The sequence below is a fragment of the Podarcis raffonei genome, chromosome 10, assembly GCF_027172205.1.
Source record: "Podarcis raffonei isolate rPodRaf1 chromosome 10, rPodRaf1.pri, whole genome shotgun sequence".
Taxonomy (NCBI): Eukaryota; Metazoa; Chordata; class Lepidosauria; order Squamata; family Lacertidae; genus Podarcis; species Podarcis raffonei.
Window position 1 is genome coordinate 65,433,059 of NC_070611.1, and position 1,153,433 is coordinate 66,586,491.

The window sequence follows — 1,153,433 nt, forward strand, 5'->3', positions numbered from 1 at the left end:
TTGCTCCCAACCACATGAGTGCAAGGATTCGCTTAGGAAAGCAGAGTTTTTGTTGAGTCCGGCTGGGAAAGAACGGTTCTTCCTTTGAGCAGAGATCAAGGGCTTGTTCTCATGAATGGCTTGTATTATTTTGCATGACATTTCAGGAATGCTTCCCCCCCCTCCTTTTTTTGTTACACAAACACGCGATCTTTTGACACGTCCTTGTCTTGCTTACTGCAATATTTCATCCCAATGCAAAGCTGCAGCAAAAAACCCAAAACTAATTTGAAGGTTTGACTAGTTGTCAGTTTTATTATTTTGATTAAAAACAAAATTTACTTTATGCTGTGCAGAAATATTGCTTTCTGTTTCCACATTGCTCTTCCATACATGGGACTGTTTAAAAAAGGTCAGGGTATTTCAGTTGATCCAAAATATGGTGGCCAGATTGTTATCCGCAGCCCAAAGAATAAAAAACATATTACTCTGATCCTTCAACATCTGCATCGGTCGCCTATCTGTTTCTGGGATCAGTGTAAGCTGCTGATTTTAGGGTTTAACATGATTTACTGTGCTTCCAGATGGGGACTTAATATGACAAACAGATCACTAAGATATAACAAGCAGCTCATTGGGAATAAGTATTTTTAACGGGAAAGCATAAATCCAGATTTTAATGGGGGTGGGAATATAGGCCGACACTTTGGTGCCAGCAATATTGCGTGGACGCTGCAAAAGAAAACCTGCATACACAAGGAACATTGATCCCATGGTGAATTTTCCCCTAGAAGCACCTCGGGACTTGTGTTGTTGTTGTTTAGTCGTTTAGTCGTGTCCGACTCTTCGTGACCCCATGGACCAGAGCACGCCAGGCACTCCTGTCTTCCACTGCCTCCCGCAGTTTGGTCAAACTCATGCTGGTAGCTTCGAGAACACTATCCAAACATCTCGTCCTCTGTCCTCCCCTTCTCCTTGTGCCCTCCATCTTTCCCAACATCAGGGTCTTTTCCAGGGAGTCTTCTCTTCTCATGAGGTGGCCAAAGTATTGGAGCCTCAGCTTCAGGATCTGTCCTTCCAGTGAGCACTCAGGGTTGATTTCCTTCAGAATGGAGAGGTCTGATCTTCTTGCAGTCCATGGGACTCTCAAGAGTCTCCTCCAGCACCATAATTCAAAAGCATCCACTCTTCGGCGATAAGCCTTCTTTATGGTCCAGCTCTCACTTCCATACATCACTACTGGGAAAACCATAGCTTTTACTATACAGACCTTTGTTGGCAAGGTGTTATCTCTGCTAGGCTACCATATGAGACTGCCTGCTCTTGCAGTTAAGATCACAGGGTTGTGGGAGATCCTCTAGGCTGATCCTTGCCAATACAGTGGTACCTTGGGTTGCATACGCTTCAGGTTACAGACTGTGCTAACCCAGAAATATTACCTCAGGTTAAGAACTTTGCTTCAGGATGAGAACAGAAATTGTGCAGCGGCGGTGCAGCGGCAGCGGGAGACCCCATTAGCTAAAGTGGTGCTTCAGGTTAAGAACAGTTTCAGGTTAAGAACGGACCTCCGGAACGAATTAAGTACTTAACCCAAGATACCACTGTACAGGAAAACTTCCGCTACAGCATCCGTCATATGTGCCCATCTAGTCTTTGCCGAAAATCCTTGAATGAAGGAGAGTCCAGCACCTTCGGAGGCAGCCTGTTTCACTTTCAAAGAGCTCTTATCATCTGATGCTGGCCTATCCGCTTCAGCTAGACCAAGAAAAAATTATCTGAAAATAATACAAAAATGGCACAGTTCGCGGTTCCTTCACACATATGTGGCGACTCTGCGCCAAAGTTGTCCAGTTCTGGGATGGGATATTTTCAGAAGTAACATAAACACTGGGAAAACCTCTGAAAGGAAAAAGGAAAAAAACCCACCTGAAATAGCATTCTTAGTTCTATTCAGCAGAGACAACAAAGGGTTGTTATATAAACATTTACCAGATTACTTACTAATGGCAGCAAGAATATTGAAAGCCAGAAAATGGAAAGAAGCAAAGGGTTGAAATGTACAAGACTGGTTTAATGAAAAAAGAGTAATGTGCAACCTTGGATTTGAATTGTTCTTTTTTCTTTTGTCTATGGAATTGTTTTTAATCGTTTTTCATGTTGGTGTTTTTACTGCGGAATCGCTTTGAGATATGTTATGGAAAGCTCTTTGTAAATGAAATCAAGTTTTAAAAAAATTAATAGACACACACACATACATATTTATCCAGAGATGTTATGGCGGTTTTCTTTACTCTCCTACACCTCCTTTAATAAATACCAAATGGAAGGTTTTCCTCTCTGTGAAATGATTCATTTCCTCTTCCCTTCCTTTGAAAAGCACTTTAGCTGAGAACTGTCAATAAATCTCTCCTCGGTTAAGGGCAAATCCTCCACATCGCTCATCTCCGCCGCTAAGCCTGCCGTGAGTAAGCTGCTTGCTTACGTCTTTTTACCCCTTATACTGGATCTGCCCGCTTCCGCCAGAGCAACACTTTTGAACCTTGTGTGTGTTTTTCGCTTTCCACCTGCAAAACACAGCCTCCTCTCCTCTCTCTATTGGAAAAAATGGATAAGGAAAAGTCCCACCCACTCCCCTCCACGCTCTCATATAATGCTAGAACTTGTTGGAAAACTCAGATCAAATTCACAATGTTGTTGTTGTTGTTGTTGTTGTTGTTGTTGTTGTATCCTGACCATCTGGCTGGCTTGCCCCTGCCACTCTGGGCAGCTTCCAACACGTATAAAAACATAATAAAACATCAAACATTTAAAACTTCCTGATATACAGTGGTACCTCGGGTTACATACGCTTTAGGTTACAGACTCCGCTAACCCAGAAATAGTACCTTGGGTTAAGAACTTTGCTTCAGGATTAGAACAGAAATCGTGCGAGGGCAGCACAGCGGCAGCAGGAGGCCCCATTAGCTAAAGTGGTGCTTCAGGTTAAGAACAGTTTCAGGTTAAGAACAGACCTCCAGAACAAATAAAGTTATAAACCCGAGGTAGCACTGCACAGGGCTGCCTTCAGTTGTGTAGTTCTTTATCTCCTTGACATCCGAAGGGAGGGCGTTCCACATGGTGGGTGCCACTACCGAGAAGGTCCTCTGCCTGGTTCCCTGTAGCTTCACTTCTCGCAGGGAGGGAAATGCCAGAAGGCTCTCGGAGCTGGACCTCAGTGTCTGGACTGAACAATGGGGCTGAGGTATACTGGGTCGAGGCCATTTAGGGCTTTAGCACCAACACTTTGAATTCTGCTCGGAAACTCACTGGGATCCTTTAGGACCGGTGTTATATGGTCCTGGTGGCCACTCCCAGTCACCAGTCTGGCTGCCGCATTCTGGATTAGCTGTAGTTTCCAGTTCACCTTCAAAGGTGGCCCCACGTAGAGCGCATTGTAGTAGTCCAAGCGGGAGATAACTAGAGCATGCACCACTCCGGCAAGACAGTCTGTGGGCAGGTAGGGTCTCAGCCAGCGTACCAGATGGAGCTGGCACACAGCTGCCCTGGACACAGCACTAGGCTATGTTCTACCTCCACTTTCAGAAGTGTTACGTCTCTGGTTAACAGTTGCCGGGTGGTGGAGAAAGTCACATGCAATATAAGCAAGACTTTACCTCCCCGTGAACTTACAATCCGCAGCAGGAAAAAACAAGCTTGCTCCATCTTCCATGGGACAGCCCTTGAGATATTTGTAGACGGCTGTCCTATCTCCTCTCAGGGTCCTCTTTTCCAGGGGATTCAGGTTACAAGAAAGAAGGTTTCAACTAAGCATCAGGAGGAAATTTCTGACAGCAAGAGCTGGTCAATAGTGGAACGGACTCCCTTGGGAGGTGATGGACTCTCCTTCCGCGGAGGTCTTTGAGCAGAGGTTGGATGGCCATCTGTCATGGACACTTTAGTTGAGATTCCTGCACTGCAGGGGGTTGGACCAGATGACCCTCAGTATCCCTTCCAACCCTACAATTCTATGATTCTTTTTTTTCCATAATAATTTTTATTAAATTTTCCATATTTATCATATTCACATTTTGTTACATAATTGCATATCCTAATACATTGCTCTAAGAGCATTGACCTCCTTCCTTCCCTCTTTCTGACTTCCAAACATCTTACTTAGTTCTTAGCCCTTCTATAATCACTTTTTTACCTTCTATCTTTTTTCAATATTTTACCTTATTATTGGTAAATCAGTTCTTTGTATTTACATTACAAAACATTTCAATCCAAACCTACAAACGTTTTCAGATGTTTACCATTTTCTTTCATATAGAATATAAATTTGTTCTAGTCCTTTTGAAACAGTTCGTCGAGCTGATTCCAGATTTTCCCCGTCAACTTGGCCATCTCTACATACTCCACCACCTTGACCTGCCATTCTTCCAGTGTTGGAATTTCCTGCTGCTTCCATTTCTGAGCCAGAAGTATCCTTGCCGCTGTTGTGGCATACATAAACAAATTTACATCTCTTTTCTATGATTCTATGATGATGAAATATACTCGGAGCTGAGTGTTGATTTCATGCTTTTTATTTCAGCTCACGGGAAACAGTGCGTGAGTGCTTTCCCCAAAAACCTCTGGCTATATATACATTATTTACACAATGGGTCCCGTGTGATTGGCTGATTCAACTCCCCTCCTGGAACCTGATTGGACTGTTCCTGCAGGCCAATCAGGTTGCTGGTTCACTTCCTCCTGGAGCCGGATTGGGCGGCTCCTGCAGACCAACCAGGTTGCTGCCTTCTAGGATCTTCCCTGCTTATTGTTCTAGGATCCAAGCTCAGTACATAACAGATGATCTCCTATGAAGCCTTCCCACCTGCAAATGATGCGGATGTGCTGCGTACAGCGGGTTAGAGGTGGGGGTGGAAGAACTAATTAATTCTCTTCCGATCTTGTAATCAGCACCACATTTCTCCCATATGTCGTTCTTTCTGATGGTGGGAATCCTGTGGGCTTCTAACAATTAAAATTAAGTTGTAAATGGGAAGATGATCAAAGGGTTCTTCTGGAGGAAACCCCCCCCCCATCAATTTATCTGATCAAATGCTACTCTGCCTACACGCTTCCCTGCCGTATTGGAAGTCTCACTTCCCACTCAAAAGTTTTTTGAAAAAAAGTTTAACTCTTCAAATTTCTTTTCAGAAAAACCATTCCATCGATATACATGTTATTGTTGGCATCTGTCTGTCTCCGGGAAATACTGGAAGAATGTGCCTTTGGGGGTGAAGTCAACCTGTTGGAAGGTTACAGAGTCTTTACGGACATTTGATTAAAACGGACAAAAAATGTCAGAGGCTTGTTGACTGGAAAGGTCTGGGCCAGTCTTTTCTTTATTTGCTGCACTTCTTATGCTGTTTCTCTCTCTCCCGATGCAATCTAGGCAGTTCTTTTTATTTTAATAAAAGGACAACATTGCTGTGTCTCGACCCAGTGACACCACGGGGAAGGCAGAGCAAGGCTGGCTAGAAGCTATATTATGATTGCATCTTGTGCACACTTAACTTGTGAGATTTCTTTTTTTAAAATATAATTTTTATTAAGTTTTCCATATTTTATTACATTTCAGTATCAAAAAATAGCTGAAGACATTGCTTAAATAAAGCACCGACCTCCTTCCTTCCCTCTAACAGACTTCCATATATCATTACCAATTTCTCCACATTCCTAAATTCACTTTTTTACCTTAAATCAATCTTTTAACAATCACCTACTTATAAGTAAACCAGCTCCTTAATTTCCCATTACCAAACATTTCAACTTAAACCTACAAATATATTCAACTGTTTACAATTTTCTTTCATATAGAGTATAAATTTGCCCCAGTCTTTTTGGAACAAATCATCACAGCGATTCTGAATCTTCCCTGTCAGCTTCGCCAGCTCCATGTATTCGACCATCTTTACTTGCCAATCTTCCAATGTGGGGAGTTCTTGTTGCTTCCATTTCGGGGCCAGGAGTATTCTTGCGGCCGTTGTTGCATGCATGAACAAATTTACATCTTTCATTTGGATTTCCTCAATTAACCCCAATAGGAAAGCCTCTGGTTTTTTACTGAAATTATACTTAAATATCTTTTTCAATTCATTATATATGGTATCCCAAAAGGCTTTAATCTTGGAACACGTCCACCACATATGCAAGAAATTCCCCTCCTTCTCCCTACATTTCCAACAAGTTTGATCCTGGTTTTTATACATTTTGGCAAGCTTGTTTGGTGTGATGTACCTTAAATTGTGAGATTTCAACCTTGCATGGTTGAAGGCCAAATGGTTGAACTCACAGGCATTAAATGCACACAACGTTTTCTGGGCGCAAAAGCATTAAAAACGAAACAAAACATTCATTCAAAGTTACAATACAATACAGTTACAACACAATACGTTTTCAATCAATGTATACCTTCCACAGACACCTCTGTGATGATGGTGGCATTAAAATACCTGGGAGCCAGCGTGGTGTAGTGGTTAAGAGCGGTGGACTCGTAATCTGGTGAACCGGGTTCACTTCCCCGCTCCTCCACATGCAGCTGCTGGGTGACCTTGAGCTAGTCACACTTCTCTGAAGTCTCTCAGCCCCACTCACCTCACAGAGTGTTTGTTGTGGGGGAGGAAGGGAAAGGAGAATGTTAGCCGCTTTGAGACACCTTAGGGTAGTGATAAAGCGGGATATCAAATCCAAACCCTTCTTCTTATTCTGTTCTTCTTCAATAAAGAAAAGGGGAAACCAGATGCATTTGATTAGTCGCCGATGGTATATGAGGCGTTCTGACAGAGCAATGCTCCAGATGTTATTAACCCAAGAATACTTTTCAGCTCTCTGCCTTGCTTACCGGGCAAGGCCTGCTCAGCGCGCAGGCTCCAGAAGAATAAGGATGCTAGAACTGGGGCAGTTCCAAGGGGGTGGTTTGAGTATACTTGTTTTTGCAAGTATACTTGGAACCAAACCCCACATAACAGACATCAGGTTCCTCAGGGGAAGGGGGACTGTGAAGTACCTGGGCTCTGTCCCTAGAGGCCTTGGGGTCCAGTGGGTTCTTCTCAGGGTTCCCATCCAGCAGCATCAGTTGTGGTGGTCCTATGATCTCCAGCAGCTTCCCCAGAGCCCTGGACCTGATCTGCCTCTTTGGCTGGTGCCTCTGCAGCCTCCGACTGTGACTGCTTTTCTGTTGGAGTTGGAATATATAACAAGGGCAGAGAAGCTCAGGACTGAGGGCTGAATGAGGCCCTCCGAGGCTCTCTGTCTGGGCTTAACCTGGGTTCAAATATGGGATCACAGTTAAACTCTCTACAGTGGTACCTCGGGTTACAGACGCTTCAGGTTACAGACGGTTCAGGTTACAGAACCGCTAACCCAGAAATAATACCTCGGGTTAAGAACTTTGCTTCAGGATGAAAACAGAAATTGTGCTCCAGCGGCGCGACGGTGGTGGGAGGCCCCATTAGCTAAAGTGGTGCTTCAGGTTAAGAACAGTTTCAGGCTAAGAACGGACCTCCGGAACGAGTTCTTAACCCGAGGTACCACTGTACTTGACCATAATATGTAACCAAGTCCCCCAACTCCTTGTGACCTGAGAACCAGGCCAGTGTTTTAAGCGCCATCTTTCTGTTTGTACTGCTTTCATTTTACCTTATCTAGTATTTTATATTCATGTTGCATTTCAGCTGCTGTTCAGCTGCTATGTGTTTCGGAAAGTTGTTTGTTCCCCATGCATTTGGGTGCCTCGAGATGTGAGCCAATTTTGCCCGATGGTTCCTGAGATCGAGTGCTAAATTTGGATGCCGTTCTCACTCAAGGTGACGGACTCAGCCTTTTGGAATCACACCAGTTTCAAAACTGCACTGGTTTGCTTGGCTTCTTAGACTTCCCAAGCAACCTTGGGCGTGAGGCTGCTAGTATACGTACACACACATAAATAGAAACTGCTTATATTGCTGTTGAAGTCCAAGGCCTCTTCTCTAGGGTTCACCCACCACACTGGATTAAGAGGGCAAATATGTTGACTCAGCTTCAATTGTTGCAAACATGGGAAGAGGAAGGAAAACTCATTTGCCCTTCCTCTTCCCTCCCCAAATATCTGAGGACTTTCTCCGTGATGACTGAGTCATTACTGCATTGATCTACTTCTTTCCCTCTGCTGGATGCTGAAATGCAAATGTAACATTACTTTTGTGGGTCTGCTGAGAGAGCCTAATGTTGACAAGGATTTCATGTCTGTAGTGACATTTCTGTTCCTGCTGCTACAACACTTTCAAATTGATGGCGTCTCCCTGCTCCTACCCACACAGACATGTTACACCTGAACTGCAGACACTGTGGCAAATGCTACAGACTGAAAGCAAACCAGGCAGAGTGACCCTGCCTAAGTACATCTTTTAAAAAAAGGTATAGGACCCCTTACACTTAAGTCCAGTCACAGACGACTCTGGGGTTGCGGCACTCATCATCAACTGTCCGCACACATGTGGCCAGCATGACTAAGCCTCTTTCTGCCGAACCAGAGCAGCGCACAAAAACACCATTTACCTTCCCGCCAGAGCGGTACCTATTTATCTACTTGCACTTTTGGCGTGCTTTTGAACTGCTAGGTTGGCAGGAGCAGGGACCGAGCAACGGGAGCTCACCCCACCGCGGGGATTCGAACCGCCGACCTTCTGATCGGCAAGCCCAAGAGGCTCAGTGGTTTAGACCACAGCGCCACCCATTTCCCAGACTTCAACTTTTCTTCCTTCAGGGAAACCTTTCCATCTCAGATCATTTCCTGCTGAGGAACCACCACATTGCAGATTCATTCCTTTTTAATCAGGCCTTTGAATAGGCACCATCTCGGGGGGGTCCGAGGCACCCACAAAATTCCCACTGTGGGTGCCTGGCAGGGCAACAAAATGCGTCGCACATGCAACGTCACGCAGTGCGCTGAGGCCTGGCGGGAGGGTCCAATGGGCCCCAGTGCACTGTGTGATGTCATATAAATGGGCCGTATCACACCGCGTGACATCTTGCATGCAACGCGCGTGACATCATACACACTGCTGGGCACCCGCAATGTGTGGCGGAACCCGGCACACCCAGGTCTTTGGCTTTTAAATAGCTCTGGCCTTTTGCATGGGAAGTTTTAATGTAGGTTTCTTTTTTATTTATTTTTTTAAAAAAGAATTGCATTTTAGATTTTTTTTAATGCTGGTTTTAATGATAATGATTATTATCATTATTTATTACTTGTTCCCCACCCATCTGAATGGACCAACACTCTAGGCAGCTTCCAACAGAGTATAAAGGAACACATGATACATTAGACATTAAAAGCTTCCCGATTTTAATGCATGCATGTTTTGTTTTTGTTTTTTGCTTATAACATTGTTAAGTCGCTTTGAACGGCCATGGCAAAAAACCCCGCAATGAATACATTTAATAAATAATAATAATATTCCCGCCCCAGCCAGCATGGAATGATGGGATGGGAGTTGTGATGCAGCAACATCTGGAGAACTACAGGTTTTTCCCCCACAGCTGTGCATCCTCCCTATCTTTGGGGCTATGATGACTCCCCCCCCACATACACCCTTTGCAATTGCTTCCTTGTGGTTTGGATGGCAGGTTTACCGGCTGCCAATATGTAATTTAGGTGAGGATTCCCAGAACGAAGGATGATGGGGGTAAGGAATAGAAATTATCTCCAGCCACAAGCGTCGTTTGGGCTGCATTCCCAAAACAGCCCATCCCTGCAAGGTCGTAAGGCTGCCGTAGAAACCGGTGGATGTGTACTTCTGGGGTGAGGTTGGTTTGGGAGGAGGGAGAGAGGTGAAGAAGTTTATTTACCTTTCGGTTTCTAAGGGCGGGGTTTTTTTTAATGCAAGAGGAATAAATCACCATTGCTGCAAGTGCTGGTCTAGATGTTTGGTGGTGTTAGACACCCCGCTCACCTCACAGCCGTAAATCGCAAAAGGGAAAGAAAGATTTGCAGCAGAGAAGCAACAGACAGGGAGATGGAACAATAACATCTAGGAAGCTGCCTTTTTCTGAGTCAGACCTTTGGTCCGTCTACCTCAGGATTGCCTCCACTGACTGGAAGCAGCTCTCCAGGGTTTTCTCCCAGCCCTACTTAGAAATATGCTCTACCATGGAGTTACGGCCTGTGGCAGCAACTGTGGTTACCTGAGCTGTGCCTGCTGCCCAATTGCTAGTTCTGACCACCTCTGGAAAACCCCTTCTGGTGGTTCCCTCACTGGGAGAAGCGAGGTCACAGGGAACCAAGCAGAGGGCCTTGTCGGTAGTGGCACCCACCCTGTGGAACGCCCTCCCATCATATGTCAAGGAAATAAGCAACTCTCTGACTTTTCAAAGACATCTGAAGGCAGCTCTGTATAGGAAAGTTTTCAATGTGTGGTGTTCTGTTGTGTCTTTGTATATTTTGTTGGAAGCCGCCCAGTGGTTGGGGCAGGCTTCCTCAACCTCGGCCCTCCAGATGTTTTGAGACTACAGTTCCCATCATCCCTGACCACTGGTCCTGCTAGCTAGGGATCATGGGAGTTGTAGTCCAAAAACATCTGGAGGCCCAAGGTTGAGGAAGCCTGGGCTGGGGTATCCCAGTCAAATGGACTTGATGATAATAATAATAATAATAATAATAATAATATTATTATTATTATTATTCCGGGCACAGGTCCACACTTTAAAGCTCTGTGTCTGAGTGCCTTTACTGTCCCGCTCTGGAGCTGAAAAAACACACTCTTTAAAGCTAAATTGGAGCAAACAGCTATTCAAGTTTCCTGCAGATTGCTGTTTGTTCCCATTCAGCTTTAAAGGGGGATTTTGTGGGGAAACTTCTTGGGGGAGAGAAGGGAGGCACTTGGATATGGAGTTTTAAAGCACATGCTTTGCCTCGAAAGCACAGTGGAACGGTAAGTGCAGATCATTCCTGACTCCGTGCCTGAGCATCTGGTTAGCATGGAGAAAATCCCAGGTCCAACACAAAGGATTTCCATGAACGGCTGGGAGAGACCCTGGCCTGGAGCCCCGAGGAGCCACTTCCAGGCAGAGTCAGTAATCCTGATCTGACTTGGGCTAGGTGCACAATGCACAGTGCACCTTTGAATCCATGTACGCGGGTGGCGCTGGGGTGTAAACTGCTGAGCCTAGGGCTTGCTGATCGGAAGGTCGGCGGTTCGAATCCCCGCAACGGGGTGAGCTCCCGTTGTTCAGTCCCAGCTCCTGCCAACCTAGCAGTTCGAAAGCACGTTATAGTGCAAGTAGATAAACAGGTACCACTCCGGCGGGAAGGTAAACAGTGTTTCCGTGCGCTGCTCTGGTTCACCAGAAGCGGCTTAGTCATGCTGGCCACATGACCTGGAAGCTGTCTGCAGACAAATGCCAGCTCCCTTGGCCTATAGAGTGAGATGAGCGCCGCAACCCCAGAGTCGTCCACAACTGGACCTAACGGTCAGGGGTACCTTTACCTTTACCTTTTACACACCACATTGTACTCATGATGCTGAGCCTACGCTACATTTCCCCCTCAAACCAGCTTCAGTCTGATCTGAAAATTTAATATTCGTTGAGCATGCGCAGAGGATAGCCCATGCACAGATTGCAGCTTCATGGGTGTTTGACAGGGTTGCAGGCTATGGGGAAACAAATCAGGTAATGTTGTGTGCAGCAACATGCAGTACAACTCGAAGTGCAGCTGGGAGTCAGCAGGTCAACCTCGCTGCGTTTTCATAGAATTGCAGAGTTGGAAGGGACCGTGAGAACTGTCTAGTCGAAGCCTCTGCAATGCAGGAAACTTCCCAACAGGAGTCTTTAACCCACACCACCCTGAGATTAAGATCTCATGCTCTACTGACTTGGCCATTCCAGCTGACAACCTGGTAACGGGTACATGCCCTCGGCTTAGGGCAGCGACCTGTGACGTACCTCAGGTGAGAAGATGCCTTTTGGTCTTTAGGAAACGTTAACTGTCAACCCTTTATTTGCAACCATAAGGCAAGGTGAAATATACTCGGAGTCGAGAGTGGATTTCATGCTCTTTATTCAGCTCATAGTGGTGAGGAGGAATGGAAGTTCCCCCAGAATGTCTGCTTTATATACATTATTTACACAATGGGCCCCACGTGATCGGCTAATTCCGGGATTCTCCTGTAGGCCAATCAGGTTGCAGATTCACTTCCACCTGGAGCTGGATTGGGTGGCTTCTGTGGACCAATCAGACTGCTGCATTCTGGGTCCTATTGTTCTAGGACCAATCGGACTGCTGCATTCTGAATCCTATTGTTTTAGGACCAATCAGACTGCTGCATTCTGAATCCTATTGTTCTAGGACCAATCAGACTGCTGCATTTTGGATCCTATTCAACTCAGTACAGTGGTACCTCAGGTTAAGTACTTAATTTGTTCCGGAGGTCCGTTCTTAACCTGAAACTGTTATTAACCTGAAGCACCACTTTAGCTAATGGGGCCTCCTGCTGCTGCCGCGCCACCGGAGCACAATTGCTCTTCTCATCCTGAAGCAAAATTCTTAACCTGAAGCACTATTTCTGGGTTAGCAGAGTCTGTAACCTGAAGCGTATGTAACCTGAAGCGTATGTAACCCGAGGTACCACTGTACATAACACAAGGAATCTTTGCTTGTTTAAAAGGAAGACTAGGAATTCAAAAACACCCAGATTCCATAGGCATCGCACACAGAGAGAGAGGTTAGAAGTGAGAGGCTCTGGGGATCATTTGTAAACCATACGTTGCCTATCTCTCTGGCAGAGTACAAATTCCTGGGAAATTATAAGTTGTGCACATTTACGGGTAACACAGCCCCATGCACGTTTATTCACATCGCATTCATTTAAAGCACATCCTCCATCCCAAAAAGTCTGGAAACTGTAGTATACCTTTCACAGAACTGCAGCTCCCAGCACCTACGGTACTCAAACAGAGTTTATTTCCTGGTCAGTGTTGTCATAGGACTGCAACCTTAATTACTGCATCGAGGCATGGCCAAAATATTTAGGGTTATGCTTTCGTCACTCGGTGGGTAGCGAGGCAGCATATTTGTGGCAATCCATAATTAAGAAATAATGCTAGTTATTAGGTGGGCCTAAGAACAGGCAGCTGCCCATGTTCTTCTCATTATCCACAATGAGCTTCTGTGTGTGGGGTCTTTCTTTCCAGGAGCTCAAAATATTTTGCAGAGACTGCTTAATTAAGCTGAACAACATCTTGGCACATTAAGCAGATACCATCTGCAGCCTACAACAAGAAGAGAGCGGATATGTACAGAAATTTATTAATTTCGCTCCCACCTCCCAGGTTAACTCATTCCTGGCTGGACCTTCAGGATGTTCACTCTGTTACCAGTGCCATAAAAAGGCCACGGGGAACATTTTTTCAGCCGAAGAAAAAGAAGAAGAAGAAGAAGAAGAAGAGAATTTGGATTTGATATCCCACTTTATTACTACCCGAAGGAGGCTCAAAGCAGCTAACATTCTCCTTTCCCTTCCTCTCCCACAACAAACACTCTGTGAGGTGAGTGGGGCTGAGAGACTTCAAAGAAGCGTGACTAGCCCAAGGTCACCCAGCAGCTGCATGTGGAGGAGCAGAGACGTGAACCCGGCTCACCAGATTACGAGTCCACCGCTCTTAACCACTACACCACACTGGCTCTTATTCCCTTCTGTGCAACCTTCTGGGGGCCAGATGTCAGTGGTGGGTGGGACCCGGGCTGGGGCACTGAGTGTAAACACAGGGCACAGCTAAATGTTTGCTTCTGCCAACATCGCTCAAGAACCCAGTATCGTTGATGGAATCTCAAAACAACTGGCAGCCTTTTAACCGACCGCAAAGATCCGAGCTTCGAAAAGAAAAGAAAATTGCCAATAACTATAATGTTAATTCCCTGAATGGAAGCATTTCCTAAGACCCGCCCAACAGGTTTTCTTTAACTGTATGTCCATAGATAAAATAAACGGTGCCCTGTTTGGTAAGCTGTTTGCTTTCATTGACAGAAACAGTGAAAGGTGCTTGCAGTGTTTATTTCAAACAGATCACAAAGTGGTTGGTTTACACAGAGTAGGAACTGCCCATATACTTGGGGAAATTGCTCCAATGCAGTGTTTCTCAGCCTGCCTTCTGAGCAAGGGTTACGATACGATAATCTTTATTGTCATTGTCCCATACAGAACAATGAAATTGAAAAAATCTACATCAGACAAGCCTGCTATCCCAGCTATCCCAGCCTGGTTAGCCCCCTAAAAATTCTGATGCCCCATAATTAAATACAATTTACTCCCATAGAGACTACCTTACACTGCGTTTAAAACCAAAATCGCTTTTGGATAGAAACTGTTTCTCAGGCGGCTAGTCCTAGTCTTTATAACCCTGTACCTTCTTCCAGAAGGCAGAAGCTGAAAGAGATCATTTCCGGGGTGCGCACTATCCTGCACTATCTCTGCAGCTTTCTTATGACACCTGGAAGCATAGATTTGATCCAAGGTGGGAAGAGTGCACCCAATTATTCTCTCCGCAGTCTTTACAACGCTGGACAGCATTGTTTTTCCCCTGACTGTGCAGCTCCCAAACCACACACACAGGCCATAAGTTAATACACTCTCAACAGTACCATGGTAAAATGCCATCAGCAGGTCCTTTGAGAGATTATTTTTAAAATTAAGAACCATTAATTTAGTTATTTGCACGTTCCTTCCCACAATTCCCGATATTTCTATACCATTCTGTTTCCAAAATTCATTAACGGACAATCCCACCACATATGACTGTACGTTCCCATCACTCCACGTTTTTCTTACCTTCTTATGATCTCAGCATCACGGTGCCTAGTGCCTCCTTGATGCCATGGCCCACTGCCAACTTTGCCAACTGCAGCGGCTCCCCACATCTGCAGTGTTATGGGTACATCTGGGAGCGGGAGATGGTTACAGAGTAAAGTTGTAGTGCTCAAAGCTGGAGGGGAGAAGAGAAAGAGAACAAAGGAGGAAACGGAGACCTGAAAGACAGAGGCAATGGGGAGCACATCTCCGTCCTGCGCAAACCCCCCCCCCCCCGTCAAGTCTCCCTGCCTGAAACCCTGGAGAACTGCTGAGACAACACTGAGCTAGATGAACTCACTGTCTTGAGTAAAGCAGTCCAGGTAAAGCAGAGTCCCATGTTTCTAGCACTCTTCCCGAGTCAGTGCCTGTTGCTTGCTGAACTTTGGAACTCCCTGCCACAAGATAAGCACTGTAGGAATCTAGCCATCTCCAGCAAGGGATTCGGCACCATTAGAATCTGCAGCGCTGCGTATGGCATTCATCGGGGCTCAGCCATCTCTTCCTCAAGTTGTGCCTGCGCCTTCCCAAGTCGAATAATAAGAAAATAAACAACTATCTGACCTTTAGAAGACATCTGAAGGCAGCCCTGTATCGGGAAGTTTTTAATGTGTGATGTTTTACTGTGCTTAATGTGTTTAATTTGATGGAAGCCGCCCAGAGTGGCAGGAATAACACAGATGGGTGGCATATAAAATAATAATCATCCCTGGCACTTGAAAACAGGCACGAGCCTGTCGATCTAAGCCTCCAATTGACACGTGTCTGCATGTGTGTGTGTATTGGGGGGCGGGTACTGTGTTGAGAAACGGAACAGCTGCATTACCTCCCCGCTCCCTACACAATAGATTCCTTTTGCTTGTTTTAGAGGCGGCGTCGGGCTATTGTTTCTCAGACTTTCCACCCCGAGACGTGCGAGGAGGAAGCCGCTATAATCTGAAGCGTTTGGAGCAGGCGGGGGTGGAATATCTCCGCCTTCCCTACACGCGTGTTAAAACATTGTGCCATCAAAAGCCGCCCGCATGCAGACTGCAAGACATCGTATTAAATGAACACCCTAAATTTGCAAATCTCAGGGGTCTCCTTGCAACTAGAGGCGCAAGATAAGCTCCCTCGGAGCGCCCCGCACTCGGGGCGCACGTGCGCGCGTGTGTTTTGCAAGCGCGAGGAAACGCACCACCCAGAGAAGCAATGCGAGAGAGAGAGAGAGGGAAAGCTCCCAAGGGCTCTTTAAATAGGATCTATAAATACGACGGGCAAGGCTGGCTCCCAATTGGCCGCTACTCCGCAGCTCATTTGCATACGGACGTCAGCCAATGGGGCGGGGAGAGAGCGCCTGCCCTCCCTCGCGCCTGGAGGCTCCTGGCGGCGCCGCCAGCTCTCCAAAGCGCAATTGCGCACAGTCGCCGTTGCCAAGGGGGACTAGCTCCGCTTAGCTTGCAGTGCGTAAATCGCCCGAGCCCAAATCATAGAATTGTAGACTTGGAAGGGACCACGAGGGTCATCTAGTCCAACCCCCTACCATGGAGGGATCTTTTGCCCAAGGTGTCTCTCGAACCCACGAGCCTGAGGTTAAGAGTTTCGTGCTCTACCGACTGAGGTGGAAACAGGCTGCCCGCTGTTTCTGATCCCGGAAACACTTCTTTGCAGACCCGTTTGGGGTTTCTAGTCTGGCAAAGAGAAGGCACTCTGCACACGCTCTGAGGAACTGTTGGCTGGGTTTTAAAAGAGGATTTGACAGGTTCATGGAGGAGAGGGTTATCCGGGCATGGTGGGTGTGCTGTGCCCCCACAGTTAGAGGCAGGAATGGAAACCACAGGAGTGCCAACGTGGCCCCGCGACTGTGGGTGCCCACGCCATGGTGCATGTCCCTGGCACCAAAATTTATGGGTGCCCGGCTCCTTCATGGGGAATTTTGTGGGGGCTCAGGACCCCAGGGAGTTGGCCCCTATGACAGGAGGGCAGAGGGCTCTTGTGGTCGAATCCTGCTTATGGGTTTCCCACAGACGTCTGGTTGGCTAATGTGAGAACAGGATCATGGACTGGATGGGCCTTAGACCTGATCCAGCAAGCTCTTCTGTCCCATCAATGGGAGTTGTAGTCCGAAATTTCCATACCCTCCAACAATGCTCTGAGGGAAATAGGCATGTCCTATATTATTGGTACAGTGGTACCTCAGGTTACATACACTTCAGGTTACAGATGCTTCAGGTTACAGACTCCGCTAACCCAGAAATAGTACCTCGGGTTAAGAACTTTGCTTCAGGATGAGAACAGAAATCGTGCTCCGGTGGCGCGGCAGCAGCAGGAGGCCCCATTAGCTAAAGCGGTGCTTCAGGTTAGGAACAGTTTCAAGTTAAGAACGGACCTCCAGAACGAATTAAGTACTTAACCCGAGATACCACTGCATTGTTATTGTTATTATATTATTTCAAAACCCAGCCATCTGACTGGGTTGCCCCATCCACTCTGGGCGGCTTCCAACATACAGTGGTACCTCAGAAGTCGAACGGAATCCGTTCCGGTAGTCCATTCAACTTACAAAACCTTCAGAAACCAAGGCGCGGCTTCCGATTGGCTGCAGAAAGCTCCTGTAGCCAGTCAGAAACCACGGAAGCCCCATTAGACGTTCGGGTTCCAAAGAACGTTCGCAAACGGAACACTCACTTCCGTGTTTGTGGCCTTCGGGAACCGGAAAGTTCAACTCCCAAGGCATTCAGGAGCCGAGGTACGACTTTATATAAAAACATAATAATACATTAAAAATTATGAAACTTTCCTATACAGGACTGCCTTCAGGTGCCTTCTAAAGGTTGTAGAGGGGTTTTTTTATCTCCTTGGCTCGGGGTGTGTGTGTGTGTCACATAACTCCATACCCTCTAACATTTCTCCAATGAAAATAGGGATGTCCTAAGGAAAAGTGAGGGACGCGGGTGGCGCTGTGGGTTAAACCACAGCCTAGGACTTGCCGATCAGAAGGTCAGTGGTTCGAATCCCCGCGACGGGGTGAGCTCCCATTGCTCGGTCCCTGCTCCTGCCAACCTAGTAGTTCGAAAGCACGTCAAAGTGCAAGTAGATAAATAGGTACCGCTCTGGCGGGAAGGTAAACGGCGTTTCCGTGCGCTGCTCTGGTTCGCCAGAAGCGGCTTAGTCATGCTGGCCACATGACCCGGAAGCTGTACGCCGGCTCCCTCGGCCAATAAAGCGAGATGAGCGCCGCAACCCCAGAGTCAGTCACGACTGGACCTAATGGTCAGGGGTCCCTTTACCTTTACTTTAAGGAAAAGTGGGACATTCCAGGATCAAATCAGAAACCAGGACAGCTTCTGTAAACCCAGGACTGTCCTTGGAAAACAGGGACGCTTGGAGGGTCTGAACTTCTGGAAGGTACCAGCTTGGACAAGGCTGCTTAAAAGTTAATATTCAGAGGTCAAATGTCTCACAAACCCTTTGCTCCCAGCCTCTTAAATGGCACCAGCTGTGCCACCAGAATTTCTCCTGCCTTTGTTTGCTGGATGGCTACCAGCTGTGAGTTCAGAGATCAAAACAGCCACAATCATTGCCCTGTGACTGGGTGTGTCCCTGGCGGGCATAAGGCGTCCAGATTCAGATCTGTAGAGGAAGTTCCCTGGGTTTAAAAGTCTGCCGAAAGCTCCCCTCCCCTCAGCCCTTCTCAGGCCACAGTCATACTATATACAGTGGTACCTCGCAAGACGAATGCCTCGTAAGACGAAAAACTCGCAAGACGAAAGAGTTTTTCGTTTTTTGAGCTGCTTCGCAAGACGAATTTCCCTATGGGCTTGCTTCGCAAGACGAAAACGTCTTGCAAGTTTGTTTCCTTTTTCTTAAAACCGTTAATACCCAGGGTGCATTGCTTGAAGAGGTGCAGTTCCGTGCTTCACAAGACGAAAAATTCGCAAGACGAAAAAACTCGCAGAACGAATTAATTTCGTCTTGCGAGGCACCACTGTATTTAAAATGCTGTAATACCACCTTATACAGCCATGGCTTTCCCCCAAATAATTATGGGATCTGTATTTTGTAATGGGTGCTGGGAGTTATTAGGAGACCCCTATTCCCCTCCCAGAGCTACAATTCCCAGAGTATTATAACAATCAATACATCTTTGTAGGGAACTCTGGGAATTATAGCATCTTAACAGCTCTGAGCACCTGGTTCCTGTCCTGCCTTGGATGGGACCCGCAAGCCACCAGCAGCAAATATTTTGCAATATCATTATCAAAACAACCTTTAAAAAAATCTAAAATTCAGGATGGGTTTAACCCTTGGAACTGGAGGTTAAAAGACATAACCTGTAAGTAGATGATTCTTAATACAGTATCTAGAGACCGTGTTTTGGATTTTTGTAAGAGAGCGCCCCCTCCTGGGGAAACTTATACGAGTATACTGGTTCACATTTAAAACATCAGCTAAAACAAACAGGGACAGCCAACATGAATTTCAGAGTGATCTGTTTTGAAAGGGAGGGGGGATAAAATAATTTGGTGCCAGTTTTTATCTTCTTTGTAATAGGTGCTATATTTTATTCCATGTACATAAACTGATTTTTGGTCAGGATTTTTCCCATGAGGGATTCACTTTGCCCTGAAGAGATTCTGTTTAGGGAAGCATCCTGATGGTTTTCTGTTTGATTTTCTCCTCTCATATTCTGCCCACTTTGCAGTTTCCTCACCCCCCCCCCGCCCCAGTCTGTGCATTTGCTTTGCTCTTTCTTAGCTGTTGGAATCACTATTCTTATTTTTTGTATTTTTTAAAAAATAAATACAGCAAATTCCCTTGAGCGTTTCCAATTCCTGTAAAACCAGCAAGCAGACCAGCAAATAAAACCTTGAGCCTAAAAACACGTCACCATTGGCACTCACAGTCAAAAGAGTTTGCCTCTCACCTCCTTGGAGTTCTTCACCCTATTTTTTGCTGGCTGAAAATGACTTTTGAAGTGTTCTGCTGGGCGTGCATTTAACTCTGGACCAGATGTGCCATAAAGTTCCAAAAGTTTCCCTCCAAAATTTTCCAGCCTCCTCACCCTGAATATCCAGCTTTCTCTTTAAAAAAAAAAGAAGGTATTAATCCTCTTATTTGTGGTGACACAGGTATTACAGGAGATTAAATATATATATCTATTTTCACTCTTTCCATTGCCACTCACAATTTTTTAAACCTCCATCCTTTCATCTTATTTTTTTCCTAAAATGCCACCTTTCCCTTTATCTACGAAACCCCGCGAAAGAACAAGTATGCACAATACTCAGAAATAATATTTCATTGAGTTCACTTACTTCCAGGTACAAATTTAAGAACTTCCCTAGCCAAATGGCTATGGAAAGCCGTAAACAGGACCTGACTGCAAAAGCTCCATTGCACCCCCCCCCCCAATTTAGAGGGGAATATCATCATTACTCTGGGACGCGGGTGGCACTGTGGGTTAAACCACAGAGCCTAGGACTTGCCGATCAGAAGGTCGGTGGTTCGAATCCCCACGACGGGGTGAGCTCCCGTTGCTCGGTCCCTGCTCCTGCCAACCTAGCAGTTCGAAAGCATGTCAAAGTGCAAGTAGATAAATAGGTGCCGCTCTGGCGGGAAGGTAAACGGCGTTTCCATGCGCTGCTCTGGTTCGCCAGAAGCGGCTTAGTCATGCTGGCCATATGACCTGGAAGCTGTATGCCGGCTCCCTCAGCCAATAAAGTGAGATGAGCGCCGCAACCCCAGAGTCGGTCACGACTGGACCTAATGGTCAGGGGTCCCTTTACTTTTACCTTATTATCATTACATTTATATTCCACCTTTTCTCCAAGGACCTCAAATTGGCGTAAATGGTTCTCTCACTCCTCATGCCACTGCCCAACAACCCTGCGAGGTAGAGCAGGCTGAGATACTGTGACTTGTCCAAGGTCACCCACAGAGCTTCATGGCTGAGTAGGCATTTGAACCCTGATCCTCCAGGCTTTTGCCGCTGCAACATTCTGCCGTTCTGATTGGGAACACAAGACCTGAACTGAGACAATAGGAACACATGTTTGTTCGTTACACTTTTTCAGCGGTGAATCTGGAACATGCCTAGTAAGAGCTTGCAGGTAAAAAGGTAAAGGATCCCTGCACGGCTAAGTCCAGTCAAAGGCGACTATGGGATGCGGCGCTCATCTCGCTTTCAGGCCGAGGGAGGCGGCGTTTGTCCACAGACAGCTTTCCAGGTCATGTGGCCAGCATGACTAAACCGCTTCTGGCGCAGGACGACACTGTGACTGTTATGTACTAACCTTCGATCCTAGAACAATAGGCAAGTAGGATCCTAGAATGCAACAACTGATTGGCTTGCAGGAAAAGACCAATAAGGCTCCAGGAAGAAGTTAATCAGCCTATTAGGCTGGTGGAATCGTAGAATGCAACAACTGATTGGCCTGCAGGAAAAGATCAATCAGGCTCCAGGAGGGAAGCAGAATCAGCCAATCAGACGGGACTAATTGTGTAAATAATGTATAAATAGCCTGAGGTTTGGGTGGCAATTCAATCACTGTTTTACAAGCTGCAAGAAAGAGCATGAAATCACTACAGGACTCCGAGTATATTTCAGTGATGTAAACCAGAGTGCACGGAAACGCTGTTTATCTTCCCGCTGGAACGGTACCTTTTTATCTACTTGCACTTTGACGTGCTTTCGAACTACTAGGTTGACAGGAGCAGGGACAGAGGAACGGGAGCTCACTCCGTCGCGGGGATTCGAACCGCCAACCTTCTGATCGGCAAGCCCAAGAGGCTCAGTCGTTTAGAGACCACAGCACCACCCAGGTCCCCTTTACCTTTACCTAAGTGCTTGCACTCTGTATTCCAAAAGGTGGTAGACCTTGCTGTGTGTTTAAGAGATGAGATCACTCCCGTTAATAATTAGCAGGAGGCGATTCTGCAAGGGTCGCTTGGACTCATTCATTTCATTGCAACCACTGAGCAGAACCTTATGAAACTCATGTGAAAGGTGCAAAATTCCCTGCTCAAATTGTAAACCTGGATTCAACCAGCTGCCAAGAAGTTACAGTATCCCATCTTTTGTTGATGTAACCACTGGGCAGATATCTCAGGAAAGAGAAGGTGAGACCAAGGCATTGTTCTCAAAACCTAATTTAATCTTCAAGGATCTAGATTACAGGCCTTCGACTTGAAACCAGTGTTGGAAGCCATTTTTATTTCACAATTTATTTATTTCATCAAATTGTTACAATGCTCGATTGAAAAAAGAAGAAAGAAAAGAAAGCGGTTTACGGAAATAATGCAACAATAAAATTATCAGTAAAAGGCCGCAACCACAGTAAAATATTTGCGTTTTCAGATATGCAAAGTGGGATCTTAATATTAGGAGTATACTGTATCTGAATAACTGCATGGACATGAAAGCTTCTACCAAGAACAGACTTAGTTGGTCTCTAAGGTGCTACTGGACAATTTTTAATTTTTTTTAATACATTAGGACTATACAGCAAGATTGCGCTGGGCTGCTGAAGCTCACCTGAGTAGTAGTGCAGGTAGTTAAATTTATAGCCAGGAGAAAACGTATTGCAGGGCAGCAGGATAAACATCTGCTGCACCTGTGCAGTTGACAGCTTCATGGATTAGGGGGGTGCAAGGGGGTGATTGGAGGCACAGGTAAGCAAATAAAGAAATGGGCTTCGGGGGGGAAGACCTCCCCTCCCTTCTGGTGTGTGCAGCACCATAACAATGGGACTTGAAACGCAGCATGCAGGAAACAGCCTGACTGCATTGTAAGTCACACTTTTTGTTGTTTAGTTGTTTAGTCGTGTCCAACTCTTCGTGACCCCCTGGACCAGAGCACGCCAGGCACTCCTGTCTTCCACTGCCTCCCGCAGTTTGGTCAAACTCATGTTGGTAGCTTCGAGAACACTGTCCAACCATCTCGTCCTCTGTCGTCCCCTTCTCCTTGTGCCCTCCTTCTTTCCCAACATCAGGGTCTTTTCCAGGGAGTCTTCTCTTCTCATGAGGTGGCCAAAGTATTGGAGCCTCAGCTTCACGATCTGTCCTTCCAGTGAGCACTCAGGGCTGATTTCCTTCATAATGGATAGGTTTGATCTTCTTGCAGTCCATGGGACTCTCAAGAGTCTCCTCCAGCACCATAATTCAAAAGCATCAATTCTTCAGTGATCAGCCTTCTTTATGGTCCAGCTCTCACTTCCATACATCACTACTGGGAAAACCATAGCTTCAACTATACTGACCTTTGTTGGCAAGGTGATGTCTCTGCTTTTTAAGATGCTGTCTAATAATATTAATTTATTATTTATATCCCACCCATCTGGCTGGGTTTCCCCAGCCACTCTGGGCGGCTTCCACCGAATATTAAAAATAATACAGCATCAGATATTAAAAACTTCCCTAAACAGGGCCGCCTTCAGTTGTCTTTTAAAAGTAAAATAGTTGTTTATTGCCTTGACATCTGCTGGGAGGGCGTTCCACAGGGCAGGCGCCACTACCGAGAAGGAGCGAGGGAACTGCCAGAAGGCCCTCGGTGCTGGATCTCAGTGTCCGGGCTGGATGATGGGGGTGGAGATGCTCCTTCAGGTATACAGGACCGAGGCCGTTTAGGGCTTTAAAGTTCAGCACCAACACTAGTGAAGAAGGAGAGAACCATTTGTGCCAACTTGAGCTCCTCAGAGGAAAGGTGAGATAAAAATGCCATTAATAAACAAATTTAAGATTAAATTAAGGAAACACCTGGTGGTTATTATGCTAATCTGCTGATCAAACATAGCCGTGAGAGTTTAAAAGCCCACCAGGTGGCGCTGCTGTACTCTGTGTTTGATACAGAAATCTGCAACGGGATCTGTCTGGAGTTTGCCAGTTTCACCCCCAATTGTTCCCACACTTTATTAAATTTCTTGTGCCTGGAAAGCCACGCTTTTGATATCTTTGCTCTGCTGTGCCACCTTTTGTCCTTGTTTCTGGATTTATTTTCCCCAGGCATTGTTGGGTTCAGGTGCCTTTCTGTGTGTGAAATCACAGTAGCGCCAGTTATCAAATACTTCTAAAGGTGCGTGTTCCCCCACCCCTTTCTCCCAGAGGCCTTGTCTGCACAGTACCTCGTGTTTAAGGAAAGATGAGGGTAATGGTGGGCAGAAGCAGAGCTGGCTACTCTGGCACTCAGTGCTGTGCACCCGGGGGCGGGGCGAGTGTCCCAGGGTGTCACGGTCAGGTTCACGGGCGATCAAAGTCGTGGCTGGGGACATCGGGACCAGGGGCAAGATGGTGGGGTGGGAGCAGGAACAGGGGTCCAGAAGCCAGGAGTCAGGAAGCCAAGGGTCCGAGGGTCAGGAAGCAAGGAGTCACGAAGTCAGGGGTCTGAGGATCAAGAAGCAGGGAGTCAAGATTCAAGGATCAGGAAGCAAGAAGCCAAACACAGCAAGGCAAGAAGCATGTTGTTGTGGCAAAGAGCCGAAGGGAAATGCTGACTTTATATCCCTTCCCACCTCTTGCCACCAGGTGCTGTGAGTCAGTGGCGTAGCTTGGGTTGTCAGCACCCGGGGCAAGGCAAGTAATTTGCGCACCCTAACCCTAACCCCCAGATGTTGCGCCCGGTGCGCCCGGCCCCCCCTGCACCCCCCACGCTACGCCACTGCTGTGAGTTACCAATCGGCCTCACCTGTGAGGCCACTCCTTGCCTCTTCAGAACAAACTTAGGAAGGCCCCAGTCCTGCAAAGTCCTATTGGCCACAGGGCCTGGCTCCTGCATGCACTCCTGACACAGGGGGCAGGGCGAGGGGAGCGGGGGGAGCATCTCAGGGGGGCTCCGCCAGTGGCGAGCATCCCAGGGGGCAAGATGCCTGGGGTGTGTGTGGAGTGAGCCCCCCCATGGCAGGCTGCTTCCTGGGTAGGGTGGGCACCACTTTGCCAGCAGCCTTCCTCCCTTCCCTCTTCCTTTTGACAGCTTGGGGAGGCTCCCCCCCCGCAAGCAGCCTGGGTGTGGGGGGCAATGTTGTGCCACCCACCCGCAACTCCCACGCCTCCCCTGAGCTGTCAAAATGAAGGGGGAAGGGGGGAATGTCACCAGCAAGGCTGTGCTGCTCCACCTCTTCCCTCGACGGCTCGGGGTAGGCTTGGGAGTCGCAGGCGGGTGGCACACCAAATGCCACCTCCCCTCAGTGATGACACCCAGGGCAGACCAGCCCCACTGCCCCCCCTTCCTGAGGGTGGGCAGCCAAGGGCAAGGAAAGCCTGCACAAGCTCACGCAACTGTGCAGCGGAGGGAATTTTAGCATCCTCTTCTTCTGCCTCCTCCATTGCACTGGGAGGCACAAGACGAGCCCGTTGAAACCCTTGCAGTTTGCTGCACCGGCACATACCCCTCGTAACCTCAAACGCTCCGAGACAAAAAGGGTGGGCTGTTGCTTCGTTTCTGCATAATCGTGAGGATCAACAGCCACGCAGATGGATTCAGGAAAACGTTCAATGTGGGTGCTATTCCCAACATGTGGCATTTTCTTTTAAGTCCAACTCATACAAGCCCCAAATCCTCCTCTGGAGAAGCAATAGAAGTGAGGATTTAGGGCAGAGGGTGTTCAGTAGAACTCCAACCCACATAAACAAACAAACAAATGTTGTTGTTGTTGTTGTTGTTGTTGTTGTTGTTGTTATGTTTCTACCCCACCTTTCCTTCAAGGAGCCTCAAGCTGACACTGTTATGTACTGAAGTTCTCACCCTGGGCCAGCAAGGGGATACCATAGATAGTTTTCACTCAGGTCCACATATGCAAATAAGGGATTGAAAGTAACGTTCAGTGATTGGATAGTTACAGAAAGTTGTTACAGTTGCGTTGTACTGGAGCTCTATATAAGCAGGCTGGCTAAACCCTTCAGTTCGGTTCTGTTCTGGCCTGTGAATAAACAAGAGCTGTTTGAAGAATCGCTGTGTCGTCTTGACACACAACTTAACAGACACACAAGCTGACCTCTCAGTTTTCCTCCTCACAACAACCTTGTGAGGTAAACTAGGCCAAGAGACAGCAATGGGCCCAAGGCCACTCGCCAAACCCCATGGCTGAGTGGGGATTTGAAATCTGTTGATGGATTTTCGTTATATTCAGCCTTAGACTGACTCACAAGAGTACACCCATTTTGTTCATCGGTTTACTTGCTGCCTTTCAATCCCAACTTTCCGCCCAAAGAGCTTAAAGCAGCACATCTGGCTCTTCTTCACCCCCCCCCCAATTGAATCCTCACTACAACCCTGTGAGGTACTTTTAAGCTACGAGGCAGTGACAGGGTAAAAACCTGGTGGGTTGATAGACGGGAAAGGAAGCGCATTTGCCAAGGCCACACTGGAGAGTAAAGATACACCTGCTGTTTTCATGGTCCTAATGCAGGCATCTCCAAACTTGGCCCTCCAAATGTTTTGGGACTACAATTCCCATCTTCCCTGACCACTGGTCCTGTTAGCTAGGGTTGATGGGAGTTGTAGTCCGAAAACATCTGGAGGGCCGAATTTGGGGATGCCTGCCCTAATGTCATACAGAGCAGTTGGTATGACCCCCTTAGAGGAGACAAAGGAACTCCATTTTCTCTTTCGGTACAGAGTTGTGCTGTTATTTAAGGCAAAAGTCCAGAAATATCTTCTGCTGCCGTCCACAACGCATCCAAATTGTTCCACGTACGATCCTGCAATTCCCTTTCCACCATGTCGCCGCCGCCGCCGTTCAAAACTTTTAAAATACGTCTCATTTATATCTAGATGCTAGGATAGAGGTGATAAGAAAAACAGTAAAAAAAGGAAGATACAATGAGAAGTAAAGGAGGTGCTGTGGGATTGGTGGAAGTCAATGTTTGTTTTTCTTTTTAGTGTTTATATTCTTTTCTTGTAAGATTTGGATTTGTGTTGTTGTTTTTTCGCATGCTTGTTTTTGTGTTTTGTGTATTGTTATTTTTCATTTTTTATTGTTGTTGTTGTGTGGAAAATATTAATAAAAGTTATTATCTTAAATAAATAAATAAATAAATAAATCGTCTCATGGAACCAAGTCAGAGCATTGGTCTGCCTAGCTCAGTATTGTGGACTATTTCTGCCAGCAGATCTCCAGAGGCCACACACCCACAGCCTGCAATGTTGGGTGCAACTCAGTGCCTCTGCCCCCAATTATTACTATTTTACAATTATAATATTATTGTATAGTCTTGGGAAGTTGCCTAATCGTAGAAGGGTTTGGCTATCATGGAGGGACCCTGCGCTTTGGAATTTGTCATTACGCTACTGTCTAGCACTGAACTGCAAAAGATGTGGGCTGTACCATTTTTATAACTGTTCCTCTCCTTTTGCAAACCGGCCTGCACGTCGAAGCCTTGTTCCTCTGCAAGTTAATCGATCGATAGACATTTAATAGCCTTGTAAATAATTAGCAGCTGACTAGCGATTCTTGACGGATGGCTCCAGGCAAGCTTTGAAAATGTAAATAACTATTAGGTTATTATTTAACGAGATGGACAATAAAAGCAATTAAGCGGCTAAACAAAGTGCCGTTTCATGAGGGGCTGGCTCAGAGTCAGCGCTGCTTCCCTCCATCATGTTAATGAAGAGTGGCACAAAATTCCTAGTTGTTCGGAGCATAAAGAAGGTAAAGGTAAAGGACCCCTGGCAATTAAATCCAGTTGCGAACGACTCTGGGGTTGCGGTGCTCATCTCGCTTTACTGGCCGAGGGAGCTGACGTTTCTCCGCAGACAGTTTTTCTGGTTCATGTGGCCAGCATGACTAAGCCACTTCAGGCGAAACCAGAGTAGTGCACGGAAATGCCGTTTACCTTCCTGCTGGAGCGGTACCTATTTATCTACTTGCACTGGTGTGCTTTCAAACTGCTAGGTTGGCAGGAGCTGGAACAGAGGAATGGGAGCTCACCCCGTTGCGGGGATTCGAACCACCGACCTTCTGATCGGCAAGCCCAAGAGCCTCAGTGGTTTAGACCACAGCGCCACCCGCGTCCCATTCAGAGCATAGGAATTGCTTTATTTTATTTTAGTCTAGTCTAGTCTAGTCCATCTAGCTCAGTACTGTCTACACTGGCTGGCAGCTACTCTCCAGGGTTTTTGGATGAGGGAGCCTTTCCCAGCCATACGTGGAGATGCTGGACCCCTGGAACCTGGAGAGCTGCTGTCAGTCAGAGTAGACAATTCTACATGGCAATTTCCTATGAAACTTAAAAGCCCCTCTTTTTCCAACAGCCCTCCATTCAACCTGAAACCCCACGCCCAAGCTGTTTTGCATGGGTTTTGAGGGGAGAGCAGCCTTGTTAGGGGCCAGCTGGATACTTGTAGGAGAGGAAGAATATGATTTAAGAGGGAGGGAGGCACTCTGTTCGCAAGTCACAAATTCTAGGGAGGAACAAGGCTACAAATAATGTCAGCAGTTTGGGCTTACCTGGATTGGGGATAGAGAAGAATGTGTCATTATTTGGCTAGAGATGGGGGGGGGGAGTTTTGATTCAGTTCACATTTAAAGTTGAGCCTTCCTAATCCACATTTTTGGAAGCAACACGCAAGCCGAAACCCGGCCACCTTTCAAAATTTGCGCCTCCCCAAATTTTGCAATGCAGTTTCCCCTGAATTTTGCAAAAATGCAGTAAAAGTGTGCAGAGAAGTGCAGACATGTGGAAACAGCATAGTAAAGAAAAAGAACAGTATGAGAGAAAACCAGTCTGCAAAAACATGGATATTTGGCAAGGCCAAATAAGAAAAAAAAAAGGCTGTTGGAAGAAATTCTCACTAAAACACCAATGAAGACTTTGGGGGGGGGGTGGAATTCAAACTGCAGAACTGAAGTTCAGACTGGAGAGACGAGAAGCCAAAATGGTCAAGTTCAGCCATCCACAGTTGCTCCACCAATTTTTGCTCCTGGCACTCAGCCTCTGGAAAGCTGCCTGGAAGGGAATCTGTGCGGCTGCAGGTTGGAAAACTTCCCTTGCCACTCCTCAACGGTTATCTCCTGTTTTGGGGGAGAGAGCTCAGCAGCTTCACTGAATCTCCATGTCAGGAATCAAACCAAGCTCAGCTCTGTTCTGAAACACCTAGAGACCTATGCCCTCGTTCCGAAATGAAATGCAGATTGTAAACACACAGCCTGGGTCATTTGTGAATGATGTTATTGTACACCAAGCGCGCTGGCTCTATAAGAACAGATTTAAAAAACGATTAGGGACTCTGCCTCCAGGGTTAGGCCTCATGGAGAAACCACAGTCACCGCAAAATTAATGCACCTTCACAGATTAAGCAACAAAACCTAAAGCGTGTTTGAATGAAGAGTGTATTCTGGAAGGTTTTGAGGGAGGGGTCTCCGCTGGCTGGGTTTGCCACGCCAAGAACTCTACATCCCCCACCCCAGTAAATTAAATTAAAGTAACTTTTTCTACACTATTCTACACATTTCCATCCTCCTGCCCATTAGAATTCCAGATAATGGCTTCTTTCCCATGGTTTTTGCACAGCTTTGCTACCTGGAAGAGGCAGCCAACAAGTAACAGGCTGAGCCAATGTGCCACAAATCAAACCCAAAATATGACAGGATAAACTCCTATACCTCTTTATCTGGCCCTCAGGAGCCTCCCCAGGGCCAGATTATCCTCCTAAACCACACTCCTCAACAAGTCCGCTTTACATCTTCCTTGAATGTTTCTGCCTGGCTAGAATGTGTCCAGGAACTCTGATAAATGTTTTTTGTTCCCTGGATAGAGGATGGACAGGAATGTGTGATGATGTGTAGAAACTCCCACTTTACGAAGATAAATCTTACCATTGCATGTGGCCCCCAGAAATTTGCTCAGAAGCGAATGTGGCCCTCAGGAGCAAAAGGTGCTGCACCCATGTCGGGTTGGCTTTGCCAACCAAAGCCCACCCGCTGTGCAGAGAATGGCATGTACAAAAATACACAGAAGGGTACAATAGAATGCTATGAAATCAACCAGTAAGCAAAACAGCTATAAGACAGCACAGCCAAAAAACCCTGCCAAGCTAGCGGATTAAAAGGTGCTCTCACCCATTCTGCATGCAGTACACTCAAGGGCCAGGATTCTCTGGTGGGAGAGAATAATTGTTAAACCAAGCAGGTCCTTAAGGTGTGGTGGTTACACCTTAAGATGCAGGGAGGCATCTTAACCCAAGACCCTCCAGATGTTGCTGGACTCCAACTCCCATCAGCCCTAGCCAGGATGACCAATGGTCAGGGACGATGGGAGTTGAAATTCAGCAATATCTGGGCATCACGCTGCCATGCAGAGACCATATGACCTATTTGGCCTATTTTCTCTCTAGTCTTTTGGCTGCAAAGCTCTAAGTTCTGACTCGGTTCCACGAGTGCGATTATTGACAGGCAAGGCCTATTGAGTTATTTGGGGTTTACTTCCAAGTGCAGCAGTCCGGGAAATCAGATAGCAGTCTGGGAAATGTTCACAACAATAGTTAAGATTGCTAAGCGTTACATGAGTCAACAGTGCGACGCAGCAGCAAACAAGGCTAATGCAAGTTCTAGGCTGCATCAACAGATGTTTATGTTGGTGTTTTGCAACTTTGACCTGTTGCAGGACCTTAGCCAGACCTTAGCAGAGCATATGCAGAGTTCCAGAAAGCAATCAGTTGCAGGAAGGACGAAGCAGGAACAAAACGCTGCTACTAGTAACTTGGTTTCTTAGATGTGTTTATTATTTACAGCAGACTCTACAAGTTACTATATACAAGAAAAGATACACGGATCTTAACTAGCTCTCTCTTAACAAACTCCAAACGACTCTCAGAACACCACACTGACCAACAAACTATCCAGTCAGTAAGGTCATAAGTCACCATGCCTGTGTGAGACTTCAACCAATGGTAAAGCTGTATCCAGGTTCCCATATCTCCAGGCAGATAACTCCTCTCTGCTCAGTCATCCTTGGCTGTTGGCCAACTCTTAATTGACTCTGTGTGAAGCTGCACAGAATGGCACATAGTCAGAAAAACCCAACAGTCTAGTGTCCAGGTCAAGGGAAGTAATAGTACTGCTTTATTCTGCCTTGGGCACACCACACCTGGAGTACTGTGTCCAGTTCTGGGTGCCACAATTTAAGAAGGATGCTGACTAGCTGGAATGTGTGCAGAGGAGGGCAACTAAGATGATCAAGGGTCTGGAAACCAAGCCTTATGAGGAATGGTTGAGGGAGTTTGGTATGCTTAGCTTGGAAAAGAGGAGCCTGAGAGGAGATACGATAGCCATCTTCAAATATCTGAAGGGCTGTCACATGGAAGATGGAGCAAGCTTGTTTTCTCCTGTTTTGGAGGGTAGCACTCGAACCAATGGCTTCAAGTTACAAGAAAGAAGATTCTGACTAAACATTCGGGAAAACTTTCTGACAGTAATTGTCAGGTATACTTCCAGTATACTGGACGGCCTCGGTCCAGTATAGCTGAAGGAGCGTCTCCACCCCCATCGTTCTGCCCGGACACTGAGGTCCAGTTCTGAGGGCCTTCTGGCGGTTCCCTCGCTGCGAGAAGCCAAGTTACAGGGAACCAGACAGAGGGCCTTCTTGGCAGTGGCACCTGCCCTGTGGAACACCCTCCCACCAGATGTCAAAGAGAAAAACAACTACCAGACTTTTAGAAGACATCTGAAAGCAGCCCTGTTTAGGGAAGCTTTTAATGTTTAATAGGTTACTGTATTTTGGTGTTCTGTTGGAAGCCGCCCAGAGTGGCTGGGGAAACCCAGCCAGATGGGCGGGGTATAAATAAATTATTATTATTATTATTATTATTATTATTATTATTATTATTATTATTATTACAGTAAGAGCTGTTTGGCAGTGGAACAGTCTCCCTTGACAGCTGGTGGACTCTCCTTCCTTGGAGGTGTTTAAGCAGAGGTTGGGTGGCCATCTGTCATGGATGCTGTAGCTTAGAGTCCTGCATCACAGCGGGTTGGACTAGATGACCCTCAGGGTCCCTTTTGACTCCTCAGTTCTGTGATTATATGACATCGTTGGGATATGGAGAGGAAACACAATGATCAGATTCTGCTCAGTCCTCCTTAATATGGATCCAAGTTTAAGACAAAAGCTCTTGAAAGAGCAAAAAGCCTGATGTCCAATAACTAATCAAATTATCCGTGTTTACAAAGGAAATATATGTTACACAGTGGCGGAGCGTGTCATATTTCAGAGGAGAGCTTTGTAATTTACCAGGAAGAATTGCCAGTGTTCCACTGGCGATCAATAGCCCTGGCTCCGTAATTGAATGGTGATTGATTTAGCTCGTAATACGTTATGGTAATGCGGCCTCTCTAAATGGCGAAGTCAGGCTGCGGCCATCATTAAAATGTAGCCGCAGGCTAAATTCATGAAACTGCGAGGAAACGGTTTGCTCCAAGACAGATAGAAGGCAGGAGGCAAGCTGATTAGTATGCAAGCGCAGGCCTTTCGAAAAGCCGAAAAGTTTCTAGTCAGGCTTCAGCAATTCTTACAGAGGTTAATGACATGCAGTGTATGTGTCCACTGAATTCATGTCCACAACACATATTTAAATAATAATAATAATTTATTTATTTATACCCCGCCCTCCCTGGCCAAGACCAGGTTCAGGGCGGCTAACACCAAATATAAATACAGTAAAAACATTTTAAAAACAACAACCCCCCCCCAAAAAAACAACACCAAACAAACAAATAGTTGATTGAAATATAAATTAGAATACATTGGTACCTCAGGTTAAGTACTTAATTCATTCCGGAGGTTCGTACTTAACCTGAAACTGTTCTTAACCTGAAGCACCACTTTAGCAAATGGGGCCTCCTGCTGCTGCTGCAGCGCCGCCACGTGATTTCTGTTCTCATCCTGAAGCAAAGTTCTTAACCTGAAGCACTATTTCTGGGTTAGCGGAGTCTGTAACCTGAAGCGTATGTAACCTGAGGTACCACTGTATAGTTTAAAATGCAGCTTTAAATGCAGCCTCGTTTTAGTGGTAGCGCATAGATCAAAGCTCATAAGGGGAGAAAACGTCAAATATTAACTGGGGCCAACTATCCATGCTGGTCCAACATGGGCCAGCAAAAACCACTTTCGCAATCATGGGTTCCCCCCAAAGAATCCTGGGTGCGAACCGTAGTTTGTTAAGGGTGAGGAAAGTTATTGGGAGACTCCTCAGAGAGCTACAACTCTCAGCACCCTGAGAACTATAGTTCCCAGGAATCTTTGGCGGGCTTGAGGAGCCATGACGGTTGAGGTGGCATGAAAGCAACTCAAATATATGGTGTGAATGTGGCCCTTTTCTCCACCTTTCCGTCCCCCCAATCAGCAGGCCTGAAATATACTCGGAGTTGAGTGTTGATTTCATGCTCTTTATTTCAGCTCATGGTCAACAGTGAGTGAGTTTCCCCCCAAAACCTCTGGCTATATTTACATTATTTACACAATGGGTCCTGCGTGATTGGCTGATTCAACTCCCCTCCTGGAGCCGGATTGGGCGGCTCCTGCAGACCAATCAATTTGCTGCCTTCTAGGATCCTACCTGCCTATTGTTCAAGGATCCTAGCTCAGTACATAACAAGGCCTGTTTCACATGATCTGGGAGCTACGCCTTTATTAGCCATATGGCATCGCCATGCACTCAAACATCATCTCTGGGGTGCAGAGAAAGGCGAGTGTTCAAGACCTTGTGCCGTTCTATAGTTTCTCACTCAGCCTCTCGTGCAATATCTGAGACTGGATGCCTTGAGTCAAATCTTATATGTCCAGCTCCATGAAGGCTGGTGGAAATTAACACCTGTTAATTTACTTCACAGTTTGTTAGGCATGTCCTCAAACCTCAGATGATGATGATGATGATGATGATTATGATGATTACCATCATCATTAAAATTTATAAATAACCTGGTTGAAAGGTGTTCTGTTTGTTGCCTTCTTTTTTTAAAAAAAGTAGGAGACAATGGATATACAGCGGTACCTTGGTAGTTGAATGCCTTAGTTGTCAAACAAATCAGTTCCCAAACGCCGCACACCCTGAAGTGAGCATTCCAGTTTGTGAATGTTTTTTGGAAGCCGAACGTCCAACACGGCTCCCACGGCTTCCGATTGGCTGCAGGAAGCTCCTGCAGCCAACCGGAAGCTGTGCCTTGGTTTCCGAACCTTTTCAGGAGTTGAACGGATTAAATTTGAGAACCAAGGTACGACTGTACAGCATTGCTTCTAAAGGACTAAAACAAAAGAAAATACAAACAAATCGAAACAAAACCAATGCCCTCCCCACAACTGTTTCCCTCTCCAAGCCAGACCTAATCACCTGCAATTTGATTAAGCATAATCTGATCTGCACCTTCTTAGTTTCAATTCAATAAGCAGCAATTAGCAAAATACACACACATACACACCAAGGACCGTGGCTATTATTTTCCTTCCTTTCTTTCAAGTCCTGCTCAGTCCTATGCCTGCCTACTCAGAATTACATCCCAGAGTCTAATGGGGCTTACTCCCAGCTAGGTAGGTACCTAGGGGTCACCAATGTTTTTTTGGGGGAAATACAGTATTCAGGAATTTTATATCCTAGAGCAGGGGTAGGCAACCCAAGGCCCGTGGGCCGGATGCGGCCCAATCGCCTTCTCAATCCGGCCCACGGACGGTCTGGGAATCAGCATGTTTTTACGTGAGTAGAATGTGTCCTTTTATTTAAAATGCATCTCTGGGTTATTTGTGGGACATAGGAATCCGTTCATTCCCCCCCCCCAAAAAAAACATAGTCTGGCCCACCACATGGTCTGAGGGATGGTCTGAGGGACCAGCCCATGGCTGAAAAAGGTTGCTGACCCCTGTCCTAGAGAAGCAGTTGGCAAGCTCTGGAACTGTGGAAGTGGAGTGAAATATCCACGCAGTGATTGCTATAAAGATTAGAATATCATTCCCCAGGTTAAGGGGGCTGAGGAGCATAAATTGATCCCTGATGTGGCGCACATGGGTCTCAAACTCTGCCACTTTGACTTACCCACAATGACTTGAGAAGAAGGTGTAACTGGGTAGGTGGATAGCTCCGTTGGTTAGATAGAGGCGCTCACAATGTCAATGTTGCAGGTTCGATCCCCGTAAGGGGCAGCTGCATATTCCTGCTGTTATAAGAAAAAATAGAGGTGGTTGCCTTTCTCTGCCCAACTCCCCAAGGGATTGGGTCCCCTAAGTCCACAATCAGTCAGAGATGAATGGATGAAGGCAGGAGGCAGTGAATTTATTTTTCTGTTGCGACAGAGTTCTCTCCCTCCTTGCAAGGAGGCAAGAGAGATCTAGAACCAAGAAGAAACATCTTTTTTTTTTAAGGGTTTGCATTTTGGCATTGTTACCGGAAAAATCTGAGGGCTCCCTTGGACAAAAAGTAAAGACACCAACCAGAGTAAATTGAAGCAAATCAGCAGCCTGTAGGCTTGGTCTTTATTGAAGAAAGACTGTCGCGACAGGGTGCTCCCCTCACTTGCAGGTGAGAGGAAAGACCCAGAAAAATAGTGTGCAAGGTCTTATAAAAACTTTTTGAAATTTCCCTCCTCTAGGTCAAGCCCACCCCCAGAAACATCATGCATACATTACAGAAAGGAGGGGTTGAGGGAGGAGTTGGTGGTAACCTGAGTGTCTTGTCACCTGGCTGGTTCCTCCTTTCCCCCCTCCCCATGAGTCACTTCCAGGAGACAAAGGGGAGTTTGCAGTTTCCTGCCCCCTGAGGGAAGATCTGATCATTGTCCTTTGTTTCAGTCCATGCTGAATCCACTCCCATATGCAAGTTCTTTGTGATCTTGATTGTCTTCTGTCTGGGATCATCAGGGTTGGCATAGCAACTGGGCAGGGCTCCTGTGGATGTGCTGAGACGGTGACATCACACCTAAGGTGGGGATACTGTGGCACAGGCAGGCCAAGGTGTGCCTCCTGTGCCGCCCCATTGCGCCTGGCTGCCCAGCCCCACACCATGATACCGCCATGGGAGCCAATGTCCGACCACCGCGCGGGAGCGAGGTCGGGAGCAGCCTTTCCTAAAAAAGGTCAACAACTGTCCCCTCCCCCTAAAAATGATCGACAACTCTGGGAAATGGGGGGGCGCCGGAGAATCTTTGCACCACGGCGCTGGATATTCTTAAGACGGCCCTGTCTATGATTCTATGGAATTTTAAGTCAATGACATGGCCATGGGCACCCACAGCTGCTGGCCCTCAAAGCTTCCCCCTCTACTTGATACATGTTGTTGTCACATCAGAGCATCAGAAGAGTCCATCTTCTCCAGCATCTATCCTCCTCTCACAGTGGCCAACCAGACACAAATCTGACATCAGAAATAGCAACATGTATAAACTGGTGGGGAAACATTTCAGGACGCTCTGTAATGGACTTTTAAGGCGGTCATTCTGGAACAAAGAGATTTCAAAGGAAGAAAGCAATGCGAAACAGCTGGAGTGAATTTAGCAGACCCACTGTGGGCTTAACACTCAGACTATGCACATCTGTTTGCAGGGCAGCCAAAGGACTTCCTCACCCATGCTCGGCAGTCTAACGCTCAATTATTTGCTTGCTGCACCCCGTTTTCTAAGACTCTAAAAATGTATGTTGTCAAGAATGAGATCCTTTTCTCATTTATGTTGAAGTGCACATCTCACAATTCCACATGTGGCAACTGACTGCTCATCTTTCGAGACGCTTTTAACTTTCACAGGGCGAGCTCTCCACGATAGCCTTCGCTAACATGGCGCTCTCTTGATGTTTTGGACTATAATTCCCATCAGGCTCCAGTAGGGGCTGATGGGAGTTGTAGTCCAATTCTAAAACATCTGGAGGGCACTAGGTTGGTGAAGTCTGCTCCAAGAGGCCTGAGTTTTCAGCTGTGGGATCATTAACGGCCCATAAAGACGTGTGAACGTTTTGGGGCCCGTTGGTCATGCATCTTGGAAATGGTGCAAAATGCTAAATTTTAGAAATGTAGAAGGCAGGATGAATTTGTTACTGGCATTTTATGTATTGAAGAAGAAAGCAGAACTTGTTCTAAGACTTTCCCCCCAATATTTGCTTTTGGGTGTAGTCCCCACTTCCTGGCCAAAAAGGGATCCTGAAAATCTTTTAAAAAGAAATATTTTCTCATAGAAAGCTTCACTCTTAAAAAAAAACTGAATGAAAGACTGCTTTGTTGAGGGACACACGTTTTATATATATAAAAATACACTTTGCTAGCCAATTAACAAGGGACAAATAGCGAAAAGGGCGGAGGCCTGGTCCGAAGGAGAGCAACGCCAATCTAGCAAAGAGAGAGAGCTTTGCAGAGAGTAGAATTCCTCGCCCACAGCTGCTATAAAAACACTCAAGAGTCTGGATGCTTCATAGTGGTTTATTTCATTTTTAACCTCTCTTCCTCCACAGAACTGAGGGGCAGTGAACAGGGTTATGTCTCCCTCCAGTTTTAAAATATATACATCTCTCTATGTGTGCTCTCTCATTTTATCCTCTCTCTTTGGCTGAGAAGGGGCTGGTCCAAGTCTGCAATTCACAGGGTCTGCCAAACATAGGAGTTGACTCCTGGGAGCCCAGGTCCCTTCAGCCCCCCTATAAATATTTGAGGGGCCCCCAAGTTGATGGGCATTGCCATTCAAATGGTGTGTGTGCCGCAGCTTGTGACTGATTATATGGGGCAAGGTTTACCTGGCCCCCCAATATTTTATTCAGGTTGGCGCTCCCGCTGCCAACAATGCAGATGTTCCACTGCAGATGTGCCCCAAAGTATCAGTCCCATGTCTGAGTTCACCCTTGTCATATCATCTCCATCACGGAGCTGAGATCCTATTATATATAGCATTTTAACTTAGTAGCTCTTTGAGTTTATTAATCAGTTCATTCATTGGATACATTTGCATAAGGATAAGAAATTGATCTTTCAGGATGGCAGAATCCACACTTTGGAACCCCCTCCCTATTGACCTCTAAAACATTTTTGTTGTGTTTTAATCAAGTTTTTAGCTTAGCGAAGATTTTTTTTTAATGTTTCAAATCGTTTTTAACCGGTTTTACAAAAAAATCATTCTTTTATTGTTTTCACTTTTTGCAAACTGTTCTGAGGGTTGGTTGGTTGGTTTTACAGTCAAGTGGTACATAAATTTTATGAAGAAAAATATGGGTTAAAAGCAGAAGTTTTGAAGCAAAAAGCTTAGGCCACTTACAGACTTTTGCTATCTTGCAGGTGGAATCCATTCAAATATATTGGCAAATTGCATACCCTACAACAGTTCTCTGGTGAAAATAGGGACGTCCTATTTTAGAAAAACAACAATTTTATTATTTATAGCCTGCCCATTCAGCTGAGTTGCCCCAGCCACTCTGGGCAGCTTCCAACACACATAAAAACATAATAAAACTATACAGGGCTGCCTTCAGATGTCTTCCAAAGGTTGTATAGTTACTTACCTCCATGGCTCGAGGGTCACATAACTCCATACCCTCCAACATTCTCTGATTAAAATAGGGACATCCTAAGGAAAAGCGGGACATTCCTGGATCGATCCAGAAACTGGGACGGCTTCTGTAAATCTGGGACTGTCCCTGAAAAATAGGGACACTTGGAGCATCTGAAATTCAGGTTGTGAAATGGTAGTGGACTTGCTGCTCTTTCATCTAAACAGTTTAATCTTGTCTCTGTTGCAATAAAAAAGTTTCTCTCTTTTGTTGTTGAATTCAGTTATCCTGTATTGTGTATTTGTAATGCTTTTTTTGGTCAGCGATCCAGAGAAGCTGTTGATGGATGCATGTATGATTGTAATAAATAATAATAATATCAACTAGTGATTTAATACTAGTAATTAGATGCTAAGTTATCTTGAGGTTCTGTACCCCACCAGTAAAAAAGGTAAAGGTACCCCTGACCTTAAGGTCCTGTCGCAGATGACTCTGGGGTTGCGGCGCTCATCTTGCTTTATTAGGCGAGGGAACCGGTGTACAGCTTCCGGGTCATGTGGCCAGCATGACTAAGCCGCTTCTGGTGAACCAGAGCAGCACACGGAAATGCCATTTACCTTCCCGCTGGAGTGGTACCTATTTATCTACTTGCAGTTTGACGTGCTTTTGAACTGCTAGGTGGGCAGAAGCTGGGACCGAACAACAGGAGCTCACCCCGTCATGGGGATTCGAACTGCCGACCTTCTGATCGGCAAGCCCTAGGCTCTGTGGTTTAGACCACAGCGCCACCCGTGTCCCCACCAGTACTTCCCAGTTAATCCTGAAAGCCAGCTCCCGTTCATAGAGGCTATTGCACCAGGATCTGGAAACTGGAGAGACAAACTTTCCGAAAGCTAACATGTGCAGAGATAGTTATCTGGCTTTTTCCAAAAGCCTTGGAGAACATGGGTGTCTTTTGGTGTTTTCCCATTGTGTGCTGAAAGCTGACTCCCGAGAATGGTAGCCAGTTGTGTCAGGGGCTAGGAGACACAACATTTCCAAACTGCCACTGCCAAGATCCTGAAATGGTTTATTCAAAAGGGAGCATAATAAGTCAAAGCTTTGCAGTTCTTCATTTTGAAGAGGGAAGCATCTGCAGATACCCAGGTGCGCTCTGTTTGTTATAACTCTCCCCCCACAACTCCATTTGTCAAAGAGACGAGAGCACAAAACGAACTAGTAACATTTGGAACACAGAACCACATAGGCCAAAGGTCTGGATTTTGCACTGACCTTTCCTGTACCACTTCACGTTAAGGCAGGGAACATTGCAGCCTTGTAAACAGAAAAAGAGCTCGCCGATGGAATAACGCCCAGCTTTATCCTGCTTTGACCTTCTTTGAAACTTTATGGGTAGCGTTCCACTACTCAGAGCATAGAAATTAATGAACATAAGTCACATCCAGTAACTTCCATGAGTCTACTCTCAGTAGATGTGTTATGCACTGAAGTTCTTACCCTGGGCCAGCAGGGGGATGCTGTAGATAGTTTTCACTCAGGTCCACATATGCAAATAAGGAATTGAAAGTGACGTTCAGTGATTGGATAGTTACAGAAAGTTGTTACTGTTGCTTTGTAGTTGAGCTCTATATAAGCAGGTTGGCTGAACCCTTCAGCCCAGTTCTGTTCTGGGCCTGTGAATAAACAAGAGCTGTTTGAAGAACCACTGTGCTGTCTGATATGTTCACCCACAACTTAACAAGATGAGTGCTGGATCCCACCCTGTGGGCCAGTTTCAACCTGTAAGGAGCCGGAGTCAGGTGTCACTGGTGTCAATGAAGTTAACTCTTTATTCTTTTATTATTATTATTGATACAACAAGAAAAGAGAAAACACAAATACCAAGTTACACACAGGAATAACAATAGACACAGAATTTTCTTAACAAACAATAAGACATAAATTGGTCTTAACACTAAAGACCCAACCTCCCGTCTATTCCATATTTCGATTTCATATAACTTATTGCCAATACACACTTTGATCATAATTAAATTTTTTCTTAATATATCTTAATTCTTATATCTGCCTTGCAACTATTACTGAAGTTCCTCGAATGCTGCAACTGAGTTTAGACTACTATATTTATTTTTCAAATATTCTTTGAAAACCTCCCATTTTGAAGCAAATTCCTGTTTTGATTTATTCTTTATTTTTTTATGATAGGCATCTAATTCTGCATATTCTGTCAGCTTTCGAATCCAATCTTGTATGGAGGGAATTTCATTACAGTAATGAAGTTAACGCTTTATTCAGATGAACCAAAACAGGTCTAGTGATGACTGGCAGAATCCAAGACCAGGGAGAAGAGTTGGTGGAAGAAGATTGGAGGAAATTTAAAATTTATTTACAGAAGTATTGTAAAATGTATGAATGCTGATGACATTGAAATAAAATGAAGGGGTTCTAGTAATAAGAGATAAAAATTTGAAATTTGGGAGGTAAAATATATAAGGACAAAGTAGTAGGATATGAATTTGCTGAATTAATTGTTAAAAAGGGATATAAAAAAGGGAGGCGTGAGGAAGTCAGGAAAATAAGTTAATTGAAGATAAATAATTAGAAAAGAGTGATTTGTGTTTTTTCCTATTTTATTTTTTGTGTGTTGACTGTTTTTTTCTCTTGTTAAATGTTTGTATTTTATGTATTGTGAAAATTTGTATTGTTGTGTTTTATATTGTTTTTCTGTGTTTTTATTGTCCTATTTCTCTATTGTTAAACTTAATAAAAATATTATTTAAAAAAACAAAACAAAACAGGTCTAGTGATCCCAGCAACTCTCCTAAGCAGGTCTTGCCCCAATGAGGCAGTTGCAAGGACTGAAGGTCCCTGACTTCCCAAGGCTCTCCAGGGCTCCTCTCCTGGCTCCTTCCCCAGCAATCTGAGGCTGCTTTGCCTTGTCTCTCTTTGCTCCCCCCTTTTCGTTCCCCTTTGTGTTCTGGGAGACCAGGGAGAGGGAAGCTGGTTGCAGCAGGAGGGAGGGACTCCCTGGCTTCTTCCAACAACATGCCTCCACTCTGCCTCTTGGCCCCCTTCTGCTTCTATTTCTGAGTCTGAACTGCTCTCTGCCACAGCCTCTTTCTGCTCACGAAACCCTGTTGCCTCTTCAGCTTCCAATGCCTTCTCCTTCTGACCACTCATCATCACCAGGGATGGAAGGTGGCTGCTGTGACCCTTGTCTTCCGCAGCAAATCCACGTCCTTTCGGCTAAAAAAAGCGCTGTACAAATGCTGAATTTTATTATTAACAAATGCTAGCTATTGCGAGCATTACGTTGAATGGGGTGTCCCCTGAATATTGTTGGACAACAAATCCCATCAGCCCCAGCTGGCATGGTCGAAGGTCAAGGAGATAGGAGCTGCATGTCCATCAGCAACTGGAAGGCTCCAGGTTGACTACGGCTGCATTGATGCAACTGTCGACTCTTCGTGCTGATTTTATTGGCATTGGCTGCAATTTTTGAGCTGGATAATATTAACAAAGCCCTTAGAATGCGAACGCATGCACCAAAGCCTTTGCTCCAGTAAATACAAGACACTTTGTGCCTCATTGATTGCTTGATTACCTTGGGTTTTTCATTACTCTAATCTTTCGGAGAGCATGTCGCTGAACTTTCTAGCAGATGTGAGACATGTGTACTGAACGCGATTACGGGAGATTAGAGAGCCAGACAGAGCAGGCGATCCCAGAGTAATCTCTTTAACAGCTTACTCCACTTTTCCCCTTCATTCATCCCATCTGCTCCGCTTTTCCGAGCCCAAGCCCAGTCTCGTCCAGGTGGGCTGTCAGGAGCACTTTCCTTGAAATGGGGACTTGGTCACCTGTGTTGAGGGATCCAGTCACCCTGGAGAGCCAAAGGGCCAATAAGGTACTGGCTAGCTGAATCACAGAATTGTATACACAGTCTTGTATATTATAGACTTATAGAATTGTACAGGGACATGCAGCTATTATGCTTGCTTAGAAATTAGATGCATACAATCTAAGCATAATATAAACGACAGTATAAGTCTGGCATTAATTTCCATTCTTTTTGAAGCACGTTTGAAAATTGTGAATACCCGTGTTAAACTGAAGGGCTTTTATGTGGTGCAGGGGTTAGAGTGTTGAATTATGACCTGGGAGACCAGGGTTCGAATCCCCACTCAGCCATGAAGCTCCCTGGGTGACCTTGGGCCAGCCTAGCCTACCTCACAGGGTTGTTGGGAGGATTAAATGAGGTGGCGGAGAACCACCAACGCCACCTTGAGCTCCTTGCGACTCAGCTAAAAAAGGTACCCTTGACTGTTACAGCTGCAAATAAGTGTTTTGTAAAGTGCATTATACAAATGGGACACTAGATGGCGATGCCGAGCTATGGCAAATTCAATGTGTTTTTACTTCACAATATTTTTATATGTGTCAAGATTCCATCTTGGAGGGGAAAGTGGCATATAAATATGATAAATAAATCATAGTCTATCACTTGCTGGCTTATATCATTTAGCTCAGTTGGCTAGAGTGCGGTGCTGGCAACGCCAAGGTTGCAGGTTCAGTCCCCGTAAGGGACAGCTGCAGATTCCTGCATTGCAGGGGGTTGAACTAGATGATCCTCAGGGTCCCCTTCCAACTCTACAATTCTATAAGTCTACAATATACAAGACTGTGTAAGTCTTTACAGCTCACTTGAGCTTTGGGCTGAATATTGGACAGGGGTGGCAGCGGAGGGATGGGATCAGTCTGAGACCCAACAGGTGCAGCAATCCAATTTGCATCCAGATCTAATAAATTCCAGCCTGATACAATCATAGAAGGCACAGTGCTCCTCACCATGGCAATGTGTTGTGAAGGCAGAAGTTCAACAGGTGCATCCCATTCACTTCCCCCAAGGCCTTTTCAGTTGCAGCTAGAACTACCCTCATATAAACCTGTTTTTTTGCAGTTTGGAAACCAGGAATGAGGCAATTTTGGTTAATTTGCCCCCAAAAGGTGCATTTTTCAGCAAACAGCACTTTTGGTGGCAAATTTTTGCTGGAAATTTGGGAGGAAATATTCTAATTTGGGTCCTCTAGCTACTTTCTCTTTGATATAAAAAAGAGGCCAATTTGAGCAGACTTCTTTTAAAAGAGTGTGTTTATTATTGTAATGTGCAAGTTGGCCTGCAGGCTTTGGGGATTTGCCATCCTAAATACTGGCATCATCTGCAAACTGAGCTGCCTCGCTCCTCACCCTTGGCTCCAGATCATTCCTGAATAAGTTAAACAGTCCCAAGACAAATCTCGAGAGACTGGGCTCTGCTTTCACTGGGAACACTGTCCACATTACTACCGTTGGTTTTTTGTATAACCAGTCAGAGTCCTCTTATCCTGCACAGAATTCTGGAATTCTAGGTCTGTGAATATTCATGTGTTTGGTGAACTTTTACTATTTCCACTTTTTAGCCCAAAAAGACTTTCAGGGCAGCAGTCAAATCGTTTAAAGAAAAGGTGGAAGGAGACATTCCCTGCCCTCAGGTTTACCATCCAAAACTTGAGTCCGCATTACGATGCAATTCTAGGCTGCATCAACAGAAGTACAGCGTTCAGATCAAGGGCAGTGATAGTACCACTCTATTCTGCCTTGGACAGACCACACCTGGAGTGCTGAGTCCAATTCTGGGCGCCACAGTTTAAGATGGCTATTGAATGTGTGCAGAGGAGGGTGACCAAGATGATCAAGGGTCTGGAAACCAAGCCTTATGAGGAACGGTTGAGGGAGTTGGGTTGGGTATGTTTAGCTAATAATAATAATAATAATAATAATAATAATAATAATAATAATAATAAATTTTATTTATACCCTGCCCTCCCTGGCCAAAACCGGGCTCAGAGTGGGTAACATCAAATACAGTGGTACCTCGGGTTACATACGCTTCAGGTTACAGACACTTCAGGTTACAGACTCCGCTAACCCAGAAATAGTACCTCGGGTTAAGAACTTTGCTTCAGGATGAGAACAGAAATCATGCGGCGGCAGTGGGAGGCCCCATTAGCTAAGGTTAAGAACAGTTTCAGGTTAAGAACGGACCTCCAGAACGAATTAAGTACTTAACCCGAGGTACCACTGTATATAACAAATTAATATAAAATCAGGCAATCAATTAAACTACATCCTAAAATCAAATCAGAATCAAAGCGAAATCCAATCAGATGGCAACCCACAGATTAGGGATGGGGACCTTAAATGTTCACCAGCCTATCTCTTTGTACTGGTCTTATATGAGCCTGTGAGAAAAGTTGGGCGGCCGCTTTCATACAAGTTCTTATAAGGAGAGAGGGGGAGTCATACTGGACCCCGGCCAAAGGCCTGGTGGAACAGCTCCATCTTGCAGGCCCTGCGGAAAGATCTCCGATCGCGGAGGGCCCTGGTCTCTTGTGACAGAGAGTTCCACTAGGTTGGGGCCATGGCGAAAAAGGCCTTGGCTCTGGTTAAGGCCAGTCTAATCTCCCTGTGTGGGGACGCGGGTGGCGCTGTGGGTAAAACCTCAGTGCCTAGGACTTGCTGATCGTATGGTTGGCGGTTCGAATCCCCGCGGCGGGGTGAGCTCCCGTCTTTCGGTCCCAGCTCCTGCCCCCCTAGCAGTTCGAAAGCACCCCTAAGTGCAAGTAGATAAATAGGTACCGCTTTATAGCGGGAAGGTAAACGGCGTTTCCGTGTGCTGCACTGGTGCTGGCTCACCGGAGCAGCTTCGTCACGCTGGCCACATGACCCAGAAGTTTCTTCGGATAGCGCTGGCTCCCGGCCTCTTAAGTGAGATGAGCTCACAACCCTAGAGTCGGACACGACTGGCCCGTACGGGCAGGGGTACCTTTACCTTTACCTTAATCTCCCTGTGGCCCGGGACCTCCAAGATGTTATTATTTGGGGACCGTAAGGCCCTCCATGGGGCATACCAGGAGAGGCAGTCCTGTAGGTACGAGGGTCCTAGAAGAGGAGACTGAGAGGTGATAGAATAACCATCTTCAAATACAGACTGTCATGTCAGAGATGGAGCAAGCCTTGTTTTCTCCTGCTGCTATGGGTTGGACCCGAAACCCTGGATTCAAAAGACAAGAAAGGAGATTCCAACTGAGCCCTGGGAAGAACTTTCAAGCAGCAAGAGCTGTTTGACAGTGGAACGGACTCCCTTGGTGGGCTCTCCATCTCTGGAGGTTTAGAAGCAGAGGTTGGATGGCCATCTGTCATGGATGCTTGAGTTGAGATTCCTACATTGCAAGGCATTGAACCAGATGGCCCTTGAGGGTCCCTTCCAACTCTACAATTCTATGCATCTATAAAAAGACGTGGCACAAAAGGAAAATGGATGAGGAGGGAGGAGGTTACAAGTTCTTAGCCACAAGTTGTTCTAATGACCAGCTGGGATGGGAAAGTTCAAGGAAAGGAGGGACCAAATGTTGTTGGTCTTTCAGCTGCAATGACAAACATCCCTTCTTGCTTGTTTATTTGTTGATTTTATATCCTGCCCTTCCTCCTAAAGGCGCCCAGGGCAGCCAATAGGGATGGTTCCTCCTTGCTTTCTTCCTCGTTGTCCTCTTTTTGAAGAACCTGCTTGAATCTGGCCTTGAATTGGTTTGCCTGTGTGGAGCAGTGAGTTAGAGCAGAAAGTTCTTAATACAGTAGTACCTCGGGTTAAGTACTTAATTCGTTCCGGAGATCCGTTCTTAACCTGAAACTGTTCTTAAACTGAAGCACCACTTTAGTTAATGGGGCCTCCTGCTGCTGCCGTGCCAATTTCTGTTCTCATCCTGAAGCAAAGTTCTTAACCTGAAGCACTATTTCTGGGTTAGCGGAGCGTGTAACTTGAAGCGTATGTAACCTGAAGCATCTGTAACCCGAGGTACCACTGTACAGTCATACCTTGGGTTGCAAACGCTGCGCGTTGCGCATTTTCGGGTTGCGGACCACGCCAAACCCGGAAGTACTGGAATGGGTTGCTTCCGGGTTTCGGTGCTTGCGCAGCAGCACAGAATGACATCATGCGCATGCGCAGAAGCACCAAATCACGCCACGCGCGTGCACAGACGCAGCGCTGCGGGTTGCAAATGTGCCTCCCGCACAGATCACGTTCGCAACCCAAGGTATGAGTGTATTTACCTACCAAACAAATAAATAAACAAATAAGAGCTTATTTACTAGCCAAGTAAGCAAGCCCCCTATTGCTTTCCCTCTGTTTGTTCCAGCCCCACAGCTTCCTGGATGGCTCCAGAGCTTTGGTCCAGTGGGCGGGAGTGGGCAGCACTGTCTTCCAGCCTGACTATGCTTCCCAAACAAATATTTGGCCAAGGAATCGGTTGCATTCTGATCAAGAGGCCAACAGCAAGAGCAGCTTAAACTGTGTTTCACTGGTACACTGAACCTTACTTCCAGTGGTGGCAGCAGGTTCCAGTTATACACTGGCTGCAAAATAACTTCCAAGGCTTTGGCCGTGGCTCCTGTCAATGGCAATGGGTCCATTGACAGACGCTCCGAGTGTCCCCATTTTCCAGGGACAGTACCAGATTTACAGATTTACAGGTTTCTGATTTGATCCCCAAATGTCCTTCATTTCCTTAGAACGCTTCTATTTTCATCAGAGAACTGTTGGAGGGTATGGAGTTATGCGACCCCTGAGCCAAGGAGATATGTAACTATGCAACCTTTAGAAGACACCTGAAGGCAGTCCTGTCTAGGGAAGCTTTTTAATGTTTTATTGTGTTTTTATATATGTTGGAAGCTGCCCAGAGAGGCTGAGGCAACCCAGTTAGATGGGCAGGGTATAAATAATAAAGCTGTTGTTGTTGTTTAATAATAAGACATCCCTATTTTCATCAGAGAAATGTTGGAGGGTATGCATTGTGAAACTTTGTTGTTTTGTGAAGTCCTTGCGAGGTTATTTGGACGGTGAGAACCCCTTGTCTGCACTTATAGCATGGCAAAAGACATCTGCCAAGATAGCCTCCGTGTGCAAACTACCTTGTTGTAGGTTTCAGAGTAAGCAGGGTGTCCCTTTTTATCATTTTTTTACAGAGGACAGCCCTCTGTTTGGAAGGCTGTCTGGCCCAAGGCCAGATTCAAACAGAGGATTGTCTCTGCAAAATAGGACACTTGGCCAATTCCAAGCAAAGTCAGTTGGTTAGATCTAGCCATCCTTATTTATTTACTAATTGTATTTATTTCCCAAGGAGATCAAGGTGATGCACATGCTTTCACCATTCTTCATTTACGGTAATCTCTATAACAACCCTGTCAGTAGATTAGGCTGAGAGGCAGGGACTGTCCCAAACTCACCCCAGTGGACGTGGGCATTTGAACCCTGGTCTCTCAGGCCCTAATCTGGCACTCAAACCACTATACTATAGTGGCTTTTAAAATTTCCTGTAGTGCTCCCGATGTAGCGCAAATGCTGCTCATCTCTTTTTTTCAAAATGGTTTATGCAACTATATAAGGCACTTCTGTGTCTGGAGTAAATTTTGTAGGGTCGCCAGCTTTTCGGCTCACCATTGCTCCTGCGCTGACAAGTTTCACCTGCCGATTTCTGCATATCACGCAGCTGTTGGGGACACAACAGCAGTCCAGGTCAGGGTTTTTGCCCCGGTCATCTGGCAACCACAGCTGTTGCGCTAATATGTTGGGAAGACTGAACGCTGTTGTTCTGTGTTAATGGCCTCTGTCTGCATCCCTGTCTGTCCGGTCTCAAATCGAACTTGTGCTTTGCTCATTACTGTGACTCGCTTCTCTTCTTCCTCCACATGAAAATAATATATGCATTGTTGTGCTTATTGTAGGACAACAACAGCGCTGATTAGAGGCACCCAAGCCCTTAATTTCCCGCAAGAATGAGGTCTTTAAAATGCTACGAAGCTTAATGCAACTTTCCCACAATGGGAGCTATATATCTTTCTTCTTCCTCTTCTACTGTCTAGACAGTGAATGAAGCGTGCTGCTCCTGGCAAAGCTGGATCTAGCCGTTGCACCAGGGTGTGCCAACTTATGCCAAGGCCAAAATAGACACAGTGCCCATCTCCTTTCCTCTGGGTGCAGTGGTGTCTGGGTAGCTTACCAGCAGCAGCTGGCACTACACAGCTCAGTGCGCCAATAGTTTGACTTCCTATTGCTGCATGGGCTGTATGCCAACTTCTAGGGCCACAGGCGGTGGCATGTGCCAAGTGGACTAGGAGGGCTACTCCCCTAAATGTTCCCCTGGCACCTCCTTCCCAAAGCCCAGGAAGCTTCTGCCTGGCTTTGGGAGGGAGGCACGATGTTCATGCGCACACACACACTCAAAATGCCTCTTACCCTAACACTGTTCCCCTATGGAAAAAAATCACTGCATGCTGTTATGTACTGAAGTTCTCACCCTGGGCCAGCAGGGGGATACTGTAGATAGTTATGCAAATAAGGGATCGAAAGTGACGTTCAGTGATTGGATAGTTTTAGAAAATTGTTACAGTTACGTTGTACTGGAGCTCTATATAAGCAGGCTGACTGAACCCTTCAGTTCAGTTCTGTTCTGGCCTGTGAATAAACAAGAGCTGTTTGAAGAATCGCTGTGCCGTCTGATACAGCGATTCTGACCCACAACTTAACACATGCCACTGGGCGGACGGGTCTTTGCCCCCCTCAATATTTACTGTAGAAGGGGCAGGGGAGGCTGAGCATGGTGCGGTTCAAATGGCTGACGACTCCTGAGTGTGAGAGAGGAAGCCTGGACCTTGGACCTTTTGCAGCTTCCAAGTCAGGGGTCAGCAAACTTTTTCAGCAATGGGCTGGTCCACTGTCCCTCAGACCTTGTGGGGGGCCAGACTATATTGGGGGGGGGGAGGGAAAGGAACAAATTCATATGCCCCACAAATAAACCCAGAGATGCATTTTAAATAAAAGCACACATTCCACTCATGTAAAAACACCAGGCAGGCCCCACAAATAACCCAGAGATGCATTTTAAATACAGTGGACGCTTGGGTTGCAAATGTGATCTGTGCAGGCGGCACGTTCACAACCTGCAGTGTTCACAACCCACAGCGCCGCGTCTGTGCATGCGCGGCTTGCGATTCAGCACTTCTGCGCATGTGCAAAGCTCGACTCAGTGCTTCTGTGCATGTGCAATCGCCAAAACCCGGAAGTAACCTGTTCCGGTACTTCCGGTTTTCGGTGCTTCCGTAACCCAAAAAAACGCAACCTGAAGCATCTGTAACCCGAAGTATGACTGTAAAAGGGCACATTCTACTCATGTAAAAACACGCTGATTCCCGGACCATCCGCGGGCTGGATTGAGAAGGTGATTGGGCCAGATTCGGCCCCTGGGCCTTACTTTGCCTATCCATGTTCCAAGTTAACATTTTCTCTTACTACGTGCTCAGTCCAATGTTTACCCTGTCATTGGCAAACCTCCTTGTGCTCAGCAGTGTACACAATTTATTGTGCCCAACAGGAAACATTCATTCAAGATGACGTTTTGAGGTCCCCTCCCAGACTTTTAATGCACCTGTGCACTTCTAACCTGTCCAGGTAGCTTTGTGTCTTTAATATAAAGGAACGGTACATTAAGCACTAAGGATCATAGAACCAAAGAATTGTAGAGTCAGAAGAGGCCCCCAGATGTCATCTAGTTCAGCCCCCTGCAATGCAAGAAATGTGTGCATTTCTTAACGTACAAGAATGGGTGCACTTCTTAATGTACAAGGACAAGGATAAGTTTGGCTTGGAATGAGATTTTGTGTCTATAATATCCATGCTTATTTCAATGTTTCTGTGTGCACATACTTTTTAAAAAGAGATTTTCCACTGTTAGCAAATTCACATGCTTGTAATGTCTGTTGCTCCACAACGCTGGAGAAGCATCAATGAATAGAAACTACAGGGAAACAGATTACTGGTAAATTAGAAAGAAAAACCTTCCCGATGGTAATGCAGCTCGTTTTTTAAATTATTTTCTATATCAGCAATCATAAGTAAAAAATATCAAAAAATATAGAATTTTGATTGTTTTTAAAAGCTCACAGACAGTCCTGGTGTTTGGATGAAGCTTTTGTTCTGAGCAGGCTGCACTCAGCCGAATGAATGTTTTTATTCTTAACATGAGTCAAGTGAGGAGGAAAAATGTCACCCCAAAGTTGCAGGAGGAGCCAGTGTCGCAATGCCTCATTTCAATCATTCCTCCTTTTGTTGTGCTCTGTCCTTTCGAGTTTTAAAGCACACAAATATTTCTGCGCTGTGTAATTTAGGTGTGTGACTTTCTGTTCAGTTTCAACGAAGGTCAGTCTCGACTCAAGCAAAAAGGGGCAAAAGTTCCTTTTTGCTGTCTGCTGATAAGGAAATGCCTTTGCTGAGAAAAACTCGTGATGATTCTATGTCGTGTGTCCCCAACCTGATGCCTTCCAGATATTTTGGACCACAAACCCGTACCCTCCAACATTTGTGCCATGGGTAGGCAAACTAAGGCCCGGGGCCGGATCCGGCCCAATCACCTTCTAAATCCAGCTCATGGACAGTCTGGGAATCAGTGTGTTTTTACATGAGTAGAATGTGTTCGTTTATTTAAAATGCATCTCTGGGTTATTAGTGGGGCATAGGAATTCATTCTTCTTCTTCTTTTAAAAATACAGTCATATATCGGGTTACAGATGCTTCAGGTTGCGTTTTTTCGGGTTACGGACCCGCCAAAACCAGGAAGTGCCAGAACGGGTTACTTCCGGGTTTCGGCGGTTGCGCATGCACAGAAGTGCTAAATCACACTTTGCGCATGCGCAGAAGAGCCAAATCGCAAGCCATGCGTGCACTGATGCGCCGCTGCGGGTTGCGAACATGCATCCCGCACGGATCACGTTTGCAACCTGAGCGTCCACTGTATAGTCCGGCCCCCCACAAGGTCTGAGAGACAGTGGACCGGCCCCCTGCTGAAAAAGTTTGCTGACCCCTGAGTTATCCAATGAAACCCCTCTTACCTTTTCAGCTTCCGAACCTCCTCCTGCCTGTCTTCTGCCTCTTCTCCCTCTGACCATTCATTGTCGTCCCACCATCAATCCCCGGGCTCTGAGCCTTCTTCTTTTGGGGGTTCCCCAGCTGGTGCCCCCCACCATTCCTCTGCATCCAACCAGTCCGTAACAGTTACATCCAGTGCTTTTTTATTTTTGGTCCATACACATCGGTACGACGTACCGCCACCTCTTCTCCCCACTGCCACCATCTCACTGCCGCTGCTTGCCTGTCCCCCCCCCGCTCACCCCTTCCCCCCTTTGCCGCTTCCTCTTCCTCCATCGTTGCTGCTTCCCATGGAAGGCACAGTCTTCCGGAGATGGACCCCTTACGATTGGCAAAGCGCATTTCAGGAAGGTGGCAGTGGGGGCATGGTGCGTACTGGCACCTATTTTCCTTCCAAAAATACACCACTGGTTACATTCATAACGTTCTGGACAAATGACCCAATACTTCAGGTCCAAGGGGAACCATGGCTGATGCAAAAAGGCTGAGGTAAAGGACTGCTGGGTGGTTAAGTCCAGTCAAAGGCAACTATGGGGTTGCGGCACTCACCGAGGGAGTCGGCGTTTGTCCACAGACAGCTTTCCAGGTCATGTGGCCAGCAGGACTAAACCGCTTCTGGCCCAACAGGACACTGTGACGGAAGCCAGAGCGCACAGAAATGGTCTTGAAAGATCTACATTGGTTCCCAGTACGTTTCCGAGTGCAATTCCAAGTGTTGGTGCTGACCTTTAAAGCCCTAAATGGCCTCGGTCCAGTATACCTGAAGGAGCGTCTCCACCCCCATTGTTCTGCCCAGACACTGAGGTCCAGCTCAGAGAGCCTTCTGGCAGTTCCCTCGCTGTGAGAAGCCAAGTTACAGGGAACCAGGCAGAGGGCCTTCTCGGTAGTGGCACCCGCCCTGTGGAACACGCTCCCACCAAATGTCAAAGAGAAGAACAACTACCAGAGTTTTAGAAGACAACTGAAGGCAGCCCTGTTTCGGGAAGCTTTTAATGTCTAACAGACCACTGTATTTTAATATTTTGTTGGAAGCCGCCCAGAGTGGCTGGGGAAACCCAGCCAGATGGGTGGGGTATATTATATTATTATTATTATTATTATTATTATTATTATTATTATTATTATTATATTTACCTTCCCACCACAGCAGTACTTATTTATCTACTTGCACTGGCGTGCTTTTGAACTGCTAGGTTGGCAGGAGCTGGGACAGAGCAACGGGAGCTCACTCTGTCACTGGGATTCAAACCGCCGACCTTCTGATCAGCAAGCCCAAGAGGCTCAGTGGTTTAGACCACAGTGCCATTCACGTCCCTTTTTCATGGGTGAGGTACTAGTAGCCTGAGGCTGCTATGTGAGGTTATAGCTGAGGTTAGAGTCAAACTGCCCAGCTAACATACTACATGAATGGCCCTCTCATTTTAGAAATTGAGCGCCGTCTCTGAGATAACAAAATGTTATTGTGTCCTTTCTCCTCCCCAGACCAGTGAAAGCCAAATTCACTATGAATGGAAAATCTGTTCAGGCCATCTTTATACTTTTATTTTCCAAAAGAAACTGTTCTACAGGTAAACGTCTTCCATTATCTTCCCATCCTGGCCCTACCTCTTGGCAGCTGATGGCCACTGATGGATTGAATCGTATCAAAGCATTCTTCCCATCCATTTGGGCCGAATTACAAAGAGGCCGTGTTCCTTTTTCTGAACTACAAAAATGGAACAGCACAAGTTACAAAATTATTTCCCTGACACTGAATGTGTTGTTTGGTCAACAAAAGCTGGGAATGGATAGCTTCGTAGGCTACGTTTGAAAATAAAATTCCTCTGTTTACCTGAGCTAACCTTGGTTGGAACATCTCGTCAGGCTGATAGAAATGTGAACACAGCTATAAAAAAAGTGCTTAGCCATGGAGGTGCTTCACCTGGGCAGCACCTATCAGCTGTGCAAATGCAGGTATTTGCTCTTATAGGAAGAAAGAAAGGGTGTGCTGAGTATTAGGGGATGGCTCGTACCTTTGGTGGGGGAAATGTCATGCTCCTTCTCAGGCGGTTTGTCTACCTTTGGTCCCCACCCTGCACTCAGATTTCACCTGTGGATCCTAGACACTGTGAGCATGCGACAGCGGCCACACCCTGGGAACGGCTTAGACTGGCTGGCTAAACCAGGTGAGGGAAGCTGATGGGTCTCAAAACACCCGGTGAGTGAGGGACTTCTGTCCGGCATGTGAAGACAATACAGAACAACAAACCCCTGTGTTGCAAACTTAGCACAACAAACAACACAAGCAAGACGAAGACCAGTTTACTAGATAGCACTGCAATTCTTATTGCATAATATACCTGATTTAGTACGACAAAAACAAAATGTGTACACTTGTGAATTCTCTAATATATTTGAAAGCGAATGAACACACATCTGTCAATCTTTGAAAGTCTGTAGAAGTATAATAAGTCTATGGTTGAAACAAAGTAATAGATGCTATCCTGTGGGCTAAGCGGTAAAACTTTTTTTAGGCGTTCATGGTTGTTGTTGTTTAGTCATTTAGTCGTGTCTGACTCTTCATGACCCCATGGACCAGAGCACGCCAGGCACTCCTGTCTTCCACTGCCTCCCACAGTTTGGTCAAACTCATGCTGGTAGCTTCGAGAACACTGTCCCACCATCTCGTCCTCTGTTGTCCCCTTCTCCTTCTGCCCTCCATCTTTCCCAACATCAGGGTCTTTTCCAGGGAGTCTTCTCTTCTCATGAGGTGCCAAAGTATTGGAGCCTCAGCTTCAGGATCTGTCCTTCCAGTGACCACTCAGGGCTGATTTCCTTCAGAATGGAGAGGTTTGATCTTCTTGCAGTCCATGGGACTCTCCAGAGTCTCCTCCAGCACGATCACTGCCTTGCCGTGGCGAAGGGGCTTGAATAACTCAGAGAAGCTATGAGCTATGCTGTGCAGGGCCACCCAAGATGGATAGGTCATAGTGGAGAGTTTTAACCAAACGTGATCCACCTGGAGGAGGAACTGGCAAGCCACTCCAGTATCTCTGCCAAGAAAACTCCATGGCAAAGACAACAGGCGTTCATGGTGCCGAAGTAGTAAGTGAAGAACAACGTAGGACAGTGATCCTGGATAATCTGACTGTTTCGCTGGAATCTTCTTTGGCACAACTACAAAAGAATTGAGATTCTTTCTGCCGTAGCCGTCTTACAGCATGTGGTGTAGAGAAAAATGAGGGGAGGGGCTCATCAACCGGAGGAAGGTATCCCAACCAGGAGAAGGAAAATTCTGATCTTAAACCTCCACTGCCTTACCAGATAAATTTGGGAGAGGAAAAGGCTCAGGAGTAAACCCTACACAAATCTGGAGAGGAGACCCTAATAAAACTCCCTTTTTTTCTGAGGAATGTCCTTGGCCTGTTGTTTATGGCACCAGCCTAGGAGGCGGCAGCATCTGGGTGTTTTGGATGCACACTGAGAGCCTAGTATCTCCAGAGGAGCTATTTAATCACCGTGGGATATAATTGAATCACTAATTCTATAAACTGGAAGAGCACACAGGAAAGCCTGCATTTCAGAGGCATCGGGCTTGGCAAAAAGGAGATTACAAGGTCATATAGAAACCTTCATTAGGAGGAAATGGTTTTCAGTGGGCTTTGAATTCCGGCTCAAGTACTGCTTGAAAATTGGCCCCATCAATACAGTCTTACTGCACAGCCACTCATTAATCCTCATTAGCATTTCCTATTGTCTAACTAGGCTTTGTCAATGAGGTTTAGTTTTTCATTTTTTGCTTCAGCTGTGTTTATCCAGAGAGTCAGGCTAGGGCAAGAACTGGTCCTCGTGTCATATGGGTTGCCAAACAGTCGCTGTCACCAAGTCTCTAGTAGCAAATTGAAGTGCAAATGTTAGCAAGTGGCAATATTTATCTCCATGCTATGAAAAACTTCAGCAGGTCATTATTCCAACCCACACTAGCTTCTGATAAAGCCAGGATTAGAGGTCTGTGAACAAGAGATGTGCTTGTTTTCCTCTTTCCTCCCCATACCTCTTTCCTTTTATGCCTTGTCTCTTTAGGTTGCGGGAGCATAGATTGTGTTGCTTTTATTGATATGTATAAGCTGCTCTGGGAGCCGTCCTGCTTGAAAAGCAGGATATTGTCAGGAGCAGGTCAGCAATAAAAACACCAGTGTCAGTTATGTTAACTCTTTATTCAAAGAAACCAAAACAGGGCAGGCCTAGTGGTCACAGCAACTCTTCCCAGTAGGTCTTGCCCCAGTGAGGGAGCTGCAAGGACTGAAGGCCCCTGCCTTCCCACCACGCTGTAAGGCTCCTCTCCTGGTTCCTTCCCCAGCAGCCTTGTAGCTATCTCATTGCTCTGGTCTCCTCATTCCTCTAACTCAGCCATGGCCAAACTCAGCCCTCCAGATGTTTTGGGACTACGGTTCCCATCATCCCTGACCACTGGTCCTGTTAGCTGTGGATGATGGGAGTTGTAGTCCCCAAACAGCTGGAGGGCCAAGTTTGGCCATGCCTGCTCTAAGTGTTTGGAGAGACCAGGTGGGGAGGAGAGTTGGTTGCAGTAGGAGGGGGAAACTCCCTGGAATCTTCAGCTGCCTGCCTCATCTCTGTCTCCTGGCCCTCTTCCTCTCCTGCCTCTGAATCTGGACTGCTCTCTGCCACAGCTTCTCCCTGCTCACTAAACCCTGTTGCCTGTTCAGCTTCCAACATCTCCTCTTCCCAGTCTTCTCCCTCTGACCACGCATTGCCACCCCACCACCAATCCCTGGGCTCAGAGCCTCCTTCCCTCACTGGTTCTCCAGCTGGTTCCTCCCACCAGTGAATCAAAACCAGTCCAAGGCAAATGTAAACATACTTGACCACCCATGTTGAGTCTTTGGAGTTCTGAATATCTTTGGTATTCAGTTAGATGATTCTATATATACTTGCACTTGAAATCTCTGGTATAAATGTTGGTTGTCTGTCCCGCTGAAAGACCAGTGTTAATTGTCAGATGTCCGGGTAAGAGAAGGTAAAATCCTGGATTAATACGAGCGAGTGGGAGGGTAGGCTGCTTACCTTATGTGTCCTGAAAACAACAACCTATGGAGCTTAAACCTTGTGGCAATCAGAAAGCAACCTTCGCTGGGAGTATTTATTGCAACAATGCAAAGAATCAATCATCTTTGGTAGGTGCCAAATTATCCCTTTTACCACTGCCCATGACCCCACCACCATCATTTTGTTTTCCCCACTGCTTCAAAAATCCTTGCCCCACAAATAATGAATATTTTGTGGCATTACCGCATGCGATTCTGGAGATCTATCTTAAGATTCCAAAAATCACAATGGACACTGGCTTAAAAGAGAAGCCACGAAGTTGTGGTCCAAGAGCATCTGAACTGTAGACAGTAGTGAGCTATATGAACCGATGGTCTTATACATGGGTAGGCAAACTAAGGCCCGGGGACCAGATATGGCCCAATCGCCTTCTAATCCCGGCCCGCAGCCAATCCAGGAATCAGCATGTTTCTACATGAGTAGAATGTACCCTTTTATTTTAAATGCATCTCTTGGTTATTTGTGGGGCCTGCCTGGTGTTTTTACATGAGTAGAATGTGTGCTTTTATTTAAAATGCATCTCTGAGTTATTTGTGGGGCATAGGAATTCGTTCATTATTTTTTCCCCAAAATATAGTACGGCCCCCCACAAGGTCTGAGGGACAGTGGGCCGGCCCCCTGCTGAAAATGCTTGCTGACCCCTGGTCTTATCTTTTGAGTGCCATAATGACAGTCAAAGCAGGATCCTGGAGTTCAGACAAAAGCCCTGAGGAGTGGCTATCTAACAACACTAATAAACTCCATACCTTTAAGAGGTTCAACCATTTCTGCCTGTTCCTTTTTGCAAGGCTGTTTCCCTCCCAAGACTATTCACTCATTCTGACCACCCAAATGACGCCCCCCCCCCCGTTTCAATTTATCATGACCTGCTTTTTGAAAAGTGTTGTGTCAAAAACAGACTGTAGCTTAATGGCGGTGGGGAATTGGCAACCTTTCTCCGGGTGGGTTTTGCTATGTTGCCACACCTTTTTATTCTCTAGAGACAGACCAAGCCCCCTGCAACCTATTGCCTTCCAGATGTTCTGGACTACAAATCCCATCACCCCCCTGGGACTGATGGGAGAGCTTCATTAACGTGTAACCCCCAAATTTTGGATCCCCTCCAAACTGATGCCAAATTCCTGTGCTGCAAACCCCAAGCTGAGTAATACTACTTCAAAAACACCACTGTCTTACTTACTCCAAACCAACGTCAAAGTTCCACATAACCTTTTTCTAAGAAAGCAGGAGCTCTCTCTACTTTTTGCATCAGGCTGCCTTAAGTCCAAAAACATCTGGAGCAGGTTGGGGAAAGCTGTTCCAGGTGGAGCGGGGCATCATCAAGGAGATGGTTTAGTCCTGGTGGGGAATCTGAAGCCGTGTGTCCAAGAATTGCTTTCCCCCTCCAGGTCCCTAGAAGTGAAGGGGAAGCACAGCAGACAATTCACGAAGTGTCTGAGGCAGAGCCACGCCAGCTGTTAGGGCAGGAGCTTCCGAATTTGGGAGGGGTTCCCCTGGCGACTTGGAAAAAACAGGAGAGCCTTAGAGACGCTGTAAGCGTTCCAGGGAGGGATGGAAATTCTGCAGGAGCGAGTGAGCTGCTGCTCTGTCTCCCATTTTCCTCAAACAGAAGGAAGTTTCTGGAGCAGTTTCCTTCTGAGGAGAGAGAGAATTTTTTGTGGAGATTCACAGTGCCCTTTTATTTGCAAATGTCCATTTCCAAAATGTGCAGGCATCAGGGCCAGTTTTAGAGCATTACATTGCCCCCCCCCGCCCGGTCTCCATCGGGACCGCCTCTCCTGGTATGTCCCACGGAGGACCTTATGGTCTTCAAACAAAAACATCTTGGAGGTCCCAGGCCACAGGGAGGTTAGGCTGGCCTCAACCAGAGCCAGGGCTTTTTCGGCCGTGGCCCCGATCTGGTGGAACGCTCTGTCACAAGAGACTAGGGCCCTGCGGGACTTGACATCTTTCTGCAGGGCCTGCAAGACAGAGCTGTTCCACCAGGCCTTTCGCCAAGGCATAGTCTGACCCCATCCTTCGGTAATCCTCACAGAACTCTGGCCCAATGGTGGCCATTAATTTGATTTTGAATTGGTTTTAGAATGAATTGATTTTAGAATGCTGTGTTACTTTTATTGTTGTTAGCCGGTCTGAGCCCGGCTTCAGCTGGGGAGGGCAGGATATAAATAAATTATTATTATTATTATTATTATTAAGACCATCTCTGTCAGTGAAGGCTGCTCCATGAGGACGAGTGGGGTTGCTCAGGGCTGTCTTAAGCATATGCGGTGCCAGGGTGCAAAGATCTGCCCCCCCCCCAGGTTGCCCAGTCCCAGGTGCACAGGAGGGCAGAGCCGGCTGGCCAGCCGCCTCAGCATCTCGCTGGCTTGGTTGCCCCCGAACTTGCAATGCAGAGCCGCCCACAGCAGAAGAGCCTGTTGCAGCGCTCCGACCGGTGGACGGGCTCTTTGCTGGACTCAACTCTCGGGCCCCGGACTATCGGGCTGGCGCCCCTGAGAGCCTGGCGCCCGGATGCCCCACACCCCTACGCCTATGGGTAAGACGGCCCTGGGGTTGTTGGCAACTGCCTGTCTCAAGAGACAATGGAGTGTGCCTCCAGAGGTGAAGTCAAACTGCTGCATTAGCAGCACCAAAGTTACCTCCCCAGGTAACTGGGGGAGGTCTGTGCAAAGCGTATGGCATGGGTGTCACTGTTTTACTGGAAAAGGCTTTCCTCTTACACTGACCCTGGCAAGGGGCTGATTAGGTGCCTATTAGCCACTAGATTTGTTCCGCCTGGCCTTTGGCTTGGAGTCAATTTGATTCCCTCCCCTTCTTCCTTTTTCCTTTCTCCTCCTGTGATGAGGCTGCATTTTAATGTTTTAATATTGTATTTTAATCTTGTTTTTAAGTTATATTCATTCAACTTGTTTTTATTATTGGTTGTTAGCCGCCCTGAGCCCAGCCTTGGATGGGGAGGGCGGGGTATAAATAAAATTATTATTATATTATTATTATTATTATTATTATTATTATTATTATTATTATAGATTTGTGGTACCCATAGAAAAACCTATTATCTCTGTATATTCAACCTACATGCAATGCAGGTGTGTCCCATAATTAACCCTGTTTGTATGTGCAGTCAGTGTCAGTTACAGCAGGGGTGGGGAATCTCTAGCCTACAGGCCGGTCTTGAACTACCGGGGGGTCCAGTTTGGCTCACAAGACTCTTTTCCCACCCCCTCCCCCAAATCCCCACACCCACCTGTCAATCAACTGACACCAGTTGTGATGTCTGTGGGAGGGCGGGGTTTAATTCTGGCCTGGCCACATGACCTGTATGTACCCAGCCAAATGGATGCCACCACATGGGAACCCAGTGCAAGGGATTTTGACAGGTGCGGCGGACAACTACCTGCCAATTATTTGATGTCATAGCAATGCCCTGTGATTGGCAAGTGGGTTGCCCCGCCCATCCGTCGAAGTTGACCTGCAGGGTGGGTCCAGGTGAGCACCTGTCCTCCTGAACCAAAAGTGACTGAGATAGCTCAGTTGGATAGAGCGTGGTGCTGATAACGCCAAGGTTGCAGGTTCAATCCCTGCATTGCAAGGGGTTGGGCTAGATGATCCGCAGGGTCCCTTCCAATTCTATGATCTCTGTTTTGTCCACTCCCTGATATTCTGGGTTCAGTTTATGGCAAAGTGCTGCATATACTGGCTGCTAACTGAAGGTTGTGAACTGGTGCATGAAAGCTAAGCTGCGTAGCTCAGCTCCAAACATCATTTCCCTATTTCTGTATTCCTACAACTAAGAAACTGTGACGGGACGTGGGTGGCTCTGTGGGTTAAACCACTGAGCCTAGGACTTGCCGATCAGAAGGTTGGCAGTTCGAATCCCCGTGACGGGGTGAGCTCCCGTTGCTCGGTCCCTGCTCCTGCCAACCTAGCAGTTTGAAAGCACGTCAAAGTGCAAGTAGATAAATAGGTACCACTCCGGCGGGAAGGTAAACAGGGTTTCCGTGCACTGCTCTGGTTCGCCAGAAGTGGCTTAGTCATGCTGGGCACATGACCCGGAAGCTGTATGCCGGCTCCCTCGGCCAATAAAGCAAGATGAGCGCTGCAACCCCAGAGTCGGTCACGACTGGACCTAATGGTCAGGGGTCTCTTTACCTTTTTACAACTTAGAAATGGCTCTATGTCACCCAGGAGTCTGCACAGCTGACATTTTACAGACTAGCTGATCCACTCAAGATTCATGGTGCTTGCCAGAAGCATCATAGCCAGACACTGGAGAGACCTGTCAGGAGTAAGCATGGACCAATGGTACCAAATAGTATGGGAAACAGCCCTACTAGAAAAATTAACCAATAAACTGAAACTGACTCGGGGACAAATAGAAGACGCCTTCACCCCGGCATGGCTCCCCTTTATCACATACACAGCCCAACAAGACATTGACAAAAATCCACCAACAGCATACAAATCAATATGGCTGACCTGATCCAAAACACCCACCCACCCCACTCACACATGAAAACAAAGACCACCACAGCCAACCACAAATGAATAACCACACCCTAGGCCAACTCCAACCTCTCTCGCCACCAAAAGAACACAAGTGAACAACAAAGAACCTGCACAAGCAACGCTGACACCAAACCCTACATATATTAAGTAAAATAGAAACATCGCCACCCGACCCCACCCCCACTCATTTCCCCCCCCCTCTACCTCTTTCCCCCTTTTCTTCCTAATGTCTCAACAAATGAAACTGATTTGTAAAAATGTTACATGGGGGGAGGGGGGAAATACGAGAGAGAGACATTGCACACACTTTTGTAAATCAAGAAAATCTTTAATAATACAGTGGTACCTCGGGTTAAGTACTTAATTCGTTCTGGAGGTCCGTACTTAACCTGAAACTGTTCTTAACCTGAAGCACCGCTTTAGCTAATGGGGCCTCCTGCTGCTGCCGCGCCACTGGAGCACGATTTCTGTTCTCATCCTGAAGCAAAGTTCTTAACCTGAGGTAATATTTCTGGGTTAGCGGAGTCTGTAACCTGAAGCGTATGTAACCTGGAGCGTATGTAACCCAAGGCACCACTGTAATAATAAAAAGATTCATGGTGCTTGCTGCGTGTTTTCAGGAAAGAATGGAAGGTTGTAAGCCGTTAGTCATAACACAAGGGATCATTCAGAAGAACCAAACAAAGCACATGGCCTGGTTTAGAACATCAGAGCTGGAGTCTTTAAAAGGGCGAGAGAGAACGAGTTATAGCCCTAACTCCCTTGGTTGCTATTACCAGCGGTTCTGGCACCAGAGCTATAAAAGCATCGGTGGCAAAGGTTGTTTATGATGCTAAATTGTTTAGAACACTGAAAATATGTTCCCGCTCTCCAGGTTTTCTCCCAGGACTCTGGAAGAGGAAGGAGGGAGTTTCAGGTGCTGCCGCTAAACACAGACAGATATGCTCTGCAGGCTCTTCTGTGAAGAGATAAACAAATCAAAGTTTGGGGCTGACGTGACCCATAATTCTGTGTCTGCAAAACGTGTCTGCAAGTTGTCTGCTTTTATTTCAAAGGAAAACAGCATGTACAGTGGTACCTCAGGTTAAGAATTTAATTTGTTCCAGAGGTCCGTTCTTAACCTGAAACTGTTCTTAACCTGAAGCACCACTTTAGCTAATGGGGTCTCCTGCTGCCGCCGCACCGCCGGAGCACGATTTCTGTTCTCATCCTGAAGCAAAGTTCTTAACCTGAGGTAATATTTCTGGGTTAGCAGAGTCTGTAACCTGAAGCGTCTGTAACCTGAAGCGTCTGTAACCCAAGGTACCACTGTATTTGAATATGTATCCATTTGACCCATGGGGTGGGACACATCAGTCACTAAACCCCCAATACATGAACTGTAGAGTTGCTCCTGAAATTTCAGAAAGCCTTGCCCACATACATTCAAGCCTTAAGAAGAAGAAGAAGAAGAAGAAGAAGAAGAAGAAGAAGAAGAAGAAGAAGAAGAAGAAACTAGCAGGGGAAAGGTCTCTCCTGGCTGTTCCTCTTTAGTCCCCAGATGTCCCTCTGTTTTGGACAACAGATATGGGCACCATTCTGACCTTAGGCCAGTCCCGACTAGGAAATTGGTGGCACCAGAATGTATCCTTGCTGATGCCCACCCCATGCCCTTATTTTTCCATGTTCTCCTTTATTTCTGGTCTTTGGAGTTCTGCAGGAAGGAAAAGGGAGCTGGGCATGTTTAGCCTGGAGAAGAGGAGGTTAAGGGGTGATATGATAGCCATGTTCAAATATATAAAAGGATGTCACATAGAGGAGGGAGAAAGGTTGTTTTCTGCTGCTCCAGAGAAGCGGACACGGAGCAATGGATCCAAACTACAAGAAAGAAGATTCCACCTAAACATTAGGAAGAACTTCCTGACAGTAAGAGCTGTTCGACAGTGGAATTTGCTGCCTAGGAGTGTGGTGGAGTCTCCTTCTTTGGAGGTCTTTAAGCAGAGGCTTGACAACCATATGTCAGGAGTGCTCTGATGGTGTTTCCTGCTTGGCAGGGGGTTGGACTCGATGGCCCTTGTGGTCTCTTCCAACTCTATGATTCTATGATTCTATGAAAAGAGGTTTCAAAAAATAAATTGCAAGGGGCATTTTAAATGGAAGAGTAAGTTTGCTTGGAGCAGCAGATAGTTAAAGCACCCATCTCCCAGTCCTCTCCTCACAAGCCCGTCTGAAACTTGCTGCTCTTTGCTTGATCTGCAGGAAGCTCAAGGTTTTCCACAATACCTCAGTTCCCTTTTCTGCCAACAGCAATGATGGATTTGAAGGCCACAGCCAAGGAATGTGTTTTGCGGTTTCCACCTGGGCGACTTCAGCTCCAAAGCATCCCGAGTTCATCTGGGAGCACTGGAGGGAGTGTTCTTTTCGCTTCCCGGCCAAGTTATCTCGGCCGTGAAAGAGTTTGGTCGCTAGGGTGAGCCAGGCATGATGCTTGTAGGCCTAATCCACACTGTGCCTCCGCTTGAAGAGGAGATGGACGTCACATAGCTGCCCTGTTTCCTTCCTCAAAAAAGCAACCGACAAAAATGAGATGGGGACAAGGGACCATCTGGGCCACATTCACACCATGTTTACAAAGAAGAAGAAGAAGAAGAAGAAGAAGAAGAAGAAGAAGAAGAAGAAGAAGAAGAAGAGTTGGATTTCATATCCCGCCTTTCACTCCCTTTAAGGAGTCTCAGAGCGGCTAACATTCTCCTTTCCCTTCCTTCCCCACAACAAACACTCTGTGAGGTGAGTGAGGCTGAGAGACTTCAGAGAAGTGCGACTAGCCCAAGGTCACCCAGCAGCTGCATGTGGAGGAGCGGAGATGTGAACCTGGTTCACCAGATTACGAGTCCACCGCTCTTAACCACTACAACACACTGGCACAAAGTGGTACCTTATTGCTTTAAAAACACTGGCTCCCCCCTAACAATTCTGAGAACTGTAGTTTGCTGTGGACGCTCAGTGTTGATGGGAGACCCCTCTTCTCCTCACAGAGCTCCAGTTCTCAGACCTCCTTGGAAAGAGGGATTGTTAAAACCACTCTGGGAATTGTAACTCTGTCTTTGCTTAAGCAGCAGCACCCCATAAACCAGGGGTCACTAACCTGCGGCCAACGGAGGTCGTTTGACCGGCCCCCGAGTCACCCCCGAATGGAGCCGCCTGCTCACGCACGGCGCTCACTTCTGCTATGCTGGAAATCGCGTCTGCGTATGTGCAGACGCCGAAAATCACAGGGATCCAGCCCACGGAGGGATCTCGGAGGGACTGATCCGGCCCAGGCAAGATAAACCTTGCTGACCCCTGCTATAAACCCTCTTGTGCTGTTCCGCCTGGCCTTTGGTTTGGACTCAGTCTGACCCTTATGTTTCCCTCCCCTTATGGTTTTGATCCATGGGCTACTTTTAAAATGAGGCTGCATTTTAAATTGCATTTTAACCTGTATTTTAAATTGGTCCCCCCCCCCATTATGTTTTTACTGTAATTTTATTGGTGTTAGCCGCCCTGAGCCCGGCTCCGGCCAGGGTATAAATAAAATTTATTATTATTATTATTATTATTATTAAGGCTTGAGATAAGTTTTCTGCTTGGGGCAGAAATCTGCCCAGATTCAGCTTCATCCTTCTTTTCTCCTTCGTCAGTTAGACGAAAACACGCTGTTTGATTCCATCCCCAATTTTAGTTGGGTTTTTTTTAGATGTAAACCTGCCAGCTTTATCTATATCAGGCACGTCCAACTCCCAAGAGACTGTGATCTACTCACAGTACAGTGGTACCTCGGGTTACATATGCTTCAGGTTACATACACTTCAGGTTACAGACTCCGCTAACCCAGAAATAGTACCTCGGGTTAAGAACTTTGCTTCAGGATGAGAATAGAAATTGTGCTCCGGCGGCGCAGCGGCAGCAGGAGGCCCCATTAGCTAAAGTGGTGCTTCAGGTTAAGAACAGTTTCAGGTTAAGAACGGACCTCCAGAACGAATTAAGTACTTAACCCGAGGTACCACTGTATAAAAGAACTGGCAATGATCTACCCATTGTTGGGTAGCTTTTTTTAAGGGAGTTTTAGGGGTTTAATATTCTGAAGAAATAAAGGAGGGGAGACCATTTCAGTTCTAGAACGTTTCTTGAACGTTTCAGTCCTTCGCACCTTCGTTCCACTTTCAAAAGCACATCTTTACAAGTCATAAAAGCATATATACCTATAAAAAGATAGCAAGCTGAATTTGGCAAGCTGCCGCCATATTTTGTTCGCTCCCATGCAACAACAGCACAGACAGAGCCCTACTTAAAAACTAGGACAAAGTCTTAAGACGAGAGGACCATGTTTATTTCAACTGACAGATGTAACAGCATTGTGGGTCATCAGTGGGGAAGTGTGAAAAATGGCATATAAATAGTTTTAGCACTCTGGAAGGATCCCTTCATGTATATAAAACCAAGTTTATGCCATTTTTAAAGAGGTAAGCAGATTAAATGCTGTTCTTAACAACAAAAAATTATGAGACACGTTAAAAACCGTGAGAGATTTAAGTTCCTTCTCAACAGCTTTCATGTATAAGATCAACGTGCAATGGTTTAAGCGATGCATCTAATAGAAAACATATGATAATTCACAATTGCAATGTTTTCCATGCACAAAATAGATGCTCTTATAACTACATACATAAGAAAGACATCTTCCATTATATTCAGGCTGTTTAGAACATGAAGCTGCTTCTATTGCACTTAAATCCTGCACAAATGAGCTTGATTGGGCCTATTTACATGGTTAACCCTATGCCAGTTTCATGGCAGAGTAACTGTCATGGCTTCCCCTCAAAGGATCCTGGGAAATGGCAGCCAGGAGTAGAGGTGAATGTTCTGTTAATAAGTCCCTCCCCCTCCCAACCTTGTATAAAACCTCAGCTCTCAGGAGAACGTGTTAAGCCAGTCTAAGTACACAGCAGAAATATAGCCCAGAGTAGAAAAGGTGGCTGAAATATATCAAGAGAAAATGCAAACCTAATCACAGATGGGGCTAATTTCTAGTATTCCAAGAACACCGAAGAAGTTGCTTATCTTTCAGGTTCCAAATTGGTTTATAATTACCTACAGAATGATTTAAATCAAGGAAGGGGAAATTATTTTCTAGGGAAATGCTAGCTTTTGCTATATACTTATTTCAGCCTATGATTTCTAAAAAGAGTAATTGCCAGGATAAACACACAGCTGCAGGTTTCATTTGGGTGGTTTTTTCACAAGAAAATCTGTGCCTAGTTCTAAGCAGCCTTAGTGATGAGGAAACTGCAACTTTTCCCAGGTGCTGTTGAACTCCAACTCCCATCATCCCTTGCTTGTGCTGGCAGGGGCTGATGGGAGCTGGAGTCCGGCAATGTCCAGAGTGGCACAGGTCCCGGTACCATCCCCCCATCCATCTCTGCCTTCAGTTGCAAGTAGACGATTATTTTGCATATGCTCACCAGGAGCGATGCAATCTTGGGCAGATACAGAAGACTCAGTCAGGAGGCCAATGAATATATATATATATATATATATATATATATATATATATATATATGACATGTGGCATGTGCAGGGAAAAATAACTTCCCTAATGGCTCATCTAGCCCATGACGGAGGGATGCGGCATTTGTGTTCATGGTCAATGTAGCAGTGAAGTCCCAACTACTGGTGATAGTGGTAGTACATAGGAAGCTCCCTTATACCCGATCAAACCACTGGTATTGTCTACACTGACTGGCAGCAGAACTCCAGGGTTTAAGGCAGGCAGTCCCAGCCTTAACTGGAAATGCGAGGGATCGAACCTGCAAGGCAGATGCTCTATCATAAAGCTGCCCTTCCCACAAGAGTAGCAGGCTTTGCAAAGACCTACGCCAGAGACCTAGACAAACCTAGACAGCATCTTAAAAAGCAGAGACATCACCTTGCCAACAAAGGTCTGTATAGTAAAAGCTATGGTTTTCCCAGTAGTGATGTATGGAAGTGAGAGCTGGACCATAAAGAAGGCTGATCGCCGAAGAATTGATGCTTTTGAATTATGGTGCTGGAGGAGACTCTTGAGAGTCCCATGGACTGCAAGAAGATCAAACCTATCCATTCTGAAGGAAATCAGCCCTGAGTGCTCACTGGAAGGACAGATCGTGAAGCTGAGGCTCCAATACTTTGGCCACTTCATGAGAAGAGAAGACTCCCTGGAAAAGACCCTGATGTTGGGAAAGATGGAGGGCACAAGGAGAAGGGGACGACAGAGGACAAGATGGTGGGACAGTGTTCTCAAAGCTACCAGCATGAGTTTGACCAAACTGCGGGAGGCAGTGGAAGATAGGAGTGCCTGGCGTGCTCTGGTCCATGGGGTCACGAAGAGTCAGACATGACTAAACGACTAAACAAAAGCAAAAGCCAGAGAACCTGGTGAGATGCTAGAACGGCTGGCATAGGACCGTTCCACATGTCAAAGCATGCACAGGTTATTTTCATGCTCCCCAGGCATCATACAAAAACCCGCCTAATATTCTCAACAACAGGTGTTTTGTAAAGCAGTTGGTTTTAATGCTTTCAAGTGCAGTAACGTACCATAAGGCTCCCCCGCAGTTTGAAGTTAATTTGTTCCTGCGGTTCCTGCTGATCCAGGCAAATTTAATCATGCCAAACGACAGTCTGTTTCTGGTCAAATTCACGAAGGGGACTATTGCGGGACAAGGCTAAGATGCTGTGCCCAGCAACAGAAGCAGGGTGTGGCCTCCACAGTGCAGCAAACCTAGAGCTGCAATTGTTGTTCTGACGCAACAGTAGCTTTGATACTGGCTCATTCTGAATTAGCATCAATCAGCAAACAGAATAGGTGGGTCAACAATGTTTCAGTTTACACCATTATCGCCTTCAAGGAAGGTACTTTTTTTACCTAAAAGCACCCAAAAGTGCTAGCTACATCATCCAGTTTTCAGGAAGCATACACTTCTTCAGCTGCAAGGTGACATTCTACTTACAATGCCAGTTTTTCCATACCAAGGTGAGGAGACATCCTCTGAAAGTCAACCATTTCAAAGCTCCAAGGGCCTTCTGGCAGTTCCCTCACTGAGAGAAGCCAAGTTACAGGGAACCAGGTAGAGGGCCTTCTTGGTGGTGGCACCTGCCCTGTGGAACGCTCTCCTATCAGTTGTCAAATAAATAAACAACTATCTGACTTTTAGAAGACATCTGAAGGCAGCCCTGTTAGGGAATCAGATGGGCAGGGTATTAATCATAATAATTAAAGGCATAGGCTGAAGTGCAATCTTGCCCCCTTTGGCCAGGCAGGATATGAAGCAGCTGGGCTGGATTGGAGTACCTTATAAACGCGCTCTCTCTCTCTCTCTCTCTCTCTCTCTCTCTCTCTTCACCCTCAATATATCCTCTGCAGCAGAAGCAATGCTGCTCTGCCAGGAACACTGTGTTGCTTCTAGAGCAAGACTGGCCAGGCTTCCGACTTCTCTAATAATAATTTATTATTTATCTGCCACCCATCTGACCTGCCACCCCAGCCTGCAGAATATTACTAGAACCTCCATTATCCACCAACCAGAGCCTGGTGCAGAACTGGAGAATTCTGAGCCCAGGAATTCCTTCTGAGTTCCAGAACTCAGCTTCATGCAAAAACCCATTTAACAAAAACTTCCATTTACTGACAACGCAAAATTCCTTGCCAACGTTCCCGGCAATATCATTTCAGCAATATAATTTAGGGCAGGATAGTTGAGCAGGCGAGAAGACGTTTTGTTGCTGCTCTCTGGGCACTAGAAATCTTTGTCAGTCTGTTGCAAATCCCCTATATTGTCTCCAGAAATACAAGGTTCCCCCAGACCAGTGTTTCCAAAACTTGGATCTCCAGCTGTTTTTGGACTACAATTCACATCATCCCTGACCACTGGTCTTGTGGGCTAGGGATGATGGGAGTTGTAGTCCAAAAACAGCCAGAGACCTAAGTTTAGGAAACCCTGCCCCAGACAAATCAAAATGGAAAAGGGGTGAATTCCTGCCAAAAATTACTTAGGGATTATTATGCATGATTTAAACTCCTGACAATTAGTCTACAGACAAATACATGCATGTGAGAGGAAGAGAAAGAAAGAAAGAAAGAAAGAAAGAGAAAGAAAGAGTGACAGAGAGAAATGTGACAATCAGAAATAGCAGCTTTATTGTATATTTGACCTCTCCAGTACATTACATTATAAATATATATCCATCCCTATATAGTAATTCAACAGATACATTCCCCCCCCCCTTTATTTTTTGGCTTCATTAACGTAGGAGTCCAAGGAAAAGCCATTGCACTCGTGACATACTTGACAGCTACTCACATACACACACACAAATACTGCACCATTAAAACTTCATTTAGTATGACACCCCTTTTTTTGCATCTAGGTCTCCTGTTAATAAAATGCCATTTTAAAATCCCGCAGAAGACTGGGCATTCTTAAGGAAACCCATGGCAAGCACAAGTCCCGTTCTGATATATTTAATCTTTCCTTAGACTGCAGGGGCAAGAGAACAGTCCATTTGATCTCTTCAGAAACCGAGTCCGCTGGGGGCGCGATGCTCCCACCATCGCAGAAACCGTCTTTCAACTAGTCTTTGAGAAGCCCAAGTTTCCGCAGCGCCTCTCTCCTAGCCTCTTCCGTAGACCCGCGTCCAGAGAACTGTACAGTTACGCCTTGTGGTCTCAATCCAGACGGTCTGGGCAGAGACCCAGACCTCTTCCTCATTTCCAGGCTGAGGTCCGGCAACCGGTGGTCGCAAAAGCTCTTGGCGGTGTTTTGCCGAACGGGCTTGCCATCGGGGAGATCAGCATCCGGTTTGACCGTCACCGTTTTGCTCACGCTGGGGAAGTGGCTGGTTTCCCTTCTCAAGACGTCGTGGATGTTTCGGTAGCCGTTCGACAAGGGCTGCTCTGGCCTTTTGTCTGTCGGCGCGGGAAGATCTGAGGACTGATCCAGCGGGGCTGGTCCAAGATTTCTGTCCACCACGCTAAGCCTGCTCAGGGCCTCGTGTCTCGCTTGCTCCGACGGCAAATCCCGCAAGGATGAGCTTCTGCTCTGTCCTGACAAGTCGTGCTTCTGAAGTCTCTCTTCCAGCTCGCTTATGAAGTAGGGCAAGCCGTTGACGTTGGCCAACACCCTGGCTTTGCGCTCTTGCACGTTGACGGCAGCCCGGGAGATAGTTTTGCTGAACTCCCTCTCACCAACGTTGGTGATGCTGATGTTGCTGGGGAACCTTTGGGGCTTGGGGGCGGTTGGGGGCGGCAGAGCTTGCTTGAAGGCGGAGAAACGCTCTCTGTTGCGCAGCGGGGAAGACGAGGGCGTGGTCCTCCCCTCCGTAGGCCTCCCTTCCTTTGGAGAGGCGGGAGAGAAGGGGGTGCCCTCTGCCTGCTTCTCGGATATTTTCTGAGCGATGACGAGAGGGGTTGGGATACAGCGGACGAGTTTTGGGTGCTGAACTGCGGGCGCGGCAGGAAACACCTCGTAGATGGGCAGTGGTGGAGCTGATGGCAACACAGGGAGAGGGATGGCAGCCTCAGCGCAGGTGTCCTCAACGTTATATTTTGGCTTCAGTGTATCCAGTTTCCCAGCCTCCTCTGGGGCTAGAAAAGAAAGGAGAGGGTAGCAGATTATTAGAACCATTTCCTAGACATCTGGAACCATGGAAGTGACAGCGTTTGTCAGAGAATTTGTACCCCGTCAGAAGCTTCTATAGAGGGTGGCTAGCAATATTGATCATTGGTTCCCAAACCTTTTTCAGCCACCGTCCCCTTGGTTCCATAAACTCACCCACAGTGCCCCCTACCCTACCCAATAAAAAGCATTACAGTGGTACCTTGGTTCTCAAACGCCTTGGTACTCAAATGCCGAAAACCCGGAAGTACGTGTTCCAGTTTTCGAACGTTTTTCGGAAGCCGAAACGTCTGATGTGGCTGTTGGCTACTGTTTGCTGGGCGCCTGCACCAATCAGAAGCCGTGCCTTGGTTTTTGAACATTTCAGAAGTCAAATGGACTTCTGGAACGGATTAAGTTTGGTGCTTTTGTTTTTGCTATTTATTTTGCGTTTTTGTTTCTGAAGCTCTTTCGGTTAATTTGTTTTTGTGACCGTATCAAACCCGGTTCAGCTACTGACTGATTGACTGTGTGACTGTGGAAATGGATAAAATCCCCCCATCCAAACAATGACTATCATCAGTGCAGGTAAGAAAAGAATTTAATTTTTATTTTTATTATCTACAATACTGTCTTATTTATTTTATAGTACAGTACATTGATTATTGAGGGACGTGGGTGGCGCTGTGGGTTAAACCACAGAGCCTAGGACTTGCTGATCAGAAGGTCGGCGGTTCGAATCCCCGTGACGGGGTGAGCTCCTGTTGTTTGGTCCCAGCTCCTGCCAACCTAGCAGTTCGAAAGCACGTCAAAGTGCAAGTAGATAAATAGGTACCACTCCGGCAGGAAGGTAAACGGCGTTTCCGTGCACTGCTCTGGTTCGCCAGAAGCGGCTTAGTCATGCTGGCCACATGACCTGGAAGCTGTACGCCGCCTCCCTCGGACAGTAAAGCAAGATGAGTGCCGCAACCCCGTCGCAGAGATTAGAACCGCCGACCTTCTGATAGGCAAGCCCAAGAGGCTCTGTGGTTTAAACCACAGTGCCACCCGCATCCCCTGTCTTACATAGTTAAAACTATTTACTTTAATTAATTGGATGAAGTTGATCTAGTGATATTAGCTTTTCGGAGTCTGATAGTCATTGACATTTCCAGCACAACAGATTCAAAAAATGCAACGGTTAACAGAGCACAAAATGATAATATGCCCCACTTCCCCACACCCAGTCAAAACAAAAAACCCACATTAGCACAATCACCATTACAATTAGCCAGAGAAAAAACGCCCTCCCAGAAACCAGGAGGGATGAAATATTTTTATGCTGTGAACCACCCTGAGATCTACCAATGAAAGGCAGTACAAAAATGAAATGAAATCAGTTTTTACCTGGTTCCATGTTTCCGCTAGGATCACAGTCCTGAATGCTGCTTTCCAGCACTGATTGGACCAGATCTATGATGTCTTCAGACTCCAACTGGCTGGACATGTTTTCTTCCATTGACCTCGGAGAGTGGCAGTGGATGCCACTGTCATGGAGAGCTTGTTCCTCCAAGTCATCTTCTAAGGCATCGATGGTTTCTTCAAAGAAGAGGAGGACGTCTTTTTCCTCGTGAGTGAGGTATTTCAGGGTCTCATCATCGTCCTGAGGGTCAACAACAGAGAGCGAGGGTTTGTGTATATATATATCTATATGTTAAGACACATGTTTCCAGTCAATCTTCAAACCCGAATTCTGAGCAATTCTTGAAGTAACCAAGAATCAGACACAACTCTGCTTCCTTGAAAATGCAACATCTTACCTTCTTCCAACCAAGGTAAGACTCATCTGATTATGGAACCAATGCAATTGATAGTCTCTGGTCTCAGGCTCCAGTTGCAACCATGTGGAGATTTTTGGAAGCCATACATGGTTCACACCCTCCTCAGTTAATCCGTACAACGACCCTGTGAGGTAGGTTAAGAAGCTGTGTCTGGCCCGAGGTCACCCAGTGAGTTTTCACGACTGAATGGGGGTTTGAATCCCTGATCTCCCAGGCCTTAGTCCAGCCCTCTAACCACTACACCACCCTGGCTTCCCAGAGTCCTTCTGCGATGGAGCAGCTCTATAAATTAAGTAGGTAGATAAATATGGGGGAAACAAAATGTCACCTGAAAATGTCTGAAATATTTTCCTTGAAGCTTGAATTCGTTTTATTCTGGGTTGTTTCATTTGACATTTTAACGTGTTTTCAACCGCTTTGAGATTTGTTCTTTAAAATATAGAGCGGTATAGAAATGAAAGGAAATATGAATAATAACAACAGTGAATTTCATAGCGGGGTATGGCGCCTAGGTTGTGGCAACCATAACCTAGGTTCAAGGTGCCATTTGATGATTGGAGCATGTATCTGAGTTTCTAACACTGCCTAGTCCAACATTACACATTAAATATTGGTATGCTAAGCCCTGAATTTTATTCATTCCTTAAATTTACATCCAGCAACTGGAGAAATACCAACCAAAGAACAATGGCAAGAGAAGCTGATGAACTATGCAGAACTGGCAAAAATGACAGACAGACTAAGAGAAAAAGGCAACAGTGACTTTGAAAGAGAATGGGAACCATTTATATTATACTTGCAGAAACAAAGGAAGTCGATAGACTTGATGGCAGGATTTAAATAAACATTCACACTGTTAGTATTAGAAAATGTTTAGAAGATAGAGAAATATTATGATGCATTTACTTTTACGTTTTTAGGTTTTATGTTATTAATAACTTTTTCTGTTAGGGGGTAGCAAAGTGGGTGAAAGGAGAAACAAACAAGAAGCGGAAGTTGGGGAAAGCCTAGCAGGGGAGGAAGGAATATATAGTAAATGTTAAGAATTTGAAATGTATGTAATGAATGAAAAAGAAAAATGAATAATTTATTTTTTTTATAAAAAATAAATAAATTTACATCCAGACTTTCTTCCCAAGGAAGCCCCAAGCACAGAATAAGATTGGAAAAATCTTAACAACAATTTTAACGCAGACTTTTGCCAGCCACGTTAAACACAGAGGTTTCTACCCTTCTTCACCACATCTTGCAACCAGGCAAACCAGAGCTATTATTACGGTCAAGGACACATGTAAGTCAGGCAAAAGCACCCAATGGTAGTACTGGGTGTGGCCAGGGGAGGGTGTGTGGCCCAGATAGAGAGGTCTAGAGGCCATAGAAGAGTCAGTGTGATATAGTGGTTAGAATGTTGTATTAGGACCTGGGAGACCAGGGTTCGAATCACCACTTGGCCCTTGGTCCAGTCACTCACTCTCAGCCTAACCAACCTCACAGGAAAGTTGTCCACATATAAACAGTTAACTTATTAAACCTCACAATAATTTCATAATTATCTGTCTATGCATTTCTAATAGTATAACCAAATCAGTAATTTTTGATATAACTGTAAAAACTACTCTGGAAATTTATTATTCCAAAAATGGAACCTTCATCTGGTTGTAAATGTTAAGATTATACCAGCAAGAACGAGTCTTTCTCTTACAAAAATGATTCAAATCAAGTCTTACTGACTAGTGATTTAAATCGATTTGATTTAAAACAAATCCACCCTGCTTCCAGCGCTACAATTCTACGATCTCAACCACACTGCTTGCTCTGGCAGCAATTCACTTGTCCTGGGATGCAAGAAGGATAAAAACACACACAGTGGAAATGCAGATAGTATTAACTATGGACTAAGGCAGAGCCTTTTAAAGTGCGGTCGTCAACCTGCGCCCAGAAATCTCCACGCAGCCGCAACTGGACCCACACCAGTAGCAAAACGCGCCTGGCGCCTGGCTAATTTCTAACACTGGTAGGGATGTAAGAAGGTCCCTGATGGATCCATGGCCCCTCTGGGCCAGCAGCCCATTCTCACCGTGAGCAACCAGAAGTTTATACAGGTTGCCAGGAGTTCTCTGGGATTTTAGGCACGCGGCATTCCCAGAAAGAGGCTACACCTGAAGCTCTCTGTCATTCATGTGGTTGGAGAACAATATCTTTCTATCTATCTATCCTTGACTTAGACAGAACAAAGGAAAACCCCAAGGTTGCTCTCCTGCGAATATATCCTGAAGACATGGGGTGGGGAGACTATTATTAGCAGGAGGACCTGCTGTTATCTGGAGTTGTAGAACAATCTTCGCTGTCATTAAGTCCTCAAACACCAGCAGGTTCTGAAGAAACCTCCTTCTGAGTCACCACTCGCTTTCCCAAACTGCTTTAGGCCTGAAACCCATGCATAGCAGATCCATCTCTAATTTTTAGGACAAAACAATTAATAAATGTCTGCTTGGAACAGAAATAAATAAGCAGGGGGTTGGACTAGTTGGCCTTTGGGGGTCTCCGGCATCTCTACAATTCCATGATTCTATGAAAAGGGGCCTTGGCTGAAGGCAGGGATGTAGCCCTCCTCCAGATGTTTGTTGAAAGTTGTAGCACGCAGTCACAGAATCGTAGTTTTGGGAGGGACCTCAAGGGTCATCTAGCTCAACCCCCTGCAATGTAGGAATCTTTTTGCCCAGTTTGGGATTCGAACCCATGACCCTGAAATAAAGAGTCTGGTGTTCTCCCTGACCACTGACTGTGTCAGGCCCACCACTGGGAAGGAACAAGTGGATTTGTAACCTAGCTAACCCTTCCCCTACCTGGTGCCCTTTGCAAGTTACTGGAGTTGGGAGTTTTGATGCTCAGGCACCGATCTAAAATAAGACAGCCACCCTCATCACCACATGACGGAAAGGGCAGCGAGGGTGTCAGAAGGGGGCAGTGCCAGCCCCACCCATGGGATAAGGTGAGATGCCTTGGGTGGCCAACTGCAGTGCACTCCTTGGAAGCAGGATCTGCCCACTTCTTGGCAGGCCGTCCCCCAGCAAATACCACATCTACAGTAAAGGTAAAAAGGTAAAGGACCCCTGGATGGTTAAGTCCAGTCAAAGGGGACTATGGGGTTGCAGCGCTCATCTCGGTTTCAGACCGAGGGAGCCGGTGTTTGTCCACAGACAGCTTTCTGGGTCATGTGGCCAGCAGGACTAAACCGCTTTTGGCGCAATGGAACACTGTGACGGAAGCCAGAGCGCACGGAAACGCCATTTACCTTCCCGCCACAGTGGTACCTATTTATCTACTTGCACTGGCGTGCTTTCGAACTGCTAGGTTGGCAGGAGCTGGGACAGAGCAACAGGAGCTCACTCCGTCGTAGGGATTCGAACCGCCGACCTTCTGATTTGCAAGAGGCTCAGTGGTTTAGACCACAGCGCTACCTGCGTCCCTCACATTTGAAGTAGGAGGCACTCCCAGCCTTGTTCCCAAGACAGATCTTCACTCGCCCCTTCTTTTTTGTGGTTCACTGCAGGTGCCAAATTATCCTTGGCCAGCCCTAAGAGGGGGAGATCAAAGACTCTGCAGGCACCAGAGGATGTTTCCAAGGGCATTATGCTTGAAAACAAGTCCATTACTAGGGCAAAGCCTGAACCAAAAGATTCACATCTTTTGCCCTTAGCAAGGCAGTTCTAAGGGTACATTCTGCGAAGGGAGATCCAAAAATCCAATACTGACACGGCATTTCCTGCAAACGCAAACATTCTGCCATTTTGCTGCAGTGCAGGTTGAGAACTGTAGCATCTAAGAACTTGAGCTTGACTTTTCCCTCCTCCCTCCTATATTTTTTCCTTGTGTCATGTATTTAACATTTAAGAGGAATTTAAGATTATCTCTGTTTACCCAGGCATTTCATTGCTGAAGGATACAGTTCCTGGCAATCCTGAAATTATTAGCTGTGAGAGCAATTGATTGTTTTTAGAAGGTTTTTAAAAAGACAGTTCAACTGTGTTGTTCTGTTACTGACATGTTTGCCACCCTGTGTTCCCTTCAAAGGGAAACAAATAAATACTCTTTTTACATTGTGAGTTGATGCTGGGACCATATTAGAACCAATCTTTGTAAGCCACTCTTGTTGGCTAGAGAGCAGTTTATTTATGCTCTAAACTATTTTTAAAATAATAATAATAATAATAATAATAATACACACACACACACATTTCCCTACTAAGAAGTATAGTCTCATTTCAAGAGAAGGCAACTTGCCCCATGCATTTCAGACAGAATTCTGCTCAAACAATTTGCCACCGGAAATCTCTTAATTCCAGGTGAGACTTTAAAACCACTACCATCCATCACTGCAGCACAATTAAGTTGTTCCCACCCACATAAACGCTACCTTAAAAAAAAAAAGCATGGCTTACCAAAAAAACAAAACACAAAATCTGGGGCTGCAGCCTAATTAAAGGATTAGAAAAACGGGAAGAGCAACCTTCCTCACCTCAGCCAAAGACAGCTTTTCCTTACGCATCAGGTGTTTAAGACAAATCACTCAGAAACGGCCAACAATTGTCCCAGGTACAACTCAATTGTGGTTTTAAGTTGCACATTCAGACTTTTAATAGCTGCTCTTAAAGGTATTTTACAAAAGGCAAGGCAGCTGGGTGCAAACTTGCCCTGAGGTAAGTTCAGCTGTGGAATCCTGGCTCACAAATCCCTGTGGATTTGCGTCTTTCGAAGGCGCTGCCCAGCATCTGCCTTATGGCCCCCGCATTTATTTAGCTGAATGTCTCAGCCCTGCTGAAAAAACATTTTGCGTTTACACACTATACATTTTCTTTGGAACAGGGCTGGGCGTCTGTGCCGTCGACTCAATTATTTTTTAAAGCCTATGTTTCGTTAAAGGCAGAAGAGGCATTTTGAACAACAAGCCCGGTGTGATAATGACAAAACACAAATCAAATTTAAGTGGTATCGAGAAACAATGGCATTTACCGTATTTTCCGGCATATAAGACAACTGGGCATATAAGACGACCCCCCAACTTTTCCAGTTAAAATACAGAGTTTGGGATATACTCGCTGTATAAGACTACCCCTCTTCCAAGGCACGCCAAATAAAAATTAAAAAAAACAAGTCTCCAGTGTGGCTCAGAAATCCGCTCCACTTCCCAGTGGCCGGGGGCTTCTGGGGCCAATTTTCAAGCGTATTTCTGCTTCATCTAGAGAGCTTGGTATCCTCTGATTTAATTTGCTGTCGTTTTATCCTTTGGTGGGGAGTTGCTGCAGTAGCTGCTGCTGTAGCCAGCGTATAAGATGACCCCCAACTTTTGAGATTTTCCTGGGTTAAAAAGTAGTCTTATACGCCAGAAAATACAGTATTTTTCAAGTGTGACCACAACTGTAATGGTCTCCAGCCCAAAGCAGCAATTCTTACCTCTGCTCACAGAGTTACATTTGTGCAGGTGAGGTATTTGTAAAAAGCCACGTAGCCAGTAAATAAATAAACTAAGTCTTTAAAGCAGCATCGTGGCACTTTAAACAGTCATGGCTTCCCTCAAAGAATCCTGGGAAGAACCCTAGTCTCAGCCTAACCTACCTCGAAGGGTTGTTGTTTTCCTTGGAGGAAAAGTTGGGGCATCAATAAGAGAGGCAACAACCAGGATGAAAACCAGGCTACATACCAGTGTGGAACATCTTCTCCTTGGGCGACACTTTCCGCTCTCCAGGCGATGCTTTTTTTCAAAGCTACCGAACTGACACTGGGGAGGGATCTCGCAGACCATTCCCAAGTAATCCGACATCACGCTCCTTGGCATCCCACCCAAAAAGGGGGACAGCGCGCTCCTTGAAACGGGGGGGGGGGTGTTTCTCTCGTCAAGCGGCGCGGAGAGATGAGAAACCGTTCACACAAGAAGACTCTGGGGCATCTCTGCACAGGATCGAGAAGGAAGAAGGAGGTGGCTGGATACGAATGTCTGGTGGCTCCAATGCTGAAATGAGATTACAAATGATTTCAGTCGGTGGCTCTGGGAGTTTCTGCTAGGCTTCTGCCCCAGCTGATGTTCCTGCGAACCCTCCCACCCCAAACATCACACAGAAGGGGCACCCCTCAAGACATTGCTTCTCATCGATTCCCCCAACAACTCTGTACTCTACAGAGGTTCCCCACCCCTCATACAAAACCCACAGACCACCCCAGCATTGGTTTAATGTTGCCAGCCAACCTGGGCAGTGGTATATTCAAAGGCAGGGTAGGAACACTTCGGATAAATTGTTGGGTTGGCATCAGTCTCAAGAGACAATGGAGTGAGCCTCCAGGGATCAGTCAGTCAGTTTTATTGCACATAGCCAAAGGCTGCCGCAATGTACACAGAATCATTGAACAATTAAAAGAAAATATACTGGACTGATACAAAAAACTTAAAACTTATCAAGACATTACCTACTCTAAACAGAGCTATAAAAGTACCTTAATATACAAATTAAGACATTAAACAATAAAATTTATAAGTTAAAACTATCACATGGCCACTAATATATTAAAAAATATAGGGGACCGCCCCGGGGCACAAGGCCAGGCCGTGTGTATGGAGGCCCTGGGTAAGGTAAAGGTAAAGGACCTCTGGACAGTTAAGTCCAGTCAAAGGCAACTATGGGGTGCGGCGCTCATCTCAGCTTTCAGGCTGAGGGAGCCGGCGTTTGTCCAGGCAGCTTTCCGGATCATGTGGCCAACCTAACTAAACCGCTTCTGGCGCAACGGGACACTGTGACGGAAACCAGAGCGCATGGAAACGTCATTTACCTGGGATGCCCAGATGACAAGACCCAACCCCCCCGGACTCACTGATGTGGTCCAAAGGAAAGCAGAGCAAAATGTTTGGCACCAGCTTGGCTGTAGGAGTTGCCGGAGGGAGGCGTACAAGGCGCCATTCAACCGTCTTAGGGACTCCACTTTGGTTTTGCGTAGAGTTTATTCCTTAGTCTTTTCTTCTCCCGAGGATAGCCTCCTTTCTCACATCATCTAATCTTTGGTACTTGGGCTTGCTTGCTCGCCTCTCCCCTCTTCATGCCTTTTTTCCTTTCGTGTCGTATCTTTTGGGATTGTTTTAGGCCCAAAGGCAGGGACTGCACTGTTGTTTAATTGATTTGTAAGTTGCTCCAACAATGACAAACCTAGACAGCGTCTTAAAAAGCAGAGACACCACCTTGCCAACAAAGGTCCGTATAGTTAAAGCTCTGGTTTTCCCAGTAGTGATGTATGGAAGTGAAAGCTGGACCATAAAGAAGGCTGATCGCCGAAGAATGGATGCTTTTGAATTATGGTGCTGGAGGAGACTCTTGAGAGTCCCATGGACAGCAAGAAGATCAAACCTATCCATTCTGAAGGAAATCAGCCCTGAGTGCTCACTGGAAGGACAGATCCTGAAGCTGAGGCTCCAATACTTTGGCCACCTCATGAGAAGAGAAGACTCCCTGGAAAAGACCCTGATGCTGGGAAAGATGGAGGGCACAAGGAGAAGGGGACGACAGAGGACGAGATGGTGGGACAGTGTTCTCGAAGCTACAAACATGAGTTTGACCAAACTGCGGGAGGCAGTGGAAGACAGGAGTGCCTGGCGTGCTCTGGTCCATGGGGTCACAAAGCGTTGGACACAACTAAATGACTAAACAACAACAACAAAGCTGCTCTGGGAGCCCTCCTGGCTGAGAGCAGGGTGCAGCGTTTTGAACGAAATAAGCCGGCACACACCCAGTTGCCTCCCCAAGCCTTTCAACGCAGCTCCTCAGCAGATGGGGCAACACGCCCCCTCCAACGGCTCACCCAGCGAGTGCCATTCCCACAGGTCTCGAGACCTAGGTCTGAACATTCCCACATTACAGCAATGTGCGATTCCACACATTCCCTACATTTGCTCTTTAAAAACGTCGAAGCAGGGAAGATTCGCAGGGGAAGGAACCCACAACTCCTCCTACAATCTATTTCCCCCACGGGATGCCAAGACGATTGCCTAGGTAACCAACTGGGGCTCGTATTAAAGAGCATCCCTCCGAGATGGAACAGCAGGCTTGCAGGAAAGCTCTCCTCTCGACCTTCAGTCGCATTAAAAATTAAAGTTATTCACAACAGGGCTTAAGCAGTGGGTCGCCGCTGAACTATTATGGAGGTATTAGAAGTGTCTGCGTACAAGGGCCAGGATGGGGGAAGACAGGGGCCCTGCTGTGAGGTTTGTGGGGCAGGGGAAGTGGGTCACTTTGCCCCACACTAACCCAGCACTTGAAGCAACAGGCTTTGCTTCAGCACCCTGTAAAGGTAAAGGGACCCCTGACCATTAGGTCCCGTCGTAGCCGACTCTAGGGTTGCGGCGCTCATCTCGCTTTATTGGCCGAAGGAGCCGGCGTACAGCTTCTGGGTCATGTGGCCAGCATGACTAAGCCGCTTCTGGTGAACCAGAGCAGCGCATGGAAACGCCGTTTACCTTACCGCTGGAGTGGTACCTATTTATCTGCTTGCACTTTGACGTGCTTTCGAACTGCTAGGTTGGCAGGAGCAGGGACTGAGCAATAGGAGCTCACCACGTCGCGGGGATTCGAACCACCGACCTTCTGATCGGCAAGTCTTAGGCTCTGTGGTTTAACCCACAGCACCACCCGCATCCACCCACCCTGTAGCTACTCACAACTCAGCCATGCTCACTCCACCGTGCCACTCATGGCTAAGAGCGTTCAGGATCTTAAGCCCGTTTGCAGCCACATTCAAGGGCCATATCCAAGGGATGGCTCAGTCAGTAGAACACGAGGCTCTTCATGTCAGGGCTGTGGGTTCAAGCCCCACGTTGGGCTAAAGATGCCTGCGTGGCTCCCGACCAGAGAAGAACGGCGGATTAAACGGATGGGACTAGGCTGAAATGGCAAAAAATGACCGGAAGAATTAGGAATCAGGAAGACCAAAATTTTTAAGAAGGAATGGGGAAGATATATGATTTCCCTTAAAAAAATCATTGCAAGCAATTAAAATTATTAGTAGGATTAGAATGGTATTTGTAGTTGAATGTTGGAGTATGGTTGTACAGGTGATGTAATAGAATTGGATTAATAGAGAAGATGCAGGAGGAAAAAAGTTAACATAAGGACCCACAAAGGGGAGGAGGGAAGTCAATGGGAATTTATGGAATTCTCTTTTTGTTTTGATTGTTTGACGATTGTAAATTTCAAAATCTGAAAATTATTTTTTTAAAAAGACACCTGTATGGCAAGGGGTTGGACTAGAAGACCTTTGTGGGTCCCTTCCTCCAACTCTACGATTCTAAGATTCAAGGTCATATTTTCTCTCACACATACACAAAATTAATTCCTGGCTAGGAGCATGCCAGGATGGTGCAATGCATCAGAATGCATTACCTGTGAAATGATACAATTTTTTAAAAAATACAAGAAGCTACATGAAGCAGAAATCAGCTAAGCCGGTAGAGCACGAGACCCAGCACAAGAGTCCTGGGTTCGAGTTCAGACATGAAACTCAACTGGTGGCCTTGGGCCAATCACTCATTCTCAGCCTCACCTACCTCTCCCGGGGTGTTGTGAGGTTAAAATGGAGAGGGGAAGAGAAGGAGGTACAGCCGCTTGAGCTCCTTGCAGGTAAGGTGAAGTGTGGATGTACTAAATAAATGAAAGATTACTGTTCAGCTCCATTTACGTATTTCACATCCCGCTCTTCCCCATGGGCTCAGGACGGCCAAGAGCATTTCCCACACACCCTAGATGTTGATTATTCTGTCCCCAAAGGGCCTACCATCCAAGGCAACCAAATCTAGCAATAAATGACATTTTGCTCTGGCCAGGATGCAATCTCTCATAAAACAGCTTGTTGCGCCTTCCAGGAAACTGGGATTAAGAGCTTTGCTGAATCAGCAAGTTACTCCCAGGCCTATTTTAAGATGATGCAAGGCAACACTGAATGTTGAAGCTGAAAAAAAGGCAAAATCGGAAGGTGGTCAACTGAGCATTGTGCTTATTGAAAGGACACAGAACCCCCACCCCATTTTTCCTTTTTTGAAAAAAGACCCCTTTGGATTCAAACACTGGCTTTAACGGCAGGGTGATCAGTTCTTCAAAACAGGACCTCATCCAAAGATTTAAGATAAGCAACATGGGCTTCAGTGAAACAAATATCGCTGAGTACATTTAAAAATAGATTCTACTTTGGTGGGAAATGTTTTTGGGTGTGTTTTTGTTTTTGTTTTAAGAAAGAAAGAAATCGATCAACATTACAAGGACAGGACTATTCCAGAATGACAGCGGTACACACAGAAAGATGTCAGCAAAAAATGAAAATAGGTCATATGGTATCTGCACGGCATGATGCTGGAAAGATACAGGCAACCCCAGATAATTGCATGCAATGGCGGAGGGCGCATAAACCCATTACGCACCTGCCCCCTTTTCCGGCCACTTCCAGGTCGCTGCGATGCAATCTGTTCCTGTCGCACATCAATTGTGGACACCTATACATTGGTTTTTCCCTGTACCTTTAAAGATGAGCCTGCAGCCACCCAGATATTGTGGAACTTCAACTCCCATTGTCCCTGACCATTGGTCATCCTGGCTGGGGCAGTTCAAAAGCACGTCAAAGTGCAAGTAGATAAATAGGTACCACTCCGGTGGGAAGGTAAACGGCATTTCCATGCGCTGCTCTGGTTTCACCAGAAGCAGCTTAGTCCTGCTGGCCACATGACCCGGAAGCTGTACGCCGGCTCCCTCGGCCAATAAAGCGAGATGAGCGCCGCAACCCCAGAGTCGTTCGCGACTGGATTTACCCCCAATTGTGCCAGTCCAGGAAATCAGACAGCAGTCTGGAAAATGCTCACAACACTAGTTATGATGTCCAAATTCAATTTGCTCTAGTTTCTGGTCTTTCTGGATTTCCAGGCATAACTTAGTGTTGAGAGAAGCACTCTCGAGTAAGCAAGCTGTACGCAGGCCTGTAGCTAGCAGTGCTCTCTCGAGTGCACCTGTGGCTACACAATGTCATACTGCTTTTATTTCGTAGGAACATAGAACGATAGAGTTGGAAGGAACCCCAAAGGCCATCTAGTCCAGCCCCCTGCAATGCAGGGGTCACAGCTAAAGCATTCCGGCCTTCATGTGACCAGTGTTGGAAATTCCCCAGGTGCATTTTCCGACTGGCGTGGGGCCAACTGCGACCACGTGGCGATCACTGGATGCTAGGATAGTGACTTGGGATAGTGACTTAGAGAAGGATCTGAAATATTTTCCTTGAAGCCTAAATTTGTTTTTATTCTGGATTGGTTTATTTGATGTTTTAATGTATTGCAAACCAGTTTGAGAAATGGAATTAGTAATAATAATACTAATACTAATAACAATAACAACAATTCCATTGGTAAAAAAAGGCACCTGGACATTCCATTGTGGTCGCCATAACTTGGCAATTAAATTATATATCTGAGTTTCTAACACTGTGTGTGACCCATAGCTTTCTGCTGAAATCCTGCTACTTTTTATATCACAAACATTATCACATATCAGACAGATACACCCCTGCTATAGCATAAGAGTGTCCCTCAAAACAGCAATAATTTTGCATCATCATCATCATTATTATTATTAAAGGTAAAGGTACCCCTGACCATTAGGTCCAGTCGTGGCCGACTCTGGGGTTGCGGCGCGCATCTCGCTTTATTGGCCGAGGGAGCCGGTGCACAGCTTCCGGGTCATGTGGCCAGCATGACTAAGCCGCTTCTGGCGAACCAGAGCAGCGCACGGAAACGCCGTTTACCTTCCCGCCAGAGCGGTACCTATTTATCTACTTGCACTTTTGACGTGCTTTCGAACTGCTAGGTTGGCAGGAGCAGGGACCGAGCAATGGGAGCTCACCCCGCTGCGGGGATTCAAACCGCCGACCTTCTGATCAGTAAGTCCTAGGCTCTGTGGTTTAACCCAAAGCGCCACCCGCATCCCTATTATTATTATTAGAACAGCTAATAATGCAGAATCATGTGTAGATAGCCCAGTTTGAATCCACCACTGACACTATTATTGGGTCAGTTACAGGATGCAGAATATACCTGTCAAAAACAAACCATCCGCCTGAAGGAACACTTATTCTTAAAGGGAATCGCAGTTGTCGTTTGGTCATCTCTGCCAGTCATAATATGCAGTAGGGTTGCCATATGTCCGGGAATCGGGCAGCGGAATGACGTCGGGGCGGATTTTCGCTAAATCGGCAAAATGTCTGGGGAAAACCCAGGCACATGGCAGGGGATTTTCACTTTTGGGAATATGGCAGCCCTAGGTAACTGAGTGCCAGCAGCAAGGACCCATCTTTAAAAATAAATAAATCATATTTTCCACGTGTGCACTGAGAGCTAACACACTGTCTTGCGCATTTGGGGCTAATTGTTCTGAACATACACAAACACACAGTCGCAGGACTACATCCCTAGCTTAACATCCACCAGGCTCATACCTGTGGCATGCATAGTATGTTAATTACAGGTGAGCTGCCAACTCACTCAGGCCCTCAGGCTGTGGACCAGCTGCCAATGTAGCCTTCGGTGTGAAACTGGGGGGTGTCACCCCTCCCCGAGTCAGTCAAAGGTCAAAGCTTGGCACAGGCTGCAATTTTGCACCTTGTTTATCCTCTTGACAGGTGTTTTACCTGGCAGAAATTATTTCAGGAACTAAGCTCAACTCCTTCACCTTAGGTGGGGCAGAGATCTCTGAGCAATGTTTCTCAATACGGTAAATTTCCTAGAACTAACTGGAGTTGTAGTTCTTCAGAAAGGCACAAAGTAGCTTTCCTGTAACGTCTTGCTCTAACGTGTATTGGCTTCCTTTTGGGATACCAATATCTTCTTCGGGAGAAGAAAAGGCTAAGGAGTATAAACCCTACACAACTCTGGAGCGGAGTCCCTAAGGCAGTTGGATGGTGCCTTGTACACCTTTTTCCGGCAACTCCTGTGCCAAATGTCTTTTAATTTGTTTTTTTTAAAAAAATTAATTTATTTAACAATTATTACAAAATATAAGCAAAATATTGCAAATACGTCTTTTATATACACATACATATATATTTCTGATAAGCACACATATATAACAAAAGAGAAAAAGGAAGAAAAGAAAAAAGAAAAAGAGAAATAAAGAGAAAAAGAAGAAGAAGAAAAGTTGGAAGAATTTCTTCCAAATTTATCCTACAAATATCTCAATAATAAAATTTCATTGATTGACTTCCATCGCTTGCACTGCACTTCCTATCTACATTTTAAGCAAGATTGTATCTGTTATATTCCGTATTTTCCCCATACAATCTCACACAAATGTTCTAATCAATAAGTTTTCCAAATCTATTCTAAACACAACCAATACCTTACGTTTAAAGTTTGTCTACATAAATAATCATTTAAACATTTCCATTGTTTCTGGATTATATTTTTTGGTTTTTGTCTTATCAAATCAGTCAACTTTGCTAATTCCAAGTATTTGCATAATTTATTCAACCATTCTTCTTTTGGTGCCAAACGTCTTGCTCTGCTTTCCTTTGGACCCCATCAGTGAGGCCGAGAAAGGGGTCTTGTCATCTGGGCAGCCCAGGACCCCCATACACACTGCCCAAGCTTGCGCCCCGGGGAGGTCTCTTTGGTGAAATGTGACTTCACCCCCAGAGGTGCACTCCATTGTCTCCCGAGATGGATGGATGCCAAGAACAACAGACGTGGACCAGACAGTCCTTCAAACATAGGATGCCTTTGAATAGTGGCATGACCTTTCTAAGGCAAGATAAGTGGCCACCCTGCTTTTCAATTCACCAAAATGGACACCACAAAACCAAAAGTGTGCATATCTATGCTGCAACTATGGTGCTGCATTCCCCCCCGAAATTCACAACAGCCCCAGCATCTTTCAGAGGCATGGCTCAGTCAGGACGGCAGCACTTAGGGTGGATCTACACACAGGGGTAAAAAAACACTATGAATAAATCAGAAATTAAGTCATTATAACAAAATAAAAAGCGCTATGGAAAACCGCTTAGATTTTTGTTTTGCTCCCAAGCGCCATCTGGTGTTGCATGTTTATAATGAATTCAAAACCCTCTTTTTTGACTAATGTAGCTGAGTCCCCTGTGCATGTAATAAGACTCGCTTACGGTCCAAGATGCAAGCAGTTCAAGAGAGCAGCCCATGGGGAAAACAAATCGAGGAGGTTAATTCTGAGGTGCTGAGAAGCAGAATGACCCAGGCAGGCACAGGCAAACAGTCAGCAGGAGGCTGGCAGGTAAGAACTGGACAGCAGAGAGTGTCACAGTTACTACAGAAATCCTGGAATCTTAAGGAGACTGGCAATAGGCTTGGAGAAGCAAATCTTGTCCAACAAGCTCCCGAAACACATTTTCCAGAGGCAAGTCCAGTGTTTTTACAGGGACAAGGACCAATGGGATGGCTCCCCGTAGCTGCCCAATTCCAGGCCCCGCAATCTCTGGGTTGGGAAGGAGTTTTTTAAAATCCTGGAGGAATTACTGCCCTGTGTCTGAGGGTCACTTTGCCAGCTAAGGACTCCGACAAACACATTCACTTGGGAGCATCGCAAATGGTACGCTTTAAGCCTGTTCACCCTCCTTCCTAAAAATATTCCATTCCATGACACCATTTCTTCTTGCTGCACTTAATATTCACTCTGAAGGTTCCAAAAAAAGTCTGGTGGCAATTAAAGGCAGGCTTTTCAAGAACTTAGTTAGGCACCAGGAAACTCGGCTAAACACCGCTGTACACTCCTGACTCCTCTGCTAGTTAAGGTAATGTGTTTTGATTGCTCAGATCTGTGGTCTGGAAAGCAGACAGGACCTATGCTTCGCTCACTGAGGTCTTCCAGACCTGGCAGCTATGCTCCATTTGTGCTGAACAAATCCCCTATTTAATTGTTTCTACATTATCTAGCCTTTTAATTTTCATCCTCATCCCACTGCCAGCTAATTAAACCAGATTCTGCACGGCCTGTCATCTTAGGATTTTAACGGCGATCAGATAATTCCATTTGATTTGAAAATATCTCCATTTACATTGATTTTCAGCTGGACACAGACCAAGGAAGGTTACAGTGTAATTGCCTTGAAAACCTCCCCGGTTGAGAGGCAATGCTTTCTAACAGCATCAGAAATTCAGACATATAAACTAACTGCCTTAAAACTGATATATGAACTATGTGCCAAATGGCAGCTTAAACCTACAATGGAATGTCTATTTGCCAGGGGGGTTGGACTAGATGGCCCTCGTAGTCCCTTCCCACGCTACCATTCTAGGATTCTGTGACCTCATTGCTTGACTGTAGCTTCCTCTTACAACAATTCGCTTGTCCCAGCATGCAAGGAGAAACACACACAAGGGAAATGGTTATTTACAGTCATACCTCGGGTTACAGAGGTTGTGTTTTTTTGGGTTATGGACTGCCGAAACCCAGAAGTATCGGGTTTCGGCAGTTGTGCATGCGCAGAAGTGCCGAATTATGCTTTGTGCATGCACAGAAGTGCCGGGTCGCGCTTTGTGCATGCACAGAAATGCTGGATCGCGCTTTGCGCATGCACAGAAGCACCAAATCACAACCCGCATGTGTGCAGACGCGCTGCTGCGGGTTGTGAGCGTGCATCCCGCACGGATCACGTTCGCAACCCAAGCGTCCACTGTACTCTGGACTAAGGCAGAGGTTTTTAAACCACAGCTGCCAACCTGGAACCCAGTAATCTCCACATAGTTGCAAGTGGACCCACGCCAGAAGCAAAATGCACCTGGCCCCTGGCTAATTTCGAACACTGCTTCTCAACACCAGCTGCTGAAGACTGTAAGAAGGGAGAATGGTGCTGTGCGCAGGTCCTGGCCTGGGGGATTCCCATGGGCATTTGCTTGGCCACTGAGAGAACAGGATACTGGACTCGATAGGCTCCTCTTACGCTTTTAAGTCTATTGGAACTTAGAAGTTAGTGCCTGAACTGCATCTCAACCCTAAATACGGTAAGTTGCTGATGTTGCATGGATGAAGAACAGGCAGAAACGAAACATAAATATATTACAATAAATATTGTAATATAAAAAATTAGAAATTACTTGAAAGAAACCAATAGGCCTAGGAATAAATTAAGTTATAATCAAATAAATGGGATTTAGAATGTTAAGAAAAGTGAATAAAATGGACTATAATTGGAAATTGTTTTAGTTTAATAATGATATTGGAAAGCTGTTACTTTTAATTACAAGGAAACTCAGAAGGGAGGGATTTGAGGAAGTCAGCCAAGATGTTTAAAAGGTTGGATTTGTGAAGAATTAAGTTTGTTGTTATTGTTTATCTTGTCCCCCCCTTTCCCCCTTTCTTTGTTTCTTTTTCTGTTTTTGTGTATCATTTTGCTTTGTGGTTTGTGTTATCACTGTGGAAAATCTAATAAAAAAAATATTTTTAAAAAAGAAACGAAACGAAACATGCCATTATCCACCCTACTTTTCAGAACACGGTTAACAATTACATTGCCTGCTTTAACCTTCGCAGGGGGGAAATCTTAGCTGAACAAGTGCCAGCTTTTGATAGAATATGGATACAAGGCATTCTAGGAAGCTGGCGGTCTTAAGGCAGCTTAACGGTACCAAGAAGCCAAAGGAAGCCTGAGCGACCTCAAACCACCTGCCTTGCCTTTCTGTTTCGTTCAAGAGAGGAGCAGCCATTTTGCAAATGCTTTCATACTGCCACTCCAGGAGCTGGGTTCCCCAGGCGAGGAACAACCGCAAACAGATCAAAATTTGCAGAGCCGATAAAACAAGCAACACAAAAATCCCCTGAAACAGGGACAACCTTATCGGAGCAGCAGTGCACACAAGTTCGGCCACAGTCGTGCAATTAGAGTGTGCCACAAAAAGTGTCTTCGTGGAGATACAAACCACATCCTAGAAATCACAGCAAAATGCAGTGAAGAAGAACGCCAAGAGAAATGATTTTGTTTTATTTTTTCAAGGCCGGGGGGAGTTTTTAAAAAGGCTTCATCTGGTGCTAGAAAGACAATAGATTAAATATCAGGGGGCTTTCTTCGGAGGGGGGTGTTCCACAGCCAGTGGAAGGGTGGTGGCTATTATTGAAAAGATTTCTGAACTCCTTTTCATAGAATCATAGAATTGCAGAGTTGGAAGGGACGCTAAGAGTTATCTAGTCTAACCCCCTGCAGTGCAGTAGGGGCAGATAAAGGTAAAGGGACCCCTGACTATTAGGTCCAGTCGCGGACAACTCTGGGATTGCGGCGCTCATCTCGCTTTACTGGCCGAGGGAGCCAGCGTACAGCTTCCAGGTCATGTGGCCAGCATGACAGAGCTCTGACGAACCAGAGCAGCACACGGAAACGCCGTTTACCTTCCCGCCGGAGCAGTACCTATTTATCTACTTGCACAAGTGTGCTTTCGAACTGCTAGGTTGGCAGGAGCTGGGACTGAACAACGGGAGCTCACCCCGTCGCAGGGATTCGAACTGCCAACCTTCTAATTGGCAAGCCCAAGATACTCCTGCTGAATTCACAAGGCCTATGTTCATGCAAATCAGGAATGGAGGAACTGTGGCCCTCCAGATTTTGCTCGACTCCAACTCCCATTAGCAACAGCCAGCATGGTGAACGACCAGCATGATGGGAGTTGCAGTCCAACAACTGGAAGGCAACTGTAGCTGTACTTGCATATAGGAAAATCCCCCCCCCAATGGTATCTGCTACAGTTGCTAGAATAGTGATTGCTGCTAGGTGGAAGGCACAAACTATACCCACAAAGGAGGAATGGATTTGTAAACTAAATGAATATTTAATTTTGGCAAAATTTAACTGCTATAATAAGAAATCAGTCGAATCAAAAATCGAAAAAAGGAGTGGAAATGTTTTGCTGAATATACAGCAAAATATTGCTCAAAAAGATATGCTAATATGCCTAGATTAAAATGTGAAGTACTGGATGGAAGAAAAATTAGTAAGGAAAAATAATAAGAATATATAGATGACTTGAGAAGACTGTAGAAGGCAAAGATTATTGTAAATTGTATAATGTGGAGGAAATTGAGTGGGGGCAGAGGGAAAAAAGAATAATATGATGGATTGAGGAAATATAAATGTAAATGGATGGGGAGGAAATGGTGTTGGCTTTGGTACATGTGTACAGTGGTACCTCGGGTTACGTACTTAATTCGTTCTGGAGGTCCGTTCTTAACCTGAAACTGTTCTTAACCTGAAGCACCACTTTAGCTAATGGGGCCTCCTGCTGCTGCCGCACCGCTGGAGCACGATTTCTCTTCTCATCCTGAAGCAAAGTTCTTACCCCGAGGTACTATTTCTGGGTTAGCGGTGTCTGTAACCTGAAGCGTATGTAACCCGAGGTACCACTGTATTGCAATGTAATATGTGAAAACCAATAAATAAATAAATAAGAAAGTAAAAAAACCAACAACTGGAAGGCCACAGGTTGCTCATCCTGACTGGGAAAAACACAAACAGCTTACCATTTCATAGACTGACAGAGTTGGAAGGGGTCCTGAGGGTCATCTAGCTCAACCCCCTGCAATGAAAGAACATTTTGCCCAACGTGGGGCTCGAACCCACAACCCTGAGATTAAGAGTCAAATGCTCTACCAACTGGGTCTTAAATGAGGGATGGGTAATATCAGGCCCAGGGCCCAAATCCAGACCTCTCATAAGCACTTTGAAGTCTCTGCACCATCCTCGCCTGGCTGAAAGGTGTCTTTGAACTCTTGCAAGTCTTCCTTGCTTGCTTGGGTAGAGGGAGTGTGTAGAATTCACATTTGTCGCTCTGGCAGCGCCTGAAAGGCAGACAGAAAATAGCCCGGAGGGGGCCACCACCAGAAAGAACCTGCTACCATATTTTACCTTCAAGGAGATGGCGGAACCCGGAGCAGGGTCTCTATTGAAGACCTTGCCGAACCACATTTGTGAACCTATGTATCGCAGATATCATACAAGTTACCTCAAATGTTGCCGTTTACAAGACACAGCCAAGTTTAAACACCAATTGCACTTGAAAACAAGCAGACTCTATTGATACGCACTTCAGTGACAGCATCAAGGTGGATTAGCTGCTCACATAGCATACTGGACACAGAAATATGCAATACACCAGAAGACACCCAAGCAAACTATTCAAGGGAAGGGCTGTAAGTCAGCTGTAGAGCGTCTACTTCGTGCGCAAAGGTCTCTCTCTCCACCGCCCCCACCCCAATCCTTTCATCTGCCTCCTTTCCTACCTGATATGCAGGGCAGCTGAGTCCTGCTTCCTTCAGCAGGCAGAAAATGGAGCCAAGAGATAAAAAGTACAGGCAGCAGAGCAGGATGAGATAGGAAGAAGATAGCAACAAGAAAGGAATGCCATAGGTGCCTCATCTCTGAATTTACAAGCAATTTTAAAATAAGTGCCAAAGTCTCCAAACTGCAGCCTGGCAACCTTATCCTGAAGCAAGCAATGTCTGGGTGTGACCGCACCATAAGTAACAGACACCTGCGTGAGATAAACTCTCCAAACAAACCGATTTAAACCTTCTCATGCAGCTGCCTTTAGTGTTGTGCACACTAAACTACAATGATGTCTATTTTTAAAATTGAGGAACTATTCGAATCAGTTTAAATCAAAACATGGTTTTAAAAGGGGGTGGGGAGAGTTGGGAATGCGCTGAGATAATAGTTTTTACCAACACAAAAATGCTGGCAAGGGAGCAAACTTCTAAGCAGCACAGAAATCCTCGTCTGGCAGGAGACTTGTTAGGGAATGGAAAGCCAGCAACCCTCTCCGCATCAGGGATTTGTGGCCCCAACCTTGTTGCAGTTTTATTGGGAAGGCTGAGAAATAATTCCTAGTACCATCCCTTGTCCCTCCCAAAAAACCCCCCACAAAACTTTACCTCAACTCTCAGCACTTGGAATATTCCTAGTTCTGCTCAGCAGACTGCATCCCTTTTGGTTCCTTATGCTTCTGCATCCATTCCATCAGTTAAAATAAAATAAAAAATTCTGAATTGCTGGGGGGGGGGGTTAAAAAGGAGAGAGGGGGAGACAATCGGTAAAGATTTTCCACACTTCACTCCTCCCCTAGTTTAAATGGGAACAAGAAACCACAATCCTTGATTTAGCATTACATCTGAAAAAGAGGATCCTGGTTTGTGTCACTCAAACAAACGCTGATAAGCCAGGAATAAACCTTGGCTTCACATTGTGGTTTGTTTGGAGCATAAAGCAATTATCGGTCCCCTGAGCGGACACAAAACTGCTAAGTCAGGGGTTGTGATCTGTTACTCACACCAGAGAGGAGCCACCTGAACATTCATAACAAACTATTAACGGTGGTTTACTGTGATGTGTAAACACAGGCAGTTTTGACTGTTCACCAGAGATGCAATCCTATCCTACACACACACACACACACACACACACACACACACACACACACTTAAGCAGGAGGAAAGAGACCTGCACAGGATTGTGCCAAATTTATTTATTTTTAAAAAATTGGCACTAACCTAAAATACTCCCCACCACCCAAAACATTAGCCTACAGAATAGAAACAAACAGTCCACTGCAAATGGCCATCAGGATAAAGTGAAATCTTTGACAAACAGCAGCATTTAAAATGGCAATGTTTTATATTTAAAAATAAAAGAGAGAGCATTGGGGTGGGGAGAAGATTAAAAGGGCAAGACACAGGTTTCAGCAAAACAAACTCAGATAAGAAAGTGAGCCATGTCACCTTAGGGAGGGGACAGAGAAGATTTAGAGCTACAGATCAGATTTAGTGACCAACCTACTCTAAAGTAGGCTCCCTCTGTAAAGGGTTAGATCTATATATAGCTGGTGCTCTATGTTATCTTACATCCAAGCTCATTTAGAGGCAAAATGCCAAATGTAGGAAGCACTGCAGGGTATGGTGTTAAACCAGGGGCGAGCAAGCTGTGGCCTTCCAGATGGAATTGTAGAGCTGGAAGGGACCCTGGGGTCATCTAGTCCAACCCCCTGCCGGACTCCGATTCCCATCAGCCTCAGCTAGCATGGTCAAGGATGACTCGAATCCAGCAATGAATGGAAAGCCACAGGTTCCCCACTGGTGCGCTAAACCTTTCGCACTGTGTCCCATGAAGCAAGAGCGATTGCCACTCAGAAACAGACAGACAAGAACAGAGAAATCAACAAAGGGATAAATAAGGGGAACTGTCTTCCTTCGACCCCAAGCAACTTCCTAACATCACTGCAGTTGTCATTTTAGCAACATTCACCTCCTGAAAGCATCCTAAAATCAAAACTACCTGCTTATGAAGTGAGGTTCCCAACTTTTAGGAAGTAAGAATCCTGGCCATTTGTAGCCCATTTGTCTCAGTGGGGCTCCGACACCAGAAGCAAAAGGAAAAACTCACCTTAGGGAGCAGTTTTGGAGGGGAACTTTTTGCAGGAGCGACTTCGCAGGCACAGGAAGGGTTAAGCACCCCCTCTGCCTCCAGGTGCTCCCCCATACATCCCCCACCCCCAATTTCCCATTATCTCAGGTTTGGAAACACATGTCTGCTAAGGTGAAGAGGTATGCTCATTGTTGCTCATTCACTGGTGAGCAGTAGACCTTTTCCGGGATGCCAGGAGTTAAGCATTTCTCTCTCCAAAGCCGTGGTCTGTGAAATTCCAAGAGAGGGGTTGGGCCCAGAGGGTAAACAGGGCTGGACGGCTGGGCTCTGCCCAAAAGAGCCACCAGCAGCATGAAAAGAGCCTTAAATGATAGGCGGAGGTGGCGAACAAGGATAACAGTTTGCCAGCTGGGGGTGGGGGCTACTGGAAATTTAGGCTTGCAAAGGCTTCCTTTGTCCAAAATCTCCCTAACGTACCAGAGGCCGATGCAGGCACCTCGCAGAGTTAAATATTAAATCAGCGGCTGAATGACAAACAAACCGGGGCTTGTTTTGCCAAAAGTACGAGCGAGCACCCACAACAGAGGATTGTAACCACTGTCTGAGCAACCTTGGCAGCGCAGATTTGGGAATTCAAGAGGGAAAAGAGAAAGTCTGGTCTGAAAAGGACAGGGTGCGATCTTCTAAGCCAGGCCAACAAAGCACGCAAGCTTGCTGCATTTCACCAAACTTTTCACCAGGAAAGGGAACTTCCCTTCTGTCTCAGGAGTTTCCACGAAACTCAAAACGTTCCCAGCCCGAGGGACACATTTCCTGGTGCCACATGCCATGAAGGCAAGAACCAAGGATAGATATGGCCAGGAGCTAAACTGCAAAGAGCAACTTGACGCGAATCTCAGCTTTGCAAAGCAAGACCTCGAGAGCACATTCTGGAAAGGGAATGGAGGAGGAGGGCAAGGAGCAGGGCTTTGTGGCAGCTCTGGGGGGCCACACAGAGAGGTCTGGAGGGCCACATCTGCGCCAAGGGCCGAAGGTTCCCTCGCACCTGCTCTACACCAATTCCAACAGGCTCAGGAGTAAATCTCGCATTACCTCCTTGCATCTCCAGGCTTCGTTTTCTTGAAATAACATGGGGGTGGGGGCAGGAGGAGGACTCTTTAGGGAAGTGAACCCAACACAGAGCTGGTGCAGAACAATTGCTAGGGGGAAACTCAGGTCGAAATGTCGGAACACAAGAAGTGGTCTACGTTATACCAAGTCAGGCCATGAACCTATCTAGCTCCATTGTGTGGACAATAGGCTAGAAGCATCTCTCTGGGGTTTCAGATACAGGTCCTCTCCCAGCCCTACCAGGAGATGCTGGGAACTGAACCTGGGAACTATGGCGTGCAAGGCAGATTCTCTACCATTTAGCTACGAGGCCCTGTAGACCTAAGCGTGGGGCTCAAGTCTATTTATCCATCTAGCTGAAAGCAGCTGTCCTTGGTTTTTGGACTGGGAAATGCCTCTGCCTACCATCCAAACTCCATTAAAGCTGGTGATGATGCTAGGAATTAAAATTGGGAACCTTCTTCACCTAGCAGAAGCTGTAGCAGCTGAGATGCTCACCAGGGTAATCCGCACTGGAAGCCTCACTTCAGCCAGTAAGTGGCCTTCAAGACTAGCTTTTCAGTTGCTCAGCCTGCCCACCCATCTCATTTGAATTATGCGGTTTGTTTTTGTTTTTAGTTACTTATAAGAATATTTATAAAAAGGCAGCAAATCTGCATTATGGCGTGACCATTTCTAAGAATGCATATAAACGACCAACTCAAAGGAAATTTCACAGCAGCATACAGTAAAATGGTTAAAACATCAAACAAATGCGGACACACAATCAAATTCATTTTCTAAAAGCACCTGGCAAAACATCACTTGCTGGGCCTGCCTTATAAGAATATTGTATGGGCCACAGATACATTTGAACCACTCTGAGAGCAGCAAAATTCTAACTATTGGTGAACGAAACAGAATAATGTATGTGCTGAAATTTGCTCTGTTACCTGTAAGGTGTCAAGTAATCCAAGCAAGGTCAACTGGCCAAAGGTGGCAAGGATGTTTCCCCCAATTGCAAAAGAAGGTGAGGCAAAGCAAAAGGCTGATCTACACAGCAAGACCAGAACATGTTGTACAGTAGGAATATTATTGCAAAGCCTCCCCAGCTATTCTCTCTCTCACACACACATTCAGCAAAGATTTACTGTAGAATTTCAAGGTTGCCATTTGAGCTACAAGTGAAATCAACTGAGGGTATAAAGAAATAATTGTTTATAAGAGCAGAGCACAAGGGTGGAAATCTAGTTTCCTTGTCTGCGTAAACGGGCCCCCTGTGGAAAGGAAAGATAAGGTGGGGGGGAGGGAGGGAGAGAGGGAAGGGGAGAAAGAGGCAAATGAATTCAGGGTTCAACAGCATCCATTTTCAGGCCTCATTTGCACAACAATGGCACATCTCTGTACTACAATTCACAAATTTAAGTGTCCTCATGATCATCATCATTACATTTGATACAACTCCCTCAATGTGCAAAGAGCTTTGCAAGGTCTTAAGAGGGTAGGTACCTGCCCCAAGGAACATACAATCAAAGGTTTGATACAGGGAAGGGAATAGAGGCAACTGCACCAGGGAGCATCCAGTGAAATTTGTCTGCATGACCCCTTCTCTTGGAAACAGCAGCGTGATTCTTTGGATCCTGGCCACGCTGGGCACTCAGCAAATTTGATCCTACAAACTGGCATAATTCCACCAAAGTTGTTGCCCTAATCCCAAAGTCATTTACTCAGAAGAAAATTCCACCAAATTCACTGGGCATTATTCCCAAGCAGACATGGCCAGGAGTGCAAAGCCTGCCCTACTCACACACTTGGGAGTAAGCCCCACTGAACTCATGCTTACTTCTGAGTAAACATGCATAGAATCAAACTCAAAATGACCCAGCGCAAGGAATACAGGAACCTGAAATCACTTAAACCTACCTACTCTTGTAGATTTAATCCAAAAGGGGCTGGAATTATTATTTCAATATTTCAGCATGCTGGGACGATTCTATTTTTCCCCCTTCACCTTTTTAAAAAGGTGGCTTGTTAAAGACCAAGAGGTTTATCCTGCCACAAGCCTTTTGGGGACAGAATTTCATCCTATACATCTTCAGTTGGTGGATTATGTATAAAGACACGCGCAGATCTGGGAAGACTAAATAAACAGTGGAGCCCAAAGTACCGAATACAAATGAGTGTTGGACTACCAAATTTGCAGCCCAAGACAGACAAGAAATTAGTAGAAGAAATCGTTCGGGAGCTAAATAAACACAGATGGGGAGGAGAAAACAACGCCATAGCAAGGCAGGGAAGTTTTGCTAAAATAGTTTCCAAACGTGCCCAACCTCCAGTCTAACCCGCTTGCGGACCCGTCTCCACGTTCCTGAAGCTGTGACCCACTCCCTCGGAATCCCAAAGCCGCTTAAGCCCCCGTGCGCTCGGCATCCCAACAGGGCGAGCTAACGTGGGAAAGCCTGGAGCGCGCGTTCCATCCGCCCTCCGGCTTAAGCCACTCGCGGATGGATCGCTCTCCAGGAGGAAAAGGAGCGCGAGGAGACCAGGCGTCGGGATTCGGCGAGGCTCCTCGGAAGCAAGCAGCTCCAAAGCGGCGCGCGTAGTTTCCAAGCCTGTGCCAAACCTCTCCGCGCCACGGCGAATACGCGCCGGACCTGGAGAGCCACGGATCCAAACTTTGGTGAAATACAGATGCCCAAAGCCAAGCGCTTAGCACTTACCCGCTCGGTTGCTCGATCGCTCTCGCCGCGCAGCCGGGACGGGGCGTCCGCGGGACTCCGCCAAGGGAGGTGCGCTCGCTCGCGTCGCGGGGCGCCCCGCCCGGGTGGGTGGGGACAGGTGCGCGCAGCAAACAGGCGGCGAGGCAACAATGCGGGGCGGGCGGGCGCTGCGCTGACTCAGCCCGCCCCGCAGGCGCTGACATCACGCCCGACCGGCGCGTAAAGGCGCACGCGCGCCCAGCCGCTGCCAACCCCTGTCGCGGGTTCGAGTTCTGCTGGACCCGTATAGGAATCCGAGAGTTGGAAGGGATCGTTGACTGGCGTAGCCAGGGGACAGGGAGGCAGTTGTTCCCCTGAATCAAGTAAATAAATAAAAATACTAAACTAAAAGTAGAAACTGTAGAACGCAATTATTCTGAGCACTTGGGGTCCAAAGAAAGTAATTTAAAACAACTGCCGTTGAGACATTTCATTTCGAATCTGCTAGTGTTTCTCAACCTGTGGGTCCCCAGATGTTGTTGGATTACAACTCCCATCATCCCTGAGCTCTGGCCTTGCTAGCTAGGGGTGATGGGAGTTGTAGTCCAACAACATCTGGGGACCCAAGGTTGAGAAAGGCTGTGAGCCAGACAGAGGATGGTGACAGGTGGGTGTCTTGCCCCTCCCCAAAATAAATCCTGGCTGCACCTATGGAAGGGACTCCCCAGGGTCATTTAGTCTATTGGGATGGGTGGGCTTGAACCGCCAACTTTCTGGTTAACAGCCAGATGCACTCACCCATTGCGCCACAGGAGCTCCCCCCTCTCTTATTATGCAGTTATAATAATAACAACAATAATTTTATTATTTGTACACCGCCCATCTGGCTGGGTTTCCCCAGTTATTCGACACCTGGGCTTTTAGTTTGATTTATTGGCTTTCTGTGACACGTTCATTTATTGAATTTCAAATGAATCCCAAAGCGGCTTACAAACAGTATTGTTTGTTTGTTGCGCCTATAGCCCACCTTTTGATCCATGGAGCTCAAGGTGGTTTTTGCATAGTTCTCCTACTCCTCATCTAATCAGCACAACAACCCTATGAAGTAGGGCAGTTGGGAGAGGCAGCGGCTGGCTCAAGTAGGAAGTCAAACCCAGATCTATCAGGTCCTGGTCCAACGCTCTAAGTACTGCACCTCCACTGGCTAACAATAACATAGTAGAGCAGTGTCCCCAAAAATGTTTACACATCACTTGGGAAGACAGGCAAACTAATGTCAGTGTACTGGAAGAAGCAAAGATCACTAGTGTCAAAGCGATGATTCTTCAACTTCGTTGGACTGGTCATGTTGTGCGGATGCCTGATTATCATCTTCCAAAGCAACTACTCTATTCCGAACTTTAAAATGGAAAGTGTAATGCTGGTGGGCAACAAAAGAGGTTTAAATTTTCTCTCAAGGCAAATCTAAAAAAATGTAGTATAAACACTGAAAAACTGGGAAACACTGGCCTGCGAAACTGGGAAAAACTGGCCAGTTGGAGAACAGCCTTTTCCAAAGGTGTCATGGGCTTTGAAGATGCTGAAACTCAGGATGAAAGGGAGAAACGTGCTAAGAGGAAGGCATGTTCGGCAAATCCACACCGTCATCAACTCCTGCCTGGAAACCTATGTCCCCACTGTGGAAGGACATGTGGATCCAGAATTGGCCTCCACAGTCACTTACGGACTCACTGTTAAGACCAGTTTCATGGAAGGCAATCTTACTTGGCTATGAGTGATTGCCAAAGAAGAAGCAGAGCATCACAGATGCAGCATAAATTGCATAAAATCACCAACAAAACAATTACCATCTGTAAAGCACTATTAACAAAGCAACTGAAAAATAAGCTAAACATCACAATTTCAGCAAAAGACCTCATCTGTGATGAACACATCAATATGGCATTTATAATCTGTAAATCAATATTAAGAGAATAGCAACTAAAATAAACAAATTAAGCACTGTTAAATTCATACACACAATCTCCACGCCCCCCTGACTCAAATTCTTTCTTTCTATTCGGTTCATTAAAATACACATAAAAGACACATGGCGTCTGTTCATCAACTTCTTTAACGCAGGGCATTCCAGTTATTTGGCTTAGTTTCTTGTTTTAATGTATGAAGTTAACGTTAGCTACCTGACTAAATGATTTAATGTGCGGCTGATTGACTTAATTAATTGGTGGAGGTTTTTGTCCCACTGTTTCTCCAGCTGACTGAGGAGACCCATTTCCTGCCTCAATTTTCACCCTCATCTCATTCTGAGCCAATTCTGAGTTGCTGGCATGTTTCGTATGTGTGCCTGAGCATGTGTGTGCATGCAATCAGACGCTGAGCACATGTGCGCCCCAGTGCATCCAGCGAGGGCAGAGGATTGGAGACACTCATGAACCGAGAATGCACTAGCCTCCTGAACCCTCAGTGACACATGTTTCATTTAACATAATGAAAGACACGAGGGTTCAGTTCACCACTGTGCTCTCAATCTTGGTTCTGCCACTGTGAGTCACCGCAGTGCCATTTCTGGGCAGGTGTCGCTGTCACATGCTGGTTATTCAACAGCGTTACAGAAACCTGGTGCTGAGTCAACTCTCATGGGAAGGAGCGATGATGTACACCTAGCTTGTAGGTAATTGGAGATAACACGCCAGCAAGCGCCAATTCTTTGGTTGATGCTGCTTACGAATAAAAGCCAACGTTAACTTGCAACCCTCCATGATGTTCTTCCAAAGAGCAGCTTTTGATGATCAGAGAGAAGAAATGAATGGAAAACCCCAAATTTTGCAGAATAGTAAGCCCCATCACAAAGGCTCCATAGAGAACGTAAAAATGGTTCCACAAAATCAGGTGAAAACCCAAAATACGTTCTAAGCATGTGATTTCAACACGCATGGGGAAGGTTGAGAAGCCTTTAATGAAATCGACGAGCCTGGTCACTGATCCCTGGCAATCTTAGAAAATGCATGCCCAAAATTCCTTCTAAAAAACAGGAGGAACACAGCCTTATGTAGAATCAGTAGAATTGGTATTGCCATAAGGACATAAGAAGAGGCTGCTGGATCAGACCAATGGCTCTCATCTCGTCCTGCGGGCGGGAAACCTGTGAGCAGGATCTGAGCGCAAGAGCACTCTCCTTCTCAAGGAGAAGCCCTTGCAAAGCCTCACTGCCAGGCGGAATATCTTTCCAGCTCAGAAACAAAGCTCCCTTACTTCCAGACCCATGAAATTCTTCTTCATCAGCTTCACTCTGTTACACTGGGCCCACTTCTGCAATCGGGCCAAACTGGAATACCCAAACACCTCTCTCTCTCTCTCTCTCTCTCTCTCTCTCTCTCTTTCTCCCTCCCTCTCTGGAACTGTTCCACCTACTCATAATTACACGCCAAATCCATAACGAGTGGTTAAGTAACAACCATCTGCTGCTGCTCACGGCCTCTTGGCAATCTGCAGGACAGGAAAGAGCGGCATACCTGACATGCTTCTAAAAAGAGGCCAAACCGGTTGTGCTGAGGACTGTGTGAAGATTTCATTTCATTTTCATACCATGGTGTACGAATAGAGACGCAACATTCGCGGCCTGGATCCAAAGAGTGAGCAAATAACACACCTTCGCACAACTTGTTTCCTTGAACAACATCCACCCTCTCTGGATCTGGAAACAGTAATTGAGATGACTAATTACTACTCTCTGAAAAAAGAAATGAATGGAATATGAACAGAATGGAACAACAAATTGTGTATTTTCTCTTTCTAAAATCCTCCCCTTTGCATCTGGGGCTACAAGGGGGGAAGAGATGCCCGAGGTAGAGGACAAAAGCATCGCCATGATCCCAAAATCCTCACTTTTTTGAGTATGGAATCTGAAATTCTATCACACGCCCTCCAACATTTCTTTGATGAAAATAGGGGCATCCTATTCAATTATTGGGACGCGGGTGGCGCTGTGGGTTAAACCACAGAGCCTAGGACTTGCCGATCAGAAGGTTGGCGGCTTGAATCTCCGCGACGGGGTGAGCTCCCGTTGCTCGGTCCCTGCTCCTGCCAACCTAGCACTTCAAAAGCACACCCAAAAGTGCAAGTAGATAAATAGGTACCGCTCCGGCGGGAAGGTAAACGGCGTTTCCGTGCGCTGCTCTGGTTCGCCAGAAGCGGCTTAGTCATGCTGGCCACATGACATGGAAGCTGTATGCCGGCTTCCTCGGCCAATAAAGCGAGATGAGCGCCGCAACCCCAGAGTCGGCCACGACTGGACCTAATGGTCAGGGGTCCCTTTACCTTTATTCAATTATTATATTTATACCCAGGCCATCTGACTTGGTTGCCCCAGCCATGCTGGGTGCCCTTCTGACATATATGAAAACATTAAAAAACATTAAACATTAAAAAAATTCCTTATACACAGCTGCCTTCAGACGTCCCCTAAAAGTTGTATAGTTACTTATCTTCTTGGCTTGGGGGTTGCATAATTTCATCTCCTCCAACATTTCTCAGATGAAAATAGGGATGTCCTACGGAAAAGTGGGACATTCCGGGATCAAATCAGAAACCAGAATGGCTTCTGTAAATCCGGGACTGTCCCTGTAAAATAGGGACACTTGGAGGGCCATGTTGTTGTTGTTGTTTAGTCGTTTAGTCGTGTCCGACTCTTCGTGACCCCCTGGACCAGAGCGCGCCAGGCACTCCTGTCTTCCACTGCCTCCTGCAGTTTGGTCAAACTCATGCTGGTAGCTTTGAGAACACTGCCCCTCTTTACCATGCTAAAACAGCATCATCCACACAAAAAGGGAAGTATCAGGAAGCTTTGAAGGGAACCTCAAAGTTTGCAGAATTACCAAAAACATTTACGGGGGGGGACCCCAAACACCTCTTAGCTGCTGGAAGGGTGAACAGGAAACAGCCCAGTGAAAACTGAGCATGCTCAGTAGTAGTCATGGAATTCTGGTTGATTCTTGGAGCAGCGGGTGGGAATGAAGAAATGAATGGAGTCTCCTGTAAAAGCAAAGGGGCACTTCCATGATTGTGAGGTCTAGAATTCAGAAGCAGGTGTCTCTGAATACCAGTTCCTGGCAATGACAACTGAGGCAAAGTGCTGTTGAAGTCAGTTTCTGTTTCTGGGCTTCTCGAATACCTCTGTTGTTGGCTACAGGAAGAATAGGATGCTGGACTAGAAGGGACTTTGGCCTGATCCAGCTGGGCTCTTCTTCTGTTCCTAAGGAACGAACGGAAGTAGTTATAGCCTGGCGCTCATAGGTAAAGGTAAAAGGACCCCTGACCATTAGGTCCAGTCATGGCCGACTCTGGGGTTGCGACGCTCATCTCGCTTTATTGGCCGAGGGAGCCGGCATACAGCTTCCAGGTCATGTGGCCAGTATGACTAAGCCGCTTCTGGTGAACCAGAGGAGCACATGGAAACACCGTTTACCTTCCCGCTGGACTGGTGCCTATTTATCTACTTGCACTTTGACGTGCTTTGGAACTGCTAGGTTGGCAGGAGCAGGGACTGAGCAACGGGAGCTCACCCCATCACGGGGATTCGAACCGCCGACCTTCTGATCAGCAAGCCCTAGGCTCTGTGGTTTAACCCACAGCGCCACCCGCTCATAGTGAACCCATTAACAGAACCAGGATTGAGTCTTCTTTAGCCATGTGAACCTGTTCCACTCTCGAAGGTGACCACTGCTGATGCCAGACTCACAAATCCACTCCTAGGTAGAGTTTTAGATGTTGTCTGAAGCCATGGAAAATATGTAATGAAATCGACTGGCAGATGCACATCTCCCTACTACCCCCACACATGGAAAGGGGACCATAGCTCGGTTGTAGAACATCTGCTTTGCATGCAGAAGGTCCCAGGTTCCATCCTTGGCATCACCAGGTAAGGCTGTAAGGGACTCCCTGTCTGAAACCCTGGAGAGATGCTGCCAGTTCAATGGACCAATGGCCTGCATTACTGTAAGGCAGGCATAGGCAAACTCCGGCCTTCCAGATGTTTGGGACTACAATTCCCATCATCCCTGACCACTGGTCCTGTTAGCTAGGGATGACGGGAATTGTAGTCCCAAACATCTAGAAGGCCGGAGTTTGCCTATGCCTGCTGTAAGGCATCTTCTTGTGTTCCTACCAAAAACAAACTATAATTTCTAACATTCTTCCTGCCCCCAGAAGAAAGGCTAGATACCCTCCAGAGGAGAATCTAAATATAGACCCAATGCCTAAGCTTCTCATGATGAGCCAAATGGCAAAATAATTGGATTTGGCACCTCTATTAATTGATGTCAGCTTTTTCATCAGGGTAGCATTTGGGAGATCAGCTTAGCCAGCAGAGGAATGTGGAGGAACAGACCTGTTTCTGTTTTTTCTTAAAGTAATAGATCTGCTTCCCAATCTTGTATTTGAAAAAAAGTAAAGATCTAAGGCACGGCTTGGTGAGAAGGGGTGTGTGTGTGTGTGTGTGTGTGTTGGACCACCAACACTAGTAATAGTTGTGATGGAGAGGATTGTTTCTCCTTCAGGGCCAGTTGCCATAAAAGCAAGCTCCCTCCCATTGTTTTGAAGCTGTCAAGTGGTAAGTCAGGGATGGGGAACCTGCAGCCATCTACAGTTGTTGCACTACATCTCCCATAATTCTCGATCTTTCGCCCTGCAGACTGGGGCTGATGGGAGTTGGTTTCCAACAACATCTAGAAGGCCACAGGGTCTCCATCCCTGTTGTATGTCAAGGGCACATCCCAGCCAAAGGAATGCACATGGCAGATAGTTAGCTCTTCATTGTCAAAGATAACACTTCTACAGCTCTATGCACACCAATCTAGCATCTAGGCAGCTATTCCCAAGTCCTTGCTCTGTGGAGCAGCTGCATCAGCAGGGGACCACTCCCCCTCCACCAGTTTATGTGCCTTCCCCTGCCGGGCTGCACACACGCAGCCAGAGACTGCACCTGCATGGCAATGTCCTCTGCTCCTCCCTTTTCAATCCCCTACTGGTTCTGTGAGACAGTGGTGCAAGAGAAAGCAAGGAAGCCCCTGGTCCTTCGCTTGCCTTACCTGCCTCTTCCTCTAACCTATCCTGTGCTCCACCTTCCAGCGTTGAACCTTCCCCTGCCTCTGGACTCCTGGCCAGTACAGTTCCCCACAAATCACTGACCCCCATCTCCCGTGTCATACTCCAGCCCCTCTTCCCCCGATGAAGAAGAGTTTGGATATGATATCCCGCTTCATCACTACCCGAAGGAGTCTCAAAGCGGCTAACATTCTCCTTTCCCTTCCTCCCCCACAACAAACACTCTGTGAGGTGAGTGAGGCTGAGAGACTTCAGAGAAATGTGACTAGCCCAAGGTCACCCAGCAGCTGCATGTGGAGGAGCAGGGAAGCGAACCCGGTTCACCAGATTACGAGTCCACTGCTCTTAACCACTACACCACACTGGCTCTCAAGTCCTGCCAGCCCCTGGCATCATATGACTTGGGTCAGGGATGGTTGTCCCAGGCCGCTTGGCTTCTTCAGGATCTGGTATGGTTTGGCAGCCCCATCAGGATGAGCAGAAGCAGGAAGGAGATGAAGCAGAATAGGGTGGAGCTGATGGCTGCTCCCAGCAATGGAGGATGGAGGTTCTCCCCTTTTGACTCCAGGAATCAGAGATGTGATCTTCCAGCTCTGTCCACCATCCGTCTAGCAGAGTGCAGAGCCTCTTTGGGGAGGGCTCCTCAACCAGCCCATGGGGTGGTTGAGCATGGGGCAGGATGCAGTTTTGTTACCCAGAACCGGACACCACCGCCATAAACACGATCAGATGCATCAACCCAGTGCTCATTTGCATTCCTGTAAAGTGAGAGTGTCTCGCAAGTGATCTCACCACACCACATCTTTAAAGGCTGGGTGGAGCGAGGCGTGGCCTCGGTTGGGACATCTCTGCTGCTTTCGTTCAGCTCTGAATCTCCTGCCTTGCTTGCATACCTGGGCCCTGTGCTTGCCGCTGGGCCTCTACCCTTACCAGCATGATGAAAGAACTCTTTCTTAACCTCTGTCGTTGTGGTTTGGGCAGGCACAGGGCAGTGAACCCTCCTTTTGTTGTTATGGACTGCAACTCCCATCAGTCCCAGCTGGTTGGGTCAATGGTCAGAGATGCTGGGAGTTGTAGTCTAAAGAATTTGGCGGGCACCCCACAGGTCGTCTCTGCCTTAGGTGAATGAGCAAGCTTTTGCACAGCCCCAAACCTTGTCCAGTCCTGCCAAAGAGGAAGCCGTAGTCAGGTGGGGCAGAGAAAACAGACAAGCAAGTTTCAGCCACAGGTCAGAGCTCCTGGATACAAGAGTGGTCTCAGGGCTGGTCTTTCAGGACCCCGGACAGAGCAAATGAGCAAGCAAGCTCTTTTATACTTCCTGGTTTGGGCAACCTCCACAAGGGGTGCCCCTTTTGGAGGAATACAGAGCCTTAAAGACTCTGGTTGGGATCCAGCAACCTGCCAGCTTTCCTTGATTGGCTCCCAGTACGTTTCCAGGCACAATTGTTGGTGCTCACCTTTAAAGCCCTAAATGGCCTCGGCCCAGTATACCTGAAGGAGCATCTCCACCCCTATTGTTCAGCCTGGACACTGAGGTCCAGTGCCAAGAGCCTTCTGGTGGTTCCCTAACTGTGAGAAGCGAAGTTAAAGGGAACCAGGCAGAGGGCCTTCTTGGTAGTGGTGCCCACCCTGTGGAATGCCCTCCCATCAGATGTCAAGAAAGTGAATAACTATACAATTTTTATAAGACATCTGGAGGCAGCCCAGTTTAGAGAAGTTTTTAATGTTTGATGTTTTATCACATTGTTGATATTCTGTTGGGAGCTGCCCAGAGTGGCTGGGGAAAGCCAGCAAGATGGGCAGGGTATAAATAATAACAACAACAACAACAACAACAACAACAACAACAACAACAACAACAACATATTATAATTATTATAATTATTATTATTATTGCTTGCCCAGTGTGTTGCCCTTCCATGTGAGCAGGCTCAGTGGAGCATGATAGTATAGTGGTACCTCGGGTTAAGAACTTAATTTGTTCTGGAGGTCCGTTCTTAACCTGAAACTGTTCTTAACCTGAAGCACCACTTTAGCTAATGGGGCCTCCCACTGCCACCACTGTATGATTTCTGTTCTCATCATGAAGCAAAGTTCTTGACCTGAGGTACTATTTCTGGGTTAGTGGAGTCTGTAACCTGAAGCGTCTGTAACCTGAAGTGTCTGTAACCCAAGACTGTACCGCTGGGCTGGTTCCACCATTGAACCATAGAATTAATGTCCATTTTTGCTTGCTCCCACCCCTTACAACAGATGGGCAGAGAAATCAGATCCCCCTTTGCGCCGGGCTGGGGGAAGAGTTTGGATTGGATGCAAGTGTCCCTCCACACATCCCGGTTGAGCTGCATTCTCTTGCCTCTACTTGCAGTGTGACGCCAGCCTCCCTCCACTGGTGTGGACCTCCCAATTTCTCCAGTGAGAAGGCCCAAGCAGAAAGTCCCCATAATGGGCATTGTGGCGCAAGGCAGGGCCATGTCAGTCCAGGATCTGCCAGATCTGGCCTACTGCCATCACATGGCAGCACTGGGCCCAATCTGTGTGCCAGCTTCCACCCTAGTCAGTGTTCATGGCAGGACTGCAGATATCACTCCCTAAAGCCCAGCTGGGCCGTCATGGGGGAGGTTAGCCTTGCTCCTTAATTGGGTATAAAGAAGACAAGGAAGCCAGATGTCCCTCAAATGTCCAGGGTTGCTGCAGGCCTGATTGTAACCAAGGGAGACTGATAATGTCTTTATCCCTGCCTGGAGGCGATAAGCAGAAAGCCCTGCCACCCCTTTCTTGCCCTGGCCTCCCTCCTAGCACTTTGGGATATGACTGCAAGATTACAACATGGAAACTGCAATCTTTGTTGGTGCTTAATCGCTTAATGAACTATTCACTTTGCCTAAGTAGCTGCATTGTCAGCGCCTCTTGTCATCTGTCCCGGCTCTAACAGCTGGCCTAGGCAAAGCTTGTTGTCCAACAACGAAAGGCAGACGCTGTTCGTCTTTCTGCATGGACTCCTGCCTTCGGAGAGTCAATGAAATACAGGGGCTTCTTCATTCGCTGCGGAGGGAAAGGGAAAGCAGAGCTTGGTACCTTTCTCTGGGCTTCTTAATGCCATGCCAGAAAGGGTTGCTCATTGATGAACAGTGTGACACCCATTCATTTCCTACTCAACTGTTTTCATGAAACTGCTCCAGCATAGAGAAGGGCACAAACACAAGAGTCTCAGAATGGAAGGGGGCCTTCACGGAATCATAGAATTGTAGAGTTGGAAGAAGGGACCCTCTGCCCACTCGCCGTCACCCCACCACCAGTCTCCTGGCTCTGAGCCTTCTTCCCCTGGTTGGGGGTTCCCTTTCGGTTCCCCAGCTGTTGCCTCTCACCACTCCTCTGAATCCAGTCAGTCCATGACACCAATTGACCACAGGTAGATGCCTTCGCTGTACTCTTTCTGGCACCTGCTTAAAGCCATTTCTGTTTAGGCAAGCCTTCCCAGCTGCATAGAGGGACGTGGGTGGCACTGTGGGTTAAACCACAGAGCCTAGGACTTGCCGATCAGAAGGTTGGCGGTTCGAATCCCCGCAGTGGGGTGAGCACCCGTTGCTCGGTCCCTGCTCCTGCCAACCTAGCAGTTCAAAAGCACGTCAAAGTGCAAGTAGATAAATAGGTACCACTCTGGCAGGAAGGTAAACAGTGTTTCCATGCGCTGCTCTGGTTCGCCAGAAGCGGTTTAGTCATGCTGGCCACATGACCAGAAGCTGTACGCCGGCTCCCTCGGCTGATAAAGCGAGATGAGCGCCGCAACCCCAGAGTCGGCCACAACTGGACCTAATGGTCAGGGGTCCCTTTACCTTTACCTTTTACCCAGCTGCATAGATTGATGGGGCAGTTGCCCTGCACCTCCCTGGATGCGGGTGGTCCTGTGGTCTAAACCACCTAGCCTCTTGGACCTGCAGATCAGAAGGTCGGCGGTTCAAATCTCCTGATGGGGTTAGCTCCCGTTGCTCTGTCCCAGCTTCTGCCAATATAGCAGTTTGAAAGCACACCGGTGCGAGTAGATAAAGAGGTGCCGCTGCAGCGGGAAGGGAAACGGCATTTTCATGTGCTCTGGTTTCCGTCACGGAGTTCCATTGTGCCAGAAGCAGTTTAGTCATGCTGGCTGCATGATTTGGAAAGCTGTCTGTGGACAAATGCCGGCTCCCTTGGCCTGAAAGCAAGATGAGTGCTGCAAGCCTATAGTCGCCTTTGACTGGACTTAACCGTCCAGGAGTCCTTTACCATTACCTTTTACCTCTCCCTAATGAGCTGGCTTTCAGCAAGGAAGCCAATGCTGTGTAGAGCTGCCCCAGGAACCGCTTAGAGAGCAGGGCAGCACTGTTCTCCTCAACAGAAACCTTCAAAACATTACACTTGTACCATAACAGTCACGAGGTTAACAAAAGGAAGGCCCAGCACAAACCGAGATGCAGAAGCAGGAAGGAAGTAAAGCCAGAGAGAAAAACAATCTACAGGTATTTACTAAAAAAAAAAAAAAAAAGAACAGCTTTTACTATCAAGAAGTTTCCATTGATGTTCCATAGAAATCTACTATCCTGTAAAATTAGAAGTAATACCCAACATAAGTGATTGGCAGGTTAAAATGATAAATTATGCTGAGCTTGATAGAATATCAGGAAGATTAAGGGACCAAGACGAACAGAAATTTCATGATAATTGGAAGAAATATTTAATGTATATGGAATCTAAATCTCAGGTGACACTGGCGGGGTTGAAATAACTCTAACAGTGGGAAAGGCCTATGTAAAAGAGTTAAAAAGTACGCGACTATATAATTTATTCGATACTTACCAAAGGAGTGGAGGGAAGTCCAAGGTTCAGTTGAGACTAACTCAGTTATGTATTTTATTTAAGATTTGTGAAGTGGATATAATTTGTATAAGGTATGTGGTGGATTTTTTGTTTATGTTTTTCCTGGATATATGTGCAAATATGAATAAAATTTTATAAAAGTAAAAGAAATCTACTATCCTGTAACTTCAGCCTGCTAGAGGGAGTCCTGCCCCCTGAATCAAGAGGACATTTCTTTGCCCTCTTATGATGATAGATGTTTTGCAGCTTCATAATATCCTGCACTGAGACAGGTAATTATCAAGGGCTCTCCTACACTGTTGCATATTTCTTGGGTATGTTGTTCCTAAATAGGAGCAGAGGCAGGATGAGATGGAATGAGTAGCCAATGGGCACTTGGGGAGGTATGGGGCTGGGGGGCCATGTAGTCATATGGGACACTTATGATTACCATTCTTGAGGTTCCACAACAGAGGACATGCTTTGCATGATTAAGACGCCAAGTTCAATCCCTGGCATTTCCCTTAAACCAGCTTCCATCCAATTAGAAAACGGAAGCCGTGGGTAAGCCGAGGTGTGTGAATTGAACCTGTGATCATCATCTGAGGCCCCTCCACAAGACGTCTGGAGGGTGGTAACATGAGAACAGGGTCCTTTCTGCAGTGGCTCCCCGCTTGTGGAATGCTCTCCTCAAGTAGGCTCACCTGGCGCCTTCATTAAAAATCTTTAGGCACTAGGCAAAAACATTCCTCTTCTTGGCGAATTAAACAATCTACGGCCTTTTAATCTGGGGGGTATTTTGTTTGTTTGTTACTACGTTATGTATTTTTGTGTTTTTATATTGTAAGGCGCCCTGTGATCCTGGGATGAAGGGAGGGACAGAAATTTAATAAATAATAATAATTTGTGGCAGCTGTTGCACATGTGCAGATGACAGCTTCCTTGAATGGGAGTTTGCGGGGCTGCAGGTGCAGGGAAACAAATCAGGTAGTGCTCATTGGGTGATGAGCCCCCTGCTCCCTCTATGGTCTAGTGTCTCTCAAACTTTGCCCCCCCAGCTGTTTCTGGACTACAACTCCCATCATCCCTGACCGCTGCTTCTACTAGCTAGGGATGATGGGAGTTGTGGTCCGACAACAGCTGGGGACCCAAGCTTGATCTCCTTGAAAGAAAACTGGGATATAAATAGCATCATAAATAAACTCTGGATGGCTCCTCCCTTGGTGCAACATTTAGATTTCCTGGGCACAGCCCAAGGTGGTAGCCAGGGGGGATAAGCTGCCCCCCAAACCAATAAAAAAATATGCATAGCTAACTGAGGCTCTGCCCCAGCAACAAAAGGCCTGGCCCCCCAACAAAAGGCCTGCCTCCCCCCAACAAAAATTCTGTCTGCTCCCATGGCACAGCCTTTTCCGTTTGTTATTTTTGGCAAGAAGGCGGTTCAGTGATTCAGTAAGGCCGTGATGTGCATGAGTGCTCTTCAGAAATATGTCTTATTGCCCTAAAAGTCAAGATGTTGCTTTAAGCTTCGTTTGCATTGCTTTCCCGTCCTTTCCTCTCCTTCTCAGGATAGCTGTGATGGTGATGCTAAATCCCTGGCTATTTGAAGCAAATTCTGCATCAGGCAGAGTCACTGGGATGAAGGCAAAAATCAGGTGGAGGAAATCAAGAACCTCCAATTCCTCTTTGACACTGTTGACAACTCTTCTAGCAGGCAAGCTGGATTTCTCAAGAATGAAGAAGTGTGGTCTCAGCAGGGTCATCTATGGAGGGTGGGGTTTTCTCAGAAGGGTAGTAGGAGATGGGTGATTGACTCAGTGGGTATGTTAAACCTGTTGAGGACTGTTAACGACTGCAATTACTGGTAGTCCTACAGGAAAAAGCAAAGGATAGTATGCAGATGACCATACACATTAGCATATGTAATGAGACAAGAATCCAATATCTCTATTCAGACCAGGTCTCTCCATAGTTTTCAGTTTAGTAATAAGTTGTAATTCAGCAACTTCTCTTTCAAGTCTATTTCTGAAATTCTTTTATAAGAAGACAGCTGCTTTGAGATCCTGCATTGAATGTCCTGGGAGATTGAAGTGTTCTCCTACTGGCTTCTCTTGTGATTCCTGATGTCAGATTTATGTCCATTTATCATTTGGCATAGGCCAGGCATGTCCAACAGGAAGGTTGTGATCTACTGGTAGATCACTGAATACCTGTGGTAGATCACTGGCTCCCCCCAATGAAGCTCAACTTTGCCCTGCACCCCAAAAAAACAAGGCTTTCCTCCTCCCTAAAAAAAGCACAAAAACTTTGACCTGAACCCCAAAAAAGAGGGTAGATCACTGCCAGTTTTTAACTCTGTGAGTAGATCGCAGTCTCTTGGAAGTTGGCCTGTTTGTCCAATATAGAGAGCTGAAGGGCACTGCTGGCATTTGATATCAGTTTGTGGAAGAGAAAACCAGCACTTGGTTTTTGTGTGTGACACCTATAAAAGACAGGCCAATTTCCCTTGCACTCATGGAAGACGATTACCAGATTGGGGTGCTAGTCAAATCACTCCTTGTTCACCCCAGTCAACATTTGCTTTCCTGGGGAAGTCTTACAATCATAAATGCGCTCAGGTTAAGGCTCTGGTGAACCTCCACAGGAAGTAAATTTCATAATAATAGAGTAGCTGCAGAGAACAATTACACTCCTGACTTTTTGTGTGTGGATCATATTGTTAGCTGGAAAAGGAGGTGGGCTATTGGAAAATATCAGACTGAAATTTTCAAATACGGCATGGAAAAACCGACCCATCACAAGTCCATGTGCCAAGTGTGTGACTGTCTGGAAGAAAACGTTTGAGTATTCTTTCTTTCTTTCTTTTTTGAGCTCCAGCTATCAGTTTCTATTTCCACAGCAAACACCACAGCGATAACAACTTTGCTAAGCCCGAAGAGCTACTGACCACACCTTTGTTTTCCAAAGGTTTGATTCTTTAAACACTTGGCATTGCAGAGTCCTTTAGAACTTCGATGCAGGAGAGAACGATGATTACCAAAACTAGTCCCTGCAACATTCTTGGTTCCCAGCAAACAGTTTTAAAGCACTTTTAAAATAACATACTAACACACATGTATTTTTCATAACTGAATAAAATATGAATTTTTAACAAGTATTTTCCCTTAATGTGCTTGTCACTTTTCGGGCTGCAACAAAAGGCTCAGCTTCATTCTTCTCCCATATAAAAGGAACAAGCAAGCAAAACACAACACTAGGAGGAATGTGGAACAGAGCAACCAAAATGATCGGGGGCCTCGCTTCAGTAGCACTGCTTTCCATGCAAAAGATCCCAGGTTCAGCTCTTGGCATCCCTAGGCAGGGCTGGGAACATCCCCAATCTGGAATCTTGGAGAACCACTACCAGCCAGTGTAGACAAGACTGAGCCAGCAGGGCCAATGGTCTGACTCAATAGGAGGTGTCTGCCTGTGTCCCTACATTAAGAGTTGGCTAAGCTCATTTACGGGATGCGGGTGGCGCTGTGGGTTAAACCACAGAGCCTAGGACTTGCCGATCAGAAGGTCAGCGGTTTGAATCCCCGCGACGGGGTGAGCTCCTGTTGCTCGGTCCCTGCTCCTGCCAACCTAGCAGTTCGAAAGCACGTCAAAGTGCAAGTAGATAAATAGGTACCACTCTGGCGGGAAGGTAAATGGCATTTCCATGCGCTGCTCTGGTTTGCCAGAGGCGGCTTAGTCATGCTGGCCACATGACCCGGAAGCTGTACGCCGGCTCCCTCGGCCAATAAAGCGAGATGAGCGCCGCAACCCCAGAGTCAGTCACGACTGGACCTAATGGTCAGGGGTCCCTTTACCTTTACCTTTAAGCTCATTTTGCTTGTGAAAAAGCCATGTTGTATTACAGAAGAGCCGTAACTCAGGAGCACAGTATCTGCTTTGCATGCAGAAGGTACCATGCAAAGCCTCCCTGCTTGCCAGCTGCTGCCAGTCCGTGTTGGCATTATGGAGCACACTCATTCCTGGACTGTCCGCGGACTGGATTGGGAAGGCGATTGGGCTGCATCCGGCCCCCGGGCCTTAGGTTGCCTACCCATGCCATAATATCACAGAATGATCACTTCACTTTTTAAAAACGTGTTTATTTTTTATTTCAAAGGACTTTAAACTAGCGCAATCGGACTTCTCCCCTCCTGCGCCTCCCCCCAATCTCAAAGGGGAGCTACAGTGGTACCTCAGGTTACATACGCTTCAGGTTACAGACTCCGCTAACGCAGAAATAGTACCTCGGGTTAAGAACTTTGCTTCAGGATGAGAACAGAAATCGCACGGTGGCAGCGGGAGGCCCCATTAGCTAAAGTGGTGCTTCAGGTTAAGAAGAGTTTCAGGTTAAGTACGGACCTCCGGAACGAATTAAGTACTTAACCCGAGGTACCACTGTATTTCCATCAGGGAAACATGAATGCATGCACTGACAAAGCAATGTCCTTGGTGCTATGTTGAATTTCACCTTGCAACTGAATGTTTGAAACCAACGGCCCATGCAGCTTAACCCGTTGCATCGGCTATCACCTACCTTCACCCAAAACCATTAAGTTCACAATTGCTTTCAACGTTTCCACAGTATGGCAAAAAAATTCTGAATGGTAATCGCTAGGAATTAAACTGTGTCCTACCCCACTGCAAAACACTCCAGCCTCTCCCCTTCTTCTCTGTTATACTAGGAGAATCCCTGCTGCAGGCCTGTGTGAGGAGCCCTGCCAGGGACTTGTAAATAGCCCTGTTTAATAAACTGTTACACAACCAACACCACCCGCGAAGCTTGAATTGAGTAGCCAAGGTTCAACACACAACAGAAAGACATTGTTAGTGTTTGTTTATGGAACACACAGGGGGGGGAAACTCTGGCTTGGAGTCAGAAAAACCTAAAGCTGGCATTGTTTTATATATCTGCATTGATCGGATGGTTGCAAATAAAAGCTGTGGCAATTCTTCTCCACCTGCCCTGAGGCATTAGGGATGACTGTGCACAAAACCTGAATTACAAATACCCCATTGTTCTTTTCCCAGATCCAATGGGAAAGGAAACCGATAAAATCAGTTCCGCTTTTCAGCTGTGTTTTTGCTATCTCCAGAAATATCTCCGGGGAACCTTTATAGGCCGCTCCCTTAGGAAGTGATTTTAACCAAGCAGTTGGTGGTACAGTGGTGCCTCGCAAGACGAAATTAATCCGTTCCACGAGTCTCTTCGTCTTGTGTTTTTTTCGTCTTGCGAAGCACAGCTATTAGCGGCTTAGTGGCTATTAGCGGCTTAGCGGCTATTAACAGCTTAGCGGCTTTAAGAAAAAGGAAACAAACTCGCAAGAACTCGCAAGACGTTTCATCTTACGAAGCAAGCCCATAGTGAAATTCGTCTTGCGGAATGACTCAAAAAACGGAAAACCCTTTCGTCTAGCGAGTTTTTCGTCTTCCGAGGCATTCGTCTTACGGGGCACCACTGTATTAATCAACCAGCAAGCCGACCCAATGCGTGTTTCATCAAGTGTTAAGGTCCAATGGGAGGAGCTTGCAACATATGAAGCAGCCCTATGTTAGGGTGCCTCAGAAAAAAACCAGTGCAAGCTTCATCAAAGACTTCATGGATTTACGACACAAGGTCTTGCAGAGCTCCCCAATAGCATTTAGGGGATTGCAGCCGAGGTTTGTAGCCCTGAGGATCCTGTGCTACACAATATGCTGTTGGACTACAACTCCCATCATCCCAGACCACTGGCCACGCTGATGGGAGTTGGGAGCCCGATAACCTCTTTAGAGCTACAGATTCCCCATCCTTGCCATAGGCCTTAATGAACTTAATGGTGCTCACTCCTGAGCTAATATACATGTTGTTGTTTAGTTGTTTAGTTGTGCCCAACTCTTCGTGACCCCCTGGACCAGAGCGCGCCAGGCACCCGTCTTCCACTGCCTCCCGCAGTTTGGTCAAACTCATGCTGGTAGCTTCGAGAACACTATCCAACCATCTCGTCCTCTGTCATCCCCTTCTCCTTGTGCCCTCCATCTTTCCCAACATCAGGGTCTTTTCCAGGGAGTCTTCTCTTCTCATGAGTTGGCCAAAGTATTGGAGCCTCAGCTTCAGGATCTGTCCTTCCAGTGAGCACTCAGGGCTGATTTCCTTCAGAATGGAGAGGTTTGATCTTCTTGCAGTCCATGGGACTCTCAAGAGTCTCCTCCAGCACCAGAATTCAAAAGCATCAATTCTTCGGCGATCAGCCTTCTTTATGGACCAGCTCTCACTTCCATACATCACTACTGGGGAAAACCATAGCTTTAACTATATGGACCTTGATGCTGTCTATAATATAATATACATAGAAGTTGGCTTCTCTGGATCTCTGCTACTCCAGCCCAGCCGAGATACTTTTCAGCTGAAATGGGATTTGCCAGTGAAATATATGATCTGCTACTGAGCTACGCATGGGCTGTTAACTCAGAAGCACAGCATCGGTTTTGCACACAAACAGCCCCAAATTCAATCTCTGGCATCCCCACTTAAGGCTGTGTGAATGCCATGGAATCATAGAATTGCAGAGTTGAAAGGGACCCTGAGGAACATCTAGTCTAAGATACCAGACGTCCCCATTTCCCAGGGAGTCCCCAGATTTACAAATCAGTCCCCTGACAAAATCCATCCATTCTGACTGAAGTTGAAAAGTGTCCCCGGACTCATTGAAAAAAACCTGGTAACCTTAATCTAGTTCAACCCCCCTGCAATGCAGCTGTCCCATATGGGGATTGAACATGGAACCTTGGCATCATCAGAACCATGCTCTAACCAACTGAGCTATCCCAGCTGACTTCCTGGTCCTGAATGGGGTAACTGCACCCCTGAAGGACCAGGTGCACAGCCTGGGAGTCATTCTGGACTCATAGCAGTCCATGGAGGTGCAGGTTAATTCTGTGTCCAGGGTGGCTGTCTACCAGCTCCACCTGGTATGCAGGCTGAGACCCTACCTGCCTGCGGACTGTCTTGCCAGAGTGGTGCATGCTCTGGTTATCTCCCACTTGGACTACTGCAATGAGCTCTACGTGGGGGTACCTTTGAAGGTGACCCGGAAACTGCAATTAATCCAGAATGCGGCAGCTAGACTGGTGACTGGGAGTGGCCGCCAGGACCACATAACACCGGTCCTGAGAGATCTGCATTGGCTCCCAGTACGTTTCCGAGCACAATTCACAGTGTTGGTGCTGACCTTTAAAGCCCTAAACGGCCTCAGTCCTGTATACCCGAAGGAGCGTCTCCACCCCCATCGTTCAGCCCGGACACTGAGATCCAGCGCCAAGGGCCTTCTGGCGGTTCCCTCATTGTGAGAAGTGAGGTTATAGGGAACCAGACAGAGGGCCTTCTCGGTAGTGGCGCCCTCCCTCCCTTCAGATGTGAAGGAAATAAGCAGCTATCTTATCTTTAAAAGACATCTGAAGGCAGCCCTGTTTAGGGAAGTTTTTAATATTTAATGCTGTATTGTTTTTAACACTTGATTGGAAGCCGCCCAGAGTGGCTGGAGAAACTCAGCCAGATGGGCGGGGTATAAATAAAAAATTATTATTATTATTATTATTATTATTATTATTATTATTCTTACCCCTTGCATGAAACCTTGGAGAGGCGCTGCCAGTCTGTGCAGAATAGACAATACTGAGCTAGATGGACCAAGAGCCTGACTCAGTTCAAGGAAGTTTCCTACGGCTCCTCTTCTCCCCAGACCCCATTCATGCTCTAGATTGCCCTGAGCATCACAGATCGCAGCTGGTTCTATTGCAACATTCAGAGCTGTTTTTAAAGAGCTGTTTAGAACAACTCACACATTTTAGAAATCAGAAACAGCTAACGATCGAAGAACTTGATGCATGCGGAGATGACGCTAAAATACTTGGCTTTTTATTGTTTCCTAGACTCGGACCAGGGAAGCTAAAAAAACCATACAGGACCAAAAAAGGCACTGTGCATTACAACATGAATGGATACCGCCCTCTGGTGACCATGCAAGGAGTAGCTCACTTCCTCCTTTCAAAATGCAAAGCAACCCAGTTTGCAAAGGTGATTCAGAGCACCCCTTCCAGCTTACAGTCAGGCAGCTGCAGGTGCAATTGCTGGGGTTTCCTGTGCGGTGCCTTGTGATAAGATCTTATCAGAAATACATCTCACCTGTGCCTTTCTGGGAAGATGGTGCAAACATCCCGGTTTTTGAAATCATAGGTTTATAGGGTTAGCTGGAGAAATAAATCACGTCCGCTCTCTATCCAGATGCAATGCAGCAGCCAAGAAGATCACAGCTGGGCAAACCCTTTGCTGTCAGCAAAACTCCTATGCGATTCATCCAAGATCTAATAAAGATCAAGGCGAGGGGAATGGGGAGTCAGGGGCTCCTCAAAACTCCTACCAAAAGAAAAGAACCATTTGCAAAGCATTTCTGGAGCTTTTCTCTATTTTTTGCTGAGAAGCTCCTTGCTGAAAATGCAAACCTGGTAGCCATTTGTCATTGTCTTTTTGATCCAGGTCCTGTTCCCCCAGGAATGCCTTTCTTCTGAGCTTCTCCAACCACCCTCCCCTCTAGTCTGGCTCCCAAGGCTCTGCCTACACCCGCCTGCTGTCCTCAGAGGGCAACTCCTATCGCCCCTGTCTGCAGGCCCTGCAGGCTAGGAACGATGGGAGCTGTAGTCCAGCAACTTCTGGAGGGCACTAGGTTGGGGAAGCCCAGGCCACACACCCCTCTCCCCCTTCCAGTAATTGCCTATTGATAACCTACTATTCATCCAAGACTGGCTTCCAAAACCCGCACGAATGTGGCAGTATAACTCGGGATATAACTTTGGGACATGTGTGTAGGGGGGGTCTTCTGATCCACAGGAACTGGAGGTAAGTCTCAGCTCTTCTCCTCCATGGTGGAAGACAGGAAGGACTGCAGACTCAGAGCTGGCTTAGTAGCAAAGATGCCAACACATAAAACAAGGGAAGGGGCACCTGTGGTCCTTGAGCTGTTGACAGACTACAACTCCCATCGGCCATGCCAACAGGGGCTGATGGGAGTTGTAGTCCGACGTCTTGGAAGGCCACAGGTCCCCCACCATCTGAATCAGATCTAACTAGCTAATATAGACAACACTTCTTTAAAAGGTTCCACAGTGCTGAGTGAGTGGAACTTGGCATGCCGTTCAGAAAGCAGCTAAGGCTAGTGGCATGCTTTGCACAGAAGGCCTTGGGTTCGATTCCTGGCATCTCCAGTTAAAACAACAACACTCAAGGAGGAGAGTCAGAAGAAGAAAGAGGCTGCCTGTGAGAGTATTGGCTGAATGGTCTGGCTCAGCGTCAAGGCAGTACTTTATATCCCTATATCTACATAGCTTCGAAGGAAGCCTGAATTAAAATTCACTTTGTTTTGATATTGCAACGAGCATCACTTTCCTGTTTGGTATTGCACCTCTACAGATTAACAGATCAATGTGTATCAGACAGACCGTCAATTTTCAAAGGCGGACCTGTTGCATAATCAAGCGCATTTAACAAGATGATAGTCCCTAGGATTTTCAGAGAGAGAAGGCACCAGCTACGATGATCTCAATTGATTTGGCTCTTAAAAGAGGATGGGCATCCCATGGGAGATTTCGGTTCAGGAATGCGACCAGGCCGGCTTGCGTTTGGAGACAAAGGCCTTGATGCCCTCCTGCCCATCCTGCAGGGCCAGGTTCTCCACCATGACCCGGGAGGCTATTCTGTAGGCAGCGCCGATGTCCTGCTCCATCTGTTTGTAAAAGGTGGATTTGCCCAGAGCCACGACAGGCCGGCTGCTCTCGCATATCCTGCGGGCGATTCTCAGGGTCTCGTCTTCCAGCTTGTCTTCTGAGACCACTTTGCTGATGAGCCCGTGCAGAAGCGCCTCCTGGGCGGTCATGGCCTCTCCCGTCAACAGCATCTCCATCGCAACCTGGAAAGAATTGTCGCAAACAAAGAAATTAGGGGCCAGGCGGCCAGAGCGGTGAATGCAAAATGTACAGTGGGCCAGATTCTGCTCGCGCATCCCTCTCTAGTCTTCATCCAGGCAAGCAAGAATCATGATCAGACTTCAAGGACGCAGTTTCCCAAGCTTGGGTTGCCAGCTGAGATTTTTTTGGACTACAATTCCCATCATCCCTGACCACTGGCCCTGTTAGCTAGGGATGATGGGAGTTGTAGTAGGGTTTTTTCCTGAACCCCCTGGCTGTGTTCTTCTGTTGGAGGACAGAGTGGTGTATAGGGATGGAGAAACCTATCTACTTTGGTTTCTCTCGGTTTCTCATTGTCCTAGTTTTAAGTACAATTCTCCACATCAGCTCACAATTTTCTTTTGAAGTCCTCATGACAATTCACCAGCATTTGAATGCAAATTTCTCCAAATAGGCATGTTTGTTTGCAGTTTTGCCTAATATATACATTTTTTTTGCAAATCAATTTCCCCTAATGTAATGCACCTTTGTATGTTACTTTCCGTAATGCATGCACATAAGTCCATTTTGGCTCAACTGGAGAAGACCAAAAAAAGATGTTTCAACTGTCCCAAAACAACCGGAGACCCAAGTGTGGGAAGCCCTCTTCTAGTCCGTCAAAAGAAATTGAGGGAAGGTGTGAAGAAAGGCCAGTTAAGAGAGTGGCTGGGGGGGGGGAGAGTGATGAGGCCAGGCAGAGAAGTTTGGAGGGCTACTTTTGGACCTCATGTCAGAGAGTCCCCACTCCTGTACTAGGAAGATCATAGTATCTGGTTGGGGGCCGTAGTACATACATGTTGGGAAATCCCATGGGATGAGAAAAGAGGAATAAGAAGAGCCCCACATGGATGACTGGCCCATGGAGACCAAGTCGCTGTACACATACTGCCAGACCACAGGCAAATTCTTACCGTTTAATAATCAATGGGGCGAGCCCAAAACTTTGCTGCCCAAGGGAGAACAGCAAATGTCTTCCTCCCACCTTGCTCAACCGAAGGCTGACCAAGTTATTTTAGTGCACAAGGCAGAACGTCCCACAAGTGTGCCTCTCCGTGGGAGTCAAAATGCACAGGATAAATAAATGAAAACTGCTGCCTTTCTCAAGACATCTTAAATCATCTGCCTGAGGCAACAGCCTCACTCTGCCTAATGCTTTGGCCGGCCCTGACAATGGCAAGCCCACAGTTCTGAAGCCCCTGTAGTTCAGGCGCCAACATGACCATCGTGTTTGGGGACTATCTGCTTGCAGCAAGTACAGCAAGTGAACAAAGTACGACAACAAAACCCTTGTTTTGAAGAGGCCCACCTTTCTCGGGAGAGATCTCCCCAGGGCCACTCCAGGCGTCGAGCAGAACAGGCCGACGTTCACTCCCGGTGTGGCGAACCTGGATTTCTCGCTGGCCACAGCAATATCGCAGCTGGCCACCAACTGGCAGCCGGCGGCCGTGGCCAAGCCGTTGACTTTGGCGATTACAGGAACAGGTAGCTTGGGGAGCAACGTCATGACCTGTAAGCAAGCAGTTTTTTTAAGTGCTGGTGCTGACCTATTAAGCCTTATAGGGCTCAGGACCACAACACCTTAAGGACTGCCTCTCCCCATATGAACTGACCCTAACCCTGCATCTCAGGCCCTCCTCTGTGCCCCCACTCCCAGAGAAGTTTGGAGAGTGGCAACGCGAGCAAGGGCCTTTTTTGTGGTGGCTCCCCATTTGTGGAATGTTCAGCCCAGAGAGGCTCACCAGGAACCACCATTGCATGTCTTTAGGCAGGCCTTCAGCCATTATTAGACAATCCGGGGCCTTTTAAATGGGGGGGGGACTATTATTATGTGATTGCTTTATTGCCCTTATTATTATGCTATGTGAATTATTTTGTAAATGTTGTACACTGCCCTGCGATCTTTGGATAAAGGGTGGTATATAAATCTTATTCTTATCATTATTATTGAGGGAAAGTGTCACCTGTATTCTTCTAACGACAAGATCCTTTATGACTTTCGTTAAGGCAGATGAACGCATTTAATAATACAACACTGATGCATTGCTAGTCAAATACAGAAAACCTCTCAAATCTATGGCCCCTAACCCCTCTCAAAATTACACTCGGACCATCCTGTTCCAAGTTAACAGTCCTCTAATTCTATTCAAGGGGCAGGTCTTAGCAGTTGGGTCTTCTGTTCATCAGGATAAAAGCAGTTGGGTCTTCTGTTCATCAGGATAACCAGCTACTCAGTTTCTTACGCTTGCCAACACTCAGCCAGATGTTATTCCATTGATTCTACCTTCAGAAAGATCAAGCAATGCTTTAACGTGTGTGTTGTTGTTTTTTTGAGCAGACCATCCAATTAAAATTTTGTGGCATGATGGGAAGCCGATAAACTGCCTCCAGGCAGGCGAGCTCTTTAACAGTGGCAGCATCAATGTGAACCATCTCACCTCAGAACAGGTCTCAAAGATTTCTCTGTGGTGCTTCTCACCCTTCTCAAACGCCAGTTCCTTCAAGTCATGCCCAGAGGAGAAAACGGGACCTTCTCCTGGGTGGGGGAAGGCATGTGAAAGGAAGCAAGAGAATTTTATGTGCATCTTGTACCCTCGACATGACCAAATCCTTGCCCAGAGAACGACAGGCCGACACACATTACTGCAGAGATGGGGAACCTGCAGTCCTCCATTTCCTGTTTGTTCAACATCTCTTACACACACACCCTGATAAAACATACCCACAGTTTACTAGATGCCAGGACCAGACACACATCTACCCTCCCATTCTGAGGAGGAAAGCCCTGTTCATTTTGTGGAGGTCTGCCTCTTTTGTTCTTTTAGATGTGGCAGCCATTTTGTGTTACACCACACACCCCGCCTTCAAGCAGCCGCCATTTTGCAGTCTGGTGCCCACGGCACTTTCTCAAAATCCCAAATGTTCCCACTGGGCCTCCAAAGACTGACCCCACCCCTCACCTTGAAGTAGCGCAAGAACTTCTGGTGGAAAAGCAAGATGGAAACGTAGCTGAATAAAGAAATTGTAAGGGTGCTTTAAAAGCAGAAAGGAGAGAAAAGGTGTCTGAAGAAAGGAAAGAAATTAAATATGATCTGATAGTGAAGAGATGTAGGAGAGTGTGGAATCTGGGGGTGAATAGATGGAGGTGTCAGAGATGGAGTGAAGACAAGTCTCTTCTTAGACAAAAGACTGTTCAAGGACGACAAGGTAGCACAAATACTTTGATTGGTTTTGTAAGACTAATTTCCCCACTCTATTATTATTATTATTACTATTATCATCATCATCATCATCATCATCATCATCACCATCACTACTATTACTATGATTATCTATTAAATTTCTCTACTACCCTCCATCCAAGGCTCACAGAGCGGTTTACAATATATAAACCCAAAGTTACATACCTACCCTCATAGGTTTGATGAGCAAAATACCTGAAATTATAATGACTCTCAGATCGGTGCTTTCAATATCGCGCAGAACATCCTCACGGAGGGAGCTTATCATGGAGAGCGAAAGTGCATTTCTCTTGAGAGGATTGTTCAAAACAATGTTCCTGTGAAATATAATTTTTATGAGAGACACTTTCATACGTAGCTGTCTGCACCATATTAAGATTTGTGGGTAACAAAGGATTATGTTGTATCAATGTGCATGTAACCTCTCCGGTAAAAATATGATTCACATCACATCATGAAACTGTGGGCATGCATTCACGCTAAACCACGGTTTGCTTCTAACTGTGGTTTAATATGATGCGGCAGCTAGACTGGAAGTTGCGTTGCAGGATTTCACAGAGGGAAATTTCCAGTCCAACCTGGAGATGGTAGGAAGTGAAACAGTGACCTTCTGCAACCCATGGACCAAAAATGTAGCTCTCTAGCCAAGCATCCAGAGACATCACATTTGCATCCCATAAATATATGTTAACTAGCTCACATGGATGGGACGCGGGTGGCGCTGTGGGTTAAACCACAGAGCCTAGGACTTGCTGATCAGAAGGTCGGCGGTTCGAATCCCCGTGACGGGGTGAGCTCCCGTTGCTCGGTCCCTGCTCCTGCCAACCTAGCATTTCAAAAGCACGTCAAAGTGCAAGTAGATAAATAGGTACCGCTCCAGCAGGAAGGTAAACAGCATTTCCGTGCGCTGCTCTGGTTCACCAGAAGCGGCTTAGTGATGCTGGCCACATGACCCAGAAGCTGGGTCCCTTGGCAGGTAAAGTGAGATGAGTGCTGCAACCCCAGAGTCGGCCACGACTGGACCTAATGGTCAGGGGTCCCTTTACCTTTAGCTCACATGGTTGGGAAGAAAGTTGTTTTTCTCTCTCCACCAGATAAAAAATACCTAACGAACAAGCAGAGTTGCCAACAGCCACAAAGCAAAAGAACATTAAGTATACCAATTGCTGTTGTTTAATTCCCAATAATTCATAGGGTTGGACATTGTCTTATTACACCAATATAAACTCCTACAACGTTAGTTAATTCTACTCTGTCAGTTCCCATATTCTTACTATCTAATCTTCAAATGTAGGGATAAAAAGAGTGTTTTAAAAATTATATGAGTACAGTGGTACCTTGGATCTCAAACACCTTGGTACTCAAACAACTTGGAACCCAAACACTGCAAACCCGGAAGTAAGTGTTCTAGTCATTTATTTCTTGCTTGCAGAACTTGAGAGCTTTCTAAAGCCTAGAGCCTCCTAGGCTGCAGCATAAAAGGAAGCAAGCCTACGTTTTTGGTTCAGCTCCAGTTTTATTTGGGCAACAGGGTTTTCAAAGTCCACCGTTAAAGTCCCACCTTTGCCCCTTGCCCCAGTTCAGCTCACGCATATATATTCTGTAAACTACCATGCTCAGCGGCAGAACATATCAACATCGTCTGCAGGTAGAGCACGTTTGCCCAGCAGCAGGAACAACAGAATTTTGGAGCCAGAAGAGGTCCCCAAAGGTCATCCAGACTAGCCCTTGCTCACTGCAGGATCTTGCCCATTCTCTATGCTCATATGTTTAAAAGAGATAAAGCAAAGCCCTCAAAAAAGTCATTCGCGCAGCATGAGGGGCGGGGGAACATGTTCCAGCTGTTGCTGGAACCCAACTCTCACCAGCCTCGGCCAGCATGACCAATGGTCACGGATGGCAGGAGTTTGCGCCCCCCCCAAAAAAAACTAGAGGAGGGTCTGTTTCTTCACCCCCTCCCTAAGCAATTCCCCTGTCCCATAAAATGCCACTCACTCTCTTTCCAGTTGACATAAAAGCTCAAGGGACTTGGAAGGAACTAGAAACTTGACCCTGGCAAAGAGATGAGCAGTTGGTAGGGAGGCGAACAGGCAAACCTCCCTAACCCAAATTCTCTGGGTCCGTTCGTGCATCACAGGCAGTGCGGAGCAGTGGTTAGAGCGGGGACTAGGTCGTGGGAGAACACGGTTCAAATCCCTAACCAACCTGGTTGTGGTTGTGAGGATGAAATGGAGAACGGTGCACGGGGTGGGGAGGGGGGAAAGAACCGTGCATGCCAATCTCCTGGAGCTTTTTGGAGGGAGAAGCGGAACAGAAATGCAAATAAACAAGCCCATTCTTCCTCTGTCCGGCCCACCTGATCCCATCCTCCTGCCACGTGCGAGTCAGCCTCGGCTCCGCGGGAACTTGCTGGCAATGCTGCCTCCGCCCGGGCGCGCCGCCGCCGCTTGCAAAGATGCGCTGGGTGCGGAGCAGCGGCCGCGGGAGCTGCGCGGTGCAGAGCCCGGCGCCTCTCGCAAAAGCAGCTGCAGCCATTGCAACCTCCCTCCCTGTCCGGGCCGGGGGCGGAGCAGGAGGAGGAGAGACGGTTCTGCACGCTGCTGACCCCTGCCGGCTGCCAAAGGACAGCCGAAAACTGCCCCCCCCCCTATTTATATAAAAATTTAAATCTCTTAAAACACTATAGCAATTTTTAACAATTTCGATTAATCCCTTCACCTCCCTCCCCCACAACCCAGTACTTCCCTCCACCCGTGTGCGATCTTCTTTACCTATTATTTTTTGTTATTGTTTATTCACTTTATTTGTTATTCCATCCTTGATCTATTATCATCCTATTTCCTTGCGCCTTTTAAACTTTTGCATATTAATTTTTAAACTCCAGCACCGACTGTTTTCATGTATTCCTTAACACATTCCCACTCTTTATTAATTTTTTGATTAGAGTAGCCTCTAATTGATGTTGTTGATTTTGCCGTCTCCGCAAATTCAAGAAATTTGATTCTCCATTCTAATAATTCTGGTATTTTATCAGTTTTCCAGTTTTTTGCCACTATAATTCTGGCTGCTGCAGTTGCGTAAAGGAATACATACCTTTTATTCTTAGGGATGTCACTCGATGCCAAACCCAGCAAAAATGCCTGTGGTGTTTTAAAAGATTGAACTCCTAAATATCTTTTTAAGCTCTTCATGTATCATGTATCATAATCCAGAACTGCTTTTCTACTACTGTGGTGGCTTTTTAAAAAATAAGAATTTGATCGCGCTGCACGCCAATTTTTTTTATTGCTAAGAAATACATCGGAAAACCAAAAGATGGCAACCAGGATTGACCTTGTTGATGCTCTTGCTCTCATTTTGAAAAGATCTCTATCCATATTCTGCAAACAAACAAATGAAAATATTTCAGTTAATATGCTATACAGGACTGGATTTAGGTTTGATGAGGCCCTAAGCTACTGAAGGTAATGGGGCCCTTTATATGTCCAGCTGTTCTTTGTCAAGAACAAATTGTCCCTGTTTTTTTGTGTTGAATATATGCTATATGGTAATTTATGGACCTAACAGGTATCTCAAGCCATTTGCACATAACAAAATATGTATTTTATCAAAGTAATTGTTGAACTGAAATACAATTAAAAAGAAGTGGTATTTTAGGAATCAGGCTAGCAGGCCATTACTTACACCATAGGAGCCTACACAACACAAAACACTGTTGCTGCATGTAGGTTTCATTTTATTTGTTTTTTATCTTATATTTTGGAAATATACATCCCGGGTTTTTTTTACTTCAATTTTTTGAGGGCCCCCCAAGAAAGTGAGGCCCTAAGCTATAGCTTGTTTAGTTTATATGTAAATCTGGCACTGATGCTATACTATACTATATGAAATGTTTAACTGTTCCTTTGTCCTCGAGTCACGCTTGCCATCCACTCCTGCCACACCGGTGGGGTATGCCCCACCCCCTTTGAGAACCACCTATACTATGTCAGGAGCTTGTCCTACACTCGAGTAGGACCCTGGCAGAGACACATGCCCAACTAGCATGTTCTCTCCCTCCTGGTCGTTCATTCGGGAGCTTCAAAAGCTTTCTTCTGCCCAAACATCACAGTGACCGATGCCAACAGACACCAGCACACTTAGGGATCCGCACTCTGCGCAGTTTGCATAACAGACCACAGCAACTCAGCATTTTGGCTAATCTACTTTATTTACATATACAGTGGTAAAGGTAAAGGGAGCCCTGACCATTAGGTCCAGTTGTGACCGACTCTGGTGTTGCGGCGCTCATCTCGCTTTATTGGCCGAGGGAGCCAGCGTACTGCTTCTGGGTCATGTGGCCAGCATGACTAAGCCGCTTCTGGCGAACCAGAGCAGTGCATGGAACCGCCATTTACCTTCCTGCCGGAGCGGTACCTATTTATCTACTTGCACTTTGACGTGCTTTTGAACTGCTAGGTGGGCAGGAGCAGGGACTGAGCAACGGGAGCTCACCCCATCGCGGGGATTCAAACAGCCGACCTTCTGATCGGCAAGTCCTAGGCTCTGTGGTTTAACCCACAGAGACACCCGCGTCCCAATATATACAGTGGTACCTCGGGTTAATTACTTAATTCGTTCCAGAGGTCCGTTCTTAACCTGAAACTGTTCTTAACCTGAAGAACCACTTTAGCTAATGAGGTCTCCCGCTGCCGCTGCACCGCTGGAGCACGATTTCTGTTCTCATCCTGAAGCAAAGTTCTTAACCCGAGGTAATATTTCTGGGTTAGCGGAGTCTGTAACCTGAAGCGTATGTAACCTGAAGCGTATGTAACCTGAGGTACCACTGTAAATACACACACGGAGCACTGCAACATGGCTCCCTCTCTCTCTAGCATTAGACAGCAAAGAGAAAGAACAAATGACAATAGTCCCACTTCACGGAACACAGTAACACAAACATCCTGTGGGCTTATCCACACTTAGAATCATAGAGTAAGGGGTCCGTAATGGTCATCTAGTCCAACCCTCTGCAATGCAGGAATCTCAGCTAAAGCATCTAGGACAGATGGCCACCCAACCTCTGCTTGAAAACCTCCAAGGAAGGAGAGTCCATCACCTCTTGTGGGAGCCTGTTCCACAGTCAAACAGCTCTTACTGTCAGAAAGTTCTTCCTGGTGTTTAGTCGGAATCTCCTTCCTTGTAACTTGAATCCATTGGTTTGGGTCCTATCCTTCAGAGCAGCAGAAAACAGGCTTCCTCCACCCTCCATGTGACAGCCCCTGAGATATTTGAAGATGGCCCTCATATCTCTTCTCACTCAGGTAAACAGCTGCAAATACAGTGGCACCTTGGTTGTCAAACATAATTTGTTCCGGAAGACCGTTCGACTTCCGAAACGTTTGACAACCGAGGCGGAAATGGCCGCCTGCAATTTCAATTGAGAAGCAATTACCGTATTTTTCGCTCTATAACACGCACCCAACCATAACACGCACGTAGTTTTTAGAGGAGGAAAATCCGTAGGCATGCCACCCGTAGGCATTCCCTCCATAACACGCACAGACATTTCCCCTTACTTTCTAGGAGGAAAAAAGTGAGTGTTATGGTGCAAAAAATACGGTACTTCCAGGGTTTCGGTGTTCGGGTTCTGAAACGTTCCGCTTCTGAGACGCTCGAAAACCGAGATTCCACTGTATAGTACAGTGGTACTTCTGGATGCGAACAGGATCCATTCCGGAGCCCCGTTCGCATCCTGAAGCGAATGCAACCCGCGTGTGCGCAGGTCGTGATTCGCTGCTTCTGCGCATGTGTGCGACGTCATTTTGAGCGTCTGCGTATGCGCGAGCCGCGAAACCCAGAAGTAACGTGTCCCGTTACTTCCGGGTCACCGTGGAGCGTAACCTGAAAACGCTGACCTGAAGCTACTTCAACCTGAGGTATGACTGTACAGTGGTACCTCGGGTTACATACGCTTCAGATTACAGACGCTTCAGGTTACAGACTCTGCTAACCCAGAAATAGTGCTTCAGGTTAAGAACTTTGCTTCAGGATGAGAACAGAAATCGTGCAGTTGAGGCATCTGATCAAGACTTGTATTTTAAAATGAGCTTAATATATATATATATATATATATATATATATATATATATGCAGATGCTTGTGTGTTTTTAATGCCAGGCAGAAGACCAGCTGTCTAAAAGACTTTTGGCAGATGTTTATCCTCCTGGACAAGGGCCCCCTGATTTATAGCAGGAGCCAAAATTCTCAAAGTTGTAAAAAGGGAATTACAGGCTGAGAGCAAAGGTTACTAGGTTACTGACCCTACAGAATACAATCAAGCTGCAAAAGCACTAATTAAGAGTTGGTAAATAGTAGGATTCATTGTTTAACAAAATATAATATAATGTGTCTCCCATTAGAGACTTGAGCCACAGGTTAAAGGGCAAGAGCTAATGGGAAAAGCAACTGGCCAGGAAAGGGGGTTGTAAACTGAAGAAGTTTTTACTTAGAAAAGGCCTTTGCTTCTAAAAATCTATGTTATGTATGAAATATATTGGCTTAAATGTAATTATGCAAAGGATTTAGAAAGTAAGAAATGTTAGATTCTTATTTCATAGAATCATAGAATCATAGAGTTGGAAGAGACCACAAGGGCCATCGAGTCCAACCCCCTGCCAAGCAGGAAACACCATCAGAGCACTCCTGACATATGGTTGTCAAGCCTCTGCTTAAAGACCTCCAAAGAAGGAGATCTTTCATTGATGGTGTGTGAGAATGTGAACCCAAGATCTCTGACCTCTGTTTAAGATAAAAATTTAAAACCATTAGCCATCTGTTTTGGAGGGCAATAGGGCAATAGGGCAAAGATGATCTGATAATTAAGGTGCCTTGTCGAGGCAAATGTAAGATATATGTCTACTTGTCTGCCATTTATGGATAGAAGGAAATATAGTTCTTTGTCTCCCATAAAAGGTAATAGGAAATGGGTGTATCTTTTATGATTGGTTCTAGCAAACAGCCAATAGGAATTTTAACCAGGCTGATTGGACAGAGGCAGCCAAAGGAGGAGCAAGGGGGCTGGGCTGAGGGAATATAAGTGCTGGCCATCAGGGCTGGAGTGGGCAGAGCTTTGGTAACCATATACCACTGTGTCTATCATTTATTTGTCTGACAAATAAATTATTATCTTAATTTCTCTATTGCTGCGTTGAATATTTCATTCCAGCTAAGCATTAACCACAAGCAGGATGCTACACAGTGACAGTGCAGCAGCAGCAGGAGGCCCTATTAGCTAAAGTGGTGCTTCAGGTTAAGAACAGTTTCAGGTTAAGAACGGACCTCTGGAACGAATTAAGTACTTAACCTGAGGTACCACTGTATAACGTTTTAAGTGCGCTTCAAGAGCATTATACAAATGTGACACTAGATGGCATTTCACAGTGGTTTTTTTATATGTATCTAGATTCCATCCCTGTCTCCTCTTCTCCAGATTAAACAGATAGGGATGCAGGTCATGCTGGCCACATGACCCAGAAGCTGTACGCCGGCTCCCTCGGCCAATAAAGCGAGATGAGCGCCGCAACCCCAGAGTCGGCCACAACTGGACCTAATGATCAGGGGTCCCTTTACTAGATTCCATCCCTGTCTCCTCTTCTCCAGGTTAAACATGCCCAGTTCCTTTTGCCCCACTCTTTACAAACAGAGGCCTGCACTTTCAAGTTCCATGTCCCGCCCCGCCCCTCTTATTTGCACCCACTGGAGAATTTCCTGTGAACTTTTTTCCACCCACTGTCTCCAAACCATGCATAATTGCTTGAAATGTTATCCTCACATGGGAAATTTTTCACATATCCTCATCATTACAATCATCCATATCCTCTAAATTTCTATACTGCCCTTCATCTGAAGATCAAGGGGTGGCTTGCAATATAAAAACACAAAAATACATACCATAATAAACAAACTAACAAAAACATCACCCCTCCCATAGATTGTTTAAACGCTATAGATTGCTTAATTAGCCAAAGGTCTTTGATACAAGGCATGTTTTACAGGCAAGAGGAAGAATGAAAACTGTAAACATTTGTGACAAATGTCAGTAAATGCAAAACATATAGCCAGTCACAATTCATTTAAGGATGAAATGCGTGCAAAGGAAGCCAAGCAACCTTTTACAATTGTTGCAATACCATATTAGGTATTAATATATAAATCCAGTTCTACTTAATATAAAGGCAAATATAAACTTACTATACTTACTAAATGCTGCACCTAGCTGCTAGAGGGCAGCACTTTCCAATGAAATAATAGCACACTCTCATTTTGTTCTCCTTTTGCAAAGCTACCTGTTTCATCAAATCCCTGCTGCTTCCATTGCTTCCCCTCTCTGCCTTTCCACTGTTCCTTCCCGGCTCAACTTTGCTCTAGTCCAAGTTGCATTCTCTGTTTCACGGCTTCCCAGACCTCGCAAGACTCGAGCTTATAGGGCTGGTCACTTTTCACAGCCACAATTGCATTAGAATTTCTGTAAGTGTAAGTGACCTCCCTGGTACGCAAGCCTGGGCAGTGTGTGCGGAAGGTCCTGCGATGCCCAGATGACAAGACCCCCCCCCCTCAGCCTCGCTGATGTGGTCCAGAGGAAAGCAGAGCAAGACGTCTGGCACCAGCTTGGCTGCAGGAGTTGCCGGAAGGAGGCGGACAAGGAGCTATCCAACTGTCTCAGGGACTTCGCTCCGGATTTGTGTAGGGCAGGGGTCAGCAACTTGTGGTCCATGGGCTACAAGCAGCCCACAGGGGTTATTTAAATGGCCCCCGAACCGAGCCACCCGCTCAGCGAGTCCCATAGCTGTCAGCTTTTCCCTTTTCTTGTGAGGAATCCTATTCTTAATAAGGGAATTTCCCTTAAAAAAAGGGAAACGTTGACAGCTATGGCGAGTCCCCGCATGCTGCACTAAACTGGTGCAGCGCGGAGCGGAGACTCGCTTCTGCAACACCGGAAATCGTGTCTGCACATGCGCAGACGCCGCAAATTGCATCTGCGCAGACGCAATCCGGCCCACGGAGCAATCTCTGTGGGAGTGAACCAGCCCAGGCGAGGTAAACTTTGCCAACCCCTGGTGTAGAGTTTACTTCTTAGCCTGCCTTCTCCTGAAGATAACCTGCAAGGCAGCAGAGGTTTAGGATCAGAGTTTTCCTCATCTTAAATGGGCTGCCTTCCCAGATTGACAAGCACCACCTGCCCCTCACTTCCCTCTACAGCACGTGCAGAAACAACAATCTTGACCAGGGATCGGCAACGTGCGGCCCACGAAGACTGTTTTACTGGCCCACGAGCCGTCCCTGAACCAAGCTGCCCGCTCGGCGAGCCCCCCCCCCCGTGCTGTGCTAAACCAGCGTGGCGCGGGGACTCGCCGAGCAGCGCCGGAAATTGCATCTGCGCATGTCCAGATGCTGAAAATCGCTTCTGCGCAGGTGCAATTTTTGGCGTCTGGGCATGTGCAGAAGCAATTTCCGGCACCGCGGACATGCACAGACGTGATTTCCAGCATCATGCTGTGCCAGTCCGCCCCACGGATTATCTCCATGGGAGTGATTCGGCCCATGGCCGGTAAATCTTGCCGACCCCTGATCTTGACCGTTGGACCCACAATTGACCTTATTGGTCAATCTGCCAGAGTCTGTTTTTGCATGCAGAGGAAGGCCCTGACTCAACAGGGGTTTGAGAACCATCGCCTACCCTCACCTGGCTTAGCCAGCCAGTCAAATTTCTTTCCGGGGTGTGGCTGCTGTCTCATGCTGGTATCTTCTAGGAGCCACAGGTGAGAGCTGAGTGGGGCTTTGGTGGGGCCTAAACTACCCCAAAAGGATCACGATGTTTCCCCACCAGAGGTACTCCTCCTCCCCCAGCACCCCATACATTTATTAATCTCTATAAATAAGCAATAATATCAGGAGATTAGCAAGTAGCCTGCCTCTTCTACCAGACAGTAGGAGACTCGGGCGATGTCTACAGTTTCCAGGAACTCTTCTCGCTGTGCAACTTTTGAGCTGAGAGTTTGTTTGGATCCTGAGCAAGAACCTGAAGCTTGATAGGGAAGGTGTGCTAGAAAGAAAATGAGCTGAGATTGATTTTTATGTTTTAGCAACTTTGCATTGATGTGCCATTTTTATACGTAACTCTGTGTTTTCGTAACATTTTGTTTACACTGTCTATTGTTGCTTCAGTTTTCTTTATGCCCTTTAGAGATATTTTTAATCTATTAAACGGTATAGAAATTCAATAATCAATAGTCAACCACTTGCCATTCTCAGGCTGCTGCCAGGGTAGCCACAACCGATTCCTTCTGCGAGAACTAGGCCACAGGTGCAAGCCTGATAGTGATCTAATCGAGACTCAGTATGGTAAGCATGTCAACAGGATTCCTGAATAGTACCTTTCTGGGCATGTTGCACCAGCGATTGGGACACATCAGGCGTGTGCAGAAGGTTCTGGCCAGAGGGTAGTGTTCTTATTTCTGTTGTACAGGTTCGGCTGCCACTGAGTCATGGAGCTATACAGGCCAGAGGAATTTCTGTGTGCGTGAGTGTATGCATGTACTGTGAATGTTGTATTGCAGATGATAATGTAGCACCCTGCTTGTGGTTAACGCTTAGCTGGAATGAAATATTCAACGCAGCAATAGAGAAATTAAAATAATAATTTATTTGTCAGACAAATAAATGAGACACACAGTGGTATATGGTTACCAAAGCTCTGCCCTTTCAGCCCTGATGGCCAGCACTTATATTCCCTCAGCCCAGCCCCCTTGCTCCTCCTTTGGCTGCCTCTGTCCAATCAGCCTGGTTGAAATTCCTATTGGCTGTTTGCTAGAACCAATCATAAAAGATACACCCATTTCCTATTACCTTTTATGGGAGACAGAGAGCTATATTTTCTTCTATTTATAAATGGCAAATAAGTAGTCATATATCTTACATTTACCTCGACCAGGCACCTTAATTACCAGATAACCTTTGGCCCCTCTTGCCCTATTCCCTGCAAAACAGATGGCTAATGGTTCTAATTTTATCTTAAACAGAGATCTTGGGTTCATCTCCTCACACACCATCTATGAAAAATCTCCTTCTTTGGAGGTCTTTAAGCAAAGGCTTGACAACCATATGTCAGGAGTGCTCTGATGGTGTTTCCTGCTCGGCAGGGGTTTGGACTCGATGGCCCTTGTGGTCTCTTCCAACTCTATGATTCTATGATTCTATGAAATAAGAATCTAACATAAGAATCTAACATTTCTTACTTTCTAAATCCTTTGCATAATTACATTTAAGCCAATATATTTCATAACATATATAGTTTTTTAGAAGAAAGGGAACTTAGTAAAAGCTAAGCTAAATTCTAAGTTCTCTAAAGCTTCAAAGCAGTTTCAGAGAGCTGCTTTGCCTAGTCCAGCTGCTGTTTCTATTTGCCCTTTTAACCTTATGAAAATGTGGCTCAAGTCTCTAATGGGAGGCACAATAATTCTTACTATTTACCAACTTAATTGCAGCTTGATTGTATTCTGTAATATGTAGAGTCAGTGACCTCAGCCTTTTTATGACCGCAATAAACCAGAGCGGCCCTCTGCCCAAGAGCTTGCCAGCTGCCTGCTGGTTTCCTGCCTCGAAAGAAACTTTTGTGAATTTAAGCTATTTTTTAAGATACAACCTTGATCAAAAAATATAAGCCTTGATCAAGAATACAGACTTTGATCAGATGCCTCAATAAGAGGAAGAAGGCATCCTTGGCCAATGGAAACAACTTCTTTACTCAATGGGTGTGCTATTCCACACCAGTTGTACTCGGAGCAGACCCAATGAAACCAATGAATTTAAAGAACCAGTGTACCATAATGCTTAGCGTGTTGGACTATGACATGAGAGACCTGGGTTTGAATCCCCGCTCAGCCATGAAGCTCGCTGGGTGACCTTGGGCCAACCTAACCTACCTCACAGGGCTGTTGTGAGGATGAAATAATGATGAGGAGGAAGAAGAACCATGTGCACCACTTTGAGCTCCTTGGAAGACGAAGGTGGTCTATAAATGTAAAGAAATAAAAATAATAAATAAACACACTGAGTTCAGTGGGTCTTCTCTAAGAGATGGACAGCACCCAACTTGTGGTCTCATTTCTTCTTTTTAAAGCTGTATTTAAAGATTATTGGTCGATTTGTGCAACAGTCTTTTTTCCTACACCAGGAGGGCTTGGAATAACTCCTCCACCCCATCGCCCTAGGCCAGTAATGGATGAAGGAACCTGTGGTCTTCAGGATAATGTTGGACTCCAACTCCCATCAGCCCCAGCCAGCATGGTCAATGGTCAGGAATGATGGGAGTTGTAGTCCAGCAACACAAAGGTTCTCTGCCCCCGATTTAGCTACTGTTGTTTCACCATGGGTTGTTTTTACTTTCTGGAACAGCTCTCCCAACAGGAACCTATGCAGACCTTTTCAATTTGTGGCTCTCCATCTGCAGAATGCCCTTCCTAGCAAATTCAACCTGGTGCCCTCATTGACATCACTTTGGCACCAAGTAAAGACTTACTTTCCCAGTCCCAGGCTTCTGATAAACTGAGATGGTGTTGTTGTGCTGCCAGCGTGCTGCCAAGTTCCCTGCAGCCATTACAAGGGTTGTTTTATATGGGGTTTTTTTATATATAATGGTCTGACCATTTACGTTTTTAAATGCGTTGTAAGTCGCTTGGAGACATTTGGGTAACAAGCGACTAAATAATAATAATAACAGCAACAACAACAATACTTCCTTTTCATTGATTCATAATAAAAAAATTCCTTCCAGTAGCACCTTAGAGACCAACTAAGTTGTTATTGGTATGAGCTTTCATGTGCATGCACACTTCTTCAGACAGACTGAAGAAGTCACCAGACCCTTATATAGTGAGAGGGTGGGGAGGGGTATTACTCAGAAGAGTGGTGGGTATGGGTGATTGGCTGGTGGCTGTGGTAAACCTGTTGACGACTGTTGACAACTGCAGTTGGTCTTACAGGAAAAAGCAAGGGGTGAGAGTGCTAAAAATAGCTTTATCATGTATAATGAGATAAGAATCCAATGTCTCTATTCAGACCAAGTCTCTCCATGGTTTTAAGTTTGGTAATAAGTTGCAACTCAGCAACTTCTCTTTCCAGACACAATGCCCAGGCTCTTAACCCTGGGAGGTTACTTCACTGCTGCTAACACAATGGTTCGCCGATTAATTGATGCTTTTGAATTATGGTGCCAGAGGAGAGAGTCCCATGGACTGCAAGAAGATCAAACCTATCCATTTTTAAGGAAATCAGCCCTGAGCGCTCACTGGAAGGACAGATCCTGAAGCTGAGGCTCCAATTCTTTGTCCGCCTCATGAGAAGACTCCCTGGAAAAGACACTGATGTTGGGAAAGATGGAGGGCACAAGGAGAAGGGGACGACAGAGGACGAAATGGTTGGACAGTGTTCTCGAAGCTACCAACATGAGTTTGACCAAACTGCGGGAAGCAGTGGAAGACAGAAGTGCCTGGCGTGCTCTGGTCCATGGGGTCACGAAGAGTCAGACATGACTAGATGACAACAACACAGTGGTTTGACTTCATCCCTGGAGGCACACTCCATTGTCTTGCAAGACAAACAGATGCCAACAAACAACAACAGACTGATATTAAGGCCACTTTTGGCCGTTACCTTTATTGATTATACCTGCTCCAGCGTGGAAGCAAACCTTTCTCTTTCTGCTGTGTGCTTGCCTCTGACTCAGCTTTGCCTTAGCCTGGATTTGGATTTCACTCATGCTGCAGAATTTAGCTCTATCGGGGAGGGTGTGCTGAAAAGAATGTAGAAATAAGGGATGATTTGAAACCCAGATATCAGAGGAGGGGGGGAGGAGGCGGGGGGAGTCAGAGCAGAAAGTAAAGAACCTGTAAGGAGAAAAGGGATAATTGGAAAGTGGGGCAGGCAGTGGGGGAGATGGAGGGCACCTGTATTGACAGAATTAGCTTCTTTTATCAGGTGTTCAGGAAAGGCTAGCTGATGGGGTGCATTCGGAACTGATTCAGAAGACAGGCGCTAATGAGAACAGCGTCCTGGGCTGGCTGATGCGAGGTTTGGAAAACTCCGAACAAAGGCTGCCAGAGTGGCAGTCGGGATAAACGAAATAAACGAAGAGGAGCTGATTAAGAGAGTAAAGATTAGGAAGTGTGTGTTAAATTGGACATTGGGTTTAATAAAGTGCAGCCTGCAACAAATTGCCTGTAGGCCCACTCTTGGAAAGGTGTGCTGGGTCAGCCTCGTGGCAAGTGATGGGAGCTGTGTGCGGGAGCACAACTTGACAGAGGGGCCAAGCCCACTGGAAAAGAAATGAAGATGGGTGTTTTAATTAACACGAAACCGGTCACACACTAAGAATGGAAGTATTATGAAGCACCTTTCCTTTAGCTGCAGAAAAGGTTGATACGGAGGGCAGAAGGTGCACCAGAAAATTTATTAAGTTTATTATTACATTTATATTCCACCTTTTCTCCAATGTAAAGTAAAAAGGTAAAGGACCCCTGGATAGTTAAGTCCAGTCAAAGGCGACTATGGGGTTGCGACGCTCATCTCGCTTTTAGGCTGAGGGAGCCGGCGTTTGTCCATGGACAGCTTTCTGGGTCATGTGGCCAGATGACTAAACCACTTCCGGCGCAATGGAATACCTTGACGGAAACCAGAGCACACAGAAACGCCGTTCACCTTCCTGCCACAACGGTACCTATTTATCTACTTACACTGGTGTGCTTTCAAACTGCTAGGTTGGCAGGAACTGGGACAGAGCAAAGGGAGCTCACCCCGTTGTGGGGATTCGAACCATCGACCTTCTGATTGGCAAGCCCAAGAGGCTCATTGGTTTAGACCACAGCGCCAGCTGTGTTCCAAGGAGATCAAGTTCTCCAAGGAGCTCAAGGTGACGCATTGTCTCTCTCCCCACCTGCCCCACCTCTCCATTTTATCCTCAAAGTTTCTCCTGCTTGGAAATGAAGAAGAGGAGGTTCTGGCCCCAAATAAGAGGGTGTTTTAATATGGCTTGGGCTGTTTGTTTTAAGAATGGAAACTCAGCTCATTCTAACCGGTGAGAATGCTGCCCCTGACATTGCCTGTCACTTAAGTGCTTGATAAACAAATACTGCCTAACGTGTCTAATTCGCCCAGTTTTTCCAACGGTACTCCATCAGCTTCCCAACTGCACATCCCTCTCCCCCTGAACTTCACATTTTGTATCCAACTGCACACTTAAAAAACAACAGCAACCAATCAACAACAACCTTGGGATTGTAGAGCACATGCATTGCTTGCAGAAGGTCCTGGGTCCAATTTCTGGCTTCTCCATAGGTGCTTCCACACAGAAGATATTGGTGGACCCTGCACTGCTTGTGCATGCAAGCTCTGTGCTGTGTCCACACAACTTCATCCTCACCAGACACTTCCTCCTGGTATTACTTTCCCATTTAATCCGGATTTATGTTTCCGAGGAAAATCCGATTAAGTAGGAAAAAACCCAGCAGATACAGTAAATCCAGATTAAAGCAGGTGTCTGGTGGGGGCGGGGAGGACACTGAGTGGCATTTTGATGAGGACAGCATGTGGACACTGTGAAAAACTTGCAAGGCAATAAGCTGCCACGTGGAAGCGTCCCTGGTTGGGCTGCGAAAGGCCTGCCTGAAATCCTGCAAAGCTGCTGACTAGTAGACAGTGCTAAATTACGTAAATGGATGAGGGATAGGCAACTTGGCATCCTGCTCCTATCAGTCCAGGCCAGCTCGGCCAATAGTCAGAGATGATGGCAGCTGTAGTCTAAAACAGCTGCAATTTGCCAGATTGGCTAGTCCTGAAATGGTCCAATGGTATGACTTTGTATATCCTACATAGAGCAGCGGTTCCCAGCCTTTTCCACCTATGAATCATAGAATTGTAAAGTTAGAAGGGATCCTAATGGTCATCTAGTCCAATTCCCTGCGACCCAGGAAATCTCAACCTGTGGTCTCCCATCCAATTTGAAATCACACCAGACCCTGCTTAGTTTTGCAAATGTGCTAGCAGTTTTATTGATGCACCACTAGGAGGCTATAGACCACTTGAAGATCGCCAAGGGTCTTGGCAGACCTCTTAATCATAATGCAAGGGTGTCCAAACTCTTCAAAGAGGGCCAGATTTGATGAAGTGAAGGGCCGTGAGGGCCAACCAAAGTTGTTGACCTTTTTTTCAGGATTGAAGTTGTTCAGCTTTTTTTATGATTATGATTTTAACCCAAAGTTGTTGAGGTTTTTTTTTTTAAAGGATTTTACCCCCCAAAATAAACTGCCACTGGGGCCAAATTAGGCCCCCAAAATGGACTTTGGACATACCTATGACTTAATGGTTCTTTTGCCTGTTGTAGCAACTGTAACGTGCTGCATTTTTATTGCTTCTGTCATTTCCTGCAGAGTAAAGGGCAGTATAAGAAACGAAAGAAGCCAATAAAAATCACAATTAAAAATCAACATGAATACTTTATGTGACAGGTGTGCCATCCCCCGTCTTCCAGCACAAGAGCCACAGGCATCTCTCAGAGCACCTGAACAAAGCTCACAGACCACCACTCACCAGCTGATAAGGGGCAAGCTCATTCCCACTAAGTGCTGCTTTTCTGCTAATGCATGCAGGAAGCATAGCTGTCAACCTTCCCTTTTTTTGTGGGAAATTCCCTTATTCCCGCTGCTTCCCGCTGCTATCCCGGATTGTTAGATATCCCATAGACTGTCCCCGGGACAGGTGAGGCTGCTGATCCCTTATTTTCAAATCTGAAAGTTGACAGCTATGGCAGGAAGTGCACCAGCAAAGTAGACCCCCCACCCCACCTTGTGGGTCAGCTTTGATCAATCTTCAGTACCTCTGCAGGTTCAATTTGGCCAGTGAATCACAAAGATGTCAGATGATTGACAGGTGGGCGGCTCCCCTCACCTGTCAAAGTGGGCCTGAGGGTTGCATGGCACCAGCAGGCCAATAATGTTTCCCACTAGAATGAGGAGGACGTGAGCCCCCTTAAGAGAGTAGGGACAGGTCATAAGTCCCTCCCCCGAATCTGGGGCTGGCACTAGTAATTTATAGCAGAATCCTATGACCGTTTACTCAGAAGTTAGAGCCACTGTGTTCAATGGAGCTTTCAATATGTTTGCATGCATGAGTGTTGCTGCATGCAAGGGCCTTGCAGGCACTTTTTTGACATCCCCTTCCCCAAGTACACACACCAGCATGCTATAAAGACAAACAAAAAAGATTAAAAACCTCTGCTTGAAACAAAGTGCATGCAGGGTTGTAACTTTACAGTACAGCCCTATACATATCTACTCATTTAACAGTTTTTATCTGTTTTTCAATATCTTAGACATAAATTGCCTTGAGACGGTGGTTTAGAAGGCAATTAAGAAGTCTAATAATAGTATGCTAGAGTAAATCCCACCGGGGATTGTTCCCAGATAAGTGGGTACGGGATTGAATGGCAGCCCTAAAAACCTACATTTTAAACTGGATCTCTTGTATCTTCTCGGAAGAAAGGCACGCCGTGTTCAGCAGTGATTATTCCTGCTGGGTGCTGCAGTAAGAGGGTAGGTGGGTGTGTAACCCATGCTGTTACCTTCATTAAGATCAGAAACCTGCTTTTCTGAGAAAGAAGCCAGTTTGGAGGAGGAGACAGAAGGGCACCACAGGAGTTTAGAGGAGGCCTGGATGCTTGTTTTAAGCCTGCTTTCGAGAGTTAACAGGTGTCTCCAGGTCCCTTATCTACCACCAGACATTGTTGTGGTATGCAACAGAGAATGCCTGAAAAGAACAATGAGATTTATCCCCTCCTCCTGCTAAAACAAGCTCCCCTCTCTACTTTCCCCAGAACTAGGAGAGGCACGAAAAGAGCAGAGCAGAAAGTGGCTGCATGCAGGCACAGTCTCCAATTGCTTTGGGAAAGCCCTGGGGAGGCAGGGACTTAGGCAATAGACCTTCAGACGAGTTGCTGTGCTCATTAGGCCTGACAATCCTGTGCATATCGTGTTTTTGCTAATAGTTAACTCCAACTTGCACAGTGTGATTTACTGCTGGCTCACTCCTGACATTGATGTCTATTTAGTGAGCCATCACATTTTACACACATCGATGTTTAGTTTATACTAAAGACATATATGTTTAGTTTGTACATTATTTGTTGCTTAGGTTTTCTTCATTTAATGCGCTAGTGGGGCACCCATGGCACGGATTGGTGTTTAGTGCGGCAACACCTACACTTCGGAATTCCCTGCCTATTGATGTCAAGCAGGCTCCTTAGCTGTGTTCTTTTTGGTGTCTGCTAAAAACGTTTTTGTTTAGCCAAGCATACACAGATGCTTAGAAATGCTGGTATGCCTTCTTACCTGTTTTAGTATTTTAACTTGTTTTATGTTTTTAACCATCACCACAATTTTAACATTGATTTTATTGTTTTTAACTTCTTTGCAAACAGCTTTGAGGTGGTTGTTGTTTCCAAACATTCAGGAGCAACCGTGAATGGGAAGGTCCCCCGTCCGTATCAGACTGAACCTGCCTGGAAACTGGTGAATAGTGGTTTGCAAGAAGTTGGCAGCATTTAAAACTGCGCAGCCTTCACGCAAGGCAGCAATAATAATAATAATAATAATAATTTATTTTTTGTACCCTGCCCATCTGGCTGGGTCTCCCCAGCCACTCTGGGCGGCTTCCAACAAAGATTAAAAATACATTAAACGATGTATTAAACGATTTCGGGGGGGGGGTTTGGAGCGGGTGGGAAACTGCTGTCCTAAGCCCGACAGAGATACCTGCTGCCTAAGCAGCGGTGGGAAAAAACCCGCTTTGCTTCTTGAGCCTGAAATAGAATCCTCGCTCCATTCGACCCCTCCCACCCCGAGGTGGGAGGAGCCTAGCCTCGCTTTCGTCCCAAGATGGCGGCGCCATTGAAAAAGCCCTATGCGAGCGGCCCTTTTTTTTGCCCGTGACGTCACGACGTCCAACGTCCCAGGATAGGAAAAGGGCGGGGCCTCTGTAGCCGAGCCTCGTTCCGGTGTCAAGATGGCGCCGGGGCTGGGATCGCCCTATGCGCTTGCCTCAGGGCGGCGCGCGGGGCTCAGCAGAGGAGGAGCCGCCGCCGCCGCAGCCTCCTGTCCGGAACGCGGCGGGCGGGGGGAGCGTTGCCATGGCAGCGAAGAGTAGGTGTCACACCGGGCCACTTCCTGGTTGGAGGCCAACGTCCCGGGCACTCAGCTGTGGCGGTTGGGGGGGGGCGGGGGAGGAGGCGGCAACGGCGGCGGCGGCACGAGGCCCCGGAAGGAGCGCTGAGGTAAATTGAAGGGAGGAGGGAGCGGAGGCTGGGCTTGTGGGGAGGGGGCGCCCGGCCCTTCGTGGACTCCCCTCGGCAGTGGCGGGCCCCCTCCATGCTGAGGGCGAGAGAAGAGCCAGGCCTCGAGGCCTGCCCTGAGGGAAAGGTGGGCTGTTCCATTCTCCCCCAGAGGGGTGGGCGGGCCGGGAGCTTGGCTCACTCCAAATCCACCTCTGCGCGTGTGGTGGGTTTTCCCGTGGAGCTGAGGGCGTGTTGGATTAGTGTTGTGTGTGTGGGGGGGGCGTCTCTTCCTGGACTTTCCCCCTCCTGCTCCTCTGGGGCCCTTTGCAGCTCGAGGGGACAAAGGGGAGGCTCTCCCCCCCCACTTCCATTCATGGTGGGTCGACTCTGGGATGTGGGGGGGAGTCATGGGGGGGGAGCGAAATGCCAAGGATTTCCCTTTGTATGGGAAGCGGGGGGGGGGTAGTAGGAAGTCACCAGACACCCCAGTTTCGACTCTCTTGGAGGAGGATGCTGGTTGGGGGGGCGGAAAGGAGGAGTTTTCCTTGTGGGGGGAGCTAGAGGGTGTGGGGAGGTAAGGGGTGTGTGTGTTTAGGGGAGGGGGAAATAACTGCAGACACAGCACAGCGAAGGTGGTTTGGAGGTGGTGTGGGAGCAGGAGAGGAAAAAAAGGATTTTTGCTCCTGAATCCTGTGCATTATTTGCTCAGAAGTAAGTCTTGCTATTTCCAATGTGTGTGTTTTAACTTCTAAGTAAGCATGCCTAGCATTGTAGACTGCAAAAGGATTGCTGCGGAAGTTCTGAAAAGTGGAGAGGATCTGAATGGTCCCTGGGAGTCTGTGAGCCTTTGATGTGGGGAGCTGAAGCTTATGGTGGATTACATATAGGGACTCTTAATTTGATTTACTCCGTATGTGTGTATACATTTTTTAATGCCCACAGTTCAGTAAGACTTTTTGCCATCTCTAACAACAAGCAATACCGCAATTAAAAGCAGAAACTTGAAATGTTTGCCCCTTTTGGTGATATAAAACTTTTGGGAAGGAAAGAAGTTTCCCATAATTTGTGCCTCTGTTGTAAAAATATTGGACCTCTGTGCCATGTATTGATACGGGGTTTGGGTAGTGGAAAGAGTCTTGTATTGGGCACAAAAGACTGAACGAATTCTGTTGTTATCTCTCTCTCTTCTTTGAGTGCGTTGATGTTAGAAAGTTATCAACCTAGCAGCCTTGAGCGGGGAGTGAGGTCCACCTGCTCCAGCACATTCGTACGCTAATACAAAAGTCCTCCAAAAGCAGCTTTGCTCCCTCCACCTTGAATGGTCACTTACGGAAGCTGTGGCTGTTGAATTGTAAAGTTCCTTCCTTGATCTGGTCCTTTGGGAACTGAACCAAAACCACTGACATTTGCTGTTTGGCTGAATGGCTGGTCCAGACAGTAATTGAAGAGAGCTGCTGTATTCTATTACCGATCCCCTCAGGATTGCTTCCTTTGTTGAAAAGTTTGGAGCAGTCTCTGATACTTGGTTTATTAGAGCAACTGGACTGTCGATTTTATATTGTGTGGCGGTGGAATTGAAGTGCATTGTGTAGTGTATAGTTTAACAAAGAACTCTTTCAGCCTTGTCCTGTTTTATTCAGAACTTACTGAGTTTGGTCAGAGCTTTCTGCCAAGTAAGGCTGAAATCTTCTGCATATTGTACTGAAACTGAGAACACAGTGGGAGCTGCTTTTCAGTAAACATGTGTAGGATCTGGCTGCAAGACTGTATAATATTGCAGCCTTTGTATAGTTACTTTGAATTGTTATTTAAATGATAGCTGCCCTAACCTGATGCACTTCATTTTTCTCCTTGTTGGACAATACCTGTGACCTTTTGGCAACTACAGGAAAGCTGTTTGTCAAGTGATTCTTTGATGTGTAAATTCACTGAAACCGTGAATGAGGATGAGGGTGTGTCCTGGTGAATATTTGATCTGTGCTTCTACTATTCCTTGCCTCACTTGTCAGTACTGCAGGTAAGGTTGTTAAATCGTAGGAAGTGATTTGCTTTTGTTGCAACTTGGAGCACTTCTTGGATGGTAATGGTGTAAAATTTAAACTGTTAAGTTGCAGGATAGCTGCCTGCCTTATTCTCCTGTGCTTTGTACTCTTTTGCTGAAGACTGTTAAATTAACTCACTGCCTGAAATTTGAACTGAGGGCAACAGCAAGCTTCTCTGTTTTATAGAATTATCTCCAAATTGACAGCTCGTTGGTCTGTTGATTAGGAGAATTAGGGTTTGTACACTCATGTCCCGAGGAAGTATTTTGAGACTGAAACTGTGACAATAACATGTTTGTGTTTGTATCTAAAAGAAACCAGCCAGATATAATGCAAGTTGGAGTTGCGCCAAAATGGAGTAGTTGCTCAGGAAAAGGCATTGTCGGCAATTTTCTTCTTGTTATATTATGTTTGGCCAAGCATGGATTATCATACCCTGAACTCTGCTTGTGCTGCAATTTATTGAAGCGCAAACTTCCCGCAGCTTGTGTTACTGACTGCAGAAGCCATGTTCTTTTTAAAGGCCACAGACCTCTATGTACATGGAAGTAACCTTTATTTGAGTCTTAGGGGCTTGTCTCCAAGTAAACATGCATATGATCAGCTTGAAAGAATCTGCTTTCACAATAAAAATATGTATAAAAGCAGATTGCTATCTTTTATAATCCTGAAGTGCTTAAAAATGTGTGGGCAACTCCTGGTGAACTCTGAGAGGTGGCTGAATTAGCAGGCTGGGTTTCAGTGTCCTGCATAGATCTGGCCCTCTCTGTATAACTAGTAGAGGCACCAAAATTTATACAGAGAAGTGTAAAAATGTTTCCACAGATTGCAGAATGAAGCGTTATTTTGGCCGAATTTAGTGGGGTTTTTGGTAGTCATTCTTGCAGTGGTAGATCAAGACTTTAGCTAAAGTGGTACCTCAGGTTAAGAACAGTTTCAGGTTAAGAATGGACCTCCAGAACGAATTAAGTACTTAACCTGAGGTACCACTGTATATTGCCCTATAACTGCAGGTCTCAGGGCGGTTCACAGGATAAAAGCAGAAACATAAAACCACAAAATACATTATCAAAATAAAAACAAGAACCCAATAACTCCCCCCTGCACATTTCAAGAGGGCATAGGATGTCAGTTAACCCAGCTAAAAAGAGTTAAAATACTTTGTAACTGAGGAAATGGTAAAATGTGCATCTTGGTGACTAGACGTGAGAGGCTCAGTATGGCTGGCCTTGGAGTTATTTCTTGCTAAGTGGCTTCACCCATTCTAAAATAGCACCTGTCCTCATACTAGGTGGAGTTGTAATTAGAATGGAATTTCTAATAACTATAGTAGCCAAAGCTTGCAAAGGAGCACATTTTTAGCATCGTATGATTATCTAAAAACTCTCACAACACTTATGTCTGTGTCAAAATTACAGTGCAGGAGAGACATGGTACTGTAAATGCTGATGCAGAGATCAGGTCTTGTGTGGTGTCTCTAACAAATCCTTCCAGACCTTCACTGGAGTGTGTGAAAGAGCAGCTTAGTTCTTGGATAACACACACCTCTCTGTCAAAGCACTTGTTGTAGGTCATTGATAGACAGTAGCAGCCCAGGGGGGAGTGTGCTGCAAGTCAAGTATGAGAGCCATTTTATACAGCCAGAATTCTGTAGTGAATTCTGCAGCTACTGCTGCAGGCTGACGGTTATATGCTTGATTGTACCTTGGAAGATTTTTGGGGTGGTGGTGGGGTAAAAGTTGAAGGGTTTCATCACAGGTAGAAATGTGACATGTCAAAGAGAAGGCAAAGTTGAACCAAGAACCAGCTCCCCTGCCAAAGTGGACTCTGGTGGGCTTCCTTGGCTGGCTTAAGTACTTGTGCCAAGTAGCAACTGTGCAGTGATCTGGAGGAGGCAGTGAACTTCCCACCATTTTAATTTCTCATAGATACCTGGAGCAGTGTTGTTGGCATCCTGATAAATAAAAGTCAGGCAGTTCACAGACCCAGGTGCCTGCTGTGTGGGGTGGGGACAAGGACCGGCATCAGTGGTTGGCTCTGACACCTGCTTGAGGATGCCAGGTGCTAGTCCTGGCTGAGCATTTCCTCAACCTGCTCGTTTAGAAAATCCAAGTAGATTTATAGATGGGAAAATATTCTTGCATTGATTAACCCACCTGCAAGCCTCACTTTTTAGGATTCTGACAAAACTCCACTACTTGATTTTGCTGAATGTATAAAATGGCCTTGGTAGGTGCTGCTGTATAGTTGCATCATGGGTTAGTCACTTGAGCTGTAGATAAACATACCAGTCATATCTGCCACTTGTACCATGATTTCTGCAGCTCAGTAATGTGGCTAAATTACTGTTCTCATGTAAATCAACTATCTTTTAAGTCCATGGTGGCATGGCTGTTCACAATAACTTTGTCTTAAAGTCCTTTGTTTTTACTGAAAATCCCCTTATAAAAAGAAGTGGGTGCCACTGAAGCCTCTTGGAAAAGAAATGTACACTTTGCTCTTTGTTTTGAAGGCGTTTTCTGATGCCTTTCGACAGAATTGACAGCGTTCAAGGCCACTAACGACTTAAAAGCACCATATTGCAGCAGTAGCAGTAAAACGGCAGATATGAAATGTGCACCCAATAATAAAAGTTGGCTGTAAACACCTAGTGCCTGTATTTGCAAAACACAATGAGATCCTGGAAGTAAAATGTTGGTAAAGCTTTTGTAACGAATGCTACAGAGTGACAAGTTCAAAGGCTGGTGGAACAGAATGTGTGGAGTAGAATTTTCGTAGGTGCTGCCTGAATTTGCTTGGAATTTACAGATTTAATCTCATGTGGAGACAAGGTCCAGAGCAGATACGCCTCCTCCCACTCCTAATAATCAGTGTGCATGCTAAGGTACACCGTTAGTTGCTTGATTGCTGCCAGTTAAAAAAGAAATTCACCTCACCTGTGTGCAATATCTGGACATGTAACATGGCCCCCAGAGGACCCCTGGTTCTAGCTCTGATTCACACATTACACTGGTTACAAGTAAGAAGCATAGATTCTACTTCCTCATACAATGACTTACCCCCTCCAACCTCCTCTTTGTCTTTCAGGAAAGCTCTGAATGTCTGCCACAGAAACACAGGATTTTGCTGGGGGTTCTGTGGTTGTTCTAAGCACACTCACTTTATACTGGGCACTCACCAGACATGTTGTGCATCACTGATGCTATGCATGGACTGGACATTTTCTAGGATGCACTTAACACTTGGATATGGTAGTCTGGAAAAGAGATAATTAAGAAGTGATATGATAAACTAGCTTTAAATATCTGAAGGGCTATTGCATATAGGTAATAGAGCAAATGTGTTTTCTGTTGCTCCAGAGGGCTGGGTATAAATCATCGGGTTCAAATGACAAGTCAAAGGATTTAGACTGAAAATTAGGTAGACCTTGCTGGTGGTAAAAGCTGTTTGACAGAGGGACTTAGAAGGTGGGATGCCCTCCTTCGTTAGAGGTTTTTAAGCAGAGGCCTGCATTGGCAAAGGGTTGGACTAGCTGCCCTTTGAAATCCCTCCTAACTCCATGCCTCTGTGATCTTACCATATTGCAGGAAGAATCCAGTCATAAGGAGACAAACGATCTTCATAGAAGCTTGTCTGTTATCATTTATATTTTTACTGAGGAACCCCTGATAGATTTCCTTAGAGCCCAGTTTGAAAACCGCTGCCTTAGCATGTGGGATAGTTATCAGTGTATCATGGAAACCTGCTCCCAGGAACCACAGTTGAACATGTTTGCCCAATGTTCATTTGCAGGTTATGCACAGGGCCAAAACATTTTGCTGCCTGAGGTAGAACAGCAAATGGTACTTCCCTCCTCAAGTCCATGTTCACAGTACCCAAGGTTGGCCCAGTTGTTTTGGCCCCTGAGTCAGAAAATGCTAAATTCAGTAACTAACAATTCCTTCCTTTTCATGGCACCCAAAACCAGCTGCCTGAGGCAGACACCCCAGTCTTCCTAATGGTAGGGCTGGCCCAGGTGTTGCATGAGGTAAAAAAATGATGTGCGGTGTATAACTTGCATGTTACATGTTAGCTGCAGGTGCATGTATGCTGTTGTGAGAAGCATCCCTTAGGAAGCACCTAAGTAACAGTGTTGCTTCTGTGAGCCAATTATGTAATAATTGTAATTAGCCATAGTAAATAGTTCAGAGAAGTGAAAGTTGCCTTCAGAGGATAACATAGTCGAGTCAAAAGATCACCATTATAATCAAGTGCATCATTTAAAACATTTTATCTTTGATTAGGCACTGTGTTGAGTTGCAGGAGCTTAGTGAGTTGTTTCGCTTAGGGAATTGACAGAATTGATAGTTTTCATGATTTCTTCCAACTTCCACATGAAATCTTTTGTTTCATGTACACCAGATGTGATAGGCCTAGCCGGAAAATGACCAGATTTTATGATTTGTATTCTCCAGACAGTGATTCAAGGGTGCTATGTATATTTTGCTGCATAAACTGGCCCATTCATGCATAGTCAATTTCCATAATGAGCTGGGCACCATCTAGTGATTGCTGCTTCACCGTTAAGAGAGTGAGTATAGGCGTTGCATGCAGAATACATGTACTTATGGGTGGCATATAAAATACAGTGATGTTGTGGGAGTACCTGTTAGGGGGAGCACCATGCTCTTGACTTTGGAATGTCACTTGGGCCTCAGAATGGGGCAAGGCATTCTTTCAGTCTCATCCTTGGTCTCTGCTTCTAGGCACCCGGCTGAGCTCCAGAGAAATCCTCTTTTGCTTTACCACCTCACCCCAGATGACACCAGCTTCCTGCTGTCCCCATAGATCCCTCATGACTACCCTATTCTGTGAGGCTCGGATTTTTTTTTTAAAAAAAGAATATAAATGAAATCATAAAGAAATCATAAAGAATATGCTATATACGTGAAATGCAGAACAGATGACCAACAATCAATCAAATTAATTCTCTAAAAATTCTTGGTGAAACAAATATTTTTAGCAGGTGGTAAAATATCAGTGTTGTGGGTGCCTGTCCCAGTTACCTGGGAACAGGGACCACACTCCTTTATATTCCCCTGCAGTGGGAGGGTCTGCATTCACATTTTCATGATTATTATCCATAATCACCACTACAAAGAAAGACTTTTGGTGTCCTGTTTAATAGCTTTGGTGTCTGAAATATTCTTTTACAAGCTCTGCTGTTCTGGGGAATTAAATTCCCTTTCACTTTTCCTTGTAGCCATTTTGGTGAGTTGTGAGGGAATGCAAGCTGCTTAAAAAGCTGTACAGATTTTTCATCTACAGTTTGGGCAGGACCTGAACCAATGCATTAATGTTACAAGAAAGGCGCTTTTGTGGGTTCCTTCCAACTACAATTCTACGAGTTAACTGGTTCCATCTTTTTCTCCCTAGCTTCAGCAGTGGGGCCACCTCTGAAAAGCCGATGGCAGAATTTTCATACTGCAGCTTGGGCATGCTTTTCTTGTGAACAAAACAGTGGGGAAATATTCTACCCTATTTTGATAAAATATGGTGGGCTAGTGGCAGGGGAGAGAAATATTTTTTTCAGGGTGTGAGAATACCATAGTGTTGGTGCACTCTTTCCTAAGCAAGAAAACAAAAGAGGGAAGTGTACTGAAAGTGCTCTGAAAAGTTGGTTTCATAAAAAGTTTTCCTTCATCAAAGGCAATCTAAAACACTTACAAAAAAATACAAATATGCTAACAGCTCTTTAAAACCTTTTAAAACGTCTTAACATATGAAGTTAAGCTGTCCTTTTCTATCTTTAAACTCATATCTATAAAACAGAAAGCTGTCGCTAGTATAAATCAGACTAATCGTTATGACAAAGTCTTACTGTGAGCCCACTTATATATGGGGAGTTACAAATAGACTTTTACAGAAAGTGCAAATAACAGGGAAGGGGAGGGAAAGCTTTTAAGTTGTTACAAATTATTATTGCCTTCAAATGCAATTGGCATGAGCAACAGACTGGGGAGGGACATTTTGAGAACCCCTTTCTCCTTTCTTTTCTTGCATTCATTGTTTGGCTTCCCTTGTTTCGGTTTTTGCTTGAATTTCTCCTATGACAGTAGCAGTTCCTTTGATAGGTTTTGCAACTGATTAACCAGCAAGCTGCCTTTGTAGAAAAATCCGGAGGCTTTCCAGCTTTCTTTCTTGGATTTACTCTGGATCTGCAACTGGATCTGCAAATGTTATGTTCAGTCACATTTTAAGGAAGTTGGATAATTACTTTCTCTCTCATCTTATCCTGTCTAAGCCTTAAGGAATCAGAGAAGAGAGGCACTGCATGGAATTAGCTCACTAGATTTGCACAGATGGCAGTATTGTGGTCAGTTTTTTAGAAAAATACCAAGTTACTGAATATTTCTTACAGCAGCAATTCAAAAATGGAAATACTGGGCATACAATAAGCCCACAACTTATGCAGGGTTTACGTTTTGGGAATAGCACCTAAAGCCAAAATTGCATATAGCCAAAACACATTGAATTCAGTGGCGGGTGGGATAGCCAAAGTCATTTTTCACAGAACCCCACCCCCCTTTATATTTTATTTTTTTGCCGTGCACTTAAAGCTGAATACACACAAGTTAAAGGTGCATACGTTGTGGGCTTACTGTTATTGAGTTGCCATTTAAGATGGCACTCATACTATGAGTAAGAAAGAGTTGTTTTCTTTTGTGTGTGACATATGTATGTGGGGAGTAAAGTGAATTGGGGCTGCTCACTGTGCAATGGCCATGGGTTGATTTTGAGCTGGCTGCTTCTCCTTTCTCTGTGTTGGAACAAGTTGGGATAGTGTATAGGACGGGTCAGCAAACTTTTTCAGAAGGGGGCCAGTCCACTGTCCCTCAGACCTTGGGGGGGGGGCGGACCCCCTTCCTGGAATGACCCCCTGCTGCCAGTCAAGCCGACGCCACCTCGTCTTTGGCAACGTCGTCTCGTCCTCTGCCTCTGCCAGGTGTCCGCGGGGCGCAGAGCTCATGCCGCTGGCTTGGGTGACGGAGGCAGCCTCCCTGCCCCCGCTGCCGCTTCCTCCCGCTAAGCTTTTGGTCATATGTGGCTGCCCAGAGTTTCTTGCAGCCAATCCAAAGCCATGCCAGTGTCGCTGCCCACCCAGAGGTGCCCACAGCATCAGATTGGCTGCAGGAGCTTCCTGCAACCACTCCGAAGCCGTGCCAGCGTCGCGGAAGTCAGTCCCCGCGCAGCGAGGCCTCCGCACCACACTGGTTTAGCGCGTGGACTGACCGAGTGGGCGGCAGGGTCTGTGGGCTGGATTTACAAGCCCAGTGGTCCGCATCCAGCTCCCAGGCTGTATTTTGCCGACCCCTGGTATAGGACATACTTGTTGACAGAAAACGGTGTGGGGGCAGGGAGAGAACCATTTCAGTTAATTTCTCCATTGTAGGAGGAGTTCGTCAATGATTTTTCAGGACTTGCCATTAGCACTGCAGTAGTGCAACTCCCCTCTCTCTTCTTTAGCAAGTGACATCAGCAGCAACTTTTCAACTTGACCATCGTCTTACATCCTTCACAAAACCCCAGGCCTAGTGTAGCTGTGATACAAAATGTTGGAAGGATATAAGGAGAAAAATCTGACTTAGGTCTAGTATAGGCATTATTTTTAAGCAATGGTAATCATGTTCCTCATTTAAGCTTTGCCTTTATCTTTCTCATGTCAAGTCATAAGCACAAGGCACACTGCCTAGCCCGGAAGTAAACACTGCAGTCAGTGCACTAATGATCTCTCTGACTGAGAGAGACAAATGCAATTGCAGCTGGGAACTCTTCCGGGGTTTAATTGGTGAACATGAAGGCACATGTCTGGCTATGGATTATTAACAAAGATTGGATTGTTAACAGATGACTGGAGAATGAGCATACCTTACTTAAAGTCTCACGAAGCTCTGCATATTGCTTTCGATGGTTGTGCCACATTAAACATTTACTTGGAGTTTGTTAAAAAAGAGAGAGAAATTATTAGGCTAACCTGCTATGAGTGAATGTGGATGCAGGCCTGTAGCTGGAAATCTTGTTTGTGGGGGAGGGCAAATGGCAAAGGGGAGTTGCAAGTAAGTACAATACAGCAACAGCTTCATTACAGGTAGACATCTCATAACTAATTTTAATAAAACAAAACTTATAAGAAGTGTGTGTCATTATCAATCATTCTTTGTGCTTACTGGTTAGAATATGGAGTAAGAGCTGGTTTTCTTCCTCCTGAAGCATAAAAGAGGATGCGACTTCTGACGAGAGAGATCTCCAGCTTACTTCAAGGAGGGACTAATCCTGTGAGAAAAGGATTGTGAGCTAGTTGCTTAGCCACAGGATGGCATAACGTATGCTCCTTTAAATAAATGGTTTGTGTCATTATTTATTTTGGACACTTCCATGCCATTTTTAAGGTGACCACACCTTAAAGTGATTTGCACAAAACATCAGTAAATTATGATTATTCCCTCTCTCTCTCCCTCTCTCTCTGAAGGCTCTTTTAGAAATGGCTAAATTTTGTATCTTGTTCCATCTTCTCTCCCTGAATGAGCAGCTAGGAAAACCTGGTACCAGGTGGCAGTTACAGTAGAGGGAGCTTCTTTGCTGGATTACAGAAAGTCTCACCCTCCCAGCTCTCTTCTTCTCCCCAGTGGGTTTTAGGGGTGATGTTCAGAAATGAGATGTTAACAGTCCTCAGACCAGCCTTTTTGCTTCTGCTGTTATTAAATAGAATGGCCATCAGGAAAACCTGTCGCCTCCTGTTTCATCTTGTGCATGTACATCTTACAAATAAAGTTATGTTGTTCCTAGCTTGAGGTTAACTTCTCTTCATTTCCTTCTTGGTGAGCATTTGGAATAGAATATTTCATTGTCTCTTTAGTGTAACAATGTACGTAAATTAAAGTGAAAACTGGGGAAGGGCCCAAAATATCCCTGGTGAGGGGAAGGCCAGACCTCTGGTGATATGGCCAGGGAGTGGGTGTGGGAATGCTAAAGATTTATTTGCTAAGATTATTGTGCTTAGACTTACTGTTAGCATGTTTTTACTCCCTGTCAATAAAGCAGTTCTAAAAATATGTTGAGTATAAAGATGGATGAATATATTTCATTCCTATGGGAGCGATAATAACTTGAGAACTAGCTCCTTCCTGCCCCCATAGGTCTTGAGAATCTGCTGCAAGAGTTAGATTTGCTGATAAAAGTAGTACCGTATTTTTCGCTCTATAGGACGCACTTTTTCCCCTCCAAAAATGAAGGGGAAATGTGTGTGCGTCCTATGGAGCGAATGCAGGCTCCCTGGCTTCAGCGATAGCAAGGCAAAGCCTCCGAAGCCTGCGCTCCGGAGGCTTTGCGTTGCTTCCGCTGAAGCCAGGAGAGTCTGCTCTTTGAGGCTGGCGGTGGGGAAAGCAGCGCTTCCCCCATCGCCAGCCCCAGAGGATGGGGGGCAGCAGGAAGGCGCGCAACGCCTTCCCGCTACTCTCCAACCCGGCTTCGAGGCTGGCGGTGGGGAAAGCAGCGCTTCCCCCATCGCCAGCCCCAGAGATTGGGGGGCAGCGGGAAGGCAGCGATGCCTTCCCGCTACTCTCCAACCCGGGTTGGAGGCTGGCGGTGGGGAAAGCAGCGCTTCCCCCATCGCCAGCCCCAGAGATTGGGGGGCAGCGGGAAGGCAGCGATGCCTTCCCGCTACTCTCCAACCCGGGTTGGAGGCTGGCGGTGGGGAAAGCAGCGCTTCCCCCATCGCCAGCCCCAGAGATTGGGGGGCAGCGGGAAGGCAGCGATGCCTTCCCGCTACTCTCCAACCCGGGTTGGAGGCTGGCGGTGGGGAAAGCAGCGCTTCCCCCATCGCCAGCCCCAGAGATTGGGGGGCAGCGGGAAGGCAGCGATGCCTTCCCGCTACTCTCCAACCCGGGTTGGAGGCTGGCGGTGGGGAAAGCAGCGCTTCCCCCATCGCCAGCCCCAGAGATTGGGGGGCAGCGGGAAGGCAGCGATGCCTTCCCGCTACTCTCCAACCCGGGTTTGAGGCTGGCGGTGGGGAAAGCAGCGCTTCCCCCATCGCCAGCCCCAGAGATTGGGGGGCAGCGGGAAGGCAGCGATGCCTTCCCGCTACTCTCCAACCCGGGTTTGAGGCTGGCGGTGGGGAAAGCAGGGCTTCCCCCATCGCCAGTCCCAGAGGATGGGGGGCAGCAGGAAGGCGCGCAACGCCTTCCCGCTACTCTCCAACCCGGCTTCGAGGCTGGCGGTGGGGAAAAAAGCGCTTCCCCCATCGCCAGCCCCAGAGATTGGGGGGCAGCGGGAAGGCGTGCGACGCCTTCCCGCTACTCTCCAACCCTCCTGTGGGCTTTTGGGGGAGATGGGGGAATTCCCCCACCTCCCGCAAAAGCAGGCAAAAGCCAGGCGCTCTTTAAAGGGGCTCCGTGGCTTCTGCTGGCTTTTCTAGGAGGTGGGGGAATTCCCCCACCTCCTAGAAAAGCCCGCAGGAGCCGCGCACCCTTTAAAGAGCGAGCGGCTCTTGGGGGCTTTTCCCCAAGGAGGGAGAAGGGACTGACTGGCCGAGTCAGTCCCTTCTCCCTCCTGCGGGCTTTTGCGGGAGATGGGGGAATTCCCCCACCTCCCGCAAAAGCAGGCAAAAGCCGTGCGCTCTTTAAAGGGGCTGCACGGCTTTGCTGGCTTTTCTAGGAATTCCCCCACCTCCTAGAAAAGCCCGCAGGAGCCGCACAGCCTTTAAAGAGCGAGCGGTTCTTGGGGGCTTTTCCCCAAGGAGGGAGAAGGGACTGACGGGCCGTTTCAGTCCCTTCTCCCTCCTGGTCGAAAAGCCCGCAGGAGTCACGCGGGGCTCCTGTGGGCTTTTGCGGGAGGTGGGGGAATTCTGCCACCTCCCGCAAAAGCAGGGAGAAGGTCTTGGAGTAGCGCACAGGCTGCGTGCAGCCTGTCCACTGCTCCCAGAGCTGGGGGGGGGAATCATATTTTTTCCTTGATTCCCCCCCCTGAAAACTACGTGCGTCCTATGGTCCGGTGCGTCCAATCGTGCGAAAAATACGGTAAATGTAATAGCATGAATATATTCTGTCACTAATAATACCTTCCTTGTTTTCCCTCCTTTTCGCTAGGACATGTATACCTCTGAGAGATCTTCTTGGACAAGATACCTTAGTTTAAGACCTGTTTGGGACCATATGCAAAGAGGCTACCAGTCATGAGTAAGTAAATGTTCTCCAGATCCCAGAATTTCAAACAGCATTTTAAGTCTTTAGCTTTTAAGAGCAAACATCTGCCTCTACTATAGTGAATGTAAGTGCCTCTGTCACAGCAATCAGTAAGTGAAGCTTGTCTGTTTTTGACTACCCCCTGTTTTTGGTTGTTTGAATTGTCCAGAAGACTCTCTGGGTGGGTTGTGCCCCAAGCCCCATTGGGATTAATGTCAGCTGAGCCGGCTCAGTAACAATTTCCAGAGCATCGTTGAGTACAAAGTATGTTGCCTGCATGTGGGCTGATACACTTTTCCAGTTTTGTAAATGAATGTTGCTTTCTTTTGGAGCAGTGTTTGAAATTGTCTCATGAAAGTTAAGAAATGTTTTGGTAGGCAAGAGTAACTTATATGTGATTAGGATATTGTTAGGGCATGTGTTTCACGGGTCATTTCACTTCACTGTTGTACATATCTCAAACATACACATTAATGGTCAATTAACCGGGTCAATTAACTGAGTCAATTACTATGGTTTTGCAAACCTTTCTAATCATAGGGTCTTTTCCAACACATGTAATGTATCTCTAATGGCGTAGGAGTTGTTGTAGTATGGCTGCTTTTCTTGGTTTGTTAATAATCAGAAATCTACAGTCAGGTGAGAGGAGTCTGTGCTGTAACTTCTTCCTTCAACAGAAAGTTCTTTGTAGGGATGATGGTTGATGGGAATGAGCTGCTGTGTGAAGTCATCTAACATGACCTAACAAGTAGCACAAGAAGGGAACATGCTATACTGTGTGTGTGTACGTACGTGTACTCCCATCAACCCCAGTAGCATGAACAGTGATCAAGGATGTTGGAAGTTATAATTCAGCAATATCTGGATGGCTGCAGGTTCCCCATCCATGCCAGAGTGGCTTCCAAGCTGCTGAAAGGAATATCGGAGAAAACCTTACTGTTTCTGGTGCATTGATATGACATCTACTTAACAAGAAATAAGCAGTCTATTGTTAGGTAGGGTTTTCTTTCCATCTGGTCTTCTGTTCTAGCTGGTAGCCATATACCATCTCTTGTTGTCTAGGATGTAGTAGCCTACAAGTGAATGATGCTTGGAGTCTGCAGGGGTAGTGCATATGTTCTGTAACTGGCATACCAGTACAGAAGAACCGCATTACACTTTGCTGTGAATTACGTTTTTGGAGGATGGATGATTTTCAGTTGAGAAGAAGCAGGTTACTTCTGTGTCCAGCCTGGGTTGGTAGATGTTGGAAGGGAGCCTCTATCTAGCTTGCTGTTTTTAAGAATCTGAAGCATGGCTGCCCTGTGAAAAGGAAAATAATATGCAACATGCAAATGGAATTATGACAATCATGGCTTATTTGCTGCTTGTAGCAATAAGACAAATAGGGGCCAATCAGAGATCGTCTTTGGTACAAACCACAGAAAGAACTCAAAGGAAAATAGGGAATAGGAGGCACTGCTAATCTTGGGGATCGAAAGCAAAAATACCCCAAGCCTGTTTTGCTTTCTGTTGAAGAATAGAATTTCACCCTCATCAACCCAAAGTGCTCTGTGACCTTTTTGTTTAAAACAATACGCTTAAGATTGTGTAGGGACTTTGTAGGCATAGCTCCTTCATGGAAAGGTCAACCGCTAATACATTGTTATCACTGTTTTTGCAGACACAGAAACACAGCCTGCAACAAATTGTCTGGCAGTCTGCTTTGCGGACTAATTATATAGCACTTGGAAATTTTAATAACTTTTTGGACTGTGAATGAAAGTGTTAACAGCAAACTGTTAGACAGAAGATGAATAATGCAGCAGCAAAACTGTTTCCAATGCTGGCCGTGACATTGTTCATGAATGTCTTTTCTAAGATAGCAATACAAAAATAGGGGAGATAAATGTTGCAAGAACTAGCGCTATCTATCACCTGCCAGCACTGAGAGCTTGAATGTAGAATACTCTACCAGACTGCTTAGGCCTGGTTTGCACATTGCAGCTCCTAGTTGTGTTGATTATCCAGACATAATGCTAAACTGTGCTTAACACTAGCCATGATTTGTTGGTTTTTTGCTAGTTCCAACCAGTAGAGGCTGGTCCATTAGTGTTAATAGGCCACTGCTACCCCAACCCCAATCTACTCTCAGCCAGCCCCTACATGTTTGCGTTCCTACTTACTGCCAGTCTAGGAGTGATTCTGTTTTTCAGCTTCGTCATTGTCTTTTTTAGTCTCAGTGTTGCCCTTGGGGAAAGCAGCAGGGAGGAAGATAGGGGCAAAATTAGAATCATTTGCCTCTGCTTGTTGCTGGCTTTGGCTTCACCCACCAGTTTCAGTGGATACCAGCCACCTCTGGATCCAACATACCTTGAATCTATGACTAAGCTAAACCCTTCCCTTGGAGGACATGTATTTAGAGATACCAGTGAGACCTGCTATTTTGCCTTGCAAGCAGGGAGGTTGGAGAGTTGCTGAAATTGCCCAGAATGGCTGGCTTGGTAGAGGTGGGACAACTAGCCACAGTCAATGGAAGCCATGGCTTGCAAACTCATTTCAAACCATTGTTTCACATCCTGAATTTGCAGAAAATTCTTAACTGCAAAAGAATCTGCAGAAAATTCTTAACTTAGGTAGTTAAATGTCTCTCTTAACCATAGTTAAGGATGATTACCACAATGTTTTTACTGAAGCATTTGGTGATGGAGGTAGGGGAGGCAGCAGAGATTCTACCATGTTAGTTTCATCCTGTTGGTCTGCCAACACTGCCTCTTGTAGAATAGCTGTGGCTTGATGTGAATGTGGGCCTAATGGTGAATTTATACAGTCAGTAGCTGTGGTGATATCAACAGAGATGACTACATATCTGTGCTTGGTAATGTTTTGGGGACAGACAACTAAGTCTCCTTCCTCAGTGGATGGAAAATATTGGTGCTCCTACATGTGCTGCTGCTCATTTGCTGTGTCGCTCTCTGGCTCTGGAAGCCTAGGCAAGTGGTTTGCTACGTGAAGCTATAGCTGTTGCCTTGCCTGGCTCCCCTCACTGCATCATGCTATGCTATTTAGCCATAGGTAGGATCGTTTTGTTCTTTGGCTTTCTCTCTGGGCTACATTCTCTACCTTTACCTATCATCTTTGCTGCTGGCTGCTGGCAGCCTCTACTGGTGGTACAAACCTGACTCTCCCCAGGCCTCAAAGTTCTGAATGATGGATGATACTGCTTATAGGAAGACCTATCTACATTTCAGTATATCAAGGCTCAAGTCTTATTGGGGCTGAGGCCTCTGTGGTATAGCCTGATTTTTTTACCTTCTGCTGTCATATGAGTGGTTCAGTCAAGCTTCACAAAGCCTTGACTCAACACAGAAGTATCGGGTTCAACACTACCACATAATGTAGTTGCTGCTTACTAACAGCTCTTTATGCTTCCAAAACTTACTTTCCCTCCAGCCCCTCCTAGAAAACTAATCTGTCCCTGTTTCGTTCCTGCGTTAATTTTCAAAACCCTCAAGCACGTAGGGAGTCACGTACCTGAAAGTCTGCCTATTCCCAAGGAAGTTCTTTGGGTGGCCTATTCTGAGGCTCAGTCCCTAACTGTGGAAATTCCTCCAGAGGGAGATCTACCTGTCACCACCTCTATTGCTAAGATTCCTCAGTCCCCGGGTTTTTGCAGGTTAGTTTATTTATGGTTTGGCATTGTGCTCTTTGGTTTGGCCTGTGGAGCTGGCTTTTCAGAAGTTCCGTTACTGATGTGTATTCTGTTGCTGCTTTGTATTCTGTGATTTATTATTAAGCTGCCTTGAGTGTTAGTCTGCAGAATGGTGATGCATAGGGTTTTCTCCCTAAATATTTTTGTAAAGAAAAAGTACAAAAGCTGATGTGCAAGAACATGGGAACTGGTCTTTAAAAATTGGAGCCTATACAAGCGTAGCAATAATGGTGCCTTTGGAGCATTATACTCTCCAAATGTCAAGCCTCCTAATTACAGTTCAGTCAGAATATTTGTACTGCCTCCAAAAGAAAAAAAAAGGAAGTCTATAACTGAAAAGTTCTGACTTAACTCTCCATTTTAGTCCATGGGGCAGCCTTGAGCTCATTTCTGTCTTGTGCTGACTATATAGCAGAGAAAACAGTTGCTTGACCCAGTAAATATAGGAAGTGTTTCCTATGGGCAGAAATAAGAAGAAAATTGAATTAAATTAACAAAACAAAAAATAAAAATCATAGGTAGCTATATTGGTTTATTAGAAAATTCAACAGTCTCAGTAGGGTAATGCCTTTATTAGGACCAACTAAAATGTCACAAAGTATTGAGCTCATTACTGTATGAGATTTTAGTTAGAAGTATTACTCTACTGTGGGGTTTGGATCTGAATTATATAACAGTAATTTCCCCCTTTTATGCCATGTTGCTGGCTAAGTGAAACTCACTATAATTACACCTATTGTAGCAAATAATTGTATTAATAACACCAGAAATGGTTTCTTGGTAGTCGTGATTTTCCAACCCGCTGCTTCCAAGGAATGCTATTTAATTTGACTTGTCTGCCTTAAAAACCCAGCTTGTTGCTGAGGATTCTGGGGTCCATGGATAAGATACTTGTTGCAGCCACTTTCCTAAAACTGAACAAGTTGACTCTGGATGGGAGACCAGCTGGGAAACTTAGGTATGTCACCTTGAGCTCTACAGAAGAAAGGCAAGATGTAAGTGTAATCTAGGGTGTACATTTGTTTCACTTGTGGCACCGATCATAACTACATAAGAAAAGCAGTTACTGCTGTTGTTAATGACTTTTAAAACATTTATTTAGTCCCCTTCTGTTAAAGAATGCAGGACGGGATGGGTCTTTGCCCAGCGAAATTAGAATGTATATTCTGGTGAACAAGACAAGAATATGAAAGTTGATAATGAGGGCTATAAATGTGGAGCTCAAAAATGGTCATCCCTAGGGATGCTCAGTAGTAGACAGCAGGCTCCTCATGCAGCTCATTAGACAGTTCCAAGGACTGGGTAGCTGGTGGTGTGAAAGACCTTTTGCTTGAGGTCCTGGAAAATCACTATCAGTCAGCATAGACTAGACAGTACAGTGGTACCTCGGGTTAAGAACTTAATTCATTCTGGAGGAATGTTCTTAACCTGAAACTGTTCTTAACCTGAAGCACCACTTTAGCTAATGGGGCCTCCTGCTGCCGCTGCACCGCTGCTGCACGATTTCTGTTCTCATCCTGAAGCAAAGTTCTTAACCCGAGGTACTATTTCTGGGTTAGCAGAGTCTGTAACCTGAAGCATATGTAACCAGAAGCCTATGTAACCCGAGGTACCACTGTAGTGGGCTGGATGAACAAGTAGTCTGATCTGGGGTATTCCTACTCCCACTTCATAATGTTTAGCGAGCACTTGCTACATAGATTGGGCCCATGAGATTCTGAGTTACCATACCTCCGCTATGATCCCCAGAAGTTGTAACAATGATGCAGAGATTTGATGGTCTTGATGAAGGCTGTGTTGTGTTGTTTTCGTTACTATATTGTGCATTTTGTGTTTTGATACTGTTAATCACATTGATACTGTCAATCACATTTAAAAATAATAATAACAGCCAGGGAATGAATAGCCACGTTGTGTGTGTAAATACATGGGTTGTGCAGAACAGGCAGAACATGCCCTCCTCCTGAGATGAATAATTAATGGACCCACAGTTATCTTCAAATTTCAAATGCTTATCTCTTGGTTCTTGTATTAGAACACTATGTGAAATGTCTTGTAGCTATTTTTAGCTCTGGTAATTGATTTTCAGTTGAACCTTTTCTGTGACTTTTCTGTGTTTATGTCCTTTCTGATTGGGGACAACAACATTGATTTAGAAGAGCAGGTGAAAGTTCTGGGGGGAATTGGTATCATGTTTCAAGCAATTTCAGAAGGATTCAGGTACCAGCTGTGGACTTTCTCTGAGAAAAGATAAAAATAATTAAACAATAGAGCCTGTGCATAGTCTGTTTTGACCAGAGTTCTAAAATTATCATTTGCAAGTATTTAAATTGACAACATGGGTCAGAAAATCTAGAAAGGTTTCCAGTACAGGACTTGATTTTTCTGCAGAGACGTTTGTTGCAAAAAGTCATTAGTAACAATGAATGGATGCCAACTGCAGATAATGATATTAGGCAAGCTTGGCGTTCAGCATTGTTTACCAAATGCAAGTAAAGCAAACATGCTAAATTAGATCACTCTCCAGAGCATCAGAACATTTTCCCATGCAAATTACCCTGCACAAACTACCAATTTTCTGGGAAAACCACACCGCTGGTTTCTGTATTATGTATCAATGCGTCAGTGGTTTGGGATTCTAGTTTCATGTACCAGCTATACTATTGGCAATCCTGTTGGAATGCCTTTTTGAAAACTATAATACAAGGATGAGGAATCTGCGGGCCTTCAGATGTTGCTGAACTACAGATGCCCATTATTGGTGCCATTAGCTCTGTGGGAAAAGGTTGAGCTAACAATGTAGCAGCAGTAATAAATACTACCAGAAAGGCATATAGTAGATTCAAAACGATAATAGCTTGTAAACTAAGCGGTGGGCACACCTGAATAGTAGTAATGTGTTCTATAGCCTTTTAGGTAGCAATTTTATTCCTGCTGAGCTTTTTAGGCTGTTTTAATTTTCTTTTTAAGTACTTACATTTTTTTGTAAGCACATATGAATATGATAATATTTGTAAGATAATACGAATATGATCGAAGTCAAGGTACAGTGGACCCTCTGGATACGAACTTAATTCATTCCGGGGGTCCGTATGTACCCTGAGAAGTCTTTAAGCTCTGCGCACGCCATGATAGAGCACTTCTGCACATGCGCACGTGGTGAAACCCAGAAGTATACACTTCCAGGTTTGCCGCGTTTGCAACCCGAAAGTTACGTTACCCGAAGGTAACGTAACCCAAGGTACCACTGTAAATAAATTCTTATTATAGATATTGTTAGGGAATGACTATTGAATCTTCTGTCTGCCTTTCACTTGCTTGTGTAGTATGGGACTGTTTGTTACTAAGAGCTTTTTTTAAAAAAATGGTGGATTTGAATCTGCCTCCATAAGAAGCTTGTTGAATACCGGTAGTCGTCCAGGGGTCATTTACCTTTACCTTTTTAGTTCAAGCTGATGTTTCACTGGCCCTTTGAAGCCCTGTTCAGTCCATCAACATCACACTCCCTTCTCCATAGGCAAGGACTTCATAGACTTTTTTAGACTTTGCAGTGTCTTGGGTGGTGGCTAGAGATGTTTGTTTTCCTCTCCTTTATATGTATGTTGAACTCCCTGCAGTGTGCTAAGCAAACATCCATTAGAACTGCAATCCCAGGATTGTAATGTGTCACAGAGAATTATTTAGTTATTGGAAACTTCAAGACTTAGGGACACATTCATCATCATCATCATCATCATCATCATCATCATCATTATTTATATCCCGCCCTCCCTGGCCAAAGCCGGGCTCAGAGCGACTAACATCATACAAGTAAGACAATGCATAAAAAATGAGTCAGACTGAACCCTGACCAAAGGTCTGGTGGAACAGCTCCGTCTTGCAGGCCCTGCGAAAAGATGTCAAATCCCTCAGGGCCTAGTCTCTTGCGAGAGAGCGTTCCACCAGGCCGGGGGCCATGGCCGAAAAGGCCCTGGCTCTGGTTGAGGCCAGTCTGATTTCTCTGGGGCCCGGAAACTTTAGGATGTTGTTGTTTGCAGACCGTAAGGTCCTCCGTGGGGTATACCAGGAGAGGCAGTCCCGTACGTATGAGGGTCCTAGGCCAGATAGGGCCTAACTATGTTGTCTAATATTAATATTAAAACTGTGCAGTAAATTAAATGATTAAATGGAATCTGTTATTACGTGAAGGATGCACATGTGTGGTAGACTGAAAAAATCTATTCATGCTGCAGAATTTGGCACCCTTCTTGTAGAATCTAGTTTTTTAGACATATTTATTTTTGACATTGTTCTAATCCATTGCATGACCTGAATTGTTCGCTCTCAAGAGGATGTGCTTTGCTCACTTTATTTAGATGAAATGGGGGGGGAGAGGGGTTCATATACCAAACCACACCACTTGCACCAGGCTTGAATTCACGCATCTAATGAGTGGAGTTGAAGGGTTGCCATATTTCAAACAGTGAAAATTCAGACAGAAAAGTTGTTCAGCTTTTTTGGCAAATTTGAAAGTTTTTGGGCTATTTTTAATGGAAATCGCCAAAAACAACACTGCTGACATGGGCTGCCATATCTTCGGAGTTTCCTAGACATTTTTGCGATTTCTGCCCGGACACTGCTGTCAACTGCAGTATTATGGATATGTCTGGGAAATTCTGGATGTAAGGCAACCCTAGTTTAAACGTAAATGACAAAGGTCATAAAACCTGCCTTCTTTATGTGCCTTGTACTGCATCCTGACAATAAATTGTGCAAATCTCTTCTTCAGCCAGTATGGATTATCTTTTACTAATTATGAGTTATAGCCACTTGGTGCCCCTCTGGAAAGCTCTTTAATTTTTAGGCTGTTCGCCTCTCCAAACTAGCTTGTAATCAGAAACAACAGAGGATAAAAAGAACAAAAACACAAATTTAAAACTACCACTTTACACTCAGCACATTGCTTTTTTAGCAGAGCTGGAAAGAATATAATTGAGTCAGCTAATAAACATCATGCCTGGAAGGCCAACTGAAGGGGAAATGTCTTCAGGAACATTTTGGAGCTAGTGGAACCTTTGGTGGGGGAAAATATCACCTTGTCGCCTTTCTTCTGGGGGAAGTCTCCACTGGAGCAAAGATCCTTCCATCAGGGGATGGATACCAAGTAGATATATCCCTATATGTATGCTCTACTCTTACTTGGTCCTTCCAGAGATCCCCTTTCCAGATTATTGATCAGATGCTTCAGGGTGTGTGTGTGTTCTGCTGACCTCTCACTGGGGCAATGTCCTTTTCTGTTCTATTCAGGTTAGATGAAAATGTAACTCTTCACTGTCCTCTCCACCAACCCTGAATCTCCTTACTTTTATTATAGCCTGCAGAGTTGATGGTTTTATTTGAGTTACTGTTGAAAGAGAAACTTCCATTGTCTACTAAGAGCTTAGTATAAAATGTATTTAAAGGCCTTTGACAATATGTCTCGTGATAGAACGGCGTTTTATTGGATAAAGTAAAATGCACACTTTAGCAGGCAGAATTTATTACTGCTGTCTGTTTGCTCTGTGCTCCTAATGAATCATCTGTTTCTTCCAGTGGTTAAATAAGGGCTGATGTCCTTGTAGTGGCTGCGTCCCATTATGTCTTGGATTAAATATCACCACAGACATTTCCATGCAGTGAAGTATTTGATCTTGTTAACAAACTGTGGCAGATGGAATTGTGTGGTTACCTTCATGTTTCTGGGCGATGTGAAACTGGGTAATTGTGTCCCATTCATGCCGTTTTTCAGGAGAAAATTGAAGAACCTTGATGTATAAGGGCAGCAGCAAACCGGCTTTCTTCGCTGTCTTTTTGAATTGGATTGAGGTGGAGGGAATCCAAAATTTTCACTGATTCATTTACTTCTGACAGAACTACTTTGCTTTTCAGTGTCGGCATGTGGAGGTTAATATTAGTTGCTGTCCTTGAAATTACTGTGTTGACAGAATTTAGAGGGTCCCCCCCATCTGTAGTGCATTTTGTTACTATATATACTGTTCATTCCAAAGCATGTTTGTTCACAAGTAAGTTGTACTGCTTAATAATAAGGCTTAGCTTTTTTATAGAACTTCTGGGTGTTCAGAGCACTTGACATGAATTATTCACATTGTAAACTGCTCTGGCATAGTATGAAAGGCAGTATATAAGTCCCTTAATTTGTTTTATTTTTCTAGTTTTAGCTAGGGATAGTCAAATTCAGTTAATTTTGGTTTCTCTCAGTTTCATATTTCCCCAGTTTTAAGTTCAATTAATCACATTTTCACATCAGTTCTCTGCTTTTTAAAAAAATGAAAATTTGTAATTTAGCATGCCTTTCTTCTAATATACACATTTCCCCCCAAGCAATTCCCCTAGAACAGTTGAAATTATTTGACTAATATATGCATTTTTATTTACACTTTAGCCTATGCTCAATTTTTTAGTTGCATTACAAAATTCAGAGAAGTGCTCACTTTGAAAGATAGCTGCAATTTGATTCCTTCATTGTTTCAGAAGGTGTGAGTTAGCATGCAAACCAAACTCAGGATTTTATGCACCTAAGTTATCCCTGATGTATACCCACTGAAATTAATGGACTGTAATGTCTATTAATTCCATGGGCAGGCTCTGTATATGACCAGCACTGATTTCTCCCCACTCTCCAACTGTAGACCTCCAGTTATCATAGAATAATAGAATTGTAGAGTTGGAACAGACACCAAGGGTCATCTAGTCCACCCCTGCAATGCAGGAATAGCAATGCAGGGTCCCCCATCTAATTTTGTAACCTATATAACAGTTTTCAGGTAGGCCACTATTCCCTCCCCCCAATACATTAGAGGTGAACTCCTGAGACTGAGTGGCTTAGCTAAGACTGCTTAATGAGTTAATGAAAGAGGTGAGCTTCAAACTGGGAATTTCCTGACATCACTCTGTCTCTTGGCATTAGTTCTTGAACATTAGTTCTTGACATAGCAGAACCACAAAAATATTCTGTTCCTTTAGTGTTTCGCTTTTTATGAATGAAAATTGAGCACTTCCAGCTGCAGCCCTCCCTTCTCTCATGAAGAGAGCCATCTCTGATAAACCTTAGCTTGGGGCGGTAGTTCTTTCTTTCTTTCTTTCTTTCTTTCTTTCTTTCTAAAAAGAACATTTTATTGAACGTTTTACAGTGAATTAAAGTAAATAAGAAAAAGAAGAAGAAATACATAAAAAACAAAGCAAAGGAAAACGACAATAATGAAGTAACAATAAAATGTAATTAAGGTTACAAAACTACATAGTATATATGTAAGTAGATAAACTTACTATTTCTGTCAAGTAAATGTCAGTTCATGAGTCACTATGGTTTCAATAAATACGTTCCAAATATCATTAAATTTGTCCATACATAATCTTTTTCTGAAAGCAATCCATTCATAGGTTGCAAGAGCTGTCATGTTGTCAAAGGGGGTTTAGCTTGGGCGGTACTTGTCCAAGAAGCAGTTGTTGTGGCATATCTGGAGAGGATAACCCCTTGAGTGGTTTTTCTGGCAGTTCTTGTTATTTTATTTTGTCCAGATAGGGGCTCAGCTGGGCCATCAGCCAAAGTTGTTGGAAGACACTCCACACCACCGAGGCCACCTGAGCCTCGAAGTGACAACCATGGATGCAGAAGTACACCCAAGCTGCATACCTGCTCCTTCAGAGGGACTGTTACCCCATCAAGAGCAGGCTACCTCCCATCCATTGGGTCTAGGGAACCGCCCACTAACAGTCTCTGCAAAGGAATATCAGCTGAACATGGCAGCAAAGCAGAAAATGCCAGTATTCTCTGCATAGTTGGTTGAGCACTTGGCTTGCATTTGAAGCTGAGTGTGAGGTCAGTGTCGAGCTCCAAGTGTGGGAGGAGGAGATTGGTGAGTGGTTCTCTCCATCATGGCTGCCCTTTTTAGAAATAGGGCATGAGAAGGAAGCAGCTCATTCATCTCTCAGTGAGCTTTTGGAGGTGCTTGCCAGAGAGGAAAAGGATGCTTGCCATGGTGAGCGTGGTGCGAGAATTTGTAGGCCCCTGTGTGGGAGTCTGATGTTTAGAAAGTGCTAAGTGCCTGTTCACTGATAACTACTTTGGATTCTAGCAGGGGAAGGGAGAATAACTTGCCAAATATAGCTGTGTAATATTGGAAGAATCATAATCTGTATTGATGTAAGTATGTAGTAGAATCAGTGATGAAGGCAACAGATGGTTTAGCATCTAACTTCCTGCTTCCCAGTAGCATTCTCCCATGTGGTTTTGAACAGAATGAGAGCAATACATTTTTATCTTTTCCAACTATACTATTTCTAACTTGTAAATATCTAAACTTTAAACTGAGGCCAATATCCATCTGTTTGCTTGTAGCATTTGCAATGCTAATAAATTAAAATACATAGCGTGTGTGTGTGTGTGTGTGTAAGTTTGCACACCTAAACCTATTTCTGATATCCTTTCTTGCTCTAGAGCCTGTGCAGACAATCTTTCACCCTTATTCCCCATGCACCCATTTGGTTGTGTGAATTGGCCTTAAATCACAAGAGGTTTTTGGAGTTTAGAGGAATAGCATCATCTTTCATTGTGGAGTAAAGGCAGCTGCTGTTGGGAGAGATTTTTTGATATTTTCATGACTTGGTGCTGTAGCAGTACTTACCCATCAGTTTGCTCTAAATGGTAGCTAATGACAGGTCTACAGTTAAATTGAAAGCAAGATTCTTACACCTCTCAAGTGGATAACCTATAGCAATGTTTTTCTTGTTCATGATGTTTAACCAGTTATCATTGTTTGGCTTCTAATGTGCTCGATTTCATTACAGGAGTCTAGTGATAGTACCTCATGTGTCTTTGTATAATTTCCTATATGCAAAGTGATACTTGTGAAGGAAAACAGTTGTGTAAAGAGACAATTTAATGAACTGAATACCTTTCTTGGTGTGGACTAGAAGGTTGGCTCTTCTTAATATATTGCGCCCGTTTTGCTAGAGATGGAATGTTTCGCCCATTCTCATTTAAGCTGGGTTTATCCCAAATTGAAAACAGGTGGTGAAGTTCAGTGTTGCATAATGAAAAGCCATTGTCCTTCCCTTTTCTTTGTTCCCCCATATCTGCTCAAAGGGTCCCCCAACCCTGTGGAGCTGGCAGCCCCTGCTTATAAGCATTTGAAATAAACATTGAGTGGTGGGTTTGACTAACAGGTTTTTGGCTGTCCTTTGTGCTGTAAATGTGTTGCCTTCTGGCAAAAGTCCACAAAAGCTGTTTTTCAAAGAACAGCTAATTCTAATTACGTTAATGGAGACATTTTTGATCTTGGTGACAGCTGAGTAATCAGAACTGAGGTCACCCTTTCATATGCTTCAGGATATCAAACATAGGAGCGCTTAAATTTGTAAGCTATGCTGGTAGTTTTTTGGCATACTGTGTCATTTCAGACAGTTATTTTAATTTGCTGTTAATCTCAGAATTTTTCCACTTTTAGTTAGGTGCAAGAAACATGTTCATTGTCAACTTGATCAGAGGTATCCGTATTCACTGCAGCCATCTAACTGATCTATACTGGTGTGAACCTGGCATAAGAATGGTGTGAACAGCATGACTGTTGCCATCAAGAGAAATGGCTCTGTCTTGTGCAGAATTAAAAATCTGCATACCTGTGTGCAGAGCATAAAATAAGAACAGAAGCATCAGATGAAGGACCCATCTAGTCCTTCATGCTGTTTCACAGTGAACAACCCATTGCCTGTGGAAAGCCTGCAAGCAGGGCATGTGCAAACAGCACTTCCCCAACTTGTGCTCCCCTCAATGTCAGTACTGTACTGTCAGCCTTATCCTTCATGAATATATCTAAACCCCTTTTACGTGTATCCAAGTTGGTGGTCATCACTACAACTTGTCCTAGTGAATTTCCATAGTTCCTTAAGTATGTGCTTTGTGAAGTACTTGTTGATGTGTGTCCTGAATCTTCCAGTATTTAGCTTTCCTGGATGGCCTTGGCTTTTAGTATTTTGAAGTAGAAAAACTTCAGCTTTCTCCACACCATGGGTACTTTTATACCTCTTTTTTGACCCCTATACATTTCCCCCCACCCCAACTTATAAAGTCCAAAATATTTTAACCTTTCCTTTAAGGGGTTGACTCCAGCCTCTTATTTTGGTTGTCCCTTTTCTGAATCTTCTCCAGTATCAATTCTGTATTCTAAGTGTGGTTGTGTCATAGATTTGTAGACTTCCATTTTGGATATTGGCAGTTTTGTTTTCAAACTGTCATAATGATTCCTAATATGAAATTAATTGTTTTCACAGCTGGCTTAATGTTTTCATCTAGCTATCAGCTAAGGTCCCAATGTACTGTCCCTGATCAGTTCCCACTAGCCCATTGACATATATGTGAAATCAGGATCTCCCCCAATAAATATTACTTTACACTTACTTTAACTGAATATCATGTGCTGTTTTAATTCCCATTCCCCACAAGATCCTTTGAGAACTCCTCTCAGTTCTTTTGTGTTCTTGTCACTCTGGTGTCATCAGCAAACAGGAATATCCCACAACTCAGCCCAACCTCAGGTCAGCTATGAACAAGGTAAAAAACACTGATTCCATATTGATCCTTGGGGACTCCACTCCTTACATTCCTCCATTGGAAAATTCTCATCTATTCTTACTCTCTGCTTCCTGTTTTTTTAGCTAGTTACTTATTGATAAGGGTACTAGGCTGCACCACACCCAGCTAAAGAGAGATTTAGTTCGCTTTAGCCCTTGGTAATCGTGATTTTTGTCAAGGGAGTATGCAGTGATGTTGCAGATTGTGGTGGCACTACAAAATGCAGTGGTTCTTATATCTCTAGGGTTCTGGGGGCATGCTCTTTTGGTTTTTGGTAGGAAGGTTTAAGTTTTTAGCTCTCATGGTTTTTGAGTAAGATCTTCAACTGAACTGATGATTTCTACCAAGACTTTAAAAAGTAGAGCGGCAGTAAGTAGAAGTTGGAAGTGGTTACTCAGTGGTGAAGACTTAGGCTCACATAAGATGTAACACCAGACCATGGTTTGGTGCCACACGAGTGAATCTTTATCTTGAACTCTCCCCCTCTCATTGCATGCTGTGATTACCTCCCTGCCTGCTTTATGCAAAACATTGCTTGTCATTCCATGTGACTGTAAGTTGTTTTAAACTATTTTTAACATTATGATTTAATGTTGTAGCCCACCCTTGGACCTTAGGGTGAAGGCTGAGTAGTAAAATAGCAATAAAATATTTTGAAGAAAATGATGAGTGACAGAGGACTTTTTACAGAGGAAAAGATAACTTGAGCTAGTGCTGTGTTTCATCCCCCTTCCTTTTTGGTTGGTGAGTGAAAGGGGATTGCTTAACTAAATGGTTAACATTTCCTCCCAACCTAACTTATTTTAATCACACACAGGCCCTTAATATTGGTGGTGACACAGAGTTCATGGAAAGCAAATACGTCTCTATATATTGCTTTTGTGATCGTGCCCTTTTCCAGCAAGCTAGAGAAACGGCCTCCCATAAACCTGTTGTGTGATTCAGGAAAGATTGGGTCTGAACATGCCTAAATTATTCATTACTTTGTTTATTATGAATACTAATGTAGCTTTCCTTTTGTTTCATGCTGGCTCTTTCACTCATTCTTCCTCCATGCTTGTCGCAAGCCGGATGTTTAATAGCATCCTGACAGTTTTCCAAGATGGCTTTGGTTAGTGCTTAGGATTCCTTGCTCTCCCCCACCCTGCCCCAACTGTGCTAATAAGAACATAAGATGCTGCTGTATATGGAGTCAGCGCAGTGGTCCATCTATCTCAGTACTGTCTAATCTGACTGGCTGTGGCTCTCTAGGTTTTCAGGTAGTTTTTCCCATCCCTACCAGGAATAGATGTCTGGGACCTTTTTGTATGCAGAGCTTGTCTTCTAAGGAGATTAGATTAGTTGAAATCTTATTTTCTTTCTGTCAGACCAAGACAGAAATATGTACACACAAGGGTTAGCATCTTGCTCCCCCCCCCACTTTCATTGCACCAACATGTCTACTGTTTGGCATGTGAGATGACCCCCCTCACCCTCCAAGGCACTACCTAGACCTGGTCTGCATTTGTAATAAGTCTTATCAGTTATAGTGTGGCAACACCTGCACTTTGGAACTTTGGAAGCCTGGGGTTTGTTTTGGGATAGCTCAGTTGGTAGAGCATGAGGCTCTTAACCTCAGGGTTGAGAGTTCAAGCCCCACGTTGGGCAAAAGATTCCTGCATTGCAGGGGGTTAGACTAGATGACCCTCATGGTTCCTTCCAACTCTAGAGCTCCATGATTCTATGAAATGCAGAACCATATCAAGCTTCCTCTTCCTGTCTCGAGTTCTAAGGTGACAGGGTGACCCAAGTGGGTGTGCTTCTAACTCATGGGTGCTACAGTTGCCTGATCAGTGCAGAGTGAAAGCAGGCCTTTGCTCCTCTCCAGCTAATGAGCTGTTGGGCATTGCTATTTTTGCATTGGGCAGAATTGCCCTGCTCAGCTGCAAGCTTAGAACTGTAAAGGAAACCGATTTTGTGCAGTGTTTCAGAGGCTGCATGTGACTTCAGTGAGGGGGATTGTGGCAAAAGCAAACCTTCAGTTGGCCACCCAATGTTTGTCAACCTTTGTGTACATGTATAAATGTGATGTGCTAACTGTAGCAGCTGCCTGATATGGCTACACTCCAAATCCAGCCTTCTAACTGGAGCAGGACAGTGTATTTGTGTGTAAAAAAAGGGCCAAAAGGCCAAAGATCGGTCTTTCTGTGCTCTAAGTTATGGCAGGTGCTTTTATCAAAATTTTGTCTTCTTCGAATATTATAGACTTTGTAGCAGTTCTGTTTCAGAACTTAAAGCTATACAGGTTTTGGAAGTATGTGGCTCCAAAGTGCTTTAAAAACCAGCTTAACTGGCTTCGTTTTGTAGGTTCTTTGACCATTCCTTTCCTTTTTTCAGTTTTGTGGGTTAGAGTGGTAAGCTGGTGTTACAGATGATAAACATACATTTTGTGTAATGTTCTGGAACGTTTAATTGCTGGCATTCAATTATTAAGATTACCTGACAGAAGCAATAGGAAAGCTTCAGACTGAACGTATGTTCTCTGCCCCTGGTGGTAGGATGAAACATTGCCTGAAATGCTCATAGGATTTTTCACTGTGCTGTGTAAAAATTCTGCTTCTGTTCAGGAACGTCAGAGGCAGGTGCTCATGAAATGGGTACTGAACTCTTATTGGGATGCTTGGAAACATTCTTGATTTTCTGCTAAGGCACTTGAAGTTTAGCAAGGTGGAGATTTGGGTTATTCTCTCTCTCTCCCCACCCCCAGCAGCTTCACCGGTAGATTTGATGCCTGTCTCATTGCTGAAATCCTTTAAATATCTTTGTGATGTTGAAAAGTGCACAAGTTCATGTTTTGAGCAGGCGCAAACATGCTCACCTTCTGTAGTCCTTACTTCTAATTGAAGAAAGGCCATGCTTACTTCTGACTTGCTTGATGGAGAAAGCGATGAGAGTTGCCTGCCTGGTGTTGCTTTTGCATCCATGTGCTGAAGTCACTTCAAATCCATCACCTCTCGCTGTACAGTTGTCAGGCACCCTAAGCGTATCCCCGGAAAGGTAACCGAGTTGCTGCTGCGTCGCTCTTGCTCCAGCTTATTTGAAGGCAGACGTGTAATGATCTGTAGGGATGAAACCTGTTGGCATTCCAGAGGAGCAGCTGGTGGCTTTGATCTTGCTAACTAGCAATGATTCAAGTCTTGCAGATTGTGAAAGAGCTGGTGTCACCAGCACGACGTAGAACGGACTCTGCAAAGAAAGGTAGGAACAGGCTTGAAATATTCATCCTTAACTGTTCAAGTAATTCTTGTGGAAGCGTAGTCTTGCAGATTGGCACTTGAACAACTGTCTGAAGCCTATGCCATCTTTATTTCAAGGCTTCATGTTGCACACTGGCATTCAGCTGCTGCAGCCTTGCTTTGAGTGGTGATAAATCCGATAAGAACAACATCGACAGTGCTGAAGAGAATTCTAATAGCACTCAATAACTGAAGATGGAATTTAAGTATATGTAGATACTTTATTGTAAGGATCGTATTCTATTGTCTCTCTTCTCTCGTCACCCCCCCCAAATAATTTTCTGCCTTTGTAATTCAGAGTGTTAAATAGCACTAGTATGCTAGAAACTATGCAGATAATATTTTGTACCTAGTATATTTGAGAAACTAGATGTCAGTGCTGCTTGGGAATAGCGGCTGTATAAATCTCATGTGCATTGCTTTTAAAGTGGGTCATATTTAGCATGTTTAACTTTAAGATTAGATACTCTGAAGCAATTTTACTTAAAAGCACCCCTTTGATCCCCTTGCATGTCAGTTGTTTTGCTGTAATTCCACTTGCTATTTTGTGCTTTAAAAATGCCTTCACAATATATCTGAACTGGTTCCGCCTACACATGAGGGTTTAGTGAATGACTCTTGTTTTTACGACTGTAGCCAGCTTTAGAAATGTACACATGTAGGTACTTATTTTATAGATTTTTGAAATTAAACATTGTGATCGCAAGCAATCTTGAAGCCTTTAAGGAAATTAGGATTTTAGCAGTATTTTACTTGAAATTTTGAAGCAAAACTTATACATTGAGACACACACACACACACACACACACACACACACAATGTATATATAATGTGTGTGTTTATGACATGTAGGTTGAGTGCATCTGTACTTTAAGTTCTGATACCCCAATAATAGACACACTCTACTTGAAGAAAGTCCAATTTGTTTAATTAGAACTTAATTTTAAGCAAATATGCCCAAATCTGCAGACACAAACTACTGTTAATCTAAATGAGGTCATCTACAGACACTTAACTTTCAATTTTGTGGTTCTTGGATATGCTATGATGTCATAGTGAGGGTACGATTATACCTTCCCCCTCGAACTTAGCTTTACATTTGTTAGACAGTATGTGTATTGACTATATATCAGTGTGAGTATTGGCCATCTGTAATGATGGAACTCATGTATACACGTTGCAAAGAACTAACTCCGGATGGGGTTGCACTCCACCTGAAGACCTAGGGATGTTTGTCCTGGAGATGCAGGTGATGTTAGTGGTCCAGGACTACTCACCAGTTGCAGCCTTATTTAGAGATAACAGATCTTGCCTTGGTTACGCCTTTGGCTATGTCCAATATATGCCCGGGTTTGATTATTCTAATGCACTTTACATGCATTTGAAATTGGTCCAGAAACTAAAATTGGTGCAGAATGCAGCGACTCTAATGCTTATAAGATATAGGCATCTTGTTCATATTCTGTACCAGGTACACTGATTGCCTATTCTTTGCAGGGCCAAATTTAAGTTCCTGGTGTTGACCTGGCTTAAATTCCTTGGAGCTTTAAAAGGTTAATTGAAATGGGCTTCTGATGCTCTGTTCTCTGATTCACTCTGTTCTCTGATTCACTGGTGAGAATTGTGAAATTAGTGAGTACCAGGGACCATATTGTTTTCTGGGGTGACCCCACATTCTTTGGAATGCCCTCCCATGGAAAGTGTGTCTGGCTCCTGCTTTGCTGGCCTTTATGAGGATTTAAAAGACTTTTTAAAATTCCAATTTGCATACACTTAATTTTAATGTATTGTGCTTTTAATTGCGGTATTATCTGCTGCTGCTTTATTTTAATGCATAAGTTAAATATTGCTTTTCAGGTTTGGTTATTTGCTCTGTATTTTAAAGTATGTTGATGTTATTGAAAAGTGGACTAGAAATGTTTAAAAGATTATTGGTTGTAGATATTATTCTCTCTTCTTGCTTCCGCAGTGAATCAAAAATTTAAAAATATACTTTCCTCCCTCACTTTTCGGGGGAAGAAATAAGTTTTCAGTCTACTCTACTTTTCATTTTTCTCTTCAAAACTCATACTCTATTTAACTAGAATTCAGTCAGTCACTGAATAGGTTTAAAGTTTTATAAGAATTGTGTTTGCTATGTCTTATGGAGGTAGAATATAGGCAGTTCAGCAGTTTGTGTCCCCATGACATTGTATTATTTTTGTGCTGCAATCGTAGATATGCTGACCTGGAAGTAAGCCACATTGGACTCAATAGGACTTACTTTTGAGTGTATTTCTATAGATTGCACTTGTAAGGCTTTTAATTTTTATCTGTATCATTTTCTGATTTTGTACAGTAGATAACATATGAATGTTGTCTTGATGCTTTGACAGTTTGGGTCGCCCCCCCCCCCAAATATCTCCCCCCCGCCCCCGCTACTTCTTGTTCATAAGAATCAGCTTCATTCTTAAGCTGTGTTTCATGGAGTTGTGCTTGTGTCATACAAACTTGTGGTTTTCGATCATTCTGGAGCTGAAACGTTCGAGTTCACAAGTGTTCGGCTTCCACTGTATTTTGCATTTTAAAAACACCTTATGCGTTGCCTCAACAAACATTCATTTGATGGGAAAAGTGCATGTAAGTATTCCATTTTTTTAAAAAAGATCTAATTATATATTGAAACCCAAACTATGAAAAAGTGAAACAGTCCTTTCCTTGTCCAGTATCTCTGAAAGGACTCGTTGAGTTTCAAAAACAAAACTGCTAATATATGAAGTAATGCTCTTGTATGAGCCTAGATTGAGACCACATTCGGAATACTGTGTCCATTTTTGGTCACTGTACCTCAAGAGGGATATTCCAAAGCTGGAAAAGGTGCAGAAAACAGGAACAGAAATGATCAGGGAGATGAAGCAACTTTTCTAACGTGACAAATTAGAACATTTGGGGCTGCTTAGAAAAATGGTGAGGGGCTATTGGTAAAAAAAGGGGGACATGTTAGGGACAGATGGGAGAGAGAGAGAGAGAGAGAGAGAGAGAGAGGGAGGGAGGGAGAGGTCTTTCCTCTCTTACAAATCTAGAACCCAGGGCCATCCAATAAAGCTGAACTTTGGAAGATTCAGAGTAGAAAAAAGGAAGTACTTAGCACAAATTATAGTTAAATTATGGCATTCACTTCTTCAAGACATGGGGACGGCCACAAACTAGGATGGCTTTAAAAGATGGTGAGACAAATTCATGAAGACCAGGCTGTCAATGATCACTAATCATGATAGCTGTATACCACCTCCAGAATTAGGGGCAGAGTGCCTATGGATACCACTTGATGTGAAACAGTGGGGGATGGCTATTACTCCTGCGTTCTGCTTGTGTGGTTTTAATATGCAGTCGTGTTGGCCACTGTGGGAAATTGGATCCTGGACTATATAATAAAGCTGGTGTCCCTGGCCACTAAGCTTGTTTGTTTGCTTTAACATAGCAAATATTCTTCCAGAGTCACACAATTAAACAATGTTCTAAGTTTGTCTCCTGACAGGGCTTTGCTGGTAGAATAGATTGGCGTATTGTGTGGGCAGAGCAATATTTGATTATGATATTTAGACAGCTACTTAAACAACTTGGTCATTTGAGAATTAAAATGAATGTCTTAATTTATTGAGGGAGTTGTCTCTTAATTAATCTGTTCTTATTTTAGGTGATAACCTTGGCTGATGTTTAACATTTTTTTACTGAGAATACCAGATCTCTTGCAGCTGATATAAATTGCTGTGTTACTAAGCAGTCCGTTTCCTTTTTCCTTTTAAAAAAGGGCAGTAAATTTATCTGGGTTGTCCAAGCCGGGTAATTTACTGTCCTTAAAAAAGAAAAAGAAAAGACTGCTTAAACATGTCTCCTGGCTTCTTATGAGACACCAAACCTTAATATACAAGCATGTGACTCCTTCTCTTGGCTCGTAAGTGAGGAAGGGCCATAGCTTAGTGTTGGAATACATGTGTTGAATGATACAGGACTAGTTACTGGAATCTTAAGTTAAAATAATGTCTTGTCAGACTTTGCAGTATTAGACTAGATGCAGTAGTGGTCCAACTTTTTGTGAGCATGTTTATAGCTTGTTGATGCGATGTTGTTGTTGTTTAGTCGTTTAGTTGTGTCCGACTCTTCGTGACCCCATGGACCAGAGCACGCCAGGCACTCCTGTCTTCCACTGCCTTCCGCAGTTTGGTCAGACTCATGTTTGTAGCTTCAAGAACACTGTCCAACCATCTCGTCCTCTGTCGTCCCCTTCTCCTTGTGCCCTCAATCTTTCCCAACATCAGGGTCTTTTCCAGGGAGTCTTCTCTTCTCATGAGGTGGCCAAAGTATTGGAGCCTCAGCTTCACAATCTGTCCTTCCTATATCAACTGCTTTTTTCAACTGTTAAAGCAGCGAATGTCAATTAGGAGACCAAGTCAGAACACTATAGGTTGGATCAACCATAGCGCATTGGACAGAATGGTGTATTCGGAAAAAGGAACCAAGGGTTTATATCTCTTTGGACGCATTAAGGCATTGAGTGACTTCAGGCTAGTTACTAACTCAGGATTTGTACACCATCTCTAAACTGGAGATGCTAATCCACTTTACTGAGATAGCGATTGGGTTTGTGGAATGAAGATTTCAATGCACTTGTATAACAAGTGCTAAAGAAACTATAGGCAACTTGCAATATATATTTAAACACTAGCTGACATTTTCTGTAGTACTGTAACGTAAAGAGGTGGTGAACTTTACTGTCTCGGGTCACCTTGACAAGTGGTCAGTAGGCCGCAGCAAAGTATATTGGTGTGCATTCCTGTGTATTCATGACTATGTTGCTGTTCATAGCCTGAAATGTTAAAGAAGACTAAGAAAGGAAGGGAGATACGGAATAGTTGATATGCTCTTCAGGGGCACACTTTTCGTGACTGTTCAGAAGCTCAGATATTTCATAACACAGCTGCAAGGCTGCTGAGACATTTAAACATCAGCACATCTCAGCACTCGGTAAAGAATTCCACAGGTTAGCGAATTCATTTCCTAGCATGATTCAAAATGCTGCTTTCCTTTCCTTTCCTTTGAAATGCCCCCCAGCAAATTTCCATCAGAGGCAACTATCAAGACAAACAATATAATCAGGAAAGAGCAACAAAACGAAAATATCAAAACATGGTGGATAACTCAAACATGTAAGGGAGAAAGGGCTTTTTAAAACCCTAAATCTAGGGTACAGTGGTACCTTGGGTTACAGACGCTTCAGGTTACAGACTCTGCTAACCCAGAAATAGTATCTATGGTTAAGAACTTTGCTTCAGAATGAGAACAGAAATCATGCTGCGGCGGTGTGACAACAGTGGGAGGCCCTATTATCTAAAATGGTACCTCAGGTTAAGAACAGTTTCAGGTTAAGAATGGACCTCCAGAACGAATTAAATTCTTAAGCTGAGGTATCACTGTATTTAAAGTACATGCTTCCAGATAAATCTGCTTGGATGTTGGAGCTTGTTGTTGGAGTTTTCTAAGGGTGTCCTTGCCATCTCAAGTGAGACAAAGCCTTCACTGTAGTAGCCCCTCAGATTTGAAACTTTCCTTCCTGATCTGTTTGCCTGGTGCCAAGATTATGGGTTTTTGGCAGCAGCTGGGATGGTCTCTTTGGGGGTGGCAGCTTCTAAGGGTTTTAATAGGTAATGTGCTTGTAGATCTACTTGTAACTCTTGGTATATGCTGCTGCCTGTCTTTGTGGTTCCTGTTGTGTATTGGCAGCTGCTCTGGGAATTTAAAAAGTGGATTCAGAACTAAAAAGGGGAATGTAGACAGAACAGAAGTGGTGTTCTTATTCATTCATTCATTCATCCATTCATTTTCATTTTCATTTTCATTTCATTCATTTATACCCTGTCTTTCTCCCAAGTTGGGATTCAAGGTGGGTTACAGCGTTATAAACATTAATCATAAAATACAGAATAATAAAAGCAAACTAGTTAAAAACAATAATAAAACACATTGCAACATATTTACAACCAACAGTTAGGATACAATTAAGTTCTGCTGTACTACAGCTGTTATTTCTGGCTGGGGGGCAACATTACTGTGAATACACTTGAAAATGAGATGTTTTAATGGTATTTGGCTCTGAAGGAACTTGGTGTTCTATTTTGCTGATAGTCTACGTGACTAGCAGGCTCGTGATACTCTCTGTGGGCCTTAGGATTTCTTCACTGAACTCTGTGTTGATGGATGGATATATTCACAATCTATTTAATCTCTTTGGTTTGCCTTAAAAAAGAAAGAAAGCTAGTCCTTGAATGTATGAACCTTCTGGTTTAGGTTGTTTGTGTGTGCTCTTTGCGCTGGGATTTTGAAGGAGCAAAGTGGAAAAAGAGCAGTTTATTTTCATCTCCCCACAAATAGTCACTTGTTTCTCCCCACCCTGGTCTTTACTATCAAGGCTAGCTTGTGAGGCCTGGATGTTTCCCCCAGACAGTTTTCTCGAAGTGTATGTCCGTGCTTTGCTGTTTATGTTCCGGTACTGTTGCATTTCAGGGTGGACGTGGTCAGCCGCACCAATTTTGTTTGTATGCTCGAGCCATTGGGTCAGGGTCCTCAGATAAGTACACTGACACATCCTAGAGTTGGGAAAGAGCTGGGTTGTGTTGGGAATAGTGCTTTTCTTTTCAAGCCTGAGTCAGCGTAATAATGTGAGATGGAAGCAACAAAGAAACAGAGTCATTTAGTGCTCTACTGAAAGTGAGTAGCCCCTGGCCTATATCTGGTATACTGGGTCAAGCTGCAATGCAGGCATGGCTCTGAAATGTGGTGAAAAATATATATAATGAAATGAGTTCACAAATGGCTCTACTATTTATTAAACCCTTCCTATCTTGTTTCTCTGCTCCTCCCTGCTCAATCTTCACTAGATCTAACATTTCCAGAGATGTTTATTGATTAAATAATTTTTTTGCCAAATAAAATTTTATATTTTCAGAACTTTAATATGGGTGCCTTTTTGAGAGAGAAGCGTGTGAGAATTTGCAATTCAATAAAACAAACACTGGCTCATTATTAAAAGGAAAGGTCATTTTAAATATCTTTTCACTCCCCTTATCAAATTGCACAGCAGAATCAAAGTAACTTTGAAATTTGATGTGTGTTCCATCAATGAATCGGATTTAATATGTCAGCCACAAACCCTTGCCAGACACTTAATAATAATAATAATAATAATAATAATAATAATAATAATAATTATTATTTGTACCCTGCCCATCTGGCTGGGTTTCCCCAGCCACTCTGGGCGGCTTCCATAGAAACCAAAAAACACTAAAATATCATACATTAAAAACTTCCCTGAACAGGGCTGCCTTAAGATGTCTTCTGAATGTCAGGTAGTTGTTTATCATTTTGACATCTGATGGGAGGGCGTTCCACAGGGCGGGCGCCACTACCGAAAAGGCCCTCTGCCTGGTTCCCTGTAGCTTTGCTTCTCGCAATGAGGGAACCGCCAGAAGGCCCTCGGCGCTGGACCTCAGCGTCCGGGCAGAACGATGGGGGCGGAGACGCTCCTTCAGGTATACTGGGCCGAGGCCGTTTAGGGCTTTAAAGGTCAACACCAGCACTTTGAATTGTGCTTGGAAACGTACTGGGAGCCAATGTAGGTCTTTCAAGACCGGTGTTATGTGGTCTCGGCGGCTGCCCCCAGTCACCAGTCTAGCTGCCGCATTCTGGATTAGCTGTAGTTTCCGAGTCACCTTCAAAGGTAGCCCCACGTAGAGCGCATTGCAGTAGTCTAAGCGGGAGATAACTAGAGCATGCACCACTCTGGCGAGACAGTCTGTGGGCAGGTAGGGTCTCAGCCTGCGTACCAGGTGGAGTTGGTAGACAGCTGCCCTGGATACAGAATTGACCTGCGCCTCCATGGACAGCTGTGAGTCCAAAATGACTCCCAGGCTACGTACCAGGTCCTTCAGGGGCACAGTTACCCTATTCAGGACCAGGGAGTCCTCCACACCAGCCCGCCCCCTGTCCCCCAAAAACAGTACTTCTGTCTTGTCAGGATTCAACTTCAATCCATTAGCCGCCATCCATCCTCCAACCGCCTCCAGGCACTCACACAGGACCTTCACCGCCTTCACTGGTTCTGATTTGAAAGAGAGGTAGAGCTTGGGTATCATCTGCATATTGATGGACACCCAGTCCAAACCCCCTGATGATCTCTCCCAGCGGCTTCATATAGATGTTAAAAAGCATGGGGGAGAGAACGGAACCCTCAGGCACCCCACAAGTGAGGGCCCAAGAGTCTGAACACTCATCCCCCACCACCACTTTCTGAACACGGCCCAGGAGGAAGGAGCGAAACCACTGTATAACAGTGCCCCCAGCTCCCAACCCCTCTAGACGGTCCAGAAGGATGTTATGGTCGATTGTATCAAAGGCCGCTGAGAGATCCAGCAGAACTAGGAAACAACTCTCACCTTTGTCCCTAGCTCGCCGGAGATCATCAACCAGTGCGACCAAGGCAGTTTCAGCCCCATGATGAGGCCTCAACCCCGATTGGAAGGGATCCAAATGGTCCACATCCTCCAGGCGTGCCTGGAGTTGTTCAGCAACCACACGCTCAATCACCTTGCCCAAGAATGGAAGATTTGAGACTGGGCGATAGTTGGCCATACTGGCCGGGTCTAAAGATGGTTTTTTAAGAAGCGGTTTAATGACCGCCTCTTTCAGCGAATCTGGGAATGTTCCCTCACAGAGGGAAGCATTCACCACCCCGCAGAGCCCATCGCCCAGCCCTTCCCGGCTTGCTTTTATTAGCCAGGATGGGCAAGGATCAAGGAGACAGGTGGCTGGTTTCACGCGTCCAAGCAGCCTGTCCACATCCTCGGGGGTAACTTTATTGTGTGATGGTCTCGAAAAGTGCATAGGTAGGGCCATGTAATAATTTCTCTAATTGCTCTGAACAAAATATCTCCTCCACAGCTTGACAATGTGTGATGTTAATTTGTAAGCACCCTATAGCTTAGGTCTATACGTATTACAGTGCATTTGTGAATAGAGTGCTTTGATATTAATATTCCAATGGTTGGATGACTGGAAACATTCCATGCTCTCTAAAAGGAAGAGCAACCTTGTGATGGGTTTCCCTTGGCAAGGATGAAATAACCTAATCCAATTATGCTTCATCTGCTTTATTGACCTCTTTGTTCCACCTTCTTGACACATAGTGGCACAATAAAGGAGCTCACCAGCAAGTGCTTTTGCATTTATTGAATTTGCAAAGCTGCTATTAAAGTTTTGGAAATGCATGGATGGAGCTTGCAGGTTTTCTGTCCTCATGGAATTGGTTTTGGAAGCGGTCTTACTTTCAGTTATTCCAATTATTCAGCCCTAGAGCAAATATATTGCTCTGAGTAATCAATATTATTAGAGAGTCAGAAACGTAATGTGTTCATGTTGACTCTAAACATCGTGGACAGTGACGGCTAAAGTGTTGGTGCAGCGTTGCCTAGATGCTTTCCGTACACTTCGGACTAAAGTAATGCTAGGAGGACTATGGACTTTTGCCATGGAAGCAAGCAGGCGGGGAATTTGGGAGCTTGTATGTGCATCATAGGATTGTCTAGTTCTAGGTGAATATTGCCAGTTGTTGCTTCTGCCTTCATTGCAGCGCTGTGTGTTAACAATCCTAAAGGGGCAGTGAGGAACTGACCAAGAAATGAGGTGAAGGGCTGAACTTTACACGTTGGCTTGAACTAACATGTTACTTGATTGCGGGTTTCGTTGCCTTAGCAAAAGGAGTTTGGATATTGCAAGCTCTGCTGTTGTTTCAAAAAGAAATTTAGAGATCGTTGTACTTAAGTTACGCTGCCTGACAAGAAAAGATATTTGGCATTTAAAGTCCAATTCTGTCTTCATTTAACGCCATCTAGCAGCAAGTAGAAGCGTTACCCACACATCAAGCTTATGTGGGTGAGGGATGACAACACTTGTCTTCATGTGTGTATATGAGCAGGATTCAACTGCAAGTGAACAAATGCATCCTTCTCTCTCTTTCCCTCCACCCATTGTGGTGGATGTGTTTAAATTTTGTCTTGCAGACAGTTGATTGTAAAAGTGAGAGATGAAGGGAGGTTGTCAGCACAACCCTCATGGTCAGACAGTTGATTTCTCCCGAGCAGAGAGAGCAACTCATTTAATTTGTTTGCTTGACAAGACTGTCATTGCTGTTGTACGGATGGGTAGCATAGGCTGTAAATTTTGCTGATATGAAACCCCAAGGAACTGAGCTGGCTGGGCCCACAGTTTTTGAGGAAGTCACAGAAGTCAAGAGGGCAAATCTAGTGTACATAATACTCAAATATTAAACATGGTGCCCAGTTTAGAAGATAGAGGGCAGAGATTGTTCTTCTAATGTGGGGAATCCATAGCATCAGGTGTTGGTCATCCAATGAACAGATTTTGTGTTTTCCTCTAAGCTCCTTTAAATTCTGCCTTAAATTTTTAATTGGGGACAGTGTTTTCCTTAGTCCATAGTTCTATAGTCAATGTTGCAAAGGGAAGAAAAAAATTCATATAGGAGGAAAAGTAGAGAGGGCATGTATAAGGCAGTTCCCCATGTTCCACCCAGCCTGCAGCTTGGCCATTCATGGGTTAGCCTGTTGTATTTGCAGCCTGAAAACCCAAGTTTCTGCTGATCTTTGGATAGAAACCAGAAGGAAAACCTATCTTAAATATCTTTTTCATAAAGAAGAGGGATCAAGATGCTGGTACATCCATGTTGTGATGGAGCCTACATGAATGGTAGAGTCTCTGCTTTTAGGTCATTTCCTGCAGTCATATTTAATCAAAGCTAATCACATGGGTTCAGTATTAAGCCGATCTTCATGCATAAACATTCCTGTTCTTCTAGCGGAAGAGACTTCCAACTGCTGAATAGAACACACACATGCCAGCAAATTTTGGGGGGCATGCAGGAGGAGTGGAAGAAGGGAACTTCCATTGCCTGGGCAGTGTTCGACTCATGGAGCATTGGATGTAACCTCTTGGTTTCCAAACCCAAGTTTGCTGAAGGAATATGGGAGAGCGAAAGTGTCCATAGAGGAGAATCATCCTCAAGAGGCTACATTGCTTAACGCTTCATGCACAGCAGTTATCTCATGGAAATAATCCCCCTACACTTTTTCTCAGCCATGTTTACCTCTGTTTTTGGAACCTGGCAGAGAAAGAAACTACTACAAACTTGTTGAGGAAGCACATGCAGAGAATCCCATTTCCCACTTACTACTTTCCCCCTTTATATCTGGGAAAGCCTGTCTCTCTGCCTTGTTATATAACACGTAGCTCCAAGAGTCTTGTTTATAGATTCTCTTTTTTTGAGCAGCAAACTGACAGATTCTAGACAGCACAACAGACGTTAACATCTGTAGTATACTTTGGACATAACAACTGACAGTCAAGCATACTTCTCCAGGGCATTTTTACTGTTGGGAGAGTTGAGCTTTGTCGGATATTCTTGGCACAGAAGGAAAAAAGTTTTTTAAAGCTTGCCTCAGCTGTGTACTTGTGGTTGTGTTTTTTTTTAATGGAAGCATGCGTGATTTTTGTGCATTTGGCCAATATGTGTTGTCATGTACAGTTAATTTTGCAATACTGACTTCTTTTAATAGACAGGTACAACCCCCTTGAAGCATTTATTGCCTTTACAAACAAATGTGCCATGTTAAAAAAGAATTCAAAGTTTTGAAGAGGTGACCTATTTTTTAAAGTAGTTTATTTTTCTTATAACTCGTAGAGCACTGTTAAACACCCATGAGTATGGGATTTACTATGTTTAAATATGAATGTTAGCCTCAAGCTTTGGCCATTAAACCTGCAAGCTTCCTCATTAAATTTACAGGTTGTACTAGCGTGTCCAACATGTTGACAGTGTTTATGATATGTACTTTGTAAGACACAGCTATTTATATACATTTGTCTCACATTGGGCCAGGCTTATGCCTTCTTGGCTATTAAGAGTTATTCAAAGTGAAATACAAAATGTGCCATGACCCCAGTTTACATCATGATTTGTAGCTGTTCGTCGGAGCTCATTGTTCCAAGACACATGTTTCTTAAAGACAACTGTGTCGTCCATATTCTTTTACCTAGAATACTGAAAAGCCTAGCTTCTTTGTAGGAGAAATAGGTTTCTAGCCATCAAGCTTGGACGTTGGATTGAAAATACAAAACCAATGAATAAGAAAGAGCCAAATTTTCAGTATGGCTTTTGATTCTTATGTTCCTAAGTTCATGTATCAAAAGGGTGCAAAGACTGAAGTAAGTTCTTTAGGCACAAGAATAGTAAATCCTAGGTTTAAAAAAAGGGGGGCTGTCTGGCCTAGCTTTAGAAAATATTTTTTTGGGTGGGGTGGTGGGAGCTTCTGCTTCTCTTTACCATGCTACTTCAGGAGTTAAAGATGCAACTGCATTTTGCCTGCGGGGGTGAGGAAATGCAACCAACTTTGGGTTGGTTTTGTTATCAAAGCCCAAAATGGTGGTGTCCAGGCCCTTCTTCTTCCCCCTTCTGGGCTTTCTGTGTTTTTAGACTGTACACACACATTGCAGTTTTTATGCTGCAAGATACCCCGAGAATGCTTTGTTTATGGCGCAGTCTGGAATTGCTGTAAACAAATTCTGCTGCATGGCTAAAACAGTTCCCTGCGTCCCTTTCTAGCAGGAAAGGAAGACTGAAAATGTTTTGGCTTGCCTGCTGCACAGGTGAGCCACGTAGCAGCCAAACAACCCCCAACCTTTCTTGCACCTTTGGGGAGGAGACTGCAATTGCCTTGCAACTCTCAAGAACATCCCCACTGACCTCCTTGCTCTTCATGCTCACCAGCGAGTTGATTCTCATGTTCTTAAGTTGCAACACGCCTGTTGTGACAGGCCAAAATGTGGGTGTTTGTACCAAAGCATAAAGAACCAGCTAGTAGGCCATTACAGGAGTCTTCACAAAGGAGCTGGTGACGCACAGAGCCTCTTTCGGAATGGCTCTCTATTGCACAGCATTGTGGGATTGCACCCAATGTTAGACAGCCCATTGAAATTAATGGGCATGACTCACTTGGGTCCTTTAATTTAATGGGTCTACTCTGAGTACAACTAGCTTATATATCATCCATGGTTTGGAGGTGAGGGATTGCGTCAAAAATGTGCATAATACTGCTTGTATTTCCTCTATAACGGCTTCCTATCGGACAGCATATTCAAAAGGGCTGTATGTTTCTGTGGAGCAAAACATAAAAGAAGAGCCTGTTGGATCAAGTCAGTGGCCAATCTAGCCCAACATCCTGCCATTACAGTGACCAGTCAGTTGTTTATGGGAAGTCTGCAATAGGGACGCAAGAGCACTCTTCATTCCTTTTAAAACTGTCCAGGTTGGTGGCAACCCTTGCCTCCAGGGTTTGACTATTCACTGTCTCTGCTGCATAAAGAAGTGTCTTCAAAGTATTACCTGTTTGTTCATTTTGACACGCATCATGAATATGAAAATTATATGTGGATTTTCTTAATGGGTAAGATATGTAGCTTAGCATTCTGGAAAATTTCTGACGTGGTCCTATCGGCTTGTTTTGATTCTGCAAAAACGTATTTCCATCTGACTTGTAGGTGGCCTGTTGCTCCAGTTCCTGGAAATGGTAAGTGCCCAGTTTGCTAGACAGTGGTCCTTACTGTTTGACTGTTCAGTCTGCAACAGAAATAAAACTTGGAATTCAGAGTGGAAGATGTTTTCCTCTTCAGCTACAGAAGGTCCATTCTGCAGAATCGAGAGGAACAAAGGTCCCTTTTCATAAGTTGAGTGTGTCACCGCCCTGCCTTTCTCAGAAATCCAACAAACCAGGGCTAGGTTTACCCTAGCCAGAAAAGGGCAATATTGCAAGGAATGTCTGCTCATCTATCTCTGTACTAATTAATTAAATGGTACATAGCAATATGAAAAAGAAGCAAGCTTGTGCATTTATTTATTTATTTATTTATTCATTCAGTATCCCAAATGTTGAGAAGCTAGCTATTCCTTCACAGAAGTAAATTCTGCTTTGGAATATTCCTGCACTCTCTCGTGGCAATACTGTATGTACAGCCCAGGGTACCTTTCCTGTTGCCATTCATCTTTCCTGGAGGCAGTGGCTTTTTACACAGGCAACTCTGCACTGAAAGTGCAGTTTTCTGATGTTAAGAACAATTTTGAGTATTAAAGGGGAAACGTATGATACAGTCCTCTCACGGAGCTTTCCTCCTTGTGCTGGATGGCCTGCATTTGGACTTGAAAATCAGTGTGTGGAAAGTATATAATACAAAGTAAGAGTATAATCTTGACAATGGCACCAAAGTAAAAAATAAAATTCAAGCTTTCTTATGTGTGGAAGGACAGAGGATAGCCATCTTCAATTAATGGCAACACTTGGTTTGTATTACTTGACTACTCTTCCCTGAATTTTTAAATGACTTGTTATAATGGCCATTGGTTAAAAACAGACCTTTCCCCTAGAATGTTTTGAAGATTTAAGTTTGGAAAATGTGTGTGTTTTATATTAACATCCTATTATCTTCTTGCTCTTCATTATATTTCATGACTTCTGTTAGTTCAATTCGCTGAAAACAGATTTTCTAACTAAAAGAGTAATAAGTTCAACAGAAGTTTCAAAAGAGTTTGCTCTTATTGGAAGAACATCCAGAAATTATCCCAGTAAAGGAAGGAATTTAAGTTCATTGTTGTTGTTCTCATCGTCATCTCTCCTCCCATCCCTCGCAGTGATGTTTCACAATTCCTGATAGTTTCTTTTTCATGGTGCACTTCCCAGAAAGAGACGAACCTGTTTAAATGTGCTCCAGTCTTAGATCATGAGTATCGGCACACAAGCCTGCACTTGTTTTATTCATAATTTTATATTAGAATGCACAGCTTCAGGGCAAGTGCATAAATATGATAGTAAGACAGTCTTCCTCACAAGTAGACCGGGTGCTTCTTTCTAGTGTTCCTATTATAACCTCTTCTGTTTTTAATAGTGCTCTACACTTTGTTTGACCTTTGACAGAGTGCAGAGGATCTGGAACCTAGACAAAGCTTGAAGTTGAAATGTATTGAGATACTGCTATGGATTTATAGTTTGGGATAAATTAGTTCTGTAGGTTTGTATCCCAAAGATTTTGTGCAGTGTTCCACTCATGGCTTCCTCTTTCCTGCTGTTGCAGTTGCTACTACTCAAGCCACTTGGAGACCCTGTAAAACAGGAATGGGGAATGTGTGGCTAACTAATTTTTGCTGTACTGCAACTCCCATCATTCGTGACAGTTGACCATGCTGACTGGGGCTGATGGAAGTTTGAGTCCAGCAACATCTGGTAGACAACAGGTTAGCAACCTCTGCAGCAGACCAGTGTGGGATGCAATTTGGGAAACTACAGCTGATGGGGGTGGGAGAATGAATGGGAACTGGCAGCTCCTCCCTTGCATAAATGGAAGTCTCAGGGCTCTGTTGGATTGAATCCACTGTTGGTAAGGACACCTGACCATTAGGTCCAGTCGTGACCGACTCTGGGGTTGCGGCGCTCATCTCGCTTTATTGGCCGAGGGAGCCGGCATTTGTCCGCAGACAGCTTCCGGGTCATGTGGCCAGCATGACCAAGCTGCTTCTGGCAAACCAGAGCAGCGCACGGAAACGCTGTTTACCTTCCCGCCGGAGCAGTCCCTATTTATCTACTTGCACTTTGATGTGCTTTCGAAGTGCTAGGTTGGCAGGAGCTGGGACCGAGCAACGGGAGCTCACCCCGTCACGGGGATTCGAACCGCCGACCTTCTGATCGGCAAGTCCTAGGCTCTGTGGTTTAACCCACCCGTGTCCTCCGCCACCCACTTAAGCCTGTTGTCTGCTCCTATAGTGTAAAATTCTGTACCATTTGAAACATTTAAAATGCTTACTTGAAATATCTCAAGGCGCACTATATTACAATAATCAGAATGCTGCATGTAAAGTTGTTTTTCCTTTAAAATGAACGTGCAATGAAAGGTTCGATCTCCCTTCCTCTCAAATGTATCTCCACATTTCATCTGAAATTGGCTGAATTAAAATCCAATATTGATTTATCTATATACAGCGAGCCACTTTTTCATTTCTCAGAGAAATCTATATGCTGGATATTCTCCTTTATGATTCCTCTTAGGTATATTTAACATTCAAAGCCTTGAGGTCTCATAAAGTTCTTGGCTCCTTGCCATCCCCCACCACTGCCAAATTTTCTCCGTGAACATGAGAAACTACCTTACACCAAATCAGAACAGTTGTCCATTTAGCCCAGCATTCTCTATTCTGACTGGCAGCAGATCTCCTGGATCTCAGGAAAAGGAAAGTCTTTGCCATCACCTCCTCTGTGATTTTTTTTTTTAAACTGATGCTTGGGCTCTTTACTTTGCCACTTTAGGAGAGCTAAAGTCCCACTTCTAAAGGATTCATAACTTTGGTTGCCACAACATTTGGGGGGTGGGGGACGCACTTTCCCAATGTGTAAGTCCTTGGACAAAGCACTGTAAGGAAGCCTTTTAGAAAAACACTGCCAAGTTAGCAGAGAAACACAGAAACCTGATCCTTCTCCAAGATATGAATTGGGCATCTTTCAAACACTACAGCCGACTTGCAGGCCAAGATCATTGCTCTGGTATGCTATCTTGGCTTAGCTGAGTTTGCTTTCCAGATGGCTTGGTGTTGGCAGTTCCTTGTTTCCTTCTTGAGCAGCAAGCCTTTTTATCCCCTTCTTAAAGCATTTGTAGATGTCTTTGTTCAACCCCTTAGACCACACTCCTGTTTCCATTTGAACCTTGCTTTGATTAGGTGCTTCCCATATTCACAATTATACAGTACTACATTCCGAAGAAATGTAGTACATTCCGAAGAAATGAGCTAGAGGCAAGACACAGCAGTGAGAAAACTATTCATATATGACAGCCTTTATCCACCTGTTGTCCTCCAGATGTTTTCAACTACTGTTCCCTTGATCCTCAGCCAGCACTGCTGTTGGTGAGTGCTGATATACAAGAATGAATAAAGTAAACATTGGACTGTGCACTCATGTTAAGGAATGCTCAACTTTATTGGATGTGGGCAGTAAAATGGAAACTTGAACTCTGGCTGTAAAGGTTCAATCCTGAAAACTGAATCTACTTAGAGCCCATGTTTGTAACAAGGACATTTGTTGTGGCTTACTTACCGGTACATATTATAAAAAGGTGCATGCTGTGGGCTTCTATTATTCTCTCCTTGCTTTCACAAATTCCCTTCTCCCTTTCCTAGTGTTAACGATGGTTCAATGTTTCATCTGAATCCTTGGCGCTAACAGTGGTTTGCTTTTAATTTAGAGATTGAACTCAGGATTAAAAACTGGTTTGTCTCCACATCAAAGGCTAACTATAGTTTGTGGTAACTCTTACACTGGTTTAACACTGAACCATGGTTATCTTTTACCTGCTGAGAGGAAGAAGCCCATGAGCCAGTGATCACAAAACTCAAATTTGTGTCAAATTTAGTTGACTACTATATTGTGTAACTTTTTAGAATTGTTGAAAGGGAGGTGGTGAGACAGGAGATAAGGTGCTGCAAGTGAAAAGACTTTCTGGCCATTAAAACCACTTAAACCACCACCATACCTCTCACATTTTGAGGTATTCTACAAAATCCTCAAAAATATTATTTCAGTGTTCATCATAGGAACTGAAAATCATAGGAACTCAACAACAAAACATTAGTGTTGTGGTCAGCATTGTGACCAAAACCCACACCTATTGATTTTGCTTATACATATAAATGAAAGTTTTTTACATTCCCAGCACGATCTTGGCTGTGCAAATTTAAAGTCCTTAACTCCTGACTGTCTGCCGTCTTTATTACTTTCAATTAATTTTCAGGATATGCTGTACAGGTGACTCCGCAAGATGTCTTCAGGGTGCTGCATTTCTTTCAAAAGTATAGGAGCTGCTTTTATAGGGAGAGCCATTAAGTAATAGTGTGGCACAGCTTAGGTCTAGTAAAATGTTCACAGCTCCATTGCTAACAAAATATTGCTAAGCAACTTGCAGGTGACAGCTCCTGGAATAGACATAAAATTGAATAGGTTGAATTTCCCCCGTTTGTTTGTAATGGAATATTATTGTTGCATGTAAGTATAGCAACCTTGGCACCAAATTCAGCAGGCATTGTGTGCTAAATGGGTGGCACTCTGAAAATGCAATGTGTACTATTAATGTATCTCTGAGTAGTTCAGTTTGCTATAGCTGGGTCAACAACAAACATCAAGGAGACAAGGACTTGGAGGCTTCCTCTTAACTCCTGCTTTCCTATTCCTTAGCTCCTACCCTTAGTTGGTCATCCAAAGTGATAACATTGAACAAGTCTTCTAATTGTTCAGGCTAGTGAGCAGCTTGAACCCTGGAAAGCTCTGTAATGCAACAGCACCTGGAGGGCCACTGGTTAGCCATCTTTGCTTTATGAGGACACTGGTATATTGCCTGACTCCCTTTAGTCTATTGATACATGGAAACTTTCTTGGCTGTATGTTTTGCAGTTCCTTCTCAATCCTTACCTAAAGTTGTGCTGTGCAGGCTGAAGTCTTGCTAGCTACCCCTTGTGCATCCTGTTTGTGACCCAACTGTCTTGAGCTGATGTGGCTTTGTCCTTGCCATTTACAGGTGAATCTCATATCCTCTTCTCCGTTTGAAAATTTGTCTTGCTGGAAGTGTCCACAATTCTCAGATAAAAAATGATCCCACCTTTATCCAAATTAGAGCCAAGTTAACTAGCACCATCTGAATAAAAACAAGCCATCTAAATGTTTTTCAAAACCCATAATGAGCCGTAAAATTCAGAACTCAAAATGGTGCCAATTGGTTGACTCCAAAGAGCCTCTAGCGTGAATAGAAGATACTGTACAAAGGGAAGTTCTGCCTTGGTTTCCAATAGGAACCCCTAACACTAAAAACTTGCTTCTTGATTGGCTGCAGCATGATGTGCGGGGAGCATAGGATTTCAAAGCCCCATTCTAGCAGATTTCCACTCATGATTATGAGAAGTGAAAACCCTTGGAAGACAGATCTTTCCTTCTAAACTTAATATAATGTAAATAGTGTCCTCTGAAGAAAGGGTTCCATGATATTGCAGAGCTTGTGAGTCTCTCATGCAGAGAGAGAAACAATCACTAAGACTTAAATACCTGTACAAAAATAAAAGCACAAGGCAGGCCTTGCCCCACAAATTGTGTGTGTTTTGGGGAGAGCAGTTTGGCTGGAATTTTATAGCAATTGATTGGAGCTTGTTTCCCAATGTGTAAAGCAAAATGAGGAAACGATACTCGGTTACTTCATAAAGAGCCATTCATTTATTTGTACGCTTGGCAGAAAAGAATGAACTTGTAATGTGGGTGAATTCAGACTACGCCCATTTGGGAGGAGAGGTGGGAGTGAAACACAGTGAAGGATGACATAATCTCCATTGTGGGATAAGCTGGTTAAGGGGTTGTCACACAAGCTGAACTGGTCCAGAGGCAGTGACGAATTTAGTATCACACCTAGGCCAAGTTTTTGTTTTTGCCCTTGTTGCTGGAGTGTGCTCCAAGGGCTGTATCTCAATTTCTTTTTCCCTTTCTGCATTTTTATATACATATAGGACTGCTTTTGGCACATCAGACTCATCTGCCCTCTGTTACAGCAACGTCTTATAGAATTGTGGCACCTAGGTGATTTTGCTTTAGACTTTCCATTCTGTCTCTGTGGTCCTTCACTTTTATCAATACACTCCTCATTTCGTAGACTAACATGGATACAAGCCAGGAGCTGCAAGGCTGTACATGTTTCTGTCTGGAAGCCTTTCTAGGGTCTGGGATGCTTTGTTGGAAGTATGAGAAAGGGTTTGGGTTCTGGTCTGCTCTGCTCTGCAATGAATCTCAGAGACCCTTTCCTTGCTAGGTATTATGCAGGTGTTGAAGGCTCATCACAGCCAGCACCTACCCTATTTCAGAATGCAGGAGGAGGTTCTGTTGTGCAGTCACCCCCATAGAAAAGACCCTCTCTCAGGATTGCTGCATACTGTGCTTAGATAACAGTGGCACCACCCAAAGAGTCTCCTTGGATGATCTTGGTAAATAAGCTGGTCAGTATTGGAGCAGGCATTCACTCTGAGCTTTATTTGTCAGCACAAACAACTTAAATTTGGATGAGCAGCAAATTGGCAGCCGTCTGGTTCCTGCAGAAGTAGTAAAATATGATTGCAGTAGGCAATCTAGAAGCTGCATTCTGCACTAGCTGCAGCTTCTAAACCAGCTTTGATAAGGGCAGACCCACATGGAGCACATTACAGTAACGTAGCCCCGAGGTTACCAACACAGGGGGCCACTCACTGTCCTGGAATGACTGTAGCTGTTATAGAATTGCAGCATCCAAAGAGGGTTGCACATGAAGTACCACACCTTGATTCTGTTCCTTTCTGCTCATATGTCATGATAGTGTGATGCCACTTGAACATGAAAGAACCATAAAGTTTGCATCTGTTTTCCTCTCCCACCTCACCGCCATGTATGCTAGGAGGCCATCTATTTATTTATTTATTTTCATAAAATTTATACACTGCTTGATTGTAAAAACCCTCAAAATGGTTTACAAAAAGATAACACCCCAAGTTTAGGGGGGAAATATGCAAAGCATTAAAGCACGCAAGAAGCTAAATTTTAAAATGGATTTAAATTCACATCAGCTTTTCAAAGCATCTAAAGTTACAAAAACGTTTTTCAGCAGTGACAACATTGTCAGTGACAATATGCACCGACTGCTTTGGTGACATTTTGCTATAACAGCATTATTAAATTGTCCTGCAGACACTGTGTATCTCTCTCGCACCAATCCAATATGCAGAATCTCCCAGGAAATCTTAGAGCTGTCAACTTGCTGCTTTGGTGAAATTTGATTCTGCATGGAAGTGAGTTTCTTCCCTGCAGGCAGATCTAAATCTCTCGCCTTTCCTTGTTTATATACACAGCTTCACCTTCCCTTCACCTACCCCACCCTGCCTGATTATCTTTGACATTCCTACAGTATCTTCACACACTTTTATATTTAGCATTGTTTTCAGTTGGGTTAAGTTGTGGACCCAGCATGTGACTCATAATAATAAGTCATTGATGAAACAGCTTTACAAATAATAATAAAATGTATTGTCCTTCCCACTGCCTTCTCCATGCTAGGTCTAGCACTGTTTGGTATTGTTTTATATTCTGCTGGAAGCTGCCCAAAGTGGCTGGGGAAACACAGCTAGATGGGAGGGGTATAAATAATGAAATTGTTGTTGTTGTTGTTGTTACAAGTCTATATGACAGCTCTTGAAGCAGAGACTGGTCAGGGAGTAATACAACCTGGGTATCAATAGCCAGTTCTGGCTGAAGGTTGGAACTGCAGGAAGACTAGCCAGGAAGGAAACCTCTGACTGACAACAGGTCAGTGTGGATCATATGATACTACAGGATCCCTATAAAAGCTTTCCATAATAATATAATAAGAGCTCTGCTGGATGACATCAAAGGTTCATCTAGTCCAGCATCCTAATCCCACAGTGGCCAAACAGTTGCTTATGGGGAGCCCAGTAGCAGAAGCTGAGCCCAGCAGAACTTGTCCTTCCTAGCAAATGGTATTCAGAGGCACACTTTATTCAATACTGCTGGTAGCGCACAGCCACCAGGGCTATTGATAATCTTACTTTCCATGAATTTGTGTAAACTCTGTTTAAGGACACCCAAGTTAGTGGCCGTCACTGCCTCTTGTGGGAGCGAACTCCATAGTTTAACTGTGTACTCTGTGTGGGAATACTTTCTTTTGTCTGTCCTGAAATCTTCCAACATCCATCTTCGTTGAATGACCCTGATTTCTAGCACTGTGAGTGGTGGAGAAAAACTTCCAGCTTAGGTTTGCTCTCTCATCTGGCAAGGGCCTTTGAATATGTTCTTTCTGATGACTACCTGTGATCTCTTCCCCCTTCAACATAAAAGAAGCCAGGAATAGCTGATGGGTTAAGGAAGTAAGCAAAGTGATACTCTCTATTCAGAACCCCTAAAATGAGGCCTTCAGTTGTGTTGCTGGGGAAGCGAGGAAAAGGGTCAGCCGGGGCTGTCTGGGGTGATGAAGAAGCAGCAACTGTGTTGGAGGAGGAGTACATGATCTTTGTGTGGAAAGTAGTGATCTTATTCAGATCTAATTTCTTCCTCAAAGAAAATGTAGCACATTCTTTTGGGCAAGAAACTACCATGCATATTCCAACAATTTTATTTCTTTCCTTGTAAAATTAAACAGTAATTTTAATTTAAATTAATGAGTATTGAGTGTGTAGTATAAAGAGCAATCACATCATTATTATGATTATGTCACTGGTATGATCTTTGGTGTGTCCTTAAAAGCCATGGAAAATAGCTAAAGAGGAACATAGGTGGGTTAACAAACTTCCTAGCTTGTTTATTATATAAATGTAGAGGGGGGAAGATGGAGAGAGGTGATCTCATAGATGTTTAAATGCGAACTTGGAAACAGGAAATAAGGAGACAAATGTGCACTGGAGCCAAGTGAGTTCTTGTTTGATTTAAAGTTAACCCATTTGTATGCTGGCAGGAATGTGGGCTGGTCTGTGCTATCAGTTATAATAGCATAGGGAACTAAATTTTATATTCTGATATTGTTTTTGTATTCAAGTGGGCATTCAGTGATGGAAATAAATTGCCAGGAGTTGGCATCTCCCTCTCAAGATCAGGCTTTTCCTAAGCCACTTGTTCATTCTAGTTTGAATTATCAGATGAACAATGGTGGAGTTATCTAGCCTGCAAATGTCCCAGGATAGTCAGCAAGGGGTTACAGTTGAAACATCTCAGGTGTTGTTGTTTTTTAAGCCAGTTTATTTTAGGTTAGGACTTGGGGAGTCTGTTGTCTGTGGTGTGGGACAATCCTGACCGCTTTTAAAAAAAAACACACACACACACACACACACACCTGTCAGTCAGGTGCTGGTACTCTGATGGGAGTGATCTTGGCAGATGGATGGGTGGTAGTGTGGGGTTTGATTCTGTGTTGGCTGCTCATTCCAGTTCTCCTGCTGGGAACTGGTGTGGGCAACCAAAGCAGCTGGATTTAAACCATGCTCACCAGTTGATATTGTAATGAATAGAATAACCACCCTGATATAGTAATCTTTTTCTTGGTTATCATTGACATGTGACTTTTTTAAACTCAGTATATATGTGATAAACAGCAGACTTGCCATTGTTGTTCTTGACTGGTTTAGCGAGCTGTCCTTAATTGCTACCTTACTATAACTGACATTATACTTCAAAAATGGTCACTTGGTTGACCACCAGAGTTTGAATCCAGACACCCAGCCTATGTTTTATGGACCACTTACATAACCACCAAGGACAATGCTACTCTGTTTGGGAAGGCAAGCGAATTGTAGCTCCTACCACTGCTGCTGCGTTATGTCAGCGCCTCCTGCTTTTGTTCGTTGCTGAATGTCTGGACCATTTTTATTGTCTGCTCCTGTGCATGTGGTTTTATATGTCTATAAAAACACAGTGGTTCTTTGCTTCATTTCTCAGTATTGGCCCTGTGGTACTATAAGGAAGCCTCTTGGTGCATTGACATGTAATTTAGGTTAACACCTAAGGAGGCTAGTGTTTTGCATGTTTCAAGAGAGACAAATGATTGCAATCCATAGAAATGAAAACCAGGAGGGTATCGCTGTAGAGCAGTGCTCAGTATGGAATGTCTGGAGGCTTCCAGCTAAAACACAGCTAGAAAGCAGGGTTGTAATTTCATAGGTTCCTCTTTGCTAAGTTTGTTTCAAACAAACATCACTCTTTGAACAGGAACATTCTGATCTGTGTTGATGTTTAACAATTTCAACTAAAATACTCTGTAGCCAAGGAAAATGCCAGTTGGTATTCTCTGCTGCAAACACTGCTGTCCTTGATATGCTTCATCTGTCTTTGTGTGAAACAGTTTATTGACATCTTCTTATTTCTTCTGGAGTGGAATGCTGGGAGTGTAGGCTGGAGTGGAGAATACTTGCATGTCTCCTGAAAGACACTTTGCTTTCAACAAACAGTACCATTGTTTTGAAAATCTGTAGCCTGTAAAGTTGACTGCATTGGGCTTGGTGTTCAAATGTGAAAAGATGAGAATTCAAACTGGCTGGCTTATCTGAAACCATCATTTGCAGCAAAGCAAAGGAATGTATTCTTCATCCTTCTTGCTTCGGATTTTCAAGTTGCATGAACGGAACTGGCCTTGCATTGTTACACTATGTGGTGATCTGAAAACAAAGGATCTTGCTCAATGAGGACCAAAGCTGTAAGCAACACTCGCAACGGGAGAAGAAAAGCAAACTTAAAAAAGGGTAAACTATCATATCAGAATGCAAGCTATGGTTTGTTGCTGTTTGTGTGGTGGAAGTTTGAGAAAATGGCACACTGCAATTCAGTCCTTAAAAGACATCTGTTTCCAGGTCACTTTCTTTAAAAATAAACAGGACTTCATTCAAGTAAAAGTTGTTAGGATAGATCATAACATAGGCTCTGTTTCCCACTTTTAAGTGAGCATTCTGATATTTTTTAAAAATTGTGTTCTTGCACTAGAAATTTAGAAAATGTAACTTTATTTAATTACCATTGACTTACAAAGATAAAACATGATTTTAAGTGCAATAGCCATTTTAATAATTTCTGGGGGTTTTAAGCATGTTGCTTGGTGATATCATTAACATGCAGCTGTAATAATATATAAACTCATACATCTTTAAAACACTTTAAAATATTTTTATCTGGATGAGATGTCTTCTGTGGCTGGGTTTAAGCTGGCAATGGGTCGTTTTTGTTTTTTGCTGAGTAGACTTACTGAATTTTGATTTTAAGGTTGAAACTGAAATAATGTTCATGTACATTTGGTTGCTAACATGGATGGTTTTAGTGAGCAATAACACTGTAGAATAGTTAACTTTTGGTTGCACTGCAGGGCATGGACTTTTTGCTCATATTTCTTAGTGTTTCTGTATAAGTATTATTAAGCTATTGGTGGAGGAATGACAGAAGTAACTATAGAAGGAAAAGATCCTCTTCTATGAGTATATTTTATCTTACCTATATCCATTCTTTCCACCAGGTCAGGGCAGGCAGAAGGTAGAGCACATGTTGCTGTTGGATATCAAAACCATTTGCAGTAGATTGTAAAGGTGTCACTTTATTACTCAATAATACAAAGTAAAAAAATAAAAATAAATCAGTTTTGTTATGTTATTTCTCAACTTCTGTGTTCCTTACTTGTTATATAGGGTTAATAACAATAATAAAATTATTTATATTCCACCCTCCCCGGCCAAAGCCGGGCTCAGAGTGGCTAACAACAAGTAAAAATAGCACAGTGTACATAAAATCACACAGTCAATTAAAATACATTCTAAAATTACTGATTGCATTTGTCTAGGCCTTTGTGCAGCCCTTCTGGTCAGTTATGAATTCTTGTAGAATCACTGGTCTGTAGCAATTCAACTGCAGGTTTCTGCAGCTTATCCCAGTGTGTATCTCATGGGTTATAACAGGTAATTAGCCGAACCCCTTGCATCATTATTTTGCATCCTGCTGCAGAATCTAGCTTTTGCTTTTGCACTCTGTTCTTGTTGGTGGACCTTCAGTTCTAATAAAAAACAAAATCCCGCAAATCTGAAGGTGATTCATAGCTGCTCTAAGGAGCTGTCTCCCATTCAAACCCCAGCTTTAGCAAGGATTCTGCATTCTGTGCCTTTGGCAAATGTCCCGAGTTGTTATTTTAATCACTTGTAAGAACTTTTTCAAAGTGATGTTGCAGAAGACAAACATCTGTTTATAAGGGCCTGCAGTCTCAGTGGCTTAAGTGTATGAACTCTGCACAGTGGAATGTAGAAGCAAGAAGGAATTTGAATGATGTGATGGGAAATAAAAAATGATCTTCAATTTCCTGACTGCTAGGTAACCCCTGCAGTCCCAAATGAGTCACTGGAGGAAGATATCTAAACCCCATCCCAACTCTTCCTTTGGCCTGTGCACTAGAACAAGACACTGTTCACTACTAATTACTTCACTTCTCCCTCAGTATTTGGAAGTGTCGCAAAACGTTCATACCTAGGGAGATTTGACAATTGTACTTGAGACCAGAGTGTGCAAATCATCTGTTTCTCCTCTCTTAGCAAGCATTTTGTAATAGTTCAGCCGCTTAAATATCCTGTCCCACATCTTGGGTAATTAAGAACAATGTCCTTTTTACCCTTTTCTTGTATAAGTGTTGGTCAACAACTGGGTGCTTCTGGCTTCCTTGTTGCCTAGTACCTGAGCTCTGTGTCCCTGCTCCGGGGTCTTTGCAGAAGTAATTTTGCCCAGGCTATGGCAAGGCTTGACGTCTGCAGGCAGGGTTACCCAATTGCAGCCTTTTCTGTTCTATATTGGGGAGCTACTTTACATCATACAGCTCTGCTAGTGTCTGTGGTGGTTCCTAGTAAGAGTCTGGTGCAAGGGAAAGCAATGAGCAAAATTGGAGGGTACTGGAAGCCCTCTCCATATTGCACTGCTGTGCTTGTACCTAGAAGGAATAGCAAACAGCATCTTTCTAGTCCTTTTTTACCTTCTCTGTTAAGCAGCAGTGAATAATTACAGAATACTTCGCTGTTTAACAGTCATGTCTGCAGAATCAAAGTGAAAGGAATTGTGACGACTCTTGATCTTTGCCCTTTTAGTAAGATTTGAAAAACTAAAATCTCCATACTTTGATACCAAGAACTCATTTTATTACATTGCAGCAGTAAGTTTAAATGATGGAACAAAGGTTGTCAGAATAATAGTTGAGGCAGGGAAGATTTGGAATAATATGCCGTGTGTGCGTGTGCGCGTGTGTGCACATGCACCTGTGTCTGAGAGAGAGAGATTTATCATCTATCTATCATCTATCTATCTATCTATCTATCTATCTATCTATCATCTATCTCTGTGTGGTTTTATACAGGTTTTGGTGTCTCCTTTGTTTAGAAAATAGCCCCATCTTCTAGTTAATGCCCAGACTGCTGCTTTCGGTTCCTAAATAAGCAAGGAGGCTAAATTTAAGCTCTTTTTTATATATTAAAAAACCACAATGCCCAATTAAGTACTCACTATGTTTCTCATAACCAATTTAAAATAAACTGTGAGCTGCAAAGAGATCCTCTGGCTCGATTCATAACTCTGAGTCCAACCAAACTTGCCCGAGTTTATGTACAGTGGTACCTCGGGTTAAGTACTTAATTCGTTCTGGAGGTCCGTACTTAACCTGAAACTGTTCTTAATCTGAAGCACCACTTTAGCTAATGGGGCCTCCTGCTGCCGCCACGCCGCCAGAGCACGATTTCTGTTCTCATCCTGAAGCAAAGTTCTTAACTCGAGGTACTATTTCTGGGTTAGCAGAGTCTGTAACCTGAAGCGCATGTAACCTGAAGCGTATGTAACCCGAGGTACCACTGTATTGTTTTTAGGAAAAGCTTTGGAGCTTTTGCGATAGCTCTCCATCTCAGAGGGCATGGCTTGTGTGGGTGGCTGTGAGATCACTTGCACAGTAGTTACAGGCAGCTGCCAAACTGCAGACTGTGGATCTCTTGTATGCTGTTTTCAGGATTACAGCTGTGCTGATCTTGGTAGAGCGTTTTTGAATTGGTCCAGTATCTCTTATACATAGACAGAAATAACAAATAACAAGAGGAAAGAGGTTTTAAAAAAACATAATCCTCAACCTCTTTTCCACCTCCAAGACCTGTATTTTAACCTTGCATTCAGCATGGGAGCCACTTCTCTTTAGTACTTTCACTTTATATTGGCCATGTTTCTCCTGCTGCTTCTTGAGTGACTTGGATGCGAGGGAGGATATGGCTCTTGTGCCTTTTAATAGTTGCATCCAAGAGGGAATTTGGACTGGTGCAACTTGTCACGTAGGAGTAAGAGAAGCTGCATCTGCTCAAATCTCCACTTTGGTGCATCTACGAAAAGTAAATAAAATCTGTGCTTTTCTTGTCTCTCTTTTCTTAAGCAGGAGCTGCAAACGGAAAACTATGGTTCCATAATGCTATAACCACCCTGACTTGCCAGTCAGAAAACACTGCTTTTGTAGAAGCTTTTTATGCTTGACTTCAAGGTCTCGATCTGGCGCTTTGAAAACTGATTAATACCAAATTTGAAAACATGTAAATCATTTTCATATGTGAGAATGGAATTCTTCCCTCCTCCCAACTTCTCTTAATGCATACTTTAATTTCTGTCAATTTCTTGTTGCTTTTAATAAATCTCATGCGAGGCTGGATTAGCATAAAATTAAACTGTCAAAGTGGCTTGCAAGAAAGCTTATGCTGATGATTGCCAAAAGTAAGGAGGATTATTTCATGTCTCTGAGTATGTGATTTTTGTGTGTGATAAATGTAGCAAGTTATCAAACGCTATGGGGCATGTCAGATTTTATTACTGTTTCACATGCCGTAGGGAAAAGAAAGCAGAATCTTGTTACAAATCTTTCACTTAAAACAACAATACACTGTGTATTCTAAATATTTTTTACCCCAGATTTTTAAATTAGACTTGTAAAACATGAGTATTTTGGGTTTGCTTTGTTGTGATTCTGGTCAAGTCTTTTCCTAAGTGTATGCCTTAGGGTGGGCTGATTTTAAATCATCCAGAAAAGTTACTCATTTAAGTAGTCTCCCAATGTGCAATCTGTGTGTTCTGCAAACATGCATACGACTTAAGTTGTATCTCACCAAAGACTCCTGCGTAAGCTTAGCAGTCATGGAATAAGAGGAGATGCCCTCTTGTGGATCAATGATGGGTTAAATCAGTGGTTTTCAACCAGTGTGGTGGCATCCTGGGGTGCCTTGAAAGATGGTCAGGGGTGTTGCAGGCAACACTGGCCTCTGTCCTTCTCTCCCTCCTCGGATGCCCTCTTGTGCCTCTGCCCCCCAAAGGCTTGCACAGCTGTTTATTGCAGCAGCCCTTGCTATAAGCTCCTCAGGCGAATGGTGCCTCTGAGTGGCATATCTCTTTGGGGGTGCAGCTCAAAGACAAGGGGCCCAAGGAGAGGGGAGAGGGGGATGAGGGAACACTCTGCAAGGGGAAGGTGACATAACTGGGCTCCTGAGCCCCATAGGGGTGCCGGAGAAAGATTGTAGTTGCTTAAGGAAGCCATGAACTCAAAAAGGTTGAAAAACTCTGGGTTAAGTAACAGGAAAGTCAGGGTACAAATTAGTAGGGAGGGATGTCAGAGGTGAAGGGTCTCCCAAGTCTCAGTATTTTAACTTGTTCATAAATGATCTAGAGTTAGAGGCAAGCAGTGAAGTGGTCAAGTTTGCTGATGATACTAACTTGTTCAGGGTTGCTAAAACAAAAGAAGCTTGTGAAGCACATCTCCAGACTGCGTGAATGGGCAATAAAAAAGCAAATCAATTCAGTGCAAACAAGTGTAAAGTGATGCATGTTGGGGCAATTTCCCCCCCCTCATAACATTAGAATTCATCAACACCCATTGGAAGACTAAGGACAGACATTTTGTCTTCACACAGTAAACCACGGAATTCACTCCCACAAGAAGCAGTGATAACCATCAACTTGGCTGGTTACTGTCGGAGGCAGTATGCTTCTGAATACCAGTTGCTTGAAACCCAGGAGAGAAGAGTGCTGTTGCACTCAGATCCTGCTTGCAGGTTTTCCATAGGCATCTGGTTGGCCACTGAGAACAGGGTGCTGGACCAGCTGGGACACTGGCCTGATGCTTCTGGCTCTTACGTTCTCACGTTTGTTGGATTGTATTTAATGTAGTGTTAAGGAGAACGTTTGGTTAGTGTGTAGAGTCAGTGGTGAAGTTCTGATAAGTGCTGCTGCATGTACTGGAGTGCTACCATCTCATGCTTTGTAAGTGGAGCACATTTGCCCCAAAGGATGCCCACATCTGAAAGAGAGAGAGAGAGAAACTTCTCTTCTTAGCTGTAAATAAATGAACTACAGTGGAACCTCGGGTTATGGCAGGGATCCGTTCTGGAGGCCCCGCTGCAACCCAAAAATGATGCACATTGAAGCGCTGCACATGCGTGATGTGCGAACCCTGAAGTAACCCGTTCTGGTACTTCTAGGTTTGCCGCGGACATTCGCCAAAGCGGACACAAGCAGAGGCGGATGCAGAATGAGGTTTGACTGTAGTTTGAAAGTGGACCTTGGGGTACCTTCAGTCTGTTAAACAGAGTTAGCCAGTGGCCTCATACATACAATTTGCCTGTTCACAGGGTGGAGCACAACAGGGGAGAGCAGAACTTGGAAGGATTCAATGGATACAGATTTGTAACTCTGTTCATGTTCTGCTTCACTTACAAGTGGCAAATCTTTCTTAGCGTTACTGCGTGGGAGGATATGTAGCTACAAAAGGTAGCATGCCAAGCCTTAACCTCTGCATCTTTTTCTCCAGCAAAGAGCATTTATTATTTCTGTGACACCACCAGTTCTGAATATTTTTATGCACATGGAAAAAGAATTCCAGGCCCTGCAGAGTTTATAGTATGAAAATGAATGCAACAACAAATACTTGACTGGGATGGGGGGGGGAGATGGTGTGTCAACTCCAAGAGAGGAGCTAATTTGCTCCTCTGCAGTCCTTTTTACTGTTACACTGCACTGAGCTAAACCAAAGTGTGGCTTAGCATGCTGTCCAAGCCTGTGGTTAAGATATCTCATCACTAACCACAGTTGGAGTGCAAGTTAAGATGACACATTAAGCCAAACCTTGGATTAATTTATTGCGACACAGGAGTGAAAAAGAACGGGGAGAAGCAGAATGGCTGTGGGGTCTTCTCCAGACTCCCACACATTTGTGAAGTTTCCCTAACTCACAGTTGGGTTTACTGTGTTGTGCGAACCAGCTCATCTCTGATGTCTGCCTGGGTCTTGCATTACATGGGTGGCTGCTACTGAAAACAACCACCATCACATTTCTGCCTCTTTTCTCCCAGCAGTATTTTGACATACCAAAGAAAGGGACACAGTGTCTGCCCATCATTGTGGGAGTTTGCCGACTCCATGCTGCTGGCTGCTAAGGTTGCAGGAACAAGAACACTCTTGATAAGACTTCATGGTGTCTGTTAAATTGTTAGATGTTCCTGAGGTGAGAGGAGAAAGGGATCTGGGACTGCTGCTTTGAGCAATTGCTTTAACTTATTCACTATGATAAGTGAAATCTCTGATCCACATTCCTTATTAAAATCAGGTTAAATATCTTGAGACATCCAACAGGGCTTTGTATTAATGACACCGCTATCTGGACCGTCTTCCCAAATGCAGCTGGTGTCCATCTAACTTGTTTCACGATCAAATAAATACTTTTTTAATCAAGGAAGGCATTTCTGAGCCGTTGGATCTTATTACTTAATGCTGCTGCTTAATTTTTACTCTGAAAATTACTTTAAGATTTATGTCTTTGGCTATATCTTTTTTTATAGTACGATTGCTGGTTTGATTAATTGATTACTTTGATGGTGATTTATGTTGTACGTCTCTTCAAGTATCTTGAAACCAGAGAATGAGACAAATAGATTTTACAAATAAGCAATATTTTTGTGGAAACGTGTGTTGGGTGGAAGAATAGTCTTCAGTATTGTCCTATATATCTTAGAACACGGAGTGTTATCCAATCTTGGGTCCCCAGATGTTGCTGGATTGCAACCTCCTCCTCCAAAGCCAGCTTGACCAATGGCCACCAGGGATGGAGGGAGTTGTTGTCCAACAATATCTGGGGACTAAAAAGTGGGGGAAACCACTTAAGCATCTATTGATTCAGTAGGTCTTGTTGGGAATGCACATCTATTAAATCAGGATTGGGTATTCACAGACCTGGAAGCCAAATGTTGATCTCCAGGACTCTCTTAGGTCACATCTTCTCACAATACTCACTCTGCACCCCACTTTGAGTGCCTGAAATGTGTTCTTGAAATGTTGTGCCGCCGTTTCCTTTCTTGCATGGATAATGTGTGTGTGTGTGTGTGTGTGTGTGTGTGAGAGAGAGAGAGAGAGAGAGAGAGAGAGAGAGAGACTTTCATGTGGTTGGAATGCGCATTACTGTGCACAGAGGTGAGTGTTGCATCTGTTGCTCAACCTGCTTTTGCTTCTGGCTCCACACACCACTGGCATGTGCCCCACCCTCTCTCGAAGGTTGCCCACAATGGAATGCCACCTTTGGACTGAAAAGGTATCCCTACTCTGAATTTAAGCCCTACTTGGGAAACAGCCCTATTTATTTTTGTTGAGCTGTCGTCGTACTCATTTCATGCAACGTGTGCAGTTTTTCTCTGAACTTTACAATTAGGACTCTTGTTAAGTTAAAGGTCATGTCTACACCATACTTAAGGGACGCGGGTAGCGCTGTGGGTTAAACCACAGAGCCTAGGACTTGCTGATCAGAAGGTCGGCGGTTCAAATTCCTGCGACGGGGTGAGCTCCCGTTGCTGGGTCCCAGCTCCTGCCAACCTAGCAGTTCGAAAGCACGTCAAAGTGCAAGTAGATAAATAGGTACCGCTCCGGTGGGAAGGTAAACGGCATTTCCGTGCACTGCTCTGCTTCGCCAGAAGCGGCTTAGTCATGCTGGCCACTAAAACGAGATGAGTACTGCAACCCCAGAGTCGGCCACGACTGGACCTAATGGTCAGGGGTCCCTTTAGCTTTACCTTTACACCATACTTAGAATTGATGGAGTCGCAGAATTGTAGAGTTGGAGGGACCCCATGGGTCATCTTGTTCAACCCCCCTGCGGTGCAGGAATCTTTAGGAGACCGCTCACAAAGCTACAATTCTCAGCACCCACAGCAAATTACAGTTTCCAGGATTCTTTGAGAGAAGTCATGACTGTCCAAGTGGCATAGGAGTACTTTAAATATATGGAGTGGATGTGAGCATAGAAGAAGTTGCTTCATTTAAAAGGTGCAGGAGCAGAGCTTAAGTTGATGACCTCCCTCTTGCCCCCGCCAAGTATGTAACAGTCAAGAGAGAAAGGGGGAGTCCCATCAGTGTGGGAAAAAGAAGCAAGTCTCACTGTGCAGAAGCATGTGTGCAGGCTTCTGCTAAACTTGTTGAACTACAGGTAGGATTTCCTACCTGATGACCTATATAGGGTGTTGGCAGCATTCAGAATTAGCCAGGTGCCGGGCACATTTTGCACCTGGCTATTGGCCACTTACGACCAATTGAAGATGCCTGGGTGCCAGGATGGTGATGTCTCCACCATCTGGCTGGTGTCTAGCAGCAGGGATTGTGTTGTTATTCTATGGCACGAGTCAGATTTTAGCTGGAGCTGTCAATATACACAATTCATTTTCAGCTTTGTAATGTTGTAAAAGAAGCAGTGGGAGGCACCTAAACATTTTGTTAGTGTGCCTGTAACCTAGCTTTAAGGGGCCGTATGGTGAATAGTTTTTAAATTTCAGTTTCTAACACTGAGTGTTGGATACGGGAGAATTTCCATGGCTGCAACCTCTTGCGTTTGTCATCTTTGAGGTCTACACATGAGCTTATTTTTCACAGTTCCCCCCTCTCAACCTGGGCTGATGTGTACAAGATGGAAAGAGAAACAGAGATGCGAATATTCCAGAAAAATAGATGCCGGAAAATTTCTCACTGATTCCAATATCCTGGAAAATATATGATCAGACTAATTCTGCCAGGAATATAGTAAGCCTGAGCCCTCAGTTCCAGGGAGCCCACTAAGCTAAATCCCACCCTGAGACTAGGAGGTTTCTGGTTCAAGCTCCCGAGTCCCTGACACCCAGGGTATCCCTGATCCTTCTTTGCATTACTTGCATTCAGGTCTTCTCTCTCTCTCTCTCTCTCTCTCTCTCTCTCTCTCCCTCCCTTTCCTTTCCTTTCCTTTCCTTTCCTTTCCTTCATTTTGAACATAAATGGAAATATTCCACGAAATGAAGCTGACCCCAGAAAAAGTGACGCGAGCTTTCCACTTCCTGAAGAACAGGGAGTGAAACTGCTGACTGGCCCTAGGCATGTTTTGTTTCCGCCTCTTTCCCTCACCCCATCATTTTCTAATGCAATTTTCAGCAGGAGTTTCCTCCAGCTGCCTCCAGCTGCATCAATCAACTTGTTTGGCTGTAATCAGTCCAGTTAGCCTTGTGACGCGTTAAGTAAATAGAGTTTTAGGTGACAAGATGAATAGTTATTACTCTGGAATCAACACTTTGGGCAGCAGCATAACAACAAGTAAGATGCAAGTGAGAACAAGGCAGGTTGCTATCACCTTTGTTCTCTGAACACAGTCTGCTTTAGCAAAGCATAGTAATGATTTCTTTCTGCATGCTAGAAGGTTATGAAATGAATGGAGAGCTTTTCACCTTGAAAAGAATAGAACCTTTGATAAATTTAATGCTTGCCTATTTGATAGCACGTCCGATTGTCAACTTTTTAATCTTAACCATGCACAGGTTAGCTTTAGCAGTTAATGTAGGATGAATAGTAGATAATTGCCTGATTTTGTTGCTTATTATGTGGTGTGTTCCTTTAACTTTTGGCACATTCTGGAATGTACCAAGTAATTGTGGTGTAGCTGCTGATGTATTACGTTTGGCACTGGGAGAGTTCTTGGTCCAAGTCTCCTTTCCAAAGAAGCTCATTGTTTGGGCTTTGACAAGTCACTAATGTTCAGTTTAATCTCCTTTGCAAGGCTATTTTGAGGATAAAATGGGACAACTTGCATATGGTACTCTGAGGTTCCTGCAGGAAAGAGTAGGATATATATATGGTAATCAGCTCGTTTGTTTAACAGATAGAAGGCTCCTTCACAGCTACACACAACCGGCCCCTAGAACCACAGTGGCCTGCTGCCAAATCCCATTGCCACAGGGACCATGCTTTTTTGCTTCTAGGGAAATGAGAGCCAAGTGATACTCTTCAGAGAGCCAGGCTTGGCCCAATGGCCTCTAGTTGCTGTCCGCTGGTGTATAGTTTTCACCTGGGGGGGAATGGTGTTGGTCAAATCTGATTTCTCTTTTCCTTCACTCTCTTATTAGGATTCGTACTGTGCCTGATGCTTCGTAATCCCTCTTGACCTCAGGTCACCTTACCTGACATTTCAACTTCCCTGTTGAGTCAAGCCATTATTTCTGTTGCTTGCTCTTACTCACCCCTGCTACTTTTTCTTGACATGACCAGTGTTTTCTCCAGCAGCATGCATGTTCCGTGTTCATTGAGTAATCCTGAGGGGGAAAGCAAAGCATAGTAATATCTTTTAGCTGTTCAAATACTTTCCAATCGTCACACTTTCTGAACTGGTTTGTGTTGCAATTCTCAGGAGCAGTAATGTCTCAACATAGGTAGTAGTTAAGCTGCTATCACAGTAAGCTCACCCTACCAATAACCAGGAGAAAATAAAAGTTAATAAAAGTTAAAACACATTCTTATTTTCATGTGTTGTTTTGTGTGTGTGTGTGTGTGTGTGTGTGTGTACACAAATAAATGCGAGAATACAGTTGTATATGCACATATGCATATACCCCCACCCCAGTTTGTGCAGAAGTAAAGTTGGCTAAAATGACAGAAGCCAACTGGTCCTTTCAACCCTCCTGCATCTGTTCAGTTCCCTCTATGCATCAGTTGGGTTTCAGAGGAATTATTGCATATTAGCCATAGAATCGTTGTCCTTGCAGAGGTTTCTGGGATATGATCTCTGGTCATTCAGAGCACTGACCAGGCTTGCTGGGTCCTACTACAAATCCTGAGGGGTTTCTAGTGTGTTTATGAGTGCACACAGGGGAGCTGAGTGTTGGCAAACTGAATCGCCTTAGAGTAAGAAAGAGCACAGAATGCAAAGCGGTGCAAATCCTCAGTGAAAAAGATGGTAAAGATAGGCAAGCTGTACAAAGATACATTTCTATTACATGCCATCTTTTTCACTGAGGATTTGCACCGCTTTGCATTCTGTGCTCTTTCTTACTCTAAGGCGATTCAGTTTGTTCTGTGTTATATAATGTATAAAGGTAAAGGTCCAGTCGTGGACGACTCTGGGGTTGCAGCGCTCATCTCGCTTTACTGGCCGAGGGAGCTGGCGTACATCTTCCAGGTCATGAGGCTAGCATGACTAAGCTGCTTCTGGCGAACCAGAGCAGCACACAGAAATGCTGTTTACCTTCCTGCTGGAGCGGTACCTATTTATCTACTTAGTGCTTTTGAACTGCTAGGTTGGCAGGAGCTGGGACCGAACAACGGGAGCTCACCCCAAAGTGGGAATTCGAACCGCCGACCTTCTGATCTGCAAGCCCTAGGCTCTGTGGTTTAACCCACAGCGCCACCCGCATCCCTTCTGTATATGTATAATGTATATGTAGCTTTAATGGCTTGATTTCCCAGTTTAGGGTTTGCAGGTTGGAAGTTACAAGTGAGGGCCTGGGGAGGAAAAGGAGATTTATTCCTCTTACCCTGCTTCCCTTCTCTGTTTTGCATGCTTCGGTATGAGTTTACAAATGGAATATTGACTCTTCCTCCAGTAGTGTATATTGAACATTAATATTTTCAGCGTGTTGCAGTTATTGCAAATAGTTTTCTGTTCTTCCTTGTGTTTTGAAAAGGTTGGGTTCATTAAACTGCAGGTACCTTTAAAAAGTATTGTACTTTTTAATAGCGAGGTCTTTTGAGACCCGTATATTATCCCTCTATATTTGCAAGACTGTAATATATAAAACACTATCCTGACTGGGGTCATTATCAAATGCATCTTGTTGAATCCCCCCCGTGATTACAGTATCAGATTTGTAAAAGATCCCTCCCTCCTTGAGTCTAGAAAGGCTAGAACTGAGTAGTAGTTGTTCATGATTTTGTTAGGGTTTTGTCAATAGGGCTAGGAAAATATACTTTGAGATGTGATTATATAAAATTGTCAGTTAAAATACACGGCATTCAAAGCCACAATTTTGTTTTTAGCATTGTTGCGTTGCATTTTTGAAACTTCACTTTTTTGCTTTCCAGTAGAACTTGCTTCTGTCGAAAGGATCACTGTAACCTATTCTTGCATGTTTATTTCATCTTTTCCCAGGTTCTGATGCTGAGCAGGATGCTGCTATCAAACTTGCCAAAGAACGAGCTGACATAGTTGCCAAGTATGACAGAGTAAGTTTCTGTACTTGTTAAGGCACCCTTGCAAATTGCTATTCTTCTGCTCTCCTGAGGCAAAGACCTATTGCCACAGGTCAGCAGACGGCTGGCAAATAAAGATGCCTGCCCCTTTCTTCCTGTCCTCGTGTGCCATTCTTGGTGATGCCACACTATGTTTTTTTACAAGGAGAGAAGAGGGGCAAAGATTCACTCCAATTCCACATTGGAAACAGTGCCTAAATTGCATCCTCCTCCTTTCTATGTTGCAAGAGAAAAGGCACGGGGAGGGAATATTTAGTGCTTCAAAAGAACATATGAATTGCTTTGCTGGGTCAAACAACTGATATTATGTTGCCAATCATGCCTAGGCAAATGCCTTTGGGAAATCCATAAGCAGATAGTCTTATGTTAGTTGCTGACATTGTCTGGTAGTTGGAGATCCAGTTTCTCTGAACCTGCGTGTTCAGCTTAGCTAATATGAGAAACTTGCGCTGTTGTTTTTAATGTTCTGTTTATAGCTAAGCATGATAGGCATCATTATTCATGGAGAAATGGTAGGAGCGATTGTAGTAGTGGTAGTTTATGATGCTTAAACATTAGAACAATTGTAATGCAGAAACATGGGAACAGCATAGACATGGCTGCTATCCAGAGAGCGATGTCACACAAGACTGAATATATGCACTGGGGTTATTTATGTACTCCTCTTCTAAAAACAGGAAGCAAAAAAAACCCCCATTGCCCACATGGATCCCTGCCCCACTTCTCTGGATGATAGCTGTGTGTGTAGTACAGGAGTCTAAACTTTTTTCAGCAGGGGGCTGGTCCACTGTCCCTCAGACCTTGTGGGGGGCCGGACTATTTTTTTTGGGGGGGGAGAACGAATTCCTATGCCCCACAAATAACCCAGAGATGCATTTAAAATAAAAGGACACATTCTACTCATGTAAAAACACGCTGATTCCCAGACCATCTGCTGGCTGGATTTAGAAGGTGATTGGGCCGCATCCGGCCCCTGGCCCTTAGTTTGCCTACCCATGGTGTAGTACATTGTTGTTCTTTAGTCGTGTCCGACTCTTCATGACCCCATGGACCAGAGCACGCCAGGCACTCCTGTCTTCCACTGCCCCCCGCAGTTTGGTCAAACTCATGCTGGTAGCTTCAAGAACACTATCCAGCCATCTCGTCCTCTGTCATCCCCTTCTCCTTGTGTCCTCAATCCTTCCCAACATCAAGGACTTTTCCAGGAAGTCTTCTCTTCTCATGAGGTGGCCTCAGTATTGGAGCCTCAGCTTCACGATCTGTCCTTCCAGTGAGCACCCAGGGCTGATTTCCTTAAGAATGTAGAGGTTTGATCTTCTTGCAGTAGTACATTAGAAATAAGGAATTTGCTCCCGGTTGCAAACTTCAAATCAGTCCTTTGCCTTCCAACATGTTGTACTGTAATGAATGAATTCTTGTCTGTCTTTGTTGTGTGTTTTTCTGTAGGGCCGTGAAGGTGTGCAGATTGAGCCTTGGGAAGATGCAGACTACCACCTTTACAAAGTTACTGACAGATTTGGTTTCCTGCAGTAAGTTGCATAGTTTGGCAAGGGAATTACATTAAAAGTTGGTCTGCCTTTTTTTTTTCTTTTTTTGGATGTTATTCACTTTTATAAGCCAGTCTGGTCAAAGTATTGACTGCTTCAGGTAGAATTGCTTTGCGAATAGTATTTCATTTGGTGAATAAAATTTAAATGGTCTTGCACAGTATTCTTCAGTTATTTATATTCTCCACTTTTCTTACTCTGATTTGAAATTGATCCGTACTTGGTAATGGAAAAGTATGGGCAGTCACCTTTCCTGTGTATAATAGTAGCAGGGAGAAGCTTTGTGCAGCAAAAATCAGGTCATGCTATATACTTTCTGTAAGAACTAAAGGAATAATTCTTCAGGGGACTCTACAGAGGATGCTTCTACAGAATGTGCAACTGATGTTCCTTGTTCTCCGATAGAAAATAGTTTTATTTCTTAAGATATATGTCACAAACATATCACAATTTTATGTAGCTAAATTTATTTGCAACAATCATGGGGCACAACAGAGGAATAGTGAAAAATACCATCGCTTTACTACCCAACATCAGTTACAGATGTAAGGTTCCCAGTTGCCTATAACACCTATTAAGAAATTCTGGGATGCTACAGGCTGACATACTCCCTCATTCTCTTCTCTGTCTTTGAAGATGTTTTGTGCATTATGATACTTAAAACCTGCTTTTCAGACTTCAGTTAAAAAGATACATCCAACTGAATAAATAAATGAAATTCAGATAAAAAAACATTGTTTGAATTAAAGGGAAAAGTTAAACTGAAAAGTAAAAGGAGACTATCACTTGTTCATCTCCATTCAGCAAAGTAAAGCCAATTCCTGCTGCTGATGTCAATGTATAACAGCTTGCAGATGTGCATTGCAGTGCACAGCCAGTCCCTGCTGAACTAGATTGATGCACTTGATGGATATGCTTTTCCCCATCCAGGGCCAGGACTTGCAAACAATGGGGTGCAACTAGAACTGAGGCTTTTGACCAAAACTAGTTGAATTGCTGATCAGTTCAGGCCTCTGGTAACCCTTAATCTGACTTTAGTGGTAGCCTGAGCAAGGTTCACAATGGCTTAGGTTAGCACTCTATTTTAGCTCCCAACAAGAGTACAGGTTTCCCCTTTACTTCAAGGAGAGGTCATGTTATCTAAAACCTGGACCATTCTTTTTAAATCTAGAAGTTACAATCAAACAATTGCTGTAACAAAATTGATGATAGTTTAGACATCTTCTGGAAGTTCTCATCCTAATAGCCATTGTTTGAAACCTTAACATTGTTAAATTTTCTTTAATGATTAAGACAACTTGGAGAGAGGATTCTGTAGCTTGGCCAAGTGTTTATGAATTTACATGAAGATAAGCTGCTGTGTTAATTCTTGTGTGTTTGATTATGGTTTCATTTAGTCCAGTACTGTCTATTGTAACTGGGAAGCAGCTCTTCAAGGTCTCAAGCATGGCTCTCTACTAACCCTGTTACCTTCCAATCCAGTTCACTTCAAACGCCACAGATTGAATCTGGGAGTGGTATCCAGTTAATAGTTATGCTAGCCCAATGACTTCCAGCTGCACAGTGTAGCTTCTCTGCCCTCTCCTGCCCCTGCATGCATCCTCAGCCTGCATTGGAGGGTTGGAGAAACCCTCAGAGCAAATTTAGGAGACATATGGGGTGGACTGCAGGGAGAAAAGAGGGAATGGAATTTGCATTGCACACCTAAAAGCCTTTATGCTAGTGTAACTTCTTAGTTGGCTACCTCTCTGAGTTCCTATATAGGGATGGGCAATATTTGGTTTTCAATATGGGCTTGTCATGGACTTGAAACCAGTTTTGTATTATATATCGCCCTAACACATATCATGATTCGCGATATATTGCCAAGTCAAAAACTATGAAACTGATTATCACGATAAGGACTTCAAACTGGTTTTGGACGATATATCAATATATATCAATATGTGCAAAGCATGTGCTCTGCTGCTTAGCTATGCCCCCTTCCCACTGTGCTTGAATGTATAACTGCCACGCTTGTCTGAACAATGTAATGGTGCACTACTGTGCAGCGGCTTTAATTTACAAGTTGGGGTTGAGGAGTCCTTTCATTAACCATTTTCCCAAGGGAAATTCATAAGTAGAACATTTACACAGAATTTCCATAGAGCTACCAATATTGTGCTACTTAGTGTGCATGAGTCTTGCATATGTCCAGAAAATCTATTTGCATGGACACAAAAAGTTCCCAGTGTGTATGTGTGTTTGCTTGTACATCTTTCATCAAGAGACAGTACTGTAGCTGGAGCACTTGTATTTGATTGAGGCCAGCTAATGCTTATCCATTTATCTGGGTTGTATGAGAGTTCACTTCCTTGTATACCTTACTGTTAAAACAACCAGCCTGCCATAAACATATGGGGACTTGGGATCTCTTACCAAAGCAGTAAGGAAGGAATTGCTTTGCAGGATCCCATGTAAGGGCTGTGCCTGAGAACCATCAGAGGGGAGATGCACGCATGAGACCTAAATGTGGCGAGAAAAGCTCAAGGCCCTCTTGCTTCTTCCCACACCACTCCAGTACAACATTCAAAACACCCACACTTAACTAGCATATACATCTAATTAAGCAAATGTTCAGAGTTGAAGACCAAGGCTGAAATGTAGGAAGTGGCTCGGGCACAAGCTCAGTAATTGCATAGTTTCATTTGTATATTTATCTTTATCTCCTTGGAAACTCATTCGAAACTGCAGGACCTCTGCTTAGCGATTTGGTTTCTCAAGCATATAACTACTGCAGGAACCTTTGCTTGTGTCTTGAGGGCATGGCCGCACCAGCTCTACTCAGTTGTTGCTCCCAGTACTGAATTCCCTTCACTGTGTTTATATTTTGCTTTCTGCACCTGCCTCAGCATCCCCCAGGTGTGTTTGTGCTGCCACATCTCTTCTCAAGTGAATAAATTATTTTTATTTATTAAATTTGTATACCCCCCCTTCACCCAAAGATCACAGGGCGGCTCACAACATAAAAATACTAAATGAGAATGCTAAATACCTAATAAACAAAATAACCCCTTTCCCACCAACACGTTTAAATAACCAGAAAATGTTCAGTCAGCCAAAGGCCTGGATATAGAGACATGTATTTGGCTGGCACCTAAAGATAGGTAACAAAGGCACCAGGTGAGCCTCTCTGGGAAGAGCATTCCACAAATGGGGAGCCACCACAGAAAAGGCCTGTTCTTGTGCTGCCATCATCCAGAACTCTTGTGGAGGAGACACCCAAAGAAGGGCCTCAGAAGATGATTGCAGGGTCCATGTTGGTTCATATGGGGAGAGGTGGTCCTTTGAGGCATTGCAGTCCTGAGCCATTTAAGGCTTTATAGGTCAAAACCAGGACTTTGAATTGAGTATGGAAACTAATTGGCATCCAGTGCAGTTGGGCCAGAATTGGCATCACATACTGAAACTGTCTTTGCTGTGTCTTACCATTTGCATACTCAAATGGCAGCAGGCTGTTTGGATTCCATAAGAAACCCAGACAAGTCAGTTGGCACACTATTGTGGCTGTTCTTGAGTAATTAAATGTGTTTGAGAAGAGGCAAGACAATATACTGCTTGAAGGTTTGAAGCGGCATATCTTGAAGGATGGGTACCATGCTGTTGCTGGGAAGTTAAGGCCTCATTAAGGGGGTACTGCATAAGGATTTATAGATTTTCGGCAAAATGTATTTTTTATGACTGAAAAGGTTTTGCTGCTTGTGTTATGTGTGGAGGCCCAGCAGTTGCATATATTGCTGTGATGTACAGTTGTTGGAAACCACTGTTGCCCATGAGGCGCTGCGTACTGCAACACTTTAATATTGGCTGCTTAGCCCTTTAAAACATTGTAAGCCCAGCATGTTATCTTCTTATCCTATGCAGGCATGTTCAACAAGTAGATTGTTGGGCAACTGTGGTAGATCATGTGATGCTTAGTGATTCCCCCCTCCCAATAAAAAAAGTTCAACAACTTTGCCTGTCAATAGCAATGGGTAGATCACACAGCCAATATTTTTATAATGTGAGTAGATCAGTCTCTTGGGAGTTGGACGTGCCTGTCCTATAGCAATCGGGGAAGGTATATGAGGATTGCTATCTCAGTATTGCAGATGGGGGCGGGTGGCGGGATAGAGAGAGTAAATGAAGACCAGTCTACTGAGTCTATGGCTTCGGTTGGCCAGCCTATCAAATATTTCCAGTTCTTGTTGGAATCCCATCTGTCTCAAGAGACAGTGGAATGCGCCTCCAGGAGTGAAGTCAAACCACTGGAGAATCACAGCACCTGCTGTGGCTGCAGAGACCAGTAGCTTGTAGCTGCTGCATCCCACATTGTTTCTTCCTGTGTTTGCAGCACCAAAGTGACCTCTCTGGGGCACAAGCCTGGCCAGAGTGTATGGAGGTCCTGGGCTGCCCAGACGACAAGACCCCCCCCCCTTTTGGCCTCAATGGTGCGGTCCAAAGGAAAGGAAAGCAATACATTTGGCACCAGCTTGGCTGCTTATCATTTGACCCTGGTGAAATACTGCCAAATATTCCCACAGTGTCACAGTGCAGTGGTACCTTGGGTTACATATGCTTCAGGTTACATACGCTTCAGGTTACAGACTCCACTAACCCAGAAATAGTACCTCGGGTTAAGAACTTTGCTTCAGGATGAGAACAGAAATCATGTAGCAGCAGCAGCAGCAGCAGCAGGAGGAGGCCCCATTAGGTAAAGTGGTGCTTCAGGTTAAGAACAGTTTCAGGTTAAGAACAGACCTCCGGAACAAATTAAGTACTTAACCTGAAGTACTGTATCTTATTCCAGGATGTCAGGACTGGGCAAACATTCGTGTGCTGAATTTGGTAGGGGGTGTAGGTGGAGCCACAGCAGCCGAAGGGTGGAGCCAGAGGCAAAAGTGTTTTGCATTTAACTAATCTGCATTAAAGAACTCCTGCTTCAGTTTTCACCATGGAATCCACAGAATTCCCAGTCCCACGCAGATGTACTCAGAAGTACGTGTCAGTGGAATTGATTAAGTTGGTCAACATTTTTCTTTTCTTTTTAGTTCAACAGACAAAAGCAGCTATTCTGGAAATCAAGTGAAAGTAGTTAAATTCTGACTTTAGTTGTAATTGTCTATCTGGGTGAGAGCAAACACTAATACTCAGGGAAGACCCACTGATTATCAGTGGTCTTATAACTTAAAACTCTTGATGTGAAGGAGTCAGGAATCAGTAACTGCATATCTCAGAGCATATTTGTATGTCCTGCACAAAGTTTGGGGGATGCAGACTGCAGTGGGAAAGACTTGTTTTAGTTCTTTTCAATGGAGCTAACTTAAATACCACTGTGGAACTCCACTTCCAAAGATGGTTGTAGTCATCTATTCTGTGTGAACATTTTTACTTGCAAAGTTTTAGAATCTAATATGCTTCATTGCCACTAGTTGTTGTAACTAACTGGCCTCTGGAATATTATCAATTATTAAAATTCAATTTTATGGTAATGCTGAATTTGAACGTGCTGGTTGGGGACCGGCAAAAGAACAAAATTTACTTGTGTTCTAATTTTAAAATGAACCTGTGGACTATATTGCTACAGATAGGGCTCTTAAGTGAATCAGATGTATTTGCTATAAAAATGCAGAAATCAATCATGTTAATAGTATGTCACAGTTGCAAAGTTAAGCACCCATAAGTAAAACAAAAACACTCCCCCCCCAAAAAAAAAATTAGGTGTGGGCAAGCCTTATGTAATACTCCATTTAATGGTCTTTGCTCTAGCATTTTGCATTACTCAGATTATTTTATGCTCAAATTAGTTGAATTCTCAGAGCAGCTAGTAGAAAACAGATCCCAGCTTTCAAAGGAAACTACACGAGCTGCATTTTCCCATGCTATGAGATTTGGCTGATGTTGCTACTTTAAAACCTGTGTGTGGTCCAAGAATAGAGATGCGTGCATGGGCAAATGTATGGGGAGAAGGCTTGTGGCTTACCCAAATGCAGCGGATATATGATGCACAAGTTCTATTTCTGTCACGTTGTCCTTCTATATTTTCAGCTGCTGAATGTTTAGTGGGTGACTAGTTCTCTATTGCTACTGCCATACTTAGGGGGGTTCAGGGCATGTCTAAAGGGCCATGGTACCTTGTGGTGCTTCTGCCCGTGAAAATGAACCAATTAAATGTGTGTGGGGCAAAGTTTGATTTCTCCCATCTCCCAAGTTAGCTGCCTCTAACTTGCAAAGTGGAGATCTCTGTTCTCTCTAGGACTGACCAGACAGCTCCAAAGTTGCAGTGTTCGGTGACATCTCCAACAGTGCAAATTTAAAAATGGGCTGCATATTGGATCTATGCCAGTTGCTGCTCTAAACTGGTGCAGCTGCAATATCTGTGTCAGGGCTGGGGCTGGGTGTCAGCCAGCATGGTGCCATTCCAACCTAGAATCATAGAATCATAGAATCATAGAGTTGGAAGAGACCACAAGGGCCATCGAGTCCAACCCCCTGCCAAGCAGGAAACACCATCAGAGCACTCCTGACATATGGTTGTCAAGCCTCTGCTTAAAGACCTCCAAAGAAGGAGACTCCACCACACTCCTTGGCAGCAAATTCCACTGTCGAACAGCTCTTACTGTCAGGAAGTTCTTCCTAATGTTTAGGTGGCATCTTCTTTCCTGCAGTTTGGATCCATTGCTCCGTGTCCGCTTCTCTGGAGCAGCAGAAAACCACCTTTCTCCCTCCTCTATGTGACATCCTTTTATATATTTGAACATGCCTATCATATCACCCCTTAACCTCCTCTTCTCCAGGCTAAACATGCCCAGCTCCCTTAGCTGTTCCTCATAAGGCATCGTTTCCAGGCCTTTGACCATTTTGGTTGCCCTCCTCTGGACACGTTCCAGTTTGTCAGTGTCCTTCTTGAACTGTGGTGCCCAGAACTGGACACAGTACTCCAGGTGAGGTCTGACCAGAGCAGAATACAGTGGCACTATTACTTCCCTTGGTTTAGATGCTATACTCCTATTGATGCAGCCCAGAATTGCATTGGCTTTTTTTTTACCTGAATAGGTTGTGTGCCAGATAATTCCTTTCTCCTTCGGACTTGGACCTGCGACACTCAGCAATACAGAAATGGCCTTGGTCCTCAATAACTTGACCTCTTACCGTCCCAAGAACAGCCGGGCACATGGAAATTGAGGCTTCTGAAACAAATAAAGATTGTAAAAGAGAAACATTGGCAAATTTACACTCAGAAGCACCAGGGCAACCTAAGAGAGACCACAGAGCTGGATTGGGATAATTTGTGGGGTAAACAAACCCACTAAAATCAGTATCAACTCGTATACAAGAAAACACATTAAAATTATCACACTGTTGGCATTTGACACCATTACGATGTAGCTATATTAATGAAACAATCTTGCCATTATGCTGGAGAGGCTGTAATAGTATGGGCACAGCATTTCACATGTGGTGGATGTGGGAACATATAAAACACTTCTGGCAGAAGGTATGTACAGAAATAAGCTGTATTACGGGTTAACAAGTGGAAAGCACCCCAAATTTGGGATTATTAACTATTTTTTAAAGAAGGGCAATCTGATCTTCGTTATGAAGAACTAATTTCTTAGCATGCATACGAGTTGCACAGAATTGGCAAGGATTGGAACATCTGTGTATCTCTCATTGGAAACCAAATGCATGACCTATTGCTGTATCAGAACAATTAACAAAGAGATTACATGCATTGAATAATACAATTGACGTAGATGCTTTTGTTGAAATATGGAATCCATTTATGAAATACTTCTCTGATAACCCTGAAGAATGGCAGCCACCGAATTCACACAGCAGACTTTGGCAAACTTAAATACATGATTCGTCCGGCATGGGGTAGGGGAAGGGATAAATTGGAATTCTCTCCCCCCCCCCCCCCGGTAATTGTTATATAATGAAAATAAATACCACAGCCACCTCTTCTAGACCTGAAGACACTATTTGAGGAGCTTTCCCTAGAGGGCAGGATGAAGGGACCACAAGTGCATTGAAATCAGTGAAAAGAAATTCAGCAAAGGAGTACGTTTAACAAACAGGAACATTTCATTTCTGGCCTGGAATAATGAAATGCACAATTTCAAAGGCTATTCTTACATCCCTTGATGATTTTGCCCATCACTCCCTACTGGAGAACAAGTGTGGAAGGGTCTACCCCCCATGGTTTGAACAAATGTACATGCAATAACTAGGGATGGTAGTGCCTGCTTTCCTTTTTCCTTTTTCTTTGGCAGACCTAATCTTCCTTCCAGTCTTATTGTCCCCCAAAGCTTTACATTATTGGTTTGTATCAACAGGCACAGCTCCAGCAATTTTGGCAGAGCTGCTTCTCTTTTCTCAAGCCAATGATCCAAAGTATAATTTTATCTGCTAGCTTGTGAGAGTTCGTTAAAGTGCTGAACATGTTTTGAGAAGGGATTGCTAATGCAAGGGATTATGGCTCTGCCTGGGGCATACATCAGGCAATAGAAATCTGTCTTCTGTGTCATGCTAAGAGGCTGGCATGTACCCTTCTTTCTATCACACTTTATTATTTAAATGCAATACATTGTAGCAGCAGGTGGGAAAATGAAAATAATGAGCCAAAGAAATAGATTTTATTCAGAACTGAAGTACATTAAATGTCTCCAAGTGAAATAATTGACTTCTCTTTTTTCATCTAACTTTATAAAGGAATATTTTGATCAGCACAGCTATATGCTTTTCTGTTCCTTCTCCTTTTTGTGTGCACAGTAGGCTTCAGTGGTGTAGACTTCAGTGTTCTAATCTTAATCCCATTGCTATCCTGAGATTCCAGCTGTTTCCAGGTAATTCATTAAAAAAAAATCTAAGGAGCTGATGGCCTTTGCTCAGTCCTTACCTTGTTATCCTGGGTCAATAAAGGTAAAGGGACCCCTGACCATTAGGTCCAGTTGTGACCGACTCTGGGGTTGCAGTGCTCATCTCGCTCTATAGGCCGAGGGAGCCGGTGTACAGCTTCCAGGTCATGTGGCCAGCATGACTAAGCCGCTTCTGGTGAACCAGAGCAGCGCATGGAAGCACCGTTTACCTTTCCGCCAGAGCGGTACCTATTTATCTACTTGCACTTTGACATGCTTTCGAACTGCTGGGTTAGCAGGAGCAGGGACCGAGCAACAGGAAAGGTAAAAGGTAAAGGACCCCTGGACGGTTAAGGCGACTATGGGGTGGTATCTCGCTTCAGGCTGAGGGAGCCGGCGTTTGTCCACAGACAGCTTTCCGGGAAACATAAAACCAAACAATAAAATTATAAAAAAATAAAAAGAAGTTAAAACAAAAATAAGTTAAAAGCAAACATCAATAGACCCTTCTGAGGGACTCTTAATTGCCAGCACAGACCTGGTGGAATAGAGACATTTTTATCAGGCATTTAAAAGTTAGCACATAAAGTATAGTAATAGTAATAGTGTAACACTTTTTCAGAACACAACAGTAGAAAAGTAAACAATGACCCTGACTCAATGATGTAATTTTAGTGTGAGCATTTAAATAGACAGAGGGTCCTCAATAATAAGAGTTAGAATACTTTATTACCATATGGGTGGGGAGGGCCTAATATGTTGTTTTAAAAGAAGATGCATTGTTTGGACATTCCTGGGTTTGTGTTGGCATCAAATGCTTTATCCCTATTCCTCAGGGGCATGTATTTGCTTTAAAATGCAGTAAGCTGAGCAGGCTCTTACAAAACACCAATCCCAGCTAAGTCAGAGGTGTCTGTAGATCTAATACTGCATTTAATGAGCCTATATAACTTGTCACTTGACATTTGGAATTTCTCTAGTGAAAGTGGGCACCTCCAGAATTTTTATATATTGCCTCAGTTCTGATGAGGTGGTAGGATCAGCTTTTATATCGCGTATCACCCTCCCAGAGGCACCATGTCCCGTTTCTAAGCACCTTGCTATTTCTGTAGCACATCTGACTATAGCGGTGGTCAAATCCTACATTTGCAGACCATGTATGATAAGGACCTATGTTTGAAGGACATTTGCGCAACACTGTCCCAAGGAATACATTTCAGCGTGTGTCGGTCCCTGTATTGGGGCAGCTGTCATTCTGAAATAAGCGTACAATATAAGCCTGAGATACAATTTGTGTGGGGAAACTTTGCCCTTCTTTCTGATGCAGCCCTTTTGTAGCTTCGCTTCCTGGGATAAAACTCCTTAATTATGAAAAATGGCCTCCTATAATAATGGCCATGGCCATATATCTGGGTGAGTTACAGAATTGGATGTTATAAGATTTGAGCTAGCTTCTGTAATAGTCTTAACCGATGAGTAATGCGAGTGTTGCTTTTGACACATTTTTTTTGAAAGATGTATGAAAACCAGCACCAGCTGCCTCTGTGTGTGTAATAAATTTAAAGATCTAGCTCCATTCATCACTTCAAATCTATTCTCAATGTGCTTCCCTCAATAAAGCACATTCTTCAGAAATTCTGGCTTTTCCCAAAATGCCGCTTATGTGCTGGAGAAGCCTTGGTATTTGCACTGTTCTTTTCCCTATGCTCAGTCATTAGAATGGTATGGTAATATTACATTTCTCTATTCGTAAGAGGCTTTATTTTCCATTAGACAAATTTTGCACTGAAACGTGTCTCATTCTACAGGACTTCGCATATTGTGAACCTGCTTTTTTGATGATGATTATTTTTTAAATCAAATGTCTGGTCTTCATGGTGACCAACAGGTTAAATATAATACAGCAAATGCATGCTTTAAATATTTAAGCAAGGCATTGAATATGTAGGACTTCCAGATAACAGAATTTGTACTCTGGTAGTAATAGCTAGCTGTCTCTCTCTTGCAAGACTTGGAAGAACAGATGATCCACTGACTTGCTGTGACTCCCTTTTGGCAATTCCTTTTATTTCCCTCCTTCAATTTCCCTTTGGAACACATATATTCGAGGAGAGCTTTAGGGAGATGAGGTTTGCAAAATGCTTGGATTTTTAAACCATTATGTGGGTATTCTTACTTAAGCCCTGTCATTATAGAGATTTGGATCCACTTCCTTCATTGCTGTGTATGTAACAATCCCTGGATTGCATGGGGTTTCTCATCTTGACGAAATGTGGAACACCCCGTAGTTCAAGCCTGATCTACACATGCGACAGAAAGCATGTGGTAGAATGATGAAGTGGCTATACTCTTTGACGTACTATTTGATACTGCAGGTGGGTGATAGCATTCTTGAAGGCTCTGCTGCATGTACCATATTTTTCGCTCTATAGGACGCACTTTTCCCCCTCCAAAAATTAAGGGGAAATGTGTGTGCATCCTATGGAGTGAATGCAGGCTCCTTGGCTTCAGTGATAGCAATGCGAAGCCCCCGAAGCACAGAGGGAGCACTCCCTCCGTGCTCCAGAGGCTTCGCATTGCTTTCACTGAAGCCTGGAGAGCTAGAGGGGTCGGTGCGCACCACCCCTCTCGCTCTCCAGGCTTCAGGGATAGCTGCCTGAAGCCTTCGGAGCGCAGTGCGAGTTCCCGCTGTGCTCCACAGGCTTCGGGTTCCTTTTTCTGAAGCTGGGAGAGCAAGACTCTCCTGGCTTCAGCAGAGAGGGAGAGCTGCGTAGCGCCCCTTCAGCGAAGCGGGAGGAAAAATGGAAGGGGCTCCTTTTCTCCTGCCGCTTCGCTGAAGGGGCGCTGAGCAGAGAGGGGGAGAATTTTTTTTCTTTTTCTCCCCCTCTAAAACAAGGTGCGTCCTATGGTCCAGTGCATCCTATAGAGCGAAAAATACGGTATATCCCTGTAGGAAGAAAACTAGCATAGCAGAGAGATGTTTTTGCTCAGCCCCCTACCTGCTGAGCTAGTTTTCTACTTGCAAGTAATTGTTAAAGCATTCAAAAGAGGTGTGAAATAGTTTGGCCCAATTCGCCACTTCATTCTCCTGCATGTGTAGGCTCAGCCAAGGAGAAATATAGGGCACATGCTATGCCTCCCATAATCCCACAATCTCCAAATAGAGATCTTAGGGAAACAAGATAGTGGCATTTGCAATGTATACAGTATCTCAATCCTTATAACAATAGGAACAGAGGCAGCTATACCAGACTGTTGTCCTCCTGATGTCTACTCTGACAGGCAGTGGCTCTCTAAGGTCTTTCCTATTCACCTGCTAGCTGATCTTTTTAACTGCAGGTACCAGGGATTGAAGGCATGTCAAAGTCATGTGCTCTGGCACTGCGCTATTATGGTCCTAAATCCTATAATAAAGTAGTTTATCATTCTACCCCTATTGCAGTTGGAAGATCGAGGCTGGGGAAGAGTGATTTGCCTGCCTAAGTGAAGAGATTTATGCAAGATCAGAGAGGGTGCTGGCCTGGGCCTCTTAGTAATACTGCCCTAGGTTTTGTCAAGGAGAGAACGACTCCCTCCCTATTTTAGGGCCTCTGCACCTAGTGAATTCAGCTGAGGAAAGATTTGATGTGACACCTTTTCAGCTCAAGACTTTTAACCATTACAGTTCACTATGTCAGGGAGAAATGGACTACATCAGTTGTCTTCAGGCTTTGTAAACTTGGTATCCACTCTATATCTGTCTGTCTGTCTGTCATCTATCATCTTCCTTTCACATCTTTCCAATATGATGAGATATGAAAGAGGGCAGCTGGCCTCCTTTACCTTTAATAGAGGAGATTTTGTGGGTGCAGCTTGTGGAGATGAGAGAAGCTTTATGTGCTGAAATTATTCTGCCTCCCTTATAAGGCAGCCCCTGGTCACTACATTTGGGTTTTTTCTTTCTCTGCTTCTGAAAGAGCACACACATATTGGTAGTGCCAATAATGTGGACTTGAGATACGATCAACATCTGCATCTCCACTATGCCTTGGAATACGAGTTGTCTTGGAGATAGGCTGTGAGGTTGTATTCTGTTTGCGTAAGGATATGGGGCAACTTTGAACTTCCCCCCCTCCTCTTTCTGATTCCACTGTGCTTGCTGTTATGCAACCCGTGGAGTGGGTCTGCATAGTTCATAGAGGCATGCAGACTCCTGTTGCTGTATATTCATAAGCTGCACCAACAGAGATTGATTTGTGTAGGCAGACTTTGCCTGCAAACAGCCAAAGCCTCTTGAGAGTTGTGGTGTGGGCAGAAGTGCACACACACTGCGGAGGAGAGAAGGAGGGGAATTGAGAAACACACACTTTACAAACAGGAAATGTAAAGCTTGGTATTCCCTGGCTGCAAGGATCTAAAAATTCCACTTCGCCATTGATACAACCACGCTCTCATTGCTCTGTTCCCACTTAGCTATTATCTATGTTAGAAGAATATCTGAAATAAGAGAAGAGAGCATAACAGGGACAGGCATCAATAGGGCTTCTGGTCTGTGGCTCTTGTTAGAATACCAGATTCCAGCATTTGGGTGTGGGCGAAGGGAGATGCAGGAGGGGCATCTCACTCAGCTTGATATGAGCACTGTAATAAATAATAAACAGTTAACAACACAAACTCCTCTGTGAAGAGCTTTGTTGTAGAGCTTTGCCTTTGAGTTCCATAGCACCAATCCCAACGTTATAACAGCAGACGTGTTTACCATCTATACAGAAAATTCCTGAAGTGTGGTGAAGCTAGCCTCAAAACGACTTGACATTTATGTTGATCATACGCTGGAGACACATGTAATGACTGTGGGATTATTGATATGTATCTGCTGTTTAGTTTGGAAATGTGCATCTCTCCACATGCTTGTCACACCCATGTTTGTACCACTTGTTAAATTTGTACTACAATTCCCAGGATTCTTTGAGGGAAAGCAATGACTCCTAGCTTTCCCCCAAAGAATCCTGGGAATTGTAGTACAAATTAAGCAAGCAGTAATATTTTGTTAAGGGGGCTGACAACTCGCGGCTCCCATGGGAAACTTACAGTTCCCTGAATTCTTTACCATGACTGTTAAAATGGCTTGGGAGTACTTTAAATGTGGATGTGAATACTGTGTTTGCTGCAAGGAACACAGATAAAAACATGGCAGACTTGCTTTAAAATGTTAAATGGGCCTAGGAGCAACTAATCAAGTGAAGAGTGTCCATGTAATACCACTGTCTGAGCACCCTTGAAGGACCATAGCAATCTGTTTTCAGCAGCTGGTTAACTTGCAAGGAGCTAGCTTCTCCTGGACATTTGCCAAAGGCCTCACTCGAACACATTTTGGAAGCAAATCAAGACATTTCTGCTTGGGTTAAAATTGGCAACTGTGTGCAGGATGGTGTATTTAAAAACATACTTTAAAAAACAACAACACAGATTGGTACCCATTGAAAAACTCTGGGAGGGTGTAACGTAGCAGCCCAAATACCTAACATAATTCATTTATTTTGACAAGCCAAGGGAGTTTTAAAGCATAAGGCCCACTGTGGTTGTCCTTGTTTGAGCTGTGCTCACAGTCCAACACAAAACACTTGTAGATAGTAGTGCAGAGTTGGCCTGACCTTTTATTTTAAACTTCTGTGCACCAGATTTTAGCAGGCAGTTACTTCTGGTGAGGTCAGTGTCTCCAGGTGTGTAGAAGTCTCCATCCTTGGACCTGATCTGTTTTACCATTAGTTTTTACTGTGGTAGAAATTACCAAGAAGAAAAAGACACACCTATTTCTTTGATTCTGAAGGGTGTATTGATTTGTTTTTATTTTACTGTTTCATTTGCTTATAAATGGCACAATCCCAGCCAATGCTGAGCACTTTAAAGCCTCATTGGTTTCACTGGAAAGAAAGTTAAGCGTCAGCCCTTGAAGCGATGTACAGAAGTTCATTTCAAATGTGCCTTTTTTTCTTTACATAGCATGCTTCTGTGTATTTTACACATAGAGGCAACTCGTCAGCCATTCATGATGTGGTACAGGAACATTACTGTGGTTGGGTGTCTACTCTCGGGTACAAAATACTTCTGGTGATAGAAGCCGTGGCCCAAATTTAAAATTTTGTGAAAGCCCCGTGATATCTTTTATCCCCGTTCTTTTAGTGAGCAAGATCGAACTTTTAAGGACCTGAGACTTGAGTTTAGATTCTGTTTTTAGCCTGATTCTCATCTGGATATGTGCTATGTGTGTCTTAAATAGTAATTTGGAGTCGGGCTTCTCTTAGCTAAAATAAGTAGAGCATCAGAGATAGCTATAAATGTAATTGCTTTCCATGTAGACACAATTTAGTCTTTTAAGCTGCAATACTCTTTAGTGGATGTCTAGTCATTTCATTTAATCACCCCATAGCACTTAGAATCTTGTCCTGATAATGTCTGCACTATTTAATTACCACCATAAACACCATCCCGATACTCCTAACATAGGAAGCTGCCTTATACTGAGTCCATCTAGTTCACTATTGTCTTCACTGACTGGCAGCAGCTCTCCAAGGTTTTAGGCAGGAGCTTTTCCCAGTCCTACTTGGAGGCGCTGGGGATTGAACCAAGGGCCTTCTGCACGCAAAGCAGCTGCTCTACCAGAGAACTAGGGTCCTTTGCCACAGTGAACAGAAACTAAGAACCTTATATAAGATGTGCAATAAAATGGGTGTTGGTAGTGGTTCCCTTGGGGACCACTGTAGCTTATTTAGCATGATATGTTTGTGGCCCATTGGTGATATGGTACAGTAGAAGCCTAATTCTGTAGTCAGAGGGCGCACAATACAGCAACCGCCAGTGTCTGGTCAGTGCTTTGATGGGAGACCACAGGGAACCCTGTGTGTGCTGCTTTCTTGGAAGGGAAGTGGGATATAAATGTGTAACTTCCTCTCTCCCACCCCATCCCCAAACCCCCTCCAACCAAATCAACCAAACTTGATCAGAGGATGCTGGTTGATGTGGGAAAGCTGTGTACAGTGGGCAAGACACTGTGTTGTCAGTTCTGCTAAACAATTGAGCTGGTTTTTTGGGGGCAGATTCAACATGGGAACGAGCATCCCCATGGCAGCTGTATTGTGCAGAACAGCACTCTCCCATTTTAAGCAATGCACCAACTGGCAGTACTGAATTATTAAAATCACTGATGAAGTGGCAGCGGGAGAAGTGGCGGAGTAAAATTAATACAACCCAGTCCAACCCTGTAGCTTGCTCAGCTGGAATAAGAATGTGCATCTTGAGAACTTGAGCAGTGTGCGTGGTTAGTGAGCAGTAAGCTGTAAATTGCTATAGCGAGCATCTGAATTAATACTTGCATTCAGATCATCCTTTCCAAAAGATTGCATATTATTTATGATGCACTGAGACTTGGATGCAGAGCCTCTATGCAGCTGAAAATAAAAAATTAATGGAACAGTATGAGCCAGACAATTCCTGCCTTACCAATGGCCCTCCTCCTGTTAATTTTACACAGTTGTGTCACAAGCAAAGAGCAAAAGTGAAGGAGTACAAGAACCACAATGGCTGTTTGGCGGGGAGCTCTTGCAGGTTGAAGAGCATTACATGCTACCAAAAAATGGAGAAGGCAAGAAACCTTAAGAGTCATGAGCCAGTGTAGAGATCAGTCAATTCGTTAAAAATCATTTCACATACTGACCCAGCCAAAAGTCACTGGCCCAGTTTGGATGATCATATGTCGGCTTAATAAGCCCAGATAAGCGTGAGACTTTTACCAGCAGCACACACTATCTTTGTGCTGCTCCTTCCCTCTTCTTGGTGCACTGCTGAAAGCTAAGAAGTCTTCAGTGAACCATAGTTACTTGGGAACTATGGTTGGCAACAACTCAGGATCTTAAACCTTGGCTTGTTCTGAACCTGGTAAACATACTTTTTCCTGGTTTGACTGAAACAGGAAACTATGATTAATAGCAGACTTCCAAGTTTAATTGTCGCATGTTGAGGAAGGAGGGAAGGGGCTGCATATGAATATCTCAGCTTATTTAGCCAAAATAAATAGTATATAAATATATGAGTGTTTGTGTGTGGTGTAAGGACAGTTCTAAGCATACTACTAGGCAAGTGTCTTTCTTTACCACTCCAAACTGCTTATAATGAAAGGCAGTCTTCTTTTTATCTTGGCTTCTGACTTTAAAAACATTTTCTTATTTTGTGTGATTTGGATGCAGATTGGTAAACTAATTTATTGGTTGTGAAATCACCCACCCAAGTGATTCGCTAGGTATCGATCTGTGTTTAAAACTGATTTAACAGTCATTCCACAGCACAGAATTTGACGTAGTCATTAATTTCAAGTATTGTTCAATTGAATTTTCTGAGTGCTAAAGTCAAAATAGATTTTTGGATACAGCCCAAGTAAATATTTGACTGTTTTATATGACTAATACATACCTGTCCATCCTCCTTCATTTCATCTTCTCTCTCTATTGTAGGCCCATGAACTTTTCTACTTTAAAGACCTTGTAGAATGTCATACAGTAGAAACAGCACCACCCAATGCACTTGAGCTTCCACTGAGTTTTATCCCCAATCGGAGGATTGTAATCAAATACGTCCACTGTTCTATTATCTTACATTATTGTGGCATAATGTTTTGCAATTGGCTCTTAAGTCTTCATCTTCTGCACCATGCCTCTGAGTCTCCATTGGTAGCAATCTGTTCAAAACTATCATTTTGTTCATATTCAACAGAAGTAATAGTCTGTTCCCCTTTCTTTTTAGCCAAGAGGAGCTACCTGTCCATGATGCAGCAACAGAGAGGGTAAGTTACTCTTCTCTCACTTTAAATTACCAGTGATTGTTCTACTAAGTGCTGTACCACTGCCAAAGCTATATGTGGGCAGATCATTGAGCATATGAAGCTGTCTTGAGTCAGTCCGTGACTCAAAACTAGTGCTATCTGCTCTGATGGGTAGTGCTTCTTCTAGGTCTCAGGCAGTGATCATTGCCAGCCCTTCAGCCTGCGATTCTGTAACTTGTGACTGGAGATATTGGAGGTTGAAGCTGGTGCACAGAAGGTGTCTTACACTGAAGCAGAACATTGGTTATACTATGCTATGTACACCACTACATACACGTGGTCTCCTCCACATGTTGGTCTCCATCTCTGACTAGCAAGGGCAGTGGTCAAGGGCAGTGGTTGGGAGTTGCATAACAGCAATATCTGGAAAGCACCACATTGGCTGCCTCTGGTACTCCTTTGTCAACAGTAACTGGCAGCGACTCTCTAGAGTTTCAGACGGACATTCCCAGGGCTACCTGCAAATGCCAGAGATTGAACATGAGGCTTTCTGCAGGCAAAGTCTGTACTCCACCATTTGAGTTGTACTGAGTTCTAACAGAAGACTGCGAAAGTACTGTTTTCGCAGAGGCAGACTTTGGTGCGATGGTGTCCCGAGCTAAGCCAAAATTTGGTGTCCCTTACTCAGCGCTGGTGCCATGCCAGGCTTTAGGAAGGAGGCATGAGGACTCTGGCAGAGTCCTAGAGCCCTCCCACCTCCTTCCCAGCTGGGCAAGTGCTAACTCGGCTTTGGGAAGGAGGCGGTAGGACTCTAGGACCCTGTCAGAGCCCTCACACTTTCTTCCCATAGCGAGGCAAGTGCTTATCGATTTATGTTGCACAATCTGCATGGTGTTTTGGCCCAAACCTTGTGTGCTGAAGACTTACTTGTGCCAACAAATTCCACCACCCTCTGTGTATTCCACAGATTACATCATGCTTAGGCTTGGCTGTGCTGCAACTGAGGCTGCTGTGAGTCAAATTTAGCTCTCTCTGTTAGTTGTTCCTATTAAACCCATTCCCTTGTTCGTGAAATCTCTCAGTAATGCCTTTTTCACTCAGATGCAGTGAGCTACTTTTCCTGCCCTTGCTCTTGGTGATTATTTGGCATTGAGTGTCGTCAAAAGAAGGCAGCTTATGCAGTCCCCATAGAGCTGTTAACACTCCTAGGATCAACTGAAAGGTCACTTGCCAAGAGGATGCTGAGCCCTGCTAGTCTGGGAAGGTGGAAGAGCCACTTGTGTTCTTTTTGCAGCTGTTTGCTGAGCTTCTACTTAATTAAGCCTCTTTAAATTACACTTGGTCTCTGCCTAGTCCAGGGTGCTCTCTAACTTAAATGCCCTCTGAAAAGTTTTGCTCTTATCTGAAGATCCAGAAGCTATTTTCATCTAATGTATGGGAGATACATTAGATGAAAATAGCTCTTTGGGACTATTTTTTATTTTATTTACAGGAGTGTTTATAAACTGCCAAGTAATAAGAAAAATATCATGGTGGTGCACCATAAAATTATTAAAACATCATAAGATTATAGAATAATAAAATAATAAAATACAGAAAGACTAACACTGAACTGAGCAAATTCTCTAAAAACTGTTGGCAGCCAGGGGATCAAAAAAATAAGCTTGTAGTTGTCTGCCTGATTTCAGTAGTAACACTGTTCCAAAATACAGGTGTCACTGTAAGATCAGGGAGATCTCAGATTCACATATGCAAAGGAGAGAGCAGGGTACCGGAAGTCCATTATAGCTATGCTATACAGAAGCTGAAAAAGTAACTTTGTTCAAATGCTCAGGGAGCTATTGATAAATCTTTTTGAGTATAGTATCTCTCCAATTTTTAAGCCAGCGAAAAAACTGTCCCGAATAGCATATTTGGGAAGCATTGCTGCAGAAGCTAATATTCAGTTGTTGCCCACAATTTATGATGCAGTCAACTAGCTGGGGAACAAAACTGTCACTAAAATGCATTGCTGCACATTTAGTTTCTTGCACATTCTCTTGTGGAAGTCAAGTGTGTGCAGTTTTCTCTGAAAGTGCACATTAGTGGGAAGAATCTCTGCTTAACATAATATAAAGTTACTATGAAATTGTAGGGCTTCAGATAAGACTCTTCCTAAACACTGTTACAAAATGTTTTCGTTGGGTAGACTTTGCTTGATGAACGAATGCAAACCTTCCATAGGTATTTATCAGCAAAAGGAAAGATTATAGCATGCACAGTGGCTCTATTCCATTTAAGTGTTGTGAAGTGGTCTTAAATTACTGTAATTATGTCTGTCTTTGGAATAACCTGTTGTTGCTTAGTATCTCTTTGCAGTGCAATGCTCTGATTAGGCTGCACAGTGGCATTTAAAATAAACTCCACATCTCTTATGGGTGTGGCAAAGTACAGAGCAGAGTACATAATTTTCATTGTAACTTTTACTGGTCAGAATCTGGAGGTTGTTATATGGGAGATAGTCAAAACTTTGTATATAGTCAAGTAGATATTTCTGGAATGGGCAGGTTCAGGGTGAAACTGACTTATCTACACATTAGGTGGTTGTTGTTGGCATCAATTTGTCTTGGGACACAATGGAGATCACCAAAGTGATCTCCCAGGGTGCAAGCCTGGGCAGTATGTATGGAGGTCCGATGACAAGACCCCTCGCTGATTTGGTCCAGAGGCAAGCAGGGCAATAGGTTTGGCACCAGCTTGGCTGCAGGAGAGACATTAAAAAGTAGAGACATCACCTTGCCAACAAAGGTCCATATAGTAAAAGCTATGGTATTCCCAGTAGTGATGTATGAAAGTGAGATCTGGACCATAAAGAAGGCTGATCCCCGAAGAATTGATGCTTTTGAATTATGGTGCTGGAGGAGACTCTTGAGAGTCCCATGGACTGCAAGAAGATCAAACCTATCCATTCTGAAAGAAATCAGCCCTGAGTGCTCACTGGAAGGACAGATCCTGAAGCTGAGGCTCCAATACTTTGGCCACCTCATGAGAAGAGAAGACTCCCTGGAAAAGACCCTGATGTTGGGAAAGATGGAGGGCACAAGGAGAAGTGGATGACAGAGGACAAAATGGTTGGACAGTGTTCTCGAAGCTACCAGCATGAGTTTGACCAAACTGCGGGAGGCAGTGGAAGACAGGAGTGCCTGGCGTGCTCTGGTCCATGGGGTCACGAAGAGTCGGACATGGCTAAACGACTAAACAACAACAACAATGGCTGCAGGAGAATTCTGTTTTTATTGCTTATTGTATTAAAATTTGAATACCATTTGATTCTTTAAAAAAATTATGCACAGCACATTAAAATGTCTAAACAGGCAGTAAACTAATTAAGTGGTTTGCCAAAACCACCAGCAGCTTCCAAGTTATCCAGAAGAAAAATGTTTGGGGACCATTCACTTAGAGCAGAAGCTTTGCAAGCAGGAAGTCCCAGGTCTGACCCTTGGCATCTCCAGCTAAAGGAATCAGGAGGCAGTTGCTTGGAAAGCCTTCTTCCTGAGGCTCCCCAAGTGTCACTGCTGGCCAGAGGAAACAATAGAAGGCTAGCTGAGAAACAACCATGTGGTCGCTGCCAGTTGAAGGCATATTGCAGGGGTCAGCAAACTTTTTCAGCAGGGGGCCGGTCTACTGTCCTTCAGACCTTGTGGGGGGGCCGGACTATATTTTGGAAGAAATAATAGTGAACGAATTCCTATGCCCCACAAATAACCCAGAGATGCATTTTAAATAAAAGCACACATTCTACTCATGTAAAAACATGCTGATTCCCGGACTGTCTGCTGGCTGGATTTAGAAGGCGATTGGGACAGATCTTGCCCCCCGTGCCTTAGTTTGCCTACCCATGGCATATTGCTTAATTCTGCTTCAGTTTAGATTTATAGATGGCCTTATTTGCAAATATTTGTGTTTTTAATTTTATTTTCTAATTTAATATGTGCTTTTCCTCCTTAACCCCTCTCTATTGGTTGGACATGATCAGCATCATGTTAAGGCTGGGGAGAAGAAACCCCAATGTATTTCTTAAACATTAGCATTTGATTTATAATACTTTGCCATTGGTTTTTCTGATATGAAATGCGTAGCTGCGTCTGTTCCTAAACGCCTGTAAATGTCCAAACATTCTTTAGTACAGGTGAGATGAAGGGAATAATGCACTCTAATTTTATTTTCAGCAAAAGCAGCTTGAAATTGAAAGAACTACAAAATGGCTGAAGATGTTGAAAAGCTGGGAGAAATACAAGAACACAGAAAAGGTAAAGTTAAAGTGCTTCCACAGGCAGTTGCATTTACTGAATGCAACAGTATTAAATTGGATTCTGTGGTGCCGGGCTTTCATTTTTCTCTATCATAGCTTTCATTATAGCATTCATTTTAAACAACAAATGCACAAAGAGCCTTCCATTCAGCTAGTTTCCAAGAGCTTCATTGCTCTGGAAGTTAAGCCGCAGAAGAATAATTGCTTAGGAAGTACCAATTTTATAATTGTGCAGTAGGAATGGAGATGGTGAACACAAGTAGAAAGTTGTGAAGTTTCACTTAAATATGTGCATTTTTTTTAAAAAAAAAAAACAATATTCACTGGTAACATTCAGTCTATTCTCTCTCTCTTGTGTGCACACAAATCCCTCCCTGGTGTGTTGATCTTCTCATGCTGCAAGATTCTGAAAGGCATTGATGCAAAAAGAATAATGTTTCAGGAAATACATATGCGTTACTGTACATCAGTGTTATAGCTCAGTTAGTAGACTATGATATTTTTAATCTCCGTCATTGCTTTGAGCCCCATGTTGGGCAAAAAAACCCCCCTTGCATTGCAGGGGGTTGGACTAGATTATTTACTTATTTATTTATTTGAATGTAATCCTGCTGGTAGGGGTTGCCTTGTTTTGATTTTATATAAGCCATTCTGGGAACCTTTTTGCTCTAAATAAATAATAAATAATAATATGCAAATGCCTGAAGGAGTGGCTACTACCCAACCCAACGTAGGCCAGTATTTTTCAGATCTGCTGAGTGCCTCCGCCTTCAGAGATGAGGCAGGTGCCAACTAGGGCGTTTCTGGCTATGGTGCCCAGGTTATAGAGTAGTCTACCCAGGGAGCCTCACTTGGCACCAACTTTTATGTCATAGGTGCCAGATGAAAACCTCTTTATTCACCCAGGCTTCTTAAGTGCAATACATTTATAACATTTTACCTGCTGTTTTGTGTGTGTGTGTATTTATATGTTTATATTTATTTATTTATATTTATAGATGTAGATGTAGATGTGGGGATTTGAACCCTGGCTTCCCCAGGTCCTAGTCCAACCCTCTTAACTGTTACGCCACACTGGCTCATGAACATTCTACATGCTCAAAGGAAGCTTTCTAGCTATAGAACGTTGACAGACAGTGAAGCTTCCTTGGTAGGATCTAAGGAGAAGGAGGAGCTTCACATCTAGCAGGAAATATAACCAGTTTGTCTGTAGGAAATGGGTTGGAGGTGCTGAGGTTTGAGGGAAAGAGAAGAGCAGGAGAAAATGGTCTGGGAGGAAACCCAAGCGGGACAGAAGGGACTTGCGCTGTTGGGTAGAAATGTACAGGAAAGGAAGATTTGCAAGATGGGAGGGATATATAGCAATTTGCTCTTGGTCATATTGCTCTTTGCCAAAAGGCAGAATCCTGATTGATCATATTTGGGTAGAAAGCGCTAAGAAATGGGCTTGGACCATCACTATGTTTAACGGTGTCCATCTAACAGGAATAACAGGGTTCCTGTAGATGCAATGGCATTCTTTCTTTCCTCTCCTAACTGCCCACAAACCAGTTATGTACAAGTGCAAAATTTGAGATCTCCAAACTCCCAATTTCCATGTTGGGCATGTTTTGGAACTACTTTCCTTTTAATAATCCCATTTTAATAATAATAATAATTATTATTCTCCTCCTACTACAGCAGCAATTGTATTAACTTGTACATGTTTTGTGTGTCGCATTGTTAAAGAACCTCAGAAACTAAGCACATTGCACCAATTTGTGATACAGCCCTTTCTCTCTGGAGGCTCTTACTATAGAAAATGTTTTATTATTTAGCCTCCCTCCTCCTCCCTCCCTTTGTTGGTCTTTTCTAAAGTTGGGAAGAGAAATGCTGGCAAAGGCATTTAAGGACGTTAAAGCTGTTCTGTGGAATGTAAGGGAAGGAGACATTCACTATTCTTTCATTAGAATGGTCCCTATCACACCAATTTGGCAAAGTTTTTGAAAATGGATGATATGCCTTGTGCAGTCTTGGCCAAGCCTCAATTTTTACTTCAGCTTCCTATCTCTAAAATGGGCATAATTTATTGCCTTGATTTGCAGCATTGTTCGGAGCACAAGGACAGCAAAAACTTCTAAAGCACTTCTCAAATCTTGTGTGCTGCATAATATATAAATTGTAGAGAGGGAAGTACTTGTTCAACACCCCACCTTCCTAACATGCACACACACACAAACCCCAACTCCAATAACCTGCAACCTTTCTTTAGTAGCATAGGGAATCAACACGTTTGCCTCTCTGTATGCTGCTTGACAGCCCTTCTTGACCTGGTGCTTTGAGTTTATGTGTTTGCATCTTAATTATATCCTGCAGCTGAGATAGGGCATATCAAGCCATCAATCACGGCAGGCATTAAAGCCTCCTTTGTCCTGGTGTGACCATAACTTTCAGAGTGCCTTGAATAAAAATGTCATTCACTGTATTCACATTCAAATGTCTTCTTTGCTGTGCCATCTGACTCGCTTGTTGATGGAGTAGCTATCTGACTGAGAGAAAAGAAATAAGGAAGCGTCAGGGAGGAGGGGGGAGAAACTGCCAGGGTTGAGGTAGCTGAAAATAATTTAGAGTTTATTGAGAGACTCTGTGTCAAATTGTCCCCTTGTTCCCCATTCCCCTGTCCATAGCTTCCAAAGAATAAATAAAAGCCTCTCTGAGATTCAGAAGGAGATAGCAACAAGGCTTCCTCTTGCTGTCCCATCTCTGATTCACACAGAAGTCAATGAATGAGGCTCCATATGGTCTGAAGCCTCCACGTGACTGTAGTAGCTATGGGTTCTAGCAGCTGCTACAGCCACTTGCAGATCACTTCTGTTTATTTATTGTATTTAGATAACGCCATGTAACCCAAGCTTACAACAAGAACCAAAATTAAAAATGGATCCAGCAAAACATATACAAACAATACAATAACAAGTGGCAAAGAGAACACCGATTAGCCCTTCCAACCCTCTCTGTGGGCAGTTTTCAGCTAACACATCATGTCAGTACAAGGAAGTCTGCTTATGGAACAGAACTCCCTCCACCCACCCACACACCCCACGGCCTCCTGATATCTGCTCTGGAAGGTTGGGGAAAACCCCCAAACATATTTAGTGGGTGTATGGGTGTTAGAGGAGTTCCGTGGCACAAGTGGAAATCCTTGCAGTGATAGAATGAGTTAGTTGGATGAATTAGTTGGATGTTAGTTCTGTGTCTCCAACACCATTTTGCTTGCTTGCTTTCCATATTGGTAGCACATGGTTTAATCTTGGACCCCAGAACAATTTCTGGTGCTTTGTTTCCTGTTAATTTATTTCAACTGTTAATTCCTAGTTATTTGAGTCCAGTAAGAAACCAGGTGCTCTGAAGAGAGAAAGGATGAAAAAAGAGAGGATGAGGCTCTTTGCAGGTGGATGTAGCAGCTGGTTCAATCCTTAGCTTCTACGGTCACCCTGAGATTTCCCCCCTTATGCTGAACAAGATCTTGGATCCTAAAAACTCAGGAAAATAAGAATACCTGTGAAGCTTCTTGTTTGTACAAGATAATGAAGCCCCGAAGGAATACACAGGGCTTTTTGTCCTTTTCATGAATGATTTGGAGGGATGGAGATGGCCGGGGAGATGTTTATTTCAGTCATTATGAAACATAAGAGTCTAATCCTTGATTTTTGAGCTCTGGAAGGCTTGCAGAAAAACATGGCAGCCAGTGCTAGCACAAGGGAAAAAATGCTTGAGAACCAGGTTCTCTTATTTTTAAAACTAAGCCTATATTATCGAATAGGTGCATTAAAATATTGGAGTATGATTCTGAATGTGAAGATGAGAACATTATATAATTGAATGGTATCAAGCTATTGACAGAAATATTCCATTGCATGGTTGGGAATACTTGTGGAAAACTGGAAAGGCCTTGCATTTGAAAATACTTACATATTTTGTTTGGCTTCCTATAATAAGCCTCTTCCCGTCTCCAATGGAGATGCCCAGAGCAGCCAGCAATGAGTATAAAGACATAACCAAAATAGTAAACAATATCCAGAAACAATTTAAAATAGGAACCACAGTATGCAAAGGAAAGATTTCTGAGATGAAAATTATTACAAAACGATGTTACGCTGCTGCTGCTGCTGTTTCATGGTGGCCATTGGCAGAAAATGTACCACCGTGGGGAGTTTACAGAACTAGATTACAGCCAGGTGTGCCCCACCGTAATAGCCTGATAGAATCTCAAAGATTGGAGGCGGCAGCAGGAGCCACAACAGGAGAGGGTCATTACTTGCACACACTGCTTCTTCTGCAGTTTTCCAGAGCCATCTGGTTGGTTGCTGTGGGAAGCAGGAAGCTGCACGAGACTGACCTTTGGTCTGTTCCTGCAGGGCTCTTCTTCTCCTCTTCTTAAAAAATACCCCAAACATAGGAATCTGCCTTACACCAAGTCAGACCATTGATCCATCTAACTCAGTATTGTCTGCCCAGACAGGTTGTGACAGTAGAGGGCTTGAGGCTGCAGAGAGTCCTAGCCCCATCTGGAGATGCCAGGAATTCAACCTTCCACATGCAGAACAGAGCTAGGCTCAGGGTGAGGCTTCAGCCACAGCTGGATTTCACCCTGCCTGTTTCCTTGTGATTGCATGGCCTTCATTTCGTTCCCCTAAAGGAATTTTTTAAAAAAATCTCTTGTATCAGCTAAGCCAGTGCCAACAAAAGGGTGTTTTTCTTCCTTCAAAGAATATACCCTCAATATTGGCAGCTTATAAGATTTTCTCAGTCTTTTCTGTGTCTCTGAAATCTGAGACAGGCAGTGGGAATCCTTAATCCAGTTTGGTTTTCCTTTTTTTAAGACAGAATCTGGTAACATCTGTCTGTAATAAAGGACTTCCTTTTTGGAGAACAAGATCAATTAGATCTAAGTGGCAGTAGCCTGCAGGAAAGTCTGGAAAATTTTGTAGCATGGCTCTGAAGGCGTCTTTTGACAGCTAGTACTGTCCCAACACTTTTCAGTAACATCTTTTCAGTAACAATTAATGTACATTTTCCATGCCTTTGATATGGTCCATTATATTGTGACTTCGCTTCTCAATTGGAATTGGCTGGAAAGGCCACTCAAACTCGAGTGTTGTTACCATTTTTAAGTGTGCACCTGAAAGCAACCTGTAAGCACAACAAATCTGATTGCAAATATAAAAGTATTTTTGTAAAGGAATCATCATCTGGCTGCAGCACTCTAAAGTAGACATGTGATGGCAAGTGATATTAGAGTTTCAAAAGAATTAACTCATCCCCCCCTCCAGTGCACACAATTGCATTCACTAACCAAGAATAGTCTCAAGGGTTGGGTGTGTATGTGTGTCAGTCAGTGTGTGTCAGTCAGCTTAGGAGTTTAAATAGCAACAGGAAACATTTAGTTGTGGGTCTTATGGTGATTATGGAAAGTCAAGGTGTACATATTTATTTTCGTAAGCCACGTTTCTGGACCATCATCTTTACTTCCCATCATGTGGGAAAATGGTGTAACGGTGGCCTATCTCACAGGGTTGTTGTGAAGAAGTACACAGAATATAAAGCACTTTGCAAATTTATAAGAATCTAATTTGTCCAGTTTTATGCCACATTTTTTCTCTTTAAAAATACCTTTGCTTTCCCCCCCATCACAATCAGTTTTATTGCACGTTAGCTAAGCCTGATTCGGTTTTTCCCTTCAGAAAGAACTTAATGAACTGCTGTTTCTGAGAAACATTGCCCCACTCATCTAGTGCTGTGTAATCGGAGCAGATTTACCATGCTCACAGCTGGCACATTCCCACAAGGCCCGATACCCGCTTGGCCTGGAGTGCGCGGCAGCTGTTGATGCAGCTGTTTGCACTGCATCCCACCATTTCCTCATTCTGCCTTGATCAATTATAATTGCATCAGACAGCGGTGATTCATCCGTTATATTTCATTTACCCTTCATGTGCATGACAGATACTGCTGTTTCCTTATCCTGTTCACCCTTACAACCAGAAAGAGAATATACACATTTTAGAAATTGGTGTCTGTGTGTAGTGATTTTCCTATGGCGGTCCTTTAGTCCATAGCTGAGTGCAGATGCTTACCTGGGTCAAAGATCCCGTTTTCTGGGCAGAGGACTGAGCAAACATGCCCACCCCATATTCATAACGGAATACGTGATGAAGATGTTTCGTGAGGATGCTTCTATGCACGAGGGCTGAATCAGAATTCTCCCTTCCTCTTCCTTTTTCTTCTCAGGGGGAATAAGCACACAATTCTGACTTCTGTACAGAAGCATTACAAACATTTATGCGGAACACCCACCTCTGCCCTTACAGTCAGAGTGTAGCAATGTGTGAGAGCATATGAGAGCTACTCTCCCACGAGAAAAAGGATGTTGGGCCTTCATAAGCACCCAAACGGACCATATGTCTGAGCCGGCTTTTGAAGAAGCTAATCACAGTTTCCACAGCCAATGGGATAGAATTACATTGTGGTTGTCGCGTTGTAAGTGACTGAGGGTAAAAGTGATGACCACATAATAGGAAAGATTTCTAATACTTATTATCTGCAATAATTTGGAACTTTAAGTATCCAGTTATTTTTTAATTTGTGTGTGTGGCTGTGAGAAAGGGTGTTGCTTTGAAGAATTTAATTTTCATTGCAGGTTAAAAGTAACAGTCACGCCATGTAATGGAATTGAACCGCAGCGCTAGCTTGCAAAATCCGCCACTAGTTCCCCCCCCCCCCATGCAGTATTTGACATAGCAGCTAAAGGTTTATAACTGTGAAATCCTTTATGAATTCATTTGATTTGTAAATTACAACGTGGAGCCAGGAGATTAAGTGTCTAATCAGTTATTGATTTTGTTTTAACCTTCCAGAACGTGGTGCTTTTGGTGAGACTCATCTCAGCTGAAACCCACAGCCAATTAGCCATATAGCTAGGTGTTCTATATCAGTATGCCTTTCAGGGCCAACTAGATGTTGCACAAGACATGTGTAAACAGCCTTCTGATTCTCTTTTTTAAAAAAATTGATTAGATTCTTATGAGTTCAAGCAGAGGAATGGCAGGAGGGGGAAAGGTGTAAATGGTGAACAACTGTGGTTTCCCTCCAAATGCTTGCATTAGCTTATATTTTGAATTTTGTACACAGTATTCTATGCAAACAGTTTTTGCATTGTAAAACAGCTGTAGGAATGATTTAGAAGTTGTGGCCATTCTTAGCATTGTACACGTGGGAACATTACTGCACAGGGGTAGTGGGGTGGATATTAGGACCCTTTAGGAAGGGAGGAGCAAGGAAGAAATGAGTAGGCCACAATATGATGGAGCTGCGGAAAGTTAACACTGTGTCTTAAGTGTTGGGGTTGATGGTGTGTGTATATTTCTTATGCTGTACATGCGGCATCCATGGTGCAGTCTACATGCAAATCTAGTCTCCACTTTCTACACTTTAAAGAGGGGCTCCCAAACTGTGGTCCACCAGTGTCCGTGGCTTAAGACAGGAGAGGACACCTGTGTCAAATTAATCTGGCGTGGTGCATATATGGCTGTTTTTTTCAACCCTGGCATCATGTCCTGTATTTCTATTGCCACGTTTTGCACCATTGTCTTGGGAGACATCACACTGGTAGTTCAACTCGGTTTCATTTTGCCGCTGGCCATAACAATAGTAGCTGGTAAGTTATAAGTAGTGGTGACAGGTGACATACTGTGATGAATGGTGGTGATCAAGGCTCCGGTTTGACCATATATGTATATGTGACCCTATTGATTCTCTCCCCCCGAAAATTGCTGTGTACACAAATAAAAGAAGTTTCGGTTTTTTAAGGAGCAAAATCAGTGGTCTTGTATGAGTGCTCAAACTGCAGCCAAAAAGGTCTGTTAGGGAGCACATCTGATTCTGTGAACCCACATGGCAGAGCAACTAATTCCCTTATAATTCCTCACATAACCCCTTCCTCCTTTTTTCACATGGTTTTCAGTGTATGGCACACCTACTGAATCAACAAAGAGAGAATATCATTGAAACTGTCATGCGCGTACAAACAAACACAGGCCACTTCTGTCTAAATTAATCATACCATTTACTTTGTTTCCAGGCTATAGGTCTTGGTATAGTTACCACGGCAAATCTTTTCTGGTTTACTCCTGCTTGATGTTGCTTATTTGTTTATTTACACAGTTTCATAGGAGAATATATAAAGGAATTCCACTGCAGCTGAGAGGTGAAGTCTGGTCTTTGTTGCTTGATGTCCCTAAAATGAAAGAAGAAATGAAAGACTATTATAATGTGAGTTTCTAAAAAATCAGAAATATTGTATTGTGCCCAAGTATTTGAAAATTAGACCGCAAAGTGCTTCAGTGTTCCATGATATGACTAATACAACAAATTGTATTATTATTATTTAATTAAAATCTACTTTAGAAAGGACTAACTGCTTTCATAAAGATTGTTCCTATCCGTTTCATACCTCCAACTTTACTATCAGGTAGAATGATAACCTGTGTATAGCCTTCATGATGCCCTTTGCCTCAAAGGAGAAAAGGTTGATCAGCTTTTAATGAAAGCATTCATTGTGGAAGAAGTCAGTGACTAATTTCCATGGTTCAGGCACCGGTTTCTATATCCTTGTTTGTTGAATATGCGTCAGCGTTCAGGTTCCTTATTAGAAGCAAATATTTGAGTTCTCTGAAAATGTAGAATCCACACAGAGAACAATGGCTTGCAAATACTCTTGATTAGCACACTTAAAATGCCCGCTGCTCATGTCGCCCTTTAGATGGAACGGTTCAAAAGTTGAGAGGCATCTTTCTCGAAAGTCCTGATTAAATCCTATTAATAGGAACCTAACTACGTCCAGTTGTTTTCCAGGAAATGTCCCCACTTCTCAGCCTGCAACTGCACTACTCATAAACAGGATAGTCTTGTTCCTAGAAGCCATTGGGAGCTTTCTCTTTAGCAAGCTGTTTAACCCTTTCTGCCTCTGCTGTTTCCTCCCATGCTAAAGCATGCACACCCACTCCACTCTCTGAAGCTGGAAACAGACGTGATGCAGCAGAGCTATGATCAGGGCTCCTCTACCACCACGCTGCCAACTTTTAAGAAAAATGGGGGGTGGGTATTGGCAAGTTCTGCCCAAGCTGATTCCAATCTAAGTCCTACTCTGATTCCCACTGCTCTTTGCCCTCCTTGAGGGAAAATGCAGAGGTGTTTCAGATGCTTGAATCTACCCCCCACCCAACGCAGCAGACCTAATACCATCTTTGGGGAATGGGATTCTTTTTTTATATTGGAAAAATAGAATAGGGAAAGGGTGGAACTCCTCTTCCTCCTAATGCCAGTGATCCATTACGCCCATCAGAAGGAGACCCTTTTGTGGTTGCTTTAAAGTAAAAACAAAGAATATCACCACCACACAAAAGCCTTTGGTGCATAGGAGGTGCGTTGGTTTTTTCCTCAAAGCCCACCACCGATCCATCTAGCTCAGTGTCATCTGCACTGCTGGCAATAGCTTTCCAGACAGGGGTCTTTACTAGCTACCTGCAGATGCTGGGAATTGAACCTGTGCATGTAGCCAGTATGCAATGGCCGCTTCCCTAAACCCAGTGCTTCCCCCCCCCAAAAAAAAATTTTAAAAAAAATTAGGGGTATTCTCATTTTCCTACTCATATTGAAATACTGCCTCTCAATAAGACCAAACTTAGATTCACAAAATGTTTAGGTGTATGCGTACCCCTGCGTACCCCCCCCCCCAGAAAAAAGCACTGCCTAAACCTAATCAGAGACCTCGTGTTATACCTGCTTGGGCTCCATGTCCTTGACTGGAAGCAAGCTTTTGTAAGAAAAAAAGACCTTGTATATAAACTCCAGTTTCATTTCCCTAATACCCTGAAAGCCTTTCTGACAAGCTTCTGCCAGCTTTTAAGTCATATGTGCTTGGCTGACATGCTCCATACGGAAAAAGGTGTATACTGGATGGGAGAATGGGCTGTACCACTTTAGATTAGATTGGGGACAGGAGATGTCACATATTGGAGTGTCCTCCCTTATGTTTAAAGCAAACAGACACAGCCTTCCTGCAAACAGCAGTCCAACCTAGTAGGTAGCAGGTTAGAAGAGACTTTGTTTTTCTCAGCCCTGATTTTATTTGAAGCTAGCATTTTAAAAAAGGCATTTTTTTACATCCTGAAATGGCACAATCCACTCTTACTTTCTTAGGAGTCTACTATCTCCAGTCTTGCCAACCTGGTATCCTCCTACTGAAGGTTGTAGTGCAAAACATCTAGAGCTCGTCACATTGGTGAAGGGGTACTATCTCCTTCTGCTTCATGTGTGAGATCTCTGAGCCAGCCAAGCCTTTAGTGTAATATGAATATATGACATAGATGTATAAATCCAGATTCAGGCTATAATCTAGTCACAGTTAAATCTTTCCAACTGAAATTGGTTGAACTTAAAAGTACTTAAAGCATTTGCTTAACTTTCCCATTTAAATCAATTGGCCTCAGAAGTATTTTGTCCGGATCCTGCCCTTGCTTCTTAGTTATGGGTCATGATTGTCATCCTGTGTTCAGTTCATTGTTGCTTGTTAAGATCCAGTGGAACTATTCATCAAGATTCAGAAGAATTTGAAATGGCCTACAACTAATCTTAACGAAGATTACAAGTTAACTACAGAAAAAAACCAAATAAAAAGGGTTTAAGAGAACCGGGCCTATCTTCAAAGGTTACAGATGCCATCTAGTGATGTGTGCAGGAAAAGAAAGAAAAAAGGCCACCAGGACATGAAAAACTCAAGTGTCTACATTTAAAGGAAAGGCTTGTGCAATTTATTTATTTTTTAAATCTTAAAACTGTTGAGAGGGAAATGGACCATTGCTGAAAGTCTTAGAATTCTTTAGGTATGAATTAATAACAGATCTACTGTTAGGGAAATATAATAATGAAGCTTTAGTTGACTTCAAATGTAGGGTTGGGTATGCAGGTGTGCAGGTGAACTATTGAAAGAGAACTGGTTTGCATTCCTATGTAGAAATTCTCCCAGCTGCATGCCCAGTCTAGAACATATGCATGAACTGTGAGGTTGCGATACATACACTTGCTGATTATTTTCTCCTTCCTCCCACAAGACCTTAAAAACCCAAGCAAGAGGTACCTCGCCAGATATCAGGCAGATTGACCTTGATGTAAATCGGACATACCGGGATCATATCATGTTTAGAGACCGATATGGAGTTAAGTAAGTAAAGCTAAAATCTGCTTTTCTTATGTATTGCAGACCTTCAGAACACCTCCCCAAGATCTGGCATTTTGAAAAGCCTTCCTTTGCCATTATTGATTTGTGGAAACAGTGGCCACATTTGGACATTGTGCTAAACCAGGCGTGCTTCCCCTCTTCTCCCCAACCCTTCTTCCCAGGCAGGAACAGGAGGAATTGGAAAGCTTTTGTTTTCCCTTTATTGCAGCCGTCGGCAAACTGGTGTCTCCCCCCTACCCCATTTTTGGACTACAACTCCCATCAGCCCCAGCCAACAAGTCCTGACTGCAGCTGATGGGAGTTGTAGTCAAAAGCCTCTGGAGGGCGCCATGTTGGCCAGGGCTGCTTTACAGTGTACAACATTAAGAACACATTTTATGGAGCACAATAATAAAAACATAATAAAAAGCACAAATGATAGCATAATAAAATAATAATCAAAACAACAGTCTCTCTCTCGCCTCCCCCCAAGTTTTAACAGGCCATAGATTATTAAATGGCCAAAGGCCTGGGTAAAGAGGAATGTTTTTGCTTGATGCCTGATGGCCTGTAACGATGGCAAGCCTCTCTGGGGAGAGCATTCCATAGACTGGGAACCACCACAGAAAAGGCCTGTTCTTTTGTTGCCACCCTTGAGGGGATGAAGGACATAGAGGAAGGCCTCAGATGACAAGTGCAGGATCTGGGTCAGTTTGTATGGGGAGAGGTGGTCCTTAAGGTATTGAGTTCCTGAGCCATGTAAAGTGTTACCGGTCAACATCAGCACTTTGAATTGGGCCCGGAAACTAATTGGCATCTATGACCAAACTAGGGATTTTGATTCATTACTAACTATGGTTAGTTTTCAGCAAATCAGCTTCATTACTCATTGTTTTAGGTTAATATGGGTTTCATGTGACATCTGAGGGAAGGGCCATTGAGATGGGCTGTGAAAGCGGTCTTCCGTGTTAAATGTATGGAAATCCTATCCAGCTGTCTGAATCTCCAAGCACCCTCTACTGTTTGTCTATTATTCATAAAAAACATTTTTATACCATGTGGTTGTGCACCTGGAAGTAAAATTGTAAGAGCATCATCTGGAGAGAGACTGGAAGCTTTTAAAATAAGGACGCTTTAAGAGAAGCAAGAAAGAACCTATGTTGCTAAAGCATTTCCCCAGATTTAATACATAAAGAAGCTTGTGCATATGGGAGTGAAATGCCTCATGTAAGCTTGATCACAGAAGAAGAAGAGTTTGGATTTGATATCCCGCTTTATCACTACCCAAAGGAGTCTCAAAGCGGCTAACATTCTCCTTTCACTTCCTCCCCCACAACAAACACTCTGTGAGGTGAGTGGGGCTGAGAGACTTCAGAGAAGTGTGACTAGCCCAAGGTCACCCAGCAGCTGCATGTGGAGGAGCGGAGACGTGAACCCGGTTCCCCAAATTACAAGACTACTGCTCTTAACCACTACACCACACTGGCTCTCTAATTACAGGAGTAATTTAATCTCTCACCGAATATGTTTTCCCTTACTAAATCCTTTTCTGCATCCCATAGGAGAACGTGATGAACATGGTTTCCTAACATAATAATATATTCTTAGTTTAATATCTGTGAAACCGGTGGTTGAAGTGTAGTGTTCCATGTATCAGTGAGGGCCCTTGAATGCTCCTTTTCATTTCAAACTTGTGAAATCAGATTTAATGAAGTATTGATTCTACCTAGTTTTGAAAATGCCAAATGCCACATCTGTATGAACCCAACAATCGGCTGGGATTGAAATGTTTCATCCCACATCCTCCTTGTTCTGCCTGACTGGAGTGCCTTTCCATGTATTCTTCGTCATCCTTCTAAAGCGGGTCTGTACTGGATGACACCCACCCCTGCCCCACTCCACCCCCCACCCCCCAGCACAACACAATTGCACACAGCAGAATTATAATCTTTTTCCTGCTGTAAGGTATGCACTTAAATTTCCTGTGCGCTACAGTCACCTTGTGTTTTAATGCAAAGCAGAAACCCAACTCCATTGTCTATAACCAGTTACCAAAGAGGAGCTCTCCTCACTGCAACATTTTGTTGCATACCTAATTGTAATAATAATTGCACAAACTCCTTCCCTTCAGCAGAAGTCCTCCATTTCTTTGGCAGCCATGGGGCTCTTTTAGAACTTTGGTTCAAATTAGGCTTGACATAAAATGGGGTTGTTGGAGGACTGGCTTGTTAGCCTTCGGATGTTTACAAATGTATTAAAGTGTGCAAGAATTTTACAAATATATATCATTTTACAAAGGTTACATAAATGTACAAAATGTGCTTCTTAAGTCCTGAAGGTGGTGAAGTTTTATATCATGATTCATTAAGTATTTCATTAGTGTGCACAAAAAATGAGTTATAAAATTTACTTTTTGTCTTTTCTCTCTAGACAACAAGCTTTATTCCATGTTTTAGCTGCATATTCTGTGTATAATACGGTAAGTCACATAGTATGTGGGTGCATATTGATCTAAATTCATATACACACAGTTACAACGCTTATTCTTGATATACTGCATAGGTAATTTTATCTATCTATCATCTATCTATCATCTATCTATCTATCTATCTATCTATCTATCTGATCTAGTAAGCTACGATGTGCACAGGTTGTGTGCATCTGTGAACAACAAGTTAATAGCTTCCAAACAAGTGAAATTTTATCCATGGTTGGGTTTCTAAATCCTTGCTTGCATGGAAAACACTAACCAGTGTTTCTAGCTCACATGTAACAGGAAGCTGTGGTTAGCTGTGTCTTCCTGGTCTGTTTTGCTACTCACACAAACAGAGAAAGTGATGCAGCTGTAAATGGATTGTGTGTGATTGCACACAGCTCATTTGTATCCTGGCTCATTAAGCGAATATTTGGTTGTATGAACATTACCACTGTAACCATAGCCACGGAAGCAGAATTTCTAAAGGGGAAGATGAAAAACTGAGGTTGTTGGATTGTAGTCAACGTGCTGCCTGCAAGTTGTGACTCAAAGAAGGTGCTACCAAAACTTTTGTTGCTGTAGTAATTTCTTTTCTTTTTTCTTTTTGTCTAAAACCATGGAGATCAGAAACAAGCTTACAAGATCAGTAATAAAATATTGTATTTTATTAAGAGCAGCCAGTGTTAACAGAGCAGAAGGAGCCAGTGAATCTGGTGTCAATGAAGAGGGTTTTTTTTGCCTTGTTCCTTTGTTCTTTACGAAAGTGTAAAGCATCCCTTTCCACCTTTGGGGTTTTGTTTTCAAATTCCAGGGGAGTAATCTTTGCAGCAAAGCCAACTAACACTCTGATGGTGCCATAAAGCCCAACAGGTTTATTGTAGCATAACCTTTAATGAGGTCATCCACTTTATGTGCTGCTGAAAACCTGTTGGTCTCTGAGCGGCCACAGAATTCTTAGTTTGCAAATTGCGACACACACTTCACCTCTGGGATAGGGTAGGGTAAAAATCTAAACAAGGAGATAGGTTATTTTTCAGGTTACACGGAACTGGAATTCTTGCTCATGCTGGGTGAACATTTTCTAAAGGAGGGTAGGGAGGAAAGGTGAATTAGAGAGTTTGTGGCCTAAGCATCTCCTTGAAATACAAGCTTTCTGTGTGCAATGACTAGATTTGAATACAATAGCATTCTACCATGCAAGCCTCCAATTAAAATCTAAAGGGATTCATGAGAGAACTAGCCCAAAGTGTTGCAAGGGCTAGGTTGAACTGCAGATCTGGAATGTCCCTTCAATGGTTGACCATGCCTCTTGCTTGCCTGGACAAAGGGTGAAGAAGGGCACGTGAATGTGTGGGTGTAGAAACCTCTGCCTTTTGCATGGTTGCATCCATTACTCTGCATCTGACCCACTGGCCTGTGGCTCCAGGAAGATGGTCCACAACAGAATGAGGCCCTCAGCAACACCACCACTTGTTCTGCCACACTTTTCAAGTGACCCACAGGGCTTCAGTTATTCCATCCCTAACAGCTTCCTATTCACGCCACAAGAATCAAATTGACTATGTAATTTGTGGCGTGTTTTTATTGGGTTTTGTCGCTGTTTGCAAATTCCTAAACGCTTGTCTACCTTTTCTCCTCCTAGGAAGTTGGATATTGTCAGGGAATGAGCCACATCACAGCTTTACTTCTTATGTACATGAATGAAGAAGATGCCTTCTGGGCCCTGGTGAAACTCTTCTCAGGACCCAAGCATGCAATGCATGGTATGTCACCCAAATCTTGCTTCAAAGCACTGATTAATTCTCATCTGATTTTTCAATTATTATTATGAAGTCTGGACTGGATTTGTAGTACGGCAAGCTGGGCCTTTTGGCTATTAATGTGCTCAAAATACTTAGAAAATGTGTTGTTTTTTAACCAAGACTTTTTCTGCAGTCTATGATAGGTCTCTTAAAATGCTCTTTTGAGGTCATTTGTGATGATGTGCAGGGACTGTAACCCTGCACATGACCTGCTTTCTGTGGGCATGGAGCTGGCTGCACAGAAAGTTTTACCCTCATTTGAATCTATTATTGCAGCTGGAAATTGGGAGTGGAATTAAATTTCCAGCGTCCGCATACTCAGAGCAGGAATTTACCCTGTGGAGCAGCATTCTTCCCCGGCCATTTTCAACCTGGGGCAAGCAGTTTTTGCATTTAGGATAAAGGGCATGGTGATGCTTTAAACATGATTATGGGAAAGCAGCATATAAATAAATTTAATAGTCAGTAACATAAGATCGTGGCAATCTCAAATGCTCAGCAACTCTTAATTCAGTCTCTCGCTCATTGTTGGCAACGTTGAGTTGTGTTTACTTGCACCATCTGGCCACGGTGTGAACAAGACGTGCCTCCAACAAATCAGTCCTTGGATGGGAGAACCATGACCTTCTAGATATTAGGATACAACTGCTATCAGCCCTAGTCACCATGGCCAATGATCTGGGATGATGAGAGTTTATTACAATGTCGTCTGGGGACCAAAAGTTCCCCATTCTTAGTCTGTCTCCTTCTTAATCGGATTGGTTCACACCTTGTACTTATTTGCCTGCTGTGTGCAGCTATTCAAGCTCAACAACTATGGCTCCCTAAAAAAAGCTCTCTGGTGAAGTCTCCTCCCCCAAAAAGTCAACAACTTTGGTCAATCCAATGGGTAGATCACTGCCAGTTTATTTATAGTGGGAGTAGATCACAGTCTCTTGGAAGTTGGACACCCCGAAGTACAGCATCAGACCATGGTTTGATATTACAGGAACAGACCCAGGCTTACGTGTTCTTCCACCCCTAGCTGGCATGGTTTTACCCAACAGCAAACGATGGTTTGCTGCAAACTGCAGTTGGGAGCTTCTAACGTTTATATATAAACGTTATATACATCAGGGGGGAAAGGAGTGCATCAGTCCAGGTTTGTAATGCCAAATCACACTTTTGGTGTTGCTTCTCAAAGCCCCTGTGCAAAGTCTGCTGCCTTTTCTGTATGCCTTACCAGCTTTCAGGCATCTGATGAATTGGGCTCTTGGTCATCTATGGTTACGTCACAATGAGTAAATTAATCTTTAATACGCCACGAGACATTGCATTCTATTTTAATGTTTAAGTGATTTCCGCCCCCATCGGAATTATTTCACCGCAACACTTAAACCTGTGAACATGTTTTTTTTTTTGGTGGGAATTTGTTAGTGTTCAACATGTTTTTATTCTCTCTTATTCTCTCTTCCTCTCACCACCCCAACTTTTTAGGTTTTTATATTCCGGGTTTTCCCAAGCTGTTGAGATTTCAAGAGCATCATGAGAAAATAATGAAGAAATTTTTGTCTAAGCTTAAGCAGCATTTTGTAAGTAAATGCCATCAGAATATGCAGTACATAAAGGGCAACCCATCAGCAAAAGGTCCAATATGATATTTAATTCTTCCCTGCCTGCTTATGCTGGTGTGTAGGGAATTTATGGAACTACTTTATGCCAAATCAGGTCATTGTTCTGTTGCTGTTTTCTGTATCTACTTTGCTGAACAGTGGTTCTGTCACAGACAGAGATCTTTCCCAGTCCTGCCACTGAAAGCCAGTTTAACCTGAAATACTTTTAAAGTGATACAAGGGATTGAACTTGGAAATGTCTCCATGCGAAACATGGGCAGGGGTTGTGCAAAGATCTGGGGCAGTTGTGCTGTGGTATGATTCTAACTAAGCCTGTAATGATATGTAGATTATAAATATTTTAGGTCGGTTAATTCTGCATAAGCAATATGTGATAATAGTATATAGTCCTGAAAAGCAGGGGGGGGGGCGCTTCTAAAGCCAGGGATGGGGAAACAAACCCCCAACATCTCTATTCACTAGCCATAGTTGGGGTCCATACGGTTGGCATCTTTGTGAAAATCCGGACACAGAAGTAGTTGAGCTTTTTTTCGCAAACACACACAAAAAGAAGTTTTCAAGCTAATTTTAAGGAATATTGCCAAAAATGATGCTGCCAACATGGGCTGCCATACACCCGGATTTTCCCAGACATTTTTGTGATTTCTGCCATGGCATTGCTTTCGACTGCAGTATTCCAGCTATGGCAACCTTTGGACCCATCAATATCTGTAGAGCCACACAAAAAATTCCCCTCTCCTGTCCTATGCTTTTTAATGGGAAAGTACAGCAAGGATAGGAAGTTTAGAGTACTCCATGGAATCCCATATCTCCCCTCCCATGCCAAGGGGATTCCCACCCTCACACTCTTTCCATTTCAGAGCTATCACTAGTAAGTTTTACATCTGCACCAATGTTACCTCTATAATCCTAGCTCTTGTCAAACCACTGTTTGCAGTCCATCTTAGAAGCAGGCTTTCAAGTTCCAGTTTGGCCCAACTATGCTTAGCACTAACATCAATACAGTGGTACCTCTGGATGTGAACAGGATCTGTTCCGGAGCCCCGTTCACATCCTGAAGTGAACGCAACGCATGTGTGCGCGGGTTGCAATTCGCCGCTTCTGTGCATGCGTGTGGTGTCATTTTGAGCATCTGCACATGCGGGAGCGGTGAAACCCAGAAGTAACACACTCCGCAACCCGAAAACTCTCATCTTGTAGCATATTCAACCCAAGGTATGACTGTAATGCTAACCAGAGTATGCTCAAAAACTAAAAGGGGCGTGGGAAACTGAATGTCTTCATAAAGGGGTATATTTGTAATGAAATTTGCAATGGTTGCTCTCACTATCTCCTAGCGCTGGTTAGGAGATTGAGCAGTGCTACATCTGAACCTCACAATATTTCCCCCAAGAAACCTATGGGGTTTTTGACTTTTTTTATTTTTTTATTTTCAAAACATTTCATTGAGACATCCCAAGCATCTGCATTCAAAATTCTCAGAAAGATACAGGAAGGGAAACTTGATAATGCCATAGCTATTCATCTGACTTTATGAACCCAACATATAAACAAGTTTTTTAAAAAGGGAAATATACATATACAAAGAATCATAGAATTGTAGAGTTGGAAGTTAGAAGAAGAAGAGGAAGAAGAGTTTGGATTTGATATCCCGCCTTTCACTCCCCTTCAGGAGTCTCAAAGTGGCTAACATTCTCCTTTCCCTTTCTCCCCCACAACAAACACTCTGTGAGGTGAGTGGGGCTGAGAGACTTCAGAGAAGTGTGACTGGCCCAAGGTCACCCAGCAGCTGCAGGTGGAGGAGCGGAGACGCGAACCCGGTTCCCCAGATTATGAGACTACCGCTCTTAACCATTACACCACACTGGTTCTCCAGGCATCATCTAGTCCAACCTCCAGTCCAACCTGGAGGTACCTCCAGGCATCATCTAGTTCAACCCCTGCAATGCAGGAATCTCAGCTAAAGCATCCATGACAGATGGTCATCGAACAGTAACCAGTAATCTTCTGTAGCTTGATCAGGATGAATATAGCACTTTTATGCATTAACAGGTGTTAAAAATCAAATTGGTTGTAGTATTTCCACATCTATAGATAGATGATAGATAGATAGATAGATAGATAGATAGATAGATAGATAGATAGATAAAGGTAAAGGGCCAGTCTTGCCAGACTCTGGGGTTGTGCGCCCATCTCACTCAAGAGGCCGGGGGCCAGCGCTGTCCGGAGACACTTCCGGGTCATGTGGCCAGCGTGACATCGCTGCTCTGGCGAGCCAGAGCCGCACACGGAAACGCCGTTTACCTTCCCGCTAGAAAGCGGTCCCTATTTATCTACTTGCACCCGGGGGTGCTTTCGAACTGCTAGGTTGGCAGGCGCTGGGACCAAGCAACGGGAGCGCACCCCGCCGCGGGGATTCGAACCGCCGACCTTTCAATCAGCAAGCCCTAGGCGCTGAGGCTTTTACCCACAGCGCCACCCGCGTCCCCTGATAGATAGATAGATATATTATTATTTCAGTGCAGAGAAAGGAAGAGATGTAATGGTGAACCAGGTTTAAGGATACAACCCTTGAGTAACTGGATGTGCCCTTTATATGAAGGTCTCTACTTCTGTGCACATTCACGCACGAAGTACTTTTTATTTCAGTGAAGACTCACTATATTTCCAAATGCATAAAAGCTTCCAGCCTTTCATATATTTTTTTGTCCATTTTGCTGGAAGCTTATGAAACATGAAGCATATTCCTGCTAGGAAGTATAGTACATTTAGTTTCTTTTTCAGGGTGTTTGATATTAACTCTCTGATCAGATCTAAAATTGCTAGAGACAGGATCAACAGTAGCCTTAGGTTGTGGACTTGAGCACATTTATAAGAAAAGAAAGTTCCTGCTGAATGCAGACGGACTTCATTCCTAGTCTTTAATCTTTGATATCTGCAGCAAATGTTCTAAACGTAGTGAGTCACCTCATGTATGCCATATTGGTTTTCCAAAATCTGTTCATGGGTAAGGGAGAGTTTTAAAAAGGATTATTTAAATCTACTGGCTGGTGAAAACCGAAATCACTTTCATGCTTACCTATAGGCTGTAAATTGTGGTTTTAATTTTCACAGCAGAGTTCATACGGAGTTTGGACTGTAGGTCGTTGCTGCTTATTGCTTTAATTTTGGAGGAGTTTGCCTTCCAGGGGAGGAAACATCAAGTGCATCTTGCCTTGAGTCAGTAGGCTTCCTCGTCTGGGTGTCTGAAGGTTCAGGGAGGCTACTTCTAATAAATGAAAGTAAACAGCAAGCTGCTAAAGCTGTAAAGCGAGGGAGGCACAACCACTTTTTTAAAATTTGGAGAGTCAAAAGTTGGGTGTGTTTATGTAGATAATTCTTAACAGCTCCTTAAGTCTCTCTGTCAGGCTAAGAAATCCCAGTGGAGCCTCTTTTATTGTTGGGATGCTACGGTGAAGGGACACTTATTTGTAGAGCTGTTCTATAGAGACAGAGCCACGTACCAAATCCTTGTAGGGCAGAGTTACTGCCTCCTCCATGGTGTCTGCTACTTCCTCCCACTGCACCTTATTCCCAGGCTAGTGTGCTGTTCCATTCATGCTTCTCAGTGTCCCGTGCAGTTAGATCACACAGCTGCCACTTCCGCCTCTGCCCATTCAATCTCAGCAGGAAGAGGGGTTGGCAAGGGCAAGCCTCTGTTGCACCCTGCTGCGTTCGAGCACACTGGGCTTTCTGACCAGCTTCAAGCAATTTCCACAGCTTCCCAAGAGCTGCACTTACAAACAGCAGCAAAAACCCACCCTGCAGACGCACAACATACAAACCCAACTTTCAAACCATAATTTCTAAGTCCTGTTAATGAGATCTGCAGTTGGCACACACCCCTTGGCTCAGCTTTCTCAGACCCACCAAAAGTTTTGGACTATATCTCCTATCAACCCCAACTGGCATAGCCAGTGGTAGGGGGTTGATGGGAGTTGTAGTTCAAAACATATGGGATGCACCAGGCTGCTCTGAATAGACTATGGCCAAGAATGACAGGGTCTGGGAAAGAGGAATTGGCCCTAGAGAATGAAGGGAGTTATGTCCCAGGGCTTGGTTCCTGGTTTGCCATAGTGTGGGGGGTAGGAAACTACTTGCTATGCTGCCTCTGCATGAAAGAGGCATTCTGTACATGCTCAGGTATGCTGTATTCCTTCATCCCTTTCTTTAGAGGAGAAGCATGGCCAAAATTGGTGAACTGGATCAAACTTTTCATAGAGGGGTATGGCCACAAGAGGTTTTCTCTCCTTATGCCAGGTGGATCAGGCTTTGTGCCTAAATGACTGCTTATATGCAACCCTGAAGCTTCAGAGTAAGGCAGTCTCCCCCTATGGAATCATATTCCAGAAAGTGGGGCATTGCAGTAAGTAGAGAATGCCTAGGCACACATTTTAACTGTGCCACAGGAACCTTTCTTCTAAGCTCTCCCCAGCAAACCAAAGTGATCGTACAGGGAGAAGTATTTTTAAAAGTACACATGACCCAAACCCTTCATTCTTCACAATCACCCTCTTCAATGTTTAACCTCTTTGGATTTCTTTTGTCCACGGAGGGGAAGACAGAATGCATAGGAAAGCAGTCAGGTTTCAGGCTGAAGATACTTTGGCCATTTCACTTTGGGTTTGCAGTCCAGGAGTTCATGCTGTCTTAGTTGCCAATGTTTATGCTGTGTGCTTAGCAAGGAAAATCTGTTTTTGTATGTGCTTTCTTTTTCTTTTAATTATTATAGGGGTGTTTTTTTTAATCACCTTGTTTGTAGGGAATATTTTTTAATGGGCTGAAATATAAATTCAATAACACTAACCACTTGGCCACTTTGCGTGATGCTGTGTTCGTATCTGAAGTTCATAAAACTGCTTCTTCTTGGCAGGACTCCCAGGAAGTCAACACTACGTTTTACACAATGAAATGGTTTTTCCAGTGTTTCCTTGACCGTGTGAGTGCCCTTTGTTTGATGCCTTCCCCACCCCAATCATCCCAAGCACACATTTTTACGGCAAATCTGGATTTCTGTTATTTTTCTGATGCCTCCCATGGCTTCTCTCATTGCAGACTCCCTTTACGTTAACCCTCAGGATCTGGGATATCTACATACTTGAAGGAGAACGGGTTCTCACTGCGATGTCTTATACCATTTTGAAACTGCACAGAAGTAAGATCTCTGTCCTGGCTTTAAACTCTTTAACTCGCCATATGGCATGGACAGGCACTTGTGAATAAAATGAATAAATTAAAAACCAAACATTTTTCTCAGTTGGGTATTTCTCAGTACTATTTATTATTATTATTATTATATTTCTTATATTTGTTCATCACTTTATCTTGCCCAGGCAACCCACAGTAACTTACAACCTACCAAGCCATTGATGTTCTCTCCCTGCCCAGCACTTCTGGGGAGAGAGATGCTTGTGGATGCTTATTTCACACTGTCTCCAAAGCCACCACAGCTTCACTGTTGGGAAGATTCTAATAACTATAAATACGTTGCAAAAGATGTGGCTACAATATGCACAATAAATCTGGTGGCACGGGTATACTTCCCAGCCAACAGGAATATAGACGCTGGTCAGAAGGGCTCTACTCAAAAGTACAATTTCCTGAGGAGATTAAATCACAGCAACGAGCGGAGTCTTTTTGGTGACAGCCCCAAGGCTTTGAAATGAGCATTCTCTGTAGGTCCTTTGCTGGGCCTCCTTGTTGGCTTTAGGAGACTCTGTGAAGCCCACCTTTTAAAGCAAGCTTCTTTATGGTGCTTCTTGTGGCTATGATGGCAATGTTTCAGTTACGTTGAGTGTTCGTTGATATGCTGCCGTTTTAGCGGGGTTATTTTTGTCAGACGTTTCTGCAACCTGTTTCAGTCTCTGAGAGAGGCAGGACTGAAATGGTTTAAATAAATGGAGGGGCTAACAGGAAAGCATAAGGGCACAGTGCTCACTCCCAACAAGGACGCCACTTTCCATGGCTACTTCTATGCTTCTGCCTCCCTCTTGATTTTCAGTACTCTGTGATCTGCCCCCATTTCTGTCTGCACGTACCACCTGTGCTTGTTGTTAGAGAGAGCAATGTTAGGGGATCGGCTTGATATATGGCAGCCTTATGTTTCTGTAAAGTTCTAGAATTACACTAGGTGCTTGTTTAATTAATAGATATGAATTGACAGAGAGAGAGAGATTTCTGTTTCAATAGAGAGAGCAAATATGGCTACATTTTAGTCTACTCTCTGATGTCGTACTCTTCTCCCCCTCCCAACCTAGAACACCTGATGAAATTGCAAATGGAAGAACTCGTGCAATTTCTTCAGGAGACCCTCGCCAAAGATTTCTTCTTTGAAGATGACTTCGTAATAGATCAGCTCCAGAGTTCCATGGCGGAGCTGAAACGAGCAAAGTTGGACCTGCCAGCAGCAGGTGAGTAACTCAAGACACAGCTGCTGCTGCTTTGGAAGCAAGCAGCCCGTTTTAGTTGGTTTGTGGGTCCACCCAGCTTTTGTCACTCTGCCCGGCCAAAACACCACCTTGAATGGAGCTGCGTAACTATGGCACGGTGCAGGAAATTCACAATTTGGTATCCTGTTCCTGGAAATCCTGATCATTTCCCCAAAAGGTACGCCCACTTCTATCATGCTCCTAATCTGGAAGTGTAACAAAAGCCCCTGCAAGGAGCAGGTAACATTGTTCTCCTGATGCACAGTTATGCCCACAGCAGGAAGTTGGCCAAGTACTGCACATCCTGAAGGCAGTGCCTGACCAGGGTTAGGAGATCAGTGTTTGGATGAACAGATGCATTTTGCAAGCAATCCATTCTGCAGAAAGGTACATGTGGGCCAGGCTCATTGTCCCATCCTGGAGAGCACAGGAGGTAAACTTGCAGCCTTTTAGTTAGCAGGAAGGCAACATCGTTAAAATGCTGGTCTTGTGTTCATGCCTTAGCATGCGGCGCCGGAAAACAATTTTCGCCTCTGAGTGTGAACAACGATCAGAGATGCTCTTTTCTAGACCTATCAATCATTGCAGAAAGAGGGGAGGGCTGGGAGGGAGGTTTCCTGGACTGTTTGCCCCCCCTCCCCACACCCAGCATTCATAAGAATGTCTGTGCTGTTTAATGGATAAGTGGGTTTTTGTGAGCTGAGAAAGGAAATTGAATTTTACCTTCCACTATTGAGAGGGTCCTTCAGGATTTCTGCCAGTTTAGTGTAACATGAGAGAGTGAGCAGAAAAGTCAGGCACTAGCTCTTCCTTGGGAAGATGGGGAGGAGATCGTAGAGGATGTCTGTTGTAACTGTCAGGCTTTTAATGTTCTTAACATTTCAGGGGTTGGACTAGAGGACCCTCGGGCTCCCTTCCAATTCCACAATTCTATCAACATTGCTATGGGCTGCTCTGTTTTCAGCCTCTTTCCTAAGTATTCCTAACACTCCAGATTTATTTCAGTCAGAGTTAAGTATTTATTCTTCCAGTGAAAATTTGACTACAATCCCAAGATCTCTTTCCAAAGTAATTAGTCAATTCACCCTCTGTGTGTGTGGTGTCCTCAAAGCTGCGCATCATTTTAGGCATGTCCCAGTTTTGAACCTTATGTGACCCATTTTTAAAAAACCTCTTTTTCTATTCTGAAAGTTCTCTATTTGTCCCTACTTCAATTTCTTTTGCCTTATTTTCTCTCTGCTAGGCCAATAGTAGCCTGGACAGGAAGTGGGGGAGGAGTGGAAACTGACAGCACTGGACCAGAGGCTTTGAATGTGGAGTTATTTCAGGCACTACTGAAAATATTGAATATTATAATTTATTCCTGTTGCAAACTGAGGCCTGTAAGAAATTTGGGGTGGGGAGGAGAAACTTGACCTGTTTTCCACCCCTCAACTTCGCCTTCCTCCCCACACTTATGAGATGGTTGAATGCAGGTGCTGCCCAAGGCACCTATGGAGTGCTGGCTTCCATGGAGGAAAATTGGTGTTTGGGGCTCCTCCCCTTCCTGCCAAGCCCAGCCCTGCTCATCATCTTGGGAGACTGGGGCTCAGTCAGTCTCCAGCTCACAGTCTCCAGCAGCAGGCATTGGCTAGAGAAGAGGAATGCGGAGGAAGTTCTGGTCCCAGCAGCTGAAGGATAGCACTAACATTGTGCTGCTCCCTGCTTCCAAGGACATTCCCCCAAGGCATGAAGGATTCTGATTCTCCATTATTTTTCTGTGGATATAATGGTGACTCTTCTATTGATAGACACCCATACTGTCTCTCCCCCCCCCCCCACTTTGGGCCTCAGGGATGGATGCCCATGCACGGGCATTCCACTTGGGGCCGCCGGGGGGGGGGGCGTATTTCTTCAACCCCCAAATGGGGATTTTCTTTGTGCCTAAGTACCCACAAGATACGTCTTGAAAATCTGTCAGATTTGTTTTCAGTTCTTGTTTAGCTAAGAAAATGGATGCCTCATTTGTTCTTCATCTGAATTTCATCAGCCCTTGAGTTTTATCTCCCCACTCCGTGTTCAATTCTTGTTTTTCTAATCACTATCTCCAGGCGATGCTATCTGTCACCAACCTCGCTCTCAGCGTCTTCTAGACATTACCTCACTCTTGCATGCCTCGTCTGTCTCTAGTTCTGCAAATGTGCAGGGGGCAGGCAGCTTCCTCCCCAGGCAAGCACAGGGTTGATCCTGTCTCATGTGAGCTCAATGAAGGGCACTGGCTGCCAGCTAAGGCTTCCTTTTGCACCTCCACATCAAGGTCAGCCAGTTTGGGAGGGAGAATAACAGGGCCACATCAATACAGACAAGCAGCACCAAAACTGAGAGAGGCATAAGGAATTATTGGGGCAAGGTCCCCTTTTGGCTTTGGAATAAATCATTTCACTCTGCCTTGCTTCCAAAGTAGACCCACAATGTCCAGATATAACCCTTGGTTATTTCATTCCCACCATGGACAGATTGCAGTGTCTAGGGCATGACATTGCAAGTTGAAATGAAAGCTGCCTTGTAGGACTTGGAAGCTGAGATGGAAGGGGTGTTTGCCCCGAGTGATATGTATCCGAATTCCTTACAGGGTATTGAATGGAGAGGTGAAAAGGAGGTTCCGGATTTGGATCCTGGGGCTTATTCTTGTTTGCTTGGCAGGAGAAGAGACAACACTCAGGTTCTTTTCTGCATGTGACCTTGAGCCAGCTGCTCTTTCATTCTCTCTCAGCCCAGTCCACTTCACAGAGTTGTTCTGATGATAAAATGTCGGGGTGGGAGAAAACCCTGTGAGCTTCCCTGAGTTGTTAGGAGGAGGGGTGGGATAAAAATGAAGTCAAATGAGTACAAAAAGGCTAGGGCAGCGAGAACTAAGGAGGGATGGAAACTCCCTTCTGACCAGCTGGGAGACTTAGTGAGATAAACCTTTCCCGGAATTTAAATATAAACTCCTGGATTTTCTACAGAAAGCTTGTAGGGAAAAGGTAGAAAACATGAAGTACTACTTATAGTACCAATCATGAGAACTCCAAAGTTTTCATTACTATGAGTTATCAGGAGAGCCTCTGGCTCACATCATCTCTGACAATGGGCACTTGCTGGCTGGAGCTGTTGGAAGTTAATTGCTAGGCCAGCAAGATGTGGTGGGTTAAAGGTTCCTCCTCTGTGCTCTAGTGCTCAGGGTGGCATGGATTGTTTGATGCATGTCATCCTCACAACATCCCTGTTATGCAGGTTGTGCTAGGAGTGGAATATGCACCTTCAACTTAATCCTTTTAGGCTGCAGTGAACACTTTGGGACTTACTCCCAGAGTAAAGATAAAAAGGCTTGTGCTTTAAGATTACAACTGGTGAGGAATGCCATCTTCTGCTTCTTACGTGTGCCCTAAGCTGCAGTTGCCTTATGCCACCAAGTCAGACCATAGACCCATCTAGCTCAGTATTGTTTGCACTGACTGGCAGCAGCTCTCCATGGTTTCTCTCAGCTCTAACTGGAGATGCCAGTAATTGAACCGCGGACCTCCTGCATTTGCAAAGCAGATCCTCTACTACTTCCCTTTCCCTGTAATAATGAAATAGTTCTTGGCAGCTTGCAATTCTAGCCATACTGTTAATTTAGGTCCCTCCCATATGGGAACATCCGAGCACTAATTAGGCTTAGTGGAATTCTCCATCTGGCAGGCCTTGTTTAGGGTGCTAAGAGCTTTCCAGAGCTGTTTGGGCAGACTTTGGTCTGTTGTCAAAGACATAACTTTTCACAGCATTGAAAACATGGCAGTCCATCTGGAAGGGAATTTGTAGTGTGCACTCTTCCCTGTTTTCTTCTAAACTCTCCTTCAGAATGAGATGGACTGGGCAATCTTAAGGTTTGTGCTGATTACCAGTTTGCTTTGGGCTTTTTCTTTCCTTCAGACATGGTCGAAAAACACTTAATTGCTCAGTCAAAGCATTTGCGTTCCAGGACCATGGCCAGATATAGTTCCTTCACACCCTATTCTACCCCAGGAAAACTGTAACACCCAGAGAAAAGGCTGTTTTCGCAAAAGGAAGATCTTCTGATGGTCCTTCATATCAAGCACAGAATGTCTTCTGTGGAGCAGATGGGGGAAGAAGAAAGGGTACAGAACTTCACAAATTGCCCGATCACAGCTTTTTCCTTCTCTCTGAAATGTATCAGGCAGTAATGGAATTGCCAGGAAGCCTTCCAGTGATTCTTCTCTCCCAGGATCCTTTTATCACATCTAGTGGGTCTCTGGTTATTTTTCACAGATCAAGGACCTCAGAAGGCTCTTTAATTTTAGCTCATCTGTGAATTTTTCACAAACTTTCTGACTCCTTCCCCAGTGCCCCCGATAAGGCTTCTGCGTTTCCTTAGAACTTAACATGCATTAAGAGCTTCTGAACAAAAAATAAAGTTGCCCGTTACACAAGTAGGCGCCATCTCCTTCAGAAAGTAGAAGCCTTGAATGGTGCTGCAGAGATATTATTTTGTTAACTGGCCATGTCGCCATTAATCCATTTTGACCCTGAAAGATGACTGGCAATCCTAACTTGTTGATGTGAGCAAAAGGTCTGTTGTGCCTCCATGTGCACCAGCCTTCCCAAGTCTGGTTACCTCCAGATATTCTGCATTACAACTCCCATCAGTCTGAGCCAGTGGGGCTGATGGGAGTTGTAGTCCTGAGTATCTGGAGGCTACCGGGTTGGGGAAAGATTGTGTGCCCATTGCCTTTCCATTAAGAAGGGGAGTTAAGTGTGCAGCCTTCTTTCAGAATGCCTGCTTGGGATATTTTTCTCCCTCTAGACAGGGTCAACAAACAGGGGCTTTGTTTGCTTATGAATCCCTATCAGCCATCTCCTCCACCATCACCACTCTGCAAACTGCAGGGCAAGTGAGAATTTGGAGGAAGTGGGGATTGTGTGTTGCCAGGTATCCTTTCCACCAGAAAGCCATATGCGCTTGCTGCTAAGTGATGCTGCTGACCTCTCTGGCAGACAGTTTACTTAATGCACGCACATGAGCAAAGGACTGGGAACTAGGGAGTTATAGGACTAACTGATACCACCACCACCACCACTACCGCTCCCTGGAGACACTTCCTGCCTTTTGTGGTCAGCTGGCCAGCCCAGCCACTTTCTGTGGGCGAGTGGAGGGCAGAGGGAGCGTTGCACACCCTCACTTTGCACGGAGCAGACAGTGTGTGGTTTATACTGCAGAAACCACTACCATGGCATGTGCCGTTGGTCACCAATTCAGATGGATTTAGAAGAGGACGGGACAAGTCTGTGGAAGTGAAGGCTGTCAGTGGCTACTGGTCACGAGGACTTTGCCATCTCCAAGATCAGAGGCAGCCCAGTGCCTCTGGGCAACATGTCAATGAGGAACAGCTGAAGCAGAGGACCATTGTGCTCATGTCCTGCTTGCTGATGTCCCACAGGCATCTGGTTGGCCACTGTGGGAAACAGGATTCAGGACCAGACAGGACTTGGGCTCTCTGAATGTTCTTATATCTCATTTAGTTCACAGCTCAGTGCTAAAACACAACAAGCATGTTGTTGTTGAAATTGTATATTTAACATTGTTAAATGTTAAAATTATATAGCTGTATGGAGCGAAAACTAACATGACCTCCATGTTTAGAATAAAATAGATCTTCCCAAGTAGCAGAAGACTGAGAAGGAAGGGAGCAACGTGGGCAGGGGAATTCCTTGTGTGAATGAGGAAAGTTCCCTGTTGCCTTACCACTGTAGCTACCTGGATGTTGGATCTTTATCTTGGGGAATATAATTGATAGGGCATAAATAAGGGTTGTAGCTCACTCATCGAGCATCTGCTTTGCATGTAGGTTCAATCCCCAGCATCTCTAGGCTTGACTGGGATTGTCCTCTGTCTGACACCCCGGAGAGCTGTTGCCAGTCAGGGTGGACACTACTGAGCTAGAGGGACGCAATGGCTAGACTCAGTGTGCAGCAGCTTCCCATGTTCCTAAATAAAAGACTGTGCATTTCTCCTTAAACTTTCTGTTTTGCGTTCTCTTTTTGTCTCTCTCCTTCAGTAGACCACATTGCTTTTTGTTCTTCACAGGAGTTTAAGAGTTTGGCTCCTAACTTTATCAGCTTCTTCTCAGTTCAGACTTCTGTTTTAGCTAATGACTTACTGATTTTTCCCTTTCTGGCATCTGTAAAAAATAATAAAGGAACAAATTGTAAAAGCATCAGTGCAGCATACTTTCTCTTCTACAGCTCCTGTGATGTCACTTTTTTGTATTTGTTTTTCCTTTTCCAGATGAATATGGAATTTTTCATTTATACGTTTGGAGGACTCACACGTATCTGTTTTATTTTTCCTTTGCACTCCACTTCATTAACCAACTAACTCTCCCGATACTTTTCCATGTTGTTGATGTTTTTTTATTCCTACTGATTTCTTGAGTGCATCTAAATGTGATGAAGTTAGAGGTTGCCATGGAATCTTGGTTTCCCCCCAGCACTTTGCCTGTCTCTGTGTGATTTGAACTATATAGTTTGAGCCATTGAATTTCTCTCCTCACGTCCTTATGGATATAAGCGGTGCCACTAACTCTGCTTGTGCCTCTTCTGAATATCCACTTAGACTTGGTAAAATCTAGCACGGCTTGAAATTGTTGTCTGCATCAGAGGACCGCGATGTGTTTGCCTGGGGCTTTTATTTCAGGAACAAGCAACCTGTTAATTTTTTTTCTGCTTTTAATTGTCTTCCTCTTAATCTAGGTAAGAGTTTCCAAAGCGAGTTTATACAGTTAGCACCTCAAACATCAGTGCAGAACTAAATTTTGTTAAGCCAATTCTTCAGTGTTCTGAAAATTGCTGGGATTGGCATGTCCCTTTATTTATCATGATGATCCAGAAATGAGAAAGGGAACTGTGGTGAAGGACAGATCTAAATGTCACCCTGAACACGTAGTTGCTTCTGAAAAATAGCTTCTGCTGCACACCTGGTTTTGCTCCTTCGCCCCACAAACCTGCTAGATCTTGTTCTGACATCATGCCACAATGTTCTGTGTTTTTGTGCTTCCCCTTCCATATCACTGTTGTGCAGTGGGAAAATGTCAGATGTCATGATGGGGAAGAACCATAACTCAGTGGTTAGAGCTTCCTCTTTGGGTCCAGGGGGGGTTCCCAGTTCAATCCCTGGCATCTCAGTAGCAAATCAGCTACTGATTTGGAAGACCACAAACCCATCAATCTTGTAACATGTTTCCCTGCAATTGCCTCCCCTTTAAGCTCTGTGAGGACTCTCAAGACATGCACATTCTGGAGCTGAAATGAGGGTCCGAAACCGGTTACTTACTGTGTGGCATTCAGTTCAGTGTAATTGGCTGTTAATGCATCTTGGGACAATTAACCTGGAAGGTTTTGCAGTTGTGATTAATTTCCACTGGGTGGTGACAAAGATCAAGAATAAGCCAGTAGCATTTCTTTTTTTTCCAAATCTCTCTACTCCCTTGTTTCCTTTAATCCTTGTCAGCATGTACTTTCACCATACCAGCTTTTAAAAACAAGATGACTTGAATAGCAGAACCAGATATTCCCCCGCGTTTTAAAGGGACACCTGTTTTTTCCTTCTGAATGACAAAACTCACAGTAGAAGTATCCTAGAATGCCATTGCTAGGAACTGAAAAAGCATTTCTTTAAGCACATGTATTTGAAGGCTTTTTAAAAACAACATCTTTGGAGTGCTGAAAGACTAACAGGTTTTCTTTTGTAAATTATTTGATATGTAGCCATGAGCGTAAAAGGCAGGCTTAGAGTGTATGTAGGAATCCTATTGCCACAAACCTTTATAAATTGTCTTGCAAAAATTGTAAGACTGGAAGCTGGAAGAATAACTAGCTGAAGTTCAGCAGGTCTGATCCAACCAAAGTTAAGCACTTAGTATCCTATTACTCTCCAGGGGAGAGTTCGGCATGTACTTAAATCTCTGCTGTTGAAGTCAGTAGAACTGGGAAGTCCTAACTGGCTGGATCATGAGCCCAACCAAGGGTACTTCCTTCATTTTGTATTCCTTCAATACTGTTTTTCTTCAAGAAGTGTCAGTGGGTATGGGAAGAGCATAACTCTGCCATTCAGACATAAGGAGACTCTGTAGAAACATCACAGATTTGCTTTATTTAAGAGAATGAAGGAAAGAAATAATCCTATTCATCTGTTAGGTTTGCCAACACCTAGGCCAGCACTGTCCAAACTGGGCAATTGTGTGCTATGAGTAACATTAGGAGAAACTTCTTGACAGTACAATTAGACATTGTCAAGCTTCTTAGCAATGGAGTCTCTTGCCAGGGAGAGCAGAGTACCTCCTTCTTTGTAGGGCTTCAACAGAGTCTGGACAGCAGCTTATTGAGGATGAGCTAACCTTAGACTGCCTGCATCAAGCAGGTGGTTGCATCAAGTGGGCCTAAGAGGCTCCCTCTGATTCTGCAGTGAAGTGGATCGCAGGACACCTAGTCTTTTTTTAAACTTTGCCCTGTGACTGTGAATATGGAAAAGGGCAGCTCTGCAAGTAATAATCACCTGGAGAAGAGCAGCTTGCAGTTGTGGGATGCCAGAGCATCTCGTTATGAGCCCTTCTATGGGTACTTAAAAGAGTCTTTTAAAATATTGCCATTGGTGATGCGAACAAGGCCTTGATTCGGTGTGCTGTGTCGCACTTTGAGACAATTACATCCTTTGTCTTGGCTCTCTTCCCCCAGCCCCTTGGGAGTGATGGTTCCAGGCACTACTTTATGACTTGCTTGCTTTGGCTGACTCCGCATGTAGCTCAGTTTAGGTTCTGTTGTCTTTTTTTCGAGGGAGGTTTTTACGATGGTGATAATGAACTTGCCTTTCCTCTTTCTTGCCAGCACCCGATATCGTGGCCTTCCTGTTCGCTACTATCCTCCAAGTGTCTCCTGGTACTTTTGCCTCTGCTTGGTTCATAGCGTTCTTGTTCTTTGTGGTTTGAGCAAAGGTTGCTTTTATTTGATTGATTGATTGATTGATTGATTGATTGATTGATTGATTGATGGGCTTGTAAAACTGTTTTGTTTCATGTGCCTGGAATAATGGGCTTATTTTACATTCAGTAAGTCTCTGTTCTTTTTAACAACAATATAATAATCCTGGTATTTCACCTGCATTTTACCTCCTCTCTCAGAGTAGTGGTAGCTGTTCCATATATATGCATGCAGGTTTGTTTCACCCGTTGTCATTGCAGCGAATGAGCCCATATGTGGAAGTGTTCTGTGTGTGCATGCAGGACTTTTGGATTGTAGCAAGCGTGGCTAACAATGTATTATAAAACAGGGTTTTAGAAACCCAATTGTCTGGTTGCCTATCATGAAGAATAGCTTCCAAGTGGCTAGATCACATTTTATCTAACCTAGTGTCTTCTAATTGCTGTTTGACTACAACTCTCTATCATCCCTGACCATAGTCCAGGCTGGCAGGGGCTGGTGGGAGTTGGAATCCCAACAACTATTGGACATCAGCCGGTTGGGGAAGGCTAGAGAAGTTTTCCAAAGTGGGAAAGGTGTCATTTCATTCTTCTGTGCTATGTGCCTAACATATAGGTAAAGGTAAAGGGGCCCCTGACCGTTAGGTCCAGTTGTGGACGACTCTGGGGTTGCGGCGCTCATCTTGCTTTATTGGCTGAGGGAGCCAGCGTACAGCGTCCGGGTCATGTGGCCGGCATGACTAAGCTGCTTCTAATGAACCAGAGCAGCTCATAGAAATGCTGTTTACCTTCCCGCTGGAGCAGTACCTATTTATCTACTTGCACTTTTGATGTGCTTTCAAACTGCTAGGTTGGCAGGCGCACGGACCAAGCACCAGGCGCTCACCCTGTCGCAGGGATTCGAACTGCTGACCTTCTGATCGGCAAGCTCTAGGCTCTGTGGTTTAACCCATAGCGCCACCTGTGTCCCTTTTGCCTAACATATACCCAACAAAAAATATGTGTTGGCAGTGAAGGTGGTGAACTTTTTCAAGTTTATTTATGTATTTTAAAAAATGTGTATGCTCCCATCTTCTAGGCAGCGTACAACACATTATTAAAACAATGCCGAAAGCTCCCCAGCAGCCCTTGTTCCTCTGAGCTGTGGTACAAGTAAAACTGTGCTTTGCTTTGCTTCTGCAGTCCTAGGGCAACTGGTCATTGGAGTTGAATTCTTCCTGACACCGCCAATACATGAAATTGGGTTGGCGTGAGCAAGGGTGGCAGTGGGGTGCAACTTGGTTGCTAGAAGGGAACTGACTAGCGTTCCTAAACTGGAAAACACCTCCTCCCCCCCAACACAATTCCAATTTGGTGCTTTATAAGCCCTGGTTGTCTTATGCAAATGCTCCTGGCTACTTACCTGGACTGTTAGATTTGCTTGCGTTTTCCTTTCTCTTGGATTCATATGCCGACTGCATGTTCTGTGTGCAATGGATCAATGATTCTAGCAGTAAACTTGAGAACCCCATGGTGGTGAGCTTAGGAATAACCATGGGCTCTGTCTGCCAGTCCTTGGTGTCTTCCTTGAGCACAGAAGGTATGTATAGGTATGTACAACATCACTCTGCTTGGAAGATGTTGTGAAGCTTCTAGATTGGACTGGTTTAAGGACTGATGGTCCGCCTTTTTCCAGTTCAACAGAGGAGTGCTTCCTGCATGCTGCACTTCAGATTCTGGCTTCTCCAGGTTTCATCTCAAGCCTGCAGCAGCCTTAAAGCAAGAAAGGAGAGATCTTATGAGCATAGATCTCTTTGTGTTTAAATGAACCCTGCCATAATGATAGGATAGCAAATTGGCCACCTGGTACGGCACAAAACATAATGTGAGCGCAGCCTCACACCATATTCATAATCATATTTTCATGGAAGGAAACTCTGCTGATTTCAAGGGGACCATTCCAAGCATTAAGCAGGCAGAACGCATGCACAGTACCCCGACAAGAAGCACCTGAGATGAGAGTGGTGTTCAACTTTCAGGCCAGTTCTTAATTTAAGGTTCACCTAACCCAAGACCATGTCAGCAACACAACTAACAAAATGAATTTCAATAGGGACAAAGGTCAGATTCTACACTTAGGGTAGGAATAACCAGATGCACAAATATATACTAGCTTGCCAGTAGTACATGTGAAAAAGATCTAGGTTTTAGTAGGCCACAAACTTTAATGTGAATCAGCAGTGTGATGCAGCAACAAAAACGCTAATGCAGTTATAGGCTGCATCAATAGAAATATAGTGTCCAGATCAAGGGAAATCACTCTATTCTGCCTTGGTCAGACTCCACCTGGAATACTGTGTCCAGTCCTGGGCACCACAGTTTAAGAAGGATATTGACAAGCTGGAATGTGTGCAGAGGAGGATGACCAATATGATTAAGGGTCTGGAAACAAAGCCTTATGAGGAACGGTTGAGGGAGTTGGGAATGTTTGGCCCAGAGAAGGCTGCAGTGATATGATGGCCATCTTCAAATATCCGAAGGGCTGTCACCATGGATGATGGAGCAAGCTTGCTTTCTGCTGCTCCAGAAGATAGGATCTGAGCTAATGGATTCAAACTACAAGAAAGGAAAGTCCGACTACGGAAGACCTTTCTGGGGGTTATTGCTGCTTCGCAGTGGAATGGACTCCCTCAGAAGGTGGTGGACTCTCCTTCATAGGAGGTTTTTAAACAGAAGTTGAGTGGCCGTCTTTCAGGGTGATTCTTGCATTGCTGGGGGTTGGACAAGATTACACTTAGGTGCCCTTCGAACTCTACCATTCTATGATTCTACAACAATGGACATCCAGAAAAATAAAATTGCATTAGGAGCAGAGCATCTGATTCATAGTGGCAGGTGAGGGAAGGGATGCTTAACCTTTCCTCACCAGCCACTTTCCTCCTGCAGTTTTCTCCAAGCTGTGTGTCAGACCTGTGTTTGCAGAGTATAAACAGGCTTGCCGCTTCAGCAGCAATAGAAAAGCATCCAGGGAGGATAGTTGTAGTGGGAAATGACTTACTATGAGGAAAGGTGGTAGCATCTGGGACTTCTTGGTTTGCAGAAAAGGCAAGTAAGAGGTGACATGATCGGTGGTTATAAAATTATGCATAGCATGGAGAAAGTAGATAAGAGAAAAGCTGTATGTTAGCAGATTCAGGGCAGATTTTTTAAAAAGTACTTTCTCACACAGCTGATAGTTAAATGATATAACTTGCCACTTCAGTAGGCGGTGACGACCCATCAGCTTGGATGGCTTTAAAAGACAAATTCATGGAAGGCCAGGCTATTAGATGCTACTGGTAAATGATGGCCACCTTCTCCCTCCACTGTCTATTCATCATGCCTCCATTTGCTGGCAATAGTAGGTGGGCAGAGTGCTATTGCATTCATGCCCAGCTTGCAGGCATCCCTCAAGCATCTGGTTGGCCACCGTGGGAAGAAAATCCTGGGCTAGATTGGGCATTGGCCTGAACGAGCAGGTTCTTCTTACATTCTCATGGCGGGGGCAAAGGGCTGAGCACCCCCTTTCCACTTCCACCCTGCCCTCTCCAGGTGCCACTTTGCAAAGGAGAGACAGGTCTTCAGTGACAAGATGGCCACACTTTGTGTTTCGGTCCATAGATCCTTGTTGATTATAAAAAGGTAAAGGTAAAGGTACCCCTGCCCGTACGGGCCAGTCTTGACAGACTCTAGGGTTGTGCGCTCATCTCACTCTAGAGGCCGGGAGCCAGCGCTGTCCGGAGACACTTCCGGGTCACGTGGCCAGCGTGACAAGCTGCTTCTGGCGAGCCAGCGCAGCACACGGAATGCCGTTTACCTTCCCGCTAGTAAGCGGTCCCTATTTATCTACTTGCACCCGGGGGTGCTTTCGAACTGCTAGGTTGGCAGGCGCTGGGACCGAGTGACGGTAGCGCACCCCGGCGCGGGGATTCGAACCGCGACCTTTCGATCGGCAAGTCCTAGGCGCTGAGCTTTTACCCACAGCGCCACCCGCGTCCCTATACGGCCAGCTTAAAAGTTAGGGGCCTGAATGATGTTGGGAGATCTAAGCAAGCTGTATACTTTGTGTTGTTTCATGCCTGTTTTTTGACACTGAGCCTAGAGTGAGAGTTCATCTGCCTTATGCCGAGGCCACGTGACTGGGATCTGAAGCTGTGGCTCTATTCATCCCTTCTCCTCTCCTTTTGCTTTTGTTGCCGATGTGCTTTCCTTCCAATTATTTTCCACATCTGATAGAAACCCACGAGCCCTGTTTACGCATGGCTTTGGTCTTGGCAATCAACAGTTGCAACCTTGGAATGCTTTTTTCTTCATTAGTGCGCCTGCTAATTCTTCATTTGTAACCCCAGGCTCTCGACTGGAGAACTAGTGTGGCAGTTTAGGGTCATTGTCATATCATCCCCCACACCTTTCAGATCTTCAGGTGTTAGCCTACAACATCTAAACAGTTTTAAGCCATTCATACCAGGGGCAAACACACTCCCTCTCCCTCTGACTTGTGTGTGTGAGAGAGAGAGACTACAGAGAGTAATCTTCAAAGCGACAAAGAATTCAATAAAAATGTCTATAGTATTCTCACTGGGGTTTCTTGAAAGCTTAGTGGTAATTAAGAGACCTTAAGTGTACTAAATTAAAAAGAATAAAGCCGTCTTATTAATCAACCTACGTACATTTCAGAAGTTTTTTTCCTTAAAATACAGAACAAAACCCTATGCATTGATCCAATATATAAAAAATGAGGAAGTGCAGGGAGTTGGACTCGATAGCCCTTGGTGTCCCTTGTATGTGCTTTTAGCGATGCACTATTGGCCATTCTGGCGAAGGCCAAAATGGGTTTCTCAGCCCTGCTCTAACTTGAATGACTGGTGCATGTACACATGCCCCTTCTCATGTTGCAGGAAGAAATTACCAAATGTATGGAGGGCACATTTATTTGGAACGTGGCGTCTTCCAGGTTGCAAGGTTCTAAATCCACCCTCCTCTTCAGAAAGCAGAGAGAACAGAGGTTTAATTCAGAAAGGGAGGTGACATTTTCGAGTAACTGTGGTACAACTCAGTTCATTGAGTTTCTCTCTGCTTTGTACACATATGCAAGACTCACACGAGGTGGAGAGTTCCCCCCCAAAGTCCTAATCACCTTAGACTCAGAAGGAAGGCTGTGTTGTCATCTAAAATTAAGACCGTGAACTGCTGCAATTTCAGGAAAAGCACAGCTTAGACTATTGTGCCTTTATAGTCAAGACCATTCGAGGTCAGAAAATTAATTTCCAAATTTGATTTGTGTTAGTAAGACAGTTCTTGCATGCCTCAATATCTTGCATGCTTTTGGTATCAAACTGGCTGACCACTGGCAGTTCCTATTACTGCTAGAGTTCATGTATAGGACAGAAGACTAAATCTGCTACAATCACCAACCTCTTAAGACTTGATTTCAGCTGTGAACCCTCAGTTCTTGTTGCTTTATGTAATTCATACATTGACATGTGTTCTTTGGGAGAAGAGCGGGTAGAGGCGGGGAACCAATTAACTTCGTTCGCCACAGGGAGGGCTCCATGGCAAGAGTTTAGTTTATATATGTAATGCTTATTTTGGTGTCTATTCTTATAGGTAAAGATGACGAACTTCCAAAGAAGTTGGGGAAAGTTCCGCCCGAATCTCAGCCTGCCATGCTTAATCTTACTCATCTGGTCAATGGGCAGAGCGGCACTAGTGCAGCAAGCAATGGCCGGGCTAGCCAGAGGGGAGGACGCAGAGCATCTATAGAGAGAGGCCAGGAAAGCTCGCCAGGCCACCGGAGGAGAAAGGATTCGCTGGAAAGGAGACAGCAAAAGCCCGCGACGGCTAATGTGCGGAGTGGGTTGTTAAAGCATGACTTGGAGAGCCCCAGGAAAAAACCTGAAGTTCAGCCAGAGTCTGACTCCAAGCAAAATTATAATGCATCTGCTAACCAAAATTCCAACGCTACTTTAAATACAGGAAAGGAATTTGTGCCCAGGTGGATTAAGCCTTCGGACGTCAAAATCATCGAAAAGACTGCAAAGCTGACCATGGAGATCAAGATTCGATCTGCAAACCATGCCAGTTCGGGAATGCCACCGAGTCCCGGGCCTGAGGGACAGGCATTCAATGTGAAGCAAAAGATCAGGGCTTTGGATGTCGATGAGGGTAAGCGAGAGTCAAATGCGTCGCAGTATGACAATGTGCCTGGTGGTGACCCAGACAACGACAATTCTGTGGAAGAGGTGCTAGAAAGGGCAATCCTGCAAAGTCCGAGGAACACAACTTACTCCCTCGGTTCAAGGAAGTCGACAGAGAAAACATCTAGTCCACCAAAAATATCCAACAGTTATGCCTTCAGCTCCCAACCAAGAGCCCCCAGATTCTCTTCCCAGTCTGATGGGGCAGATATTGGACATAACTTCAAGCCGCCGCCACCCTCTTACAGTAACCCACCTGTTTACCATGGAAATTCCCCAAAGCATGTTACCAACATGGTTCATTCCAGCTTCGTAGCCACACAGTATAATTACGGGAATCGAACCGGCTCTCCCAGCCGGCCATACATCCCTGAACTTCCAACAGAGATGTTTACTGATAGACCACATAGAAATTATGCTGTCAACCACCAACATGTGGTCGTGACTCCTTCTAGTCGAATTGAAGTCCTCCCAGTTGAAACTTATGCAAGCAAACCTAAATCGCCCAATGCCACCAGATTTGTAATCCCCCCAGCAGATTATTTGCCAGACAGTAGAAAGTGGCCTGATCCTTACACACAGTCCTGGAGCCAAGATGGTAGCCGAAGCCACTTGGCTAACTTGAGGAGATACCCGCCTTTTCAATCGACACCTGTTAAAGAACATAATCTCTCCACCATTTCAGTGGATAGCCCTATAAGATACAGGACTTCCCCACCCTCTGAAGAGCTCGGCTTGCCACACTATCAGTATTCTAGTTCCCCAAGCCCTGCACACCACTACAGACACCAGACTGACGGGTTGTCCATGCATGAATCAGTCCTGCTTTGAGAAACGACACGTGCTCACCTGAAAGACCAGGGGAGGAGCATGCAATGGTTGCACGTCTGGGGTTGGTGGTCATGCAAGATTCATGATCTTCATACAGGACAATTCAGATAAAGGCATATGCAAACTGACACTATTTCACAGCTCTGTTAAATGTTGACGAAAGCTGAAAGTGAGCATTGAAAACGGACGAAAAGGTTGGATTCTCATAAACATAGCAATAGGTTTGTATGTTCAGCGTGACGACTATGGTGGTTGTTTGTTACATTCGTGTAGCTAATTGAGCAAATGACCTTGTTGCCTAAAACCTCAGTAAGCTGCTTTTTGACCTGACACTACAATTGATTGTGTGTTCACGTGTGGCAGCAGAATTACAGAGTCTAAAATGGAGGCGTGTGTATTCATGGACTGCATCCAAAGTACATTTTATTTCTTTTTCTTTTTTTCTTTTCTTTTTTGGTTAACTTAATTTATAAACCACCCCATTCACTTGGGATGGGGGTTTCTTGACATTCTTCTATACATTGTCTCAGTAACCCAGGAGTGAGCATTCTGGGTTATCCAGAGCAGAGATGCTACTGCCTATGGCTCACATAGAAAGGAGAAGGTTTGACACCCAAAGCAAAGGCATTCTGATACAGCAAATAAATGGTGCTTATTCTATCAGGACTGTCTGCGAATTGTAGCATGTGTCTAGGATGTTGATGGTATTTGAGCCCGCCACCCACATTTGCATATCCAAAGGCAGTTCTGCAGTGCATTAGGTCTTCATTTTTAAATCTCAAATGTGTGTTTTGATGGAGGGGAGGGCAGAGGTGCAATCAAATACAATACTTGCATCATTCGCACACAGAACTGCTAATATACCATGAGTGTCAGTGACTATAGAAGGCCTGCGCAGATATTTGGAACATATGCTTGGCAAATGATGGGTTTGTGCTGGTCCATGCCACTCTAGCCTGTCTTCTGAGTGCTGGATTTCATGTTTGCACATGGAGTCCAATGTATGTTGGTCCAAACCCTAGGATCTGTCCCCTTCAAATCTGATGGCTTGCAGAGCACGTGTTTCGGGTCCACGTGGGCCAGGCACTGTGTGTGTGCAACCTGATGCAAGCACGAAAGCCAGCATGTCAGCTGCAGGTGGGAGTGAGCATGCTGCGATGTGGTATCCTCCTGCGTCGCACTAATGTTCTGTACACCCACAGAGGGCTACCTGAAATGCAGCCAGAAAGCAACTTTTGTTTAATGGGTTCATTAAGCGAGTTGCTTTTGACCATGGTGGCTGCATTTCAGGGCTTTCTGTAAATACACAAAAGTGCAACACGAACAGTGTTTAACGGAAAGATTAAAAGGCGTCTTTCAAGTGCCACTCTTTCCTAGAGATGGCATTTCCCTTCATCAGCCCTGACAAAGAGGTTTTGATCCCTTGAAAAGCATCGGCTATTCCTGTAATAAAAAGAGTTTTGTCTTTTCAGAACCAACTCTGAGAAACCAAGATGCTTTTATCGCTCTTTGTCGCGTACACCATTGATGTTGCCTTTTGTGTCTGGCACCGGGGCTGCCCATCACATCCAGTGTTCTTTTGAGTGTACTGCAGGCACAGTCTGCCAGGAATGCCTATTAATTTTCACTGTGGCTTAACCAGAGGGTGTTTCTGGTGGGCTGCAAAAAATATATACCTCCATAACTGGTGATCCACCAAAGTCAAGGCAGCATACGGGCTGTAGATTGTAGCCTACCAGGCACCTGCTTTCTCCTTCCTTCTCCTTTCACCCACATCAACGCCCACAGTGCACCATGTTCTTGCTGTCCCAGCAAGTTGCTGTAAACAATGGGCTCCTTGAGCCTTTGGAGGGTTGAATTTGACTTGGTGAGCTGCGAGCTGTGCAGGCCTCTTTCGTAGCCCGTCTCAGGTGCACTTCGAAACACTAATCTTCCACGTTCAAATCATAGCCTGCCCTTTGTAAAGACAGAAATGCGCAGTTATGATTTGGGAGCATCGGCACCAAAGGTGGCCAGTTCATATCCCAGCAGGGTTTTGTGATGGTCTCGGAAACGTTTGAGCCGTCGTCCCCCCCCCCCAATTTGTATTCCTGTGTTTCTGGCACCCCCTCGCTCCTTTGCTTCCTTGTCAATTCCCACAATGTGCTTGAGCGTCTTGTTTTTCTTGAGAGCAATAGACTTTTATGCCCTTGATTGGGCTAGCGCTGCTGTACCATTAGGCCCTTAAGAGATGATTGTAGGTATAAAGTCTAATGCCGAAGTGCTCCCTCATTGTTAATCGGAAGCCAGCAAATTCATTGTAGCAAAATGCTTTGCAATCAGGGCCTGCGACCTTGTGTGGGTGGGTATGTATGTTGCTTTCTCCCTCCACTCCCATTTTGTTTTGATAGAGGAAAAATAATCTTGTAGGGTGGCTGGAAGAGAGCAGGTCTCTTCTACGGGGGACTGTATCCCACTGATTTGGGTGAAGTGCACATGGAGTCAGTCCTGTGTGAGCAGCAGCTGCCCTGCTTGGCTCAAATGTCCGGGAATGGGCAGCAGTGCACGCATAGCCGCTACTCTCTCAGTGCTTCACATGCTCACATCTTGAGTTCTTCCTCGGGAAATAACCAGAGAGCTGAACTTGTGCTAAGCCTATCCTTCTTCTCAAGCAGAGCTAAATGCGTTTGATTAGGATAACAGTGGTGGTAGGAAGTACCAAACACACCCTCCTCAGCGCGGCTGTTCTGATTCAATTCACACATGTGTCCTTAGGCTATGCTGAGATGTTTTGTTTTTTAATTGGGATTTCTGGTCAGAGATCTGCCCCGTCTGTTTTGGTTGAAGCAAGGGGACCAGTGCCCATGGTCCAATCCAGAGGTAGCCAGCCTAGGTTCCTCCAGATGTTGTGGACAGCTGGGCTGAGGCTCATGGGAGCTGGAGTCCAATCACCCCTAGCCGAATCCCATTTTTGAGCTGACCTATTCAGCTATGTCTGCACTCTGGAGGCTCTGTCCTCTCACACACTAAACCATGGGGTTGATGTCATGCTTCACTCCTGCCCACAGACACAAGAGTGAGGATGAACCTGGAAGAGACCCAAAGCTGATCCAGCAAATGCCTCCAGCCCCTGTGATCCCTCAGTGGTTGAAAGATGTGCACAACTTACTGCACACATGTCTCCGTTTTGCCATTCCCCTCCCTTCCTCTGTATGGCTGCTGTACAGTTTGACCCAAGCTCTGGAACCAAACTCCCTGGCTTATAATTCTGCCCACATCTGGCTAAAATGTTGGATGGAAGTATTTTTGAGTATTCTGTTCTAGCTGAAAACAAACAAAGCACTGGTAGTCTCCAGGTTTCAAAAGATTAGGTCCTCTCTTTCTTTGTCCACGAGGTGTTTTTTTTTTTTTTGCGAAGGTTTATCTGGCTGCACTGATGGCAAAGACTTAGACCAGGCTTCCTCAACCTTGGCCCTCCAGATGTTTTGAGACCACAATCCCCATCATCCCTGGCCACTGGTCCTGCTAGCTAGGGATCATGGGAGTTGTAGGCCAAAAACATCTGGAGGGCCGAGGTTGAGGAAGCCTGACTTAGAAGTACAAGTGTGTTGCTATTCCCTCCCCACTTTTTTTTCTAAATTGGGTTTGTACAACTTGTGACCCATAAGGCTAAACACAGCCTGCCCAGAATCGTATCAGCCTCCCTAATTCTGCAGGCCCAGGCGGGCAGCAAAATAAACCCAGGAGGATTATTGCGCCCTGTCTGGGCCCCCATGTATATTTGTTGGGCTGGTGGGTCATGAGTTGTTCAAGCTTTCCCCCCCCCCAAGCAATGTGCTATTGTGCCTATGCTCGCTGCAGGTTGGCGCTGCTAATGTGTTGACGGTACCGAAGTCTTTAAAAAGAAAAGGAGGGGGGAAAGCAACATTTAGCCAACGTGATGGACATTTTGTGTGTGTATATACTGAATCTGATGTAATTTTTAATTAACTTGGCAAATGACTTTTAATAAAATAAAATAACCCTGCAGAACGCAGCGAAGTAGCTACTTAGTACTGCGTTGAGGAGGGGGGAGAAGAAGGCTTTAAACTGACAAACAGTACTTTGTGGTTCCAATTTACTTAACTGCCGCGTAGAAATGTATGTATATAATAATGTGGCTGTGTAATAATCTCAGAGTTTTAAACCATGGCTTTGTGATTAATAATAAATATAATAAAAAAGCGAGCTGTACAATTTACTGGATGCTAAGCAGCGGAGAGAAAGCTGCTCCTAAAATATGTATTGAGACTAGTAAATACTGTAGATTTTTATATATAAAATATATACATGCTATTTTTCTTATGTCATCTTCGACAGTTTTTTTTAAAACTCTGTTTTCCTATTTTCTTGTGACCTGTATTTTTAACCTGTTAAAAATAATGATTAAGCCTATGATTCTATGTCTTGTGTGCCTGACTCAAAACAGTATTTCTGGTGTTCATCAAAGCAAATCTGAATCAGAAAATCATCGGATACCATATAGATAGATAGATAGATAGATAGATAGATAGATAGATAGATAACAGAATTATTACCCTGAAATTCTCTCTTGGACCCTCATCTACCGTATATCACCCTTCCCCAACTTGGGTCTCTCCTGGTGTTTTGAACTACAGCTCCCATCGGCCTGAGCCATCATAGCCAGTAAGAGGGCTGAGGAAGACTGGTTGGAAACAATCGTTGGAGCTGTGTCCAATTAATTTCTACTCAGAGTAGACCCAGTGAAACTAATGAACCTATATATATTAAATTAGTCATGTCTGTTAACTTCAATGGACCCACTCTGAGCATGACTAGAACTGGATACATTAACTCTTGCAGTACTGTATTATTTAAAAGCCTTGATGTAGTAAATTTCCAGGCTTCAACTAGAATGATGCAGTGAGCAGAGCATAACTTTCCTATGGGGGGGGGTGCATTTGTCCCAACCATCTGACTTGTGTCATCTTCAAAAGCAAATAAGATAGAAGGCTGCTGCTGCTACAGTAGTAGGCTAAAAAACAAACAAACAAAAAACTATTATGTATACCAGTGCCCATCTGGCGGGGTTTCCCCAGCCACTCTGGTCAGCTCCCAACCTAATATTAAAAACACAATACAGCATTAAACATTAAAAACTTCCCTAAACAGGGCTGCCTTCGGATGTTTTCTAAAAGTCAGATAGTTTATTTCCACAAGGCGGGTGCCACTACCGAGAAGGCCCTCTGCCTGGTTCCCTGTAGCAGTGAGGGAACTGCCAGAAGGCCCTTTGCGCTGGACCTCAGTGTCCGGGCAGAACGATGGGGGTGGAGATGCTCCTTCAGGTATACTGGGCCGAGGCCGTTTAGGGCTTTCAAGGTCAGCACCAACACTTTGAATTGTAGGTCTTTCCGGACCGGTGTTGTATGGTTTTGGTGGCCACTCCCAGTCTCCAGTCTCGCTGCTGCATTCTGGATTAGTTGTAGTTTCTGGGTCACCTTCAAAGGTAGCCCCACGTAGAGCGCATTGCAGTAGTCCAAGCGGGAGATAACCAGAGCATGCACCACTCTGGCAACACAGTCTGCGGGCAGGGAGGGTCCAGTTTGAACATGCATGCTCATGTCTTGAGCATTACAGCATCAAGATGTGACCTGGTGTGGAGAAGAGGGGAAAACCAGGCTCCCAAGCCACTTTGTAGGACACATACTCCAAAGGTCAATGGAACTGGTTTGCTGCCAATGTGTCTCCTGCCTGAGTTTCATTCCATTATTCAGTGCCCCCACCCAATCTGATCAGCCGTTGTGGTGCTTTTCCTTATAGTCATACACATATGCGCGGGGGGCGGGGAGCGCTACCCTCTTCCTGCCACAGTCGTCTTTTCTCTAGGACCACAACCTCAGTTTCCCTCCCCTGAGGTTTCCTTCTTCGCAACTACAACTGCCTTCTCCATGCTTCAGTTTTCCTCCCGAAGGCCACACTATCTTCTCAGCTTTCAAACCAAAAAGGGGGTAATAATATTCCCACCCCCCCGTGACCACCACCTCTCCCACCAAGAGGCCACTACTGTATATCTAAATATACTCCTCCTCACCTGCCCCTGAAAAGGCCTCTCTTAGTACTAGGGAGAAAGTGGGGGGAAGGAGCCTCCCCACTGGGCAGGTCATAGATCCCAAGGGTCAACTACTCCAACCCCTATGCAATGCAGGAATCTTGCCCCTTGTGAGACTCGAACCCACAACCTTGAGATTAAGAGTCTCATGCTCTACCAACAGAGCTAGCAGGCACTTGCCCCTCCCACCATCCTCTTCATGAGGTGACCTATATGGACGGGGTGGATTCCAAGCTTCAGCTTAGTTCATGCGCCTCTTGTGCCCCCTAGTGGCTCAGGCTGTTACTATGGTGTGATGACAGATCAGTACAAATACTATATATAACACAACCATTACTGCAGAGCAGATCTACATGTTGCATTGTTTTTAAAGCGTACCAATTATCCCACTGAATTGCTTCACAATGTGCATAATGAATACCTGCTATTCATTAAGGTCCTTTTTATTAATTTTATTTTATTAATTTTTATTAATTTTATTAATTTTATTTTTTTAATTCAACTTTTCAGCAGGTATAAAGCAAGAAAAACAGTTGGCGCATCAGAACCACAAAACCAAACAAATACCCAGGCGTGCAAAATTAAGTGCAAAGCTCCTTGCTTTGTTACATGGCGTCAACTTCCCATGACTTCCCTAATCATCCGTGTTTGTGTGTTTATGTCGTCCTGCCTTTTCCCAAAATGGCCTTAAAAGCAGCTTATGCTATAGGAGACCAAAATACAATTAACTACCAGCAAATGAAGCAATGGAGGCAGGCAACGATTAAAGCTGCAATCAAACCAGCAGGTAAAAGGTGAGTCGCAAGGCTCCCCGATATTATTAAAAGCCATTAAAGAGAAGAGAAAAGGCGTCATGTCACCGACCTTCTTCTTTACTGGAACAAGAGCCGGTATAAAACCCTGGCGATGGATCACAGCTCAACACACAGCACCTGATCGCTGGCATGGGCCGTTACAACAGCCTTTGGGGACTCCTTTCCCAGTTAGGAAGTGTGAGCTTAGAGGGAAGAAAGAGCAGGTGAGACTTGTAAGAGGATGAGAAAGGGAGGGAGGGAGGAGGCAGAAGGGAAAGCAGCAAAGCGGAGGCAGGTAGGCAGTCGGGCTGGTGGTGGAGGAGGAGATGGAGATTGAGGAGGACAAGAGCAGATTCAGCCCTAGTAGCTGTGGAGGAAGCCAACTGGCAGAGCAAGAAAGGCGACGAAAAGCAAACGTTTTTAGTTTCTTTTTAAAAAATAATTTTTTATTAGTTTTTTAACATATCATTTTCAACAGTAATTGAACATACTTTTACATCTTATTCAATTTTTTTTTGACTTCCATCAATCCTGTCTGAAAATTTTCCAATCTAATCTTAAATAAGAGACACGGGGGAATGATTAATGGACTTCAATGTCTGTACACTAATGCACAAAGCATGGGAAATAAACAAGATGAGCTTGAGCTCTTGGTACAGCAAACTAAATATGACATAATAGGCATCACTGAAACCTGGTGGGATAAGTCCCATGATTGGAATGTAATAATGGAAGGATACAATCTATTTCAGAGAAACAGACCAGACAAGAAAGGAGGAGGAGTGGCGTTATATGTCAGGGATGTGTATACCTGTGAAGAGATCCAAGATTTAGAACCTCAAAGCCAAAGTGAGAGCATTTGGGTCAAAATTAAGGGAGAGAAGAATAACAGTGACCTCATTGTGGGAGTTTACTATAGATCCCCAAGTCAAATGGAGGACATAGATGATGCCTTCCTGGAACAGATGGCCAAGCATGCAAAAGGAAGGGAGATAGTAGTAATGGGGGACTTCAATTACCCGGATATTTGTTGGATGTCAAACTCAGCCAAGAGCATAAGGTCAAACAGATTCCTCACTGGCCTTGCAGACAACTTCATTGTCCAGAAAGTGGGAGAAGCAACAAGAGGAACAGCCATTTTAGATCTGGTCCTAACCAATGTTGATGACCTGGTTAGTGGGGTAGAAGTGGAAGGATCATTAGGCGTGAGTGATCATGCTCTTCTGAAGTTTACTATACAGCGGAAAGGAGCAGCCAAGCATACTAGGACTCAGTTTCTTGACTTTAAGAAAGCTGACTTCATAAAACTTAGGAAAGTGCTGGGTGAGATCCCATGGACAGTAATACTAAAAGGAAAGGGAGTTCATGATGGCTGGGAGTTTGTTAAGAGGGAGATAGTAAAAGCACAACTTCAGGCAATACCAATGAGACGGAAACATGGAAGGTGCCTAAAGAAGCCAAGGTGGCTATCTAAAGAACTTTTAACTGAGTTAAGATTAAAAAAGGATGTGTACAAAAAATGGAAAAGGGGGGAAACCACCAAAGAGGAATTCAAACAAATAGCCAGCACGTGTAGACACAAAGTCAGAAAAGCTAAAGCACAGAATGAACTCAGGCTTGCTAGAGAGGTTAAAAGCAACAAAAAAGGCTTTTATGGGTATGTTCGTAGCAAAAGGAAGAACAAAGAAACAGTGGGGTCACTCAGAGGAGAAGATGGTGAAATGCAAACAGGGGACACAGAAAGGGCTGAACTCCTCAATGCCTTCTTTGCCTCAGTCTTCTCCGATATAGAAAACAATGCCCGACCTGAAGAATTTGGAGCAAATGATTCAGCAGAGGAAACACAGCCCAGAATAACTAAGGAGATAGTACAAGAATACTTGGCTAGTCTAGATGTATTCAAGTCTCCAGGGCCAGATGAACTGCATCCAAGAGTATTAAAAGAACTGGCAGATGTGATCTCAGAACCACTGGCAGTCATCTTTGAGAATTCCTGGAGAACAGGCGAAGTCCCGGCAGACTGGAGGAGGGCAAATGTTGTCCCTATTTTCAAAAAGGGGAAAAAAGAGGACCCAAATAATTACCGCCCAGTCAGTCTGACATCAATACCAGGGAAGATTCTGGAGCAGATCATTAAGCAAACAGTCTGTGAGCACCTAGAAAGGAATGCTGTGATCACCAATAGTCAGCATGGATTTCTGAAAAATAAGTCATGTCAGACTAACCTGATCTCATTTTTTGACAGAATTACAAGCCTGGTAGATGAAGGGAACGCAGTGGATGTAGCCTACCTTGATTTCAGCAAGGCATTTGACAAGGTGCCCCATGATATTCTTGTAAAGAAGCTGGTAAAATGCGGTCTTGACTATGCTACCACTCAGTGGATTTGTAACTGGCTGACTGACCGAACCCAAAGGGTGCTCATCAATGGTTCCTCTTCATCCTGGAGAAGAGTGACTAGTGGGGTGCCACAGGGTTCTGTCTTGGGCCCGGTCTTATTCAACATCTTTATCAATGACTTGGATGATGGACTCAAGGGCATCCTGATCAAATTTGCAGATGACACCAAACTGGGAGGGGTGGCTAACACCCCAGAGGACAGGATCACACTTCAAAACGACCTTGACAGATTAGAGAACTGGGCCAAAACAAACAAGATGAATTTTAACAGGGAGAAATGTAAAGTATTGCACTTGGGCAAAAAAAATGAGAGGCACAAATACAAGATGGGTGACACCTGACTTGAGAGCAGTACATGTGAAAAGGATCTAGGAGTCTTGGTTGACCACAAACTTGACATAAGCCAACAGTGTGGCGTGGCAGCTAAGAATGCCAATACAATTCTGGACTGCATCAATAGGAGTATAGCATCTAGATCAAGGGAAGTAATAGTGCCACTGTATTCTGCTCTGGTCAGACCTCACCTGGAGTACTGTGTCCAGTTCTGGGCACCACAGTTCAAGAAGGACACTGACAAACTGGAACATGTCCAGAGGAGGGCAACCAAAATGGTCAAAGGCCTGGAAACGATGCCTTATGAGGAACAGCTAAGGGAGCTGGGCATGTTTAGCCTGGAGAAGAGGAGGTTAAGGGGTGATATGATAGCCATGTTCAAATATATAAAAGGATGTCACATAGAGGAGGGAGAAAGGTTGTTTTCTGCTGCTCCAGAGAAGCGGACACGGAGCAATGGTTCCAAACTACAAGAAAGAAGATTCCACCTAAACATTAGGAAGAACTTCCTGACAGTAAGAGCTGTTCGACAATGGAATTTGCTGCCAAGGAGTGTGGTGGAGTCTCCTTCTTTGGAGGTCTTTAAGCAGAGGCTTGACAACCATATGTCAGGAGTGCTCTGATGGTGTTTCCTGCTTGGCAGGGGGTTGGACTCGATGGCCCTTGTGGTCTCTTCCAACTCTATGATTCTATGATAATCTCTTCGTATGCATTTCTTATTTTCCCTATTACATTTCAAACTCATAATCAGTATCTCTTATCTTTTTCTACTTTGTAACACTTTGTATAGTTCTCCTTACAAAACTTCTTGTAGTCCTACTAGCGTAATTTGTTGATTACAGTTGCTCTTCAGGTAATTCATATACTTCTTCCAATCTTCTGTAAATCTCTGGTCCCGCAGGTTTCGAATCCTTCCTGTCATTTTGTCCAATTCTGCATAGTCCATTAATTTCGTCTGCCATTCTTCTTTTGTCCAAACTTTTTTAGTTTCATGTCCATGGTCTCTCCCAACTTTGGAGGCACTGTTGCAGCTCTTGCTAAGCACTGGTGCCAACTCTAGGGCCAGGGCACCCACACCGCAGGGATCTGCTGCAACTTCCAGGTTGTTCCAGTTGGCCAATGTAACGTGATGCTATGATGTAACACCGTCATGACGTCACGTCGTGGGTGCCATTGGGCACCCATAATCTGAGGCCCAAGTCAGCACCTCTGTTGCTAAGGTTGCAAGGGAGCCTAGGTACGCCTCTGTTCCCAATGGCTCAGTCCCCAGGAGTCTTTTGAGGAAGCCCTGATTGTTTAAAGTGGTATGATACTGCTTTAAATGTATAGCGCAGAACCACTCTTCCCCAGACTAATGTTTGTCTCCAATTCCCATCAGCCTTGGCCAGCATGGCTAGCAGTCCGGGGTGATAGGAGCCCACTAGGTTGCGGGAGGCTGTTTTCTATTTCCCTATGGTACCTGAGATAGTAAATTTATTCCAGTCATACATATTCAGTGATGGAGTTGTTATTATTTATTAAGTTTCTATACCGCCCTTCATCTGAAGAGCATAGGGCGATATAAAAATACCATAATAACAGACAAAAACAACACCCACCCATAGATTGTTTAATTGGCCAAAGGCCTGGGAGAAGGAATGTTTTCACCGGGCACCTCAAGATACGTAATGAAGGCACCAGGTGAGTCTCCCTGGGGAGAACATTGTGAGAGCAGTGTTGCATCATTTGGGTGCAAAACGGTTAATCTGCCTTCATCAGTGTTGCCCAAAACTCTTTCAAGAAAAATTTCACAAGATAACAGGGAGGATAAAAGGAAGGCTGGGGGAGAGGTAATTTTCTAAGGTGGAAGTCATAAAATGTCTAGAAATGGGAGAGAAGAAGCTTTAGATCTCCCCGATGGAGCCTGGTAGGTTCTAAATGAGGATGGAGCTAAGGCCCAGCTGCATTGAGGGACACCAACCTTTATCCTTGCCCAAGAGATGTATGTGGGAAAAAGTTCCAAAATTCATCTTGGATGTGCAGGAAACCTTCCAAGCCCAACATTCTCAGACATCTGCTCCTTCTTGAAGGAGAAAATTCTAGCATTTTTCTTAATAATCTCAGTTCTTGGACTTGCAGTCTTAAGACTTGAAAATCACAGGGCTTTCCCCCTTTCCAAACATGAAATCTTTCATCACGTTCCATGCTCAAAGATGTGCTGTGCTATTCAGTGTGTGCCAACAGCCAACAACCCTTCAGTCTCACATTCACTCGGACTGTTTGCAATAAGGTAAATCTGTTGACATGATATGAACAGCTTTCAATGGCTGTTCGGCAGAGCCTACTTTTGCTTCTTTCCAGTTTGTCAACTCTTTTTCAATAAGCATGGTTATATATATATGTATGTCACGGTGTTCCTCACGTTGCACATTCAGTCCTGGCATTTCTGCTGCTGGGGAGATTAAGCCAGCTCTCTTCGTAAATGTGCAAAGTGTAGAGATGGTTCCAGCCAGTAATAAGAATTGGAACAAGGTCTCTGGTAGTCCTAGCAACAGCTGCCACCTCTCACCGCGCTGGAGAGAAATAAACTGCTCTGTGGCTTCTTTACGTCGCTAATAATTACTTCCTGCAGAAGAACTGGACACACACGTTTGTGTATTTGACCCTTTAATTTGCTTACCAGATTTTTATTTTATAACAAGGGCTTACAACCCAAGAGGAAAAGAGAGAAAGAGAGCACAAAAGGGGCATAGAGTGGGGAGGGAAGAGGAAAATGAAATGAACCCAGGTAATGGGTCCATGGGGTCACGAAGAGTCGGACACGACTAAACGACTAAGCAACCACCACAACAAAATGTCATTGTATAATGGCCAGCGGAAATAGGTTGACTCCAGGTCTGAGGGGCTCTGGTGGTCTTACTCCTCGAGAAGTGGGATTACCTGCTTGTGTTGGGTCGGGCTCAAGCGTCTAATTTCCCACAATGCATCGCTGCCTGGAAGCATTCTGGGAAACAGAAAGGATGGCTAGATCCAGCCATTTGGTGCTGCTCGGAGTACTGAACCGGGAGGTGGAAATTAAAAGGGGGGTAACTTTGGCCCTGTCACTGCAGGAAACTCTTCCGAAAGAGGAAACCAACTGCAGTTGGTCTCAGCACAGCTGAGCCTCGCTGCTTCCCCTCTCCTTCTGTATTGCCTGCTGGAAACAAATGCCTAATGGTAGGGCCGGTCCTGGCTCAATATTTGAAACAAGCTTTCAGAGTTTTAGCCATCACCTTGGGGAACGAGTGCTGTGTTCCTTTCCAACAGTAGTTCGATATACAGAAATCAGCAGGGCAGCCCAAAGTTCACTACCAGATCCTTTTCATATCCAGTGGGGGGATGGGACCTTTTTAAGCCAGTGGGTCACATTCCACTCTGGGAGACCAGGAGCGAAAAGCAGCAAAATGCAATTGTTACCTGTGCACAGTAGGTTAGTTTCTATACACACTCTTCTTGTGTCTCCCCGTCCAGACAAGCAAGAGGCATTATCAGAGCTCAAAGATATATGCCAACCAGGCAAAAAAATTCAAGGAGAGGGTAAGACAGGGCCAGTAAGACCCCAGTTCTCCGCTGGGGTGGCGGACCTGCATCCCCTTGAGCTACAGTTTGGGTTGAGCTGAAGGAATGCTCCACCACCGTACAAAAAAAATAAATGAAGAGAAAAATCCTGCAAGCTAGCTCTGTTTATGGGGCTTTCCCCTTTCCTTTCCTTTCCTTTCCTTTTTCCTTTCCTTTCCTTTCCTTGACATGCTTGTTTTCTACGTGCAGGGGATTTCTCGTAGGCTGGAAAAACTCAACCACACAATCCACCTGTTTTAGGGGAAGGGGAGAGAGAGTGTACCTGGACCAAAGTTGCCTTGTGTTGCCTTGAGATGGCCGCTGAGGGAAGAAAAGAGGCCACCTCAGCTGCAGCACGAGGAGGAAAATGGTGGGCAGCTTGCTGGCTCATTGACTCTTCTTCCTCTCTCTCCCCCCCCCCCCGCCTCAGTGCAAGGTGGTTCATGTAGCCCTGTGATGGCTGCTGAGGGAAGAAGAAAGGCCACCTCAGCTGCAACATGAGGAGCAATCGCCAGCTCTTCTTCCTCTCTCTTTCCCACCCTCAGTGCAAGGTGGTTCATGTAGCCCTGTGATGGCTGCTGAGGGAAGAAGAAAGGCCACCTCAGCTGCAACATGAGGAGCAATCGCCAGCTCTTCTTCCTCTCTCTTTCCCACCCTCAGTGCAAGGTGGTTCATGTAGCCCTGTGATGGCTGCTGAGGGAAGAAGAAAGGCCACCTCAGCTGCAACATGAGGAGCAATCGCCAGCTCTTCTTCCTCTCTCTTTCCCACCCTCAGTGCAAGGTGGTTCATGTAGCCCTGTGATGGCTGCTGAGGGAAGAAGAAAGGCCACCTCAGCTGCAACATGAGGAGCAATCGCCAGCTCTTCTTCCTCTCTCTTTCCCACCCTCAGTGCAAGGTGGTTCATGTAGCCCTGTGATGGCTGCTGAGGGAAGAAGAAAGGCCACCTCAGCTGCAACATGAGGAGCAATCGCCAGCTCTTCTTCCTCTCTCTTTCCCACCCTCAGTGCAAGGTGGTTCATGTAGCCCTGTGATGGCCGCTGAGGGAAGAAGAGAGCCATCTCAGCTGCAACATGAGGAGCAAAATGGCGGGCAGCTCACCAGGCTCTTTGGCTCTTCTTCCTCTCTCTTTCCTCCCCTCAGTGCAAGGTGGTTCACGCAACCCTGTAATGGCCGCTGAGGGAAGAAGAGAGGCCGCCTCAGCTGCAACATGAGGAGCAAAATGGCGGGCAGCTCGCCAGGCTCTTTGGCTCTTCTTCCTGAGGAGCCTTGTGGAGATAGGGGAGGGAGGGAACAGCTACCACCCCAAGCACTCAATGGAGGAAACATCACCTATGTGACTTCTGAGTAAGCCCTCTAACTTAGGCCCTGGCTCCTTCAAAGACAGATGTGGCAACGAAACCTGAGAATCTGTAGCACCCTGCTTGTGGTTAACGCTTAGCTGGAATGAAATATTCAACGCAGCAATAGAGAAATTAAAATAATAATTTATTTGTCAGACAAATAAATGAGAGACACAGTGGTATATGGTTACCAAAGCTCTGCCCACTCCAGCCCTGATGGCCAGCACTTGTATTTCCTCAGCCCAGCCCCCTTGCTCCTCCTTTGGCTGCCTCTGTCCAATCAGCCTGGTTGAAATTCCTATTGGCTGTTTGCTAGAACCAATCATAAAAGATACACCCATTTCCTATTACCTTTTATGGGAGACAAAGAGCTATATTTCCTTCTATCCATAAATGGCAGACAAGTAGCCATATATCTTACATTTGCCTCGACAAGGCACCTTAATTATCAGATCATCTTTGCCCTATTGCCCTATTCACTCCAAAACAGATGGCTAATGGTTTTAAATTTTTATCTTAAACAGAAATCTTGGGTTCACCTTCTCACACACCATCAAAGAAATAAGAATCTAACGTAAGAATCTAACATTTCTTACTTTCTAAATCCTTTGCATAATTACATTTAAGCCAATATATTTCATACATAACATATATAGATTTTTAGAAGTAAAGGCCTTTTCAAAGTAAAAAGGAACTTAGTAAAAACACTTTCCAAAAGCAACCCCTTAAATTTACACCCCCCTTTCAAGCCAGCTGCTGTTTCTATTAGCTCTTGCCCTTTAACCTTATGAAAATATGGCTCAAGTCTAATGGGAGGCACCTAGTATTATTTTCTGTTAACCAATAAATCTCACTATTTACCAACTCTTAATTGTGTTTTTGCAGCTTGATTGTATTCTGTAATATGTATGGTCAGTATGACCTTTTGCTCCCAGCCTGTAATTTCCTTTTACAACTTTGAGAAACGTGTCTCCTGCTACTGTTATAAATCAGAGGGGCCTCTGAGCAGGAAGACAAACAACTGCCAAAGCACCCAGCCAGCTGCTTTATGCCTGGCATGAAACACACAAGCATCTGCAAATATATTTTTAAGCTCATTTTAAAACACAAGTCTTGATCAGATGCCTCAAATCCTGCCCAGACGTTCAGTGCCTCCATTTCCCTCCAGCCCTTGAGTCTGGCAAAATGCCTTTGTGTTTCATCATCCGGCCCCTTTCCTTTCTCCCGGCGTGGAAAAAGCATTTCGACAAAGACCGTGGGCTTCTAAGTGGTAGCTAGATGTCCTCCTCCGCCTCTGAGAGAACGACGCGCTTCCATTTAATGGACCTTTCTCAAAAGCCGGCGTGTCCCTGCTTGACCTGAGTCTGGGGCGCTTTTGGAACGAGGAGTTTCTTTTGAGGAGCTGCTACCTGCAGGCCCACTGGAACGGCCTGCAAGTATGACCCACAAAGCCGGCCTTTAAAGGAGAGAACCTTTTGTTCTTGGGCAGCCATTGTGCGTGGCATTTTCCTCCCTCTGCATCGCACCAAGGTCTTGGGGGTTGTCCCTTGAATACCCTTTGTTCACCGGTACTAATTATACTCCTATGTGATTTCACTAAAGGTTGGTCCCCCTCGCCCACAATCTCTTTAGAAATGAATTAGGCCCTGGTTAGGAAAATGAGCAGAGGGCGTCGTCATTCCCCTTTCGCTTAGATTCATCGGCCTGGTAGGAAGGAGATTTACTCTGCGGGGAAACAAAACGAGAGCCTCGCAAACGAGCTTTCCGCACGTCTAATTAGCTACTGGTTGGGCCTAATGGAAGGAAATGACAAGCTGTCAATGAAGTAGCAAGCAAGCTGGCTGTACTCGAAGGGAATCATGAGCGTCGTGCCAACTTCGAACTCGGCACCTTTCTCTTAAGCGCTGCGTTTCCTGGAGATTAACCCTCGTTTTTTATTTTCATTTTTTTCCTGTTTCGCACTTGACTTAGGCTGCGGCCTTGTCCTGGCGACAACCCCATTTGGATGGACGACGGGTTCCGATGGCGCCCACTGCCAGCTCCGTGGTGCGTCATCTCGGGAGGAGACCGTGTGGGCAATGAAATCGTTTTTCCGCCTTTGTTAGAGCGGGGATATTTCTCTCGGCAATAAAGTGCTTTGGGAGGGAAGGGTCCTCCAGCGAAGGAAGTTGAAAGGGAGGCTGGCCTTCGAGGCCCATGTACTGCATGCTTACTGAGCTGCTTTTCAATGACTGCATTAACAGCCAAGTAGGTTTCCCAGTGCTCCTAATTGCTTCTATTCACACGCAGAACGCACTTTACCAAGGTTAAATCCCTTTTCTACACCTCCGGAAGGTAGTTATGCATTATTATCTCCACCCCACCCACCACTTTAGCTGGTTATTTAAAGCAAGCGTCGTTTCGGTATGTTTGTTTGTGCATTTTGGCAGGTTAGCTTGACCAAAGATCAGGAGAGCCCAGCGTTCCAGCGGTCTTCAAAAGGCCTGAGGAGAGCTCTTATGATTTTAAAGCGTTCCAAATAGTAAGAATGCAAGGGCTTTTCATTCCACACACCCCTTCCCACTGCAGAAACGGTGGGCCCAAACCAAAAGGCATTTAAAGCAACTAGAGCAGGGGTAGGCAACCTAAGACCTAGGGCCCGGATCCGGCCCAATCGCCTTCTCAATCCGGCCCACGGTCTGGGAATCAGCGTGTTTTTACATGAGTAGAAAGTGTTATTTTATTTAAAATGCATCTCTGGGTTATTTGTGGGGCATAAAGGTAAAGGTAAAGGAACCCCTGACCATTTGGTCTAGTCGTGGCTGACTCTGGGGTTGCGGCGCTCATCTTACTTTACTGGCTGAGGGAGCCGGCGTACAGCTTCCAGGTCTTGTGGCCAGGATGACTAAGCCGCTTCTGGAGAACCAGAGCAGGCACGGAAACGCCGTTTCCCTTCCCGCCGGAGCGGTACCTATTTATCTACTTGCACTAGTGTGCTTTCGAACTGCTAGGTGGGCAGGAGCAGGGACCGAGCAACGGGAGCTCACCCCGTCGCGGGGATTCGAACCGCCGACCTTCTGATCGGCAAGCCTAATTCCCCCCCCCCAAAAAATATAGTCCGCCCCCCACAAGGTCTGAGGGACAGTGGACTGGCCTATGTCTGAAAAAGGTTGCTGACCCCTGAACCAGAATGGTTCTTTTATTTTTTGTGTGCCAATTTGCATTTTGCCATTTACCTAAACTGCAGCCTAACACAGATATGAACTGTTGTATGCACACCATGCAGTTTAAGAATCCTGGGAACTGTAGTTTGTTGGGGTTGCTGGAAATTGTACTTCTGCAAGGGGTAAACAACAATTCCCGGGATTCTTTGGTGGGAAGAGCTGTGTGCTTTAAATGTCTTGCTTTGGGGGCTCTTTGTGTTTCCTTTCTTAGAGCAAACAAGGCAGACTGCCTCAGAGTATGAAACCGCATTGTGGTGGAAATTACGTGTGGATCCCTGTCTCTCTTTGAAAGGTTTCGAAAAATAAAAACGAGAGAATGATTTGCAACAGCATAGCATTGTCAATTCTACAAGAGTCTTAGAGGACTCTCGCAGCCTTGACATCTGAAGCCTTCCAGAACGAGTTAAGTAGGTCCTGCATTTGAAGTGGCAGCACAATGCTGATTGTAGCAGAAGGAAGACATGAATTCTATTAATTCCAACAGACTTCAAGAAACTTGCGGCTCTGAAAAGTTCTGTACAGCTTTTGGTTCAGAGGTCCTGGGTGATAAAGAAGTGCGGGGGAAAAAAATTAAAAACCAAGGATAAAGATTCAGACAAAGACTGACAGGAGGACGGCAACTTCCCAGCCTGAATCTCTTAGTTGAATGTTGCGTGCGGTTTCAGCTTCGGCATTGAATGGTTATTCTTATTTTGAAATCACTGATGGCATAAAGAGGAAAAGAATAGCAAGGAGAGGTGCCCCGCTTAGACCTTTGTGCCAGCAGAGGTTCTTCATTGATAATTGCATCTGGAAACAGGCACTTGTTGCACCTGCTATAACCCTATGCCCCCGGACAAAAGATCTATTTCATCAAATTTTGTATGTTTGTGTGGATGCATGTGTAGACGATTCAACCTAGTATTTGACATCATCCTGCTATTCAGCAATGTAGTCCTTTTTGTCTTTTACATCATCATCATCATATTATTATTAATAATAATAGGAAAGGGTTGAGGGAGCTGGGAATGTTTAGCTCAGGAAAGAGGAGACTGAGAGGAGATATGATAACCATCTAAAGGGCTGCCACATGGAAGATGGAGCAAGCTCGTTTTCTCTTTCTCTGGAGGGTAGGACTTGAACCAATGTCTTCAGGTTGCTGGAAAGCAGATTCCAACTAAATGTCAGGGAAAACTTTCTGACAGTAAGAGCTGTTTGGCAGTGAAACAGTCTACCTGGAGTTTGAGGACACATTCCAGCCAGGCAAAAATCCTCAAGGCCAGTGAGGGTTGTAGCCCTGGAGGGTCTGAGGAGGGAGTAAGGCCTGGGAATCATAGAATCACAGAATTGTAGAGATGGAAGGGACCCCAGGGGTCATCTAGTCCAACCCCCTGCAATGCAGGAATCTCAACCCACGGAGTCTGAAACCAGTGTTTTCCTTTACCTATAATTTAGGATTTTTAAAACCATTTTGCAACCAAGGTACGTTTTACTGCCTGTGCAACTTCTTCTGACTGCTGTATGGAAAAGCACGTGAAATTAACCTTTGGAAAACTGGTAAGTAAACCATGTTCTAGCTTGCCAAATGTATGGTCTTTTTCTGTGCCAGAGGGGGTGGGAAACTTTGGAAGGCACTTTTTCAAGGGGTCAGTTTGGAGATCACTGGAAAGAGCACATTTTAAAGCTTTCAGAGCCTATATTTCCATGCATTAAGTAGCTGCATTTTTTTGTCGTGTTAAATCTCCGCTGGGGTTTTCTCACGAAAGAGTACTTGCGTGAAACTTGGATCTTGGCTTCCAAGGATTTTCCAACTCATTATGTCCTACTAACATCATAATAATAATAATGGTGAAAATAGTGGTAATAATAATAATAATAATAATAATCAGAAGCATGTTGCCCATCAGCAGGTAGTACCTAGACGCAACCCAGGATTCTTTGAGAGAAGCCATGCACATTAAATGTGCGTTAAATGTATGGTATGGATGCAACCTTAGGGATGTGGGTGGCGCTGTGTGTTAAACCACAGAGCCTAGGACTTGCCAATCAGAAGGTCAGCAGTTCGAATCCCCGCGACGGGGTGAACTCCCGTTGCTCAGTCCCTGCTCCTGCCAACCTAGCAGTTCGAAAGCATGCCAGTGCAAGTAGATAAATAGGTACTGCTCCAGCGGGAAGGTAAACGGTGTTTCCGTGTGCTGCTCTGGTTTGCCAGAAGTGGCTTAGTCATGCTGGCCACATGACCCGGAAGCTGTACACCAGCTCCCTCAGCCAGTAAAGCAAGATGAGCGCCGCAACCCCACAGTCGGACATGACTGGACCTAATGGTCAGGGGTCCCTTTACCTTTACCTTTATGGATGCAACCTCGCTTTCTCCTAAGCATCCATGACTTGGCACACACTTACCTAATTCCCTCCAAATGGATCCAACACCTTTTCTTCTTAAGTTGCAAACTGTGCCATTCATTGTATTGTCCATCAGCATGCCTGGATATTATTAAGCATCATCATCACCCCGCCCCCCCCCCGAGAGAGACGCTGCCTGAAGTACTTAAAGGTAATTCGTTCCTATAGCTGGTGCTTTTGGGTTCCTATAAACAGCATTGATTTAAGGTTTTTTTTTATTTTATTTTAAATGTGAGACTATTGTAAGCTCTCTATGGAGCCTGTTACTAAGGAAAAATCGCTCTTTCTGAAGGTGTGTGTGATTAAGGAAAGAGAATGTTGGATTGCTTCGGCTAAGCCAGTTTAAAATGAATTGTGATGGGTATTTGCAACCATGGGAGGTTGGGGAATGGCAGAACCAGTGCAAGAAAGAGGCAGTTCTTGCAGAAGATCCATGGGTTGTTTAGTATACTAATGCCATCACACCCAGGTATACTACACCTGCCCCCCTGACTGCAAGAACTGCCCTACCTCAACCTCACCCCGCTTCTTTTTCTGCCCCCTCACGCAACGCCTAACTACCCTCAAGCTTCCCAAGAAAGGAGAGACGAGGCCCTGTCGTCTCCCCCCCCAAGTGTGGCGCCTCCTTTGCCTGAGAGAGCCCTAACCAGCCTGGGCTTTTCCTTGCTCCTCACCCCCAATGCACCCACTGTCGCAGGACACCCCCCCCCAAATCATTCAGTTTGTACAAACTTGACACACACAAACACTCTCACACACGACATACGCTACGCTTCTGTTATAAATTAATAGAAAATCAACCATACATCGGATCTGCACCGTTCCACTTTTATTTTACTCCGTAAAAGAAGGACTGCAAAATGGGGAAGGTTTGGTACAGGGCAGCCATAATCCCTTGAGCATACCAGCACATACACAGGAGCCCTGCCCAGTTGCTATGCCAACCCTGATGGTCCTAGACAGAAGACCATCAAGGTCACAAATAACTTGCATATCATAGAATCATAGAATCATAGAATCATAGAGTAGGAAGAGACCACAAGGGCCATCGAGTCCAACCCCCTGCCAAGCAGGAAACACCATCAGAGCACTCCTGGCATATGGTTGTCAAGCCTCTGCTTAAAGACCTCCAAAGAAGGAGACTCCACCACACTCCTTGGCAGCAAATTCCACTGTCGAACAGCTCTTACTGTCAGGAAGTTCTTCCTAATGTTTAGGTGGAATCTTCTTTCTTGTAGTTTGGATCCATTGCTCTGTGTCCGCTTCTCTGGAGCAGCAGAAAACAACCTTTCTCCCTCCTCTATGTGACATCCTTTTATATATTTGAACATGGCTATCATATCCCCCCTTAACCTCCTCTTCTCCAGGCTAAACATGCCCAGCTCCCTTAGCCGTTCCTCATAAGGCATCGTTTCCAGGCCTTTGACCATTTTGGATGCCCTCCTCTGGACACGTTCCAGTTTGTCAGTGTCCTTCTTGAACTGTGGTGCCCAGAACTGGACACAGTACTCCAGGTGAGGTCTGACCAGAGCAGAATACAGTGGCACTATTACTTCCCTTGATCTAGATGCTATACTCCTATTGATGCAGCCCAGAATTGCATTGGCTTTTTTAGCTGCCGCGTCACACTGTTGGCTCATGTCACGTTTGTGGTCAACCAAGACTCCTAGATCCTTTTCACATGTACTGCTCTCAAGCCAGGTGTCACCCATCTTGTATTTGTGCCTCTCATTTTTTTTGCCCAAGTGCAATACTTTACATTTCTCCCTGTTAAAATTCATCTTGTTTGTTTTGGCCCAGTTCTCTCGTCTGTCAAGGTCGTTTTGAAGTGTGATCCTGTCCTCTGGGGTGTTAGCCACCCCTCCCAGTTTGGTGTCATCTGCAAATTTGATCAGGATGCCCTTGAGTCCATCATCCAAGTCGTTGATAAAGATGTTGAATAAGACCGGGCCCAAGACAGAACCCTGTGGCACCCCACTAGTCACTCTTCTTCAGGATGAAGAGGAACCATTGATGAGCACCCTTTGGGTTCGGTCAGTCAGCCAGTTACAAATCCACTGAGTGGTAGCAAAGTCAAGACCGCATTTTACCAGCTTCTTTACAAGAATATCATGGGGCACCTTGTCAAATGCCTTGCTGAAATCAAGGTAGGCTACATCCACTGCGTTCCCTTCATCTACCAGGCTTGTAATTCTGTCAAAAAATGAGATCAGGTTAGTCTGACATGACTTATTTTTCAGAAATCCATGCTGACTATTGGTAATCACAGCATTCCTTTCTAGGTGCTCACAGACTGTTTGCTTAATGATCTGCTCCAGAATCTTCCCTGGTATTGGTGTCAGACTGACTGGGCGGTAATTATTTGGGTCCTCTCTTTTCCCCTTTTTGAAAATAGGGACAACATTTGCCCTCCTCCAGTCTGCCGGGACTTCGCCTGTTTTCCAGGAATTCTCAAAGATGACTGCCAGTGGTTCTGAAATCACATCTGCCAGTTCTTTTAATACTCTTGGATGCAGTTCATCTGGCCCTGGAGACTTGAATACATCTAGACTAGCCAAGTATTCTTGTACTATCTCCTTAGTTATTCTGGGCTGTGTTTCCTCTGCTGAATCATTTGCTCCAAATTCTTCAGGTCGGACATTGTTCTCTTTATCGGAGAAGACTGAGGGAAAGAAGGCATTGAGGAGTTCAGCCCTTTCTGTGTCCCCTGTTTGCATTTCACCATCTTCTCCTCTGAGTGACCCCACTGTTTCTTTGTTCTTCCTTTTGCTACGAACATACCCATAAAAGCCTTTTTTGTTGCTTTGAATCTCTCTAGCAAGCCTGAGTTCATTCTGTGCTTTAGCTTTTCTGACTTTGTGTCTACACGTGCTGGCTATTTGTTTGAATTCCTCTTTGGTGGTTTCCCCCCTTTTCCATTTTTTGTACACATCCTTTTTTAATCTTAACTTTTTAATCTTTTTAATCTTAACTTTTTTAATATAAGCATATAGGAGTGGATTCAGCACGGACTGGAACAAAGGACAATGACCAGCTCTTCCCTCTGGGGGCAGGAAACTGCAAGCTCCCCTCTGTCACCTGGAAAGTACTCATGGGGAGGGGGAAAGGGGGAACCAGCCAGGTGACAGGACACTCAGATTACCACCACAACTCCTCCCTCAACCCCTCCTTTCTGTGATGTATCAATGATGTAGTTGTGATGTAGTTTTAGGGGTGTAGTTTGGGGGATTAGTAACTAATAAAAGTTGGGGTCTTCTTTTGTTCTGGACTTCCATCTTGCTTCATCTTGTTGCGGGTGGGAGTCCTGTCGCGACAGTTTCCAATAAAGGCCAAGCTTACAGGCTGCTGTTTTGCTCCAAATTGTCCTGGTTGGTGTCTTTGTTTTTTGTCCAAGGGAGCCCTCGGATTCCTCCATTAACACACCCACCCAGGTTTAGAAATTGGGGGTTTCTGATGTTTTTATATACATTTTATACATCATACATTTATATACATCATTTTATATATCTTGGGGTGTGTGTGTTATTGGGTTATTGTTCTTGTTTTGATTTTATATATTGTGATCTTTTCTGTGAACTGCCCTGAGACCTCCAGGTATAGGGCGGTATATAAATTCAAGGAAGGAGGGAAGGAAGGAAGGAAGGAAGGAAGAACATGGAGGATTAGCCAGTCATTTATCTTTCCATCATCTCCATTTACACCCCATCTTTCTTCCATCATAGAACACAAGGCAACGGGCATTGACTGGACACAGATGTGCTTAACTGCAGCACAGTGCTGTCCTCATGTGTCTTCAGACCTTACCCTTTGGGCTCTGTTAGCCCTAAAGTCGTGTATTTAGGCTCAGGGCTGAATGCTGGAGAGCAACAGCAGGAGACAGCTATTGCCCCGATGTCCCACTTCTGGGCTGCCCATAGGCACCTGGTTGGTCATTGAGGAGGGAAAAGATGTTGGATTTGATGGTCCTTTTGTCTCATTCAATGGGACGTGGGTGGTGCTGTGGTCTAAACCACTGAGTCTAGGGCTTGCCGATCAGAAGGTCGGCGGTTCGAATCCCCGCGATGGGGTGAGCTCCCGTTGTTTGGTCCCTGCTCCTGCCCACCTAGCAGTTCGAAAGCACGTCAAAGTTCAAGTAGATAAATAGGTACCACTCCGGTGGGAAGGTAAATGGCATTTCCGTGTGCTGCTCTGGTTTCACCAGAAGCGGCTTAGTCATGCTGGCCACATGACCCGGAAGCTGTCTGTGGACAAACGTCGGCTTCCTCGGCCTATAGCGCGAGATGAGCGCGCAACCCCAGAGTCGTCCGCGACTGGACCTAATGGTCAGGGGTACCTTTACCTTTTTTGTCTCATTCAACAGGGCTTTTCTGATGCTCTTATTGCAAGGATGCCCAAGCTTTTTATTGTCTAGCTTTAGTGCACCTGCCTGATGTTACAGTCTGATGGGGGGGGGGAATTTGAATGTGTATGCGGACAGACACGGATTGTGCAAAACTTTCCAGGAACTTAGCAGAAAAACCCCAGGTTTTATTTGCCTGTTGGTTGGTTTGTTTCCCCTTTTAGAAGTTGCAAGGTCACAACAAGAAGGAAAAAACCATTTGAAATTTTCATATTAAAGTCTACAGGAGATGAAGTAAAGCTGCCAGAGATGAGCACATTAGCAATTACCGAGACACGATGTTGGGACTAAATTATCGCCGCTGTTCAGCCCAACTTTGTTGCATCTCAGAACAGCAGGAGGGAGCCTTATCTTCCTTTACTTGTGCTTGAATTATTGCATATATCATAATGCAGAATAAAGCACATTTGGAGCATGATATTGTGCTCTTCCCCCCCCTCCTCCTTTACTTCTGTCACCAGCAGGTGGTCAAGGGCATTTGCATGATCCCAGCGTTCTTGGAACTGGGCTGAGCGGAAAGTTTACTGGGTATGCTAAGGCTGTGGACACACCATACATTTAAAGCAGATGTAAAGCACATCCCCCCCCTCCAGCAAGGAAACTGTAGTTTATGCCTCAGAGATTTATGATTCTAGCACCCTTAACAAACCACACTTCCCAGGAATACTTTTTTTTAGGGGGGGGGCATTCTTTAAATCTATTTTAATTGCATGGTATGTATGCAGCCTTAAGTCAATCTGGGGAAAAAAGCAAAAACCTGTACAAAAGCCACGTAATAGCTGGGATGTTATTTTAATAAAGGTATCTTCCAATCAGGTCCGTATAGTTAAAAGCAGAGACATCACCATGCCGACCAAGGTCCATATAGTTAAAGCTATGGTTTTCCCAGTAGTGATGTATGGAAGTGAGAGCTGGACCATAAAGAAGGCTGATCCCCGAAGAATTTATGCTTTTGAATTATGGTGCTGGAGGAGACTCTTGAGAGTCCCATGGACTGCAAGAAGATCCAACCTATCCATTCTGAAGGAAATCAGCCCTGAGTGCACACTGGAAGGACAGATCCTGAAGCTGAGGCTCCAATACTTTGGCCACCTCAGGAGAAGAGAAGATTCCCTGGAAAAGACCCTGATGTTGGGGAAGATTGAGGGCACAAGGAGAAGGGGACGACAGAGGACGAGATGGTTGGGCAGTGTTCTCGAAGCTACTAACATGAGTTTGACCAAACTGCGGGAGGCAGTGGAAGTGCCTGGCGTGCTCTGGTCCATGGGATCACGAAGAGTCGGACACGACTAAACAACAACAATCTTCCAGTCATAGAATGGTAGAGTTGGAAGGGACCCCACGAGTCAATTCAGATATATCCATCAAATGCTTCTGCAACACTGGGAGCTGGGCTAATGGGTAGAACATAACTTGCATGTCTGCTATGGACCATGCATGGTCTCTGCATGGGTGATGGGGCCAGGGACCTTGCCCAGACCAGAGCCCTGGAAATACCCGCCTTGCCAGAGATTCCCACAAGAGGGGAGCCACAATAGCAATGGGCTAACAACTACGGTACTTCACCCAACGAGGTATCACTGCCCTGCTTGTTTAGCAGATGATGGCGACTCAGAACCCTGCAGTGTATAAGGGGAACTTTGGTACTAGCAGAAGGCTCCCGACACCATCAGAGCCAGGGTCTAAGAAAGAGGGCACAATCTCTTTAAATCGCAGCAGCTATCTTGAGTGAGGGTGGAGCAAGGGACAATCCCTTGGTTACAGACAGGGCCGGATTTAGGTTTGATGAGGCTCTCAGCTACTGAAGGTAATGGGGCCCTTGATATGTACAGCTGTCCTTTGTCAACAACAAATTGCTGGCTGTTTTTTTGTATTGAATATATGCTATATGGTAATTTGTGGACCTAATAGGTATGTCAAAAGCCTTTGCACATAACGAAATAAGTATTTTATCAAAGGAATTGTTGAACTGAAATACAGTTAATAAGATACCACTGAAATGAGCAAACCAGTGATATTTTTGGGAGCAGGCTAGCAGCCCATTACTTACATCATAGGAGCCTACACAACACAAAACACTGTTGCTGTATGTAGGTTTTATTTTATTTGTTTTATTATCTTATATTTTGGAAATGTACACCCATTTTTTCCCCTTTAAATGTTTTGGGGCCCCCCCAAGAGAGTGGCGCCCTAAGCTATAGCTTGTTTAGCTTATATGTAAATCCGGCACTGGTTACAGAACAAATTGAAACCCAGTTGACTCCCATCAGTCACAAAAGCAGCATCCTTAGCTTGCTGCTCAAATTATTATCATTTGTTAAATTTGTATAGCGCTCTTCATCTGTAGATTTCATGATGGTTCACAGCATTAGAGGTGAATTGTAGCTAGCCTCTAATATTTGTTTGTCTACAAAAGCATTATACAGTGGTACCTCGGGTTACATACACTTCAGGTTACAGACTCTGCTACAGACGCCTGCTTCTTGGGAGGAAAGCAATGACAAACCTAGACAGCATTTTAAAAAGCAGAGACATCACCTTGCCAACAAAGGTCCGTATAGTTAAAGCTATGGCTTTCCCAGTAGTGATGTATGGAAGTGAGAGTTGGACCATAAAGAAGGCTGATCGCCGAAGAATTGATGCTTTTGAATTATGGTGTTGGAGGAGACTCTTGAGAGTCCCATGGACTGCAAGAAAATCAAACCTATCCATTCTCATGAGAAGAGAAGACTCACCGGAAAAGACCCTGATGTTGGGAAAGACGGAGGGCACAAGGAGAAGGGGACGACAGAGGACGAGATGGTTGGACAGTGTTCTTGAAGCTACTAACATGAGTTTGACCAAACTGCGGGAGGCAGTGGAAGACAGGAGTGCCTGGCATGCTCTGGTCCATGGGGTCACAAAGAGACGGACACGACTAAATGACTAAACAACAACAATGACTTAGCAAAGCTCAGAAACGAGACAGTCTCTTCCTTAAGGCTTTCAGTCAGAAAGGCATGACACGAAAGGGAAAAGAGTTGGTGAGGGAGGAGGATAAAGGAAACCCAGGCACTGGACTTTAGTTACACAGACCAGCAGGTAGGAGTGCAGGTGGCCATGGAACCAATCACAATGGTTCTGTACTACCTTCGATACTGGAGAGGGCACACCTCTGAAATACCAGTCAAGGAGGGAGCATAAGTAAGGATCATACTGTTGTGCTCAGATAATGAGAACAGAATGCTGGTCTACTGTAGAAGGTCCTTTGTCCTGAGCCACCAAGGCTCTTATTAGGACTTAGGTTCTTAGATGACCTTTGAGGGCCCTCCTGGCTGCCTGATTACTCATGGTCCACAAGCTGCCAATTGCTTGTCCTCAGTTTCCCTGATGACCTGGAACAGATTGCCTTGTTTTCAAGTAGCTTTGAAATGGCTCCATTCTGAATCCCGTGAATTTCAAGAAGAATAAGTGATTGTGGCTGTGAGAAGCCAACAGACCAGCTCTATCTCAGCAGGAGATCAATTATACCCAGTGCTGGCTGATGAGGGTATGGGATTTCATTGCTGAAGGCGGACAAATGTGGAAGTCAAGTAAGTGTAAAGCAATTGCATTATTAAAGGGCTCTGCAACCAAACAGGATCTGGGGCTTAGTCATAGTCAAGCAAGCTTGACTTGTGTGTTCCTAGTCTGTATGGCGATTCATTATCGCTGTCGCAGTGTCTGAACTTTCAAGGGAGAGTTCAGTGTCATAAGACACCATCTCCTCACGCCTTAATAGTTCTTAAATAATGAATGAAGAAAAATGGGGCAAATCCGCCAACTTGCAGGTAGGAATGGGCAAATACGTCAATTTCAGTTTTTCATTTTTTCCATTTTCCTATTCTTGAGTTCTCCACATTTCTACATCAGTGTGTGTATGGTTTTTTTAAAAAAACTTAAGTGTGCATGAAAATTTGTCAGATTTTTAGTTCAAGTTTATCCCAATATACACATTTTTGTATGCAGTTTTGTCTGATATAATACAGTTTTTAATTTTTTAATAAACAAAATAAACCAAAGATCAAGAGGATAAGGAAATACTGTTACAGCAGGTACAAAGCAGCATAAATTGGACATTATCACTGAACTTGCTGTTCCAAAATATTACAAAAAATACAATTATTTTGTAACAAATAAGCTTAATCATAGTTACAATGGACCAAATTTTCTCCATTCATTCAGATATGGTAGGAGAGTTTCTTCTATTTAGCTATTATAATCTTAGCAGAAGTTATAAGATTAAACACTGTTTCTTGATCATTTTCTGGAATAACATGCATACACTGATGGGAGGGCGTTCCACAGGGCAGGTGCCACTACCGAGAAGGCCCTCTGCCTGGTTCCCCGTAGCTTTGCTTCTTGCAGTGAGGGAACCGCCAGAAGGCCCTCGCGCTGGACCTCAGTGTCCGGGCTGGATGATGGGGGTGGAGATGCTCCTTCAGCTATACTGGGCCGAGGCCGTTTAGGGCTTTAAAGGTCAGCACCAACACTTTGAATTGTGCCCAGAAACGTACTGGGAGCCAACGTAGGTCTTTCAGGACCAGTGTTATGTGGTCTCGGCGGCCACTCCCATTCACCAGTCTAGCTACTGCATTCTGGATGAGTTGCAATTTCCAGGTCACCTTCAAAGGTAGCCCCACGTAGAGCGCATCGCAGTAGTTCAAGTGGGAGATAACTAGAGCATGCACCACTCTGGCGAGACAGTCCACGGGCAGGAAGGGTCTCAGCCTGCGTACCAGATAGAGCTGATAAACAGCTGCCCTGTACACAGAAATGATCTGCACCTCCATGGACACGTGTGAGTCCAAAATGACTCCCAGGCTGTGCACCTGGTTCTTCAGGGGCACAGTCACACTATTCAGGACTAGGGAGTCCTCCAAACCTGCCCTGCCCCTGTCCCCCCAAAACAGTACTTCTGTTTTGTCAGAATTCAACTTCGATCTGCCCTAAGGTCACCCAGCAAGCTTCTGGGCTGAGTGGGGATTTGTACGCTGGTCTCTCAGATCCTAGTCTGACACTCTAGCCAGTACTCCACAGTGTTGGACAACCTGTCTTGAACAAACAGGGGTGGCATTTCAAGCTCCACCAGATCCCATCCATCTCTATGATGATGCGAAGCCAGAATGTTAATGAAAGAATAAGGTAGTGCTTTGGTGACAAGACTGGAGGGAGCCTAACAGCAGCAAAGTTTTCCAAGATAAAGCACACAAGCTGTTTCCCCGCTCCCATCAGGGCCAAGAATGGAGCTGGCCAAGAAGCAAGAGTCTAAGCCAAAGAAAAACCCAGATGCCATTGCTGGAGGTGAATAGAAGAAAAGCGGTCGAAGAAAACCACCCATTTCCTTCTCGGAGGCCTTGTCATTTGGATTTTGGCAGCCCACTTAACTGAGCCTCGTGAGCGATCCTGGAGACAGGCAAGGCTCCTGAAGCAGAAAGATAAAGAGCTTGTAAGGGGAGCGCTTGCCACACAGCAATTAACAAGGAGAGATGGCACCAGGCAAATATTTCAATTGCTTGCACGGAGCTGCTGCCAATAGGCTTTGCCATTTTGCCCTTATGCTCTGGAGGTGCCCACAGTCTCTCTTGCGATGGAGGGTCTGTTTTGTTGGCATTCCTATTGCAAGTCCCCGCTTCGTTCGTTCTTCCTTTCCTTTTCCTTTTGCAAATGGTCTTTTGAGTCTGGGCATTTTAATTAACAAGGGGATTACACTTGGCAATCCAGCTGCCAAGCCAGGATCCTCGCTGTCACTCTCCCTTTTAAAGAAATTCAGGGTTGTTTGCCACCCCTCTCCCAATCATCTTGTGCATGAAAGACTGCTCTGCGGACAGTTATCTAAGGAAGACGTATCAACAGTGGAGCCTCGTTTGTTTGGGGAAGACACAAATGTCTCATCCATTGCTTTTGGCCCCTTTGGAACTTACCTGAGTAAGCTACTCTCCTGTGAGCAAAGTAATGTGTGACCTGGAGGTTCCTCAAGCTCATTCTGGCAGGAGGCAGTGATGGCCACCAACTTAGATGTCTTTAAGAGAGGATTTGACAAATTCATGGAGGAGAAGGCGTCCGGTTGTGGTTCCCCAGGGAACCGGGGACACCTGGCGCGTCAACTGGGGGAACCGCTCTCTCTCTCTCTCTCACACACACACACACACACCCCGCGAGACCCAAATCGAGCCAGGAGAGAGAGCACCCGACTACCCAGCGGACCTCCAGAACAATTTTTTTTAAAAATTTATATTTATTGAGGTTTTAACAATAAACTCAACAATAACAATAACAATAACAACAAAAACCACTACACACTACACAAATACAAAAAAGAAAAAATACGAAACAAGAAAGAAAGATGAACAATCAAACACGTAAAAGAAAAAAAAACAGCACATAAAATTAAACTTTCCAAAATGTCCTTTCATTAACTTGTTCCTTTGACTTCCTCTCGCCTCCCTTTTTGCATTCTATTTTAATTTGTTATTTTAGCAAATCCTTCTGATTTAACATTACCTGCTTTTTCATAATAATATATTACACACAATCTTAAAAACAGCTTTTGCAAAAGTCAAATTGTTTAATACCAGTCTCTTTCTAAACTTCTTTAATTTTGCCGTATTTCTGTAAATAGTCTTTAAATTTCTTCCAATCTTCTTCCACCTTCTCTTCTCCCCGGTCTCGAATTCTGCTGGTCATTTCTGCCATTTCCATGTAGTCGATCATCTTCATCTGCCAATCTTCCCAAGTGGGTAAATCTTGTGTCTTCCAATGTTTTGCAATAAGTATTCTTGCTGCTGTCGTACCATACCTAAAGAAAGTTCTATCCTTCTTTGGCACCAATTGGCCGACCATGCCCAAGAGAAAGGCCTCTGTTTTTTTCAGAAAGGTATACTTAAATACCCTTTTACCCTCCAGAACAAATTAAGTTATTAACCCGAGGTACCACTGTACAGTGGTCAATAACTGACAATTTGCTTTCAGCAACCTGACACCCGAGGCAGCCATCTCACTTTGCCTAATAATAGGGCTGGCCTTGGTTGAAGCTTTTGGTTCTTACCGTTCAATAGTAGATGGAGGGGAAAATGATTACACTTTTGTGCCTTTTTGTCCACTTTGGAAAATGTCTGACTTTCTTGTCCTTGGTCTTTTCCATGGGGCAGTTTCTCCTACTCCAGCTCTCTATATTTCAGATGTATTAATTCCCCTTACCTCTCCCAGCTCCACTCCCCAAAGCAGTAAACATGTTATTTCAAACTGTTCAACAAGCACTCTTGATGGGTTCATCATTTTTGCGGCCATGATCGTCTGCCGCAGGTAGTGTAGAGAGACTTCATAACATTCACATCCCAAGAGGGTCCTGTTCCTGCCATTGCTGCGGCCTCCCATTCCAAGAGAAATCAAGCCTCCGTGTCTGGTCCTCTCTGGGGTCCACCTCCTGCTCTGTCCCACCCCCACCCCCCCAGCCTCCGGCTTGCAAAAAGGACACTTTTTTTCCTGTTCACTTACCTCATCGCCCACTGCAGTTCTGGAGACCTGTTACGATACGATACAATACGATACAATACAATAATCTTTATTGTCATTGTCCCATACAGAGCAACGAAATTGAAAAAATCTACATCAGACATTCAAAAACCAACAAGCCTGCTAACCCATCTATCCCAGCCTGGTTAACCCCCTAAAAACTCTGATACCCCATAATTAAATACAATATACTCCCATAGAGACTAGCTTAAAAAGGTAAAGGTAAAGGTACCCCTGCCCGTACGGGCCAGTCTTGACAGACTCTGGGGTTGTGCGCCCATCTCACTCAAGAGGGCGGGGGCCAGCGCTGTCCGGAGACACTTCCGGGTCACGTGGCCAGCGTGACAAGCTGCATCTGGCGAGCCAGCGCAGCACACAGAAACGCCGTTTACCTTCCCGCCAGTAAGCGGTCCCTATTTATCTACTTGCACCCGGAGGTGCTTTCGAACTGCTAGGTTGGCAGGCACTGGGACCGAACGACGGGAGCGCACCCGGCCACGGGGATTCGAACCGCCGACCTTTCGATCGGCAAGCCCTAGGTGCTGTGGGTAAAAGGCTTTTACCCACAGCGCCTAGGGCTTGCCGATCGAAAGGTCGGCGGTTCGAATCCCCGTAGCAGGGTGCGCTCCCGCTAGCTTACACTGCGTTTAAAATCAAAATCGCATTTGGATAGAAACTGTTTCTCAGGCAGCTAGTCCTGGTCTTTATAACCCTGTACCTTCTTCCAGAAGGCAGAAGCTGAAAGTGATCATTTTCGGGGTGCGCACTATCCTGCACTATCTCTGCAGCTTTCTTATGGCACCTGGAAGCATAGATTTGATCCAAGGTGGACTTTTGTCTCTGCTAACTAGCTCTCCCCTCAAAGAGGAGCTTTCCCCGTTTTCCTCCTGACCCAGAGAGTCTCTGTTAATGGCCTTCTTAATGGGTTAATGGCTCAGCCATCATCAGCCTCTGTTCTTCCAGTGCCCCCCCCATCCAGGGAGTTCTGCCCGCTGACTTGGCTCTTTAGCATAAACTGACTCCTGTTTTGGCACAGTTTAGTCAAACCTTGATTAATTCAAACTTTTACTAATTCCAATAATTATGGGTGACGTGTACCCGCAAACTCTGGCACTCAGAACTTCTAACAATATAAATTAGCATTTGCAAATGATTTGCAAGTCTGTGCTGTGCCTCACATACCTTAAGTGCCAAATGACAAGGACTGCTCTGTAAATTTAGATTTTATTTTATTTTTGCATTTCAAAATACTATAATATTCCCAAAGTCACCAAGAAAAGGCAAATTATGTTTTTAAAAATAATGTATATATCCCCCCCCCCTCTCTCTCTCTCTCTCTCTCTCTCTCTCTCACACACACACACACACACACACACACACACACTTTAGGAATAAGTCCTTTCTTGAAAGTTTGGAAATAAAGTAACAACAGAAGTAGGCTGTGATCCTAAATTTATTACAGAGTAAGACCCACTGAACACTGTGAGGGACTTACTTCTGAGGGTGGCATTCAACTAAATTTTACTCAGAGTAGTTCCACTGAGATGAATGAACATGACCTGCTGTGTAATCCTATGCATTTTTTACCCAGAAGTAAGAGTCACCGTGTTCCGTGGGGCTGACTCCCAGGTAAGTTTGTTTAAGATGGTAGTCCACATTTGTTTCATTCCTTGCAATGCGTCTACTCTGAGGAAAGCTTAGTTGAATATCACTCCAGGTAAACATGAGTTGTACTGTAAATCCATCCCTCCCTCCCTTCCTCCCTCCCTCCCTCCCTCCCTTCCTTCCTTCCTTCCTTCCTTCCTTCCTTCCTTCCTTCTTTCTTTTGCATTATAGAGAAGGCAATTGCAGCAGTCCCATTGGGTGAGGCGATATAATTACTGGATTCATTTCCTTGGAAAAGCATAATTAAGGTAACTTGAACTGTGACAGTGGCAGAGCCAGCTAGTTTGCTGCTTCAACAAATTAATGGCCAGACCTTGTTCTCTCAACTGCTGTTAACTTTACCAGATTGTGGGACTGAATACCTTTCCCGCCTCCAAAAATCCATGCCTGGATAACGAATGAGTCACAATTTTGGGGCCAGTGGCTGTCGCTATGGCCAAACTCTTGCAAAATGAAAAAGCTAAAACTCTGTGAAGCCAGAAAAGGGGGTGTGTGTGTGTAAAATCTGGCAACCTCTGTGAATTATGGGAATTAGTGGAAATATGCTTAATTAACAACAATCTGCCTACATTTTTTTTTAAGCGCTGTGAAATTTGGATTTTAGTTTGTGGAAAAGGTTGCTGGTTGGAGTGCACCTCTGGGGGTGAACCATCTTGGGTTAGCAGCACCCAAGTGACCTCCCCAGGGTGCAAGATGTGCCTCTCTGATGTGGCCCAAAGGAAAGCAGAGCAAGACGCTTGGCACCATCTTGGTCGCAGAAGTTGCCGGAAGGAGGCGTACAAGGTGCCATCCAACCATCTTAGGGGCTCCACTCTGGATTTGTGTAGGCTTTACACCATAGGTAGGCAAACTAAGGCCCGTGGGCCGGATCTGGTCCAATTGCCTTCTCAATCCGGCCCACCGACGGTCCGGGAATCAGAGTGCTTTTACATGAGTAGAATGTGTCCTTTTATTTAAAATGCATCTCTGGGTTATTTGTGGGGCATAGGAATTCGTTAATTTTTATATTTTTTTTAGAATATAGTCTGGCCCCCCACAAGGCCTGAGGGACAGTGGACTGGCCCCCTGCTGAAAAAGTCTGCTGACTCCTGCCCTAAGATGTCCCACAAGGTTGCTGAGGTTTAGGATCAGAGATTTCCTTCTCCTAGATGGGCTCGACAAGCCCCATCAGGCCCTCACTTCCCTCTACAGCACCTTCAGAAACCACCACCTTGACCGCTGGACCCACTGTTGGTCTCGTCCCCTCAATCTGCCAGAGCCTGTCTTTGCATGCAGGGGGAGTCCTTAACTCCACCAGGGTTTAAGACCCATTGGCTACCCTCACCTGGTTTGGCCAGCCAGTCGAAGCCATTTGTTGGGGTGCGGCTGCTGCTTCATGCTGACAGCTTCTAGAAGCCCCAGGTGAGAGCTGAGTGAAGGATGGGGACCAAAGGTGGACAAACAACCCCAGAAGGACCACAACATGTCTCCCACCAGAGGAGTACTGCATTACCGCTTATTCCTCATCCAGATGTGTTGTACTATAAGGACCAGGGCTGCAGTCCAAACCACTGAGCCTCTTGGGCTTGCCGATTGGAAGGTCAGCGGTTCGAATCCCTGCAACGGAGTGAGCTCCCATTGCTCTGTCCCAGCTCCTGCCAACCTAGCAGTTCGAAAGCACCCCAGTGCAAGTAGATAAATAGGTACCACTGTGGCGGGAAGGTAAACGGCATTTCCGTGCGCTCTGATTTCCATCATGGTGTTCTGTTGCACCAGAAGTGGTTTAGTCATGCTGGCCACATGACTCGGAAAGCTGTCTGTGGACAAATGCCGGCTCCCTCAGCCTGAAAGCGAGATGAGCGCCACAACTCCATAGTCACCTTTGACTGGACCTATCCGTCCAGGGGTCCTTTACCTTTTTACCTTTACAAGGACCATCTTGGCCAATGATGGGAGTTGCAGAGGGTACCATCTTGGGGAGTTCTTCTCTGTGTCCTTACAAAGCTTATTTCTCACTCCCTGTGAACAACAGCCAATTATGTAGAGGAAAGGGGAGAAATGCGCATGCCAATGGTGCCGTGGGTACAGGCATGGGTTGAACTTAATCTGTGAGAGGGCGGCGTGACAGAGTTTCACACAGGGCTGCCATTTGTTGTGCTCTTTGTAACATACCGTTCTGCCCACTCTCGATCAATAGGACATGAGAGATCAGATTACATTCCTGAATGTTCTTGCATTAAAAAGAAAGAAAGGAAAGGGAACAGGCTGAACTTAATTTCCCATGGTGAAGCACTTATTCTGACTTGAAATGGTCGGGTTCCTTGCGCTTTACAGTAAACACCGTTTTGCATACATTACTCACATTCTCTGGGACTGCCACCCACTGCCCACAACATTGTTAAGGGTAAGTTTTGCCATGCCAAAGATTTATTCCTCCTGCCCCCTCCAAGCTTTGGCTGAAAGGCATATTCCATGCTAGTGATTACCGGGTACGAGACTGAAAAACAAAACTGACACTAATCCAATGCCTTTTTCTGCAATTGTATGTGAGCACACTGTGTAGATTTTTGGCCATCTCATCTCAAGAAGGGTAGCGTAGAGTGGGAGAAGGTGCAGAAAGCAACATCCAAAATCTTTTTGAATTGAAAACTATCCTTCCTGGTGCCGGCTGACATAAATAACAGGAATAACTGTTGTGTGTTTGTGTTTGTTGACTTGCAGAGTCGTTCTCCTGCATTGGGAGGCCAGGGCACTGTGCTACGCAGTGCAGTGGGTCATCAAGTAACAGACTTGCATGTGTGAGCCAAACCTTCGCTTTCAAATAGCAATGGGATATAGTTCAGGCACTCTAAAATCGTGCACATACCAGCCTCACGGATACAACTGGATGAAAGAAAGCAATGTCGGGTCTTGCACACTCAGATTGGCCCTGGTGCAAGCTTACCAACTCTAGGGGGCAGAGGTGTTTTACACCCCCTCAATATTTGTTTGAAGGGGGTCCAGGCCATCCCCCATATTGAGGGGCCCCAGCACAGCCTAGCGGAAGGCTGCCCTGCCCTGCATTTTGTCGGGAGACGTGAGTTGGCTGGAGCTTGTAGAGGCTGGAGTCAAACCATATCCAGAGGGACACAGGTTCACTACCCCAGGTTTATGGGTTTGAAACAGCAGCTCAGATGGCAATGACTTGTCACCTTGTCATCTGAAATATACTAGGAGTCAAGACACTTTTTAAAATTATTGTTTTGGTTACAGCCTGAAATATACTTGGAGTCAAGAGTGGATTTCATGCCCTTTATTCAGCTCATAGTGGTGAGGAGGAATGGAAGTTCCCCCAGAATGTCTGCTTTATATACAGTATTTACACAATGGGCCCCACATGATTGGCTAATTCCGGGATTCTCCTGTAGGTCAATCAGGTTGCGGATTCACTTCCACCTGGAGCTGGATTGGGTGGCTCCTGTGGACCAATCAGACTGCTGCATTCTGAATCCTATTGTTCTAGGACCAATCAGAATGCTGCATTTTGGATCCTATTCAACTCAGTACATAACACCATCCTCAGTGGTCTTGTTGGGAGGTAAAGCCTCCTTATCGACCTGCTGTCTGGCAACCTCCATTCTCCTCCCCTCTTTCCTGACCACCATGCCAAAACAAGGAGAGACTTCTCCGGGCTGCCCAGTAATCTCAAAATTGGGTTCCTTCTGCATGGTGGGACTAATGGGCTTGCCATTGATCTCCACCCCGCTCTCCAGAGATCTCTCTGCAGGTGCTATTTTGACCCATTTAGATCATCGTCTCTTGCCACCCCCCCTCATTTCTTCAATGCCGTTTTCAACCATCTGTCTCTCATCCCCCTTACTCCTTTTCTATCTATTCTTTCATCTTTGCCTGCACAATGCCTTCCCCAATCCACCTTCCCTCCTGGCCGAACTCTGTTTTCCTTTCTAGCAAACCAAAGGTTGGGGGGGTGAGTAAGATGGGAAGATGCAAGCTGACCTTTCCTTTTGCGCTTCCAGGAGGTCTTGTAATATCAAGCAGAAAATAACTTGAGATCTATTTTTGCCACCTCTCTTCCCACTTCAATTGATGCCCACAGCTATTCTAATATCCACTGTAATAACAGTTGCAATAACAGTTGTGTATATTCATGTGCTTTTTAGTACTATGGCAGTGGTAGGAAACCATTTCCACCCCCAGACCCAAGACCACACTGCCACTTGGGGACCCTTCTGGGGCCCATATGCCAGCAGTGGGTGGAGCCACAAACAAAAGCAGACGGGGCATTATATGCAGTTTTTAATCTTTGTTAAACTGCCCTTTCTATCCACCATCTAAACTGGTAGATAGAGTTGAAGGGCACATTCCAGCCTGGCAAAAACACCCCATGAAGAACTTTCTGACTGTAAGACCTGTTTGACTCTGGCATGGACTGCCTTGATTCCTGCATGGCAGGGAGTTGGACTATATGGGACGTGGGTAGCGCTGTGGTCTAAACCACTGAGCCTCTCGGGCCGGCCGATCAGAAGGTCGGCGGTTCGAATCCCCATGACAGGGTGAGCTCCCGTTGCTCTGTCCCAGCTCCTGCCAACCTAGCAGTTTGAAAGCAGGCCAGTGCAAGTAGATAAATTGGTACCACTGCGGCGGGAAGGTAAATGGCGTTTCCGTGTGCTCTGGCTTCCGTCACGGTGTCCCATTGTGCCAGAAGTAGTTTAGTTCTGCTGGCCACATGACCCAGAAAGCTGTCTGTAGACAAACACAGGCTCCCTCGGCCTGAAAGCAAGATTAGTGCCACAACCCCATAGTCGCCTTTGACCAGACCTAACCGTCCAGGGGTCCTTTACCTTTACCCTATTAGATGGGATCCTTCCCAGCTTTACAATTCTATGATTCTACACTGGTCAGTGGGGCTGCTGTAATTCCTGTCGCTATGTTTATAGGGGATCTATTCCTTCACCCTCAATCCCCTGCCCTGATTGCAGGCTAACCTAATTGCAAATTGCCTTCTGGACTAGTGATCCACAGTGTCTGGCAGCATCTCTCCAGGGGTTTTTAGGTAGGGGACTCTCTAACAGACCCCTAGTCCTACCTGGAGATGCTGGGGATCGATCCTGCGACCTTCTGAATGCAGGGCAGATGCTCTACCACTGAGCAATTGTCCTTCCCCAAGGATAGAATCCTGCACCACATCACAGGCAGCAGGCTGGATTAGGGGGGCCAGGACAGGTCCTGTGGTAACAGAGGAGATGGGCTGGAGGACTCAGAAGGAATAGTTGGGGTGTGGGTTGCTACTTCCTTTACCTGTGGGACACCCACACCCAGACCCAGATCCAGATTGTGCTGCCTGAGGTGGTTGCCCCTCTTTGCCTAATGATAGATGTTAGTGTATGTGAGTTTATGCATGCAGAGAAAAAGGGCAAGGAAGGGTTAATGGAGGTGTGCTTGCCTCACACCTGCAGCTGCTTAAGTGTGAGTCAGCACACCTGTATAAATGCCCTTGTGTTTATGTAGCAAGCCCTTGGGTTTGTAGCAAGTTTGCCTTGGCCTCTGCCCCTTGGCTAGAGCCTAATCTGTTTTGGATCTCTCTAGGGAGGATGTGTTCCTGGAAAGATGTTTTACTACTTTTGCTGTAGGCTGTCTGTTGGGCATTAACAACAGCCTCAGGTAGGATTCCTTTATGCTACACCTGTATGTACCTGCTAAGCTGAGGAACTGCATTATATTTTGGGCTACCCATCAGTCAAGTAACTGACCTTACCCCAAATTGTCTGTTGTTTTTCTTCAACAACCCTATTCTGAGCTTTACATTTGCAGTTTCTGCTGGCGTGTTGAGTGAGCACTCTGCACGTGCCCCAACACTGGTGCACTCAAGCAACCATATGGCAGCCAATTTTATGGAAGCCACTGAGAGGTTTTTGCAATGAAGCGGTAGCCCAGTTCTGCCAAACGAGCAGGGCAAACGTTTGCATATATGTATTTGTGCATATACTAGTTTATATGTGCATAGTTTCAAATTTAGAAATAATTTATATAAGTCGGCTACTGATGGATTATCTATTAAAATACCACCAATATATGAAGTCGCAGGCAGGATTTGAAATAGAAGCAGTGGATTAATGAAAGATTTAACAGTAGTGTTGTAAAACAGCTAATAAAAAGGAGTGAAAAACAAACATTGAGAAAGGAGAGGTGGGAAGTCAAGAAGAAACTTCACATATTTTTTTAAAAAATGTATATGACTATAAATGCTTTGAAATGTTGGAGATGTAATAAAAAGTATATGAAAAAAAAAATAATAATTCTGCTGTCCAAATGTTCATTTCTGTTGGGCAACTGCAAGGCTCTCCTCTCTTTCCCTTTACAGCCAAACCTCTGTTTTCGAACGTCTCGGCTACTGAACGTTTCAGAAGCCGAATGCCAAAAACCTGGAAGTGAATGCTTCCGTTTTCGAACGTGCCTTGGAAGTCGAATGGCTTTTTATTTTTCTCCATTGACTTTGCAGCAAGCCCATTGATGCTCGGTTTTCGAACATTTCGGAAGTCGAATGGACTTCTGGAACGGATTACGTTCAAAAACTGAGGTTCCACTACTACCCTGTGCTATCCGTGCGGGAACGCAGGCGGCACTGTGGTCTAAACCACTGAGCCTCTTGGGCTTGCCATTCCGAAGGTTGGCAGTTTGAATCCCTGCAACGGGTTGAGCTCTGTCCCAGCTCCCGCCAACCTAGCAGTTCGAAAGCAGGCCAGTGCAAGTAGATAAATAGGTACCGCTGCAGTGGGAAGGTAAACTGTGTTTCCATGCGCTCTGGTTTCCATCACGGTGTCCCGTTGCGCCAGAAGCGGTTTAGTCATGCTGACCACATGACCTGGAAAGCTGTCTGTGGACAAACACCGGCTCCCTTGGCCTGAAAGTGAGTTGAGCGCCGCAACCCCATCGTCACCTTTGACTGGACCTAACCATCCAGGGCTCCTTTACCTTTTCACCTATTAGCACATATGGCTACCGTGCCTTAGAATGGATAAAATATCGGCCCACCCTTAAAATGAGACATCTGGAACCCCAGCGGGAAGTAACTGCACACAATTTACCTGTGCTCTATTGAGCTAAATCTATTGTAGCTTCATGACTGCTGTTGCCTTATGCATCGATGCTGTGTTTATGCGAAATCGCTGGTTCTGCCTTTCAGATGTTGATTATGATGTAAATTGTGTTGCAGCTGCAACTGTGATGCTGCACTAAGATTTCTTCAAAAAAAAGAAAGAAAAGAAAAAACACTGAGAGACAAAATGAATGCTATATTCTCTCATTCAATGTTATGTTTTCTCCTTTAACTGGAGTGTTTATTATGTGAGATGTGGAACAAATGAATTGAGATACCAAATAGTTTTTGTGAGCTGATTTCTCTCCCCCGCTCCCTGTCTCTTCATGATGCCACAATACCATTATAATTGTGTTTAAAGGTTCACTCATCATATATTCTTCAGTGCTTATTACCATAAATACTGCTTGCCCAAAAAACAAGATGATTGAGCCTTCATGCTACAATTTCTCTAAATAATTAAATCGTATTATATTAATAGAAACCCTCTTTGTTTATTTCTTTATTTCAGTTACCTGAACCAAATAAAACAATTTCTCTCCGATTTGACATTTCTTGAAGTAGTACTTTTAATAGCTTTGAAAGCTAAATGCTAAGCTATAGCTATTGTCTGGCTTTTTTTGCCTTGCAATTTTTCATAGTGCTTTCATGCTCTTGAGTGCTCTCTCCCTTTTTTTGTTTTCTTTTAATACTATGAGCATATATTCATTTGAATCTCAGTGAGATTTGGAACGGACTGTTAATCAACACAACACTTCTTACACAGGAGTGGAAAATTTAGTTTGCTGATGACACAACCAGTGAAGGAAGTTATGGCATATAGAAGATGGTGGAGGAGAAAAAACCAAGTTTGCCTTACACAAATTTCTGTCTGTTTGTAACTCAGATTGGGTTAGTTTGTTGTTGTTGGTTAGTCGTTTAGTCATGTCCAACTTTTCGTGACCCCATGAACCAGAGCACGCCAGGCACTCCTGTCTTCCACTGCCTCCCTCAGTTTGGTCAAACTCATGCTGGTAGCTTCGAGAACACTGTCCAACCATCTCGTCCTCTGTCATCCCCTTCTCCTTGTGCCCTCCATCTTTCCCAACATCAGGGTCTTTTCCAGGGAGTCTTCTCTTCTCATGAGGTGGCCAAAGTATTGGAGCCTCAGCTTCAGGATATGTCCTTCCAGTGAGCACTCAGGGCTGATTTCCTTCAGAATGGATAGGTTTGATCTTCTTGCAGTCCGTGGGACTCTCAAGAGTCTCCTCCAACACCATAATTCAAAAGCATCAATTCTTTGGCGATCAGCCTTCTTTAGCAGACCTTATTTTTGCATGGACCTGGAGCCACAAAGTGTGTGTGAGAGAAAACTCTGGCTGACAAAGTGCATTATGCTATAGGCCTGGATAATATTGTCATTCACCCATTAATTAGGTTCTAAATAAATAAAAAAAATTAAGTTTGTTCTGGCTATAAGCTTTTGTGTGCATGCACACTTCTAAACCCCAGAAGCCAGCAACAACCAGGAGCTGGAACAGAGAACTATCAAGGCCCCACCTCAAGTTCTGGTCTTGATCACGGGTAGGCAAACTAAGGCCCGGGGGCCAAATCCGGCCCAATCCCCTTCTGGTCTGGGAATCAGCGTGTTTTTACATGAGTAGAATGTGTCCTTTTATTTAAAATGCATCTCTGGGTTATTTGTGGGGCATACAAATTTGTTCATATTTCCCCCCCAAAATATAGTCTGGCCCCCCACAAGGTCTGAGGGACAATGGACCGGCCCCCTGCTGAAAAAGTTTGCCGTCCCCTGGTCTTGATACTTGTAACTAAGTGTGAAAGAGAAACTTAATTTAGACTGCAGTCCTTACACACTTACTGGGGAAATACTCAATTGAACACAATTGAGCTAGGATAGGATTGTACTGTTAGGCAAGTTGCTATATTATACCCTCCAAATGCCCCCAAAATACTGGGATGGCCATGAAAACCCAGGCTGCAGCTATCCCAATCCAGCTCTAGTTGGATCGAGGCAGTTGTCTTTCTTTCATAGCCTAGACTTTGCACCCCATCTATTTGCACCTCAGCAATTAAAATAGCTTAGAGGTTTTGAAATTAGAGATTTTAAAAAAATATGAAGCAGTTTTATAAATGCTTTTAATAAAACAATAAAGTAAAATAGTGCAGTATAAGGTAGTTCCCTTAAATCTTGACATAACCATCTTTAAGCAAGCCATTCTCTCTTCGTCTTTGCACACCCATCCAGTCTGTAAAAAGAGGGGCAAAGATATTGCCCTACTGTTGCATAAGGGCTCTTGAAATATTGGTCCAGTTTGCATGTGAACAGTAAGCCGAACGATGGCTTTGGTTACAGTTTGTGAAACGAACCCAAAGCCTGAGTTTAACGCCAAGCTCAGAATGTATGGCTCAGTCTTGGGCTACCGCTTCCAGAGCTCTCACGTGATTGGCCGACTGTGAGTCACATGAGAGAGGCATTCCATTCTGTTGTGACTGTTATTCCAGTAACTGATGTTTTTTAACTGCTTTCTGCTTCTCTCTCTGTGTGTGAGGGGCAATGGCTGCTGAGAGAGGCTTCTTAGGAGATGCTGTGTTGTGTCAGTGGGATCTGTCTGAAGTGAAACAGGCAGAGGAAGGATCGCTAAACATTAACAGGGAGAAATCTGTGCAGGAGCCTCTCTGTAAGGAGCAGAGGGAATACTGCTGAGGTGAAAGTATAAGATGAAACTGTAAAGCCTGAGTGAGACCTGCAATTCAAGTGGGAACGTGCCCATGTTCGAATAAGCACGAGATTACAAATATATTCTTCTCAGTTATATGTTCATGAAAGCAAAGTTCTTTTGGATATAAAGAGTCTGGGCATTGTATAGTCTTTACAAAGAAGCTACCAATCACCTGGAAGTGTTACAGTGGTACCTCGCAAGACGAATGCCTCGTAAGACGAAAAACTCGCAAGACAAAAGAGTTTTACGTTTTTTGAGTTGCTTTGCAAGACGAATTTCCCTATGGGCTTGCTTCGCAAGACGAAAACGCCTTGCAAGTTTGTTTCCTTTTTCTTAAAACCGTTAATACCCAGGGTGCATTGCTTGAAGAGGTGCAGTTCCGTGCTTCGCAAGACGAAAAATTCGCAAGACGAAAAAACTCGCAGAACGAATTAATTTCGTCTTGCGAGGTACCACTGTATTTAGCTTCCTAGCTGTAAGCTACTCTGTTCCTTTGCATATCACCAAAATTTTATTTTGTATATGCACACAACAGACTGCAGCTCCCAGAATTCTTTTGGGGGAAGCCATGACTGCTCAAAGTGGTATCATGGTGCTTTAAGCTTGCGGTGTGGATTTAGCCTGGGGGCGGGGAGGGTTTTCTGAAGAGATTTCTGGCAGAGTGGAAAATGAGGAAAGGGATGGAGGAGGCTGCAGAGAGAGAGAGAGAAAATGAAAAGTGAAACCTCCTTCCCTCATATTGTCCAGCATTTCTTTAACAGAAGCTCTGCAGTCAAGGGAGTGACAGAGACTGAAGCCCACAGCGTTGCTCCTGTCCAGAGAAAGGTCCGAGAGACTTACCTTTCTGGCCTGAGCGGTTTTTGTTTTCTGTCGTTCTATCAAGAAGTTGTGCCCTGAGCTAACTGTCACTCTTGTTTCTCCTGTTTTTCCTTGTTAAACATGTCAAGTCTTAATTTTTTAAAAGTGGTTTTATCGTAAGAGAATCAGACACGCGTTAAGATTTATAATATAACAGGAACAGCATGTGTGAAAGGGCTGTGTTGTGTACTGAGTTGAATAGGATCCAAAATGCAGCAGTCTGATTGGTCCTAGAACAATAGGATCCAGAATGCAGCAGTCTGATTGGTCCACAGGAGCCACCCAATCCAGCTCCAGGTGGAAGTGAATCCGCAGCCTGATTGGTCTACAGGAGAATCCCGGAATTAGCCAATCATGTGGGGCCCATTGTGTAAATATTGTATATAAAGCAGACATTCTGGGGGAAATTCCATTCCTCCTCACCACTATGAGCTGAATAAAGAGCATGAAATCCACTCTTGACTCCAAGTATATTTCAGGCTGTAACCAAAACAATAATTTTAAAAAGTGTTTTGGAAAGCTAGTTTTGTTTCCAAATAATACCGGGAACCACAAAGTCTAATCAGAATTAAAGTATGATGGCTCTGTTGCCACAGCTTTCACCCTGTGTGGATTTGTAGAAAAGCCAGTATTTGTTTTCAGTGGGGTAAGATAATACTTTAAGACAGAAGAGGGGTGGTTGTTTTCTGTTTCTATTAAGTGTCCTACTTGTTTTTCCATTACATCCTTTCAGGAAATGCAGAATTTTGGGGCTCTGGCCCTTTATCCCAAGGGACCACTGGTGTGGCAACTAAGCTACATGAAGAGTTTTACATTGCAGCCCTACACATTTCTACTCAGAACCAAGTCTAGTTGAGTTCCATGGGGCTTAGTGGATATAGGATTGCAGCCGTAATTGATCCATTAATATATCTGCATAAAACATATTCACCTTCTTATCCGACAGACTTTGGGGGAAATTGCCTGCTTCAAATGAGGGTGCTGTTGCTGTGCTGTTTTTATTGTAATTATCTTTTATATTGCAAATACATCTTTTTAAATATAGGTAGATGGAGTTTTAATTCTATTAAGGCTTATTTGATTTTTTTAATGATTGCTTTTCGTCTGCGCTTTGAGCTGTTCTTATTTTAACTACAAACTGCTTTGAGTCCCTGTCAGGGGAAAAGTCGGGGTATCAATAAATATATATAAGTATGAAGCGATAGTTCTAAAGAACAGTCATTTTCCATTTTTTAGATGACCCATGGCGCTCGAAGTGGACGGCAGAGAAGATAGCACCTTTTGGCTTCTAAGGCATCACCTATCAACCGTGATATTTGTAAGTACCTGTCATTATGTTTGTATTAACAATGTTCTTAAACTGCCCCAATATAAATTAAAATAAATAAAACCAGCGGCACAAAACATGGACGGTTGCATCCGCCTTAAGTCATACTTATAGTAGTACGACTCATGCAACACGTTGGCGATTAATATACACACAATAATTACCAAAATTATTATACATTCTTTATCAATCTTCTGAGAAAAATACAGAACATTATGCAAAGCCACAGAGACTTGCGAACTACCCAACCTATGATGACTGATTTCAATGGATTTTTCAAGTGCTTAACTCAGTCTTTTGTTTTCTTTATCTTTTTAGGTAAGTTCGTGAAGATACCAACAAATGGTAAGTTTGGTGTTGTTCACAATAGTCTTACTATTGAAATGGCAGAGAAAGTGGGGGAAAAAAGATGTAACATAACTGCTAGGCATGCCTCTCTGGGGATAAAAGTCAACCAGGTGCCACCACCGAAAAGTCCCCATTTTAGTAATCATCTGTTGCACACCATTTGGCTGGGGACATCCAAGAAGGCATAAACGAGTTAACTTATTTTTTTTAGAAAATGCTGCAGCCTGGTTGAAAGGACTCTTCAAACCATGTTTTTTTATTGTTTAGTGGAAGCCTTCTTTTGCTATCACACCGAAGTTATTCTGCCCGCTCTGTTACCTATGTTTCTTCAGGTAGCTTAGTGATGTATATGGCCGTGTTTCCAGAGAGCCTGCTGCTTCATAACAATGTTTGGCAGTTTAGGTCATCATGTCCCCCAAATGAATGGTTGACGGTTACCATAGGGATAAAAAGGAAAAGAGTCTTTGTGAGCCGCAGCATAAAAAAAGAGAGAGAGAAAAAACCCTTGTTTTGGCATGTGTCTGCAGTAGAGTATTCACAGTGGATTGTGAAGCTTAATTTCAGGAATAATAGAAGGGTCAAGGAACAGCTCATTCCTTTCTGCCTCCATATTCTGTTGAGTGGACGATGAAAATTCACCAGCTGCCACAGCAGTAACAACATATTTTTCCCAGAAAAGAATATTTTCTATTTCTGAGGAAAGGCATTTAAAATAATGCGGTGAAAGGCATATTGTGCCGTTCTATTCCCAAACAGCATTTCGTTTCATTTATTTATTTATTTAATCCTGCCTTTCTTCCAAAATACGGCACCATTTTAATTGTTCCTCCTTGTGAGCTGTTTGTCCTAAATAACCTATACATGTCAAACCACTCTCAATATTGTTGGGACTGTAGAATAATACTGTTATTTTGAACCAACCAACGTTCACAAAACAGTGCGTAAGCTTTTGAGTTACACAGAGCTCTTCTCTCAAATGGGATGCTCAACAGTATAAAAAAGAGTGGGTTGGGGGAAAGCGACGGGGTGAGCAGTGAGAGAGGATGCTGAGCTGGATAAACTTTTGGTCTGATGCAGCAGGGCTTTTCATCTGTTTATTGGTGTTGGCGTGTAGTCAAGTCCTATCTGCCGTTTGTTTCTGTTCTAAATTGCAAGGGAGTGAGGGGTTACAAAACCAAAGCAAATTAGAATTGTGCCTTTGGAAGAGCACCTCAGGTTGCCTAGAGACATACTGGAACCAAGGAGCAAATGCAGGTTGTTCATTTGAATTAGAACGGTCTCTCGGTTAACAAAATTTCAGCTGAAATTCTAGCTAAGAGTTCTGAATTTGTGGTTAGATTTAACTGATCTTAGATTGGCTGTTTGAAATTGCGCAGTGGGCACATCTAATTCAGGATTAAGCTGGTTTAATACCCAGGGAGTATTAGGCACTGAAATTCTATGAGAAAGACTACCATTCTCAGGAATTATTTTTTTTGAGGAAGCCATCATGTGATCAGGCATAGCTATCACCACACAGAGGATGATGTCAGTGCAATATGTGAATGAGCTACTATTTCTCTCTGTGTGTGTGTGTTTGTGTGTGTATGTATTTTAAACCCCCGGCCCAATAACATAATAGAACCAGCAGATCTGTTGGCCCCTGAGGCAGACCCCAAAATGGCGCCAGGGAAGAAGAGGTGAGGGAAGATCTATATAAGGAACAAGCAGGGAATAAAGATTGACACTGGGATCAAGCACTGTCAGAAACCACGTTCCCCAGTACAGGATCTACACATCACTCTCCATTTAGATCAGATACCTTTTCAGTTATAGAGTCCGCAAGGTATAGCATGACTGGAACTTCAGCAAACAATTAATAGCCCCCAAAACTTTGCCCCGCAAAGGGAGAGAGGGTTGCTAGTCAGTATGATCAAGGGTGATTTCCTTTCTTCCATGGCTAATGTAATCCACTGATACCTTAACTGACAAATTGTTAGAAGAGGCCCCAGATAATTTAATGTATGCAATGCAAGAAATGTTTGTCAGGCTCAGCGCTGGATTTAGGGCAGTGCAGATGGTTCCCTGCACAGGGCACCAAGCTGATTTGGTGCATAATGATAATGATAATAATAAACAATATTATTATTATTAAAGCTATATTTATATAGGTACCTACTGAGAAGTTCCATAAAAAGCAACTGTACAGAAAGGAATTATTTATTGATGTAAACCAGGGATCAGCAAACTTTTTCAGCAGGGGGCCAGTCAACTGTCCCTCAGACCTTGTGGTGGGCCAGACTTTTTTTTTGGGGGGGGAGAACAAATTCCTATGCCCCACAAATAACCCAGAGATGCATTTCAAATAAATACACTCATCTAAAAACACGCTGATTCCTGGACCGTACACAGGCCGGATTGAGAAGGCGATTGGGCTGGATCCGGTCCCCGGGCCTTAGTTTGCCTACCCATGATGTAAACCTCCCAAATGTATTTTGTATAGTTAAGTTTTTACTTCTGTCTTTAGTACATTTTATTTTATTGCTATGACTGGTGGCTGACGCAAATAAAGATTCTTATGATATGATTGTGAAAATAAAAATATTTGGGAGTGGGGCACCCCAAATTTTGTCCTTGCTCGGGGCACCATGTTGACAAAGTCCACCACTTTCAGGAAGACAGGACCTAGATTGTAGAGTTGGAAGGGATCCTGAGAGTCAACTAGCCCAACAACCTGCAATGCTGGAATTTCAACTAATGTATCAATGACAGGTGGCCACCGAACCTTGCAGCAATGCTACGGCTGTTGGAGCACAGTATTGTGAGAGGCTGCTGTTGACTCTCACATCTCCTTTGAGGGTGGGGTGAAAATGTTCTGCACTGGTTACTGCCACATGTTGGAACCTCTGAAGCTGTTGGGATTTTGCCTACGTGCAGCTTCACATAAAGCAATTAAGAGTTGGCCGAAGGCCAAGAAGACTGAGCAGAGTTATTCTGCCTAGAGATATGGGACCTTGGATACAGCTCAACTATAGGTCGAGGTCTCCACATAGGCATGACGACTCATGACCTTCCTTGCTGGATAGTTGGTCGGTCAGTGTGGTGTTGAGAGTCGTTTGGAGTTTGTTAAGAGAGAGAGAGTTTAAGATGCGTGTCTGTATCCTGTATATAGTAACTTGTGAGTCTGCTGCAAATAATAAACACCTATAAGTAACCATGTTACTGGTGGTTGTTGTTGTTTAGTCGTTTAGTCGTGTCCGACTCTTCGTGACCCCATGGACCAGAGCATGCCAGGCACTCCTGTCTTCCACTGCCTCCCGCAGTTTGGTCAAACTCATGCTGGTAGCTTCGAGAACACTATCCAACCATCTCGGCCTCTGTCGTCCCCTTCTCCTTGTGCCCTCCATCTTTCCCAACATCAGGGTCTTTTCCAGGGAGTCTTCTCTTCTCATGAGGTGGCCAAAGTATTGGAGCCTCAGCTTCACGATCTGTCCTTCCAGTGAGAACTCAGGGCTGATTTCCTTCAGAATGGAGAGGTTTGATCTTCTTGCAGTCCATGGGACTCTCAAGAGTCTCCTCCAGCACCATAATTCAAAAGCATCAATTCTTCGGCGATCAGCCTTCTTTATGGTCCAGCTCTCACTTCCATACATCACTACTGGGAAAACCATAGCTTTTACTATACGGACCTTTGTTGGCAAGGTGATGTCTCTGCTTTTTAAGATGCTGTCTAGGTTTGTCATTGCTTTTCTCCCAAGAAGCAGGCATCTTTTAATTAGTTACTGGTAGCAGCCTCTTGCTCCTGCTTCATCCTTCCTGCCTGCAACTGATTGCTTCTGGAAGTCTGCGTATGCTCTGCTATATTCAACTGGGTCTGGCTAAGATCCTGCAACAGGTTAAAGTTGCGAAACACCAATAGAAACCTCACAAGGCAGGCGGAGGCACAGCCCTCTGTTTGCAAAATGCAGGTCGTTGCAGGAGCAGCGGGTTATAAATTGTCCTCCTTTAGACCCAAGGGCAGCTATATTTTGCACAACAGCAAAAGGGTAGTTGCGCTGGTGCTGAAAGAAACAAAAACCCTCCATGTCCCTAAATGGGATACCATTGACTGTGGCACCATATTAAAAACAATAAATCATATTTATAGATTTTATCCGGCGCACACTGTCCAAGAGCCTGTTTACTGCGACGAAGTGGGGGGAAAATCAGCAGAAAAGCAAGCGAAAGGTCCCATTGCAAGCTGATGACCTTCTCAGCTGGTGAAAGAGCAAGTAGGCATGGCCATTAGCTCAACTGAAGAAACTAATTAAATGAGCATAAATCAGTTCTTAAGCCACCAGCAGGTACACAGCCTTGGGTCTGTTTACTGGACCCAGCTCATGGAAAATTCCAACCGAGGATTGTGAGAACTAAACTGAGCGGCTTTATCAACAGCAACATGCAAGAGACCAAAGGGACAACACCTTGTTTTGCGAAAGAATACTTGGGTTTTCTTTTTCTTTTGGCAGCTGGGAATCTGCTAGTTATTCGGGATCCCACTGGGCTACTCTGGGCAATAAGTACGGTTTGGAACAGGTATAGATGTAACATTATTGCTTTGCTATTTCAGGCTGATTCTGTTTGTTTTGACCGAAATTCCAGGGCCCTGATCCAGCAAGGAGGTATACATTTATGGAAGTTACTGTGTATCCCAGACTGAATGTGGGCTTCAGCAACTGGAAAGATGTCTGCCGCTTATAGAGATAATTGCTCTTGGGTAATCAACATAAGAAGTGAGCAGCCAGCTCAGGCAAGATCATTTCCCCCCCTTCTGTGAACTTGGAAATGGCAGCTTGTATTTTTTTCAGTTCATGAAAGTGGAAGTAGTCATTCTTTCATGTTACGCTTTTCACTTGAATTAGACCACTTCTGGGAGTAGTTCTTTTCTTGTAGTGGCTGCCATTTTGTAGAATCTAAACTGATTGCAGTATGTCACAAACTCGTGTTCTGTGTGTTTGGCTGTTCAGGAGGAAGAATGGGGCTGGGAAAAAATGTGTTCTCTGTGCGCGCGCTTGCTAATTAGATTAACAGTAGTATAATAATTCCAAAGAAAAGCAGTGAAATTTCCAACTTCTTTTATTCTATTTGAGGAATATACAGTTTCTCAGAATATATAGTTTCTCCACTGAGGAGCAAACTCATACAAATGCCAGGAAGCTGCTACTCTTTTATTTATCTCATTCTTTATCTAACTGAAGCCTCTGATTTGGTGCATTATTTATGCTAGTGTCTGGTTTGGTGTTTGAATCTTTGGTTCTACAGTATAAATGTATGATGCTGCAGTATTTTGAAACTAGAACAATATCTATAAAAGTAAGTGATCAGCAACTGGTGCCAGTACTAAGAATGGACGTTGTTTTGAGTCAAGATCTATTGTTTTGTTTAGGGCCATAGTTTTTGAGTTGCTGTTTTTTTAATTAAGTGCCATTAAAAGTAGAAATTTTTAAAATTCATACTTCCATTGTGACAGCATTCTTTATTATATAGCTTCAGCCTTACCAAACATTCCCCTCCCCCCAGATAAATTGAGTTTAGGGATGGTCAAATATGCATTCTTCACATTGCCAGTCAACAGTCATGGAACTGAAACTGCATATTGCTGCTCAGATTTTTTGGGTGATTTCATTTGGAAAAAAACATGAGATAAAAGGGAACATGATAGAGGGGAATAAAATTATGGATGTTGTGGATAGTGAAGTTTTTGTGTAGTGGATAAGAGCGGTGGACTCGTAATCTGGGGAACCGGGTTCGCTTCCCCGCTCCTCCACATGCAGCTGCTGGGTGACCTTGGGCCAGTCCCACTTCTCTGAAGTCTCTCAGCCCCACTCACCTCACAGAGTGTTTGTTGTGGGGGAGGAAGGGAAAGGAGAATGTTAGCCGCTTTGAGACTCCTGAAGGGGAGTGAAAGGCGGGATATCAAATCCAAACTCTTCTCACTCATTGTCTCACATACTAGAACCTTCAGTTCTCTGTTGAAGTTGAATTGTAGAAGATTCAGGAGAGAGAAAAGGAAGGGGGATAAGGCTAAGGAAGTCAGGATGATTATATGCTTCCCCTAGGAGTGCGGGCAGAATGTCTCAGTATATTGTATTTTTTATATATAAAAATTATATGCTGCTTATCAGAAAACTGTCAAATAAAATAGTCAAAAAATATAGATAAAATAATAAAGGACAGATAAAAATAAACAAAACTGTTAAAGAATCACCCCAATAGATACACAGATAAATTAAACACAGATAAAATCAGCAAAATCAGTTGCTCGGGAGCATGAGTGAGAAAAGATATATGGTTGGCTAGTGTACAACGAGATGCTCCACCAGATTGGGGTGTGTGTGTCTTGGTAATCTTTTGTAATATGATGCTCTGTGCGTGGCTCAGATTTGGGGCCCCCAAATGGATCTTCTTAGTTATGGACCTTCTCAATTTTATGCCCCTCAGTTCGGCGCCCTGTTTCTCCCTAACCATTTCCCCAATTTGAAACAAGAAGATATTAACAATGGGATGGCGGAAAGACCACGTCTGACTTTTCCAGTTTGAGTAGCTATTAACAGCTTTGGGGAATGTTGTTTGAACAGTGGATATGGCATGTGAGAAAGGGATAAATTTTCTTCCTCTAACGCTCATTGGGCTCCCATGTTTGTTTTTATGTTCAACCTTCCCACCAGACGTTGGGTGATTTGATCCTAGGTCTTGTACGTCATATTCAGTTAGGCCCTAAAAAGCCAGGCACAGCTGTTTTGGTTTGGAAATAGCATTTTTGGGTTGTAGGTACAGTGGGAGAGGTTGAGTATGCTGAAATTATATAATTGTTGAGTTGGAAGGTACGTCAAGGGTAATGTAGTCCAACCCCCTGAAATGCAAGAATATTTGTGCCCAACGTGGGGCTCAAACTCACAACTTTGAGATTAAGAGTCTCATGCTCTGCCAACTGAGCTATCCAGGCAAGGAAGTAGCATTACTGGCCGATGATTCTCAAGGTTCTGTGTGGAACCGTCTTGCATGTAAAATACCGATCGGGAGTCTACAAAAATGCATTGGCCCTGCTTTGCCTTTCGATAGGCAGGGGTAGGAGGGTGCTAGAAGCTATTTCTCCACAGTTATAGTTCGTGTGTAGGCTGTGCTCAATTGTAGAGAACATTTTCGCATGCTGGTCCATACTTTGTAACCTCTAGGATTGTTTACTTGAATGCCCTTGAAGGTGAATTTGGTGGAACGCTGCTGGTTCTTCTTCTAAGCTGTAGGAAGGCAATTCTGTACACACTTACCTGGGAGTAATTCCAGCTGAAATGAATGAGACCTCCTTTTGAGTAGACTTATCCTTCCATCACTATCAGTTCTTCACATTTCTGGGTTTTTTCCCTGCCTACAAGTGCTGGTGTTTGATCAGATATAATGAGTGTGCTGCTACAGCTAGTTCCTCAGTGTTTACATTTCCAGTTTTGCTGCTATTCACTAGATGTCACTGCCTGTCCACATCCTATAAGAGCAGCAGCAAATATAATGATAAAGGTTTGGCCCTTCTAGATTCCCACAAATGTTTAGGGCAATACCACTGGGCTATATACTGTATATATTTTAGCGTATAATAGGTTTAGCTTGCAAAGAGGTAATGGCGATGAGTAGCATGTGCATTTGGACATTTTCATAAAAGATGGAGCTTTGAAAAAGAGGGTTCCATTTTAATTCTATAGACTTACAGTCATACCTCGGGTTACAGATGCTTCAGGTTGCGTTTTTTTGGGTTATGGACCGCCGAAACCCAGAAGTACCAGAACAGATTACTTCCAGGTTTTGGCGGTCGTGCATGTGCAGAAGCACCGAATCGCAACCTGTGTGTCCGCAGACGCACAGCTGAGGGTTGCGATCGCTGCGGGTTGTGAATGTGCATACCGCATGGATCACGTTCGCAACCCGAGCGTCCACTGGATAAGCTTATAAGCCTATTCATTTTTGATTCATTTGTCAGGCTTAAAAAATAGAATAAAATCCATGAGATGAGCTTACAGCCATGAGGCAGTCTGGACTGAAGCAAGCCATTCAAAAGGTTCTGACACCCCTCTCCCCAATGCCATACTGTTTGTCATCACTGGTGATACATCTTCTCACTTTTTTCCTGTGAGTATGGATAGGTGTACAGGCCATTGCCTTTCTCTAAAATTACAGCTATCTGTTGTTCAGAGTTTACACCCCAAAGCAGGCGTTTTCCATGTGCAATCTATAGAAATACACAAACAAAAGTTCAGACACAGAATAAGTTTATTATGGTATATGGCAAACATCAGACACTTTAAACTGTTCTCTGGTGTCCAAAAAATGGCTTCATATTTAGTAAGAAAAATAGTCTTTCTCCTTAATATAGCCTTTACATTGTAAAAGGAACATGTTTTGATAACAATCTTGGCTTTCAGGAAATTTTTGCTCTGTGCTCAAGGAATTCCCATTTCCCCTCTTCCCTGTAAGTCCATTTTTTCTAAGTTTCATGGATAGATTAAATATACCATACAAAAAAAAAAAAAATTCATTTGGCATGGAGGAATTTAAAACTTTGCATCCCCTTTTTTTAGATTTAACAAAAATAAAATCCAGACCCTAGAAACTCTTTGCTTTTAATCCCTCAATATTATTTTTTTTTACAGACAAAAGTATCCTTTCAATAGTTTTATTTAAGAACTCACGCACTAAATAGATATAAGACACATCCAATATTGTGTTCCTGATAGCAAGTGCATAGATTTTGTTAAGATTTTTGTTCCCCACTTGGAGAGCATGTTTCATGGTCAAAAGAAGGGATATTTCCCAGTGATTGTGCTAGAGCATATGAGAGAGAGAGAGAGAGAGAGAGAAAGAAAGAAAGAAAGAAAGAAAGAAAGAAAGAAAGAAAGAAAGAGAAAGAGAGGAATAGGGAGGAGTAAGAATAGACAGGTAGGAAGGAAAAGATAGAACGAAAGAAAAGCATAGGAGAAGGAGGGGAAAGGAAACAAACAGGACACAGCAAAGTTGTGAAATCACAACAGAGAATGAAGAACAAAAACAGCCAAACCAGCAGTACAGTCGATTCCTGATAAGTGAATAACCTGATTGTTTGTACACAATGCTTTATTCACTTATCAGGAATGAAACACAGTACACTGTTTTTTCCATACCCTGATACCTAAGGACCACCAAATTGGGTTGTGTGTTTTTTTGTAATAAAAAAACATTAACACTCACTCCAGCAAGGTATTCAGAAATCTTTTGGACTTTGAAATAAAGCTCCTATGGCAAGAAAGAGACACTAGTGGCACCTTTGCTGTTAAGACCACAAAGAGGTTTGCCACTGCCATCAGTTGGATATGGATTGCAGCCTATGTGAAGCACAAGCGTACCTGAATTGTAGGTGGAGGCACAGATACCTTCTAAATACTGCCCTTATATCTTCTCCTCTGGAAAAATAAACAACTTTGTTCTTGCAGACGTTCCTGTAACTCTAAAGCCTGAATTTTGAAGGGCTAAGGGAATATGGAAACACTGTAATATCAAACATACAGCGGCTGCCATCTCAAAATGGCTCATCTACAGGAGCAAAGGAATCTCCGGTTGTTTGGGGTCCTTGTGCATATTAGCAAAGTGGAACTAGGAACTGGGAGCGCTAGAAGACCCTAGAGCCACTACTCATGACTGTGGATTGAACAATGTGTTGTGTATGGGGTGGGGATTACCAAGAAGCTGGTTTCCCCATGAGGCAAATGTGGGGGTAGAGGAGTACTTGGAGGGCTGAAATTGGGTGGGTAGGAAGGTGATGCTGAATGCCTCCCTCTGCTGCTATTTTGGCGAGATGGAGTGTGGTTCTACCCGCCGCCTTTGAATCGGGCCCCTTGCGGCTTGCATAACCCACCAAGCCCAATATAGACCACCAGCTCTGTAGGGTGACCCAACAGGAAGTCAAGAATAGGTCTACCATTTTTCAACTTTCCTGAGGTAACAGAGAGGTACCCCCCCACTGTTTGCCACTTTGAATGGTATTAGGCAAACAATGAGCTTTATAAACTCCTGAAATAATAATAATAATAATAATAATAATAATAATAATAATAATAGGAGTCCCTGACTCTTCAAAGGGTTCCTGAGCCTCCCCAACCTCTGCTTCATCATCTGAATGTTCCAGGCAAGATGTTGAAGTGACTTCAGCAGTTGTTGTACCATGGCAACTAACTCATTGCTATAACTAGCCCATGGAGGTGATTATGATTTACATTTCACAAATGTAAAGGTGCAGCTGAGAGACAATGAATGGCTTGGCAAAGGCCACCAAGTAGTAGAGGTGGAATGTGGACCTAAATGTCCCATGTGTCGGCCATTGCATCCTATTGATTCCAATCATCCCCCGTTTCATTTTTTAAAATGAATAATAATAATAATAATAATACTAAAGATGCTTGCATCTTTTACACTGAAATAAAATGATTGTCAGCACTTATCACAATTAAGGCTCATGAAACTGACCTGGGAAGATGAGTTCCTTCCCAGCCATTCTTGTTTCTATTTTTACTTTTTAACAAGAGTGTCTACTTTCTTGTGACGTAGCAGGCACACTGTTGCATCATGGGATATGGTCCCATGATGCAGCTGTACAGATGAGGTACTTGGAAAACAGAACCAGGGGCTGGGGCTGTGGGAAGCAGGCACCAGTGAAGCCATGTGAAAGGCAGCAGGAACAGCCCCCCACCCCAGGAGGACAGCTCTTCCCCCAACAATTTGCGCCGCTTTCGAAACACACAGACATAGAAGCTTGCAGAACAAGCTCCTCAGAACAGGGGGGTCATGGGGGGGGAGTTGCCAGAACCGTGAGAGAAGAGCTTCTATTGAACAATGTTTCTATTCTGAAGAGGTTGCCATTTTGGACTGTGTGTGACCGGCCCACACAAGTCAAGACCAGAAAATAAAAGTCACAAGGGAAGTCTGGACTCCATCTTATAAGAGCACTTTTAAATGGCCTTCAATTCCTGAGTTTGGGATAAAGGAATGTATGTATGGCTTGAATCCCAGAAAGCATGGGGTAGAACTTTCTCTATCTGCAGAACCCCTCCCCAACTTGATAAATTTGAATCTCTGATTGGTCGAATCGATAACGACAACAACAGCAGCAACAACAGAAATCCCACCCGGGTCAGTGGTATCGATGAAATGGAGACAGAATTTATAAGAGCACTGGGCGGAATCAAGATTGCACCAGCGACAAGCCTGCTTGCAGCTTGTTTTCGCGGTAGTTTGTTTTCTCTGATAAAAAGAGAAAATACAATTGTGGGCCAACCAGCCACTTGGCACCCAGGACGGTAATAAATATTGTAATAATCACTTTTCTCCTTATAAATTTGTGCCGTTTCATTATCCATAGCGTACCATGTATGCCAAGATCAAAATAATCCCGTTCGGCACCTATGGCGATGCTCTTTATTTTATTGTTGACTTCCACTAGCTTTCTCTGAGCTCACATGCCTCTGGATGTCTCTAACAAGCTTGTTCACCTGGTGGGTTTTGGCTCAGGCTCTCCTACCTGTAGTTAAAACATTATTACTTCTGAGAAACAGTGGGCTAATTCCATATGCTGCCAGAGAACACAGAACTTCTGGAAGAAATCCCAATATTTTCCACATTCTACTCCCATCAAGCAACTTTTTGGTAGTAAACTTAATATGCTCCTGAAAAACAGAAACATGTAACTTTTCAGCCATTAATCAGAGGAAAACTTTACTTATGATTTTTGGTTTTTGTGTATAAAACACATGTGATTTTCTAAAAACTATGACTAAAAAGGCATCTCCAATGTGACTTCAGGCAAGCAATTAGATAATCTTATATTATCAAAATGATTAAAAGCAGGGAATTGGGGGGGGGAGCAAGAAGTTGGGAGGTAAAATAGAGCAAGGGTATCTACAAATCTGCATTCACTCTCCAATCAGATGTTCACTTAGGTGGAATCGACTGTATCTTTTGTACACGACAAATAGAAGAAAAAAAATCAACAGGGACGTGAAACAGTGAGGTGTGCAGATGTATTACCAACACGGAATGACCACCAACATTACAACACACAGAGAGAAAGAGAGACAAGTATTAGGAAAATGGTTTAATATTGGAGACAGAAGCAAAAAACTGCATCACACAATAACATACGTTACAAAAATAAGTTTGACTGTTTCAACTACACGGTTATGTCCACAATGAAGACAGAAGAATCAGAAAAAACTTTTGATCTAAACAGCAAAAAAGCAAACCCCTACTTTTTTTTAACTAATACATTTATCCACATAAAGTGACTGTGTACTCCTAAATTCTAATTTATCTTTATATTGTGTAACAGCACAATACAGAATAAAAAGTGAAACTTACCGCTTGCTTTAAAGACAAAATTCTAAACACTAAATATAAGCAAAGGGAAAGAATTAAACCAAGCCAAAGTTTGTTTGTTTTTTTAAATTCTCTTAAACAAAACCAACTTTCTTTCTACCAACTGGAAATCAAACTTGAAAATCAGCCATGATCTGGAGGCCCACAAGAGTAAGCCACAAAAATTTCCATATTATTATTTTTTTTAAATCTCCAGTATAAAAAGTTCCACTGGTACAAAATGCATAAGTACAATCAAGTTTTAGAAATAGGAAAGCCTGTAGTTTGTGTGGTTTTTTTGTTTTTGGCTCAAATTCCATCAAACAGCAAAATCCAAATTCATCAACGAAACAGAAACAATACTCAAATGGTCTTACAAGTTTCCCACTACTTTGCAGTAACTTTGGCTTTTCTCTGACAAAATCTCAAAAGGAAACCTAGGGGCACAGCCCGTTTGCGCCGCAGATACAGCACCGCCACCCATGCGCAGAGCGCATCCCCCATGGGGATCAACAGAACCCCGTTTCCTTCTTCAAATATCTGTTTGTACACAGCACGACAGGATGGTTGGGAAAATGCGAGGCGTGTGCCCTGGACGCACATCACCTCCCAGACCCACCTGGTTTTGATGCGCGTCTTTTGCGCACAAGTAACTTCCCCCGGACAATGAGGGAAGGCCAATAGTGCGCATGGGAAGATGTGCGTAAACCATGGAGAGAAGGAAACAGAGCTTTGTTGATCCAATGGGACTCTTCTGTAAATGGGCGCTGCACCCAGAGAGCAAATGGATTATGTCACAAGGTCCAGACATTCTCAACTAAAAGAGAGTTATTCATAATCTACAAACAACATGTTCTCACAGCACAACACCCCGCCCACCCACCCACCCTCTGGTACACAGGGTTACTTTTTTGTTTTGTTTTGTTATGACATCATTCAGAAAGATAATGAAAACTACAGCTTTTTTTAAAAACAAAACAAAACTTTTTTGTTTGTTTGTTTGTTAATCAGCACTTAAGTTAATAAGAACAGAAACAGTAAAATGATTCCAGAGAGTAGCACAAGCCAAGGAATAATAATAACCCCTATGGTGAAAGAAAGATGAACTTGTTACTCCTTTGAAAAATGGCAATTTTGCTGAAATTGGTTGATTTTGGTTGGAAAACTACTTCTTTGTGCTTTTGGAGTTTGGTTTTTGTAAAGCAAATTCCCCTCATTTGAATGATTTTCCTTCCTCTGCTGTAAAGCTCTTTGCACTCTTGCAGCTTCCCCCCCCCCACCCCCAGCATTTGATATTTTAGGAGTGACAGATAACCTGTGCGGGATCAGAAAAAGCAAAAAAAAAAGGGGGGGGAGTGTGTGGAGCACGTGTGCAAGTGTGAATACTGTGTACAGTTAAAGAGCTTGACTGGCTGGTTTTCCTTGTGGCAGTTTTTCCCTGTCAAAGAGGCAAACCCAGGGCTGGCCCAAGACATTTTAGCGCCTGAAGTGTACCACAAAATGGCACCACTTCCCTTCCAGGGAAGAAGGGGCTGAGTGAAGATCTATGTCGAGGACAAGGGAATAAAGATCTACATTGGGACCTGCTGCCCCTGTGGAGTCTGCCGCCTGAGGCAGTTGCCTCATCTTGTCTCATGGCTGGGCCGGCCCTAGGCAAGCTGCTTTTAAAACGTTATAGCAACTTACCTCTTTGACCACAGGGAATGTCAAGGGAAACAGTCAGCAAAGCTCCAGATCTGTTGATGCTTCTCTCCCTATCATATACATCTCCCTTCTTTGGATCTCTGCCTTTGTCACTACGGAACTGGTCTAGGCCTGTGAAATTCTTTTCCGGTTAAGTTCCAGATTTCCCCCCATTGCAAATGAGTGTTGCTTGAAAAATAGCTAGCAATGGGGGCAGGGAACAGCTGCCGCAGTTGACACATGCAAATTGACAAGGAGATCTAGAGTTCTTTGAGTTTGGCACCGGCTGGTTGTGTGGCAAAGGATCAGTAGCTGGGTTGCTCACACTGGGTGCAATCCATTGTGCATGGCTGCCATTTTAATGGGGCTTGTATGGGGCTTTGGTGCAAGTCCCATTGAAATGAATGGGGGGGAGTGTCCTCACTGAGTTTTTCTACACGAAAGGGATCCAAAGCGTTTGAAAGAAAAGCACAATTATTTGGGAAATTTAAATGCCGAACAACAATATGTCCTGGAAAGACATATTATGATGATCCTATATTGTGGATCGGTATACATGTGATAATCCAGTAGGCAAAAATTGCTGCAAGAAGTACAAAATAGCCCTCAAAGGGTTTAGGAAGGCCCCAGCAGTAGTAAAAACATATGAGAATAACACAGAACATTATCTATAAGTGCGTGTGCTAGAAACCTTTTTTATTTTTTATTTTTTTTGCATCACTTGGATTCTAGTCCTTTCCATCCCAGGGCTTCTCTATAAAACAATCATTTGAAAGCAAAGAAGGGGTGTGTGATCATTATTTTGTATTTTTAAAAGATACTTTACAAGGGGGATTTGGGGGGCAGGGGGAAGGTAAGGGAAGGTTTGACAAGTAGGAACAGACAATGGGGAATGATTATGGCACTTTCATCAGTAGCTTATAGGGCTGCTGACATGTTTTGGCCTGGAAAGGGGATGATCTGCCAGAATAGAAGACCCAAATTTGGTTTAGGAGTAGGAATGTTATCCGATCCAAAGTAAAAATAAAAAAAGCCATGAAGGGTGTTATCAGCATCTTTTCTTCTGTTTTCAGTTTCCTGGGCTCTTTCCTGCAAACACTCAGGATTCGCAGAATCCCTCTCTTCTCTCTATGAAAACAGTTTCTCCATAGTGAGTGTTTGCAGGGCTGTGCCCGTATATTGTCGCGACAGAGAATAAGGGGTACAAAATAGGTAAGGCAAAGATACCTTTTGCACTGGACCACTTTCTGTTGATGTAGCATGCAAGCTTCTGAGTTACGCAGAACGCTTCCATCTAGCAAAATGGAACGCTATGGCGATTAGTTAGGCAAGCAGAGAGTACAGCCGATTGCAAATGTAACATTTCATTTCAGAGAGATGCACAGAGAAAGCGCCACCTGTGCTTGCTACTGCACTAAATCAAATACGTGACGCGTTAAGGGGAGGTAGGAAGTCCTAGACCAACCTGAGCCCTCCAGATGTTCTTGGCCCACAACTCCCATGATCCCTAGCTAGCAGGACCAGTGGTCAGGGATGATGGGAACTGTAGTCCCAAAACATCTGGAGGGCCGAGGTTGAGGAAGCCTGTCCTATACTGTACTGTTAAGGACACAAGCCAGAAATTGATTCGCTGTAGCTGCTCTCCATATGGCCGTTGCATGTTCAGGAATGTTTGCCTGCTCTTCACACTTTGCATGTTCATTGTGGGGAACACCAGCATTGATGCAGCAAACCTGTCATCTATGGAGTGCGTGCACTGATAAGCCCTAAATGACGGCAGCTCCCGGGTGCATTTGCAAACACCAGCACATAGATGTGACGCCAGCGCAACAACTCTGACCGATTATCAACCCACAAAGCTTAGCGTCCAGGCATGCCCGGAGGCTTCCATTTGTCTAGCAGAACTTCTGCCCTTGCTCTGAACCACCGTCCCCCTCTCTGACACTTTCCGTGTCGACTCCCCTGAGTTAAAAAAGTGATATGCCATGCCGGGTGGGAAGGGGAGAGACTCTCGTTAAAAGAAAACCCAAAGTGCTTACCATTCTCCCACCCAGTTGTGCTTGCAAGTTATAAAAATAAATAACTTCAGAGCAAGGCAGAAGTACTTGCTGGATACCTGGAGATGCTTTAAGGGTTGTTTTGGTCTGTGGCCAAGGCATTTTGGGACGAGGGGGGCATCGGCGTACCTCTTGGGACACCATGTTTTAAAGTGTTGTGCTTTGCTTGGATAATATATATGCACTGGCTGGTTAGTACATAACTGAGCCTCTTTTCCTTCTCCCCTGCTGGTGTGCCATCATACCCACCTACGACCTGCTGCTCAAAATCAAAAGGCTCGTTTTTTGGGTCCTGAGCTCCTGCGGGAGCCAGCTGAACTCGTGCCAGAATGCCAGACCAAAAAACCAGGACATTCCAAGATCCAGTCAGAAGCCAGGATGGCTTCCATAATTCTGGGTTGAGGGGTTGAATGGAATGCCCGGTGACTTATTTATTACAATTATTTCTGCCATACCTTTCTGGATACAGACCACTCCAATACATAGATCTAACGGGACCCGATCCAGTCCAGGCTACCTGCACTGAGAGTGCAAACAGCTTGTTTGCTGTGGAAACATCTGAGCCCATGAAAGCGGGTGGTTCATGTGCCTGGTTTGTTCCGAAGATTAGCTGAGCGACAGCAAGATTTTTCCATTCTACCTTTCAAAGAGTTTTGCGGCAGTTCAAAAGTTTGCATGCTCCATTATCAACAGAAATCAGGTCAGCAAATGATATTGCCCCACCTACTTTGCATCCATTAAATCTGCATCAATATATGAAGGACAATTCAGGCAGATAACACATCAAAGCATTACGACATGTGTAAACCTCATCCATGAAAGTAGTTTTTTTAAATCTGCAGTGCACAATGAAGATTCATCCAGGAAGTTCTAGTGCATTGGATTTAAGCAAAAGTTTATTTTATTTCATTACAAAAATATGTTTTCCCCCTTAATGATTTCAAATGGTGGGTTTACCTCTCCTACCTAGGAGTGGTCATACAATACATAATTAAAGAATTTATTTTATTTTATTTTATTAATACTGAGTAGCATATTCCAGCAGCATATTAAAAGCTCTTTTAAGAAAAGACAAAAAAACCCAAAGGCCTAAAAAGGAGATCTACAGTTACTATTTTTAAATATTTTCTTTTTAGTTATAGATACAGAAGAAATTTAGACAGCAGTAAAATATTATTATTATTATTATTATTTTGTCCTTCAGGTCTGCCCTGTGCATTTTTCTGATTTCAACCATGTATTAAATAAACCACAAAAAGTAAGTATATATATATTTATAGCTATAGATATATATATATATATATGTATATATAAAAATAAACAGCAAAATGGTGAATGTATAAAAGTATTAACACTCAAGACAGCTCTGGGTGGAAAGGGTTAAAAGTTCAAAACTTTCTCACCTTAGAGGTTTCCATACATTATGAAGAAATTACATTGTGAGGTTTGCTTTCACAGCGTTGATGTGCAGAGTGGTTAGAAAAGTGAAACATGGGCACTTATACAATGTTTTACAAAAAACATCCAAGAGAAATAACAAACAACAACAACTTCAGGCAACAAGACCACAGGATAGCAAGTTAACAAACTTTTTAACCTCTTTTTCCTTTAAATATTAGGGATTCATACAAAACACATAGTAAAATACCCATGTTATCAAATTACTTCACACAAGAAACACACTGAAGCTCTAGGAAGAAAAGTACCTTTGGAATTTGGCACTGAAGATTTTTTCACTGATTTCTTTTTATTATTATTATTTCTTTAAAAGAAAAAAAAACTGATCACATTTTGCTGAACACAAACACATCTAAATTGTCCACAATAATAATTTTTAAAAAAATATGACACCAATGCGTCACAGAAGCCAACACAAACTTAGTCTGGAATAGTTTTATTTTCCACATGAAAACTTATTTTTTTTTTTTAAATTTTAAGCAAACAACTTTTTCCGTTTTTTGAAATTCGTTTTTTTTTGTTCTGTTGTTGATATTGTTCAAGTAAAAACCAATTTCAAACCTGTTGCTTATAAACACAGAACACTTAAAGACCATAAGACCCATGATGAAACCACAACTTAATTCACAGAAGCACCAATGGAACAACAGCTAACAGTAGCCTTTCTCCTGTACATTGAAACAGTATAAAATATAGGTAATTTTCATGTGCATTAATTCATGGATTGTCTAACTTGTGAGTCAGTTCAGCAAAAGGTGACGGAAATAGGTAGCATTTGCCCTAAAACAGGGTAAATTTTTTTTTTGTTATACTAATCTACAAAAAGTGGTTCTATATATATATTCTTAATGAGAAAGTGAGCCACCTAAAATGGCCTTATCAAAAAACTTTACACTGCCTGAAAAATGTAAAAACTATTACAGACCTCTAGAGACTTAAAATCAGACAGTTCTTCATTTCAAACTGTTTTGGAAGTAGTCTGTTAGAAACCAACATTCTGTCTCTGGACACATATTGCTATTGTCATCAATGACCAGCCAGAATGCCAATCTCTGTATAATACTTTCAAGTCTGGTTTATTTTTTATTTTTTATTTGAACACAAAAAGAAAAGGGAAAAAAAGGGAAAAAAGGAACAACTAAAAAACCCTAACAAAACATTTTGCCACAGGTTGTGTGTGTGTCTTTTTTTAAATTTAAATAATCCTATTATTAATTTGACTAGTAATAAATTTTGATCTTGCATAAATGCAGCAATGCTTTTCACATTGACTTCCCAGAATTCGTATAGCTAGATGAGGTCACATGCAAATTTCAAAGGTTCAAACTATAGATCAAAGGTCAGTAGGAGAACCAAATTATGATGTGAGGTCAGAAAGACATCAGAAAGAATGACGGGACGATGAAACTTTTTTTTTTTTATAGACGCCACAGGGACATGCTAGGCAAACGATGAGCTAACGAGCATGAAGATGTCTAGGGAAAAACAAGGAAGAGGAAAAAAAGTTACGGAGAGTCTATGCAGCAGAAACAAAATCATTTTTTTAAAAAATGGGTGCAGGAGAAAACTAATGCAAATCTTGCATCATCAGAATATCAGCCATTCACGCAGTTTGCATTAACTGTACACTTGACCAACAACGACGGCACAATGAAGGACCCCCCAAAAGGAATCCATCTGAAAGGGAGTTAGAGAAGATGGATTTGTGTTTTATTTGGGGGGAGGGGGAAAGAATAAAGAACCAGTTTCAACAAATGCAACGTAAGGGGGGTGCTGTGTTGGAGTGGGTTGGGGGAGAAAGAGAGAGAGGAGGAGAATAGTCCAAGACAACTAAACTTTAAACTAGATAATGGAAACTACAAACAGGTTAACCAGACAAAATACAAACAGGAGGATAAAAAAGCATGTAGGATGTAGAATTCAACGGTGAAAAAGCACCCATTGTTGGCACAGATACTCCAGAGACTACTTCAAAAGGATCTAGCTAGCAGAGAGAGCTGCTCTTTAGGTATCCAATAAGTTAACAATAGGCAATAAATAACTTCCATTATTTCTGAGGCAGTAAAAATTTTTGTATAAAAATAGAAATGCTTTTTACAAATAAAATTTACAGGCCTGTGGCTTTCTTTTGTTATCTATTATTATTATTAATTTTTTTTATCTTTCAAGAAACATCAAGTATTGTCACTCTTTTTATTTATTTATTTTAAACCCTGTAGCTTTAGAAACGGATCTCTAAGTCTTTTTTTTTACACTAAAACTCTAAAAAAAACAAATCCCCTAAGGACTTTTTTTAAAAAAAGAAGAAAGAAGAAAAGAAAGAAAGAAAGAAAGAAAGAAAGAAAAACCGCAAGTGAAATATATAAAGATGACCAGTGTTTTAAACAGGATAATATAACATCACGTCAATCTGAAACTCTTTTAAGAACGAAAAATAGTCAAGCCCCTTTAATAAAAATTGAACTGAAGTAAATAGAAATAATTGGTGTTGTTTCTAAATGAGTTCCTCTCCTGGCACAGGGCCATTGATAGTAGCCTATTAACTGCTGGTGCCATTTGGATAAGTCTAGGTTCAGACGTTTGCCCGCTTTCATTATCCCCATCAAAAGTATTAAGGACACCCAGGCTGAGAAAGTTAAGCTGCAACATTTGTTCTCTCGAAAATTTTGATTCTTTTTAAGATTTTGGAGGGTGCCTGTTTATGTGTGTTATCCTTGTAAGGTTGGTTTTTTTCCTTTTTCAAGTCAAGTTTCAAATTCAAATAAAGTAATACTGTTCAGTTAGGTTAGCCAAGTTTCCCTTATAGCAGGTGGGGACAATGGAAGCAAGTATTGTGAAAAAAAACACACAGCTGTCTCTTGGCGGTGGTTGGCAATGTGTTCTTATGTTCTTTCTCAACCTCCCCAAGGGGATGATGGGTTTTGCTCAAGGGACTTACCCTAAGAAATCTAAATTAATAGCAGTAAGCTTCTGGGGTAATGATCAGTAAGGTTTGCTGTCGTTTTTGGAGCGCTTCAGCTGAACTTTCAAGCGTTTCATCCCAATCTGAAAGCCGTTCATAGCCTGTATAGCAGCTTGTGCAGAGACAGGATTGTCATAGCTAACAAAACCTGCAATACACAAAACGGGTTGGGGAGAAAAAGGCATAAGCGTCAGCAAAAAGCAACGACGACAACTGCTGTAAAGTGCTTTTACTGTATAGGGAATAGGGATATTCGTTGTATATATTTATGGTTGCATTTCAATTTGGGCAGCCCCATTCATCTCCTTTTTGATCGGTTACTGTTTCGTTCGTTTTTCATTCGTTTCATTTTGTTTTGATTATGATGGAAACTCAGCCCACCTTCTGATGCCTGTAACTTTGGTGCTTGGTTTTAATCTGTTAACTTAAGGAAGTCCACAGAAGCAGTTTCTCCTCCTACCTCCTTCGTCCCGAAGAAACTTATTTGGAGAGTCAGAGAGGCTCCCCATGAACAATATGGAACTGGCCATTGGGCACTTCTGGGAGGGTGGTTAACATCAGAAACTGGGCTTGGATCCTAAGATAATTTAAGGAAATTTGTTAACCTTCTGCTAGTCACATGCCAAATAGAGAACCGAGTTACACTGAGGCAGCATACATTTAAGTATGAATATTTCATTGATATTTTTTCCACAGCAATTCTAAAATGCTGTGCCTTAAAGTTATGGGTCTTTTGTAACAATGGACCTTTTCCTGATGTACCTACAATATTATCTTTCTAGTACGGTAGCCTGTATCCTAGTACACATAAATTTGACAAAGTATTTCATGAAGTACCATTACTTGGGGAGGCTGCCTGTGTGGTTTAGACACCTAGAAGATCAGGGTGGGGATCTAAGTCACTCAGGAGGTTCCCACTTCAGAAACAGCATGAGAGCAATCAGATGGAGATGTGTGGCAACAGATGGGGAGGAGGTGTGTCTAAAAGTCTGGCCCCGCAGTCCCATTCCAATCATGTTGCCCCTGTTAGAATTCCTGCTCCGTGATTGCAGTCATGGGATTGTTGTCTATCACATGACGGTGTATGTTTTGACTCCACAGAGTGGGAAGTGACGGAGACAGGATGTATGTTTTACTGTGTTCCGTGAAGTGGGACTATTGTCCTTTGTTCTTTTTCTCTTTGCTGTCTGATGCTAGAGAGAGAGGGAGCCATGTTGCAGTGCTCCGTGTGTGTTTATATGTAAATAAAGTAGATTAGCCAAAATGCTGAGTTGCTGGGGTTCTGTCACGTGCATGATGCACAAACACTGAGGATCCTTAAGTGTGCCGGTGTTGGTTGGCATCAGTCGCTGTGATGTTTGGGCTGAAGAAAGCTTATGAAGCTCCCGAATGATCAACCAGGAGGGAGGGAACATGCCAGTCGGGCACGTGTCTCTGCCACGGTCCTACTCGAGTTTAGGCTGAACTCCTGATAGCCCTTTCATGTCAGTAACCCATGCAGAGAGCTGTTTATTACAACAAGAACAGTAAGTTCCTGTAGGAAACCCTCCATAGGAACACCTCCCTCATGAGATGTATAGAAATGAATGAGGTTGGTGCAAGATGGCAGACTCATGTGCGACCTCCATTCACATCTATTGATGCTTCCATGGCACGTGGGCCATTCAAGCAGTGCAAGTAAATTTCGATTATATGGCAGGGTTGAGAAATACAAACTGGCATATTGATGCCCGGCCATGTCATGTGGATTCAATGAAAAATGTGCATGCGTGGGCACCATCCATTCCACCAGAAACACCCATCTCGAAGCACCCTTGAACCCTAGGCTATGAAGGGTGCCTTTGGTTTGGCTGCCTTGCAGGGGCAGCCGTAAAGATCTGTGGTTTTCTTTTCCTGAAGTGAAAAGTCAAGAATGCAAATATCTGTTATTGGGGAGAAGTATCCCAAACAAACAGCAGAACTGAGATGAAGATAATCAAATCTGCCAAGAGGCAGAGAGAGAGATTTGTGTTTGGATGTGCAAGCTATTGCACATTTAAACCATGCACATGTGAGGGACAGCAATGCTTTTGTTATGATTTATAATGTGTTGAGGAATACCTGTTGTTCTGAATGGGAAACAAGATGCTCAGTTACAGGGCAGAATCCTAGAACTGTCGAGTTGGAAGGAGATAGGCAATAATGCAACAATGCAACGATTTAGATATGCATTGTGAAAGCAGCATATTACATCCACATCACTCTGAACACGAGGGGCCAGCACATGGGATGCTGAGTAAAAAGGAGACAGATCCTGTGCGTCTCTATTGTCTTTGTGTGTCGAATGTTACATACCAAAGCACTTGCTCAGATTGGTCTGTTTGTCAATGAAGACTTTAGCAGAAATGACATTTCCAAAAGGCATGAACATTTGCAGAATGTCCTGGTCTCCAAACTCCTGTGGGAGGTGATAAATGAAGAGGTTTGCTCCTTCTGGACCTTTAAGAAAAGAGGAAACCATCAGAGATCAGCTGCTTTTGTTTTGTATTGAGAATGTTCACTGAAGAGCTGGACGTTTCCATTTCAGGCTTCTGAAACCTACATGTGTACAGGAAGATGCAACAAACTACACTAAAAATAAGTTTGACTTTAACTTGAATGCTACTTCAGTTTTCTAGAAAACAAAGTAGCAATACTTGCAACATTTCTTACTAACTTCCCAAAGGCTAAGGAGAGCTTTTATATTTAAGGGTTGCTGTTATTTCGGGTGGGTTTCAATCACATACCACCAAATTTACGTTGTGTAGTTATGGTTGATTTCGTATCTTGTGCAACAAATCTACTCCCTGCCAGATAGACTTTTTGTAATAAGCAAAGTAACGGGGGAAAGCACTGGAAATTGTGAAATAATAATTGCTGGGCTCATTGTCATATAATGTTCCTGCAAACAAATCAGAACGAATACTCAATAAATAGCCAATGCCATCTAACCTCCCTGTAAACTCTATGTAAACAAATCGGGATGAATGCTCAATAAACAGATTGTCTAGAAGCGAACTTGGCCACAAGAAAAGGCATTTACTAGGTTTAGGAATGGGGAGAAATTTGATTAAGTTTGCACTTATAGGAACACCTACCAAATTCACATTTTCTGAAATAACTAAAAAACAAAGCCACCCTCTAATATTTGCACTTGTCCAAATTTTGCAGCACAGTTTCCTGGCCAGATAACATATACAAAATTGTACATGCTAGGGCAAAGTGTGCATAAAAATGTGTGTATTAGTGAAAATGTATACAAAAATGCATGACATTGCTTTGTAGAAATTTGGAGAAAACTGCATACTAAGATGCTGATGAATTTACATGAGGATCCTGGGTTGTTGTTTTTTAATGCAAATAGCTGCAGAAATTTGGAGAAGTTAATTTTAAAACTGGGAAAGGAGGAAATGAGAGAACCAAAACTGATAGATCCCTCCATCTCTAATGGGGTTGGACTGAGAGCAGCAGTATGGCTTTTCTGCCTCCTCCTCCCCCCTCTCTCTGAGGGCACCCATATCCTTTTTAAAAAGCCATTATTGAAGGATGGGTGGACCACCTGGAACATGGAATGTGTTGAAGGAAGCTGCTGTATGAGTAGTGAATTGGCAAACTTGCCTAGGGGTGGGATTTGCTCATGCACTTTGTGCAAGTGCTCCTCTGAACCCCCATTTATTTGCATGTTTACTAGGGGAAAAAAGCTTCTTTTCATAACATCTGCCCTTTGGTAAATGATAATAGTAATTAACTATTATCTTTTGGGAAAGAGTATAAACTGCTTAGTAAAATCTCTTAAGCAGTGCATCTAAATAGATTATCGATCATGCATCAATAAAATCAGTTTTAAAAACAAGTCTATATAACTAAATCACGTGTCTTGAGTAGGCTTCTTCGAATAAAAAGGTTTCCAACAGGGATCTAGAACAGTATAGCAAAGGTGCGTGCCTAATGTTAATATTCAACTAGGCGTTGTCTGGGCACTCCATGCAGGAACCCTTCAGATTAGGAAATGATATGGAACAATTGCCTCCAATGATTATGTACATGATGAGTTTACAAAAACAACAAAACCATGGCAAATATATCTAATTTGGGGTACTGATGCCTGCAAAACCCTCCCAGCAGATGTCAAGGCAATAAACAACTATTTTACTTTTAAAAGACAACTGAAGGCAGCCCTCTTTAGGGAAGTTTTTAATGTCTGATGCTGTATTGTTTTTAATATTCAGTTGGAAGCCGCCCAGAGTGGCTGGGGAAACCCAGCCAGATGGGCGGGGAATGAATGAATGAATGAATGAATGAATGAATGAATGAATAAATAAATAAATAAATAAATAATAATAATTTATTCTGCCATGGAACTGTCCTGACCCCATTGCTTTTTATGACAGTCAAAACGAGGATGCTGCTTCCTGGTACACACTTTTCCCTTCCAGTTTAGAATTAGCAAGAAATATTATTGGTAATTCTAGAGTGATGTTAACTAGAGATGACTTGAGAAGTAACACAGCAATGGGAGCTTTATCTTGGACATATCTTGAAAGGAGAGCGGGAAACCAGTATTGGAAATCATATTCAATTGAATCAATTTGGTAACAATTTGGAAAACCAATTTTTAAAAATGGCCAAAAAGAGAGAGAGAGGAAGAAATGAGAGTGTGTGGGGATCCCCTCCAATAAAATAACATAGTATCCCCCCCTTTGCCTTGGAGATCAGGGAGACAGAAGAGGGATGGATGAGGGGAGTGCGGAGGGCAGAGAGTGTGAGACAGAAGCCTTGTTTCATTAAGCATCTTATAATTAGTATTAATTTATTCTCAGTGTTAACTTACTGGGGTTTATTTTGCTCTACTTGCACTGAGTACGAAGCAATCAATCATTTGTTTGCTTTCCCTCAAGACCCTCAATTAAATAAGGAGCCCTTCAATGTAACGGCGATAGATCTTGTCATTAACCTCCAAACGCAGTCTAGTTACAAAAGCCACGTGTTTGCAGTATACATGGAACCCAGACAGAGGAGCTCCCTTTGCACACAAGTGTGTGTTTAAAAAACAAAGCGCATTTCAGAATGCTCTTCATCAAAATGGCTGTTTGGCAAAAGCAACCATGTGTGTTTTCGCATGTAAACAAAGGATGGCAAAATTTATGAAGCAAATGCCATTGAGAGAAAATTTGGAGACTGGGAAATTAAATGTTTACAGGCCCCCTATATACTCTTTGTGCAGGATGTTTATTTACATGCACACATACACACATATAGAGGTAAAACTAAACTTCAGTTCTTATACCATCATTGCCTTACTAAAACTGTGAGTTTGGAATTGAAGTTGGGAAACCTGAATTCGCTCCCACTGTCCTAAATTGAAGTTCTGCAAGAGTCAGGTTTAGTGGGGTAATGGGCTGTGGACAAGTTACTTGGTTTAAAACCTACCAGTTTCAAATAGCATTTGCAAGTCAGTGAGGGGGCATGGATGTCTTCATACAGCTTATCATTTCAAAGTGTACGGGGGGCAGGGAACGCATCATTCTCAAAAAACTGCAGGATAGATGTGGATTGTGGATAATGTTATGTGCACATAGTTTCATAAATCAGTGGTGAGAGTACCCTGGATGCAGTGAGTAGGAATGTATACAAAGCCTGAGTAACCCTCATTTCCAAGGTGAATCCTCGATGTCTGGTCCTCTTTGAGATAAGGATAATAAAAAAACCAACCTTTCAAAATGAAAGTAAGCAAAACGAAAGAGAGGCCAAATACAATGATTAATCTGATTTATAATTTTCAAAAGAAACCTAGTACGCACATCTTGCAATGTATTTTTTTTTGTCAATTGTGCTTAATTTCCAGTTGCCCCTAGTGCTGCGACTGGAGTGGAAGGAAGGCTGGAACATGTGACTGCTTAGCAAATAGTAAAGATAATAATGTAAATTCAGGGAAGGGACCACATGCCAGTTGTGTGCTCACATTGGAACAATGATCTCCTCTTTGCTTTCCTTTGTTTCTCATTCACCATTGACCAAACATGCTTACCTTCCTTCTGGCTGCCCGCAGCACTTTGTTGTTGTAACAAGCTCTGACTGTACAATGTCGGCAGTGCCGCCGCGGCATACTGCTGAATCCCTGAGTAGGCTTGGGTGAGGGCATCCATTGTGCCAGCTGTACCATTCGTCAAGCCTGTTGCACCGAGTCCTCCGTTCAGGGCGGCCATACCTGAGAGCATTTGAGCAACTTTACAAAAAACCCAACAATAGAGAAAAGAAATTGCACTTATTCATTAGTGCTTTCCAAACGTCATTGGCATTAATATGACACCGATGACAATGGCCATGCATGCAAAATAAAAATCCAGACAAATTCACCAGATGGCACAGAGAGAACAGCAGCAGAAACAGCAACAACATCCCCCCCGCCCCCATTCCCCCAAAATGTGCAAACACGAGACTTCGATAGAGAAATGACTTCGGCTACCAACTCAGTTTTCACATACAAGCTGTCGCTGGCACGTTTTGGGGTCATCAGGATGGCTCTGCTACAATGAATAGTTGACTACGGCTATATTCTTTCTGAGGAGGCAATTTATCTGCCCTGGCACCTCGTGTGATAGGCAAAAAGCAGGGTAAACTGTAGTACTCTTCATCACAGCCTGAATTTCTGCGTCAATTTATTATTTCGTATGGAGAAAGACTTTGGCTCCCACCATCAGCATGAAGTGATACAACCCAGACCAGGGATGGAGAACCTTTGATCTTTCCAACTCCCATCAGCCTCAGCCAGTGTGGCCAATGGCCAGGGATGGTGGGAGCTGTAGCCCGGTGGAAAAACTACATTCTGAGCACCACTTCTGCTTGAACTGAAACTGGTCCTGCTTGGCATCCATACCAGTTGGCTGGGAAGGAGTCCCATTTCCCGGTTCTCCATCCTGCGAAGGGATCATGGCTCAGCGGTAGGGTACATGCTTTACACGCAGAAGGTTCCAGGTTCAGTCTCTGAAAGCCATTCCAGTTAAAACTACCTGAATCTCAGGGAGCAGGTGAGCAGGGAGCAGTCTCTGCCCGAGACTGTTGTTGCAACGTGTTCATTGGCTTCTTCCGCACAGCCTGCACACGTGTGTGCAAGTGCACATGCTCACACTCTGTGCAAAAGAGCCGGCGAACACACGGTGGGTGGAGTCTAGAAGGTGGAGGGTGATTTCAGCCCTCCATGTTTGCAAATTTGCCACAATCAGTTTCATTCTCTGAGCAGGGCTTTGAACAGACTAGATGGCTGGGAGACTAAGAATGGCAGGAATAAGCCGCTTTGTGGTGAAGTGCCTTTCCAAAAAGGTATAAATTCTTGAATGGATGGATGGATAAATAAATAAATATCCCGTTGAAAAGGATTTGCGCCAGGGCTGAGAAAGCAGCCAAGGAAGAGATGACAATGCAGGGCGTCTTCATCAGGTTTAGCCAAGAGACCAGCAACTTTTAGCTCCTTATCTTTTTGAACTTTTCCATTCCAGCTGGTCGTTATAAGAACCCCGTAGCTGATAACCAGCACCTGAGTTTTCTCCCTCCCGCCTTATTTTTATGTGTTGAGTCTTTTGTAGTATATGAGGTTGAGATCACTGACTGTCTTATTACCACTATCTGGAAGCTGTCTGGGAAACGACTCCTCTTTGGGACAGCTGAAGAATGGATTAAAAAACACACACCCTATTTTAAAATAAATACATAGATGTCTCACTTTGCCCTGGACTCCTGGGCTGCTGCCGCCAGTTGGAGAAGTAGACGATAAAAAGATAAGTAAATCAATGGATGGGCTTGGTGCGAGGCAGTGTCATAGGTCTCTGAATCTTACAAATTCCCCAGAAATATTCAGAGTGAGGATCCGGTAGTATAAGTTGAGCTATGCGAAGCAAAGGAAATGCCTTGGGGGAAAAATCAACACCTTCTGCAAGGCTGTGAAATGGTTCTTTCTCGCTCTAAAAAAAAAAGTGTCAAGAGATCGGTTGCAGAACTAATTTAAGACAGGATTGGCAGTTGATGACAAGCCCCTGGGAGCGAGCCTGGTAGAAAGAAGAAGAGGAAGATGCTAACCCAATACTCCCTCGGCTTTTAAAACTACGTGGATTCTAGGACAATTCTACCCCCTGTGAGCATTTGATAATCAGCATAACTTCACCCTACAAGCCTCCTTTCTGTTCCCACCATGGTTTGTGCCAATTAAGAGGGTCCTAGTGCAAAAATAATACTTTTTGAAATGAGTTTCATCCAGGCAGTGCTGACACTTGGCAGAGAGTTGTGACATTCCACAGCTTTTCTTCAAGGAGGTGTCTTGCACTTCTAACTTGTGGGGTTGCAGGAAGGGCGGAGGGGTGCAAAAAAGAAACGCCACCATTATCTGACACCACCAACACATAACACAAGCAAGAGAGACCAAGTATAGGAAAGGAGGACATATTTTACGCCAGTGTCTTGGGAGGGGGAACTATTCAAATTCCCACAAGAAGAAGAAGAGAAAGAAGAAGGAGGAACAGCAGATGCATGCACACACCTAACAGTAGTTAATTAGAAGGGGGGGGGAGCAGAAATGAGAAGCTTCAACTTAGGGAATAAGCACAGTAATTGTGAGATACAATCTGCTGGGTTATTTTATGCTTTCCAGAGAAATAGTGAGTGGGAGGTGGGACTATTTTTTTCTCTTCTTCATATGGGAACAACATGACATTTTGACAGTCTTGCCTGCTCCAATATCCAATGTGTGAGCCAGACTTCAGTGCAGATGGATGCACAGCAGGTGTGTGGTACGCAGAAATCACCTGTGTGCGCACACAGAAACACCCAGCGGTGGTCCTGGCTCTAGCAGCAATGCCAGATCTACAGCAAACACTACGTTTCCCCCAAAATGTTTGCATGCATCTCCCTAAAGGGAAGTTTTGACCTCGTTCGTTAAAGCCTCACTGTTCCCTAACCTCTTGTTGTGAGGTATCTCCTCAACATTCATTGGCTCGCCCCCACACATGCAGCTGAGATAAAGGAAGATGGGGATGGAGAGAGAGGGAAATCACATCCTATGGGGCAGGGAAGACACGAACTCCTCCCTGTCACAGAACACTGAAAGGTTTCGAAACTCTTACTGGGGAGAAATCTGGTGTTCCAAATGGAATTCTGATTCCATCTCAACCAGCGCACCCAGATAGTATTTAAAATGCCTTCTTGTTTTATTTACAGGTCACAGATATCCCACAATGGTAGAATAGAATGGCATTGAAATAGGCAGGTCCTTTCTATGCCATTTATTCCTCAAATTACCATACTAAACATGTTGGTCCTCATAAAGACATAAATGACCCAGCGGTTTTCTTCCTGGTGAAAAACATTTATTGTAAAAGTGCCATGGGTACCAGCACAAAATGGCTGCCACCGACATCCACAAAGGTCCTCCATAAAGGTGAGTACTGTCTCATAAAACTTTGGCCTCAGCTTATGGAAGACATCTGAAGGCAGCCCTGTTTAGGGAAGCTTTTAATGTTTAACAGACTATTGTATTTTAATATTTTGTTGGAAGCTGCCCAGAGTGGCTGGGGAAACCCAGCCAGATGGACGGGGTATAAATAATAAGGTGGTGGTGGTGGTGGTGGTGGTGGTGGTGGTGGTGGTGGTGGTTGTTGTTGTTGTTGTTGTTGTTGTTGTTGTTGTTATACACTCTGCCTTGTTATACAAGCTGCATTTGTGCTAGCACGTTGGCACTGGCACAGTGCAAAATAATGGGGTGTGCATCTGAGCTTCCCTGATGACAGGTGGGCAGTTAAACAAAATTTGCTGGAAAAGACACTGCAATGTCAACAGTGGTGTTTGCTGCTGCTGGATTTAGGGCTGTGAAAATTGGCTGTATAACAGTGGCAGAGGTGTAAAAAAAAGTAACGGGCAACTTTGGCACTAAGAAACGCTTGATTTTTCAAAATAACTTCTCTATGCAGTCATATTATGCTTGGACGTTATCAGTATCTTGAGCTAAAGAGAAAAATTCATTGAGCCCTTGTGAGAAGCAAGACCCCTGCTGCACAAGGACCCATGCAGCCTCACACAATTACTTTCATTTGGGCACCAAGTAGCCCTTTCTGTCTTCAGCACAACCCCTTCTCCCAAAGCCTCACAATGACAAGATATTTACAAGACACACACGCACACACACACCTACACACAAAAAGGACAAGTGAGAAATTTGACAGCAAGGACAAGAAGAGCATCATGCCGAGAACTGAAGCAAGCAACTTATACTGAGGAGGACATCCATTCCTCTGGGTACACCGTGATAGACTAAAAACTGGTGATGGCCAAATACATCCTTGCATTGCAGGAGGAAATGCAGGGAGTAGCAGCAGCAGCAGCTGGAAATTATGAAGGAAGTAGGAAAGGCAGCCAAACTAATAACCCCTGCAACCAAACTGTACAGGGCCACTTCTTTGTAGTTGAAACTTTTGTGATTAGCTTCAAAGGTGGATTTATGAGAAACGTTCTGCTTGCCAGCTGACCTAGAAGCGTCTCTGTGGAAGGGGCTTTTTAGATGATACAAAACAGGCATGCTTCTACGCCTGATCCTGCCCCCACATAAAGAACCAAGAAGGGAACAGCACCTCGCCCTAGCACACTTGCCCCCTCCCTGGGCACCGTCAGGGAACACTCCACCCTTGTGACTTCTCTGTCACCAAGGCAAGATCAGGGTTTGCATCATGTGTGCTCACAATTAACTTTTAGCTGAGCCCTGAGCCTATCTCACACAGTTTCAAGCATGCTTTATCGTTTTTAAGAACGACGATTTCATTTTTAACACCCCTGAGGGGTTGCTCACCTTCCAGTACACATGGCTGGAAGAGAGCCTCGGGTACACACGCCTTCTGCCACACATGGAAAGTTAGGTGTGAACCGATCCCTATGTGCCCACGCCCAACCACAAGTATTATCTCCAATCATCAAAAAGAGGCAGACACATTGCGTGGGTCCTGTAGGGATGCATGCTGCACTTTGAACACACTGGATGTGCTCCTCATGCCCTTTTGCATCTGCGATACACACTTGTGTGGGTGGTATAAACCGATTCTAACCTGTTGGCAAAGCTTTTGACAGGCAACACCCTACATCAGAAGCACAAAGCAGACCCAGAAGTTGGTGTGTGTGTGTATGTATATGTATATGTGTGTGTGTGTGTGTGTATGTATGTGTGTGTGTGTGTGTGTGTGTGGACTGAGCTCCCCGAGAAGGGCGAAAAACCAAGTAAGCAAGGTGAAAACAGAAAGATAACAGGAACACAAAATATGCCCCAATTACGGGAAAGAAAACATGAGACTCAGACATTTGTTAAACATAAGTACAACAAAAATCACTGACACCAATGAATACAAGTAAGAGGCATTTCTCTTTTTAAGAAATGCAGACCTCTAATAGCCTCCTGCTCACATCTACATATACTTCCTATTAGTCCACTTTGTGATTCTGATCGAACAGGCTACTACTGATCATCAAATAATTCTTAACAGGTATTCTGAACTGACACAAAAGGGCCTGCAACGCCAACTACACTCTTTGTAGTCAGACTCCCGCGCCAGCCGAGAAGCTGAGATTCCTTAACTGCTCTTTCTTAGTATGAGCAGCCAAAGAGGCTCTGCCAGTTGCACACCTCACTTGTTCTCTCCTGCGTTTGCCCGTGCCTTGGCTTGCGAACGAGAGAAAGGGAGGGCTACACGAGGTCTGATGGGGCTCAGGAGGCTGCGCCGAATGCCAAGGCCGCCAGCTGCCTATCTCCAAAATAGACTCCTTCTTACGAAACCTCACGCCTAGTAAACCAGCTAATCTCTTAAGACTCTAGAAACAGATTTCGCGAAGATGCTGCAATGAACTAGCGCCGCTAAGCCCTTGGAATGCATTTCCAAGGAAATACCAATTCTTTGCTGTACGGTGCCTAGTGACGAGAGGAGGCTGGAACCTGACAGGGCAGCAGATTATGGAAGGGGGCAGCCTCCCATAACTTAGTGTCCCCACACAGATGTTTTGGTCTACAGCTCACATTATCCCAAGCTGTAGTCGAAAGCATCTGAAGGAAGCCAGGTTAGAGACAGCTGGATTAGGGTTTTCAGATAGGTCAAGGACCCTATAGGTCAAGACCCCATATCTGAAACTGGGCACCCCGTTTCCTTGATAATGGGAGAAGTGCTGTTAACTTGCCCAGCACAAACAAGAGAACAACTCTGGCTTCTATATTTCAGTGTGAATGGTAAAGTGTGCAAGGCTGTGGTATTTAGCTTACAGTAATGTGTGAGACTGATCTGACACCGATAAGTCATAGAATTGTAGAGTTGGGAGGGACCCTGAGGATCATCTAGTCCAGCGGTTCTCAACTTGTGGGTCCCCAGATGTTGTTGGACTACAACACCCATCATCCCCGAGCTCTGGCCTTGCTAGCTAGGGGTGATGGGAGTTGTAGTTCAACAACATCTGGGGACCCACAGGTTGAGAAAGGCTGATCTAGTCCAACCCCCTGCAATGCAGGAATATGCAGCCGTCCCATATGGGAATCGAACCTGCAACCTTGACGTTATCAGAACTGTGCTCTAACCAACTGAGCTATCCAAACACACAACTCTGTTCTTTTAATCAGTGATCTAATTAATACAAGAAAAGAAGACTCCGGCTAAACATCAGAAATAACTTTCTCACGGTAAGAGCCGATCAACAGTTGAACAGACTCCCATGAGAAATGGTGGTCTCTCCTTCCTTGGAGGTTTTCAAGCAGAGGTTGGGTGGCCATCTGTCATGGGATGACCTCGTTGAGATTCCTGCATTGCAGGAGGTTGAACTAGATGACCCTCGGGGCCCCTTCCAGTTCTACGATTCTATGACTGACTTGTCAATGGATTTCAATGGGCATACTCGTGAGTATGACTTACTAAGCTCAAGCCTACATCCTTAGAGACACTGGGATTGTGGTCCACATGGACATCAGTATTGGGGATCATCTAGACCAGGGGTGGGGAAGTGGGGGCCCTTCAGATATTATTGGATTCCCATCAGCCCCAGCTAACACACCCAATGGTCTGGGGTGATGGAATTGGGAGGACCACATGTCCCCCATTCATGATATAAGCTGAGCGCCAATGCATGCACAGATAGCACTCCTATTGCCAGCAAACAAAAGCATGTGCAGGGCTGCTTCCCTAGATAATGGCTAGGGATGGTGGAGGAGTCTGCTTGAAATGAGTTGCACACGAAATTTGCCAATTCTGACCCAGTCGAGCTTTGCCCACATCAGACCGCCTCTTGGGCTGCTTCAGGTAATATGCAATGCCTTATGCAACTGTCTTCTGGAAGCCAGAAATGAAACTACCACTATTAACGGGGGCACACTCTACACCTCTTGGGCTTAGCAACAGCCCACCGTAATTGTGTGCTGCCGCTGCTGCTGCTGCTACAAGCAGCAGCTACTACTGGCAGTAGGAGCAGCAACAGGAGCCTCTCTGCTATTCTGTTCTCTTTCAAATGGAAACGGCATCTGGCTCTTCAGAACCTGAAGACAATTGGCCTTGAGAATCAATGCTAGCTGCCCAAGCACAAACCTAACTATGTTCACACCCTGCAAGAGAAACACAATGTTGTGAGGAAATGTTAGCAATGGCATCGCGGTCCTTCAACGAGGCAAGACCCGTTCAGGCCAAGTCACTGCGGATACCCAGAACAGAACTTTGTCAGTTTCACCCCATGTATTTTGCACATGTATTTTTCATAGTAACATTCACTGTATTATAAACGGTCAAGTGTTCCTACGGTGATTACAGGGAAATTGCTGGAGTGTCCACCACAGCAATAAATACTCACTGTTTACGGTACCTGCTAGTGCATTAATATTATTCAATCCAACAGTGGCTCCCGCCAATCCTTGGAGAGTCCCCAGAGAAGTCAAGGAATTCATGGCCGCCCCAGCTGTGGAATTTGCTGTTGATGCAGCCACTAAAGGGAGAGGGAAATGGAGCGCCCAGTTATTCACCCACAAAGAACCATTAAGTTCCATGCACTCTCACAGTGATAAACCACAGAACTCCTGCTGCAAATGTAAGGAATCAGACAACCTCTAGTACTTGCTTTGATAACTTATGTTTAAAAAAATAAAATAAAAAGTAGCAGGCTGAAACCTAGGATCAAGTCACATGACACCACTTTCTAGGATAAATGGACTTTAAAATAGTAATAATAATAATAATAATAATAAATAAACTGAATTCATGGTAGTGTGTGTCACATTCAAGCCAACGCCAAGATGGGGGAAAAAGAGAGCGGTCAAAGATGCAGAGTCATGATGATCTGTTGTAACAACCTGTCCTATCATTAGACCAACCACAATTTGATGCCAGCCAAATGGGAAGAGGGCTCCTTGGGGAGAAAGGGTGGGATAAAAATTGAATTAGTGAACAAATTAATAAAGCAGCTTCTTAATTCCACTTGGGCTTACTTGAATAGGGCGTTGTTTTTATATAAATACACACTGTGCAACTCTGGAGTATAACAGAGGAGACCGGACGTAATCAGAATACATTCATACCTCTTGTTGCGTTTGCTCCATGTTGCAGATTTTCAGGTTGCGAACGTGGCAAACCCAGAAGTGTATACATCCGGGTTTCATCATGTGCACATGCGCAGAAGAGTTCTGCACACTTTGCGCATGCGCTGAAGCGTTCTGCGCACTTTGCACATGCGCAGAAGCGCTCTATCGCGCTCTGCGCTTGTGCAGAAGTGCCGCTCTAGTTGCAGAATTTTTGAGGTGCGCACGGCATCCTGGAACGGATCGTGTCCACAACTAGAGGTACCACTGTGTTGTTTCCCTAGTGTAGATGTTGAGTGGCTTCCTTTAAGGAAACACATGCTCTAGGAATTTGTTGGGAAATTTGAACTCCCTTGGAGCAATAAGAGAGTTCAACAGCAAGATATCCCTTGCACGTATTTTCTGGAAGCAATGGATACAGACATACTTCCGAGTAAACACGCACATCAGCACAATGTAAGGCTGCAGCCCTGAGGTGCGTGGAGTAAAAACTGAAAATGATTCAATTGCCCTGTTCAAGAGTGGAATTGAGAGCAGGAAGAAGGACCCCTCTTGTGTTCCTCTGTCCTTTTGCAGGACATTGGTTCCAAGTGGAACCAATTTGAAAAAAGGAGAATGGACAGGACAAGATTTTCATATTCTCAGGAGCAGGCCTAAATTCCTCTCCAGTATGGATGTGTGTTCAGGGACCTTTTGGGTCCAAGTTGACTCCTGGTCCTTCCTTGGCATGCACCTGAACCTCCCTGACATCCCCTTTCCCTTTAGCCCTACCAAATTTAGTGCTCCAACATCAGTTGGGCCAGGGTGTTAGGTATCTTTTGGCTATGCAGTTGCATCCTAAATGTCCCTTGAATCCATTGTTCTTGCCTTTTACATCATGCATCTGTTGTGGCCATTTCTGGGAATGAATGCATAGTGAAAGCGACCCCGAGGTTCAGTTGCAACTGAGGAATCTCAACTAAAGCATTCATGGCAGATGGCCACCCAAGCTTTGCTTAAAAACCTCGCCACCTCCCAGGGGAGACCGTTCCACTGTCAAACAGCTCTTACTGTCAGAAGGTTCTTCCTGGTGTATGATGTTAGTAGACTGTTCTCATACTGCACCGAATCAGTGGGAAGAAGTCCAGATTTCCCACTCAGCTGGTACTATATATATGCATGAAGAATTCGGTTCCGCAAATTGGATGCTGAAATCATTGCCTGGGCTGGAAGCATAACTATTTGCCCCTCCACTCCTTAGATAAAATGGTTATGTCCAGTCGACTGCATTAGTAGCTGACATATTGCTCAAAACACGAGGCAGGTTGCAAGTATGATGAAGAACTAAGGTGGTTGAATAGGGGCTGTTGACTATGCCTTTAGTGCACATGAAATGATGAGTGGAGTTATTCCTTTTCATAAGGCGCACATATAGCAGGAGGCGCTTATGATGATGTTGGCATTAGGGCTGGGTGATTTATCGTCCAAAACCGGTTTGAAATCCATATTGTGATATCGGTTTCATATTTTTTGACCTGACAATATATAGCAAATCATGATGTATGTGTGTTTGTGTGTGCTATGCAAAAATCACAGTGTGGGAAAAACCGTGAAGCTAGATAATGCTTCTCTCGATTCCTGCAGCCCCTGTTAACTCTGCCATTTTATTTTATTTTAAATTTTAAATTATTTATTATTTATACCCCACCAATCTGGGCAACAAATCAGAACAGGCACAGGCAAAAATCATGATACGGGAAAACCGTGAAGCCAGTCAATGCCTCTAGATAGCTCCATCCTTATCTCAGACATTGTTATATAGCAATGTTTAGCTGGTGATGTATCACGCTGTTGAAAACCAGGCATCGCCCAGCCCTAGTTGACATGGCAAGCGATGCTTTCATTAACTAACGCCATATTCATTAACAGCTAGTGAAAATCTATTTGATACTGGAAGTGGGGAGAAATTACAAATTGATGTCTTCCAGAACTCCCACCACAGTGAATCAAGCAGACACTCAAACTCTTGTTGTTCTGAAATGAATAATCTCACAGCAGTGCTTAATAAACAGCTGGAAGTTGTCCCTGGATTCCTAGAAAATTTGATGTACTGACAGCATAATGCTTCCAGGCAGCTTTTCTTGATGTTGCTGCCCCATTGTTGGTTAGCCTAATTGTTACAGAAGATGAAATGTATAACATTCACACATCCAGGGGTTTTGCCTTCAGGAGTTATACTTTGGCAGCTCTTTGTCTTGGTCACAGCAAATTGATTCTTTTCTCTGTTTTTTTGCTGGGAATGTTATCCCCTGAACATTAATAGACTGCAAAAGGGAAGTATTCTTGAAGCAATGAATGAATCATGATGACATTCCCTGGGTATGTTCAATGAAAGTGCATGTGGGCAACTGCAAATGTAATTGCTAGGTTATATCCCTTCTCCCTGAGACACTAGCCTTCTGTCTGCAGGGATCTTTATTTGCTATGGGGGAACATTTCATCATTGATACCTCTGCACATGCTGTCTCTAGTGATACAGCCCAGAAACAAATCGAACCCTCAAAGTGAGAGCTATGACTGAAATGTATTCCACTCCTCTTTTTGTAAAAAACACACATCATACAATAATAATTAAATAGCACAATATTCTGCCTCTTAGAAGGCAACTGGCAATTTAGGTATCTGCTTGTTTTCTGCGTCGTGACCTACAGCAACTTTGTGGGGAGATTTCCATTGGATAAATGATGAGTTAAACCCCTTCTCGCACCTTCAAGGCTGTAATTCGGTCTTCACCCCATGGATGCACAGGCAAATAAAAACACATTGGGAGATCAGATTACTGACCATCCATACCATGTCTAGTTTAGCCCTAATAATAATAATAATAATAATTTATTATTTGTACCCCGCCCCACTGGCTGGGCTTCCCCAGCCACTCTGGGCGGCTTCCAACAAAGGTGAAAAATAAACTAAAATGTCACATATTAAAAACTTCCCTGAACAGGGCTTCCTTCAGATTACTTCTGAATGTCAGGTAGTTGTTTATCGCTTTGACATCTGATGGGAGGGCGTTCCACAGGGCGGGCGCCACTACCGAGAAGGCCCTCTGCCTGGTTCCCTGTAACTTGGCCTCTCGCAGTGAGGGAACCACCAGAAGGCCCTCGGAACTGGACCTAAAAGGTTGGACAAACTCTTAGAGGAGAAATATTACTTCTCTCTCTTAGTTTATACCTACAGAGACTATTTTGCTTTGAAAAATAGGTTTGCGCAACTAGGTTTGTGCTGCAATTCCCACACACGCTACACGTGGGGATAAAGTAAATCCCATTGAAACCAGAGGTCCTTCCTGGGTGTACAGGTTTGGGGCTGCACTGCTATTCAAGGATCACGTTAGCTTTAAACAACTGCCTGAAGATGGGGAATTGTGCAAGGAATTTAATCTCTAAGGAATTTAATCTCTCTCCCCCTCCCCCCCCCGTATAAGTCCAGTGAACTGAGGCTGCCTGCAATCCTAAAGGTAAAGGGACCCCTGACCATTAGGTCCAGTCGTGGCTGACTCTGGGGTTGCGGCGCTCATCTCGCTTTATTGGCCGAGGGAGCCAGCATACAGCTTCCGGGTCACATGGCCAGCAGGACTAAGCTGCTTCTGGCGAACCAGAGCAGCACACAGAAACGCCGTTTACCTTCCCGCTGGAGCGGTACCTATTTACAGTGGTACCTCAGGTTAAGTACTTAATTCGTTCTGGAGGTCCGTTCTTAACCTGAAACTGTTCTTAACCTGAAGCACCAAATCTAGCTAATGGGGCCTCCTGCTGCTGCTGCGCCGCCAGAGCACAATTTCTGTTCTTATCCTGAAGCAAAGTTCTTAACCTGAAGCACTATTTCTGGCTTAGTGGAGTGTGCAACCTGAAGCATATGCAACCTGAAGCGTATTTAACCCAAGGTACCACTGTATCTACTTGCACTTTGATGTGCTTTCGAACTGCTAGGTTGGCAGGAGCAGGGACCGAGCAACGGGAGCTCACCGCATCGTGGGGATTTGAACCACCGACCTTCTGATCGGCAAGTCCTAGGCTCTGTGGTTTAACCCACAGCGCCACCCGCGTCCCATGCCTGCAGTCCTACACCCACTTAAAAGGGAGTAAGCCCTATTGCAAGGCTGAGAAACTTGCTGCCCTACAGATATTGTTGGATTCCAGCTTCCATCGGGTTCCCCCAGCATGGTCAATGGTCAAGGCTGATGGGAGCTAGAACCAACATTGGGAGAGCCATGGGCTCACTGTCACGGCCTTGTTGAATTCAGAGAGGCTTACTCAGAATAGACTTGTTTAGGATTGCGCCGTGAGGGTCGAAAACCCCATGAGCTCCAATTATTCCATGTGATAATAACCAACTTCTGAGTTTTTAGTTGATTCCTGGAAGGTTATGTGTTTTTAAAAAACTTCTTTCATACGACTGAAAATGTGGAGGGGGTGGATTTAATCCCTTTGCTGAAGGTAAACCTGGGTGGCGATTCAAAAGAGCACATCAATCCAGCTATTGAGCATGAGTGACTGGCATTAAGCTACCTGCCCTTTGCAGAAATCTATCTCCAGCCAACCAGAATATTTACTTCATTCAAACTGCATTACTGCATGTTGTGAAAAACTGCATCTATTAAATTCAGCTGGGGGGAAAGCATACTGACTAGAATGTCCGTTTGATTTTATAAATGGCCCATAGCTTGCATTAACAGCAGGCCTAAGAATCAAAAATGATTCGCCCCTCCTTTTGATCTTTCACTAGGCGGTGATAAAACGGAAAGCTTTCTTTCCAGCGAGCTTTCTGGAATGTTGCACTAAAAGAGCCATGGAGAAATCAAGCAAGGGAGCCTCATCCTGTTTCCAGCAGCGGCTAGACATGTGCTTGCAGAAAGCCTGCAGGAAACAGTCTTTTCATGTCGACGGTCCACAGCTCCTGCTGTTTGGTTCCAACTTAGTTCTCAAAGGTTCTGTAAGACAGACTATAACGGGCAAAATTTGCAACCGTTTGTTAAAGCTACTGCGCTGGCTACACTCATTCCTTGAGGTGTCTTGATTTGCCTAGTGACACACGCCTTAGTTATACCCCATTCGGATTACTTGTAACATGTTCTATGCAGGGCTGCCTTTGAAAAGCACTCAGAAACTTTACCCGGCTCAAAGAACTGCAGCCAGATTGCTGACCAGGGCTGGTTATAGGGAGCATACAACTGTTAGGGTTTCTATGAAATGTCCTATACAGGTGTATCAAGATAACAGGTCCTGTCTGGCTTTGCTGAACTCAGAGAGTTGCAAGCAAAGAACCGAATACTTGCAGAACCAAATACTTGCAGATTGCGTTACATCGTGCAAGAGAGTGTATTCAGAAAGGACTCATTCAGGTGTCCTACATGCCAGGAAACAACTCCCTTGCTCCAACAGTTCCACTGGCTGTTTCCAGGCACAATTCAAAGTGCTTGTTATCACCTACAAAGCCCTGCAGGGCTTGGGTCCAAGCTAACTGAAACACTGTATTCCCTCATAGGAACCTGCTTGGGTTCTGAGATCTTCGGGAGAGGCCCTTCCCTCGGGTCCTGCCTATTGGCAGCTCCGTTCTTTTGAGCTGATAAGGCTCATCTTCCTCCGAGCCCTCCCAGCAGAGCATCAAAACAACACAACGGAAGGATGAGATAGGTATGAGCTACACGCCATGCTTTATTACTAAGCTATGCAGAGAGCAAAGAAATACACATCTTCTCTCTATGAGAGCAGAGAGCAACCAAACAAAGGAACAAAGGAAACAGGAAACCAGTAACGTCACATCCCATCTCCCTTTCCCGTGAGACTCCAACAGCCTGGAATCCCTGGAATGTAAACACAGTCCTGTGACTGCAAGCAGCTGCACAGTGAGAAACAGAAACTAGCACTGCCACTCTCACAGGCACACGATGGGGGTGAGGGCCTTCTTGGTGGTGGCTCCTCTCAGACAACTTTGGAACTCCCTCTTTAGAGAAGCCAGATTGGCTCCCTCCTTGCTGTCCTTCTGCCAGCAGGTGAAGACTTCCTTGTTTTTTGCTTGGAGGGGGCCAACCTACCCAACCCCTAGGGACGCCCCAAGTCTTCCCCATCCCTACTTAGAGATTGGGGGGGATTGAACCTGCGGACTTCTGTGGTCGAGGCATTGGCTCTGCCACAGAGCTATGGCTCTCTCTGCCCCCCAGGGATATACTTACAGCAGCTGCGGTGTGTAAAAGGAGTATGCGTGCGCTGCGTGGGACTTTCATGATTATGTATCCCTGTGACAGAAGCACAACATGGAGGGGAAGGCCTCTGGACTTTGCATAGCAAATGGGTGAAAACTGCTTAAAAAAAACTGACCGTCTGCTAGAAAGGTCCTCACTCTCATTTCATCTTCCAGGCAGGTATTTGTCAGTTTGGGGGATACGGGCAGGTAAAGGAGCCCTTTGTGGTTGGAAGACAACTGCAGCGGACTCCCAAATGCTGAAATAAAAACAGGGACAGAAGAAAATGTCCAAGATCAGCGTCCCATTGCCCCCAAATTGCCAGTAACCAGGCAGGTCACTTCTTACCTCACCTGAAGATTAGCTTTGTAATGAGTAACAGTGGCTGATATAACGAACTTCTCTGATAGTCTATTTTTTTATTTTATTTTTAAAGATCAAGCTGCATTCTGAGGTAAATTGGTTCCCTGTGTCAGCTTGCACATTAAATGAAAAAGTGCTTCCTTCACTTACATTTGTCTTGGGACAGTCTACATAAAGTAAGAAAAGTGTTTGCTAACCTTATCGGGTAGACTCCCTCCGGTTGAGAGCTGGCATGCTGCAAATAACTAATGCCCCTATTACATTACAGCACCTTCCCAAGAACTCAGTTAATTAGCCTTTGATGGATTAGGCATCCCTTAATATGCCACAAAACATCTAGACCCACACAAGAAAAAATGTGCCGGTGCTTTTGAGCGAACTGTGAGACCCGGTGCTTGTGGTTGCAATGAGCCACTTAATATTAAAGCTCCTTCAGGTGTGGAGTTTTATTAAGCTTCAAATTAATTCTGATGGCTTAGAACTCACAGCCTGCTCCTGGTCAGTGCTTCTCATAAATCGCTGTGGTGTACAAGGTAGCATGTCTACTCTGTGCACGGCATAGCTGACAGCAGTGCTTGATGATGCCGTGGCAGCAAATAACCCGAACAAGGCAGCAATATAGCTGTGTGCTGGTTTGTACGTGCAGAATGTCTAAATAGTCTTCCTCTGGGTCCTGTGTGTCTGTGTGAGTGCAGATATGGATCTTAGATGTGTGTGGGGTGGGCCCAGAGTATGAATCATCTTAGCGCTTCCGGATCCATAGACTGCCCCCCCCGGGCCCCACTGTAGCATAGAGAGACTGCAGTACTTTCCAACATTTCACTGGCAAATAGTTTGGCGGGAAGGGAGTATGTCGATAGCATCCCTATTCTCATGCCAGAGATAATAGCCCAACCTAGGGTTGCCATATTTAGAAAAGTGAAAAGCCGGACAAAAGTTGTTGAGCAGGTTTTGGCAAAGTTGTTGAGCTTTTTTCTCAAATAAAAAAAGAAAAGATTTTAAACTATTTTTAAAAGAAATTCACAAAAATCTACATTCCTGGCATGTCTGAATTTCAGCAATTTCCGTCTGGACACTGTTTAAGATGGCTGAATACCAGCTATGTATGGCAACCCTACCCCAACCTCTTCTCTCTAACACACACACTATTGCAAATGGCGGAAAGGTTCTATTCTACTGTATGTTGTGTTCATCTGATCCACCCTAGCCTCTCTTGTAGAGATTTAAAGGACAAAACACACCTGTTGTTAAAAAATATATCAGTGTGGCCAGCAGATAGAATGCAGGGCGTGGCAGTGCAGTTACGAACAGGCTCAAATCTCAATTGATGGAAACACTGGGAACCAGTGTCCCTGCACCCTGCCGCTGTCTCCCATGTAAAATCGAGGCCAAGGCTGCCATTCAAGGGTGCTTGGAACACCCAAGTCACACTTCTGCACATACTGTGTCCATCATAATGACAGGCATTTTGACTGCTTAGTCAGTTTAATAATAAGGGCTGTAAACGCCATCTCCAACTCCTTGAAAGATTCCATCAACGGTGTCTCTGAAAAATTTCACACACCACTTGGGAAGACAGGCAAACTAATATCAGTGTACTGGAAGAAGCAAAGATCGCCAGTGTTGAAGCAATGATTCTTCAACATCAACTTCATTGGACTGGTCATGTTGTGCAGATGCCTGATGATCGTCTTCCAAAGCAACTACTCTATTCCGAACTTAAAAATGGAAAGCGTAATGCTGGTGGTCAACAAAAGAGGCTTAAAGACTGTCTCAAGGCAAATCTAAAAAAATGTAGTATAAACATCAACAATAGGGAAACACTGGCCTGCGAGTGCTCCAGTTGGAGAACAGTCTTTACCAAAGGTGTCATGGGCTTTGAAGACACTCAGACTCAGGACGCAAGGGAGAAACGTGCTAGGAGGAAGACACACTTGGCAAATCCACACCGTGATCAGCTCCTGCCCGGAAACCAATGCCCCACTGTGGAAGGATGTGTGGATCCAGAATTGGCCTCCACAGTCACTTAAGGACTCACTATTAAAACCGTGTTTATGGAAGACAATCTTACTCAGCTATGAGTGACCGCAAAAGAAGAGAAGAAAGAAGAAGAAGAGCTAGGGCCAAACTAGACATGACAAGGGAGGTGTGTGGTAAGTGTTGCATAGTTTGAAGTAGCTGCATGTGAATGTACCTGTGCGTTTTCCCCTGCAGCAGAGGAAAAAAGGCCTTTTTCCAGCCTGAGAGACGCAACCTTCCAGGGTGGGGCCAGAGGGATGTGACTTTGTACAGGAGGCTGCCTTCCAGCCACACAAAAGCCAGAGGCTTCTACAGACATGCAGATCTCCAACCAGGGACAAGAAATCCCTTCTTATACTTCAAGAACACATTTCAGCCAAGTGGCCTGACCTGGGTAGGTACCAAGGATACCAAGAAACACCTAGAGGGCTTCACTTGCCCAAGGACCAGCAGTTCTGCACCCATTCCACAGAATAACAGATATAAAGGAGAGGGAGGAATTGAAAGTGAAAATTAAATGGGATTTACAATTTAAAATAGAACAAGAGAAAGGGGGAAATGCTACTTTGAGCTTCAGAAACTGCTGGAAGATCCTTCCGGGTTGTGAATCTTCTGCATCACACAGCATTCAGAAGTTGAGCAGGATGAAAAAAAATCCCGAAAACCTAATTTTACTTTTCACACCTTTTCAGAACCAGCTTGAATTAGGCGACTCTACTCATGTTTTCCGGATATATTTATATCACCGAGTGCAATAAAACAAATGTCAACGTGTTACTTACATGGGGAAATATTTTGTGGATTTTTAAAGGAATAAGATGCAGGATTTTGAAAACAGCCATCTTCCAAGATGAGCCATCTACATTGATTCATTTGGAAAACTGTCATACAGGTACAGTTATTTTTAGATAATTTTTGGAAGCGAATCATAGATAGCACAGTGGGTGTACTGGCCTATAACAAAATGTCACCGTGGCAGGCTTGAACTGCCTATTGGAGAGACATGCATTGTGCCGAAGTGAACAAATAAAGAAAAAGCTTTTAAAGAATGTTGGGCACAGACGTTTTGTGATGCTTCTCTGCTGAAGCTTCCTAAACTTTCTATAAAAATGGGCTGCATTTCAAACAATCGTGTTCTAAACTTGAATGCTTTTACCTAACAAAGGCAACCTTTTGTGCGATGGATAACATAATGAATAACCCATAAATCATTTAACTGCATCCCGAGGGAGAAGAAGAGAGATTCTGTGCAAATAGATTTTTCAGCAGGCGGACTGGTCAAGAATGCCAGAGACAATCATCTACATTTATCTGGGAGATCAAGTGAATTAATTGTAGCAAAACAGGTGACAACTGCTTTTATCAATCTTGCAGAAAGTTTAGAAGAATGGTTGCCAGGCTGATGAGGTACTTAAAAGGGAGGTAAAGGTCTTGCCAACAAAGGTCCGTATAGTTAAAGCTATGGTTTTTCCAGTAGTGATGTATGGAAGTGAGAGCTGGACCATAAAGAAGGCTGATTGCTGAAGAATTGATGCTTTTGAATTATGGTGCTGGAGGAGACTCTTGAGAGTCCCATGGACTGCAAGAAGATCAAACCTATCCATTCTGAAGGAAATGAGCCCTGAGTGTTCACTGGAAGGACAGATCCTGAAGCTGAGGCTCCAATACTTTGGCCACCTCATAAGAAGAGAAGACTCCCTGGAGAAGACACTGATGCTGGGAAAGATGGAGGGCACAAGGAGAAGGGGGCAACAGAGGACGAGATGGTTGGATAGTGTTTTCGAGGTTACCAGCATGAGTTTGACCAAACTGCGGGAGGCAGTGGAAGACAGAAGTGCCTGGCGTGCTCTGGTCCAGGGGGTCACGAAGAGTCGGACACGACTAAACGACTAAACAACACCAACAAAGGTCTGTGAATATACAAGCCCAACACTGGGATATCTCTAATCACCTGCAGGAAATGCGGGGCTCAAAGGTTGCAGTGGGCAGAATCAAAGAGTTGGAAGGAGGATGCAGGAATCTCAGCTAAAGCATCCATGACAGATGGCCACCCAACCTCTGCTTTAAGACCTCCAAGGAAGGAGAGCCCATCACCTCCCGAAGGAGACCGTTCCACTGAAGAGCCCTGCTGAATTAGGAGTCTCTCTCTCTCTGTGTGTGTGTACGTGTTGGACAATTCAGAGGGAAACAGGAGCAGAAATGGCTGAAGTTCACTTATTTAAGCGTCGTGTGAAACGGAAATCATTCCAGCAAATATCGCCAGTATTGTTGTTGGTTTCAACCTGCAATTTTGCACTGCATTTCCTTTGCATTGAAATGAATGGCCTTTGCTCTGAAATGGGACAGTGTGGAGTGACATAATGATAGCATAGTTAATTATATAAAATTCTGCCACGGCAAGACAAATGACACCATTTTTTTTTGTTGGGAGCCGTACTGCAGTGGAACAGAAGCAGTGCTGCGTGTTACAATTATGGGAAGGGTCAGAAATCAGCGCCTTCTTACATTCCTACCAGAGTGGGTGGGTGAGCTCCAGTGTTACTTTAGAAATTTAGGGGTCAGTCCTTGGAATCTCCAAGGTCAGATTCTGGGTCAGATCCTGGAGATCAGAAGCAAAGCTGGATGCCCAGTCTGAAGTCCAAATAAGAGACCCGAGCCCCAAACCTCATGCCGCTTCCTCAAGGCTACCTAAACCTGCAAATCCTATAAACCTGTACATGCCGATCTTATAGCCTCATTCATCACAATTTTATGTCATTAAATTAGCCAGCCAAGAAATGTTTCCCCTCAAGTGTACTGCCACTTTTGTTGTAATAAAACGAGAAACGGTCTCTAGGTGCAAAGCAATTGGCTGTTCAATTAAAATAGTTCAATACTAAACCCCACCCCCCAATACCTCTTGCGACGGAAAGGAAAACAAAAATAAATAAATAAATGGAAGGCGCGGCCCCTTCCTTACCATCACTGAAAGGCAAATATAAATGTTCCATTATAGTCCAGGTTTTAATGGAGATGCTTTAGAAATGGCACATGAGGCTTTAGAGAACTAAATGCATATTCCACGGAGCGGAGAAGAACCAGGAAAAGCTTTTATTCGGGTTTACAAAGTATTTAATGGAGTGGAAAATGTAGAGCCAGATAAGAAAGTTGAAATCAAAGAACATCTTAACAAGGGTTGTTTCTGGATTAGTTGTAGAGTTTGCAAGGAGGAACAATGCCATTAAACTGATGTTTCTGTTTGATAGCAGGATTCATAAAGGGCTGCTACTGAGTCCCTATGCTATCTCTCTGAGATCTCTATAGTCAAATCAGAGGACAACCTTCTGGATCAGAGCCCTGCTGAGCATACAGGGACGTGTAGGTGAAGAATCTTACTTCTTGCAGCATGGTTGGCTCTCAACACTATTATTATTATCATCAATATTATTATTATTAGTAGTAGTAGTATTGAAATTTATATACCACCCTTCATCAAGGTGGTTCACAAGATAAACTTACAGGATAAAAACCACAAAATAAATAGTTAAAAGAAAACCAACCAAAGCAATAACCCCCAGAATTGTTGCTGGGGCCTGGGCTACTCTCTCATTGCATGTGATGGAGACACATCTGGGCCAAAACAAACAAGATGAACTTTAACAGGGAGAAATGTAAAGTATTGCACTTGGGCAAAAAAAATGAGAGGCACAAATACAAGATGGGTGACACCTGGCTTGAGAGCAGTACATGTGAAAAGGATCTAGGAGTCTTGGTTGACCACAAACTTGACATGAGCCAACAGTGTGACGCGGCAGCTAAAAAAGCCAATGCAATTCTGGGCTGCATCAATAGGAGTATAGCATCTAGATCAAGGGAAGTAATAGTGCCACTGTATTCTGCTCTGGTCAGACCTCACCTGGAGTACTGTGTCCAGTTCTGGGCACCACAGTTCAAGAAGGACACTGACAAACTGGAACGTGTCCAGAGGAGGGCAACCAAAATGGTCAAAGGCCTGGAAACGATGCCTTACGAGGAACGGCTAAGGGAGCTGGGCATGTTTAGCCTGGAGAAGAAGAGGCTAAGGGGTGATATGATAGCCATGTTCAAATATATAAAAGGATGTCACATAGAGGAGGGAGAAAGGTTGTTTTCTGCTGCTCCAGAGAAGCGGACACGGAGCAATGGATCCAAACTGCAGGAAAGAAGATTCCACCTAAACATTAGGAAGAACTTGCTGACAGTAAGAGCTGTTGGACAGTGGAATTTGCTGCCAAGGAGTGTGGTGGAGTCTCCTTCTTTGGAGGTCTTTAAGCAGAGGCTTGACGACCATATGTCAGGAGTGCTCTGATGGTGTTTCCTGCTTGGCAGGGGGTTGGACTCGATGGCCCTTGTGGTCTCTTCCAACTCTATGATTCTATGATTCACATCCTTGCCCCATCTTGGCAGCAATGACTCTTAAAACAGCCTATCTTTCTGCAATCATTGTCATCTTAGAGCCTGGCTATGTGTTACATTCAAATATTCCATGTTTTGCTGATTTTAGGCCTCATTAATAGTCAATTGACTAAGGTATAGTCTGAAGGTACAGGAGCTCATAGCCTTACTTGAAGCTAAGCAGATCTAGGTCTGTCCAATGTTTGGATGGGAGACCATTGGCCAACTTCATGAATATTGTTTACTTGAGAGCCGGTGTGGTGTAGTGGTTAGAGAGTCGGACTAGGACCTGGCAGACTACGGTTCAAATCCCCACTCAGCCATGAACCTCACTGTGTGACTTTGGGCTAGTCACTGCCTCCCAGATTAACCTACCTTACAGGGATTTTGTAGAGGTTAACTGAGATGGGGGAGAACCATGTGCATCACCCTGAGATCCTTGGAGACAAAGGTGGAATATAAATGTAATAAATAGTAATTATTGTGTGCCCCCTTTCCTCCTCTTGTGAAACAAGAGATGAAATAGATAAACAATGGACAGAGGTAAGTGGCCAGAAGTCCATGCACAAGAGGGACGTATTAATGGGTTGAGGGAACTCCGAGATTTACGGATGTAAAAATAAAATAATGCAGGACAATAAGGAGAGGAAGCTAAGGGGAGGGGAACCACAAAAACAGCCTGAGGAATGAGCATGCTCAGGGGGCATGAAATGTTGATGGACTGTTGGGAGTGGGAAAATGGAATGGCGTGGCTGGGATCCTAAATGGGGAGAACGCCACACAACAACATGCCCTGATCATGAGCTTCCTTAGAGATTTCTGGCTAGCCACTCTAGGAAAAAGATTTGTGGGCTACACAGACCAGTGGTTGAATCCAGCACAGTTATTCCTATCTTCAGAAATACCCTATCACGGGGTCCTATTTTCAGTGCCAGAGCTCTTTCAGTCTCTAATTTGATAGCTGATGGACGACCGCTAACAACCTCAAGGCTTCTATATAAATTTACAATGACTCTCTAAGACCATTCTCCAGCTATTAAACACATTTCCAAAGCATTTCCAAGTTTTATAATGCTTAGTGCATGGCAGCTTCATTAAAGTCAATGGAGCTGGTGCTTCTCTTGTATACAATTTTCACATTAAGGGAAAGAATGCTAAATTAGCCAGAACAGTAGCTTCTGAATTTCATAATGGCGTAAGGATTTGGGAGTTGCTCTGAATGTATCAGAGGTTGTTACTATAAGTGAGACTTGATGAAAATAAACACGTTTATTCTTTGGGGCCTGAGGCTTTGAAATGGTGCAAAAGGCTAAGACCGTTTGGCCACTTTTTAAAACAAAAAGCATGCCCATTTTTATTTTTTTTAAAAAGCGATTTGCACATCTTCAACAAGCAGATTGGACAGGTGTCACTCATACACTGACAAGACTTCTGGAACCAGAGGCAAATGTTAAGCGATGGGTGGACTGCCCCTCGACAAAAACTTGCCATATTATTACTGCTTCTGCGGTAATAATAATTGGACTGTTTTACGAGGGCTTTAAAAGGGGATTAGACAAATTCAGAAAGGATAAGGCTGTCAGTGACTACTAGTTATGATAGCTATATGTGAACTCCAGGATCAGAGGCCACAGGCCTCTGGGTTGCTAGGAAACGCTAGCAAGAGAGTGTTGTGCTTATGTTCTGCTTATACACTTCCCACTGGAATCAGTTGGGCCACTGTGGGAAACAGCCCGCGGAGGTCGATGGGTCTTTGGTCTGACAAAGTACTGTTCCTCTTACATTCTCATGATGATGATGGGTAAGGTGAGGACAGGGGTGTGGACATGATGGGTATGTTGTAGCAAAAGGAGGCATGATACCTAGCTCTTCCTCTCTTTCAACTCAGAACCAGAGAAGGTGGTGAAGGTCCTGTGTGAGTGCCTGGAGGCAGTTGGAGGATGGATGGCAGCTAATGGATTGAGGTTGAATCCTGACAAGACATAAGTACTGTTTTAGGGGGATAGCGGGTGGGCGAGTGTGGAGGATTACCTGGTCTTGAATGGGGTAACTGTGCCCCTGAAGGACCAAGTGTGCAGCCTGAGAGTCATTTTGGACTCACAGCTGTCCATGGAGGGGCAGGTCAATTCTGTGTCCAGGGCAGCTGTCTACCAGCTCCATCTGGTACACAGGCTGAGACCCTATCTGCCCACAGACTGTCTCACCAGAGTGGTGCATGCTCTAGTTATCTCCTGCTTGGACTACTGCAATGCACTCTACGTGGGGCTACCTTTGAAGGTGACATGGAAACTACAAATAATTCAGAATGCGGCAACTAGACTGGTGACTGGGAGCGGGCACCGAGACCACATAACACCAGTCTTGAAAGACCTACATTGGCTCCCAGTACATTTCAGGGCACTATTCAAAGTGTTGGTGTTGACCTTTAAAGCCCTAAACGGCCTTGGCCCAGTATACCTGAAGGAGCATCTCCACCCCCATCTTTCAGCCCGGACACTGAGGTCCAGCTCTGAGGGCCTTCTGGCAGTTCCCTCATTGCGAGAAGTGAGGTTACAGGGAACCAGGCAGAGGGCCTTCTCGGTAGTGGCACCTGCCCTGTGGATTGCCCTCCCATCAGATGTCAAGGAAATAAACAACTATCTGACTTTTAGAAAACATCTGAAGGCAGCCCTGTTAAGGGAAGTTTTTAATGACTGATGTTTTAATGTATTTTTAAGATTTTGTTGGAAGAATGCCCAGAGTGGCTGGGGAAACCCAGCCAGATGTGTGGAGTATAAATATATGATGATGAAGATGATGATGATGATGACGATGATGATGTGGGTGTTTCTCTGCCTCTCCCCTGTGTCATCCAGTGAAGCTGAATGCTGGGGGATTGAGGACCAACAGTTGAACTGTGAAACTTATGTCCACATGATGTGGTGACCACTAACATCATGATGAAGTCACTGCCATACTGTTCTACAACAACCTTGCAAGGTACGCTGGATATCCCAAAGTCATCCAGCGAGTGGCTGATACAGTGGTACCTCGGGTTAAGTACTTAATTTGTTCCGGAGGTCCGTTCTTAACCTGAAACTGTTCTTAAACTGAAGCACCACTTTAGCTAATGGGGCCTCCTGCTGCTGCCGCGCCACCGGAGCACGATTTCTGTTCTCATCCTGAAGCAAAGTTCTTGACCTGAAGCACTATTTCTGGGTTAGCGGAGTCTGTAACCTGAAGCGTATGTAACCCGAGGTACCACTGTACTTGAAACCAGGTTTCCCCACTCCAGCACACTAACTCTATCTAGCTGTTGCAAGATCTCTAGTATGAATCAAAATTATTACATGACAAAGTTATTTCGGTTTGCTTTCCCTTCTCTCTCCCCTAAAATTCCTTGTGTGTTTCTGCTTGTTTTACCTGAAACATCACCAACTAGTTTCATTCCCTGAGTACCATCATCTTTCGTTTCCCTCTCATCCTCTCAGCAGTACATAATAAATGTGCAGTACCAAGCCAGGTCCAAAATAACCCCTTTTTACATTTTCAACTTCACCAGACATTATGAGATGCCAGCCAGGAAGCGGCTACAGATCTAGGTGACAAATCAAGGTAAGGAGAGTTTCAGAATCAGGCATTTGAAAACTGCAGATTCCAAGCCCTGCTGGTCACCAAGCGTTTGTCCAGCTCTGGAGGCGAGAGATAAGGAGGAAGGTTGTCAGCTGAGTTGGAGGGAAGTGGCTAGAATGGATTTCCTACCGAAAAACGCCCCCAACCTGAGTCAGAATCCTTTTGTCTCGTCAATGTGAAAGAACTACAGCGGCAGTGGCAGCAGATATTCACATGACAGGGGGGGGGGGAAAGGAGCATCATGTGCAGCTGCTACAAATAATAAAATTTCACAACTGAGTTGGAACTGTGCACCATAGCAAGAAGCTAGGACAGTAAGAGACCAGCTGTAAATCATTGCAAATGCACCTCTTGTTCCAAGGAAAATATACTTTGTGTGTTCAGTGGCCCCAAGAGCCCAGCTGAGGCTGTGTGGAGTGGCCATTTCTATGTACCTGCACCTCTAATGCGGGCAACATTTACATGGTTAACCCAATTCTCATGACAGCTGTGGTCTGAAAAGGGTTGTTGCTACCATGGGAACTAAGGTAGAAGAAGAAGAAGAAGAAGAGTTTGGATTTGATATTCTGCTTTATCGCTACCTGAAGGAGTCTCAAAGCGGCTAACATTCTCCTTTCCCTTCCTCCCCCACAACAAACACTCTGTGAGGTGAGTGGGGCTGAGAGACGTCAGAGAAGTGTGACTGGCCCAAGGTCACCCAGCAGCTGCATGTGGAGGAGCGGGGAAGCGAACCCGGTTCACCAGATTACGAGTCCACCGCTCTTAACCACTACACCACACTGGCTCTCATACCTAGCTGCAGGTATGTGAACCATGCAAATGGTGCCTCCATACAGTGGCTGCAAATACTTTGGTGGTGGTCAAACATTAACACATAGTACCTGTAAAACAAATATCCACATTATACCCCCCATCACCCAATAAGCAAATAAATAATACAGAATTAATATCTCTTAGGGATGGATTAATTGCTCATTTTTTGTTTTTCTCAATATTTGATTTTTCTAACGTCCAGTTCAATTCACATTTCTGCAGCAGTTTGCATTTTTTATATACAAACAAGTACTCCCAAGCTTGTCAGCATTTCAATTCACAATTTATCCTAACACACGTCCCCCCCCCCCCCACTTTTACCTGATATACACATTCTTGCAAGAGATGTTCCTTAAAGACAATGCACTTTGAATGCTATTTTCACCAATATATGCAAATTGTACATTTTTATCTTGAAAACCTGCACTACAAAAAGTGTGAATTTTGAAAAGCAGCTGTGTTTCAGTTCATTTATGGACTTGAGAAGTGAAAATTAGGGAGGTTTCTCCCCATTCCTAATATTTTTAGAAGTCAGTATTTGCTAAGTGCAAGATATTCATTATATATTGGGTGATGTCCTTATAATCTAGAATCGAGTCCTTTAAAACTTGACAGAAGGGTTAACAGCTGCTCTAGGAGCACTGGTCTGCAGTGACCTACTGGTCTATTTAAGCACCAGACACCACAGAACCAAACTCTACTCTGCGAAATCCCTTGATAAATATTAGCCATTGCAGACAGCCCTAGCACAGATTTATGCCAAATTTCTTCTAAGCATTTGGTCCAACTTTAGCAACCACAACCCTGCTTCCCTTCCAAAGAAATCTTTTCAAGGAGATGTATCAAATGAAGTAAAGGAAAACGAGAAATCAGAAGGGGGAAAGACGACACATCAAAACACAAGTAAAAGGAGACCATTGCAAAAGCAGTTCTAGCAAAAGAAAGACATGTGGTTCCTTAAGAGACTGGGAATTGTGGGTCTGAATAAACAAGCAAAGCTCTGCTTGTTTACATTGGACATTTGCTTGCATTCTGAATCCTGCTTTGAAAATTTCAAGTAATCGCCAGGTTGCATTTTAGTTACTACTTGACTGGCAGAATAAAGTCATGTGTACATAGCACGAGAATAACATTTAAGAAGTGGACTCATGCTTGAGAAATTGCTGTCTGACATTATATTTATGGTGCCATGTAGGCCTGAGAAAACCTTTATTCTTATTATTAAAAAAACAACAACACCTGATCAAGCCTGTGGCACATTCACCAATCCGCATTCAATATGTGGCGGCGACTTATTTTGACACCTGTCTCAGAGTTTCTGAAGAAATGGGAGCTAGGAAAAAACAACAGAGGACACCCCCCCCCCAAATACACACATTTGGTCATACCTGGACTCGTGAGTGCGCCAAGGGCACCGGTTGTTGTGGAGAGAGGATTTGCATTGGTGGTGGTAGCTGAGGTTTGGGCGGCGGCAGCTGCGGCTGCTAGAGTTGCCAAATTCTGTAGCTGTAAAGCATTCATCCCTGCAGAAAGAACATAAAAGGAAACTGCAGCCGTGAGCTTGATTACAAAATTCAAATCACATTTTTGTTTCAAATGAACAAGATATCCACTCTATCCTGTTCTCGGATGGACAAAATAGGGCGATACCGACATTCCCTTTACCAATAATAAAAGAGATAGAAAAATAAAAGCCTTCTCCACCTGTGAGTTCCATCATTATTGAGGATAAAGGTTCTGTATAGTTTTAAATGAGCTGGCCATTTGCTGTGCAATATCTTTGCACATTTGTTTTTCCAGGCTACGATGCTTTTTATGGTTTTCTTTGTATTTGTTATGTTTGCACTCGTTGTTGCTAACCCACCAATAAAATATACCCAAAATAGATTTACATTTATACCCTGTAATCCACCTGTGACAAACCAACTCTCACTCGCTCCCCAGAAGGTTCAACCATCTATGCTGAGACATTGGTCCATCTAGCCTAGCTTTCTCTATGCTGCCTGGTGAAAGCTTTCTGAGTTCTGAGGGAGCAATATTTCTCAATCCTGCTAGCTGAGATCCATTGTGCTAGAGAGAGAACAAGGATTCGACTTTCGTCCTGTCTCCCTAGCCGTGGCCCCTTCTTCCCGCTAACGACACAGAAACAACCAAATTTGGGTGGCTCAGAGTTGCCTGTCAAAGTGTGCATCAAATAATATAACGCAGCCCTTTTCAAACGCCCAGTAAGCTTCATGATTCAGTTATGGCAAGCTTCCCATTTCTACAGTATCCCACTCGTAAAGATAAAATGAATTCGTTGCAGACGAAGTCAGAGCCTGCCCTGTCAGCAGGCCAATAGATCAGTACGGCACTATCTATAGCGACAGTTTTTGCCAAAGACAATTCTTGATGGGAGACTCCACTGGGAAACAGAATTATCAGGAACGTTCTGGTCACATATGTAGAAATGACTTGGGCACTGGGGGGAGCCAGAGACTTTCAGCGATATTTCGGCCAGGTTTCTTAAGCTACTTAAGAAGTGGTAAACTTAATAATAACCTGCAGAAACAACAACGGCTAGAAGATGAAGACCTCACGCTGCATTTTAAATAGTTGAGAAATAATTGGTGTGTGTGGTTGTTCTTTACAGGCACAGAGATGATGCAAAATTATAAGAACCTGGAAAAAAAAAAGTCCTGGATGTTTTTAGGTGTGATGCTAGGAAGCAGATTGTGCAAAGAACTTGGCATCAGACAAGATGCAACCATCCTCAGTGGGACTTGGCATTAGTTCAGCATGAAGATCTAGCAGATGCTGCTATGGGCTTAATATAGTTGGAGGCATGAGAGCAGGATACTTAGAAAATCACTTTTCTCCATCTGTGTCTGCCAATACGGTAAAATCTTCAACAGAGATCTTTCTTCAGGTACCTGCATTAGGACCGACTCTGGAGGTTCTGCTGTCATGGCATCATCTCCCAGGGCGGTTACTAAGGAAGAAATCTTATCTGATGTATACATGCCAGAATGAGTGAGGCTGTGATACCTTGGATGGATGATGCCTGTTTTTAGTTAAAATGTGAAGCTCCGCTCAATAATTGCATAGCCCCTACTGCAGCTAGGGATGGATGGAAATGCCAATTCTGATTTTCTCAGTTTCTCATTTTTCCATTCTTAAAATCAGTTCTCAATGTTTCCTCAGCAATTAGCATTTATATATACAGTGGTACCTTGGGTTAAGTACTTAATTCGTTCCAGAGGTCCATACTTAACCTGAAACTGTTCTCAACCTGAAGCACAACTTTAGCTAATGGGGCCTCCTGCTGCTGCCGCGCCGCCAGAGCACAATTTCTGTTCTCATCCTGAAGCAAAGTTCTTAACCTGAAGCACTATTTCTGGGTTAGCAGTCTGTAACCTGAAGCATATGTAACCTGAAGCGTATGTAACCCGAGGTACCACTGTGTGTGTGTGTGTGTATATATAATTTATCCTAATTTTTGTCTACAGTTTTGGCCAATTTTGCAAAGCGCTTTTCACTAACATAACACATTTTATACATTCTTGTCACCAACGCATGCATTTTTGTGTGCATTCTACCCTAGCACATCTATTTTTTGTACACATGACCTGGCTGGATATTGAACGGAAGAACTTAAGAAGAGACTGTTGGATCAGGCCAACGGCTCATCTAGTCCACCCTCCTGTTCTCACAGTGGCCAACTAGAGGCCTATGAGAAGTCTGCAAGCACGACCTGAGTGCATAAGCACTCTGTCCAGCTACGATTCCCAGAAACTGATATTCAGAGGCATGATACCTTAGACAGTGAAGGGAGAACACAGCCATGATGGTTAGTAGCCGCAGATAGCCTGGTCCTCCATGAATTTGCCTAACCCTCTTTTTAAGCCATCCAAGTTGGAGGCCATCAGGTGTGTTTTCCTTTTCTTACTTTAAAGCAGCCTTTCTCAACCTGTGGGTCCCCAGATGTTGTTGGACTACAACTCCTATCATTCCTAGCCAGCATGACCAGTGGTCAGGGATGATGGGAGTTGTAGTCCAACAACATCTGGGGACCCGCAGGCTGAGAACCGCTGCTTTAAAGGGCAATCTCTGGTACTCCTGATTGCGGAGGAAAATGAAGATTGTGGAGAAGAAGAGGAGGGGAAATAAAAACAAAAATGAGAGCAAAGCAACCTGCAAAGGAGTTAGACCATTGGCTATTGAGCTCATGTTATCTGCATGGTCTGACAGTGGCTCTCCAGGGTTCAGACAGGAGCTTTTCTTAGCCCTGCCTGGAGATACCAGGGATTGAATCTTGTATGCAAAGCCAAGTGCTCCACCTCTGGGGTACCGTACTTTTTTGTGTATAAGACGCCCCCTCTTTTTGGGGGACTCCAAATAGAGAAAATGGGGGGAGATTGCCCAGACTTGTTGAGCTTTTTTGGGGGGGGAGGGGAGGGGGTTGCCGAAAATCGCTCACCCACAGGAACGCAACAGCAAATTGCACACATTGGCGAAGCCACCAATTCGTCTGAGAGCAAGCACCAATCACCCGCCCAATTGCCGCAGCAGCCAATAGCCAATGGACCTTGCAGCACCCCCCAATCACCCGCAAAAAACGCCACGGACAATATCCTGCTCGCAGCAGCCACCAATCGCCCGTCCCACCTCTCCACTATCTGTGTACGTAAGACGACACCAAGCTTTTGGCACAATATTTTAATACTAGGTTTTGAGGCCTAACCTGTTGATGCTTTTTTTAAATATGCTCGGGCTTTGGCTCTTATTTTGGGTTGTTGTACTGGAGTTCTTTGTGTTTGAATTCTTCAACAGCTTAAATAGCTTTGAGATATTCATTTTTCCATTTTCGGCGTCTCATTTTAACATTCTTAGGCTTCTTCTTCTTGTGCATTGAACATTTTCCCTTTAAGGAAGATTTCTTGGGGGCAGGTGGTTTTTCCACCTGGCCTGGTTTAGTTCTAGTTGTTTTTCTATTTTCCGCTCCTGACTGGATTATATTTTAATACAACAACCTAGACTTATACACTGAAAAATAGGGTAATTTCTAAGGCAATGTAATGATTTCCCAGTCCTTGGAAGTGACTGTATTGTACTTTCGTGGGTTGCACTTGCTGCCTGTCTCGCATTCCGGAATCTGCACTTTTCACATTGCACCCCGGGTGTTTGGTTCTCCTTCCCCACCGCCTTTCTCTTACATCCCACAGCAGAGCCGGACAGAAAATAATGTGATCATTTTTCTTTGAAACCGTTGAACATTCCACAAACGCAGCGCTCTCTGAAGAAATGCAAATCACTCAAAACTCTAAAGTACAGCCTGATAGACAGAGTGGTGGAAACAGCCTCGCACACCCCTTCTGCCTTCTGGGAATAAGCTGCTGGAAACTAAACAACTCTTAATCTTTATGATGCGAGAAAAACGTTGCGAATAAAAGTAGAATCTGACTCTGCGTTCGGTAATCTGTATATACCAGTAAGCTAACAAAACTTGCCCAATATTACGGACACCAAGAATCCCAACTTTGATTTTGCAGCTTGGCAGATTAAAAATACAATTAAATTATGTTCATAACAGATGCACAATATGCCTGTTTGAAATGTAATATATTTTTTTAAAAAAACCCCAACAACAACATATTTATAAGGAAGAGGGGCCATGAAAATTTAATTTAATGTTCACCTTAGGTAATTTCATGTCTTATTGTTCAGAGCAATTACCATAAATCTACATATCAATAAGCACGAACAGATGTCAGTTGTTACAGCCGCTTGCCAATCAGGCCTGTTAAAAACTGGCAGATGGATGGCTGCAAAACCCTCTCATAAGGCCCATTAGCACATTCACAGGAAAGCCATGTAGCACCACTGCAGAGTCACTCATGCAGGCCGGTTAAAACACAAGCACAATCGGAGATCTGAGGTGGTTTTTTTTTATCTCACAACTTGAGTTGTGAAACCTGCAGGGCAATCTGCAACCACCCACTCAAGAACCTAGCCCAGGTATGTCCAAAGTCCGAATTTTGAATTCTGGTGCTGGAGGAGACTCTTGAGAGTCCCATGGACTGCAAGAAGATCAAACCTCTCCATTCTGAAGGAAATCAGCCCTGAGTGGTCACTGGAAGGCCAGATCCTGAAGCTGAGGCTCCAATACTTTGGCCACCTCATGAGAAGAGAAGACTCCCTGGAAAAGACCCTGATGTTGGGAAAGATGGAGGGCACAAGGAGAAGGGGACGACAGAGGACGAGATGGTTAGACAGTGTTCTCAAAGCTACCAGCATGAGTTTGACCAAACTGAGGGAGGCAGTGGAAGACAGGGCTGCCTGGCGTGCTCTGGTCCATGGGGTCACGAAGAGTCGGACACGACTAAATGACTAAACAACAACAACAACAACAAGCAGGCAGGGACCGCCACTTCTTGCAGGAAGGCATTAATTGCCTCGCTGCCAGTGTTTAGCATCTAATAGGGGCAAGGGTCCAGAGCGCAAGTGGTCACCCTGAGCGATCCAAGCACCATGTCCACATCCTTGAACCTTACGAACTGAAACTCATTCAACACAACAGGACCGAACAGAGTTCTGGACACCCCTTGAGCGCCCAGATTCTGCTGTAACAGAAGAGTCAGGATCCCGGGGGATGCAAGCGATTTCATCCTCAAAATGCTTTGCAAAGAGGTCACAGTGAGCTGCTGTCAGTTCTGCCACCTCTTTTGGGCCGGACTCTGTTCAGGGAGACTTCTTGCCCTGTTTTAAGCCACAAATCACTATTTCCCTAGTGATGATGCCTATCAGGCACAATTGACCAGCCACTGGCTGTGGTAGCATTTGGTCTAACCACAGAGCATTTCTCAGGTTGCTTTCATGATATCTTAATTCTATCCTACTTTCATTATTAAAGGGAGGGAAAGGAAACGATCAATACTGCATCAATTCCCTTCCCCGCAAAAAACAGATCTGTTGCTTTTATAGTCTTTTTCTTTCAGAGAATAATGTAGGCATTCACACAAATTGGGCAAAACAGCCGAAACAATAAGCACAATATTACATCCTTTGGCAGAACAATCCTTTTGTTTCCTTAGAAAACTTTTCTTAACAACACCAGCCAAAGATATAGAGTTAGGATGGCCTCTGGGCACACACAAGTGTCTAGGAGTTTGTGTTCAGTACCAGAACTGAGCTCACACAAAAATCCACAACCTGGTTACCCCAAATGTTCATCATTTCAGCCTAATTTAAGTGGGAAAATTCATTTTGTTGTTGCTATTGCTGAACAACTGGGAACCAGAAAGCCTTGCCAATCTACTACTAAACACCACCCAGAGATCTAATCTACGTTGTGCACATCATTTCCTAAAACGATTTGCCGTAGTGGCACCAATGTTTCCTTTTATTTGTCACTTTAAGGAAGGCAAAGAGGGAGGCGGGCGGCAGTGGAAGAAATGACCAGCAGAACTGGAAGACAACAATCTGGCAAAATGAAACAGAAAAGGGGCTCCATATTGCAAGTTGGTGTTGAGGATGGTTGAAAAAGTTGAAGTCTATGTCAAGAGACCACTGGTAGCAAACTGGCAGGGACGGCAGTAAAATGTGGGGATCGGATGAACCAGTCTCAAGCTGTTCCAACAATGGGCCATAATTCCAGCGACACAGTATGGCTGTACTTGTATTAGACAGGAAAATCTCCAGCACTGTTTCCCTCTTCCGTCGCTCCATTCTTCATTCATTCTACAGGGCTAACCAAAGCCAAACATTACCGGCAGCCTTTAAAGCTCAAAGCCAGTTCCAAAAAACGCCAACTGTGAAAATGTTGTTTATCGTATTAAGATATATTTTTGATGACGGGGAAAGAAAAAAAACCTGCGCTAGATTATGAGTGTAACATAATAGAAGCCGCAAATGCTTGCCAACGGATCTGAGCCAGAGAAAATAACTCAGAGATATTGTCATCTGTGGGCCAATTTATATTGTCAGACAGCGGATTCTGCATTAGTCTCTGGTGCCAGTGCAATAATGGCATATTGTAAGGATGAAGCGCACAGTGCCAATGGGGAGTAGCTCATCTCTTTTTCATAGGCGCACTTCAAGATCCATTCAAAAGCAAAGCGTTAATAAAAGAAGAAAAAGGAGGAGGAGGAGGAGGAGAAGAAAAGGGAGGAACCGTGGATAGCTTGAGCCCTTTCCTGCGTTGCGAGGCTGGAGGAAAGCACCACCAATTTGCTGATTTAGTCAGAGCATAATTAAAAATAAACTACCACGCCAATTTGATGACAATGGGGCTAAGGGAGGGGTTTGTGCTTTTATGACGAATGTTAAACAAACCGTGCAGAGGGGCAGCAAATAGGCTTTCGACACTTTTGCATGGCAGGCGTAATGCGCATCTGTGCTCATTTGTGTGTGCTTATAACACAATCCTCTCACACCACGTTAAGTTAGCATGGTAGGTCACCCAGCTGGAACGACCTTTTTTTAATCACTATACATTGGCTACTACCAGCACACAGTTCATTACTGAGCAGCCGTCTGCCTAAATGCCTTTCAAGTTATTCTTTGTCTTTCTTGCTTCCCAGTTACTTTCTTTTGATTATTCCCTTCTTCCCCTCCTCGGTCCTGGACCAAACGATTATGTGCTTTAAAATAGAAAACAAAACTATACCCTGCTTTGTAATGTTGCAGGGTACTTCTTTCTGAAATCCAAAAGGTCTTTAGTTAGTTTCCAGTGGCTGTAAAGGGGCACATGTTATCAAAAGGTAGGTTCTGTCATTTCAGATGCCCTTAAGAATGTCACGACGTTCTTATACCTGTTTATTATCATCGAAGTTGCCCGAGACTATCATGAACTTGTTTGCACAGAACTCGCAAACACTTCTCACCGGAGATTAGAAAGGAATTCTCTCTGTTGGAATATGCACCAAGAGCTACAAAACAGGAGCAAGGATGAGCAGGTCTCCCGGCCACTAACAAACTGTTAGCATGGGTGAGCGGCCAAGAAAAGGAGAACAGGGGCTATTTTGCACACTTCCTTCTTTTAGACAGACTCATAAATGTACACTTTAAAGATACTTAAAGGCTTATACCAACACTTCCTGCTCTCCAAATCCAGAGATTCCCTATATGCCATTGATGTTTCTCCCCTGCTTGGATTTTCAGAGCATAGGGAAAGTGTGGGACAAGCAATGGTTGGAGGACAATGCTGCATGGATGAAGTGGAATGTGAGAGCCCGACCACAGCAAAGCACTTTTTAACATTGCTTGCTAAGATACAACTCTGGAAATAAAAGGCAACTGACTGCAGAACATAAACTGGAGGAGACATTTCAAACTGATTCAGCACAAGATGATAGGCATCTCTTGCACACCCTGAAGCATCAAGCCATATGCTTAAATTTAAGGTGCTTCCAGACAGAGGCTTAATATTGGAAGTGGGTCACAGAGAAGTAACTGACAATAGGTGTTGGTTTTTGTTTTAACTTCGCAGGTTTGATTGTGGAAAGCAGGAGTGCCCAAACTTTTTTCAGAGAGGACCAGATTTGATGAAGGGAACATGCGTGAGGGCCGACCAAAGCTGTTGAGCTTTTTTTTTTTTTTTAAAAAAACAATTTAATCCCAAAGTTCTTGAGGATTTTACACCAGGACATGGTTGTGAATGGGAGGCCTGGAGGCCCATTCGCAACATGAATCATAGAATCATAGAATCATAGAATCATAGAGTTGGAAGAGACCACAAGGGCCATCGAGTCCAACCCCCTGCCAAGCAGGAAACACCATCAGAGCACTCCTGGCATATGGTTGTCAAGCCTCTGCTTAAAGACCTCCAAAGAAGGAGACTCCAACACACTCCTTGGCAGCAAATTTCACTGTCGAACAGCTCTTACTGTCAGGAAGTTCTTCCTAATGTAACGCAACCTGCATGAAAGTAACGCAACCCGCAGTGGCACGTCTGTGCACGCACGGGTTGTGATTTGCCTCTTCTGCGCATGCGCATGATGTCATTTTGCGCTTCTGCGCATGCGCAAGCGGCAAAACCCAGAAGTAACCCTTTCCGGTACTTCCGGGTTGCTGCGGGACGTAACCTGAAAGAACGTACCATGAAGCAGACGTAACATGAGGTATGACTATATAGTGCCACGTGGGCCAGATTAAATCAACTGGCAGGCCAGATTAGGCCCCCGAAATGGACTTTGGAGATGCCTGGTGGAAAGAGTAAATTTGGGTGAAATGTTGGTGGTGGGGGTAGCATTTTGATGCTACTGGTACCCTCGAACACTGCAAAAACCTTTGCATGCGTGAGCAGCACCCCTGCAACAACAAACGTCCAAGTGGAAGATCTCTTAAGTGCCTGGATATTCTTAAGACCCCGTGAGGACAGAGCTCAAATGACAAAGAAGCAACACGAAAGGAGGAGGGGAAAAAAAGAAATGGATTAACAAGAAAGCTGCAACTCACCAGCCATTTGTTGAATGCCGCTGAAGGCACCCAAGTTACTGGAGGAGGTTGCTTGCTGCAGAAGCTGCAAATTAACAACAACAACAACAACATTAATGAGGTTAATAACGCAACAAGTTAAAGATTAAAACAAAATTATCTGAATCAAATTAAATTTGGGATACTTATAGTTTCCTTTACATTTATACAGTCTCTTGCTTCTGCCTGGTGTTGAAATGAAGGTCCCCAGAGTCGATGCTGTAAATCCATATTAATGTCTAATCTCTATTAAGAAACACACAGACACTGGGGAAACTCAATAACATTGCTGCTTTAAAACAATTAATCAATTTACTCTTTTTAACAGCCAGGTGTTAAATCTATTTCAGCCCGACGTAGCGTGACTAATCATTGCCCTCTGCAGTCTAGGAGTTACCATAACTCATCTCCGTCAATCACAGTCTATTTTTCCACCTCCCCACTTAAAACAGAGGCTTATCGCTTGGGCATCTTTTGTGGTGTATGTTCAGGTGAGAGTGTACAACTTTGCTTCATCCAGCATGCCTGAGGGGAAATGCTAAGTCAAAGGGCCTGAGGACCCCGTTCTGAATAGTGTTTTGGGCACCTCTTAAAATAAGGAGCCCCTCTTTCTCCCAGAACTGCATTTCCTCAGGCAAACCAAAGAAGCCACGCAGAGCGCTATGCGCACAGATGCATGCTTACTACCTGACAACTGCAACATCAGGTGGTGACCTGCATGTGTGAACGGCCCACTAGAGACATGACACCACAAACAGAACATTTACGGCGATGCAAATGCATTGTTTTTTCAATGGATACAATTCACGTATACAAGTCGTTCAGTGTACAGACATCAAGTGTACAGATATTCAGGCATGTGCAGACCAGGCTCTAGTGACAGATATGCACAGATCCAGACATTCTTACCCTGCGATTCCCCACTGCATGTTATGGTCTGCTTGGCTGTGTTTACTTATTATTAAATTTAAATCCCACCCTTCCTGCCCAGGGTATTCTACTCATCATGTTCAGCACAACCTGCCCCAAAAGGGATACAGGTACTGCGCGTGTTATACAAAAAAGTCATACAAATGAGGCGAGGCAACATCTTTCACAGGGCCATTGAATCATAGAATTGTAGAACTGGAAGGGACACCATGGGTCATCTAGTCTAACTCCCCGCAATGCGTTCCATAGTTTGTAACGTTAAGCTGTATACAAGCTCCATTCATGCCTTCTGCATGCACACAGCATTTCCCTGTTGACTGTGGAGCTGGGACAAGCTTTAAGCCCCCTACATTGCACCTGCGTTTAGAATTAATTGCACCTTGCACATGGATGTTTGCAGAGAAATGCCTATGATTAAGCCAGCACCTATGTGGGTGTAGAGGCTCTGCATGACTGAGACGGCTGCACAATCATGGAGAGCTGGTTCGTGTGAGCAGATGCACGAGTAGAGGGCTTCCTCTGCAGAAAATCAAGTGCAGCCTGCAATTATTGCAGAAAGTAGCTGTGATATTATGGGGGCTGGAAGTGCAACCTTGCTCTGCTGTCACCATGGAAATGCAGCACATCTGAGTAATGTGTGAATTGGGCCGCTGCCTTTCAAGGTAAGCAAAATTCTTCATCAGGAAGCCGCCTCCTCGGACAATGAAAAGACGATCCCCTACAAAGATATCGCGACCCATTTTTGCACCCTTTTCTACTGGAGCGGCAACTGTCTGTATCAACACAATAAAGGAACATCTGCTATGATCTGAACCTGGGGGAAAGGAGGATTTTAGAAGCATTCAGCACAAGACCAAACCATTCTGAGAGGGGCTGCGGGCTTAACTTCACACAGAGCTATGTGCATTCGCTGCTTGCATTTCCTTTAAAAAACCAAAACAAATTCAAGTTTCTAGTCCTTACTACTGTGAGAATAGGTTTAACATGGTTTGGATCCATCCACTCAGTTAGTTGAACTCAGCTCCTATCAAAACCTGTGGGACCAACTTATCTCACCGATTTCACTTTGAACTAAGGCCAACTCACATGGCCTGGATCCAATGCATTATTTGGATAATGCAAAACTTAGAAGCTAGGGGGATGGAGGAAGGGTGGCTGAGTGGTTAGGAGTGGGAGGTCCAATACAGGCTTTTTGTGCCTCCCAACACCTGAGAATAAGTTGTGCAAAATGAGGAACGAATGCAAATCTGAATATTGTATTCAGCTCCTCTTGACATAGAATATAGTTTACTGTACTTGTGGTTTTATATAAGTGCATATTACCCTGACTCTATAACATCCTGGTTGATCCTGCCCTGTCTTGTTGTATTCTGAGGACTCTTTCCCAACACTCCAAACCATGGCTTGGATGATGGGAAGAAAACGTTGTATCTGAACCGACTCACAGAGAGAGAAAAATGTGCACAAAGGAATCACTTAATCAGTTCATATCCAATTATTTAATATAAAGTTTATATGTTAAATGAATGCATATGCAGTACTGTAATGCATACTGCTCAACTGTCCTGATTTAAGCTGGACATCCTGGACACTTCTGATTGGAACTCAGAATGTCCCATTTTTTGATCCGGTATTCTGGTGTGGGTCAGCTGGGGAGGGCCTGGGTGCTTGAGAGAGCCAGTGTGGTGTAGTGGTTAAGAGCGGTGGACTCATAATCTGGTGAACCGGGTTCGTGTCTCCGCTCCTCCACATGCAGCTGCTGGGTGACCTTGGGCTAGTCAGACTTCTTTGAAATCTCTCAGCCCCACTCACCTCACAGAGTGTTTGTTGTAGGGGAAGAAGGGAAAGGAGAATGTTAGCTGCTTTGAGTCTCCTTAGGGTAGTGATAAAGCGGGATATCAAATCCAAACTCTCCTACTCTTCTTCTTCTTGACCTCTCCCATGCCTTCTCATTCTTCCCTACAAATTCCTTCTCTCCTCAGCTGTTTTTCACTTAGCTAGGCCTACTTTTGGTTTGGAGTCTGGATCATAGCGGTCAACTTTTCCCCTTTTTAAAGGGAAATTCCCTTATTCCGAATAGGATTCCTCGCAAGAATCCAGCTATGGTCTGGATGGTGAAGAACAATCTGGGAAGGATCAGCTCCTCTTGCAAGTAGCAGCATAATCCAGAAGACCATAGGAAGCTTCCCTAAACCTGACTGGGCCCATCTCGTCTACAGTGACTACCAGCAGATTTCCAAGATTTCAGATGGGACATTTCCTGAACCTGGGATGTTCTCTGTGTACAGTTCCAAAATGTGAACATTTCGCCTTTTTGCACATTAATTTTTTTTAAACTCTGATTTTAAAGTTTGTCATGCATGCATGTTTTGAACCATGTGTACAAGTGCAAGACTTTTAGGATGGCTAAATCCCCACTGCTAAAATAAGGAGTCTGCAGGCCACTGAAGGGCAAATTTCCTTCCTCAAACGCATCACGGTGAACACTCTTATCCAAATGCATCCATCATTTCATATCTCTGCATTACAGAAAGTGAGCAATCTCCCTCCAATCATTTTTCAAATAAATTTCTCTTTTTCATTTTCCTTACAAGGTGCAAATAAAGTTTTGATCATCAACTTGCTCACCTTCTGCCATGCAAAGGAGACCTTGTGGAGTAATTTACAGTGACATCTGATACATGTCTACTGAAAAGTAAGCTTCATTGAATTTAGTGAGACTTGTTTCTCAGTAAATATACAGAGAAATTGCAATATTAGGCCGCAAGGTCTTAGGCATGAACCCCACAGAACTCAACAGGACTTACTTCTGAGTAGACATTACGTAGGATTGTGCTGTTAGCTTACAGAGCATTTTTGCAAATAGCCATTTTCAGAGGGCACATTTCAAAATGAAATGAAGGGTAACATGAAATGTATGTATGAAATGTACAGGATTTCAAATAGAAGAGGTCTGGATTCCAAAAACTAGCCAGAATTGCACATATAATTAAGAATGTCAGGGATCTTTCAATTTCTCTGAAAGGTTCATATTCAACTTTCAGGAATATAGTTTTTGGTTGCTGTGTGTGTGTGTGTGTGTGTGTGTGTGTGTGTGTATGACAGGACTGAAGGAGAGACATATGCAGAACTGAGTGTTTCAGACAAAACAAAACAAAGCAAAGCAAAACAAACAAACAAACCAACAAACCACAGCAGCACAAACCACAGTGAACCACACCATATTTGCCATTGAAATAGTACCAGTATCAAATAGATCAGCTCTCTGACACTCACACTCATATCTGCACACCTGAACATACCGCACCTTGAAAAACTGAGCATTCACTCAGAATTTCACTTAAGCATCAGCATTTGAAATTCAGATTGTGAAATGTAACCATGTAAATTTGAGAAAATGCATGTGGATCATTTCCCCAAATTTCTCCTCAGCCCTCGCTGCCGTCCTTAACACAGTGCTGTCAATTTACATGACAGCTTAATGAAACAGATATTCCCTGCTATGCTTAAAACATATTCTGCTAAGTATCACAAGTTTGCTTTGAAAGTGCTCATAATCAAATTTAATGATTACTTACAGCCAGGTACTGTGGCGTAAGTCCTCCAAGACCTGTAAGATTCCCCCAGGTGGCAGTGTTGAGCTGTTGCATTTGTTGCGCCAGCTGCTGTTGTAAACGTCTCTGCTCCTTGTCCTTTTGGGTATCAGCAAACTTCACGACTATTGGTGAAGAACAGCCCTGCGATTGGACAGATTGGTGGGAAAAAATTCATTCTAGCATACATTTACATGAGTCTGTTTTCTTTCCTTTCTTTTTCTGTTTCCCCGCCCACAGAACCATCTTGAGATGACCTGTATTAATTTAATTGATTAAATGACTCATGTAAAGGTGTGCAAAAGTTCGGGATTTCTATGCAATCCAGAAGCAAAAGAGGGAATTATTCGGAGCTCTTGATACACCCTGCATTCAATACGGCACTCTTTTAATACCTTTTTAGAGATAGCATTAATATGTTGTTTAAAGTGAGCATTAGTTGAATTAAAATAGTTTAATTAATTTAAACTCTGTTTTGAGGAAAAGCTAGTTCTGTTATGTATCGTTGGTTCTGAAGAAGGGAGGGAGGGAGGGAAAGAAGGAAGAACGAGAAAGTTGTAGATTTCTTGTTATACTTGAACTTGTTTGGGAGGGGAAATCTGATTAAAGCAAACTATAGCTAGAGGAAACTATGGTTCATGTTCCTGGCTTGCTCACTCACTTTAAGAGGTGGGGATCCTGCAGCCCTTGAGATATAAAAAATAATAAAATTTCTTCCAGTAGCACCTTAGAGACCAACTAAGTTTGTTATTGGTATGAGCTTTCATGTGCATGTAGAAACCAGTAGGAGAACACTTCAATCTCTCAGGACATTCTATACAAGATCTCAAAGTACAGTGGTACCTCGGGTTATATACGCTTCAGGTTACAGACTCCGCTAACCCAGAAATAGTACCTTGGGTTAAGAACTTTGCTTCAGGATGAGAACAGAAATCGTGCAGCGGCGGCAGCAGGAGGCCCCATTAGCTAAAGTGGTACCTCAGGTTAAGAACAGTTTCAGGTTAAGAATGGACCTCCAGAACGAATTAAGTTCTTAACCCGAGGTACCACTGTAGCTGTCTTATTACAAAAGAATTTCAGAAATAGACTGAAAAGAGAAGTTGCTGAATTGCAACTTATTACCAAACTTAAAACCATGGAGAGACCTGGTCTGAATAGAGACATTGGATTCTTATCTCATTATACATGATAAAACCATCATGTATAATGTTTTTAGCCATCTCACCCCTTGCTTTTTCCTGTAAGACCAATTGCAGTCGTTAACAGTCAACAGGTTTACCACACCTATCAGCCAATCACCAATTCCCACCACCCTTCTGAGTAATACCCCTCCCCATCCTCTCACTATATATAAGGGTCTGGTGACTTCTGTTTCAGTGTATCTGAAGAAGTGTGCATGCACACGAAAGCTCATACCAATAACAAACTTCATTGGTCTCTAAGGTGCTACTGGAAGGAATTTATTTTTTGTTTCGACTATGGCAGACCAACATGGCTACCTACCTGTAACTAGAACCCTTGAGATATTGTTAGACTCCAACTCCAGCCAGTCCCAGCCAGCATATCCAGTGGTCAGGAATGCTGACCGTTGTAGTCTAGCAAAATCGGGAGGTGGGGGAATAAACTCCACTCTGTGGTTTAGACTAACTGGAGAACCCAAGTTCAGATCTATTAGGGAACTCTGGTTGGTTTAAAACCAGAAGTAGATGGCCCCTAGCCCATCCTCTACTGCACCCCACAGGAGTATAAAATAGGGAAGAGTGTGCAAGTCAAGGCACAAGCAGGTTTGTTCATGTAAAGCCAAACCACAGTTTAGTGTTACGTTCAAAGTGCCCCAAAGGTTATACAGGCTGAAATCATCTTTTTCCTTGGGCACTGTGCGGTCTCTTTTGGAAGTCTAAGGTTGCAGTCTTAAGCAGTCGTAATGTCAAGTAAACTTTTTAAGGGTTAAGCAACAGACCATGCAAGAGAAGTTCTGTTCTTTCTTTCCTTTCACCCCCAAAATTAATAAACAAAGCGTGCTTTTCTCCGAAGAGCTCCATAGTAGAACGATGATCAATTTTACAATCAAAAATTATGAGATGAAACTGTGGCGATAATTTGCCTTGTGCAGAAGCAACTCAGTGATATGCTGGCGTTCTAATTATTATGTGTAGAAATCGATGGTTTGGGGTGGATGGGTGCAATCACAACAGTGCAGGAACATCTATTTTAATGGCAATGGATTGCACCCTGGAACAATAGCAGTATTTCTCACAGGATCACATCTGCTTAAATGACTGTAGGAAAATGTGTTTTTTTTTCCTGTTTTGGAGGTGGGGTAGGGGACGAGTAAAAATTAGGTGCACAGAGGTGATCAAACAATGGTCTGTAAAGATTACAGAGAAGTCATCAAGGCATCATCATTGCTTCCTCCAAGTAGTTTAAAGTTTAATGAAAAAAATATCTTCTTGCCTTCACTATAAATTGAAGCTTTCCCCCCTCTTCCCCCCAGTTTAAATGATAGAATAGGTAACATGGCAAATTTGGATTCTGTTTCATGTCAGATTTTGTAGGAGATACAAGCAGCTTACTGCATACTCCCAGTACACAGATGAATGAATAGGACTCTTAAAATCTCTTTCAAATGAAGCAGAAATAAATTTCAAGGACAGGAATATGAGATAGCAGTTCAAGTCTACAGTCTTTCAGCTCTGAGCTCCACATGACAGCCAATATTGTATTTATGAATGCTAACTGGCAGTAAATTGTATAAAACAATATTGCAGCATTTTGTGAATCTATAATCCGACCCCGCTCCCCACCAGTCTGCTTCATATTTCATCAGGGAAGAATTTCAAGAGCACAAACATCACAAAGATTGAAATCATACATAGCATAGTGGCTTCGTATCGGAAAATAATTGTTATTGCCCTAATTTGTTCCATGATAAAAAAAATAAAATTAGTTGCCTTTGATTAATGAAATAATTGAGCATAACTTCACATATATATCTGTCTACCACACATATATATGCATAGGGGATTAAATAACAATCTAAGAAGCCATTAACTTTTGGGGAAACTTGTTCCTATGAACATTTTCAGTCTCATCATTTTGGATTTTGTGTTTGCACTGAAAAATATGTTGTGGAGTGTACTGAAGAAGTGAAAATAATGAAATCAGGGACAGAAAATAACGTCACTATTTCAGTTGAAACCTGCATAATATATAATCTTCCATTTGAAAAGAATTCTCTTTGCATTAAACATGAAATCAAAGTGCCAGCGGCATTATACTTTCTGGTTGAGTGTCCAGATTTAATATTAGCTATTGAAAGTCAACTCTTTTACCATAATAGTGTTGACATTAATAACCAAGGAAGGGATAACATAATAGTATATTGACCTAAACCAATATATTCTCTCCTCCCGCCATCCTATTCACTATCTTAAGATGAGCAGGTATTTCCCCATTTTATAATTTTACAGTTTTTGTCTGTCTCCATCCCATTAATTCTTTCTCTCTGTCAAATCCAGCCTTTGTGCTTCTCCTTTCAGCAGTACATGGAAAACCATTTCTGAGCTTTCTTTCAGAAGACATTGGTATACTCTCAGGAGTTCCGCCCATGTCGGAAGATAGTGAGAAAGCAAAAGGAGAATTGACAACACATTGGAACATTACTTTAAGAATCTATCTTCAGACATAGATGAAATTCATTAGAACACACCAGGTCTTTGAAAGGCCACGTTAAAAATGGCACCCCATCCCATTCACATTATGTTTTGGCCAAGTTCCCCCCTTGGTTGTAAAATGGCCTGCTCACCCTCTAACACTTTGAAACCAAAATATGGGGTGCCACTTTCCCAGACAACATCTTCCCATTTTTTTAGGGCGAGAGCATGGTGTTTCGTGCCACGGTCTCCCCCCAATGCTTTTGGGGGGCACAACACCCAAAAATGTGCATTTTGAGGTGCCACACAAGATTACAGCCCTGAGAAAAGCATATTATTATTTTTTTGGGGGGGTGTATGTGTGGAATCACACTGTGAAATCGTGAAAAATCACAGCAACCAAAATGACAACTATTCTCTCGCAATAAAAAACGGGATGTCCCTTTTTCCCTCAGACGCTTGTGGGGTATGAACCTTGCACTCTCCAGATGTTCTGGATGATAGCTCCTACCAGGCCCAGTCACAGCTGCTGGCTAGGGCTGAAGGGAGTTGTAATCCAAAGTGTCTAGAGGGAGCCAGGATGGCAAAGTTGCTCTAAGAATTAGGGGTTGTATGCAGACTTTGAAGGTGGATGGGATGCTGAAGGGAAGGGGAGAAGTTGGGTCAGTTCCACTGTGCTTTGTGGAAGTCTGTTGTGCTATGATTCTGGGTGGTTACAGGTAACTTAAAAGCCACTTTGGCACATAAGCGGTATATAAATTAATATCAATAAACAAACTTCCATACCTCTGAGGTTCTAATACATTCCTATTTCAAATCTTCTCCAACCAGGTTGGGTTCAGGAGCCTCATTAAATTAGGCCAATATAGCCCTCCCCTTTTCTCGAGAGGCAATACATAATAAAATGTGAATTGCTAACATTACAAGATTTAGGACATGCAAAAAGAGGAAGGGTGTCTCATTGAACCCAAAGAGGTTTCTATTTTTTAAAGTTCCTGTTTTTTGTTTTTGTTTATATTAACATTTCTATTTAAATGCCATTTAATAGTGAAGACAACTGGGTTCCTTTCTGTGGCAGGAGTCACATCTAAAGATGTAGACTCTCAATGCCTTAAAAATGGATAGCACTGGAAAGAAAAACACATTGATTATAAAATATCAAAATAATCTCAACTAAAGTCAGGAGAGATCGGAAAGACAATAGCTTTGCAATGCCAATATCAATATTTCTGGAGAATACAGAAGACAGTGACATTTCCATGCACTTTTATATTTTTCTTTGCTCATTATACAAAGCAGTTCAATGACACAGACACACTGTTGGGATTCATTTTAGTACCCAGCATGCTTTGGGAAAGTAGAGCATTGCAAAAGGGGGAAAAATATTATTCAAGGAAACTGAACAATCCTCATTTGAAAAGAAAAGAGAATACAAAAAAAAAGCAAGAAACAAGTGCACATTACACCAAAATGCTTTTTTAGAGGAGATAATCAATACACAGATACAGTATACATAATACAATATAACATGCATTCTCAAATGATTAAATTAGAAGATCCAGAATAAGACATAGTTGACTGGTGAGGCTCTTTTGTGCAAAATTCTGAAAGACCATGACATAAATCACAGACTGGGGTTGGGGGGGGGGGACACACCTTTATTTAGGCAAGTAAACACTTTCAGTGCAAGCCAAAGATGGAGTAGATATTTGCTCTCTCTCGAGAGAGAGACTAGTAATTTGTTGTTTTCTGACATAATTTGAATTTTCATTGGGTAGCTACAGTATACTTGTATGCAGGGGAAGGGGAGCCCAAACCCTGCCTTTTTCCATGTCGCTTGGCCAGTACAAATTTTTGACTGGAGAGTGGCTTGTTTAAAATAATATATACATATAAAGGAAAATCCAGTGTGTTAAATGTATACGTAGCTTGCCAGATGGGCAAAGTGGTATTTCAACGAACTATATTATTATCTGTTGAATGCCACCATATTGTGAAATGGCAGCAGAGAGATCATCCTACATTCTCAGACAATTAAGGGAAGTAAATGTCAGAGAGAAGGGGAAACAAAAGAGCGGAGGGAGTCGGCAGAAGTTTAAGTCTGTGATTGTCATGCGTCTGATCTTCTCCGGGAGAGCATGGCTTTACATTCTCAATCATTTGCACAAAGAAAAACAAAGAAAGGGCAGATGATACAGTACTGTACCTCCATGGTCTGAGACTGGTGCATGGCTTTGATTGCATTCTGTGCCATTGCCCTTGTCGAAAACGTGACAAACGCACAGCCTGTGGGAACAAGGGGACAGGGAGCAGGAAAGACAAAAAAACAACAAGACAGAAGGGTTGGACGCTTGTTAAACCAACACAGTCTACGAGAACGGCCACAAGACGACACTGTTCTCTGTAGTACATAAAATTAAAAAAATAAAATAACCAAACCAAAAAAAGAAAAGAAAAACCACTTCTCTAATTTATTTGGCTCAGCAGAATGCTGGCTCACTGATCTGACCATAGATTGGTAGGGTGGGGAGAGGAGGGAGGAAAGGAAAGAGAAAGAGAGAGGAAGGAAGGGGGGGGACTGACTTTGGGTGAGAAAAACGACAGCAATGCATTGGGGTTGTTTTCCCTTCACCCTTCTAAGCAGCAGGGCTTGAAAACCAATGATGGTCTTTCAGATGTATCTCCTATTCCTTGTCGGTCGTTTATTTAAGATGTCCGGGAACTTAGAGGTTATTTGTTTAAAGCCACGGTGAAAAGACTGCTTGCTTCATGGACAAACACATGGTTTAGTAACCGAATTAAGCATTGACCAACGACATAGCAAAAACTACAGTGTAGATGTGGTGGGTTTATAGCTTAAAATACTAGTGGGGAGGGCGTCTCTGGTCTGCGGCTGCTGCTTTTGCACTATGAAAGTTTCAGGTTGACAACACTTTCTAAGATTATGCAGGGGGTGTGGGACTGAGGAAGAGGCATAAGTTACATTACTTTAAATAATCCCCAAACTCTTGTCAGTCAACTCTGCAAGTGTAAGCGTGTTTGTGTGTATGAGATTTTTACTCACCCCAAAATAAAACACTGGTAGTAAATGCTTAAACCAAAAACAACACATGACCTTAAAAGCTAATTGGTCTTATCCAGGCCATCGCGTTTGTTCAAGTGTGCACATGTGTACGCAAAGATGGGAGCAGGTTGAAACACATAAATAAATGCAAAGAGTTTTGCTGTTTCCGCATCGTGAATAGAAAATGACAGCCATAATTCCAGGGGAAAAATAGAAGGCTGCCAGCCTAGGCGAACGGATAAAATGATTCTCCATGGCACTTTATCAATCTGACTAGCTGCATGGTGGCAAGCATAATCAAACAAACGGACTGCACTGAATGTACCTAATTTGGCACATATTTCTGAAAGAGCCTTTCATTTACAGTGTTTTGCTTCGATGCCACTCGTCTTGCCACTCTTTCCCTAACTCTTGGCTCATGCTTCCTTGGCCTCCACTTTCCATGCCGCCATTTTATTTTATTTTTGTATATGGTATTATGACACCACTGACGACATCATGGCACTGCATCGGATGAGATGATTTCGCAAACGTGTAGAAACAAAATCATGTGGGTCGCGAAAGACAACTGTGTTAAATGACAGTACAGTGGTACCTCGGGTTACAAACACCTCGGGTTACAGACTCCGTTAACCCAGAAGTAGTACCTCAGGTTAAGAACTTTACCTCAGGATGAGAACAGAAATCTTGTGCTGGTGGCACGGCAGGAGTTGGAGGCCCCATTAGCTAAAGTGGTACCTCAGGTTAAGAATGGTTTCGGGTTAAGAATGGACGAATTAAGTACGTAACCAGAGGTACCACTGTACAGGTCAGGGTTGGGGAACCTTTAGCTTCTCCCCCCCCGGTTACATTCTGTCTGGGTTCATATGCTGGTAGTAGGCAGGAGGGCCAGAGCCCAAATTGGGTCTCTCTTTTTCTGCTGCGCCCATCTCTCTCTTTCTCTGTGGCATCCCTTTCTATCATTCCTTCTCTCCTTCCTCCTTCTGCTAGGACAGGAGCAGATCACTCTTTCCAGTGGCTTGAACTGGTCACTTGCCAAGAAGGCTTCAGAACTGGGCCCGGGGCCCTTGCTGTTGTGCCAAGGCCAAAGGTAGGCGAAATGAAGCTGAGGACAGGGAGGACAAAAAAGGAGGAAAATGGTATTGAGAAGCAGAAGCCAGGGAAATGAAAGGACGCTGAACAGCGTTAAAACAGTGGGGGGCATATACAAATGGGCTGAAAGCGTGAAGGGCTCTACATTTGTACTAGGCATGGGCAACTCTGTGTACTTTGGTTTCTCTCTGTTTTTCATTTTTCCCAGTCTTCAGTTTAGTTTTCCACATTTCCACATCAGTTTGCTGGTTTTTAACAAACCCCACATGTAAATTTGCCAGCGTTTCAGCGCCAACTCCTCCCAATATACACATCTTTTGTGCACAGTTTTGCCCGATGCACACATTCTTGCAGGCGATTTTCTTCAATGTATAATGCATTTTACACCCTTGTGCAAATTAATTGAAACAAATCATGTTTTCTATCTGTACTCAAAACAAACATGAAAAGTCAGTTGATCATTATGGTGTCGGAAGCCTGCAGCCAATAGAAGGAATGTTGCACTCGCCGCAATATATTGAGGTTCTACAAAGGAGTGTTATTCCAGAGCTGGAAAAGAGGTATCCTGACAGTACTGGGATATTGCAGCAGGACCTAGCCCCCTGTCGAGCGTCGAAAGTGGTGAAGAAATTCATGACAGAGCAGCAAATACAGGTACTTGATTGGCCAGGGAACTCCCCGGACGTAGATCCCATTGAGAACTTGTGGGCTATATGCAAAAGTCACCTCTGTGCTGCAGACTGTACGACTACGGAGAAGCTCATTCAGGCACTGATTCAAGTATGGTACAGGGATCCAAAAATCAACAGTGACTGTTCAAAACTAGTAGACTCCATGCCAAACTGTGTTCAAGTGCTTCTTAAAAATAGTGGCGGTCATAGCCATTACTAATGTACGTATATGTGAATTTTGTACATGTATATGTGAGTTTTGTACAATAAACTACATTGTTTGTTTCAATTAATTTGCACAAGGGTGTATATGCTTCCCCACCCCCACTAACATATGGATTTTTAAAATGCACATATCTCTGTACACATAATTTGGTTGGAGACCCACATCACAAAATGCGGAAAGGTGTAAGCTTTGCAGGATAGCTGTATTTCAGTTTGCATATCACTTTGGATAGGGTTAGGGTTCCTCCACGCAAAGAGGTATCCTGATTGGCCCAGCATTCTCCCTTGCGTAGAGGCATTGATTCATGCACAGGGCCACTGTACCGCTGCTGTGAAGCCAGCAGGGAGCTTGGCTGGGGAGGGCTAGCCAGTGCAAAGCCTTGATCACTAAACACGTCTTTTCAAGGTGTGAGTGGATTCATGAGAACCCCATTAATGTGGATATTTGTCAATGCATTTATTTTCCAGTAATTCGTGTGGATGCATTCAATGTGCTACCTTTGAAGGAAATACTGCAATTCTAGAACCCTAGATAAATGTTAATGATCTACCTATTCTACATCTCTTGGCTGGCTAGATGATTTGACTTCAGACATCCTGATGGTATAATGTCATTTTCAGGGACAAGATCACATAGATGTTATGTAGAGACTGAGGTTTGTTTGGATCTGTTGCTGTGTTAATGCTAGAAATGTTTTGGGAGGTCTTATAAGGACCAACTTCGGAATATAAAGGTAAAGTAAAGGGACCTCTGACCATTAGGTCCAGTCATGGCTGACTCTGGGGTTGTGGCGCTCATCTCGCTTTATTGGCCGAGGGAGCCGGTGTACAGCTTCCGGGTCATGTGGCCAGCATGACTAAGCCGCTTCTGGCGAACCAGAGCAGCGCACGGAAACGCCGTTTACCTTCCCGCCGGAGCGGTACCTATTTATCTACCTGCACTTTGATGTGCTTTCGAACTACTAGGTTGGCAGGAGCAAGGACCAAGCAACGGGAGCTCACCCTGTGGTGGGGATTCGAACTGCCGACCTTCTGTTCAGCAAGTCCTAGGCTCTGTAGTTTAACCCACAGCGCCACCTGCGTCCCATTTCGGAATATAGTGTAGCTTTATTCCTAACTCCTAACAAAGGACATTTTCACATGTTCAGTGGCCAGCTTTCATGCGACAACTGATAACCAACCTATGACTGACATTGCAAACATCTAGACTCCCACTGTTGGGCAGTTGTCTTGGGTGTGCACTGTCAATGGCTACCTAACAACTGCTTGCTGCAAATTTCACTTGTTCAGATTGCAGAAGAGATCAGTGCACCAAACACTTGAAAGAGGCACTGGGTGAATTAACTGCCCAACCCCACCCCAAACAGAGATAACTGTCTTCAGAAGCAAAGAGGATTGGTGCAACTTTGATGCCTTGGAATAAGGTATTTTAAAGTGAACGTTGCGTTCCATGCTTGAAAACGTGTGCCATGAAAGAGCATCGTGCTCATGACCTAGATGGAGGAAAAGACAACAGCAGAATGGCAGGCCTTGGTGGGACAGAATTTGTCCTGTTTGTACCAAATTTGGTAAATTGTCGAGATTGATTTTAATGCTGCTCAGTTGGTTTTCACTTTTCACTTAGCCTTGTATTTAAGCAATAATCTGGTAGACACAGGATAGAAGAAATTGCATGCAGGCGAGTGTATAGGATTTTATGGAGGCAAGTGAGCGAGGGGGTGAAAGAGATTTAGCATTCTGCCACTTCCTCTGTTCCCAGCACAGAAAAGCAGTGGATTGCTGCAAGAGGGCAGAAATCTCCATCCGACTTCTGCCAGCAGCCTAGTAAAAGATTTTGCAGGCCAGTAAATGTCTGCAAACTTATTTACACGTCTGCCTTAGTTCTAACGAATAAAAATGTCATTTGAAATTTGCATTTGTTCTTACATTCGCCAAAGGCGCCTCCCACAAAAAGCGGATGCGAAATAGTGCAGATTCAAGATGATTTCACAGCAATACTGAGACATACTAAAAGCTTAGCTATCATAGCTTAGCCTCATTTTGCTGGTGTTCTCTAATGACTTTAAAAGTACATTGATTTTTTAAGCTATTTTTTTTTAGCCTGGCATTGTTTGGAAACTTGGGTTTTTGTTTTGTTTTGGGGGAAAAATAACAGCATGTTCCACTCAATTTCATCCAAACATCATCATCATTATTATTACTACCGCTACAACTTAAAAAGGTTTCCAAATGAAGCAAATCTAAATACACAGACAAAGGCTGAAGCACATTTTCATTATAGACCTGAGGCATGAAAGTTACAGCAAACCAAGACTATTTTTTAAAGTTTCAATATTCTTGCCCCCGTAGTCAATCAGCAAAACGAAGAATATATTTTACAGTCAAACAGACTGTTTTATGGAAGGCAATATGTGAATCTAAAACATGGCTGGTTTTAGTTTTGTTTCTGTTTGCATCTACCTGGAAAGAATATCAAGTCAGGAAGACATTAACATTTTAATTGAACAACATAATGGTTTGGTGCAAATTCAGTTCTGCCACCTTGCAAACCATAGCTTGCATATCAGAGCCAGTGTCAGGTATGTGCCCTTCCTCTTTGGTCCACTGGAGTGCCTTGACATTTTACATGAGTTGGCAGTGTATAAACACTACTATCAATCAATCAATCAATCAATCAATCAATCAATCAATAACCAACCAACCAACCAACCAACCATGGCCAAGCTTAACCACGTGTCTTTTTGACCAGGGTTTGCAAAACTATTTCAAACCATGGTTTCCAATTCTGGTCAAAAGAGGGGCTCCCATACCATGGCACTAAGCAGTGGTTAAGGTAAAACAAGGAAATGGAAGGGAGGAGTGGATTTTTTTCCTGGAAAGTGGGAGAGGTGTATGCATTGCTGAGATTGGCTCTCCATTTGTAAACTATGGTTTGCAGTATTGTGCCCACACTGGATCACAGAGGAGGCAATGTTTGCTTGAACTCAAAGCTACTATGACATTGTCCGATTAAATTCTATCAATGCATTTTAATATCATACACAGCATTTTATGGCAAACATTAAAGTCCTCAGCACCAGGGAGGACAATATTCATGTAGGAATAAATGGCATAGCTTAGTACTATCATCAAATTTGAATATTAAAATTATGTACTAAGAGATTATGTATTTTTCTGATACAGCCGATCGGCTGGTGATATTTTAACCGTTTAGACACATGACAGGTTTCTGCAGGTATAATCCAGGAAACATTTTGGGGGGACAATTAAAAATATTCAAACAAATTAACAACTTTCTATACATAATTCTAGACAAATAGGTGTAGTAGTAAAATGGTAAATGGTCTACAGTACCTCGGCTAGACTCCATATTGAGGCTGTGCACTAAAATTAAAGAGGTCCAAATTTACCATCAGTCTCAAAATCATCTATCTTTAAAACAGTACTCATTTAAGCAGATAAATAAGGGTTACCCATCTTCATTCTCTCAGCTGCAGCAAAGTCGTTACACAAGGTAAAGGCTTTGATGCAGCAACTCCCAAGTTATCCAAGCAAATTTTCCACTATTTCCCCATCTTCCCAGGCTTTCCCCTTCCCAGTTCTTGAGGGTTGCTCCTGCTCTCTGCTCTTTGGCACTTATGAAGCAGCTAGGCACTGCAGTCTCTTACGTGGGCTTGGCCCCTCTGGTCGTTCCTCTACAGAAACAAGTACAATTCTGTATGGTTTCATTAGAGCAATGGTTCTGAGCAACAGCCTTTGTACCATTGACGGTAGGGTGCAATCACCCACCAAAGGCCGCTCAAGAAAAACGAACTCTGACCACATTTCTGCTCATCTCATCCGCAGCCCCATGCCCCGGTTTCCCAACAGGCAGGAGGAGTAAATAATATCTCTATCCCAAGTCTTATCAAGAGCGTGGGGATTAGTATTCCCTTTATTCAAGGAAGGAAGTGATGGGTACATGGAGGAAGACAACAGCAGCATGTGGATGTATAGGGGGCAGAGGGGGCGCATGTGTGGAGACAATTACATGATTTACTGGAAAGGAAACAACATTGGAGAGCAGCAAATTGACTGGTTACAACTTCTGACAAAAAGCCACTATCCACATACTGATCAGGGAACATCTGAGAGCTGGGATACATGTTCCAGCATCCATGTGGAAGACACTTGAAATGCGGTCCATGTAAATGTTGCCTCACTCTGTGGCTGTAACAAGTGCTGTGGCTCACAGTGCAGGCATAGCTGTCAACCGTCCCTTATTTGGCGGGAAACTCCCTTATCCCAGCGCCGTTTCCCGCTGCTGTCCCTTATTGATGATGTCCCTTAAATTTCCTGGGTTTCAAAGGAAGCAGCTTCTCTCCCTCCCTCCCTGCCGGCCAGGGAGGAGGGAGGCTCCAACTGTGTTGCTTGGCTGCGTTGCTCACCCAATAAGGAGTCTAAGAACGACTGGGGGGGGTGGAGCTTGCATGCCTTGTGCCGATCAAATTGGCCACGTTGCCTGGGGACTCGCCTTTGCTCAGCACTTCCCAGCAGAGAGGTGACAGTGGTTTTCCTTGCTGCACCCCCTTTGCCGGTTGGGCTTCATTTGGCTGCTGGGCTGGCTGGGCTTTCTGCCTTTGGCTTGGGAGCTGGTTGACTAAAATCCCTTATTTTGGCTGCTGGTCCCTTATTTTCAAATATGTAAGTTGACAGCTATGAGTGCAGGTTGCCACCATCATGTTGAGAATGATCATGGTAACAATGGACATTGCTGGTGGCCAGTGCATGCAGAGGTGACCTATCATGAGCTCTTCCACACGGTATTCTGCAACATGCAAGCCAGACTGAAGGTAGGTATGCCTAGCTCCAGGAACCAGCGTGGGGCACATCTTCCTGACAGGGGGCAGCTGTAGCCTGAGATCTGCTCTGGCAGCTCCTGCCCATGTTATAATTTTCCTATGAATGAGAACCAACATGTGGGACACAACTTTAAAGGAGGAAAGAAAGAATTAAGGAGGAAGTAATTTGTTGAGGAAATAGTTACTCCAGCTGATTTTTTCTTTTGCCTAGGAATTTCGCTCCATGGCAAAATTACACGCAATACTGGGGCACATGCAATACTTAAGATGACAGCACTAGCCTGCGATCCCTCTGAGCTCTTCATAACATCTGGTGGAACATATCTCAGGTTCAAACCTCAGCATCTTCAGGTAGGGCTAGGAAAGATTCCTGCCTAAAACCTCAGAAAGCCCCTGCCAGTCAGAGTAGGGAATACTGAGCCAGCTGGGCCAGTGTCCTGACTAGGTATAAGTAAATTCCGCATGTTCTTCCTATGTTTAGTCTTACCTGTGCTGTTACCCCAGCCCCTGCCTTCTGCCAGTGGCAGCCAATGATATGGTACAGGGGTGGAGCCATGACACAGGTACATCTAACTGAATCTTACTGCTTTTGGCAGTAACAACATGTCTTGTATGGCTTGTAATTCTGCCCTCCCCACTGGCTTTCTTAGTATATGCCGAGCTGGCCTACAGAAGGCCAGAAAAGCTTTAGCAACGTGCAAAACGATAGCGAATCATAAGGTACAGTTTATGCATCAATCACATTTTCTACTCAGTAACAACTGAGGATGACTAGAGACTGTTACTATTTTGCAGGCCGGATTCAATGGCACATCGGCAAGTTCCAGATACACAATTAAAATGGAGTTTGGTGCTCGCGAGGTAACCATGCTGCTGACATCAAATTGTTGTTAATATGTTCCTCCCCACCTTCAAAAATGAAAGGATTCCCCCAAATTCACACAGTGTGTGTGTGTGTGTGTGTGTGTGTGTGTGTGTGTGTGTTATTTGGTTCAATCTTAGATTACTCCCAGTTTTTAAGAATATGCAAATACAGTGAAAATATATTTTGCAAACTTCCCTACTGAACTTCTGTTGACGCATGTAATTTATGTGCTTTCCTTTATTTTATTTTATTTTATTATGTAGTAAAAAATCAATCACTCAATCCTCTATTTTTGCTTTCTTCTAACATGGTAAGAAGACCCGAGTTAGATGAGACTTTAAAAAATGCATCTTAAGGATGATGGCAAATGCCAAGGGTAGAGTGCTTTTTAAAACCTTGAGCCTGCAAACTAGGGTAGGGCATAAATCTAAATCTAAATAATAATAATAATAATAATAATAATAATAATAATAATAATAATAATACTGCGTAAATAGCCATAACGCCAAGCGGTCACTGAAGATAAAGAGGGCAGCCTGGCAGCTTTCCGCCTATTAATAACATTTACCGTCATGCACATTAAGATATGGCTAATCAAATCTCATGCTTCAACATGCAAACTGCAAGAATTAACAAATATCTTCCTACTCACACACATTAGGCACCAGAATGTCTACATCACCTCATGCTTTCTTCCAAAGCATCAAGTTTCGTCAGTGTTGTGTTGCACAAAATAGACCAGTTTCCCCCAATCTGATGTCCTCCAGATGTTTGGACTACAAGTCCCATCAGCATTTTCATGGCAAGGGATAATGGGAGTTATAGCCCAAAACATCTGGTGGGCACCAGGTTGGGGAAAGCTTGAATTCTGTGCCCTTTCATTGAGCAAAGCATCCAGTTTTCAGAATGAAAACAAAAATACCTGGGAAGAAAATATAGAGATATGGGGGCAAGAAAGTAGGAAGAGCCCACTAGATCAGGCCAGTGGTCCATTCATTCCAGTATCCTGTTCTCACAGTGGCCAACCAGATACCTCCACATTGGGGCAGGGAAACATTTTCAGTCTGAGGGACGCAATCCCTCACAGGGAGTTGTTAGAGTGGGGTGTAGCCTGAGATAGAGTCGTGAGGGCTGGTCAGAGAAACCTGCATTTTGGCCCTCAGTTTCCTCACCCCTAAAGGTAAAGGGACCCCTGACAATTAGGTCCAGTCGTGGCCGACTCTGGGGTTGCGGCGCTCATCTCGCTTTATTGGCCGAGGGAGCCGGCGTACAGCTTCCGGTTCATGCGGCCAGCATGACTAAGCTGCTTCTGGCAAACCAGAGCAGTGCATGGAAACGCCGTTTACCTTCCTGCCGGAGTGGTACCTATTTATCTACTTGCACTTTTGACGTGCTTTCGAACTGCTAGGTTGGCAGGAGCAGGGACCGAGCAACGGGAGCTCACCCCGTTGCGGGGATTCGAACCCCCAACCTTCTGATTGGCAAGCCCTAGGCTCTGTGGTTTAACCCACAGCGCCACCCGCGTCCCTTTCCCCACCCCTACTCTTCGCCAACTGCTGATAGCAGTTCTTTGGAAGTCCCTCTCAAAATGCACCAGGTACCTACAATCTTTCCTCGTGAGTCACAGACCTTTTTATTCACTCAAGCTTTCCCCCTGGAGCATCATTACTCTTAATTTGTCCGCAACCAGCACTGTGATCATGTTGCAACTTGTCTTGTTCTGCTATTATTTTCATATTGCGCACCTTTCCCCTCTTTTATGCCTCATGAATATTGCATTTATTTATTTACTTAGCTTTCTTAAGCATTATAACCTGACACAAGTCCTCCGAACAGGGCAGGCCCAAGATGCAAATACATACCTAAAGATGCTAAAAACATGTGACATATATATCTTTCTATCAGGGGTCTCTTTTAGTAGCCGGGATTATTGATCCAGATTAATCAACTCTACTTTTGGAATGTCACAGATTGCTAGTAAATCCTAAAGTGAGTGAACTTTCACTATTTTTCTGTGAGACTGCCTGCCAGCTGTCCAGAATAGATCAGTGTTTGACTGGAGAAAGGTTTTCTCAAAGCAATTTCCTCCTTGCAGACGGGATCAGAAAGAAGCACAAGAACTTGTCACTGCGCAGATTTAGAGACGCATCTATTACACTTGTCATCTCAATTGAAATGGTATCTTAACTCAGATTTGCCATTATTCATCAGTACTGCAAGCAAATTTCAGTAGCTGCAAACTGATAAGGCTCCTCCACACTATTTCATCCTCGCTTTCCATACACTGTTCCCTGGGCGCTTGCTGAGAAATATTCATTTGGCAAAATAATGGTTAGGGGTGCAAAAAGTGGCCTGTTTCTTGTCTGTATCACTTCTGCATGTTTCACCCCAAATATCTATTCGCTCCTCTCTCCTTTTTTGCATTAATCTGCACATTTTAAAATGTACAAAATGCACATTTAAATACTATATTTAAACACATTTTATCTCAACATACACATTTTAAATGTAGTTCTCTAGATTTTTTTCAGCTGAGATCTCTGTCAGAACATTCAGAAAGTTTGAAAGTCGGCAGATAACTAAATTCTGATCAAGACATAATTACAGGAGGCTGTAGATTGTTTCAGTTTATACTGGGATTGGCAATGACTGAATTTCTGAAGCATTCCTAATAATTTTGTGTGTGGGGGGAATTACTTTTGCTTCACAACATGCTTCCTTTGGTCTCTTAGAAAGCTGTAGTGGGTTTCATGTGATCCTTTCCACAAGTTCAAGCATGTTTATAAAAACATTTTTTTAAAAAAAAAAACACCACCCCACAATGTATTTTGGTTGTTCAGAAGGTCACCAACCTTCACTGATCAAATCTGTGTAGTATTTATGGAAGCCTCACCAATCACTTGACCCACCAAATAAGCTGCTTTGGTCTTTAGAGTCTCCCCTCATTGGTTCACCAAAATCTGAAGGAGGACCACGGTGTCCCCCAAAAAAAACTTTCCCCAAGTTCATGATGCTTGGAATACACACAAATGTGTTATAACGTTATGCTACACCGTAGTTTAGTATGACAAAAACAAGCTGCAGCGAGCCTGGGGCTTATCTGCTCCTCACTGCCATCTCTAACTTCTTCACAACTGTGAGCAACAGTCTGAAAGCTTTTGATTCCAACTACGACACAGTGCTTCATCCAAATCTAAAACTACGGTTAATGCTAACTAAGGTGTGTTAAAACAAGTAAGCTTCATAACCTGCATTTTGCAATCAAGTCGCTTCAAACAAACTGTAGTTAAGATTAAGCAGAGTTCATCAGGTTCAGAGAACAAGCTGTGGTTAACCTTAACCGGAAGCAAAAGCTTCCAGATTCCTCCTGGTGGCGATGTCTGAGGTGAAGGGGGAATCTATGTTTGCTGTGGCTTGTTCTCATAATGCTAAACTACAGTTTAGTGTAACGTCTGAACTGAGCCACAGAATTCTGTTACCTCTTTATTCAGAATAATCCTACTAAGCTCAATGGAGTCTGAAGCATCTCACTAGCTTCTGAAGGGAGTGGGGGGGAAGGGCGATTTATGGCTTGAACAGTTAGCATTTAAAATAATTAGTCTGAATTGTAGCAACAACCAACTCTGGAGCCAGTTTATTTTAATTTCAATAGAGTGGGTTCCCATCAGCGAAGTAGGCTGCCACACTTCCAAATTTCTGGACAGTCTTCAAAAGCAATGCTAGATCCCTGTACCTTTTATATAAAAGGTAAAGGTAAAGGTACCCCTGCCCGTACGGGCCAGTCTTGACAGACTCTAGGGTTGTGCGCTCATCTCACTCTATAGGCTGGGAGCCAGCGCTGTCCGCAGACACTTCCGGGTCACGTGGCCAGCGTGACAAAGCTGCCCCGGCGAACCAGCACCAGAGCAGCACACGGAACGCCGTTTACCTACCCGCTAGTAAGCGGTCCCTATTTATCTACTTGCACCCGGGGGTGCTTTCGAACTGCTAGGTTGGCAGGCACTGGGACCGAGTGACGGGAGCGCACCCCGCCACGGGGATTCGAACCGCCGACCATGCGATCGGCAAGTCCTAGGAGCTGAGGTTTTACCCACAGCGCCACCCGCATCCCAATATAAAAGTTACCAAAGCATAAATCACACAGGCCAAGTTTTCATTGCCTAGCAATGATCACAGCTGGTGGACCAGTGTAAACGCTTTGCCATGACTACAATATGAGATTCTAAGATCTCTGCAAGATCAGAAAATACCTTAAATCTTGCACCTCCAAGAGATGTGCAACTCCCATCCCATCTTGCACAGAACTGTAACTTTCCAGATCAGTTGAGTCCCCATAATAAATATCTCCCTCTTGTTGGGTTTGAGCTTCAGTTTATTCGCCTTCATCCAGACTATCACCATTTCTAGGCACCTGTACAGATCTTTTTATTACTCCTGTGGTTCCTCTGAAATGGGGAAAACAGAGCTGAGCTCAACCCACATACTCTACCCTAAATCTCTGGCAGACCTTTCCATATGGCTTCATACAGACATTAAAAAACATGGCTGAACCTTGCCAAAACTCACAGGACAAGCCCCATCAGGCAAAACAGTAATTTCCCCAGGAGCCCTAATTGATTCTGCCTGAGAGGTAGGTTCAAAATAAACAAGCACATAACAATGGATGAGTTAATTTACTCTCCACCCTTCAAAGAAAGCATTTTTGGATCAAATTAATAAACAAAAATAGCTGGCCATCCACCCTCATCATGTCCCATCCCAAGTAATATTAACAGCAGCAACAGCAACACTAAGCATCTTAGCTAGTTGCCTAAACCTGCATTGGAAGGGTGCCCTTCTTCCGGAGGAAATTTTAAAATGTTTGGGAGCACGATGACATGGCTGGGCTCCATGCTCCAATCAGCCTAACAAGATGCACAGATGGAGTTTAGCACAAAGGCTCCCCCAGCAATCTCAAAACATGAAAAGCGTGCGACTTGCACAGCCTTCGGTTCCATCCCCGAAGTGTGTGCTGCATGTCTCTCCCAATTTGTGCACCTCTTTGTTACACACACCAGTTTTCAACAGATGCAACATTGTGCTTGCTACTAGTTGTGCTGTCTTTGCTCCTAAGCCACAAAAGTCTGTACGGCTTCTAGGCTTTCATACATAACCCAGTATGCTCCCTCTATCTATCTGTGTGTTCAATCAAGAATTTGATCTGGGCTGTGCAGAGAGGAGGACCCAGAGTAATAACCCTCATCTGGCCAATGCACTGCACTGCTACACTTCATCAGTTTGTGGCTCATTGTGCAATTGCAATCTAGGGACGAATCAACACACACAGCCAAATCCCATCATTTGCTGATGGCTCACAGTGGTCAGGGACTCTTTCATGACTGAAACAACATGAGCTTAACCTCTGCCAGACAAGTGTATAAACCCAGGGTGCTGTTTGCCTTGCGAAATAACTCGTGCAGGATTGAAAACACTTGACTCTCTATTGGCTACAATTAATATTGAACTAATTGCCCAGATACCTGCACTCATCCATTTCCAGCTTGCATAGTTAATCCAATTAGTCCTATTAACATGAAAAAATTAAATGCTTAATTTGCTTTCCTGCGGTCGGTAGCTGGGGCTATAATACGGCTTGAGCTGTAACTCTATATATAAAAAAGGTTTTTCTACCAAATTTATTTTGGCTGCACGTGTATTTTTTTCCTGGTCACAGGAAAAGATCATTCAACCTCTCTTAATCTCAGCTGTTTCCTCTGAAGAGCAGAGAGTAGCTCGATATATAGTTCCCAATCTTCTAAGGCTGGGAGCATATCTGAAAATCTTAGAATCTCTTATGGTCATCACAAATAATGTTCAGAAGCCTCATCCCTCAAAGGACTGGCAAAACACCTAGAACTTTGAAGAAGGCTGCGTTGGGACATAACTACGACCCATAATTTGAGTATAACATCTGTATTTCATGCCACACAGAAGGACCAGACAAGTTGAAGGGTGCAAGTCCGTAGTGCTTCCTCATTCATTGTCCTTCTTTTGCTCCTGAATTTTGGGACATTGAGGACAAACAAAAGGAAGTATTTCTTTACACAGCATGTAGTTAAATTATGGAATTTGCTCCTGCCAATACATAGTTGTGGCCACCAACCTGGATAGCTTTACACGGAGATTAAACAAAGTCATGGAGACTATCAATGGCTGGGGATCCATGAGGGATCTTCTTACATTCTTACATTCTCTACCTTCCACTCATTCCTTGCCCCCAGCCAAGAGGCACACCAGCCCAGTTCTTTAGGTATTCCTGATGGCTCTGCTATATCTCATATCTATATCTTGCAAAATCCCAAACTCACCCCAAACACAGAAACCTCTTGATTAAATTATTACTGAAGACTTCGAACATCAACATTTTCCTTTATCAAGTCCAGAGGATATTTCTGGGAGACTGTACAAATAATGGCAGTTATCATTCCAGCCTGCCACTGGAGATCTTACTGCCCTGTCTGCCTGGAGGTCAAATTCCTTCCCTGGGAAGTTGTGTCCCTATTATGATTTCTCCTGAGCTTGTTAACTGCTCATTTCTGCCAACTGTTCAAATGTAACTTGAGCATTAACTAACCTGCCTGTTTTATTTCGGGTTAAGGCCTTGGCATACTGTCTGGCCCATAAGGACCATCCCTGCTGCTATGAGTCACAAGTTCATAGTCCCAGTTTGTGCCTTGCCCTTGCCATCCCTGCAACTGGGTTTCTTATTATTTTCTCTGCTGTCCCATTCGTCTCTTTCTTTGTTTGAAAATGTGCCTTGAACTCAGACCAGGTTTTCTAGAGTTACTTTGTTCCAGGGATGATGTTCCAGCACCCTGTGGACAGTTATACAAATACATGGGAAGCTGGCTTACTCTGACTCAGAAAATACTGGTCCATCTTGCTCAGTATTGAGTGAACCAACTTGCCAGTTGTACCTTATTCCTATGGACAGGACAGTGTCCTCTACCAGGAATGGACACTGGCCTTTCAAATTTTAGCAGCGTCCTGTTCAAGGCCAAAATTCAGTGCTCCCTGTTAGATTTCTGTTATGCCACTGTGCAGTTTTTGGAGTCACTAGACTCTGTTTACATTCCAGACTGTTGGAAGTCTCATGGGAGACGGATGTTGATGTTACTGGTTTCCTGTTTCCTTGTACAGTTGTTCACTGACTCTCACAGAGAGCAGATGCCTTTCTTTTCTGTCCTGCGTAGTTAGAAATAAACGTAGCAATGTAGCGCACATGTCTCACTCCTTTTGCTGCTGTTTGGATACTCTGCGTAATGAGGGAGCGTGCCTGAAGCCTCATTAAAGGCTTAGGTCGTTAATCAACATTGGAGCAGAGGTTCATGGATTCTGAAGATACGATGACGAGGAGAGCTATTTCAGCTCGGTCATACGGAAGCTCCGACACTCCCCCACCTCTTGCCTTCTGTTCTGTGCATGCACTATGTCATAATTACCATGCCCTGCAGTGCCAACCTCGGCTTGGTGCCCAGTGCGGCGGAACCAGTTGAGCTGCACTAAACCCTCCTCTGCCTCTAAAACACCCAAGGGCATCTATGGGAGTTCAGGGCAGGTCATATAGCACACACAGTTCTGCCTTCCAACAGTGGGGAATGGCCTAAGGGCTTGAGAGGAATGGCTGGCTTCCTCACTCTGTCTAATGGTAGCACTGGCACTGTGACGTAATCTTCTGGCACTGAAGATCAATTAAGAAAAGTGACTACATGGAAGGAGTGTTTCCTCTCCCCCTTGGTGCCCTGCTATTTAATTCTGTTAAATAGATTAGATAAACAGAATCAGGTTGGCCGCCATGAGAACAAGATGCTGGAATGAATGGGCTTTTGACCCGGTCCAGCAGCCAGGCTTTTCTTATGCCCTCAACATTTGTCACCTGCCCATTCGTGCTTGAAAATGCTCGCCCTGCACCTCAAAAATCTATTCTGACAGTGAAATAACAGCAAACCTCAAAGAGAACAAGCGTGCTCAAAATTCTAGATACACAGAAGCTCACAAAGTGTACAGAAAACTGAAAATTCAGAATATAACACGGCTCCTGATGCCAGGGAATGGGAGAGAAGGAAGGTTCCCATTCTAGGACTGAGGATAACTTGAAAACACAGACATCTACATGGGTCCTGCTAGTTTTTAGAATATTGTTTCGGTACTTTCAGGAATTTTCCCCAAGGCGATGTACTAATGCCTTTGGGATACATGTAAGAATTGCAATGAAAATGCATAAACTGTGATTCCCTTGGTATTGACATCTGTTGTATGGCAGCCACACGATGACAGTCCCATATCCATGGAGAACTATGGCAAGGCCACATCTTCCTAGGTTCCTTGAGGATGGGACAGTATTGAGTCAAATGAGTATCTGGTTGGACTCTACATAAGCAGGTCTGTGTGCATTGGGCAGATGTCCAGAATTTTGTAATGGGTAAAGAAAAGCAAAATTCTGTTAAATCTCAGCAGTCAAGTTTCCAGCCTCTTTTGACTGTGGAGATGGGCTTGAAAATGCAGAGATCCAGAGCTGCGCTGAAAGAAACAAAAACTCATGGGGAAAGAAACAAAAACTCATAGGAAGATCATGGGAGTGGAAGATATTTCTTGAACATTGTGTTTGTGTGTGTGTGTGTGTGTGTGTGTGTGTGTGTGTGTAGGGTTACTTGCAGCTTATCTTACTTAAACTTATAAAGGTAGTTGAGATTTCTCCCCCCATATTGATTTTTAATTACAATTTATTAATTAATTAAATCCTCAAGCTGCCTTTCATTCGACGCTCACAGGGCGGTTCACAACGTAAAACTACAAAATGAAAGTTTTAAAAGCAAGGGAAAAGCTTTTTTTAAAAAACAAAAACAAAAAAACCGCGTCCTTTGCCACCTCATAAGTTTAAGTAAGGTATGCAGAACTCCATATATATATATATATATATATATATATATATATATATATATATATTTCTCACCCCAAAGAAAACAGTAGAAAATCAGGATCTATTTTCCAGGGGAGAGTATTTTTGGGAAACTGGGAAGGAAATCTTGGGCTACATTTAACAAGAAGTGATGCCTGATGACATTTCCGAAGCAGAGAGTGATTTACAGAAGTCAGAGTGTTCTGCACAGCTCCTGGCCTCATCTCGTGACTGGCAGATGCTGAATAAATTACGTCAAATAAGAACATGTATGCAAATAAGCTTAATTTGATTTGCATAATTTATCTACGTTGTATAATTCAGCTGGGGGGCCCAGAATTATTTTTATTAAGTGCACAAATATTCCTGTGACTATATTGTTGTGTTTCCCTTTACAATGAATTCCACATTACACTAAGCAGTGAGAAGGTGTGGACTCCTACACAAATTGGAACCAATATGCACCTCCTGATGGTTTTTATGTTATGGTAAATGTCTGATATTTGATGATTAATGACATTTACTGGTATGTCTTAAGACAGCGTATGACTTTTTGTGTCATGAGCCTCTTAAAACACACATACACATTTGCATCTGTGGTCTGATGAATCTCCTTCACCTGCATATGGTGAAAATGATATCATTCAAGGCTCTACAGATTTGTCAGTAAATGTCAGAATTTGCAGATATTACCTTGCTGACCGTCATACAACCCTAAGACCAATAAACATCAGCATACTCCAAATCTATCGCAACATATGCAGTTACAGGGAATGCTACATATTATTTCTTTTCTAGCGGAGTAGATGTGATTAGGAAAGCTTAGTCATTAACAGCTGAGAAGACCTATATGGCCACGCCACGTGCTTTGCGAGTCAACCTCTTCCTACTGTTTCCAAATTCCCCCTGGGATCTGTACCACATAAGTTCCCTCCTTGAATTAGGTCCGCAAATTCGCAGCATGGACCAGGCCGTATCACCCAAACGCATTTAAACAGTGATGGCATGCTACATATCTTCAAGCCCTTTACATAGTTTGCTGCATAAAGGCTGGCTCAAAACATTGCCACCACACTCAGTCAAGGGGTGGACAACCTGTGGGCCTGCAGATGTTGTTGGACTATAACAGGCTTCCTCAACCCCGGCCCTCCAGATGTTTTTGGCCTACAACTCCTATGATCCCTAGCTAGCAGGACCAGTGGTCAAGGATGATGGGAATTGTAGTCCCAAAACATCTGGAGGGCTGAGTTGGAGGAAGCCTGGACTATCATATCTGTCAGGATGGCCAGTGGCCAGGAAAAATGAGTAGTCCAGCCCCGCCTGCAAGTCCACACGAGTTCCCCAGCCCCACGGCTGTCAAGAAACCAAACAGAGGGTAGGACGAAGCAGACAAAGAGGTGCAGATAGGACTAGGCTTGGTTTTGTAAATCTGGAGTCACCAGAGGCAGAGAGCAGGCTTCAGCTGTCCCCAAAGGCACCCTCCTACTTTCTATAGCGTTAGAGGAATGGTTGACATTCACTCCCGTAGAGAAAACTGAACTAGGGGAGAGCATCGCAGTGAAAGCACAACCACCCGCATGATCTTAGGAGGTGATCTGGGCCCAGAGGCAGGCAGGTGAGCACAATGCATCTGGCCACAGGCATTTCTGCAGTATGTAAGCCATTCCCTCATGTGCACCCCACCTGTCAGAATGATGGACATGTAAATTAAAAAATATGGGAGAAACAGGCCCCGTGTGGAATCTCTCTCTCCACCTGTCAAAGAGGGCAATGACATGCCTTAATGTACGTTGCCACAGATAACCTCTTGGGCATTTTATTATTATTATTATTAAGTAAAAGGTGATAATTTCAGCTTCTATTAAAGAATTCGCAAGGGTTCCTCTGTCACATGGCATGCTTCCGAGCATAGCCTCTAGATGCTGACAGAGGCTTCGTCTCCCCCGGCCGTGATCTCCAGCTCCAATTAGCACTTAAAAATAATGATAAGAGGGTTTGTAGGCTTCTTGCACTCACCTCGGCTCAGCCCGTCTGGTCCCCGGAGGATTCGGCATTCTTCTATCTGGCCAAATGGAGAAAACATCACCCTGATATCGTTCTCGTTACACTTCTTCGAAACCATTCCTATGAACAATTTTCTGTCTTCCACAGCTAGGAGATAAAAAAAATAAAAATAACGAATGAGCAAAGGGCAATTCAAACCCCTCTCTTCCCCCTCCCCGTCCCCTCCTTGCTTCATCTGTGATCAATGCTTCATTACCACTTCAAACCGAGAGCTGGTCTTGTGAACATGGCAGCACTAACTGACGGCAAGCCCTGTGGAAAACATTTCGCTGTACATGCAACCTTCTCCCTTTCCTTTCTGGAGTCACTCTCTGCCTTTCTCTTGCAATGGTTCCTCTCCTCTCCCTTCCTTGACCGTCCCTACCCCTCTGGCTCAATCTACTACTACTACTACTAAGCGGTGTGCACAGATTCTAATTTAGATGACATCTACCCTCAACCCTGCCTTCTAATATATGAAAAGAGAAATGAGAATGGATGCCTGAAACAAAGCCTATGAACTCAGGGAAGACTTGTGAGGCATATGGGACACCCCACCCCACCCCAAATCAATTTCAACAAGCTGTATGAAATGGGCAGCAACTATGCCAAAGACAGAATATTGGGGCAGGATTCCCCGCTCTCCTTTACCTACAGCAATACAGTGATTCCCACCCCAAATGAACATTGCTAGTGAGCATCCCCCTATCAGGGCTGAGTCGTTGCAAGATGACTACGGGGGAAACCTAATCCCCAGCAGACTTCTAATGCTGCGCTTGCAAAGATTATTATTTTTTCTTAAGGGGGTGTGGTCAAGTTATTGCTAGATGGTTTCCTTTTCTGTATAGGCTCACGCAAAGTAGGTCAAGGCAGCAGCTGTATGCATTGGATTGAGTTTAAGCAAGCTCACATTCAGAAAGCTTTAAAGCGACAGAGCCCGAAATGGCTTAAAGCTGGGTTGGGATGCGTTGACAAATCTGATGCTCCAGAATTTGGACTCAGCAGGAACCAGAAGCAGATTTCTTACTACCGAAATTGTTTGTCTCACTTAACATTATATATATATATTTTAGAAGAAACACGTTTAGAAAAATTCACAAACCGCTTAATAAAAAAAATCCTGCATAATATAATGTGAAGCAATTGCCAATAACACGCAGATAAAAATCAGCAGATATTTTAAAAGCTTTTAAAACGTTTGCGCCGTTTTGCTGTGTGAATTAATCTACCTGTTGATAGCTGGTCATGCCCAATCTGAGTCTCAAACGAAACAGTTGGATTTTTTGAAAAAATGCTTAAAATGTCCGAGAAGGATATGGGCTGCTCATATCTGAAGTGATTTTTGTTTTGTTTTGGTGAATTTCATTTTAAAAAAGATTAAATTTGCAAAAAACAACAACAAACCAACCCCAAAAAACTCAACAGCTTTGTGTCTGGATTTTCATTTTTTGCAATATGGCTGCCCTAGTGAGTACAGAGGTCCTGAGTTGCCCAGATGACAATAGCTCCCCTCTCAGCCTTGCTGATGTGGTCCAAAGGAAAGCAGAGCAAGAGGTTTGGCACCAACTGGGCTGCAGGAGTTGCGGGAAGGAGGCAGATAAGGTGCCACCAGTGCCGGATTTGCAGTTATCCTTCAAAATTCACAGCTTTCCAAATTTTGCAATGCAGTTCTTCAACCAGTGTTTACAAATATGCATGTATTAGGGGGAAATGTGTATAGAAATTGATGTATTACGGTAAATTAATATTTTGTTGGAAGCCGCCCAGAGTGGCTGGGGAAGCCCAGCCAGATGGGCGGGGTATAAATAATAAATTAATTTTATTATTATTATTATTATTATTATTTAGAAATGAAGATTTTAGTGAAAATACAGAAATGCATGGTGTTAAGAGAAGTTGCTCGCAAACAGTGCTGGATTTACGTATAAGCTAAACAAGCTATAGCTTAGGGCCCCACTCTCTTGGGGGCCCCCAAAAAATTTAAAGGAAAAAAAACCTGGACGTACATTTCCAAAATGTAAGATAAAAATAAATAAAATAAAACCTACATACAGCAACAGTGTTTTGTGTTGTGTAGGCTCCTATGATGTAAGTAATGGCCTGCTAGCCTGCTCCCTAAAATATCACCGGTTTGCTCATTTCTATATACAGTGGTACCTTATTAACTGTATTTCAGTTCAACAATTGCTTTGATAAAATACATATTTTGTTACGTGCAAATGGCTTTAGATACCTATTAGGTCCATAAATTACCATATAGCATATATCCAACACAAAAAACAGCGACCATTTGTTGTGGACAAGGGACAGCTGGACATATCAAGGGCCCCATTACCTTAGGGCCTCTTCTAACCTAAATCTGGCCCTGGGTGCCATCCAACGTCTTAGGACTCCGTTCTGGATTTCTGTAGGGTTTCGTCCTTTGCCTTTTCCCACAAACCTTTTCCCATCAAGTCTGCAGTAGGGGCGATGGGCCAAGACAGTCCTGCCCCTAATTGCCAAGGTCCTCACCTGGATTAGCTCCTTTGCGCTTGCAATTTACTTTTTAAAAAGCCAGCCACACCCTTGCTGGTGCTATACAGTAGTTAGGCATCAGAGGGCCAGTGGTCTGATTCAGTATAAAGGCAGCTTCCTATGCCTCATGTGCATGAACTGAGCATGTGCGAGAAAAGTGTGTTCTCCTTCATGGAGAGCATGTGTTGTGGTGGGGGCTAGCAAGATACCCACTGTTGCTGGGTGGGAAAAGAGTTTGGCCACCATTATCATGGAGCTTCCTGTTGCTGGGGAGATTTATATGTTGCCATTTTGTGTTTGACAGCCATAGCCTTTAAATACCTTGCGCACAGTGTTGAGCTTCCTCTTTTTGCTGCGCACATCGGATCACCCTCCCTCCCTATGTTCAGGGTTGTTCACTTGACCTTGTTATGCCTGTCATGGGGTCGTCTGCTTTTGGGGGCCCGGTAGGAATTTTGTCCATTTGGCTGATTGGCTTGTGCCATTTGGTTTTTGCCTACTGCGTAGCAAATCGTCACAACTTGTAACGTTGCGGTTAGGCATTGGTTTTATGAATTGGTTGGTGGAGGGGTATGGATTGGCTGTGCCTGCCCCTCCAAATGCTGCTGCTGCAAGGGTATTCCGTTAAAGGAATCCAGGGGCTCGCCATGCTTTTGTCCGAACCCCTGTCAAGAGCCCCTGGGAGCATTTGGGGGGAGGTGAGAACATGGTACCCAGCTGCACCTCTCCCCCCAAATGTTTTCCCTTACTGACTTTACATGCATGCAAATGTCAGTCTGTCCCCGTGTGGGGTCAGATAGTCTAAGCAATGCCTAAGCAACCACTCACATTTCTTGTATTTTCAATAAAGTTGTGGCCAAAATTATGCCAAAAACCTTAAACTAAAATCTTGTGTCAATGGTGTTTTATTGGGGGGGTGTCTTGGGGACCTCGACACGCAAACATGCCTCACTGTTCTACAACATGTCTTTGCTCTGTGGCCAACAGCTGTGCTTCTTCAGCAAACAGGCTGAGGTGGAAAGCGTTCCCTGAAGACGGAAGCTTGAAAGCCGCCGATCGAGTCTTTCCTTTTATTCCTTCTCCTTCTTTGATCACGTGCAACCCCAGGGGGTGGCGGGAAAAGGGGGTCTTAAGCGACAGGGGACAGATGTCAGATAAGAGACATCCAAGACCAGACCTATAACACGATGGATCTGAAAGGCTTGGAAGATTGCCAAGTCACTGTTCTTGTCCATCTTCCTCCAAACCGCAAGTGCTTATTATACAGCAGATACCCTGTTCCTTCCTTGGCTCTGGAAATGTCATGCAAATTCTATGCACTGCTAATGAGCACATAGTCAGCGCTGGTAGGGAAGCGCGGAGAAATCGTTCCTCCAGAGAACCTGCCATTCAGTTATTTATTTCTATTATTGTGCAAATTATTTTAGTAATGAAGGAGTTCTTTCGTTTCCATTCCACTGGGGGACGGATGGGGGAGGAGAGGGGGAAAAAATCTTCCTTGAGCCCCCTCCCCTTCTCCCCATCCAGGAATATTAGCAAGCATTTGCTGGGGGGCAGGGGGGACATGTAGTACCGTACAGAGAAAACCAGCATATTTTCGTTCTGTTTTATGTGTCTCACAGCTTTGATACTTTTTTTTGTGCACTATGCATAACTATATAGCGGTGAAAGTGTGTACGTCTGTGTCTTGGGTTAGCTGTGTTGAGGCACTCAACTGTTTATCGCTCCCTAGAGCACCATCAAGTAATTTCCCCCCAAATATTCATGCACAGTTAGCAACATTATTCTGCTATTTCATACTAGCTGGCATACGGAAAACATGCTTCCCCGCCCAGGAAAAAAGATAGCAACTGAACCATTAAGGAAAGCAAACAAACTGGTGCGTTCCCGTTTGGGCCTCAATCCAAATTTCACGAAGAACAAAGCTTTATTGTAGAGTACAATTTACCAGGTATAAGGTCTCCATTTTGGTCCTCAGAACTGCTTCATTGGGGCAAGATCACCAGGCCTGCATTGTTTTGGTTTCTTTGAATAAAGAGTTAACGTCACTGACATTTTATTTTATTTTTTATATTTTTGCCAACCATTTCCTGACACCAGCTCCTAACACACCCTTACTCTACCTCAGGGGTAGGCAAACTAAGGCCTGGGGGCCGGACCCAGCCCAATCGCCCGGTCCGGGAATCAGCGTGTTTTTACATGAGTAGAATGTGTGCTTTTATTTAAAATGCATCTCTGGGTTATTTGTGGGGGATAGGAATTCGTTCATTACCCCCCCCCCCCAAATGTAGTCCGGTGTCAGGGAACTGCCATCAGAACAGGGGCGGAAACAGAGGGGCCGTCGTGTTACAGGGAGCCTCTGAAAATCTTGCGAAGCAGTTCTTCCGGTGATGAGGAAAGCCCCACCTCCAGTGGGGAAGAGGAGAAAGGATCAGAGGATGCTGCTGGGAGCCTCAGCACAGCTCCTGGCCAAGCCGGCCAGGAGGGAAGCACGCCTCTTCCATCGCACACCCTGTGCAGAGGTCTAAAGTGCAAAGAGGGAGTAACGAGACTTTTGTGCTGGGGGAGGTCCAGGAAACAACCACTCCCAGATTCTGCTAGCGATTGAGGCAGACATGAACTTGTGGCTCTGCACTGTAAATCGTTTGCACCAAAATGAAATCTGTAAAAGACAGGTCGAAGTCCTGCCTGATTACTCATGAGCAACCACCACTGCCATCTGACATCTGCCCCCCCCACAAGGTCTGAGGGGCAGTGGACCGGCCCCCTGCTGGAAAAGTTTGCAGATCCCTGCTCTACCTCCTATTGCTCCCCAAAGGTGAAAAATGTTCTTCACCTTGCAAAGCTGGGTTGAGATAGAAGGCGATGGAGATATTTGATGACTTTCAAAGAGGCTCAGATGGGCTTCACCTTAAGTGGAAAATGATGTTCTGAGCATAGGAGCCAACACCTAGGCCTCCCCCATTAAAATATTTTAGGGGCTTTCCCCCCTAATTGATGGGCATTGCCATGGTGTGCATGCATAATGTCTTGTGACTGATTATTCGGGGTGCAGCTTACCTGCTCCCAATATTTTATTCAAGTTCTGAGCACCCCTGGTTCTGAGCATTTCTCCCAGGGGCAATGAAGATGAATGTTGGAAGATTCAGGACAGGCGAACAAAAGAAATAGCCTGTTCACACAGCAGATGGTTAAACTATGGAACTCACTTCTACAAGGAGGCAGTGATGGCCACTAACTTGGATGGCTTTAAGACAGGACTTTTATGTTCTTAAAACTTGCAGTCCAACAGACATGCATTTATAGTCAATTCTGAAGGCCCACATAATTAGGGCTTCGTTAGCTGATGAAAGGTTGTGGCCTTGAATAGTTGCTTGAATAAAATGCAACTAAATGCGCAAATAAGTGTGGAATGGCATATTATGGGAAACCACCCAAAATGGCATCTGGGGCTGTGTACACACATTTAAAGCAGTCCCCTCCCAAGAATCCTGGGAACTATAGTTTGTGAAGGGTGTTGGGAATCGTAGCTCCGTGAAGTCAAAAGCACAGTTCCCAGGATTCTTTGGGAAGGAAGGAAATGTGCTTACATGTATGGTGTGATTGGCAGATGAAGATGATGGACTTTCGGAGCTAGTTGACCTGACTGGAAGAATCCACGACCAGAAAGAAGAGGAATACCAAGAAGACTGGAAGAAATTTAAGGACTATTTGAACAAATATTGTAATATAAAAAATTAGAAAACACTTGAAAGTACCAAATAGGCCTAGGATTAAACTAGGATTTAATTAAATAAATTGGATTCAGAACAATAAGAAAAGTGAACAAATTAGATTATAATTGGAAGTATTTTTGTTTAATAATGATATTGGAAAGCTGTTACAATCAGATACAAGGAAGTTCAGAAGGGAGGGACTAGAGGAAGTCAATTAATATGTACACAAAGTTGGATTTTTAAAGGATTAAGTTTGTTTTTATTGTGTATTTGTTATGGTGGTGGGTGGGAGGGATTTTGTATTGTATGGTTGTTTTTCCTCTGATGTATCTTTTCTTTTTATGTCTTTGTTTTTGTTTGTTGTTTTGTTATGTGATATTCGTTATAATTCTGGGAAATCTAATAAAAATTGAAAAAATAAAAATAAAAATAAATGTATGGTGTGAACACAGTCCCTGAGTAAAGCATGCTGCTCCACTCCTGCCATGTAACAATGTCAAAAAACTTAAGTCATCCCAGGAGGCAGACGATGATGTGGAACATGGGCAGCGAACGATGTCATTAGAATATACCTTATGCTTTATAACATTTCCAAGGAGGAAGGACCTGCGTTTTATCGCAACCCATTTACATATCAAGGAGGGCTCTTTAGGAGTGGTCCATCAGTTCGTAAGGTATTTCGGATGCGATGTTCAGCATTAAATAACTTGTCTGAAAGGGGCAGGCATTGTGACAAGTTAAATTAAAACTGAGCGTACGTGGAGGGCGGCAGAAGAACTTTGTAAAGCCAGACACCTTTCCCTTCTCTCCCTGTAGATGTACAAGGGAAGGCGGCCGCTGCTTCAACTTCCCTTTCTCCTCCGCCACCCCGAGAAAAACAACAACAACAAAGGTTTTGTTTTTAATTTTCCAAACTGCTGCAGATGATGAATTCCCTACTGGCCTGCTCAAGTTTCGCTGGTAAACTGATAAATACGGCAAATTAACTAAAACGATTTCACAGGTTTTCAGCTGGAGGCTGATTTTATAGTAAATTAAACACCCGGCTCATGTATACTGTATATCTTTTACAAAACGCTGCATTCAAGAGAACTGACTCAAGAGTAAAAAAACAACAACACCACACACACACAAACCAATACATAGCTATGGATCAGCACCGCTGTTTTGCAATTTCTGCTGATAGATCTCCGGAAGGAACCAGATGCATTGACTCTAAAGGAACAAAGCACAAACTGACCTGGTTTTCAGCAAAGGAGAAGCAGCACCTTTCGCACAGGATCTAACCCTGCTGATACCTACTGGTTTTTAAAGTGGTGACCGAGGGGCTGGGCAACTTTTTTTCTATCTCAAACACCACATTCTGAGCTGGCATGAGACTTCTTAATCTCAGGGTTGTGGGTTTGAGTCCCCCGTCAGGCAACATATTCCTGCATTGCAGGAGGCTGGATGAGATGACTCTTGTTTTGTGGAGATTCCCCCCCCCCCCCAGCCTGGGCCGGTACCCCCGGTGGGCAGGGCCAAGAAAAAAGCACCGGGAGCAATGGATGTGACTTGTTTAAAATTACTTATTAATCTTCATTACATTTTGAAAGGCTCAGGCCAATGACCTATCTCATCCAGCAACCTGTTCCCTTCATTGGCCAATCAGAACCTTGCCCAGCAACTATTATTCAGAGGTGTGCTGTCCCCAAGACTGGAGGCGATCTGCAGCCATCACTACAGGCCTGCACCAACAGCTTTATCCTCCATGAATCTGCCTACTTGTCATTTTGAGTAGATATGAATACCATATAAACCAACCCAGACTTTGCGTTCATCATCTAAAGCCCGTCTTCGTGTGCCTGCTCCACATGTTGTCTGGAGGGTGGCAACACAAGAACGGGGCCTTCTCTGTAGTGGCTCCCTATTTGTGGAATGCTCTCCCCAGGGAGGTTTGCCTGGAGCCTTCATTATACACCTTTAGGTGCCAGGTGAAAATGTTCCTCTTAAACCAGGCCTTAGGCTGATTCATATTCTACGGCCTTTTAAATGTGTTTGTGGGAGGCGGGATATAGCTTTGTTTTTTAACTATGTATTACTTTTATCCTGCATTTTTATCTCGAGAACCGCCCTGAGATCTTTGGATGAAGGGCGGTATATGCAAATAATAATAATAATAATAATAATAATAATAATAATAATAATAATGCCTGCTCCTTGGTCAAAACCATGCTACTGAATCACTTACCAGCAGGGCCAGCTCAAGCCATTTTGCTGCCTGAGGCAAACATCAAGATGGCTACACCTTCACATTTAATGTACAAAAACTAACCAGATTGGCAGCAACTGAACCTTCCTTAAGCACTGGTGATGGGACAGTATCTTCTACTACATCTGAGTAGCTCACAAAAAGCTCTGTCTTCCACCATTTGCCACCAAAGGCAGCCGCCTCACTCCGCCTCATGGTAGGGTCGGCGTTGTGTAACCTGCTCAGTGCCAATTTAAATGCATCACAATAAGAGTCCTGATTCCTTTCTCCCAGCTGGTGGGCACCCGTCCGCCTTGAGGGACAATGTACCACACCTCTGCTGGTGAAGTCAAACTGCTAGCGGCACATCAGCACCAGTTTCAAGTCTCTGTTCCTCAACAGACAAAAGCCCGTCCTCGCTGGTAGGACCCCGCCATGTTCCGACTTTGCAGAAGAAAAGATTTAAAAATTCTAAAAGGAACAAAGTGCTGAATTGAAAGTAGTAATTAAATGCCATATGTTAGCACTAACACGTAGGGGAAAGAAGTTGCTAATTAATTCAGGCAGATTTAGATCCAGGTGTGACACGGACAGATTGCACGCTTGGGGTTTTTGCAGGGATTTGAAATTTCTCCCTTTCTTCCTCCCCCTCGTCTACACGCTCGGAATATATTATTAAAAAACACACACAAAAAACAACCCTTTGATTTATAGGAAAGCTGTTAACTCTTTCCATATGAGTAAAAGCGGCTTATACATCAGCACCCATGTTTACAAATAGATTTCAAGATCTGTTTAGGCCAGCAGGCTACTGATTCTTCCTTTGACCCCCCAGCTTGAATGAAAGCATGTCTTGAGTTGCACCTGCAGAGAAACATGTTCTTTGGGGTCATCTGGTTTCATGGTGACATCAGGTGATGGATAGCTCCGCCCACCTGCAAGGAGGGCCACTGGGGATGGGGGAGCTCAGAATAAAGCGTGCCGGCCAAATCCTGTTCCTCGTTCCCAATGAGTAGTTCATCCTGAGAACACAAGCAAGGAGGATGCAAAACAGTCCTGCCTTCTGCAGCTACAGCTTCAGGCTTTTGCACATGTGGAAGAGTAATACTACTACTACTAGTAGTAATAATAATAATAAAAATCTTCATCATCTTTATACCCCGCCAATCTTTATACCCAGCCACTCAGGGCAGCTTCCAACAAATATAAAAACATAAAAGGACCCCTTGACGGTTAAGTCCAGTCAAAGGAGACTATGGGGTTGCAGCACTCATCTCGCTTTCAGGCCGAGGGAGCCGGCGTTTGTCCACAGACAGCTTTCTGGGTCATGTGGCCAGCATGACTAAACTGCTTCTGGCACAACGGAACACTGTGACGGAAAGCAGAGTGCACAGAAACACCGTTTACCCTTCCCGCCAGAGCGGTACCTATTTATCTACTTGCACTGGTATGCTTTCAAACTGCTAGGTTGGCAGGGGCTGGGACAGAGCAACAGGAGCTCACCCTGTCACGGGGATTCGAACCGCCAACCTTCCGATTGGCAAGCCCAAGAGGCTCAGTGGTTTAGACCACAGCGCCACCCGCGTCCAACAAATACAGAAACACAATAAAACACTAAAAGGCTTCCCTATACAAAGCTGCCTTCAGATGTCTTCCAAAGGTTATATACTCATCCCCTTGACATCTGAGGGGAGGGCGTTCCACAGGGCGGGCGCCACTACTGAGAAGGCCCTCTGCCTGCTTCCCCATAACTTCACTTCTCGCAGTGAGGGAACTGCCAGAAGGCCCTCGGAGCTGGACCTCAGCGCCCGGGTTGAACAATTGGAGGGGCGGGGGGAGACGCTCCTTCAGGTATACAGGCCTGAGGCTGTTTAGGAAAGACTATCAACAGACTTAGGGACACGGGTGGCGCTGTGGGTTAAAGCCTCAGTGCCTAGGACTTGCCGATCGAAAGGTCGGCGGTTCGAATCCCCGCGGCGGGGTGCGCTCCCGTCGCTCGGTCCCAGCGCCTGCCAACCTAGCAGTTCGAAAGCACCCTCGGGTGCAAGTAGATAAATAGGGACCGCTTACCAGCGGGAAGGTAAACGGCGTTCCGTGTGCTGCGCTGGCTCGCCAGATGCAGCTTGTCACGCTGGCCACGTGACCCGGAAGTGTCTCCGGACAGCGCTGGCCCACGGCCTCTTGAGTGAGATGGGCGCACAACCCCAGAGTCTGTCAAGACTGGCCTGCATGGGCAGGGGTACCTTTACCTTACTATCAACAGACTATGGTGCTGGAGGAGACTCCTGAGAGTCCCATGGACTGCAAGAAAATCAAACCTATCCATTCTTAAGGAAATCAGCCCTGAGTGCTCACTGGAAGGACAGATCCTGAAGCTGAGGCTCCAATACTTTGGCCACCTCATGAGAAGAGAAGACTCCCTGGAAAAGACCCTGATGTTCGGAAAGATTGAGGGCACAAGGAGAAGGGGACAACAGAGAATGAGATTGACAGTGTTCTCGAAGCTACTAGCATGAGTTTGACCAAGTTGCGGGAGACAGTGGAAGACAGGAGTGCCTGGCGTGCTCTGGTCCAGGGGGTCACGAAGAGTCGGACATGACTAAACAACAATCAACAGTTGCCAGGCATGATGGCTGTGTCTTACTTCTACTATCGGAGGCAGTCTGCTGGCTTCCATCCCTTCTCCTCCCATTGCACCAGCCCCAAATCTTTTCTGGAGGCGATTTTCCCAAATGTGGGAAACTCAACTGCATAATTTATGGACCCTCAAGGAGAGGAAAAGGAAATTCCGTTGCCTACAAAAAAGCTCATTGTGTAGGGAGATCTGGAGCATGGGCTAGGGCTCATCATGTCAAGCTGCACTTTCAGATAGCACAAATGTGTGTTTGAGGGGTGGGGCTAGATTAATTGGCGGCTGGCATGCCTGGAGGAAGCCCGCCCCCAAGATCATTCCCCCTGCCCACAGCTGGAGTTACACCTGGAGCAACTTTATGAAATACTTGCCAATATTTCACCAATGCCAGTGAGTCAGCCTTGCAAACACGCTAGCCACAATATGGTTAAAAAAACAAACACTTTTGCATTTTTTGTGCTGTCAAAACGGACAGCACAAAGACTTAATATTCTTCTGAACTTCACAGGATCCATGGAGAAATGAGAAAATGGGAAGCACCATAATTAACCCCCCTCCCTTCCCCCCAAAAAAAGAGAAAGAAAAAGAAAGAAAGAACCCCTCTCTTAACTCTGCAGAGAGATTTAGGGCCCAGTCATCATTTACATTTGCAGGTATTTAAATCTCTAAGTGCATGGCTTCTGCCCTGATTACTAATTAATGAAGAGCAAAGTTGCCTGCTGGAAGGAAGCGGCTATGATTATTTCTGCCATGAGGGAAAAGCAAAGTTCTTGCAATCTAAGAAGGCAGGAGATTTCTTTGACATGCCTCTTAGCAAATTATAGGAATCAAGGGGCCAAGCAAGGCTAGATTAAAAACCAAACACGCCATGGCGGCCGTGCCGCTCCTTGCAGAACCCTGCTTGGCACAATTCAGACTCATTTAAGCTCGCTGCATGTTTTGCATGTCACAGAGATGCCTCCCAATCAATAGGGCTGCCTTTGACCTGATTTCTGCCCTGCCTTGTGCAACCTGGAGGGAGGAGAGCCAAGGCAAGGTGAATCTGTACAGTGGAGGCTGGTCTCTGAGGAAAATAAAAATCTGGCATTGCCTCACCAACCTCAGGTCTTACAGTCAGCCAGGGCGTGGCTCTGCCTGACATTGGCTCTGGAGCCATCTACCGTTGGTCTCCCTGCCTTCCAACCTTGTTGTTGTTGTTTAGTTGTGTCCCACTCTTCGTGACCCCATGGACCAGAGCATGCCAGGCACTCTTGTCTTCCACTGCCTCCCGCAGTTTGGTCAAACTCATGCTGGTAGCTTAGAGAACACTGTCCAACCATCTCGTCCTCTGTCGTCCCCTTCTCCTTGTGCCCTCCATCTTTCCCAACATCAGGGTCTTTTCCAGGGAGTCTTCTCTTCTCATGAGGTGGCCAACACCAACACCATATGGCATTTAATTACTTGATATAACACACTTTTACCTCTCATCCCAATAAACTATTGCTTGGTTTGTAACCGATATCAGCCTATGAGTAAAACAACTTTCCCCAACCTGGTGCCCTCCAGCTGCTGTTGGGCTCCAGCTCCCATCAGCACCAGGCAGCATGGTTACTGGTCGTGATGATGGGAGTTGTAGTCCAACAACATGGGGAGGGTACCTGGCTAGAGGAATCACTAGGGAGATCAGCCATGAAGAACTGCCCAACTGCCTAGGAAGCAACAGAAGATATTCTTGCCAGTAAGAGCCGTAAGTCTGGACCCACTTTTTTGATCTAAGCCAGAAAGGGATTCTGCTCTCTGCTGTTTTACTCCTATGGAGAGAAGGTTGACTGGTGCCATCTTAAAAAGCAGAGACATCACCTTGCCAACAAAGGTCCATATAGTTAAAGCTATGGTTTTCCCAGTAGTCATGTATGGAAGAGAGAGCTGGACCATAAAGAAGGCTGATCGCCAAAGAATTGATGCTTTCAAATTATGGTGCTCTGGTCCATGGGGTCACGAAGAGTCGGACACGACTAAACAACTAAACAACAACATCAAGTAGTCAGTACTGGAGTTTAGAAAGCCTATGAATTCTGAATTCTTTGCTCATAGGAAGAGCCACTTGGAGAGCGTTGCCCACCCCCAGTTTTTTAAAAATATTACATATCACCCACAGGCCACCCAATATTTTCTCCAAGTTTCGGGATACTTGAGAAATCATTTTATATATTAATTTTAGCAGACTTTGAACTTACCTTATTTATGAGGTGGCCAAGTGTTTATGAAGTGTTTGTGATCAGGTGTACAATAATTTCCCAGGGGTCTGCAGCCTGCCCACCCCACACTTTATCAAAGCCATGTAATCTCCTTAGCTGGGCTTTCCCATAAATGTGGGCATCCAGGAAGGCTACCGAACGCATCCACTGGAGGGATGATTTGTAGAATGAAAGGGAAGACACTCACAAACATCCTTTGACCACCTCAAAGGTAACAACAGCGACAGCATAAACCCCACATTCTATCCATGAGAATTTTCCCAAAATTCCACCTCTTGCTAATTCCCAAATGCAGTGTCTCATTTGATGGGAAATGGTCAAAAGGAGACAGAGAAATTTTCTCAGGGAAGCAATTGACTAGAGGACATTTGCATCAACACTCATATTGCCATAGCATATGGGTCATCCTGGCGATTCCTTCCTTTGAATTTTTCCTTCTTTGTGGAGGTAAATGGGAGTTCAAGAGAGGCCTGTGTTTTCTCTAGGCCTGATACAGTGTCATGAATGGGGCCGCCAAGCGTGTAATGAGAACATAGCAAGAACGTAATAAGAGTCCTCCTGGATCGGGCCAAAGGTCTATCTAGTCCAACATTCTCTTCTCACATTGACCAACCAGATGCCTATAGGAAGGTCGCAAGTAAGGACCTGAGCCCAATAGTTCTTTCCCCACTTATGACTGCCAGCAGAGGCCAAGGGCAGCCATCATAGCTAGCAGCCATTGACAACCTTGCGCTCCATGAACTTGTCTAACCCTCTTTAAAAGCCATTCAAGTTGGAGAGCATCACTACCACTTGTGGAAGCAAATCCCATAGTTTAACAAACAACACAGCCTGTTCTTCCCAACCCCCAAGGAGAAGGAGAAGAAGAAGAAGGAGAAGGAGAAGGAGAAGAAGAAGAAGAAGAAGAAGAAGAAGAAGAAGAAGAAGAAGAAGAAGAAGAAGAAGAAGACAGGGCAACATTTAAGTATGAAACAGGTTGACCACCTACCGTTGGATTTTTCACTATCTGCCGGTTTCATCTGAATGGGATGATGCATCTAGAAGCAACAGACAACAAAAAGAAAAAAGAAAGTAAAGCAGGTTGGAGTGCCACAAGTCAAACATGGTTAATTTTTCATTTGCTTTGGACGTGTTGTAGCCATTGGGGGGAGTTACGTGGGAGGCACGATCAATACTTAGTAGGGAGCAGTTGTAGCTCACTGGCAGAACACATCTCGACCGTGTCAGACAGTCCTCGATCCAAACCATGGCACCGCCTAAACATACTGGGTAGAACGGCTAGGAAAGAAGCCTGTGTGATACTCTAATCAGCTCGTGCCTGTCAGCATAAACATTATTTAGCTAGATAGGACAGAGATTCAATCCACGGTATATTATTTAATAGGCTAGCAATCCAAAAGGCATCAGTTCCAAGCACCGTCGGTTTTTCTGCTAAAAGGAAACATTAACAGATTGGTTTAACAGCTAGCAAGCTTTTAAAAAGCTCAAATTATCATGCCCACAAGACTCATCCTAACAGATCGGGTTTCAATACTCTGATTATTGTTATTATTACCCACTGAGGGTCAATACCGGGCTTATTTGCACAAGCAAATTGGCATGTTAGGAATGCAGATTGAGTGGTTCTGAACAGATTTCGGTATGTACCTAAGCGGCATTGTGATTCATTGTTTTATCGCCCATTCAATGATCCATTGACTACTTTGGTTCATATGTTTTGGAGCAGTCCCAAAATAGGCCCATTTTGTAAGGAAGGAAAATGTACGGTCATATTATCTTGGTTTTATAATCCAAGCTGTCCTATACATTTTTTTTTTAAAGCAAAGAACAACCACCCTAATTTTCGAACAAACACCACCATCTTTCCTCTTCTAAAAGGAAGTAAAGTTAGGGTTGCCATATTTCAAGAAGTCTTTTGCTTTTGGGGGGCTAAACTCACACTTGAAATAAATGCACAGCGGGTGCCTGGGGTCAGCACTGCAGTGCACTTGCTGAGGCCTGCACCCAACAGAGGACCCTCTGCCAACTCCTGCAGCCTCCTTGCCCTGCTCCTCTTCTACCTCCTCGGTGTTGCTGCATGCCCACTTCTCCCTTCTAAGCCCGGGAAGAGCGTTAGGATCAGGGAGCAGCAGCAACAACACCAGCTCTCTTCCCCCCTTCTCTGGGCAGTAGTGCAGGTTGGGTTCAAAGGAAGAGCAACAGAAAGGAGAAGTGATGTTCATGTGAGGAGGGTGGTCACCTAAAACCTGGAGCTGGCAGTAGAAATTATTTGGTGGATCTGACAACTGAAAGGACAAAAAAAGGGAAGGAAGCGATTATAATAAAAGAGGTTCTCCAAGTTCTGATATGGAAGCCATTCTTAAGGGATGATAGCCAGTAAGAACATAACAGTCCAGCATCCCATGCTCACGGTGGAGAAACAGGATGCTAAAGCAGGAAGCTCACAAAACGGACCAGAGTGCAACAGCAATCTCCTCACTTGCAGCTCCCAGCAATGGTCCTACTCAGAGAAGGACTTGCTTGGGTGTCAACCTGTGCCTGGAAGGATTTATGGAGCTGGTACTTTTTCCTTCTTTACTCTTTTTTGTTTGTTTCTTTCTTTTAGATGGAGGAACATGAATTAGGGCGTGACTGGGAGAGGGATCAGGGGCGGAGGAGGGTGTGTGTGTTGGCATGCAACCAAGGAAACGGGGGCAATTCGCAGGCCCCCAGCTGGCTCCAGCCCACCGGCCGGTGTGCCGGGCAATCTCCAGTCTTTGGTGCAGCATCTGTGACCCGAGCTTCAGATGCTGGGGTATGCTACTCAGCAGAGTAAACACTACTCAACAGAAGTGGCAGGAGATGGTTGTCTGAGCATATTTACAAGCAGTTTATTCAGTATACATCAGGACAAAAGGAAACATGTCCGATCCCCTTCGTGTCCAAAAGCAAGACAGCATAAGCAAAAGTTATACACAAACGGAAGTTCCCAGCAAGCTGTGCTGGAGTGTAAACAGACATGTGACACACAACAGTCATGCCTGTTCCTTAAGGTGGAATGGAATATCCCAACAGTGCGGTGTGGGCGGTCTACCCCGGGTGTTTTCACTGGGGGGGGTGACATTTGGCGCACTGCCTGCCCGCAACTCCCAAGCCTACTCCGAGCTGTTGGGGGGAGGTAGGAGCTGTGCTGCTTTGGCATTCCCCCCCTTCCCCCTTTGTTTTGACAGCTGGGGGAAGTTTCAGAGTTGCAGGCGGACGGTGCGCTGAATGTCCGCCATCGGCGGCTTGCTCCACCCTGGCTGCACACGAGTGGCTATCTCACACCTGGGAGGGCACTCTTTGCCCCCTCCCCCCTTGGGAGTGCGCCCACCCTGGGCAGCATGGGCATATGCTCCGCCACTGAGAGGGATGTTGGCTTGTGATAGGCTCCTCACTGGATTCAAATGGGCGTTCCAGGCACCCAGATGCCCAGTGTATTGTTGGCCACAACCAACACGTTTGAATGAAGTTAGCATTTAACAAAGTTTGCTGGTGTTTTGATAGCATAGCTGTCAACGTTTCCCTTTTCTTAAGGGAAATTCCCTTATTCCGAATAGGATTCCTCGCAAGAAAAAGGGAAAAGTTGACAGCTATGTTTGATAGTTAGCACCAATAGCAATCATCACCCTGATGAGGAATGGCAGGTCATTTCCGATACCAAAATGATAATTTACAGAAACTGACAAGGAACAAATGAAAGATGATTATGATAAACGGAGAAATGAACTTGACAACTTAGACAAGAAGAGATCTGGGAGGATAACAACAAATGTGGATAATTGTAACAAATGTGATTAAGAATGTAGAGGTTTACACTTTGAAAACAAGAAAGTGGTTGTCATTTTGTAAATTTAAAAGATGAGATGGGATCTTGCTGGAGTTGACCAAACTGAGGCAGGCATAGCTTTCTGTTTCTACTGGCTAAGTGCATGAAGCAGGGTGTGTCCTCTAAAAAGTGGCTACCCAGCCAATGTTCTGCCCCTCCTATTTATTGATAAACTCCTCAAATATTCTTGGAACCCCACAGGCCAATTTTCAAGAGACAATCCAGCCAACAATATGGAGAAGTCTAACTTTAGCTTGGCCTTGAACCTATGTTTGGATGCACTTATAGTTGTAGGTAAATCTAAATGAACTGATGAACTGAGTCAACATTTCTCAAAGATGTCTTTTCTTCCTCAGAAAATGTCAGAGACTTTCCTTTTTTCTTGCCCACTGAGAAAAAGAAGGTTGCTTTACAGGATTTCCTCCAGGTATTCTCCACCATTTTGTGTGTGTCAGTTGCAATTTTCTTCCCATAATGCCCTAGAACGGCACTAGTTATGGAACACAGTGGAGGGAGCAATATGGTGGCCAGGTTGTCATTTGTGGTATCAGCAAAGGAAAAGAAAAGAAACCATATTGGGGAAAGATGGCCATTTTAGTCAATTCTATCAAGTCCCGTAGTCTGATTTCCACCCCTCCTCCCTCCCAGTCTATTTTTTCCTTTTGTGTTGTTTCTTTAAATTGTATGCCTGAGGGAAAGGACTGTCTTATTATCAATCTTTGTAAGCCAGTCGGGGAGCTGAAAAGCAAGGAAAAAATGCTTCAAATCATTGAATAAGAAATAACGTGTCCTAAAATTTGCTTCCCCCATCTTCAATAAGGCTCCTGGACCGTCAGGTCTGATTTTCTGCCAAGGCACTTGGTGTGGCTTAAATATGATTCCTCCTAGGTGCTGCAGCATGGGACGCGGGTGGTGCTGTGGGTTAAACCACAGAGCCTAGAACTTGCCGATCAGAAGGTCGGCGGTTCGAATCCCCACGACGGGGTAAGCTCCCGTTGCTTGGTCCCTGCTCCTGCCAACCTAGCAGTTCGAAAGCACATCAAAGTGCAAGTAGATAAATAGGTACCGCTCTGGTGGGAAGGTAAACGCCGTTTCCGTGCGCTGCTCTGGTTCGCCAGAAGCGGCTTCGTCATGCTGGCCACATGACCCGGAAGCTGTACACCGGTTCCCTCGCCTAATAAAGCGAGATGAGCGCCGCAACCCCAGAGTCAGTCATGACTGGACCTAATGGTCAGGGGTCCCTTGACCTTTACCTTTAGGTGCTGCAGCAATGCACCACAGGTGAGCAGCACTGGGGCACTGACACGGCTGCTGCCTGCACCACAGTATACTTGAGTGCAGAAGTGCTGCCTGCGCATGAGGCAGCACATGGCGCACTGAAGGCAGTTTCTTTATGGCTCCCCCGTCCCCCCACAGTGCAACACCTAAATTGGCCCTCTTTTCCTTTACATAAGAGGATTCATGTTACAAGCTCCCTTAACCTTTGCAATCACCAATTGATAAGTTAACTGCCTTTAACATTGGATTCAATAAAACATGCACCACTGAGAACCCAAAGTGGGTTTTTACAGAGTCACTGGTTCACATCTTATTATTAAACCCGCAGCTGACCTCCAGAGACTGCAACCATGACAGTACATATTCTGAGCGCTCTGCCAATAAAATATTTAAGAGCGCAAAGGAAGGGGGCGGGCAGGCGAAGAGAAGAGGTGGGTCAGAGGAATCCAAGAAAGGTGTGCAATGAATAAGAAAATTAACGGGACAGAGCGCAAGGAGGGGAAAGCCTTTGCTTTGCTTCTGCTCCACGCTGAGCAATGGGGAAATAAGCCAAGCATTTTATATCCTTCCTGTCTTACTGCAGGCTATAAAATAATAAAATAGTTCTCTGCTTTCAAAAAAGAAAGAAAGAGAAAAAGCGATTACAGATGATATATAACTGACTTCAGATTAGATACCTCCAACCTGAAGCATGTCACCAAGATATCATGCCTTATCAAAAAAGCAGTTATTGTAGTTCTACACCATAAAGCAATACACTTATGGTTATCTCTCCAGGTAAGTGGTTTTTGCAATATGTGACACTGGCGTGCTGAAAACAGGGAGGGGTGTGTGAGTGTGCGTGTCATCCCACCTGACCAAAGCTTGCCGATGAATTCTCCAAGAGTGCTTCCCTTGCAGGCAGCGCAGACCCTGTGAGAATAACCCCTAAATGTACTTTCTGGAATAAATAGCCTACTAGGGAAGTGGAAGCAAATGTGGCACCCTCTGGGTATTGTAGATTACAATGGTTCCTGGCATTTATGCATGCTGGTTGGGACTGATGGGAGCTGCTGTTAGGATTCTTGCTCCGTGCTTGCAGTCATGAGATTGTTGTCTATCACATGATGGTGTATGTTTTCATTCCACAGTGTGGGAAGTGACAGAGACAGGATGTTTTGTACTACTGTGTTCCGGAATGTAGGACTATTGTCCTTTGTTTCTTTCTCTTTGCTGTCTGATGAGAAAGAGGAAGGAGCTAAGGCAGAATGCCCTGAGTGTATTATATGTAAATAAAGTAGATTAGCCAAAATGCTGTGCTACTGAGTTCTGTTACGCGAACCACAAATACTCTGCAGGATCTGTAAGCGTGCTAATGCCTTTTGGTATCAGTCGCTGTGATGTTCAGGCTAGAAAAAGTTTTGAAGCTCCTGAACGATTAACCAGGAGGGAGAGAACATGCAATATTTTATGTCACCATGTCCTGTATGATGATATTGACGAGGAACCCAGGAAGAAATTAACTTGCCTTCTCTCGTTGAGTTGATGTATCTGAAGTGAGTTATTAAGTGAAATATGCTACATCGCCAAATTTGCAGCAGTTCCACCTTGCGGCAGAAGGAATATATTGATGCTAAGGTAAAGGTAAAGGACCCCTGGATGGTTAAGTCCAGTCAAAGACGACTATGGGGTTGTGGCGCTCATCTCACTTTCAGGCCGAGGGAGCCAGTGTTTGTCCACAGACAGCTTTCTGAGTCATGTGGCCAGCAGGACTAAACCACTTCTGGTGCAACGGAACACCATGACAGAATCCAGAGAGCATGGAAAGAATGCTTACCTTCCCGCCAGAGTGGTACCTATTTATCTACTTGCACTGGTGTGCTTTCAAACTGCTAGGTAGGCAGGAGCTGGGACAGAGCAATGGGAGCTCACCCTGCCATGCGGATTCGAACTGCCAACCTTCTGATAGGCAAGCCCAAGAGGCTCAGTGGTTTAGACCACAGTGCCACCTGCATCCATTAATGCAAATGTTACGTGGACTGTAAAGATTTGTAGAAATTTTAACACCTGGCCCTTTGTGTTATGTGCTAACGGGCTTCTTTTAGATAATGAACAATTGTGGTTGGCTTTGATGTCTTGATCTCTGTAATCTGATTGCACTGGTTGCGGTCATTATCCATTCCGTGATTTGTAGTTGTTGTAACAGTTGCGTTTTTTTGTAATAGTTGCATTTCCATTTTTCTTTGGTTGACACTAGGAATGCTCAGCATGGAATTCCAAAAGAAGGAAATAGTCACAGGAAAAAGCTCTATTTTCTTACTGCCATTAGCTGAGCCTCTGGAGGGTTAAATAGATGAAGCAAGGCCCTATCAGATTATGTTCTAAACTTCTAAGATGCTTCTTTTTCTGCTTCCTAAGTAGAAGATTGATTTGTGGGTAAGTTACCACATGGTGGCAGCATATGGCTGAGTGGGCCTGGGGAAAGGCATTCAGGGGCTGGATTGAACCTATGGGCTGTAAGTTGCCGAACCTGGCTTTGAAGCTGTAAAGCACTCAACAGCTTTGCCTATGTATGAAGTTCATATAGCAATATCATGTGTTTGTTGATATGACAGAAAGCAAGTTGGGTGAGTAGTTTATTTCAGGCACAAACACACAAAGAAAAAAACCTAACAACACGAAAATTAGATTAACCTGGTGGAATTCTATCTGGGAATTTGGCGTCTGTTCTAGTGATTAAGTCATCATTTCCATCAGATTGCTCTAATCAGCTGTCAAATAACATTCTGCAGCCCCATCTGTAACTTGGCATCTGAGATATTCAGTCTTCGGTATGCAAAACAAACACCGCACACAGAAGTCTGCAGACTGGCATTGTTCAGAGCCATTAGGTTTGAGTATATTCTGTGTTTCCACAAGGTGAAGTGGTGAGGACTAATTTTTGCCTCTTGTCCCCCACCCCACTTTTTTTTTTAAAGCAAGCTATGGGAAATAATAATAATAATAATAATAATAATAATAATAATAATAATATACGTATACCCTGCCCATCTGGCTGGGTTTCCCCAGCCACTCTGGGTGGCTTCCAACAAGAGATCAAAAATACATTAAAACATCAATCAATAAAAACTTCCCTGCCTTCAGATGTCTTCTAAACATCAGATAGGGAGGGTGTTCCTCAGGGCGGGTGCCACTACCGAGAGGGCCCTCTGCCTGATTCCCTGTAACCTCACTTCTCACAGTAAGAGAACCACCAGAAGGCCCTTGGAGCTTCTGTGTCTGGGCTGAGCAATGGGGGTGGAGACGCTCCTTAAGGTGTACAAGGCCGAGGCTGTTTAGAGCTGGCACAGCAAACTCTGCCCTCCAGATGTTTTGGGACTACAACTCCCATGATACCTAGCTAACAGGACCAGTGGTCAGGGATGATGGGAATTGTAGTCCCAAAACATCTGGAGGGCCGAGTTTGCCTATGCCTGGTTTGGGGCTTTAACAGTCAACATCAACGCTTTGAATTGTGCTTGGAAATGTATTGGGATAACAACGTGCCAACCTAAGATTTGTAAGTTTCAATCGGAAGCTGCCCATTTTTTAAATAAAAGAATTGGGAAACAAAAACATGCTGATAGTTGTGCAGGAACACCACCAGATGAGTGACAGCTGACCTTTCTTTATCAAGCGTACTGCTAACAAATGCCGTGGTGGCTGTAATCTCTCAAACCAAGGAAGAAGGAAGACCCAACATCCTGTTCTTACAGTGGCTAACCAGCTGCTCCAATGGGAAGCCTGTATAGTGGTACCTTGGTTCTCAAACGCCTTGGTACTCATTCAATTTGGAACCCAAACACTGCAAACCCCGAAGTAAGTGTTCTGGTTTGCAAACTCTTTTCGGAAGCCGAACGTGCTCCGTTTTGTGTGCCACACTTCCGTTTTGAGTGTTACAGTAACCCTGACCTGACCCCAACCCTAGTGTTTTTGCTATTTATTTTGCGTTTTTGTTTTTGAGACTCCTTTTTGTTTTGTTTTTGTGACTGTGTGGAACCCAGTTCAGTTACTGATTGACTGATGGTGTGACTGCGGTACATTGTTTATTGCTTTCATTTGATGGATCAGTGGTCTTGTTAGATAGTAAAATTCATGGTAAATTGCTGCTTTAGGGGTTGTTTTTAAAAGCCTGGAACGGATTAACACATTTTGCATTACTTTCTATGGGAAAGCACGCCTTGGTTTTGGAACGCTTTGGTTTTGGAACAGACTTCCAGACTTCTGGAAGTCTGTTCCAAAACCAAAGCGTTCCAAAACCAAGGATTAAGTTTGAGAACCAAGCCCTCTTCCCCTAGCTTGAGATTCCCAGCCACTAGTATTCAGAGGAGAAAGGATCACAAACTGCTTTGCTATGGACACCGAAATCAAAATGCTACGGTTTGTTTAGCATCATCCACTCTGCCAGGTGGGTGGCTCAAGCTTTGGAGATTATTAAGTACCAGCCCCCCTGCCACAATAGAGAAGTGCATCATTATTTTCTAGCCAGAACAAGCTTACAGCACAATTGAACAAGGTGCTTCTTTTAGATTTAAAGGGGTGTGTGTGTATGAGAGTGAGCTGAAAAAACTGCTGAAATGCAATGCGTTTGGAAACGTTCCAAGTCTGCCATTTGCTGCACTCTGTATTTCCATTTGGTTCTAATTTGAATTAAATTGAACATTAATTCGGCTGACTAAAAAAAACGAAACCAAAAAACGACAACAAAAACCCAACAACGAAAACCCCACATCGGCAGCATCGCAATGCTGCACTTTAAAATAAAGCTGCTATCCAATTCAAGCGCACGTTTTCTGGTAAACATCATCGGTCGCTCCTCGTCTATTTGCTGATATTTCTCGTTTGATAAACATCCCCACTGTCTCATTAACCATCTTATTATGCTTTTTAAAAGAACTTTCCTTTTTTTAAAAAAAAACAACAACCACCAAGTACATACAGTGGTACCTCGGGTTAAGTACTTAATTCGTTCCGGAGGTCCGTTCTTAACCTGAAACAGTTCTTAACCTGAAACACCACTTTAGCTAATGGGGCCTCCTGCTGCTGCCGCACCGCCGCTGCGCGATTTCTGTTCTCATCCTGAAGCAAAAATCTTAACCTGAGGTAATATTTCTGGGTTAGCGGAGTCTGTAACCTGAAGCGTCTGTAACCTGAAGCATATGTAACCCGAGGTACCACTGTATTAGATCTAATGCCCATCTGCAGCATTCGAAATGGGGTCAGGCCCAGAATTGACCCATCAGTGTTCACAAGGCACCTTTGGAAAGATTTCATAATTTGGAAGACCAAACACCCAGAGCACAATGCCCTAAAAAGTTGCATGTTGTTGAAATTCTGCAGCAAGGAATCTAAATTCTGCTGGAAGAATTTACATAAGAAGTTCACATAAATTAGAAAAACTTCTACAATTTCTATAATTTAACTGTTCTATAATCGTGCAGGGAAATCAATCCCTGGTGACTGAAACTCTTATTCAGCACCCCTTGTAGGGCTTCTGCAATTTCCTCAAGCAATTTCATGTATGTTTCCTACACCATAGGGTCTAGAACCCAGATTTTCCACCTGAAACAAAGGAAAACATAAAGTTACATGAACTATACTAGCAGGGTCACTGCAAGAGGCCTGCTCTCTGCTGCATTTCAGCATTACTGTGATTATAGCATACCCCGCAAGGGTCCCAGAAAAAACCAGGGCACCCCATTTTCTCATGCGAGTGCACAATGGCCATTTTGAGTGCCACGATCTCATGCAATTTCTCACAAAAATCTCGACCTGAAAAAAATGCTTCCCTTCTAAAAAGCAATTTTTTGGGGGGGGGGGCCACGATGTCCCAAAAGATGTGGTTTGGGGCACCATGCAAGCACAGCCTTGATAAAAGCACAATTATTTGGGCTCCGTGATCTTGCGCAGGTCACACGACTTGCGTGGGAGCATGGGCGGGAAGACACAGGTCTCCATTTGGAGACTCAAGATGTTGGAGGGTATGACACATAGCCATAGCATAGGACCGTGGATAACTGTACAGCAGGGTTCAGGTGACGTACAGCGGAGGGTGGGGGTGGAGAGATCAGTTTCCACCTGCTCAAGTTGAGCTAGTTCCACTGGCTTGGCCTGCTATGGAATTTACAAAGCCCAGCCCCCTTCCTCCTCTAGGCAGGGCGGGGGAGAAACCAGGAGGGGGGGAGGGAGGAGGCGCCGCCTCTGCCGCCACCGTGTGAGGGAGAAGGAAAGAACGTGTGTGCTGGCGATCCACACAGCGATTCCCAGACCGTCTGTGGGCCAGATCCAAAAGGCAATTGGGCCTGATCCGGCCTGTGGGCCTTAGTTTGCCGACCCATGGTTTAAACATGCCAGTAGTTCTGAGGATAACCTGCAGCCTTTTGCAAATCACAGAAGGAAAGAGCTGGGAGGAAGCCCCTGAAATGCAACCCTGCACCATCCAGTCGGCCTGAGCGATACAGTCCGCGTACCTCTCTACTGTACCTTTAACATCATGACACCGGGCAGAGGAGATCCACCCATCCCAGCTGACAGGTGGATCTCTAAAGACTGCCTTACAATCTTACAAATGCCAGAATGGTAGCTCATTTGGGGTTGTCAATGTCCAACACCTCAGGCCTATTTTCACTGGGAAGAGATCAGCGGGGAGTTTTTGCAACTGCCTTCTGCTCATTAGGTAACAAGCTGCGGAGAACGTTAACAGCAAGCGGGGGTCTGCTAAATCTAGATCAGGCCTTTTTGCCTGCCAGAGGGCTCCAGGTTCACAACTGACGGTAAACACGGTGACCTGCATCACCACTTGGTATAGGGAACGGGTGTCTGAACACACCACTGCTTCTCAACAGACCAGGTAATTGACCTCATGGGCCCTGGTTAAGAAAGCAACAGGCAACCATGGCAGCTTCTCTTGCAGAGAAGTGTTGCAATTTGAAATCAGCTGCACCAAATGCTGGCCACTTTGCTTTTGTCGGCTGCTTTTTAACAACAACCATTTCTTTAAGCGCATGAATGAACTTTTGGTCTCATCCTGACCGCGTGCAGGAGCCAGCGGGACTCAGCCACACACCAGAAAATTCAGGCTGGGCAATTACAACTGGCTTGCATAAAGAACCCGCTTCCCAAAAGAGAGGGTTTTTCCATAAGGAAAGCGATGGGCAAGTGCACTGGATAGGTTGGGATAACATGTGCTCGATACAGGGCCACCTTAAAAGGTAAAGGGTAAAGGGACCCCTGACCATTAGGTCCAGTTGTGACCGACTCTGGGGTTGCGGCGCTCATCTCACTTTATTGGCCGAGGGAGACGGTGCACAGCTTCCGGGTCATGTGGCCAGCATGACTAAGCTGCTTCTGGCGAACCAGAGCAGCGCACGGAAACGCCGTTTACCTTCCTGCTGGAGCGGTACCTATTTATCTACTTGCACTTTGACATGCTTTCGATCTGCTAGGTTGGCAGGAGCAGGGACCGAGCAACGGGAGCTCACCCCGTCACGGGGATTCAAACCGCCGACCTTCTGATCGGCAAGTCCTAGGCTCTGTGGTTTAAACCACAGTGCCACCCGCATCCCTCTACAGTGCCACCTTACCTCTTTGCAAAATGGCTTTTCCCATCTGCCTTGCCCCACCCTCCAGCCCTGGGAGCCATCATAAGGGAGCTGTTTCCAGAGGAAGAACTGAGGAGTAAGAGATTCTTTTTGCCATTGGGGGTGCTCGAGTTCGCCTCCAGCCCAAGGAACCTCCAGAAGGAATTTACTGCCACGGGCATGATGTGTATGTGTCTTTTCATAAACTGAATAGAGGGTGAGATTATGTGTATGAATTCAGCAGCGCTTAGCTTATTTTTTGGCTGCTATTTTGCTAATGTTGTTAATATCGTTTTATAGATCATGAATGCTGTAGCACTTTGTGAATCCTATAATGACTTCTGCTGTAATTGTGATGTTTAGCTTATTTTTTCTAGCTACTGCTTTGTTAACAGTGCTTTATAGATTGCAGTTGTTTCACTGACGGTTTGTTAATTATTCAATATGATTTATGCTGTATTTGTGACATTGTATTATATTTGTTCATGTTCGTGTTATTTATTGTTTCTAAGCTGCTCTGGGATTCATTTGAATGAAAAGCAGCATAGAAATATAATAAATCAAATCTTGGGCAACCAAGATGGAAACCAGACCTGATGAGGGACAGTTGAGGGAGCTGGGTATGTTTAGCATGTGAAAGAGGAGACCGAGAGGAGAAATGATGGCCCTCTTCAACTGTCTAAAGGGCTGTCACATGGATGATGGAGCAAGCCTGTTTTCTTTTGTTCTAGAGCAGTGGTTCTTAACCTGTGGGTCCCAGATGTTGTTGGACTACAACTCCCATCATCCCTGAGCTCTGGCCTTGCTAGCTAGGGGTGATGGGAGTTGTAGTCCAACAACATCTGGGGACCCAAGGTTGAGAAAGGCTGTTCTAGAGGGTAGGGTTCAAATTACAAGGAAGTAGATTCCAACTAGGGACGCGGGTGGCGCTGTGGGTTAAACCACAGAGCCTAGGACTTGCCGATCAGAAGGTTGGCGGTTCGAATCCCCGTGACGGGGTGAGCTCCCGTTGCTCGGTCCCTGCTCCTGCCAACCTAGCAATTCAAAAGCACATCAAAGTGCAAGTAGATAAATAGGTACCGCTCCGGTGGGAAGGTAAATGGCGTTTCCGTGCGCTGCTCTGGTTCGCCAGAAGCGGCTTAGTCATGCTGGCCGCATGACCCGGAAGCTGTACGCTGGCTCCCTTGGACAATAAAGCGAGATGAGCGCCGCAACCCCAGAGTCGGCCACGACTGGACCTTTACCTTTACCTTACCCTTTACCTTTATATTCCAACCGAACATCAGGAAGAACTTTATGACAGTAAGAGCTGTTTGATAGTGGGATGGACTCCCTCAGAAGGTGGTGGGCTCTCCTTCCTGGAAGTTTTAAAGCAGTGGTTGGGTGGCCATCTGTCATGGATGCTTGAGCTGAGATTCCTGCATTGCAGGGAGTTAACAGGCAGATGAACTGACCCATTGCAGATGAACTGACCCATTGCACTTGGGACTAGATGACCCCCCAACGCTACGATTTTATGATTCTATGAAATCAACTCAAACAAATCAGGATGAATGCTAAGTAATCCAGTCCTTTGGAAGGACCCTCTGCGGTGCTTGCTCATTGCCACCCAATACTTCTGCTTTCTCTACAAGTGAAACAGCCATTCTTTCTTTTCTAATAAACGCCCTGACTTTGAGAAATGACAACCTCATTTAATGATTTACACTGCTCTATTAAGCAAACACATTTGAGGCATTTAATCTTCTCTTTGCTTCCTACCCAAACAGTTTTGGCTCTGGGGCACAAGGGAGGTCAGGTACAACAGAGGTATGGAAAGGAGGGGGGGTTTGATACTGTGATGGAAAATTCCCCCACTTCACATTCATGTGTAAACACCCATGATTAAGTATCACTTCTTCAAACAAATGAGCCTTTACAAAAATTCATTTAATCCTAAAATAGATATTCACTCGGATTCGACAGTCGCACTGGAGATATTGCCCCCAGGCGACTTCATATTATCCATGCAAAATGCAAACCCTTTAAAAAAAAAACAGGGGAGGTAAATGCAAGTGAGTTAAGCCCAGAAGAAACCGGATCATGTCATCTGCTGCGGCAACAACTTTTGACAATATATTCCACTGGCTGTTTGGGCACTTCTTTTGTGGTTTTCTGGTGTGCCGTGGCCAGAAATAGCTTGATGGTCCATTATAGTGAACAGGGTCGTCCATTATAGTGAACAGGGAACTGCCTCAGCAGTCTAAAACTGCCCTCAGCCAACCCTTGCCTGCCTGTTTGCCTGTGCTGCCTGCGCGGAGGTCCAGTGCCGAGGGCCTTCTGGCAGTTCCCTCACTGCGAGAAGCCAAGTTACAGGGAACCAGGCAGAGGGCCTTTTCGGTAGTGGCGCCCGCCCTGTGGAACGCCCTCCCATCAGATGTCAAAGAGATAAACAACTGCCTGACATTTAGAAAACATCTGAAAGCAGCCCTGTTCAGGGAAGTTTTTAATGTGTGACATTTTGATGTATTTTTAATCTTTGTTGGAAGCCGCCCAGAGTGGCTGGGGAAACCCAGCCAGATGGGCGGGGTACAAATAATAAATGATGCTGATTCTGACTTAGCCCTGGAGGTGGTTCTGGCTGCCAGCTTCTTGCCCCTTAGTCTCTGTTTTGCCCCTGTTGAACTAGCAGGGAAGAGGATGGGGACAAAGCAAGCTCTGGCTGCACTAGCTGTAAGTCTTGTTTTCCAGTCATCATCATCATCATCATCCATTCATCTGACCGGGTTGCCCCAGCCACTCTGGGTGGCTTTCAACAGAATATAAAAACACAGTGAGACAACATTAAAAACTTCCCGATACAGGGCTGCCTTCAGATGCCTTCTTAAAGTCATAGAGTCACTTATCTGCTTGACATCTGATGGGAGGGCATTCCACAGGGCGGGTGCCACTACCGAGAAGGCCCTCTGCCTGGTTCCCTTCTCGCAGTGAGGGAATCTCCAGAAGGCCTTCAATGTGGACTTCAGTGTTTGGGCTATACGATGAGGATGGGGATGCTTCTTCAGGTACACAGGATTAAAGCTATTTAGGCCTTTAAAGGTGAGCACCAACACTTTGAATGGATACCAGGTACCACTGTTGATTATGTTGCATATACTTGGGACACCTTCTACTCTACTGCCTTCTCTCCTTATTTTGGGGGCCAGGATGCAAACATTGTGTGTGTTTGAAGCATTGCTATAAGTGTGCTGTGGGGAAGCTGGCACATCTTTCATCTGATCTATATCCCAGTCCACTTCTAAAGCCCTAAGAAGCTGACAACACATATGTAAAACTTTTTTTAAATAACTTAAGAAATCTAGTGTCACCAAAATTTTCTTGTAGTTGCCCTGTGAATTATGAAGAGCCTTGCTGCCTCTGTCCAAAAGCCTGTCAAACTAAGCTTTTTAAACAAAACATTTTGCTCTGCATGATCAAGTAACTCTGTATAACTCCCAAACCTGATCTCTTTCCCACCAATATCAAACCCCCCAAGTGTCCCTATTTTCCAGGGCCATCCCTGATTTAGAGAAGCCATCCCAGTTTCTGATTTGATCCCAGAATGTCCCGCTTTTCCTTAGGATGTCCCTATTTTCATTGGAGAAATTTTAGTGGGCATGAATTTATCCAACCCCTGAGCCGTCTGAAGGCAATCCTGTACAGTGGTACCTCGTGTTACAGATGCTTCAGATTACAGACTCCGCTAACCCAGAAATAGTACCTCGGGTTAAGAACTTTGTTTCAGGTTGAGAACAGAAATCTCGCAGTGGCGGCATGGCGGCAGCAGGAGGCCTCATTAGCTAAAGTGGTACCTCAGGGTAAGAACAGTTTCAGGTTAAGAATGGACCTCCAGAACAAATTAAGTTCGTAACCCGAGGTACCACTATATAGGGACATCTTTTTTTAATGCTTAATGTTTTATTATGTTTTTATATATGTTGGGAGCTGCCCTGACCGGGGCAAACCAAAAAGATATGTGGGGCGTAAATAGTAAAAATATCTTTATGAAATGGGCTCTCCCAATTTTCATCAGAAAAATGTTGGAGGGCATGCAATGTACACTCACCCAATAAATACACTTTATATACATTTTATTTTTCTTAAAAATAGGAATGGTGTCATTATACCTCAAGGCCATAGAATATCTCATACGTAAGACAGGAACTGAGTTCTGGTCTGATTGTTCTTGGCCTATGCCTTTTCCAAATCAAGAACTCTCTAGCCAGATTATCTTGTAGTGCTTTTTTGTTTGTTTGACATTTCTTCATCTTTTCAATAGATTTTTTTCTGCTTCATGCACTCTCCTCACAATCAAGGTCACCTTGGACCACTGAGTCACTTAGTTCATTCATTGTGAATAAGGTGCCATGCTAACAACATTGTAGGTTTTCTGCCCCAGTTATAAAATTGCAATTTATCTGATCTTTCTATATAATAGCAAAAGGCATCAAATATATTTAAGGAGCATAATCAAGCTTAGCCTGTAATAAGAAAAAAAAAACACCCAACTTGTCACATCTTCTGAAATGTTTCAAGTGTGAAGTAGAGGCCGTGAACTACGGATAATTTCAAGTTGCCAAGGCCTACACCCAGTCCATTTGGATAATTAACAGAAGTGTTACACCTTTAAATCAAAGACCCTCCAAGTGTCCTTATTTTCCAGGGACATCCCTGATTTAGAGAAGCCGTCCCAGTTTCTCAGAATATCCTGCTTTTCCTTAGGATGTCCCCATTTTCATTGGAGAAATGTTGGAGGGTATGGAGTTATCTGACCCCCTGACCTGTCTGATGGCGATCCTGTATAGGGAAGTTTTTTTTTAATGTTCAATGTTTTATTATATTTTTATACACATTGGAAGCTGCCCAGAGTGCTGGGCCAGCCCAGTAAGATGTGTGGGTTTTAAATAGCAAAATTATCATTGTGGAATGGGACGTCCCTATTTTCATTGGAGAAATGTTGGAGGATATGAAATCAAAGGAGTTTATAAAATTTGTGTTGCACTGTGCTTGTGGCAGTGATGAAGGAATCTGACACTGATCGCTGAGCTGGCACAGAGTATTCTGTGACAACACGTGGAACAAAGCACCCAGCTACAAAAGGTGCACAGTCCAGATTTTGTTGGTAGGGGTAGTTGTCAGTTTGGCTGAGATGAAAACTTCACAGAGGTCCAATGGGAGAATGAGTTGTGAGGGGCAGATTAATAACTCACTCAGTGCTGAATTCTATCTCAACGCAACCTAGCTTCCTCTCCTTTTCCCTTTTCATTCTGGAATGGCATTGAAGATATGAAGATGTGAAACCACAGAACTGGAAGGGACCATGAGGGTCATCTGGTCCAATCCCCGCACAATGCAGGAATCCTGCCCACAGTCATCCCTGGGTGGGCTCGAACAACCAATCTTCCGGTTAACAGACAGGCCTACTGTGCTATTGCGCCGCATGAAGCTACCTGGGTGCTGATTCAGATCATTTGTACAGTGGTACCTTGGTTTACAAGACGCAGGTGGCACTGTGGGTTAAACCACAGATCCTAGGACTTGCTGATCAGAGGGTCGGCGGTTCGAATCCCCGCGACGGGGTGAGCTCCCGTTGCTTGGTCCCTGCTCCTGCCAACCTAGCAGTTTGAAAGCACGTCAAAGTGCAAGTAGATCGATAGGTACTGCTCCGGTGGGAAGGTAAACGGTGTTTCCGTGCGCTGCTCTGGTTCGCCAGAAGCAGCTTAGTCATTCTGGCCACATGACCTGGAAGCTGTACGCTGGCTCCCTCAGCCAATAAAGCGAGATGAGCACCCCAGAGTCGATCACGACTGGACCTAATGATTAGGGGTCCCTTTACCTTGGTTTACAACCATAATCCATTCTGGAGGCCCGATTGTAAACCAACCCCCCAAAGGGTTGTAATCCAAAAAAAGGGATACGCATTTCCAGGTTTGACGTGGTTGTAATCCAAAATGGTTGTAATCCAAAATGGTTGCAAACCAAGGTACCACTGTAGCTTGGAGTACCTGCTACTCTGAATGACCTCAGGCATTGACATCGACCTTCCTCTCCATGTTAACCCAACCCTCTCTATGTGGTTCTGTGTATGAGCCCATGCCCTGCTCATTACTGGTTCCAGTGTAGAGTGTGACCCCCCCAATGCTCACCCATTGTGGTCCAGAAAGGTGACTCATCTACCCTAAGTTGGAGATTTGAGGATTAAACCTGGGACCTTCTGCATCAAAAGCGTTTGCCCTCCTGCTGAGCTCTGGTCCATCCTCAGCGACAACCAAACTTATTCTTAAGCCATAATAAAAGGTGCATTTGGGTTGCACTCAGCTGAAACACCCAGTGGGAATGTTAAGGCCTTTCACTCAGCTTGGTGAAATTCTTCAGATCACACCTTCCTTTGTATTCTCAGGTAGAATTGCTTGCTCACTTTCATCCAGAACTTTTAAATAATGGCATATCAGCCGAGCACAGTCAAATACAATTCCTGCCTCTCGCTGGTGTGACTGTGCGCCACAAATGCACGGCCCTTGAGGAAATGGATATTTCATCAAACACCTTTGCCGCCGTGAAGCTAAGTTGCTCCCCGGAAGACGTTTCATCACTTTGGTTTTAATAAAATCTCAGGACTAAACACACGACGCCGCACAATATTCCAGCAACACCTTGGCTCTGAGGGATTGTCAGGATTTGGCAACAAAACAATTCAGTGGACCTCTAGAGGACAGCGGCTCGCATGATGGGCAAGAGCAGAACCCAAAGCTGGTCTTAGTCATTCAGATCACTCACAGGTAAGAGAAAGGAAAAAGGGTTGTCGAGCTTCGCAATTCCGTCTGGGAACAGAGACGAAGGATTTATATTAAGAATAAATGAGGGCATTGGCAGCTGATGATGCCCATAGAACGGAGAGGGTAGGTGACAGTTGGGACCAATAAGAGGTGAGACCAATGGCTGGTTGTAAGTAAGGAGGTAGCCGGGGGGGGGGGGCTGGCTGAGAGAAGATAGAGGTTGGGGGCTCAGTGTCGCATTTGCCGCAATGGGCCATTCTCCACAGAGGAGGGGTTATTGTTGTCAAGATTCATCTATTTCTGGTCGGGTGTTTTGGCCATTCTCCCCTGGCTCCATGGTGCACTGATGGTGCTTGCATTGTGCAAATATGTGGGAGAGACAGATCATGTGAGTACAGCGGTACCTCTGGTTGCGAATGGGATCCATTCTGGAGGCCCGTTCGCAACATGAAAGGAACGCAACCCATGTCTGCGCACGCGCGGGTCACGATTCGCCGTTTCTGCACACACACGTGACATCATTTTGCACATCTGCGCATGCGGCGAAACCCGGAAATAACCCTTTCTGGTACTTCCAGGTCACCGCGGGATGCAACATGAAAACATGTAACCTGAAGCAAACGCAACAAGAGGTATGACTGTACTTAGAGTATAATCTCCCATACTCCCAGCTGCTAAGATTTCAGAGAAACTGCAGCCATTTGAAAGGTAGGTTTTCTAATTACGGCTAATTGCTGATGAAGCAAAGTCACTAAGATGGTTGGATGGCACCAGGTATGCCTCCTTCCAGCAACTCCTGCAGCCAAGCCAGTGCCAAACATCTTGCTCTGCTTTCCTTTGGACCACTTCTGTGAGGTCGAGAGGTGGGTCTTGTCCTCTGGGCAGCCCCGGACCTCCAGACACACTCACTGCAAGGCTTGCACCCCAGAGAGGTCACTTCAAGTGCTGCTAATGCAGCAAAGACAACATTTTCTTGTGAATACAGTGGTACCTTGGGTTAAATTCTTAATTCGTTCTGGAGGTCCGTTCTTAACCTGAAACTGTTCTTAACCTGAAGCACCACTTTAGCTAATGGGGCCTCCCGCTGCTGCCGCACCGCCGGAGGACAATTTCTGTTCTCATCCTGAAGCAAAGTTCTTAACCTGAGGTACTATTTCTGGGTTAGCGGAGTCTGTAACCTGAAGCGAATGTAACCCGAGGTACCACTGTACACACAAAAGTTTGACATGCTTCTCATGTCAACATCTCACCCTCTCTGGAGGCTGGCAGCACTGATTTGGGTATATCTAATATGATTCCACCATCCAAAGTTTTGGTATGGGGATAGAGCTCTGCATTCATTTTTTAAAAAATACAAGAACACGTGAAACAATTACACCCTCCATTTTTTGTTCTTTTACATTTGTTTCAAAGACAAGCGAATGTAAAAGCCAACAAAAAACCGACTTGGAAAACTAATGCAAGTATATTCCTGTTTGTTTTGTTCCCGCAGGTGAGGGCAGTGGAGGCTGATCCATTTGGGAAACTGTACCACTGAGCTCAGTCTTTCCCCTGCTAGGCCCCACCTACCTAACAACCCTTCTAGGGGGAGGCACTGGGTGTCAGCCTCCCCCTCCTCCTCCTCCTTAGTTTCAGTGTTGAGTTTGTAGACTTCAGCAGGCGGGAAGATGGGGCCAAAACCAGAGCTAGATGACTGCAGTGGTGCCAACTCTGGTGGGCCCATATTTGGGGCTGGGGGTGGCCCCCAACTGTTCCCTACTGTCAGGGGATGGAGGAGGCTGAGTGTGGAGCTGAGCGTGGCTTCAGTGGCTGGCTCCTCCTCCTCCTGTGGAAGGCTGCCAAGCGCGAGAGAGGAGGAGCTGCTGGCCACCGTATTCGGCTCTTTCCGCTGGCTCCTCCCAAAACATCACACATGTGACAAGAACCCTTCACTCTTCAATGCAAGTTGGCACCTCTGGTTGGCTGCATCTGTCATTGGGTCTGTCTCCACCTATGGTCATTGGTTCTGTCTCCACCTATGGTCATTGGGTCTGTCTCCACCTATGGTCATTGTTTCTGGCTCCACCTATGGTCATTGTTTCTGTCTCCACCTATGGTCATTGTTTCTGGCTCCACCTATGGTCATTGGGTCTGGTTCCACCTATGGTCATTGTTTCTGGCTCCACCTATGGTCATTGGTTCTGGCTCCACCTATGGTCATTGTTTCTATCTCCACCTATGATCATTGGTTCTGTCTCCACCTATGGTCATTGGTTCTGGCTCCACCTATGGTCATTGGTTCTGTCTCCACCTATGGTCATTGGGTCTGTCTCCACCTATGGTCATTGTTTCTGGCTCCACCTATGGTCATTGTTTCTGTCTCCACCTATGGTCATTGTTTCTGGCTCCACCTATGGTCATTGGGTCTGGTTCCACCTATGGTCATTGTTTCTGGCTCCACCTATGGTCATTGGTTCTGGCTCCACCTATGGTCATTGTTTCTATCTCCACCTATGGTCATTGGTTCTGTCTCCACCTATGGTCATTGGTTCTGGCTCCACCTATGGTCATTGGGTCTGGCTCCACCTATGGTCATTGGGTCTGGCTCCACCTATGGTCATTGTTTCTGGCTCCACCTATGGTCATTGTTTCTGGCTCCACCTATGGTCATTGTTTCTGGCTCCACCTATGGTCATTGGGTCTGGCTCCACCTATGGTCATTGTTTCTGGCTCCACCTATGGTCATTGGGTCTGTCTCCACCTATGGTCATTGGGTCTGTCTCTACCTATGGTCATTGGGTCTGTCTCCACCTATGGTCATTGGTTCTGGCTCCACCTATGGTCATTGTTTCTGGCTCCACCTATGGTCATTGGGTCTGGCTCCACCTATGGTCATTGGGTCTGGCTCCACCTATGGTCATTGGGTCTGTCTCCACCTATGGTCATTGTTTCTGGCTCCACCTATGGTCATTGGTTCTGGCTCCACCTACTGTTGACCTCCTTGCCTTCAACTCTACCAATCCCAATGGATGCCAGTCTCCATTGGGTGGAGTTCATGGCACACAAATTATTTCCCCCCAAAATAAAAATCCCTGTGGAAATCTCCATATATAAGTTACCATGGGTGTAGGGATTTCCCCTGGGATCTTGGCCTGCCACAGGGTTGAGCTTGATTGGAATCAGGGAAAGGAGCTGTGTCTGCTTTTTTGAAACTAAAAGTTAGGTTTAAAGGACACACCACATCTAACATGGTCCTCCCCCTTCTGCTTCCAAAGCCCTCTGCTGGCATTTTACAAGGAACTTAATCTTTTTTTATCATAAAGTGGGGAGGCAGTTCCGATCTGCTCTGCTCCAGCGGAAATGACAGAGACCAATCAGTTCGTAAGATGCACTGACAAATTGTTTGTGCCACACATACATTCTTCTCCCGGAAGGGAAAACACATATGGATTCTCTTTTCTTCCTTCCTCACGCTTCTCGATAGCCCATCTCCGAGTTACAACAGGGACAACAATGCAGGATTGATTGCCGGCAGATTTAATGCCATTCTTAATGACATCTTGTGAAGATTAGGAAGTTGTTGAAATCAGATATCAGTAAAGACCTGGGATTGCTTTGTGGAGCTGGTCTGAATTAATTAATGGGTAGCTTTCCTTTGATATTGCTTTGATATTCGGCTTGATGCCAGTTAAGTCTCAAATACAAAGGAAACTTCACTTTGTTTATGCCTTCTTAGGATTTTGTTTTTAGCCTGCAGTTTTCTGACTGGTGGTCTTTTACCTCTGTCTTTTTAACTCTGTCTAGCCTGTGCATTTACAAGATGTTTAAAAGCAGAGCAATGTAGCAACATGCTCTTTTTTAAATGACTGCCCTGTTCACAATAATCACAAGCTAGATTCCCTGAGGCCACCTTGCCAACAACTCACAATAAGTTAGGGCGCTTCCTGGCTCTTGCTATTTTCAGGTGAGATTTCAGACAGGATTCAAGACCTATAAATTCAAATTGATTTGAAGCTCTTGTGCAACAAATAAGCATTCCCCACCCCCCTCAAAAAGCACCAGTCTTTTTATGGTAATGAAAGTGACAGGGACATGTACTGGAAAATGTGAGATAACATTTGCTTGTGTAACGTCATCTAGCCAATCAGGATGAATGCTAAAAAAGCAGGTCATCTGGAAGTAGGGATGGATGAAATTGTAAATTTCGGTTTCGCTCCGTTTCTCATTTTTTTCAATCTAAAGTTCAGCTCTCCATATTTCCACATTTTGTGATACTTTTTTTTTTCTAAAAAAGAAGTCCTCGTAAACATTCAATAGCTTCTATTGCTCGTTCCTGGGATAGCTCAGTTGGTAGAACACGAGACTCTTAATCTCTGGGTTGTGGGTTTGAGCCCCACGTTGGGCAAAAGATTCCCTTCCAACTCTATGATTCTATGTCCCCGAAGAAAGTTTGACAGTGTGATGGCAGGCAGTTTATTGGGAGTGTACATACATTGTACAGGGAGTCTGTTTGCATTTAAAGCTGTGACACTGAAAGTTTCCAGAGAGAGATGTGGGAGAAATTTGATCCAGCTGGCATTTAAAGGTACAGTCATACCTCGGGTTACAGACGCTTCAGGTTGCGTTTTTTTGGGTTACGGACCCGCCGAAACCCGGAAGTACCGGAGTGGGTTACTTTCGGGTTTTGGCAGTCACGCATGCGCAGAAGCACTGAATCACATTTTGCGCTAAATCACACTTTGCGCATGTGCAGAAGCGCGAATCGCAACCAGCGCATGTGCAGATGCGGCGCTGTGAGTTGCGAGCGCTACGAGTTGCGAATGTGCCTCCCGCATGGATCATGTTCGCAACCCGAGCGTCCACTGTAAACATAATCTGCACTTTCCTAATCAATTGGCAAAACGAAGCACAGCCATACCTCAAAATGTACACTTCACATTTTATAATGCTGTTCCTGTGCCAATTTTTTTAAAAAAAATATATATGCCTATACTGGGGCAGGGATGGGAACCCTTTTCTGGCTGGTGGGTCAAATCATTTTCTCCTGCCCCATTGGCAGGTGGGCGGAGCCACTTATAGCGGTGTCTGGCGATGCTGCGCTTTAGAGTCCTGGTTGCTGGGACTTCAAAGCACAGTGTTTAAAATCCCTTTGATTTCAAGGCTTTGTGTCTTCTGATGGTGAAGGAAACACTTCTCCCTCCCTAAAGGTAAAGAAAACCTTAACACTCTTTGGTTTCCATCAAGAACACACAAGACACGTTGCAGTGCTCTATGACCTGCAAGTGCCCACGCCCAGTAGGGGTCAAATGTGGCTTGCTGCAATCAAAGAAGCACAATTTTGCACCGGTTTTTAGGAGTCGGAGCTGAGGCACACATCCTCGACATATCGGAGAGCACAAGGAAGCTGAATTTAATTACCCCCAAATAGAATTTAAAGCAGGAGTTTGGGATTAACACCTCTGCCCTTTCAGAAAGCACCAGGGGATCTTAAACAACTACTAACAAATGAACGCGAACAAGACTCTATTTCTCATCCAGCGTATGGCACCTCCGGCAGCACAGCACTCCTTCAACACCATGCTGCGGCGCTGGTTCATTGCCGATGCACATGGCAGCGTGCCAGCTCCCGACTTGCTCACGCTACGGCTGGCAGCAACCTGGCTTGCCCTCGGAAGCCTCCTGTCCAAGTAGCAATTAGACTTTGCTACCGCAGACCCGAGAATTATTCAGCCTAAAGCAGCAAAGCTACAGACCACTTAGAACAGACTTTCAGGAGGAGAAAGGGTAGAGGTGGAGGCAGCGACGAAACAATCTGCACCAAACAGCCAGGGCCGGCCCTGCTATTAGGAAAGAGTGACATGTGACCTCCTCCAGTGGCAGATGCTGAGGAGCAATGGCAGCACCTCCCTGGCAGTTCCTCCTTAGCTCCCTGGCTGTGCTCCCTTCTGTTGGGAAGACAGATCTTTGTGTGTACCATGCAGCCTGCCCTAAATAGCCTGCTGCTGTCAGGTGTGGGAGAGGATGCTATCCTATTGCCAGTACAGTGGTACCTCGGGTTAAGTACTTAATTCGTTCCGGAGGTCCGTTCTTAACGTGAAACTGTTCTTAACCTGAAGCACCACTTTAGCTAATGGGGCCTCCTGCTGCCGCTGCGCTGCTGTCTCGTGATTTCTGTTCTCATCCTGAAGCAAAGTTCTTAACCTGAGGTACTATTTCTGGGTTAGTGGAGTCTGTAACCTGAAGCGTCTGTAACTTGAAGCATCTGTAACCCGAGGTACCACTGTATTGAAGTAAGATTAATCTGCTAGTCCAGTTGGCTCCTGGTCATGGGCCCCTACCTTGCCCTTTGTCTCAAGCAGCAAAATACCTTGAGCTGGAATTATAAATATCACTTTCCCATTGTGTAGCTGCTTAATGACACAGCAGTCTCCTTAACCTTAGAAGTGGTCCCTTGATGGTAGCCCGAGTCATCCTTGGCAATGCTAGAGTGGAGACATGCGTTATATCAGGGTAGCCAATCTGACACGCTCCAGAGGTGGTTGGGCTACAACTGCCATCATCCCTGGCCATTGGCCACGCTGGCTGGGGCTGATGGGGACTTTAGTTCAACAGTGTCTGGAGTGCACCATGTTGGCTACATCGGCTATACAGGGTGAAGGTTCCCCAAGCTGCATTTGTCACATATTGTGTGTGTGTGTGTGTATCTGTGCTTGTGTGAATGCGGACCATGAGCAGGAGAGAATCAGCAAGCAGGAGAAATCCCCCTCCTGTAGATTCTGTCCTGCAATGCCTTCTTGGCCGCCATTTTGTCTGCGTTTGCCCTAGGCAGGGTGTAATCCCTGCTAGGAAGGGAAATGACTTGGGAGGAGATATTGTGGGGATAATTGAAGCTTGCCTCCACCAAGTTGGTGTCCAGATGTTTTCAACAGTTTGTTAGACAGCTGTGCCGGATGAGGCTGATAGGAGTTGTAGTCCAAAACGCGCCAGGTTGCTGAATTTACATTTATTTACACGCCCATCTGCAAATGCTCTCTGCTGCTCCAGCATTAGCAGTGCCTGGTAATCATGTTTGGATGTTTACCGAGATAACATGCTCTTCTGCCCTGACTTTCCTCAGGTATTTACAGAAATAGATGACAGATATGTAACTAGAACAGAGATGATAAACTCCGGAAAGGTCTAGACTTTGAGGCTTCTGTAGGTCAGGGTCCTGTGGAAGCATTTAAGATCCCTCAGAATCCTCATTAGATAAGGACTGAAGTGGATGGGCAGGGGGTTATGGGAGTTGGATGCTATTTTAGACCTCCTAAATGCTGGTTTGGACTTCTGACATGGGAGCAAATAGCCCAGTCTGAACTATTTCTAAACTGAATTCTGAGAACTTGATGATGAATTGCATCTGCTGATAACCCTCCCCTACAGCTCAGCCAGTTCTGGGTCAAGCAGCATCTTCTGGCATTGAAATCAGATATTTTGTCTTATGCTGGTGTAGAGGGAGGTCAGGGATGCAGTGTAAGTAAGGTCGCTGGATCAAAACCCTAACAATAAAATATTCTTTCTCCCTCCACATCCCCGTGTCTCGCATCGAGACCTTGCAGCTCGGAAGCATCAGTTTACGTGGCATATAAACACACTTGTAAAAGATTTTTATGAGATGTTTATGGTTCCCAGCTGCTATCACCACCCTTCATGCCTCTCATCATTAAATCCTTCTCCAAAACGGCATTGGCAGCCCAGTATAGGTTTTTTTTCTTCCATACCCTAATTTGCGGCCAGCATCATTAAAGGAGGTTAATGCCGGCCGTGAGCGGTTCCCGTTTGCCGCCTCCATTTCTGAGGCCTGCGACGTTGTTTACCATTTGCCTTCCTAATCTCATTGATGTTGCAAAGGCGTCCGAGGCAGCGTCAGGGGTGGCTGTCTCACAAACACCCGCTCATTAGCCAGGCCAGTCTTAATAGCATGTGTCGTGATGCTAATGAGGCTGCTGGAAAAGTTCTGTACTTTCCACTTTCGGGTGTCAGCAAAGTGGCTGATACCAGCCCAGTGGGCAGAGATGCGTTTAAGGACCTTCACCCATCGCCGGCTCGCTTTGGCTAAGCGCCACCGCAGACCAAGGCCGGGCTTTTATGATGGCCTGGGACTCGGAACCAGAGCAGTCTCAGTCTGCACCAGATCCTTTGCCTCAGGCATCATCTGAACCAAGTCTGGGGCCTGATCCTGAAGAGTCCCAGTCTGCACAGGTTCCCCTGCAACAAACACCAGCTGGGCCGAGTCAGGGGCCTGAGCCTGCCCTGGCTCCAGATGTGGGGATTATCTCGTTGCCTTCAGCTGGGCCATCACTTACAGCTGCTCCACTACTGGTTGGGTCAGGGGAGGCTGAGGCGGCTCCTGGGTCTAGTAACCCACCGACATCTCCCGAGCTGCAGAGACTAAGGTCTGAGAGAAGGAGAGACCTGAGTACTCGCAGGAGGAGTGCTCGCCTTCGGGAGAAACAGGGAGGTGAGTTGCTGGGAGATCAGGACTGGCCGTTACCCCGACAAAGATCAAAGGTTGTCGGACCCCGCCGCAGGTTGTGGGAGCAACATTGCTGTATGACAGACCCTGCCTGAGATCTTGTACCTGTCCTTGCCTGGTTTCCTGCCTCATGTCCTGCCTTGACCCTGTTGGACTGACTCCTAGTGGAACCTATGGATTCTGGACTGGACCTGGACCGCGGTTCTCGGGTTACCCCCGGGCCCAGCCCATAAACATCCTAGACCCTCTTTGAGGTTGTACTGTATGCTTTCAGGACCTCCTTGTGGGAGGCATCTGGATACTACCATTGGATCAGACAGATACTTAGTCCAACCCCACAAGGCTCTCCCCACACCTGCTGGACCTGTGGCTTCTATTGGATCTCCAGACCACGACCTGCCTGCAGCTGGGCAAGAAGAGCAGGGACCAGAACCTTGGGCAGGCAGGCAGAACTGGAAACACCTACTGTCCCAGTTAGATGAGCACCTGTTACTGGGGCAGCTCTTTAAAGCCTGCCTGCCCTGAAGGCGGGGCAACACCAAATGGTTTTGTCTCTTTGGGGGTGGCACTTTGGGGGTGGCACAAGGGCATGGGCCGGCCTTCTCATGCTAAAATCATGGTTATAATGCGGATGGGGTTTTTAATTGGGTGGGTGCTGTTTATTTGGGGTGGATGGGGTTGTTCTAAATTGTTCGTGTTGTATGTTAATTTGTCTTTGCCTTTGTCTTTGTTTTATAAGGCTGATATTGCACAGCTTTTTAAAAGTGTTTGTGGGACGGGGTTTATTGTTTTGTTGATTTGGTTTTAACTATTCACTTGTGTTTTTACCTTGTATTTTTATTCTGCGAACTGTCCTGAGATATTGTGATGAAGGGCAGTACAGTGGTACCTCGGGTTACAGACGCTTCAGGTTACAGACTCCGCTAAACCAGAAATAGTACCTCGGGTTAAGAACTTTGCTTCAGGATGAGAAGAGAAATCGCGTGGCAGCGGCAGTGGGAGGCCCCATTAGCTAAAGTGGTACCTCAGGTTTAGAACAGTTTCAGGTTCTCCAGAATGAATTAAGTTCTTAACCCAAGGTACCACTGCATAGAAATCTTGATGATGATGGTAAGTGCCATTTTCCTAGAAAAAGAGGTGCTGGAACTCACCATGAACACCTTCCTTGTTCTCTTATAATGGCAATGGCACCCACCTGAGAGGTGCCAGAACTGAGTTCCAGCGAGTTCCAGCTGGGAAAAAACCCTGATTATGATGATGATGATAATAATTATGGTGATGATGTCCAGGGCTGTCTGAGCATTGAATTGGGAACTTTCCAGTCTGTGAGTTGGATGTGGCAAACCTTGAAAAGAGACTGGCCATACTCCTTGCACCAATTGGTCAGAGCAGGTCAGCTAATACTCCCTGGCCTCTATAAAGGCTTCTAGGGCAGGCTTGTTGACTGGTGCCTGGCCACTGCTCTCCTTGTCTTTGACTGCACAGGAGCCAGATCTGATGGGTTTACACTGTATCATTTCCAAGGTGGATGAGCTAGCCAAGGTACTGCCTTCTCCTAACACCCCCTAACACCTAGGGCATACCCCGCCAACATCAGAGGCCACGCAGACCACCTGAGGGTTTCCACTTTGCACCCACATCCCCCCGGTTGACCACAAAACGAGTCACGGATGTTAGCCTGTTTCTAGGTAAGCTGCGGGCTTTCAGTTTATGGCGAAGCAATCTCAGCCACACGCCTGGATAATCTGCAATAACCGGGAACAATCAGACTGTAACACACTGTCTTCTAAAAAATTTAAATAGATGTTAATAAGCTCTCGCATTCTGATTAAGGGCCTCCACGAAACAGCTCAGGGTGATGTTGTGGGCAGCGTGTTGGACTTGGCCTGGCCCTTGTCACATGATATGGATGTTTTTTTTGAACCTCGAGATTATATTTGCTCGAAACTGTTTTTAATGTTGTGTTTTTAAATTGTTGTGACCCGTCCTGAGACCGTGGAGGTGAAGGCCAGGGGGGAAAAAAATCAAATTTATTATTGTTATTGTTATTAAATCAGTTTGCAGCTGTGATGTTCAGAGCCACTTCAGGCAAGCAGAAGGCATGGTCAGGGTTCAAGGACACATTCCAGTGAGGCAAAATGCTTTGGGTGCAAAACAGGGCCAGGGATGGGTGCAGCCCATGGAGAGGTCAAAGGGCAAGATAGAAAATCCTAGAGGCCCACACTTGGCCATTGGGATTGAGGCTCCCCACTCCTGTGTTATGCAGAAGTGCTAAGCCCCTTAATGTCACAACCCATCTTTTCAATGCTGGCTACGTCCTTGGCTTTGAGATTGCCCCTTGCCGAGATCATTTTGGTTTGCAGTGAGCATATGGAGAAGTGACAGCTGTCTGTCCCCGGGGAACTCATCCTTTCATTCAGTAGGCCACTGAGCATAATTTCAGGTCCAGTTTCAGAGTAACCTTTGAGAGATGTCATTTATGGTATTCGGAGAACGAACATCCCCGTAAAATAGGTGTGTTTTTCGTCGCATTCACACTGTGAGTTTTGGGCTGGATGGTTTTGGAAGGGAATTTGTGAAGTAGCATCTCCTGGGTGACCTTGGGCCAGGCACAAACTCTCAGCTAACCTACTATGTTCTGGGGAGTGAGGAAGTCAGCTCTGCTGTTCGACTCTGCTATTATTTTTGGGACTGGACAACATTTAGCTTGGTAAAGCTACGTTTGATGAAGAAGCTTTCAGAAAACCAAAGAATTTCAATTTTACCTTCTGAAAAACGTCAAGTAATGCTAGCTAAATAAACAAATAAATATCAGTAAGTAATATTACTGCGCGTAATTGACAGTCATTTTTTTAATTATTTCTGCTATTTACACACATTATTTACACACATTTTACATACCAAGCAAAACTAAATTATATTTAATCTTTTGAATTCCCAAGTCAAGTTACAACTTTTTAGCACCTTCTCATTTGGGGATTTGAAAGTTGCAAATTTCAAAACGCCCTACTGGCCCATGGACATTTGTCCCAAAGACTTGCCTTGACAGCAGCATAGGTTGGGATGATAAAATAAGATGAGTTACTTTAGGGTGTCTGGATCTTTGCAGAACACAGATTGGGAACATGAAGCCCCAGGGGCCAAATCTGTCCCTTCTGGCTTCCCTAATGGGTCCTGGGAGTTCTGCCCACGGCACACCCCCTCACTGGCCCTGCTCTGCATGGCACAAGCATGGCGCATGCTGTGAGTGCATGACATCAGCATGTCATGTGGTGTGCTGACTTCATGTCACACAGCGCTGGCCCTCTCAATCACAAAGGCAAGGCTGTGTGCTTGTCTCTAACCCTGGGGCAAACCCTGTGTTGCCCTCACATCCTAACCAGCGAACTGGGAGTCTGCAGAAACAAGCAATCAGTTGCGTGTCACCGGCAGTTCACTCTATCATCAAAAGTCAGCCACCAATGGTATCCCGGGGATCATGTAAATCAGCCTTAATTTCCCCTTTGATGCAAGGAAAGAAAGATCAAGGCTTTAGAATTTGGCTCTCTTTTCCTTCTTTAAAGTTTTGTCAGCCGGTTCCCTCAGTCAACATCTGGACAACCTGCAAAGGTGATGAATTCCTTTAATATCTCTTCATGAATCAGCCGCTCCAAGCACAACTATTTTTGCTGAATTCTCCCTCCAGGAGGGTTAAAAACTCACACACAAAAAAACTTCCTTGTACCAAGCACAGTATTCTGGGGGCCATATTCACCAATGCCCCATTACAGGAGGGCTGTAAAAATGATATACGAGGATGTGTTTTTATAGGGCAGACAATCATAACACAATGCTAGCATGAGCAAGGAGGATGCAATGACCAAGAAGACACAGAAGCTGCAAAGAGAAGATAACTGAAGGAGTATAGGGAATAAGGTACAGGCAAAGTCTGCTCAGAAATAGAATTTGAAGTAAAGCACTGAACATGGTTGCAACCAGCCTGGAGCTGGGAACCTGTTTAGCACCAAAAGAACCCGGCGCAAGAGACTCATAGCAATGCAGTTATTATTCACTACTTCATGTGAATGTGGTAGATACACTGACATCCTAAACAGCTTGGGACCCAAGGAGCTGAGAGTGCTTTCTCTGGTACTGCCCTATCCAACTATTAAGATCTGATGGGAGTGACCTGCTTGTTATTCTGGCCTTAGCTTCTGACGACAGGGCATTCTTGGTGGTGGCTCCCCAGTTATGGAACTCCTTCCCAAACAGCATGTGGTTGTCCCTCACAATGACCTTAAAAGAACCTTTTTGTTTACTCAGGCCTTTGGAATGTAACCAGCCTGTCTGGCGACACCGGTGCTTTGTATATTGTTATGATGATGTCAACATTACTTAAAAAAAACATGGTTGTGCTGTACCTTTAGCTGCTTATACACCCATTGGGAGGAAGGGCGAAATGTAAGTATGAGAGAACAAATCCATAAATATCAATTCTACTATGAAGGGTAGCCCTCCTGCAATAGCAAGGGGATATTATTTGGACTTCATCAAGTCTTGCAATTTCCCCAAAGGAGATAGATGTCCATCAACTTGTTCCTCTTCCCCCATTGCCGGAGCCTTTATCCAGCCATTGACTGCCTTGCTCCTCAGCTATCATTGATACATAGAAAAGCTGAATTTCTAAGTATCCACCCACAGGCACTTTGCTAAAAAGAGTTAAATAACTGGTACATGAAATTGCAGTTGTGTGTGTGTAATTTTGATATGATGGATCAAAGATCTGTGTTATGTGTGCTTTGCTAATCTTGTACAACTCTCCTATTTTCCAATTCCACAGATGTCAAAAAGCAGGTGTTGCACTGGCCCTACTGCCATGAGGCTTGAGTTGGCTGTGCAATGTGAAAATACCTTTGCCATTTTGGGGTGCATGTTTTCCATTTGTGGGTGTCCATCCCTGTTCCTTCATCTTGCTAACCAGAGTCTAGTATCTGCACTGCTGTGTGTATAACATATATCAGGTTTCCAACGGACGTTGAATAATTTTGCTCTGCTCCATGTTTCCCATTTACACACCATCCATTTACAGCCCATAACTTTCTCCCAAAGAATCCCGGGAACTCTAGTTTGCGCTGGGAACTGTAGCTCTGGGAGGGATAAACTACAGCATGCCAAAATTCTCCGGGGAATATATTTTGCATTAAATGGATTGTGTTCCTGCATCCATAGACTATTCTGAACAGATGCTTCCCTGAAATCAATTGCTATGCTAAGTTATTGTAAAATCCGTTTAAAAGGAAGAAAAGAAAACAAACCACCAGTATTTTCTTTTGTTAGCAAAATTGGTGCTTCTCTATGTGTGTTAGATAGGGGGGGGGGTTACAGGTTTACAGGAAGGAGATTAAAATACAACCACCATGCTCATAGATGACATCTGGCAGAAAGCAACTATTAATATTTTACAAGACATTAAGTTTCTGCCTGCTCCTTTTTTGCTGTTAAAGTTTTAAGAGCGTTCTGTACACTATATTTCTCAGTTATTACACCCTTAATTAAGCGGACACACACAAGGAATCCTCTAATGAAAATGGCTCTAGAAGAACCATCAGGCATCCTCAGCTGAGAGTGTATAGAGGACCCCAAATCAGAGCAAGGAATCACAGGAGTTAGTCTGCCAGAGGACGACCCAGTGCTAAAGCAATGTGGAATTTAACTGAGGATTAAACGTGGTTATTGGCACTATAAGCCCATAAAGCTAGGGCACTAACAGCCATTATCATGTTACATTCACTTAACATTAACCGCCCCAATGAATCCCAACGGAGCTTTTGAAAGCCAGTCAATCTGATAGGAAATAAAAAAGGTGCCGTATTATCCAAGATATTATCTTGCATATTGTATCCAAGGCAATATCCAATATATTTTATTTTACTGGACCAATTTATGTTAATGGAACTTTGAACTTCCAAGCACTGCAGTTTTTTGGGAGCCCAGAGAATTGGCTGAGAACGTTGAATCTCGAAAGGGCTGACGAAGGATAAGGGATTGGGTCAGGGCCTGAAAAGTGACCATTGAGCCTGAGCTTTCTTTTGCTGATTTATTTGTATTTATTCCAGGTATTGAAATGCCACTTAATATTCAAAATCTCCAAGCAGCGTACATCAATTTATTTAATGAAAAATATATATGCAAAGAACCAAATTCACCACGACGACTATTTCTTAACCTCGATGGGTAAGAATGATTTGTTCGTGTTACAAATAAATAAATAAATAAATAAATAAATAAATAAATAAAATTAAATAAATAAATTAAATAATATATTTATTACTTAGTATATGATTAAGTACTGAATAACAACAATCTTATTTTCTGCGCTTCCTTTAAAAAGCTAAGACCCAGTGGCCCCCTCTGCAAGCACTAATCCAATTGTACCTGCTCAGTTTCACAACTTCTTAGATTATTATAAATCTCTTTGGGATGCGTCATGGGAAGTGATTTGTAAATGAAAATAAGTATAATGATAATAATACAAGCAATAATATTCATTTTCGCCCCAAAACTCTGCAGTGCTTGAAGGTTCAATGTTCCATTGGTGTAATTTGGTCCAGTAAAATAATATACCAGATTTTAACAAAAATAAAACAACAACAACAACTCATTTGATTGCTGCCTAGGCTATAAAAGAGAGTAAAAAGTAGAGTGAGATGTGCGGTGGGGGGGGGGAGATAGAAATAAGCAAACAAATACTTCTAAATTAACCAGAAGTCAGCAGAGATGGTCCGAGTCCGCAGAAAGCTTTGCCTCCTGCCTCCTAATTTCATACTCTTTAGAAGACCTGATTCCCATGTGGCCACTGACTTGTTCATTGTCCATTGCCCATCAGGTGTCAGGATGGGAGAGCGAGGCTTGGGTTCAGAGCACTCACCCCTTCAGAACAAGGGGGCACACTGGTACGGCGTCCCAGCTGTCTGTTAGCAACATCTATCATCCTGACCCCTGACCTAGGACAGGGGTCAGCAAGGTTTACCTCACCTGGGCTGGTTCAGTCCAGGGGAGATCCCTCTGTGGGTCAGTTCGCGCCCCCCCCCCGATTTCCTGCATCTGTGCAGATGCAATTTCCGGTGTCTGTGCAGATGTGATTTCTGGCGCCACGGAAGCGAGTCCCCGCGCTGTGCTGCACCACTTTAGCGCAGCACGTGGGGACATGCCAAGAAGGTGGGTTGGTTCGGGGGTGGCTCGGGGGCCGGTTAAATGACCCTCGCAGGCCGCTTGTGGCCCATGGGCCTTAGGTTGCCGACCCCTGATCTAGGACCAATCATTCCAACTTCATACTGATATAATAATAATAATAATTTATTATTTATACCCTGCCCATCTGGCTGGGTTTCCCCAGCCACTCTGGGCGGCTTCCAACAGAACACCAAAATACAGTAACCTATTAAACATTAAAAGCTTCCCTAAACAGGGCTGCCTTCAGATGTCTTCTAGAAGTTTGGTAGTTATTTTTCTCTTTGACTTCTGGTGGGAGGGCATTCCACAGGGCAGGTGCAACTACTGAGAAAGCCCTCTGCCTGGTTCCCTGGAACTTGGCTTCTCACAGCGAGGGAACCGCCAGAAGGCCCTCGGCGCTGGACCTCAGTGTCCGGGAAGAACGATGGGGGTGGAGACGCTCCTTCAGGTATACTGGGCCAAGGCCATTTACAGCTTTAAAGGTCAACACCAACACTTTGAATTGTGCTCGGAAACGTACTGGGAGCCAGTGTAGTTCTTTCAAGACCGATATGGTTGATCCAAGGTGGGCTGTTTTTGTTTAGCCACCCACAGAAACTGCTTGCATCCCAGTCTGGAGGGCCATCTGCATCCAATCTGTTGCCTTAGCTGCATGTGATACAGAGCCTTTGTAGGCCCTTTCTAGAAGTTTCGAAAGGGAAGTACAGCAAAACGCACCATTAACTTCTTATTAATTTCACAAGGCGCACATGCACACCCGAAAAGACAATTTCCTTAAAATTGTGGTGCTGCAACTTTAAATTACAGAACTGGCTCGGTGTTTAATGAGAGATTTAGCACAGCAGGGTTTCTGTTAAATTAAGTTGTGCCTTCACATCACAGTGGGGAAACAGGTGTATATTGGTTTAGAATTATGGAAATGTTGACTAATTCCAAGGCTTGTAATCAAACAGCCAGGCACCCAAGCAATATTTTCTTCCAAGAGGTGGCATTAATCATGCATGCCTAGCAATGTTGTCTTCATGTCCACCAAAAAAAAAGCACTGAAACTCAAAAGGAACAAACAAGGTGCCAATGCGTTTGTGTTGAGGAGCGGGGCGGGCGGTTTTTGTGCTAGAGGCACACACAAAATCAAAGCTACAGATGCCCACGTCCTTTGAAACGGAGAATGCGGCAGAGAGAATAATATGACAAAACTAATTGGGCCAGCAAGGCCTTACTGGATTTTAACTCTCAGTCAGCCCTGAACTGGGAGGTTTTTTTCCACGAACACACAAGTTCAGCAGATTCCACTAACAGAACCTCCAGCTGCCCCTATTTTCCAGGGACAGTCCAAAATTTACAGAAACCGTCCTGGTTTCTGATTTGATCCCAGAACATCCCACTTTTCCTTAGAACATACCTATTTTCATTTTTAAAGTTTGGACGGTATGGTAAAGGGACCCCTGACTATTAAGTCCAGCCGTGAACGACACTGGGGTTGCGGCGCTCATCTCGCTTTACTGTCCACAGACAGCTTCCGGGTCATGTGGCCAGCATGACTAAGCCGCTTCTGGCGAACCAGAGTAGTGCATGGAAACGCTGTTTACCTTCCTGCCAGAGCGGTACCTATTTATCTACTTGCCCTCTGACGTGCTTTCGAACTGCTAGGTTGGCAGGAGCAGGGACCGGGCAACAGGAGCTCACCCCACTGCGGGAATTCAAACCGCTGAACTTCTGATCGGCAAGCCCAGGACGCCCCTATTTTCATCAGAGGGTATGGAGTTATGTGATCCCCAAGTCAAGCAGATCAGTAACTATACAACCTTTAGAAGACGTCTGAAGGCAGCCCTATATAGGGAAGTTTGTTTAATGTTTGTTTTATTACCTTTTTTATATACCGTATTTTTCGCTCTATAAGATGCACCAGACCACAAGACGCACCTAGTTTTTGGAGGAGGAAAACAAGAAAAAAAATATTCTGAATCTCAGAAGCCAGAACAGCAAGAACTGCTCAGTGAAAGCAGCAATCCCTCTTGCTATTCTGGCTTCTGGGAAAGCCGTGCAGCCTGCATTCGCTCCATAAGACGCACACACATTTCCCCTTACTTTTTAGGAGGGAAAAGGTGAGTCTTATACTGCAAAAAATACAGTATGTTGGAAGTTGCCCAGACTGGAGTGACCTAGTCAGGTGGGCAGGGTATAAATAATACAGTTGTTGTTGTTGGATAGGACAACCCTATTTTCATCAAAGAAATGTTGGAGGGTATGCACTAAGGAGTCATACACGCAGCAAAACAAACAAAACCTAAACTCAAAACCTTCAAATTGCTGTGGGGACCAGATGTCAAAACCACTCATGGCTCATCTGCAGCTGTCGAGAAATGTGAGCCACATAAGATTGATCTGGCTTTCTGGTGACGCTGGGAGAGAGAAAGGAACCACTTCAATTTGTACACAGAATGGGGAAGCTGGCCAGTATTGACAGCACCCTTGTTTTACAATGGAAACGGGCACAGAGGGACTGATCTAAATTGCGGGTGTCGGGGGAGGGCAGGCAGGGGAGGGAAATCGATAGGATTCATTCTGCACACTCTGGTGGAGCAAACTGAACAAGTCCAATTTAGGGTGCGTGAGCCACATTTGACAGCAGGCAGTGCCTTTGGTGCTCAGTCCTAAGAAGCCAACTCTTTCTCTCTGCTCCAGAATTCCAGAGATAAAAGGGAAAGGGACATGTGTTTAACAGCGCTATTTATGATCCTATCATCGATTTCACTGTCGGAGGGTGCTTCCAGACGGATGTGTTTTTGTTGTTCTTTGTGGGATTGGTGCTGTTTATGCGTGCAAGTAATTGGAATCGAAATGCCAGCCTGTATCCCTTGCTCCCAATTTAATCTGGATTTATACTTTCTGGGGGGAATCCAATAAGTAAAAACAAAAAATGCCAGCAACTCACATGTGATATCTCAATGATACATTTGCAAATTAAGTCCCTGTCTGATAGCACCCCAAGTCTCTACAACCCCGCATAACACACATAGAAAGCTGCCTTATGCTAGACCATCCAGCCCAGTTCTGCATACTCAGACTGGCAGCAGCTCTCCAGGGTCTCTGGCACAAGGCGTTTCCCATCACCAGGCATTGAACTTCGAGGACATTCGGCATGCAAAACTTGTGCTCTACCACTAAGCCATGGTTCGCTGGTGTTTACCGCCTGCAGTATTTATTTTGTCGAAGCATAGAATTGTAGGGTTGGAAGGGAATCTGAGGGTCATCTAGTCCAGCCCCTGCAATGCAGGAACCTTTTGCCCAATGTGGGGCTCAGACCCGCAACCCTGAGATTCAGAGTCTCTTGCTCTACCCACTGAGCGGTGCCAGCTTGTTTGCTGCGGGGCATCATGTCCTGCCCTAAGTAAAAAGCACGTTCAATGCGCATTTAAAGCACATGGAATTGTGTGCATAATAAACCCAGAGAATCCACTGTCAGTGCCGGGGTGGGGAACCTGTGGCTCTCCAGATGTCCTTGGATTCCCAACAACCAGCATAAGCAATGGTCAGGGCTGATAGGAGTTGTAGTCCAAGAACTTCTGGAGTGCCACAGTCTTCCCATCAACGTTTCTAGCACCTAGGGAAGACCTTATTAATAAATCAATCAGGCATTTTAACTGAAGTTTGAATGCATAGTTTTAACTGATTTATAACTATTGTACAGTGGTACCTCGGGTTACACACGCTTCAGGTTACATAGGCTTCAGGTTACATACTCTGCTAATCCAGAAATAGTGCTTCAGGTTAAGAACTTTGTTTCAGAATGAGAACAGAAATCGTGCTCTGGTAGCATGGAGGCAGCGGGAGGCCCCATTAGCTAAAGTGGTGATTCAGGTTAAGAACAGTTTTAGGTTAAGTACAGACCTCTGGAACAAATTAAGTACTTAACCCGAGGTACCACTGTATCGCATCTTTGTAAAATGTGTTTCCACCCCTCAGCCCGGACACTTGAGGTCCAGCTCCGAGGGACTTCTGGCAGTTCCCTCATTGCGAGAAGCCAAGTTACAGGGAACCAGGCAGAAGGCCTTCTTGGTGGTGGCACACGCCCTGTGGAACGCCCTCTCATCAGATGTCAAGGAAATAAACAACTATCTGACTTTTAGAAGACATCTGAAGGCAGCCCTATATCAGGAAGTTTTTAATGTTTGATGTTTTGTTGTGTTTTAATATATATTGGAAGCTGTCTAGATTGACTGGGGCAGCCTAGTCAAATGGGTTGTTTAGATAAAAATAAATAAATCTGCTGCTGGTTCGAATCTGGAGGGCAGCTACTATGCAACATTATGAACAGTTTTCAACCATATTAACAAGCTCATGATTGGGCTGACCAATGGGCACAGTTTGCAGACATTTAGCCACCAGCTTATTACCCTCCTGTGGAAGTCCGAGGCATTTGGGGGTTACCCAGATCCTTTAAGTAGCACCTTCTGCAAGCAAAGTTATTTATTTCACTTCCCTCCCGCCAACCTGCTTCCAGCTCCAAAAGTGAAAGGAAGTAAATGTACTCACCCCAGGTAAGGTTTTAATATTGTGCAGTGCATTCTGTGCTTCAAGCGCAGCTTTTCTTGTATAAAACGTTACGAAACAACAACCTACAGAGAGAAATTGGAAAGCTTTCAGATATTAGCGGGAATGGATTGCTCAGCTACAATAGAAAAACAGAGAGAGCGATTCAGGGCTGGGGGTGTAGAGATGAATGAGAGAAATGAATATATGAAGGCTTGGAAAGATGACTTCCAATGAGCCAACATGAGTGGCATGAATCACAGGAACACTTTATTGTTTAAAAAGTCAGGGAGAGAAATATTAAAAACCACCCCCTTCTCACTTCACACAAGCTACCCACGAAGCACACCTACAGCTTCAGCAAACTCTTACTGCTCGGAAATCACGTTAACCATAAGTTCAGTCACCATCGCGATGTAAACAGTGGGGTATGCTTGTTTTGTGGGCTGTCGCCACATGCCTCAAGTGCAGATTGGTTTTAAAATTTTCAACAGCCAAAGGTCAGTTTCTTCCTGCCCTAAAAGCCATTGATGGATTCCTCTGGCAAGCTGAGCCACAGAAAACAAGTTCACTACATTTATCCTCAGCGAAGATCTTCACACCTTACTGTTCAAGAAGGTGCCAAGAAGCTGAGAATTGGGACAAGTTTGCGAGCTCATCTGAAGCCTCGTCTGCGATGGGGATACCCCTGGCTGAAGCCTGTGAGAACTGCTGCCAATCAATGTAGACAGTATTGAGACCAACAGTTTTTCTTGGTTTAAGGCAGGGGTAGGCAACCTAAATGGGACGCGGGTGGTGCTGTGGGTTAAACCACAGAGCCTAGGACTCGCCGATCAGAAGGTCGGCGGTTCGAATCCCCGCCAAGGGGTGAGCTCCCGTTGCTCGGTCCCAGCTCCTGCCAACCTAGCAGTTCGAAAGCACAAAGTGCAAGTAGATAAATAGGTACCGCTCTGGCAGGAAGGTAAACGCCATTTCCGTGCACTGCTCTGGTTCGCCAGAAGCGGCTTAGTCATGCTGGCCACATGACCCGGAAGCTGTACGCCGGCTCCCTCGGCCAATAAAGCGAGATGAGCGCCACAACCCCAGAGTCATCCGTGCCTGGACCTAATGGTCTGGGGTCCCTTTACCTTTACCTTTTTAGGCAACCTGTGGGCTGGATGTGGCCCTATCGCCTTCTCAATCCGGCCCACAGATGGTCCAGGAATCAGCATGTTTTTACATGTGTCCTTTTATTTAAAATGCATCTCTGGGTTATTTGTGGGGCATAGGAATTCGTTCATTCCCCCCCCCCAAATATAGTCCAGCTCACCACATGGTCTGAGGGACAGTGGACTGGCCCACGGCTGAAAAAGGTTGCTGACCCCTGGTTTAAGGCAATTTTCTATGTTCCTAATAGACAGTGGGATCTGCAGGGAAGAATTGATGCCCAGGGGAAGGGTTAAATGTCCCCATGTTTGCTTGAAACACATCACAGATAACCCTCAGTTTTCCTTGTAACGTGTAGTCCCATCTTATGGGTATATGGGTGGTGTTGTGGTCTGAACTACTGAGCCTCTTGCGTTGGCGGCTTGAATCCCCACGACGGGGTGAACTCCTGAAAGCACGCCATTGCAAGTAGATAAATAGGTACCGCTGCAGCAGGAACGTAAATGGCATTTCCATGTGCTCTGGTTTCCATCACAGACAATGTTCCGTTGCACCAGAAGCGGTTTAGTCCTGCTGGCCACATGACCTGGAAAGCTGTCTGTGGACAAACGCTGGCTCCCTTGGCCTGAAAGCGAGATGAGTGCCAAAACCCCATAGTCACCTTTGACTGGACTTAACCGTCCAGGGGTCCTTTACCTAGTCCCAATTTATCTCACAGCTACCTTTCCAACAGTAAGAGCTGTTCAACTCTGGAACAGACTCCCATGAGAAGTGACAGACTCTCCTTCTTTGGAGGTTTTTAAGCACAGGTTGAATGGCCACCTGCCATGTACGCTCTAGTTGAGATTCCTGCATTGCAGTGGGTTGGACTAGATGACCCTCAGGTCCCCTTCCAACGCTACAATTTTATGATTCTACCTTTCCTGTGGGCCCCAACTCAGCCATTGCCCCTCCCATGCTGGAAGCGTTCTCCTCCTGCAATTTAGCCAGGAAAGGTCTGCAATAAAGAAAGCAGCTACCGACTGTGTCTTCCTAATGCAAACAGCAACAGCCATGTTTCTGCCACTGTAATACACCGAAATGCATCATAGCACCCTGGAAACGTGCTGAGCGCTGGCATTGCAGTTGTGCTGAACAGGGAACGTTGTCGGGGAGCTGTCAGGAGGAAGGCCTCTAAGTAACGGATGCAAACAGACTCACCCTTAAATTTTCACAGTTGACAAGAGAGACCATTTGGCAATTATTTCAGCCCTTTAAGAATCATTATCAGCATCAGTAAAGGATCATTAAATCAGTCAAAGATTGTACCTTCTGAATGGAGGTTTGCTATCTCTCTCTGCCTCTTAAGAGCCTTCTCTTTCTCTCTCCGATATCAATCTTTCTCATTTTACACAAATGGCAAATTTATACTGATGGGTACATGTGAGAAGACTCTTGGCACCAGACTCTAAATCTTGTTTCTGAATGGTCAGATAACTACAGTCATACCTCGGGTTGAATATGCTTCATGTTGAGCGCGTTCGAGTTGAACTCTGCGGCAACCCGGACGTAATGGAGCACGTTACGTCTGGGTTTCACTGCTCGCGCATGCGCAGACGCTCAAAATGACATCACGCACATGCGTGGAAGCGGTAAAAAGCAGCATGCGCATGTGCAGATGTGCCGTCGCTACTTATGTTTGCTTCTGGATGCGAACGGGGCTCCGGAATGGATCCCGTTCGCATCCCGAGGTACCACTGTATTTAACCAGATCCTGGGGAGTGTCAGCTTCCTACATACATGTGTGTGTATATACATACATATATACATATTTTTCTTGAAAAAGAGGTGCTGGAACTCACCACAAACACCTCCTTTGTTCTCTTATAATGACAATGGCGCTCACCTGAGAGGTGGCGGAACTCAGTTTCAGAGAGTTCTGGCTGAAAAAAAAGCCCTTTATATATACATACAGGCACACACCCTGTGCATGCAAACCTTTGTTTATGGTGTCCTTAAAGCAATGATAATGGGGCTCAGGAAACCCCTTTCAGCTAAGGGCCACATCCTCATTCTGGGTAATGTCATGTACTGAAGTTCTCCCCCTGGGCCAGCAGGGGGATACTGTAGATAGTTTTCACTCAGGTCCACCTATGCAAATAAGGGATTGAAAGTGACGTTCAGTGATTGGGTAGTTACCAAAAATGGTTACTGTTGCGTTCTAGTGGAGCTCTATATAAGCAGGCTGGCTGAACCCTTCAGTTCAGTTCTGTTCTGGCCTGTGAATAAACAAGAGCTGTTTGAAGAATCGCTGTGTCGTCTGATATGTTCACCCACAATTTAACAGGCAAATTTCTGAGAGTACCTGTGCACCCTAAAGTGCAACGTGTGAATGCAACAGGCCAAAGTTTGCAGAGGCAAGCTTGTGTTCCTCCTCCTCGCTTCTCATCCTTTAAAATTGACTCAATTTTGTTATGTATGCGGCATCCGCAGCCAGAATTTTAATTGCAACGTATTGGAAAAAATGAAATTACACCTACAAAATCAGAATGGCAAGTTAAACTGTTAGAATATCTGCAAATGGCAAAAATGACAGGTAGGCTAAGAGGGTATTCGACGCAAAAAGTAAACCAGGAATGGATTATATTCAAGGAATATCTGAAAAATTACTGTGACAGCAAAAACCTCCTGGCAGATCTTGAATGAGTATTGCAATGTACAGAGAATATGTGTAAATTTAATGTTTCTATTTAATCTCTCTTTTTTCTTTTTCTTTTCTCCCCCCTCCCCATGACTTAAAAAAATAATATAATAAAATATAACAAGTGTAATTTAGTATTTTTGAGAACAACCGGAAGTCTATTTTAGGTCTTTTTAAAAATTCTTGTATTTTTAATTTTTTGCTGTATGGGATGGGATACAAATGGTAATATAGTATATTGTTGTATAATTTTGTGAAATATGTTTAATAAAGATTGTTTAAAAAATATAAAATAAAATAAAATAAACTCAAGTCATACCACAAACCCAAGCAGATGCCCCAGTTCCGTTTCCTATCCAAATCAACCACCACGACTATGATGGAAGGTTATACAAAACAGTATCTCGGAGAGTGGAAAATTCATAAATGAGCTATACTATAAATATGAATGGCTAAATATAGCTCATCTATTTATAGGGATAGGCAAATGTCACTTTCAGATGTGTTTACTTGCAAGTCTGTTCTGTCCTGGTTCCATAATAGTTTGCATTTCTAAAAAATAAAAACAATAAAAATAAAAATTCACATGGAAGGCAGGATTTAACCATATATTTGAATACATGTTTTTATATAAAAAAATGTATTTTCTCTGAAAACACACCGTTTAAACTATATTTTGATGCATTGTGAGTTTGGGTCTGTGTCAGAATATTCAGACAGCAGAAAACTAGGTGGATTCCTAAAATCTAGGCTACACATTTATTCTAGGAGGTGCAGATGAGGTCAGCCTGTACTGGAACACACGAAGATTCAATTCCTCTAGATCTCTGATAAAAAGCTGTACTTCACAAACACCCACACACATACACACTTGAGAGAGAGCTCTTGGATAATGGGTACCCTTAGTTAATTAAACTATTAAAAGAAGCTTATCTGGGCTTCCTTAAAAAAAAAAAAAAGACGTCTGACCTGCCGACAACCTGTTCACTCAAGTCGGACATGGCTTGACACAGTGTTGAAAATGCACATGTAAAGCAGTTTTGAGTTTGGCGCAGTGGTTAGGGTCCAAATCCCCACTCTGCCATGTAGCTGAGGACACTGAGGTCCAGTGCCGAGGGCCTTCTGGAGGTTGCCTCACTGCGAGAAGTGAGGTTACAGGGAACCAGGCAGAGGGCCTTCTCGGCAGTGGCATCTGCCCTGTGGAACACCCTCCCACCAGATGTCAAAGAGAAGAACAACTACCAGATTTTTAGAAGACATCTGAAGGCAGCCCTTTTTAAAGGTAAAGGTAAAGGTACCACTGCCCGTACGAGGCAGTCTTGACAGACTCTGGGGTTGTGCGCCCATCTCACTTAAGAGGCCAGGGGCCAGCGCTGTCCGGAGACACTTCCGGGTCACGTGGCCAGCGTGACAAGCTGCATCTGGCGAGCCAGCGCAGCACACGGAAACGCCGTTTACCTTCCCGCTGGTAAGCGGTCCCTATTTATCTACTTGCACCTGGGGGTGCTTTCGAGCTGCTAGGTTGGCAGGCGCTGGGACCGAGCAACGGGAGCGCACCCCGCCGCGGGGATTCGAACCGCCGACCTTTTGATCGGCAAGCCCTAGGCGCTGAGGCTTTTACCCACAGCGCCACCCGCGTCCCCCAGCCCTTTTTAGGGAAGCTTTTAATGTTTGATGCATTACTGTATTTTTATATTTTGTTGGAAGCTGCCCAGAGTGGCTGGGGAAGCCCAGCCAGATGGGCAGGGTATAAATTATTATTATTATTATTATTATTATTATTATTAAAGCTCAATGGGCAACCTTAGGCAAGTCATAAGTCTCTCAGCTTAACTTACCTCACAGGGTTGTTGTGAGGATAAAATGGAGAGAGGGAGAACCATGTCCACCATCTTGGAAGGATGGTGGGCTAACAAGAACAACTGCCATGTTTCCCAATAAGAGCAAGGAACCAGAAACTGAGCTGATCCGCGTGCCAAGAGCAGGGAGATCAGAACTGGAGAACAAGTCAGAGCCATGAAGGATTCATGTTTCCAAGCAAAGTCCCAACTTGAGCAGGAGGATTCTTCTCTAGCCCAACTGGGAGAAGAGACTTGATGGACAGCCTGGGTCACCCCAGAACCTGGGAATTATCCTGTGCCTTGAGCAGGAGAAGGCAAGCTGTGCTCCTCAGCCTACTTTCATGCACGCCTTGGTCAAATTTCACATGGGGTAGGGGGACTCTGGTCACAGAGGAAAATGATCTTTTTGGGCAGGGGGAGGGAGAAAGAAAGCAGATGGAACGATGGAAGGAGAGTGCAGGTAGAAGCCCTTTGCAAAAGATCAGTTCAGATCTCTGCTATGAAGGTGGAGAGGGGGTAACAAAGAGAGAAGGGGTAGCAAAGAGGGAGAAATGAGGTGGTCCATCAGCCCCACCCACTGCATTTTGTTGTTGTTGTTTAGTCGTGTCCGACTCTTCGTGACCCCATGGACCAGAGCACGCCAGGCACTCCTGCCTCCTGCACTTTGGTCAAACTCATGTTGGCAGCTTCGAGAACACTGTCCAACCATCTCATCTTCTGTCGTCCCCTTCTCCTTGCACCCTCCATCTTTCCCAACTCTCTTTTCCAGAGAGTCTTCTCTTCTCATGAGGTGGCCAAAGTCTTGGAGCCTCAGCTTCAGGATCCGTCCTTCCAGTGAGCACACAGGGCTGATTTCCTTCAGCATGGACAGGTTTGATCTTCTTGCAGTCCATGGGACTCTCAAGAGTCTCCTCCAGCACCTTAATTCAGAAGCAGCAATTGGTCGGCGATCAGCCTTCTTTATGGTCCAGCCAAAGATTACCCTTGATGGAATGTGGCTCTTGACAGAAAAAGGAAGCTGCCCATCCGTGGTCTATGGAAATGTGCCATGCTGTGACCATGAGGTCTCAGCACACAGTACAGCAGCTGTGCGCAGGGCCCTGCATTACCAGTTTGATCCCTGGCAGTGCATGACAATAACCAAGTGATGAATGATATGGACAAGGTCTAAGGGGAAAAAAGGGGGGGAATGGTAGGGGAAGCTTTTTAGTGCAACGAGCTCTGTCAAGTTATAAGCATCAGCAGCTGCAAAATTTGCAGTCCAATCTTTCAACACCTGTCATTTTCAGCCCCCCTGAATGACTTTGGGGCTCTCCTAAGTTGTGAACAACACACACACACACGCGCGCGCGCCAAAACCTGCTTCTGGCATTGAAACCTTGACAACACGGGATAGGAGTAACAAGATCTTATCGCTGTGAATCTTCAAAGGCTACTGACAACTTTCAAAGGAAAAGTGTACAGAAGCTGCTTTTTGCTTCTAGCCTAATAAACTCCTCCAAAAAAGAAGAAAAGGAAGAAAGGTTCTAATGATTATCTGATGATTGAGCTCTCCCTATTCTTTTAGCAACCTCCCCCCCCCGAAAAAAACCCACCCCAACCAGAATCCCAGTCGACAAATTCAATTCAAAATGCATTCGCATTCAGGACAGCAACAGAGTCATCATGTTATGAATTGAAAATTCCTTTAAAGGCTGCCTTTGAATTCTAAGGGGCTGACAGATCAAGGAATGGATGGCCCTGGAAGGGTAAATGAGTGAAGTTCTGCGTGTGTGCGCTCCCTCCCTCCCTGCATTCCTTTCTGTGAATGAAATTCCCCTTCGCATCCACATTTGCAAGCAGAGCAGGTGCTGGCTTCACACAAGCCTGGAATCTCAAGTGAGGGGTGTTGGCAGCTTGTCAAAGCGACTGAATCTGAGCAAGTTTTCAAGTCAAAACAGGGCTTGTGTCCAGATATTATGCACCTTTCTGCACCTCCTGCGCCATTTTAGATGCCACCCTTATGACGGAACGGGGTCAGCATTTATGGGGGTGGGGTGGAAATCTCATGCCACACAGCTGTTGACACATGAAGACGTTTGCCAAGCACAAGCCATTCGGGACAGCTGCAAGGGGAGCGATCGATGCAACCTCACAGAAAACCGCAAGCTCGTCTTGCAGGCTGCAAGCTGAATCCGAGATGCAAAGCAGGGAACCTGGCAGCGGCCTCCGCTGCCTTCCCCCAAGACCTCCGCTTTCAATTGCTAAATAAGGAATCCAGGTATAAAAAGAACAGCCTTTTTCTTTCTTTCTTTTACACAGGATCCACAGAGAATAATATTTGGGACGTTTAATTTAGGAGCATGCTCAGGGACATGGCATCCTGGGGAAACAGGTTTATGAAATAAATTGGGTCGCAATTAGCAGAGACTTGTGCATGGTGTTTGAATTCTAGGACAGTGTTTCTCAAATGGTGGGCCTGGACCCACAACCTCATAGGCCAGCCTGGCCCCCTAACCATGCCATAATTTTGGGACTGGGCTAGTGCCCACACCAGAAAGGTCCTGCATGCTGAGCAAAGGTTGATGGAAGACAGAGAGGTTTGTGGGCAGGCAGAAAGAGGGCAATGGGAAGTTAGAGAGCAATCAAAAGGTTAGTATTTATTATCATCAGTGTTTTTTTTCTGGGGGGACAACGCAGGGGAACGCATACCCCTAAACATTTTGTAAATCTAATTTGGCCTCATTGAGGGGCAGTATTTCAATATGAGTAGGAAAATGGGAGTACCCCTAAACATTTTTTTAAGGAAAAAGAAGCACTGATTATCTTCATTATAATTAAACAGAGAACAGAAAGGATGTGAGTAAGACAAGAAAGCTATTACAGGAGGAAGAAGGGAATGTAAAAAGAGAGGAAGTGAGGAAGTGAGGAAGGAAGGAAGGAAGGAAGGAAGGAAGGAAGGAAGGAAGGAAGGAAGGAAGGAAGTGAGTGGAAGTTTTCTCTGGGAGTGGGGAATAAGGTAAAAGTGGAATGTGAAAGGAGAACAGCAGACAAAATTATAGAATACTGTCAGCGCTGCCCAAGGTCCCAGCTCACACAAGACCAACGCTGCTTCTTGCTCAAGTTTAAAAGTCTTTATTGAAGTTCAGTCTCATTTCCAGACGTGCAGCGCGCAACGCTACATCTATCCGTCAGATCGTAGAAGTCCCATCTGAATCTCCGCCCCCCTGACACCAGCTTAAGATTCTAGCTTTACTCCACCTCTTCCTCTGTTCCTTCTTTCTCTGGGTCCTTCTGCTAGTCGGAGTCTCTGCCCTCCGAGATTCTTCTGACGCTGATTCTCCCGACTCCTCCCCCCCCTCTTTCGGGCTTTAGGACCTGGCTCCCAATCCGGGTCTTCTGCTGTCCCGCGCTCCTCCACATTTGAACTTGGCGCGCGCGCGCAGCCTCCCACTTTCCTTCTGACCGTTACACTTGTGTCACTGCTCCCCCTTTCGGGGAGGCTAGCTGGACCTGGCCTTCCCTCCTTCTCCCCACTCCCCGATGGAGGAGAAGATGGTCCTGACTCACGTGACTCTTCCCCCCCACTGTGCTCTGGTGGGGAAACTGGCCCTACTCCTCCGCTGCTCCTTTGGGACTCCCCTCTGGTTCCTTGTTTATGGATCGTCCCCTCTGGGATTCGCCTCGCCCTTACCATAGGCGCCCTCTCCTGGGAATCTTCTGATTCGCTGGAGAAGCTCATGGAATCTCTCGGTCCACTGTCATATTCCCCTACGCTCCCCTCTGATTCCTCTCCTCCGCTCTCTATCTGCTCTCTCCCCTGCTCTTCTGCTCCTGAGCCTCTGACATCCATCCCCCCCTCGAAGCCCCCCCTCCCCCCTCCCCCTCTTCGGGTGTGGGTTCCAGGTGCTCCAGCGCTGGGGGTGTGAGTGCTGACTTCCGTTCTCTCCCCCTGGTGTGCAACCAGCCAGCGGGATCAGGCCCCCCCACGATGGGTTCGTCGACGTCGACTTCCCCTGCTTCCATTTCTCTGCTGTCGTGCTCAAAACCAAGATCCTCCCCCCACACGTCCATGTCCTCCTCTCCACCCGGTCCCTCGGGTGAGGCTGTGTGCAAGGGCCCCCTCAGCAGTTCCCTGCTCCACCCCACTTCTGGTTGAGTGTCCCACCAATAGGAGCGGTCCGTGGCAAACCCCGAGAGCGACCCCTCCGGGGAGCTCATCCCCGGCGTCGGCTCCTCATCTGAGGAGAAACCTTGGAACGTGCTGGCTGACAGTGTGGGTGTGAAAAGCCAGTCGTCGAAATACTCCGCCGGCATGGGTCTGTGTGGGAAGATCGAATGGAACTCGTCTTTGAGATAGTGCTCCTCCACGGCGTAGCACGGCACCCACTCGTTGGCGCTGGCCGGAGTACCCTCCCTGGCGAGGAGATATTCAACTCCCTCTTCCCCCCATCTGGAGTCCAAAATCTCTGTGACCTCGTTGAGTGGCGTCGCCCTCTGTGGTCCCTCCCCTGTTGGCGATGGGCCACGTGGAGCTGGTGCGTTCCCTGGCGCCTGAAACCTGTGGGGCGCCTTGTAAGGCGTGAGCACTGACCTGTGAAAGACTGGGTGCATTCTGGAGCCCTCCGGGAGTGTCAACCGGTAGGCCACTGGATTGATTTGTGCCGCGACCTGGTAAGGTCCCAGCTGCTTGTGTCCTAGCTTCCTCTTAGCTAGCGTTCTGGCCGGCACTGCCTGAGCTGCTAACCAGACCCAGTCCCCTACCCGTATGTCTTCCCCAACCCTCCTGTGCCTGTCTGCCTGCATCTTGTAGGCGTGTTTCGCGAGTTCCAAGTGCCTTCGGAGTTGCTCATGGACCTCCTGTAACTCTGCGGCTAAGTGCTCTGCCCCCCGTGGCTCCCCCTCTGCCTCGGTCTCCAACCCCGGGAAGGTTCTGGGGTGGCGCCCATTGTTGGCGAAGAACGGTGTCACCCCTGTAGACCCGTGCTTCGTGTTGTTGTAGGCAAACTCGGCTAGCGGTAAGTAGTCCACCCAGGTCGAGGGCTGTTGATTGGCGTAGCATCGCAGGTACTGCTGCATGATGGCGTTGACCCTCTCCGCTTGTCCGTTGGTCTGCGGGTGTCGTGCCGACGCTAAGTTGATCTTGACGTTCAGGATGCCCAGCAGCTTCTGCCAAAAGTTCGAGATGAATTGGCGACCCCGGTCGGACAGGATGGACCGCGGCAGGCCGTGAGCTTTGAAAACGTGGTCTATGAACAGCTTGGCGGTCTGTTCCGCTGTGGCCACCTTCGCGCACGGAATGAAATGCGCCATCTTGGTGAAGAGGTCTACGACCACGAGTACCGCTGTTTTGCCGCGCGAACTGGGCAGATCTGTAACAAAGTCCAGGGCCACTTTCTCCCATGGTTCGAGCGGCGTCTGCAGCGGTTCCAGCAGACCCGCCGGCTTCCTGTGTACTGGCTTGGCCCTTTGGCAGGTGTCACACCTGGAAACGTAATCCGCAACTTCTCCCCGCACCTTGGGCCACCAAAAGTCCCTGGTGACTAATTCCGCCGTCTTGTCCTTGCCGAAGTGCCCAGCGCTGGGCGCGTCGTGCAGCTGCTGCAAGACTCTCGCGCGAAGGTCGTCTCCCGGTACGTAGAGAGCCCCTTTGCGGAGGAGTAGTCCGTCGCGTATCTGGAACTCGTCGTCCCTCGCTGTGCCGTTTCGCACCTCCTCCATCTTGGATTGCGCAAACGAATCCGCCTGTAGCGCGCGACGGACTGCGTCCAGGTCCACTGCGGCTGAAGCGCACGCCCACACCTCTGGTGCGAAAATGTGTTTGGCCGCTGCCGGTGCCGCTTCCTCGAGATACTGCGGCTTCCTGGATAGCGCATCCGCCATGACGTTGTTGTCTTCTGGGATGTATTCTATCCGGAAATCGAAATCTGCAAAGAGCTCCGCCCAGCGGATGTGTCTCTGGTTCAGGAACTTCGCCGTGCGCCAGTACTCCAGGTTCTTGTGGTCCGTGCGAACCTGCACTGTGTGTCTGGCTCCGACGAGGAAGTGCCGCCACGCCTTGAAAGCAGCATGAATGGCCAGCAACTCCCTGTCCCAGATGGTGTAGTTCTGCTCCGACGTGCTGAGCTTCCTGGAGTAGAATGCGCACGGTCTCCAGTCCCCTTGCGGATCTTGCTGCAACAGGACCGCCCCCACCGCTCTGTCCGAGGCGTCCGTTTCAACCCTCATCGGTTTGCTGGGGTTTACGTGTAGCAGCTGTTCTTCGGACGCGAAGAGACGCTTGAGCCTCCGAAAGGACTGCTCCGCCTGGTCCGTCCAGGTGAACTTCTTCTTCTTGGAGCTGAGGGTGTCCGTGATGGCTGCTGTCTCCTTCGCAAACCCCTTGATGAACTTGCGATAAAAGTTGGCGAAACCGACGAACTTCTGGACCTCCTTCCGGTTGCGCGGGCTCTTCCAGTCCAACACTGAGCGGACCTTGGCGCTGTCCATGGCAAGTCCCTTGTCGGACAGCTTGTAGCCCAGGAAATCCACCTCTGTCGTGTCGAACTGGCACTTCTCCAGTTTGGCGTAAAGTCTGTGCTCCCGTAGTCTCTGCAGGACCTCCTTGACGTCCTTCTCGTGCGCCTCCTGCGAGTCCGAAAAGATCAGGATATCATCTAAGAAGCAGACGCACTTCTTGTAGAGGAGTCCCGCTAGCACGTGGTGCATGAAAGCTTGGAAACAATGGGAGCCATTTTGGAGACCAAACGGCATGACTCTGTATTCATAGGTTCCTAAAGGCGTAAACATGGCTGTCTTCCACTCGTCGCCCTCCCGCATGCGTATAAGGTTGTAGGCCCCTCGTAGATCCAACTTGGTGAAGATCCGCCCCTTCCTCACCGTCGTGAGCAGGTCGTCAATTTTGGGCATGGGGAATGCTGTGGGCTTTGTCCTGGAATTGATGATTCTATAATCCACTATGAGCCTCCGTTCGGGCGTGTCTCTCTTCTTCACGAAAAACACGGGACTGCCCCCCACTGCTTTGGATTCCCGGATGAATCCCCGCTTCAAATTGCGATCTATGAACTCCCTGAGTTCTTGCATTTCGTCTTCAGACATGGAGTACAGTTTCCCAGTCGGCAGCGTCGCCCCTGGCAGGAGGTCAATCTTGCAGTCGTAGGGTCTGTGGGGAGGCAGCTTGTCTGCTTCCTTCTCGCAGAAGACTTCCAAAAAGGCCTTGTACTTGTTGGGCACCGCTTGCACCATGCCTAGGTGTAGCTGCGGTGCATCCTCTTGCCCCTCCTCTTCCTGGCAGGTCTGGATGCAATGCGCTGCGCAGTAGGAAGAGCAGAAGGTCAATTGCCGCTGGTACCACGCTAATGCCGGGCTGTGCCTATCCAGCCAACTCATGCCCAACACTATGGGCGTGTCCGACAGGTGAGTGACGTTGAAACTGATGACTTCACGGTGGTTCCCAATTTGCATCACCAGAGGCGGTGTCTGCTGTACCACCTCTCCTCCCAGTATCTTCCTGCCATCTACTGTGACAACATTTAGGGGCGTCGTGGCTGGCAGGAGTGCTATGCGATGCTGCTTGACGAAGTCCAACCCTACAAAGTCTGCGTTGCTACCAGAGTCAATGGTAATAGGGACCTCCAGGGTGAGCCCATCGGGCAGCTGGAGCGATGCAGTGAGTTGCACCACTGGTTTGGGTGGGAGGGGGTCTGTGGGCTGCAAAATCTCTGGGGACTGCTTCACTGACTCGCCTGGTTGAGCCCCAGTGCTTCTGTCTCCAACCAGGCTCCTCCGTTTCCCTGGGGCTGCTCCTCCTGCTGAATTGCTCCTTTAACAGTTGCTGAGGCTGCAGTGTGCTTCTGGAGCCTCTGGGGACACTCTTTGGCCATGTGCAGTGCACTGTCGCAGATGTAACACTTCCTGCTCCCTCTAGGAGCCTTCGCCTTGACTGCTCCTGGTGTTTGGGCTCTGCTTGCTGTCTGAGCCCTTGCACCTCCGATTTCCATTGGCTCCTCCCCCCTCATCAGAGCAGGCGTGGACTGAGCGCGCTCTGTCTCTCTGGGTAGGAAGGGAGTCGTTCTAACTGACGTGTTTGCTCTTCCCCCCTGCTCCCTGCTCCACGGGCGTTCTTCCAGGCGCACCCCAATTGCGAGCGCCCTTTGGACAACTTCTGTTGTATTTTGGGGTCTCTCTCCCCTCGCCAGCTCATCTTTCACGGCTCCATTCAGCCCCTCCCAGAACAGATCCCTGACGGCAGCTGAGTCCTTCTGCCAGCCCAGCACATTTACTAACCCAAAAAAGCGGGAATGATACTGGCGCACCGTCGCTTTTCCTTGCCGCAATCCATGCATTTCCCTTCTAGCGACATCCACATCCACCATTGATTTAAAGCAAGCGTCCATGGCTCCAATAAAGGCGCTTGAATCTTTGAGGGCGGGGTCATTTTCGCGTAACAAGGTTCGCAGCCACGACTTAGCTTCCCCATGCAGATGAGTGATTATGAAACCCACTTTCTCCTCCTCATCTCTAAAATCTTTCCGAAGCAAATTGAGCGCGAAAACTACTTCTGCTCTGAAGTTAGGGTACTGCTGCAGGTTCCCGTCAAAATGGGTCACAAGGCTTGCCCCCCTTTTCCCGAGGGCAACTCCCTCCGGCTTGGCTCCCAGCTGCCCCTCCTTTCCCCATTTGTCCCACCTGGCTTGCAGATCCTGGCAGAGCGCAGCTGTTTCTCCTTCTTTTTTCTTAGACGCAGCCAATTCTGCGTAGAGCGTTGACACCGCTTCCTGCAATTGCTTGATTTTTTCCTCTGTAGTCATCTTTGCCTATCTTCGTGAGCTTGCAGAGTTTTTGAGAGATGGGACTTACTGTCAGCGCTGCCCAAGGTCCCAGCTCACACAAGACCAACGCTGCTTCTTGCTCAAGTTTAAAAGTCTTTATTGAAGTTCAGTCTCATTTCCAGACGTGCAGCGCGCAACGCTACATCTATCCGTCAGATCGTAGAAGTCCCATCTGAATCTCCGCCCCCCTGACACCAGCTTAAGATTCTAGCTTTACTCCACCTCTTCCTCTGTTCCTTCTTTCTCTGGGTCCTTCTGCTAGTCGGAGTCTCTGCCCTCCGAGATTCTTCTGACGCTGATTCTCCCGACTCCTCCCCCCCCTCTTTCGGGCTTTAGGACCTGGCTCCCAATCCGGGTCTTCTGCTGTCCCGCGCTCCTCCACATTTGAACTTGGCGCGCGCGCGCAGCCTCCCACTTTCCTTCTGACCGTTACACTTGTGTCACTGCTCCCCCTTTCGGGGAGGCTAGCTGGACCTGGCCTTCCCTCCTTCTCCCCACTCCCCGATGGAGGAGAAGATGGTCCTGACTCACGTGACTCTTCCCCCCCACTGTGCTCTGGTGGGGAAACTGGCCCTACTCCTCCGCTGCTCCTTTGGGACTCCCCTCTGGTTCCTTGTTTATGGATCGTCCCCTCTGGGATTCGCCTCGCCCTTACCATAGGCGCCCTCTCCTGGGAATCTTCTGATTCGCTGGAGAAGCTCATGGAATCTCTCGGTCCACTGTCATATTCCCCTACGCTCCCCTCTGATTCCTCTCCTCCGCTCTCTATCTGCTCTCTCCCCTGCTCTTCTGCTCCTGAGCCTCTGACAAATACTAATACTAATAATTTACCGTATTTTTCGCTCTATAACACGCACCCGACCATAACACGCACGTAGTTTTTAGAGGGGGAAAATCCGTAGGCATGCCACCCGTAGGTATTTCCTCCATAACACGCACAGACATTTCCCCTTACTTTCTAGGAGGAAAAAAGTGAGTGTTATGGTGCAAAAAATACGGTATTTATATCCCACCCTCCCAAGCCAAAACTGGGCTCAGAGCGGTTAACAACAATAAAAGTAATACAGCATTCTAAAATCAATTCATTTTAAAATCAATTCAAAATCAAATTAATGGCAACCATTGGGCTAGAGTTCTGTGAAGATTACCAAAGGAGGGGGTCAGACTGTGCCTTGGCCAAAGGCCTGGTGGAACAGCTCTGTCTTGCAGGCCCTGTGGAAAGATGTCAAGTCCCGCAGGGCCCTAGTCTCTTGTGACAGAGCGTTCCACCAGATCGGGGCCACGGCCGAAAAAGTCCTGGCTCTGGTTGAGGCCAGCCTAACCTCTCTGTGGCCCGGGACCTCCAAGATGTTTTTGTTTGAAGACCGTAAGGTCCTCCGTGGGACATACCAGGAGAGGCGGTCCCGTAGGTACAAGGGTCTTAGGCCGTAAAAGTACTTTGACAGGCATGTGGAGGTGGGAAGGGGAAAATAGCAGAGAAAAGGTTTTCTCCATTTAGAGCCTATAGATCAGCAATCCTGTTGAACATGGGGAGGTTGAGTCATAATACCTCCAGGGCAAAAAATGTTTTAACTCAAGGAAGGCTGATCTCTGGAGCTCCTTGCCACAGGGACAACTCTGGGGCAAAGAATTTAACAATTCCCAAAGGAGGATTAGATATCAGTAGAATATGATATCAGCAATTGCTTGTAATTATGCCAAACTATATATGAAGGGACACGGGTGGCGCTGTGGGTAAAAGCCTCAGCGCCTAGGGCTTGCCGATCGAAAGGTCGGCGGTTCGAATCCCCGTGGCGGGGTGCGCTCCCGCTGCTCGGTCCCAGCACCTGCCAACCTAGCAGTTCGAAAGCACCCCCGGGTGCAAGTAGATAAATAGGGACCGCTTACAGGCGGGAAGGTAAACAGCGTTCCGTGTGCTGCGCTGGCTCGCCAGATGCAGCTTGTCACGCTGGCCATGTGACCCGGAAGTGTCTGCGGACAGCGCTGGCCCCCCGGCCTATAGAGTGAGATGGGCACACAACCCTAGAGTCTGTCAAGACTGGCCCGTACGGGCAGGGGTACCTTTACCTTTACTTTATGCCAAACTATGCCTCTACCTGCCACTAGGTAGAGTAATTTTCAGCCATCTCAAGTGAGCCTAAGGGGTAGAAAGTTTGAAAACCCATGCCCTAAAAACAGAGATCTATGTTCAAGCCTGATGGGAAACCATACCTTATGATTTCAAAGTCCTTGTAGATGCTACTGACAGACTAAAAGATAAGGTACAGTATTAAGAAGGGGACACAGGTTTGCATCAAATTTGCATTGATAATTTATATGTATAGATGCAAGTTTGGAAATTGTTAAGACAGTTACATTAGCAGAACCCATTGCATCAGGCCAATGTCTCTTCCAGTCCACCATCTTGTTCCTGGTTAATGGCCTAGAAATGAGTGGATATTGGGAGCTAATAGGAGATTATTAGATTGTAGCTGGAGGTCTCTTGAGTGCTTTGAAGGAAATAGCCACCAGAGAGATATAGAAACATTGGAAGCCGCATTATGCTGAATCAGACATGCATAATTTTATCTGTCACCTTTCCACAGTTCAAACCATGCTCCAGTTGCCTTACAACATGGGGGGGGGGGAATACATGACTACAGCATAACAAAAGTAGTCATGAGCAATAAATTAAACATTAAAAAATACAAAACCAAACTGAATAATTTCCACACAAATCACAACAAAATCTAAAATAAAGATACAAGAAACCCAACATCAGCAACTCTACCCCCAGCAAAAAACAACAATCCTAAACGATACCTCAGCCCAAGAATTGGTTCAGGGTTGTGGAACTTGCAACCCTCCAGATGCCATGGGACTCCCATCAGACCCTGCCAGAATAGTCAGTGGCCAGGGGAGACAGGAGCTGGGCTCCAGCTACCTCTGGAGGGCCACAGGTTCACTACACCTGAGCTAGGGACTGTGCAAAAATGGACCCTTCTAGCTTTCTGGTGTCATGCCACTTCATGGCTGGGGATGGAGGAGAAAGACAACTCAGTTCTCATTTACAGTGAAAATTATCAAATTTGCACTTTCTTAAACAACAGAAGAACTGAAACACAGCCATCCTTCAAAATTCGCACTTATCTGAATTTTGTGATGCAACTAATGTTTACAAAAGCGAACATATTAGGAGAAAGCGTACATTAAAATGCATATATTAGTGAAAACAGCATGCAAAAATGCATTACATTGGGGGGGGGGAAATGCTTGCAAAAATGTGTTTATTTGGCGAAATTTGCACTAAAACGCCGAAGAATTATTCGTAAGATTTTTTTTAAAGAACACAAAACTCAGAAATTGCCGCAGAGATGCAGAGAACCAAATTTAAGACTGGGAAAATGATAAACTGGGAGGCACTGACATGGACAGATCCTTCCAAATTTGGGACTCAGCTTCTACTCAAAGTGCCTTACCTCTTCCTCTTTCCACACTGTGGTGGAAATGCGGAAGACAATTGTATTTTGAGGAGTTAGGTGGCATGTCCCTTTCCCTTTAACACCCCCAGTTTGATTCTTGTGTTTCACACACCTGTCGGGAGTTTCTTGGGTTCTTCTGTGTTGCAAGGCCTGGCTGGATGCCCGGCTGCAGGTAGTGGGAGACTCTCAGCCGCTTTGTATTAGTTCCATCTCAGGGTCCTGGGCTAATCATGAGTCATGCCAGATGCACTTGATTACATCAAGGCAGGCTATAAAAGCCATAGGTGGGAGGGGCCAGGACAGCTTCTGCCCAGATTGTGGAAAGGACCTGATGTTGGGAGACCAACGGCCGGGGTCTTTCTCCTGCAGTTGTGACCGACTCTGGGCCTGCGGCACTCATCTCGCTTTATTGGCCGAGGGAGCCGGCGTACAGCTTCCGGGTCATGTGGTCAGCATGACTAAGCCGCTTCTGGCGAACCAGAGCAGTGCATGGAAACGCCGTTTACCTTCCCGCCAGAGTGGTACCTATTTATCTACTTGCACTTTGACGTGCTTTCGAACTGCTAGGTTGGCAGGAGCAGGGGCCGAGCAACGGGACCTCACCCCGTTGCGGGGATTCAAACCGCCGACCTTCTGATTGGCAAGTCCTAGGCTCTGTGGTTTAACCCACAGCGCCACTCGTTTATTTGTTAATAAAACTGTTTAGGTTCCCCTTCCACCTCCTCATTCCTTTTGTCCTGATACCCTTGGAAAGAACAGCTGTATTTGGCAGCACACACACTGAGTTGGAAACATAGGAAGCTGAAGCCTTGTCCTACCCAGGTCAGCACTGTCTACCCTTGCCCTACCTGTGGGCACCGGGATTTGAACCTGAGGCCTTCTGTCTGCAAAGCAGAATCACTACCTCTGAGCTACAGCCCTTCCCAATTGTGAGCAAGCACCTTCTCCTCTGCACAACAGCAAACAGCAGGAGGGAACCTCCAGTTCGTAGGAGCCGACGACTAAACTTGCGGCACTCCCATTTTGCTCTGCATTCTGGTTATGTCTGCATTTTCTGTTAATTGGCCAGAACTTGCTGTTTCCTGTCAGCCTTTCGTTGCGCGAGGGAGCGCCTTCAAAGAAGCTTCACTCTGTCATCCTCATACCCTTGCGAATACAAGCGCTCGCTATAAACACCCTCTCTGTCTCGTAAATTGAGGTCTCTTTTCTACCTCCCACCCCCCTTTGACCTAGATTGAATCTGCTGCATTCTCAAGCCTTTTGGGAAAGCGGCTAAGGACTAATGCATGCCGGTTCCGTGTGCCACAACACTTCCTTATCCATTATTATGTAAATTTTGACTAAAGTGCTACACGTAGATGTGGGGAGGGGGGCAGGAGAATATCAAGGACAAAATTGCTGGAATCTGCTCCCCCCCCACCCTTGCTCTCTGTGAAATAAGCCACTTATATTAAACAATTTTAAATGCCTAATAGCTGTTAAGGGTGGGGGGTGGGGAGGTATCTGAGGAATTTTAATGTACATTTCTTTTCTCGTATAGGACAATCACTGCTTTCAGCGGGTTCCTGAACTGTCGAGACTGAATGCATAATGAATGGGAAGTTTATGGCTCATCAGCTTCTATGGCAAAGCACTGTGGGTTACAGGCGCGGAACGAAAGGGCAAACTCTATCAGATTCACTTCTGCCACGCTGACATTTATCGCGGGCTGGCAAGACCCCCGAGAAACTTGAAGAACACAGAAGCATTCAGAGTGGCCAGCAAAGTTGCCTTGTTATTCCCTCCCTCCCTCGCCATCTCCCACCCCCACCAGAACAGGCCTCCATTAGATTCCAAATGCCATAGCAGATAATCAGGAGAGAGGAGAAGAAGCCTAGCTGGTTGCTAGGAGGAAGCTCAGACGTTGAGCCAAAGAGTTGTGGTTCCCAATGGCTTAAATCAGCCGGCCTTCCATCAGTCCTGTCTCATTAGCATCCTTAGGAGACCATTGGCAGGAGTCCGGATGACCATGAGCCCAAGGCAGAATGTAACATCCTCATCGACTCCAGCTCATTTGAATGCTTGAGCTCTATTGGTCAGAAGGCGGGGCTCCATTTGCGACAGGGTCAGCAATGGACTCCATTGCTGGGCTCTGTACTCAGCCCTTGGTGGCATCCCATAATATTCACATATTTTAAGGACCACATTGATTTTCAGTCGCTCCAAAGGGCGGAGACCTGAAACAATGGGTCCAAATGATCAGGGGGAGGAAGGATTTAGATTAAACATTTGAGGGGAAAACCCTCCTGATGGCATGAACTGGTTGGTATGGAAAAGACTGCCTCAAACAGTGGTGGGTTCTCCATTAACAGATTTTTAAGCAGGTGTGAGATGGCCACCTATCAGCAGTGGGTTTTCAGAAGGCAGGAGGTTGCTCTTGGTGACCTTCCAGGTCTATGATTCTATGAACCACAAAGAACACCACTGAGCACATGCAGAGTGACAGTACCTTTCCCACTGCCTAATGGAAGAGAGGGATGGTGTTCCTGGTCACAGACCAAGAGTGAAGGACCTAAGTAGTATGTGTAATATATTATTACCCGAATAAGCATATCATATCATATCAATTTATATACCACCCTTTATCTGAAGATACCAGGGTGGTGTACAACGTTAAAAACATGATATACATAGCATAATGATAAAATACAATAAAGCAATCACAGAACAAATCACAGTAACATTCCACTCACATCTCCAGATTGTTTAATGGCCAAAAGGCCTGGCTAAAGAGGAATGTTTTTGCCTAGCACCTAAAGACATGTAATGATGGCACCAGGTGAGCCTCTCTGGGGACAGCATTCCACAGATGAGGAGCCACCACAGAAAAGGCTCCTTCTTGTGTTGTCACCCTCCGAACCTCTCGGGAAGGGAGGACACCAAGAAGGGTCTCAGGTGATAAGTTCAGGATCCAGGTCAGTTTGTATGGGGAGAGGCAATCCTTAAGGTATTGAAGTCCTGAGCCATGTAAGGCTTAATAGATCAGCACCAGCACTTTGAATTGGGCCCAGAAACTATTTGGCAGCCAGTGCAATTGGGCCAGAATTGGCAACATATGCTCAACTCATCTTGCCCCAGTGTGCAACCGGGCCACTGAATCATGCACCAGCTGAAGTTTCCAAACCATCTTCAGAGGCAGCCCCATATATAACACAATGCAGTAATCTAGCCTACAGCACCTTTGAATTCTGGTGCTGGAGGAGACTCTTGAGAGTTCCATGGACTGCAGGAAGATCAAACCTGTCCATTCTGAAGGAAATCAGCCCTGAGTGCTCACTGGAAGGACAGATCCTGAAGCTGAGACTCCAATACTTTGGCCACCTCATGAGAAGAGAAGACTCCCTGGAAAAGACCCTGATGTTGGGAAAGATGGAGGGCACAAGGAGAAGGGGACGGCAGAGGACGAGATGGTTGGACAGTGTTCTTGAAGCTACCAGCATGAGTTTGACCAAACTGCGGGAGGCAGTGGAAGACAGGAGTGCCTGGCGTGCTCTGGTCCATGGGGTCACGAAAAGTCGGACACGACTAAACAACTAAACGACAACAACAGCCTACAGGTTACCAGAGTGCAGGCTGCAGATGTTAGGCTATCCCTGTCTAGATAGGGGCATAGCTGGGCCACCAACCAAAGCTGACAGAAGGCACTTCACACCACTGAGGCCACTGAGGCCTCAAGCAACAGAAATGGGTCCAGGAGTACCTCCAAGCTACATACCTGCTCCTTCAGAGGGAGTGCTAGCCCCTCAAGAGCAGGAACTCTCCCATCCATCCGGTCTTGGGAACTGCCCACTAACAGTGCCTCAGCCTCTCTCTCTCTGTGTATCACAATCATTGACAGGGATTTCTTACTAGAGCATACTATTAAAGTCTAACACCAGAAGGAGACCTGAAGATCTAGATCAGCCTTTCTCAACCTGTGGGTCCCCAGATGTTGTTGAACTACAACTCCCATCACCCCTAGCTAGCAAGGCCAGAGCTCAGGGATGATGGGGTTGTTGTCCAACAACATCTGGGGACCCACAGGTTGAGAACCACAGATTTAGATGGAAATATAACATTTCATTCTCTACTTTGGCTTGTCTCCATCTGGTGCTCTGCAGATGTTGCTAGACTCCAACTCCCATCAGCCCCTGCCAGTGTGGCCATTGGGCAGGGGCGATGGGAGCTGTTGTCCAACAAATATCTGGAGGGCACTTGGTTGGGGAAACCTGGCCTTCACCACAGCATTAGAAACTCCTATGTGACTTACCTCCTGATTTTTCAATTCAGGAAGGGTTGATGCGCATATCTAGTTCATGTTACATGCAGCTCCAAGTAGCGTTTGATCTAAGTGGCTTCATTTTCAGCTTGTTAATGGTGGCACGTCTCTTTTTTCTTTTAAAAGCTTTTTCTCCCCGCTTCCCCATTAAAAAAAATAATAAGAAAAGAAGGGGCACTTAAAAGAAGAAGAAATCTTGCAGCTAATGTCGGAATCTTTTCCCTCAGTTGAAACAATTCTGTGTAGACGAAGACATAACCTTGCAGGCCTTTGAACTTTAAGGGACAGCCTTTAGTATGCTTTGAATCCAGGGCAGAAAAAAATCTGAAACCTTAAAAACCACAGCCTGTCTCTGGAAGCTTCAAACCATGAGAGAATCTCTCTCTTTCTATCCCTCCCTCCCTCTCACAAAGGGAAAATCTTTGCTATAACGGAGGATTCTTTCTTAAATTCCTCATTTTTATTACTTGATATTATTAGTGAATGGGAGCGGGGAGGCAGAAATGCACAGTGCTGCCATATCGAAGAAGCTGCATTTTCTGGCACTGAAAAACTGCCCTCGTTAATCGTTCAGGTAAGAATTGAAATAAATACTTCTGCACGAAAGACGAACGAAAACACTTTAAGCAATAAAGCCGTACATCTGCACATAAATTAATGGCAGAAAGACAGTGCCACCTGATGTCAGAACAAAATCTTCACCGCTTTGGGGTACAGCAGGGGAGTGGCTGATTTGCGTTGATGGCACAAATGGGGCTAGGCAGGAGAAGGGGTCAATAATTCACCTGCCTGCCATTGGCTTGGCTTCTGTGATGTCACAGAGTGGCTGGGCAGCCCATATTTATTTGTCAAAAATATCCCCATTCCATCTTCCCGTTGCAAAAAGCAAACATGAGGGTGATGGGTGTTGGAGTCCAACACTGGGACGACTGCAGGTTCCCCATCCTTGCTCTAGCCGCTACAGTATGGTGATATTTTACGGTGCAACAGGAGACTGAATTGTTGCCCTACAACAGAAGTGGGGAACTGGATGCAGCAAGCAGGCCGGATCCTTATCTTCCCACTTCCTACAAGCCAAGGTGAATGGGACTGGCCACCTGTTAACTAACTGAAGTCACAATGACACCAGGTGACCCAATCAGCTGATTGTTGGGGCATCAAAGCATCATGGAAGGGCTTCTTTAAGCCCCAATGAGCAGGAGAGTACTCTGCATGCAGCTGATCATCGGTGCTTGCAAAAAGTCCCATCTACAACAAGACAACAATAAATAATTAAGATGATTCCTTCCTAAGTGCTGAAAGCTCAAAATGTATGCTCAGACACTGATCTTTACAATAGCTTTGCAAGTCAGGATAGAATTGTTTCCATGCCTCCACCAGCTAAATCTGACTGCTGTTCTGCAATTCATTGCTTTCCAGAAGCAGAAAAACAGAATCAAGGCCGAATGCATTCAAATGTCAGTGGATTAGAAGCCCTCTTGTTAAAGCATTATCATCTTCAAGGCTCAAGTCCAAACTAGACGTTCATTGTTTCAATGCAATTATCATGCAGGGTTTGCTTGTTTTCTGAAAACACAAGTAGCAGTTACAGGGAGGTCAAGTGGCAGTGATATAACAGGAAAGGGAGAGTAACTCTTCTTCCATGCTGTGGTCCCATATTCAATAACTATCTAGTGAGTAAATGGGGTTCCATTAAGCACTGTTGGCTATGCACTACCTCTACCAGCAGAGGCAATGTATACCTCTGAATACCAGTTGCGGGGAATCACAAGTGCTGTTGTGCTCAGGCCCGGCTTCTGGGCTTTGCACGCAGCTGGATGGGCACTTTGAGAACAGGTTGTTGTTGTTTAGTCGTTTAGTCGTGTCCGACTCTTCGTGACCCCATGGACCAGAGCACACCAGGCACTCCTGTCTTCCACTGCCTCCCGCAGTTTGGTCAAGCTCATGTTCGTAGCTTTGAGAACACTGTCCAACCATCTCGTCCTCTGTCGCCCCCTTCTCCTTGTGCCCTCCATCTTTCCCAACATCAGGGTCTTTTCCAGGGAGTCTTCTCTTCTCATGAGGTGGCCAAAGTATTGGAGCCTCAGCTTCAGGATCTGTCCTTCCAGTGAGCACTCAGGGCTGATTTCCTTCAGAATGGACAGGTTTGATCTTCCTGCAGTCCATGGAACTCTCAAGAGTCTCTTCCAGCACCATAATTCAAAAGCATCCATTCTTCGGTGACCACCCTTCTTTATGGTTCAGCTCTCACTTCCATACATCACTATTGGGAAAACCATAGCTTTCACTATACGGGCCTTTGTTGGCAAGGTGATGTCTCTGCTTTTTAAGATGCTGTCTAGGTTTGTCATTGCTTTTCTCCCAAGAAGCAGGCGTCTTTTAAATTCATGACTGCTGAGAACAGGATGGTGGACTAAATGGGTCTGGGACTTGATCATGCATGGTTCCTGGCATCCCTGAAGCAGCTATTTCTGCTAGAAGGCTGTCTCCATCGACACCAGTAGAAGCTCATGCAAATTGCAGCTTTTGGGTGCTGGTGGTCAGTTTATTGGGACAACAGCAACAGAGAAGGGTTATATCCTCCCTTTCCATCCTGTGGTCCCACTGTTGCATCGCCCCACGGTTTAAAAAACGGTGCATCAATTAACTGCACACAATTAACGCTGCGTCTAGAGTGGTCCTGAGACGCAGACAAGTAATAATAATATAATAATAATAATTTATTATTTATACCCTGCCCATCTGGCTGAGTTTCCCCAGCCACTCTGGGCGGCTCCCAATCAGTGTTAAAAACAGTACAGCGTTACATATTAAAAACTTCCCTGAACAGGGCTGCCTTAAGATGTCTTCTGAATGTCAGGTAATTATTTATCTCTTTGACATCTGATGGGAGGGCGTTCCACAGGGCAGGCGCCACTACCGAGAAGGCCCTCTGTCTGGTTCCCTGTAGCCTCACTTCTCGTAATGAGGGAACTGCCAGAAGGCCCTCGGCGCTGGATCTCAGTGTCCGGGCTGAACGATGGGGGTGGAGACGCTCCTTCAGGCATACAGGACCGAGGCCGTTTAGGGCTTTAAAGGTCAGCACCAACACTTTGAATCGTGCTCGGAAACGTACTGGGAGCCAATGCACATCTCTCAGAACTGGTGTTATGTGGTCCCGGCGGCCACTCCCAGTCACCAGTCTAGCTGCCGCATTCTGGATTAATTGCAGTTTCCGGGTCACCTTCAAAGGTAGCCCCACGTAGAGCGCGTTGCAGTAGTCCAAGCGGGAGACAACTAGAGCATGCACCACTCTGGCGAGACAGTCTGTGGGCAGGTAGGGTCTCAGCCTGCGTACCAGGTGGAGCTGGTAGACAGCTGCCCTGGACACAGAGTTAACCTGCGCCTCCATGGACAGCTGTGAGTCCAAAATGACTCCCAGGCTGCGCACCTGGTCCTTCAGGGGCACAGTTACCCCATTCAAGACCAGGGAATCCCCCACACCAACCCGCTCCCTGTCCCCCAAAAACAGTACTTCTGTCTTGTCAGGATTCAACCTCAATCTGTCAGGATTCAACCTCAATCTTGTCAGGATTCAACCTCAAGACAAGCGATTAATGAAAACCTCCCTTCTCTAGGCAAGTTCAAAGGGCCTTGCAAGATGCCCCCCTCCACCAAATCCTTTCAAATAAATAAATAAATCTCACAATACCAACACCTCTCAAAGTGAAGTCTAACATATTTGTCATTGTTGGTGACAGACTCCTGTTCCGATACATTGCAGCTATTTCTACGTGTCAGCTGTTAAGGCACACTTTAAAACGCCGCCACCAAACACATATTAACGCCATAAAATCCACTCTGTTTTATTGCAACAGCTGATGCCTCTCCCTAGGTTGCTGGGGAAATGTGAGAAAGTTGCTGATAGCCCAAAAGCATTTAAATCCAAATTAAGCTCCCTCCCTCTCCCCCCGCCACTCTTTATGCATCATGCAAATGTAGGAAGTTATTAAAAACTGTTACTTTGGATTCCTAAAACAATCCCCCCATGAACAGAAGACAGCGTTTTTCTTCCCCACAACCTTCTAGATCAGCGGTTCTCAACCTGTGGGTCCCCAGATTTTGTTGGACTGCAACTCCCATCATCCCTGAGCTCTGGCCTTGCTAGCTAGGGGTGATGGGAGTTGTAGTTCAACAACATCTGGGGACCCACAGGTTGAGAAAGGCTGTTCCAGATGAAGTCCAATCAAAGCCAGCTCAATCCTAAAGGCAGCAGAGGCAGCTGCCAAGAGCAGCAGAATCTTCGAGACTATTGGTTGAGCTGGGAAATCTTCCTCCACCCCCTAGACCAGAGCTAGCCAATAGGGTTCCTTCCAGATGTTGATAGGCTGCACCTCCCACCAACCCTGACCATGTTGGCTTGGGCTTATGGAATCTGAAGTCCAATCAGGATCTAGAGGGTATGTTGGGTACGCAGGGAATGTTGGCTGCCGCTGCCCTAGGGTCTTGGGTCAAATGTGGGACACATGTCTCTCCCCCATTTTCAGCATGTTCTCGTCATTCCATACACACAAAGGGGATGCAAATCCGTTGCCTTTGGAACGGGGGAAAGTCTTGGGTGTGCAAGATTGGACTCTTGAGTCCTTCCCTATAGTGTTTAAGAAAACTGGGTGGAGGGTTGCCTCCGTTAGCAGTCCACGGAAAGAAAGAAAGAAAGAAAGAAAGAAAGAAAGAAAGATCTGCACCTGCAATCAATCTTCTCTGGATTAAGCCTATTTGCTAAGGGGAATGATAAATGCAACCTGAATTCTAGGCAAAACTTGAATCCTGGGAAGCAGGTGGCAGATGGGAGTAGCAGATGGGTGCTGGAGTCTAAGGAAGAGGGGTGGAGTAGCGATGGATGAATCTGTCAATTTTGGTTTCTCTTGGTTGCTCACTTTTCCAGTATGTATTTATTTATTTTTAAATAAATAAATAAATAAATAAATGTTTGTGGTAAAACCTCTAAGCAGTTTACAAAAAATTCGGTTCTTTACATTTCCACATCAGTTTGCATAGTCCCTTTTTTTACAAAAAGCCCTCAGAAAAACTCACCAGCAAATTTCTCCTAATGTACACATTTTCTATGCATTATACACATTTCCCCAAGCAACTCTGCCTAACATAATGATTTTGGGTAATGTTTTCCCCCACCCAAATTAACCTGTGAATTTATTCACACACATTACTCCCGGGCTTTTGTATATCAGACTTGGCTGGAGAACAGTATCCCAAAATTTGGAGGAATTGGAATATCAAAGGGCAGCTGTTTTGATTCACGTCTTGTTTCTGTAAGTGCAAACTCGCTTTTTAATACAAATGGTATCGAATTTCTCTCCCACCCCGACTAGATGGTAAGCAGACATGCATAAGAGAAAAACCATGCTAAAGGAATCTGGACAGAGCTGGTCTCCAAGGTGATGATATGTCTATGCAAACATTATTTGGGAGTGTGATTGCATGCATGCTTTTCTAACTGCCTCTTTTTAAAAGAGGAAAAGGACCAAACCCCAAATTTGCACAGCAACTCCAGAAACAAGGGTGCTAACATGTGGGTAGACAACTCTGGTTTTCACCCTGGAATGATGTTTTGATAGCTGTTAAATGGCTTGTCAAAAACCGAAGAAGTCATATTGGGATGAGCAAACCCCTTTAGTGCAGAAACAATGGTTTAAAAAGCCTTTGATATGTATTTTTTCATGTTCCTTTTAGAACGTTTTGCAGTTTGGAGAGTTAAAGTTCAAGTCTCCCGGACCCTCCCAGTGTTTTACTTGACTACATAATACTACTTTGTTGATTGGATTCCCCCACCCAACAGCAAAGGGACAGGAACAATATAGCCAGATGTGTATCTGAATTATAATCCGGCCCCTCCAAAATGTCATAATGAGAGGCTTTCTTGATATTGGATATCCTAAGCTCCGATCCACCAAGCTGATGCAAATGAGCACACATCATCATTTTTCTAATTTCATCAGTCTTAAAAGAAAATAAGCTTTTCATGTGCAACAGCAGGTCTGAGATTAGTTCTGCTGAGCTCACCGCCATGGAACTAAATATCTATCAAGCCCAGCATAAAGTCACAAACTACTTATGAATGTCAACAACATTCTGATATAACAATGGTGGCCGTGTGATTGTTTGTATAACACTTTGCTGCTCTGCAAAATGCTCCAACTCATTTTGTTTTTTTAAATCTGGTTCATCCTCAGTACCACAGATGCGCTCAGGAAGGTCTCTGCTTTTCCATCATTTCAGTGGGTCCTGTGTGAAATTCCTCTGCATTCGCACGCCCGCAAAGTCAGAAAGGGAAAACATTTTGGGGAGAGAGACGGAACTGGGAACCATGCCTCACCTCTCCCCAAATGCTCCAAGGGGCTCTTGCGTGGCCCTAGCCCCTTGACAGGGGTTCGGACAAAAGCATGACGAGCCCCTGGGTTCTTTTAAAGGAAAGCCCTTGCAGCAGCAGCATTTTGGAGGGGCAGGTACAGCCAATCCATACCCCTCCACCAACCAGTTCCTAAACCAATGCCTAACCACAACCTTACAAGTTGTGACGATTTGCTACGCAGTAGGCAAAAACATAGACAGCAAACCTAGACAGCATCTTAAAAAGTAGAGACATCACCTTGCCAACAAAGGTCCGTATAGTAAAAGCTATGGTTTTCCCAGTAGTGATGTATGGAAGTGAGAGCTGGACCATAAAGAAGGCTGATCACCAAAGAATTGATGCTTTTGAATTCTGGTGCTGGAGGAGACTCTTGAGAGCCCCATGGACTGCAAGAAGATCAAACCTATTGATTCTTAAGGAAATCAGCCCTGAGTGCTCACTGGAAGGACAGATCGTGAAGCTGAGGCTCCAGTACTTTGACCACCTCATGAGAAAAGAAGACTGCCTGGAAAAGACCCTGATGTTGGGAAAGATGGAGGGCACAAGGAGAAGGGGACGACAGAGGACAAGATGGTTGGATAGTGTTCTCGAAGCTACCAGCATGCGTTTGACCAAACTGCGGGAGGCAGTGGAAGACAGAAGTGCCTGGCGTGCTCTGGTCCATGGGGTCACGAAGAGTCGGACACGACTAAACGACTAAACAGCAACAAAGGCAAAAACCAAATGGCACCAGCCAATCAGCCAAATGGACAAAATTCCTACTGGGCCCCTGCCCCAAAAGCAGATGATCCCATGACAGGCATAGCAAGGTCAAGCGAACAACCTGAAAATAGGGAGGGTGGGCGGATGAAAAGAGGAAGCTCAATGCTGCGTGCAGGGTATTTAAAGGCTATGGCTGTCAATTACGAAATGGCAACATATAAATCTCCCCAGCAACAGGAAGCTCCATGATAATGGTGGCCAAACTCTTTTCCTGCCCAGCAATGGTGGGTGTCTTGCTAGCCCCCACCACAACACGTGCTCTCCATGAAGGAGAACATGCTTAAAAATAGCTCAAAAACTACACGTCACAGTCTAAAGAGCACCCACCACCCTGAAAACCATCAAGTTCAGAATCTTGAGTTTACACCATGTAATGCCTTTGCTGAAGAAGCAGCATTGGCGGCCAATATGGTACCAAGCTAAGTTCAAGGTTCGGCATTTAAAGTGAAAACCCTGGAGATGTTTACATTGCCTGACTCGAGTTCAGGTTGAGAACAGGAACCCTCCAGCTTACATTGCAGGATGGGATGTAAAAACATAAAATGATAATTGGCCGCCAGTGGCCCACTGGGGGTAAGGATATGATACTTGTACCTTGTATACAAAGATGAAGACCTAAAATATCATCTCATCCCTTCCATACACAACTTATCACTGTGCTCCAAAGGAGAGAACCACCACTGGGGTCCAGCGCTGAGGGCCTTCTGTCGGTTCCCTCGCTACGAGAAGCCAAGTTACAGGGAACCAGGCAGAGGGCCTTCTCAGTAGTGGCACCCGCCCTGTGGAACGCCCTCCCACCAGATGTCAAAGAGAAAAACAACTACCAAACTTTTAGAAGACATCTGAAGGCAGTCCTGTTTAGGGAAGCTTTTAAAGTTTAATAGGTTATTGTATTTAGTGTTCTGTTGGAAGCCGCCCAGAGTGGCTGGGGAAACCCAGCCAGATGGGCGGGGTATAAATAATAAATTATTATTATTATTATTATTATTATTATTATTATTATTATTATTATTACTACTACGTGGTAGCACCTACTTTGCCCAACTCCTTCCCATTGCAGGCACCATCTTTATTCACTTTTCGGTGCCTGTTGAAGACTTTCCTATTTCAACAAGTCTTCTTAGTGGGTATTTTTTGTCCTAGTCAGTATCAGAGCTTTTTTTATCAAAAAGGTTTTATGTATGCAATTGTCTCCTCGTCACCAGCATACAGAACATGAGATCATCTAATTTTATTCTTTGGCTCAACCTGACAGCCATGCCCAGGGATGTTGGAGAATTCTAACAAAAGCAGAAATGGGGGCAGAAATTGCTTATGTTTGCTTAATTGTTCCATATCCAGAACAGAAATCAATCCAGTGAATACAATTGCTAACTGCTGCTGCTTTCAGTTATGTAATTGGTTATGGTTTTCCCCACAATCTGCATTGTGTTTCCTTTGCATTGAAATGAATGGGGTGGACAATGTAATTAATTACACAAATTACATAATTTTGCCAGAAAGGACAGTGAGAAAAACAATGTCATTTTTGGCGGAAGACAAACGGCAGCAGAATGGAAACGGTGCTGTGTGCGACAAATGCATGGGCACAACAGAAAGCGATGCCTTGTTATATCTCTAGCTACATAACTTGTGACATCATAGTTGAACACTGGACTGGAATCCAAATACCAATTTCCAAACATGGACTGCACCCTGGAGATCTGAATCCCCAACAGACAAACTGGAAGCATGCAGAAACTGGAGTGGACATGGTCAAACACGTGGAAGAAAATACAGAATCGTTCCCCACAAAATGTTAGTTGCCTCCAGCAGGGGGTCTTCGCATGCAATGGAAACGGACAATAGGAATTTTCTTCTTCCTTCTTTCTTAAAAAAGAAATGAGCATTTTTGTCATACTTAAAGTATTTAGCCTGACTGCATCTGTGAATGAAGACATTAAAAAAAGCCATTATGTTTTCAACTTCAGTTAATAATAAGGCTATTTTTCCACCCACTTGCCAGGCCCAGCTGTAATGTTCTAGGGCTCAAGTGGGAGTCAATGCAAAACAAGGATTAGGAAGATAAATGATATACAGAATACAGTGCCAGTTCACATAAAATATTAGCAGATTGGAAATGACTGTTTACTGTCTCACTGACTACATGATGACTTTCGTGTCTCCCAGAGAACGTACAGAAAACCATCTGCCAATAAAGGAGACCACGCCGCACCTGGGTCATGACAAATTAATTTTTGAGCTAAGCCTGTGAGGGGTATGTGAGTACACACACACACACACACACACACACACACACACGTCAGCCAAGCCTTTAAGGAGTTTGTCTCTACCCACCCAGGACTATTTTAACACGACACAAACGTTGACCAACTCATTCATCAACATTAGCGGAGAGCAAATTTGGCTGGCTGGGCTTTTTTGCTTTGTTTGTTGTTTTTACCGTGGCTAAACTGCTTCATTATTAAGGAAATAAGGGCTGCTTCCAGAGCCAGCCTGAGATGTTCTGCTGCCAGAGTTGGCACCCTGCAACCAAGTAAACCTGGATAGTACCTCTGGCCACACACAGAGTCGGTATTAAATCAACAATTTATTTCATACCTGCAGGCAGAGGGAAAATAATCTGCACCACTCTGCTGCCCATCTTCTCTTCCTGTAAGGCGAGGGTAGATAATGTGCTGCCATCCAGATATTTTGGGCTACAACCCTCAGTTCTTCCTCCCTTCCTCCAGTTTGGGTAGCTGTCAGTGAGAGATGCCACCAGGATATCTCTCTGTTCTTCCAGGTTGCCTGCTTGCCAGCCAGGTGCCTGGTTGACTTCGGTTTCCCTGCCATTGTGCCTTGCCAGCTTGGAGCACCTGTGAGAAACTTTCCATGCCAGGAAGTCAACTTTCCATGGCATGAGTCAAGTGCCATGTGGAGGTGCAACGAAAGGTATATAATTGGATTGGCCTTAGAAAGGAGAAGGGATACTTGGTCAGGCTCATTTATGCTGCAGAACTGGCCTATCAAGTCAAACACAAACCACCAAGGCCACCTTCTCTGTAGCTCTGTGGTAGAGCATCCGCTTTGCCTGAAGAAGGTCCCAGGTCCAATCCCCAGCATCTCCAGGTAGGACAAGGAATGTCCCCCATCTGAAACCACAAAGAGCTGCTGCCAGTCAGTGTAGACAGCACTGAGTTAGACAGACCGATGTGTTGAGATGCTTCCAAAGAAACAGGGGCAATTTGCAGGCCCCCAACTGGCTCCAGCCCACTGGCCGGTAGCCAGGCGATCTCCAGTCACTGAAACAGCATCAAACAGCGACCTGCAGCTTCAGAACTCTTCAGAAGCTGGAGCACGCTCTTATCAGCAGAGTAATTAACTCTTCGCAACGGAAGGGCAGACAGTAAAGCATATTTACTAGCAGTTTATTCAGCATAGATCAAGTCAAAGAAAACACGTCTGCTCTCCTTCATGTCTAAGAACAAGAAGCATAAGGCAAAAGCTATACACAAACGGAAGTTCCCTGCAAGCTGTGCTGGAATGTAAACAGACATGTGACATACAACAGCTCCACACATCTGTTTAGGTGGAACGGAACATCAATATCCTAACACAATGGTCTGCCTCACCCTGCATACTCACCAAAGGTGCTGGAGGTTATAGAAGTCACGAGCTTTCAATGTAGGATAGGGTTGTCATATTTCAAGGAGTAAAAATTAGGACACAAAAAAAGTTGTTGAGCTTTTGCCAATCTGGATCCCCTGCATTCCAACAGAGTCCATCTGTGTACAGTGGTACCTCGGGTTAAGTACTTAATTCGTTCCAGAAGTCCATTCTTAACCTGAAACTGTTCTTAACCTGAAGCACCACTTTAGATAATGGGGCCTCCTGCTGCTGCCGCGCCGCCAGAGCACGATTTCTGTTCTCATCCTGAAGCAAAGTTCTTAACCCAAGGTACTATTTCTGGGTTAGCGGAGTCTGTAAACTGAAGTGTCTGTAACCTGAAGCGCATATAACCTGAAGCGTATGTAACCCGAGGTACCACTGTACTTAACCAGAGGTACCAGTGTACAACACTTTCCTCCATAAACTGTTTCCCATGCTTAACAAACCCAAACATCACTTTTAGGTTTATGCCATGAGACACCGGCATTTCTGCATGTTTGTATTAAATCTTCTAGCTATTCCAAACCAACCTAGATAGGGTTTCCCCAACTTGGGTCTACAGGTGTTTTTGGGCTACAACTCCCACCATCCCTAACTAGCAGGACCAGTGGTCAGGGATGATGGGAACAGTAGTCCAAAAACAGCTGGAGACCTAAGTTTGGGAAACCCTGGATTAGGCAAACTCATGGAGGAGAAGGCTATCAAAGGTTAGTAGACATCATGGCAACGTTCTGCCCTCCACAGTCGGGAGGCAGCAACGCTTCTGAATACCAGTTGCTGGACGGGAGAGTCGCTCTTGTGCTTGAATCCTGCTTGCAAGGTTTCCCACAGACATCTGGTTGGCCACTATCCACACAACAGCAGATAGCATGGTTGGGCAGCACTGCTTACCCAACCGCCCAACAGCTGAGTCACTGCTGCTTCCCAGGAAGGAGAGGGGTAAGACGGTGGGGAGGTCAGTGCAGTGCAAACACACTGGGGCTCCTGATGGGGTGTTTGCACTGCGCCAGTCTCCCTGTCACTTCACCCCTCTCTTTACCAGTAAGCAGCAGCAACAGTTGGGAGGTCAGGTGAGTGTCACCACCCTACCATGCTTCAATACGCAGCCTGATAAAGCAGTGTGATAAAACATGCCAGTGGTGTGGAGAAACCATAGATCGGTGGTACGATTCGCCAACGAATATGGGATGTAGAATTTCAGTGTAATGAGTGAGATGATTAAGCAACCAGCAATCAAAGACAATGGGAGAGGTTTTACTCCAGCAATATATCTGTCAAAACTACATGTATCTAAATATAGACGGTCATTCACTCTTGCTAGATTCAACGTGCTGCCATCTGCCTTATTGCAGGGCAGATACGTGGATAACCGTATGCGGAGCGAGTATGCCCTTGCCGCCTGACAGAGGTGGAAACCCTCTCCCATGTCTTGCTTCGATGTCATTTTTATGAGGATATGCGCTTGGTCTTCATTACCCCTGTTATGCAGAAAATTTCAAGTGGGTGGGTTTGAACCTTAATGCTTAAAATCCGTGTTAGAGGACAAGCATCCAGAGATCACACTAAGGGTGGTCAAATTTTGTGCGGCTGCCATAAAAATCAGGGAACAATTACAAATTACCTCAGATGCAAATTCTAGATAATATTTTAGAGACTAAGACCTAAACCACATTTCCAATTGCTACCATAGTCTATTATTATTATTATTATTATTATTATTATTATTATTATTATTATTATTATTTATTTTTATTATTATTATTACCCCGCCCATCTGGCTGAGTTTCCCCAGCCACTCTGCTCTGGGCGGCTCCCAATCGAGTGTTAAAAACAATATAGCATTAAATATTAAAAACTTCCCTAAACAGGGCAGCCTTCAGATGTCTTTTAAAGATAGGATAGCTGCTTATTTCCTTCACATCTGAAGGGAGGGTGTTCCACAGGGTGGGCGCCACTACCGAGAAGGCCCTCTGTCTGGTTCCCTGTAACCTCACTTCTCGCAATGAGGGAACCGCCAGAAGGCCCTCGGCACTGGATCTCAGTGTCCGGGCTGAATGATGGGGGTGGAGATATTGTTATATTTTATTGTTAATCCAAACTTAATTCTATTGTGTTTTATGCTCATTTAGTATGGTATGTAAAACTGGTCTGGGGCCGTAATAAAATTTATTATAAAATCTATCTATCTATATCATCTATCTATCTATCTATCTATCTATATCTATCTATCTATCATCTATCATCTGTGGTGGTGCACATAATTTGGACTCAGAAGGCCCCATGTTCTATGACTGTCATCTTCAGCTAAAAGGACCAGGTCACAATTTTGGGAGAGGAAACACTACAGTACTGGGTTACTGACAGAACAGTCTAAGCTGGTGGCTGCCCCTGTTCCAGTCATGGTAAACCTGGGTGCGGAGCTTTTAAATATGACACGAGGTTTCCATGGAATCTACGGAACCAGCAAATGCTTTGTACTACCTCCAGTACCTTGAGATAGTTTAATAGTTGAACGCTATCACTTTATATACTGAAACACCATACAATGTCATTGCAGGCAGCAGCACCCGTTCTTACATCAGGAAAATTCCAAATCTGTATGAATGTGTCACATTGTAAGGCAGAGGAACGCTGATGTTCTATAACAGAGACTTGGCATGCCTCCCGTCAGTCTTTTATGGCATTAATAGTTTCAATATATTTTAACCTTCTGTAAAGCGCCATGCAAATTTGCATTTAAATAAGATAGCATGCTCTTCTAGTTAAATAAGACAATGCATTGAACACAGATACATGTTCTAGATCATGTATATATATATTATGCATTGAAATTATGCACACAGAGACACATCAAGAGTTCAATGCATTGTCTTAAGTTATTTAAATATTAGGTGGGCTGACAGATAGATATCTATAACACATATTAGAGCAATCCAGAATGCCCCCCTCTCTTTCTCTCTCCATAATAACTTATGCATATATAAGAATTTCGTAAGCCAGGGTGGGGGCAAGTTCGGAGCGAAGTGGAGATCATTAAAATGAAAGAATTTTCGGGTGAAAGCAAATTCTATTCAGCTAAGAAGGAAGTAGCGGCAGGTCAGAAAACATTTATTGGGTTTAGAACTTCAAGGGAAGAACCATTTCCATTTGAAAACAAAGGCTTTTTTACTTTTAAAATTGTCTTTAGTGGTGGGTTTTTCTCTCTCCCCTCCCTCAGTAAATGTAGCACTTAATTAGTTCAACAGACAGGGGGAAGAAAGCAATGTTATATATTTAGGGACGTGGTCCCCTCAGTGAAAACAGTACTTTGAAAAGCAATAAATAAAACGTATCATTTTATAAAAACTTTAATAATTTCAGGGAGGGGGGTGAAGGAAACAAGGAAGTCAAAAATGAACAGACTAGACAGCCTTCAAGAATTAGTACCTTATCCTCTGTTCCAAAAGGCTGCCTCCTCACCCACCACTGGAAGCAATATTTGAAGAATCTAAGCTTGTATTTCTGAATTGTTTTCAGGCTTCCAACAAGGATCTGGGTGGCCACTGTGGGAATACGTTGTTGGATTAGATGGGCCTTTGGCTTGATCCAGCAGGGCTTTCCCTATGCACTTATTTCACAGCTTGGGGGTGAACTTTTGGCCTTTTGACTAGGGAAAGTCCCTCAAATATTCCGCTCTGTAGGAACCGCTGTAAAAAACTGTCTCCTCAATGCACAGTTAGGAGAAGAGCCATCAACTCTATGGGGCTGAGGCCTCTACAGCTCCCCAGTTGTCATGCGCATGGCATGTGCCTCATCACATGCACACATCATGCACGTGACATCAGTCCCCCTAATGTTGGGCGTAACTCGGCGCCTGTGGTTAGGAGCCATCATGACACTAGCAGCCTGTTAGCCAATCCTCCCTGCTCTCTTTTCTCCTTGCAGCTTCAAAAATTCCAAAATCAAAATGGCAACCTGGGCCATGCAGAAGATTGCAAACACTCCCACCGCTTTAGGGGCATCCATCTAGGAAAGTATATAAATGCAACGTAATAGTTTTCCCAGTAGTGATGGATGGAAGTGAGAGCTGGACCATAAAGAAGGCTGATCGCTGAAGAATGGATGCTTTTGAATTATGGTGCTGGAGGAGATTCTTGAGAGTCCCATGGACTGCAAGAAGATCAAACCTCTACATTCTGAAGGAAATCAGCCCTGAGTGCTCACTGGAAGGACAGATCCTGAAGCTGAGGCTCCAATACTTTGGCCACCACATGAGAAGAGAGGACTCCCTGGAAAAGACCCTGATGTTGGGAAAGATGGAGGGCACAAGGAGAAGGGGATGACAGAGGGCGAGATGGCTGGACAGTGTTCTCGAAGCTACGAACATGAGTTTGACCAAACTGTGGGAGGCAGTGGAATGCCTGGCATGCTCTGGTCCATGGGGTCACGAAGAGTCGGACATGACTAACCAGCAACAAATCTCTAAACACATATTTAATGGCCAACATTATGAGGTTTCCCAGCGATATGATTTTTATTTGATGTGCAACACAAACGTATTTGGGAGTGGAATTTTATACACTCATAATCCTGCTACAACCACAGTGGCACAGATGGGCAGATAAAAACAGCAGACCTGATGCAGCTGGTAGGGCTTCAGAACATTCCTCCCCTCCTACTTCAGACAGAAATTTGGTAGGGTTTTCAGGGCCATGGTAAGACTCCAAACAATGGAGCGATCATATCTTGAAGCAGTGGAACAAGGGCAGTATCAACACAGCAGTAGGAAAAAGGGTCTGCTCTTGTTCTCCCCTAGGAAGTGGAAATAGCAGCACATTTCTGATCAGCCCCTGCAACTTGCAGTCAGTGAGGCAGGGCTGAAGAAAAGGAAGCTCAGCGCTGCATTCTGATAATGATGAGTTTTGAGTTTTGATAGGTTTGCCCTTAACATCACCCAATAGTTGAGAAAGGAGGAGGGGAAAACAGAGGCAGACATATATATGGCTGAGGGTAGGGATGGAAGGACGGTTCTGTTTCAATTCCCTCAGTTTCTCGTTTTTGCCATCTTATATTCAGTTCACCACATTTCTGCAGCAATTTGAAAATACACACACACACACACACACATTATTAAATCCTCATGAAAAAAATCTTTAGTGCTTTAGTATGAATATCTCCTAATGAACACATTTTTGTCTGCAGTTTTGACTAACGTGCACATTATTTTCAAGCAACTTCTCTTAACATCATGCATTTCTGTATTTTCACTAAAATCTTCATTTCTATACACATTTTCCCCTAATATATGCATATTTGCAAACACTGGTTGGAGAATTGCGTTGCAAAATTTGGAAAGCTGTGAATTTTGAAGGATAAGTGCAAATTTTGAAGGATGGCTGTGTTTTGGTTCTCATATTGTTTTGGAACATGCAAATCTGATAAATTCATTTTAAAATGTGAGCTGAATTGAATTTCCCCCCTCATCCTCTAGCTGGGAATGAGGCTGGGCATTCTCAATAAAGTTCTCCTTGCACATTATTAGAATCCCTTTTTCATAGATAAAGGGGCAGAAGATACAAAGCTCAGACACTGTCAGAGTGCCACTGTCAGAGGCAGAGTGACAACATGTTCTCATTTGAAATCTGAAAATATTTTGCAAAGGTTTTAAACTCAAATGTAAGTATAATAGAGACTGCCCTGTGTTACCCTTGCTCAGTCCTGCTGGAGTACGAGGCTTGATTAAGAATTCGTAGTCTGAGACTGCATATGCACTATACCTTTAAAGCACAGTTTTCTCTCCCTCAAAGCATTCTGGGAACTGTAGTTTGTTAAGGGCTGCTAGGAATTGGAACTCTTTGAGGGCTAAACTACAGTGCCCAGAGTTCTTTGAGAAGGGGAAATGTGTTTGGATGTGCTTTAAAAGTATCATGTGTAGGCAATCTGAGCAAGTAAAAAAACCTGTTGATGCTATTGTTGGGATCCACCTACCTAGAGCAGGGGTCAATAAACTTTTTCAGCAGGGGGCTGGTCCACTGTCCCTCAGACCTTGTGGAGGGGTGGACTATATTTTGAAAAAATAAATAAACGAATTCCTATGCCCCACAAATAACCCAGAGATGCATTTTAAATAAAAGGGCACATTCTACTCATTTAAAAACATGCACGGACCATCCGTGGGCCAGATTTAGAAGGCGATTGGGCCAGATCTGGCCCCCGGGCCTTAGGTCGCCTACTCATGGCCTAGAGAGAAAATGGAGTGTGTCTCCAAGGGTGACGCAAACTGCTGTGTTGGCATCACCAAAGTGACCTCCTCGGGGCACAAGCTTGGGCATTCCTCACCTGTTCTAACTATGTGCATCTTTCTCTTTCTCACACACAGAGCAATTTATCTTTTTGCATCTTATGGCTTGCACTTAGAGTATCCAAGAAACAGGGGGGAAAGGCAGCATTAGGACTTTAAGCTGCAGAACTATGGAAGATCTCAAGGTTGCCATCAGAAGGGATGCGGGAGGAGGCGAGAGGGAGAGAATCTCTCCACAGAGTATTTCCAACACATTTGAGCCGAGCGAATTAGAACTGACACCAAAGGGAGGGGAAAAAATCTAATTGAACTAGCGAAAACGCATAACACTTTGCTATAGAAACAAGAGGGCCCTGGAGGAATCACTCAGGTTAATGCTGTCCAACTTGAAACAACAATAATTTTATATCTCATGATCTGCAAACAGAAGAAAGGAAAGCTCTTGTTTAAATATCCTGACATTAAATGGAGAGGAAATTGTGAGGGACAAAGCAATAGAAAAATAGACCTTTCTGCGAGGAGAAGAAAAAAATGTGGCCACTGTGAAGGGAAACAGTATATATATATATAGAAAGAATATACATATATAAATAGATCCTAGTCCTTTGTTTTATCTCACAGCTTAGATCTATTTATTTATCTTTAACATTTATATGCTTTTACTCACAGAAACAAAAACAACGTGATTCTAGTCCCTATTGAGCTGGGCTGTTATTTATGGCTGATCTAGAAGACAAAACGTTTTCATCAGCACTGATAGTCTCCCCCCTCCATTGTTAGTGATTTGGGGAAATTACTGGAAAAAAGCATTGCCCTCATTCTGAATAGACTTCATTTGCCCTCAGTGAAGAAGCATTGCCCTCATTCTGAAGAAGCTTTGCTCTCAATCTGAATAGACTTCATTTCCCCTCACTGACAAGGATCATCGATATGGACAAGCCAGAAAGCATTGCTTTGTTGGCCGTAGTCCACTGATTGGTTCTGAGGTGTTGTCATATCATCACAACCACTACTTATCGCCTGGCTGGGGTGACATTAGGAGAGGGGTCACCAACCCAACGCCCATGAAGTTTTACAATGGTGCTCCTGGGCAGGTGCCTCAGACTCAGCCCCAACAATTCTCTCAAAATTTGAAATGTGACCACTAGTCAGAAAATGCAGGCAAGCTCTACATTAGGAAGAAGAAAAAACAACGTCCAAAGAGCAGCAAATAACACAGGAACCAATGGCACTGAACAGATCTAAGGGTTCTTTGGGGACACCTCTTTTGCTTCCCAAAAGCAGTTCTCAAACCCAGCAGCGAAATGTCTGAACAGCAGTTAATGTGCAAAGTACTTTACAATGGTATTCACACCATCTTCAGTCCAGTGAGGTTTCCCATCCAATTCCCTAAGCAGTTTCCATATGGGGTATGCGTACCTAAGAATGTCAGCAGAGCCCTGCTGGATCAGGCCAAAGGCCTGTCTGGAACATGTACTGTGTTCTCATAGAACCATGAATGGGACCCTAAGGATCATCTAGTCCAACCCACTCCAAGGCAGGAATCTCAACTCAAGCATCCATGGCAGATGGCAACCCAACTTCTGCTTAGGAACCTCCAAGGAAGGAGAGCCCATCACCTCCTGAGGGAGTCCATTCCACTGTCAAACAGCTCCTATGGCCAGAAAGTTCTTCTTGATGTTTAGAATACAGTAATCTCTTTTCTTGTAACTTGAAGCCACTGGTTCGAATCCTACCCTCCAGAGCAGGAGAAAACAAGCTTGTTCCCTCTTCTCACAGTGGCCAACTAGATACCTATGGGTAGTTCACAACCAACGTCTAACTCAATGCCTATAGGTAGTGCTCTCCCCAACCACAGTTCCCAGCAAACCAGTTTTCAGAGGTATACTCTGCTGCTCCTACAGTGGAGGTAAAATACAGTGATTGTGGCTAGTAGGCATTGATCGTACAGGATCAGGTTTAAGGTGCTGGTTTTAACCTTTAAAGCCCTATATGGCCTAGGACCCTCGTACCTACGGGACCGCCTCTCCTGGTATGTCCCATGGAGAACCTTACGGTCTTCAAATAAAAACATCTTGGAGGTCCCAGGCCACAGAGAGGTTAGGCTGGCCTTGACCAGAGCCAGGGCTTTTTTGGCTGTGGCCCCGATCTGGTGGAACGCTCTGTCACAAGAGACTAGGGCCCTGCGGGACTTGACATCTTTCCGCAGGACCTGCAAGACAGAGCTGTTCCACCAGGCCTTTGGCCAAGGCACAGTCTGACCACCTCTTTCCTTCTGTAATCTTCATAGAACTCTAGCCCAATGGTTGCCATTAATTTGATTCTGAACTGATTTTAGAATGTATTTCAATTAATTGACTGTGATTTTATGTATACGGTGCTATTTTGACTGTTGTTAGCCGCTCTGAGCCCAGCTTTGGCTGGGGAGGGCAGGATATAAATAAAATATTACTATTATTATTAGGATTTTTCTAACCTTCTTCTAAAGTCAAGAAACCTTTGCACAAGCAATGAGTTTCATTTCTGCATTTCCAACCTTCATCTAAAGGGTGCAGTCATTATACTCTTGTGGGTTTCTCTCCCCTCCTCTCCCTCACACACACACACACACAGAGAGATTGATGTTTGTTTTAAATTACCATGCACAATTGTTTGCATCTCTGCTTTGTGGCTTAAAAGTAATTAAAAATTTAATCACGGATCTATGGTATCTGTCCCAGAGATCACTAATTGGGTGGGCTCATTAAAAGAAATGCAACTGAAACATGCCCGCCTGAACTTTCCAGCACAATTTACAGTTCATTTATTCTTTCAAATATAAGTCATTCAGTGTTAATTCTGGGAAGGGGACAGCTTATTATACAAATAAATACGCCTCTCTTTATATAGTCAATTTTATTCTTCTGTAAGACAGTGCAACAATCTTGGAAACATTGGCTCCTTAAAACCGAAAGCTATAATGTACCAGACAGAAGATTCCCTTCCTTTCTTTCTCTCTCCTTTCAAATAATCATACATTTATGCACCACCGAGTTTAATCTACAGTGTCAAAGACTGACACATCCCTCTTAAAACTATGTACTCCTGGGCATAGATTAGGCAATAATGATGTGAAGGGAAATGCAGGAACAATCTAATGGGGACATTTCTGCTTTAATTTATGTACTTGTTCCCCTTAAAGAACTTTTTCATTATTAAAAAAAGATCTGGTTCCTTAAGGAACATCTCATCATGAGTAAAGGATTGTGAATAAATGGTTTCCTAGTTGTCCTATAGACAACTCGGAGTCCACAGGGCACAATGAACATGGGAGGAGGGAGGCAAAAATCCCAGGACCTTGGATAGCTCCAAGAATGCAACGTACTCCCAAGACTCTTGGGGTTCAATGGAGGTCTTTCATTCTCCTTGGGCCAGAATCCCCTTCTCAGGCTCTGCTCACTTTCTGACAAGTGGGAATCCTTAAAGGGGTAGTCCCTGTCTTGGAGCCTAGCATTCCGCCACCCCACAGTCAATTCCCATAGCTCAGTGGCAAAGCATTTGGTTTGCATGCAGAAGGTTCTAGGTTCAATCCCTGGCTTCTCCAGGTAGGGCTGTTGGGAGCCTGAAACCCTGCAAAGTCACTGCCAGCTCATGTTGACACACAGAGCTAGATAAACCCACTGCAAGGCCTCTTCCTACCTTCAGCAATTGCTTCACGAAGGCCCTATGTGCTGGGCCTGGGGGTAACCCGAGCAACACGGTCCAGGTCCAGTCCCAAAACCAAGGGTTCTGCGAGGAGTCAGTCTGACAGGACTGAGGCAGGACACGAGGCAGGAAACCAGGCAGGGTCAGGCACAGGGTCTCAGGCAGGTACTAGCAAACAGCAACATTGCTCCCAGAACCTGGGGCGGGGTCCGACAGCCTTTTATCTTTGTCGGGGTAACGGCCGGTCCTGATCCCCCAGTGACTCACCTCCCTGTTTCGCCTGAAGGCGAGCACTACTCCTACAAGTACTCAGGTCTCTCCTTCTCTCAGACCTTAGTCTCTACAGCTCGGGAGATGCCGGTGGGTTACTAGACCCAGGGGCCGCCTCAGCTTCTCCTGACCCAACTGGTAGTGGAGCAGCTGTATGTGATTGCCCAGCTGAAGGCAACAAGGTAATCCCTGCATCTGGAGCCAGGGCAGGCTCAGGCCCCTCACTCAGCCCAGCTGGTGCTTGTTGCAGGGGAACCTGTGCAGACTGGGACTCTTCAGGATCAGGCCCCAGACTTGGTTCTGATGCCGCCTGAGGCAAAGGATCTAGTGCGGACTGAGACACCTCTGGTTCCGAGTCCGAGCCCGAGTCCCAGGCCATCACACCCTGTCATCAGCTTCTGAGCATCATGGAAGCATCATGGAACTAACCAACAGAACAGATCCAACATGAATACCCTATTATCACGTTAAGAACATATTGCAGAAATGTTGGCATCCACCTGTATGGAGAGACAATTGAGTGTGCCTCTGGGGGTGAAGCCAAAGTGCTGTGTTAGCAGCTTCCTTGGGGCACAAGCCTGGGCAGTGTGCATGGAAGTCCTGGGTTGCCCAGATGGCAAGACCTCTCTCTTGGCCTCACTGATGTGGTCCAAAGGAAAGCAGAGCAAAATGTCTGGCACCAGCTTGGCTGCAGGAGGAAGACAAGACACCACTCCCAGTGTCTTAGGGACTCCACTCTGAATTTGTGTAGTGTTTACTCCTTAACCTTTTCTTCTCCTGTTCATATCCTGTAAGTCGATGGAGGTTTAGGATCAGACTTTTTCTTCTCCAGGATGGGCTTCCTTTTCATGTTGACGAGCCTCATCTGCCCCTCACTTCCCTCTACAGCACATGCAGAAACCACCTTCTTGTTCATTGGACCCACACTTGGTCTGGTCCGCTCCATCTGCAGGAGCCTGTCTTTGCATGCAAGGCAAGTCCCTAACTCACTGAGGGTTTGAGACCCATTGCCTACTCTCACCTGGTTTAGCCAGCCAGTCGAAGCCACTCCTGGGGTGTGGCCACCGCTGCATGATGACAGCTCTCACCTATTAAAACACCAGCCACTGGCAGGGGCAGGGGGCTCTAGCTTTCTATGAGGCTGAATCTTTCTCATTTGCACAGAGGAGTCCCAAACAAGCACTAATTGACCTTCTCAGGCCTTAGTAACTGCTGGAGGTTGCCTAGTGCTGACACTGGCCTGCATGCAAAGGTTTAGCCCTAAATGGGTGGCTTTTCCATTCCCTGTTTCTTTGCAGGGAATAATTATACAAGAAGCTGCTGTCTCACTATCGCGAGAGCAAGTTCTCTGAGAAAAAAATAATTGAAGGAGCCACACGGACATAATGTTTCTGGCTGCTGCAAAACTTCAATCACACCCTCCTTCTCCCAATTTCAATGCAAGCAGAAGCCTGTATTTTCTTCCATCTAGAGGGCTGCTCATTAGCTAGTGTGCCAAGCCTGATATATATCAAGCATGCTTGAATCTCTTGCCACAGCTTAAGCTCACCCGATCTTAGAGGGTTCATGCTTTGCTCTCCTATGGACCTTTTATGTGACTTCTGCCTCACCCCACATTTCCTAGACAATGGACCCAAATGCTGGGAACAAAAGGATGAGACTGTGATTAGAGAGAGAGAGAAAGTATGCTATCATCCACTCTTCCTCCTCATTTCAAAACCCCTCATTCTGAATGTATTTCAGATCACATGGTATGTTACTGTGGACTCTTTTGGGGCTCTGTCTTTTCATGAAATCTCTGGTGCCTTAATCTGCAGAACAACCTCAACGCATCCTTTGACTGGAGACCTCAATTTTTCCTCTCTCCTCCTGCCCCTCAAAGGTCACTTCCATCTGGTACCAAGGCGAGCCCTTCCCTCTGCGTCTCACAGATTCTTCCCCTCCACGGCGCACCGTGTTTCATCCATAAACCTGCATCACGCATTAGTGATACTTTTCTTACAAAAGTCATTTACCGAGGCAGCGAAATAGTATCGATCGCCAATGCCAGTGCCTGCGCTGTTCCAATCAGCAGCCTGACCTGTAACCTCTCTTACTTGAGTCTTCTCTTTCTTTATCTCTACCCAGCTTCAAATTCCACAGTCAGGGAGCGCCGTGATGGTGGGGTCTGAGAGAGCTGGTGGAATGGAAAAGAAGGATTTATGGGACCCTCAGACTGGGATACAGGGAGACAACCAGCAGGTAGGTGGGCAGACAGTGGAGTAGAATTCTCTTGGTCAAGTCATGTGTTCTAAATGCGCAAGTGGATGTGCTCCAAATGTATGGATCGGCCCCGGATCTAGCCAACACAACAGGCACTACCCGTTTTCCAGCCTGACCCAAAAGCTGTTTATAGCTGAATCAGGCCAGGGGAAACCAGTGGGCAACCTAAGAGGACATCACAATCTTGGAAACCTTGGGCAGTGGGAACGATGATCCAAAAACTCCTAACTCCAAAAAATGGGAAGGTTCAGGATCTTTCCACTTCTCTGCAAATGCTATGTGGATATCTGCATTGAAGCTCTGCATCTGATATGCCTACAGTTCTATGCACCTGTCATGTTTTGCAAAATCTTCTTTGCAAGTGTTCCACATACCATACAAAAAAATACCTCTCTTTTTTTAAAAAAATATTTTTTATTAAACAGTTTTTATAATCACACAAACATAACATAAAAACAGCAAATACATAACCAAACAAAAAACAAAAACAAAACAAAAAACAAGTACCATTTCATATCCTAATTTCTTAAACCTTTCTTCCTCGACTTCCTCATGCCTCCCTTTTCTGTATTCCAAATTCTAATCAATTACTCAGCAAATCTTCCCTTATTTTACTTTAAATTTAAGCTAATCTTCCTTATTCTCCTTGTCTTAACCATTGCTAATAGTAACCATTTACTTTCCAGTCCAACATCATTCTAACTTTCATTAATTTTGTAGTATTTCTTTAAATAGTCCTTAAACTTTTTCCATTCTTCTTCCGCTGCTTCTCTTCCCTGATTTCGGATTCTGCTCGTCATTTCTGCCAAGCCCATGTAGTCCATCACCTTCATCTGCCATTCTTCCAGTGTGGGTAGATCCTGTGTCTTCCAGTACTTTGCGATGAGTATTCTAGCTGCTGTTGTAGCATACATAAAGAAAGTTATATCCGTCTTTAACACCCCTTGGCCGACAATGCCCAAGAGAAAAGCCTCTGGTTTCTTAGTGAAGGTATATTTAAATACCTTTTTAAGTTCATTATAGATCATTTCCCAGAATGCCTTAATCTTCGGGCACGTCCACCAAAGGTGAAAAAAAGTACCTTCCTTTTCTTTACATTTCCAACATTTATTATCAGGCAAATGGTAAATCTTTGCAAGCTTGACTGGGGTTATGTACCACCTATAAATCATTTTCATAATATTTTCTCTTAAGGCATTACATGCCGTAAATTTCATCCCGGTGGTCCACAACTTTTCCCAGTCAGCAAACAAAATATTATGACCAATGTCCTGAGCTCATTTAATCATAGTTGATTTAACCGTTTCATCTTGTGTATTCCATTTCAGCAGCAAATTGTACATTTTTGACAAATTCTTAGTACTGGATTCTAACAATTCAGTCTCCAATTTTGATTTTTCCACCTGGAAACCAATTTTACTGTCCAATTTAAACACTTCATTTATTTGGTGATAGTGCAACCAATCTCTCACCTTCCCTTTTAATTTCTCAAAACTCTGCAATCTCAGTTTGTCCCCTTCCTTTTCCAAAATTTCCCAATATCTTGGCCACTTCGACTCCATATTTAACTTTTTAACTGCCTTCGCTTCCATTGGCGACAGCCACCTTGGGGTTTTGTTTTCCAGCAGATCTTTATATCTGACCCAGACATTTAGTAGTGCTTTTCTGACAATATGGTTTTTAAAACTTTTATGTGCTTTAACCTTGTCATACCACAAATATGCATGCCACCCAAAAATATTGTTAAAACCTTCCAAATCCAAAATGTCTGTGTTTTCAAGAAGCAGCCAATCTTTTAGCCAGCAGAAAGCTGCCGCTTCATAGTACAGTTTAAAGTCTGGCAGGGCAAACCCCCCTCTTTCCTTTGAATCCGTTAATATCTTAAATTTAATTCTGGGCTTCTTGCCCTGCCAGACAAATTTAGATATGTCTTTCTGCCACTTCTTGAAACAGTCCATTTTATCCATTATTTGTAATGCTTGGAACAAGAACAACATTCTTGGCAATACATTCATTTTTATAACTGCAATTCGACCTAACAAGGAAAGCTTCAAGTTTGACCAAATCTCCAAATCTTTTTTCACTTCTGTCCAAGTTTTTTCATAATTGTCTTTAAATAGGTTCACATTCTTAGCTGTCATATTTATACCCAGGTATTTCACTTTTTTAACCACAGTCAACCCCGTCTCATTCTGAAACCTTTCTTTTTCAACCTGTGTTAAATTTTTCTCCAAAACCTTAGTCTTTAACTTATTCAATTTAAATCCTGCCATTTGACCAAACTCTTGAATTATTTCCAAAACTCTTTTCGTACTAGCTTCTGGCTCTTGTAATGTAAGTACTAGGTCATCTGCAAATGCTCTCAATTTGTATTGTTTAGCTCCGACCTGAATCCCTTTAACCAGCTGGTCCCTCCTGATCATATTAAGCAAAACCTCCAGGACCGATATAAAAAGTAGTGGGGAGATAGGACATCCCTGACGTGTCCCTTTTTCAATCTTGAACCCTTCTGTAACCACATTATTTACAATTAATTTTGCTTTCTGTTCAGAGTATATTGCACCTATACCATTTTCAAACCCTTGGCCTACCCCCATCCCCCGGAGGTTCTTCAACATGAAACTCCAAGATATATTGTCAAAGGCTTTCTCAGCGTCCACAAATATCAAAACAGCCTTGGTATTTATATTCACTTCCAGCTTCTCCAAAATGTCTATTATATTCCTTACGTTGTCCGACAAATGCCTTTTCGGGAGAAAGCCCGCTTGGTCCCCATGAATCTCCTCCATCAAAACTCTTTTCAATCTCTTTGCTAAAATATCAGCAAAGATTTTGTAATCCACATTTAGTAGCGAGATGGGTCGGTAGTTCTTAAGTTGGGTCTTTTCAGTCTCTGTCTTTGGTATAAGTGTAATGTAGGCCTCCCTCCACGTATCGGGTGCTTTCCTCCCCTCCATGATCTCGTTGCAGACTTCCTTCAAAGGTTGTATCAACCCTTCCTTCAAAACTTTGTAGTATTTGGAAGTCAGTCCATCAGGTCCAGGTGATTTGCCCAACGTCATGCTTTGAATGGCATCTTCTATTTCCTGTGCTGATATCTCCTGGTTCAAAATTGTCTTACTTTCCTGCGAAATCTTTTTCAGCCCATTTTTCTCGAGGAATTGTTGTATGTCCATTTCTTTCTGCGGCCCTTGTGTATACAGTTGTCTAAAGTAGCTCTGAAAACAGTTCCTAATTTCCACTGGGTTACATATGTTCTTTCCTTCCACTTCTAAGTTTGTTACCGTGTTGAGTTTTTGTCTCTTCTTTATTTGCCAAGCCAATAACTTGCCACATTTATCTGCAGATTCAAAAGTCTTTTGTCTCATTTGTTTAATTTTCCATTCTATTTCTTGATTCATCAGTTCCATATATTGTGTTTGATACAATTTAATTTCTCTTAAAATCTCTTGCGATTTTGGCTTCAATCTTAGTTTCCTTTCCCCTTCTTTTATCTTTTCCAAGATTTTCTCTTTCCTCTCATTTTGCTTTCTTTTCTTTAATGAATTTTGTTGTATCAAAAACCCTCTCATCACGGCTTTACTTGCGTCCCATACTATTCTTTTTTCTACTTTAGTCCTTAAGTTGATTTCAAAATAATCTTTCAAAGTTTTTTGGGCCTTCTTGCAAATCTCCTCGTCTCTAAATAAGGTGTCATTCATTCTCCATCTGAAGGAGCCAGCTGTTGTTTGCTTCATCACCATCTTTACTGCGTTATGGTCGGAGAGGGTTTTTGGGCAGATTTCCACTTTCTTTATGTTCGACGCCATACTGCTAGTCACCCAAATTTGGTCAATCCGTGTCCATGTCATTTTGGCTTCAGAAAAGAAGGTTCCCTCTCTTTCTAATGGGTGTTTTGTTCTCCAAATGTCAATCAAGTCCATATTGTCAGTCATTTCAAAAAAAGTTTTTGGTAGTCTTCCGTCTTTTGTGATTACCTGTCTTTGTGCTTTGTCCATATTTGTTGAAACTACTCCATTCATGTCACCCATCATGATTAAATTGTAATCCATATAGTCCATCAAAATCTCATGCAACTTCTTAAAGAATTCTGCTTTCCCTTCCAAAAAAATACCTCTCTCTCTCTCTCTCTCTCTCTCTCTCTCTGTGTGTGTGTGTGTGTGCAGAGTGGCACACATTTATGCAATACTCTATATTGCTTTTGTAAGGGAAGAAAACAGCATGAGCAGATGTTGCTGCTGAAACCCGCTTCTCAAATGCTTAAATGCCAGCAGAAAGGCGACCCGGTCTACCACCCAGGTAGGCAAAAATAGTTCAATTCAAGCTAATGGGACACACAGAAGGATTCCTTTCAGCTGCTGCGGCGAAGGAGAGGCTTGTAAGATGTAGGGTGAATGATCCAGGAGAGAAGCCTGCAGAGCTCGTTCAAAGACTGGGTTGCCATTTCAAGACATGTGCTGATGCCGTATCCCCTTGGATTTCCTCTTTCATGGGCTCTCTGGCCTTCCAGCATCCTGCCATGCCATACTTGCTACCAAGACAGCTCAGTCCCTACTGTCCCCAAGAGCCTGCGTGAAGTTTCTGCAGAGCTGGAAGTCAGGAGACAATATCAGAATGGGAGACCTCAGGAAACCCTGAGCAGCAACTGTCAGTTAGGGGGGAACCTTTTTCCTGTCAAGGGTTGCCTTCCCTATAGGTTAATCTGGTGGAGGCCTGCATGCCAGCAGTGAGCAGGAACCTGTGCAGAATGCGGCTCCTTCTTTCTCTTTCTCTAGTGCTGCCACTGCCTTCCCCTTTTCTGCCACTCACTTCTATTATTTGGTTATCACATTTATATGACCCCTTTTTCGCCAAGGAACTGAAGGACATGTGCACTGTTCTCTCCGCCCCAATTTTATCCTCACAACAACCCTGTGAGGTAGATTAGGCTGAGAGGCAGTGACTGGGCGCAAGGCCACCCAGTGAGGTTTGTTTGGACACTGGTTTCTCAGGTTCTGGTTTAGCACTCTAACAACTACCCCGCACTAGTATGCGCTCTCTCTCTCTCCCTCTCTCCCCCCCTCTCCCCTCTCTCCCTACATTTCTCACCACCCACATGAAATTAGACCAGGGCCCACATGTCTGACTCACTACAAGGTACCTTCCTATGGTTGTCCTGGGTATCAACCAGACAGTCAAACAAGTGTGTGCTGTTACGATTTTTATCCATCCGTGCTACTCCAGCAGTAGCACTATGTTTTGTGTTTATCATGTGAGTGTCTGAGAGAGTATGAGACAGGAAGTCTCAGTACTGTTGGAGTACTGTTGGAAGTTGGCTTCACTTCTGTTTGTGATGCTGTACTGTAAAAGGTAAAGGGACCCCTGACCATTAGGTCCAGTCGTGGCCGACTCTGGGGTTGCGGCGCTCATCTTGCTTTATTGGCCAAGGGAACCGGCGTACAGCTTCCGGGTCATGTGGCCAGCATGACTAAGCCACTTCTGGCGAACCAGAGCAGCGCACGGAAACGCCGTTTACCTTCCCGCCGGAGTGGTACCTATGTATCTACTTGCACTTTGACGTGCTTTCGAACTGCTAGGTTGGCAGGAGCAGGGACCGAGCAACAGGAGTTCACCCTGTCGCAGGGATTCGAACCGCTGACCTTCTGATCGGCAAGCCCTAGGCTCTGTGGTTTAACCCACAGCGCCACCCACATCCCTGATGCTGTTGTGTACTGGTGCTCAAAGAGCACAGACATGCTGATGGATTCTCTGTACATAGACTGTAAAACAAAGTAGTTTAGAGCTACTGATGGACTCTTTCTTCTGCTACGATATGCCAGAAGACAAGTGTGCTCCTCTTAGGAGGGAGGGGTCACTTATCACCGGTCTCTCTGGACTGAGGGAGATTTATAGCCAGGGAGGACCACCGGAGAGGCGAGTGGTGTATAAACGTAGAATATAGAACATAGCACAACTCGTAAAAAACCCCCAATGCCAGCAAGAATGAAGTGCTGTAGAAATAAAGGGGAACTAATTCAGGAAGGCCAGGAAGACAAGTCATAGAATCGTAGAATCATAGAGTTGGAAGAGACCACAAGGGCCACTGAGTCCAACCCCCTGCCAAGCAGGAAACACCATCAGAGCACTCCTGACATATGGTTGTCAAGCCTCTGCTTAAAGACCTCCAAAGAAGGAGACTCCACCACACTCCTTGGCAGCAAATTCCACTGTCGAACAGCTCTTACTGTCAGGAAGTTCTTCCTAATGTTTAGGTGGAATCTTCTTTCTTGTACTTTGCAACAATCGTCAAAAGAACAACCGTGTTTGCGCTTGCTTCGTTTGCGTGGGATGGGAATTCCAAAGAACAGGTGGAACAATGCTAAAATAACATGCTCAAGTCATAGCATTTTTTAGTGTGAGGGTCTGAAGCACCGTCAACAGATCTTCACCTACAGATCTAAGTTACCAAGGTGGGATGTAGGGGGATCAAAAGAGCATAGGAAGAGCCCACCTAGTCCAGCATCTCATTCTCACAGTGGTCATTCAGATGCACCTGACTCCAACAGTGCTCTCCCACTTACAGCAACTGGTATTCAGAGACATAGGGTCTCTGACAGCAGAGGTGGAACACAGCCATTGTGTCTGGCTGCCACTGATAGCCTTGTCCTCCATGAACCTGTCTGGTTCTCTTTTACAGTCATCCAAGTTGATGACCATCACTACCTCTGGGGGAACAGAAATCTATTCTTTCATAAGAGCTTTCAGCTCCCCCAGGTAGAAAAGAGGGGTTGCCTTGTTAACTCCAAAGGACAAGAGCTAGCAAACAGAAAAGTTCAACAGCAAAAAGATCTCAAATTATCGGATCCTAGTTAAAGTTGAGGGGGTCAGGCTGTGCCTTGGCCAAAGGCCTAGTGGAACAGCTCTGTCTTGCAGGCCCTGCGGAAATATGTCAAGTCCCGCAGGGCCCTAGTCTCTTGTGACCACCAGATCAGGGCCACAGCCGAAAAGACCCTGGCTCTGGTTGAGGCCAGCCTAACCTCCCTGTGGCCTGGGACCTCCAATATGTTTTTGTTTGAAGACCATAAGGTCCTCCATGGGGCATACCAGGAGAGGCGGTCCCATAGGTATGAGGGTCCTAGGCTGTATAGGGCTTTAAAGATTAAAATCAGCACCTTAAACCTGATCCTGTACTCCACCGGGAGCCAGTGCAGCTGGTATAGCACCGGGTGAATGTGATCCCACGGCGAGGACCCCGTAAGGAGTCTCGCCGCGGCATTCTGCACCCGCTGGAGTTTCTGGGTCAGTCTCAAGGGCAGTTACAATAATCAAGTCTGGAGGTGACCATCGTGTGGATCACAGTGGCTGGGTCTCCGGCAGCCCTTTTTCCTGCCACCAGTCCAGTACCTGTCTGTTTCCTCCTCCTTAATCTTAGTGTTGGCCTTGTATAAATCACCAGGGGAAAGGGTGAGGGTAAAACCAGAGTGAGCTGGCTCTGCCTGTCTTTGGCTCTGGCGCCACCTAGAGTTGGCCTCCTTGCCTTCCGCCCAACCACTCCCAATGGGCACCAGCCACCACTGCCTACAAGCTAAAATAATCATGACTAGGAGACACTGAAAGACTTAATCCTCCATGAATCTGTCTAAATGTCTCTTAAGACTTTCCAAGCTGGTGGCCATTGCTATACCTCTGGGCAGCAAATCACATAAGAGAACTTTGCAGCATATGATAATTTAGTTATGAGCTCATGAATGAATCTCTCTCTCAACTCAGCAAAGAAACAAGATACAAAAATAAAAAATCTATCCCCCAAAAAATCTATGCACACATGCACAACACATCCAAAAATGCAAACTTTGTTGCAGACCCAAATTTTGAAAAGTTTTAATTTGGACAGTTTCTCCAGTTTGCAAAACTTGTCCCAATTACAGGAGTTAGGGCTTGTAGAATGGAGGCTTTTTTTCGGCCCAATTTCCAGAGAGCTGAAGGATAAGTGCCTAGGAAAACGCTGCTCTCTGCTTCCGCCTTCAGCTCCTGCCACACAGAATTGGCAGCAGCACAGAGAAGGCAGGAAAACAAGTGAAGTAGGACATTTGTAGTTAGAGGGTAGAGAAGGCAGTTGGTAATGACAGCAGAGGAGAAAGCAGGAGCTGTCGGTTGTTTTTGACAGGGACTGTAAGAAACTCAGACAGCAGCCTCAAAAACAGCTCAAAGAGATCCTCTCCTTGCCCCTGCCGGGAGATGCTCAGCTTGGGTATACATAGATAGTCAAGTGGAACAGAGCCAGCAAAAAATAATCAAACATTCTGAATCACTGACACTGAGAAGATGCTTGAAGGTAAGGATGCCAATTAGAACATACTCCTTTGTCAACTGCCCAATCGCAGAGCCCTCCGCCCAAAGGTCTTTGATGTAAACAAATCCAGACAGACGCCACTGTTTAACTGTGGTTAAGGCAGCTTAACCGCGAACTGGCACAAAGTCAAAATTCACAAACCATGATTTGCAACAGGTCAGCAAAGCAGAGTAACAACAAGTATGATTTGATTTCCAGGAATGTAGCTGAGCTGGTTTGCACAGCAAAAGTCACAAAACCTCGGGATACCTTAAAAAGCATGTTTCGCGCGCCAGCTGCAGTTTGGCGCAATGTCCAAATTGACAAGCCAGTTAGTGTCATTGGTCTGCAGCTGGAGGTTGTTGTGCCATAGAAGCAGGAAGGCTGAGCAAACGTAAAACAAAACAGACAAACAGGCCTGAACTATGGTTTGCCTGTCAGAAAATCAAACCAGTAAACCATGGTTACTGCCTGCATTGACAACTGATGGTTTGTGATTGGCTAGCAAGTTTCTATCAGAAGCCCTACTTTGGGTTTGCCAACCATATTTTGAGCTACCTGAGATTCAGCATGATGTCTCAATGGACAAACTATAGTAACAGCCATTGCTTTGCCAGTTCTCCCAACTGGAGAAAGAAACCAACTTTGGAAGTCCTGAAGCTGAGAGGGTAAAAAACAGAAGCAGACAAGCAGCTCTAAAAAAAAGGTTCGCCCGCCAGATGTTTGGATCTTCAAATCACTGCCCAAGTTCTAAGCAGTGGTTAGCGCAAACCATCATTAGCCACAATACCTCACTGAGACTTTAAGCCTACACACAGCACTGGGAAGTTATCCATCTTTGACTTTGTCCCAAAGTTTTATCAGGGGGGTGAAACTGTAATCAGAAAAGTAGCCAGCACATGGGTCACAAGCTGCATTTAAGAAACAAAATAAAATTGATGTGACAGATAAGTTGTGCATCCTTAAAGATTGAGCAATTAAATGCATGCCTCCACCCTATAACTAACCCTTCCGGCAGTGGACAGACACTGAAACCCTTTGCAAGTGTTTGACATCTCATATATTTCAGAATTCATAAGGGAACGGTGGAGCCATATTTGCTGCCCCCTTCCCCTCCATCACATCCCTGTCCCTGCCACCTTCAAAGGAACATAGGAAGAGGCCTTGTGCTGAGCTATATCATTGGTCCATCTAGAACAGGGCTGCCCAAACTTTTTTCAAAGAGGGCCAGATCTGATGGAGTTGTTGAGCTTTTTTTTTTAGAACTGAAGTTGTTGAGCTATTTTTAGGATTTAACCCCAAAGCCATTGAACTTTTTTTAGGATTGATGTTGCTGAGCTTTTTTTTAGGATTTTACCCCAGGACATATACTGCCACAGGGGCCGGATTAAACTGACCAGCAGGCCGGATTAGGCCCCCGAAACAGACTTTGGACATGCCTGATCTAGAACCACTGAACCATTGAGTTGGATGAGGCCCTAAGAATCATCTACTTCAGGGGTCAGCAAACTTTTTCAGCAGGGGGCCAGCCCACTGTCCTTCAGACCTTGTGGGGGGCTGGACTATATTCTGAAGGGGGAAAAAAAAGAACAAATTCTTATGCCCCACAAATAACCCAGAGATGCATTTTAAATAAAAGCACACATTCTACTCATGTAAAAACACCAGGCAGGCCCCACAAATAACCCAGAGATGCATTTTAAATTAAAGGACACATTCTACTTATGTATAAACACGCTGATTCCCAGACTGTCCGCAAGCCGGATTTAGAAGGCTATTGGGCCGGATCCGGCCCCCAGGCCTTAGTCTGCCTACCCATGATCTGGTTCAACCCCCTGCAATGCAGGAGTCTTGTACAGGGATCGAACCTGCAACCTTGGCATCATCAGCACCACATGCTAACCAAGCTATCCCATTTCCCTAATCTAGCTCAGTGGTGTCTCCATTGACCACCAGGGTTTCAGGCAAGGAGTCGTTCCCAGACCTACCTGGAGTCTGAACCTGGGACCTTCTGCACATTTTTGTGTGCAGTTTTGCCCAATATGGACCTTTTTGCAAACCGGTCTTGCCTACTGTAATGCATGTTTGCATTTTACATTCACTAATATACACATTTATACGTAGACTTCACCCCAACACCTGCATTTATGTGCACTTGACTTGGGCTGGAGAACTGCCTTGCAAAATTCGAAGAAGAGCTGGGTTTCTATTTGCATATTGTTTCTGAGAGCACTGATTAGGGAAGACTTTAATTGCACTGAATTGAATTCCTCCCCATCCCTACGTATGCAGCCAAAAGGGCATCAGCCATATACAAGAGAGAGTTATCAACAGGCTCTGGGAAACCCCCAGTGTTTGCAGAAGTGCAATGAATGTTTAGAGGGAGGAAAATGTAATGGGAGGGGATGGTGGAAACAAAAGTTGTGTTCAATACCTATGAAATGCTGACTGCAGGGTGGGTGGGAGCAGGAGGTGGAGGAAGGGAGATTGGAAACACAACAGAGAATCCTGAATCCTGAACAGCAGCAACATCTCACTCCTCCCATTATAAATGTGCTAGGGTTCAAAAGAACACCTCCGTGTTTTCAGAAAGAAGCAGTATCCTTTATTATTATTATTGTTGCCGCACAGCCCTAACTCCATCCCTCCCCATGTTTGAAGACACAACAGAAATCTCAAAACTGCAAATAAAATTCAAACCCGTATTCATGATTCTCACACATCCCTCAAGACAATTCCGTATGGGAGCAAGCACCCAAACGCTACTCTCCCTCCCTAGACGCAACCATCATTAGAAACACTGGATGAATGCGATGGGAGTTTTGGTTGCAGAAGAACCCCACTTTCCCCTGTCCCAACAAGAACCTCATTCTCACTCCACTGTTGTTGTGTTGCCATACCTTTGCTTTGGGGAGGATTCTGGCTCCGATCTCGGAGAACGTTGATCTGGTAGACAGCTCCGTAAGGCTCAAAAAGTTCCTTTAGCTCCTTTTCTGACCACGAACGGGGGATCTGTCCGACAAACATCTTAATGGCATCTGGGTCTGGCTGATCTGAGTGATCCAAAGCTCCATTCATCTTGTTAGCTGTGCCGTTACTGGAGAGAGAGAGAGAAAGGGGGAAAGGAGAGCGCCGTCAGCGGGAACATTTTCTGTTTTTTGAAATAATGTCATTTGCAAGCAGAAAAGGAATAACAAGCAACAGTCAATGGAGAGGGAAATAGAGCACAACTAGCGCTTCCAAACTGATTAAGTGCCACCGCCAACAAAATACCATGTTAATGCCGTGAACAAACAACAGCGAAAACGTGTCATTACGTTATTCTCCGACTGCAGACCGCCGCTTGAATCCATCACGTACAAAGAGGGTGCCAAGCTCAAGTCACAAAACGGCGCTTGTGGCTCTCAAAAGAAAAGGCCATTTTAAGGAGACGTATGGGGGCTACTGTACAAACACGCTGCTCTCCGGCAGAACAGAAAATCAGTGAAAGGACACCCTTCCCCCACGAGGGCTCCCGAGGCGGCAGAGTATCCGCCCCCAGTGCAAGTGTGTTTGGATTCTGAAACACTCAAAAGTCACGTGAAAGGGCATACAAAGCAGCCGGCAAGATATCCAATGAGTAATGCAAAAACCGGCCTCTGCATGTGTCATATTGTTGCACAAAACAGGAAAAAAATGCTCCGGCCAGGCAGATTCCTTGCTGCCAATATAGTGTGGGACAAAGATATTTTACTTCCTGCAGCAGAATCCAAACACTGGCATCCTCCACTCCTCCTTTGCTTAAGAGCCAATGCTTTAAAAAAACCAAAAGAGCAACACCTCATTACATTATTCTGATATCGGTTTCTGCCTTCATCTGTCCCCCCTATACTCTTCCACCTGAAGCAGTCTGCTTCATGGTGAACAAGGCTGCGCACCCAATTCTGTTCACTCTGGCTCCGGGGTTTTTTCTCATCACCGGTGTGAGGTCGTATGAGGTCAGCCACAATCCACAGGTCCTCTGAGAAGTACAGTGGTACCTCAGGTTACAGACGCTTCAGGTTACAGACTCCGCTAACCCAGAAATAGTACCTCAGGTTAAGAACTTTGCTTCAGGATGAGAAGAGAGGCGTGCTTTCACTAATGGGGTCTCTTGCTGCCACTGCACCGACCGCTGGTACATGATTTCTGTTCTCATCCTGGGGCAAAGTTCGCAACTCGAGGTAACTCTTCCAGGTTAGTGGAGTTTGTAACCTGAAGTGTTTGCATCCTGAGGCTTTTGTAACTTGAGGTACTACTGTACATAACTCAAGTTGCTAATAAATTACCTATAATAGAAAAGAAAAGAAGGGAATGTGCTTTATTTCAACTCAGGAGCCCATCATCTGTTTTATACGATATAAACTAAAAAGAAAAGGGGTCCAAAAAACTATTTACGTCCTGTAAAGTACAAATAAGGTACAGAGTCAGGTGTTGGTCTGACACAGTCGAAATAAATTAAAAAATTGTCCAGTAGCACCTTAGAGACCAACTAAGTTTGTTCTGGGTATAAGCTTTCGTGTGCATGCACACTTCTTCAGATACCAAGATACAGAGGTTTACCAAATCCTACCAAAAGGAAAGATGAACCAGAAGGCAGACTATGAGCACTGTTTAGGTTGGCAGAGTAGTAGCCAGCAGGATCTGACCCTTAAGGCACATCTCATTGGACAGTTTCCTTTGGCCAGTGTAATTAATGGAAATAGCACGAGAGAAGCTCCCCATTCACTACAGTGATACTGAGCCAAGTTATTTCATTCATTCATGTATAAAACTAGTTCTGTGCCACCTTTAGGGGAAGGGCCCAACCATGTTGACTCACAGCAATATAAAATGTTATGAAATCAACAATAACAATAAAGGGAGCAGTGATAAATCGCCATTAAAACCCCTAAACACGATACAGTTCAGAGAGCTTCACCACATTCACACAATACATTTAGAACACTGTGATATCACCTTAAAACACCCCAAAGAATTCTGGGAGTTGCAGTTTGTTAAAGGTGTTGAGAGTTGTTAGGATAGTTCCCCATCCCCGTCACAGAACTACAATTCCCAGAGTTCCCTGTGAGGAAATATTGACAGTTAAACCGCTCTGAGAATTGTAACACACTGAGAGGAAGAGGAATCGGCTAACAACCCTCAGCACCCTTAACAAACTACAGCTAGCAGAATTCTTTGACAGAAGCCATTTAAAGTGGCATCATAGTGCTTTAAATGTAAAGTGCGAGTGTTACCACAACTTTTTAAAATAAAATAAATGAATGTGGAAAACTGAATTTAAAGATTGGAATAATGAGAAACTCAAAGGAATTGAAATTGACAGATTTCCCCATCCTTGGCCTCAAGTGATGGCCCTGTGTGCCCGCACTGTCTGCCTCATTCAAGGGTTAAAGCCGGCAGACACAACGCAAAGATGACATGCGCTGCTCACAAAGGAGGCACAAATTAAATATCGGAAGAGGGGAGACCACAAGTGCGTTCCGTGCCCCGGGGCTACAAACTTGCACACAGAGAAATCATTTAACGGCCCCCGCCTCGTCTCTCCCGAAGCATAAGCACACCTGAACACATTAATATGCCTAGATTAACTCCTTTCTTCGCAGCCCTCCCAAGTCCAGAAAGGAGCAGGGGAACGGCATGAAAGACACGTTTCAAAACCAATGATGAGAAGTTTGATCACCAATTCCGCTGCTTGCCTAACCTTGCGTCGTTCTGCCATTTCAATTACCCAACGTTTCCTCTCTCTTTCTCCTGGGTCCATTGGATCAGAGTTGGGGTGTGGAGAAGAGGCTGGGGATCCAGACATCCTTTTTAGGGATGCTGTGGAACTCGATCTCAGATCCCAGAAAGGCGACCGCTTTAGGGAAGATCTCCCACTCCCCATTCCATTTCTGCCTCAACACACATCCAAGAAAAATCATTTGACTCCCCCTTCCATTTTTCTCCTTTCCCTACAGCAAGAAACACTCATCCTCCTCCCTCTTCCTGCAGATCAAACTCAGTTGCTCTTTTTTTTTATTCCATCTATGCATGAAGCACGAGGTAAGGTTCGTTTTTCACAAGTGGCCCTTCCCCTCGCCCAAGCCCCAAATGTCACCTGGGCAGGTGAGAGGCTGATGCGATGTTTCTTTTCCTTAATATGAGGGTGTGTGCTGCTTTGGTAGGCTACCTGTCTCAGAGCCACAGTCAGGACCGGCCCACCCATGAGGCAAGGTGAGACAACCGCCTCAGGCGGCAAGATCCACAGTGGCAGGAGATCCCGATAAAGAATCATAGCATCCCATGCTCTACCAACTGAGCTAGATCTTTCTCTCCCTCTTGTTCCTGATGTAAATAGATCTTCCCTCAACTCTTCTTCATATATATATATATATATATGGTCCCGTTTCATTAATTGTTCTGGAGAGGACGTGTGGTCAGAAGCAGAGAGATGGGGAGCTTTAAAAGGATTAAAGGTTTGACATTGATGCGGAGTGCGACCGGGAGCTTAAGGAGAGGCGCGATGATGTCACAGCCGATGGGAGAGGAAGACTATGCTGCGGTATGTATTATGTGTGCACGGGGGAGAGGGATAATGCATTAACAGGATTGCTAATCCTAGCTTTAGCTGCTGTGGTCGGGAGCGCTGTTGTTGTTTTAAGTGCATTCTGGTTTTCTTCTTGCAAAATTGGATAGAGGGTTTTGCTTGTTCATGTTGATTGCCACATTGTGTAGCCCGAGGTTTCTGGAGGCCCGTCCTCGTCGCTGCGCAGCTGCCCTTCCAAGCAAGGAAGGGAGAAGTTCGCACCGCTGAGCTTGTGTTCGGGAGCTGAGTGCCAACTCCAGAGAACTAAATCCAAGCAATTAACTCCAGGAAATGCTGCGCGATGCAACACATTTCAAGATTGGCACAGACACATGTGACGGGCATACCAGCCGGATTTAGGAGATGCAGGAGGCTATTTTAGTAATTCCCGAGAGCGCATGACCCAAACGAAAGCTACGTTGATCGGATCCAACGTGGCTGCATTATCTAAATAGCTTCCTTGAAAACAAGACTGGAACTCCCAGCTGGACGTGCTTTAAAGCAGGGCTGTCAGGTGCAAGGCCCAAGAGCCTTGCCAGACCTTTTGGAGTCCCCGCAAGCAGCCTACACAACCCACACTCCACAACAACTGATTGAACGGCTTAGGGAGCAAAGGACCTGCTCCTTCGTGGTTCAACACCAGCCTAAGGGTGGGCGAATCTGTTTCACCTCCAGTCTGTGCGACTTTTGAATGTCTGTTTATCTCATCATTCTGTACTGCGCCTACAGTACAGTCATACCTCAGGTTACAGCCTCTTCAGGTTGCGTTTTTTTTGGGTTGCGGACCGCCAAAACCCGGAAGTACTGGAATGGGTTACTTCTGGGTTTCAGCGGTTGCACATGCGCAGAAGCGCTAAATCGCGCTTTGCATATGTGCAGAAGCGCTGAATCACAACCCACACGTGCGCGGATGCATGTTGCGAACACTGTGGGTTGCGAACGTGCATCCCGCATGGATCACGTTCGCAATCCAAGCGTCCACTGTAATCTATTTTTTAAAAAACCCCAATCAAAATGGCAATTTAAATGTGCAACTGTGTTGCAACATTTTGAGAAGAGCAGAATCCGGCAGGTACAGAAATTCCGACCAACCCCTTAGCCGAAGTCGTGGAACTGGGTTCACTTTCCATCAGAATTTGCAAAGCTTGACTTCCTCAAGAACCCATATACCAGTCTCCTCTGGTTCCATTTAAATCAGCAGGGCAATGACCAGTCCATCTATCCAGTATTGCCATGGGAACATGGGAGGCTGCATTGTGCTTTGGTCCATCTGGTCAGTGTTGTCTGCCCTGCCTGGCAGTGGCTCTCAAGAGTCCCAGGTTTAAAGAAAGAGGTCTTTCCAGGCCCTGCTTGGGGGTGCTGAACCTTTTGCATCCATCAGCTTTCCCGAAAGACCAGGTCCATCACGCACCTCCCACCCCTGAACTATGCAAGCTGATCATTGTAAGAACAACTGTTTAAGAATCGGTGCTTGGGTTTTATTTTTTCCTCTTCCCTCCCTGTCCCTTTCACCTTGTGTGTCATTCCATATATATCTGTAAGCCTGTGGGCAGGGACTGTTTTATTTTAATGGACTATATGTAAGGCACACTGGGAGCCTTTCTGGCTGGAGAGTGGGGTACAAATGATGATGATGAGGAGGATTAGGATTAACATCAGAATGTATTAAGGGAATTATTGTGATATTTTGAAATGCAGTAGAACTATGAGATGATTAGGATTCCCTCTGATCTCGAAGCATGGGAAGTCAGCTAAAAATAATAATAATTTATAATTAGGCATAACATTGGGATTGTTTGATTATTGGATAATTTGTAATATATAATTTGGTTTGATTGGAATTTTTAAATAAATATTATTTTTTAAAAAAGATGATGATGATATACTCTTGATTCTCTCTGCAAAGCGCCTTTCACTTTGCTGGCTCCCTTTGACTGAAGAAACCAGTGACGAACCTTCTCCATGCAAAGCCCACAAGCTGGACCTGAGTGCAACAACACTGGTGATTCCCAATAACTTGGATTCCTGCCTTGCAGGGGGTTGGACTAGATGACCCCTGAGGTCCCTTCCAGCTATACAATCTCAGGATTCTATGAAACACACACTGTCTCCAACAGCGAAGGGAGAATGCAGCGATTGATCAAGGGCCTTAACTATTTCAGTTTAAACGGCTCTGCGTTAAAGAATATCAACAATTTTTCAGCTATGCTTAAATCACATGATTCTTGTCAATGAAAGCAGACTGTGGCATTCCTTTTGTGTTGACAATTTCCATGCTTTCCCCCTCTTTGTTAGCTTGGTATCTCATTCCTCTCACAAAGATTCCCCTGCTCTCCCATCTCCTAACAATCAGAATAAAGGAATAAATGAAATAGTTCCATTGGTGAAACCTGTAATAGGATTGCCATTTTGAGAGAGAGAGAAAGAGAGAGATCGAGAGAGAGAGAGAGATCTAGCATCATCAACACTGCCACCACTTTTTTAAAAAAACTGAGGGTTTTTGGTTTTAAAAAAGGAGGGGGGACACCCCACAAAACATCTGGCACGGAGAATACAGATGATCGTTTGTTTATATCTTTCTCTCTCTGTCTAACTGCCTTTTCCAAACACAGCCAGATGGAGCCTTTCAAAATCAAATTAATTTCAGATTAATTCACTCTGGACCAACGCCAGTTTCTTGACTCTATGCTTTGAGGCACTATCTAAATTGATTTACAGTCATGAACTTAAAAGAGCTCAAGTCCTTAGGTATAAGGAGCTGGGGGGAATAAGCACAGTCGTGATGAAGAGAGATAACTGCAACTGTTAAGAGTTATTAAAGCGAACATTCCCACCGTCCCAGAAACATCTACTCTTCTTGCAGGTGTCTCTCTATCCCCTTTCCAGCATCCTAAAGTCTTGAGACTTCGGCTTTCAAGACTACTTTTGTATCTATTGCCCATGTGATCCAACCTGCTCTTGGGGACTGAAGTAATACCCCCCCAAATTTTGTTCCATGGTTTTCCTGGAAACATGGAACAAAATGTGCTGCTTTTTTTCTCCCCTGGAAGCAATCCACATGGAAGTTAGCACTAAACTTCCAGTAAATTTCCAGAAATGGCTTTGATGTTGTGTGAAAGATCGCATAAACCATGAACATTACCAGGCAAGGAAACATCGACAGCATAAAGTGCTGTCTGTATGCAGTAAGTATACAGTAGCGGTCCCTGGAAACTTGCCCCATTTGAGAGTAATATATTGGTTAGATTGGTGAATTATCCCCCATCCTTCAGTTCAAAGCCTCTCTTACCTATGAAGCTTACTGGGTCAGCCATTCCCTACCATTCTAAGCTACCTCACAGGACTGATGTGCAGAAAAGCACAAGATAAATGTTTCTAGAGATTTACCAATCTTTTTTTTTCTTAAAAAAAGACCCCCAAAACACGAAGTAACTAATTTTTTTTAGCAGGTGACCTGATTTATTCCCCAGCAGCCTCGCTTCCTATGAATAGATCCACGGTAGATATGGAACAAGGATATGCAGGAGCCATTAAATATCTCAAAATGTTTCTTAATCAGAGACTACTCAGGCAAGGGTAGCGAGTCACATGCGATCACTCTCTGTAGACACTTTTATTATCTGACTGGTTTCAACTGCAATTTGGGTTTCTGCAGAGACAAAACAGCCAGCTCTGGAAAATTATAAGATAAATGTCAGGCAACGATAACACTGTTAATGAAGATGCATTGGCAAACAGCAGTAATCTTACTTTGAAAGGCTCCTTTCCATTAGAAGAAGCCCAACCTGTCCAAGGCCAGAGTAGCGCCAGGATTAAAATGATAGGGTGACAGTCAACTCTGTAATACTCAGAGAGGTTTCAATAGGTCTACCCTGAGTATGACTAACCCATGATTTTTAAGGTACATTTAAGCTTTTGAATTATGGTGCTGGAGGAGACTCTTGAGAGTCCCATGGACTGCAAGAAGATCAAACCGATCCATTCTTAAGGAAATCAGCCCTGAGTGCTCACTGGAAGGACAGATCCTGAAGCTGAGGCTCCAATACTTTGGCCACCTCATGAGAAGAGAAGACTCCCTGGAAAAGACCCTGATGTTGGGAAAGTTGGAGGGCACAAGGAGAAGGGGACGACAGAGGCGAGATGGTTGGACAGTGTTCTCGAAGCTACAAACATGAGTTTGACCAAACTGTGGGAGGCAGTGGAAGACAGGAGTGCCTGGAGTGCTCTGGTCCATGGGGTCACGAAGAGTCGGACACGACTAAACAACAACAATGTGTGTGTTGCCACTGCTGTGTTGACAGAGAGCCGGCAGTCGGCGATAAGGTGAGATAACAACTGGAGATTATTATTTCCCAACTTAAAAAAGGGTAGACCTATACATTGTCACAAGAAACATGTGTTCCCAGACTGATATCTGAGAGAAACACAAAGCAAACGCTTCCCAAGGTAGAGTAAACAGCTTGTGGAAGTGCTCTGAATTTCCACTGGGGAAGAGTTGGGAGCAACAACCTCTGCAATCTGTTCTTGCCACAAGCAAAGTTTTTTGGCCCTTGGAGGAGAGGAAGGTGTAGACTGGGCTTCCTCAACCTCGGCCCTCCAGATGTTTTGAGACTACAATTCCCATCATCCCTGACCACTGGTCCTGCTAGCTAGGGATCATGGGAGTTGTAGGCCAAAAACATCTGGAGGGCCGAGGTTGAGGAAGCCTGGTGTAGACATTCGGCCAAAATTTAGAGAGGTAGCAAGCAGTAGCCACCTAACCCCCATGTTGCAATAGTTCAAGCAGAGGTGGTATATGCAACATGGGGGTATCACATCCATCACCAGCCCGGCCTGCCTAATCCCTGCCCCAAATCTAAGAACATAACAGTGTAACAAAATCCTGCTGGATCAGACCAACGGCCCATCTAGTCCAGCATCCTGTTCCCACAGCCACCAAAAAGTCCCAGTTGCTCTATCTCTTTAATAATTGCCCTGAAGCTTTTCCAACTCTGCAACATCCTTTGCGAGTTGAGGTGACCAGAACTGTACCATAGTCCAAATGCAGACAGACAATCAATTTTTATAACAGCCTTATCTCAACCTTAAACTCGCTTGCCACTGACCTGCGCAGGTGTCAGTATGCAAGGACACTTAAATACACACTCACAGATTCAGATTTTCTCTGTGCAATCTAAAGGTCTGTATTATGGACATCTGCTCAGCATTTGCGGGAAATGGACGTGGATATAGATATATTTATCTATTCTTCCAATGAAACCAGATATATTTTTTTAAAAAATTAAAAATAGATAAGTCTAATTACACAAACTCTCCTCTCTACACGGTTGTAGATCTGAAGACCCTACGCTGCACGCTCGCACAGTCTCCGTCTTCAAAGGGAGCCTTACAAAGAATGCCTAATGAGAATGAAAGATGACCATGCAAGATATAATCGCAGAGCTCCTTTTGAAATGGGTGCATTCTGCTATCACTCCCAAAGGTCGTTTTTCTTCCGTACGCACACGCATGGAAGTGCATTCTTACACAGCATGGTGCTTGTTGCTTTGTCATCTGAAGTTGCAACAATCTGTTTTGCTTGGCACTTTGAACCATGTGGTGTTGTTTTAATGTCTCATTCTAGCTGGTCCAAGTCCCTAGAAGCTAAACTTTGGCAGATTTTCCACCTCTGTAATTTTTACTGGATAGGATAAGAAGAGCCTTCAGTCTACTGGGCAGCTGTTGGTCATTCTGGAAAGGTCAAGCCTGCTTCCTGCCTTCCATCCTCAACATCCTTATTTCATCGGAAAGAAAAAGATCAAAGATTGGCACTGGATTACTAACAGCGGTTCCCGTTCCTTCTCCTGACTTTGCTAGGACGTCACTGCTACTAAATGCTCTGCCCATTTGCCCTTGGACAAACCAGAGCTTTCTTCAGGCACTGAAAGGAACAGGCTGAGCTCAGACCCTGAGATTGGCAAGCCCTCTCCAGATCCTACACCAAAGGGCTGGGGAAGCTTGCAACACCAGCCCATGGGATGAGAAGTCAATATGAGAAGTCAATATGTCTTCTTTACAGAAGACAGTGCTCAATTTGAGGGTCTATCTCACCCAAGTCTGTTTAACAGACAGAGAACCGTTAGTAAGAGGGAACAGGTGCACATCAACAGGTAGCAACAGGTAGACTGAGCAGGCAGAGAATGAAATTGCTTTATTGCAGGAACAGCCAACACGGCACCCTCTAGATCAGCCTTTCTCAACCTGTGGGTCCCCATCACCCCTAGCTAGCAAGGCCAGAGCTCAGGGATGATGGGAGTTGTAGTCCAACAACATCTGGGGACCCACAGGTTGAGAACCGCTGCTCTAGATGTTATGCACTACAGTTCCCACTATCCCTGACCACTGGCCATACTTGCTGGGGCTGATGGGAATTGTAGTTCAAAACTTCTGACTAAACACCAGGAGGAACTTTCTGATGGTAAGAGTCATTCAACAGTGGAACAGAATCCATAGGGAAACAGTGGACTCTCCTTCGTTGGAGGTGTTTAAGCAGAGGTTGGATGGCCATCTGTCATGGATGCTTTAGCTGAGATTCCTGCAGTGCAGGGGGTTGGTCTGGATGACCCTCAGGGTCCCTTCCAACTCTAAGATTCTATGATTCTCTCTGTGTGTGATTCTCTCTCTCTGTGTGTGATATACAGAAAGGATTCAAGTAAATAAATATTTTCCTTGCATGTAAATATTTTTATTGATGAAATCTAACCTGCTCCTGCGTCCCCTTTCAGAAGCTTGTAGGTTATTAAAAGGTAAAGGGACCCCTGACCGTTAGGTCCAGTCGCGGACGACTCTGGGGTTGCGGCGCTCATCTCGCTTTACTGGCCGAGGGAGCCGACGTTAGTCTGCAGACAGTTTTTCCAGGTCATGTGGCCAACATGACTAAGCCGCTTCTGGCGAACCAGAGCAGCACACGGAAACACCATTTACCTTCCCGCCAGAGTGGTACCTATTTATCTACTTGCACTTTGACGTGCTTTCAAACTGCTAGATTGGCAGGAGCAGGGACCGAGCAACGGGAGCTCACCCCGTCACGGGGATTCGAACCGCCGACCTTCTGATTGGCAAGCCCTAGGCTCTGTGCCTTAGACCACAGTGCCACCTGCGTCCCATTTATAGGTTATTAGTTCCCATTAATTAGACATTATTCGGAGGAGGGGCCCACACATGAACAGCCTGGAAGCTTTCCAACAGATGCAGAAAACATACAGAACCTGATTTATTTTTTCAAATCAGGGCCAAAAGAATGGCATGGACCTGAAAACTGCCCCATACAGAGCAAAGCCTTTAGTGGTGTTACAGCAAAGATTATTCTGTCTTTGGAACTCTAGTTAAGAGATCACTGTGGTTTGCATAACCCCCAGAAACCATAGGTCCCATGCTGCTGCATTCCATTAGGTTAGCGTGAAATGTGTCATGGTGTATTTGAAAAGCTCAGCTTCTCACATACTGAAAGGTTTAAAAAGGTTAATTGAGGAAAAACACTAATTTAGAGTGACAACCCCTCAGAGGGAGAAGGTGACACCTTGTTCTTTAAATACTAGAAAAGTAGCTTGCAAGTTGTGCTTTTCAACTTCCCTTTGCCATAACTACTGGAGAGTAAATCTGGAAAAAAATGATGCTTCCTAGGTATTGTGGATGCCAAAGGGGAAAAAATGGAAGTTGGTGGGGAGAGGGACACACCTCACAAGTACAGCGTATTTTATAGCATGGGTCCCATTGTTTTTGGGTTTAAGGTAACATGTGGAAATTGGGGGGTGGGGAGCAGCCTTAAACCAGAAAACATATGGAGAATGGAAAATATTTAAGGAATATATAAGATTATATTGTAAAAATGATACCATCTTGGCAGAACTGGAATGATACTTGTGAACAATAAATAAATGAAACAAATACCTTAGTGGAATGTATGAAAAAGTATATAAAATAAAACTGTGTGAAAAAATCATGACAATAGAAAAAGTATAATGAGAACGATTGGAAGTTTCATGCAGAAAGTTTTATTTGATGGACATGATGTTGTATAAATTTTTGGTTCTTTTTTTTCATTCTTTTTTACTTTTATTTTGTCTTTTTAAATTTTTTCTTGCTTTTACATCGTGATGATCTTTTATTTTTGTTTAAATCAATAAAGATTTACTAAAAAAAAGGAAATGGGGGTGGGTGGGAACTGGCATGGGCACCAAAAAGTACCCATTTCACAGACTATGAAGGCCAGAGCCTTCTCCAAACAGATGAAATGTCTACAGCTCCCCCCCGCCCCAAAAATGAAACATAGATTAAAAAAAGCACAGGCAACATTCCCATCCAATAACTGCCCTAAAAACCATCTATCATCTCTCTATGCATCTACAGTGGTACCTTGGGTTACAAATACTTCGGGTTACAGACTTCGCTAACCCGGAAGTAGTACCTTGGGTTAAGAACTTTACCTCAGGATGAGAACAGAAATCACGTGGCGGCGGCAGCGGGAAGCCCCACTAGCTAAAGTGCTACCTCAGGTTAAGAACGGTTTCGGGTTAAGAACGGACCTCTGGAACAAATTAAGTTCGTAACCAGAGATACCACTGTATATATATGCCACAGGGCTGTCAGGAATGAAAGATCATTGATGAGTCAGGAAGAGGACGGGAGATGCGAAGTGCGATAAGTTTTTATTCGCAAAAATAAAAACGCAACAGAATTCATCTAGACTAATCTAAGGGATGCAGGTGGTGCTGTGGGTTAAACCACAGAACATAGGACTTGCCAATCAGAAGGTTGGCGGTTTGAATCCCCGCGACGGGGTGAGCTCCCGTTGCTCGGTCCCTGCTCCTGTCAACCTAGCAGTTCGAAAGCACGTCAAAGTGCAAGTAGATAAATAGGTACCGCTCTGGTGGAAAGGTAAACGGCATTTCCGTGCACTGCTCTGGTTCGCCAGAAGCGGCTTAGTCACGCTGGCCACATGACCCAGAAGCTGTATGCCAGCTCCCTCGGCCAATAAAGCGAGATGAGCGCCGCAACCCCAGAGTCGGTCATGACTGGACCTAATGGTCAGGGGTCCCTTTACCTTTACTTACTATAGAATGCTAGCACACACACCCTTAAATGAATGGAAAACTCAATTGGCATGAAGGAAGTTAATTAAGTGCTTAATATCAACGGAAAAAATTGCTTAATGAAAGCAAAATGCAGACACCCCTTACCATCTTATCTTAGTTTAGGCAAAATATGCAAGCTACAACGTATGTCCTACTTTGTGCCCGAGGGTCATTTTGAGAAGGATGACGCAGACAAAAAAACAACAACACTAGTACAACACCCCCCCAGAACAAAACAAACAGAGCAGAAGTCCTAAATACTTTTAAACTTCAGTTTTGTTTATTTCTTGTACTGAATATTTTTAAAAATATATTTCAGCATCTAGATAAGTATTACAAAAGTTAAATATATATACTGTCCTTTTTTCCTTTTCGCTGATATTTTAAAGATTTGTTTTGCACTTTTTTATATAATTGTTATAATAATATAATACAATATGTCCGTTGTTCTTATTTGGGTGTCCCTGAAGTGTATTCTGCAACACACTGGGCCAGTAATATCTTTCTTTCTGCACCCTTGAGATTTCCTCTTATTTCTTCTCATATGCATATCCAGCTTATTATTTCTATCCATCTTATCGTTTTTTAATTATTCATATTTGCATTATTCACATTCTTACGATTATTCGCATTCTTGCTGTTTGCTTGCTATTATTATGCACATTCATCTCCTTCCTATTCTCTGCGTTTCTGCTGATTCACACATTATTCGCATCCATCTTCTTTGCATTCCTAAATTATTTCTCGTTTCCATTCTTATTTCTGTTTCCTGAAAGGAATCGGAAGGCGCAAAAATAATTCTGAAGGCTTAACAACTAAAATAATAATAATAATAAGCTGCAGCTGCGACGGCAAAATAAATAAAAGCAATCCATAGGTCCATGTTGAAAAAGGGAACAAAGTCCTTATCTTAGACTCACAAACTGTAGCATTGGAAGGGATTTCAAGGATCAGTTAGTCCAACTGGGAAAAATACAATGCGGGAAGCCAAGGTAGTTTCATTAAACTGGTCCTTCTTTAGTAGGGTTGCCATATCTTGAAGAGCCAAAAAGAGGACAGCCCGAGCTGCTGTCAGCCCGAGCTGGAGAAAGAGGTATGCGAGTACATGGAGCTGCTGCAGCCATGCACCTCTTTCCTTGGCTTGGGTTGGCAGAGTCTGTGGTGTGCAGACCGCCCATGCCCTTCTTTCCTCAGCTTGGGCTGGCAGTGGTCACAGTGTGCAAACCCAAGGCCGTCTTTACCCGGGGGTGCAAGGGGTGCAGGGCACCCAGGCACTGAATTCTGGGGGGCGCCAGGCGCCTGCTGCTGGGAGGAGCAAATGCAAAAACTGCAAAGGCAACCCCTGGGCGGGAGCGCAAGAGAATGCAATGTCGCTGCTGCCGGGTTCCTGACCCCCTTAGAAGTTTGGCCTTCCTCTCGAAGGGGAAACTCAGGAGGTTGCTGCTGGAGCAGGAAGATGCTTCCCTTGGGCCTGGTGGTGGAGTGCCGCGACCTCGGGGCCACCGGCAATGGGGGCGCTGGGCGGATCTTTGCACCCCAGCAGTGCATATGCTAAAGATGGCCCTGTGCAGAGCAGCCTGAGCCCGAGCCGCCCGAGCCTCCCCAAATGTCCATTTTCAATAATAATAATAATAATAATAATAATAATTTTTATTTATACCCCGCCCTCCCCAGCCAAGGCCAGGCTCAGGGCGGCTAACAAGCAATAATAAAAACAAGTTGAATGAATACAACTTAAAAACAAGATTAAAATACAACATTAAAATATGGAAACAATAAAATATTAAAATGCAGCCTCATCACAGGAGGAGAAAGGAAAAAGAAAAAAGAAAGAGGGGGAGGGAATCAAATTGACTCCAAGCCAAAGGCCAGGCAGAACAACTCTGTCTTACAGGCCCTGCAGAAAGAAATCAGATCCTGCAGGGCCCTGGTCTCATGAGACAGAGTGTTCCACCAGGCCGGAGCCAGTGTTGAAAAGGCCCTGGCTCTGGTTGAAGCTAATCTAACTTCCTTAGGGCCCGGGACCACTAGGGCGTTGCTATTTATGGACCTTGAGGCTCTCCGTGGGGCATACCGGGAGATGTACGTATGACAACTCTATCTTTAGTGAAACAGCGATTCAAAATTCAGACCTGCTACGTGTTCTCTAACTTATTTCTAGCCTAAGAAATAGGTAGCACATCTTAACGTTTTTGCTGCACACATGAAGAAGGGGACCGAGCTCACATCTTGCCTTTGCCCTTTGGAAGAAGGAGGCACAGCATAGAACGCCTGCAGAAGCTTTCCATGTAGACATGGATGAGGGCAGGAAGATACAGCTGCCCAGTGGATAAAACAGACTCACTGCATTCCCTTGAGGGATTATTAATGAGAATATCAGAGTTTAGGCTAGGGAAGATTTCAAGGAAAAACAGCTTTGTTTGTGAGATATTTGGGACAATACTAAGCACCCCCTCACAGCCTTCCACCTTGGGCTTATTTTACCGCTGCAAGGAACTATGCACACTGCATTGCTAATGACCTTATTTTACTAGGAAAGGACAACAAGGCGAAGCTCTCGATTTTCCTAAACAGAAAGCAAGGCCCTGCAGCCAAACTGTCATGTTTCATCAGCATGTTGCCCGAGTGTACTTCAAACAAAATAACCTTTACAATGCATGTGAGCGCACGCATGCATGCACCCCATCTCTCAGCGTCAATGTAACCTGGGGGGGGGGGTCGCATGCTGCAGTAGCACCTGAGAAGCTGAGGTTCAAATCTGCTGGGTCACTGAGCAGCTCTGGGCAAGTTAGAATCCCTCACGTTTCATGCCTCAGCTGGCAAAATGGGGATATAAATCACATACCTCTCAGGGTATCTGCCAACAACTCAAATGCATGCAAAAGATCTCAGGCTCCAAGTCCAAACCCTAGGCCAGAGGTAGAAACTGTTGCGTCCTGCAGTTGCTGTTTGGCTATAGATCCCATGATTTCTGGCTACTCACCTCATGTTAGCTACCCCTGCAGTACAGCAACGGTTCCCAAACCCCAGCCGGTCGGTATGGTTAATAGTCAGGGATAAGGAAAGTCTGAATCCAAAACATGTGGGAGATTTGAGTTTGGGGAAAGTCAGACTAGACCTTAATGTGCATTCCTGGAGCACCCGTTTTATTCCGGTAGCTGCAGATAACATCCCTCAACTCACCCATTTAACAATAACACAAGAGCGCCGTAGGGCAATTGTCATGTACCACAGTGGGGCTTACGCTGAACTGGTGCCTGCCCTGAGCCCCTTATCAACAACTAGCCAATGCATGATGGGAATGTGGACTTGGGAGAGTACATCTTTGAGAGCAACCCTCCAGAGGTTTGACTTCACCCCCGAAGGCTCGCTCTTCCATTGTCTCCTGAGACAGACAGATGCCAACCAATGCATGATAATGGTCACTTAGGCTTGATCAATTGCTTGCAGATCAACAAAGGGAAAATTAAAGCAGTTCTAAATGCAGACAAGTAGAGACATCACCTTGCCAACAAAGGTCCGTATAGTAAAAGCTATGGTTTCCCCAGTAGTGATGTATGGAAGTGAGAGCTGGACCATAAAGAAGGCTGATCGCCGAAGAATGGATGCTTTTGAATTATGGTGCTGGAGGAGACTCTTGAGAGTCCCATGGACTGCAAGAAGATCAAACCTATCCATTCTGAAGGAAATCAGTCCTGAGTGCTCACTGGAAGGACAGATCCTGAAGCTGAAGCTCCAATACTTTGGCCACCTCATGAGAAGAGAAGACTCCCTGGAAAAGACCCTGATGTTGGGAAAGATGGAGGGCACAAGGAGATGGGGACGACAGAGGACAAGATGGTTGGACCAAACTGCGGGAGGCAGTGGAAGACAGAAGTGCCTGCCGTGCTCTGGTCCATGGGGTCACGAAGAGTCGGACACGACTAAACAACTAAAAACAACAAAACGCAGACACTTGCGCTGTTTATGCGCAACATCAAAATCCCAGCCTGTATTCTCCAATTATTTAATCTGGATTTCCCCCCCTTTTTGACCCATCTGCAATATTAAATGCCTGCCACAATGCCTAGTTGGGGCAGAATGTTGTCAGAGGATAAGCCCCTCTGTTTCGGAGATGCTGTGGTCCAAGTTTGGTCATTAGCAAGAGCAGCAGAGGCCTTGAGGTTGGCCATCAACATTTCGCCCCCAGGCAGCAGATTGAGCAGGCGTTCAGTTTGCCTGGTCAGCCTTGCACGCGGCAATGACCTATATTTCACTTTAAATTACAGTAATGATTTCTAAGCTTGCATCTCTACATAGCAACTGAATAAGTTATGCAAATTGGTGTCCTCTCTTGACCTCTGTTTTGGCGATGCAGAAATGGCCACACCAGAAGCCACCCAGTGAGCTTGCGACAAAAGGAAAGTATGAATTGGAGATGTCCTGATTCAGAGCTCAGCCTCACAACCATTTATGGTCTATTTTTGGGGGAATCCTGCAATGTGTTTAAGTTTTGACTTAACGATAACTGCTAACTATACATCAGAGTCTCATTCCCCTCAAAATTCTTCCTCTGGAAAAAGCTCCCTTACAAAAGTTGGAGTGTTGGGCTCAAGGCACATGGAAAAAATCCATTTCCCAATGGTCAGCACAAAGTATCATTCCATCACTGAGTACAAATTCCATTATTAGGAATGCATTACAAAATCAATTGTTCAAACACTTAATTCCCCCCTCCCAATCTCACCCTTCCACACCCTACAGAAAAGCACTTCGCAAGTGCTCTGAACAACATCTCGCTTTACATTCAAGGAAGCCAGGTAAGAGAAGTCTTTGCATGGACAGTCTTGGCATAAAGACGGTTTTTTCTTCTTCTAAAGAGTGCCAGTACTCCAGGGTCATTCTGAATTTCAAGAAAAGAAATAGAGGTGGGGTGGGAGGAAGAATGAAAGAAACATATATGGAGAGGAAGAAGCCTTGGTTCTTAATTACTTATCATTCTTAATTCTTGGTACAATAGCACTTTCAGATTTCAAGTAAATGGACTTAATCAAGAGGCATCCCTCTACAGAGCCCAGAAGCCCTCCAGTGGATTGCCTTGTGTTTGCTCTGCGCTGTTCTAATTTTTCAAAAGGTGGTTTTGCTGGCTCATTGGGCCAAGATGACTTAAAAAGCATCAAAGCCTCCCAGCGAGAGAGAGAGAGAGAGAGAGAGAGAGAGAGAGAGAGAGAGAGAGAGAGAAGGCTTTTCATCCAGAGCACTGGCTATTTCAGAAAATTAGCAAGGGAGAAAAAGATCTAGTCAATTTCATGCAAACACAAAATGCATTTTCAACGACAGAGACAGATGTTGTGTTGTAGCCAGTGCTTTTTAAAAAATAAATAAATAAATGTCTAGGTGTACTCTCATTTTGACTCAAGAAAATCACCATCGTGAAAAATAAACACAGTAAATGGACAAAAGTAGAAAGATTCACAAACTGTTTAGGGGTATGCGTCCCCCTTCATCCCCCCCGAAAAAAAAGCACTGGTTGTAGCCACAGAGGAAGCGGAGCTTGTCTCTTTAAAGGTATTCCAAGTCCAATCTCTGCAATTTATATATATTTTACTTAGCAGCAGCAATAACAAAAGCATTTTTATCTACCTGTAATAAGCCTTTTTTATATTAAAAAATGCATGCTTTTCTACTTAAGACTATTAATTAGGCGGGGGGGGGGAAAGCCCCCATCAGTAGACCCAAGATTAGATTAGAACACTTCACCTAGTTTGCTTATAACTGTGGATCGAAGTGTGCAAACCTAAACAATTTTTTTTCCAAGCCAAGAGAAATGCTAGAACTTTTTCAAAACAAACGCAGGCAATTTTACAACTCTGAATGCCACACTACATGTAACCCGCCTGCCAGAATATGATTTTATTTCATTACTTATTTACGCGATTCCTAGACCACCTTCCGTCACCCTGGGTGGCTCACCATATAGTGTAACAGCTTTGCGCAAATATAACCAATGAAAACTACATTCAACAAAACAGTCAAATGCAGAACAAAAGCCGGAAGCCTTGGACAATCGATTAGGTTCATCCAAAGTCCCCGTATCATTTAGTCCCAGGAAAGCCCAACAGTCCAAATGTGAACCAAGTCGTCACTGAGCTGGTGGTTCCCTCTGGTCAACTCACAGAACTGTGGTCATCTTGCTTGCGCACAGTTTCTACCCAGGCCTTGTGGAAAGTATCTGTTTCTTTCTAACAAAATGGGTCCCTCGTGGACACTAAAGCAAGATCTGAGAGTTGCAGCTATTCTCTGTGGCTGTGTTACGCATGCCCCTCTCTGACTGCCCTTCATTCTATATCATTAGTACCTTTAAGTATATATTGCTGCGCTAAGCAGCTGCTGGTGTACCTTCCACACTTAAGCTGACCCTTTGCAGTTCAGTTTCTCTCCCCAAGCCCCCTGCTCTCTGGGATTTTCAAAGATGCCAACTTTCACTCGTGCCATTTGAAGATCGCCTCTGGCAACGCATGCAGCAAATGGGATTATCCGATTTAGAAAGCTGCTCTGGTCGATGCCTTATTGGAGGTGCACAGGAGACAATATGTCCTCAATGAGGAGGCCAGGACACATTTTGGTCTAGCAAAGGTAAAGGTAAAGGGGCCCCTGACCATTAGGTCCAGTCGCGGATGACTCTGGGGTTGCGGCGCTCATCTCGCTTTATTGGCCAAGGGAGCCGGCGTACAGCTTCCGGGTCATGTGGCCAGCATGACTAAGCCGCTTCTGGTGAACCAGAGCAGCGCACAGAAACACCATTTACCTTCCCGCTGGAGCGGTACCTATTTATCTACTTGCACTGGCATGCTTTCGAACTGCTAGGTTGGCAGGAGCAGGGACTGAGCAACGGGAGCTCACCCCATCGCGGGGATTCGAACCGCCAACCATCTGATCAGCAAGTCCTAGGCTCTGTGGTTTAACCCACAGCGCCACCCGCGTCCCTAGCAAACGTATCTAGGAACATTTAAATAAGGGCAACACATAGAGATTGGCCAGGAATGGCTGAGCAAGGATCTTCACCCTCCTCTGAATTCACTGAGCTCACTGGTGTGGCGTAGCGGCTGGAGTGTTGGACTGGGAGCTGTGGGAGCAGGGTTCAAATCCCCGCACAGCCATGAAACTCACTGGGTGACCTTGGGCCTGTCCCTGCTTCTCAGCCCAACCAACCTTGTGGGGATTAAAGGAGGAGGGGGATAACTATGTAAGCCACCTTAGAATCATAGAATTGTAGAGTTGGAAGGGACCCCAAGGGTCATCTAGTCCAACCCCCTGCAATGCAGAAATTTCAACTAAAGCATCCATGACAGATGGCCATCCAGCCTCTGCTTCGAAACCACCAATGAACCTTGAGCTCCTTGGAGAAAGAGGTGGGATATAAATGCAATAAACAAACAAACAAACAAACAAACAAATAAATATTTTATTTATACCCAGCCCTCCCCAGCCAGAGCCGGGCTCAGGGCAGCTAACATCAATAAAATTTCATAAAAACATAGTAAGAAAAAAAGAAAAGAAAAAATTTAAAATGCAGGTTAAAATGCAATTTAATATGCAGCCTCGTTTTAAAAGTCAAAACCATAAGGGGAGGGAAACATAAGAGTCAGACAGAGTCCAAACCAAAGGCCAGGCGGAACAGCTGTGTTTTGCAGGCCCTGCGGAAAGATGTCAGGTCCCGCAGGTCCCTAGTCTCTTGTGACAGAGTGTTCCACCAAGTCGGGGCCAGTACTGAAAAGGCCCTGGCCCTAGTTGGGACCAATCTAACCACCTTGTGACTTGGGACCTCCAAAGTGTTGTCATTTGTGGACCTTAAGGTCCTCCATGGGGCATACCAGGAGAGGCGGTCCCGTAGGTACGTGGGTCCTAGGCCACACAGAACTTTAAAGGTCAAAACCAGCACCTTAAACCTGACCCTGTACTCCACCGGGAGCCAGTGCAGTTGGTAAAGCACTGGATGAATGTGATCTCATGGCAAGGACCCCGTAAGGAACCTCGCCACGGCATTCTGCACCCGCTGGAGTTTCCGGGTCAGCTTCAAGGGCAGCCCCGCGAAGAGCTTGTTACAGTAATCAAGCCTGAAGGTGACCGTCACATGGATCACTGTGGCCAGGTCGGGGCGAGAAAGGTAAGGTAATAGACAAGGAGGAGCTTATCTGGTACACATGATGCCTGCGACTTCCTGCAAACCGTGCTTTGTTAACTGGGAGGCAGCTTTGGGAAGTATGCCTCCTTCCCCTCTTTCCCCCAAATCCCTCTTCTGCTTTACATTATGATGTGCTATGATATCTGCAGCAATGCTAAACATAGATCATACCAATATCATACATTTAAAGAATTGTTATAATACTTTTACCAGTCGCAGGGATTCCTGGGAACTGTGGTTTAAGGATGCTGGGAACTGTAGCTCTGTGGGGTCAGCACTCTCAACCAGCCCCAATTCTCAGGATGCCTCCTGACTGTTGACGTGGGACAAAAGTGCTTTAGATGTACGGTGGGCACATAACCCCAGTTAATGCTAGCCAGATTCCCTTTTAAGTGGGGCTTGCAAACCTACTTTCAATCCCGGTTAAGAGAAGAACCCCAATTAAAGAATCATGGCAAGAAAAACGGATGGACTATGCAGAACTGGCAAAACTGACATATAAGCTATGGGACAAGGATAACTGTGACTTTAAAGATGAATAGGATCCCTTTACAAAGCATCTGAAGACACAACAAAGCAAACTGGACTCCTTGGCTGGCTTTGAATAAACATTCACAAACTTTTTATTGATAATCAGCTAAATAGTTTGAGGATCTATATAACTGTGTAACATGCAGAAAACAGCATTCTTAGAGAAATCAAAGACTGGAACTGAGGGAAGTCGGGGGGGGGTTGGTTGTGTAGGAGGGTGGGGGGAGGGAGGAAAAATGGGGGGGGAATAAGGATGATATATTTCTGGATAATATGTTTTGTTTTAATTTAGAATAAAAAAGTTTTTTTACAAAAAGAGAAGAACCCCCGTTAGCATTAACGCTGGTTAGTGCTGGTGTAGATGTAGAACAAAATGATGACGAAGGCTGGCAAGGGAAGGCGATATTTGCCCGGGAGAGGAAAGGAAGGAAGCGAGCAGAACACACATCCCTTAGGATGCCTGCTAATGCCCTCATTTTCTGTTGGTCTTCCCACAGGCATCCCTTACACAGCACAAAAGGAAAAACAAATGCGGAGGGAAGAAAGATTCCTGCAGGCATCTGGTTGGTCACTGTAGGGAGTGGGGTGGTTCTTTTCACTGATACCTCCAGGCTCTTCTTATGTTAACTGCAAGAGTCCTCACTCCAGCATCATGTTCACGTTTGCGACGTGAACTCACTGACACCCACGGAAACATGAAAATTGTCCAATGTTTAACACTGTGGCTAATGAGTGGAAAGGGGAGATCGAGCAACAACCGCCAAGTATGGATAACCTTTGAAAGTATTTTTGTTGTTGTTATTGCTTTCAAGACTTCCGTCCTCATCCAATATGGATATCCAATACTCCTTTGCTCGCTGGTAGTAATTTAAAAGGACAGCCAACCTCTGTGTGGTGCTGGTTAATTAATTACTTATAATGCCATCAAACACTGGAATCTAGGATAACGGCTGCCGCTGCATCAATATTAGAGGGTTGGGGGGGGGGGAGGATATAAATGCCTCAAGCTTCATCACAGTCCTTTGCATTCAAAATCTTTTTTAATGCAGACACTAAATCTGGAGGAAAAAAATTACAAGGGAGGATAAGGTAAAGCGAGAACAATCCTTTTCATTCTGTGTTGAATCGTGCTCACTTCTTTAATTCACCTTCGCCACTATCTTAAAACAAAGCTAATTACCGGAGGAGGACAGCAAGAGTGATATGCTATCCCATGATGGATCTGAACCAAAGGCTATTCACCCTCAGAAATAAGTGTCAGTGCTGGAAAATTTATCACATTATGTTGTTTACTGATGTCAACATTCATTAGCATAAGGTTTTCTATGGTGGCCTCCATGCTGTTTGGCTATTCCATTTTTTAAAACAAAACAAAAAACAAGCCAAGGAAACAGATATGATGATAATTCCCTCCGAACCAGAGAAAATATAGGCAAAACATGACATGGTGCTGAGCATGATGGCATGGCAACTCCCCATCCCCACCCCATCTAAATCCCCAAACCTTCTGCATCGGGGCGGATCTGCACCATACATATAATGCATGTTCAATGCACATCTAAAAACCTGACTTCCTCCCAAAGAATACCGGGAAACTATAGTTTGTTAAGGAAACTGGGAATTTAGTCCCGGGGGGGGTAAACTACGGTTCCCAGGCTTCTCTGGGGGAAGCCATGTGTGCTTTAAATGCATGGTGTGCATCTGCCAAAAGTCTTAGGGGAAAATGTGGCACTGCACAGTTCCACATTTCCATTGGCAAACAATAATGTGGACTCTGGAGTCCAGCATCTCAAATTGGAGGCTACAAGGCCAATGACTGAGGAATTAAATGAGGTTCCTCCCTTTGAGCCTGATACTGCGGATCTGTGGCCTACTGAACTCGGGGCTGGCAGGCAGGGCAGGAAGTTGCTGAACTGGATCTCACAGTAGAAGAGCCCATAGACCTGGAGACAGGACCTTCATAGGCGCCTTTCCCTTAGCCTGAGGAACTGAGCACATTCCCAGACAACCTCACCAGGCCAACAGTTCAGGAACACAGGAAGTTGCTTTATACTGAGTTACACAGTTGGTCCATCTAGCTCAGCATTGTCCACACGGACTGGAAGCTGCTCTCCAGGATTTCAGACAGGGATCTCTCCTAGTCCTACCTGGGCATGCCAGGAATTGAAACTGGGACCTTCTTCAGACTTCACTTTCCCATGGAGGCCACCGAGTGAAGGAAAAGCATGTGACTTCAAGCTAGAACATTGGCTCCTCAAGACGTCCAAGGAAGGTGGTGGAGCATAGGAGAAGTGGAGGGAAGGCAGAGGCACAAAAGGTCTAGGTCCAACTATAGTTCTTGTTGGAGCAATTACCTTGCTTGGAACTGTCCGTGGTGCTGAAACAATCAAGACCCTCTCCAGGCTCCACTGTTCCATAGGCTCCTCCTTGGGACTAGAACAGGACAACTGCATACTCTGCAAATCTATGATTCTATGAAATGCTCAGTCTGATCTTCCATGATGAGGAGAAGAGGAAAAACTAGATGCGGGCTTGTGCTTTGGTGCATATCCTGTGATCAGTGTGCAGTTTTGTCCTATTTATTCAAAGCAGAAGCTTAGAATAAGAGCACAGTAATTGAACAGGATACTATGGAACATCCTTCCCCAATATTGTGTCAGATGTTGTTGGAGTTCAACTTCCATCCGACCTACTCACTAAGGTCAATGGTGAAGAATGATGGGAATTGTAGTTCAGAACATCTGGAGAGCCATGGGTTCCCCATCTCTGATGTATGGGAAGTAGAAAGCCTGGATTTCCTGGCACTTCATCCAAATCGGAGAAGGGACACATGAGTTCATTTATTGCATGAAACCAGTCTTCCCCAATCAAGTGTCTCCCAGATGTTTTGGACTATGACTCCCATCAGTCCCAGCCAGCATGGGATTATGGGAGTTGTGTTTCAGAAACACCTCAAGGGCTACAGGTTCCCCATGCCTGAATTGGGTGGTTGAAAGAAATTCTTAGCAAATGATGAGCTAAAAACCAAACAAAACTTTAGTATGTTGGTTAAATTCTATGTTCAAACTTTAAAAAAGCAAACCTAAGCTCCCGCTAAGCTTTTTTTTTAAAACAAATAACAGGGACATTATATGGGATTTGTTTGGTGGTGGTTAACTTGTAGCTGGAGGGAATCAGCTACCCTCCCAATTGCAACCATATACGGATTTATTCCATTTGTAAATCCTACTCAGAAAACGGTTAATACCCACTCAACAAATTCAGTGCTAATGCCAATATACAGGAATGTAATACCATTGCATCGCAAACTGGAACGGCACCAGCCACCTTTTTTCCTGCAAGGATATTGCAACAAAGGATTTAGCAGCATGCAAAAGAAAGTTCCATGAAGTCAACACACTGCTGGCAAACAGCAAGCGGAAGCAGAAGACTCTGAGAAGGGCAGGTGGGTGGGTGGGTGGGGATGACGTGATATATGGGTCATTTGCATTTCTTAAAATGACTGGGTAGGGGTAGGCAGTGAAGCTAATGAAATTGGTGGCATACAGAGGCATTTGTTTCATTGCACCGCAGATTAACGTTGAAACTTCAGTGCTGTTCTAGAACCATATAATCACAGAATTGTAGAGCTGAAAGGGGTGCTGAGGGTTATCTAGCCCAACCCCCTGCAATGCAGGAACCTTAACTAAAGCACCATCCATCTTCATCTTTGCTTATCTGTGTAATCTTTGTTTCAAAACCAAAAGCAAAGCTTGACTAGATCCAACCTGAAGGTCAGTTCTAAATACAGTGGTACCTCGGGTTACAGACGCTTCAGGTTACAGATGCTTCAGGTTACAGACTCCGCTAACCCGGAAATAGAACCTTGGGTTAAGAACTTTGCTTCAGGATGAGAACAGAAATCGTGCTCTGGTGGCGTGGCGGCAGCAGCAGGAGGTCCCATTAGCTAAAGTGGTACCTCAAGTTAAGAACAGTTTCAGGTTAAGAACGGACCTCCAGAACGAATTAAGTTCTTAACCCAGGGTACCACTGTAGTGACCAACCAGACACCTCTGGCTACCCACAAACAAGAAATGAAGATAACTGTTATCAAATGTTTTCTGTCCTCAGCCTCTGCTGTTAACAGGTTCATGGAGGCTTCATTTAGGCATCAGAGGGTGAGAGCCAATGTCTCATGAATGGGGCTTCTCCTTCCTCTCATATGCCCTGCATTTACGGTTGCCATACTTCAAAGAGTGAAAATCTGGACAGCTTTTTTTGGGGGGGAGGGGGCAAAGTTGTGGAGCTTTTGTTAGTTTTTCACTAAGTTGTTGAACTTTCTTCGGAAATCGGCAAAAACAACTGCAGTATTCCGGACGTATGGCAACTCTACCTGCATTCCCAAGATCTGCCCTAGAGGGTGAGGAGAGAATATATTCTGGATAATATTATGGGGTGTGAAAGGAGAGCATAGAAACCAGAAGTCCCAAGCGACTCTTTGTGGATAGTGGTCAGGTATCATTGGCTGGTGCCCACAGTTAATAGATATTTGTCCAATTAATTTGCCCAATTCCCCATTTACATCATTGAAGGCAGTTGCCATAGCCATATTTTTTTAACACTAAAAGACAAAAGCTAGTTATGTGTTGGCCTTGTTTGTACACAACACCATTATTATTATTATTATTATTATTATTATTATTATTATTATTCCCATGAGGCATCCCAAAGCAATACAATAAAAACATGCAAAACATAATTGCAGATATAAAAATAACAAGAAGTGTTTGCCCATATAAAAACAGCAAGGAATGTTTGCACACATAAAAAACAATTAAACACACAAGTATATATACCGGTAAATGCAAAACAATTTAAAACAAACAACAGCACATATATAAAATAATTCAAACCAAATACACATACAGATGCCATTGAGTGAAGAAACATGTTTCTTTCCTACACAGCCAATTTCTTTCAAGTAATGAGTGATAAATGTTCCTCCATTCCTCTTCCCCTCCTTCCCCTCTAGAAACCTTCACATTCCCCCTTTGTATATTCCCTCCCTTAAATGAAACATCTCCACACACACTGACCTTTGCTTGCAGATAAGCTACTCCAGCAAGGAAAGGCTAATAAAGAATTTGAGGCTTGTTCAGTCTAGAAAGCTGTACTGAAATTAAGAATGTAAAAGGGCAGGTAGGGAGGCTGAAGTGAGGATGAACTGGTAGAGTCCTCCTGAGACAGTAGACTATACCACTTCAGGAGAAGAAACACACCTTGGAATATTCCCTTATGTTAACACACAAGGGACGCGGGTGGCGCTGTGGATTAAACCACAGAGCCTAGGGGTTGCCAATCAGAAGGTCGGCGGTTCGAATCCCCGCGACGGAGTGAGCTCCCGTTGTTCGGTCCCAGCTCCTGCCCACCTAGCAGTTCGAAAGCACACCAGTGCAAGTAGATAAATAGGTACCTCTCCGGCGGGAAGGTAAACGGCGTTTCCGTGTGCTGCTCTGGTTCACCAGAAGCGGCTTAGTCATGCTGGCCACATGACCTGGAAGCTGTACGCCAGCTCCCTCGGCCAATAAATTGAGATGAGCACCACAACCCCAGAGTCGGTCACGACTGGACCTAATGGTCAGGGGTCCCTTTATCTTTAACACACACCCCCATTAAAACACCAACTTTCTGCTAGCAGAAAGTTAAAAGAGGCAGCAGGAAATAATTGCATTATAATTTTTCCTACTGATGTAGTAATGGTGTTTTTTTTATTTGTTTCAGATTTGCAGCAGCAGGACGTAGTGGGTTGTCTTTTTACCCAAATGCCATTTTCTGTCTGCAGTCAGAAGTGGCACAAGTTCAGAACATTGCTACCGCACCCTCTTGCATACTTACAAGGCCAGGCCTGGGGTTTGGGCATTGTGTTGTGGGATTAGCAGGACATCAAGACATTCCTGTGGTGAACCAAACATAATTTAGTACTTACAAAAATTTCAGGGAGAATCCAGTGGGGGAGTTTATACTGGCACCGATTTTGGCTGTCTCTCAGCTTTGCCTTTTGGGCTTAACTCAAACTCCTGCATCCCTGAGCTGATTATTCAGCAACTCCTGCCTAAATATATTCTATATATTATATATAGAAACATACACACACAGTGAACCTGATGCTGTAAAACTGCAGTAAAATTCCTTTGAACTCAGCGACGCTGCTGTAAAAGCATCCGGCCATAAAACATTAGATTCTAAAAAATGCAGTAAGATACAATTAGTTGGTTGTGCTGGTAGCAAAATTCAGAAGAGAAGCTCAGTGGTTTTGTTTTCCATTGTGATTAGCCGTATTTGAGTATATTTCATGCAAATTACCTATATATTGAGAAGGGGGCAGTGGAACATGAAGATGATTTGGAAATCTCGACTGCTCCAAAATGCCGTAGCCAAATTACTGGTTGGGGTTCCATTTAGACCATGCATGCCCCCTGTTTCAAAACAATTGTGATAGCGACCAATTTCTGGGCCCAATTCAAGGTGCTCTCACACTGTTTAAATCCCTGTACAGCTACTGCCCCCAGAAGATGTAAAAGTATTTTTCTATGCCACAACTGCTGCACGGATTTTACTAGCCAAAAAATGGAAAACACAAGAACTACCAATGGTAGAAGAATGGCAGATGAAGATGATGGAGTTTATGGAGCTGGATGATCTGACTGGGAGAATCCACGACCAGAAAGAAGAGGAACACCAAGAAGACTGGAAGAAATTTAAAGACTATTTGAATAAATACTGTAATATTAAAGATATGTAACCACTTGAAAGAATTAATTAGGCCTAGGACTAAATTAGGATTAAATAAATAAGAAAATGTACGATAAGTAAAGTTAGGAAATATGACTATGACTGTGATATGGTTTTATGAAATAATGATATTGGAAACTGCAATATATAATTACTAAGAAATTCAGATGGAAGAGATTAGAGAAAGTCAAGTAAGATGTTTATGAAGATGGATTTTAATTAATTAATTAAGTTTTAGTTTATGTGGTGATTTGATGTATTTTATGTTTCATATTCTTTCCTCTTCTTTTTTTCTTTTTCTTTTATTATTGTTTACTCTCTCTTTTGTTACGTTTTGGTATGAAAAATAATAAATATTATTGTGGAGGGGAAAATTAAATCCCTGAACAGCTACAGCCCCAAATATCTGAAAGACTGGCTCCTTCACTACATATCTTCTTTATGCTGGCCTTTGCCAGTTGTTGTTTGAATTTGTTTCCCGCCTTTCATCCACATATCTCACTGAGGTTTGCAACATAAAATCACAAAATAAAAGATAGAGTATTTTGTTTTGTGGGGCCCAACTCTTTGGCTGAATCTGTACTGCTCAGTTGACTGGAACAGTTTCACTTGTTTTTATACCTGTGCCTGCTTTATGTGCTTGCATAACTGTTTTATATTTTGTAGAAACCCGCCTTGCAACTTTATAGTGAAGAGCAAGTAATAAGTCCTATAAATAATAAATAACTCCCAAACCGTTCTGGACCCTCCCCATACATCCTGCATGGCACTGGCCACACCTCCAGAAATGGAAACGGGATCAGAAATGGCCTCAGCGAATACGATCAATGTTTACTATTGCTGTTGCTTTCAGTCTGCAAACATCATGCAATCGATTACATTCTCAAACCACCCCCATCTCCATTTGCACTGGTTTCCTTTTCACTGAAATGAATGGGGCAGAATGACATACTGACAACAGCAAGGTGGAGTTTCGCTGGGAGGTGAACTGCAGCAGAAGAGAAACAGCGATGCATGTGGTGAATATAGGGCAGAATAGACATTTTCATTGGAAAAGCCTATGTCTCGACAGATGTCTGCACCAACACAGGATGTTTGGGGGCATGGACAGAATGTGGTTCTCCTACACCAGGGGTCAGCAAACTTTTTCAACAGGGGACCAGTCCACTGTCCCTCAGACCTTGTGCGGGGCCGGACTGCATTTTGAAAAAGAAGAACGAATTTCTATGCCCCACAAATAACCCAGAGATGCATTTTAAATAAAAGGACACATTCTACTCATGTAAAAACCACGCTGATTCCCAGACCGTCCGTGGGCCAGATTGAGAAGGCGATTGAGCCGAATCTGGCCCCCAGGCCTTAGTTTGTCTACCCATGTCCTACACACTTTCGCTATGTGTAGGTTCCTCGTGTGAAAGGTCTGAATAGGGCTTTTGTTATCACATGGGAGGGTGTCCAAAATTCCTTCTCCCTGGTAGTGCCAACTCTGTGGAAACTCAGAACAAGGGAGGTGCATCTGGTCTGGCCCACTGTGATATTTGGGAAATGGGATGAGATCATCTTATTTCGTTGGGCATATGGGGGTGTGTGAATTGGGGGTCTGCTGTTTCTATTATTACCATGCAGCTTTCAGTTTCGGGGTAGGATTTATTTGGTTTAATCATTTTCTGATCCCTGCATGTTCGATTTTCACAGGAGATCAATGCAAGGAGTTCTTATAGAAATATGGAATGGACATCTTTGATAAATACATTAATGATTTCTTTTTAAAAAAACACCAACTTTCCTACATTGCTGATCAACATGAACCAAAGGTTGAACCCTCTTTTACAGTACTTACTTATTTATTTGGTAAGGAACTGAACCACTACAGCAACATTTCTCCACATTATTAATCAGCTGGAGTTTTTGCAAGAATTCAGCATCCAACTTTTTGAGCTGCCAGGAAAAGAATATCCCATTGTTCTCTGCCACATTTCGTTAAAACCAGACCCTTTTCATTCTGCTACCGTGGTCCAAGCATGGCGCCACTTTTAGCCCATGAATGGTGCTTCCCAGAGATTATTAAAGAAATGTCCACAAGCTGCGACTCTGACCTGATTCAGCCTGACTCTGAAGCAGCCTTTGATTCCTCCCCTTGTAGGTGGCGGCCATTATGATGTTCAGAGTCATATTGTCTTGCCTAGCAGTCCTGCCCTTAATTGGATAGTCTCCTGATCAAGGCAGGCAAAGCCGAGCGGTTTTCAGAATGGCCGATGCCCAGGGAATCCTGGAGTCTTTTGATTCCAATTGCCACGCCACATTGGACTTGCTGTTCAGCATCAACACATTCCCTCTCCCTTGCACACTCTCAGCTTTTAACACCACTTTTCATTTAAGCCTTTTCATTTATTTTTTTGAAGGTGGAATGAATTTGCTGCTGTCAGAGTGCATTAGGGATATTAGATCTTGAATGAGATGTACCTTTCGCCGGCTCAACATTTATAACGTGGAGACAATTTCACTGGGTCCTGTCATTGCTTAACTAACACCCCAATCTCTCAGCTCTCCATTCTGGCAAGCTACTCTAGGATCCTCCTGACAACATGTCTGCTAGATCGTTTCATTGTGCTGTTGTGCTATGGCCATAGCTCAGTAGAGTATATGCTTTGCATGAAGAAGTTAGCAGGTTCAATAGGTGCCAACTCCTTGGGGCCCTGGCTGCCTGAGCACCCACAAAATTCCCCATGAAGGGGCCGGGTACCCACAAATTTCACATTCACACTGCATGGCACCCACAGCCCCAGGCACCCATGGTCGTGGAGCCAAGCTGGCACTCCTGATCCCCAGTATCTCCAGGTAGGACTAGGAGAGGCCCTTGCCTAAAATCCTGGAGAGCTGTAGACCAGGGGTTGCTAATGTGGTGCTCTCCAGTTGTTGTTGGACTACAACTCCCATCATCCCTCAGTATTGTCCATGCTGCTTGAGGCTGGCAGGAGTTGTAGTCCGATATTATCTGCAGGGCACCATATTGTCTATCCTAAGTGTGGACGGACCAATGGTTTGGTATAAGGCGGCTTCCTATATATGATTCTTTCCCCCCCTCTTTTTTTAGGGGAGGAACTATTTATTTATTGCTTTATTTATTGCTTTAAAAGTAATTTCCCCTAATTACCTTTAAAGCCCTAGATGGCCCCAGCCCTGTATATCTGAAAGAGCATCTACCCCCCCCCATCATTTGGCCCAGGCACTGAGGTCCAGTGCCAAGGGCTTCTGGCAGTTCCCTCATTGCGAGAAGCAAAGCTACAGGGAACCAGGCAGAGGGCCTTCTGGGTAGTGGCACCCACCCTGTGGAACGCCCTCCCACCAGATGTCAAAGGAATAACCAACTATCTGATGTTTAGAAGACATCTGAAGGCAGCCCTCTTAAGGAAGTTGTTTAATGACTGATGTTTTAATGTATTTTTAATCTCCTCTTGGAGGCCGCCCAGTGTGGCTGGGGAGACCCAGCCAGATGGGTGGGGTATAAGTAATAAATTATTATTATTATTATTACTAATGTAGCTCTCAAAGTACTGTTTGCCAAACATCCTAGGTTCAATCTCTGGCATCTCCAGCACAAAATAAATCTCAGCTATCAGGGCTGAGACAGGTATTTTCCTTGAGGCAATGGAGAGACACTACAAGAGGAGTTGACCAGGGTGATAGGCAGTGTGGTGCTACGACTCCCATCATCCCCATCCACAGGCTATGCTGAAGGGACTTGTAGACCACGTGGGCTAGCCCTGGCATGAGAATATGGGTGGGAAGCCATGCTGCTCACAACAAACCTTGAGTTTGCTTGCAGAGGGCATTGCAACGTGAAGCGGCAAATGGGCAAACAGAACGGCAGTGGAGGCGGCTCACTTCTCCAAACTGCATTTGTCTTCTGCTACTCAAGGGATGCAGGTGGAGCTGTGGTCTAAACCACAGAGCCTCGGGCTTGCCGATCAGAAGGTCGGCGGTTCAAATCCCCGCAACGGGGTGAGCTCCTGTTGCTCGGTCCCTGCTCCTGCCAACCTAACAGTTTGAAAGCACAACAAAGTGCAAGTAGATAAATAGGTACTGCTCCAGTGGTAAGGTAAACAGCGTTTCCGTGTGCTTCTCTGGTTCACCAGAAAGCTGCGGGCCAATGCTGGCTTCCTAGGCCAGTACAGCAAGATGAGCGACGCAACCCGAGAGTCATCCGCGACTGGACTTAACTGTCAGGGGTCCCTTTACCTACCTTTACTCAAGCAATGTAATGTTGCAGATGCAGGCATTTAAAAGACCCTCATTAACCACACATTCAGCCTAGCCTGACCCTTGTTGCTGCCAATTACTTCCCACTGCCTTTTCGAAGACATTTCATGGATGCACATCCAAGGTAATGTTATGGCTAAACAGCCAGACAAAGATTACTGAAGCTCTTAAATCGTCCACATTAAAGTATGTCAAGGGCCTTGATGGAGGCAAGAATATTCAACCCAGAATATTCAACTAGACCTTGGAGGGAGTGGCAGCTGCGAGGTTTGGCCAACAGAAATGCCAGTAAGAGATCTCTGCTCTTTGGCGAAGTGGGGCGGGAGGAAGAGACAAAACAAGGATAGCCATTCGGAAAGGCCTAGCTGTGTTTCATTTGTCTGAAGCGGGGAGGAATGTGTTTGTGACACAGGAGGGAAAGCATTTCCCGACGCTCAAGTGTGATTCACTGGGAGCCAGTAGAACATAATTGGGAAGCCCTGGGGTCTCAAGAGAAACAGCTAAGGAATTTCAAGAGAAGTTAAAATGCCATTTCATCTGGAGTTATTAAAGCAATGTGGAAGCAAGCCCCTGGTGCCTGGGGTTGAGGGAAAAGAAGGAGTGACGGCAAGATCTTCTGTGTACTGGTGCCCTCCTTGTGGAATACTCTGCCTAAGGTGGCCCAACTGACTAGATCACCTTTCTCACATAAATCAGCTGCTGATTTGCTGCTGCCATGCTGTTGTGGGTTAATGTACTTAGACTGCTGGCTCAATTGTTTTGATGCAGCTTTTGCTGAGCATTAAAATCAAATAAAAAAAATAGATAAGATGCCCAGGTAAGTTGTTGTGCAGGTTTTAAAACACTGAAGAACATAATGAATTCATTCAACAAGGCAAACAGAGAAGCTGTTTGGTGGGACAAAGTGGGCTGTAGTGATATCAGGCCATTTTTGGGGGGGTTTAATAATAACACAGTCATACCTCTTGTTACATTTGCTTCAGGTTAAATCTTTTCAGGTTGCGTCCCATGGCGACCTGGAAGTACCAGAAAGGGTTACTTCCGGGTTTCGCCACTCGCACATGCGCAGACGCTCAAAATGATGTAAAGCGCATGCGCAGAAGCAGTGAATCACGACCCACGCACACGCAGACATAAGTTGCATTCTGCTCATGTTGCGAATGGGGCTCCGGAACGGATCCCGTTCACAACCAGAGGTACCACTGTATTAATATTAATAATAATAATGCATATCCTTGCAAACAAATATAAACGGGAGAAGATCGAAAGGAAAGCAATCTACTTAATAAACACCTGAAAGCAGCACAACATTTTATTTTCAGAAATGTTAAGAATTTCTTCTTCTCTCACACACACACACAAACACCCCCTGCCACAGAGCCATTGCAAACGGGATACCTTGTGAGGCAGAGCTGCACTCTTCGGCTTATAAAAGATGTATGGGATGACAGCGCTGAAAAAGGCTGTGAGGCGTGACATGGCCTATCATGTTGTGCATGCATGAGTTCGCCTTTACAAGATCAGAACCAGGAGCTAAGATGAATGCTATTTATTGTGAGCCTCGAGGCTTTAGAAGGGGAGTTCTGCTTTGCCTTGGGTTGTATTAGTAGTGCTCAATAGCTGCATTCTTCAGAGAGGCGTCCTTCTCCCCTCCTCCCTCCTCCCTTTTTTCTTTTTAAACACACACACACAATCAAAGCTCAACCAACAAATCCAGTCTTCATTCCTTGAAACAATAAAAAGCATAATTTGCAATCATAGAATTGCAAAAGTGTCATCTAGTCCAACCCTCTACGCCAGTATGGTGTAGTGGTTAAGAGCGGTAGTCTAGTAATCTGGGGAACCGGGTTCGTGTCTCCGCTCCTCCACATGCAGCTGCTGGGTGACCTTGGGCCAGTCACACTTCTCTCAGCCCCACTCACCGCACAGAGTGTTTCTTGTGGGGGAGGAAGGGAAAGGAGAATGTTAGCCGCTTTGAGACTCCTTAAAGGGAGTCAAATCCAAACTCTTCTTCTTCTTCTTCTTCTTCCCTCTAAAGCAGCGGTTCTCAAGCTGTGGGTCCCTAGATGTTGTTGGACTACAACGCCCAACATCCCTGAGCTCTGGCCTTGCTAGCTAGGGGTGATGGGAGTTGTAGTTCAACAACATCTGGGGACCCACAGCTTGAGATAGACTGCTCTAAAGCTTTCCTGAGATAGAGACCTCCAATGAAGGAGAGTCCATTCCAAGGGGGTCCATTCCACAGCAAAACAGACTGTCAAAAGGATGTTAGAATGTTTGGTACCAGAATCTCCTTCCTTGTAATTTGAATCAATTGGTTCTGGTCCTTAACCAGAACCAGAGCAGCGCACAGAAATGCCGTTTACCTTCCCGCCGGAGTGGTACCTATTTATCTACTTGCACTTTGACATGCTTTTGAACTGCTAGGTGGGCAGGAGCAGGGACTGAGCAACGGGAGCTCACCCCATCGCGGGGATTCGAACCGCCGACCTTCCGATCGGCAAGCCCTAGGCTCAGTGGTTTACAAAGCTTGGGTGGCCATGGGATTCTTTCGCCATGATTCCTGCATTGCAGGGAGCTAGAATACATGGCTAGCAACTCCACACTTCTATGATTCTATTTTGATTGGCCAAGATTCCATCCACAAGGTCTCTTTTTCCGCCTGGCCAACCAGGATCCTTTTAAATGAAAACACTGGCGTTTAAATCAGAGCAAACCCTACGCTGTGCTCCTGAGACATGGCTCCTCCCCTTCCTTACCGCCTTGAAAGACAACTACCCACTGGGCGTCTTGGAATATTGTATAGAAATTCAAGTACAGACAGGAGCCCAGAGCAAAGCCTGCAAACCCGCAATTACTTGGCTGCCTAAAATCATGGCTAAGTGAGCAGGGTGACATCAAGGAGGCCCATATGACAGCGTGATCGAGGAAAGACAATAACCCCAACTGTCTACTTTACTCTTCAACGCCACCCAGTTCAAAATACTCCAAACTATTTTGAATTAATTTTGTTCATCCTAATGGCAAAAGGGGGGAGGGGGGAAGGAGAAACAAAAGAAAGGGAGCACGTGGCAACATCCTGGTGTCTCGATAAGTAGTCAAAGAGCACTACATCAAAATAGCAAGCGATTCAACAATGGGCATGAAAGGGAACAATTTTGGCAAGGTCTCAAGCACTTACTGTCAGAGGAAATTGCAGACTGCTGGCTTCCTTGACACCTCGGAATGTCTTAGAAAGATCATTAGGGTGCCGAGGTCTTAAACAGATGCCATTCAAACGATCATTAAACTAAATGGACTTTCCTTGAAGGAATAATAACAACTCAGCAACTACAGATGTTTGCAAAACAACTTCCTTCTAGTTCTCTGCAATGGTCTGTTTTAGAAAGGAAAAAACCCACAAAGCACAGGGCAATGAAGAATGAAGAACCTGTATTATAACGTTTAATGTGAATTGGGTTGTATATGTATTGGAGGCACATTGATCATGGAAGGTGTCCACTACACCCCCCTTTTTTTGTTACTCTTGCTACTTATTTCTTTGTTAAGTCCATGTCTTTCCAGGCTTGTTAATTAAATTTCCATAATTTTGAATGGCAGAGACAGCCTTTCCTGGTGATAGTAACCAGCTGGACAAAGTAAATCCCAACAATCGAGGCAATGACATAAAAATACACACAGAGAGAAACTACCTGAGCATCATGAAAATGTCATTAGACAAAAAAAGAAAAGGGGGTGGTGGTGGAAAACAGCATAAAAATTACACCCTGGGGAAGTCAAAGAGGACTTCACTTAGTGCTTAAAGAATATAGGTCATCTCCCCATTATTTTGAGTCATTCCCCGCCCACTGCTAGAAAATGGTGTGGTGGCTTCTTTTCAGGAAAAAAAAAAGCAGCCTCCTGTTTCAATGAAGCTCTAATAATTATTCTTAGTAGTTCTGTAGTGCAGAAATAACCAACATGGTGTCCTCCAGACCAATACTTGGGGATGATAAGAGTAACTCTGGTGGTTCCCTCACTGCAAGACGTGAAGTTCCAGGGAACCAGGCAGAGGACCTTCTTGGTAGTGGCACCCGCCCTGAAGAATGCCCTCCTGTCAGATGTCAAGGAGATAAATAACTATATAACTTTTATATTTGTTGAAAGTCGCCCAGAGTGTCTGGGGCAACCCAGTCAGATGGGAAGGGTACAAATAGTAAAATTATAAGGTAGGCCAACATTATTATCCCATATTGTAGGCGGTGTGATGGCATGGGACTCGGGCTCGGATTCAGAACCAGAGGAGTCTCAGTCTGCACTGGATCCCTTGCCTCAGGCATCATCTGAACCAAGTCTGGGGCCTAATCCTGAAGAGTCCCAGTCTGCACAGGTTCCCCTGCAACAAACACCAGCTGGGCCGAGTCAGGGGCCTGAGCCTGCCCTGGCTCCAGATGCGGGGATTACCTCGTTGCCTTCAGCTCGGCCGTCACTTACAGCTACTCCACTACTGGTTGGGTCAGGGGAGGCTGAGGGGGCCTCTGGGTTTAGTAACCCACTGACGTCTCCCGAAGTGCAGAGACTCAGGTCTGAGAGAAGGAGAGACCTGAGTACTTGCAGGAGGAGTGCTCACCTTCGGGCAAAACAGGGAGGTGAGTCGCTGGGGGATCAGGACCGGCCGCTACCCCGACAAAGATAAAAGGCTGTCGGACCCCACCCCAGGTTGTGGGAGCAACATTGCTGCTTGCTGGAACCTGCCTGTTACCCTGTGCCTGACCTAGCCTGGTTTCCTGCTTTGGTCGTGTTGGACTGACTCCTAGCGGAACCTTCGGATTCTGGATTGGACCTGGACTGTGGTTCTGGAGTTACCCCCGGGCCCAGCACAGGTGGGATGATAAAGACTCATCTAAGCATAACTTGTGTGTTCATAGTTTGGGGGAGAATTAAAAGAAGAGACACAGTCTTAGCTACTACTCAACAGCAACCTAGCCTTTTATTTAGGGGCTGAAAAATTTGGGGTGGGGTGAGCTGGCTGAGGACTGATGCGAAAATGCAGCAAACATACCACAGTCCTGCACTAATGATTGGCACCAATATACTTTTGCACAATACTTTTGATTGATATGTGCTGACCCCCCTCTGCCATTTCAAGGTGACAAGAGGAATGGATTCATTTTAGCCTTGCAAATATATTTGCATTGCACGCTTATCCCTCCACCTCTGGCATATTTGTTTCTGCTCTCTCTCTTCCCCCCCCCCAACTTCCCCTTCAGCTTCTTTTGTATCAACACAAACTGTCAGTTTTACGTCCCAAGCGGTTTCGAGTAATGGGATCAGCTAATGTTCTGTACCTGAGTGTGAGAGAAGAGGTGGAGGGAGAGGGAAAAAAACCCCCGGTATCTCCTCTCCTCTAAAAATATCACTGGCTGCCACAAGCGCCAATCAGCAATGATGAATACCTAAAGGGACATGCAGGCCTCTAAATCTTCTTCATATCTGACAGCACTTCAGGAGATTACAATGAAACACCAGCGCTCCACCAAATGCAACTCTGCATACATGCTGCAAGGCATACATGCCTACGAAGGCAGTTCAGGGCTCAGGCTTCCGAATCTCCAGTTTATCAGATCCAGGATTCGAAAGCTGCTAAACAGGAGTCTTTATCCTGAATCTACAACTTCCCCTGAAGTTTGTTGACACTGATAATGAATTCCAGCTCTGGAGGAGAAGAATAGTTTGGGGTGGGCTTGGGGGTTTGCTTTTGCATCGTATAATAACCCACAGCTGACTTTTTGAAGTCAGCAACCAAACAACAGATGTTAGGCTCAACCTCACAGCGGCTCCCTCATAGGACATGCTTGCAACATCCATACTCTGATCCCATTGGAGACCCACCTTGGAAAGCTTGAGAATTCTAGTCTTTGCAAATTCTGAGCTACTTCTCCTGGCCTAAGGACTCCTGCAGGTGACCTTACACAAAGGTTAGGTGGTATCCGGTCTTTACTGAGTGTTTGTTCCCATTGGCTTGCAAGGCGGTTGTGTGACAATGAGGATCTGCATTTATCTCAGCCAGTTTACAGGATTTGCACCGGCTGCCAATCTGCTACTGGGCCAGGTTTGCTCCAACATATGCAGCTGAGGACCAGGTTACCTGAGAGACCACCACCATATCCCTCTTTGCATCCAGTAGATCACTGGCTGAGATACAACAGGCGCCTGCAACCTGTGCTTTCTGAAAATAGCTCAAGACATATTTGTTTTGATAGGCTTTCATAGCTGGATTGTTAGGGTTTCAGTCTTGTTTTAAACGCATTTGCTGCTTTTGCGTTTTAAACTGTTTTTAATTGTCCTTATTGTACATTCCATTAAGTTGGTTGTTTAGAATGTGATTTTTATTTATGATGATGGTGGTTTATCCTGATTCGCTCCAGGGGTGTTTATACACCTTCCCATTAATAATTTGCTCATTCCATGCCTTTCAAGGGCTTTTAACAGTACTGTGCTTTTTATTGTTCTCATTGTCTGTATTTTAATAGATTTGCTTTTTATATTGTTTTAATTTCATTGCAGTTTAATTACTTTTTAATGATTGCATTTTAAATCTTTTTAGCTTTTTGTGTTTTATCTGTGTTATTTTTAAATTTCCGTAAGCCACCTTGACTCCTGGTTTGGGGGAAAGGCAGGATATAAAATTTATTATTATTATTATTATTATTATTATTATTATTATTATTATATTTTATTATTTATTTCCAAACCGCAGAAAGGTCTGATTCTTTGTTGGATTTGTTGTGCTCGGGCAACAGAGCAGTAGTCGCCGTCCCCCTACTGTTTTAAAAATTATTTAAGGACAGTCTCCTGCTTTTCCAGGCTTCAGCACACAATCGAAATGATTATCTCCAGCTAAATGTGAGGTGGGATGCTGGCTGGTGTTTCAGTGTTCATGTGCATGTGATTTACATGAACTAGAGACAAGATTCTCTCTTGTCCACTCAAAGGCTTAACTTCTGGAGAAAGATATGGCCTCTGAACAGGGCAGTCTTACCCATAGGCGCTAGGGGTGCGGGGCACCTGGGCGCCAGGCTCTCAGAGGCGCCAGGCCAAGAGTCCGGGGCCCAAGAGTTGAGTCCGGGGAAGAGCCCGCCTGTTGGTCAGAGCACCGCAGCAGACTCTTCTGCTGTGGGCGGCTCTGTGACGTGGGTTTGGGTGCAACTGAGCCAGTGAGTCGCTGAGGTGGCTGGCCGGCTCCACCCTCCTGCGTGCCTGGGACTGGGCAACCGGGGGGGGGCACCAGGAGGATCTTTGCACCCCAGCGCTGTATATCCTTAAGACAGCTCTGCCCCTGAAGATCAACAGGCACTACAAGCTCAGGCTAACAAAATGTTATTAAGGCATTAGGCAAAGCAAAGGGATAAATTGAGGCTGTTATCATTAGCCTCCCCAGCAACAAAATTGTATTGAAAGGGTGTGTGTGTGTGTGTATTAGGGAGGGGGCAGGCTATGTGGATTTTATTAAGGGCCCCCAGACACACACCACAATAATTCTCACACATTTATCCACCTTTATCTCCTAAAAGGGACTATGCCGTTCCCTAGCAAGAACAGAGAGACCCGTGCCATGTGGAATAATTACATCAGGAGTCATTACAGCAGGCAGATGAAACAGGAGCAAAGGAATCAAAATTGCAGTTATCCCAGGAGCAAATTCAAATGCAATTACTCTTGGAGGGAGGGTGAGAGACAGTAAAGCAGGCAAGCACATCCATTGTTTCTGAGACGGTTCCTGCCATCGGTCACAGTGGACCACTAGCTATTTGTCTGAAGTGTTGAACATTGACAGATGCCTTGCAGGAGTGCGAAGCCCAATATGAAATTTACTGATTTTTGCTGAAGGATCACACCTAAGGGGGAGGGAGGCAGAACATGTCTCCTCCTGGTTATACAACAATACGGAGGTTTTAGGTTTTTTTTAAAAAAAGAAACTAAAGGGTAAGTGGTAAAAAAAACCCCTGAAGTGGCAACTTTAGGAAATTCTCAGTTTTCTTGAAAAAAGTAGTAGCTGCAACCTTAGCTTATATATCATAGGATCATAGGAAGAAGATAGGAAGCTGCTTTATACTGAATCAGACCATTGGATTGTCTACCTCTGCAAATGATTGGTAGTGTCATTTCAGGGTTCGGACAAGGGACATTCCCAAGAGCAGCTGCCAGCCTGTGCAGAGGAGTGGCTCCCAAAGTGGGTAGGATTATCTAGAGGGCGCTAAGAGGCAAGGGGGGGTGGCAGGAGGGACCACGTCTCCTGGAATGCCCCGCAGAGGACCTTAAGTTCCATGAATAATCATAGTTTAGAGGTCCCGGGTCCTAAGGAAGTCAGATTATCCTCCACCAGGCCCAGGGCCTTCTCAGTGATGGCTCCGACCTGGTGGAATGCTCTGTCCCATGAGACCAGGGTCCTGCAGGATTTAACTTCCTTCCGCAGGGCCTGTAAGACAGAGCTATTTCGCCTGGCTTTTAATTTGAATTTAGCCTGATCTTTTATTCCCCTTCCTACCCTCCCCCTCCCCTTTTATGAAGATTACCCGCTCTGGGATCCCACAGCTAATTCTCCCCTGGTCTCCTTTCTGGCCCTAACAGGACTAATTTAGCCAGCTAGCCCTGGTGATCATCTAATGTTTATTGGATGGATTCCCCCCCTAAATTGATTTTTGAATTCTGAATTTATTGTTATTCACGTTTTATACTGTATTTTATGCTGTTTTTTGTAGCATCAATTAAGTGTTTTAAATTTGTTGTTAGCCGCCCTGAGCCCAGTTTTCTGAACTGGGAAGGGTGGTGTATAAATAAGGTAAAGGTAAAGGTACCCCTGCCCGTACGGTCCAGTCTTGCCAGACTCTAGGGTTGTGCGCTCATCTCACTCTAGAGGCCGGGAGCCAGTGCTGTCCGCAGACACTTCCGGGTCACGTGGCCAGCGTGACAAAGCTGCTCTGGCGAACCGGCACCAGAGCAGCACACGGAAACGCCGTTTACCTTCCCGCCAGTAAGCGGTCCCTATTTATCTACTTGCACCTGGGGGTGCTTTCGAACTGCTAGGTTGGCAGGCGCTGGGACCGAGCAACGGGAGCGCACCCCGTCGCGGGGATTCGAACCGCCGACCTTTCGATCAGCAAGTCCTAGGCGCTGAGGCTTTTACCCACAGTGCCACCCGCGTCCCAATATATAAAAATCTATTATTATTATTTATTATAATGGCTATCACGTTTTCTAGCATCACTGCATCAAGCTCATCCGTTTTGTTGTATTAATTAAACCAAACAGTTTTGATTGGATTTTGAATAAATGTGCAATGAATGGTTACTGTTCTGAATGTTATTGAGTTGTTCTCTTCCTTAGTGGGTGATCCAAGTTGCTATTCTGAAAGATGCTTTTTATAGGGTAGAGGGTAGGGCCAGATTTAGGTTTGATGAGGCCCTAAGCTATTGAAGGCAATGGGGCCCTTTATATGTCCAGCTGTCATTTGTCAACAACAACTTATCGCTGTTTTTTGGTGTTGAATATATGCTATATGGTAATTTATGGACCAAATAGGTATCTTTAGGGATGTGGGTGACGCTGTGGGTTAAACCACAGAGCCTAGGACTTGCCGATCAGAAGGTCAGTGGTTTGAATCTCCACCATGGGGTGAGCTCCCATTGCTTGGTCCCTGCTCCTGCCAACCTAGCAGTTTGAAAGCATGTCAAAGTGCAAGTACTGTAGATAAATATGTACTGCTCCGGCGGAAAGGTAAACGGCGTTTCCATGCGCTGCTCTGGTTCACCAGAAGCGGCTTAGTCATGCTGGCCACATGACCCGGAAGCTGTATGCCGGCTCCCTTGGTCAATAAAGCGAGATGAGCGTCGCAACCCCAGAGTCGTTCATGACTGGACCTAATGGTCAGGGGTCCCTTTACCTTTACCTAATAGGTATCTAAAGCCATTTGCACATGCTGAATGTAGGCACCCTCTATATAGAAATGAGCAACTGGGGATGAGCTTATGGAACCAAGGGAGCGGTGGCATAAAATGTTTTGGGAACCACTGGTGCAGACAAGACTAATCTAGATAGACCAATGGTCGGACTCAGTGTTTTCCCACAATGTTTTCCTCTTGTCCTGCTGCTTTCCCCTGGGGAAAACTGCTCTTTAGCATTCCATTGGAGCAAATGGCAATTTGGAAATCACAGACATGTAGAGTTAGAAGGAATCTAGTCCAACCCCTTGCAATGTGGAAATCTTTCACCCAACGTGGAACTCAAACCCTTAACCCTGAGCTTAAGAGTCTTTTGCTCTACTGACTGAGCTATCGGGTCAAGTGGAAAACAAGCTCAGAACCATGTTTTCTAGGCATGGGACAAGACAAAGTGTGGATGAGCCCAAAGTATCCACTTCCTGGGAACAAAGAACCTCCCTCTATATACAATGGTACCTCAGGTTAAGTACTTAATTCGTTCCGGAGGTCCGTACTTAACTTGAAACTGTTCTTAACCTGAAGCACCACTTTAGCTAATGGGGCCTCCTGCTGCCACCGCACCGCCAGAGCACGATTTCTGTTCTCATCCTGAAGCAAAGTTCTTAACCTGAAGCACTATTTCTGGGTTAGCGGAGTCTGTAACCTGAAGCGTATGTAACCTGAAGCGTATGTAACCCGACGTACCACTGTATCTTCCAAGCTCTCTCCTAACAGTTCCTGGCGCCTTCTACAGAATATTTGGAGCACCACACTTCTAACCAAAGCCTCTGCGATTCTCTGGTCAGAGAACTGAGTTTTGAAAATGCAAAAGGGGTCCAAGGAGATAGCAGAAGACAACTGAGAAAGAGAAGGGAAAGACATGCAAAAAGCTGCCCTCTAGCAACTTGGTGTCCATGGGCTCACAGTCAATAAGCCCTTTTTTAAAAGGATTCGTGCATTTTGGTTCCCCTTGTAGGGCTTCTCCGTCAGCTCCAGCACCAGGCGTGCTTCTGACAGACAACCTGGCGCACGTGCTCATCCACACATACAATTCGATCCCCATCAAGCCAGGCTGTCATATTCAATGAATCAAGTTGCTCCGCTGGATCCAGCCGAGCCCTCACCTAACTTGATCAGCGATGCGCACTCAGTAATAATTGATTTGGGGGATTCTTTTTTTGGGGAAAGTTTTCAACAAGGGGAGGTTTTCGCAACCGCCAGCAGGTTTTGCTTAAAACGGTGGGGTGGGAAATCAAAACACACACACACAGCAGTGCTTGTGGCATCCAGAGACTGTGTTTGATTCAATCTCACGGAATTTGTCTGTGAGGTGCACGGACTTCCCTCCCTCCATCCCTGCCAGGGCTGGGCCATCAGAAGTAGTCTGAGGCCAACTGGGAAATGAGGAGTTGTGGGATGTAGCCGAAAATCACAACCAAAAGGCAAATCAGGAGACAGGATTAAGGAGCGAGCCATGAGTTTGGACCAAAAGGCAACCCAAGGATACAGAAGCTCAGGGGAACCTTGATGGGTAAGAAAGGCTTATCTGGAACAGGAAGTCTTCTTACCCTCCTTCCATTCCAGGAAAATCCAGTGTCCAGCCTGCAGGAGGAAGCTAAGTGTACTGAGCTTCCAAAGCAATGTGCGGTTTAATGGCTCACCCTACAGGTTAACTGCTCACAGACCCAAAGGTTCCCAGTTTGAGCCCTGGCAACTCCTGACACCCGCAAACACCCTAGTGGTATTTTTCAAGTATACCCTGGGTAGAGAGATTCTGCACTTGGCTCCACCCCCTCAGAAGAAGAAGAAGAAGAAGAAGAAGAGTTTGGATTTGATATCCCGCCTTTCACTCCCCTTCAGGAGTCTCAAAGCGGCTAACAATCTCCTTTCCCTTCCTCCCCCACAACAAACACTCTGTGAGGTGAGTGGGGCTGAGAGACTTCAAAGAAGTGTGACTGGCCCAAGGTCACCCAGCAGCTGCATGTGGAGGAGCGGAGACGCGAACCCGGTTCCCTGGATTACGTGACTATCACTCTTAACCACTACACCACACTGGCTCAGCTGACAGGCACAGTCCTGGGACTTGCCAGAGGATATTGGCTCATCTGAGACTGCTGGGCCCTGTATCCCATGCCCAAGATATCAACTTTTTAAATAAAAAAAAATCAGCAGCAGGCAATTGAGCACCTTTTCCCACACAGCAGAAGGTAGAATTGATAGGGACTAGAGACCAAGCCTTTTCAGAGGTGGTTCTGATGAGCACAACCTGATCATTCACAGATTGTATACAGCTGCACCCAGCCCAGCACCTCTCAAAATATTTTCTACTCAGCTCAAAGGGTCTTATCAGAACGCTTCACCACCTTTGCAAAGAGAAAACTTCCATCTTCTGACTCCTGAGAATCTAAGCTTATTCTTTCCTCATTCAAGAACAAGTTTCGAGTCCTGTAACTGCTAAGAACCCAAACCCTCTGGGAGGGAAAATTGCATTCATTAAAAATTATCTTTCTTACTGTGTTTAAATGCTAGCTGACCCATTCTCTTAAATCATGAAGGGGCAATTTTTAGCCGGTCAGATCCTCAGCACTGTATTCTAACCCACCCCCCCAGCCCCCGCTCTCTTTATAGAATCATAGAATTGTAGAGTTGGAAGGGACCCAATGGTCATCTAGTCCAACCCCCTGCAATGCAGGAATCTCAGCTGAAGCATCCATGACAGATGGCCATCCAAGCTCTGCTTAATAACATCCAAGGAAGGAGAGTTCACCACCTCCCATGGAAGACCGTTCCACTTTCAAATATTACTAAGTCTGCCCAGGCCATGTACCTCAACAGCCACACTTTGTGCCCACCTTAACTGTTTTTTGTCTGGTGGGAATCTGTCCTTAAACTCTGACAATGCGCCTTCAGTGCCTGGATGGAGGAATGAAATATGTACTGTACAGTGGTACCTCTGGTTACATATGCTTCATGTTACATACGCTTCAGGTTACAGACTCCGCTAACCCAGAAATAGTACCTCGGGTTAAGAACTTTGCTTCAGGATGAGAACAGAAATCGTGCAGCAGCGGCAGCGGGAGGCCCCATTAGCTAAAGTGGTGCTTCAGGTTAAGAACAGACCTCCGGAACGAATTAAGTACTTAACCCGAGATACTACTGTAGTCAGTTAGGACCAATGCCTAAGCGAATACCGCTCATCACCTGTAACCAATGAAAGTTGTGGCCTTATTTAGCCCATTAACCTTAATAATTGTGTCATGTGTCATTATTTCCACTGGGGGTGGGGGCGGGAACTCGCCACGCAACCCAGACAACCAGTTAGTGTAGACAGTGCAAAGCTAGATGGGCCAGTTCTCTGATTCAGCCTAAGGCAGCTTCCAGTCTTTCTGTGCTTCTTAGGTGACACACCAGATCCTTATTACAGGTGTTCAGTTCATCCTTGCATTGTCTTTTGCCTTCCCTCCTGCTGCTGGCCTGGGCTTCTTGCCTCGCTTTGCCTTCGACTGCGCAAGAGCCAGATAGAAATGCACAGTGGTGCAGATGTTTCAGAGAAAGGCAGCAAAACACAGCTCCTTTTGACAGCCGAATTGTGGGCTTCTTTTTTTCTCCTTTTTTTAAAGAGGCTCTTTAGGCTGCAGTGGGTTATCTGCTTTCTGGCTGAATGGCGGAAGATTATAATTGCTCACAGCAATATACAAGATGCAATCAAACCAGAAGGGAGAGGGGAGAGAGAGAGAGAGAGATTCAGAATTAACTCCTTAAGGGCTTCCGCCGTTTGGTTACAGCAAATAAATAAATAAACGGCGAGCCGTCGGAAAGTGGCACTATCTGAAGCGCGCGCACAAAACACAGCCACCCCAGCCTCCTTGTCCTTTGTTGGCAAGCGACAGTGGCGATCAATACTGGAGACCTAATGCCAACAGCAAGAGAGCAATGCCAGTCAGTATTTCACAGACTAACTGCCCTTATCCGAGACTCTCATGCTTGACTGCGTGAAAATACAGCCATTGATCTTGGTGTCATCGCTCAAATTCTTCATATATCAACTTGCCTTTTCTTATTCTTCGCCGTCAAATTTCTGGGGCTGCTTTCTCTTTCCCTTTCTCTCTTTAAAAAACTAATAATAATAACAATAGCAACAACAACAAGAACAGCAATATTTTCATTTCTCCATGGGTGATTATTTCTCTTTATGAACGTCACAAATATTGCCTTAACCTTTATATGGAGGGATATCCCTCCTTTCTCTCTCTCTCGCACAAAAGACCGGCTTCGCTTTAGCGCTGCAGCGCTTTAACTCAAACATCTGTTTCTCACAACAATGTCAAAAGGGGTGCTTGGCGCTTCTCCCAGCTGCCAAATCATCGGCGCTGTCTGATTAGCAAAGATGTAAGCCCCATATAAAACCTACGAGGATCCTGCTGCTGGCAGGTCATAGTCCTTTAATCTGGGTTCATTCTTCTGCGGGTTCTTCTTCCTGAGAGGCAGTAAGAGACCGCTCCAATCCTTAGGCCCGAGCACACCATTGTTTGGTAAACGGCCTCAGATTTACCAGAGGCAGACTCTTTCGATATTTTCCCAGGCTTTCCCCATTATTCAAATCGTGAAAGGGACAAAAGGAGGCGATGGAGGAGCGTCCACAGCCGAAAGCACCACTTTAAGAGATCCACCAAGGTCCCTTCCCCCACTTAGCGAGCTCAGAACTGACACCCCAAGAATATGACCTGAAAATGTCATCTTTAATTTGAAACAGCGCCATTGGGCTTGGTTTCTGGTCCCTGAATTACTCGCCTTTCAGGCGCTCAGCTGAAATGGAGGGAATTTAAAAACACAGGCACCCCAGCCCAGCTGCTCCAGCAAGGAAACAGGCTCTCCACACAGAAAGGAGGTTGGTGTCCTTCAGTGCTGGATAAAGCCTGGGTGACTTGTGATTCACCAGGTTGCGCATCAGTCCAAGGGCTGTGTTTCTTTTGAGGGCAATGTTCTGGGGGGGGGGCGCAACATGTGTCAGTGATGGGCAAAGGCAGAGGCAAAAGTGAGCAGGGCAACAAGTGCCAGATTTACGTACAGTCATACCTGATGTTACGACCGCTTCATGTTACGTTCTTTCAGGTTACATCCCGCGGCGACCCGGAAGTACTGGAAAGGGTTACTTCCGGGTTTTGCCGCTCGCACATGCGCAGAAGCACAAAATGACATCACACGCATGCGCAGAAGTGGCAAATCGCAACCCGCATGTGCGCGCCGCTGCAGGTTGCGTTCTTTTCATGTTGCGAATGGGCCTCCGGAACGGATCCCGTTCGCAACCAGAGGTACCACTGTATAAGCAAAACAAGTTATAGCTTAGAGCCCCATTCTCTTGGGGGCTCCCCCAAAAAATTAAAGGAAAAAAACCCCTGGGTGTGCTTTTCCAAAATATAAGATAAAAATAAAATAAAATAAAACCTACATACAGCAACAGTGTTTTAGATACCTATTAGGTCCATAAATTACCATATAGCATATATTCAACACATAAAAACAGCGACAATTTGTTGCTGACAAAGGACAGCTGGACATATAAAGGGCCCCATTACCTTCAGCAGCTTAGGGCCTGTTCAAAACTAAATCCGGCCCTGAGGGCAACACATGCAAATTTTATCTCTGTACAGCAGGTTGGTTTCTACACTTAACACACATCTTTCATCTAAGCAAGCAAAATACATGATCAGAGTTCAAGGGCACATTCCAGCCTGGCAAAAACACTGGAGAAGAGGGCAAAGCAAGGCCAGGAGGGGGTGTGGCCTGGGGAGAACCCAAGGGCCAATGAGAAAGGCTTGGAGGGAAACCCAGGCCGCCGCCCAGCCCAGCCCTGAGGTTTCCCAGCCCTGCTGTTTACAGAACTCCAACTACGTGCCAATGTGTTGTGTTACTGAGCTATGAGACCAGGGTTCAGATCCTCATTCAGTCATGAAGCCCGCTTCTCTTAGTCTCAGCCAGCAGAGCATGAGATTCAGGTTCAAGCCCCACATTGGGCAAAGAGATCCCTGCCTTTCAGGGGACTGGACTAGATGATCCTCATGGTCCCCTCCAACTCTACAATTCAATTATTCTATTATTCCTCTACGATTCTATGACCAACCTCACAAGGTTGTGAGGACAAAAGGGAGATTGGGAGAAGCTTGTTCCCCACCCTGGAGGAAAGGTGGGGTGTCATTGTTACAAACAATTAAATAAATAAATAAATAAATAATAAATACTGGAACATGTCAGATACCTAAGAATCCCCCCGCCCCCGCCCCAGTCCTTGCAATTCCCAATAGGCAACAGAAGCAGAAGACTCCCCTTGGCAGATTGGGATCTCTTGGTAGATCCCGAAGAGTCCTGAAGTACTTTGGCAAGAACAGTTGCCTCCCAATACTTTGAACTGCCGCAAGTAAAAATGGCCTTCTGTTAATTGCTTATCTCTCAGCCTCAGAGTCTCCCACCTGTGAATTGGAGTATTAATCCATTGCCTTTGATTGGGCTTTTGTGCGGCGCTGCTGAGTTTTGTGCTAGAATCCCTCATCTGTAGTTGCTCAGCTGCAGGTCTCTGCTTATAACATGGAGCTTATCCCATTATGCGACTTACGGGGGGGGGGCAGGAGGTAATTGGCTCCACCGCACCGAGCCACCCAATCGCACCTGGCACCGGGTGACAGGCCTTAGTGTTACAATTAAATAGTAGATCCCACAAGCTCAAAGTTTGTCCACCTCTGTGGGCCATGCTCAGCTGGTGAGTTACAAGATGTGGAGATCTAGTACCAGGGGACGTGGAAGTGCCCCACTGGTTCCAATGGGGCAAAAGAAAGAACAGACACCTCAGTGGATCGGCTTCTTGGCACGACCTTGAAAAAGGTTCAGCCCTCCAGCTGAAGGCTGCAACAAATGTACAACCCAACGCTTGAGCCAAAATGCCAACTACATCTGTAATCAATAAGGTCGTGGCCATTTTCAACCCAGACCATTGCCTGCTTGAGTTTATTTTATCATGCCTTACTTTAGTCACTGTTGAAGGGAGGGCAGAGCTTATGACTGGAACCACAACTGCCCCACATGTCCCAATGGGGCAAAAGAAAGGAGGGCAAACTCTGAAGACAGCATTGCTGGATGTTAGCGTGCATAGCAAAAACCAACATGGAGGACTCAGTGGTTCCACAGGGTTGTGTGAAGGTGTGTGCAGGTGTTACACCTTTTTCCTTCAGTCTCTTGGAATGGGCACAGTTGTGTATCCACACCTGGAAGCTGTGCGAAGCTGTTCCAAATGTTACGCAATTATCGCTTGCGTCTGAGCATCTCAAAATTGGTCCTGGTGTCAGAGCTGGACCTCAGATAAGGTCTTGAACCGATGCCCTGAGGCAGGGGTTGCCACCGTGGCAAGTGTAGGTACCAGTGTGCCTGTCAGTACATCCTATGTGACCCCCCCCCAAAGGGCCTTGGAAAATATCCCTTCAAAAATCCACAACACACAAGCAACCTTTTGCTCTTCCTGCTATTTGCACAGGCTCCGTCTTTCCAACGTTGACTCCCCCAACCCCGCTTAAACATTCCCACATTTCATTGCATGCCCAGGTTGGACTTCTACCCTCCCATCTCTTCTGAACACATGAGATGTGCAAACAGCTTCTCTCTGTGGGCAAGCATGGCAATGGGTGAAGTAGGAGCCTTGTTTCCAATTGACCAAGCAACTGAGGGATGGACATGCCATAGCTGTCAATGTTTTCCTTTTTTTAAGGGAAATTCCCTTATTCCAAATAGGATTCCTTGCAAGAAAAGGGAAAAATTGACAGATATGAGACATGCACTTACCATTTTGTGGTCCAGTCTCTTTCTTTTCTGCTCTTTTAAATGTGGCAGCCATTACGCTACAAGGCCCCCTCAGCAGCCATTTTGGGTTATGCCTCCACGGGAACCATTTTGTGAGATGCCAAGCTTTCCACGGTAGCCATTTTTTGACTGGTGCCTACGGTACTGCCTCACAATCACGAATCTGCCCACCAGCAGCCCCCAGTCCTCAGAGATGAATTCAGGCTATTTGCCACCAGAAGCTCACTCAGGCAACAGGCTAGAACTGTAGACAGGTAACCGATATTGAAGGCTTCTGGGTCAGGTTTGCTGGTTGGTCTGAACAACTAGGAGACCTGCTCCTGTTTCCTAAAGGCTGCTTTATCCATGCCCCACTCTCAGCCACCATTGGCTTTAGTGCACATCAAATTAATAAGCCTCTCCAAATCAAGGTTTCATATTGGGTAGTCTTAAAAAGGTAACTATAGCAACTGTACCAGGCCTTGCACTAATTAGAGCAAATTGTCAATGACTCTATTGTAGGGCTGGTTCCATGGGGGCGGGAGAGAGGAAAGATACTACACCTATAAGGGATTTAATTTATTACCTCCAGACTATAAATTTTAATACGAGAAGCTGATCTCACCCACAGGAAATTGCTTTAAAACAAGATGTATATCAGCAATTATTGTGTTTTTCCATCATTATCCTAAATTGTCAACAAAGGCGACGATCATTACAAAGCCGCATAAAAACTGTAATAGCGAGCGAGCGATGGGCCCCAAAGGATCATATCAAAAGCAAATCGATTCCGGGAAGAAGGGAGAAGAGAGAGGCTTCATCAGAATCCAGAGAGAGGGAGAGGGAGAGTTTGACTATGGAACAAGGAGGAGAAAGTGGAACCAAGGAGAAATCCGCTTCCTAAGTCATTGCCAACATTAGGAGTCTTCACACATTCAAGACAAAAAAAAAAAAAAACAGGAACATCCAAATTTAGTGTCTCCAGGTATGGCAAACACACTCACTCCTTCATACATTAGTGCAATGGTCTGTAGGTGCATTCAGGCAATGGGTAGCAGCTTGGTGGCAGAATACCTGCATCACAATGCAGAACATCCCAGGTTTGATTCCCAACACCTCCAGGTAGGGGCTGGGAACGTTCCCCTGCCTGGAACCTGCCAGCCAGTGTTGGCAACACTAAACTAGATGATCCAATGGCCTCACTTGGCGCAAGGCAGATTCCTATCTTCCAATGTAAACTGACATTGATGTGGTCATTCTTGAAAAGAAAGGTTCTGAAGCAGAGGTTGGGTGGCCATCTGTCATGGATGCTTTAGCTGAGATTCCTGCATTGCAGGGGATTGGACTAGATCTGGCTTCCTCAACTTCGGCCCTCCAGATGCTTTGAGACTAGAATTCCCATCATCCCTGGCCACTGGTCCTGCTAGCTAGGGATCATGGGAGTTGTAGGCCAAAAAACATCGGAAGGGCTGAGGTTGAGGAAGCCTGGACTAGATGATTCTATGGGTCTAGATTCCAAAGGGGAAGTCCACTGAAGACAGCACAAAGGAACCAAATAGCGCCTGCACATTTTGCCTGATATCTTGGGTTCAGCTGAGACTAGATACTTGCTTCTTCTTTTTAAGGGAGCTGGGAATGCGGAGATTATGTCTCCTGTGTGTGGTGGGGAATTAACTACCTTCCTTGCACTCCCCAGATACCCTTGAAACCAGGTCCTGCCAGAACTCCAAATCTGCTTGAGTAGCCTGCCTGAATCCAGTGAAGATGGCCACTATTTGCGAGAGATTCCTCCTCCAATCGCATAGAACCATGGAATCGTAGAGTTGGAAGGGACCCTGAGGATCAGCTTGGGTTGATCCCTTGCAATGCAGAAATATACAGCTGTCCCATACAGGGATCAAACCTGCAACCTTGTTATCAACACCACGCTCTAACCAACCAAGCTATCCACCCCTGGCAGTTCCGTGCATTTTTTGGGTGTGTGTGTGTGTGTGTGTGTGTGTGTGAAGGTGCCTGTCCACTCCACACAAGAGATCGCTACAGGAGATCATACACAAACAGGCCCTTTTTTTCCCTTTGCTCAGATTAATGGAAAAAGAAAACAGCGCTTCCTTGCCTGGGGAAAAGCTGGGAGAGAGAGGCATCACGACAAAACTTCAAGAGGTTATCCATAATTTATATACATCTATGAAATAAATCACAATTTTTTTCGGGGTGTGTGTGTCTGTATTTCCACGCCCCGCTCCTGTCAAGAGATCTTCTCGCCCTAATGTGATGAAGAGTCTGGATTATAAATTTAGATAATATGCGAAAGGTAAACACAATTGCGTCTTACCAGGTTCTTGTGTTTCCTGTTAACACACAGGTGGTGGTTTCATTTGTATTTTGCTCTTATTGTTAGTACTTGTGAACACTTGTGGTTCATTGACTGAGCCTCATTACCCCTGGAGATTGTTTGCTCATCTGTTCGCCGGAATTTAATTACTGGAGCACAACTGCTGAAATTTGGTACATTCCAACTGGAGCTGTGCACAGCCTAGCCTTTCCCTACTCTCCTTTATGTGGTCAGGTTGTTGCTTCATTTCCTCACTAGATGAATGATTCTGGAGCCTAGACTGGCGCCTATGGGGATTCTCACTCCGCTGAGTTTTTACCTAATGCCTAAAAACAAAAAGGAAGTCTGCTGCACCCCTGATGCCAGAGCAAAGGCTGGCATTCAAAGTAATAATAATAATAATTTATTATTTATACCCCGCCCATCTGGCTGGGTTTCCCCAGTCACTCTGGGTGGCTTCCAACAGAATATTAAAACACAATAATCTATTAAACATTAAAAGCTTCCCTAAACAGGGCTGCCTTCAGATGGCTTCTAAAAGTCTGGTAGTTGTTGTTCTCTTTGACATCTGATGGGAGGGCATTCCACAGGGCAGGTGCCACTACCGAGAAGGCCCTCTTCCTGGTTCCCTCTAACTTGGCTTCTCACAGCGAGGGAACCACCAGAAGGCCCTTGGCGCTGGACCTTGGTGTCCGGGAAGAACGATGGGGGTGGAGACGCTCCTTCAGCTATACTGGGCCGAGGCCGTTTAGGGCTTTAAAGGTCAGCACCAACACTTTGAATTGTGCTCGGAAACGTACTGGGAGCCAGTCTTTCAAGACCGGTGTTATATGGTCTCGGCGGCTGCTCCCAGTCACTAGTCTATCTGGTGCGTTCTGGATTAGTTGTAGTTTCCGGGTCACCTTCAAAGCCCCACATAGAGCGCATTGCAGTAGTCCAAGCGAGCATCAAGTGGAAGATGCTAGAGTGGAATGAGGAACCCTTGCACAATGGGGCTTTCCCCTTTCTCTTCCTGCTGCATGCCCCCTAAATCCAGAGCAGGTTTAGGGAGTATAGGCAGCATACAGGGGAAGGACAGAGGGAAAGTCCCATTGTGCTAGGGGACCTTGTTTTGCTCATGCAACAATTTAAGTTGACTCCTGCCCAAACTCTCTCCTGCGAGTGCCACCACCACAAAGGCCCCGTCCCAGCTTTCTCCAACCTGATGCCCTCCAGATGTTTGAGACGACTGCTTCCATCAGCATTGGCTTGTTTTGTACGCCTATGCTATCTTCAGTAGCCCTCTCAAGGGATTTTGTTTTCATGTTACATAAACTCTCATGAGCTTTCCTCCTGGAAGGAAGGTACTAATTCTACCCTCCGATTGCTGTTCAGATCGCCTTCCATGAGTTGGAGAGCAATCTTCGCAGCTTGCTTTGAACCACAGGTATACAAAATAGCCATGCAAGGGAAATAACCCAGGAAACATTCTGGAGATATTTACGCTCCACCTCCGACAGCAACGCTACTGATTGGCACTGAAATCACATCTCTGACTCAGTTTGAACTCGTCACCCGACAGGTTTAAAGCAAATAAGTTGCTGATATTGGTTGGGATGGGCAAATCTGTCGATTGTCTCAGTTTCTCATTTTTCCAGCAAAAAGTTCAGCTCCACATTTCCCCACCCTTTTGCATTTTTTTTAAAGTCCTCATGAAAATTCATCAGCATCTTAGCATGAATTGCTGCTAATAGACACACTTTTGTATGAAATTTTGCCTAATAGAAACACTTCTGCAAAGCAATTTCCCCTCACTTAATGCATTTGTCTATGTAATTTTTACTAATAAATGCAATTGCATGCACACTTCATGTCAGTATATGCATTTTTTTGCACTCATTACTTGACTGGAGAACCACACTGAAAAATCAGGAGAAGCGCGAATTTTGAATGATGGATGTATTTCAATTCATGTAAGTGCAAATCTGGTAGGCTTGCATTTAAATGTGAACTGAATCAAATTTCTCCCCCAACTAGTTGCTAGTAATCCCTCCCTCTTTTTCTGGTCTTTTGCCCTTTTATTTAATTTTTCCAGTTCTATAATATACAATAATCATATATAAATATCCAGTTAATGGAAACATGCTTAATACATCCATAATTGCTGCGTCATTCGTTTTGTATCGACTCCAACACAAGAAAAAATGCCAAAAAACAAATATTCCCTGAAGTCTTCATAGAATGGATCTTTCTCTCTCATAACTGTTTATATCATGTTATTTAGTCATAATTAGTATATCCCTATTTTTCTCTCTTCCAGAGGTCTGTTGTTGTTCTCCCTTAAGAACACCCTCCCACACCCACAGAGAGAGACATTTCATAGAATCATAAAATTGTGGAGTTGAAGGGACCACAAGGGCCATCTAGTCCAACCCTCTGCAATGCAGGAATCTTTTGCCCAGCGTGGCACTCGAACCCAGAACCCTGCAATTAAGAGTCTCAGGCTCTACCAATTGAGCTATTTTTTGAATTAGTTTGGAAAATGTTTGCTTTGTTAGCATGTGTTTGTCAAGTTCCAAGCTACCAATCTCTTTCGATTTGATTTGATCTGACATATTTGTACTCCGCTTTTCCAGCAACAAATGTGAAGCTCAAAACAGCTCACAAAAACCACAGCGGCATTAGAAAACAAAGAACTTTCCAATCACCGCAATATCAAATGCAATAGCATAACAACAAAGCAAACAACAACGATGAATTCATCGAACACTTAACACAATTCAATAAAGTTATAGTAACTACAGTAATTCTGGTAATAATTCTGATAGCTGCGGCACAAGAACATTATATTCACAGGAACAGAAGGTGCCTTTGGGCATGCTTGCAGAATTATGTCTACAAAATCTGGATTCGGATTTGTTCCAATGGGTATTTCGCTTTTACTTCTTGCTTTCGTTTAAACTGAAATCAAGCCCTCTTTGAATAAACTTGCAGCACTTTCAGTGTTTTGCAATTAATGAGTGAATGAACAGGATTTCCTCAGTGGAGCATATGTGGAAAGAAGGAAAAGGGGGAGGGGTGATTTGCTGGCTGTTAAAAAGTGGCCGGAAGGTCAGGCACAATGCAGAAAATGAGACTGAGTAGTTCAGTCCTCTAAATTAGATATTGTTGGAACCAGACTCCCACCTGCCCTTGCCAGAACACTCAATGGTTAGAGATGCTAGGATTCTGGAATCCTGTAACATCTGCAGAGCCACAGGTCTCCCTGAAGCTGCTCTAATTGATAGCAAACTGGGTGGTGCAAGATAAGGCATGAGGCAGTGTAGTGCAATGGTTAAAGTGTTAGACTAGGACCTAGGAGACCGGTGTTCGAATCCCTACTCGGCTATGAAGCTCACTGGATGATTTTGGGACCACTCACTGCCTCTCGATTTAACCTACCTCACAGGGTTGTTGCGAGGAGGGGGGAACCACGTACGCCACCTTGAACCCCCTCGGAGAAAAAGTTGGGATATAAACGCAAAAAACAAACAAAATAAGAAGCGGATAAATTATTCCAGGGCGAGGGAGATTTGCTTTTTATATATTGAAAACGGCAACCCACAGATCAGCTGCGTGTGCTTGTAGCTTGAATGATTACAAAACAGATCATATTCCATTATTACTCTGGCAGAAAATACAATTACGAACATGTCACCCATCATTTATTTGCCACGTTGCGCAATTAATTGACACTACAAACGCCGCATCAAAAGGGCTCTTTGAATTGTAACATATTGGTTATCAAAACAGGGACACTCTCCCTGTGCGCTTACGGCAGCCCACTCTTCACAGCCCCTTCGGACCCTCATTGGTCCTTATAGTGCAGGGGTCAGCAAACTTTTTCAGCAGGGGGCTGATCCACCGTCCCTCAGACCTTGTCGGGACTATATTTTGGCCAGACTATATATTTTTGGGGGGTGAGGATGCATCTCTGAACGAATTCCTATGCCCCACAAATAACCCAGAGGTGCATTTTAAATAAAAGCACACATTCTACTCATGTAAAAACACACTGATTCCCGGACCATCCGTGGGCCAGATTTAGAAGGTGTTTGGGCCAGATCTGGCCCGCGGACCCTAGTTTGCCTACCCATGCTAAAGGAGGAGGGGGGTCTTCTCTGCCTGCTGTTACCCTGGACTGATTTCCAGATTTCTGAATTATGTGCATGCCCAAATCCTGGCCTAGTCAGGATCCGACCCTTCCATGGAAAACTGGTACACATGTGCAGGCACAGAAACATAGCTTCAAGTTAGAGCATTGGGCCGTTTAGCTCAGTATTGTAGACACTGACACTGACCAGGATTTGAACCGTACCTGGAGATGCCAGGGATTAAACTTGGGACTATTTCCTGGCAACATCTACCAGTGAACATCCTTATAGAATCTTAGAGTTGGAAGTGACCCACTTACATCTGGTCCAACCTCTTGCAATGCAGGAATCTCAACTGAAGCATCCAGGACAAATGGCCAACGAACCTCTGCTTAAACACCTCCAAGGAAGGAGCGCCCACCACCTGTCGAGGAAGACCGTTCCACTGCCAAACAGCTCTACCTGTCAGAATGTTTTTCCTAATTATTAGCTGGAACCTCCTTTCTTGAAACTTGAAGCCATTGGTACAAGTCCTACCCTCCAGAGCAGGAAAAAACAAGCATGTTCTCTCTTAGAAGATGACCAGGAAACTTCAACTAATCTGGAATGCGGCAGCTAGACTGGTGACTGGGAGCGGCCGCCGATACCATATAACACTGGTCTTGAAAGACATACACTGTCTCTCAGTACGTTTCTGAGCACAATTCAAAGTCTTGGTTCTGACCTTTAAAGCCTTAAACGGCCTCGGCCCAGTATATCTGAAGGAGCGTCTCCACCCCCATCGTTCTGCCTGGACACTGAGGTCCAGTGCCGAGGGCCTTTTGGCGGTTCCCTCATTGCGAGAAGTGAGGCTACAGGGAACCAGGCAGAGGGCCTTCTCGGTAGTGGCGCCCGCCCTGTGGAACGCCCTCCCATCAGATGTCAAAGAGAACAACAACTACCAGACTTTTAGAAGACATCTGAAGGCAGCCCTGTTTAGGGAAGCTTTTAATGTTTAATAGGTTATTGTATTTTAGTGTTCTGTTGGAAGCCGCCCAGAGTGGCTGGGGAAACCCAGCCAGATGGGCAGGGTATAAATAATAAATTATTATTATTATTCCATGTGACAGCCCTTGAGATATTTGAAGATGGCTATCATATCTCCTCTCAGTCTCCTCTTTTATGGGCTAAACATGCCCAGCTCCCTCTACCGTTCCTCATAAGGCATGGTTTTCAGACCCTTGATCATCTTGGTTGCCCTCCTCTGCACACGTTCCAGCTTGTCAACATCTTTCCCAAATTGTGGTACCCAGAATTGGACACAGTATTCCAAGTGTGGTCTGACCAAGCCAGAATAGAGTGGTGCTATTTACTTCCCTTGATCTGGACACTATACTTATGTTGATGCAGCCTCGAATAATGTTAGCTATTCTGACATGCATTCTCTGAACATGTGGATGGGACCACGCATCTGTTGGTCTCTTACCTGCCTACCTAAATCAGGCACCCTTGGTTGCTCCTGCTTTACCTAGGTGGTATTCAATGCTAGCGTTACTCAGAGAAGACCCATTGAAGTTGGGACTTGGATAATTTAGGCTCATTCCTTTCAATGGGTCTACTCTGAGTAGGATTTGGTTACATGAAGCAGTGTCTGCCCAGGCTTCCACTTTTTTAAAAATCTCATCTTGTCATTAATGCCACTATCAATGCTAATATTATTATTTTTTCCAGAGGACTGTCAAGGCACGAGCAAAATCCACAGCCAGCTAATCTGCCATAAAGTCATGTTTTATACACAAAACTACAAATTGAGTTTTACACTTCATGAAAAACAAATCGCTCTCTCTTTAAGGGGCATCCCGAAACGCAAAATTAGATCTCTTTCCACAGAATCATAAGGGTGAGGCATCATTTTTTGACATGCAAATAATATTCTAAACCTTGGGAAATGAAGCAGCGAGAATATTTATAGCGATGATAACTTGCTTGTCTGCTTGACGCTGACTGCATTTTTCCCCCTGATGGGAGGGTGTGATGGAATTAGCCTAGATCAAGAGATGATGCAGCCTTGTTTAAAACTCCCCACCTCCCTCCCTGTAGCAGTTTCACTATACCAACAAAAATACTGACAAAAAAATAAAAATAAAAACCCAACCCCCAGCTGGAAAATTGAGATTGAGCATATGTTTCACATCCCAAGACAGCTCTAACACAATCTGCACAATGCTTTTATAAAGAGAGCGTGTGGCACTGCACACACACATAATAATCTATTTCGGATACAGCCACGGTTTCACATTGAACTTTCTTGAAACTGAACCAAGTCTCTGAAAACAGTCCCAGAGATGAATGAATGAATGAATTCTGGCCTTTGCAAGAGAGATACATATACTGAATCTGTCAGTTTACATATAGGGTATGTCAGGAAAAGCCTGACATCTAGGTCATTATTAACCACAATGACCAACTGCAGCAATGTAGGAGTTTAGTCAGGGGACAATCCAGCCCTGCAGATGCTGGGACTTTATGAATGCAAAGCATGAGCTATGACCCTTCCCTGTAATTAATGCATTGCAGGGTCGTCATGCTTATGGGCTATACCCCTGAGTCAACAGAAGTATAGTGTCCTGATCAAGGGAGATGATAGTCCCACTCTATTCTGCCTTGGTCAGACCACACCTGGAATACCGTGTCCAACTCCAGAAACCACAATTTAAGAAGGATGTTGACAAGGTGGAACGGGTGCAGAGAAAAGCCTGGAAACCAAGCCTTATAAGGAAAGGTTGAAGGAGCTGGGTATGTTTAGCCTGGAAAAGAGGAGACTGAGAGGAGATATGATAGCCATCTTCAAATATCTGAAGGGCTGTCACATGGAAGAGGGAACAAGCTTGCTTTCTCCAGCTCTGGAGGGTAGGACTCGAACCAATGGCTTCAGGTTACAAGACAGGAGATTCTGACTCAACATCAGGAAGATCTTTCTGACAGTAAGAGCTGTTCCACGGTGGAAGGGTCTCCCTCAGGAGGTTATGGACTCTCCTTCCTTGGAGGTTTTAAAGCAGAGGTTGGATGGCCATCTGCCATGGATGCTTTAGCTGAGATTCCTGCATTGCAGGGGGTTGGACAAGATGACCACTGGGCACCATCCAACTCTACATTCTACGATTCTATGAAAGGGGACATTTAGAAGTTATACACAAAGGCAGGTAACTATACAGTGGTACCTCGGGTTAAGAACTTAATTCGTTCTGGAGGTCCGTTCTTAACCTGAAACTGTTTTGAACCTGAGGTACCACTTTAGCTAATGGGGCCCCCTGTTGCTGCTGCACCGCTGGAGCACGATTTCTGTTCTCATCCTGAAGCAAAGTTCTTAACCTGAGGCACTATTTCCGGGTTAGTGGAGTCTGTAACCTGAAGCGTCTCTAACCTGAGGTACCACTGTACAGTGGTACCTAAGGTTACATACGCTTCAGGTTACATACGCTTCAGGTTACACACTCCGCTAACCCAGAAATAGTATCTCAGGTTAAGAACTTTGCTTCAGGATGAGAACAAAAATCGCACAGCGGCGGCAGCAGGAGGCGCCATTAGCTAAAGTGGTGCTTCAGGTTAAGAACAGTTTCAGGTTAAGTACGGATCTCCGGACCGAATTAAGTACTTAACCTGAGGTACCACTGTACTGACATTTTCCTTCCTTCCACCACCCCTTTTTCAATAAACACAGGCCAAACTGCTTTGAACGAAGGTGGTTTGGAGTGGGGGAAGGAGTTAAGTAAGCCTTGGATTAAAGCATTTGCCATGGGCGATGTGGAATTTCAAGCAGACTGGCGTGGGGAATTCCCTTCAGAAGAGCTTGTAGTCTGGCAAAACAACCTCTCTCTCTCTTTTGCCAGCTTGCTCAACTTCTGGGATGTCAAAGACACTTTCCTTGGTATATACTACATTTCATTCCCACTGGACACCTCAAGGTTCAAGAAAAAAACAATAATAAAGAAGGCTTGCAGAAGAGTCGACAGTTGTCAAGCTCAACCATAAACTGTATTTTGTTCAGTTAATATACTACTGTGTATTCTTACTTATTTCATCCCTCTACATCCCTGTGTCTATAATCAAGGATGTAGCAAGCCTTGGTTCCTTTGTCTGACCCACACCCCTCCACCTCTACAATATACAGTGGTACCTCGGGTTAAGTACTTAATTCGTTAAGTACTTAAGTACGGAGGTCCGTACTTAACCTGAAACTGTTCTTAACCTGAAGCACCACTTTAGCTAATGGGGCCTCCTGCTGCTGCCGCGCCGACAGAGCCCGATTTCTGTTCTTATCCTGAAGCAAAGTTCTTAACCTGAAGCACTATTTCTGGGTTAGCGGAGTGTGTAACCTGAAGCGTATGTAACCTGAAGTGTATGTAACCTGAGGTACCACTGTACATCTGTACCAATTCCTTGAGTGAAGTAAAGACACCATTAACTCAAAACAAAGCTAATTAGAAGAGCAGCCGTTTTTCTTTCATAGTAGATCCTGTGACAGGGGACTTGATTCCTTCCATTACCTGCTCTCTCCGCCCCTCCAAAATAGCTGCTTCCCATTTGCTATCCAGCATTTGTTGATCTAGCTGTCAAGGTGTGTATATCTTAGAAATCTCCCCCTGTTTTGTGATTGCTACACAGGAAGCCCGGTATACTATATATAATACATTCTCATCCCGATCTCTCTATATTTATACACATACACACATTATCTTTATGTGCATGATTGGGGATAATGGATGATTTGTGACGTTATCTATTATGGGAAATAATCAAGATTAATGAGCCCTGTGGCAGTTGCTGAATGTCTCCAGAGATTTATTACACAGGTTGTTCCTTTTCCTTGTTGCACTGGTGCCGTCAGGAGGTCCGTAACAAATGCAAATAGAGACGTGGATTAATTGCTAATGCAGAGCGGAGGCACGACGACATTCGTGAATCTCCACCATAGGGTGGGCCTGCAAGAAGGGCTAGCTTTACGGATATCGCTTCTGTGCAAATGTAGGAAGTGGCCTTAGAACAGGCTATACATGCACTTAATCCAGCACTGCCTGCTCTGATCGGCAGCAGATCTCCAGGGTCTCGGATGGAGATCTTTCCTATCAAAAAACTGAACCCCAGAATCTTCCTAATGCAAAACATGCTCTACTACTGAGCGATGGCTTTTTTCATGGGAAGCAGCTGAGTCAGACTATTGGTCCATTTAGCTCAGCATTACCTACACTGACTGGCAGCAGCTCTCCAGGGTTTCAGGAAGGGAGCCCTGCCTGGAGATGTCAGGAATCGAACCCGGCACCTTCTGCAGCATGCAAGGCAGATGCTCTACCACTGAGCTATGGCTCATGATGGTGAGCATGCATGCACAGAAATATGTGTCCCCCACCCCCCGTAAGACCATTAAGCCCAGGGTCTAACTTGCACCGCTACAATGGCACCACCTTTGCCACTAATTCCACCTGTGATTTGGACATCATGTGGCATAAGCTAAATTAATGTCAAGCAGCAGCAGAAAGCCTGGATAGCTCAGCTGGTTAGAGAATGGTGCTGATAATTGCCAAGGTTGCAGGTTTGATTCCCATATTCCTGGAGGGGGTTGGATTAGAATCAGGGTCAGCAAACTTTTTCAGCAGGGGGCCGGTCCACTGTCCCTCAGACCTTGTGGGGGGCCGGACTACATTTTGGAAAAAATAATAATGAACGAATTCCTATGCCCCACAAATAACCCAAATAACACATTCAACTCATGTAAAAACACGCTGATTCCCGGACCGTCTGTGGGCCAGATTTAGAAGGTGATTGGGATGAATGCAATGGAGGAACCAAAAGTTACAACTAGCTGTGCATGCGCAGCACTTTGTAGAAAAATTGGATTCACCCCCCCCCTCAAAAGATGAACTTTGCAAAGAGGAAAAATAGGTACTGTGATACATCTTCATACATTATCTTTAGGGCTACCCCATACAGAAGGGTGAGTGGGACCATCCTTCTGGCCCTACCTTCCACGTCAGATGTCCCTCTGACCCACCCTCTCAAACATACATACATTCACCATGGACGTCGGCAAAGCAAAGGGGAACCTACATGAAAGTAGCTGAACATGTGGCCAGTCCTCATTGTTTAAGCTCTTTATTTATACCCCACATTTCCTCCAAAGAGCTCAAGGCAGCCCATATGGTTCCACTCCCCATCTTATCCTTGAAATGACCTTGTAGGCTAAAACAAAATAAAAAAAATTCCTTCTAGTAGCACCTTAGAGACCAACTAAGTTTGTTATTGGTATGAGCTTTCGTGTGCATGCACACTTCTTCAGATACGAAGGCTCATACCAATGACAAACTTAGTTGGTCTCTAAGGTGCTACTAGAAGGAATTTTTTTTATTTTGCTTCGACTACAGCAGACCAACACGGCTACCTACCTGTAACTTGTAGGTTAAGGCAGGGATGGTCAAGAAGCTGGGAGGAGGAGGGCAACTGAGATGATCAAGGGTCTGGAAACGAAGCCTTATGAGGAATGGTTGAAGGAGCTGGAAAAGAGGAGACAGGACTGCCATCTTCAAATATCTGAAGGGCTGTCACGTGGAAGAGGGAATATGCTTGCTTTCTCCTGCTCTAGAGGGTAGGACTCAAACCAATGGCTTCAAGTTACAAAGAAAGGAGATTCCGACTAAACATTCGGAAAAACTTTCGGACAGCAGGAGCTGTTTGGCAGTGGAACAGACTCCCACAAGAAGTAGTGGACTCTCCTTCCTTGGGGGTTTTTAAGCAGAGGTTGGATGGTCACCTGTCCTGGATGCTATAGCTGAGGTTCCTGCATTTCAGGGGGTTGGACTAGATGACTCTTGGGGATGCCTACAATTCTATGATTGTATGGCTGGGTGGGAGACTATTAAACCTGATCTTTCTGGTCCTAGTCTGGTACCCTGCCTTCCACCTCTTCTGGTATGCCCTGCGGAGCACCTTAAGGTCCACAAATGACAACACTTTGGAGATCCAAAGTCACAAGGCAGTTAGATTGGTCCCAACTAGGGCCAGGGCCTTTTCAGTACTGGCCCCGACTTGGTGGAACGCTCTGTCACAAGAGACTAGGGCCCTGCGGGACTTGACATCTTTCCGCAGGGCCTGCAAGACAGAGCTGTTCCGCCTGGCCTTTGGTTTGGACTCAGTCTAATCCTTATGTTTCCCTGCCCTTATGGTTTTGATCTATGGGCTACTTTTAAAATGAGGCTGCATTTTAAATTGCATTTTAACCTGTATTTTAAATTGGTCCCTCCATTATGTTTTTACTGTAATTTTACTGGTATTAGCTGCCCTGAGCCCAGCTCTGGCCAGGGTGGGTGGGGTATAAATAAAATTTATTATTATTATTATTACCCTGGCTTTGCACCTCACGTTGACCTGCTCATGTGTAGATGTCCCTTGTAAAAGCACAAGAAGGCAGGGTTCTATCATGGCAACCTTTTGTCTAGATCAGGGGAGGCTAACCTGTAGCTGAACTACAACTCCCATCATCCTTGACCATTGGCCTTTCTGGCTGGGGCTGATGGGAGCCAAAGTTTGGTACAGGGCCACAGGTTAGCTACTGTACCCCTGATGCAGATAATACACAGATGTGGATGGTGAGAATTTAGGAACCGTCCCTAAAAACAAACCACAGCGCAGCTCCGTTCCCACAAGTCTTGCAAGCAAGGGAGGAAACTCTAACCTACTTCTCTTCCGGGGTCTCTGCAAGCAGATTGTGACCTACCATTTCGTACACACGCTGCTCTCTGTAGCGAGAGGTGGAGGGAGAAATAATTAGGGGGGCATTTGCTCTCTGTCTAAACGGCATCACAGAGGGCAGAGTCTTCATAGGAAGCTTGGGCGACATAAAGGAGTTTCTCCCAACTAACACAAGCATTTTTCTCTTTTAATTTTTTTTATTTTATTTGTGGGCCTTTGAAGCCTGCCATGGCTGGGACCACAATGAGCAGCTGTCAAAGCTGATAATGGCGCTTTTAGCAAGCCACATTTTTCTTCTCCCACTGTGGTGTCAGCTGTCAACAGATTAAATGCTAGCAACAGAAGGGTCACCGTGAACTCTGACCCCCCTCTGGCAGGCAGATTAGAATAAAGTCATATGCCACAAAACTTCAGAGGGAGAAAAATCTTTCCCGAATACCGTTATTCTTAAAACTTTTTAATGCGCTGCAAGACAAGTGTGGGAGTTTGTTTGCAATCCTTTTTCTTATGATTCACCCCGGCTGGTGGGCTTGCTGCACCTCTATGGATTTTAATCTTGCAGGCCCATGGCTTAAAGGTAAAGAGACCCCTGACCATTAGGTCCAGTCGTGGCCGACTCTAGGGTTGCGGCGCTCGTCTCGCTTTATTGGCCGAGGGAGCCGGCGTACAGCCTCCGGGTCATGTGGCCAGCAGGACTAAGCCGCTTCTGGCGAACCAGAGCAGCGCACAGAAACGCCGTTTACCTTCCCGCCGGAGCGGTACCTATTTATCTACTTGCACTTTGACATGCTTTCGAACTGCTAGGTTGGCAGGAGCTGGGACCGAGCCACGGGAGCTCACCCCGTCGCGGGGATTCGAACCGCCGACCTTCTGATCGGCAAGTCCTAGGCTCTGTGGTTTAACCCACAGCGCCACCCGCATCCCTGGCCCATGGCTTACAAGTCTTTTAAAGCTTGTAGAGAATATTTGGCATGCCACCTTCACAGCTGATGAACCCTCAAAATGATGCAGACTATGCCTCTACTGAAAACAGACACTATGCAGCTGGGAAAAGGTAGTGAATGGGGCAAGGGGTGAGGAACCTTCGGTGCAGAGCCAAATGTGGCCCTCAGCACCTCTCTGCCTGGCCCTCCAGTGCCCCATATTTCCACATCAGCTCACTATTTTCATTTTTAAAAAATCCTTATGGAAATTAATCAGCATTTTGGTATTAATGTCTCCCAACTTTCCATACAATTTTGCCTAAGGCATCCATTTTTTATTTTTATTTTTGCAAAGCACACCTGCATTTCCCCTGCTAACAACAACAACAACAACAATAATAATAACACAAGGGTCAGACTGAGTCCAAAACAAAGGCCAGGCGGAACAGCTCTGTCTTGCAGTCCCTGCAGAAAGATGTCATGTCCCGCAGGGCCCTAGTCTCTTGTGACAGAGCGTTCCACCACGTCGGGGCCAGTACTGAAAAGGCCCTGGCCCTAGTTGAAACCAATCTAACCTCCTTGAGGCTTGGGACCTCCAAAGTGTTGTTATTTGTGGACCTTAAGGTCCTCCGCAGGGCGTACCAGGAGAGGCGGTCCCGTGTTATAGTGCCTTTTCTATGCTAGTTTCACTTACGTAGGAATTCGTAACGCAGACTTTACGGAGGGTATGCATTCTTGTGCACACTGCTGGGCTGAATTTTGCAAAATTCAGAGAGGTGCTAGTTTCAAAGGATGGCTGTGCTTCGGTTCGTGTTTTGGAAAATGCAATATTCAGACATGAACTGAGTCTGATTTCTCCTCCTTCCTTACCTCCAAGGCCCTTTGCTACTTGATGATTCTATGGCAACAACCAGATTTGTCATTTGAAATGCCCACCACATGGACTCTTAAAACACAAAAGATGGGAGACGGCACCACAAGAGCCGCCAAGAAGCTGAGGCATGACAACTGGATGTGCAACACACACGTGACTCTGGAAGGCTCCTGGCAGTTGGCATCAAAAAAGGTGCCCTGTTGGCGCTCTCTTAGCACACAACACCAAATGTGACTCTGTGGGAAGCAGAGAACCTGTTCTTGGGGAATGCAGACCTGTAAGGCAAGACTCAAGTCACAGTGACAGAAGAATGTCTCCACTTTTGAACCCACCGGCCAGAGCCAAAAGAGGTACTTGACATAGTTCAGATTTCTCACATGTGCGAAAACACTCCCCCCTCCCAAGCTGATTTATTTCCTGATGCAAAAGATTTTCGCCTGCTGCCGAAGCTGTGAAGCTGCGAGCGGCTTTTATTAGTCTCCGTAAGCCAGCGAGGGTGGAGAAAATAAAGCCAGGGGTGTGAGGGCTTTAAAAATAAATAAATGCATCAAGAAATAAAATATAGGTCAGGAGTGGCGCAGGAGTGGAGCAGCGGGAGGCTATGCCGTACATTTCAAGGACCTTCCTGCGCTCTAGTGCTTGTTGAAGAGGGCTGAGGGAAATAGAGCCAGCCCATGTAAAGGGTGACCGCTCTACACGCATGCAGCGAAACACAAATCGTGCATCAGTGGAGCGTCAGTCTGAGTTAGGGCAATATCTGGTTTTCAACATCGCGCTATACCACCACCTAATCATACTGATATATCACAGTAGGGGTGCCAACTACAGTGGTACCTCAGGTTACAGACACTTCATGTTACAGATGCTTCAGCTTACAGACTCCACTAACCCAGAAATAGTACCTCAGGTTAAGAACTTCGCTTCAGGATGAGAACAGAAATCACGCGGCGGCAGTGGGAGGCCCCATTAGCTAAAGTGGTGCTTCAGGTTAAGAACAGTTTCAGGTTAAGAATGGGCCTCCGGAGCGAATTAAGTACTTAACCAAGGTATCACTGTAGTCTATTACACATTAAAAGCTTCCCTAAACAGGGCTGCCTTCAGATGTCTTCTAAAAGTCTGGTAGTTGTTTTTCTCTTTGACATCTGGTGGGAGGGTGTTCCACAGGGAGGGCGCCACTACCGAGAAGGCCCTCTGCCTGGTTCCCTGTAACCTCACTTCTCACATTGAGGGAACTGCCAGAAGCCCCTCGGCGATAGACCTCAGTGTAGAACGATGGGGGTGGAGACGCTCCTTCAGGTATACTGGGCTGAGGCCAGTATATGACTTCAAACTGGCTTTGGACAATATATTGCCCAGCTCTAACACACATCATGATTTCTGTATATTGCCAGGTAAAATAAAAATATGAAACTGATTTCACAATATGGAATTCAAACCAGTTTTGTATGATATATTGATATATTGCCCAGTCCAAGTCAGAGTAGATTTAGCAACAGAGCCCTTGATAGCCTCCATGAATTTGTCCTATCTCCTTTTGAAGCCATCCAAGCTGGTGGCTTTAAGTACTCTCATCCTTTAGAACCGTTTCCCATACCACAATCTAAATCTGATCTCTTTTAATCTCAGGCAGTGGTGAAGCTGCATGCTCCACTACTGGGGGGCGGAGAGCAGGCGGGGGCATGGCTGGCACCCCCAGGGGGCGTGGTGCACATCCCAGGGGCTGTTGGGACGCTTCCGGGGAGATGGGGGCAATTGGCAGGCCCCCAGCTGGCTCCAGCAGCAAGCCAGCAGAGATAAGAACTCTTTGCAGCAGAAGTAGCGGACAGAGGCCTATGTAAGCATATTTACAAGCATTTATTCAGCAGCAGGACAAAGGAAAAAACATGCCTGCTTCCCTTCGTGTTCAAGCAAACAGCATAGGCAAAAGCTATATACAACGGAAGTTCCCAGCAGACTGTGCTGGAAGTAAACAGACATGTGACACACAACAACAACTCCACATGCCTGTTCTAAAGGTGTAACGGAACTATATCCTAACGGGTCTGGTGAGCCGCCCCCCACAAGGGCGTGGCACACGTTCCGGGGGCATGGTGGGGGGTGCGTGGTGCGTGTCTGGGCGGCCCCGCCGCAATGGCACGCTACCGGAATGGTGCCAGGGGCTTTCCGCTCCTTCCGCACCCCCGTTCCCCCGCTGGGGTCATGGGTTCAAGCCCCACATTGGGCAAAAGATTCCTGCATTGCAGTGGTTTGGACCAGAAAATCATTGTGTTCCCTTCCAATTTCACGACTCTACATTTCTACGATTCTATGCTAAGTCTGCAAATAGCCTCATAGACCATATAAGATGATAATGATATTATTATTATTAATAATAATAACCATGATAATTTTAAGGCTCCATTTCTTTGTTTTGAGATTTGATAGCCACTGGGCCTTTTCATAAGGCCCCCATTCTCTGTGATTAAGGGTTCTTCTTACTTAAAAGTCACCTACTGAAGAGAATCACTTGCTTGATATTACACCAAAACCCAAAGTGGGCACCAAAAGCACTAGCAATTTGGGAAGCTGTCTCGTATCTGCATATATATATATATATATATATATATATATATATATATATATATACATGCCAAAGCAGCTCCATCTGTGAACACGGCAGGTCTGGCTACGTCCATGACTTGGCAAGCATGAAAGGTCACCGATGAGGTCATGCAGGTGCGAGGATGGGGTGCAACTTAAGTTGTGAGCTGCAACCCGATAGCCCAAACTCGAGACAGCATATGACAGGAGGCGCCCAACCCAAAATAGACGTGGCGAGCTGAGGAGTGCAAAAAAGAAAAGGAAAAAAAAAGGACAGGGCGAAAGCTCCTACCAGTTGTCGAAGAATCTATCTGAGTGGAAACCTATTGCCTCACCCCCAAATATGTGGAGTTGTGCATTTAGACCAGTCTTTCCCCCAGACTTCCTACCTCCAGGAAGCACTTTACATGCTGAGGAAATGGCCAATGCACTCCAGACCTGCCCCCGAACTGCTCTGTGTTTCAAAGGATTCTGGGATACGTACAGGTTCCCCCAGTACCCCCGATTCTTTCTTCCAAGTCTGCCTCCAATCTGCTTTCTGTTGGTGTCCACGCATCAGTATCCACCCATCCAAGGACTCAATGTCCAGTCCTTGATACTCTTATACAGTGGTACCTCGGGTTAAGAACTTAATTGGTTGTGGAGGTCCGTTCTTAACCTGAAACTGTTCTTAACCTGAGGTACCACTTTAGCTAATGGGGCCTCCTGCTCCGCTGCATGATTTCTGTTCTCATCCTGAAGCAAAGTTCTTAACCCGAGGTACTATTTCTGGGTTAGTGGAGTCTGTAACCTGAAGTGTCTGTAACCTGAAGCATCTGTAACCCGAGGTACCACTGTACAAAGATAAGAGCCATTGCTGCTCCTCCCCATTTTGGCTCCTGGCCTCGCCCACCACTGGGATACATATTCTCCAGAAGGATTTGTCCACCAGGTTGCCCACAGGCAAGCTGAATAAGGGCTCCCCCTTTTCCAAACAGTCGCCACAGACAACACCAGCAAAGGGGAATTATGTATGCAGCTCAGATTGCTTGCAATTACTCACAACCGTCACATTCTCCTCTCCTGCCCCCTCCTCAGAGTGTATTAAAACAGGAGGGAAAGTATTTTCACAAAGGTTAACTAGAAACATTTATGTGTCTTCTAGAGCCGTTATTGCAGTAACGTAGCTTCCCTCGCACCCCTCTTCACTCCTCCTTGTGAAAGAGGGAAAACTATTACTAATGCCGCCATTATTTTGCTCTATTACTTTTCTATGGCGCACGGCAAAGAAAGCAATTTTAAAGAACACACGCCGCACTTATCATAATCAGGCTTTCCTTATAGCATTTTCCAACAAGGCGGAACTCTCCCAGGAGTCGCGAGGGGAGAAATAAGAAGCTCCGTTATGGCTTCGGCTCCTGGGGCTGAGCTGGAAGCGTCTGGAGTCGACGCCGGTCTCTCCGCCAATTGGCCAATGAGAGAATCGGGCCCTGAGCTTGGTTGCCGCGAATCAAGCATCTCACTTTGGAGAAGAGGGCAGAGTCATCAGCACCTATCAGTCATGCTAGCTAAATGGAACATCCCTGCTCAGAGGCAGTATACCTTGGACTGCCGGAGGACAAACAAAAGGGGGTGGCTGATGTCTCTGTGTTTGCAGAGTCAGGTGGATAGTGCAGATGGAGAAAAATAAACACATCACTGAGGAAAACTGAATAAAAGCAGCACATAATGCAAGGAGACGCGGGTGGCGCTGTGGGTTAAACCACAGAGCCTAGGATGTGCTGATCAGAAGGTCGGCGGTTCGAATCCCCGCGACAGGGTGAGCTCCCGTTGCTCGGTCCCAGCTCCTGCCAACCTAGCAGTTCGAAAGCACGTCACAGTGCAAGTAGATACCGTATTTTTCGCTCTATAAGACGTACCAGACCACAAGACGCACCTAGTTTTTGGAGGAGGAAAACAAGAAAAAAAAATTCTGTATCTCAGAAGCCAGAACAGCAAGAGGGATCGCTGCGCAGTGAAAGCAGCAATCCCTCTTGCTGTTCTGGCTTCTACGATAGCTGCGCAGCCTGCATTCGCTCCATAAGACGCACACACATTTCCCCTTACTTTTTAGGAGGGAAAAAGTGAGTCTTATAGAGCAAAAAATACGGTAAATAGGTCCCGCTCCAGTGGGAAGGTAAACGGCGTTTTCGTGCGCTGCTCTGGTTCGCCAGAAATGGCTTAGTCATGCTGGCCACATGACCCGGAAGCTGTATGCCGGCTCCCTCGGCCAATAAAGCGAGATGAGCGCCGCAACCCCAGAGTCGGTCACGACTGGACCTAATGGTCAGGGGTCCCTTTACCTTTAATGCAAGGAGAAACAAACAGATGGGGTTTGTCTTATTTTCAGGCCTTGCTCGTGGCAGGAAGGTATCAAAAAATGAGACATACCGGGGCACGGGGAACTCTCTCAGAACTATGCAGGCAATCAGAGCACATGTTACCTCAGCAAGGATCATGCTGCTCTGGGCGGGTGCTAGGAGGCACATCCACACACACTCTCTTAGTTGGTTGACTAAACAGTATTAACCCTTGGGTTGCTAACTGAATGATCCCTGCTGCTGCACTTCCAACACTCTGCTTCTAGGCTGGCCACCCACCGGAAAAGAAATAATACACTAAGCAGACACTTAGCCTGCAGCAATGACGTCCTTCCCATTTGCCAAGCACATTTGGGGGAAATACTGTGTGTGTGAAGCTCTGAAGCTTGGTTCAAATACATGGTGCCCATTCAAAAAGAAAGAAAGGAGAGAAACCACCCATAAGAGCACAATGGCCCTGCTCCATCAAGCCAAAGAGCCATTCAGTGCTGTGCTGCAAAACCAGACACCCTCCAGATGTCATTGGAGAGTCTCAGGTTACCCATCCATGCAACCATCTAGATCAGTGTTTCTTAGCCTATGGGTCCCCAGATGTTGTTGGACTACAACTCCCATCATTCCTAGCCAGAATGACCAGTGGTCAGGGATGATGGGAGTTGTAGTCCAACAACATCTGGGGACCCACAGGTTGAGAACCGCTGCTCTAGATGCTGTGTCTATTCTGCCCCAGCTCACCCCACCTCCATATTCTTCACTTCCTTTGTTGTTCCCATCCCAGGCTGTCTTACAGCTCCATGGGTGGGGAACCTGAGATCTTCCAGATGTTGCTGATTTCCAGCTCCCATCACCCCTGACCATTGGTCATGCTGGCTGGGGCAGACAAGATTAGGAATTCAGCAAAATCTGGAAGGCTGCAGGTCCCACCATCTGTGACTAGTATTTCCACAAGTTCCCATCTTGATTCTTCAAGGAAGCCAGTAGCTGAGGCCCATGATTTCCAGATGCTGTTGTGACCAGCAACCGACAGTCACAGATATGCTGTCTTTGAACATGGAGGTTCCATCGCGGCTCTTAGCCAGAGCCTCCACTATGCCTGAAGAAGCCACAGAGAAGAATGGAAGTACAGTGGTACCTCAGGTTACATATGCTTCAGGTTACAGACTCCGCTAACCCAGAAATAGTACCTCGGGTTAAGAACTTTGCTTCAGGATGAGAACAGAAATCTTGCTCCGGCGGTGTGGCGGCAGCAGGAGGCCCCATTAGCTAAAGTGGTGCTTCAGGTTAACAACAGTTTCAGGTTAAAAACAGACCTCCGGAACGAATTAAGTACTTATCCCGAGGTACCACTATATAAGCAGACAGATTCATTTTTGGGAAGGGGAAGAAGAAGCAGAAGAAGCAAAAAATCCAGCGGATACTGGAACTGCTGCAACACAAACCCTGGAGGGACCCGAAAGAGAGCAGGTGGCCAGGCGTGAGGCAGATGTTACTTGCGGATGGCCGGGAAAGGCTGACATTTGGGCTGGGTTGTCTCAAGAGGACGCAGAGAAGTATTTGGGAGTGGGAGAAAAACAAAGCTCCATTGTAAAGGGGGGGAAATCATTTCAGGGTGAAAGTGCTGACTGTTCCGACTTCCCTCCATCCTAGTATGGAGGAGAAAAATGCCGTTTGCAGCAGATGTTTCCACTTGGATTTGTCAGAGTTTCACACAAGCTTTGGCAGCACCATGAGCGAGATTGTGCAAGCTCAAACCACAGAGCCCTTTTCAGAGGAAGAAGCACAAATGGGCGAGTGTGTGCGTGGATGCAACATCAGGCCACGTGATTGGAAGACAGGATGAAACGTCTTGATTGGCTAGCTCAAAAACCTGCGTCAAGCGTCCCCAAATCAAGCAGCTGAACCTGAGGACGTGGAGAGTGCAGTTCTCAGGACCAGATTCACTTTTGCTCTTTCGTGCATCATCCGGATTAGAAAGGATCTGCTGGATCAGAGTGAAAGTTTGTCTAGGCCAGCTTCCTATTGCCTACAGTAGCCACCTCTGGGAAGCCCCCAAGCAGGGCATAAGCACAATAGCCCGCTTCTATCCTTGTTCACCCCTGCCCTCAGCATATTCACATTCCACTTATTCGTTGCCCCCAAAAGAGGAAACACACCGACACACACAAAAGAGTAAAGATTCGCTTAAAATTTGCACGTGCTAATTTATATGTACAGTGGTACCTTGTTCTGCGACCTTCCGGAGCTGCGGTCGCTAGCCGAAAAGGACGCAGGGCAAAGCGCCGCATCTGCGCATGCGTGAAGCGCGGTTTAGCGCTTCTGCGCATGTGCGAGCAGCAAACGCAGAAGTAACCCATTCCGCTACTTCCAGGTTTGCCACGGATGTTCGCCAGTATGGACGCTAGACGAGGGGGACATTCGTGGAGGTATTACTGTACAATTGTAATTTTTTAAAAAATAATTACTATAAACTCAACACAGCTCTCTGTTGTGGCGAAGGCTGTGACAAGGTCTCTGCTCTGCTCACTGCTGACGTGTAACTTCAAGGCCATCCCTGCTCTCCTTTCCAATGGTTCTTATCTTTAAACTTGTTTCGGACAGCACTGACCTTCACACGGGGCTCCTTTAAATAAAGGGTGGTTCTTTGTGTGGAAGTGGGACACATGACCACCCTGATGAACCTGCTCCTGAACATGGAGGCTCTATTTAGTGATCAGGATTAATGCAATCTTTGCAAAGGACAACCCAACATGGTTGCAGATACCTTTCTAGCCCCAAATGACAGTGAACCGGGATGTACAACAAAAAAAGGAAAGGAAAGAAGAGATTTTGCAAGCCTTCTCTGCCTCTTATTGGGAGCAATAACCCTGCAGCTATTCCAGGAAAAGTGTGCTGCAGTTTTGAGATGGGTGTTTCACAAGTGTTCCTCCGTTTTGCTAAACATGACGACTCATAACGAGATGTTATCTAGTTCTAACAAAAGGGGCAGTTTAAGGACCTTCCTCTCCCCAACCAAAGTGCATTGGGTGCTTCTATCAAGGGAAACAACCTCTCCCCTCTTAAAGGCACAAAGTCTTTTCAGTGACTTAGAAACCCTTTGGTTTCAAATTTGGGCACCTTCAGGGTTTCAACCTTCCCATCTTCTTCCCAAACAGTGTGTGGCTCAGTAGGCAAGAGCGCCAGACTCTCAATCACAGGGTTGTGTGTTCGAGTCCCAAGTTGGGCAAAACATCCCTGCACTGCAGGCGGTTGGACTAGATGACCCGCATGGTCCCTTCCAACTGGTTCTAAGGGGTGTGATGCGTCCAGATTATGAACGAAACTGTGTGCATTTCAGAACGCACAGCTTGGGAGTGCTAGAAAGCTGACAGAGAAACAAACAAACCAGAAATCCCCATCGCTTTTTTTTAAAGGCTGATAAAGCAAATCTCAGCAAAATCCGTCAGCTTGTTCTGAGAAGCTGCGCCCACAAGGAAGTCAGTTACAGCTGTAATTAAGTTACAGTAGCTAGATTAGCTCTTACAGAGTTAACACATGGTTGGGTGGGGGAGAAATTGTGCCAACCCCATGCATTTGTGATCACCAAGCTTCTCATTTCTACTATCTTGCAAAAGTGACTCGAGTCCAGCTCTGGAGACCTAATAGTTTCAGAGTATTTCTAACCCACCCACCTTAAATTTCATAAACTAGAAGTATAGGTATGTTTCTGAGTTACTGTCAAAGAGGTGAAGGTGAGGCCGTCCTCCCTAAAGGGCCTTCTCGGTAGTGGCACCCAGCCTGTGGAACACCCTCCCATCAGATGTCAAGGAAATAAACAACTATCTGACTTTTAGAAGACATCTGAAGGCAGCCCTGTTTAGGGAAGTTTTTAATGTCTGATGTTTTATTGTGCTTTTAATATTCTGTTGGGAGCTGCCCAGAGTGGCTGGGGAAACCAGCCAGATGGGTGGGATATAAATAATAAATTACTACTACTACTACTACTACTACTACCACTACTAAAGAGCCAGAAGAAGCTGCACAAGGCAGAATTGTGAGTTCATCTGAGGCCACATCTGCACTGTGCACTTAGAGCACTATGCTGCCACTTTAAACAGCCGTGGCTTCCTCCAAGGAATCCTGGGAGCTGTAGTTTAAATGTGTTAAGACCCCTCTTCCTCTCATTGAGCTACAAATCCCAGAGTAGTTTCACAATCAATGCCACTTAACAGGGAACTCTGGGAATTGTAGCTCAGGAAAAGGAACAGGGAGTCACCTAGCAGCTCTAAGTACCTTTAATAAACTACAGCTCCCAGAATTCTTTGGGGGGAAGCCACTACTGTTTAAAGTTGGGCATCATAGTGCTTCAAATGTATGATGCGAATTTGACCCAAGCTTGCGTGGACAGAGTGGACCTTCATCCTGAAGTTCTGAGTTCAGATCCTCGACTCCAGCAGACACCAAGGAGATGGGATGCAGAGCTGACAAAAGCCAACCACAAGGGCACCTATTTTAAAGTAATGTAGCCGCTGCAAATACTGTGAGGCAGGAGTGGACAGAGTTCAGGCTTGCAGGATATGCTTTAGTTTTTGCTAGATCCACCAACTTTTGCAGCCAGGTGCAAAATTCATACATATAGAATTAAACAGTTCTGAGACCAGGACATTTGAGTCCCAGAACTGAATGGTGCTTACAGACCTTCCTCACAAAAATCTACTCCTGGTTACTCAAGCTTTCTTCAGTTCAGAAGCATAATTTAGGGTGGCGGAGGCAGAAGGTTGTGTGAATTGTGCTGCTTCAATTGTTCAAGAACCGAGAGTCAGAAATCCTTGACTATCCACTGGAAATCTCCCATAGATCCCGATCTACCCACTGAAGGCAAAGAGTTCTTTAACAACAACAACAGTTATTATTTAGAGCACATTGTCAGCGTGTATTTTCCACACAAACAACAAGACAGGTCCCTGCCCTAAGGAGCTTACAGGGAAGAAATCAGGAAGGAAGTGGAGAGAAAAAACAAAATGGCCACAGATCAATTTGGACCGGTGAGAAGGATCCCTTCCTGACTGAAAACATGGCAATCACCCAGATCCCAAGCAAAATCCTGAAATTTTCACAGTCAAAAATGTTATTTGGGGACGCAACACTAGGATATACAGAATCCCACCTGTGGTTTCTTCTCCCTCCTGTTAGCAGGGTCCAAGCGGGGGGGGGTCACTGTCTGTCCAGCAGTGATAGGACACAGCTCCCCAAAGCCCCAGCCAGCAGGGCTGAAGATCAGGGAGGATGTGAATGATAGTCCAGAAACATCTGGAAGACTGCAGGTCCCCTCCTGCTCTGAATCTTATTTTTCCTGAAACAAGTGTTCTGAATACTTGGAAAACTTTCCTCACCCAAAGAGGACACGTTAAAAGACACACAGAGAGAAAAGTACAAGCCTCTAACAAACCACAAAGAGAGGCACTGTGGGGTTTTTTTGAAAAAGAAAGCAAAAGATGTCCAAGCAAGCTGTTCACCTGGGCTTTGTGTAGATAAAAAGCCTCTTCTCTGTGGCTATTTCAAACTCTCCCTGCGGATTGTGTAAGGGCACAAGGCCTTTCCTGTTCAAGCGAACCCCTTGGTCTCCCTCGTACGCAGCCCTGTTCCCTCGCTGTCCTCATTCCCTAACAATAGCCAAGTTTTCAAAAGGAACATTTTTTAATTTTATTTCTGCAAAGTGCCACCTGCCCTCGATTCCCCCCAGAAAGGTCATCTAGGCATCTCAACATCGTTCAGGTCCTACGGTTTAACCTTCTTTCAGGACAAGGTAAAAGAAGAAAAAAACCATTTTAAAAAGAATACCTCAACATGGCTCCATGCAGATCTTCACCAGTTCCTGCTTCTCAACTGGTCGAGCAGTTTTTGCACCAGAGACCTCGAGCCTCCGCTCTGCAGCTTCCTTTGTGGTTTGGCAATATGCGAAGACATCCGTTCGCCAGCAAAACTTCCCCCACCTCTCTCTCTCTCTCTCTCTCTCTCTCACACACACACACACATTTCTGCACCAAGCAAAGGCCTTGGCATTTTAGAACTCTAGAAATACTTTTAAGAGCAGAGGGGAACTATCTCATAGTTTATTAGAGAGACGCGCAGCAACATTTCAATTAAAAAATATATCCATTTGCTACTCCAGAAGTGTTGGGTTGAGTTTATATCAACCACAATTAGATGAACACCATTTTTTATGGATGTGAAAGTTGATGGTCAATGCAAGATTTCTTCTGTTCACAGACCACCAAGTTAAGTTGTGAGTGGATGAACAGTGGAGTGAGTAGTCTCTGTGTGTTTTTCAGCTAACAATATCATAGAAACCCATGCTTAGGTTTGCCATATTTCAAAAAGTGAAAATCCAGACACAAAGGTTGTTGAGCAAGAAGTTTCTGAGCTATTTTTTTTAGGAAATTAACAAAAAAAAAAAATTGACACTTTCAACTTTGGGTTGCCCTACGCCTGAGTTTTCCAGGACATTTTTACTGATTTTCAGAAATTCTACCCAGACGCTATTTTCGATGGAAAAATTCCAGATATGTCTGGGAAATTCCTTACCCATGTTCAAGTCCCTACTCAGCCATGAAGTCCACACTCTCAAGCCTAACCTACTTCACAGGTTTTCAGGGTTGAGAGACATGTTAGATTTGGTTCACATTTAAAGGTGAGCATACAAAATTTGCACTTTCTGGAGCAAAACACAAAGGGTTATGCAGTGATCCTTCAAAATCCACCCTTCTCTGAATTTTGCAATGCAGCTGTCCAGCCAAATACTGTGTACTTTTCTTTACGAAAACATATATCCCAATGCATGCATTAGTGAAACAAGCACACAAAAATTGCATTATATGGGGAATATACGCTTTGCCCTGCTGTGTGTATATTAGGGAGAAATTTGACTGTGTCTCAATTTGAAATTTCTGTAAACCAAATGTGTGGTGGATAATGTGCAGAAGTATGGTTTTCGTAAGTGAGAATCAGGAAGAGTGAGTTTCCCTGCCTCTTGATTCTCATCTGAGAATCCCCTTTGGTCATTTTAAACCATTTTTTAAACCCCTACCCTCCAGTAGTTAAGAACCCAAGACTGAAAACAAGTCTGATCTGACATGGACGCAGGGTTGGGGAGGGAACAGACTGGCCTTATGATTTTTTTTACCAGGGAGAACTGATAGGTTTGAAAAGGGTTAAGCTAGGAGTGGAAGTGAAATTCAGCTTGGTTCACATTTTCTGTTTCCAGAAAAATAAATAAGCAAGCCAAAACACAACCATCCTTCAAAATTTGCACTTCTCTGAATGTTGTGATGCAGTTCTCCAACAAAATAATGTTTACTAAAATGTGCTAAATATTGGAAACTGTGCCTAAAATGTATATATTAGAGAATGTAATATTTAAAAATGCATAATAGTAGAGAAAATTGCATACAAAAAACATAGCTTAGGAGAAATGATCATGAATTTTCATCAAGACTTGAAAAAACGGGGGAAACTGATGGAGAAATGTGGGGAACTAAATAAGACTTTGGGGGGGGGGAGTTTATTATTTTCTTTCCATTCTTAAGTTCAGTTTTCCATGTTTAGCCACCAATTTCTTTCTTTTCCTTCCTTCCTTCCTTCCTTCCTTCCTTCCTTCCTTCCTTCCTTCCTTCCTTCCTACCTTTTTTTCAAAAAGTTCTTATGAAAAGTTGTTAGCACTTTCAAAAAACTAAAATTGACAGATCTCTCTATCCCTAATTACTGAACACACTGAAAAAGACCAAAAGCTCCTCGTCTCATATTTTGTTGCTATTCATTTTATTACCCCTTTCCTTCTTCAGGAATGTAAATAGTAGAAAGCTGTACACTTCCTGCCTACAGATTCTTCTAAACAAGTGTCCCCTCCACATTTAGTCAGCAAACCCAGCAGTAGCTATGCACATTTGCTGAGATAACATGCAGTTGCATCCCTTTGGATCTGGGCTTTATTCCAGGGCAGATGGCATGGATATAATGAAGACCTAAGTAGGGCTGACACCATGCAGGTTTGTGGCAGCACCATCCACTTAATTTTGCTGGTGATAGGTGGGCACAGCAGCAGCAACAGCAACAATGCTACCTGAGCCAAGAAGCACTCCTGCCTTGCTCAGACCCCACCTGGGGGTATTGTGTCCAGTTCCGGGTGGGCACCACAATTTAAGAAGGATACTGACAAGCTGGAAGGTGTGCAGAAGAGGGCAACCAAGATGATCAAGGGTCTGGAACCCATGCCTTATGAGGAACAGTTGAGGGAGCTGGCTACGCTTAGCCTGGAAAAGAAGAGACTCAGAGGAGATACGATAGCCATCTTCAAATATCCCAAAAGTTGTCACATGGAAGATGGAGCAAACTTGTTTTCTCCTGCTCTGGAGGGTAGGACTCGAACCAATGGCTTCAAGTTACAAGACAGGAGATTCTGACTCAACATCAGGAATAAAAGCTATTTCACAGTGGAACGGTCTCCGTCAGGAGGTGGTGGGCTCTCCTCCCTTGGTGGTTTATTAGCAGAGGTTGGGTGGCCATCTGTCATGGATGCCTTAGCTGAGATTCCTGCATTGCAGGGGGTTGGACTAGATGACCCTCAGTTTCCCTTCCAACTTTACGGTTCTATGATTCTATGAATCATGCATATCATTGTATAAAAACGTGTGTGTGTTACTATTCTTATAAACATATGCTGATGAAATATAGTACAGCACATTTACAGTCATACCTCGGGTCACAGCCGCTTCAGATTGCATTTTTTTGGGTTACGGACCGCCGAAACCCAGAAGTATTGGAACGGGTTACTTCCAGGTTTGGGCGGTCATGCATGCACAGAAGCGCTAAATCACATTTTGCACAAGTGCAGAAGCGCCGAATCACAACCCGCACATGCGCAGACGCGCTGCTGTCGGTTGCAAACGGATCATGCACGGATCACGTTCACAACCCGAGCATCCACTGTCATATATAAGTTGCGTGAGGCTGGCATAAGTAAAGGTAATGGGACCCCTGACCACTGGGTCCAGTCGTGACCGACTCTGGGGTTGCGGCGTTCATCTCGCTTTATTGGCCGAGGGAGCCGGCATACAGCTTCTGGGTCACGTGGCCAGCATGACTAAGCCGCTTCTGGCAAACCAGAGCAGCGCACGGAAACGCCGTTTACCTTCCCGCCAGAGTGGTACCTATTTATCTACTTGCACTGGTGTGCTTTCGATCTGCTAGGTTGGCAGGAACAGGGATTGAGCAACAGGAGCTCACCCCGTCGTGGGGATTCGAAGCACCAACCTTCTGATTGGCAAGCCCTAGGCTCTGTTTAACCCACAGCGCCACCCGCATCCTGAGGCTGGCATACCCCTCCCCCCCAATAATAATATATCCGTGCCCATGTAAGGCATCAGAGCTTCCACTTGCACAGCATTACGTCTTTTATGCCACCACCTCACCTTTGACTCAATCTAGTCCCTTTCACCATAGCTGACAGCAGAAAACCATAACCATCAAGGACCTAATTGCTCATCTCGCCATCTACCTAAGTGCACCGTGCTAATGAAAGTTAAGCCTTCGAGGATTACAGGGAGAGCTAAAGTGACAAATTATTATGCCCATCTCATAAAAGAAATATTGCTGCAGAAAGAGAGAGAGAACGGAAAATGGTGTGCCGAAAGCCCCTCTTGGTAATGTGTAACATGCTCTAATTTTAGACGATTCCCCCAGTCACCAGAGAGTTTGCGGCATGTACAGCCAAGCCTGGCTCAATCAACTGACTCCCTCCCCCTTCTCATCTCTATGGCTGCAGGTCATGTTATCTCATGAATGAACTGTTATGTAGGTCAGTCAGGAGCTGGCTCCTAATTGAATGTACGTTTCGGCATTGGCATTCATGCCCTAGATATCAACATTCATGATAAAATGGGGAGAAAGAAGCAGCGTTCCTAAAGGGAGGGGGTTGGGGAGATAACTGGGGGAGGGGGGCAGGCTGTGCTGCAGGGAAAGTAGAGGGGGGAGCTGGATTTATTGGGTCAATCTCAGAGTTGCTACATGTCCTGAAATTACTGGCATTGAGCGGGGTACAAACGCAGCATGCATTGGCCATGCATGCAAGTGAATCTGGAAACACAGGGCAGTGCCTTAAATGAACTCAGGCCAATACGCCATCTAGCTTGGTGTTCTTGACGCCGATTGGTAGAAACTGTCCAATGTTTCAGGCAGGGAATGTTCCAAGCCCCTAAGCTGGAGATGCACAGGATTGATCCTGGAAGCAAATTCTCTATGCTTTAGCGCGCTCAACGGAGCTGACTCTCTAGTAATCAGGTTTAGTAAGCTTGATTGATGCTATCTTCTGTTTTCAATAAGAGTTTTAGGCAATGCTATCAGAATGACAACACAGCCAGGGTCAGGAAAACACAAGCACAGAACATATACAATGCACGAATGCATAAAATATAAACACTGCAGTGTAGCATACAACAGTTGTGTAAAAAAAAAAGAACAACTCAATTTACAACTCCGGCAAATTCGATAATCTATATAGCACCCAAGCTGTGCTTGATGGTTCGGGGAACCACAGGCCCAGGAGATGAATGTTCCCCCCAATTCTCTTTCTGTCCCTTGGCCCGTTTCCCAGGCCACACCGCTCCTTGGTCCAGCATTATTCCCCTAGTGCTTTTATCTGGCCAAAATACATCCTCCAAGCCACTTCCTTGCCAGGATGGAACACAGACAGGCACAAAACTGGCATCCATGTTTGCAAGAGATGTTCTCCGGTGCCTAAGTCGAACTCTAGGCACATGAATGCCTGCCTGCCTGTAATGTGTCAATTTATTGAAGCGATGAACTGATCACCATCTAAGATTTATAGGGCTGTGAACAAGCAAAGGTGAGATACAAGATTGAATAACTATTGACAGGTAGGGAAATGTGGTCATGCTTATTTGGATAAGATTTTAGCTCATGCCTTCATTGCTTTCAACAGGAGTATAGCTACAGTTTCTGTAATCTTCTTATTTGTACCCAACAGAAGAGGGGAAACGTTATCTATCTGTCCACACACAAACACACACATACATCTGCCCAGTATATTTAGAAACTGGATAGACCATGTGAGCACATTCCATGAAATTACTTCAAAGTCTGGGCCTGGAACAGCAGCAGAGTGAAAGGCTGAGCTTCTGTCTCATTCTGTAGTTGCCTGAGTCACCCTTGTATTTATATGATGTTACGGAGTCGAGCCTTTAGGGAGTGTTCCACATACAGTTTGCAAAACGCTTAACTAGCCATTTGTTGATTTAATGTCACAATCACAAGGCAGATGCGAAATGCTTTTGCATTCAGTGCCAGCAGAAATGGGAGTTACAGTACAAAATGGTTCAGATGAAGCATGCTCATGCAAGACAGGCTTATCGAAAGGATTTTCACCCATGGCTTTCCAAATAGGCCCTCCAGTATCAGAGGAAGTGTACCTCTGATTTCTGGATGCCTACACTCTCTTCTCCACTCTTGGAGTACTCAAGTTCTGCTTGCAAGCTTCTTGTAGCCATCTATTATGGTCTGGCTGGATGCAGAGGAGTGGGGTGGGAGGCACCAGCTGGGGAACCCTCCAAGGGACCCCTAGGGAAAGAAGGCTCAGAGCCCATAAGACGACCTGGCTGGTAGCCCGATTCTGCGCCCAGATTTGTAGGCACAGATCATCCTCTAGAAGAAAATAGCTGACTAGGGAAATGCTGAATTTGCCCTTTGGAGTGCCTCAGGGTCAATTTTTGTTACGGTAGCCCAAATCTCAGTTGTACAGGTGTATGTATATATCTCAATTTTAACTCATGAGCTATTGCTGCAATCTGCTCCGATTGTATATTTTATCTTTATGAACGTTGTTTTTATTGTGTTGTGTTATGTGAGCTGGTCTTTGACCGTAATAAATTATCTATCTAAGGCTCAGAGCCAGGAGATTGGTGGTAGGATGACGATATGTGGTCAGAGGGAGAAGAGGGAGAGGACTGGATGGAGAAGGTATCAGAAGCTGAAGAGGCAACAGGGTTTAGTGAGCAGGAAGAGTCTGTGGCAGAGAGCAGCCCAGAACCAGAGGCAGAAGAGGAGGCTGGAGAGGAAGAGGACCAAGAGACAGCAATGAGTCAGGCTGCTCAGGAAGCCAGGCTGTCTCTCCCTCCTGCAGCGACCATCTCCTCTCTCTTCTGGTCTCCCAGAACCCAAAGAGGTATGAAGAGGGCCAAGCAAATACAGGCAAGACAAAGGGGTCTCAGCTTGCTTGGGAATGAACCAGGGGAAGGAGGAGATTTAAGAGAACTGTGGGAAGGCAGGGACTTTCAGCCCTCGCAACTGCCTCGTTGGGGCAGGAGTTCCTGCGCTCCATAGGCCTGGCCTCCTAGCTGCTTGTTTCTTTGAATAAAGAGCTCACTACACTGACACCGTGTGCGAGTCACTTCTGACCTGCTCCTGGCTCCTGCCCCTGATACCATGTGGTTGGCCACAGTGAGAAAAAGAGGCTGGACTATATGGGCCTTTGGCCTGACCCAGAAAGGCTCTACTTATGTTCCCAATGTATGAACAGCAGAGGGAAAGCAGTGCTGGTTTTGTTACAGTGTGGTTCCCATGCCTCCCCACTCCCACCCTGCATATGTGCAGTTTTTCCAGTGTTTGGAAAACAAAGTGCCTGTATCTACATGTATAGTTTAGAAAAACACACTTGAGCCACATGATAGCTATACACCTAGGATTAAATTGGAGCTGTTTGACTGGAGTGTGTGTGCATATGTGTGTGTGTGTGTGCACGTGATTGTGCTGTTGTCAAGATCTACTCCAGAGGGAAGCAAATGCATTGTGAATTAAATTACCTGCAATCCACAAGGAGCAAGCCCCATAACTACTGCCAGGTTTACTTTACGAGCTAAGATTTTCAGTTTCTTGAGGCAGTCAGATTTCATCTGCTAATGGATACACACACACACACACACACACACACACACACACACACACTCTCCCTCCCTTTGCTAGTCCTTTTCTACTGGCTGGCAGAGTGCATACTAAGCTCTAAGCTAACCTTAAATTAGTTAGGATAATAGGCATTCAAAGAAGAAACTGGCACAGGAAGCTAAAATGTCTCTGGCCGTAGGAAGCAGAGGCTCCTTGCATCAGATAAGAAGGAAGCCTAGGCCAACAGAGAGTTGACTCTTTAGGCAACCTTACAAGAAGAGGCGGTGGTCCAAGACCATAAAATCTGCAGTGGGAGGATCAAAAGAAGGACTGGATGCTTGTGCAGTGAGAGGGAGGAGACCAGAAGACCCCTGGAGAAGGGCTGAAGTGGCAGTAGCTACCAGCTGGAAGCTGCCTTACACCAAGTCAGGCTATTGGTCCACCTACTTCAGTATTGTCTACACTGACTGACAGCAGCTCTCTCGGGTTTCAGACAGGGGTCTCACCCAGTCCCACCAGGAGATGCTAGGGATTGAACCCAGGACGTTTGCATGCAAAGCAGTTACCAAATCCTTCTTCATGTCTTTCCCCACAATTCCTCTCTGTGCTATGACATTGCGTAAAGCAGCTGTGAAGGTGGATGTGATACCTATGTCAGATGCTACTGAGATGGAGGTTGTTGTGGCCAATGGCACTGCTGGAGAACAGAAGCACTGGCCAAATAGGCAAAGAGTAGATGTGGCCACCTCATGAGAAGAGAAGACTCCCTGGAAAAGACCCTGATGTTGGGAAAGATGGAGGGCACAAGGAGAAGGGGACGACAGAGGACGAGATGGTTGGACAGTGTTCTCGAAGCCACAAACATGAGTCTGACCAAACTGCGGGAGGCAGTGGAAGACAGGAGTGTCTGGCGTGCTCTGGTCCATGGGGTCACGAAGAGTTGGACACAACTAAACGACTAAACAACAACAAGAAGAAGATGTGGCCCTCCTTTTGTCCTAAAACCATGCAAAGTTCAACCGATAAGGAATCTTTCAGTAGCTCTAAGTTCTACCAGCACCTAATGATCATGCAAAGAAAAAAGTCATCTTTGGCTTGTTGAGGTCACACCTCTTGTTTCATCTGACAGAACTTCCAGCTAGGACAGTGAGGAACAACAACAATAACAACAACAACTTATTATTTATACCCTGCCCATCTGGCTGAGTTTCCCCAGCAACTCTGGGAGGCTCCCAACAGAATCAAAAGCAGAATAAAACATCAAACATTAAAAACTTCCCTAAACAGGGCTCCCTTCAGATGCCTTCTAAAAGTCAGATAGTTGTTTATTTCCTTGACATCTGATGGGAGGGCGTTCAACAGGGCGGGTGCCACTACCGAGAAGGCCCTCTGCCTTCTCAGTAGTAGTTAGAGAGCACTGCGTTCAGGCAAGCAAGTGACCTTCTTTTGTAGACTTATTCGGAAAACTAATACCCGAGTCTGTTAGGCTCTGAGCTTGTGTGTGTGCATTGGTGTGTGTGCAAGATTTCTCTGTTGCAAACCATTGCATAAGCTCATCCTCTGTCTCCCGCAAGCCTCCTGACTTTCACTCTGACACTTCCCGTTGCTCCGTGGAGGGGAAGTGAACATACGAAATCAGGTGTGGTGGTGGAGGGGAGGAAGATCTGCATGACCCTTGGCAGGTGTAAGGGAATGGAACCTGCATAAAACCCCATTTTTAACCAGCAAAGTACAAGGGAGCTCCATGCCTTTCTTCCTCTCCCCACCTGCCCGTCGATTCCATCCCACCCACCTCAAATCACTTGGCAGGATTCGAGGAATTAAAACCACCAAAGAGAAAACATCTTGCCCAGGGGCAAGCTTTCCTATATAGCTCTGCATCTCTTTTTGCATTTTCATCTCTGAGTGCGTCTCCGAGACGGCCGTTATCTTGAAGTGTGCGGCAACATGCCTGTCGCTGCTGTGGCAGGAGCTTCCCTCTTTAAGTCAGCTCTGAGTCTGTTTTTCAAGGCTTTAAAAATCCACACCGCACTGGAAAAGGGGGGGTGCGGGTGGCAGAGAGGGAGAGAAAGCAATCGCATGGGAAATTTGGTGTGTGTGTGTGTGTCACTCAATGCCCCTCCTACTTAAAAACCATGCAGCTTCAAAAGACTCCCTTGCTTAGCTGAAAGATTCACCGCTTCTGCCGGAAGCTGAGGCCGACCGCTTTCCTCCTCTGGCGTGCATTCACAGCTCTCGTCTTATTCATTTTTTAAAAATGAACACTTTGCAGCATTATTGCTGCCTGATTCCTGGGAGGACCAAGGCATCTGCACTCATTGCTTAATTAAGAATCTGTGCTCACGAGAGGAGGGCAAGCGGGCTTAATTCTCCGGCGCCGGCAAAGTGGGTTCAATCGTTACACAGACCAGGGCGGTCAAGGCCCCAGAGAGGCCGTGGCACCCTGGAAGCCAAATTGCAATGACCTTAGAGAAAGAAAAACACACAAAGACAGGGGCCCAGCCCAACCCAACCTAGCTGAGGCAACGTCATTGCACTCTGTGGATGTTCTGCGACTCGAAAAAGCTTTCAGAGGGGGGCTATTAACTTTCCAGGGAAATATATGTACAAAAATAGCCGTTATTGCCGAATAAATTACAGAGAAAGGGGGCCAATTTGCAGGAAACGGAACATTAATGTATTTTTAATGGCTGAGCTACGGGTACAGTGGCATTCAGTGTTTTAATTCGAGTACATTAGCAATGCTTGTATACATTAGGCACTAATGCTATAATGTCAAATGTTGTTGCAGAACTGAAATAAGGGGGTACGTTCATGTAAGCGCTTATTTATTTATTTTTAAAGAGAAGCACAAGTAATCCCCTCGTGCCCAAACCATTTGGGACGATCTTCTGCTCTTATTCTCCTTCACATATCACCAAAAAGGCACAGAAAGGAAGACGCTGTAAAAATTTTGTTTAATATCAGTGTTCACCTATTATTATTATTATTATTATTATTATTATTATTATTATTATTAAATGGACTTTTAAAATTAATTGTGTTTTCTCTTTCTCTACAAACAAAATCTTCCCAGCAGAAGGCACCCTATCCATGCCACACTATCCAAAGTGCCAAGGTAAAGGTAAAGGTAAAGGTAAAGGTAAAGGGACCCCTGACCATTAGGTCCAATTGTGGCCGCCTCTGGGATTACAGTGCTCATCTCACTATATTGGCCGAGGGAGCCGGCGTACAGCTTCCGGGTCATGTGGCCAGCATGACTAAGCTGCTTCTGGCGAACCAGAGCAGTGCATGGAAACCCCGTTTACCTTCCCGCCAGAGCGGTACCTATTTATCTACTTGCACTTTGATGTGCTTTCGAACTGCTAGGTGGGCAGGAGCAGGGACCGAGCAACGGGAGCTCACCCTGTTACGGGGATTTGAACTGCCGACCTTCTGATCGGCAAGTCCTAGGCTCTGTGGTTTAACCCACAGCGCCACCCGTGTCCCATAAGTGCCAAGGTAACATCCACCAAATGTTGCAACAGCCAATAGATTCAAACGTTGCAACAGCCAACAGGCTCAAACACCAGCATGGGGAAATGAGACAGTGGTGGGAAAGCAGCAGGAGGAAAATCGTTCTCCAAAGAACAGCTTTCGAACATGTGATTCCATTCTGCTTGCCAAAAACAGAAGGAGCTTTCCAGCACAAGAAAACTGAAGCCAATCAAGATAACCAGTTCTGGAACAGCCCTATTAAGAGATATTTTAACATACAGTACATTTGACGACTGATTTACAAATCCACAAGTTATTCAAGGGCTACAAAGGTATTATTAGAAACTGAATGAGGGCATAACAGTTTCAAGGACTTTAGATTCTTCAATGAGATGCAGGATTAAGCCTGATCTCAAAGTCCCGTTTCCCACCATGCAACAACAGCTCAGTCTCTTTGGCCTGGGATAAGCCAGCTTTTTACCAGGCCGCAAAACTTGCTTCCCTTCCTTAGCCCTCCTCTCCCCATTATAATGCTTACTGAAATAAAAGAGAAATATTACAGTAGGTAATAGCTTGGCTGCACTTCAGGGCACCTGTAAAGCAACAGAATCTGTCAGCCAGAGATTATGTTGAGAGTTACACTTGGAGGGCTGTGGAATCGTTTGCAGAGTTGTTTCGAACATGGCATGTATCCATAACCCCACCCACTCAAATAAGACTTTTCCACATTTGACCCACAGGATTCCCACTCTTTGTGCCCTACGGACTTCACTAACCCCACACTTTTAGTTAGGTTGCTGCGTTTCAGTTCCTAGGCATGCCTACTGATGTTTTGTAACTAAACAGTACCAAAATCTAATGCTTATTCATAAGCAGGCTTTCCAGATCACCTTGGCCTGGCCTGAAGACCTGGTTGCATCTTCCACCTTGTCTCTAGCAACTGCAAGATAATAGTCTCTTTCCTTTGAACCACAGAAACACTGCTTAAGGCAGAAGGGTAAACCGTGTGCCTTGGTGTGTGTTGTTTTGGGTGCTGTCAGGGAACTGCCATCGGAGCCTAGGGTGGAGGTAAGGCTCCCTGACGATGCAGGGGAAGGAACCAGCAGGGAGAGAGAGAGAGAGCTTCCTTGGAGGAAGGAAATAGGAGGGACACCAGGAAGAAAGAGGAGGCTGCGGAGGGAGGGCTCCGAGACTCTTCCACAGAGAGCAGCAGGGAGAGCCCAGGACCTCCGTTGGGCACGCCCACTCTGCGCAGGAGACTTCCGTGCAGAGAGGCTAGGCGGAGACTTGGAGTGAAGGAATTTTTATGTTGGAAGAAGTTCAGAAAACGCCCACTGACGGATTCTGCCAGTGACTGAGACAGTCATGGAGAAAGGGCTGTCCAGCCAGGGAAAGGTTTATCCAGGCAACGCTGTCTAGAGCTGCAGCACCCTTTACGCACAAGCAACCCCAATTCCCTTTACAGGTGCAAAGGAGGTTTCCGCCAATCCTCCCTCCCTCTGTACTCCCCACTTCATTTCTGCTCCTCCCTGCTTGCTAACCCCCTCAGTCTTGCTCCTTGACTGCTCCAGAAAACAAACAAACAAAGACAAAAAACAGAGCTGCCCATTTCCTTCACCCTCTTGGCGGGCACCAAAGAGCAGATTTTTTGGGTTGCAGAAGAAACCAGACCCTCCAAGTGTCCCTATTTTTCAGGGACAGTCCCAGATTTACAGAAGCTGTCCCGGTTTCTGATTTGATCCTGGAATGTCCCACTTTTCCTTAGGACACCTCCATTTTCATCAGAGAAATGTTGGGAATCCCAGCTAGATGGGTGGGGTATAAATAAGTTGTTGTTGTTGTTGTTGTTGTTGTTGTTGTTGTTGTGGTAAAAGGAAAATGTACCCCTGCCCGTATGGGCCAGTCTTGACAGACTCTAGGGTTGTGCGCTCATCTCACTCTAGAGGCCGGGAGCCAGCACTGTCCGCAGACACTTCCGGGTCACGTGGCCAGCGTGACAAGCTACACCTGGCGAACCGGCACCAGAGCAGCACACGGAAATGCCGTTTACCTTCCCGCTATAAAGAGGTACCTATTTATCTACTTGCACTTAAGGGTGCTTTCGAACTGCTAGGTGGGCAGGCGCTGGGACCGAACGACGGGAGCTCACCCCGCCGCGGGGATTCGAACCGCCGACCATGCGATCGGCAAGTCCTAGGCGCTGAGGTTTTACCCACAGTGCCACCCGCGTCCCTCTGTTGTTATGGTAGGACGTTCCTATTTTCTGAAAATGTTGGAGGGTATAGAGCAGCCTTTCTCAACCTGTGGGTCCCCAGATGTTGTTGAACTACAACTCCCATCACCCCTAGCTAGCAAGGCCAGAGCTCAGGGATGATGGGAGTTGTAGTCCAACAACATCTGGGGACTCACAGGTTGAGAACTGCTGGTATAGAGTTATCTGACCCCGCGCCATCGGAAGGCAGCCCTGTATAGGGAAGTTTTTTAAATGTTTAAAGTTTTATTACGTTTTTATATTTTGTTGGAAGCAGCCCAGAGTGGCCGGGGCAACCCAGACAGATGGGTGGGGTATTAGTATTACAGTGGTACCTTGGGTTACATACGCTTCTGGTTACAGACTCTGCTAACCCAGAAATAGTACCTTGGGTTAAGAACTTTGCTTCAGGATGAGAACAGAAATTGCGCAGCAGTGGAGTGGCAGCAGCGGGAGGCCCCATTAGCTAAAGTGGTGCTTCAGGTTAAGAACAGTTTCAGGTTAAGAACGGACCTCCAGAACGAATTAAGTACGTAACCAGAGGTACCACTGTATTATTAAATAGGATATCCCTATTCAATAATGTTGGAGGGTTTGGCAAACCAAAAACTGAGTACAAAACAGCACAAGTGTCTTTTCTCTTAGCTCCTGGATCATTCCTGAAAACCATACTGCTATTAACCCCCTTCACCTTCCTATTTACCTCCCTAAGAATTGGTTCACAGCCACAACACCTGTACTATGCAAGTGCCAAAGCTTCTTCCTCTGCTGTAGCTCCTTTAACAGAGCGGCACCCTCAGCCAGGCCACTTCCTTCCTCTTACATCTCTGTGAAGCCACCTGGGGCTTTTATTAGCATGTGGCTGCTCTCGGACAGGTGCCGTTTCCTAAGCTCCGTGGGGCAGGTTCAGCTGTAACCAGCTTAAATCCTCCTGAAAGATCTGTCTGAGTGTCCGCGGGTGCGGGGGGGAGTGGGGTGTTTGGAGAATAAAAATGACAAGATCAGTTCGCAGCCTCTTGAAGCTGAAAGTGGAGGCCTGCTGCTTGCTCGTTTTCAACCTCACTGATCAGTTTACCTCAATTTACTGCCTCAAAGCCAGCTGTGAAGAGAGAAGCCCTGGAAGGTGACTCTCTCCATCCTGCATGGGAGTTAATCCATCTCCAGCGTACCAAGTGCCTGGAAACTGGCGCTTGGGTTATTGGTTTTTGTATTTAAGGATGACAAGGCACAGAATTAGGAAAAAACACGCTCAAGCAGTCTCTGAGTTACAGTGGAACAGAGGGAGCTGGGCCGCTCCTGACTGTGCTTCAGTCTACAGATATCTGTTTGTCTTTTCCCACTATGGTATCCGCCACGTGGAATGCTCTCCCTATTGAAATTAGTTGGGCATCCAAGTTGGTGTGTTCCCACTGTCAACCACAACCCTATCTGTAAGGGGAACTGTAAAGATAAAGGACCCCTGGACAGTTAAGTCCAGTCAAAGGTGACTCTGGGGTTGCGGCGCTTATCTCGCTGGCCAAGAGAGCCAGTGTTTGTCCACAGACAGCTTTCCAGGTCATGTGGCCAGCATGACCATACTGCTTCTGGTGCAACGGGACACCGTGACAGAAAACAGAGCGCATGAAAACACCGTTTACCTTTCCACAACAGCGGTACCTATTTATCTACTTGCACTGGTGTGCTTTCGAACTGCTAGGTTGGCAGGAGCTGGGACAGAGCAACGGGAGCTCACCCCGTCGTGGGGATTCGAACCACCGACCTTCTGATTGGCAAGCCCAAGAGGCTCAGTGGTTTAGACCACAGTGCCACCGGTGTCCCAGGGGAACTGTAGGGGGAACTACAGTACCCAAGATTCCTTTAGGAAAGCCTTGTGCTTTCAATGTATGGTATGGATGTGACTGAATAGGTTTTTGCATTGGAGGGAAACATTTTCCCCCCTGTTCTCCAGAAAGTGAATATCAGGCTAAGTACAAAACATTCTGGAGAAACATATTCCTTAAAGGCTGATCTGCTTCTCTTTTGGCTGAGGTTGATGAAGGCTTCTTGATTTCTCTAAGCAATCTATAATTACCCTTCACTTTCAACACACCAGCTTCAACTTAAAATTATATAATGTTTTATAATTTCTCTCTCTCTCTCTCTCTCTCTGTGTGTGTGTGTGTACATCTCTCTCTCTGCCTTTAAATGACCTCTTAAAACTTATGATTGCAACTAGGATTTTTAATGATTTAAAAAAGAGAAGAAAATATGCATAGCTGTCAACTTTTCCCTTTTCTTGCGAGGAATCCTATTCGGAATAAGGGAATTTCCCTTTAAAAAAGGGAAACGTTGACAGCTATGAATATAAGAATGGCGTGATTGCAGTAGGAAGAATTGAGGTATAAACATTTTGTTTTGTATTGTTCAGGCAAGCCTAACCAGAATATGTAAAAGTTGACAAACATTTTAAAATGTAATTTTATTTTATAATGTGTACATGGGGATTAGGCATTTTGGATGGGCATGAGTTGGATTATTTTACTGTCAACACTGGTGGTGGAGAGCATTTCCTGCAGACCCTGGAATCATTGCTCTCCCAGCATGGAATCTGTTCAGCCTCCCCCTTGCCATTTTATCCGACAACAATCCCGTGAGGTAGGTTGGGCTGAGAGTGAGTGACTGGCCCGAGGTCACTCAGTGATTTTCATGGCTGAGTGGGGATTTGAACCCTGGTCTCCTGAGTCTCGGTCTGACACTCTAACCATCACACCACACTGGCTCTCACTTAATACAGTACTAAGCACTGCATTAATTCACAGCGCCACGTAATAACTACCTGACACAACATTCCGCCTACGTTCTGCAAAGTTCAAAACAAAGCTTTTATTTATTTATTTCAGGCATGTCCAACAGGTAGATTGCGATCTACTGGTAGATCACGGGGTTTCCTGGTAGATCCTGATTGACCTCTGGCCCCTCAGTAATCTCCTTACAAAAAAGAAAAAAAAAACCCACCAACTTGGCTTACTAAAAAAAGCTCCACAACTTGGGGTAGATCACTGCCAGTCTTTTTACGACAATGGGTAGATCACCGCCAGTTTTTTTATACTGTGAGCAGATCACAGTCTATTGGGAGTTGGACGTCCCTGATTAATCTGACCAAACAATTGGTATACATGATGCTTTCCTCGGCAAAATAGACAAGGCTCTGCTGCAATGAATTTATAATCTAAAAGAGACAGTGGGGCAAGAGAAAGGAAAAAGGTTATCTGAAGCAAACATTCACCTCTGTGTGTGTAAGTTACCCGCAACCAAATCTCTCACCAGCAACCTCTTCTAGCAACCACATTATTTTCCAGAACCTTAAAGCCCTCTTGGAGCAATGGCAAGACAGATTGCCATCACTCTGACTTGGCTTCAGAACAGTGTGATGTCATAGCATTATTCAGGAGCGAATCAGAGTGCAGACAATGCTTAAGGCACTTCTGTGTGATCCCACGTGTACACACAAAAGAGTGGGGGCAGGGGCCACTAGCTGCTCAGAGTGCAACAGGTAAGTTTCTGATTTCTGCCCACTTTGCTGCTCCCAAACTTGCCACCTGCAAATAGGGGTGGTAAAAATGAGGGGCCAGCTCAGCTCAGCCTAAACATATTGAAAAGCTTATTTCCAGTTGCAAAAGAGGATTAAGATGACAAGAACACTGAGTTAAAGAAAGAAACGAGGAGGAACATAAGAAGTTGCTTTGATCCATCTACAGTGACTGGCAGTAGCTGTCCAAGGTCTCAGACCAAGGGCATTCCAAGCTGTATCCAGAGATGTCGGGGACAGAGCCTGATATGAACCCGGGGCCTTCTGCATACACAGCAGATGTTCTGCCATTGATCTATGATCCCTTCCCTGAAGGAACCCAGGAAGCTATGTTTTACTGACTCAGACCATTGGTCTACATAGCTCATTGGTGCTGGTTTTAATCTTTAAAGCCCTATACGGCCTAGGACCCTCGTACCTACGGGACCGCCTCTCCTGGTATGTCCCACGGAGGACCTTATTGTCTTCAAACAAAAACATCTTGGAGATCCCAGGCCTCGACCAGAGCCAGGGCTTTTTCGGCTGTGGCCCCAATCTGGTGGAACGCTCTGTCACAAGAGACTAGGGCCCTGTGGGACTTGACATCTTTCCTCAGGGCCTGCAAGACAGAGCTGTTCCACCAGGCCTTTGGCCAGGGCACAGCCTGACCCCCTCCTTTGGCAATCCTCACAGAACTCTAGCCCAATAGTTGCCATTAATTTGATTTTGAATTGATTTTTAGATGAATTGATTTTATAATGCTGTTTTACTTTTCTTGTTGTTAGCCGCTCTGAGCCCGGCTTCGGCTGGGGAGGGCGGGATATAAATAAAATTTTATTATTATTATTATTTTTTATTGTTGTTTACAGGAGTTGTTGGCAACAGGATTTCAGATAAGGCCCCATCCCAACCTGCAGATGCCAGGGGCCTTCTGTCTGCTCAGATACAGACTCTGGAAAAGGTGGGTTCTGAGGAGCGATGCTCGCAGCTCCTTAAGAATGTTGCTCCAAATCCCCCACCCCCGTCCCATTTGTTCTGTGTTTTGTGCCGGAGTGAGAGAGCAAATCCACACATCACCTCCTGTAAACACACTTGGCGGTGTTTCTGTTCAGTTAATGGTACTTCCTGTGTAAAGGTCACTGCACACGCAGCGTATCGAAGCCGTAATGGCTCAATTTAACATCCTGAGTACTGAAGTGAAACTATTCTCTCCTTCTCCGAAACGACTCTGTCAGCTGTTTCTCCCCACTGCAAGCAGCCTGTCCTGTGGCTCAGGGTATGTATTATGAACGGATGACAAAACCAAAACCACGGGGCTTGCAGGTTGACAGGGAACTTGTAGGTGCACACCCCTACAAACTTTTCAACCTGAATCAAGGGTTCTCCTTATGTTAGGTATAGGGAAGCCTTTTCAGCCTGAGGACTGCATTCAGTTCCAGGTACCAATGTGCCCGTAGTGGCCGGAACCACAAGCAACAGTGAGCAGGCAAATTGAGGCGAACTTTTACCTTTGAACAGCAGGCAGGTTTCCACACAGACACCTCTCTATCCTCCTCACAGACAAGGAAAGTGGTTGCAAAGGTGTTTGGCCTGAGCATTGTTCAGAGGGCCAAATAAAGAGGCTTGGAGGATGAATTCAGCCCCCAGGCTTGATGCTCCCCATTTCTGGCTTATCTCTGGAATATTTTTTTGTGGCTTTACATTGTAATATTGTCCTGAGATTCTCAGATGAAGGGCAGTATTAGAAATGTAATAATAATAGTACTGTCCTTATTGGCAGGCCGTACAAATGCTGTGGAATGAATGTATTTGGTAGCCTGGCTTTCTACTCTCAACCAGCCAACAGACAATGACCTTCTGCCTCTTGCCCTCTAGGGTTCAGCTCAAGCGCCCACTTCCAGCTTTAGCAGCTGAATTTGAGGGCCTTTGCTCTGGATTTGGCTCTAGCCAGCCATGGCTGCTGCCTGACCTCCCGGGGAAACCCTTCTCCGGAAATCACCCCCCACCTGCTGCTAATTACCACAGTGCAAACTCAAAGCAGGCCTTATCAAACCGCCGAGAAGCCTCAGTCAAAAAGCAAGGTCTATTATCCCTACAATCGGAAATATCCCACGGACAAGAGAACTGCAAAGCTTCAGCATCCAGCCACTTAAGACGAGCAGCGCTCAATAAGAGGTAATACTCAAGAGTCCAAAATCCCGCTTCTTGAGAAAACTAAGGGAATGACATTTAATCCCTGGTGCGTGAGCTTCTGGTCTAATGAAGGGGAGAGGGAGAACCTCCAGTGTGTCTGACGAAAGGACATTTTGTACCGCATTACGGAGAGAGAGAAACTGAGGTGAAGTTAACAGGCTGTGTCCTTTCACTGCCAGTAGCAAAGGGTAATGCGGTTACACCCAAATTTCTCCCCCCAAAAGTTTGTGCAATTGGGAAAAAACGGGGGCTTCTTTTGCTTACATATTTTTCTCGGTTGTCACAGCCAGCTAGGAAAAAGTTACCTCATTCTGAGCACAGTCTGGAACGGATGCGAACGGCTATTCGACATCTATCATAAGTCTTGCTGGACTTCAAGTTCTATCAACCCTTTGCCAGCATGGCCAATAGTCAGGGATGATGGTAACGGTGGCCCAACAACATTCAGAGGGCCACAGGCTACCTACCCTTGTCCTACATCACATGCTATAAACCTTTAAACATGGGTGCTGTGCACTTGCTTGTCAATGACGGGAACATGTGCTGAGTGATAATAATAAATAATAATAAATAATTTTATTTATACCCCGCCCTCCCCAGCCAAGACCGGGCTCAGGGCAGCTAACACCAGATATAAAAACAATTGATTAAAGAATCATAGATAGAATAATAGAATCATAGAGTTGGAAGAGACCACAAGGGCCATCGAGTCCAACCCCCTGCCAAGCAGGAAACACCATCAGAGCACTCCTGACATATGGTTGTCAAGCCTCTGCTTAAAGACCTCCAAAGAAGGAGACTCCACCACACTCCTTGGCAGCAAATTCCACTGTCGAACAGCTCTTACTGTCAGGAAGTTCTTCCTAATGTTTAGGTGGAATCTTCTTTCTTGTAGTTTGGAACCATTGCTCCGTGTCCGCTTCTCTGGAGCAGCAGAAAATAACCTTTCTCCCTCCTCTATGTGACATCCTTTTATATATTTGAACATGGCTATCATATCACCCCTTAACCTCCTCTTCTCCAGGCTAAACATGCCCAGCTCCCTTAGCCGTTCCTCATAAGGCATCGTTTCCAGGCCTTTGACCATTTTGGTTGCCCTCCTCTGGACACGTTCCAGTTTGTCAGTGTCCTTCTTGAACTGTGGTGCCCAGAACTGGACACAGTACTCCAGGTGAGGTCTGACCAGAGCAGAATACAGTGGCACTATTACTTCCCTTGATCTAGATGCTATACTCCTATTGATGCAGCCCAGAATTGCATTGGCTTTTTTTAGCTGCCGCATCACACTGTTGGCTCATGTCAAGTTTGTGGTCAACCAAAATACAACTTAAAAACAAGATTAAAATACAACATTAAATTCAGCCTCATTTCAGTAGAAACTCAAATCAAAAACTTTTGGGGGATGAAAACGTCAAATCTTCACCAAGGCCAACTATCCAGACTGGTCCTACGTGGGCCAGAAAAAAGCCAGGGAAGTCCCCAAATAGGAGTTCCAACACAGAAGGAGAAAAGAAACAGGAAGAGGGGGAGGGGATCAAATTGATTCCAAGCCAAAGGCCAGGCGGAACAACTCTGTCTTATAGGCCCTGCGGAAAGAAATCAGATCCTGCAGGGCCCTGGTCATGAGACAGAGCTGGAGCCAGTGTTGAAAAGGCCCTGGCTCTGGTTGGGCTAATCTGACTTCCTTAGGGCCCGGGACCTCTAGAGTGTTGCTATTTATGGAGCTTAAGGTCCTCTGTGGGGCATACCAGAAGAAGCGGACCCGTAGGTACGAGGGTCCTAGGTCGTGATGTGGCTGAAGTCATGAAACAGCATTTGACACATGGATTGCATTCTCTCAGATGCTATCATTTACAGTTACAGATCTTTAGATGAATTTTCATGGAGCAGAGGGCTATTGATGGCTACTAGCCATGAAGGCTATGGTCTCCCCCTACAGTTGGATGAAGCAATGCTTCTGAATGTCAGTTGCTGGAAACCACGGGAAGGGAGAAAGCTCTTGTACTCGCTTCCTGGTCCCCCACAGGTAACAGAACAGGACGCTAGGCTAGATGGATTGGCTGGATCCAGGAAGCTCCTCTCACCTTCTTACACTTTTGGAATCCATTGTTTATAATGTACTATGTTTACTGATTTATGACATTTTTATTGTAGGCTTCCTCCAAGGAGCAGAGTAAAGCATATACACCCCTATTTTATCCTCACAGTAATCCTAATGATTGGGCTATGTTAAGAGAGGGAATAACTGGTCCAAGAGCACACAAGGAACTTTGTGACTGGACCTCTCCAGTCTGACATACTAAGCCCTATAGTCAATTTGGTATTAAGCAAGTTTGTGATGGTGTTGTAGTCTCCCTGAAGGATCAGGTACATAATCTGGATGTGCTCTTGGATTCATATTTGTCATTTGAAAGCCACAAGGCACTGGTGTCTACAAGTGACTATTTCCAATGCTGTCGTGGACCAAGATCGGCTTGTCATAGTTGTAAGTTCCTTTGAGTTGCCTTTGGCAAGAGAATGCAGCCACTAAACTCAATCACCACCACCATCAACAACAACAATATTGCAAACCATGGATACCTCCTGTATAGACTACTGTAACATGCTCTACCTTGGGCTGCCCTTGAAGACAAGCTCTCCCCTCCTATTCTATGCACAGAAGCCAACTGTACTGGCATTAAAAACAACAACAATAATGGCAAAAGGGCAGCATTGTCCATGGCACCTGAGGGCAGCAGGCTAGCTAGGGTGCAAGGCAGATGGTGTGGCACAAACTGCTCTGTTTGCTTCCATGCCCCTCAGCACCTGCCACCTGAGGTTGATGTTTCACATTGCCTAATGGTAGAACTGGCACTGTAATTTATATATTACAAGAAAGAAAGGAAGAAAGGGAGGGAGGGAGGGAGGGAGGGAGGAAGGAACCACTTCAAAGCAATTCACCCAAAATATGTGATCCACTGCCTTTTGATGCATAACCAGTAAGGAAAAAATGGTGAGGCAGGCAAGGACATCTCATCCTGGTCAAGAACCGAATTAATACAAATTCAAATATTTACAGTGGTACCTCGGGTTACATACGCTTCAGGTTACATACGCTTCAGGTTACGCACTTTGCTAACCCAGAAATAGTGCTTTAGATTAAGAACTTTGCTTCAGATTAAGCACGGCGGCAGCAGGAGGCCCCATTAGCTAAAGTGGTGCTTCAGGTTAAGAACAGTTTCAGGTTAAGAACGGACCTCCGGAACGAATTAAGTACTTAACCTGAGGTACCACTGTACTACCAACATATATAAGGTTTGTATGGCTATAGCAGTGAGAACTTCACCCCCCAAAACCCCCTGGGAACTGTAGTTCAGTGAAGGTGTTCTAGCCAGGAGCCCCACTTTCAAGAAAACAAATAGTCACTTAATTACATGAATATGGGTATGAAAGTATTCTGTATTTGTAGTTTTGATGCGAAACCATAGATTAACACAGTTCTAGATGCTCAGTTCAGTTCTAGAATAATAATAAAAAAACACACCAGGGGGAGAGGCCAGGGAATATATTCTTCAAATCAGATGGCTTAATGGCGCAGTTTTATAGCTCAGTGGTTCTGAACAATCACAATCTGCTGTCAAAAGAACGAGCACTAATTAGTCCCAGAAGTTAACGTTGCCACTTCTAAATGATATGATATAGAGATTTGTCTGCTCGACATACGTACGGTGCCAACGCTACAAAAATGAAAAATCAATCAAAATCACAATATGAAAGCTACCTAAAAGTGACTAGATCCATTGTGCTTCTTTAGATCTGATTTTACATGCCGGGTTTTATCTCTCACCATCTATTTATGTATAATAAGCCTACCATGGAAACAGCTAGGAACTAAAAGTTAGGAAACTGAATTACTGTTCTGGATATCTATATCTATCTATATCTATATCTCTGTATGTGTGTGTGTCTATGTGTGTGTGTATATATATATATATATATATATATATATATATATATATATGTATGTATAAGTATATGTATATGTATATGTATACATGAACAGATATATGTTTGCTGTTAAAATGAAGTCCAAATAGGAATGGGTGAATCTTTCCATTTTGGTTTCTTTCAGTTTCTCTCCTCCCTACCCCATTCTTAAGCTCCATTTTTCACATTTCCATACCAGTTTGCTTTTTTTTTTTAAGCCCTTATGAAATAGTGTAAATTACTCCTAACGTACATAAAATTGGAAGCAATTTTGCCTAAGATAGCACATTTAACTGATATGAAAATGTGAAGAACATTGGAAAAATGAGAAATGGAGAATTTGTTTATTTAGTGGATTCATATACTGCCATTCTGCCAAGGCACCAATGGTGGCTTACAATTTTAGAACATTAAAACAGGTACATTATTTTTTAAAAAATGAAGTGACAGAGTCCTCTCGGTTCAACATGGAGCTGTTGGTCTGTGTGCTCTCTGACTTGGACTCGGTTGCTTCCGACTTCCCTCAGGGCATGCAGGTCCTCAGCAGCCCTCAGGGAAAGTAGGAAACTAGCTTTCTAAAATAAACTGTCTCCCCTTTGCTTGGTGTCTCAGGGTTCCAAACTTGGGGACAATCTCAGGCCAGGAAATCTTTGGAATATATGCACTTCTGGTGGGAACAGGCTGTTGGACCTCAAACGCCATTGAGCTCCAGCCATCAGGGATAACTTTCTGACAGTAAGAGCTGTTTGACAGTGGAATGGTCTCCCTCAGGAGGTTGTGGACTCTCCTTCCTTGAAGCTTTCTAAGCAGAGGTTGTCATGGATGCTTTTGTTGAGATTCCTTTATTGCAGGGGGTGGAACTAGATGACCCTCCCAACTGTACAATTCTATGATCAGAGCCAGTAGTTGGGGGTGTTAGGGACTGTACAGTGGTACCTCTGGATACGAACGGGATCCGTTCTGGAGCCCCGTTCGCATCCTGAAGTAAACATAACACATGACTGCATGTGCGCGGGTCGTGTTTCGCCACTTCCATGCATGCGCGTGACGTCATTTTGAGCGTCTCCGCATGCACGAGCGGCGAAACCTGGAAGTAACGTGCTCCATTACTTCCGGGTCGCTGCAGAGGACAACCCAAAAATACTTAACTTGAAGCTACTGGCGCTGTGGGAGCCTAGGGCTTGCTGATCAGAAGATCGTCGGTTCGAATCCCCATGACGGGGTGAGCTCCTGTTGCTTGGTCCCTGCTCCTGCCCACCTAGCAGATCAAAAGCACGTCAAAGTGCAAGTAGATAAATAGGAACCGCTCCGGCGGGAAGGTAAACGGTGTTTCCCTGTGCTGCTCTGGTTCACCAGAAGTGGCTTAGTCATGCTGGCCACATGACCCGGAAGCTGTATGGCGGCTCCCTCAGCCAGTAAAGCGAGATGAGCGCCGCAACCCCAGAGTCATCCGCGACTGGACCTAACGGTCAGGGGTCCCTTTACCTTTATGGCTGTAGTTCAACAACATCTGGAGGGCTGTAGGTTCTGCACTGCTGCAAGGCATGTTCCTCGTATCTGCAGTGCCCTTTCTGCCACCGAACAAAACTGCCATAATGAAAACTATCAGGCCCCTGAAGGACACAGAATGCCCCAAATCCATATGCAACGTGCCTGCCTGAGTGCCAGGATGCAGCCCCTTTTCTGCCCATCTCCGAAACTACCCACTCCATTCTCATAACAATGCCACATAAATAAGAAACAGCGGCTCCGCATTTCACGAATGACTGGCAGAGATAACATCATACAAACCATTAAGCGCTGCGTTTATGGCACAGACAGTGTCAAATCTTATTGATACAGGATGATGGTTATCTGAACACCTTGAGTTCCCATGCATCTTGCCAAAAGGCGGTGTGTGTTTGTGGGAGGGCTAATGCGCTGTAAAATAGGATTGGGATATATTTTATCATCACTCCATTCGCATTACACACATATTTGTTTCTGGCTGCTCAGATAAATCCATGCTCTCCCAGCCGCCATGAATGTGGTGAAGAGCAAGGTCTCGCACACCTGCTTTCCAACGCACAGCTGGCTTGGCTGCTACCAGCAAACTTTTGAGAACCAGGGAGGAGTGAATCTGCCAATTTCTGTTTCTCTCACTTTCTCATCCCTGCCCGCCCCACCCCCAACCCCGGCCGCAGTATTAAATTCAGCTTCCACATTTCCACATCTGTTTGCTTTTTTAAAAAAGGCCTTAGTCACCAGCATTTTAGTGCCACTTTTTCCACACACAATTTTGTACGCAGTTCTGCTTAAGATAGCCATTTCTGCAAAGCAGTTTCCCTCAATAGAATGCATCTCTGCATGTTACTTTCACAAATATATTCGCTTTTTTATGCATGCACTTTGGTACAGCTTGGCTGGAGAACTGCATTGCAAAAATCTGGAAAAGTGCGAATTTTGTCTCTGTGTTTTGGCTGGTGCATCATTTCTTGAAAGCGCTGATGAGGCAGGTTCTCCTTCAGATGAGAAATGGATAAGATTTCTCCCCGTCCCCATTCCCTACTCAGCACTTATATGCACCAGTATTTTTTTTGTCTGGTGTGAAAGTGCTCCAGTTTCACTAGGCCCAGTGAGAGTCACATGCCTTTCTAGAGTGAAGCTTATATAGAATTCCAAGCTCTAATTATCGAAAGTTCTCAAACAGGACTTGGTTCTCACTATGTTGGAAATTAGATCCTTCCCTAACCAGGCCTACTAGGGTTCTTAAGATCTAGGAAGCACGTTGTGTGGGGGACGGTGGGCAGAGCTGGGTATACCTAGTCGGAGAGAGGAGATTAAGCGGAGACAGGATAGCAGTCTTCAGATATCTGAAGGGTGTCGTGCAGGAGCTTGTTTGTGCTCTGTTGCTCTAAGAGGCCAGAGATAGAGCTAATGGGTGGAAATGGAAAGAAAACAGATACCAGCCAAGCATAAGGTGAAAACTTTCCAGCGATAAGAGCTATTTGGCAGAGGAACAGACTGCTTTGGGAGGTGGCATGTTCTCCTCTGCTGGGAGCATCTAAGTAAAGGCTATATCTGCCAAGGATGCTGTAGTTGCATCCTGCATCGCGGAGAACCAACAAGAGTCTCTATTTTCCAGGGACAGCACCGGATTCACAGAAGCCACCCCAGTTTCCCAATCTCAGAAATGTTCTGCTTTTCCTTAAAGGCAAAGGTAAAGGGACCCCTGACCATTAGGTCCAGTCGTGGCCGACTCTGGGGTTGTGGCACTCATCTTGCTTTATTGGCCGAGGGAGCCGGCGTACAGCTTCCGGGTCATGTGGCCAGCATGACTAAGCCGCTTCTGGCGAACCAGAGCAGCGCACGGAAACACCGTTTACCTTCCTGCCGGAACGGTACCTATTTATTTACTTGCACTTTGATGTGCTTTCGAACTGCTGGTTGGCAGGAGCAGGGACCGAGCAACGGGAGTTCACCCCGACGCGGGGATTTGAACCACCGACCTTCTAATCGGCAAGTCCTAGGCTCTGTGGTTTAACCCACAGCACCACCCGCGTCCCCCCTTTTTTCTCCTTATGACATCCCTATGGAGAAAAGTTGGCGGGTATGGTAAGATGTCCCTGTTTTCATCAGAGTTATGCAACCCCCGAGCCAAGGATATAAGTAGCTATACAGTGGTACCTCGGGTTAAGAACTTAATTCGTTCTGGAGGTCCGTTCTTAACCTGAAACCGTTCTTAACCTGAGGTACCACTATAGCTAATGGGGCCTCCTGCTGCCGGAGCATGATTTCTGTTCTCATCCTGAAGCAAAGTTCTTAACCTGAGGTACTATTTCTGGGTTAGCGGAGTCTGTAACCTGAAGTGTCTGTAACCTGAGGTACCGCTGCACAACCTTTAGAAGACATCTGAAGGCAGCCCTGTATAGGGAAGTTTTTAAATGTTTTTAATGTTTTTATATGTGTGTTGGAAGCCGCCTAGAGTGGCTGGGTGACCTAGTCAGATGGGTGGGGTATTACTATTATTATTATTTAAAATGGCATCCCTATTTTCATCACAGAAAAGTTGGAGGGTGTAACTGCAGATCCAGCATTGACCAGGGGAGTTGGACTAGTTCAGGCATAGGCAAACTCGGCCCTCCAGAAGTTTTGGGACTACAACTCCCATCATCCCTAGATTAACAGGGCCAGTGGTCAGGGATGATGGGAATTGTAGTTTCAAAACATCTGGAGGGCCGAGGTTGCCTACGCCTGGACGAGTTGATTTCACAAGTTCTTCCAACTCTTGATATTTCTCCAGTACGGCAGATGGTTTCAGGAGGGACAACTGAATGGTTTCTGAAGGCATGCAGAATCTCCTCCTCCTCCTCACATATCAATAGCTCCCAAACATGCCTGGGACCCATCAGAGAACCCCCCCTCCCCCAAGCAATGACACTAAAGTGTTTGCATTCTTTCTTTCTTTTCTTTTTTTAAATGATTGCAGCCTCAGGAGAAAGGAAGGATAATGCTCTTAACAGAGATTTCACAAGCAAAGAACTCTAATTATGTTCTATGGTCCAACAATGAACTTTAAAGTCAGGAACATCTGGCATCCCTGGTGGACAAAAAGGAGTGTGTGTGTGTGTGTGTGTGTGTGTGTGTGTGTGAGAGAGAGAGAGAACATAAAGTTCACCCACATTTTTAAGCGAAAGCAAGCAGAAATATCTTGCTCCTCTCTGCTCCTTCTCTCCTCCCCACCATATCCCAGGCCAAGGACTGAACGTTTCTCTAGCAACAATGGCACTGCTAACAAATGAAGAAGTCCAGAGAGACTGGGCCAGAGGGGAGGGCTCTGAATTTCTCTCATTATCTCAGGTGTTTACGATGTCACTGCAGTAGGAGGAAAAACGGCAGAAGCTTTAACTAGAGGCCTTGGCAGGAGATAAAGGCTAGGGAAGGGCTCGCCTGTTTCTGTTTGTAATTAGTAAGGGAGAGCACGCTGCAGAAATCTCTGGCTCGGCGTGGAAATAAAATGACTCACTTAAGAGAGAAAACAGAGCAAAGCTACAGAGAGAGGGGTCTCAAAGCTTTCACGGACCTGGAATTACCAAAGCGCGGTGGAAGGTTGCTTTCAAAAGGCTCCCAAGTTCAGTATCTGCAGGTGAAAGGATCTCAGACAGGCTGGAGTGGAAAGTTGGCACTACTTAGGAGTAGCAGGGAAGGGAGTGGGGCAATGAAACTAGAAGGAAGCAGTGGTGTGGCAGCAAATTCAGAAGTGCAGGATCCCCTGATGGTACGGACAGCCACACCCCCTTCTAAATTTATACACCTTTGTAAGATTACACAATAATCTTATAACTATACAATAATAACAATAATAACAATAGTAATTCAAGATCATGAAAGGCGCATGCTTCTTCTTCCACACAAGGACAAGTGTGATAGCACCGAAACTTTGGAACTCCCTGCCTGTTGATATCAGGCAGACACATTCACTGTATTCCCGCTGAAGGCATTCTACCCAGATGTTTAGAAAGTTTATTTGAGTTTTGATTTGTTTTAGTCTAGTTCAGCGGTTCTCAATCTGTGGGTCCCCAGATGTTGTTGGACTACAACTCCCATCATCCCTGAGTTCTGGCCTTGCTAGCTAGGGGTGACGGGGGTTGTAGTTCAACAACATCTGGGGGACCCACAGGTTGAGAAAGGCTGGTCTAGACTATTGTGGTTTTGACTTTCTGTATGTTTTAAGTTGTGGTTGTCTTTTCACTTTGCGAGAGTTTAATTGTTTTATCTTCATTTGTAAATTGCTCTGGTGTTTCTCCTACAAATCAAGAGGTATCTAAATTTGAAATAAACAGAGTAAGTGACTGTGAGGACACCAGCCAGGTTTTTATACCTGGTGGGTGGTGTTCAGAGTCCCATAGAACAGGGTTGGGAAGAACGCAGACCACCCAGTCTATGTTAGGATCACCCAGTCTACGCTAGGATCACCCGGTCCACTAAGGGACCTCAGCTTCATTGCATGTGGACATGCTGGTTGCCAAGTTCTTTGCACAGGATGCATGCAAGCAGCGGTCTTAAGTTCTTAATCAGGAGTGCACACCCTCAAGATCATGAAACACAGATTGGCTATGTATGCTGCGATAGCTCAGTCTGCAGAGCATGAGACTCTTAATCACAGGGTTTGTGGGTTTGAGCCCCATGTTGAAATCCTGCATTGCAGAAGACTGGACTATATGGCCCTCATGGTCCCTTCCAACTTTACAATTCTATGATTCTATGCCTTAAGACAAAGGTTAGCCTACGTAGAATCCTCCAGTTAAGAGAGACTACAATCCCATTAATCCCTCACCATTGGCATGGTGGAATACTTTCCTCTACACGACAACAGCTGCCAGGATGCTCATTGCAAAAAAATTGGAAAGGGAGAAAAATTCCATCAATGAAAGAATAGCAAATTAAATTTTGTGAATATATAAATCTGGCAAGACTCACAGCATTCATAAGGGGACAATCGGACCAAAAATTATTAAAAGAATGGGGATGTGCTAAAGAGTATATGAAAAAAACATTGTTCTGGAGTAAGCATATTGGTATGTAATGAATGATGCTTTGCAGGGTTAAAGAAAGAGAAAAATGGTGTAAAAAGTATAAAAATAGAGGTAATCTACATTAGACACAACAACTTAGAAAGAGTAAAAAATTTGAGGTCTTGGAACAAAGGAAGGAAGTCAATATGTGTATATGTATGTAATGACTAGATTAGAATGATGATACGGTTTTATTTGTAGATGTGTGTTTTTGTTTTTTGTGGTTTTTTCCTCTTGTGCTTTTTTTCTTTCTTGTTTGTACTGTTTTATTTTGGATTCAATGTTTGTAATTTTTGTTGTAATTTTGCATTGAAAATAAAATAAATAAAATAAAATAAATTCCCTCACCATTGGCCATGTTGACTAGGGGCTGATGGGAATTGTAATACAATGTTCAACTGGAAGACTCCACATCAGTCAACCTTACCTTAAGAGACTCTACAAAAGCATTTCTTGCTTTATTAGAACACACCTTGGTGGGCTATAGGGCTGGGCGATATCTGGTTTTCAACTTAATACATCACCAGCTAAACACCACAATATACTGATCTATCAGAATGTCATTTCTGATAGGATAGAGCTATGTAGAGGCATTGATTGGCTTCATGGTTTTCTACACATTGTGATTTTTGCATAGCGCATGCATGCACACACAAACATCATGATTCAAAATATATTGCCAAGTCAAGAAGTATGAAACCAATATGACGATATGGACTTGAAACCGGTTTTGCACGATATATCGCCTAGCCCTAACACACATCATGATTCGCAATATCAAGAACTATGAAAGCGATATCATGACATGGATTTTAAACTGGTTTGGGATGATATACAGTGGTACCTCTAGATACGAACAGGATCCATTCCGGAGCCCTGTTTGCATCTAGAGGTAAATGCAACTAGCAATGGCACGTCTGCGCATGTGCGCATCGCTTTTTGCCGCTTCTGCGCATGCGCGTGACATCATTTTGAGCGTCTGCGCATGCGCAAGCGGTGAAACCCGGAAGTAACACGCTCTGTTACTTCCAGGTTGCTGCGGAGCGCAACTCGAATGCGCTCAACTCGAAGCGTATTCAACCCGAGGTATGACTCTATTGATATATCGCTCAGCCCTAGTGGGCTACAGAGATCTGGATTCTAAAAGCCATGTAGGGCAAAGATGACGGGAGCCAACTCAGCCTTGCCATGGGGAGGAAGAAATAGTCTGTGCATGCCGGAATACCACTTGTTAGGAGGAAATAAGAAGATGGGAAGATGCCTGCCTGCCCTGCTCAGCGCGTTCCAGAGGTGACTGCAGTCAGGAGAAAGAGAAGGCTCCAACATAGGGACAAAAAGGACCGCTTAAAAGGTGCCATCAAAACTGTCTATTAAGGCTGACCTGCCTCAAATTGGATGACTCTTCTTCAGGGGGCAACTGACCCAGTTTCAATGCGACAGCTAGAGCAATTCTCTGCCTGCTAACGTAACCTTTCGAGGCAAAAAGCAGCTTTTGAAGCTTCCTCTTTCTTCCTTTGTTGGAAAGAGGATGTTGGATTAAACCTTGCTCTGATCCAGCAGGGTGCTCCTTACCCTCTGAAAGGTGAACGAAAGAACGAACGACAGAAAAAAACAGCCCCTGAATCTCGGCGGCAAAAACAGTTCCTCAGCGTGCCTAAGAATCTTGCAGAAGCATCCGTTCGGCGTTGCTTGATTGGAGAGCTGCAATTAAGGCAAACATCTCCCCAGCACCTGCACACCGGGGTGAATCAGCAATTTTAAGGAGAGGAGAGGGAGGGAGGTTTGTGTGTGTGGGACCAGGGAATGCTAGGACATCTGCGGGGATTCTAGAGAGCTTCTGGAGCCTAGGATGTTCTGGGCCTGAGAAAATGGCTGCCGTGGGACTGTTTAGAAACATTTTGGTCAATTGAGCAGTCAAAATATTGTCCAAGCATTTAAACCAGTGGTTCTCAACCTGTGGGTTGCTGGACTACAACTCCCATCATCCCTGAGCTCTGGCCTTGCTAGCTAGGGGTGATGGGAGTTGTAGTCCAACAACATCTGGGGACCCACAGGTTGAGAAAGGCTGATTTAAACATTAACTATTATGAAACAAATTCTAAACTCCTCTAAGGAGTTATTAGTTATAGACAACAATGTTACATGGAAAGAAAAAGGAAGGGCTGTGGCGTCTGGGCAGAGCAACTGTTTTGAGTGCAGAAGGTACCACATTCAACCCCTGGCATCTCCAGGTAGGACAGGGGAAATACTCCTTGTCTGAAACGCTGAGGAGGAACTGCCAGTCCGTGTTGGAAATACTGAGTTATATATTCAAGGGTTCCAACAAGGTCCTCGTTCAGTTATTCATGAAAACGAAATAATGATAAACAATCATTATAATGAGAAGAGGATAGAGGAGAATCGCATTTAAATGTGTACATCGGGAGAAAGATTCTGAGTAATTTTAAAGAGAAATACCGCATTTTTCTGAATATAACACGTCCCCGTGTATAACACGACCCCTATTTTGGGAGACTCAAATTTATGAAAATGGGGGAAGATGACCCCGTGTATAAGACAATCCCAATTTTTTAACATTATTTTAGAGTAAAAAAAAACCCTAGTCTTATACATGGAAAAGTACGGTAAATTGGAAAGTGATGTGTGTATGTGATGAACTGAAGAACGAAACAACAAAAAACAACCCCTAGAAACTGAGAGGAATTAAGGGGGGAGATGACCCCATGTATAAGACAACTCCCATTTTTTAACATTATTTTAGAGTAAAAAAAGCCTAGTCTTATACACGGAAAAGTACGGTAAATTGGAAAGTGATGTGTGTATGTGATGAACTGAAGAACGAAACAGCAACAGAAAAAACAACCTCTAGAAACTGAGAGGAATTAAAATGGACAGATGTAGCCATCTTTACTCAGGCGAGATTCTGCCCACCAAGACTGCCTACTGGTTCCTCACTTGACCTGGAAGTGCTTTACAAAGGCTTTCAGGTCAGACGGCTCTGTCCACTCTTTCTAGCTCCTGAGCCTGTGCCATGGGAAATTGTGTGTATTGTTGTGCGTAGATCACCAGCGGGGAGAGAGAAATGGTGGTCAGGGCCTTGCCTCTTACCGGTTTTCAGATGTATGAATTGACCTGTCCCGTCCCCCCCAAAAAAGTGCAGCACGACGGTTTAATGACTTCGCCTGCCCCCATTCCTAGCCATCATGAACACAACACTGTACATCCCTGGGTTGGCAAAAGACCAGGAACCGCAAATCAATTTGATCGTACTGCATTGGATTTTGGCATGCTTCTTTCTTCGATTACAAAGCACTTAGGCTGTGTAGCCAGCGACGTTTCTGGGCTGCTCTGACCCCAGACAACTCAAGGTCTTGGGAACTGAATTCCCGCACTGAGGAACTAATCATTGCGACCACATTGTCCCTGTTTCTGAAAGCGGCATGGCAGAAGGCTCAGGGGTTATGAATGAGGCTAAAAAGCACTCGCAAGTGCCACAAGAACCAACTTCATTTCAATATTTTATGGCATATTTTTTTAACGGTGCCTTGAGGACACCACTTTTTATTTTATTTTAGGATGCTCCCCTTTTCCTTTTGCATTACAGGGCAATTTTGTATGCTGTTGTGCAGGTCGGCACCACTTGACTTTGCTCTGTAGCTTCCTAGGCTAAAACCAGAGCTGTTAATGAGTCATGCTGTCATGCAAATAAAGCAACCCCCTCAGGGCGCTATATAAATTTACAGCGTTGTTAAAGAATGTGATTATTTTCTGAAGCACCAAAGGCTTGAACAGGCAGCACGCTAGCTGTTCAATAGTAGCTAGTGGTCAAATCTCTTGAGTAGCAGCATAAATTAATTCACAAACTCGTTAATGTTCAAACTGGGAAGGATTTCTGCAATTTCCACTTTCTGTACTGATTATCAAATGCTTAGCTTGATTCCAAATAGCCTTCACTCAGGCTGGATCCAAAACATCCACATCCACTTTTTTTTTAAAGGGGGGGGGGCAGTTAGCCTGCACAGCTGAACAACTTCCACCCCAGATTAATTTTCTCCAATTTGCAGTAGATTGATCACTGGAAGAGACATGGGCAATTGTTGTGCTTGTCTGGTGGGTCAAATTCTAGGGTCAAAGAACCATAGAGTTGGAAGGGATCTGAAGCTTCATTTAGTTCTAGTCCTTGCAATGCAGGAATCCCAGCTAAAGAATCTCTGGCAGCTGTCCATCTAACCTCCATCCACCACCTTCGGAGATAGTCCATTCAGCTATCACACAGCTCTTGCCATCAGGAAATTCTTCCTAACATTAAGTTGGAATATCCTTTCTTGTAATTTGAATCCATTGGTTCGGGTCCTATCCTCTGGAGCAGCAGAAAACAAGCTTGCTCCATCTTCCATGGGAGAAAGGGGTTCTCCAGATGTGGAGAACTTTGGGCCCAGAGTTCAAACATGGCCCTCTAAGCCTTGCTATTTGGCCCTCAGGACTCTCCCTGGGCCTCAACCCTCTGTAGCCACGTCACCTATTAGTCCTGCTTTTCTCCCTGAAATTCTGGTAATGACTCTTCCTTGCCTGGATGGAGTACAGTGGTACCTCGGGTTACATACACTTCAGGTTACACACTCTGCTAACCCAGAAATAGTGCTTCAGGTTAAGAACTTTGCTTCAGGATAAGAACAGAAATCGGGCTCCGGCGGCGCAGCAGCAGCAGAAGGCCCCATTAGCTAAAGTGGTGCTTCAGGTTAAGAACAGTTTCAGGTTAAGAATTGTACTGCCCATTTTTGCCTCTATCTCCTCCCTTGAGAGGCTGCCCAGAAGGGAATGTGGCTCTTGGGCTGGAAAACCTTCCCCAGCCCTGTTGCAAGAGAGAAAAGTGTCCATAGCGTATGTGTCGCTTCGTAAGAACGAGAAAGACTAAATTCCATTTTGCTATGCAGAAGACTAGCCAGGACATGAATAGCGCAAGTCGACGAGGGCTCTCATCCCACATTCCTCCAGGGATGAGTTGTCATTCCTCTTTCATGTCCATTCAATCCCTGGCCTTTTTAGTGAGACAAGGATACTGGCAAGTGCCAACAGCTCTTGCAAAAAATATGGACTCATTCTCACTATGAGCTGGACTGAGGCCACTATCTCATCTCGCGTGCACCAACAAGCTTTTGCACAGCTGTCGAGGAGCAAAATCCTACCCAAGTTGTTATTGTTGTTGTTGTTGTCAATCCACGGTAAGTACACTTTGCGATTTCTGCAGGACCCAAATCCATCCAAGCCAAAGTTAAGAGCATAAGATGATCACTGTTCTATAGAACAACAATGAAAACCAGGCCAGCATTCGGAGTGAAAGCAACAGACATAGGTGCAACCATAAAAACTTAAACCTGGGCCAAGAGCAAGTATTTTAGCAGCACAACTGTGCTAGAATGTCCACACGTTCCTTGCAAGAGGATAAGAGCATCTCTGAGTGCTCACTGGAAGGCCAGATCCTGAAGCTGAGGCTCCAATACTTTGGCCACCTCATGAGAAGAGAAGACTCCCTGGAAAAGACCCTGATGTTGGGAAAGATGGAGGGCACAAGGAGAAGGGGACGACAGAGGACGAGATGGTGGGACAGTGTTCTCGAAGCTACCAGCATGAGTTTGACCAAACTGCGGGAGGCAGTGGAAGACAGGAGTGCCTGGCGTGCTCTGGTCCACGGGGTCACAAAGAGTCGGACACGACTAAATGACTAAACAACAACAAGAGCATCTCTGCTGCATCAGGTCAAGGACACACCTTGTTCTGAATCCTGCTTCTTTCAGGAGCCTCCTGGATATGAAAGTAATATTCCTTTCTCATTGTTTGCTCCATGGCCACCGGTATTTAGGATTACAGTTCTGCCACTGAGCTGGCATTTAGCTGAGTAGTGGCTAATAGCCACAGTAGCACAGATCCTACTGGCAGGTGGATCCAATTCTCTCATAATATGGAAGTGGACATGCTCAGTCAGTGGCCCTGATCCACATATCCAAAGCAGGGAATGTAAGAAGGCATCACTTTCCATTCAGCTCTCTACTCGTGGTAGCAGAACCGTTTCCGTTCCGCTGCAGTTCTCCTTCTGCCCAAAACTGTTGTTTGTCTCACTGTCACGAAATTACACAACTTACATAATTAATTGTGCAAGTTATGCTGCCACTATGTTATCCTACTACACTCATTATAATGCAAACACACACACACAAACAACCCACAATGGAAATGTGTGTGTGTGTGTGGAATGTGATCAACTGAGTATCATTTGCAGACTGCAAGCAACAACAACAGTGAATACCGATTGTATTTGCTGGATTGATTTCCATCCCGGACATGCGATGGATAAGCAAACATCGGCATTTTCCATCGGAATTCTCCGACATCCCTAGTGTGAAGCTGAGCTGTCGCCGGTCCCAGCTCACGAACACAACGAGCAGAGACAAATGAGACGCCAGAATTGGAACAGCATGATCGGCCCTGATCAGCATTCATGTGACCAGCATGCTCTGATCTAGCGGCAATGATACTTCATCTGCTTTCGTTTTTCCTGGCAGCTACTCCCAAATCTCTGGTTCGGAGCTAAAAGTGTCGGAGCGGAAGATCTTCCATTGCGGTTGCACCCTGATAGATGGAGTCACAGGGTGTTACAGTTAATAATGGATTAGCAGTGCCCCGTGAGAAAGGCATAGAGTGGCCAGCCATTTTCAACACAGCACCTTCTTCAAAACATCTACTTCTGGGTTCGCAGCGTTCTCGATCCAAGTTGTCTGTAAACTAAGCTGTTCTTAAACCAAGGTACCAGTGTACTGAGAGCATGTTGTTCCTTAGCTTCTAATAATTAAAGTGTTTATGGAAGACAATCTTACTCGGCTTCGAGTGATCGCCAAGGAAGAAGAAGAATTAAAAGTGGTTGAATTGTGAGTTTCTGTTTTCATAAATAGTGTGGTTTGTAATGACAGCTCAGCTTTTTAACAGCACAGTTGCCTGCTCCAAGAAGTAAACTTTCAATATTTTCAATGAGACCTTCTTCTATGTAAATGGGTGTAGGAATGCAAATCAGGATAGGACTGGGTTATTATTTTAAGTGGGCATCACTTAAGATTGCTACATGCTGCCTCCAAGCTCAGATGGGGTGCTCAGCTCTTTAGAGTTCCACAAGGCTGGGGGGATGGGGCTTTTAGATCTGGGTATTTTGAACTGAGAAGAGGTTGGATAAAATGGCCTAAAATGTCCATTCCGACTCATTGACTCTATAATTATTATCTCTTCCCCCATCCAACTCCCATGTTTAATTTCCTTCGATCTCTTGCTGATCCTGCTATTATAGTAGGTAACGTCGAAATTCAGGTAAGAATTAACCACAATGACTGTTTAATACATCATTCAAAGGGTTATAGGAAAACAGTGAAATAATGCTATTGCTGGACCGTCATTGGCACTCTTAAAATACAAATTATGCTGGATTATAGCATTTTAAAAGGATTTCATCATAACCATTTGCTCAGTTCCAAATCTATTTTCTGCAAATTACTGCATAACAAAGGAACGAGAAGTGTATTGGGAAAAGATGTGTATGCATTCAAAATTCACTGTAATGCAGGACACATATCATTACCCTTACAATAGGCATGTAGTTAGGTTCATCTGTTTATTCGCTGTAAGGCAAGTGTAGAGATATAGGTAGTTGGAAGCAAAATCCTTCTTCCTTTCTTTCCTAATTGTGAATTTTTGAGGCAGCTTACAACATTATTTAAAAAAAAATCTTTAGTGCAATGTGATGCTGTGAAGATGGTTTAGATCCTATGAAAGTCATTGGGTCACTTAGGCAGGGTTGTTGTAAGTCTATAACATGTGGGTGGGGGGTGGGAACCCCATATTCATTCATTCATTCATTCATTCATTCATTCATTCATTCCCATATGCACTCCCCTGAGCTTCTTGAAGGAAGGCTGGAATAAATATGAATAAATAAGTCATAAAATCATATCTTCTGATAGGCTAGAAAGCAACTCCTAACACAGGGGGAAACACAGCATTCTTTATCTGCTTGCTTTACACCTTGTTTAAAGATAACAGTTTTAAGTCAAAATACAGTCATACCTCGGGTTAAATGTGCTTCAGGTTGAGCGCTTTCGGGTTGCGCTCCACAGCAACCCAGAAGTAACAGAGCGCATTACTTCCGGGTTTTGCCACTCGCGCATGCGCAGACGCTCAAAATAATGTCACGCGCATGCGCGGAAGTGGAAAAACGTGACCCTCGCACGCACAGATGCACCGTCAGGTCTTACGTTCCATTCAGGATGTGAACGGGGCTCCGGAATGGATCCCGTTTGCATCCTGAGGTACCACTGTATGCAAAACAATCAGTTTCTGCCAATCAGTTTCATCGGGCAATCCAAACAGGACCCGCCAAAGACATTTTGCTTCCTGAAGCAGAACAGCCAATGAGATTCCCAACCACACCATGTCCAGTGGCGAAACTGCATGGCCTGGAACCGGGGGCAGAGAGCAGGCAGGGGCATGGCTGAGGTGCATCCCAGGGGGCGTGGCACACATCTTGGGGGTGTGGCGCATTGCCCCACGGGGGTGTGGCGTGAGTCCTGGGGGCGTGGCATGCGTCTTCGGGGGCGTGGTGCCCAGCACGGTGGAGGAATATGCAGCGCGTGTCTGGGGGGGTGGCCGTGATGGTACCCCCCTCCCTGATGGTGCCGGGGATGGTGCGCTCCCCCCTCGTTCCTCTGCCAGTGCCCATGTCCAGAACATAACAACTGAAGCTGGTCAGTATATTTTGGCATCCAAGACAGAAAATCACAGAAACCTTTCTCTTGAGAGGAAAATATGCAAGAATAATAAATAAAATAAGTGGCAGATTGCTTTACGAAACCCCAAATCAGCATCCTAAGGCAACCACTTTGCTCTGTACAATGGTAGGGCTGGCACCTCTAGTAGTATGGGACAGCCTGAGAGCAAAAGTTCTTTCCATTTACTATGTCTACACCTTGACATGTTTGCTACCTGTCACAGAGTGTGCCAGTCAGTAATCACACAGTCCAAAGCTGGAGCTAACAACTAGCAAAAACACAATCTCAACAGACTTGGCTGACTGTCAGGCATAGCTGCTCCTCCCTGGTAGGTCTTGCCCCATGGATAAGTTGCTGGGACCGAAATTCCCTGCCTCCCCACAGCAGTCCCCTCCTCTCCAGGGCTTCTTCCAAGCAATCAGAGACTACGCCTATGTGCAGCCTGTTGCTACTCATCCCTTTTCATGCCTCTCCTGGTTCTGGGAGACTGGAGGGACAGGGGAGCATGTCACGACAGGAAGGGGAGACACCAGTGACTCTTCTTCAACCTGACACATCTCTGCCTCTTGACCTCCCTCCTCCCACTTGTCAGCTTCAGGTTCTGACTCTGGAATTCTGTCTGCCACAGACTGTACTAGCTCATAAAGCCCTGTTACCTCTTCAGCTTCCAACACCTCCTCTTTCCAGTCTTCTTCTTCTACTTTCTCTGACCACTCCTTCTTGTCCCACCACCAATCCCTGGGCTCTGAGTCTTCTTCCCTTGGGGGTTCCCCAGCTGGTTCCTTCCGCCATTCCTCTGCATCCAACCAGTCCATGACACTACCATTGTTATAGGACAGGGATGTCCAACTGGTCAATTGTGATCTACCAGTCAATCACTGGTCGTTTCTGGTCGATAATATGATCCTGATGGATCGCCTCCCCAAAAAAAGCTCAACAGCCTCCTCTGAAGAAGGTCAACAAGTGTGGGTGTTCATCCCCAAGAAAAGCTCAACAACAAAAACTTTGGTGAAGGCTCCCCCCAAAAAGCTCAACAACTTTGGTCAATCCAGTGGGTTGATCTGCCAGTGTTTTTACAGTGGGAGTAGATCGCAGTCTCTTGGAAGTTGGACATCCCTGTTATAGGACATTGTGGGAAATTAAAATGGCTACTTCTAACCTCTCATTGGCTGACTGAAAATGAGGTTACTAGAGCTATCAGATAAACCTACAAGGCCCACTAATTATTATTATTTTTTCTGCTGTAGCCATTTACACGACTGAAGAGGCTAGTTGCCTTCAGTGTAAGTAGTACAATGTACACAGAACCACACATGTGACAGCAACTTCAAGAAAACCCTTGCTTGACCCTTAAGTATTTCTCTGTATTTCCATTGAGGGCCTTCTGGCGGTTCCCTCCAAGCTACAGGGAACCAGGCAGAGGGCCTTCTTGGTAGTGGCGCCCGCCCTGTGGAATGTCCTCCCAGCAGATGTCAAGGAAATAAACAACTATCTGACTTTTAGAAGACATCTGAAGGCAGCCCTGTTCAGGGAAGTTTTTAATGTGTGACATTTTAATGTATTTTTAATCTTTGTTGGAAGCTGCCCAGAGTGGCTGGGGAAACTCAGCCAGATGGGCAGGGCACAAATAAATTATTATTATTATTATCTTAGCATACTAATGATCACATACTAAGGATCACAGTTTAGGAGTCTTTGGCATATATAACAAGTGTTGGCTAGATGGAATATATGAAGCCCATTGGCTTCATATAAAATCATAGCTTCTGCTTTTTCTACAAACTCCTCAATTTGGTTAATAAAGGGAGGGGCACTTTGCTTAGAGCTGCTCAAAGCTTAAGCTGCTCCTGGTTTCGGTTGCCCTCCACTGCGCCTTTCCGAGCCCTGGGATCCCTAATGTTTGTTATTTTACAGCTGTCGGTCTCCATTTCAGATGATGACAATATCACAATTAAGCAAAACGCCGAGGCTGCATGAGGGAAATTCAGATTTAATACACACAAATGAATTAAACTAGACGTAAGCTGGTTATGAAACAGTGACAGAGAGCTGGGAGGGGAAGGGAGGCGGCGAGAGAAGTAAAGAGTGAACTTAACCATTATTAAAATGACAAACCTCGGGATTGCTGACTGTAAACAATTTTTGCCACCCAATTAAACAGCCCATTAAGTATTTCTTTTCCCCTCTGAAAGAGACATTTGGCGCCGGCCAATCGGAAAACTGTTGACTTTGCAATGGTTAAGGCTCCGGGTAAATGGAGTTTATTTCAAAAACCTGCATTTCTCTTATATAATTCATTACAACGGCAGCATCAAGCCCCTCTGTGTAATTCTGGAAAAATCAGAAACACGCCAGTGATCACCTACCAAGCGAGTGAGCTACACGCTTCCTCCTTTGTGGAAATTATAAACATACAGTGTCACCAGAGAGCTAAAATGGAATGAGGCGCAGAACATTTCCCGCTAAATATTTTTGTTTGGTTACTTACAAATAAGCCCTAATGGAGTGGAAAGGGGTGGGTGGGTATGCTTTCACTGGAAGATATATTTCAGAGCAAGAAAACCTTTGATAACATGCAAAGCATTTTACATTTGATTTTTTTCTAAGTGTAGGGAAACTCTCACAAAACGTACAAATGAATGGCCCTGGAAAGCAAGTGACGGGAACGGCTAAGGAGGCACGATCTCATCAGTGGAGATTCAAGCTTTCTCCATATTCTTTCCTTTGGGAAGTTGCCGTAGCTCAGTGGCAGGCAGAGGGACCCAGGTGCGAATCCTGACACCTCTAGACATGGTTTGGAAAAACCTCCCTCTGAAACCGCGGGCAGCCTCTACCAGTAAATGTAAAGCACGGGAAGCCAACATGGTGATCTTCCAGATGTTGGAGACCACACCTCCCATCTGCTCAAGGCAGTACAATCCAATGGTCAGGGTTGCTGGGAGCTATAATCTGCAGCTTCTGCAATTGTAGCCCACAACATCTGGTGGACACCAATTGGCTGTACCTAGTCTGGACAAGACAGAGAGACAGACCAAAAGTCTGACTTGATATATGGCAGCATTCTATGTTCATCTTCAACAACATCCTCACATGTTGCATAACTCCATACCCTCCCACATTTCTCTGGTGAAAATAGGGATGTCCTAAGGAAAAGCGGGAGATTCTGGGATCAGATCAGAAACCGGGATGGCTTCTGTAAATCTGCGTCTGTGTCTGGGAAATAGGGACACTTGGTGGGTCTGTAATACGCATACAAGGTGATAGTGATTTCCAGATATAGGCTCTGCCACTGCATTCCACTGGATCTTTAAACAGGGATATTGGCGATAGTACCATATGCAGTACGTTCTTCATTGTCACTGAACACTGTTTACTGTTTCTGCTTGCGGCATGCGTGTTTGCGTGTGCATGCATCTCTCTCTCTCTCTCTCTCTCTGAAGCACTGTATTAAAAATGTATTTGCTTATGTAGATTGGACTTGCCCCACTGTTTGAATTAGCAGTGTAACCCTATTGGTGCAGGCCCAGCCCGATGTATTTAATGTCAACACAAGCAGCGCTGCTGAAGAAGGGGAAATATTGCTCTGCTTGTTGGCCATGGAATAAATTTGCCAAACAGAATCAGCGTGGCTCTGGAGTCTAAATTAACACAAGCAACTGGGTTATCAGCCATCTTTAGGCTGCCACTCGGCACTTCTAAGAGAAACACTCCGAAAGTGGAAGCATTACATCTGGCTACAGCTGCATATTACATGGTCCATTGAGACTCGGATGCTGATGGCTGAACTGAATAACAAACAGCTGGGCAGAGATACAAAGATCAGGAAATCACAAGGAAATGCTTGTGTGGTATCTTAGCAGCCTCCAAACACAATAAATGGTGTATCAGGAGCCATTAGCGTTTCAGAACATAACCCGGGGAGCTGAGTTCAGCTTCTCTGCCAACGAAACCAGCCGTGTTACAAGAGGTAGCCCCACCAGCATGAATAAAACAGTCTTTGTGAGTGTGTAGGTGCAGTGCACAGCAATGCAGGCAAATTCAGTGTGTTTGTGTGTTTATTGTAGTGTGTTTGTGTATATCATCTATTTGGATATGCTGGTTGAAACACCAAACTATCAGGCAGAGAGCATGACAGCACATAGGAAACTTATACCAGGTTAGAGTATTTGTCCATCTAGCTCAATATTGTCTGAGTAGCAGTAGTTAAGTCATGTCTTTACCTTTATGGGCTACCACCTGACTTGAACCTGGGACCAGGTATCTAGTTGGTCACTGTGAGAACAGAAAGCTGGAACTCTTGTAGAGGAGGGCAGCCAAGAAGATATAAGGTCTGGAAACCAAGCCTTATGAGGAACGGTTGAGGGAGTTGGGTATGCTTAGCCAGGAGAAGAGGAAACTGAGAGGGGATATGATAGCCAGCTTCAAATATCTAAAGGGCTGTCATATGGAAGAAGGAGCAAGCTTACTTTCATCTGTTCCAGTAGCTAGGACTCAAACATTGAATTCAATTAACATGAAAAGAGAGTCTGACTAAACCTCAGGAAGAACTTTCTGATGGTAAGAGCTGTTTGACAGTGGAACAGACTTCATCGGGAGGTTGTGGACTCTCCTCCCTTGAAGGTTCTTAAGCAGAGATTGGATGGCCACCTGGCATGGATGCTTTAGAAGAAGAGGAGGAGGAGGAGGAGGAGGAGGAGGAGGAGGGGGAGTTTGGATTTGATATCCCACTTTATCACTACCCAAAGGAGTCCCAAAGCAGCTAACATTCTCCTTTCCCTTCCTCCCCCACAACAAACACTCTGTGAGGTGAGTGGGGCTGAGAGACTTCAGAGAAGTGTGACTGGCCCAAGGTCACCCAGCAGCTGCATGTGGAGGAGCGGAGACCCAAACCCGGTTCACCAGATTACGAGTCTATCGCTCTTAACCTGTACACCACCCTGGCTCCTGCATTGCAGGGGGTTGGACTAGATGATCATTGGGGTCCCTTTCAACTCTATGATTCTATGACCAGATGGTCCATTGGCCTGATCCAGCAGGCTCTTCTTATGTTCTCGTGTTCTTAGTCCTTTCAAATGTCTATGTGGGAGGGTGATTATTGGGAGGGGGATATTCTTCAAGGTTGCAAACCACCCTGAACCCAAATGTGATGATGAGAGGTGTCTTTCTATTTTGTACTTTCAACAGTAACATTATTGCCAGCCCACCCTCCTCCCAGAAGTACAGAGGTAGCGCTAAAGAATAGTACATTAGAATAAAGACTTTAAAGCGATGCTGCACAGCGAGAATATATCAAACAAATGTATTGTTCCACAGTGTCCCAGGAGAAGCTGGTGGACGGAAGGCATGTTCAATAGATTGTGCATATTCAATAAAATTAGGAACTGTTTTTATAGAAAGTTGTATTTCTTTTTCTAGCATGCTGTTCTTTTTCAGATGCTGTTAGCATACCCATAAGAATTATGTCCCATAATTAAGCCATTTCCCCCAAAAAGGCCTGCATAAGGAGTTCTCCAGTATTTGGCTACAAGAAGTTGAGAAGCCATTAACAGGTGAACAATAATATCTTTATTAGAGAAATCTGGAGCTCCTGGAGGAAAGACAGATTGTTTGGTGATTTGGCTTACCAGCTGAAAGACTTTGGGTCCAGAAGGAGAGAACCTTTGGATGGGAGTAATATAAACAGTTTATACAATGAAATGGCTCCTGACCTTTTACTAGGATTCAGAGGGTTTCCTGCAAGTCCCTACAGTGGCTAAGAGTCTTATATTGCAAGGCTGGTGTCAAGGAGCTGCCAAGGAGCCAGGGTATCCACAAGGCAGGCACACACACAGAAGGCATGGAATGCAATGTGCTTGGTCCATCTTAACTCAGTGGAAGCATTGCTGAAACTAAGTTCACGGCATGCCCTTCCCTCTCTAGCCTCTCACGCTGGACCCCTCCCAAGCAGACAGAGGCTGCGTCGAGGTTGTGAGCTGGGCCTGACTGGTGAAGGGCCCTCCTTAACTGGGGGGTCGGAAGGAGAGTCAGCAGGACTGAGACTGTCTGTGAGGATACTGTGACTCTCAGCTTCTCCTGACACCCCGCCTTGATTGCTCAAGTCTTGTGCTTCTATCAGCTCCCAGCTCGTCCCTTCTGCTGACTGCTCCTCAGTGCCCCATCACCAGGCTCTACGCTCTAAAGCAGCAGTTCTGAACCTGTGGGTCCCCAGATGTTGTTGGACTACAACTCCCATCACCCCTAGCTAGCAAGGCCAGAGCTCAGGGATGATGGGCGTTGTAGTCCAACAACATCTGGGGACCCACAGGTTGAGAACTGCTGCTCTAAGGTGTCATCTTCAGAGGCTTCCCTGGGGGATCTTGAAAGGCAGGCTTCAATTACTCTTCTTCTGCCAGCTAATCTGAGCCCTCCCTGGGCTAGCGGCTCCCAGCTCTCCTCCTCATTCAATCAGGCCCTGACAGGTGGAAGGGCAAATATCCACTAGCCTCTTCTCAGTGGTCTGCCCTCTCTACATCTGAACACATAGCAGTGGTGGCCAGTGCTCATTGGGGCCAGTAGGACAGAAAGCAGGGAGCCCAAACAATCAATGGAGCCAGAGGCAATGGCAAGCACTGATGAAACATTGCACTGATGAAAATTGGGATGTGCTCCCATGACTCACAAGGGAGCACAGCACCAATAGACGCATGTCTTTCACACCCTTGCACAGCACGGCACCAAAAGAGGTTGATCAGTAGTATGCAGGGAGGGATTGTGTGTGCTCCCCTCTGATATTCTGTGCATTGATCACACAGGATTCCTGGAGAAGACTGCAATTGCATTCAGCCAAATGCGCTGACAACTCCACTCTAGACCTTCTTGCTCAGTGGGAAAAAGGTTGTCGTGGAGCATGCAAGAGTGGCGCGCATGGTCCCGCAGCCTCTCCAAGGACACATTTGCCAATGCCTTAATAGCACTAATGTTGCATCTACATTAGCCCGACTTTAGCCTTTTCAGGGGATCATAGCCTGAGCCTTGCCAAAAAATTCACACCCCAATGCATTTGTGCCTTGAGAATTCAGGTGCCTTAATGAAGCCAACACACTTTTGGCTTTATCTAATTCCCTGCCTTGTTTTTCCCCCAGCTGCTCTGACAACATACGGTTCATCTGGAGGGAACTCAAGAATGTGGTTAACATCTCCACTTAATGCAACTTTTTTTGTACTTGTATTGAAAGAGATGTAAAGAAAGCTCAATCAGCTTGTTTGCGAAATGCACAAAGGAATGCAGCAGTCACAGGTTTCAATCAGAAGGCTGACTTGAATGAATGACCTTTAATGGCAGCCAAGCATAAAGTGCTGCTTTTCTGGCTTGTTCCATTCTAGAGAATTATGACAAGCAATTCTGGAAACATTTACTAGGGATGAAGGGATCTCCTCCATTTCACTCCATTCTTATTCCATAGGGTTCCAGCTCCGTTATTGTTCCAACATTCTGATATCTCTTGGATTCCACACCATTTGAATTGTGGATTTTGGAAATGTCAGTGATGGATTTTGCAACAGCTACTATTTGCCCTCTGGTGGAAAATGGGGAAGCAGATATAAAACAACAACAGCGCAATTCCAAACGTTTAAAGTAGGAAAAACACACACACACCCTTAAAACAGTTTTGCAACTGTGCAAATAAACAATAAAAATGTTAAAGAGGAATTTGAGTATCTTGATGGGGGCGAAGAATTTCTCTTCTTTCAATTTTTGTCTAGTGCGGACTGGATTGGAACCCTAAAATCTGGGGTGGAATGCATCAGACAGAATTTACGTAAGGATCTCCAGCCTCCAGGTCCTCTTGGAAGCCACATACTTGTTCCATGTAGAGCCAATCTATCTGTTAAAGCAACCACATCGATGACACAAGAAAATGCTTCCCCATAGCAGCGACTCCACTTTTGAGTTTTAATACACAGATACCAAATTTAAATGTTCGGAGAGTGTATTGGAAGGGTGCTCTGTGGAAATGCCTGTAGCAGCTGTCAAAACATAACAGCTTCTACAGTCACCTGGAGGCTTCAGACAGCTTGTGAACCAACTCCTGTGTGAACCAACCCTAGTTCACATGGTGTCTCTTCACACCAGCATCATCCACTTTTAGGAATGCTCAGAGGTGGTGTGAAGAGATGCCATGCAACTTCTCTGTATATAAGCTCCTTCTCGGTGACTTTCATACAGCTGGTCAAAACAAAAAAATTTTTTCCTTCTAGTAGCACCTTAAAGACCTGGTATCTGAAGAAGTGTGCATGCACACGAAAGCTCATACCAAGAACTAACTTAGTTGGTCTTTAAGGTGCTACTAGAAGGAAAAAATTTTTTTGTTTTGACTATGGCAGACCAATACAGCTGGTGTAATAACTGACCTTCAAATGCCATCTGAGAAGCAACAAGCACTTACCATTGCTAGGTTCCATGTGTCTTCCTTAAAAGGCATTAGCCAGATAAAAGTCCTCTCACATGTAGCATTCCCATGCCAGTAACCTATGGCTGAGAAGGAAGCTGCCCTGATGTGCCAACACAGCACATTGAGGAACTGGCACATGAGTGGCACTTGTGAGAACCCAGACTACATGGAGCCCTGCATGAATAAGCTCTTTGTGCCCCTGATATGTTGCATAAATTGCCCTCAATTCTCTGAATTTATTCTATGGCCAGCATATCCTACTACCCTAGTTGTCAGGCTTATTATCAAGCGGAGGAAAACTGCTACGCTGCTGCACAAGAGGTGAATCTGCAGTATTTGCACCAGCACTGGATACTCAGAAAGAAATGTGCAATTGGCTTTGCTATAGCAATTGGCTGTAATCCTGCATGCATTCAGGCTGCTTCAATCCCACTGAAGTTGTTGTTGAACACCACCACAATGGCCACCACTGCCATCTAGCTAGACCTATTAGCTTACACTATGCTTTATGGTGTAACAGATGCAGACGCCAAGTCTTTGCCTCAAGGAACTTATATTTTAAAGTCAGAGGTTGCGGGGGTTAGTATGATCAGTAACACTTGTTCAATTTTCTAGCATGGCAGCACCTACATGTTGTCACTCCCTTCCTATTGACACAAGACAGGTGAGTTTCCTGTACTCTTTTCAGCCCTTGCATAAAACCCTTTTTGTTTGGGCAAGTCTAGCTAGACGTGTTGAAGTTGCCATGTGTTTTAATTTCCTTTTGCTTATTGTTGATTTTCTGTAAACCTCTTAGAGGTTTTATTACAATCAAGAGGTATATAGAGGTTGTGAAATAAATCCAACCCCAAACCATCAGTTTGAACAACGCCTTGCCATTGTTAGTTCTGTGCTATCAACACTCTCTTTAGCACTTTGCAAAATTTGATTCGGGATATATTTTCTGCCCCGAACAGGTGACCGGGCCTGGTTTTGTATAGCTGAGAGCCTTATACATTCTTATCCTTTGAAGCCCCCCCCCCTTTTTAATGAGGACAGAAAGGATATACATTCCATTATTTTAGGAGCAATTTTGTGCAACAAAGGGCTGCAATTTTCGGTCTCTTGAAAATGTAATTATAGATAATGTTTGCATCAGTAGCACGAACACAATGAACATGCAGGGCATGAAAACTCCACTCCAACCACATCCTCTTAGGCTACGAAGCTTGCCTTCTGCCAAGAGCAACAGCTCCTCAAAAAGTTAAAATTTGGCATATGACGGCAGCATAGCATGTTTAGATACCAACCTATGCATCCATTTCTCCTTTCCCTTTCCCCTTTGCGTGTTCAGACCCAGAAACCTCCCCCCTAAATAAATTCACACGACTCAAATTTTGGTTTGGTTTTTGGCAGAATTTAGGCCACAACTTTATCGATTACAGAATGTGACTGGTTGCATAGGCTCTGGTTCAACTAGCTCCCTGCCATGCAAGTAGCGCTGACCCAGGGTTCCAGCATAGGTCAGGCAAGGGTGAACACCGGGAACAGGCTAACTCCGCCACCCAAATGTCCCCCTGGACTCAGGCATGGGCACAACCCCCTCTCAGGGGTTGACCAAACCATCGGGTCCCGGGATTCCTTTAATGGAATACCCTTCACATAGGGATGGCGAGAGCGTTCTCCCATCCCTGTCACCTGAACCAGAGCCTATCTGCAACCTTACAAGTTGTGAGGATTTGCTACGCGGCAGGCGAAACCCAAATGGCAACAGCCAATCAGCCAAGTGGGGGAAATTCCTGCTGTGCCCCTGTCCCAACGACACACGATAGAAGAGCAAGGTCAAGTGCAAGCTCAAAAATTAGTGAGAGGTGGGTGGGTGTTCCGAATGCATGCACTGAAAGAGGAAGCTCTGGGTCACGTGCATGGGCACAAATAGGTCCCTCAAACCATTTGGATTGCGTCCCATTGGCCAGATTGCACCCAGCTTTGAGGGACCTACCAATTTGGTGTTGTGGCTGACCAATTGTACCCACCCATAACACAGGGTGTCAGTTTTCCAGGTCTTACCACAATAAGGGAGGACCCGATTTAAGGGAGGACTCTTTAAGGGAGGACCCGATTTACCATCATCATATCTGCTGCATCAACACTTCTAAACCCCCAGACAATGAAATCAACACACTTCCAGGGATGGATTTTAACTTATAGGCAACTCTTGGCGGCATACATAAAAGGCTGAATCCAGATTTATAGCACAATCCTGCAGTCTACTCAGAAATAAGTCCTACTGAGTCCAGTAACAGGCCTTAGTCTCAGGTATGTGGTTTTACAGAGGAGACTCTACCAGACCAACCTGGACAATTGCAGATGGGACCTTCTGCTTGCAAAGTACTTTCTCTGCCATTGATCTAAATCCCTTCCTCACCAATCAATTTACGAGCAAAGAACCCTTTCGCTAATGAGAAATGAAGCTGCATTAAAAATTATCAAAGGGGAGAGACAAATTGCTGGGAATTTTTGTAGGTAGGGTTTTGTTGGAGCTTACCTTCTTCTCAAGATGGCTGAGGGTTTTTGAGACTGTTCTTTCCCACTTTTCTCAAATCATCTCTCTGCTAGTGTGCATCCTGCAGCCTTCCTGAGAACCCACTCCAGAGGCAGATTTAGGGGAGCATAACCAGTTTGCTCGCACTGGGCGCGGAGCCTCACTGGTGCGGCAACCATGATTTAGAATGGAGCGAGAAAGGTGGGGAGGCACCAAATTTTGGCATCATAAAGGGCACCGTTGAAATTCAAGACCCGAAGATCTGCCGCAGCTCACACTTCCTGAAAACCTCATAGTCTCCTGGGGTAACTTTCCTGTAAGTCAAGAAGGCTGCCTACTTGGCTTCTGAAATTCTGCTTTTTAACTTTGAAAGAAATTTGCATGGAAAGGAACGGGAAAGGAAGCATTTCCCTTAAAAACAAAACCAGCGAGTACACCAATCTCAGGTGCTTGGCAGCCAGCCTCCCTGGTTCTGGTGCTTCAATTAAAGCCAAATATACCATAGAATAAAAAACGAGTTTGCAGGGTGCTGATAAGATGTCAAAAGTCAGCACCAGATAAGCTTCCCTACAATTACAATTATTATTATTTTTTAAAAAAGTCTAAAGCACCCTGCAAATGAGGTTAAAGAACAAAAGCCTCTTTTTTGGGGGGGGGAGAGACTTTTGAGAAACTGGGAGCAGAGAGTTTAGCACAAGGAATTGTAGCCATTTAGAACCTTATTTCCATACACTGCGATGAAAACTTCCCAGTTGCCCTAATTAAAACTGTAAAGGAGGCCAATTTCAGTTCTAATAGACTATTCTTCGCATGGATTGGGAGAGTCACGAAATAAAAACCCCTCAATCTGACCTAAAGGCCCAAGCTCACGGGTGAACATAATTTATTTGAGGGAGGGGGGTGAGAATTTGATGCACACACGGGATCTCTACAAAGCAATATGCATCACTGGGGTTCATCGTAGCATTGACTGAATACAACTTACATCATACTAACAATAATAAAAATAAAAAATGAGTCATGCTTGTATATTCCAAGTAACTATGCTGGTGCCTGGTAGTAAACAAACAAACAAACAAAATCAGCCTGAGGCTGATCAAGTGATCTTATAGCTGCTTTGTTGTCCCCTTTCAACACACTCAACCCTTGGAGCAATTTGTGCTCCTCCACCAAGAAAATTAGTAAGCTTTCAAAATAGATAAGTAAAGACAGACCTGGCAAAAGAAGAGTGCATGGTGCATGTTTATCATACTAAAGAAAAAGAAGAGAGTGCATAAACTCTAGTAGGTGCAGAATGCCGCGGCGAGACTCCTTACAGGGTCTTCACCACAGGATCACATTTGTCCAGTGCTATGCCAGCTGCACTGGCTCCCGATGAAGTGCAGGATTAGGGTTAAGGTGCTGGTTTTAACCTTTAAAGCCCTATATAGTACCTATGGGACCGCCTCTCCTGGTATGCCCCATGGAGGACCTTACAGTCCGCAAATAATAACATATTGGACTCAGGAAGATTAGACTGGCCTCGACCAGGGCCAGGGCCTTTTCGGCTGTGGCCCCGATCTGGTGGAATGCTCTGCCTCAAGAGACCAGGGCCCTGCGGGATCTGACATCTTTCCGCAGGGCCTGCAAGATGGAGCTATTCTGCTGGGCCTTTGGCCGGGGTCCAGTCTGACTCCCCCTCTCTCCTTATAAGAACTTGCATGAAAGTGGCCGACCAACTTTTCTCACAGGCTCAGTATAAACAGGCCTGGTGAGCATTTAAGGTCCCCATCCCTAATTTGCAGGCTTCCATCTGTTTGGATTTCACTTTGACTCTAATTTGATTTTAGGATGTATTTTAACTGATTACTTGACTTTATGGTAATTTGTTATATATTTGATGTTAGCTGCTTTGAGCCCGGTTTTGGCTAGGGAGGGCGGGGTATAAATAAATTGTTGTTGTTGTTGTTGTTGTTGTTACAATGTCTCACAGCAAAGGCACTAATCCTTTCGCCATGGAACAAGAAGTACCGTATTTTTCGCTCTATAACACGCACCTGACCATAACATGCACATAGTTTTTAGAGGAGGAAAACAAGAAAAAAAAATTCTAAACGAAACAGTGGATGTATGATTTTTGTGGTTCATGCTGTGGCCACAGACATGTGATCTGACGGTGAGTTTGGGGTAGCCCAATGCAAAAATCCTGAGGATCCATGTGGATCCGTGCTTTGTAACCACGTTTTAAGTGGGGAGGGAAGGAAAAGCACTCAAGGGACAAGGAGCACGCGTGGGGTGTGTGGAGAAGGATGCTGCTAATAATGCAGAAGAGGGGTATAAGGGGAGAAGGCTCCTCTCCTCTCCCGCTTTGCTCCTTTAAAACAAGCAGGCTCTGCTTCTCTCCCTCCTCCCTGGCTTAGAGAGCTGAAAAGCTTTGCTGCTATTTAGCGAGCTGAGTGGGGAGGAGAGAGGGACACAGAGCATGGATGCTTTAAAGCAGCCAACCAGACAGGAGGTGCTTAAACCTGTGTAAGCAGCTCCTCTCCCGCCTTGCTGTTTCAAAGCGAGCCACGGAGGAGGGAAGGAAGGGGAACCATGGATCCTCTGCTCACGACTGCAGGAGATCCCCCCCCGCCACCCGTAGGCATTCGCTCCATAACACGCACAGACATTTCCCCATACTTTCTAGGAGGAAAAAAGTGAGTGTTATGGTGCAAAAAATATGGTATATGTATACTAAAAAAACTACAACGTAATCCTGATCATGAGCACACTAGATGCCTGCTAACATTAAAAATCTAGGAGGAAGCATGGCGCTCCTAGCGTTGTGACAGCCCTGGCCCCAGTTCCAGTCTCTCAGCTGCTTGGACATCACTGTGCCATCACTGCCCTGGGCTTCTAGAGTTGTATCTGAAGCTGTTGTTCCATTTGCACAACAAACTTAGGCTTGCCTAATAGAACTTCCCCCTCCTGCAGCTCCCTGCATATGCTCAAAATCTGCTCCAGGGGGTTGTGGGACCTTCTGGAGGAGATTTGGGGGTTTTTTTGAGGGAGGTGCAGATAGAGCAGAGGAAGGGAAAGTCCAGTTGTATAAGTGGAACGCAGCATTGTCTACAACCCCTAATGCAGGGCTGGATTTAGGTTTGATGAGGCCCTAAGCTACTGAAGGTAATGGGGCCCTTTATATGTCCAGCTGTCCTTTGTCAACAACAAATTGTCCCTGTTTTTTGTGTTGAATATATGCTATATATGAACCTAATAGATATCTAAAGCCATTTGCACATGCAGAATGTAGGCACCCTATATATAGAAAGGAGCAAACCAGGGATATTTTAGGGAGCAGGCTAGCAGCGGGGCCCATTACTTACATCATAGGAGCCTACACAACACAAAACACTATTGCTATATGTAGGTTTTATTTTATTTGTTTTTATCTTATATTTTGGAAATGTATATCCAGTTTTTCCCCCCTTTAAAAACCAAGAGAGAGGGGCCCTAAGCTATAGCTTGTTTAGCTTATACGTAAATGGTTGGCAACTTGGTCGGGGAGTTGCTATTTTAATTTATCACAGTCTCCCCCAGAGTGCCTCCTTCTGGGCAGAGAAGGGAATTAAAATGGCAGCTCTCACCTGGCGGTGGTTGATGCACTGCTGCCGCCTGACCACTAGGACTATTTGTGGGTGTCCACCAATGCAGGAATGCTTTGCCATATGCCTGCTCAAACCTGGGGATGTTCCCATGCTGTTAGGTTGCCAGCTGATTGGTAAAGAGAATGTCACTGCAGTTCTGCAGAAAAATGAAAGAAGCACCCGTTTCCCTGCAGGAAGCCAAGCATTGCTAGAATAAAAGCAGGTGGGTTTAAGACCAGCCCCAGGTTTGAGCAGACCCTGACCATGCTGCCCTCCAGGGACCTGGGCATCACCCTGGCCAGCCCCCATGGTCTTTGTAAGGGGTGGTGTGGTGGCAGAATCAGTGCAGCAGGCACTGGTGGGCAGAAGCACAGCCTGGTGACTAGAAGAGAAGCTGACATCTCGATTCACACTGAATGTCAAATTAAGACGATGGCTGCTGCGGTTCCTTCCATGGTGCTTTGCTTTGGAGCAGCAGACCGGACCATATTGGAATGATTACATTTTAGAAAAGTGGTGGACCATCTGAGGCCCATGGGCTCTAGCTTCTACTCAATAATAATAATAATAATAATAATAATAATAATAATAATAATAATAATAATTTTTTAATTATTTATATACTGCCCATCTGACTGGATCTCCCCAGCCACTCTGGGTGGCTTCCAACCAAGTATCAAAAACAATACAGCGTCAGACATTAAAAACTTCCCTAAACAGGAGTCTTTTAAAAGTAAAATAGTTGTTTATTGCCTTGACATCTGCTGGGAGGGCGTTCCACAGGGCAGGTGCCACTACCGAGAAGGCCCTCTGCCTGGTTCCCTGTAACCTCAATTCTCGCAGGGAGGGAACTGCCAGAAGGCCCTTGGCGCTGGATCTCAGTGTCAGGGGCTGAGGCCTGGGCTGCACTGACAGAGGGTTGCAAGCACGTTCCCCGTGGGTTTGTGTAACTGCTGTCAGAAGCAACGGCTCCTACAGTCACATAGAGGCTTCCAGCCACATGGAGGCTGCTGTGTGAAACAGGCCATAGATTTCATTTTACATAAACATTACTGGACATGGAGCAGAGATGCCTTCAAGATGACAGGGAGGGCAGTATGGGAGAAGCTCTCCTTCAGATACTTTGGGTCTCCAGCCTTTAAAGCAGAAATGTGGAAGGCGCCGAGAGTGGCAATCCACCCCACAGTAGGGTGTGGGGAGTCAATGCTGGTGTTATAACAATGAAATAGATGCAGTTGGGGGATGCATTTCCAGCTGGGCCTTCTGACAATGTTTGTGTTCACAACAACAGCAACCCCTTTCCTTCATTTGCAAGGAGAGAGCCCCAGCCCTGGCTCTGTCTAACGCCAGAGAAAACTCACTAAACCCAAATCCTGCTGGGCTACAAAACAGCTAAAGCTCAGCTTCTGCTCATTTTGCATGTTCAGCACTGACCTACTTCAGAAGAAGAAATGATGCATTACACCAGACTCTGTGATGAGAATGAGGCTTGCTTGCTTCCAGCTGCAAATCATCGAGTTATGTGCCTCTTCTGTAATTTACATGCCCTCCATGTGTATCCATTTTAATGGGGACAGTATCTGGTTCCTCCTGCCCCCAGACTGCAAGTGTGCACAGAATTTCTAAACAGGACTTGGATTTACCTGTGATTTCTACAGATTCAGGTTGGTACAAGCACCACCTGTTTTATTTGAAAGCTGGGTCTTGCAACTCTGCGAACAGTCTAACCCTGGGACGAGGATCGTTGTTGGACTCCGCCTTCCATCAATCCCAGGCAGCAGAGCCAATAATCAGGGATAATGGGGTCTAAAGAGCAGTAACATACAGAGAGATATAGTTTCCCCCTATGGTGCATACACACTTCTTATATTAGCACCTATGGAGACTGAGTACTTCTCTTTTTTCTTTCCTAAAAAATATGGAACACACACACACCCCCTTCTCCCCCAACCTAAAGGCACAGTTCAGATGTAAACAATACTAGTGAATCTCTTTCAACGACTGGAAGAGAAACTGAAAGTTGCTATCATCAATATGAAGGTATCTGAAGAAGTGTGCATGCACACAAAAGCTTATAACAAGAATAAACGTAGTTGGTCTCTAAGGTGCTACTGCACAATTTTATATATTTATTTATATATATATATATATATATATATATATATATATATATATATATATATATATATTTATTTCATCGATATGAAGGAAAAAGGTAACACAGCCATATATTATGGAATTCAACAGCTACAGTTTGTCCTGTAGAATGTTAGTGTGCTGGATGAATGGACATCAGTCCACCACAGAAGTCACTCATTTCCCCACCTACCCATCCGCTCTAGTGTTTGTGTCAGTTTTTCAGAAAGTGCTATGTCCCAAATTACATTATACAGTTTTTTGTTCATTTAAACCCTTTGCGTCTGTCTCATTTCTAGTGATCAATATTCCTGCTGCCAATAATAGGGGTTCAATTAAATGTTTATATGATGTACACATGTTATTATCTTATATTGTATTGTATTAGTTTATATAACAATCCTTGGCTGTCTCTACTGAATATACCCAGCAATGCTATTTCAAGTCTTCTTTTTTTTCTACATAGCCCGTGCACAAACTAAATCTATTGCAATTAGTTTGCTCCTGAAAATCGGCTCTCGAGAAACTGGATTCATTCCAAAAATGCAAGCTCACTGCAGGTTGAGCCTACATTACCCTACAGTGCATCCATTTGCAAACAGATGAAAACAGGTGAAGGTCATCTCAGCACTGCAGGTGTATCCAAAACCTGGTGTATCCAACCTTCCAGGTGGGCATATACCAAGAATTGCAATCACCACTTCCTTCTTCATTCACCTGGGGCATATACAGAACGGAGAAGGTGTGGCTAACCTTATCAAGGAGAGGCTTTTCAAATGTGTATCTACACCAAGCCTTGTGGATGGCAAGACCAAGAATCAAACAAGATTGAAAGCTGCATGATGAGCATGAATGATTCTGGACTGAGAAAAACTACATTTTTTGTGGTACTAACTAGTGTATACGGGACGCAGGTGGCGCTGTGGGTTAAACCACAGAGCCTAGGGCTTGCCGATCAGAAGGTCAGCGGTTCAAATCCCTGCGACGGGGTGAGCTCCCGTTGCTCGGTCCCTGCTCCTGCCAATCTAGCAGTTCGAAAGCACATCAAAGTGCAAGTAGATAAATAGGTACCACTCTGGCGGGAAGGTAAATGGCGTTTCCGTGCACTGCTCTGGTTCGCCAGAAGCAGCTTAGTCATGCTGGCCACATGACCCGGAAACTGTACGCCAGCTCCGTCGGCCAATAAAGCGAGATGAGTCCTGCAACCCCAGAGTCACACACGACTGGACCTAACGGTCAGGGGTCTCTTTACCTTTACCTAACTAGTGTGTACACAGCCCTAATCTACCATCTCATAGGGGAATATGACACACAAATCTACAAGATCTTCCCCACTGCTGATCAGTGACTGAAAGTGAGGTTGCAAATCTATCACAGGGCAATTCCCTACTTGTGGTGGGACTAAGGGTCAGTGACTGGCTGCCATCGAATCTGTTCCATTGCCCATAAAAACCTGGAGGCAATCAGCCAGCCAGACATAGGCAGTTGCCTGTTCCGAGAAGCATTAGGAGAATGACTCGGTTTTGCAGATTTTCAAACATCGTTCAACCTTTGCCACAAGTTAATAACTCTCAATTACCTGAGCCCATTTCAGGCAAATTAAGAGCACTTGTCTGGAACTAGGCCACACTGTCTCAGCGCCGCCGGACCACGCATCAGTGAGGGCGGAAGTTGATGAGGGAAGTGAATAGTCTGGTCAAGTAATCTCACTGATTGGTTTTGTGCCTGCTTGGAAAGGGAATAACGGATGGGGAGAAAAGGCCATCCTCCTCTTGGGGAAGCTTTTCAAAACTGCTTGTTGGCCAAGGAATGGCACATTTCCCTCCAAGGAAGCAAACAGAGGGTGTGTGAGAGAGTGAACAAATTTCTCTTTTGAGGAATGCACAGTGACTAAATCCAGCAAGTTTTCAATCTTTCCACCGTCCAGATGACCTTTCCCACATCAACTTTGTCTGCTGACGAAGTTCTCAGACATGTGTCATGCAAGCTCTTGGTGTTGCAGAGGTTTTTGGGGAGTCCTCCTCAGCACTGCACATTCACATGAGCAGGTGAATTATCAATATTTCAGCACCAACTTGGTCCACCAAGCCTAATGCTGAGGAATCCCTAAACTTGTTAAGGAACCCCAGGATTTCCTACAACATAGTTAAAGATCAATGAAACCCAAGCAAGGTTTGGTATCATTAAAATGTTCAAGTTTTGGATCCATGTATCAGACAATCAAGAGCAAGCGCAGAGCAAAGACATATTGGGATCTACTGGAAGATCACCAGATGATTCGCCTTAGATCGGCAAGGACTCCCAATTGTTTAACAAAAAGTAATCTGCCACTCACAACCAAATTAGGCTGCTAAGAGTCTCATGTTATTATTTAAAAGCATTGTAAGCTGCTTAATATATATAGTTTAAAAGCCTCTAAGCATCTGTACGTAATTTGTAGTAACTCAGGTGTAGGTTTATATATGCCGCACCATCTCATTTGTGGCTTTTGGTGTGGAACAAGCAATTGACTCCATCCCTTGGGCCACTATTTTGCAGCTGGAGCCCCTGCTCTGTACAGAACTCTGGTTGGTGGACCTTGTGGTCTAATAACAAACAAAAATGTGGTTCTGGCAAGCTTGAAACCTGTGAGCATGTCTTTCCAGGGGGAGGCCGTATCTCAGTGGTATAAGATCTGCCTTGCATGTAAATGGTCCCAGTCATGGCTAGGGAAGAACCCTGCTTGAAATTATGGAGACCTGCTGCCAGTCCGTGTAGACAGCACTGAGTTAGATGGGCCAGTGGTCTGACTTCCTGTGGTTCTGTGTTCCCATGCCTGAAGATTTGATGGATGTACGTACACACACAATAGATAAAATACTAATTAAATTATTTCTCTCTTATATTTCAATAAAAATACCCAAGGCAGTTACCAAGATATATTGCCACACACAACACACGTACAAATTCATCCCTCCAGGTAGAGCTGGGATAGAAAGGGCAGATCCACCCAGCTGCTGCATGGAAAACAGCCTAAAAGGGTGTATTAGTATTTTGGTATAACAATGAAACTTCTCAGTGGATGGACGAGCTTGAGCAAAAATTGATCCGCGGTCTCTTTGGATACTGGCAACTAATGCATGCCAACTAAAGATAGACTGCTGCTATTAATGCAGCGTCAGGGCACGTGTTGAGCTCTCATCCTTTGAAATGCTGTCAGCGGGTTAAATGACGGAGCCTTTTTAATATCAATTAATTGACAAATGGCAGGCTTACCACTGACATCGTGAGTCATGCTCAACCGGCACAAGTGGAAAGCTCCCCAGGCAATTATGGTAAAATGGCAGCTGCAAGGCTAATGTCTGATGCACAGATACACAGAATCCTTCTCATCTGTTAAGTTCGTAGAGAATCAGGCGTCAGCTAAGCACAAGGGCTGAAGAGTATGTAAAAGGACGGGGAGGAAACTAGGTTTGGTTCACATTATGTGAACAGGATTCGCACTTCCTGAAATAATTCGAATGCCGAAAAGCAGCTATCATTTGAAATTCACGCATCTACGAATTTTGTAATGCAGCTCCCCACCTTCCCAAAAAATTGTATAGAAATGGGTGCATTGGGGAATGGGTGTGCAAAAATGCCAATATTAGTGAGGATAACATACAGAATGCATATTAGGGAAAACTGCTTGCAAAATTGTTTCAATTAGGCAAACTTACACACAAAGGTAGAAACGTACACTAAAACGATGATGCATTTTTGTAAGATTTTTTTCTTTTTCTTTTTGCAAGCAAACTGATGCAGAAATGTAGAAAAATGAGAGACCTGAAACTGACAGATCCATCCATCTTTAATAATATGGCAGGGTTCCTAAGCGCCACTGTAACAAGTTTTCGAAAACCTACCTCCAAGCAAACATAGTTGTGCTAATGATTATTATTAACCACCAAATCTCCATATAGAACCCCCCCCCCCGTATTTCAAATACTTCACATACATTATCCAAGAATTGATTACAAAAAATTCTGGAATGCAGACACAACGCTTTATCCATTGGCTGACTCTTCAACTGCAAGTCCAGTGAGCCATCGGTGTTTGTGCTGAAAAAATGGGACATTGTTTGAAACACCAGAGGTCAACTTCCTCTCACTAGCCAGCCATGAGATGTTTCAGCAGTAGTAGCCATTACCTGGCATTATCACTTTAAGAATACACAGGTGGCCCAGCCTTGAGCATCACCCAGTCTAGGTACTTGTGGCCCATTCCAATGTATAAATGAAGCTCATGGATCAACAGACTTGCTCAGCGTTTTCAACAGAGGGAATGCTTCCATGAACCTGCAAAGCTTTCAGAGAACTGCCGATGGCAATTAAGAATATGCAAAACAAGATGAAACAATGCTCAGATACAGCAACAGGAGATCCCTTCATCTGTCCAAGACATGGCTTTCTGTTAGGTGGAGGTTGGAGGGGCAAGGAAAACAGCAGGCATGACCTACTGGCAGATAGGAACCTGATTTATACCGAATTTGCCTGTTGATCCAGCTAGTTTAGTGTTGTCCACACTGACTGGCAGCTGGCCTCCAGGGTTTCAGCCAGGGAACACTCCTAGCCCTACCTGGAGATGCTGATGACTGAAGTGGAGACCTTCTGTATGAAAAGCAGAAGTTCTACCACTCTGGTTCTTCCTAGAGAAGCCTACTTGGTGAATACAAAGGCTGCCACTGCAGCTTGGTCCTGTAGCTAAGGCTGAACTCCCTTCCCTTGACATTTAGGAACATAGGAAGCTGTCTGATACTGAGTCAGACCACGATCCATCTGTCAGTCTTCTCTGGTTGGCAACGGCCCTCCAGGGTTTCAGACAGAGGACGTTCTCAGCCCCATTTGGAGCTGTCATGGATTGGTCATGTGACATCCTGCACACAAAGAAGATAACGCTACCACTGCGTTGCAACCTTGTTATCCATCTAGTTATGGGCACGCAAGGATAGCAGGCAATCTCTCTGCAAAACGGGCTCACCTGGGCATTCGCTGGAATACGGTGTGTTTAAGGCCGAGCGTAAAACAAAAGTTGCTTCCCAATGACATTTTAAATGCCAGGCAATCATATTGCCTCTGTTATAATTTCAACGTTATTATCTGAAGGGGCTCAAGCTGTGAAGAAAACAGATATGCTGCCAAGGAGAAGCACATTTCTATGATATATGCTGGCATTGTGAGGAGGAATTGATTGTCAAAACGGCATCCTCCAGAGGAAGAGTGACATACGTGAGCTATGAGAGAAGGACAAAGGTCTAGGCTTAGCAGCAGTAAAGCCAACCGGAGGACCACACTGAACACCCGTCAACACCATTCACAGGAGACACAGAATGGGTGGAGGGAGGCAAAGGCAATCAAAGCATTGGAGAACATTCTTAAAATCTTCAGTAGGAAAACAGGAAGCCGTCTTGGTGCAGCCAGAGCATGGGATCCATCTAGCTCAATATTGTCTTTTCAGGGTGCTTGAGTGATTTGATCTTTGCAAATCCCAGTACAAACTGCCTTAATTGGCACACACACACACACACCAGACTAACGGACAGATCAGAACTTAAGTTACCCACCAGCCTTTGCACTTTGGGAATGCTCTGAGCTGAAATGCACATCTCAAAATATGTTTTTACAGGTGCTATTTTGAGAGAAAATGCATTTAGAACCTCATACTCTCAGGAGGGACGTTTAGAGACGTGCATTTAAAAACAAATTTAAATGTGAAATTTCATCCTTTTTTATTTCAAGGGATTCAGATTCATGTGGAACTGGGTTGGAACAGACTTATGGGCAAACATAGACCAGGAATAGACGGATGTGCCTCCACTATTGCTTACGATGACTGGCAACAGTTCTCCAGGGTTTCAGAAAAAGGTGGTTCTTAGCACTATCTAGAAAGACCAGGGATTAAACTTTGTACGTTTTTCGGATACAGTATGTGTGCACCCACTGAGCTGGGGGGCCTTCCCAAGAGAAAGGGAGCATTTGACATCAGAAGTTAGATTTTTTTGCAGGAAATTATTTGGTCTCCCTTCACATGCGAAAATTGAGCTTGGGAGTGTGGGCAAAGCAATTAAAGGCTGATGATTCTAAATAGGAACAATTATTCCAGAATTACTTTAGAGCATCACTTTTATTGCTCCAATTAGTTTTTATTTTCCAAAGAGATTCTCTCGTGTTGGCATTCCTTCCCCCCCCCCCAGTGAGTTGCCTCTCCTTTCTTCTTCCCCAAGAGCTAATTCTCTCCCTGCAAAATCTGGACTTCGCTCTTTCCCCAAAACCTCCTGCCACCAAACACACATAACCATGTCAGAAGAGATGGTTATGTTTTTTGCAACAATAAGTGATTCAATCCCAAAACAGCACCACAAGGAAAGGAATTAGTCGGGCTAAAGAAACTGAAGGCAGCAATCCCTCCCAAGCGTGGATCTAAGGCGCTTGTGTGATATGCATATTCTGTGGGGCATCAATGACTTCTCCCAGTCTCTAGTGGGCCATTTCTTGATGCTAGACTTTTTTTTTACGTACCATGAATTTTTAAATTGCCTAAATTCTCCCACTGCCGTTCATACACAATTTCCGAGTTGCTGTTGTTGCTATTATTTAAAGAACATGTGGGATTAATTATGAAACTTGATTGCCTTAGCCAAAATTACTATAAAATACTAGACAATTAAAATACACCGAAACCCATTTTGAAATGTTTAGGAGAACGTTTTTTCTCTTTCCAATGGAAGCAAAATAAATAAATCATATTAGACACTGGGTTTTAGTTTGGGTGACAAGAAACAAATAAGCGAACAATGAAAATGTGTGAGATTAAAGGAAGATATATCACATCTGATAGAGAGAAACTGGTATGTTGAAAAAGCAGTGTGATATCACTATTATTAATAAACTTTAAAAAATACGTCTCCTGCATGTTGAATAAGCACCATCTTCATTTAATCTCATACATTCACATTTGGAATGGGGTGTTCTTATTCAATCGGATTAGAACCCCGCAATTGATTCAATTTGTTTTTGGTTTACACAATGCCAATAATAATAATAATAATAATAATAATAATAATACTTTAAAATCTAGGCATTGTACAAAGTAAAAATAAGATCATGGACTTTATACTATCTAACAATAGCTGTAAAGATGAGCAGGGAAGGAGAATATATTGGATCCCACTGCCCGCAGCTTAATTTACCATGTGTATCACTGAAAATCCTTATTCAGTTTTGAAGCTTTTAATCTTCATTCAAGGTTCTTTTTATTATTCCTCCTTCCTTAGGCTTTTCATCAATGGCTGCCAAAGGAATCGGAACAGAGCAACTTACAATGAACTATCAACGTGGAACAATTTAAAATGATACAGCCAGCCGGATCAATGCTAGAACTGTCTGCCAAAATACGAACATACGATAAGGAAAGAGCATCAAACAACAGCTGATAACAAGGTACACAGTTTTTCACTGGCAATAGGTGCTGAGCACTTTTTTTCTCTCTCTCTTTTGGGAGGAGGTTTCCAGGTCTTTTTATAACACATATTTTGTGATTTAATATTTTTCAATGCAGTTGAGCATTTTCTCTTGTAAGGCAATCGAAAAAACATGGGTGCCTCCCCGGCTGAATTTCTACCAGACTCTGTTCCCCCCTCAGAAAGGGTGCTACACAGACAATGAAACCCTGTATAGATTAAATTCTTTAGTACACTGAATATCTTAAAAGAAAAATACACCAGCTCTTCAAATATATCATCAACCACCACATAATTAACACATTGGCATACATGTGAGAAAATTTGACTCATCTCAGAGATGAGGGAGATAATTCAAAGACTAATTTTAATGGATAACTCATGGCACTTTTCTGTGGCACCCAATCAGTTGCACGTGATTATATTCTTGAGTCATTAAAAGATAAAACTCAAATTTAGTTGGTGTCTGTGGCACTCAGATCTGGTCAGTGAGTAGGCAAAGAAAAGGAGCGCAATGGAATCCAAAGTGATAAACAGAGTTGATAGATTGCCGCATCAAGATGTAAGAGCAGAGTGTCCAAAATGAACAACTGTGCTCATTTTAATATAATCGATAATCACTCTAATCCAAAACTGTAGGTGAACTCCAATGCAGATACAAGACTCTCTGGAACCCATAATGCACTGTTCATTTGAATAGGAACAACAGATCCATGCGTGCAAAGGAATGTTTATATGGATTTCTGGCCTCCATTGAACTGAATGAGTAGCCCTTCTGCAAAATCACTGGGTGAGTGAAAGCCACCCAGCATTGTTCTCCCCATCGATTTCAGTGATGTGAGAGGTCTTTATCTACCACATTAGAGTCTGCTACTGGAAAAAACACAGGCATCCCATTTTTTATTTTTTTATTTTGCAAAATACCATTACGTTCTCTTGAATTACTTCATCTCTTGAGCAGTCCAAACATTCCCTTAGTATTGCAGTAAGGGTTAGCTTTCTACCTAGTACTCAGGACTAAGAGATTTCAATATACAAAATGATGTTTTATGGTACATGAGGGATGCTGTGCCATATCTTATAAACCATGATCACTCTGATCCAGTGATTTGCTATCAAGAAGTCCAGAGAACACACGATGTTCCCTGAAAGAATTAAGGTTTGCTCCACTTACAGGAGGAAGCTACTAAGACCTTTGTGATCAAGGATATTCTTCCTCCATCCCTCCAAAAGGCAGGAGGTCACATGGTCTTAGATTGGAGTGAGTAAGCACAGAGCGATTTGATGATGAAGCTTGGTTTGCTTACAATGGTATAACAATCCAAAGACAGCGATGGAGACCAAGCTGATAAGTGTGTGGTCCTAGGAACCTCTATGCTATCAGAGGTAAGGACAGGCAATTTTATTAGCTGTGATATACTCCTGGCCCAGGGGAAGGAAACCAGGGGGTAGGGCAGCCACAACATTTGAGAGACCCCTCAGCCAAAGTGTACTGATGGAATATCTTAGCCTGGGAAAGGTAAACAGAGAATTCTCTGAGCTTCGTAGGTGCTCATGTGAAGTCAGAATGGTGAGTGTGTGTGTGCTGTTGCCTGTTGCCTGTTGTGGTGCCCTGGCTAATACCTCAATGTACCACCCTCTGGACTGCCACTGGGAGATAAGGCACCGCATCACATTTTATGTGACTGAAAAATAGAGCCAGACGAAGTCCGCAAAGGGCACAACAAGGAAATGAACCATCTACGCAACCTCTTAAAATCAGCTGGGATCACCAGCAGCTACCCTCCATGGGTATTGTTTAATGGCGATTTTTTAATGATGGAATTCCAGAAGGAAGTACTACAGGACTTTCTTGCCCTACTCATCTTGCCCAGGCTGTGGCGGTATCTACATCAGTACAAGTGACTGAATACTTACACTTTCAGTGTCAGCTTAGCCTATTAAAGTAATACGCACCATGCATTCGGTATAGCACCCAATTCAAATGTTATTATCTTAAGAGTAATAAGAAACCAATCCACAAATGTGTGTGTGTGTGTTTTGGGAGGGAGGATAGCCACTGCTTTCTTGTTGATTATTGGAGTCGTAAATAAAGCTTAAAAGAGTTGAAAACTATAACATGTATTTCAAACTGGCAATGTTTAAAGATTACGCAGAGCCAAAATTATATGCAGTAGCTTTCATGAACATTGGAATATCTTATGATAGTCGTTCTTCCCTAGGCAAACAAAAGAACCTTCAAAAAAATAAAACGACATTTTCTAACAGTTTAGGAGAGACAAAAAACTGACAACCCTTTTCCATCTACATCAATTAACCCTAATCTAATATTCTCAAGCATTAAATAACTCCTTGCTAAAGACAGCACTGGTTGCTCTCACCTAGGATATAAAATTAAGGGTTGGGCAACAACCCATTGACCACGCTATCGGGCTCGTTCCCATTCATTTCAGTGGGATTTGAAGGGAGAGAACTTCCTTGTGGATTGTGCCCTTTGCCGAAACTTTTGAGCTGCTCACCCAACAGGCAATGAGAGAAAGATTAAACGGGTTCCCAGGCTTGTGGCGTCGCTTCGGGCATCTGGGATGGGCGGCCTAAAAGGGCAACATGCTTGTATGACAAACGGCTCTTCATGGGCAATCAAGCTGTACCACCGTTCATTCATCAGCGCTGATGAATTCAAGGGCTTCCCAAAGAGAATTATACACAAACCGAACCAATCGCATCTTTGGCAGGGGGTGGGAGAGAGGGACTGTAATGATGCAATTGTTTTCCGCTCTCGAGAAAGTGCAAGGTCATATATCCTTATTTAAAGACTGGACACCCCCTACTAGTCTTCCTCCAGCCCCAGCTGAAGCCAGCAAACTATTCTTTATTAATTGTGCATACAGGACATGTGCAATCCCTGGAAAGCATCAATCTTTATAGCTGCTTGGACCATCCACTAAGTTACATTTCTGCATTGTGATGAGATCTCATAACACGATTGCTAAGGCAGACTGTATACAAGAGTTACTGCTGATACAGCTCGTGTTCTTTAATGGAGGGGAGGGGGAAAACCCAGAGTGAATGCAAAGCTATTTATCAAAGCCTTTTAAAATATAATTCTGCATCGTTTTCAAACAGAGGCATAGTACTTTTTTTAAAAGGAGAATTATGGGCTTCCCCTTGCCCCACAACTCCAGAAGGCAAGATTCTGAAGGAACAATTTTACACGATTCTCATCCTTCAATGGGTGAGTTGAGGAAGTATTTCCATAAACTTAAGTGACAGCCAAAACACCACCAGATTCAGGTAATAGAACCCTGGTGTTCCAAGATGGTTATCAGCAATATCTTTTCTGACTGATTTGGAGGGGCAGCAGTAAGAATGTATAAAGCTGAGAGGAACAGAAGCGGACATTTGTGCATTGACAGATCTTCTCAAAAACTATTTGAGAGCGTCAACTTGGCACTCTCCTGGGCGAAGGATGGGTAACATAACAGCAACAAAACAAAACAAGCAACTGTAGCACATACCACTGAGGCTCCGAGTCAAGCGAAATGGTCGATTTCGGAAACTCACCATTCCCAACAACAGACACCATGTTCTAAATTTAGGATTATCCGAAACTGGACTGTGGAAGGCATCAACGACGCATGTGTATTATGCACAATGCATATGACAGAGAGGCTCACCCATACTAAATATGACACCCCCACCTCGGCAACACATTAATCCTCAGCAGCTGAAACAGATGGCTATTTCATGAATAGTTCATCTCAAACGCTCCATCGGCTAAGAAATCTACAGCCCCAAGAGAAAAATTACCGGGGAGGTGGGTGGGGCGGAATTAGGTGCAACAACTTTGAATGAATTCATAATATGGCCAGCACCAGACTATATGGGAAGGAAGTGGATTTCCATTCCTTTTTCTTTTTTAAAAAAATGATAGTTTTGAAGACCATGTACAAAGTTTTATTCAAACTTCTACCTTGCGCACACTTTCCACTAAAGAGACGTACCACGTAGCCAGTGCTGCAATCTCATTTCCTCCCTTTTCATTATATAAATCCAGCATGGTCATATTCTTGTTTGCAAAGTTCGGCGTGATCCTATCATTCTTATTTCAGATGGGATTAATTTTGTTTTCCAGGAATGATGTTACGTTAGGGTCCAGATTTACTCTGTTGAATTTTTGCCTTTCTTTCCTAGAGAACCCAAAATACACTTTCTTTTCCTTTCCTGATGTCAGGCAATGATAGAGCAACTGGAACTTTAAAGATCAAGTGGCAAGGCTGAAAATTAACCAAATCTGTTTCCCTTCATGAAAATCTAGCATGCACATTGTCCAATCAATCTCTCTAGCCTTTCCATTCCTGTATACATGAATAATCTTCCTAATAATTAACACTAAATTTACCATGCATCCGCCAACACGGGCAAAATTGTCCGTTTTAATTTCCTTCGTGCTCTGTCACAAAAACTGACCACGTTTTCCCACATATCCAAACAGTCTGCATCTGTGGCTAATTTATTTTTAAGTGCATTTTCTTTCTTAATCTGAGCAGGTTGCGCCTTACCCCCCCTGAACAAGTTGAGATTTCTAAGCAGGAGGCAAAATATCTGTATAGGAATTTCCACTGGATGTGAAGAGTGTGCCTTTCTTAAAAATAAAATAAAACAAAACCCTGCAAGGCTCGGCACTGCATTTTCCCACATTAAATAAACAGAATATAAATCATACTTATCGGGTCCCTGCTCTACAGCTACCATTAGCCGCCCCCCAGTTTCCCTGATAGAGAACGTTGCAGATCAAACACAACGGAGGGTGTGGGGGGGGATGAGTGCAAGAAAACACACACACACACATACATTAGAGACCACAAAAGAATTTTCAAGTGACGAGAGAGAGGGAATAAATCCTTACTCTGCTACACAGACACTTCTAGCAGCAAGTCGGTAGCCTCAGAGAGAGAGAGAGAAAGAGAAAGGGAGGGAGAAATCCAGGGCTTTTGTTTATACCATCAAAACCCTCCAGGGGAAAAAAAGCACACAAAATACAACCATCTAGAATCTCGGGAACTGGCTCGGTCTGAGGTTCGGATGCTGCCGGGCAGCTGAGTCGGTACTTACATTCTGTCGGAAACTAGCAAGCGGCTATCAACCATCATCTCCGGTAGAAAATCCAGCTTGAATGAAGAAGTCATCTTCTTCTTCTTCTCCTTCTTCTTTTTCTTCTTCTTCTTCTTCTTCCTCTTCCCTTTCCTCCTATGCACACCGTTCTGGTCTGGCAAATAAGAATGTTCCTCTTGCTTGTCTGATTCAACAACTGCACTGGCCAAGAGACAGGCAAGGACAGGTGCGGGAGGCCTCCCGAAGGCAGCAGTCAGAGTCGGCAGTTGTCACATTCTCTCCCCCTCTTGTTTTCCTCCAATCCCCTCTGAAATCTACTGCTGAGGCAACTGTCTATAGAGCGCCAGGTGCTGAAAACGGGGGGCGGAGCCACTTCCCCACTGCAGCTAGAATTTAACCCCTGCAAACCCAGGCAGAGAGCCTCGGCAACGAGCTGGACGATGCACGCTCAAAAATGTGGACAGGCTCGATTTGTTTTAAAGGAGATTTTCTTTTGGGGGGTTGGGTGGGGTGGGGGAGAGAAAAGGCAGCCAGAGGGCCAGCCTCTCTCAAACGCATAAGGAATCGGTTTCTGGATTTCCAAACCGCTTTTGTTTAACTCACTCAGGATCCTGCTAAACTGCTTGTTGTGGCGACGATAAAAAGAGTTTTGGAAGGGTTTACAAAACAAGAACCGCCACAAAAAATATTCCCCTGTTGAACCCAAGGTCTGTTTATTTGGGCCTCATCCAACTTCTATTGGTTTCTCTGCGCTCTGCAAAGCAGAAGCAAATTGCATTTAAAATAACCCTCATCTATGCAGGGCGAAGAAACAATCTGTTAACAAATTCATAAAATTAGCTTTGGGGGGCTCAATGGGCTAAAGTGTTTGGATCCTTGCTTCTTTATCCAAGGAGATCGATAGACAAATAGACAGATAGATAGATTATAGAAAGATGGATAGATAATAAAAACGCAAACATGGAAAAGCGATTAATCGCCCGATGGCTCTGATATTCTCAGGAACTGTCATAAACCTTTTAGAATAAAGCCCTTTCTGATATCTGAGAATATTTATTTTACAACATCCATAATGAATCCAGATGGGGTTATGGGGAGAAGGGGAAGAAATCATCTTATGGGTGGGGGGAAACTTGCACTATGAAACCAAAGCAGTCAGGACTATGTGGAAAAGAGAGAAAGAGAAAATAAAGACCCTCTCATATTTTATGTATTTATGGCTCTGTGTCCAATGGGCTAAAATGCTGATTGAGGAACTGATACCAATCCCCTAGGAATTTGAAGTATGAAGTAGTCCTACACCAGTCACTATTACAAATGAGGCACTTTTACAATAAGGCAGTAAATGTTTCAAGGCAGATGTCACCCTCATTCACATGAGTTCAGCAGAACTAACTTTATGCAATAAAAAGCACACTTCTCATTTTCATCAAACAACTGTACATTGATTCAGGGACCTCAGTGCTCTGTTCAAAAGACTTGAAACTGATCATGAGGCTATGCAAAAACTTCAGAAGGAGCAATTTCTTACTGCTGGGAAATATCCAGTTACGACATTCTGTTTGCACAACCGATCCACTTGTGCAAAAAGGACTTCTTTTCCTTCCCCTCCCCTCCGAAACCCATGTGCCCCCAAAATCTGCTCTGGGAGAGAGTGAGGGAGAATGGGGAGCTGGAGGGGGTGAGAAAAAGAAGGGGTTCTTGCTGAGATGCTGGATCTTATCCACTATTTCCTTCCTTTTTATTAGTTCAACATATAGCAGCACAGATCTTTAACATTTAAAAATAATAATAGCGCTATCCAGAACCGTAGGAATTCAAGCTAAATCAAAACACAATATCGGCATCACTGCATTACTCTGCCCCAGCAAACAGATCTATACATTATGTATTAGATTTTCCACAGAATATTTTCCAATTTCTATATTGTCATCTTAACATGGCTGAATAAAATTATCAGGGGGAGGGGGATGACTTGCCAAATGTTCTGGTTATTTCTATGCCGTTTGGCACCCGTTTGTTTTGATGTGACAGATCAGCATCAGGTGTGATATCATCGCGGATGCCTAAATAAAAAGTCACGAGGATCGCCACAGCCAATCCAATCGAATAGCAGTGAGGGCAAATGAGGCCGAGGACAGTGAGAGCAAAGGAGGAGGCAGAGCAGAAAGGAACACAGAAGAAGTGAGGGGAACAAAAGGGACCGAGCGGCTCCAAAAAATACAAGTGTCTGCATGAGTATTAGTTGCTGAAAGGAACAACTTTCTGCATGAATGAAAGCAGATACAAAACTAGGTCAGTCGTTTTAGCAGAGCCCGTAAAATATATTAGAATATATTTATATACCAACGTGCAAACACACACACACACACACATTAATTTTATTTTTCAAAACTTGTATGCCGCTTAACTGTAAATGAAACCTCTAAGCCAGGGGTAGGCAACCCAAGGCCCGTGGGCCACAAGTGGCCCACGAGGTCGTTTAACCGGCCCACGAGCTGCCCCTGAACTGAGCCGCCCACTTGGCAAGTCCCTGCGTGCTGCGCTAAACCAACGTGGTGCAGGGACTTGCTTCCACAGCACCGGAAATCGCATCTGCGCATGCGCAGAAAACGAAAATTGTATCTGCGCAGATGCAGACGCAGGAAATCGTGGGCGCTTATGCACCTGCGCAATCCAGCCCACAAAGGGATCTCTGCTGGAGTGAACCAGCCCAGGAGAGGTAAACCTTGCAGCCCCCTGCTCTAAGCGGTATAAAATATACATTAAAATTATTAATAAAATCAACGTTAAAAACAAGTTTATGAAAAAGCAGAATGAGTAAGATTGACATCTAGAGTTCTATACAGTAAGAGGAAAGAACATATTAAAAACACACATCTGCTTTACATGTCTGGGTGGGCTACCCAAGGAGATAAGTTTTTGGTGGGTGTTGAAAAAAATGCAGTGTAGGTGTCTGCCTAAAGTCAATGGGCAGAGAGTTCCACAGTTTAGGAGCTGGCACACCAAGAGATAAGTTCCTCACAAATGCCAAATGGATGTTATGTGACACTTGTAATACATATGTACACCATAGGTCAACTCAGAACTAATTAAATATATGTTGACCTCTTAGTGCAACTATACAGTCTTCAAAATATCAGCTTTAGCAATGGCTGAAGATGGAGCAACACAGATGTTGGAAGAGGCTTGTTCTCTGTTGCTCCAGAAGGCAGGGCTAGAAGCAATGTTTAGAAATGGCAAAGAAGCAGATTTCAGCTAAACACGGGGAGAAAATTCCTAACAGCAAGAGCTGTTGGGCAGAGAGAGGAACAGAGACTGCCTCCGGAGGTGGGTGGCTAGTCCTTCACTACAGGCTAGACAGCCATCTGCCAAGGATGCTCTAGTTGCAACAGTGAGGTCCCCCAATTCCCCCCCCCCCCGCCCATGAACCACTTGAACATTACTGATGGTACTGGCAGACCACATAATGATTTTCCTTCCTGCTACAGTAGTTGTGCTGTGAACAATGCTGCGTGATATTCAATTGCATGTTTATTGCTTCTCTAATTTCTCACGTTCCATTTTATTGCATTACAACTTGCATTTTAAATGACAGAAGCAATAAAAAAATACAGTTACAATCAATGTGAATATTTAATACAGGCATGCCACAGAGCCCCTGAAGGAAGCTCTTAGACCACTGGTGGTCCATGGTGGATCCCAGTTTGGGAAGCCTAGATCCAGGTCACCTCCCAAGATCCTTTCCAACTCCAGAATTCTTGGTTTGTTTCTATTCCTCTCTTTCACCCTCTTCTAAATATGTGCAGTGCAGTGGGAACTAAGCAGCGATAAGATCCATGCTGCTCCTATCAAAAGTTAAAATGTGAGCTACTTTGCCCTGTTTAGTTTATCCACGATGCACCAAAGAACCTGCGGCTCCACAGAATATTGTAGGAACGAAAGACAGGTTGCTCCAAGGAGCTTACAATATGAATTTTGTCAGTGTGAAAAACAGCAATGTGGGGAGGGGGTAAGGGAAGGAACTGCCAAGGGTATCTGCAGTGGCTGTGGAACCTGCTTGGGCACCTGGGGAGACGCGCCCAGGGGCGGGATGAACCGTCCATAGGGGTGGGGAGCACTATGGGGCCTCTGGAGTCTGCCTGCCTCCTCCCACTCAGCTGCCCTACATCTGGGGGGGAGGCAGTGGGTGGACCGTTTGGGCAGCGCGGAGCCTATGCGTGCTCAAACCACTGCGTCTCTACCAAGAGAGAGACATGGCTTGGACGTGCTGCAGGCCCCACGGTAAGTGCTGCCCGGACTTTTGTCATCCCCTTCAGCAGTGATACTGACCCACACCCACCGCACCCCCCTTCCTCCGCCCCTGGGTAGCAGTGTTAGAGGATCTGCCTTGCATGCAGAAGGTCCTAGGTTCATGTTAGGATATAGTTCCGTTCCACCTTAAAAGGGTCAGGCGTGACTGTTGTGTGTCACATGCCTGTTTACTTCCAGCACAGTCTGCTGGGAACTTCCGCTGTATGTTGCTTTTGCTATACTGCTGTTTTGCTGGACACGAAGGGAAGCAGACATATTTTCCTGAACTACGCTGAATAAAATGCTGTATATACTGCTTGTACATTTCTCTGTCCGCCTCTTCTGCTGTGAGAAGATTTACACACTATGCTGACAGAGCGTGCACAGGTCTCTAAACGTATCTGAGACTCGTGTTGCTAATTGATGCTGTTCCAAGGGAGACCAGCTGCTGGCTGTTGGCTGGAGCCAGCTGGGGGCCTGCCTGATGCCCCGGTCTCCCCGGCAGTATCCCAACAGTTCAATCCCGGGCATCTCCACATAGAGCTGACAAGAACCCCTGTCTGAAACCTGCAAGTCAGTGTAGACAATGCTGAGTTAACGGACCAATGTTTTGACTCGGCTGCCTAACCAAGCCTGCAATGTTCCAAGGGTTAGCCATTGCTGATATGGCAACCTAGACAGGCTAATTCATCCTAGTTGGCTATGAAAAATATTCCTACAAGGTGATACACACAGTACATGTTGCCCACTTCATTTCACTATTGAGAGATAACTGCTACAGATCTCTCTCATAACTCACAATCTTCCCACAGTAGTCAGGTGGAATCCAAATCTCTAGTGCAAGAGATGGAAACTATCCTTGTTAACAACTAGTACCCAAACATTGCTCATCATGTGCTGGTTCCCAAATCTGAAGTGAGTACAATTCCCATCATCCCTAGCTACCAAGACCATATTTCTGATTTTTTCCTACAGTCATATTTATGCATCATTTCCTGGGGAAAGGACCTTCTATACCCCAGCCTGAAATTGCTGTGGCAGTCATGTGCTCGTAGCAATGCTCGTTTGCTTGCCTTATGAATTGAGAAACACAAAATGTTTATCAGAAAGATCCATCAGATATACATACAATATACAACAGATTTCTATGTACATTCATATGCGGGTTCTGACCGGTGGGAATGGGCGAGCCTGCTAATTTTGGTTTCTCTCCATTTCTCATTTTTCCCATCTTAAAGTTCAGTTCGCCATGTCCCCAGTTTCTGATTTTCAGTCCTCATGAAAATCCAACAGCACATTAGTAAAATATGCATTTTTATGAACATTGCGCCTGGTATATGTCTTTTGGTACACATTAATTGGCTGGAAAACTGAATTGCAAAATTCAGAGAAATGTGGCATTTGAAGGATGCCCATGCTTCAGTTTGAGCATTGTTTTAGAAAGGTCTAATTAGGTAAGCATGTCTTTAAATGCAAACACAATCTAATTTCTTCCCCATCCTTAGCCCTACCTAAATATGAGGTCTGTGCAACTTCCCCCTGCTACTCAATCAGCATGTTATGTTTTGTGGGGAAATCCCTACACATACAAAACTAGCAGACTATGAAGACGTCTAAGCTCTTCTCCCCTAACGCTAGGTTAATTTCATATATGCTACAGATATTTATATGGAGGAACAGCCAATTGTGCATTGCCCCAGCTTACTCATTTCATGTTTCACATTATTTTAGAGAAGGTGAGGAATCTGTGACTATCTAACACAAGCATAGGCAAACACGGCCCTCAAGATGTTTTGGGACTACAACTCCCATCATCCCTAGCTAACAAGACCAGTGGTCAGGGATGATGGGAGTTGTAGTCCCAAAACATCTGGAGGACCAAGTTTGCCTATACCTGATCTAAAAGTTGTTGAAGTCCCACTCCCATCAGCTCCAGCCAGCATGACCAATGGTCAGGTGGTTGATGGGAGTTGTAGTCCAACAACATCAAAAGATTCTGCACCCATGATTTATAAGTCTGCTAGCAAGTCCTTTCCTTTGTCTTACATCTTTATGGCTAATATTCTTTCAACACAATCACTTGCCTATTTTCTTGGGAGCAAGCACCACCTGGTTCAGTGGGTCTTACTGCCATCGAAAGTTGAGTGTGGTTAGGACTGCTGTCCTAGGCCTATGCAGACTTACAAGGGAGTAAACCTCACTGAATCCAGTGGCTAATTTAGCACCACTCTATTTTGCCTTGATCAGACCACAGCTGGAAGTACTGTGTCCGGTTCTGGGCACCACATTTTTAGAAGGGAAATTGATAATCTGAAACATGTGCAGAGGAGGGCGATCAAGATGATCAAGGGTCTGGAAATGAAGACTTATGAGGAACGGGAGGGAGTTGGGTATGTTTAGCCTAGATAAGAGACTAAGAGGAGATATGATAGCCATCTTAAAACATCTATGGGGCTGTCACATGGAAGATGGCACAAACTTGTTTTAGTCTGCTCTGGAGGATAGGACCCAAACCAACGACTTCAAATGACAAGAAAGGAAATTCTGACAACACATCAGGAAGAACTTTTTGGCAGCAAGAAATGTTTGACAGTGGAACGGACTCCAACAAGAGATGGTAGACTCTCCTTCGTTGGAGGCATTTAAGCAGAGACTGGAAAGCCATCTGCCAAGGATGCTTTAGTTGAGATTTCTGCATTTCAGTGGTCCCTTCCAACTCTACAATTCTACTCTTCCAGGTAGAAGAAGAAGAAGAAGAGTTTGGATTTGATATCCCGCCTTTCACTCCCCTTCAGGAGTCTCAAAGCGGCTAACATTCTCCTTTCCCTTCCTCCCCCACAACAAACACTCTGTGAGGTGAGTGGGGCTGAGAGACTTCAGAGAAGTGTGACTGGCCCAAGGTCACCCAGCAGCTGCATGTGGAGGAGCGGAGATGCGAACCCGGTTCCCCAGATTACGTGACTACCGCTCTTAACAACTACACCACACTGGCTCTCCAGGTAAACATACATAGGGCTCTGTTGTTAGAATAACTTCTTCTTCTTACAGCAATAAGAATGAAGAATCCTAATTCATACACAGTGCCTCTTTCAAATGAAACATTCTTGGTGTGCTCACCCAAAACCTACAGTTCACTTTCTCTTGGCAAATAGACCTTTTGTTATGAAAACAAACAAACAATCAAGCTATCTTTCTGCATATTTTCAGCACGCCATGGTATATCTAGTTCCCAAAAAGTATTAAATTAACCCAGCATATGCAGTATGGGCATAATATGAAGTTTAAACCTAGTGAAGAAAAATCCAGCATATGCTACAAAGGGTCACTCGATTTTGTACCAGAACAAGGCAGCTACTATCCTTCCATGCCTAGAGGAGATGCCGCAATACAGCTGCATTAAACCCAGTGCATGCCCTCCAACATTTGTCAGATGTGATTAGGTCTACTTTTGTTCTATTTTATGTGAATAGAGTAGCAGTTCCTTTTAGTCAGAGGGGGAGAGGAGATTGCAGAATGAGCTGTTCCCTCGAGAATCTCGTTACTGGATTTCTATTTGCTTAGAATGTCCTTCCCTTTTGCTTACTGCAAAATGTCTGCAAAAGCGGCTTAGAAATCAAATAAACAATGCATTACACACTCAGCACATGCAGTCAAGAAGATCAATCAGCAGAAATTGCATAAAACAGCAGTAACCTCATTTTAAAAAAACAGCAAAATACTGCTGAGCTGAAACCATGGAAAGCAACTGCCCATGTCTGTAGGAGCTAGCTCATGCGGAGGCAAACCAAGGCTGGGGGCCAGATCTGGCCCAATCGCCTTCTAAATCCAGCCCGCAGACAGTCCAGGAATCAGCATGTTTTTACATGAGTAGAATGTGTGCTTTTATTTAAAATGCATCTCTGGGATATTTGTGGGGCATAGGAATTCGTTCACCCCTCCCCCAAAAAATATAGTCCGCCCCCCACAAGGTCTGAGGGACAGTGGACCAGCCCCCTGCTGAAAAAGTTTGCTGACCCCTGAGCTAGATAGACCACTGGCTTGATTCCTATGTCTTTAGAGCAGTAGAGGGCATGTTTTGTACACACAAGATCCCAAGCTCAATCTGTTCCAACTCCAGATTCCTGTTTGAAGACCAGGAGAACCTCTGGCAGTCAGTGCTGACCAGCTACATCTGCTGAAGTGCCATCTTCTTCACAACTATGGAAGGTGCCGTCCTGTCCTGTCCTCCTTTTGCATCTTGCCACCCTGTTTGAGATTTTACTTTCTTGGGCTCCATTATCACTGCAGATGGTGACAGCAGCCACGAAATTAAAAGACTCCTGCTTCATGGGAGAAAAGCAATGACAAACCCAGACAGCATCTGAAAAAGCAGAGACATCACCTTGCCAACAAAGGTCCGTATAGTTAAAGCTATGGTTTCCCCAGTAGTGATGTATGGAAGTGAGAGCTGGAACATAAAGAAGGCTGATCGCCGAAGAACCGATGCTTTTGAATTGCTGGAGGAGACTCTTGAGAGTCCCATGGACTGCAAGAAGATCAAACCTCTCCATTCTGAAGGAAATCAGCCCTGAGTGCTCACTGGAAGGACAGATCCTGAAGCTGAGGCTCCAATACTTTGGCCACCTCATGAGAAGAGAAGACTCCATGGAAAAGACACTGATGTTGGGGAAGACTGAGGGCACAAGGAGAAGGGGACGACAGAGGACGAGATGGTTGGACAGTGTTCTCGAAGCTACCAGCATGAGTTTCACCAAACTGTGGGAGGCAGTGGAAGACAGGAGTGCCTGGCGTGCTCTGGTTCAGGGGGTCACGAAGAGTTGGACATGACTAAATGACTAAACAACAACAACAACAACCCTGTTTGACCCTCCAACTGCACCCTGTTGCCACTCCACCCCACACCCTCAGTACAGATACTACAGCAAACCAAGTGGCACATATTAGATATACAGCAGCAGCTGGTATGGTTAGTGAGAAAATGTGCTGTAACTATATCTTGTAATCCAGAGAAGTGGGAAACTAGACCCAAACACCAAAGAGGCTTCTGATTCTCAAATTATGTGGCAAGCCGCTTTTGAAACCAAGCTGAGTTTCAGAAGCTGCTTTCTTTACGACACCCAAGTCTGCTGCTTAGAGACAAAGGGAGGAATTCAATACAGAACACATTTGAATGCCATTTTGCCTGATTTAAACATTTCAGCAAAGCTATTTCCCCCTAGTATAATGCATTTTTGTATGTTATTGTCATACAAAATATACATACTTTTTTCCAGTATGCACTGTTGTACACACCTTGGGACGGACAACTGCATTGCAAAATTTGGGGGAATGCACAGTACAATGGATTGCTATGTTTTGGTCCATGGATGCTTTTAAGAAGTGCAGATTAGGTAAAGGTAAATGTAAAGGGACTCCTGACCATTAGGTCCAGTCGTGACCGACTCTGGGGTTGCGGCGCTCATCTCGCTTTATTGGCCAAAGGAGCTGGCGTACAGCTTCCGGGTCATGTGGCCAGCATGATTAAGCCATTTCTGGCGAACCAGAGCAGCGCACAGAAATGCCGTTTACCTTACCTTACCTATTTATCTACTTGCACTTTGATGTGCTTTCAAACTGCCAGGTTGGCAGAAGCAGGGACCGAGCAATGGGAGCTCACCCCATCGCGGGGATTCGAACTGCCAACCTTCTGATTGGCAAGTCCTAGGCTCTGTGGTTTAACCCACAGCGCCACCCACATCCCAGCAGATTAGGTAGGTTCACCTTTAAATCTCCTTCCCCATCCCAAGGTTTAGCAAGCCATTATCCCAGCTTCACTGACACTTCTTGGTTTGTTTCTTCCACCTGTGTCCGAGGAGGAGCAACTGAACCCATGTTCTGCTTGTGCACAATAAACCATGGTTGGCGAGCAACTCAAAAAACACAAGAGCATCTCCTTGCTGGATCAGAATGAAGGTGCATCTTGTCTAGCAGCCCCATGTTCAATAGGACTTGCAATACAGCCTTGAAGTTACCAGCTCACGAACTGCGAAGCCTGCCTGCTCCTGTCCAGGAACAGATGTAGCTGGGGGTGAACCAGACAATGCTAGCAGAAGGCAATCCAAGTCACAGACGACATTTGAGCCTTTAGTAATCAATAGGTGCCCAGGAGCACTCCCAAGCCTACCGTGGTTTATTGTGCAAGGAAAGCACAAGGTGCCTGCTGCCTGATCCTGGTGTGTTTATTTTAATGACATGAAAAAATATGTGGGTGGGTGGGGGGAAACCCTAGTAAGTAGGCATAGTTTGAGGGCACATAAGGGTGGTCATGGAAGATTCCAGAAAAACCCTTTAACACTAATCTCTTGGCACTTGGTTTCTTTATCTCAGCACACCCACCGAAGTATCTTGGAACAAATTTTGCAGGAGCGCGAGGGGAAGGGAATGTAGCAGGAGGGGGAGGGGAAAGTCATTACAACTTTCTCCAGATGGACGCCGCCACCTGATTTGTGATCAGAGGCCTTCACGGTGGTTAATCCAGCCTAGAGTAGAGGAGGATTAACATTCAATTTTCCCCCCTCAAAAAAATCAAAAAAAAATCTTGTGACTGCAGAAAGGGCAGCTTTTAGCACTCAGCAGCTGAAGGAGACAAGAGCGCAATGGAGACGAAGGAATGAAGACATTTGTTTAAATAAGAAGCCTGCATCGTGTCATTTTAACCCTCTACAATCTTTCCATTCAATTCCATATTTTTCTTTCTTCCTTTCTCTTTCTCTTTCACTCTCTCTCTCTCTCTCCCTCCAGTAAATGGGGCGGGGGAAGGGAAAGATGATTCTGAGGCGTTTTGGTCCATTTTCCTCCCAAGGAAATAGGTCAGAAGCCTAGCTGCCTGGCCTTGTTTTCCAGAGGCCATTTCCGGGCCCAACAAAGGCCTTCTCAACTAGGGTAGGAATGAGCACGTGAACATGGCTGAAGGGGAAAACCTCCCTCCCTCCACAAACACGTAGCTGGAGAATCCCGTTGCAAATCAGCCGAAGACAATTGGTGCCTTTGCTTCTTCCCCATGTGATGCAGATGCTGGAAAGACGCTTTGCATTGTTTTGTTTCAAATGTACGGCATCTTGAAATATTTATTTTCTCTTTAATTACATCTGAAAATTACCGGGAGAAGCTGTAAGGGAAGCCCTCTTACTGGCTTAAGCCTTCTGAGCAGTTTGTTAAATTCTAGCCTCAAATCCCTTGAGGGAATAGTGGATTCAAAGGAGCTTTTAATCATACTACAAGGAGGGTGAAGTAGTATGTAAGTAGGTCATAGTGAAAGCATTACAAGTGCACAGGTTATTGCTTTTAAAAACACACACACAATTAACAGTGTGGTACGCTCCTCAGAACACGCCTGCTTGCGCCATTGCAAAAGAGGGAGTGGCAGACCTGGGAAAATATGGCAGGGCTCAGTCTGAAAGCAAAAGGAGAATGGCATTGCTCAGAAGAGCATGAAGATCCATTTATGGTGATGTTGCTCAGGCCTCTTGCAGCATCTGAAAGACCACCATCGCCCACACGAACCAGCCTACAAGGTGGGATCTTCCTCAGAGGCCCCTCCCAGGAATTTTCTTGTCTCTGGAAATGTCAACCACAGAGAAGACCCTTTTCTGTGTGTTTATCAGAGCTTTGAAAGTTAGTTTTTAAAACGAACCAGTTCAAAATACGGGCTCAGAGTGTCTAAAAGATGAACTAATTCCAGTTCATGTCTGTCGTTTCCCCCCCCCCCCAGAAGAAACTAATTCACTTCATGTTCTGTTCATCCAAGTGTTCCCTGGCAACTCCACCTGCCCCCCCCCCAGCATTCAGAATGTTACAAGCTGCTATCACCCAAAGGTCTCCAAGTGACTTATAACAAAGAAAAATATACAATATATAATAGCATAGGGGAGGGGGGGGAGGTTGCCTCTTGAGACAAATGGATGCCAACAATGCTAATCTGCATAACAAAATCAAGTGTGTCAGTATTTTCATTCTCTTCCGTTGCTGGATGTGTGTGTTTGTTACATCACATGTCTGTGTTTACATTCCATGCTCGGCAAGTGTGGGAAACGGAAGCCAGTCCTATCTCTTCTGTTGTGTTGTACTTTTGTACTTCTCTCTCTCTCTCTTGGAGAAGATGTGAGAGGACACCATGATTGCTTTGAGAGCCAGTGTGGTGTAGTGGTTAAGAGCGGTAGACTCGTAATCTGGTGAACCGGGTTCACTTCCCTGCTCCTCCACATGCAGCTGCTGGGTGACCTTGGGCCAGTCACACTTCTCGGGAGTCTCTCAGCCTCACTCACCTCACAGAGTGTTTGTTGTGGGGGAGGAAGGGAAAGGAGATTGAGACACCTTAGGGTAGTGATAAAGTGGGATATCAAATCCAAACTACTACTACTCCTCCTCCTCCTCCTCCTCTTCTTCTTCTTCTTCTTCTTCTTCTTCTTCTTCTTCTTCTTCTTCTTCTTCTTCATCCTGTATATATTGCTTAATAAATTACTTAAATGCCACACCTCATAGCCTCACCTTCCAGCTTTACTCTGCTGTTTTGAGTGTGCACATATTTTTGGATATGTGTCGCTTCTGTGCAATGGGATTGAAGAGTTATGACCGACCCATGCTGTGTTCCAGAGGAAGACGCCTGGAGAGATTTGTCTCGATCTGGGGGCTGTGTGGTGCCCCTGGCACTTCCGACGGTGCCCCTGGCACTTCCGACAGTGCCCTGTTTCTAAAACCTGTGGTTTGAAGTGCATAATCAGACATTCCTTAATTTAAACCTTGGACAGTTCATTGTCTACAATGAACTGGGGGGGAAGCATCTTGACTAAGCAATCTATTTATCTTCTCTTTTCGGATCAATCAATTATTTTGATTGGGTTGGCAAACATGTGCTTGCTGTGCCCCATCTGTATCTAAAAGCCTCTCCTGTTTCCAGATAAGCATAAGTTGTGGGGGGTTTTTTGGGGGTGGGAGTTATATTACCAGACAGCTCTCTGCTGCAGTTAGTTCTATGGGTAGGTGCAGGTCAAGTTAGGCCGAACTACAGTTCTCAATGAGCAATAAGATAGTGTGCAAAACACTATCAGGACATGTGCAACTGGGAAGGAACTCTTTGAATGACATGGTTTGGGGCTAGTTGACCTTTTGGGTCCCTTCCTGCAGTATAATTCTACAATTCTCAGAGAGCAGATACCCCTTTTTCCTGAATGCACACTAAGAAAGCTCCAATATACTAAGCCAATTCTGAATCGAGTCAAGTGTAGTTCAACAATCACTAAAGCCATTAAACCCTGAGCTGTCCACAGGGCAATTGTATATTCACCTGCCTTGCCTAACTCTCCCTACCCTGCTTACAGACAGGCACGGTAATACAGTTTAAGAACCCCCTGGCCTAGACAACCTGTTTCAGATGCTGATTGAAATTGCATATATACAAGAGGGTTTTATTTTATTTCCCCCCAGTTCTAGAGCTGGCTGTTATCTTAATTAATGATTGGCAGAAGTAAATGTTGCTCAAAATTAACACAGTGAAAAGGTGACTTGAATTAAAATTTGCTGTGGCATTCTGCTTCGCAGGGGGAGGAAAAGTTACGGCAACTCAGTTGCTATAGCTTTAACCCTTCTCTCTTTTTGCTTTTGCGCAGATGAAAAGATCATTTCATCGCAGTGTTCTGCAGCTTGCTGAGTAATAGCTCAGCCTTTCCCAAAACAATTAGGCAAGATTCTGAGGCAAAATGCAAGCTTCTTTAACAGCTGACTTCACACTATAAAGATAATTTCTGGAGGTACTTGGCTATTCAACCAGACATTGGGCTTATCCAACCTTGCTCTTGTCCCACTGCTTTCCCCTGGGGGAAAACACTCTTCAGTGCTCAATCGTCGCAAACAGCAAACAATACTTGAACTGAAACATGGCTCATTTTTGAAAGTTCCACTTCTCTGAATTTTGCAATGCAGTTCTCCAGCTAAGTAATGTGTGCAGAAATTGCACATAGTAGGGTGAAGTGTGCATAAAAATGCATTTATTAGTGGAAATAACATGTAAACAAGTATATTAGAAGTAACAGGCACTAAAAATCTGATGAATTTTCATGAGGACTTTTTTTCTTAAAAAAAAGTCACAAACTGATTTGGGAAACTGAATTTAAGATTGGAAAAAATGAGAAATTGAGACACACAAAAATTTAAAGATTTGCCCACCTGAATCTGAAGCCAATATCATATATAATTCACTGTTTGTTGACAATCAAACTACACAGGTAGCTGCAGAGCTCCACAGTACCCATGGCAGATGCCTCCTCAACTCCTGTCCCCAATGGCTTCTTCCCTACCTGAAATACAATTATTTATCATCTGGACCCAAGAGAAGAACACCTCTGAGAAGCTCCATAAGGGCTTCCAACAACTTCCATCCCACCATTAACCTGAGCTTCAACCAGTCTATGCAGTAGGTTCACTGTTAGGACACATCAATCAAAATGCAGTATATAAGCATTACCTGATACTAGAGATGCAATGGCAGGTGCACATGCCTAAATGCATTCGCAGAGTACACTGCAAAAAACTTAGTCTACAGTCTTTTATCCAACCTTGTTTGGTCTATTTCCATGGACTGAGGGATTCAGTTTTGTTGCAGTACCTTGGACAGGGATGCAACTTGAACTATTTACATCAAGTATTCAGAGAAAACCATAGAATGGAAGGATCATCTAGTCCAACTTCTTGCAATGCAGGAATATGCATCCTCGTACAGGGATCGAACCTGCAACCTTGGCATTATCAGCACCACACTCAAACCAACTAAACTATCCAGGCAGCTATTCTTAAAACCAAGGAAATTAAAAATTCTGTCCAGATGGACCAATGTGAGTCTCACCAATGATCTGCTGTCCATATCAGAGAATGACACTTATTGGGTACAGGCGTTGTGTGTTTGGTGCATTATTGCTTGCAGACAGCTTGCTAATCTAAAAAGGGTCCTCAACATCAGCAGTGGACCTCCTAACAAGCCAAAGAAGACCAGGTCCTACTGCAAACCCTGATTCCAGCTCTGGTCTCACATCTAGTCAGGCAACACAACTGCAGGACTTAATAGCACCAGACATACCATCAAGGTCTCATTCGTTTCTTCATCCTGCAATGTGATATCTGCAATCACCAGCCATTAGTGCTCCCTTGCTGCTTACGTAAGATAGCAGGTCAGTGACTAATTATAGGAGGGTAGATTTCAGTTGAACATTAGGAGAAGCATCTTAACGGTAAGAACAGTTTGATGGTTAGGGTGACCACTGGTTCATTGTTAAAAGGACAGAAAAAGGAAACGTATCACTACAAAAGCGAATGGAAGAAGGCGCAAGATTTACATATGTTGATTTTCTGCGTATAGCTGCAAATTTAGAAATAATTACTGCAACTGAAATAGCAAGTAATGGATAAGATCAGGTTACCTGGACGACAGTTACTAGTGAACACTGTGGTGGGGCACTGTGGGTCACCTGACCTCTGGTTGGTTGCCTTGCTTCAGCTTACTGAGAAGTAGAGAGTTACAGGTAGGTAACTGTGTTGGTCTGCCATAGTCAAAACAAAATAAAAAAATTCCTTCCAGTAGCACCTTAGAGACCAACTAAGTTTGCTATTGGTATGAGCTTTTGTGTGCATGCACACTTCTTCAGATACATGAAGATGCATGCACACGAAAGCTCATTACCAGTAGCAAACTTAGTTGGTCTCTAAGGTGCTAGTGGAAAGATTTTTTTTATTTTGTTTCGACTACGGCAGACCAACACGGCTACCTACCTGTAACTAGTGTTATAAACCAGAGTTGGATCTGATAAAAGCTATCCAGTGCAGTCAAGTATTAGTAAACCATATGGTTTTTTATTTTGAGAAGTAGAGAGGGAGAGGTGAGGCAGTGGCAAGGCTGTCACACTCTGAATGCACAGGTGAGGCAACCTAGCACACCTGCCAGTGCTTTTGCACCATGCCAACCTCCCCACTGCCTTGCCACTTACCCTCTACCTCCCAGTGAGCATCGGCAACATGACCTACTGGAGGTCAGGTGAGCAGCACTGCCTCATCACTGTTAGTGCCACCTTAATCTGTCATCCCAGTGCCACCTGTCGATGGTTTGTCCTGCTCTCTCTTATGGTGTGTGTGTGTGTGTTTAATGTTTTGATCACACCTGGATCAGATAGTGAAGGAATGTTCTCTCTACACCAGGAAACATGGCCACCCAGCTGACAATGGAACAACTGATGTAGATGAATGGTGGGATCTCTATTTCCAGAGGTCTTTAGGCAGGGGCATTCTAGCTGTGTTTTCCCTGCACTGAGCAGGGATTTGAACCAGGTGGCCTTCGAGCATAGCTATCACCGTTTCCCTTTTTTTAAAGGAAATTCCCTTATTCCGAATAGGATTCCTCTCAAGAAAAGGGAAAAGTTGACAGCTATGCCTTTGAGTGTTCCAACTCTATGGTTTGTTTGTTTACTCTGCATGCCACCTTTAGCGTGGTGGGACACGGGTGGCGCTGTGGGTAAAAGCCTCAGCGCCTAGGGCTTGCCGATCGAAAGGTCGGCGGTTCGAATCCCCGCGGCGGGGTGCACTCCCATTGCTCGGTCCCAGCGCCTGCCAACCTAGCAGTTCGAAAGCACCCCCGGGTGCAAGTAGATAAATAGGGACCGCTTACTAGCGGGAAGGTAAACGGCGTTTCCGTGTGCGGCTCTGGCTCGCCAGATGCAGCTTGTCACACTGGCCACGTGACCCGGAAGTGTCTCCGGACAGCGCTGGCCCCCGGCCTCTTGAGTGAGATGGGCGCACAACCCTAGAGTCTGTCAGGACTGGCCCGTATGGGCAGGGGTACCTTTACGTTTAGGAGAAAATATATCAAACAAACAAAGATTGTTATTGAGCGGAACAATCATAAAGACAGGATTTCCAAGTTCTAAAATGATCAGAAACTACATACATTTCCCAGTAGCTAACGGACTATTATCAGTACATTCCCACCAGATGTTTAAGCACATTTTGAGTACATTTAAAGAGCCTTCCCTCAAAGAATGCTGGGAAATGTAGTTTTACCCCTCACAGAGCTACAATCTCCAGCACCCTTAACAAACTACACTTCACTACACCACGAAACTACACCATTGTGCTTTAAATGCATGGCGCAGATGTGACTTATTATCGCAAACATATATAAACATTTATTTATTTCGACTTACACCGCAACTTTCAGTCAAAAGGGATCCCTGAGGCAGCCTCCGCTCCTGTTTTATGGAACACAAATTAAAAACCAAGCGGAAAAGAGCCAGTGCAACAACACGAACAACATCATCAACAAAACACTAAAATGGCAGCTAAAGACAGAAACTGGAAATAAACCGCACAATAATGAACTAGTTAAGAAGCCATAATGAACTCAGCACCCCCAAAGGCACTCTGAGGCAATCTAGGGAAGGCAACTGAATGCAACAAACAAACTGACCTGGCTACTATTTTAGCCTCTTGGCCAGCTGGTGCATTTGCTTGTATATCAAAGCTATATCACTGAGCTGATTATGGGTGGTTTTATTTTTATTTTTTAAAAAGGAAACACCAGAACAGTATTTTCACCTATGGGTAAAACCAGGACAGTTGGAGTGTATGGCATGCCTGTATGCACCAGCCCCAAGCACAGCTTTCTAGTGTGGAGATATTGAGGGCCAGTCAGTGTGAGGCATATAGCTGCCCAAGGCAGGGTGGCAAACAACATCTAACTCTCTGCCACACACCAAGGGGCAAAATGTGGAGTGAGTGGGTAGAAAGACATTTTTCTCCCTCCCTCCCAACACTGGACGTCATAGACATTCAGTGAAGATGAGTGCTGGAATATCCAGGAAAGACAAGTGACATTTATTATCATTATTATGACTATAGTTGTACCTCGCCCATCTGACTTGGTTGCCCGAGCCACTCTGGGCGGCTTTCAGCAGGTACAAAAACACAATGTGTTATTATTACTTGTTAATACCTTTTCTAAAAATCACAACCACTCTTTGATGAGATGCCTCTCCTGGTATGCGCCGTGGAGGAACTTAAGGTCCACAAATGACAACATTCTGGAGGTCCCAAGTCACAAGGTGGTTAGGTTGGTCTCAACTAGGGCCAGGGTCTTTTCAGTACTGGCCCCAACTTGGTGGAACGCTCTGTCACAAGAGACTAGGGCCCTGCGGGACTTGACATCTTTCCGCAGGGCCTGCAAGACAGAGCTGTTCCGCCTGGCCTTTGGTTTGGACTCAGTCTGACCCTTATGTTTTCCCTCCCCTCACGGTTTTGATCTATGGGCTACTTTTAAAATGAGGCTGCATTTTAAATTGCATTTTAACCTGTATTTTAAATTGGTCCCCCCCCCATTATGTTTTATTGTAATTTTACTGGTGTTAGCCACCCTGAGCTCTGGCTGGGGAGGGCGGGGTATGATTAAAAATTATTATTATTAATAATAAAAATAAAAATAAAAACTTCAGCCATTAAAAAACTTCCATATAGAGGGCTATCTTCAGATGTCTCCTAAGGGTTGTATAGTTAGTTATCTCCTTGACAACTGAAGGGACAGAGTTCCACAGGACTACCGAGAAGGCCCTCTGCCTGGCTCCCTGAAACCTCACTTCTCTCAGTGAGGGAACCGCTAGAAGGCCCTCGGAACTGGGCCTCAGTGTCCAGGCTGAATGATGGGAGTGAAGGCGCTCCTTCAGGTATACAGGGGCGGGGCCATTTAGGGCTTTCAAGGTCAGCACCAACACCTTGAATTGTGCTCTGAAACGTACTGGGAACCAATATAGGTCTTTCAGGACCAGTGTTATATGGACTCTGCCGTCTTCTTCACACAGCTATAGAATTTGAGGCGGTGAGGATGTCACCAATTCTGATGGCTTGCAAAGAGGATTCATGGAGGGTAAGGCTATCAATGACTTCTAACCATGATGTCAATGCTGTATTTCCACTGCTGGAGGCAGTCAAAGCTTTGCTTGAAGGCTTCCCATAGGCATTTGCCTGGCCACTGTGAGAACAGGATGCTGGAGCCCTGGGGCGTTTGGCCTGATCCTGCAAAGCTCCTCCTATATTCTTAAGAGTCCAAGGTCAGCTAAGTTATTCTGGGCCGTACCTGAGCCGTAAATAAATAAATAACCCCGGAGGTGCTCCTCTCCTTCTCTGACAGTTGCCCTCCTCAATTAAGAATAAACTAAGTAGCTAACGTGGGTGGTGCTGTGGGTTAAACCACAGAGCCTAGTACTTGCCGATCAGAAGGTCGGAGGTTCAAATCCCCACGACGGGGTGGGCTCCCATTTCTCGGTCCCTGCTCCTGCCAACTTAGCAGTTCAAAAGCACGTCAAAGTACAAGTAGATAAATAGGTACCGCTCCGGCGGGAAGGTAAACGGTGTTTCTATGCGCTGCTCTGGTTTGCCAGAAGCAGCTTAGTCATGCTGGCCACATGACCCGGAAGCTTTACGCTGGCTCCCTTGGCCAATAAAGCGAGATGAGCGCCGCAACCCCAGAGTCGGCCATGACTGGACCTAATGGTCAGGGGTCCCTTTACCTTTTAAGTAGCTAACAATTTGCTGCATTTTCATAACACCTCAAATCTGCTGCCAGAGACTGCCACTCACTCTGTCTAACAGTAGGACCGGCCCTGCAGAGTGATATTCATGCATGTGTGAATAAGCGAGCTCCTAAGAGGTTGGGGGTGGGGGTTCATTAAGCCAGCCTCCACACATCCAAAGCAGTGTTCTTTCCTCCCCGCTCCTTGTGCCCTATAGATGTGAATAGCACCCAAAGGTTCTGCCGCAGTTCACTAGCTGTGAGCCTTTCGTAATTCTTAAAACGGGTTATGTAACACCCTCATTAAAAAGTAAATGTGGGCTGGAAAGCTGAAGACAAGTTCTTTGGCTCGAGAGGGATAAAGAGCTGGTGCTTCACTCTCTGCTGGAGGAAGAAACACATTTTGGAGGTTCTGAAGGAAGGATACAAATCTTTTGACATTTGGAACAAAGAAAAAAAAAACCCTGTCATCATTCAGATAAGGAGGCAGTTGGAGAAAAAGAACGTAGCAAATGCAAAGATTGATTCATGCATTTTAAAATGTTGTGCTAATATGTGCCCAGATATGTTCTTGGGAATTTCATGGAGAATGACTAACATGACAATCAGATTTCCTGTTCAGAAATTTTATTGGTGAGCAGCACTTGAGAGTCCCATGGACTGCAAGAAGATCAAACCTCTCCATTCTGAAGGAAATCAGCCCTGAGTGCTCACTAGAAGGACAGATCCTGAAGCTGAGGCTCCAATACTTTGGCCACCTCATGAGAAGAGAAGACTCCCTGGAAAAGACCCTGATGTTGGGAAAGATTGAGGGCACAAGGAGAAGGGGACAAGAGAGGATGAGATGGTTGGACAGTGTTCTCGAAGCTACCAGCATGAGTTTGACCAAACTGCGGGAAGCAGTGGAAGACAGGAGTGCCTGGCTTGCTCTGGTCCATGGGGTCACAAAGAGTCGGACATGACTAAACGACTAAACAACAACAACAGCACTTGATGGTACCAGGGGAATACATGCATGCTGCACTCTATCTAAATGGCCAGAGTGAGGAGAAGAAGAAGAAGAAGAAGAAGAAGAAGAAGAAGAAGAAGAAGAAGATGATTCCCTGCCCATCTGGCTGGCAGTCACTCTGGGTGGCTTCCAACACCAAAATAAATCAATCCAATTCCTTCAGGTGAACCTAGGAAGCTTTCTTATACTGAATAAAACCATGGGTTCAGCTAGTTCAGTATTGCCTACAGTGATTGGCTGTGGCTCTCCAAAAGGTCTCTGGCTCAATGTCCGGGTAATTGTGGTATGAAATAAAAATAATAAACTTTACAAAACAACAACAACAACACCCCACACAAGTAGAGCTGATGATGAAACCCTGGACACCAATTGCCAAAGTCCCATCTAGTTTAGTCTCCTGCTTCCCACACAGTGGCCAGCTAGGGGCTTCAACAACAGAGCATCGGTTTCATAGGTACATGATCTCAGGATCAATCCATGGCTGGGAATGCTCCCTGCCTGAAGCCTGGAGAACTGGGTGCCGGTCAGTGAAGACAATGCTCAACTTGAGGAGCCTCTGGTTGGACTCAGTGGAGACCAGCCTGCTCTAGGCCAATGCTACTGTGCGAAATGAGGACGTGAAACTCATGTTAAACATGCCCACACTGGGGGCTGTCACAGATGGATTTGGTTACATTTTACAAGCACTTAGCACTTGTTAATTTTTCTCTTTATTTACTCTTTCCCTCTTAACGAGGCACATGTTCAGCGCCGGAAAACGACTGGCAGAGAAATAGCCTAGCAGAAGATGAAACTAATGCATGCGATCCGCTGCATTTGTGGAGTAGCGCCGTTTTCTTTCAGAACCATCTCAGAATTGTTTCAATATGTTAATAATAATAATAATAATAATAATAATAATAATAATAATTTATTTATATCCCGCCCTCCCCAGCCGAAGCCAGGCTCAGACCGGCTAACAACAGTAAAAGTAATACAGCATTCTAAAATCAATTCATCTTAAAATCAATTCAAAATCAAATTAATGGCAACTTTTGGACTAGAGTTCTATGAGGATTACCAAAGGAGGGGGTCAAGACTGTGCCCTGGCCAAAGGCCTGGTGGAACAGCTCTGTCTTGCAGGCCCTGCAGAAAGATGTCAAGTCCCGCAGGGCCCTAGTCTCTTGTGACAGAGTGTTCTACCAGATCGGGGTCACAGCCGAAAAAGCCCTGGCTCTGGTTGAGGCCAGCCTAACCTCCCTGTGGCCCAGGATCTCCAAGATGTTTTTGTTTGAAGACCGTAAGGTCCTCCGTGGGACATACCAGGAGAGGTGGTCCCGTAGGTACGAGGGTCCTAGGCCATATAGGGTTTTAAAAAGTTAAAACCAGCACCTTAAACCTGATCCTGTACTCCACCGGGAGCCAGTGCAGCTGGTATAGCACTGGGTGAATGTGATCCCACGGTGAGGACCCCGTAAGGAGTCTCGCCACGGCATTCTGCACCTGCTGGAGTTTCTGGGTCAGTCTCAAGGGCAGCTCCAGTTAAGTTAGGGATGTTCATACCTCTTGCCTTTTGATGCAACCAATGCGCAAAAGATGGGATATTTTGGCATCACATTGGCATGGTCCAATACCACATGGCGATTTCTCATGCTACTCCCTGGGAGACGGCAACACTGGCGTGAGAAGCTACTGTCACCTCCCCGTACCAGTGTGGCTTCCCAGTTCAAACGTGAGCAATGCAAAGGGAGACCTGACCTTGCAGAAAATGGCACTGAAGCACATAGATAATGTACTTAGCCCAGTCGTTTCCAAAAGTTGTACCCACAGGGAAGACCAAGCGTTGCAGATGGAGTCTGGGACATAGTCAAACTGAGAGAAGGAAGTTCACATTCTAAGGCAAACTGACCCAATTTGCTCCATCTGAAACCATAACTATTACAGTGGTACCTTGGTTTACGAACAGCTTAGTTTATGAGCAACTTGGGTTAAGAACGCTGCAATCCTGGAAGTAGGTGTTTTGGTTTGTGAACTCTGCCTTGGAATAAGAACATGTTTCACTTCCTGTTGAGTACGTTCCATTTGTAAATGGAGTCCTCCCGCTGCTATGGGAAAGCACGCCTTGGTTTAAGAACGCTTTGGTTTAAGAACGAACTTCCAGAAGGGATTAAGTTCTTAAACCAATGTACCACTGTAGTAAATTGATGTGGTAAATGAATGCATGCGTGAATGAATAAAGGTTACTATGGAGAGAGAGAGAGAGACAGCGCCTCCCTGGTGGTAGCACCTAGGTTATTGAAGAGCCTCCCTAGAGAAGCTCACCTAGCACCATCCTTGTGGTCTTTTCAGTGAAGACCTTTCACCCAGGCCCTTTCAACAACTTGCATTTTTAAATAGAACCAAGCTTCTCCATTTTATGATTCATGATGGATAGCTCAGTTGGTAAAGCATGAGATTCTTTATCTCCAGGTCATGAGTTCGAGCCCCACGTTGGGCAAAATATTCCTGCCTTACAGAAGGTTGAACTAGCTGATTCTTGTGGTCACTTCCAACGCTACAATTCTATGGTTCTATGCTTTATTCTGCTACAAAGAACAAATAGAGAAAAGGCTATAGCTCAGGGGGAGAGTACCTACTTTGCATGCAGAAGGTCACTGGTTCAATCCCTGGCATCTCCAGGTCGGGCTGGGAATGTTTTCAGTCTGAAACCTTGAACAGTTGCTCCTAGGCAGTACAGTGGTACCTTGGGTTAAGAACTTAATTCATTCTGGAGGTCCATTCTTAACCTCAAACTGTTCTTAACCTGAGGTACCACTTTAGCTAATGGGGCCTCCTGCTGCCGCTGCGCTGCCGCCGCACGATTTCTGTTCTCATCCTGAAGCAAAGTTCTTAACCCAAGGTACTATTTCTGGGTTAGCGGAGTCTGTAACCTGAAGCATCTGTAAACCAAGGTACCACTGTACTGATTTGGATGAATCAGTGATCTAACATGGCATGATGAAGCTTCCTGGTTTCTTATTCTACTGCCTCAATTCTTTTATTTTGTATTTTTAATATTTTATTTTATCTCTTTATTTGTGAGCCTCCCAGGGAACATATGTCATTGGGCGACCATACAAATATAAATTGTTGATAAAGTAGTAGCCAGCAGCATAAGCATGGTCCACAGGCCAGGTCTGCTGGGTCTCACAATCTCTTGGTCAGAACCGAGAGGGAGCCCCTAAAATACCAATCTGCAGTTACCCAATATCATATGTTCATCCCTCAAATACAGTTGGCATGATTTAGCCAAATTTCCACCAATTTCAGTCAGAAAGTTAAGCCAGAGATTGTGTCTCCTTCACCAAAATAAATTGGCACATGTGGCACAATGGAAAACAGGTGGGGCTTAGGTTCCCTAGTGCACCCACTAATTATTGGGATGTGTGCATGAATCATCAAACATTATTAGCCAATCAAACTTGGCCTCCCCCAATTCCCCGTGGCTGTTTTCTCCCTTCTTCCTGCTTCTCTTTAATTCCATCAGCTCCAAATTAATCATCATAAACATTTTCATTAACTATAATGGCCACAAGTTGTTTAGCATATTATACTGCAATAATGTAACCGAATGTATTGTACAATTTTAATTTTTTTTTATGGGAAGAGCATAAAAATGTACCATTAGATAAAAACCCCAACCATTAAAAGGTAATTTTCTGTGAAAGCATCGAGTGGTTGTGGTTAAAAATCATCATCACCAGCACAATGTCAAACAGGCGATGTAACAGCCTACTGGCATTATCAAAATTAGTAGAGATGTCTGCAACCCTACTGAGAATTTTGGCCAGTCTATGCAAGGCTCCTTTGGATTAGATGTTTCTCCTGAGCAAGAATCTCCAAAATATATCCAGAAAATGTATATAGCTTGTTTTCCAGACAATGTGCAAAATGGTTACAATGACTGAAACCAGTGCCTTTATTTATTTGACATATTTCTTAATCATCTACCATCATACAGCAAAAAACAACAACCCAACAGTCTGGAAGATATACAGTCACCACGGGCATTCTAGAAGCAACAGGAATGTCTCAGAGTGTAGGGGGGAAATTCTGGACATCAATTCACCCTCCTCCTGTTACTTTTGGAACCTTTAAGAACTGTCCCAGAATGAGAGAGAAATAGAGATTGGCATGTGTGAAATTTCTAAGAAATCTGGTTGCCATTTGCTGTTCTTGGCACTATTGAGGAACTGGTCACTGACTATATGGTTTACTAATACCTGACTGCACTGGATAGCTTTAATCAGATCCAACTCTGGTTTATAACACTAGTTACAGGTAGGTAGCCGTGTAGGTCTGCCGTACTCGAAACAAAATAAATAGATTCCTTCCAGTAGCACCTTAGAGACCAACTAAGTTTGTTATTGGTATGAGCTTTCATCTGCATGCATTCTTTGTGTATCTGAAGAAGTGTGCATGCACACGAAAGCTCAAACCAATAACAAACTCTAAGGTGCTACTGGAAGGACTTTTTTATTTGGTTTATAACAATTCCAGTCCCAGTTTGAGCACAGCATGGAGGCTTCTTAGAATACCAAGAAACAATGCCATGTGTACAAAATAAACTTAGAAATGTGTATTTTGTGTGTAAAATACATTCAAAAATAATGGTTAAATAAGGGTTTTTTGCATTTAAAAAAATCATATACAGTCGTGGCTTGGATCCCGAGCACCTTGCAAGTTGAACATTTTGGCTCCCGAACTCCGCAAACCCAGAAGTGAGTGTTCTGGTTTGCGAACGTTCTTTGGAACCCGAATGTCCGACACGACTTCCACGGCTTCTGATTGGCTGCAGGAACTTCCTGCAGCCAATCGGAAGCCGTGCCTTGGTTTCCAAATGTTTTGGAAGTCAAAAGCACTTCCAGAACGGATTCCGTTCGACTTCTGAGGTACCACTGTAATGCAGAAATGGGATAGGACAGACTTATGAATGAACGTACGCAGAATCACGAAACTGTAGAGTTGGCAGGGGCCACGAGGGTCATCTACTCCCACCCCCTGCAAGGCAGGAATATTTTTGCCCAACGTTGGGCTTGAACCCACGTTATTCTCTCTCGTGGTCTGGAGCTTAACTGCTTGGTCCTATTCCTCTTCAGTTTGCTTCCCTTCCTTTCTATTGCCATTGCCTTGTTTAGTCCGTTCTTACAAAAATGCTTGCTAGTGATAAACCTGATCTGCTTTCCTCCTCAGAGTGTCATCGACAATTGCCCATCGCCTTGATCCTGCCTTTCAGGTCAGCACGCACGTTGCTCATTCATTGCGTGAGGGAAGCTCTCCCTGCCACCCCCCTCCGAGATGGCAATTTATGAGCCTCACAAGAAGGGTTGCCATCGCATACCCAGATAAGTCTCGGCAATTAGGCGGAAGGGGTTGGCACTTTCAGAAAGTGCTCACAGCTCAGTAGTAGCCACATGCCTTGCATGCATAAAGTGTCACGTTCAGTCCCTGGCATTTCCAGCTGAGAGGACCTCCTCCAGGGAGCAAAGTTCAGAAGGGCCTTTTGCCCAAGATCGCCTCTGCTCATCAAAGCAGCCACTGCAAAGGCCTTAAACAGTCCAACCTCACACATTTTCCTCCCAAGCATCTGCCCAAAGCCACCTCTCATATTTCACTCAAAATCCCTTCAATGCCCGCCTTTTCCATAAAGTCTTTAGCGCTAGTTCCAAGTCATATTGCAACTGATCAGCACGGTTTCACGTGGGATCCTCCTGTGTCAGTTTGTAAATCAAGTTTCTTTGGATTCTAAGTTTCTTTGGATTTCTGATCTGCACCTTGCTGTTTTGGGTTATTTGTGGTGCTTTTGGGGTAATTGTTTTTGAGCAGAATGAAGTCGAATACATTTGCACAAACAGCAAAATATGTCAGAGTCAACACAATTGAGTAGAATAGCGCAACGTGAAAAAGCAAAACTGAACCGCCCTCCTATTTTTTCGCCGACAACAGAGTTTGCAGCCGTATTCAGGTTTCCCTTATTGTTCAACACACCTCTCCTTTTCCACTTTGTCTGTCAATATGCTGTTCAGAGTCGTTCAAAATGGCTTTGTACATATGAAGCTGCCTTATACTGAGTAAGGCAGTTTGTCCCTCTGTCCCTGTATGCTGTACCCTTGACTGCTGGCACGGCAGTTCTCTGAAGACTAAGGAAGAAATTATCCAAAATCCTGTGGTCAGAGGGCTTTCAGATAAATCCAAAGCATGAGCCAAGCCAATGGGAACCTTCCAAAAGCCACTGCCCTCTTTGTTTCCCTAGGATCTCTATCTCACCCCCTAACAAGAGAGAATCTTGTCATGCGCAGTTTGTTAGCCAAACATGGCAGGCTTTATTTATTTATTTATTTATTGAAGAAGAAGAAAAAGAAGAGGAGGAGGAGGAGGAGTTTGGATTTGATATCCTGCTTTATCACTACCTGAAGGAGTCTCAAAGTGGCTAACAATCTCCTTTCCCTTCGTCCCCCACAACAAACACTCTGTGAGGTGAGTGGGGCTGAGAGACTTCAAAGAAGTGTGACTGGCCCAAGGTCATTCAGCAGCTGCATGTGGAGGAGCAGGGATGCGAACCCGGTTCCCCAGATTACGAGACTACTGCTCTTAACCACTACACCACACTTGCTCTCAATATACCTCTATATACCTGCCATTCTTCCAATTTTTTTTTAATGACACTTATGTGGCATCCCGCAACATAAAGGAATCTAGAAGGCTTTAATAAGAATAAAAATAAGAATAAAAACGACAGGGAAGGGAAAACTTCCCAGGATGAGGAACTGGGAGAAGAAAATAAAAGCTCCCAGGTCCACCACTTTCTGTGTGAGATAAGGGTTAAGAGTTACCTTTGAGAGAGGAATCTGTGTTTTCTTTTTTTTATCTCATTGCCTGCTTTTGTTTTTATTTGGATTAGTTTCTTTTATCTCATGGTATTATGAAAAAGCTTTAATAAAATCTTATCAAATAAACAAATAAGTATGAAAACAGGCAGAAACCCACCCTAGCACTGAGAGATCTAAGCCAGAACTCAGCTACAGTAAGGTTGCTTGTTGTATAACTGGCCATTGGCTCAAGCCCTAGGATTCGTTCTCCTCCCCCCAAAAAGTGGTGCTTTCTAGATATTGCCAGACTACAGCTCCCATCATCCGTGGCCATTGGCAAAGCTGGCTGGGGATTATGAGAATTGGGAGTCCAATAACTTCTGAAGGGCACTATGTTGGCTAGTGCTGCTCCAGGACCTATTATCTCCTCATGAATATACATGTGGTAGTACTTTTAAAAAATGTAGCCCCCAAATTTTAGGATAGATTGGTCTATTTCTGGTCCATATTGATGTTGCATGTGTCCATTCACAAGTCCTCTTTCCACATTAAAGGTAAAGGTACCCCTGCCCGTACGGGCCAGTCGTGTCCGACTCTAGGGTTGTGCGCTCATCTTAAGAGGCCGGGAGCCAGCGCTGTCCGGAGACACTTCCGGGTCACGTGGCCAGCGTGATTAAGCTGCTCTGGCTAGCCAGCACCAGTGCAGCACACGGAAACGCCGTTTACCTTCCCGCTATAAAGCGGTACCTATTTATCTGCTTGCACTTAAGGGTGCTTTCGAACTGCTAGGTGGGCAGGAGCTGGGACCGAAAGACGGGAGCTCATCCCGCCGCGGGGATTCGAACCGCCGACCATGCGATCGGCAAGCCCTAGGCGCTGAGGTTTTACCCACCGCGCCACCCGCATCCCCTTTCCACATTACTCTGTATTTAAAGGAAAAACCGTGGGAAGATTCATATTTAAATACATATTTTATTTCAAAACGTGCATTTCTAAATATAGAAAAAGAGAATTTGATCTTAAAATATGCACTTTTAAACCTTTCGTTATTTATTTTTTAGATGAGAACTTTATTGCAAAATTCAGAGAACTTTGAAATCTGAATAATTATTATGTTCTGATTAGTCCAGAAGGTGCAAATTATATCAGCTTGCTTGAATGGGCTTAAAAAAACAATAATCTCCTCCACCCCTGAGGGCTAGGATTAGGGATGGGCAAATCTGCCAATATCATTTTCCTCTAAGTTTCTCATTTCCCCCAATCATCAGTTCCCTTCTCCACATTTCCACATCAGTCTGTATTTCTTTAAGTCCTCATGAAAATTCATAAGCATTTAAGTGCAAATTTCTCCTAACGTACACATTTTCGCAAAGCAATTTTGTCTAATATAATGCCATTTTTGTATCTTATTTTCACTCATGTGTGCATTTTTAGGCACACTTTACTCCGGTGCATGCTGGGCAATTGCATTGCAACATTCAAAGAAATGTGAATTTAGAAGGAATGTTGTGTTTGAAGTTCATGCACTGTGTGATAAAAGCGTGACTTAAATAGGTTCACCTCTAAATGCAAACTGAATTAATTTCTCCTCCATTCCCAGTCAAGAGGGATGCCTAACCCCGTAACCTGTTTTGAAAATTGTGAAGGAAGCCAGAATCTCATCGTTGGTGGATAACCTGCTCTAAGTATTACATCTAACTTCACCCTAAAAGCGTTGTTCATCTAGCGGCAGAAAATTCCTTAAGTGAATAACGAATCATGAAGACATAGATGACGTAATCAGGAGAAAGGGGGGGAAGAAGAGGAAACAGCAAACACAACCCTTTAAATTTTACCACTTGGGCAGTTTTTAGGAGGGGGAAACCCTAGTTTTTATTTCCTCTGTGGAGAAGCCAGCAACCGTGTTTCGTGAACTCTTAATGATTCATCACTCCTCTCCAGTAGCCAAACATTCGGCAGGTCAAGCAGATTTGGGCAGCGGTGCCAGCAACTCCTGCTGCCCTGATAATCCAAGCCATTCCAGGCATGGCGACACTTTCTCTCGCCAGCTGCCATTTCTAGTTACCTTTCGTACAGCTGACATAACGCGTCGATGTGTGGGAAGCAGTAAAACAGTCCTAAGGAAGCCATGGCAAAGATAAATAAGGAGCGGCGCTCGGCCGTCTTTAATGATACCAAGAGAACGAGGAATGCCATTATTTTTATTTTTTGCTTCTGGAAATGATGGCTCAATCACCTGAAAACCGAGCGCTCGATTAAAACCAGGAAGTGTCTTTCTGCTCTGTAATCTTCACTGATGTGACTCTCAGAAACAAACCATAAAGAGTTCATCCATAATCAATTCAGAGGCACCATTTAGAAAGAGAGGCAGCCACCGCCCACTTGACATGGGAAATCCCCTCGGAAACACATACATCTCAAGTTATTTTGTATGTTCAGAATGCTGACCAGTCATTCCCTTTTCCGATATATTCTATTCCATTTTCCTCCCTGCTCAGTGTCATGAGTCATCATTAAATTTCTCTTTCCTTATGTTTCCCCACCACCACCCCAAACAGGGGCTGTTGTTTTTTGTACTTCTGCAAACTTTGCAGGTCTTAATCTGAGGGTTGTGGGTTCGATCCCCATGTTTGGCAAGAGATTCCTGCATTGCAGGGGGTTGGTCTAGATGATCCTCATTGTCCCTTCCAACTCTACAAGCCTGTCTCTCTAGCTATCTAGCTAGCTATGTTCTTCTACACTAATACTAATACTAATACTAATACAAATTATTATTATTATTATTATTATTTATACCCGCCCTCCCCAGCCAAGACCAGGCTCAGGGCGGCTAACAACCAATAATAAAAACAAGTTGATTGAAATACAACTTAAAAAACAAGATTAAAATACAACATTAAAACATTAAAATGCAGCCTCATCACAGGAGGAGAAAGGGGAAACGAAAGAGGGGGAGGGAATCAAATTGATTGCAAGCCAAAGGCCAGGTGGAACAACTCTGTCTTACAGGCCCTGAGGAAAGAAATTAGATCCTGCAGGGCCCTGGTCTCATGAGGCAGAGCTGGAGCCAGTGTTGAAAAGGCCCTGGCTCTGGTTGAGGCTAATCTAACTTCCTTAGGGCCCAGGACCTCTAGGGTGTTGCTATTTATGGACCTTAAGGTCCTCCGTGGGACATACCGGGAGAGGTGGTCCCGTAGGTACGAGGGTCCTAGGCCGTGAAGGGGTTTAAAAGTCCTTTAAAGATGGCAACTATATAGGTGGACAGCAACTTCAAGGTCTTTTCTCAGATGAAGGATAGGAGGGATTTCTAGGAATTTAAAACAACAACATCAACCTTTCCATCAAAACCGTTTGAGTTCAGATTTTGCCTACAAATGAAGTTGGAGGTCCTTCCACAAATGTCAAGCCATGTCAAGGGCCGTTAAAGGACGGGTGTAATATCTTGGGGTGGATGAACAGTATCCGAAGCCAGCTTCAAATTGGCGGCAGCACCACCCAAAGTGTTTGCTCTTGTTATTTCCTTGGTGATGACACCCCCTCCACAAAACATCATAGTTATAACTACTGCCAAGAATGTCCATGCCCAGGAATACAAACCAAAACTGCTGGTGTATCACTGGTAAGATCTCTGCTGTCAGAGATGTGTCGTGTGAACGAAACTGGAGTCCGTAGCCCAAGCCCAGGATTGTTTCAATTAAAAGAGCAGCAGATCAGAATCCAAGCCTCTCCACTTACAGCACCCTCCTTGCCTCCAGGCTTCATCAAGTTAGGTGTTTTTAAGGGCTGTAAAGCAATGAACTTTCCATCAGCGGCATCGTCAGCTAATTAGCCCTCCTGATTACAGTAATTACTATTGATTCACTCCTGAATGACTTCTTAAGTAGCCAAGTGCAAGTTATGCTTGAAAGTAGAAGACCCACATATGAATATTAAACCAGCCACTTCCTTTTGTGTTTTTTTCTTTTTTTAATTTCCCTTCCACCCCGTTCCTCATTCAGCTCTCAAGGTACAGCTTGCAAGCTTATATATTTAAAATTGAGAATGGGGGTGTCAAGAGGAGGAACCAAACCTTACTTAGAAAAGGCATTCTAATCTCACAACAGGAACTTTTAAAAAACATGCTGAGATATAGAAAATGCCGTGTATGCATCTGTGGGAGAGAAACTTTCAGAGCAAGTAGAACATAGAGCACTTCACCAGTCCAGAGCTAAAACTGATTTTGGGGCTCTTTCTCCATCTGAATCTGATTGGCTTTGCCTGCTCTCCATGGCTGGATTAACTCTTATTCTAATTAAATTGCAGGGTGGGAACTCAGGAAAATTGTATCTCTGGTGGCTGGGCTGAGAAAGATTTGTTCCTGAGAACCAGGAGAGCTACTGCCAGTTAGAGTAGACAATATTAGACTCAATGGTTTAATGATCTATCTTGTTGAAAGTGCAACAGCAGAGATTATTCATTCGAGGGTTAAGTCTGTTATCACTAAAGCAGATAACCAAGATGGCAGTAGTGGTTTTGCTTAGCAACCAGGCATAGTGGCATGATGTCTGGTGAGGTGGAACATACTCTGATTGGCTTTGTAATTCTGAGGGAGTTTTCCTGTGTATGTTTGGCTGAATGTCTCCTTGCTATGTACAAGGCCTGATGTAAGAAAGACAAAACTTCTCTGTCTCTTTCTTCTTAAACCATACACTGTTTTGTGGGGTGTCCTCAGCAAAAGGTTATCTGGGTTTCTTTTCTCTTTGAAGTCTCCCTGTATTATTTAAGTTACTTTGTGAATGTATCTAAGGCACCTTTCTAGGAGAGGGGCACCACTGCTGGATGCAGCCTTAACACAGTCATAAAATAGACTTCAAAGATCATATAATATATTGAAATATGGCAAATTATCTACTGTTTCCCTTTCAATGTAGATTGATTTGGTGTGTGTTCAGAGTATCAGAGGCTCAGTGAGGTTAGCAGAGTAGGTAGCTTGCTGTGGATCCTATGCCTGCAGCCTAACAGAGTGAAGCACATTCAACAATTACACACTACTGCTGGGGAAGGAGAAAGTCAGAAGACTGCAACTCTGGATAGATAGATAGATAGATAGATAGATAGATAGATAGATAGATAATTTATTATGGTCGGAGACCAGCTTATAAAACACCCTTGGGGGTACAGTCACAGAAGAAAAACAGACAATTAAAACAATGTACAACAATAAATTTAAAAACAATGTACAGCAATAAACTATTGCAGGGAGTTGACCCAGAGTCACCCATGGAACCGAGTTTGGGGATTTTCATGACGGACTAGTTTGAGTTGGGAGGTGGTCTGCACCTACAGATCTGTATACAGAATCTGGCGACCATCCGGGTCATCTTCTGATCTTTGCCTAACAGGAAAAGGTCAATTTTTTGCTTTTGCGGGAGGTCGGCAAGCCTCACCAGTAGGGGATCAATGGTCTCACTACGTGCCTCTTCATAAAAGGGACATCTAAAGAACAAGTGTTCTGGACTTCCTACCTCTTCCAATGGACAGGTGCAGAGTCTCTGAGCATATGGGACTTTTCTAAAGGCTCCTTCCAGGACCGGCGAGGGAAGAGCCGAGCTTCTGGCGAATGTAAAGGCCCTTCTTGCATTTCTAGATATGAGAAAGAAGAGATATGCTGCCGGTGCAGCTATATATTTCTTGATTTCTCCAATTTTATAGTCGGGGCACCTTGAGCAGTCCGCTTGTCTCTCAGTGTCTAATATTCTTTGCCTGACTGTAGCTTTTGCCTGGCCGAACCCCAGGCTTAGAAGGGCTTGAGGGGCAACAACTCTGGATATCTGCAGCCAGCAATTTTTCTAAACACTAATTCTGAGCAAGAAGAACCTTTATGAGCAACAGGAACATAGGAGGTCAACAGAGATGTCCTTAAAGTAGACACTCATTCTTAACTCACCTTGTGCTGGTTTCTGGGGAAGGAAGTGACACTGAAATGAAAGCCTGCCCTGAGCAGATGATTGAAGAGTTATGGGACTCAGCAGTGCTGCAATGGGATATTCCTGTTTAAGGTTTTGTATAGCCAATGCCTATCACAAAACAACAGTCTCTAAAGTTGTTCTGAACTTCCTTACAGAAGCCATTCTGGGGTGTCAGCTCAGTGCAGGGACCAACTCAGAAAGAAGAGAAAGATCTCTCCTCAACATGTTGATCATCCCGGTATGAGATAAGACACAAGTGACAAATATGCTTAGAGAACTGTTAATAGCTCAGGGGTTTAAATGAGGGAACTGATCAGCAAAAGCCTGGCAAAATAGCAAGCCAGGAATGTGGTTTAAATGGAGAACAATGATGAACACAAGGAAGGGTGGACAGATGCACAACAGCTGGGTGGTTTCTGTTTTGAATGGATAAATGCTAGCTGAACAACAGCTAGCCAGTCTCCACTGTGAATGGGGAACAATGCATTTAAAAGAAGGCTTTAAAAAACTCTTTAAAGTTCCCTGCAGATTGTTTACCAGTTAAGAAATTTGCAAACCGGCACTGCACAGAGTCTAAGAACGCAAGACAGGAACTCCCTGCTTCAAATCTTACCTTCTCTACCAAGTCACAAGGTGGCCTTAGGCAAGTTGTGCTTTTTGAATTTAGGCTCTCCACCCCACTGCCTCCATCCCCATCTGCCATGTAGGAACCATTGTTTCTGCCTATCTTCAATTGTCCCAGTGCTATGGATGTGAGGTGCTTTGATTACTTGCAAAATGCACTAATTGATGCTTTTGAATTATGGTGCTGGAGGAGACTCTTGAGAGTCCCATGGACTGCAAGAAGATCAAACCTATCCATTCTGAAGGAAATCAGCCCTGAGTGCTCACTGGAAGGACAGTTCCTGAAGCTGAGGCTCCAATACTTTGGCCACCTCATGAGAAGAGAAGACTCCCTGGAAAAGACGCTGATGTTGGGAAAGATGGAGGGCACAAGGAGAAGGGGACGACAGAGGACGAGATGGTTGGACAGTGTTCTCGAAGCTACTAACATGACTTTGACCAAACTGCCGGAGGCAGTGGAAGACAGAAGTGCCTGGCGTGCTCTGGTCCAGGGGGTCACGAAGAGGCGGACACGACTAAACGACTAAACAACAAGAAGAAGAAATGCACTAAATGTATGATTAAGTGGGCCAAAGTCTGGGGTAAGTGGAAATGGCTCTGTACATTTTGGGCCACTTTATCACAGGACGATATAAACAGATCAGTGGTGCAACTTGGTGGGTTTCTATTCCTGCAGCAGGGTCCCTGCAGGGTCTCTGACTTCTGCATCCTAGAGACACCCAATGGGCATGAAAGGGGAGTGTTGTGGCCACTGCATGCTCCAAAGAAAAAGCATTTAGGAATGTGGAAAACACAATGTGCTTCTGCTTCAAGGGAATGGTGTGCAAGCTCCGTTATACCCAACAGAGCTTGCAAGAAAACACAACATTCGTCACTCCCAAAGAAGATATTGGAGCACTCCAAATCATTTGCACATAAAAAGGTAAAATGGGTAAGTCCAGTCAAAGGTGACTATAGGGTGCGGCGCTCATTTCGCTTTTTAGGCCAAGGGAGCCAGTGTTTGTCCACAGACAGCTATCTGGGTCATGTGGCCAGCATGACTTAATCACTACTGGTGCATGGAGGACCGTGACGAGTGTCAGAGCTCATGGAAACGCCATTTACTTTCCCACTGCAGTGGTACCTATTTATCTACTTGCACTGGCATGCTTTTGAACTGCTAGGTTGGCAGAAGCTGGGACAGAGCAACGGGAGCTCACCCTGTCGCAGGGATTCGAACTGCCGACCTTCTGATCAGCAAGCCCAAAAAACTCGGTGGTTCAAACCACAACACTACCCGTGTACCTTGATTTGCCCATGTACATGCACAGAAAACAGTGTGCCGAAAAGTAGCACATGGAGATCTGCATTGATCAACTGCAATGAATCCCTAACTGTTATTATTGTACAGTTATAAGGTCTTAGAAGCAACATCAGATATATTCCAGCCAGGTAAAAACATTCAAGGAGGGTGTGAAGCAGGGCAGGTGAGGGGGTGTGACCTGGTAGGAGAGGTGTGTCCCGCGAAGAGTCCCAAGGGTCAGACAGAGAGGCATTTGGCTCCTGGGCAGAAGTTCTCCATCCCCACCATAGTTAAACCTCCCTCCATTAATTCATCTTAATCCATTTTAAAAGAGCAACTAATCTAGTGAGCCTTCACTATGGTAGAGAGTCCCACAGGCAAACTTTGGCCACATTCACACCAGATATTTAAAGCACCGTGATACCATTTCAAACAGCCATGCCTTCCCCCAAAGACTTTTAGTTTGTTAAAGGTACTGTGAGTTGTTAGGAGACCCCAATTCCCTTCACAGAGCTACAACTTACAGAACGCTTTAACAACCAATCCCTCTTCACAGGGAGCTCTTGAGAATTGCAGCAGTGTGAGGGGAATAGGGGCCTCCCAGCAACTCTCAGGACCCTTAACAAACGGCAGTTGCCAAAAAATATTTTGCGGGGGGAAGCAGTGACCGTTTAAAGTGGTATAAAGTTGAAAGGAATGGTGTGATTTTGGCCTATGTGCCATGAGAAGCAATGCTTTCTTTTGTCAGACCCATCTGATTCATTAGACAACTGTGAGTTATAGCACACAAGGGAGAAACATCAGCACCTATTTTCCTTTGCACGGGTAAGAATGTAAGGTTTCCGAATAAATCTTTCACTTTGTCTCAACAAAGGAACTGGGCGGCGGCAGCAGTGGTGGTTGTTAGAGACGTATTACTCTCTGGGCACCACTTGGCTAAGTAACACTAGAATGGAAAGACATCATCCATAAGAGTAAAGGAGCTGGCGTAGGAAACATTCACATTAGATTATCATTATTAATGTAATCAGCATATATATGCACACAGGTACTCCTGGAATAACACAGTTACTATAGAAAACCGCCAACAACAACCAATTAAAATCTGATTCGAAACCCACATTAGTAACCGGTAGATGATAGCTTCCATAGATTATTGTCAAGTGATTCATTAATGGCTTTGAGGGAAAACTAAAAGGTCTGTTGAAGCACAATGGGGTACATTTCAATGTTCGAAAAGAAAGGACAGGGCGCTTCAATGACTGGAAAGACTGTGAACAATTTGCAATTTTGCTTTTAGTAGAAAAAGGGTAAGCGATGGGCTGCTTAGTTTTAATGCATGCCAAGGAACAATATTCTGCAGCACAGAGAACCCTTGAAGAAGCTAACTTAGCTGAATAAGATGAATCAAACAAAGGCTGGCGCTAATATGCACGGGCACAACCTGAATTTCCATACAGTGCACACAAACTACTTTGTGTGAGAGTTTGTGTGCGCACACCCACAATCAGGCAGCTCAGCAGAAATACACCTGTCAGGAATGAATGTGGGGATCGCTCAGTGCTTCAGCTTCAGCACCAAGGGGAGCTGGACTGGACTTCACAGCACAAATGTCACATCGACCTGAGCATCGTCTACCCAGAGAAGGTTGTTCCTTCTTTAAATTATGTTGACATGCACTCTCGATACTCACAATACTCCAAATTGTCATAGGGGACAAGAACAGACCAGAAGCCAGAAGCAGAGCACACCTTAGAAACTGTGAAATCTGCTCAATGGCATTTCATGTTATTTGGAGACTTCAGTAATTGCACACTGTGTGTGTGTGTATGTGTGTGTGTGTGTGTGAGAGAGAGAGAGAGAGAGAGAGAGAGAGAGATAAAATAAATAAATAACAAAGGGTGAAAAAACCTGAAGAAACTGGCTTTGACGGGTCCAGGACAGAATGGAACTACCCAAGATTTAAGTTACCCTAGAGCACCAATGTTCCGTGCATGTAGTTCAGCTGGTGAAATGCGACTTTCTATCCTCTCTCCCTATGCTCCTCAAAATTGACCCCAACCTGATTTTGGGAGTGTGCAGGGAGTTGGGGGGGGATGGGAGAGGAAAAAGCTGCTCTGCTGTATATGTACAGAATTGCAGCATTGGGAGAGATCTTCTGGGATAGCTCAGTCGGCAAAGCATGAGACTCTTAATCTCTGGGTTGTGGGTTCAAGCCTCACGTTGGGCAAAAGATTCCTGCATTGCAGGCAGTCTCTTCCAACTCTGCCATGATTCTATGACCCAGTGACTTTCCTCCCATTTACACTAGACAGGTAACCAGACTGGTGTGCAGAGTAGGGGCAGGCCCTGCATCCTCCCTCCCCTACATGGGAGAGAGACAGGATGGTGATGTGTAGTGATCCGCAAGACATGAGCATGCCAGCCATGTGTGGGGTTGGTGCTTGAACAGGCTTATAAACCCACCTTGCCCCTTGGGTGAATGAAGTATAAGTTTCATGTGCTAACTGAAGGTGCACTGCTTTTTGAAAACACTGTTTTAGCATTGTGATGTTTGCCGCCCTAAGCTCCTTCGGGGGGGGGGAAGAGTTGGTCACAAATGTAATAAATAAATGAGCAAAGCAAGATGGCGGGAGAGATGGAGCCAGCTGCAAATGGAACAAGTGTGTATGCAAGGATGGCTTGCCTAATCCTCAGTAACCTGTCAGGTTTGATGCAGATCTCACTGTCTGAATTCAATAAAGTTGGGAGCCGGTTGTATGTCTGCTTGGGGTGCAAATGGAAAGGCAGCTATTGGGAGCCTTAAAGTGAAAATCCACTTTTCTTGAAGCCAATACAGTGGTACCTCGGGTTAAGAACTTAATTCGTTCCGGAGGTCCATTCTTAACCTGAAACTGTTCTTAACCTGAGGTACCACTTTAGCTAATAGGGCCTCCCACTGCCGCTGCACGATTTCTATTCTCATCCTGAAGCAAAGTTCTTAACCTGAGGTACTATTTCTGGGTTAGCGGAGTCTGTAACCTGAAGCGTCAGTAACCTAAAGTGTCTGTAACCCGAGGTACCACTGTACCAACATGTCCATTAGGACTCCCAAGCAAGCTGAAGTCAGCTGTGTCAGAGTTATATCCAAATCAATCAACGAAGCTTAAGATAGCTATGATTAACTTGGCCCATTAACTTTTAACTCGATTGGAGCCATTGATTGCCAATTATGGTATCTCCATATTTAAACACGACCCTTCCTCTTTTATTACAATAAAGTTTGGGTAGAACACCACACCTCAGTGGCATCCATCATTTGCTTCACAACATAAACAAGTATCTCCTGCTTTTATGTCACACCCACGTTGCCAGATGCATTTAGACAGCAAGCAGGTTTCCAGTGGCTACCTCACATAGGTGACACAAAACAGTAACACCCATTTACATTATTCCTGAAACGAACAGCGCCAATTCCCACTCGCAGTGATCATAATCTTGAGCTGAAATCCTGAATGCACTTCCTGACGCAGTAAATAAAATATAAACGGCTGACTCCCCTTAACCCTACAATGTTTGTGTGTCGGATTCGGAAGATTTGCTTGAGAGCTGCCACAAATTATTCCTATTCACCTCCCACGAATGTACTGATCGAAACAGACAATTCAACCCAATTCAAAGTCAGTATCACGCTACTGTGAACATAAACAAACCTTTGGAAGAAACTCTTTACCGTGAAGGTTAAAAATGCAAAGCAAAACCATTCCTCCAACTGCCATGAAATGAGCTAACTTTTTATTATTTCAAAATAGCGTTATTCACACGTGGATCTCATGGTTAATAACACCACCACCCAGTCCCATTTTGCAATTATGAGAATGCATTCCCAGGTTTTAATTTTTAGAAATCATCTTTTACAACCTTGCAACCCTGAGTGGGTTTTCATCTTCTTCTTCAAGACAGGCACTAGAGGAAGTGGAGTGTTTGCTATTTGTTATGTCTTCAGAAATTCTGACATATGTTAGAACAGCTGGATTTTTTTATTGTTATTCCCAAGACTATAATTTAAGTAGCATCTCTGTGAAACTGTGGAGCAAGTGGAAATGATCCAAAATAAGATAAGAGTTTGAGGAAGGCTAACAAGAAGCCGCTTGTCCAGCCAAAACCTTTCCCTATTAAGCATTCAGGATCTGTAAGTTTCCTTCCTGAAATTAAAGAAACCGCTTTATAGCTTTGCAACTTTGTTCTGGTAGACAAAGTCATAATATGCAAGGGGTTGGAGGGAAATAGTGCATCTTTCTCTCTCTCTCTCTCTTTCTCACTCACTCTCCTTAAAGAGATAAACAATGGGAGTGTACTTCATTTCACAGTCTATACAAATAAGATTAGTGGAAATTAAATGGGACGGGGTTGTTGCTGTTTTTTGGTCTGTGTTTTTTTAAAGAGATAGCATTTTTTTATATATAACAAAACACACACAACTACAACCCCAGACATACATTAAGCTAGCTTGACAGCTCTATTGTTCTATCGTCCCATTGTCAGCCAAAAAGATGTATTCACACGCTCGGATGTCTGCTAGGGAAAATAGACAAAAGACTACACCCCGCCCCCCCCCCCGCCCCAGAAGCAGGGTGCCAGTCTGAGCAGAAATTCTGGCGCTCTCTCTCTCCCCTTCCCCGCCCCCCCTTCCTTCCTCTGAAAAGCTTCTGCTAACGGCTGGCTCTTCATGACACCCAAGAACGCTAAGAATCCATTCATCTATGCAATATGAGTTTCTTCCAATTATAAATATATATGTATTTATCTATTTGTCCCCCTCTCCTGAGAAAAGCGCCAAGCGGTCAGTGTGAGCTGTAGGAGGGGAGTGATTAGAAGAGGTTATTTATATAACCCAAGCACCAATTTAAGTGGCATTTAGGGAATCGGCTCTAATATGGAGTCTCCCTATTGCTCTTCCCTCGTGCCTTTCCCACCCCCCAATCCCTATTAATGAAGGATGCAATAGAAGAGGCATCATAAAGAAACTGTTGGGTTTGGGATGGGTGGGGGTGGCGAAATTCCTTTTTTAAAAAAATGAAAAAATGAAATTGCTTCCTGTTGGCTTTTGCATTTCAAGCCGTATGTAACTGGAGGTTCATGATACAGAAACACCACTTGCAGAAAAGCAGGGTGTATATGAATATATCCTCCCCCTTTCCCCCCCCAAAAATAATTGGAGTGGGAGAAGAGTACTTGATACCTAGCCACAATGGGCCCTGGCGACTGGGAAAAAGCCCCCGCCTCAAACAGCCCCCGCCTGTACAAAGGAGGCATCAACGTACCTTAAAAGAAGCTCTTCACTTCTCATAGTAACAGCGGATTTCGGACAGCGCATGCTTTCTGCACCGATATTTGCAACAAAAGCCGGTTCAGAAGTGCGCTCAAACATCAATGCCACAGTAGCTACCCACTAATGGCTACTCTCTCTCTCTCTCTGTCTCTCGCCAGACGCTGAGTGGCGGAGCAAAGGGGGCCCCTGTAGATTCACTGAACAGAAATAATCCTCTCTGACAAGTTATGTTCTCTGGGCATATTTTACATTAATGCACTAGGCTGCCTATAGGGGTCTTGTTTGCGCTCGCTCTTCCTTGGCTGGTGTTAGCTTCTTGTTCTAATTACCAAGAAAAAGGGAGAAAGAAATGTAGGACCCGTCCCCAAAATGAGAGAAAGGACGTTGGAAACACAGACACAGGAGATCAGGTTTTTGTGTGTGTTTGTGTGTGTGTGTTTTTAAAGGGACATCTCTCCTCTTTCGGCGGAAGGGAGAACATACAAAAGTCTCATTTGCATACTCCCAAAAAACCATCAGTTGTTTCACAAGCATTTTAACGATGCCAGGCAGACAGAACTTTTGCACACTTAGAGGGGCTGGAATCTGAAAGTTCTTTTAGAGACTCACAGCATGAGGTCCTCCTCCCCTCGTTCCCAACACATTCCAAGCTGAGTGGTTTTATCGAATCTATGAGCCCCAGAACAAGGGAGGGAGGGGCAGGGAACCAGAAGAAAGTTTTCATTTAGGGGCTTAGTGGTTGGTTTTTTTAAAAAAGCTTGCCATTTTTTTGTCTTTTAACCCCTAGTGAGCCACTCCCTCTGTACTCCTCTGTATCAGTTCAATACAACGTGACTCTATACAGTGGTACCTCGGGTTACAGACGCTTCAGGTTACAGACTCCGCTAACCCAGAAATAGTACCTCGGGTTAAGAACTTTGCTTCAGGATGAGAACGGAAATTGTGTGGCGGTGGCACAGCGGCAGCGGGAGGCTCTATTAGCTAAAGTGGTGCTTCAGGTTAAGAACAGTTTCAGGTTAAGAACAGACCTCCGGAACGAGGTAACCTGAGGTACCACTGTACTGCGGTTTGGGTAAATACTAACTTACTCACTCTCTCTCTTTTAACTGACAATAAAAATTGCAGCAAGGACTCCCTCCTAGCAGAGATGAGCCAGCCCTAGCTATCATTTTGCTTTTCCTGGAAAATGCTCTCCTCGCCCACCTTAGGCAATTTTTCACTTCTCTTTGCTAACATGTTAATTTCTATGGCTTGCCCTCAACAACCCAACAGTCACAGGCCAGATTAAACAAACCCAAGCGCACTAATGGAAGCCAGTGCAAGAACTCCTAGTCGCACAGTACAGTGGTGCCTCAGGTTACATATGCTTCAGACTCTGCTAACCCAGAAATAGTGCTTCAGGTTAAGAACTTTGCTTCAGGGTGAGAACAGAAATCGTGCTCTGGCGGCGCGGCGGCAGCAGCAGGATACCCCATTAGTTAAAGTGGTGCTTCAGGTTAAGAACAGTTTCAGATTAAGTATGGACCTCCGGAACGAATTAAGTACTTAACCCGAGGTACCACTGTATTTCCCAACTTTTCCTCCCCTATGCGCTACCCTCGCTTGCTGTGTATCACAGGCACAGTGATATGGGGCCCAAGGCCCTTTGCCCCCACAATAAATTTTTTTGAGGGGGCAGGCCTTCATAGAAACTTCTTGCATGGGGTCAAGAGGTGAGCGGGCTTTGGAAGGCAAGGTCTGCACCCAGTTGTGCGCAGCAGAAGCAAGTGCACTTTTGCGACCTACTTTGATGTTTTTAACAATCAAGTAGTGTATAAATTTTATGAAATAACTAAATAACAAATAGAGGAGGCAGAACTTTGTTTTTGATTCAGCAGCACACTTTTTATGCTGGATTTGCATGGATCATGCGCATTCAAATCCATACCTCTGCATAGTGCACACATGCCACAAGCAGTGTGCAATACAGAAATGCCTCTATTCCACCCAGCTTGCAAATGCTTATCTAAATTTTGCTTACCATGGACAGATCCTGATTAATATATTTGACGAGGCTTTGTGGAGCCAGGGGGAAATGGCCATCTGGTTGGGCCATTCCCATCTCCACACAATCTCAGGGATCAGGTCTCGACTCTTCCTACTGAAGAACCTGTTAGAACATCTAAAGAAAAGCATTGCCAAGCCCTGGCGATGGTACAGCTTCCACAGTTCAAAAACAGGGCAAAAGCCCATCAGCATTGCCAGCAATCGGCACAATGGTTCTCTTTCAGAAAAGAGGAAAAAAATTGCTTCACTAAAGACCCTTTGGGTTTCACTAGGAAAATCAATGGAACTTCTGTTGGGAGAGTTCAGTGAACCCAACAGTGGAAAATCCTCCGTCAGCTTTGTTCTTACTTGGGGAACGTGGCAGAAGTTTACTAGTCTGGGGGGCCCCTCCAGGCGTCCTTTTCAGTGTGAATTCATGACAATTTGTGCTCCAGAGGGTATTGGTAAGCCAGATAAAATGGTGAATTCGGACTTTCAAAAAGCTTTCAACAAAGTATCTCGCCAAAGACTCCTTTGGCAGTCTTGGAACAGGAGGAGAGATCATCTTGTGGATCAGGAATTGCGGCAAGAAGCAAAGAGGGGGTGGAATGGACAGTTCTCTGAATGAAGAAGTGTAGACACTGGAGTCCCCAAGGATTGGTATTGAGACCTGTGCTTTTTAAGGTGTTCATAAATGATCTAGAGTTAGGGGTGAACAGGGACGTAGCCAAGTTTGATGATCATACTAAACTGCTCAGGGTCATTTTTAAAAATGGATTAAGAAGAGTTCCAAAAGGGCATCTCCAAACTGAGTGACTGGGCAGTAAAATGGCAAATGCAATTAAACACAAACAAGAGTAAAGTGATGCTCATAAAGGTAAAGGGACCCCTGACCATTAGGTCCAGTTGTGGCCGACTCTGGGGTTGCGGCGCTCATCTTGCTTTACTGGCTGAGGGAGCCGGCGTACAGCTTCCGGGTCATGTGGCCAGCATGACTAAGCCGCTTCTGGTAAACCAGAGCAGCGCACAGAAACGCCATTTACCTTCCCGCCCGAGTGGTGCCTATTTATCTACTTGCACTTTGACATGCTTTCAAACTGCTAGGTTGGCAGGAGCAGGGACTGAGCAACAGGCGCTCACCCCGTGGCGGGGATTTGAACTGCCGACCTTCTGATTGGCAAGTCCTAGGCTCTGTGGTTTAACCCACAGCACTAGGGGCCAATAAATTATGAATTTCACATTAATACTCCAGGGGTCTGAAGTGGTGGTGAGTGACTAGGAATGAGACCTTGGGGCTGTAGTGGAATAGCTCGATGAAGATGTCCCTCCACTGTGACCACAAAATAGCTCAAATTCCATGCTAGGAAAGGAATTGAAAATAAAACTGCTGATCTCATAATGTCGTTACGCAAATCTACAGTGTAACTACATTTGGAGTACATTTCTGGCCACCTCACCTAGAAAAGGATATTGCAGAATTCGAAAAGGTTCCAAAAGGAGCAAAAAAATGATCGGGGGAAGAAAGGTTACCGCATTTTGGAATTTATAGTTTACAGCAAAAAAAAGAATAAGAGGTGACATAAGAGATTGTAAAAAATCACACATGGCATGAATTAAGAGCATAGAGAAAAGTCTCCCATAACATTAGAAATTATGGATTTCCCACAAGGATCATTGGTGTCAGGCAGCGGAGGAACCAACCCCCATGGCAGGTTGCCAGGAATGGACAAGGCAAGGGAAAGTTCTCACCAACTGCATTTTATTCAATATTTATTCAATATTTACAGAGAGAGGCTTAGAAATGAAGCCTCTTGGAATAATGGCGCTGCTCTGAGTAAATCTCCCCTCCCCTTCTCCCCCACTTTCTCATTCATCATCCCTTCTATGGGTGGCACTGAGGTCCCTTCGCTCTCCTACTTTGAAGGCTTGCCGGGTTCTGGGAGATGGTGGGTCTGGAATGCTTTATAGTGATAACATGCCAGCCAACTGCTCCAGCTCTGCCTGCTCCTTCTCTCCCATTATTTCCCAACTTCTCCCCTCATCTTCCTCTGAGCTGTGACCTCCCTCAAAACCCAGTTGCTACTCTGAGCTATCTTCTTCTTCTCTGGAAGGGAAAGGTCAGGCTGGTGAGGCGGTCTCCACCATTCCTCCTCTGCCCAGTCCCTGACAATTGGTGGCCGCTAGCTTGGAGGATTAGACAAATTTATGAAGCATGTGGCTCTCAATGGCTGCTGGCCACAATGGCTATGGTCTCCCCCTACTGCTGGGGGAAATATGTCCCTGAATATTAGCTGCTGCAAACCTCAGGAGTACTTTTGTGCTCTGTTCCACCTTCCTAGGTTCTCACAGGCTTCAGGTTGGCTCGATCCAGCGGGCTGGAAGTTCTTAATGGGGACAAAACACATGCGAGTGCCTCAACAAACAGATCTGCCCCCAGTGCGTTTACAGCATCTCTGTGAAATCCACACACACCTCAAGTTAATTTCTTGCTGACCTCATGGTGATTAATGCAAATTAAATTTCACGCTAATTGGCCTGAGCAGCTTTGCATGCAAACCCGAAATTGGTTATTTTCGCTAACGGTGTTAAAAAGATACTTCTGCTGTTTGCTCAATAAGTTGGATATAAATCGTTATTAGTTTTAGGGCACGCTTGTAAAAACCCACCCAGCACCTGATATCAAGATAGGGAGGACAAAGGGTAAGAGGACAGCATTCAGAGTCCCACAGTTTTCTCTGTTGCCCAGATTTAGTACAGTGGTACTTCGAGTTAAGTACTTAATTCGTTCTGGAGGTCCGTTCTTAACCTGAATTTCTGTTCTCATCCTGAAGCAAAGTTCTTAACCCGATGGAAATATTTCTGGGTTAGCGGAGTCTATAACCTAAAGCGTATGTAACCCGAGGTACCACTGTAAATGATGATGATGATGACGATGAAGATAAGAGTAATCCACCTGCACCACTGGTTTCTTTAGATTCCCAGTTGCCTGTTAACAAACCTTGTACCATATTGGCCCGAATATAAGCCGCCTTTCCCCCCCCCAAATTCCGACTCTGAAAAGTTAAAGTGCGGCTTAAATTTGTGACCTTACAAAAATGGGATTTTACAATATCACTGCTGAAATAGACATATGGCAAAACAGAACGGGTGTGAGTGCCTGTGGAATTTTAAGGAAGCGGCTTATATTTGGGTATTGTCACTCCCCCCCTTGAATTTTAAAGGTACAGCTTATATTCGGGTGTGACTTATATTCGGGCCAATACGGTACATTGTTGTGAGTAAAATTTCCCCTCCCAATATTATCACCCTGTTTGTTCAAAACTACAAATCTATCACCCAGTCTTCTAATCACTTTTTAACTTTAACACAGATAGGGGTGGGCAAATACGTTAATTTTGGGGTTTTCCCCCCAAAATTCAGCTCTCCACATTTTTACAAATTTGTGATTTTTTAAAAAAAAAGAAGTCCTTATGACAATTCTTCAGAATTTCTCTGCAAATTTCTTGAATATATACATTTTGCACGCAGTTGTCTCTAAAGTGCACGTTTTTGCAAAGCAATTTCCCCATATTTCCTCTGTGGTTAAACCACAGAGCCTAGGACTTGCTGATCAGAAAGTCAGCGGTTCGAATCCCCGCAACGCGGTGAGCTCCCGTTGCTCGGTCCCTGCTCCTGCCAACCTAGCTGCTCAAAAGCACATCAAAGTGCAAGTAGATAAATAGGAAAGGTAAACGGGAAGGTAAACGGTGTTTCTGTGCGCTGCTCTGGTTTGCCAGAAGCGCCTTAGTCATGCTGGCCACATGACCTGGAAGCTGTACGCCGGCTCCCTCGGCCAGTAAAGCGAGATGAGTGCCGCAACCCCAGAGTTGGTCACGACTGGACCTAATGGTCAGGGGTCCCTTTACCTTTTCTTTTTTATGCAGCTGGAGAACTACATTGCAAAATTCAGAGAAGTCTGGATTTTGGAAGGTGACTGTGTTTCGGTTCATGGTGTTGTTGTTTTTAAAGTGTGAATTAGGTTAAGTTTCACTTTAAATGTTAACTGATTATAATTTCGTCCACCATCCCTAGAGGCAGCTGAAATCAGCTGAAATCAAACCTGGGCTGATCTTGCTTTGCTGGGAAGGATACGACAATTCAGGCCCTTGAATAGAAGGCAACTTTAGGATCAGGTCCCACTCCAGTTCCCATGGTTTGTGGTGGCCATGTTTTTCCCCACCAACTGCAACCTAAGTGGTCTCAGCAAAATAAGTATTCTTCTATGTACCTCCCCACATCTCTGATGTTTACTGTTCTTGAAAATCACACCTTGACGGTTCAGCCGCAGGCAGCCATCATTCATCGATCCCTTCACTTCCTGGTATATTTCATTGAATTCCAATGTATCCGCCATGTTAACAGCACCTCCACCCCCCTCACCCCACTATGGCAGGAGCTGAGGCCACACCAGCAAAACGTGCTGAGCTGTTCTTGGGAAAAAGTTTTGCAAATGGAACCAGGCAGGGAGACGACAAGATGCCTGGAACGTGGGATCTTCTCCATCTAGTTCTAACAGGAGCAAAGGGAACATGAAGACACAGAGGAATAGAAAACACTTGGTGTGGAAAACCTCACTTCCTCCTTCCGGGGCCATTGGCTTTCGGTCGCACAGTTGCTTAGTGCTGTCTTGCCTCTCCGGTTTGAATCTGATGTTGTGTCTAACAGCAGATAAGGACTAAGAAGCCGGGCTCTGAATATCCATATCAAGCCTGGCCAATCCAGAAGCTTTTTATTGTGTGCCACTCAAAGGAGCCAAGGCACACACCCCTATGCCATTCTGTGCTGCACGAAGGCTGAGGCTACGTTGCACTGCATCCATGGTTCCAAACTTGGCTAACATCCACCCCTCATCCGATGCCATTTTCGTCCCTGACATAATGATCATCACAACTAGACGCACTGTTTAAGGGCTAAACTAAGTCATCTGAAAGACTGTGCTCTGTAACTCCCCGACATCAGCCAGAATAATATGCAAGGCCCTCATTGTGTCTCTCTCTCTCACACTTGATAAAGAAGCAGAGCTATAGCAGAGCTCAAATCCTAAATCATGGAAGCCAAAGAGCTAGAACAAAGAATCATTTCATCCGCACGTATTTGGGGAAGACAAGTCTGGCAGGAAGCCAAATATACAAAAAAATAAAAAAATCACACTCAAGATGCTATTTCAGCATCATATACAGTATACACCATTAAGTTGGAACGTCAATCATCAGGCCAGACTCTAATGGCTCACTGGGGCTCTGTTTGGCTATCAATTTGGTATCAAATAGAATGGCAGGCATTGCTCAGCCTTTTGGGATCCTCTGGAGTGGCTGACGTTTCAAGTGAAAATGCATTTTTGCACCAGCACTCGGTGTTGGGGATGTGGTTCTTGGGAAGAACATTTTAACCCTTTCCAGAAGATGCTAAAAATGTGAGCTGCTAAAGTATTCGGGTCCCTCTACCTCGGCCTCTTCATTGAAAGGGTGTTTATGAATATTGAGCTTCCATAGCAAACACCTGCCTGCACATGCTGTAACCTCAGTTTAAGAAAAGAAATGTCCAGACCCTAAACCAGTGGTTCTCTTTGAAAATATGACCAAAATAGCTAGAAATCCCACTTTCAAAGCCTACAAACTGGGGTAGGTGAGAGAGATGCCTTTTGGTGTTGCTGCTGCTGCTGCTGCTGAGCTACAGTTTTACATTGAGAAGATGCCCTTTTATTGCTCAACACTTTTAAAAATATGGATAACCAATAGCATGTGTGCACACATTTGGATGTGTTCATGGTCACTGGTAAAACCCTGCATGTTTAATAGCAACTCTGAGAGGGTTGAATCCTACTCAGAATTGACCTATTGACATGTATGAACCCAAGTCAGTCATGCGAACTAATTTCAATGGATCTACTCTGAGTATGACCAGCGGACAGGTCCATTCTTTTCAATGGATCCATACAGAGTCAAAATAAGTTGAGTATTCTGAATTGCAGCTTGCCGGTAAAGGCGTTTGAGCCCTCTGTGACAAATGAAACCAAGATTATGTCAACTGACATGGCAAACATACAACCCAACATTCTGTTGAATCTTATAACACCAAAGGCCAAACCACAATTGATCAATTAACTTCATCCTTAGTCCTCACATTCTCACCATTAGAAGATCCCCCAGATTTAGGTTTGTTGAGGCCCTAAGCTACTGAAGGTAATGGGGCCCTTTATATGTCCAGCTGTCCTTTGTCAACAACAAATTGTCACTTTTTGTGTTGAATATATGCTGTATGGTAATTTATGGACCTAATACGTATCTAAAGCACAGATTGAAGTTGAATCCTGACAAGACAGATGTACTGTTTTGGGGGGACAGGAGGTGCCTAAACAGGGCTGCCTTCAGATGTCTTCTAAAAGTCAGATAGTAGTTTATCTCCTTGACATCTGCTGGGAGGGTGTTCCACAGGGCAGGCACCACTACTGAGAAGGCCCTCTGCCTGGTTCCCTGTAACCTCACTTCTCGCAATGAGGGAACCACCAGAAGGCCCTCACAGCTGGATCTCAGTGTCTGGGATGAGTGATAGGGGTGGAGAAGCTCCTTCAGGACCGAGGCCATTTAGGGCTTTAAAGGTCAGGACCAACACTTTGAATTGTGCTCAGAAACATACTGGGAGCCAATGTAGATCTTTCAGGACCAGTGTAATGTGGTCTCAGTGGCGACTCCCAGTCACCAGTCTAGCTGCTGCATTCTGGATTAGTTGTAGCTTCCGGGTCACCTTCAAAGGTAGCCCTATGACTTTTGAATTATGGTGCTGGAGGAGATTCTTGAGAGTACCATGGACTGCAAGAAGATCAAACCTATCCATTCTCAAGGAAATCAGCCCTGAGTGCTCACTGGAAGGACAGATCGTGAAGCTGAGGCTCCAATACTTTGGCCACCTCATGAGAAGAGAAGATTCCCTGGAAAAGACCCTGATGTTGGGAAAGATGGAGGGCACAACAGAGGACGAGATGGTTGGACAGTGTTCTCGAAGCTACCAGCATGAGTTTGACCAAACTGCAGGAGGCAGTGGAAGACAGAAGTGCCTGGCGTGCTCTGGTCCATGGGGTCACGAAGAGTCGAACACGACTAAACGACTAAACAACAACATGACGGGTTGGGTAACATGTGTCCCTCTAGATATTGTTGGACTACAACTCCCATCCCTGACCATTGCTAGGTTCTCTTGTCTGAGACTGATGGGAGTTGAGAGTCCAACACTATCTGGAGGGCCACAGGTTAACCACCCTTCCCTTATCAGTTCCACTCACAGTCAAACAGAACTAAACACACAGAGGAGGAATGAGTAGAAGTCAACCTGCTTTGTGAATTTAAAGTCACCCAGCAGCAGTGAGATCACCATCACTATTAGGCACCCTCAGTGGAGTTTTGCATATCAATGCCAAGCGACACACGGATGTTTCTGCTGCTTGGGTGTCAAGAGATTTCGAAAGGTATGAGCAGGATACTGCGATTTTTGACTTCTCATTATCCATGCCATCCATGTTTTTCTAGTTCACAAAATATATTCAATGGGATAACAGATAGCCGGCACAAGGTGAATGCAAATGAAGCTGAGGAGACCTGCAGGAATATACAGGACAAACTTAACAGGCAAACGATTCAAAAAATGTCACCCGTACTGAAATCAAAACAAGCAGCAAGGAAAGAATAAATCTGCTACTCTTTAAGGTGCCCCAAACCTCTGCTATTTTTTCTGCTGCAGCCTGGATACCCTTAAAGAAATAAGATAAGCATGATTGTGCCCTCCATTATACCAACACATTGCCTATAACTACAGAAGGGAAATTTTTGGTACTCTCCATTTTTCATTTCCCCTCCCAATCTTATATTCAATTCCCTGCATTCCCATGTCTGTTTCTGAATTATTATTTTTTCAAGTCCTCTTGAAATTTCATCACTATTCTAGTGCAAATTTCTCAGAATATGCACATTTCTAAAGGAATTAGTTTTCCTAATATACCCACTTTTGCAAAGCGAATTCCCTGATATAATGCATTTCTATATGCTATTTTCACTAAAATATGCATTTTAAAGCACACTTTATCCCAATATTTGCATTTTTGTACACATTACTAGGTTGGAGAGCGACATTGCAAAATTCAAAGAGGTGCGAATGTTTGAAAGCTGGCTGTAGTTTGGTCTGCAGGACGTTTCGGAAAGGGAGGGTAAGGTAAGCTTGTCTTTAAATGTGAACTGAATAGAATTTCTCCCCCACCCCTATTTATTACCCAGAGGACATTCTCTCATTAAACACACATTTACTGAAACATATGAAGGCTCCACCCTGAGTTTCTTGGAAGATGGGCTAGATACAGATGTGGTTAATAACTGGCAACCACATCAGTTGCCAGAGCTCATAAATTTAAACCCATCATGGTCAAACACAAAATAAAAGCTTTTTGGGGACATGAACTCCCTTCCTTGCTATGTGGGCCTTAAGAGTGCACAATTTTGTAGAGTAATAACGCCCCTCCTCGCTACACCACATTCTCTCCCAAGCAGAAATTTCTCATGTCATCCTCAGTTAAATTGTACGCGATGACTCTGCCGTTGGAATTATTCCATGGAGGAGACAACTTGGTGACTGCCAACTTCATTAAAAATCTTCCCTTGGACTTCATGGGGGCACTCATTCACACTGAACAAACAAACACACACAGCCTTTATGGCCGAGAACAAAGGGAGTTTTCCTCACTTTTGTTTGATGTCAATCACACTCGAGATTAAAGCTGCTGTTTTATGCATTCATAGATTCCTCTCCCCCCGCTCCCCATTTCTGATCTGCTTTTTTTCGAAGGCTCACTATGCACTTCAAAAGGTGTACACTTAAAAATAAAAAAAACCCCAGAAGCAGTGTTCACAATAGGCAGCCTTGTATGCCAGCGTATAAGGCACCTGAATATTTTAATTATATGCTTTCCCGTCCCAATCCAGACCTATCCTGAAATATGGGTAAGGTAAAGGTAAAGGTACCCCTGCCCGTACGGGCCAGTCTTGCCAGACTCTAGGGTTGTGTGCTCATCTCACTCTATAGGCCGGGAGCCAGCGCTGTCCACAGACACTTCCGGGTCATGTGGCCAGCATGACAAGCTGCATCTGGCGAGCCAGTGCAGCACACGGAACGCCGTTTACCTTCCCGCTGGTAAGCAGTCCCTATTTATCTACTTGCACCCGGGGGTGCTTTCGAACTGCTAGGTTGGCAGGCGCTGGGACCGAACGACGGAAGCGCACCCCACTGCGGGGATTCGAACCGCCGACCATGCGATCGGCAAGTCCTAGGTGCTGAGGTTTTACCCACAGCGCCACCCGAGTCCGAACGAACTATGGGTAGGGTATATCATATCTGTATTGAAACCCTAAGCAGTGGTGAATATAGAAGCATCTTCACCAAGCTTGCTATGAATATATCCTTTCCTTTCCAGGACTGAGCTCTGGAGGGAAAAAAAAGAATTTGCAGCAAACCACAGTGAAAAGTTTGCAGCAAACCACAGTGAACAGTACTGAATGGCTAGCAACTGTGATGCTGCATAGAAACCTTTTCCCATCATGGCCCCCAAAGGGCATTTTACTTCTAAAACTGTATACGTACACACATACACACCCCACAAAATTACATCAGAATTATATATACCTTCATAATAACTTAACTGCATTGTTATACCATAATACAGGAGTTGCTTATCTTTTTGGCTCCATGGGCACTGGAGGAATTCTCATGGGCACTGCAACCTACAATTCAACGCTTGTTTCAAGTCTACTTTCAGCAGGGGGGGGGTGGAGACCATGTGGACATCAAGGAAGGTCTCTATAACTCCATGTGCAGCCAGCGGCACTACATTGGCACCACCTGCCATAACTCCTACTATATTTATACATAAAGAAACAGCTGACTCAAACACACCCAGAGTAGTTTTGAAAATGTTGCAGTTCCCCCCTCCCAAAGGCAAATGGGTAAATGCACACCTGGTTTTTATTACAGCAGGAAGCAGGTCCCCCCCGACCCACTGCAGTAGGAGGAGCAACTGATCTAGCATTTGAGCTGATAAAACATGCATTTGCCTCATAGGTTGTGATGTTGGGAGAGAGAAGGACCATGGGTGAAGATCTGTGATGCCATTTTAAGTATCACATCTGTCTTCACCCTTAAAGGTGGACATTAAGTGTCACATTGACTTCCCAGAATTTCAAGAACATCTTGCTAGCAACAGTCGCAGGTCACCTGTGTCACAACTGGGTGCTGATGATCATCCAAATTGGATGGATACACACAGATGAAGGACAGTGATAACTGCTAACAATCAGAGACATCAGTAACTGCTGACTCTCACAAAATTTGTCTGTGATTATCAACTGTCCTGAATGAGCCAGCTCCCAGAGACGGTTTGCAACCAGCTGAAAAAGCAGCCAGGAACAGAGAGGGTTAACTGCCAGGCAGGATGAGCATTGGCTAGTGCCAGCTCCCCCACCCCTTGGAATGCCAGTTGATAAGGGAATGGCTGAGAGCTCGCCGGAATCCAGCCCACGTTCTCGAGAAGTGCAAACTGGCAAGAACAGAGATAGAAGCAGTTTGTCAGAATGGGAAGAGATTGGAGCTGAGCCAATCCTTCCTAAGAGTAGGTTAAGGGGAGAGCTGTTAGACAGGAAGCAAAACAAAAGATGTAAGAAGTGAAAGTTCAGTTGCTTCTGGTCACGCCGGAAGCAGTCTTCAGAAGGGTCATCTTGACTGATGATGGTGGAGGCTGTGTTAGAGCCATCCGGAGTTATCTCTTTGTTTTGACAATAAAGCATCCTTTTTACTTAACTACGCTCACTGTGTTATCAAGGCAGGGACTGAACTCCTGACATCAACATTCAACCACATCAACCTGCTTAGATACTCAGATCAGCAGGGAAGGCCCTGTGAGGTTTGAGGTGTGGTAACACATGAGAGGGCATTCTTTGTGGTGGCCCCCTGCTTACAGATGACCTTCCTTCTGGGGCCCATCTCGAGCCACCATTGTAAGGTTTTTTTTACTATCAGTCAAGATACACCACTTTCCCATGACACTGGTGGAGTTGCTATTTTGTGCTGGTTGTTTTATGGTTTCATTTTACCACTTTAATGTAATTGCTACCCACCCTGGGTCCATTCAATGAATGGATGGCAAAAAGAAAGACTTAGTCACTGAATTTTGAACACTGAACATTACATACATGCAAATCACATATAGAGAGCTCTCTTCCCCAACGATCTATTGCAATATCCTCAAAGTCAATTAATACTTTTAAGAAAATTTCGAAGAGGATTATGACTGTTACAGTTCTGAATATTTTTTTTAATCCCAATTTTCCTACGGAGTCTCAAAGCAGCTTACAATAAATAATGCATAATGATGCAAATACAAATGTTTTTGCCCTAAAGAAATATTCTAAACAGTCATTCGACTATATAGCATGGCATACATTTCCTTAAGATGAAAGCCAGGGAAAGAAAGATGGGAGGGCACCAAACATGAGAACCAATGAAGAAGAAACCTTAGTGGTGCACAGAGAATAATTTATTAGCCCAATGCATTTCAAGTAATGTCTTGAAACACATTGGACCAATGCACTATTTTCCATAAAGCTTTGAGATCATCTTCCTTCTTGCATTTCCTTGTCCTCCACTGATGGTTCTTTGTTATTATATAATTAAGGGCACAGTCCAAACCATGACCACTACCCCACAGAAAGGTGAGAACACCATCACACCTGTAGCCCTGCTGTGTATGCTACTTGAACTGGAGCAGAAGGGGGGGGGAGGGACCGGGCAAATCATTACACCAGCCTGGAGGCTCCATCCAACACCCTCCATCTTGGGGCAAAGGGGGTTTGGATTTCACTCTAATAACCTTGACTTTCTTTCTTTTTTAAGGATAAAAATGTGTGATTTTTTGTTTTGTTTTTAGTATTAGGGACCGCAAGTAATAATAATAATAATAATAATAATAATAATAATAATAATAATTTATTTATACCCTGCCCATCTGGCTGAGTTTCCCCAGCCACTCTGGGCAGCTCCCAATCAAATGTTAAAAACAGTACAGCGTTACCGTATTTTTCGCCCTATAGGACGCACTTTCCCCCCTCCAAAAATGAAGGGGAAATGTGTGTGCATCCTATGGGGCGAATGCAGGCTTTCGCTGAAGGCTGGAGAGCGAGAGGGGTCGGTGCGCACCGACCCCTCTCGCGCTCCAGGCTTCAGGAGAGCCCCAACACCAGCCCCACAAGCTCGGGGGACAGAGGGGAGGGGCAGCGCGCCGTCCCGCTGTCTCCCAACGTGGTTTGGAGGCTGGTGGCAGGGAGAAGCCCGCTTCTCCCTGCCGCCAGCCCCGCAAGCTCCCAGAGCGATAGCGAAGCTGCGCGCAGCTTCGGGAGCGCTCTGGGACCCATTCTGGGGGATGGGGGAAGCCCGCCCCGAGCCCCGCAAGCTCCCAGAGCGATGCCGAAGCTGCGCGCAGCTTCGGGATCGCTCTGGGACCCGTTCTGGGGGCTGGGGACAGGGGAAGCTCGGTCTTCCCCCTCCCCCAGCCCCGCATGCTCCCAGAGCGGGCTTCGCGCATCTCTCCGCAAGCTGTGGGAGCCCGGCGCGACTTCGCGCTGGCTTCCAACGGCTTGCGGAGAGCTGCCTGTTCTGGGGGCTGGGGTGGGGGAAGCTCGGACTCCCCCCCCCAGCTCCATGCCTGGGGGAAAAATAATTTCCCCCCCTTTATTCCCCCCCCCCCAAAATCTAGGTGCGTCCTATGGGCCGGTGCGTCCTATAGGGCGAAAAATACGGTAAATATTAAAAACTTCCCTAAACAGGGCTGCCTTCAGATGTCTTTTAAAGATAGGATAGCTGCTTATTTCCTTCACATCTGTTGGGAGGGCATTCCACAGGGTGGGCGCCACTACCGAGAAGGCCCTCTGTCTGGTTCCCTGTAACCTCGCTTCTTGCAATGAGGGAACCACCAGAAGGCCCTTGGCGCTGGAGCTCAGTGTCCGGGAAGAACTATGGGGGTGGAGACGCTCCTTCAGTTATACAGGACCGTTTAGGGCTTTAAAGGTCAGCACCAACACTTTGAATTGTGCTCGGAAATGTATTGGGAGCCAATGCAGATCTCTTAGTACTGGTGTTATGTGGTTAATACTTGCCAAGCTCAGTGGGGCTACATCCTTAGAGAATACTTTTTAGTTTAGAGAAAAGGTGAGTAAGTGGTGACGTGATAGAAACTTGTAAAATCATGCATGGAATGGAGTACGTGCCTAGAGAGAAGTTCTTCTCCATCTCTCATAACACGAGAATTCGTAGACACCCAGCACCCTTTCATCCTCTTGGAAGGAAAAGAACAATGAATTCCCTAAAATTTAGTATGTTTACCTATCAAACGTTTACATGCGGTTCCTAGAATGATCACTTCCACACCTGCTTGGTTTCAGCAGTGCTACAGCATCTGGCAACCACAGTCCATTTGACCATGTGACATTTCTCTGTATATGAGAGATTTTAATCTTGAACAAAGAATCTCCTATACAAGCCTTCCCCAACCTGAGTGGGGTCAGGATTGCAGTCCACGCAGGGTATGGAATAGTTGGATACAACCCTTCCCTCTGAACCACCAGCCTATTGGCCATCTGACTTACCTCCAGGTACTCTTCTGCACATTGAAGCCACACCACCCCCTGTCATGACCTCAAGCCAAGACGTCTTAAAGGCAAGAGTTCTCCAGCAATGGCAGTTTTGAGGGTGCCATGCCTTGGTCTACTCAAGATCTATGGGTACTAGAGTCTGCCTTTTTTCCTCAGCCCCAAGGAGACACAACTTCTGCCAGACTTTGGCTGGTCCATGAACATCTTCAAGATCAAGACAGGACTGAGGAGAGATCCTCATGGAAAACCCATTAACTCAAAGAAGACAACAGCTGCAGAAGGCATTAGCTCCTTAACTGATCAGAGGGGAGCACTCATGTGGTGAGGCCACCAGCTTACCTCACTTGACTATCTATTATCTATCTATGTATGTATCTAGCATCTATTTAAAACTTAACCAGTTCTTCTAAGATCTTGCTGAGACAACTTGGATGTTTGACCTCAGCTGCAGGAGCACTGTCCATGGTCCTGAGCCCACGTTTTGGTCACCCTCCAAAGTGCTGACTATTGCCTTGCCTCTCCTTTCCATCTTTAGACTATCACCTCTTCTGGGTGGTGGGCTTGCCTGTGGATCCTGATGCCCCAACTCCAAATATCACTGACCTGTTTGCAAATGGTAAAATGCATCTGGGAAATTTGCGGGGAGGAGCAAAATCCAGGGAAATCTGTGAGTGGCAGCACTTATCTTGGAAGCTGGTGGCTACAATTTTGCATCCAACGAAGTCCCTTCAGAACAGTGCCATGTGATGACTGTTAGTTTCTGTTTGCCACTGTGCAGTGCTTCGGAGTCACAAGACCCTGTTTACATTCCAGACACATTCCATACTGTTGGAAGTCTCATGGGAGATGGGAGACGGATGTGACGTTACTGGTTTCCTGTTCCTTTGTTTGTGTGCAGTTGCTCTCTGCTCTCACAGAGAGAGGATGTATTTTTCTTTGCTGTCTGCATGGTTAGTAATAAAACCCTTTAGCGATGTAGCCATAAATCTCATCACTTCTGTGTGCTGCTTTGATTCTCTGCTGAATGGGAATGTGTCTGAGCCTTATCAGAGGCTCAGGTCCTCAATAACATCGGAGGTGATTCCGGAGGACTCAGCCGGAGGAGGATGAGCTTTATCAGCTCAGTCGAGTGGAGATTCCGACAATGACATGCAGAATAGGAAGCCCTGCCTTATACTGTCAGACCAGGTTCTACTAGTTCAGTATCACCTACATTGACCAGCAGTGGCTCTCCATGGTTTCAGACAAAGAGTCTCTCATCCCTACCAGGAGATGCTGGTGACTGACCCTGGGACCTACTGTATAGAAAGCAGATGGTCTTACCACTGGACTATAGTCCTTCTTCAACATTGGAGGGGGTACTTCTGGGAGTGGGGAAGATGCTAGAAAACAACCACTGATAGGAGTGCAGGTAAGAAAAAAAATAAGTTGACCTTGGAGGCAGATTAGAGTCGCCCGTCATCCCCTCTCCTGCCAAATTGTAAGGTGGAAGTTCTCCATGGATAACTTTTGTTTAAAGTGTTCTCGCCACCTCTTCTCCTTTCACCTTCAGTGGCTGCGGTCTCAGTGTTTGCTTTTATGAATCCAACTGATTTTCATCAACGCCTGTTATGCTAAGTGTGTAAAACTAGCTGCTTTCAGATGTTATTATAGTGTTAATGCACATAAGATTAAATAATATAAGCCTTAAAGCTTCTTCCTGGCTAGCGGCCCAAATAAATACTGCATTGTTTAGTCTTTTGATTCATAATTCTATTACAAGTCTTTGGATAGGATAAGATTTTCTGCACTAGCTGTTTGAATACCATTGTTTAACAAAGCATGGGCTTCCTCTTCTAGCTCTAAAGATCAGTGTGCTATTTGCTTAAGAGATGGCTTAAATTTCCTTTCATATCGTATGCAACTCTCTGTGTGGCACATCTGCAGATCATGAAGATGTGGCAAAAGTCCTGGGTCAGAATATGTGTTCCCTGGATGAGCCTTGAAAACGAGACTCCCTTGGTGCTCAGAAGAACATGTGAAGGCTCAAACTGGGTAGGGGCATAGGACAGCTCCACTCCCAACATCCCTGTGCTGCTTTCCATGATCCAACAGCTCTTCAGGGTTGCTGGCAGTGCAGAGCTCTACTGGGGATTCTCCCAAGGAGAGCTAGTTTCCTATGACAAGCTTCAAAAGCGAGTATCAACCATTTGTTCAACAATTTGGTCCCACACTTCAGACACCCTACAAGCCTAGTAATCCCAGAGAAACTTAAAGTCTGACAGCATTACCTGACATTTTCAGAAGGTAAAATTAGAATTCTTTGCTTTTCTCAGAGCAGTTTGTGTGCTTTTTAATCTAAAGTGTATTTACCAAGCTAAATGTTGCCCAACCACAAAAATAATAGCAGATTTGAACTCCTCACAACCAGTGCTGGATTTACGTATAAGCTAAACAAGCTATAGCTTAGGGCCCCACTCTCTTGGGGGCCCCTCAAAAAAAGTAAAGAAAAAACCTGGATGTACATTTCCAAAATATAAGATAAAAGAACACATAAAATGGCTTTAGATACCTATTAGGTCCATAAATTACCATATAGCATATATTCAACACAAAAAAACACTGACAATTTGTTGTTGACAAAGGACAGCTGGACATATAAAGGGCCCCATTACCTTCAGTAGCTTAGAGCCTCATCAAACCTAAATCTGGCCCTGTCACAACCAAAACCACACTTTTAAGACTGCTCACTAAAGAAATGTCCAGAAATTAACTTTCATCCCCTAACACAACTTTCATCACCCTTACGCAAGCATGCCTTCCTAGATAGGTGTCTAGGTCACATGCTTCTGAACCCAGCCTTGACCATTCCACATTCCTCATAGTTCCTCTAGTAGCCATGACGTTACACCTGGTGGTGGAGTTTCACCTAATACATGCTTCTGAAAAATATAAGGTATCAATCACCTGGGCCAGAGTCCGGGCAAAGACTGGCAGCTAAAACCTGGATACACAGAACGCCAGGAAGGCAACATAACAATGTTATTACAGGTAGCAGAAATTGTCATGCTGCTACAGACTATTTACATTCAATGCTCTCTAGCTGCAAGATCAGTCTGCAAGAAGCTTTTCGCCTAACTGGTTTGTCTAATTTTAGCTGGCAACTGATTCCAAGCCAAACATCATAGGAGACAAAAAAATCAGTGCTTTGACCCATAAGGTCCCTGGTTCTGGTTCTCTGTGCAGGATGGAATTTAAAAAATCTTTGCTGGCAGAATATTCTGAGGAAAAGGTAGAAAACAGTTAGGTCAACTTTGGGGCAGGTTCTGCAGGATGCTTCTAATCCCATTTAGAAAAGATGTGCTCTTTGTGAGAAAGAGATAACAAAGTCAATGAGATAATCTTTTAGTCAAATGAATTCACTACTACAAAAGAGGCTTATGTCCCGCTGAGCTAAGAGTTTTATTTCAAGGGACTGCTAACTCAAATGTGCTAAAATTCCTGATATTCTCAACTCATATTTTCCAAAATGCATCACTGAATTGTAGAGTTGGAAGAGACCCCATTGGGCTATCAAGTCCAACCCCCTGCAATATGGGAATCTGTGTATCCCAGTCCAGCTGTTTTAAAAAGCTCCTCAAGCCAAGCCTCAAGAATAATGTAAGTGGGAAAACCTCCTGGTGTGCCGAGACCTTCCAGAGGTATAAACATGTTGGTTCGTTTCAGCAGGAACAAGGTGTTTGGGTGCACTTTAACAAACACGAACACAGGAAGCTGCCTTATAGCGAGTCAGTTTATTGGATTATTGAGCTCAGCCTTATCTATACTGACTGTTGGTTACTTTCCAGGATTTCAGAAAGGAGAGATTTCCAGCCCTCTCCAGAGAAGTCACAGACTGAAGATGGGGCCTTCTGCATGCATGTGGCTGGGGGAAAAAACAAGCAATGAAATGGACTAGACCAGATAAGAAACAGCTTGGGGTCTAGGCAATTTCACTCCTAGGGGAAATGTTAAAAAGAAGAAAGTATTCTTCAACAGCAAGTCATGGCTGAGAAAAGGAACAAGGCTTCAAATGGCATTCACTGCTTTTTTTTTAAAGCACAAAAGTGCGGATAAGCAAACATCCTAAAACGCTAGAAAGAGTCCCCAAACTGGTCCGTGTGCTACGTGTGTGTGTGTGTGTGTGTGCAAACGCATAGGCCTGTTGTGAGAGATAGTCAGTCCTCCCACTGGCACTTTATTAGGAAGGAGCATGTGGAACCTCCAACAACATGTCACAGGGTGGAGTGTTCCTGTTCAGACATCAGCCAGCCATGCCTTCTTATAGATTGCACCATTTCAATCCCTCAGGTTTCTCCCTCGCCTTCTGCAGTTTGGGACTCCCCCCCCCCCCCCAGAGAAGTTTCCCTGCAAATCTGAACCTGCTGTTACCTCCCTCCCAGGAGTGGATGGTGTCCTTTTCATTACATGTAAGGATTTGTCCTCTGAGAATGACCTTGCTATCAGTATATAGGATTCCAAAGTTGAGGGGCTGCAACAGGAATAATAATAATAATAATAATAATAATAATAATAATAATAATAATAATAATTTATTATTTATACCCCGCCCATCTGGCTGAGTTTCCTCAGCCACTCTGGGCGGCTTCCAATCAAGTGTTAAAAACAATACAGCATTAAATATTAAAAGCTTCCCTAAACTCCTGGTAAAGATTCTCCTGGTGAATTGCACCCACAGCCTTGCTGCGACACTCCTTTCTCTTTGCATTAATGGGTTTTACGCCGACCAAGGGAGCATAAATGTTCTTTCTGGAACACAGTTTAAAATCTCTCCAAAAGGTCTTCAGACCATTTGGCCTTGGTTGACTCAGTAACATAAGACAACTGGGTAATGCATGATTATTCAGCAACTCCCAGAAACTTCTCTCTCTCTCTCTCTCTGCCTCTCTCTGCAGAATGAGTAAATGAAATTACTTTCATTAAGTCTTCCAGGCTCAAAGAATAGTGACATGTAATTAGAGAGCTAAACAGCAACAGTTTCTTTCTGGTAAATTTGCTCACGCTAATTTTGCTAATAAGACTCATAATTGTTTTACGCACATTCAATACATTACATTTACCTAGGCCCTCCATACTCAATCAGAATCTTTAAACGAGTTGGTGTTTCACATCAGCATCGCTACTAATCAAGAGTGGAGCACGGAGCGAGTGGAGGGTAAACCTCGCCTGGGGTTGAATGGCTTCCAGGTCAACGGTCAGAAGAGCCACTGCGAGAATATTCACTCGTAAAGGATGGAATGTGGACTCCAACACACACACAAAAGATCAGACTATTTCCCAGCATCGAGGCCTACCCTAACCACAAGTCCAGTTGCCTCAATGGCCCCATCTGCACTGCACATTTAAAGCAGTATCATAGAGTCATGGTTTCCCCCAAATAATCCTGGGAACTGTAGTTGTAGACCTTCCAAGTGTCCCTATTTTCCAAGGACAGTCCCAGGTTTACAGAAATCATCCTGGTTTCTGATTTGGTCCCTGAATGCCCCACTTTTCCTTAGAACATCTTTATTTTAATCAGAGAAACATTGGAGGGTGTGGTAGGACGTCCCTATTTCCATCAGAGAAATGTTGGAGGGCATTTTTTAATTTTATTTATTGAATTTATATACCACCCTATACCTGGAGTTACGCCACACACACCCCCAAGCCAAGGAGATAAGTAGCTATACAACCTTTAGAATACATCTTAAGGCAGCTCTGTACAGGGAGATTTTTAAAAATGATGTATAATGTTTTATTCTGATTTTTTATATATTGGAAGCTGCCCAGACTGACTGGGGAAACCCAGTCTGATGGACTGGGTAGGAATAATGATGATGATGATGATATAATAATAATAATAATAATAATAATAATAATAATAATTTATTATTTATACCCCGCCCATCTGGCTGGGCTTCCCCAGCCACTCTGGGCGGCTTCCAAAAGAATATTAAAATACATCAAACATTAAAAGCTTCCCTAAACAGGGCTGCCTTCAGATGTCTTCTAAAAGCCTGGTAGTTGTTGTTCTCTTTGACATCCGGTGGGAGGGTGTTCCACAGGGAAGGCGCCACTACCGAGAAGGCCCTCTGCCTGGTTCCCTGTAACTTGGCTTCTCGCAGTGAGGGACCCACCAGAAGGCCCTCGGTGCTGGACCTCAGTGTCCGGGCAGAATGATGGGGGTGGAGACGCTCCTTCACGTATACTGGACCGAGGCCATTTAGGGCTTTAAAGGTCAGCACCAACACTTTGAATTGTGCTCGGAAACGTACTGGGAGCCAACATAGGTCTTTCAAGACCGGTGTTATGTGGTCTCTGCGGCCGCTCCCAGTCACCAGTCTAGCTACCGCGTTCTGGATTAGTTGTAGTTTCCAGGTCACCTTCAAAGGTAGCCCCACGTAGAGCGCATTGTAGTAATCCAAGCAGGAGATAACCAGAGCATGCACCACTCTGGCGAGGCAGTCCGCAGGCAGATAGGGTCTCAGCCTGTGTACCAGATGGAGCTGGTAAACAGCTGCCCTGGATACAGATTTGACCTGTGCCTCCATGGACAGCTGTGAGTCCAAAATGACTCCCAGGCTGCGCACCTGGTCCTTCAGGGGCACAGTTACCCCATTCAGGACCAGGGAATCCTCCACACCTGCCCGCCTCCTGTCCCCCCAAAACAGTACTTCTGTCTTGTCAGGATTCAACCTCAATCTGTTAGCCGCCATCCAACCTCCAACCGCCTCCAGGTACTCACACAGGACCTTCACTGCCTTCACTGGTTCTGATTTGAAAGAGAGGTAGAGCTGGGTATCATCCGCATACTGATGAACACCCAGCCCAAATCCCCTGATGATCTCTCCCAGTGGCTTCATGTAGATGTTGAAAAGCATGGGGGAGAGGACAGAACCCTGAGGCACCCCCCAAGTGAGAGCCCAGGGGTCTGAACACTCATCCCCCACACCACTTTCTGAACACGGCCCAGGAGGAAGGAGCGGAACCACTGTATGACAGTGCCTCCAGCTCCCAGCCCCTCAAGACGGTCCAGAAGGATGTTATGGTCGATGGTATCAAACGCCGCTGAGAGATCCAGCAGAACTAGGAAACAGCTCTCACCTTTGTCCCTAGCCCGCCGGAGATCATCAACCAGTGCGACCAAGGCAGTTTCAGTCCCATGATGAGGCCTGAATCCCGACTGGAAGGGATCCAAATGATGAATAGGACATCCCTATTTTCATCGGAGAATTGTTGGAGCGTATGGGGTGATAGGAGTTGTTTGGAGACCCCACTATTCCCCTCACAGAGCTACAATTCTCAGGGTTTCCTGGGAAGAGATATTGACTATTAAACTACCCTGGGAATTGTAGCTCTGAGTCAGTCCATTGGTCCATATCTAATAGCTCCCGACTGGTACTACGTTGGGAACACCCATAGCTCAGGGGTCGGGCTTCTGCTTTGCATGTTGAAGATCCCAGGCTCCTTTCCCAGTATCTCCAGGTAGGACCAGGAGTGTCACGTGTGTGGAACCCTGGAGAGAGCCATTTGCCAGTCAGTGCATGCAATAATCACCCGGATGGGCCAGTGGTCTGACTTGGTATAAGGCAGCTTCCAATATCAACTCTCCAGGATTTCGGACACAGGAGCATAGAACAGAGGAAGTCATGACTGTTGCTCCATCTGGCTTAAGTGTTGTCTATGCTGACTGGAGTTAGTTAGAAAGTTAAAGCTATGGTTTTCTCAGTAGTGATGTATGGAAGTGAGAGCTGGACCATAAAAAAGGCTGATCGCCGAAGAATTGATGCTTTTGAATTATGGTGCTGGAGGAGACTCTTGAGAGTCCCATGGACTGCAAGAAGATCAAACCGATCCATTCTGAAGGAAATCAGCCCTGAGTGCTCACTGGAAGGACAGATCCTGAACCTGAGACGCCAATACTTTGGCCACCTCATGAGAAGAGAAGACTCCCTGGAAAAGACCCTGATGTTGGGAAAGATGGAGGGCACAAGGAGAAGGGGACGACAGAGGACGAGATGGTTGGACAGTGTTCTCGAAGCTACCAGCATGAGTTTGACCAAACTGCGGGAGGCCATGGAAGACAGGAGTGCCTGGCGCGCTCTGATCCATGGGGTCACAAAGAGTCGGACACGACTAAACAACAACAACAACAACAACAACAACAACAACAACAACATGCTGACTGGAAGCAGCAGTTCTCCATGACTTCAGACAGGGTGCTCTCCCAGCCCTACCTGGTGAATTGAACTTGGCCTATCTAGTCTAGTTGAGATAGCTCAGTCGGTAGAGCATGAGGCTCTTAATCTCAAGTTTGTGGGTTCGAGCCCCACGTTGGGCAAAATATCCCTACATTAGATGATCCTCGTGGCCCCTTCCAACTCTACAGCTCTGTGATTCTGTGATCTTGGGGTCTTCTGCACAGAAACCAAATGCTCCACCACTGAGGCATGGGCCTTCCCTCAAGTGTTAGATTTCTGCTCTTTGTCTTCCTGCTTAACTCTGCCTTGGCCCGGCCAGCAAACCTCTTGAAAACAAAACAGCAAACCAAACTGAAGTGCCCTGGTGTGATAAGTAGAAGCCAAGTCTGATAGGACAGACAAAAACAGTTTGTTTTCATTAGGTGAAAATGAAAGGCAAGCATTTGGTATGTAGAGTGCAAACATTCATCCTGGCAAAATGATCAGATTGGTTCTTCATTTATATAGAAAAGCCTCCTTTGACTTGATGTTATCTGGTAGAACGGTTGATTCAATTTAGAGATTAACTGTAGAGCTGACATACATATACATACATATGTCTGGCTTATTTAATATTAACCTTGTTGTGATTTGAGATGAGCGTAGTATTTACATTTGGGGAAAACAATTTAAATGGCTTAATTACTTTTTCTTTAATCCTTTTGAAAGAAAACAATGCGTATTCTGATTTGTTTTTGTTCATGCTGATATTCAGAGTTGGCAGAGTACAAGGCAACTATATACAGAAAATTAGAACTTATCAATAAATTTGATTCTATTAGTTTAGGCTTGAAATTAAAAAATGGCTAGAGTGCGTGTTTTGCAGGCAAATGGTCCTAAATTTGATCGCTGCCATTTCAAGTTAAGATGGATCTCATAGCAGGTTCAAACCCTGGAGAACTTCTGACAATCAGAGTAGACAATACGGAGCTAGATAGAGAAATACTCTGACCTGATATAAGCTCTGTGAGTGGAATATGGGTCTCCTAAAAACTCTCAGCACCCTTGACAAACTACAGCTCCCAGAATCCTTTGGGGGAAGTAATGACTGTTTAAACTGGCACCATACTGTTTTAAATATATTGTGCGCGGATGTAACCTTAGCATGTATGAAAACATAATAAACTGTCAAATGTTGATACAGTGGTACCTCAGGTTACATATGCTTCAGGTTACATACGCTTCAGGCTACAGAGTCCGCTAACCCAGAAATAGTACCTCGGGTTAAGAACTTTGCTTCAGGATGAGAACAGAAATCGTGCTCTGGCGGCGCGGCAGCAGCAGGAGGCCCCATTAGCTAAAGTGGTGCCTCAGGTTAAGAACAGCTACAGATTAAGAACGGACCTCCGGAACGAATTAAGTACATAACCTGAGATACCACTGTAATGACAATCTGACCCAATACAAAAAAGTCTGAATAACTTTAATATAAATAATTTATATCAAATAAAGCAATATTCAGCAATGCATTAGAATCTAATAGTAAACAGTAAAATTAAATATCACCAAATAATAATCAGTTTACACCTATCAAGTACAATAAAGAACTACTAAATCAATCCATCAGTCAACTTGCTATCTAGCATAGACCATGTTGCATTATTCTTCTGTTTTCCCCCTTCCTCCTATAATAGCACCGTCCTGGCATTTGCTCAGAGTACAGCTGGCTCTGTGATTGCAGGTTCTTGGAAAGATCCGTAAGTCCACCGCTATTTTAACTACAGCTCTAACAACTCAATATATGGTAATCCAATGAAATGCCTTAGATAAAAAGTCTCCAAGTCCCCCTTTCCCTCCCCCCTCCCTGCTCTTTACAGGGCTAGTGGTGCTTGCATTGTTACTGACATGCTTTGACAGGGGAAGGTCAGCTTCCATTGGCTGCACGGGAATTTGGGAGCGGGGGGGGGGAGGAGAGGAAAAGCGATCATTGTCATAGTAACATTTAAATTCGGCCCGACGAGCCGGCATTCATTGGTCAGTGTGGGAAGGGAAGGCAGGAGGGAGGAGTAAAGCACGGCTCAAGCAAGGCTCCACCGTTAACTCTTTATCTGCATTTTGAGCACACAAAGAGGTTTCGACCTCTTCAATTGCTACTTTATTTTCTTACAATTCTGAGGAGTGATAATGGAGCGTTCCTTTCCCCAACGTTCTGCTTTCAAGTGGCATATTTCGCAGAGCTCTCATCACGCCTGAAATATTGGATCTACACATTCTCGAGAGTTTGGAGGGCCCTTGAAGCCTCAATTTGAAGATTTCCCCCACATTCCTTTTATGTTTTATGGGAGAGTGGCTGTGGCCGGCTTCTGCAGTGACGCCCATCACCGCCACCTCAACAACAAGCCCTTTAAAGACACAACACATCACTCGTGCACTGATCACACCACAATAAATCTGTGGCTTTTCACTGGTGCTAGAAGAGATAAACTAACAAAGTCAGAGGTTTAAGTTTGATCCCCCCCCTTTTTCTTTTTAAGCCTCCAGGTCCAAGGGCTTTCATCAGAACTGATGTCAAAAACTCCAAGCAGCATCAAATTCTGCTTCCATCATGCAAACGTTTGCCAAGGTGCGGCGACGAAAAGCACCAACAATTGAGTAAGAAAATGTGTCAATACAAGCTTTCCACAAATATATCCTTCCCACCCCTCCGTTTTTTTTTTAAAGGAGAGACAAAGTCATCATGACGTTATGATAATGTATTAGCATGCTGAGTTAATTGTCAATTCCAAGTAACTTAAGTGTAATTTAATGATATGTGCAGGCATTTATTTTAAAACTTAATTGTTATTAATGGATGGAAGGGGGAAAAAATGAAACCAATTTTCCTGCACTTAAAGTGGATCTCAGGAGTAAGTCTGCAAAACTCTAAAAATAACCAAGCCTTCTACTTATTAGAGAAGAAGAATACTTGCAGGTTTAATATCCTGGCATTTTGCTGCGCTAACTGCGAATGTTACCTGGTCAACAGATCACATGAAATTGCTTCCGTGTTTTGCATGCACTTAACACATTTCAGAGGTGATAGCAGTAGTAGTAGTAGTAATATTAGCCCACCCATCTGGCTGGGTTTCCTAAGCCACTCTTACAGCATATAACAAAACATAATAAATCAACAAAACTTTAAAAACTTCCTGATACCTGGCTGCCTTCAGATGTCTTCTAAAAGTTATGTGGTTCTTTATCTCTTTGACATCTGAAGGGAGGGTGTTCCACAGGGTGGGTGCCACTACCGAGAAGGCCCTCTGCCTGGTTTCCTGTAACTTAGCTTCTCGCAGTGAGGGAACCATGCAGAAGACTCTTGGAGGAGGACCTCAGTGTCCGTGCTGAACAATGGGCGTGGAGACGCTCCTTCAGGTATACTGGGTCAAGGCCATTTAGGGCTTTAAAGGTCAGCACCAACACTTTGAATTGTGCTTCAGGTTACAGATGCTTCAGGTTACAGACTCCGCTAACCCAGAAATAGTACCTCAGGTTAAGAACTTTGCTTCAGGATGAGAACAGAAATCGCATGGCGGCAGCAGCGGGAGGTCCCATTAGCTAAAGTGGTACCTCAGGTTAAGAACAGTTTCAGGTTAAGAACGGACCTCCGGAACGAATTAAGTTCTTAACCTGAGGTACCACTGTATACACATTTTTGGTATAGCAGTTTTGCCTAATATATACATTTATGCAAAACATTTTAATGTTATTTTCACAAATGTATACATCAACGTGCACACTTTGCACTCGTATAAGCATTTTTTGCACATGTTCCTTGCCTGGAGAAGACTGCAAAATTCAGAGAAAACACATTTTAGATTTACAAGCATGCATACCAACTAGTCCCTCCCAAGATGAAATCCAGGAGCAGAATGTTAGCATCATTTCTTTTTTCTTATTTAAAAACCTTTCCTCCCTCCTTCCTGGATCATGCTGCTTTAGAACAGAGCCTGCACATGCCAGCAGACAGATCCATTCATAAATGTCCCTTCTGTATACGTATTTGCAAGGACAGCGGCCGAAACATTAGCTACATCTTCTAAACACAACCAGGATTTGTGGTAAGGTGAATACATTTTTCCCACTCCGCTGAACTTTAGAGAGAAGTTGAAAGAGAGGGAACCTGCACATTCTGCTCAGCTCTCATGTCTTGCTGTGGGGGGAAAGTTAAGAATGAGTCATTACAAAAACCATCTCATAAACAAAGGTTAATAGTGCCTGAAGTTTTCAGGCTGGAAGCCAAACTGCAGCTGCTAAGAAGAAATTCCATTGTAGAAGAAATGTCATGCCTTCTCTACTAACCCAGCTACTCGCCTGTATGGAAATCCATGTAGTCACCTGCATGGAATTCCTGGTCACCTGTGACGACCAGGCGAGTTATTGTATGCAAGGCTGATATATGTACATGCATGAAAAGAACAGCTTGGCTGGACCTACAGAATGCCAATTTTAATTGTTAAACCTTGCCCCTTTCCTTTGTTGAAGATTTGTGGGTTGCTCAGCATACAAATAGATCAGAGATGAGGTTCGGGATTGGTGTATTTTCTGCTAATGTCACAATGATATGGATGCATCCTTAAAGCCAAGGAAAGCATTGCTATTTTCTCCTGCAGTCTTAGAATGGATGACTCTCCTTAAGGTGAAAACTTGTAGGCTTCCCCAAATATACTGTATTTTTCGCTCTATAGGATGCACTTTTTCCCCTCCAAAAATTAAGGGGAAATGTGTGTGCATCCTATAGAGCGAATGCAGGCTGCGCAGTTAAGCCCAAAGCCAGAACAGGGAGACGGAGAGCTCCGTCTCACTGTTCTAGCTTGGGGATGGCTGCGCGCAAAGCCTCTGCAGGGCAGAGGGGTGCCTTCACCCCGCTACCCTGCGGAGGCTACAAAGGCTGTCCCCGAAGCCAGAACAGCGAGACGGTCTCGCTGTTCTAGCTTGAGGATGGTAGCCACCTGAAGCCTCCAGAGCGCAGCGGGAACTCCCGCTGCACTCTGGAGGCTTTGGGTGAATGCACCTTGAACGCACCTTGCTTTAGAGGGGGAGAACAAGAAAAAAAATGTTTTTCCCTGTTCTCCCCCTCCTATGGTCCGGTCGTCCTATGGGCCGGTGCGTCCTATAGAGCGAAAAATACGGTAATATGCTATCTTCCACATTCTCACTCAAACTTGGACACAGAGAAACTCACAAAAGGGCAGAGCTTCATTATAAAAAATGGTCACCACCTGTGAGCTTTGTGGAAGAGGCAGGCTACAAAGTCTTAATATATTGTTGTCACAAAAGAGCTTTGAGCCGTTACCATATTCTTTCAGCTGGTCTCCCATGTCTTAAAATTTCACCCTTTCCTGAAAACAGCCTTTAGACATTTCTGATGCTTCTTAACAGATTATTTTGTTTAAATAATAGAGGAAACCCAACTTTAGCCCTGACCAACAAGGGAAGGCTAAAGCAATGTAAATTTCTGTATAAATTTCATTCCAGTAAACACCACACTATTGAATATTTAATAGGGAAATTTCTTCTGAATTAATGCTCCACATTCAGGAAAGCAACTTACCTTTTCTTCTTTTCTTTTTAAAGGAGGGAGAGAGAGAAAATCACAGCATTATGTTTGTTTAAACCTAAAGGCACCAAAATTAATATTTCATGGTAATGAAAACAAAGCATCACGAAAATCATGTTTTAAAAAGACTGATCCCAGTTCCCAATGCACAAAGCAGCAGGTCTACTCCCAGGCCTGCATTGCTGTTTCAAGAGAAACTAGGAGGAATGTAGAACAACTGGCATCAAACCCCCTATATCATGTTAGCTGTCTGCAAATAGGGCAACCATTTCCCTCTGTGTTGGGGGCTTAGCTTAGAGAACTCAAGCTTTGCAACACGCAGTGGTGCTTCCAGGTCTGGGGTTGCCCAGACAATACAGTGGTACCTTGGGCTAAGAACTTAACTCGTTCTGGAGGTCCATTCTTAACCTGAAACTGTTCTTAACCTGAAGCACCACTTTAGCTAATGGGGCCTCCTGCTGCCGCAGTGTGATTTCTGTTCTCATCCTGAAGCAAAGTTCTTAACCCAAGGTACTATTTCTGGGTTAGCGGAGTCTGTAACCTGAAGCGTCTGTAACCCGAGGTATGACTGTATGCCTCATTGGTGGCAATGGCGGCAGCTTTCCACTGAAATTGATTCCACGCAACTTGACTAGACAGGGCTCTAGCACTCTCCCGCCCTGGCCCTGCTCCCATGGTGGTGTCTACCTCCTTCCGAATATGAGCGACTTTATCTGCAAAAAACTTTGCAAAATCGTTGCAGGAGATCTTGGGGTCTTTACAAGGCCCCGGTGGTAAAGGTGGTTCTGTTAAATTGCACACCACCTGAAAGAGTCTCCTGCTACTATTTTCTGCAGATGCAATAGAGGTGGTGAAGAAAGTCTTCTTCACCGTCACTATCACCACTTGGTAGGCTCGACATTGAGCTCTTATCCATGTCCGGTCCAATTCAGAATAAGTTTTCTGCCGCCGACACTCTAGCCGTCTCAGCAATTGTTTCCTCGCCCTCAGCCCCGAAGAAAACCACGGGGCTGTCCAGGCTCCATGCAATCGGAGAGGGCGCTTCGGAGCCAGACAGCCGATAGCCCTGGTTAACTCCGCATTCCAGCGGGCCACCAGGGAATCAGTTGAAAGGCCATCAACATGGGATAAAGCATCCCCTACCACTCTCTGGGGGACGCGGGTGGCACTGTGGGTTAAACCACAGAGCCTAGGACTTGCCAATCAGAAGGTCAGTGGTTCGAATACCCGTGACGGGGTGAGCTCCCATTGCTTGGTCCCTGCTCCTGCCAACCTAGCTGTTCGAAAGCACGTCAAAGTGCAAGTAGATAAATAGGTACCGCTCCGGCAGGAAGGTAAACGGCGTTTCCGTGCGCTGCTCTGGTTCGCCAGAAGCGGCTTAGTCATGCTGGTCACATGACCCGGAAGCTGTACGGCAGCTCCCTCGGCCAATAAAGCGAGATGAGTTCTGGTCGCAGCCACTGATGGACCTTACTGATGAGATCTTGGTGGCACTGTTTGCATGGCCATCTTTCTCTAGGTAATAGTTGGAGGTACAAGAAAGAATCAAGGCTGTGAGCTGCAGCAGTCTTCTTGCTGCTGTGAAAGTAAAGACAAGTACTTCTGCTTCTTGTGTGGAAGTCATTTCCCTGTCATTACTGAGAGAGAAAAATACTCTGCTGACAGCTACTTGTTCATTTCAGATCCCGTGCATATTTCAGCTGCGACCTTGTGCTTAACACTTGTATTTTAATGCTCTTTCCCCTCTTTTAAAAATATATCAATACAACATGTGAATGAAATGACATTTTGAGCTCTGCAGGCACATTCCAATTTACAAAACCCATGTCTGCTCTATGAAACACACACTGCTGCTCATAGATCAGGGGTCAGCAACCTTTTTCAGTGGGTCGGTCCACCATCCCTCAGACTATGTGGTGGGCTGGAATATTTTGACAAACAAAATGAATGAATTCCTATGCCCCATAAATAATCCAGAGATACATTTTAAATAAAAGCACACATTCTACTCTGCCCGGACACTGAGGTCCAGCTCCGAGGGCCTTCTGGCGGTTCCCTCACTGCGAGAGGCCAAGTTACAGGGAACCAGGCAGTGGGCCTTCTCGGTAGTGGCGCCCTCCCTGTGGAATGCCCTCCCATCAGATGTCAAAGCGATAAACATCTACCTGACATTCAGGAGACATCAGGGAAGTTTTTAATATGTGACATTTTAGTGTATTTTTCATCTTTGTTGGAAGCCGCCCAGAGTGGCTGGGGAAACCCAGCCAGATGGGCGGGGTACAAATAATAAATTATTATTATTATTATTATTATTATTATTATTATTGCTCATGTAAAAACACCAGGCAGGCCCCACAAATAACCCAGAGGTGCATTTTTAATAAAAGGACACATTCTACTCAAGTAAAAACACACTGATTCCCGGACCATCCGCGGGCCGGATTGAGAAGGCGATTGGGTCGCATCCAGCCCCCGGGCCTTAGGTTGTCCACCCCTGCCATATATGCTAGCAGGGTACTCTGTGTAAATGACATATCATCTGTGGATAAGCGATGCATGAAGATCAGGGTAGTGGGGATCATACCTGCTGGACCCCCTCCGAACCTGATTGTGGACTTCTGCACAGCAGGCCCTGTTTAGAAAATACAACCAACCTGTTCAGGTTGGAAGCAGGGCTAGCACATGCATCCCTTCTCATCCCTGCAATGGTATCTTCCAGAGGTCCACTGCTATCTTCCACCACCTCAATCTGCCTAACATGTACAGTGGCTCAAAGCCAGCTTAGATGACTGCTTTCCCTCCAGAATCCAGGCAGACAGAGGATCCATGCCACTGGGAATAAGAAGCCAGGTTGTCTGAATGTGGTTCTGAAAAATGAAGTGTGCAGGCAGGAGGAGATGGAAGGGAAGTTCCTTTGCATGAACAGAAGTCTGCCCACAAGAGTAATGATTCTGATTTAAGAGCATAATTAACACTGTTTGTATTTTTCTGCATTTCACTTCAACACTGTTTGCAATCTCCCCTCCCAACCATTTGTGTGTGTGTGTGTGTGTGTGTGTGTGTGTGTGTGTGTGTAAAACCGTTCTATTTATGACCTGCAACTCAGGATTACATTTCACACATCTGATGAAATGGACTGAAGTCCACAAAAGCTTCCACCCTAATGAATGAGTTAATGTGTCACAGGACTCATTGTCCTTGCTACAGCAGACTCCACACTGCTACCCCTCTGCAAACTGAACACTTATGTTCCCAGATATACAGTCCACCACAGTGGCAAATGAAGAAGAAACAAAAGGCTGAAAGTACTATATTGAGATCACGGATATCTGCAGAATTTTTTCCCCTGGTGGGGAGCTGCAAAGCAAATCACTGAAAAGGGAGAGCAGGCTAATTTCTCTCGCACACAAATGAGAAGAATCGTGCCTGTACATTTTGTCTCGTATCTCAAGTTCTATAAATGCTAGGAACTTGCTCTTTAAAAAATAATAATAATGAAAGCTAGGGTTTGTGGTTTATTGGCGGGGGTGACTCTGCCCCCATCCCCATGGACTCTGCAGATCAAGACCCTTCACAGTGCAACTTTTGTAGTTGGAGTCAGTCCAGGCCCCACCCACTCAGGCCAGAGGGGGAAAAGGCCTGCAAGGCAGGGAGCAGGTCTTCCGGAACTCACAGCCAATATAGTGTCCCCCCCCCCCGTACAATATTTTCCTTGGTTGGCTCTAATCATTCTCTTTTATTGGACTAATTTATTGGGGTGGCTTAAAATCAAGCTATTTTGATCTAGGGCTTTGTACTACTGTAAGACACATCCTTGCTGTTTGGTACATTAAATCAGCGGGTCTTTGATTTGTGGCACTGCTAATTTGCAGGGAACAATTGCTGTCAGTAAATTTTCTCGCATTTGACTTAAAACTCAAAAGAGCTGCTCTGAAATTGGAGAGATAAAACTAACGCGGGGACCTGCAAGGGAGTATTGACGCAGCCCAAAAGGAAAGAACTGCCTCCTGGTATATGTTGAGAAAGTTGATGTTGACTTTCATCCAGTTTTAAAAAAAAAAACAACCACAGAAAACACATACACGAAAGATGTCCCATTAGAAACTAGCTGCTTCTATTTGTAAAATCCCTCTGTACCTTCCAAGAATGTCAATAGTTATTAGCTTCATTCACCAGCCCTTCTACTTTCTCTCCCATGCAGCAGTGGAGAACTTGAAACACCTTCCCCATGTTAAAATCTCACTCCAGCATCACATCTAATTGCAATCCAGGCTCCGAGTCCAAAATTCATCAATATCTCATTTTTATCCAAGCTCCAGACATCAGGTGGCTGAATCATTACCTGTGACTAATAGTAACCACCAATCACTGGCAATATTATCCCCAGCTTTCAGTATACAGCAATATACGGAAAGCTGGGAACAATATTTTATTTTTAAGGGGAAGTGGTGGACTATCCAGAATTCATGCTCAGACATGTACGTCACAAATCTGAAGCCCAAGAAGAAAGAACAGGCAGGGCAAATGCGTCCAATCAGATCTGCTCAAATGTAATTGGTAGATAGGGGTTCACATGCTCAACTTGAAACTGGATCAACAGCCTTGCTGGATCAGACCACAGACCTGTCTAGACCAGCCTTCTTTTCTCACGCGGGCCAACCAGATGGGGGTTGGACTAGATGATCCTCTGGGTCCCTTCCAACTCTGCAATTCTGTGGTTTTTAATGAGTGCAACGGCATGCTCCACACCTGTGATTCACAGTAGCTAGTATTCAGAGGCAGACTGCCCCTTTACCTGCTTTCAGATGACCTGTTTATTGAGTAGCCATGCTGACTAGTTTGCATAGTATTTATGGCAAATAGCTGTTTATTGAGCATCCATTCTTATTCGTTTGTGGAGAGGCTTTGCAACATCGCAAGAAACAACTTTTATTTCACAGTTTACAGTGCATTTCCCCATCACTTTCCTTCCTGCAAAACAAAACCTTTTTTTTTTTAGGGCAGGGGGAGTTAGGTTTGCTGCACAAGAGCACCAAATCAACTTTAATTGCACAACCTGGTATATAACTGAATGCCAACTGGAAATAGCTACAGTCTGGGAGTGCCTGATGGAAGCTCACTAGGCTACAATGAGGCATCTGATCATAGCCTGCATTTTAATCAAAGCTTATATTTTGATCAGATTCCTGTACTCTAAAAATGACCTTAAAGAAATATATATTTGTAAATGTTTGTATCTCTCATGCCAGGCAGAAACCATACTCTGGCAGCTGTTTATCTTCTTGATCAAGGGCCCCCCTGATCTATAGCAGTGTCTCAGGGTTGTAAAAGGAAATTACAGGCTAGGAGCAAAAGGTCACATTGACCATACAAATTATAGAATACAATCAAGGTTGCAAAAACACAAATAGTAATAATTATTGTGCCTCCCATTAAACTTGAGCCACATCTTCCTAAGGTTAAAAGGGCAAGAGCTAATACAAACAGCAGCTGGATAGGGAAGAGGCTTCTCTCTGAAGCTGCTTTGAAGCTTCAGAGAATTTAGAGAAAACTTAGAATTTAGCTTAGCTTTTACTAAGTTCCCTTTCTTCTAAAAAAACTATATATGTATGAAATATTGGCTTAAATGTAATTATGCAAAGGATTTAGAAAGTAAGAATCATAGAATCATAGAAGAGTTGGAAGAGACCACAAGGGCCATCGAGTCCAAACCCCTGCCGAGCAGGAAACACCATCAGAACACTCCTGACATATGGTTGTCGAGCCTTTGCTTGATGACCTCCAAAGAAGGAGATCTTTCATTGATAATGTGTGGGAAGGTGAACAAAAAGATCTGTTCAGATAAAATTAGCCACCATCTGTTTTGGAGTGAATAGGGCAATAGGGCAAAAGATGAAATGTTAGTTAAGGCGCCTAGTCTAGGGCAAAAGGTTATCTAGTAATTAAGGTGCCTGGTCGAGGTAAATGTAAGATATATGACTACTTATTTGCCAATTATAAATAGAAGGAAATATAGCTCTTTGTCTCCCATAAAAGGTAATAGGAAATGGGTGTATCTTTTATGATTGGTTCTAGCAAACAGCCAATAGGAATTTTAACCAGGCTGATTGGACAGAGGCAGCCAAAGGAGGAGCAAGGGGGCTGAGCTGAGGGAATATAAGTGCTGGCCATAATGGCAGGAGGCCAGGCCAGAGCTTGGTAACCATATACCACTGTGCCTCACATTTATTTGTCTGACAAATAAATTATTATTTTAATTTCTCTATTGCTGCGTTGAATATTTCATTCCAGCTAAGCGTTAACCACAAGCAGGGTGCTACATTTTATGGTGCCTCTGTGACTCGGATAAGTGGTCTGCTGGAACGCAGCCCCTTCGCCTTACTGGGCAGGGTACAAGAGGGAGGACCACTAACTGCTTACACAGCGCGCACTGGAACATTTTTTCCAGGGGAACGCAGAAGTCTCGTCTGTCTGATACCCTGCTCACCGACGGCGACGGACCGGGGGGAACCAGAGAAATAAACTGGGAACCAGCTAAGGGTAAGTGCACAAAGGGTTTTGGCCCTCCAATTAATTAGGAGGAAGAGAAGTCCTGATCAAACTTCTGCGTCTCAGTAAGGGGAAACTGAGTACGCTACATGGCTGGGTACATCAGATGGTGATCTGATGTAGGGAAAAGGGAAAGGTTGGGAGGTAGAGTGTGGTGAAGTATCCAGCGCATTGTATGTGTGAGAAAGTACAATCTGTAAGTGTGGAGTGGGTACTACTTCGTTTCTCAGTAAGGCGAGTGTGTGAGTGACTGAGTGGATACTTCACAGGCCCATATAATGGGAGTTGGAGGTTCAAAGGGGGGAAATACACCTCTTGAATGTATGTTAAATAATTTTAAGAAAGCCTTCTCAGGGGCATATGGAGTCAAAATGACGCCAGAGCGCTTGAGAACGTTATGTGAATTAGAGTGGCCGAAACAAAATACTGAATGGCCATCTCAGGGAACCTTTGATATAAATTTAGTAAGCAAACTTTGGTCTAATATCGCCAAAGAAACTGGAGGGTGCCCAGAACAATTTTCATATATAGATTCTTGGCTGAGCACATTAAATAAAAATCCTCCATGGATAAGGGAATGCAAAGTCCAACGATGCAAATTATTGGCTGTAAAAGCCGAAGCTAGGAAAGGAATCTTGCCAAATAAACTCAAACCCATTTTTGAGGGACCAGAGGAAGAGGTGCTTCCACCTCCACCCTATGCTCCACATCGAAGGGAGCCTAATCCAAATACTCCACCAGTTGTAACCCCAAGGCAAGAAAGTGGAACGAATAATGGGGGTGGAGTCACAGAACTTGATTCCTTGATAGATTATGATAAATATCTTCAGGAGGCCTTGGAGTCCTATAATAAAGCCCAAGCAGAAGTGGTTATTCCACCTGTGAGTCCCAGTAGAACTCCATCTACAGTCTCCTTTAGTGGACCAACTAATTGCCCACCCCAAACCCCTGTACATCCAAGTCCTAGAGAATTATTACAGAAGTTACAGGGAGACCTTGATCGGTCAGCAAGCAATACAGCAAGGCGTATAAAGCTGCTAAAAGAACGCCTTGGGACAGATACCATCCCCTATGATTTGAGGCCCCTAGAGCAAAGCGAAGAGAAAGGTCACGTAGTAGCCCCTCTTAGAAGAGTATTTGATGCACTTGAGGAGCCTGTGCTGGTTAACGGGCAACCCGGACCACGGCCACCTCGAACTTCGACCCTCCAGTACATTCCATTCACAACTACGGATCTGATGAATTGGAAAACACACACCCCATCTTTCGCAGAAAAACCTCAGGCTATGATGGACTTGGTGACTTCAATAGTAAATACTCATAGTCCTACTTGGACAGATTGCCGCCAACTCCTGAATACTCTGTTCACCACTGAGGAAAGGAGAGACATAATTGAGAAGGCACAGATATATTTGCGTGAGCAGGCCAGAATGGGAAATATTTTTAATATTGACCGTCATCTCCAGGATAACTTTCCTTTGGAAGATCCTAATTGGGATCCAAACAATGCAATTCACCTGGCCAGGCTTACCACCTACCGCCAGACGCTTGTGCAAGGTATCCGCAGGGCATGCCAGAAGCCCACTAATATGTCTAAAGTCTCAGAAGTAGAACAGAAACCAAATGAGAGTCCGGGAGACTTTTTAGAGAGGCTGCAGGAAGCCTATCGTATATGGACTCCTTTTGACCCTGAAGCCCCTGAAAACAGCAGAATGATTACTGCTACATTTGTGGCCCAGTGTGCTTCTGACATTCGTAAGAAAATTCAGAAATCAGAAGGATGGGAAGGGATGCTGATGAGCCAAATTATGGCCATTGCACGCCGAGTTTATAGGAATAGGGATGAGGCTGAGAAACAAGAGAAGAAGAAGTGGCAGAAGGAAAAGATGGTGATGCTAGCCACAGCAGTGAAGCAAGACTACCGCCCTTTAAACGGAGGGAGAGGGCGGGGAAGGAATCCACCACTGGGAAGGAATCAATGTGCGAATTGCAAGAAGGAGGGTCATTGGAAGCGGGAGTGTCCTGAACCCCTGAGGTTGGAAGAAGTACGCCCAGGTCCAGGCCCAGGCTCCGGCCCAAGAAACCAGGGACGGGGACGGGGAATGATCCGAAATGGAAGATATCAGAGACCTGGACAAGGACAGAGTAGAGACAATTTCATTGGACTGGCAGAGGAGGATTTTACCCAAGACTAGGAACGACCAGACTCCATAAAGTTAGGCTTCCAGGAGCCCACGGTCACGATTCAATTAGGGAGCCATTTAATAGACTTTATGATTGATACTGGGGCTGAATACTCAGTACTCCCAGAACTATTGCAGAAAAAGGAATCCAAAAGTGTAGTCATTAAAAGTGCCACTGGTCAGTCAGCTAAGAGGTCTTTCCTTCAACCTTTGGAATGCCAGATTGGGGGACATCGTTTAACCCATCAGTTTTTGTATATACCTGAGTGTCCAATACCTCTCTTAGGTAGAGCTATGCTGTCCAAATTGCAGGCCCAAATCACCTTCACTCCTCAAGGTCCAGAAATGAAACTGCCATCAAAGGCAGCAGGAATAATTACCCTCTCAGTACCTAAGGAACAATCATGGCGCCTAATGTCAGCCCTGCAAGTCCAACCCACATTGGATACAGAATTAAACAAGCTCCTCCAAACCCTACAGGTGCCACCAGGAGTATGGGCCGAAAATAGCCCACCAGGAATGGCTAAGAATATAGCTCCAATTGTAGTAACCCTAAAACCTATGGCTACCCCTGTATCTGTAAAGCAATATCCTTTACCCCGGCGAGCAGCAGAGGGCATCCAGAAACATTTGGACCGCCTATTAAAATATGGTCTGCTTAAGCCCTGCCAATCAGAATGGAACACACCCCTTTTGCCTGTTCGGAAACCTGGGACAGATGAATACAGGCCAGTACAGGACTTGAGGCTCGTAAACCAGGCTATCGAGACCTTGCACCCAAATGTACCAAACCCATATACCCTGCTGAGTTTGATCCCACCAGAAGCAACATTTTTTACTTTATTGGACTTGAAAGATGCATTCTTCTGTTGCCGGCTGGCACCACAGAGCCAACCTATATTTGCCTTCCAGTGGGAAGACCCTTTGACAGGAACAAAAGGCCAGCTAACCTGGACAAGATTGCCCCAGGGATTCAAAAATTCCCCAACTTTATTTGGTACTGCCTTGGCGAAAGATTTAACAAGTTACCCCTCAATACCTGGAGAAAAGGTGGTTCTGCAATATGTAGATGACCTTATACTAGTGGCAAAGGATTTTGATACCTGTAAAGAAGGGACAGAGGAACTGCTCCACTTGCTCTGGGAAGCTGGCTACCGAGTTTCCCAGAAAAAGGCACAGTTATGTTTAGAAAAGGTCAAATATTTGGGCTTTGACATCTCACACCAACAACGAGCATTGAGACCAGAGAGGAAAGAAGCTATTTGCCTTATTAAGGAACCTACCACAAGGAAACAACTCAGAGGATTCCTGGGAACAGCAGGGTTTTGTAGACTATGGATACCTGATTTCAGCAGTCTGGCCAAGCCCTTACATGAAAGCACTCGAGGTGCAGAAAAGGACCCATTCGTATGGGGACCTGAGCAGCAACAAGCCTTTTTAGCTATCAAACAACGACTTATGGAGGCCCCAGCCCTTGGACTGCCTAATTCGGAAAAACCCTTTCAGCTGTATGTACATGAACAGAATGGGATTGCAGCGGCAGTCCTGACCCAGAGATTAGGAAGTTGGAACCGTCCAGTAGCTTATTTGTCAAAACAATTGGACTCAGTAGCAAAAGGATGGCCTCCATGCCTAAGTGCAGTAGCGGCCACTGCAAGCCTTGTCAAAGAAGCTGATAAATTTACCTTTGGCCAGACGATGTATGTGAATGTACCTCATGCTGTTCTGACACTTATGGAATATAAGGGTAGTTATTGGCTAACAAACCCAAGGATGGCTAGATACCAAGGCCTATTGTGTGAAAATCCCAGGATTCATCTACGAGTAGTGAATATGCTCAATCCAGCAACTTTGCTGCCCCTACCAGAGGTAGATGATGAAGAATCACATGATTGTCTCCAAATAATGGATGAAGTTTATTCCAGTAGACCCGATCTGAAAGATGAACCATTGAAAAATCCAGATGTTGTATATTATACTGATGGTAGCAGTTACCTGCATGAGGGTGCCAGACGAGCAGGATATGCTGTGGTCACCAATGAGGAAGTTGTGGAAGCTGAAGCTTTGCCTGCTGGCACCTCAGCACAAAAGGCTGAACTTATAGGTTTAACTAGAGCTCTGCAATTGGCAGCCGGATGTAAGGCAAACATCTATACTGATTCTAAATATGCCTTCTTAACCCTGCATGCACATGGAGCTCTATGGAAAGAAAGAGGTCTAATCGGAGCCCACGGGAAGGCCTTGAAATATGGACCTGAAATAGAAATCCTGTTGGAAGCAGTATGGGCTCCAGAACAGATTGCTGTAATGCACTGCAAAGGTCATGGATGTGGAAGGGATCCAATAACCAGAGGAAATCATGCTGCTGACAAAGCAGCCCGAGAGGCAGCCCAAAAGCCTGTGGGAGGATTTATAGCAGCCCTCATACCAGAGGTAGTTCCAGAAGAAGTTAAACCTCACTATACCCCAGAAGAGAGGAAGTGGGCTGAACAGGAAGGGGCGATTGTGAAGGACGGTTGGATGATCCTGCCAGACAATAGGATTTATGTACCTCATCACCTAGCAGGCACAATTGTAAGAAATTATCATGAATCTACTCACCTTGGCGGTACTGCAACCAGAGAGAGTCTCAGTCGGAAGTTGTATATTATTAACCTATCAAAATTAGCAACTTGCATTTCCCAGAAATGTGTTCTTTGTGCTAAAAACAATCCCAGGCAGGGACCGGTACAACCTCCTGGAATCCAACATGTGGGATACGTCCCCATGGAAAGCCTAATTGTGGACTTCACAGAGCTGGTCCCTTCTAAGGGATTCAAGTATCTCCTTGTGTTTGTAGATACTCTTACCGGATGGGTTGAAGCTTTTCCCACCAGAACTGAAAAGGCACGAGAGGTAACTAAGAGACTCCTCACTGAATTGATCCCAAGGTTTGGATTACCTAGATGCATTGGAAGTGATAATGGGCCAGCGTTCATTGATCAAGTAGTACAAGAAGTATGTCGAGTCCTACAAGTGAAGTGGAGACTGCATGCAGCATATAGGCCTCAGAGTTCAGGGAAAACTGAAAGAATGAATCGGACTCTGAAAACCCAATTGGCAAAATTAACCCAGGAAACAGGATTGGGATGGGCAGATGTGTTACCCATAACACTGTTTCGTGTTCGGTGCGCACCCACAAAAAGACTTAAGTTGTCACCTTTTGAGCTCCTGTATGGGAGGCCGCCCTCCTTTGTTCAGGATATTCCAGCTGACCTCAAACAAATAGGAGACTATGTGACACAGGGACAAGTGCAATCTCTCTCCCGTGTTTTTGTTTCTCTTAACAGGTGGGCCCTCGAGCGCACGCCGTGCAGCATTGCCGAGCCGATTCATCAGTTCCAGGCTGGCGATAGCGTATGGGTGAAAGAGTGGAAACGCGATCCACTTGCACCTAAGTGGCGTGGACCTTACACCATCTTGCTCTCTACTCCAACAGCGGTGAAGGTAGCTGAGGTGACCCCCTGGATTCATCACTCCCGTTTGAAGAAGTCCGAAGGCAGTTGGACGTGCAAAGGTGACCCCTCTAATCCTTTAAAACTGACTCTCTCCAAAAACCCCTGTATCTAGCCCTACGGGGAACGGGCTAGGTCACGGGCAACATTAGACGACTGGCCTGCTGCAGCCACAACCTGGAAGCTGGCTGACCTGCGCACGCCTGAAGCTTGAGGAGCGTCTGAACCAGCGATTGTGAACGGGAAGATTCTCTTATACAATTGATTGACTGCCCCCCCCTGTGGAACAATTATCAGAGATATTACTCATTGGGGATCCTTGGGATATATGTTTTGGTCTTGGTGGTTCCCCATTTCTGTCACTGGAGGAATTATATTGGGGCTAATATTTTTTTGTTATCACAATAAGGTAATCTTTTGTGGAAGGAATGCATATACTAGACATCAACATGATTTTATTATTAATCCTGATCCCTTGGGAAGGGGAAGGGTCCTTGAATTTGAGCAAATTTGCTAAATATGGATTCCGCCATGACCACAATATGTGGGTAGGCTTAGCTGAGATGGTAGCCAATGTTACAAATAGGACCAATTGCCTTGTTTGCTCTCTTGGGCCAGATGATTCAGAGGGAGGTATGCCCTTATTACCAATACCATTAAATGCCATTGGTATGGTAAGCGAAATGCCACACCAAACAGAAGTACAGAATTTCCCCGGATGGAACTCAACTAAACCAATACGAGTTATACCTGTACAAGGGGAATTCTGTGTACATAAATCATCAGAGGCAGCTGATTCTACCATGATAGGCTCTTCTCATTGCCACTATACTTGGGATTATATTAAGAATAGTCAAACCTGGGCAAACGGTACTACCTATCGAACTCAGAATACCTTGCCCTGTGCACCTCCTTTTATTCATGCATGGAAAATGGTGTGGAACATAACTGTGACAGAAAAAGGCAATCTAACTTACTGCACTGTGAACTCTGTACCCCTTTTGATATTTCGCCTTATGCACTCCACATACCAAAAACCTCAGACCCGATGGTTGTGGTGGATATGTGGAGAATGGGCATACAAGAAACTCCCTTCCAAATGGAGTGGGACTTGTTTCCTGGGATGGGTATTACCACCAATGTGGATTATGCCCACTAGTTCAGCCAAGCGTACACGAAGAAACGCTGATATTTCTCATATAGCAGGAGGAAGTACCCAAAGTTGGAGCGATACTGATGATTGGCCACCAGAGCGCATTATAGCCTATTATGAACCTGCCTCCTGGAATCCTGATGAGCTCATACAAGGGGCTCGGGATCCTATTTATAATCTAAACAGAATAATTCGATTGCAAGCAGTAGTGGAACTTGTAACCAATGCAACGGCCCAGAGTTTGAGACTTATTGCACAACAGTTGGATGAAAGTAGAGCCGCCATTTTGCAGCTGAAAATGGGAATGGATTATGTACTTGCCAGGCAGGGAGGCCTATGTGGAGTCTTGAACTTGACAGGGAATGCCTGTTGCTTTAACATTTCTGATAATGGTGAGGCAATCCGTGTGTTGGCCACAAAGATGGAGAATATAGCACATGTCCCAGTACAAACATGGGAAGGATGGGATATGGGATGGCTCACCAACTGGTTACCAAATGTCGCAGGACTCAAAGGGATACTATTGTCTTGCTTGTTTTTCTTGACGGTAGTAGTAATGGTTTTGTGTATGGTGCCATGTATCATTTCATGTTTTAGAAGTACAATTAGCAAGATGATTTCAAATGAAACTCTACCTCATATCATGGCCCTATACAGAGCTTTACCTCAGGAATATGATGAAGGTCAAGCTATCAAGGACACTTGGGAAGGTCCTTGAGCTTGAAAGGGGGGAATGAGGCATCTGATCATAGCCTGCATTTTAATCAAAGCTTATATTTTGATCAGATTCCTGTATTCTAAAAATGACCTTAAAGAAATATATATTTGTAAATGTTTGTATCTCTCATGCCAGGCAGAAACCATACTCTGGCAGCTGTTTATCTTCTTGATCAAGGGCCCCCCTGATCTATAGCAGTGTCTCAGGGTTGTAAAAGGAAATTACAGGCTAGGAGCAAAAGGTCACATTGACCATACAAATTATAGAATACAATCAAGGTTGCAAAAACACAAATAGTAATAATTATTGTACCTCCCATTAAACTTGAGCCACATCTTCCTAAGGTTAAAAGGGCAAGAGCTAATACAAACAGCAGCTGGATAGGGAAGAGGCTTCTCTCTGAAGCTGCTTTGAAGCTTCAGAGAATTTAGAGAAAACTTAGAATTTAGCTTAGCTTTTACTAAGTTCCCTTTCTTCTAAAAAAACTATATATGTATGAAATATTGGCTTAAATGTAATTATGCAAAGGATTTAGAAAGTAAGAATCATAGAATCATAGAAGAGTTGGAAGAGACCACAAGGGCCATCGAGTCCAAACCCCTGCCGAGCAGGAAACACCATCAGAACACTCCTGACATATGGTTGTCGAGCCTTTGCTTGATGACCTCCAAAGAAGGAGATCTTTCATTGATAATGTGTGGGAAGGTGAACAAAAAGATCTGTTCAGATAAAATTAGCCACCATCTGTTTTGGAGTGAATAGGGCAATAGGGCAAAAGATGAAATGTTAGTTAAGGCGCCTAGTCTAGGGCAAAAGGTTATCTAGTAATTAAGGTGCCTGGTCGAGGTAAATGTAAGATATATGACTACTTATTTGCCAATTATAAATAGAAGGAAATATAGCTCTTTGTCTCCCATAAAAGGTAATAGGAAATGGGTGTATCTTTTATGATTGGTTCTAGCAAACAGCCAATAGGAATTTTAACCAGGCTGATTGGACAGAGGCAGCCAAAGGAGGAGCAAGGGGGCTGAGCTGAGGGAATATAAGTGCTGGCCATAATGGCAGGAGGCCAGGCCAGAGCTTGGTAACCATATACCACTGTGCCTCACATTTATTTGTCTGACAAATAAATTATTATTTTAATTTCTCTATTGCTGCATTGAATATTTCATTCCAGCTAAGCGTTAACCACAAGCAGGGTGCTACAACACCAACCCTGGTGGAATTTCCAGCTTCCTTGTGGCAACACCTTATTTCCTCCCACAAAGCATCAATATCTCCACCACTTCCCTACCCTGAGCACTTGAGCAGCAGTTGTGTTGCAAAGACTACAAACACAAGAGGACTAATGAAATACATCTTCCCTAGCATTCCCTACCGCAACTACCTTGGTATTTATTATCATTGCTGAATTTAAGAAAGCAGTCTAAAAGCTGCATACACTAATTCTCTTACGAATGGCATTCCTCCCAGCCCCCCGTTTTTTCAGATTTGCCACCTTGGTTCTCCTAACCTGAAATGAGCCCCCAGAGATAACCACGTCTTCATTTAAAACCCAACCGGCACAGCTCTCTTGCTGTGTGTCATTGGCGCTGCTTAAAAACAGCCGCCGCGATCAACAACCCAAACTTCCAAGGGCCCATTAAACTGATGAAGTTAAAAACGACAACTTTAAGTGTGAAACCTCAGGAAAAATTGCTTCCCTGTTGACTAAAGCAGACAGAGTTACTTACAGAGGAAGGCTAATCCATTTCAACCTGCCAAGATTATATTTCACGTTTGATTAAAAACATAGCATTCGGTACAGACTTTGGCGGTGTGTGTGTGTGTGAGGGGAGCTCACGCCAAATCAGGGCCAGCTTTGGCTCTCACCAATGACTTTTATGAGATTGAGGGGCCTGGAAGAAACATTAATTTCCTCTGCAGTGCCTTTCCTTCCAATATTAAATCAGCCTCTAGGAAAACACTGTCTCACAAAACCTACTGGTAAGAAACAACCCCACTGAGATGTTGCCGAAGACACTTACATCACAGTAAAGGACCAACAACAACAACAACAATTTATTATTTATACCCCGCCCATCTGGCTGGGTTTCCCCAGCCACTCTGGGTGGCTTCCAGCAGAATATTAAAATACAATGATTCATCAAATATTAAAAGCTTCCCTAAACAGGGCTGCCTTCAGATGTCTTCTAAAAGTCAGATAGTTGTTTATTTCTTTGACATCTGATGGGAGGGCATTCCACAGGGCAGGCGCCACTACCGAGAAGACCCTCTGCCTGGTTCCCTGTAACTTCACTTCTCGCAGTGAGGGAACTGCCAGAAGGCCCTCGGAGCTGGACCTCAGTGTCTGGGCAGAACAATGGGGGTGGAGACGCTCCTTCAGGTATACAGGACTGAGGCCGTTTGGGGATTTAAAGGTCAGCACCAATACTTTGAATTGTGCCCGGAAACATACTGGGAGCCAACATAGGTCTTCCAGGACCAGTGTTATGTGGTTCTGGTGGCCACTCCCAGTCACCAGTCTAGCTGCCAGATTCTGGATTAGTTGTAGTTTCTGGATCACCTTCAAAGGTAGCCCCACGTAAAGGGCATTGCAGTAGTCCAAGCGGGAGATAACCAGAGCATGCACCACTCTGGCGAGCATGCATGCAGGTAGGGTCTCAGCCTGCGTACCAGATGGAGCTGGTAGACAGCTCCCCTGGACACAGAACTGACTAGCACCTCCATGGACAGCTGTGAGTCCAAAATGACTCCCAGGCTGCACACCTGGTCCTTTAGAGCAGCCTTTCTCAACCTGTGGGTCCCCAGATGTTGTTGAAGTACAACTCCCATCACCCCTAGCTAGCAAGGCCAGAGCTCAGGGGTGATGGGAGTTGTAGTCCAACAACATCTGGGGACCCACAGGTTGAGAACCACTGCTTTAGTGGCACAGTTATCCCATTCAGGACCAGGGAGTCCCCCATGTAGGTATGTCCCCCATGTAGGTTCATTGCCAGAGCTAACACACATCTGTGTACTGAACATTCCAAAATCCTACATTTCCTGTTCTCTTCTCCTGGGACCCCCTTTTAGCACAGGGATGCTAAATTCCTTTCTTATTTATCAAGGCCTGAAGGAAGATTACAGAAACCAAATAATAAACTCCTGCCTCTCATACAAAAGTAACAAGATACTATTAAAATAAACAGACACAGCACTTAAATACTATGCATGCCTACTCATTGAGTAAGAACTCTTCTCTCTCTCTCTCATAGCAGCGGGGAAAACTGCTGGGCTGCCAACCCAACCATCCATTACCAGAGTCCCACCTGGATCAAGACCCATGCCCTTGCAATTTACATTTAAAAAGGAATTGCTAATTGCATGAATAGCGTCACACCTAGTTTGACCTTAATTTTTTGGAGACTTCAAGAATTAAGGCTCGGTACTAGAAATATACGTGGATAAATTAAGCTTTTCTTCCTTTAAAAAATAAAATAAAAAATAGCTACCTTAATAAGCATTATAGATCATTTTGCCTTAACCTGGGACAATGACCCGGGCTCTTCGAAATTATTTTTGCAATTCCCCCTTGCTCAGCCACATTTAGTTTAATCTGACTGCTTTAAAAATGGCTCTCGTGGTAGCTATTTGATCGCAGAAAAATCTTTACTAATTAGCTCTATGTTAATAATGAGAAACTGATTATACCTGCAGGCTACAGCAACGCAGTTAACTCTTCCATCTATCATCGACGTTGTATTTCATGCCTTGTACAGCGTGCAACAACAATAACACAAAACGGCAATGACATTTTCATGGAATCCTTTGTATGATAAAGCTGTCAGTGCCAGCTATCAATTTTCAGGATTTCTCCAGCATCTGCTTCTAATCCCTCTCCCCGCCTCCCCAGGACCAAACTCCCCTTTCGGGAACTGGTAGTGAAATTCAGCTGCTTGTAACAAATAAGGGAGGATTCCGCAAGCCCGGCATGTGAAAATGACAAACAGCCGCAATATGATGAGCATTAGCTGACGACGCTGATTTGTCTATGTTCCAGGAAGTTGGTGCGACTTGTTAAAAAGTCTCTGTGCAGAGAACGACAAGCAGGGTGGGGAGGAAAAAGGGAAAGAGGAGCAGGGTCACAGTGGCTGGCTCTGCCCCCTTGCACAATGCGTCTTCCATTAACAAAGGGCGGTATATACGTTTAATAAATAATAATAATAATAATTTTAACGCCACCTAAAGTAATGCTAGGGACGCGGGTGGCGCTGTGGGTAAAAGCCTCAGCGCCCAGGGCTTGCTGATCGAAAGGTCGGCGGTTCGAATCCCCGCGGCGGGGTGCGCTCCCGTTGCTCAGTCCCAGCGCCTGCCAACCTAGCAGTTCGAAAGCACCTCCGGGTACAAGTAGATAAATAGGGACCGCTTTCTAGCGGGAAGGTAAACGGCGTTTCCGTGTGCTGCGCTGGCTCACCAGATGCAGCTTGTCACGCTGGCCACGTGACCCGGAAGTGTCTCCGGACATCGTTGGCCCCTGGCCTTTTAAGTGAGATGGGCGCACAACCCCAGAGTCTGTCAAGACTGGCCCTTACGGGCAGGGGTACCTTTACCTTTACCTTTAAAGTAATGCTGGGATGCATGTGGCACTGTGGGTTATACCACAGAGCCTAGGACTTGCCAATCAGAAGGTCAACAGTTCGAATCCCTGCAACGGGGTGAGCTGCTCACCTAGCAGTTTGAAAGCACGTCAAAGTGCAAGTAGGTAAATAGGTACCTCTCTGGCGGGAAGGTAAACGGCGTTTCCGTGCACTGCTCTGGTTCACCAGAAGCGGCTTAGTCATGCTGGCCACATGACCTGGAAGCTGTATGCCGGCTCCCTTGGCCGATACAACGAGATGAGTGCCACAACCCCAGAGTCGGCTACAACTGGACCTAATGGTCAGGGGTCCCTTTACCTTTAAAGTAATGCTGGGGTAATGGTGGCGCTGTGATCTAAACCAGCCTCTTGGGCTTGCCGATCAGAAGGACGGCGATTCGAATCCCCGCAATGGAGTGAGCTCCCGTTGCCCGGTCCCAGCTCCTGCCAACCGAACAGTTCGAAAGCACGCCAAAAAAGTGCAAGTAGATAAATACTGTAGGTACCGCTCTGGGCAGGATGGTAAATGATGTTTCCATGCACTGCTCTGGTTTCGGTGTTCCGTTGCGCCAGAAACAGCTTAGTCATGCTGGCCACATGACCCGGAAAAACTGTCTGCAGACAAACACAGGCTCCCTCGGCCTGTAAAGTGAGATGAGCACCGCAACCCCAGAGTCGTCTGTGACTGGACTTAACTGTCAGGGGTCCTTTACCTTTACCTTTTTAAAGTAGTGCTAATCTCTGCACACTAGGGCAGCCAACATGTGAAGTTGCACTTTTGTTTTCCTGTCCTGAATTGACAGGCGATCAATTCTACATGACGACCCCAGTTCTCATACAGAGAGGAGGAGAGAGATCTTATCTTATCCACTTTCTCTGTGTCATGCATAATTTTTTAAAAAATCCTGTATCATGTTCCCTTTCAAAGCGGGTGGCAGGAAGATAAGCAAGAGGCAATCGGTCAACATAGAAGGATGGCTTGCTGTTTCCCTCAATTGCCCAGACTGATGAAAGTACAAAATATCTTGGAGCGAGATAGCAGGAAAGGTCAAGGGATTTGCTCTCAGAGGTCAGATGATTTCCAAGACTAGGCTTTTCCTCAGTAGTCGTAATTGAAATGTCTATAGTTCCCACAAGAGGGCGTGGAAGACACCCCCCTCCCCAATTCCGCTCCTCTATTCCTTTTCATAGCCAATATTTGTTTCATTATTCATTTGCACAAATCACATTAATTTTGCCATCCATTTGTTGTGCCAGGATTTGTGCTGGGGCCTGTGATTTTCAACTTGTTCACAAAGTATCAGGAGTTAGCAGTGAGCAGAATGGTGGTCAAGTTTGAAGATGAGAGTGATTTATTTTTTTTCCAGGGTAGTAAAAACAAATTGTGAAGAGCAGCTCCAGAAAGACCTCTCCAAACTGGTTGAATGGGCACTTCAGACATTGGCTGGCTGTTCCTGTCTGCCCTGAGATCACTGGATGAAATAATCTTTTTGGATGTGACTGCTTTTAGAATGTTTTTAACCGAAGCTGTTTTCAGAATGTTTCGGCCGCTTTAGAATTATTATTATTTTAAAGAAAATACTGGGGATGCGTTCGCCACCCTGGGCTCCTTCGGGAGGTGGGGAAGACTGGTTATTCAATAAACACAAAAAAAAATAATATGGGAGATGCAGTGCGATGTAAGGAAGGGTAAAGTGGTGAACATTTGCATCAGTTTGGGTTGCTTCCTAACTTCACATAGACATTAAAAGTCACCCAAACCGGCAGTGATTGGGCTAGGAAAGACATCAAGGACATTATATAGCTAAATAAGATGGCAGCTAACAGGAAGCACCACCAGAACACATCCCCTGCCATGCCCTCATTCCCGAATGACTCAAGTAAGGAAAGTGGACCTATGTGCTCTACGTGGGGCTACCTTTGAAGGTCACCCGGAAACTACAACTAATCCACAATGCGGCAGCTAGACTGGTGACTGGGAGCGGCCGCCAAGACCACATAACACTGGTCCTGAAAGACCTATATTGGCTCCCAGTACGTTTCCGAACACAATTCCAAGTGTTGGTGCTGCCCTTTAAAGCCCTAAATGGCCTCGGTCCAGTATACCTGAAGGAGCGTCTCCACCCCCATCGTTCAGCCCGGACACTGAGGTCCAGGCTCTGAGGGCCTTCTGGCGGTTCCCTCCCTGTGAGAAGCAAAGGTACAGGGAACCAGGAAGAGGGCCTTCTCGGTGGTGGCGCCCGCCCTGTGGAACACCCTCCCATTAGATGTCAAAGAAATAAACAACTATCTGATGTTTAGAAGACACCTGAAGGCAGCCCTGTTTAGGGAAGTTTTTAATCACTGATGTTTTAATGTATTTTTGATTTCTTGTTGAAAGCCGCCCAGAGTGGCTGGGGAAACCCAGCCAGATGGGCGGGGTAGAAATAATAATAATAATAATAATAATAATTTTGATTATTATTTTTAGACTGAGTCAAATAGACCCAACTTGGCTCAGAAATATTTTTTCCAGTTCCAAGATGAACACACACACAATTTACCGTATTTTTTGCTCTATAAGACTCACTTTTCCCTCCTAAAAAGTAAGGGGAAATGTGTGTGCGTCTTATGGAGCATATGCAGGCTGCACAGCTATCCTAGAAGCCAGAACAGCAAGAGGGATTGCTGCTTTCACTGCACAGCAATCCCTCTTGCTGTTCTGGCTTCTGAGATTCAGAATATTTTTTTTCTTGTTTTCCTCCTCCAAAAACTAGGTGCGTCTTGTGGTCTGGTGCGCCTTATAGAGCGAAAAATACAGTATGTCTGACCACTGGCACAGTGGTGCAGGTAGCGATGGCTTGCTGATCTCAAGTCCATCTGGCTCATTCCACAGCCCATGGCAGTCTTGAGGTTCCTCAAAAGGAACAGGCGTATCCCAAACAGAACAATGTTGATGTTCCTTCAAGGAAACCCACAAGGAACAGTTTGGAGCACCTTGAGTTTGTCAGTCAAACACACCTTTCCTGTTCTCTTCCTGGGAGGAAATACCTTTCATGAAACCTAGAAATCAACTAATACATCACATAAATATTTATAACTCCTACTAAGTTACTTGTCTGACACTTGTTAAATGGTGCCACCCAGGAATGTGAGACTGTGACCTGACTTCGCCTATTATGTTCCTAGTTCAAGCCCGGAGGTCCCAAACAATGTACGACAGAAGAATCTTGAAGTTTCTTACAAGATGCATGCAGAAGCTTTAGCTGAAAACTACATTCAGAGGAGCAAAATACATATAATATTGGCATATAATAATAAGATTTGAACTCAATTTCCCAAACTGATCCAATGCCAGGCTTCTCATTGTGGGCAACAGAAAGCCTGGAGAAGGAAGATTCACCCACAATGACATGAGAGAGAGAAAGAGAAATTCACAGATTTGGTCTGCAAGTAAAATAAATCATAAAGTGTGAAAAATGTAATAATAATAATACTAATGATAATGATAATAATAATAATTCTATTATTTGTACCCCGCCCATCTTAATGGGTTGCCCCAGCCACTCTGGGCGGCACTGCAGCAAAAAATAGCCAAAATCTTCTCAACTATACCAAGGTTTAGCATATAATAATCAGTTTTCAACTCAGTTTCCCCATTAAGCCAAACACCCATATTAAAAGGCTTGTTGAATTATGGTGAAAGATGAAGAGAAGCAGACATGACAAATGGGTTCAATGCAAAGCATCACCAGCGCCCAGTTTTTAGGGGAAATGTATAATTTGTATGACAGGAAATGGAAGGGAACAGTTAGTCTGTTCCAACTGCAGGGCCAGAAGAGATCTGTTCAAACTGATCTGATGCCAGGTTTCTCATTGCGGGCAGCAGAAAGCCTGGAGAAGGAAAGATTCACCCACAACAACATGCTAGATTATTTTTTTTAAAAAGCGATATATCATTCACAGATTTGGTGTGCAAGCAGGACAAATCACAAAAAAGTGGGCAAAGTCTACATTGTAGCAAAATATAGTAAAAATCTCGCGAAAGTTCAGTTGGTAGAGCATGAGACTCCTAATCTCAATGTAATGGGTTCAAGACCCAAATTGGGCAAGAGATTTGGACTAGATCAGGGGTTAGCAAACTTTTTCAGCAAGTTTGCTACTGTCCCACAGACCTTGTGGGAGGCCAGACTATATTCTGGAAAAAAATAATGAATGAATTCCTATGCCCCACAAATAACCCAGAGATGCATTTTTAAATAAAAGCACACATTCTACTCATGTAAAAAACAACAGACAGACCCCACAAATAACCCAGAGATGCATTTTAAATAAAAGGACACATTCTACTCATGTAAAAACATGCTGATTCCCGGACCATCTGTGGGCCGGATTTAGAAGGCGATTGGGTCAGATACGGCCCCTGGGCCTTAGTTTGCCTACCCATGAACTAGATGGTCATCGTGGTTCCTTCCAACTTTACAGTTGATTCCCAACGATACTATATGTTGAATCATGGGCAAACAGCACTTGTGAGTTTGTCCCCATTTTGCCTCCAGGTCCAAAAGGACCTGTGTATCGGTGACCTTGCATCAATTGGATGCACCTAAAATGGTCACTGCCTACAGGGAAGGTGCCTGCTTGATCTTAGTAGGTGGTGGATTAACAGTCAATCCCTCTTCCCAGAGAATAATAATAATAGTAATAGTAATAATAATATATTATTTATACCCCGCCCATCTGGCTGGGTTTCCCCAGCCACTCTGGGCGGCTTCCAACAGAATATTAAAATACAATCGTCTATTATACATGTAAAGGGAATTGGGGGTTGCTTGTGCGTAAAGGGTGCTGCCGCTCTAGGCAACGTTGCCTGGCTGGACAGCCCTTTCTCCATGGCTGTGTCAGTCGCTGGCAGAATCCGTCAGTGGGCGTTTCCTGAACTTCTTCCAACATAGAAGCTCTTTGACGCCAAGTCTCCGCCTAGCCTCCCTGCGTGGAAGTCTCCTGCGCAGAGTGGGCGTGCCCAACAGAGGTCCTGGGCTCTCCCCGCTGGTCTCTGTGGAAGAGTCTTGGAGCCCTCTCTCCGCAGTCCCCCCTTACTTCCTGGTGTCACTCCTATTTCCTTCCTCAAAGGAAGTGTTCTCTCTCTCCCTGCTGGTCCCTTCTCCTGCATCGTTGGGGAGCCTTACCTCCACTCTAGGCTCCGATGGCAGTTCCCTGACAATACATTAAAAGCTTCCCTAAACAGGGCTGCCTTCAGATGTCTTCTAAAGGGATCTCTGGGAGTTGAAACTCTGTGAGGGAAGCCAGGGTCTCCTAGCAGCTCTCTGCACACTTAACAAACTACAGCTCCCAGAATTCTTTGGGGAAGCCGTGGCTGTTTGACGTGGCACGATACTGCTTTGAATGTACAGTGCCTTCGTTCTTTCAAAGTGAATGCTGTATTTTGGAAATAATTACAGCAGCCTCAGGAAGGCACGTGAAACTCGAAATGCTCAGGGCCAATGGAGGACTCTCTGCCCATCTTAGAGTTCTCCTCTTGTTCTCCTCCATTTTGTGCCACCACCCCCAGCTTCCTTTTCCCTATTTGTTGTGGATGTGCGGAGCAGCGCTGGGCACACTGAGGAGTGTCTCAGTTCAGGGCAATGATCTTGGAGGTTTCTGCCCCCTCTTAGCCCCACAATTCCAGCATTATCGAGGAATTAGCCTCAGGTTCTTTTGATCACTAAGGCAAGCTTTTCCAGCTTGAACCAAATTATCCATTTTTCTCTTTGATCTCAATTTTCCTTTACAAGCAACGGTTCCTTTTCTCTCTCTGAACTACGCTGAAGCGGTGAGAACAGTTGGGGATGTGTCAATGGCAACACTTCAAATAGAAGATGAGGAAAGGGAAAATAAGAAGAACCATCATAGGTCATTGGTAACCTTTAAAAAGAAGAAGTGGGGAATGTGAATCACTGTCATTTAAGGAGGGGGGTTCACAGTCTCAGTGGCTGAGCAGAGTCTTTGAATGCAGAAGGTCCCAGGTTCAGATCTCGGAGATTCATCTGGAACATTAGGAACTTGTGCAGTGTAAGAGACAAGAGTTTTTCAGTTGAATCAAGGTCACACCTTGTACAGATTAAAATAGGGAGAGAACCACGTATGCAACCCTGAGCTTTCTGGAGAAGGGTGAGATGATAATAATAATAAAAAACCCCTGATAAAAAAGTGTGTAAAAGGAGAAAAGTGCACGAATGTGAAAATGCAGTGAACTGAATTTAAGATTGCCAGAAAACGAGCAGCTGTAGTTGACAGATCAATCAATCCCTAGGGCACAATGTAGAGCCTAAAAAAGGGGGACGTGGGTGGCGCTGTGGGTTAAATCACTGAGCCTAGAACTTGCCAATCAGAAGGTCGGCGGTTCGAATCCCCGCGACGGGGTGAGCTCCCGTTGCTTGGTCCCTGCTTCTGCCAACCTAGCAGTTCGAAAGCACGTCAAAGTGCAAGTAGATAAATAGGTACCACTCTGACGGGAAGGTAAACGGCGTTTCCGTGCGCTGCTCTGGTTCGCCAGAAGCGGCTTAGTCATGCTGGCCACATGACCCGGAAGCTGTACGCCGGCTCCCTTGGCCAATAAAGCGAGATGAGCGCCGCAACCCCAGAGTCGGCCACGACTGGACCTAATGGTCAGGGGTCCCTTTACCTTTACCCTACTTCCTACCCCACCTATGGCATGGTTGGACTTAGAAGAAAAGCATCATATCCATATTATGGAATGCTTTGGCACATGAAGACTTATTTAGCCCTCTTGCTTAAAACCTAAGAATAGCCCTACTGGATCAGGCAAAAGTTCAATACAGTGGTACCTCGGTTAAGAACTTAATTCATTCTGGAGGTCCGTTCTTAACCTGAATCTGTTCTTAACCTGAAGCACCACTTTAGCTAATGGGGCCTCCTGCTGCTGCCGCACCACCGGAGCACGATTTCTGTTCTCATCCTGAAGCAAAGTTCTTAACCCGAGGTACTACTTCTGGGTCAGCGGAGTCTGTAACCTGAAGCATCTGTAAACTGATGCGTATGTAACCCGAGGTACCACTGTATGGCCAAGCACCCTGTTCTCACAATAGCCAAGCAGGTGCCTATGGGATGCTTGCAAGCAGGGTGCCAGCTCTGAGGATCCAAGCCCCTTCTGGGGCCCTATATTTTGGGGCGGAAAGTGCAGAGGCTCCTTCTCCCACCATGGAACGGAAGGAGGGTGAAAGCAGTCTCCCGCTGGTGTTGGCGCCATGAGGAGAAACCACCAGCCATTGAATCTGCACGGCCACCGCGTTCAGCTCCTCCCAACATCCTGATGTCACACACACAAAGTTGCCCCTTCCAATTGGCCTTGTAAGCTGGAGCCCCTGCCTGAAAACAGGAGCTCATGTTAATATCCCAAACAACCAAAGAAATAAAAAATAAATCATCAACACTGTCATCGTCAAACCAGCTCCTCTAGCCTGGTGCTCAATTTACTACTAAATGCATTAGGAGAGTCATCTAGTGGGGTGCTATGAATGCAAGGCAAAGGCTGTATCACAACAGCTCAGAAACTATTTAACATGATTTTGCCTTTAAAACAAAAATCCTTGGAAAAAGACTTCTTTTATAATGGCCTTGCAAGCTGCAGCTGCAGCCGGCCCGGAAAAAAACACTGACAACTGCGAAGATATGAGGGTCAAGCCCTATAATCTCTTTGTTTCCTGGTTTTCTGAAGATAACATTTGCTGAAGTCCTTTGCTCATAAATTTTCCCACTGAAGCCAAGGCAAAGGGGGAGGGGTGGAGTTTCTGGTTCATAGACTGATGGCTTTTGAATTATTGGGGGATCTATATCAAAACTTCTAGATGCCATTGTTCTTAAATATTTCAGATTTTCAAGGAGCCAAAATTGAGTTTCTCTGCACCCAGATGAACAGTCATCCAGAATATCTTATCCCAATCAATATCTTGTTCCTAGGTAAAGGTAAAGGGACCCCAGACCATTAGGTCCAGTCGTGGCCGACTCTGGGGTTGCGGCGCTCATCTCGCTTTACTGGCTGAGGGAGCCAGCATACAGCTTCCGGGTCATGTGGCCAGCATGACTAAGCCGCTTCTGGCAAACCAGAGCAGCGCACGGAAATGCTGTTTACTTTCCCACTGGAGTGGTACCTATTTATCTACTTGCACTCTGATGTGCTTTCGAACTGCTAGGTTGGCAGGAGCTGGGACCAAGCAACGGGAGCTCACTCCGTCGCAGGGATTTGAACCACCAACCTTCTGATCGGCAAGTCCTAGGTTCTGCGGTTTAACCTACGGCGCCACCCGTGTAGAGTTACCATCAAATTTTGCTTCAAGTGAAATGTTGAGGTGAATTTAATTATTATCTTTTTGTTCTTGGGCAAATTGCCCAAGGAATTTTAAGGATTCATCTCCGTGCTTTCCTTGAAATGGGCCAAGGATTTGACTCAAATGTTCTCAGCAGCACTTGCAAAACAATCATTTCTGTTCCCTCTCACATTTCTGTTCCCTTTCACAGAGGCCCAGAAAAGACATTGGAGCAATGGAACCTGGAACTGGGCATTCCCAGATCCTAGAAGATACTATTTTCCTACAAAGGGCTGCGAATGAAAGCCCCAGAACTCCTGATAGGAAACTGACAAAACCTTATTGGGGAAAAGGAACGGTTCATTAGGTGTGGGGCTCCACCTTAGAAGTAATAATAATATTGTACAGTGGTACCTCGGGTTAAGTACTTAATTCGTTCCAGAGGTCCGTTCTTAACCTGAAACTGTTCTTAACCTGAAGCACCACTTTAGCTAATGGGGCCTCCTGCTGCTGATGCACTTCTGTTCTCATCCTGAAGCAAAGTTCTTAACCTGAAGCACTATTTCTGGGTTAGCAGAGTCTGTAACCTGAAGCGTATGTAACCTGAAGCATATGTAACCTGAGGTACCACTGTATAAGATAAGAAGTTATGTTAAATGAATATTGGAAATGATATGTAAAAAAACACACAATAAAAATGTGTGTGTGTGTGTATGTGTGTGTGTGTGTATGTATATGTATATATATGTGTGTGTGTGTGTGTGTATATATATATATATATATATATATATGTGTGTGTGTGTGTGTGTGTGTGAACAGGGCTGGCAGGTTGCACTTATGGAAATATTGACTTATGAGATGGATAAGCAGCACAACCAACAACTTTTATTTTGCATTGGCCTGCTTTTTATTTCATACGCAATGATGAAACAACATGGCGTTGGACCACCTATTGCTCATGGAAATTTATGGAATATCACATTGGTATAAGAATAGTTATGGGTATATTTATTGTCTGCGGGGAGGGGGAGGGAAGGAGGATGGGAGGTATACAAATGTTTGCTGTTGTTGTTCATATATGTGCAACATTAATAAAAACTTTTTTAAAAATATCCCATTCAGGGAATTTTTTTTTTTTTTTAAAAAGGAGTAATACTAGCACACTACTTTTTTACAACTATGCTCTGGCTCCCATTCTGCATCTTCCACAATGCCCTCCCTCTCGGCTCCTCATGTGACAAGAAAAGGTTGAGAAGGAAAACAACATGGGGGGAAAGCATGCACATAGCACGGGAAATAAACTGTCCAGGCTGACAGGACAGAATGACCCAGCCCTAGCTGTGATTGCCTTGGTACTTGAACAACTTGGAACCAGAACGCTGCAAACCCAGAAGTAAGTGTTCCGGTTTGTGAACTATTTTTTGGAAGCCAAACACGCTCTGTTTTGAGTGTTTCCACTTTGAGTGTTACACTGTTGTTTGTCTGTTTTTGCTATTTACTTTGTGTTTTTGCTTTTGCGGCTCTTTTTGTTGTTGTTTTTGTGACTGTGTGGAACCCAGTTCAGCTACTGATTGATTGACTGTGCGACTTCAGTACGTTGTTTATTGGTTTCATTTTATGGATCAATGGTCTCGTTATATAGTAAAATCCATGTTAATTTGCTGTTTTAAGGGTTGTTTTTAAAAGTCTGGAACAGATTAATCCGTTTTGCATTACTTTCTATGGGAAAGCGCACCTTGGTTTTGGAACACTTTGGTTTTGGAACAGACTTCCGGAACAGAGTAAATTTGAGAACCAAGGTACCACTGTATTGAACCTGGGACCTCAGGTGTGCTATGCCCCTTCTCTAGTTCCAAGGCAACTCTCCACACATTCCCTTAGTCACCACCATATTCACCCAAAGAGAAATGTCAAAGCAAATTTAGAGATACCTGGGGCGAAACGGTTCTTGATAAAATAAAAAGAAATTACTGAGAGAGTTTCTGCATATCCCTGTGTCATAGCATTTTTCCGGTGGCGGTTTGAAATATTCCATTTTGCGAAGTATTCAGTACACATCCCATGATTACGGAAACTTGATAAGCTAAGATATGATTTTATAATGAAAACTCCCCAAGGGGAGCATGCAGATGTACTGTAAAAACATACTGACATATTGTGCTTTGTCCCCAGGTAGCATATTAACACTTTCTTCCTTTCAAGAGAAAACAACGTTAAATTATTGACAATAATAGCAAAAGAGTCCCCCGGGCCAGATACTTGGGTCCTGAAGATAACTCTCTAAGTTAAAAATTGAAAAGATGAAAGGGAGGTGTGAATGCTCAGGAAAGAGAGGTTTAAAGTTTATGGATGGGATCCAAAGAACCGTGGAATTAATCCCATAAACCCGGCGGAGGGGAGAGGCGCTTTGCGATTACTAAATTGTACGATTCCTTCCCTGTGGCAGTGCAGCTAAGAACAAAAGAGGCTGCTGCTGGATAAGGCCATAGGCCCTAAATGGCCTCGGTCCAGTATACCTGAAGGAGCATCTCCACCCCCATCATTCAGGTCCAGCGCCGAGGGCCTTCTGGCGGTTCCCTCACTGCGAGAAGCCAAGTTACAGGGAACCAGGCAGAGGGCCTTCTCGGTAGTGGCACCCGCCCTGTGGAACGCCCTCCCAGCAGAGGTCAAAGAGAAAAACTACCACCAGACTTTTAGAAGACATCTGAAGTCAGCCCTGTTTAGGGAAGCTTTTAATGTGTAATAGACTATTGTAGACTATTGTATTTTAGTGTTTTGTTGGAAGCCACCCAGAGTGGCTGGAGAAACCCAGCCAGATGGGTGGGGTATAAATAATAGATTATTATTATTATTATTATTATTATTATTATTATTATTATTATTCAGTTCCCACAGTGACCTGTGGGAAACAGGCAAGCAGAACAGCAATCTCCCCTCCTGTGGCTTCTAGAAACTGGTATTCAGAAGTATCACTGCCTCCGACCGTGGAGGCATAGCCATGATGGTTAGTAGCACTGAATAATAATAATAATAATAATAATAATAATAATATTTATACCCCACCCATCTGGCTGGGTTTCCCTAGCCACTCTGGGCGGCTTCCAACAAAAGATTAAAAACACATTAAAACATCAGTCATTAAAAACTTCCCTAAACAGGGCTGCCTTCAAATGTCTTCTAAAAGTCAGATAGTAGTTTGACATCTGATGGGAGGGCGTTCCACAGGGTGGGCGCCACCACCGAGAAGGCCCTCTGCCTGGTTCCCTGTAACTTTGCTTCTCGCAGTGAGGGAACCGCCAGAAGGCCCTCGGCGCTGGACCTCAGCTGAACGATGGGGGTCGAGATGCTCCTTCAGGTATACCTGCTAAGGCTGTTTAGGGCTTTAAAGGTCAGCACTGAAAGCCTTCTCCTCCATTCATTTTGCCCAGTCCTCTTTTAAAACCACCCAGGTTGGTCTACATCAGCTAGCATCCTTAATGTATGCCTTCTGTTCTGTTCTTAACTCAGGCCTGGGACCCCAGAGTTACATTTTTTTCAGAACCCGCCTCATTGATTTGACTGTGAATTATTTTAACTGATTTTAACATTGCATTGTACCTTGTCGTGACCCTGCCCTTATGGCAAAGGGTGGGTAAGAAATTCAATTATCAATAAGTAAAATCATCTAAAAATCTCTCAAACACCAATGACACATTCAATGCAAACCTATTTTTGAAATGGAAGGTAGTTTCAAAAGCGGTGCACCTTGATGGTGCTGGGACTTGAACCCAAGTCCAGATCCCAGGACCCAATCCACTGAAGCTTGCTTGCTAGAATATGCATGCATGCATATATATATATATATATATATATATATATATATATATATATATATATGTGTGTGTGTGTGTGTATGATAAAGAGCCAGAATATGCTGCAGTCTCTGCCCACCCAGATAGCTGTGCATAAAACAATTTGCAACATTTACCTATACCAATATACTGCGTGTTCCCTTGCTACTGCCAACGGTGACAGGAAACAGGGGAAGAATGACCTTAGCAACAGTGTCATGTGCTCAAACGCTTAAGTATGCAGAAGAAAGTGACATGATCCTGTGGTTTGATTTATGCGCATGAGTGTACAGAAGCAGGTTGCTTTTTTAAAAAAGGGAGAACACTTTAATGCTCATTAGCATGCACACTATCACACAGCATCTTTTGTAAAAGTCTCAGTTCTGCAATTGCTTTTAAGGGAGGCGTTCATGTGTATCAGTGCCAGGCAAGTGAGTTTGAACATGGGTCTTTGTAAAGGCCTGGGCATGTGAATCAGCTCGCAGCAACAGCACTGGGGTGGCGGGGATTGTGTGCGAAGGCAATTTTCTTGTAAGTAAAACACAAGCGATGCTGATACAAAGCAGCGCGGAAAATAGTTGCTGAAGAAAAAAGAGTGGGGTGCTTTTCATACCCTGCAAAGTAATAAATAATAATAATAAATTGTATTTATATCCCAACCTCCCCAGCCGAAGCCAGGCTCAGGGCGGCTAACAACAATAAAACAGTACAAAAGTACAGCACAAACAACACTCTAAAATCATTCATTATAAAATTAACTTTATAATATAATTATAATTATAATTATTTATATAAATATTATATAAAATATAATTATATTTATAATTATATTTAAAAATATAAAAATTATATAAAATATAATTATAATTATATAAATATAATTATAATTATAATATAATTAATTTTAATTATAAAATTAAAAGGGGCTTGCTTTTGCTCCAAAAACCAAATACCGTATTTTTTGCTCTATAAGACGCACCAGACCACAAGGCGCACCTAGTTTTTGGAGGAGGAAAACAAGAAAAAAAATATTCTGAATTTCAGAAGCCAGAACAGCAAGACGGATCGCTGCGCAGTGAAAGCAGCAATCCCTCTTGCCATTCTGGCTTCTGGGATAGCTGCGCAGCCTGCATTCGCTCCATAAGACGCACACACATTTCCCCTTACTTTTTAGGAGGGAAAAGTGAGTCTTATAGAGCAAAAAATACGGTAATCCCCCAAATTTAGCGCAACACAAGTGAGAGCTAAACCTCAGATGAAGACAAAATTACGCATTGTGTTAAGAGTGAACTCTAATGCATAGATTTTCTTAACTAAAGTTTGATGTTAAAATATCTTCAGTAATGGTTAGAAAGGAATGTGGGCTGTCTAGATATTTCAGCAAGAAGAGACTTGAATACAAAACACACACACACACACACATGGCTGGCAAATTTAGACAATTTTCTGATGTCTACATGCTTACTTTTTAACAGGGTTGTTATTCTGTTAGCTTGGACGATAACGTTGCATTTTTCTCCTTAAAAAAAATATCACTTAATAAAATTCACCGGGTTGTTCGTGTGAATTTCTCCTCTAATATACACATTTTTTGCAACTTTCTCTAATTCATATTGCATGTTCTTTTCATTAACATATGCCCACGTCATCCTCATATATGCTCTTTTGTAGTCATTGGTTGATTGGAGAACTGCATCACGAAAATCAGAAAATTCAAATTTCATACAACAACTGTGTATACTTGCAGAAAGTGTGTGAAAATGCATATATTAGTGAAAACAACACAGCAGAATGCATTATGCTAGGGGAAATTTCTTGCAAAAAATTATAGTCAGCACTGCAAACGAAAATGTGTTGCTTGGGGGAAAACTGCATTAAAAGGCCACTGAATTTTCATGAAGGTATTTTTGGAGGTGGGGATCACAAATTGCAGCAGAAATGGGGAGAATTGGATTTAAGATGGAGGGGGGGGGGAGAAGCTGAGATAACCAACATAGACTCTTAATCGTAGGGTCTTAGGTTCGAGACACATTCAGCAAAAGTTTCCTGCATTGCAAGAGGTTGGACTAGATGATACAATTCTATGATTCTATGAAGATTGACTGATCTTTCCTCCCTAGGTAAGGTATAACATAAAGGACCCCTGGACGATTAAGTCCAGTCAAAGGCGACTATGGGGTTGTGGCGTTCATCTCGCTTTCAGGCCAAGGGAGCTGGCGTTTGTCCACAGACAGCTTTCCGGGTCATGTGGCCAGCATGACCAAACTGCTTCTGGTGCAACGGGACACTGTGACGGAAACCAGAGCACACAGAAATGCCATTTACCATCCCACCACAGCAGTACCTATTTATCTACTTGCACTGGTGAGCTTTCAAACTGCTAGGTTGGCAGGAGCTGGGACAGAGCAATGGGAGTTCACCAGTATACCTGAAGGAGAGTCTCCACCCCCATCATTCTGCCCAGACACTGAGGTCCAGTGCCGAGGGCCTTCTGGCAGTTCCCTCACTGCGAGAAGCGAAGTTACAGGAAACCAGGCAGAGGGCCTTCTCGGTAGTGGCACCCGCTCTGTGGAACACCCTCCCACCAGATGTCAAAGAGTAAAACACTACCAGACTTTTAGAAGACATCTGAAGACAGCCCTGTTTATGGAAGCTTTTAATGTTTAATAGGTTATTGCATTTTAGTATTCTGTTGGAAGCCGCCCAGAGTGGCTGGGGAAACCCAGCCAGATGGGCAGGGTATAAATAATAAATTATTATTATTATTATTATTATTATTATTATTATTATTATTATTATATTACTCCATCACAGGGATTTGAACCGCCAACCTTCCCATCGGCAAGCCCAAGAGGCTGAGTGGTTTAGACCACAGCACCACCCTCCCTAGCCAATGCTGAAGGGCCTTCAACCAGAGGATCTATTGGAGATGCTCTAGAACTCTGAATCTCCTGTATCAAGCAAGGGGCTTGGATCAGGTGGCCTTCAAGACTTCTCTCCAACTCTATGATTCTAAGCATTTCCTTGCAACCAGTGTGCACCCTGAGTTGCATCCACAGATTGACAACATATTCAAATGCATATCTTCTGGAAAGCGGGCTTTAGAAGAAAGCAGCCTTCCTTTACAGAACACTCCCTCCCACTGCAATGTTTCTGAGCAGCAGGACTTCCTACATGTCATCCGAGACAGCTTGAACCCAGCCTGGTTGGAAACAGGATACTAGAAAGCAGCAATGCACCCCTGGAATGATCCGGTCTAACAGTCCTAGCAGATACCTGCCGCTTGCGCCATATACTTCACACTGTGAAACATCTGTCGTAAAAGGCCTGGCAAGCTTGGCGATTAGTGCAACAAATTAATAAAATGTCATTTTATTTAAGGCTAAAATTAGAACACATGTAAGCATAAGTGCACCAAATTGTTTTTGCTGTAATAAGATCGTCTGCTCAAGATTTATTACCTCCAATTATTATTTTGGAAGGCTGTACGTATTAGAGAGCGACAGAGGCACTCTGCCCCTAATCTGCTAGTCAAATAAACAACCAATGCACCAATTGGTAACCGCCTGGTTTTGCAAATACAGGGATGAGCAACTGGTGGTTCTCCTACTTTAAGTTGCTTCACTAATGAGGCAACATCTTCCACAATGGTTTTTTTCTTTTTCTTTTGCCTTTGCCTTTTAAAATAAATTTTCTTTTTCAGTTTTTCAAAGAAATTTGCAAACATACAAAAACATTAATACATTTCTAATACTTCCCTCCCCCCTGACCATTAGGTCCAGTCGTAGCCGACTCTGGGGTTGCGGCGCTCATCTCGTTTTATTGACTGAGGGAGCCGGCATACAGCTTCCGGGTCATGTGGCCAGCATGACTAAGCCACTTCTGGCGAACCAGAGCAGCACACGGAAACGCCGTTTACCTTCTCGCCACAGCGGTACCTATTTATCTACTTGCACTTTGACGTGCTTTTGAACTGCTAGGTTGGCAGGAGCAGGGACCGAGCCACGGGAGCTCACCCCGTCACGGGGATTCGAAGCGCCGACCTTCTGATCAGCAAGTCCTAGGCTCTGTGGTTTAACCCACAGCGCCACCCGTGTCCCTGTTTGACACTTTACAGAGGAACACAAGATGATAAGAGAGAAGCCCCTGTCCCAAGATGCTTCCAGTCTAAATAGCAACAGCAAGGAAGCTGACAAAGGAGAAGGGACGGATGAGTTATCAAGAGATCTCCATGGAAGGGCTGGCCCATCCCTGAAACCCTGGAAAGACACTGCCAGTCAGTGCAGACAATATTGAGGGAGATGGACCACTGGGTCTGACTCTGTATAAGTCTGCTTCCTATGTCCCTATAAGGGTATTTAAGGAATTTCATTTTGGGGAATATGAACTAACTTGGTTTAGAACTTTCATATCCCACTGGCTTTTGCAAATGTTCCCATGTACCCATGGCATAATAAATAAGAATAATAAATTTTATTTATACCCCGCCCTCCCCCGGCTAACACCGTAAAATTACAGTAAAAACTTAATAGGGGAAAAAAACACCAATTTAAAATACGGGTTAAAATGCAATTTAAAATGCAGCCTCATTTTAAAAGTAGCCCATAGATCAAAACCATAAGGGGAGGGAAATATAAGGGTCAGACTGAGTCCAAACCAAAGGCTAGGCAGAACAGCTCTGTCTTGCAGGGCCTGCAGAAAGAAGTCAAGTCCTGCAGGGCCCTAATCTCTTGTGACAGAGCATTCCACCAAGTCGGGGCCAGTACTGAAAAGACCCTGGCCCTAGTTGAAACCAATCTAACCACCTTGCGACCTAGGACCTCCAAAATGTTGTCATTTGTGAACCTTAAGGTCCTCCGCGGGGCATACCAGGAGAGGTGGTCCCGTAGGTATGTGGGTCCTAGGCATGAAGAATAGATCAAAATGATTTTTTAAAAATTCGTTAAAAAAATTATGTTTGTTAATGTGCAGAATACAAATGCACATTTCTGTGCACATGCCCCGAGATCTTCAGATGAAGGGCAGTATCTAAATTTAACAACTACTAATAATAATAATGGGACAAGGGTGGCGCTGTGCGTTAAATTACAGAGCCGAAGACTTGCTGATCAGAAGGTCAGCGGTTTGAATCCCCGCGACAGGGTGAGCTCCCGTTGCTCGGTCCCAGTTCCTGCCAACCTAGCAGTTCGAAAGCACATTAAAGTGCAAGTAGATAAATTGGTACCGCTTCAGCGGGAAGGTAAACGGTATTTCCGTGCGCTGCTCTGGTTCGCCAGAAGCGGCTTAGTCATGCTGGCCACATGACCCGGAAGCTGTACGCCGGCTCCCTCGGCCAATAAAGCGAGATGAGTGTCGCAACCCCAGAGTCAGTCACGACTGGACCTAATGGTCAGGGGTCCCTTTACCTTTACCTTTTTACTACTAATAATAATATTAAAAAAATTCTTTAAAAGAATAACCCTGAACTCTGCAGATGAATGCAAGAAAGGGATAAGGTGCTAAGCAATTGCACATTTGTACAGCTTGGTTGTTGGCATAACTGAGAGTGTGTTTGTTTGTTTGTGTGTGTGTGTGTGTGTGTGTGTGTGTTGGTTTTGCCACACAGCTGTTCTTGGAGGAAGTTCCAAGCACCAGGGGCAGTCAGAGAGAGCACTCAAGGACATTAACAGCTGGCTGTTCGCTAAAATATATTATTATTTTTTATCATTGCATTCAGCATCTTCAGTGATAACAGGAAAGAAAGAAAAAACACCTCTCTAGAGGGATAGCCTTCCCAAATGTGACTGTTCTCTATTTCCCAAGACATATCTGCTTGGTTTTTTGGGCAGCTGCAGGAGGAAAAGCAATATACTATTTGTGTTGGATTTTATGCATTCAGGGAGGAAAATGAAAAAGGTACTTTTTAGAGCTGCATAACTTGTAATGTCAGTTCCTAGTAAATCGGCTTTCTAAAGAAAGATAGAAACACACACACACACACACACACACACACACACACAACTCAAATGCGCGAGCCACTACCCAGGTTGGGGGAGAACATGCATATAAAATCAATTCATGTTGTTGCTCACCGTCAAGTCACATTGTTCACAGTCATTGATACTGAATGGGGACATCTGGGGATTCGATTGTTCATAGCTTTAATAATAATTCATTTTTGCTGAATAAAATTCTCCCACTGAAAAACTTCTTACTTTTTTTTGCCTAGCTTGCTACGCAAGCCCTAGACGTAAAGTGAAAACAAACATCTTGGACTGATGGAAGTGGCGTTAAAATAAAATAATAAAAAAGGGAAGGTTGCTGGGTTCTGATTTCCAAATCTATGGTACCTGGGGGAAGGAGGAGAGCAGCCAGGAGTTCATTATAGAAGGAGCCTGGTGGTCTCCACTGAGAGATGAACTAACAGGAAATGGTTTGCGTTTGTTCCTTCTAGGAACTGCTGGGATCTGAGAACAGCTGCGCCACACGGTGAATCACTGTACTGCATGTGTGGCAGCTCCTTAGTGCAATCATTCCAGGACCTCAACTGGCCCCACTTTCCCAAGCTGGCCACTGGCTCCTCCGGGACAGGAAGAAGTGTAACAAGGCTTCCTGTGCTACCTGGACCTTCCTTAAGCAATTGGGTCTTTTCTGCGTTCTGCTGTGTTTCCATATATATTGAACAGTTTGGATAATTCTGCTAAATTATCTGTTTCTTTACAATTTGCCTTTTGTGACGCCTCAGGGTCAATTTTTTATGGTAGCCCAAATCTCACTTGTACGGGTATATATATATATATCTTAATTTTAACTCATGAGCTATTGCTGTAATCTGCTCCGGTTGTATATTTTATCTTTATGAACGCTGTTTTTGTTGTGTTATGTTATGTGAGCTGGTCTTTGACCGTAATAAATTACAGTGGTACCTCGGGTTAAGAACTTAATTCATTCTGGAGGTCCGTTCTTAACCTGAAACTGTTCTTAACTTGAGATACCACTTTAGCTAATGGGGCCTCCCACTGCCACAAAGTTCTTAACCCGAGGTACTATTTCTGGGTTAGCGGAGTCTGTAACCTGAAGCGTCTATAACCTGAAGCGTCTGTAACCCGAGGTACCACTGTATCTATCTATCTACAATTCATTTTTTAAAAATTGTATGTTATCAGTTGCTCAACAGGCCACGGAAGCTCATAATCTTTGCTGGGCGCACAGTGAAGAATGTCCAAATAACTCCTTCACTTAACTAAGAGCCAATGCACCTTTTACAGATGTCCCCCCTTAGATGTCTCAAAATATGTTTGGTGTGCTATAGGGGTGATGGCGAATTCTGATGACAACGGAAACAGAACTGGAAATTGCCTCTGGTCACTCATTTGCCACATGTCTGGAAGAGAAATTAATTCAGTTGGCATTCCTCTTCTTGTAGTTTTTCAGTCTGCAAACATTACATACTCGGTGACATTTCCCCCTTCATTTAAATTGTGTTTCCTTTGCACTGATAAGAATGGTTATAGTAGCCAACTCAGAGGGGCTGAGGGGGGCTTTGCCCCCCCAATAAAATATTTGAGGCAGCAGTCGTCCCCCCAGTTGATGGGCACCACCAGTTGTTGTTGTTGTTTAGTCGTGTCCGACTCTTTGTGACCCCATGGACCAGAGCACGCCAGGCACTCCTGTCTTCCATTGCCTCCCGCAGTTTGGTCAAACTCATGCTGGTAGCTTCGAGAACACTGTCCAACCATCTCGTCCTCTGTCGTCCCCTTCTCCTTGTGCCCTCCATCTTTCCCAGCATCAGGGTCTTTTCCAGGGAGTCTTCTATTCTCATGAGGTGGCCAAAGTATTGGAGCCTCGGCTTCAGGATCTGTCCTTCCAGTGAGCACTCAGGGCTGATTTCCTTCAGAATGGATAGGTTTGATCTTCTTGCAGTCCATGGGACTCTCAAGAGTCTTCCTCCAGCACCATAATTCAAAAGCATCAATTCTTCAGCGATCAGCCTTCTTTATGGTCCAGCTCTCACTTCCATACATCACTACCGGGAAAACCATAGCTTTAACTATACAGGCACCGCCATATAGATATTCAAATGGTGTGCACACACCATGTCATATGATCACTTATGCGAGACAGGGCTTACATGGCCCCCTGCGATATTTTATTCAAGTTGGCACCCGTGGAATGGTGGATTCTGTTATTTCATTAACTTTGCAACTTACATAAACTGCATTAAGCAGTTGATGGTGGGGTGAATAATGTAGCATTTGATGGAAACTGAAGTATTTGGCAGAACTGAACCGCAGCAGAATGGAAACAGCTCTGAATGAGATGAGTTGCAACATAAATTATTGCTTACTTACATCCCTAGTGTGCATACATGCATTTTTCAAGAAACATATCTTAGATATTGATATATTGCTTTTCAGAGGATCACAAAGAAACTTCCATACAACTTCCAAAATAATATGCACCAATTAAAAATGATATAAATCAGACAAGATGAGCTGCATGGGGAGGTTGTAAGTGACAACTCTCCTCTTTTCAGGGAAAGATGGTTCCTCAGTACTTCTGTAGTGGCAGCTCAGCACTTGAGGGACAGAGAGGTCAACTTAGCTGAAACACCAGGAGCTGAATTGTAAGCAGTTTTCCAGGTTGTCTGGCCTTCTTTTTCTCTCACATCTCCACAGGCCAAGGTGGTTTCTGAATCATTCTGTGATGGCAGGCGCAGGAGGGAATGGCCACCTCAGCCGGAACACCAGGAACAAGATGGTGGGCAGCTTTCCTGGCTGTGCTCATGCACAGACACGCAGAAATTAAATGAACATGCCTTTTGAATCTCCAACTGTAGAATAAGAACTAAACTTTCTGGCTTCATGTCGATGGCGTGAGGCTAAATTCATTAGTGTTTGTAAAGTGTTCTAATAGTCACCAGCAGGTGGTAAAAATGGCTGCCAATTTGAATGCCAGGTAATTTGATAGGATAATTATACAGCTTACTAAAATTAGAGGCTCTTTGCCAGGAGACTTCTGAAGACTGAGGAACAATCACTAAGGATATAGTTAGGTTTCTCCAGATGTTTTAAATTCTAATGGGCAACTCTCTCTCTCGTTGCTTAAGTATTATAAATAGAATTTCAGGCGGTGATTGGCTAAGGGGCGAATTTTAACCATTATGGAAATGTGCTCTTTTTCTGGAAGATCAGGGATGACTTCTCATTGCGCAAAGACGGATACAACTTTGCAAGCTTCAGCTTCACTGGTGCCAAAAACCTGCCAAATAAAATCCAAGCAAGATATACTAGATGATTCCTTTTACTCTGCCGTGTGTTGAAGGGGAAAGCAGCAAACATTTGAAGAGGGGGCTGGCCAGATTAAAAAGAGGGGGCCTTTTTCTCTGCGAGGTGAAGATGGCGTCTCCTCTGTCCCATGTAAACAAGCCAACTAGACCAGCAGCTGAAGCTTCTTTCTATACTAGTAGTGAGACGGTGAGACGGTGATTTCCATGGCACCTGTGGGCAGCAGAATGGCTTAGGTGTGGCATGGAGGAGGCCATTTGGCACACATACCTCTGTCCTCCGACACCTTGGTATCCCTTCACAAGCATCTGCTGCCCAAAACAGCTGTCTCACTCTGCCTAATGGCAGAGATGGCTCTGGGTGTCATGCAAACTTCACCTGCCAACATTCTGACATCTACAGAACAATTAAACATGCAAGAGCCCTGTCCTGTTTTGCATTTGGGCAGCCTGTCCTGAAACATGTAGTAAAACTGTTTCTCATATATACCATGCTTACATCCACACAATACATTTACAGCACTATCATACCGCTTTATCCAAAGAAGCTGTAGTTTGTTAAGGGTGCTGCTGGTTGTTAGGAGATACCTGCCCCCCCCCAAGAGCTAAACTTTGGAATGATTTAACAACCAATCCTTCTTCAAAGCGACCTCTTGGAATTGGGAGTTCTGTGAGGGGAATGTTGGTCTCCTAACAACTCTCACCCCCCTTGGCAAACTACAGCTCAGTTAACGTCGGGCCTTCCCAATTTGCAGTTGGGCGATTCCCGCCTCCCCACAATTGGAATAAATAAAGACACAGGACAACATGGATTAAGGTTAATGGGCAAAAATTGGCCACAACTTTATTGCTATATCAACTGCACTGGCTCCCGGTGGAGTACAGGATCAGGTTTAAGGTGCTGGTTTTAACCTTTAAAGCCCTATACGGCCTAGGACCCTCGTACCTACGGGACCGCCTCTCCTGGTATGCCCCACAGAGAAACTTACGGTCTTCAAATAAAAACATCTTGAAGGTCCCAGGCCACAGAGAAGTTAGGCTGGCCTCAACTAGAGCCAGGGCTTTTTCGGCTGTGGCTCCAACCTGGTGGAACACTCTGTCACAAGAGACTAGGGCCCTGCGGGACTTGACATCTTTCCGCAGGGCCTGCAAGACAGAGCTGTTCCGCCAGGCCTTTGGCCAGGGCACAGCCTGACTCCCTCCCTCGGCAATCTTCGCGGAGCTCTGGCCCAATGGTGGCCAGTGGCTTGAATTTAATTAATTTTATAATGAATGATTTTAGAGTGTTGTTTTATTGTTTTATTGTTGTTAGCCGCCCTGAGCCCGGCTTCGGCTGGGGAGGGCGTGATATAAATAAAATTTATTATTATTATTATTATTATTGGTTACAGGTAAGAGCGGTATTGGCTTTAGGCATTGGCCCTATCAGACTATCCGGCTTCAGCCTGTTGGCATGAAAACCGGAAAGGGTTAACACCAGCAGGGGGAGCCCCGGGATGCACATCACTAGGAACTCCCCCAGGGGGCACCGCTCGGGGGCGTGCTTTAGGCCCTGGCCTCCATAGGCTTCGGACGAGGCAACGCCCCCCGGAATCCTTTACCAGATTACCCTTAATATTCGGGGGATGTGATGGCGCTCCCACCCAACACATCTACATAATAATACCCCTACCGATGCCTAACCAGTTCTGAAACAATGCAAGGACCAAAACATAGCTGTTTTTTGAAAATTGCATTGCTCTGAATTTTCAGTTCAGTTCTCCAGTCAAACAATGTGTACAAATAAAAAGATACGCTGTGGTGAAGAGTGGATAAAAATGCACCTCAGCGAAAACGCCATGCAAAAATGTGTTATATTAAGGCAGTGTTTTTCCAACTGGGTCTCCAGCTGTTGTTAGACAACAACTTCTATCATCCCTGACCACCGATCCTGCTAGCTAGGGATGATGGGAGTTGTAGTCCAACAGCATGGTACCCAAGTTGGAGAAACACTGGTTTAGGGGCAACTGCTGTTGGGGGTATGCATTGGTCAAAACTGCATAGAAAAATCGTTTGGTTAGAATAAATGTTCACTAAAATGCTGTCAGACTTTCAACAGGATTTTTTTTAAAGAATTCACAAATTGCTGAGGGAAAGTGGAGAACTGAATATAAGATCAGAAAAAGAGAGAAACGGAAATCGACAGACTCGTCTATTCCTAACAAGTACAGTGGTACCTCGGGTTAAGAACTTAATTCGTTCCGGAGGTCCGTTCTTAACCTGAAACTGTTCTTAACCTGAAGCACCACTTTAGCTAATGGGGCCTCCTGCCACCGCCACGTGATTTCTTTTCTCATCCTGAAGCAAAGTTCTTAACCCCAGGTATTATTTCTGGGTTAGCAGTGTCTGTAACCTGAATATGTATATGTAACCTGAAGCGTATGTAACCCAAGGTACCACTGTACTGGAGATGATGTCAGCTTTTGCTCTGACCTGCCAAATTATTTCACACTGAACCCCAACCTGCCAGTTCCTGCCCTGGCTCTACCTTTCTGGTCTCCACCCCTTGGCTCTGCCCATAGCAGGTGGAGCCAATCCAAAGTCAGCCGCTTTATGACCATATAAGCTGCACTAGACTTTTGTTTCAAGTGCTATGCCTTCAAAGGCTAAAATTCCCCATTTGGTCCCATGAGAACATGGGACATTTCCCCTTGCACCATTCAAGCTAAGCATTCCACAGTGCAAAGTCAAAAGTTTCCTTAGACTTTCTTTATAGGATGATGATGGGGAGGAAAAACATTTTTTGTTTTGATGCTGAACTGCAGAGCTGAATTTTCAGTGCTGGAACAAATAAGCAAGATGGTTGTATTTTTGTTTGAAGGATTTTACTCTGACCTGTTAATTGTGCTAATGAAGATGGTTCAGAACCACAATAATAAAAAATGGGTTTCGAACAGAAATGAAACAGTCATTGAAAAGGTAGGGGGGGAATTAGGCCAGATCTGTATGAAATTTTAAAGTATGCCTTTGTTACACACTTGCAAAGAGCCAAATGGAGTACACAAATCTCTAGAGATCACCAGTATAATTTCTTTATCATGTTCCATTTAAAATTTAATTATGTCGTCTACAACGAGAGGAGTCTGAGTACTCTAAATAGGTCAGGCAATGAACAGCTTCACAATATTATAAAGGTTTGCTGCGTGGAGATATTTTCCTTGATGCCCTGGTATGTGAAGGAAACCTTGTTTGCCATGAGGGGGGAAGGAAAAAGGCAGACAAAGAACAGGACCAAATGCACAGGTGAATAGAACAAAGGATTAGAAGCTGAAATCCTTCTTTCAAATTATTATCGACCCTCTCTGCATTGTATATCAGGAGAAATGACAAGAAATCATAGTGTCATGGAAAGGGAAGAAACACATGATATTGGCAATAATAAGGGGTGAGAAGATGATAGATAGGTAGGTACAGCATCCTACAGTCAAATTCTCCCCTATATTATTGGGTGAATTTCCAGTTCCATGCAGTTAAATTCCTGGGGGGGGGGGGTTTCTACCTCAAAATGTATGGAACTGCTAGTGGCCATAGGTAGAGCATCCCAATGCACGTTTGTGCGCTTAAACATTGGGGGGGGTGTCATTGTTGATGGCAGCCAAACCTTACAAATGGAAAGTTTGAATGTGATGGTGGTGGCTAGGCCAAGGCTTTTATCTGCTCCCAATTCAGCTTAGCAACCCTGCAGCTTAGTGAGTTTGCTATCGCGATGAGAGAGGATGGGAAGAACATGACCCAGATCAGATCATCTATTCCAGGGGTCTGCAAACTTTTCCACCAGGGTCCACTGTCCCTCAGACCTTGTGGGGGACCAGACTATATTTTTTGGGGGGAAACTGAACGAATTCCTATGCCCCACAAATAACCCAGAGATGCATTTTAGATAAAAGGACACATTCTACTCATGTAAAAACACGCTGATTCCTGGACTGTCCGCGGGCCAGATTTAGAAGGTGATTGGGCCAGATCTGGCCCCCAGGCCTTCATTTGCCTACCCATGATAGTCCACACTAGAATCCGCAGTTCTAGGGACCCCCTTACAAGTCCAAGGCCTCTCCAAGTCCCTGCTTCTGCCTTTTAAATCTCCTTTTAAAACTTTTCTATCTTAGAAAGGTAATTTACTCATTTTACTTACAAGCATTTATATACCGCTTAAAGTCTGCATCATGAAAGCAAAAAACGCAGCCTAAAACCAGTAAAACAGCAATACAAAAAGTATACCAATGCAAATAAAGCAGAAATTCAAACATGTGAAACTGGGCGAATCTTAGGGTTCGGGAAAAGCCTGGGCAAAAAGACATCTGAAGCAACTGATGGTTGATGCTTTACATACGGCAGAGGTAAGGACACTCCACAGAACAGGGGCAACAGCAGAAGACGCCTTTTGTGTGGTCATTGCCCTGTGATAGCGTGTGATTTCCCCCAGGGAAGCCAAGTCATCTTTCAGGTCTACATTGAAGCAGGTAGCATTTCAGATAACCTGGTCTCTTTTGGGAAAAATAATCTTCCAGGTGCTCAGATATCGGAGCAGCTAGCACACTGTCGCATGTCTGAAAGTGTCTGTCTGAAAGTGACAGGACTTGATGACATTCTGTTGCACAGGAGGGTGGAACCCGCTTTGCCAACCTTAGCACCAATTGAACATGCACAACCAGACATGCACACACCCTGTATCAATGGCAAGTATAAAGTCCTAAGTCACCAAAGTTGTGCCCCACATCAAAGGGAGCTTCTGAGTGCCCATGTCCTTTCTTTAACCTGGAACAAGTAGAACAGAGGAGTGGGGGTCAACTACTTGTTAGAATTCCTGCTCTGTGGTTGCAGTCATGGAATTGTTGTCATCACATGGTGGTATATGTTTTGACTCCATCAAGTGGGAAGTGATGGAGACAGGATGTTTGTATTGCTGTGTTCCATGAAGTGGGACTATTGTCCTTTGTTCTTTTTCTCTCTGCTGTCTGATGCTAGAGAGAGAGGGAGCCATGTTGCAGTGCTCCGTGTGTGTTTATATGTCAATAAAGTAGATTAGCCAAAATGCTGAGTTGCTGAGGTCTGTTACGCAACTGCACAAACTCTGCGGATACCTAAGTGTGCCGATGTCTGTTGGCATCGGTCGCTGTGATGTTCGGGCAGAAGAAAGCTTTTGAAGCTCCCGAACGATCGACCAGGAGGGAGAGAACATGCCAGTTGGGCATGTGTCTCTGCCAGGGTCCTACTCAAGTGTAGGCCGAGCTCCTGACACTCTTTTAGTCTTTCAACTTTAGCTATATCTGAGATTGCTGAAGCAGTCATTTTTTTTTCATGATTAAGGACACTTACTGAGAATACATGTTTATCAGGACAGCACTAGGGAGGCTGGAGAAACAAATCACACACAGCTCTCTCTGTTTCTCCTCTAGCAGGCTAGATTGTCCACCCAGCAATCTCCGTAGTGTTGCTCTTTGTTTTAGTAGCAACATTGGTCTGCCTGCACCCTTTTAGGTTTTAATTATTGTTGTTCTGTGGCGGCCAGTAAGCAACAGGCTTTTCACCATCAGAATGCAACTATGATATCTTTTCAAATAGAAAACAAATGACCAATCGGTCAGAAGAGCATGCAGACAGAGAATGCTATGTCACGTAATGAAAAGTGGCTTCCAAAAGGGGGGGGGGGCTTTTAAGAAACTGCGGATTTCCAACAGGTACAAGTGTGAGAAACAACTGTATTAATCTCAGCTGTTTCTTTGTTCTCATTTCAATAAGTCACATATTACTTATACAAATCTATTTTTTCCCTAGTGACATGCCACTATATTTTAATTTTAACACAAGGCAAGCACTCAAAGTGAGATTAAGTTTATTAAAAGGGGAGAAATGGAAGCATTTGAAAGCATCTCTTAAAAATAAATAAATCAAGGCTTTAATTTTCTTTTACTCCTAATTGATTTCTACTGGAAAAAGAAGACCATGTCCATTGCCAGTTAAATGCCAGCCAAAATTAGATTAACAATATCCGGTGTAATTACATATCATCATGTACAGATCTCAAAACCTTTATCCCACGACACAGTGGATGAACCTATGTGCCGTTAAATGATTAGGAAGAGATTCCAGCAGCACAGCTAGAGATTGCTACTGCTTTGAATCGTCTTCTTGAAACAGTAGCAACCATACCTTTGCAGCTCCGAAGAATAAAAATAAATCACAAAAGTGTCATGCTCCGACAATCATTAACTGGTAAATAAACAAAATCACTTCAGTTGCCTTGCTTCAAATTGCACCAGAGTGTTCCACAACACAGATGAAGCTATCAGAAGTCTAAAAACCAGGGCAAGAGAGAGAGAGGAAAAAGACAATTGATATGCAACAAGACTGTGCTCGCCAGACTGCTATCTAGGGAGGGAGGGCAAAATTGCCCAGAACTCACAAAAATAAGACAAGACATCTTATCAATATGATCAAAATCTTTAGCAAAACAAGGCCCAGCACTATGCAGAAAGCAAGGTTCTGCCACACTTGCACACATTCCAGCAGGAAAACAGAAGCCTGGTTGTAATAAATAGTGTTGTGAAAATGGTTGTTAACAAGCTGTAGTATAATTGCAACGAGGGTATCTCTGTTTCCACGCTGCACGTTTTTCATTATGAATAAACAACAAATTGCAATGCAATATTCACCGAAGAACCCCTTTTCTCTCACTCCGTCTCCCTGCCACATCTTGAAGCTCATTAAAAAAAAAAGCCATTTGATGGAATAATAAGGAACAGGCAACAGTGGAACGAGGAGCAAAGCAGAAAGCAAGCTTTTGTACGCATCTGAGTTTCAAGCATTTGGTTGCTTTGCAAACGGGGCAACTTCTGAATTTACCTCCAAAAACCCCCGCAGGTCTGTGATAATTCATTGGGTGTGAGGGATGAACAGCAGGCTACATTAGCACAACTTTGGGACATGAAGAATTTGCTGGGGATTATACGCTGCAAAATGCAACACCAATGCTATTTCATAACCAAAACACAGATATCAACGGAGTTCAGCAAGCAACATCATCTGATCCTAGGAGAGGGGTAAGGAAGCTTTTGAAACCCAAGGGCCACATTGCTTCCTGAACAGCCTTCCAGGGGCCATATGAGAGTGGAAGGTGGAGGGAGAGGGAGAAGTGAGCGGAACAACAGATTTGACTCAATCTTTGTACAGCAGGTCGATATATTCTCTGTACACAAACACATACCGTATTTTTCTGTCTATAAGATGCCCCCATGCATAAGACGCCCCCTATTTTTGGGGACTCAGATTTAAGAAAATGGGGGAAGGCGGCCCAGGGTATAAGACACCCCCTAATTTTTGACATTATTTTTTAGGGGGGAAACCTAGTCTTATACACAGAAAAATACGGTATATAGAAATAAATGCTTCATAAGGAAATAAACAACTCTCTGACTTTTAGAAGACATCTGAAGGCAGCCCTGCACAGAGAAGTTTTTAATGTTTGATGTCTTACTGTGTTTTAATTTTCTGGAAGCCACCCAGAGTGGCTGGGGCAACCCAGTCAGATGGCGGCATATGGAATCATAGAACTGTAGAGTTGGAAGGGACCACAAGGATCATCTAGTCCAACCCCCTGCAATGCAGGAACCTTTTGCCCAACGTGGGGCTCAAACTCACAACCCTGAGATTGAATCTCATGGTCTATCTAGCTCAGTAGTGTCTACACGGGCTGGCAGCAGCTCTCTATGGTTGCAGACAGGGGAATCTCTCCCAGTCCTACCTGGGACTGAACCTGGGACCTTGCGTAGGCAAGGCAGGTGGAAGCATGACAGAGGCTTCATCGACATGGTGAATAAACCTTCTTCCAGTGTCTGCAATTTGTTTTAACCCTGAATTATACATTGTTACCCGCTTCACAACCTGTTACTAAAGGCCACGTAATACCATATTTAATCAAACATTAATGCACACTTTTTTTGCCAAATTACATTGCGAAAATTAGGGTGCACGTTAGATTCGGTGGCACATTACATTCGAGTAAATATGGTTATTATTGTTTATTATTGTTTATTATTGTTTTTATTATTATTATTATTATTATTATTATTATTATTATTATTATTACTACAGTGGTACCTCTGGATGCAAACGGAATCCGTTCTGGAGCCCCGTTTGCATCCAAAAGCGAACACAACCAATGTCTGCACGTCTGCGCATGCGCAGGTCGTGATTCGCCGTTTCCGCGCATGCATGTGACATCATTTTGACCGCCTGAGCATGCACAAGTGGCGAAACCCAGAAGTAACGCACTCCGTTACTTCCAGGTCGCCACAGCGCACAACCCAAAAATACTTATCCCGAAGCTACTTCAACCCAAGGTATGACTGTATTATTATTCCTGTCAACTCTGGCTAATGAGGCTTTGCAGCTTTCTGAAGCACTAGAAAACCCCTTCCCCTTTGCAAAGCTAGCAAACGGAGGTGAATCGAGGATAAGCACACACAGGCTTGTGTGGAAAGCGGTGGGCTCTCCTTCATTAGAGGTGTCTAAACATACCGTATTTTTCGTTCCATAAGACGCACTTTTTTCCTCCTAAAAAGTAAGGGGAAATGTCTGTGCGTCTTATGAAGCGAATGCTGTGCTCGCTTTAAAGCAGCAAAGCAGGACACGAGCCGCTTACATGGGTGTAAAGCAAGCACAGTGGGAGCCGTGTAATCCATCCGACCCCATGCTCAGCCGCCCCATTGGGATGGGCGCATGCAAGCGCACACGCCCTTGGGACAACGCTCGTGTGGGCAACGTCCCACGTCCCCACAGGTGATGTGCCACCATGCCAGACCCTCCTTCTGACCACTGGTCTTGCCAGGACAGTAGTGCCTTCCTTTGCAGAAGTGTGAAATTTGAAGGGTGGCTGTGGTTTGGTCCTTGTGTTGTGTACAAAGGTGTGAATTAGGTAGATTGGACTTTAACGGGAATTGAATCAGATTTCTCCCTCATTCCTCCCACATATGAAAGCCCCCAGAGCTCTCTGCAGTGAAGAAAAAGGAAGAAAAATTCCCACTTCTCTTGGCTTCATTAAAATAATGGTGTAGGTCCAAACCATACAATCCTTAGATCTAAGGGACTCAATGTGGGAAGCTCATATATTTCTATTGCCTGCCCCCCTTACTAGGGGATAAAGTCTCTCTTCATTTGTTAATGACTGTGATGATGGTTCTTAATGCCACTGTTGATTGCTGTTCACTTTACATAGTTGAAATATTATTCTGATATTAAATAGTTTATTAAATAGTTTAGTATTTTATCAGAATTTTTTTTCTTGTTTTCCTCCTCTTAAAAACTAGGTGTGTCTTATGGTCAAGTGCATCTTATGGAGTGGAAAATATGGCAGTTTGGATGGCTATTTGTCAAGGATTCTTTAGCTGTGATTCCTGCACCGCACAGGTTTGAAAGAGATGGCTCTCGGAATCACATCCAACTCTACATTTCAATGATTCTACAACACGTAAGGGCAACTATGCTGAATCTGTCCCTTGTCAGGAAATAATTCTCCCTCTCTAGTCTCTTAAAAGATTCACAGGGGCCTTTGGAACAATCCTGGATCTTCTTAAATGTCAACCATACAGTCAAAAATCCAAAAGCAAACTGAGGTTACCAGTTAAGTGTTCCAAGCCTTAACCTAGCAGAAATTCACGCAGGATGTACTTTCTCAGGGCAGTAGATAGCCTATCAATTAGAGAGATGCACACACTTACTCACGCAAAATCTACCATTCCACAGAGCTGTTCTGCAGCTGCGTCTTTCTGCCAAATGGTCTCCCCTCCCCCCTGGGGGAAAAAAAATCCCCCGCATATTTTGTAACTATTGTTTCACATACAAATGTTCTCTTTTTTTCCTTAAACCCTTGACAGGCTGTCTTAGATGCTTCAGTTAGAGGGTTTGCATGTTCCCTTCAGCAGCTCCCCAAAGCCAACACACAGATTTGGTTTAGCAGAACAGCTTGCTTACCTTGGTAGTGTTCCAGACAACTCTGTGGCGGTCTCTCTACAAAAAAAAGAAAAAAAGAGAAGATACACAGAAGGGAAACTTCGTTAGTATTTTAAAGAGCTTATTCCTAATGACTTTGGAAAGGGTAACAAGAACTTAAGACATACGTTGAAAGCAGCCAGCTTTAATTAGGGATGTTTCCAAAATTCACACACAAATGTCTCCCCAGATTTTGATGCTCCGAAGTGGAACGGATGCATCAGGAATTAGCCTGTTTCTTATTTCCGAATTTTGTACAGGGTGTTGTGCATGGGCAGTTTGCAGCAGCTTCCTCCCTTTATTTACAGCAGCGCCATCAGGGCAGGACTTGGGGGCAGATGTCTATGACTTTACTGAGCACCATGGGCTGAGGAGTCTGAAAAGGCCTCAGGGTGGGCTTATTATATTATGAAGTAAGCAATATGCATTGCCCTCTAAGGAGGGAGGCCGCCGTACAGTCAATACACATTTACAACACAGATGCACATTATTTCAGTGCATCATTTGGGTGCCCTCTCTTGGGATGGGGAAGACATCCAATTCACTTTGCATTTCAATGAGAACTACCTAATTTGTGCTTTTCAGAAATGAATCCAAACACGGCCACCCTTCGAAATTTGCAATGCAAATTTTGCAAGACATCTTTCCTTCTCCAAATTTTGCAATGCAGATTTCCAGCTAGGTAATGCGCACAAAGAACGCATATACTGGGGTAAAGCATGCACAAAGATGCATATATTAGTGGGAAAGCGTGCAAAAAAATGCATTGTATTAGGGAAAATTCCATCACTAGGAGAAATCCAATGGTGAATTTTCATGAGGACTTTGAGAAGTAACATTTTGTGAACTGCTGTGGAAATGTGGAGAACTAAAGACTGGGGGGAAATGAGAACCCAAAAGAAACCAAAATTGTCAGCTTCACCCTTCCCAAGTCCCCTCCCGTCTCTGCATTATCAATGTAATCAGGAACAATGACAAAACTCTCAAGAAATGTAATCTTGGTTTGATTGTAGACATGACCACAGAAATAATATTTTTGCACGGTGAATGCAAGGATGGAGCATCAGAAGTTGTCTTATACAATCTCTGACTATTTCTCCATCTAACTTACACTGACTGACAGCAACTCTCCAGGGGTACAGGCAGGGGTCTTTCAAATTACCTCCTAACTGATTATTTTAATTAGAGCTACCTGTGATTCAGCCTGGGATCTTCTGCATGAAAAACATATGTTCTGTCACTGAGCTATTATTCCTCCCAGTAACATACCAGAGAAGATAATATGGAATCTGGTTTTTTTAAATTTTAATTTACTCCACTTAAAAAAACAAATTCTGTACCTCTGCAATCCAAATCCTGCACCAGGAAAAGATGAATTATGTATATAACAAGGATAAAGAAACTGGATAATCTCCCTTATTTGAGAATTGGAGTAGGTCTGGAGAAAGGCTAAAAAGAAGATGGAGAGAGAACTATGCGCTAGTTGGTGGATCCTATCAACATTAGTGCAGACCTGGCCAATTCTAGGCCTAGGCACATATATTAACTGAGTCCTCCAATCAGGATTAAAATTTGTTCATTAGCGACCCAGTGAGAGCAAGGCAATGATTATGGTGGCAGGGGGTGTCCTTTCCCATGAAGACGATTATAGAATGATATCTTGTATTAGTGCTTGTATTAGTTCCTGGGCTGAAGCTAAAGGAACATGCTGCAGGGATTGGGTCCATGGAATTTTTAACTTATTGTCCTCTTTGATGAGTGGCTCCCATATTACTTACTAGATTTCTTCCTCATCCATTACTATATGGTTCCAAGTGAGGTTACAGCAATGGGGAGAATACAGTGGTACCTCTGGATGCGAACGGGATCTCTTCCGGAGCCCAGTTCGCATCCTGAAGTGAGCGCAACCCGCGTCTGTGGGTCGCGATTCACCGCTTCCACACATGCGCATTATGTCATTTTGAGCGTCTGCGCATGCGCGAGAGTCAAAACCCAGAAGTAACACGCTCCATTACTTCCGGGTCGCCGCGGAGCGCAACCCGAAGCTACTTCAACCCGAGGTATGACTGTACCTCATTCATGGATTAAGGTTTGTGTGCAAGTGACTGTTGTTGTTGTTGTTATTCAGCAAAATTCTCTTAGTTTCTGGGATTTCAGCAGGTGAGACCAAGTGGCTGCTTGCTGGGGGCGGGGTAGGGGAAGTAGGTGAGATGGTGAGCTTGGGGGAGTCCCAGGTTGCCAGCCACTGCTGATGAGGGCTAGAAACCCTATCTTTAAAATTAAAACATTAAAAATACCAAATTGCATTTAATGCCACACCTTGTACTCCAGCAGAACTGCAGTATACACACAGTTAGGCTGATGGCATCTTAAAAGTCAAAAGCATTTGGATCTTACATAGCCACAGATGAGTTGTACCATATGATGCCATTGCCTGATAACAGCTCTATAAACTCTGCTCCATTAGACAAATGAAAATCTAAGCTACAAAGACAAGCTGGGATGACATCAATCAGCATGATGACCGACCACTATTCCCCAGTTTCGGAAGGTTCCCCTTTTAGTTGGTGCAGCAAATACCTGCACGGACACAACATCTTAACCAGGAGGCATGGATGATCAACAGGGAATGTGATTGCCATCATATTCTGCTTGCAAGATTTGCAGGAATAGTAATCTGGTCAACAATGGAGAAGGCATGTTGCATCAGGCGGGTGTTTTCATTTGTTCCGTCCTGGAATTCCCCTAACATTTTCCCATAACAAAGCAGTGCCAGCTTCTGCTGCAGCCTTTCTGCCTCAGTGCATCCTATCTAGATTTAACTTCCATAAAGGGGGGGGGGTGTGTATTAGGACCAGGTCAAAATGGAAACATTGTTCCACTGGGTATGTGCTCCCACCACTGTCAGAGGCAATATACCACTGAGCCTTTTGGGCTTGCCAACCGGAAGGTCGGCAGTTCGAATCCCCGCAATGGAGTGAGCTCTCATTGCTCCGTCCTAGCTCCTGCCAACCTAGCAGTTCGAAAGCACACCAGTGCAAATAGGTACCACTGTGACGGGAAGGTAAACGGCGTTTCCGTGCACTCTGGTTTCCGTCACGGTGTTCCATTGCACCAGAAGCAGTTTAGTCCTGCTAGCCACATGACCCGGAAAGCTGTCTGCAGACAAACACTGGCTCCTTCAGCCTGAAAGCAAGATGAGCGCCACAACCCCATAGTCACCTTTGACTGGACTGAATGCTATTTGCTGGGAATCGCAGGATGGGAGAGTGCTGTTGCAGTCTGGTCCTCATTTCAGGCTTCCAATCAGGGCACCATCATGGGAACTAGACGCTTGACTAGATGGGCCTTTGGCCTGAGATCCAGCAGGGGTTGTCTTGTGCTCCCCAAAGAAATATGTTTAAGATTATTTCTCTCACATCTCCTTGGAGGGAAAAGAAGCTCTTCTGCAGAATGATCTCAGAATATCCTCCACTGCTCTTCATGGCAGCCACCATCACTCACCAACGTATTCATATAATACCCCAGAATGATGCAAGAATTGGGGCACTGGATGATGATTCTCCCACTTGTAATGGAAGTAAACGCGACCCTTGCGGGAGGAGGGAGAAGAAAGAAGCTTTGAGATGTGCATAACCCCCTTTGCGGTGAATAAAGTGAGCTGCTGACTCACATATTTCAGCAGCAATCTTTCATGTGCTTAATTGCGCTCAAATAAAAATGTCACCCTTTCGGCAGATCAAATTCCCACTTTAGCATTATACATGGCAGCAGAAGGGTAATGACTTAGGACGTCATGCTCGAATCCAAGAATGCAGGTCATAAGTCAGGAGAGCGCGGCATAAAAAAGAAGAAAGAAAGAAACAAAGGTAAAAGAGCAATAGATGAAAAGGCCAGGTGTATTATTCCCTTGTAGCTTTCAACGCCAGACATTCTAAAATTCAGCCTGCAGGCAAGGCACGGCAAATCCAAGGACCCCCATCACCCCATTTGCAAATGAAGGAAGGAACATTGCAGCAGTCCATTTTTATCAGCTGCTACAATGATGTGAAATCCTTATTTCAAGTACTGCTAGAACTCCTGCCACTGGCAAGCCGGATGAGCAAAGGGTCCATTAATCTGACCAACTCAGGGATATAGCACTGTAGCTCAGTGGCAGAGCATCTGTCTAGTATGCAAAAGGTCCCAGGTTCAATCCCCAGCACCTCCAGGAAGGGCTATGAAAGACTGCTCTCCTCTTAAAACCCAAGAGAGGAGTTGCTGCCAATCAATGTAGACCAATATACAATATTGTATATTGTATATTGTCTCCCTGCTTATTTAACTTATATGCAGAATTCATCATGCGAAAGGCTGGGCTGGATGAATCCCAAGCCGGAATTAAGATTGCCGGAACAATCTATCAACAACCTCAGATATGCAGATGACACAACCTTGATGGCAGAAAGTGATGAGGAATTAAAGAACCTTTTAATGAGAGTGAAAGAGGAGAGCGCAAAATATGGTCTGAAGCTCAACATCAAAAAAACAAAGATCATGGCCACTGGTCCCATCACCTCCTGGCAAATAGAAGGGGAAGAAATGGAGGCAGTGAGAGATTTTACTTTCTTGGGCTCCATGATCACTGCAGATGGTGACAGCAGCCACGAAATTAAAAGACGCCTGCTTCTTGGGGGAAAAGCAATGACAAACCTAGACAGCAAGGTCCATATGGTGAAGGCTATGGTTTTCCCAGTAGTGATGTATGGAAGTGAGAGCTGGACCATAAAGAAGGCTGGTAGCCGAAGAATTGATGCTTTTGAATTATGGTGTTGGAGGAGACTCTTGAGAGTCCCATGGACTGCAAGAAGATCAAACCTCTCCATTCTGAAGGAAATCAGCCCTGAGTGCTCACTGGAAGGACAGATCCTGTAGCTGAGGCTCCAATACTTTGGCCACCTCATGAGAAGAGAAGACTCCCTGGAAAAGACCCTGATGTTGGGAAAGATGGAGGGCACAAGGAAAAGGGGACCACAGAGGACGAGATGGTTGGACAGTGTTCTTGTCAGTGTTCTTGTCAGCATGAGTTTGACCAAACTGTGGGAGGCAGTGGAAGACAGGAGTGCCTGGCGTGCTCTGGTCCATGGGGTCACGAAGAGTCGGACACAACTAAACAACAACAACAAATGTAGACCAAGGGTCTCCAACCTGGTGCCCATGGGCACCATGGTGCCCGTGAAGGCTTCCAGTAGTGCCCCAGATTCTGATCTTTTACTATTAAAAAAACGCAACAAATCTCAAACCTACCCAAAAAGTAATGGGGCATAATGTGCCATAATCTTCCAAGCGATTTCTGTGAAACCATATCTGTGCATACAACTTTCTTGTGTTATGAGACTAATCAGGAGAAGCAATAATGTGAGCCACGCCATTTGTACACATGCACACCAAAAATAGACAGTCCATCCTCATATGGTGGGGATGAAATTCTTGGTGGGTAGGGGTGAGTTGGATGTGTGCAACGCCATGGCCCAACCCCCTGTGCATTGGGCTGACTGCAGGAGGAAGGTACACAAGGACCAGCCCAGTGTGTTGCAGTTCTCAGCCACAGATCAATCTCTGGCTCAGTTCAAATCAGGCACCATCTCCACTCTTGAGTCGCTGGTTCTGACCCATCCAACAGCTGAAAATAGCTCTGATAACAAGAAAAGAACTCCTTGCAGCGATCAAGGAGATAAAAATGAAAAGCCATTTTACGCAGTCTTCAGGCTCAAATAGTCTGCTAAAAAATACCGGAAACCACAAGAAAATCTGCATGTGAGTGTGTGTGTGTTATCCAGGTTCCAAATACTATAATTTTCAGAACTGCAGAATAGCAGGGATGTTACATCCGCTTTCAAAAGAAAGAGTTGTTGGCCTGCCTAGGAAATAAGTACAACCAGCAGTTAGGAGGTAATCTTGCATATAAACTCAGTACATAGAATGAGAAGCCATCAGCCTGACACTAATCCAATGTTTCTTTAGCTGCAGAGGTAAAGCCGTATGCTTTACAAATTTTACAGCTTTGTAAGTACAAGTAGTCAACATATTCACACAGCCTATGCTTTTATACGTAACAGGTGCTGCCTTGGCACTGGCTGCACTGCTGTGATGTCACAGCACAGGGGGAAGGCTAATCAGTCACAGTGCAGTTGTTGGTGAGAGAAAGGCCCACAAATGGGAATAGGGAGGAATAGAGAAGGTTGAAGAAGAAGAAGAAGAAGAAGAAGAAGAAGAAGAAGAAGAAGAAGAAGAGGAGGAGTTTGGATTTGATATCCTGCCTTTCACTCCCTTTAAGGAGTCTCAAAGCGGCTAACGTTCTCCTTTCCCTTCCTCCTCCACAACAAAGACTCTGTGAGGTGAGTGGGGCTGAGAGACTTCAGAGAAGTGTGACTGGCCCAAGGTCACCCAGCAGCTGCATGTGGAGGAGCGGGGAATCGAACCTGGTTCACCAGATTACGAGACTACCGCTCTTAACCACTACACCACACTGGCTCGCTACACCACACTGGTTGGAAGCTAGAGGGATTCTTTGGGTGGGAGGTGTCAGCAGCAGGCCACAATAAAACAGACCAGCCAAAAGATGAGAGCAGCGAGTGACGTTGGAGGAAAGAGAGTCGAGGAGGCAGCACGTTATGTATTTGGAAGCATTTGGATTCAGGTATCTAATATAATCGACGTCTCCCCCTCCCCAGTGGCTGACTGGAATGGATATATCCGGAGGGTAATAATCTGAAAACGAGATAAATGTTGACATGAATGGTAACTGTGAAAATATTAAGTGCCCTACAGGCCATTGAATGTGCAATTTAGTTATACATTTGTCCTCCACACTGAGGCAGCTGCGAAGTTAAAAGCGCTCAACTTTTAAATTCATGTGGCTGTACCATCTCCCTGCTCCTTCAGTATTCTCCCACCTCTGCACTTGCAAGGTTTTTCTCCTACAGAATATTATCCCTCTTGGAAAGGAGATGGATTCTGCATGAGACTCCCTACAGATCTGGCAAATCTGATTCCACAGAGTCGTATTGCTTTCCACACCCAACATCTACTCATATTCTCTTAAAACCATCTGCTCTGCAGCTCTGGCAGCTATTCACTTTATTTTGACATATGTACCAAAAGTAAAGGGTCCTCTTAGAATGTTTCCCTCCCTTCCCCCACCCTCCTCATATCCTTTCCCCTCTCCCACATGAAACAAGGCATGTCCCAGAAGAAACTATAGGAGGAGTGTGGTCTGAATATACATGGGGTTTTGCTGAAGACGCACAAGCCTTGCCAAAGGTATGCAGGTCTGGACCAAGTCAACACAGAAATGTGTGACGACCTGGGAGCCACATGGAAACAGGAAGCATGACTAAGCTGCTTCTGGCGAACCAGAGAAGCACACAGAAATGCTGTTTACCTTCCTGCCGGAGCGGTACCTATTTATCTACTTGCACTTTCGAACTGCTAGGTTGGCAGGAGCAGGGAACGAGCAACAGGAGCTCACCCCATCACGGGGATTCGAACCGCCGACCTTCTGATCAGCAAGTCCTAGGCTCCATGCTTTAACCCACAGCGCCACCCGTGTCCCTAGAGACTACCTTACACTGCGTTTAAAACCAAAATCGCATTTGGATAGAAACTGTTTCTCGGGTGGCTAGTCCTAGTCTTTATAACCCTGTACCTTCTTCCAGAAGGCAGGAGCTGAAAGAGATCATTTCCAGGGTGTGTATTATCCTGCACTATCTCTGCAGCTTTCTTATGACACCTGGAAGCATAGATTTGATCCAAGGTGGGAAGAATGCACCTAATTATTCCCTCCACAGTCTTTACAACCCTGGACAGCATTGCTTTTCCCCTGACCATGCATATATCCATGTTATGAGCCAGGTGCCAACTTCCCAAAATCCAGATGAGCTCCCCGCACCCTGGACAAAGCTTGCAAATACTTCGGCTGGGTCTCAATTCAGCTGAAAGGCGCCAACGCTCACTAAAATCCAGCACTATTATTTTGGAGCAGTGATTTACTTCAGCAACAATGCATCACCACTCAACTTGACATCTGCCCCCTCCCTACTCTCTCTCCCCAAACAATAATAAATTCTTAAGGCAGTTTGCACCATTAAGGAACTGTTAGACTTCACTATGTACAGGTAGGTCTATTAATCACCCCGCCCTTCATGTGCTATAATTCTGCCACTGTTAAATAAGAGGAACTACTAAGTACCTGAACCAACTATTAAATGAGCCTTCACGCTCATTAAAAGCTCACTTATTTGGGCTTCAGAAACGGCAAGTCTAGGAGGAGTGTCTCTGAAGTTGGGAAGATGACCCAGAAATCTTTATTTGTGGATCGAGGGCCCGACCCCCGCTATGTGAAATAAACACACAAGGACATGTGATATAAGGTTAATGGGCAAGAAAAGGCCACAACTTTATTGATTACAGCAGTGAAAAGGTATTGGCTTAGGCATTGGATGACTATAGGAGGTGGGTTTATTCAACAGTAGGTGGAGCCTGTTGATGCTAATCCAACTATAGGCTCACCCCTGATGTCACCGAGGGTCGTGCCATGGCCTCCCGCCAAGCAGGCATCGGACGGAATACACGACCGCCAGATTCCTTTAACGGAATAACCCACGGTAGATAGCATAGGCGATGGCCACACCTAGCCCTTGACACACATGAATCCAATGCCTAACCTACCCACCAATACCACAAAAGTTGTGACGATTGCTACGAGGTAGGCGAAAAAACCAAAAAGCCTAATGCCAAATGGAAAAATTCCTACCAGGCCCCCAGACAACCGGGGCGACCAACCTAAGGTCCATAGCAAGGCCAAAAAACCTAGACCCTGAGCTAAATGGGAGTGGAGGGTGGGTGACTCGCTGCGGGACGACAACGACTGAGGAGGAGGCGGAGCTGGAGCCGCAGCATTAAGCTGCTAAACACGCCCCCCGGAGACACCTGGTTGGCTGCCTCCGGTGGGCGTGGGCGCCAGCCAGGTGAGGAGGGGCGGGGGCTAAGGCCCCTGGCCAGGGGCGGAGCTCGGGCTCCCGCCCACAACCACTCCCCTCTCTTCCAGGGAGGAGAGTCTTTATCCAGCAATATTGTCAGAGACAGAGAAGGGAAAGAGGAGATGTGCGAGAGAGGAGAGACACACAGAGAAGGCAACCAGCAAGGCTTAGGAACAGAAATGGGAGGAGGAATTCGGTTTGGCTCAATTAGTACTTCCTGACATGATGTGGAAACTGAAACACTTTGGGAAAAATTCAGAGAAGCGAATTAAAAAAGTGTGAAATAGTGTACATTTTTTGGTGGGGAGGGCATGCATTGTGAGATACTTCCCCCCCTCTCTAAGCAAACTGATGTGAAAATGTGATGAGCCAAACTTCAGGAGAAAAACCGAAATTGGCAGTTTCCTCCATGCCCACTTAGGAACCATTTTCTGTGGTTGAATTAAGAAAATGGCAAATCTTATAACAAGAACTGTACAGCTTTTTCAGTTGTGTTATCAAAGGCCAGTTTATCAGTTTGGTGTTGCTGTTGTTGTTTTTTTTAATGGTGGGAGTATCCCACTCATCCCCAAAAATCAGATTTTGAGAACTTATTATTAAATATAATTATAGATTTCACCCAGGCCTCCTCCCTGCCCCCCGTAGAAAAAAATTATACTTTATCGCTGAAAATGAGCAGCGCTGGGAGCGTTGAGGAAGAACAGCCGCAAGCAAGGTTTTGAATTGAGAATGATGCCATTTATTTTCACCACAGCACATGCTGCTGTGCATGTATGTGGCAAGAAATAAATCCAGATTTTTATATTTTATTTTTCTAAAGAGCTGCTGCCAATTAGCAATCCTATTCAAGATGTTCAGTTCAAGGTCAAATGCCTTTGTCTGCATGTAACAATAGACTGAGACTACAGCAGTCGTGCCGGATCCTCTGTGGATTATTAATTTCTACCCCATCCTCTTCCAGCACTTGAGACAGCTTAATAAAAATGAAAAATCATTAAAACCATCAATAGGATTCCAACCCCCCAACCCCCCCCCCATTTATATATACGGCTCTTATATTGTCCCACCTTCTGGCACCAATGGAGCCCTTAAAAGCATCTTGCAAATCACTTTAATTAATGTTAAGGTCATCATAACAAACCACCTCTTTCAATATCCAAGTCCTGAGATGCTGCACTTCCATTTCACGGAACAGCAGCGGCAACAACACACACAGACTAGTTGGCATTTAAACTCTAGTCTCTTTGGCCTGAGCCCAAACTCTTTATACAGTGGTACCTCGGGTTACAGATGCTTCAGGTTACAGACTCCGCTAACCCAGAAATAGGCTTCGGGTTAAGAACTTCAGGATGAGAACAGAAATCGCACGGTGGTGGCACAGCAGCAGTGGGAGTTCCCATTAGCTAAAGTGGTACTTCAGGTTAAGAACAGTTTCAGGTTAAGAACAGACCTCCAGAACGAATTAAGTTCTTAACCCGAGGTACCATTGTACTACTTTTCATCCAGTTTGTTCTATTAGCAGTGCCGTGAGTGCTTACAGAATCGTAGAACTGTAGCGTTGGAAGGGGCCATGAGGACCATCTAGTCCAATTATTATTATTATTATTATTATTATTATTATTATTATTATTATTATTATTATTATTATTAATATGCCGCCGAACTGGCTGGGTTTCCCCAGCCACTCTGGGCGGCTCCCAACAGAATATTATAAACACAATAAAACATCAAACATTAAAAACTTCCCTAAACAGGGCTGCCTTCAGATGTCTTCTAAAAGTCAGATAGTTGTTTATTTCTTTGATATCTGACGGTAGGGCGTTCCACAGGGTGGGCGCCACCACTGAGAAGGTCCTCTGACAGGTTCCCTATAACTTCACTTTTCACAGCAAGGGAAGTGCTCCTTCAGGTATACAGGGCCAAGGCTGTTTAGGGCTTTAAAGATCAGCACCGACACTTTGCCATAAGTGGTGTGGGGCTCAAACCCACAATCCTGAGATTAAGAGTCTCACACTATACCAATAGAGCCAAACAGCATCCATATATATGAGGGAAAACAGGAGCCAGCTCCTAGGGGCTGAGATCCCTTCCCCCAATAAAATATTTGAGGGGGCTGCACCCCAAGGCAATAGCCATTGCCATTCAAATACTGAGCATGCAGCCACTATTGTGATTATGTGGGGTAGGGTTTACCTGCCCCCCCCCGTTAAGTTGTGGGTGAACATATCAGATGACACAGCAATTCTTCAAACAGCTCTTGTTTATTCACAGGCCAGAACAGAACTGAACTGAAGGGTTCAGCCAGCCTGCTTATATAGAGCCCCAGTACAACGCAACTGTTACAACTTTCTGCAACTATCCAATCACTGAAGGTCACTTTCAATCCCTTATTTGCATATGTGGACCTGAGTGAAAACTATCTACAGTATCCCCCTGCTGGCCCAGGGTGAGAACTTCAGTACATAACACCCCCAATTTTTATTCAAGTTGGCACCCCTGCGAGGGTGGGATTAGCAGACTTGAAAAAACATTGCAATTTGCAGAAATGCCCAAAATAAATTAACCTAGGCAAAGAGACTTAAGTGGGGGGGGGGGCAAGCAGCCCGATGAGGACCCGGGTATGCTAAGTGGCAACAGAATGCTGACTGCCTCTTGGGAGGTGCAGGGACAGAAAAGCAGGCAGAAAGGGGAATGCAATGGAGTATTGTAGAGATGGGCGTGTTTACTGCTTAAAGCACTGAACAGGAACACAACAGACTGCAACATTTTGGTTGCAGGTACCTCTTGCGAATTCCTGTTTTCGGTTTTTCCATAAAACAACAAACCCGCTGAATATCAGCCAGCCCATCTGCACCTCTTCACACATGTGTGTTTGTTCCAAACAATACATTTCGGTTTATTTTGCCAGTTTATATTGCCAGCTTAAATTACAAACAGGAACCCTGTACTGAATCACTCCCCCCCTGCCTCCCCCCCTTTCATATATCACTAAAGAAAATGGACGGCCTGCAATAAATATAACCCAATTTTCATTTCCGCCTGCTCCAGTGATCTCAACCATTTGTATCTCTGCTCAAATCCATATGACATAATAGATGTTAAACCTGTTATACCTCCCAGGACCAAATATTGCTTCTACAAAATAAATGTAATTTGGGGAGAGGTGGGGAGGCAAATAACATCCCCCCCCCCATACCAGCAGATTGTTTTAAATAATGGCAGCTGTTTGAGGCCGATTCAGAAAGTTTGGAATCTGTAAAACTATTCCCAGCACAGAAGTTGAGTGGGAAAAGGGCAGAGATGAAGATGCCACATTGTGCAAATCTGCATTGCATATTTAGACACATAGTTGGTCCTATCTTGTGGTCTCACGTTGAAATACGCATAGGCAGGAACACAAGAAGAAGAGGAGTTTGGATTTGATATCCCGCTTTATCACTACCTGAAGGAGTCTCAAAGCAGCTAACAATCTCCTTTCCCTTCCTCCCCCACAACAAACACTCTGTGAGATGAGTGGGGCTGAGAGACTTCAGAGAAGTGTGACTGGCCCAAGGTCACCCAGCAGCTGCATGTGGAGGAGCAGAGATGCAAACCCGGTTCACCAGATTACGAGACTACCGCTCTTAATCACTACACCACACCGGTTCTAAGCACCCCATTCTCCTGAGCTGCTGGGTCCATTTTGATTCACTCAACACATGCCATACTTTCCGTTTTCATGCTAAACTTCCAAAAAAGAAAAAGAAAGACCCGAAGTTGTTCCTGGGAAAACATCTGCAATGATGCAACTTTCATCAGCCTGGAAGGGAACATAGGAAGCTGCCTTATAAGGAGTAAGACTATTGGTCCACCTGGCGCAATATTGTCTACATTGATTGGCTACAGCTCTGCATGATTTTGGGCAGGGGTCTCTCCCAGCCCTCCCCAGAGATGCCAGGGATTTAACCTGGGGTCTTCTAACAAACAGGTATCTCAACTCAAGAGCTACCCAAAGAAAAAATGGACATTATTTATGTGTGCTACAACAGTGGCAAGAATCTTGATTGCACAATATTGGAAGACGGAAGAAATACCATCAAAGGAACAACGGCAAGAAAAGCTGATGAACTATGCAGAATTGGCTAAGCTAACAGGCAAACTACGAGAGAAGGACAAAAAGGACTTCAAAAGAGTCCGGGAACCATTTACAGTTTATTTGAAGAAACAACAGAATGGACTGGATTCACTGGCAGGATTTGAACAAACGTTCACAATTTCATTTGAGTAACAGATATTTCAGAGAAATGATAAGCGATTTTATTTTTGTGTAGGAAAAGCAGGACACGATAAATAAAACTAAATAACTCAGCAGAGGGGGAGTTGAGGGAGGTCCAGAGGAGGGGAGGGAGAATAATTGTAAATAACATGATTTATTCAGAACGAATCCTGTTCACATCCAGAGGTACCACTGTATAGGGGAATTCAAAGGAAACCCCTGCCCTCCAAAAACTGGAGAGTAAGAACTGAATAGGAAAGAGGAGGCATGCCAGTCACCCCTAGTTTGCAATCATCTAGCAACCACACATTTTACAATGTTGGCCTTTGCATAGCTGACTGGCTACTTTTAACCAAACATGACTCCTCACACACTCCAATACAGCCAACTGCCTTTGTATTTTTGGGTTGTGCAATAAGAACAATGGGCTGTATCCGAGGTTAACTATGAGTAGACTCATTGAAATGGATTCAAGTTAGCCATGGATTTCAATGGGTTTCCTTGAGTGCGGCCAATGATGGATGCAACCTGTCACTTTGCTACCAGACTGGATTGAAAAATATGGGTAAGCACAAAGTCAAAACTGAGTTGGGATGCATTCAAGGCAGTGGAGACTGGCGCCCATGGGGACTAGGAGGGAGGCCAACAGCAGGGGGAGCTAGAGAGCATAAAATGCAGAGTCAACAAATTCTGGATTAGTTTCTATTTTCCTCCCGGCTGACTTCTACAAGAGTGACACTGAGATTAAGAAGGAGGGAGCGGGGGGACCGGAGGGAGCAGAGAGGCAGTGCCACTCTCTGAGCTGGGTGTAAGAAGGCAGGGCAGGTGAGAGTTGGCACACTGAGGTTGATGGGGCAGTGCCCCATTCAACCCAACAAACCAACCTCCAATGATTCAAGGGGGCTGCCAGGGGTTTGTTCTTCTTTTACATTAAGCACAAAGGGAATCTTGTGGCACAATGAATGTACGGTGGTACCTCGGGTTACAGACGCTTCAGGTTACAGACGCTTCAGGTTACAGACTCCGCTAACCCAGAAATAATACCTCAGGCTAAGAACTTTGCTTCAGGATAAGAACGGAAATCGTGCTCCAGTGGCGCAGCAGCAGCAGGAGGCCCCATTAGCTAAAGTGGTACCTCAGGTTAAGAACAGTTTCAGGTTAAGAACGGACCTCCAGAATGAATTAAGTTCTTAACCTGTAGTACCACTGTATCTGATGAAATAAGCTCCAGAATACAGATCCACAAGCAACAGTAAAAATTACTTAAGTCTTTAAGATGCCACAAGACAATAGCCTGATTCAGATGTTACACTGGCTAAACCATTATTTAGCACAAAAATCACAAGCCACGGTCAGCCATGAGCTCATGTACTCCCTGCTCCCTCTCTTTTTCTCTGTTACATCTCCAAAGCCAAGTTCGGGAGTTTTCATTTCCGCTTTAGATTAACTAGGGACGCGGGTGGCGCTGTGGGTTAAACCACAGAGCCTAGAACTTTCTGATCAGAAGGTCGGCGGTTCGAATCCACGTGACGGGGTGAGCTCCCATTGCTCGGTCCCTGCTCCTGCCAACCTAGCAGTTCTAAAGCACGTCAAAGTGCAAGTAGATAAATAGGTACCACTCTGGCGGGAAGGTAAGCGGCGTTTCCGTGCGCTGCTCTGGTTCACCAGAAGTGGCTTAGTCATGCTGGCCACATGACCCGGAAGCTGTACGCAGACTCCCTCAGCCAATAAAGCGAGATGAGCGCTGCAACCCCAGAGTCGGCCACGGCTGGACCTAATGGTCAGGGGTCCCTTTACCTTTACCTTAGATTAACTGCAACTTGCCATGTTGTCTAAAGCTCAATGGACTGTGGTTAATTTTAACTATGGTTTGTTTAAACCATGCCAACTTCAAACTGTTGGGACATGAAAACGGATTGTTTAAACTACCCATTGGGGTTTGCACAACACACTAAACTGTGGCTGATCAAAACCAAAAATGATTTTTTTTTTTATCTCCTCCTGGCAGTTTTGCTGGGGGGCCAGCTAGGGAGGAGTGTGTGAACCTGAGGCTTATGACAAACCATCTTTGTCACAGTAAACTGTGAGTTAGCATTTTTAGTAATCAGATGGAAATGTTCAACACCACAATCACTATGAAGGAAGCATTTTAGGGACCGTCAAGGACATATCCCAAAGACTGCACCTTTAATATAATGATCATTTGGTAATTGAAGCTGGTTAGAAATCCACTTCAAAAGCAGTTGTATATTCTGTCAAACATGTAAGAGGTGACAACATCTGTCTGAAAAATATATATTTCAAAAGATCTTCCCCATGGAAAATTACTTTTGTGAAAGAACAATAAAGGCCAAAATCAAAGAGATTTTTTTTTAAATGCAAAGGAGCTAAATTATAGATAATATCCACAGAACTCTACCTCTCTTAAAAAAATACACTGAATCCTGGCATGCATTATGCACCAGCATTTCTTAATCCAGTCCCGATGTGTGGCATATTGCAATTGTGTGCAATTACAGTTAGCTATAATTAAGAACAATTATAGCTTTTATTTCTCTGCTTGTTCTTTAAAAAGCACATTTGTAATAAAACTCACCACATCCCCCTCCCTCCCTCCCTTCTACATTCTGTTTTTTAAAAAGGTGAATGTAATTATACATCCCTATAACATTGCCAATAATTAGTTTGACTCTAGTATCTCCAGAAACCATTTTCATTTTATCTGTCAACTGCACCATCCACCTTCAACGGAACACACCATAAAATTCTCATCATTAACCTTTGTCACCTCGTAAATCTGCAAAGAAACCTGAGCAAAATGAAGGTTCCATCACTTTAAAGGGGGATTTTAAAGCCAAACTAAGGTTTATAACGAACTGGGCAGATTGTGGTGTTCTCTCTCACTCTTCCTCACTGCCCCACATTAAAAAGGTACAAAACGTTGTTTTGTGTATTGCTGTGAAAATGGCTTTATTGTTCCAGACTCTGGAACTCGCTCCCTGAAGAAGCCAGAATAGCTCCCTCCTTGCTGTCTTCTGAACTTACTGCTTTTCATGAAAGGTCATGGTGCTGTACTGCTTTTACTGTAATTATTTCTATATTTATGACAGATTTTATATAAGTATAGTTTTAATTATATTAATGTTTAATGGGGTTTTAATGATCCCCCCCACATTTCTAAGCAGTTCTTGTTTTTATTTGTAAGCCATCTTGAGTTCCTATCCGGAAATAGGGTATAAATTTAAAAAAAAATTCAAATCCTGCATGACATCCTTGCAGAGAAGCTGGTAAAATGTGAGCTGGACAAGGTACCTGTCAGGTGGACTTGTAGCTGGTTGACTGACCAGACCCAAAGAGTACAAATTGATGGTTCCTCACCATCCTGGAAAAAAGTGACAAGCGGGGTGCCACAGGGTTCTGTCCTGGACCCATTGTTGTTCAACAACTTTATATGACTTGGGCGAAGGAATTGAGGGGATGCTCATCAACTCTGTAAAGGTAAATGTAAAGGTACCCCTGCCCGTACGGGCTAGTCATGTCCGACTCTAGGGTTGTGCTCCCATCTCACTTAAGAGGCCGGGGGCCAGCGCTGTCCGGAGACACTTCCGGGTCACGTGGCCAGCGTGACGAAGCTGCTCTGGCGAGCCAGCGCAGCACACGGAACGCCGTTTACCTTCCTGCTATAAAGTGGTACCTATTTATCTACTTGCACTTAGGGGTGCTTTCAAACTGCTAGGTGGGCAGGAGCTGGGACCGAAAGACGGGAGCTCACCCCGCCGCAGGGATTCGAACCGCCGACCATGCGATCGGCAAGCCCTAGGCACTGAGGTTTTACCCACGGCGCCACCTGCGTCCCCATCAACTCTGTAGATGACATCAAACTGGGAGGGGTTGTACAAGTGAACGGGATCTAGAGGGTGTTAGTAGACCACAGGTAAAAAGGCAAAGGCCCCCTGAATGGTTAAGTCCAGTCAAAGGTGACTATGCAGTTTTGGCACTCATCTTGCTTTCAGGCCAAGGGAGCCGGCATTTGTCCACAGACAGCTTTCTGGATCATGTGGCCAGCATGACTAAACCGCTTCTGGCGCAACGGAACACCATGATGGAAATCAGAGCACACGGAAACGCCGTTTGCCTTCCCGCCGCAGTGGTACCTATTTATCTACTTGCACTAGCGTGCTTTCAAACTGCTAGGTTGGCAGGAGCAGGGACAGAGCAACAGGAGCTCACCCCGTCGCAGTGATTCAAACCACTGACCTTCCAATCAGCAAGCACAAGAGGCTTAGTGGTTTAGACCACAGCGCCACCTGCGTCCCTAATAGACCACAAGCTAAACATGAGTCAACAGTGTGATGTAGCAGCAAAAAAAGCTAATGCTATTCTAGGTTGTATCAACAGAAATATAATGTCCAGATCAACGAAAGTAATAGTACTGACCTATTCTGCCTTGGTCAGACCCCACCTTTAGGACTGTGTCTAATTCTGAGCACCACAATTTAAGGAGGATATTGAGAAGCTGGAGACAAACTGCAGGTGTGCAGAGGAGGGCAACCAAGATGATCAAGGATCTGGAAAGCAAGCCTTGGGTGGAATGGTAGAGCAAGTTGGGTATGTTTGGCCGGGGTAAGAAGAGACTTAGAGGAGATATGATAACCACCTTCAAATATCTCAAGAGATGTCATATGGAAGATGGTGCAAGCTTATTTTCTCCTGCTTTGGAGGTTAGGATCCGAAACAATGGTTTAAAGTTACGAGAAAGGAGATTCCTGTATTGCAGGGGGTTGAAATAGATGACCTTCAAGGTCCCTTTCAAATCTACATTTCTCTGATTAATATTATTATTATTATTATTATTATTATTATTATTATTAATAATAATAATAATAAAAGGTCTTTTAAATGAGTCGCCTTTCCTGAGCACATCCCTAATACAATGGTATCTCTACTTACGAGCACCTCTGGTTACGTATCCTTTGGGATACGCACGTGGCAAGGCCAGAAGTATTTTTCCGGGTTTCACCATGCATGCATGCGCTGGAGCACTCTACTGCACCACGCGCATGCGCAGAACAGGCACCTCTAGTTGCGAAAACCTTGGGATCTGACTGGATCCTGTTCGCAACCGGAGGTACCACTGTAATAATAATTATAATTATAATTATACAGTGGTACCTCTGGATATGAACAGGATCTGTTCCGAAGCCCCGTTCACATCCTGAAGCGAACGCAACCCGAGTCTGCGTGTGCGCGGGTCGTGATTCGCCGCTTCTGCGCATGACGTCATTTTGACCGTCTGCACATGCATGAGCAGCGAAACCCGGAAGTAATGTGTTCCATTACTTCCGGGTCGCTGCAGAGCGCAACCCGAAAACGCTCAACCTGAAGCAACTTCAACCCGAGGTATGACTGTAATAACTTACATGAATGAACTGGAAGCAATTTGACCATATCAATTTCCAAGTTTATGGAAGCAAACTGTCAAGTGATACAGAACCCTTCTTTAGGCATGTTTGTGTATGTGATCTATTTATTTTATTTATTTATTTACGGCTATTAGCCCATAAAATATGTACAAACATAAAAACACAGAGACATAAAAACCGATATATCCGACAACAGAAGGCGAACACCACGATGCAAGGGTGGGACATTGAGCAGAGCCAAATGACAGCTTGGGGCCAGGAGAGCTCCAAGGGACGGATCACAGAAAAAGGAAAACTGAAGACGAAATCCGACATGCACTCTCATCATAACAGTCCGATTAGTTTTGATGTTGTTGTTGTTTTTTGGTGGTTTTTGAGTGTGAGATAACCGCATTCAGGAATCTCGCCACCTGCAGAGTTACAGAAGGATCTGTATCCTGCAAAAGCAGTGCGGCGTGTGACTCAACAGGCCTGCCAACCAAGCGCAGTAAAGCAGGGCCCAGTAATTTAGTCCTGGCTATGCTATGTAGGGGACAGTTGAAGATTATATGTGAAAGAGATTCAACAGTTTCCCCGTCACACACGCATAGCGGAGACACCAAACCCTTGGAAAATCTGTGGCTCAGCAGGTTCGATGGAAGGACATTGAACCTTGCCCGAATAAATGCAAGTCGGTGTGGTACTGATGAAAGAGATGACATGTATGATGGAAGGCCAAGTGGTGGGGTTATTCTGTGATACCTGGGGGAGCAGACACCCCCACCCCTTCTTTAGGCATTATCAATTAAAGGTAGCATGATATGGTGGTCGTTTGTTTATTACCTCACCTTTCCTCTAAGAAGCTTAAGGTGTGTGGGAATATCTGTCTGGTTGTGGTGTCTGTGTGCAGTTTTGCAGTGTGTGTTTGTGGTGGTGTGCATCATGTCCACAACTATTTTCCGAGTTTGTAAATTGGCCCATGGTTCCCAAATGTTTGGAGACCTGTGTTAAGCCAGGGTGGGGGTAGATCCTGAGATCTTTGTGCTATGTGGTTTTGCCCAGAAGTATCTTGAATGATAGAATTTGGGTTTAATAATAAAATTTCTTCACTATCATTTTATGCTACAGATTCTCCCCAACACACACACACACACACACACACACACACACACACACACACTGCTGGCAGCCCCCAATGTCCATGCACTTGTTTAGCCAATAGGCCATTGTTGTAAATATCAGAGAGGAAGCAATTTCCTTGATGTTTTTCAAACAGGTTGCATTAGAAATTCACACCTTTTCTGAGAGCCTCTTGAGGAAGGTAAATGTTGCAGCTTTTAGAAGTGCAAATTAAAGGCAATTATAACCCGTCCAGCCTGCCTTATCATTAAAATGCCTGGCAGAATTCAGTCTTTCGAAAGGTGGAGACTCTGCTTCTTTCAAGGCCTCCAACTGCGCGAGTTCACTTTTTCAAAAGGCTCCAGAGAAGCTGTTTTTCACCGATAAAAGCAGGAGGAACTGGGAAAGTCCTTCAAGAATATCCTCCTTTCGTAGATGCGTGCGATAGAAACACACATACTACTAAGTCATCAGACAAGGGAGCTTTTCCTCCTCCTTTTCACCCTTTCTATCAAAGTCAAAAGAAAAACTGACCAAGATTAATTTTCTGAGAGCCAGTTTTTTTCCAAGGATATTTAATAAAACAGGAAGCTGTCAATCACCTGTTCAGGGATATCCATAGAATTAAAAAATAAAACCTTTGCAGCAAAAGGATTATTTGAGGACGTTCCCCCTGTGAAGAGCAGTTGGTGGTCTCCAACCACTGCTTTTTATTCTGGCAGGATTTTACATAAGAAGACTTCTGTTGGATCAGGCCAAAGTCCCATCTAGTCCAGCATCCTCTCAGTGGTCCCCCCCTTCTCATTTCATCTCCACAACCCCCCTGAGAGGTAGGTGAGGCTGAGAGGCAGTGACAGGCCCAAGGTCACCCAGTGAGCTGTGTGGGAGAGTATGGATTGGAACATTGGTCGCCCAGGTCTACCGTCCTGCACTCTAACCACTACCCCATGCTGGCTCTCCCGGCAACTGCTATTCAGAGGCCTATTGCCTCCAGCAATGGGGGTGGCAAGTAGCCATTGTGGCTAGTAGCCACCATTGATAGCCTTGCCCTCCATGAAAGTATTGAATCCTCTTTGAAAAGCTATCCAAATTGGTGGCAGTCTCTACCCTGTTCTGGGAGCAAACTCGATAGCTTAACTCGGCACTGCGTGAAATGGCATCTTCACTGGATTAACCTGGGTTTTGATATTATGAGAGAATAGATATACAGTGGTACCTCGGGTTACAGGTGCTTCAGGTTACAGACGCTTCAGGTTACAGATTCCCCTAACCCAGAAATAGCACCTCGGGTTAAGAACTTTGCTTCAGGATGAGAACAGAAATTGCGTGGTGGCGGCAGTGGGAGGCCCCATTAGCTAAAGTGGTACGTCAGGTTAAGAACAGTTTCAGGTTAAGAACGGACCTCCAGAACAAATTAAGTTCTTAACCCGAGGTACCACTGTATACTCTTCTTTGTCCACCATGAATAATTGTATACACCAGGCATAGGCAAACTCAGCCCTCCAGATGTTTTGGGATTACAACTCTTATCATCCCTGACCACTGGTCCTGTTAGCTAGGGATGATGGGAGATGTAGTCCCAAAGCGGCCTACACCGAGTCCCCATACGATGTGTCTTGTGTGCAACACATGATATGGGGACTTCCAGCAAGGCAAAATGGCAGGCGCCACGGCAGCTGGCAGCTCCTGAAGCCAGCGAGAGCCAACTGCGCTACTGGGCTGGTTCCAGGCTGCTGAGACTGCTGCCGCCGCTGCCACATTTCCCAGGGACATTCCGGGGATGGAATTTGTCTCGGGACAAATTTGCAAATACGGGGGCTGTCCCCGGGAAACAGGGACGTCTGGTAACCCTAATCTGGAGGGCTGAGTTTGTCTATCCCTGGTATACACCTCTATCATAAGTCCTCTTCCTCTCCTTTTCTCTAAACCAAAAAGCCACAAATGTAACTTTTCGCGATTGGAGAGTTGCTCCAATCCAGGGATCGTTTTGGTTGCTTTTTCCTTCAGCAGACGATGTAATGATTAAAGAAAAAACAAAAACATTGCTGACCCCATCTCTCTTTTATGAAATCGCAATGTTTTATGTCGTAAACTGCTCAGATATAAATGCTTGAATAGAACAATGGAGGCTTCTTATCAAGCAAAGACAGCATATCTCAGTTGGGAGAGATGGACTTCGCTTTGAAAGGGTTCAAGACTTCCCTGGGCTATGGGGCACAGGCTGCAATTCCTTCCTTCCAATACTTAAAATGGGAAGGGGAGTACAGATTTTGCAACGTGTGAAAGTAATGCTGCAAACAAAGTTTCATATCAAGGGCGATTTGAGAGAAAAATTGGAGATGCCTCTACAGATGGAAGCATCTGAGGAATTACACGTAGCAGCCAAAAAACGTTGGGGGAAGATTAGTGCAGAGAATATGCAGGATATGCAGATATGCAGAGAAGATGAGAAGATATGCAGAGAAGATGAGAAGCAGGAGGTTATTGTCTGACCACCGTCTTCCAAGGGCAAGCATGCTTGTGAAACATTTTAAATTTGCCAGGAAACAGGGTGGATAAAAATCAACAATCGATCGATATATAATTTTTAAAATTTAAATCAGATGTTTTCATTTATATTGGATTTTAAAAATAAAATGCTTTTGGAGGAAAAATCTTTCTAAAGATAGTTTTCTGTTTAAGTTACATTATAGTCCAAAGGCTATTCATCAGGAAATAAGGATTTAAGTTTTTCATGTGTCTAAGTTTTTTTTTAAAAAAAATTCTTTAGCCACATCAGTTAACGAAGATGGACACATATGCTAAAATATTATTGTTTTAGTTAAATAAATTATTTAAATTGTTATTAGGGAAATTATTATTTTTCTCCTTCCAATAAAGTACAGCAGAAAAGTTGTCCAAATATAAACCATTAACTTATTAAACCTCACAATAATTTCATAATTGTCTATGTATTTCTAATAGTATAACCAAATCAGAAATTTTTGATATAACTGTAAAAACTACTCTGAAAATTTATTACTCCAAAAATGAAACCTTCACCTGGTTGTAAATATTAAGATTATACCAGCAAGAATGAGTCTTTCTGTTAAAAAGAGAGAGATTTAAATCAAGGCTTACAGACTAGTGATTTAAATCATGATTTAAATCGATTTGATTTAAATCAAATCTACCCTGCCAGTAAGTAAGGTGAATCGGTATATGAGTATACAACCTCAAAAGCCTTACTGAACACTGTTGTTTGGGCTAAGTTCTGGAAGAGATGATGAGAGACCGATTTATGTGAAGAGCTGGTGTTGTTAAAATCCCAAAAGCAATTACTGGCTGATGGGGAGATGATCTGGGACAAAAGCTGTAAAGGTGGTAACTGCCATGGAAGCAGCACCGAAAATTTTACAGGATTTGCATCTTGACAATAAAGACACTGAAAAATAAGTCTATAAACCAAGAGCACAGCCCACAACAGAAGTTCAGAGATCTGGAGAGGGGATTTCGTTGTAGAGGAATACATTCAGCCTCTGTTTGTAAGCACAAAATGTCCAGATGCTGTAACTGCAGAAGCAAAACTTGGGCATTTAGCAAGAAATTGCAAAGGGGTTGCACAACCAAGTCAGGACAAGAGACAGACAAGAAAACAAAAATTTGCCCATTGTTTACAGGAGGGAGAAGAAGCAGATAACGAGGACCACACAGTTTACTAAATAATGGGGGAGGCGTGGAAGGAGTGGAGCCTTAGAAAGTACAGTTCAATAATCATCCACTAAGCAGAAAAATAGGTACAGGGGCTTGTGTTACGTCAGTGAAGATACTTGCCAGCCAAGAAACTGGTAAAGTTGTGTGGAAGTCAGTTAGAGGGAGGGAAGGAGGTTGATGCTTTATGTAAGCAATGTCTTAAGTTATGGATTTATGATATGAAAATGTAATGAAACATGGAAAACTTAATAAAAATTATGTTTTTTTTTTTAAAAGATACTTGCCAGCCATGCAAATGAAGCCCAAGTACACTGAGTAAGACATGGGCCAAATTAAGGACAGGGTAAAATATCCCCATCTTAGCATCAACAAGTCTTCTAGTCCCAAATGAGGAACAACTTGAAGTCTTAAAGGCTTCCCCTCCTTTAATAAAATTATTAAACCTCACAATAATTTAATAATTATCTATGTATTTCTAATAGTATAACCAAATCAGTAATTTTTGATATAACTGTAAAAACTACTCTGAAAATTTATTACAGTGGTACCTCAGGTTAAGTACTTAATTCGTTCCGGAGTGCCGTACTTAACCTAAAACTGTTCTTAACCTGAAGCACCACTTTAGCTAATGGGGCCTCCTGCTGCTGCCGTGCCGCCAGAGCACGATTTCTGTTCTCATCCTGAAGCAAAGTTCTTAACCTGAAGCACTATTTCTGGGTTAGCGGAGTCTGTACCCTGAAGCGTATGTAACCTGAGGCACCACTGTATTCCAAAAATGAAACCTTCATCTGGTTGTAAATGTTAAGATTATACCAGCAGGAATGCCTTTCTGTAAAAAAGTAAAATTGATTTAAGTCAAGTCTTACTCACTAGTGATTTAAATCGATTTGATTTAAATAAAATCCACCCTGTACTATTACATGAAAATATGTTTTACTTTTTCCTCTCCTTCAGTTAAGTATTTATCATAATATTTTATACAGCTATCAAATCAGTGTTTGCCATGAACCTGCATGAAGTGTATACTTGCACAGGTAGAACAAGTTACTGAATCATTTTTTTAAAAAATAGTCTCTGTCCAAATCTGAGCTAAGCCATTGAGTTTAGAAATACACATCGCATTCACTTTAGCAAAATATTTAAAAGCAAATGCAATGTGGTGAAATAGAGGGGGGGACCCAACATATTGGACTGGACCAAAGTTGTTAATGGTTCAACTCCTTGGTTGCATGAAGCAGTCCTTCCTTTTGTTTGTCTTGAACCAAAGGCCAATCAACCCCATTGGATCTCCCCAAGTTCTAATATTACAAGATATTTGTTTCATCCATTTTGTCCGTTGAGTGCCTGTAAAACCAAAGACCTCTGAAGTATACCTATATATGATCTGGTTGTGTAACATCTGCTACAATCCTCTCTCTTTTTCCCAAGAGCCTGAAGATTGATCCATACAATGAAGCAACATTTATTTTTTGTTGAGAACACTGAGACAAGTCAGGTGAATGCATAGCTCAAAAGCCTGCCTATGTCTCCCCTCTTTCCCTTCCTTCCTTGGGATGGAAGAGAATTTCATTTCGTCCCGATTTAAGCAACCTGATCTGATTCACTCCTCTGGGACCAATACATAGATCTGAACACCCTTATCCTTCATATTTCACATTTCTCTGAATTTTGAGATACCATTCTCAGCCCAGAAAAATATACCAAAATGCATTTTTTTTATCTGAGACATATTACATATTTAACTAACTTTGAATCAGAGTACAGACCAACTGAAATTAATGGTCACAACTAATGCAGGTGTATTAATTTCAATGGGTTTATATTAGTTTAGTTGAATACAACCCAAGTTTTTTTTACAGATGCATTTGAAACAGGGTGCAACACATGACAAATGAACACATGTTAATTTGATTCAGGCCAGAAAGATACTGATCCATCTATTCCTCACGCCCTTCTTCCTCACTTTTTCTTTCTTTCCAATTTAATGAAAAGGGCAAGCTGGTCAAATTCTCTAGGGAGTGACATTTATCATCCCATTTGCCTTGGCAAAAGATTAAGAAGCCATGCAGTCTAGTAGAAAAAGAAAAAAGTATCACACATCCAGTAATATCACAGATACCTGGACCATCATAAGAAGGATCATGGGACAATCTCCAGAGTCATAGAGTTGGAAAGGACCCCAAGGGTCATCTAGTTCAACTGCCTGCAAGGAAGGAATCTCAACTAAAGTAGCCATGACAGATGGCCATCCAACCTCTGCTTAAAAACCTCCAAGGAAGGAGAGCCCAAAACCTCCTGAGGGAGCCTGTTCCACTGTTGAATAGCTCTTACTGTCATAAATTTCTTCCTGATGTTTTGTTGTAATTTCCATTCTTGCAACTTGAATCCATTGGTTTGGGTCCTATCCTCCAGAACAGGAGAAAACTTGCTCCATCTTGTGTGTGAAAGCCCTTTAGATATTATGGCTATCATATCTCCTCTCAGTCTCCACTTTTCCAGGCTAAACATACTCAACTCCTTCAACCATTATTCATATGGCTGGTTTTCCAGACCCTTGATCATCTTGGTCACCCTCCTCTGCACACGTTTCAGCTTGTCAATGTCATTCTTAAATTCTGGTGTCCAGAACTGGACACAGTATTCCAGGTGGTGACTGACCAAGGCAAAATGGAGCAAGACTGTTACTTCCCTTGATCAGGACACTGTACATCTGTTGATGCAGCCTAGAATAGCATTGGCTCTTCTTGCTGCTGCCTTTACACTGTTGACAGAAGTTAATAAAAAGTCCTAGCAGATTAGATAGGAAGATCACTCTTCCATGTTGGGCATTTACATCCTGGGATAAGTTTGGGAACCCACACTAGCAACTGCAAAGCTCAAAAGATGACAAGAACATATATACTACCCATGATGATAATTAGTACTTGACCTTTGAGTTTCTGGAAATGCAAGTCAGCTCTAATATCATCAACGTGACCTCAATCTGTCCCCCTTCCATGCATGTGTGGAGCTCTCCACAGCAGCCACAAAACCTCAGGCTATGGGATCGTCAGCTCTCATAAGCTAAATAAGAGCAAGTCTTAGTTGGTACTTGGAAGGAAACCTTCACAGAAAGGGTTCCTACTGCAAGCAACTGATGGTTGGAAGTTGTGTCAGCATCTTTTGCTTTGACCCTGAACCTCTCTCATTTTGGAGATAGGGACAGCATCACTGTGTTCACACCAAACATTTAAAGCATGTGCAAAGCACATGACTTCCCATAAGAATACTGGGAACTGTAGTTTTTTTAAGTGAATTGTAGCTCTGTGAAGGGTAAACTACAGCTCCCGGGATTATCCCAGCCTTTAAATATATGTTCTGGTAGGTAGCCGTGTTGGTCTGATGCAGATGTCGCAGCCAGATCGCCCTCACATCCAAAATCCAGCCAAAATTAAAAAAATTAAAAATACCCAAAACAAACTTAGTTGATCTATTACAGGGATCAGCAAACTTTTTCAGCAGGGGGCCAGTCTGCTGTCCCTCAGACCTTGTGGAGGGGCCGGACTATATTTTGAAAAAAATATATGAATGAATTCCTTTGCCCCACATATAACCCAGATATGCATTTTAAATAAAAATATACATTCAACTCATGTAAAAACATGCTGATTCCCAGACTGTCCACGGGCCGGATTGAGAAGGCGATTGGGCCGGATGTGGCCCCTGGGCCTTAGATTGCCTACCCATGGTCTATAAGGTGCCAGTGGACAATTTTTTAATTTTTTTAATATATGGTGTGCATGCAACCAAAGTGAGATACAGATCTGAGGACTGTGATGTGTGACACACTATTAATCCATGCAGCCTTTTGCGGCAGACTCACCAGTATCATCAGAAGAGCCAAATACATTATTTTACAGTATAATTGCATATAAATTATCATCAAACACATATTTCCCATGGTGGTGCCATCTCTATGGAGATCCAGATGAGATCAAGCAGCCCAACTCCTTGCCTTTAGCGGTGCCTATTATTGTAGCTGCTGCGGTCAAGTGCATAAATGACTTGACCAGGAATTACCAGCAGAAAGAACCAGCAAGGAAAATTCGCACCAACTTCTTAAGAGCAATGCTGCCACAAGAAGATGTTAGATTGGTGTGTGTAGATATGTAGAGCTGTGGAAGTGGCTGTAAGTGTTTGACAATAAAGGTAAAGGTACCCCTGACCATTAGGTCCAGTCGTGGACGACTCTGGGGTTGCTGGCGTTTGTCCGCAGACAGCTTCCGGGTCATGTGGCCAGCATGACTAAGCCACTTCTGGCGAACCAGAGCTGTGCATGGAAACATGGTTTACCTTCCCACCTATTTATCTACTTGCACTTTGAGGTGCTTTCGAACTGCTAGGTTGGCAGCAGCAGGGACCGAACAATGGGAGCTCACTCCATAGCGGGGATTCGAACCGCCGACTTTCCGATCGGCAAGCCCTAGGCTCAGTGGTTTATACCACAGTGCCACCCGCGTCCCTGCATGTTTGTCAATAGTTATCTGCTATTCCTTTGGCTGGGAAGCACCTTGACACTAAGGCTCCTCTTCCACTCTCATCTGCTTACAGCTCTTTTTATGTTCTTAACTACCCCTTATCTGGATTGCAGGGTAAGTAGTGGAGGTGAGGGCTGCACCTGCCACAAGTGCTACCTCCACCATTGGAGGTGGGATGCCCCAATTGCTAGCTGCCTGAGAATCACAGGGAGGAGAGTTGCTGCTGCGCTCAGCTCCTGCTTGCAGGCCTCCCATAGGAATTGTGCTTGAAAACTGTGAGGATGGAATGCCAAACCAGATGGGCCATTGGCTAGATCCAGCAAGGCTCTTCTGGTGCTTTTATGGAAGATTTGGATCCTCTGCCTTTCATTTTCCCTGCCTTTCCAGGCTAGTCTGCCTTTCCAGCCAAAATCCGGGAGAGAGAAAAATTACTCCAAATTCATCTCTGAACCGAACGTGGCTGAAACTCAAAACTCAAAGCATGCACTTAGCACATCCAGAGCACCTGGATCCAAACCTTAATTAGGTCCCATCATCGACTTGTAATTAGTACTCTGCATTATGCGGAAAGTGCTTTCAGGTACTTCATTGTCCCATAATTCCCTCCCCTCCGTTCTGCGAACTGGAAATCAGTCAAAATAAGAAGTGACAACTCCACCTCCACCTTGAAGAGGAGGATAAAGACAAAGAGTGCAGTTTGGGACCATATTGTGTGCCGTTTCCCTCCCACACACATGCTGTCAATCAGAAACTGCTAGCAGCTCCATAAAGATTGAGATGGGAAAGGGAGAAGAAGAAAGAAGGGGGGGGGGAGAGAAACTTCCCTCAAGAAGTAGACCTGTATATTGAGGAGGAGGGAGACTGTCGGTTAGGAGCAGAGAAAGAACTAGAAGGTACAAAAATCATTTGGTAGCTTTCTCCTTGCGCAAACTAATTTTAAACAAGGGCACAAACAAGGCTGGCATGTCAGTCATTCCAGACCAGTGAAATATCGAGACAATTGATTGTCTATTTGCTGCTGTCAGATGCTGTCAAACACTCGGCGAAACCGAGAACACCCTTGGGTAAGTGAAGCCTATATTTTTGGATGCATCATGAGGTTATCTGATGGGAATGGCAGGAGCGATGGCCCATCATTCTGCCGCTCTGCAAGCTTCAGAATCACCCTAGGGCAGTTAGCTTAACACCCACACCCAGTGCTTCGCCCTCCCCAAGAAAAATAGGTGCCGAAACTCACCATGAAGTTGTTAAAGTAAGTCACCTGGTGACTCAGGGCAGCCGTGAACAGGTGCCAGTTTGGCAGCAGCTGTGTTTCACCACCTGCACAGGTGCTAAATGGCAAACTGTCTCCTGAGCTGTTTTGGGGGTCACCCCTAGTTCTGGTGCAGGCCAAATAAATGCATCCTCGCCTCCCTCATTCTCAGATTCAGGCAGATGGCTAGGGCAGCTTGGAAGGGTCCTCGCACAAGCCGCTACATGGAAGATGGACTGAAGAAAAGGAAATACGAATTGGCCCCGCCTCGTAGCTTGACCAATCATGGCTAGGAACAGCTAGGAGCTAGGTGTAGTCATAGTGTTATGTACTGAGTTGAATAGGATCCAAAAGGCAGCAGTCTGATTGGTCCTAGAGCAATAGGATTCAGAATGCAGCAGTCTGATTGGTCCTAGAACAATAGGATTCAGAATGCAGCAGTCTGATTGGTCCACAGGAGCCACCCAATCCAGCTCCAGGTGGAAGGAAATCCGCAACCTGATTGGCCTACGGGAGAATCCCAGAATTAGCCAATCACGTGGGGCCCATTGTGTAAATAATGTATGTCAGACATTCTGGGGGAACTTCCATTCCTCCTCACCACTATGAGCTGAATAAAGAGCATGAAATCCACTCTCGACTCCAAGTATATTTCACATAGATTCTTTCAAAAAAAAGTATAGACTCGCACACACTGGCCAGCTTCCGTTGTGACTTGAAATGTTCGCTTTGGGCCTCTTAAAAGTGTGTAAAAGCCAGAAGAGGGCAGGGGCAGCACTGTCCTGCAATGGTGCCCACCTGAGAGGTGCCGGAACTGTGTACCAGCTGAAAAGAAAGCACTGCCCACATAAGACAATTGACTGCCCTGATTGTGGGTGATGATGAGTATGAACTTGGCGGTGCCAGCTCTACTGTTAGGCAGAGTGAGGTGGCAGCCTCAGGCAGCTACTTTCGGGTGTCGAGAAAGAACAGCAGTTTTTGGTTCCTGCAAGCGGAAGTGAGGTCCACCAGCTCGGATAGCTTTAAAAGAGGATATGGCTATTGGTGGCGGCTAAACATGGTGGCTGTGTTCTGCCTGTGAGCATCAGTTGCTGGGAATCAGACATGGGCAGAACCCTGTTCCACTCGGGTCCTCCTTGCAAGTTGCCCGTAAGCACTTGGGCTGGCCATTGTGATCTGGCAGGGCTATTCTAACATTCTTAGGCAGGTTTAAAATTCATTATAATTGTACTTCTTTTCTGCCAAGGAGGGGGGGGAGGTACTTGTGAGAGTCTCCATCTCAATTGCCAAAGGAACTTTGTGGACCTTGACTTGCCTCAAGCAGCCAAATCTCTTGAGCTGGCCCCAGGATTAAGGTGAGAGAGGAGTGTTTTGGTTATCTTTTTATCTCCCCAGGGGACAAAATTTTAGAATTGTAGAGTTGTAAGGAATCCCAAGAATCATCTAGTCCCGCCCCCCTACAATGCAGAAATCTCAACATTTGCCCAACAAATTTAGAGGGTTCTTTGACGCGGGTGGCGCTGTGGGTTAAACCACAGAGCCTAGCACTTGCCGATCAGAAGGTCGGCAGTTCGAATCCCCGTGATGGGGTGAGCTCCTGTTGCTCGGTCCCTGCTCCTGCCAACCTAGCAGTTCGAAAGCATGTCAAAGTGCAAGTAGATAAATATGTACTGCTCCGGCGGGAAGGTAAACGGCATTTCTGTGTGCTGCTCTGGTTCACCAGAAGCGGCTTAGTCATGCTGGCCACATGATCCAGAAGCTGTACGCCGGCTCCCTCAGCCAATAAAGCAAGATGAGCGCCGGAACCCCAGAGTCGGTCATGACTGGACCTAATGGTCAGGGGTCCCTTTACCTTTACCTTTGCCTTTGCTAGCAGATGCTGCGAACTTTCTTAAGTTCCTTTGTTATCCCCTTTCTCTACCTGGACTTCTCTGATGTGCTGAGAGGAGCATGTACATTGGAACACAGCCTGTTTGGTCACATGATCACACCGCAATTCCTTTTCTACCACTGTGCTTTCTCAATGTGTAAAAGACCCTCTTGCGCCTTGGCAAGGTGGAGCATGGTAAGAGGAAAGCCGTTACGTTTAAGCTGGCAAAATGTTCCTGTTCCTGCTGAAAGGTAACTTCTCTCATCCCCCCCCCCTTTGCCGCTGTCCTCTTTTGTTGCTTGTCTACAACAAACTGTTGCCCTGTTCAGATGCAGGTTAAAAACAGAGCCACAATCTAGACCTTAAAAAAATAAAATAAAAATAAAAATTCTATCTTGTACAGCAAGACAATTGGGTAGTGCAGACCTTTTTAATGATGTCCCTGTGGACCGTCCAGGTGAGGACCGCATTCTGTGCGAGGCTGCTGTATCACAGTATAACGGCAGCACAATTTATGATCTTTCTTTAAAAAGAGAGAGATAGAGAGAGGAGCACCTCCCTCCTCTAGCTATGTCTGTACAGAATATAAATGAGGCACACAGGGCAGCCTAAAAGCTTGAAGACACAAAGAAAGAGATGATCTCTGTTCAGCTTAGTGCAAGAAGAGGCATTTTCAGGAGATAACGGGATAGGGCTTAATGGGCTGCATTGTAAGGGAAATCGCTAGGCAAATTAGCACGTGGCTGAGATGAGCCTCCTGTCCAACATGCTCAGGGAGGTTCTTCCAACAATGAGGGGGACATCCTGGCACCAAAATCTGCACCTGTGCAGCCCAATTTGGTTAAAGTTCTAGGGAAAAAAACTTCACTGCTTCATTCAGCCAGTTCTTGCTGTAAGCACAGATGTAATTGAGAAACAGCACCCTCTGTTAACATGGAAATGCCACCCTAAGGAGCACCCTCAACATAGTATTTTAGGGAGGTATCTTGATGCTCCTTAACATCATTTTGCCATGCATTTCTTGTTCTAAAGGAGAGTGGGGAGAATACAATGCTCCATTTCCTATGGCAGCACTGCGCCGAGCACCATTACACTTGATCTTAGCCAAAAGGTTGAGAAACTATGTTCTGGAGAGTAGCAATTGCGAATGGCAGAGATGGGGAACCTGTTGGATTTTAAGTTCCATCAGTTCCGTCCAGCATGGCTAATGGTCAAGAATGATGGGAACTATAGTACAACTGCACCTCAAAAACCACAGGCTCCCCCATTCAAGGTTTATGCACTTTGTAGGAAACACAAGTTCAGCTGTGTGGGAAATGCAGATGGGGCCAATCTTGTATGTTTGAGAATTCCTAGTGTAACCATCATGATCTTGGGAACGTCTACCTAGAGTTCAACATTCACTGTATAAAAGGTAAAGGTAAAGGGACCCCTGACCATTAGGTCCAGTCGTGACTGACTCTGGGGTTGCGGCGCTCATCTCGCTTTATTGGCCGAGGGAGCTGGCATACAGCTTCCAGGTCATGTGGCCAGCATGACTAAGCCGCTTCTGGTGAACCAGAGCAGCACACGGAAACGCCATTTACCTTCCCGCTGGAGCAGTACCTATTTATCTACTTGCACTTTGATGTGCTTTTGAACTGCTAGGTTGGGAGGAGCAGGTATTTTGACAGAAGCACCTTTGAAAACCTGGTGATGGTAACACATTACTGAAGTTGAAAACCACACACCAGAAAACTGCTTTCACCACAAAAGATAGGCATCTGACTTCACACTATGATACATTTGGAGGATCATTTCAAGATTCCTAGCCATAATTCATGAAGCTGGGAAAGAGTGTTGGGGTTAAGCATTCCCCTCTTCCAGTTTCAGAATGGTGATTCTAGTTTGCATTAAAACTAGGAATATTCACATCACCCTTTTCCCATTCCTTATCAGTTTTGCACGTATTGAACCATATATCAATTTCATCACCTCTTCTGCAATTTCTTTTAAATGCATGAGAAACTTGCATTTAAAGTCTGTACATTTTTGTGTTCACTTTCCTCCTATATATACATTTTTACACATTTCTGCACAAACAATCTTGGTGTGCATTCCCACCCTAAAATCTGATTTTTTTAAAACATGTTCAAAAAGACATAACCGGCTTTGTGAACTTCAGAGAAGTGCGTAATTCAATTGTAAACTGCATACTTATCCACAGACGTCTGGGAACTGGTTCACTTTAAAATGTAGACTGAACAAAACTATTCTCTGTCACCACAAAATGAGTTCCCCATTATATTCAAACCAGAGGATTCTGTTGAATATCATTTAACAAACCAGGAATATAGGCCAGTGGATGAGGGAAGAGAGGAAGGTTAAGGGAGGCAGCACTCAGCCTCCTTGTTGCTTATTTCCAACTTCACCAGCTCTGGTTTTTGAAGCTGAAAATGATCATCTGAGAAAGGCCAATCCGAGAACTGCAAACAAGCATCCTAAAAGGACAATGGTTCCTTTTTTTCACACACTGCCGCTAAAAGCTTGGACACCATTCTGAAGCCTAAATGGCTTGTTTATCTTACGACCATCACAAATACATCTGATGCTTTTGTTTCAGATAACAGCTCCCTGCAAAGAGACAGCACTGGAGCTAAACTAAGGCCTCCATAAAACTTAACTCTTTCTATATGAGATATGATGCCAAGGCAGGAGTCTGGAGCAAGTCAGGAATAACTCACAAGGTGTCAGTGAAGTTAACTCTTTTGTTCAAAGAAATAAAATAGCTCGGGCCTAGTGAGCATGGCAGAGACATCACCCTGCCAACAAAGGTCCGGATAGTTAAAGCTATGGTTTTCCCAGTAGTGATGTATGGAAGTGAGAGCTGGACCATAAAGAAGGCTGATCGCCGAAGAACCAATGCTTTTGAATTATGGTGCTGGAGGAGACTCTTGAGAGTCCCATGGACTGCAAGAAGATCAAACCTCTCCATTCTGAAGGAAATCAGCCCTGAGTTCTCACTGGAAGGACAGATCCTGAAGCTGAGGCTCCAATACTTTGGCCACCTCCTGAGAAGAGAAGACTCCCTGGAAAAGACCCTGATGCTGGGAAAGATTGAGGGCACAAGGAGAAGGGGACGACAGAGGATGAGATGGTGGGACAGTGTTCTCAAAGCTACTAATATGAGTTTGACCAAACTGCAGGAGGCAGTGGAAGACAGGAGTTCCTGGCGTGCTCTGGTCCATGGAGTCACGAAGAGTCGGACACGGCTAAACAACAAAGTGAGCATGGCAACTCTTCCCAGTAGGTCTTGCCCCAAGGAGGCAGTTGTGAGTACCGAAGGTCCCCACCTTCCCACAACTCCCTATGTCTCCTCACCTCCAGGATCCTTCCCCCAAATCTGAGACTTCTTCACCTTGTCTGTCTCTCCTCTGCCCTCTTCATACCTCTGTGGATTCTGGGAGACAGAGCGGGAGGGTATCTAGTCACCGCAGGAAGGGGAGACCCCTTTGCCCAAAACTGGAAAGTGCAAGAAGTCCCTACTATTGCGGAGTGGCAGACGAAAATGATGAGTTATGCAGAGTTAGCCAAACTGATGGGAAGAATTCGGGACCAGGACAACCAGAGCTTTCAAGAAAGTAGGAGTAAATTTATGGTGTATATAAAAGACAATTATAAAACTTTAAAAACACTGGCAGGATTGAAATAGCTCCTAAAATGTATGGCAGATATAAGATTAAATAAATAGAATACACAATATAAAAAAAATAAGGGATATTTGCTGAAGGAAGGGAGGGAAGTTGCAAGCTTGGCAGAGCTAAAGTATGTGTGTGATTTACTGTATGAATAAGGAAAATAATAAAAAAAATGTTGGGGGAAAAATGGAAGGGGAGACCCCTTGGCTTCTTCAGTAGACTTCCTCATCTCTGCTTCTTGGCCCCTTTCCTCTCCTGCCTCCGAGTCTGGACTGCTCTCTGCCACAGCCTCTTCCTGACCACTGTACCTTGTTACTTCTTCAGCTTCCAACAACACCTCCTCCTAGTCTTCTCCATCTGACCCATCTGAGTCTATGGCATCCCACCACCAATATCAGGGCTCTGAGCCTTCTTCCCTTAAGGCAGGCATGGCCAAACTTGGCCCTCCAGATGTTTTGGGATTACAATTCCCATCATTCTTGACCACTGGTCCTGTTAGATAGGGATGATGGGAGTTGTAGTCCCAAAACATCTGGAGGGCCAAGTTTGGCCATGCCTGCCTTAGGGGGTTCCTCAACTGATTCCTCCCACAACTCCTCTGCATCCAGCCAGTCCATGACATATGCCCTCTCACCAGGAAAGCCTCACTGGGAAATACCTATAGGGTATTTCAAATAGTTCTGTTCTACCTTTCCATTTCAAAGAAAACACTCTGTGTGGCTTACAAGATCTTTAAAATGAGGGTGGTTAACTTTTTTCATCACTGAGGGCCACATTACAATGGTGGGTGGAGACAGTGGCAAAAGTAGGTGGAGCAAAGGGTGTGATGCTGTCATACAATAGACCACATTTCAACCTTGCAAGGCTAGAGGTTTTGACACCCCCATTCAGGGAAGGATTTTAGCTGGGCTTAGGCAGCTCTTGGTTATCTGCTGGGTCCCAATGCACACCTTGTCCTTCTCTGGCTTTCCCCTCCTTCTTAGGAGACATGCAACAGTGAAGCCCTCTGGCTGCCCAAGGAGCACTCTTCCACCAGCCCTGGACTTCTTGCTGGGCTCACCACCACCTCAGCCCCTGGGGACTCTAGAAGTCAAGGGAGAGAGTCTGGAGTAAAGGCTGGAGTTCCGCTAGCAATAGATGTGGGTGGGGAAAGGTAGATGATTGAAAGCTGAAGGCGGCTTTCTGGTTCCCAAATGTTTCACAATAGCAAGAGCAACCATTACAACAAAGGCAAGGCATTTTCCATCTTCTGAATTAGGCTACTTGAATCCATGAACAACAGTGGTAACTTGGGTTAAGAATTTAATTCGTTCTGGAGGTCCGTTCTTAACCTGAAACTGTTCTTAACCTGAGGTACCACTTTAGCTAATGGGGCCTCACGCTTCCGCCACACTGCCGCCACACGATTTCTGTTCTCAACCTGAAGCAAAGTTCTTAACCCGAGGTACTATTTCTGGGTTAGCGGAGTCTGTAACCTGAAGCGTCTGTAACCCGAGGTACCACTGTATAGTAAACCTGCACTTATATTTTGTAAGCTATCCTGGCCTAGGACTTGTGGTGTGTGCAGCAGGTAATGGACACTTTGCCCTAAGTTGCCATTTCAGATCTGGCTCCTCAGGATTTGATTAGAGGACCCTGGGGATTCTAGCAAAAAGAAGAAGGAAGCAAGGAGTAAACCAGGAAAGACTGAAGTCCACCCGTGCCTGGCCAAACAATGTGTTTAAATCAAGCAATATGCACTTGCTAAGCTTAGTAATGTGACAGCTATGGTACCAGGACGTGTACCATTCCCCCAGCCCAAATAATTAAAAAAAATTCCTGTGGTAACAGGCTAAGGCATTTCATAAATAGTTACACTGGAACATGAGTTTTTATCCAACTTCATCCACTGGCAAAACCTGGTTTTAAACCCACCTCAGCAGCTGGCTTCAAAAAAGCACTTCTCTCTTGGGCAACAGTTTAAATCTGTAAAACGAGAGGTGATTTGCCTCGTAGGACCTCTTCTTCATATAAAATAAAATTTGTTCTTATTCTGTCTGCAGTCCCCAAGGCCCTGGGTAGATAATGTTATATAGAGCAATAAAAATTATTAAATTTAAAACAAATGGGGGAGGGGGGATAAACACTGTTGCTTAAAGTTATAATTCATCCTTCTGTGAGAAACTTGTGGTCACAGCAATGTAACACAATGAAAAAGTTTCACCATCTGAAATAGAGTAAAGGTACAGGTAAAGGGACCCCTGACCATTAGGTCCAGTCGTGACCGACTCTGGGGTTGTGGCGCTCATCTCGCTTTACTGGCCGAGGGAGCCGGCATACAGCTTCTGGGTCATGTGGCCAGCATGACTAAGCCGCTTCTGGCAAACCAGAGCAGCACACGGAAATGCCATTTACCTTCCCGCCGGAGTGGTACCTATTTATCTACTTGCACTTTGATGTGCTTTCGAACTGCTAGGTTGCCAGGAGCAGGGACTGAGCAACGGGAGCTCACCCCGTCGCGGGGATTCGAACCGCTGACCTTCTGATCGGCAAGTCCTAGGCTCTGTGGTTTAACCCACAGGCCACCCGTGTCCCAGTGAAATGGAGTACCAAGTAACAAACATGAGTGCCTGACAAATTAACACAAAGCAGTGTTAATACATACCCACCCTTCCTCAACTCATCCACTACTATTGAAAATGGCCCCAAACATTACATAACCTTCCCTGCCACTAAACAAAATATCAACATTCAGTGCCCTACTTTTGTCTTCAGGTTACACAACACTCCCTGTGTTTTTGTTTATCTGTCCTCTAGGCTAGGAGCTGGGCAGCCCAACAAGACAAAGTCCAGCATGGCAAAGTCCAACAGAGGTTGCTGCCTTATGCCAAGTCAGACCATTGGTCCATCGAGCTCAGTGCTGCCTCTACCCTGATAGCAGTTCTCCATGGTTTCAGGGAGAGGACATTCCCAGCTCTACCTGTAGATGCCAGGTACTGAACCTTGGACCTTCTTTATGAAAACCATCTGCTCTGTCACGGAGCTATGGTCAGTCCTCAAAATTTCAAAGACAGGAGCTCAATAAGTCAAAATCCAGTCAGTGACAGGCGTCCAACATGGACCAGCCCAAGATGATGAAGACCAACATAGAAGAAGAAGAAGAGTTTGGATTCGATATCCCGCTTTATCACTACCGTAAGGAGTCTCAAAGCGGCTAACATTCTCCTTTCCCTTCCTCCCCCACAACAAACACTCTGTGAGATGAGTGGGGCTGAGAGACTTCAGAGAAGTGTGACTAGCCCAAGGACACCCAGCAGCTGCATGTGGAGGAGCGGAGACGCAAACCCGGTTCACCAGATTACGAGTGTACCACTCTTAACCACTATACCACACTGGCTTTCATGGAATCATGGAATTGTCGAGTTGGAATTGACTCCAATGTCTAGTCCAACCTCCTGCAATGTAGGAATCACATCCAACCTCTGCTTAAAAACCTCCAATGAAGAAGAGTCCACTATCTTCTGAAGGGGTCCATTCCAATGTTGGACAGCTCTTACTATCAGAAAGTTATTCCTGATGTTTAGTTGGAATCTCCTTTCTTGTTATTCGAATCCATTGCTTCAGGTCCTTGTGCTGATCCACCGGCCAAAAGGAGGGCTCAGGGGAGTGGCTGGGTTCAGGGATACCAGAGAATGAGGTCAAAAACACCAGAGTAATCAATTCTGGTGTGTTATTAAAGAAAGGTATAGACTTACAGCAAATCAGCCTGCCAGCTATCCCTGCCTTTATAGACATGGAATGGGCACCGCAGCAAGGAGGCAGTTTGTCTACACCCAAACAAACGTTCATGCACCCTTGATGTACAAAGAAGTGTGTCACTTTGGCCAGGACTTCCCATCACTTCACCTGCCCAGATGAGGGCATAGGTGGCAAGTCCCCAAAGGGGAGCAGATAGTTCCCCTTTCTGGGCTCAGAGCTGAGCACCTCAAGTCCACAGATAAGGGTAACGTCAAAGCAAGCCAATTAACTTATATCAGAAAAAGTGAATATAAACATATATGAGCTCATGGTTGCAACAGCAACCAATTAATTGTGGGGTTATCTTGACTACCAAAATGGCATTTGCAAAGCTCCCAGAACAGTCTGCCATTGGTTCAACACAGCCATACCCTTTGGAGCAGAAGAAAACAGCTTCCATGTTGATAGCCCTTCAGATGTCTGAAGATAGCGATCATCGGATTTCTCTTCTCCAGGCTAAACATGTCTCACTCCCTCAACCATTCCTCATAAGGCTTGGTTTCCAGATCCTTGATCATCTTAGTCACCCTGAAATTTAGCTGAGATCTTCCTTCTTGTAACTTGAATCCATTGGTTTGGGTCCTACCCTCCAGAGCAGGAGGAAACAAGCTTGCTCCACCATCCATGTGACAGTCCTTTAGATATATCTCCTCTCAGTCTCCTCTTTTTTAGGCTAGATATACCCAGATCCTTCAACTGTTCCACATATGGCTTGGTTTCCAGATCCTTGATCATCTGGGTCGCCCTCCTCTGCACACATTCCAGCTTGTCAATATCCTTTCTAAACTGTGGTGCCCAGAACTGGACATGACAAAGTCCAGCAAATGACAAGCAAGATGCCAACATGACTTGAGCCAAGGAGCTCAGATGGATATTGCCCAACAAGAGAAAGACAGAAGTCAACCATGACCAAGGCCAGCTGAACATCAGAGCAACGGCTCCTCAGGTTTACAGCATAAGAGCAATCCTGGGATGTGAAATCAAGCAGGGATTATGGGTCACATTCATCTGTTTTACTTGGAGTAAGCCCACAGCAATTGAAGTAGCCATGTTCATTGATTTCAACAGGCCTGAGTAAACTTAATCGAATGCCACCCTATACAGCTTATTCTTAGCTTTCCTAGAAAATGAGGACCAGCATATTTCTTCACATTTTCCCTCCACTTTAGATGCACAGAGATAACTGCCCAAGAAAAAGAGAGCGAGGGAAGCCTATAAACACGCTCTGCAAATACGATTACACATAAAAACCGTATGAACTGCACAAAGTGATAGATGAACCCAAACTCAACAGCTGTATTTTTTTTCATTTATTTTGGAACCAAGCAGAGAAATTATGGATAGAGAACAATAGTAAAGCTGCTGTTTGTTTCTTTCTTTTTGGTTTCTTTAAAAAAGAAAATATTCTAGGCTTAATTGAATTATATATCTGCTGGGAATTTAAAATTTCAGGAGGAATATCACATTTCAGGTAAATTGAATTCCATATTGCTGAAATAAAGAACTGTCTGAAATATTAGAGGTAAGTTTGATATATTGCAATAAAAGCCATTTTTTTTTAAAAAAAAGAAGAAGCACAACAATGTAAAATGGAGTATATTTATTTTCTAAAAGTTATTAAAACTCAAATCCAGAGCAATCATAAGTCATTTCAGACTCAAAACGCTGAGTAAGTGTCGAGACTCCTGAATGTTTCATTTGTGAATGATCTTTAAATAAGATTTATTATAATTGCTTTACTAATATTAGCTACCACAGAGTGCTATTTTCCTCTACAAGACCCACATTTTGCTAAAGAGGAGATGGGAAAGAGAACATTCCACCTTGCAAATGGCTCCAGGACAAAGTCCAGTAGATGTTTTATTTGCCATGCCGGCAAGTCACCAAGGCCCAAGCTACCAGCCCTATGGTGACCGTAAAGGCTTTAAGTAGAAAAATGATACAGCTAGCACAATATCTAGTTGTCTGTAGGAAACCTGTGGCCCTCCAAATCTTGCTGGACTACATCTTCCATGTTCCCTGAGCACTAGTCATGCAGCCTGGGGGCTGATGGGAATTGGAGTCCAACAGCATCCGGTGAGCCAGAGGCTCCTTTCCCCAGCTTTAAACCATGCCGACTCTCTGATGCTTTCATCTGCCCAAAAAAGTGTCTTGTATGCATAGTTCACCCCTTTCCCAAGTTCAACTCCTTCCTCATCACATGCATTCCTGATTTTCCTCCTCCTCCCTGTTAGAATTCCTGCTCCATGAGTGCAGTCATGGGATTTTTGTCTTTCACATGACGGTATATGTTTTGACTCCACAGAGTGGGAAGTGACGGAGAGAGGATGTTTGTGTTACTGTGTTCCGTGAAGTGGGACTATTGTCCTTTTTCTCTTTGCTGTTTGATGCTAGAGAGAGAGGGAGCCATGTTGCAGTGCTCTGTGTGTGTTTATATGTAAATAAAGTAGATTAGCCAAAATGCTGAGTTGCTGAGGTCTGTCACGAAAAGCTGCAAAAACTCTGCGGATCCCTAAACGTGCCGATGTCTGTTGGCATCGGTCGCTGTGATGTTCGGGCAGAAGAAAGCTTTTGAAGCTCCCGAAAAAAGACCAGGAGGGAGGGACACATGCCAGTTGGGCATGTGTCTCTGCCAGGGTCCTAGTCGAGTGTAGGCTGAACTCCTGACACTCCCATCCCAATGTATCTACGCACCAACACTTTCCTCTTGACTTCAGCTGTGAGCTCTGTCCCAGGATGAGCTAAATTAGTGGACGGTGGGAAGGCTCCCTCTTCGTCAGCATAGCCCATGGCCATGGTATTTGCAGGGAAGCTCTAGGAGGGTGATGCTGTGGGAGATGCTTTAGATCAGGGGTGGTTACCTGTGGCCCTCCAGATCATGTTGCACCCCAATTCCCATCATCCCTGAGCATGGGCCATGCTGGTTTGGGCTGGTACGTGTTGAAATTCAGCGTCTGGAGAACCACAAATCCCCTGCCCTGAGTAATAATTTAAATAACAATTGTATTATTTATACCTCACCCATCTGGCTGGGTTGGTTGCCCCAGCCACTCTGGGCGGCTAGTGCATACCGTATTTTTCGCCCCATGGGACGCACCAGCCCATAGGACGCACCAAGTTTTTTGGGGGGGGGAAATAAAGAGAAAAAAAATTCCCCCCCAGGCGCTTGCGGGGCAGGCAGCGGGGAGAAGCGCTCTTCTCCCCGCCGCCCGCCTCCAGACCAGGTCCGGGGACAGCGGGAAGACGCGCTGCGCCTCCCAGCTGTCCCCGAGCTTGCAGGGCAGGCGGCGGGGAGAAGCACGCGTCTCCCCGCCGTCAGCCTCCAAACCACATCGGGGGACAGCGGGATGGCGGCGTTCCGCCTCCCCGCTGTCCCCCGACCTTATGGGGCTGGCGCTGCGGCTCTCCTGAAGCCTGGAGAGCGAGAGGGGTCGGTGCACACCAACCCCTCTCGCTCTCCAGGCTTCAGCAAAAGCCTGCATTCGCCCCATAGGATGCACACACATTTCCCCTTCATTTTTGGAGGGGGAAAAGTGCATCCTATAGGGCGAAAAATACGGTAATTTCTACTCTTAGCCAAGCATCTTATAAATGGGCAGCCTTATCATGTTTCACGTAGCTCTGATTTTAACAGAAAACAGGCCAGAACAGACCTGGATGATTTTATGGTGCAATTCTGACCTGCACTTTGCAACCCTAAAAGTGCAACTGCTCCCCCTCAGCCACCCATTATTTATTTCCATATTTACATGATTCAGAACACCAGCAAAAACAAAGAACTCGGATTTAACTTCAGCCAGAGGGGGAGGGGAACACCCTCCCAATTAATTCAAAAAGCAATCAATATAATTGCTTTATGCATCATATTTTTTTCTTAAGCATAAGCTGCTTTCTGCTATTCTGATACAAAGCACTTTTAGAGAAGGGGATTGCAGCTCCTATTACACTAGAACAGCTTAATTAATAAACATTGATTGTGCTCATTGACGGCTGCAAATTTTATTAAATATTAATAACATTTTGTATATTTTATGTGTCTCATGAAAGTTTCATACCTCTTGCCCTGCAGCTGTGGTAGATTTTATGTAAGCCAGCAAACATGGGCTCCCATGACTGTTAACACACCACAGAGTGTATCCATAAATAAAATCAAACTCATTTAGGGCTATGCAATCAAATGTACACAAATTTGTACATGCGTTGGCAATATCACAGCAAACACATCTCGTACACAACCATTCCAGAGAGAAGCAATCCCAACTGGGAATTCAATTTTTTTATACAAAAAAGAGTGAGAGAAAGAAAAATCAATCTTGGTTGAGATTATAAAGGTTCCACAGATCTAGTGGCACATTTTTATCCTTTGTAAACCCATAAGCTGCCAAAGCAAGATGTTATTCATTCAGGAAGCCACAAGGAAGTTGTTAAAGGCCATCAAATTGCATTGTGTTAGCCCTGTGTTGCTTTCTCTGTGAAAGAGGCTTCCATTAGAACTTTGGTAGGTATAGAGCAGGCATCCCCAAACCCGGCCCTCCAGATGTTTTGGAACTACAACTCCCATCATCCCTAGCTAACAGGACCAGTGGTCAGGGAGGATGGGAATTGTAGTCCCAAAACATCTGGAGGGCCAAGTTTGAGGGTGCCTGGTATACAGTTATCTTATCACAGTATGGTGGCCAAGAACGGTGCATGTGTTTTTATTTCCTGCACACATTTCTGCACCACCCTGCAGCCTCCCCAGTTGCCCTCCGCTGGTCTTTGATTGAAACATGGGCACCCAGGAAGGCTGCAGAACACAGATCACCAGTGGGATGATCTGTAAAATTAAGGGAAGGATATTCACAGACCACCTCAAAAGTAAAATAGGTGCAGCTGAAAACCCTGCACTTCACCCTGAGAATGAAAGTTATGTCTCCCCTTTGGCAATGTTCACCTTCAATTTCTTTTCTCATGAATTGATGGAGAATGGTCAAGAGCGGGGGGGGGGGATCATAGCAATAAAAGGCCTGTGTGATCTACTGCTGGTCAGTGGGTGTGAGTGTGCACTGTTCACATCACATGTTGTGAATAACTGTGTGTTCTACGGCCTGGTTTTGTCATGGGGCAGCTAACCTCAACCACAGTTCATTGGGTTCAGACAACACAACAAACTGTGGTTATTCTAAACTGGAAGCGGAAGTTTCTAAACTCCTCCTTCCAGGCATGAAGAGAAGGGGGAGAGTGCAAGTCCGAAGTTCAGTGTGATCATTCTTGTTATGCTGTGCTATGGGCGTAGCTGTCAACTTTTCCCTTTTCTTGCGAGGAATCCTATTCTGAATAAGGGAATTTCCCTTTAAAAAAAGGAAAACGTTGACAGCTATGGGGCATGCAACAATGCTGTGGATTTCCAACTCATATTAGCCCCAGCCAGTGCTTTTTTTGGGGGGGACGCAGGGGTACGCATACCCCTAAGCATTTTGTGAACCTAACTAGCATGGTGAATCGTCAGTTCTCTTGCTACCCCCGATGGTGGTCTCATTTACTGTCACGGTGTTTGAGACTCAGGAATGAGAGTTTGAGACGGAATAAGAGTACCCCTAAACATTTTTTTAGAAAACAACAACACTGGCACCAGCCATCATGTCCGATGGTCAGGGATGTTGAGAGCTGTAGTCCAACAACATCTTGAGGATGTTGGCTACCCATTGTTTAATGTGATTATGTGTAGTCCCATGGACTGCAAGAAGATCAAACCTATCCATTCTTAAGGAAAGAAGTGCTCACTGAAAGGACAGATTGTGAAGCTGAGGCTCCAATACTTTGGCCACCTCATGAGAAGAGAAGACTCCCTGGAAAAAACCCTGATGTTGGGAAAGATGGAGGGCACAAGGAGAAGGGGACGACAGAGGACGAGATGGTTGGATAGTGTTCATGAAGCTACCAGCATGAGTTTGACCAAACTGTGGGAGGCAGTGGAAGACAGGAGTGCCTGGCGTGCTCTGGTTCATGGGGTCACGAAGAGTCGGACATGACTAAATGACTAAACAACAACAACAAGGCATGTTCTAATGCTCCTATGATCCTGCCTACATACTGAGGTCATCGGTGAAGGTTCTTTTCCAAACTGTGTCACCTCATCTCTGAGTATCAGTTTCTGGGAATCACAAGTACACAGAGTGCTGCCACACTCAGGTCCTGTTTCTGGGCTTCCAGTAGGCATGTAGCTGGCCACGGTGAAAACATGATGCATAACTATATGGGCCCAATCCAGCAAGCTCTGCTTATGTTGGTGCTCTTACGCCTTTTCAGCACCAGGCAAAAGCCTTATTCTCCAAGGCTTAAGAGTAGTCATTTTAATTGCTTTTATTTCATTGCTCTTACATTATTTCCCTAATTTTTATGCTTTAATTTCATTGCCCAGTGGTTGCTTTTAGTGTGCGTGTTTTTATTTTAAAAAGTGATGTGTTGTTTTTAAATGATTGGTGAGTTGCCCTGGAGACAGAATTACTTCTCCCGAAGGATGGGCTAACAATCTCTAAATAAATAAATGAAGGGAGAAAATGAGGACAGGTGATTTACAAGGGAGGCGTGCCAAGATATCGGGACTGTCTCTGATAAACAGGGGTAACTGGAGCGTATGGGGGGAAAATTGTCTGTTTTATTTGAGGGGAGAGATTTTTTCGCTACTAGATACGATTCCTTATGCCACCTCTCCTGTTTCTACAGAAATATGGAGAAAATATATTGCTTCCTACTGCTTGAGAGCTGGAGGGGAACCATTTTTATATAACAAGCAATGGACCACACAGTCGGAGCATATTCCCAGCTTAAGCCCCAGCTAGCAGCTTCAGAAAACATTTTCGTCCAGCGAACCCAGGCTTCCAACCCTGGAGAGCAGAAAGGGGACCTTTAAGCCTTGGCCAGCGAGTAAATTAAACCGGCATCTCAGCCATGTTGCCTGGAAGGGCTTACTCAATTATTTACAGGGCAATAACAGGGCTGCTGCACTTTTGGGGGCGGCTACTATACAACTTTCTAAAGAGAGGAAAAGATGTACTGAGGCAACCAAGACATATTAAAAAACACAGACTGGTCACTGTCTGTGCGAATGTAGCCCTTCAGGGCTTCCCGCGTCCCCCTATTAACTGAGGTACAGGATAATGCATCTTTGCTTCTCTTCCCTGACAACTTTGAAAGTTCATCCTCATCCTCTGAAAAACAATGCCCAAACATAGAAGTCAATAGCCTCTAGGAACTCGGAAATGTTGCAACCAATTATGTCATTCTAGTCACTGGTTCATCCATCTAGGGCCATTCCCAGTTCCCAACGAAAAAAACACCAGGGCCAGCAAATGTAATGAATATAATGGCACCATAGAGATGGGAGGATAGAAGAGAACTGGCATTTCACATTAGGCTCTTGACCTGCGTAAGGCATTAACTATTATTATTGTTGTTGCTATTATTATTATTATTATAATTATCATGCCACCCTTAATGAAAAGATCTCAGGGCGGTTCACAAAATAAAAACACGAGATAAAAGTACAAATAAATAGTCAAAACAGAAACAACAAAACAATACCCCACCCCCCACAAACATATTTAAAAGGCTGTAGTGATGGTTTTCCCAGTAGTGATGTATGGAAGTCAGAGCTGGACCATAAAGAAGGCTGATCGCCGAAGAATTGATGCTTTTGAATTATGGTGCTGGAGGAGACTCTTGAGAGTCCCATGGACTGCAAGAAGATCAAACCTCTCCATTCTGAAGGAAATCAGCCCTGAGTGCTCACTGGAAGGACAGATCATGAAGCTGAGGCTCCAATACTTTGGCCACCTCATGAGAAGCGAAGACTCCCTGGAAAAGACCCTGATGTTGGGAAAGATGGAGCGCACAAGGAGAAGGGGACGACAGAGGACGAGATGGTTGGACGGTGTTCCCGAAGCTACCAACATGAGTTTGACCAAACTGCGGGAGGCAGGGGAAGACAGAAGTGCCTGGCGTGCTCTGGTCCAGGGGGTCACGAAGAGTCGGACATGACTAAATGACTAAACAACAACAACAATATTAATCAGCGAAAGGCTAATTCAAGTGGAATGGGTTAATTTGTCCATATATTCCTTCTCCTTAAACCAGGTGGTAGGCAAAAAAAATTTCCCCAGATGTTGTGGAGTACAATTCTCATCATCTCTGACTGTTACCACGTTAGATGGGGCTGATGGGAGTTTGACTCCATCAGCATCTGGAGAGACCCACATTGGCTATGCCAACTGCTTTTAACAGTTTTTCACTTAAATTGACATCTCACTGCCTTCATAGAGGAGATTCCAAATCACTTCATTCATTCATTTTTAGGGCTGCCATACGTCCCATATCGGAAGTGTTGAATCTGGTGAATTTCCCAAAACACTTTGCCCAAAACAGCTCAACAACCTTTGTGTCTGGATTTTCACTTTCATTCTATCCTTATCTATTAAATTTGTTCATTGCTTTTTCTTGCCCAAGGCAACCCAAACAAACAAAACAAAACTCTGCATAGATACATTGACTCGGGGGAAGGATACATCAAAAACACCCCAACAACATCTAAAAGGCTAAAAAATAGCTAAAGGCCAAAGGCCTGGTTATAGAGGAATTTTTTTTCCTTGGAGCTAGAGATTTTGCCTAGAGAGCAACATAAATTAATCCCCAAATACTAAGACTGGCTTAACACATTTATAGGTGTATATTGGAGGAATAGGCTAAGCAAGAAATGCTTCTCAAATGATCAAAACATATATATACTATACAGTGGTACCATATGCACTGGCTACCGAGTTTCCAGGGCCCAATTCAAAGTGCTGGTTTTGACCTATAAAGCCTTGAATGGCTCAGGCAATACCTTAAGGTCTGCATCTTCCCATACGAACCTACCTGGACCCTGAGATCATCTTCTGAGGCCCTTCTTCGTGTGCCTCCTCCTCGAGAGGTCTGGAGGGTGGCAACATGACAACAGGGCCTTCTCTGCAGTGGCTCCCCATCTGTGGAATACTCTCCCCAGGGAAGTTCGTCTGGCGCCTTCACTATACATCTTTAGGCGCCAGGTGAAAACATTCCTCTTCTACCAGGTCTTTGCCTGACCTGACATCCTATACCCTTTTAAAAATGCTGGCTCTTTTTGGGTGGGATCTGGTTTTTGTTTTGATTTTATGTAATTGATTTTTAATGTGAACCGCCCTGAGACCTTTGGATATAGGGCGGTATAGAAATAAAATAAATAATAATAATAATACAGTGGTACCTCTGGTTGCGAACAGAATCCGTTCCGGAGGCCTGTTCGCAACCTGAAAAGAACGTAACCCACGTCTGCGCATGCACAGGTCGCGATTCGCCACTTCTGTGCATGTGCGTGATGTGATTTTGCGCATCTGTGCATGTGCGAGCGGTAAAAACCAGAAGTAACCCATTGCATTACTTCCGGGTCACCGCGGGACGCAACCTGAAAATGCTCAACCTGAAGCAAACGTAACATGAGGTATGACTGTAATAATAATAATACCTCAGTGTATGAACAGCCCTGTTAACAAACTATTCAGTATACGAATTCCACAAACCCGGAAGTAGGTGTTCTGGTTTGCGAACTTTACCTCGGTCTACGAACGGAAGCTGAACGGTGGAAGAGCACTGGCCGCGGGAGGCCTCATTAGGGAAAGCGTGCCTCAGTTTAAGAATGGCTTTGGTTTAAGAACGGATTTCCGGAATAGATTAAGTTCATAAACCAAGGTACCACAGTATATATATCATATACAATGTTGAAAGAATCTGAATTTTTTAGAGAAGAACATACCATTGGTTCTCCAGCACATGTTTAATTATGTTTGATACGAGATCCAGCAAATGTTCCAAACAAATCATTTTATCAGCCTGTCCAAGCAATGTCCCCCCTGCGTTAGGGTGAAATTTTTCTCTTTGGGGAACGATAGAAGATATTTTGTGTTGGAAAAACACAATAATGGATTGGACATGGAAGATAAGAAGAATTCACGCGCACCCAGACACAACTGTTCAGCTTGAATTTAGCATCTTTAAAACAGCACTGCTTTATCTACTAGACTACACAGTACTTGGCTAACAGCCAGGCAGGTTTACAGGTGCTAAAACTAGCCACTGGCAGACTCTCGTTCTTCTCCCTTCCTGGAAGGCCAATGAAACTCTTCGGTTCACAGCATGAGCTTGCATGCATGAAATCCCACATGCAAATCCAATTTACATCCCTATGCACTCTCGCTTCTTGAATGAACACATGGAAAAGAGATGATTAAGAGAGACAGAGAAAAATCCCCAGCCCCTTTAAGCAATGCTTTGAAAAAACCAAAGGCATTGACATAACCATCGAGCACCAACTCTCCACCGCAAAGCAGTTGCGCCACAGTACCTCAAAGGAAGAGAGCAAAAGTAAACAGGACATCCTGTTTGTAATATTTGCAGCCACCTTGTGCTCAGTTAGGCTGCAGGCCCTTCTGAAGTAGCCTAGGGTCTTCTAAAACCTTGAGTCTCATAGGAACAGCTGTGAAGGGAGAGAGACATCATCAAGCAATGGCTTTCCCCACCTGCCTTGCCCCACCTTCCAGCCCCAGGTGCCTCATAAGGGAGCTGTTTCCAGGGGAACAACTGTGAGGGGAGAGAGACTCTGTTTGCCATGCTGGGTGGGTCTTGGATTCACCTGTGCTGCCCCACCTCCTGCCCAAGGAACCTTCAGAAGGGAGTGGCTGCCATGGGCATTAGGTATAAAGGGACCCCTGACCATTAGGTCCAGTCGTGGCTGACTCTGGGGTTGCGGTGCTCATCTCGCTTTATTGGCCGAGGGAGCTGGTGTACAGCTCATGTGGCCAGCATGACTAAGCCGCTTCTGGTGAACCAGAGCAGCGCACGGAAACGCCGTTTACCTTCCCGCCAGAGCGGTACCTATTTATCTACTTGCACTTTGACGTGCTTTCGAACTGCTAGGTTGGCAGGAGCAGGGACCAAGCAACGGGAGCTCACCCTGTCGCGGGGATTCGAACCGCCAACCTTCTGATTGGCAAGCCCTAAGCTTTGTGGTTTAACCCACAGCGCCACCCGGTATATGTGTCTTTTAATAAGCTGGAGTAAAAGATTATGAGGGGGTGGAGAGAGACTGTGCATGAACTTAACAGTGTTTGGTTTATTTTTTGGCTGCTATGTTGTTAATATTAATATTGTTGTAACGATTATAAATGCTGCATTGATTTGAGACCTTTGGTATAGGGAGGTATAGAAATTAAATAAATTAATAATAGTAAAATAATCATATGACTTTTGCTTTAATTGTGATGCTTGGCTTATTTTGTAGTTGTTGCTTTGTTAACCGCTGATGGCCTGTTAAGTAGCCTATATGATTAATGCTGTATTTGTGGTGTTCTATCATGTTATTGTTATTTACTATTTGTAAGACGCTTCGGGATTCGTTTGACTGAAGTGGCTTAGAAATTTAATAAACCAGTTCAAATAATAAAATGTCTCGGAACCTCTCCCTCTACTGGAACTGGCGGGAACTGAATCTATACCACTGAGCTATAACAGGCATGTTCAACAGGTCGATTGCAATCTACTTGTAGATCTCGGGATGCTCCTGGATAGATCCTGGTCGATCCCTGGCCCCTCAGCGATCTTTTTTTTAAAAAATTTTTTTATATAAATAAAAAAAAGCTCACCAACTTTGACTTCCAAAAGAAATCTCACCAACTCAACAACTTTGGGTTCCAAAAAAGGGTAGATCACTGCCAGTTTTTTTTAATACTGTGAGTAGATCGCAGTCTATTGGGAGTTGGACGTCCCTGAGCTATAGTAAGTCCCTGATGAATGTCGAAGGCCCACTCCGATTCATTAAGTAACTCATCTTGATGCATGGAGTACTCAGACAGCAAACTGTTCTAGGTGACCCAAGAAATTGTCATGTAAGGCACAGAACACAAGCCCCCAGGTATTAATGCAGAGGGTCCACTTAAGACCACTCATCCCACAAAAATCCCAGCAACTTAAAAACCATCTGATTCCTTATGCTCCACCTTGATCACTGGGATACTCTGATGGGGCACTTCAAATGGCTTTCTCTTGCCTCTTAGGTTCGGTCGTCCTTTGCTAGAAGCTGATGCTTAAGTATGACAGGTCTTGTGAGAAGAGGCTCAACATTTTTAAAGAAATCTTTTGGAAACTCTTCTATTCAGAAAAGCCTTTGAATTAGGAACCCCTGCTCTCACTCAGTAGTTATCAATGTTTTTATTTATTTCCTTCGGGGTTTCCCAAACTTGGGTCTCCAGCGGTTTTTGGACTGCAATTCCCATCATCACTGACCACTGTTCCTGCTAGCTACGGATGATGGGAGTTGTAGTTCAAAAACTGCTGGGGACCCAAGTTTGGGGAAACCCTGATCTACTTTCACACGTAGTATATCACCTTGCTGCATTTTTATAAAAAGTGCAATGTATAAAATATTAAAATAAATAAGTTGATTGGCAACTTCAAGGCCTTTCTAGTCCCACCCCTCTTTCTTACAGTTCTTTATCTTTAAACTGGATTTGGACCCTACAAATAAATAAACCTAACAAACAAAGGAGTATCTTCTGATGGCCATCAAAATACAGGGGCATTACGGCTGTCCAATATAAGGGCCTCCTATCAAAATTAACCTTGAAGGGCACAGGAGTGGGAGCAATTAGATTACTCCTTATGCGCAAGAAGAATTAAATCCCAACACTTGATTTTGTCAGAACAACTCAAATTCCACATCACACACCCCTCCAGCCTGCTTAAAGTAGTAACACGCCCTCCTCCTTTTACTTTCCATTTGGCAGAAGTTGCAACTTTCACACACTGTAACTCACACAGACATTAAATGAACTTTAACTACTTTAGCATTAAATGTGGCACATACAGGACATTAGTGGGGCAAAGCTGAAAAATAAAGCATGGTTGCATTTCCTACTTCATCCAGAAAAGCAAAACACAAATAATAATAATAATAATAATAATAATAATAATAATAATAATAATAAATAATACATTTTTATTTATACCCTGCCTTTCCCGGTTCAGGAAACCGGCTCAGGGCGGCTAACAACAAATTTAAAACACTTAATTGATGCTACAAAAAACCAGCATAAAATACAGTATAAAGTGTAAATAACAATAAAACCAAGAATCAACAATCCATTTAGGGGGGAAATCCATCCAATAAACATTAGATGATCACCAGGGCTAGCTGGCTAAATTAGTCCCACTTGGGCCAGCGAGGAGACCAGGGAAAAACCAGCTGTGGGATCCCAGAGTGGGCAATCTTCACAAAAAGGGGAGGGGGAGGGAAAGAAGGGGAACAAAAGATCAGGCCAGGTTCAAATTGAAAGCCAGGAGGAATAGCTCTGTCTTACAGGCCCTGAGGAAGGAAGTTAAATCTAGCAGGGCCCTGGTCTCATGGGACAGAGCATTCCACCAGGTCGGAGCCATCACTGAGAAGGCCCTGGCCCTGGTGGAGGATAATCTAACTTCCTTAGGGCCTGGGACCTAAGCAGTACATGTGAAAAGGATCTAGGAGTCTTGGTTGACCACAAACTTGACATGAGCCAACAGTGTGACGCGGCAGCTAAAAAAAGCCAATGCAATTCTGGGCTGCATCAATAGGAGTATAGCATCTAGATCAAGGGAAGTAAAAGTGCCACTGTATTCTGCTCTGGTCAGACCTCACCTGGAGTACTGTGTCCAGTTCTGGGCACCACAGTTCAAGAAGGACCCTGACAAACTGGAACGTGTCCAGAGGAGGGCAACCAAAATGGTCATAGGCCTGGAAACGATGCCTTATGAGGAACGGCTAAGGGAGCTGGGCATGTTTAGCCTGGAGAAGAGGAGGTTAAGGGGTGATATGATAGCCATGTTCAAATATATAAAAGGATGTCACATAGAGGAGGGAGAAAGGTTGTTTTCTGCTGCTCCAGAGAAGTGGACACGGAGCAATGGATCCAAACTACAAGAAAGAAGATTCCACCTAAACATTAGGAAGAACTTCCTGACAGTAAGAGCTGTTCGACCGTGGAATTTGCTGCCAAGGAGTGTGGTGGAGTCTCCTCCTTTGGAGGTCTTTAAGCAGAGGCTTGACAACCATATGTCAGGAGTGCTCTGATGATGTTTCCTGCTTGGCAGGGGGTTGGACTCGATGGCCCTTGTGGTCTCTTCCAGCTCTATGATTCTATGACCTCTAAACTATGATTATTCATGGACCTTAAGGTCCTCTGCGGGGCATACCAGGATAGGCGGTCCCGTAAGTACAAAGGCCCTAAGCCACTAAGGGCTTTAAAGGTCAAAACCAGCACCTTAAACCTGACCCGATACCCCACTGGGAGCCAGTGCGACTGGTAAAGCACTGGGTGAATATGCTCCCATATGCATTGCAAAGTATTCAAGGTCTCTGCATGGAGGCAAAAATTATTTATATACTACTCAGGAGGTTTAACAGGAAAATAGGGAAGATGACAGGCTGTGTCGAATTTCTAAACTAGGGGTGCTAGTTAGTTTTATCTCTGCCAGGTTGCTCCCTGACTTTTGACGTTCCACTTTATCAAATATGCTAACAAAGTGTAAATCAGGATAGCAGAATCCATTGCTCTTATGGAGGTATATTTCCAGAACTTTGCAACGTATTAAAAGGACACACCACTTTTGATATTTCTCTGTTTATAAATTGCGATCAGAAATTGTGACATTCTTCAGGTTTATGTAAATATTTTCCTCAGAATGCAGCATTTTTTAAAAGTAGCTTATGAATTCCACTTTCCCCATTTTTATTCTCTCTCTCTCTCTCCCTCCGCTTGCAGGACCACAAATGAAGTGTGTGGACGTATTTTGCTTTCCAAGCTATTATCATAAAGCCACGTGCATATATAATCCAGTGCATATATAATCCAGTGCCAACGTTCTGAAACCTGCAGTTCCTACTGGAATTCCAAGGGAACCAAAGTGCAGAGATATCAGGAAGTCAGGACAACAATGGGAGTGGGACAGTGGGAATCTGCTCTTCCCTACTGGTGGAACGTCGTGGGAGAACCAAGTACTGGTGACCTCCTCCCAATTACCATCAACTGAGGGAGAAAAGCACGGATTGCACTTCTCTTCCAATGGAATGTTTAGGGAGGAGATGGAAACAATGGCTCATGTTTGCAGAGTGATTTTATGTAGCAGTTTCCATACCCCAGAGGATTCCTCACTCGGCACCCAAGAAATTGTGTTTCTGGCAAAAACTAGTTTCATCTCTCCTACACTCTGGGCCCAGTCATGGCCTTGGCTAGCAGTCATGATGCTTACTACAGTGGTACCTCGGGTTACAGACACTTCAGGTTACAGACGCTTCAGGTTACAGACTCCACTAACCCAGAAATAGTACCTCAGGTTAAGAACTTTGCTTCAGGATGAGAACAGAAACTGTGCAGCGACGGTGCAGCGGCAGAAGGAGGCCCCATTAACTAAAGTGGTACCTCAGGTTAAGAACAGTTTCAGGTTAAGAACGGACCTCCGGAACGAATTAAGTTCTTAACCTGAGGTACCACTGTATGTCACACCATGGGAAACGACCTGTACTTTAAGCAAGAAATCCCAGGGACACCAACATGGACAAAGACAAGGAAACAATGGTCGTCTCTGCAGACATCCCATGGACCTGACACATGGTCTTGCTTCCCCTGTCTCAAGGCAAATAAAAAAAATTGTAGTATAAACACCAACAACTGGGAAACACTGGCCTGCGAGCGCTCCAGTTGGAGAACAGCCTTTACCAAAGGTGTCATGGGCTTCAAAGACACTTAAACTCAGGATGAAAGGGAGAAATGTGCTAAGAGGAAGGCAGGCTTGGCAAATCCACACCGTGATCAACTCCCGCCCTGGGTCCAGAATTGGCCTCCACAGTCACTCAGGGACTCATTGTTAAAACCATGTTTATGGAAGACAATCCTACTTGGCTATGAGTGATCGCCAAAGAAGAAAAAGACATTGCAACCAGTGCTGGATTTAAGTATAAGCTAAACAAACTATAGCTTAGGGCCCCACTCTCTTGCCCCCCCCCAAAAAAAATTTAAAGGGAAAAAAACTGGATGTACATTTCCAAAATATAAGATAAAAAACCAAAGTATTTCAGTTCAGTTTACTTTGATAAAATACATATTTTGTTATGTGCAAATGGCTCGAGATACCTATTAGGTCCATAAATTACCATATAGCATATATTCAACACAAAAAACAGCACCAATTTGTTGTTGACAAAGGACAACTGGACATATAAAGGGCCCCCATTACCTTCAGTAGCTGAGGGCCTCATCAAGCCTAAATCTGGCCCTGATTGCAACCCCTTACAAATGACACAGGGGAAGTGAAGGTCTGGGGTGGTAGGGTCTTGAGGGCCAGATAGAAAGGCTTGGAGGGCCACATTTCGTCCAAGGCTTAAGGCTATCCAACCCTGCAACACTTTATTCCAGTATTCGAAGTTCTGGGAAACAGCTAAATATCTGCTGCCCCTATAATCTCCAGTGCAGACTTCAAAGGGGCCTTTTAATTTACCACGCTATATGCATTTCTAAATGTGGTCTAAGAGAAAACAAGTTCAAAAATATGCATTTAGATGTGACTTTTTATGTATGGAATAGAGATATAATCTGGAAATGGGACAGGACAGAGGTGTGAAGGAACACACATAGACTGGTGGGAAAGAGGCGATTCGTATCTCTGCTAACATATCCCTTTTCTCTCATGGAACGACCGAAATTAAATACGAAGGATGACCCAAAATTGCTCTGCTGCTTATAGCAGACCCAGTTGCCAGTGCTTATCCCAGAAGCAATCTTAATTTGAACCATGTTCCCCGTGGGAAAATAACTAGAGAATCTTTGGTCAATAAAAAAAAGACAGTAAGTTGACTGCAGTTTACTCAAACAAACCTTTAACCAGCTTGGCACTGTGTGATAAAACTGTACACGGAGTAATCCTTAATTTTCGCTCACCATTCTCATAACTGTGCTGCCGATATTAAATAAATCGGAGCAGAGGCATCAGATATACAAACAGATTGACTTAAAATATATCCCAACCCCCCAAAAAGAAGAGGAGTAAACCGGCTTTACAGTTTTCGGAACTATAAAAGTATATATTTTTTTAAAAAAAAATTGCATAAAAAGCTATTATCCACGATGCGCTTGTTTAAAAGGGCAATTTTCCACAGAGGGAAGGAAATGAAATTTGCTCAGAAGGGATTTAATCTGTATAGATATGCACAATACGGGACAGGAAATTGCAATCCTCACTTATCAGATGGACCTCTACACCTCAAGGCTGTGGGGCGAATAAACTGATAAAAGTTTGGGCTGTGGTTTTTGGAACATTTCTGCGCAAGATCCACCGCAATGTTTACTTTAGTCTAGAAAGCTCAGAATTGTCCAAAAGGCTGCATGCTAAAGGGAACAGACTAGGAGCACGTTCCTCACTTAACAGCCAATTGTACAATGGTACCTTGTTTCTCAAACTTAATCCGTTCCGGAAGTCCATTCCAAAACCGAAGCGTTCAAAAACCAAGGCACGTTTTCCCATAGAAAGCAATGCAAAATGGATTAATCAGTTCCAGACTTTTAAAACAACCCCTAAAACAGCAATTTAACATGAATTTTACTATCTAACGAGACCACTGATCCATAAAATGAAAGCAATAAACAATGTACCGCAATCACACAATCAATCAATCCATCTGTGGCTGAACTGGGTTGCACGCAGTCACAAGAACTAAACAAAAAAGCAGCCACAAAAAACACAAAATAAATAGCAAAAACAGACAGACCTCAGTGTGGCACTCAAATCGGAAGTGCAACAATCAAAACGGAGCATGTTCAGCTTCCAAAATACATTAGGTCCAGTCGTGGCCGACTCTGGGGTTGCGGTGCTCATCTCGCTTTATTGGCTGAGGGAGCCCGCATACAGCTTCCAGATCATGTGGCCAGCATGAGTAAGCTGCTTCTGACGAACCAGAGCAGCGCACGGAAATGCCGTTTACCTTTCCGCCGGAGGGGTACCTATTTATCTCCTTGCACTTTGACGTGCTTTCGAACTGCTAGGTTGGCGGGAGCAGGGACCGAGCAACGGGAGCTCACCCTGTCGTGGGGATTCAAACCGCCAACCTTCTGATCGGCAAATCCTAGGGTCTGTGGTTTAACCAACAGCGCCACCCGCATCCCTTAGCAGTAGCTCTAGAAACTGCAAATTCAAGAATGTGCAATTGAACTTTTATTCCCCTCTGCCCTCCCCCTCTTCTTTCCTCGTATGTCGTGTCCTTTCAGGTCGCAATCCTGAGAGCAGCGACCATCTCAGTAATGGCTTTTGTAAGCCGCTTTGAAAGCCTTTCTGGCTAAAGGGCAATGTATAAATGCTACTGCTAGCCTAAATAAGCAGGGCAAGCGAAGGGGGGGGTGTTTCCTGGTCGCTAAGGATGCCAATAGCCTAGAATGAGAGTAGAGGGGATTGGAGTAGTGAAATCACTTCTGATGTTTCCCTAAAGTAAGGAGAACAGTTGTATCTCATTTTGGAGGAAAGCACACAGGTTCTCAAAATGCAGTCTTTGAGCCACCCCAGCCCAAGTCTTAACTTTTTGATGTGTTCGGCGCTTGCACGTGCAACCAAAATACTCCCAGAAGAGGCAGACGGACTCAAGAGACCCAAGTCATATACTAGAAGCCGGATTATCTCTGCCAAATCAAGTCTGTGGTTGCTCTTGCAAGATGCCTGTACATTAATGGGCCCAGTCAGCGGTGGATTGTTCTGTGTCAAAGACTGCAAACACCAGAACCAAGATCCAGCATTGAGATACCTGTGTGCATAGTATGAATTTTTCTTAAAAAATTCACAGTGAAATTATATCTAGAAGAAATGAAATAAAAAATATCTGGAACTTTTTTATTATTATTCTAGATACAATTCTTGATTCTTTTCTTTTTTATATTCCATTTGTTCTATATATAATTTTACTGTACAGTCATACCTCGGATGTCGAATGCCTTGCAACTCAGACGTTTTGGTTCCCGCAAACCCGGAAGTGAGTGTCCCGGTTTGCAAACGTTCTTTGGAACCCAAACATCCGATGCAGCTTCCTGCAGCCAATTGGAAGCCGTGCCTTGGTTTCCGAATGTTTTGGAAGACGAACGGACTTCCAGAACGGATTCTGTTTGACTTCTGAGGTGCGTCTGTATTATGAAAATTTTAATAAACTTTCCTACTGTGATTCCTGTGTGCATATGTGTGTGTACAGGTTATTAAATCAACTACCTGCTCTTCACTAGTAGCTCTCAGTGTGTGTTAAAAGGTAAAGGGACCCCTGACCATTAGGTCCAGTCATGGCCAACTCTGCGTCCCTTCAGGGTGGGTTACAACAACATTAAAATCCAGTGTTAAAAACAGCTAAAACAAATCAGTGTCACAGCAATACAAGAGGGAAAGAGAGAGAGAGAGAGAGAGAGAGAGAGAGAGAGAGAGAGAGAGAGAATTGAGAGAATTACAGGCAAACTATACACATGTGGAACAATTCTCCAGTCTCAATTCACTTGGAAGCATGTCAGGGTTTTTCAAAACAACAACAAATATTGTATGAGGGAGGGGAAGTTGGTAATTTGTTTACTGAAAAGTTCAGCAGCTTTGTGGTATATTGGTAAGGTGATGCCCAACCCTATGTAACTGGCAGCCAGTGTACCTGGCCCAGGATCGATGTAATAAACTCAAACCATTATGACCTGGCTGCCAAATTCTACACCAGCTGAAATTTATGACCCGCCTTCAGAGGCAGCTCTATGTAAAACGTGTTGCAATGATCTAACCTAGGACAATCCAGACTCAGAGGCAGGAGAGGAGAGGGACCAGAAGTCAGAGATGAGGCAGGTTGCTGAAGAGTCCAGGGAGTCGCCCCCTCCTGCTGCTACCAGCTCCCCTCCCCATTTCCCAGAACAGGCACACCCAAACTCGGCTCTCCAGATGTTTTGGGACTACAATTCCCCTCATCCCTGACCGCTGGTTCTGTTAGCTAGGGATGCTGGGAGTTGTAGTCCCAAAACATCTGGAGGTCCGAGTTTGGGGGTTCCTGTCCCAGAACATGCAGAGAAATAAAGAGAGCAGAGGAGAGATTTGTTGTGCACAGGCACAGTCTCTGATTGCTTAGGGGGGAAACCCTGGAGAGGATGAGACTTCGGGAACTGTGGGAAAGTGGGGACCTTCAGTCCTTGCAACTGCTTCACTGGGGGAGACCTGCTGGGATTACAGTGGTACCTCAGGTTAAGTACTTAATTCGTTCAGGAGGTCCGTTCTTAACCTGAAGCTGTTCTTAACCTGAAGCACCACTTAGCTAGTGGGGCCTCCCGCTGCCGCCGCACTGCCAGAACACGATTTCTGTTCTCATCCTGAAGCAAAGTTCTTAACCTGAGGTACTATTTCTGCATTAGCGGAGTCTGTAACCTGAAGCATCTGTAACCTGAAGCGTATGTAACCCGAGGTACCACTCTACCTCCAACTGGTACCTGGAGAAAGATGGCCTTGCAAGCAGTGGGGTTTTTTATTGCTGAACATCACCTGGCTCCAGCTCCTGACACCCTGGAATGAGAGAATCCTGGTCCTAGAAGCTTATCTGTGTTCTTTTCTTGGCAGCTCACCAAAGCCCTTTATTTGGTTGAGTTTGGCAGAGTAGCCATTTTGATGCAGGAACTTTCCACCTATCCTTAACTTATAAGCCTGTACAGTGATACCTCGGGTTAAGAACTTAATTCGTTCTGGAGGTCTGTTCATAACCTGAAACTGTTCTTAACTTGAGGTACCACTTTAGCTAATGGGGCCTCCCACTGCCGTCGTGCCGCCAGAGCATGATTTCTGTTCTCATCCTGAAGCAAAGTTCTTAACCTGAGGTACTATTTCTGGGTTAGCAGTCTGTAACCTGAAGCGTCTGTAACCTGAAGAGTTACACTGTACTGCCCTAAGAAAAACTCATGTCAGCAACTCAATCAACTGAGGGGTTATTCCATGACACAACCTTAGCTTTGCTTTCACCTGGGAAACAGCTCTTAAGAGTAGGGGGAGCAGTGAGGGAGGTCAAAGCAGTGTTGTACTAACATACCTCTTGGCAAAAATTTGACCGCTACCTGTCAGCAGCTGCACTTAACCTCAGTCTGCTTTCAGCAATAATAACGTAAAAGGAATCAAGACATGTGAGTAAGATTTTAGCTTTCAAAAAGTGAAGGTGTGTGGGCGGGGAGCAATTCAGTCATCCAAGGGTCCTGAGCGTCTCCCAAGCACATACATGGAACTCCATGCAACAGAGGTTCCCTCTTCCATTAAAGGAGCCTCAGTTTGCTTGGCTCTCTTCAAAGGTGACCATCATTCATGCTGGGCCTTGGGTCCAACTGAGCTGTGGATTCACTGGATCAGAGAGTCTGGAGACTAACAGAGCTGAAGGAATTGGTGACAAGGGGCACTACCGACCCTTCTGCAAGACGTTACTCAGAATGCTATTTCACAGCTGGAAGAATCGTCCTTTGTAATCCTATTACAATTCACAGGTTGTTTATTTTGAAGGCTCTGCACAGTCCAGTACAACCCACTGACACACTTTAAAAGCATTTCACCACCCCTGAGAGAGATTCTGAACCCCTGCGTCAAATGATGAATCACCAAAAAGCATATGCAAACTCTCCAGTCCTCCTTCGCAGTCGGGTCTGGCACATTATTTGCGGGAAAAATAATTCCATGAAATGAGTGGGGTGGTTTTGTGTGTGTGTGTTTTTTTTTACATTTAGGCAGATAAAGTGATCTTTTGGAATGCTCAAGGCGCTATGACAAAGAAATCACAGCTTGCACAGATTAAGACAAGAGCAATAAAAAGTGATTTTCGAGATACACCCCAGTATCAAATTCTCCGAAACAAAGATTCTATAAAAGCGTTTTTAAGAAAGGGAGGGGCATACACACACAAAATGTTGTGCAAGCAAAATATATACACAGCTGGGGACAAAGAAACTCTGCATAACTTAGAGGCTCTTTCTTTTGACTGCAACGTCTCCCTTCCCTGCAAGTTTCCACACCAGCTTGGAATGGGCAAATGTGTCATTTTTGGTTTCTTGATTTCTGCAATCTTCAGTCCTCCATAACAGTTTCAATTATTATTTTTTTAAGTTCTCATGAAAACTCATTGGCATTCTAGTGCAAATTTCTCCTAATATGCTGAACTATGAGTCCCGTCAGCCCCAGTCAGCATGGCCAATGGTGAGGGATGATGGGAGTTATAGTTCAACATCTGGAAGGACAAAGGTGCCCTGCACCTAGTTTACAGCTCTGGGTTTGGAGGAGACAAATCATGAGCCCAGGTCTGCATAACCCACTATAAGGCACCCACTATAAGGCACAAGAAGGACACTGACAAACTGGAACGTGTCCAGAGGAGGGCAACCAAAATGGTCAAAGGCCTGGAAACGATGCCTTATGAGGAACGGCTAAGGGAGCTGGGCATGTTTAGCCTGGAGAAGAGGAGGTTAAGGGGTGATATGATAGCCATGTTCAAATATATAAAAGGATGTCACATAGAGGAGGGAGAAAGGTTGTTTTCTGCTGCTCCAGAGAAGTGGACACGGAGCAATGGATCCAAACTACAAGAAAGAAGATTCCACCTAAACATTAGGAAGAACTTCCTGACAGTAAGAGCTGTTCGACAGTGGAATTTGCTGCCAAGGAGTGTGGTGGAGTCTCCTTCTTTGGAGGTCTTTAAGCAGAGGCTTGACAACCATATGTCAGGAGTGCTCTGATGGTGTTTCCTGCTTGGCAGGGGGTTGGACTCGATGGCCCTTGTGGTCTCTTCCAACTCTGTGATTCTATGATTCTATAAGGCAAAAAATGGCTTATCACAGCTGCTCCAGAATGGAAGAAGAAGAAGAAGAAGAAGAAGAAGAAGAAGAAGAAGAAGAGTAGTAGTAGTAGTAGTAGTAGTAGTAGTTTGGATTTGATATCCCACTTTATCACTACCCTAAGGAGTCTCAAAGCAGCTAACAACCTCCTTTTCCCTTCCTCCCCCACAACAAACACTCTGTGAGGTGAGTGAGACTGAGAGACTTCAGAGAAGTGTGACTAGCCCAAGGTCACCCAGCAGCTGCATGTGGAGGAGCGGAGACGCGAACCCGGTTCCCCAGATTATGAGTCTACTGCTCTTAACCACTACACCACACTGGTATCAATCTCCAGCCCCCAGCAGCCTACATACTTGGGTGTTTTTGCTCTGTTGGGTTTACTGTTCCACACAAACAGAGCCTAAAACACCTCACAAAATACTGATGTGATCATATCCAGATTACCTGTTTTGTGTGCACATTAGAGTGCCCCCTTACACAATGCCCAGGAAAGAATGTGGTTTTCAGGTGGACCCCCCCATCCAGGCACCACTCAGACTGAGATCTTAGCTTTAGCAAAATGGCTGAATCAGGTGTCCTCCTCCTACCATATTGCAATGCAATACATCTTACCACAGTGGGGAAGACTCTTAAGTGCATGTCTGCCATCCTGGTGCCCAGCTAGTCTTCCTTCTCAAGGGTCTTTATCTTTAAATGAGGTTTGAAATGAACATCTCCTTGTCAGGTGTGCTTGCAGGAGCCAGGCCCTGTGGCCAATAGGACTCTGCAGGACTGGGGCCTTCCTAAGTTTGTTCTGAAGAGGCAAGGCGTGGCCGCACAGGTGAGGCTGATTGGTAACTCACAGCACCTGGTGGCAAGAGCCGGGAAGGGATATTAGGTCAGCATTTTCCCTTCGGCTCTTTGCCACAGCAACACGTTCCCTGCCTTGTTTTGTTTGACTCCTTGACTCTTGATCCTTGGACCCCTGACTTCATGACTCTTTGCTTCTTGATCCTCGGACCCTTAGCTTTCTGACTCCTGGCTCCTGGACTCCCGTTCCTGCTCCCACCCCACCATTCTGCCCCCAGTCCTGATGTCCCCAGCCGGGACTTTGATCGCCCATGAACCGGACCGTGACACTCCTCAAATGAAGAACGGTCTTCTGACAGCCCTTAAAATTGAAGGCCATCTTCTGTTAATTCAGACCCTCCTATTTAAAATTAACTGTGGAGTGCACAGGAGTGGGAGAAACTAGGTAAGAGTTTCCCAAACACGAGTCTCCAGCTGTTTTTGCACTACAACTCCCATCATCCCTAGCTAAGAGAACCAGTGGTCAGGAATGATGGGAATTGTAGTCTAAAAACAACTGGAGATTCAAGTTTGGGAAACTCTGAACTAGATGACTCTATATGCACAAGACCAGGCACACTTCAAGTATTATTATTATTATTATTATTATTATTATTATTATTATTATTATTATTAAAATTTGTATGCCGCCCTATACCCACAGGTCTCAAGGCGGTTCACAGGATAAAACACAAATAAAAAACAAAAAAAACACAATCAAAAGGAAAACAACAACCCCCTCCTCTGTAAAGGAGGCCATATGGCTTGCCTAATGCATTTCTGTGACACCACAAATGCTCTAATTCCAACTACAGTAGTACCTCGGGTTACATATGCTTCAGGTTACATACGCTTCTGGTTACAGACTCCGCTAACCCAGAAATATTACCTCGGGTTAAGAACTTTGCTTCAGGATGAGAACAGAAATCGTGCTCCGGCAGCGCGGCAGCAGCAGGAGGCCCCATTAGCTAAAGTGGTGCTTCGGGTTAAGAACAGTTTCAGGTTAAGTACGGACCTCCGGAACAAATTAAGTACTTAACCTGAGGTACCACTGTACCATACTTTTCCATGTATAAGATTAGGGGTTTTTTTTTACTAAAAAAATAATGTTAAAAAGGGGGATAGTCTTATTTTGGGGGGCAATCTCTCCCCCCCCCCATTTTCTTACTTTTGAGTCCCCCAAAATAGGGGGCGTCTTATACACGGGGGCATGTTATACATGGAAAAATATGGCAAATTTTAGAAGTTCTAGTTAAAGCAGAGCTAAGAAGCAGCACTGAGGAAACTACTGAAAGAATAAAGAAATACAACCGAGAAAATTCAACCCTGCTGCTAGTTCTTTTGTACAAGCAAACATACTTCTGGATTCTGTCCACAGCACCTGAAACACACACACACACACGTTCTTTCTTGAAGGTAGGCCATTGCATCTGGAGGAACAAGCAACGCATTAAAAAGCATCACAGAAAGTGGCCTATTGATTGGTGTGTGTCGGGTTTTTACGCCGTTTAAAATTCAATTTGCTTGATCGCCAGTTGAGTTGCTGCTACAGTTCATTAAAAAGTCCCAGTTGGAGGCCAACATTATTCATAAGCTGGTTATTCATCCCGGCTCCTCAACATCCCTCCCCCGCCCACAAAAAAATACCAAACACATTCAATCATGCTTGTAAATATTAGCGTTAATCTTCAGTAAAAGCAGAAATCTCTCTATCACTCTTGGAAAGTTTAGAAACTTTGGCAAGATGCCCGGGTGAAAACCACAGCAGTTCTGGAGAGGAACAGGGAAGGCGGCCGTTCAGACCTGGCTGGTTCCAAAGAGCCAAGTCAGATCACTTACGAAACAAAAAGGTCATGTTTAATGTTAGCAAAACATTAGTAACAATAGAAGGGCAGATTTCTTCCTTTGCCATGAGAAATGGCCCTTGCTTTTCAGACTGAACTCCAGGAAGAGTCCAAGCCATGTCCAAATTTTCATTACATTCTAAAAACATCTGTCCTTCTTCCAAAAAGATCCTGACAGTATGCATCTTCCCTTCAGTTTTTATTGCGACAACTCTGTGAGGTTGCTTAGTGAAATATACTCGGAGTCGAGTGTGAATTTCATGCACTTAATTCAGCTCGTAGTAGCAATGAATGACTGGACCATAAAGAAGCCTGATCGCCGAAGAATTGATGCTTTTGAATTATGGTGCTGGAGGAGACTCTTGAGAGTCCCATGGACTGCAAGATGATCAAACCTCTCCATTCTGAAGGAAATCAGCCCTGAGTGCTCACTGGAAGAACAGATCGTGAAGCTGAGGCTCCAATACTTGGGCCACCTCATGAGAAGAGAAGACTCCCTGGAAAAGACCCTGATGTTGGGAAAGATGGAGGGCACAAGGAGAAGGGGACGGCAGAGGACGAGATGGTTGGACAGTGTTCTCGAAGCTACCAGCATGAGTTTGACCCAACTGCAGGAGGCAGTGGAAGACAGAAGTGCCTGGTGTGCTCTGGTCCATGGGGTCACGAAGAGCCGGACACAACTAAACGACTAACAACAACAAAGCAATGAATGAAACTTTCCCCAAAACATCTAGCTATATATACATTATTTACACAATGGGCCCCGCATGATTGGCTAATTCAAGGCTGCTCCTGTAGGCCAATCAGGTTGCGGATTCAATTCCTCCAGGAGCCTGATTGGCTGCTCCTGTAGGCCAATCAGGTCACTGATTCACTTCCACCTGGAGCTGGATTGGGTGGTTCCTGCAGACCAATCAGACTCCTGCATTCTGGATCCTATTGTTCTAGGATTCAGCTCAGTACATAACAGTTAGGCAGGTCCTAGGTCACCAAATGATCTTCTCAGTGGAAACACGTCAGATTAAATTTTTCTGATTTATGCTATACTTCAAGTGTTTTCAGTGGTCTGTGTGACTGAACTCTATGGGTTGCATTCAACTGAAGTTTAGTCAGAGCAGACCTCCTGAAATTATCAGACCTTAGTCATGCACATTAATTTTATTGGGACTTTTCTGAGTAACAGAGAGTTTAGTGCCACCTTATGTGTACAATTATATATGTGCAGTTTGGGTTAATGTGAAAAAAAGCATTCATATGTGGTTAGTATTATTACCGTATTTTTTGCCCCATAGGACGCACCGGCCCATAGGACGCATCAAGTTTTTTTGGGGGGAAATAAAGGGAAAAAAATTATTCCCCCCCCCAGGCGCTTGTGGGGCCCACAGCGGGGAGAAGCGCTCTTCTCCCCACAGTCCGCCTTCAGACCAGGTCCGGGGACAGCGGGAAGACGCGCTGCGCCTCCCAGCTGTCCCCAGAGCTTGCGGGGCAGGCAGCGGGGAGAAGCGCTCTTCTCCCTGCCGCCCGCCTTGAGATCAGGTCCGGGGACAGTGGGGAGACACGTTGCGCCTCCCAGCTGTCCCCGGAGCTTGCGGGGCAGGCAGCGGGAAGAAGCGCTCTTCTCCCCGCCGCCCACCTTCAGATCAGGTCCGGGGACAGCGGGAAGACGTGCTACGTCTCCCAGCTGTCCCCGGAGCTTGCGGGGCAGGCAGCGGGGAGAAGCGCTCTTCTCCCCGCCGCCCGCCTTCAGATCAGGTCGGGGACAGCAGGAAGACGCTTGACTGCCCGGTCCGCCCCCCTCCGGCCTCCTCTCACCAGCCTCAGCCCCTGGGAGCCCCTCCCTACCGGGACTGGCGGGAGCCTTGGGCCCTTCCGCCGCCATCCTCCTTGCGGCCGCCGAACTGAGCACCTCTGCCTGGGGCCTCCCCTTTCCCCTTCGCCACCGCTCCCGCTAGGCTGTACTGCAGCTGCACCGCCGAAGGACTCGAATGAGATGGGCAGCCTGGCATGGCCTATGAATTGCTGAGGTGCCTTGAGAGGAGAGCGAGGGCAACCATAGAGAAAGCAGTTCAGAGAGAGGAGGAAGAGGAGGAGGCGGAGGCGGAGGCGCGGGCAGGTTTTCCAAGGGCTACAAGGGAAGGACCACAAGCGCTTCTCCCATAGATTTGTAGTGGTAGACTAGCATAGTTGGTCTGATCTGCAGGTTTACTTTGGGCGCTATTCCCCCCCCTCCTCCCGCCCCACCTGATGGAATTGAGAGCTGCAGATGGAACACGAGAGAAAAGATACAGCACTGAAGCAGCATCTTCGTAGCTTGGACTTCGTTTTGCGCGAAAAGTGGTTGCTGCTTGTAGTTATTTAATTGCAGTGTTTCATCAGCTGGTGTCTTGAGCAGCAACCTCTGGAAACGAAGGGCTAAAAACCGGCGCTGCTCTCCAAAAATATCTGGTCCCTTTTAACTTTGTATTTCAGCTGGCTGACTAAAATCCCTTATTTTGGCTGCTGGTCCCTTATTTTCAAGGCTGCTGGTCCCTTATTTTCAAATCTGTAACTTGACAGCTATGAACCTAAGAGCAACCTGGCCAGATCAGGCAAAAGGCTCCATCTAATCCCACTGTCTTCTCACAGGGGCCAACCTGAACCACATGGTAAGGCTGCAAACAGGACCTGGGTGCAACAGCACTCTTGTCCATCTGTGATTCCCAGATATCCAGAAGCGCATTGTCTCTGACGGCAGAGGTAGAGGATAGTCACCATGTCTAGTAGGCACTGATAGTACCTTGGGTTACATACGCTTCAGGTTGCATATGCTTCAGGTTACAGACTCTGCTAATGCAGAAATAGTACCTCGGGTTAAGAACTTTGCTTCAGGATGAGAACAGAAATCGTGCGGCGGCAGCAGGAGGCCCCATTAGCTAAAGTGGTGCTTCAGGTTAAGAACAGTTTCAGGTTAAGAATGGACCTCCGGAATGAATTAAGTACTTAACCCGAGGTACCAATGTAGCCTTCAAAAGTCTCTCTATGGGTATAAGGTAAAGGTAAAGGGACCCCTGACCATTAGATCCAGTCGTGACCAACTCTGGGGTTGCGGCGCTCATCTCGCTTTATTGGCTGAGGGAGCCGGCGTACAGCTTCCGGGTCATGTGGCCAGCATGACTAAGCCACTTCTGGCAAACCAGAGCAGCACACGGAAACGCCGTTTACCTTCCCGCCGGAGCGGTACCTATTTATCTACTTGCACTTTGACGTGCTTTCGAACTGCTAGGTTGGCAGGAGCAGGGACCGAGCAATGGGAGCTCACCCCATCGCGGGGATTTGAACCGTCGACCTTCTGATCAGCAAGTCCTAGGCTCTGTGGTTTAACCCACAGTGCCACCCATGTGGGTATAGGGTGGTATATAAATTCAGTAAATAAAATCATCCTCCTTACCTATCTTATAGTCACATACAACTCAGGAAGTTAGTACGGTCTGCATAGCCTTGGATGAAAAATTCAGTGGTCTCTTAAACCCCCCCCCCCAAACTTAGGAGTTTTAACAAGTTCCCAAACCCTCCTCTATGCTGGATCTCGACCTAAGTTTGAGGTTTGGAGTCTCCATCCCTATGGACTGGGCTCATTCTCTCCTTGGATTCTGCCCCTACAGCCATTTTAACCTCTCCCTCCCCCCTTTTTTTGTTGAAGGGGAAACTGAGGCAGTCATTTCTCCAGGTGCTCAGATTGGCTCAAAACATTACGCAACTTCTAATTCTTTCAGTTTGGGGAAGAGTTTGAAGTTTATCTAAGGTCAGCTTCTGGGAGCTCGTCCCATCTTTCCATCTTCCAAAGTGATTTCAGTTTTCAGAGTGGCATGATAAAGGAAGAGTACAACTCACCTTAATTTTTAAACAATCTGTTTCCAGCACTCTTCCCTGACCCCAGAAGCTATTCCCCATTTTGAAACTAAAGGCCAGTTTATTCTTTATACAGTGGTACCTCGTGTTACATACGCTTCAGGTTACATACGCTTCAGGTTACAGACTCCGCTAACCCAGAAATAGTGCTTCAGGTTAAGAACTTTGCTTCAGGATGAGAACAGAAATCGTGCTCCGGTGGCGCAGCAGCAGCAGGAGGCCCTATTAGCTAAAGTGGTGCTTCAGGTTAAGAACAGTTTCAGGTTAAGAACAGACCTCCGGAACGAATTAAGTTCTTAACCCGAGGTACCACTGTACTGTTTATAATGTTAGCAAAAAAGGAAGGGAAACAAATCCTTAAGGCAGCACACACTAAGACGCGTATCGGAAAAAGGAACACCGCCGCAGGAACATTAACGCAATAAAATCAGAAGATATGCTTAAAGAGGAAACCACAGTGACAGCACAGTTCATCTGCCAAACACTTCTCTATAAGCTAACTTCCGATGCTAGCTCTTAAAGAGGAGGCATAGTGGATTGTACCAATTTAGACTACAGTTGAGGCATGCTGCTTTTAAACACTCCCCTGTGTAAAACAGAAGAAAACCCCAACAAACAAACAACCAGGTTGCAAAGCTTGCTGCTCTGTTTTTCGTTTAACACAGAGAAGAAGAGGTTCAAATATGTGAGCCTCCACCTGCAGCCAGAACGATTCAATCCATGCTACCACCATAGCATTCTGCTTCGCATGCAGATCATTCCCGACCCTGGAGAATTCTGAAGCTTCCCTGGAGACAAGCAACGGAAATTGCAGCGTGCGCATTGGTGACGGGTTGTAGAGCAGCTGGCTGCATTTCTCCATCCGTTGCTTACCTTGCCTCTTCGTTAGCAGTCAGGATTCCCCCAGGGACAATTAGCTGCAGTAGGAGACGCAAGGTAAGAGCATAAGAACAGCCCTGCTCAATCAAGGCCACAGGCAGTCCGGTAAACCTGTTCTCAAATATGCCAACCTGATGCTGCCTGTTATGTACTGAAGTTCTCCCCCTGGGCCAGCAAGGGGATACTGTAGATAGTTTTCACTCAGGTCCATCTATGCAAATAAGGGATTGAAAGTGACATTCAGTGATTGGATAGTTACAGAAAGTTGTTACAGTTGAGTGGTACTGGAGCTCTATATATAAGCAGGCTGGCTGAACCCTTCAGTTCAGTTCTGTTCTGGCCTGTGAATAAACAAGAGCTGTTTGAAGAATCGCTGAGTCGTCTGCTATGTCTACCCACTATTTAACACTGCCAATGGGAAGCCCACAAGTGTGGCCCAATGGCAACCACAGTCTCCTCACTGAAAGCTACCTTTGACATGATGGCTGTAACATTAGAAGGTTCTGCTTTCCGAACAGTGTCAGGATTGCCCCACTAATCTCTTTGGCGGGCAGAATCCCCCGGGAAGGTGCCACCAGTAAAAAGGCCCTGCCCCTCACTGCCATGAGTCCTGGGACCAGCAGCCCAGCCTCCCACTGAGACTTTCAACAACCACAGTGGTGGCGGAGGGGGGGGGGGATAAAGCCAAACTGAAGTTTGTTTTTCTCGGGGAAACCACTCTACCTTCAGAAATGGCATTTGCATTTTGCTTCCTTTCCTCCTCCTTTCTGCACTAGAAATTTAATTAACTTGTAGACCACTTAATATTTTGGCTTACAATCAATTAAACTGAGGTTTACAGGGAGAGAGAAGTGAGGTTTAATGGTTTTATATAACACCCCATGTCAAAAGGTTGCAGGATGATTAACAACTTGGAGCCCATCTGCACTATACATTTAAAGTAGTATCATGCCACTTTAAATCATCATAGCTTCTCTCAAATACTCCTGGGAATTGTAGTTTGTCAAGGGGGCTGAGAGTCATTGTGAGATCTCTAGATCCCTCACAGAGCTACAATTCTCAGAGTGGTTTAACAATTCATCTTCCCAGGAATTCTGAGAATTGTAGCTCCCAGGAATTTTTGGGACAAGCCAAGACTAGCTAAAGTGATACAATACTCCTTAAAAGTAGAGTACATATGACACCACAGCAAGATAATGGGGAATGCAGTGCACATATTTAACAACCATAAAACACAAAAATTAAATCTAGTACAATTCACAATAACAAGCAATAAATAAAATTACACAGTGCAAGACAAAGTAAGCTACAGTGTTAAATTATTCACAGTATCAACCCACCTATAAAATCTGCAACTTAACCCCTGAAAAATAACATCAGTTGTTAATCTGCTCTTCTCAGCTTCACCACATATATCTAAAAGCGAGTGTCTGAAAGATTCTTTTTTAATCACCAACAACATTCTGAAAGCCCAAGAACAGTGCACAACATGTATATAATTCACTATAATAATTATATAGTGTAACTGACTTTCAGGGTTGGTGTGTTGTGTGACAAGCACACAGAGTGCAATGAGATTGTTTGTTTGTGCGGGGGGGGAGGCTCAGTTAATTTCATTGTACACAGATTGTACATTGACAGTAAGGGTATTACAGTGGTACCTCAGGTTACATACGCTTCAGGTTACATACGCTTCAGGTTACAGACTCCGCTAACCCAGAAATAGTGCTTCAGGTTAAGAAGTTTGTTTCAGGATGAGAACAGAAATCGTGTTCCGGTGGTGCGGCAGCAGCAGCAGGCCCCATCAGCTAAAGTGGTGCTTCAGGTTAAGAACAGTTTCGCTTAAGAACGGACCTCCGGAACGAATTAAGTGCATAACCCGAGGTACCACTGTATTATAATATTATTATTGTTGTATGCAAAACTAGCTCTTAATCGTGTTAAGTCGAGCCCTATGACCTTTGCAGGACTTCATCCCCAAAGGTTTTACATTTGTGGTTTGAATGTGCCCAGAGTGGAGGAGGAGGAGGAGGAGAAGGAGAAGAAGAAGAAGAAGAAAAAGAAGAAGGAGGAGGAGGAGGAGGAGGAGAAGGAGGAGGAGAATGGAGGACAAACTGCCCATAAAACATTTTCTGTTTGGCTATGGACAAAGCTCCAAAATCATGCAAACGATCCATAAAAATTATCATCAACACTTGGCAGCCTCTTTGCCAGGAGGGGAGGAGGGAAAGGCTACAACAAAAAAAATTACACTTCATGTTTTTTTGAATCTTGAGTAATGTCACTATTAAGATGGGTTCATTACAAAGAATTGTCATCCTCCAGATCCCTGGAAGGGGCTAGTAAGTGCTGTTTTGACACCTGGCCCAGATCAATGCCGGGGGAGGGTTTCCCTCTTCCCCTCTCTCTTTTAAGAAAACGTGATTTTGCATGGCAACATCTCCAAGACAAACACTAAACAGAAAGATCCTTTCCCTTCGCCTCCTCCCAGCCTTGCAGATTACACAGGTCTTCGGTTTGGCTGCGGAGTCACTTTGACAAACAAAAGGAACAAACAGACGTCTTTGCGTGCAGTCTGAAAGCATGCAAATATTGGACAGCTAATTGCTCGACACAAAAGTCTTCCAGAGCAATAAATCTGCAGCTCCATTAGTCAGAAAAGCTAGCTTCTTAACGTTTGCCCAACTTAATTCTTAATAAATATATATATATATATATATATATATATATATATATATATATATAAAAGATGACCTTGACATTCTTTGAGGTACAACCACAACTCATAAATCAACAGGCTCTGGACATCACTGAACTTCTTAAGTAGATCATGGGGACTTTATTGCAACGGGCACTGGTATTGTTACCACGAAACAATAATTGTTACCATGTCCGAAAACAAAACCACCCCTGACTTTTCCAGAAATAAATTTTACTCGAGATCAGAAAAAGCTGTGGTGGTAGGGGTTTGGACACAATGTGGGCAGGAGAAAATAGCAAATCTTGTTTATTACACTTGTTGGGCCAACATTTATTGTGCCAATGCACTCAAGACGGTTTGGAGCTCGGAATACTAGCTTGCAATTTAAACATGTGCAATACTGAGGTCCATAAATAGCAACACCCTAGTGGTGCCAGGCCCTAAGGAAGTTAGATTAGCCTCAACCAGAACCAGGGCCTTTTCAACACTGGCTCCAGCCTGGTGGAACGCTCTGTCTCATGAGACCAGGGCCCTGCGGGATCTGATTTCTTTCTGCAGGGCCTGTAAGACAGAGTTGTTCCGCCTGGCTTAGACTCAATTTGATTCCCTCCCCCTCTTTCTTTTTTCCTTTCTCCTCCTGTCAAGAGGCTGCATTTTAATGTTTTAATACTGTATTTTAATCTTGTTTTTAAGTTGTATTTTAATCAACTTGTTTTTATTATTGGTTGTTAGCCGCCCTGAGCCCGGTCTTGGCTGGGGAGGGGGGGGTATAAACAAAATTTATTATTATCACACCTGAAGGAAAGTGGGTGAGTTTAGTGGCTGCCAGATGGACCTCACGGCATGCAGAGATCTCTACTACGAAACTGTGGGAATGGCTAAAGATGGACAGTCAAGAGTGCTGTCATCACTCAGGCTTACTGCCTGCCTGTTCACCAAGAAAGAGGGCTTGCTGCTGCCTGCACAGGTGTGTTTGGGGGCTGCTGGAGACATAGTGCTCTGGATCCTTCCCCCTGTTCAGCTGCTTCCTGAATCAGGGCAAACTGGGGGCAACCCCCCCCCCCATGCTTCCAACCCCATCACTCTCCCCCGGCCTGGCCCACTCGCTGCTGACACCCGCTTGCCCCTCCCTCCCCCCCATGTACAGTCTTCTCCGCAACCTCGCCTTCCTCCAGTGTGGGAGCCAGTGTGGTGTAGTGGTTAAGAGCGGCGGACTCGTAATCTGGTGAACCTGGTTCGAGTCTCCGCTCCTCCACATGCAGCTGCTGGGTGACCTTGGGCTAGTCACACTTCTCTGAAGTCTCCTAGCCTCACTCACCTCACAGAGTGTTTGTTGTGGGGGAGGAAGGGAAAGGAGAATGTTAGCCGCTTTGAGACTCCTTAGGGTAGTGATAAAGTGGGATATCAAATCCAAACTCTTCTTCTCTTCTTCTCCACAGCCTTGGGGAAGTCACCCTGGCTTGTGTGGCACCAGGAGACACTGCTCTGGCACTATGGCCTCCACCTCCTCCTCTGCCAGCACTGCTTCCAGAAGTGCCATGACAGAAGGAGAAAGAAGAAAAGCAGTGATGTGCGGGGTCAAGGTAAGTTGGTGCATCTTTTGTTTTTGTTTTTGGGTCCCATGTTCTCATGTGAACCAACTGACTCCCGCTACAGGGCAGGATGAAAACGCACCTGTCTTTTTATATGCAACAACAGTGGCAAGAGTATTGTTAGCCCAGAAATGGAAGCAAGAAGAAATCCCGGCGAAAGAAGAATGGCAGATAAAATTAATGGACCACGCAGAATTAGATAAACAGGACAGGAAGGATTCAAAACCCGTGGAACCAGAGATTCACAGAAGATTGGAAGAAATATACGAACTATTTGAAGAGCAACTGTAATCAACAAATCACGCTAGTAGGACTACAAGAAGTTGTGTAAGGAGAAATATATGAAATACTGCACAGTAGAAAAAGAATAGGACATTAGTTATGAGATTTAAATGTAATAGTGAAAGTAAGAAATGTATATTAAGTGAATAGACTGGAAAAATTTCAGATGTGATTGATGGAAGTAAAAAAAAAATTGTATAAGATATGAAAATATGTTTAACTATTGTTGAAAATGATATGTTGAAAACTAATATCTATCTAACTATCTATATCAGAGACATCACCTTGCCAACAAAGGCCCGTATAGTTAAAGCTATGGTTTTCCCAGTAGAGATGTATGGAAGTGAGAGCTGGACCATAAAGAAGGCTGATCGCCGAAGAATGGATGCTTTTGAATTATGGTGCTGGAGGAGACTCTTGAGAGTCCCATGGACTGCAAGAAGATCAAACCTCTCCATTCTGAAGGAAATCAGCCCTGAGTGCTCACTGGAAGGACAGATCCTGAAGCTGAGACTCCAATACTTTGGCCACCTCATGAGAAGAGAAGACTCCCTGGAAAAGACCCTGATGTTGGGAAAGATGGAGGGCACAAGGATAAGGGGACGACAGAGGACGAGATGGTTGGACAGTGTTCTCGAAGATACCAGCATGAGTTTGACCAAACTGCAGGAGGCAGCCTAAGACAGGAGTGCCTGGCATGCTCTGATCCATGGGGTCATGAAGAGTCGGACACGACTAAACAACAACAACAACAAATACACACACACACACATATAAAAGCACACCTATCTTTTGGTCTTGTGCTCTGGGATGGCCAGAGCACAGAAGCCTAAATGGGACACCTGGAATTGGGATCAGATCTGGGATGGCTTCTGTCAATCCTGGATTTCGTGTGCAAAACAGGACAGTTGGAGGGTATTCCAGAATAGCTGGGGTGGGATACCAACTCAAAAGTCATCCCAGACTATGCTCCAGCACCAGAATTCCTGCCTTAATTCAGGGGGGATCTCCACAGGAAGGGTTTGGGGGTGGGGATGTATCAGAGGGGGCATATTATGGGAATGTTAAGGGTTGTAGGAAAGGATATATTGAATTAGTATTATCCTTCTTTCACTCACGCTAGTAAGTGATGCAGCAAAGCAAAATCCCCTCAATATACCGTAGCTGGAAGCTAGTTTGCAGATTCGTTTGAATCTCTTCGTTCAGATTATTTCCTGGTGTCCCCTTTTGATCCCTCTTAAAAGAATAAAGACACGAGAGTCTTTCTGAGTAAAGTAACAAAAAGTTTACTCACATTTCAGTTCACGGTTTGATCTCTGAAAGGCAGGCTTTGCTTAGTAGTTACACAAAGAAACTGTGTGAGTTCATCTCATAGGGAGGCTGAACTCACGTGCTGCTGGCAGAGAGCCAGCAGACAGCAAAATTACATCAAGACAACAAAATGGCTGCAGGAGAGCAGCACGGCAGCAAAAGATAGAACAACAAGCAAGTGAAAGACAGACTGATCAACACTGAGAAAATGGCTGCATGGCTTGGCTCTTTTAAGGAGTCAGGCGGGGCCATGTCCACCTCCCAGATCACATGCAGGGAGAGAAAGCTTCTGACTTCCAGTGGAACAGGAAGTTACACTGACTGGGTGTCCCCCTGCTTGTGCCCATTCTAGGGAAAGAATGTTGCATTTGACTGCACCCATGGATTACATACCACAAATATCGTTGATACTGGCTGCTGTGCCTGTCCAAGCCCCCACCCTTGAAACAGAGATTTAGGGGAGTTATGAGGGCTGTCAAATATGTCTGGCACCATCCATACTGTGCTCTCCTACACATAAATTTCACTTAGTATGGTTTTCCCTTTGCAAAAACAGGCAAGTCCAATGACACTCATCCTCATCTTGACAAAACTAATTTTCCATGCCTTAAGTTCAGCCAACCATTTCTGGAACCTTTTTTTATTATTAAAGCCATGCTATCTTCCTGAAACATCTGCAAAGAGACATGATCAGAAGGCAGACCTTTCTACCACCATAGATGGACAAGAAAGAACTTCTTATATCCCAGTAAGCTTCTCCATGCTTGTGCATACATGGATTGAAGAAGTAATTTTGCACAAAGCAGCTATATCTATTCATGTAGCAAATTTAATTATGTGTTCTTACACTATATCACTGGTAGATTTGCAAATACATGCTGGGTGGTTTTCCAAGTGAGTCTGCGAACAAGAAGAATCAATTATTGGAAGACTGAGAGAATCAGTTCGCCAGATCAGCGCAGGTTTCTAATTTGTTAGGTTTTTATGATGCTGGAAATGCAGATTCAAGGCCATGCATTAAATATACACTTTTCAATGCCATCACCAGTCAAATGTACACATCGTTTATGCAAACCACATGCTTTCGTGCACTGAAAATCTATTGTAAAATCTGGAGAAGCATGAATTCCATTTGGTAGTTGCATTCTTGATCCAAAATCACGCTCAGATGCATTGAATTGGTCTTTAGTAAACAGCAGACCAAGCAAATCCCTCGCCCCACCCTTCAGTTTATGGCAATCAAAACGATGCATGTAGAGCTGTGGAAAGACACTGACATAAAAGCAGGTACAGTGGTACCTTGGGTTAAGTACTTAATTCGTTCCGGAGGTCTGTACTTAACCTGAAACTGTTCTTAACCTGAAGCACCACTTTAGCTAATGGGGCCTCCTGCTGCCGCCACACCGCTGGAGCACGATTTCTGTTCTTATCCTGAAGCAAAGTTCTTAACCTGAAGCACTATTTCTGGCTTAGTGGAGTGTGTAACCTGAAGCGTATGTAACCCGAGGTACCACTGTAAAAGGAGAAATAAAGAAAAGAGAAGACTGGGAGAAAAACTGTAGAACTGTAGAGCTGGAAGGGAACACGTGGGTCATTTGGTCCAACCTCATGCAACACAGGAATCTTTTGCCCAACGTGGGTCTTGAACCCACGACCTTGAGATTAGGAGTCTCGTGCTCTACTGACTGAGCTGTCTGCCCAATCTGCCAAATGTCAGAAAGGAAAGCACCAAGACAGATGTTGAACCAACCCTTCTGAAAAGTGCAGATAAGCCCAAATTCCAATGCAGGGCGATACGCTACAGCAGTTTCTTATTTTGATGATGAATACCATCTTCTCTCTCTTGCTCACAAACATTTAAGTTCAGGTGTAAAACTAGATATACAGAATAACACAGCTTTGCATATGAAAAAATGTGATGGCTGCACCTCTGTTTTCTGCATGTGCAGGGTGCAGAAGGGAGTCCAAAATAGCTCTCCATTCTGCATAGGTTTTATTTTCTGAGAATCCTCCGGAAAAATAATCACTCAAAGGACCTGTTGATGGCATTTTACCATTATACTGTTGAGAGTGTATTAACTTGTGGTCTCTGTGTGTGGTTTGGGAGCTGCACGGTCAGGGGAAAAACAATGCTGTCCAAGGTTGTAAAGACTGCAGAGAGAATAATTGGTGCACTCTTCCCACCTTGGATCAAATCTATGCGTCCAGGTGCCATAAGAAAGCTGCAGAGATAGGGCAGGATAGTGCGCACCCAGGAAATGATCTCTTTCAGCTTCTGCCTTCTGGAAGAAGGTACAGGGTTATAAAGACTAGGACTAGCTGCCTGAGAAACAGTTTCTATCCAAATGCGATTTTTGTCCTAAACTCAGTGTAAGGTAGTCTCTATGGGAGCATATTGTATTTAATTATGGGGTATCAGAGTTTTTAGGGGGTTAAACAGGCTGGGATAGCAGGGATAGCAGGCTTGTTGGTTTTTGAATGTCTGATGTAGATTTTTTTCAGTTTCGTTGTTTTGTATAGGACAATGACAATAAAGATTATTGTATCATATCATATCGTATCTGAGGAGACCCTTGGCCTCAAGCCTTTGGCTACCCACCCCATGTCAGAACCCTTTATGTTGATGAGCAGTTCCTCATAAGAACATAATTAGAGCCTTGCTGGTTCAGGCCAAAGGTCCACCTCATCCAGCACCCTGCTCTTCTGGTAGCCAACCAAATACCTCTAGGAAGCCTACAAGCAACAGTGCTTTCTCCATTCGTGATTCCCAGCAGCTGGTATTCCGAGTCCCACTGTCTCCGACAGCCCCATAGTCTGCCATCTTCCATTCTGAACCTCTGCTCCATCGTGGCACCACACTGGAAATGACCTCACTGTTGCCACTCTGCATCTGTTCTATCGTCTTCTGATGCCCCATCCTAGTCTTCTCTGGACTCACTTCAGCTCCTCTTTCCACAATTCCTATCATTTGAACCCTGAACATCAGAAACAATTGTAACTGGGCCCTTTCCCTCAAACTTGCTGGGACCAATTCCTTCTTGCGTCCCTCCTTTCCTCTCAGGATAGATACCATTACTGGACATTCTGCCTGGCCACTTGCAAAGTGATATCACCTGACCTCTGAGATTACAGTGCTATCTTATTGCGCTGTGTCAATAGTTAGACAATTCATTGACAGAGTGGCTTATAAATAATCAAAATGGATTACTCGGCACTCAGAGTTGTACGTGCTTAAACAATGATGCTGATGTTCAGATTCCTCCCATTTTTGCTCATTTTCCCAGTACTCCTACCCACATAATCTCTTATCTACAATTGCAATTCAGTACAGCCACCGTACTGTACTCCTTTTGCTCCCGAGGACTTGCCAAAAATTAATAATAAATAAAAACTGAAAAACAGCGCTGTGTTTTGTTTTCTTGTGCTGGTCTTTTTTGGCTGTACAAAACTTGCATAGAAGAGAGGGGAGGAAAACACAATTGTAGGAAAGGAAAATGGGATGGACACACAGTGCCCCATTCCTAGGAATAGTCTGGCTTGCCAAACATCATTTGTAACCCTAGAAACATTTTAACTGCAGACAAGTAGACTTGTTGTTACTCTTACTTGTAGCCAGTTATCTACGTCAATGTGTATCTAAGACACCAACCATTATGTTACTGGAGAAAAGCATGGGAATAATATGGAGAAAGGACATGAAGACACCACACAGAGCCAGCACCAAAACATTTCACAACAAGCCTCTATTGCAGGGTTTCCCATACTTGGGTCTCCAGCTGTTGCTGGACTACAACTCCCATCATCCCTAGCTAGCAGGACCAGTGGTCAGGGATGATGGGAATTGTGGTCCAAAACCAGCTGGAGACCCAAGTTTGGGAAACCCTGCTCTAGGGCCATAGTACTGACAATCATGGCTTGATCTTAATCCCGCTCCTCTACTTCAAGCTTAGATATTACTGGTGCCTTCAAGAAGTAAGCCTTGCGTTAAGGTCTATTGCTGAGATCCTACTCCATATTTATGCTTTGGAGACTCTGCTCATGGCTCGATGGACACAGCAGACTCCCAACTGTCCTAGAAGACAAGATCGGTTGAGAATGCCAGTGGAATGATCAGGAGGTGCGACTCTGCTGCTTGGAGGATTGGAGACGCTTCCTCCTCTGCTACAGTTTTTCGAACTGTACACATGCATAATAGTGTTGATGATAAACCCGCCCCCCCAAACATAGATAATACATGTGCCTCAAGCTGGCCAGGGAAGAAGAACAAGAAGGGAGAAGCAGAAAATTATTCAAGGGTGCAAAAGGAAGGAGGAAGCAAGACAAGTGGGGGAGCCAAATTCGGTAGACAAAGGATGCAAATATTACTACTCCTGGTATGTGTAATCTTTCAGAAAATGGTTCACTGCAAGCCACAAACACACAGCGCAAATGATAAGGGAAGTGTATGGATGTTTGCATAAATGATGCACACATAACTCTGAATGATGGTACAGTGGTACCTCGGGTTACATATGCTTCAGGTTACAGATGCTTCAGGTTACAGACTCTGCTAACCCAGAAATAGTAAATCGGGTTAAGAACTTTGCTTCAGGATGAGAACAGAAATTGTGCTCCACTGCAGCGGCAGTGGGAGGCCCCATCAGCTAAAGTGGTACCTCAGGTTAAGAACAGTTTCAGGTTAAGAACGGACCTCCGGAACGAATTAAGTACTTAACCCAAGGTACCACTGTATATATTTTTAGGAAGCCTGTATACATGGAGATTTCTTCGGAAACCTACGTTATGGAAACAGTTTGGAATTTTAACATTCCGTAAATGGAAACACTGAGATTCCTCTGCCTTTAGACAGACACACAAACCAACCCTCCTCCAATCACCGCATGCATATTAATTGCAAATAATTCATCCGTAAGCAGCCTCTATGGCTCTCCTCCTCCACATTATGTTAAAGAGGTTGCCATTAAAACTTAGATGCAACTTTATCCCCCAGGCAGAATTTAAAAAGAAGAAGAAGAAGAAGAAGAAGAAGAAGAAGAAGAAGAAGAAGAAGAAGAAGAAGAAGAAGAAGAAGATTGCAGATGACGTCCACCTTTCTGTACAGCAACAAGTTCCAAGTACTTTTTGTCATCAAGCGCTCTGCCTGTTTTCTCCTTTGAGCTTTGACACAAGAACTTCCTGGTTGTTGGGTTTTGTTTTGTTTTTTGGAAAAGTTAACAATCTCCAACTTTTTAAAAAAGTGTACAAGTCTCGCAACAGGGGTGCCGTTACCCGGAAATGGGTGGAGGCATTGCAATCCGCAGCTGCAAACTGGACAGTCTCTCTCACACAGAGGCCCCCACATTTCCTTGCATAGCTGGAATATAATTTAAGGAGGCTAAACTGAGAATTATGAGACAGATTGAAAAGCAAAATGGGATGGAGGGCATCAGTTATGTCACAAAACAAAATACAACGTGGAATTCCTCCTCCCCAACAGAAAATGATGTGTGCACATAGACCATTTTTGTATTTTTCACATTTGCAGGCAGCAAAAAGCAAGTACTGTTCTGGGGCAGGGCCTTATCTGTGGTGGCCCCCAATTGTGGAACTCCCTCCCCACAGAGGTGTGCCTGGCATCGTTGTTATAAAGCTTGCTGCGTATATTTTTAGGACTCACCTTATTTCTCTCATTGCAAGTTGTTTAAGCTGTTCTTTTTAACATTGGGTTTTAAAGTTGTGTTTTAATGTTTCAGCCCTCCCTGAGACCTTAGGCTGAAGAGTGGATAATAAATAAAACAATAATCATCTTATGTAAACCACTTTTTGAGGTCTGCCTGAAAAGCAATACAGCCGTACCTTGGAAGTCGAACGGAATCCGTTCTGGAAGTCAGTCTCACTTCCAAAACATGACGGGGCTTCCACAGCTTCTGATTGGCTGCAGGAACTTCTGATTGGCTGCAGGAAACTCCTGCAGCCAATAAGAAGCTGTCGAAGCCCCGTCAGACATTCGGCTTCCAAAAATAGTTTGCAAACCAGAACAGTCACTTCTGGGTTTGCGACGCTTGGAAGCCAAAACGTTAAGGAACTAAGCTGTTTGACTTCCAAGGTACAACTGTATACAAAAGTCACTAAACTAACAAACGTGCACACATTAATAAAGGGGGAAAGAACACTCAGTGGCTGTTCTCCTCTCCCTTCCCAATCAAATAACGTGTGTGTGTGTGTGTGTGTGTGTGTGTGTATCCAACCTATCACGTTTTTGGGACACATCACTGGGAATGAATACATTGTTCTGCTTTCTCAAAGCATTCCCACTGGAAGTTGCAAATTGCAGATACTCACACAGGGCTGCTAATATGATTCTAGCCTGACAAGGTCAGCAGGGAAACTTAACAGATAACAGAATTCCTCAAGTGATTTGTGATGCTGCAGGAAGAACATGAGATGTTGCTAGGAGGGGCCACAGAAGAAGCCTTTAATTCTCGATCAGGAAACTGAGGCAAAAGTTGTCTGGTCAAAGTCTGTGCCAAGAGCAAAACAGATGCTATAGCTATTCCCAACATTACTTTCGGCACATTTTCTTCCATATGGTAGTTGAACGTCGTCATCAGGCTATCCAGGCAGTGTAAGGAACCGTAGAAGATCAATTGGCTCTTTGTGGCTATTTTAAGCACATGGTCAAAGATGGCAAAGAGTGTCTTCTGCCTTATGTAATGATGAACTCGGTGTCAGGGAAAGAGCTGGCATCTGTTGAACTCCTGCCAAAGCTTTATTTTCCCTTCCCACTAAAGAGCTCTCTTGCTTAGGTTGTGTGTGTGTGTATGGGGGAACAGCTAGCGAGAAAGCCTGTACATAATGGGATCTTCATGGAAGAATGGCAAAACTTCAAGAAAAACGTTCCCCTGGATGCTCATTGTTTATATCAAGAGTGGGTAAACTGCAGCCCTCTGTTTGTTGCTGAACTCCAGCTCCTATCATACCTGAGCATTGCCCATATTGGCTGGGGTTGATGGGAGCTGGATTCTCACAACATTCTGAGGGCGAAACGTTCCCCATCCCTAAGACATGAAAAGCACAAACACAATTTTAGACATTTTTTTTCCCTTGGTGCTTTCTCCCTAGGAAATGTGCCTCAGACTACAGCCTAATATAAACATAGCATGTTTTCAAATTGGCATTAGCAAAAAGAGAGAAAGAAAAGGAAAAGAGATTGCTGCCCCAAGGAGCCTACAGTCTCAGGTTCCACAGGGAGCAAGACAAAGGAAAGGGGTGAGGCAAGGGTGACAGCAAAGGTTTGTTGAAGGAGCTAAGTTGCAGTGTTACTCAAACTTGGGTCTCCAGCTGTTTTTAACACTCGATTGGGAACCACCCAGAGAGGCTGGGGAGGGCATAAATAATGCTAACAGTGTTAAGTTGTGGGTGAACGTATCAGATGACACAGCGATTCTTCAAACAGCTCTTCTTTATTCAGAGGCCACAACAGAACTGAACTGAAGGGCTCAGTCAGCCTGCTTATATAGAGCTCCAGTACAACGTTACTGTAGCAACTTTCTAAAACTATCCAATCACTGAACGTCACTTTCGATCCTTCATTTGCATAACTATCTACAGTATCCATCGAATCACTGAACCTCACTTTCGATCCTTCATTTGCATAACTATTTACAGTATTATTATTATTACAACTCCCATCATCCCTAGCTAGTGGTCAAGGATGATGGGAGTTGCAGTCCAACAACAGCGGAAGGAGACCTCCAGGATTCAGAAACCCAACACGGCAACCAGGGTCCCTGGAGCTGTATTTCTGCAATGACAATCTCCCTCCAATGCAACTGACTCAAGTTTTCTACCAGGGACTTCCCTAATCATGCTCCTAGCATAAACACTACTCCCATAACCATTGTGACATGTGTTACAAGGCCAAGGGTTACAAGGCCAAGATCGCTGTGGCCTAATTATCGGCGCTCACTTCACCCTATTGAAATGTCAGTAAAAGAATATTATGATTGCCCGAATTTGGAATTTACCCTGGCCCCTCTCCAAACTGAGCAATTCTCTTAGCTTGCTTATTCTGGTGCACCCTATCCGAAAAAGGGAATATATGTATGTATTCCAAGACTCTCATTATTTTCACATTCTAGACCAGGGCTGTAAGTAACTCTTAAAATAGACTCACACATTTTAAAAAGAAAAAAAAAGAACACCAGGCTTCCACTTGTCCTCTGGGAAGACTCTTCAGGTTGTCAAATATACCCTGAATAACCAGTGCTTCCCACAGGGTGATTCCTGCATTGGAGGGGGTTGGACTAGATGGCCTTTGGGATTCCCTCTATCTCCACCATCCTATGATTCTTAGTTGCTCACATTAACAGTGGACTTAATCTTACATTCCCTCTTCACCCGCTCTTTAGATGGGAGGTGTATACAGCTTTACATGGTGTATGCTCTAGTTATCTCCTGCTTGGACTACTGCAATACACTCTACGTGGGGCTACCTTTGAAGGTGACCCGGAAACTGCAATTAATCCAGGATGCGGCAGCTAGACTGGTGACTGGGAGTCACCACCGGGACCACATAACACCAGTCCTGAGAGACCTGCATTGGCTCCCAGCACATTTCCGAGCACAATTCAAAGCGTTGGTGCTGACCTTTAAAGCCCTAAACGGCCTCGGTCCTGTATACCTGAAGGAGCATCTCCACCCCCTTCATTCTGCCCGGACACTGAGATCCAGCGTTGAGGGCCTTCTGGTGGTTCCCTCATTGCGAGAAGTGAGGTTACAGGGAACCAGGCAGAGGGCCTTCTCGGTAGTGGCGCCCGCCCTGTGGAACGCCCTCCCTTCAGATGGGAAGGAAATAAGAAGCTACCTTATCTTTAAAAGACATCTGAAGGCAGCCCTGTTCAGGGAAGTTTTTAATATTTAATGCTGTACTGTTTTTAACATTTGATTGGGAGCCACCCACAGTGGCTGGGGAAACTCAGCCAGATGGGTGGGGAATAAATAATAAATTTTTTATTATTGTTGTTGTTGTTGTTGTTGTTGTTGTTGTTGTTGTTGTTATTATTATTATTATTATTATTATTACATTCACTTAATTCAAAATCTTATTAAGCTAGCAGTGCTTCAATTTGAAGTGGGGGGAGGGGCTCCTCTGCACTTTGCTGTGTGGGACCCTAGACATCAGCCCCCAAAGTCTGGCCCTATGGTGCCAACAACAACCTCTCAGCCTTTGCGAGGCCCCTGTAGCACCACAGTCCAATCTACCTCTACTAGGTTTGTGAAGAGGCAGAAAAGGAACCATAGAATCATAGAATTGTAGAGTTGGGAGGGACCCCGCCCCTCAAGAGCCATCTAGTCCAACCCTCTGCAATACATGAATCCCAGCTAAAGCATCCATGAGATGTAAGAAAACGGCCACATCTTAGGCTATGCACTGCCTGCACCTATCAGATTACGGAACACAGGAAGAGTGAAGAGGGGGCATGAAATTCCAGGGGGAAAGTCAAATGAGAGGAATCGTGGAAAGAGGAGCTGAAGTGAGTCCAGAGAAGAGGAGAAGGAGGGTTATCAGAAGGAAGAAGAACAGGTGCAGAGTAGCAACAGTCAGGCCATTTTCTGTGGGGCGCACAGGGGCCTTTGATGGAACAGGGGTTCAGAATGGAAGAGGCACACGGCATGTCTCTTGAGGAAGTGCAGCTCTGAATATCAGTTGCTTAGTAAGGAGACTGGTGTTCCACTCAGGTCCTGCTTGTGAGGTTGGCCACTGTGAGAACAGGATTTTGGACTGGATGGGCCATTGGCCTGCCCCAGCAAAACTCTCCTTATGTTCATGAACCAATAGATCAGCGGTTCTCAACCTGTGGGTCCCCAGATGTTGTTGGACTACAACTCCCATCATCCCTGAGCACTGGCCTTGCTAGCTAGGGGTGATGGGAGTTGTAGTTCAACAACATCTGGGGACCCACAGGTTGAGAAAGGCTGGAATAGATTATTGAATTTTAGGTAGATGATGGCAGAGGGGCTTTTCAGTAGCGGCACCTGGCCTGTGGAACACCCTCCAGGCAGATGTCAAATAGATAAACAGCTATGTGGTTTTTAAAAGACACCTGAAGGCAGATCTGTTCAGGGAGGCTTTTAGCGTGTGATGTTTGTTTTTACTACAGTGGTACCTCTGGTTACAGATTTAATTCGTTTCATGGTGCCGTGCACACCCTGAAAAATCCGTAACTAGAGGCACCACTTCCGCACACATGCGCAGAGCGCTTCTGCACATGCGCGAGTGGCAAAACACAGAAGTATACACTTCCGGGTTCACCACGGCCGTAACCCAAAGATTCCGTAACCTGGAGGTTACGCAACACAAGGTACCACTGTATTATAGTGGTACCTCGGGTTACAAACGCTTCGGGTTACAAACTCCGCTAACCCAGAAGTAGTACCTCGGAGTGAGAACTTTGCTCCAGGGTGAGAACAGAAATCACAGGCTGGTGGCGGCAGCAGCAGGAGGCCTCATTAGCGAAAACATGCCTCAGGTTAAGAACGGTTTCGGGTTAAGAATGGACCTCTGGAATGAATTAAGTTCGTAACCCGAGATACCATTTTATTTGTTTTGAGCTGCCCAGAGTGGCTGTGGCAACCCAGTCATATGGGTGGCATATACATTATTATTATTATTATTATTATTATTATTATTATTATTGTTATTATTGTTATTATTGTTATTATTGTTATTATTATTATTATACAGTAGTCCAAAGTTGAGAGTTAGGTTCATTTCATGTTTTGTTTCTCCATTAGTTGGGGTTGTTAATTTGCCTTTACTTGTTTCCAAAAGAAATATTAAGTGTCTCATCGAAACCAAGTAACTATTTCCAGGTTCCTCAGCAGATTTTTCTTGAACATTAAGAAGAACCCTCAGTGATGATAAAAACAGCTTGACAACAAGGAGAATGACCTACAGGAGTGGTGGATGCTGGGAAGGCATCTGTTGGAGATAACCTAGCTCTGGGCTGCTTTCATGAGGCAGGGGGCTGAAACTGAAGGGAGCTTTGATCTGTAACTAGGGGCTGGGGAGCACATGCTTTGCCCTAGATCATCCTTTCTCAACCTGTGGATCCCCAGATGTTGTTGAACTACAACTCCCATCACCCCTAGCTAGCAAGGCCAGAGTTCAGGGATGATGGGAGTTGTAGTCCAACAACATCTGGGGACCCACAACATCTGAGAACCATTGCCCTAGATTCATAGGAAGACGCCAAGTCACAGAACCAAAATCAAACCAAGGCCTGTGTACCTTGGTACTGCCTACAGTGGCTGGAAGAACTTCTATGGGGTTTTAGACAGGAGTGTTTCACAGCCCTGCACAGAAATGACAGGGATCGCACCCAAGACCTTTTGCATGCATAAGCATATCCTCTACCACTGAGACCCTCAGTCTCTGGTACAACCAGTTAAAAGGATCTTGGTTTAGCAGTTTTGGAAAGAATTGTGACTGATGACCGCTAGCAACTGAGCTGGCTGGATCAATACTGAGCTGGCTGGATCAATAGTCTGACTCAGCAGAAAGCTGCTTCACATGTTCTGTGTTTATATCCTTTTCCACACCGGAGCAGTATGCACTGCGCACACACAGAGAGAAAAACCTCCGATGAAATCACCCTCTGCAAAATTTCTACCCGCTCTTCTCAGCTAAGATTGTTCCTTCCCAAGAAAGTGAGATCGATAGGTCTGAACTACTTCACATAAGAAATGCTAGCATCAATCATTTGTCAAGTCTTGGCCTGTCACCACAAGCACCACCTTTGTAGACGGGAGGCCAAAAACAGGACCAAACTCATTAAGTGACAGAACTGCTATTGCTTACATATTGCTCAATAGTTTTCTCATCCTTCAGTGCGTGTTTGCTTCCATCCAAGTTAGAACGCATGAACGGTAGAGAACAGTGCAGCAACTGTTAATCTCTACCATCTTTAAAAAGTGAAACATGGACATGCTCCAAATTTCCAGTACAGATGTGCCCCCCCGCCTTTGCCTCACTAACTGGTTTTAACAAGAATGACCTTCCATAGGCTGTCAATAAGTTCTTCTCCAATACATAAGCAAAATATTGCAGATATAATTGTGATCTACTGGTAGATCGTGGTGGTGGTGGATCTTGGCTCCCCCCCCAAAAAAAAAGTTTTGACTTCCTAAAAAAAGCTCAACAACCTTGGTAGATCACTGCTATTTTATAGTGGGAGTAGTTCTCAGTCTCTTGAAGGCTGGACATGCCATCTAGCCAATCTCCTTGCCCAGTCCCAGAAACCCAGAGCTAGAGTATTCCAAATGCTCTCACCATCAAGACATCTAGCACAATGGTCAACCAAAATCTTCCCTCCTGTAACTAAAGGACCTTCAGATCTCACAGATTCATCATCCAGGGTGATTAATCAATCATTATCAGGTGCTTGTGAGTGATTCAGTCCATCTTCTCTCTTGGACTACTTCGCCAACACAATGAGGGCAGGTGCCATCATAAAACTGAGGGAGATGGAGGGAGAGTGGACTGTTCTTAAGGAATATGTGACCACAACGGGGTCTACTGGTGCATAGGTAGGGCCCACTGGGAGAAAGATCACTGTATCAGAGTGACCAAAGCCCAGCTCTGTATACTTTTCTTTTATCGCTCCTTCTCAATCCTTCCTTCTTTCCCTGCTTGGAACCTCATCTAAACATGCTGCCCACCACAAGTTTGCCCTCTAGCCAGATGAACATCTCTCCTTTTCTGGCGGGGCTGCACTAGCCAGCTTCTTCTGATCTGTCCAGCTCACCTTCATAACTGACTGCCAGGCTGACAGCTTGAGTAGGGAGTTGCCCCACCAGCCACCGCTCACAACAACTTTGAATATATTTCTTCCAGTGTTTGAAAGTGGAATTTTACACCTGCTTGGTGTTCCAGGAAAGGTATGACTCAGCTTTTGGACCGGACGCTCTTTTCTAAGGATAAAACTATTTGGGCTCTGATGTAAACTATTCTTTCCCTTGATTTAACAAAATCAGGACATAACCTGATTTCCTTAGCAGAAGGAGATACAGACGCAGCCCCATAAAATAAGCTTTTATATATTCTCTGCAGCGTTCCCAGAATAGTAGTTCGGTAACACGTGGCATACCTCTGGTGGTGTGTGTTGTTGCCTAGAGTCATGATGTTGAAGATGACCTGTTTAAATCACTGGATAAAAATGTTCCCAAGTTATAGTCCAAACCTTTTGACATCAACACACAAAAAGTTATCTTGCGTTGTTGCCGTCCATTCTGTATGCAGCATTTCCAGTTTTGAGTGGAATCAGGAATCAAATAGCTAAGGCGAATGTGGAAGAGGCTGGTGTTAAAAGAAAAACAGGAACAGGAGGAGCAAAGGCAGCCTGTAAGCAGGCACAGTCTCTGATTGTTTGCAATGAGCCCTGCAGTGGAGACAATATACAGCTGTGGGGAGACAGGGACTTTCAGCCTCAGCAACTGATTTCATTGAGCAGGACCTACAGGCAGAGGCACCAACTATAGGGGGCAAAAAGGGCTTCAGCCCCCTCAATATTTGTTGGTAGGGGGCTGAGACTTCCAATATGGAGGGGGCCTCCATCCCCTGCAGTCCACCACTGCCAGGAACTCTTGCACGCTGGGCGGGCTTGGGATGCACAGAGGGATGAATGATGTCATGCTTGTGACATCATGTGACACCACACTGCCTCAATGTGTCGGCGCCCATGCCTACTGGGTGGAAGCTACTGTGCTCATTAGGCCTGAAACTCTGCCAAGCATGTGAAGATCATGTTTTGCTTAATTCCAGCTTTGAACTGTGTGATTTACTGACCGGCTTGCTCTGTGACAGGCAGCCTTCAAAGGCAGTTTGGAAACCGCAGCCGGTGCAGAATGCAGCATCCAGACTGAGAACAGGAACCAGGTGGTCAGATCACAGAACCCCTATTCTGGCCCAGCTGCATTGGATGGTTCTATCCTGTCCATATAGTTACAAGCTATGGTTTTCCCAGTAGTGATGTATGGAAGTGAGAGCTGGACCATAAAGAAGGCTGATCGTCAAAGAATGGATGCTTTTGAATTATGGTGCTGGAGGAGACTCTTGAGAGTCCCATAGACTGCAAGAAGATCAAACCGATCCATTCTGAAGGAAATCAGCCCTGAGTGCTCACTGGAAGGACAGATCATGAAGCTGAGGATCCAATACTTTGGCCACCTCATGAGAAGAGAAGACTCCCTGGAAAAGACCCTGATGTTGGGAAAGATGGAGGGCACAAGGAGAAGGGGACGACAGAGGACGAGATGGTGGGACAGTGTTCTCAAAGCTACCAGCATGAGTTTGACCAAACTGCGGGAGGCAGTGGAAGGCAGGAGTGCCTGGTGTGCTCTGGTCCATGGGGTCACGAAGAGTCGGACACGACTAAACGACTAAACAACAACAACATCCTATCACAGTTTGGGACCGACAGCCCCATCACCAACCTTCCCATGCCCTTAGGTCAACATCAGACACCCTCCTCTGTTTACCCTCTGTGATGGAAGTTTTAAGAGTGGTGGGAAAGGAGTAGGCCTTAACAGTGGTGGCTCCCCACCTGTGGAATGCTCTCCCCAGCAAGGCCTGCCTGGTGCAGACTTGTGTTGTATTTTCAGTGCCAGGTCCAGATGCTCCTCTTTCCCCAGGCATATGATGGGATGGTTGCTTTTATGCCTTTGTTTCCTTGATTATCCCTGATGATTTGTGTTTTGAGGTGGTGCGCTTAAGATATCATGACAATATTCATTCTGTTCTGCATTATGGTCTTGCTTTAATTTCTGTATTTTTTAATTTCTTGTAAAATAATCTGAATAGTTTTGGTTTTAAAAGACATTTAAACTAATCTGAGCTAAATAATAAATGAGACGCGCCCCCCTACAAATAATATGTTTATCAGGCCATTGAAGCCATGACCAAAAGTTTCGCCACAAATCTTCTAAACACATTTTGACTGCCAGCCTGGGATAGCTCTGTCAGTGCAGCCCGAGGCTCTTAATCCCAGGGTTGTGGGTTCGAATCTCACTTTGGACAAAAGATTCCTACATTGCATGGATGACCTACATAGTCCCTTCTAACTATAAATTATTCTACAACTTGTCTTTAAATCTAAGACGTTTAAGAGGCATGCACCCATCCCCCTGTATTCAAGTTCATTTGCTCTCTGCAAATACAACATTTTCTCACAGCAACATCAGTAGGAAAGCATTGTGGGTGCCAATCTTTGATTAGATGTGCTCTTGTGTCTTTTGGAGAGAGAGAGACCTTTTCTACCCTTTATCTGTATGCCAATGAGTTCTTCATGTCATCCTATTGAAGTTGCCCCAGCAGTCAGGGGTGGTTTGGTGTGGTGTGGGGGGAAGTAATTTGGCAAGCCAAATGTCCAAAGATCAAGAACAGGAGCCGCAAACAACAAATACTTTCCATTCTAACACACAATAGATAACGTGCTGCCCCTACCAGCATCGCACGCTTGCAGATATGAAAGGAAACATCTAGGCAAGGCACCCCTTTCAAGGTTAAGGCCTGGTGTCCTTGTCTGTGAAGCACAAGATTAGAAGAGAAAAGAAAATCGCCAGATACACACAAACCCTTCAAGCAATCATAGCTGATGCTGCCATTGGGATGCATTGTATCACTGGAAACAAGGGTTGGAAGCTAGAGCATTCCAACCCCTTCTTGCCTTTAGCAAGTCGTGTACACAGACACACCTCCTCCTTCAATGCAACTTATATAGAACATGCATAGAGGGATTTGAAAGCCCCTCCACACATTCGCCATCAGCAAATGTGTTTGCGTGGGAGGTGTCTGTTCACAGTCCTCTGTGCACAACATGCACACACCTTGCTGTAAGATAAACACCTTGCTGCAAAGATAAACGACTTTGCAGCACATCCATCCTTAAAATTGTAATAATAAGGCCACCGAAGAACAGATCTTCATCTCATCTTATCACATCATTGCAATAAGCAGCAGCCATCCACTTCTTCAAAGGCCTTTCCTCATTGGATATAAAATGCAAAAGGATGGAGATATAACAAGAGAATTGTGGTTAGTTTTCCAATGAGAAGTTTTAAGAAAGGGCTCCAGTGCCATCCGAAAACTTTTAGGAAGCAGTGTACTTTATAAACCAAAAACTCAGTGGGTAGCTTTACAAAGCGTTTCAGAACACTATTGTGACAGGTCGAATTCGTGTAGAACCCATTTAAGCAGTAACAATTCCCTTCCCATTTACTTTTTAAAAAGTACAGTTAAGGCACAAACAACCCTCAAGAACCAAAATCATGCCTTGCATAAACAGTTGCCCAAAAGTATTCTGTAAAGCTCAAAAATAAGGAAAGTTTCCCCTAAAATTAATGATATGCCCTCTGCTAAGGCAGCAGTGCACACATCACTTAGAAAATCCTTTCTCCAATGAAGCAAATACCAATAATAAAAGCCCACAAGTTTTTAAACTCTTTAGCAGTCTCAGCCAGTGTTAAACTTATTACAGCTCCAGCTTCGAAATAAATCCCTCTTTAAAATAACAAGGCAACCAACTTTTCCGGTCTGCATTAAGGGATATATTCAAAGTTCTCATTGAAGACTCCGCTGAAACATCAGCTGAACCCCCTCATCCTTTTTTTTAAAAAAGGAGGGGGTCTAATTACCAGAAACTCTTCTTGTATCTTAAACCCAGGAATTCATATTGTGGTTACAGCACCGAGGTTGCAGTGCAGTCGAGGTTAAGCCCCATGTGATTCTGAAGCGCAGACCAAGCCCGTGCATGCGTTGTACTTGTGAATAAGGTAAACGGAGGAGGGGTTCCTTTGGGGGAAGCAAGCAGAGCATTGGGAAAGAAAGAGAGAGAAAGAAAGAAAGAAATAGGCCTACCTTAAAACTTTCCAGCTTTTCAGTGGGTCCAGATCAGAGATGATTGAAACCATTGTATTTAAAAACAAAACAAAAAGGAAAATGTAAAAAGCAAACGATCTGCAGAGTTGCACAGCCACTAAGAAGCAGGCTGCCGTCTCGGCTTTTACTGGGTGGGAATGACAACAGACAATCCGAAACGAAGAAGTAAAAACACACAGAGAGAGAGGGAGAGGGAGAGAGCTCTTCCTCCTTTTCCAGCTGATAAGAACTTGAGCGTCTCTCTTTCTCTCCAACCTCCCCCCGCAAAAACACACACAAAAAAACACCCTATCTTGTTGTGTTTAAAAGGCTTGCCAAAGCCCTGGGCTGCATTTCTCCACTATCACTCCCCCCTCCCCACCTTCACTCCCTCCTTTTAAAACAAAACAAGGAGAAAGACCCCGTAATCTACTGCTGCAACTGATCAAATGGTGACCTTTTTGCCGTCCACTATAATTCAGAGAGTGCAAGCTGGCAGCTAAATCTCTCTTTATTAACACCGTCCGCCTCTGCTTTCTTAAGGAACAAGCACAGATCAAAAAATTCGAAGGCTCTGCAGACACTGCTAGCAATCATTCACAGATTATTGCAACCTGGAGCCGTTCTCTGCTGGTGGCGATTTTGCAAGGCTCTCCCCAGCTCTCCTTAGATTTAGCCCAGAGGTTAGGATTCCCGCCCCCCCCTCCTTTCCCCATAGTTAAGATTTTATGACACTCTAAAAGCAAACACACATTTTCTTTCTTTTTCCTTTCCAAAAACTCCCCACCCCTTTCTCCTCTTTCCCCCACCCTCAAAGCTTTCCCAGCAGTGACCAAACCAAAAACTCACTCTGGCTCTCTCTCTCTTCTTCTTCTTTTACAATGTGTAACAGATTTGTTAATTTCAGAGCCACAATTCAAAACAGTCTCAGTTCTGGCAGCATATTCCTGTTATTGTTGAAATGAGAAAAAAAGGGGAAAAACAAGGGGGGGAGGTTTAACGCCTTGACGTATCTGAATATTCCCTTTGCGTTCAGAATCTTAGGAAGTGAAAGGTGTCTAATTTCTTGACGAGGGGTAAACAGACCCTCTTTTAAATGTTTCTTCAAAGTCATTTTAAGACAGGGTTTGTGATCTCCGCCGTTCATGAGTACAAACTTTTGTGCTCAGATCTTGCTTGAAGGTTTCCCACATTTCCTACCACCTGAGTGCAGTGTGGCCTAATAATAACAATAATAATAACAATAATTATTTATTATTTATACTCCACCCATCTGGATGAGTTTCCCCAGCCACTCTGGGCAGCTCTCAACAGAACATTAAAACACAATAAAAGATCAAACATTAAAAACTTCCCTAAACAAAGGTCTGTATAATTAAAGCTATGCTTTTTCCAGTAGTGATATATGGAAGTGAGAGATGGACCATAAAGAAGGCTGATCGCTGAAGAATGGATGCTTTTGAATTATGGTGCTGGAGGAGACACTTGAGAGTCCCATGGACTGCAAGATGATCAAACCTCTCCATTCTTAAGGAAATCAGCCCTGAGTGCTCACTGGAAGGACAGATCCTGAAGCTGAGGCTCCAATACTTTGGCCACCTCATGAGAAGAGAAGACTCCCTGGAAAAGACCCTGATGTTGGGAAAGATGGAGGGCACAAGGAGAAGGGAACGACAGAGGACGAGATGGTTGGACAGTGTTCGCGAAGCTGCCAACATGAGTTTGACCAAACTGCGGGAAGCAGTGGAAGACAGGAGTGCCTGGCGTGCTCTGGTCCAGGGGGTCACGAAGAGTCAGACACAACTAAACAACAACAACAAAGTTCCCTGCATGTAAACAAAATGGCAGCCACCACAAATGAAATGGCATACCTGGAGCCTGTGGCGCAATGGGTCAGTGCATCTGGCTGTTAACCAGAAGGTTGGTGGATTCCAGATTTGGACTAGATGACCCAACTCTACAATTCTTTGATTGTTCTGACGAAAATAGACACACTCTACCATGCCCTCCAACATTTCTCCAATGATAATAAGGACGTCTTAAGGAAAAATGGGACATTCTGGTATCAAATCAAAAACCAGGATGGCTTCTGAGAATCTGGGATTGTCCCTGGAAAAAAGAGACACTTTGAGTGTCTGCTGCTGTCTGAGCTATTAAAAACATCTTTGTTTAGACAAGCTTACCTAGAAACTTTAGAGGGACATGGGTGGTGCTGTGGGTTAAACCACAGAGCCTAGGATTTGCTGATCAGAAGGTCGGCGGATCGAATCCCTGCAACGGGGTGAGCTCCCGTTGCTCGGTCCCAGCTCCTGCCAACCTAGCAGTTCGAAAGCACGTCAAAGGCAAGTAGATACATAGGTACCACTCCAGCGGGAAGGTAAATGGTGTTTCCGTGCGCTGCTCTGGTTCGCCAGAAGCGGCTTAGTCATGCTGGCCACATGACCCGGAAGCTGTACTCCAGCTCCCTCGGCCAATAAAGCGAGATGAGCGCCACAACCCCAGAGTCGGCCACGACTGGACCTAATGGTGAGGGATCCCTTTACTTTTTAACCCAGAAGCTTAGAAAGCTGGTGTGAATTTTAACAAGTTTTAATATTTTAACTTTTTGCATGTTTTCAACTATTGGTGCAATTTTTCATCTATTTGTATACCGCTTTGAGATTTGTTGGTTTGTTGTTTCTTTTTACAACCAAGCGGTGCATAAAATAATACATAATTGTTTGAACACCTGAACGCTTTCTCATTGCAATGATCAAGCAATGTGCTTGCAAACTTCAGCTTAACAGTCCCATGAACAAAATACCTTAGAAGTTAAGGAAGAGTGGCTGCTTGTGAACTTGACACAGATGGCACAATTTTTGTGTGCCAGGCTGTTGTCCTGGAGGCCAGAGGGGATTGAAAGAAAGCAGCAACAAAACCCTAGAAATCCCAATCAATTGAAACAAATGAAAATAAGACCTGTCACCTTGATTTCTGCTCCTCCCCCTCCTTCTCTCCCAGTGCGCCACTCACTTTAAAGCCACGTTCACATCTATCTCGCACAAAGTTGTCACTGCATAATTCATGTTAATTGGCAAGGAAAGAAGCGCAAAGACTTTAAACCAAAGGCATGGAAATTTATAACACACAAAAACAAAGTAAAGAGAAAGAAAGAAAAGAATACACCATCTTCAATATCCTCTGGTTTATTATTACAGTGGTACCTTGGTTCTCAAACGCCTTGGTTCCCAAACGCTGAAAAGTAAGTGTTCCGGTTTTCAAACGTTTTTCGGAAGCTGAACGTCCAATGCGGCTGTTGGCTATTGTTTACGGGGTGCTTGCACCATTCAGAAGATGCGCCTTGGTTTTCAAACATTTCAGAAGTCAAACAGACTTCTGGAATGGATTAAGTTGGGTGCTTTTGTTTTTGCTTTTTTTTTGCATTTTTGAGGCCTTTTTGGTTAATTTATTTTTGTGACTGTGTGGAACCCAGTTCAGCTACTGATTGGTTGTGTGACTGTGGGAAATAGATAAAAGCCCCCCATCCACACAATGACTATCATCAGTGCAGGTAAGAAAAGAATTTTATTTTCATTTTCTACAATACTGTCTTCTTTATTTTATAGTACAGTATATTGATTATTGCTTTCATTTCATGGATCAATGTCTCATTAGATAGTAAAACGCATGTTAAATTGCTGTTTTAGGGGTTGTTTTTAAAAGTCTGGAATGGACTAATCCGTTTTGCATTAGTTTCTATTTCTTACACAATACAAAGCACTGTTGCTGTATCTAGGTTTTATTTTATTTGTTTTTTATCTTATATTTTGGAAATGTACATCCAGGGGTATTTTTTCCCTTTAAATTTTTTGGGGGGCCCCAGGAGAGTGGGGCCCTAAGCTATAGCTTGTTTAGCTTATACGTAACTCTGGCACTAGCTTGTTTAGCTTATACGTAACTCTGGCACTAGGGTTAAACCACAGAGCCTAGGACTTGCCGATCAGAAGGTCGGCGGTTCGAATCCCCATGACGGGGTGAGCTCCCGTTGCTCGGTCCCTGCTCCTGCCAACCTAGCAGTTCGAAAGCACGTCAAAGTGCAAGTAGATAAATAGGTACCACTCCGGCGGGAAGGTAAACTGTGTTTCCGTGCGCTGCTCTGGTTCGCCAGAAGTGGCTTAGTCATGCTGGCCACATGACCCAGAAGCTGTACGCCGGCTCCCTCGGTCAATAAAGCGAGATGAGCGTCGCAACCCCAGAGTTGGCCACGACTGGACCTAATGGTCAGGGGTCCCTTTACCCTTTACCTTTAACTCTGGCACTGAGTAGTTCATACATAAGCATTTCCAGGTAGGGTTGGCAGAGGCTCTGTTTGGAGATCCCAGAGAGCTGTTGCCAGTCAGTGCATGCAGCACTGAGCTAAGCAGGCCCAGAGCTGGCAGCCTCTCGCCTGTCCACCCTGTGCCAGTTTGCATTTGTGGTGGGGCCTCCCCTGTCTATGTGTAAGCTGCCTCAAGGAGAGAGAGAGAGAGAGAGAGAGAGAGAGAGAGAGAGAAGGGAAGGTAAAAATAAGGCAAAAGCAAACAAGTAATGGGAACGAAAATGCCACACGTTTCCCAGGAAATAGTTTTCAGTTAGCATATAGGTTTCGTTTCAGCTTTCTGTGGGAGCCCATCGCTCCACACAAACATACAAACACTCCAGCCCCCAAGATAGGAAATGACCCCTGTTTTACATAACACACTTTTTATTCCTCCTCTCCCCCACCGGCCCCTGTGACCAGGTCACGCTTACAACAAAGATAGACCTTTTTTCTGTCCCGCGAGCGTCCGTTTATTTTTATTCCGTTTGTTCGGAACGTTTCCCTTCCTCTGGAAAACTAAAGCCAAGGGTTCCTTTCTCCTGACCTACCTGACATTTTGCCCACTCCTCCACAGCGACAGGAAAATAAATAAGTATTAAAAAAAACCCACAACAACACCCAATGACAAACCCGCAAGGATAGGATATATATATATATATATATATATATATATATATATATTCCAAAAAGGTTAAGTATAGCACACAGAAGGCTGCTTCAGGGGAACGGATTTTCCAAGGCACGTTAAATGTTCTCTATTCAGGATGTCAGAGTTTCCAGACAACAGACCCAAAGAGGTCAGGCAAATGCTTTCGCTTCCCAGGCTTGGGCCAAGCGGCTCCTTCTGAGGTAGTCAGTCTGTGTATTGACACGGGAAGTCCAGCTAGGTGGGCTCACACCAGGGCTGCCCTATTCTGAAGCCCCCAAACCCAGACACATTTGGGGCACCATTCCACATATTCCCTCGCTCGCCCGCTCCCTGGTGCTGACCCCTTTGCCACCCGCCTGCTTGCTCCCTCCTTCCCACCCCTCTCTTATCTTTGCTGTCCTTGGCCTCCTGCTCTCTGGACGATGGGAGGCTGAGTGGCCCCGGGAAGGCCGTGCCAAGGAAAGCTGCTGGAAGTCAAAGCCAGGTCTATCGCCACCTGCAGAAACCCACACACGGCTTGGCAGCTGCCAGAGTACCCACTGAGCCTAGCACCGCTCATGGAGCCCTGCACAAGGCCTGGCAACCACCAGAAATCCTAGCGGCTGCCCCCTCCCAATTCCCCCCCCGAAAAATAAAATAAATAAATAAATAAACAAACCCCCAAACTCGGACATTTCATATAAAATACAAAAATCTGCCCAGAGGGGCATGCTGCCCTCTCCACACGCCCCCCCCCCCACAAAAAAGAGGACCGGTCAAGGAAACCCAGCCCTATGGCAGCCCTAGCTCCCACTGAAATTTGAACCCAAACAAATTTCTCCCCAACTTTACTAAAGAGAGGAAAATGCATGCCCCCAGGATGTCTTTACCCCAGTGTGGCTCCCCTTTGTTACTTATGGAAGCCAGCAAGACAATAATCCATCTCCCCCCAACAGCATGCAAATTGATATGGTTAATTTGACTGCAATCCCCCCAACACAGAGACGCAAAATACACTGCAACCAGCTACACCCTGGGCCCTCTGTTCTCTTGCACCCTGAGCAAAAATAAAATAGCTGTTTATATGACACTGACACAAAAACTTTGCCCATATACTGTGTAAAAGAATGAAACTTTACGGTCTCCCCCCTTTTCTCGCCTCTCTCTCCGCATGTTGCCTGTACAGTGGTACCTCGGGTTACAGACGCTTCAGGTTACAGACGCTTCAGGTTACAGACTCCGCTAACCCAGAAATAGTACCTTTGCTTCAGGATAAGAACAGAAATTGTGCTCCGGCAGCGCAGCGGCAGCAGGCGGCCCATTAGCTAAAGTGGTGCTTCAGGTTAAGAACAGTTTTGGGTTAAGAACGGACCTCCAGAACGAATTAAGTTCTTAACCCAAGGTACCACTGTAACAGTAATGTCTCCCTCTGAATATGACTGCTTCACATGGTTCTATGACTTGAAAACAAGGACTCTGTGTGTTCTATTTTTACTCCGAAGAAAATCCCTTAATAAAAACATTATTATTATTATTATTTAAAAAATAGCAAGGCAGGAGTGTGGAGAAGACTAATCTTACATCTTTCAGCTCCTTTTCTGCCTTCTTCGATCAGAAGAGAAAGAGGAGCTAGATGTCTGAGGATTTACCTCATGAAGAAATACAGCTGGTGGATCTAAGGACTTCATGCACCAGACAGCCCTTTGGATGCTGTCGGACTACAATTCCCATCATTCCTGATCACAAACCATGCTGCCTGGGGCTGATAGGAGTTAAAGTCCAATAACATGTTGGCTACCCTGCCCCTAAGCCAGTGTTTCTCAACCTGTGGGTCCCCAGATGTTGTTGGACTACAACTCCCATCATTCCTAGCCAGCATGACCAGTGGTCAGGGATGGTGGTAGTCCAACAACATCTGGGGACCCACAGGTTGAGAACCGATGCAGGCTAAGCCATCCTTTGCCAAGCTGGTGCCCTACAGATGCTTTGGACTACAACTCCCATGAGCCTCCGCCGGCATGGCTGCCCTGAGCTGTAGACCTTTGCACCGATGAAGTTGCTCCCTTGTGGCCAAATGTTCATGTTCTGTTTCTTCTTATAGGCTTGACGGTGTTCTTTTTTTTTTTTAAAGACTTGACATTTTCTCAGCACTTCTGCCCTTTTGCCAAGAAACAGATGTGCGCACATCTGCAACACATTACTGCCTAGATTGAATAATACAAACAGGCCAAGAGGCAGCGACACCAGTACCTGCTGAAGGACCGACGCTCTCCAAGTCCAAAAGTATATGATGCCCCTATGCTTTGAAATATGGCAGCAGAAGCGAAGATGAAGCATATTGTCTTTCAAACGCACAAAAATGTTGTCCAAGGTGTCAGAGAGGATTTGGTGGCGGCGCGGGGGGGGGAGCGGTGGGAGCGCCAGCCTTCACCCATGTGCCTTGGCAGAGAAGGGGTGCGGCAGAAAAAGCATGTCAGAGGAGTTTATAAGCGTCTTTGGTTTAGACAGCTGTGTATATAGGGAGGTCGTTTTAAAGTCCCAGAGAAGTTTGTTACAAACTGAATAGTTCAAGGACCTGACATTTTCTTCTATATACATGCGAGATTCTGTGGGTTTCTCCTGGAAGGATAACAGGGCACTGAGAACATCACACACAATCTGTGAGATGTTGGTTCCCAGTTAGACAGACAGACAGATACATGTAGATGTATAGATACAGTGGTACCTTGGTTCTCAAACACCTTGGTACTCAAACAACTTGGAACCCAAACACTGCAAACCTGGAAGTAAGTGTTCCAGTTACGAACCTTTTTCGGAAACTGAACGTGCTCCGTTTTGAGTGTTACGCTTCCAATTTGAGGGCCACACTTCTGTTTTGAGTGTTACACTGAGGTCTGTCTGTTTTTGTTATTTATTTTGCGTTTTTGTTTTTGCGGCTCTTTTTGTTTTCTTTTTGTGACTGTGTGGAACCCAGTTCAGCTGCTGATTGATTGTGTGACTGTAGTACATTGTTTATTGCTTTCATTTTATGGATCAATGGTCATGTTAGATAGTAAAATTCATGTTAAATTGTTGTTTTAGGGGTTGTTTTTAAAAGTCTGGAATGGATTAATCCATTTTGCATTGCTTTCTATGGGAAAGCAAGCCTTGGTTTTGGAACGCTTTGGTTTTAGAATGGACTTCCAGAACGGATTAAGTCTGAGAACCAAGGTACCACTGTATATGCATCCCCACCCCCACGCAAAAGATTTATGGAGTCTGTCCAGGATGGAGAGCTGGGAGAGCAATAGCGAACATTGTTTCTGAGTGTAGTCCAAACTGCTTAGTTTTTCAGAATGTTTTTTGCAGGTCAAATACCCATTGGCACTGCTTGTGAAAACATTAACATTGCCCACTCTTGTTCTTTTCACAGATTTCCCTTGCCTTCAGTGAAGTCTGTCGGGGGTTGGGAAGAAATTCAGTTCTCTTTGCATTTTAATGCAGACTTTCTTAATTCACACGTTCTGAAACAACCGACAAAGTGCAACACAGCTCACCTTTGAAATTCGCACTTGTCTGAATTTTCGGTTTCTAGCCAAAAAAATTAGTACAACAGTGTGTTTACAGTGGTACCTCTGGATGCGAACGGGATCCATTCTGGAGCCCTGTTCGCATCCAGAAGCGAACGCAACCCGCATCTGCGTGTGCACGGGTCATGATTTACTGCTTCTGCACATGTGCATGACGTCATTTTGACCTTCTGCGTATGCACGAGCGGTGAAACCCGGAAGTAACGTGCCCCATTACTTCCGGGTCGCCGCAGCATGCAACCCGAAAAGAGAGAGAGCCTGTACGTAATGGGATCTTCATGGATGGGAGAATGGCAAAACCTCAAGAAAAACGTTACCCTGGATGCTCATTGTTTACCCTATTTTTTGCTGTATAAGACTCACTTTTTCCCTCCTAAAAAGTAAGGGGAAATGTGTGTGCGTCTTATGGAGCGAATGCAGGCTGCGCAGCTATCCCAGAAGCCAGAACAGCAAGAGGGATTGCTGCTTTCACTGCGCAGCGATCCGTCTTGCTGTTCTGGCTTCTGAAATTCAGAATTTTTTTCTTCTTGTTTTCCTCCTCCAAAAACTAGGTGCGTCTTGTGGTCTGGTGCGTCTTATAGAGCGAAAAATACGGTACTTATCCCAAAGCTACTTCAACCCGAGGTATGACTGTAATAGGGGAAAGTGTGCCTGAATATGCCTGTTTTGGTGAAAGTAACATATAAAAATGCATTATGTTAGGGGAAACATATGAGAAACTGAGAGAAACAAAAAATGTCAGATTCACCAATCCCTCGATGCCACCCCAAATAATTGGCCATGTAGAGTTCGCTGGATGGTCCTCTAATTGGATGACATCATCCACCTCAATAATCCAGGAAGCATTGCCCTGACTCCAAACTGACTGTCTTTTCCTCCCAAGTCAACACTGTGCAGCCAATTCTAATTGGCTATATAGTGTTTTGACATCATCCTCCTCACTTCATGAGTTCTGGCTAGTCATCACAGTGACTAATGGAAGAAAGAAGTGGAAGAAAGAAGCAGGAAAAAAGTGATCATCAACAGCAGCAGCAGCAGCAGCAGCAGCAGCAGCTGAGGAAGCTATGTCACTGAACTGGGCACATTATGTTGCAGGTCCTACTTGGGTCTTGTTAAAGTCAAATAACAGGAAACCCCAGAATCAGCGTTGCAGTTTGCTATGAATGTTTTGTCATTTGTAGATCGATTCAACTCCGCTAGAGATCGCTATCCCTTTCCTAAGCTACATTTCCAATGGTTCAGGGATGGCCATTAAGAACTTGGTCTGCAGATGAGCCCAAGGCCACCATATCAGGACCTGGAGTTGGTAAGCCTCCGAGGAAGGCGGTCTCTTGACAGCTTAGCATGGATCTAGTGCAGTTTTCGTCCCAGAGGATTGCAGAACCCAAACCACATTGCCATGCGTTGCCTGCAGGAGCTCTCATACCTTTGCTTTTAAAAAAATGAGAAATATAATTCTTTCCAGGCAAGGCAACCACTAAACACATGGGCAAGAAATTTGCTGCAGAAGCAGCACCTGCCCCTGTGCTGAAGTTACTTTCTGGAAGTTATATTCTAATTTGGGGAGCACAGATAAAATATTAAGTCAATGGGATGTCTAAAACAAACAAAAGGAGAGGCTCTCTGGCTTTCCATCATGGCCTCTCCCTCCCCTGGGAACCCTTGGTTAAACAAAGCCTATCTAACTGAAGTGGGATCTTGACTGATGCTTCTGACTGGTCTGTTCCTGCCTGATAAAACCTCTTCTTCTCTATCCATCCCAGGCTGGCTTACTGCCTCCCATGTCTCCAGCCCCTCGTCTCTCTCTCCCGCAGCGCTGTAATGCCTGTCCTTTTAAGCCGTGCAATGACTAATTGAAAAATGCATTCCAGTGCTTTCAAAAGCCGCTTTCCTTTTCCTGCGGGCCAGCCAAATGTTTGCAGAGTTGGCAGCGCAGCGCCGAAACTTGGGAACTCGATTCTTGGCCCTGCTTGAGGGATGATAAAATCCTGCCCAGTTTAATCGCTGGCTGAAGTCAAAACATGCCATTTCTCATAGATGGGGCTGCTGAGTTCAGAAGCATTAGAGATGCTTTCGAGCAAAGCCCCACTTTTAAATGTCCGACTTGCATTCCAGATGTTTGTTGCAAGGGGGTGGAGGAAGCAAAAGCACCGCTTTGCATAAGAGGAGGACTTGTTCTTTCCCCATTTCCCCTGTAAGTCTCTGGCTGATTTTTAGGACTGCAACCTCCCCTCTTAAAAACACAACAAAAAACCAAAATGAAGTCTTGCCCTGAATCTGTGCCTTTAACATAAATGGTGAAGTGTTTATATTTGTTTGCACTGCACAAAATCCACAAGAAACCACAGCTTGGAGGAGAACAATCAGGCCCACCAATAACTGGCTTCAACCCTGTATATCTGAAGGAGCATCTCGGCCCTTATCATTCAGCCTGGACAATGAGGTCCAGCTCTGAGGGCCTTCTGGCAGTTCCCTCCCTGCGAGAAGTGAGGTTACAGGGAACCAGGCAGAGGACCTTCTTGGTAGTGGCACCCTGTTCTCACAAGATGTCCATGGGAAGCCCACAAGTGGAACTCAAGTGCAATACAGTGGTACCTCTGGTTGCGAACGGGATCCATTCCGGAGGCCCGTTTGCAACATAAGCAGAACGCAACCCGCGTCTGCAAGTGCGTGGGTCACGATTCGCCACTTCTGCACATGCATGTGATGTCATTTTGTGCGTCTGCGCATGCGCGAGCGGCGAAACCCGGAAGTAACCCTTTCCGGTACTTCCGTGTCGCCGAGGGACGCAACCTGAAAATGCGCAACCTGAAGCAAACGTAACATGAGGTATGATTGTAGGATTCTCCCCAGTTGCGATTCCCAGTAACTGCTACTCAGAGGCATGCCAGCTCTGACAGTGGAAGTAGAAGATAGCCATGGAAAACTAATACCACAATACTTAACCAAAGTGCCTGAAGGACTTCAAATGCTCCAAGCATTGAACTAAACATGTGCCTTCTGAAAACAGAAGCTTCATGTTGTGTTTCCCTTCACCTGTCCTCAGGACGTGTTTAAGAACACTTACCCGTATTGTGACACCACTTGTCCACGCTCTGGTGAGCTCCAGCTCAGAGCATGGCTCCTATGTCTTGGCTTCTCCTATGGGACAGCTAGAAAGATCGGCTGGGTAAGAATATTGATTTGGAGACAGCCTCCTCAAGAATCCTTAGAAAGTTTATGAGGTGTTTTTTTGCTTGTCACTGCTAAGCTTTTCAGGATTTTAGGCGCATATTCTATGCTCTCATATCAGATCTTAAGCCTTGTAAATTATTCTGTTTGATATTTTCTCCCTGAAGTAAATATTTATATATATATAAAAACCTTCCATCTATTTTTTTATTTAAACCTTTCCAAGCCACCCTGTTTTTTTACAGTGCCAAATTAACAAAAAGATAAAAATGCTGCGTTTCTGGGATATTTCCTATTGCCTAGCTAGTTTAACAAATTAGTGTTTCCTAAATACCAGGGGTTATAAAATTCACACTAAAGAAGCTAACGTGACAATAGGGCTGCCTTTCAAGGTGGTTTATGGAAACTGCTGACGTTGTGGGTGGAGGAAACAAACAACGTGGGCAAGGTTGCCTAAATATTTTTGTGGCTTCCCCTTGTCAGGCGTCACTCTCAAGCCTTCTTCAACAACTACTGGCTTGAGGAGCCATCACTGGTACTCTGAGGCTTCACAATCAGCCAAGACTAATCACAAACTTCCGTAGTGGGGAGACTTTGGTTGGAGGCTCCCTGTGTGATTAGGAAGCCACGAGAAGCCTCCATAGATTCAAAAGCTTGCCCGCCAGCAGTGGAACTACATTTTGGGGGCTGTGAAGCTGGAATTGTTATGGGGCCCCCTTTGCAACCAGAAACAAGGTCTGAGTAACTACCGTGATCTCCTAAATGGGGATGTTCCATGGCAGATCACCATGCCTTTACAACATCTGTGCTGGTGACTGTCAAACTTTGGGATTGTTGAAGTATATGCAACAAAAATTAATCAAGTTTAGTCATGTGACTCAAATTGGGTGTACTTGACCCATATTTTTTTTTAAGCAATATGGACTAAATTTGCTTCTGGGGAGAATTAGCGGCCTCAAGCTTCATTCATTTTATAATAAATCTCCTGCTGCCCACTGCAGAAGTTCATCCTTATCGTGGAAGGAACCAGGAGGAATCACATGACTTCAGAGGACAGTTTGGAAACTACTCTGTAGCCTAATAAATAATATATTACTATACCCCACCCATCTGGCTGGGCCTCCCTAGCCACTCTGGGCAGCTCCCAACAGGATATTAGAAACACAATAAAACATCAACCATCAAAAACTTCCCTAAACAGGGCTGCCTTCAGATGTCTTCTAAAAGTCAGATAGTTGTTTATTTCCTTGACATCTGATGGGAGAGCATTCCACAGGGTGGGCGCCACTACCGAGAAGGCCCTCTGCCTGGTTCACTTCTCGCAGGGAGGGAACCACCAGAAGACCCTCGGAGCTGGACCTCAGTGTCTGGGCTGAACGATGGGGGTGGAGACGCTCCTTCAGGTATACTGGGCAAGGCTATTTAGGGCTTTAAAGGTCAGCACCCACCAACACTTTGAATTGTGCTCGGAAACGTCCTGGGAGCCAATGTAGATCTTTCAAGACCGGTGTTATGTGGTCTTGTCACCAGTCTAGCGGCCGCATTATGGATTAGTTGTAGTTTCTGAGTCACCTTCAAAGGGAGCCCCACGTAGAACACATTGCAGTAGTCCAAGCGGGAGAAGTTTATCTACACCCGAGCCTTCCCGAAATGGCTAAATGTGCATTTTGATGTCCATTTTTCATCTGGGGCCAGTACTGATTAAAGCAGGCTGCTCTTGACTAGGACTGGGTTGGCGCCTCAATTGGCCATGGCCAAGCTACTCACAGACTAGAGGAGAATCCTCTAGCCAAGATATCATCTGTATCCTCTGCTAATTGACGAAATGCTGCCCGCAGGCTGAAGAGGCTGGCAGGTCCCCTTGCCAGCATGAAATGAAGAAGTACCAAAGGCCTCGTGACTCATTTCAGGATTGCATCACAGAGACCTTTATTCATGTCGGATATTTGCGTGTTAGTAAAAATCAAAAGACTAGTTAAAGTCACTTATTTTGTTGCGGGGCGTTGCTTTATTTTTATTTCCTAGATCATATGCAGGACGTTGGGTGAGCGATAGGGTTTGTTTGGTTTCCCCCCCTAGGGCAGCCTTCATAATACCCTCTATGTCCGCTGTGTTGTGTGACTTGAAATAGATGCCCATTAAATGAATGGATGGAGGGATAAATTTGGAGCAGGGGCAATGACCCTAGTAGCATCTCTTTCCCACAAGACTCAGGCGTGTTAAAAGGCGGCATTTTTTCCCCTGTGTTGTATCCGGTTTGACCCTTGGCTCCGTCGGACGGCAAGAAAAGGGATAGATTGTGCTCGCCCGATTGAGACTTCCTAGAAAAGACACGATGAGCACAGAGGAGCCCTTTGTCAGGCGTTGCTCTTTAGCTGTGGGAAGGCCGATCAGCGCAGTTCCTGCTGCAACAGTGTTTCGGGCTTCATCACAAATTTCTCAAATAGAATTGCATGCTACAGATCATGGGAAGATGCTCTCTGCTGATTTGAACCAGTGGTCTTCCTGTCTCAGTATTGCCTGCACTGAGTGGCAATTGCTCTCCAGGGTTTCCAACAGAGGTCCATGTCAGCCCTACCTGGAGATGCCAGGGAATCCATAGAAACATAGGAAGTTACTATATACTCGTTCATCTAGTTAAGTAGTGTTTACCCTGTCAGGGAATCTTTTCCAGCCTTGCCTGGAGTTGGCAGGGATTGAATCTGGGACCCTCTGTTTGCGAGGCAAATGTTCTGCCACTGAGCTGCAGCACTATCAGACTCAATAAACACACAAGACGTAACCGGCTGTACTTTTCAATAAATAAGGTATACTATTCATTGTATCAATTTGTAGATTTCAACAGAAGTCTTATAAAGTTCACTGAAAAAAGCAGAAGACCCAGTGGATCAGTTCGTTCTCTAGTCAGTTGATGCATGAGGTCCATACATGTATAAGTGTCTATTCTACCTGTCTGTTCATAGAGTCCAATAATCCACATAAAGGGTTGTTACAGTTACACAGAATCCTTTCACAGAGCCTAAGACAAGGATTTCCAGAATATTAGCCTTGTTTCACCATCCTAGGCTTCATCAGAAGAACAGGCTCCAGGTAATGCAAATAAATACAATATCATAATCTCACACATTTTTGCAGCAAAAGTAATGTGAAAAACCATAAACAAATGTATATACCATATGTAATATTACAGGATAGTGGATCTTATAGCATAGTAGTGGTTGCAGTATGCAGTGACTGGTAAAAGCAGGATTATATGGACAAGCACAATATTGGTTTGAGTAACAGGTGTTGGCAATCCACAGATACAAAATTTCTTTCTTAAAGTGACGTCTTGTGTGTTTATTGAGTATGTTCCACATAACCATAGGTCTGCTGTTTGTTGTTTTGCACTATCACACTCTGCATTTATATAGAACTTTAGGGAGGGACTTGAGACCTCTTTAGTCATTAATGACCTCAGCAGTCAACAAGGCTGAGACCATATAACACTGATCCTGAAAGACCTACATTGGCTCCCACTATGCTTCCAAACACAATTCAAAGTGTTGATGTTGACCTTTAAAGCCCTAAATGGCCTTGGCCCAGTATGCTACGACTGCTGCCAGAATCTTGGTAGCCCCAAAATGGAAAACTCAGGAATTACCAACATCAGAGGAATGGCAGGCAAAAATGGTTGAATATGTGGAATTAGCAAAAATGACCCACGGTATCCGTAACCAAGAGGAAACAATTGTAGAAGTTTAAAGACTGTAGTATGATTAAAATAAATCTTATGATGTGAATAGGATGTTATTAAGAATCGGTGAAAAATGAAGATTAACATGAAAACCTGTTGAAGGGAGGGAGGGAAGTCTGTGCTCGATAGAGCGTTGAGAAAATAAGTGGACATATGATTGTAGAACTTTAGTGTATATATTTTGTTTTGTTTATGTTAAAGAAAATCCAATAAAAAGCATTTTTAAAAAAATAATAATTACTGGGTGAGCTAGTCATCATGGCTGAAAGGAAGCAAAACACACAATTTTTTTTTAAAAAAAAACTTTTTCACCTGATTTCTCCAGCCCTGAACATGAGTCTCCTCCAAGACACAAATCCCTCCAAGCATTGGCCTGGCCTGGCCCTCTCCTGTTGACCTGGGGAAAATAGGGTGGCAGCAACAGCAGGGATAGCCTATTTGAGGCTCTCTTCCTCCCTGGCACCTGTTGGAAGCTTCTGGGAGTGCCTGGGGTCCTGGGAAGCACAGTTTCCCAAGGCACTCTGTTTCGGGCTGCAAGAACTCTGCTACCCAAAAGATCTACTCCTCCCTCTTGGTGTTTGTTGTATCTGTGTGTGCAGAGGGTTTTCCACTGCCATGTTCCATGAGTCACTGCTCTGGGCATTGCTCTTGTTTGGGGAAGAGGCAAGCCCAGGACCCAGGTGCTGGTCTCCTCCGTAGACAAGTTCTTTGGAGATGCAGGAACTTGTTGCAGTCTCTCATGGCACACTATAGCCCAGGGGTCAGCAAATTTTTTCAGCAGGGGGACAGTCCACTGTCCCTCAGAACTTGGGGGGAGGGCTGGACTTTATTGGGGCAGGATGAACGAATTCATATGCCCCGCAAACAACCCAGAGATACATTTTAAATGAAAGGACACATTCTACTCATGTAAAAACACGCTGATTCCCAGACCATCCACGGGCCGGATTGAGAAGGCGATTGGGCCAAATCCGGCCCCCGGGCCTTAGTTTGCCTACCCCTGCTATAGCCGTTCTCAGACCCATGGCAAACTGATGGGCCCTAGGCACAGAGTCTTCAGCAGCTGAATTAAACACTGAGGATATCTGACTCTGACCCTCGACTGAACTGTGGGCCGAGCAAGGAATTTCACGGGAAAAGACATAGATAGGGCATGGCTTAACATTGGACCGGCGAAGAAGCAGATTGCTCTCCACAAGCTATATATTTTGGGGATGGGTTTGATCTCATGACCTGTGTATGGGGGGGAAAAACCCTCACCTTATACAATCCTCCTACATCCACGTCTGACAGGTTAAGTATTGCTTCATCTTTAAATGCAGGGCGAACCTCATAGGTCAGTGGAAGTCAGAATTGTTAACTTCCTGCTTTATCAAAAGCTGTCAGTGAGGTATTGAGCTCTTCATTCATCCCTCCCCGCCATTCCTCATTCGCTCTCCTCCCTTCTTCCTTTATCTCTTACTGCCAGAGAATGATGCTGGTTTATCTATCACTATCTAAACAGCCTTACAACAACAGCAGCAGTCATTAAGCACGCCAGCAGGAGAAGGCTGGTTTTAAGTAGGAAAGAGGGGTGGGAGGGAGGAAGGAAGCACTAAAGGGAATTTCAAAAATCAGAGGTTTCACCTGAACAACAACTTTTTAATTGTAGCTATTCAGTTATGCCAATTCTAAATGAGGGGTGTGTTTGATGACGGACTGAGGAGTTAGGGACAGGGAAAGACATCATTTGGTGAACTTGCCCTGTTCAGACTTCCTGAGCCCACGCTGAAACAGAAACCAGCTTATCCTTCGAGAAACTGCATGCCTATGAATGACACTTTGCAGGTCTCCAATCAATACATTGCAGCCCACCCTCACCCCAAAGCATACATTAGGCAAGATGTGTTCACCTAAATATGTGTGGCTATTAGATACTGTACATAGAATCATAGAATCATAGAATCATAGAGTTGGAAGAGACCACAAGGGCCATCGAGTCCAACCCCCTGCCAAGCAGGAAACACCATCAGAGCACTCCTGACATATGGTTGTCAAGCCTCTGCTTAAAGACCTCCAAAGAAGGAGACTCCACCACACTCCTTGGCAGCAAATTCCACTGTCAAACAGCTCTTACTGTCAGGAAGTTCTTCCTAATGTTTAGGTGGAATCTTCTTTCTTGTAGTTTGGATCCATTGCTCCGTGTCCGCTTCTCTGGAGCAGCAGAAAACAACCTTTCTCCCTCCTCTATGTGACATCCTTTTATATATTTGAACATGGCTATCATATCACCCCTTAACCTCCTCTTCTCCAGGCTAAACATGCCCAGCTCCCTTAGCCGTTCCTCATAAGGTGTGGTGGGATGATGAGCTGCTTGTGCGTAAAATCCTAATCCCTCAGAGTTTGGCTAAGTCCCCAAACCTCTGTCTGTGATGGAGCTCCTTAAACATGACTCCATCAATCGCTCGTTGAATCGGACAGTGGGCGTTTACGGAACTTCTTCCAGCATAAAAGCTCCTTAACGGAAACGCGTCTTCTGGACTCTCGGCGTGACAGTTTCCGCCGAGGAGTGGGTGTCCCTACAGGAGGTCCTGAAATCTCCCCGCTGCTCCCGCTTGAAGTGTCTCTGAGCCCTCCCTCCGACTCACTTTCCCTTGGAACTCCACTTCTCCCCCTGCTGGTCCCCTCCTCCGCTGAATGGTCTCTCTCACCCTCCATGAGCCCTTTCACCTCCTTAGTCTCAGATGGCAGTTCCCTGACATCCACCTCCCCTCCAGGGCCCCCTTCACCCCCTTCCCTCCCCTCCTCTGCGGGAGGCGAGGGAGCAAAACCCCTGAAGGAACCTCCCTCATCTTCCGAAGTTTCGAACACTTCCCTCCACCTTTTGCTGTCTCCGGTTTCCAAGTACTCCTCCTCATCGGAGTCTGTTCCTCCTTCCAACTCCGATTCCCTGAATCCCTCCAGTTCCTCCTCATCGTCGGTGGTGCCAAAGTACTCCCTCCGAAACCTCGCTACTGGCTGAGGTTTCCTGGGGAACCTTTGGTGGAACGTTTCGATCAAGATCTCGTCACGGACCTCCTCTGCCTTCACCCAGGTGTTTTCCGACTCCGGTTCCCCTTCCCACGCGACCAAATACTCCACCTGATTACCCTTCCACCTGGAGTCGATGATTTCCGCCACATGGTTGCGGCTTTCCCTTTCTTCTATGGCTGGCCCCCGTGTGGATACCCCTTCACCTTCCCCCCTGTATGGTGACAGTAATGACCTGTGGAATACTGGGTGCAGTTTCATGTGGTTCGGTAACCGGAGTCTGAACGCCACTGGGTTGACCTGTTGGATGACCTCAAATGGTCCCAATCTTTTGGGTCTCAATTTCTTGCAACCCCCCTTGAACGGCAACCCTTGGGTTGATAGCCAGACCCGACTCCCCACCCTAATTGTTTCACCTTCCCTTCTGCTCTTGTCTGCCTGCCTCTTATATTCTTCCTTGGCCCTTTCTAAGTTGAGTTGGAGTTGACGATGGATCGCTTCCATTTCTTCTACAAAAAGTTCCGCGGCCGGAACACTCCATCTTTCCCCTCCTTCCCCTGGAAACGCCCTGGGGTGGCACCCATAATTAGCCAAAAAGGGGCTCATCCCGGTGGACACATTCTCAGCATTATTGTAAGCAAATTCCGCTAGTGCCAACTTTTCGACCCAATCGTTCTCTCTGTCATTGACATAACACCTCAGGTATTGTTGGAGAATACCGTTTGCTCTCTCCGCCTGCCCATTGGTCTCAGGGTGCCTGGCAGTCGAAAAGTTGACCTCTACGTGCAATAAGCTCATAAGTTTCCTCCAGAATCTGGACGTGAACTGTTTCCCTCTGTCGGAAACCACCCTCAAGGGGGCGCCATGCAGTCTGAAAATATGTTCTACAAACAATTTCGCTGTTTCTTCCGCCGTGACTGCATGTGAGCAAGCTACAAAGTGACCCATCTTAGTTAACAGGTCTACTACGACTAGTATGGCGGTTTTCCCCTGGGATTTGGGCAGATCAGTCATAAAATCTATCGACACCGCCTCCCACGGTCGTTCTGGTGTGGGTAACGGTTCTAATAACCCCGCTGGTGCCCGCCTTTCTCCTTTGGCTCTCTGGCATTGGTCACACCTTCTCACATACTCCCGTACATCCTCCCTCACCTTGGGCCACCAAAACTCCCTGGTCACCAACCACATGGTCTTGTGTTGCCCAAAATGCCCCGCTGTGGGATTGTCGTGCAGCTGTTTGAGTACTCTCCCCCTCAATTCCCCTTCGGGTATATATAGCGCCCCTCTGTAATACAATGCCCCGTTTCTTTCTTCAAAACCCCCGGGGTCTTCTCCCTCTCTCCTTAGACCTCTGAGCTTGTCCTGGGCGTACTCATCATTTACCGTTCCCTCTACCAGTTCTCTTTGCCCCACCCAGGCCGCACCACACCCCCAGTGGTCCTCTGGGATAATATGTCTCTCTTCCGGCGCTCCCTCCCCCTCCAAATATTCAGGTTTGCGAGAGAGAGCGTCCGCTCTGATGTTTTCTGGACCTGGCACATAGCAAATTTCAAAATGGAATTTGGAGAACTCCTGGGCCCATCTCACTTGTCGTTGGTTGAGCACCCGTGCCGTTCTCCAATACTCCAAATTCTTGTGGTCCGTACACACTTGCACCTTATGTTGTGCGCCAATTAGTAAGTGTCTCCATCTCCGGAACGCTTCGTGAATGGCGAGTAGTTCTCGGTCATATACCGTGTAGTTCCTCTCGGATTTGTTCAGCTTACGCGAAAAGAAGGCACACGGTCTCCATTCCGACTTATTGCTCCCTGGCTGAAGCAGCACCGCCCCCACCGCCCGGTCTGAGGCATCAGTTTCCACTCTCATGGGTTTTTGTAAATCCACATGCAGGAGCTGTTCTTCCGAAGCGAATGCCCTTTTCAATTCCTCAAAAGCATGCTCCGCCTCCGCCGTCCAAACGAATTTCTTCTTGCTGCTTAGACAGTCCGTGATGGGAGCCGTTAAGTGGGCAAAGTTCTTGATGAATTTACGGTAAAAGTTCCCAAACCCTAAGAACCTTTGCACATCTTTTTTCGTTTTCGGTGTCTTCCATTCCAGCACCGCCTGGACCTTCCCTGGATCCATGGCTAATCCCTTGTCTGATAAGCGGTACCCCAGGAATTCCACCTCCTTGGTGTGGAACTGACACTTCTCCAATTTCACCCACAACTGGTTTGCTTGCAGCTGGCTCAGCACTTCCCTGACATCCTTTACATGCTGCTCCTCATTCTCTGAATATATCAGCACGTCATCGAGGAAGGCCACGCAATTCTTGTAGAGCAAAGGTCCCAGTACGTGGTTCATGAGCGATTGAAAACAGGCGGAGCCTGATTGTAATCCGAATGGCATAACGAGATATTCAAACGCCCCCAAAGGGGTGAACATGGTGGTTTTCCATTCATCCCCCTTCTTTATTCGTGTCAGGTTGTATGCTCCTCTCAGGTCCAGTTTCGTGAATATCTTTCCCTTCCTCACCCTGGTCAAAATGTCATCAATCCTGGGCATGGGGAAAGTCACTGGTTCTGACACGGCATTTAGGGCCCGGTAGTCCACGACCAATCTCGGTTTATCCGTGTTTTTTTTGTCCACAAAAAACACTGGGCTCCCCCCCACCGCTCTGGACTCTCTGATGAAGCCCCTCTTCAGGTTTTTATCAATAAACTCCCTTAACTCCTGCATTTCCCTGTCTGACATGGCGTACAGCTTGCCCACGGGGAGCTGGGCCCCAGGGACCAGATTAATTTGGCAGTCAAAGTCTCTGTGCGGTGGTAATTTATCTGCTTCCCTTTCACTGAAGACCTTGCTCAGGTCAGCGTATTGTTTGGGCACCTTCCCTTTGTCCGCCACTTCCGTCCCTGCTAGAGAGGCTTTTGCCCCTTCCGGCACCTTTCCCTCTCTGCAGTGTTCCAGACAATGTGCTGACCCAAAGGAGACCACTCTCTGATGCCAGCCCACTAGCGGGTCATGCAACGCTAGCCAGCTCATTCCCAAAATGACTGGAGCCCCTCCCAGGGTGGCTACATTGAACGCTATCCTCTCAGTGTGCCTGGCCACCCTCATAACCATTGGGACGGTTTGTAGGCTGACTTCTCCTCCCAGCAGCTCCCTCCCATCGATCGTGGTGACCTGCAGGGGGTTGCTTAAAGGGAGTGTCTGTATCTGGTGTTCAGCTGCAAACTCCTTGCTCATAAAATTACAGGAGCTGCCTGAGTCCAGCAGCGCCTTAGTCTTTAGTGGGTATCCGTTTGCCAGCTCTAGCAACACCTCTATTACTAGGGCTGGTCTTGGAGGTTCCGGAGTGGGCACTTTTACTGCTCCTTGGCCTGTCTGCAGTGCCCTGACAGAGGCAGACAGGCGTTGGCTTTTACTGGCTCCTGGACTTCCTCCTCCTTCCCCCCAACAGCTCCAGCCATCCCTTGCCATTCCTTTCTTTGCGGGCAGACTCTGGCAAAGTGACCTGGCTGCTGGCAGAGATAACATTTCTTGGCGCTCTTTTCCTCCTTCTTCCTCCCTTCACTGGGATTTGAAACTGCGCGCGCGCGCGCTGTTCCAACTTCCATCGGCTCTCCTGGCGGGAAACTTGGTTCTGGAATCTCTGGAATGCGGAAATCCCTCCAACGCTCTCCTTTCCCCTCCCGCTTCTCCAAGGCTCTTGCCTCCTGGCGTGCTCCAATGGTCAGCGCTGATTTGGTCAGCTGGTCCATAGACTCCGCCCTGGGCGCCCGGGAAAGTTCATCTTTCACCGCCGAAGAAAGCCCCTCTTCAAAGAGCATTTGAATGGGTTCCGCCGAAAGGTCCCACCCCAATCTATGTATCAACATTGTAAACTCAGTCCAGTACTCACGAACCGATCGGCTCCCCTGTTTGCACGCCATCAATTGTCTGCGCACCAGCCCCTGTTCGATCTCGCTGGAAAACATCAAATCCATGGCGCGAAAAAACTTCCTCGCGTCCTTCAGCATGTCACTATTCCCTGCCATCAGGGGTCTGACCCAATCTCTCGCCCCTCCTTCGAGATGGCCAATCACAAACGCCACTCTCGATGCCTCGTCGGGAAAGTCATTAAACTGCAGTTCAAGAGCATACTGCATCTCTGTCCTAAAGGCTTGGTAGTTCCTGGGGTCCCCCCCAAACTTCTGCACCATTACTGGCATCTTTCTTGCTAGTGTAGCGCCTTTCGCCTTTTCTGCATCCTGCGCCCTCCTTTCTTCTAGCCTCGCCGTTTGCATTGCTAGCTGGAGTTCCAACACTCTGTACCTTTCTTCCAGGCTTGGACCCTCTCCAGCTCCTGCTGCTCCTCCGGCTCCGGCTGGGTTACTCATGATGCCTCTCTGCACAAGCTGCTTTCAGGGACTGTCCGATTGCTGTGGTGGGATGATGAGCTGCTTGTGCGTAAAATCCTAATCCCTCAGAGTTTGGCTAAGTCCCCAAACCTCTGTCTGTGATGGAGCTCCTTAAACATGACTCCATCAATCGCTCGTTGAATCGGACAGTGGGCGTTTACGGAACTTCTTCCAGCATAAAAGCTCCTTAACGGAAACGCGTCTTCTGGACTCTCGGCGTGACAGTTTCCGCCGAGGAGTGGGTGTCCCTACAGGAGGTCCTGAAATCTCCCCGCTGCTCCCGCTTGAAGTGTCTCTGAGCCCTCCCTCCGACTCACTTTCCCTTGGAACTCCACTTCTCCCCCTGCTGGTCCCCTCCTCCGCTGAATGGTCTCTCTCACCCTCCATGAGCCCTTTCACCTCCTTAGTCTCAGATGGCAGTTCCCTGACATAAGGGCTCATTTCCAGGCCTTTGACCATTTTGGTTGCCCTCCTCTGGACACGTTCCAGTTTGTCAGTGTCCTTCTTGAACTGTGGTGCCCAGAACTGGACACAGTACTCCAGGTGAGGTCTGACCAGAGCAGAATACAGTGGCACTATTACTTCCCTTGATCTAGATGCTATACTCCTATACATAAATGCATGAGCTCCTTTGGAGAAAAATGCAATAAATAAAATGAATAATAAATAGCTCAATTTTGAGGGGGGAGGAATTGCTTGCAAAAATGTCTACAAGGCAAACTTGTGAGCAGAAGTATGTACGGTATGTTAGAAGTAGATATTTATTTATTCCATTTGTGAATCATGTCCCATAAAGCATCTCGAAACGATTTCACAATAAAAACACCAGGAAGAAAAAAAACAATTAAAAACCACTTTCATATGTTTAAGAAAAACAACCCACAATTTTAACTATTAAAAACAATGCCATGTGTAAAAGAATAATAATTTTAGCCCCAGTACAGATTGGGGAAAAAATATCTCCTCTAAAAAGGCTTCTTGCACAAGGAAGGAGCCAAAAAAATACAATAGAGATGGTCCTTGTTGGATATGTTCCTGGAAGGAGTTCTAAAACACAGATGTATTTTTATGCATTTTTTTAAAAAATGGGGGGGGGGTGAATTTAAGATTAAAACAAAAATAAAAACTAAGAACTGGTTCCTGAGACACTAATTCCAGGGCAGCGGGTTATCCCCTTGAACTGAGTCCATAAACAAACTAGGAAGCCAAGGTAGTTGGTGAAGCCAGAACTCTGGCAGCCCCTTTCTGAACCCATTGAAGCCCGTGGACTATCTTCAAAGCCAGCCCCACGCAGAGCACATCACAGTAATCTTCCTTGGAAGTGTCAGGAGTGGGCATGACTGAGACCAGGCCCAGGTTCTCTTAGAAAGGATACACCTGATGTACAGGAAGAACTACTCTTGGCCACCACTGCCAGCTCAGCATCCAGGAGCCTGCACAGGTTAAGGAATGGCCCCAAGTTTCAGGAGGAGGGAAAATCCCACCCAGAAGGGGTCTTAACCTACTCCTGCAGCACCAGAAGAAGAAGAAGAAGAAGAAGAAGAAGAAGAAGAAGAGTTTGGCTTTGATATCCCGCTTTATAACTACCCGAAGGAGTCTCAAAGCGGCTCACAATCTCCTTTCCCTTCCTCCCCACAACAAACACTGTGAGGTGAGTGGGGCTGAGAGACTTGAAAGAAGTGTGACTAGCCCAAGGTCACCCAGCAGCTGCATGTGGAGGAGCGGGGAAGCGAACCTGGTTCACCAGATTACGAGTCTACTGCTCTTAACCACTACACCACACTGGCTTTCCAATGTGCACTGGGGAAGCGTTAACCAGCTGTACATCTGCCTTGTTCTAAAGCACAAAACCCTAATCCTTATTCCTGGGGTTGGATCTAGACACAGATTAAAAAACGCTATAAATAAGTCAGAAATCAAATTGTTACAACAAAAGGAAGGGAAAAGCCTATGCAAAAAATCCACATTAACTCTTTTTTGCTCTCTGATGCCATCTGGTGTTGGATGTTTATAACGAATCCAAAACGTATTACTGTGACGAATGTAGCTGTGTCCCTGGTTTGCAGATAGGGTGGACCCATGAGCAAGATGCTCTTCGGGGACGCCTCTTGGCAGCTGGGCCTCCTTCCTCCCCATTGTTACTGCTGACCATTCACAGACCCTCCAAATGTCCCCATTTTCCAGGGACAGTCCTGGGATTTCCAGAAGCCGTCCTGGTTTCTGATTTGATCCTGGAATGTCCCACTTTTCCTTAGGAGAGCCCTAAATTCATCAGAGAAATATTGGAAGGTGTGGAGTTCTCTGATCCTTGAGCCATCTGAGGGCAGCCCTCTATAAGGAAGATTTTTAATGTTTGATGTTTTATTATGTTTTTATATATGTTGGAAGCTGCCCAGAGTGTCTGGGGCAATCCAGTCAGATGGGCAGGGTATAAATAGTATAATAAGAATAACAGCAATAATAATAATTGAATAGGACGTCTCTATTTTCATCGGGACGTGGGTGGCGCTGTAATTTAAACTGCAGAGCCTAGGGCTTGCTGATCAGAAGCTTGGCGGTTCGAATCCCCATGATGGTGTGAGCTCCCGTTGCTCCTGCCAACCTGGCAGTTGGAAAGCACACCGGTGCAAGTAGATAAATAGGTACCGCTGTGGCGGGAAGGTAAACACGTTTCCGTGCGCTGCTCTGATTCGCCAGAAGCGGCTTAGTCATGCTGGCCACATGACCCGGAAGCTGTAGAAGAGTTTGGATTTGATATCCCGCTTTATCACTACCCTAAGGAGTCTCAAAGCGGCTAACATTCTCCTTTCCCTTCCTCCACCACAACAAACACTTTGTTAGGTGAGTGAGGCTGAGAGACTTCAGAGAAGTGTGAGTAGCCCAAGGTCACTCAGCAGCTGCACGTGGAGGAGCGGAGACGCGAACCTGGTTCACCAGATTACGAGTCTACCGCTCTTAACACTACACCACGCTGGCTCTCTTGGCCAATAAAGTGAGATGAGCGTCGCAACCCCAGAGTCATCCGCAACTGGACCTAATGGTCAGGGGTCCCTTTACCTTTACCTATTTTCATCGGAGAAATGTTGGAGGTATGCAACTTGCCCTCTCCCGTTTAGGCCTATTCCATACCACCGCTCAGAAAGACAAGGCACATGGAAATTGCTGGTTTTTCTCTCTGTTCCTGTCACTGCTTGCTTGCTCACTCAAGGCATGTGAATAGGCAGTTGAGGCACAGAGGAGCAGCAGAACCCCCAGCACCCCCCCTTTGTGGGGTGTGGACCTTGACAGGTGTCCAGTGATGCCAGACTCCAGCACTGGCTCAGGAAGATGAAGGAACGAAGGAAGGAAGGAAGGAAGGAAGGAAGGAAGGTTCATCAGGCTTCCTGTTTCAGCGCTAGTACAGCACAAAGGGTTTACTGACAGTTCATTTCCCCATCCTTCTAGATATCCCCTAGCACACCTGCTCTTCTGGAAGGCCAATTATCGCTGTCAAGGTGAAAGCGGCAACCCCTCGCCAGCTCTCCCGAGTCAGACCAAGGCTGGCACACAAACACTGATGCGCACACGCACACACAGAGGTTTCCAGATAGCTGCGGATTGTTGCTTTGCTCTCCCCCACATTCTCGGTCTCTGGGTTTTTGAATACTTTTGCGCTGACAGCATTGCAGAAGGGAGCCCCGTTCGCTGCACAAAGCAGCGGACATCTTTTGCTGTCTAAATGCTAAATCGGAATGTGTCAGAGCCGCTAAGTCATAGTTGTTGTTTTTATGCCACTAACTTCAATGGGCCTGGAAATGAAGTCGCACTGAAATGCATTTTAATAAAATGTTATTTGTGTGCACTTAGCCCACAAAATATGCTCGGATTTTGTGTATAAGTGGCAAGGAGGCTCACTCTGGTCTAAAGTTAACTTTTTGTGACTCAACACATTACATATATCTTCTCTTTCACCTTCCATCCATCAGTTTACTTATGGCAAACACACCTGTGTCCATCCAGCCATCTATCATATGTCCACACAACATTATGCCTTAAAGGTAAAGGGACCCCTGACCATTAGGTCCAGTCATGGCCGACTCTGGGGTTGCGGTGCTCATCTCGCTTTATTGGCCAAGGGAGCCGGAGTACAGCTTCCGGGTCATGTGGCCAGCATTACTAAGCCGCTTCTGGCAAACCAGAGCAGCACACGGAAACACCGTTTACCTTTCCGCCGGAGTAGTACCTATTTATCTACTTGCACTTTGACGTGCTTTCGAACTGCTAGGTTGGCAGGAGCAGGGAGCGATCAACGGGAGCTCACCCCGTTGCAGGGATTTGAACCCCCGACCTTCTGATCGGCAAGTCCTAGGCTCTGTGGTTTAACCCACAGCGCCACCCGCGTCCCTAACATTACACCACCTGCATCCCTAACATTATGCCTTATGCCTTACTTTCACCCAAAGCACCCTGAGAATTGCAAATGAAGAAGCATAAGGATAACACTGACACAAACACAATTACTATTTTATGCCCTGGCACTGCACAAAACATTCAACACTGTTTACAATAAAATAAAATGCACAATAAAAAAGCAAGATATCAATGATCTTAAAAGATCAGCAGGGACCCCAAGCCACTTCAGGGAAGTGGGGAGCAGAGGCCAGGCACCCACAACAAAAATTTTGTGGGTGCCTCGGCCCCCAGGGCCCCTTAGAGTTGACGCCAATGGGCCCACTCTTGGTCTCGGCCACTCAATCCTCCAGCATTAAAACATTACACTGCCCTGACTGCTTTCTTAGAAAGGTTGGGTGGATGCAAACATTTAAAACAAGACAAACAATTGGATCTCTACAGCAAACATTAGCCCTCTGCCCCTTACAGCCGGGAGGCTGAGCCAAACCTTGCCATGGTTTGCCAAAGAAAACCTTGCCATGCCCCAAAGAAAGTCCAAGTTCAAGAAATTTTGTTTCACTGCATGTGAGCCATGCTGGGCAAAGGATTGACTCATAAGCCCTGTGAATAATGTCAAAATATTTCAAACAGGCCCGTTGCTCACCCAGATTGAACCTGGATAATAACCCCATGTAGACAGTAAAGGTGGAAATCCAATTGGGCCAATTATGTCTTACTCTCGGGGCCATTTCCTACATTCTTGATCTCTACCACTCTCCTTATTATTCTTTTTCTGCTCAAGGCTCCCTAAAGAACAATGCAGGGCGGCGGCGGGGGGCGGCGGAGAATATCAATATGCTACTCACCCCTTGCTACGTCTCCCCTCTGCTTGCATACAATAAATAGCTAAAGAAATGAGTTATGCCTTTTGCATAAGGAAGTGCAGGAAAGGAAATCTGATTCAAAGCCCTAAATAGTGCATAGTTAAACGATGGAACTTGCTCCCCCAGGAAGCAACGACCAAACAACAACGTCAGGTGCTGGTGTGGTTGCTCGGGAGCAAACAGGCAAGATGCCAACCTGTCTTTTCCAGGCTTTATTATCTGCACAAACTATTTACAGTGCAGAGCGTCACAAGTCCATGTCTGCTCAGTCGCTAGCAGAATCTGGGAGCAGGCGGTCCTTATACCTTCCCCAGCATAACAGCCGTGTGACCCCCAACTTTCTCCTCCCCTCTCTGCGCCAAAGACTACTGCGCAGAACGGGCGCTGGCAAAGGGGGACTCGCCTCCCCTCCGTTTTGCTCAGGCTCGGTGTTGAGGCTCTCCCTAGCATCTTCTGATCCTTGCCCCCCCCTCCCCACTGGGGGTGTGGCTTTCCTCCTGGCCAGAGGAAGAACTACTTCGCAAGATCTTCGGAGGCTCCCTGTAACACAATTGCCCTTCTACCTCTCACCTCTGAGCTGATGGCAGTTCCCTGGCATGATAATTAAGAGTAACAGAGAAATTAAGAAATGCAGACTAAGTCTAAAATATTGTATAAGGTAAGAAGTTATATTATATGATTGTGGGAAATGACATGTTAAAAAAACTAATAAAATGTATAACATAAAATAAATAAAAAAGGAATTCACAAGTGGAGAAGGTGTTGTTGTGCTCTGGTCCTGCTTGAAGACTTCAGGCAGGTATCTGGCTGGACATCGTGAGAACAGGGTGTTGAATCAGATGGGCCTTCTTCCTGATCCAGCAGGTCTCCTTTTATGTTCTTACAAGAACATTCTGAAAGACTTTGCCTCTTTGGGACTTCCGGGTTGGCGCCATTGTTTAATGGCGGATTCCCTCCGAGCTCCGGAGGGAATCGGCTCCGTAGCGTCTGGGTCTGGCCGCTGCGGCGAAGCGGGGACCCTTAAAATCACAGGCGCGGATGCCTGTGAACACAGAGACTCGGCGGGCACCATTTGCGCCCCCCCAATCCGTGAAGGAGCCTTTTTAAAGGCTTCGGAACGGAGGCAGGGTGAGGCGTGGTGCTGAGAGTACTCCCTCGCCTACGGAGTGAAGCCGCAAGCCATTGACAGAGAGCGCCAACTTCTTCCAAGACCGATTGGACTCTAAAAGATAAACCCGTGAGTAATACGGAGATTGGAACTCTAAAAATTTGTAATTTTGGATTTGGAACGAGCGGGAAGGGGCTAAAAAGGAAGTTCACCCCCCCCTCTTTGTAAACAATCTAAAGCAAAGGACTGGGCAGCTAAGGTCGAGAGAATTTGTTTTTTTGTTTTTTTAATGAAAGATCCTGACTTCACGGTTTTGATATTATAAGAAGATTTACTGGAGGATAAAAAGAATTTTGGGAGCTGAAATTTCACCCCCCCCCCGAGACCCGGGAACGTCCTATGAGAAAGCCTGTTGCATTGAAGATTTTGACAGCTGTCAAGTGAGCTGCTAGTCAGCTAGCTGTCAGCTGGAAAAAGAGAACATTGTTTCTGCTGTTTTTGCTGGTTTACTTGGTATAACTTGTTGAAAATAAGGAGGGCTGATACAAAATAACTGGACTTTTGGTTTTGAGCTGAAAGGAACAACAAGGAACTAAAATCCCCCTAGAGGGGTAATAGGGACATTACATCACAAAAATCGCTGGAGTATGTAAAATCCAAGCAGAATTGGACAGAGCACTCGTTCTCTTGGGAAACTTGCAAGATGACTACAATGCTTTGTCCACAAAGGTATCACTACTACACTGGACAGTAAACAACAGTTTTGAGCCTGATAAGGACTTGAAACAGGAAGCCCATTCAACTGAACAAATAAATGAAACTGAAAGTGTAGATACGATGGAGCAATATGTTGTTTTTGAAGAAAATGAAGGAGGAGCAGGAGATTTGCAGGAGTCAAAGGAGAGTTACAATATGAGGCCTGACATGATGATAAAAAAGGATAATAAAAAGTGGATGTGGAAAGCCTGGTCTGAATGGGAGTCTGGAAAATGGAGAGATCCCTTTTGGAGGAGATCTGAAGACCTGAGGATTACAAATTTGTTGGTGAAAGCTGGAGCTTTGGGGATATCTGGATTTGAAAGAAATTTGAAACAAGAGTTGGAGCACCCCATAGGCTTTGCCTTTAAGTATGGAGGACTGGCTGGAAGCGACATGGATTCTGTTGGGCCGGAGCCCCTCCGAGACTTGGGGTTTAACATCAAGGACTATCATAGAGACCGGCAGAAAGGAACTGAGAGAGATATAAGGGCCTCGGATGTGAGATCTCCAGGCTAAAAAAAATAATAATAATATAAAGACTGATGGATATTGGTTGGGGACTGGAACCGGGAAAAGGGTGGGTGGAGGTTGGGAATCCAAAGGGTACATAAGGATAATTTGCTTTTTATATTTTTTGTTAGTGGTAAGGAAATTGGGTAAATCGTGGAAGGGAAATTTTGGTCGACTTTAGGAAAAAGGTTTAGGAATAATCAATGAGGTATAAGTATTGATGTGTAATTTTAATAAGGTAAAATTGGTTTCTTTTCTTTTTAAATTAATTGAAAATAAGGCTGTTAAAAATAAATTGAAGAAATGGAAAAAAGAAGTAAAGTAAAGCAATAGTATGTTGGAACAAATGTTTAAGCTAAGGTAAAGAAATAAGTTAAGGACTTGCTGAACTGACAATTTAAATTGGAATACAAGAAGGGGAGGTGTGAGGAAGTCTGAGAAATAAGGTTAAGAATAATAAGTATTAGAAACTTTATGTGTTTTTTCTATTTTTTTTTTGTTTAGTTTTGAATGTTATGTATTTTTGTGTTTTTTGTTTCGTTTATTTTTTTGTTTTTGTTTGTAGTGTGTTATTGGAAAATGCTAATAAATATTTAATAATAAAAAAAAAGACTTTGCCTCTTTGATATCCCATTCCCCACTTTTCCATTTTGAAATAATTGAATAACACAGCTCGCCCTAGTCATTTTTGACTTTTTTCCACATCAATTTGATTTTTTTATTTTTTTATTTTACTCTTCTGCTCTCTTTCGGCTTCCGCTTCCCAGCTTCTAATCCATGTCAGGGCTTCTTCTCTCATCCGTGACTCGCTTTGTTTCTTTAATAGCCTCTTGCGGGGACTTTTGACAGAGGTTCTTTAAAAAAAGAAGAATCCTAATAAATTATGCCAACCGGTCCTTTGCTAATCCACTCTGCTGCGGATTAGACAACTGTTCGGTTGGGTTCGAAGGGTTGAGGTCACACGCCACACTCCAACCTAACACTGGGAAAACCAGCTTCAGAAATCCATCAGCCTCCAAACATTTATTTATGTTTACTTTTAATAAGCACCACAAAACCTGTCTCAACAAGCAGCAATTTAATTGCCTCGCTGCATCAGATCAGATGAACATCCTGCTCATAATAAACTCTCTTACCTATAAATAAACATTGAAAATACAAATTAAGCTTCTGTGTTAAGCTGTGGCAGACTAAATGTCTCAATTCTTTCCCCTACACCTTGTGAATGGGATTCCCAATCCCCCCCCCCCCAACTGCACACTCTCTCTGCTGCTGTTGCCTTATTAGGGATGCAGGCTTTCATTTCTATATTATTATTAAAGCAGAATTACCTACTTTTAGACAATGACAGAAAAAACAAGCATGCAAGGGCCTTTGAAGTCTGTTGGAAGATAAGCAAAATTCTGGGCTTGGTACAGTAATACCTTTTGCTTGCCTAGATGGAGGTTGGAGAGATGGATGTGGTAGTATTTAAATGTCTGGCTTTTGTGTGGCTGGAATATAGCCTACTACGTACAGATAAGAGCAGCATCTGTTGCCTTGTCCATTTTGCCTCTGGCCCTGCCCGTTTTTTAAATTGCCCCTCACACCACTTTCATGTGTTCACCTCTCCCCAAGAGTTACCCATCAGGGAATGTTACCCTTGGGACGGAAAAATTCCCCATTCCTGGTTTACAGCAAATTTGTTGTTGTTGTTGTTGTTGTTGTTGTTTAGTCGTTTAGTCGTGTCTGACTCTTCGTGACCCCATGGACCAGAGCATGCCAGACACTTCTGTCCTCCACTGCCTCCCGCAGTTTGGTCAAACTCATGCTGGTAGCTTCGAGAACACTTTCCAACCATCTCGTCCTCTGTCGTCCCCTTCTCCTTGTGCCCTCCATCTTTCCCAACATCAGGGTCTTTCCCAGGGAGTCTTCTCTTCTCATGAGGTGGCCAAAGTATTGGAGCCTCAGCTTCAGGATCTGTCCTTCCAGTGAGCACTCAGGGCTGATTTCCTTCAGAATAGATACATTTGATCTTCTTGCAGTCCATGGGACTCTCAAGAGTCTCCTCCAGCACCATAATTCAAAAGCATCAATTCTTCGGCGATCAAGTTTAGCAATAATTATAATCATAATTTATTTCTACCCCGCCCATCTGGCTTGGTTTCCCCAGCCACTCTCGGCGGCTCTCAACAGAACATTAAAAACACAATAAAAGATCAAGCATTAAAAACTTCCCTAAACAGGGCTGCCTTCAGATGTCTTCTTAAAGTCAGGTAGTTGTTTATTTCCTTGATGGGAGGGCGTTCCACAGGGCAGGCTTCACTACTGAGAAGGCCCTCCGCCTGGTTCTCTGTAACTTTGCTTCTTGCAGTGAGGGAACCACCAGAAGGCCCTCAGAGCTGGACCTCAGTGTCCGGGCTGAACGATGGGGGTGGAGACGCTCCTGCAGTTATAGTTCAGGTATACCATTCCCGCAGCTTAATTCTACTGGCCAAATGCAAGGGCTGGTGTTGAACATTTCTGGTTCCTTTTGTGCTAAGAAATGGCTATGAGGCAGGGCAGGCTCCCGGCTTGAGGGGAATCCCAGGAAGGAAACAAAAACCCGGAGGTGCCAAGAAAAAATTCTAAAAGGAAAATTCGCCAGCCAGGAGAACCCTGCACAAAAATACCTTCTAAGCTTTCCGCCTTCCATGCACTTAATTTGTGCACTCCGTCTGACCTTCAGTTGTGTAAAGTTGAAATCATACATGCTAAATGTGCCTAAGTTGCAATTGCAATGCACTGTACAGAACTGTACAGTGGTACCTCGGGTTACATACGCTTCAGGTTACATATGCTTCAGGTTACAGACTCCGCTAATCCAGTTTCAGGTTAAGTACGGATCTCTGGAACAAATTAAATACTTAACCCGAGGTACCACTGTATTCTTAACCATAAACCTGTTTTTATATATACAGTGGTACCTCGGGTTAAGTATTTAATTCGTTCCAGAGGTCTGTTCTTAACCTGAAACTGTTCTTAACCTGAAGCATCACTTTAGCTAATGGGGCCTCCTGCTGCCACTGCGCTGCTGGAGCACAATTTCTGTTCTCATCCCGAAGCAAAGTTCTTAACCTGAAGCACTATTTCTGGGTTAGCGGAGTCTGTAACCTGAAGCATCTGTAACCTGAGGTACCACTGTAAAAGCAAAGAAAAGCAATGACCTTTGTCCCATCTCCAAAAATAAGGAACCTCCCCAAATGTAGTATTGATTTGAAAGAGGGAGAGAGAGAAACCATTAGCAACTTTTCTACTGATCTTTCCTATTTAATTAAACCATGAGCCATTGGCGGGAGGAAAAGCAAGGAAAGGGCGTCCCCCTCCTTGCACTTTTTGCATTAATCAAAATAAGCAGCTGGTCTATAGGGAATGCTCACACACATAATAGATCTACTTAACACCAATTAAACCAAGCAGTGGGCAGTATAACCCTCCTCATGGCAGCAGCCCATTTAGCTGTGGCAAGGAATACAAATTTCTCCAATAAGTAGTGATTTTGAGCCATTTAGTTAAAACTACTTTCATTTACTTAGAAGGAAGCAGACTGACATATTTCCTTATTCGGCTTGCCACCAAATTTCCTCTAATGCAAAAAATAAATAAATCTGAGGCAGAAATGAAGTGAACCACCATTCTGAGAGCAGTTCTCAGAGCCATGAATCCCTCTTCAAAGGAACCTCTTGGAATTGTAGCTTTGTGAGGGGAATTCTTGTCTCCAAATCAATACTATTTTTCTAGAAAAAGAGGTTCCGGAACGCAACACAAAACCCTTCCCTTCCTTGTTCTCTTATAATGGCAATGGCGCCCACCTGAGAGGTGCTGGAACTGAGTTCTGTCTAGTTCCAGCTGGGAAAAAAGCCCTGCTCCTAACAGCTCTCGCGCTCTCTCTTTTATTAACAATTTATTAATTTTCTAACAATAACAAAAACAAAAGAAACAACAATAAAGATAAAAACAAAAAACAAAACAGATTGACTTTCCCCTATTCCCTTCCTTGGTTCCATGGTATAACAAAGTCCAACATGTCCATTATAAAGTTTTAACCATTTGCATTGCTGATTGTCCATTCATAATACAGTGGTACCTCTGATTACGTACTTAATTCGTTCTGGAGGTCCGATCTGAACCTGAAACTGTTCTTAACCTGAGGTACCACTTTAGCTAATGGGGCCTCCCGCTGCCGCTGCACCGCCTCTGTTCCGCCGCCGCACGGTTTCTGTTCTCATCCTAAAGCAAAGTTCTTAACCCGAGGTACTATTTCTGGGTTAGCAGAGCCTGTAACCTGAAGCATATGTAACCTGAGGTACCACTGTAGAATTACGGTACGAGTATTCTTAAAACCCTGCCAATGTATTAACCTTTATCCATTGCTTCTGTATATATGCAATAAAGTCCTTCCATTCTTCCTTAAATGCGTTGTCATCTATTCCTCTTAATTTCATTGTCAATTTTCTCCATTTCAGCATATTCCCTTAATTTAACTTGCCAATCTTCTTTAGCTGGGACACTTCTTCTTGCCATGCTCCTCACAGCTCTCAGCAGTCATAACAAACTACAGTTCCCAGGATTCTTTGGGGGAAAGCCACACCTGCCTAAAGCGGTATTATAGTACCATACCTGTATAGTGCAGGTAGAACTTGAAAAGCAAGTCAGCGCAAGAGAATAGAAGGCAGAACCAAAGAATAGCCAAGGACACAGGTGGGTGGAGTCAATCTGGGCTTGGGTGGGTGGGGCCTGGGAGGGTGGAGTCAGTCTAGGCTTGGGTGGGTGGGGCCTGGGTGGGTGGCGTTAGTCTAGGCTTGGATGGGTGGGGCCTGGGTAGCTGGAGTCAGTCTAGGCTTGGGTGGGTGGGGCCTGGGAGGGTGGAGTCAGTCTAGGCTTGGGTGGGTGGGGCCTGGTTGGGTGGAGTCAGTCTAGGCTTTGGTGGTTGGGGCCTGGGTGGGTGGAGTCAGCCTAGGCTTGGGTAGGTGGGGCCTGGGTGGGTGGCGTTAGTCTAGGCTTGGATGGGTGGGGCCTGGGTAGCTGGAGTCAGTCTAGGCTTGGGTGGGTGGGGCCTGGTTGGGTGGAGTCAGTCTAGGCTTCGGTGGTTGGGGCCTGGGTGGGTGGAGTCAGCCTAGGCTTGGGTAGGTGGGGCCTGGGTGGGTAGCGTTAGTCTAGGCTTGGATGGGTGGGGCCTGGGTAGCTGGAGTCAGTCTAGGCTTGGCTGGGTGGGGCCTGGTTGGGTGGAGTCAGTCTAGGCTTCGGTGGTTGGGGCCTGGGTGGGTGGAGTCAGCCTAGGCTTGGGTAGGTGGGGCCTGGGTGGGTGGCGTTAGTCTAGGCTTGGATGGGTGGGGCCTGGGTAGCTGGAGTCAGTCTAGGCTTGGGTGGGTGGGGCCTGGGTAGCTGGAGTCAGTCTAGGCTTGGGTGGGTGGGGCTTGGGTAGCTGGAGTCAGTCCAGGCCAGATGGCACTTCACTATCCGCCACCTGCAGTTCAGTGTCTCACCACATGGGGCAGAGGACCTCATCTCCCACCTGCTCCTCTGATGCAGCCATAGCAGGGAGCATTGCATATGCTCTGACTGCGCTCATATTGCGCTATGAGACTGGGATCTGGCTAATTCTTTATCCCAGCCACTTTCTTAACATTTGTTTCCTGCCTCCTGACATGTAGCGTGACAGCTTGGTCTTTCCTCTATTTCTACGAGATTGAGAGCTGAATGTATTGATGGTTATTATTCATTTATATGCATTTCTGCCTGATCTTGTTTCCTTCTCTCCAGGTTTTTAAGGGGAGTTCTGTTTATTGCACTGTGATGATTCTGGAATTAGACTAAGCAAGAATGTTATTACTTCTCACATATCTTTGAATATTTGAATATATTTGCTCACTTAAAACATGGATTTAGTCAGGCAGCATCAGGGAGGGAATTAAAAACGCACATATCAACAATGCCTTTCTTTTCTCGTGGCAAATCAGAATTGCTTATAACCTGGTTGGGTGGGGAGGTATGAATGCAAGTATCTATCTATTTATATATTGATTATTATTATTATGGTATTTGTGTGTGTGTTTTTTTAAAAACTGCCCCCTCAAAACCCCCACACATCCAAAACACAATTATTGCTGCATAAAATTGAAGCTTGCTGGCTGGTTGTGCAAACTATTCATCCCCACTGAATTTATGGGGCTTAAAGGGGAAAACATTGTTACTCTATCTCTGTAAGCAGTGATGGTGAGATGCTATCTTCAGTTTCCTCCTTTCTGCCTTATAATGTGTTTGGGGGTTTCCCACCCCCAACCTTTGGAAAAAGCTCTGCCTTTTCCCTCAAGAATTTTCCCAGGATGTTCGAAAACAACAACAACAAACCACCAAACATAGGGAAGCTCACCCGTAGTCCTGTGTGGTGTAGTGGTTAAGAGCGGTGGACTAGTAATCTGGTGAACCGGGTTCGCTTCCCCGTTCCTCCACATGCAGCTGCTGGGTGACCTTGGGCCAGTCACACTTCTCTGAAGTCTCTCAGCCTCACTCACCTCACAGAGTGTGTGCTGGTCCCGGGGGGAAGGTTACTGATACCGTAGTCAAAGTTCAGTCCTGAGTCACTAGCCTGGAAATAGTTCACAAGGTGCGAGGCGAGGTCCAAAGCAGGGAGCCGGGCGGAGACAGGAACACTCGAAGATCAGAAGCAGGGAGCCAGGCGGGGAACAGGAACACTGAAGGAACAGGACTGGATGCTGGCCGAAACAGCTCTTCAATGACGATGTTGCTCCCGCAACCTGGGACCGGGCTTACTGGCCTTTATCTTCTCTGAGGCCAGGGGCGGCCCCGGCCCACAGGAGCCCCGCCTCTCCTGGCCTTAAGGCGAGCACTCATCCTGGGAGAAACCAGTTCCCTTCGCCTCTCTGCCCTAAGCCTCTGCAGTTCAGGAGAGGCTGAAGGGTTACTGGGCCCAGGGGAAGACTCACCTGTAGGCACTGAGTCCTCAACCACCTCTGGGGCCAGAATGGATTCACCTGGTGCCTGCTCCTGAGGATCCGGCACAGGTGCAGGCTCCTCAGAATCAAGGCTCTGCCCCAGTTCAGCCGGCCCTGGAGGCAGGGACTCCTGTGCCGGCTGGGACTCCTCCGGTTCACTCTCAGAATCGGAATCCCAGGCCATCACAGAGTGTTTGTTGTGGAGGAGGAAGGGAAAGGAGATTGTGAGCCGCTACTACTACTACTACTACTCTTCTTCTTCTTCTTCTTCTTCTTCTTCTTCTTCTTCTTCTTGTCTGTCATTCCCATGCCAAGCAAGCTTACCCTTCCATGGACAGGGAATATTCATGGGTGATAGGAGACTCCGTCACCCTCACCCTTGTTGACGTCATCTTAACTGCTATAGATGCTCCTTGGCAGAAGGACCATAGCTCACTTGTCAAACATCTGCTTGGCATGCAGAAGATCTTAGGTTCAATCTCCAGCATCTCGAAGCAGGGCTGAGTGAAAGACTCCTGTCTGAAATCTTGGAGTGCCACTGCCAGTTAGTGTAGACAGTATTTAACTAGATGAACCTAAGCTCTGCTTCAGTCCCAAGCATCTCCTGGTAAAGCTGGGAATGTCTCTCTGTCTGAAACCCCACCAAGCTGATGGCAATCAGTGTAGACAACAGCTAGATGGGTCAATGGTCTGATTCAGTATTAAGGCAGCCTCTTACGTATGCTCCTATGTAAAGGTAAAGGTAAAGGTACCCCTGCCCGTACGGGCCAGTCTTGACAGACTCTAGGGTTGTGCGCTCATCTCACTCTAGAGGCCAGGAGCCAGCGCTGTCCGCAGACACTTCCGGGTCATGTGGCCAGCGTGACAAGCTGCATCTGCCGAGCCAGCGCAGCACATGGAAACACCGTTTACCTTCCCGCCAGTAAGCGGTCCCTATTTATCTACTTGCACCCGGCGGTGCTTTCGAACTGCTAGGTTGGCAGGCGCTGGGACCGAGCAATGGGAGCGCACCCCGCCGTGAGGATTCGAACCGCCGACCATGTGATCGGCAAGTCCTAGGCGCAGAGGTTTTACCCACAGCGCCACCCGCGTCCCATGCTCCTATGATCACGCCTCATTTTCTCTTGGGAGGCATAACCCACGTGGTCCTCCATATTCAATGGATGCCACCTGTTCCTACATCCACTTACAGACTTACATTTGGGTAAAAGAAAGAGGAAACTCATTTGGGGGGACTCTCTGGCAGAATCAAAGAATAATAATAATAATAATAATAATAATAATAATAATAATAATAATAATTTTATTTATACCCCACCCATACGGCTGGGTTTCCCCAGCCACTCTGGGCGGCTTCCAACAGAACACTAAAATGCAATAACCTATAAACATTAAAAGCTTCCCTAAACAGGGCTGCCTTCAGATGTCTTCTAAAAGTCTGGTAGTTGTTTTTCTCTTTGACATCTGGTGGGAGGGCGTTCCACAGGGCGGGTGCCACTACCGAGAAGGCCCTCTGCCTGGTTCCCTGTAACTTGGCTTCTCGTAGTGAGGGAACCGCCAAAAGGCCCTCGGAGCTGGACCTGAATGATGGGGGTGGAGACGCTCCTTCAGGTATACTGGACCGAGGCCGTTTCTGAACTTGGCTCATTATGGACCTGCTTATGGAAGTATTTGGGTTCAGCTCATATTCAGGTGTGGAGTTCTGAGATGGGGGAATTTGTATTCCCCCCAGTTCCAGGTTTTGTCACCATAAAGTAAGCGGTCTGAAACACCATCCTGAAGGATGCTCTTCAAAGGAGCCTACGAAGTTGCCTTACACTCAGTCCAACCATTGGTCTGTCAAGTCTAATATTGTGGGATTAGTGTGAGCTTTCTCATCAAGGGATACATCCATCTCTGACAGTGAAGTTGTTAAATATCTTTCTGGATAGAAATCTAGTTCTTAAAGAGCTGTTCAATCATTTACTTTCGGCGCCAATTGCAGCTCAGAATGGGAAGACATTTCAGAATGTAAATATTGACTGGGGAACCTAGAAGTTTGTCAGTGCTCTTTCTTAGAGAAATTGCCACAAAACTTAGGGTAAATAGGAAACAAAAGGTAAAGGACCCTTTTGAGAAAATATGGAAAGCATTTATTGATTGTTCAAGTGTAAAGGATAATACCTGCCCTCTGACTGCAATGTACTCTGAACTATGGACCTTTTGAGTTATTTTCTCTCTTCATCTCAAAACCCTGTAAATAAAATCTAAAGGACAAAGAGTTAAGATGATCAGTATCTATAGTTATCGAGCCGTCTTAAGCTTGTTATGTTAATACTTGCCCTTTGCATCTGTTTTGTTATGCTTTTATTCGTATTTTTTAAAGTTGCCTTTTAAAGTAAAAATAAAAAGTCCAGTATTGTCTTCCACAGCCTTCCGCCACTGCTGCCTTTGGAATCATGATGGACTATAGCTCCCATCAGCCCCAGCTACCATGGCCAATGGTCAGAGATGATTGGAGTGGAAGTCCAGCAACATCTGAAGGACACCAGGCTGGTGGAAGACTGTTCTACTCCAACTGGTAGAACCTCTCTGAGGTGTTGGAAAGGGATGACTCTTGGTTGTGCTACCTTGTAAAAGAGATATGCTATGAATTGAGCATAGGGCCTCCATGTACTCTACACACTGAGGTTTAGGAGCACCGCGGGTCCAGGTTCGGTCCAGAATCCGTAGGTTCTGCTAGGAGTCAGTCTGACAGGGTCAAGGCAGGACATGAGGCAGGAAACCAGGTAAGGACAGGTACAGGGTCTGGCATACAGCAATGTTGCTCCCACAACCTGGAGTGGGGTCAGACAGCCTTTTATCTTTGTCAGGTTAACGGCTGGTCCTGATCCCCTGGCGACTCACCTCCCTGTTTTGCCTGAAGGTGAGCACTCCTCCTGTCTCTCCTTCTCTCAGACCTTAGTCTCTGCAGCTCGGGAGACATTGGTGGGTTACTAGACCCAGGGGCCGCCTCAGCCTCCCCTGACCCAACTGGTAGTGGAGCAGCTGTAACTGATTGCCCAGCTGGAGGCAACGAGGTAATCCCCGCATCTGGAGCCAGGGCAGGCTCAGGCCCCTGACTCGGCCCAGCTGGTGCTTGTTGCAGGGGAACTTGTGCAGACTGGGGCTCTTCAGGATCAGGTCCCAGACTTGGTTCAGATGATGCCTGAGGCAAAGGATCCGGTGAGACTCCTCTGGTTCTGAGCCCAAGCCCGAGTCCCAAGCCGTCACACACAGGAGGGGAGAAGGCCCTTGTGCTTGGGTTCTGCTTGCAGGTTTCCCACAGACATCTGGTTGGCCACTGTGAGAACAGGATGGTGGATTAGATGGACCATTGGCCGGATCCAGCAGGCTCTTCTTAAGTACAGGTCCTACTTCCTCTTTGGCCTTTGATTTTTTCTCCTCTACCACCAATGTGCTGCCATTTTTTGACAGGGGTTGCCAGTTCTGACAGGGGCTGGCTGAGATGTATGTTCCCCACTGACCCATTCCTTTTAAGATGTCCTATCCTCCCATCTAAACATGTCTTCAAGGTCATCGCCATGCAGAAGGCACTGGGAACCCAAGGCTACAGTGGCAGAAACGCTGACCTCAAGGTCAGAATTTGTCAGGGAATATTTCAGCTGTCTCTCCCAACAGAGTTGGTGAATTCCCAGTTTATTTACCTCCAGCCGGTTAGCACTCTTTAGTATTTTAGTGGGGAAGGTGGTGGTGGTGTAACAATATAAAGCATTAGGGTAAAATATAAATCTCCATGCAATTTCTTTTTTAAGCATACGAAAGAAATACCTAACATCTTTTAACCAGCTTGTCACTTTGATTTCATCTTGCTCTCTATGAAATCAAATGTGCCTCTAACAAAATTTGCTTTACATAAAAAAAAGTATTGTAATGTGATTGCTGCACAGGGTAAATTATAATTTAAAAGTAAAATTACAAATGGTTATGTGTAATGTCATGCAAATGGATGGAAAGGCCCCCATTGGTATTGCTAAAAGTCAGAATTATTGATCTCGCCCTTATGACAATTAACATAAATTTACCCAGAATGCCATCTGCCTTTGCCATTTCCAAATGATGTGCCTCGTATAGCAGGTGCAATTAATTATGTCTTTGTTTAAAATGTGCTGATCCCAATCAAGGTCATGCGGGAGACATGGCACGGGGAACATCACAATAATGAAAATATGATTGGAGGAGAAATGCCTTTTCTCGGGTCAGAATATGAACACCCTGTCCTCCTCTTCAAACTCAGACATAATGATGATGGGGGAAACTCACAAAGAGTTTCGGGCCACCATTAGGCGCATACTCTGAAAAGCAGGCAAACTGGGGACAAGTCAGGAGAACTGGAGGGAAGTCAAATCAAGCCTACTCAAGGGTTTTTCATTTGTCTGTACAGTGGTACTTTGGTTCTCAAACGCCTTGGTTCCCAAATGCCTTGGTTCTCAAATGCCAAAAACCCGGAAGTAAGTGTTCCGGTTTTTGAACGTTTCTCAGAAGCTGAATGTCTGATGCAGCTGTCGGCTATTGTTTCTGGGGCGCCTGCAGCAATCATAAGCTGCGCCTTGGTTTTCGAACATTTCGGAAGTCAAACAGACTTCCAGAATGGATTAAGTTTGGTGCTTTTGTTGCAGTCGTTAACAGTCAACAGGTTGACCACACCTATCAGCCAATCACCCATTCCCACCACCCTTCTGAGTAATACCCCTCCCCACCCTCTCTCTCTCTATAGGTCTGGTGACTTCTCTTTCAGTGTATCTGAAGAAGTGTGCATGCACACAAAAACTCATACCAATAACAAACTTAGTTGGTCTCTAAGGTGCTACTGGAAGGAATTTTTTTATTTTGTAAAGAAGAAGGTTAAGCTGTGAAGAAGGCATAAAGTGAGGGAGGGCAGGGTGGGGGAAGTTCAGGAGCCGACTGAGGCCAACAGGTAAGTTGCACCCTCTATTGTGCATGTGGGCAGTCACAACTCTACCTGGCCAACTCCCTTGGCAACGCCCCCCCCAGCCAGGATTGGCTAATTGACGAGGCTAGGCCAGGTATCCAGCTCCGGGGGGCGGCGGGCGGCAAATCCAGTTACATTGCCAGGGGTCTAGTAGTCTCCGGAGAGCGGGGGCTGTGTGTGATCACACAAAAGCCGCCCCCCCCCAGTTAATGCAGGGAGCGGTCATTCACCCTAATAGAGCAGCCTTCACTGTGAGTGCGCACATACACACACAAACATACCCTTTTAGACTCCCATCTAGCTAGGTGGTCAGCATACAGGGGAAATGTAGGAGTAAGGGAGAGTTGGACTTAGAAAAATCAACACCCCAGAAGCACAAATGCAAACGACATTTTTTGGGGTCATACAACAGGCAGCTGTTAAGAGTAATGGGATGGAATTAAAGAAAAGAACACTTTGGGCTGACTGCTTGGTCAGGTCTGTTTGAGGCCGGAGTGGACTCCCCAGAGGAGAAGCGAGAGCTCTGCTGTTCAGTCATTTAAAAATTGAACTGGACAGTACACAGCAGGGAACAGTCTGAGAAGGAAATACGCTGCGGTGGACAATGTATGATTTATAAGATGGAGTTTACTGAGATTCGCATCTTGAAAGGCCACAGAAAAGCAGCTCAGGCAAAAGGGTTTTTACTGTGTCCATTGTAAGGGGAGAGGGAATGCCCACCTGTATTAACTGTTACATTTACTTGTTTGAACTGTAGTCCGCCCCGTCGCAAAGGCGCATAGGAGATTGCAGCATTGTTTTGAGCATCACTGCTGTGCTGCAAAGTGCCCACCCCCAGGTTAGTAAGGGACAAGGAACAAAGGCAGGTGGGGAGTCGTACCCACTTATTGAGCCTGGAGAAAAGCTTTGTCTGATCCAAGGCTATATATGTGCCAAATGATTAAGACGAGAGCAGCAGTTTACGCTGGATGGGGAGAGCTCTGTGGGCTGAGCGGGGCCAGACCAAGACACTTTGGCATCTGAGGCAAAAATAAAATCAAAACAAGACAGACTGGAGGGGTCTTGATGTGAAATCTATGCAGTCTGATGAATTGGACTCTTTATGGGTGTAGCCATTTTAACAACAGCAGCAGCGACAACAACAACAATATTTGAAAGCAAAATAGAAATGTCAAGAGTTAAAATTATAACTGAAAAATATGAAAGTTGAAGATGACAGCAGTTAGGTGGATTGAAACACCCAACTTAAGATTTGTTGAGAAATAGGGAAGGAGCCAGGAATAACTGGTATGTAGAAAGGCATGAAATTGGGATGGGGTCACCACAGAAAAGGCTGTCATAGTGCTCACTAGTCCAACAGATCTTACTGGCAGAGACATGAGTTCAGCCCAGAGTACAATTCCATGTGCCAAGCCAAAAGATGATGGGATGGAAAGCAACTTGGAGATGCTATCAACAATTTAGGTTGAGGCTACGAAGATGTCAACACAATATTATTGCTTTTGAAGCAAGACTCAAGCCAAGAAGAAAAACGTGATGGACTAGGTTGGGTTTTGTTGTTGTTGTAGAAATTACACCCCTGACTGTGCAATTGCTGCATAGCCAACAAGAGAATTTCTATCCTTAGCATAACACCGGCTTAATTTTAATTGCTTTTGCCTGGACATGATTAAGCAGACATTAGCGATTTCTCTGAGGTGCCTTTAAAAACAAAAGCTTCTGATGCTTCCTGGCAAAATCCTGTAATTCACAGGCGAAGCGTATTTTATTTGAAGTGACGTTAGGAAGGGCAGAGTTATTAATTATTTCAGGCTTTGAACCGACAATGGTTGTAGCCCACCAAAATGTGGTGCATCACATTTTGAGTTTAGCATGAATCCTTTCAAGTCCCAGAAGATTGTGCACCAAGGGACAAGAGAGTGATAGTATTTAAAACAACAACAACAACAACAACAACAACAACAACAACAACAACAACTGCAGTATATTTTGACATCAGCTTTCTCAGGAATGTCTGTGGAGTAATTTGAAAGGAACAAGAGACTCTTGTGATCAGGGCCGGCCCTACCATTAGATAAAGTGAGGCAAACACCTCAGGCAGCGGACGCTGTGGAGGTGGCAGGAAACAGCAGTGAGGTGTTGGAGGACAAAACTGCATGTGTGATGTGACACTGTCACATACTTGGCCTCAGCCAACAAAAAATCTTGGGTTGGCCTAGCCCTGTTTCCTATGCCTACCCCCAGTAAATAAGTAGCCAACCAGGAAACTTAACTCACTCTGGAGCAGAAGTACCAAACAAGATGCCCTGCGGATGCTGTTGAACCCAATGGCTACTTGCCACGATGGTTATGGTCTCCCTCCACGGTCAGAGGCAGCATGCCTGTAAATGCCAATTGCTGGGATTCACAGAAGGAGAAAAGTGCTGTTGCACTCAAGTCCTGCTTGCAGGGCCGTCTTTACCCAGGGGTGCAAGGGGTGCGGGGCACCCAGGTGCTGAATTCTGGGGGCCGCCAGGTGCCCACCGCTGAAGCTGCCTAAACTCCCCGGGGCGGTTGGCTTGTGGTAACACCACTCACCCGACCCTGATCTCCCCTTTCCCTGCCACTGTCAAAGTTGACTGCTGGGCGCTGTGTTGCAATGGAAAGAAGGGAAGAGGAGCAACAGCACCCTCTGTGGAGGAAGGAGGCAGAAGAGGAGAAGGAGAAAGAGGAGGAGGAGGAGGAGGAGGAAGGAAAGTGCTGGGGGGGGGTTGAGATCGCCCTGTCCCAGCTGCTGGAAACAAGCGTCACTGATCTGCACTTAGTCCCACTCGCCTGGTGGCAGCTGCACACCCACAAGAGAAGCCGATCGCCCCCAGAAATGCCACTCTGCTGCTGCTGAGAGGGAGACCCCGGCCACCCCCAATGTCTCCTGGACAGGTCTGCAAGCAGCAGACGCAGCCGGCAGAATAGGGAAGGGGGGGTGAGTGGGTGCCTTCTGCCTCCGATCCTGCAGAGCCCCGAGGCGGAGCAGCCAATCTCTCTCTCTCTCTTCCCCCCACCTCAGCAGAGCTTCCATTTCTCTCCACTCCCCCCACCACTACACCGCCTCTCCCTGCCCCTCCCGGCCTCTTCCCGCTCCTCCCCAGCCATGACCACTCCAGTTTTCAGCTCATAATGGCGGCGCTTGTCAACGGCGCTGGGGCTAAACTAAATTTGGGGATGCTGGGCAGATCTTTGCACCCCAGTGCCGCATATGCTAAAGACGGCCCTGCCTGCTTGTGTGTTTCCCAGAAGTATCTGGTTGGCCACTGTAAGAACAGAATGCTGGATTTGGATGAGCCTTTGACCTGAAACAGCAGGGTTCTTCTTATGCTCTTATGGCACATATTGATTTAAACATCCCTGTGTATGTGTGTGTGTGTGTGTGTACTTTCACATAAGCACATCCCTTTTCAACTAGAAGAGAGGATGAAAACTAACATTTCCTCAGGAACAGGTTCGGTGCCATTGGGAGGAAAAACAGCCTTGCAAAACTGTAACCGGATTGAGTGCGAGCAGATGTAAACAACTCTTGATATTTGATTGTTTTAGTGCTTCCATCCATGCTGACCTTAGTTACTTGGATTTTACAAATTTACAGACCTGCCCGCCAGCCTGCCAGTTAACTAAAGGGCACAACGAAGGTCTCCAAACATCTGGTCCACACACTTAATCATCTCGTTTCACGAAGGCTGGTATTTTTATCTTGCACCTTGATTGGGTCTGCATAATTTTATTCCCCCACAAATTGGCATTTAAACCTTAAAAAAAAAATCTCCTCTCTTAACTACATCTGTCATTGATATTTTATTGTTTAATTTCTTTTTATGGAGCCAAATTACATCTCTTTCCGCTGTACAGCCTGCATTTTACATGTTTAATTTGTCGACATGTTCTATAATGATAATTTCATTGATTTAGAAAGTGACATTATGAGGAACATATGCTCACTTGAGGAGGAGACCTTGTTATGGTAATAATTTTCCTTCCACCACCCCTCTTCCCGCAATTCCACAACTCTCATATAATATAGGTTTGGAAGTCGTTGAAACATTAACTGCTGAAATACCTTCAACTCCAATTAACATACATGCAAGGTTTCCTTAGCTGTATGGATCTCCTAATGGATGTGTTTGCAGATGGAGATGGGGAAAACCAGGCCCCATTGCCAGTGTTAAAGTAAGGTTCCACCTGCACTATACATTTAAAGCAGTATCATACTGTGTTAAACAGTTATGGCTTCTCCCCAAAGATTCCCCAGAACTGTAGTTTGTTAAGGGAGTTGAGAAGCTCCACTATTCCTCTCACAGAGCTACAATTAATTAATTAACAATTAATTCCTCATAACTCTCAGCACCTTTCACAAACTACAGCCTCAGGATTCTTGAGGGGAGAGCCATGGCTGTTGTGAACACACTATATCTTTAAAATATATTTGAAACACATTTCCCCCCTCAGAGGATTCTGGGCACTGTAGTTTGTGAAGGGTTGTTGAGAATTGGTATCTGTGAGAGGTAAATTACCGTGCCCAGAAATCTTTGAGGGAAAGAATGTGCTTCGAATATGCTTTAAAGGTATAGTGTGTCCACAGAGCTGTCACTCTGGCTGATTTTTGTAAATGAAATGTAGGGAGAGGTACCATCTTGTTTGCCCGAGGCAGGGAAGATACCTTGGGCCAACCCTTGAGAGATTCCCAGCTTGTAAACTTATGACCTGGGATGTAAGGCAAATTGACTGTTTATCAAGCGACTCTCTCGAATTCCGGAAATGGTTAATATGCCCATTTGCTTAAGAACCCTTTCACCGAACATCAATTTCTACAGGAAGTAGAAAAATGACTTAATGGGATTTCTGTTTATTTGCTAAAACTGTACAAACAGGATATACACGCAGGACCCTTTGAAGATTATGGCCCCAAGTCTCCAACACGGCTCTTCAAAGGCTTGATAAGAGACTGTGCTGGAGGCAGCTCTCCAGAATGCAACATTAAAATTCCACCTCCGCTTTATGAAGAGGTGGCTATGCTCTTTTCCTCTGACTCTGAAGGAACTCACCCTCCTCTCTGGAAACATCCAAATTATTGCTTCGGTTGAGATGACATATCCCTAAGATTTGCAAAAAATACTCGAGAACAAATGTTCAGCTTCATTTTGACTTGGCAGCCGTTTGCTCATATGGGAGAAACTTAGTGGTGACCTCACTGTGACCTCAGAGTCTGGGGTGATGGTCAGGCTAAGGCCCCTCTTGACTCCGTCCAGGATTGCAGTCCAATTTGACTCATTCAAAAAAATTTAATGGGCGCCGTTGAGAATTGAGCTGGCCTCTACAAACCTAAAGAGTACCCTGAGGCCAGCTGAAGCCTTCTTCACTTGGTGAGTGGTGGCTGACCTCCTCTTTCCTTATTTTGATCCCACCCTTCCTCCAAGGAGCTCATATTGGTGTACATGATTGTGCCCCCTCTTTTCACCCACAGGTTAGGCAGAAAGAGGCTGCATTCACACTACAGCTTATTCCATTTCTCCAATGTTTCTCTGAAAGTTATTTTCTGCACTATGTTTGAGCTTTTGCATGATGCAGAGGCCACTTCTGGAAAACTAATGGAGTATAACACATGTTTAGTGTTCATTCGTTAACGCTATGGTTTCCCCAGTAGTGATGTATGGAAGTGAGAGCTGGGCCATAAAGAAGGCTGATCGCCAAAGAATTGATGCTTTTGAATTATGGTGCTGGAGGAGACTCTTGAGAGTCCCATGGACTGCGAGAAGATCAAATGTCTCCATTCTGAAGGAAATCAGCCCTGAGTGCTCACTAGAAGGACAGATCCTGAAGCTGAGGCTCCAGTACTTTGGCCACCTCGTGAGAAGAGAAGACTCCCTGGAAAAGACCCTGATGTTGGGAAAGATTGAGGGCACAAGGAGAAGGGGACAACAGAGGACGAGATGGTTGGATAGTGTTCTTGAAGCTACCAGCATGAGTTTGACCAAACTGCGGGAGGCCGTGGGAGACAGGAGTGCCTGGCGTGCTCTGGTCCATGGGGTCACCAAGAGTCAGGCACAACTAAACGACTAAACAACAAAAGTGTTCGTTCACATGTTATTTGATTCCAGAAAGAATCCATTTGCAGCCCCCTTAATCTAGAATATCAGAGGAGTAAAGTGGTGAAATTTGGGTTGGTATACCAGCATACAGTTCCAGCTGTTTTCATGGGACAATGGAAGCACTCTTGTGGGTGGGGGAATAGTGACCTTGTACAATGACGTTTGTTGTTGTGTCACACTATGCCCACTGGTGTGAATAAAATTTAGCATGACGTGACATTATATCAGCCACAGTTCCATATCGTAACAGGTACTGCAGTGTGAAAGGAACAATGGAACAGAAGTGCTAACATTGTAATTGTATTGTGGGCATCCATCTGTCTTGGAATACAATGGAAGTGTCAAGAGTGGGCCTTCAGGGATGAAGTCAAACCGTCAGAGAGTTACAGCGCCTGCTGTGGCTGTAGAAACCAATATGGGAGAGACATGTTTTGTTGCAGCTGGGGCAGATGACAGCATCTGGTTTCGCTGTTACAGATGCGCCAAGGTGTTTCTTCTCTCTGCACTCCTCCCAACAGTCCTTCCTCCTCTGTTCACTGCTGTGGATACACAACCTGATTGTCTCCAGGCATTGCCTTTAGCATTGTAATCGGGAAGACAAATGCAATATTCCACACATGTAAATGCACCCAGAGCTGAGGGAGAGAGAGGCCTGGTGTCATCCAATGTGCTGAATGGTTGAGTGGGGATCTAAACACAAACCAACACTCTAGCCACTATACCAGGGGCAGAAAACCAGCAATCCTCTAGATTTATTTTCTTCAACTCTCGTCATCCTTGCCCATTGATCATGCTGGTTGGAGATGATGGGAGATAGAGCCCAATGGTCTGGTGGGCCATACAACTTCACTATCCATGCACATTATTCTGAATAACAGAAAGTGTCTACAATCTTGCTGCTAAGCTCAAGTGTTGGTGTAATACTGGAGTACTGTGTCCAGTTCTGAGCACCACAGTTTCGAAAGAATATTGAGAAGCTGGAGCATGTGCAGAGGAGGGTAAGAGAGATGATAAAAGGTCTGGAAAGCAAGACTTCTGAGGAATGGTTGAGGGATCTGGGTATGTTTAGCCCCCAGAATAAAAGGCTGAGAGGTGATATGATAGTCATCTTCAAATATTTGAAGGGCTGTCACATGGTTGATGTGCTCCAGAAGGTAGGATCTATTATTTTTATATAAAATATTTATTGAAATTTTACAAAAACATAGATTTACAAAATACAAAAAGAAAAAGAAAAAAAACCATACAAAAAACCATAAAAAATACAAAATACAAAATACAAAATACAAAAAACGAATAGATACAAAAGAGTTAAAAACAAACCCATTTTTGTAACTTTAAACTCATTAGCTTGTTTCCTTGACTTCCTCACACCTCCCCTTTTTGTATTCCCATTTAAATAATCAAATCAGCAAATCCTTACCCTCTTTCGTTTATCTTAACTCTATATCTTAACATATTATAGCTCTATATTTTCATCCATTATCAACTTATTTTTGCATATTCTCATTAACTTTGTTGCTAGTGCCTCTTATTTTCAATCCAACATCATTTTTAACATTCATTAATTTTACAGCGTTTCTGCAGATAGTCTTTAAATTTCTTCCAATCTTCTTCCACCAACTCTTCTCCCAGGTCTCGGATTCTGCCAGTCATTTCCGCTAATTCCATATAGTCCATCACCTTCATCTGCCACTCTTCCAGGGTGGGTAAATCTTGTGTCTTCCAATACTTTGCAATGAGTATTCTTGCTGCTGTTGTTGCATACATGAAGAAAGTTCTATCCTTCTTTGGCACCAATTGGCCGACTATGCCCAGGAGGAAGGCCTCTGGTTTCTTTAGAAAGGTATATTTAAATACCTTTTTCATTTCATTATAGATCATCTCCCAGAAAGCCTTAATCTTTGGGCACGTCTACCAGAGGTGAAAGAATGTACCTTCATTTTCTTTACATTTCCAACATTTATTATCGGGCAAATGATAGATTTTTGCAAGCTTGACTGGTGTCATGTACCACCTGTATATCATTTTCATAATATTCTCTCTTAAGGCATTACATGCCGTAAATTTCATACCAGTGGTCCACAACTGTTCCCAGTCCGCAAACATAATGTTATGACCAATATCTTGTGCCCATTTAATCATAGCAGAACATTCTTCAGAGAAGAATGTTCCCTCTCTTCCTAGGGGGTTCTTAATTCTCCAAATGTCAATCAAGTCCATATTGTCAGTCAGTTCAAAAAAGGTTTTTGCCATCTTTAGTTACAGTCTGTCTCTGCGACTTGTCCATATTTGTAGATACCACTCCATTCATATCTCCCATCATAATGATGTTATGATCCATATAGTCTAACAATGTCTCGTGCAATTTCTTAAAAAATTCAGAATTCCCCTCATTTGGTGCATAAACTCCTACTATTAAAATTTTTTCTCCTTGTGATTGAATTTCGATTGCCACAAATCTTCCTTGATCATCTTTAAAAACAAATTTCGGTGACAGGCTCTCTTTGGCGTAAATTACAACTCCTCTCTTTTTAACCTTATCCGATGAAATAAACTCTTGACCCAATCTTTTATTAATCAATACTTTCCTGTGTAGCCTTATCACATGTGTTTCCTGTAAACAAATTAAGTCCAGTTGTTCCTTTTTCAATAAGTGAAAAACTTTCCTCCTCTTCTCCGGGGAGTTAAGTCCATGAATGTTCCAACTTAATAATTGCAGAGACATGATGTATTTATTCTACTTTCCTCCAACTGCTCCCAGTAATTCCTCTTGTTCTGACGGTGGTATCACTTTTTCTAATTTGTCCAATCCCAAAGGTGGTGGTACTATGTCTAGTACTCCTGGTTTTAAAGCTCTTAGCTCTTCTAGAACTTCTTTTTGCAGGTCTTCTTCGTGATCTCTCAGGAATTTTTCCTTGTCTTCCACTGATCTTATTTTGAACTTTTTCCCTTTAAAGGTAAAGGATAGGCCTTGAGGGAATTCCCACCTAAAAACAATTCTGTTACTTCTCAACAGGGCCACCAAATCTCCGTAGTTAGTTCTAAGATCCAATAAGTATTTTGGAATATCCTTGAATATCTCCACTCTTGAATTGTTTATTTCCAAGGTCTTCTGGAAGTGCAGACTCAGTATTTTATCTCTCTCTCCTTTCGTTCGGAGGGTAACCAAACAGTCTCTCACCCTGTTCTTTCTCCCTCCTCTTCCAAGTCTAAAAGCACTTACTATCTTGAAATCTTGCTTAGCATCCAAATTCCAAAATTCTGCAAATTCCTGCGTAAGAAAGTCACTTAAACTGTCTTTTTCCAATTCAGGGACCGCCCTGATCCTCAGATTAGTCTGTTTTTCCTTAAGTTCGATCATAGACAGAAGCGACCGATGGTCCTTTAGCTCTTTGCATATAGTTGGGATCTTTTCCTCTACAGCCAGCACTTTTTCCTTTGCTTCCTCAACTGCCTTTTGGTTCGAAGCGGATTCTTGCAACAGTCTTTCAATAGCTTCTGTATTTGAGTTCACCTTCTGCCCCAAATTGTTGATGCTAGTAGTATTTTGGTCAATTTTCGTAGTCGCTTCAGTAACTTGGTTACTTAATTTTTCCAAGGTTTCAAAAATTTTATTTAATACTGAAGTGAATCCCTCTTCAGTAGCCATTCCTTTAGTCCCAACTTGTGCAGGATCTTTTCCTTGTGCAGGATCTTTTCCTTGTGATGCAGAAGGGGCAGATACAGATGCAGAGGCAGATATGGATGCTCTGCGCTGCTGCGTTACACTAGTCTGCTGCTGTCTAACCTTTCCCGATCTTGTTGTCTTTTCCTGAAGCAAGTCTGCCATGCCACTTTATCTAGGGATCTGAAAGTCAAGGTCAATCCCACGGCCAAAACTTGTTTTGCTACGGAAGTTTCCCAGGCCAGTCGAGAGTGGAAAATCCCCTGGCTAGTTGCAACAATTTCAAAGTTCCTCTAGGGGGACACAGTAACGATCAATGGTATTGCAATAGAGACTCTTTTCCGATTTTCCAAAGTCCCCCTTCTACAAAAGAAAAAAGCAACAGTTCCAAGTCCAAAATAACCCTCAGGGTAAAAGTGTCTCACTTGCAGAGTTAACTGTCACAAAGTTACATTGTCCATAAATAGTGCGATTCTCAGTACAGCAATTTTATTAATCTGGCAGTCCGTTCCCAAGGATTAAGTGGTGGTCTTTTACTCCTTTTTCCTCCACTTTTTTTGCAGGTAAAATATATTTTCTCCTCTTCCCTCCCCTCTCCTGCAATTCAGGGAGGGAAATCTTTTAATTTGAGGTTAGGATTTAAGTCCTTTTAAACCCAGCTCTCCAGCGTTAGCTTAATCAGTCTTTGCTTTGGTCTATATACAGAAAGGAAGGTGGACTTCCTGTTTGCGCCTTCCCGTTTCAGTGCCAAATTAATCCTCTTTTTCTTAAATTCCCTGGTCTTTGAACTTGACCTACTCACGGGTAGTTGTTTGTTAGCCGAATTGTCCCTGGAAAAAGGTCAGCGCTCTCCGGCAACGGCTGTGTGGCTTCGCTCCACAGAAGAAGCAGTTGGCTCTCAGCACCACGCCTATCTCCCCGTTTCGCTCCGGGACCCCTTGCGGGGTTCCCTCGCAGTTGGGGGGGGCGCTGAAGGTGCCCGCTGAGTCCAGAAGGTAGGATCTAAACCAATTGATTCAAATTACAAGAAAGGATATTCCAACTAAACATTAGGGAGAACTTTCTGGTGGGAAGAGCTGTTCAACAGTGGAATGGACCACCTCAGAAGTTGGTGGACTCTCCTTCCTTGGAGGTTTTTAAACAGATGGCCATCTGTCAGAGACTGCTGTGATTTCTGGATTGCAGGTGGTTGGGGTCCCTCCCAACAGGTCTGAGACCTGGTTGCCCTAATGGGACCAGCCTCCCCTGACTTAAATCAGGGAGGAGGAGAAATGAAGAGCGGAAAGAACAGAAGAAATGAAAATACTAGAATTCAGCAATGGCAGATTATTGTTTGCGGTCATGATTCAAATATATCTTTTTGGTTAACAATGTGTACTAATAACCTGCTCCTCCACCCCCCGCTGCATGAGGTATTAATTCTCCACATACTGGACATGCCCCCAAAATCAGTCTCTGGGCATGTGCTTAGTCACTGTGAGAACAGGATGCTGGCAGAGAGACAAATATTTGGACTAACCCTGCCATGCTCGTCTCATGCTCTTAATTCTGAGGTAATGTGAAGAATAAGAAATAAGACTGGTGCTGTCTCCCCCTGGAGAAGCACTCAGAAAATTACTCTGTCACAGGGGTCTCCTCTATAGGGCACTTAGCCTAATGGTTAATATAACCCTGTACTTCCAGAATCCCCGAGCAGCTAGTTGCAGAACTTTATGTGAGCTGGGATTAGCCATTTTTCTCTCTTCTTCATATAATAAGGGAGAGAAAATACACAGACACGATAGCATTATATTGTTCTCCAAACATCCACTAGCAAACATTAATCCAAGAGTGTAAATAGCAGCTTCTATTTCTTACTAATTACCATTTTCCTCAACAACGTCTGAATATTTGATGTTTGTGTACAGACTTCCAAGCATTTAACACAGATGAATTATATTAAAACAAGCAAACATATCATCAATCTTTTGCATTGCCTTTTTTTTTGCAAGGGGCAATGGGGGCTGGTATTGGATAGGCCTCAAATATTATAGAAATGCATTTTCAAATAGCCAGTTGTCAGGGGCTGGCAGGGCTCTGCAGAATGTGTGGCAGAGGCAGGAGACCAGGGGAGGGACTCAGGAAAGGGGACCAGTGATTCATGGGGTATGACGTCACTTGTAGGCAAAAGACCAAGGCAAGAGGAGAAGGGAATGTCAGGGCGGTCCAAGGTGGACAAAGACACCCAGGATGTGGAAGAAGAAGAGCAGGTTGTTCAGGCGACAAACAAGTCAATAGACTCCCAGCCTTTCCCTGACCCACTGTCTCCTAGAACCAGGAGGGGTCTGAAGTGGGAAGAGCAGCAATGAATTCCATGTAGGAGAAGTCTCAGATTGCGGGCACACATCCTGTTAGGAGCTGTGGTTCGTTAAGGATGCTGAAAGTTGTTGGAATAAATTTGTGAACACCATCTGGCTCCTCCGCAATAATATGACAGCAACAATCACAGATAACAATGGCTCTCAAAGTGAACCATTCACAGTGGGATCAGGTGTTAAACAGGGCTGTGTTATCACCCCAACTCTATTTCTTATTTTCATTGCCATGATCCTACACTTTGTCGAAGCGGAACTTCCCACCAGAAAAGAAATCATATACAGTAGAATCTCTACTTACGTCATGCTCTACTTAGGCCCGTTCCAAGTCACGACGGCGGCAAACCCAGAAGTAAACACTGGGTTTGCCATGATTTGCACACACGCAGAAGCGGCTACCGCCATCTGCACATGCGAAGAAGCGGGCTGTCGCCAAATGAGCCTGCACACAACGGCGCTTCTACCAGCGACCCGTTTCGCCATAAGGACGGGCCTCCGGAATGGATTGTGGTCATGAATAGAGGTTCCACTGTATTGAACAGATGGAAAGCTCTTTAATTTGAGTAAGCTGAAAGAGTAAGGTTACCGTAACTTCCATCATAGAGCTTCAGTATGCTGATGACAACATAATGTATGCACACTCAGAGGGTGACCTTCAAACCATCCTAAATATCTTCTCAGGAGCATATGAAAAGCTTGGACTATTGCTCAACATCCAAAAAACCAAAGTGCTGCACCAACAAGTACAAAACAGCCCCTCTGCAGCACCACAAATCCAGCTCAATGATGTAATGTTGGAAAGTATTGATCACTTCTCCTACCTGGGCAGTTATCTTTCTGCAAGGGCTGACACTGATGCCAAAATCCAGCACTACCTGAGCTCTGCATGTGCAGCTTTCTCCCGATTGAAGTGCAGAGTGTCCGAGGACCGGGACATTCATAGGGAAAACAAAATGCTTGTCTACAAAGCTATTGTACTACCAAGCTTACTGTATGCTTGTGAAATGTGGACCATTTATAAACACCATCTCCAATTCCTCAAAAGATTCCATCAGCGGTGTCTCCCTAAAAAATTATACATCACTTGGGAAGACAGGAGAACTAATACCAGTGTACTGGAAGAAGCAACGACCACCAGTGTTGAAGCAATGATTCTTCAACACCAACTTCACTGGACAGGTCATGTTGTGTGGATGCCTGATTATCATCTTCCAAAGTAACTACTCTATTCCGAACTTAAAAATTGAAGGCGTAATGGTGGTGGTCAACAAAAGAGGTTAAAAGACTCTCTCAAAGCAAATCTTTAAAAATGTAGTATAAACACCGACAACTGGGAATCACTGGCTTGTGAGTGCTCTAATTGGAGAACAGCTGTTACCAAAGTTGTCATGGGCTTTGAAAACACTTGAACTCAGGACGAAAGAGAAAAACATAATAAGAGGAAGGCACGTTTGGCAAACCCTCACCGTGATCAGCTCTGACCTGGAAACCTATGTCCCCACTGTGGAAGGACGTGTGGATCCAGAATTAGCCTCCACAGTCACTTACGGACTCACTATTAAAACCGTGTTCATGGAAGACAATCTTACTTGGCTACGAGTGATCGCCAAAGAAGAAAGATTCCCCTCACAGAGCGACAATTCCCAGAGTTTCCTGGGAAGTGGGATTGACTTGTGTGGTTGGCCAGTGTGAGAACAGGATGATGCACTAAACGAGCCATTGACCTGATCCAGCATGCTCTTCTTATGTTCTTATATAGTTGTTCCATTAGTGGAAGGACTTCCACCTGCGCAATAGGAATTTCTCTTCCTCTCCTATCCCCATGCCCCTCTCCAGAGCAGATTCAGGGTGGATGGGGAGAGTAGGAGATGAAGCCACAGGATCACAGAATGGTAGAGTTGGAAGGGACCTCAACCACTTGCAAAGCAGGAATCTCAAGTAAAGCATCCATGGCATATGACCATCCAATCTCTGCTTATTAATAACTTTTCAAGTGCTATATTTCTTTCTTTTCTTTTTTTCTTTTTCTTTTTCTCCATTTTATCTGTAAGCCCCCTTGAGACCTGGTCTGGAGAAAAAAGGAGGATTTTTAGAGGATTTATTTACAAATAATTTCTGGTGCTTTCGCAAGTACGGCTTTCCAGAACAAGGTGACTTTTCCAATCCCCAAAACAGGAGGTCTCCTGCTAATGGAAATCTTTTGCCTGCCAATTGTTATGGAGAACACAAAGACATCTGGTGCACCATAGCTAATAATGTGCTCTGTGCTAAGAATGGTGATCAAAGGCAAGGCAGTAACTCTGGATCAAGTACAATGACTAGCTAATGATCATTGTCAGTGCAAAAATCCGAAATATCCTTTGGGGGGGGGGAATTACCACTAGGAATTAATATTCCGAGCGAGCTGAATGCAGTTTTGATTCACAATTAAGGCTTTGACATTCTAATCTCTCTTTTCCTTTGTACTCAACAACATCCTACCCCCTGCAGCCATAGCACCTCAGGCTGTTCAGCAGTCCAATATCACAAGCTTTGGAGTAGACGCCGTCTGATGAAAACACACTTGGGAGGCTTGCAAGGGAAAACGCGGAGAGTCTACAGAGTTGTCATTGCTTGCAAAAAGAACAACAATTTCTGCAGCACCAGAAGCTGGTGTCCTGATTAGGCATTGCTAAAGGCACTAATCCACTTCCTGTGCCCTGTATTTGTCAGCTGTGCAATTTGCTTCTCTCGCACTGTATAGAAACAAGACTTTCTCTACTCTATTGATTTAAGATACACTAGGGCGGAAAGTCTCCTGCCAACCTAGCAGTTCGAAAGCACCTCAAAGTGCAAGTAGATAAATAGGTACCACTCCGGTGGGAAGGTAAATGGCGTTTTCATGCGCTGCTCTGGTTCACCAGAAGCGGCTTAGTCATGCTGGCCACATGACCCGGAAGCTGTACGCTGGCTCCCTCAGCCAGTAAAGCGAGATGAGCGCCGCAACCCCAGAGTCGGCCACAACTGGACCTAATGGTCAGGGGTCCCTTTACCTTTACTAAAATTATTTTCATACTATACTATACTATACTATACTATACTATACTATACTATACTATACTATACTATGCCATACCATACTGAAATGTTTGAATGTTTCTTTGATTGTCCTTGAATCTTCACACTATGCCTGCCACCCTCTCTTGCTACACCAGTGTGGAGTGCCACAACCTTTGAGAACCACTGACCTAAACTCTGAAACTCCCTGCCCATTGACATTAGGCAGACGTCTTTGCTGCTTTGTTTTCAACACCTGCTAAAATAAAATAAAATAAAAATCTGCAAGCCTACCCATAAATGTAAAGTTGAACAGTGACATTTTGCATGCAAGTAAGGCACCTCTGAGTCTGTACATGCCTCCTTTTTAATCACTTGAAATGCTCTAAGTTCCTTGTTCGCTACCAACAGCCCTGCCTGTGAAAGTACATGTGCAACTTTCTACGTTGTTTTCATAGAGTCATAGAATCATAGAGTTGGAAGAGACCACAAGGGCCATCGAGTCCAACCCCCTGCCAAGCAGGAAACACCATCAGAGCACTCCTGACATATGGTTGTCAAGCCTCTGCTTAAAGACCTCCAAAGAAGGAGACTCCACCACACTCCTTGGCAGCAAATTCCACTGTCCAACAGCTCTTACTGTCAGGAAGTTCTTCCTAATGTTTAGGTGGAATCTTCTTTCTTGTAGTTTGGATCCATTGCTCCATGTCCGCTTCTCTGGAGCAGCAGAAAACAACCTTTCTCCCTCCTCTATGTGACATCCTTTTATATATTTGAACATGGCTATCATATCACCCCATAGCCTCCTCTTCTCCAGGCTAAACATGCCCAGCTCCCTTAGCCGTTCCTCATAAGGCATCGTTTCCAGGCCTTTGACCATTTTGGTTGCCCTCCTCTGGACACGTTCCAGTTTGTCAGTGTTTTAACTACAAACAAGTTAAGGATTAGTTTACCCATCTTCAGTGGGTGACACTATCAAATAGAAATGAAGTAATTTCTGTTCAAAATGATATACTGCTGAATCTCAGACCCTCCAAGTGTTTCTATTTTCCAGGGAAATTCCTGGATATACAGAAGCCACCCAAATGTCCCACTTTCCCTCAGGACGTCCCTATTTTCATCAGAGAAATGTTGGAGGGTATGGAGTTATGCAACCCCCTGAGCCAAGGAGACAAGTAACTATACAACCTTTAGAAGACATTTTAAGGCAGCCCTGTATAGGGATTTTTTTTTTTTAAAAAAAATGTTTTATTGTGGTTTTTATATATGTTGGAAGCCGCCCAGAGTGGCTGGGGCAGCCCAGTCAGGTGGGCAGGGTATAAATAATAAAATTGTTGTTGTGTGTCATCATCTTCATTACCATTAACAGGACGTCCCTATTTTCTTTGGAGAAATGTTGGAGGGTATGCAATCCTAGCTGCCATTTGTACTGTAGATCCAGGTCAACTCAATGCCCTCTGGACGGACTACAATTCCCATGAGCCTTTGCCCGTCCCTTCTGCATGCAATGCATGTGCTCTCCCACTGAGCCCTGATCCTTTGGTGCAACAGAGCACAGAAACAGGCTGTCAGACCTTTTGATATCGGTAGGATTAACTTCATTTATTCCATTGTAAGTGGCTTATGGATCAGGCTGCAAGCACTTGAGTGCAAGGTCTCTGATTTATGGCAGTGTGTTTGTGAGAGAGGCGGGGACACACACCGAAATGTTCACCAGCAGGGCTCTGTTCATTTCTTTGCTTTGTGATATATGTTCTATGGTCTTGCTTTGCTGGATGGAGCTCAACAGCTGCCTCTTCTTGCCTGGGGATACGGTAACCAAAGAGATGGAGTGGTTTTGTAAGGGGAAATGAACCTCATTGGTGCTATACACTGTAAATGATCATTAAAGCATGGTGTGTTATGACACTACAACACTAAGTTAGTTGATAGACTTCGCATCAGACTCACACACTCACCCCACCCATGCAAGTCCAGACTATGCAGGAAGTGGAGGCCCACAGAGAGCTGAGTATCCAGGCCGCCCCCTTGCAATTGTGGCTCCTCACTTCTGCTCCCTGATAAGCCACTCCACAAACATGGGGGACCGACTACCTAGTATGTCCTGTGGTCAAAAGCAGCCTCTGGCACATAGGAGGAGGAAATATCTCAAGTCAATGCCCCATTAGACAAGGGGCGGGCAGTCTTTTCAACATTTTGTTCTGCCACACCCACACAGTCTCGATTTTGTGACTGTTGCCTGCTGCTGTTCAGAGCGGTGGACTTGTAATCTGGTGAACCAGGTTTGATTCCCTGCTCCTCCACATGCAGCTGCTAGGTGACCTTGGGCTAGTCACACTTCTTTGAAGTCTCTCAGCCTCACTCACCTCACAGAGTGTTTGTTGTGGGAGAGGAAGGGAAAGGAGAATGTTAGCCGCTTTGAGACTCCTTTGGGTAGTGATAAAAAAAATCCAAACTACCCTTCTTCTTCTTCTTCTTCTTCTTCTTCTTCTTCTTCTTCTTCTTCTTCTCCTTCTTCTCCTCCTCCTCCTCCTCCTCCTCCTCCTCCTCCTCCATGAAGAATGTCAACGTTTGGTCAGCTATAATGGCCCCAACATTGCACAAAAGGTGTCGCAACTCTGGACCACGTGGCAACTGGTGGGTTCCCCTTCTTTCGGGGGAAGAATGGGACAGCTCTCTGCCTTCTAAATACCTTTTAAATTTCCCACAATGCCCCAAAATAATTCTATGTTGGGTCATTGTGGCAAATTAAAAGGGAAGCTGTGTTCAGTCATCTGGCAATGACTGGAGTGCAGAGCAAGTGCGTGTGTAAAATAGTGGCCTTTTCAGGGCCACTAAACCCAGTTCCCTGCTCTGCCCTGAGAAAAACCAGGATGAGGAAGAGATACTGCCTGTGCCCGAACAGTCTGAGGATAAGGCCCTCCTAGCCTTCCTCAGATTCTGAGGCTAAGCCCCTAGTAGCATCCCCTTCTCCTCTGCCTCACAGAGTCAGTGTTGCATAGTGGTTAGCGTGTTAAGACTAGGACCTGGGGAACCAGGGTTCAGGTCTTTGCTTGGCTGTGGAGCTCACAGGGTGAACATGGACCAGAACCTCCTTCTCTCAGCCTAACCCTCCTCACAGGGTTCTTGCGAAGATACAATGGAGAGGGGGAGAAGCAGGCACAAAACACCTCCAGCACCTTGGAGGAAAGGTGGGACAGATATGAAATAAAATTAATTAATTAATTAGAAGCCAGGGTTGTAGAATGAGACAAGGGTCCTTCACAGCTTTTCCAAGGAAATGGGCCTGGTTGCTAAACACGCTGTGCCACTCTTCAGAGAGCTTCAGCTCATTGCTGAGTCAACATCTCATTCATTTGCTACAATAGGGGAACAACTACAACCGGCAGAGCTCACTGAGAACTCTCCATGGTCCTGAAACAGCCTGTTCAAATCTAGATTTTTCTTGTGAAGTGAACCTGACTTGACCTGCTGTGGTTTCCCCCCCTCCTGCCCCTGGCCCTTATGGAGGCCATGGGTATATCTTTATATTTTACTTTTTTAAATTAAGGGATGCTTTTAGTTCTCAGAAGTCTTCCCCTTGCTGGGTTTTTAAAGTGCTGTTTACTGATTTTTTAATGGTCTTGTGTGGGTTGTATCCTGCTTTTTATTCATACTGTGCTGGTATTCCTTGCATAGATTGATTGTTTTGTAAACTAGGTGGCAGTCAAATGCCTAAACAGATAAATAAAACACAAACCTTACTGGAAGAAACTTTACCTGATGTGACTTTTCCTGAGTGAGACTATGAACCATGCCCGGCTTATATACCCTCCTCTGATGGGCTGCCTGCCCACAACCTGAGACTTCTGCATTGAAGGCATTGCTGCTCTTCCCTTTTCAAGCACCTCCTGGTTCTAGGAGAAAGAGGGGCAGGGGAAGGTGGGAATTCTACTGACCCATCTCTTCCCTGAACTGTCCCTTCTTCCTCTGCTTCATCCTGCATGCCTTCTTCTGCCTCGGACTGCCCTGACTCTCCCTCCTCCTCTGGCTCCTGCCTTGCAGGTGGTGTGACACTCCCCCCAAAAAAACCCCACTGGTCCCCTCTCCTGGGTCCCTCCCCAGGTCCCCTGTCTCTGCCATACACATTGCAAGTCCCTGACACTCTGATCCCCCAGACAGGCTGAGAGACATGAACAGTGGGTCAATGATGCCAAGGTGGGTAATAATAATAATAATAATAATAATAATAATAATACCCCAGGGCATGTTACAATGGTTTAAAATACCACTTTAAAAACTGTTTAAAACAACTCGCACTCACAAAAATATAAAGGTAAAGGTAAAGGGACCCCTGACCATTAGGTCCAGTCGTGGCAGACTCTGGGGTTGCGGAGCTCGTCTCGCTTTACTGGCCGAGAGAGCTGGCATACAGCTTCCAGGTCATGTGGCCAGCATGACTAAGCCGCTTCTGGCGAACCAGAGCAGCATACAGAAACGCCGTTTACCTTCCCACCAGAGTGGTACCTATTTATCTACTTGCACTTTGACGTGCTTTTGAACTGCTAGGTTGGCAGGAGCAGGGCCGAAGCAATGGGAGCTCACCCTGTCGTGGGGATTCGAACCGCCAACCTTCTGATCAACAAGTCCTAGGCTCTGTGGTTTAACCCACAGCACCACCCACGTCCCTCACAAAAATATGGTGGGTCCTAAAACTATACATCTCATGCATCAAAGACAAGGGTGTGGAGGTGTTATAAAGAAGTAAAGAGGCTTGAACTCTGCCCCCCTGCTTGACCCTGAATGAAAGTAGACACTTTCTCTAGGGACTCCAATGGCAGAAAATGCACTCTGCAATTTCTCAAGGGGCTTTCTTTCACTTGTTCTTACTTCATACATTCTATGGTGTAAGGTATGCCTCTGAAAATAGGTGCTTGGGTTGAACACTGGCACAAATTAACCCCTGGGTATAGGGCTTTTGCCTCTCATTCCATGGAACTGCCCCACTCCTCCCCTACACCTTCTCAATCTGTTCTATGGCTTTCCTCAACCCTCTTGAGCAGATGTTCCTTGCACAAACAGAACAAGGGCATTGGCTACCACCATGAGATTGTAAAGAGAGGGACATTTCCCCCTGTCTCTAGCTTGTGTTAACAGAATTTGGGATCATCTAGTCAAACTGATTGGCAATTGATTGAGAGCAAACAAAAGCATTGTTTGATGCATAGATGTCAGGGACTGGTTGGGCACAGAGGAATGGTGGAAGGTATCAGCTGGGAAACCCCCAAGGGAAGAAAGCTCAGAGTCAAGGGATTGGTGGTGGGACAATGATGTTGGGAGTGGGAGAAGACTGGGAGGAGGAGGTGTCAGAACATAGGTAACAGGGCTTAGTGTGCAGGGGGAGTCTGTGGCAGGGAGAATTCCAGATTCAGAGGCAGAAGCTGAAGCAGGAAAGGAGAGAGGCCAAGAGGCAGAGATGAGTCCAACTGGTGAAGAAGCTTGGGTGTCTCCCCCTTCTGCTGCAACAAGCTCCCCTCCCCACTAGTCACTGGAACTCTCTTCCACAAGATGTGTTGAAGGCTAAGAAAATGATTAGATAAAAAAGGTAAAGGAACCCCTGACAGTTAAGTCCAGTCGTGAATGACTCTGGGGTTGCGGCGCTCATCTCGCTTTACTGGCTGAGGGAGCCGGCGTTTGTCGCAGACAGTTTTTCTGGGTCATGTGGCCAGCGTGACTAAGCCATTTCCAGCAAAACCAGAGCAGCACATGGAAACGCCGTATACCTTCCTGCCACAGCGGTACCTATTTATCTACTTGCACTGGTGTGCTTTCGAACTGCTAGTTTGGCAGGAGCTGGGACCGAGCAATGGGAGCTCAGCCTGTCATGGGGATTCGAACCGCCAACCTTCTGATTGGCAAGCCCAAGAGACTCAGTGGTTTAGACCACAGCGCCACCCAAGTCCCATTAGATAAATCATCATCATCATCATCATCATCAAAATTTCTATACTGCCTTTCATCTGAAGATCACAGGGTGGTTTACAATGCATTGTGGGTCTATCAGTGACTATTAGCTGTGATCTTCTGAGGTGGTTTACCTCCAGAGAGCACTTATTATGGAACAACGGTTGGAGAGGACTATTTCCTTCACACCTTCTCTGTGGGAAGAAGGATGCTGGACTCGGTAATCCTTGGAGCAATATTGTTATACGGCTAATCTGATTTGAATCAGGTCTGACCCACCAGTCTGTGCTAATCTCTGCTTCACACTCTGCCTGTCTCACTGTGCCTTTCTGGGAACGAATGCACAACTTTGCACAATGGCATACCGATTACAATTAAACCACTCAATAAATTCCAGGGCTTTTATACCTTTGCAAACCCAATAAAGGTTTTGTGCGAGTTCAGAGCATTCCCCATGCCCCTGTCTTGTACTAAGGGAGAGAGGGGAAATTAATGGCACACAGCAGTATAATGGTATCAGAAGCAGCAATGACAGGACATGAATTATTTTAATGCTTTAGCAGCGGAGTTACTGATACTTCACAATTCATGAACACATTTTTCTATTACTACCGTGTCATGCTTTTATTGACTGGTATAAAAACACCATTTGTATATCTCTTTTCTTCTTCACCCTGCTGTGTTTCTATTTTACTGGAAATGTCCTGTAACAGGTATAACATCAGCTCAGATTACCAAGAAATCTATAAAATAGTTTCCTGCTACTGCATTTGGTACGGATTGAAAGAACACATTATGATCCCACTGAGCTCACTGATAAAAAAAGAGAAAACCCACACACGTATACACAAACTGTTATTCTCGGGCAAACATGACTTATCCTCACCTGATCAAAATTCTAGATGTATCCACTTCATTACTAAATGATGAAAGTGGTTCGTTTTTGTGCTGATATGTGGCACAGATGTATTATTAAAAACGCGCTCTGGATGCCTGTGTCCCATATTTAGGTTGTCAGCTTTTTGCACTGCACAAGGTGGAGAGAATCTTTTGATGCAGCCATTACAGAGACATTGAGCAGTTTGATGTAAATATCTTATGGAGATCCTGGAACTGCAACCCCAAACAAGAAAGAGAGAGCTAACCTGAAAAGTATGGGTGCCGAATGGTTTTTGCCACTCACTGCTGCAATTTGGTCAGGGTGGCGGTGGTAGATGTACTGAAATCTAGACCTGGACTCTGCTCTACACCTAACCTGGGGTCTCTTGCTCAGTGGTGGAGCCTGTGTTTTGCATGCAGAAGCTTTTGTGTTCAGTCTCTAGGGTCCCCAGTTAAAGAAAAAAGATCACATAGCAAGCATTGGGCATTACCTTTGGCTGAGAGTCTGTAGGCAATCAGAGTAGGCAATATTGACTTAAATGTACTAATCAAATGAGAGCTATTTTCTCCAAAATAGCAGCATAGAAAGCTTCCTTATATTGAATCAGGCCAATGGTTCATCAACACAAACCGGCAGCTGTTCTTCAGAGTTTCAGGCAGGAGTCTCTTCCAGCCCTATACTGCAGATGCTGGGATTGAACCTCAGACCTACTGCATGCAAAGCAGATGCTCCACCGACTAGTTTCACCCCTTCCCTGGGAAACACAAGTGGTGAAGAAAGTCCATTAGGACTTATTCATCCAGCATCTCCTGCTCCTCTACTCCACCATTCACAACATTTTACTACTGGATTACCAAGGAGGTTTGGAACATTAGTGAGAAGAGTCAACATATCATCACAAGAGCTCTGTTGGATCTGGACAAAGGCCCACCTAGACCAGCACTCTGTTCTCACAGTGGCCAATGAGATGTCTATGAGAAGTTTGACTGCAACATACATGTGGTTCTCACCAACTGGTATACAGAGGCACACTGCCTCTGTGCCTCTGACAGTGGAGAGAGAACTCAGGCTTCTTGGCCAGTTGCCACTGATAGCCTCATCCACCAAGAATTTGTCTAATCCTTTTTACAAAGCCATCCAAGCTAGTGGCCTATTGAGGAAGTCAACTCCATTATTTCACTATGCGCCCAGTGAATAATTCATTTTATTTGCAAGTCCAGAATCATTGGAAGGCACCACAAAGGTCATTTAGCTCAACTCTCTGCAATGCAGGATGGAGCCCACAACCCTGAGATTAAGAGTTTCATGCTTTACGAACTGTAATCCCTCTTCCTCCTCCTCCTCCTCCTCCTCCTCCTCCTCCTCCTCCTCCTCCTCCTCCTCCTCCTCCTTCTTCTTCTTCTTCTTCTTCTTCTTCTTCTTCTTCTTCTTCCTTTGCCAATCTGAAACTGTGAAGGCCCTTTGTGAAGGGCATTTTTGGTCTCCCTGTGCGAGTGCTTCAGTATGTTATCCCAGACTTTTCCAATCTGGTGCCAGGGCTGGAACCAGATTCAGGTCAGCAAGCAAGAAGCAGAGTTTGTCAGAGAAGTGAACTCTTCATTCAAATAAATGGCACACTACTCAGCCACACTTCCCAGTAAGTCTTGTCCTTATAGAGCAGTTGCCAGGACTGATGGTCCCTGGCTTCAACCCCCTCTAAGGTTTCTCCGCTGCCAGATGTTTCCCAAGCAGTCTCCAGCTGCGACAGGACAGCTCTAATCTCTGTTCCGCTCTACACATCACACTGCATGTCCTTGGAGATAACGGGAGAGGTGAATTGGTTACAGCAGGAGAGGCAGGCTCCCTGTATTCTTCAGAAGCCTCTTGTCCCACCTCCTCTGCTTCAGCCTCTGAGTCGGAACTGCTCCCTATCACAGGCTCCCTGTTCTCCAAATCCTGTTGCCCTTTAAGAATCTAACAAATCCTCCAATTCTTCTCCCTCTGACATCTCCTCTATGTCCCACCAACAACCCCCTGGCTTTGAGCCTTCCTCCTCTAGGGTTTACCTTGGGGGTTTGCTGGCTGCTGCCTCCCACCGCTCCTCTTCATCCTGCCAGTCCCAGACATCTGGTGGCCCCCTATATTGTTGACCCAGCCAGCTTAGCCAATGGTCAGAGACAATGGGTTGGGAGTCTCAATCACCTGGAGGGCACCAGTTTGGGAAAGGCTGTCTTATCCTCTAATTTCCTTTCCCCGCACTGAACCACCTTCCATTACCAGTTTGTCAGGACAGCGTTTGTTTGCAAATTTTATCCGCTAGAGCACTGGATAGGCTTTTTAGACCCCTTTGGAAATTCCGGCCCTTTTGCTGCCTCTTCAAGAGATTATGCAGAAAGCAAACATTGATAAGCTCGTGTAACAGACCTCAAAGAGAACTCTCTATTCCTGGGCTCATCTTTACCAAGTAAATCCTTAATCGACTTAATTTATCATCCTCCAAGATCTATTATGTTTAAGATTTGATTTTATAGACAGCAGTTAACAGGCATAATTTATTGTGCTCTTCGGTACTCTATGAAGGCTTCAGCTTAATACTCAGAGCTAAACCTCCATCTGATAGAAAGAGATGGCAATACAATCTCATTCATTTTTACCCCCTATCTGATTTGCAGGATAACATGTCCAATGATTGGTTTTAGGGGAATCTTGTTCGCGGAGCAAGTGGGGAATATTGCATGAGAACTCTTATGGCTTTCAGTTGGCTGCATGCATAACCAATGGCAACCTGGATCTCTAATTCCAATACTGTGTATTTGGGTCTCTGGGACACGGGTGGTGCTGTGGGTTAAACCACAGAGCCTAGGACTTGCCAATCAGAAGGTTGGCGGTTCGAATCCCCCAATGGGGTGAGCTCCCATTGCTCGGTCCCTGCTCCTGCCAACCTAGCAGTTTGAAAGCACGTCAAAGTGTAAGTAGATAAATAGGTACCGCTCTGGCAGTAAGGTAAACAGCGTTTCCGTGCGCTGCTCTGGTTCGCCAGAAGCGGCTTAATCATGCTGGTCACATGACCCGGAAGCTGTATGCCGGCTCCCTCGGCCAATAAGGCGAGATGAGCGCTGCAACCCCAGAGTCGGCCACGACTGGACCTAATAGTCAGGGGTCCCTTTACCTTTACCTTACCAGTTATTTTATAATAATAATAATAAATTATTATTTGTACCCCGCCCATCTAGCTGGGCTTCCCCAGCCACTCTGGGCGGCTTCCAAAAATATATATATTAAAATACTCTAATGCATCAAACTTTAAAAGCTTCCCTAAACAGGGCTGCCTTCAGATGTCTTCTAAAAGGCTGGTAGTTGTTGTTCTCTTTGACATCTGATGGGAGGGCATTCCACAGGGCGGGTGCTGCTACCCAGAAGGCCCTCTGCCTGGTTCCCTGTAACTTGGCTTCTCACAGTGAGGGAACCACCAGAAGGCCCTCGGTGCTGGACCTCAGTGTCCTGGCAGAACGATGGAGGTGGAGACGCTCTTTCAGGTATACTGGACCAAGGCTGTTTAGGGCTTTAAAGGTCAGCACCAACACTTTGAATTGTGCTCGGAAACGTACTGGGAGCCAATGTAGGCCTTTCAAGACCGGGGTTATGTGGTCTTGGCAGCCGCTCCCAGTCACCAATCTAGCTGCCAATCTAGTGTCACAAGAGGAGGAGAGAACCTTTCCTCTATCCACTTTCTGCATAATTGTATAAACTTCAGGTCCCCTCTTACTTGCTGCAACTTGCCCTCATACTGGTATCACACCGTCCCTCCATTCTTCAAACAATGAATATTAAACTATGGAATTTGCTTCCATGACGGCCAGAAGCTTAGATTGTTTTAAAAAGGGGTTGGAAGTGGAGGGTAAGTCTGTTGAGGCTTACTAGTCATGACCACTGGAATCAGAAGCAGATTGACCCTCGTGAAGAACAGTGGGAGAGCCCTACTGCCTTCAAGCCATGCTTGAGGGCTTCCCAGGGGCCTCTGGTTGGTCCTGCTGAGAAACGGGATGCTGGGTTAGATTGGCCTTTGATCTAATCCATCAGGGCTGCTCTTATGTTCTTAGAAGCTGAAAGAACTGAAAGCTGCAACAAGCTGTGCATGCTCCAGTTTCAGATTTCCAGAAAATAATGGACTGGAGGAGCAATAAAGAGATGAAATAGGGGGAGCCCTCTTATCCGAACTGAGGAGCATTCAGCCCTGACAACTCTCCCTCCCTCCCACTGTCTACAGTGGTATATCCCAGGCTCCGATTTACCATCTCATCTGCTGTATGGGAGAACTAGCCAGGGAATCCTCCTCCTGCTTTCTAATTTACACTCCTGCCTGTTGTGTACAAACATGTCCTTGTCAATGCCACCTTTTTAGAACGTAATGGAAACCAATAAGCCCTGCCGCTAGCCAGCCCGCCATGTTGCTGTGGAAATGTCAACCTCTATTATCATTAAGCATCCAATTAGGTGAAGGGAGTCAATATCTGATCATTAATATTGGCAAACCACGGGGAGCGAAAAGCATGGGGTCAATTTCTCATTTGTTAGAACTTGGCATTTTGCAAGGGCCTCACACTGCAGTACAGTAGGCATGCATGCTAATTTTGGCTGAAGTTTAATTAGTCACACATTCAGTTCTTGCTTGCAGTGCTGGAGCTGGAGCTATCAAGTCTGTGGGACTGATAGCTGCGTCTGTGTCAGAGAGAGAGTCTCAACGGATGGAACGTACATTGCTGTCACCATCATGTTCACTGAAATATTTGGGGTTCATAAAAGTTCAGGAGTTCAATCCCCATAGCACTAGGTCAGCCAGCTAATTGCAGGAGGGTTTAGGAAGCTGCCACAAACTGAGTCAGTTCTTGGGAAATGTGCATATATCAACTGAAGTTTGTACATTCTCCAGCTATTGTGCATAATCTCCAATATGTTAATATATGCACATTTCCCAAGGCCCGTTGGAGATGATGTATATTGACAAGGAATTGTACACAATTTCCTCTTCATTGGAGAACTATGTGCACATTCTCCACAAGGCCTGGTGAATGGTGCACAATGGCCAGTGATCATGCACATTAGCCCCTCAATTTAAATTCCACTGAACGCATACAGAAACATGCACCAATATAGTGCAAAATTTCCACACTCAAAACCTTTTCATGTGGGCTTTTAAGGAGATATGAAATCCATCTTGAAAAGCACCCTACTTTGGGAGCCTCATGTATTTTAACCCCCTGGTGTGCTGTTGCTTCTGTACCATTTTTGGAGTGTCTTTCTCCTTCAGTGAATGATGCTTTTCAATCAGGTATCACATAATGAACATGTGGACGTATTGGCAGCTCACAGTCAGCCAGTCATCACCTGATGATGACACTGAGTGGAAACAAGACCCCTATTCTGCCCTGACTCTGAATGGGAGTGGGGAGAGATACATGTCCCCATTGTCAAGGCAATCAGGATGGCAACCTCTGTCTGACCATGTCTGACCAGCACTACATGGTGAGACTTCAGCCATTTTGTTCCTCAATCCTACCTCTTGGTCTATTCTCTCATTCTGACTTGCTCTTCAGTCCTAACTGCTGGCTTGCCTCACAGTACAGTGGTACCTCTGGTTAAGAACTTAATTCGTTCTGGAGGTCTGTTCTTAATCTGAAACTGTTCTTAACCTGAGGTACCACTTTAGCTAATGGGGCCTTCCGCCGCTGCATGAGTTCTGTTCTCATCCTGAAGCAAAGTTCTTAACCCGAGGTACTATTTCTGGGTTAGCGGAGTCTGTAACCTGAAGCATCTATAACCCGAGGTACCACTGTATCTGCTTCTCCACTTACCTCAGACTAGGACAAATTTGTCCATTATAATTATAATAATAATAATACATCTTTATTTATACCCCGCCCTTCCCGGTTCAAAAACTGGGCTCAGGGCAGCTAACAACAAATTTAAAATACTTAATTGTAAAAGCAGCATAAAATACAGTATAAAAACATGAATAACAATAAAATTCAAAGTTCAGAAGTCAATTTAGGGGAAATCCATCTAATAAGCATTAGATAATCACCAGGGCTAGCTGGCTGAATTAGTCCTACTTGGGCCAGCGAGGAGGCCAGGGGAGAATTAGCTGTGGGGTCTCAGAGTGGGTAATCTTCATAAAAGGGGAGGGAAGAGAAGGGAAATAGAAGATTAGGCTGAATTCAAATTAAAGGCCAGGTGGAATAGTTCTGTCTTACAGGCCTGACAGAAGGAGGTTAAATCCTGAAGGGCTTCAGTTACCTTCACAGTTTTTTCCATTTTGCCAGTTTTCTACTTCAGATGGCTTTCTCAAAGTGAATTAACCAGCATTTTACTGTGCAATCCAAACTAAGATCTGCCAGGATGAGTGAGTGAGTTTGGACTAGGCAGTTGTTGGGCCAGCATATTATCTACCTCATCCTGGCTCAGCTAAGGGTTCAATGCTGTAATTCCCTCAATCTGGCTGAGCCAGGACTATTGGGGTGCAGCTGGCAGAATTTAAACCAGCAGGACCTATGCCAGCACAAGCCCCCCAAAAGGGGTGTTTCAGAGGATGGGTATGGGCTTACACCTATTCCAAAACTCTTTCAACTTAGTCAGTTGACCTGGCAACCCATTGGTACTTAAAAGCTGGCAAAAAAGGGTGGTGTAAATCAAAATCTATTTTAAAGGTTTGTTCTCCCTCTGGCAGGCTTGGGTGGGCTCTCCCAGTGGTAGCCCAGCTCCTGAATGGAGTTTGGAATAGCAACAACTTTCATTAGCTTAATTATAGTTGGCATGGGTTCCATCAGCTTCTGAAATTTAGGACTGTTATGTGTGTGTGGATTTCTCTTCATATAGACATTTTTGAAAGCCTTCTCCGCACCTGATTTATTTTTTGTATGTTATGTTCACTTATTGTTTATTGGCTACGTCGTGAGCCTCTTTGGGTACAGTTTTGAGGGAAAGCTGGTCTGCAATTAAACAGGTTATGACGATTCCACAGACACCCCATGCCTACCTCAAACTACAGCTCACCGCCCAGCCCAGACACTCCCCAACCTCCTTGCGACACAACTAGGGCCACATTTTCACCAAATGTCTAAAGAGCTACAGTACCGCTTGAGACAGGAATAGCTCCCCCCCAAAAAGAATTATGGGACGTTTATCAAGGGTGCTGAGAGTAGGTCCCCATTCCCCTCACAGAACTTCAATTCCCAGAATTCTTTGTGAAGAGGGATTGGGGATTAAACCACTCTTTGAGGAGAAAGGCTGGGGTCTCTGAATAACTTTCAGCACCCTTAAGAAACTACAGCTCCCAGAATTATTTGGGGAAAGCCAAGACTGTTGGTGTTGGAGGAGACTCTTGAGAGTCCCATGGACTGCAAGAAGATCGAACCTATCCATTCTGAAGGAAATGAGCCCTGAGTGCTCACTGGAAGGACAGATCCTGAAGCTGAGGCTCCAATACTTTGGCCACCTCACGAGAAGAGAAGACTCCCTGGAAAAGACCCTGATGTTGGGAAAGATGGAGGGCACAAGGAGAAGGGGATGACAGAGGACGAGATGGTTGGAAAGTGTTCTCGAAGCTACCAGCATGAGTTTGACCAAACTGCGGGAGGCAGTGGAAGACAGGAGTGCCTGGAGTGCTCTGGTCCATGGGGTCACGAAGAGTCGGACATGACTAAACAACAACAACAAGACTGTTCAAAATGGTATGATACTGCTTTAAATGTATGCTCTTGGTTAAGTACCCATGTCTGACTGAAGAGAGAGGAAGAGGTGGTGTTTATGCCTTGCCTACATGGACACATTTCATTCCAGATCTTCCAAGTGCCTTATTTTCCAGGGACAGTCCCAGATTTACAGAAGCCATCCCGGTTTCTGATTTGATCCGGGAATGTTCCGCTTTTCCTTAGGACGTCCCTATTTTCACCAGAGAAATGTTAGAGGGTATGGAGTTATGTGACCCAAGAGCCAAGGAGATAAGTAACCACACAACCTGTCAAAGACATCTGAAGACAGCCCTGTATAAGGAAGTTTTAAATGTTTTATTATGTTTTTCTATATACTGGAAGCTGCCCAGAGTGGGTGGGCAACCCAGCTAGATGGGCAGAGTATAAATAATAAAATTATTATTATTATTATTATTATTATTATTATTGAATAGGCTGTCCCTGTTTTCATCAGAGAAATGTTGGAGGGGTGTTATTCTCATTCCTTTATGAGGCTGTGCATAAAATTGAAAGCGAATCCTTTTATATGCAGCAAAGGGGTTCACAAAAAACCCTTAAGCATGTATATATGTACTATCAAGCCCTTTTAGTGGCTTGCTGTGTCCCCCCCCCCCCCTCGTTGTTTCTTCAATTGTTTTGAAACATGATGGGGAAAGAATAAATAAATGTACTTTGCTGCAAGCATATATTTTTTTTTAATGACAACATGCGAGTTTGATAGGAGCATCAAAGTATTGAGGCCACGGAAATTATGGAAATGAGGCATTCTAGTTAAAGAACTTTCAAACCCTCCAGCTCTTTTGAAGAGTGTTAATTCAAGAAATTAGATACCAAATTTTAACTTTTTCATGCTAATAACAGTTTCATAATGGGGAGAAAAACTCGTTAGGAAAGGTGACAAATATGAGATTCTATTGAATGAACATTTAGATTCAGAACTCTTTTGAGTGCGCCCTGGGATATATTTACACAGCCGACGACTCTCTGATGTTATTAAGTAATTTATTTGAGAAAAGTCTCCATTCATGAGTTTGCATAAGGACAATATCAGGTTTACAGAGGCTTCTGTTGTCAGTTGAGCAAATCCCTAATATACAATGATTATTGCTTTAAGATTTTCATTACCCTGGTCAATATACTGCCCGATATATACACAATCTCAGTTTCATCAGCTCCAAGTGTCCATTAAGAAGAAGAAGAAAATGTTCAGTGTGAAATAAATAATGCTGGTTGCAAGATTAACTAAGCATCAGTTTTGCACAGGAAGAATAGCACAATCAATATTCTCTCGTTTTGATTCTCCCTTCAAAGTAGTACATTTAATGCAGGCAAACAAATTACAGTAAGGCAGAGAGAGAAATGCCTGTAGGGTTTAAGATCTGTCTTCTTTCGACAGTGGCTCATTCCCCTTTGTTCGGCAAAAGATGCTTCTGGGGGTGGGGGAATCATGCCTTCTCCTCGCCCTTATTTGCCCTCAGTCTTTTGCCATTTATTCCGATTGGCTGTGGAGGTCTGTGATGTCATCACACATTTAGCTGCCTGACATCATTGACAAAAGCCCGCATCCAGTTAAAATGAAGGAGCAGTATGGGCAAATGAGGGCTAAGGACAGTGAGTGCAAATGACGTAAAAATATGGATGGGATTTTTAGGGGCAGGGAACTGCACAAAAGTAGGATAAGTTTTTCAACACACAAAAGGAGCACGAAATGCAGAGAGCAGCTTCGGTTTGACCCCAAAATCAAGCGAATTTTTATATTAAAAAAATTAAATTTGCTCTGCCATAAATAATGGTAATAGTTATAGGTGTATAATTCAAAGAGTCCTGCTGGATCAGGCTAAGGAACCATCTAGTCCTGTTCTCCTAATGGGCAACCAGATATTTACGGGAAATCAGGACACGAACACAACACAACTCTTGGGATTCCCAACAGCAGGTGTTCAGAGCATAGCTGTCAACCGTCCCTTATTTGGCGGGAAACTCCCTTATCCCAGCGCTGTGTCCCGCTGCTGTCCCTTACTGATGATGTCCCTTAAAATTCCCGGGTTTCAAAGGAAGCAGCTCCTCTCCCTCCCTCCCTGCTGGCCAGGGAGGAGGGAGGCTCCAACTGTGTCGCTTGGCTGCGTTGCTCACCCAATAAGGAGTCGAAGAATGACTGGGGGGTGGAGCTTGCATGCCTTGTGCCGATCAAATAGGCCACGTTGCCTGGGGACTCGCCGTTGCCTGGTTGCTGCGCTGTGGGAACCACTGCTTGAGGCTTTGTTTGGCTGCTGGCTGGGCTTTCTGCCTTTGGTTCGGAGGGTCTCAGAGGTTGAACATACCTGTGCCTGGAAAATCCCTTATTTTGGCTGCTGATCCCTTATTTTTGAGGCTGCTGGTCCCTTATTTTCAAATCTGTAAGTTGACAGCTATGGTTCAGAGCCATGCTGGCTCCAACATTAAAGGGGAACATAGCCAATGGTGCTAGTACCACCGAAAGACAGTCTTTCCACTAAATCAGTGTTTCTGAAAGTTGAGTCTGTTGGACTACAACTCCCATCACCCAAGAAAAAACTGCCCTAAATGAATGGGCTGGTGGGGTGTGTGGCCTGGAGAAAGAGGGGGTGTGTGATCTGGGCAGGGGGTGTGGCCTTGTGAGAGTCCTGAGGCCAGATCAAATAGTCTTGGAGACAGAGTTGGCCCCAAGATTGAGGGAGCCCATGCATCTCCCAAGACCGCACAGGCCAGTGTGGACTTCTGCTAGGCTGTGCCGGTCCTCTCAGTGTCTCCTGATGCTGCACAGGCTGGTTCGACCTTACACCAGGCTGCCCTGGTCCCCTCAGTGCTTCCCTTCACTGTGCAGGCTGGTGCAGCCTTACAAGATGTCGATCCTCTGGAGGAGGCCCAGCACTCTGGTGGAGCCAGGGGCTGAAGCTGTGGTGTGTCTCAGGCCCCCTCATAATTGATGGGGCCGTGCCCCCTTCAAACAAAAGTCTAGGGGGCTGAAGACACCTCAACCCTCTAGAGTTGGCACGTGTAATGGCCTGGCCTGGGACTCGGGCTTGGACTCGGAACCAGAGGAGTCTCATTCTGCACCAGATCCTTTGCCTCAGGCATCATCTGAACCAAGTCTGGGGCCTGATCCTGAAGAGTCCCAGTCTGTACAGGTTCCCCTGCAACAAACACCTGCTGGGCCGAGTCAGGGGCCTGAGCCTGCCCTGGCTCCAGATGCGGGGATTACCTCGTTGCCTTCAGCTGGGCCATCACTTACAGCTGCTCCACTACCGGTTGGGTTAGGGGAGGCTAATGTTGCCCCTGGGTCTAGTATCCCACTGATGTCTCCCGAGCTGCAAAGACTAAGGTCTGAGAGAAGAAGAGACCTGAGTAGTCGCAGGAGAAGTGCTCACCTTCGGGCAAAGCAGGGAGGTGAGTCGCTGGGGGCTCAGGACTGGCCGTTACCCCGACAGAGATAAAAGGCTGACGGACCCCGCAGCAGGTTGTGGGAGCAACATTGCTGTAAGCAAGATCCTGCCTGAGATCCTGTACCTGTCCTTGCCTGGTTTCCTGCCTCGTGTCCTGCCTTGACCCTGTTGGACTGACTCCTAGCGGACACTACGGATTCTGGACCGGTCCTGGACTGCGTTTCACGGGTTACCCCCAGGCCCAGCACAGCAAGCCTGCTTGGGGACCACATTTGGCCACAGGGTTCCCCTCAGCAACACCAGTCTCTCTACTTGCAATTTGATCAGTGGATGCAAAGCATAGCCATAATGGCTAGTAGTCGTTGATACTCTCATCCATCCTCCATGAATTGACCTGATCCTCTTCTAAACCCATCCAAGCTGGTGGCCTTCACTGCCTCTTGTGGGGACAGATTGCAAGCATCATCTCTGGTGCTTGGTTGTGTGCTAATGGTGAGCCGGTGTTTCCAAAATGAGACTTGAGAGCAGAGGACTCTTATGTGTCAGGGCATACCTACTAGACATGGTGCAGCTGAGACTAGCATTCTGCACTGTGTGTGTTTGTGTCAGTGAGAGAGATCACAGTTTTTTGAGCTGTAGTGTAACAGCAAGGGAGGCAGATCTGAATTTTATTTTTATTCATGTGCAGAAGGAAGAGCTTTGGGGACTCTAAGTGGATGATGCCTTTTGCGGAGCTGATACTACCATGTGGAGAGTAGTGATGTCCGCCGGGGCATATGCAGGGCTGGGGGAGAAATTTCATTCAGTTCACATTTTAACTGAGAGAACCAGTGTGGTGTAGTGGTTAAGAGTGGTGGACTCGTAATCTAGTGAACTGGGTTCGCTTCCCCGCTCCTCCACATGCAGCTGTTGGGTGACCTTGGGCTAGTCACACTTCTCTGAAGTCTCTCAGCCTCACTCACCTCACAGAGTGTTTTTTGTGGGGGAGGAAGGGAAAGGAGAATGTTAGCCGCTTTGAGACTCCTTAGGGTAGTGATAAATCGGGATATCAAATTCAAACTCCTCCTCCTCCTCCTCCTCTTCTTCTTCTTCTTCCTCTTCGTCTTCCTCTTCTTCCTCTTGTCTACCAAGTTCATGGTTGCTGAAACAATGTGGGAACTGAAACACGTTCGAATCCTTCGGAATGTCCACTTGCTCCTGATTTTGTAATATGGTTCTCCAACCCAGAAATGTGGCCCCCCAAAAGTGTTACAAAATGGAGGTATTAGTGGAAATATTTAAAAATGCATTGTATTAGGTGGAAATGTTTGCCAAAATTTGCATATTAGGCAAAAATGCAGCATTATGTAGTGGTTAGAGTGTTGGACAAGTATCTGAGAGGGTTCTAATCCCCACTCGGCCATGAAAATCTCTAGGTGACCTTGGGCCAGTCACTAGCCTCTCAGCCTAACCTGCCTCACAGGGTTGTTGTTGCGAATAATTGAGGGGGAGGGGGAATATATATATATATATATATATATATATATATATATATATATATATATGCAACATTGACTTGATTGGAAACAATAGTTGGATGCAAGTGTAATTAAAAATGCATATAAAAATGTGGATATTAGGGGAAATACATGTTAGTATTTTCCCCCACCATAAGGGGATAAACTCCAAGGCCAGAGAAGTAAAGTTAAAAGTCTTCACAGTGAAATAATGAGTCCAGCCACAATCATCCTGAGTTTTAAATTATAAGAATTTAGAATTAAATTAGATTTTGCTTCCCACTCACTCTGCGAGGTCATAAGGAACACTCTCAGCTGGCTGCTTTGACTGATGAATGACTGACAGGGGAGGAAAAGGGAAATCAGAAAGGGAACAACGGAATACAAAGGGAGAACTTAGGAGAGCAAGGCACACATTTAAGAAGGTTATTGAAAAACCAGCGCTACCAATAAACTGTCTGATCTGACGACAAATATCAAAAACATTTTAAAATAATGTGCGAAATCAGCCCTACAATTTCTCAAAAAGCTTTCTTCCTCTGTTATAGAGTCTTCCTTTTTCCTGCTTCATTCTAAAACAGGGATTTAAGAAGGCATCACTTTCCATTCTGCCCTGCATTTGTCACATGCTGCTGTGGTTCTGTTCTGCTGCAGTTTGTCTCCCACCAAAAACTACGTTACTCATTTCACTGCCTCCTATGGCAGAATCATGTCGTTGACATAACTAATGCTGTAAATGACATTGCCATTACATCATTCCACCCCATTCATTTTATTGCAAAGGAAAGGAAGTGTAAATGGAGGGGGTTTTGGGGGACCAATAATTTATGTACCATTTGTGGACTGAAAGCAACAACAGCAAATCCCAATCGTGTTTGCTGGATTGATTCCCTTTCCAGATATGAGATGAATAAGCAAATACCAGCAATTTCTGCTCCTGTGTCTGTTTTCACTGGAATTTTCTGGCATTCCTGTTCTCAGAGGACTTTAGAATTAACATCTGTGTGGGATTTTGAGCTTGTCTTACCAATATGATTTAGGTTGCATCAGCAAAAGTTTATTGTCTAGATCAGGTGAAGTAATAGCCCCACTCTATTCTGGCTTGGTCAGACCACAACAAGACCTTGTGCAGAGGAGAACGACCAAGGTGATAAAGGGCCTGGAATCCATGCCTTATGATGAACAGTAGAAGGAGCTGGGTATATTTAGCCTGGAAAAGAGGACACTGAGAGGAGATATGATAGCCATCTTCAAATATCTCAAGGGCTGTCACATGGAACATGGAGCAAGCTGGTTTTCTCCAGAGGGTAGGAGCCGAACCAATGGCTTCAAGTTCCAAGAAAGGAGATTCCAATTAAACATTAGGAATAACTTTTTTTATCTCAGATTACATCACAGTCTCATACTACATCACTGTCAACACAGCTGTGGGCAATAAGGGACAATCTTTGATCTTTGGTGGGAATGCCCTCGGGTTTCATTATTCTGGTCTCAAGTATATCAAGAAATATCTAAAATAATAAAATCATCTGTTCAGACCTCTCCACGGCTGTCATTGCTGAAAAACTGAACTGACAGCATAAAAGCTTGATTCTCTAAAGGGCTTTTGACATGGATGTTAGCTGCAGCTTGGATTTCAATAGCCTAGAAACGGAAAACCATGAAAAATCTACTTTTGAATTTATGGTATAAGAACTTATGCACTTTGGCTATTGTGGAAAAAATAATAATGCATAATCTGTGTGTCTCTAAGAGGATGGGGGATCCAGAACTCTCTTGTATCATCTGGTGGGATTTTATTTCCTATGATTCAGACTTCGATGCTCAACATTCATCCCAAACACTTTAGCTTGGGAGATAGAGATGTATTGATGGATAGTGGTAGCTCACCAATTTTTTATCTTATTGTTTATTCTTTGTTTGCTTTGTGTATAGTATGATGTAAGATCTTTTAACTACACTTTTGGGTTGTTGGTAATGGTCATTGTGTTGCAATAACATTTTAAAAAAGAAATTAAAAGGAAAAAGACCCCAACCCAATTTGTCTCCCCCACTTTTCTCATTTTTAATGCAATTTCATTAATTGGTGGGAAATTGTTTTTTTAAGGCAAGACAAATTTTTGGCACAACTCTAATTTAAGGCCATCTTGTGACCTTATTATCTACAGGAATGAAGGTTTCATAAACTTGTTGTAGACCCCAAAGCCTGGCATAGAATAATAGCAATAAAATGCAGCTCAGAGCTCAGTGGAGCCCCTTTGTCAGAAACTCTGGGGTATGAATCATTGACCCTGATTTTGAGGTCTAACCAAGTGCTCAACTTGGGACACATCAAGACTGAGGGACATTTAACACACCATTTTAACTTAGCAGATACATTCTCAGACTACCACATATGCTGACTCCTTAGGCGATCAGTCTTGAGACTGACTCCTACATATTTCTTAACAGCCGTCAAGTTTCTTGCTTATTATCAGAATTGCTCCCAATTTTAGAACAACCAGTGAGAGCATAAAATTTTCGGCCCTGATCCTCAGTTCATTTAAGTGACAGTTTCCCATACCCAGCAGATCATTCAAATTAAATAGCTACCTTTTCAAATGCCTATCATTTGTGAAGGATTCCGTCTTTCCCCAAAGGCAATTTATTGTCTTACTTACTTAGAATGACGTGCTACACTTCAGCTAGGGCTGCTGTCAGAGGTCAGCACCACTGGGCATCTGCTGAAGCCCACATCCTAGTAGGGGAGGCACTGCCAATCCCCAAAGCCTTCAGCTGCTCCCCTTCCTTACTGTGGCTGCCTCTACATCTACTCTCTCAAAGTCAACTGAGCAGTGAAAGAAGCAAGGAAGTGGCAACTAAAAAAGCAGCAGCTAAAAAAGCCAATGCAATTCTGGGCTGCATCAATAGGAGTATAGCATCTAGATCAAGGGAAGTAATAGTGCCACTGTATTCTGCTCTGGTCAGACCTCACCTGGAGTACTGTGTCCAGTTCTGGGCACCACAGTTCAAGAAGGACACTGACAAACTGGAACGTGTCCAGAGGAGGGCAACCAAAATGGTCAAAGGCCTGGAAACGATGCCTTATGAGGAACGGCTAAGGGAGCTGGGCATGTTTAGCCTGGAGAAAAGGAGGTTAAGGGGTGATATGATAGCCATGTTCAAATATATAAAAGGATGTCACATAGAGGAGGGAGAAAGGCTGTTTTCTGCTGCTCCAGAGAAGCGGACACGGAGCAATGGATCCAAACTGCAGGAAAGAAGATTCCACCTAAACATTAGGAAGAACTTCCTGACAGTAAGAGCTGTTCGACAGTGGAATTTGCTGCCAAGGAGTGTGGTGGAGTCTCCTTCTTTGGAGGTCTTTAAGCAGAGGCTTGGCAACCATATGTCAGGAGTGCTCTGATGGTGTTTCCTGCTTGGCAGGGGGTTGGACTCGATGGCCCTTGTGGTCTCTTGATTCTATGATTCTATGAACCTCTGGATACAATGTCCTTTTTCTCCTTGGGAGGTGGTGTCCATTGATCAGGGATGAGGAACCTTTTTCATCTAAAGCAGTGATGGCCAAACTTGGCCCTCCAGCTGTTTTGGGACTACAGTTCCCATCATCCCTGACCACTGGTCCTGTTAGCTAGGGATGATGGGAGTTGTAGTCCCAAAACAGTTGGAGGGCCAAGTTTGGCCATCACTGATCTAAAGGGAACATCTGGTGGCTCACCTGCCAAGTGGAGGGCAGGGCCAGAAGGGAAGAAAGGGGAGCAGAGCCTGTGGAAAGGTGTGGCCTGGGCAGAGTTCTGAGTGGAGGTGGAATGGTCTTCCATTTTCTCAGCTTCTCAATTTCCCAATCTTCAATTTGCTTCTCCATATTCATGCCGTAATTTGTGAGCAGGTGTCAGGAATAAATCACACTGAGTAAGTGAAGTTAACTCCTTATTAGAAGAAACAAGGTCTGCCCAGGGGTGCCAGGTCTAATGAGCACTGCAGCACTTCTCGGTAGGTCTTGCCACTCTGAGGCAGTTGTGGAGGCTGAATATCTTCATCTTTGAGCTGCTGATGTGCCTGTCACTGCTTCTCCCTCTTCGTGCCTCTTCTGGTGCAGGGAGACTAGGGGGGAGGGGGAGAAGCAGGAGGGGAAGACCCTGGCTTCTTCACCAGCCTCTTGGCCCACCTCCTTTCCAGCTTCTGCTTCTGAACTTCTGTTTTTTTTTTTTTTAATAATATTTTTATTAAACAATTTTTTATATTAACACAAACAAGGCATACATAAACAGACAACAAACAATGATAGAACAAAAAACAAGTACCATTTCATGACCCAATTTCTTAAACCTTACTTCCTCGACTTCCTCTTGCTTCCCGTTTCTGTATTCCAAGTTCTTACAATTATTCAGCGAATCTTGCCTTATTTTGCTATAAATTTATGTTAATCATCCTTATTCTCTTTATCTTAACCATTGCTAATAGTAACCATTTATTTTAAACCCAACATCATTCTAACTGTCATTAATTTTATAATATTTCTTTAAGTAGTCCTTAAACTTCTTCCATTCTTCTTCCGCCGCTTCTCTTCCCTGGTTTCGGATTCTGCTCGTCATTTCTGCCAAACCCATGTAGTCCATCACCTTCATCTGCCATTCTTCCAGTGTGGGTAAGTCCTGTGTCTTCCAGTACTTTGCAATAAGTATTCTAGCTGCTGTTGTAGCATACATAAAAAAAGTTGTATCTGTCTTTAACACCCCCTGGCCGACAATACCCAAGAGAAAGGCCTCTGGTTTCTTGGGGAAAGTATATTTAAATACCTTTTTCAGTTCATTGTAAATCATTTCCCAGAATGCCTTAATCTTCGGGCACGTCCACCAGAGGTGAAAGAATGTACCTTCCTTTTCTTTACATTTCCAACATTTATTATCAGGCAGATGGTAGATCTTTGCAAGCTTGACTGGAGTTATGTACCACCTATAAATCATTTTCATTATATTTTCTCTTAAGGCGTTACACGCCGTAAACTTCAACCCGGTGGTCCACAACTTTTCCCAATCAGCAAACATGATGTTATGACCAATGTCCTGTGCCCATTTAATCATACTTGATTTTACCATTTCATCTTGTGTATTCCATTTCAGCAGCAGATCATACATTTTTGACAAATTCTTAGTACTGGATTCTAACAGTTCAGTCTCTAATTTTGATTTCTCCACCTGGAAGCCTATTTTACTGTCTAATTTAAACACTTCATTTATTTGATGATAATGTAACCAATCTCTCACCTTCCCTTTTAATTTTTCAAAACTCTGCAATCTCAATTTGTCCCCTTCCTTTTCCAAGATTTCCCAATATCTTGGCCATTTCGACTCCATATTTAGCTTTTTAACTGCCTTAGCTTCCATTGGTGATAACCATCTTGGAGTCTTATTTTCCAGCAAGTCCTTATATCTAACCCAGACATTTAATAGTGCTTTCCTGACAATATGATTTTTGAAACTTTTATGCGCTTTAACCTTGTCATACCACAAATATGCATGCCACCCAAAAATATTATTAAATCCTTCCAAATCCAAAATGTCTGTGTTTTCAAGAAGCAGCCATTCTTTTAGCCAGCAGAAAGCTGCCGCTTCATAGTACAATTTAAAGTCTGGCAGGGCAAACCCCCCTCTTTCCTTTGAATCCGTTAATATCTTAAGTTTTATTCTGGGCTTCTTGCCCTGCCAGACAAATTTAGATATATCTTTCTGCCACTTCTTGAAACAGTCCATTTTGTCCATTATTTGTAGTGCTTGGAACAAAAACAACATTCTTGGCAATACATTCATTTTTATAACTGCAATTCGACCTAACAAGGAAAGCTTCAGATTTGACCAGATCTCCAGATCTTTTTTCACTTCTGTCCAAGTTTTTTCATAATTGTCTTTAAATAGGTTCACATTCTTAGCTGTCATATTCACACCCAGATATTTCACTTTTTTAACCACAGTCAACCCCGTCTCATTCTGAAACCTTTCTTTTTCAATCTGTGTTAAATTTTTCTCCAATACCTTAGTCTTTAACTTATTCAATTTAAATCCTGCCAATTGACCAAACTCTTGAATTATTTCCAAAACTCTTTTCGTGCTAGCTTCTGGCTCTTGCAATGTAAGTACTAGGTCATCTGCACATGCTCTCAGTTTGTATTGTTTAACTCCGACCTGAATCCCTTTAACCAACTGGTCCCTCCTGATCATATTAAGTAAAACCTCCAGGACCGATATAAAAAGTAATGGGGAGTCTGCTTCTGAACTTCTGTCTGCCACAGATTCTCCTTGCTCACTAAACCCTGTTACCTCTTTGCTTCTGACACCTCCTTCTCCCAACCTTCTCCATTTGACTGCTCATCATTGCCCCGCCACCACTCCCTGGGCTCTGAGCCTTTTGTGCCCAGCTAGTCTATGACACCTTCTCATGAAAACCCAGCAGTATCTCAGTTCGAATGTCTTCCAATAAACAAAATTTTGTGTGCAGTTTTGACAAATGTATGCACTTTTGAAAGCAATTTCCCCATATGTAACACGTGTGTCTCTCTCTGTGTGTTATTTTCACGGCTATATAAATCCTTAGGTCCGATTAACCCTAGTTAATAGGGTTTGGGTGGAGAACAACACAGCAAAATTCAGAGAAGTGCTAATTCCAAAGGAGACCTGTAGTTTGTTCCGGGATGTGCTCACTTGATAGATTTGACTTTAACTCCTCCATAGATCATTCAAGCAAAGTGCACCTCCCCAGTCTTGCTGTGCCACTGTTCCACCACGTAATTTGCGTGAGGGTTAACCTGGCCGGCCACTCTAGGAAACGATGCTAGCTCAGACTGACCCTAGGCCTCATCCAGCAGGACAATGTTTATCTCTCTCCTCTCAAGGCGGCTTACAACGTGATCATATCCAACAGCAATGCACAAATTCACCCCTATCCCTGCCCTATGTTGTCACAGTAGCAGTAGCAGAGGATGAGGCTCCCAAGGAGCAGAAATGTAATAAGAACAGATGTTTATATACGCTATCAGCATGCACAGTAAGACAGTGCAGAACAAGGTACTTCAAAAATTAATAATGAACTGCAAATAACAGCAGAAAAGTTCCTTTATCCACCTTCGCATTGAGTTATCTCCTGCCTTCACCATGTGTTCCAAACCCATTTCATTTTGTCATCTAACAATGTATCTGGATTTATTTATTATGTATTTCGCCCCTCTATCCCACTTGCTACTTTGTTCCTTCTGTCCTTTAAAAATAAATAAAAATTAGCTTGACTAATCAGAAATCACTTCTTCTCGTAGCTCATTACCCAGATATGGGGAGAACGCTTGTTTACTGAAGGAAGTAATTGGATTAAAATATTGCAAAGAGAAATCTGAACCATAATGAATTTTTTTTTTAAAAAAAGAAAGACGAAATATAAGCAGCGTGAAAACTGACAAAGACCAAAGCAAATTAAGCACCCTAATGAATGAAAATGCTATAAATAGCCTACAATATTTAAGAAATCATTTTTCATTGTAGCTTAGCTAGTGCCTCTTGTTCAACTGAAGGCAGCTAAATGCCTCATAAGAGGAGAGAAAGATTTATGTATTTACAAGGTGATGGCCAGGTAAACTATTGATTGTGGGTTTAATTTATCTTCTGGGCCTTGTAAATTTTAACAGAGCTTGACGGCATATAATTTATGGGCAAGCCGTAAACATTCTGGACTGGATCCAGTGATGGTACTACAGGCAGACCAGCTGAAAACGTAGAGGAGAAAAGGAGAACAAGCAGAGACATGATAGAGGTATATTAGAATGATGTGTGCTGTGGAGGAAGCAGATAGAGAAACTGATCCCCCCTTTGTAATACTAGATCTTGGGGCCATCCAGCATTCAGCTTCATTGGATCAAAGTCCCATGTGATCGCTGGACTGAAGGTCAAAGTCACATGTGGAGAAAGGGGAACAGTCGGAGAGCCAATGGGGTGCTGCCCTTGAGGGACACCTCCTAATATGAAATCCATTGCTTTCAAAGCTCTATACAAAGTCTTCAGAACATGAGCTCGGGGTGCAGAATTCTTTTCTGGACCTGGAGCTCGCACGGAGGACTCCAAATCCCATCACCCCTAACTAGCATGGTTGATGGCTAGGGTGTTAGAATTCCTGGTCTATGATTGCAGTCATGGAATTTTTGTCTATCACATGACAGTGTATGTTTTGACTCCACAGAGTGGGAAGTGATGAAGACAGGATGTTTGTGTTACTGTGTTCCGTGAAGTGGGACAATTGTCCTTTGTTCTTTTTCTCTTTGCTGTCTGATGCTAGAGAGAGAGGGAGCCATGTTGCAGTGCTCCGTGTGTGTTTATATGTAAATAAAGCAGATTAGCCAAAATGTTGAGTTGCTGAGGTCTGCCACGCATGATGCACAAACTCTGCGGATCCCTAAGTGTGCCAGTGTCTGTAGGCATCAATCGCTGTGATGTTCGGGCTGAAGAAAGCTTACGAAGCTCCCGAACGATCGGCCAGGAGGGTGTAGGTTGAACTCCTGACATAGGGATGATGGGAATTGTAGTTCAACAACACATGAAGGGCGCCACATGCATAAGGCCTGATCTGGCCCAACGTTCTCTACACTGACTGGTATGAGCTCTGCACGGTTTCAGCCTGGGATCTTTCCTACCCTACCTAGAGTTGCTCTGAGTTTTGTTTCTGTGGCTAAATGAAGAGTACGCCATGCTTGCTGCAGACTCTGGTCAAATTAGACCTGCCTGATCACTCAGAGGGGTATTCTGCTTGCCAGAGGTGACCAAAGGAAAGAGCTGTTTTCAAACCTGCCTAATGCATAGCTTTCAACCTGCAATTTACACGCCGCGTTTGGGACACCTGGCATGAGAATTTGGCGCAGCAAAACAAATTTCATTTAGCCTTGCAAAGAAGGTGGCTCGCTCCCGGAACTGTTAATTAACTGAATATAATTAGGGAAGCAAAATAGAAAGGACTGTCTCACTATAACCCTAGTTGCTTAACCTTTAGTCGTCCCTGTGATTAACATTATGAAATTTGGGCTGGTTTCTGCTGAGCTCCAGGCTATTAATTGAATCAGTATAGAGGGATAATGTATCAGCGTAGGCTGAACGATTCTAAAATGCCACATTTCTATGTGGAACAATTATGCCATTATTATTATTATTATTATTATTATTATTATTATTATTATTATTCTGTATAGCACATTGGCAGAATCCAATATTTGAGTTGCAAAGCTACAGTGGTGCCTCGCAAGACGAAATTAATCCGTTCCGTGAGGCTCTTCGTATAGCGGTTTTTTCGTCTTGCGAAGCAAGCCCATTGACAGCTTAGCGGATTAGCGCTATTACCGGTTTAGCGGCTTTTAGCGGCTTATCAGCTTAGCTGATCAGCTGATAAGTGGCTTAGCTGCTTAGAAAAAGGGGGGGGAACCCGCAGGAACTTGCAAGACATTTTCGTCTTGCGAAGCAAGCCCATAGGGAAATTCGTTTTGCGAAGCGCCTCCAAAACGGAAAACCCTTTCGTCTAGCGGGTTTTCCGTCTTGCGAGGCGTTCGTCTTGCGGGGCACCACTGTATCTGGTTGAAAGCGTGCCTAGTGTCAGAAATAAGAAGACTTCTGCTTGTAGTGTTTGGACAGCTTTGGTCCACCTAGGTAAAAGGTAAAGGTAAAGGACCCCTGGACGGTTAAGTCCAGTCAAAGGTGACTATGGGGTTGCAGCGCTCATCTCGTTTTCAGGCTGAAGGAGCCGGTGTTTGTCCACAGACAGCTTTCTGAGTCATGTGGCCAGCATGACTAAACCACTTCTGGCGCAATGGAACACCATGACGGAAACCAGAGTGCATGGAAATGCTGTTTACCTTCCCACCGCAGTGGTACCTATTTATCTACTCGCACTGACATGCTTTCGAACTGCTAGGTTGGCAGGAGCTGGGACAGATAAACAGGAGCTCACTCCGTCTCAGGGATTTGAATCGCCGACCTTCTGATCGGCAAACCCAAGAGGCTCAGTGGTTTAGACCACAGCACCATCTAGACCAGTATTTACTCTGCTATCCAACAGTTCTCCAGAGACTCTTTGGAGAGTGGCAGTGAATCAGAGTCAATACTGGCCTAGGTGGACCAGAGCTGTAGAATGCCTTCCTATGTTCTTCATCACACATGCACTCTAGATGGTTGTACTAAGAAAATTATGAAACCCTGTCTATGTCTAACCCTCCCCTCATGGTGATGTCAGTCTGAAACAGGTCAGTAGCATGAGAAGCTTGACAGGATTCAGAAGAAAAACCAGCATGGGGCAGGGTAGTGGTTAATAATAATAATAATAATAATAATAATAATAATAATAATAATTTATTCATACCCCGCCCATCTGGCTGGGTTTCCCCAGCTACTCTGGGTGGCTTCCAACAGAACACTAAAATGCAATAGTCTATTGCACATTAAAAGCTTCCCTAAACAGGGCTGCCTTCAGATGTCGTCTAAAAGTCTGCTAGTTGTTGTTCTCTTTGACATCTGGTGGGAGGGCATTCCACAGGGCGGGTGCTACTACCGAGAAGGCCCTCTGCTTGGTTCCCTGTAACTTGGCTTCTCGCAGTGAGGGAACTGCCAGAAGGCCCTCGGAGCTGGACCTCAGTGTCCAGGTAGAATGATGGGGGTGGAGACACTCCTTCAGGTATACAGGACCGAAGCCATTTAGGGCTTTAAGGGTCAGCACCAACACTTTGAATTGTGCTCGGAAATGTACTGGGAGCCAATGTACACTTGTACATTTGATCTACATCATCATCATCACTATATTTATATCGCATCTTTCCTCCAAGAAACTCAAGGTGGTTCTTTCTTTTCTCACAACAACTTTGTGAGGTAGGTTAGGCTCAGAGTTAGCTCATCCCGCAAGCTTCATGGCCGAGCGGGGATTTGAACCCTGGCCTCCCAGGCTCTAGAGTCTGGCACCCTAACCGCTATGCCAGATTGGCTCTCACACATAGACATGAGATTTAGCAAGCAGTACAAAAGGCACAGGAAACCGACAGGTAAAATTGTCAGGACTTTGCAGCCACCTTGCCTGTTTCAATAGCTGGATGACTTATCTCTGAAGCAAACTTTGATCCACAAGTCAACAGGAAGATTTAGCTAGTAAGGAACCAAAAATGGTCTACGATGTCAGTGTGACATTATTGAAATGGCTTCACATTTTGTTTTCCTGTGGAAGGGGGAAAAAAAAGGAAAAACACTTTTAAAAAGTCCCCCCTCCCAGCTTCTAGTGATCCCAAGAAACATTAAAAAAACACCAAAAAAACTCAACAATTCATACTATTCATAATAGCTGTCTATATGGTGACACCATAAAGGGCATTGCTTTTAAAGATTACTCAGAGTGTTAATCTATGATAAATTTCCAATATCGGGTGGATTTAACCCAACCTTTTGTTCAAGCAGAAAGTTCAAATAGTGGTGTGGGTTTTTTTTTAACTATCTCTGAGTTTTTTTGTATATAAAAATTCCTAACATTAAAACCTCCTACACTGCCTCGTTCTCACTACAAATTGAAATGTCAGAAATAATCAGAGCTATCGTCAGGCTACATCTGTTCTAGGAAAGTACAAAGAATGCCAGAATTCTCGCAAGGATACCAGGCAGGAGTTAAGGTTTCCACTGGGAAGCATGGACCTACAGGATATTGTGCCTTGGCAACTAAGATCCAGTGCATAGCACATTGCCTCGATGTGGAAATGGCCATTTTAGGAAGGGAGGCTATTCCCATTTTGTCACAGCTTTGCATGTAGAAGCGTGAGATGAGCCCTGCTGGATTGCATCAAAGATTCATCTAGTCCAGAATCCCGTTCTCACGGCAACCAACCCAGATGTCTGTGATGGCCTGGGATTCAGATTCGGATGCTGAACCTGAAGAATCCCAGCCTGCACAGGAGTCCCCACCTCCAGAACCAGCTGAGCCGGGGCTGGGGCTTGAGCCTGAAGGGTCCTCATCTGTGCTGGATCCTCAGGTGCAGGCTCCAGCTGAGTCTACTCTGGCCCCTGAGGTGATGGAGGACCCATTGCCTGCAGGTGCTCCACTCTCAGCCCCGTCAGGCGAAGAGGAGGTTGCCTCTGGGTCCGATAACCCTCCAGCCTCTTCTGAGCTGCAGAGGCTCAGGGCAGAGAGGCGGAGGGAACTAAGTTCCCGCATGAGGAGTGCTCACCTCCAGGCCAGGAGAGGCGAGTCACCTGAGGATCAGGGCTGCCCTGTGCCTCAGGGCAGATAAAAGCCAGCCAGCCCCAGTCCCAAGTTGCGAGAGCAACTTCCTTGGTTGACAGTTCCTGCCTGAACCCTGTCCTGCTATCCTGCCGGAGCTCCTGACCTCACCTGACTACCTGCCCTGCATCCAGCTTCAGCTTTTATGGACTGCCTCCATACTGCACCTTCGACCTCGGACTGGACTCGGACCTCGCCTCTTGGTTAGCCCATGGGACCAGTCTACAAGCAGGACAGTAGTACAACTGCTCTCTCACTATTTGCAGTTCCCAGTCACTCATATCCAGAGGCATCCCATTGCTGGCCACTTCTGGCCTAAAAAGGACCATTCCTGAGCAAAAAAAACCTGAACTCAGTAACGTTGCAGTTCATCGAATCGCCACATGCAGCAGCTGCACATGTCTTCTGGCAGCTCCCATCAGCCTCTTTCACCCAAATAGGCACTGCAGGGCCTCATTTGCCATTGTTCAGGGGAGTACAGTCGTGTTATTAGGCATGCATTAAACTTCCCTTAGAGTCTTTGTGTGGGAAGAAAATGGCTCGAAAAGCCACTTCAACACCACCCCATGCAGAAATGTACGCCCAAGCTCTGAAGAATCCCTCCTTTGGATTTTTGTCAAAACACTCCAAACACGCAGCAAATGAAACACAATTGTCCTGAAATTGCCCATGTATGAGCTGAGCTCCAGGCAATTGAACCTTATAGATATTATATGTCATTAAAAAAAATACGTGCCTGGTTGTGTTTTTTTAACGGTTTCAACTCTCAATTGCCTTTTATTGTGTTCTGATGTCAGGTCTCCAGTGACCAGGGAGGGAGAAAAATAAAATACTTGCTAATCCTTGTAAATTTTAACCCGGAACCCCCATGAGGCACACAGTTTTCAGAGTGTTCCTTTCTTTATGTGAAATGTGATTAACATGGGACTTTAGTCGTAAAGTAGCACCACACGGCCTTCATTTGCAGGCATTGTGATTGGGCCAGGTAATGTTTGATCCATACTGGTGTGGGAGGTGAAGGAAAGGGTTTTGAAGCCACAGAGCAGAATGCCACAATGTATTCACGAATACAGCCCTCTCCTGCAAATCGCCTTCATTATAAAACAGGCAGCAACAACAGCCCAAAACTATTCAGAGCTGGGCTAGAAAGTAGTAACAGTGGCTGGCAGAAGGGAGGCAAGATGAAGGTGAGAAGCTGATCTCAGTCTCCTATGATGCCCATCTTCAATGTATGCCAGTGTCTGCTGTTCATTCTAGTTTAAAACCATCTGTCTTGTCAGGGAAAGACTTCTGAGCAGAGGTTTGGGGTCTCAGTGAGCCAAAGGGCCCTCAAATGCCATAGGGCCAGTTCACTTGGTTTTGAAGTAAGTGAACTAGGGATGGAGTCATTTGTCAGTTTTGCTTTCTCATTTTTCTAATCTTAAATTCAGTAAAGTACATTTCTGCAGCAGCTCATGGTTTTGTGAAGTCCTCACAAAAATTCGCCAGCTTTTTGTATGCTGAGGTCCAGTGCCGAGGGCCTTCTGGCGGTTCCCTCTCTGCAAGAAGTGAGGTTACAGGGAACCAGGCAGAGGGCCTTCTCGGTGGTGGTGCCTGCCCTGTGGAACACCCTCCCAGCAGATGTCAAGGCAATAAACAACTATTTTACTTTTAAAAGACAACTGAAGGCAGGCCTGTTTAGGGAAGTTTTTAATGGTTGACCCTGTATTGTTTTAATATTTGGTTGGAAGCCTCCCAGAGTGGCTGGGGAAACCCAGTCAGATGGGCAGTATATAAATAATATATTATTATTATTATTACTATTATATTTCATTATTATTGAGCACATTTTTGCATGCAATTTTGCCTGATATACTGCATTTTTATAGCAGCCCCCCCCATGGATATATGCATTTATGTCCAGATATCAGGTTTAAAGAGCTGGTTATTAAAGGGGGCTGGAATAAATAAAGGAATAAATAAAGGGGGCTGGAAACTAATTGGCAGCCAGTGCAATTGGGTCAGGATTGGAGTTACATGCTCATACTGTCTTGCCCCAGTGAGCAACCAGGCCTCTGAATTCTGCAGCAGTTGACCTTTCCACAGCCTTCACCTCTCAGGAAGCGGCAGCAACTCAGCTGTTGGGAGGTCAGGTAAGGTTCACCAGCTCCCTATGACATCCAGGTAACTTCTTGATGTTAACAGCAGTTTGACAATTGAGCTGATAACCTACACATGTGGTGGGCTCACTGGATGTCCTCAAGCAGAACTTTGAGAGTCACCAGCTGGGAGTGCTCTAACTCAGGTGTTCCTGCATGGAGCAGGAAGGTGGATCAGATGATCTGTGAGGCCTCCTCCAAACCTATGATTCTATGAAGGATCTCAACCACCATTCCCAGGTTGCGCTTGGATGCTTCTGGACTTCTAGGATGAGCTGACATGGGCTGGGTTAAACAGATACAAGGAGAGGGATTTTCTGTAGTAAGCACGTGTAGTAATGGGCATGTCTCCTGCAGAAATAATCACCTTTCCCCAGTGCTGCAGATATGTGATTGTCTTGTTAAGTATAATTGTTTAATGGTACATTGAAATGGAAAAAATAACTCTGTAGGTAAAGGTGCAACGTTGGAAAATTCCATTGAAACTAAGCAGGAGCAGGAGAGTGCTTAATAGTTAAATGATTACATAAGAATGTCTCTCTGCTAGCTCTCACAAGGTGTTTAACTTAGATCACATGAGATATTGCATTGCAAATCTCCATTTTGTGTGAGTTAGTCTATGTTCTCAAGCCATCAAAGAGAAGGGGTGTGCTCAGTCTCTCTCCAGGAGAAAGCAGCCTCCTCCAGGCTAATGTGTGGGAGAGGTAGAACTTTGTTTTCAGCTCTGAATTCATATTTCTAATGCTATACTTGTATGTGGGCAAGCACATGATATTATGCAACTATCTGGAGGTAGCATTATTTGTTTTTGTGTCTGTTTCGAAGCAAGTTCCGTCAGTAAAGCTTTCAAACCATATTTTTGGACTGGGCAATTTTTATTTCAAGAAGAGTCTGTTTTTATTCTACGTATTGCTTCCAAATGTGCATTATTAATAACTGCAATATGTCCTACCTCAGAGGTTCTCTATAGGCAGTGCTAACTAAAGGCCTGTTGAGGTGTTGTTCTCCCTGTGTGATTACCACCACATGACAGAACATAGGAAGCTGTGGTATACCAGGTCAGACCATTGGTCTACATAGATCAGTATTCTTAACATTGATTGACAGTGGCTCTCCGGGATTTCCGGACAAGGGACTTTCCCCAGCCTTACCTGGAGATCCTGGGGGTTGAACCAGATATCTTCTGTGTGCAAGGCATGCGTTCTACTTCTGAGCAATAGCCCTTCCTCTCCCTCACCAGTGCTCACATGTTGGAGACTAACATGTAGGTCGTGTAGGCTTCCTGCATGATCTAGAACCACAAGATGTAGTGATGGCCACTAACTTAGATGGCTTTGAAAGATCCAACTGGGCTGTTTTTATGTTCGCCCTGGAAGGTCAGAGTTCTAAATAGAACAGGGAGCCCATATGAGAGGGAAAGACTCATTGCTTCAGAAATTATCCCCCCAACTTTTGAGAACAGGGATATGCTATTTCACACAGTCCTGTTCTCCTTCATTGTCTGAAGGATTTGTTGTTGTTGTTTAGTCGTTAGTCGTGTCCGACTCTTCGTGACCCCATGGACCAGAGCATGCCAGGCACCTCTGTCCTCCACTACCTCCCGCAGTTTGGTCAAACTCATGCTGGTAACCTCGAAAACACTATCCAACCATCTCGTCCTCTGTCGTCCCCATCTCCTTGTGCCCTCCATCTTTCCCAACATCAGGGTCTTCTCCAGGGAGTCTTCTCTTCTCATGAGGTGGCCAAAGTACTGGAGCCTCAGCTTCACGATCTGTCCTTCCAGTGAGCACTCAGGGCTGATTTCCTTAAGAATGGATGCGTTTGATCTTCTTGCAGTCCATGGGACTCTCAAGAGTCTTCTCCAGAAGGATTAGGATGCCTGAATAGGACTCGCAGAGCGACTACTACCCATATATAATGCTACAACCTGGCTCCAGAGTGGTTTCATTTTTTAAAACAACAACAAGCACAATAGGATTCATTCATTCAAATATAAATAGGATTTTAAATAACTCCATTTTCGTGTGTCTCCCATTTAAGGGAATAATAATGCATGGAAAAGCTTGGATTTCATCATCCAGAGAACCTCCTTTCAGAAGAAGAATAGATTTGAAATCAGTTCTAGCAAATTCAACTCAGCCAAACAAAAGGAAACAAAGCGCACCCCATGACTGCTAACTCCAGCCTTGGGAAGTGACAATACATCATAAAGAGAAGGTGAGTCAACATGTAACGTTTCAATTATAGGCCTCTCAAGGGGACACAGGTGGTGTAATCAGCAAGGTCACAGTCTTTTCATCAGCAGCCCCCATCATATGGGGCACTTGGAATGAATGGGAAACCATAATAGATATGATCATGAAAAGACCCAAGTTTGTCATGGATTGATCTAATGTTTCGAAAGGTAAAGATAAAAGATTTGTTATGAACTGCATGCCCCAAGGATTTGACACCAGATGCTTCCTGTCAGCTTGGTTTTCAAAATCAGGTCCTTTGGCATGCAAAGACGTCACAAGAAAAGGTTAAGACTAAGGCCTCTAAGGCTGTATTTAACTGTGAGATGAGTGCCACAACTCCAGAGTCGTTTGCAACTGGACTTAACTGTCAGGGGTCCCTTTACAGGACGCGGGTGGTGCTGTGGTCTAAACCACTGAGCCTTGGGCTTTACGATCAAAAGGTCAGAGGTTTGAATCCCTGTGATGGAGTGAGCTCCTGTTGCTTAGTCCCAGCTCCTGCCAACCTAGCAGTTCTAAAGCATGTCAAAGTGCAAGTAGATTAATAGGTACCGCTCTGGCAGGAAGGTAAACGGCGTTTCCGTATGCTCCTCTGGTTCTTCCAGAAGCGGCTTAGTCATGCTGGCCACATGACCCGGAAAAACTGTCTGCGGACAAACACCAGCTCCCTCGGCCTGTAAAGCGAGATGAGTGCCGCAACCCCAGAGTCATTCACGACTTGACTTAACTGTCAGGGGTCCCTTTACCTTTACCTTTAAGACCCATGGAATTCAATAGAATGCACTTCTGAGCAGACGTTTCTAGAATAACTCAAGTTGGGGACAATTCCCCAAGAACCAGCTATTTTTAAAAAACAAAATGGTCTCCAACAGATCCTTCGGCTCAGAGGTAAACTTGATACAGCTAGATGCAATTGAGAGCGACTCTTTAAGCCTCCATTGAATATTGTGGGCTATGCCAAAGTTTTGGCCAAAGTTGTTGAGCTTTTCCCCCAAGACAAGACCTAAAAAGAAAAGAAAACGTTTGAGCTGTTTTTAAGGAAATTGGCCAAAATTTTCATTTCTGACATGGGTTGTCAAGCGTCCAGAGTTTCCTGGACATTTAAGTGATTCCTGCCTGGACACTAACAGTTGAATCCCGGTGATGTCTGGGAAATTCTGGATGTATGGCAACCCTGCAAAAAAACAGTAGACACTGAAATTATAGAATATATAAATCAATACAATATTTTACTATATCAAGGGATGTGGGCCAAAAAATACAACGGAAATAAATGATTCTCTGTCTCAACTGGTATTTGTCCACTGACTAACTCGATTTATGTGGCTGCGGTTTGTTGATGTCTGAGGTTTGTTGATGCTGCTATTTTTGTGCCATTTCTGTATGCTTCAGTTTGCTGTTTAGAGGTGAGGGAAGAGCACAATGGAGATAGTTGTTCTACACAGAGTTGCAACTCGGGAGTTGGGGTTGTACCTTTCTGGCTCTGCCCTCTCACAACATCTGCTCTCTGTTCATTGGAGGCCAAGTTCTGTGCAAAAAGTCCATGTACAGTGGTACCTAAGGTTAATGTTACGAAAAAGGAGCAATGCAGAAGCGAGCTCCAGGTGGCTGGAATGCAAAACAGGATGTTGATGTTATGGGACTGTACCGTGGGAACCAGGGACAGTCTATTCAGTGCACTGAGCACTGGATGTTAGCTCAGTGTGTCACATGACCCTGTACTGGAAGTACATGGGTGGAGTTATTCTCTCTCTGCAGTTGGTGATGAGAGAGTTCAGACATGATTTCTCTGTACTGCTGGAAAGACAGGAATAAAGGCATGTAAATACATTTCTGTCTGTCTCCTTCCCCTCCCTGGCAATGGGAGGGGGAGAAGTGGTGTGTTCTTCTCACGTTAGAGGAGGATCGCCAATTGAAGACCTCCCCTGGTCTTGCCGGGAGTCGCTGACAGGGAAGTCAACAAGAATTCAAGCCGGGCACCTGGAGGGTGGCCAATTCCTCTGGCTTTTGGCTTGAATTCAACAGTTAAGAACTTAATTTGTTCTGGAGGTCCGTTCTTAACCTGAAACTGTTATTAACCTGAAGCACCACTTTAGCTAATGAGTCCTCCCGCTGCTGCCGCACCGCCGGAGCACAATTTCTGTTCTCATCCTGAAGCAAAGTTCTTAACCCAAGGTTCTATTTCTGGGTTAGCGGAGTCTGTAACCTGAAGCATCTGTAACCTGAAGCGTATGTAACCCGAGGTACACTGTATATTTCTGCCAATGAACCTAGGCTCCAAATAAACAATACATACCCTACATTTTAAAAGGGTGTGGAGCACACACTGAGGTTTCACACATAGGCTTCCATGCAGAGATGATTCCATTGTCTGCATGTTAGATTCAGTGAGAGAGGTGAGGGCAGTGGGCCTGATCCCAGACTCCCACATTGTAAATATAGCTGCACATCAAATGACCTTATGAGGAATGGTTGAAGGAGCTGGGTGTGTTAGCCAGGAAAAGAGGAGCTTGAAGGGAAGATATGATGACCATATTCAAATATCTTAAGGGCTGTCACATGGAAGATGGAGCAAGCTTGTTTTCTCCTGTTCTGGAGGGTAAGACCTGAATCAATGGCTTCAAGTTACAAGAAAGGAGATTCCAACTAAACTTCAGGAATAACTTTCTGACAGTAAGACAGTGAAATGGACTCCCTCGGAAGGTGGTGGGCTCTCCTTCCTTGGTGGTTTTCAAGCAGAGGTTGGATGGCCATCTGCACATGGATGCTTTAGCTGAGATTCCTGCATTGCAGGGGATTGGACTAGATGATACATGGGAACCCTTCCAACTGTATGATTCTATGACCACACAAGGCTAGCTATTGTCTCCTTGCAAAGGACATTTATTATATGCAGTCTGTTCCCTTTGAGCCATGACAATGTTTGATGTTCCTCGTCAATCTTTGCCACGTTCAATATATGTTGGCATATATAATTAAAATGTAAGAATGTCATCACACTGCAATTCACTTGGCCACAGACAGGTGTCACTGCAAACTACAGTGTGGTGATAAACTGGGCTCTCAAAGTGGCTAGGCTATTGCAGCAGCATTGCAGAGCAAGGAGGAGTGAAATGGAGACGGAGGCAGGCAGGCGGGTGGGTGGGAGGGTGGGTGGGTCTGCAGCCTAAGTGGACAAGTGGGCAAGAGACACAGGCCAGAGAGCAGGTGGGCTAGTGGCTCAAGCAAGCTGCAGAGGTTTGGCAAGGTCTAAGGGGAGAGGGTGGCTTTAAGTGAGAGCTGGACCATAAAGAAGGCTGATGGCCGAAGAATTTATGCTTTTGAATTATGGTGCTGGAGGAGACTCTTGAGAGTCCCATGGACTGCAAGAAGATCAAACTGATTCATTCTGAAGGAAATCAGCCCTGAGTGCTCACTGGAAGGACAGATCGTGAAGCTGAGACTCCAATACTTTGGCCACCTCATGAGAAGAGAAGACTCCCTGGAAAAGACCCTGATGTTGGGAAAGATGGAGGGCACAAGGAGAAGGGGACGACAGAGGACAAGATGGCTGGACAGTGTTCTTGAAGCTACCAGCATGAGTTTGACCAAACTGCAGGAGGCAGTGGAAAACAGGAGTGCCTGGCGTGCTCTGGTCCATGGGGTCACGAAGAGTCGGACACAACTAAACGACTAAACAACAACAACAACAAAATAAGGAGCATGGGCATAAACAGGGTAGGTGAATCAAGCAATCAGCAGCATAGCTCCCTCAATTTAAAAGGTCTTATTGGATAAAACAAAGAATGCTTCAAGTATATACATTACACAAATACACACCTACACAGGACCATTGCAAAACACTTTGGAGAACAAAAGGGGAATTAATTGTCTTTCCACTTAGACCTTAATGATCTACCATATGTTGCCATGATGATGCTTTTCACTGGAGATTCTAGTCTGCCATTGTCACTCCTTTGAGTAGCCATTCATTCAGGTTCCTGTTTCCTTTTATCAAAGCTGATCTCTCGTAATGCCATAATTCAGAATCACATTGAGAGTTAACAATAAAGGATTCTGTAATCATTGATCTTCTGTTCCACACTCTGGGAAACATTTTGTAATTATGCGAGATACAGCTGAGATTTCTAATCATGCTACTCCATCGACTCTGCGATTCATTATTTCTTCCTAATACTTTCTGTAACTAAACTCCGCAAGCCAGCTTCTTAAGGAAATGCAGGGCGGGGGAGGTTAAATCTAAGACAGTGCAAGCAGCTCTGCCCATTTTTATCGAACTGCCGCTATGATTTCTTGAAATGAGGCCAGGATGCTGAATTCTGTTTGACATGTTCTAAATCATTACCGATTTGTTGACACTCACACAGTTGCCTTGGTGGCAACAGAAGGAATATTTCAAAGCAGTTGTCAGAGGAGTGGAGAAGCTTCTTGGGAGTGGGGGAACACAAGGGAGGGAATATATTCAGAATTCCCAGACACAAAATTGCTTTGTTGTTGTTGTATATTTTCAAAGTAACAGAATCTGCAAATCATCAGTTGGTAAATCTCTTCGTCCCCCCCACCCAACGCCATGCAAAATGCTCCGTTCTCAACAAAGTATTATTTGTATTCTCAAATGGTTAATTTTAGGCACAATTTTCATACCTTTTTCTGCTCAAAACCATTACCGATAATCTGTCACAGTCCAGATGTGGAGGGTGGATGGGTAAAAGCAGGTTTATGCAAAATAATAATAATTTAAAAATACCCAGTTAGGTGGGGACTTGCCTGCAGGAATAGACATTCTCTTTTAATGCTTTAATTAGAATTACATCCCAAGCTCTGCTTGAAAACCTCAAAGGTAGGAGAGTCTACCACCTTCCAAGGGAGACCGTTCCACTGACAAACAATTCTTATTGTCAGAAAGTTCTTCCTGATGTTGAGTTGGAATCTCCTTTCTCCAGAGCAGGAGAAAACCAGCTTGCTCCATCTTCCATGTGACAACCCTTTAGATAATTGCAGATGGCTATCATATCAGCTCTCAGTTTCCTCTTTTCCAACTCCCTCATAAGGCTTGGTTTCCAGACCCTTGACCACTTTGGTTGCCCTCCTCTGCACACGTTCCAGCTTGTCTTACTCCTGATCCCTGACAGATATCGCAATAACATGTGGGGCCACCAATGCAGTGGGTCCTCTGTCCCTTTTGGGACTTGTGAAGCAACAAGAGTGGGGGTTGGAGCAGTAGTAGAGTAGCATCAGAAGAGTTCAGCCCAATATATTCGAATGCAATCTGCTCTATACATAGTTCCAAAGTGTAGGTGTAAATTTTAACACTCGCGCTCACAGCAGGGAACCGACAGAGGCATAAAAGGAAAGGAAAGGAAAGGTGAATCATCAAACGTTTTTCAAAGCAGGCATTGCAGGACCAAAAGGGGTATAACCACACACAAAAATATTGCTGTTTTAATTGAATCTAAAATGCGTTATCGCTTGAAAAAGGACCTTGTGATCTTGATAAAAGAAACTAATGAGATGGCCTTTTCAGGCCTGGTCACATAATAGCCCTGGTGACAAGGACCTCTATCAAGAAATAAAGGAAAAGATAAATGAGATTTTCCTAATAAACCATTTCGCCCATTGTTTACGGATGCTGTGCAACACAGCTCCTATTTATCACGAGAAAAGCAGCTGCTATTCCCTCTTATTTTTCCTGCGGAAAATTATGTCGTAATAACTGTAGTTTGGAAAATGCTTACTAAGGGGTACGCTCCATTGGAGATGGTGAAACTTACTTCTGAGTAGGGGTGTAAGGCAGCGTCATTTCTCCACCCTGCCCTGCATTTGTCACATGCAGCGCTGCTTCCATTCAGCTGCAGTTTATCTCATTGCCAAGAACAATGTTATTCGTCTTGTTGTCTGCCATGGCAAAACCACGTAACTTATGCCATTGGCCTTCAACTGGTGAGTTGGGATCCAGTAGGGCTCATGGCCTGATCTAAGGTGGCTTGCAATAGCAGCAATACAGTGGTACCTTGGGTTACATACACTTCAGGTTGCATATGCTTCAGGTTACAGACTCCGTTAACACAGAAATAGTACCTCGGGTTAAGAACTTTGCTTCAGGATGAGAACAGAAATCGTGCTCCAGCGGTGCGGCGGCAGCAGGAGGCCCCATTAGCTAAAGTGGTGCTTCAGGTTAAGAACAGTTTCAGGTTAAGAACAGACCTCCGGAATGAATTAAGTACTTAACCCGAGGTACCACTGTAATACCATACACATAGGTAGTATAAACCTGAGAAACGGGTCTCCCAAATACATATTTGGATTAAAGGTGGGTCCCATGTCTGAGGTGGTTGAAGAGCAAACATTTCTGTCATTATATGATTGATTAATTAATTGCACAAATTAATTTTCATTATGCCGTTCCACCCTATTCATTTCAGTGCAAAGGAAACACAAGGTGAATATTTTGCCTAATGTACACATTTTTGCAAGGCAATCTTCCCAGATAGAATGCATTCTTGCACACAGTTTTCACTAATTTATGCATTTCTATGCATTCTGCGCCCCACTATATGCATTTTTGTACACATTACTTGGCTGGGGAACAGCACTGCAAATTTCAGAACTGTGAATTTTGAAGGATAGGTGTGTTTGGGGCTGAGTATGCTTTCAGAATTCTTTCAGAATGCCAATGAGGTGGGTTCATCTTTATGTGTGAACGGAATCAAATTTCTCCCCCATCCCCAATGCAACACAAGAAGGGGGGTTGAGAGGGGAAGGGGAAAGGGATCTGCACTAAGCATTACACATGACTAATGCTGGCTTGAACATCTTCCTGAGATGTCTCTACCCCATTACTCCCAAGCACACCTGACATTCAATGCTCTCCTTTATTAATGAATGAAATATAGCTCATTCCAGCCATATGTCAACTCTTCCTTGAGGTATGATGCCTTTAGATCTCTGTGTGGGCTTTTTGATAGCCATGCCAAGCCAGATATCCATGCCTGTGCATATATTACAGAGCAAACTATTCCGTAGTTAAATGGCAATAAATTACAATAGCGTTGCCAGTGAGCAAGACAAGTGCCATCCAGCATAAATTTACAGATATAGCTGGAAGAGGCCTTTCAATAGCCAGCTAACAGACGCTGAAGTATCTATCTTGTCAACAGCAGAACTAAATGATATGCTTTGCATTGGAGGGTAAGGGACTGCCATTGAAACTGGCAGCTCTGCCATAAGCTTTCCCCTTTTCCCCTAATATTTTGGGTACACTTACCCATCCCCATTGCACACACCTGGATGCAGGATGGGGATAACACAAGGATGGGGAACCTGTAACCCTCCAGATGTTAACGGACTCCCAACTCCCAGAATCCCAGCATGGCCAATTGTCAGGGATGATGGGAGTTGTACTTCCATGACATCTCAATGGTCACAGGCTCCCCACCTCTGTCATAGCCTGGTGGCATCAGGCCACGGATGCCTGATGATCGTCTTCCAAAGCAGCTACTCTATTCCGAACTTAAAAATGGAAAGCGTAATGCTGGTGGTCAACAAAAGAGGTTTAAAGACTCTCTCAAGGCAAATCTAAAAAAAAAGTAGTATAAACACTGACAACTGGGAAACACTGGCCTGCGAGTGCTCCAGTTGGAGAACAGCCTTTACCAAAGGTGTCATGGTCTTTGAAGACACTCGAACTCAGGACGCAAGGGAGAAATGTGCTAAGAGGAAGGCACGCTTGGCAAATCCACACCATGATCAGCTCCCGCCTGGAAACCAATGTCCCAACTGTGGAAGGACGTGTGGATCCAGAATTGGCCTCCACAGTCACTTACGGACTCATTATTAAAACCGTGTTTATGGAAGACAATCTTACTCGGCTACGAGTGATCACCAAAGAAGAAGAACTGTGCCAAATGTTAAACTTAATGCAGAACTGCCATGTTTATGTTTGAGCTGCATTGAGGGTCATCCACCCCTAAGAAGCGTACAAATGCAACCATGAAATTATTGTTGAAGGACAAATAAAACTGCAATGGGCATGTGTTTTGTGGGAGAGGGGGACAAACCAAGTCAAGATATGGCTCTATGTATTCTTCCAGGACAGATCTTTTCATCATATGCCCTACTCTATATTTGCTCAAAGTCAGGGTGAATGAGTTTGGCATGAGTGAGGCAGGGATCATGCAACTCTCACACTTAGGAAGATTTTGGTCTGGTGCCATAAATGTTAGGTAGGCCAGGCCTGCCCAGCTCATGACCCACTAATGCAAACTGGGGCCACCACTATGTTTGGTGGTTTGCCAGGAGCTATATCGGAGATGGTGAACCTAAGGTCCTCCAAATGTTGCTGAAACAATCTCCGTCAGTCCCAACAAGCATGGCCAATGATCGGGAATGATTGGAGTTGTAGTTCAGCCACATCTGAGGGCCATTGGTCCCCACCCCCTACATAAACTTCATATAAACTCAAGACTGTTAACACTAGGAAGGGTAGAAGACTCAAAGCTGGAGTATACTTCTGTGATGGCCATATTCTGCCTCAGGTGTTGAAGGCAATAGGGAAACACATTTGGGCAAGAGTCCGGGGGCACTCAAGCTCTGCTTGTGAGATTCCCATGGTCTCCTTCTGTGGCTGCTTTGCGTTTCTCTCCCATTGATGGGCTGCCAGTTGAGGAAAAGTGCTCAACTTGGAGGTGACATTAGGGAGAGTGAAGTGTGGGGGAAACAGATTTGGGGGAAGGATTGGAAGTCCCGCATGCAACATCCATGCATCTCAATAAAATTTGTCAAAACTTTAGGTAGCAATTTACAAATGCACCATCATAAGGTGGCGAAGGCATCCTGTTGCACTAGGGGCACTGCAATGTACATTTGATTTATTTGCTTGATTTTTTATACAAATTGTGTTCTCCATCATGGAGAGCATGTGTTGCAGTGAGATCACCTAAACCACCTCCCTGTTGTGGGGCAGGACCGTTTGGATAGACACAACACGCCATTGGTTGCCCCTCGGTTGCTGGGGCAGAAATTTGGCCTGTTGGGTTGTCTATTGGATACCGAGGGGCTATTTAAGCTGCGGCACGTCGCTGGGAGTTTTCTGTTTCTTGCAACATGCATCAGATCACCCACCCTCCCTCCATATATTTAGGGTTGTTCTTTTGGCCTTGCTATTGCCTGTCTAGGGGTTGTCTGACTTGAAGCAGAGACCCGGTAGGAATTATGCCATTTGGCTGATTGGCTGTTGCCATGTGGTTTTTGCCTACCGTGTAGCAAATCATCAAAATTTGTAAGGTTTGTGGTTAGGCATTGGTTCAATGTTTTGTGGAGGGGAAGTGGTTGGCTGTGCCTGCCCCTCCATTGCTGCTTCTAGAGAATTCCGTTAAAGGAATCCAGGGACTCTCCTTGCTTTTGTCCGATCCCCTTTCAGGGGTTAGGGCCATGCCAGAGTCCCTGGGAGCATATGGGCTGAACTGGAGCCTGCACTCAGTTCCATGCTCCCGCAGTATGTTTTCCCTTATTGACCTCTGGTGGTGTCCAGTTGTCAGTCCTGTTCCTGCCACAGTGAAGGGTCAGGTAGTCAGGAACCAATTCCTAGGCAACCACTCACTTGCTGTAATTCAATAAAGTTGTGGCCAAATTATTACCAAAAACCTTAAACTAAAATTCTGTGTCTATTGTGTCTTTATTTTGGGGGTCTTTACACGCAAATATTGTTTCATTCTATTACATGTCATTTATTTTTATCTAGCATCCCACTCTGGGATTGATTTTTCTGAAAAATTGGTTATAAATTACCCAAATATATAAGCAAGGATCTGACACTTCATTTGCAGATGTATCTTGGGACTCATATTCATTTTCAATTAAAAAGAATAGAAAAGAACAGTGTGAAGAACATGCCTTGTTCTGCCAGTAGCTCTAATTTCAAAGCCCTTTTAGTCTATTGCAACTTCTAATTCAGATGTCTGCTTAGGTGAGCAGGAAAAGTTAGCAGGCTGCCCGGGTCTTTGCTCACGTGTGAGTCTTATTTTCTCCTGCACAAAAACCCGTTGACTAGTATTTTATTGACATTCTTTTGTCAGCTGATCAAAATTGCCAGTTAAAAATGTGCACATGACCAGGAAGGAGGAAGAGGAGGAAGAGAAGGGAGACACAATTATTCATAAATTCTTCAATCCCCTGGTCAAAGAAGATGGATTCAAAATGCAGTGCCACGTGGTTTCCTGTGATACAGTCCAAATAATTGACTTTTCAACCTGTGATATTCTCCTCCCTCCCTGTCCTCTTCTGATTGCTCCATAATTAGCACAAGGGAGACACCAGCCTCACTCTGCATGACAGATATTTATTTAAAACCCTTCTGCTGTATATATTAACACATCTCTGTCTCCATTTTAAGATTTGCTGCAGAATTTGTGCGAGAAAAATCAATCCCGCTGCTGGCTTCTGTTGGTGATATAAACCCGTCTGGTGGTAGAAATGGACCTCACTCCCCTAATATGCTTCATAGATGCATATAAATATTACTATTACCCTGGTCGCTTCTTCTCTTTCCTGTGTTCACTAAAAATATGTGGTGGTATTCAACTAAGTTCTTTTTTTAAAAAAAAAGATATTTATTAAAGTTTCAACGTATTACAAAGGTAGGAAAAAGAAAAAAGAAAAAAAGAAAATACAAAGTAAAAACAGTTAAAAACAAATCAGACTTTCCATATCTTATCTTTCATTTGCTTGTTTCCCTGACCTCCTCACACCTCCCTTTTTTGTATTCCAGTTTAATTAGTTGATTCAGCAAATCCTTTCCCTCTTTGTTTTTATCTTAATCTTTTATCTTAATATATTATAGCCTTAGATTATCACCTGTTAACAATCCATTTTTACATATTCCTTTATAACATTGCTACTAAAAACCACTTAACTTCAATCCAACGTCATTCTAACTTTCATTAATTTTGCAGTGTTTCTGTAAATAGTCTTTAAATTTCTTCCAATCTTCTTCCACCGACTCTTCTCCTTGGTCTCGGATTCTGCCGGTCATTTCCGCCAGTTCCATATAGTCCATCACCTTCATCTGCCATTCTTCCAGGGTGGGTAGATCTTGTGTCTTCCAATACTTTGCAATAAGTATTCTTGCTGCTGTTGTAGCATACATAAAGAAAGTTCTATCCTTCTTTGACACCAATTGGCCAACCATGTCCAGGAGAAAGGCCTCTGGTTTCTTCAGAAAGGTATATTTAAATACCTTTTTTATTTCATTATAAATCATCTCCCAGAAAACCTTAATCCTTGGGCACGTCCACCAAAGGTGAAAGAATGTACCTTCAGTTTCTTTACATTTCCAGCATTTATTATCGGGCAAATGATAGATTTTTGCAAGCTTGACTGGTGTCATGTACCACCTGTATATCATTTTCATAATATTCTCTCTTAAGGCATTACATGCCGTGAACTTCATACCTGTGGTCCATAACTGTTCCCAGTCAGCCATCATTATGTTATGTCCAACATCGGTATTCAACTAAGTTCTTGCACAAGTGCAATGATTCAAACTAGTGCAAGAGGATCCCCTTCTCTTCCTTGTGCATGGCCCCAAACCTTCTCCAGAAGATTGGGGAACCCCAAGAACAGATTTAAGGTATGCTCAAGGGGAGAAGAGAGGGAGAGAGCAGTCTATTGCACATTAAGAGATCCTTGCAACTGCCTTAGTGCTACACTGAATACAACCCAGAGAGTGTTGAGCAGAATGATACATGCCATTTTCATCCTTGGCCTCAGCACAATCCTGACATCCATATGTTCAGGCAGCTATGGGAGTTGTGGCCAGAGGGCACACTGATGACAGGGGTGGAGCCAGAGGGTGCAGCCCCACTGCAAATCTGCACATTGAATGTACACACAGTGGGGATTGTCAGAAGATGAATGAAAAGATAAATGTAGGCAGGAAAGGTTTCTTGCCATTGGATTACTGCAATGTTCTCTGTGTGAGGCAGCTCTTGGTGTTGATCTGTGGGCTGCAGGTACTGACGGATGCAGTAGAAGGTTGATAATAAATAATAAATAATTTTAAATAAAATTATTAATTTTAAATAAAAGTTTAAATAAAATTATTAATTAATTTAAATAAAAGTTTAAATAAAATTATTAATTTAAATAAAATTTTAAATAACATTATTAATTTAAATAAAAGTTTAAATAAAATTATTAATTTACGTAAATAGAATTATAAGTAAATAATAAATAATAAATAATTTTATTATTTATACCCTGCCCATCTGGCTGGGTTTCCCCAGCCACTCTGGGCGGCTTCCAACAGAATATTAAAATACAATAATCTATTAAACATTAAAAGCTTCCCTAAACAGGGCTGGCTTCAGATGTCTTCTAAAAGTCTCGTAGTTGTTTTTCTTTTTGACATGTGGTGGGAGGGCGTTCCACTGGGTGGGTGCCACTACTGAGAAGGCCCTCTGCCTGGTTCCCTGTAACTTGGCTTCTCGAAGTGAGAGAACCGCCAGAAGGCCCTCGGCATTGGACCTCAGTGTCCGGGCAGAACGATGGGGGTGGAGATGCTCCTTCAGATATACAGGACCAAGGCCATTTAGGGCTTTAAGGTCAGCACCAACACTTTGAATTGTGCTCGGAAACATACTGGGAGCCAGTGTAGATCTCTCAGGACTGGTATTATGTGGTCTCGGCAGCTGCTCCCAGTCACCAGGCTAGCTGCCGCATTCTGGATTAGTTGTATTTTCCGGGTCACCTTCAAAGGTAGCCCCACATAGAGCACATTGCAGTAGTCCAAGCAAGAGATAACTATAGCATGCACCACTCTGGCAAGACAGTCTGCAGGCAGGTAGGGTCTCAGCGTGCGTACCAGATGGAGCTCTGGACACAGAATTGATCTGCACCTTCATGGACAGCTGTGAGTCCAGATGACTCCCAGGCTGCGCACCTGGACCTTCAGGGGCACAGTTATCCCAGGTTCCTCATAAGGCTTGGTTTCCAGACCCTTGATTATCCTGGTTGCCATCCTCTGCACACATTCTAGATTGTCAACATCCTTCTTAAACTGGACCCAGAACTGGACACAGTACTCCAGGTGAGGTCTGACCAAGGCAGAATAGACTTGTACTATTACTTCTCTTGATCTGGATACCATACTTCTGTTGAAACAGGCCAAATCACAGAATGAACTCAGGTTTTCAAGAGATGCTAAAATTAATGAAAAAGAAACATCTCCTCTCAGTCTCCTTTCTTCCAGGCGAAGCTTGTTCAGTCAAAGTCTCTGTCTTAGATGTTCAATGTGTATTGCAGTTGAACCTATTTTCAGATGTTTTTGTAAACTACCTTAGTTTGTTTTTAGGATGAATTCATGATAAATTGAATGTAAATTGCCCCGAAATGTATCTGTAAAAAAACCTATTCAGAAATTATTATTATTATTGCATGGGGAAAGGAATATATATGCACAGGTATTGGAATGTGTTCAGTTGCTATTTTGCTCTTGCTTTTTCATGTGTGCAACCAAGTTTTCCAATTTGCCAATCCATCTTCTTCCACCCCTTCCACCGGACAGACCCTGCCTGCTCCCAATAAATAAAGTAAGCAAATACACTAACAAGCCTAGAAATCATTATCCAGCTCTCAATCAGAGGTTCACCCCACCAAGATAACTTGTTTTATCTCTTAATAGTAAGACATGGAGCAGCAAGCCCAGTGACAGAGGGGAGAGAAGGCTAGGTTCCTCCAGGCACACATCTGGGATGGTGGTTTAAGTTTTAAAATTATCATTTGCATTATTCTCGAGTAAGGACCCAAACAATCCTGCCTTGCAACATTACTTGTGGCAGGGCCCGGGATGTTGTGAGGACTATAATGGTGTACTGGGTTTTAGAGGTATTGAGTTTATTTATTATAGATCAATTTAGGAACAGGGGTGGAAGCAGGAGAGGTTGAAGAGAGATGGAGAAACATCTATCACAGCATATCCTCTTGCCATGAGAAGACATTTGCCAAAGAGGTTTTGACACTGTCATATTTGTTCATCAGACAACCTGTTGGAATGGACCTGGTTTGCCAGAGATATATTTTTTCTGGTTTCTTTTTTGCTATTTCCTGCAGATGAGTGATGATGCTGAGCCTATGTACAAACGCTACAATCTCCTCCTCCTCCTCCTCCTCCTCCTCCTCCTCCTCCTCCTCCTCCTCCTCCTCTTCTTTTCTTTATTTCATAAAATTTACACACCAGTTGACTGCAATAAAAACAACAACCCCAAGGCAGTTTACAAAAAGATAAAACAGTATTTTGCCCAAACATGGGGCTTGAACTCACTACCCCGATATTAAGAGTCTCATACTCTACAAACTGAGCTATGGCAGGACTTACAGTCCTGGTTGGAGGATAGAGAGGGGTGTGTGATGTCAAAACCAGCCTACAGCGGTGTCCAAACCTTTTTCAAAGAGGGCCAGATTTGATGAAGTGAGAGGCCTTGAGGGCTGACCAAAGAGCCAACCAAAGTTGTTGAGCTTTTCTTAGGTTTGAAGTCATTGAGGTTTTTACCCCAGGAAATAAGATGCCACAAGGGCCGGATTAAACCGACTGGTGGGCCAGATTAGGCCCCCCAAAATGGACTTTGGACATGCCTGCGATAGGGTGAATATTCCATTCATTGCTATAATAATATGTTAGAGGGGGGTTTTCCACTGGTGGCAGATGACAGAGACTGTGACTCCATGAGACAGATGTAAAACCAAATTAAATAAAGATTTTATTATAAAACAACAAACAGCAAAGCTTGTGGGTGTTTTCCTGCAGGCAAAGTCCAAACTGCAGCTTTTCTTCTTTTGTAGTCATGGCCAGCTGTACCCAATCAGCCCAGAGCTTACAGAAACTGTTCTTAAAGGTACAAACATCTTTACTGTTTCTGTGCAGAATGTTTCTTTCCCAACATAATAATAATAATAATAATAATAATAATAATAATAATAATAATAATAATAATAAAAAATAATACCTAAGAGTTCTGTTGCCCCATTTCATTGCAGGATTCTACTCTGTTTGTTTTGCTTTCTATACAAAATGGACTTTGGACATGCCTGAGCTAGCGTGAATATTCCATTCATTGCTCTAATAATAATAATGATGATGATGATAATAATAATAATAATAATAATAATAATAATAATAATAATAATAATTTATTTATATCCTGCCCTCCCCAGCCGAAGCCGGGCTCAGAGCGGCTAACAACAGTAAAACAATTCAGCATTCTAAAATCAATTCATTATAAAATCAGTTCAAATCAAATTGATGGCAACCATTGGGCTAGAGTTCTGTGAAGAATTACCAAAGGAAGGGGTCAGGCTGTGCCCTGGCCAAAGGCCTGTTGGAACAGCTCTGTCTTGCAGGCCCTGCGGAAAGATGTCAAGTCCCGCAAGGCCCTTGTCTCTTGTGACAGAGTGTTCCACCAGATCGGGGCCACAGCCGAAAAAGCCCTGGCTCTGGTTGAGGCCAGCCTAACCTCCCTGTGGCCCGGGACCTCCAAGGTGTTTTTGTTTGAAGACTGTAAGGTCCTCCGTGGGACATACCAGGAGAGGCGGTCCTGTAGGTACGAGGGTCCAAGGCCGTATAGGGCTTTAAAGGTTAAAACCAGCACCTTAAACCTGATCCTGTACTCCACCGGGAGCCAGTGCAGCTGATATAGCACTGGGTGAACAAGATCCCGCAGTGAGTACCCCATATGGAGTCTTGCTGCGACATTCTGCACTCACTGGAGTTTCTGGGTCAGTCTCAAGGGCAGCCCCACATAGAGCGAGTTACAATAATCCAGTCTGGAGGTGACCGTCGTGTGGATCACAGGGGCTAGGTCAGGGCAAGACCCACTTTTGCCAGTGGCCCTGCCCACCACTGGAATGTGGCCTCCAAAAAGTTGCTAAGAAGGGATTGTGGCCCTCAGGACAGAGACATTTCTGCACCCCTAAGTTAAAGTCTCACCCATCCCAAAGATAGATGCCTTCTGAGTCTCTCTTCCTCCTCCTTTCCATCTGCTTTCCCAGTCTCTCTTTTAACTTCCACCACCAGCAGGCAAGGCAGAGTCAAACAAACTCTTCCAGTTCTTCAAGTTGTCCTACCATTTGTGAAAAGGTGTGGGCGCCTTGCAGAAGAAAGATTGGCTTGGGTCATGTTTGGACTGCGCAGCTGACAATAGGGATAAAATGGTCGAGCATAATGGCGTTTGTGTATTTTAATTATATTTTCCATCAGTGGCTCGAAAGCAGAGTTAGAGTAATTAGGGGAAGCGAACCCATCAGGAATGAGATACAAACTGTAATCTTCCGAATTAAACAATAAGATTACTGTATATAGTTCCCCCTCAAATACACTGTGAATTCTAAATTAGGGCGCCTCAACAGAATGTTATAAGCTTTTTCTTATGAGTTTATATCAGCAATGCGATTATCATATTGATTCCGCATATCAATGAGATGGCGTTCCGTGGTGTTTATTCTTCACCCAATTGCCTTCTTGAAAGTAATAAAATTAAATCCAATATGATATTAAATGTAAACACACACTGGTATTATATGTAAATATCCATTTGTAAAAAAAAATAGAGAGAGAGAGAATTCTCTTCATGTATTGATATGCAGATTTTTCCTTCGATTTAACCAGGAAAACTACAAAAAACATATTTTTTTTATTTCCATCCTGCTATTGTAGCTCAAAGAAGAATGATCTCCCCCCACCTCTTTCTGTAATAACTTTGTATTATTTCTGCTAGAGGAATGCAAATAGCAGCCTTATTTTGCATAAACTATCATGCCTCCGAGATTCCTTTTGATTGAACAGAAAACCTAATGTGACAATTGCAAAGAAGTACTCTTTAAATAAGACAACGAGCTGCGTTGGGCCTCTGGCATCCCACCAGGCAATGCGGTTCTCAGCACCCTTCAGACATATGCTGGATCAGACCAAAAGGCCCAACATGTCCAGCATCATGTTCTTATAATGGTCAACCAGATGTCTTTGAGGAACACCTTATGAGGAATGGTTGAGGGAGCTGGGTATGTTTATCCAGGAAAAGAAGAGACCGAGAGGAGATATGATAGCCATCTTCAAATATCTCAAGGTCTGTCACATGGCTTGTTCTCTCCTGCTCCGGAGGGTAGGATCCAAACCAATGGATTCAAGTTGCAAGAAAGGAGATTTCGACCAAGGCTAAGAAGAGTCCTCCTCCAGCTTCCCTCCCCTGCAATTCTGTAGCTCGTTAGCCTGGTACTCGAGTCTCCGATCCAAGATTTCGCTTGTCAAAACTTTCTCTGATCGAGGAGAAGCTGTAAAGGGGAAGCAGGAGTGAAATACCTGGAAACTGATTCCAAGAAAGGGGTGTGGTGGCTGAATGTGGCCCTCCAGGCTTCCTGACCTGGCCCTTGGAATTCTTCCTAGGCCACATCTCACACCAGCCCTGCTTCACCAATTCCTTGAGTGCTTATGCCTGCCTGCAGGACAGAGAGAGATGTATGTGAGTTTGTGCCAAAACTAGCCTGCTGTATCAATGTAGTATTTTGCAGAGATGTGTATACTGTAGATGCTAGGGGAGGATATATTTATTAGATATTATGCTTCCTTCCTCATATTTGTGAGTTCAGCAGAGCGCATCCCTTTGCAGCTTAAATGGGAGGCTTAGTTTAAGTAAGCCAGCCTGGATTTTCCTAGTATCCCCCTTTTCTCTCCCTTAAAACAATAATCACACAGTCTTGTAAAAGGTAAAAAAAAAGAAAAAACCATTTACTCGTTCAGAATACTTGTTGAAGAACAACAGATTCAGCAGCTTTGTTCAGGCAGGCTTAAAATGGCAACAGTTACAAGACAGTTACTTAAGTCTAGCTTAAGATGGTGTCTGAGCAACGGAGCTCAGGCAAACTTAGAGGAAAACTCTGAGCTTCAGCTCCTCTCATATGCCTATCTAGCAAACATGCATTGCTGGTTTGACTGCATTGTAAACATCACACACATTTGTGTTCATTGTTCTGCTCACTTTTTCCTTTCACTGCACGCAGCACTGCCATGTAGCCCTCAGAAGGTTGTTCTGAAGGGAACATGGCCCTTGGGCCCCAGTAAGGGCATAAAGGTAAAGGTAAAGGGACCCCTGACCATTAGGACCAGTCATCAGTCCCTTCTCCTACCAACCTAGCAGTTCAAAAGCACCCCCAAAAAGTGCAAGTAGATAAATAGGTACCGCTCTGGCGGGAAGGTAAACGGCATTTCCGTGCACTGCTCTGGTTTGCCAGAAGTGGCTTAGTCATGCTGGCCACATGACCTGGAAGCCGTACGCCGGCTCCCTCGGCCAATAAAGCGAGATGAGTGCTGCATCCCCAGAGTCATAAAGAGGAACAAATGGAAACTGGGTGCCATGGCCTGATGGTTATGAGCCGCTGGTGGCATGGAGACAGGCTTCTTCACTGGTGGCACTAGATGATGAAGGGTCTAGAAACCAAGCCTGATGAAGAACAGTTCAGGGAGATGGGTATGTTTAGCTTGGAAAAGAGGAGACTAAGAGGAGATTTGATAGCCATCGCCAGATATCTCAAGCAATGGAGCCATTTGTTTTCTCCTGCTCTGGAAGGTTGGACTCAAACCAAATGATTCAAGTTATAAGAAAGGAGAAACTTGCTGGCAGTAAGAGCTGTTTGGTAGTGGAATGGACTTCTTCAGGGGTTGGCAGGCTCTCCTTCCTTGGAGGTTTTTAAGGACATCCATCATGTATGCTTTAATTAAAGATTCCTGCATTGTAGAAGGTTGAACCAGGTGACCCTCCGAGTCCCTATGCTTCTATGATGTCCCACCTCTAACAGCAAGCATAAGATCTCCTTCATTTGTGCAATGACTGGATACATCTGTTATGAGATCTTTGGAATTAAAGCTTGTGCTATCACAGTATCCCAGGGCTGAGAGGAATCTGAAGATCCCAGGGACCCCCGGGCTTTTAGGGCCTATGGGCACATTTGTAATTTTGAGAGCACTATGGGTACCACTGAGAAAGCATTTGCTCATATGTGGACAAATGTACATTTTGATTTCTCAATGGGTCTGATTAAAAGCTGGAACCATTCAAATTAAAACCAATTATCTTTAAATGATATTTTGATCTCCCTCTCTTTACTAAAATAATAATCAAATAATAGCTTACAGTAGTAGATCACATGGTATGAATTACAGATCGGTTGCTTGCCCACACCACAAAAACTCTGATCCAATGCATGGATCTTGATAGTTTCTTAAATAGCATTGCAACAGAACCACAGAACAGCTGTGGACACAGAAATTATCTATGGTTTGATTATGGTTTTGAGGGTAAAAATTATGAGAATCCAAAGATATCCTGAATGTGTGGGGCTTGGCAGGGGCCTGAGTTTGGAGACTTGGCTGCTGCCAGGAGAATTTCTCCATATGGCTAACAGTAGACAAAGGTCCTCCATAGTAGCAAATTCTATGTATTTTATATACAGTGGTACCTCGAGTTACATACGCTTCAGGTTACATATGCTTCAGGTTACAGACTCTGCTAACCCAGAAATAGTACCTTGGGTCAAGAACTTTGCTTCTGGATGAGAACAGAAATCATGCTCTGGCGGCGCGGCAGCAGCAGCAGGAGGCCCCATTAGCTAAAGTGGTGATTCAGGTTAAGAACAGTTTCAGGTTAAAAACGGACCTCCAGAATGAATTAAGTACCACTGTGCCTATACCTGGAGGTGCTGAGAGTTGAATATGGGACCTTCTGCATGCACAGCTGATGCTCTAGCACTGAGTTAGGCCCTTATCACTTCCCCTTTTATCTTCACAGATGTGTCTCAAATGCAAAATAACACACAGCAGGCAGCTTGCAACCGTGCTGACAGCAGGGTTCCCCCGGGGTCATTTCATCAGGGTCCTAATCTGTTGCTAATCGTGGTTTTGCATTTGCCTTCCTGGTTCAGTAATTGATTGCTCAGTGTCCCTGTCCTGCAAAAGTCATAGCCTTTGCATAGAGGCGCACTGAGCTAGAGTCTGGGCAGAATGCAGCAGACACCAAAAAGAAAAGAAAGAAAAGCAAAGAAAGCATCTCACAGCTAATGATCCCACTGACACAAATCCCAACTTTTCTGAGCAGCTTGCGAGATCACATGCAATAAACATGTTCATGTTTTATGCACACTGCCCACAGTTGCCAGAAAGTCAATCACAGCTACTTTTAGCATTTCAAATCTGCAACGCGTTCAAGCCTCACATCAAGCTGAAAGGAAGGCATAAGACAGAACACACAAACACACATGCAGGCACGCTCTCAGAAGTGCTTTAAATCAGCTATGTTTCATTAAGGACTTGTACCAGCTTGGTTAAGAATCGGGACTTGGGCAATGCTGAAACGCCTGTCATTTCAGAACGGCATTTGCCTTCAGTGTGAGAAGGATGTCGCATAGTGTTGTTGAAGTGAGATATTCCTGCACAGAAGGAGGTATATTTCCTTGGGGCTCTTCATTATAATGAAGCTCATGTGTGCAGAAGTGGAGGCACGTGTGTGACTACAGTGGAAGCTGCAGGAATGATCAAGGACAGAAAAAGAGCCCAGCTGGATCAGACCAAAGTCTAGTGTTTCCCACAGAGATCCACCAGTTATATCTGTGAAGCCCACAAGACAGACGTAAGGGCAATAGCCTTCTCTTGTTGATTCCCAGCAACTGACATTGATTGGCATCACATGGCCACATTCATACACTTAAGAAGAAGAAGAGTTTGGATTTGATGTCCCGCTTTATCACCACCCTAAGGAGTCTCAAAGCGGTTCACATTCTCCTTTCCCTTCCTCCCCCACAACAACTTCAAAGAAGTGTGACTAGCCCAAGGTCACCCAGCAGCTGCGTGTGGAGGAGCGGAGACACGAACCTGGTTCACCAGATTACAAGTCCACCACTCTTTAAGCACTGTGATACCACTTTAACGCTATGGATGCCTTCATCTGCCCTAGCTGCAACAAAACATGTCTCTCCTGTATTGGCCTCTACAGCTGTAACTCTCCCATAGTTTGACTTGCCCCCCAAAGACACATTTTTCCATAGTTTCCTGAGACAGATGAATGCCAACAACAAACAAAACAACATTCAAATGAAAACTCAAATGGCAGTGTTTAAAACAGAGGAGAGGGACATTGCAAAGATGGGTTGGAGAGAGGTCATTTCAGTTTCTAATCCCCCACCATCTTAAATGCAGTAGAGCAATTATGAAAATTCACCAGCATTTTGATGCTCGTTTCTCATAATATACACATTTGTATGAAACTTTTTCCCAAGCTACACATTTTTGCAAAGGGACTTTCCCTAATATACTGCACCTGCGTGTTCTATTTTCACTAATATATGTCCCTTTTGGGATGCTGTGACCGAGTATGTGCACTTTAGAACACATTACTTGGCTGATGAACTGCATCGCAATGTTCAGAGAAGTGAAAATTCGAATGTATGAGACTATGTTTTGGTATGCGCATTGGTAACGAAAGTTTGAATTCAGAAAGCTAGGTTTGCCTTTCAACGCAAACTGAATCAACTTTTCTCCACAAACTGTGGTTTCATTCTTGTGACCCTACACATTTGCATCTCCTCAAGTTATATTCTCTCACTGAGCTGTCTTTCAGCACCATTTTTATAACTCTCAAGCTGATGTTGGGATGATAATGTGACAGAAAGCATCAAATGTCATCCAGGGCTGTGATTCCAACACACACTCCCCAAGCTTTTGGGAACAAAGTATGAACAGATTGCTCATGGCAGAGTACCTCATTATTATAAGTAAATTGACTTTCTTATTGACTACACTGAAAGGTTGTTCACTGGTTATAATTGCTAGTTCTACTTAATTCTCCTTTATAGAAAAGGTCTGTGCTGACACCTGCATGTGCTATTTTGATTAACCTGCTTTTCCGTCTCAGGAGACTATTTAGTGCTTAAAGGAACAGATAGGCAAAGCTGCTTGAGTCTGCTCTGCACATACATCCTGGGCTATCCAGACAACAAGACCTCCCTCATGGCTTTGCTGATGTGGTCCAAAGGAAAGCAGAGCAATATGTTTGGCACCAGCTAGAGTGGGCACAGCTGATGTGGTGCCTTCCACGTGTTGTTGGACTACAACTCCCATTAGTCCCAGCCCATGGTGAGGGATGGTGGGTGTCATGGACTGGCTGGATACAGAGGAGTGGTGGGGGGAACCTCCTTGGGAACCCTCAAGGGAAGAAGGATCAGAGCCAGGGGATTGGTGGTGGGATGATGAAGTGAAGGCACGAGTTAGGCGTTGGTCATCAGGTGAGCTGTGCATAAGCAAGCTGCCAGCTAGCTCTGCCAAGGCTCTTTTTATTAGCACAATATGCAAAACCAGTCAGATACATTTTGGGCTGTGACCTTTACACATCTTCCAATCCCAAGATTGAGGGGTGGTACAAAGTTATTTTGGCACCTGTTTCCACTGCGTCACTTTCCCCTTGCACAATGTTTAAACGAAAGGGACAAAGGTCCCAGAGACAAAGGTCACAGACAGGGCACGGCAGACTACTAAGAGAGCAAAAGGTTAGATAGAGGGCATGATGTTCAGACAGCTGTGGTTTGTCTGCGGGTGGAAGTGTGCTCCACACTCAGTGGATGGAAGTGTACTCCACACCCGAAGGTCACGCTGTCAGACAGCCTGTGGGTTGTCTGCGGGTGGAAGTGTGCTCCACGCCCGGCTATCATTCCTTCAGGATGACAATGAGTGGTCTGAGGGAGAAGAGGGAGCAGACTTGGAGGAGGAAGGGCAGAGGGCAATATAGACTCAGGGGTAGGAGAGGAGTGGGGGGCAGGAGGAAGAGATGAGGAAGGCTGCTGAAGAATCAAGGGAGCCTCCCTCTCCTGCTGCAACCAAATTCCCTCCTATCTGGAGTTACACACACTCTGAAGGTGCACGTACACAGCTCGGGGCTACTCCTGGATTCATTGGTTCCACAAATATATACTGCATGGGCTGACCTTGGAGAATTTGTCCCTTGTTAACAAAAGACAATGGAGTGTTCCTCTGGTGGTGAAGTCAAACTGCTGCATTAGCAGCACCACAGTGGCCTCCTTGGGGTGGTGTGGAGGTCCTGTGCTGTCCAGACAGCAAGACCTCCCTCATGGCTTCATTGATGTGGTCCAAAGGAAAGCAGAACAATATGTTTGGCACCAGCTTGGCTGCAGGAGTTGCTAGAAGGAGGCGTACAAGGTGCCATCCAACTGTCTTAGGGACTCCACTCCGGGTTTGTAAAGAGTTTACTCATTGGGGAACAAGGGTTAATATTTAGGCAAAACTGAAGTTATTGGGCCCATCTAGCTCAGAAGTGTCTATTTTGGCTAACAGGGACTCTTCATGATTTCAGATCCTATGAAATAAGCTTCCACAATTAAAATGACCCTGAGACACTTCAAAATAAGATTTCCTAGATTTGTGCTGCAGAGATGCTTAAGGCCGCAAGCCTGATCTTTCCCTCCATGTTGTAAGCTTATGAGCTCCCTCCTGTGAAATAAAAGACCATTGCTTAAGCAGGAAGTGCTTTCGATTAATGGGTGACAGGGTAATGCCTAGCAGATGCGAGATCCATCGCATGAAGAGGTTTTCCGTCTTCATTTCATATTATAAGCAAACAGGGAAGAAATGTATTTTTAATTTTGTTTTTCATTTTGCGGAATACGGTAGCAACAAGAGCACATGCATTTGAAGAAAGACAAGGGGAAGGAATGCTATCACAGAAACATTAATGGCAAACTCTCATTGTCCACTCTCATTGGAGGCCATTTGCGTGGCGAGTTCCCGCCTCCCCCCGGTGGAAATAAAGACACATGACACAATTAATTAGGTTACTGGGCTAAAAATGGCCACAACTTTATTGGTTACATGTGATGAGCAGTATTGGCTTAGGCATTGGTCCTAACCAACTATCCGGCTTCAGCCTGTTTGCCTGAAGTCCGGGAAGGGTTAACCACCAGTAGGGGGAGACCTGCTGATGCACATCAACTAGGAACTCCCCCGGGCAAAAGAGGGAGATCCCCAGCCATGCCAGTGTTAAATAAAGCAAGCCACGCCCCCCAGGCCAGCCGATTGGCTGGCCAGGGGATGACACAGCCGGGGATTCCCTCAATCGCGCGGAGGCTGAGAGCCAGCCCCCGCGCACGTAGAGAGGGTGTGAAGCCCGCAACTCCACCTCCTCTCCAGTTCGGAAGTGGCTTTACCAATGACCAGTTTCATATATCATCCCACGAAATCAGCCTGCAACCATCATGTTCTGCAAGGCAGCTGCCCATCTTGTTCTTCATCGGATAACAAGACAATAAAGCAGTACTGAACAATCAGAAAAACTACCCCCCTCCCACCATCCACAACTGGGCTTCTTTTTCCTGGGTAGATAATATTTCCACTGAGATGATGGACCAGACTTGTTGATACCAGAGTTCTAGCATGTGGGTACCCCAGATCTCTGATTGCTTTGCCTCCGTCAATGAGCCACACCAAACATGAAAGATGAAGATGCTTATGATGTGAAGTTCCCTTTCTGGTCACCACAAGACACAATGAAATAAATTGGATGTTTACCTGTATAGAATGTAGAACAAAGGATCTACAATGTCTCCCTATAATCAGTTAGTAAGGTGGAAGAGTTCCCACCATTTACAGCAGCTAATAGGAGGCCTTATATAGACATATACTCCTGTATATGAAATAAACAGAGTCTATAATTTTCATAATCTAAAGTGTCTCACTGTTCCCTCTCATGCTGCTTTGTTTGGGGTGTGCGAGGGCATTATTTTGTGGATTTATCTATTTATATCCATCGGATCCTTTTGCCGTTTGCCCCCTGTTCACCCCACTTTGCATGCACCATGCTCTACACAGTTCACACATGGGGGAAAAATACATTTTATTACTGAATCTTAAAGTCATCATGTACTCTTGTTAATGTGAGGTTTCATCTCTTGGGTGAAATTGAGTTCTTCAATGGATTACTATTATTATATATACTTCCAAGGTGTCCATCATAGAATACCCAGGGTCCATTTCACGGATTCAGACATAGATTAATTATACTCCAGGAAGAGGCCACTTGCCTTGTCTACTCCCTATTTTAAGCCAATTACTGGAAAGGTGAAAGGTTTGTCCTTATTAACATCAGCTAAATGAAACTTTATGTAGACTGCAGAGTGAGTTATTCTTTGGGGCATACTCATCTTTCAGATTCAGACACCTAATTTTCCCTATTATTTGGGGTCTTCGCTTTACCTACTGGAAACCAGAGCTTCTTTTTTCCAGGCTAATAGTGTATTCAGGGCAGGGATGGATGGATCAGGCTATTTCCGGTCCACGTCCATTTAACATGTGTTCAGCCACTGCAGCCTATTTCTGCATTCATCTATAGGAAGCATGCCTCTTGGTCCTGATGACATCACTGGATGTTCCACCCTAGAAGGTAGGATCCAGGAAACAGAAGGGACATGGCCCCTCTATGAGCACACAATCCCAAGGAACCAACAGACTGAAGTTTCATTCCTCTGAGTCAAAATAAGGTACCCAACTGGTCCGGTAGAGACATGTGACCCCTCTACAGACGTCAACCAATCATGGACCACTAGGATGAATTTTTGAAGCCCCTAGCCCAGTGGTGGCCAAACTTGGCCCTCCAGCTGTTTTGGGACCACAATTCCCATCATCCCTGACCACTGGTCCTGTTAGCTAGGGATGATGGGAGTTGTAGTCCCAAAACAGCTGGAAGGCCAAGTTTGGCCAGCACTGCCCTAGCCAATCATCAAAGGGGATGCAACTGCACTTGATGCAGGTCTCCATTTGGTCCACAGTAGGAGCAGGATGTCCTGTGATGTCCTCAGTCCAACTCGAAGTTGATCCAAAGGCACTTGTCCTCTGCCAGGAGAGGTGTTGTAGGAATTTTATTTTTTTCTTTAGCTCTTGTGGTACTGAGGTCTTCAGAACCAACTGCCTTAGGAGGAGGAGGAGAAGAAGCAACCATGGCAAGGTGAACCAAGTTCATTTACATTTCTTTCAATAGGCTATGGGAGCCTAAGTTCAGTAACATCTGAACATTCTTTCAGTCTTCCCCAAGACATCTGGTTGATCATTGTGAAAACAGGATGCTGGACCAGCTGGGCCTTTGGTCTGATCCAGCAGGACTCTTCTTGAGTTTTTAAATTGCACCAAGAGAACACCACCCAAAGCACATTGATGCATTTTTAAAAAATTAATGTTCAAAACATCATCTGCTGAAATGTTTCAGCATACAAACTTGAAACAAGGGAAGTGGTTTCCAACCAGCCTTAATTTTAATTAACTTTAGGACAGGCATAGGCAAACTCCGCCCCCCCCAGATGTTTGGGACTACAATTCCCATCACCCCTAGCTAACAGGACTGGGATGGTGGGAATTGTAGTCCCAAACATCTGGAGGGCCGGAGTTTGCCTGTGCCTGCTTTAGGTCTTCTGGTTTTATCTTCTTTAATCTGCAAATCTGCTGTTAGAAGATTGCTACCTATCCTGAGCTGTTGCAGATAGGGTGGAATCTAAATCTGATAAATACATCCAATGAATGAACCTTGCTTCTTTAATTTCAATGGATTTGCACTTGACAGAGAAAAACAACCAGTGCTGGTAAACAAAGGTGCTCTCTGGGTAACTGCATACTAATGGTGTCATTAAAGAAAAGCCTCGGTATTATGCATGGTCTCCAGAGTTAGAAGGAAAGAAAAAACCCAGAGAGGTGACAAAGGCATGTGTGTGTTAGTGCTTTCGCCTAATGAAAGAATCTTGCAAAATAATAATAATAATAATAATAAATGCTTATCCAGATTTCTGCATGCCAGATTTCTCAGCAAAATGAGTGTGGGGAGAATACCCAGGTTGACTCAGATGCCCTTAGCAATTGCAACAATAGTTTGAGTGCTGCTTCCATTGCTGTAAGGTTCAAAAGTGTGCCAGCACAAGGGCAGGGCTAATGGCAAGGGTCCTTAAACATGCAAACATTGATGGGTGCAGATTATTGTGTAGGGAGTGCCCATGTGGTTGCTATGTCCTGGCTGTGGGTCTTGAGAAAGGAAAATGACAGCAGTGCCATAGACTCAACAATAACTTGTGATCCGTGACTGTAATAAGCTGATTTGATTGATTGATTGATTGATTGATTGACTGACTGACTCAATCAATCAATCACAGGAAAGTGGCCCTCATGCTCTTGTGCAGCCTAGATTCTGTCAAGTCAGGTGGTCAATGTCCTGGTCGAAGCCCTGTTGCTCAGACCAGAGAACAGGCCTGACTGGGAATGTTGGTAGTCTTTGCCCCATGATTTTCTATCACTTTTCAGCTTTGAAAAGTCTCCAGTGTTGATTTCAATGATGATCTTGCATTTCCATCCTTAAACTCAGTGGTTCCCAAACGGTAACTATTAATTGCACATTTATTCAAAATCCAATTAGAACTAATTAGTTTAGTCAGTTCAACAAAATTGACAAACTTGATCCAGTGATACCAGCTTTTCAAAGCCTGATTGTCATTTTAAAAAAGGGTAAAGGTAAAGGACCCCTTGCCTCTTATCACCCCTATAGGGAATCCCACTAGCGCCAGAGTGGTCATGGTTCCCCCTATTTATGAACCACTGCCTTAGAAAAGAAGAAGAGTTTGGATTTGATATCCTGCTTTATCACTACCCTAAGGAGTCTCAAAGTGGCTAACAATCTCCTTTCCCTTCCTCCCCCACAACAAACACTCTGTGAGGTGAGTGGGGCTGAGAGACTTCAGAGAAGTATGACTGGCCCAAGGTCACCCAGCAGTTGCATGTGGAGGAGCGGGGAAGCGAACCCGGTTCACCAGATTACGAGTCCACCGCTCTTAACCACTACTACCACACTGGCTCTCTGGAGTGGTTAGTCTCTCTCTCTGCCTTAGCTGGAGCTGGGTTGTGCCTCACAGGTTGACTCCCTCCTTAACAAATTCCAGATTTGGGACTTGTTGTTGACTCAACTCTTGACAGTACAGCCAAATAATAAAGGCTCTATTCAGTCTGAAATGCAGCCTTTTTTGTTGGGATTTTTTGCTGCCTAAAAAGTTACAAGCAACAACAAATAGCAAGAGAATCTTCTACATAATGCATGGTTCTCTGTTCTTTGTATCTGTTCCTTCTTTGCTTTCTGACCTTTTTACAGTCATGCCCTGATCCAGACAGAAGGTACATGTGCACTGTGCTGGGAGGGTTTTGCTCATATGATGCTTTGCATAGGGTTCCTTCCTAGCCCAATGCAAATGCTGAATATGTGTGTGTGTGGCTCACTACAGCATTAAAAATAAATTAATCAGACCAGTTTACAACAGTAGCTATATACAATAAAAAAGCCATGTACAAAATTTAAAATAAGAGATCATCAACTAATTATTACAAAAATATGTTTTCTTAATTGCTGGTATAATCTTGGTTTTTTTAGTACTCAGGAAGATAGGAAGCTGCTTTATATATTCCCAGTGATACTTGGAGATAATAGAACGAGAGAACTGTAGAGTTGGAAGGGACCCAAGAATCATCTATTCCAAAACCCCTGCAATGGAGGAATCTCAACTAAAGCACCCATGATAGATGGCCATCCCACCTCTGCTTAAAAACCTCCTAGGAAAGAGTCTCCACCACCTCTCAAGGGAGTCTGTTTTGCTGTCCAACAACTCTTACTGTCAGAAAGTTCTTCCTGATATTGAGTTGGAATCTCCTTTCTTGTAACTTGAATACATTGGCTCGGGTCCTAGCCTCTGGAGCAGGAGAAAACAAGCTTGCTTCATCCTCCATGTAACAGCTCTTGAGATATTTGAAGATGGCTATCATATCTCCTCTCAGTGTCCTCTTTACCAGGTGGATGTTCTACCACTGAGCTTCAGTCCTTTGCCATAACATGTTTAAAGGTTAAAACAGAAGGTGCTTGCAGAGCATTTTAGAGCCAGTGTGGTGTAGTGGTTAAGAGCGGTAGACTTGTAATCTGGTGAACCGAGTTCACGTCGCTGCTCCTCCACATGCAGCTGCTGGGTGACCTTGGGCTAGTCACACTTCTTTGAAGTCTCTCAGCTCCCCTCACTTCACAGAGGGGGAGGAAGGGAAAGGAGAATGTTAGCCGCTTCGAGACTTCTTTGGGTAGTGATAAAGCGGGTTATCAAATCCAAACTCCTCCTCCTCCTCCTCCTCTTCTTCCTTCTTCCACCATTGACAATAAAGGCTTTGCTTCTTGCTGCTGGCAGTTGAGCCTCACCAACTTGAGGGACAACCAGTGCTGCTCCTGTAGATGGTCTCACGCTTGGCTGATAGCCCTGTTTATAAAACCAGTGATACTATCATTGGTCAGCATGGTGCACCAGAATGCAGTCAAATCGATGTTGTTGCTCATTATCTGGTCAGGAAGATTGGCTCATTTAACTGGATCAGGGGGTGAAAGTCCGATAGAAAATGATGAAAAAGTCCCAGTTTTCCTTTGAGCTTAGAGATGTGAGAGATTTTGTTCCCCCCGGAATTCTAAACAGGCTTCTGAAAAGCACAAGGAGTGCTGAGATTAGTATTTATTAGTATAAATAAATAGATTTCTGGTGCTTTTGTTAAAAAATAAAATAATATTACTATGATGATTGTGAACGCCTTTCTCAAAAAAAGGAAAAGGGGGGGAAAAGGAAAATGAAAAAATTGCAGTCAGTAATTGCAGTTTTGACACCCTGCTGGCATCCCACTACTAAAATATTTCAAAACGGGAGGTCAAAAAACCCAGCTTGGAGTGAAATATATTCCAAGACATCACATTTAAATATCACCAGGGCTGTGTGTGTGTGTGCGCGCGTGCCGCAAGTACACCGCAGAGCAGAAAAACAACAGAGAAATGTGGTAATGGGCATAGAATGCAAATGACACGGGTGATGGGATGTGGCCTCAGCAGGTATAATCCTGACCTGGTCATTCTAGGAGGGCTGTGGAGCAGCTCTTCTGCTTGGGGGTGATAGAGGGTGTGACTATTTTTGGCCTTTGTAAGTGTCCTCAGTTTCTTTAAGCATACTCCCAGGTCACCTTAGACCCTAGGCTTTCCTCCAGGAGCAATGTCCTTCCCTCCAGATTCTTTAAGCCAGACCTTGCAGAGGTGGTGCTGTAAGTTAAACCACAGAGCCTAGGACTCGCCGATCAGAAGGTCGGCAGTTCGAATCCCCGTGACGGGGTGAGCTCTCATTGCTCGGTCCCTGCTCCTGCCAACCTAGCAGTTAAAAGCACGTCAAGGTGCAAGTAGATAAATAGGTACCGCTCCAGTGGGAAGGTAAATGGCGTTTCTGTGCGCTGCTCTGGTTCCCCAGAAGCAGCTTAGTCGTGCTGGCCACATGACCCGGAAGCTGTACGCCGGCTCCCTCGGCCAATAAAGCGAGATGAGCGCTGCAACACCAGAGTCGTCCGCAACTGGACCTAATGGTCAGGGGTCTCTTTACCTTTTTACCTCCCCTGAAGGGGCTCGTTGCTGGCAGGGGGTGCCAATGGAAGGGGAGCCACATCAGCTGGCTAAGATGCTGCACTTGGAGTACGATTCTTTACAACGCATTCAGCCCTTCCTCTGGGTCTAGGTCATAGAGTCATAGTCATCGAATTGGAAGGGACTTGAGGGACATCTAACCCAACCCCCTGAAATGCAGGAATGTCAACGAGATCATGCATGACAGATGGTCTTTTAACCTCTGCTTAGAAACCTCCAAGGAAGACCACCACCTCCCACGAGTCTGTTCCACTCTTGAACAGCTCTGGTGACTGCCAGCCAGTGGCCCCGAAGGAAAGCATTGCTGACCATGTAGTAACACAGGGGGCCCCTTGCAGAAAGGCATGCCAGAATTAGCACTACTCTGTTTCACAACGTGTACAAAAATGGATATATTGGGGGAAAGTGTGCAGGAAAATGAATACATGCAAAGGTAAAGGTACCCCTGACTGTTAGGTCAAGTCACGGACGACTCTGGGGTTGCACGCTCATCTTGCTTTACTGGCCGAGGGAGCCGGTGTTTGTCTGCAGACAGTTTTTCTGGGTCATGTGGCCAGCATGACAAAGCCGCTTCTGGTGAACAAGAGCAATACACGGAAACGCTGTTTACCTTCCTGCCAGAGCGGTACCTATTTATCTACTTGCACTTGATGTGCTTTTGAACTGCTAGGTGGGCTAGCTGAGACCGAGCAACAGGAGCTCACCCCGTCGCAGGGATTCGAACCACCAACCTTCTGATCGGCAAGCCCTAGGCTCTGTGGTTTAGACCACAGCGCCACCCGCGTCCCTTCATGCAAACATACTACTGGACAAAATTCAACATGCTGATTCTGGTACATAAATTCTGTGCAGTTTGGGATTAAAAGATCATTCAACCCTCAATACTGCAGGTGATGGCCTCCTGAAATATTATCAAGAAATCCATCCTGCACAATACAGTAACTCAGGCATAGGCAAACTCGGCCCTCCAGATGTTTTGGGACTACAACTCCCATCATCCCTGACCACCAGTCCTGTTAGCTAGGGACTTCCCATTTTCAATATTAGGCAGGAGCCATCTCTGATGTCTTTTCAGTGCCAGGTGAAGACCTTAGTCTTCCAACAAGCCTTTCACATTGACTCATATTGACTTTCTCTATCTGCATCTGTATTGGAATGGTTTTTAGAACACTGTAGATATTTTAATTGTTTTATCCCTTGCATGTTTGCTGCCCTGGGCTCCTATGGGAGGAATGTGATGTTATACAGTGGTTCCGCTCCTTTCTCCTGGGCCGTGTCCAGAAAGTGGTGGTGGGGGATGAGTGTTCAGACCCCTGGGCTCTCACTTGCGGGGTGCCTCAGGGTTCCGTCCTCTCCCCCATGCTTTTCAACATTTACATGCAGCCGCTGGGAGAGATCATCAGGAGGTTTGGGCTGGGTGTTCATCAGTATGCGGATGATACCCAGCTCTACCTCTCTTTTAAATCAGAACCAGTGAAGGTGGTGAAGGTCCTGTGTGAGTGCCTGGAGGCGGTTGGAGGATGGATGGCGGCTAACAGATTGAGGTTGAATCTTGGCAAGACAGAAGTACTGTCTTTGGGGGGCAGGGGTTGGGCAGGTGTGGGGGACTCCCTGGTCCTGAATGGGGTAGCTGTGCCCCTGAAGGACCAGGTGTGCAGCCTGGGAGTCATTTTGGACTCACAGTTGTCCATGGAGGTGCAGGTTAATTCAGTGTCCAGGGCGGCTGTCTACCAGCTCCATCTGGTACGCAGGCTGAGACCCTACCTGCCTGCGTACTGTCTTGCCAGAGTGGTGCATGCTCTAGTTATCTCCCACTTGGACTACTGCAATGCACTCTATGTGGGGCTACCTTTGAAGGTGACCCGGAAACTGCAATTAATCCAGAATGCGGCAGCTATACTGGTGACTGGGAGTGGCCGCCGGGACCACATTAACACCAGTCCTGAGAGATCTACATTGGCTCCCCGTATGTTTCCGAGCACAATTCAAAGTGTTGGTGCCGACCTTTAAAGCCCTAAACGGCCTCGGGCCTGTATACCTGAAGGAGCGTCTCCACCCCCATCGTTCAGCCTGGACACTGAGGTCCAGCACCGAGGACCTTCTGGCAGTTCCCTCATTGCGAGAAGTGAGGTTACAGAGAACCAGACAGAGGGCCTTCTCGGTAGTAGCACCCGCCATGTGGAACGCCCTCCCTTCAGATCTGAAGGAAATAAGCAGCTATCTTCTCTTTAAAAGACATCTGAAGGCAGCCCTGTTTAGGGAAGTTTTTAGTATTTAATGCTGTATTGTTTTTAACACTTGATTGGAAGCCGCCCAGAGTGGCTGGGGAAACTCAGCCAGATGGGCGGGGTATAAATAATAAATTATTATTATTATTATTATTATTATTATTATTATTATTATTATTATTATTATAGTATATATGTATGTTCAAAAATGTGTCTATATTAAGAGGAATGCACACTAAAATGCCCAATAGTTTTGATGTGATCCTTTCTTAATAACAAATAAACAATTATATACCAATAGAGAAATGTGAATTTAAGAACAGAAAAAAGAGAAACCCCCAATTTGACAGATGCACCCATCCATCCCAACTTTCTGAGAATTTAGGACCAGTCCATCTCCTTGTCTCTTCTCATGCCTAGAATGAATTACCGGTAAGCAAAACATTGCACATAGTGGAATAAATTATGCAAAATAAGATGCATTGTGAAAAGTTTTATCCATGTGCATATTTTATGTTAGTTGCAAAACCCAGCTTTTTCTTAATACATGGTTTAGATTGCCTGGCCACCATTGGTATTTGAAGCACAGAGACTGAATTATGCTTCCTGTTCCTTCTGACAATCACCAAAGGGGGACGGGGCTACTGCAAATGTAGGTTTCTAATATTTTCCCCTCTCTTTTTTTGGATCTTCAGGACAAAAAAATCCTTTCCCATGTTGTTCTAGGCTCTCTTCACCTGTCCGAGAGGTCAAAATCCCCCCTCCCTCATAGTCTTATATAACACCAGTCTGTTGACTAGAGGCTAGTACAGTTCAGATCAATCTAAAGACTGCAATCTAAATAGCCTCTAATTCATAAGGCAGTAATTAATTGAACGTTCTGAACCTTGCAAAGCTTCCACTTTTGTGTGTGCATTTGTTTTTCAACTGCGCTGCATTTAATTGATTCTGTGGGTCATTTTTAATGGACTGCAAGAGTCCTCTTCATGTAGATAAAATGACATTCTGAAATGGATGTAGAATGAGGGCATGTTGTATTCACTTTTTGGATGGGGGGGAGAGAGAGAAATGGAAGAGTTTACTCTGCATGATAATGTCAAAAAAATCAACATTGCTCCATTACTGTGGGAGCACTCCACAGCAAGTTGGTGGAGAATTGCAACCTATTATTAGTCTCAACAGTACCTCTTTTACCAGCAGATGTCTGGCAAAACAGGAGCATAATGACCTTGTTAGCAGGTAGAGTCCACAGCCAAATCTCCCCCTTGTTCTTCCCTTCTCACATGGGAAGCCATCTTCAACCTGGTTAAACTATTTGTCCATTTAGGTCAGTGTTGTCTTCTCTGATTTGCAACAATTCTCCAGGGCAGGGAACTGCCGCAGAGTCAGAGTCCATGTTCGGAGGCATCAATGTTTCTGAATACCAGTTGCCTGAATCCTGATTGCAGTTTCCCCACAGTCAACTTGGTCTGCCACCATAGGAACAAGATGCTGGACTAGATATGGCATTGGCCTGATCCAGTATGCTCTTCCTATGTTCTTGCCCATCACTTGCTACTACTTGAGGCTGCTGGGATTTTAATTTTCATTTCATTTACTTCATTTTGAATTTGTATACAGTGGTACCTTGGGTTAAGAACTTAATTCGTTCTGGAGGTCAGTTCTGAACCTGAAACTGTTCTTAACCTGAGGTACCACTTTAGCTAATGGGGCCTCCCACTGCCGCCGTGCCGCCAGAGCACGATTTCTGTTCTCATCCTGAAGCAAAGTTCTTAACTCGAGGTACTATTTCTGGGTCTGTAACCTGAAGCGTCTGTAACCTAAGGTACCACTGTACAGTCTTTCTATATTACTATACACAAGGCAATTTACAAGCTGAAAAAACAACAAAGATCACACACCTTATAACAATCTTATCCAATACAAAGTCACATAAATAATAATAATAATAATAATAATAATAATAATAATAATTTATTTATTTATACCCTACCCATTTGGCTGGGTTTCCCCCAGACACTTTGGGTGGCTTACAGCAGAATATAAAAATACAATGATTCATCAAATATTAACAGCTTCCCTAAACAGGGCTGCCTTCAGATGTCTTCTAAAAGTCTGGTAGTTGTTGTTCTCTTTGACATCTGGTGGGAGGGCGTTCCACAGGGCGAGCACCACTACCGAGAAGGCCCTCTGCCTGGTTCCCTGTAACCTCACTTCTTGCAGTGAGGGAACTGCCGGAAGGCCCTCGGCACTGGACCTCAGCATCCGGGCAGAATGATGGGGGTGGAGATGCTCCTTTAGGTATACTGGGCCAAGGCCATTTAGGGCTTTAAAGGTCAGCACCAACACTTTGAATTGCGCCCAGAAATGTACTGGGAGGCAATGTAGGTCTTTCAGGACCGGCATTATGTGGTCTCGGTGGCCACTCCCAGTCACCAGTCACAAGTTATATCAAATAAATATTGAATTATTGAATTATCAATTAGAATTTAATAGTACACAATGAAATTAAATTCCAGTAAACAATAATTAAACAGAAATTCACTCTTAACAACTGCAATAAATGATTACCAAACTATAATCAATAAAAATAACAGTAAGTCAGAAGACATAAAATAGCACAATACATACAAAACAATGTAAAGGATCAAACTGAGAAACAAACACACAGGGTTATCAATTACCATTCAACCATATTGACAGAAGGCAGGACCGCCCTGGGCGGGAAGAAAGGAGGAGCAGAGTAGAGAGCGAGGAGTCTTGATAACTATTATTTTTACTGCTTTCTATGCCCACTTCTAATCTTGCCCCTTTCTAAAATTTATTTACAGTCATACCTCGGGTTACAGATGCTTCAGGTTTCGTGTTTTCGGGATACAGATGCACCGAAACCTGGAAGTAATGGAACAGGTTACTTCCGGGTTTTGGTGCTCACGCATGCGCAGAAGTGCTAAATCACGCTTTGCGCATGTGCAGACATGGCGCTGCGGGTTGCGGACGCTGTGGATTGCGAACGTGCCTCCCGCACTGTATTGGTGTATTTTCCTTTCAGTGACTCTGGTTGATAACATACTCCGGAAAGTTAAGATTAAAAAAAGGTCTCTGTGTGTGTGTGTGTGTGTGTGAAGTCTCTTTCCTTCCTTAAACAAAACAGTGTCAGAGATAATAACATCTGCTTGCTCTTCAGCCACCTACTCCTCTTTTGTCTGTCTCTGAACATCCCGTGCTTTAGTTTTCAGATCTTTCGTTAAAGATCTGCAGATGTGGAATGATAAATGAAGGTTTTAATTGTTTTTCCTTAAGTGCGCAGTAAATTACAAGCCTTCCCATTGATTAATGCAACTGCCTTGGAGGAATGTTGCAACTTAAGTGCAGAGAGAATGTCTCATTTTGTGGCCTACAGATATGCCAGGAGAAATAAATTAACCAATATTTTTATGTACGGCAAGTTGAGCTGGGGTTTAGAGAAGGGTTTTCTTTTTGGATTGTTCTAATTTTCAGAATTACAAGGGGGAGGGCATCAATTTAGGGTTAGTGTGCATGTTCACCTCCACATAAGGTCTTTGGTTTAGTTGTTGGTGTTTCCAGATAAAAGAAAGCCGGAGAGCAGGAATTAAATGATGCCTCTGTTGGGAAGATTGGAAGGCATCTGTTAACCACAATCAATGTTGTTCAGCTCTCCAGATCCATGACAAGGGGATGGGTGGGGAGCTTCTGGCCCTCCAGATATTGCTAGACTCTAGCTCCCATCAGCCCCTGCCATAATTATCAATGTTCAAGGCTGATGGGAGTTGTAATTCACCATCATCTGAAGAGCAGAAAGTTACCTATCCCTGATCATGGAACACAGTGACCTGCCTTATTAGCGAAGACAGCATCTTAAAAAGCAGAGACATCACCTTGCCAACAAAGGCCCATATAGTTAAAGTTATGGTTTTCCCAGTAGTGATGTATGGACGTGAGAGCTGGACCATAAAGAAGGCTGATCGCTGAAGAATTGATGTTTTGAATTATAGCGCTGGAGGAGACTCTTGAGAGTGCCATGGACTGCAAGAAGATCAAACCGATCCATTCTGAAGGAAATCAGCCCGGAGTGCTCACTGGAAGGACAGATCCTGAAGTTGAGGCTCCAGTACTTTGGCCACCTCATGAGAAGAGAAGACTCCCTGGAAAAGACCCTGATGTTGGGGAAGACTGAGGGCACAAGGAGAAGGGGACGACAGAGGACGAGATGGTTGGACAGTGTTCTCGAAGCTACCAGCATGAGTCTGACCAAACTGCGGGAGGCAGTGGAAGACAGGAGTGCCTGGCGTGCTCTGGTCCAGGGGGTCACGAAGAGTCGGACAAAACTAAACAACAACAATAAGCATACAAAGCGGCATTACATGAGGGGGAAATTGCTTAGCCAAAGTGTCTGTATTTGGCAACTTTGCACATGAAAATGTGACTATTAGGAGAAATTTGCAATAAAAAGCCAATGAATTTTCATGAGGACTTTTTTGGGGGGGAAGCAATTTATCAACTGAAATGCAAATGTGGAGAATTGAACTTTAAAACTGGAAAAATGAGAAATAGAGAGAAACCAGGTTCATAGAATCATAGAATTGTAGAGTAGGAAGGGGTTAGTCCAGGCATCGGAAAACTCTGGTCCTTCAGATGTTTTGGAACTATAATTCCCATTATCCCTAGCTAACAGGACCAGTGGTCAGGAATGATGGGAATTATAGTCTCAAAACATCTGGAGGGCCTATGCCTGGGTTAGTCCAACTCCCTGCAATGCAGGAATCTCAGTTAAATCATCCATGAGAGTTGACCATCCAACCTCTGCATAAAAATCTCCAAGGAAGGAGAATCTACAACCTTCCTTGGGAGACCGTTCCACTGCCAAACAGCTCTTACCACCAGAAAGTTCTTCCCGATGTTTAGTCGGAATCTCCTTTCTTGTATCTTGAACCATTGATTCAAGTCTTACCCTCCAGAGGAGGAGAAAAGAAGCTTGCCCTCTCTTCCATGTGACTCTCCTTGAGATATTTGAAGGTGGCTATCATATCTCTGATCAGTGTCCTCTTTTCCAGGCTACACATAACCAGCTCCTTCAACCATTCCTCATAAGGCTTGGCTTCTAGACTCTTGGTTCACCCATCGCTACACAGCTCTCAGCCATATGTGACACCAGAACAACTGCAGTCTCCAAAAGAAACACAGCATCACCCTCCTGCCCCCAGAGTAGCTCTTTCCCAGCAAATGTGGTTAAATGATCTGAGTGCTAAGAGATAATGATTTATGCTAAGAATGCCTCATGAAGAATGCAGGCTCCCAAAGAGATGGACGAAGGAAGCTAAACATATTCATCACTTCTAAAATCTGGCAAAGAGCGGAGAGGCTTTGTCCTGCTTCTCATTGGCCGCTCCTGGCTGATTAATTCCACATTGCTGTCATGATCCGACATCCCAAGTCATCTTCTCCGTGTCCAGATGGGGCAGCCATGGTAGAGTAATGATAATAAAGAGCACTTATCTGTGGCATATAAATTTTCATTTCGTTTTCCTTGCTCTCAGTGAAGGTGTTGGCTAATTGGAAATATGTACCATCCTTTTGACGTCCCACGATACATGACGGCAGCAGAGGAGACACTTGGTTCATTAAACCATGCTTGGCTTTTATTGCTGGTTCACTCACAGGCAGGTAAGTACAGCGATTAAGCGGCGTACTCAATTCTGTGAAGATAATCTGTGAGCTTAAATGGGTTCCCAACACCTTGACTGCATTGGCACTTGGGTTATTTCCATTAAAGCAATTAGCCCAACTGATAGCTGACAGAAGAAAACGATGTATTCCAGTGCAGTTATTGGTTCAAAACCATTTGGGATTTTTTTTTTAAAGTTCCAGTTTATTTTTAATTATGCTGAATGCTAAGATATACCACAGACATTATTTCATTGAATTGTAGCGTTGGGAGGAACCCCAGGGGTAATCTAGTCCAACCCTCTGCAATGCAGGAATCTCAGCTAAAGCATCCATTTCAGATGGCCATCCAACTTCTGCTTAAAAACCTCCAAGGGAGGTGAGCTCACCACCTTCAGAGGGAGACTAGTCTACTGTTGAACAACCCTTACTGCCAGAACGTTCTTTCTGATGTTTAGTCAGAATCTCCTTTCTTGCAGATGATGGACTTCTTGGAGCTGGCCAACCTGACTGGAAGAATCCACGATCCGAAAGAGGAGGAATATCAAGAATATTGGAAGAAATGTAAGGACTATTTAGTTAGATATTCTAATATAACATAAGTAGAATTACTTGTAAGTACCAAACTGGCCTAGGAGTAAAATATGTGGAATTGTATAACATTATGGATTGAAAATATTATGAAAAGATATTAAGATGGTAATTTGAATAAGTTAAATTTATTTGAAAGTGGATATTGGAAAACTGCTACAATGAGATTTATGGAAACTCAGTTTGGGGGGATCTGAGGAAGTTACCTAACAATGATAACTAAATTGGGATTTTAACAGTTAGGATACATGTATGTTTGTTTGTCTTTTTAATAGTGCAATGTTTTCTTTTAAGTTTGTTTAGAATTTGGAAAACCAATAAATTTTTTTGGAAAAAAAACTCTTTTCTTGTAACTTGAACCACTGGTTCAAGTCCTACCCTCCAGAGCAGGAGAAAACAAGCTTACTCCCTCTTTCATGTGACAGCCCTTGAGATATTTGAAGATGGCTTTAATTTAATTATTATTTAACTTCTCTGTGAACTCTCACGAATTAGCACAACCGGTAATTGTGAATTGTGCATTGTTAAACTTCAAAACTGACCCTCACAAGAGACATTGATGGGTACCAACTTAGATGTCTCATGGAGAAGATGGCTACTAGCCATGAAGGCTATGCTCTTCTGCCTTGCCAGCCAGAGGCAGTAATGCTACGAAATATGAGTTGCTGCAAGCCACAGGAATGGAGATTGCGCTGGTCCCTAGATCCTGCTTCCAGGTTTCTTCCAGGTATCTGGTTTGGATTTGGATTTGATATCCCGCTTTATCACTACCCTAAGGAGTCTCAGAGCGGCTAACATTCTCCTTTTCCTTCCTCCCCCACAACAAACACTTTGTGAGGTGAGTGGGGCTGAGAGACTTCAAAGAAGTGTGACTAGCCCAAGGTCACCCAGCAGCTGCATGTGGAGGAGCGGAGACGCGAACCCGGTTCACCAGATTACGAGACTAGCGCTCTTAACCACTACGCCACACTGGCTCTCAGTGGTTGGCCACTGCGAGAACAGAATGCTGTACGTGATAGGCCATTGGCCTGATCTAGCAGGCTCTCCTTATGTTCTTAGGGTGAAATGATTGGGTGATCTGCTCTGAAAGCAAGGTGGCAAGGAAATAAAGCAATGTACAGTGGTACCTTGGGTTACATATGCTTCAGGTTACTGACTCCACTTACCCAGAAATAGTGCTTCAGGTTAAGAACTTTGCTTCAGGATGAGAACAGAAATCATGCTCCGGTGGCATGGCGGCAGCAGGAGGCCTCATTAGCTAAAGTGGTGCTTCAGGTTAAGAACAGTTTCAGGTTAAGTACAGACCTCCGGAACGAATTAAGTACTTAACCTGAGGTACCACTGTAATTTATTACGGTCAAAGACCAGCTCGCATAACACAATAAAAACAGCATTCATAAAGATAAAATATACAATCAGAGCAGATTGCAGCAATAGCTCATGAGTTAAAATTGAAATATATACATACGCCCGTACAACTGAGATTTGGGCAACCATAAAAATTGACCCTGAGGCGCCCCAAAGGGTGACTTCAGCATTTCCCTAGTAAGGTATTTTATTCTAGAGGATGATCTGTGCCTACAAATCTGGGCACAGAATCTGGCTACCAGCCAGGTCGTCTTGTGATCTTTGCCTAAGAGGAGAGAATTAAGTTTAGATTTGTTCAGATGTTTCACTATCCCTCTCCCAGCACAGTGGTTCAAACCTGTGGTCCTCTCAGTGTTGCCACACTACAGATCTCATCATCCCTGACTGATCAAGCTGGCTGTCATTGGAGTCCAACAATACCTGGAGGCAGTGTTATTTTTCTAGAAAAAGAGGTGCCAGAACTGAATGCCTTCCTTGTTCTTTTATTACAGCAATGATGCCCACTTGAGAGGTACCAGAACTGAGTTCTGGCTGAAAAACAGCCCTGTCTGGAGGTTTGTGGATCCCCCCTCTCTACACCTGCTCTAGGATCTCAGGATTGAATGGTGCCTGTGATGGAAATAATCCTAAATCTGGAAGTTTGTGGGCATTAGAACTATCTGGCAACAGGTTGCTTAAGCTTCCTGCTTTTTTATGACTGCTGACTTACTGTTTCTGAAGCATGTTGGCAGTCTTCACATCAGTCACATATATATAGTGCTTGTCATATTTCCTGCATTGATTCCTATCAGTGTCATACTCTTTCCTGAGGGGTTTTAAGCACAATGTATCCTCTTCCAAATTCTCCACACAGAAGTTTTCTTGGAATGCAGCCAGTATAATACATCTTCTCAGCTGTCTCTCTCCCTCCCCTCCTCCATTTGCCTCGGTACTTTAACCACTAAGAAAGCGTTTCTCAGCAAGACTTACTTCTCTTTCAGGTACTTTTTCTCTTCCAAATGAGGCTTCCAAGCTTCTTGTGACTTCTTGTGACTTCTGGCTGCAGATGCTCTTTAAGATAAGGTTAGCTACATTTGTTTCTTCTCCCTCCACACATTTCTTTAGGGAATGAGTATGGTTTCACCAGTTTATCTGATGGTCAGATTTATGTTGGGTGGGGATACAGACAGGGGCAACTTCTCTGCTACCTAGGAACTCTCCAAGGTTCTGTACAAGTTTATTTCTTTGGAACCCAGTGAACCCAAACTGCAGCTCATTCAAGATTTGCTTCCTTTAGTTTGATCTTTGTGAATTACAATCCCCAACAATGTGACGTGAACCTTCCCTGGCTAATGTGTGGATTGGAAAGTCACTGGATTTCACCCTTCTTTGAATGTTGTGCTGCAGTTTTCCGCTTAAAAAGCAGTATCAAAAAGCATTTGAAATATGCTCAAAATATGCATTTAATATATTTTTGTTAAAAAATTGCAAATACGCATGAGCGTATGTGAAAATTACTTGGATCAGACAGATTCATCCATCCATAATCAGCACAAAAGACAACAGAAAACCTTTTAACAAAAGCTTTCTGAACCAGAACATTCCTACGTTCAGTGTAGCTTCCTAAACTATGGATTGGGCTCAGAAGTGGTAACAGAACATATTGAAAAATAAAAATAATGCACTTCCCTTTCTTTATTTGTCTATGACATTTGACTGCTAAATAGTCCAAATAGTTGAAGCATCATTCTGGGAACAGCTTGTGGAGAAAACTCTGTGTTTCTCTAGTATGTACTTGAAGAAGATTAATGAGCTCTACTAACATGCCAAGTCAATCTGTTCCTTCCTGTCAATCAAATCCTATAGAAGGAGGATGTCAGTCTCACTTCGTGAGTTTTTAGGAAGATGCAAAGTTATATAAGTGTGTGTGTGTGTTTAATTAAACCACTATTTCAGATGAGCATTACAAACCATTCTTAAAATGTCTGTCAAGCATGATTACAACCTTCCTACTAGAATCTTTGTGTTTAGTTAAGAGGCTATGGATAAGAACAAATGAAAGAGCCATATGGAGAAGCAGAATATTTTGAAATATTTATGAAGCTATTACATTCCCCAGAGTAGCTATAAACTAGGGTTTTAGTTCCAACCAGCCAATATTTTACTGGTCTGACCAGTAAGTGTGTGTTTTTCACGTAAACAGAACTGACAAAAAAACTTGTGAACTCCTCATTCTTTATAAGGATCCACCCTAGTTAAAGTCCAGGCCAAGATTTTAAGAACAAACAAAGGAAGTGGTGTGTGTGTGTGTGTGTTTGTGTGTGTGTGTGTGTGTTGTCTTCACACCCTGCTTATGAGTTTTAAAATACACCTGGCTGACCACTGCTGAAAATGCAACGAAAACGTGGAGAAATTGTTTTGATCTTCTGAGACACAGTTATAATTGGCACTACTGGGGGCGAGGAGTAGAGATACCAATTTTAATTGACCTTCTCCCTTTTTTGCATCATAAACACAAGAAGAGTTGAAGTGCCGCTGCTGAGTTGCCTCTGGCTTTGTGGGCAACCTGAAAATGATAACTTAGAAAAAGGCAGCTCAGCTTGTCTCCAAAGGGGTAATCAGCAAAATGCTAAATGCTTAAAATAGACATCTAAAAGTCTACTGTAGATGACATCAGCCACCTGGTTATAATTTGGCATGGTTTTTTACTGGAGCATTGGCCCAAGAAAATGCACAGTGAAAAAAGGGAAAGAGCTCTGCGTAGTTGCATCTCTGCGTTGGCACACTTTTCTAATCTCCTCCAAATCTTATCATTGCTTGCCTAATTAGAATGCTAAGAGAAACATAGGGAATCGTTCTGTCAGTGCAAACATTTCTGCTTATCTGATTGTGGCAATCACACAGGGTCCCTGGACATTTAACCGTCTATTGATCCCTGCAGCCCCACTGTGCTCACTTCCCCACTGCCACCAACCAGTTACTCTCTGGTAAAACTCTGAGTCCAGACAGTCGTTAAAAGTGAACCAAAAAAACCTCCCAAGTTTATTTTACAGACATTAACAAGTTTATGGTTTCTCCGATAATATTCCTGTCAGTATCTTAATTATAGTTTCTTTACTGGCCTATTGTTGTTGTTGTTTATTCGTGTCCGGCTCTTCGTGACCCCATGGACCAGAGCACACCAGGCACTTCTGTCTTCCACTGCCTCCCGCAGTTTAGTCAAACTCATATTGGTAGCTTTGAGAACACTGTCCAACCATCTCGTCCTCTGTCGTCCCCTTCTGCTTGTGCTCTCCATCTTTCCCAACATCAGGGTCTTTTCCAGGGAGTCTTCTCTTCTCATGAGGTGGCCAAAGTATTGGAGTCTCAGCTTCAGGATCTGTCCTTCCAGTGAGCACTCAGGGCTGATTTCCTTCAGAGTGGAGAGGTTTGATCTTCTTGCAGTCCATGGGACTCTCAAAAGTCTCTTCCAGCACCATAATTCAGAAGCATCACTTCTTCGGCGATCAGCCTTCTTTATGGTCCAGCTCTCACTTCCATACATCACTACTGGGAAAACCATAGCTTTAACTATACGGACCTATACCTTCCTAATAACTTCTGACTGAATATATTAACTGTTTGACTGACTCCTCTTAACAAATTCTCTCACTCTCTCACACCAGACTAGCCCAACCCACAGACTTATCTTCTCTGTCTCTTCTAACTCCAGACTGTCTTCTCAACCATGCTACCTCTAACTCCTCCCCTTGGGTTCCCATTGGTTAGTCAATTTACAATTAGTTTACCCTTCCCCTATGAACCCAGTAGGATGTAACACACCTAGGAGACCAAACACCACACTGATGGAACAATCTTCCCTCTATTCTACATGTGCCTTGCTCTGGGGTTTTTCCTAACCCTCCAGATAGGATTTGGGGGAGGCAGGTGGGGCACAAAGGAAAGGAGCAGGGGGCAAGCCCCATGGAGCTACCAGGAGCCAAGCACACTAGCTTAGCTGAATCTGGCCCATAGTAAAACTGGCCCATAGCAAAGCAATTGCATTACAACATCCATAATTAAAATATTGTTAATAAACAAGCCCATTAAAAGAGCACAGTGGTAAAAAACACACAGTTAAAACAATAAGAGTACAAGTTCAATGAGCTGAACAGGATCTGGTGGGGTTTCAATACTGATGGGGCCTTTCAAACGTTAGCAAGGATAACAATCCATGGTATTAATCGCAGAATCATAGAATAGTAGAGTTGGAAGGGACCCCGAGAATCATCTAGTTTAACCCTCTGCAATGCAGGAATCTTAACTAAAGCATACATGATGGATGTCCTTAAAAACCTCCAAGGAAGGAGAGCCTGCCAACCCCTGAAGAAGTCCATTCCACTACCAAACAGCTCTTACCACCAGCAAGTTTCTCCTTTCTTATAACTTGAATCCTTTGATTCGAGTCCTACCTTCCAGAGCAGGAGAAAACAAATGGCTCCATTGCTTGAGATATCTGGTGATGGCTATCAAATTTCCTCTTAGTCTCCTCTTTCCCAAGCTAAACATACCCACCTCCCTCAACTGTTCTTCATCAGGCTTGGTTTCCAGACCCTTCATCATCTAGTGCCACCGAAGAAGAAGCCTGTCTCCATGCCACCAGCAGCTCATAACCACCAGGCCATGGCACAGCCACCCAGATTCCATTTGTTGCTCTTCATGCCCTTACTGGGGCCCAAGGGCCATGTTCCCTTCGGAAAAACCTTCTGAGGGCTACATGGTGGTGCCGCGTGCAGTGAAAAGAAAAAGTGAGCAGAACAATGAACACAAATGTGTGTGATATTTACAATGCAGTCAAACCAGCAGTGCATGTTTGCTAGATAGGCATATGAGAGGAGCAGAAGCTCAGAGTTTTCCTCTAAGTTTGCTAGAGAGAACCCTGACAGACATTCCCACTGTTCCTTAACAGGGGGAGGCCATAGCGATATATAATCTCCTCACTTGGCTAGGCACTTTGTAGGGATATCGCGGAGTGGACAGTGAGGTCTGGAGGGAGCACACTCTCCACCAGCAGGCAACCACAATCTGCCTGCACACATGACCCTGGGGTGCAGGGTCCCTATGTCTGACCTTTTGCGGTCTCAGCAGTCAGAGGTGTCCTGTCTGTAACCTTTGTCCCTGAGGCCTTTTGTTTCCTTCGTCATACACTGTGCAAGGGGAAAATGACGCTGTGGAACAGGTGCCAAAATAGCTTTGTACCACCCCACGATCTCGGGACGGAAGATGTGTAAAGGTCACAGCCCAAAATGTATCTGCCTAGCTTGCATATTTGTCTCAATAAAAGGAGGCGCCGCAGGAATGGCAGCAGCTCGCTTCAGACCACCTGTGCGCAGCTCACATGATGATCAACTCCTGTTTGGGGCCTTCACTTCAGCACTTCCTCCTTGCTATTTCCTCTTTCACCTCATTCCAGAAATGTGAGGACATCTGCACGCCTGAGCTCCGCTGCTCAGACACCATCTTAAGCTAGACTTAAGCATGTCTTATATCTGTTACCATTTTAAGCCTGCCTGAACAAAGCTGCTGAATCTGTTGCTCTTCAACAAGTATAAACTGATCCAAAACACACACACACCTCACTCACACACGAAAACAAAGATCACCACAGCCAATCACAAGCAAACAATCACACCCTAGGCCAACCCCAACCTCTCTCACCACCAAAGGAACACAAGTGAACAACACAAGCAATGCTGACACCAAACTCTACATACATTAAACATAATAGAAACACCGCCACCCGACCCCACCCCCACCCATCTTCCCTCTCTCCACCCCCCCTTTCTTTTTTCTTTCTTTTTTCTTCTCCCCCTAATGCCTCAACAAATGAAACGGATTTGTAAAAATGTTACATGGAAGAAGAAGAAAAAATACGAGGCACTACACTTCTGTAAAACAAGAAAATCCTTAATAAAAAATATTTTAAAAAAATAAAAAAAATAAAAAACAAGTATTCTGAACAAGTAAATGTTATTTTTTACCTTTTACAAGACTGTGTGATTATTGTTTTAAGGGAGAGAAAAGGGGGATACTAAGAAAATCCAGGCTGGTTTACTTAAACAAAGCCTCCCATTTAAGCTGCAAAGGGATGCGCTCTGCTGAACTCACAAATATGAGGAAGGAAGGGTAATATCTAATAAATATATCCTCCCCTAGCATCTACAGTATACACATCTCTGCAAAATACTACATTGATACAGCAGGCTAGTTTTGGCACAAACTCACATACATCTCTCTCTGTCCTGCAGGCAGGCATAAGCACTCAAGGAATTGGTGAAGCAGGGCTGGTTTGGGATGTGGCCCAGGAAGAATTCCAAGGGCCAGGTCAGGAAGCCTGGAGGGCCACATTCAGCAGCCACACCCCTTTCTTGGAATCAGTTTCCAGGTATTTCACTCCTGCTTCCCCTTTGCAGCGTCTCCTCGATCACAGAAAGTTTTGACAAGCGGTATCTTGGATCGGAGACTCGAGTACCAGGCTAACGAGCTACAGAATTGCAGGGGAGGGAAGCCGGAGGAGGACTCAAGTCTGCCAATCCTTCCCAAGTTAGGGCTAAATCTAAAACTGGCGATGCACATTATTAGATTCTGCCTTGCAAAGCTATAGAAACCCATAGCTTGCCATGCAGAGTTAATTTATGTGGCCATTAACAGCAAACTCCATTGTTAAATCATCACCCACGAAAAGCTATTGTGTGCCCAGCTTAGCTCTGTCCCACTCAGGCTGATAAAACGCTCTCCAGACAATTGCAATTATGAGTAATTTGTAAGAGTAATAAGAGCTGCTTTTTATTACAGGCAATAAAATCAATTTTTCTTTCAATTATCTTTCTAGGCTACAATGTGTAACAGCTGCCCCTTGGTGAATGCAGCGGAGAAAAGTAACTTTGGTTTTAAGGACAAGGCCTGATTCTATGGGGTTTTCGTTTTATTTCATCCCCAACCTCTTAATGAGCAGGGGATAAAAAAATATATATGCCACAACCTCCTCCTGGCTCCAAGTTTGTCATGGAAAGGAAGTGTTACCCATGCATAACCTAAGCCCCGCTGATTTCAAAGGAACCTACAGATTGGACCTTGAGCTTGTTTGGAGGTTCTAGCAGGGGAGCGCAGCTATCGTATACCCTTGACCGAAGAACGGTACACTCCTTCTATCTGGGATGGTCGTCCTCTTCCACCGAGCGCGCAGCTTCGGGAGGGACGCACATGGAGCGGTGAGGGAGGAAGGGGACACCCGCCTAGCCAGCCAGATCAGCCGAATCAACCCTGGCGATCAATGGGGTGACAGATGTCGCAGCCAGATCGCCCTCACATCCAAAGGGACCTACAGATTGAGGGTTGCATTCCAGTGTGGTAATGCATTCCAGTGGTCAGAACGTCAAACTGTGACCTGAGGGACCAAATCTCCAGTCCAGCATGAAACTCATATGGTGACCTTGGGCCAGACACTGCCTCTAAGCCTAACCTTCCTCACAGGGTTGTTGTGGATAGAATCATGTATGCCACCTGGAGCTCCTTGGAGAAAGAAGATAGGATACCATATAAATACAATAAACCATAGTAAAGGTAAAGGGACCCCTGACCTTTAGGTCCAGTCGTGGACAACTCTGGCGCTCATCTCGCATTACGGGCCGAGGGAACAGGTGTACAGCTTCTGGGTCATGTGGCCAGCATGACTAAGCCGCTTCTGGCGAACCAGAACAGCGCACGGAAACGCCATTTACCTTCCCACCGGAGCGGTACCTATTTACAGTGGTACCTTGGGTTGCAGACGCTTCAGGTTACAGATTCCACTAACCCAGAAATAGTACCTCAGGTTAAGAACTTTGCTTCAGGATGAGAACAGAAATCATGCTGCGGTGGCGTGGCAGCAGTGGGAGGCCCCATTAGCTAAAGTGGTGCTTCAGGTTAACAACAGTTTCAGGATAAGAACGGACCTCCATAATGAATTAAGTTCTTAACCCGAGGTACCACTGTATCTACTTGCACTTTGATGTGCTTTCGAACTGCTAGGTTGGCAGGAGCAGGGATCGAGCAACAGGAGCTCACCCCGTCGCGGGGATTCGAACAGCCGACCTTCTGATCGGCAAGCCCTAGGCTCTTTGGTTTAGACCACAGCGCCACCCACGTCCCTTAATAAACCATAGTAAACATATGTAAATCCTATGCAGAGTTAGCCGATTGACATTAATGGAGCTAAGATAGGACCATTAATTTCAGGGGGTGTACACTGAGTGAAACCTTGTTGAATACAATCCTCATCCTATGAAACTTACCAAAACGCCCCATCAGTATTGGCACCCCACCAGATCCTGTTGAGGCAAGCATGCCCCTGAACTGAACTTGTGATCTTATTTTTTTTTTAACTGTTATGCTGTTTCAATGGACTTATTCATTATAAGTATCTTAACTATGAATGTTTTGATGCAGTTGTTTTACTATCAGCCAGTTTCAACTAACCTGGTGTGCTAGTGGTTGAATGCAACCCCAATCCTATTGGAAGTAGGTCCCATTCAATTTAGTGTGGGATCCTGCAAGTAAAAGTGCATGAGATTACTGCTTTCTACACAACTAAGGTAAAGGTAAAGGTACCCCTGCCCGTACGGGCCAGTCTTGACAGACTCTGAGGTTGTGCGCCCATCTCACTTACGAGGCCAGGGGCCAGCGCTGTCCGGAGACACTTCCGGGTCACGTGGCCAGCATGACAAAGCTGCATCTGGCGAGCCAGCGCAGCACACGGAAACGCTGTTTACCTTCCCGCCAGTACGCAGTCCCTATTTATTTACTTGCACCTGGGGGTGCTTTCGAACTGCTAGGTTGGCAGGCGCTGGGACCGAGCAACGGGAGCGCACCCCGCCGCAGGGATTCGAACCGCCGACCTTTCGATCGGCAAGCCCTAGGCGCTGAGGCTTTTACCCACAGCGCCAGCCGCGTCCATTCTACACAACTAGCTTTCTCCAAATAAGCATCTTTGTGGGGTTTCCTGTATGACTGGCTGGAGATCAATAAACTTGTCGGTTTTGGTTCCTCCCAGTTCCTCACTTTTTGAACTTTAAGTCCATTTCATCCCATTTCTGCATCAGTTTGCGATTTCTTTTTTCAAAGCCCACACAAAAATCCATGCAAATTTCATGTGCATTTCTTCCAATGTACTCATTTTTGTATGCAATCCCCCCCATAGAAGTCATTTTTAAAATCACTAATATGCACATTTTAAGTGTGTGCATGGCATTGTCTTATGCTCCCCCTCCCCCTTCTTTTTTGAGAACTGTACAGTGGTACCTCGGGTTACATACACTTCAGGTTACATACGCTTCAGGTTACACACTCTGCTAACCCAGAAATAGTCCTTCAGGTTAAGAACTTTGCTTCAGGGTAAGAACAGAAATCGTGCTCCGGCGGTGCGACAGCAGCAGGAGGCCCCATTTTCTAAAGTGGTGCTTCAGGTTAAGAACAGTTTCAGGTTAAGAATGGACCTCCGGGAATGAATTAAGTTCTTTACACGAGGTACCACTGTATTGCAAAATGTGGAGATGAGAATCTGGGAGGGCAATTGCAGTTTTGTTCCCCTATTGGTTTGGGAAGTAGCTTTGTATTAAAACACGAATGAGGCGGATGTCTTCCTGATCCCTCGCTCTGGGGACAGAGCAACTGGGCTGCTGTGGAGCTAACCACCGCCACCCCATCCCTGGTTCACTGCTCCTCAATTTCTGAGCTGCCGTTTCCTTGTTATCATAGTGCCTGAAACTCTCTTAAGTCAAGAGCTCAGTATTTGCATGAATTCCCCCAGGAACTGGGAAGGAACTGTTCCAAGGCCCTCGGGGGCTAAGTGTGCATGCTGAAACATATGAATAAACCTGTCAGTTTTGCAAATCATTAGGAAGGGATGGCTTTAGGGTTGATTTAAATAGGGACTGCTGTGCCTGAGGATTTGGAGCACAGCGGAATGTTTCGCTTCCATTATTTCTTGTGCTCCATTCAGTGTTAATTGCAACGTTGCCGGCCGTTGTGCGGATGTCCTTTTAGAGAACAATTAACAGTGGGAAGAAACTGAAATTTCACCCCGGCCAAAAGACAGGAAGGACCCTTGGGGCGCTAGGTGGGGTGAAAGCACAAACCCAGAGCAGGATGAGGATGCCACCCAAAGGTGTGATTTCTGGCTCATTCAGGGGGGGAAATTCCCTTTGTCTCCTGCACTGACTGGTCAGCTTGCCCCTCTTTCTCTTTGGGAAAAGGCAGTAGCTCATCTGCCTTGTACACAGAAAGTTCCAGGTTCAATACCCAGTACCTCCAGGTCCATAGGATCATAGAAAGCTGCCTTGTACCTTGGTCCATGCAGCTTGGTATTGTCTACACTGACTGGCAGCCTCTCCCAACGCTACTTGGCAATGCCAAGGATTGAACCTGGAACCTTCTGCATGCAAAGCAGATGCTCAACCACTGAGCTAGCATCCTAGGCTATGTCACAGCTACAGAACATGAGGTTTCCTGTTTGAAACTTTCAAGGATCACCCCCCCTCAATTGAAACCATTGTCTATTTCCTGTCTGTTTCACTTTCATATGTGTTCCATTCATCAGTCTGTTCCATTATGCATCACTCTACAATTCTGTGTGTGTGTGTGTGTGTGTGTGTGTGTGTGTGTGTGTGTGTGTAAAAAATCAGTACATAAACCCACATCATGAAATATGGATTTAAATATGTATATCAGGTGAATGCATGCTTTTCTAATCTTATTTTGTCTTAATTTCAAATGAATTTTGATACAGTGTCTGAGCCAAAAATTGCATTGTAAAATTCAGAGAAGTGGAAAATGCAAAAGCTGATTAAACTCTGCTCCATATATTAGTACAAGAGGTGCAAACGAGACCAATTTGCTTAAAAATGCAAGCTGAACAAACTTCTACTCCACCCCTAGTATGTAGCTGGATGGCAACGTTCTGATTTTGATCGTTTGAAGGCTATTTTGGGGGGCACAAGGACACACAGCAGGAGCAGCTACTAGACGCTTCTGCAATTAGCTTTCAGGAAGGTGCTGGGGATTTTCTGTTAGGGCTGTCACTTTCAGTAGGCGAGCTGATGTTATAATGAAGATATGGGGCTTGCAAGTGGCTTTGTGGTTTGCTTTCTCCTGCCACACCACTGCCTCATGACAGGCTGGGCCTCCTCTTCTGTCCACTGAGCTGGGACTTAGTCAAACACAGATCCTGCCATACTGGAAGGAGGCCAAGATTCAGAAGAAGAAGGAGGAGGAGGAGGAGGAGGAGGAGGAGGAGGAGAAGGAGGAGGAGGAGGGGGAGGAGGAGGAGGAGGAGGAGGAGGAAGAGGAGGAGGAGGAGGAGGAGAAGAGTTTGGATTTGATATCCCACCTTTCACTCCCTTTAAGGAGTCTCAAAGCGGCTAAAATTCTCCTTTCCCTTCCTCCCCCACAACAAACACTCTGTGAGGTGAGTGGGGCTGAGAGACTTCAAAGAAGTGTGACTGGCCCAAGGTCACCCAGCAGCTGCATGCGGAGGAGTGGAGACGCCAACCCGGTTCCCCAATTACGAGACTACCGTTCTTAACCACTACACCACACTGGCAACAAAGGACAGACAAAAGGAAGTAGTTTTTCACACAGGACAGAATTCAACTATGGCATCTGCTCTCGCAAAAGGTGCAATGATGATGGCCATCAATTTCAAATCATTTTACTTGTATGCCGCCTTTCCAAAATCAAAACCATGCTTATGGTGGTTTGCAATATATATAAAAATTGCATAACTGGAAATGTAACTACAGAAGTAGTCGTAAACAATAAATAAAACATCAAAGAGTGCACAACCAAATCAAACAATTTCCACATAAATAATAAAATTCAAAATAAATATGCAAAAAATTAACATTACCAACCGCAACAACACCCCAGCCTACGAGTTAGTTCAGCAGCCTCAGCTTTTGTAGCTGGAGTCAGTCAGGGCCTCCGCTTTTGTAGCTGGAGTCAGTTGCCTGGCTTAAACAGAAGATTTGAGAAGTCCGTGGCAGATAAGGCTATTAGTGGCAACTTACCACATTGGCAATGTTCTTCATCCACTGTCAAGGCAGTATGCCTCTGAATCCCAGTTGCTGGGAATCACAAGTGGGGAAAGCACTGCTGCATCTGCATCCTGTTTTTGAGCTTCACATCTGGTTAGCCACTGTGTGAACTGTATGCTGAACCAGATGGGTCTGCTTGGGCCTGATCCAAAAGGGCTCTTCCTATGCTCTTAATCCACTAGTTGTTCACCAGCACCTTACTGTTGCTACCAGAAAATCTGCAACCAGTAATATTGACCTTGTCCCTCCTGAGGTCACATCAGTTGTTGGTGTTATATGGAACTTGGGATTCAGACTTATTTGGGCCTTCCAGTAGTTACTTATGTTTCTAGAGGACTTCTATCACGCTTCTTGACTAAAGTCCCCCGAGAAGCTCACAACCTTCCCCAAATGCAATGAATGCATCCAGAGCCACATTCTTTAAACCAGTGATGGCTGTTTAACAATTTTGAGGATAATATCAAAGACCCTGGCCCAAAGTGTATAAACAATTCTGCATTCCCAACAAGCATGAAAATATGTTCCAAGGTTCCCATTATGTGTGGGATGTGATACATAAGTAGCAGTCAAGTACAACATTCCTTGTTTTCCTAGAGTGGACATGCAAGGGGATGTTTGGTCCAGCCAGTCGGAACTTCCTTTTTCCTCCTGGGCTGGGACAAACTTCCTTTTGAATGTGACTAGAGGTGGGCGTGACCTTACCTGTGCAGGTAACAAAAGCACAGGGCACACAGCACCCCCTCTCTTTTTAACTTCCTCCATCATAGGACCAGCAGCTTTATAGCTAGAGATGCTCTGTTGACAAAGGGACTATCTACATATAGGATAGACCCACATGTATATACTTTGTTACCAAGTCTGCCTTCAGGGATCCATCTGTGAACTGAATGTGTGAGTAAACGTCTTTTATATACTTTACGTAAGATTGTGGTGTGTTTATTCTTTTAGGAGGGATATAAGGGGACTTACCAGGAATCTAATATTAAGATTCGTATTAAGCAAGTCTGCAACAAGCTACCAGATGTAGGTTTAAAATGGGAATGTAAAACTCTGCTAAGTTATAGAACTTGCTAGCACAAGTTAGGAAGGATATTCTTAAACAATATATCCTCTCCTGCCTCCCTGAACATTGCCACATTACAAACCATGCTGAAATCCTCAACAGTTTGTTGAGGCCACTTCCCTTTCTCACCCAAGCTTATGTGAAGAGTCACATCAAACCTTCCATCAGCATCCAGAGGCTCATGAAACCAAGGGAATTGTGATCTGGATAATATTTGGCAAGCTGACTTATGAGCAGTTTTTTGAATGTGTTGTTAAAAGTCAAAAAGCAGATATAAATCCTGCAAATCAAGGATGGGGAACTGGTGGACCTCCAGCTGTCATTGGGCTCCAACTCCCATCAACCCAAGACAGCTTGACCAGTGGTCAGTAATTGCAGGTAGAGTCCTAGATAAAAAGACACCCCAATCCCTGCTGCAATAAAATAAAATGCCTGCTTTGTGCAGAATCTGTCACAAAAGTCAGTGCATTTTGTCTTCGACATATGGAAAAGTAAATGTTGACATTTAGCATCTCACTGTCATTTCACAGCGCTTGCCTAGATATTTAGTGTATCGCCACATCGCACACCCTACACTTATCTCTCTGCTCCTAACAACAACCCTGCACAGGGAAGCAGAATTATTATCCTCGTTTCAGATACAGAATAGAATAGAATTGTAGAGTTGGAAGGGATCAGGAGGGTCATCTAGTCCAACCCCCTGCCATGCAGGATTTTTTTGCTCAGTGTGGGACTCTAACCCACAACCCTGAGATTAAGTGTATCATGCTTTGCCAACTGGGCTATCCCAGTTGTCTAGAAGATGAGGGCCGAAAGGGAGAACCAAATAGATAGATACTGGGTGTTGTGATGTACCAATGGAAAAATGCTGGCTTTTTAGCCTAGTTGTGAAGAGACTGGTAAGTCCAGGGCCGAAAGCTTCCTTATAGATTTCCAAACAAGTACATTTTCAGAACTGAAAACGAATCGAAGCACGCAAGAAACTTGAAGTGATGCCAAGGAACCTATTTTTAAAAGGAGATACTGAAGATTTGGAAAAGAGAAATAAAGGAGTGCCTTAAGACTGGAGTACCTGACATGTAGGGACGCTGGTGGCGCTGTGGGTAAAAGCCTCAGCGCCTAGGGCTTGCCGATCGAAAGGTTGGCAGTTTGAATCCCCATGGCGGGGTGCGCTCCCGTTGCTCGGTCCCAGCGCCTGCCAACCTAGCAGTTCGAAAGCACCCCCGGGTGCAAGTAGATAAATAGGGACCGCTCACTGGCGGGAAGGTAAACGGTGTTTCCGTGTGCGGCTCTGGCTCGCCAGATGCAGTTTTGTCACGCTGGCCACGTGACCCGGAAGTGCCTCTTGAGTGAGATGGGCGCACAACCCTAGAGTCTGTCAAGACTGGCCCGTACGGGCAGGGTTACCTTTACCTTTACCTTTTACCTGACATGTATCTGAAGCAGATTCAGAAGGAGAATGTGCTGGGGGGCGGAATCTCATTAAGAAGTCATGTAGCAGGTATTGGCATGGATGTATATAGTCCCCTGTCACTGATATTCTTGCATCTACTTAGTCTGTGTATCATCTTTCTTTCTTCTCTGGCGATCACTCATAGCCAAATAAGATTGTCTTCCATGAACACAGTCTTAAAGGCGAGTCCGTAAGCGACTGTGGAGTCCAATTCTGGATCCACATGTCCTTCCACAGAGGGGACATAGGTTTCTGGGCAGGAGTTGTTCATGGTGAGGGTTTGCCAAGTGTGCCTTCCTCTTAGCCTGTTTCTCCCTTGCGTCCTGAGTTTGAGCGTCTTCAAAATGGATGACACCTTTGGTAAAGGCTGTTCTCCAACTGGAGCGCTCACAGGCCAGTGTTTCCCAGTTGTCAGTGTTTATACTACATTTTTTTAGATTTGCCTTGGGAGAGTCTTTAAACCTCTTTTGTTGACCACCAGCATTACACTTTCCATTTTAGAGTAGTTGCTTTGGAAGAAATAACCAAGCATCTGAACAACACAACTAGTCCATGACACCTTTGATAAAGGCTGTTCTCCAGTGTTCTCCACTGATATTTCTCATTCTTTTTGCCCAAGTGCAATACTTTACATTTCTCTTTAACAGGGAGAAATGTAAAGTATTGCACTTGGGCAAAAAAAATGAGAGGCACAAATACAAGATGGGTGACACCTGGCTTGAGAGCACTACATGTGAAAAGGATCTAGGAGTCTTGGTTGACCACAAACTTGACATGAGCCAACAGTGTGACGCGGCAGCTAAAAAAGCCAATGCAATTCTGGGCTGCATCAATAGGAGTATAGCATCTAGATCAAGGGAAGTAATAGTGCCACTGTATTCTGCTCTGGTCAGACCTCACCTGGAGTACTGTGTCCGGTTCTGGGTACCACAGTTCAAGAAGAACACTGACAAACTGGAACGTGTCCAGAGGAGGGCAACCAAAATGGTCAAAGGCCTGGAAACGATGCCTTATGAGGAACGGCTAAGGGAGCTGGGCATGTTTAGCCTGGAGAAGAGGAGGTTAAGGGGTGATATGATAGCCATGTTCAAATATATAAAAGGATGTCATATAGAGGAGGGAGAAAGGTTGTTTTCTGCTGCTCCAGAGAAGCGGACATGGAGCAATGGATCCAAACTAGAAGAAAGAAGATTCCACCTAAACATTAGGAAGAACTTCCTGACAGTAAGAGCTGTTCGACAGTGGAATTTGCTGCCAAGGAGTGTGGTGGAGTCTCCTTCTTTGGAGGTCTTTAAGCAGAGGCTTGACAACCATATGTCAGGAGTGCTCTGATGTTGTTTCCTGCTTGGCAGGGGGTTGGACTCGACGGCCCTTATGGTCTATTCCAACTCTATGATTCTATGATTCTATGATATTCTTGCATCTACTTAGCCTGTGTATAAAACTGTTACTGTTACTCCCTCTTGGGAGACTGCTGTCCATCTCAACCTGGATGTATGACAAAGTGAGACTAGACACAGGGTAAGGCATGGTTCATGTACAGCTCTGGGGAACAAAGAGCTCTGAAGCTGTTCTAGCCAGAAACAAACTGCAACTGAACCCTGGTTACGAAAAAAGGTAAAGGTAAAGGGACCCCTGACCATAAAGTCCAGTTGCGGACGACTCTGGGGTTGCGGCGCTCATCTCGCTTTACTGGCCAAGGGAGCCAGCATACAGCTTCCGGGTTATGTGGCCAGCATGACTAAGTGAATCAGAGCAGCGCACAGAAACACCATTTACCTTCCCGCTGGAGCGGTACCTATTTATCTACTTGCACTTCGTGCTTTTCAACTGCTAGGTTGGCAGGAGCAGGGACCGAGCAACGGGAGCTCACCCCATGGTGGGGATTCAAACTGCCAATCTACTGATAGGCAAGCCCTAGGCTCTGTGGTTTAACCCACAGCGCCACCCACGTCCCAAATGAAGAAAGGTACTTTATATATTGGTAAAAGATAATGCAGAGCGGGTTTCTTTTTTTAAAACCTCCCTCCCACTGTGGACGTAGCATCATTCCAAGAGGGGCGCTGTGAGGGGAAATGACTCCCACAGGGCTACAACTAACAGCGTTGTTGTGTCACATGTTGGCAGCGATTTTTGTTTTCAGAAGCAGGTAAGTGGCTGTCCACGCTACATTTCCCAGAAGTTCCTCGCTCCTGAAATCTCTTCCACACACCTGAAAATAATCACAGAAACAGCCTCCTGCTTTGAATTGGGTCCAGGAGGGAGGAAGCTCCAATAAGAATTTCAAGGGAAGCTCATAAAATTGGTGAAATTACAGAGGAGGAAAGGGCATTTCATTCACCCTTCCTTGGCACGTAAGTCTTGTTATTTTGAGAACAGGTTATTCCATTGCACATAGGACTGCAGCTTTAAATGCTCCTTCTTATAACCAGATGTTTTATGTCATGCAGGGCAGCGATTAGAAAGAAACCCAGTTTTCTCGACTCCAAAGGGACCCACACGCTTAATGAGCAAATGCTCTTCATGGCACAGCTGACGACCTATCAAATGTGTGTCATTTAGTCAAGCATTCAACCACTGACCCAATTTAAATTTATTTAGAATAGCATGTGTTTGATAGGGTGTGCACAAGAACCATAGAATTGTAGAGTTGGAAGTGACCATAAGGGTCTTCCAGACCCTCCTTATGTCCCTATTTTCCAGGGACAGTCCTGGATTTACAGAAGCTGTCCTGGTTTCTGGTTTGATCCCAGAATGTCCCGCTTTCCCTTAGAATGTCCCTATTTTCATCAGCGAAATGTTGGAGGTTTTGGAATTATGCAACACACAAACCAAGAAGATCAGTAACAAAACAATTGTTAGAAGATATCTGAATGCATTCCTGTATAGGAAAGTTTTTAAAAAATGTTTAATGCTTTATTATATTATGTTTTTATAATAGGACATCCCTATTTTCATCAGAGAAATGTTGGCGGCTCTAGTCTTCTAGTCCAACCCCCTGCAATGAACAAATATTTTTCCCCAACATGGGGCTCGAACCCACAACCTTGAGATTAGGCGTCCCATGCGCTACATCACGTTTTCTCAGTCTGGGGACCCCTTTCCCCTTCTAGACAACCTTCCAGAGACCACGTGCCAGTGCTGGACATAGCTAGAAGCTATTATGTTGGACATAGCTAGATGTTATTTGTCTATTATCTTTGAGAATTCTTGGAGAACAGGTGAGGTCCTACAGACTGGAGATGGGAAGATGTTGTCCCCATCTTCAAAAAGGGGAAGAAGGAAGCCCCAGTCAACTTCTAGCTGGTGAGCTTGACATCAATACCAGGGAAGGTGCTAGACCAGATCATCCAGACCAGATCGTCTGCTGGTTTCTATACAGACTCACACATCCTCCATTCCAGAAACTGAGAGGCATTACCAGAGCTGAAAGAAACATTCCCGCTATGCAAATAGCACTTGAGGGGCAAAGTTGAGCCATCCAGGGGTGGTGCCTTGAGAAGTGTGGTCCTGAGAGCCAGACAAAGAGGCCTGGAGGCTTGCATTTGACCGCCCTAGTGCTAAAGCTCCCTGTCCCTAAGTATGGGCTGGTTGTTGTTGTTTAGTCGTTTAGCCGTGTCCGACTCTTCATGACCCCATGGACCAGAGCACGCCAGGCACTCCTGTCTTCCACTGCCTCCCGCAGTTTGGTCAAACTCATGCTGGTAGCTTTGAGAACACTGTCCAGGCATCTCGTCCTCTGTCGTCCCCTTCTCCTTGTGCCCTCCATCTTTCGCAGCATCAGGGTCTTTTCCAGGGAGTCTTCTCTTCTCATGAGGTGGCCAAAGTCTTGGAGCCTCAGCTTCAGGATCTGTCCTTCCAGTGATCACTCAGGGCTGATTTCCTTAAGGATGGATAGGTTTGATCTTCTTGCAGTCCATGGGACTCTCAAGAGTCTCCTCCAGCACCATAATTCAAAAGCATCAATTCTTCGGCGATCAGCCTTCTTTATGGTAAGTATGGGCTGGTAGAATCAAGCAAAGCAAGAGGTTAGATTGGATCTGGGCTTTTTACACCAAGGAGTTGGGCTTGTTCTCCTGCCCCTGCCAGTATCTTAACAACATTGACAATATGGGCCTGTCACTTTTGCTTTGACGTATGGGCAAAAGCTGGCTGCACAACAAATCTTTGGAAAGCAGACCAAAGAGACAGGAAAACAACAGCTCCAAACAAATGGACAAATGTCAGCCGGTGAACTCCCTTCATCCTCCTTCCTTATTAGGGACTCAGCTCAGCTTGTTCTCATCCTTCAGGCAAAAGTCTGAGCAAATAGATGAGTCTCATTCCTCGCTCTTAATGTCAACGTTAGTGCCGTCTGGCCGGCAGAAGGAATGCACATTCCATCACTGAAGGCCAGCAGGCTTGCGAAATTCAGTCTATGTTGGGAAAGGAGAGGAGCCTCTCGGCAGAGATGAGATGCTGCTTCAGAGAGGAGGAACCTCCTTGTAACCTTGGCGGACTGATGGAGATAGGTGTCTGCAACAAACAGTGGGTTGCCCCGTTGCAATGCTTATTTTTTAGCATCTCATTAAGCTGATTTTTTCCTCTGGCATTGGCCTGGAGACTCTGGCCCCAGGCCTAATTGGGCCCATGAGGCCATATTCCCCAAACCACACACCTGTTCCACACCTGAGATCATGTGTGGGGCAGGTAAAGACTGATGGGGGTTGCTCTTACTGCCAATCAGAGGATGGGTGCTGAGATCAAGCCCATGAGAGCAAGGGGAAACATGCAAAAGTGATATGGACACATACCGATGAAGACAAATAAGAGAAACATCCATGCAAACAGAAACCATGGTGTGGCCAGTCATGAAACTCCTCTGCTAACCAAGTTGGGCGTGGAAACAGGAGGAGTGGGAAATACGTTTCCTTGAGAGTCCTCCTTTATTATGCAAACCCACCATCCTGTGGCTCTTCCTGTGGGGAATTGTAGTGTTAACTAGCCACAGTTGTAAGTTGCAAATTCATAAATGAATACAAATCTGTAGCTGTCATAATTGGCAGATGACACTTCCTGGAGGATAAGCATGTACACCTCCCCAGTGACAGCAGCAGTGTACAAGAGTTGCCTCTCCAGAGAGTTATAATGTACAAATTTGTTGGCAATCTTTCCTAAGGCGAACTGTTTTTAATTTAGAAGACGTCAACCTAGTTGTGCTGGTGAGAGGAATTAATAAGCCAAGGATGCAGGTTGGCAGTGCTGCAATAGCAAGTGGATATGTCTCCATTAATTGCTAGACTGTTGATGCTCTCCGGGGATGGGGGAGGAATTTGGTTTGGTTCACATCTGAATGTGGACACACCTAACCTAGACTTCCCAAGACAATACGCCAAATGAAAACCAGCTTTCCTTTGAAATGCCCACTTGTCTGAAATATGCGGTGCAGCAACACAACAAAAAGTGTACCAGAAATGCATATGGAGGGGTGTGTGTGTTAAGGAAACTGGAACTGTCAGGTTCATCCATCATTAGCTTTCTGGAAAGACATTCATGAATCAGTGGCTTTATTATCTATTTATTAACTTGTTTTTCGCTTTATCTTGCCCAGGGCAACCCAAAGCAACTTGCAACCAAATAGAGACATACAGACAAGACTTTAGTGATGTGTAGGTAGGGAAAGAAATCCTTAATTTATGGCAAGGTGTTTGAATTGGGAATGTCATTGTCCAAGAGCTGAGTAGATCCTCTGTGATCAGGGCCAGTATATCTCTGAAGAGTAGAGGCAAGTAAGCAACAGCAAAGGGTCAGGCCTTCACACTCCTTTGCAAGGTTTCTGTCTGGCCACTGATGGAAGGAGGAGGCTGGTCGAGATACACTTCGGTTTGATCCAGCAGCAATCTTCCCAGTCTCAAGTTTCACACTGTTTTGCAGAGTTATCAATCTCTCTTTTTGAGATTGGCGTTTTCTGCGTGGGGTGGTTAATGCTCTCATTCAGTGGCATAATTGTTACGGGGGTTTCTTATAAAAGCCAATCATGTGTTAATTCGTTTGGTATTCATTGTGAGACCTTTAATCATGATGGATTAATTTGTTATAAACGCGGATATAATGTGTTATTTCATAATATCACCACTGTAATTTAGCAATTAAATAGTCTGCTATTATTTCAATCACTGCCCAGATCTTTTTATCATGTTACAGCGGTTTTGCTCTGTACTGAATTATGTTGCACCGTGTAAAGGACAATGGCACCAGCTTTCTCGCTCACTCTTTCCTTTTTTGGGAAGCAGGAAGACAAAGGACAGTAATAGCTACACCATGTTCTTGATATTATCAGTCCCCCTGACCTACCCAACTAAATTGTTCCTTAAGGATCAGTGAATGGAAACAATAGGGATAATTAATGTCAGTATCACTACAGTGGGAGCAGAGAAGACACCCTAGTGCATTTTTCATATTGTGAAACTGAAGGAGATGCAACTTGGGTCAGGTCCAGTCATGGCTTCAGAGAGTCTGTGGATGAAGCGGGACTTGTATCAAAGTTTTTATGAGGGTCCGAGGGGCTTGGGCATCCTGAATTGATGCAACCCAGCCTCAAAGGAGATGAGTTGTTTTTAATTTTTTATCTGTGTTATTTTAAATGAGACCATCTTGGCTGTGAGCCCTGGAAGAGCTGCACCCTGCCTTGCTGGCCTTTTCCCATCTGGCCTGGGAGAATGGAGTGTTGACTGACTCCAGCTACAAAAACTGAGGCTGTTGAACAGATTCTTGGGCTAGAGTATTATTTATTGGGGGGGGGTTGAGAGAGCTTGTTGCTATTATTGATATTACTGTTGTCTTACTTTAGTCTTAAAAAGGTAAAGGGTAAAGGGACCATTAGGTCCAATCATGGCCAACTCTGGGGTTGCGACGCTCATCTCACTTTATTGGCCGAGGGAGCCGGAGTACAGCTTCCGGGTCATGTGGCCAGCATGACTAAGCCGCTTCTGGCGAACCAGAGCAGCGCACGGAAACACCGTTTACCTTCCCACCGGAGCGGTACCTATTTATCTACTTGCACTTTGGCGTGCTTTCGAACTGCTAGGTTGGCAGGAGCTGGGATTGAGCAACAGGAGCTCACCCCGTCGTGGGGATTCGAACCGCCATCCTTCTGACTGGCAAGCCCAAGAGACTCAGTGGTTTAGACCACAGAGCCACCCGCGTCCCGTATCTTTAGTCTTAGATCTTATGATTTACATGGAAATTGTTTCCATTTGGTTGCGTACGTTTTGATGTGTTTTTGTTTATGACTTCTGCTATGTTTGTAATTATGTAAATCTTGTCATGTTGTAAGCCGCCTTGAGCATAGTTTCAACTATGAAAAAACGATGATGATGATGAGTTGCTACTAGTAATGAATGACTTCCCAGCTGAGTTTGGTGGCATGAAGAGAGGGTGGGATTGGCTGACACTGCCTTGCTCAGCTTTAAAAGTCACTGGGATCTGGAAAGCGTGGTTCTTGAGTGCTCAAAAAACACAGAGTCCTGACAGTCACATTTGCAAACTGCCCCCTCCAAAAACCTTCCTCTGATACAGTAGGTTTCCCTTCCCTGCTCCAGTCCGCTAACTAGAGAAGGGACTCTCTATTGCTGCAAATGACACTATGCATCTACTTTCCTACTTGGGAACTCTGGGGCTATTGTAGTCCAGCCCACAAATTCCCTGGCCAGAAAAAGAAAGTATGCTCTTAATGTCATTTGTCAAAAGCCACTTTCCAGATTCTCTTTCCTGCTGCCTTTCCCCCTTCGCCTTCGTAAGGACAGGTGAATCTCAACATCGGTTCTTCACGGTTTCCCGTTTTTAAGTTTGCAAACATTTGCATCAGTTTGCAAACTTATTTCTTAAAGTATCACAAACACTTGTCAAGAAATTCATTGCTCGGCTTGGCAAGAAGCCACAGAAAGTCAAAGTCAAGGAGCTAGGAAACTGTGGCCTCATGAAGTGAATATATAGGACATGGCTTAGCTCTGGCCATTAGCTGTGCAAGTTGGCTGTCTGTGGTTCTTGAGCTTGTGCCCCAGCACTCCCTGGACTGCTTTAACCCAATACTCCTTCTGCTGTTCTTCACTTCATCTCCTGATCTCGTGCATTTGCTGTCTTTGTTGCCTGCTACATTCTGCTTGGTCCAGGGAATTCCAGGATGTCTCTAGCACATTTAGTTTGACCCTATTGGCCTCCAGTGGTTCAGACCACACAGTGGCACTGAAATAGCTCTTTTGATGGATGGAGTCCCATGCTGCCAAAGGAAGCTCTGCAGCCCAGCCTCAGGGTTCCACAAAGACTCTGAGCAAAAAGCCAAATTCAATCAGTTTTATTAAAACTTGTTTTTACTCCTTCAACATTCCTCAGATACCTAAGGAGGAACCTACAAATTCACTTTGAAGTTCGCTTTACTTTTGCGATGACAGCCTAGGGATGTGTGTGGAACTCCTCTGAGAGATGCTGATGTACACATCCTCTGATATATCTCCCGAGGAGCCATTCCTTTTGTATTCTGTTGTAGGCGAAATGTTGGCAGCAAAGCCAGCTCAAGCACCCCTGGTGGTGCAGCCCTAGGCATGCTTACCTGGGAGTCAGCCTCACTGAGCTCATTGGAATTTACTTCTGAGTAGGTGTGCACTTCCACATCTTCTTTTCTCCTTTCAGCCCAGCTAATGCAAGGCTGCAGATCCATCCACTGAAAGTAAATTCCTGACAGACAGCAAATCAGGTCGTTTCAGGTTTTAGAAGGGTTTGGGATAATTCACTTCACCAACAGAATACATCTGCATTAGAATCAAACCTCTGAATGAATGCCTCTGAATACCAGTTTCTGGGAATCACAAGCAGGAAGGGTTCTCTATTAACAAAAAAACAAGGAGAGAAGTTGGGTGTGGCTTAGGGTGTAGTTGGTTGTCTTTGGTTGGCTGTAGTGAGAATTGTTTTTGTGTGTAAGCGGGGTGTGAGTGTGTATTTTTGAATCAGGTTACTCAGATTGATCCAGTCGTGATGTATGGAAGTGAGAGCTGGTCCATAAAGAAGGCTGATTGCCGAAGAATTGATACTTTTGAATTATGGTGCTGGAGGAGACTCTTGAGAGTCCCATGGACTGCAAGAAGATCAAACCTATCCATTCTGAAGGAAAACAGCCCTGAGTGCTCCCTGGAAGGACAGATCCTGAAGCTGAGGCTCCAATACTTTGACCACCTCATGAGAAGAGAAGACTCCCTGGAAAAGACCTTGATGTTGGGGAAGATGGAGGGCACAAGGAGAAGGGGACGACAGAGGAGGAGATGGTTGGACGGTGTGGTGTTCTCGAAGCTACCAGCATGAGTTTGACCAAACTGCGGGAGGCAGTGGAAGACAGGAGTGCCTGGCGTGCTCTGGTCCATGGGGTAACAAAGAGTCGGACACGACTAAACGACTAAACAACAACAACAACCCAGATTGATCTGTATGCTGTCGGGGGATTCTTGTTGTTGTCTTGTTGGGCTGTGTATGTGATAAAGGCAGGGGTGGAGGAAGGGGGGTGCGGCGGGTGCGGTCCACCCTGGGTGTCACCACTGAAGGGGATGACAAAATGCCGGGCGGCACTCACCATGGGGCCTGAAGCGCGCCCGAGCAACGTGTCTCTCCTGAGAGTGACACTGTGGCTTGGGCGCCCAATGGTTCTGTGCTGCCCCAAACAGTCTGCCCGACATCTTCCCCTCAGCTTGTCCCACCCCCTTTAAAGCTCTTTTTCTTTACTAATGTACCTGAGTCCTATGTGGGGCTGGCTTTGAAAAGTGTTCAGAAAGTGCAACCACATATGAGGAGCAGATGACTAGTCCAACCTGCTGCAATGCAGGAATCTCAACTAAAACATCCATAACACACGGGGAACAAACATTCAGTGGCCTTTCTGTGCCCACGGAGTCCTCATTTGTGGTTAACAGAGAGCCTAGACACCATACTGGGCTAAAAAATAAAGCTTTATTCGCCCTTCCACTTGTCTAATGCTTTCTAGTGCCCCTGGTTTTTATACACCTCATACCACACACACTGTACTGTTTTGGGAATCCCTCATCCCTGGGTAGTTTTGCTAAAAAAACCTGTTTATACCTATGAAAATAATTGAGGTCCTTCCAAGTCTGTTGATATATACTCATATGCATGGTTGGTGCCTTTCGGGGCACATAAATATTGGCATGCACATAATGATGAACTAGTAACTAGTGTTAGAGTGGGTTTGCATGTGAGATATACAGGGAAGTGCTTCCAGGTCAAAGGGTTCCATTTCCTTTTGGGCCTCAGAGCCACCATCTTGAAACTGAATACCAGTGTCTGTTCAAAATTCCAGTTTGTGCATACGATGACAAATCATCTGCATGGTTCAAGCTTTTCTTTAAAAGCTACTTCTCTGTCAATACTGAAACAACAACCTCTTCTGCATATAGGAAAGGTTTTGTGGTTTTTTAGGGTTTTTTTGTTTTTGATACTTCTGTCTGTCAACAGCTTGCTAAATTAAGTTTCACAAACCAGGACAGTTTCCATGTGAACCCCAGCGAAATCAATGCTTTTACTGAGATAAATGGGTATTTGACAAAGACGGTGGGAGAAATGAATAATTTCTCTTGTACATAAAGCTACAGAGCATAATTCATCATAAGCGACTCATCCAGTTTCTGGTGATTCAGCAGATGCCTTCTTCAAAGAGCAACCTGCACTAAGTGATTTGCCATTAAGAGGGGAAGGCAAAAATGCCTCAACAGCGAGAACAAGAATTTGGTGGTAGTGAAATAATTCTAAGGCACGTCTTCAAAATGCAGAGAGTTCAGAAGGAACCTTCTGTTCAACACAGCAATGCCAGGGATGGCAGCTGAAGTACCTCATTCAGCCCAGCGTAATTTTTCCAAGGCTGAAAATACAGAGCCTGAAAGCTGGCCAAGAAGGCACTTCCAGGTACGGCAACCCGGAAGGGTCAATACACTACAGATACAACATGGTCACAGGCTGCAAACAAGAGAGTCCCTTGCATTTTGCTGGGAGGTTCTGAGAATGGGATGAAATGTTCATACCATTTACTGAAGCACTGTAGGCTTATTCAAACTTTACACTGAGCACAGGTACAAAACCTAGACAGCATCTTAAAAAGCAGAGACATCACCTTGCCAACAAAGGTCCGTATAGTTAAAGTTATGGTTTTCCCAGTAGTGATGTATGAAAGTGAGAGCTGGACCATAAAGAAGGCTGATCGCCGAAGAATTGATGCTTTTGAATTATGGTGCTGGAGGAGACTCTTGAGAGTCCCATGGACTGCAAGAAGATCAAACCTCTCCATTCTGAAGGAAATCAGCCCTGAGTGCTCACTGGAAGGACAGGTCATGAAGCTGAGGCTCCAATACTTTGGCCACCTCATGAGAAGAGAAGACTCCCTGGAAAAGACCCTGATGTTGGGAAAGATGGAGGGCACAAGGAGAAGGGGACGACAGAGGACAAAATGATTGGATAGTGTTCTTGAAGCTACCAGCATGAGTTTGACCAAACTGCGGGAGGCAGTGGAAATGATTGGATAGTGTTCTCGAAGCTGAATGCTAAAACTGTGCTTGGATTGGCAATAAGTGGTAATTAGTGATAAAAGTTAATAAGATTATGCAAAAAAAGGTATTGATATGCTTGAAAATATGGATATAGTATATGTTATGGTATAAAGTTTAACATTTGAAAAAGGGTAAGAATTTGCTGAATTAAATATCTGAATGGGAATACAAAAGGGGGGAGGTGCGAGGAGGTCAAGAACATAAGCATATGAAATTGAGGTTATTGGAAAAATGGATTGGTTTTAACTCTTCTTTGTTTAAATTTAATTTTCTTAATTAGTTGTGCTTTTTTTCTGTATTTTTGGTGTTTCTTTCTTTTTTTTGTAATCTAGGGTTTTGTATTCTGTGAATTTCTATTTTTCTTTTCTGTAAAACTTCAATAAAAATCTTTAAAAAAAAAAAAAAGATAGTGTTCTCGAAGCTACCAGCATGAGTTTGACCAAACTGCGGGAGGCAGTGGAAGACAGAAGTGCCTGGCGTGCTCTGGTCCATGGGGTCACGAAGAGTCGGACATGACTAAACGACTAAACAACAACAACAACCAAAGAAGACCCAGCTAGAGTAACCTACAGGGGACATCACAGATGATTCTGGGTAGGGGCATATATCACCTTCTAAGAACCCCTTGTGCCCTAGTTGCTTGGGTCCTTGAAGGATTGCAGAATGTGGCCAAGGAACTGTTTGCTAAAAATAAATAAAGGAAAAGATATTGAGAATGTGGACCAAGAGACCTACCTGGATTGCCAACAATAAAACATGAAGTAACCTCATCATTAGTAACTAGGCATAAAGGATTCTGAGCACTGCATTGCCAGAAATAACTTTCCACTAAATTGGTCCTCTTGCATATGCAATGAGAGCTCAGCAGCTATTTTTCAAGGTATAACTAAGGAAGATGGAGCTGCTTGGTGGATCATCATTTGAATGCATTCAAGAAATAATGAAGTCTAAACACCTGCATTTAAAGAAGGATTGGGTTTTTGGGTTTTTTTAATCAACAAGTGGTCTGCCACAATTTCAGAAAGGAAGCTGTCTACCTGAGCCAAAAGGTTCATGCACATGCATGACTTGACCCATATTGCTCATTCTTAAATGGGCACAGCTTGTCACAAACCAGTATAAGTGCCACAAACCAGTATATGTTGGCCATGAGCTGCGGAGACCAGCAAAAGCCAGTCTCTTCTTTGCAGAACTGTACAGTGGTGCCCCGCAAGACGAATGCCTCGCAAGACGGAAAACTCGCTAGACGAAAGGGTTTTCCGTTTTTTGAGCTGCTTCGCAAGACGAATTTCCCTATGGGCTTGCTTCGCAAGACGAAAACGTCTTGCAAGTTTGTTTCCTTTTTCTTAACACCGTTAATACAGTTGCGACTTGACTTCGAGGAGCAACTCATAGAACACAGTGTACATAGTAGCCTTTTTTGAGGTTTTTAAAGACTTTGGTGATTTTTGAAGCTTTTCCGAAACTTCTTTTGCAGCCATTTGGTAAGTTAAGCTTTTAAAACTTTTTTGGGGGGTTTTGGATTTTGGGTTGGGGTGTTTGGAATTCAAGGACTTGGTGTTGGGGAGGGGTTTGCAAGAATCTGGAAGCTTGTGTGTTTTTTTCTGCATTTTTATGATTTTCTGTGACCATTGGGCCACTCTGCTGTTTTTTAAAAAAATTTCTGGATTTGAATTTCTGTGTGCTGGGTGGCTGGGGGAACAGTTGGGGAGGGGTTTGCAAGAATCTGGAAGCTTGTGTGTTTTTTTCTGGCATGGAGAGGCTGCCAGTTCTGATGTTTCTGCGGCTGAAGACTTTGCAGCGGAGTTCCTGGAGGTTGTGAAGATGGAGGGCTACGTTCCACAGCAGGTCTTCAACTGTGACGAGACCGGGCTGTTTTGGAAGAGGATGCCCAAAAGGACTTTCATCACACAGAAGGAGGCCAAGTTGCCTGGCCACAAGCCCATGAAGGATCGTCTGACCCTGCTCTTCTGTACCAACGCAAGCGGCGACCTGAAGATCAAGCCCCTGCTGGTGTACCACTCGGAGAACCCACGGGCCTTCAAGAAACACAAGGTCAACAAGGAGCGGCTGAGTGTCATGTGGCGATCCAACAGTAAGGCTTGGGTCACACGTGTGCTGTTTGTGGACTGTGTCAATCATGCTTTTGGCCTTGCTGTCAAAAAGTACCTGCTGGACAACGACCTGCCTCTGAAGGCTTTGCTTCTGATGGACAATGCTCCTGCTCATCCTAAAGGCCTTGAGGAGGACTTGTTGGAGGAGTTCAGCTTCATCAGCATCATGTTCCTGCCGCCTAACACCACGCCACTGCTCCAGCCGATGGATCAGCAGGTCATCGCCAATTTCAAAAAACTCTACACCAAGGAGCTTTTCAGGCGATGCTTCAAGGTGACTGATTGCACCACCATCACCCTGCGGGAATTCTAGAAGGACCACTTCGACATCGTCACCTGCTTGAAGATGATCACCACGGCCTGGGACAGGATCAGCCAGAGAAATTTGAATTGCGCTTGGCACAGCCTGTGGTCGGACTGTGTGGCACCAAGTGACTCTGATGCACCAGAGTCAACAGTGGTGCAGGACATTGTTGCCTTGGGGAGGACCATGGGCCTGGAGGTCACAGAGGAGGACATCAGCGAGCTGGTGGAGGAGCACGGCCACGAGCTGACCACCCAGGAGCTGGTCGAACTGCAGGCAGAGGCTGCGCAGGAGCAGGCCTCGCTGGAAGAGGAGGAAGCAACTGAGGAACGGCTGTCCTCCAAAGAACTGAGGGACATTTGCCTGAAGTGGAAGGATGTGCAGGCTTTTGCACAGCGGCACCACCCTGAGAAGCACGTGGCACATGACCTTGTGAACACTTTTGATACGAGGGTCATGTCGCCTTTCAGGGAGGTGCTGAAAAGGCGGATGAAGCAGCAGACCATGGACAGGTTCTTCAGCAAGAAGCAAAGAGTGGAAGAGGAACCTTCTTCGAGTTGTCCCCCAGAGTCTTAGAAAATGTACTGTACACTTTGTTGATTTTTAAATGTTTTTCTGTCATGTTTAGAAACTTAAATTATTGTTCCTTCAATTTTTGAAATGCTCTTTACAGTATGTGTGACTTTAAAGAGCACTTAATAAATTCTTGTTGTACCAAATTTGGCTTTGTTTGGACTTTTTTTGACCATAGGAACGCATTAATTGATTTTCAGTGCATTCCTATGGGAATTCGTGATTCGCAAGACGAAAAATTCGCTAGATGAAAAAACTCGCGGAATGAATTAATTTTGTCTTGCGAGGCACCACTGTAACTCACAGAAGAACATGAGCTAGTGATGAACCAGCTTAGGGGTGATGAACCTCAGGTCCAGGAGCTCAACGTGGTCCTCTGGGTATCTTCACTCCCCCACATTAGGTGCCCTCCAAGACCAAGCTCCCATCTCCAGGCAAATCCCCTCACTGGCTGTGCTTTTCACCCTGTTTTAGCCTAGCTGGACTACATGCTTCACCTGTGATAATGTGTCTTGCTTGCTGGATCAGAGGGCAGAAATATGTGTGTATGTAGGAACATCTGACTTTTGCATGGCTGCAATGTAGCCAACCATGCAAAGGAAAGCAGCACACCTGCTGCTTTTCCCACTCTCCTCTCTAGACCCACCCACTTTTCATCTTTGCTCCCGGACCAGCTGTTAAGCGGTCCCCAGAATATTGCTCTTGGGAAGGTGTGGCCCTTGGCTTGAAAAAGGTTCCCTTCGCCTGGTCAAGGGCATCCCTTGTTCTCCTTTGTTGTTGGGTGGGTTTGCTCTGCCATCCACTTGCCCTAGATTCTGGTTTAACTAGGTTACACTATGAAATTAATTTCAGAACTGCACAGTTCCCTCAATCCATTTGCATCATGTCCCACTTCTCTGGGATGAATGTGTATCCTGATAATCCCTGAATGGATTCTATTTGTGCCCACACCAATGCACCAGTGCGTGTGTGCAGTGTTTTACTGATATGTACAGATGCTCTTGTGCAGGGATGGCCAATGTGGTGTTGCTGGCCAGCGGCCCTCAAGAGAGATGGCTTCCCAGTGCCACTGGATAACCTTGCAAAATGGTGAACTAGATGGACCAATAGCCTGAGTCAATATAAGGCATTTTCTTATATTCCCGAGCCAAAATATTGAGCAGGTGGGGAGTTGACTTCACTGTTAGATAAACACAGATTGCCATATGTCTTCAGGAGGATAACACTTATTTATGTTTCAAGTGATGCCCTCCCCACATTCTAGAAGTCTTGTTTAAGAACGATGAGAAAGGTGAAACTCAAATTACACGAAAAAGAGATTTAAAACTCGAGCAGACTTGTTTGCAACTCCTTTAAAAAAATTAAACAAGACCAAAGGTCTTGTTCCTCCAAGCTGTTCTGTGTGGGCGGCTCACACCCGTTGCCCCAGTGGGAGTCTGCCCACACAACACATCTTGTGGTAGTGAGAAAATGGAAAGTATATTGAGCTGAAGAATGTGATCATCAGGGTCAATAAGTAATAATTCCACAGGGCGGTGTAATGACGGTAATCATAGTCCTATCGCTTAATATATTATACACCATTTTTGCTTACCAGAGCAGCTGGGAATCATGAAGGTGCCCCATGAAATCTTGTTGTCAATTATTTCATAAAAAGATTCAACAGGACTTCAGACAACTAGGGGAGATGCAGGTCTGGTTCAATAGAACAATTCATGACGGGAAGAAATTAGCACCGTCCTGCCCATCAGACACTTAGAGGACCATTTGATACAGGTGTTCCACAAGACATGTTCCACACAGGTACAATCTGTCTCCATACTGTTTGTGTGAAAGATGCATTGGTGCGCACTGCTATTGTGCACACTGGAGCATAAGCTGTAGACTTGTTGACTGTCATGTGTGAATAACATTTGAGTGTACGGCTCAGTTATGAAACACAAGGTCATGAGAGCCAGTGTGGTGTAGTGGTTAAGAGCAGTAGTCTTGTAATCTGGGGAACCGGGTTCGCGTCTCTGCTCCTCCACATGCAGCTGCTGGGTGACCTTGGGCCAGTCACACTTCTCTGAAGTCTCTCAGCCCCACTCACCTCACAGAGTGTTTGTTGTGGGGGAGGAAGGGAAAGGAGAATGTTAGCCGCTTTGAGATTCCTTCGGGTAGTGATAAAGCAGGATATCAAATCCAAACTCCTCCTCTTCTTCATTCTGCACAGTGGTGGAGAGACAGGTGTCAGGGAAGCCAAAATGGATTACAGTTAAGAGCAGTACCACCGTCATAGCTCCCTGCTACAGTTTAGATGCTGTACCACTTATGGCTGATGTAACAGCATAACAGCTAAAGCTTATTATAAGATGCACATTGAGTCTGCCACTGCATGATTCCCATTGCTTCTCAGGGAGGCTGAAGGAGAGGTAGAGAGGCAGTTAAGCCTGCCTCCTCCTATCTTACAGAGGAACACCTTGTGGGTAGAGTACTGTTCAGAGGTGGTCTGGTTCCCCTTCTTTACTTATTTGGATCTGTGCAGGCTGCCAGCACCAAAGCACACAAAAGAGGTAATGGTGAATATATTGCAACTGCTGAAAAAGTCTTGCTAGGTATAGTCAACTGGTGTTTGGCCCCCAGTTACTTTCTGTCTAGTGGACATCACTGATACCCTAAAATATCCATGTATGCCAGCCATTTTCTCCAAAGTGGGTTGAACATAGAATTGTTGAGTTGGAAGGGACCCAAAGGTCATCTATTCCAACCCCCTGCAATGCAGGAATCTCAGCTAAAGCATCCATGACAGATGGCCATCTGATGGGGAAGGGAAGTCTGCAGTGTGGTAGGGAAACAGATAAGTAAGTGATTGTGTTTTGAAATTTATAAGCATAGTGCCATAGACTTAATGAGCAACAGACACTTCTGGCAAGACATTTGTCTTTCAAGTACAGCTCTTGGGATCAATATGGTTGGAGCCAAATCAAGGATTTTGCATCAGGGACATGTGCTCAGTTTACAATGATGCCTGCAGCATTGAAAGGGATTCATCGGCCGCATCTCACACATCCACACAAGCTTCTCCTGAAGCAACTAGTTGACCCCCCCCACACACAAATGCTGCACTAAATAAAATGATCTGAATTATGAAACCCTGTGATAAATTGTGTACAATAAGGACATTTGCAGACCTCTCTCTGTATTATTGCATTTATTTTTATTTATTATAGTTCAGTAAAGCCGCTCTCCTTTACAGGAGGGCGGGGTTGCGGGCTGGCCTCACACTCTCCCACACTTAGCGGTGGTGTAACTAGTCCCCTGTGCCATTCAGGAGTCCCGGCCCATGTCCCGGCCGCAGCTAGCCAATCCAGCCCCTCCATGAAAAAGGTATTCCATTAAAGGAATCTGGGGGTCCTGGATCTCATCCAAAGTCCGCTTGAGGGGCTAGGGCCATGCCAGGACCACAGGAACCCTGGGGTGAGCTTCCATCGATTTGCATCGATGTAGCTGCCTCATTTGGTGTTTACCTTTTCAGACTTCCTGCTGGGAGGGCAGGAATCAGTTATAGTCTTGCCGATACTGCTCATATTGTGTAATCAATAAAGTTGTGGCCTAAATTTTGCCCATCAACCTTTAAACTAAAATACGTTTCTGTGTGAATTTATTTATGGGGTGACCTGGGGTCCTCAAAGCGCAAATGCAAGAGGCGGCACTCTGCTCGCCCTACTGCTTCCACCACTGAGAGGGAGCTGTTCTGGTGTGTGGCATTGCCACTTGTTTTTCCTGCACCCGAGCGAACGGCAGAGCTTTGAGGAAACTAGTTGAAACTTGTGAAGGAAGGTATCTTCGACCACATGTGGTGGACTTGCAAAGACGTAAAGGCTTTCTGGGAAATGGTATATAATGAGTTAAAGAAAATGTTTAAAAATACTTTTGTTAAAAAACCAGAAGCCTTTTTATTGGGAATAGTGGGTGAAGAGAAACCAAGGGAAGATAAAAGACAGTTCATGTATACAACAACTGCAGCAAGAACTATTTTAGCCCCAAGATGGAAACAACAAGAAGTACCAACAAAGAAGAGTAGCAGATGAAAATGGTGGACTTTGCAGAACTGGCGAAGCTGACAGGAAAAATCCGAAACCAGCACAATCCAGTACAGTATTCCAAAAGAACTGGAGTAAATTTATACGATATCTGAAAGGTTATTGTAAGCAATTAACATCACTAGCAGGGTTGTCTGAAGACTTGTAATGAGAAATTTTCTACCTTTCTATATATATTTAAATTTTGAGTTATTTGGTAATGCGTGCAATTAGAATCGGAAAACCTACAAAATGTAATGATATAAAGGTTTATTTTGAAAGCCATGAGGTGGGAAGGAAGGAAGTTGACAGGCTCTAAAGAGCCAGGGAAGTAAAGTGGAGTGTTATGATGTGAACGTAAATTATAAAATGGAAAATAAATAAAAATCATCTATATAATGATACAGTGGCACCTTGGCTTACATACGCTTCAGGTTACATACGCTTCAGGTTACAGACTCCGCTAACCCAGAAATAGTGCTTCAGGTTAAGAACTTTACTTCAGGATGAGAACAGAAATCGTGCTCTGGCGGTGCGGCAGCAGCAGGAGGCCCCATTAGCTAAAGTGGTGCTTCAGGTTAAGAACAGTTTCAGGTTAAGTACGGACCTCCAGAACAAATTAAGTACTTAACCTGAGGTACCACTGTACTTGTGAAGTCATCCATAGGCATTGCTCCAGTAAAGGAAGAAGACCATAAAGTGTAAGGAAAGCCAGGTGAACACCGCAGGTGTACTCTGAGGAGAATTTCCAAGTGCAAGCCAAGCTCCCTCCTTGAATATTTTGTGACTACTCACAAGGAATTGTCACAAGAATCAGGTATATTTCACTCGTTGAGGGAGACAGGGAAATGTTCATCCATCTTTCATGGTTTCCATTGTATGCAGCTGAATCCCAAACCAACAGCATTATCTAATACCAATGGAAGCTGCTGGAAGTCAAAATGGCTGCCATATCTAATGCAATGGTCAAAATGGCTGCCATATCTAATCGAGCATAAAGGCCTCACCATGTTTATTTATGTAGAGAATTCATTTGGTCGGATGTTTGGTCACTTACAGGGGCCAAGCCAGGCCCAACTTTGAGGCCGAGACAAATGTTTTTTTCCCAGGTGACAAAACTTTTTGTGCTCTTTTGCTAAAGGTGGGAAACTGTCAGCTATTATTTCCATGTTGTTGTTCTACCACAGTGGCTACCATTTCAGTTGTCTACCTCTGTCACAAATTTACCTCAGGCTATCCTTGGAGGTTAACTGACAAATTCTGAAGAAGAAAAAAGTGCTCCCATACTTTATAAATGAAAACAAGAAAGTAGAAAGGGATATACCATAGTTCTTTACAATAAGAAATTGTCAATGTTTAATCAACTGAAAGTTTTACAAATCAGTTATGTGCCAATGCTAAGCTAATGTACGGACCGTACATTTCAGATCTTATGACACAGTATAAATAAGTGGCTTCCAAAAGGAATGCACTAATAGGAACAAAATTAATTTGAACATGGGCACCGTGAAATGACTACATTCCCTACCCTCAAGCTAAAAACAAATCTATTTCAGTGGTTGAAACTCATCTCAAAACACATCACCTCAGCACCAAAACCAAAACTCATGCAAAAGTTTTCCACACAATGCAAAACTACTCCAAACAGAGCATATATGCACTTTCTTTCTTATTTCAAATGAAGGCTGAAGTAATCTATGAGAAAGATTTCATTTAGCATTGACCACCAACATTGTCGAGATGGGAAAAAATACTAAAGCCTCTCTGCTGAAAGTTTGAGTAGTTCCACAAGAAATCTTCCTAGACAAGAGTGGAAATTCAGACCAAAACAGAAGATGTTAATTTCCTTCTCTTTGCTTCCCAAATAATGAAGCTTAAAGTTTTACAAAGTCAAGACATCAGTTTAAGTATCCAGTGTGACAGGTTTGTGAAAATCAGCCAATGGAGGCCCCTTGTGATACTGGGGTTGTCACAGTATGACTTCTGGTGGGAGAGCAGAGAATTTGCTGAGATAAAACACCCCTGAGACAGCCATGTATGCTGTTATTTCCCGTTTTAAGTAAGAAGAAAAGGTCATATCACACAATTACACCTTTTCGTTACATCTTAAACCCGCCCACCTCCAAACACACCACACACACATGCACACACTGCCGCAGGGAATTACACTTCAGCAAACGCATTGCATATACAAAAGCTTGCCATTCCAAAGAAGGAAAAGAACACACAGAGATTAAGCAGGAGAAAAATTAAATTTCCTCTTACCTGCACAAAGCAGCAGCAGCAACTCACTTCAAGGGACGTTGCTTTCACAGATTTCTCTTTCAATTATCCTAGTGGAAGACAAAGAGAGAGAGAAGGAAAAGAAGGGAGAAGGAAAGGTTCTTAAATTATCATGTGCTGTAATCTTTTCAGTTTGTCGCAGACTAGTGTTGGGGGGGAGGCCATACATTTGGTGGGGGAGACACTCAGTAATTTGAATTTGCTGTGAATTTAAGCTGCATTCTTCCATCCTGACCCTCTTGCTACCTGCCAAGCTGCTACTGACAAGCACCATGCAAACAAACACAAATGCAGCAAAAAAATTAAACATGATGGGACCGCAAGTCTCTCGCTTCCCTGAGATTACAAATCATTAGCGGATTTTATTTCCTTGTTATGATTGTGGTTGTTTGGGAGTTTTGTTTGTGGCATGAAATTTTAATTTCTGATTAGCGGATGCAAGCCCAGCAGATGATGAGAGCTGTCTTTCCCCAAACATGACTTGATTTTGCTTTCCGAAGGCAGCTGGCTCGGAGTCATTGCAACACAAATGTTGTCAACAAGAACAACATCCCCACCCCCCACAGTTAATATAGGTTCAGTGAGTTGAGAAATGCATTGTAAGTTATCTTAAGAAGTACTCCAGAGAAAACAATTGCCCGGCTAATTCCCTGTTTTTTGAGTGAATATCAGTCTGGGTTACATTTGTATACTGTCATTCTTACAAGGGACTCAGAGACGATTCTTAGACTTACAGTAACCCTGCTTAAACCCTGATTAGCCTTGAGAAGAGAGGACAGAGGTCATTTGAGAGCTATCTCCAAATACATGAAGTGCTGTCCCATGGAAGATGGGGCAAGTTTGTTTTCTGCTACTCCAGAGGGTTGCATTCAAACCGATGGATTCAAGTTACAAGGGAGGAGATTCAAACTATAATTATTAATTATTATTATTATTATTATTATTATTTTATATCCCACCCTCCCTGGCCAAAGCCGGGCTCAGAGCAGCTAACATCATACAAGTAAGACAATGCATAAAAACAAGTGATCAAAAAATTAAGATACATCCCACAATTAATTCAAACAAATTAAAATTAAAACTGGACAAGTGGCAATCTTCAGGTTAAAACTGAAGGTGGTTACCAACTGTTTCCACTGATATTATAAGCACCTGTGAGAGGGCTGGGAACCTCCTTCATGCTTGTTCTCATACAAGGAGAAAATGAGTCAGACTGAACCCTGACAAAAGACCTAGTAGAAAGATGTCAAATCCCGCATTAAGAAGAACTTTCTGGCGGTAAGAGCTGTTCAACGGTGGAATGGACTGCTTTGGAAAATGGTGGGCTCTCCTTCACTGGAGGTTTTTATGCAGAGGTTGGATGGCCATCTGTCTGGGATTCTTTAGCTGTGATTCCTGCATTGCAGTGGGTTGGACTACATGACCCTCGGGGTCCCTTCCAACTCTACAGCTCTATGATGCTGGGAAACTGTGTATGTGCAGCTACTCACACAGAGTCAATTAAGGTTTGGCAGACAGCCAGAAGGCAATCTGAAGGAGTAAGTCTGCCTGGTGATAACAGAGACATGGAGTCCGCTCCCTGATTGGCCAAGCTCTCTCAAGGCAGTGATAATTAATGGCCTACTAACTGGAATGTGTTAGTTCAGAAGTTCATGAGTTCAGAGTTCTGTGTGAGTGTAGGAGTTGTGAGTTGTATCAGAGAGAGCTAGCTAAAGATCCATGTTCTGTTCCTGTAAATAGTCCACTGTATATAATAAACATCTAACTACAAGTTCCTGGTTCCTGCTTCGTCTATCCTGTCTGCAGCCAAGTCGCCAATTGCTTCCGTGGATTCTGCATTTACTCTGCTAGGTCTGGCTAAGGTCCTGCAACTAGTCAGAAAGTTGTGAAACACCAATAGGTTTTACCAATATATGAGTCCACGAAGCGGGTTAAGCTGAGAGAGAGTGGCTCATCCAAGGCCACCAAATGACTCATTCTTGCCGTCTGCTTCTCTGGGGAGAAAAAACAAATTCTAACATGGGACTAGAGATGAAGGGCAGTACAGAAATGTAGTAAACAATGAGAACAACAACAACAAAAGAGATGGGGGAATTCAATTTTGTTCACTATTTCTGGATATAGGGGCTCCATTCTTAGGTCTTGTGGTTAATAGATGTAGTTAGACATGCGTGAATTGACCTAATCTGCTCTCCTGTATCAGACCAAAGATTCATTTGTCTTAGCATTCTGTTTCCATAGTTGCCAACCAGATGCCTATGCGAAGCCAGCAAAGAGGTCAGGAATCCAACAGCACTCTCCTGCTCACCGCCCCTCACTCCAAACTTGTGTTCACCTCTGAAACTGGATATAATATAGTCGAGAACTGATCCAGACCCTGCAATCATCACCTGATGCTCTTCTTTATGTGCCTCCTCCATGACAAAGTCTAGAGGGTGGAAACACAAGAAAGGGCCTTTTCTGCTGTGGCTCCCTGCTTGTAGAATGCTCTCCCCAGGGAAGTTCGCCTGGCACCTTCATTACATATCTTTAGATACCAGGCAAAAACATTCCTCTTCTCCTAAGCTGCCGGCTAATTAAACAATCCATTTCCTTTTAAAATTGGGTGTATCAGGGAGGGGTTAATTGTTTTTATTTGTTACTATGTTTTTTTGTGTTTTTATATTGTAAACTGCCCTGTGATCCTTGGATGAACGACGGTATAGAAATTTTATAAAATAAGTAAATCAGTAAATCCTCTGAAAGGTACAGACATAGCAGCCCATGGGGGATTTTATATGTTGCCCATATAATAGGAGGTAAGTGGACATGGTAAAAGTTAATAAGACGTATAAAACTTGGGTGAATGTGAGAACTTCTGCCTAATAAGCTGAAGAGAAGGGAGTTATCTTCGCTTCCATTCCCAGTCCCTGATCATTAAACACCTTTCTTTAAATCATTGCAATTGCAGATGAAAAGTAATTGAAACGCAGGGCAGAAAAACACTTGCAAAGTACGGATAAATCTTAACACACTGTGTGAAGAATCATGGGGGCACTCGGAGCATCTTGGAGGAAAGGGGCGATAAAATCTTCACCATCATCACCTATCTACAATACAGACCTGAGCTGGTTACCTCTTTCCAGTGATTTCTAGGTACCTTGTAATTGTGTGTGTAGATAGGGAGGATGTAGGGATCTCTTACAGAATTATGAACAGTCCCACTAAATGACAATTCACAGGGTAGATTTATCACAGTTGTGTGTGTGTGTGTGTGTGTGTGTATTTGTAGTAGAGTATGTCATGTTGGTGCTGGAGGAGACTCATGAGAGTCCCATGGACTGCAAGAAGATCAAACCTATCCATTCTGAAGGAAATCAGCCCTGAGTGGTCACTGGAAGGACAGATCCTGAAGCTGAGGCTCCAATACTTTGGCCACCTCATGAGAAGAGAAGACTCCCTGGAAAAGACCCTGATGTTGGGAAAGACGGAGGGCACAAGGAGAAGGGGACGACAGAGGAGGAGATGGTGGGACAGTGTTCTCAAAGCTACCAGCATGAGTTTGACCAAACTGCGGGAGGCAGTGGAAGACAGGAGTGCCTGGCGTGCTCTGGTCCATGGGGTCATGAAGAGTAGGACACGACTAAATGACTAAACAACAAGAAATGCATGTGTATGTTTCATGACCTCCACAGCCTTTATTCCAATGTAAAAGATTGGGTTCCTCACTGGAGTGTGTCGTGGGCACCAATCTTTTTTTTAAAAAAAACAAAAGCAGACTTTGTGACTGTCATTCTTAAGTCTCAGTTTCCAAAGCAAACACAAAAGCAAAATTAGAAAACAGAGTTGGATATCACCCACATCACTGAAACGTGGCTTCCGTCTAATTGCAAAATGAAATGAAATGCACAAAATGGTGCTTTTTCTTAATACTCTCGTACTAATTGCTCAGCTCATACAAGGGTAAATAGACAGAATTTGTATTCATTGAATGCCCTATTTATAATGCAGAGAACTATTGATGTAAAGACATGCAGTACAACTTCATTAAACTAATCTCCATTTCAACTGCATGCTTGGTATTTCAGTATTAAAATGCAGATAGGAGCCACTTTCTGTGGGCATAATGGCACTGAATAAAATTTACCAATAGGACTACATGAACTGTGACTGTCTGCCAAAGTTACAGATAGTCCAATTGAAAATGCAGGGTCATACCAACACAAGCAAGTTTCAATGCCACATCCATAGGATGCCATTGCAGGGGAGATGGACACTTCTACAAAGACCTTGCATTAATACCTACCACAAATCTCTCATTCAGAAACGTTAGCTTTGTAAACACACACTGAGTGTGTGCACTGAATTTGCATGGAAGGGCCAGCTGGATAACCCACATCACATCCACTGCTCTCTGCCTTTAGCTATGTTTTCAGATCCTATATGTATGCTCTGCCCATGCAGTCAGGAATTTTGCAATCATTCAGAGTCTATGCCAATGAATACTCTTCCATAAGTTCTATTGAACTTTTGACTTTTTGCAAGTTATGTAGAGTACATTTTGTACACTGATTGCCTCCCACTTCTCTGCATCCAGTGTACACCACGCAGAGCAGATTGGAGAAGGAATTCGTTTCCTTTCCCCTCCTGTTCTCCTACTACATTCCTGTGGACAATATTCATCTGTTATGTAGTGGCATATGAAGAAATCCATTTCTCCACATCAGTGTAGACAGGTAATTCTCTCAGCACCTCTACTTATGAGCTACGAAAGCTTGCAAGAAATGAACAAACAATGGATTAGCCCCCCAAATGTTAATTCCCCTCCAACAGCTCTGAGCCTGCCATTTGCGCCTGTCAATTATAAAGCCATAATGGTTTCCCCCTGCTAATGATGACTCTTAAAATGCTTGTTAAAGTGAAGCAGCTAATTGCTAATGAAGTGCCTTTCCGTTATTCTTCAAATGCTTTTGAAAGTATTCTATGTTTCTTAACAATGAGTCACTGCCCAGAAACAAACTGTTCCAGTGGAGACTGACTGGAAGGAGACACAGTGGGCACCCTCCTCTCTGAGTGGGCACTTCGAACTCATGGGAATCTTTCTATAGTTGATTGATTGATTGATTGATTGATGCATACTAGTACCTTCACGGGATGTGGGTGGCGCTGTGGTGTAAACCACTGAACCTTGGGCTTGCCAATTGGAAGGTCAGCAGTTCGAATCCCTGCAACAGTTGTTGTTCGGTCCCAGCTCCTGCCAACTTAGCAGTTCGAAAGCACGTCAAAGTGCAAGTAGATAAATAGGTACTGCTCTTGTGGGAAGGTAAATGGTGTTTCCGTGCGCTGCTCTGGTTTCGCCAGAAGTGGCTTAGTCATGCTGGCCACATGACTCGGAAAAACTGTCTGCGGACAAACGTTGGCTCCCTCGGGCCCGTAAAGCGAGATGTGTGCCGCAACCCCAGAGTCGTTCATGACTGGACTTAACTTTCAGGGGTCCTTATTTTTACCTTTTAGTACCTTCGCAGCACACTAGCCCCCATCTCCCCCAGGCTTGATGCCATTCTGTTGCCAGATGAAGACATCTTTGCTAACCTTGGCTTTTGACAGGCAAAATCAATTAAAACATGATTTTTTAAGCATATTTGCTACACTGTTTTTTGTTTTGTTTTTTAATACTGTTGGCCTGCTTTGTCTCTACCCATCTCTAAATACAATTCTGTATTTTATATGTTGTACACCCCCCCGGTAATTTTGCCCACAGGCAGCCTGAATATATTTTTTAACTGAATGAATGAAAAGTAGGGTCATCACACCCTGCTCTAGAAAAATGACCAGTTTAATAACTCTAGGTTACTAAACATCTTGAGGCCTCCTCTGCTGCCATACTGGAGTTAGACTCCAACATGCAATTGTCCTGTAAGTACATCCTGCTACCCATTTACAGTAAGAAAGGTTGATGAAGAAAGGAGCCAAACAAACAAAACTTCAGCAGAATCTGATGCTTTGATTAATTCATCCAGCTCTGCACACTGGTGTCCAGAATTCCCAGCCTACCTGGTAGAAAGTCTTGTTGGTGTTTAAAGTATGTCACGTCCAAAATTCAATAGTCAGGAAACATGTTCCGGGGACTAAGCCACATAAGCAGAGTCCAAAGTCCAACAATCAGGAAATGCAGTCCAATGTCAATTCAAGAAAGCCAAGTCCAAAGTCTAGGAGCCACGGAACACAGTCCAGAGTCAAACCCAAAGCACAGTCCTGTAGAGGTGCTGGCACATCCAAGCAGAGCTCCACTTCAGTTCTGCTCCTCTTCTATACCTTGCATGTTGATTGGAGCATCTGGGCTTGACAAGGCAGATGACCCTCACCTGTTCTGAGCCTTCTCCAGCTGAGGAATCACACACCTTCTCCCAGAGCTAATGAGCCACACCTAGGCTGTGGTTCCTTGTCTGCCTCAGCTTCCCAGGCAGTACCTCCCACTGCTCCCTCTGCCTCGGAGCCTGCCTTGGTCCTGAAGATAAGAGCCTCTCTGGTTTTGATGAGGGGTCCTCTGTCATCCCGTGTGTATATTCTTGCAACCTTAACCTCTCCTTCCCCATCTTGCCCTGGTGGGTCCCAGTCATAGCTCACTGGGATTGTCTTCCTCCTCCCCTTTGTCCTTCCAGTTCATGAAAGCTGGCTTTTCAAATCCTTGTGTTCTAAAGTTTACTGCTGTCTGGACAAAACACCCAAAGACTGGGGAAGACACCATCTTATTCTTCTTTGTCATAATCCCACCCATCCTTCCAAAGGTAAACACACAAGCGATAAAACAATAAAAACATCTTGAAACAATTGCAATGCAGAGGCTGAGAAAAAAACAACTGATGTTAAAAGCTTTGTTGAAAGAATAACATCTTCAGCATGCTTGCAAAAGGCAACAGAGACCAAAACAAACCAATAATTTAACAGGTAGGTGCCACAACTCTGAAGGCTAAATTCCTGTACTGTATGGAACAGACCTCTTGAAAGGTCCTAGTAGGATGTAATTATCTGCAGTGATCAACTGAGTGTATATGGGGTGAGGTAATCTTCCAGGTAGAAAAGGTAAAGGTACCCCTGACCGTTAGGTCCAGTCGCGGATGACTCTGGGGTTGCGCGCTCATCTCGCTCTATAGGCCAAGGGAGCCGGCGTTTGTCTGCAGACAGCATGACTAAGCCACTTCTGGAGAACCAGAGCAGCACGCAGAAACACCATTTACCTTCCTGCCAGAGCGGTACCTATTTATCTACTTGCACTTTGACGTGCTTTCGAACTGCTAGGTTGGCAGGAGCAGGGACTGAGCAACGGGAGCTAACCCCATTGCGGGGATTTGAACCACCAACCTTCCGATCGGCTAGTCCTAGGCTCTGTGGTTTAGACCACAGCGCCACCCACGTCCCACACATATCTCAGTATTAATAAGGTTTTCAACTGTTTGTAACAGAAAGCTTCTAGAGATGTTTCTTTATTTAGCAGGATGCCCAAATTTTCTTTGAATTATACTGGAGGAGAGATTTGATGCAAATTCTAATCGGCTTCCATCTTTCTCTCTGTGCATCTTTTTTTGGGGAAAGGTGCCCACTCACACATTCTCGAATTCACTTTGTTTTCTATTGCACTACATGCCACTCTGCTATATAACTCTTGAAAATGCATCCCAGAAAAGTGGTGCTTGGCTAATTGCAGACTGATAAATAATTCATTTGGGCATTGGCTGCGTTGATTTGATCTGCTATTTAACGGATGTACGGGGATTCGACAAAATTGTACCCGGTGGCAAAAAAGGGAGGTGACTAATTACTCAGCGTTATACCAATAGTTTCTGTAGCGCGGAGAAGCCAAAGTCAGAATGGAATTATCCATCTTACCTCAATGACTCTATCTCTACCTCCAAAGTTCAAGTGATAAGTGGCTGAAGTCAACAGGACTCCTTTAAGCACACCTTACCAGCTTGACATATTGGAGTTACGGACCCACTAGGATTATAAAATTTATCCCCAGGCAGGCTTCATTACATTCTCTCCAAATCTAATTTAATGCCCAAGAATGCAATCACTTTGATGGGACCAGCTGTTTCGTCTCCTGCCAAAAGGCACTCCAAACCGTTTGCCAGCATCCATATAAATGCTCGGTGTCTTCCGACACATATAAAGGCGAAGCTCTCCGCGAGGCTCCCAGAAAAGAGACAATGAAGTATTGATCTTTTAAAAAAAAATGTAATAATTTGTATTGGTTCCATACTACAGTGGCACTCGATGACACACACGTTGGATGGAGGGGAGCCTGCAGTAATCCGCAAGGCTCAGACAGGACTGGGAATGAAATTAAAGCATTGACATCGGGTGTCAGGCTTGCCAAGAGAGAAATCTCCAAAGACAAAAGACGGGGGAACAAAAACAAGAAACAGGAGGCTGTGATTCTGGGAACTCTCTTGTAAGAGTGAGCTTCCTCAATCCATATGCATGGGCGATGGTCATGTGGTTTGTCCAGCTGGGGTTGGGAGCTTAGATCTACGGTTTCTTCTCTTAATTATGCATCCACTGTGGGTAGCTTCTCTCATGATGCGCACACATCTCCCCCCTTCATGTGTAGCATTGATTGCATGAAGGGGCAAGTTTGTAGAAAGGGGCTGTGGGTGTACTGGGCCTGGGGGTAACCCATGAAATGTGGTCCAGAATCCGAAGGTTCTGCTGGGAGTCAGTCCGACAGGGCCAAGGAAGGACACAAGGCAGGAAACCAGGCAAGGACAGGTACAGGATCTCAGGCAGGACCTAACATATAGCAATGTTTCTCCCACAATCTGGGGCGGGGTCCGACAGCCTTTTATCTTTGTCGGGGTAGCAGCTGGTCCTGATCCCCCGGCGACTCACCTCCCTGTCTCGCCCGAAGGCGATCACTCATCTTGCAAGTACTCAGGTCTCTCCTTCTCTCAGACCTGAGTCTCTGTAGTTTGGGAGATGTCAGTGGGTTACTACTCAGCCTCAGCCTCCCCTGACCCAACCGGTAGTGGAGCAGCTGTAAGTGATGGCCCAGCTGAAGGCAACAAGGTAATCCCCACATCTGGAGCCAGGGCAGGCTCAGGCCCCTGACTCGGCTCAGCTGGTGCTTGTTGCATGGGAACCTGTGCAGACTGGGAATCTTCAGGATCAGGCCCCAGACTTTGGTTCAGATGCTGCCTGAGGCAAAGGATCCAGTGCAGACTGAGTCTCCTCTGGCTCCGAGTCTGAGCCGGAGTCCCAGGCCATCACAGTGGGGCTGTGTCTCTGGCCCCTCCTTCACTGTCACATGGGTTCTCCCTGTCTACACAACAGCATCCATATCTGAGGAACGGGTGCCTTCTCAGCCAGAGCTCCAGGACACAAGGGAACCTTCATGTGTAGATCTTTGAAAGGTTCCCTGTCTCAGATGTCCATGCTAATGTGGGCCTACAGCTGCAGCCTAGCGGCTCCTTTCAGCACACTTTGAGTAATGAGGAAAGGAGACTTCCTCTTCTTTTGCCAGAACACAGAAGGAATCCTTATGTGCTGAAGCCAAACAGCAGCACCTCATGACAGAAATCTGCTATTTCAGGACACTGTCCTCCTTAGGCAAAAGATTAGCTGCTAACAGTGACATCTAGTGACAGAATGAAGCATTACTTCTGTTAACATGAAAAGATAAGAGGGGAAATTTAAGGGCAGATCAACACCATTTTTAGGAGGTAATTTTATTACTATTTGATTTTATACTAATGTTATACAGTGGTACCTTGAGTTAAGAACTTAATTCGTTCTGGAGGTCCGTTCTTAACCCGAAACTGTTCTTAACCTGAAGCACCACTTTAGCTAATGGGGCCTCCCACTGCAACTGTTCTCATCCTGAAGCAAAGTTCTTAACCCGAGGTACTATTTCTGGGTTAGCAGAGTCTGTAACCTGAAGCGTCTGTAACCTGAAGCGTCTGTAACCTGAAGCGTCTGTAACCTGAGGTACCACTGTATATTTGATGTTAGCCGCCCTGAGCCCAGTTTCGGGCTGGGAGGGTGGGATACAAATAAAAGGTGTTTATTATTTCATTTTATTTATTATTATTATTATTATTATTATTATTATTATTATTATTATTATTAACCATTTAAAGCACATCTGATGCACATTTAAAACAAATGGCTCCCCCCACAAGAATCCAGGGAACTGGAGTTTCCACTCACAAAGTTACAGTTCCAAGCATCCTTATGAGACTAAAGTTCCCAGGATTCCTGGGGAGGCGAGAGACAGGAGCTTTAAATGTATGGGGTGGACCTGCAAGAAGTTTTCAAAGTAGCCATTTCCCCGCAAAGTAAAGTTAGATAAGCTTCAGTTTTGACAAAGAGGACTAGAACCCCAATAATTAGGCATTCAGGGACACTGGATCGAAGAAAACATCCTCCCCACAGAACTTTCATAGAAAAATAGCTAGTGGTAAGAGAAAACTTTATTTACATGGCTGCTATTTTTATGTACCGTATTTTTCCCTCTATAACACGCAGATTTTTTCTCCTAAAAAGGAAGGGGAAATGTCTGTGCGTGTTATTGAGCGAATGTGTGGTCCCTGGAGCCGAAAAATCAGGCAAAAATCAAATCGCGCTTCACGGAGAAGGGAAACCTGAAAAGAGGAAGTGGCTGCTTTCCTGCATTATGCCTCAGGGTCTTACTGCCCACCCTTCTCTGTTTCCTTGCTGTGTTTGCTGAAACGGAACAAAGAGCAGGGAAAGCCCCTCCCCTCCAGGCAAGCAGAGAGGAAAGCAGAGTGTGTTCCTTCTAATTCCTCTCTGTGCTCCGGTGCTGCTGGGGGAGAGGGAGAGAGAGAGGGGGGGAGGGAGGGAGAGAGAGAGAGAGAGAGAGAGAGAGAGAGAGAGAAATGGCTGGGGTGGGGGGAAACTTTTGGCTTTCTTTTCTCCCTCCCGTTAAATCCCTCTCCTGCATTCTTAGCCAGCTGCTTCTCTGCACACCACCTCATGTCCCTTCTTTGTTTTTCCTTTGCTCCCCATTTAAAATGTGGTTACAAAGCATAGATCCACATGGATCCTCAGGATCTTTGCATTGGGTCACCCCAAATTCACCATCAGATCACATAGCATGTCCATGGCTACAGACTGCCCCCCCAAAATCACGCACCCACTGTTGCCTGGGGCTGCAATGGTGCAAAAATGTGGTTACAAAGCACGGATCCACAGGGATTCTCAGGATCTTTGCATTGGGTCACCCCAAATTCACCATCAGATCACATAGCATGTCCATGGCTACAGCCTGCACCAAAAAAAATCACGCACCCACTGTTGCCTGGGGCTGCAATGGTGCAAAAATGTGGTTACAAAGCATGGATCCACAGGGATTCTCAGGATCTTTGCATTGGGTCACCCCAAATTCACCATCAGATCACATAGCATGTCCATGGCTACAGCCTGCACCAAAAAAATCACGCACCCACTGTTGCCTGGGGCTGCAATGGTGCAAAAATGTGGTTACAAAGCATGGATCCACAGGGATTCTCAGGATCTTTGCATTCGGTCACCCCAAATTCACCATCAGATCACATAGCATGTCCATGGCTACAGCCTGCACCAGAAAAATCACGCACCCACTGTTGCCTGGGGCTGCAATGGTGCAAAAACGTGGTTACAAAGCATGGATCCACAGGAATTCTCAGGATTTTTGCATTGGGTCACCCCAAATTCACCATCAGATCACATAGCATGTCCATGGCTACAGCCTGCACCAAAAAAATCACGCACCCACTGTTGCCTGGGGCTGCAATGGTGCAAAAATGTGGTTACAAAGCACGGATCCACAGGGATTCTCAGGATCTTTGCATTGGGTCACCCCAAATTCACCATCAGATCACATAGCATGTCCATGGCTACAGCCTGCACCAAAAAAAATCACGCACCCACTGTTGCCTGGGGCTGCAATGGTGCAAAAATGTGGTTACAAAGCATGGATCCACAGGGATTCTCAGGATCTTTGCATTGGGTCACCCCAAATTCACCATCAGATCACATAGCATGTCCATGGCTACAGCCTGCACCAAAAAAATCACGCACCCACTGTTGCCTGGGGCTGCAATGGTGCAAAAATGTGGTTACAAAGCATGGATCCACAGGGATTCTCAGGATCTTTGCATTCGGTCACCCCAAATTCACCATCAGATCACATAGCATGTCCATGGCTACAGCCTGCACCAGAAAAATCACGCACCCACTGTTGCCTGGGGCTGCAATGGTGCAAAAACGTGGTTACAAAGCATGGATCCACAGGAATTCTCAGGATTTTTGCATTGGGTCACCCCAAATTCACCATCAGATCACATAGCATGTCCATGGCTACAGCCTGCACCAGAAAAATCACGCACCCACTGTTGCCTGGGGCTGCAATGGTGCAAAAACGTGGTTACAAAGCATGGATCCACAGGAATTCTCAGGATTTTTGCATTGGGTCACCCCAAATTCACCATCAGATCACATAGCATGTCCATGGCTACAGCCTGCACCAGAAAAATCACGCACCCACTGTTGCCTGGGGCTGCAATGGTGCAAAAACGTGGTTACAAAGCATGGATCCACAGGAATTCTCAGGATTTTTGCATTGGGTCACCCCAAATTCACCATCAGATCACATGTCTGTGGCCACAGCATGAAGCACAAAAATGATACATCCACTGTTTCATTCAGAATGTTTTTTCCCTTGTTTTCCTCCTCTAAAAACGATGTGCGTGTTATGGTCAGGTGCGTGTTATAGAGCGAAAAATACGGTATGTATTAATTAATTAACTATATTCAAGGGAGGGACGCGGGTGGCGCTGTGGGTTAAACCACAGAGCCTAGGACTTGCTGATCAGAAGGTCAGCGGTTCAAATCCCCGCAATGGGGTGAGCTCCCGTTGCCCGGTCCCTGCTCCTGCCAGCCTAGCAGTTCGAAAGCACATCAACGTGCAAGTAGATAAATAGGTAGATAAAGATAAACGGCGTTTCCGAGCGCTGCTCTGGTTCGCCAGAAGCGGCTTAGCCATGCTGGCCACATGACCTGGAAGCTGTACGCCGGCTCCCTCGGCCAGTAAAACGAGATGAGCACCGCAACCCCAGAGTTGGCCACAACTGGACCTAATGGTCAGGGGTCCCTTTACCCTTTACCTTTATAGTCAAGGGAATAGACAGACACAGAGAGAGTCAAAGGCTAGGGTAAAGAGGAGCATCTTCAGCATACAATTTATTTTTGATTTGTTCATTGTTCCCTGCTTGAAGCACAGGGGAACCAAGCCAAGCTGTTGTAGAGCTCGATGGGCCATTGGTGTAACTCAATATGTATATTTTTTTATAAAAAAATAATATTTATTAAAGGTTTAAAGATTACAGAAAAAAGAAGAAAGAAAGAAAAAAATGAAAAGTTAAACAAATCAATACCTTACAATACATAGAAAAAAACCAAAAACAATACAGCAAAACAAAAAGAAAAACAAAAACAGTTAAAAGCACATCCAATATTTCCATATCTTTGTCTTTCATTTACTTGTTTCATCGACCTCCTCACACCTCCCTTTTTTGTATTCTAATTCAATTAGCTATTTCAGCAAATCCTTTCCATCTTTCTCAATTTTTGTTCTATAATTTATCTTAACACAATCTAACCTTAATTTTTCCACTTTGGCCCATTAACAATCTATTTTTACTTAATTCTTTATAGCATTTCTGCTAAAGCCATATAACTTCATTCCAGCATCCTTCTAACATTCATTAATTTTGCAGTATTTCTATAAATAAACTTTAAATTTTTTCCAATCTTCTTCCACCGACTCTTCTCCCTGGTCTCAATATGAGGCAGCTTCTTGTGTTGCTACTTGGCAAATTCTGTAGCTCAGTGTTAGAGCCTCTGCTTTGCAGGCAGGAGGTCCCAGGTTCAATCCCTGGCACTTCCGGGTAGGACTAGGATGGACCCTCGTATCAAAACTCTGGAGAGCTGCTGCCAGTCAGTGCACGCAATACTGAACTAGGTGGACTAACAGTATAAGGGAGCTTCCTATGTTCCAAGCAGAATGGGAACACACTTCTAGTTTTCTCCTAAGCGTCCTTCATTTCAGCTTTCTAATTTAGAATAAAGAAGGCGGTATTATGTTGGTGTTCTTAAGCAATCGGGAGGCTGAAACCCTCACTTATATAATGTTAAAAATCCACAGATCTTCTTACATATCCTTATTTATTTGGTGCTTGTCTCTAGCCTAGATTGTCACAGAGATGTCATAAAGCACTACACTAGGTTCTGGAATTGTCCTCTGGAATGGAGATTAAAGAAGCCAAGAGGAGTGTAGAGGGACAGAAGCAAGTCACCTCCCCCCCCAAAATATTTAATCCTTTCACAAAGAGTTTTGAACACCACCGTGGAAATCGATAGCAGGGATAAAGCCCTTGATCCAATGCTTACCCGATACAGCAAAGGCCCCATCATTCAATTAAGCTTTATATAGTGAGTTTTAAAGCCATAAGAGCCCAAAGGAGCTGAAGCTCAGATCTTCTCACTACATATGTCCATTTGAGAGTCACTTTGGGTAGCAGTGAGAGGGTTGGACCAGGACCTAGGAGACAGGGGTCCAAATCTCCAATCAGCCACGAAGTTGCTACCACGCAGGGTGGCCGTGAGGATGAGTGGAGAAGGCAAGTCCATGGACATTGGCTTGAGCTCCTTGGATGAAAGCAGCAAACCAATGTGCCAATGTTTAGCCTGCAGTGGGCAGTGCTTTCTAATGACGGCCTGTCAATCTGTCAGCTGTCCTTTATCAATGCTAAGTATTGGATGGTTGGAACAGGTTTGAGGGAGACTCAGGAACCAGTGCCAGTATGGGGAAGTGGCTTGGATCTATGGATTCCGTGGACATCAAAGATGCCAGGGCAGGTTGGATTCCATTGATGCTTTTTTCTTTTCTTTTGAAATGTAAGGAGAACCCTGCCTTCTTCCAGCCCTTGTAGTCTTTCTCTTGTCTCTCAAGGCCACACTTGGTAGATTTCTCCCCACATTGCCACACAGAAGGGATCCTTGCCTTGGTCAGCATCCAATGACATCTGGAGGTTGTCTTGCCAGTTCAGTGCAACAGCATTGCACAGATGCAAGACATGCCTCTTCCTGGCTCCACCTCTTTCATCCATGGCACTCCACCACTGTCCCACCTCTGTCCTCTTCTTGTGTGCTGTTGCACCAGAAGCAGTTTAGTCATGCTGGCCACATGACCTGGAAAGCTGTCTGGGAACAAATGCCGGCTCCCTCAGCCTGAAGTGAGATGAGCGCTGCACCCCGTAGTCGCCTTTGACTGGACTTAACCATCCAGGGGTCCTTTACCTTTATACCTGGCCTTGGTCCAGTATATCTGAAGGAGCATCTCCACCCCCATCATTCTACTCGGACACTGAGGTCCAGTGCCGAGGGCCTTCTGGCGGTTCCCTCACTGCGAGAAGCCAAGTTACAGGGAACTAGGCAGAGGGCCTTCTCGGTAGTGGCACCCGCCCTGTGGAACGCCCTCCCACCAGATGTCAAAGAGAACAACAACTACCAGACTTTTAGAAGACATCTGAAGGAAGCCCTGTTTAGGGAAGCTTTTAATGTTTGATGCATTACTGTATTTTAATATTTTGTTGGAAGCTGCCAAGAGTGGCTGGGGAATAAATAAATTATTATTATTATTATTATTATTATTATTATTTTAACCTTTTCCTGTCGGCAATGTGTCTTTGAACTGTGCAGATACTCCTTCCTTGGCTTGATGGATGCTGGAAAGATGTGTGAATGTCAACACCTCTGACTTTCACATAGCCGCTGGGCGAAGGTGAGACTCACTTCTGTTGCCTCACTTACTCTGGCCCCTGGCCACACCCATTGCTACCCTGTGGCCCCCAGAAGGTTATATGTGAGGGAGTTTGGCCCCCAGTCTGGAAAAGGCTCCCCACCCTTGCTCTAGCTTGGATGATGTAATTGGGCATGATGTGGAGGCCTGGCTCACTGCACACCTGCAGCAGCAAGAGGTGTTGTTGTCAAAGAGCAGGGAGGCGGTGGTTCCCCAGCATTTATATGGGGACCATTTTCAATGCACAATGTCCTGATCATTTGCTATGACTCTTTTGCCAGAAGCTTCATGCACTGTATCCGCCATCCTGGTGCTTTGTACAGCTTTTAGTAAGCAGCGTGGTGTCAGTCACATTGAAATCTGATGAAACCCAGATTTTTTTAAAAAACATATTAATTAAAGTTCAATGGATTCCTTATAAAGAATAGATGAAAGGAGCAGCCAGTGACAAGGGAGTCATGGAGCTTGCTTTTCTGAAGATTAACTAAAGCTCCCATGAACTTCCTGCCTGCCTCTCTGGAAGGCTTCCTGGTTGCTGGGCTGTTGTTGTTTCCCCCCTTTATTATTTCACCAGGCTGGAATTATTTCAACAGATTGACAAGTGCTTGTTTACAAAAGGAGGTGAAGGATTAGCATCCTCACAAAGTGAGATGCAAATAGAAAAAAGATGCTGATTTTGTGCTTTAACGTTACTATGTTAACAATCTAGCTCAAAAGGTTGCATTTTATTTATTTATTTGTTTGTTTGTTTTTAGGGAAAATGAAATCACAAGATATAAATGGTACCATATTTAAAGCATATCCTGTGTGGGGTCACTGGGGCCTTCAGACTCCTCCTCCCAGTGCTCACCCTGAAAAGCCATTGCATATGGAGAGTGGTCTTTGCTCTGTCTCTTCTCATATTCTTATCCATCTTTACACTCATCCCTGCCATGACTCCAGAGAGAGGATTCCAGGAGAGGGAGGGAGGCGTTGCTCAGCTGGACATTTCTGTCACGGTCTAGTTCAAGGGCAATCAAAGTCCCGGCTGGGGACGTCGGGACTGGGGGCAAGATGGTGGGGTGGGAGCAGGAACGGGAGTTCAGAAGCCAAGAGTCAGGAAGCCAAGAGTCCGAGGGTCAGAGAGCCAGGAGTCAAGAAGCCAAGGGTTCGAGGATCAGGTAGCAAGGAGTCATGAAATCAAGGGTCTGAGGATCAAGAAGCAAGGAGTCACAAAGTCAGGGGTCCGAGAATCAAGAAGCAAGGAGTCAAACGCAGCAAGGCAGGGAACGTGTTGCTCTGCCAAAGAGCTGAAGGGAAATGCTGACCTTATATCCCTTCCCAGCTCTTGCCACCAGGTGCTGTGAATTACCAATCGGCCTCACATGTGAGGCAGCTCCTTGCCTCTTCAGAACAAACTTAGGAAGGCCCCAGTCCTGCAAAGTCCTATTGGTCACAGGGCCTGGCTCCTGCACACACACCTGTCAATTTCTCTCCTGCAACATGGGCTTTCTTCACATTGGGCAAAAGATTCTTGCATGGTCCCTTCCAACTCTACAATACTATGATTTTATGCTCCCCCCCCCCTGTTAAATACTGGTTCCTGGGACTCTTAACTGGGGAGATCACTGTTGCACTCACAATCTGCTTGCAGGCTTCCCACGGGCTGACCACGGGCTGACCACTGTAAAAGTAGGATACCAAGCTAGGTGGGCCTGATCCAGCATGACTCTTAATTGCTTATCATTTCCTTCTCTCTCTCTCTCATATCCCATTGCCTGGTCTTCAGCTGGGGGGTGAGGTGGCGTATCTTGGAGGGAGCACTCAAACACTTCTTGCTTTTCCAAGTGCAAAACCCGCAGACAGCTAAATTTAAAGCACAGTTCAAAAAAGGGAAAGGGTGGGGGAAGGAGAGAGGAGAAGATGCTTTGGTCTCCTCTGTAGACCCTTGTACTTTGATCCCAGAGGGTCTCACTTTGATTTAGATTAACCCCTTTTCCCGAACCAAGAAATAAGCTTGGCTGAGGATGCCATCCCCCTTTCAAGCAAAACAAGCATTCCTCTGGGGCTTTGCACTGGCTTATTTACGGCAGAAACTTCTCGCGCAGCCAAACCCCTGGATAACTTCTTCTTCTTGCCTCTTCTCTGCCTTTTTCTGAGCTGTTTTCTCCCTTTCTGTTGAAAGTGTGAATCACGACTATAAAAATAGGGCAAGAAGATATGAGTGAGTCAGTTTCCTGAACAAGCATCAGGAACTGCACATTTTAAAAAAATATATATATTTCTATAAGAGCTTTCCACCTGCTTGGGAACGATTGCAAACAGGCAGGGGAATGGCGGCAAAAAAACTGAATTGCAACTTTGCCTTTCATTTTTGGCTATCGTAAGCCACTGGGCCATAAATTAAAAGGCTCCACTTCTGCACCTTTATGGGCTGGTTGCAAGCTATATGTTAATTCTTAGAGCCATGCCTAAATATGTCAAAATGAAAAAGAAAAGGAGATGCACTACTTGGACGGGTAGCAGATTTAGAATGGAGAATGCAGGGTGTGCAGTTGGACACAAAATGTGCATTTTGGCGGAGGGGAATGTGCTGTTGTGAAGCTGATAATGTGCAGTTGGAAAAATGGGGTTTGGGAAAACGAGACGAGTTAGACTTTTTAAGCACCTAAACAGCAGGCGATGTCAGGGACAGCATGCACACAAATTATTCAAGGGTAGAATGCATTCAGTGTCCATAGTTAAAGCAAATTGCTTGAACCGTATTAAAACACCTTATTTGGGGCCAGAATCCGCTCTTCTTTAGGCAGATAACATTACCGAACTAAGGCTGATCCATCAATGAATCATCACTGAATGGTAGATAAGTACTTCTGACTCCAATGGAGGAGCTGCCACTGATAGGAGATGTAAACAAAAAGCAAATCATGCTCTGTGTTCATGTGGCTTCTTCGTATTATTTTATTGTGTGGTGTCTGGCAGGCAATTTGTGCAGCTGGGAAATCTGCTTTTAAAAGTCCCTGGGAGAAGGGAGGGCAGAAGCGCTTAAACTTTTCATTTCCCCATTGTTTTGCCACTCAGATAAACTCCCTCTTTGATTCCTCCTGCGGTGCTTTATATTTGCACTAGGGAACCTATACCCCCATATGTGTAATTAGGTCTGCCATACCTCGCTCTTGGGATGTGGGTGGCGCTGTGGGTTAAACCACAGAGCCTAGGACTTGCCGATCAGAAGGTTGGCGGTTCGAATCCCCACGACGGGGTGAGCTGCCGTTGTTCGGTCCCTGTTCCTGCCAACCTAGCAGTTCAAAAGCATGTCAAAGTGCTAGTAGATAAATAGGTACTGCTCCAGCGGGAAGGTAAATGGCGTTTCCGTGTGCTGCTCTGGTTTGCCAGAAGCGGCTTAGTCATGCTGGCCACATGACCCGGGAGCTGCCTGCGGACAAACTCTGGCTCCCTCGGCCAATAAAGCGAGATGAGTGCCGCAACACCAGAGTCGTCCGCGACTGGACCTAATGGTCAGAGGTCCCTTTACCTTTACCTCCCTCTTTGGCCCAAGCCATACCTTCCTGTCCTACACCTGACATTATATATGATGTCATCAGGTACGCAGCAGGCAAACAAAGCAGTTCGGCAGAAGGTGGTAAAATCTCCTTCATTTGAGGTTTTTAAGCAGAGGTTAGATGCTTTGGCTGAGTCAACATCCCTATATGTAATGGGGAAAGCATCTCAGCTTTTGCAAAAATGTATTGGGACAGCCTTCATTAAGGGTTTCTAGATGCTGTTACTTGGAAGGAGAAACAGATTTCCTCAGTTCCATTAGTACCTTTGCTCTGTATTTGACATCTTCCTTCTGGTCTACCTATAATAATTTCTAAAAATAATTCTGGGACTGGAGCATGCATGGTTTCCTGCAGCTTCCAGCCCATTCACGACTTTTTAACTCCATGGATAAATGCTGTACATTGATTATTAAAAAAAACCCTCCTGCATAAACGCATCACTGATGTGATCGTCTATATGATTGCATCAAGAATCTTTTCTGCAAGATGCTTCTGAATGTCTACATAGTCTCCTGTGCATTGATAAAACACGAGGCAAAATGCATCTTCATACAGCCATTTATATAATAGCACCAAGTTTTCTTCTTCTTTTTTGCCCAGTATAACTCGCAGCATCTTAAAAAGTAGAGACATCACCTTGCCAACAAAGGTCTGTATAGTAAAAGCTATGGTTTTCCCAGTAGTGATGTATGGAAGTGAGAGCTGGACCATAAAGAAGGCTGATCGCCGAAGAATTGATGCTTTTGAATTATGGTGCTGGAGGAGACTTTTGAGAGTCCCATGGAAGACCTAGCCATTCTTAAGGAAATCAGCCCTGAGTGCTCACTGGAAGGACAGATCCTGAAGCTGAGCCTCCAATACTTTGGCCACCTCATGAGAAGAGAAGACTCCCTGGAAAAGACCCTGATGTTGGGAAAGATGGAGGGCACAAGGAGAAGGGGACGACAGAGGACGAGATGGTTGGATAGTGTCTTCGAAGCTACAAACATGAGTCTGACCAAACTGCGGGAGGCAGTGGAAGACAGAAGTGACTGGCGTGCTCTGGTCCATGGGGTCACAAAGAGTCGGACACGACTAAACGACTAAACAACAACAACAACAACATAACTCGCAGCAGTGTGTACATGCACATCATTATTACAGTGAGGAGGAGAGATGCAAAAAAAAAAAAAAGCTATGGTGAACTGCAGTGATATTCAGGGGCAGACAATGCAAAGGAACCAAAAGATTCCATTACAGAATTTATTTCAAGGATTCTTCTAGCTAAACTTGTATTCAGGGAGAGTGGAATGTAAGGCACAGCACACCTATGGGATAGCAAGGGGAGTGAACCAGGAAATCCTCACGTCGCTAGTCAGGATGGGACGGCTGAATAAAATGGGAATGGGAGATAAATTCAATTCAGTTCACATCTGAAGGCAGGCCTACCTAATTCACGCTTTCTTAAAAGGCACACAAACAAAAACAAAGCCATGCTTCAGAATTCATACTTCTCTGAATTTTGCAGTGCAGTTCTGTTGTCATGCAACGTGTACAAAAATGAATATACCGGGGGAAATGTACATGAAAATGGATATATCGGTGAGAATGACATACAAAAATGCTTTGTATCAAGGGAAGTACATTTTGCAAAATTTGTATACAAAATATACATATGAGGAGAAAAGGTTTTTTACTGCTCCTAGTCACTGTGGCAGATTAAGAGTGTCATTTCATATGCAACAATTCAAATCTACTGAAGATACAACTGACACAAAAAGATGTCAGTTAAATGAGGCAGGTCTTCAATAGGCAACAGATAGACAACAGAGATGGGCCCTGATTGATATCTAATGGGAGAAAATTGCAAAGAGTTAGTGCTACCACACAGGCCAAATTGCAACATGGTACACAATAGAAATCCTGATGAGCTGAGATCTGCAGGAGACCCTGTCTTGTAGAAGGCAGTGATTGGTTGGGTCTTTTTTAAAAAAACCCAAAACCCTTAAACTTGAAGCTTCTGCCACTGGAAGTGGTGGCCATGTTTTCCCCTTAAAGAAGACAAAAAAGAAAATAAAAATGAAGTCACTCATCAGCCAGAACCAAACTGATTCAATACATTTCTGCTCTCCCATTTTGGGGGGCAACCGAACCTCCTCCAGATGAGAAAGGAACGAAAAACTGGGTAAACCCATCCCAACTCTTCTACAAAATATGTGTGCTCAGGGCTTATTGAAGAGATCTGGCTTGTAATTCTATCCTTCCTGCCAACCCATTCATAATTTCTTTCATCTGACAACCACACCAACTTAATTGTGTGCTTTATTTTGTGGCTTACTTTTACCACCCTCATTATAACTGAAAACATGTTTGGGGTTACAGAGAAGAGAAAACAACTCTCGTATTTGATAGAGTGAGTGGGGAAGCTCCGAGGGAATAAAACGTGTGTCAAAGTCAATGGAAACAGTTGGTTCCAATTAAGCAGAACACAGTCGGTCAAAGAAATGAAATCCAAGCTTTTTTTGGTTGTCCCCTCATGGGAAGGTTAAAGTTGCCCATTTCAAAAGACACTTAGCCAATGGCAGAGCCGGCCCAGGACATTTCACTGCCTGAGGCAGCGGACTAATGAACCCTGTTAACAGGAGTTTTGCTAGCACAACAGGGTGTCCCCCCCTCCCACTGTGTTCCCCCCATGCACACTGAAATTGGCCAGAGGGGGAATTGGGAGAACCCCCCAGGATAGTACGTGGGTGAGGAGAGAGGGGGTCATTCTCTCTGGCAAGCTGAAAAGCTTGAGCAGATCCAATGGTTGGCATAGCACCAAACTGCATTCCTCCCAAAGTTCTCAAGGATAACTAAGTCATTTTGGCACCTGAGACAGAAAGCCCTGCAAGCATCTCTACCTGGAAATAAAATTATTATAAAAGTACATGAATAAACTAACATTTTGTAGCCCCTTCATGAGATTTGCTCTTGTAGGTGGCCAACTCGCTTTGCCTAATGGTGGGACTGGACCAGGACTATGGCAAAATTCACATGATCGGGCAGTCTCTTCCACACTAACATTTTGTACTGAAATCAGAATTGCTGCCAAAAAATGGAAAACACAAGAATTACCAATGGTAGAAGAATGGCAGATGAAGATGATGGACTTTATGGAGCTGGCTGATCTCACCAGGAGAATCCGTGACCAGAAAGAAGAGGAATATCAAGAAGACTGGAAGAAATTTAAAGACTATTTGAATAAATATTGTAATATCAAAGATTTATAATTATTTGAAAGAACTAATTAGGCCTAGGATTAAGTCAGGATTAAATAAATAAATAAGAAATAGGAGGATAAGAAAAGTTAGGAAATTGGATTATAACTGGAATATTGTTATATGGAATAATGATATTGGAAACTGCTACATTCAATTACAAGGAAATTCAGCTGGAAGAGATTAGAGGAAGTCAAGCAATATGTTTATGAAGTTGGAGCTTAACCAATTAATTAAGTCTTACTTATGTATGTGGAGGTATATGTGGGGTTTGTAATCTTTTGTTTTCTTCATTTTCTTTTCTCCTTTTTTATTATTGCTTTTTCTTTCTTTGTTATGTCAAAGTTATGTCTATGTATGAAATTCAATAAATATCATGGGGGGAGGGGAATGAAATCAGAATTGCTTATAGTGGTGTAGTCAAAATGGTCCCGCCACCCTCACTAGAACCCTTGGTAGGGATGTGGGATAGGGCCTTCTCGGTGGCTACTCCCAGAGTTTAGAACTTGCCTCTCAGAGAAGTTTGACTGGCTCCCTCCTTGTTGCCTGTAAACCGCCTCAAGTCCCTATTAGGTGAAGGTTCTGCACCTGTTTTGCTGGTGTATTCATTATTTGCTTTATTTGTCCAACTCATATTTTTTTAAAACAGCCTTCAATTAAAAATGATATCAAGGTGTTTCACAACACAATAAAGCAATGAAATAAAACCCTGCCAGTAGAACAACAGGGGCTTGGGAATGCCTGGACAAACATGTGGACTTTTAACAATCGTCAAAAGAGCAAAGCAGTTGATGGCTGCTGAGTTGGAGAGATCATTCCATAAAGTGGGTATCACTGCAGAAATGGACCTCCTACCAGAGGGGAGGAAATGGACTTCCACTGGAGACAACATTACCAGAAAGGCCACCTCTGATGATCAAAGTGAGCCAAGAAGTCTATATTCTGTTTGATATTTATGAAGCCTTGGTTGACTGCCACAATGAGAAGGTGACAGCCTGGCAGTGGGGGGTGGAGGATAAAGTCAGATTTCAAAATGAACCTTCCCAAATCATTTCTGTACCAGGATGTATTTGAAATCCAACTGGCCTCAAGACATGTTCCACACAGGTACAATCTGTCTCCATACTGTTTGTGTGAAAGACGCATTGGTGCGCACTGCTATTGTGCACGCTGGAGCATAAGCTGTAGACTTGTTGACTGTCATGTGTGAATAACATTTGAGTGTACGGCTCAGTTATGAAACACAAGGTCATGAGAGCCAGTGTGGTGTAGTGGTTAAGAGCAGTAGTCTTGTAATCTGGGGAACCGGGTTCGCGTCTCCGCTCCTCCACAGGCGGCTGCTGGGTGACCTTGGGCTAGTCCCACTTCTCTGAAGTCTCTCAGCCCCACTCACCTCACAGAGTGTTTGTTGTGGGGGAGGAAGGGAAAGGAGATTGTTAGCTGCTTTGAGACTCCTCAAGGGGAGTGAAAGGCAGGATATCAAATCCAAACTCTTCTTCTTCTTCTTCTTCTTCTTCTACAAAAATGTGCATACTGAGAGAAATGCAAACTAAAATACAGACAAATTTTTATGCTGGTTTTAAAGTTAAAAAACAATGCAAACTTAAGCAGAAATGTGCATAAGATGAACTGACCTTAAGCTTAGAAAAATGAGAAGCTAACAGAAAGCAAAACTGACAGCTTCACCCATCCCAAACAAAGTGACTTTCAAGAACTCAAAACAATGGGCAATATTAATACAATTGTAGAGTTGGAAAGGACCATGAAGGTCAACCCTTTCCAATGCAAGAATCTTTTGCCCAACATGATGTTCAAACCCACAACCTGAGATGTCAGGAATGAGTTGTGAGTGCTAGCAGAGATAAGAGTCCGGGAATCCAACCATATTTACAGAGATTTATTGCTATTTACAGTCAGCGTTGAAAGTCCGTTCCAGTCATGGCGAGTCAGTTGTCTCGACTAAAGTTGCTTTCGGTTTTCCCCAGCATAACCACTTCCGAAGCCCAACCCCCCTCTTTCCTCTCTTACGAGATTGGCTTGGCCCCGAAAGTGCCTCCCCCCTCTCAGATTCATTGCCTCCTGACATGTTTTCGTCACCTTCCTCGTCCGAGGAAGAACAACTACTAATTACTGGAGGTTTGTCTCGATACGTTCCCATTCTCTCCCCCTTCTCTGCCTCTCATTCCCTGACATGAGATTAAGAGTCTTACATAACCTCTACTGTCTGAGCTGTCCCAGGACAATGCAATGATAGTTCCACTCAGAGAATAGAAACATTGATGTTAATGGTCTTGATTAATGTAAAGGTAAAGGTAAAGGTACCCCTGCCCGTACGGGCCAGTCTTGACAGACTCTAGGGTTGTGCGCTCATCTCACTCTAGAGGCCGGGAGCCAGCGCTGTCCGCAGACACTTCCGGGTCACGTGGCCAGCGTGACGACACTGCTCCGGCGAACCGGCACCAGAGCAGCACATGGAAACGCCGTTTACCTTCCCACTATAAAGCGGTACCTATTTATCTACTTGCACAAGTGTGCTTTCGAACTGCTAGGTGGGCAGGAGCTGGGACTGAAAGACGGGAGCTCACCCCGCCGCGGGGATTCAAACTGCCGACCATGCGATCGGCAAGTCCTAGGCGCTGAGGTTTTACCCACAGCGCCACCCGCGTCCCTTGATTAATGTAGTGGTCATTAATTTCAGTGGTCTAATTTCAGTAGAGTTTAGACGAATACAACCAATGGCTCCAAATTTGTCAATCTTGCTAATTCAAATCTGGGGAAAAGTCAAAGTGAAGAGACATCAGCAAGTATTTGGGTTTGACAGAGGCTTCTCCACCTTTCTTTTTTCAGCGTTTGAGCAAAGCTGGAGGCTGGTGTGGAAATACACAGTGCGCAGAATATGTCAGCTGTTGTAATTGAATAATCTAAAAATGTATTCATCACAACCGTGTACCTGGAGACATTGAGAAATGAAAGGCATCTGCAGCTGGGCTGCCAGAGAAAAATATTTTTTTATAAAAAAAATAAAATAAAATAACAAAGGCTGGCATTAGGACTTAATATCATCTTTTGTTTTGCCAAATCAACATTGTCTGCTGGAGGGCCCCAGAGCCACCCAAAACAAAACAGAACAGAACAAAATCAAGTGTTGAGGAGCCAGAATTGCATTCCTTGTTCCAAATGATTCAGCTAGGAATATTCCACTTCAAGGACTCGACTGTGACAGAAACACAAGAGAAGCATTCAGAAGCTGTCTTTTGTTATTTTAATAAATGACTCCCCAATCCAATGGATGCTTTTCGGTGTGACGAAGCCCCTCCCACTCACTCGCATTGCATTCTCTTGGCAAACAATGACTGTTTTAAACAAAAGAGGTGTTGCATACCAAGATATCACAATTACATTGGAGAACCAATCTAATCTGGCAGGAATAAATGGAACTCGGGGCTGAGACAAATTGAACGCTCAGAACCATCTACCATGGAATGCAGTGGCTGATCCCAAAATTGGAGGCTCAAAAAATTGTACAGCTAGAGACAGAAAACCTGCAGCCACGTTTCTGAAAAGTTTCAATGTGCCGCTACATTCTATGGGTGTTTCTTTGCAGGGGTGGGATCTGTGGCCTTCTAGATGTTTTGGGGCTTCAGACTTCATCAACCACAGCCAGTATGGCCAATGGCCAATGATAAGAGGATTTGCATTTCAATTACATTGGGGGGGGCATAGGTTGACCCTGTTTGGTAGATGCTTCAGAGACAAGGCCACGGGCTCTGGGCTTTCGAGGTCCCATGGGCAAGATGTTTTCAGTCTTCCACCCTCCCCAAAAGGAACTATCTTCTCCTCGAGAGCCAGTGTGGTGTAGTGATTAAGAGCAGTGGTCTTAACCTGAGGTAATATTTCTGGGTTAGCGGAGTCTGTAACCTGAAGCTTATGTAACCTAAAGCGTATGTAACCCGAGGTACCACTGTAGTTAGTACATCTAACTATACCAGTGTGGTGTAGTGGTTAAGAGTGGTGGACTCGTAATCTGGTGAACTGGGTTCGCTTCCCCGCTCCTTCACATGCAGCTACTGGGTGACCTTGGGCCAGTCACACTTCTCTGAAGTCTCTCAGCCTCACTCACCTCACAGTGTTTGTTGTGGAGGAGGAAGGGAAAGGAGATGGTTGGCTGCTTTGTGACTCCTTAAGGGTAGTGTGTCACAGTCTGGTTCATGGGCAATCAAAGTCCCGGCTGGGGACGTTGGGTCCGGGGGCAAGATGGTGGGGTGGGAGAAGGAACAGGAGTCCAGAAGCCAAGAGTCCGAGGGTCAGAGAGCAAGGAGTTGTGAAGTCAAGGGTCCGAAGAACAAGGAGTCAAGAAGCCAAAAGCAGCAAGGCAGGAAACTTGTTGCTGTGGCAAAAAGCCAAAAGGAAATGCTGACCTTATATCCCTTCCCGGCTCTTGCCACCAGGGGCTGTGAGTTACCAATCGGCCTCACCTGTGCGGCCATGCCTTGCCTCTTCAGAACAAACTTAAGAGGGCTCCAGTCCTGCAAAGTCCTACTGGTCACAGGGCCTGACTCCTGCACGCACACCTGACAGAGTGAAAGGCAGGATATCAAGTCCAAACTCCTCTTCCTCCACCACCACCACCACTTCTTCTTCTTCTTCTTCTTCTTCTTCTTCTTCTTCTTCTTCTTCTTCTTCTCCTTCTCCTTCTCCTTCTCCTTCTCCTTCTCCTTCTCCTTCTCCCTGATGTCCACACTGCATATTTGCTTGTCTTCTCTGTTTATATGATGGGGGATGGGGGGTAGGAAGGAGAGAGAGAAGGAATGTATCGCTGTTTGCTCAGAGACAGCAGATTAACAGGTAGTGATAGCAAGGAAGGTCGGGGGAGGGGTTAACACCCTCTATAGCTGCAAGGTGTGCAGAGGAGGGTGACCAAGATGATCAAGGATCTGGAAACCAGACTTTATGAGGAATGACTGAGGGAGCTGGGCATGATTAGCCTGCAAAAGAGGAACCTGAGAAGAGATACGAGAGCCATCTTCAAATATCTGGAGGGGCTATCACATGGAAGATGGAGCAAGCTTGTTTTCTCCTGCTCCAGAGGGTACGACCCAAACCAATGGATTCAAGTTACAAGAAAGGAGATTCTGACTAAACATCAGGAAGAACTTCTATGATTCTCTAGAGGTATGAGCCTTGGCAGCTGCTCAGAAACGCCTACCTCTGATGCCAACTCTGCCTCAGGTTTAGCAAAACAACAACAGCCATGAAGTTTTCTCAGATAATCATTTGTCAGACAAGGTTGTTTTGAAGATCATTTGTTCACCTTCAGTTTGCTTTCCTGGCCTTCTTTGGGAGGAAGGGCCAAATGTGAATTTCATTCGTAAATAAAGAAGCTTGCCAAAGTTTGCCTTCAGTTTTGTTCACTCGCCACACCGTTTCCATCCGTCCACTCCTTGACGCTGCCTCTCCGAAGGAGTGTTGCGAGGCTTCAAAAACTCTTTGGAGATCTTTGAAAACAGCTTCTAGCTTATGCTGCATATGCACAAAGTGTTATTCAATTACCGGAGAGATTCATCACAGCAAAAGCTAGGGTTGATTAACATTTCTCCTTGCAGTGGGTGCATACATTTGCAGATCACAAAAAGAAAACTAGTATCAATTAAGTTAATTTGACTTGTATCCATTTTCAAATGAATTATTTATAATTGATTTAAGAAAGATGAAGTCTCAAAGATCATCAAAATGGCAATAAATTATACCCTTCTAACAAGCTTCCAACACCCTGTGGTTTTAGGACTCTTTGTTTTAATTGAAACTAAAGTGCTTCAATTACACATTATAATTAAAAAGTTTCTGGATCGAATGATCCATCTTTGAAAAATGAATGAAGCAAGTGCTCCCCAAAAAGAGAGAGAAATCTCCATGTGTCCCGAGAAATTTCTTTGTAGATAATGATAAACTGTGCTTGTTTATTCATATACCAAATTACAATTCATTAAATGATAAACAAGCTTAAAAAAACATCAACAACAGAAAATGCAAGTGGCTTTGTCATTTGCAATGACTTCCAGTCCATTTCTGGGCTTAATTCAAAACGTTGACCTTAATCTTTAAAATCCTACAAAAGTTGGAGTTAGGCTACCTACAGCATGGGTGCCTCATCTAGAATAGAATAGAACCTGCTGCCTTAGTAATAGAAGGGTAGCAAGAGATCCAGAGGCTGGCAATATGAGAACGAGCCTTTTCTGTGGTGGCTCCCTGCTTATGGAATGCTCTCCTAAGAGAGGCTCACCTGGTGCCTTCATTGCATATTTGTAAGCACCAGGAAAAAACAACCCTTTTCTTCCAGGCCCTTGGCTAATTAAACCATCTATGGCAGGGGTAGGCAACCTAAGGCCCATGGGCCGGATGCGGCCCAATAGCCTTCTCAGTCCGGCCTGTGGACGGTCTGGGAATCAGTGTGTTTTTACATGAGTAGAATGTGTCCTTTTATTTAAAATGCATCTCTGGGTTATTTGTGGGGCATAGGAATTCATTCATTATTTTCCCCCCAAGCTATAGTCTGGCCCACCACATGGTCTGAGGGACAGTGGACCAGCCCACAGCTGAAAAAGATTGCTCACCCCTGATCTATGGCCTTCTAAACTGTGTGTGTGTGTTTGGGGGGGTGTTACTGTTGTGTTGTGCATTTTTGTGTTTTTATTTTGTCAGCCACCCTGTGATCCTCACATGAAGGGTGATATGAAAATTTAAGCAACATGATGGCCAGAAACAATTACAGTGGTACCTCGGGTTAAGTACTTAATTCGTTCCAGAGGTCCGTTCTTAACCTGAAACTGTTCTTAACCTGAGGTACCACTTTAGCAAATGGGGCCTCCTGCTGCCACTGTGCCGCTGCTGCACGATTTCGGTTCTCATCCTGAAGCAAAGTTCTCAACCTGAGGTAATATTTCTGGGTTAGTGGAGTCTGTAACCTGAAGCATATGTAACCTGAAGCATATGTAACCCAAGGTACCACTGTACTGGAGATTTCTGATTGGGCAAATTCTCTCAAGAAAGAGTTTGGTGAAGACCAGCATTATTTTGAAGGGTGTTTCACTCATCTCCAGTAATGATCTGTTAATAATGGATTGGTCCCTTTGTATGCAGGAATCAGTCTGCGTTGGACGGGTTCAGGTGAACATGCTTCCTCCCCTCCCGCCGTCCTGCTTGCATTGACTTTTGAAGTCATCCTGCACTGGGAATCTAGTAGAAACAGTTTGTCTGGGAAGTGTGATGCCCTGCGGACTCCACAGCCAACACTCACTGAACAAACTGTAAAAATCTATCTTGCGTAATGAGGATTGGCTGTGAAGTCTATTGAGTGCTGGACCTAGACTGCCTGCCAAAATTCAAAACAAAACAAACGGGGCTGAATATTGTCGTTTGGTCAATACAAATATCCCCGTACATTGGTTGTCTGCCGCAATGTCGGCATCAGCACAGGTTTGAAAGAGCCCACTTGCACAGATGAATTTCATGCGTATGCTTTTTATATCTCTGTTCTCTTATCCCAACAGTTTTTTGCGAAGGCTACTCTGAATGTTTCGCCCGCCTGAATTTCTACACATTCAGGGGGCTTGCAGCGTGAGTGTGTATGTGTGTGTGAAACCACCCCAAATATCAGGAGTTGGAGGTGGCCCTTTCAACGGCGTCCACTGCTAAAGATCCGCCTCCACAAACCCAATCACAGCTGTCCTTCAAAATGTGTACATTTGCCCAAACTGCACACAATAAATGTATTTATTAGGTGTTGTTTGGAATAAAATGCTCATGAATTTTAAAGAGGGTTTTCTGAATAAAAATAGACTTGAAAATTGCTGCAGAAATATGTCAGCTGAATTTAATATTTGAAAAACGAGAAACCGAAATGGATAGATTCATGTATCCCTCCTTGTAGCCAATGCTAGTCCTGCTCTGAATAGAATTTAGTTGGCTGCAACTCACAGTCCACAGTTTCTTCTTTTATTTCCTACTGGATTTGTAAGCTTCAGAAATCCTAAAGATGGATTGTGTATAAGCCAGTTCCCTTGGTTCAGGAAGAGGGGAGGAGGATAAAAATCCCTCTCTTAGTTTTCAGTTTATCTTCGAAAATGGGAAAAAAGGACTTCTGATCATAGTATCACGATATGCTTTCCAAAAATGGCTTTGCTTTAAAACAAAGTGGAACATTATCTCAAGACTATAAAGCATTAAGCTGGATTGTTACAACAAAGAAAAAAATAGGTTGGATTAGGTGACTCCAAGAACCCGATTGCACAATATTTCCACGTTAAGTCTTACTACGCTGGAGTGAACTTTTCAGAGCATCGATTATCTGTACATTTCTGTTAGGGTAGTGTAATAGATGTTCACGGGAGCTCAGGGGGAAAAGTGAAAACATAAGATATTAGTCTCTCTTTGTTCATGTTACGGTAGTTAAAGGAACGGCAGTTGCCTCAGAAATGTTGCCTGGAGCAAAAATGTGACGTATATGTGGGTTTTCCTCCATAGGCGAACTGTCTAGGGAATTCTCAGAGCAGAGTTTGGATAGGTTGCTGCAATTTCTCAGACTAGGTGCTCACTAGTCCCAAATCCTACCAGGATTAATTTTGCTTCAGGTGGCACATCTGAGGGATACTGAGAAGGCCATGGTGATCATTCCTGGGAAAGAGGAAATTCAAAAGGAATCTGCAATGTGAAATTTCTTTGTAGCAATCCAACATGAGGTTGAGTGTTATTGCTCGTGAAATCATCACTAGGGATGGAGGAGGCATTCAAACTCACTTTGCACATAGAGGCGGACCTCATTTGCAAATAGCGGTTGCCCTTTGAAATTTGCACCTGTCAAAATTTCACAGTGCAGTTCTCTAGCCAAGTTATGTGTACAAAAATACATATACTGTATACTAAAGTGTGCATACAAAGGCATTGTGTCAGGCAAAATCTGCTTTTTTGAAAAAAAAGCCCATTGGGCAAATTTACATATAGAAATGCAGATGAATTTTCACAAGAACATTAAAAATCCCCACAAAGTGTTGTGGAAATGTGGGGAATTGAAGATTGGAAAGATGAGAAGCTTCAATTGAGACATGGTGGGTTTTTTATTTCATTTTATCAAAATATCCAATGCAAAGATCAGCCCAGCAAACTGTTCTTTGTGAAAGGGACCTCTGCGAATAATGTCATTAGCAGCATCTGAGTTTTTCTGCTTTTAATTTCCTTGTGACTTCACTGTTCACAATCTCCACACCCTCAGCCACATATATTAGGGGGTTTGCAGTGACTGCAATATTTGCAATGGAACAGGTTTATCTGTGTCGCTTCACATTGATTCATTATGCGGGTCAGCAAAGGAAGTTCTCTTTCAGCCCTTGTTGTCTATAATACAGAAACTAGAAATGGTGATCATTTGTTTTTCCTTTTCACCTAAGAGGGTGAAATTGGCAAGCAAAGCAACCCCTCCAGAATGGAGCAAGCCTGCCAAATTGTAGCCAGAACCACCCAGGGGTTTTTGTGCATGGAACTTTTACATTCCTTCTGAAAAGAAAAGAAAATTAACAGGGTTTTTTAATTTTTTTGCCTGATTTAGATGCAAATAACAAGCATGCTTACAATTTCTGAGCGAACGAATCCTGCTAAATTTCAGAATCACTGTAGTGGTTTTCTCTTGCAAGTGGAGATTTCACCATATTGGGTGGGAAAGTAGAAGATACATTTTGTCCCCTTGTTTGGGGGTTGTGGGCGTAATCAGTTTGAAAACTAAGGAGATGAGAAAAGTGTCTTTGGTAAGAAATCTTCTGAAGTTCAGGCAAATAGGTATTGGTTCTATTGTAGTAGGTGATTTACATTCTTCTTTTTTACAAAAATCTAGAAAGTCACGAGTTTTTCCTCACACATACACCCCAAGAATTATGGGTCTTTTTTTTCTTTGTTGGGAAAGAAAATGATTGGAAAAGAAGCAGGCCACCCCAGTCATCTAACTACGCTGCCTACGTCCTGCTCTCACATCCAAAATTCAAAGGAGAACAATGACCCACCTGAAGAACAGTTCAGGTGATTTACTTCAACCAATCCTCCCCAAATCACTGTGATTGGCATGCCCTGCGAAAATAATTCACTGTGATTAAAAACTACAGCTGTCCATCAAAATGAAAAATCTCCTTACCCTTTCATTCTCTTCTCACCCACTCCCTTCTTGAGCTGTGCTGTTTCCTCAGTTAGCGGGGTTTTGTTTCTCAGTAAAGAAAAGGGGGGGTGTGTGTGAGGGGAAATGTTATATGCTTAGCAGTTTTGCAAAACCACAGTGTGCCTTGAAAGCTTATGAGGCCCCGATCTGCCTCATGGAGCCTTGTCAAAAGCACAGTCCAATTCAGGAATGTGAGATCATACCCCAAATAAACCCCTGTTTGCCTTGTTATCTGCAGCATACACAGAACTAATGCACACCGGTACAGTTTAAATTCATCATATTATCTGTGTGTTAGCTTAAATAATCATAAACCATGAAGTCCGTACAGTGCTACCTCAGGTTAAGTACTTAATTCGTTCCGGAGGTCCGTACTTAACCTGAAACTGTTCTTAACCTGAAGCACCACTTTAGCTAATAGGGCCTCCTGCTGCTGCCGCGCCGCCAGAGCACGATTTCTGTTCTCATCCTGAAACAAAGTTCTTAACCTGAGGTAATATTTCTGGGTTAGCGGAGTCTGTAACCTGAAGCTTATGTAACCTAAAGCGTATGTAACCCGAGGTACCACTGTAGTTAGTACATCTAACTATACCAGTGTGGTGTAGTGGTTAAGAGTGGTGGACTCGTAATCTGGTGAACCGGGTTCGCTTCCCCGCTCCTCCACATGCAGCTGCTGGGTGACCTTGGGCTAGTCATACTTCTTTGAAGTCTCTCAGCCCCACTCACCTCACAGAATGTTTGTTGTGGGGGAGGAAGGGAAAGGAGATTGTTAGCCGCTTTGAGACTCCTTTGGGTAGTGATAAAGCGGGATGACAAACCCAAACTCTTCTTCTTCTGTTCCCCATGTAGGAGGTCCCAAGCATCTTCACGTACGGCTGGGAATGCCCCCTATCTAATACTCTCAAAAGCTTCTGCCAGTCAGTGTGGACAATACTAAGCTAAATGGACCATTGATCTAACTTAGTTTAAGGCAGCTTCCAAAGTTCCCACTTTTCACCTGATGAAAACTAACAAAACAAAAAAAACTGTCTCCAAGTTCATTCAACTGCTTTTTTTTTAAAGGCTCCCATTTAGAGAGCTTCATATTTACATTCCACCGCAGAAATGTGGACACAGCATATTGCTAATTACTGTCCCAATTCTGGCTAACTTGACTCATGCAAGGACTTGCCCTTTAAGCTCTTTTAAGGGTCAAAGGCTTTGGCCTCTTCGGAGAGCAGAGAGGGTTGCGGGAAACACTCCCTCCACACAAAAATGGAGGGTGGAGAAACATGGCCCACCCACCTACCCAGAGATCTGACGGTGCGGAGGATTCAGAAGACGAACAAGAGGCACCGAGCTGTCAAGCAGCAATCAGTGTGGGATGGAAGGGGAGGCGGAAGGAAATCCGACAGCCACCACGAAAGCTCCAAGTGTGCCCAGACAGACACTGACGTGAAAATTAAGGCACGCTGTTCCTCAGGGAAGTTTCAGCAAACCCATACAAATTATTTACCATCGGAAGCCCCAATTTCAAGTGAATCAACAAGACGGGGAAAACGAAAGTCAAAAGGGTTGTACATGGTGTTTCTCTCCATACAGGTGTCTCTGGCATTAATGAGCCTCTGGGAGCCCCGGCGTCGCAGAGAATGGCACCAGGGGTGATTACAGCTTGTATAAGCAGACCTGAAAAAGACATGCGTGGGGCATGCGCTGGGTTGTAATTAAAGCCACAAGCCTTCACGTTTGCAGGGAGACCAGCTGCAAAGAGTTTAGAACCTCTCCGCAGCCTGGGATTAAAAATAGATCTTTAAAAAAAATGGAGGAGGAGGAAAGGGAGATGGAATGGGAGGCGTCTGTCAACCATACTTCCTTCCTGCATCTGTTTGACAAACCCAGAGAATTTTGGGGGGGACAGTCCAAATGCTCAGAGATGGAAGGATGAGTGTTGATTGTGACCAAAATGTGAGCATCATTGTTGAGGAGCATGTTGAAGGTGAGAGAGGAGGTCGACTGAAGAATGTAAGAAGAGCCTGCTAGGTCAGTCCCATGGCCCAGCTTGTATCACAGTGGCCAACCAGATGCCTATGGGAAACTCATAAGCAGGATTTGGTCACAAGAGCAACACACTCTTCTCCTGTGGCTTCCAGCAACTAGTATTCAGAAGCATTGCTGCCTCTGGCTGAGGAGGCAAAGCACAGCCATCATGGTTAGTAGCCATCAATAGTCCTCTCCTCCATGAATTTGTCTTTTTTATAATAATAATTTAATAATAATAATAATTTACTATTTATACCCCGCCTATCTGGCTGGGTTTCCCCAGCCACTCTGGGCAGCTTCCAACAGAATATTAAAATGCAATATTAAACATTAAAAGCTTCCCTAAACAAGGCTGCCTTCAGATGTCTTCTAAAAATCTGGTAGTTGTTGTTCTCTTTGACATCTGGTGGGAGGGCGTTCCACAGGGAAGGCGCCACTACCGAGAAGGCCCTCTTACTGGTTCCCTGTAACTTGGCTTCTTGCAGTGAGAGAACCACCAGAAGGCCCTCAGCGCTGGACCTCAGTGTCTGGGCAGAACGATGGGGGTGGAGAAGCTCCTTCAGGTATACTGGACCGAGGCCATTTAGGGCTTTAAAGGTCAGCACCAACACTTTGAATTGTGCTTGGAAACGTACTGGGAGCCAATGTAGGCCTTTATAATAATTTTTATTTATTTTACATATAATCACAATGTGTAACATCATATCCACTTATTTAATCTCTTTGGCTCACTGAGCCTGGTGACCTCCTTCTTTCCCACCTAGCGGGTTTACATAATTAAATTTGTCATCTTTGCATTTCACTTCCTTTCTTATTCTTGATATATCGTTACCTATAATATTATGTTACTCAACTTGAATAAGTAGCAGTTTCACCTTACAGAACTTCAGATAATTCTGCTAATGATGTTAATTGCTTACAGTTGTCTTTCAAATATAATATAAATTTGTTCCCGTCTTTTTGGAATGCTTGGTCTCGCTGGTTCCGGATTCTTCCTGCCAGTTTCACCAATTCTGAAAAGTCCATCAGTTTCATCTGCCACTCTTCTTTTGCGGGTACTTCATGTTGTTTCCACTTTTGGGCTAACAAGATTCTTGCCGCAGTTGTTGCATATAAGAACTGTTTTTTTATCTTGTCTCGGTATCTCTTTACCACTATACCCAAGTGGAAAACTTCTGGTTCCTCCATGAATTTGTCGAATCCTATTCTAAAGCCGTCGAGGTTGATCATCACACTGCCTCTCGTGGAGGTATCACTGCCTCCTGTCTGAATCTTTTTGGATGCTCAAGAGCATCAGGGGTGTGTATGTGCCAGGATTTGAATGATTTGTAAACATGCGCTGTCCCTGCTCCAGCTCCAAACATATCTCTCAGCACCACATGTCTCAGTGACATTGACTCAGACAGGAAGGATTACAAGGTTCTCCCATCACAACCCACTGGCTCACTGTAAAGGAAGATCTGGGAGGATGAGTTGAGGATGGGATATTGCTTCCCGGGTCACTGGAACAAAGTGACCTTCCCATTTCAAAGTGGGGCTGTAGTGCAGTGAAAGGGAGCAAGAGGAACCTAAGTCCCAGTTGTTGCAAAGTTCACTCTCCCAATCAATGAGATGTACCCAACATCATCGCTCTCATAGTAGACACATTGAAATCAACAGGCAAAGTTGAATGGATTTTAAAGTTAATGGATTACACGGAACTGGCAATACTAACAGCAAAAATAACATGGCGGACTATTCATGGAAGAATGGAAGCCCTTTTTTGGAATACCTGAAAAAATATGATAATCAGATGAAATATTGAGTAGGATTTGAAATATGAGCTGTGGTAGAAAAATGATAATATATGAAACAGAAGAATATGTATTAGGTGAACCGTTTATTAGAATGCAGTTTTTAAATGGGATGGGATTAAGAACAGCATGGAAAGGCAGGAAGTGAATGTTTAAAGAGAAATGTATAACAAATTTGAAATCTGGAATTGATATGTAAAGATTTTAAAGCTTAATGAAAATTTGACACACACACAAAAGAAATTAACAGACAAAGCCAGAGGTGTAGTGGTTTGAGGTCATGGGTCTTGGTGGTTAGTGAGTTAGGCTAGGGTTCAAATTTCCCCTCAGCCATGAAGCTCACTTGGTGACTAGGGCTGTAATTCTCTCTCAGCATAGGGTCGCTGTGAGGATAAACATGTACACCACCTTAAGCTTCTTGGGGGAAAGGCAGGGTATACTTTAAGAAACTTTGAGAACTTAAATAAATTTTGAAGCAAATTGGAAGGTTCTGTTGGTAATATTTGTCAGGGAAGCTGGACTGTAGATAGATAGACACACAGACAGATAGATGCGTATGTATAATTGTATTGAGATTATTTTGGAGTTCATGCTATATATCATGTACTCCAAAATAATCCCAATAAAAATAAAATTTACAGATTTGATTGCTGTAAATTGATTTCTCCCCTAGATATGAATAGACGACCTGGGCTAAATGGCAGTTCCTGTGCAAAGAATTTCATTTAAGCTTCATTGAATTGAAAGGCTCAAGCCGACTCAACGCTTCCAACTTCCTAGCAAGGAGCAGAAAATCTACCTGACAGTTGCCATGGGAACACGAGCAGGAAGAGCTAACCACCAGCCTATAAATCCACAGAGAAACCTTTCTTAATTGGAAGGCCTTTAACCCACACATTTTCCTCATAGCTGCAGAGCTTATTTCTAAAGAGATTATTAAATTCCTCAATTGACTTATGAAGGATGCTTCCCACTATATTACAGTGCTCTGGGTTGCTCGTTCTTTATATCTGTTTCCAAAATTACAAAGCAGAGCAAGGCTGATAAAAGTTAACATAGATGTTTCAATGAAAAATCCATAGGATAGACTCAAAATAACTTCAATGGTCTTGCTCGTCTGTGAAAAGAAGAGAGGGGAGGGAGGAAAGGGGAGAAGAGGAGAGGAGACGATATTTTTTCAGGACAGGAGCTGAAAAGGTTCAAAAGAGAGCAGGTACCTCAAGAGTTCTTTCCTGGGTTACTTTGAAACTTGGGGCAGGGAGAGCAAAGAAAAATAACTGCAGAAAGTTTGGGGGCTGTTATATACAGTAGGTGCATTTCTGGGCCAGCACAAAAATACTGGCTCACATATAAATTTCCAAAATGTTGACACCAGTGGGTTTTTTTTTCCAGCCAGGGCGTAGTTCCGGCACCTCTTAAAGGTAAAGGGACCCGTGGCTGACTCTGGGGTTGCGGCGCTCATCTCGCTTTACTGGCCGAGGGAGCCGGCGCACAGAACCAGAACAGTGCATGGAAACACTGTTTACCTTCCCGCCGGAGCGGTACCTATTTATCTACTTGCACTTTGATGTGCTTTCGAACTGCTAGGTTGGCAGGAGCTGGGACTGAGCAACGGGAGCTCACTCTGTCGTGGAGATTTGCTGGCTGCTGCTGCCCTGTCCCCCTTCTTGCCTTTACGTACATACTGAGAGGCCCAAAAGGAACATTTCAAGTCAAAATGGAAGCTGGCCAGCGTGTGCGAGTCAACACTTTTTAAAAAATCTATGACTCCACCTAGCTCCTAGGTGCTCCTAGCTGTGATTGGTCAAGCTACGGGGGGGGGGGGATCAATTCATATTTCTTTTTCTTCAATCCATCTCCCATGTAGTGGCAGCAGGCTTTAAGCTTGCAAGCCAGGCCTCTTCCATTGCACACACACATTTGAGCAAGGGCCCTTCCAAGCTGGCCCTAGCCATCTGCCTGAATCTAAGAGAAAGAGGGAGGTGGAGGCACATTTATTTGACCTGCACCAGAACCAGGGGTGCCCCCCCTCAAGCAGCTAGGGAGGCAGCTTGCCATAGGTTTTAGCACCTCCACAGGCAGTGAACACAGCTGTTGTCAAACCAGCATCTGCTCAGGGCTGCCCCGAGTCGCCCAGCGACTTACAGTAACAACTTTATGGGGAGTTCCAGCACCTATTTTCCTTGAAGGAAAGTCCTGGGTGACAGCAGCCGAAAGCTCCACGGATACTCTCAGCATTATCAGATGCTGTTAGCCACCAGCTCCCACCGGCGTAGCCAATTTATTTTTATTTGCTCATTTATAAAAGAATGTATATTTCACTCTCTCACAAAATATCAGGGCAGCGTACAGTGACATTAAAAAGCAAACCCTGCTAAAAGAAATACAGAGCAATAATTAAAATGGCTGGCTGCTCAGTAACAGATTGGTTACTGCATAGGCCTGTCAGCATAATAATAATAATAATAATAATAATAATAATAATAATAATAATAATTTTTATTTATACCCCGCCCACCCCAGCCAAGGCTGGGCTCAGGGCGGCTAACAAGCAATAATAAAAACAAGTTGAATGAATACAACTTAAAAACAACATTAAAATACAACATTAAAATATTGAAACATTAAAATATTAAAATGTAGCCTCATCGCAGGAGGAGAAGGGAAAAGAAAAAAGAAAGAGGGGGAGGGAATCATAAAAAATGTTCCCAAGATGTAAGAACTAAAGAACCTAAGAAGAACCCAGATGGATCAGTCCAACATCCTCTTCTCAGAGTAGACCCCCAGATGTCTGTGTGAATCCTGTAAACAGGACCCAAGTGCAAGAGCAGTGTTCTCCCTCCTGTGGTTTTCAGCAACTGTATTCAGAAGTACTGCTGATTCCAAAAGTGGAGGTAGAGCCTAGATACCATGGCTAGTAGTCTTCAACAGCCCCCTCCTCCATGAATTTGTTTAATCTTCACTTAAAGCCATCTGTTAGAGTTATTCAGTGGAATGCCTGATCTGGACCTTGCACAGAAATGAATTCTCTCCACCACAAAAATGAGTTTCAAAATAGGCTTGCCATATGTCCTGGTTTTGGGGTGTAAAAATGACGTCCGGGGGAATTTTGTTGAATTGGCAAAATGTAAGGGAAAACCAATGGGACGTGGGTGGTGCTGTGGGTTAAACCACAGAGCCTAGGACTTGCCGATCAGAAGGTCAACGGGGTGAGCTCCCGTTGCTCGGTTCCTGCTCCTGCTAACCTAGCAGTTCGAAAGCACGTCAAGTTTAAGTAGATAAATAGGTACCACTCTGGCGGGAAGGTAAACGGTGTTTCCGTGCGCTGTTCTGGTTCGCCAGAAGCGGCTTAGTCATGCTGGCCACATGACCCAGAAGCTGTACGCCGGCTCCCTCGGCCAATAAAGTGAGATGAGCACCGCAACCCCAGAGTCGGCCATGACCGGACCTAACGGTCAGGGGTCCCTTTACCTTTACCCTCCCACTATATGTAAGGGTCTGGTGACTTCTGCTTCAGTGTATCTGAAGAAGTGTGCATGCACACAAAAGCCAGAACTGAGAACAAACTTAGTTGGTCAGGGGTCTCTTTACCTTTACCTTTAAGGGAAAACCGATGTGATAGAAAAAGCAGTGGAAAGAAGCACCAAAAGCTTGGTTTGTTCCCCCCAAAAGCTCAACAATTTTGGTGGCCTCCCTAACAAAGTTCAACAATTTGGGGGGTGTTAGGAATTTTACTTTTTGAAATATGGCAACCCTAAAAGCTATAATGCAGAATAGTCATAAACTAGTTACAATAAGAGAAATGTTGCAGAGAAATGCATTGTAAACAAGCAATGGGGTTCAGTTCTTTATGCATTTCAGTAAACTTTCCTCTATCTGGTCCAAGAGTAGGACACTAAGCTTGTTCTTCACTGCGAAGTTTCTCTACAACTGCTGCTGTTACCACCAGCCATTTCCAACAACCACACACTGGCTTCCCATGTTTCAACTTCCTGCTGTGAGAGCTCTGCAGCTCATGTTTCTGGTGATGAGTCATCGGGTAGCTCAGCTCATTAAAATGGAAAAATACCCGCCTTCTCTGATGCTTTTGCCAGAGTGGAACCCCTTGCCTAAGGTAAACTCCCCTTTATAGCATTTTAAACACAATGCATTCAAACACAGCATTTTAGGTACATTAAACTTATAGCTTCAATACTATCTAGGTTGGTGACCACCAACGCCTTCTGGGGCAGCAAGTTCCACAATTTAACTAAGCACTGCATGTTGTTGTTGTTGTTGTTTAGTCGTTTAATCGTGTCTGACTCTTGGTGACCCCATGGACCAGAGCACGCCAGGCACTCCTGTCTTCCACTGCCTCCTGCAGTTTGGTCAAACTCATGCCGGTAGCTTCGCGAACACTATCCAAACATCTCGTCCTCTGTCATCCCCTTCTCCTTGTGCCCTCAATCTTTCCCATCATCAGGGTCTTTTCCAGGGAGTCTTCTCTTCTCATGAGGTGGCCAAAGTATTTGAGCGTCAGCTTCAGGAGCTGTCCTTCCAGTGAGCACTCAGGGCTAATTTCCTTAAGAATGGATAGTTTTGATCTTCTTGCAGTCCGTGGGACTCTCAAGAGTCTCCTCCAGCACCATAATTCAAAAGCACTGCATGAAGAAGTATGTTTGTTTTGTTTTTAGTCATGGGATGCCTGCCATGTCTCTGCTGGAAGAGTGTTCCACAACATGGAACCAGCAACACTAAATGCCTGACTTCCAACTTAGGCCATTTTGTCCTCTGAAATGTTTCGGCTGTCACAGGGAATGAGGGTGTTTGGGGTAAGCGTGCATGATGTTGACAACGTGGAAATCAGTTCTTGAGAAGGGATTCGCCTCTTTGATGCTGAACTGTTATGCCCTCCCATTGGATGCATCTCACGCACCAAATAATATGAAGGATGACAGCAATAATGTTCCTGCTTCAAGTCCTCCTTAACAATAATGCTTAACACTTCATATGATGAATTCAGAACCCATCAGTGACTATTTGTCCTGATAGCTATTGGTGCAATAGATACATAAGAAAGAGGACTCCTGGATGACAAGATCCAAGTTTTAGGCAAGGGTTCTTTGATGAGAGATCACTAGCAGAGTGTTAGTTTCTGTTTGCCACTGAGCAGCTGCTTAGAGTCACAAGGCTCTGTTTACATTCCAGAGACCTTCTAGGCTGTTGGAAGTCTCACGGGAGACTAGAGACGGATGTGACGTACTGGTTTCCTGTTTCCTTTGTTCCTTTGTTCAGTTGCTCTCTGCTTTCAAAGAGAGAGGATGTCTTTTCTGTCTGTGTAGCTTAGAAATAAAACTCTTTGCAATGTAGCCATAAATCTCATCACTTCCCTGTGCTGGATACTCTGCTGAATTGGAATGTGCCTGGAAGCCTCATCAAAGGCTCAGGTCGTTAATTATTCATTGGGAGGGAGATTCCGGAAGATGAGCTTGGCTGAGTGGAGATCCTGACACAGAGGTCATAAAAAGTCATAAAGTTTGTAGCAAAGTAAAGTGTGGAGATATAGACTGTTAGATATTTAATATATCTATAGAGCCTTCCAAGTGGGTCCCAAAGTTTCTGACTTCCCCTAGCATAGAAAAAGACTACACTTTGAGTAAGTTAAAAATGGTTTACTTACAAATTCTCCAAAGGTCACATTCATGTGCTTCAGAAAAGTTGCACAGGCAATAAAACTTATCTTTCTTATAAAGTGGTGAAAGTTCCTAGATTATTGGTATAGGAAATCAAGAGTGGCTGGTGAGAGCCATGTGGTTAAGCTAGAGGACCAGCTCAAACCTTCTAAGTTAGACTGAGTACAACAATAGACTTGATTTCCTTCCAAGGTGAGAGGAAGTGACATTGATAAGCCTGTCAAGATGGACATGATATCTAACCAATGGATCATCTCTTTTGCAGGCTATAAATGCCCAACTGCTCCAACTTTTCCTCATAGGATTAGCATTACTATACCTATTTTATAGATGTAGACCTAAGGCTGAGAAGCTAGCAGCCTGAACATAAGAACATATGAAGAATCTGCTGAACCAGCTCCATGGCCCATCTCCTCCAGCCTCCTGGTCTCACAGTGGGCAACCTGATCGCCCACAAGCAGGACCCAAACACAAGCCCCCTTTTTTCCTTGCATTTGCTATTCAGAAGCATTCCTGCGTCCAATTGTAGAGGCAGAAGATGGTCGTCATGGCTAGTAGCCAGTGGCAGCCTCCCCTCTCTCTTTGCCTAAGACCTAAGACCTGAGACCTAAAACCAAATTAAGTTATTGTTTGAAGGATTCTGGGCTCACATATGCAAATCTTGGTCACTCCACTCCACTATGCATCACAATAAAACAGTTCCAAGTGCAATTAGGAATATGCCCTGTTCTTCTTTCAAGGTTATTATTCCATTTTCAGGGTAACAATGACAATGCTTTCTGAGAGAGGAAGCAATTCAGGAAGCCAAGGTCCTTTCCATTTTCAAAAACAGGATAACAAAAGATGAGTGTTTGTGGTGAAGTTGCTCTTTAGAAGCCCCTGCAGTCCCTTTGGCGAGAGCCTAATGTGTTATGAACACAAACACAGAAGCATAATAAGTGTGATTGCCTGGGACTCAGGCGCAGACTCAGAACCAGAGGAGTCTCAGCCCGCACTGGATCCTTTGCCTCAGGCGGCATCTGAACCAAGTCTGGGGCCTGATTCTGAAGAGCCCCAGTCTGCACAGGTTCCCCTGCAACAAGCACCAGCTGGGCCAAGTCAGAGGCTTGAGCCTGCCCTGGCTCCAGATGTGGGGATTACCTCGTTGCCTTCAGCTGGGCCATCACTTACAGCTGCTTCACTACCGGTTGGGTCAGGGTAGGCTGAGGCGGCCCCTGAGTCTGGTAACCCACCGACGTCTCCCGAGCTGCAGAGGCTAAGGTCTGAGAGAAGGAGAGACCTGAGTACTCGCAGGAGGAATGCTCGCCTTCGGGCGAGAAAGGGAGGTGAATCGCTGGGGGATCAGGACCGACCGTTACCCCGACAAAGATAAAAGGCTGTTGGACCCCGCCTCAGGTTGTGGGAGCAACATTGCTGTTTGCTAGAACCTGCCTGAGACCCTGCGCCTGACCTTGCCTGGTTTCCTGCCTTGGCCCTGTCAGACTGACTCTTCGCGCAACCCTTGGATTCTGGACTTGACCTGGACCGCGTTGCTCGGGTTGCCCCCGGGCCCAGCACAATAAGATCCCTTGGTCCAGGACCTTTTGTCCACAGCTGCCAATCAGCTGCTTCTTTGAGAAGCCTGCAAGCAAGGCATGAGGGCAACAGTACTCTCCCTACTTGTGTTCTCCAGCAACTGGTGGTCAGAGGGATGCTGCCTCTTATCCCACTTAAAGTTGTCCAAGTTGCTGGCTGTTGCTAAATCTTGAGGTAGTGAATTAGGAACAGAGAAAGCATATGCATAAAGGAAGCTGCTTACTCAGAACAATGGACCATCTACTTCACCATTGTTGACATTGACTGTTAGCAGCTCTTTGGGGTTTCAGGCAGGAATCTTTCCTAGCTCAACCAGGAGATGCTGGTCCTAGAATCCTAGAATTGTAGAGTTGGAAGGGACCCACAGGTCATCTTGTCCAACCCCCTGCAATGCAGGAATCTCAGCTAAAGCATCCATGACAGATGATCTCTGCTTGAAAAACCTCCAGTGGAGTCCACCACCTCCTGAGGGGGTCCATTCCAATGTCAAACAGCTCTTACTATCAGAAAGTTCTTCCTGATGCTTAATCAGAATCTCCTCCTTTTGTAACTTGAAGCCGTTGGTTTGGGTCCTACCTTCCAGGAGAAAACAAGCTTGTTGTATCTCCTCTGTAACAGCCCTTTAGATATTTGAAGATGGCTGTCATATCTCCTCTCAGCCTCTTCTTTTCCAGGCTAAACATAACCAACTCCCTCAACCATAAGGCTTGGTTTCCAGACCCTTGGTAGCCTTGGTCGTCCTTCTCTGCAAACATTCCAGCTTGTAAATATCCTTCTTAAAATGAGGTGCCCAGAACTGGACAGAGGTGCTTCCTTTTACTCTGTCCTGAATCTTCCTCCCTTCACTCTCACTGGATGACTCTAAAGAGGAGGGAGAGGGAATTAAGGGTACATGGCTTTCTGGTGATTTGATTATATTGACATATCAGGAAGGGCACAAGTGGCACCAGCTAGAGGGTTGGGCCAATTTCAGGACTCTGAACAATCCACTGTAGACCAGAAGATCCTCCAATAGCATTGGCCTTTAAGGCCAGAGCCTGGAACTTCACAAATGCCCACCTGATTGGAACCTAATTCATCCCACAGTACTCTCCAGTGTGGCACAAAGTGGCACAAGAAACTTTGGAATGGAGGAGTATTTGTCTTTAGGCCAAAACTAGATTGAGATGGTCTTCAGGAGCCTATCAATTGGCAGCACTATTCCTTCCACGCAGCAGAATGGAGAGTTGCCTTGGACTGTTTACACAGCCGCCCCTGTTTACCCTACAATGCGGTTGGGTTTTTTGGTTCTTTAAAGAACTGATGGACAGTGAAGAACCAGGGGTGAGAGGTAGAGCAGATAAAGTGGAAAACTCAAGGTGGATATGACCTTACTGGTCATGATGTCACTAGGGATTATCTTGCTATTGGATGCTTTTGAGCTCTTTGGGGTATTGAACATCCTTTCACTAGATGTCAAGGTGGTGCATAGAAGTCCATAGTGAACTTGTTTGTGGAATGTTCGTTTGACAAAATACATTCATTCTGACCTTGATGCAACATTGAATGTTGAATCTGTACTGGAGGTATCCTTGACCTTTTGTGGTCACAATTGCTTGAATGAATTTTAGTTTACCTGTACCTGAAGAAGCTGACTAAATACTCAGAGAAGCTCAAAAGACCACTTGTAGTCATTATCCTTCTTTCTTATAGTTGCTGAAGGGTGGTTGTAAGGCCCTTATAGTCTGACTTACTGTGTCAAGAAATATCTCATTGGAAGAACAGTATGTTCTGGCTTCATTAAATGAGACATCCTGATCATCATTTGTTCTTTTCACAATAAACTTATTTTTTCAAGCAATTTCCCTTAATATATTGCATGTTTGTATGCTATTTTCATGAATATATGTGTTTTGTACAAACTCCCCTCCCCTATGCTTTTTTTGTACACATTTTTCTGGTTGGAAAAATGCATTGCAAAATTCAGAGAAGTGCAAATTTCGAAAGGCTAGTTGCATCCCAGTTCATGTATAGGTTCTGGAAGTACAAATTAGGTAGGTTTGTGTGCATATGGAAACTGAATGAATTCCTCAGCCATTCCTACTGCAGATATCTAATTGATCAAACTGGTTCAAGCTTGAATAAAGCATCACTTGATTGTGGCGGGCAAAGTTGTCCAATTAGTTCCATCTGTGTGATGGAACTTCCTCTCCCTCTTTGTTCCCGACACATTCCCCCGTCAATCTTCTCTGCAGGATTGGGGGAAGAGAGGAGAGAAAAAGGAAGTCCTATTGTGCAGGCAGAAGTCATTGCTCTAATGGGACAACATTGTTGGATACAACCTATTGCAGGGACTTCTGAAAATGTAGCTTTGTAAGGAAATTATTTTTCTGTCGAAAAGCATCATGTTCTTGTCTGGATAAACCAATCCCTGCTTCCAGGTATACCCTAATCTTCTATCATTTCACATGTGTTTCAGTCCATGTTGATCTGTCCTGTGTTCCTTTCCTAGGCTTTGGAATGCTTTGAAGTTATCTGCCAGAGCAAATCAATGAGTATTGACAAGCTGGGTAATTACATTTACAAGCTAAGACACCTAACCTTCAGTCACTTACTTAAGCTGTTACAAGCTTTCTAACCTGCTTTGCAACTGATCACCAATCTGTATGGCTTTAAGCCAGAAATTCTCATATCTGCTAAATACTTGTCAGCATTGTGGCGAAAGGACATAACCTCCTGCTAATACCAGCACTCTGATAGCCTACGCGGAAAGCCAAAGTCCGAGAAGTAATTAACGGTTCCTTAATCCATTTTTCGGTCTGTGTCAAGTGGACCTGATTTTGATCTGAGATTTGGGAGACTCGGCTGAAAATATCTTAACTTGCTATCTTGAAAGCTGTAGATCGGAATCCAAAATCAAAACATACTGATTAAGGAGTTCAGAAATGTTTGGTTTCCCCCCTCCCCTGTGCATGCTTTCTAGGACAGAAAATAGGTGGGATAAATATGCTCAGGCAATTTTCATTTTCCACCTTTTCTTTGGTAGTACTTCCTACTGTATGTCACAGTCCGGTTCACGGGCAACCGAAGTCCCGGCTGGGGACGTCAGGACCGGGGGCAAGATGGTGGGGTGGGAGCAGGAACAAGAGTCCAGAAGCCAGGAGTCAGGAAGCCAAGAGTCTGAGGGTCAGAGAGCCGGGAGTCAAGAAGCCAAGGGTCCGAGGATCAGCAAGGAGCCAAGGGTCCGAGGATAAAGAAGCAGGGAGTCAAGAAGCCGAGATTCAAGGATCAGGAAGCAAGTAACCTAAGCAGGGAGTGTGTTGCTGTGGCAAAGAGCCGAAGTGAAATGCTGACCTTATATCCCTTCCTAGCTCTTGCCACCGGGTGCTGTGAGTTACCAATTGGCCTCACCTGTGAGGCTGCGCCTTGCCTCTTTAGAACAAACTTAGGAAGGCCCCAGTCCTGCAAAGTCCTATTGGTCACAGGGCCTGGCTCCTGCACGCACACCTGACACTGTCTTTTCAACTTGTCACCATCCAAGTCCTCAGAGCTGTGGAGGGATGTTAAATGTGCAGGCGGACACAAGAACAGACCTTTGTGCATGGAGGGGCGAACAAGAGTCACAGGCTGCAGGTTCCTCTCTGCTTCCTGTCCCTTTCTATGATTCCATAATGTGGCCGGTGCAACCATGTGATTATCACATGTTTATGTGCATATAACTAGAGAGCAAAATTTTAGAACAAAAAAAGAACCAAAGGGGGAAAATTTCCAATCCCTACCTGGATTTTGCAAACTCTTTTGGCACCTTTGCCTCTGTATTTCCTCTTATCCTTCCCTCGCCAACTGCCTCCATCGTGGTAAAAAAATAAACCAATCAATTTGCAAACCCTTTGGAGGCGGGGACCCATTTCTGGCTTCTGGTATTCTGCAGACCTCTATGCCCCTAAATGCTACTCAGTTAGCACTACTCAGTTAGCACGACTTATAAATGAAAATGAAAATAACTGGGAAATGATATACAATGAATTGAAAAAGATGTTGAAATATACGTTCGTTAAAAAACCAGAAGCCTTTCTATTAGGAATGGTAGGAAATGAAATCAATAAGAGAGACTGTAAACTGTTTCAATATGCAGTGACTGCCGCAAGGTTACTTCTGGCCCAAAGATGGAAACAGGAAGAAATTCCAACAGTGGAAGAATGGAGAAGGAAATTGACCGAATATGCAGAATTGGACAAATTGACTGGGAAGATTCGATACCAGAAAGACCAAAAGTTTATTGAGGACTGGGGAAAATTTACAGAATATCTGAAAAATATATGTGATACACAGACAACACTTGTTGGTTTTGAAGAGACTCTGTGAAATAGTAAGAAATACTGCAAAAAAGAGAGTAAGAGGAAAAGGAGTGGGGAAAGGCAATATCATGTTTAGAAATGCGTCAATAAATAGAAATTTTTCGAAAGATTGACAGAGAAACTGAGGGAAGTCAAAAATTGAAGCATGAGTGTAAAATAATTTGTTGACTGTATAAAACTTGTTTGGAAAATGAATAAAAATTAATTTTTTTAAAAAAGAAAGAAAGAAAGAAAATGAAAATAACTATAAGTTACAGCAACTTTCTTACACTAAAAAGTGTCTGAGTCACGGGCTTCAGCTGAGGCTTTCTGTGCAATGAGACTTGCCAAGGTTACCTGCAAACGGCGTGGGCAGGAGTTCCAAATGGTTCAGTGACACACACAAAAAGTCATTTACGGAAGGCTAATTTAGGATCAGAACACAGAACTCCCTGTTGCTATGAAGTTGCCAGAAAGCCAGCAGGGCATGAGATCCATGAACAGGTGAAACCACTAACACAATGATATATTTGGGGAACCCATAATTATACTGCACAGTGACAATATAGTTAGCAGTTCACGATTGGTCTCGGCCGTATTCAAGCAGGGGAAATAGGAGCTGCTTCTTCCTTCAGCAAATACCCAGAAGAGGCCAAGTCACAAAAAGTGCTATAATAAGTGTTGTTTTAATGTCTTTCTAAGACTGGCCCTAGACCAAACAGCACCCCAGGCAAGGAACAATTTTAACGCTCCCTTTCTATTGTTCAAATGCTGTATACCTTGTTTTTTATTTGCATTTATAGCCCATTTCATGACATCCATAGTCATAGAATCCTAAAGTTGGAAGGGATCTTAGAGGTCAGTAAGATCCCCTGTTATGCAGAAATATTTTGCCCAATGTGGGGTTCAAACCCACAACCTGAGATTAAGAATCCCATGTACAGTAAGCTCTACTGACTGAGCTACCCCAGGACAAATGCAACAATAGTCCCAATCTCAACTAAAGCATCCATGGCAGATGGCCTTCCAACCTCTGCTGAAAAACCTTCCGTGATAGTTTGCACACATGCTCATTCCCAGTTGACATGAACAATGATCAGGGATGATGGAAGTTGCATACCTCAGATCCCTACCCTCACCCCCACCCCCAAAATGCTACAGGTAAGTGTCTGCTAAAAGTGGAACTAATCTATCTAACTTAACAATATAAGGAAAACACGGAGATGGGGTAGAGCGGGGAGACAGCGTGAACCTTAGTAGGGGGAGAAGGAGGAGGACTGTCAGGCAAAGTGTGTAATCAGAAGGAATTAGCTTACAGTGGTACCTCTGGTTACGTACTTAATTCGTTCCGGAGGTCCGTTCTTAACCTGAAACTGTTCTTAACCTGAGGTACCACTTTAGCTAATGGGGCCTCCCGCTGCTGCCGCGCCACCACAGCGCGATTTCTGTTCTCACCCTGAAGCAAACTTCTTAACCTGAGGTACTATTTCTGGGTTAGCAGAGTCTGTAACCTGAAGCATATGTAACCCAAGGTACCACTGTACTTGGTTTCTCCAGTCCCAGTGCTTCTGGTGAGAGGTCTTCGAAGTTCATAAATACACTGGGCCTCACATGCTTCCTGCCCTTTTTGCAAATTCTCCCATTTTTTTGCCAATTAGCATATATATTATTATTATTTGCCAATAAGCATATACAGTGGTACCTCTGGTTAAGAACTTAATTCGTTCCGGAGGTCCGTTCTTAACCTGAAACCGTTCTTAACCTGAGGTACCACTTTAGCTAATGGGGCCTCCTGCTGCTGCCGCGCCACCACCACACAATTTCTGTTCCCATCCTGAGGTAAAGTTCTTAACCCGAGGTACTACTTCTGGGTTAGCAGAGTCTGTAACCCAAAGTGTTTGGAACCCGAGGTGTATGTAACCCAAGGTACCAGTGTGTGTGTGTGTGTGTGTGTGTGTGTGAGAGAGAGAGAGAGAGAGAGAGAGAGAGAGAGAGAGAGAGAGAGAGATCTATTTGTCAACCGCTTTATTAAAATGGTTCTCCAGGGTGGAGCAGCTGGATTGAGGATTTTCTTGGTGAAGTCCAAAACAGTCCATCCCTTTAACCCACTATTAAACCCACTTTTCCAAATCTTGTGGTTCTTCGTCATTTATTCCTTTTGATTTAATCTCGCTGTTTGTGTGTTTGAGTCTTTTGTTGCTTGCTTGTTCTTATTAGAATCAATGGATCCCTCCCACAGCAGCTCTGGATGAGTTTGCCTTAGTTCAGTATTGGCTTTTATTCAACCAATGTTTGCCTTATACAAATAAATCCCCTCTGCCTCACTCTGTTTGTTTGGCTGTGTGGGGCCCTTTCACACCCCGCTCCCTTAGTCCAGTGGTTCTCAAACTTTTTTCTCTGGACCACATTTTCAGAATAAAAAAATTGCTCATGCCACTCTGAACTTTTATATCCATAAGAAAACAGTGGAAAACAAAAAGAAACAACTCCTGGCATGGCTTGATTTTAAAGTTATCTATCCACATTTTACAAATAAATAGGTAAAAAGGTAAAGGTAAAGGACCCCTGGATGGTTAAGTCCAGTCAAAGGCAGCTATGGGGTTTCAGCACACATCTCAATTTCAGGCTGAGGGAACTGGCATTTATCTACAGACAGCTTTCCGGGTCATGTGGCCAGCATGACTTAACCACTTATGGTGCAATGGAACACCATGATGGAAACCAGAGCACACGGAAATGCGTTTACCTTCCCATCACAGCGATACCTATTTATCTACTTGCACTGGCATGCTTTCGAACTGCAAGGTTGGCAGGAGCTGGGACCGAGAAACGGGAGCTCACTCCATCGTGGGGATTTGAACCACTGACCTTCTGATCAGCGAGCCCAAGAGGCTCAGGGGTTTGGACCAAAGCACAAAATAATAATAATATGTTGATACTATACTATACTACCCTGAAATGTTTAAATGATTCTTTGATTGCCCATGAATCTTCCTACTACACTTCCCAACCTCTCCTGTCACAGCCTTTGAGAACCACTGCCTTAGTCTGCACCCAAGTTATTTTTTATTAATTGTACTGTCAAGCCATTGGCTTTGGGGTCAAATAACTCCATACCCTCTGTAATGGGAAATGGTGTTGCTCATGCGTAAAACTCCAAACTGCTCCAAGCAGGTTATATAGCTCAAACTTTCCCTGGTTTGACAGCGCCTTGCAAACGCGACTGTCTTAATCACTGCCAGAATCCGTCAGTGGGCATTTCCTGAACTTCTTCCAACATAAAAATTCCTTGACCCCCAATCTCCGCCTAGCTTCTCTGCGCGGAAGCCTTCTGCGCAGAGTAGGCATGCCAAGCGGAGGTCCTGCGCTCTCCCCACTGATCTCACTGGAAGAGTCTCGGAGCCTTCCCTCCGAAGTACTCTCAGCCTCCCCTTTCTTCCTGGTGTCACCTTGGTTTCCTTCCCCAGCGGAAGCTCTCCCTCTCCCCTTGCTGGTTCCCTCCCCTGCATCCTCGGAGCGACTTCCCTCTCCGATGATCTTTGATGTCAGTTCCCTGACACCCTCCAACATTTCTCCAATGAAAATAGGGACATCCTAAGGAAAAGTGGGACATTACGGGATCAAATCAGAAACCAAGACGGCTTCTGAAAATCTAGGGCTGTCCATGGAAAATAGGGACACTTAGAGGGCCTGCAACAGGGCCAACTCCAGCTGTGCAAATCCAACTGTGCATCCCACTGAAAGTGGGGCGGCACAAGGATATGATGTCCTCATCTGATTGTCCCCATTTATTTCTTAAATTGATATGCTGGCTGCCTTTCCAGAGGAGCCCATATAAACTTATATGGGACCATGACGTCTGCATTCTGACCTGCATTCCCATTCCGACGTTAGCCCTCTGCGCTACAATTCTTTTGGTGCAACACACAACTAGGTGTACAAAACCCAATGTAGTTTCAAGGCAGTGAGAGATTTTACTTTCTTGGGCTCCATGATCACTGCAGATGGTGACAGCAGTCACACAATTAAAAGACACCTTCTTCTTGGGAGAAAAGCAATGACAAACCTAGACAGCATCTTAAAAGGCAGAGACATCACCTTGCCAACAAAGGTCTGTATAGTTAAAGCTATGGTTTTCCCAGTAGTGATGTATGGAAGTGAGAGCTGGACCATAAAGAAGGCTGATCACCAAAGAATTGATGCTTTTGAATTGTGGTGCTGGAGGAGACTCTTGAGAGTCCCATGGACTGCAAGAAGATCAAACCTATCCATTCTGAAGGAAATCAGCCCTGAATGCTCACTGGAAGGACAGATCGTGAAGCTGAGGCTCCAAGACTTTGGCCACCTCATGAGAAGAGAAGACTCCCTGGAAAAGACCCTGATGTTGGGAAAGATGGAGGGCACAAGGAGAAGGGGACGACAGAGGACGAGATGGTTGGACAGTGTTCTCGAAGCTACCAGCATGAGTTTGACCAAACTGCGGGAGGCAGTGGAAGACAGGCGTGCCTGGTGTGCTCTGGTCCATGGGGTCACGAAGAGTTGGACACGACTAAACGATTAAACAACAACAGTTTCTTCTCCCCCCCCTCCCCGGCCCAAATTCAGGAGATCAACGCTGCATGCACTTGACACAGGAAAGATGGGAAGTTCAGGTTTCCAACAGATCCCAACTGGTAACTTCTGCAGCCAAGTTGAAGCTTGCTAATATTTGGGGTAGCACTACTCAGAACGTGGGGCTCAATATCTCTCTTTACTGTCTATTTTTCAATATGCCCGCTGAAGAAATCAAAGTAAACTGAACCAAACTGGGTTGTGGGGAGGAGGGGAAAACTCTGAAAAGAAAAGGCACGAATATTCAAAGCCGGATCTGCAGAGAAGTCTCTTTTCAAGGTATTTCTCCGGGCACGGTAAACATTTTGGTCAGTTCTGAAAAGCAATTGCCTTCTCAAAAGGTGCCATTAGCATTCATTATGTCTTGCGCTGTTTAACAAAGCAGGCATAATCAGGAACAAAACGTGACTGCCCACGAGCATCTAGAGGGCCAAGAAAATGGATAGATTTGAAGTAATTACGTACAGATTTAATTTTAAATGTGTGCTTTCCCCTCCTGAGGAAGGTGTCCTGTTGCTAAAGAGCCAATTTAATACAAGCTAGAGGTTCCCCCCCTCTCCTTTTTGTTTAAAAGCGAACACTTACTTTTTAAAGTCTGACTTGAAAGAGATGTCGAATTAACAGTAAGAAAACTGTTGGATTCTTTTCTCGCATTATGCTCACTGTTTCAAACAGCGCTTAGAACACCATTTAGAGTCCTTTTCTTAATAATAAAAAAGGATACTTTTTATTTCAAAGAGATTAAGTTCTGCTTAGATGGCATTGTGAAAAGGGAAAGAGGAGCATTATGCTTTCTAAACAAATATTTAAACCCTTCAAAAATGCTAACCTAAAGGTTCTATTTTTTTTAATATCGTATCCCCCCACCCTTTACTGCATATTAGGATCTGTGTAGGGAATCAGAAAACAAAGGCATTAAAATACCATGGAATGAAATACCCTACTGTTTTCTCAAATGTAACAAAATCCAGATCTATTGCACTTTTGCACAGTATAGATTTTTCTCCCAACAGAGTATATGTAGGTATTGCTATGGTACTTGCACTTTCCATTTCTGTGATGGGGTAAACAACAATAACCTTGCCCATGGAATCCTATGTATGCCAACTGAGAAGTAAGTCTTATTCAGTTCAGTGGGATCTGTTTCCAAGTATGTTTGTATAGACTGCAGCTTTATGGAGAACGTGTGAATATTTGAAAGTGTTGATGATTTTATGCATGTGTAAATGTAAAGGTAAAGGGACCCCTGACTGTTAGGTCCAGTCGCAGATGACTCTGGGGTTGCAGCGCTCATCTCGCTTTATTGGCTGAGGGAGCCGGCGTACAGCTTCCGGGTCATGTGGCCAGCATGACGAAGCTGCTTCTGGCGAACCAGAGCAGTGCACGGAAACGCCGTTTACCTTCCCGCCAGAGTGGTACCTATTTATCTACTTGCACTTGGACGTGCTTTCGAACTGCTAGGTGGGCAGGAGCTGGGACTGAGCAATGGGAGCTCACCCCGTCGTGGGGATTCGAACCCCCGACCTTCTGATCAGCAAGTCCTAGGCTTTGTGGTTTAGACCACAGCACCACCCGCGTCCCTTTATGCATGTGTAATATATATTAAAAGTTTCTGAAACTTCCATGATGGGGCTGCTAGCAGTGCAATCCTATGAATGTTGCTCAGAAGAAGAAGTAGTCTCCTTTGTGTCCAACGGGACTTATTCCCATGTGACTCTCTTTTGTACTCTAGAGTTCCCCTGGAATGATCCCTTGCCATGGCAGAGCATCCTTCTTAGGAATACTCTGTCCCAAGAACTGTGGCCGAGAGACCTAAAAAAATACTTGACAGTAGGGCCCTTTGGTCACTTCATCCAAACTAAGGTGAACAACCTCAATTGGGGTGGGGAGCGGGGGGATTTCACCATCCCATAAAAGCAGCTGGGTGTTGCTCTTGCTTTCATGGAGCAAAAATTGGGATGGGGTAGGATTTTTAGCACAGCATTAGTTTTTTCCAAACAATAGGTGCTCCTAACAGCTGTGCTCTACCTCCACAGTTGGAATTACAGGTAGGTAGTTGTGTTAAGTCTGCCGTAGTCAAAACAAAATTAAAAAATTCCTTCTAGTAGCACCTTAGAGAAGTGTGTATGTAGAGCCAGTGTGGTGTAGTGGTTAAGAGCGGTAGACTCGTAATCTGGTGAACCGGGTTTGCGTCTCCGCTCCTCCACATGCAGCTGCTGGGTGACCTTGGGCCAGTCACACTTCTCTGAAGTCTCTCAGCCCCACTCACCTCACAGAGTGTTTGTTGTGGGGGAGGAAGGGAAAGGAGAATGTTAGCCACCTTGAGACTCCTTCAGGTAGTGATAAAGCGGGATATCAAATCCAAACTCTTCTTCTTCTTCTCCTCATACCAATGACAAACTTAGTTGGTCTCCACAGTTGGAAACAGCAATGCTTCTCAAAACTACTTGCTGGAAACCGCAGGCGGGGAGAGGGCTCTTGTGCTTGGATCCTGCTAGCGGGTTTCTGCAGGCATCCGGTTGGGCACTGTGAGAACAGGATGCTGGACTAGATGGACCACTGTCCTGATCCAGCAGGCTCTTCTTATGCCCTCAACCTGCAATGTTGAGCAGAATACAACACTACAATCCCTTAGAGCCAGAACCCAAACCTGGATAACAGGTATAATGGACTTGGTGTGGAATCTGCACTAACTAGACTTGGGTCTCTATACAGTGGTACCTCAGGTTAAGAACTTAATTCATTCTGGAGGTCCGTTTTTAACCTGAAACTGTTCTTAACCTGAAGCACCACTTTAGCTAATGGGGCCTCCTGCTGCCACCACTGCACGATTTCTGTTCTCATCCTGAAGCAAATTTCTTAACCTGAGGTACTATTTCTGGGTTAGTGGAGTCTGTAACCTGAAGCGTCTGTAACCCAAAGTACCACTGTACATAAATATCTTAAAGCTTTTTTTTATAAAAAAAAAATCACATTTTTTCACATGAAATAGGTAAAAGGTAAAGGACCCCTGGACGGTTAAGTCCAGTCAAAGGCAACTATGGGGTTGCGGCACTCATCTCGCTTTCGGGCCGAGAGATCCGGCATTTGTCCACAGGCAGCTTTCTGGGTCATGTGGCCAGCATGGCCAAACTGCTTCTGGCGCAACTGAACACCATGATGGAAACCGGAGTGCACAGAAACACCATTTACCTTCCCATCACAGCGATACCTATTTATCTACTTGCACTGGTGTGCTTTTGAACTGCTAGGTTGGCAGGAGCTGGGACCGAGCAACCGGAGCTCACCTGTCATAGGGATTCAGGTTACAGACTCTGCTAACCCAGAAATAGTACCTTGGGTTAAGAACTTTGCTTCAGGATGAGAACAGAAATTGTGCAGGGGCGGTCAGGCGGCAGCGGGAAGCCCCATTAGCTAAAGTGGTACCTCAGGTTAAGAACAGTTTCCGGTTAAGAATGGACTTCCAGAACGAATTAAGTTCTTAACCAGAGGTACGACTCTATCTTCTGTTGACACTGGAAGCAGTCTTCAGAAGGGTCATCTTGAGTGATGATGCCGGAGGCTTTGTTAGAACCGTCTGTTTGTTTTTGCAATAAATCCTCCTTTTTAATTACCTACGCTTACTGTGTTATCAAGCTGGGAACCTGGACTCCTGACACAACCTTAATGTTTAATTTATTAATCCTGTTTGTGGGTTTCCCACAGGTTTGCCACTGTGAGAACAGGTTGCTGGACTAGGTAGGCCACTCGCTTGACCCATCAGGGATCTTATTATGTTCTTATGCCTTGAACATAACAAGGACCTCCAAGATCTTGCCACCAGATGTTGCTTGGGGCAACTGTGGGGGCAACAGCTCTGTCCCCACCCTCCACCCTCCATGTTCCCTTCCTTTCGCCCATTGCTTTTGTCTGATGCTGTTAAGAAATGGCAGCAGTACACAGGGCAGCTGGCAGCAAAGCTGCGAGGAAGAGGCTCTGCCAATTCTCTTTTGTTCCTGCACTCAGCACCACCCACTCTAATTGTGTCATAATTACAAGAGTCAGAGACAGGGGAGGAAAGAATGCGAGGAACTTTTCCCCCACTCTCTCTCTCTCTCTCTCTCCGCCCGCTGCCCCAATCTTTAGCGGTTTCTTTCCTGTCACCCTCCTGGGTTATTAGAAGGGGAAGCCATGCAAAGGAAAATCAGCCAAACGAGGTCTCCAAAGGCACCACGGAAACAGAGACAAAAGAAAGAAAGAAAACCTGGGAATAAAATAAAAAAAATCCCCCATTGTCCATAAAGAAAGGAAAGGGGAAATGGATGAAATCAAAACACACTTGAAGTAGAAAAAAAGAAATCAAATCCTCAGGCCAGGAGGTTATTGCAAAGTAAGAGCACTGCTAACAAAGAATGCTATAAATATATGTCTAATTTCCCCATTGAGTCTCCTGGCATTACCACAGTTCCCTTTCATTTCAAATTGTTCTTGGTAGTTCATACACGACAGAACCATATTGAGCCCCTCTCTCCTAGCTCCCCCAACCCCACCATTGCGCTCTCTCTCTCTCTCATGCAGTGTTAAGAGGTTTGCAAAATTCCTTTCTGTCAGCGAAGGCAACTGCTTTGCATATTTTCAGATGTGCTCGCAGGGCTGTTTTCCTCCATTCTGTGCTGAGGCACAATGCTGTAATATGCCAACACAGGAGCACTTACAGCTTAGAAGCGTGTACGTTTTGAGATGAAAAGTTCAGGGGCAGCGTAAGGGTGGGGAAGAAATTGGGTTCAGTTTGCATCTGGAGGCAAAACTACCCGGTTTGCACATTCTGAAACAGGGCATGCACCAAAATGCAGCCTCCTTCAAAATTTGCACTTCTACAGTGGTACCTCGGGTTACATACGCTTCAGGTTACATACACTTCAGGTTACAGACTCTGCTAACTCAGAAATATTACCTCGGGTTAAGAACTTTGCTTCAGGATGAGAACAGAAATCGTGCTCCGGCAGCACGGTGACAGCGGGAGGCCCCATTAGCTAAAGTGGTGCTTCAGGTTAAGAACAGTTTCAGGTTAAGAACGGACCTCCGGAACGAATTAAGTACTTAACCTGAGGTACCATTGTATAAATTTTGCAATATATCTATCCAGCCAAGTAAGTGTGGCGATCACACAGGGTCCCCGGACGTTTCACCGTCTATTGACCCCTGTGCCACCACTTTATTTCTCGCTGCCACCACCCAGGCCCTACCGGGTACAATACCGAGTCCAGTCAGGGTTAAATTGGAACATAAACTTATTTTTATTTATTGCAGTTTAACAAGCATGTGGTTTCATAAACGGTATCGGTCAATTACAATCATGGGGTGCCTATCCAGACCTATAACTTCCGCTACCTGCTCTCCCTCACTAAACCACCTCTCATATATTTACTTGTCTGCCTATCCCCTAACTGTTCCTGACTCAGCCTATTTCGCTACACTAAGTCAACCTACCCACAGACTATCCAAAGTTCACTCCCACTCCAACCAACCACCCAACTCCCAACAAACTCCTCCCTTCGCCCCTCCCAGAGCTGGTTTTATAGTCCCTCTGACTCCACCCCCCTGGGTTCTGATTGGGTAACCTGTTTAAGTATTTCACCTCCAGCACTCTCATATGTAAGGTGTACAGAAATGCATATGCCAGATGAAGTGTGCATGAAAACACACAGGATACCATGTGTTGTTTTGCTCCCACTTTCCTTTTCTTTGCCTCATTAGAGATCCCTTCTCCCTCCCAAACAGTAAGCTGCAAATTTGCCTTAATTTGTGGAAATTCTTACTAGCCATGCTTTGAGCCTGGTCAAGGAAGAAAGAAGTGAAATCTCCAGGACTGGATGTCCCTGTAAACCTGCACTCTTCTTCCCCCAGCAATGGTAGGATTCCCTCTCTTCACTGCTTTATCTGTAGTAGCTGACCCTACTACACACAAACACACACGGTCCTTGCTCTCTGCATATGGCACACTTTGATCTGGATAGCATTAACCGACTGGTGGAAGACGGATAGTCCTACCATTTAGCAGAGGGCTGGGTAAAATTGCTTCCTGCCTTCAGGCATGATGATATATTTGTTTACGATCAGGGCCGGACCTACCTTTAGGCAGAATGAGGCAGCTGCCTCAAGCGGTTGCTTTTCAGTGTCGTGGAAAGGCATCCCCGTGGTCAACCAGCTAATTAATTAATTAATCAATCTCAGTCTTGGAGACCTGCCCGTCAAACACCCCGAAGCAGTTTAACAATGAAAACTGCATTGCCGTTTGTTGTCGCAATTGCGTTACTAACCCCAGCGAGGGGGAGGGAAAAGTGTGTTTGCAGTTTGTTTTGGGATGTGTTGTTTTTAACCTCAGTGACCAAACCAATTGCATAGTTTTTGGGTGTAATTGCATAGTTTATGTGTGTGTGCTGTGCAGCTTGAATTCAGGAGGGAGGGGTGGCAAAGCGGTTTAGGATGACCCTGTTGCTGCTGTTCTGCTGTTGTTCTTACATGATATTTGCTTAAATATATAACTTTCCTTCCCTCTTTCCCCCCCATCCCACACACCCAAATCTGTCCTGTTCTGGAGCACATTTGGGGAGGTGTAGGGGACATGGGGAGATGAGAGGGAGGAGAGTTGTGCTAATGGGACAGCTTCATTGAATATAACACCATCGTCATCTACATCTTAGTTTTCTGCTAGTGCAAAGACAGTTCTGCATTTAAAAGAAGAAGAGTTTGGATTTGATACCCCGCCTTTCACTCCCTTTAAGGAGTCTCAAAGCGGCTAACATTCTCCTTTCCCTTCCTCCCCCACAACAAACACTCTGTGAGGTGAGTGGGGCTGAGAGACTTCAAAGAAGTGTGACTCGCCCAAGGTCACCCAGCAGCTGCATGTGGAGGAGCGGAGACGCGAACCTGGTTCCCCAGATTACGAGACTATTGCTCTTAACCACTACACCACACTGGCTCTGCTTGGCAAGTGATGTGCACTTGGATGCAACTCAGCTTGCAGAGAGGGGTTTTCATGATAGAGTATGGGACCTCCAGCTTTACAGACTGTCCTTGTAACCTTGTCACTCTGCTATCTTCTCTATATCTTTTTGCTGTTTGGCGTGATAAATCTCAGGCTGTATCCTCTTTGCAACTTCCTGATTCTCCTCTCATTCCGTCTTTGGACTTCAAGGTGAGAGGTCATTTTGAATCTATCTTCTGAAAACAACGGAGCTGGCATGACTTCATCATTTCTCCAACTAGAGGGTTAGCTAGCATGGCAAAACTCCCTCCTACAGAACTCTTTCCTATCAAGAATGTACTTCCTTTAATAAACATAAGCTTTCTTCTTTTATACCAAGTCTCAGTCTGAATATGCTCCAAGCAAGGAATCATTCAATTGAAGTTAACTTCTGCTGCTGCATATAAACTCTATACAGTCATACCTCAGGTTACAGATGTTTCAGGTTGTGTTTTTTTCAGGTTACGCACCCGCTGAAACTGGAAGTATCGGAACGGGTTACTTCCGGGTTTCAGCGGTTGCGCATGTGCAGAAGCGCTAAATTACAGTTTGCGCATGCGCAGAAGCACCGAATCGCAACCCGCGTGGGTGCAGACACACCACTGCGTGTTGTGAACGTACATTCCGCATGGCTCATGTTTGCAACCCGAGCGTCCACTGTATTCCATCACACAGCTCAAAAGGTAGAGGGAGAGGCAAATAAACAAATTCAGGACCATGTCTACCATATGAGACAGTTCTGGGAAAGGGGAACCGGGAAAGGAGAATCTGTGAAAGGCAGGGGGAATTGGTGCTGAGGAAGGAAGATTGGGGAGGGGAGGAGGCAAATGGAAGGCAGTCCCCAGCAGACCATTGAAGGGGCCTCTCCCTCAGAGAATGCTAAGCAAAACAGAAGGAGGGAGGTAGAAGACTGCGCAAAATATCACCTTCACTCACATTCACCTCCCCAAGCAGGAACACCCACCAGTCAATCACCTGACATTGCAATGATGTCAGATGACCAATCTCTGCACACCACTGTCAACCAACGCTGATCATTGTGGCTTCCATGCACAAGGCTAGGCAAACCCCCATGACCAGCTGGTCACTGGGATTCCTTGCACAGAGTTACGGAAGCCCCAACGACCAGCTGGTTGTTGGCCCTTACACAGCATTGAGCAGATGCCTGAAGCGTGGGCCAGGGCTTCTTCAAAAGTGCCACCAATCAGCTGATTGGCCAGGCCAGCAAACCCCCTTTTGGCCCAGTTACATCTTTACCTGCCCTGGGTGAATGGCAGGTGGGCATAGCTTGGCCAAAATGGCTTGACTCGCCCAATGGGGAGGCCTGGTGGTCCAAATTAGACTCATGGGCTGGGGAGCCTCCATCAGTAATATTGTAGAGTATCCCAGATGAGATGAAGCAATGGCCCCATTACATATCAACCCTTGTTTGAGCCTCTTTTGACAGTTAGTGAAAAGAAAGTTAAAGTGACACAAAGATGTCAAACCACTAAACTGTATGTCCAGAGGATTCCAGAACAGCTCCAGCCCATTTTTCCCACTTTCCTCTTTTTTCCCCTTTTTCTTTTTTAGGATTGGACAGTCTCTTTATTCATCATCCCCAACACAGCTGAGCGAAACTGTACCAGCTGTGCCTGCTTAGATGCATTTGTGATTCATTTTCTTCCGTCTGTTGTGTAATACCTTAAAGCCCCCATAGTTACCACGCCTTACAGTTCCCAGACAGGTGCTGTTCCATTTAAATGTAATTTGTTACATGCTTAGTCTTTCAGAAATTTAATTCAAGACTGATGTGTTGCCATGCCTCTTGGAAATATGCATTATTTTCAAGCTTCAGATTGAAAAAAAAAGAAATGCACTCTTCTGTAAAAGAGATGGGGAGATAGAGATATCGTGTAGCCAAGGCAAACACTCCCGGCCATTGGAGCTTATGCAAGAAGCCTTCATCAACAGATTACGTACATGGTTGGTAGCAATGGAAAAAGAAGAGCATGCATGTCTTCACTATACTAGATTAGAACAGAGGCTAGGAACCTTTTTGGCCCAGAGGGACAGGGGTTTTTTTTATCTCCCTCACCCTCAGTGGGCCAACTTTGACAGGTGTCAGAACACCCACCTGTCAATGACCTGTCATGTCATAAGGAAGTCAGGGCCCTGGCACCTATCAAAGTTGGCCTGAGTGGGTGGGGAGATAGTTTAGAGGGTTTGCTCAGCCCACTGTGCAGTTCTTAAAAAAAGAAAAACAGATTACCGTATTGTTTGCTCTATAAGACTCACTTTTTCCCTCCTAAAAAGTAAGGGGAAATGTGTGTGCGAATGGAGGAGCGAATGCAGGCTGCATAGCTATCCCAGAAGCCAGAACAGCAAGAGGGATTGCTGCTTTTGCTGTGCAGTTCTGTTCTCTTGTTGTTCTGGCTTCTGAGAGTCAGAATATTTTTTTCTTGTTTTCCTCCTCCAAAAACTAGGTGCGTCTTATGGTCTGGTGCATCTTATAGAGCAAAAAATACAGTAACTAAAAGGGGGGGGGAATCTTGCACACTCCTAATTTCTGCTGTTAGCCATGATGGTGAAAGTTGCACAGCGAAAGGGTTTATTGGGAAAGTATGCAATTGGTGGCCAAGTGGCAAGTGTTTCTCTGATTCTAGCAGTGGACATCAGATAGTCCAACATGGAGGGTCTTGTGTGTTTCAGATTCTCTGTGCACCTGTCTTGGAACGGTCACAAAACTTTTCCGGAGGAATGTTCCGTGGATGCAACAAACAAACTGCAGCTGGATGCAACAGCATGTGGCACAGCCCTGTAATCTTGCCTGGCTTTTGCTGTGCTTTCTTACGCTTCGCACAGGACCCTGAAAAAACAAACATGGTGTGACATTTTCTTTGTGCCGTCAGTCTGGAGTTGTCTGGAAATGCCAGTGGAGAGAAGCCGTTGGTGGTACAGAAGGTCGTGGAGAACAGCTACCCTGTGTCAAATTTGCTGTTGCTGATATCTCTGTTTTGAAATTTGATTTAAAAATGTAGTCTCCCCGCCCGGACTCCATTCCCCCAAACATTCAGCTTTTTCAGAACTAGGGATGTTAAATGATGATAAAATTCTAAATTAATCACCCGCCTTCTATCGGGATTACATTTTAAAACATGTGCAACTGGGCCTTAAACCAACCTTCCCCAGTTTGTAAAAGAGTAGAAGAGGTGCCTGCAGGATCAGGCCAGTGGCCGATCTAGTCTAGCATCCTGTTCTGGCAGTAGACAAGCACATGCCTGTGGGAAACTTGCAAGCCAGACCTGAGTACAAGAGCACTACAGTCATACCTTGGAAGTCAAATGAAATCCATTCTGGAAGTCCACTCAACTTCCAAAACATTCAGAAACCAAAGCGTGGCTTCTGATTGGCTGCAGGAAGCTCCTGGAGCCAATTGGAAGCCGTGGAAGCCTCATTGGATGTTCAACTTCCAAAAATAGTTCGCAAACTGGAACACTCACTTCCGGGTTTGCGGTGTTCGGGAGTGTGGCGTTTGCCCTCTGATGTGTGTGACATCATACTGGGTTCATAGGGAAAGGGTTAACTAAGGGTTAACCAATGGGAACCCAAGGGGCAGAGTTAACTATGTATAAGGTTTAAGCACAGAGAAAATTTGTTAAGAGGAGTTAGAGTGGTTGAGAAGACAGTCTGGAGTTAGACGAGAGAGGGAAGATAAGTCTGTGGGTTGGGCTAGTCTGGTGTGAGAGAGGGAGAGAATTTGTTAAGAGGAGTCAGTCAAACAGTTGAGATAATCAGTCAGAAGGTATTAGGAAGGTAAAGAAACTAAAGTTAAGATACTGACAGGACTATTATCTGAGAAACCATAAACTTGTTAATGTTTGTAAAATAAACTTGGTTTTTCTGGTTCACCTTTAACAACTGACTGGACTCAATGTTTTACCAGAGAGTAACTGGTTGGTGGCAGCGGGGAAGCGATCACAGTGGTGGCACAGGGATCAATAGACTGTTAAACACCCAGGGATCCTGTGTGATCGCCACAGGGAGCCAAAACGTTCGAGAACTAAGCTGTGTGAAAACCAAGGTACGACAGTATTCTCTCCTGAGGTTTGCAGCAATTGGTATTCAGGAGCACTGAAAACTATACATTAAACATTTAAGTATAGAATGGGCAGTGAGCTCTTCAGACCACTGAGTAGTAGATGGTGGGTATTTATTTTCTTTCCACATGTGCAGTGTATGTCTCTTTGCAGCCGATATGGGCTCACAGGGTCCACTTGAACTTGAACTGGACCTCAGTGTCCGGGCTGAACGACAGGGATCATAGAATCATAGAATCATAGAGTTGGAAGAGACCACAAGGGCCATCGAGTCCAACCCCCTGCCAAGCAGGAAACACCATCAGAGCACTCCTGACATACGGTTGTCAAGCCTCTGCTTAAAGACCTCCAAAGAAGGAGACTCCACCACACTCCTTGGCAGCAAATTCCACTGTCAAACAGCTCTTACTGTCAGGAAGTTCTTCCTAATGTTTAGGTGGAATCTTCTTTCTTCTAGTTTGGATCCATTGCTCCGTGTCCGCTTCTCTGGAGCAGCAGAAAACAACCTTTCTCCCTCCTCTATGTGACATCCTTTTATATATTTGAACATGGCTATCATATCACCCCTTAGCCTCCTCTTCTCCAGGCTAAACATGCCCAGCTCCCTTAGCCGTTCCTCATAAGGCATCGTTTCCAGGCCTTTGACCATTTTGGTTGCCCTCCTCTGGACACGTTCCAGTTTGTCAGTGTCCTTCTTGAACTGTGGTGCCCAGAACTGGACACAGTACTCCAGGTGAGGTCTGACCAGAGCAGAATACAGTGGCACTATTACTTCCCTTGATCTAGATGCTATACTCCTATTGATGCAGCCCAGAATTGCATTGGCTTTTTTAGCTGCCGCGTCACACTGTTGGCTCATGTCAAGTTTGTGGTCAACCAAGACTCCTAGATCCTTTTCACATGTACTGCTCTCAAGCCAGGTGTCCCCCATCTTGTATTTGTGCCTCTCATTTTTTTTGCCCAAGTGCAATACTTTACATTTCTCCCTGTTAAAATTCATCTTGTTTGTTTTGGCCCAGTTCTCTAATCTGTCAAGGTCGTTTTGAAGTGTGATCCTGTCCTTTGGGGTGTTAGCCACCCCTCCCAGTTTGGTGTCATCTGCAAATTTGATCAGGATGCCCTTGAGTCCATCATCCAAGTCGTTGATAAAGATGTTGAATAAGACCGGGCCCAAGACAGAACCCTGTGGCACCCCACTAGTCACTCTTCTCCAGGATGAAGAGGAACCATTGATGAGCACCCTTTGGGTTCGGTCAGTCAGCCAGTTACAAATCCACTGAGTGGTAGCATAGTCAAGACCGCCTTTTACCAGCTTCTTTACAAGAATATCATGGGGCACCTTGTCAAATGCCTTGCTGAAATCAAGGTAGGCTACATCCACTGCATTCCCTTCATCTACCAGGCTTGTAATTCTGTCAAAAAATGAGATCAGGTTAGTCTGACTTGACTTATTTTTCAGAAATCCATGCTGACTATTGGTGATCACAGCATTCCTTTCTAGGTGCTCACAGACTGTTTGCTTAATGATCTGCTCCAGAATCTTCCCTGGTATTGATGTCAGACTGACTGGGCGGTAATTATTTGGGTCCTCTCTTTTCCCCTTTTTGAAAATAGGGACAACATTTGCCCTCCTCCAGTCTGCCAGGACTTCGCCTGTTTTCCAGGAATTCTCAAAGATGACTGCCAGTGGTTCTGAAATCACATCTGCCAGTTCTTTTAATACTCTTGGATGCAGTTCATCTGGCCCTGGAGACTTGAATACATCTAGACTAGCCAAGTATTCTTGTACTATCTCCTTAGTTATTCTGGGCTGTGTTTCCTCTGTGTTTTAATTATTGACCTGTTTTTATTCTGTGTTTTATTCCGTGAGCTGCCCTGATGTCTTATGACGATGGACAGTTAATAAATCTAATAAAATAATGAATGAGGATGCAGGATTCTGGGTTGAGCCAGTTGAGACTGCAGGAAAGGGGAGTCACAATTCTGAATGGTATAGGAAGCTGCCTTATACAGAGTCAAAGCTTTGGTCCATCTAGTTCAGTATTGTCAACACTGAGTGGCAGCAGCTATCCTTCCCAGACCTACCAGGAGAAGCTGACATGGGGCTTTTTACATGCAAAGCCATGTTCTCTTCCATTGAGTTACAGCCCTACCTCAGAACGTTGTTTTGAATAAAATGTTCCCTGCATATAGTAGCCTAGTAAATTAAACTAAGCCATCTGTGCCCAATTCTGGGCACCACAATTTAGGAAGGATGTTGATGAGCTGGAAGGTGTGCAGAGGAGGGCAACCAAGATGATCAATGGTCTGGAAACCATGCCTTATAAGGAACAGTTGAAGGAGTTGGGTAATGTTTAGCCTGATAGAGAGGAGACTTGAGAGGAAATATGACAGCCATCTTCAAATATTTCAAGGACAAGCTTGTTTTCTCCTGCTCTGGAGGGTAAGACTCAAACCAATGGCTTCAAGTTACAAGAAAGGAGATTCCACTAAACATCAGGAAGAACCTTCTGGCAGTAAGAGCTGTTAAGACAGTGGAATGGTCTCACATGGGAGGTTGTGGGCTCTCAATCCTTGGAGGTTTTTAAGCAGAAGTTGGATGGCCATCTGTCATGAATGCTTTAGCTGAGATTCTAGCATTGCAGGGGGTTAGACTAGATCATGGGTAGGCAAACTAAGGCCTGGGGGCCAGATCCGGCCCAATCGCCTTCTAAATCCGGCCCACAGACGGTCCGGGAAGTTTTTACATGAGTAGAATGTGTCCTTTTATTTAAAATGCATCTCTGGGTAATTTGTGGGGCCTGCCTGGTGTTTTTACATGAGTAGAATGTGTGCTTTTATTTAAAATGCATCTCTGGGTTATTTGTGGGGCATAGGAATTTGTTCATCCCCCCCAAAAAAAATAGTCTCCCCCCAAGGTCTGAGGGACAGTGGACCGGCCCCCTGCTAAAAAGTTTGCTGACCCCTGGACTAGATGATCCTTGGGGTCACTTCCAACTCTACAATTTTATGATTCTACAATCCTATTATCTTCCCTGGCAGGTTAGTTTATTATATGCCTGTTTGCTACCATCGTTGTACCTGGTGGTGGGGCATCAAACAACGTTATTGTGTCACCGCCCTGCCTTTTGTCTGAAGTGACACATCTTGTAACCTCTGGACGCCCATCTTTGTAATATGTAGAATGGCTGCTGAAGTCTCTCCACCCCTTACTTCATCAATGAACGCCCCAGTTGATTCATCTCCCGATGAGAAGTATGCAGCCCCATGAATAAAGCAATGCAAACTGGGAACGAACCGATGCGATGCGACTCCCATCGCAAAAGATGCTCATCCATCATCCATGGTTAAGAAGGATTGCATAAGAGGGTGTCGTCTGAAGGAAAAGGGTCTCCAGCAGCATTAGATAACAACATGTTTATAAATCAATTACATCCTCACTTAGGCCAGGCACCCTCTGCTGCCGCATCGCAAACAGGCTGTAACAGACTAAATGACATTTATCACATTCTGATGGAAACACAGTGGCTAGGAAAGCAGCAATCAATTTGTGCATATGAAATGCATCTTCTGTTCCTCATAAATTAAATGACAGGCGTGCAAAGGCTGACGCAGCGTTTAAGGGAAGGACGAGAGGAGAGAGGCGGCTGGAGCCTATTCCGCAAGCATTTGGAACGCGAACAATGTACGGCATAAACGCCGGACCTATTCTCTCTCCTTTCCCGCACCCTCCCGGCTGCATCCCAGGCCTTGTCTGTCACCTGTCATCCCTCTGGAAAATGCCAACTGGAAGCCAGAGGTGATGCCACTGTCAGGAAATGTTGGGTCTATGACAGCTGTTGAGTAATGGCATTTGTTATGGCTAATGGTGAAAAGGGCTGGGGCTGAAGTTGACACTGTCAAGATCCCCAACGATTTGACTGGGAGGACATGTAATGAGAAGGAACCGAGTGAGCAAGAGGATGATAACAACATGTGTACCTGTCAGGAGGAGGGCTGTCAAGAAGGACTGCACCGAAGGCTGGGCCCAGATCTGCAGGAATACGGTTTCTTTTCCATGGAGCCAGAAGTTCAGTTGCAGACGCCTGTTTCTGCAGACTGAGAACATGGCACTGGAGTAGGCTTTTTAATGATCATAGTGATGTACAGATAGACATCCTCTACCCTTTGCTAGAGATGTCACTGTTATGTACTGAAGTTCTCACCCTGGGCCAGCAGGAGGACACTGTAGATAGTTATGCAAATAAGGGATCGAAAGTGACGTTCAGTGATTGGATAGTTTAAGAAAGTTGTTACAGTAACGTTGTACTGGAGCTCTATATAAGCAGGCTGACTGAACCCTTCAGTTCAGTTCTGTCCTTGCCTGTGAATGAACAAGAGCTGTTTGAAGAATCGCTGCATCGTCTGATATGTTCACCCACAACTTAACAGTCGCTAAACTTGAAAAAAAGCATATTGCTTCCTTTTGGATTCCACTTCCAAGTCTCCTGATCGAAATCCTGGAATTATCCCAAAAAAATCCTGGAATTTTCCTGATCAATTTCACTATAGAGTCCAAAACATATTCTTTATAATTGGGTGTGTTTACCTTTCTATCCACTTTCTTCACACCCACCATAATTTCATAAATGCTTCCCTTTCATTGCAACCAGGGATAGGGAACCAGATGTTGCTGCTCCACAACTCCCTTCATCCCTGACCATTGACCATGCTGGCTGGGGCTGATGGGAGTTGGAGTCCATCGACGACTAGCGAACCACAGGTTCCCCATTCCTTGTCTAAACTAAAGAGCCTCAAGTGCTTATCCTTTCCTGGTCAGGAAAGGGCCCCAATCCTTTGATCTATTTTGCTTGCCTTTTTTCTTTATATTTTCCCCCAGTTCTTTGATATCCCTTCTGTGGTGAGAAAACCAGAACACCACACAGCATTCCACATGCAGCCAGAATAGAGGGGTGGCCAATTCTGTAAATATTGGATGCTTTCAGTTTCATTTTCCCAGTCTTCAGTTCAGCTTGAGGCATTTCCACATCCGTTTCTGATTATCACAGTCATCATTATTACTACTACTACTATTTTTAAAGCCCTCACAAAAAAAACCCCACGGCACATTTGGGTTCTGTGTTTAGCTTAGTTTCTTGTAGTGTGACTATGTATGTGAAAGATTTTGATGACCATATTATTATACGTGCGTGGGTGCTGTGATATCTAGAAAATCTCAGATACATACAGTAACTATGGCATATTTTGATGTTGTAGCTTGATCTCTGTATACCATTTGTTTTGTGATTCTTATTTATTATTATTATTATTTAAATTTGTTAGTTGCTTTATCTTGCCCAGGGCAACCCAAAGTTGCTTACGCCCAACCAAACAGACAGACAGCTCATCCTCAAAACATATTCTGAAAAGCCACAGATAGTTAAAGGCCAAAGGCCAGGTTATAGAAGAAAGCATTTGCCTGGCACCTAATGATATATGTTGATGGTGCCAGGCAAGCCTCCCTGGGTAGAGCATATTTTCCTTGCATACACTGGGTTGTATGTGTGAGTGCACGGGTGGAGTTCTGCTCACACAAGGGGATTTCTCCTTCCTCTCTTCTCTCAAAAAAAGATCTGCTCCAGAGGGTCCCCAACCCTGTGGAGCTGATTTTGAGGGTGCTTAGGGGAGCTGCAGGAAAGAGGAGGAGAAAAGTCCCATTATGCAGGTGGAAATCTGTTGCACTATGTCAAACCACCAACGTTCTGGTTAATAGCCAGATACAATGGCCCATTGCTCCAGAGGAGATCCCCAGAGAAACCAAGTATTTTGATATAAGATGCAAGCCCACAACCTGAACTTATACAAACTGAAGTAGACACCTACAGAGAGGAGTGTTCAGAAGCACAGTGATTTTAAATTTCACAGGCACCTCTCTTGTGATAACACCTCCTCTCATCTCTCCCAAGTGCCACTGGTCTTGAAAAATAACCATGGATAGCTAGCAGCTGCCGCCACCAAAATAACAAGAAGGGATTCGGTTTTGTTATACCCGAAATGTCATGGAAAAGGCTGTCATTTTTGTTGTTGAATTCAGCACAACAACAGGTGCCTTTGTCATTTTCGTTGCTTTGGAGACATCTGTGGCTATCGGAACACGTGATGATGTCCAAGTGATGAAGAAAAAGGAGGAAGAATGGTGCATGGATGAGTGTGAAATCATAAGAGCAAGAGAATATGTCCCCCTCAAAAAAAGAGACTGTGAGTGTGCCGCTCAGAAGGTTGGCGGTTCGAATCCCCATGACAGAGTGAGCTCCCATTGCTCTGTCCCAGCTCCTGCCAACCTAGCAGTTCGAAAGCACACCAGTGCAAGTAGATAAATAGGTACTGCTGTGGTGGGAAGGTAAACAGTGTTTCCGTGCGCTCTGGTTTCCGTCACAGTGTTCTGTTGCTCCAGAAGCAGTTTAGTCATGCCGGCCACATGACCCGGAAAGCTGTCTGTGGACAAACGCCGGCTCCCTCGGCCTGAAAGCGAGATGAGCGCCACAACCCCATAGTCTCCTTTGACTCGACTTAGTCATCCAGGGGTCCTTTGCCTTTTATCTTTTACCTTCTCCGCTGCTCAGACATTACATGAAAGCCAGTGAGGGTGTGCGATCTGCTTTCCCAGTCACAGCCCTCTACCACCCATCCATTCCCTTCTTTCCCCAAATAATGTCTGGCACGAAGCGATCATTTTCCTCTCCATCTTTTCAAAGTGTGTCCATCTCCTTCTTGACATGTGGTGCCAGTCAGCAGTTAAGAGTCAGCCATGAGCACGAGGATTCGCCCTGAGACAAAGCAGTCAATTCTCTGACAAGAAGAGGGATTAGACATTTTTTAAATTTTCTTTCACTGGGAGCAGGGTACGGTCTCCTTAGTGTGCAGAAGGGATTTACAACTTTGAAGGAGCAGCAGTCTATAAAAATAAAATGACTTCTGAAGCAAGCATTACGCTCTGTTCAGAAAGCTTTAATGCAAATTTTACACCAAGGGTGCTAGCATGAAAATGTTGGGCATTTGCATTCATTTCTTCACCTTGTTGTTTTTTTTTAAAGGATTTTAACAGGGTTTGCTTTGTTGTGGTTAAGAGGCAGCAGGATTAAATGTAAAGTAACTCAGGACTGCGGATTGAGACGGATTCTGAAATCCACTCCACAATCCTCCTGAATCCTTGGCAAGGAGTTACTTTACATAATATCCCTCATTCGTTTGTGAAGTAAACACCCTCAGGGCTGTTGTTATTTTATTTTATTTTATTATTTTAATGCATTTCCCCCATTGTACAAAGGACGCTTCTCAAACACTCTGCTGTCAGTTTATGTCTTAAATTTGCTTGCAACTTCAAATCCCTTGAATGCCACAAAACACCAAATGGAGGCCAACAGCGGATTCCACCCCCAGCCCATCCTTTCCCTAAAAAGATAGGTATGAATGACTGATTCAGGCTTCACCTGCACCTCTTAAACCTCTTAAATGGGCTTCAGATAGGATCAGTGTTCTGCAAACATATATTTCAAGGTGTTTCAGAGGCAGCTGGGTTTCTGACTGGGAGTCTGTAGTGACCCCTTATGGTGAGGAGTCAGCTGCAACTGTGGGTGGGGGGAGAAAGGATGGCATTGTCTTCCAAAGCCCCACACTGGATCCACATCGCAGGTAGTCATTGCTTCTTTCTGATATGACCTGTCCCAGCTTCCAGGTCAAGCCTTGGTCACTGTGTGGGGGTGTTTGCCTCCATGTTGCTTAAAACGTTACTGCTTTTATTCTGACTGGTACACAACCCTCAAAGTCTGAAAACATTCCTATCTATTTGCTCGTCCTTCTGCATCATCATTTCCCACAGGCTCTGGCCTAGCATTAACTCCAGGGGGTCCTGAGGACCCAGGCACCCACACTTTTATTTTTTTGCTGTGGGTGCCCAGCCTCCACCACCAACGTTCATGGCCCGCTGCAGTGGCCACTGGGCCAGGGCCTGTGCCTCTGCTGTGGGGTCTCTGTTAGGGCCCACTGTGGCCATGGAAGTACTTCCGGGGCCATAGCTTGTCCCCAAAGAGGCCCCACAGCAGAGGCACAGGCCCCAGCCCAGTGGCCACTGTGATGCCAGTGCATGCCCACACCCGTGTCACAACATCATGACATCACAGAGTGGCTCGTGAGAGCTGGGCACCCATGGTCTGAGGCCCAAGTCGGCGCCACTGGGCTCTGGCCAGCAATTTGTGTTGTATCCATGCACAGTGTTGTGTCCCATTAACCACAACCCATAACCCATATCTCCTCACTCTTCCTTTGAGCCAGGAGGAACCCTGACATTGGTAACTGTGGAGAGCCCAATGAGGTTGTCTACACATGTAGAATAAAAAGTCCCTGGACCTATTTGTCTGAAATATGGCAGGCAAACTCTGCAGAGCCTCCAGTGCCTGCAAATTTCATTCACTTGGGCCAAAAGGGGGAAGTTTTTGTGGTGTTAAGAATCCACAGTTCGTTGAAAGGGGAACAGAACTTTGTTTATTGCCATCCACAAAGATCTCAAGGTGACGTACAAAATTCTATAGATCAACTAAAAAACAGTGCATGGATTAGGGATCTCAACTGATTGTCTTGTTACTATATGCAGAAATAGATTACATTAGTGGCAGTTCAAGTTTTCATTCTAATTCTTTTGGGGGTTACCTCAGTTGAGTTCACTTGGAAATAACTACATTTTTATATAGTTCAATTTGATTGATTAGTTGAGTGGTTGATCACTGGATGCACTGGGAAAATAAATGAAAGAATTTATATTCAAAAATATAATTTATATTTCATACATTTGTGATTGATTGATTGATTGGGTTGCTCAGTGAGTATATTGAGGAACTAAATTGGGGATTAATGACTTGGGTTGTTGATCAATAGGTCCATTTGGGAAATTAATTAATTAATTTCCGCTGTCTCCTTTGATTTAGAAACCTTTGTGAGTTCATTTAGAATTTCTTGCTACTGAGTTCATTTGGTTTGAGGTTTGTCATTATGCATTTTTTTCAATTAATGGAGCCTAAATTTACAACAAATAGAATGTGGGGATCTGTGGATTTATTTAGTTTTTAGGTCCTTGCACTCATGAAGGTTGGTGACCGTTGCTGCTTTTCCACAAACTTTTTGGAATGTCTCTCCAAGGTTAAAACTTTGGTTGTTTCTGAACTGCATCTCACTTGCTGGTAAAGCGTAACACACAAACGCTCCACTTCTGAATCATCCCCATTTCCTCCTCTCTCGCCAACCAACTTCCACCTTCCTCAACTTCCCTGGAGTCCTGCTAAGTCCCTTGACCACACGCAGGTTTTGAAGTACAAATTAATTTTGTGAAAACGAAATTGCCACCATAGAAAACAGTACTGAAAGAGAAGCAGAAAGGTTAAACAGCAATTTAATTTGTTTTGCCAAGTTATGTACTTACTGTTTTTCTGGTGGGCAGGGGGGAAAAGCAATTGAATTATGCCACAGGGCACTTGCCTCGAGCAGACAAGGAAGGGGCGGAAGGAAGGAAGTCGGATAAAAGGAATATTTTATATCTGCCTTTACACATTTTTGCATGTCACACTGTCCTTTTATAAGGCAGGACAAAGCAAATAAGGAAAACCAGAAAAATAATAATATCAGGAGCTCTGAAAGTTTATGGGCAAATAAAGTTAAATTAAATTATTCTTGTTCTTCTTTTCTTTTAAAATTGCAAGGGGAGGCCAATTTATATGAGCAGCTGAATGCATTGAAAACTGTACATTGTTGCAAAATGAAATACAAAACACTTTTTTAAAAAGAGAAAACTGTATTTTAATTAATTTATTAAATTTATTTATTTAATTTATATACCGCCCTATATCCACAGGTCTCAGGGTGGTTCACAGAATAAAATCAGAATATAAAACCACAAAATACATGATCAAAATCACCCTGGTATGTCCTACAGAGGAACTTACGATCTTCAAACAAAAACATCTTGGAGGTCCCAGGCACAGAGAGATTAGGCTGGCCTCAACTAGAGCCAGGGCTTTTTTAGCTGTGGCTCCGACCTGGTGGAACACTCTGTCACAAGAGACTAGGGCCCTGCGGGACTTGACATCTTTCCGCAGGGCCTGCAAGACAGAGCTGTTCCGCCAAGCCTTTGGCCAGGGCACAGCCTGACTCCCTCCTTTGGCAATCTTCACAGAACTCTACCCAATGGTTGCCATCAATTTGATTTGAAGTAATTTTTTAATGAAATGATTTTAAAATGTTGTCATATTTTATTGTTGTTAGCCGCCCTGAGCCCGGCTTCGGCTGGGGAGGGTGGGATATAAGTAAAAATTTATTATTATTATTATTAAAATAAAAACAATCACCCAATAACTCCCCACCACCACACATTTTAAAAGAGCAAAGGATGTCAATCAAATAAACCAATGTGCTTTCAAACTGCTAGGTTGGCAGGAGCAGGGACCGAGCAACGGGAGCTCACCCCATCGCAGGGATTTGAACCCCCGACCTTCCAATTGGCAAGCCCAAGAGGCTCAGTGGTTTAGACCACAGCACCACCCGCGTCCCAGGTTGGAGCCCTACATTGGACAAAAGATTCCTGCATTGCAGGAGCTTAGACTAGATGGCACTGTGGTCTACACCACTGAGCCTCTTGGGCTTGCTGATCAGAAGGTTGGTGGTTTGAATCCCCGCAACGGGGTGAGCTCCCGCTGCTTTGCCCCAACTCCTGCCAACCCAGCAGTTCAAAAGCACGCCAATGCAAGTAGATAAATAGGTACCTTTGCGGCGGGAAGGTAAATGGCGTTTTCATGCACTCTGGTTTCCATCACAGTGTCAGTTGCACGAGAAGTGGTTTAGTCATGCTGGCCACATGACCCAGAAAACTGTCTATGGACAAATGTTTGCTCCCTTGGCCTGATAACGAGATGAGCGCCACAACCCCATAGTCTCATTACACATGCTAAAGCTATTTTTTGTCATCTGCATACTATCCCTTGCTTTTTCCTGTAGGACTAATTGCAGTTGTTAATAGTCGTCAACAGGTTTACCATTCCCTTTGCGTCAATCACCCATCTCATAATACCCTTCTGAGAAATACCCCACCCTCCCCTCCCACTAGGGACGCGGTTGGCGCTGTGGGTTAAACCACAGAACCTAGGACTTGCCGATCAGAAGGTTGGCGGTTCGAATCCCCACGGCGGGGTGAGCTCCCGTTGCTCAGTCCCTGCTCCTGCCCACCTAGCAGTTCGAAAGCATGTCAAAGTGCAAGTAGATAAATAGGTACCGCTCTGGGGGGAAGGTAAACAACATTTCCGTGCACTGCTCTGGTTCGCCAGAAGCAGCTTAGTCATGCTGGCCACTAACGCGAGATAAGCACCGCAACCCCAGAGTCGGCCATGACTGGACCAAACGGTCAGGTTTCCCTTTACCTTTACCCTCCCACTATATGTAAGGGTCTGGTGATTTCTGCTTCAGTGTATCTGAAGAAGTGTGCATGCACCCGAAAGCCAGAACCCAGAACAAACTTAGTTGGTCTCTAAGGTGCTACTGGACAACTTTTTAATTTCTTTCTTTACCTAGATGATCAACCACCCTAGTAAAACGGCACATCTCTTTTCAGAAATTATTTTGCCTAACTGAAGTTGCACAAACTCTTGTTTCCAGCTTGTCTATTATTTCCCCCCATGCAGAAAAAAAAGTCAAGTGAAGAAATTACATGCCAAGCCTTTCTTGCTTTTATTTCAAGGGGATGCACGGAATTATTTGTTGTCCTTAATGTCCTTAATCTCTTGGGCAGCAAGACACCAATTAATCCTGGTGATAATAAACTCACAGCAGCAGGAACTCCCCTGCTTGAAAGGATTCCCCCCCCCCTTGCCTCATTCTTAAAAAGAAGAAAAAAAAGAGCAGAGTGTAGAATTTTAGAATCACGGTGCTTACAAAACACTTGATAATTACCAGGTTGCCAGCGTGCTCTTACTGGGGCTTTATTACGCTAATCAAACCACCTTACTGTTACCTTGTCCTTGTCCTAATCAAATTGTCTGATTGCTACCTTGGGCTCTTTCTCTGCCTCTCTCTTTCACTGCCGTACCTGCTTTGCTAACAGGGAGCTGATGCTGTCTGCATTCAGTCTACGGAATAAAGATCAAGACACACACTATGTAGCCACTTTTGTGTCTGTAAAGCTCAGGTGCTGTGAATTTGGGAGGAGTCATCTTAGTCAGTGGAGTAGCAAGGGGGGCCGTCCACCCCAGGTATCATCCGTGGGGTGTGTGTGACAAAATCCTCCCTGGGCGGATCACTGTGCCACCCCCCCGGGCACCAATCACCCCCCCGGACACCAATCGCCACGCCAATAGCCCCCAATGGGCACCAATCGCTGTGCCAATCGCACCCCTGGGCACTGATTGCCGCGCCGATCAACCCCAATGGTAGCCAATTCTTGCACCGATCACCCCCGATGGATGCTGATTGTTGTGCCAATGGCCCCCCTGGGCGGCTCAACCCCCCATGTTGAAGGCATGTGAGCTGTTCCGGATGCCCGATTGGCTAGCTCTGCCACTGATCTTAGTCTGCTTTTATTTGTTTGCTTCAGGCTTTCTCAACCTCGGCCCTCCAGATGGTTTGAGACTACAATTCCCATCATCCCTGACCACTGGTCCTGCTAGCTGGGGATCATGGGAGTTGTAGGCCAAAAACATCTGGAGGGCCGAGGTTGAGGAAGCCTGGTTTACTTCATGAAATTTAGACACCAGTTGTTTGTAAGAAACCTCAAAGTGGTCAATGAGCATACATTGGCCAAAATTCCACATACTGGCCATGGATGATTCCCATTACATCTTCTTGAAGGGTTATTGGTTCCTGATTTGGAGTTACAGTGGTACCTCGGGTTAAATACTTAATTCGTTCTGGAGGTCCGTTCTTAACCTGAAACTGTTCTTAACCTGAAGCACCACTTTAGCTAATGGGGCCTCCTGCTGCCGCCGCTGCACAAATTCTGTTCTCATCCTGAAGCAAAGTTCTTAACCCAAGGTAATATTTCTGGGTTAGTGGAGTCTGTAACCTGAAGCGTCTGTAACCTGAAGTGTCTGTAACCAGATGTACCACTGTATTGGTTCCTGATCTGGAGTTATTGGTTCCTGATTTGGAGTTATTGGTTCCTGATTTTTTGGGAGTTCCAGGGTTTGGACCCTGAGCTTTTGCTTCTCTACTTCCCACCACCCTCTGCTTTTTTGCTTGCCTGCCTCCTTCCTGTTCTCTTCCTGCCTTCCTGCCTTCCTGCCTCCTCCAGCAGCCTGGGAGCGCAGGGCTGTCAAAACGAAGGGGGAAAGGGGGAAGGCCACCATCTCCATGCCATGAACCTCGTACCAGGGTGGACAGCCTAGAGGTCATATTCACCACCCCGTCACACACAGACCATAGAGAAAGAGGACTAAGTTTTTTGCATCTCTACTTCTGGATTTAGTTCTGAGGATATATTCAAATTTCCATGTTACAAAACAGAACAATAAAAATACACGCAGGCTGTAATAATCAATGAAATGCGCAAAGCCTTCTTTATAAAATGCCTGTTATAGGTAGACAGTGACTAATGTATACTTGTCTTTTCACGCAATGATACCTTTCCGATCAGACAGATGAGTCACCCGAGTGCACTTTTCTGCATAACCTTTGTTTATGTAAGACAAAAAGAGAACCAAGTTTCTATATATAAATCCTGTTCAATTACACCTCTAATTTCTCTTCTGTGTTGTGCTAAAACCATCCATCTAATGGGCACCCCTTTCCCTTCCCATCCCAACAACTAGATTATTTCCATTCTGCCAGCAATGAAAAGTGACAGAACCAAGGTCTTTGTGTAGGATTTGCTTGCTGATATCATCTCCAATGGAGAGAAGACGCAGTAGGGGGTGAGGCTGAGCCAGCTGTGAGATTCTTCCTGTACATTTAGTGTTTAATCTTACAAATAGTTAACCTGCCCTGACAGTCTGTGGGTGGTATTCAACCAAGTTTTATTCAGGGTGGACGCATTGAAATGAATACACCCGACTTAGTCATGTTCATTAATTTCAGTGTGTCTGCTCTAAGTAAATCTGAAGTGAATACTATCCTTTTGAGATGCAGCAGCTTAGAAATGAAAATAAATTGGGGGTTTTAAATGACAAGTCAATGCAAATTCAGCATCAGGAGGAGGGAGTCCAGGCCCAAGTTCAGCCTTCCTGAGAAACTCTGGCTTCGAGACAAATACTGTTCAAAGCTGGCCCCTATACAGAATGGTCATTGTTACTGTCCATAGTTTAGGATATGCATCCTTCAAAGCCAAGGGCTCATCCAGGATAGAGGCATTAAAATGACTAAAGGTGTTGATGACCAGTCCATGAGGAATCTTGGGTCTGGGCAGACAGAGATTTCCATGGTGATTGTTTGAGGTGACTGGAAAACAGAGTCTTTAGACAAAGGTGTGCTGGGAAGTAGAAGGATGGAAGAAAGAGAGATCCATCTTGGGCAGGCTGGCTGAAGTCTGGCAGGGAGAGATGCCTTAGATGCCAGTGCTGTACTGATGTGAAATACAAGCCCTCTTTGAAATGACCGTGCTCTATGACCTGGATTCCTTCCATGCAGATTGAAGGTGTTAATATGTGAATAAACCATATTTTTTAAAGCTACTACTCAGCAGAGATTGGGGGTAGTACCCAACCTCCATACACTCCAGCATTTCTCCAGTAAAAATAGGGACATCCTATTCCATTAAGGGACATGGGTGGCGCTGTGGGTTAAACCACAGAGCCTAGGACTTGCCGATCAGAAGGTCGGCGGTTCGAATCCCCGCAACGGGGTGAGCTCCCATTGCTCAGTCCCTGCTCCTGCCAACCTAGCAGTTCAAAAGCACGTCAAAGTGCAAGTAGATAAATAGGTACCGCTCCGGCAGGAAGGTAAACAGCGTTTCCGTGCACTGCTCTGGTTCGCCAGAAGCAGCTTAGTCATGCTGGCCACATAACCTGGAGGCTGTACGCCGGCTCCCTCAGCCAATAAAGCGAGATGAGTGCCGCAACCCCAGAGTCGGTCACGACTGGACCTAATGATCAGGGGTCCATTTACCTTTACCTATTCCATACCCTCCAACATTTCTGCCTTGAAAATAGAGATGTCTCCAATGCTTCTCCAATGAAAGTAGGGATGTCCTACCACACCCTCCAACATTCCTCTGATGAAAATAGGGATGTCCTAAGGAAACGTGAGACATTCAGGGATCAAATCAGAAACCAGGACGGGGGTGGCAACTTCTATAATGCTATCTTACTATCCTCCCATCTGGAGGGAGTTCGCATTGTGGAAGGCTGGTCCAGACGACTATCAGGCACTGTGGTAAAAACACAGGCTCCTGTCACTGTTTCCTCACCCTCCAGAAAAGACCTTCATAAATGCTGATCCGTTTTCAAAACTGGGCAATGGAAGAGGCAAGCATTCACTTTCTCAGAAAATTGAGCACTTTTAGAACTGCTAACTAAGAAGCAAAGGGGTGAAGTGAGGGGACATGTTGAGGGAGAGCTGGGAATATTTTCCCCTCCTCTCTGGTGCCTCGCAGCCAAGTATAGCATCAGAACCACCCCTGCCACCTCCACAGTTGTTCTGCCATCAGAGCCACGCTCCTCACAGCTGAAGTGAACATTCGGCATTGTCAAATCTACTTCTGCCACTCCACATGGCTGGTTAATCGAGCCCCATTATGCTGAATAAAGCTGTGCTGATGTGCCTCTTAATTTTTTAGCACCTATCATCTGACACCATGCAATTAGACCTGCACTTCCAAGAGATCAAGAAAGCAGCAATGAGCAGCTAGGAAAACTGCCAGGGTTTCATACTCAGTCTTACCAATATTTCCCCCCCTTTAAAAAGCTGTTGATGGCCGCATTGTGCATAGGTATTAATTTGTGCATTTCTTCACAAGAAATCTGGAAATTGCTTCACCTTGTGGTCGATCACAACAACTTCCTGCCGGCAGATATAAAAGAAAACTGCAGTGTTTTCCCCCCCCCCTTCCTTCTAGAGTGTTTAAATTGCAAACTTACACCAAGATGTCCCTTTTCTTTTCTCTTTTCTTTGTAAAAAGAAGGGGGGGAAATAGCCATAGCTTGGGCGTAAAGGCACAGTGAGGAACCTGTGTTGGGCTGCCATTTTTATTTTTGGACATATAGCAGCAAAAGGGGAAAGGAAACATCACCAGCTGATATTAGCATTGCAAATATCCCATTGATCTTGGCTTACACGCACGAATTAACATGGACAGTCCATATGTCTAAATAGGTATCTGAATGAGATTGATGGTTGTAGGTTGTACCTTCCAACGTAGAAAGGGCTGTGAGACAGGGATGAGCAAACATGACAACACTGGTTTTCCATTTTTCAATCTTAAGTTGGGTTCTCCGCATTTCCACATTGTTCTCTTTTGCCACGTCAGTTCCTCTCCCATCCCAAGCAAAAGGATATTCCCTTGTGAAGCGGGAAGCTTGCACCCCTCCAGATGTTGTGGACTCCAGCTGCCACCATCCCTAGGTCAATGACTGAAGTTGTGGTCCCAAAACATCTAGTGAGTGGGTCGCTAGAGACAGGTGTGGCCTGCTTATTTCCAGATGTAGGCTAGTTTCAGTTCTGTGACTAAGCACACATATTGCACCAGCCTTCCCCAACGTGATGCTTCACAGAAGGACTACAACTCTGACCAGTCCCAGCCAGTATGGTCAGATGATGTTGGAGCTGATGGGGAAGCATGGTAAGGTTGGCCGGAGCTGACAGACCTGGCTGTCCATTAGATCTGGTTGGCACCTGGTTGGCAAAGGTTGCTATAAATGTATTGGGCTGCATGTCCAGTCCCTTCTGCTTAATTTTTTCAAGTAGCAGAACCAGGAAGGTTTTCGCCAGATGTTCCACAGAGCTATTGATACAGTACTAGGCTGACACATATGGCATGTAACGCCAAGCACCCTCAGGAGGTAGAAATTCTATTTTATCAGAGTGCTCAAATATCTGCTTACAACAGAGCTAAATATCACTTATTATACTGTCCTCTGGTTTCTTATTGTTGTGTTTTGTGTCAAGGATGTGCAGGCTGTCTTTCTCAACTCCCCTGCAATAGGCCACCCTGATTTTTGTGATGCTCAGAAAACTTACTAAGGAGATAATATTGATGGGCTCAGAATGCAATGACATGGAGTCAGTGTGGTATAGTGGTTAGTGTCGGACAAGAACCTGGGAGATCAGGGTTGAAATCCCATACCTTCCAAGTGCCCTGGGGAAACAATGGGACATCCTATTTTTTTCTTGTGGGATCTCAGCGTTCATTATGGGGGCTGAAATCTTGTGTTGTTGTTGTTTAGTCGTTTAGTCGTGTCCGACTCTTCATGACCCCATGGACCAGAGAACGCCAGGCACCTCTGTCCTCCACTGCCGCCCGCAGTTTGGTCAAACTCATGCTGGTAACCTCGAAAACACTATCCAACCATCTCATCCTCTGTTGCCCCCTTCTCCTTGTGCCCTCCATCTTTCCCACTATCAGGGTCTTCTCCAGGGAGTCTTCTCTTCTCATGAGGTGGCCAAAGTACTGGAGCCTCAGCTTCACAATCTGTCCTTCCAGTGAGCACTCAGGGCTGATTTCCTTCAGAATGGAAAACCCCACATGTTTTGGGACACTACGCCTCACCATTGCCCTGGAAAAAACACTTTTTTCAGGGTGAGAGTGAGGTGCGAGCCACTTTACTTGGCTGGGAGCATGTCCCGGAGGATGCACGTCGATGGGGGGAAATGGAAGGTATGAAATCCCCACTCAGCCATGAAGCTCACTGGGTGTAACCTTGGACTAGTCACTGCTTCTCAGGGTTGTTCTGCTTGTGCAAGTGTTTATTATATTGCTGCAGCCTGGATAGGCCTAGGGATATGGAGAATCGTGTCCCACCCCTTTGCTGGGAAACTGGATCCTGAGGATGAAGTCCCATGGTGTAGTGGTTAAGAGTGGTGGACTCGTAATCTGGTGAACCGGGTTCGCTTCCCCGCTCCTCCACATGCAGCTGCTGGGTGACCTTGGGCCAGTCACACTTCTCTGAAGTCTCTCAGCCCCACTCACCTCACAGAGTGTTTGTTGTGGGGGAGGAAGGGAAAGGAGAATGTTAGCCACCTTGAGACTCCTTCGGGTAGTGATAAAGCAGGATATCAAATCCAAACTCTTCTTCTTCTCTTCATCTCTAGGAAAATGTTGATAGAACCTGATTTCAATGACCACTGATGGTGTTTCTCAGCTTACCTCGTGTCATCTCTCTCCGCCCGCCCAATCTGTATAGAAATGCACAAATCCAGTTGAAACCTTTCAGCGCAACGGCTAAGGACTTCACGCCACAAAAGTTTGCGATTGCTTTCTTTGACCAAGGGAAATAAAGCAAGTTTCTCCGCCTCCACCATGTCTGTAACTTTCCATTTCCCTAATCTATTGTCGCTGTTAAGCCTTACATGAATGTTATTTGTCTCTCGTATTCTTTTTAACAAATCATAATTGGTATGATTATCCTTGCTTTGCGAACAATTAGCCATAGCATTTTGACACCGTAAACGGGGGTGAGGAGGGAGGGAAACAGCATTACAAGAGGCAGGCGCGGAACTGCTAAACAATCCCTCTTTGAGTGGAGGGATGAATGGGAGAGAGAACTCAGGTGAAGCGAGAGCTATTTTTAGCAATGTGAACTTCATCTCTGGAGAGGAAGGAAATGAATGCCTGGATGGTGGTTGGCTGTGAAATAAAAGCCAATTGTTGGTTTTACTTTAAAAATACTGCTGTTCTGAAGATGTAAGGCATACTGATTTCTATGGCTTCACCCACCCACTTTATTTTCGTATGGTGGGAAATACTGGCAAGTCTTCTTTGAATAACTTGTTTTCCTTGGAGAAGAATGGAATGATGTTCTGTATTTTAGAATGTGTGGCATTGAGCAGGTGTTATGCGGCGTTCATAGAAGACCCTGGCAACAATAGTCCTATGGTCAACCTGAATAGCTCAGTTGGTTAGAGCATGGTGCTGAAAACACCAAGGTTGAAGGTTTGATACCTGTACAGTCATGCCTCTGGTTGAGAACATGATCCGTGCGGGAGGCACGTTTGCAACCCACAGTGCTCGCAGCCTGAAGCAAAGCGTCTGTACATGTGTGTGACGTGATTTGGTGCTTCTGCTCATGCGCGTGATGTCATTTTGTGTTTCTGCACATGCCTGAGTGCTGAAACTCAGAAGTAACTTGTTCCGGTACTTCCGAGTTCGGCGCAGTCCGCAACCCGAAAAGGTGCAACCAGCAGCATTTGTAACCTGAGGTATGACTGTATGGGACAGCTCTATAGTCCTGCACAAATCAGAGTTACTCCACATATTTCAGGAAGAGAGGTCATGATTTAACTGTGGAAGGACTGGGATTCACACATTACTTCCATGTAAAGGTTCTCAAGCAGTGGGTTGGGAAAGACCTCACCTTGTCAAGCGATGGCTGGTGCCCTCCAGGTGTTGTAGACCACAACTCCTACCAGCCCTGCCCAATAGTTTATGTGCATTGTAGTCCACATCCACCAGAGGGCATCACATCCATAGAACAGACAATACAGAGCTAGATGAACCAATGGCTTGAGGCTGTGTAGGTGTCAGAATTCAACCCTGTCCATATCATGGACATGAGGAGCAGAGGAGATGGTGATCCAGGCAGGAGCTTCAGAGCTGCCAGTGAAGTTTAATCACCTCTTTCTCACCCCCTGGGGCAAATAAAGAACAACACTTTCACCTGGCTAGCTGCCCATGAGGCTATTTAGGATGAGGGAGAAGTCCATGGAAATGTTTGGATCAGGGCCTGACTGTGAGACAGAAGGAGGCCAAGCCTCCAGCTCCAATAGCTATTCCACCCAAAGTCCAGATTTCTCTATAACTGGCTTATAATTCAGCCTCATTTGTATTTTAGCTGCTTAGATAAACCTGACCAAGTGTATCCACCCTACCGATAGCTGTGTCAAAAGCCAGTTGACCTTTAACGTGAGACACCGCATGATCAATGTTCTGTGCTAGAAAAGATGCCCGTTACATCAAAAGAGGTGCTTTGCCAAACCAACTCCTTCCGCGAGAAGGCTGTGCCTTGTGTGACCACCCCCCTCCCCTGCTGAAGTGGATTCTTGCTTCCTGTCACCACTTTTGACGTTTTGATTCATCACCTGGGAAGGCTGGAGTACTTGATCTGACACCAATGTCACAGCTTCCCATTTTTACATGAAAGCATCTATTACAGCCCTTTGACGGCTTAACCCAAGACAGAGACACCAATTGACAGGCCATAATAGGTGTGCTAGCCCAAGCAAGGAGGAGAGAAGAAACTCCCCCCTCCCCGCTCTACACTGTTGACTGGCAAGTCACCTCAAATCAGGTCTTGCACAAATCAGAACAGGAGGTTTGCGATGCTCCAACCATTTCTTCCAAAGAGTTTCTCCCAAGTGAATAATTCATCCTCTCCATGATGCTGAAGGCAGCACCCTCACCAGGAAAGAGCTTGATTGATGGGTGGTTCTGGTGGAGTAAACAAAGTGAGCAAGCGTCGCTGACAATGCCTACAGGCTTTCTGGAGCATTAATATGGACATGTCAGGTTGAGAACCAATATATCTCAAGCTCTCCAGCACTCTAAAGAGTGTGCCTTGACATCTCTGCTCACACCTTGCATACCTAAGAGGCTACTTCTTCAGATACTGACCACTTCCAGATCACCACAGAAGTTCTCTGTGTCCTCAGTTTTTTTCCCTTCAACATATGTCTGTCTTTAATTGTGAAGGGGGATAAAAACCAGGGCAAATCTACGCAAGCCCAAGGTATTCTTAGGAAATGCAAGGTTTCCTGATTTCTTTTTACGAAATATAAATTGTGCTTTGGGGGTGGGTAGGTTAAAAAATTAACAGAGATGAGCCGCACAGCCATCGCCGGAGAGCGCTGACTTTTTCCTGTTGACAATTGGATTTTAAACAAGTACCCGTGAGTAAAAACGGAAAATTGGACTAAGAAATTCTTGAATTAGGTACCGAAGCGGGAAGGTCTAAACAGGAAGTCCGCCTTCCGCTTTTTGTAAATAGACTGAAGCAAAGACCTTGCAATCTAATAGCCGGGAAAGTTGTTTTAAAGATTGAAATTTCCTGCATTTACAACTAATAAAACCCCCCTGGAAGCAGGAGAAAAGGGGGGGGGGATTTGACTGTTTAAGCCTGCAGGAGATAGAGTTAAGGAAAATAAGTTTCCATCGCCCCAAACCTGGGAACGAGGTGTCAGGACAGAAATTTATGGAGACGTCCATTGATTGAAAGTGGAGCATTTTGACAGATGGTCAAGAAAAAGAAACAAATTAACTTCAACGCTGCTTTCTGCATTTTAAAGAAACAAAGTATTCGAAAATCGAAAGTAACTTTCCTTTGTTGGATACGTTTTAAAGATGGATACAAATAGAAATTGTGTCCCCTAGAGGGAGCCTGTCAGTTTGTTGCTGCAGTTTATTTGGAGACCTTACAGCTGCGAGATTGAGATCGTGGTCGTTTGACCTTGAATAGAAATGTGCTGGGAGGAAGTTTTGGTGTCTGCCCTTGGCAAAACAAATGCTATGCTGGAGCAGTTGCATGAGAGGATAAATCTGATGAATGAGCAGTTGGACTTGATGACTGCCGTAGCCAGTGAATATGAATTAATGGGAAACAAAGATAAAGAAATTATACCGGGACCAATTCAGGAAACTGGTTCGACTGGGCAAGTCCAAGGGCAGTTGAAGATGGAGGAGGCTGTGACCGTATCTCAAGCAACACGAATGGAGAGAGCCGAAGCCCTGCAGGAGCAAAAGCCGCTGTATTGGAAGATTGAACTTGGAGTGGGCTTGCAAGTGCCTGGAGTTAAGGAGGCTCCTAACTCTGGTGGGACTATGAAACATGTTGACAATTATTTTTTGGAAGACTACCTTTTGGATTATAACGACGATGATGGGGAGTGGGACTGTGGGGAATGGGCTAGTTTGATGAAGGAAAATGGAGATTATTACCGGTTGGAACACCCCAGAGACCTACTCCTCAAGGAGAAAGGGAAGAAATTAAGAAAGAAACCAACAAAGGGCAAGGAAGAGTGTAAGTACAAACAACAAGAAGAAAATCTGCAGAAGGGGCATAGAAGAGACTTAAAGGCCTCGGACATAAGGTCACCAGGTTGATGGACTGGATATGGACAGAAAGGACTAACATAACCCGAGACCAGGAAGAAGGGACGTTGGACAAAAACTAGGGGGGGGGGGGAGTTTATAAAAAGGGAATTTCTTTTTATTTTTGGAATTAGTGTAATACTAATGAAATATTTGGGAAAATGTTGGAAAGGAATTATTTGGCTTTAGTAAAAAGGATTTAAGGATTTAAGGAGTTATGTATAAATATGGTTTAAATTTTGAATTTTAAAGTTTTTAAGGTAAGATAAAGTTAAACAAATTAAGGTAAACTGAATAACAGAACATGGTAAATGATGGAAAGGATTTGTTGAGTTAATTAAATAAGACAGACTGTTAAGACAAAATATTTAAATAAGAATTGAGAAATATGGGAAGAATTTGCTGAAACAATGAATTAAATTAGAATACAAAAAGGGAGGTGTGAGGAAGTCAAGAAACAAGCAGATGAAAAGATGTAATTTGAGAATTGTGTTTTCTTTTTCTTTTTTGTTTTCTTTTTTTGCTTTTCTGTTGTATTTTTTTTGTTTTTTTAATATATGTACTTCTGAAATGTTGAATAAATATCATTAAAAAAAAAAATTAACAGAGATGCCAGGAATATTTGTGAATCTGAATGTAAAAAAATGGGCATATTTACAGCTTCAGACAAGCATTATTTCAAAGAACAAAATAGTGACTTCCCAAGGCGTAGCTGTTAAGACTATTTAACAAAGGAGGGAAAACACAATAACCTGTTTTGTCCCTTTCGTATGTGAGAAAGGATGACTGGTGTGTACTATGTGCAATGATGTGACTATCTCTTCCATTCCTCTTTTATTTGTTTGTATATTCTTTTATATTATTATTTTATTGGTTTTATGATGTATTTTTGTTTTAATGCTATTGTCTGTTTTTATACTTAGAGATTTTTAAAATATTACAAGGTTGGGTTTTTTGGTAAAACAAAAACAAAACACCAGTGAAAGAATACATAAATATCTATTTGTCTGCCTTGCTGCCTCTCTGTCCATTTCTTTAGTGATCTCAGTGTGGTTTACATTATCCCTTACTCTGTAGCCTCAAATTACTCATCACAAGTGATGCAGGCACACAAGTCAAAAGGCTCCGGTTTGTATCCTGGGTGATCTGAACCTCAAGTTAATATGGGACTAAACCACTGCTGTTTAAAAACCTGCATGTGAGTGAAGCCATGAGCCCCCTTCCATCTTCATTGTGGCTAAATTACTGGACCTTCTACTATAGAGTACTGTGTTTCCTCTGTTGTTACTTCCCACACAAACATTTGCCACTCCTGCCAGTTAGGTGAGTCTCGCCTTCTCCGAGCTCTGATGAGTACGGCATTCAAACACAAAAACTGAGTCTTAATGAGCTCTTAATCATTTGGTCCCATTAAGGAAGCACTGGAGGACCATTCTGGACTGTTATACCATTGTTGTTGTTTAGTCGTTTAGTCGTGTCCGACTCTGTGACCCCATGGACCAGAGCACGCCAGGCACTCCTGTCTTCCACTGCCTCCCGCAATTTGATCAAACTCATGTTGGTAGCTTCGATAACACTGTCTAACCATCTCACCCTCTGTCGTCCCCTTCTCCTTGTGCCCTCAATCTTTCTCAGCATCTGGGTCTTTTCCAGGGAGTCTTCTCTTCTCATGAGGTGGCCAATGTACTGGAGCCTCAGCTTCACGATCTGTCCTTCCAGTGAGCACTCAGGGCTGATTTCCTTCAGAATGGATAGGTTTGATCTTCTTTCAGTCCATGGGACTCTCAAGAGTCTCCTCCAGCACCAGAATTCAAAAGCATCAATTCTTCGGCGATCAGCCTTCTTTATGGTCCATACTATGCCCAACAAATAGGGTTGCTGTTCCTTCTGAGACTTCTCTCTCAATCTGGATAGCATTCAGCAAAACTCCACAAAGCTCTCATACATAGACTTATTGAAGAGAATCAACACACGTGTAAAAATACCACTCAAGTTCCAATAAGTTGTTCTTTATGGAGTTATGTAAGAGAAGACCAGAGAGTCATCTCCCTGGTATGCAAGAACTAGACTGAAGTAAAGGAGGAAGGGAGGTTTATTCCTGCTCTGGGCAGAGCCAATAGAAACTAGAATATTGCTGTGCCTACATTTCCCAACCTGCCTTGAGGTCTAAAAAGGGGTAAAGGCATTATCTTTTCTTAAAGGGGCAGCATTTTTATTCCTTCTACCTAATACTAATACATAGATTTGCTATCACTAAATAACTGAGCCTTGTGGGGGCAGAAAAGTTGCCATATTTCAAACAGTGAAAATCCAGACATTTTATCCCAGACACTGCTTCTGACTGCGGTATTCCGGATATGTCTGGGAACCCTACGTATGGCAACCCTATCAACAAAGGAATGGTCAGCCAGAAGAAATTGCATTATACTGGCATCTCAGCTGCAGTTTGTCCTAGGCCCTCCAGCCTTGCTCTGCTCTCAACCAAATCCACCTGCCCAACTTTTCTCCAATATAATAATTCCATTATACAACTCTATGGTGCAGCCACACTTGGAATTCTGTACACATTTCTGGTTGCCTCATCACAAAAAGGATATTGCAGAGCTGGAAAAGATTCAGAAGAGGGCAGCCAAAGTGATCTAGGGGCTGGAGAAACTCACCTGTGCAGAAGATTGGAATCGTTAGAGAAAAGGCAAAATGGAGGTGACATGATTGAGGTGTAGAGAATTATGCCTGGTGCAAAGTGATGCATAATACTTGGACAGGGGTCAGCAACCTTTTTCAGCCATGGGCCGGTCCACCGTCCCTCAGACCATGTGGTGGGCCGGAGAGGGGGGAAATGAACTAATTCCTATGCCCCACTAATAACCCAGATATGCATTTTAAATAAATGGATACATTCTACTCATGTAAAAACACGCTGATTCCCTGACCATCCGCGGGCCGGATTGAGAAGGCAATTGGGCCGCATCCGGTCCATGGGCCTTAGGTTGCCTACCCCTGTACTAGAACATAGGGTCATCCAATGAAGCTGAAGATTCTGGGCAGCTTTCAACAGAACATTAAAAACAGAATAAAACTTCAAACATTAAAAACGTCCCTAAACAGGGCTGCCTTCAGATGTCTTCTAAAAGTCGTGTAGTTGTTTATTTCCTTGACGTCTGATGGAAGGACATTCCACAGCATGGATGCCACTACTGAGAAGGCCCTGTGGAATTTCCTCTCACAAGAGGCAGTGAAGGCCACCAACTTAGATGGCTTTTAAGGAGGATTAGACAAAGTCATGGAGGAGAAGGAGATCAGGGGCTCCTAGACATGATGTCTATGTTCTAACTGATGTGCTGAGGGGGGAAAAAAACCTTAAACACGTTGCAGAGTTCCCAAAAAAGAGACCAGAGGCAATTGTACTTCATCCAGCAGAGCTTTACTGCTACTGAAGGCAAATGAGCATAATGGTTACAAATCCAATACATCCAGGATTGGCACAGTCCATAAAAATCCAGTTGCAGCACTTACAATAAAACTTACGACTTATAATAAGACTTAAACTTAGCACTAAGCATACAGAACACCACACCAGAACAGAGAGACAGAAAGAGACAGTAAGTGAAACCCAGGCTCCTTCTGGCCTTACTATTATAGTCAGCATGACTTTGATAGATAGATAACAGAACCAGTTTAAACAGCTGTACTCAACTTCTCAGAAGGAATAACCCAAAGACCAGAAACCTTCTGCTTGTTTCTTTCACATAGAAAGAATTCTACCAGAACCCTCTTGGATTAAACAGAACGGGAAAGAGCTCTACACATCAGATCAATACTTTCTGTGTGGGAATGTTAAAGATAGTAGGAAAGAATATATTGGATAATTATTATTCTTCCTTCACTCACGCTAGTGAGTAATATAGCAGAGCAAATTCCCCTCAATATAGCTGGAAGCTAGTTCACAGATTTGTTGAATCTCTTAGTTAAGATTATTTCCTGGTGTCCCCTTTAATCCCTCTTAAAAGAATAAAGACACAAGAGTCTTTCTGAGTAAAGTAACAAAAAGTTTACTCACATTTCAGTTCACAATTTGATCCCTAAAATGCAGGCTTTACTTGGTAGTGGCATAATAAACTGAGTTCATCTCATAGGGAGACTGAACTCATGTGCTGCTGGCCGAGAGCCAGCAGACAGCAAAATTGCTTTAAGACAACAAAATGGCTGCAGGAGAGCAGCATGGCAGCAAAAGATAGAACAAGAGAAGACAAGTCAAAACTGCAAGACAGGAACAGGACAAGAGACTGATCAAGACTGAGAAAATGGCTGCATGACTCGGCTCCTTTATGGAGTCAGCCAGAGCCACACCATCTCCCAGGTCACATGCAAGGGGATTTGATTGTACCAATAGATTATACCCCACGTTCTGTACTAAGAAATGCAAACTTACACTAACTCTACTGTCAGAGCCATTCTGCCTCTGTATAACAGTTGCTGGTAATCACAAGTCAGGGGAGAGTGGTCCTGCTGGTGGACTTCTCCACTAGAAGAACAGGATGGTGGACTCAAGGCGCCCAATCCAACATGCCACTTCTTTTGTTTTTACAAAAGCAGTCCAGAGGCTGGCACTGCTTGTCAGCCGCCTCCTCTACCCTCCCAGTCCCAATGAACTTCAGACACCCATTCCTCTGAAACCCCAAATTTGTTATTAAATAGAAATGTCTAAAGCGTAGCTCACTGTGTATTGCAATACACCGGCCATTAAAATCTCCTTGTAATTTCCCCCCCTTTGGCATATTGGCTAAAGCATTTGTCAGGCTGACAGATATGGATATAATATATAGATTTCCAAGGAAACAAACAAGGAACATGCATAAATATAGATCTCCTCAGTAGGAGACCAGCACACGCGCCAATGGAAGGGTACGTTTTGATATACTCCTGCAAGGTTTTGATGTCTTCTTTCGCCGCACTGATTTGACAAAGGTTTTTAGCTTTTATAACTAATGTTTCTCATTGACTGTGAAAACTAATGGCAGCTGGAGAGAAGCTCGGAAAATGATAAACAGCATCTGTTTCGCCAAGCGGATGGATGGCTTCAAAGTTGGAGGTAGCATGGAAGAATGCTTCAGAAACAGAGCTACAAATAACAAAGACAAAATGAGATTAGAAAGGAGCGGTCATCAAAAAGCTGTTTCACATAAGCACAGAACTCTAGAGGAAGAAAAGATCCAGGCTGAGCTGAGATAAGATTGAGGTGAGAGCTCAAATGACACGTTTGCACAAATTCATAATCTGCAAAAAACAAAAACAAAAACAATTCGTCCAGTTTGACTCTTTTTTTTTGCATCGGAAACAGTCCAGATTTTGATTATGAAAGACACTTTTAAGGGAGTCTCTTAAAAAACACACAAAACACTTACATTCTTGCCAAGGCAATTTATCAGGTTGCTAAATTTAGGGCCTTTTTGAACAAAAACAAAGAACCCTTATTTCATAATCAAAATCTTTGTTCTGTTGGATATATTTGAGAATCACCTCTATTTGCTAAAGAAGCAATTGCCTCACATATGAGCACTTACTCCACATTCAGGGATTAAGCACATTCCAAATGGTTAAGCCCAATCCAAATCTATCCTCTAATTTATTGACAAACACTGTGGTTTGCTGTATTCCCCCATGCCTCAAACCAGCTTCAATCCATCTAGGAAACCGGATCCTTTGTAAGTGGTAATGTGAACATAGACTAACAGCTACCATGCACAGATGACAGCTTCATGAACATGCGCTCAGAGGGTGTAGGGATGGAGAAACCAAGAATATTATGAATGCTGGGTGAAGACATCCCTGTCCCCTCTGTGACGTGCAAAGGCAGCTTGAACCACAGCCAGGGTGTGGGATGACCAGGCTGCTTTCCAAGTCAGTAATATGAACATACCCTAAGATAACTTGCTACTTTCTCCTAAGAATTTCCCTTTGATGAATGGGAACTCTTTGAATGACTTGGATGAAGGAATTGAAGGGAAGCTCATCAAATTTTCAGATGCCACCAAACTGGGGGTGGGTTGGTTAATGCCATAGAAGACAGAATCAGAATTCAAAATGACCTTAACAGGGCCCAAGCTAACAGAATGAATTTCAATAGCTTCTTCGGGTTCCCTGGACCCAAGTAGTTAAGGACTTTGCAAATTAATTTTAATTAGGGCACTGCTGGACTAGAAGAGGAAGGTGACCAGATAGCAAAGGGTCCAGAAACCAAGTCCTATGAAGAATGGTTGAAAGGGTTGGGTATGTTAGCACAGAAGAACATTAGGAGGAGACATGACCACTGTCTTCTATCTGAAGTGTTGCCATGATGAAGATGTTCCAGATCTGCTTTTCATGGGTCCAGGTGGCAGATCCAGAACCAATGGAAGCAGAGCTTGGTCTGAACATCAGGAGAAAAGTCCTACATGGTACAAGCTGTTAAAGAGTAAAATGGGAGGCAGTGAGGTGAAACTCGAAAAATTAGAATATTGTGGAAGTTCATTTATTTCAGTAATTCAACTTAAAGGGTGAAACTAATATATGAGATAGACTCATGACATGCAAAGCAAGAAATGTCAAGCCTTTATTTGTTATAACTGTGATGATTATGGCGTACAGCTGATGAAAACCCCAAATTAACAATCTCAGAAAATTAGAATATTAAATGAACTCAGCAAAACAAGGATTGCAAATAGAGCAATATTGAACCTCTGAGAAGTAGAAGCATGCATATGTACTCAGTACCTGGTCTGGGCCCCTTTTGCATCAATTACTCCCTCAATGCGGCGTGGCATGGATGCTATCAGCCTGTGGCACTGCTGAGGGGTTATGGAAGACCAGGATGCTTCAATAGCAGCCTTCAGCTCTTCTGCATTGCTCGGTCTCATGTCTCTCATCTTTCTCTTGGCAATGCCCCATAGATTCTCTATGGGGTTCAGGTCAGGTGAGTTTGCTGGCCAATCAAGCACAGTAATCCCATGGGCATTGAACCAGGTTTTGGTACTTTTGGCAGTGTGGGCAGGTGCCAAGTCCTGCTGGAAAATGAAGTCAGCATCCCCATAAAGCTTGTCTGTGGAAGGAAGCATGAAGTGCTCCAAAATCTCCTGGTAGACGGCTGCGTTGACCCTGGACTTAATGAAGCACAGTGGACCAACACCAGCTGATGACATGGCTCCCCAAATCAACACAGACTGTGGAAATTTCACACTGGACTTCAAGCATCTGGCATTGTGTTCCTCCCCATTCTTCCTCCAGACTCTGGGTCCTTGGTTTCCAAATGAAATGCAAAAGTTGCTCTCACCAGAAAAGAGGACTTGGGACCACTGAGCAACAGACCAGTTCTTTTTTTCTTTAGCCCAGGTAAGACGCTTCTGACGTTGTTTCTTGTTCAGGAGCAGCTTGACAAGAGGAATACGACATTTGAAGCCCATCTCCAGGATCCGTCTGTGTGTGGTGGCTCTTGATGCACTAACTCCAGCCTCAGTCCACTGCTTGTGAAAGTCCCCAACACGTTTGAATGGTCTTTTCCTGACAATCCTCTCCAGGCTGTGGTCATCCCTGCTGCTTGTGCACCTTTTTCTTCCACACTTTTCCCTTCTGCATAACTTTCCATTAATGTGCTTCGATACAGCACTTTGGGAACATCCAACTTCTTCTGCAATTACCTTTTGAGGCTTTCCCTCCTTATGGAGGGTCTCAATGATGGCTTTCTGCACAACTGTCAGGTCAGCAGCCTTCCCCATGATTGTGCTTCCTACTGAACCAGACTGAGAGACCATTTAAAGGCTCAGGAGCCCGTTGCAGGTGTTATGGATTGAATAGCTACTGCACCTTTTCACGATATTCTAACTTTTTTAAAAAAAAATGATGACGAGATTGTTAATTTGGGGTTTTCATCAGCTGTACACCATAATCACCACAATTATAACAAATAAAGGCTTGACATATCTCGCTTTGCATGTCATGAGTCTATCTCATATATTAGTTTCACCTTTTAAGTTGAATTACTGAAATAAATGAACTTTTCCACGATATTCTAATTTTTCGAGTTTCACCTGTTCCTTCACTTGAAGCAGCAATCTGTCCATGATGCTGTAGTTGCGTTAAATAAGGGGCTGGATGAGATCCTTTTTCAACTCCTGAGTTCTATGATTCCATTTTTCTTTTACATATAAATCTATAAAGGTTTTATTACATTTAAGGTAGTGTGTTGAGAAAAGACCCCTTTGAAATGGAGGGTCATCTACAGAGGAAGCTTTGTTGCTAGGCGACCATCACCACAAAGTGTTACGGTAACATGGATTCTGCTTCTAAATACAGAAATGCTAATTAGTGAGCATGCTTAGCTGATAATGAACAAAGTTCTGCAAGGTCTATCAAAGCTTAGAGCGAAGTGTTAGCTTTCCTTTCTCTCCTTTTTTTTTTTAAATGCACAACGAATAGGATTTTTAAAAAAAATGTATTTAAGGAAAAACCCACCAAATTTTGTCTTAAGAAATAAAAGATAAGTTAAGTTGCATAGGTTAATTGCTGGGTGATTAATCTCTCTTGATGCTTTTTTTTGGAAAAAGGATGAAAAGATAGAGATGTGCAGTCTCCTTTCAGATGAAAAAGGGCCTTGAGAAGCAAAAGACCTCAAAGATATTAGGCAGAATGAAGTGGTAGATACTGGGGGTTAGGGTTGTCAGGTCAGGAGCACCCCAGACCCTGAGACTTCAGGGTTCAAACCTGGGTCCTAGGGATGGCCTCTGGCGATGACATCAGGAGATCGGGGTCAATGGAGAACCTTTGCTTAAGAACCTTCAAGGAAGGATAGTCCACCACTCCTTGTAGGAGTTCATTCCACTGTCAAACAGCAGAATCTCTTTTTTTTTTTTTGTTACTCAAAGCCATTGGTTCGTGTCCTGCCCTCCAGAGCAGGAGAAAACGAGCTTGCACCATCTTCCATATGGCAGCTCTTGAGATTCTTGAAGGTGGCTATTGTCAGATGCTGCTGGTGGTTGCTCGTGAGTAACCAGGCAGGTCTCCGACCTGGCTTTTACAGGTTTTATTGTGCAAACTATTTACAGTGCAGAGCTACCAAGTTCATGTCCGTCTCAGTCGCTTGCAGAATCCGGGAGTGGCCCCTTCCGGCTTCTCCCCCAACATAAGAACTTTGGCACTCCAAGCCTTCTCCTCCCCTCCTTGCGTTTCACCCCTCTTTGCAAGCTGGGCAACAGAAGTGGCATGCATCCCTCCTGGCCAGCCTGGCTAGGTGAGGTCAGCAGCATCCTTGAGCACTTCCCTTGCCTGGTTGGCCCCTTCCCTCTCTTTCCCACTGGAGGTGTGGCTTTTCCCACCACTGGAAGAGGAACTGCTCCTCAGGAGTTTCGGAGGCTCTCTGTATCCCTGCGGGCCCTCTGCCTCCCTCCCCTGTTCTGATGGCAGTCCCCTGACAGCTATCATATCTCCTCACAATCTCCTCTTTTTTAGACTAAACATACCCAGGTCCCTCAACTGTTCCTCGCAAGCTCAGTTTCAAGACCTTGATCATCTTGGTCGCCCTCCACTGCAAACCTTCCAGCTTGTCAACATCCTTTTTAAATTATGTGGACATGTCAACACCTACACTTCTCCACATTTTGTGACCAGTTCCTGGACCAAAATAGGTGTGTGTGACTGACACACACACACACACACACACACACACACACTAGAGGAAGCTGTGCATGAAATGCGTGTTAATGAATTTGACAGACGAAAAACACACTATACTAGGGGAATTTCCTTGCGAAAGTGAGCAGTTCATACTAAAACGCTGACAGATTATTATGAGGACCAGTGTGTGAACTTCAATTTAAGACTAGGGGGAAAAGCAAAACTGAGGGAAACTGAGATTGACCAGTTTGTTACCATTTTATGACCGTTGCTCGTTTTGTTTTTTCTAACGGCTTGATGCTGCAGATTGGAGGAAGGCTGGGGAAATTAAAAACAACTAATGAATAGCCTACTGTGGCTCTTTCTGTTATACGGCGTTACAGAAATGAATGCTGAGGAAGATTGTGGAACAACCTGCTTATGGGGCGAACATGATTCCTATTAATGAGAAGTTGATTTATGCAGCAAAGCAGGGTGCCCAATGCTTGGCACCGAACGCTAATTTAATTTTAGATTGAAACGTTTCATTCTCTTTCTTTTTCTGTTTAAATCTGTAGCTGTCACAAATGGCTCTGAAGGCCGGACAATTAGGAAAGAAAGATGTTAACTACAAAAAAGCATGAACTGGTTGCGGGAGACACAAAGAGTATCAAGACTTCAATTCTTGACAAATCTCACCATTAGATAAAGGTTAAGCCAACAAGAAAACCTGGTTTCGGAGACAGCAAAACACAATGTTCTGTAATGTGCACTCGTGAGAAGAATATACAGTAGAACCACAAAATCATTGCACCGGACACTATATTTAGTTGCATGTAAATATATATATTAGTTTGGCTTCCAACGAAATGGAACGGAAATATCAAAAGATGGCTATTTAAACCACACTGGCAAATACATCTCTGGGGTAAGCAGGGAGCAAAAGAGACCCCCCCTTCACCATTTTTTTTTAATTCACCCTCTGTGAATTTGGGCATTGAGAAGAAATAACATAGAGAACAAGAAATTACATTATATGAGGGCAAAATGCTTTGCAAAAATGTGGGCATTAGGCAGTGATGCATAGAATAATACGTGCCTTGGGGGAAATTGGCACTGAAATGGGTTTGTTTTTTTGTTTTTTTAAGTAGCAAACTATTGTGGAGAAGCGAATTTCAGACTGGAAAAATGAGAAACAGAGATAAATTGTCATATTTGCCCATGTCTAGGATGAGAATCACGTATGGTACCTTGACTACCGCAGAGGAGATGTGAGCTATGCATGCCATAAATAAATTGTTATGTACTGAAGTTCTCACCCTGGGCCAGCAGGGGGAAACTGTAGTTATACAAATGAAGGATCGAAAGTGACGTTCAGTGATTGGATAGTTTTAGAAAGTTGCTACAGTAACATTGTACTGGAGCTCTATATAAGCAGGCTGACTGAGGCCTTCAGTTCAGTTCAGTTCTGGTCTCTGAATAAAGAAGAGCTATTTGAAGAATCACTATGTCGTCTGATATGTTCACCCACAACTTAACATAAATAATAAATTAACACTAGAAATAAATACAACAAACAAAAAAACAAACCCATATGGACTAGCAGTTAGGATTCCTAGTTTTCACCCAGGCAGCCTATGTTCGACTCCTGGTATGAGAACAATTCTGTGCCGTGTGGATAGCTGAGTTGGTTAGAGTGTGTTGCTGGTAATGGCCAAGGTTGCAGGTTCAAACCCCATATGGGACAGCAGCCTATTCCTGCATTGCAAGAGGTTGGAGTAGAATCATGGGTCAGCAAACTTTTTCAGCAGGGGGCCAGTCCACTGTCCCTCAGGCCTTGTGGGAGGCCGGACAAACATACAGTATAACGTGGCTCACATCCTTTGTGAGGATGGGCCTAAGTGCTGAGAGCCAGAGACTTGACTGAACTGAATCGAAGAGAGCTGAAATCGAGCAAAACGGCTGTGTGACTCTGCTTTTTATAGAGTCACACTCATCTGCCAAGTCATTTACAAGAGCAACAATAAATTACATATCCCCCTGTCTCTGTCCACTCTAGAAAGTAAAGCATGTTGTAATTGACTGTACTGATGTAACACATCCCACAAAAAAGGCTTATGACAGGTAGTCCTGGTAAAGATAACTGGGGAGTGACCTGACATGTCCTCTTTTGGGAGGACAACATGCCCACCTGGGCAGATTTTTACTATTTCAAGGAAATGTCCTGGGGTTTGAGTTTGGGGTTTTTTGGGGGGCTGGTCTGCACGCCGCAGCCACTGCCAGTCCAAGCCAGGTTAAGAGGCACACGGGCACAGCGGTGGCCCCATGTTCCCGTGTCCATACGTCTCTTTCCCCAGCTGGGACTGGCAGCAGCTCAAGCTGTCCTCTTTTTTGCTCTTCAAGATACGGCAACCTTATCACAAGCTGTGACTCAGTTTTTGCCTCTGATGGGCATGGTTAGAATAAACAGTGTATTTTAAGCCACATACTGTAAATAGAGATGAGAGGAGTCTGGGGATTTTATTCCCAGCCAATAATTCCACATCACCTAGGAAAATTAACAGGAACAATCTAATTATTCTTTGAACAAATGAATTATTCTCGCCTCCTCCACTATATATATATATATATATATATATATATATATATATATATATATATTCTAATTCTCAGATATTTCTTTTTATTCCTCTCTGCAAGGGAAGTTTAATGAGGCATATTTGCTTGTTTCCATGGTATTTCAAAGGAGGATTATTTGACGAACGGAAAGGTGTAGCATTAAAGCATGGACCCGTTTTTAGTAAGAGACTGGCACCATTGTCTCTAGATTAACAGGGAGGGATATAGTCAACAGCTTCTAATGCATTCTTGAAGCTTGGATTTCGGATTCCAAGCCTACCATTCCATGATAGTATGGGAAGCGAGTGCAAGCCATGCCAGTCCCCTCTGCCTGGGAGAGGACAAATCTGCACTGGAGCTAGGATGAGCTGGAATGAGGGCCGGCCCTAGGATGAGGCAGAATGAGGTAGCTGCCTTGGGCGACAGAAGCTGAGGTGCAGGGAAAGGGCACAGCTGTGAGTGCTATATGTCCGGCTGCATAACCCCTAGACTAGTCTGCTGCCCTCAAGAGCAGTAGAAGACATAGTTTTTTCACCAGTATTGGAGTAAGATTCAACTACCAATCCACCTGGCTTCTGTATATGCCTTGGGCGGCGACGCCATCTTGTCCTTTGCCTCAGGCAGCAAAATGTCTTTAGCAGGCCCAACTTGGAACTGCTATTGCAACAAATGCCCAGCTGAGACTAGTTTGGTATCTGCGGTCAGTTGGGTCTGGATGAGGGCCCCAGAAACTCAGAAGTAACCCTCGTTGGCTTCAGTCAGTCATTCCACCACTCCCTGCCCTCTCTGATAGCCAGTGTGGTGTAGTGGTTAAGAGCAGTAGACTTGTAATCTGGGGAACCAGGTTCGTGTCTCCGCTCCTCCACATGCTGGATGACCTTGGGCTAGTCACGCTTCTCTGAAGTCTCTCAGCCCCACTCACCTCACAGAGTGTTTGTTATGGGGGAGGAAGGAAAAAGGAGAATGTTAGCCGCTTTGAGACTCCTTCGGGTAGTGATAAAGCGGGATATCAAATCCAAACTCCTCCTCTTCTTCTTCTAATTAGTGGTGGGTGCTTTTTGAAAGTAAGCTCCGCTCCCATCCTTGATGGATTATATTATGAAATGTCAGGATATTACATTTTGGGGGTAAATTGAGATGGCAAGCAGCCGTTATTTGGGACTCCCATTCAAAAGTCAGCACACCAACCACCTTGGGTGGCGGCTCCAGGGGGCTGAGGTTCTTTTGGGGCCCTTCAATCTTTCCTTTGAGGGGGCCAGCCCCTCCCATTGTGGAGCAGGGCGTGAAGCAATGTCAGGATGTGGTGTTTGGTTCCCTAAATTGGAAGATGGCACCTCTGCCACCCACCCACCACTAAAATACCAGGGAGTGGCTACAGGGAGAAGTCCAGGGAGAGATGATGTTTCCGCCCCTGTGGTGAGAACTCACAGGGATGAACCACACTGCAACTGATTTGGCTCCCAGTATGTTTCCGAGCACAATTCAAAGTGTTGGTGCTGACCTTTAAAGCCCTAAATGGCCTCGGTCCAGTATACCTGAAGGAGCGTCTCCATCCCTGTCGTTCAGCCCGGACACTGAGGTCCAGCTCCAAGGGGCTTCTGGTGGTTCCCTCACTGTGAGAAGCAAAGCTACAGTAGGGAACTAGGCAGAGGGCCTTCTTGGTGGTGGCGCCTGCCCTGTGGAACGCCCTCCCATCAGATGTCAAAGAGATAAACAACTACCTGACATTTAGAAGACATCTGAAGGCAGCCCTGTTTACAGAAGTTTTTAATGTGTGATATTTTAATGTATTTTTAATCTTTGCTGGAAGCCACCCAGAGTGGCTGGGGAAGCCTAGCCAGATGGGCAGGGTACAAATAATAAATTATTATCATTATTATTATTGACTTTGAAACAAATGGTGCGATTTTTCATTTTAGGTGGGAAGAGCTCAGGCTCCCCTCACCCGAAAGCCAATCCAAGCTGGAAATTGCAAGGGCTTCCCTGCCTCTGGCTTAGTCTAAATAGAACCTGCAATACTCAGAAATGCAAGTGATTTGTGAAGCTGCTTGGGCCCGTGTTCGTTAGTCACACCGTGCATTTGTTAGTCACGGTGTGAAATTCCCACAAAGGCCTTGCCGCTTTTAATTGTGAAACACAGATTTAAAGGAATGGGGGGGGGGACCCCATATACAATTAAAGGAGAAGCCTGGTCAACGAAAGCGTTAAAATATTCCTCTGTTCCAGCATCTTGGAAACTGCATGGGCTGCGCTTCGCTCCAAGAACCATTGTCATCCCCGAGACAACCTGTAGTTTTAAATGACTAGGCTGTCAGCTCGACGGCTTGCAGCAGTTGCTTTTTCTGCCTTATTGAATAGTAACAATAACACGGCAAACAGCATGTTATTTGCAACTCTCTTTCTGTCTCCTGCTCTCCCTTTCTCCTTTTCTTCCTCCACCCCGCTCCAAAAAATCTTGTAGCTACTTATCTTGCAGCTTATATTTAGTTCCACAATTAACTTTTCATACAGAGTTTTAATTGTGTCAGTGAGCTCTGAACGACGCCTCGCGGACCTGCTTCAACTCTTCCGCATGGCCGGGAAAAGGCATTTATTAATGGCTCGTGGGGTGCTTTTCTCGAACTACCGTTTCTCGGAGCTTGACGGAAATGCCTAGAATCCAGCTTTTGATTTCCCACCTTGCTCATGTTTTACTTGAGGATGGAGATGAATGGTGGAGATGGCATTTGAGGGCATGTGCAGCAGAGTGGCGGAGGCAGAAAACCTTAGAATGGAGTCTCCCTGGATGAATACAGAGAGTGGAACCTCATCAATTCAGTCAGTTCCTGCCTTGCGTGGGTGCTCAGCCCCTGGTAGCTGACCAAATTGTTGAGCGCTAAGTTGCCTGTTCATCAGTGTACTTGGACTGACCTGAAGAAGGGTGATGGAACAGAGATTTTACCTGGATGTCTCTAGAGTCCTCCTCGTACACAGTTTGTCAACTACAAGATTTAACACAGAGTTATGCAGTACATTAGGGACGCGGGTGGCGCTGTGGATTAAACCACAGAGCCTAGGACTTGCTGATCAGAAGGTTGGCAGTTCGAATCCCCGCGACGGGGTGAGCTCCCGTTGCTTGGTCCCTGCTCCTGCCAACCTAGCAGTTCGAAAGCACGTCAAAGTGCAAGTAGATAAATAGGTACCACTCCGGCGGGAAGGTAAACGGCGTTTCCGGTGCTGCTCTGGTTCGCCAGAAGCGGCTTAGTCATGCTGGCCACATGACCTGGAAGCTGTATGCCGGCTCCCTCGGCCAATAAAGCAAGATGAGCGCCACAACCCCAGAGTTGGCCACAACTGGACCTAATGGTCAGGGGTCCCTTTACCTTTATGCAGTACATTGGACCTTGCAGTGCTGGCAAAGCAGAAGAGGGGGTGAAAACAACACCTTGCCTTTCTGCAGATTCATCAGCTTAAGCCTTGCATCTTTTGTACTGAACCAAATGTTTCCATATGGCCCGTCCTTGTTAGAAATAGCAGCAGCCTCTCCCCCTGATATCTCTGGCGGTGCTTTGACATCTTGCAGTGATCCTCATGAATTTGCGGCAAAGGATTTGCACATATCACAGCTAGCTTGGATTCTTGCCTGCTACGATTGCCCGGCATTAATTTTGCACCTTTAACTAAGGCAGCATCCACCAGGAGCGTGCCTCAAGATTGAACTCCAATCTTCCAAGCAACTGCATAATCTTAAAAGACAAACTCCGCGGTGAAAGAGAGCATATTGATTTAGTTGAGTTAGTATTTTGCACCCTGAAATCCACTTTAACAAACATAGGGATCGATAAATGACTTAGTTAAATCACTCTTCATTTTTACTAGCTGGCTGCCTGTTGTAATTCATTGCCCAACATGTTAATTTGCAGCACCGATAAGGACAAAGGTTCACATGGGCAGATTCTGCAAAGTCAAGGAGAGAAAATTGTTCCTGACCATTCCCCTCTCTGCTGATGCGTGCAGGAACGTGGCCAGGGTGCTGGTATTAAGACCAATATGAATCTTGCAATAAACTTGTAGAATTAGTCCTCTCTCAGACATGCACACATAAATTGCACAATCACACAAACACCTTTTCTCTGTAATAAATGTGGGGGCAATATTTTCTAGCTGGTAGCCTAGATCCCAGTCTCCCACTCCTATGGGCCAGTTTGACTGGTGGGTAAGGCCATACACCTATCAGTCACCGGACGGCATTATGTCTCCAAGTGAGAACTTCAAAGAGGCCCTTGTCGTGAATTCTTCACGGCGCTTTAGCAGAAATGCTCAGAGTTCCAGGTTCTTCAGTGCAGTATATTTATTGTGAGCTATATACAGTGGTACCTCGGGTTACATACACTTCAGGTTACATATGCTTCAGGTTACAGACTCCACTAACCCAGAAATAGTACCTCGGGTTAAGAACTTTGCTTCAGGATGAGAACAGAAATTGTGCAGCAGTGGCGCAGCGGCAGCAAGGGGTCTCATTAGCTAAAGTGGTGCTTCAGGTTAAGAACAGTTTCAGGTTAAGAACAGACCTCCAGAACGAATTACGTTCTTAACCCGAGGTACCACTGTATACAAATATCTACAGGCTATAATACAGAAGCAGTCCATACAGTCAAACAGAGTACCTGGCTGCACCTTAAGGCAAATAGGAAGACTCTCTCTCTGACCACACTCCTCTATATCACCACCCATACTGATGGACATGTTTCCCTTTTAAACCGATGACAGCCAATCAACTGTCAGCACAATACTACTGAGTCATTCTGCTGCAGCACCTCCATAGAAAGTATTGCAGGCTGATTGCATCAGACAGTTGTATCAGCTAGCAAACTCAAGCCTGCAGACTTACTATCTCACACAGCATTCTGTGGATCCCAACAGCCCTCTCTCTGCTATTTTTAGAGGGGAAAGGTCCATTTGCAGGTGTAGTTTGAATCCAAACTCTGCCTGTAAACAAAGTGGTGCTCACAGGGAAATCCTTTGAAGCTGCACTCGCAGTGCCAGTCAGCTGATTGATGCTGAAAGTGCAATTTCAAAAGAGTAAACACTGATCAGCTGATCAGCACTGGAAGTGAGCCCTGAGGCTACACTAGGGTGTTCCTGCATGACGAGGTAGACCTAAGCAACTGGGGCCCAAAGCATTATAAGGACTGGTTCCTTCTGCTCTATCTCAATCAATGAGATCTTCTGATGGGGTACTCCTGGTATTACCTCATTGGTGGGGATTTTGTTGCAACAGAGTGTTTGGCAGTGCCTTTTCCTTCATTTGACACTTCATCTGTCCCATGGTTTGCATTTTGCAGCCTTCCTGGGTGCTTGGGCCTCTCGGCAAGTTTATGGCATCATCAGCCGGGGTTCCTTGTAAGTAAGGGAAGATTAGAATTCCAATAATAATAATAATAATAATAATAATAATAATAATAATGATGTATTTATTATTTATACCCCACGCATCTGGCTGAGTTTCCCCAGCCACTCTGGGCGGCTTCCAACAAAATATTAAAATACAAAGTCCTTCAGATATTAAAAGCTTCCTGAAACTGCTAACCATACACTTGGCAGTTGTTGTTTTAATGAAACCTATAAATAAATTTGTGAAAATATATCTATGGAAGTAATTTCTTTTAAAGTAAAACCAGCAAGTGAACTGATCTCAGGCCCTTGGTAGCCAGACTCCCAACATCTTTTGGGATTGTTATGTACTGAAGTTCTCACCCTGGGCCAGCAGGGGCATGCTGTAGATAGTTATGCAAATGAAGGATTGAAAGTGACGTTCAGTGATTGGATAGTTTGTATGCAAATGAAGGATCGAAAGTGACGTTCAGTGATTGGATAGTTTGTATGCAAATGAAGGATCGAAAGTGACGTTCAGTGATTGGATAGTTTTTAGAAAATGGCAACAGTTACATTGTTCTGGAGCTCTATATAAGCAGGCTGACTGAGCTCCTCAGTTTAGTTCTGTTTCAGTTTACAAATAAAGAGCTGCTTTGGAAGAATCGCTGTGTCGTCTGATATGTTTGCCCACAACTTAACAGGGATAATGTCATCAAGTCACTCCTTTCATGCTTTCGCCGCCCCCCCCCCACATCAGGAAGTGTCGGCAGCTGAGGAGGCTGCAGTGTGCTTGATAAATGCTTTGTGGAAATAAAAACATGCATATGCACCACTCAGGGCTACACACATCACAGCCACCTCAGAACGATAAGGTGAACTCAACCCTGCAGCCACAGGAACTCTAGAGAAATGCTAAAGCAGGAATATGAAATCTTCAAAATTCCACAGGCCACCTGAGCACAGAACTGAAAAGGTGGAGGGTTGCACTCCACTCTCTCTATCTCCACGGGAGGAGGCAGTAATGTTTCTGAATACCAGTTGCTGGAAACTGCAGGAGAGGCGAGTGCTGTAGCATTTGGGTCCTCCAGGTTTCCCGCTGATATCTGGATGGCCAGTGTGAAAATAAGATGCTGGACTTTTGCACACATTAATGGACATCAAAGTTCTCATTCTCTCTCTCTCTCTCTCTCTCTCTCTCTCTCTCTCTCTCTCTCTCTCTGTGTGTGTGTGTGTGTGTGTTTGTGTGTGGTATTTTATTAAGGCCCACATGCACATCAGTAGTGTATGGTACGTGTGTGTGTGATGCAAATTAACTGCAGGAACAGAAAGCTGCGTAGGAAATTAAACATGCTCAGTGCTCTGTACAACGTTCAGAACTGAAAGAACAGGGCAATCAATGC

The 1,153,433-nt window shown here is 44.8% G+C and overlaps 4 protein-coding genes and 2 long non-coding RNA genes across 40 annotated transcripts; 2 read left to right on the forward strand and 4 right to left on the reverse strand.

Moving 5' to 3' along the window:
• Positions 1-69,384: 69,384 nt before the first annotated feature.
• PROSER2 (proline and serine rich 2) lies at positions 69,385-97,770 on the reverse strand. The gene is made up of 4 exons (XM_053406984.1): positions 97,600-97,770; positions 78,054-78,362; positions 71,919-72,174; positions 69,385-70,522 (listed from the first exon to the last, which is right to left on the reverse strand). The coding sequence occupies exons 2-4, from the start codon at positions 78,186-78,188 to the stop codon at positions 69,510-69,512; spliced, it is 1,404 nt and encodes a 467-aa protein (XP_053262959.1). The 5' UTR covers positions 78,189-78,362; positions 97,600-97,770; the 3' UTR covers positions 69,385-69,509.
• Positions 97,771-117,420: 19,650 nt separating this feature from the next.
• ECHDC3 (enoyl-CoA hydratase domain containing 3) lies at positions 117,421-125,319 on the reverse strand. 4 transcript variants are annotated; one of them, XR_008332451.1, is made up of 6 exons: positions 125,119-125,319; positions 122,928-123,079; positions 121,959-122,056; positions 120,830-121,030; positions 118,604-119,486; positions 117,421-118,556 (listed from the first exon to the last, which is right to left on the reverse strand). XR_008332451.1 is itself a non-coding variant. In XM_053405964.1 (5 exons), exons 1-5 carry the CDS (start codon positions 125,295-125,297, stop codon positions 119,172-119,174), a joined length of 915 nt encoding a protein of 304 aa, XP_053261939.1. In that variant the 5' UTR covers positions 125,298-125,319; the 3' UTR covers positions 117,421-119,171. The 4 variants fall into 4 exon arrangements, 3 of the variants coding, with proteins under 3 accessions (XP_053261939.1, XP_053261938.1, XP_053261940.1); XM_053405964.1 differs by having other exon boundaries at positions 117,421-119,486; positions 122,958-123,079; XM_053405963.1 differs by having other exon boundaries at positions 117,421-119,486.
• Positions 125,320-141,837: 16,518 nt separating this feature from the next.
• Positions 141,838-274,033, forward strand: USP6NL (USP6 N-terminal like). Of its 8 annotated transcripts, none has more exons than XM_053404568.1 (15): positions 141,838-141,991; positions 155,288-155,377; positions 210,105-210,178; positions 211,652-211,734; positions 229,407-229,446; positions 233,634-233,714; positions 241,919-242,026; positions 244,867-244,976; positions 247,404-247,452; positions 249,092-249,212; positions 250,728-250,822; positions 255,777-255,842; positions 255,959-256,058; positions 257,161-257,313; positions 271,950-274,033. In XM_053404568.1, exons 2-15 carry the CDS (start codon positions 155,374-155,376, stop codon positions 273,368-273,370), a joined length of 2,505 nt encoding a protein of 834 aa, XP_053260543.1. In that variant the 5' UTR covers positions 141,838-141,991; positions 155,288-155,373; the 3' UTR covers positions 273,371-274,033. The 8 variants fall into 8 exon arrangements, with proteins under 8 accessions (XP_053260543.1, XP_053260540.1, XP_053260545.1 ...); XM_053404565.1 differs by lacking the exon at positions 141,838-141,991 and adding an exon at positions 142,005-142,122; XM_053404570.1 differs by lacking the exon at positions 141,838-141,991 and adding an exon at positions 142,152-142,267.
• A 42,585-nt stretch (positions 274,034-316,618) lies between these two features.
• On the forward strand, positions 316,619-339,288 carry LOC128422033 (uncharacterized). Its single transcript, XR_008332418.1, has 5 exons — positions 316,619-316,864; positions 318,974-319,055; positions 319,383-319,409; positions 336,744-336,797; positions 338,422-339,288. It is a non-coding gene; the product is annotated as an uncharacterized LOC128422033 (long non-coding RNA).
• Positions 331,525-878,965, reverse strand: CELF2 (CUGBP Elav-like family member 2). Of its 25 annotated transcripts, none has more exons than XM_053405501.1 (17): positions 878,689-878,965; positions 786,942-786,977; positions 522,203-522,399; positions 465,442-465,524; positions 426,671-426,719; positions 412,327-412,461; positions 399,021-399,050; positions 392,821-392,900; positions 386,947-387,105; positions 382,601-382,684; positions 382,421-382,484; positions 373,372-373,506; positions 360,900-361,022; positions 353,823-353,954; positions 346,006-346,203; positions 342,294-342,437; positions 331,525-340,107 (listed from the first exon to the last, which is right to left on the reverse strand). In XM_053405501.1, the coding sequence occupies exons 1-17, from the start codon at positions 878,739-878,741 to the stop codon at positions 339,980-339,982; spliced, it is 1,830 nt and encodes a 609-aa protein (XP_053261476.1). In that variant the 5' UTR covers positions 878,742-878,965; the 3' UTR covers positions 331,525-339,979. The 25 variants fall into 25 exon arrangements, with proteins under 25 accessions (XP_053261476.1, XP_053261473.1, XP_053261480.1 ...); XM_053405498.1 differs by lacking the exons at positions 786,942-786,977; positions 878,689-878,965 and adding an exon at positions 707,273-707,583 and having other exon boundaries at positions 331,525-338,472; positions 339,936-340,107; XM_053405505.1 differs by lacking the exon at positions 786,942-786,977.
• A 58,886-nt stretch (positions 878,966-937,851) lies between these two features.
• On the reverse strand, positions 937,852-940,167 carry LOC128422034 (uncharacterized). The gene is made up of 2 exons (XR_008332419.1): positions 940,036-940,167; positions 937,852-938,079 (listed from the first exon to the last, which is right to left on the reverse strand). It is a non-coding gene; the product is annotated as an uncharacterized LOC128422034 (long non-coding RNA).
• Positions 940,168-1,153,433: the final 213,266 nt, after the last annotated feature.

Bases quoted from the DNA above. Each gene is read 5' to 3' on its own strand.
- PROSER2 (XM_053406984.1), bottom strand. From the start codon at position 78,188: ATGCCAAGGAGCGTGATGTCGGATTACTTGGGAATGGTCTGCGAGATC. The intron at 72,175-78,053 runs GTATGTAGCCTG...GTTGACCCTCAG, and splicing joins GGAGAAGATGTTCCACACTG to GACGATGATGAGACCCTGAA. The intron at 70,523-71,918 runs GTAAAAACTGAT...TTTCTTTTCTAG, and splicing joins TAGCGGAAACATGGAACCAG to CCCCAGAGGAGGCTGGGAAA.
- ECHDC3 (XM_053405963.1), bottom strand. From the start codon at position 125,297: ATGGCTGCAGCTGCTTTTGCGAGAGGCGCCGGGCTCTGCACCGCGCAG. The intron at 122,057-122,927 runs GTATGTAACTTT...TCCCCCACCCAG, and splicing joins CATCAAACCTATGAGGGTAG to GAGAAGGTCCCGTTTTCTCC. The intron at 121,031-121,958 runs GTGAGATGGTTC...GCTTGCTTACAG, and splicing joins TCTTTGAGACCTGTTCTGAG to GTCATGACGTTGCTCCCCAA.
- USP6NL (XM_053404563.1), top strand. From the start codon at position 172,848: ATGATTCAAGTCTTGCAGATTGTGAAAGAGCTGGTGTCACCAGCACGA. The intron at 172,921-210,104 runs GTAGGAACAGGC...ATCTTTTCCCAG, and splicing joins AACGGACTCTGCAAAGAAAG to GTTCTGATGCTGAGCAGGAT. The intron at 249,213-250,727 runs GTATGTCACCCA...CCAACTTTTTAG, and splicing joins ACCCAAGCATGCAATGCATG to GTTTTTATATTCCGGGTTTT.
- CELF2 (XM_053405498.1), bottom strand. From the start codon at position 707,379: ATGTTTGAGCGCACTTCTGAACCGGCTTTTGTTGCAAATATCGGTGCA. The intron at 361,023-373,371 runs GTATGACCAAAT...TTTTTATTTCAG, and splicing joins TGGCGCACTCACGAGTCCAG to CATTTGGGAGTCCGCTGCAG. The intron at 353,955-360,899 runs GTCAGTTTTTTT...CTCTCCCTTTAG, and splicing joins GAGGACCTTTCTAGCAGACG to TGGCTGCATCAACAGCAAAT.